The sequence below is a fragment of the Aquarana catesbeiana genome, linkage group LG03 (assembly GCF_042186555.1).
Source record: "Aquarana catesbeiana isolate 2022-GZ linkage group LG03, ASM4218655v1, whole genome shotgun sequence".
In the NCBI taxonomy this organism is placed as follows: Eukaryota; Metazoa; Chordata; class Amphibia; order Anura; family Ranidae; genus Aquarana; species Aquarana catesbeiana.
This window is the reverse complement of record NC_133326.1, coordinates 615,981,219-616,898,718: the sequence shown is the minus strand read 5'-3', so window position 1 is coordinate 616,898,718 and position 917,500 is coordinate 615,981,219. Positions and strand designations below refer to the sequence as shown.

The 917,500-nt window shown below is 44.1% G+C and overlaps 5 protein-coding genes and 1 pseudogene across 8 annotated transcripts in view; 1 reads left to right on the top strand and 5 right to left on the bottom strand.

Moving 5' to 3' along the window:
* Positions 1–20,561, bottom strand: part of SLC39A14 (solute carrier family 39 member 14) — a 76,155-nt gene extending 55,594 nt beyond the window's left edge. The window contains exons 1-2 of one of the 3 annotated variants that reach the window (XM_073622275.1): positions 20,420–20,561; positions 6,140–6,363 (exon numbers count right to left, since the gene is read on the bottom strand). The gene's annotated coding sequence lies outside the window, so the exon portion shown is untranslated. Of the gene's footprint in view, positions 1–6,139; positions 6,364–6,570; positions 6,686–20,419 lie in introns of those variants that run through there. The other 2 variants (XM_073622276.1, XM_073622274.1) reach the window with 2 other exon arrangements.
* Positions 20,562–119,497: 98,936 nt separating this feature from the next.
* Positions 119,498–622,729, bottom strand: PIWIL2 (piwi like RNA-mediated gene silencing 2). Its single transcript, XM_073622273.1, has 21 exons — positions 622,650–622,729; positions 613,047–613,191; positions 578,701–578,853; positions 537,484–537,594; positions 527,767–527,884; positions 522,748–522,872; positions 485,129–485,209; positions 446,882–446,995; positions 418,499–418,687; positions 397,098–397,182; positions 394,668–394,754; positions 373,444–373,584; positions 335,088–335,201; positions 268,496–268,684; positions 185,556–185,657; positions 137,529–137,645; positions 136,525–136,613; positions 135,475–135,580; positions 125,264–125,517; positions 125,057–125,164; positions 119,498–120,199 (listed from the first exon to the last, which is right to left on the bottom strand). The coding sequence occupies exons 1-21, from the start codon at positions 622,651–622,653 to the stop codon at positions 120,043–120,045; spliced, it is 2,589 nt and encodes an 862-aa protein (XP_073478374.1). The 5' UTR covers positions 622,654–622,729; the 3' UTR covers positions 119,498–120,042.
* LOC141135339 (5S ribosomal RNA) lies at positions 180,869–180,987 on the bottom strand (annotated as a pseudogene).
* Positions 622,730–762,773: 140,044 nt separating the features above from the next.
* On the bottom strand, positions 762,774–783,673 carry POLR3D (RNA polymerase III subunit D). Its single transcript, XM_073622272.1, has 9 exons — positions 783,518–783,673; positions 780,926–781,079; positions 780,750–780,793; positions 777,218–777,369; positions 775,371–775,495; positions 773,877–774,039; positions 770,571–770,842; positions 766,831–766,983; positions 762,774–763,953 (listed from the first exon to the last, which is right to left on the bottom strand). The coding sequence occupies exons 2-9, from the start codon at positions 781,076–781,078 to the stop codon at positions 763,831–763,833; spliced, it is 1,185 nt and encodes a 394-aa protein (XP_073478373.1). The 5' UTR covers position 781,079; positions 783,518–783,673; the 3' UTR covers positions 762,774–763,830.
* Positions 783,674–798,034: 14,361 nt separating this feature from the next.
* On the top strand, positions 798,035–880,914 carry PHYHIP (phytanoyl-CoA 2-hydroxylase interacting protein). Of its 2 annotated transcripts, none has more exons than XM_073622271.1 (6): positions 798,035–798,186; positions 799,802–799,904; positions 862,407–862,582; positions 866,660–866,834; positions 874,279–874,396; positions 877,991–880,914. In XM_073622271.1, the coding sequence occupies exons 3-6, from the start codon at positions 862,415–862,417 to the stop codon at positions 878,514–878,516; spliced, it is 987 nt and encodes a 328-aa protein (XP_073478372.1). In that variant the 5' UTR covers positions 798,035–798,186; positions 799,802–799,904; positions 862,407–862,414; the 3' UTR covers positions 878,517–880,914. The 2 variants fall into 2 exon arrangements, with proteins under 2 accessions (XP_073478372.1, XP_073478371.1); XM_073622270.1 differs by lacking the exon at positions 798,035–798,186 and adding an exon at positions 798,347–798,505.
* The window catches only part of BMP1 (bone morphogenetic protein 1), a gene marked incomplete in the record, with an annotated part of 156,797 nt that continues 119,676 nt past the window's right edge, over positions 880,380–917,500 (bottom strand). Inside the window, 1 exon segment of the mRNA XM_073622269.1 lies at positions 880,380–893,389. Coding sequence (XP_073478370.1) covers positions 893,255–893,389 — 135 coding nt within the window.

Sequence of the window (917,500 nt, the reverse complement as noted above, 5' to 3'; positions counted from 1 at the left end):
TCTCTGGGTGTCACACTTTAGGAAGAGAAAGGAAGTTCATGAAGAGCAGAAGAGCTGACAGAGGAGAGAGAGAATTTCAGTTCAGGGTCAGACACAGAGCAAGGTGACACCACTAGATAAGTGACAGGTCAGGGCACACCAGGGGGAGGCAGTTATAAGAAGCAGTGCAGCATACACACACAATGACAGCTCGGGGGGGGGGGGGGTATACACACAGTGACAGCTCAAGGTGGGGGGGGGGGGGGGTATACACACAGTGACAGCTCAAGGTGGGGGGGTGAGGGGTATACACACAGTGACAGTTTAGGGTGGGGGGTGAGTGGTATACACACACACACACACACAGTGACAGCTCAGGATGGGGGGGGGGGTGAGGGGTATACACACACAGTGACAGCTCAGGATGGGGGGGTGAGGGGTATACACACACACAGTGACAGCTCAGGGTGAGGGGTATACACACACACACACAGTGACAGCTCAGGGTGAGGGGTATACACACACACACAGTGACAGCTCAGGGTGAGGGGTATACACACACACACACACACACAGTGACAGCTCAGGGTGAGGGGTATACACACACACACACACACAGTGACAGCTCAGGGTGAGGGGTATACACACACACACACACAGTGACAGCTCAGGGTGAGGGGTATACACACACACACACACACACACAGTGACAACTCAGGGTGAGGGGTATACACACACACACAGTGACAACTCAGGGTGAGGGGTATACACACACACACACAGTGACAACTCAGGGTGAGGGGTATACACACACACAGTGACAACTCAGGGTGAGGGGTATACACACACACAGTGACAGGTCAGGGTGAGGGGTATACACACACAGTGACAGCTCGGGGGGGGGAGTGAGAGGTATACACACACAGTGACAGCTCAGGGTGGGGGGGGGGGTGAGAGGTATACACACACAGTGACAGCTCAGGGTGGGCGGGTGAGAGGTATACACACACAGTGAAAGCTCAGGATGGGGGGGGGGGGGGGGTGAGAGGTATACACACACAGTGAAAGCTCAGGGGGGGGGGTGAGAGGTATACACACACAGTGAAAGCTCGGGGGGGGGGGGTGTGTGAGAGGTATACACACACAGTGAAAGCTCAGGGTGGAGGGGGGGGTGTGTGAGAGGTATACACACACAGTGAAAGCTCAGGGTGGGGGGGTGAGGGGTATACACACACACACAGTGACAGCTCAGGGTGGGGGGGTGAGGGGTATACACACACACACACAGTGACAGCTCAGGGTGAGGGGTATACACACACACACACAGTGACAGCTCAGGGTGAGGGGTATACACACACACACACAGTGACAACTCAGGGTGAGGGGTATACACACACACACAGTGACAACTCAGGGTGAGGGGTATACACACACACACAGTGACAACTCAGGGTGAGGGGTATACACACACACACACAGTGACAACTCAGGGTGAGGGGTATACACACACACAGTGACAACTCAGGGTGAGGGGTATACACACACACACAGTGACAACTCAGGGTGAGGGGTATACACACACACACAGTGACAACTCAGGGTGAGGGGTATACACACACACACAGTGACAACTCAGGGTGAGGGGTATACACACACACACAGTGACAGGTCAGGGTGAGGGGTATACACACACAGTGACAGCTCGGGGGGGGGGGGGGGGGGGGGGGAGTGAGAGGTATACACACACAGTGACAGCTCAGGGTGGGGGGGGGGGTGAGAGGTATACACACACAGTGACAACTCAGGGTGAGGGGTATACACACACACACAGTGACAACTCAGGGTGAGGGGTATACACACACACACAGTGACAACTCAGGGTGAGGGGTATACACACACACACAGTGACAACTCAGGGTGAGGGGTATACACACACACAGTGACAACTCAGGGTGAGGGGTATACACACACACAGTGACAACTCAGGGTGAGGGGTATACACACACACACAGTGACAGGTCAGGGTGAGGGGTATACACACACAGTGACAGCTCGGGGGGGGGGGGGGGGGGGGAGTGAGAGGTATACACACACAGTGACAGCTCAGGGTGGGGGGGGGGGGGGTGAGAGGTATACACACACAGTGACAGCTCAGGATGGGGGGGGGGGGGGGTGAGAGGTATACACACACAGTGAAAGCTCAGGGGGGGGGGGTGAGAGGTATACACACACAGTGAAAGCTCAGGGGGGGGGGGGGGTGTGAGAGGTATACACACACAGTGAAAGCTCAGGGTGGGGGGGGGGGGGGGTGTGAGAGGTATACACACACAGTGAAAGCTCAGGGTGGGGGGGTGAGGGGTATACACACACACACAGTGACAGCTCAGGGTGGGGGGGGTGAGGGGTATACACACACACAGTGACAGCTCAGGGTGAGGGGTATACACACACAGTGACAGCTCAGGGTGAGGGGTATACACACACACACACAGTGACAGCTCAGGGTGAGGGGTATACACACACACACACACAGTGACAACTCAGGGTGAGGGGTATACACACACACACACACACACAGTGACAGCTCAGGGTGAGGGGTTATACACACACACGGTGACAGCTCAGGGTGAGGGGTATACACACACACACACAGTGACAGCTCAGGGTGAGGGGTATACACACACACACAGCGACAGCTCAGGGTGAGGGGTATACACACACACACACAGCGACAGCTCAGGGTGAGGGGTATACACACACACACAGCGACAGCTCAGGGTGAGGGGTATACACACACACACAGCGACAGCTCAGGGTGAGGGGTATACACACACACACAGCGACAGCTCAGGGTGAGGGGTATACACACACACACAGCGACAGCTCAGGGTGAGGGGTATACACACACACACAGCGACAGCTCAGGGTGAGGGGTATACACACACACACACAGCGACAGCTCAGGGTGAGGGGTATACACACACACACAGCGACAGCTCAGGGTGAGGGGTATACACACACACACACACACAGCGACAGCTCAGGGTGAGGGGTATACACACACACACAGTGACAGCTCAGGGTGAGGGGTACACACACACACAGTGACAGCTCAGGGTGAGGGGTACACACACACAGTGACAGCTCAGGGTGAGGGGTACACACACACACACACACACACACACACAGTGACAGCTCAGGGTGAGGGGTACACACACACACACACACACACACAAAATGACAGCTCAGGGTGAGGGGTATACACACACACACACACAGTGACAGCTCAGGGTGAGGGGTATACACACACACACACAGTGACAGCTCAGGGTGAGGGGTATACACACACACACACAGTGACAGCTCAGGGTGAGGGGTATACACACACACACACAGTGACAGCTCAGGGTGAGGGGTATACACACACACACACACACACACACACACACACAGTGACAGCTCAGGGTGAGGGGTATACACACACACACACAGTGACAGCTCAGGGTGAGGGGTATACACACACACACACACACAGTGACAACTCAGGGTGAGGGGTATACACACACACACACACACACACACACACACAGTGACAGCTCAGGGTGAGGGGTATACACACACACACACACAGTGACAACTCAGGGTGAGAGGTATACACACACACACACACACACACACACACACACAGTGACAGCTCAGGGTGAGGGGTATACACACACACGGTGACAGCTCAGGGTGAGGGGTATACACACACACACGGTGACAGCTCAGGGTGAGGGGTATACACACACACACACAGTGACAGCTCAGGGTGAGGGGTATACACACACACACAGTGACAGCTCAGGGTGAGGGGTATACACACACACACAGTGACAGCTCAGGGTGAGGGGTATACACACACACACAGTGACAACTCAGGGTGAGGGGTATACACACACACACAGCGACAGCTCAGGGTGAGGGGTATACACACACACACACACACACACACAGCGACAGCTCAGGGTGAGGGGTATACACACACACACAGTGACAGCTCAGGGTGAGGGGTACACACACACACAGTGACAGCTCAGGGTGAGGGGTATACACACACACACACAGCGACAGCTCAGGGTGAGGGGTATACACACACACACAGTGACAGCTCAGGGTGAGGGGTACACACACACAGTGACAGCTCAGGGTGAGGGGTACACACACACACACACACACACACACACACACACACAGTGACAGCTCAGGGTGAGGGGTACACACACACACACAAAATGACAGCTCAGGGTGAGGGGTATACACACACACACACAGTGACAGCTCAGGGTGAGGGGTATACACACACACACACAGTGACAGCTCAGGGTGAGGGGTATACACACACACACACAGTGACAGCTCAGGGTGAGGGGTATACACACACACACACAGTGACAGCTCAGGGTGAGGGGTATACACACACACACACAGTGACAGCTCAGGGTGAGGGGTATACACACACACACACACAGTGACAGCTCAGGGTGAGGGGTATACACACACACACACACAGTGACAGCTCAGGGTGAGGGGTATACACAAACACACACACACACAGTGAGAGCTCAGGGTGAGGGGTATACACACACACACACACACACACACACACACACAGTGACAGCTCAGGGTGAGGGGTATACACACACAGTGAAAGCTCAGGGTGAGGGGTATACACACACAGTGAAAGCTCAGGGTGAGGGGTATACACACACAGTGAAAGCTCAGGGTGAGGGGTATACACACACAGTGAAAGCTCAGGGTGAGGGGTATACACACACAGTGACAGCTCAGGGTGGGGGGGGGGGGTGAGGGGTATACACACACACACACACACACACACAGTGACAGCTCAGGGTGAGGGGTATACACACACAGTGACAGCTCAGGATGGGGGGGGTATACACACAGTGACAGCTCAGGATGGGGGGGGGGGGGTGAGGGGTATACACACAGTGACAGCTCAGGGTGAGGGGGGTGAGGGGTATACACACAGTGACAGCTCAGGGTGAGGGGGGGTAGAGGGGTATATATACACACACACACACAGTGACAGCTCAGGATGGGGGGGAGGTGGTGAGGGGTATACACACACAGTGACAGCTCAGGGTGAGGGGTATACACACACACACACAGTGACAGCTCAGGGTGAGGGGTATACACACACAGTGACAGCTCAGGGTGAGGGGGGGTTGAGGGGTATACACACAGTGACAGCTCAGGGTGGGGGGGGGGGGTGAGGGGTATACACACACAGTGAAAGCTCAGGGTGGGGGGGGTGAGGGGTATACACACACACACAGTGACAGCTCAGGGTGAGGGGTATACACACACAGTGACAGCTCAGGGTGGGGGGTATACACACACAGTGACAGCTCAGGGTGAGGGGGGGTTGAGGGGTATACACACAGTGACAGCTCAGAGTGGGGGGGGGTGAGGGGTATACACACACAGTGAAAGCTCAGGGTGGGGGGGGTGAGGGGTATACACACACACACACAGTGACAGCTCAGGGTGAGGGGTATACACATACACAGTGACAGCTCAGGGTGAGGGGTATACACACACACACACACACAGTGACAGCTCAGGGTGAGGGGTATACACATACACAGTGACAGCTCAGGGTGGGGGGTATACACATACACAGTGACAGCTCAGGGTGAGGGGTATACACATACACAGTGACAGCTCAGGGTGGGGGGTATACACATACACAGTGACAGCTCAGGGTGAGGGGGGGTTGAGGGGTATACACACAGTGACAGCTCAGGGTGGGGGGGGGGGGTGAGGGGTATACACACACAGTGACAGCTCAGGGTGAGGGGTATACACACACACAGTGACAGCTCAGGGTGAGGGGTATACACACACATTGACAGCTCAGGATGGGGGGGGGGTATACACACAGTGACAGCTCAGGGTGAGGGGTATATATACACACACACACAGTGAAAGCTCAGGGTGGGGGGTATACACATACACAGTGACAGCTCAGGGTGAGGGGGGGTTGAGGGGTATACACACAGTGACAGCTCAGGGTGAGGGGTATACACACACATTGACAGCTCAGGATGGGGGGGGTATACACACAGTGACAGCTCAGGGTGAGGGGTATACACACAGTGTCAGGCGGGGTAGTCCGGGCCAGGCTCAGGCTCCGTCTCTCAGCTCTCGCTCTCAGGCTCCTCACGGTGTCCGGCTCACTGAGCACATCACGGCCTCTGTCAGCAACGTGGAGTTCGGGAGCTTGCTCTTTAAGCGCTGACGTCACAGAAAACTTAATTCCTCCCCTTTCCGTGACGTCTTCAGAAAGGCGTGTGCATCAGGCACGTTGAGGACGTAACCCTAAACAGGTAAAAATAAAAAATAGAGTTTATACGTAAAGAAAAACCTTGTGCACGCTGTCCTCAAGGCGTCCGGTGTTGCCAAAAGCTCCAACTGCGAGCGCCATGCGCAGTACACGCGGTTGGAGCTTTTGACAGAACACCGGCCTTTACAAGCGTCCATTTTCCCGTGGACCACACTGCTCTAGAGTTACCCTTGCCAGCTTACCCGTAGCAGGAGTCATGCGGATGTGGCGCTGCTTTGGTGCTCTAGTGTTTAGGATATGGTTGTACTGAGTGGCGATGAATGAAGCTCTGTTCCGGCTCTCGCTGTTTGATTGGTTGGTGAAAAGCACGTGACAGCTTACATGCATACCTAGGATAGTTGCCGGGGTCACGTGAAATGAGTTAATCTGCGGGGATTTGTGAGTGCGCTTCACTGTTACTGGAGGTCTCAGTGTGAGGACAGGAGAGCCCCGCCCCTCACCTGTCATTATGATTGGCAGGAGACTTCTACCTATGGGCGGGTGTTTGATGTGTAATGATAGAGTGCAGTTCTATAGAAGAGGTGACCCTGGGGGGGCTCAGCCTTATAATTACCATTCACCGCCATTATTAGTGATGGAACCAGTCATTACCTTGTGTGATAGGATCACTGATCCAGAGAGGAATCAAATACATTACTTCAAGGGGCCCTTCACCCATGGAATGAGCATTCCTCTCCACCTTACTGAACACAGGATATTTAATCCTTCTCTCATTTGCAGAAGGAACATATATTGTCCCCCAATATCCCATAATTCATATCCCTACAATTACACTCACCGAACACTTTATTAGGTGCACCTCTTCAATCGCTTGGTAACCCACATTACTAATTATTATTTCAGTTATTTTATATAGCACCGACAATTTACACAGCGCTATATATATATATATATATATATATATATATATATATAGTACATTCACATCGGTACCTACCCTCAAGGAGCTCACAATCTGCGGTCCCTAACTCACACACATACATACTAGGGCCAATTTAGACAGGATCCAATTATCAGCCAATCATATGGCAGCAACTCAATGCATTTAGGCATCTAGATGTGGCGAAGACAACTTGCTGAAATTTAAACCGAGCGTCAGAATGGGGAAGACTTTAGGTGGCTTTTGAATGCGGCATGGTTGTTGGTGCCAGACGGGCTGGTCTGAGTATTTCAAAAACTGTTGATCTACTGGGATTTTCACACAGAACCATCTCTAGGATTTACAGAGAATGGTCCGAAAAAGAGAAAATATCCAGTGAGCGGCAGTTGTGTGGAGGAAAATGCCCTGTTGATGTCAGAGGAGAAATGGCAGACTGGTTCAAGAGGATAGAAAGGCAACAGTAACTCAATTAACCACTCGTTACATCCAAGGTATGCAGCATACCATCTCTGAATGCACAACACCTCAAACCTTGAAGCAGATGGGCTACAGCAGCAGAAGACCACATTAGGGTGCTACTCCTGTCAGCTAAGAACAGGAAACTGAGGCTACAATTCGTATAGGATCACCAAAATTAGACAATAGAAGATTGGAAAGATGTTGCCTGGTCTGATGAGTCTCGATTTCAGCTGCGACATTCAGATGGTAGGGTCAGAATTTGGTGTAAACAACATGAAATTATGGATCCATCCTGCCTTGTACCAACGGTTCAGGCTGGTGGTGTAATGGTGTGGGCATATCTCCCAACTGTCCCTGATTGCGAGGGACGGTCCCTGGTTTGAAGCAATATCCCTCTGTCCCTCTTTCCTCCACATTTGTCCCTCCTTTTGATCTGATCTATATAGTTGTATATAAAATGCACTTTTTATCTTTCAAAGTGTTTCCCAGTGCTAAACCTTTCATCCAAATTTTAAATTGCTGCATTTGTCAATTTTAAAAGCCAATATAAAGGAAAATTAGTGGTAAAAAAAGCACTTGTGGATTGATTTAACCTTTTTTTTTATTTGGTTATGTGCCCTTTAAGGGGCGTGGCAGGGGGCGTGCCCTATGCCTACATATGTTTTCTAGTAGGTATCTCTCATTCCCATCTCAAACTGTTAGGAGGTATGGGTGTGGGGGATATTTTCTTGGCACACTTTGGGCCCCTTAGTACCAATTGAGCATTATTTAAACACCACGGCCTACCTAATATTGTTGCTGACCATCTCCATCCCTTTATGACTACAGTGTACACATCTTCTGATGACTCCTTCCAGCAGGATAATGCACCATGTCACAAAGCTCAAATCATCTCACCACTGGTTTCTTGAACATGACAATGAGGTCACTGTACTCCAATGGCCTCCACAGTCACCAGATCTCAATCCAATAGAGCACCTTTGGGGTGTGGTGGAACAGGAGATTCACATCATGGATGTACAGCTGACAAATCTGCAGCAACTACGTGATGATATCATGCCAATATGGACCAAAATCTCAGAGGAATGTTTCCAACACCTTGTTGAATCTATGCCACCAAGAATTAAGACAGTTCTGAAGGCAAAAGGGGTTCCAACCCGGTACTAGCAAGGTGTACCTAATAAAGTGGCCATTGAGTGTTTATCACACTGAAGCAGCTCGGTTTGGCCTACATAAAATGGAACTTCACTGCATCTGAGCACCACAAACACAATTTCATTCATGTTTGATATTCAAAACAAACTCCCCCTATCCATTCATGTCTCCATACTTTATTTTGCTGAGAAATCACTTTTCAATCCTAGGCTGCAAGATGGCCACAGCTTGAAATACTGGGGGGGGGGGGGCATTTATAGCTGCAGCCAATCGTGAGTTAGGGTAGATGATTCCTGTAGCATTTACTTCCTGGAATCCATCTGCCCTTACTTCAGACATGCAGGCAGGAGGGTGTGCTTAGCTGAGAAAGTACCTTTCCCCTGAAGAGTCCTGGGATGTATGACATCATTTGCCTAGGCCTGGAAACCAGGAAGTAACTAAAGAAATGTAAGAATAAAATATAAAACAATTTGTTGTGGCTCAGCCTGGGAATATTTCAAGAAGGATACTACTGGCTTTTATAGAAGGTGCTGTGGCCTGATATCTGCAGCCTTCCAAGGCTTGTGAACGGCTCTTTAGAAAGTTTGTGGCATTTTAATGGCAGACGCATTCATTCCTCCCTCTCCCCCCCCAGTCTCCCACTAGAGATGGGACACCCCCTTCCCTGTGTTTTGTTCTGACCCTTTTATCCTTTTGCCTCCCTCTTCTCCTTGTTTCGCTCCCTCCCTTTCTATTTTTCTCTGGTGTGTCCCAGGTGACAGCGGACAGGCTGGTGAGCAGGTACTGGACACGCGCTTCCTGCCTCCTAGGGCTTTGGTACTGGACACGCGCTTCCTGCCTCCTAGGGCTTTGGTACTGGACACGCGCTTCCTGCCTCCTAGGGCTTTGGTACTGGACACGTGCTTCGGTACTGGACACGCGCTTCCTGCCTCCTAGGGCTTTGGTACTGGACACGTGCTTCGGTACTGGACATGCGCTTCCTGCCTCCTAGGGCTTTGGTACTGGACACACATTTCCTGCCTCCTAGAGCTTTGGTACTGAACATGCCTTTCCTGCCTCCTAGGGCTTTGGTACTGGACACACATTTCCTGCCTCCTAGAGCTTTGGTACTGAACATGCCTTTCCTGCCTCCTAGGGCTTTGGTACTGGACACACATTTCCTGCCTCCTAGAGCTTTGGTACTGAACATGCCTTTCCTGCCTCCTAGGGCTTTGGTACTGAACATGCCTTTCCTGCCTCCTAGGGCTTTGGCACTGAACATGCCTATCCTGCCTCCTAGGGCTTTGGTACTGAACATGCCTTTCCTGCCTCCTAGGGCTTTGGCACTGGACAAGCGTTTCCTGCCTCCACTTCCTGTTTATGTTCCCTTTTTTTTGTATTAGGATTGTGATGTTAAACGTAACAAAATAAATAAAACTTTCAATAAAAACATTATAGAAGGGGAAAAAAAGCTTAAGGCTACTTTCACACTGGGGCGGGGGGGCGTTAGTGGTAAATCGCAACTAATTTTAGCAGCGCTTTACCGCTGTTATAGTGGCGCTTTTTGGCCACTAGCGGGGTGCTTTTAACCCCCGTGAGTGGCCGAATAAAGGTTAAAAAGTGGCGCTTCTGCAGCTGTGCCCCCTGATTTCAATGGCAAGGGGCGGTGGAGGAGTGTATACACCGCTCCCGCACCGCCTGAAAGATGCTGCTTGCAGGACTTTTTCTAACGTCCTGTAAGCGCACCGCTCCAGTGTGAAAGCACCCGGGCTCTCACAATGAGGCTGCAGAGGTGTTTTTCAAGCGCTTTACAGGTGCTATTTTTAGCCCAAAAGCACCTAAAAAAATGCTCCGGTGTGAAAGGGGACCTAAAGTAAACATAACATACCTTCGTATTAATTTACTAATGCTAGCAGCGTAAGGATTAAAAATAGTCAATGTTGATTGAAAGAGTGAAATTCAACTTTAAAGGAGAAGTACAGCCAAAGCTTGTGGCTGTACTTCTCCTATGGATCACAGGAGTGCAGTTTGTTTTGCTGAAGCCCGCTGTTGGCTGATGTCACAGAGCCAGTCCAGGCTCAGGCAAGATTGCGACACTGGGGTCTGGATCCACCCACATGTCTGGACCAGCACCCGGCTCAGCCTCTCAGTGAGCCGCGATGTCCCGATGTTGCTGGTCGTCAGAGAATCTTCGGTTTAAAAAAAAAAAAAAAAAATGTAAAAATTATAAGCTATAAATATTGTAGCTGTTGAACTTTAATAATAAAAGAAACACCAGTATAGGGATCCTGTGCTGTCCTAATCCAGGCTGGTTCTTTACAGGCCTTGGGTGCCTGGCGCTGCCATCTTGGATGTGAGAAGCTGGCTGTGACTTCACAGCCATCTTCCCACTACACATGCGCAAGTTGTGCTGCACTTTGCGATTGGACCCTCAACCTCCTGGGACCTGTTACGTGTCTGCCACGACTGCCTCAGCTGTCCAGGACTTTCCTCCTGATTCGCTGAGACACAGCAGCAGCCGCTCAATTGGCTCCTGCTACTGTCAAAGTCAGTTAGCCAAACACGAGAGAGAGGGGGCAGGGCCGAATCGGGGCTCCGTGTCTGAATGGACACAGGGAGCTCTGACTCGGCTTGGGTGCCCCCATAGTAGGCTGCTTGCTGTGGGGGCACTCATCAGGATGGAGGAGCCAGCATGGCCAAAGAGGGACCTGAGAAGTGGAGGATCTGGGCTGCTTTGCGCAAAACCAACTGCACAGAGCAGGTAAGTATAGCAAGTTTGTTATTTTTAACAAAAAAAAAAAAACAAGACTTTACAATCACTTTAACCACTTCAATACCAGGCACTTTTGCACAATTGCACGGTCTTGCAACACCGGCGGTATAGCCACGCTGCCCATTGATTTCAATGGGCAGGAGCGGTGTATACACAGCTCCAAAGATGCTGCTAGCAGGACTTTTTTTTAGCATCCTGCTAGCGCACCGCTCCAGTGTGAAAGCCCTCGGGGCTTTCACATTGGAGAGACAGGAGCGGCTCTTTCAGGGTGCTTTGCAGGCTCTATTTTTAGCGCTGTAGCGCCTGCAAAGCGCCCCAGTGTGAAAGGGGTCTTACTGCATATACAGACTGATTTTACTGTTGTGGGTTTAGTAACACTCTAATGCCTCGTACACACGGTCGGACTTTGTTCGGACATTCCGACAACAAAATCCTAGGATTTTTTCCGACGGATGTTGGCTCAAACTTGTCTTGCATACACACGGTCACACAAAGTTGTCGGAAAATCCGATCGTTTTAAACGCGGTGACGTAAAATATGTACGGGGCAGTGGCCAATAGCTTTCATCTCTTTATTTATTCTGAGCATGCGTGGCACTTTGTCCGTCGGATTTGTGTACACACGATCAGAATTTCCGACAACGGATTTTGTTGTCGGAAAATTTTATCTCCTGCTCTCCAACTTTGTGTGTCGGAAAATCCGATGGAAAATGTCCGATGGAGCCCACACACGGTCGGAATTTCCGACAACACGCTCCAATCGGACATTTTCCATAGGAAAATCCGACCGTGTGTATGGGGCATAAGGATCATGAAGTTCAGTCTTGTGATACACTCCGTAAAGTCAGCATATTAAATGTTAAGTAACTTTATTTTGCTGTTTGTACGGTTTATAACAATAATTGTTCAATAATCTCTGCAATACGGGAAAAACAGTTATTAATCATTGCATACAGACAGATACCTTGATATATACAAAAACATAATTAACATAAACATCTAGAATTTAGCAACTAGCAAGTCCCTTATCAATTCAGTCTTGCTAACTCACACACAGCTCATGATCTAATACAGAATCATTGTGAGCTCTCTAGGCTGTGAGTCATTCACAGAATCAGGGTCTGGCTGCATCAGCTCATGATACAAGACAGCAGGGGTCCCTAACCACAGTACCGGGCTGTGGCCCCTCTGCAGCCGGGCCACGGGTGAGAGCGGGTGGGCAACATGAGAGAAGAGTTAGGAGGGCAGGTGAGAGAGCCAAGTGGGTGGGCAGGTGAGAGAGCCCAGCGGGCGGGCAGCATGAGAGAATAGTTAGGCGGGCAGGTGAGAGAGCCGAGCGTGCATATGAGAGAGCTGAGCAGGAGAGGGAACCAGGCGAGCAGTGAGATTACATCATCTCTCACTGCTCGCCCTCATTCTGGGACACAGCTAATGCACATCATGTGCTAAAAAGCTGGGAAGAGAAGCCTCTTTCTCTGCTGTCACTGCATTTGGTAGCAAGTGACAATCCACATCTGGTGGCAGGTGACATGGCAAGTGACAAGTTGCATCTGGTGACAGGCAAAGTGGCAAGAGACAAGCTGCATCTGGTGGTAGGCGATGTGGCAAGTGACAATCTGCATCTGGTGGCAGGTGATATGGCAAGTGACAATCTGCATCTGGTGGCAAGTGATAAGCTGCATCTGGTGGCAAGTGACAAGCTTCATCTGGTGGCAAGTGACAAGCTGCAACTGGTGAGCAAGTGACAGGCTGCAACTGGTGGGCAAGTGACAAGCTGCATCTGGTGGCAGGTGACGTGACAAGTAACAAGCTGCATCTGGTGGTAGGCGATGGTGGCAAGTGACACACGGGGCTCCCACTGATTCTGCATTATGATGATTTGAACTATTTCATTTTAAATTACAATGTAATAATAGAAATAATGCACTTCAATCATCCTGACACCATATCAACCATGGTGCCGTGATGATTGAAGCTCCAACATCAGCCATTGCCCCGACAAATTGCCAGCGAAAACCGCATTACCGCCCCACCCCCCTCCCCGGGCCTTGGCATAATTTTCTTTCACACAGCCGGTCCCCGGTGCCAAAAAGGTTCGGGACCGCTGCAATACAGATTCTGGGGGGTCCATTTACTAAAGTCAAATCCACATTCACTACAAGTGCACTTGTAGCGACTGCACTTCCAAGTACATTTTCAGTGCACAGGGGATTTGCCCTTAGTAAATTAACCCCTCAGTCTTGCAGCTGCCTGCCTTACAGTGCTTACACACAGACAGAGCTCACATCAGAGCTCTCACTGCAAGCATGGAGGTGAAGAGGGAGAAAGGGGAAAGAGGTTGTCGGCTGTAACAGCCTCCACATTTCAGTAAGGGAGGCACGTTCTGTTCCTGATGGAGCCTGACAGTGGTGGCCGTCCATACGGGGCGCAGGGTGCCGCCCCCCTAATTCATGGGTTTGGCCCCTAATTTACATACAGGGTGTTGGACGCATGGATTCCAGTGGGTATTTTTTTTTTTTAGTAGCAGGTGATTGGCGCCTGAGACTCTAATTGGCTTCAATTGTCTTCCTGATTCTCCTTCCAGCCAGTCCCAGGAAGCAGCTCCTGAGACCCGATTGACGAAAGGAGAAGTGATCTTGTTAGTCGCCGAGGAGGAGGGAGGAGACAAAGGGGAAGCTGCGCCGCCGTGAAGCCAAGGAAATAGGAGACCAGTTGTGGCTGGGGGGTTCTTATTTGGAGGGGCAGGAAACAAACAACACCCTCCCAGCGGGGTGGCACAGCACTCCGGCCTGGCACTTACCCGCTCGTGTGGCTGGGCTGTGGTGTCCTCTCCTGGAGTGCGGGTAGCGGCTCCAGTGTCCAATAGGATCGCCTGACGCTTTGGCCAAAGTGGATGGATTGCCGCCCCCTCCAAAAATATACTACTAGCCGCCACTGGAGCCCAAGCTGAAAACATCCAGGGACAATCGAGCAGTACTGTTGACAGCTATGCTATACGCACTTCTGGGTCTCTCCCCCTACCTCCCAGTAGTGATGCCGCTGCCACTACTCCTGCCAGCGGCGGCGCATGGGGCAGATGCTCCCCCCTGCCCTCCCCTACCAGTTTCGGCCCTGGGCTGCACTTATTTGGACACAAAAATAATAAACAGATATCAGCAAAAGCGTGTTGTGTGCTCTATTTAAATTGTAAAATACATTAAAAAAATCCCAGATATTGTGTAACAATCGATCTACTATACCAAACGCACAGTACAATCCAATAAATATGAATCACAGTTCTCATTATTCATCAGTGATAACACAAAGTCCATCCACGTGTACAAAAACATGCTTCAGGTGTGTGAGATCTCAGTTACAAAATAATCAATCCACTATTCCTCCACCTGCACATAAAACTGCTTACCAGTGTAATAGACCCCACATTTACAAAGGTTATACAAATCCCAGATGGATGGCTGGATCAAACCATTTCCCCTTTCAAGATGCCAGTATCAGTCTCCAAATCTCAATAATATTCGGGAGGAAACAAATTTTCATAGTGTGCTATTATAGACACTATTTATTATTGTAAGAAACATCAGTACTCACAAACAAAAAAACTCATGCAGTATAACACAGAAAACGTTCCGCTTTCTCCAGTAGTGTCAGGGCTGCGCTCAGTCCTTCCTTCCCTGAGCTGGCTGCTCAGCTGTCGGCTAATTGCCAGCTCCTATCTCTCCACAGTTACTCAGTTGTTGATGATATCCTGCTCTTCAGTCCTGCTTACCTAAGCCGTCCAGGAGCTCTGCCTTCGCCTTGGTCAACATCACAAGAAACTATAGCTTGCGTTCCTGTTTAAAGACTTGCTTTGCTGAAATCCCTTCTGGCTCCAGATCCTGCTTGCTGTTCCATTACATTGATCCCATCTTCTGGCTTGGCTGACTATCCAGTTACTGAACTTTGGCTATGTTTTGACTAGGTTTGTTCTTTTTACTTTTATTATTAAACAAGTGTGATTTAACTGTACTTCTGTCTCGGTCTAATTTCATGGTTTCTGACAAGTAGGTGTATGGATGTCACCGCTACACTCCGCCCTATGCACTTTTCGACTTAAGGGACGTCTTTCTGGAGCATCCCCAAACACATGCATGCCTGTGATCTAACAGTGCAAGCTGTCCCCCACCAGCAATGAGCCTAGGAACTGAGCAATCACATGACCTCTGAGTTCTCAAGTCCACTCTGAGCACAGAGCGCTGACTGTCAGTCAGTTACCACTATCTGCCCCAGTGGTCACTGGAGTGCGCAAAAGCGACTGGCTCAGGCTCTCAATGGCACACTGAGAGACTGAGCCAGATGATAGGTATCTAGGTGGATCCCAACATTATTGCTGGGATTCCTCCAGAGTCTGGAGCGGGTCTGTGACATTGGCTAACAGCAGGCTTTAGCATTGAGCATTAGGTGGATACAAGTTAAAGTGGATGTAAACCCGATTTATGAAATTTGAGCTGGGCACATATATCTGCAGTATTTTCTTATCTCTCTTCAAAGCTTCAAAGTCCCATGGCTTTCTTCTGCTCAGTTCTTCTGTTATCAGCATGATAACTTCTGACAAGTTCTCTGTCAACTGTGATAAAACCAGCCCCAATTTTGTGTCAGGGAGGTTGCTATAAATAGATTAGCAGAAAGCTGATCTATTCACTGAACAGCTTTGCAAGTCTCTGCCTATATGGAGAGGGGGTGTGTGCCTTTCCTCCAATCAGCTGTCTTGGCTGTATGCCCAGACTTCACTTCCAGTGCTGAACAGGAAGAGAAAATCTCTAACACAAAGTTAACTTTCTAAAGAATATATAAAGATGAAGACAGCAGATATACATGTAAAACTTATGTAGGGAGATTTGTTTCAGCCCTGTATATCATCTGAGGCAGTGCAAGCGTCACTGGGTAAATGTAAGGGTTTACATCCACTTCAAGGTAATGTGTTCTTTGTAAGCACAAATTTCCTTGTTTTCAGTTGAAAAATAAAAATCTCTCTTCTCTGCTCCCTCTCACCTACATTATGGCAGATAGTTTGTAAATCTTAGGAGGAGTAATGTAACTTTTTATCTTCTAGGGCTTAATTGCACTCAGGAGAGATTACTGCAGCACACAGCTACCCATAGTAATAAATGGCTATATGTGTATGCCATGCTTGTGTAAGTGTAAATCCCTGAATGCAGCTTTTGTGGGCCCAGGGATGTGTGCCTGCGCATAAGCTTGCACAAACATGGTGTATATCTGCATACAGCCATTCACTACAATGAGTGGCTGTATACTGCAGTGGTCTCTCCCAGGTTCAAAAACATAACCATTATTTACATTGGGTGCCCAAAAGCACCTGTGCGCATAAAACAGTATAGTCATGTGGCCCCCCCACTCCCAGATTTCTTGCCAGGCAAGGACAGTGTAGTGCTCAGTCACCCAATGGGATGTCATCGTCACACCCTTTCCAGAAGCAGTGTTTCAGGCAGAGGCAGACTATCATATGATTTCAATGCTGGCACACCTGTGCCATGTCTGCACTTGTGCTGGACCTTGCGGCATGCATGCATGTGAAAATCAGGAAGAAACAGAAGTTTTAATATGGCAGTGTGGCGGCACAAAGGAACATCAGCTGCAAGGAAGACAACACTGGAATACATGGCCTAGTACATATTTTTTTGTTTTGTGATACAGGGACAATTTTTAGAGAGATGGAATTTAGCTATACCCAGGTAGGGTACAGTATGTGTACCTTAACAATGAACTTTCATTTGCTCCACTAAATATGCTATTGAAGGTGTTGTGTTATATCTGTTCAATAAGTGTAAAAAAAATACCTCCTGATCCAGCCAAAAATCTAGTGATCTTATGACTTCCTCTGCTGACTGTTATCAGTTAGAACTGTTCTCTGTCCTCTCAGTAGACTAAGGCTGGTTTCACACTGTTGTGCGGAGCTGCTTACAGCAGGGGTCCAGTGAGTCCCTGTTCTCCATTTCAGTTGAATCAGGCTCGAATTTTTGGCTGAAGTTGGACCTGAAACGGAGCCAAAGACGCACAGGGCCTCTGTGCAATCTGCTCCGCCGACGCCCTGGAGTTGTGTGAACCTGCTCCATTGAGAGCCAGTCACACTCTTCTGTCATGCGAATTGAATGCAGGGAAATCCACATCCAATTTGCATCATTGTGAACCCAGCCTACAGGACACTTCCCATCTATGTTGTGTAGGAGAGGAGGAGGTTGTCTGTATTCTGCACTAGCACAGACCTGGGGAAATTGCGGCTCCAGGGCCACATATGGCCCTTTGGATGTCCCTATCCAGCCTTCAACTGCCTCTGCCTCATGATAGCATGCCTCTCTGAGCCTGTCAAATATATAAATTATGCAACAATGAGCAGGCAGCTGATTTTTTCATGGAATGTGTTACTGGCCATCAACACCATGATGTCTGGGTAGTTGCTTTTCTCTCTTTTCAGCCCTGCCACTGTAGACCATCACCTCAACTCTGTATAGCGTATCCACCCACCTTCAGTGGGATCATAGTTCTACTTGTGGCAGCAATTTTAATCTATTCCTAAGGCAATTTAAAGTGGTTGTAAACCCTTGCATATACCCAGTGAAGTGACTATCCTCAGGTGATACACAAATATTAAACAAATCCTCCTACATAAGTTGTACCTGTCTATCTGCAGTCTTCTCTTCTCTACAGCCATGCAAAGTGCTGAATTTATATGCATTTCTGAGAGTTACAAAAAAGGGGACGGAGAACTGACATTACACTCAGCAGAGCTCAGTGAGGAGAGCTCTGAGAGCTGATTGGAGGGAAGGGCACCCCCCCACACACACAGGAACAGTGAGGTTGTCAATCTGCTAGAGGTCCCTTCCCCTGTCACCTTTTCTCTTGGTGTCAGAAAGAAATTGTCAGAAGTTATTTATGCTGACAGCAGAGGAACAGAGCAAAAGACAGAAATGACACTTAGTGCTCTTAATTGAAACAGAGGTAAGGGACTGCTCTGTGTAATATCACACAGAGCATGTAAGTATAACCTCTTTTTTATTTTAATATCATTTTAAGGCAGGATTCACACATGTGTTAGCAATGCAATGCATTTTTCTGCAGTTCCATTATCATCAATAGGCTCTACATAACACACTAAGCCATAAAAAAACAAAAAAACTGATAAGGCACATGTAAACTAGCCCCATTTAGAACAATGGTCAACCTGTGTACATGTATTAACATTACAATGCATAGGTGTGATTTGGCCCAAAAGGAAACCTGTATTGAGAAAATTAAGTAATTACTGTTGGCCGTTATGCTGATCTAATGGCTTAAATACTTTATAATAGTAATGGGACTGAAACAAGCATGCAGCAAGTGAGGTCAGAGAAAAACAGTCATGTTCACTGCATTGTGAAATCTCGTATCCTGCTATTGAGGCTGTTGGCTTTGAATAAAGTTCAGTGCCAAAATCTGAATAGTCTATTTATAGAGCTGCTATCAAATTCCTGCATTATTAGCAGGGTCACTAGAAATGGGTCACCGTCTAAATGTGTCTCCACTTATCAGACCTAATTCCAAAGATATGCAAGCTATTCCCTATACAGAATTTAAATTAACTTTTTGACAAGAGCTCATCACTATGTATGATATGGTTTGGGTACAATGTAATTATATGATGTGGGATATGATGCAATGCAAGCTATGTGGATAATTACATAGCTAGCAAAACATATGTCTTGAAAGGAAGCAGAGGACAATGATCGAGTGAAATCTGTTATCTGTCCTGTTTGCAGCTTGAAGAGAGAAAGCAAAAGGAGAAAAACTGTTAAGTATACAATATGTTTTAAAAGTCTAGATCTGCCTTTTTCAATCAGGGTGCCTTGAGGTTTCTTCAGGGGTGCCCTGGCAAAATGCCTAAAAATTGCCCAAAAAATTGTATACAAGCCCGTGAGTGGATGAAACCTGCCTTTTAGTTACACAAAGCCACAGGTTTTCAATGTACACTATTAAAACCTTCTAGCTGTCAACCTCCTAAAGACCAATGACATCATCAGTTGATAAGGAGGATGTCAGTTGCCTGCATATCATCCTTGTTTGACCCTCCCTTGCCCCCTCTCCATCAGCTTTGGGGTCTCATTAGCTGAGTGATGGAGAAAATCTAAGGGAGAAGAGAAACATTGGAATACTAAGTCAGCACCAGTTTGCAAAAGTGTATTTGCTTTGGAAGAATAAATCACCTCTAACGTTGTGCGTCCTAGGTGTGGATGTTTCTGCATTATGTAAAACTATTAAAGTAGTTTTTACATTTTAGAATGGAGCACCTCAAGACCGTCCATAATTTTAAAGGGTGCCTTGACTTAAAAAAAGGTTGAGAAACACTGGTCTAGATCCATAGACAAAAATGTATCTAAAAGTTTCTTTTTTATTACAGTAAATGTTTGCATTTACAGCCTTGGACTTTGTGATACTTGTGTAAATGCAAGAACAGTGAACATTTCTTCTTGTAGCAGAACTGATGTTTAGTGTAACAATTGTTCTAGGCCAGTTCTGATAGACTACTGAATTTAGATGACCCCCGAAAAAAGTTGAGCGTTGTTAGGTCTGGAGACCTAGGAGTTCACTGAGAGAGAGAGAAAAGATTGTAACATACAGAGGTAAGTTTCCCGTTACATTACTATCAAAGAGATATGGCCCAAATAATCAGTCATCAAATATCCCCAGATAGTAGAAAGTCTAGGAAAACATTGCTCCCAAGTGCACATCCTCCCTGCAGTACTCTGAACGCCTACCTACGAGTGAGTCACCAGTCTGTCCACGAACACTTCATGAGATGACAGGCTCCATTAACATCAATAAAGTAAAAACTTTGTTGCAAAATCTTGTCAAAACATCAGCTGTGGATACCGATTCAGCCCAAAATGTGTAAAGACTCTACAATCAAGCTGGTTTTGGAGTGAACCGTTTTAGAGCAGAGTGGTATCTACAGCGGATGTTTTGACAGCTAGCAAGATTTTGCAATAAACCAAACATCCCTGCCCACACTATAATTTGTGGATCAGCTGGAAAGTTGCCTTCAGTCATCCGTTTTGGACTTTATATGAGACTCATATGTACAATTATACACACGGGCCTCCATCCCTATTAATATGAAATGGAAAAAGATTGGGAATTTGAATGAGGCATGATATTAAAGCAATGTTCAATTATTAACCACTTCAGCCCCGGAAGAATTTACCCCCTTCCTGACCAGAGCACTGACAATTGCGTGGTCATGCGACGTGGCTCCCAAACAAAATTGATGTACTTTTTTTCCCACAAATAGAGCTTTCTTTTGGTGGTATTTGACCACCTCTGCGGTTTTTATTTTTTGCGCTATAAACAAAAAAATAGCGACAATTTTGAAAAAAAAGCATTTTTTTTTACTTTTTGCTATAATAAATATCCCCAAAAAATATTTAAAAAAACATTTTTTTCCCCTCAGTTTAGGCCTATACGTATTATTCTACATATTTTTGGTAAAAAAAAAAAAAAATCGCAATAAGCGTTTATTGATTGGTTTGCGCAAAAGTTATAGCGTCTACAAAATAGGGGATAGTTTTATGACATTTTTATTGATAATTTTTTTTTTTTTTACTAGTAATGGCGCCGATCATCAATTTTTATCGTGACTGTGACATTATGGCGGACATGTCGGACAATTTTGACACATTTTTGGGACCATTGGCATTAATACAGCGATCAATGCTAAAAAATTGCATTGATTACTGTAAAAATGTCACTGGCAGTGAAGGGGTTAACCACTAGGTGGCGCTGTAGGTGTTAAGTGTGTCCTAGGGAGTGTTTCTAACTGTGGGGGGAGGGGCTGTGTGTGACACTACACTGATTGCCGCTCCCGATCACAGGGAGAGAGATCAGTGAGAGTGTCACTAGGCAGAACGGGGAGATTCTTGTTAACATTAGCACCTCCCCGTTCTTCCTCACCGTGAGACGATCGCGGGTATCCCCGGGGACATCGGGTCCGCGGGACCCGCGAATCTCCTGGCGGGCGCGGCCGCAGGTCACGTCTTAAAGGGCAGCGTACAGGTACGTTAATCTGCCTGTACATGCCCTTCTGCTGCAGTATATCTGCGTGAGGCGGTTAAACATATATTTATTTAATCCTCCTGCAGTTGTAAATATCCAAGTGTGTGACAGTAAGTGCATGCATGGATTAACAAACACAAATTTTATGTAGCAAAACATGATTGTAGCATAAATTACATGGCACATAACATAGCATGGTGTGGAAGAATATCCTCCATGACAGAATTCCTTGTAAAACTACAGTGGGGGAAATAAGCATTTGACCCCCTGCAGATTTTGTAAGTTTGCCCACTTACAAAGAAATGAAGGGTCTATTATTTTTATTATAGGTGTATTTTAAATGATGGAGACAGAATATCAACCAAAAATCCAGAAAAAAACACATGATACAAATGCTATAAATTAAGTTGCAGTTCAGTGAGTGAAATAAGTATTTGATCCTCAAGCAAAATATGACTTAGTACATGGTGGAGAAACCCTTGTTGGCAAGTACAGAGGTAAGACATCTCTTGTAGTTAGTGACCAGGTTTGCACACATGTCAGGAGGGATTTTGGTCCACTCTTCTTTACAGATCTTCTCTAAATCCTTATGGTTTCTTGGCTGTCTCTTGGCAACTTGAAGTTTCAGCTCCCTCCATAAATTTTCTATAGGGTTAAGGTATCTCAAGCGTCATCAGTTTGGTCCTCTGTAATTACTACATTTCCCAATTTTTAGGCATACTTACTAGATTTGGCTACATATATGTATTTGTATTTTTATAGAATGATGTTTAATCAGCCCCCGAAGAGTCGGCACTGTCCCACGAAACGCGTTGGGCTTACATGAATGCACCATGTCCTACAGATGGTTTACCATACTTTTAATGTGATACATTTTAGATCCAACATAATATATAGTTTTACAAGGAATTCTGTCATGGAGCATATTTTTCCACACCATGCTATGTTATGTGCCATGTCATTTATGCTACAATCATGTTTTGCTACATAAAATTTGTGTTTGTTAATCCATGCATGCACTTACTGTCACACACTTGGATATGTACAACTGCAGGGGGATTAAATAAATATATGTTTAATAATTGATCATTGCCTTAATATCATGCTTCATTCAAGCTCCCTCACTATTAGCTATGAAGCTGCACGACTGCTGATAAGGCAGTACAGCCAGCCCTCTTGTACTGGGCCTGGACCCCATCAGTTCAAAAGGGGGGCCTGGCAACTGCCAAGCAGGAGGGCTAGATTTGCTGCCTTATTGACTCATTTGGCTCCCCCTGCAGCTCTGCCGGCTTCCCTTCATTTTTCTCACTGCAGGGGAATCAAAATCTGTGCCCCCTTCCAGCTGCTGTCCATGTCCCCGTGGGCCCCCCTTCCCCTGCAACTCTGCCGACTGGGCACACAGGGGGGTTGTTTCAGGATGGAGAGCCTGAATAAACACAGTGAGCAATCTGTAATGATTGGGCCTGTGTCCATTATTCACTGAAGCATAGTAAATGGTGTTTACTATGCATCAGTTTGTGAATGAACAAGAACCCTTTAAAGGGCTTCCTATGTATTCACTGTCCATTGCGCTGAGGCTGCAGAGAAGGGGACTAGGGAATCTCTGTCTCAAATGTGAGACATCAGGGGTCTGTTTAACAAAAAGGGCAGTTAAAAAATACATGCTAAAAATGTAAATTTAAAATTCTAAAAAATATTTTTATATATAAAAAAAAAAAAAAACATATGGACTAATCCAAATGTGCTTTGCTCTCTGAAGAGCAGTTGGATCTCTCCTCAGAGAGCATTTGACAGGCGGTGAGGCATATTGCCTCCTCACTGGCTGCTTTAACCCCACACTAGCGCATTGCCACCTGAATTGGTCTTGTTAAATGGGGATATAATTTCTGCCATGGCTGAAAAGCATATCATTGTGTCCGTGGCATTTTAGTGAAAATATAATTTAATAATTTAGTGAGGGGCCTTGTCAGGCAGGCTGTGCGGGGCCCCATGATTTCTAACAGCAGCCATGTGAAGCTGGCCCACACCTTCCTGCCTCTGGCATATTCCTATTGGTCAATAATGCAGCCATCATTGGGTGGTGGGATTTAGCAGCAAGCTCCAAGTGTTGTTTAAACTGTTAGAATGGCTCCGTATTCTGCTGTAAATACAAGCAGTGATACCTGAAACAATTCTTTTTTTCCCTGACAAAGAGAAAAGATTTACACACATGGGATGCTACCTCCCGTAAAAGTCAGGGTTCGTTGTGGGCAGATCTGAGACTCTGCCTCAAATAATAAATTAACCCCCACAGAAAAATAAGCCTGTTTATATGTTTTTGTCATGGGTTTTTCCTTATGGTGAACTACACAAGTAATTGCAACATATCAGTGAACATTTTCTACATATTTATAAAGTCCTGAAATTAAATCAGTGTTGAATGTTAAAATGGGAAGTCCAGCCTGAGCTTTTTAGGCTGGGCTTCTCCTCTGGGTCACAGGAGTGCAATTCGTTTAGCACTCCTGTCTCTCTGCTGACGCCACTGCCATCAGTTGAGGCAGCGCGTCATCCTGACTTCCAAGTCTGGATCTGCCAGCTGCCTTGACTGATGCCAGTCTCAGCGAGCCGCAGAGACAGCCGTTCCCCGCCCCTCCACAGTCAGTAGCTCTCCTCTCAGGGATCTGTGAGAACTGAGCCATTGGCGATATTCAGTGGCTCGGTTCTCAGTGCAGAGACGGCGAGGGACAGATACAGCATAGGTCTGATGCTGCATCCACATAGGTAAGTATGAAACTAAAAGAAAAAAGAAAAACATACTTCTCTTTTAAGCAGTACAATTTTTATGTTGTATATTGACCCCTTCACGGCGACTATACGCAAATTTGCGTTCATGGCGTGGAGGGGTTATACCGGGGTGATGCCTGCAGCTGCAGGCTTCACCCTGGTACCGTTTTTTTAGAGCAGGCGTTTGGCTCTTTAGTGATAACCAGCGATGCAGCTAAAAGCTGCTCGACTGTTATCCTAAAGGAGCAGGAGGGGACGTCCCCCCTCCTGCCACCTTCCGCCCATCTCTTCCCAGGCCTCCCGTCCCACCGGGAGACCCGAGCCACCAGCTGGCACGTTTGCCGGCTAGGCTGAGACCCGTACGAAGCCGGATTCAGCTCCGATTGCATCTCCGATGTAAAATCCCGAAGTGATGTCACAACATCACTTCCGGTTTACTTGGCTGCCAATGGCGCCGATTTAAAAAAAAACTACAGTATTCAGATTCGCCATTTTTGGCAATCTGAATACTTTTAAGTGCAAAGGAGGGATTTGGGGTCTTTTAGAGGCCGCTTCCATCTTCACCCATCTTCCTTTCTGGGTCTGCTGACTTGGGCTGTGTGACTGGCTGGAGCCACGATAATGTTATGACGCATGCAAGGGGGAGCTGCCGTTTACGGCACAGGGCTCTGAAGGAACCCTTCAGCCCGGGCGACCGTTCCTTCAGAGCGCATGTGCCAGTGACGTCATTACCTGCATATACAGTAAATATCTCGTAAACGGTGCATGTTTAGGAAGAATTTACAGTACCTATAGGTACAAGTCAGAGATGGGAGTTTACTCCCACTTTAAAAAGAAAGTATAATGGATTTTGGTTATTAATTATATTTTAATTTTTTTTTTTAAGTTTACAGTATTAAGAACTATAGTATTTTTTTTGGTCCAATTTTTAATACAAGTAAACATAAAATACAAAGGGGCTCATCCGCATATAGTCAAGGCCTCCTCCCTCCAGGCTTCTAAATTGGAAGGGGGTAAAGCCTGCCCCAATCCTCTTAAATATTTTGTAGCATCGCAGCTTACTTTTGTTTAGGACTAGCTTCATTCCACCTCCCTCAATCCTTCCACTAGCCTGTTGCCTGCCTCTTATGATTCTGGTCACTCGTTACAGTATGTGTTATATAGATCTATTGCTTCCTGCTGCTCCAGGTACTCACCGGCAGATGTATGCTTACTTGCCTGGCATGTGGGTGGGAAAATGTTATCACCTGACACCTCCGGGATGTCGTCCAAGGCTCTGTTATGGCATAACCACACATTTCCTGAGCTCTGGGACCACCTGGACACCTCCTGAGAAGGTTACTTTAGGGTTACCCATTTATCCAGCATATTTCAGAATAATCATTGTGTCACTTTTGATCAGTTGAAGGACCAACATGGCATAGCTAATACATTTTTCTTTAACCACTTCAATACGGGGCAATTTTACCCTTTTCCTGCCCAGGCCAATTTTCAGCTTTCAGCGCTGTCGATGACAATTGCGCAACACTGTATCCAAGCTAAATTTTTTTCATTTTGTTCACACAAATAGAACTTTTGTTGGTGGTATTTAATCACCACTGGGTTTATTATTCTTTGCTAAATAAACAAAAAAGACTGATTAAAAAAAAAAAAAAAATACACATTTGTCTTTGTTATAAACTTTTGTAAATAAATAATCTTCATGAATTTTGGCCAAAATGTATTCTGTATAGTCTTTGGTGAAAATAACCCAAATCAGTGTATATTATTTCGATTGTGTGAAAGTTATGCAGTCCACAAACTATGGTATATATCTGAAAATAGATCAATCCTGATGTACTGATGGCCGATCTCATTTCTTGAGGCCCAAAAATGTCAGGACAGTACAGATATCCCCTGAATGACCCCTTTTTGGAATGTAGACAGTCCAAGGTATTTAGTAAGAGGCATGGCGAGTTTTTTGAAGTTGTCATTTTTTGTCATAACTTTTTGGAAAATAAAGAATTTTTTTTTTTTAACATACTGTCACCAGTGTACTACAGTGTCATCATATAACAAGTGGGGCAGGGATCAGGGACGCTGACTGGTGACAATAAGAAAAAATAATACATTAATAATTGTTTTTCAATCTTATTATATTTTTTTTCTTTTTAACACACTTTGACCAGAGCAATATAATGTTACCATAGTAACATTGTATGACTCGGGGGAAGTGATCATTTTTTTTCCCCACCTTATGTTTGCATATAGCAATGAATGAAACTGATTCAGTTTGTTTTGTTGTGATCAGCTGATGGGCCGTTATTGGCCCAGTCTGTACCATATGATCACTGTGACCAATCACAGCCAGCAACACAATTGTACACAATGGATGGCTTGAAAGGAAGCCATCCATTGTTTACAACTGTTATGTGACCTGCTGATTGGTTTCAGTGGTCACATGGTACCGGCAGTGGGCCGGTACATTGATCAGTCATTGGCGATGTCCGGTGGACACAGCCGGTGACAAGTCGCACCGCTGTGTGGCCCTGCGATCTGGGAGGATGTCATATGACGTGAGCCAGGCGAGAGGTCAGCCCCGGCGTCATTCGCCCATAGACCAGGTGGGAACCAGTTAAATACTTGTTACTTTGCCATGCTGTCAGACGCAGTTTTGGGCTTTGATCCTAGAGCTCCCGGAAAAAGCTCATCAAAACACTGCAAATAAGGCAAAATGAGTAAATAAATGAAAAATACAATTCTTTAATAACATCTCCAAAATGTGAAAATATATTATTATATAAATAAATGACTAAAAAAATTCATAAATCACTCATAGTCAAAAATCAATAATCTTATGAACTCCATCCACGTGCAAAACAGAGTGCTCGGTGCTCCAATATAAAAAGTGCTCAAGGTGCTTGTAAAACAATGAGGCCTCTTACCAGACCACAATGATTTCATTTTATAGAGATCAACAGCACCTAATCTGTATAGCTTGGAGGAGCCAACACTCTCACACTCCAATCTCCACACAGCTCAGTGACCCAAACAATTTGAATTAGCAGCGAAGTCCCCAGCATATAATGAAAACCTCAGCCTGCACTCCATCAACAAGCTCCAACACGTGTGTACATCTGCCCTGTCCAGCCGTCCTGTGTCCGGGCCTCTCCAAGTATTCCTCTGTCCTGTCTCTCCTTCCAGATATGGAAAGTGAACAGACAGTTCTCCCTTCCCTCCTACAGCCAGATACACTGCCTGACACAGCGACTCTTGGCATCCCCCTGGAAATGTTATTGTCTACTCTGGACATCACAAAATTGTTAAACTGGAAAAGTGCTGCTTCTCCGACAGTACAGCAGTTCTACCGTATAGTAAATGCGGATATACTCAAATTTAAAAGAGAAGTATGGGAATTTTTTTCTCTCATATTCCTACTTACCTAGGTGTATTCAGCATCAAACCGAGCCATCAAACATTGCCAATGGCTCGGTTCTCTCAGCTCCCCGAGCAGAGAGCTGCTGACTGTCAATCAGCAACTCTCCTGCTCTGCTCCTCCATGCTCACTGGGGCGCTGAGCTGTGGAGGGGCGGGGAGAGGCCATCTCAGCGGCTCGCTGAGAGCCTGGGACGGCCATCAGTCCAGGCACCTGGCTGATCCAGACTCCCAGAGTTGGGATGACGCGGTGCCTGGACTGATCTGTGTGACGTCAGCAGAGAGCGGACTTCAGACGCTCTCTGCTGAAAAAGGGTCACAGGAATGCAAAACGAATTGCACTCCTGTGACCCTTAGGAGAAGTCCATCTAAACAAGCTTTGGCTGAACTTCTCCTTTAGGTTGATCTATAAAAGGCAGGCCTGTCCTAAGAAGTTCTTTAAAATCTGGCAGCCATGGCTTGATTTCTCAGATTTCTTTTGGGGGGATATTACTGTATCACAGATGTCTACTTCCCTCATGTAACTTTTCTTGTTACTCTTTAGTGTAGGGGATCCAAGTCTCTTTATGGGCAACTTTCCCATTGCATGAGCAAGGGAAGGAGGAGAGCGGCGTTAGTTTAAGTGCAAGGTGGATTTGATTTAAATCAAGTTGATTTAAATCATAATTTTTAAAGAGCAACTTTCATCTCTGTTTCGCAGTGGCTCATCCTCTTACCCGCTGGGTGAGGGACGTGGCGGCAGCAGGTGAGTGGATGCCCGCTAACAGGCGCTACCATGATGGATCTGAAATGACAGGTGCTCTTTAAATGTAAGGACTCATTCTTGCTGGTAGTTAGAATCTTTAATATTGGCAAACAAAATTAAGGTTTCCTATTTAGGATACTAAGCTGTCAGGTTAGTAAAACAGCAATATCAGAACCGATTCAATCATACAGTTTGTAGTGTACATAGATTTGCAAAACAATGGGATAAAGGAATATTCCTGAACTTTGTTTTATCTCATGGGTACTGTGAAATTGTGTGAATGCATCAATGCAGTGCATGTTATCTCAGCTTGCAGAGCTTGGATTCATTGACTGAGTTTACCAAACATGTAAATATTGCAGAATATACAGCCTCATGACACAAAACTAAGCTCCATAATGTATCTTAAATATAAAATTATCTTGAGATAGATTTTTACTCCAAAAGCATTTTATTAAAATACATTTGAAAAAAAAAATCAAATAAATCTGATTTTTTTTCAAATCATTGATTTTTATCCATCCTGTTTGAGTGTTCTCTCTGTGCTGTGTGTGATTTGTGATATTTTCTGTTTCATTTCTGTGTCTTTTCGCTGTCATTATTTTGTCGCTGTTATTATGATTCCTACTGGTGTATGTAGTTACTTGCAGAAAAATCTAAAATAAACACCTTTAAAAAAACCCCATAAAATACAAAATCAATATAAAAGGTTCATCTTTAATACTTAGGGCATGTATGTCTGATGAGCGCCTTAAAGTGATTTGAAGGGCATTTAAAAAAAATAAAATAAACATGTCATACTTACCTGCTCTGTGCAGCGCTCCTCCCCCCTGCCAAGTGCCCCCATAAGCTGCTTTCTATGGGAACACTCATGTGTGCTCACTCCCGAGCCAGCTCTATGTGTCCATAGACACACAGAGCATGATCAGCCCACCCCAGCCCTCTTCAATGGCTGTGACTGACAGCAGCAGGATCTAATGGCTCGGGCTCAGGTAAGTATAAGGGTGAGGGGGGCTGGGGTTGCATGCAGAAGTTTTTTTTACCTTAATGCATAGATTTGTGCAGTAATCCAGTATGAAATTTGCCTTTATGTAGGAGCTTCCTGCATTAACCTCTTGCCGTCCGCGCTATAGCCAAAGGAAGGCTACAGCGTGGGCTTATGTTGCCGGGAGGATGTACATGGACGTCCTCCCATGATTGCGCTGTCCTTCGGACTCAGCTGATCACAGATTTGGGTAAGGGACCGATCACAGCAGCCTTTTACCATGTGATCAGCTGTATCCAATGACAGCTGATCATAATGTACACACAAGCCGGTTATCAGCTTTCTTTCCTCGTGCTGACAGCGTGAGGAGAGGACAGGAGCCGATAACTGTCTTGTGTTAAAGGGGCATCTACACTGATAATCAAGGCACTGATTATCAGAGTCCTGATTATCAGTGCACGCCCAACAGTGCCAATAAGTGCTCACCAGTGCTGCCAATAAGTGCCCACCAGCGCTGCCAATCAGTGCCTCCTCATCAATGTCACCTATCAGTACTGCCTGTCAGTTCCACCTACCAGTGCCTATTAGTGAACATCAGTGCCACCTATTAGTGCCTATCAGAGCCCTTCAGTGCCACCTATTAGTGCCCATCAGTGCCGTGTCATCAGCGCACATCAGTGAAGGAGAAAAATGACTGGTTTGCAAAATGTTATAACAAACTATGAATTTTTTTTTTTTTTTCATTTGTTTAGCAAACAATAAAAAAACACAGTGGTGATTATATACCACCAAGAGAAAGAACTATTTGTGTGAAAAAAATGATAAAAATTTTGTATGGGTAAAAGTGTTGCATGACCGCGCAATTGTCATTCAAAGTGCGACAGCGATGAAAGCGGAAAATTGGCCTGGGCAGGAAGGGAGTAAAAGTTCCCGGTAGGCAAGTAGTTAAGACCAGTCATCACTTCTCTCGCTCCTTGTGCAATTTGAGTGGCGTTGTCTCTGTCCCCCTTCTGTAGTTTTCTGCAGGCAGCCAGTAGTGGGTGGGCCTGCTGGGTTCCTTCCACAGCCCATTCTCTGACCAGCCTATGTGCAACACAATGATGATGTCACAACTACTTTACAAGGTAATAATTGGGTTTGCAAAGGCATTTAGTGCACACAAAGTTGCTTTAAGCGGCCATTGTATTGTATTGTTATAGTTTTGTGAGATAACCTCCAGACTGAAAGGAACCTCTATTATGAGATCTGTAATCTGTCTGGTGTAATGTGAAGACTTAAAATAGAAACAAAAAAACAATCCACTCCACAGAAACAGAAATGGATATAACAATAACTTTTGTTGAACCTTGAAAATATTATTAGTAATATCAATAGTAACAGTAGTATCGTCATAAATCACTAAGCACACAAAAGCTTCACTTACATACATTGGATATTGTAGCCACCATCAGTAATAAATTGCTTCTGCTTTCATGCAATGATCACATTGTGCAAAAAAGCAGTAAATAATCTGATGATAAACCTGACCACAAAGTAAGTGGTTTTACTAAGGCTACAGCAGCAACTGGCTTTGCATGTGACTATAACTATCAGATCATTCATTACAGGAAATTGCATTTTTTAATTTCAAATTATTAGCTTTTAATGGCTTGTTGTCCTGGCAATAAAGTTGTAATCAGACATTTACAATGTGTATAAAGTAAACTTTTCATAAGAGAAATGTGAAAGCTGTCACTGCGGACTTCTCCTTCTGAAAATGCTAATTGTCTGACTGTTATCCTGACCCTCTGACTTCAATACTTTGGCGGACTCAAAACAAGTACGCAGATACAGTAATATTTAACGTTTTTGTGACTTTCCTGAGCTGCATATTTGCTTCAGGACAGTGATTCAGAAATTATTAAAAGCAAACAGATCAGCAAAACAGCCAGTCAACTGTCATTTGCAGAGGAGGTCATAAATGGCATTCCTCATATTTCTGCATTTGAAAAGTTTACCTTAGATTCACATGGGCTCACATTCTGCTCTGATCAGAAAGCGCTTCAAATTCAAGACTATACCGAATATATGAACACAGGATCAATCCACCCAAAAGTGATAAGCCAGGTATGGACACCCATGGATGTTAACACACCATAGGCTATTTGGAGTTATTAAACAGGTATTAAAATGGATTTAATTAGGATTTTTCATGATTGATTACTCTATAATAATGAAGTGGAAAAACTCTACATAATTTTACACGATTATTTACAATTATAAAATCAAAATATCTTTTTAGCATAGATATTCACTTCCTTGCTGTCACCCCCAAATAAACTCAGCTGCAATCAGATGCCTTTAGAAATCACATAACAACATTAATCAAATTGATCAGTATGCTATTAAAATGACATGTTTTCAAAATAACTAGTCTTTGAGGAGCTGCAGAGATCTACAGCTGAGAGGACCCATCCTTGGGAAAACTATGAGCAGTTTTCACACTCCACAAAAGAAGAGAAGAAAGTTGTTGCCAATAAAATCCATATTAACAGCTTCAATACTGGACGCTTTTTACCCCATTCCTGCCCAGGCCAATTTTCAACTTTCAGCGCTGTCACACTTTCAATGATAATTGCGCGGTCATGCAATGCTGTACCCAAATTAGATTTTTGTCACTTTTTTTCACACAAATAGAGTCTCATTGGCTCTTTACCGAGATCGGGGTCGCGCCATGCCTGTGCTGTGCTCCCCCGTGGGCGCAGAGAGCAGTGACACTGGGGCGACGTCATCCCAGAATGAAAGGGGATCTCTATACTATACGGCAGGTGGGAGGTGGTTAAAGTACTAAGGCTCACCATACATCTGGGGTATTGAATTAAATTTCACAGCAGTCTAGTCAGCAACATTTTTTCTAGTAGAGGTCCGAATCTCATGTTTGTGTTATTACTCAGCCTCCCTTCACATACCGGCTACCCATTTACATCACAGCACAATCTTTTACTACACTGCCCCCTTTATAATAGGGGCTCTTTACCCATGTGATCAGCTGTGCCCAATCACAGCCGATCACATGTAAACCAAATTCATACTGTGGCCCCCATTTCCAAATTTGTTTGCATAGGCGGCCTCACACAGCCTTCTGGCTGGGGTATTTATATCACATATATCACAGGCTGTGCTGAAGTATCTTTTAGTTTTGCTCCTGCATACAATTCAAATCCTGCGGAATGTCTGCATAATTACATTATCAAAATATAAAGGGAGCGTCATCAGGGGGGCGGCTGTAAATATGAGGAAGAGATAGCCAGTGCCTAACCACTTCAGTACCGGACACTTTCACCCTCTTCCTACCCAGGCAAATTTCCAGAGTTTGGCGCTGTCACATTTTGAACAATTACAAAGTCATGCAACACTGTAACCAAATGAAATTTTAGAACTTTCTTTTAGTGATATTTAATCACCACTGGGTTGTTTTATTTTTTGCTAAGTAAACAAAAAGACTGAAAATTTTGTGCAGTTTTACCATAGTGACACTGTTCTGCTCTGGGGAGATGATCAGTATTTTTTTTTTGTTTTTACACTATGATTGCTGAAATAATAAGCAATAATGTTTATGAATGGCATCCATTCATTCAATGTGTACTATTGTGAGAGCTGTGATTGGCCACAGCCATCACATGGTACAGAAGCACTGGGATTGGCCCTATCTGTACCACTGTGACCAATCACAGAGACCATCCACCCAGGATGGTGGAGCTCCCGCTTATCCGTCATTTGACTATAGGACCGGGTGGGAAGCAGTTAACGATAACGGTGCAGAATGGTACTGAATATACAGTAGAAGAGTGGTAGGGGAGAAAATGCCAATGTAGAATTTGCTGGGCTTGTGAGTATGTTTTGCCTGGATAAACAGGCATCAAAGGTAAATGTTAGGAATCATTTTCATGGGCATGAGTGAAGTTTCTTTTTAACCACTTCAGCCCCGGAAGATTTGGCTGCGAAATAACCAGGCCATTTTTTGCAATACGACACTGCGTCACTTTAACTGACAATTGCTCGGTCGTGCGACGCTGTACCTAAACAAAATTGATGTCTTTTTTTTTCCCCACAAATAGAGCTTTCTTTTGGTTTTATTTGATCATCTCTGTGTTTTTTATTTTTTGCGCTATAAACAAAAAAGAGCGACAATTTTGAAAAAAAAAAAACACAAGATTTTGTACTTTTTGCTATAATAAATATCCCCAATTTTTTTTTTTTAAAAAGCTCATTTTTTCCTCAGTTTAGGCTGATATGTATTCTTCTACATATTTTTGGTACTAAAAATCGCAATACGCGTATATTGAATGGTTTTGCAAAAGTTATAGTGTCTACAAAATTGGGGAAAGATATATGGCATTTTTATTATTATTTATTTTTTTTACTAGTAATGGTGGTGATCTGCGATTTTTATCGGGACTGCGACATTACAGATCGGACATTTTTGACACATTTTTGGGGCCATTGACAATTATACAGCGATCAGTGCTATAAAAATGCAATGATTACTGTGTAAATGTCACTGGCAGGGAAGGGGTTAACACTAGGCGATCAAGGGGTTACCTGTATTCCCTAGTGTGTGTTCTAACTGTAGGGGGGTAAGACTGACTAGAGGAGATGATAGATCATTGTTCCTAGCTAGTAGGAACTCACAATCTGCCTCTCCTCACAGAACAGGGCTGTGTGTTTACACACAGCCCTGTTCTGGCTCTCGTGCCCGAGACCCCCGGCCTCGCGCATTGGCACCCCCGCAGTGAAGAGCGCCAGCAATCCTGCTTGAAGGAGCCAACGTACAGCTATGACGGCTCGTGGGATCGTGCCGACCTGCCACAGTATAATGATGGCGGCTGGTCAACAAGCAGTTGAGGATATTTGAATTTTCTGTTTTTAAAAGGAAAGGGGTGGGAGACAGACAACTTCCTGGAATTGTACTGATCCCACTGTTGTCGACTGTTTTTACTTGCTTTAAGAAGATAATTGTAGTGATCAGCCTCTGTGTGATGTGAAAGGCTGAGGGTTCTTTCACATGGGCGATCTGATCAGTTCCGCCTGTCAGTTTTTCAGGCAGACCTAATCGGATGCTCCATTCACCCCTATGGAGCAGTGGATGTCAGCAGTGACATATCCGCTGACATCCACTACTATCCTATCTGCCAAATCCAGATGGATTGTGACCCTATTTTCCATCCGTCTGGGAGGTCGGAATGGATAAGATTGGGTAAGAACGGACAGGTGGTCCTTTTCACCCGATTTCCCCATAGGGGAGAGCAGGACTCTGTCCGTCTCCGCTCTACACAGTGAGCGGAGATGAACCTGTCATTCACCTGCTCAGCGTGGATCAGCAGAGCAATCCCCCACTGAGCAAAGCAGAGTCCGCTGAGCAGGCCACCCGTGTGAAAAGACCCTAAAGGTAGAAATGAGAAAGCACAGCCAATACCTACGGTAGGAAATAGAGCACACTTGAGTGATCAGTGTAAACCTGATTGGCTTAGGAATAGATGGTGGTAAAAGAAAGGGGTCATCCTCCTGGCATAGAGGGGGCCCCTTCTGGTGCCCTAATTCGAACCACAATTGTACTGCAGGGCGACGCGTGAAGTTGGTTCCAGGCATATGGGGGTTGTCATGGACTTGGATCAGGGGGATGGAGGGTAAGCATTTTAAACCATGTGTGTGGCAGTCTGCGAGGGCTTGGGCAATGTACAGAAGATGGCCCTGGATAGTCTTGTATTCCTATAGGACGCTAGCTAAGAGGTTTAGCCATGAGGAGTTGCTAGGGGCTAGCCTAGAGGCAAAAGAAACTGCAATACACTGTGACCAGTGGTGTGGCTCAAAGAGATGTCCCTGGTTTCTCCAAAACAAGTCCAAAGTAGGTGATCATATCCCTGCTTCTTGTGTAGCAAATGTTCCACTCCACAGTATTGCTATGGGCAGTACATAGAAGTGTTGTGGGGAAACCAAGGGCACAACTCGGAGCCACACTGCTGACTACAGAGTATTTCAGCTTTTTTAGATGGCTGTTGTATCATGAACTTCTTTGTTTTGGATATTAAAGTCTAATGCCCCGTACACACGGTCGGACATTGATCGGACATTCCGACAACAAAATCCATGGATTTTTTCTGACAGATGTTGGCTCAAACTTGTCTTGCATACACACGGTCACGCAAAGTTGTCGGAAAATCCGATCGTTCTGAACGCGGTAACGTAAAACACGTACGTTGGGACTATAAACGGGGCAGTAGCCAATAGCTTTCGTCTCTTAATTTATTCTGAGCATGTGTGGCACTTTGTGCGTCGGATTTGTGTACACACGATCAGAATTTCCGACAACGGATTTTGTTGTCGGAAAATTTTATAGCAAGCTCTCAAACTTTGTGTGTCGGAAATTCCGATGGAAAATGTGTGATGGAGCCCACACACGGTCGGAATTTCCGACAACAAGGTCCTATCACACATTTTCCGTCGGAAAATCCGACCGTGTGTACGGGGCATAAGTTCACCTTTTCCTGAGAATAGCCTATGCAGTCAAAGTCCCCCTTGACGTGGTATTAAAGCGGAGTTCCACCCATTTAAAAGTCAGCAGCTACAAAAAGTGTAGCTGCTGACTTTTTATAATCAGACACTCACCTGTCCCACGGTCCAGCGATGCGGGTGTAAGAAGCCTCGCTCCTCTCCCCCTCCTCTCTGCAGCACCGGCATTCTAACTGTGGGCGCCCAGCTGTGGCTTCATGGCCGGGCGCACTGTGCAGGCGTGAGTGACGCTGCACGCTGTGAATGGCCGGGCAATCTTCTGGGACCTGTGACGTGTCACAGAAGATTGCAGGGAGGGAGGGGGGAGATGTAATCTTCCTTCCGGCGCCAGGGGAGAAAGTGGGAGCTGGGTGCCTGTAAAAACAAGGTACCTGCTCCCCCCCCCAAAAAAATGACATGACAAATGTGGCATGTCAGGGGGTCACCAGCACTTAAAGTAGAAGTTCCATTTTTGGGTGGCACACCGCTTTAAGAAACTGACCAGCTATGTAAAAGCAAGCATTCATTTTATTGTTATACCTGAAAAGAGAAGGGGGTAGGGAGAGTTGCTGAGGCTGTCTTCCTGATGGTACTTTTTATCTTGCCTTTGTATAAGGTTTCAATTTAGAGGCAAACTCACAATTTTTTCATTATTGTCATACCTCTAAGCTATTTAGAAAAAAATAACTCCCATTTAGCAATCCTCACAGTCTGCTTGTTGCCGGGATGCTGGTTTCCACTCCAGCAGTTTTACAATAAAATGACTGAACATTTTACAAAGCTGCAAAGTATTTACTAGCTACTGTCGATCCTTGGCAGTATAGCCTATTCCTTTGAACTCTTAGCTTTTAACTGTCATAAATTTCCCCTAAAAAAACAATGCTTTTTAAGCATGCCAGCTCCATTTATGTTGGAGTATGTAATTATTGGCTAATCTAATAGGACTAAAATTGTAAAAGCCATTATATATTGTGTGTTTACTGTTTTATAGACATGTGCGATTTGTTTCATTACGAATTTAAATTGATCGCTTTTTGGAGATTCGGATGTATCCGAATTTCTGAATCACAAAAGTAATGAATTCCAACAAATCCAACATAAATTATAACAAAACAAATTATCCGAATTTGAAAATGAATTTGAAATAGAAACATATTGCAATAAATACAATAAGGTATAAAAGTGAAATAAGATGATGATTCCCATTTAGGTTGCTTTATAGAACAGAATAGAACACAGAATAGAATAAAACAGAATAGACTGGAAAATAAAAGAATAGACTAGAAAATAAAAGAATTGAATAGAAAAAAAGGAATTGAATAGAATAGGAAATGTTTTATTCTATTCTATTCTTTTATTTTCTATTCTATTCCTTTTTTTCTATTCAATTATTTTATTTTATAGAAAATAAAAGAATAGAATAAAACATTTTCTATTCTATTTGGTTCCTTTATTTTCTATTCTGTTTTATTTTATTCTCTTACTTATTCCATGCATAGGCATCATCATCCTCCTTTACTTTTATACCTTTTACTGTTTTTATTGTAATATTTTTCCATTTCAAACTCAAATTCATTTTCAAATTAGATTTGAATACAACTACAAAAAAACAAATACATAAAATGAATCCGAATATATGAAACTAATTCCAAAAATTAATCATTCTAACATAACGAATATGACGAAACAAAATTTTTAACTTAACAAATGAATCCGAAACAAAATAAACTTTTCCGTCCTGCTCATCTCTACTGTTTTAAGCAGTGTCTGTAAGAGCCCTTTCACACTGGGGCGCGGGCGGCGGTAAAACGCTGCTATTATTAGCAGTGTTTTACCGTCGGTATGCGGCCGCTAGCGGGGCGGTTTTACCCCCCGCTAGCGGCCGAGAAAGGGTTAAATACCACCACAAAGCGCCTCTGCAGAGGCGCTTTGCCGGCAGTATAGCCGCGCCGTCCCATTGATTTCAATGGGCAGGAGCGGTATACACACCGCTCGGAAGATGCTGCTGGCAGGACTTTTTTTACCGTCCTGCCAGCGCATCGCTCCAGTGTGAAAGCCCTTAGGGCTTTCACACTGGAATGAAAGTAGCGGCACTTTCGGGTCGGTTTGCAGGCGCTATTATTAGCGCAATAGCGCCTGCAAACCGCCCCAGTGTGAAAGGGCTCTAATGCTAGTCTGCTGCCTTGTGTCTAGCAAGTGGAACATTTGTTTTTGGCTTTAGCAGTTCAGCTTCCCATGTCTTCTCTCTTACTCCAGCTTTTTCAGTGGATGGTGAACCAGCATCTCCACCTCTAATTTGAAGGTGGGAGATCCAGGAAGCAGTACAGCTGAAATACAGGCAAGTAGTATTTTTTTCCCCAGTACTTCCCTTCCCTTTCTTCAATAAAAACAATCATTTTTTTTGTTTTAATCACTTACTGATATTTTAAGAAACTGCTTACTGAAAGGTCTGTGATGCCATAATTTCTAGCTAAAAAATGCAGATGCCTGCCTGCTGGGAAGAGGGTGCCAACCTAGCATGCTTGCGATTTGCACAACCTGCCAATCTATTTAGGCAGGCATGGATGAGCGGGACACACTGGTATTCTCTTGGCTGTCACACAGCCCCTTCAGTCACTGGTGGGCAGGAGAGATCAGGATTCCCCCTGCTGTCAATCAGCCCATTCAGTGATTGGTGGGCAGGACAGACCAGGAGTCTGTGCAGGTCCGGTCTTCCCATTGTAGGAAGTGGTAAGCTAATTAAAGCAGAACTTTTTCATATTTTCATCTTTCCATCTAATAAATCTTCTGCCCTTGTTGTTTTAACTTTGGATAGCAAAACATTTTTTTTTCTGCCAGTAAATACCTTATACAGCCCACCTCCTGTTTCTTGTCTGGTAAAAAGGCCTAGGCTTATGACATCATGCACAGCTTTCTCTCTCACTCTGATGAGAGTTTGCCAGGAAGGGAGGGGGGATGAGTCATAAGAGGGCCAATGAGGGCTGCAGAGCTGGAGGTGTGCCTCTGTGTGTCTGTGTAAATCCAGGAAGTGAACAGGCAGCAGCTTCAGCTGCCCACAGTTAAAATTAATGCAGCCAGACTTAGTGGAGGGAGATTTCTGCAGCATATTTGGCAAGTACTGAATCACAGTATATATAAAATAATATGCAAAGTGGTTGGAGGGAAGCTTCAGAATGTCAAAGATGTTTTATTACAAATCATGTGAGCAGACTGCAGTTCCTCTTTAAAGTATAACTAAAAGCAAAACTTCACCTTGTCTGTTTGTCTTGTTTACCATTATCAATAATAGTAAAGTAAAAGAAAATCCCAAATTTTGAGTTGTCCCCCAGAAAGGTAATGGAAGGGAAATCTTCCAATGGGGACAAGGTATTCCCTTATTTCTATGGGATTTTCTCTCACTTCCTGTTTTGGCTATGGGACAGGAAGCGAAGGTAAATATCCCCAATGGGACACAGCTGGCAATAAAAAAAACAAAAACAAAATAAAAAAAATCTTACATGGGTTATAACCCTCCCTTACTCTATCCAAAATAATAATAAAAAAAAGTTTTGCCTAGAGTTTAGGTCAATGCTCATAGAAAAAAGTTACAGATAGGCATTTACAGTGGCTGCAGAAGGAGAGGAAATTGTGGCCACTGGTCTTATGATAAGAAAATCAGGGGGAGCAAGTCCTAGAATTTAGAATATGAGGAGGGAATTATTCAACAATTGAAAGAAGGACTAAAGATCATTGCAAGGTAAGGTAAATCATTTGCAAAATTGCTTTTAAATTTCTGCCTGGAGTTAGGCTTTAAGGTTATACAAGTAGTCATAGGGTGATCCTTCTGGCTGTTCAGTGTGGTAGTGGTGTGTAAATTACAAGATTGCAATATTTTCTCTATAACTGATTTAAAGTTTAGTTTTTTTTTGTTTTGTTTAGTCTGAGTTATAACCAATGAATAAAATATATACAAAACACCACACCTTCCCTTCAAGTGGATCTCTTCCCTTCATACAGCTAAAAGGTAAAAATCAATAACAATTAAAAAGACTGGTGCTTAATTAATGTGATGAAAAGGGGTATAGAAAATCCAAGGGTGCTGTCACTTACCTCTGATCCCACACTGTCTCAGAGGGAACAGTCACTGCAAGAAGTACAGTTTATATACACTGTGACCATAACCTCTCTTATCAGTTTATTTGGCATAGCACAGGCTTGTAAAACTTAATGTGGGATTTATTGCATTTCTGAGGATCGTATGTTACTAATTAACCGACTAGATTAATCAAAATCAATTTAGTGCAAACGAATGGAAAAAATGTTTCATTGGATAATAAAAACATCCTTACTTGATTATACCTCCACTGCTTTTTCTGGTGCAGGTTGAGAGATACCAATAAATCAACAAAAATAACTCTTTCATGCTTTGTACAGAAATAGTCTAGGCTCACATCTATGTAGGCTGTGCTTGATGCGTTTCAGGCAGGTTTTGCAGTGCGTTTTTTCCTCTTTAAACACACTGTATATAGCTGGTTGCTAAGGAGCGGGCCGGGAAGCTGGCCGCCATGTCCTTAAAAACTGATGAGTCATCAGCTGTCCCTGTTGAGGAGATTCACCCTTTTTAGTTTTTCTGGTGACCATTGTCAAAAATCAAAATTCTATAATTGCCCCCTGAATAGAGAGGAAACGTTTTAACGCGGAATTGTATAAGAGGATATCCCTTCATGTGATTTCCTCTTACCTCCTGGCGAAAAAAGGAAGGGAGTTCTCTCCAAATAGACATAGACTAAAAAAAAAAAAAAAAATCCTGACATGGACCATTTTCTATTCTATCCAACAACAAAAAAAGATTTGGCTTTAGATATACGTTAAGCCACATTCTAAAATGCAAAGCGCCAAGGCAATGATTTCCTGTGGCATGCCAAATAAAGTTAACTTTTTTTTTCTTTGTAGCTATGGTAGTATTCTTTTATATCTAGGCAGTATGTTCCAAAGCTCTCATCTCTCAATTTTCTGTCTTTCAGGGAAAATTGCACAGAGCTAGAGCTTAAAGTGATCATAAACTTTTTTTAAATATAATAAACATTTCAAATTGACCTACTCAGCAGCCCCAAACCTCCTCTTCGACAACTGCCCCTATAGGAAGCAGTTTTATATGGTGGCACTCATGCTGGCTAGATCCTGAAGCTGCGCAGTTGCATTCATAGACACAGACAGCCCATGTCACTGGATTTGAGTCAATGGCTCCTGCTGCTGCCTCTTTGTCCAGAGAGGAGAGAGATACAGTGCTGATCAAGATCAAGCTCAGGTAGGTATTTAGGGGGGCTGGGGTGAATCCTGTTCATAGAATTGTTTTTTTTTTCCTTAACCAGTTGCAGACCGCCACACGCCAATGTACGTCGGCGCAATGGCACAGGCAGGCATAAGGGCTTACCTGTAAGGGCCGCGGGCAGGCAGGGACAATCGGACCCCCCCCCCGGTGCCTGCGGCGGTCGGATTAGCTCCAGGAGCAATCCGTGCTGAGGGGGAGGCCACTGATTCATGGCCAGCCCATCACGATCGCCCCTGGCAAATGAGGAGCTTCCTCTACTTCTGAACTGTAAACAGAAGCGGAAGAAGTGATGTAATCGCTCCTCGTGAAGCCTTTTTTGTTCCGGCTTCTGAGGAGAGAAGACATCAAGTAAGTGCACCAACACTACACATTACAGTAGAACACGCAGGCACACTATTCACCCCCCTGCACCCCCTGTCACAGTGACACCAATAGCAGTTTTTTTTTTTTTTTACTGATTACTGCATTGGTGTCATTTGTGACTGTTATAAGTGGTAGGCCCCTTTAGGTCTAGGGCACCCCCCATATAAAGATTTAACCCCTTGATCACCCCCCCGTCGCCAGTGTCACTAAGCGATCGTTTTTCTGATCGCTGTATTAGTGTCACAGGTGACGCTAGTTAGGCAGGTAAGTATTTAGGTTCGCCGTCAGCTTTTTATAGCGTCAGGTACCCCCATATACTACCTAGTAAAGGTTTTAACCCCCTGATTGCCCCCTAGTTAACCTTTTCACCAGTGATCACTGTATAACTGTTACGGGTGACGCTGGTTAGTTTGTTTTTTTATAGTGTCAGGGCACCTGCTGTTTATTACCTAATAAAGGTTTAACCCCCTGATCGCCCGGCGGGTGATATAAGTGAAGTTTTAGGGTCAGATAGGGTCTGCGTCGCCCCAGGCAGCATCAGGTTAGTGCCAGTACCACTAACACCAACGCACGCACCATACACCTCCCTTAGTGGTATAGTATCTGAGCGGATCAATATCTGATCTGATAAGATCCATACTAGCGTCCCCAGCAGTTTAGGGTTCCCAAAAAGGAAGTGTTAGCGGGATCAGCCCAGATACCCACTAGCAACTGCGTTTTGCCCCTCCGCCCAGCCCACCCAAGTGCAGTATTGATTGATCACTGTCACTTACAAAACACTAAACACATAACTGCAGCGTTTGCAGAGTCAGGACTGATCCCTGCGATCGCTAACAGTTTTTTTGGTAGCGCTTTGATACAGTCTCTGACAGTCAGGAGCTTTTTTACCTGTGAGTCTCACTAGTGTACCACTAAATTTAGAGCCCAAAATGGCAAATCGAAGGTACAGTAGTGAAGAGGCCTACACGTTTCTGAGCATGACAGATAATGAAGAGGAAGTCACTCATATGTCAGATTCAGGCTCAGAATACGAACCTGTAGACAGCAGCGGCTCCATGACAGATAGCTCTGACGACAGAGTTGTGGTCCCTGCCAAGGTCAGGCGTACCAGACCCTAATCTTCTTCTGCCATTGAGGTGCAAGAACCCCAGGGCTCTCGTATGGAGCAGAGAAGTACTAGCGCCGCTATTCCTTCTGGTGAACTGGCAAGCACCAGTGGCCTAGTACACCCTGGTCGTACATCCAGCACTGCAGTAACACTTGGTGACGTGGCGAATCCCATAAGTGCAGTTCAAGCTGGCGAGGTGGCAAGCACAAGTAGTGTCCCGCTGCCACCAAGAAGACAAAGACAGGCCCGTCAAGCCCATAATGCCCTTCCTGCTGCATTCGCCAATCCTAATTGGGAACCCACCACTTCTGCAGCACCCGTACTTCCCCCATTCACTGGCCAACCCGACATTCAGGTGGAAACAGTTGATTTTACGTCACTTGATTTTTTTTCGCTGTTTTTCAATGAAGATCTCTATAGATCTATTGTGGACCAAAGCAATTTGTATGCTGGTCAATACATCGCCACTAATCCCCAGTCCTCCCTTGCCAGAGATTGGAAACCAATTACGGTTTCCGAATTTAAGATCTTTCTGGGCCTATCCCTCCTCATGGGAATAACCAAAAAGAGTGAGTTGCGGTCATATTGGTCCACTGACCCAATTTACCATATTCCCGTGTTCTCTGCTTCCGTGGCCAGGGCACGATACGAGCAGATCTTGCGGTTCATGCACTTCAACAACAATGAACTCTGTCGTCCTCGTGGAGACCCTGGATACGAACGGCTCTACAAAATGCGCCCCCTTGTAAACCACTTCAACCAACGTTTTGCAGACTTGTTTACTCCCCATCAAGTTGTCTGCGTTGATGAGTCCCTGATTAAGTTTTCTGGCCACTTGTCATTCAAACAGTATCTTCCCAGCAAGCGTGCCAGATACGGGGTCAAGATGTATAAGCTCTGTGACAGGGCCACAGGCTATACATGTAGTTTTATGGTTTACGAGGAAAGAGATAGTCACGTAGAGCCGACAAACTGCCATGACTACATAGGAAGCGCTGCCAAGATTGTGTGGGACTTGGTGTCACCCTTATTCGGAAAGGGGTACCATTTGTACGTGGACAATTATTACATGAGCGTGCCACTTTTTAGTCACTTGTTTGATCATCAGATTGGAGCATGTGACACCGTGCGATCTAATCACCGGGGCTTTCCCCAGCGGCTTGTAGATTCCCGTCTTAGGCTGGGGGAGAGAGCATGCTTGAAGTGTAATAACTTGCTCGCTATGAAGTGGAGGGATAATAAGAATGTTTTCGTTCTTACCTCCCTTCATGCAGACACGACAATCCAAATTACTACGGCAACTGGTGTTGTGGAGAAACCCCTCTGTGTCCATGAATATAACCAAAATATGGGAAGGGTGGACCTCAATGACCAGTTGTTGGCGCCATACCTAGTTGCCCGTAAAGCCAGACGCTGGTATAAAAAAGTGTCTGTATACTTATTTCAATTGGCTTTGCTGAATGCTCATGTGCTATACAGAGCTTCAGGACGGACTGGATCCTTCCTTAAATTTCAGGAAGAGATCGTCAGAGCCCTTCTGTTTCCAGAAGGTGCTCCACCTCACCTTCCCAATCCAAATAAGCCGGCTGCATGAGAGGCATGCCCTCCCGAATACCCCTACCCAACGAGCCCCCCAAAGAAAATGTTGTGTTTGTAGAAAGTGCGGATATAGACGTGACACCCGCTGTTATTGTCCCTCCTGTCCTGGTCTTTGCATTGGTGAATGTTTTGAGTGCTACCATACACTAGTTGAGTTTTAGCGTAGGGTACAGCATTGCACAGACTAGGCACACTTTCACAGGGTCTCCCAAGACGCCATCGCATTTTGAGAGACCCGAACCTGGAACTGAACCATTACAGTTACAAATAAAAGTGTAAAAAAAAAAAAAGTAAAAAATAAAGAATACACAAAAAAAATATAAAATAAAAAAAAACTAAATTAGTTGTCATTTTATTGTTCTCTCTCTATTGTTCTGCTCTTTTTTTACTGTATTCTATTCTGCAATGTTTTATTGTTATTATGTTTTATCATGTTTGCTTTTCAGGTATGTAATTTTTTTATACTTTACTGTTTACTGTGTTTTATTGTTAACCTTTTTTTGTTTTCAGGTACGCCATTCAGGTGCAGCGCGGATTTATTTATCTTGACAGCAACAGCGTTTGCTCCCATGATACATAAAGCCATGACTCCAGCGCTGTCGGAGGTGATTTCACCATCACAGTTAAAAAAAGAGCATATATGCTGAAGCATGGGGGCAGCAGGGGCGGAGGAGCGATTTGCTCCTACCTTTTGCAGGTGGATGCCCCCATGCTTCGGCATATATATATTTAAGGCACAGGTTGCGTTAAAAAATGTTTTATTTTTTACTATGTTTTTTTTGTATTTGCTTTGCAGGTATGGTATGTCTTACTGTTATACTGTAATGTTACTTTGTTTTATTGTTAACCATCATTTGCTTAGCAGGTACGCCATTCACTTGCAGCGTGGATTTATTTATCTTGACAGCAACAACGGTTGCTCCCACGATACATAAAGCCATGACTCCAGTGCTGTAAGGGGTGATTTCACCACCACAGTTAAAAAAAGAGCATATATGCCGAAGCATGGGAGCAGCAGGGGTGGAGGAGCGATTTGCTCCTAACTTTTGGGGCAGATGCCCCCATGCTTCGGCATATATAAATGGTGCATGTATGCCCATCATTAGAAGTGGGTGGATAAAGGGAGGTATTCTAATGGTGGGCATACCCACAGATCAATCTCTTTTTTTCGTTCAGCCCACAGGCTGCATGAAAAAAAAAAAGATTACAATATATACCCAACAAGGACCAGCAATGTACTGGTATGTTCTTGGACTTTGAGTGGTTATACCAGAATGATGCCTGCAGGTTAAGGAATCATCTTGGTATCATTCTTTTCAGCCAGCCGTCGGCTTTCATGTAAAAGCAATCCTAGCGGCTAATTCGCCTCTAGACTGCTTTTACAAGCAGTGGGCGGGAATGTCCCTCCCCTCCCACTGTCTTCCATGTTTTTCTCTGGCTCTCCTGTCCCAACAGGGAACCCGAGAATGCAGCCGGTGATTCGGCTAGCTGACCATAGAGCTGATCAGAGACCAGAATGGCTCCAATCATCTCTATGGCCTAAGAAACCGGAAGCTATGAGCATTTCATGACTTATATTTCTCCGGATGTAAACAGCGCCATTGGGAAAGCATTTTATCACACCGATCTTGGTGTGGTCAGATGCTTTGAGGACAGAGGAGAGATCTAGGGTCTAATAGACCCCAGTTTTTTAAAAAAGAGTACCTGTCACTACCTATTGCTATCATAGGGGATAATTACATTCCCTGTGATAACAATAAAAATGATAAAAAAAAATATGAAAGGAACAGTTTAAAAATAAAAAAAAAAGCGAAAAAAATAAGAAAAGAAAAAAAAAAAATAGCACCCCTTTTACCCCTCTGCTCTCGCACAAAGGCGAATGCAAGCGTCGGTCTGGCGTCAAATGTAAACAGCAATTGCACCATGCATGTGAGGTATAACCGCGAAGGTCAGATCAAGGGCAGTAATTTTAGCAGTAGACCTCCTCTGTAAATCTAAAGTGGTAACCTGTAAAGGCTTTTAAAAATGTATGTAGTTTGTCGCCACTGCACGTTTGTGCGCAATTTTAAAGCATGTTGTGTTTGGTATCCGGCCTAAGATCATCTTTTTTATTTCATCAAACATTTGGGCAATATAGTGTGTTTTAGTGCATTAAAAGGAAAAAAAGTGTGTTTTTTCCCCAAAAAATGCGTTTGAAAAATCGCTGTGCAAATACTGTGTGAAAAAAAAATGAAATACACACCATTTTAATCTGTAGGGCCTTTGCTTTAAAAAAATATATAATGTTTGGGGGTTCAAAGTTATTTTCTTGCAAAAAAAATAATTTTTCATGTAAACAAAAATTGTCAGAAAGGGCTTTGTCTTCAAGTGGTTAGAAGAGTGGGTGATGTGTGACATAAGCTTCTAAATGTTGTGCATAAAATGCCAGGACAGTTCAAGACCCCCCGAAATGCCCCCATTTTGGAAAGTAGACACCCCAAGCTATTTGCTGAGAGGCATGTCGAGTCCATGGAATAATTTATATTGTGACACAAGTTGCAAGAAAAAGACAAATTTTTTTTCCCCACAAAGTTGTTACTAAATGATATATTGCTCAAACATGCCATGGGCATATGTGAAATTACACCCCGAAATATATTCTGTTGCTTTTCCTGAGTATGGGGACACCACATGTGTAAGACTTTTTGGGAGCCTAGCCACGTACGGGACCCCGAAAACCAAGCACCGCCTTCAGGGTTACTAAGGGTGTAAAATTTTTGATTTCACTCCTCACTGCCTATCACAGTTTCGGAGGCCATGGAATGCCCAGATGGCACAACCCCCCCGCCCCCAAATTACCCCATTTTGGAAAGTAGACACCCCAACTATTTGCTGAAAGGTATGGTGAGTATTTTGTATTTCACCATGCCTCTCAGCAAATAGCTTGGGGTGTCTACTTTCCAAAATGGGGTAATTTTCTTTTGGGGGGGGGGGGGGGTTGTGCCATCTTAGCATTTTATGGCCTTCAAAACTGTGATAGGTAGTGAGGAGTGAAATCAAAAATTTATGCCCTTAGAAATCCTGAAGGCGGTGCTTGGTTTTCGGGGCCCCGTACGTGGCTAGGCTCCCAAAAAATCCCACACATATGGTATCCCCGTACTCAGGAGAGGCAGCAGAATGTATTTTGGGGTGTAATTCCACATATGCCCATGGCATGTTTTTGCAATATCATTTAGTGACAACTTTGTGCCAAAAAAAAAAAAAGTTTGCCATTTTCCCGCAACTTGTGGCAAAATATAAAATATTCCATGGACTCAACATGCCTCTCAGCAAACAGCTTGGGGTGTCTAGTTTCCAAAATGGGGTCATTTGGGGGGGGGGGGGGTTGTTCCATCTGGGCATTTTATGGCTTTCAAAACTGTGATAGGTAGTGAGGAGTGAAATCAAAAATTTACGCCCTTACAAATCCTGAAGGCGGTGATTGGTCTTTGGGGGCCCCGTACGCAGCTAGGATCCCAAAGAGTCCCACACATGTGGTATCCCCGTACTCAGGAGAAGCAGCAAAATGTATTGAATTAAATATTCAATGGGCTCAACATGCCTCTCAACAATTTCCTTGGGGTGTCTACTTTCCAAAATGGGGTCATTTGGGGGGGGGGGGGTTGTACTGCCCTGCCATTTTAGCACCTCAAGAAATGAGATAGGCAGTCATAAACTAAAAGCTGTGTAAATTCCAGAAAATGTACCCTAGTTTGTAGATGCTATAACTTTTGCGCAAACCAATAAATATACGCTTATTGACTTTTTTTTTTACCAAAGGCATGTGGCTGAATACATTTTGGTCTAAATGTATGACTAAAATTGAGTTTATTGGATTTTTTTTATAACAAAAAGTAGAAAATTTCAATTTTTTTCGAAATTTTCGGTCTTTTTCCATTCATAGCGCAAAAAATAAAAACCGCAGAGGTGGTCAAATAGCATCAAAAGAAAGCTCTATTTGTGGGAAAAAAAAGGATGCAAATTTCGTTTGGGTACAGCATTGCATGACCGCACAATTAGCAGTTAAAGCCACGCAGTGCCAAATTGTAAAAAGTGCTCTGGTCAGGAAGAGGGTAAAACCTTCCGGGGCTGAAGTGGTTAATGCAGAACATTGCATTAAAGTGTTCATGAACCCAGGACCCCGCATTCACTATATGTGGTCTCCCTCAGTACACAGAACATGGAAATGCAATTATTTTAGTAAATATAAACTGCTAAATACCTTTTCTCATAAGCAGTATATAGCAGTTTTGTGACTTCTATCAGTGTCTGGTTAAAGCTTGTAGAAGGAATTTTCATTCTATTCTGACTGTCCTATGAGGCTGCAGGACCCCTGACTCTCTGTCTGGACAGTGCTGACTGGCCCTGTGCCAATCACATGCACCCTTCCAAGAAAAATAAAACTCTCTAGCAATACACACCAAACTGAGCATGTGCAGAGTGACGCCAAAGGCTCTGTCTTATCAGGAGATGAATTGGGGACAGTGGAAAAAGGGGAGGATCAGAGGAGACAGGATCAAACAGCCTTTTTACACAATGCAGAAGATTAATCCCTTACACAGTGAGTATACAGAACTAAAAGGGAAAGGTTTTGACTATATCTACGCTTTAAGCTATCCATTTAAAAATAAACTCTTAGCTAATTCAACCTAATCCCTATTACTAAGGTAATATGTTAATGACCAATACTCATCAGGGCACCTGAGTTACTGGCATGGTGGCAAAACAGTGTTGTGCCAATATTTTGGTGCCAAAACCACTTATCCATCATGTTCTTGGACAATAAACATCTGCCTTGACAAATTCCATCAAGGTAAGATTTTGCTTTCACTGCCAGAGCCTTTTTTGCATTTTTTGGCACGCATATTTGAAAAGATTTTTTAGGCCTGAAGATTACATAAAACCCCCAAAACATTATATACAGTATTTTCTATCAGACACTCTACAGAATAAAATAGTGGTAGTTTAAATTTTTTTATGTCCATGCTATTAACACAACAGTTTATGAAAAGCAAAATTTCAGTAAAAAATACACTAAAGTTAATTTTAGGGCAAATAAATACAATATATTACCCAATTCTTTGGTAAAATATAAAAGATGAGGTTTGTGCTGAGTAAATGGATACCAAACAAGTCAAGTCTTAAAAGTACGCGCGCCTGTGACTTGGCCACAAATTTTAGTACCCTAGGTTTTCCCATAGGCGATGCTTTAACCACTTCAATAAAAAAATGTTTTCTTAATTTCGGTTATAAAATTTAACAAATAAGTAATTTTTTCACCTTCACTGATGAAAAGGCAATGATCATCAGAACACTGATGATCAGTGCCCTGATTATTGGAAAAAAGCATTGGTTCCCCTGGAGCGGTATTTTAAAGGCACTACCACACAATTGGTACAATATAGAAAAAGGTATAATTTTATTACATAACAGAAAAAAATATGTACAAATCAAGACAGAAAAATACAATATACACATGGAATGAGATAAATATAGCTGATGGGGGCCTGGGTGGGACGGCCTCCAGATACACCCCCATCCAGCTGATTCCTCTATGGAATCAGCTGATGGCTCGCTCTCATGGGGTTTAAATAACCCAGCTCATTCAAACGGACCTTCAGGTAGGATTGGGATGTTCAGTCCGTATTTGTCCATCTGGCTGTCCAAAGTAAGTGAAGTTTTTACAAACTGTTTAGTTGTACTTATGTGATTCATCTTTTAAATCACGAATGCTATTCTGGGGCATCTGCCCTGCCTCTTCTTTACTCTCTGTATGACGCCTATTTTTAACCAGGCTCCCCCATTTTTTCTACAGCACTTTGGCTTCAAGCCTAGACTCCCATTTCCCCTCTTACCTGACCATTCAAGGATATATCTTTGAACATCTATAATAGGTAGGCCTTCCTTGGTTCTTATATATTGGTCCTATCTTGACGTACTTTTAGGACTACATACCAATTTTCCTTTCTCCCCCCCCCGCCTCTTATGTGTATGTTTCTTTTTTCCCAGGTCCTTAGCCTTCTGGATCCCAGCCTGCACACAGACACTGCACCTGGTCTTAAGGTGCCGTGACCCTCAGCGCCACCAGGGGTACTTTTTTTCCCTCTGGCAAAAATTCTTTTTGACATAGCCTAGGAGAAAATCTTTTTGAATTAATTTTCAAGTGGACACCGCCGGGGAGACATACGTGAAACTGCTTTTAATGCCATGGATACTTATGTATTGCCAGTATATTGGAAGTAAGTGATTGTTATGTTTCTTGGTCTGCTCTGGGGGGGTCATATTTAATACTAATTACCCCTTTTTTTACTCTGTAATCCCCCAGATGCTAACTCTCACTTTATGAACCCTGATGAAGGATTCTCTGAAACGCGTCGGTTCAGTGAGACTTACCCACTTCCATTTACGGTTTCTTTTCCATTACATTTCAATTTGTATCTATATTTATCTCATTCCATGTGTATATTGTATTTTTCTGTCTTGATTTGTACATATTTTTTTCTGTTATGTAATAAAATTATAGATAAATCAGTGTAGCGCTGGACATAAATCTGAGTGAATGAACAATAGTGATAATAATTAACATCTAAAAATTATTATAAACAATCAATATATCACCAGTGAATAAACTATCAAAAAAAATTTTGTGCTCAAAAAGTCCAAGCAATAATGACAAAATTAAAACAATTATGAACATAAAAAATTAGTCCAAAAAAATAAAGTGCAAAAAAATGTCCCATAGACCACTCAATAGTGCTGCCCACCACCGGAGAGAATGAAGGCTTACCAGAAAGCCTGTGACAGCCCTTACTCAGGGGGGTCTAAACAGGCATAGCAGGTCAGTGTAGGGATCCTATAGAGCCGCAACTGATGTCCCTCTGGTCGCCTCCGATATCAGCCTCCCAACGATAGCAGAAGACACTCTGGGGCAAATCCTCGATTCCGGAAAAAGGAACTCCAATGGCCAGTGCTCCAGCAGGAAAAAAAACCATAAAGGAAAGAAGAGGGGGACTCCAGTAGTGTAGAGGACCAAAAAATGTTTTATTTAAAAAAACAAATGCTTCCTAATCCATTCACAAACACTGCATAGGTTGCATATAAGGTGCAAATAAGCAATAGCAGTAAAAATCCGTCTCTAGACAGCAAAATGACACTACCGCCGTTTATTTTAAAATCGCGCATGCGCAGTGCAAGTCCACGTTGTGACCCCAGGGGTACGTGATCACGCATGGGCATGCGCATTAAGTAGCCAAATCGCGCTGCAGGGAACAGCGCCATTGGCTGATTAGATCCGAGCTGAGTATCCTGGTTGATTTATTAGCCAATCCCAATCTGGGGACATCATGGGAATGCTCTAAGCACCGATAATAAACAGCTGGGACCCTTGCTAAATATGTGTGAAAATAGAGACACACAAACCAACTCAGTGCCATCTAGTGGACATTTGCAAAATCACATACACATAAAAAAGGAATTGACGGGGCGTGGCCTGGCGATGGCTGAGTGAGAACGTGTCTTCCTAGAGCTCCTGGCTTCCCCCTTTCTCACCCACGATTTTAACGGCTTTATATTGCTGCAAAGGAGGTATGCTAACCTCCAAGAGATATAAGACAAGATCTACGACACAAGGGACTCCAACAATATCTTCACGGGGCAGTATTCGGAGTTATTTCAGTGATTCCCTGAGGAGATCACCGGGCGCCATAGTCTCAGCGCCGCGTGGTCACCTAATGGCAGACGCTGCAACGCTTGAATTAACAAGATCCCCGGCCTCATCTACGGCATCGGACTGCCTATCAGAGACCCCAGCTATTTTTGGATCAGATATGGCGGATACAGTACAACAGCGAAGTGGCATACCAGACGAGCTACATGCCATCTTGCGAGCTCTCCCTACCAAGGCGGACTTTGAGGCCTTACCCTCCAAATCGGATATCGAGGCCCTTATCTCTCGGGTGGAGGAGGCGCACGCCAAAGACATTCAGGAAATAAGAGAGGAGATACAAGCGATATCGGATCGTGTGGACACGGGAGAGGGCTCGATTGCTTCCCTTACACAGCGAGTCACTCTCCTGGAGCAAGCTCATGCGACACAGACGAACACGGCTGTGGATTTACAATTACGTCTCGAGGACCTAGAGGACCGCAGTCGCCGCAATAATTTGCGATTGCGCGGTATTCCGGAGGCTACTGGCGCCGAAGATCTGGAGGCGACTGTGGTGGCTATTTTTCAGAAGGTCCTGGGAGCGGCGCCTCCGACACTCGAGCTTGATCGTGTACACAGATCATTAGGCCCTAGACCGTCCGATCCAGAAAGACCTCGGGATGTCCTTTGCAGACTCCACCGCTACAAGCAGAAGGAACAAATCCTACGGAAGGCGTGGGATCGTGGCACGGTGGAGTTTGATGGAGCAGCGATCAAGATTCTACCCGACCTATCCAGGGCAACACTACAAAGGAGAGCCCTACTGCGACCGATTTTAGATCTGGCCCGCCGTCAGGGATGCACATATCGCTGGGGTTATCCCTTTGCAGTTAACTTCCGCAACGGAGCCGCAACCTTTAATCTACGATCCCCATCGGAGTTGCCGGATTATTTTACATTCCTAGGAGTTGAGCCGATTGCAGTTCCAAACTGGCTGGCAATGATTCCTCGACCGCTGGGGCGCTCGGGTTCCTCTTCCCAGCAGATCTCCCAACCTCCTCGTCAGCAACGCTCGAGAAGGAGAAGCCGGGCACCCTCCGGAGAAGGTTTACGTGAGTCATGACATTTTATTTAGCAATGAACTTTGCCAAGTCCTGATCAATAATTTGCCCGAAGAAGCTAAAGACTACACCAGTTTCCTCTGTTTCAATATGCTTGGTGCACACTCACCCCCATACCAATAGATACATCTCACATCTTAACCCACGGCCCCACCCCGCATATGGGTTATCCACAGGACACCGAGAACCCGACAAAATAGTAGGGACCTGTGGATACAGTAGAGTGTTGCTTCCAGAATGTAGTGAGGGGAGCAATTGCAGTAACCGAGTTTTATCTACTTAATACGGAATCAAGAAGACTGTACACTAGAGAGTTATGTTACCCCTCGCTGCTCAAAACCAACGAGAATGTACACTCCATACCCCATGCATGACTATCTGCTGCATTACGTTACCCTCCTCAGTGTAAAAATGGCTCCTGACTTTAGAACAAACAACTCTGCTTGCTCAAAAGGAAAGTACGCTATAGGCTTACATGGGGGTAATACAAATGTTTGTGGGGAGATGATGTCTTGTGGTGGAGGGGAGGGGACTTTAACCCCCCCTCACGTAATACACCGCTATGGGTAGTTTGACGAGGGATCCAGGAGGGGTGGAGGGAGGCTCTTTCTCGCCGTACCCTGACCCCTACCATTGGACAAAATATACCCAGGGCATAATGGAATGGCTCCACTCTTATCCCTACTTCGGGGAGACCATTGCGGGGGGAGGTATGTGGGCGGGATGCTCGTGGAGGTGGCGAGCTCACTTCACACTATCTACCCAGGGGTTGGAGGTTCTCGGGACTTACCACCTTAGTTGTGAGAGGAAGGGGACGTAGCCTTATCAACCTACTGTCTCCTGGACACCCAGCTCGGGAGGGTATACTCTAGAAACTGCAGGAGTGCAAAGCAAGGAGATCCCACAATCCCCGAATCTTAGATACTCCCGAGCCTTGTCTGTGAAGATGTTATAGAACCTCATGTTAGAGGCTGAACATATGGTATGATGTCTATGGGGCACCCTATGTTGTCTAGTTAGCTTCAGTTGGGGGCAGTTGGTGTTTCAGATCGGGATTGGCATCTGACGGATTGATAAAAAATTTGATAAGAAGATATGTACCATGTCTGATACAGTCAGTTTAAACGTTTTTGCCTGCATATATATATTTTCTTTTTGTCTCTTGCCTCCCTTTTGTTTTCTTTAATAAACAACATGGCCGATATCTTCCCATTATCATTATATATGTTTTACAAGGGTGGGGAGGGGGGTGATGCCCAGGGACTCACCACTGGTTATCGCTTACCCCGCTCCCAATTAGGTCTGCGCTCGATTACCAGTGTGTAGCTGGTGAGCGTCCTAGCACTAGTGTGCTATCTTATTAGACTGCTACTGTAGCACCTGAGAGGTGTGTGTTTGACACTCTTTTTTCTCTCTCTGTCTCTTACATCTTATCCTTTATTCCTTTCTTCCCCTCCCTACTCCCCCTTCCCCCTCGACCCTAAACTCCCCACCCCCACTACTAGTCCTTTACGGGGATCACTACGTGGAATTGGGGGCCATGGAGGCGATCAAGGTATTTTCATTGAATGCAAAAGGCCTAAATGTACCCGAGAAAAGGCGGATGCTGGTCAACGACCTTCGACGCCATAAGGCCACTGTGGCATTTCTTCAGGAGACCCACTTCAAGAAAGACAACCTACCGATATTGAAAAACAAACATTATCCAACGGCATATCACTCTACCTTCGCGACTACTAAGTCGCGGGGAGTATCCATACTCATTGCACGATCAGTCCCTTGGAAATGTGCGGATGTAAGGACAGACCCGGAGGGACGTTATCTGTTCCTCAGAGGGGAAATTGGTGGTGTAGAGGTAACGCTCGCTAACATATATGCACCTAATAACCACCAGGACCATTTCATTACCCATACACTAGAGACACTGATGGAATTCACGAGAGGTCAGCTGATCCTCGGAGGCGACTTCAATGTGCCATTGATTCCCACGGAGGACTCCTCCTCGGGTCATTCCTCAATTACGCCAGCAATTAGGAAACGCATTGCTCGCTCCCTTCACAAAGCACAATTGATTGATGTGTGGAGGCTCCTCCACCCAAGTGAGAAGGACTACTCCTTCTATTCTAACCCACATAAAATATACTCACGGATAGATTACTTCTTGATCCCTCATGCACATCTACATGCCATACGAGACTGCTCGATTGATTCCATTACCTGGTCTGACCACGCTCCGGTTCTGCTCACATACGATTTGACTGACAATCTCACCTCTAAATCACGGACGTGGAGGCTCAATGAAAGTCTTCTACAGAATGAAGAAGTTTGTAAAGACGTGATCAGAGAATTAGATTATTATTTTAAGACCAACGCTACTCCTGACACTGACCCAGGAATACTCTGGGAAGCACACAAGACGGTAATTCGTGGCATCCTCATCAAACATGGGGCACGAATTAAAAGACAGCGCACAGCGCAGCTGAGGTCCCTCCTGGATGACCTACACAAAGCCGAAGCTAAACACAAACACATACAAACACCTACGGGTGAGGCGGAGATCCTGCTTCTACGAGGCAGGGTCTCCGATCTAATGCTATTTCAAGCTAAAGCGACGATCCAGATATGCCGACGGGTCTCATATGAGTCGGGAAACAAATGTGGTAGGCTCCTAGCTAATTCCCTGAAGACACAGACACTAGCAAATTATATCCCTCACGTGAACTCACCGACGGGCCAGAAGATCACTTTGCCTCATCAAATTGCGCGAGAATTTAAAGACTTCTATGCGTCCCTCTACAACCTACCGAAAGCATCCTCCTCGCGAGCTCAAATTGGGACATACCTAAGCAAATCTGGTGTTCCCACGCTCCCCACTGAAACTAGGGAACTACTTGATGATCCAATAACCATTGAGGAAATTCAGGCAGCAGTGAGTACCATAAAATTGGGGAAGGCCCCTGGGCCAGATGGGCTTACGGCACAGTACTACAAAAATCTGTTACCATCCCTGGGGGAACATATGCTTACATTTTTCAATTCTTTGGGGTCGGGAACGACTATTCCAAGAGACACACTAGCTGCACATATTGCAGTGATCCCAAAAGACGGGAAAGATCCTACGTCCTGTAGCAGTTATAGGCCAATATCATTACTCAACGTAGACCTAAAAATTTTCACAAAAATTCTGGCCACCAGGATCCAAAAGCATATCCCGTCCCTAATCCACCTGGACCAAGTGGGATTTGTCCCAACCAGGGAGGCAAGGGACAACACGATTAAGGTTTTGAACCTTATTCATACAGTCAACCATACTAAGACACCTTGCATTATTCTGAGCGTGGACGCAGAGAAGGCCTTTGACAGGGTGAATTGGCAATTTATGGTCTCCGTTCTGGATTACATAGGACTAGGCAATACAATGCTCAATTGGATAAAGTCACTCTACCGCACCCCCACAGCGCGTGTTCGAGCCAACGGAGTCTTGTCGGACCCGTTTGCTATCGAGAACGGAACACGCCAGGGATGTCCTCTATCCCCACTCCTCTTCGCCCTGTCACTGGAACCCTTCCTGTGCACCATACGTTCCAATCCAGACATCACTGGGGTTAAGATGGGAGATTCCCAACAGAAGGTAGCCGCATATGCGGATGACATGCTATTCTCATTAACTAACCCAGCAATTTCCCTCCCAAACTTACTACAAGAATTCAAAACATATGGTAAATTATCCAACCTGAAAATCAACCTATCCAAATCCGAAGCTATGGGTATAGGTGTACAGCCACGTCTTCTTGCCTCCCTCCAAAATAACTTCCATTTTAAATGGACTTCCATGGCCCTAAAGTACCTGGGAACTCACATTCCCCCCAAATTATCAAAGACGTTCGCACTGAACTTTCCCCCACTTCTGAAATCGGTGAGGACCCTACTAACCAACTGGCATACAGGATTACACTCATGGTTCGGGAGATGCAACATCCTAAAGATGTGTATTCTGCCCAAATTCTTATATTTGTTGCAGGCCCTACCGATTCAAATCCCATCTTCCTATTTTGACCAGATTAATGCCCTATTTTTTGATTTTGTGTGGGCCCATGGGAGACCTAGACTCGCGAGGAGGTTGCTTACCCTACCCAAACGGTATGGAGGGCTGGCAATACCGGATCTTCGCAAATACTACTACGCTACCCACTTGACCAGACTTATAGACTGGAACCGCCATCAGACTACCAAATTATGGACTAGACTGGAACAAACTCAAAGTGACATTCCCCTGAACAGAGCACCATGGTGTTATGACAGACTTCCAAGTACTGTAAAAACCCATCCCCTGATTGGAGTGACCATACGCACATGTGCGGCGGTGTTTACACGATTCCGTCTCATATCCCTAGTGTCTCCACTTCGCCCGATCTTAGGAACGCCAGAATTTACCCCAGGATATACGGATCCAGTGTTCCAATCCCTGAGGGACTTGAAATACTTCCAGGCCTCTCACTTTTTCCTAGATGGTAAATGGCCTACCATATCTGAGCTGATGAGCCCATCAGGCCCATTTCACTTAGACTTCTGGAGAGCGGCCCAGCTCAACCACTTCCTTAAAACACTACCGTCCCCCAGGAGTTTTGACCAAACTCTGACTACATATGAAACCTACTGTTCGGAAGAAGACATTATGCCTCATGCCCTGTCTGCTACTTATCAATTACTAATTACACCAATGGACGATTTCAGACTACATTACATAGATGAGTGGGAGAGAGACTTGCAATGCACATTAACGACCCGTCAAAAGCAGAACATCTTACATTTCACTTATAGATCTTCGATTTGCACGAAAATGCAGGAAACCAATTATAAAATACTCACTAGGTGGTACAATACTCCTGCAAAAATACATAGGATATTTCCATCTTCCTCAGATAGATGTTGGAGATGTCAGAATGATCGGGGTACTATTCTCCACATCTTCTGGACCTGCCCCCTGCTGGAGCGGTTCTGGAGGACTGTCCAGAATATCATCCAGAATTTCACTGATCGTCAAATAGCAAATGATCCGGCCTTCTTCCTGCTCCATGCGGCTCACTCATCAAGTAAAGTATATAAAAAATCATTGATACGTCATCTGCTGGATGCAGCTAAGGCGTGTATTCCTTTGAAGTGGAAATCGACACAGCCCCCTTCAGTGGGAGCGTGGGTCAGGAAGGTAGAGGATATTAAAACAATGGAAGACCTGATCCTGACAGCTAGACACCAAAATGAGCTATTCTCTAGAACTTGGACAAGATGGAACATGTTCATATACTCAGAGGAAGGTCAGTCACTACTGGGTATGAACTTGTAAGTATAGGGTAGACTGAGTATAGATTGAGTCTGTTGGTAATTGTCTACCAGAAACCCTTGATGATTTGGCGTGATTATCATATGCCCTGGCTGCCTCTATGGACCTGGCCCTCCTACTTGGTCTTACCCCAGTTACAGTCCTTCCCCACCCAATCCCTGCCTTCCCCTCCCTTCCTCCCTTATTCTCTAATTCCCCCCTTGCACTCCCTCTTATTTTTCCCTCTTTTATTTTTCTATCTCTATGCTTTTCTTCTTTATTTTCTCCTTTCTTTCAGTAACGAAAACGGAAAATAGAGGGGTTGGCCCCATTCACTTTTATCTCAAACAGATAAGGCCTCTGCGGTACGTAGTTCTGAATGTATTGGAATGTATGCACTGCATTGTTATTTTAATAGTAAGTGATTGAACTATTGGAGGCTGCGACCTCACCGAGTACTATCTATGCTTGCCTTGTCATTACTCTGATGGAGCTGTACCCCTATTGGTGTTTGAATAAACTATAATTTGAAAAAAAAAAAAAGGAATTGACAAACAATCATTTAAAAATTGCAAGCAAGCTTGTAAACCATGGCATGTCACCCCAATGCATGCCATAATAAATGCTATGCACATTAATAACTAAACTAAAATAGAAAATAATAAAATATGTGTGAAAAATGATTTATATATATAAAAAAAGGGGGAATGTATTTTACCTCAAAATATGTATTATCACAAAATCCACATCCCAATGAGGGAGGACATTGTAACAGATATCCATCCCTCATAATAGAAGAAGGGGAGGGGGGGGATTATCACAGGGACACCATCATGCATATGATTTTTGATGAACTTATAATGTTTAATAGAGATCAAAAATAAGGATGATCTTAGGCATCAAAAATTGCAATACAATAGATGGTAAGGAACCAGTTAGAAAAACAATTTCCTCATTGAGGAAAAACAAAATGCTGCCAATGGGTAAACAGTTGATGTTGATGTCCCATTCTATATTCAAGCCATTGGGGGCATGAGAGCCTAATTTTTAGATCCAATTGGTCTCTGACCTAGAGATGGTCCTCTTGCCATTGCTGCCACGCCAATGGGGGACATATTTCTCTATGCCAATAAAGGTAGTACCAGTTGGTTCCCGGCTATGAACAAAATCATAGTGCTTAGAAACACTATGCTTGTCAAAGCCTTGCCTGATGTTGGTGATGTGTTCACCCAAGCTCACGTGCAGCATCCTAGAAGTGCTATCGTTGGAAGGCTGATATCGGAGGCGACCAGAGGGACATCAGTTGCGGCTCTATAGGATCCCTACACTGACCTGCTATGCCTGTTTAGACCCCCCTGAGTAAGGGCGGTCACAGGCTTTCTGGTAAGCCTTCATTCCCTCCGGTGGTGGGCAGCACTATTGAGTGGTCTACGGGACATTTTTTTGCACTTTATTTTTTTGGACTAATTTTTTTATGTTCATAATTTTTTAAATTTTGTCATTATTGCTTGGACTTTTTGAGCACAAATTTTTTTTTTATAGAAGTTTATTCACTGGTGATATATTGATTGTTTATAATAATTTTTAGATGTTAATTATTATCACTATTTGTTAGGTACCTGGTAGTTGAGCCCGACTGGTAGAAGGAGACCTCTCTTAAGCGCTGGTTCAGGAGCCACTGGAGTGGGAACAGTGGTCTCCTGAGCACAGTGGGTAGGAGTGCCTGATGCGATTCCTTGCGACGGCCAACGCAGGATCTGAGGAGACTTCCTCCGGGGTGACTGTATAGCGGATGCAGGCAAGCAGAAGCGGATCCGTTAGCAGGCAGGTGGAGGGTATTGCAGCAGCAGAACCTGGATCTTGGAAGAGCAGGTGGTGAGCAGCGTCACAGGACACAAGCAAAGCAGAGTCAGACAGTCCGAGTTGGCAGGAGATCAGGCAGGTATAAGGCAGAAGGAATGATCACAGAATAGTCAGGCAGGCAGGTATTCGGCAACAGGTAGCAGGATATCAACAAGGTCAGGCAGGCCGGGTCGGGTTGGAGATAGTAGAGTAGTCAGACGGAGCCGGGTCAATAGTAATAGTAACAACAAGCAGGATACAGGAATTCAGGTGCAGAGCTGCAGACGAACAGCACCTGATGGGAGTAACTGACACCTTTTTAAAGGGGCTTTGGTGCCAAACAGCGCTAGCGCGAACGGGCGCGCGCGCACCCGCGAACGGGCGCGCGCCAGCGCCCCCCAGTGGGGAATTCAGCCGAACTATTCTAGAAACGCTTCTCGTGCACCTGTGTGCACGCAAGTTAGCCCGACTGCCACCGACATGTCCCTGACATTGCCCCCTCCCAACGGGCAGCCTCCGGATGCCCAGATAACTCCTCTTCTCAGGATGAGCAGCAAAATAAGCATGGATTAAACGTTTAGCGTGAATATTGCTATTAGGTTCCCATGAATTATTCTCCGGACCGTACCCTTTCCATTTGATCAAAAACTGTACCTGTCCCAATCTCTTTCTACAATTGAGGATGGCCTCCACCTCATATTCCTCGTTTCCGTCCACCAAGACAGGTTCGGGGACCCTGGTGCCCCTATCGGTTACAGCAGGCTTCAATAATGACACATGGAAGACAGGATGGATTTTAAGTGAGTCAGGTAAACACAGTTCAAAAGACACCTCGTTAATCTTCTTTTTCACCGGAAAAGGCCCAATAAACTTAGGAGCAAGCTTTTTGGAAGGACAAGCTAGTTTAATATTATTGGTAGACAGCCATACCTTATCACCAATCTGCAGATTTAGATCTCCTCTTCTCTTTTGATCGAAGATCCTCTTACTGTCTGCTTGTGCCTTGGATACCGCTTCCTGTAGCATCCGGTTGTTGCGACTGAGGAACTGCACTGTGTCCTGGACCGCTGGAACTGGGGATTCTGGAAGACAATCTGGTAAGAAAGATACGTGAAAACCATAATTGGCAAAAAACGGGGACTGACCCGTGGCAGAATGGCTAGCATTATTATAAGCGAACTCCGCTAAAGGCAGTAAGGACACCCAATCGTCTTGCACAAATGAGGTAAAACACCTAATATATTGCTCTAGCGTTTGATTTGTCCGTTCGGTTTGCCCATTAGTTTGGGGGTGATACGCTGAAGACAGGGCTAATTCAATTTTCAGTATTTCACATAGAGCTTTCCAGAAACGTGAAGTAAACTGCACCCCCCTATCAGACACTATATTTGCAGGGACTCCGTGCAGCCTGACGATCTCTTTTATGAACACACGGGCCGTCTCTACAGCAGAAGGTGTCCCCTTTAAGGGCAGGAAGTGGGCCATTTTAGACAGACGATCGACGACCACAAAGATCGCCGAACATCCTTCTGAGCATGGTAATTCTACAATAAAGTCCATTGCTATCATCCTCCAGGGCCTATCTGGTATGGGCAACGGCCTCAACAGTCCCCAAGCTCGGTTCCTGGAGGTTTTATTTTGAATGCAAACAGAACAAGAGCTGACGTACTTCCTGCAAAATTCTTTCATGTTGGGCCACCAGAACGTGCGTTGCACGAGTTCAAGGGTCTTACGAACCCCAAAATGTCCTGCAAGTGGGTGATCATGCAACAAAGTCAGCACTTTGACTCGGATATCTTCTGCCACGAATATTTGACTTCCTTTCCATAATAACCCATCTCGGGAAGTTAAAGCGAGTCCCTGAAGATTTGAGGGTTCTGGTGATGCTTCTCTGATCAGACAGGATGTCCGTCTGAAGGAGTAAGAAACTGTTTGCTGGCAGGATGGTGTCGGGTACAGAAGGTTCCTTGGGATGATCAAACATGCGCGATAGCGCGTCTGGTTTTACGTTCTTGGTTCCTGGCCGGTAAGTAATATGAAAACAGAAACGTGTGAAAAATAGGGCCCACCGGGCTTGTCGAGGTTTCAGTCTCTTAGCAGATCTTAAATATTCGAGGTTTTTGTGATCAGTATATATTAAAACAGGATGGACTGCACCCTCTAACAGATACCTCCACTCTTCTAGTGCTGCCTTGATGGCCAGTAATTCCCGGTCACCCACATCGTAATTTCGCTCAGCCGGCGAGAGTTTCCTGGAGAAAAACCCCACAGGATGCATCAGATCCTTGTTACCTTGTTGCTGAGAGATGACTGCACCCACGGCCCCTTCAGAGGCATCCACCTCTAGAATAAAAGGTAGGGATGGATCAGGATGGCTGAGAATTGGAGCTGAAGTGAAACGCCTTTTCAATTCTTCAAAGGCCTCCTGAGCCTCTGAGCTCCAGTGAAAGCGACAGTTCTGCTTGGTTAGCTGCGTGATGGGTGAAATAATGGCAGAGAATCCTTTAATAAACTTTCTATAGAAATTTGCGAATCCGATGAAACGCTGCACGCCCTTCTTGTCCAGAGGAGCTGGCCAATCTAGCACAGCGGACACTTTTTGAGGATCCATTTTAATGCCGGTAGGGGAGATCACTAGCCCCAAAAACTGAATGTCACTTTGTTCGAATTCGCATTTTTCTGCTTTGGCGTACAGTCCGTGTAAACGAAGACGGCCCAAGACTTTGCGAACATGTTCCCGATGTTGGTTAAGGGAATTAGAAAAAATTAAGATGTCATCCAAGTAAACTATCACAAAGATGTCTAGGAAATCTCTGAATACATCATTGACCAGATGCTGAAAAGTGGCAGGGGCATTGCATAGGCCAAAAGGCATGACCAAGTACTCACAATGCCCGAAACGGGTCCGGAAAGCCGTCTTCCATTCATCCCCGGCCCGAATGCGGACCAGGTTGTAGGCCCCTCTTAGATCCAACTTAGTGAAAATAATGGCAGATCTCAACTTCTGAAATAGTTCAGGTATCAGGGGCAACGGGTTGCGGTTTTTAACTGTGACCTTATTTAAGTCCCGATAGTCCACACATGGACGAAGAGTTTGATCTTTTTTAGAAACAAAGAATATTTCGGCCCCAGCTGGGGAGGTGGAAGGTCGAATAAAGCCCTTTTCGAGGTTTTCATTAACATATAGTTTAAGTGCCTCTTGTTCCTTTTCAGATAGTGGAAAGATGCGCCCGAAGGGAATCTCGGCCCCAGGGAGCAGCTCAATTGGGCAATCATAGGGGCGATGGGGTGGCAGGGAATCCGCTCCCTTCTTGCTGAAAACATCTGCAAATTCATGGTAAGCTACTGGTATGGTTTGGAGGTGGTCTGGATCCGTATCCATGCACAGTAAGGTGGCAGCTGGTTTGGGGATTTCAGGTAAACAATGTCTCTGGCAATAGGGTGACAAAAACTTGACTTCACCGGTAGTCCAATTAATGTGAGGATTATGGGCCTGAAGCCAGGGCATGCCCAAAATGATCGGGAACAGAGGAGAGGAGATAACGTCCAGAATCAGGATCTCTTTATGCTGAGATGAACAGGTGGCAGACAATGGGAGGGTCTCTTGAGAAACTTGTCCTGATTTTATGTGGGACCCATCGGCCAAGAAAACTGAAAGTCTGTGTGTTTTGTTTTTTAGAGGGAGATTTTGTTGAGCAGCAAAGGCAGAGTCAATAAAGCAGCTGCAAGCCCCAGAATCAATGATGGCGTTGATCCGGATTGTTCTTCCCTGGAGCTGTAACGAGAGAGGGAGAGCAAGTTGAGTGGCATTGGCGGTTAATGCGGAAAGACTGGCTGGAGTAGAGGAAACACACTTAAGGGTCTTGACCGGACAGCTGTTCACATAGTGGCCTGACCCACCGCAGTAGAGGCAGAGGTTTAGCTGGCACCTGCGTGCCCGCTCTTCTGGGGATAAAGTAGAATGCAGTAGTCCCAGCTGCATTGGTTCAGGAACATCAAGTGCTGAAGTGGCCGGGTTAGAGCAGGTAGAAGGAAGATATCGGGAAGTAGGCATCGGAACTTTTGCAGTCATCCACATGGGGCGCGTTTGCTGGGAGGATCGTTCAGACGTTCACGAAGGCGCCGGTCGATCTGGATTGTTAAGGCAATGAGTTCTTCAAGGGTATCTGGCATTCCTACCCGTGCAAGCTCATCTTTGAGATTTTCTGATAGCCCCATGCGAAATTGATGGCGTAATGCTGCATTGTTCCATTGTGTGTCCGCGCTCCAGCGTCGAAAGTCCATGACATAGTCCTCGGCCGGTCTGCGGCCTTGCTGGAGCGCGAACAAAGCTGACTCAGCGGTGGCAGTCTGCTGAGGATCCTCATACAACTGAGCCATGGCCTCAAAGAAAGAGGGCAAGGACTGGATCTGTACTGAGTTGGATTCAAGCAGGCGGTGAGCCCAGGTCTGTGGCTCTCCTTGCAGGAGGGATATCACAAATCCTACTTTAGTAGCCTCCAAAGAAAAAGTCTGTGGCTGTAGAGCAAAGTATAACTGACAGGCACTGCGGAAGGCCAGGAATTTTGTGCGGTCCCTGGAGAACCTCTCAGGGACGGGGACCCTCGGTTCGGGTGGAAGCATAACCACAGAGGGAGGTACAGCAGCTTGTACTGGAACTGCTGCTGAAGCAGGGGATGCGCCTCCTGGGCCACTAAGGTTCAGGACTTGACCTTCCAGTCCAGTCCCAGCGGGCTCAGTCATGGCTGTTCGTACTGTTAGGTACCTGGTAGTTGAGCCCGACTGGTAGAAGGAGACCTCTCTTAAGCGCTGGTTCAGGAGCCACTGGAGTGGGAACAGTGGTCTCCTGAGCACAGTGGGTAGGAGTGCCTGACGCGATTCCTTGCGACGGCCAACGCAGGATCTGAGGAGACTTCCTCCGGGGTGACTGTATAGCGGAGGCAGGCAAGCAGAAGCGGATCCGTTAGCAGGCAGGTGGAGGGTATTGCAGCAGCAGAACCTGGATCTTGGAAGAGCAGGTGGTGAGCAGCGTCACAGGACACAAGCAAAGCAGAGTCAGACAGTCCGAGTTGGCAGGAGATCAGGCAGGTATAAGGCAGAAGGAATGATCACAGAATAGTCAGGCAGGCAGGTATTCGGCAACAGGTAGCAGGATATCAACAAGGTCAGGCAGGCCGGGTCGGAGATAGTAGAGTAGTCAGACGGAGCCGGGTCAATAGTAATAGTAACAACAAGCAGGATACAGGAATTCAGGTGCAGAGCTGCAGACGAACAGCACCTGATGGGAGTAACTGACACCTTTTTAAAGGGGCTTTGGCGCCAAACAGCGCTAGCGCGAACGGGCACGGGAGCGCGCCAGCGCCCCCCAGTGGGGAATTCAGCCGAACTATTCTAGAAACGCTTCTCGTGCACCTGTGTGCACGCAAGTTAGCCCGACTGCCACCGACATGTCCCTGACACTATTGTTCATTCACTCAGATTTATGTCCAGCGCTACACTGATTTATCTATACATTTGTTGCCTTATATCGGGGTTATAGTGTCTAGCAGCAGGACTCACATCACGTTTTTCAATAATGATTTTTGTATTTTCACATTGTTTATTTACCTAGCGCAGTTCTTTATTTATTTTATGTAACAAAATTATACCTTTTATCTATATTGTACCAATTGTGTGGTAGTGCCTTTAAAATCCCGCTCCAGGGGAACCAATGCTTTTTTCCATGCACTTGGGATGTGGCACAAACATTGAACCTACCTTCTGTCAGATTCTCTCTTTTTCCAGTGCCCTGATTATTAGTGTAAATTTCCCTGTCACAGGAAAGCCAGTTATCGGCTTGCTTTTCCTCACACATGGACAGCACTGAGGAAAGGAAATGCCAATAACTATGATTGGACACAGCTGATCACAAGGTAAAGAGCCAACGTCATTGCCTCTTTACCCTTATTGGTGATGCGCTGTGTCTGAGGGGCACAGCTCACCACTGATAGCTGTGATGCAGTATGCGGTCAGCTTTGCCTCTCAAGTGAGAGTCACGTGAGGCAGCTGCAGTAGTAGGGATCTCCTCTGTGTTGGTTGGAATCTGGTTGCACTCTATGAGAGTGGGCGATTGTATTTCTTTTTTAACGAAAAAAAGTTTATTCAAGATATTTAAAAATACAAGCAGTGATCAGGAACATAAGGCAACAAATTTGTAAGTCAGGGATAATCAAACATGCGGAACCATATACATATCAGGAGATTAAACCAAGCTAGGTCACTTCCTACAAATAAAACGGATATCGATACTGGTGCATTGTGGCATAGAGATGAACGTATCTATAGCAGGATGGGGGGGGGAGAAAGGAGGAAAGTGTATCCTGCGTGGGGGGGGGGGGGAATGATGGGGGGGAACAAAAGGGGGCCACAAGGGATAATATTGCATACAAAACCCTGCAAGGAAATGAAAAGACATGGATACCCATGAGCAGATGAGAATCAGAGTACAGCATCTTGAGCAAGCTGAGGAGCCTCCTCCTTTGTGGAGCCCCAGGTGTCTATCCAGCCTGCCCAGACCATGTCAAATTTTTTGGGACAGTTCCTGTTAAGGTATGTGATCTCGTACAGAGGCAAAACAGAGTTCAGGACAGAGCGCCATGTATATATTGTGGGTGGTAGGGCATCCTTCCAATGAATAAATATCTCCCCCCGTGCATAGAAGGTGGCATACCTAGTATAGTGGCCTATAGTGTGATTAAAGACATTTAGTAGTATGATTTTGGGTTAGATTAGTGACCCGATTTAGATCAGTAAGGACCGCTAGCCAATATGCATTGAGCTGTGGACAGGACCAAACCATGTGTAAAAAGGAAGCAGTCTATGTACCACATCTCGGGCAGGGGACTGGGACTGGGGGATTCATTACCGTTAATTTCTTCGGGGTAAAGTAGGCCCTATGCAGGAATTTAATCTGGAGGAACTGATCCCTGGCTGATATCAGGTTCATAACAAACAAGGACAAGCAGTCTTCCCACTCCTCCTCTGTCAAACTGGGGAAATCTACCTGCCATTTAGCAAAAGTCCTGTCCAACTTGTTAGTAGGGGCTATAGAAAGGCAGAAGTATAGAGAAGATAAGGGCTTTTCTATAACCTTAGCAATGAGTAAGCTCTCTACCGGATCAGACTCCATTGTGGGAGAAGGTGGGAGCTGCTTGTGAAAGGCGTGTCAGAGTTAAAAGTATCTAAAAAAACATCCACTGTGGTAGATCATAAGCAGTCCTAAGATCAGAAAATGAGAGGAGTTTGCCCTCCAACACAATGGGGTTGATTTACTAAAAGCAAAACCACTCTGCACTACAAGTGCACTTGGAAGTGCAGTTGCAGTAAGTCTGAGGGGTAGATCTGAAATGAGGGGAAGCTCTGCTGATTTTATCATCCAATCATGTGCAAGCTAAGATGCTGTTTTTTTTCCCTTGCATGTCCTCTTCGGATCTACAGCGACTGCACTTCCAAGTGCACTTTCAGTGCACTTATAGTGCAAAGTGGATTTGCCTTTCGTAAATAACCCCCAATGTGTTTAAGCTTCACTATCGCCTTCCTAGCCCATACCTGCGGGTCCGGAACTTTATTCATATGTGTAAGACTGGGATTCCCCCAAAGGGGAACATGAGGGGAGAGCGATAACGGGCTCTAGCCCTATGCCACACCTTGATGATGGTGCGCATCAGTTCTGTAATCCCAGGGTGTGTCCTCACCCCTTGAACACTAGGTTGCTAAGGGTGGAATAGGATCCCATAATAGTTGCCTCCAAGGTTACAGCCAGGTTGTCTCTAGGTTGGGAGAACCGCCACCTTACCGTCACCAGGACTGCCGCCAAGAAATAGGCCAGAAAATTAGGCAAGGACAGACCTCCCTGTGTGAGAGGTAACTGTAGCATAGAAATAGCCAGACATGGAGGTCTCCCATTCCACACGAAGGAGGATATAATGCCATTCAATTTATCAAAAAGGAAGCTGGGGGTAACAGAGTAGAGTTACGAAAAAGATATAGGAATTTGGGTAAATACACCATGTTAACTAAATTTCTGCCCACCGGAGTGAGAGGGAGAGGCCTCCAGGCCATGCACTTCTGGGAGAAGGCCCTTAGCAGCGGCAGTAGGTTTAGGTCGAAGTATGAGGATAAAAGGGCTCGAATCACCGCCCCCAAATATTTGAATTCAGTAACCCAAGCTAATGGGGTATCAGACTGGGGGAAGTGGTTTTGAGGCATGCAGAGGAAACAGGATTGATTTACCCCAATTGATTCTTATACCTGAAAAAGACCCACAGGCCTTAAAAATTTGTAGGGCCACAGGTATAGAGGAGATGTCCTTTAAATATAAGAGGGTATCATCTCCAGAGATATCTTGTCAACCACCACCCCCACCTGAATGCCTTCTACTGATGAGGACCTAACACGGACTGCCAGAGGCTCCATTGCCAGTGCAAATAGGCTCGGGGAGAGCGGGCAGCCCTGCCTGGTAGCTCGGGTCAGGGGAAAGGAGGGTGATAGAGAGTTGTTAGTTCGAATCCTGGCCTTAGGGATATGGTAAAGTAACTGAAACCATTTAATGAATCGGGGACCAAACCCAAACTTACGTAGGACGGGCCAGAGGTAGCGCCACTCCACTGAATCAAAGGCCTTTTCAGCATCCAGAGAGGCCACCACCTCCGAACCGTCCCCGTCTGCCCTCGATAGATGGGTAAGAAGCCTTCGGATATTAATGTCTGTTCCCCTACCCGGCATAAATCCGGATTGGTCTGCGTGTACCAGAGCGGTGATTAGTGTTCAGTCGACTAGCCAGAACCTTTGCCCAAATTTTTACATCCACATTAAGGAGGGAAATAGCCCAGTACGAGGAACACTGATCCTGGTTTTTCCCAGCTTTTAGAAGGACCACAACTGCCTCTGACATGAAGAGGGGGAGAGATTCCCAATCCATCGCCTTCAGAAGCACAGCCCTAAATGTCGGGAGCAGCTCCTGGGTATATGTTTTAAAAAACTCAGCCGGTAGACCATCAGGTCCTGGGGTCTTACCAGCCTGCAGAGAGACCACCTCCCCCCAAAGCTCTTCCAGGGTGATAGGGCTATCCAGCACATCTCGGAAGGCAGATATTAAACAGGGCAACTCAATCTCATCCGTGCCCGACCCCCGGAGCTATAAAGCTCCTGATAATAAGACCAAAACGGTTATTGATAGAGATAGAATCAGTCAAAGGCGATCCATCCGCATCTCTAATGCCGGGGATGGACACAGACGAGGAGCTCTCCCTAGCCAGCCATGCCAACATGCGACCATTCTTTTCCCCGTGTTCAAAAATACGCTGAGAGGTATGTAAGAGCTGTTTTTTATGGCAGACGTACAAAGCGGAACATCTCTCAGAGCAGCCTGAAAAGCAGAATACACTCGGGACTCTCTGGACTGGGAGTACTCCGTTCGGACACCCTTGAGTTGGATAGCCAAAATCTGGACAGGTGCCAAAGACTGTCCGTCGGGGCCATAGATTCATTCAGTTGTAAAGCAATTGGTGAATGGTCCGAGATGCCACGATGAAGAATGGAGACGTCCCGACTCCCCAGCATAGACCAGGTCTATGCGAGAGAAGGTTTTGTGTGAAGCAGAGTGGCACGTATAGGTCTTTTGCTGAGGATGACGCCACCTCCACACATCGGTAAAGTTGGAGGCCTCCGCCCATGCGGCCAACTCAGAGGGGGCGCAAGCCACCGAGGAGAGTCTGTCCACCCCAGCATCCAGGACCAGATTAAAGTCCCCAAAAATCAGTACATTGTCAGTAGAATAAGTCACAATTTTTGCCACCAGCTGAATAAGTAGTTTAACGGAGGTAGGGGGAGGTAACTATAGTCCCACCAGAACCACCTCCAGTCTATCCAACGTGGAATGTAATATAACAGAGGCTGTGCAGATCCAGCTCCAATGCTAGTAGTCGAAAGGGAAGGGATTTATGAACCAGGATGCTAACCACCCAGGAGTAATTGGTATAGGAGGAGTAGTAATGGTGACCCACCCAGGGTTTCTTAAGACTCCCAGTCAGGTGGGTCTCTTGCAGAATACAAATCTGTGGGCGATAGGATTTCAGAAATTTAAAAACCAGGGACCTCTTCACTGAGGAATTCAACCCCCTGGTGTTCCAAGAGACAATAGTGCAATTAGCCATAATCACTAGTCAAAATAAGGTTCAACATGATGAACAGAGATAGGATTATGAGCAGATCCCGGACCACCACACATAACAGGTCAATTATAGTATGGTATACCAGAGTAGCATATATAACACCACTTGTAGAAAAAAAAAACACAAACAGACAACAACATAGCAACCTCGACCGAACCCCCCACCCCCAGCCCAAACTTTGGGGAGGTTTCAGACCCACAAACAGAACAAAGGCAGAGACGCCTTTCAGGGGGAAACGTGTGCAAAATTACATCTGCAGCCCGGCAGTTACTTAGTAAACATTTGTGGTGAAGCTTGAAACCGGTAGAAAAGAATGGGTGCAGTCTCCCAGCAGCTGCTGGGGGTACAAAACTTAAATATGAGGTGTGAAAAGAACAGCCCACAGGCTTACAGGCACCGGCCAAAAGGATATGGGAGAAAGCTAGGCAGTTTGTATCCTGTCCGTGACAACACAGTATAAGCCAGTAGGATGACACCATAGCCTCCAAGGGAACAGCTTCAATATAAAATCCAGCCGCCAACAGAGTAGGAAGTGGGTATAGTTCCAACTTTCTAACTGGCGGACCAGGAACAGAGAACAAGCCGGGACTGCATATCCTTGGTGGGGAACAAAGAGCATTCAGCAGAATTATTCAGCGCCTGGGTAGTGTATCAATCCAAGCAGAGGCTTCTTCAGGGGATGTGAAGAACCGCACAGATTCGCCATCCTCCACATGCAATTTAGCCGGAAACAGCATGCTGTATTTGATGCTCTTGGTACGGAGTCTCGATCTCACCGAATCAAATGATTTCCTCTGACGCTGTGTTTCCAACGAATAATCCAGGAAGAGCAGCAGTTTAGCATTCTCAAAACACAACTCTCCCAGGGCTCCGGCCTCCCTCATTCACCAGCTCACAGTCTCAGAAGTCCAACAACTTAAAGATGAAGGTGAGAGGTGGCGCTCCTTAAGGTCCCCTAGTGGAGGGTATACGATGGGCCCTTTCCACAATGAAAAATGGAGAAAACCGTGCTGAGGGAAACAATTGCTGCAGGAGGCGCTCAGTAAAGGTGGTAGCATTGGAGCCCTCGGCCCCTTCAGGGAGTCCGATAATCCACAAATTGTTCCGCCTGTTGCGATTTTCAGCATCCTCAGCTTGTGCTTCTAGTGCCTTAATCTTAGTCTTTAGGGTATGTAAATCAGCAACATGATCACGTACCGTGTCTTCAGTCTGCGACACCCTCTGTTCCACCTCAGACACCCGACTGTGAAAGGAGTCGAGATAATTTTTTTTTGGACATAAGACTGTCTAGCAGTGACATACTTATATACTGATATAATAGAAATGTCATTCTCATGTTTTGGTATACAAACTGATTGACACCAATTCATGCTATTTGTTGCGATGATTCATACAGCATGCATATACATCTTTATTTGAAACTAGTTAATATTTTTTGCTGAGGGACTTTGTATTGGTCAATACTTTTTTTGATTTCAAGCCTATTTGGGTGGTTAACATACTGTATAGCAGCAAGAGCATGGAACTTTTTGTAAAACCTTTATGATATGATACATGTAAAGTACATTAACCCTTGGTTCCATCACTGATTCAGAAATGTTTTTTCAGTTCCGGACTTTTTCTGTTTTTTCCATTAGGTCAGAGGAAGCACCTGACCAGTTTCACTGGAAAGCACAAGGCTGACTTGCCTGTACTAGAATCCACTGTTAAATGCTATTGGGATAAACGCCACCTGCCTGACCCAGACAGGTTGCGTGATGATGTAGTATACTTAATGATGCATCAACGCTTTAGATGGATGGCAGCTGGTTCAATGTCCCCACAGTAGAAGTCAAAAAGGAAGACTGTGCTGTTACCACAATCTTCCCCCACCACTGGCAAACAACCAGTGAAACTCTGGGACAGGTTAAACAAATAAAGCAATAGATACTGAATTTCCTTATCAATTTTTCCAAAGCAAAACCTGTGCTGTCATGATTGGCTCCCAGTACCAGCTTCAGGGTAGAGGAGGTACAGCCGACAACAGACACTCCATTGTAAGCCTATGGGTGACATCACAGCCCAGGCATTGCAACCGCTGTCAGAGTGCTCTCCTCTGAAGCCAGCACTTAGAATGGGGGTGGGAGTAGGTTTAAGATTTGGTAGGTTTAAACTAGACTTGTACTTTAAAGCTGTAGTAAACTCCACTTTTTAACTTGTACCTACAGGTAAGCCTATAATAAGGCTTGCCTGTGGTTACAGTGAATATCTCCTAAACCTGCGGCATTTTACAATGGAAGCAGCTGGTGACTTCACTGCCACATGTACACTGCGCTCTGTATTGACAGCACACCAAGTATGCCATCAATTCAGAGCATGAGCAGGATTCCCCTAATTTCCCAGCCTAGTAAAAGGTTGTCTATATGGAGAGTGATGGATGAAGGGCGCGTGATCAATTGCTCACATCAAAACATATAAAATGTATTCATATGAAAATAGAAGCAAATAAAAGCAATTAAATAATGCCAATACTACGTATCAATACAAACAGGTAACAAAATATAAAAAACATGGAAATTTAAAAATTAAAAATGGGTTAAAAGTATCATGAGCCCATATTGAGGCAGGTGTTTAGAATTGGCTGACTGCCAGTGAGTGTCCTGAGAGATCTCCCCCAGGTCACAATTCTGGTTTGCTTTAATACAGTGCTTCCTCTCTCCCTCCCCCCTCCTTCAGGTCCACACCACCCTACAATCCCTTCTCTACAAATTTAAAGGAGAACACACACACCATCAACTATCACATAGGTAGGTGTGTTTTCACATGACAAGTTACCAGTTCGTCATCTCCCTACTTACCTTTTCCACTTACCAACATATATGTCGTTTTAATTTAAATGAAAATAACAATTTTTAAATAAAACAACACCCTTAGATCATACATATATACTTATTTATATATATATTATTACTTTCTTGTTTGTTACTTCAAGGTCTATCATTGACCACTCATCTATGTTATTTTTGGACACCGAATCCCCTATCAAATTCCGATAGATATTGTACCTTTTACCAATTCTCTGTACACATATGTGTTTCCCGTCTATCATATTCATCTATTGATCTATGTATTTATATCCACTTATTGATTTATGCATTTTTACTCACCATGCGTTTCTTGTGTTGCATTTTCTTGCCATGTGCTCCATACTATATTTTTTAGCTGAAATTCAGTCTCTCTCTCTCTCTATATATCTTTTATTCTTATATTGTCTGTACATACGTGTGTGCTTGTGTATATATATATATGCACACGTATTTATATATGTATATACATATATTTTTTTTTTCTGATATCTGTTCCACCTAGAACGCTTGTACGTGGACTGGTATGGAACACAGAAAATCGTATTTCCCATTTCAGGCCATCTTTTCCAACCAGCCATTACGTTGATGTACATATTTTGGCCTACTGGCCCATAGAGACTGCGCCCTGGTTCTCAAAAGCTCTGATGAAGAGGTTATCCTCGAAACGCGTCAGACAATTCTAAACACCCGCCTCAATATGGGCTCATGATACTTTTAACACATTTTTAAATTTCCATGTTTTTTATATTTTGTTACCTGTTTGTATTGATACGTAGTATTGGCATTATTTAATTGCTTTTATTTGCTTCTATTTACATATGAATAAATTTTATACGTTTTGATGTGAGCAATTGATCACGCGCCCTTCATCTATCACTCTCCATATAGCCTTACCTGACCACCCCGGGGTCAATTTCTGGGCAGCGGGACATGCAACACCATCTCTTTTAGCTTTGCTATAGTTCACAATACTACTTTTCTCAAACCCAAACAGACCCTCACAAGCGCAGGAGTAATCTTTCCTTGTCCACAATTTGCAATAGTAAAAGGTTGTCACCAGAACAGAAAGAGACAGAGAAAGAGGAATCTCTCCAATGTAACCCTGGATCGCGTTACATCTTGACAGGGGTTCTGATTTTTCTCCAATCTATCCAAAATGAAAGTATAGATAATAATACTTTAATTCACTTGTGTCTGCACCTTGCAGTAAATACACATTAGAAGCTACATGTCCCCTTGATTTAGCATTAAGCGGTTTAGTAATATTTCAGTGTCATGATAAGGTGTTTGCATAGTAGTGAGAAACAGATGACTTTGTCCTACACACTAGCAAATTTGACATTGTCTTCTACAAGGTGACCAGGATAAGAGAATAGGTAGAAAGACCAGGTTCTAATTCAAGGAGACCAGAGTTCAAAAGTTACTGTGTATATGAGAAAAAATAGAGTATGATTGTGATTAAATTATTTTAGCGTAACCTGTGTAGACAAAAATCCTTGCACTGGCCCTGTCTCTACAACACTTTCCACAGACCTTTCTGGGCACTTATAAGAGAAGGTTTCAGCAAAATTGTATGTACAGGCATCTGCTGCAATACCAGTGCCAAATGATACAGTTAATTTAAACACATCAGGGGGTGGGGCACTTGCTGGACTGATACTGCACTTCATTCTAAAAGCAGTGGGCAAGGTGCCTTTCACATAGACAGCTGTTCTGCCGCAGTTAAAAGCATATATGTTCTGTGAAATTCAAGACTCCAGGCACTGCGATCAGCTGCATTTGTACAATGCGATTACCTGCGTTTACATATGGTTGCGTTTAGCTGCGGTTGTCATTCCCATATTGTTTTTTGATATTGTTGACACTAAAGACTGCGATTACCTGCGGTTATGTGCATATAGCTGCGCTAAATCGCTCCTGGACGCAGTCAATTCTATTTTTTTATCCGCACCAAACTGCATGTAACTAAATCGCAGCTAAACGCAGTGTGTGAATGGGACCATAGGAAAGCATTGTGTGCTTTTAGCTGCGGTAGAAAACTAGAAAATCTGCAGCTAAAAGCACAATTCTATCCGTCCGTGTGAAAGGGGCCTTACAGTGCATCAGTAGGGACAATGCTACTATGCACATCTCCCTGCCAAATATCCCACTATAGAGAAAGCAGGTGCAGTAATGTCTCGTACACACGGTCGGATTTTCCGATGGAAAATGTTCAATGGGAGCCTTTTGTCGGAAATTCCAACCGTGTGTAGGCTCCATCGGACATTTTTCATTGGAATTTCCGTCACACAGAATTTGAGATCTGGATCTCAAATTTTCCGACAACAAAATCTGTTAACAGAAATTCCGATCGTGTGTACACAATTCTGACGTACAAAGTTCCACGCATGCTCGGAATCAAGCAGAAGAGCCACACTGGCTATTGAACTTCATTTTTCTCGGCTCGACGTACATGTTGTACGTCACTGCGTTCTTGAAGTTCGCAATTTCCAATCAACTTTGTGTGACCGTGTGTATGCAAGACAAGTTTGAGCCAACCTCCGTCAGAAAAAAAAAACATGGATTTTGTTGTCAGAATGTGCGATTGTGTGTACGCGGCATTAGAGTGGCAACCGACATGAGAGAGGCAATGCTACTCTGAATTCAGGAGCAGTGAAGCATTGTTGCCACATCATCACAGAAAGCTGCAGTATGTGGTCTACACTGGCAGGCCCAACAGGTGTTTGTGGGACTTTTCATGTATTTAATAGTAAAGCAGAGCTCCAGTTGTTTTTGTGTTTAATAAAAATTGTCAGCTACAAAAAGTGTAGCTGCTGACTTTTATTAAACACACACCTATCCCAGGATCCAGCATTGTGGTCACCCGAACTGTCATTTCCCTCATTCTCCTCTCCCTGGCATTTCAAATGTGGGCACCTGGCTGCGATAGCTTGTGGCTTCACAGCTGGGTGCGCACAGCGCATGCACCTGCTGAATAGTCCGGCAGTCTTCTGGGACCTGTGACGTGTCCCAGAAGACTACAGGGAGGGGGAGAGGAGAACTTCTGCTCAGATTGCCTAGGCGATCCAAGTGGAAACCTGTCCAAACTAGGTACCTTAAAGCGGAACATCCCCCTTTGGGTGGAGTCTTAAAAATGCTCCTTCCCCTCTTAACACTTATTCTGACTAACCCGTGTAAGATGTATATACTTACCTATTTTTAGTTTGCTCTGGTCCAATACCATGATCCAGCTCTCTTGTGTCAGTCAGCCGTGGCTGAAGGAGAGATGAGGGATGCCGACCAAGGATGGGCCATGGGAGCCTGTGGGTGATGTCACCACCCCCAGCCGTTGTCAATTGCCCCCTCTTGTCCTCTGCAGCCATCACTGACTGACACAGGGGATTACGTGACCAGACCGGCGTGAGCTGAAATTAGGTAACTACAGAATTTACATCTTCCTTACACAAGTTAGTCAGCATAGGTTTTAGGGGAGAGGGAGGAGCATTTTTAAAGACTAGTTAAAGTAGTTCTAAAGGCATGAAGGTTTGAACCTCCTCTTTGTAGCAGCCGCCCCCCAAATACTTACCTAAGCCCCATCTTGATCCAGCGATGCACACGAGAACCTCTTCCTTCTCATTAGCGGAGACAGGAGCTGGAGCCATTGGCCCGACAGTGAGCCGAGGAGAAAGAGGGGGGCAGGGCTGAGGCTCAGTGTGTAAATGGACACGTAGAGCCATGGCTCAAGAACGAGCCTGTTTGGGGGCCCCATTGCAAGCTGCTTGCTCTGGGGACACTCAACAGGAGGGAGGGGCCAAGAGCACCGGTAAGGGACCCGAGAAGAGGATTGAGGCTGTTTTTTTTTTCTAAAGAAAGCCTTTATAATCATTTTAAGTCTAGCATGGAATCTGGTTTTAATTATAAATACATCTGCAGTTTTCTCTTAGTCTTCCTAAAAAGTTCCACAAACACCTACATACTGCAGCTTTCTGTGATGGTGTGGGGACGATGCTTTGCTGCTTCTGAATTCAGAGTAGCATTTGCACTCTCATGTAGGTTGCCACTCTCACTGTGCCTGCTTGCTCTGCACTGGGATAAGATTTTGCAGGGTGATGTGGCTATTAGCATTATTTATGCTGATGCAGGAGTCTGTATAGCTTGCAAATTAACACCTGGACACACACCTAGTCTTGCCCACTGCTTTCTGAATTGGCAAGCCCAGCTATGTTGCTGAAAGCCCGCCCACTGTAAGCTGTAGTGCCTTTCTAGGGGAGCATGCGAGACACAAATGAAAGAGTATTTGACTCTGTACAGGAAAAGGTATAGGACATTTTTTGTTTACTTTATGAGACTTGTGCATCACATAGTAACTGGATTGAATATTTGTTACACTGTCATAGAATAGCCTTTAGTTAAAAGAGAAGTAAAGGAATTATTTATTTTCCCTATTCATACTTACTTAGGTGGATGCAGCATCGGTACCCCGGCGCCTCTACACTGAGAACCGATCGATCGAACATTGCCGATCACTCGTTTTTCAGAGCTCCGTGAACAGAGAGCTACAGACTTTGTCACAGTTCTCTGCCCTCACCTCGCTCACTGGAGCGCTGAGCTGTGGAGGGGGCAGAGCGGCCGGCTTAGGCTCTCGGCAGCTCACTGAGAGGCATGTCAGTTCAGGCACCGGGCGGATCTAGACTTTATTGTCATGATGATGCAGTGCCTGGTCTGACAACAGTGACGTGAGCATAGAGCGGACTTCAGCCCGCTCTCTGCTGAAAATGTGTCACAGGAGCGCAAACGAATTGCACTCCTGTGATCCATAGGAGGAGTACAGCCAAACAAGCTTTGGCTATACTCCTTTAAATTTTGGGGTTTGTTAAGTCGATGTATGCCTGTCACTACAAAAAAACTATAGGACGTAATAGCAGGCACCTATCATGACTTCTTTGTACTGAATGCAGAAGAACCTCCAATCACCCTTCAAAACACCTTGGCCAGCCAAACCCTAGGGTTAGCTTGTCAGTGCTCAGCGCATTTGCCGCACACTACATACAATTGGTCTGTATGGCTGTCGTCCCACAAGGAAGTCTCTTCTAAAGATGATGCACAAGAAAACCCCGAAAACTGTTTGCTGAAAACAAGCAGACTAAGGACATGGATTACTGGAACCATGTCCCGATGAGACCAAGATAAACTTATTTGATTCAGATGGTGTCAAGCATGTGTGGCGGCAACCAGGTGAGGAGTACAAACACCAGTGTGTCTTGCCTACAGTCAAACTTGGTGGGGTGGGGGAGGGATTGATTGTTAGCAGTATGTGTATAGTGTGTGGTCTTGTGACCAGTTGAGCCTGGGTATGCCCATAGGCCTTCTGTCTGTATGTTTCTTGTTCAAAACTAACAAAAAAACATGGTGATGGGAGTGTCATTGTTTTGGGCTGCATGAGTGCTGCCGGCACTAGGGAGCTACAGTTTATTGAGGGAACCATGTATGCCAACAGGTACTGTGATATAATGAAGCAGAGCATTATCCCCTCCCTTCAGGGACTGGGTCGCAGGGCAGTATTCCAACATGATAATGACCTCAAACAAACCTTCAAGGCGACCACTGCCTTGCTAACAAAGCTGAGGGTAAAGGTGATGGATTGGCCAAGCATGTATCCAGACCTAAACCCCATTGAGCATCTGTGGGGCATACTCAAACGGAAGGTGGACGAGCACAAGGTCTTGAATATCCACCAGCTCCGTTAAGTCATCATGGAGGAGTGGAAGAGGACTCCAGTGGCGACTTGTGAAGCTCTGGTGAACTCCATGCCTAAGAGGGTTAAGGCAGTGCTTGAAAATAATAGTGGCCACACAAAATATTGACACTTTGGACCCAATTTGGACATTTTTTACTTAGGGTTGTACTCACTTTTGTTGCCAGCGGTTTAGACATTAATGGTTGTGTGTTGTTATTTTGAGGGGACAGCAAATTTACACTGTTATACAAGCTGTACACTCCCTACTTTACATTGTAGCAAAGTGTCATTTCTTCAGTGTTGTCACATGAAAAGATATAATAAAAGATTTACAAAAATGTGAGGGGTGTACTCACTTTTGTGAGATACTGTATATAACAAACAGTGGAGTAGCTTACATCCGTACAAACGTTATATTGACGACATCTTCTTATGGAGAGAAGATGAGACTTCTTTACAGAATTTCATAACACTGAATATCCAACTGCCATTCACCTACAGTCAAGTTGAAGTCGATTTTCTAGACCTTAATTTGCAGATAATGGATGAAAGGATTTATACGATATATTTTTTCCAAGTCCACAGACCGCAACAACTACAACCCTAATGATAGCTGTCATCATCCCTCATGGCTAAAAAATGGCGAGAAAGGCCAATTTCTACATATGAGGGGACATAACTATAAATAATTATTTTTTCAATACTTTATTTTAAGACAACTCAGAAAATACAGAGACCCAATGACAAACATGTCAATATATCATTAAATTAAAAAATTACTGCATTGGAAAACAAGTGAGGTCATCAGTGTTAATTTTGTCAACTAAAACATTTTAGTCAACTAAATGAATACTATTTTAGTCGACTAAAATACGACTAAAACTAAAACAATTGAGATGACTAAAATATGACTAAAACTAAAATGGGATTTTAGTCAAAAGACTAAAATGGGACTAAAACTAAAATGGCATTTTTGTCAAAAGACTAAGACTAAAACTAAATTGAAATTTGACTTCAAAATTAACACTGGTCTGTAGTGCATGTTCATACCTCAATACCTTTTTTAACAACAAGATTGGTCTTTATTGGAGAAGACATCATTTAACAGTTAACATCTACAATTGAGCTCTCATAGACAATCCAAAAATAAAGAAACCAAAATACTAAAGTATACAGTATGAACAAAATAATGTGCGGATTCAGATAAAAGAAGGAAAGTCTGTGTTAGTCAGTACATTCAACTCATATATAACTTTCCATGTGCTTAGGTTCTAGTTTGTCAGGTTACGAGGTATTACCTGCCCGGTGGGGAGGGACACTATGCCACCGCATGTTAAAGCCATAATAACTACATAGAATATCTCACTCAGTACAGTATGGAATATTAAAATTGCTGTCCAGAACTGCATTATAGGGGGGCAGGTCCAGAACGTATGCAAGTACGTGCTGTCTGGAGATTGACATCTATTACAGTTTGGTGATCTGTTAAGGTAGATCTGGTGCAGTCTCTGTGGGGTGTAATATACCCGGTGCATAAACTTAGTATGCAGCAATCTGTCTCTAGATGAGATAAGTAATTTAGCCCCCTCTTCAAAGCATTCTTCCCAAGTCTCCCTGTCCAAACTGGGAATATCGGCCTGCCACCATAATGAGTGCATCTTGGGTGAGTCGGTTTCTAACAGAGTAAGATACAAAGTGGAGAGGGTCTTCTTAAGAGTTTCCTGAGCCAGCATGTCTTCAATGGGGTCTGGTTTTAGGCTTATAAGGTTGGGGAATTGAGCCCTAGCCGCATGCCTCAACTGATAGTATCTGAATAGCATGCTACTGGGAATCCCAAATTTCTCTACTAATTCCTGAAACGAGAGCAATGTCCCTGAGTGGATAACGTCTTGAAGGACCTTAATCCCATATCTGGCCCACAATTGAGGATCCGGTATGGTTTTGAAGTGGGAGAGGGAGGGGTTCCCCCAAAGTGGAGAGAAGGGGGAGTATTGGTCAGGGCGCAAGAATCTCTTCCTGGCCATAACCCATACTTTAAGGGTTGCCTTGGTGGGTCCTGGGAGCAAGGAGTAAGCAGAGGGACCCCTATAAACTATATTACTCAGTTCCGTAAACGAGCCTATGATGGCAGCCTCCAGGCATGTGGCAGCATTTGATCTGGATTGTTCAAACCACCATCGCACAGTAACTAGTACTGCTGCCCAGTAGTAAAGTAGAAGGTTAGGTAGTGCAAGACCCCCACAGTGGACCGGGAGCTGCAGAGTTGATCTAGCCAATCTGGGGGAGGATCCCTTCCATAGAAAGGAACCAATGCATCCATCCAGGTCCTTAAACAGGGAGCTAGGAAGCCCCACAGGGCAATTCCGAAATACATAGTTAAGTCTGGGTAGGTATAGCATTTTCAGTATATTAATGCATCCTAATAGGTTAAGTGGTAATTCCCTCCATTTAGAACAATGCTCCTTTAGTCTTGTGATAATGGGCTGGATATTAAGACGACGGAAGGCCTGAAGGTCCTTGGATACTATGATCCCCAGGTACTTAAATTCCCTCACCCACATTAGTGGAGTCGATGGTTTTTCGACACGGGCTCGGGAGTCTATTGGGAAAATGACCGATTTGGACCAGTTTATTTTAATCCCGGAGAACCTCCCGAACCTATTAAAGATCTCCAATGCTGCTTGTAACGATGGTCCTGCGTCGTTTAGATACAGTAATGCATCATCTGCATATAAGGAGATTTTCTCCTCCAGAGGGCCAATTTTAAATCCCCACACAGCATCCGCCTCTCGTATCAGGACAGCTAACGGTTCAAGAGCCAAGGCAAAAAGGCTAGGCGATAGCGGGCAACCCTGCCTCGTGCCCCTCTGGAGGAGAAAATAGTCAGAGAGGGTATCGTTTACACGGATACTGGCTTTGGGAGATTTATATAACAAGCCTATCCAATTAAGAAATTTAGGACTAAAGCCGAATCTTTTTAATACCTCCCATAAATACCCTCATTCCACGGAGTCAAAGGCTTTCTCCGCATCTAGGGAGGCACTGACTCTAGTGCCTACATTGTCGTGTGCCGTATCAAGATTAAGAAAAAGTCTGCGTATATTTATATCGGTGCCCTTCCCCGGCATGAACCCCGTCTGGTCTTGATGAATCAGATCTTCAATCACTGTAGCTAATCTAAGAGCCAGAATCTTGGCCAGCAATTTGGCATCTGCATTTATAAGAGATATGGGCCTATAGGAAGCACATTCCTCAGGGTCCTTACCGGGTTTGGGCACCAGTACCACCTCCGCCTCTGACATGGATTCTGGAAGGGAGCCAAGGTTATAGAACTGCAGGAGAAGGGAGGGTCAGTTTAGGGGCCAATAGCTCCTGCTGCTGTGAGTAAAACTCTATGGGGATACCATCTGGGCCAGGGGCTTTTCCCGCCTGCATGCATCTCATGGCTCATTTGAACCTCCTCCAGGGTTATGTCCTCCTCTAGGGCCTTACTTTGATCTAAATCCAATGCAGGTAATGGTATAAGGTCTAAATAGAGAGGTCGGTGGCCGTGTAGTCCATCCTAGTGGAGTATAGTCGTTGGTAGAACTGTAGGAATCTATTACTAATCTCTCCGGGGGTGGTTAGGAGTGCACCTGCCGTATCCCGCAACCTACCTACATGTGTCATTTTAAACTTTCCCTTTGCCAACCAGGCCAGAAGCCTGCCATTTTTGTCACCGTACTCGAACACCCTTTGGGCACAAGCCAACATGGACTTTTTAGTAAGGTCCACTCTTAGCAACGATAGTTCCCTAAGGGTATGTTGCCAGGAGGTATAATTATTTGAGTTCGGGGCGCTAACATATAATTGCTCCTGTTCACGGGCCTGTTCTTCTAGTTGCCCAAGAGACTGCGCAGATACCCTCTTCCTATTCGCAATTTTCCTGATGTACTCGCCTCTTAACCATGCCTTAAATGTGTCCCACAATATAAGTGGTCCAGCTGAGTCTGCGTTTTGCAGCCAGAAGGTGCACAGCTCCTCCGGCATCTCCTCCTGGATCTCTGGGTCCATGATCCAATATTTGGATAGTCGCCACAGCCTCGGGCCCCCAGGAGGGACCGTCCGAACTGTGACTAATAATGGAGCATGGTCCGATATGCCTCGGGAGAGAATCTCCGTGGATGCCGTCTCCCGAAGCAGATCTGACGAAGCAAAGGCCATGTCTATACGAGACAGCGTCCGAAAGGTAGTGGATAGACAAGTAAACTGAGTATCTGAAGGGTGGAAATGGCGCCAGAGATCCGTCATATGAAAGGAGGAAGCCCAATGAGGCAGGCCGCTATTAGTGGAGGAAGAGGATCGAAGCCTATCTAATTCGTCGGACATAACCAGATTAAAATCTCCCACCATCAGTACCTTACTAACATTATATTGCACAACAATTTGCATCAGTGTGTGTAGCAAAGTAATGTCCGAGGGAGGAGGCAGGTATATCCCCACAATTATGTATGGAGACCCAGCAATAAAAAGCATGTACCAGAACATACCTTCCCCCTGGATCAGTTCTAACATCTATTAATTGAAAAGACAGAGATCTGTGCACCAGAATGCTTACTCCTCTAGCATAATTAGAATAAGAGGCATGATAATGGGCAGAGACCCAGGCTCTCTTTAATCCCATTATCCTGGCTCCGATTAAGTGGGTTTCTTGTAAGATGCATATTTTAGGGTTATGCTGCCGTATATATTTATGCACTAGGGACCGCTTGATTGCTGAGTTAAGGCCCCTAACATTCCAGGACATCACTGTAAAATCAGCCATACTGCCTGTGTAGCCATAAGTGAAGGATAACTGGATACTGACTTTTATGAACCTCATCCGAGGGCGTGCAGCTCCCCATCCCCCAATGCTGCCCAAGGTGCACCGAACTATTGGGGAGTGAGAGCATTACACTTCCGGATGACCACGTGAAGCACACAGTAATGAGAGCATTTAGACCAATCATATATGTTTTTAACCTTATATAAAGCAAAACAGATAACTTTGTGATGACAACGGTCATCCAACTCCCCCCCCCCACCCCGTGTACCCTTTACCATCAAGGGACACATAACCCCAAACGAACCCAACAAGTTCCAAATATAAAAAATTTGGTATCGGGGAGCGTGGGCCCGATTTAGAACATTTCAATGTTCGTACTGTGTAGTCACTCAATAAAAGAAAAATGAAAAATGGAGGAAAAAAAATAGAACAGAAAAACAGAACCAAAAGAAAAAGGGGGGAAAAACACCTCATTGCCATGAGTTGCTGGAGAGTGAACACACGAAGGAAAGTTTGATGGAGACGCTCATAGTACGGTCCAGACCGGCATAGAGATTGTGTCAAGGCGTTTGTTGGAAACTGCGTCATAGGGCCATCACCTGATATTATAATTCAGGTAGGAATATAGTGCATAGAGTGGCTTAGAATTGTGGGAGCTAAGGAGCCCAAATCTCTGTATGTTCAGATATCAACACCCAGAGCAAACAAAGCAGGACAGTGTCTGTACCTCTTCAATGCAGGATTCCTGTTGATGACTGCATCAGTCTCAGGAAGTAAGCAGTAAAATTGGAGATAAACAGGAGGTTCTGGTAGAAGCTCGGGTCATCATATTAAAGGTCTTATGGAGGCAGTGTTTCAAGCCAGGCATTGGCGTCTTTGGGGCTAGTGAAGATCCTTACTGTTTCTCCATCCACCACTCGCAGCTTGGCGGGGAATAAAATACTGTAACGGATCCCCTTGACTCTGAGGGCTGCTTTCACCGCATCAAAGGATTGGCGCTGCCTTTGTGTCTCCATCGTATAGTCAGGAAACATCATAAGCTTCACATTATGGTAGGGAATGTTACCTGCTGCGCGGGCCGCCCTCAGGAGCTCGTCCCTGTAATTTAGCAGGCGTAGAATCAGCGTACGTGGAGGGGCTCCTTCTGGTCCCGGCCTCGGCGGTACTCGGTGGGCTCTTTCCACCGTGAAGTATGGGGATAGGTGCGCCGCGGGAAGTACCGATCGTAGGAGATCTTCAGTGAAGGCAGTAGGGTTACGTCCCTCAGCCCCCTTAGGGAGTCCAACAATGCGGAGGTTGTTCCTCCTACTATGATTCTCGGCATCCTCTGCCCGATACTCCAGTGTTTTCACCTTGTTTTGGAGTGTTCTGATGGAGGCCGCATGGTCGGTCACTGTATCCTCTGTATCTCCAACCCGCTGCTCTACCACTGTTATCCTGGAACGGATTTTGTCCAAATCTTGCCTCAGAAGCCCCACATCTAACTGCACAGCTTCAATTTTAGATGTAAGCGTTGTCTGACACAACCAAATAGCCGCCATCACCTCAGGAATGCCCGGTGGAGCAGCCTCCTCGTGCTCCGTCTGCGATGCCATGTTGCTGAGGCGCGCTGATGTAGGCCGCTGGTCTGGGTCCGGGGTCTTCTCCACCTCAATTCCAGGGGGAAATTTCAGTTTTTTGCCCCGTTTCGGGCCCCCAGGTGTGAAGGCATGCAAAGGCTGTCGGACTAAGTAAGTTGTGTTTGTCTCAGATACGGATAGATAGACGGATTCTTCTCCAGCAGAGCTCAGTGAGGTAAGTCCGCTCAGTCCACCATCCTGGCCACGCCCCCCCATACCTCAATACCTTAAATAATATATGAGATTTTTCACTCCAGCAGTATATAATGAGTTTGGAAATTGTAGAGAAATGTTAACTAATTCATTACAATTTAATTACACCGATTAGCTTTTAGATGACTAAAATGAGTTTGTCAACTAAAATTTACTGAAGGTTTTAGTCGACTAAAACGTAGGACATTTTAGTCGACTAAAATGTACTGGAGATTTAGTCGACTAAATACGACTAAAACTAAAATGCCATTTTAGTCCTAAGTCTAAGACTAAAACTGAATCGAAATTTACTGCCAAAATGAACACTGGAGGTCATGAGCAATATACAGATCATGAAAAGAATGTTCCAGAATGCCTGTCACTAAAGAGTCTCTGTACCTGTGAGGATTTGTTTTATTACACAGTGAATATCGCCTGAAGGAAAAACAGAACCAAAACAAAGAGATAATGAAAAGGGAGAAGACAATACAGAGAAGAGAGAGGAAAGAACCGGGGAGAAAAAAAAAAAAAAGTGGCGTAAAGTAAGACAAGGAAGGTTAGGACAGAGGGAAGAACAAGAAAAGGGGGGCCAGTCAAACCACCACCCCTTCCGATCCAGGCACAAGCTCCATTGAGGATAAATAAATGCGTTCCACCGTCCCACCCGGAACAACCAAAGGGACCGGAAGTGCGTGAAGTAACGTGACCAAGTACCGCCTCGACGTACGTTTAGTTTTATAATAACTTGGTCCCGTTACTTCACGCACTTCCGGTCCCTTTGGTTGTTCCGGGTGGGACGGTGGAACGCACGCCAGCTACGAGGGCTAGCCGCGAGGCACCTTCTGATACCAGACACACTTGCAGCCCCAGTGCCAGGTTAAGGCACTTCTCCATGTAAGCAGCCATTTGGCTTTTGTATTCTTATTCATTTTTAAATAAACAGGATTACACTATTGGTTCCTATTATCTTTTTACATATTTCATCTATGATCTCTGCGGAGGAGGGGTTCCTTATATCTACAGCTTCCATCAATGTAGCAGGCATTGTCCTGCTAAAGCTTCTTCTGACTCGCTTTTTAATTAAAGGGGTCACCATTCTCTGGTAAGCAGATTATATATAAGGAGCATGTGGGGTGTATTCTTATCACTGGGTGAAGGAATATTCACTATCTGGAAGAATTTGAACACAGAAGTTTTTTCTGGATTTTTTGGGACTCTTCTTCCTTTTTAACTGCCTTTTTGGTCCATATATTGTCATTATTTGTGTTTATCATCTGTGTATATTTCAACTATTTATGGCACATTGCACTTTATTTGTCTATCTAATGTCAGTTGTTTGAGTTCAACCAACCATTCAACTCTTTGCTCAGTCAATCTACACTTTATTTTATTAGTACCTTGAGTAATACCACTACTTAATTAGGGAAGCAGCTTTTTTTCAGCATATATTATTTGTTTTTTTCACTTTTCATTTAAATTAGGTTTGGCGCGGAGTACACATTTTATTGTTCACACTGTAACTGTAATGTCTGCCTTCATTTTGTTAAGCGCTGCGAAAACTGTTGGCGCTATATAAAACCTGTATAATAATAATAATAATAGGGGAAACATCTTATGAATCCTTCAGGCCAAAACCTTTAAGGCAGATTCTTGATGCTTAGCACAGATATATGTTTTGTTGGAGAACAGAAGAATTCTCTCCACCTGTTTGTCCGTAAAGCTAAGCCCCAAATCTTGTTCCCATTGGAAAATATATGAAAGACGAGAGGAAGGAGGTGGGGACACCAACAGTCGTTAAGTCAGAGACACTCTGACGGTAATATTTTTGATGATTTCATACAACAATCCTCTGTTCTAAAGACTAGGTACTTAGAAAAGGGTTATAATGAAGCTATTTTGTACCAGACGATTGAGGAAGTTGCCACTTTATATAGAGTCTTTATTAACATCTAACAACACTAATAAAAGAGAGAAGAAAATGTTTTGTCCGTTGATTACCAACTTTTCTGCCCAATATCATCAAATTAAAAAAATTATACAGAACTGATAGAACATCCTATAAGCGGACCTGGTATCAAAAACCATCTTGCCGGATAAACTTGAAGTGGTTTTTAAGCCTGCTCCCAACTTGAGACCGCTTGGCTCAGAACATTGTAAACCCTCCTCAAAAAACCTCTTTTTTTCACTGAACTGAAACGATTCTTCCCTTGCAATAAATGCGTAATTTGCACTACAAATAAGAAAAGAAAAAGAAAGACCACCCAGTTTTCTTCCACGGTTACAGGCAGAGGAGTACCGAATCGATTCATTTATCTCTTGTGAATCAACACATGTATATCTCCTTGAGTGTTCATGCAAAAATAGAACTTGTCACAACAGAGACCCCAGTTCTTTAAAATACACTGGCATTGCTAAACTTAAAACCCATTGGAGGGGATGCCATTGAATTAGGGAAATCTCTAAACAAGAAATTAGGTGGCTAAATGAACTGAAATGTTTTCCCCCTATGGGGTTAAATGTGGAATGGGACGTATATTGTTTCAATGACACCAGCTGGCTTTCATATAGGTACATTGGCATCTCATTTTACTTCTCACTACTAAGAATGTGACAGTTTTTTTATGCTTGGATATGTAAACATGCAGCCCCCTGATGAAGTCATGTGATCGTGATGAACACGCGTCGGGACACTAGGCATCAGAAGTGACGTCAGGCGAGCTTGCTGCTCGTTTTTTATATGCCTTTTTCACTGTTCTTAATGTGAGTACCCTGTTCGTTTGTTTGCTGCCAATAATAAATTGTTTAAAATACTACACTATCGAGTATCCCTTCTATTCCTCCCTCCGCACCCCCCTGCCTACGTACGAGGCTCGCATTATAGCCATATTTTGCAAAAAAGGGGGCTTCTGATTGCAGACACAGACATACACCAGCAGATCCGGGAACACCAGACTGGGAGGCTGCAAGACATCCAGATCTACAGGGAATACACTGCTCACCCATAAAGATACATTTACATGCTGTTACCTTACAGCAGTAAGGTAAGGGGACACCCATATATTATATTGCACCGAAAACAGGATGTCACCAGCTATTTGCACTCCATTCAAGTCACCAGCTATTTGCACTCCATTCAAGAGAGTGGTCACCAGCACTTTATATAATTGTTGACATTGAAGAAATACAATCAGTTTATACTTCGCACTTTTAGAAAATACTATCACGGATACATTAGCACTTTACTCCACCTGTTCACATTGTATAGAGGATTACGCATCATATGGCATTTATATGGACTATTGGGATACTTGTTATTTTTATTGTTTGCACAAATGAGAATAATTTAAACAGTATGTGACACCCTCCTTACTGTACACCTGTTGTCTTTACCAACAATTGAAGTCACCCATTGTTGATTAGCCACAGGCATTGCCTCTATTTATGGTTATTTGGTAATCTTGCACTCGGTCACTTTATTTTGCACATTTGCACTATTTGTAACGTATTATTTATTTGATTACAGCACAGCATTATTTTTATTACATATGCAGCCCACACTTGCATCTCAGATTCAATTATACATTTTATATTTTTTGTACATTCTTCATTTTTATTTAGAATTTTTAATATTTTTCAGTTATATCTATTTTTAACTAATTTATATTAGTTTTTTGAAAGTCTATTTGTTAGTATTTGCCTTCCCATTTTTCTTTATTTGCTTGCCTTCGTAAGGCTCCTCCTACAATACATTTTTTCAGTAACAGATAGGGCTTAATTCACTTCCTGGTCTTCTTCAATGTGGCGCAGGCACGGCTTCTTGTCCATTGGTCTATTGCAGGGATATGCAATTAGCGGACCTCCAGCTGTTGCAAAACTACAAGTCCCATCATGCCTCTGGGTGTCATGCTTGTGGCTGTCAGAATCTTGCTATGCCTCATGGGACTTGTAGTTCTGCAACAGCTGGTGGTCCGCTAACTGCATATCCCTGGTCTATTGGATTATGGCGCCGGACCGGAAGTAGTGTCTCAGACCACAAAATCATGGCTTAGGCACCGGAAATTACATCACAGGCTACACTAAAATAGCACCGGGACCGGAAGTGATGCAGTGTGCTGTCCCCAATCAGTGCAATTCAGATATCCTGTGGGGGCTTAATATATGAGGACATATTATGTTATGTTTTCATGCCCCAGATGCGCGTGGCGCGAAACGGCTGTAGATCTTGATTTACATGCCTGAGGTCCAGCTGCCATTCTGAGAGCAATATGGCGGAACCTTATGTAAGTTACACTTGCCCTGTTTCTTTTGCACTTTATGGACTACTTGAATCAACTGCATTATACGAGTACTTAAGGTCCAGCTGCCATTCTCCTATTTGCAGTTTGGCGATATTTGATGTAAGTCGCCGTTACTTACCACCTTTTTGCTTATGCAATTTGTTTTGTGTGGATCTTTGCTGCTTTTTAATATTTATAACCCAAGATTTATAATACTACACTGAGTATTTTTCCCTGGTGTTGGTGATTTTCCTGCTTTTGGTCGGATGAGAGTAAGATTGCTGATACAGAGCGGACACAGGCACAGCCCAAAAAAACAAAAAAATACTGCGCTACCTGTAGAAACACTCCCCCCAAAAAGCAGCAGTTAAACAGTGAGATGTGCACTAAAATAACTAATAAAAAAGAAATAACCGCGCTAAATATAAGTGAACCACGTGAAGCAATCTCAAAGACTTCCGTGAGGAAGTACATATATAAATACAAAAATGTTGAAAAAATATTAAAAATTAAATTATGAAAAGTACATGGGTCAACACATATATGTATGAATCAAATATGAGTGTCCATATGTAATATTTGCAAATAAAAATAAGTGTCCATATATAGTAACAGAAAATAAAAATGTGAAGTAATGATCTGAAATCGGTCCAAAAAAAGACTCCTTGGGTGAATCCAACCAGAGTCAATGGTGTAAAAGATATGAGTGACAACCAATACAGTATCCGCAAATACCCAATAATTGCGCTTACCGCAAGGCAAGCGAACACCAGCCTGTATCACGTCTTGTTGTGGAGAATCCAGATGGTGCTCTTAGACTGTATACAGTACCTGACCGCGAGATTGTGTTTCCAGCGCGATACCATCGCGCTGGTTCTCGGCGACAGGGTACTGTGAATGTCGCGCTGGCTCACTCATCGGGAAAGGAAAACTTTGTTTTCCTTCCGCGATGAGTGACAGGCAGCGCTGACAGCTGTCTGGTATGAATCCTGAGGCGGGAACACCGCGCCAAATTTTAAATGAAAAAAACGGCGTGGGTTCCCCCCTAGGAGCATACCAGGCCCTTAGGTCTGGCATGGATTGTAAGGGGAACCCCCATGCCGAAAAATCGGCGTGGGGGTCCCCCCCCAATCCATACCAGACCCTTATCCGAGCACGCAGCCCGGCCGGCCAGGAAAGGGGGTGGGGACGAGCGAGCGCCCCCCCCTCCTGAGCCGTACCAGGCCGCATGCCCTCAACATGGGGGGGTGGGTGCCTTGGGGGAGGGGGGGGCGCCCTGCGGGGCCCCCCCACCCCAAAGCACCTTGTCCCCATGTTGATGAGGACAAGGGCCTCTTCCCGACAACCCTGGCCGTTGGTTGTCGGGGTCTGCGGGCTTATCGGAATCCGGGGGCCCCCCTTAATAAGGGGGCCCCCAGATCCCGGCCCCCCACCCTGTGTGAATGAGTTTAGGGTACATGGTACCCCTACCCATTCACCTAGGCAAAAGTGTCAATATAAAAAAAACACATTACACAGGTTTTAAAAATAATTTATTAGTCAGCTCCGGGGAAGAAGAAAAGAAGAGAAGAAGCGGCGAGACAGCGGCGACAAGACAGCGGCAGCAGACCGGGCCCCTCGCTGGCAATAGAGCTGGAAGAAGATAGCGGCGGGGCCCGGGAGAAGAGGCCGAACACCGGGAGAAGTCGGAAGGAGACCCCCCGAAGTCGGAAGACCCCGGAGCTGACTAATAAATTATTCTTAAAACCTGTGTAATGTGTTTTTTTTATATTGACACTTTTGCCTAGGTGAATGGGTAGGGGTACCATGTACCCCAAACTCATTCACACAGGGTGGGGGGCCGGGATCTGGGGGCCCCCTTATTAAGGGGGGCCCCCGGATTCCGATAAGCCCCCCGCCCGCAGACCCCGACAACCAACGGCCAGGGTTGTCGGAAAGAGGCCCTTGTCCTCATCAACATGGGGACAAGGTGCTTTGGGGTGGGGGGGCCCCGCAGGGCGCCCCCCCTCCCCCAAGGCACCCACCCCCCCATGTTGAGGGCATGCGGCCTGGTACGGCTCAGGAGGGGGGGGGGCCGCTCGCTCGTCCCCACCCCCCTTCCTGGCCGGCCGGGCTGCGTGCTCGGATAAGGGTCTGGTATGGATTGGGGGGGGACCCCCACGCCGATTTTTCGGCATAGGGGGTTCCCCTTACAATCTATGCCAGACCTAAGGGCCTGGTATGCTCCTAGGGGGGAACCCACGCCGGTTTTTTCATTTAAAATTTGGCGCGGTGTTCCCGCCTCAGGATTCATACCAGACAGCTGTCAGCGCTGCCTGTCACTCATCGCGGAAGGAAAACAAAGTTTTCCTTTCCTGATGAGTGAGCCATCTCGGCGCTGGCTCCTGCGACGGGGCTCGTAGGTGTCAAATCTCGCCGAGAAGTGCGGCGAGATTGACACAATATCGCGGTCACCTACTGTACATCATAGCTGAAAGGATGTAATGAGGACACCAAACTTCCATCTCATAGACATGTAAATAAACAGAAACTGGCCATAGTGTAATACTGCCAAACTAATTAAAATTTAGAAAAGGTAGAAAACTTACACTAGTGCATACAGATACAGCAGGAAAGAAAGGGGGAACTTAGAGTGAACACTAGCAAACTCTGTAGTGAAGATGAGACCCCACACTCCATGCAAATATTGCGCTTACTGCGCTTGCGTTCCCCAGACGACGCCATTTGTGGTGAAACGTACGTCGGGAGGTTGACGCTCTGACGTCATTGCCATTTTCAGTGTGGACGGGTGCTCGCTATGCCGGCCGGCTGTTTGCTGTATTTTTATATACACATGTGAGTTTTCTACCTTTATCTATTAAATCGTTTTTAGGTTGATGTTTTTAGGTTGACGCTCTGACGTCATCGCCATTTTCAGTGTGGACGGGTGCTCGCTATGCCGGCCGGCTGTTTGCTGTATTTTTATATACACATGTGAGTTTTCTACCTTTATCTATTAAATCGTTTTTATCAGTATTACACTATGGCCAGTTCCTTTTTATTTACATGCTTGTGAGATGTCATTTTGGAGTCCCTGCTGTATCCCCCGGTTCCTGCCGTAAGCAGTCCAGAACGGCAATGGATCTCTCATACTGCTATTGAACATAAGCTATGGTTGGCTTGCCTTGCGGTAAGCGCATTATTTGCCTGGTGGTGGATCACGTAGTGTGGTGTGGTAAATTGATACTGAACACAAGCTGTTGTTGGCTTGCCCTGGGGTAAGCGCAATATTTGCACGGAGTGTGGGGTCTCATCTTTACTACGGAGTTTGCTAGTGTTCACTCTAAGTTCCCCCTTTCTTTCCTGCTGTATCTTTATGCACTAGTGTAAGTTTTCTACCTTTTCTAAATTTTAATTAGTTTGGCAGTATTACACTATGGCCAGTTTCTTTTTATTTACATGTCTATGAGATGGAAGTTTGGTGTCCTCATTACATCCTTTCAGCTATGATGTATACAGTCTAAGAGCACCATCTGGATTCTCCACAACAAGACGTGATACAGGCTGGTGTTCGTTTGCCTTGCGGTAAGCGCAATTATTGGGTATTTGCGGATACTGTATTGGTTGTCACTCATATCTTTTACACCATTGACTCTGGTTGGATTCACCCAAGGGGTCTTTTTTTGGACTGATTTCAGATCATTACTTCACATTTTTATTTTCTGTTACTATATATGGACACATATTTTTATTCGCAAATATTACATATGGACACTCATATTTGATTCATACATATATGTGTTGACCCATGTACATAATTTAATTTTTAATATTTTTTCAACATTTTTGTATTTATATATGTACTTCCTCACGGAAGTCTTTGAGATTGCTTCACGTGGTTCACTTATATTTAGCGCGGTTATTTCTTTTTTATTAACAGGCACAGCCTGCTTTCCTCTATGGGCGGACAGATGTAAACAGACCACCTGTTCCTTCTAGATGTTCGTTTCATCGTATAAACCGCTTAATTTTCTTTTTTTTTGTTTTTAACCTGTAGCACTTTGAGATCTTTTGATGAAAAGTGCACTATAAATAAAATGTATTATTATTATTTATTATCCGACTGCCATCCGATCCGCCAGATGGGAAAAAAAATCCTCATACGTCGGTCTTTAGGCGATAGAATGTCGGTGGGTGTAAAGGGACACGTGTCCGTTTACATTTGCTGCACCATAGAGGGCAATGGATGGCTCGATGGGGTCTGTCTGTCAGTTTTTTAGCCAGTGTGAAAGGGGCCTTAAAGTGGTTGTAAAAGCAGTTTTTTTTTTTATCTTAATGCATTCTATAATCTAATGTAAATTGATCTTCTGAAACATTTTTTTAGTCATGTGGCTGGCAAGGCACCAATCAGGACTGTGCAGACACAGGACTCACACTGTAGAACGCATACATTAGCAGAGTAATAGAAGCCCCTCTCAAGAAACTTTCCCTGCAGATGCTAAAGAACAGGGAAAGATCATGTGACCACAACAGTGCTGCAGAAATAAGGTACTTAGAGGATTTAAAAAAATAAATACCATGACATAATATACAGTAGCTCACAAAAGTGAGTACACCCCTCACATTTTTGTAAATATGTTATTAAATCTTTTCACGTGACAACACTGAAGAAATTACACTTTGCTGCAATGTAATGTAGTGAGTGCACAGCTTGTATAACAGTGTAAATTTGCTTTCCCCTCAAAATAACAACACAGCCATTAATGTCTAAACCAATGGCAACAAAAGTGAGTACACCCCTAAGTGAAAATGTCCAACTTGGGCCCAATTAGCCATTTTCCCTCCCCAGTGTTACAAGGTCTCAGGTGTGAATGGGGAGCATGTCATTGGTGGACACCCACTACCACATTGGAGTCTATATACTCCCTCTAGCTCATTCCCAGCCCCCACACGGTTGTCACCCCCATGGCCTCTGTGCACTTTCGGACCTTCATTGTCTACACTCCTCTTCCAGGTAACCTTTTTGGTTTTCCCCACACACTTTGTCCTTTTTCTTTTTTGTGCCACATCATCCTCTCTACTACCTTGCACCGATCCTATATTCTGTTTCACTTCTCTGCCACTGACTACTATCTGCACCAGTACAATTTTCATATTAGTCACCCATTATATATTTCCACTGTCTATTTATATTTTACCATTTATCTTCTCCTCTCATGGATGGCTACCATGTGGATTACATCAATTTTGAAACTAATGAGGGTACATCCCTGGGGACCAGTGTCTGTTATTGGATTTCCATCGTTGTATATCTGGGTCAGTCCACCTCTGCTCCCAGTGGCTGATGTATCTTTGGTTGGCCTCCAGCCCGCCATGCCTATGCCCAAACTCATAGGATTATCTGTAAGTAGTTCTAGGAAATTGGGTTCTATCCCTCCCCCTCCTCTATATAGACCAGTGGTTCTCAACTCCTGTCCTCAGGACCCACCAACAGGCCAGATTTTAGGTATTACCTTGGGGAGATGCAGACTAGAATACTGCATTCACTGAGCAGCAAATTATATCACCTCTGATGTATTTCAGTTATCTTGCAAACCTGGCCTGTTAGTGGGTCCTGAGGACTGGAGTTGAGAACCACTGATATAGACCTACTATATAATTTCTTACAATATATGTTTTTAATATTTATAGACACCTACTTTATACCTGCTCCTGAAGTGGCAGTCGCCATGAAACGCGTCAAGCCAATAGATGCCCTTTCTTCTATACTATATTATCACCATTTACTACCTTATACACCAACTGGACTGTACCAACTAATTACGACTATAACTATTTATCATGGAGACACGCTTCAGTGAATTTAGTTATCTACAGAGTTTACGGTATGAACCAATTATGTTGCTTTACTATGGGATTGTGAGCCAATAGTTGCCCCCTTATGTTTACAATTGCATCATTACCTTACATCAACTGGATTTTATCAATTAACCAAGGATACAATTATCTATCATAGAGACTTGCCTTTAATGAATTTGTTTTCTACAGTATTTACAGTATGAACTAATCATGTTATTAATTGTATTTCGGTTATATTATTTATACAATTGGAGACTGGTTTCCAATGAATTCGTGTTTTTATAGTATTTACAGTATGAATTATATTATTTTTACTTCTGTCATGTTTTATATACAATTAAATCATTTAATGCCAATTGATGCCATGTGATACTTCTATTCAACGTTTTTGGTTCTATTATATTATTTTGGGTACCTGCCATATTCATCGTTATCGTGTTTGGTGTTTTTGCTCTCACGCTCTCATACTGGTCAACAAGTTGAACATGGCACCTCATGGCAAAGAATTCTGAGGATCTGAAAAAAAAATTGTTGCTCTACATAAAGATGGCCTAGGCTAAAAGAAGATTGCCAAGACCCTGAAACTGAGCTGCAGCACAGTGGCCAAGACCTTACTGGGGTTTAACAGGACAGGTTTCACTCAGAACAAGCCTCGCCATGGTCTACCAAAGAAGTTGAGTGCACTTGCTCAGCACCATATCCAGAGGTTGTCTTTGAGAAATAGACATATGAGTGCTGCCAGCATTGCTGCAGAGGTTGAAGGGGTGGGGGGGTCAGCCTGTCAGTGCTCAGACCATACACCGCACACTGCATCAAATTGGTCTGCATGGCTGTCATCCCAGAAGGAAGCCTCTTCTAAAGATGATGCACAAGAAAGCCCGCAAACAGTTTGCTGAAGACAAGCAGACTAAAGACATGGTCTACTGGAACCATGTCCTATGGTCTGATGAGACCAAGATAAACGTACGTGTCTAACCAACAGTTAAGCATGGTGGTGTGTCATGGTCTGGGGCTGCATGAGTGCTGCCGGCACTTGGGAGCTACAGTTGATTGAGGGAACCATGAATGCCAACATGTACTGTGACATACTGAAGCAGAGCATGATCCCCTCCCTTCAGAGACTGGGCCTCAGGGCAGTATTACAACATGATAATGACCCCAAACACACCTCCAAGACGACCACTGCCTTGCTAAAGAAGCTAATGGTAAAGGTGATGGACTCTCCAGACCTAAACCCTATTAAGCATCGGTGGGGCATCCTCAAACGGAAGGTGGAAGAGGGCAAGTTATCTAACATCCACCAGCTCCGTGATGTTGTCATGTAGGAGTGGAAGAGGACTCCAGTGGCAACCTGTTCTGGTAAACTCCATGCCCAAGAGGGTTAAGGCAGTGCTGGAAAATAATGGCGGCCACACAAAATATTGACATTTTGGGCCCAATTTGGACCTTTTCACTTAGGGGTGTACACACTTTTGTTGCCAGCGGTTTAGACATTAATGGCTGTGTGTTGAGTTATTTTGAGGGGACAGCAAATTTATACTGTTATACAAGCTGTACACTCACTGCTTTACATTATTGCAAAGTGTAATTTCTTCAGTGTTGGCAGATGAAATGATATAATAAAATATTTACAAAAATGTGAGGGGTGTACTCACTTTTGTGAAATACTGTATATCATTTATTAACATTTCTCTGTTTAGTATCACTTTTAGCCGTGGTTACATAATCATCCAGCCTCGGCTCCTTCTTCTCTCCATTTAATCGCTGGACGGTTCTTCTTCTGGGTGTCCACATCACTGCCTGCAAGATATGGACAATTCCCATTGGCTGGCAGAGAAGTGGTCTTAGGATCCAGAAGTGAGTGGACAACAGATTGATAGGAGTGAAGGGGATAAGACAGCAAGAATTAACATGCGGTGCTAGATCAGCGGTCTCCACAGAATGAAATGACCTGTGTTGAGTTGGGCTTTAAACTTTTACAGCAACTTTAGCAAAAATCTCCATGTGTAATGTCCTTTTAAATAATTTTTGGATGCAAACTATTTAGTGCACTAACAGGTACAGTTACTAGGTCTGCTGTTTTCTGTATGTAACCTCAGCTACTTACAGTATACAGTGCCAGTTTCTAGCAGTGAGACGGGGACTTCCCACCTCACTCCCGAAACAAAAGCTCTCTCTGATTGGCTGAGTTGTAGATTGTGATGTCATCTGCCCACCTCTCTGTCTCAATCAAAGGAAGCTTCATATTCTTTCACAGAAAGCAAAGCTTCCCATGAATGGCTGAGTGGCGCTCAGCCTGACTTCTGTTGTGGAATTGAGAAGGGAAGTCCCTGTCTCACTACTGAAATACAGCACTGTAACTACAGCACAGCCAGCAAGTGCACCAAATAAAGAGACATTAATGTAGATCTAAAGGCAAAACCTTTTTTTGTTCTGGATAAAATGGAGTTGGATTAGAACACCTGTCAGTGTTCATTGCCGTCTGTGCCCCCGTTAGGGAGATTCACTCTCTCCCCCTAAAACTAACTGGAGGAAGGTTCAAAACCTATTTTAGAAAGGATTATTTTACTGAAAGGGTAGTTTATGCTCGGAATAAACTTCCAGCAAAGGTAGTGAGGCAGTCAACAGTAAATGGCTTCAAACATGCTTGGGACAAACCTAGATCTTTACTCAGATTAAAAAAAATATATGAATAAACAACCCCCCCCCCCAAAAAAAAAAAAAAAAATAAAAAAAATGGGCAGACTTGATAAGACTACTCGGTCTTTTTCTGCTGTCACTTTTCTATGTTTGTCTCATTTACCATCATCATTGAAAGTAAAATAAACTCCCAAATTTTGGGTTGCCCCCAGAAAATTAATAGAACACTAGTTCTGGTAACCTGGGGGACCCCAAGGGATTCCCTTAATTTGCAGGGATTTCCTCTTACATCCTGTTTTGGCTATGGGACAGGAAGTGAAATCTCCCCAATGGGACACAGATGGCAAAAAATACACTGACAGAGATTATGACCCTCCCTTACTGTAGCCAAAATGAATAAAAAAAAAGTTTTGCCTATAGTTCTACTTTAAAATGTGGAGATCAGCTTTACATCAGAATGAAGCTGCTAAATCATAAAAGCAAGCAGCTACTGCTTTGTGTCTTCAATAATAACATTGTTTATTGGACAAAAGAAAAAGGTACAATACAAAAGTAAGAAATGCCTATTGTAACAAGCTTAAAGTGATCATGCTGAACATAAACAGTTGAGAGTCAATGCAGGAAAACAAATACGTTACATAGCACATTGTTACTTTTTAATCAGCAAGAAAAAACATGACCAAATATACCTCTAAAAATGACCCCTCTCATGTATAATGGAATAACAGCAACTTCTGGCTTAGGATATATGTATTATACTATATTTGCCAAAATTACAAAGGCTGTATACAGTGAATAGTGACACAATGGAAGAAGTGTCTTGTTCTATTTTGCTAACACTGAACACACACTAGGGCACGGGGTCTCAACCTGTGGCCCTCCAGCAGTTGCAAAACTATAAGTCCCATCATGCCTCTGCCTTTGGGAGTCATGCTTGTAACTCTCAGAACTGCAATGCCTCATGGGACTTGTAGTTCTGCAACATCTGAAGGGCCACAGGTTGAGCACCCATGCACTAGGGTCCATGCTGAACAGCATTGAGCTGTGCACAGGCAGAAGAAGTGGTTTTACAGAGTCCTTCAAAGCTCTGATTTGACAGGTGCATGGACCTGGACACAGACAGTGTGCGTGGCTCTTCACACTAGATGGACCAAAGCACCTGTGTGAATTAGCCCTTAGGGTATGCTACTTACACCGGGTTTCTGTAATGGAATACTTTTGCTGCAAATGCATTTAATATACATGAGCTGCTAGGTTTCAGCATGGATCTCATAGTGTAGGGAGGTTGATTTATTAAAGCCAAATTTACTGTGCACTGCCACTGTAAGCACATTTGCTCTAGATATGAGGGGAAGCTCTTCTAATTTCTATCTTCCAATCATGTGAAAGCAAAAATTCTGCTTTATTTTCTGTGCATGTGGTTGAATATTCTTTGCAAAGCGAACAGTATATTTGCCTTTAGTAAATAAACCCCATTGTCTAATAAGCCAGCCATACATTTTTACATTCCTCTCAATCAGCTCATTCTTAACTAGAGAATAAATAATACTAGAGAAATCAATAGCTTCCTCCATCCATGGTAAAAATTGTGACTAGAGGAATTTTCACTGCTGGTTACTATATCCAGGCAGCTGCAGCACCTGTGGCTGCCTGAATAAGAGAGACTAGAGTTCCATAACTTTTTTACCACTGACAGGTTAAGTTAAAAGAGAAGTATGTTTTTTAAGATTCATACTTACCTAGGTGGATGCAACATCGGTCCTATGCTGCATACGTCCCCCGATGCCTTTACACTGAGAACCGAGAGATCGAACACCACCAATCACTTGGTTCTCACAGCTCCATGAGCAGAGAGCTGCTGTCAGTCACAGCTCTCCCCACTCCTTGCTCATTTGAGCGCTGGGCTGTGGAGGGGACAGCCGGTGTTCTGCTGAGAAAGTTCCCCTCCGCGGATAATGACCCCCCTGTACTGTGCAGGAGCCGTCGAAAATATCCGAAGCTGAACAGCTGTGAGTGAGCTGTACACGGCGCAAGCGCAATGAGCAAGACATTGTGGCCGACGCTGCTGCACGTCCCGATGCTCGTGCTACTCTGCAAGTTAAAATTGGGCATTGCAGTATGTTGTGTATGGGGCCACATAGCTGCAGACCAGGTAGAGTGTCAATGCTGACCCCTGTCCACAGCCAAAAGCGCCCACAACAGGCACGTGAGCATCAAAACTGGACCATGGAGCAATGAAAGGAGGGGGCCTGGTCTGATGAATCACATTTTCTTTTCCATCATGTGGATGGCCGCGAGTGTGCGTGCTTTGCTTAACTTGGTAAGAGATGGCTCCAAGATGTAGTATGGGAAGAATGCAGGGCAGCATTATGCTGGAAAACCTTGGGTCCTGCCATTCATGTGGCTATTACTTTGGCATGTACCACCTACCTAAACATTGTTCCTGACTATGTAAACCCCTTCATGGAAACTGTATTCCCAGATGGCAGTGACCTTTCATCAGGATAATGCACTGTGCCACACTGCAAAAATGGTTCAAGAATAGTTTGAGGTGCACAGCAAGTTGAGGTGTTGACTAGGCTTCCAAATCTCAATCCAATCAAGCATCTGTTGGATGTGCTGGGAAAAAAAGTCCAATCCATGGGCACCGCATCTTGCAACTTACAGGACTTAAAGGATCTGCTACTGGTGCCAGAAACCACAGTATATCTTCAGAGGTCTAGTGGCATATCTATGCTTAACTTGTCAGGGCAATTTTGGCAGAAAAAGGAGAACCTACTCAATATTAGGTGGGTGCAGAGGAATCTTTCATTAGTATTTTTACTTAGGGATGGGGGCTAGTCATCAAGCAAATTATGCATTTAATAATGCAAGGGTTGCTTTAAGGCTGTCGTCAAATATCTTTCCTATTTGTTTGGAGCAACTATGTAGGTAAAGCTGGCCAGGGATCTATGAGGAAGTGACAGGGCACAATCTGACCATCCGGCCACATAACCATGCATGTTTGCTGTACTTGTTTAAAAGATTGGAGTGGGCAAAAAGGAGCACAGACAGGTCATGTCCAGCACTAGCTTATTACCCAGGAAAGTGTAGTGACCAGATGTTTTTATACATATTCAATATCCCCCAACCACAAAGTTTGAACCTGCTCTTGCTCTACACATTAGATTGTCATCTGTTACAAACAGACAAGTGATTGTAAAGGTTCTATTTTTTTTTTTAATAAAAATAATAAACATGTTATACTTACCTTCTCTATGTAAGGGTTTTATATATCGCAGCCCCGGTCCTCCTCTTCTGGGGTGCCGCGCCGCCGCTTCTGGCTCCTCTCCTTTATCGGGTGCCCCCACAGAGAGCCGCTTTCCATGGGGGCACCCGTGCGAGCGTGCTTCCGAGTCCTGCTGCTGCGTCCATTGACACAGACAGCAGGATTCGCCCCCTGCATTTGATTGTCAGGAGCAGGAGCCAATGGCCATCGTAGCCAAATGTTTTAGAAAAACTACACTGACTTACTACGCTTCATTTTATTTACAATTCAAACCAAAAAACATCATGCGTTTCATGTATGATAAATGTCACTGGCAGGGTAGGGGTTAACACTAGGGGGCGATCAAGGGGTTAAATGTGTTCCCTGGCAGGTTTTTCTAACTGGGGGGATGGGACTGACTGGAGGAGGAGAGAGATCGCTGTTTCTAATCACTAGGAACAGCAGATCTGTCTCTCCTCCCGTCAGAACGGGGATATGTCTGTTTACATTGACAGATCCTCATTCTGGCTCTCTGTGGAGCAATCGCGGGCATCAGCTCCAGCTGTGCGCACGCGCCCCTAGAGCCCTTAAAGCGGCCAACATAAAATGACAGCGATTTGCCCAGGGGAGCCAACCTGCCACAGTACAACTGCGGCGGCTGGTCCTTAAGTGGTCAATGTTCAATAGTAGTATGCAGCAATATCCAGGGACAGAAGCATTTGTGTTCCACAGAAATGCTGCCCCTCAGTATGATAGTTGGGAGGTCTTAATATTTATTATTACAGGTACCATAGGTGCGCACACATAGTGTCACGGGTGTGTCTGGGCACACCCTAATCACCATTTTGTGCGCATTAGCATCATCACTCTGTGCAGATGGGAAAGATATCCCTCTTATCGGCTCTGCCATAAGAGAAGTGCTTATCACTGCACCGGCAAGGAGATCAATGTGCCAGGGCCATATATATGTAGATACACACACATGCGCATGTGAGCTTGAGCTTTGGGGTGCACACCCTAATGCAATAGTCTGAGCACACCTATAACAGGTACTTACTGTATATAGCGCCATCAATTTATGCATTGCTTTACATATATATATTGCACATTCACATCAGTCCCTGCCCTCAAGGAGCTTACAATCTAAGGTCCCTAACTCGCATTCATACATACTAGGGCTAATTTAGACAGAAGCCAATTAACTTATCACCTGGAGGAAACCCACAATGTGGTTGGGACTCAAGCCGACAACCCCAGTGCTGCCAGGCAGAAGTGCTAATCACTTAGCCACTGTGCTGACAAGAAAATTGTATTATACAGTAACTTGAAGCGTCATCAGACTTCTAACATGAAACTGCAGAAGTTTAAAAGTAGAACTATAGGTAAAACTTTTTTTTCCCCAAGGTGGAGATTTCTCTTCACTTCCTGTCCCATAGCCAAACAGGAAGTGAGAGGAAATACCTGCAAATTAAGGGACTTCCTTGGTCACTGGAACTAGTGTCCCCTGAGGAAGAGTTCTATTACTTTTCTGGGGACAGCCCAAAATTTGGGGCTTACTTTCAATGATAATGATAAACAGGACAAATAGAGAGGATGAATCTCATTTAACGGAGCACAGACAGCAATAAAAAGTGACAAGCGTTCTAATTCCTCTATCCAAAACAACTGTTCAAAACTAAAAAAAAATTGTTCTACTTTACAGTTGATTTCCAGCATTTATTGAAGTTGTCATGCACAGCTGAGTGCTCTGTATAAACTAACTTTTAATTTTGTAAGTTCAGATTCACTGTAATGAGTTTACTTGGACTTGATATAAAATGTGGTGATTACAATATTTAAACAAGACTATACAGTGATTCCATAAAATATCTGCCTGCTGCCACTAGTAAACATTATTAAGCCTAACGCTGGCCATATACTGTTTGTTTTTTTTTTTTTTTTTCATTCTGCAAGTGAACTGCAGAAAAAAAAAAAAAAAAACCCCAAATGAGGTGAATGGAGAAATCCCATCCCTCCCCCCTTCTTGTTTGGACATTGTATTCTGACAGCTGCACCCGCAACTGTCAGAATACGCTGATCAGTGGTGGCAGCTGTTGATCAATAGAAAGTTCTCCTAATTTTTCTTTTCCAGCCCAGACTTCAGCTTTAAAGCGATTGTAAAGGTAATAAAAAACAAACATGTCTATACTTACCTGCTCTGTGCAATAGAATTGAACAGAGCAGCCATGAACCCCCTCTTCTCGGGTCCCCCCGCTGGCACTCCTGGCCCCTCCTCTGTCCGGTGCCCCATGGAAAGTCAATTCCCATGGGGGCACTCGTGCGTGGTCCTGAGCCCCGTTGCTGCGTCCATGGACACAGACAGCAGGACTTGGTCCTGCCTCCCACTCCCTCCTCACTGGTTTTGATTGACAGCACCGGGAGCCAATGGCTCCCGGTGACCCAGCAAAGCCAGCGAGACCCAGAAGTGAGGGGAGAGAAGAGCTGCAGACGTGCACAATGGTGGATCGAATTAGTGATCAGGTAAGTAAAATGGGGGGGGGGGAGAGGGGAGATGCCAATGCCTAACCATTTTTTTACCTTAATGCAAGGAATGCATTAAAGTGGTTGTTAATCCACTTCTAGTAGATAAAAAGGGAGAACACCGGAAGCGCCACCTAAGTGCAGTATTAAATCAGGGCTTTAAGGTACAAATACACACTTACAAGAAACAAGGAGGACATTAGCTCATCTGTATCGGTGATCACAGGGGCTCCTTGTATCCAGAAGGGTTCCAGTGCATGGCTGTGTAGATGGTTTGTCCGCAGCACGTCCTGTGGCCACCAGGAAAGTTTCTTGTAAATGTGTATTTGTACCTTGTCATTAAAGCCCTGATTTTATACTGCACTTAGGTGGCACTTCCGGTGTTCTTCCTTTTAACTTTTTGTGTAGAGTCAGGTCTCTGAGGACAGCAGCTGCCCTTGCCATCCCATCACTGTATTTTTAACTTTTGGACTAAAGATCTGCCTATGGACCGATGATCCCTTTATGAACTGATATAGAGCGAGTACTAGTGACCTTTATTACTATTATTCCTTTTAATTACACTGTATGTTGGCTTAGTTATTTTTACCATTATTAACCCACTTCTACTAAATGCTGCCATCCTCTCTGTACCATTATAAGAAGTTTTCCTGTGCCTGTGTTCTGCCGGGGTGGGCACTGGTACAGGCAGGGAGGGGGGGGGAGGACACAGACGAGATACAGACACAGGAGAGCAGGGCTGTGGCTGAAGGAATCATGCAAACCGACCACGATTTCCGGGCACAGCAGCCATGATTATCGTGGTCTATTTGCAGAGGGGAGGGCATAGCCAGGCAGGATCAGCCAGGTTTTTTACCTTCTTTGGTTCCTTCTTTCAGGTCTAAAAAAAAGGTAAGTTAATGAAAACAGGTTATATTTGAAATATTTCATATTTTAAATATTTTATATTTAAATTTAAATGTTTAAATAAAACTTATTTTTATTACATACCTAATTTTTTACCAAGTCGTGTACCTATGCAATGCAGCCAGATCATGGTTGGCGGATGGGGTCAACAGGGTAGTGTACATAGTTTTCTGAAAACCTCACAGCACCCCACCTCAGTACTCCTCATGGCCCATGATGCAAGCAGTTGGCTGGCTCTTGGGAAAGGATATGCAAATATCAAAATACCTTGATGGGTGAATATCTATCTGGAGATGTGGGCATTCCTAGAAAGACTGAATTTGTATGCAGACTACCCTAGGTAATGCCTAATACATATGATGCCGAGCCTCAATGACTGAACTGAAATCCAACAAATGAGAGGCAAGACAGGGATACAAAGGCTGGAGGAAAGGGCTACACCAGTGATCCTCAACGGCCGATCACCTACTGTATCCATTCCTTGGTTTTATGATTTGTTGCAGTGCCCTAGGATTCCCAAACTCGTTGATCGCCAGAACATTTCTGACCCAACTCCCTCTGCTCCCGGGCAAGCACCAGAGGGATAAGTGTGGAAAGGGAATAGCTAGGAGCATGACCCCTTCCTGCAGCACTGTGGCCACCTCCCTTTCCGCCCCACTGTAGAAGGGCCCGTTACACACCCCCACCAGGCCTTGCACCTCTGAACCAAGGGTGAGCTGCCTGTGAGGATATGCCGGGCAGTGACCACTAGGTCTGGGAGGGAGGAGATCCAACTCTAGGTGACTAACAGGTTGAATGCATCTTGGGAGCTTCAAGAAATTAAAAGATTTTCTGTTCACATTTGTGAGAACATGAAAAGTACTTTATGTACTATACAGTATTTCTTTATTGTAGCATACTCAGATTTTCATAAATCAATGTTTCAAAACAAAGTTGCTGTAATAGAATTATGACATTGGCTTCTGATGACTTTTGTTCTGAAGTCGGTTGCATTACATTCACTGACCTGGAACAATCAAGCACGTATGGGGTGTGGAGACACGGTATGGCACTGGCTTGCGCTGGGTCTCACTAAGTAGCCAAGCAAGGGTAAGCATGACAATGTCAAGGGCCCACACAGGGCATCAATGACAGCTCCTATATTATTGTGATGGCTTCCCTTTCACATTATTTTATAATAAAGCATACTGTATACTATTTAGATAACTAGTAGGGAAGTTTTAACATTTTATTTTCTTCCTGCAAAATAAATATTTTTGCTTAGTAGTAGATGGTATCCATTTTACATCTAATTGGTAAATGTGTAGCGTGTTTGATAAGCTATCCTTTGTTATCTTGAGTAGTCTAATTGCCACTACCAGGTTCTTACTGGTCTGACAGCACGCAGTCTACAAAATGCTGTGTGTTGTCAGCCCACAACAGAATTTTTGAGCAGAGTTCATTTCTAAAAGATCAACAGGTTTCTTTCTGTACTTCCAAAGTCTTTTAAGGATAAAACATAGGCAAATGTGAATGTTTTTTTCTAACATACAAAGGTCTGTGGTATTGTTGGGCTGAACGAACTTTTTAATGGCAACATGTTCTGTTCTTTGATATGAGCAAACATCAAAATTCTATCACTGGCAGCTGAACAATGCAGAATGTCACTTGACCTCACACAATGGAACAATGACTGGACTTGGGTAAAAGCAACCACCAGCAAAATTTAAATCTAAACATAAAATTTGGCAATGAACCAGTGAATATTAACCTACATTAGAGCTGCAAGATTCTGGCCAAAATGAGAGTCACGATTTTTTTGCTTAGAATAAAAAGATCACGATTCTCACAACGTAAAATCATTCACATTATACAAAAAAATTGGGCTAACTTTACTGGTTATATATATATATTTTAAAATTCATTAAAGTAATTTTTTCCCAAAAAAATTGCATTTGAAAGATCGCTGCGCAAATACAGTGTGACATAAAATATTACAACAACCACCATTTTATTCTCTAGGGTCTCTACTAAAAAATATATATATAATGTTGGAGGTTCTAAGTAATTTTCCAGCAAAAAAAAAAAAAAAAAATTATTTTAAATTGAAACCAACAAATGTCAGAAAAAGGTTTAGTGTTTAAATGGTTAAACTTTCCTCACTTACACACAAAGTCTATTCCTTTGACAAATTGTTACAATGTTTATACTTAGTTCCACTGCTAAAAAATGTTGTGATTCTTGGCAGACTGCCCGTTTTTTTTCTCTTCCTTTCTTTTGAGGGCTGTGGCTTCAGAAGAGCGGAGAGAATTATTTGCATAGAAAGAATCGTGAAACACTTTTGTCAAGATCGCAACGGGGAAAAAAAAAAATCGCGATAACGATTCTTGATGAGTAATCGTGCAGCTCTAACCTACATGTGCCTTTTTTTGTTATTTCTGTATGAACACTTCTGTGGAAAGTACTGTCATGCTGTAGTTGAATCCTATTATTGCAGCATACTAACCCTTTATAATAATCCTAACAATAGCCCTTTCAATTCAAAACACTTGTATGTTGGGAAGCAAACATATGTAAGCCATTTTTCAGAGACAATTCAAAGATTCTCTTTATATGCAGCTACTCCCCTGTCTCTGCATGTTAATGATGAGGAAAGGATTTGGGCTCCATCATACTTCAGAAGATACAAAATATGATGTACATACCGTTGGTTTACCCTGATTAATATTGTGTGGCTAACAGCTGATTTGAAAGCACGTGCTGTTCAGTAACACAAATCGAATATCAGGTGACTTCCATTCCCCTAGAGCTAGTTTCCACTAGTGTTGCTCTCTGAAGAGCGATCCGCCTCCTCACTTCCTACTTTAAGCCTCTGAACCATGCACTAGTAGAATGGGTCATGTTCAGTGGGTGGTACTGCCCACTGAACGCAAAAGCAGAGATAATCTTTGCTACACCACAATGCCTTTGCAGCATAAGGGGGAGCAGTAAAAATTGCCCCCAAACATAAGTATAAACAAGGCCTTAGCACATTATTAAAGACCAATTCCATTCAGAATAGTGAAAGAAAGAGTTGCATACACTGATGGGTTTTTATGACCATCTGTGTGACAAGAATTGCCACTCAGGTGGAAGGCTCCTCAACATAGAACACATTTTAAAAGGAGTTGTAAAGTCTCAAGGTTTTTCACCCTAATGCATTCTATGCCCCCTTTTTCTTACCTGAACCCTATCGTTCCAGCGACGCGCATGAGCCAAGCAGCTCCAGCCACCGTCTCAGATCTTCATTGGATAGATAGCAGAAGGAGCCATTGGCTCCCACTGCTCTCAATCAAATCCAGTGACACGGGAGCTGGAGGCGGGGCAATGGATGCAGCAGCAGGACTCGGGAGGGTGCCCCTATGGAAATTGGCTCTCCATGGGGGGGCACTCACCGAAGAGCAGGTGCGCTGCAAGGGGACCCCACAAAAAGAGGATCAGGGCCGCTCTGTGCAAAACGCTTGCACAGAGCAGGTAAGTATAACACGTTTATTAAAAAAAAAAAACTTTACAATCACTTTAACTATTGTGGGAAAAGTTTGCTTTGGTGTCCTGATAACAACCACACCCACCATTTCATGTATAGGTGTCACAGGTACAAGACGCATGGCTGGAATTGGGGGGTGACCCCCCAAGGACATTCTGGGAAGGGCAGGATAGCCGGTTGCAGGGAAAATTTAATTGAGAAGAAACAGCGGCACACAGGCGAGAGCCGGGAGGAGGTGTGGATTGTGCTGTGCTCTCCCCCCTACACCATTCAGCAGGTGACACAGGATCGCTAGATCCGGGAGGAGGTGTGGGTTGTGCTGTGCTCTCCCCCACCACCATTCAGCAGGTGACACAGGATCGCTAGAGTGGACTGATTAACTGTCACCTAACCACATTTCTTGCTGGCAGGCGATGAGCAGCCCTTGCAGGAGATAGGGGTGGGTAAAAAAAAAATGTGTATACAGCAACAGAGGGCTGTATGACAGGATGGGGAGAGCACAGCCTGTACCTCCACTGCAGCAATTTCCCACTTGTAAGTTTGGGGGGAGAAGGGTGGATTTTTGGGGCTATTTGTGCTGGGAAGGGTAATTTGGGGGAGGGATTTGTACTAGGAAGAGGAAAATGGGGGGGGGGGGGGTTAGGAGGGGGGGGTTTGTGCTAGGAGGCTCTCAAGCCAAATCATTACAGGCAACTAGGTTTTTCAGAAAGAGGTCAGCATTGGGATAGAGTCTTAATTACTAATAAATAAAACCTAACCTTGCATACATTAGCAGGTGGTTTGCTGGTAACATTTTGGAGACAAACATTTAAAATGATGTCAGTGTCTGAGGAATTTTTAATTTGGTGATGAAGTCACGCCATAAACAGATGTGTGATCGTTTTTACATTTGGACCTTGCCTTTTTTAATTACATGACAAAACCATTAAAAAAAAAAAACATGTTTCAGTTTTATATGGCTACTGACATTTTACAGATCCTGAAGATCACCGTGATAATACATATCCCCATCAGTACCATGTTCTGCTGCAGCAATTATAGAGTAAAACAAAAGTGTTCTCTTGATATAAATTAACAAGTGCCACTTGCAATTACGGTCCCGTGGGAGGGGGGTGAATCACAAATTATTAAAAGGTAATCCTGCCACTGAACTCTACAGAGAGCAAAAATAGGTTAGCAAAGGAAAAAACATTTGCCAAGCTAAAACTGCACTTAGTTCTTTTTTAGCGGACATTGCCTTTAAAACCATTCTGTCAGGCTTAAAAAAATAAAAACCCTGCAAAAGACCACCATCTATATGTACCTGTATGTGCAATCTTCACTTATTGCAGAGCAAAACTGCTGACAGAATCATCTTTTTTCCCCACAAATAGAGCATTCTTTTGGTGGTATTTGATAACCTCTATGGTTTTTCTTTTTTGCGCTATAAACAAAAAAAAAATATTTTGAAAAAAACAAAAAACAAAAGAAAAACACAAGATTGTTTACTTTCTGCTATAAAACATATCCATTAAAAAAAATGTAAAAAATTGAATTTCATCAATTTAAGCCAATACGTATTCTGCTACATATTTTTGGTAAAAAAAAATCCCAATAAGCGTATATTGATTGGTTTACATAAAAGTTATCACGTCTACAAACTATGGGATATTTTTATGGCAGTTTTATTTATTTTTACTAGTAATGGTGGCTATCAACGATTTTTAGTGGGACTGTGACATAGCGGCAGACAAATTAGACACCTGACATTTTTTACACTTGTTTGGGAACCAGTGATATTATTAGAGTGATTAGTGCTAAAAATATGCACTGTTACTGTACCAATGACACTGGCAGGGAAGATGTTACCACAAGGGGCGATCAAAGGGTTAAGTGTGTCCCTATGTGATGCTTTCTAACTGTGTGGGGGATGGACTGACTGGGAGAACACAGAGATCTGATGTTTCTGCTTAGCAGGAACACAAGATCACTGTGCTCTTTCCTGTCAGAACGTTCTGCCTCTCTGGGGATTGATCAGCGGGTCCCGGCAGACATTGCGTCCGTCGGACCCGCTGATTGGCTACTCCTCTGGCCAATCAGCGCGCGCCGCTATCTTTCGCACTAAATGACATACAGGTAAGTTGTTTCGTGCAATAGAGCTGCCCCTGCCGCAGTATATCTGCGGTGGGCGGTCTTCAAGTAGTTAAAGCGGAGTTCCACACAAAAATGGAACTTCCGTTTATCGGAACCCTCCCCCCCTCCGGTGTCACAGTTGGCACCTTTCAGGGGGGAGGGGGGTGCAGATACCTGTCTAAGACAGGTATTTGCACCCACTTCCGGCATAGACTCCCATGGGAGTCTACGCCTCTTCCCGTCCCCACCGCGCTGTCTCCTGGGAACACACAGCTCCCAGGAGAGAGCGGGGACCATTTGGGACGCGCAGCGCGACTCGTGCATGTGCAGTAGGGAACCGGGAAGTGAAGCCGCTACGCTTCACTTCCTGATTCCCTCACCCAGGATGGCGGCGGCAGCTGCCAAGAACTGTGCGGGTTCTCGGCGTCCCCTGCCGACATCGCTGGACCCTGGGACAGGTAAGTGGCCATGTATTAAAAGTCAGCAGCTGCAGTATTTGTAGCTGCTGGCTTTTAATATTTTTTTTTTTTTTTTTTTGGCGGTGTGGGTGAACCCCTGCTTTAAAGTAAATGTAGGCAGTCAGCAGGAATAGCTCAAACATCAAAGTTTCATGTGTCACTTGCAACAGGAGCAGCAGTGGGGATGCTTCCTCGAGGTTGTATAGCAGGCGCAGAAAACATTACATCTAGTGGATGACATCAGCACTCTGTACCACAGTGTTAATACCTTCCACTGCAAAAGCAGCAGGAAATGGTGATTAATGGTGCCCAGAGATTAACGTAAATGAGGGTGCTTCAGCTAACCAGCTTACTCAATAAGTGAATATTCAGAGGCAGGCAACTGCAGAGACAATGCCAGTGGCTCTTCACTTGGAAATTTCTCTTTAGCCAATTTAACCAGAGTCTAGAAAACACCCCACGTGGAACCCAGTACCAGGCCACTTCTAGGCTAGCCCTGCATTGTTCAATCTAGCAGATTCTGAGTTCGGTATGGTCCAAAATCCAGACTGAGGAGGTCCATGCCAGATAGCTGTAGGGGGGGGAACCCCTAGCAGCAGTGTAGAGAAGAGTCTGGATTAAATAATTGTTTTTGAAAAAACAGGTTAGCCTTTACAACATTAGAGCTGAAGAGAATACACAGGGAAGCATGTTGTGGGAGAGATTATACCCATGGCTACAGATTTTCATTTGCTAGTGCCAAAAACTTCAGTAGGCAGCACTATAACATGGAGGCTTAAATTTCCTGTGGTCCTCAAGGAGAAAGAAAAATAGTTTTCTTTTGCAAGATTTTTTTGTTTTTCTAAATTTGTGGCAGATTCCCTATTACTAATACCATCACATAAAATATGTTGGATTGGCTAAATTTCCATCAGTGTGTATGCTCCCCAGCTTGACCGAAGTCAATTGTTTAATCTGTCAAACTGACATATTGGAAAACTCTCCACCTATCAATCAGCTGCAGCCGCTGATTAGGGTCCTCTGACAGTGGCAGGTGCCCATGTCAGTATACAATGTTCCAGTGGGGGGATTACTTCATCCATCTTGTTTGTGTGTATGAAGGAATGTTTTATTGGAATCATTATGGCCAGCTTAAAGTGATTGTAAAGTCTTGTTTTAAAAAAGAAAACAAACATGTTATACTTACCATCTCTATTGCAGTGGTGTTGCACAGAGCAGCCCAGATCCTCCTCTTCTCTGGTCCCTCTTCTGTGCTCTTGGCTCCTACCTCCTGTTGAGTGCCCTCACAGCAAGCAGCTTGCTATGGGGGCACCCGAGCCGAGTTAGCGCTCCCTGTGTCCATTCAGACACAGAGCTGCCGTTCGGCCCACACCTCTCTCTCCTGATTGGCTAACTGACTTTGATTGACAGCTGTGGGAGCCAATGGCGCAGCTGCAGTGGTCTCAGACAATCTAGATGGCCGAGGGACTCGTGGACATCACTGGACAGAGAGGGGGCTCAGGTAAGTATTAGGGGTGCTGGGGAGGCTAATGCGTAGAATGCATTAATATAAACCTTCTGCCTTTACAACTCCTTTAAGCGGAGAGTGTTAAAGCAGGCACCATCAGGTGCTTGTATATACCTCTAGTAAAAAGATATAGCACAACACATCACGTGTTACTTGCAGTGAAGGCATTAAACATTCACCTTTCCTGCTGTCTGCCCAATCTCTGCAGTATTGAAGGCAAACTGGCAGCTAAAGGATCCTATCAGATTCTCGACTCCCTGCTGTGCATTGGTCTAATTTTCAGGCCCTCGATTATTATTATACAGGATATATATAGCGCCAACAGTTTGCGCAGCGCTTTACAATATGAAGGGAGATGGTACAGTTATAATACAATAAAATACAACAGGGTTAGGAGGGCCCTGTGTTCTGTAGTGATGTAGGGACTTGGCAGGGGGAAGCAGGGCACAGTGGGGGATCAAAAAACTGGCCCTCCTGGGAGTGTAGGATTCTACAACCACTTTATTGTGATGTTTTATTTTAGTCACATAGTAACTTTGAACTTTTGCATTGATTAAAATATGGACACCTTTCATTGGCAACAGCAGTGCTTGTGGAAGGCAGGGATTGTATCTTTACAGTGGATTTTGGAATTCGCAAGTATGTCTGTGAAGGTTTTCTTTCTTCCTGGTCATAGATATACCTAGTAGTAATCACATTTAACTGGGCTTGGTCAGTAATGCTGAAGAAGTTCTGCTGCTCAACCATGCAGCTTCCTCAGCCGAGTGTGGCGAACATAGCATTTATATACGCATGAATAACTTGACCGGTTTAAACTGGTAGTAAACTCAGAGAATTAAAAAGAAAAAAAAATCATCCTGCATGGAAATGTTATAATGTGCTAGTATGCATCACATACTAGCACATTATGTGAAACTTACTGTAAAATGAAGCCCTTCCAGCGGTGCCTCCATTTTCAACTGGTCTTCCTTCTGGGTTGGCAGGCTCAGGTCCTTTGATTGGACAAGCCAGGATGATGTCACTCCCGCGCATGCGCACAGGAGCCACTGTTCATGGCACAGGGCTCTGAAGGAACGACACAGGTATGCTGTTCCTTCACAGCGCATGTGCCACAGACGTCATCGGTGGATTCACAAGTAAATATCTCCTAAATGGTGCACACTTACAAAATATTTACTGTACCTAAAGGTGAGCCTTATAGGCTTACCTATACGTAAAAATTAACCAAGGGAGTTTTTCGCCTACTTTAATCCAATCACTATAAAATGAGTCAAAGCACATGCTGATTGTCCAATAATATGATGGGAGGTATAAAATTTGTGAAGATGCCCTTTTTTAACGACACAATACAATCAACATGCTGCTCTGAAACATGGTTGAAATGTGTGTTAACTAAGCGAGTTACATTGCTGAAATAAGTAGATTTAGGGCTCCCAGGGGGTAAGGTGGAGCTTTTCAAGATAGCATTGGTACTCATGTTAGTGTCGAACTTAGATGCTGAAGATTCCTACTACCAATATTATTTTGAAAAGAAAAAAAAAAAAATTTACTATTTTGCCAGTATTTTCTAGCTGAGAAAAAAAGCTACGTTAAAGCACTAGTTTTCGGGGGTGGTCAATCTGTATGATGACAATACCAAATTTTTGGAGAAGGTGTAAAAGACTGGCACCTAAAATCAAACAATAATAAATCATCAGTAATGCTACTATAAATCCATACTGTAATCCTACAATAAATTCACCCCAGGACCAAGGGGCTCAGAAAAATAACACAAGTATTTCAATAAAGTTAATGTAAATGTCAACAGACATGTATATACACCATGCGCAGATAGACCACTGGTACCCCATACATTAACCACTTCAATACCGGGCACTTTCACCCCCTTTCTGCCCAGGCCATTTTTCAGCTTTCAGCGCTGTCACACTTTGAATGACAATTGCGCAGTCATGCTACACTGTAACCATGTTAAATTTTTATCATTTTCTTCACACAAATAGACCTTTATTTTGGTGGTATTTAATCACTTCTGTTTTTTTTTATTTTTTCCTAAAATAAAAAGCCCGAAAATTTTGAAAAAAACTTTTTTTTTGTTAGTTTTTGTCAGTAAATAAGTAATTTTTCTCCTTCACTGATGGGCGTTGATGAGGTGGCACTGATGAGGTAGCACTTATGGGCACTGATGAGACGGCATGAATATGCCGCACTTATGGGCACTGATAGGCGGCCTGGATAGGTGGCACTGATGGGCAGCAATGACTGGCATCACTAATGGGCACTGATTGCTGGCACTGGTGGGGGCCTTATTGTAATCAGGGCACTGATGATTAGTGTCCTGATTACATATCTAGATTTCCTCTACGAGCAGATGCCGCTGATCGGCTCTCCTCGCCACACACTCTCAGTGCGAGACAAAAAGCGCAGATTACTGGCTTCTTCGTGTTTACACGTGACCGGGTGTGATTGGACACAGCAGATCACATGGTTAAAGAGCCGCGGCTCTTAACAGAGATTGGGGTGTCCTAGCAAAAGGTCGCCACCCTGCCTGTTGTTCTGGGATGCCCTCATATCACGGAGTCCCAGAACGAGAGTGGGCGGACGGCAAGTGGTTAAGGTTTCTGATCATTATCACACGGTGTGATCATTTTTTCATGATCATGATACTATACAAGCATATGCTTTTAAATCATGCAACAATTTGAAATGGAGTGCTCCAGTAAGCATATCACCATCAGATTTCACAGTCCTCCTTATCTGCTGTAATGATTACAATACTGAATCAGGGTGTCCCCCCACCATGATATATGCTTTATAAAGTAATGTATTAAAAAATAATTCTGGAACCTTCTTGAGGGAGAGTTTCAGTTCTATTACTGTCTGCTGGGAGTAGGCTGGGACATAAACTAGAAAAAAATGTAGCTTCACATAGACATAAAAATGCACAGTGTACTAACAGAAGTTATCTGAATACTGTATTGATCTTTTGTTACCTTCTGTGACTGTACTGTACCAATTAAATCAATATTGAACAACTTTACACATTGACTAAATACGTTTAACATTTTCAGCCTTTTTGTTTTTATTATAGACCATACCGTCAAAACCCTCGACTTGTCACAAAATGGTTGCTGTCCCATGGCACTGTTATGAACCCAAAATTACCTTTCCTATATAGGATACAATTAATGGATTATTACTAAATGAACTAGGAAGTCTTAAAGAGGACCCGTCAGTTTGTAACAGCCCATAATGACACAAAGGAAGGACAGAAATTATGTGTTGCTTTTTTTCAATTCTAAAAGGTTTCTTTAGTAAGACAATGGTCTTTCCAGTATTAGGCCTTCATCTGTAGACTGGTCACCTGATGCATAGGCTGACAACATTTTCATTGAGAGTTTTACTGTATTTTACCACATCTCTAAAGCTGAACTGTAGACACAAATGAATGTAGTTCAGTATTCATCAATAATTTTGAATGCAAACATTGTATGTCCCAGAATTTGGCTTGAACCAGTCGCTTTCAGTCCCTATACAGTAAAGCTGAGAATAAAAGAAGAATAAGTTGGACAAAAAGTCAATCAGTTAATATAGTGACAGGGAACATGCTGACCACAGACAAAAGCAGACAGAGTATATCACTGTTCTGTGTACCCTGGTTTCTTAGGATGTGGGTTGAAAGATGCTGGGCATCACTCAACCCCGAGGACTGAGAACATCTAGTGGTGTGCAAACTTTCTGCAGGGAGCAGCTGCAGACTGAAGACAAGTACTGCAGGATACAGTGAGGGAATAAAAGTATTTGATCCCCTGCTGATTTTGTACATTTGCCCACTGACAAAGAAATAATCAGTCTGTAATTTTAATGGTAGGTTTATTTTAACAGTGAGAGATAGAATAACAAAAATATCCAGAAAAAAGCATTTCAAAAGTTATAAATTGATTTGCATTTTAATAATTGAAATAAGTATTTGCTCCCCTATCAATCAGCAAGATTTCTGGCTCCTAGGTGTCTTCTATACAGGTAATGGGCTGAGATTAGGAGCACTCCCCTAAAGGGAGTGCTCCTAATCTCAGCTTGTTACCGGTATAAAAAACACATGTCCACAGAAGCAATCAGATTCCAATCTCTCCACCATGGCCAAGACCAAAGAGCTGTCCAAGGATTCAGGGACAAGATTGTAGACCTATACAATGCTGGAATGGGCTACAAGACCATCACCAAGTGTTTTTTTTTTTGTTATTCTGTCTCTCACTGTTAAAATTATAGACTGATCATTTCTTTGTCAGTGGGCAAATGTACAAAAATCAGCAGGGGATCAAATAATTTTCCCCTCACTGTAAGCTGCTTTTGTTTTTTATTTTGCTTCTTTTCTGCTTTACCTATTTCAGCTGATTGTAACAGGCAAAATCCAGGAATGGAAACAGAATAAACTAGCCGCACACTGCAACAGGATACCAAATATTACTTCTTTATTCCAAAAATGAGAACACAGCACAGGATTCCAGGGATGTTAACGCGTTTCACACAACATAGTGCTTAATATTACATACTAGGTTGTGTACAGCGCGTTAACATCCCTGGAATCCTGTGCTGTGTTACTTGTCCTTTTTGGAACAAAGTCATTTTGGGTATCCTGCTGCAGTGTGTGGCTATCTTCTCCTGTTTCCTTGGTCTATTACGGTGGTGAGCCGAGCCAGAACCTGTCAGGGAGTGACCAGCTACGGGATTAGCCTCCTTTTCTCACCGGTGTTTTCTTCACATTGTATCCAGAACCCAGAAATTTCCAGGTAGACATGGCAGATACTATAATGTACTTGTGCTTCAGCACTGTTGTTAAACGGGGTTAGGACACTGGGCATGCTACATGTGGTCAAAAATACTTCTTCAAAGTACACAGGACGTGTGTAGTATGTCCTGTCCCTCTGTCGTGCCCCTCCTCCCCCACAATTCCCAGCTCTTAAAATAAAGCTGGGACTTGCTGCATATGTACAGCAGCTCTAGCAGCTGCTGCTGTCAAAAATGTATGTCTGGCACAGTGTTTATCAACACTGCTCAGACAAAAAAAATAGAGGTACAAAGTAATATTGTTATTTTTGTATCTACTCGATTTCATTCATCCGCAGATAAAAAGGAAGGACTTAGATCTGCAGAGACTGTCAGTTAAGGCAACCTAATAAGTGTTAAAAAACAAAAAAAATAAATAAATGTATTTTTCCAAATAAAACGTCTCTCTTTAAACATTAAGCCTTTGTTTACCCTAATCAGCCCTTATTAACTCCCCTTTCTCTCAACTATAATTTTACTGTTGCTTTTTTATCTATAATTATTAAACCATTTAGGTAAAAGTGTTTTTCATTTTTGTTTTGTATGTTCAATGTCACATTTAAAAAGTAAATAACCTTACAATGCTTTGTACCAGATTTATAACTTCAGTGTCATTTTAAAAAGGACAAATGATAGAAAAAAAAGTACTTTTTAATTTACTGTAACACTAATCTTTCTAAACACTGGTCAAATAAAAAAAAAAATATGCAAAATATGTATTACTTTAACTTATATTAATACAACCAATTTTTTTTTTTTTTTGATAGAGTGGAAATGGATTATAACACCTAATGGGTTTTTATTGCTGTCTGTGTCCCCACCCCCAAAGATTTACCCTATTTGTCTTGTTTATCATTATTAAAGTGAATGTAAAAGAAAATGCCAAATTTTGGATTGTCCCTAAAGAAGCAATATAGTAGAAATCTACCAATGGGTATACTAGTTCTGGTGATCGGGGGGGGGGGGGGGGGGGGGAGATTTTCTTTCACTTTCTGTTTTGGCTATTGGACAGGAAGCAAAGGTAAATCTCAATTTCAATCCCAATGGGTCATAGACTGCAAAGTAAATCTGACAGGGATTATAACCCTCCCTTACTCCATCCATAATGAAAAGAAAATGTTTTGCCAATAGTTTCATTTCAAGTAACGACAAAGTTATTGCCAAATAAACAGGGCCATAGCAGGGTGTACAGGTGTGAGTGATGAAGTGGTTAAATATTTTAGAACAGGTCAGGTTAACATAAAAATTCAAAACTCAAAGGCATTTTATGTATGCTTGCTAACCCATCACATTTGCAAGACTATGGCTTCTGCAAAGGGACAGGTCCTTTAAAAGGAGCTTTTTAAGACAAGTTTTTTCACTTGCTCAGTTATTTATTAACTTTAATTTGAGGGCTGAGTAATGTCTAAAGCCTGATCTTTTACTGAAATCAGTTGCAATATGAGGGAAGGTTTGTTAGGGAAGCTGCAGTTAAAAAAAAAATATTCAACTCTATAAGTATCCACAAGACCTCCAACATACAGTCCTTCTCATTATTGCTGAATCATCGAAAAGGTCTTCAACAAATTTGAAAAGAGCTTGATTTCTCTCATCTTTTATGAGGTATTCACAAGTCCATAGAACAGAAGATTACCATGGATGAAATGACAGCCTAAACGTACTGTCAAATCTGTCCGGATAAAACAGGACTTCCTGACAAGATCAAAACAAATATTTAAGCAGGTGGGCACCACTGTAAGGCAAGCCACACAGAAAATCACAAAGTAACCTTTAACTGCCAGAGGAAGCTATACAAGCTCCTTTTATATTTTTTGATTTCTGGGAGATCAACAAAGTACCACAACTTACCAATGAGTTCTACAATGGGGTACTCTGAAAACTACAAGAACAGCAGGCGCCAACAACATACACCAAAACACAGTATTCCTGTTATTCTTTAATCTCTAGGTGTTCAGAAATAAGTCCAAAAAGACCTTAACAGCAGGAACAAAACATAAAAAAAATTCTAAAATGAAACAAACTCAAGCTAAGTTGTAAAGCAGAAGTTTTTTTTTTTTTTTTTTAAGTGCTGACAGGCAGGCTTTTTAAAACTGAAAAGACTGTGTACGAGTTTCTTCGGTCATATATCCTTCTACCTTCTTGACAGCCCTTTCTTCTGCTGTAACTGTACACTGAGCTGGGTAAACGAACCATAATGTGCAAATATGCTGTGCATACATTACAAGTTACTTCTGCTTCAGCTTGGGTATAACAATAAAACTAAATGCTTTTTGTTTTTTAGTTTAAACGTGTGTGATGTGTGAGGACAATGACTCTAAAACAACTACTACTCCCAACAGTGAAGTTTAAAGAAAGAACAGCTTGTCACACAGCAGAATCGAAGGCTCATGGTGAAGGAACTCGCCAGACAGGAATGCCAACTTGTGGGCATATTTGCAGGGGGCTGGCACACGGATGGTCCCAGGCCAGTTCCAGTACATGTGGCATAATTTGAAAGTCAACCTGGGAATTAAAAAATAATAAAAAAAATTACCTGACATACTAGGTTAAAAACAAAATGTCGACAGTTATTTTTGTACATTTTTTTTTACATATTTGTGTAAAAATGCTTCAGCAGACTTTACAAGGGCACCAGCACTGCATTGTGGGATGCCAAAATTGGGCCAGAGTTCAAACTTGAGAATGAAACAGAGGTCTACAAAAAGCATTTCTCAGATTGGGGATCCTCAGGTACACAAAAGATACCTTTCCAACTAATAAAAAGTACTTGCAGTCACTTTGCAGTGTATGCTTGCAAGAGCTGGTGTAAATATTTGAAGTGATTCTGTCATGAAAAAGGTAGGGGGTCCCTGTCATTGCTGGTCCATTTTTTAAAGAGCTACACATGCCTGATTGTGTCTGATGGAAACTTTTGAGTCATAAACCTGAAACAAGTTATAATGAGCATCAGCGTTACTTATCTGTTTCAGGTTAGAAAGCAGTGAAGTCAAAGCATCAACATGTCCAGGGAACTCATATTGTCAAAGGATTGGTCAGCAAGGGAACCATACTATTTCCATGACGCTTTAAGGCCCTTTTCATATGGGACGGACTCTGCTATGGGCAGTCGGATGGAAACACCACCTGTCTATGTCTGACAGCCATCCGATCTGATAAATGGATGGGGAACAGATCCCCATCCATCTGTTTTTAGCGGACTGGATTGGATGTCAGCAGGTGTCAACAGATGCCGATTGGTCTGCCCTTGTGAAAGGGGCCTAATAGTGTGATAACTTCAGTTTAACCACTTCAGCTTCGGAAGATTTACCTCCCTTCCTGACCAGGCCATTATTTGTGATACGGCCCTGCGTTATTTTAACTGACAATTGCGCGGTCGTGCGACACTGTACCCAAATACATTTTTTGTCCTTTTTTCACAGAAATAGAGCTTTCTTTTGGTGGTATTTGATCACCTCTGCGTTTTTATCTTTTGCGCTATAAACAAAAAATGACCATGGGGTAGTGTTTTTTTTTTTTTTTGGTTCAGGGATCCAAGGCTTGCTATGTTTGGGATGATCGAGCGGGGAGGGTGGAATAGGGTTCTATGTGAACTTTCTCCAATGTTTTTTGTTGCCCATGGCAGTTTTTTTTTGCAATTTTGTTTTTTACTCATATTATTTTATTGATCTGACGTTTCATTTTCATATAGTCTCGCACGCTTATACCCTATATATGTTATGGGTGGCACGACCTGCAATGTTTTCCTTATGCTAGGTATCTTTCCTGTGACAGTTACATACCGATTGACTTGATATGTCTAGGTCGTTTAATGGATAGTTTCATGGAATACTAGAAGTTTAAATTCACCTCAAAAACGGTCTCTGGTCTTTTCTGTTTTGAAAAAATATAACCCCCAAATAATTTTGCTTTTATGTCTATTATTGGGGTCTTAAGTAATAATACCCAACAACATACTGAGGAATTAGAAACAGCTATGTTAGCAGCAGAGTCTGATTATGAGCTCCATTTGTTGGACATCACACAAAAACGTATGCTACATAGTGCCTAAAAATCATTTGAGCATGGTAACAAGGCTTTATGCTTACTACTTGACTTGCATCCTGACTGCACAGGGTCGGGTTGGTGACACTCCCAGGGATATTATGGAGACCTTTCTAGACTTTTACAAAGACCTCTGCACTACCACAGCAAACTACTCTGAATCCCAATTAAATGATTACTTGGCACACATCTCTTTCTTCCCTGTCTGCTGATCTTTTTATTGAAGAGATCACCCTGGCCATTTCGCAGTTACAGGTACACAAGACACCGGGCCTAGATGGATTTCCAGCTGAGTGGTATACCAAATTTCAACATCTACTATGTCCATTCTTCTTAATACCTATAACAAGGCCTTAGAAATCTGGACTCTTCCCCTCACTATGCGGGAAGCTCTGATTATCCTATTATTAAAGCCACGTAAAGATCCTCTTAAATGTGACTTATACCGCCTGATTTCTCATATCAACGTGGATGTTAAAATCCTAGCCAAAGTGCTGGCCAACCATCTGAATACTGTTGTTGCGAAACTGGTCAGGAGCGATCAGGGAGGCTTTATACCTGGTAGATCCAAAAGGATGAATAGTCGCAGGCTGTTCCATAATTTACAGTATCACCATGACTGCCCCCCTACTCATGCCATTGTGTCCCTGGATACTTGCAAGGCCTTTGACAGTGTTGAATGGCCCTACCTATTTCAGGTACTGCGGTTATACGGCTGTGCCCCCCGCATTATAGCATAGATAAGACTCACCTTTGGCCCGTATACAAGTTAATTCTTATGTTACTGACGCTTTCCCAATAACCAAGGGCACTAGGCAGGGGTGTCCTGTTACCCCTCCTATTCGCTCAAGCTATGGAGCCTCTTGCTGTGCGTATCCATGGTTCCCCTATAATTAAAGGTCTCCCTATTGACACCATAGACGAACTTGTTTCGCTATACGAGGACGACACCTTATGCCGCGTACACACGAGCGGACTTTCCGGCGGACTAGGTCCGACGGTCTTTCCGAACCAACGGACTTGGCCACACACAATAGGACTAAGTCCGTTCTTAAGTCCATTTAGTTTGAACGTGATGACGTAAACGGGACTAAAAAAACGAAGTTCAATAGCCAGTAGCTAATAGCTTCCCTTGCGTCGTATTTGGTCCACCGGACCAGCACACAGACGAACAGTTTTCCCAATTTTAGTCCGTCGGACTTTGAGTCCGTCGGACAGATTTGAAACATGTTCTATTTCTAGGTCAGTCGGATTTTTATCCCGAAAAGCTATCAGACTAGCCCACACACTATCGGATTGTCCGCCGGACTAATCCCGTCGGACCTAGTTCGCCAGAAAGTCGTCGTGTTTACGCGGCATTAGTTTACCTGGCCGACACCCACGATGCCTTAAAAATTCTCTTGTCAGAAATTAACACCTTTGGTGATTACTCTGGGTTCCGGCTCAACTTGGACAAGTCTAACCTCTTTCCTTTGGATCAAGCTGCGACATCTCTGGTTCACACGGACTCCAGACTGCAAATTGCATTTTCCTTCAAATACCTAAGGGTTATAGTTTAACTACCTCTATCTTCCTATATTGCTAATAACTCGTGCCCCCATTAACGCAACTTAACTTAACTAAGTTACAAACACAAACTAAGCAATGGATGGATTTACCCCTGGACCTTATGGGAAGGGCCAATACCCTTAAAATGACTTATCTACCTAAGCTACTATACATTTTGGCTAATTCCCCCTGCAAAATTCCCAAATCCCTTTTCAAACGTATTGACACAATTTGCACGGTATTCATATGGAATGGCCATCCCCCTAGGGCGGCACTTGAAAAACTACGGCTACCAACACATCTGGAAGGTTTGGCGTTTCCTGACTTTTACCTGCACTATCTGGCATCCCCAGAGAACGCTTGCACCAACTACAGGAGGAGCTATTGCTTCCTCCTCGGAAACCCTCCATAATATTATATATCGAGGCCGTGTTCCAGCTTGCCCGGGCATATCACTGCTATGTACCTATCTTTCCTTATTTCAGTCGGTCATCATCATAATTTCCAAAGATACGTGGTCGACTTCCCCCAATAACCCCTTGTAGTTCAATCCTAACCTGCAGGAACTGTACTCCTTGTCTGACCCACAGCGCTGGTATTCCAAAGAGGTTAAATATCTATGTCACATATATTACACAGGGTTTTAAGGCCTTTTATCAAATGCGCACAGACTTTGACCTACCACGCACGTACCTGTTTTTCAATTACCAACTACGACATGCTGTTAATGCTCTCTGGACAGTCCTATTAGGGTGCCTCCACTGGAGAAAATGTTGAGACATCCAGATCCCACTAAACTTATTTCCATATATTATGCCAACCCCACTACTGACTGTAACCCTAGATTCCGAGCTGCGCAGACTAAGTGGATTTCTCTGGACATTCCTTTTACGGAAGCTGACTGATCTGAATTTAGCGACACATATAAGTCCTCAGTTATATCCTCTAGAGACCGCATTATAAATATTAAGATCTTTCACCATTCCCGCCTTACCCCTGCCAGGCTGTATAGAACAGGGCTGAATGTTTTAGAGGATGTGGTCAAATTGCTGACATTCTACACTGTTTCTGGACCTGTCCAGTGGTTCAAGACTTCTGGGTGGATATAGGTTCCTTTATTTCTTCTGCATTAGGTCTCCCAAACATCTTACACCCCAAGAATTGCCTCCTGGGCATCTTTGGTGATCTGCCAATACCCTACCACGCTAAGAGACTACTCCGCGTCTTGTACTTTTATGCGAAGAAGTCTATTTTATTATCGTGGAAAGGATTGCATTGAGACCCCTCTGGTTGAAATGAATGACTTTATACCCAATATAAGTACATATGCTATATTATTCATTGGTTATGCCAAATACCCTATTGATTTCAATTACTACTTCACATATTCAAAACTTTGCTATTTATACAATTTCTTGTAACTATGCGTATAATAACTACAAGAGATGTGCATAATATTTGTTTATTATTATTTACTGTTTATTATCTGTATGAGTATATTCACTGTCAATGCACTGCACTGGGTAACCAAAGCTTTTTTTTTTGTATGTTAGTTTGTCTTTAAACTCAATAAAAATATATAAAAAAAAATGTTTTATATATAGATATATATAAATATTAGCGTTAACTTTTTACAATGCAAAAGTTAGACTTTTTTCCGGAGTGGCACTTTAAAATAACTCACCAATCTTAGTGTTTGGCGTCTAATATATGTATAAGAAAAGTCTGTTGCCTGCTAGTAGAGGATGGGCTTTTTGTTAAGGCTCTTACCTCTGTAAATGGTCAGGGTTGAGGTTTGCAGTATTCAGCACGCATATATAGTGAGTGGGAACGCCACAACCCTGCCTGACATGATGAGAGAGCAAGTAGAAGTCCACCCTAAGAGAGACAAGAAAGAATAGTAAGGTGATATTCCATAGCTAAGCTACAGCATCTAACAAACATAGCTAAAAGGTAGAATAAAGGAGAGATGCTGACCAATCCCGACTGGTGACAGTGTGGTCCATGATGGTGCCTGGGGTAGGCGTGACAAATTCTCCAGAACTGGAGCAGTACATGTTGGTGCTAATCCTCTTCTGCACTACAATCACAGCCATACGGGGGGAATAATTGTCAAAAGCGCTAAAACAGGTCTGTAGCTGAGGAATCTCGTAATTCTGAACTGTGTTCAACTGTCCATCAGATACCCCATCCCGATATACCACTATCTTCTCTGGCAGAACATGATTTACCTGGATTATCGGTGGGGGAGACAGCCTTTAGCTTCATATAAACAAAATCACAAAGTGTAGTCACAGAACATATAAATGAATACTACATTAAAGACTAATTCTATGTAAACTTATGTTAACACACAAGAATTTTAGGAAATGTGGTCATTCAAGAACGTTACTACACTAGTAAAGAGTCAATCTGACCCCAAGTTTTATTTAAAGCACAAGTACGCTTTTGAGCACCTGTTAACCAAAGGTCCCCGCTTACCCTGCTGAGTAGCCATGTTTATTCCAATCCATACTACTGGTGAGCTGATCCCTGGTTTCTGATGTTGCAGCCATTTCCAATGGTGATGCACTTTGCATATCTGACAAAGTACCATGGACTTATGGAGAGACCGCTTTCTCTAGAGAAGTTAGAGAAGTCTGTAGTACAGTGTCGAACAAAGCTCAACAGGACCAGGAGAGCAATTTTTAAGACTGGTTCACACTACAATGGAATGTGGGAAAAACAGGATATTTTTTTCTACGCACTCATTTCCTTCTCTGAGTTAATTGAAGGACACAACCTGAGACTGTTTTTGACCGTAGTGTTATGATGCCACTGGGCAAAAAACAAAACATAAAACAAAAAAACAAAAACAAAAAACAACCGCCTATGAGCACTCCTAACTGGTAGTCAAACCTCCCATCTGTGACAGGCAGCTCAGTCACAAAACAGTATAAATGAAACAAGATAAATGGGGTGCTGTGTCCTTCAATGGACTCAGGAGAAAGGGATTTTACAGTGATTAGTAAAAAAAAAAAAAAAAAAAATACTGTTTTCTCTTACGTTCATTAAAGGACATGGCCCAGAATTATTTTTGACCCTAGGGACGTCTCAAAGCAGTGCCTCATCAAGGAGTAGGCAACAGGAGAAAAAACAAAGAACTTCAAACCTGCGCTTGCAAAACCTTGCGGTCAAAATGCGCATCCAAGGATGCCCAAACATCAACTTTGTTAAAATTTAGTAATAATATGAACAGACAGCCAAGTAGCCACCTTGCATGAGACAGACGCCTGGTGCCGAAAAAACCAAGAGGCACTAATTGACATGGTGCAGTGCACTGTGACGGGAAAAGGAAGAACCCGACTCTTAATTGCTTAAACCTGGACCACATTCTGTCTATTCTAATGCAAAATAGTGGCAAAGGAAGCCACCAAACCTTTTCACGGAATGTCTGCAATCACAAAAAGGGAGTCCAACCTACCGAAGGAAGCAGCAGATAGATACACACGTACAGCCCGAATCATATCCAAGGAGTGCAGCGCAACCACCTTGGAGCGTGAAGGGTGCGGACACAGGGATAGAAGGATAATGTCCTCATTCAGGTGAAAATCAGACATCACCTTCGTGAGGAAGGAGGGACGCATACAGAGAACTACTTTATTCCTGTGTAAGACTAAATATAGAGAATTACAAGACAAGGCCAGAAGCTCCAACACTCAACGAGCTGAGATGATGCTAATCAAAGAGGAAACATTTTGGGAGAGTGTCACCAAGTGAAGATCCATAATATTCTCAAAATCAGGCTTCTGTAAAGTAGAAAAGAATCTCATGTCGGAATGGAGATCACAATGGAGGAGCCACACGCCTAACCCCTTGAATGACAGTACGAGAATCAAGGAGGGCGTGGCCAAAGAGCGTTGAAAGAAAACAGCAACAGCGGAAAATTGGCCTTTTACACCTTTTTTTAATGCCTTGTTGAAAATAGGCCAAAACCCGAGACACCGCAGATGGAAACCTGCAGCCTTGCATCATGAAATGTAAGCTGTCAAAGCCAGTGATGGTAAAGCAGGGTGAAAGATCAGTGCTTGGGATAAGAGATCTTCAAGCAGAGGCACCAGGGGGCATCCATGACCAGTCGCACCACATGGGCGTACCAGGTTCACGGAGGCCAATCTGGAACCACCAGAAAGAGAGTAATCCCCTTGGCCTCTATCCTTTGCAACAGACATGGGAGAAGCTTGAGTAGTGGGAAGGCATAAATTAGTTGGTAATGGCTGCATAGCACCACCAGAGCGTTTTTACATTTCCCATGGGATCCCTCGTTCTAGCTACAAATCTTTACACCTTCCTGAAGTTCTGAAAACCAAAGAACGTGTGTGGCCTCCAGCACCGCCACCAAGCTTCTCGTTTTGCCTTGGTGATTGACAGAAGACACCCCTGTGGCTTTGTCTGGCTGGCTCCTGACTGGTCATCCAGATGCTCCTTCTATGTGAGCAAGACAAAGTCTTATCTCACATAGCTCCAGGACATTGATGGGCAGCCAAGCTTCCTCCATTGTCCAATGGCCCTAGGCTGAAATCGGACCCATGACCCCTCCTCAGCAGGCTGGCTGGTTTCCGTTGTGGCCACAGTCGATTGAAGAGGGAGAAAGGACTTCCAGGCCACAAGAGAAGATGACTCAAGTCACTAGAGGAAGGACTTGACCAATTAACCCACGCAGATCTGTCTTGTCCATGGAGGCTTGTCCCATTTGGATAAGATTTTCTTCCGCAGTATCTGCATGTGGAACTGAGCACATGGTAACATTTTAAAGGTAGAGACCATGAGACTCAGGACGTGTGCAGAAATGCAGAGAGGACCATCGGCGAGATAGCAGCAACTGAACAGCCATCCAGAATTTGTGAAGAGGAAGAAAGACCCTGCCTCAGACCAAGTCCAGAATCATGCCCTTGCATTCCAGTTGCCTGGTCCAAACCAGAGTGGACTTCTTGAAGTTCCGACTCAGGCCAAACTCCTGCAGCATGCGATTAGTGATCGCTATGTTGTCCAACAGGAACGAGCGACATTCTGCCCCAAGGAGGCGATCCAGGTAATCAACAACAGTAATCTCCTGTTGTCTCAGTAATGACAGGACCGGAGCCAGCACCTTGGTGTACACCCGAGGTGCAGAGGCTAGACTGAAGGGGAAAGCGTCAAATTGGTAATGATCATCTCCTACCATAACACGCAGCAAACACTGGTGCCTGCCACAGATAGGAATGTGTAAATGCGCGTCCTTGATGTCTATGGAGGCCATGAAATCCCCGATGAAAAAAGGCCACCACAGACCGGACTGATTCCATCTTGAACATTTGGCCCCTTCCTTCTTCAGAATGTAAACAGACTGGAGTAAAATCTTTTTGGAGAAGGGACCGGGGCTATCACCCCCTAAAGAAGCAGGTTCTGCACAGCCGTGTAAAGATCCTGTAGCCAAGACAGGGAGAGAGAGATTGGAAGAAAAATGATTTTTTGTAACCTGGCATGATCAGTTCGTGGACCCAGCTGTCGGAGAAATCTACTGGCTTGTGAACCAACGAAGAGGACTCACTTTTCTCCACCCTGGTGTAAACAGGTGGGGGCTAATATTCATGCTGTAGAAGGTTTGTCTGTGGGCTTAGTGGACTTGTGTGGCCTTGAAGGACTTAAAGCCCTTGACGAGAAGTCTGGAGGAAAAAAAAAAGCCACTTAATTCCAGAGAAAGATACCTGCTTGTGCCAGGGATCTTTGCCTTTCCTAGACTGCCAAAGAAAATTACTTTTACCTCACGTAAGGTTCTGAAAAATGTTGTCCAGAGTGGAACCAAAAAGCCACCCACCCTGGAAAGGCAACTCCGTCGGGGCCTTCTTAGAAGTCTGGTACACCAACCAATACTTAAGTCAAAGGACTACAGCCAAGACAAAGAGATACAAAAGTAACAGAGTCGCATCCAGGGGGGCATCAACACCTACTTGAGACCATGGAAGAGTTGGTCCGCTAGCAGATAATCTGGGGAAACCTGCTCATTACCCACACGTAAGAGCCTAGCCCAATCATTGAGATTCTGAGAATCAAAGGCCGTAGCCAGAACAGGCCAAAGGGCCGACCCCGCAATCATGAACATAGAGCATTCGACTGAAAGTCCTCCACTGGAATCATGGTTGCCTTGTTGAACCTAGAGACTGGAGGGAGGATTCATGACAGGGGGAGAGCCCTCGTCTTTAGAAGAGCCTCTTCAAAGGGATAACATATCAAAAAACATTTTGGGACTACCAAAAGCCTTTTCGGACCTTCCCATTCCTTATATATACACTTATCAAAGTAGGTTGACTAAGGAAAAACCCTAGCGGAATGTGACAGCTTGTGGGTACCACAGGAGGCAGCCACTTCCTCAGCAGACCCAGTGGCATCCTCAATTTTCTGGGTTTCACTCGCAGAGGTAATGAGTGCTTTTTCCAGTGCAGCAAGTGGCAGAGTAATCATCATCTGAGGATTCTGGGGCCACGTCCTCTGGGTCTGCAGAGAAGGCTGGACCGGCAGCAGCAGAGACAGTTTCTGTCTTTGAATTATCTGAGGAGGAAGGACTGGGCAGAGCACGCTTTTTATTCGCCTTGCATTCGAGTGCCGCCTCCACCCGGGAAACAAAGCACTGCACGTCCAAGGGTATAGAAGGGCCAGGGGTCCCTGCCAACTCCATATGCATGCATAACCCATGACCCAAAGCGCTGCCAAAACGGCAGCTCCATAGGTTATACTAAGGCAGCTGCAGGCTGGCTGAAGTCCACCTGGCTGGTGCCGTCAGAGACAATGTTCTCAAGTCGCCTCAATGCACTACAGCTGAGAGCCGGAAAATACAGGCAATGGAATCAGACAACCAGGGCCTGGAGTTATGGAGGAGATCCCGCAGGGCCGACCACCCAAGGAGTACCCACAGCCTGCCACCTGGCGGAGTTACTTATTACTCCAGTGTGTAACAGCGGGTATCACTTCTGAGACAGACTGCCTCTGTCTCAGAAGTGATACCCGGTTGGGATGTCAGCCAGGGGGATGTGGTTGGGATGTCAGCCAGGGGAACACTGATACCAACATCAGGTGCCCAGTCATGTGTGTCCCCTCGCAATATGTCTCGCCAGCTGACACGGTCCCAGATGGGGCTCTCGCAGCTGAGCCTGCCCGTAGCTAGGGGTCTACATGCTCTCATTGGCTAAGCTAAGATGACCAGTAGATTATCCAGCCTGTCACCCAGCTTGACTGTTGAGATATTTTTGAGAAAAATACAAAGGAAAAAGAAAAAAAAAAAAAGAAGAGGAAAAAATCCTGGAAGGAGTCCCAACAGGGAAGCAATGCCCTCACTCCTACAATAGGCAGAAAAAAAACAACTGAGCTGCCATCGCAGATGAGGGATTTAACTACCAGTTAGGACTGCCCATAGGTTTAGCTATGTCTTTTTCTTCCTAGTGTCCAATGCCTGAATTGGCTCCATAACCCTACGATCAAGAATAATTCTGGGCTGTGTCCTTCAATGAACACAAGAGAAAGTTGGGCAAGCACTTTTTCAGAAAACACCACAGAAAACTGCATGGTACTGTGGTATTATGTGACTTGCTGGCCACAAACGCACTATTTTTGCAAGATGCTTTGGGGTGCCATGAACAATTCATTGGCACCTGCATGCATCTCGCTAGGGCAGCGTGTTCACCTGTGGTATGGGAAAAGAGCACAAAATGTGCCTTTCCTGCACTGTGTTTTGGTGTGAGCGGGCCCTTATTAAAGTTAGGGCCCCATTAGGATCTGTGCAATCTGGAGAGGTGCATTAATGCACGAGAGTTATGTAGCCTGTTAATGTGCTTTGCATTATAGTAGTATTAAACCCAAAAACAAAAATTAATATAGTGCAGCTTATCAATCCTTAGATGTGGTGGCTGCATTAGTAACATGTTCAGTACAATTTCCAAAAAGGAGATACCCCTGTTGATTTTCAATAAACATATTAGTTTGCAATTCATTATTTCACAAGTTTTTTTAAAACAGAATTCATAAGTGATGATATGCTCACCAACTCCATCAATAAAGCAAATACACAAACATTGTGGTTCAAAGGAGAGGAGGATGTATATAGTGTATCAACTGACACCCGGTATTCGCCAAGGGGAGACACTGAATCGCACATGCGTTATGGAAACAAACTGTAAAAACATTGTTTGTAAATGCTGTTTTTGGATCTATGTTCAGCCGCTGTTGTAGCTGAGTATATATTCAATACGTTCATGTCTTTTCTCAAATAACATGGTTATGATGACCCATATATGGATATTTAACTTCTATGTATAAAGACATTTTTTTTTTTAACTCAACGGTATGTTTACCTCATCCATTAAAGTCCTGCTGCCCCACAGGGGTATCTCCGTTTTTAGAAATTGTACTCTGCTTAAATAGGATGTGGATGTGATCAGTTGTCTCTAGAACTAGCAAATTAATTCTCTAATTCACTATGTATTATATTCAGAAAGGTGGACTTTTTTCCTAACGAAAAATCCCCAATGCTTTCCCATGCAAGTGAATGGCTGTACGTGGCCCAACTGAATAAAAGTTTGTGTGGATGAGGCCAAATTACGAAATATATGTTCAAAATCAGTACACATTACCTTTAGGGGTATGAAATTATTATAATTATCAGAGATAAATGATGGGTTAGCCTGCTAAGTATTCAGGCCTCATGCACACATGGCATAAATGCACCTTTATGTTAGCCTACAGTGGATATAAAAAGTCTACACACCCCTGTAAAAATGTCAGGTTTCTGTAATGTAAAAAAATGAGACAAAGATAAATCATTTCAGAACTTTTTCTACCTTTAATGTGACCTATAAACTGTACAACTCAGTTGAACAACAAATTTAAATCTTTTAGGTGGAGGGAAGTAAAAATTAAAAACTAAAATAATATGGTTGCATAAATATGCACACCCTTAAACCAATACTTTGTTGAAGCACCTTTTTATTTTATTACAGCACTCAGTCCTTTTGGGTATGAATCTATCAGCATGGCACATTTTGACTTGGCAATATTTGCCCACTCTTCTTTGCAAAAAAAACCTCCAAATCTGTCAGATTGCGAGGGCATTTCCTGTGCAAAGCTCTCTTCAGATCACCCCCAGGTCTGGGCTCTGGCTGAGCCAATCCAAAGCTTTAATCTTCTTCTGGTGAAGCCATTCGTTTGTTGATTTTTGGATGCGTGCTTTGGGTCATTGTCATGCTGAAAGATGAATTTCCTCTTCACGGTCAACTTTCTAGCAGAAGCCTGCATTTTTGTACCAATATTGACTGGTATTTGGAACTATTCATAATTCTCTTTACCTTGACTAAGGCCCCTGCTCCAGCTGAAGAAAAACAACCCCAAAGCATGATGCTGCCACCACCATGCTTCATTGTGGGTATGGTGTTCTTTTGGTGTTATGGCCAAAAAGTTCAACCTTGGTTTCATCAGACTATAACACATTTTCCCACTTGAGATGTATTTTTGCAAAATTTAGCCGGGCTTGGATGTTTTTCTTGGTAAGAAAAGGCTTCCGTCTTGCCACTCTACCCCATAGCCCAGACATATGAAGAATACAGGAGATTGTTGTCACATGTACCCCACACAATGAAAACAATATATATAAATATGTAAATACTCGCGCTGAAAGTGAAAACAATAATGATAATCTAATAATCTAGTGATTGCAACTGCTGTACACAAAGTGCTATTCACTTGCCTGAAAAAAATGTATGGGATGTGTGGCACACCTTTAAGTTTGGAGCACTATTGCACTTTAATGGAGCACCCATGCACAATTTATATGGATGTTTTTATAATTTGTTTCACTTATCAATTGGATTCATTTGTGATGTATTGTGAGCGTTGTAATTATATGCATACATGTACCACACAGCCAGTACTTGCCAGATATTCCTGTAGCTCTTTTAATGTTGCTGTAGGCCTTTTGGCAGCCTCCCTGACCAGTTTTCTGCTCATCTTTTCATCAGTTTTGGAGGGACGTCCAGTTCTTGGTAATGTCACCGTTATGCCATATTTTCTCTACTTGACTGTCTTCACTGTATTCCATGGTATATCTAATGCCTTGGAAATTCTTTTGTACCCTTCTCCTGACTGATACCTTTTAACAACGAGATCCCTCTGATGCTTTGGAAGCTCTCTGTGGACCATGGCTTTTACTGTAGGATGCGACTGAGAAAATGTAATGAAAGACTTACTAAAACAGCTGAACTCTATTTGGAGTTAATCAGAGGCACTTTAACCGGTTCCCGACCGGCGCACGCCGATGTACGTCGGCAGAATGGCACAGCTGGGCAAATGGGCGTACCTGTACGTCCACTTGAATTGCCCGCCGTGCCATTGCGTGCGCGCCGCCGGCGGCGCGCCGGCCGGGAGCTCCGTGAGTTCTGCCTAGTGACAAGTGTCACTCGATCTCTGCTCCCTCTCATCGGAGCAGAGATCAGTGACGTCACACATACAGCCCATCCCCCTACAGTTAGTAATCACTCCCTAGGACACACTTAACCCCTCCCCGTCCCCTAGTGGTTAACCCCTTCACTGCCAGTGCCATTTACACAGTAATCAGTGCATTTTTAATTGCACTAATCGCTGTATAAATGACAATGGTCCCAAAAATGTGTCAAAAATGTCCGACATGTCCGCCATAACGTTGCAGTCACAATAAAAATCGCTGATCGCCGCCATTACTAGTAAAAAAAAAATTATTAATAAAAATGCCATAAAACTATCCCCTATATTGTAAACGCTATAACATTTGCGCAAACCAATTATTAAACGCTTATTGCGATTTTTTTTTTTACCAAAAATATGTAGAAGAATACGATCGGCCTAAAAAAAATGTTTTTTTATATATTTTTGGGGGATATTTATTATAGCAAAATGTAAAAAATAATTCGTTTTTTTCAAAATTGTCGCTCTTATTTTGTTTATAGCGCAAAAAATAAAAATCGCAGAGGTGATCAAATACCACTAAAAGAAAGCTCTATTTGTGGGAAAAAAAGGACGTCAATTTTGTTTGGGAGCCACGTCGCATGACCGCGCAATTGTCAGTTAAAACGACGCAGTGCCGAATCTCAAAAAACGCTCTGGTCAGGAAGGGGGTAAAATTTTCGGGGCTGAAGTGGTTAAATGATGGCAGGTGTGTACTGACTCCTATTAAACATAAGTTTGAATGTGATTGCTTAATTCTGAACACAGCTACATCCCCCAGTTATAAGAGGGTGTGCACACTTATGCAACCACATTTTATTTTTACCCCCCCAAAAGTTTTTAGTTTGTTTTTCACTTGAGTTGTACAGTTTATAAGTCACATTGAAGGTGGAAAAAGTTCTGAAATGATTTATCTTATATCTAATTTTTTTACATCACAGAAACCTGACATTTTAACAGGGGTGTGTAGACTTTTCATATCCACTGTATGTGGCCATGCACACATAGGGGTTGATTTACTAAAGGCAAATCCACTATGCACTAAAAGTGCACTTCGAAGTGCAGTCACTGTAGATCTGAGTGGAAGATCTGAAATGAAAAGCTCTGCTGATTTGTATCATTCAATCATGTGCAAGCAAAAATTGTGTTTTTTATATTCCTTGCATGCTCCCCTCAGATCTACAGCGACTGCACTTCCAAGTGCACAGGGGAATTGCCTTTAGTAAATAACCCCCATAGTCATATTAGAAGGAGAATTTAGGGGCTGAAAAAAATGCACCATCAGTGTGTTCAGGAGACAAGCTTTTGGGCACAGAAACTGCTGAACGAGCCTAAATGCTAGGCGCATTTGGTACTTGAACTTTCATTCATTCCAATGACCAGAATAAATATTCTGGTCAACAGAATCAATACACCTAAAAGCGTGCGCAAAACACAGCTTTGGGTGCATTTTTTTAACCAGTTTTCTTTCTGCTAGAATTCTGTAATTTCTAAAACTGTTTATACAAATATTTGGGGGTAATTCTGTAATTACAAATAGTGAGTGTTCTATGACAGATCAAAATACACTGATTTAGAAACAGCATATACCTACCTTAAATTAGTTGCTGGCAGAATTAATCACCTTTAAATATACAACCAAATACTTCCGTAATGTTATAAAAAAGTAAAATAAAAATAGTGTCTCACAAGCAACAGTCTCCCACCTCATGGTACTTTTGCAGGGCTGCAACCAGGCACAGCTTTAAGCCATCTACAATCTCCTGATGTGGAAGTTGGAAGACTACACGGGAGTACCACTGCGTCAGGCAACTGGAAATAAAGGGTGAAGAGTACAGGCTTATACATCAAGTTGCACCTTGGATCTCTACAATTAACAGCTGTCATATAAACCACCCTCCCCTATGTATGAAAAGAAAAGGCAGGAGCTATAAACACCAAACTCCTCATAATATTTACAATCAGAAATCAGTTTTGCAGTCAAGTTGGGCTGTAAAAAAAAAAAAAAAAAAAAAAAACAAGGATCAACCTTCACAAACTTTCAAGATGACTAAGCAACTAATTAACTTTAATCCCGTATAGTACTGTGGAAGGATTTCTCTTCTCCAAGAATCCAGAAACAGCAATTTCAGATGCATTTTGTAGTGCTACCATGGAACTACGATTCAGATATAATTTTGTTTTTTATTCTAATAGTAGCTTAATTATAATATACAATTACTCCAAGAGGGCTCTCTGTCAGTTGAACCCCAGGTAAAATTATTTTTTGTGGGTACCACAGGGAGGGATTAGACCTTTTGTGGGGTTTTTATACCTATATCCCTTTTGGGAAAATTTCCACTCTTTCTCTTCCTATGACGTCTAGCTCCCCCTGGAGTATATTTAAATATTTTCTCTACGGAGAACCTTATAGGATAGCCTCTGACGCTGTCACAAAGTCCTAGTGGATTCAAGAAAAGAATGTAAAGTCAATTAGAGTTGAAAAAAGAAGCTCAGTTAAGAGAAATTGCCTGGGAAGAACTAGGATCCGAAGAGACAGGAACACATCCTCAATAGGGAACACAGACAGCCAATAAACATATCTCTTTCCTACTCAATCCAAAGCAAAGTAATCAATCGAAAGGTAAAAAAGGCTCCGTGTTAGGTTTTTATTTATACAGACATTCAAGTTCATGAAAATGAAACATGATAGTCAATATAGTCAGCTTCAAACAGTTACTTATGAAAAAAATAATTCACTAAAATGAAGAACTCACTGATTTGTGCTCGCCACAAAGCCCGTCACCGAGCGTAGACCTCGACTGGCATCATGGTAGACGTCCATCCCAACAACCATTAGATTTTTCTATTTGAAAAAGGATTCATAAAGAGAATTTATATGAACACTTAGCACAAGCAGCATTCATTCAGTAGAACCTGGTGCCTTCGAAAGGTGTTTCACAAGCGCCTTTTCCAATTTATGGTAAGGAAAAAAAAAAAATCAGCAAACTACCTGAGCATTTCTTTTTTTACAGCCAAATCAGAGGGTATCATGTTATAATAAGTTTTTTTAAACAGGACCTTTCCCCATTTTTTCAGGGTTTATACTGTAATTTACTTGTAATATAAACTTTGAAAACTAACTATAAATGCTGCAGAGGCATGAAGAGAAAACAAGTGTCACTATGTCTGGTCAGATAATGTATAGCGATAAACATGAATTTGAGAATATGCTACTGATATTTCTAGTGACAATTACATCACTTCTCTATGAAATACTCCACACATAGAGCTGCACTTGGTCCGAGTGCAAAAAAACAAAACCAACAAGCGTAAGCCAGCCCAGGATAATTCCTTGCGCTACCAGCATGCTTCAGTTTTGTAGTAAAGCAGGACTGACAGCATGAACATAAAAAAAGAGGGACCCATGTCATTCAATAGGGTCCAAGAGTACAAAAATCCCATGTACCATGCGTTTTGGTGCAGCACAATAATAAAAAAAAAAAAAAAAAAAAAGGGTCATGCACTGCTTTTTGTGTGTAGGGCATCTCAGTGAATGGGCTGCCCTAAACACAAAATTGTGCGAACACACACATGCTATCGTTGCACCTGCATAGATGTGAAAGGAGCTTAAGAATATACACCCTTAGATCGTTTTTATTAGCCAGAACAGCTTCTTATATGTCACCTCTGATTTTGTTTCACTTTATCACTAAAGCTGGACTTTTCCTGACTTTATGGATAAACCCTGAAAACATGATAGAGATCAGACATCACTCACCAGTGGAATGTCCACCCCCCATAGCTCTCCCCCTAGCTTGCAGTTGATCTGCAGTAGGATTTTCTGTGCAATGCTCCTCAGTTTTGCTGGGTTAGAAATGGTTTTTGTGTTCACAACCTGTTAAGAAATGCAAATTCAAAGAATTATTGTTTAAAATTAACCTGTTAGGCTTCATGTACATGGGACTTTTTTACAACCTCTCCTGAACGATTTAACTTGACAGATAGTAACCCATGTTTAAAACGTCAGTTTTGCCGTGTTTGCGTTTAGAAGCGTTTCTAAAAAAAAAAATAAATGTTTTTTTTAAATGGCGAAAAATGCCTATAAACGAAACGCGTCTAAACGAGGGTTACCGCGTTTAGCGCCTGAAACTTCACCGTCTGAACTCATTTTTTTGTACACGTAAGATAACACTGAATGAGTTCAGGGGCAGTTGAAAAAAGTGTCCAACTGCCTCTGAACGTCTGTTTAGCAGCAGTGTACATGGGGCCTTAGGTGAATACTTGTGCAGGGATCTGAATAATCTAAAATTATCATATATGGTGCATGTTTACTTGCTGTGTAAAAGACTAAGTTTATTTTTGCTAGCACCAACTTTTTTTTTCTTCAATCAAGACTCTTCACTACACTATTGCTAAAGCTGGTCTCTGGACTACAAATTTCCAGTGCAGCTGTCCTCACCCTCGCTTTTGGAGTGCAGCACCCGGAGCCTGCTGAATTGGACATTAGATAGCCGCGATCATCCCCTGGGTGGAGTGTCACACATGCTTCATGCTGTCTTTTCTGCCTAACAAGGAAGCTTCTCCTTGCTGATGGTCCTTTGGTCGAGTTTGGTAAACACAGACCATTCAATCCTTGCCAACTATAGTTGTCTGGGATTCATAAGCACCTGAGGCTTTGCCTTGTAACTTCAGACTTACCGCCATGTGGTAGCAACATGTCTGAATCTGGACAACAAAGGGCAAGATAAATAAATTGCATCCTCTTTGGTCTTCTGGATCAAGATGCAATTGACCCAGTTCCTGTCATAGAACATTTTCATTGGTCTTACTCCAACTTGTTCACCATGCCAAAACTCAAAATAAGCAGTTGTGCTTTCTTGCATCTAAAAGCACTATTTCGTCAAGCTCAGGAACATTGCATGGAATCCACCATCTGTCATAGCCTACTTTCATCAGGGAGATTTTCTAGCTTTGGTGAACATAAAAGGACGTGTACCTACATGTCCTAATCTTTACACTGCATCAGTTTTTTCTTACATTTTTCTATGGAACCCCTATGCTACCAGTTTTGCCCTTCCACCTCTTGTCTGCACCTTGGGTGTTCACCAAGCTGCTTGCCCAGTAATAGCCCTGATTTGCTCACATGGCATCCCTACTGTAAGATGAATGACCTCCTGCTGAGGGGGACCGTTGATGACTGCTCTGTAGAACATGGCCTTGTTTGTCCACAAATAACAGTGGTTCAACCTGAATCAGAAATCACCACTGGAACCAACTTCATCTTTTGGATTATCTGGGTCACAGCGCAGGATAGAGTGTTCCTTCTGATCTCAGACTCTTCAGGAGATGTCTGACTCTCCACTCTTGCATGACAGTCTTGTGTTTGATGGTATCCTCCGAGGCAAATCTCGCTTGCCCATTTTCACTCAGTACCTAGATAGACTGATTCATTTGGTGCCAAGAACTGGGCTGGGCAGTTATGATTTTTTTATTTGTTTTGCGGCTTTTAACTTATTTACATTTTTTTTTTTTTAATTCCTTTTATTCATTTTCAATACAAACATACATTCCCCGAAAGTAACACGCCTTATCGGAGTCGACCTTGCAGGGCCTTAATCAAAACTAACATATTACAATCTAAATTCCCGCCCCTCCCTCCCCCCAACCACTATCTCAACCAGCCGCCATAACATTTACAGTTATAGCACTGTGATTCTTATAGTTGAAACATACCCTTACGTTATAACCCTCGGATATCCAATATTCATACTCTTATAGCAGAGAGAACATAAGAATGTTCATCCACAGGGACTACATCTATTTAACAGTTTGTCAGAATATTAGATTTACAACTCTATTAACCACCTAAGTAGACACTGATTCTCTTGGTTAACCCACTGTAGCTGTAGAATCTAGCCAGGCCTGCCATACCTTAGTGAATTTCTTTTCACAGCCTCTATAGATCTGTAGGTTGCTCTATATAGGTGAATGACTGAATTAACCAGTTTTTTCCAGTATGACAGAGTGGGAGCAGCTGTTTTTTCCAGTTTAATAATATAGCTTTTCTACCATAGAATAACCCAATATTTAATAAGGTGCGGTGAGCTAGAGATGGAACAACCTCCTATCTCTGCCAGACATTCTGTAATACTTGACCAGAATATTTGAATTTGTGAGCAACTCCAGAAGATATGCTCTGCGTCAGCTGGGGTGTGAGAGCATCTCCAACATTGGCTACTAGCTGTTGGGTATATGCGTGACAGCCTGGCGGGCATAAAATATACACGGTGAAGAAACTTAAAATTAATTAAACGGTCCCTTGCTGAGACTAAATATTTAAAGGGATGGTCCCACATATCGTCCCAGTCCTCCCCCTGAATGTCTGTAATTTCTATTTCCCACCTTTCCCTACATTTAGTGATCCCCAAGGGTGTTTTTTTGAAGAGAGATTTGTACACTGATGACACAGGCTTGACTAAGTCCTCCTCCGTTAAAAGGTTTTCTAATGCTGATGGCATATATTCAATTCTTTGGCCAGTAAACTGCTCCTGAAAAGCATGTCATAATTGCAGATAGCGAAAGAAAAAGGAATTAGGAAGATCATGCCTGGCCTTCATCTGATCAAATGTACAAAGCTCCCCTCTCTAGTAATGTCATTCAACACCTTAATACCCTTGCATGCCCACAGCATGAGGTCTGGAAGGGAGAAGAAATGCGGGAGTTTTGGGTTCATCCATAATGGAGCCGAAGGAGTAACTCCCGTATAGCTAGGAGACATCAAGGTGGTAGTAATTTCCCATGCCTTAATCGTTGCTTTCATCGATTCTGTCAGGGGCAAACAAGATTTCGGACCCCTGTACAGGGCCATCTTTAAACTTTCGTATGACTCCATTTGTGCTACCTCTACAACTGTAGCGGAGTCACCAGCATCCGCTGTCAGCCATCTTCTGGCGAATACCATCTGTCCAGCCAGATAATATATATGCTAGTCAGGTAGTGCTAGTCCCCCCTGACCCCATGGCTCCTGCGCGGTCACCACGCGGTGATTGTGGTGACCATAGGAAGGACCCTATTATACTGTTTAGTGATTTAAAAAAAACGTTCAAAATCATTCTTTCATGCTGTCGTCTTTTGTTTAAGTCTATTTACTAATGGCAGGAGATTTAGTGACATATAATCCTGAATATTGGTTGTTATTTTAACCCCAAGATAAGTTATTGAGGAGACCCATTGAAGTGGTAATGTATCATCTAGTAGTTTCTTAGCTTCCGTGCCTAACAGTAAAATTGATGACTTGCTCCAGTTTGCCCGCAGACCCGAAAAAGTGGCGAATTTATCCAAAATCGACAAAGCAGCCCTGAGAGACGGGCCTGGATCCCTGAGAAACAAGAGCAAGTCATCAGCATATAGTGCAATGCATTCTTTTATGGTCCCCACCTGAATTGCTTCCACATCCTTAGATTTCCTAAGTGCCCTGGCTATGGGTTCCATCATCAAGGCGAAAAAAAAAGGGGAAAGCGGACACCCCTGTCTGGTGCCTCTTCCTATTGGGAAAAAATCAGAGACCATGGTACCAAGCCTCGGTGCCCCATAAAGTAGTGCGACCCAACGACGGAAACCAGGACCAAACCCCATGGCCTCCAATACTTTGTGCATGTATTGCCAGTCCACAGAATCAAAGGCTTTTTCGATGTCAATAGAGACAATGATTTTAGCTGGAAACTCTGCCTTATCCATCTGTAAATGTGTGAACAATCTCCGTAAGTTCGTATCCATTGACATCCCGGGCATAAAGCCTGTCTGGTCAATATCTACTAGTGTTGCAATAACCCTGGCCAGCCTTGTAGCAAGCACTTTAGCTAGAATCTTAAGGTCCATGTTAAGCAATGCTATAGGGCGATATGAGGAGCACACCTGAGGATCCTTGCTAGGCTTCAGGAGAAGCACCATATATGCTTCCATCATTGAGGTCGACAAGGCGCCATGTTCCCAGCAGTGTGCGTACAGTAAGTTTAGTCTGTGGGCCAGTTGTGATATATATTTCTTATAAAAATCGTCGGGAAAGCCATCTGGACCCGGGGGGGAAAGGCAAGTATGGCTGCCTCAATTTCTAACACAGGGATACTTTTGTCTAGATGAGCAACATCTGTGTCTGTCAGGTTCGGCATTGAAAGACACTGTAGTAGCTCTTCCAACCCTGCCAAATAATAGGACAGAATAGGTGAGTATAGGGATTTGTGGAAGTTTACAAATTCCTCTAGAATTCCCACCAGTTCTGATATCAGAGTCCCTGTACTATTTTTTATTACCGGGATATTAACAGGTATCCTTTGGTCAGCTGTCAGGTTGGCCAACAGCTTGCCATTTTTATCTCCCTCGGCGAAAATATTTTCTGCCCTCCGCCTTGCGGAGGGGCAAGTATGAGCTAGGCCTGTGAAATGTAATTCCACAGACCTTCTACAACCCAGTAAGGATGCGTAATTAGCCTCCGAGGGGGAGTCTGCCTGAATGTGTGCATACTCCTGCTCTTTGGTCAAAAGGATTTCACATTCCTCATTATATTCTTTCCTGATTGCTTTTATTGCTGATATGAATTCACCCCTCAGCACCGCTTTAAAAGTATCCCAGACCATAGGTGGGTCAGCCGTATCCACATTTGTTGCCCAGAATGTATCCATTGCAGCTTGAAGCTGAGTATTTACCTGTTCTTTTTGCAACCAACCCGGGGCCAGTCTCCAACCCCCTTTCCGTCCCCGGAGGGGAAGGTCAGGGTAACTAACAACAGGTTATGGTCAGAGGTCCTCCCACTCAGGTATTCCGACTCATAGAGATTATTATTTAAGATTAAAACATTCCCAAACGCTAAATCTATTCTGGCCGAAGATTTATGGGTGGTAGACTGGTGTGAATATGACACGACTTCCGGGTTTTTCCACCTCCATATTTCAGTTAGACCCGCTACAGATGCCCAGGAGCACAGATCCACCGAAGCTGGCCTATTTGCATTAGACAAATCTAATGTGGGATCCATGATGGCATTAAAGTCACCCATGAGTAACATAGGTGAATGCATGTGTGGTGCCAGAGTCACCAATAGATCATATAACAATTTTACCTGAACAGGTGGGGGTAAGTAAACGTTCACCAATAATATTTTTTGATACGCCACTTCTAATACTAGTGCCACATATCGTCCTCCTGGATCAGTGATCACCTGATGAATTGTACATGCAATTGCCTTACTAATCAATATAGAGGTTCCTCTAGCATACGTGGAATAAGAGGAGTGAAATGACCTCTGTATTCAGGGTTTGCGCAAAGAGAGAATCTTATTTCCCTCCAGGTGGGTTTCCTGGAGGAGAACGATATGTGGCTTCACCTGTTTAAGGTATTGGAATACTGCAGCCCTCTTAAATATATTGTTCAATCCTCTAACATTCCAGGACACTATTTTTATCCTGCTATCCATTATCTCTGCATGACATATCTAACATACGGATCGTCCCTGGTGATAATAGAATAACCGTTAAGTAGAATATACCTGAGAACATGAATACTAAAGGAACACCAGATGCACAATATTCATAGTATGTATGGCTATGGTTAATCCCCCCCTCTGCTGTTATACCAGAAACTGAAAAACTAACAAAAAAACAAAACAAACTAAAAAAAAGTCCAATATGCAGCTTTGGCCCTGTAACAAAAAAAACCCAAAAGAGTTCAACCAAAAGTGTCGACAGTTCGGCATAAAAAGATGAAAAAATTTGGCTCGTGTCTTCCACTTGAGACTCCTTACTTAGTCCATACGTATAAAAGAACAGCCGATTGATCTTGTCACCATTTGTTGCACTACAGTGGCATGTAATTATAATGCTGTGTTTACCACTCAATAAGGGTCTCCCTTTTTCAACTGAAGGTAGTTCTTATATAAAATTTAATACCTAGTGTATTAGAGACGACCCATCAAGAAGCGGACTTCTGAGACTCAGAACACCAACAGATCTATAGAAAGTTTTTCCCAACAACAAGCGAAAAAACAAAAACAATCCGGGATTAAATAATGAATCCGAAAAATGACGTAACACAAATCCGGGAACCAGTTGGCAAAACAGAAAAAAAAGTAAAAGGACAGGGGTGCCCCTTCCCCAGCAAGCAGTAGTGATTTCACAGGTTCTGATCTAGCCAGTCGCAAGCATCTTGTGGGGTTTCAAAGAATTTTACAATACCTTTATGTTGCACATGTAGGCGACTGGGCTGGAGCATGCTGTATTTCATCTCCTTCTCTCTTAGCCTCCTTTTCACATCAGTAAAGGAACGTCTCCTCTGCGTTTCTGCAGAGAAGTCCGGGAACAGCATGATGTGGGCGTTTAAATTTTAACTCTTCGTGCTTCCTAGCCTCTGCTAGTAACATATCCCGGTCTCTGAAATTAAGGAACCGGACCAGAAATGGTCTTGGTGGGGCGCCTGAGGGTCTAGCTCCCGTGGGGATCCTGTGTGCTCTTTCAGTGTCATATGTGGGGGGGGGGGGGGGGAGGTCACCGAGAGACAACAGCAACTTAAAAAACTGCTCTGCAAAGGTGGTTGTGTTGGTTCCCTCTGCTCCCTCTGGCAACCCCACCACCCGCACATTATTTCTTCGTTGGTGGTCCTCAGCATCATCCACTCTGCGTTGCAATGCACCTACCATCTCTTTCAATTCCACTAGTTGTGAGCCGTACATATGAGAGGCGTCCTCCACCCCTGAGATGCGATCCTCTGCAATGGTCAATCTGCCTCTACTCTTGTCTAGATCATGGCGGATGAGGTTGCACTCTGATGCCAGATCTATGCGCCTCATAAGTTCTGATTTTGACGCCGCTATGGCTTCTAAGATCGGTCCTGTTATGGCCTCCATATGCACCTCTATCTCCTGTGATAAGGGAGAGGTGCCCTCCGATCCCTGTGTTGGGACTGCACCTTGCTGTGCCATCTTTACCTTCGTTGTTTCGGCGCGCAGAGTTGTAGACACAGGATTCTGGACGGAGGAGTGGGCGAGGCTAGTCGCCATGCTTCCCTGTGAGCGGAGATTTCTCTGATCCCTCGGCAGCTGTAAATGTGGATTCTTTTGCCTCCTCGCTGCTGAAGATGGCATATTACACTGCCCAGTTGTTTCCACCGACCTCGTAGCACTGTCAGTGCTAGCCGAAGCCGATCAATCGGCCATTAACAGGATAAATTGCCGGAGGATATCAGGAGCTCTGGAAAACCACGTCCTGCCGTGATCACATCCGGCCATGCCCCCAACTTATTTACATTTTGACACTTTTTTATATGTATAGAGCACTTCACTATTGCATATGTTTGTGTAGTAGTGTAGTGTAGCACTGTTCAGTTGTAGTACCTCTATATTGCTTTACGTACCTTTGATTTACATTTTATTTCTAGTTATAGTTACATTATAATAGCACAGGAATCTGGCTCTGGATTCAAGGAAGTTTTTCCTTTCTTTGGAAGGTCTGCATGAGGGATGCCAGTCTGCTGGGCTGTGTTCCTGGGCATTTTGTTGGTTAAGGAGACATAGTCAGAGTCTCATGTTCTGATCAACATCCTGGCGCTTCAGGTGATTTGGTTGTCTCTGTAGCATAGGACCATCCTGCCGAGTAGTCATCTGATCCAGGCAATTTACTGAGGAGGAGGTGTTTTCAAATTATTGGGGGGGGAGGGTTGTGACTGAAGAGAAGGAGCTTTATGGAAGAACTACAAATCTGAAGCAAGAGAGATAACTTGCATGTTAGGGAGAACTTCAGGGTTCCTGCCCAGCCCAACGTGTACATCCCAAGTATGGACAATTGGCAGGCAGACTTCATCATTCAGCAATGCCTAGAAGAAGGAGGTACCTAGACCCGAAGGTGTCTCAAGTAAAAGATGCCAGATATCAACCTTCTGGCCTCCCAGGTTAATTCATCACTTCCACACTGGGCAATAGACAAATGACGCCGGCAGGAACATTTCCGCCCTCAGGGTTGAAGTCATATGATGTCCTCCGGTTCTCGCCGCTGCCCGCAACGCGCCGATCAGGGATGAGATCTGTTTTCCTCTGGACTCAGCCCATTCCCGATGAGGCTAAACAGCCACTGGGGGCGCACAGCACGGAAATCGGGGATGAGGCGTATCCCTCGGACACAGCCCATCCCCGATCAGGGTAAAGAGCCAATGAAATTGGCTATTTACCATGCGACCGGCTGTGTCCAATCACAGCCAGTCACAAATGCCAACAAATGGCTTTAGTGCAGTTTCCGGGTTTTCCTCCTCAGTGTGCGAGGAGGAGATCTGGAAGAAAAATGTGCTGCTACTGCAGGAATGTGCCCAGATTGCCCCACAAATAAAGAGTACCTGTCTCAGCCCATCAGATAACTTGTCACCAGCCCCAGAGTACCTGTCCCAGCCCACCAGAGTACCTGTCCCAGCCCACCAGAGTACCTGTCCCAGCCCACCAGAGTACCTGTCCCAGCCCACCAGAGTACCTGTCCCAACCCACCAGAGTACCTGTCCCAGCCCAATCAGAGTACCTGTCCCAGCCCATCAGAGCACCTGTCCCAGCCCATCAGAGTACCTGTCCCAGCCCATCAGAGCACCTGTCCCAGCCCATCAGAGTACCTGTCCCAGCCCATCAGAGTACCTGTCACCAGCATCAAAGTACCTGTCACCAGCATCAAAGTACCTGTCACCAGCCCCAGAGTACCTGTAGCAGAATGTATTTTGGGGTATAATTGATAGTATGCTTATAACTTATTATGACAATTTTGTGTAAAAAAAATAAAAATAAAATGAATTTCTTAATTTTCCCAAGAATTATGGGAAAAAAATACAACTTCAAAAAACTCACCATGCCTCTTACTAAATACCTTGGACTGTCTACTTTCCAAAAAGAGGTAATTTGGGGGGTATTTGTACTTTCCTGACACTTCAGGGCCTCAAGAAATGATAAGCCGTCAGTACACCAGGTGTGATACATTTTTAATGATTTGCACCATAAGCTTGTAGACGCTATAACTTTCACACAGACCAGACTAATATACACTAATTTTGGTTATTTTTACTAAAGATATGTAGCAGTATAAATGTTGGCCCAAATTTATGAACAAATAGAAACTAAAAAAAAAAAAAAGTTTTTTTTTTTTTCAAAATGTTTGCTTTTTTTATTTACCGTATATACTCGAGTATAGGCCAACCCGAATATAAGCTGAGGCACCTAATTTTATCACAAAAAACTGTGAAAACATATTGACTCGAGTATAAGCCTAGGGTGGGAAAATGTAGCAGCTACTGGGTAAACAATGCCCATTTGCAGTCTAATTGTGCCCATTTGCAGTCTCACTGTGACCATTTGCAGCCTAATTGTGCCCATCTGTAGTCTCACTGTATCCATCTGCAGCAGTACCTTTGATTACTAAAACGGCGTGTCTCCCGCTGTGTTAGGCCCCTTTCACACGATCGGACCGTTCAGGTCCGCCTGTCAGTTTATGTTAGCCTATGGAGCGACGGAAGTCAGCGGAGACATGTCTGCTGACATCCGACCCGGTCCGATCCGCAAAAAGCAGACGGATGGCCCTACGTCCGGATCTGTCGCTGGCGGATCGGATAAGATCTGATGATCTTGATGATCATGCTGTCCGTTTTCATCCGATCCCTCCATAGGTAGCAGCGGTGCCTGACAAGCCCCTCCCCACTCAGTGAGCAGAGAGGGACCTGTCATCCGCCGGCTCAGCGGAGATCAACGGAGAGATCTCCCGCTGAGCCGGCGGACTCCGTGGAAGTGGAGTCCGCCTCGTGTGAATGAGGCCTTATACAGTCTGTTCGGCCATCCATTGTAACAATGCCCCGCCTCCTTGTCTGTGATAGATGGAACGTTGATACAGTTTCCCAGCATTGTATCAGTGTTCCTCTTTCACTGATGAGGAGGTGGGGCTTTGTTACAATGGACAGCCAAACAGACTGCATAACACAGTGGGAGACCCACGCTATTTTAGTAATCAAAAGGTACGGCTCACTCGAGTATAAGCCGGGGGGGGGGGGGGTTTTCAGACAAAAACTGGGCTGAAAAACTCGGCTTATACTCGAGTATATACGGTATATCGCAAAAAATAAAAAACCCAGTGGTGATTAAATACCACCAAAAGAAAGCTCTTTTTGTGTGAAAAAAATTTTAACTTTTTTTGATATCCACTGATGCAGAAAGTTTCACTGCTTGAGAGAGGCCACCACAGATCGTACCGATTCCATCCAGAATTTTTGCACTCTAACTTGTTGAGTCTCTTGAGATCCAAGATGGGTCAAATATCACCTCTGTATTTAAAGAAACATCTGAAGCATGAAGGGGAAGACACCTATTCATCTGCAATCTCCCTCTGCCAAACCACCATTAAGGCCTGCAAACAAATGCCCCCCCACCCAAGCAAGTGAAGGGCACCCCTTCATTTTGAAGAGAAATTATCCCCTGGCTTGGAGGGCTTTGCAGAACTGGGAGTGGGGTTTTGGGGTCCAAAGCCTGAGACTGGCAGAAGGCATGCTTTTTGGAAGTAGGAGGAGAAGCAGGTTTTTGAACCATAGGCTTAGCTTATCTTTTAAGTGGTAACAGTGTACGTTTAGCCATTGTCACCTTCTGGATGTAATCATCCAGGGCAGGACAAAACAAATGTTCCACGTGCTTCTTGCAGGGTAGATTCACTGACCAACACCTCAACCACAAGAACCTGTGTAAGTGCACAGAATGGTCCCAAGGCAAGAAAGCTGCTGAATGTAGTCCTTTAACGTGTCCACAGATAAGCTAAGAGCATGTGGAAAATCCTGCAGGTTTCTGCTCTTTTGTCAAACAAGCCCAAACCTTAAAGTGATTGCAAAGGTTTTTTTTTTAAATAACAAACATGCCTATACTTGCCTGCTCTGTGCAAGGATTTTGCACAGAGCAGCGCCGATTCTACTCTTCTGGGATGCCCCGTTGGCGCTCCTGGCTCCTCCTCTTTATTGGGTGCCCCCACGGAGAACCGCATTCCATGGGGACAACCGTGCGGGGGCGCTGTTGAATCCCGGCAGCTGCAGCACAAAAGGTTTTTTACTTTAATGCATAGAATAAACTGGTAATTCCAATCGCACGCTGTAAAATGCAGATAGCATTGAAGGGGAGGAAAAATGAAAATGTGTAAGTAAGCATAGTGGATAACTACTGAAGGTAGAACATTGCTTGAAAGGAGGGAGGGAATGCCTGACCTGGCAGAATCAACACATAACTTTTTTTAACCTGCAGGAACAGGATGAGAGCCTTTAGTTCCAGAAAAGGCTGAACTACTTTATTTGGCTTGCGAACCGAAGAGGTTTGAGTAGAAAACCTGAGAGCGTTCCTTACTCTAAACTAGGGTGATGACTCCCGCAAGAGAAGCCTGTCTTTACGAGGGAGAGATGCAAATTATAGAGCATGAAGCAAGGAGAGGACACCGAGTCCAAAGATCATGTTTGTAACCCCTGGAAATGATACTCTGGACACAAACATCTATAATTTTCTTTGACCAGAAGGTAAACAGCGTTCCTCTACTTGGCCCCATCACTGAGAAGGCTTGAAGCTAGACTTGGCTTGTTTCGAGGTCCATGCCTTCTGAGAAAAAGCAGAGTTAGACTTACCGGTAACTCCTTTTCTGAGAGTCTTCCAGGACAGCCCATGAGACCTAGGGCTCCTCTTACCAGGACAGGAAACACGTTAACCCCCACCAGATAAAAGGGCGGTCCTCCAGGCCCCACGTCAGTATTAGAGAACCGTAGGACAGCCCATGAGACGATGAGCTAGAACTTACCAGTCTAGGGAGGGACAACTGCCTGAAGGACCTTACGACCAAACGCCTGCTCCTGAGCAGATAGGAGATCCAGGTGATAATGCTTAATGAATGTCGAAAAAATGGACCATGAGGCAGCCCTGCAAATTTGTTCCGGTGAGGCTCCAGCACTCTCAACCCAAGACGCAGACAAGGCTCTTGCTGAATGCGCAGTGACAAAAGGCGGAGGAACTTCCCTAGTTTTGTAAGTTTCAGAAATAGCTTACTTTATCCATCTAGCCAAGGTGGCTTTAGATGCACTCTTTCCCTTGTCTGCTCCTGAAAAGAGGACAAACGAGGCGTCTGTTTTTCTAAAGGTCTTGGTGACCTCAAGGTAGATGAGAACTCTTCTCACGTCTAAAAAACTAAATTTTCTTTCATTGTCGCCCTTTGGCGAACTACAAAAGGTTGGCAGTACAATGTCCTGGGATCTGTGGAATGTACTGGCCACTTTAGGCAGAAATCCTGGATCAGTTTTCAAAACAACCCGATCCTCAAAAATTGTGAGGAAAAGCTCCCTCACTTACCCTAGGAGCTGAGGTATTTGCCAAAAGAAAAATAGTTTTTAAGGTAAGTAGCTTAACTGAAATATCCTCTAGGGGCTCAAAAGAGAGTTTGAAGCACCAGGGACAGGTCCCAGGTTGGACAACTTCTAACCACTACTGGCCTGGACCTAGAAATTGATATGAAGAATCTAGCTATAAGTGGGATTTTCCAAAAGAGAAAATTGGAGAAAAACACTGATAGCTGCCAAAAAATTGAAAGAAACTCCTGGGATTTCCACGTAAACGAAATGGTTCACTTCTGGCAGATGGATAAGGAGGAAATCGCAAATGGGTGGAAAATCAAAATAAGTGACAGGACCATCACCGGAGCATCAAAAGAGGCTTACCAGAATCAGATGACTTGAGAAGACATACGTCTTACAAGTCTCAGAAAGCGTGATGACCACCAGGTCTAGCGAGATGAATCGTCAAATTATCCTCAGCTTCCAAAAGGGGGGGGGAAGGGGTCTCACCACAGTTTTGATCGTCCCCAAGACAGTCTAACAGGCCCAGTGGATGTTTTAAAAATCATGTGAGAAGAAAAGCTCACATGGCATATCGTTTAAAAGCAACAATTTATTAAAATGGTAAAAATAAAACACTCACATGGTAGAAGATCAGAAACAGCTTAAATAGAATCAATTGCGGTAATCGTGAGGGGTCCACCCGACATGTTTCGGCGTACAAAGCCTTCATCTGGGGTGTACGCCGAAACATGTCGGGTGGACCCCTCACGATTACCGCAATTGATTCTATTTAAGCTGTTTCTGATCTTCTACCATGTAAGTGTTTTATTTTTACCATTTTAATAAATTGTTGCTTTTAAACGATATCATGCCATGTGAGCTTTTCTTCTCGCATGATTTTTAAAACATCCACTGGGCCTGTTGGACTGTCTTGGGGACGATCAAAACTGTGGTGAGACCCCTCCCCCCCCCCCCTTTTGGAAGCTGAGGATAATTTGACGATTCATCTCGCCAGACCTGGTGGTCATCACGCTTTCTGAGACTTGTAAGACGTATGTCTTCTCAAGTCATCTGATTCTGGTAAGCCTCTTTTGATGCTCCGGTGATGGTCCTGTCACTTATTTTGATTTTCCACCCATTTGCGATTTCCTCCTTATCCATCTGCCAGAAGTGAACCATTTCGTTTACGTGGAAATCCCAGGAGTTTCTTTCAATTTTTTGGCACTTTAATACTTATGGATTTTTTGGTGGTGGTTTTCTATTCCACTATTTTATCATCAATTTAATTGTCAATTTCTTATGGACTATATCATTTGATTTATTACACATGTATGTTTTTTAGACTCATTGTCTGATTTCATATTTTTTATATTTTTTGATTCACGCTATCTATTCACTGTAGTCACTTTTTACGTTATTTGCATCACCTATTGTTACAACATTGTTTGCTTGTTAAGGTAAAACTGACACATTATTTATATGTGCACATAGCGCTACACTATATTTTGTATTACTTGTTGCCTTTGCCTGTGTCTAGAGGTGTGTTAGCTGCTTATTGTACACTATATATCTTTTTTTTCTCCAATATTATTTGGTGCAGCGCTGCACTTATTTCCATATTATATCCATACTGATAGCTGCCGCCTGTACCTTTAAGGTACTAGCTGAAAGACATTTGTCGACACCCTCTTGAAAAAAATGCTAAAATTGAAGGAACATCATGAGTTAATCTTTGATTTTCAGATAACCATGAGTTAAATTTCTTCCAAACCTTGAATATATGGCTCTAGTGACTGGTTTTCTGCAATTTACCAGGGTCTTGACTACTTTGTCAGAGAACCCCTGGGCACTTAGTATCTTTTCTTCAGATACCAGGCCGTCAAGTTTAAGGAAACCACCTGTTGGTGTGACACTGGACCCTGCGATAAGAAGTCTTCTCTCTTTTGGAAGACTCAGTGGAGGCTCCGAGAACAGAGTCTGTAACAGGGAAACCCATGGCCTCTTAGGCCAAAAAGGGGCTATTAGGATAAGATCTGTTTCTTCTAGAAGAAACTTCCGAAGGACTTTTAAGGTTGAACTGGATGGACTTGTGTCTTTTTTCAACCTGACTATGTAACTATGTGACTTCCGGAATTAGCCTGATCGGCGGGAAGGAGTAACAGAGGCCTGAATGGCCACGGATTTGCCAGAGCATCGATCTCCAATGATTGATCCGCTGGGTTCAGAGAAAAGAACTTTTCTGTCTTGTGATTGTACTGATCTGCAAACAGGTCCGCTTTGGGACATCTGTTGGTGAGACTAGTAAAGATTTCGGGATGAAGGGACCAATTGTCTCGACATACCCGGTAGCGGCTGAGATAATCTGCCAGACAGTTCTGTGTCCCCTTCAGGTGCACTGCTGTAATTGAGGCTAGATTCGCTTCTGTCCATGCCAAAATCTCCTGGCCGACAGATTGAAGTACCCGACTCCTCGTACCTGTTTGTTGAGGTACGCAACCGTAGCGATATTGTCAGATAGAATCTGGAGATTGTGACCCCTGATTTCCGTCTGAAATTCCTGCAAGGCTCTCTGAACTGCTAGAAGCTCTCTCTGATTCGATGAAGCTCTTGTACCCCAGATATGTCACTTTCTGGCCTGGAATTAAGGAAGACTTCTCTTTGTTTATTAACCAGCCTAGAGATTTAAAGAAGTCCTGTACAGTATGGAGATCCGCCGACAACTTTTGGTATGACTCTGCCACCACTAGGAGGTTGTCCAGGTAAGGGATAATAGTTATCGCCTTTAATCTTATCGGAGCCAGTGCCTTCCCCAACACCTTTGTAAAAATGCATGGGGCTGAGGACAGACCGTAGGGGAGGGCTTGAAATTGAAAGTGCCGAATCTCTGTTACCATCTTGACTACTAGTCTCAAGAATCTTTGGAAGGGAGGATGGATAGGGATGTGCAGATAGGCATCCCTCAAATCCAAAGTGGCCATGAAGCAGTTTGGGTAAAGCAGTTTTTTGATTGAAAACACCGTCTCCATATGAAAGTTCTTGTCCCTGATCGACCAGTTTAGAGACCGGAGGTTCAGGATAAGCCGATATTTTCCTGATGGCTTTCTGATGACAAATATATGGGAATAAAATCCCTTGTCTTTATCCGACTGGGGAACCGGGACCTTTTGATCTATCAAGTCTCCAATTTGGAGACCCAGGGGCCTCGCTTTTACCCGATCTGGGGAGGGTAGGTGGCCAATAATCGCTCCGATGGCTGGCAAGAAAATTCCAGCCTCCCGGATGCGTGCAGGCCAGAGCGACTACTGAGGCAAAACAGGAAGGAGCCCCTGAAAGTGGCACAATATAAAGGAATAAGTATTGAAAACAAAAAATAAGTGAAAGATAAAAAGCCATGATGTATATGATCTTTTATGAAAAAGGTTGTAATTAGTATCATGTGGATATCCAGTTTCTGCCAAGAGGGGGATATGTGAGATGCAGTTAAGAACTGTATATATATATATTTGCAAAAAATATATCCGTGTAGGAAATAGTATTGACAAAATTAGAAATATAGTGTAATTATTTTTAGTATAAAATGTATACATAGTACTGGAATACTGTTGGAAGATGGATATTGTTGGTATATATATGGGTAATTGCATTAAAGTACATTTAAAAGTGGTCAATCCTGGTGCTAAGTGGCACAGTTAGTGGCTTGCATGATTGCATTTATCTATAGTGTTTATCTTAAGAAAAATTCTGGATTTTTAAAGTAATCCATTTCAGCATATTGCAAAGTGAGTGATTTATTCTTACTTAACTATGATTGGATAAATAGATACCCATATATATACAATTCGTGATAATTGACTCATTATCCCATATTTTAATTGCTTTAGACGAATTGCTCTTTTTTCGCTACATCCCTGAAGAAGGACAAAAACACTGTTTATTCCAAAACGCGTTGGGTGTGAAAAAGAGCCCTTGTACAACTCACTGTTTGTGAAGAATACTATACTATTGACTAAGTAACTATGTGATATGCTTTGTTGAACCTACAAAATATTATGTTTTTAAGCTATGTTGTGTTTAAATAAAAAATCCTTTTATTCCGTATAATCCTTCATATACAATCATTACGTAAATGTACACATTTGTTACGTAACTTTACTGCATTTTTAGCAAGTGCCGGTAAAGTCCATTTAGGGGAATTCTTTTTTCTACATATTTGTACCTGGATGTGGCACAGCTCCGTTTCACCTAGGGAAGCAAATCACCCCATATTGACTAATAAGCCTTGGTAGAAAATACCGCTCCCCGTATGATTTAGCATTCCCTAGGAGATTAAGATAATTGAAAATCTTTTTAAACCACTTTGAATCTTGAATAATTATTTTTCAGATGAGATTTGTTACAATACATTGATTTTTTGAACTAACAAAAAAAATTACGATTTAATCACTCCCTTTTTCTCTTTTGACCCTATGGCATCCGAAATTGAAAGCATGGACATTGAAAATAAATTTATAGGACAGGATTGGGAATCTCTCATGCAGGGATACCTCAAAAAATTTGGAGACAACGAACAAATTGAAGCGGAGATCTCCTCCTTATTTTTTAGACTATCAAAAAATCTGGAGAAAAAATCCCTTCTTTTCTAGCATGTACAGTCATTCCAAGATTATATTAAAAGCAACATTAACCCACTGGGACTCCATGTCCAGATCTTCCCAATCATGGAAGACCTGGACACTGACTTCAAAATAATATGGGAAAACATACTCAGAACATGCTCACGAAGTTTAATGGAGGCATTAATAGAAGAATACACTAGGAGAACTAAAGTGTTAGATATGGAAATTATCAAAATATGTGAATGCTTACAGCTATTTAAGACACACAAATCAGCTATTCGCAAAGAGAAAAAATTAAAGACCCACCTAGAATCTTTCAATAAAGATATCCTCATTAAGAAAGGTCAAAAATTTCTGAGAGACAAAAATGCTTTCGAGGCTGGAAAAGCATATAAATGGAATCAAAACAAAATCACCACTAGAAATACTAATACGACACAGAACTCTAACTCTAATAGACCTCCACCTCACAAAATGTCCTCTATAAATCCTAAATCCAAACCTACAGTAGGAACCAAACGTCAATTCCAAAGCGACTCAACATCAGACCATAAACCTAAAAAACAAATTTCAGAAAAGACGCCAAAATCTCTCCACTCCAGTTCCACAACTTCGGACATCACAAACCCTTCTGCATTTCACAACATGCACACTACACAGGACTCAGCACGTAATGATGCATCTTTTTTAGACCAAATCTTGGCTGGAATCAAACCAGTTCCACCCAACCTCAACACCTACACTCAATTAACACTTTGAATGTTCACCCAGAAACTCCCATACACCTGAACACAGATCTGAGTGTAATTAATTTATCGTCACACCCTTTATCGAAAGATGAACTTGCAGTCCTTAAAAAAGGACTTAACTTCTGTCCTAACCACAATTTAGACAAATTTGAACTCTACAAAGACCTGCAGTTATTTATCCGCAAAATAATCCTTAAAAAACTTTATCAGAAAGAAAATACAAGAACAAATTATACCCCCTTAGAAAATCAAGCTTTGGATCAATTAATCACCCTCCTTAAAGAGAGTGACACATCTGACCTTATTGATTCAATAGACCTTCCCCGAATTTTACAATCTATAGAAGAACCAGATTTAGTCAACCCTATTACTCCAACTATGTCTAAATTAAAGAAAAAATCAGATTTCTGTCCACCACCAAGTACATGCCCGAATGCGGCCTTTCTCAAATTAGTAAATAATGACCTTCAAAAATTAAAAATACAGACAAAAGGACCTTCTAATCTAAGTTCAGGGGAATTGGCTGAACTAAATTCGTTAGCAGCCAACACTAAAATCACTATAAAATCTTCAGACAAGGGCGGCAACGTGGTTGTTCTAAATAATGAACACTACATAAATATTTGTGAGAAAATCCTGAACAACCCAAATTGGTACCGCCGTATGCCAGTAACCATTATAGACAAATATAACAAAGAATTTTACACACTGGTAGACTCTGCCTTCTTAAATAATACCATCAACAAATCTACCTGGACCTTTATTAGAAATAACTTCCCCAAAACTCCTACGTTTTATATACTGCCAAAAATACACAAAAATCTTAAAGATCCACCAGGCAGACCAATTATTTCTGGCATTGGTTCAATTAGTTATAACGCAAGTAAAGCAGTAGATGAATATCTAAGACCATTTATGGTTTCGTTACCATCATATGTACAAGACACAAGTCATCTTTTGAAAATTTTGGATCAACTATATGTGCCAGACCAAGCCTATCTGGTAACAATTGATGTGGAAACACTATATAGTTCGATTCCACACGATTGGGGATTAGCGGCCATCCGACATATTCTTCAACTGAGCTTGGACACTGATCCTACGTATAATGAATTCATTGTTGCACTGCTCGAGTACATCCTCACCCATAATGTTTTCACCTTCAATGGCTCCCACTACCTCCAGGTGCAGGGGGTAGCGATGGGGACCTGTTGTGCCCCATCTTACGCCAACCTGTACCTGGGGGAGTGGGAGAAAACCTCTCTCTCTGATGAAGGCCTCACCCAATATACCACCCATATTCTGGGAAGGTATCGCTATATAGACGACATTCTTGTCATCTGGGATGGACCAATGGATGTGCTTGAGCAGTGCTTATCAAGAATGAATAAAAATGACTTCAATTTAACATTTACTATGTCTTCTGACATAAATCATATAACATTTCTGGATATAGAGATATATAAAAACGAACAAGGGAAATTAGGTAGCAAGCTATTCAGAAAAACCACCGCAGGAAACACAATACTCCATGCAACTAGCTTTCACCCTCAACCCCTTATTGACTCGATACCATATTCACAGTATCTTAGAATCAAGCGTAACTGTACAGACAACGATACATTCATAAGAGGCAGGCTTGTTACGAGACCGACTATTAGCATGGGGCTATAATCACAAAACCCTAAAAAGAGCCTACAAGAAAGTACTACAAAAACCAAGAGACTCACTCTTCCAACCCCGTGAACAGAATAACAATAATCAATTACGTATTATCACAACGTGCAATCAACATGATCAAGTCAGAAAAATTATTCAAAAATATTGGCACATGCCTATCACTTCCATCAGTGATAGGATTGTAAATAGTGAATTCAAAAATGAAGGAACAAGAACACATTGCAAATATAGGGGTACTTTTGCTTGTGGATCTTGTCGTTACTGCAGATATATGCTTACAGAAAAAAATCCTACTCTTCCGAATGGAAAGAAACTCTACCCAAAACATTTTGCCAACTGCAGGACCACTGGAGTCGTTTATCTGCTCCGATGTACCTGCGGTTGCTTTTATGTAGGCAAAACAAAGTTAGAGTTCTGAAGAAGAGCCTACAGACACATACTCTCGATGCAAACGTGTGACCCCGACCTCCCCCTAGGCCGCCATGTTTCACTAGTGCATGGAGGCATTTTCCCTAGGATAAAATTCCTAATATTAGATCGGATACATCCCAGTCCTGGGGGGGCGACTGGAATAAAAGTCTTCTCCAAAGAGAACTAAGATGGATTTACCTATTAAAGGCCATGGCGCCACCAGGCTTCAATGAGGCAGTCTGCTTTAAACCCTTCCTCAAGGGCTTTTGCTCTGGTGGAATGGAGAAATAAACAATATGCTCTCCAGAGCAACTCTAAAACTTCCTGACTAATCCTTTAATGTACTCCACATCTAATAATGGGCAGAGTTAACTTTTCTTTTCTGTGTTGAGTATTATCAAACGTCCTAATGTGAACTATGAATCAAATGTGATGTATAAACCAAGACCTAATACAATGTTTGATGTATATATACACTTTAAATCTCTGAAGTCGTTTTTTCTGTACATGACACACATGCCCACTTCTGTCTGGGACCCCCCCTCCCTAAATGCCAATTATACTAAATATTTCAGTTCACTTTATATAGTCACCTACAACACTCTCTTTTCTTTGTACTTGTTTTGCATTATCAGACCTGTCCAGTCCATCAGCTAAAATATGCTATATTCATTTTGTAAATGTCTATTTTACTCTTTGTGTAGCATATATGACTATTGGAAAACCTAAATTAATAGTCTATCATTACAATAATGATAATGTACACCATGGAGATATACCCGGGCTTTGCGGACGATGTGTGCCATGTACACATGATCAGGTGTCAGTACGTTGAACATCGTTCTAGAAACAACTACCTGTTAATAGATATTCTATATGCATTTGACTGTCATACTTTTATACCAATGTTTATTCATTGCTAGCAATTTTCTACCTCATTGTATTCTTCACTTCTTGTCCCCAGATGAAGCAGGTACTCTAATAGACACTAGCTCTCTAGATTGACAAATCATACATTGGTTGACCATTTATACATGAACATATTGTATTGTGATGTTGGTTTTGAATATAATGCATATCTATTCACTTATATACATACATGCCAGTATATACGTTCTTTAAACCCTCATAAAGTGCTGTTGTCCTTGTTCTAATAATACTACATTCAAATATTACCCCCTTTCCCCCATAATACTAATTGCATTGTCTTTCTCCCTTCCTAGGTCTCTCCTTGGTGCGGACAGCCAAGGCGATTACCCGGCACGGAAAGCCGCCCAGATATGATATCTGGGCGGCGTCAGAGGAGGTCAGCTGGACGCCTAACATCTCCGCCCACGACTTCCATATTGCTGCTCCGGCAGACATACACAGTCCGCCGGCGCGGCATTCCGTGTCGGTGGGTGGCGTGTGCGTGACGCCGCTCCAACGTAAATGCGCTCGCGCATGCGCGGTAGGGGCGGCGCCGCGCATCCCCCACTCAGGGGGCATATACGAGGCTCCCCTGATCCAGGACTACCCAGATCAGCTGAACGCAATTACTTGCGTCAGCTGATTGGGCGTTCACACACACAAAATGCCAGACCCTCTCATTCCCAGCCAAGGCGTTGTACACGCTGGATGCTGGGATGCATGGCTGACAACTTCTAAACTCTAGCTAAATAGGTAAGCAAGATCTCTACATACTATGCATTATGGTTTATCTACCTGTATTCAAGTAACTCTTAAACAATCTTTTCGCTGGTGTTTTTGTGGCAACCTTGCTTTATAATCTCTACTGGTATATATGACTATTTTTTATGTATATCATCATATAATCTTTATAAAATATTTAACCCTCCACTTATGGTACTTTGTCCTTATATACCTTTTAAAACTGCAATGTTAGTGGCAAGCCAGTAGCCTGGTCACTATATGATTTTTCTTAAGATAAACACTATAGATAAATGCAATCATGCAAGCCACTAACTGTGCCACTTAACACCAGGATTGACCACTTTTAAATGTACTTTAATGCAATTACCCATATATATATACCAACAATATCCATCTTCCAACAGTATTCCAGTACTATGTATACATTTTATATTAAAACTAAAAATAATTACACTATATTTCTAATTTTGTCAATACTATTTCCTACACGGATATATTTTTTGCAAATATATATATATATATATATATATATACAGTTCTTAACTGCATCTCACATATCCCCCTCTTGGCAGAAACTGGATATCCACATGATACTAATTACAACCTTTTTCATAAAAGATCATATACATCATGGCTTTTTAATCTTTCACTTTTTTTTTTTTTCAATACTTATTCCTTTATATTGTGCCACTTTCAGGGGCTCCTTCCTGTTTTGCCTCAGTAGTCGCTCTGGCCTGCACGCATCCGGGAGGGACGGGGATAGGTGAGATACTATGCCCCATTGAATTGGGACCATAACCAATTAATACCATTTAGCACCAATTCTGTAGCCCTCATGACAAACTGCACCACAACAATGCCCAATGCTACTCCAATTCTGGATTTTTAACGTAACCCATTTCAGCATATTGCAAAGTGAGTGATTTATTCTTACTTAACTATGATTGGATAAATAGATACCCATATATATACAATTCGTGATAATTGACTCATTATCCCATATTTTAATTGCTTTAGACGAATTGCTCTTTTTTCGCTACATCCCTGAAGAAGGACAAAAACACTGTTTATTCCAAAACGCGTTGGGTGTGAAAAAGAGCCCTTGTACAACTCACTGTTTGTGAAGAATACTATACTATTGACTATGTAACTATGTGATATGCTTTATTGAACCTACAAAATATTATGTTTTTAAGCTATGTTGTGTTTAAATAAAAAATCCTTTTATTCCGTATACTCTGTCATATACAATCATTACGTAAATGTACACATATATTTTTTAGCAAAGTGCCGGTAAAGTCCATTTAGGGGAATTCTTTTTTCTATATATTTGTACCTGGATGTGGCACAGCTCAGTTTCACCTAGGGAAGCAAATCACGCCATATTGACTTTTAGAGAATACAGAAGCAAGTATCATCTTGTGCTACTAAGTGATTTGCATGGAATTTGTAAATAACAAGAAAAACAGTAAAATAGCATGCAGTAAGCAACAATAGACCCCCACCTCAACAACAGCAGACCCCCCAGCAACGATAGACCTCACCCCAGAAACAATGGACCCCCTGCAACAATAAACCCCCAGCAGCCGGCATCAATAGACCCTCCAAGAGCCAGCAACAATAGACCTCTCCCTCAACAGTAGATCCCTCCCAGCAACAATTGACCACCCCCCCAGCAACATAACCCCCCATTGGCAACAATAAACCTACCCAGCAACAATAGACCTCCATACAAAAACAGATTCCCCAGCAGCCAGCATCAATAGACCCTCCAGCCCTCCTTGCTATTACTTAAATTGCTGGAGGTGCCAGAACTGCGTTCACCCTGAAAAAAAGCCCTGGGTGGAGGTATTAGAGGCCTCACAAGCTCTGAATTTGTAGCTGCAATCTTTTAGAGATTCAGGCTGCGTATAACTTACCCTCAGCCTAGACGGCCGAAGTCTCTGTGTCCTACTTGGGTTTTTTCTTAAATTCCCATAGGCTTCTTGTACCTTTTCCAAGTCCGTCCATTACTACAAAGAGGTGTATAACCTCCACAAGGTCCTCATGCAGGTGTTTGCTTACAAACTAGCCAAACGCACAACTGCTGAGATGCCTACGGCCACATCACCCTGAAAGCGTGCAATCTCATCTGATCTCAGAGGCTAAGCAGGGTCGGGCCTGGTTAGTACCTGGATGAGAGACCTTCTGAAAATACCAGATGCTGTACACGGTCTGTGCACATTGTTGCTAACACAAACAGCTAAAAGCATGAGTGTGGGAACGCATGTCAGAGGAGGATAACTTCCTTTTTATCTGTCCACATATTTGCATAAATGACCTGAGTATTGGAATGTACAAGATGCATGTGGCATAACATGTAATACACATAGAGATGCATGTTTTTTTTTTCTGCTTTTGGTGGACTTACATAGTCACATGAGAATGCTTGGTCGTTAAGTGCTTATTTGCGCAGAAATGCCTAAAAATCGCAAAAATGCCTGTTTGCTTAAAGATATGGGGTCGCACAAGAATGCTTGACCCCACAAGAGTCCTTGTTTGCCCATGGATACTTGCTCACGCAGAAAGGCTTGTTTTCACAGAAATGCCTAAATCGCATAAGAATGCTTGGGTGCATAAAGTTGCGGGATCACACCAGTGTGTTTGACCTCACAAGAGTCCTTGATTACCCAAGGATACTTGGTCACGCGTAGAGGCTTGTTTTTACAGAAATGCCTAAAAACGCATAAAGATGCTTCATTGCATAAAGATGCGGGATCGCACAGGGGTGCATGATCTCACAAGAGTCCTTGATTACTTAAGGATACTTGGTCACGAGGAGAAGCTTTTTTTTTTCAGAAATGCTTAAAATCGCATAAAGATACCTGATTGCATAAAGATGCTGGATCGCACAGGGGTGCTTGATCACAAGTGTCCTTAGTCTCACAAGAATACTTGTCCGCACAGTAGTGTCTATAATGCATAGAATGTTTGGTCGCAAAAAAGATGCTGAATCGCATAAGAATGCATGATCGCCTAAGGTTGCATGATCACATAACGAGGCATGTTAATTTAGCCTCCTTAATTATACAGGATTCCTTATGTTCACATAGGAATACGTGTCTGCCTGGTTACATGATGTATAATCTTGCATTACACATTCAGAGACGCATGCTTGCTTGCAAGGTGCCCGTTCCATAGCGCACGTGCTATAGGTATGCGTGTGTACAGCGCACACGTTTTATGTTTTTAAACATACTGTAGAAAATTCATGCTTCCATGAACGCACGCTTCTTTTTTGAGGCATATGGCGTTAACTCTTGCCACTTACACATATGGAGCATCGTTTGCATATGTGTTTTCAGAACTTTTCTGCATTTCACAGGGAAACAGCACCTCTTCTTGTTGGTAGGCGTGCCCTTGTGGTTTGCCACCATGCTCAAGTCTTTTATAAACTGCTAGGGCCCGCCTCTAACGGGTCTAAAGGGCTCAGCGTATAGCTGTAATGGCATACCAAGGCAGTCTGCTGCCAATAGATCAGTCGGTAGCATGGCTGGACCTAAGTGTGTCCAGCATGGTCTTTATAGCCCTTATGGAGGTTAAAGTATTTGTGGACACAGCCCAAAGCAGGGTAACTTTTACCCGAATCAAAGGCCAAGACCATAAAGATTTGGCCCAAAGCAAGGGACCTTCCATTTGCCTTTGTATGAGGTTGTTAGGGAAGATGGTAGCCTCACTTAAGGCTGTTCCTTTCTTCCAGTTTTCACTCAACGCCATTACTGAACAACATACTGTCTGCTTGGAGCAAGAGGATCCAAGCCTTAGTTTTTCCCAGGCGCCTGACGTTAGAAGTACGTAAGAGTCTCAGTTGGTGGTTGTTAGCCAAAAGTCTACAGGAAAATCCTTTACTCCAGTCACCAGGAAAGTGGTAACTACGGATACCAGCCTTACAGGCTGGGGTGCAGTCAGAGGCGTCGCTAGGGAGTGGCTATTGGGGCTATAGCCCCCAATCTGGGGCCCATAGCTCCGAGTCTCTCACTGGGTGAAGCGGTGCCATCAGTAGCGGATGTCACGTAACCTGAGTGACACAGCGTGAGCCCGAGGCAGTGGCGTCACTGGGGGGGTTGCGTGTCGCTGCCCTACACTCTCGGGTGTAGCCGGCTGTCTCCCTCAGCAGAGCTGACTGAAGCCGCCTCCCCTCCTCTCTGTTTACATCCACACAGAAGGAGCCCCGAGGGACACACCACAGTATATCCGTCAGCGCTGTTTTGAGGTCTGTACATTTTACTATACAGTATGTAGGTGGACATGTGCAGAGAGGGCTATGGGAGAGGGATGCCTATACTAATGGGGGGTCTGCACTGAAGGGGGGTGTCTATACTGATGGGGGGGTCTGCAGTGAGGGGGGTGTCTATACTAATGGGGGTCTGCACTTAGTGGGGTGTATATACTGATTGGGGGACTGCACTGAGGGGGGTGTCTATACTGATGGGTGGTGGCTTCACTGAGGGGGGGTCTATACTGAGGGAGGGGGGTGGTCTGTACTGAGGGGGGGTCTGTACTGATGGAGGAAGGTGATCTGTACCATGCCCGCAGCCTCTGTCATCTCCTGTACCATGCCCGCAAACCTCCTGTACTATATATACCAAGCGTAAGACTTTCTTTACTTCACTGCTATGGGCTCTAACCCCAGATCTTTAGTAGACCTAGCAACGCCCCTGGGTGCAGTCCTAGAAGAGTTTTCGCTCCAAGGAAAGTGGTCCAAACCAAAAGGTTCCTGCCCATCAATATTCTGGAGATTCAGTACGTTTGGCCCTCAGGGCCTGGACTTACAGGTCACAAGGATGTCCTGTCCGCATACATTCCGACAATGCTACAGCAGTGACCTATATCAATCAAGCAGGCACCAGGAGTCGAATGCCCAGAGGGAGGTGAACCATTTTTGTTTGGACAGAGAGGCATGTGCCTATCTGCAGCCTTCATTCCAAGGATGGAAAATTGGCAGGCGGATTATCTAAGCCACCAGCAGCTGTGTCCAGGAGAATGGTCTCTACACCCCTCCATATTTCAGGCTATATGCCAGAAATGGGGTACCCTGGATGTAGATCTTCTAGCCTCCAGGTTCAACATAAAGCTGGACAATTTTTTTTTTTAAAACAAAGGGTCCACTAGAATGCGGAACAGACCCATTGATAATTCCTTGGGATCAGTTCTCTCTGACCTAGGTGTTTTCTCCGGTTCCGCTCCTTCTGCGTCTTATAAATGAAGAAATAAAGGACTGGAGGTGACAAGTCTCTGGACTTTTAAGGTGTAATATATGTTGTTTAGAAATATCAATTCACCAATGGCATTAGATAATACAAATACATTTTATTACAAATATTTAAAAAACATGAGATTCGAATAACAAATTGAATTTTTCCACTGAGACATGATGCATAGATAATACCACTTTCTCAACATGTTTCGCTCGGCAGAGCTTCCTCAGGAGGCTTTGGGTGTGGCATCTATTATGCTATGAACAAAAGATTTAGTAAACGCTCATGTTTGAATATAGTCAGCATCTATAAAAATGGCATACATGAATTATTATGCAGAGAATATCAAGATATATCAAAAATGTATCAGGTTTAGGGCATAGAAAAAGCATATGTTATCAATAGTGGCTATAAAGCTACAAAAAAAAAAAAAAAAAAAAAAAAAAAAAAAAACAATGAACCTTACCAAAGCTGCCTCAAGTATATATGTAACTCATAAATGAAGATTAAGAAATACAAATTTCATTTGTGCAAGCACACTAGGCCTCTTCACATTGGATCCCATCAAGATTTTCAGAGAAGGACAAAAATTGTCGTTTGGAAGTTTCCACAGTGATGATTGGAGTATTCACCTTGCTCATTGTGATGTAGAAAAACGGGGATCTACAGGAACTACATCCCAATCAGCAAGGTGAATACTCCAATCATCACTGTGGATGCGAACAGAAAAAACTTCCAAACGACAATTTTTGTCCTTCTCTGCAAACCTTGATGGGATACGATGTGAAGAGGCCTAGTGTGTATTTCTTAATCTTCAATTATGAGTTACATATATACTTGAGGCAGCTTTGGTAAGGTTCATTGTTTTTTTTCATTATTGTTTATTTTGTAGCTTTAAAGCCACTATTAATAACATATGCTTTTTCTATGCCCTAAACCTGAAACATTTTTGATATATCTTGATAATCTCTGCATAATAATTAATGTATGCCATTTTTATAGCTGCTCAGTATATTCAAACATGAGCATTTACTAAATCTTTTGTTATTCATAGCATAATAGATGCCACACCCAAAGTCTCCTGAGGAAGCTCTGCCGAGCGAAACATGTTGAGGAAGTGGTATTATCTATGCATCATGTCTGTGGAATAATTGAATTTGTAATTTGAATCTTTCTCATGTTTTTTAAATATTTGAAATAACATCAATATGTTTTATCTAATGCCATTGGTGAATTTATATTTCTAAACAACATACCATATTTGCCGGCGTATAAGGCGGCTGAGCGTATAAGACGACCCCCTAATCTCCCATTTAAAACATTGTTTTTGTGCTATACTTGCCGTATAAGATGACCCCCTTCCGACCAGTCTGTTGGCCTGCTGGATGTGCGGTAATAACGTATGTTCAGTGGCTTCGGTAACAGGTAACATACTTTCTCACAGTATACATACAGTATACCGCGCTGAGCCAATCACGGCGAGCGATGTATTCTATTAATGAATACAAAGCCTGCTCGTATTGGAAGAGGCTGTAACACCATCAGCCCGTGCCTCTGACTCTCAAAGCCAATTGGAGCAAGCTACTGTATGTAGCCTGCTCGGATTGGCAGAGGCTGTTACTTCAATCTGAGCAGGCTTTGTATTCATTGATAGAATACATTGCTTGCCGGGATTGGCTCAGCGGTGTATACTGTATTTATACAGTATTGCCGCACATTCATCAAACGGCTTGCATGTAAGATGACCCCCGCTTTATACCTGGTGTATTAGACAACCCCCGCTTTTTTTAGTGTAAAAGGTCATCTTATATGCCGGAAAATACGGTATATTACACCATAAAAGTCCCGAGGCTTGTCACCTCCAGTCCTTTACTTCTTCATTTATTTTACAAATCAGGATGTGGTGTTCTTTTTTGATTCCCCTCTTCCATTCTTTGTCTTTCTTCCGCTTCTTCTTCACAGGATCGGAGCGGGGAAGTAACGGGTTATTCTGGTGGCTCCAGAAGGATGGCGGTAAGAAGACTGTGGATTCTTCTACTGCCTCTATACCTGCTCTCGCAGGGACTAGTATTCCATCCTTCCTTATGGAATCTAAATTGGATGGATTGACTGTTGATACCTACATCCTGAAAAATCGTGGGTTTTCGAGTCCAGTTCTCTCTACTCTGGTTAATGCTAGGGGGCTGGCCTCCAGGCTCGTCTATCACAGAACCTGGAAGGCGTATGCTTCCTGGCATGAATCCAGGGGTTGGCACCCTCAAAGGTATGCCAGTGGCAGAAGTCTCGCCTTTCTACAGTTAGGGGTAGAAATGAAACTGGTCTTGAGCACATCAAGGGTCAGTTCTCGGCCTTATCAATTTTTTTTTCAGAGGCCACTCGCCTCTCATTCCTTAGTCCAGGCTTTTTATCCAAGGGGTATCGCGTTTAATTCCACCAGTTGAGTCTCCCTTGTGCCCGTGGGATTTGAATGGTGTGTTTTGTACAAAAACAGCCTTCTGAACCAATACGCCATATTCAAGTTTCTGGTTGTCATATCCTCTGCTAGAGGGGTATCAGGTTTTCATCTGAACCAAGATGTTGTCCTACCGTCCTTGTACAGGTCTGCATTCTGCGGAAGAAAGGTTGTTATACTCTCTTGATGTAGTAAGAGCAGTCAAGGTCTATCTGAAAAGCTGATGCTTTGTTTGTGCTGCCGGAAGGTCCTAGAAAGGGCCAGGCAGCGTTGAAATCCACTATCTGCAAGTAGATTCGGCAGGTTATTGTTCAAGCTTATGGTTTCATTTGAGAGCGCATTAAGTTCTTCATGGGTAGTGCTTCACCAGGCCTCCTTGACTCAGATCTGCAAGGCTGAAACTTGGTCTTCCATCCATACATTCACCAAATTCTTCGGGTGGATGTGTAAGGGCATGAGGATACCGCCTTCGGGCGCAGTGTCCTCACGTCCGATGGCGGTCTGCTTTTTGATCTGTCTCTCCCCTCCCCTCAATTTGGGCATTGCTCTGGGACATCCCACTAAGTAATTAATAGAGCCTCTGTGTCCCGTGATGTATGAACAAAAAAATAGGATTTTTTAATACAGCTTACCTGTAAAATCCTTTTCTTGAGAGTACATCATGGGACACTGAGCTCCCGCCCCTCTTCAGGATTTATGGATATATACATTGGGATACTTATTGCTTTGCTACAAAACTGAGGTACTCTCCATATGGGAGGGGTTATATAGGGGAGGAACTCACCTTGTAATTAGGGTTTGCCAGTGTCCAATCACCTGATGGCGACTATCTAACCCACTAAATAATTAATAGAGCCTCTGTGTCCCATGATGTACTCTCAAGAAAAGGATTTTACAGGAAAGCTGTATTAAAAAAATCCTATTTTCGGCCGTGCGTTCCAGCACCTCTTGCAGACCTGGGCTAAAAAAAGATGACCGCCTGTTAACTACTTGACCACTGGGCACTTAAACCTCCTTCCTAACCAGACCAATTTTCAGCTTTCGATGCTCTCACATTTTGAATGACAATTACTCAGTCATACAACACTGTACCCATATAAAATTTGTGTCCTTTTTTTTCACACAAATAGAGCTTTCTTTTGGTGGTATTTAATCACCACTGGGTTTTTTATTTTTGCAATATAAAAGAAAAAAGACTGACAATTCTGTAAAAAAATGAATTTCTCTTTGTTTCTGTTATAAAATTTAACAAATTAGTAATTTTTCTTCATAAATTTTAGCCAAAATTTATACTGCTACATATGTTTGGTAAAAAATAAGTACAAATTGGTGTATATTATTTGGTCTTTGTGAAAGTTAGAGAGTAAACAAGCCAAATTTTTGATCACACCTGAAGTACTGATGGCCTATCTAATTTCTTGAGATCCTAACATGCCAGAAAAGTACAAATACCCCCCCAAATGACCCCTTTTTGGAAAGAAGATATTCCTAGGTATTTAGAAAGATGTATAGTGAGTTTTTTGAAGTTGTCATTTTTTCCAACAATTCTTTGCAAAATCAAGATTTTTTTTTCACAAAATTGTCATATTAGCAGGTTATTTCTCACACACAGCATATGCATACCACAAATTACACCCCAAAACACATTCTGCCATTACTCCTGAGTATGGAGATACCACATGTGTGAGACTTTTACACAGCGTGGCCACATACAGAGGCCTAACATGCAGGGAGCACCTTCAGGCGTTCTGGAGCACCCAGGCCAATTCTGACATTTCTCTCCTACATGTAAAAATCATCATTTGCTAGAAAATTACATAGAACCCCAAAATATTATATACCTTTTTAAGCAAAGACCCTAGAGAATACAATGGCGGTCGTTGCAACTTTTTATCTCGCACGGTATTTGTGCAGCAATTTTTCGAATGTGTTTTTAAAAAAAAAACATTTTGTGCTTTTTAAAAAAAACACAGAACAGTAAAGTTCGCCCAATGTGTCTGCATAATGTGAAAGATGAAATTACGCCGAGTAAATAGATACCTAACATGTCACCCTTCAAAATTGCACACGCTCGTGGAATGGCGCCAAACTTCGCTACTTAAAAATCCCCTTAGGCGACGCTATAAAATTTTTTTACTGGTTACATGTTTTGAATTACAGAGGAGGTCTAGGGCCAAAATTATTGCTCTCGCTCTAATGTTTGCAGCGATACCTCACATGTGTGGTTTGAACACATTCATATGTGGGCGAGACTTACATATGCGTTCGCTTCTGCATGAGAGCACACGGGGACAGGGGCGCTTTAAATTTTTTTTTCTTTTTATTGTTTATTTTACTTTGTTTTAGTTTGACACTTTTTTCCAAAAAATACATTTTTTGATCACTTTTATTCCTATTACAATGAATGTAAACATCCCTTGTAATAGGAATATGGCATGACAGGTCCTCTTTACAGTGAGATACGGGGTCAATAAGACCCCACATCTCACCTCTAGGCTGGGAAGCCTGAAAAAAAAAAAAAAAAAAAAAAATGGCTTCGACCGTAGCGGTGAGTCGGTAGAAGCACCAGAGGGCGGGGGGGGTGTCGTCCCCTCTTGCCTCCTGTAAGAACGATCAGGGAATCGCCGGCTGAAAAAGCTGATATCTGAATGATGCCTGTAGCTGCAGGCATCATTCAGATATCCCCACACAAAGTCAAGGACATCATATGATGGCTGGCGGGAAGTGGTTAAAACGCATTTTTTTTTTAAAACACAAAGTTGTCCATTTATACAATATTTCTAACACATAGCATGTACATACCAAAAATGACACCCCAAAATAGATTCTCCTACTCCTGAGTACGGCGATACCACGTGTGAGACTTCCACAGCCTGGCCACATACAGAGGCCGAGTACAGCCGAGTATGGCTGAGCATGGCCGAACATGGGCGAGCATGGCCGAGTATGGCAGGGTATTGTAGGGTGAAAAAATGGTGTACTACAGCGCTGATATGTGATTAAATAAATCAAATTAGAAAATGCCTAAATAATTACGCTGCAACCATTCTCATAGTGCTCTGACACTTAAAATGTATGATAAGACAAACAATAGTGCGCTACAATTAACTTTCTAATAGAGTGCACAGACTATTAGTGAAAATAGTGGTATTACATAAAATAATACTGGCAATAAATAAAAATAAATATAGTGTGCATGTCAGCAGTGAATATATAATAAGGAGACCTTTAATACACTGCTACTGAATGTGTTAAATCACCAGCACTGGAGGCATACACCACCCCTGCACAGGAGCAAATGTTAGCCCAAATTACAATAGTCCCACACTCCTAATGAACCGATAGTTCCACAATGAGGAAGGTGACAGGTAGTGTTGCGGGGTGATAGAAAATCCCCAAATTCATAATCTGCTATTACATCCCGCTCATCCTGTTGGCTCCACCGATTGGTTTACTCATAGAATAGGGATAAAAGAAACATCACTGCGCAGTGATCAGCAACCACATCATCATATATATCGCACAAGCAGATCCACTCACATATCCTTATAAGATACCAGCGCTTATAAAACAGATCAGACGCTGCTAGTGAATTACTTTCCTCCTACCGCATCCACCGTGCTTCATGCAGACACATCGGATGACGTCACTGGCTCCTCCCGACGTGTTGCGTCACATCACGTGACTTTATTAAGGCCCTCCCAGAGTTATGCAACCGCCCTGTAGCCGTCATTCGGCTATGGGCCGGTTGGCAAGTGGTTAAGGGAAAACCAGGTTGGCAGCGTCGCCTGACCAGGTTTTAACCCATAGGCTTCTTCTGGCCGAATTCACTAAGGCCGAGGTCCTAGCTGTCATTCTTTCCGACTCTGCAGAAGAATCAGCCAAGAGGGAGAGGGAAAGATTTCAGAATCTGCTCTCTAGAGGTATCTGCCAACAAGTGTGTTTGTATTTGTGTCAACCATACTTCTAAATCTCTGGCTACACACGTGGAGGCCAGAGCTGGTTTAAGATTCCCAATGGCTGAGTCCCAGGCTCTGTGAAGAAGGGTATCACCTCTTCTATCCATCGGATCCCTAAGCGTGCCCATATAGTCAAACGCTAGGTCCGAGTTTTTAGAAACTTTTGAAAGAGGTGCGTCTAACTTAGGATTTTTGTTCCATGGCTGCAGTGTCCTCTTCAAATGGAAACCTTCTTTTAAAGTTACTGGAAAAGAAAGGTTTTCTCTCTGGATTTTCCCACTCCAGCTTGATAGTATCAAGAAGGGAACTATGCACGGGAAAAACTCTAGCCTTTTTCTTATGTAAACCTCTGTTATAAGCTCATGTTTAGACAATTGTACCTTCTCCTTTTCTATATCAAGTGCCGTATAGATAGCCTTTAATAAGTCATCCATATCTTCTAATGATAACTTAAACCTCGAGCCCCTTGCGGATTGTTTATCCCTCGGCCCTGTATTTGACTCTGATTCTTCCGGAGAAGACTGGGCAGATCCGGCTTCAGCCTCAGAGTCTTCACTCTCCGCACTCTGCTGAGGAGCTCTAGGACCGGCTGAAGTCCTAACTGGAGATGGCCCCTCTGAGGGAACCAGAATTTTGTCGATTAAAGTTTTAAACGAGCTAAACGTGGACATAAGCTCATCTCTAACAGAAGTCAGCATTTTCTGACAGGAGACTACTGGTTCATCCTTAACTAGGCTGTCTATACAGGTGCGGCAAACTGCTTTGCTCCATGAGGAGTAGTTCAATTTTCTTCCGCAAACTGCAGATTTCCTTTTTTGTGGTTGCACTTGGGCCTTGTCCTGTGTCTTGGCCCACAAGAGAACAAATGACCCCAATAAATTTTATGCCACATACACTTCATAACACCCCATGCAGGAGGAAAGGAAAATGTGCCCCCTTCACCTTGGTTACAAGGGGGAGAACACTCACAGGATGTGCAAGCAAGATACACTTCAGGCTTACCTGTGAGGTGCTGGTGTTAGGGCCTGTTTCCGCTGCCTGTGCAGGTCTTGCAGAGGAGTCCATCCTGCCCCTGTAGTGGTCCGCAGCCTCTGCTGGGTTTCACAGTTTTTAACACCAGCCTCCCAGCGTCCCTCTTTGCGCCATTTTTAGAGACAGGAACGAACATCTCCAGTGCCCGCTGATGACGTCACACGCCCCAGAAGTGACACAGCCGGATATTTAATGTGTGCCAGCTTGGAACGCATAAGTTTCCCCCCTTCACGCTTGCGGTTTCCTCTCTTCCCCTGCACACTCCAGCCATGCTGTTTAACAGGGAGAGAACAGCGGACCGGAGCTCCAACGTACACCGCGGTGCTGGCATTCCCCATGCACTGAGAAGCAGGAACAGCAGCCACAGACCTACTCTGATGGTGGATGTGCTGCTCTGGGACAAAAAGGTAGGAATACCACCCCAAAAACGTCACAGGAGCCATGCATAATGAGACCTAGGTGAACCAGTTCCAGTAAATATGTTGCCCCCGTCCAGAGGAAACACTAATACTGATATGGAGCCTGGAGGACCGTCCTTTTATCTGGTGGGGGGTTAACGTGTTTCCTGTCCTGGTAGGAGGAGCCCTAGGTCTCATGGGCTGTCCTGGAAGACGCTTAGAGAAAGTTTGTTTAAGACTTGGAGCTGGAGGCTTGGGAGGAACGAAAGTACCCTTTCCCAGTTTCAGGAATAGACTGTCCACCAAAAGAAGCTCAAGCCTTCTTTTTCTGGGGGTGGTGAGTACTCTTACAACCTAGGACCTCCTCGATGTATTTATCTAAGACACCAAACAGGTGTTCCCCTGCAAAGGGTAACTGCTCAAGGCGGCTCTTCAATGGGAAGTCAACTGAAATTTAAGCCAAAAGATCTTGTGTATATGGTTGGAGGGGAGACTGATCCGGGAAATTTAATGAAGTGTTTGCAAAGCCATTCCTGCAGTAGTGCAAGTCCATAGTTAAAAGGCCTTACTGACTGTGGACTGAGGCATCCGTTAGGAAGAACCAGCTTCAGGAGTAGGTCTACCCATGGAAATGTGAGCTTTCGTCTTGTGATGGAGGAGAGTAATCTTATCCCCTGTGATTTCCTTGATGTACTTATCCAAGGAAGGACCAAACAGATGTCTTCCCTCAAAGGAAACCTGTTCAAGGTGGCCCAGTTAGGGGGACCAGCAATGGTACAGAGGCACTAACCTAAGAAAGCAGCTTTGTACATACCCATCTATTGGCCAGCTAAAACTGCACTCTGTGGTAGAACTCCTGGATTCAACCTGTTTCAAACTCTTTAGGTTAGGCTAAAAGTGCATAGTTTTGAACAGCAGGTTGGAGACAGCCAACTTTGGTTAGTACCAGTGTTTGAATTTAAGTACATTTTTTTTTAAGATGTCTGGTTTAGTTCAGTGCAATACTTGTTTGGCATTTTTTTTTCATGGTACTTTTTGGAAGCTAGGATGCTGTCCCATTTGTATGCATATTTCTAGTCTAGGCGATGACATTGCTTGTCTAAATTCCCTGGTTTGTGCCCTGCAGTCTGAGATCAGGAGGCTGTCCAAGCCAATTTGTTCTGTTGAGCTGCCCTGAAAAAGAAAACCTTTTCCTCAAAGACTGTGCAGGAGAAGGGCAGTGTGGACAATTGTTGGGTCTGGAAGAGTGAGGCCTGTGGACCATAAACATGTAGCTTTTGGTGTGACACTGCATTACCTCTATAGTGTTCTTTCTGAGCTAGAAGCAAATACAAACGTTGTAAACGTGCTTGTGAGATTGGCAACCCTTCTCTGCACAAGAAGGAGGACCCTAAAAAAAATTGCAATGCCAAAGGTAACTGTTTTATCTGAGGTTGCAAAACAGGCAAGTGTTGTGGATAAGGCTCCTAAAAGGATAAGTCATCTCTTTGTTGGTGATTCAAGTGTTTCTTTAAGAAATCATGTGGAAGTGTCAAAGGAAGCTAGGCGTTTGCCTGGTGCTACTGGAGAGATAAAAGGTGTATTTTAAAAATTCTCAAAAAAGCTAGTGGAAGTGTGCAATGTTGATGTTGTTGTGCACCTTGGCACAAATGAACGGTGTGCATTCTGTACAGAAAGATTTTAAGAATTTGGGCCAGGATCTTCATCCGTTAGGGTGCACGGTTAAATTTTCAGTGGTCTTACCTGTGCAAAATGAACAATAAGAGAAAGTACTGTAAAGTACTTTGTATAGCAGAGTTCAATGTTTGGTTAAAGGATTGGTGCAAAGCTGAAGGTTTTGGTTATGCTAGTCATGATGCTATCTGGTGGTCTGACACTGAACTGTACAAGAGAGATGGTCTGCATCCCTTAAACAAGGGCACTGAGCTTCTTTGTATGGAATTTAGGAATTTTTTGGACACGCATTTAAATTGAGAAATGGGGGCAGAGATGTAATTGATGAGGATCATTTCTATTCCCAGCAGGTTGAAACAAATGTGAAGGTTTGTATTGCTAAGGACTGGGCTGATGGGATGGTCACATCAGTTGTTGTTTCTGGTGGTAAAAATAAAGCAGTAGATAGCAGTGTTTGTCATATCATGTGCTGTAATGCTCGTAGTTTAGGTAACAAGCTTTGTGAGCTGACAGCTCTTATATCTAGGGACAACTTGGACATTGTTGCAAATACAGAGGCATGGCAATGAAGGGAGAGGTTTGATTATGGGTGACCTCGCCTGCCATTAACTGGAATTCTCAAACTGTTATTACAAGTAGGAGCAGGGATGCAATGGAAGCACTAAATGGGGTTTCTCTAAAACAGTTAGTAAAAAGCCCAATTCGAGGTGACCATATTCCAAACCTTGTACTGACAAATGGGGATTGGCTGTCTGATGTTGAGGTGGGAAAGAATTTGGGTTTTAGTGATCACCAATGTCTTTGGTTTGATATTAAAACAAAAACTGAAAAACCATATACAAAAAAAAAAAAAAGTTTTAGATTGCAAAAGGACAAATTTTGCTGAAATGGGAAAATTTCTAAAAAATGAACTGAAAGGTTGGAGTAAAATGACAGGAGAATAAAACGGAAGAAAAAAAAACAATATTGTTCACTAAAGAGGTAAGTAGGATAGTAAAGGGAAAAAAATCAGCATATAGAAGATTTAAGGAAACAGGAGTTGTAGCTGACAGAGAAGAGTATAAAAACAAACAAAAGGAGGCCAAACACATTATCAGTGCTGCCAAAGCACAGAAAGTGGAGTAAATTGCTAAATCTATTAAGAAAGGAGACCAAACCTTTTTTTTAGACACATTGGTTATAGAAGGAAATACAATGGGATCACTAAAATGAAAACAGGGCACAACACTTACGTTGAGGGAGACCTGGATGTAGCAAACCATTTAAACAACTAGATCTGTTCAGTCTTCTCAGAAATATATTGCACTAACAATAACAAGTTGGGGAATCATATTGGTTCTAGTAATGACTTTGAATTTTTAGGATTTCTGGAGACAGGGGTAGCAGAGGAACTGGCTCGGTTACAGCTATATAAAGCAATTTGCCCTGATGGTATTCATCCCAGAGTTTTAAGAGAACTTTGAGGTATAGTTGTTGGGCCATTAACAGATCTTTTTAATCAAGAAGGCCAGCAAGGTAGAAGCTGGCAATTACAGGCCAGTGAGTTTAACATCAGTTGCAGTCAAGTTAATGGAGTCACTACTGAAAAGAAGGATCATTGATCACTTAAAAATGCACAACTTGCTGGATCCAAAGCAGCATGGATTTACTGAGGGCAGATCCTGTCAGACTAATGTGATTGATTTTTTTTTTTACTATATTACCAGTGTTTTGAACCAGGGTGGTGCAGTTGACATAGCACATCTTAATTTCCCTTGGGAGGTTCAGTGGATATGCAGTTGGCTTAAGGATAGATACCAGAGTGTGGTTGTAAATGGGGTTCATGCGGAACAGAACGCAGCCACTAGTGGTGTACCACAAGGGTCTGTACTAGGTCCTGGTCTATTTAATCAATATGTAAGTGATATAACTAAAGGTTTGTTGGAAAGGTATGTCTTTTTGCTGATGATACAAAAGTGATTTAATAGGGTTGATATCCCTGGATGTGATTGTAACATGGAACATGATTTGGCATTGCTAGAAAATTGGTCAAAGCAGTGGAAACTGCAGTTCAATGTTTCTAAATGTAAAATGCACCTAGGGAAAAATAATCCATTGAGAGAGTACAACAATGGGGGTACAGTGTTAGCCAGCACTACAGAGGAAAAATATTTGGGGTACCCATTTCAGATGATTGCAAAACAAGCAAACAGTGTGACCAGATCGTGGGAAAAGCGAATTCTAAAATGCATCACTAGGGGGATCATCAGCAGGAGGAAGGAGGTGCTGATTCCTCTATACAGATCTTTAGCGAGACCTCATTTAGAATACTGTGTCCAGTTCTGGAGACCTAATTTACATAAAGATATTGATTAAATAAAACAAGTCCAGAGACAGATAACAAAAATGGTGAAAGGTCTGGGGGATAAAACTGAGTGAGCGACTTCAGGAACTTAATATGTACAGCCTGGAGGAAATACATCAAGGAGATGAAAAAGGTGCAGGAGGGCAGATTTTTCAATATGAAACCAAAATCAAGAACACAGGGACATGACCTTGAACTGGAGGAAAGTTCAAAACTAATCTTCGAAAGTATTATTTTACTAAAAGGGTAGTCGATGCTTAGAATAAACTTCCAGCAGAAATAGTGAGACAGTCAACAGTAAATGGCTTCAAACATGATTGGGACAAACCTAGATCTATACTCAAAATAACTAAAGAGTTAACGAAAAAAAAAAAAAAAAAAAAAAAGAAAAATAGGATTTTTATAACAGCTTAGCTGTAAAATCCTTTTCTTTGAAGTATATCACAAGACACAGAGCCATAGTAGTTACTATGTGGGTAATATATGGGCCACCTTTAGGTGATGAACACTGGCACACCCTAAACAGGAAGTTCAACTCCCTATATAACCCCTCCCCTTACAGGGAGTACCTCAGTTTTGTAGCAAAGCAATGCACGTGTATACCAGAAAGAGGGGGAGGGGGGGACCTCTGTGTCCCATGATGTACTTCAAAGAAAAGGATTTTACAGGTAAGCTGTTATAAAAATTCTATTTTCTTAATTGTACATCATGGGACACAGAGCCATAGTAGTTACTATGTGGGATGTCCCAGAGCAATGCCAACTGAGGGGAGGGGGACACAAACAAAAATAGGGTGCCATCAGACCTGAGGACCTATACTGCTGCCTGCAGTACACTGTGCCCAAAGGCGAAATCCTCATGCCTTCTTACATCCACCTGACAGAATCTGGTGAATGTATGGACTGAAGACCAAGTTGCGGCCTTGCAGATCTGAGCCATGGATGCTTGGTGACCCAATGCCCAAGAAGCACCAACAGTCCTGGCGGAGTGCGCTTTGATTTGAAAATATGGAACCTTCTCTTTCAAATCATAAGCATGAATAATTACATGCCGAATCCACTTAGAAATAGTAGATTTCTACACTGCCTGTCGCTTTCTAGGACCTTCAGGCAACAAAAACAGAAAATCCGTTTTTTCGAATGTGAGTGGTCGCCTTCAAATAGACTTTGACTGCTCTCACTACATAGAGAATGTAGCGACTTTTCTTCCGTAGAACAGGGTTCTGGAAAAAATGAAGGTAGAACAATATCCTGGTTTTAGATGAAAACCTGAAACCACCTTCGGCAGAAAGCTAGGATGATGATGTAATATCACCTTATCCTTGTGAATAATTAAATATGGCTCTTAACAAGAAATAGCAGCCAATTCTGATACCCTTCTTGCAGAAGATATGGCAACCAGAAAAACCAACTTCCTTGTCAAAAGGATCAAGGGAGTATAAAGTATCGGCTCAAAAGGCTGTTTTTGTATACTGACAAAAAACCAAATTTAAGTCCCAAGGTTTTAAGGGTGACCTAACCAGTGGATTAAGCTGTGTCACCCCCTGTATGAAACCACGGACCAGGGAATGCGAAGCAAGTTGTCGCTGGAACAATACTGATAAGGCCGAAACCTGGCCCTTGACGGTACTCCGCTTCTAATCCTATTTGCACAAAGGCAAGGATGCCAACCCCTGCCCCTGGACTCACACCAGGAATATATTCCTTCCAGACTCTATAATGAATGACTCTGGAAGGTGGCTTCCTTGTGTTATTAATCAAGGTAGATCTTACTGAGCCTGAAAGCCCCCAATTCTTCAGAATGTGGGTTTCAATAGCCAAACCATTAAATTTAGCATTTGTGAGGCAGGATGGAACACTGGTCCCTGCGAGAGCAGGTCTGGACGTGGTGGTAGGGTCCATGGGTCCCCTACTGCCATCCTTACGATCTCTCTGCATACCAAGATTTTCGGGGCCACAAGAACCCCAGAATTCCCTTCCTGCTTGATCCTTGCGAAGCATTCATGGTAGCAGCGGATTAGGAAGGAATGTATAAATCAGTGAAAACTGATCCCACGGGGTCACCAACGGAAATGTTCCGTATGCGAGAGGATCCCTTGTTCTTGACACAAAGTTATTGACTTTGTTGTTGAACCTGGATGCGAAACAGACCTACGTCCAGAATCCCCCATCTTTGGTATATAGCCAGGAAGATGTCGAAGTGAAAGGACCATTCCCCCGGGAACAACTGCTGGCGACTCAAGTAGTCCGCCTGCCAGTTCCCTAAACCTGGAAAGAAGATTGCCGATATGCACGCTACATGCCTTTCTGTCCAGGTTAGGATATGTTTTAATACTCCCTGGGCTGCATGACTTCTGGTGCCCTCCTGGTGATTGATATAAGCCACTGCTGTGGCATTGTCAGATTGAATCCTGATAGGACGATTCTACAACCAGAAAGTCCAGGCCCTTAGGGCTAGGCGCGCTGCCTGAATCTCTATAATGTTGATGGGCAAGGTCTTTCTTGTTCTGGACCACTTCCCTTGGCAGTCCTTTCAGGACTGTTTCCCAACCCAAAAGGTCGGCATATGTTGTTACCACCTTCCAGGTAACTGGTAAGGAGGATCTCCCCTTCTGCAGACTCTTGGATATCTTCCACTAACTGAAGGCTCTGGCGCACCCCTGGTGACAGACGCATTGGAAAATCTAGCGCCTGGACCTTCTTGTCCAGGATACAGTTTTGCAGCAATCTTGAATGAAACTGAGCATAGGGAACCGCTTTGAATGAAGCCAACAACTTTCCCAACAAGCTCATGCAAAGGCAAATAGAAGGACCCTTCTTTGCACCTGACCACCTGAACCAGCTCCCTTACGGAACTGATCTTTGCTTGGGGTAAAAACACCCTCTTATAGGCTCTCTCTATAATCAGACCCAAGTACTATTAGCCTTTTTTAATGGTTTTAAAGAAGATCTCTCTAGGTTGAGGCCCAACCTAGGTATGATTGTGGTGACCATGCACTGATCTAAGCAGGCTACCAACCTGTCTAACAAGAGCAGGTTGTCTAGGTATGCTACAATTGAAATACCTTGAGTCCTTAACCACCCTGACGGTAATCCCGAGTGTGGCTCGGGGTTAAATTTCAGTCCCATTAGCGGTAACCCCGAGTCACACTCGGGATTACATCTCAGGATCCTGGTGCGGTGTTACTTACCTTGTCCCCAGGATCCTGCGATGTCCCCCGCAGTGTCCGTGGGCTCTGTCTCCTCCGAAGCCTCACAGTGCCAGGCTCCGTTTCCTGTGAGCGGCGCGACGCACGGGGGCGGAGCCTGGCGTCAAATTCAAAAAAATGTACAAATCATAACACATACAGTACTGTAATCTTACAGATTACAGTACTGTATGAAATCATTTCACTTCCCTTTTGTCCCCAGTGCTTTGGCCCATGCCCTGCATGCAGTTTTATATGATATATACTGTTCTTTCTGCCTGGAAACTGGAGATTGTCCATAGCAACCAAAAAGTGTCCCTTTATGTCAAAAGTGGCTTTAGACCAGCTAGAAAACAGCGATAGTAAATTAGAACACTTGCAGAATTGAGCGATAGTGAATCGTGGGGAAATTTTATTATTATTTTTTTAAATTATTTATTATATTATAATTTATGTTTTTGTGTTTCAAACTTCATCATACCCGGATATCTACTAGACTCTTGTTTGGACAGATTTAAGTGAGTTATTGTTAAGAATTACAGGCCTACAATATAAAACGACAAATTTCCATGCAAAATAATTGTACCGCCTTCAGCACCTAAAATCCGAAATAATCATACCGCCAGGGAAGTTAATCTGGCCAAAGGAAGGCCAGAAGCTTTTGTAAACACCTGAGGTGTAGTAACCAGACCGAAAAGCAAGGCTATAAACTGGAAATGGAGCTTTTCTACTTTGAAACGCAGACACCTCTGGTGAGCGGGAAAAATAGGCACATGCAGGTATGCATCCCTGATGTCGATTGATGCCAAAAGTTCTCCTCCTTATAGGATGGAGACAACAGCTCAGATTGATTCCTTGCGAATCACCTTTTGAGACAAAAGTAAGTCTAACGCTTGAAAAAGAGACCCTTTTCTTTGGGTCTCAGGACATTTTGACCCGTGGAAACGAGGAGACGGGAAATCTCGGAACTCTAGTTTGTAACCTAGAGCTATTATGAAGACCATCCATCTGTCTCAAAACTCCTCCTGCCAGACCCTTGAGAACTGCAAGTCTCCCCCCCCACTCGAGCGAGCGGGGGCGCCCCTTCATAAGAGGCTTTAGGCGCTCTGTCTTGTAGGTTTCCTACCCCAGATTTCCTTTGTCCCTGTAGTTGACCCTGATGTCCTCTTGAACCTGACGGTGGAGACCGTCGTGACTGCCTGGAGGCTGATGCCCCTGGCACTGGAGAAAGGGCCCGTTTAAATGAGGGACGTTTACTCCATTTCTTAACTGGCAAAAAGGTACTTTTCCCCATGGAAAGGAAAACCAGCCAAGAGCTTTTACATGGCGCTTCGGCTGACCAACTTTTCAACCATCAGATTTTACGCATCTGTAGCCTACAGCACCTGGTATTCCCAGGTGGACTCCCATCCAGGTACTAACCAGGCCTGACCCTGCTTAGCCTCCGAGATCAGACGAAATCGGGCGCTATCAGGGTGATGTAGCCGTAGGCCAACAACCCAAGCGTAAGGCGAGAGGTTTAAAGAATAGAATCTCTGATTGCGTCAATTGCAAAACACAAAGCCCCTGGCAGCTCGGCTAAAACCTGAGCCTGCTGTCCAGGGAAAACCTTGAGCACTAGTCTCAAATGGTCTCTCGGGGATTAACATACACCAATTGCTGGCACTGCAGGTTTCCAATCTTTTATCAGTTGGATCCCTAAGCATCTGAACATTGTCAACCGGACAAGTCAAAACATTTTGATTCACAGAGGATATAGCAGCGTCAATTGCTGGTATACCCCACATATTAGTAATTTTTTCCTCTATAGGGTATTTGTATTGAGAACTTTTTAGGAGGAAAAAAATTGTTTATCTGGGTGATCCCACTCAGAATACATAAGCTTTTCCAGCAATGAATGAACAGAAAAAACATGCAAAGCCTGAGGAAGCTTTAGTGAACCCAAACAAGAAGTGGGCTCTTCAGCCGACTCAGTTAAGGGTAGTTTAAATGTGGAACGGACCATCTCAGTAAGAGATTGCACCGGCAATTTCTCAGCTTGCGAAGCTGAAAAAGGTCCTACCCACCTGAACCCTCTGAAGAGGAGTCATCAGTCTCTTCATGATCCCCTGAGGAGAACTCATTTTCCCCCTGCCCTTGTTCCTCTACTTGAGGGTCCTGGGTGGCAGAAGGGGACCTCATGCGCTTTCTTCCACCTTGTGAAGATGGGATTAAAGTCGCCAATCTTTCCTCTAATACGACTATGGCTGAGGAAAAATTCTGCTTAGTCATATATTCAGGGGCTGAAATGTCGGAAGCAGTAGCAACCCCTAAAAACCCCAATGGCTCATTCTGACCAGCCCCCTAGGTTTTTCAAGGGAGGATGGTGTTGCAGAGGCAGGGTTCTCCAAGCCTGAGGGAGATCCCTTTGAGCCCTTATCTTTTGGGGTATTTGTACCTCCTCTACCTATAGTGCAAAGCACAAATGCAGAGGTACTACCAAAATTGCACCCACCGCTGAGTAATAGTCCAGCACTGCCGCTGCTATTAAAGCTCAGCCTGATGCGTAAACGTGTCCTAGAATGCCTGTGCACCAACATTCACATGCCCTTGTCTTTTATGTGTCCCTCCATCAACTAAATGCACCTGCCAAAGGTGTAAGCTATAGCTTACAGAGCTACTGCGTTGAGAACGTCTGAAAAACTTTAATGCCGCGCTAAGGTACGCCCCCCCTCCCACCTCACTTTTTTTCAAAAAAGCCTGCTTTCCTGCGCAAGCAGGGATCTGATCCAGACTGGATCGCATGGAGGAAGGGCTGGAATGAAAGGAGGGCTGGAGGAAAAGAACCGCCGTGCTATGGCAGCGGGAGCAGTGTGGCATACCGCCGACAGAATACTGCAGAGAGAATTATCTCTGTCCAAGTGGGGGATATCTGAGAAAAAAATCCCCCCTTTCCTACCTGAGAGCTGGGCTGGAGGAAGCGTGCAGCTTGTCTGACACAGAAGACTGATCAGCATGAAACAGGTAAGTGCTCTTGACAGCCCCCGGTGGCGACTTTAGGCATGACAACATTTACTTAAAGGAGAAAACCCATAATAGAAAATTCCTTAGGAATCTCCACTTACCTTATCCGGCTGCAGGGTTCTGTGGTAAACCAAACAGACCCAATGTTCACCTACTCACGGTGGGCTCCGTTAACAAACCTTCAGGAACTGGGGCCTCTTTTTATCGGGATCCACACCCTGGACCCGTAAAGCACGCGTCAGGAAACTTTAAGTCTAAAAATACCAAAGCACTGGATCCCGGGGTCCAGCTCTCTAAAAAGAGAAGCGTTACGGGTTAAACCTCGTTTCTTCCGACACAAGGCCTGGGTATCATTCAATTCGGGCTAAAAAGACATTTTGAATGGATCCGGGTGCATGGCCTGCCCCAGCAAGGGTTACTCCAGCGGAGCTCAGCACAGCACATCTTTACTCGTGACCAACACCTAAGACACTGGCGAAAAAACTGTAAGGGGACGGGTTATAAAGGGAGTTGAACTTCCTGTTTAGGGTATCCATCACTTAAAGGTATATAACCCACATAGTAACTACTATGGCTCAGTGTCCCGTGATGTACGATTATGAAAAGACTTTTCTATGTTTCAAATTGACAGATCCACATACTAGCCTACTGGCCACTGTGCAGAGCAAAGTTTTAGCAAATGAGCCAATGAACAGGTATGTATAATGTGGTTTCCTTCTCAGGTAAGTCATTTTGTAACTTCGGACACATCGGACAATTTTGACACATTTTTGATCCCATGACAGAGACCTACAGTCACATAGGATCTTATCACTACCCTGATGCCCAGTTGTGTATTTAGGTTATGTGCTGCCCTAGGCCTTACTAAGCTTGTGTACCCCCTAATTTAGCCGGTTCAATACAGGGCCTTTTCACCCCCTTCCTTCCCAGGCCAATTTTTACTTTTCAGCGCTGTCGCACTTTAAACGACAATTGCGCGGTCGTGCGACGTTGTACCCAAAAAAAATTTGATGTCCTTTTTTCCCCATAAATAGAGCTTTCTTTTGGTATTTGATCACCTCTGCGGTTTTTATTTTTTGCGCTATAAACAAAAGAAGAGTGACAATTTTGAAAAAAACAATATTTTTTACTTTTTGCTATAATAAATATCCCAATTTTTTTTTTTAAAAACTAATTTTTTCCTCAGTTTCGGACGATACGCATTCTTCTACATATTTTTGGTAAAAAAAAAATCGCAATAAGCGTATATTGATTGGTTTGCACAAAAGTTATAGCGTCTACAAAATACGGGATAGATTTATGGCATTTAAAAAAAAAAAAATTTATTTTTTTTAGCGGCGATCGCGATTTTTTTTTCGTGACTGCGACATTATGGCGGACACATTTTTGGGACAGCTCTGTTGGCGCTATTGCACACAAAAATGCCAAGGTGCCAAGGCCCAGTAGCCGCATATTTGCATGCACTCAGCGCCAACATGGCCGTAAGCCCCACCAGGCCTCCTGGCATTCCAAACCCCTTAACCACTTCAGCCCCGGAAGATTTTACCCCCTTCCTAACCAGAGCACTTTGTGCAATTCGGCACTGCGTCGCTTTAACTGACAATTGCGCGGTCGTGCGACGTTGCACCCAAACAAAATTGATGTCCTTTTTTTCTCACAAATAGAGCTTTCTTTTGGTGGTATTTGATCACCTCTGCGGTTTTTATTTTTTGCGCTATAAACAAAAAAAGAGATACAATTTTGAAAAAAAATGCATTCTTTTTTACTTTTTGCTATAATAAATATCCCCCAAAAATATATAAAAAAAACTATTTTTTTCCTCAGTTTAGGCCGATATGTATTCCTTCTACATATTTTTGGTGAAAAAAAAAATAAAAAATCGCAATAATCGTATATTGATTGGTTTGCGTAAAAGTTACAGCATCTACAAAATAGGGGATAGATTTTTATTATTATTTTTTTTTTTTTTACTAGTAATGGCAGCGATCTGCGAATTTTATCGTGACTGCAACATCATGACGGACACATCGGACAATTTTGACACATTTTTGGGACAACTGGCATAAATATAGCGATCGGTGCTATAAAAATGCACTGATTACTGTAAAAATGTCACTGGCAGGGAAGGGGTTAACACTAAGGGGTTGTGTTCCCTAGTGTGTGTTCTAACTGAAGGGGGGAGGGGACTGACTAGGGGAGATGACAGATAGCTGTTCATACTCTGTATGAACAGACGATCTGTCACTTCTCATCTCAGAGAACCAGGATCTCTGTGTTTACACACAGAGATCCCGGTTCTCACCGTGTTGCGAGCGATCGCGGGAGCGCGGCGGTCATCGAGACTGCCGGCACTCGCATCGGCGCTGGTGGCCACCAGAGGGAGTGATGTAACATAACGGCGATTCGCACAGCCGAGCCATTTTGCTGCAGTACAACTGCTGGTCAGCAAGTGGTTAAAGGGCCGGCGGGAGTCGGCGCCAAGGGGTTAAGATTAGGGTTCTGAATGGATGAACTCCTTCAGCAAAAGTCACAATGTGCGATAGGCGGTTACAAGATTTAACAGCAGTGGTTTCTGCAGCAAAAAGGTTTGCTTAAAAAAAAATTAAAAAGTAAACAAAACTACCTCAGAATGAGGTTTGTACCATTTTAAATGGTACAGTAACAGCCTCTGCAAAGTAACGGACTGTTAACACATGAAAGATGAAGAGACTGTGTAATATCACACGGGTCACAGCTCCTGTGAGACTGCAAAACACAGCATGGACATGTGTAATTATATTTACATGCTTATCATATGGTGAGATTTCTTATTACATGTACTTTTAATGAAGTGGAAACTTCCAGATAAGTTTTCTCTTAAAGTATTTATTTTATATGTACGGCACCTGTGCTAGTACTGTGCCTGATTTTTACTCTAACATACATTTACAGATAAATTGTGTTTTCGTTAAAATGAAGATTTATAAATATAAGTGTCTTCACGTGCTTTTAATATTGATGACAGGCACATTAATCATGTCAGGTTCTTTTTGAGGACATACGAGGCCCACTCCTCACCTGTGATGGAACTGGGGTCTGCACACAACAAAGCTTCTTTATGGCACCATAGAGGTCATCTCTCATTCCAGATATAATCACCAAAAGCAGCTGCACCCTTGCCTGGAAAGACACAATATATTAATACACATACATATACTATATACACAATACAAAATAACACAGGATAGAAAGAGAAAATATAATGCAATTTTCCGAACCACTAAAAAGGAATTTACTAAAATTGACACTACACACCAAAATCTCAGCCAACTGTGGAGTCCGCTGTGGCTATAGGAAATAATTTTAAATACAAACATTTTTGGGAAAAAAATGAATAGAATAAAATGTAGTAATCCATTTAAAAAAACAATTATGTTACTTCAAATCAACCTAACCAATTAAAATTGTGTTCTCCTGTGCAGGTTTGCAAAAGGAACGTCTGCAAAAATAAAAACTTGAGTTTTTCCAGTGCCTGCTATGACCTTTATTAACAAGAACCCAATGTACAAGGCACCAATCTGCATTAAAGATAGTGTCCTATTTAGAGCTGCATGATTGATTGTTAAAAAAGTTGCAATCTTGATTCAACTCCCCTCACGACCTTAATCCAGCATTTCCATGATTCTATGTAACAAGTGCAGAGCCGTTCTCTGGTCACTCACAGCAGTCAAAAAATAAAAGCATGAAAAATTTATTACATTGCTCAACGATGAGATAAAACAAAAACATTGCATTATTTGGTTCTTTTAGATATCAAAGGGATGAACTTTGGTATGTAAATGAGGGCAGATTAACCACTTAACCACTTGAGCCCCGGACCATTATGCTGCCTAAGGACCAGAGGTCTTTTTCCAATTTGGCACTGCGTCGCTTTAACTGCTAATTGCGCGGTTATGCAATGCTGTACCCAAACGAAATTTGCGTCCTTTTCTTCCCACAAATAGAGCTTTCTTTTGATGGTATTTGATCACTTCTGCAGTTTTTATTTTTTGCGCTATAAACGGAAAAAGACCGAAAATTTTGAAAAAAAATGATATTTTCTACTTTTTGTTATAAAAAAAATCCAATAAACTCAATTTTAGTCATACATTTAGGCCAAAATGTATTCGGCCACATGTCTTTGGTAAAAAAAATGTCAATAAGCGTATATTTATTGGTTTGCGCAAAAGTTATAGCGTCTACAAACTAGGGTACATTTTCTGGAATTTACACAGCTTTTAGTTTATGACTGCCTATGTCATTTCTTGAGGTGCTAAAATGGCAGGGCAGTACAAAACCCCCCCAAATGACCCCATTTTGGAAAGTAGACACCCCAAGGAAATTGCTGATAGGCATGTTGAACCCATTGAATATTTATTTTTTTTGTCCCAAGTGATTGAATAATGACAAAAAAAAAAAAAAAAAAAAAATATTTACAAAAAGTTGTCACTAAATGATATATTGCTCACACAGGCCATGGGCCTATGTGGAATTGCACCCCAAAATATATTCAGCTACTTCTCCTGAGTACGGGGATACCACATGTGTGGGACTTTTTGGGAGCCTAGCCGCGTATGGGACCCCGAAAACCAATCACCGCCTTCAGGATTTCTAAGGGTGTAACTTTTTGATTTCACTCTTCACTGCCTATCACAGTTTCGGAGGCCATGGAATGCCCAGGTGGCACAACCCCCCCCCAAATGACCCCATTTTGGAAAGTAGACACCCCAAGCTATTTGCTGAGAGGCATATTGAGTCCATGGAATATTTTATATTTTGACACAAGTTGCGGGAAAGTGACACTTTTTTTTTTTTTTTTTTTTTTTTGCACAAAGTTGTCACTAAATGATATATTGCTCACACAGGCCATGGGCCTATGTGGAATTGCACCCCAAAATACATTTAGCTGCTTCTCCTGAGTATGGGGATACCACATGTGTGGGACTTTTTGGGAGCCTAGCCGCGTACGGGGCCCCGAAAACCAATCACCGCCTTCAGCGTTTTTAAGGGCGTGAATTTTTGATTTTACTCTTCACTGCCTAACACCGTTTCGGAGGCCATGGAATGCCCAGGTGGCACAAACCCCCCCCAAATGACCCCATTTTGGAAAGTAGACACCCCAAGCTATTTGCTGAGAGGCATGGTGAGTATTTTGCAGCTCTCATTTGTTTTTGAAAATGAAGAAAGACAAGAAAAAACTTTTTTTTTTTTTCTTTTTTCAAATTTCAAAACTTTGTGACAAAAAGTGAGGTCTGCAAAATACTCACTATACCTCTCAGCAAATAGCTTGGGGTGTCTACTTTCCAAAATGGGGTCATTTGGGGGGGTTTTGTGCCACCTGGGCATTCCATGGCCTCCGAAACTGTGATAGGCAGTGAAGAGTGAAATCAAAAATTCACGCCCCTTAGAAAGCCTGAAGGCGGTGCTTGGTTTTCGGGGTCCCGTACACGGCTAGGCTCCCAAAAAGTCTCACACATGTGGTATCCCCGTACTCAGGAGAAGCAGCAGAATGTATTTTGGGGTGTAATTTCACATATTCCCATGGCATGTTTGAGCAATATATCATTTAGTGACAACTTTGTGCAAAAAAAAAAAAAAAAAAAAAAAAATTTGTCTCTTTCCCGCAACTTGTGTCGCAATATAAAATATTCCATGGACTCGACATGCCTCTCAGCAAATAGCTTGGGGTGTCTACTTTCCAAAATGGGGTCATTTGGGGGGGTTTTGAACTGTCCTGGCATTTTATGCACAACATTTAGAAGCTTATGTCACACATCACCCACTCTTCTAACCACTTGAAGACAAAGCCCTTTCTGACACTTATTTTTTACATGAAAAAGTTTTTTTTTTTTTGCAAGAAAATTACTTTGAACCCCCAAACATTATATATTTTTTTAAAGCAAATGCCCTACAGATTAAAATGGTGGGTGTTTCATTTTTTTTTTTCACACAGTATTTGCGCAGCGATTTTTCAAACGCATTTTTTGGGGAAAAAACACACTTTTTTAAATTTTAATGCACTAAAACACACTATATTGCCCAAATGTTTGATGAAATAAAAAAGATGATCTTAGACCGAGTACATGGATACCAAACATGACATGCTTTACAATTGCGCACAAACGTGCAGTGGCAACAAAATAAATACATTTTTAAAAGCCTTTAAAAGCCTTTACAGGTTACCACTTTAGATCTACAGAGGAGGTCTACTGCAAAAATTACTGCCCTCGATCTGACCTTCGCGGCGATACCTCACATGCATGGTGCAATTGCTGTTTACGTTTGACGACAGACCGCCGCTTGCGTTCGCCTTAGCGCAAGAGCAGGGGGCGACAGGGGTGCTTTTTTTTTTTTTTTTTTTTTTCTTTATTATTTTTTTGCTTTTTTATCTTATTTTTAAACTGTTCCTTTCATTTTTTTTTTTTTTAAATCATTTTTATTGTTATCTCGGGGAATGTAAATATCCCCTATGATAGCAATAGGTAGTGACAGGTACTCTTTTTTGAAAAAATTGGGGTCTATTAGACCCTAGATCTCTCCTCTGCCCTCAAAGCATCTGACCACACCAAGATCGGTGTGATAAAATGCTTCCCCAATTTCCCAATGGCGCTATTTACATCCGGCGAAATCTAAGTCATAAAATGCTCGTAGCTTCCGGTTTCTTAGGCCATAGAGATGTTTGGAGCCACTCTTGTCTCTGATCAGCTCTATGGTCAGCTGGCTGAATCACCGGCTGCATTCTCAGGTTCCCTGTTGAGACAGGAGAGCCAGAGAAAAACACGGAAGACGGTGGGGGGGGGGGGGGGGGGCATTCCCTCCCACGGCTTGTAAAGGCAGTCTAGAGGCTAATTAGCCGCTAGGATTGCTTTTACATGAAAGCCGACCGCTGGCTGAAAAGAATGATACCAAGATGATACCTAAACCTGCAGGCATCATTCTGGTATAACCACTCAAAGTTGTGAATGGCGTACCTGAAGACAAAAAAATGGTTAACAATAAAGCACAGTAAACAATTAAGTATAAATAATTACATACCTGAAAAACAAACATGATAAAACATAATAACAATAACAATAACAATAAAACACTGCAGAATAGAATACAGTAAAAAAAGAGCAGAACAATAGAGAGAGAGAATAGAGAGAGAGAACAATAAAACGACAACTATTTTTTTTTATTTTATATATATTTTTTTTTTTTTTTACACTTTTTTTGTAACTAACTTTTATAACTGTAACCGGTTCCAGGTTCGGGTCTCTCAAAATGCGATGGCATCTTGGGAGACCCTGTGAAAGTGTGCCTAGTCTGTGCAATGCTGTACCCTACGCTAATACTCAACTAGTGTATGGTAGCGTTCAAAACATTCACCAATGCAAAGACCAGGATTGTCAGGACAGAAGGGACAATAATAGCGGGTGTCACGCCTATATCCGCGTTTGCTGCAGACACAACATCTTTTTGGGGGGGGTTCGTTGGGTAGGGGTACTCGGGAGCACATAAAAATGCCTCTCATGCAGCCGACTGCATTTCGTTGGGGGATGTGAATGGGGGAAGTACGGGCGCTGCAGAAGTGGTGGGTTCCCAATTAGGATTGGCGAATGCAGCAGGAAGGGCACTATGGGCACGACGGGCCTGTGTTTGTCTTTTTGGTGGCAGCGGGACACTACTTGTGCTTGTCACCTCACCAGCTTGAACTGCACTTATGGGACTCGCCACGTCACCAAGTGTTACTGCAGTGCTGGTTTGACTACGACCGGGGTGTACTAGGCCGCTGGTGCTTGCCAGTTCAATAAAAAGCTTCCAAAAAAACTGTTAGCGATCGCAGGGATCAGGCCTGACTCTGCGAACGCTGCAGTTATGCGTTTAGTGTTTTGTAAGTGACAGTGATCGATCGATACTGCACTTGGGTGGGCTGGACTGGGCCGGGCGGATGGGCAAAACGCAGGTGCTAGCAGGTATCTGGGTTGATCCCGCTAACACTGCGTTTTTGGGAACCCTAAACTGCTGGGGACGCTAGTATAGATCTGATCGGATCAGATATTGATCCGTTCAGATACTATACCACTAAAGGAGGCGTATGCTGCGTGCGTGGGTGTTAGCGGTACTGGCGCTAACCTGACGCTGCCTGGGGCCGGTGCTTGCTAGTTCACCAAAATGCTACCAAAAAAACTGTTAGCGATCGCAGGGATCAGGCCTGACTCTGCGAACGCTGCAGTTATGCGTTTAGTGCCTTGTAAGTGTCAGTGATCGATCGATACTGCACTTGGGTGGGCTGGGCTGGGCCGGGCGGAGGGGCACAACGCAGGTGCTAGCAGGTATCTGGGCTGATCCCGCTAACACTGCGTTTTTGGGAACCCTAAACTGCTGGGGACGCTAGTATAGATCTGATCGGATCAGATATTGATCCGATCAGATACTATACCACTAAGGGAGGCGTATGCTGCGTGCGTGGGTGTTAGCGGTACTGGCGCTAACCTGACGCTGCCTGGTGCTTGCTTGCCAGTTCACCAAAATGCTACCAAAAAAACTGTTAGCGATCGCAGGGATCAGGCCTGACTCTGCGAACGCTGCAGTTATGCGTTTAGTGTTTTGTAAGTGACAGTGATCGATCGATACTGCACTTGGGTGGGCTGGGCGGAGGGGCAAAACGCAGGTGCTAGCGGGTATCTGGGCTGATCCCGCTAACACTGTGTTTTTGGGAACCCTAAACTGCTGGGGACGCTAGTATAGATCTGATCAGATCAGATATTGATCCGATCAGATACTATACCACTAAGGGAGGCGCATGCTGCGTGCGTGGGTGTTAGCGGTACTGGCGCTAATCTGACGCTGCCTGGGGCGACGCATATCACCGCCGGGCGATCAGGGGGCTAAACCTTTATTAGGTAATAAACGGCGGGTGCCCTGACACTATAAAAAATAAACGAACTAACCTGCGTCACCCGTAACGGTTATACGGTGATCAGTGGTGAAAGGGTTAACTAGGGGGCAATCAAGGGGTTAAAACATTTATTAGGTAGTATATGGGGGTCCCTGTCACTATAAAACGCTGACGGCGAACCTAAATATTTACCTCACTAACTAGCGTCACCAGCGACACTAATACAGCGATCAGAAAAATGATCGCTTAGCAACACTGGTGACAGGGGGTGATCAAGGGGTTAAAACTTTATTAGGGGGGGTTAGGGGGGTACCCTAGACCTAAAGGGGGGTAATACTCACTGTCCCAACACTGTAACTGTCACAAACTGACACTATGCAGTAATCAGAAAAAAAAAAAAAAAAAAAAAAAAAAAAAACCTGCTGGTGTCAGTTTGTGACAGGGGGGGGGGGGTGATTGGGGGGGGATCGGGGGGCGATCGGGGTGTTTTGTATGCCTGGCATGTTCTACTGTGTGTGTGTGTGTTGTGCACTCACATTGATGTCTTCTCCCCTCGGCGCTGGAACGGAAAATACCGAGCCGAGGGGAGATGACATCATTTCCTTTGCTGCTGTTTAGCATACAGCAGCAAAGGAGTGTTCCCATTGGCCGGCGGCGATCGCGAGGGGGGGGCCACGAACGGATGGCCTCCCCCTCATCTCGGATCGCCGGGGAACAGAACGGGACCGCTTCGGGCACCGGGGGGGGGTCCGATCGGACCCCCCACCCGCGAGAGGCAAATCACGTACATGTACGTGATTTTGCCTGCCCGTGCCGCCTTGCCGACGTAAATCGGCGTTAGGCGGTCCTTAAGTGGTTAAAGACTAAGCCTTTTCCTGACACTTGTTGCTTACAAGTTAAAATAATATATATATATATATACCGTATTTATCGGTGTATAACACGCACCCCAAGTTTAGGAGGGAATTTTAAGGAAAAAAACTTTTAGGAGTAAAGTTTAAGGAAGAAAAACCTACATTAAAATGCCTATCAATGCAGCGTTATCGGTGTCCATCTGCAGCCTTTTCAGTGTCAGTGCAGCCTTGCTCCAGTGTCTATTGCAGCCTTGTCAGTGCAGCTTTGCCCCAGTGCAGAAATGTCAGTGCAACTTTGCCCCAGTGCAGAAATGTCAGTGCAACTTTGCCCCAGTGCAGAATTGTCAGTGCAGCCTTGCCCCAGTGTGCATTGCAGCCTTGTCAGTGCAGCTTTGCCCCAGTGCAGCCATGTCAGTGCAGCCTTGCCCCAGTGCAGCCATGTCAGTGCAGCCTTGCCCCAGTGCAGCCTTGCCCCAGTGCTTGCCGCGATCCCTGCCGACATACACAGCCGTGTGTAAATTTAAATATGGCGCCGAGACTGCAGGGACTCGGCGGAGTCGCCGAGTCCCTGCAGTCTCTCCGCCATATTTAAATTTACACATGGCTGTGTATGTCGGCGGCGATCGTGGCAATCGCTCCGATCACACACAATTGGGGGGGGATCGGCCTATAACAGGCACCCACGATTTCCCCCTTTCCCCTTTTCAGGGGAAAAAAGTGCGTGTTATATGCCGATAAATATGGTATATATATATTAGCAGAGACCCTAGAGAATAAAATGGTCGGTCGTTGCAATATTTTATGTCAGACTGTATTTGCGCAGCGGTCTTTCAAACACAGTTTTTTTTGGAAAAAAAAATATAACCGTAAAGTTAGCCCAATTTTTTTTTTATACTGTGAAAGATGATGTTACATCGGGAGAATCGTGCTCCTTATTCTAAGCAAAACAATAGGATTTTTATAACAGCTTACCTGTAAAAATCCTTCTCTTGGAGTACATCATGGGACCCATAGTACCACAGTAATCACTATGTGGGTATATAGGCACCTTCAGGTGATGGACACTGGTATACCCAATACAGGAAGTTCACTCCCTATATAACCCCTCCTCCTACCAGGCGTACCTCAGTTTTTCTAGCAAAGCAATATACCGAAACCCCAAAAGAGGGGAGGGACCTCTGTGTCCCATGAGGTACTCCAAGAAAAGGATTTTACAGGTAAGCTGTCATAAAAATCCTATTTTCTTTATCGTACACCAAGGGACAAAGAGCACCATAGTATTCACTATGTGGGACATCCCATAGCAATGCTATTTGAGGGGAGGGAGACACAACCCTTAGGGCACCCCCAGACTTGAGGACCTATACTGCTGCCTGCAGCACACTGCACCCAAAGGCGAAATCCTCATGCCTTCTTACAGCCACCTGATAAAACTTGGTGAAAGTATGTACTGAAGACCAGCTTGCGGCCTTACAGATCTGAGCCATGGAGGCCTGGTGACGCACTGCCCAAGAAGCACTACCTGCCCTGGTAGAGTGTGCCTTGACTTGAAAAGGTGGAATCTATCACCCTATGTACGAATACCTCATCCCCTCATTAAAAATAGATGAGATAACTTTCCCTAAGAATACAACATATAAACAATTCATAGCCAAAAATCCACTAACACTATCATACGCAAACATCCAATTACATCACTACCACATTAAAAACGCAAATACCTTTGTTTCCTTAAGATCAGACATATGGGACTACCTAACCACCTCCTTTACCAAACCTAAAGAACTCTTATGGTTCTACAAAAAATTACAAAACACATACACCCAATCTAAAACTATGAGCATGCTAAACTGGGAGAGTGATTTAAAAAATAAGTTTGCTCTAACAGACTGGCTCAAAGCTACTCAAGTTAACTATAATTACTAGGGTTGTCCCGATACCACTTTTTTAGGACCGAGTACAAGTACCGATCCTTTTTTCAAGTACTCGCCGATACCTATTACCGATCCTTTTTTTTTTTTTAATGTCACGTGACAGTGTTTTTTTTTTTTTTAAACAATGCTTTCTTTTTTTTCGGGGGGGGGGGGGGGGGGGGGTGGAGAACGCTGTCTCTGTGTTTTTTTTTTATTTACAATTTTTATTTTTTACAATAATATTTTTTTTATTCTTTATTTTTTTAATCAGCCCTGTTGGGGGGCTTTGGTGAGATATCAGGGGTCTTAACAGACCTCTGATATCTCCCCCTTGAGACAGAGGATAGAGATTCCCCAGTCCCTTTCTCTGCAGCCTCAGCTGCACTGAAAATGAATGGAGAGAAGACAGTGGCTCCTCTCCATTCATAAACTGACACATCATAATCACAGAAGATTACAATGTTTCAGTTATGTGAATGGACAGAGTCAGCTGACTCTGTCCATTCACAAAGGAAGGAGGAGGAGGACAGCAGAACGGAGGGGACAGCGGAGAGGCACAGCAGAACGGAGGGGACAGAGAAGGAGAGGGGGACAGCGGAACGGCTGAACAGAGGGGACAGCGGACAGGCACAGCAGAACAGAGGAGACAGAGAAGGAGAGGGGGACAGCGGAACGGCTGAACGGAGGGGACAGCGGAGAGGCACAGCAGAACGGAGGGGACAGAGAAGGAGAGGGGAACGGCGGAATGGAGGGGGACAGCGGAGGGGGACAGAGGAACGGAGGGGGACAGCGGAGGGGGACAGAGGAACGGAGGGGGCACAGAGGAGGATGCAGTGACAGCCAGCGGTGATTGCGTGTGGGGGAGTTACAAGCACCGATCACCGCTGTATGTCACTAAAGCAGCTGAAAGCCGCGGGGGGGAGAAGCTTGTAACTCCCCCACGTGCCGATCACCGCTGACAGTCCAAGTATCGGGAGAAGCATCGGGAGCATTTGCCCGAGTACAAGTACTCGGGCAAATGCTCAGTGTCGGTGCCGATACCGATACTAGTAACGGGACAACCCTATTACTCTCATTGCATTAACCATTGGGACTTGTCTCTCAAAATACTGTATAGAAGCTATCTAACACCGATGAGACTATCGCATATTTTTAAAGGAACTAATGACTCATGTTGGAGACAATGTGGCTCTAAAGGAACGATACTTCATATACTATGGGGATGTAAGTCTGTGAGGAGTTTCTGGAACTCAGTATTCTCCCTAATAGCTAAAATCACAGGAATCATTCTTACCCCCAAACCTGCTTTAGCCCTTCTCAACCTAGGGATCAACAATAATATTCCCGTGAAATACAGATGTATAACCACCCACATCTTGATAGCAGCACGCCTATCTATTACCTCAAAATGGAAAACAGACAATATACCTAGCATAAATGATGTAATACATAGAGTAAGCACTCATTACCTTTATGAAAAGTTCTTTGCATATTCGCCTAACTCAATGAAAAATTTCCAGGCTAACTGGTTACCATGGTCTTCAAGATTTCCAGAGATTCCTCATTGATACAAATACATTCTTTTAATTGGTGGCAATTTTATGTTGGTGACTCCTTTTTTTTTTTCTTTCTTTTTTTTCTTCTTTTTTTTTTCCTTGTCATAACTAGTGTTTTACTTGTTTAGTACCTAAATTTGCATTGGACTTAACCGGTTCAATACCGGGCAATTTCACCCCCTTCCTTCCCAGGCCAATTTTTAGTTTTCAGCACTGTCGCACTTTAAACGTCAATTGCGCGGTCGTGCGACGTTGTACCCAAAAGAAATTGACGTCCTTTTTTTCACCACAAATAGAGCTTTTTTTTGGTGGTATTTGATCGCCTCTGCGGTTTTTATTTTTTGCGCTATAAACAAAAGAAGAGCGACAATTTTGAAAAAAACACAATATTTTTTACTTTTTGCTATAATAAATATCCCAATCTTTTTTTTAAAAAACACATTTTTTCCTCAGTTTTGGCCGATACGTATTCTTCTACATATTTTTGGTAAAAAAAAAATCGCAATAACCGTATATTGATTGGTTTGCGCAAAAGTTATAGCGTCTACAAAATACGGGATAGATTTATGGCATTTTTAAAAAAAAAATATTTTTTTAATTTTTTTTAGCGGCGATCGCGATTTTTTTTTGGTGACTGCGACATTATGGCGGACACATCGGACACTTTTGACACATTTTTGGGACCAATCACATTTATACAGCGATCAATGCTATAAAATTGCATTGATTACTGTGTAAATGTGACAGGCAGTGAAGGGGTTAACCACTAGGGGGTGGGGAGGGGTTAATATGTTTCCTAGGGAATGATTCTAACTGAAGGGGGAGGGGACGCACTAGGGGAGGAGACCGATCTGTGTTCCTCCGTTCTGGGAACACAGATCACTCTCCTCAGAGCTGACAGGCTGTGGATCTGTGTGTTTACACACACAGATCCACATGCCGGCCCGGTTAACGGGCAATCGCGGGTGCCCGGCGGACATCGCGGCCGCCGGGCACACGCACCGGGTCCCGAGGAACGCGGCGGTGCGCGCGCGCCCCCTAGATGGCCGGGAATCCCAGGACGTCATATGACGTCCACCCAGGATGGGAGATCCCATCTGTGGACGTCGTATGACTATGGGCGGGTAGGGAAGTGGTTAATATCCGCATTATCCTGCCTTACATCCTACTCGTTAATTCTCCTCTGAGTTATATCCTTATGCACCTACACTGTAGACTAATGAAAGTGAAGTTTTAGTGAAAACAAGTGTTTTGGCAACCCAGAAGCAAGGGTGTGTGTGTGTGTGTGTGGGGGGGGAGTGGGATACCCTCTCCCTGGACACAGTTTGCTCCCAGATGGGGTGTCTGGGGAAGGGGGGGGTTCCGCTGCCCGCCCTGTATTCGACACTAGATAGTGTTTTTTTTTTTTTTTTTTTCCATTTAAAGATTTTTATTGATTTTAGAGTGTTGAACAAAAAGGTTAGAATAAGAATACACAAATGATAATAAGGGAAAAATAGGATAAAACAATAATAATAATAAGCATAAAGAAGCATAAAAGAAGCACTTATCCAGATCAGTCGTATATTGTATCTTCAGGTTATGTATACAGTTGATTAGGTATAATGATATTTGTCAGTCCATGTTTTCCATAATTTGTCAAATGTTTCACATCTAAGCAAGTTAATTGCTATAAGTCGTTCAAAAATATAGTTTTGTTGGACCTTCCTAGTCACATCCGTTACGTTAAGTGTTGGAGCGTTTTTCCAGTTACTGAGTATTAGGGACCTAGCAACCAATAATATGTGTGTTACTACATGTCTCACAGAGTAGGGGAATCTTTCTAGTCCAATTAGTAATATAGCTAGTTTAGGGTCTGGGGGTGTTATAACGCCTGTAATTTCCCCTAAAAGTTTAAAGATGTTGTTCCAGAAGCTGGTGACGTTAGGGCATTCCCAGAACATATGGAGAAGATGGCCTTTATGTCCACATTCTCTCCAACATAAAAGTGAGGTGTTGTGAAACATTTTTGAGAGTCTAGAAGGGGTGTATTGCCAGCGGTGTATTATCTTGAGGGATGTTTCCCAGTGTGTGATGCAGTGTGATACAGTTTGTATGGTCTTAAACGCGAATTGCCATTGAGTATCGGTTATTGAAGTTTTCATGTCCATATCCCACCTAAAGTGTGTTTTTGATTTTTGGAACTTTGTTTTCCCCTGAAGCAAATTGTAGTATAGAGATATTCCTTTGTTGTGGAGTGATCCTCGGGTTAGGTGATGCCATGGAGGGGTTGGCAGGTGGATATTGTTCCACGGGTGTTTGTGTGTTAGGTGAGCTACACGTAAGCAGGTGAAGAGCATATTATGTGACATGTTGTGGTCCCTCATTAAGCAAGCTGCAGATTTTGGTCTGTTGTTGTGGTATAAGTCTTGTACATTGTTAATCTTTTTAGAAGGGAAGTTTTTCAGGGATATCATTGGTATATTGGCTTCGACCACACTTAAAGGGAGTTTATAGTCTATTTCTCTATTATCAGTGCTATGCCGAGATAAAAGGAATCTCCATGCTTTGAGTGATATGCTGATAGTGGGGGGCACATTCTTGAGGTTCCAGGGTATCCAACTATCACTTATTAGGATCGACGGTATGTCTGATATAGGGGCTAAGGTTTTTTCAATCTCCACCCACAGTGGTACTTCATTGGGAGAAAACCAGTATTTGAGTTGGTCTAACCTGACACTAGATAGTGGTTTGAAACAATCTATTCACTGAAATTTAATTGTTAACTCTAATCTAGGTCATGCCGTTCTATTCTATGGAAATCTTTATAGAGTAATATAATGTATGACAGGTGTACTTACATATGGATATATTCATACTTTGTTTTTGTGAAAACTTTAATAAAAAACAATGAAACAGAAAAGGTGGAATCTTACCCCTTAAATCATAAGTCTGAATTATAACCTGCCGAATCCACTTAGCGACAGTGGATTTCGACGCTGCCTGTCCTTTCTTAGGATCCTCTGGCAGTACAAATAAGACATCAGTCTTCCGAATCTGAGCAGTCGTCTTTAAATAGACTTTGATCGCTCTCTCAACATCAAGACAATGTAGTGACTTCTCTTCCCTGGAACATGGTTTTGGAAAAAGCTATGGCAGGACAATATCTTGGTTCAGGTGGAAACCTGAGACCACTTTTGGCAAAAAATCTGGACGAGGGAGTAACACCACTCTGTCCTTATGAATAATCAAGTATGGCTCTTTACAAGAAAGAGCAGCCAATTCCGAAACCCTCCTCGCTGAGAATATAGCAACCAAAAATACAAACTTCCTTGTCAGAAGGACTAAGGGAATGTGCTACATCGGTAGGCAGTTGGCAGTTTTTGTAACACTGACAAAACTAAGTTCAAGTCCCAAGGGTTCAAAGGAGGTCTGACTGGCGCATTGAGCCGCATAACCTCTTGCATAAAACCCCGGGACTAAAGAATGTGTAGCAAGCGGTCTTTGAAATAAGACCGATTAAGCGGAGACTTGGCCCTTGATAGTACTCAAGGCAAGGTTCACCTCTACCCCTAATGGTTGAAAGGCAAGAATTCTGCCTATGATATACTTCCAAGGGTGCCAACCCTTGGATTCACACCAAGAAACATAAGCCCCTCAGACTCTATAATATATAGTTCTGGCAGCTGGCTTCCTTGCAATATTCAAGGTAGAGATAGCTGACCCGGAAAGCCCACGTTTCTTCAGAATGTGTGTTTCAATAGCCAAGCCGTTAAATTTAGAATTCGTAAAGTAGGATGGAATATCGGCCCCTGTGAGAGTAGGTCTGGCCGTAGTAGAAGGGACCATGGATCCTCCACTGCCATCTTTACAATCTCTGCATACCAGGAACTTTTGGGCCACGCTGGGGCTACCAGAATTACCGGCTTTCTTTCCAGCTTGAACCTGCAAAGAAGTCGTGGCAGCAACTGAATAGGGGGGAATGCATAAATCAGTGAAAACTGATCCCACGGGGTCACCAACGCATCTGTTCCGCATGCGAGTGGATCCCTTGTCCTGGACACAAAGTTGACTAACTTCATGTTGAATCAACGTTCGGAGTTCCCCATTTTTGGCAAACAGCCCGTAAGATGTCGGGGTGAAGGGACCATTCCCCCGGGAATAACTGCTGGTGACTCAAAAAGAGTCCGTCTGCCAATTCTCTACTCCCGGAATGAAGACTGCTGATAGGCATGGAACATTCCTTTCTGCCCAAGTTAGAATATGGTTCACCTCTGTCTGCGCCAGGGGCGGATCCAGGGGGGGGGGGCAATTGCCCCCTCCGAGAAATTTGTGACAGCTGAGACCAGTCAGCGGATGAGTGAGCGGGCGGGAGGCCAAGTGTGCCGGTTAACGAGGAGCAGGTGGGCCAGATGAGAGAGAGCCTGAGCGGGCAGGTCGGCGGACGAGTGAGGGGGGGGGGTCGCCAGCCGTGTGTGCATGTAAACGAGCGGGCAGGTCGGCGCCAGCGGACGAGTGAGGGGGGGTCGTTAGCTGAGTATCCGGGCATGCAGGGCAGACAGTGAGTGAGGGGGCAGGCCGGTCCACAGGTGAGCGGAGAGACTGGCCAGTCAGTGAGCCGGCGGGCGGAGATCAGATAGATGACATCATCTCTCACCGCCCGCCCTGCATCACTGCAGTTCCGCCCTCACTGTACAGCCGTGGGCAGCAGAGAGATTACATCATCTCTCTGCTGCCTGCCTTCACTCTGACAATCTGCACCTTAGCAGGCCAACCACAATGAGCAACATGTGGCAGGTGACGTGGCAAGTGTAATCCGCAATGTGTGGCAGGTGACGTGGCAAGTAACAATCAGCAACATGTGGCAGGTGACGTGGCAAGTGTAATCCGCAATGTGTGGCAGGTGACGTGGCAAGTAACAATCAGCAATATGTGGCAGGTGACGTGGCAAGTGTAATCCGCAATGTGTGGCAGGTGACGTGGCAAGTAACAATCAGCAACATGTGGCAGGTGACGTGGCAAGTAACAATCAGCAACATGTGGCAGGTGACGTGGCAAGTTTAATCTGCAATGTGTGGCAGGTGACGTGGCAAGTAACAACCAGCAACATGTGGCAGGTGACGTGGCAAGTAACAACCAGCAACATGTGGCAGGTGACGTGGCAAGTGTAATCCGCAATGTGTGGCAGGTGACGTGGCAAGTGACAATCAGCAGCATGTGGCAGGGGACCTGGCAAGTGACAATCAGCAGCATGTGGCAGGTGACGTGGCAAGTGACAATCAGTATCTGGTGGCAGGCAAGTGACAATCTGCAGCTTGTGGCAGGGACGTGGCAAGTGACAAGCTGCATCTGAAGGCAGGTCGACGTGGAAAGTGACACACTCGGGGCTCCCACAGATTCTGCATTATGGTGAGTTAAACCATTTCATTTTATATTAAAATGTAATAATATAAATAAAGCTCTTCAATCATCCTGACACCATAACAACCATGGTGCAATGATGATGAAAGCGCTAACACCAGCCACTGCCTCGATAAATTGCCTGCAAAAAAACATATTTTCTGGCAGTGCCCCTCCCGAGACTAGACTCTGGATCCTCCCCTGGTCTGCGCTGCGAGACTCTTGGTGCCCTTTTGGTGATTGATATAGGCCACAGCTGTGGCATTGTCAGATTGGATCCTGACAGGACAATCCTGTAACCTGAAAGTCAGAGCCAGACGCACTGCCTGAATCTCTAGGATGTTGATGGGCAAGGCTCTTTGGGTTCTTGACCACTGTACCTGGAAAGTTGTCTTCTCTAGTACTGCTCCCCAGCCTGAAAGGCTGGCATCTGTCGTTACCACTTTCCAGATAACAGGTCTGAAGGATCTTCCTTTCAGCAGATTCTGGGTTAGTAACCACCAACTGAGGCTTTGGGACACCCTTGGGGACAGCCGCATTGGCAAGTCTAAAGCTTGAATTGTATTGTTCCGAGCAGACAGGATACTGTTTTGTAACAGTCTCAAATGGAACTGGGCATAGGGAACCGCTTCCAATGAAGCCACCATCTTTCTTAACAACCTCATGCAAAGGCGAATGGAGGGATCTCCTTTGACTTGACCATCTGCACCAGCTCTCTTATAGAGTTAATCTTGGCCTGAGGCAAGAACACCTTTGTCTGAGGCAAGATGACCAATCTGTCCTGAATTTCCTCTTGCCAGACTTCTGAGTATTGCAGAAGTCTTCCCCCCACTCTGGCAAGGGGGAGCGACCCTTCATGATGAGGCTTTGGAATTCTGCTTTCCAGGTTTCCGCCCCCAGGACTTCTTTTGTGCCTGGGCCTGACCCTGAGGCTTTCCTCTAGAGTGACGGTGGAGGCCGCTTAAATGAAGGGGCGTTTATACTTTCTTTTGACTGGCAAGAGAGTACTTTTCCCACTAGAAATCATTTGGATGTATTTGTCCAAATCATACCCAAATAGCCGCTCCCCATGAAAAGGAAAACCAGTCAGGAGCCTTTTACATGGTGCTTCAGCTGACCAATTTTTTAACCACAGGATCCTACGCATGTGTACTAGCACAAGGCGGTACGCCTGGTGAATAGAATCTTTCATGGCATCTATGGCAAAACATAATGCTTTTGGTAGTTCGGCCAGATCCTGGGCTTGTTGTGCAGGAACCTCCTTATGGGGCCTGTCTAAACGGGTCCTTTAGGAGATGCCTATTGCAGCGACTGCAGGCTGAGTAACAGCACCTGCCAAGGAAAAAGAGGATTTTAAAAGGAATTCCAAGCTTTTATCTGTTGGATCCTTAAGCATTTTTGCATTGTCTACTGGACAAGTTAGACTTTTATGCATACTGGAAATCGCAGCGTCAACTGCTGGTATATTCCATCTTTTGAATTTCTCCTCCATGGGATATAAAACTGAGAATCCCTTTGGAGGGAGAAAATGCTTATCCGGGTGATCCCATTCAGCATAAATAAGCTGATCTAGTAATGCATGGACAGGAAACGCATGCAAAGGCTGTGAAGGTTTTAAGGAACCCAAGGAAAAAACCGAACTTTCAGTAGACTCTGTTAGGGGTAGCATGAAAGTGGAACAAACCATCTCCGAAAGAGATCTTACCAGCAATTTCTCAGATTGCGAGGCTGAAAAAGGTTAATCTACCATTGTTTCCTCCGCAGAGGAGTCATCGGTTTGTCTTTCCTCCTGATCGCCTGAGGGTAACATCTCATCCTGTACCCACTGTTCCCTTGGTAAAGGGTCTGAGGTGGGGGAGGGGGATCTAACACGCTTCCTATCCTTTTGGATGGAGGATGCGATTAAAGCCACTAATCTTCCTTCTAGGCCCTGCAGGGCGGAGGAAAATGCATCTTCAGTCACGTATACAGGGGCTGAGATGTGAGAGGCAGCTGCACCACCAACTGGTTCCAATGACTCACCCTGGCTTGCCATATCTGGTATTTCAGGAGAGGACGATAGTGTGGAGGCACGACTGGAGTTCCCAGCACCTGAGGGTGGAATCTTTGGTAACTTTGTGGTGTCTTTTTTGGGAGCCATAAAAAGCAGAGGCACTAAGTAAATGCACAACTTGCTGAGCAATAGTCTAGCAAAAAGAATGGCACTAATAAAGTTCAGCTTTGGTGCTGAGTATAAATGTTATTTCCTGTACTGGAAATGCCTGTATGCATCCTTATGTGCCCCCAGCGCTCCTGTGTGCCAGACTGCAGCTGTTACCAGAGAAGCGTCTGTCTCTGTCTGTCCCCAGCGCCTGCGCTGTGTGCTCCTCGTGGACTTACGTCCCGCACACGGCGCCGTGCCTTAAGCCACACCCCCGTCATTCAACACGTCCTCCCCTCTGTTTAAACTAGCCATAGTTCGCGTGCGCGAACGGCATTAACATGCTGCTTTGGTCAGTGGAGACCCAGCGAGAGGGGAGGGAAAGGAGGACTGGGGATGCGGGATTTTTTAAAAAAGTTATGAGCTTCTGTGGGGATAAGCGAACATAGGAAAGATGCCGCACCCCCACTACTGTTGTACTTCCCTTCCTTAGCTGACTGAGAAGCAACGTACTAAGGTATGTGCATTTACTCCTAGTGGAGACTTTAAGGCGTGACAACATTTTTACTCATGGAAGAAAAAACCATAGGTGGACTTTTTACAGTTCCTAGGCTTCTTTCCCTTACCTTTTCCTCGCTGCAGGATACTGCTGTAACAGACAGATCCAAACTTCACCCATCACGGCAGGCTGCGTTTAGCAAACCTTCAAGGACCGGGTCCCTCTATAGGGGTTCCACTCCCTTGGACCTGTATTAGCACCCCGCCGGTAGAAGCTTTAGGTAATGTAAGCATGATCAAAAAGCCCTGGGTCCTGGGGTCTAGCCCTGCAAAGAGAGGCGTTACAGGCAAAACCCTGTGCTTCGTATACGAGGCCCGGGTACCATCCACCTTGGCCTCAGTGGCACTTTGGATGGATCCAGTCTGTGGAGGCTCTTTAAATCCAGCATGAATCCCTCCTGGAGCTCCTCAGAGCACATCTTCACTCCTGACCAACACCTTAGACACTGGCGAAAAAATTGAGGTACTGCTGGTAGGAGGGGTTATACAGGGAGTGACTTTCCTGTATTGGGTATACCAGTGTCCATCACCTGAAGGTGCCTATATACTTACATAGTGATTACTATGGTGCTCTGTGTCCCATGATGTACAATAAAGAAAATTGTGATTTTATATGTCACATGATATTTGTGCAGCTGTTTATTAAACACAAATACTCAGGAAAAACACACTTAAATGCCTTTATGGTATAGTGCACACAAACACAATACATGTACAATATTTTAGTAAAATATAAAAATGTATGCTGTACCGAGCAAAAGGATACCAAACATGTTGAGATTTAAAATTTCACAAGCCCAGGAAATGGCAACAAACTATGGTACCTAAAAATCTCAGTAAGCGACACCGTAAAAGCCTTTACAGGTTACCAGCTTAGAATTAAACGTGAGTTTTGACACTAGAATGATTGCTCTCACACTGACGTTCATGGTGATACCTTACATGTGTGATGCAATCACCATTTATATATGCGCACGGGACCTATGGGTCTACATCTTTATTATTTTAGATAAATGTGTTTTTTACACCGTTTCTTTAAATTTTTGTTTTATTCAACTTTGATATCATAAGGGATGAACAAAATTCCTTGTGACAGGTACTCTTTATTGAGAGATCAGGGGTCCCCTATGAGAACACAATAGCTCAGTGGGGGAGCAAAAAAACAAAACAAAAACCTGAAGATCTCAGGAGGAGCTGCTGTACTAACATCAGATTGTTAGTACAGCAGCTCTTCCTGCGATATTCAGGTTTTTTTTTTGTTCAACCTGCTGGATTGAATGCAAAGAAAAACTGTTAGTGTGTACCAGGCTTAAAATTGTCCTAAATCTGACTCCAAACATCTTGCTAAATCCCAGATACTTTACCAGAGCCCCTCCTTTACATCTACAACTCATGAACTAACCTCTCTCTGAAACTCCCTCACATATGATTTAGAACTTTCCAATCTTTCAAATAAATAGTATATAATAATCCTTTCACGTGCATGCACATACAGTTATAAAATCAGGATTATGTAGGGTTTCCACATGAACTTTTGCATATTATTGATATTAACATTTTTCATAAATATTTTTAGTGTTAATGTTTTGTTCATGTTTTCCGTCAAAGTAAGGAAGGAAGGGTCCAAATCCTTACTATTTCCAATAGACCAGGCCGCAAGAACGGGTTCCCCTCCGGATATCCCCCTCCAGTGGGTGGACACCTTCAAATACCTGGGTGTCGTTGTTTCCCCCAGAGCTACAGAGTTCATCCATCTTAACCTAGATCCAGTTGTGCAAGACATAAAGATCAAACTTAAGGCATGGGGGAAACTGCCACTGTCACTATGGAGCTGAGTTAACCTTCTCAAAATGAAAGTTATCCCAAAGCTCACTTGCCTCTTTCGGCACTCCCCGCAATGGATTCCCAGATTTTTCTTTAAAAAGCTCAACCAGATCTTTTCCTCCTTCCTCTGGGGTCCCTCCCTGCCAAGATATAAACTGAGTACCTTGATGAGACCGACAACGCAGGGGGGGTATGGCATTCCCAGACTGCCATAAATATTACCTCGCCGCACAGTTGGTAATAGTAACATGGTGGCTGGATCCAGACAAATCTAATTCAGCTACAGCTCGGGAGGCGGCGGTGATGGGGTCATTGGAAGCACTTAAACTGCTGGTCTACAGGGGACCTCGGGCCCCATACCCCCTCCATGCATACTACCTTACGTGCATGGAGGGCAGGACTGGCGATAGAAAAATACGGACACAATGAAGTCTCACCCAACGCTCCAATTTGGCTAAATCCTAATATTCCCCACTTCTATAAAATGCTTAACCCATATGCATGGACCAAATACGGTGTCAAACTAATATCACAGATAATTTCAAACAACACGTTGACCCCCTTGTCCCAACTTTCAAAGATGTATAATATACCAATTATATATTCCGTTACCTGCAATTATCTCATGCTTTTACCGCACAATTCCTGAGATCCTCCTGCGTGGTTGTCGTGGGTTGGAAAAGACACTCCACACTAGATGCGCCAAAAAACCAACCTCTCATCTTTATGAACATTTGATAATTGTGTCTCTCCCACCCATGGACAAACTGTGGTCCCGCTGGCAAAGGGACATTCCAACACTGGACAACGATGACTGGGATGATGTGTGGGATTTCCCCTTTAGCGCCCTGGTTTCACTAAGAGACAGACTAGTGCCATTTAAAATAGTGCATAGAGCATACTTTACACCGTATAGACTTCATAAAATGAAACCTGAACACTCTGCAGAATGCTGGAGGTGCCATACCTCCCCGGGAGACTTTACGCATATTTTTTGGACCTGCCCTAAGATTCGGCGGTATTGGACTGAGGTGCTAGATATGATTAATCTGGTTGCCTCCGTTACGATGCCGGCGAAGATGGAGGTGTGCCTTCTGGAGACAATAGTGCCAACAGTGGCAAAAAGAACCTTGATTGGGCTGTTGCTCTTTTATGCCTGGAAAAACATTGCTATGCACTGGAAAAAACCTACGGTACCTTCCTTGGCCCAATGGAAACTACTCATAAATGAGAGCCTCCCATTATACAAACACACATATATAAATAGAGGATGCCCCCAGAAATATGATAAAATTTGGCGTACATGGCTTGATGAACCAACTACAGTTTGAAGGCTGAGGATAATGAATGAGGTATACATATAAAACATATTAATAAAAACATATTCGTATATGCCTAAAGAAGAGAGTGGAGGATATTATGCATGAATAAGCTATAACAGACTCCCCCCCCAAAAAAAGGGAATAAAAAATTAAAAATAAAGAGACACCAGTAATCCTAGTTGTCTAGCAGCATCACCAGTAAACATACATGAAGCCATGAATGATCTGAAACTTATTAAGCATAGAGACAGCCGATAAGCACTGATGTTGATGTTTATGTATGATTTTGTTATTGTTATTTTTCTTTGTTGTTTGTCCAGAAAATACAATTAAAAAAAAAAAAAGTAAGGAAGGAAGAAGGGAAGATCTAGATTTATTATTATGCGTAAGTGCAAAAAGCCCCCCCAAAAAATGCATGTGTGTGCTTTGGAGAGGATGACGAGTTTCCAGCATGATACAAATGAGTCCTCAACACAGAGACTCCTGAAGCAGATCAGTTAAATATGCAAATAACGCAAACTGAGTTGCATGACAATGGAAATCACATTGTTTTCAATGGTGCCAGTTAACATCAATGCAACTCAGGATGGCGCGATTTTGGAAAAGGTTCCTGTACTACTTTGGTGTGAGTATAGAACAATTTTGGTCTATTAGCCCCCAGTATAAGCCCTGCCATGCTTCCAAAAGTACTACTGGGCTGCGGTATTGGTTACTGTCTGCTGGTGGTTCTCTCAGACGGTCATCAATTCTGCAATAACGGTGGAGGATGCCCAATTGGGCTCCTACTCAGAGCTGAGTATCCTAGTGTTCAGAGGACCCGGGCCAATCCCAATGTCACCACCCCGATGAAAACTACTCATAATTTGAAGACAGGTGGGTGCAAAACTGGGCACAGTAAATGTGTTGTCCCCCTATTCCCCATTGTGGGGCAATTCTCTTCTCCCTCATTTCTGAACTATCCCTGATCCCTCTCTGTGGGCTTGATAAGGTATTACAATTCCAAAAAAGGTGGGGCGCTGTGTAAAATCTACATAAAAACAGAATGCAATGATTTCCAAATCTCAAACACATTTTATTCACAAGAGAAAATAGAAAACATGTCAAATGTTTAACCACTTCAATACCCGCCCATAGTCAAATGACGGCCAAAGATGGGATCTCCCATCCTGGGTGGCCGTCATATGACGTCCTGGGCTTCCCGGCCGTCTAGGGGGCACGCGCGCCGCGTTGCTCGGGACCCGATGCGTGTGCCCGGAGGCCGCGATGTCCGCCGGGCACCCGCGATTACCCGTTAACCGAGCAGGACCGTGGATCTGTGTGTGTAAACACACAGATCCATGTCCTGTCAGGTGAGAAGAGACCGATCTGTGTTCCCAGTACAGAGGAACACTGATCGGTCTCCTCCCCTTGTGAGTCCCCTCCCCCTACAGTTAGAATCACTCCCCTAGGAAACACATTTAACCCCTCGTCTCCCCCTAGTGGTTAACCCCTTCCCTGCCTGTCACATTTATACAGTAATCAATGCAATTTTATAGCATTGATCGCTGTATATATGTGAATGGTCCAAAAAATGTGTCAAAAGTGACCGATTGCGCAAACCAATCAATATACGCTTATTGCGATGCGATTTTTTTTTACCAAAAATATGTAGAAGAATACATATCGGCCTAAACTGAGGAAAAAATGTGTTTTTTTTTTAAAAATGGAGATATTTATTATAGCAAAAAGTATAAAATAGTGTTTTTTTCAAAATTGTCGCTCTTCTTTTGTTTATAGCGCAAAAAATAAAAACCCCAGATGTAATCAAATACCACCAAAAGAAAGCTCTATTTGTGGGGAAAAAAAGACGTCAATTTTGTTTGGGTACAATGTCGCACGACCGAGCAATTGTCGTTTAAAGTGCGACAGCGCTGAAACCTAAAAATTGGTCTGGGAAGGAAGGGGGTGAAAATGCCCTGTATTGAATCGGTTAAACACACAAAATATACTATTTTAGGGGGGAAAAAAAAGATCTTGAAATTGATGTCAACAACATGTCTCAAAAAAAGTTGGGACAGGGCCAGGTTTGCTATGCTGTAGCATCCCCGCTTTTTTTAGCCACTTGCAGACTACCTGCAATTACCAGTAACCAGGTATCATGTGATTGTGATAGCGATCACATGATACCAATGTGAATAGTCATGAATGGACCATTAATGAACAGGTTGCCTAGAGTTATGACCTGTGATTGGCCCACAGCAATTACATGGTACCTGGCTATCCGTACCATGTGATTAGCTGCAGCCAATCACAGATCACAACCATAAGGAAGCAGTTTATGAAAGTTAACCCATTTATGACAGCTAAAACTATTGCTTATATAGTGTTTAGGAGGTCTGCAATGCAAGGAGTAAACAGGAGAAATTACAAATTTGCGTACAATCTTAGGGTTGCTGGTTAACTACTTGCAACTCGGTCACAGTAGAGCTGCAGCCTCAACAAAATAAACATTGCCATTTTGCTTTCGGTTTGGTTGTACACAGCGCAGATGTGCCAGCCAATGAATCATGGCTGAGACCAGAGAGTCCCGGAGCTAAGAGAAACTATGGGCGCAGGGACGGCATGACAGTGCTGGACAGCACAGTTGCCGTCTTAAGAAGAGATTTCCCCTTTTAGAAAAGGGGAGGGGCGGTGCAGGCAGAGTGTAGGAGAAGTGTTACAGGGGGAAGTGACGTCAGTCGAAGAGCGGAGGAGGAAGAGATTAGTCAGCACACCTCACCGCTCTTCATTCCCCCTGTATTTTATATACAATGGCGGCGATGGAGGGTTTTCTGGAACAGCTGAGAGCGGCGGTAACTGGCTTCAACAGCAGCTGAGGGCTATGGCGGACGGCGGGACAGTGGTGAGCCGGCAACACCTCGTGCGCGGCGGTCCCGGCCACCTGAGAGATACAGTCCTGAGTCAGGACCGGGAATGTCCCATTCAGAGCGGCAGCAGGAGCCTGTGGGCGATCTACAAACACCCAGCACACAGGGGGAAGGACGAGGAGTGCAAGGTCGGTGGGACGGGGGAAGGGTGCCCAGTACTGCACGCGGCTCTTCCCCCCAGGCCCGTCGCAGATGCATGGAACAGACAGAGGGGTCTGCGAGAGAGGTGCGGAGGGGTCGGGACACGCAGGAGCGTGCCGCGACACTACATGCAACGGCGCAGACGGCTGGGTCGGCCAATAGTCCAGCACAATATAGGAGAGGGTCAGTAAGGAACACAAGGTCCAGTGGGAGTGGAAGAAACGGCCTGGTGACACGCATCCCGCAAAGTAGTAGGCACAGGAGTCCTCACAAGGGGCATCTGACGGGTCTGGCGATGATCAAGGGAGAGGAGGTCATGCACAGCACCGCAGGCCCGCGGCAACCAGAGCTGCTGCATCTGGGGTGCAGCAGTAACGAAATCAGCGACGATCGCTCAGAAGGAGAACTGTCCGGGTCGGACGGAGGCAAAGACCAAGGACATCCGGCGACTGTGGTTCCAGGAGTGGCGGCTATTGGGCCCAGTCCTGGGCAGCCTGGTGAGTGTGATTCTTCAAATTCTGTTACAACCTTATTGCATAACTTGTTGGGGCGGGGTAAACAGATGGGACGTACAGGGCTGGGGGGAGCAGCAAGGTCGGGGGGGCTGAGAACAATCCGGCTCCACCGCCAGCCGTGGTGCCCCAGATAGGGAACGAGGGCCTGCATAAGCTGTTAGTAGGGCTAAAAGAACTGGTAGCACGCGTGGAATCAGGGACAGGAAGCAGTCCGGCTAGGGCATGGACAACGGAACAAACTCCCCTGCAGACGGTGGCCGCCACACAAGTCGCGGGCGACATACCTGTTATGCCTATGGCGGCTGTTACAGCGGTTGGGGTGTCTCCCAGTCCGACAGCAGTGGCTACGACTCCTGGGGATCAAGAGAAGCCAAGTGACAAAAAGGCAGATTCAGTTAGATTGGCAGATGCAGCGAGAAGTGAAGTTTATGTCTGCTTTGAGGGCCCGTTGGGGGCTCATTTGAAAGCAGAGATAAAAGACAAAATATGGAAGGGCGAATACGTGGAGATTTTCACGTTGTTGCCGTTGGAAAAATTCAACCTGGATAGGTTGAAACCGGTTGAGGGCAAGGAGGAGGATGAAGAAAAGCGGAGGTATCACTTAATTCCGCGTACATTTTCCAATTGGCTGCAGGCATTTGCCATCTTGGCAAGTGTAGTAGGTGAGAAGGCCCCCGAGAACTGTTCAGCGCTGTTCGTGTACCTGGAAGCCATTAGCAAGGCCCACAGGACATATGGCGGCATGGCTTGGCTACGCTGAACAATTTCGTCAGCGGATGGCAGTAAGACCGAATCTGCGCTGGGATCATAAGGATATAAGCCTATGGATGAGGTTGATGACGGCGGCGAGGGCCCCTAATCAGTTTTTTCAGGCAGGGGTCGGAGGTTCAGCAGCTCCAGGACAACCGACCGAGAAGAGATGGGGCTATTGTTGGCAGTTCAACGAGGGCACCTGCAGATTTGGCTCCAACTGTCGCTTCAAACACTTGTGCTCAGGCTGCGGGGGATCTCATGCACTGTCCAAATGTTTTAAAAAGGGAAAGGGTCGTGCCGGAGATGCTCGGGTAAGAGGGAGGACTCTGGTGCGGGTGGAAAGGATGCTTCCTTTCCTCAGCAGATACCCCGATCGGGCAGCGGCTGCTACGTTGGAAGCAGGCTTTACGAATGGTTTTAATATTCCTTGTTCTCTGGCGACAGTTCCGCCTGAGGCTAAGAATCTAAAGTCTGCATTGATGCATTCAACGGTAGTTTCCGAAAAATTGGGGAAGGAGGTTTCGTTAGGGCGCATGGCTGGCCCTTTTCAAGAGGTGCCGATGCCGGAGTTAGTGGTCTCCCCATTGGGTGTAGTACCCAAAAAAAGAACCTAACAAGTTTAGACTCATACACCACCTCTCTTCCAAAAGGGGGGTCTGTCAATGACTCAATTGCACCGGAAGAATGTGCGGTAACGTACACATCTTTTGATGCAGCGGTGGCATGGGTTCGGAAGTACGGACAGGGGTCTTTAATGGTGAAGTCAGATATCGAATTGGCTACTGCCTGTACATCCAGACAGTTTTAGACTGCTAGGCTGTAAGTGGGAAGGGGCTTACTACGTGGATCGTTGCCTGCCAATGGGATGCTCCATCTCATGTGCTCTTTTCGAGACGTTCAGTACATTGTTGGAATGGGCTGTTCGAGATGTTGCGGGTATCAACTCGGTCATTCATTATTTGGATGATTTTTTATGTGTTGGCCCGGCGGGTTCCAATATCTGTGCGGTGCTGTTGGGGACATTGCAACATCTAGAGGAAAGATTTAGGGTGCCGCTAGCCCCGGAGAAAACGGAAGGTCCAGCTGTGACTATCACGTTTCTGGGAATTGAGATAGACTCGACGACGATGGAATGCAGGCTCCCGATGGACAAATTGGTGAAGTTGAAAGAGGAAGTGCGTGCGACCATTGGGGTTAGGAAATTGCAGCTACGCCAACTACAATCTTTACTGGGTAAGCTGAACTTCGCTTGCCGAATCATCAAAATGGGAAGGATTTTTTGCAGGCAGCTGCCTGCCGCTACTGCTGGAATCAGGGCGCCAACACATTTTGTGAGTCTTACTAGAGAACATAGGGAAGACTTACAGGTTTGGCAGGTTTTCTTAGAATCATTCAATGGGCGGGCTCTTTGGATGTCTGGTCCCATCAGCAACAGGCGATCGGATCCTTCTCAGCCCTTGGTATGGAGCTGACTGAGGGGGAAGATGGTCCCCGCTCGGCTCCATACCACTGCAGGGCAGAAGCGATGTCAAAACATCAACAGCTCTTAAAGGGACATTTTCTTTTTTAATTTTTTTCAAATGACAATTTTTTTTAATTGCATTTTAGTGTAAATATGAGATCTGAGGTCTTTTTGACCCCATATTTAGGAGGTCCTGTCATGCTTTTTTTCTATTACAAGGGATGTTTACATTCCTTGTAACAGGAATAAAAGTGACAATTTTTTTTTTTTAAGGCACCCCATCCAGCCGAGCTAGCGTACAGAAGCAAACGCATATGCGAGCAGTGCCCGCATATGAAAACGGTGTTCAATCCACACACGTGAGGTATCACCGCGATCGTTAGAGCGGGAGCAATAATTATAGCACTAGACCTCCTCTGTAACTCAAAACATGCAACCTGTAGAATTTTTTAAACATTGCCTATGGAGAATTTCAGGGGTAAAAGTTTGTAGCCATTCCACAAGCAGGCGCAATTATGAAGCGTGACATATTGGGTATCAATTTACTCGGTGTAACATTATCTTTCACAATATAAAAAAATTGGGCTAACTTTACTGTTGTCTTATTTTTTTATTCAAAAAAGTATATTTTTTCCAAAAAAAGTGCGAATGTAAGACACCTGCGCTAATACGGTGTGACAAAGTATTGCAACAACCGCCATTTTATTCTCTAATGTTTGGGGGTTCAAAGTAACTTTCTAGCAACAAAAAAAAAAAAAAGAAAAAGTTTTTAACTTGTAAACACCAAATCTCAAAATGAGGCTCGGGGATGAAGTGGTTAAAGTATTTGCAATTTTACATTGAAGAACATTATGAAAATGTTTGACAAATTTTTGCTGCAGCTTCTCACAGATTGGTCAACCTCTTCCCATCTTTACTTCTGAGACACTATGACTCTCTAAGATGCACTTTTTATACCCATTTATATTACTGACCTGTGGCCAATTAACATAATTAGTTGAAAAACGGAAAATTGTATACTCACCTTTCCGTAATTTTCCTTTCCTGGTGCATCTTCGTGGCAGCATATATATATGTGGTTGTGACTCCACCCCCACAACCTGATAGGACTGGTTAACTATAAATCAAAGACAGACCCGGCTCACAGCATTCTCTAACTCTCACCATTTGGGTGGGCATCTGTATGCTGCCATGAAGATGCACCAGGAAATGAAAATTACGGAAAGGCGAGTATACAATTTTCCGTTTTCCTGGTGCATCATGGCAGCATACATATGGGGACTAACTCGCCATATGGGAAGGTGCAAGAAAAATTTTGTAATCATCAGAAGCGCAAGTAAGCACCATGAATTTTCCAAATTTTACTGTCGCGAGCTGGGTTCACCTATTAAAGTGTAATGAAGGTGTCCTGGAAGCACCATATTGCTGACTTGCAAATAACCTCAGGAGACACTCAGCGTTGAGCTGTCCACAGAGCTGGCACTGTCCTAGTTAAATGTGCTCTTAAGACCTCCAAAACAGGAAGGCCTTGAAGAGTAGGCTCTTTAAATTGTCTTAACAATCTAGGTGACTGAACATGTTGATGCTGACTGACCCTGCCTTAAGCCATGCTGGACCAAGAACATATTTCAGCTTTCCTGAATGAAAAGGTAGCTGCCAAGCAGGTCACCAGCGTTAGCTCAACATCCGGGGGATGTGGTTCTCTCACTCAACCAAGAAAGACGGCAAATTGACTTCCTGGTTATATTGGAAGGAGAAAGACACCCCATGGATAAAAGCAGTCTGGAGTTTTAGGACTATTCTGTCCGGGTAGAACGTTAAGTGAGGCTCCTTGAGTACAAAGCCTGCAGTTCCGACATCCTTTTTCACAGAGGTTGTAGCAACCAGAAATACGGCCTTTAGGGTTTGCAGAGTGTAGTCAATTCTGTAGGATAGAAATGAGGCCTTGACAGAAATGAGAACCATAAGCAAGTTCCACATAGGGAACAATGGTTTCCTGGGGGTCTATAACGAAGAATTGCATCACTAAAGGGTTAAGGACTCCTTAAACCCTTGCAAGTGCAGACAAGGCTGAACTTTGAGCTTTAAACATATTTAAACCTAGGCTCCTGTTCAGCCCCAGTTGTAAGAACTGTAGAACCTTGGCTGGTTTAGGTGATAAAAGACTCCAGGCTTTGCTGTGTGAGATCTGCATCATTTTCCCAAATTCTTTGGTAAATCTTATTCATGAAGACCTCTCTGGATTGACACAATATAGGCACTACCTGCACTGAGCATGCTTGACTTGGTAGCCACTGCCTCCCAACTTCCATGTCATCAAAAGTAGTCTCTTGGAGCTGGATGGCAAAACTGTCCATAAGAGAGAGAATCCGTCATCACTGGAAGTGGCAGTGGTGATTCAATGCTTAAGAGTAGGAGAGAGAGACTAGAGCCTACTAAGCCAAAATTGTATATTTGCAATTATTGCTACAGGAAGCTCCACTGACAGCCTAAGATTTCTACCCTTCCACTGCTATCTAGGCACAGTACAAATCTTGCTCCTCTTGCTAAAAAGAGTGAATGACGGAGGTGCTTTGAACACTACTCGGTTCAAGAAAATTCAATACTATTCCTCATAAGCTTAACATCCCATGATCTTAAGCAGTCTGCTTTTTGAAATTAGTCCCCCAACCTTTCTGAAAACAACTGGTCAGTTACAAAGAACCAAGGATACTCCGGCACTGTTCTGCTGAAAGAGACTTCACTCCCAAAGCACCTTTGGCTTTCTCTATCAGAGGACGGAAATTCCCTTGTGGAAGTTCTACTGAATTTTTCCCGTCGCTATTGCAGACAGTAACACCTTTGTGAATGCCCTGGGAGAGATGTACAGACTGAAGGGGAGGGACTCAAACTGGTAGAGGAATTGAGGATGAATTGGGACAAGTAAGTGTCTGATAAACCAGTCTCCCAGATTATGAATAATATAATTGATTGGAGGTTTTCTATCTTGCACGACTCTAACTTCCTGTGCTGCTTGTCAATTTTTTTTTTTTTTTAAACTTTAGCACTGGGCACAGATTATCTGTTTTTATTTTTTGCTAGGAACATAGGTGAACCGAATTCTCATCTCCTCTGGGTAACTAGAACCTTCATGATTGCTCGTTTTTTTTCTCCCCTATTAATCCAGCTACAAACTGGACCAGAACTTTTTACTTTTCCATCAACTCTGGTAGCCTGGCTGACTGGAAGAGATTGAAAGGTGGACTTCCCACCTGTCAATGTTATATGATCGTTATGCTCATTGAATTATGCCCCTGCATGGGTGAGTTTGTCATGTTATACTTTTTCAATAAAAATGATTGTACCAGAAAGCCGGACCTCCCTTAACTCCCACCAATGTCACGCCAATATAGCTGATATGGCCCACTGATCCTGAAGGTTTTCCCTCCAGGTGTGTGCGTAAAGCTTCGCATAGGCACCCCCTGGATTAGTGCACCCTTAAAAAGGACTTCTGCTGTTCTCCAGGAACGGACAGGAGCCTTAGATCTTTAAGGCTTCAATAATGACGATTGGGTACTTCTCCAGTTAGTTTACTAATCTATTTCTCGGTCCATAGGATTTTGCCTCCTGGTATCTACTTGGGAGTCGCCACCTGTATGCTAGACCTTTCTGAATTTTCTGTTTTTTGTCAGATGATATTCGCCCTGGCCTGCTAATGGTCACCCTTGAGATGGCTGTATCCTGTCTACTCACAAATAGATTGGATCTGTGTTCTGGTGCCTTGCACCATTTTTTTTGGCGGGATCCACCAACCATGGCTTCAGCCTCTTTGCCGTGACCTTGGGGAACACCGCTCTTAAAAATCATCAATTGACGTCTGACACATCCACCACAGAGTATGCCGCCAAATTCAGCTCTTACAAAGCCGTTACCTCGTCTCTTTACTTCTTCCAGATGGGCTCATTTAAAGGGTTACTCCACTTTTTTTTAATCTGCAGGGCTGCAATTTTCTGTAAAATGCAATGAAACATGACTATATGGAGGTGCTCTGTACATAGAACACCCCCCTGAAACATAATTTCCTGCTTGTATGACTGGTTCACTGATTTTCCTAGAAGTCTGCACCAAGATAAAAGCCAGATTTTTTGGCATCCACTGCAATAAAAATTTCATTTTTGATAAGATAATCCCAATAGGTAATCACGTCTAAAGGCATGCAGACCCTGCCACTTTCCTCAGAGTCCTGCAGGTGCAGCAGCTGGTTGAGAATTGTGAAACCACTCCCATTAGACTCACACAGTGCATGGGCTGGTTATTGCTGGTGTGCCAGCACCTGTAGATGCTACAGTATGTAGGAGCACTTCAGATATAGATCAAATTTTCAGACTAGAGCCTCCTTGAATGTGACATGTCTTGCCAGCTGCATTCATGATGCATCCATCATCGGAGGAGACAGCAGCGGGTTGACCTCTAGCTTTTTCAGGGTATAGTTTTGACAGCCTGTTTATAAGGGCATTTTAATCTTACCCCTTCAATTCTTCCTGGATTAACTCTTCCAGTTGTTCAGTGAAGGAAATTAGTACTTTCTAAACTTGTGGATTGTGGAGAGTTTCCTCCACTTCAACCCAGGCAATTGCGTTCTTAGCTGCCCTTAAAAAAAAGTCTCTATTGAGCAATCTTCAAAGCTTGTGGTCCATTTAACGCTTTCTTCTCATGGCAAGCTTTCCTATTTGGACACCACCTACTGGCTCTGGTTGGATGTGCTAGGCAATTCATGCACTGTAGCTTGTCAAGCAATGACTTTCCACCACGAATGCAGCAACCATTAGGGCTGGTAATCTGTGGTGTTTGTTAACGGGGAGCAAACAAAATGAGAGGTGAGATGATGACATTGATCAATGTTGCCTGTATGTCTGTGCTTGAACGGTGACTGTTCTGGCTTTTAGCAGGCTCTCTTATCTTGAGTCCTTGCAGGGGTGTATAGTGCTTGTTCCAAACAGATCTGACATACTAGCTTGGCAGGCAATGACTTTCCACAACAAATACAGCGACTATTAGGGCTGGTAACTTGTGATGTTTGTAAACTAGGAGCAATGATAATGAGAGGTGAGATGATGAGCTTAATCAACATTGCCTGGATGTCTGTTTTAAGATGGTGACTTGTCTTGACCGTCACAAGGCTCCCTCCATCTTGTAGTCCTTACAGGACTATAGATATTGGCTCTCTTTTTCTCAATCTTCACTACTTACCTAATCCCTATACCTTAAAAGCAATGGGTGGTCTGACTGGACAGCATTTCCCATAGAAACAGAGCAAAGCAGCAGAATGAAATAAAAAACAGCATGCTAAGTCTCTACTATTGCGATCTGAAAGTTGCATGATTTTGCCGCAAATTTGATGCGACTTGAAGCAATGCCTGTGTATTCTTAAGGTCTATGAACACAGACATGAACGGTACTCATTGGAAATCATGGAGTGTGGTTTGTCATGCGACTTTGCAGTGACAAGTTGCACTAGTGGAAACTGAGCCCAACACAGTGATCCCTGAGCAAGCATTGAAAAGGGGATAGGAAGAGCCCAGGTGAATGCCATAAAGAGCACAATGATCCTTGAGCAACACTGAGAAGGAGATAGGTAAAACACAGGTGAATGCCATAAAAAGGGAAAACATACCTGCAAACAATGACCAAATAAGCATCCAGCATGCATTAGTAGAGAGCTCCACCATTTGTTGCCCAAAAATGCCATCAAACCATTTAGAACTCACATTTGCCATTAGTGATGATATCAGTGCCTGAACATGTTCAGATCACCATCCTGGAAAAGCTCTAGCCAGGAAACACAGAGGCCGCATCACTTCCCGCCTCTCATGCTCAGAGTGTACTTGCACTGCTGCAGCCATCTTGGGAATGGCAAACGCCTATAACACAGAGAAAGCAGTAAAAAGCATATGGAAAGCAAAAGGAAACACTGTCGCTTACATCAAAGCTTGTTTAAAGCTTTCTTTGAGAAGCCTGCACCACCAGAATGGGGTTCCAACCATATAGCTCATTTAGAGACTGTACAGGAAGGACTTCCACCCAGGAGAGGCTGAAAATATGACCCCCAGACCACCAGAATGGGGCTCCAACCATATAGCTCATTTAGAGACTGTACAGGAAGGACTTCCTCCCAGGAGAGGCTGAACCTGGCTGGGGCGACAAACGGTACCTGGCAATTCCAGTCCTGATCAGGTGAGGAAAAAAAGGAGAATTCTGTGAGCCGGGTCTGTCTTTGATTTATAGTTAACCAGTCTTATCAGGTTGTGGGGGCGGAGTCACAACCCCATATGTATACTGCCATGATGCACCAGGAAAATTTACTGCCAGCTCTCCCTTTTTAATACCACTTAATTTGGTACTTCCAGCTCTTCCTTGTTAGTACCGCAATATGTAATAGGTTTTCTGATTTCTCTTGTGAATAAAATATGGGTTTATGATATTTGCAAAGCATTGCATTCTCGTTCCATGTAGATTTTACACAGCGAAATTGGTGTTTACAATCAAAAGGCATGAGTACAAGTAAGTTCGGCAAAGATTTTAGCCACAAGATCCTGCACATATGCACAGAGAAGTGACATTCTAGAGAGTTAAGTATCATTCTCTAGAGCATCAGCACAAAACAACTCTGATGGCATCAGCTACAGTTGTCCAAGACAGCAGGATCCCCATTAGGTAGGTTCATGTTCTCTATTCATGTCCTGTCCATTTAGAAACAGCCCAGCAAATGGACATAACAGTGTTAGCTGGCAGCAGGGCAAGATCTGCAAGGGTAAAGGAGTCTGTCTTTAACAGGGCTTTTAGACACTTATTAAAAGAATCCTTAAAAGAGGGAATATGTTCAATAGGAATTGTAAGGTGCTTAACCACTTCAATACCGCACATAGTCAAATGACGTCCTTGAATTTGTGCGGGGATATCTGAATGATGCCTGCAGCTAGAGGCATCATTCAGATATCATTCTTTCCAGCCAGCGATTCTGTGCACCATAAGAACGACCATAGCAGCAGTTCCGCCGCGTTCTTATAGGCGGCGGGAGGGGATGCCCCACCTTCCCGCCGCCATCTGGTGCTTCTCCGGGCTCTCCCGTGCCATTGGGGGCCCGGAGAAAGAATCGGCCGGCGCTGGATGACTACGATAGAGATTTCCGGTGACTAGTCATCTCTATGACCGATGGAGGCCCGGGCGCGACGTTATGACGTCACGCCTGGGTTCCCACCTGTAAACAAAGCCACAATCGCGGCTATCAGCATGAGATCGGTGAATTTTTTTTCACAATCTCATGCTTTCCAGCCTGAAGGAGAGATGTGGGGTCTTATTGACCCCGCATCTCTCCATAAAGAGGACCTGTCACATAGATTCCTATTACAAGGGATGTTTACATTCCTTGTAATAGGAATAAAAGTGATCAAAAAAACAAAAATGTAAAAAAAAGTAAAAATAAAAAAAATTAAGTAAAATAAAAATAACAAAAAAAAAATGTTTTAAAAACGCCCCTGTCCGGGGTAGCTCGCGCTCAGAAGCCAACGCACACGCAAGTCCCGCCCACATATGTAAACGTCGTTCAAACCACACATGTGAGGTATCGCCGCATGTGTTAGAGCATGTGCAACAATTCTAGCACTAGACCACCTCTGTAACTCTAAACTGGTAACCTGTAAACATCTTCAAAGCGTCACTTATGGAGATTTTTAAGTACCGAAGTTTGGCGCCATTCCATGAGTGTGCGCAATTTTAAAGCGTGACATGTTAAGTATCTATTTACTCGGCGTAACATCATCTTTCACATTATACAAAAAAATTGGGCTAACTTTACTATTTTGTTATTTTTTAATTCATGAAACTGTTTTTTTTCCAAAAGAAAGGCGTTTGAAAAATTATTGCGCAAATACCGTGCGAGATAAAAAGTTGCAATGACCGCCATTTTATTCCCCAGGGTGTCTGCTAAAAAAACATATATAATATTTGGGGTTCTGAGTAATTTTCTAGCAAAAAAATGATTTTTACACATAGGAGAGAAGTGCCAGAATAGGCCCGGTATTGAAGTGGTTAAAGTGGTTGTACACCCTATACAACCACTTTTACCTACAGGTAAGCCTATATTAAAGCTTACCTGTAGGTGCTTGAAATATCTCCTAAACCTCCATGGTTTAGGAGATAATTACAAAAAAGGCACTCACCGATGTCTACGGCGCATGCTCACTTTAGAAAGGGCACATCGTGCTCTTTCTAAAAGGGGTCATGCCGTGACTGGCGGCTCCTGCGCGCGAGTGATGTTACGTGACGCCAGTCACAGATCCAGAGATCTCGGCCCCGGAAGGAAGAGGGGTTGAAGATGGATGCTCGCTGCTAGTGGGAACAGCAGTGACATCGCAGGCTTCGGTTTCAGGTAAGTGACACATAATGGGCTACTATGCGATGCATAATAACCCATTATGATTTACCTTTGCAGGGAAATAAAGAGGAAGTAAAACCCACCAGGGTTTACTTCCTCTTTAATAAGAACTGAAATGGAAGACTCCACTGGAACAGTACATTTCTTTTTAAAATCCTACTCAATCTGTGCATGTAGTGAAAAAGTATTTTTAGACTTAGCCAGTCCCTAGGCTGGCCAAAGATTGTGCAATTTTCTTTTCTTCAAGCACTGATGTGGGTGTTCTGGTGGGGGACAGTCCCCCTGTCAGAGCACAAAGGCACTGCGGGGGAGATCATTGTGTGTGTTAATACGGCAAAAACTTTACACATGCACCAGGCTTAACCCTAGATCTGCCATCTGGAAGCAAAAATGTAAGCTCCATCCATCTCAGGTCAGGGAAGGGAAAGCCTTGCCATAGTTGGACAGATGTCCTTCCCACCTGTCACTCACATGGAGATAACGGTTTTAACTGCACTGCTGGAACCCAACCATGTTGGGGTTTTTCCAACATTCTTGTTTGACAGAAGTCTATACAACGATGGACTTCTGTCAAACATGGATGGACACAGATGGATCGAAATTCGACCAGTCCATGCTGAACTGGCCAAAAAATCCATCTATGGCCATTTTAAAAATGAATTTCAAGGTTGGAATCGCCTGGGGGTGACATCTCACCCTAGTGTCAAAATCAGGAAGCCTTAACGAAAAGGGCCATTTATGTTCAAGCTTTATCTTTTCATATAATCTTGAGAGAGATTTTGTCACATACAAAAATATCAGATCACAGTTTTGAAAACCACTGCAAAACAATGCTGAATAATGTTTACAGTGATGCTGCTGAGTAATAAACAGTGAAAAATCTTAGGTATCTTGAATTTACAGTGCCTTGAAAAGGTATTCATACCCCTTGCAATTTTGCATTTTGTCATGTTACAACCAAAAACATAAATGTATTTTATTGAGATTTTATGTGATAGACCGACACAAAGTGGGACTTTCAGATATTTGTTAAAAATTTTGAAAACAATTTTTTAAAATTTCCTTCCACTTCACAATTATGTCCCACTTTGTATTGGTCTATCACATAAAATCCCAATAAAGTACATTTACGTTTTGGTTGTAACATGACAAAATGTGGAACATTTCAAGCAGTATGAATGCTTTATCAAGGCACTGTAAATTTCAACACTGCAGAAAAACGCTACATGCAATGTGGAGCTTGTGATGCTGCTGTGTACCTTCAAAGAATTAATTTGAAATAGCAGCACTGCCAATTAAGCCAGCATTACATTTTAACAATACTGGACTAGGGCTGAAACAACTAATCGATTATGAAAATAGTTGTCAACTATTTTTATAATTGATTAATCGGCCAGCCGATTAGTTGGCCTGTATAAAGAATGCATTATTTGTTTACATTGTTTACATCAGGAAATACACTGCAGCACACATACAGCTCAGTACACCATCCAGACATGTCAGAAGACACAGTGCAGCACACATACAGCTCAGTACACCGTCCACATGTGTTAGTAAGTGCCTGAGAACTGGTAAATGTGTGAGGAGCAATGCCTCATGGGACATGTAGTCCTGGACAGGAAGTGAGTGGTTCTAAAGGCAGAAGTTTTTTTTACCTTGCTATAGGGCCACTCTAAACTATAATTTGCAGCTTGCTATTAGAGCACTCTAAAGACAGGAGGAGGACCCCAGAAAAGGAGAATTAAGGCTGCTCTGTGCAAACGTTCTTAAAATGAATTTTTTTGAAGGAAGACATTGTTTTTGTATAGCCAGCATAAGTGACAGCAGGCGCAGGTAGCTTTTCCCAAGCCACCTGCCTATGACAAGGGAGTCTGTCATACATAGTATATATTACACTTCTGTGTAAAAAAAATTGACAAAACTGTCTATTTTTTTTTCTTTAAATAAAAAATTTGTTCTCCGAGTCTGATGATATTTAACAGATTTAACTTCTAATAGTATATACAGTATATCTCTGTCTGTTATTTATATTTAATACTGCATACAGATATTAAAGAAGAAATTGCCTTTTAAACTTTACATATTAACTAAATTATACACCGCGCTTTTTTTAAAGGTTATTATCCGATTAATCAAAACAATAATTGGCCAACTATTTGATTCTGAAAATAATTGTTAGCTGCAGCCCTATACTGGACACAGACAGGCTGCTATTGTAATCCGTGAACTGCCAAAGCACTCTTTTGGCACAGAGATCCTTTCATTATCCACTGATAATGAGAGGGCATAAAACACCTTCAATCAGAGGCTGTGCTATCCAAGATGAGTTCTACCTTACAATCTGAATATCATTACAGCTACAAAGGTCATTATGCTATAGATAATGAGGCATATGGGGGTATAAATAAGCCCAATTATTCAGGGTAAGCAGCACATTCCTGAAAGAAGGCGGATTAGTTTAGAGCATAGACTGCATTGTATGTTCCCAGTAGTCACAAGGCCATATGCACTGACCCATAACATATTTTACAGGTAAATGTTCCACCACACTGGAAGAACTTTCATGAGCCCAGCCTAATCCAGATTTACATTCAGCTGACAAAAAATGTAAATACATTAGGACTCTAGGGTCCCTTCTGTTGTTAAATGGGTTACTAAGTTAAGTAGCATTAACTGGATGGAAGGGTAATCACAGATAATCGAGAAAACCAATATTGTACATATTCTGTGGCTATAATCAAATTTGATTTATAAAATGTATTTCTTTTGTATATTTGGTTTTTGTTAAAGCAGAACTATACTGAGTTAAATAAGCTGCTGTATTCTCTCAAACCGTATCAACTAAACTTATAAATCATAGTAGGGCAGAAAAAAATCTCTAGGCTCCCTCTGGTGCAAAGACCAAATACCATATCACCTGTCAGGAACTTACAATTTGGCAGGGCCAGCCCATCTGCCAAAGATCTGCATTGACTCTTACTGTATAATCCACATAGTGCACAACTCAAATTCAATTGATTGTGTAGCAGTCTAAACAACGGTCAACCTGAATTACAGCCAGATCCTATTCCTGACATGATAATCGCACAGACAGATTATATTTCTCTGTCAGATTGATTGCCAGTTCAAAATAACTAGACCTGCATATGGGTTGACATTCCAGGGACTCATTATCCCAGCTCCCCTTCTGCAGGTACTTGATTGAGTCAATGCTGCATTGGGTTCTGAGTCCAGTTCACCTTTACTTTCATTGCACTGTAAAGCAGCATGCTAGCAGCATCTTTGCCCATTGAAATCAACGGGGCAGCGTGGCTGTACCCCCGGCAAAGCCGCTTTGCTGTGGTTTTAACCTTTTCTCGGCCACTAGCAGGGGGGTAAAACGGCCCCTGCTAAAAAGATGGTAAATCAGCGCTAAAAATAGCGCCATTTTACCGCCGATGCCGCCCCCGCATGAAAGGGGTCTAAAGGAGGGTGTTCCACATTATTAAGCAGAGCACCATTTTCAAGCAATATGGGGAAGGAAAAGGATCTCTCTGCTGCCGAAGAGAGTGAAATAGTTCAATGCCTTGGACGAGGTACGAAAATATTAGATATTTCACGAAAACTTAAGCGTGATCATCGCACTATTAAGAGATTTGTGGCTGATTCAGAGCACAGACGGGTTTCGTGCAGATAAAGGCACATTGAGGAAGATTTCTGCCAGATCCATGCATCGGATCAAGAGAGCAGCTGCTAAAACACCATTACATAGCAGCAAACAGATATTTGAAGCTGCTAGTGCCTCTGGAGTCCCACGGACATCAAGGTGTAGAGTCCTCCAGAGTCTTGCAACTGTGCGTAAACCTTCCATTCGGCCACCACTAACCAATGCTCACAAGCAGAAACGGCTGCATTGGGCAGAAAAATACATGAGGACTAATTTTCAAACAATCCTGTTCACTGATGAGTGCCGTGCAAGGCTGCATGGTCCAGATGGATGGAGTAGTGGATGGTTGGTGGACGGCCACCCTGTTCCAACAAGGCTGTGACGTCAGCAAGGCGGTGGTGGAGTCATGTTTTGGGCCGGAATCATGGGAAGAGAGCTGGTCGGCCCCTTTAGGGTCCCTTAAGGTGTAAAGAAGACCTCTGCAAAGTATGTGGAGCTCCTGACTTACCACTTCCTTCCCTGGTACAGAAGGAAGAACTATGCTTTCCATAATAAAATCATCTTCATGCATGACAATGGACCATCTCATGCTGCAAAGAATACCTCTCCATCAATGGCTGCTGTGGGGATAAAAGGAGAGAAAGTCATGGTGTGGCCTCCATCCTCCCCTGACCTCAATCCTATTGAGAACCTTTGGAGCATGCTCAAGCATGCGCAGTGGGTGCACGGCTGTGAAGCCACAGCCGGGCGCCCACGGTTAAAATGCCAGCGCCGCCGAGCGGAGGCGGAGGTGAGCGGGGCTTCGATCCCCCGCATTGCTGGACCCTGGGACAGGTAAGTGTCAGATTATTAAAAGTCAGCAGCTGCAGTATTTGTAGCTGCTGACTTTTAATTTTTTTTTTTTTTTTTTAGTGGGAACTCCGCTTTAAAGGAAATCTCAAACAATGTTACCAGCATTACAAGCCATCTCCTGTAAACTGTGCAACCCCTCCTACCTATGTAATGGAAATATGAAGAGGTGGGTATTTGAAGTCCAAATCATTAGAGCAGCTTTGGGTGGCAACTCTGCTCCTCCATCGATACAGAATTGTGGGTAAATACTAGGAAAAGAAGCATATTACAGGCAGGATAACCAGTTATCAAATCTAAAGACTGGTAAGCTGAAATATATTACATTCTTGGTTCTGGACTACTGACACTGTAACCAGGATGACATCAAATAACCATAAAAAATATATAAATATATATATAAATACATCCTAAACAATTTATTTAAGAATTAATCTACATAGTGGATGTGTGTCATTGCTTATCCAAACAGGTAAAACTATCTAAAGTTCAACCCAAGCCCACACTATCTGTCTAGGTGTGATGTAAAAAAAAAATGAGCAAATTAATCAATTGTTTACAATGAGATTGTTGCTGCAAAACCATACTAAAACCAATTACAATTTAACTGTGCCAATCTGCACACCGTCAGCACAATAGTTCCTGTGCAGTATGCAACAGCTATCATGTATTTTAGCATGTGGCAGTTTAGTAACAGAAACACTTACATTTTTCTCGTATTTATGGATTCTACATTAAGCTGACAAACCAAAGACACCGATGAAAGAAAAACCCATGCAACAAAGTAAAAAGGTACCACACAGATATTAAATGACAGTTCCCTGACCTGTTCATTATCCTCTTAAAGCGGATTTCCACCCAAAAGTGGAAGCTCCGCTGATCTGATTTCCCCCCCTCGATGCCACATTTGGCACCTTTCAGAAGGGAAGGGGGAACGTGTACCTGTTTTTGACAGGTACCCTTCCCCTCTTCCGCATACCTCCCAACCTCCCTGGATTCGTAGGGACCGTCCCAGAAATTGATCTATATCCCGGAGAATCATAGCAATGTCCCGAAGCGGAGCCAAGTGGCTCCACTGAAATTACTGGCAGGTTCACACAGGTGCATGGCTTGTCGGTGCTGATAACTCCACCTCCCCCATGAGCACTCTGTGGGCCCAGGGGTAGCCTGACCAATTGGGTGCGGACCTGGGCAAGCATGCAGACTGTGGCAGCAGGTGCGGGACAGCAACCGGCTGAGGGCTCCAGGAGGCCGTGGGGACAAAGAGCCGCGAGGGCGGCTAGAACTGTTTGCCCTGGAGCAGGGAGAAGAGCTTTGAAGACCTCCCAGCCCAGGACGAGCAGACAGGCTGGCCAGAGAACAATGCATGGCAGGCAGCAGGTGCAGGCAGCCAGAGACAGCTTCAAAGAGATCCGCTGGATGGAGCAGCTCCGTGACCTGTCCTCACCCAGCTATACGAACGGACCCTGCCCACAGCATTGAAGGTGCCACACACACACACACACACACCTTCCCACAGGAGGGACTGCAGACAGGGCTAGGATCTCTCACTCAACCCCCCCCCCCCCCCAAACCCTGCACTCTGTGCGTATTGCACCCTTCAACTCTGTACGTAGCACACCCCTCAACCCTGCACTCAGTACTTAGTGCACCCCTCAGCTCTGCACTCAGTACATAGTGCATCCTTCAACCCTGCACTCAGTACGTAGCGCACCCCTGCACTCTTTATGTAGTAAAAAATGCAGACTCCAAACACTCCTGACCCCTGTGCATTACACACTCCCGCCCCTTGCATTCTGTGCATTACATACTCCTCACCCCTGCATTCTGTGCATTATGTACTCTTGAACCCTGCTCTGTGTGTCATGTGCTCCTAAACCCAGCACTGACTACAGCACTTTGTATGTTACACACTCCTGACCCCTGCATTCCGCATGCTGTGCATTACACACTCCTGACCCCTGTATTCTGTGCATTACACACGCCTGAACCCTGCATTATACACTCCTGACCCCTGCATTATGTGCATTACACACTCCTGACCCCTGCATTCTGTGCATGCCACACTCCTGAACCCTGCATTCTGTGCATTTTGTACTCTTGGAACCTGCTCTGTGTCTCATGTGCTCCTAAACCCAGCACTGACTACAGCACTTTGTATGTTACACACTCCTGTATTATGTACTCCTGACCTCTGCATTCTTTGCAATACACACTCCTGACCCCTGTATTCTGTGCATTACACACGCCTGACCACTGCATTCTGTGCATTACACACTTGAACCCTGCATTATACACTCCTGACCCCTACATTCTGTGCATTACACACTCCTGAACCCTGCATTATACACTCCTGACCCCTGCATTCTGTGCATTATGTACTCTTGGACCCTGCTCTGTCTCATGTGCTCCTAAACCCAGCACTGACTACAGCACTTTGTATGTTACACACTCCTGTATTATATACACCTGACCCCTGCATTTGTTGCATTACACACTCCTGACCCCTGCATTATGTGCATTACACACTCCTGACCCCTGCATTCTGTACTCTTGAACCCTGCTCTGTGTCTCACGTGCTCCTAAACCCAGCACTGACTACAGCACTTTGTATGTTATACTGTACACTCCTGTATTACAGTTGTATGCAAACGTTTAGGAAACCCTGACAATTTCCATGATTGTCATTTAAAAATATTTGGGTGTTTGGATCAGCAATTTCATTTTGATCTATCAAATAACTGAAGAACACAGTAATATTTCAGTAGTGAAATGAGGTTTATTGGATTAACAGAAAATGTGCAATATGCAGCAAAACTAAATTAGACAGGTGCATAAATTTGGGCACCCCAACAGAAAAATCACATCAATATTTAGTAGAGCCTCCTTTAGCAGAAATAAAAGCTTCTAGACGCTTTCTATAGCCTGTATTGAGTGTCTGTATTCTGGATGAATGTATTTTGGACCATTACTCCTTACAAAACATCTCCAGTTCAGTTAGGTTTGATGGTTGCCGAGCATGGATAGCCCGCTTCAAATCACCCCACAGATGTTCAATGATATTCAGGTCTGGGGACTGGTATGGCCATTTTAGAACATTGTACTTATTCCTCTGCATAAATGAGTAAGTAGATTTTCAGTAGTGTTTTGGGTCGTGGTCTTGTTGAAATATCCAGCCCCGGCGTAAATTCAACTTTGTGACTGATTCCTCAACATTATTCTCAAGAATCTGCTGATATTGAGTGGAATCCATGCGACCCTCAACTTTAACCAGATTCCCAGTACCAGCACTGCCAAACACAGCCCCACAGCATGATGGAACCTCCACCAAATTTTACTGTGGGTAGCAAGTGTTTTCCTTGGAATGCTGTGTTCTTTTGCCGCCAAATAACTCAATCTTTGTTTTATCAGTCCACAGCACCTTATTTCAAAATGAAGCTGGCTTGTCCAAATGTGCGTTTGCATACCTCAAGCGACTCAGTTTGTGGCGTGTGCACAGAAAAGGCTTCTTTCGCATCACTCTCCCATACAGCTTCTCCCTGTGCAAAGTGCGCTGAATTATTGAAGGATGCACAGTGACACCATCTGCAGCAAGCTGATGTTGTAGGTCTGTGGAGGTGATCCGTAAGCTGTTTTTGACCATTCTCACCATCCTTCACCTTTGCCTCTCTAATATTTTACGTGGCTTGCCACTTCTGGCCTTAACAAGAACTGTGCCTGTGGTCTTCCATTTTCTCACTATGTTCCTCACAGTGGACACCGACAGCTTATATCTCTGCAAAAACTTTTTGTAGTCTTCCCCTAAACCATAATGTAGAACAATCTTTGTTTTCAGGTCATTTGAGAGTTGTTTTGAGGCCCCCATGTTGCCACTCTTCAGAGGAGAGTCAAAGAGAACAACTTGCAATTGGCCACCTTAAATACCTTTTCTCATGATTGGATGCACCTGTCTATGAAGTTCAAGGCTTAATAAGCTCACCAAACCAATCGTGTTCTCCAATTAATCAGTGCCAAGTAGTTACAGGTATTCAAATCAACAAAATGACAAGGGTGCCCAAATTTATGCACCTAATTTTGTTTTGCTGCATATTGCGCATTTTCTGTTAATCCAATAAACCTCATTTCACTATTGAAATATTACTGTGTCCTTCAGTTATTTGATAGATCAAAATGAAATTGCTGATCCAACAACCATACCAGGAGATTACAAGACAGGAACTCCAGGTAATGATTATGTCTATACAATTGATCTTCCGCTACATTGTGCAACCACAGGTCACGACAAACCAGTATTGCGTCAAAGAATGAAACTAATTTCAAACAGAAGCAAAGCCTCCAGATAGACGGAATATTGCTAATCAGTAGCTGTTTCTATATAACAGGAGAAACTAAAAAAAATTCCCAATACCATGTGTAGCGTGAATAAATAAACAATAAATAATCAGGTGAGTGTGAGAATATCTAACTCCACATACAATACAACATAAATTCTACATATGATCTTCGAAATCCACCACTCTAACAATAATGTAAAAAGATACAAAATGTAAATGTTTAACTAAAAAGGTGAGCGCAAATATGGCAATCAGTGCGGCAGCCAAACAAATGTAACAAATAAATAAATAAGTGTAACAAGTGAAACCATACACAGTAAAACATGTATATCCAATTCAAATCTTCAAAATCTCACACTCCAACGATATTAAAATAGGAATAAATAAGCTAATAAATGAGTGAATGCAAATATAACAATCAGTGCAGCATCCAAAAAAAATCTAATAAATGTAGCAAGTGAAGCACAACAAAGTGCAACATCAGTGTTCAAATAAATCAAAACTACACACAAAGTGTAATAGAATGATAATGTGACTAAAGGAATAAAAAGAAATTTAAAAAAAAGAGTCTCAAACAAGAGTCCCATAAATGTTCAAATCTCCATTGTGACAGATTCAATTGGAAAATCGTGCCAAGAGAATTCCTCCAAGAATCACCAGTGATAGATTAAGGCTATGTTTCCACTAGTGCGACTTTTCATGCGACTTGGGACTGAAAAGTCGCATGACAAATTGTATCCCATGATTTCCAATGAGTACCGTTCATATCTGTGCGACTTCAAGTCGCAGCGACTTCAAAGTAGTCCCTGCACTACTTTGGTCCCACTTTGATGCGACTTGAGGTCCATAGATACAGGCATTGCTTCAAATCGCGGTAAAAAGTCGCGGTAAAATCGCGGTAAAAAATCGCGGCAAAATCGCGCGACTTTGGGGACGCAATAGTGGAAACATAGCCTAAAGGTGTGTAAAAGTGATGGTTCCCCTAGCCTCTCACCTCACAGCTGAACGATAACAGCCTTATAAGCTAATGACAGATGGTAAGACAGCTTCCCAATCTCCTTGATGACAGGGGTCTCCAGGCTTCTGTTTCCAGGTACTCGGCTGCATTTGTCTTTCCGATCACGTCCGGGATCGGTGAGCAGAGAGCCGCCGTAGTGTTTCGTTTTTATTGATGATTTTAGATGTAAGTGGGTAAATGTTATAATAAATTGGTGAATTTATTTACTACACTATGGAGTCCTTCCCCCTTTTTTTGAGTTGACTTCACTTGAATTACCTGGAAACAGAAGCCTGGAGACCCCTGTCATCAAGGAGATCGGGAAGCTGTCTTACCATCTGTCATTAGCTTATAAGGCTGTTATCGTTCAGCCGTGAGGCGAGAGGCTGGGGGAACCATCACTTTCACACACCTTTAATCTATCACTGGTGATTCTTGGAGGAATTCTCTTGGCACGATTTTCCAATTGAATCTGTCACGATGGAGATTTGAACATTTATGGGACTCTTGTTTGAGACGGTTTCTTTTTAATTTATTTTTATTCCTTTAGTCACATTATCATTCTATTACACTTTGTGTGTAATTTTTATTTATTTGATCACTGATGTAGCACTTTATGTTGTGCTTCACTTGCTACATTTATTAGATTTTTTTTGGATGCTGCACTGATTGTTATATTTGCATTCACTCATTTATTAGCTTATTTATTCCTATTTTAATATCATTGAAGTGTGGGATTTTGAAGATTTGAATTAGATATACATGTTGTACTGTGTATGGTTTCACTTGTTACACTTATTTATTTGTTACATTTGTTTGGATACCGCACTGATTTCCATATTTGCACTCACCTTTTTAGTTAAACATTTACATTTTGTATCTTTTTACATTATTGTTAGAGTGGTGGATTTCGAAGATCCTATGTAGAATTTATGTTGTATTTTATGTGGAGTTAGATATTCTCACACTCACCTGATTATTTATGTATTCACGCTACACATGGTATTGGGGATTTTTTTTTGTTTCTCCTGTTATATAGAAACAGCTACTGATTAGCAATATTCCGTCTATCTGGAGGCTTTGCTTCTGTTTGAAATCAGTTTCATTCTTTGACGCAATACTGGTTTGTCATGACCTGTGGTTGCACAATGTAGTGGAAGATCAATTGTATAGACAATCATTACCTGGAGTTCCTGTCTTGTAATCTCCTGGTATGGTTGCTGGTTTTACATATACTTACCTTCCTTTGAATTATTAATAGGTAGTAAGCGCCGCATATTTTTTCCTATTTTTGTCTTTGATTGGTGTGTGAACACTTGTATGGTGGCAGCTACATTTTTATACCTTGTTTTTTTTGGTGTGCGCACAAGTATTTATCATCCTTTAAATTGCTGATCCAAACACCCAAATATTTATACAGGGCAATCGTAGAAATGGTCAGGGGTTCCTAAACTTTTGCATACAACTGTATGTACTCCTGACCCCTGCATTCTTTGCATTACACTCCTGACCCCTGCATTCTTTGCATTACAAACTCCTGACCCCTGCATTCTGTGCATTACAAACTCCTGACCCCTGCATTCTAGCGCATTACACACTCCTGACCCCTGCATTCTGTGCATTACACACTCCTGAACTCTGCATTCTGTGCATTACACACTCCTGAACCCTGCATTATGTGCATTACACACTCCTGAACCCTGCATTCTGTGCATTACATACTCCTGACACCTGCATTCTGTGCATTATGTACTCTTGCACCCTGCTCTGTGTGTCATGTGCTCCTAAACCCAGCTCTGACTACAGCACTTTGTATGTTACACACTCCTGTACTATGTACTCCTGACCCCTGCATTCTTTGCATTACACACTCCTGACCCCTGCATTCTGAGCATTACACACGCCTGACCCCTGCATTCTGTGCATTACACACTGTTGTCCTGTGCATTACACACTCCTGACCCCTGCATTCTGTGCATTACACACGCCTGAACCCTGCATTACACACTCCTGACCCCAGCATTCTGTGCATTACACACTCCTGACCCCAGCATTCTGTGCATTACACACTCCTGACCCCAGCATTCTGTGCATTACACACTCCTGACCCCAGCATTCTGTGCATTACACACTCCTGAACCCTGCATTCTGTGCATTACACACTCCTGAACCCTGCATTCTGTGCATTACATACTCCTGCATTCTGTGCATTATATACTCTTGGACCCTGCTCTGTGTCATGTGCTCCTAAAACCAGCACTGACTACAGCACTTTGTATGTTACACACTCCTGTATTATGTACTCCTGACCCCTGCATTCTTTGCATTACACCCCCCCGACCCCTGGGTTCTGTGCATTACACATGACCCCTGCATTCTGTGCATTACACCCTCCTGACCCCTGCGTTCTGTGCAATACACCCTCCCAACCCCTGCATTACACCCTCCCGACCCCTGCATTCTGTGCATTACACCCTCCCTACCCCTGCACTCTGTACATTACACCCTCCTGACCCCTGCATTCTGTGCATTACACACTCTTGACCCCTGCATTCTGTGCATTACACACTCTTGACCCCTGCATTCTGTGCATTACACCCTTCTGACCCCTGCATTCTGTGCATTACACCCTATTGACTCCTGCATTCTGTGCATTACACCCCCCGACCCCTGCACTCTGTGCATTACACCCTCCCGACCCCTGCATTCTGTGCATTACACACTCTTGACCCCTGCATTCTGTGCATTACACACTCTTGACCCCTGCATTCTGTGCATTACACACTCTTGACCCCTGCATTCTGTGCATTACACACTCCTGACCCCTGCATTCTGTGCATTACACACTCCTGACCCCTTCATTCTGTGCATTATGTACTCATGGACCGTGCTCTCTGTGTGTCATGTGCTCCTAAACCCAGCTCTGACTACAGCACTTTGAATGTTACATACTCCTGATCCTTGAACACCTTGCATTACACACCCTGGATCCCTGCAGTCTGCGTTACGTATCCTAATCCCAACACTGACTGCAACACACAGTGTGCATTAGACATCCCAGACCCCTGTGCTCTGCCTCGCACACTCCTGCACTATATACACACAATAATGTACATTATATACTCCCTACCAAAGTATTCATTGTCTCAACAGTTGCTAGTTGCTATGCAGTCCCCCTGACTTTTTTTAATGAAGTTCTTTTTTAAGAACAAAGCAGACAAAGCAATAAAAGTATATTTTATACCAGGAAGCCTGAATTTTGCTTGACCACGCCCCGTAAGCCCCTCCCACTTGTAAACATTCGGCCACACCCACATTTTGCCGCGGCGCAGGTTTTCCCTTGCTTCAAGTGTCCCTCATTGGAAAATTCAAAATTTGGGAGGTATGCTTCCGGGAGCGCTGTCCCTCGGAAGTTCGGCCCCACTCCTCTTTCTTCCGCCACCGGGCCATTTAGAAAGCGTAGCGTGCTTCGCGCATGCGCAGTAGGGAGCTAGCTGTGAAGCCTGCCGGTGTGATAAAAAATTCCTCAACCTATGCAGAACCTTGACCGTGTCACTTCCATCCTCCGGGTGTCCCCTACCTCAGGGGAGAGAAGGGTGTCCCCTACCTCAGGGGAGAGAAGGGTGTCCCCTACCTCAGGGGAGAGAAGGGTGACCCCTACCTCAGGGGAGAGAAGGGTGACCCCTACCTCAGGGGAGAGAAGGGTGTCCCCTACCTCAGGGGAGAGAAGGGTGTCCCCTACCTCAGGGGAAAGAAGGTTGTCCCCTACCTCAGGGGAAAGAAGGGTGTCCCCGTCCTCCGGGGAGAGAAGGGTGGCACCCTCTCCTCCAACCACAAAAGGACCAGCTCCTCCGGGTGTCCCCGTCCTCCAGGGGAGAGAAGGGTGTCCCCCTACCTCGGGGGAAAGAAGGGTGTCCCCGTCCTCCGGGGAGAGAAGGGTAGCACCCTCTCCTCCAACCACAAAAGGACCAGCTCCTCCGGGTGTCCCCGTCCTTCAGGGGAGAGAAGGGTGTCCCCCTACCTCGGGGGAAAGAAGGGTGTCCCCGTCCTCCGGGGAGAGAAGGGTGGCACCCTCTCCTCCAACCACAAAAGGACCAGCTCCTCTGGGTGTCCCCCTACCTCGGGGGAGAGAAGGGTGTCCCCCTACCTCGGGGGAGAGAAGGGTGTCCCCCTACCTCGGGGGAGAGAAGGGTGTCCCCCTACCTCGGGGGAGAGAAGGGTGTCCCCCGTCCTCCGGGGAGAGAAGGGTGTCCCCCGTCCTCCGGGGAGAGAAGGGTGTCCCCCGTCCTCCGGGGAGAGAAGGGTGTCCCCCGTCCTCCGGGGAGAGAAGGGAGTCCACCGTCCTCCGGGGAGAGAAGGGTGTCCCCCGTCCTCCGGGGAGAGAAGGGTGTCCCCCGTCCTCCGGGGAGAGAAGGGTGTCCCCCGTCCTCCGGGGAGAGAAGGGTGTCCCCCGTCCTCCGGGGAGAGAAGGGTGTCCCCCGTCCTCCGGGGAGAGAAGGGTGTCCCCCGTCCTCCGGGGAGAGAAGGGTGTCCCCCGTCCTCCGGGGAGAGAAGGGTGTCCCCCGTCCTCCGGGGAGAGAAGGGTGTCCCCCGTCCTCCGGGGAGAGAAGGGTGTCCCCCGTCCTCCGGGGAGAGAAGGGTGTCCCCCGTCCTCCGGGGAGAGAAGGGTGTCCCCCGTCCTCCGGGGAGAGAAGGGTGTCCCCCGTCCTCCGGGGAGAGAAGGGTGTCCCCCGTCCTCCGGGGAGAGAAGGGTGTCCCCCGTCCTCCGGGGAGAGAAGGGTGTCCCCCGTCCTCCGGGGAGAGAAGGGTGTCCCCGTCCTCCGGGGAGAGAAGGGTGTCCCCGTCCTTAGGGGAGAGAAGGGTGGCACCCTCTCCTCTTCCAACCACAAAAGGACCAGCTCTTCCAATTTTGGCCAACCCTGGGCCCATCTCCGTCAAACAGCCAGAGGCCCACTCCTCCTCTGCCAACCACCTAGGTGCCCTCTCCTTCTCCCCCGGCCACCCAGGAGCCCTCTTCTTCACTAAATTGCCACCCAGGGGACCTCTCCTCCTCCAAACACCCAGGTGCCCTCTCCCCCGGGGCCCTCTTCTCCTCCAAACACGGCCACCCAAGGGCCCTCTCCACCGGCCACCCAGAGGCTCTCTCCTCCACCGGCGACCCAGGAGCCCTCTCCTTCTCCCACGTCCACCCAGGAGCAATCTCCTTCTCCCACGTCCACCCAGGAGCAATCTCCTTCTCCCACGTCCACCCAGGAGCAATCTCCTTCTCCCACGTCCACCCAGGAGCAATCTCCTTCTCCCACGTCCACCCAGGAGCAATCTACTTCTCCCACGTCCACCCAGGAGCAATCTCATTCTCCCATGTCCACCCAGAGGCCCTATCTCCCTAAGCCACCAGTGACCCCAAAGAGGGTCACACATGCACTCTGCCCTCGGGGGAACCGGTACCCACCGTCCTGGGACGCCATGATGATGGTGTACAAGTCTCCAGTGTGAGGGCTACAGGTAAACTCGCACTCAGCTTCTTTGGCCCGATTGGAGGAAAAGCAGCGGAGGTGATCCAGCCCCCAGCACTTGACAGAGATCAAAGACCAGTGGCGGGCCGTGCATTGTGGGCGCATGGGTGCAGCCCCCCCTGACACCTCCACCGACCTCACTATTCATGTGCCTGGCCCCTTTCAGGACGCCGGACACATGAATTACTATGGCGGGGATAGGGGTGTATTTTGAAGCACGTGATTAGAGCCAGAGGCTCTAATAGGGTTCAAAATAGGGTGGGCTTGGGGTGCAGAGTACTGTGTCCCGATCCCACCCTGTTAGTGTGAAAATAGCGAAAATTCAATTGCTATGCCACACAACGTTCTTCCCTGCCGATCCTATTGGATGCCTAACGCTTTGGCGGAGGAGACATGGCGGAAGAAGCCTGACCTGCCGAGCGGAGACAGGAGCCACAGCCACCGCTACAGAAGAGGAGGCGGCAGCCCCATCACTCGATAAGTACCACCAGACCGGCCGCGCATGGGGGGGGGTTAGTGAAGTGACAGCCGAGCCAGGGGACGCGCCTGGCTGCATTTGATGGGCACAAATGGCTGCATTTGACGGGCACAAATGGCTGCATTTGACGGGCACAAATGGCTGCATATGACGGGCACAAATGGCTGCATATGACGGGCACAAATGGCTGCATTTGATGGGAAAAAAATGGCTGCGTACGACAGGCACAAGTGGCTGCATATGGTGGGCACAGTGGCTGCATATGATGGGGCACAGTGGCTGCAATGGCGGGCAAAAGTGGCTGCATTTGACGGGCACAAATGGCTGCATATGACGGGCACAAATGGCTGCGTATGACGGGCACAAATGGCTGCGTATGACGGGCACAAATGGCTGTGTCGATGGGCACAAGTGGCTGCGTACGATGGGCACAAGTGGCTGCGTACGACGGGCACAAGTGGCTGCGTAACACGGGCACAAGTGGCTGCGTAACACGGGCACAAGTGGCTGCGTACGACGGGCACAAGTGGCTGCGTACGACGGGCACAAGTGACTGCGTACGACGGGCACAAGTGACTGCGTACGACGGGCACAAGTGGCTGCATATGGCGGGCACAAGTGGCTGCATATGATGGGCACAAATGGCTGCATATGATGGGCACAAATGGCTGTATATGATGGGCACAGTGGCTGCATAAGACGGGCACCAGTGAGGCTGTGATTGCGGGGGAAGTGGTTTCAGTAATTTTCGGTTTGTTTGCGCCCCCCCCAAAATTTTTGAGCACCAGCCGCCACTGTCAGACACTGCTGTTTAATTTTCCTTGACCTCTCGTATATGTATTTTGCAGTGTGCACAGACAGATTTGGGTAAGTGGAGTCTCCGTGTGTCATGCTGCTGTATTCGTTCCTGAACAGACTGCACAGCCCTTCATATTATGTACATCATGCAGTGTGGATGATTATATTGATGAGGAATGTGTTCTATGCAAAGGCTTGGCCCCTCCCACAGGCACAGCTCTATATTTTTTCTCGACCTGCCATAGATTTACACAGTGCTATGCAAGGGGCCGGCCCCCTTCAGCAGAGCAGGCTAGGGGTGGGGCTGAAGGCGGTGCAGCTCTATATTTTTCCTCGACCTTGTCCCATTGATATAGACTGTGCTATGCACAGGGCCCGCCCCCTTCTCCAGAGCAGGCTAGGGGCGTATTAGGAGCAGGGCTGGAGGAGGTGCTGACGATAATGTAATAAGGGAACTCGCACCGCCCCCGCCTGCTCGAGTGTAAAATTTTCCTTGTCTGAAAGGAGAGTCTGCACATGCGCGGTATAGCCGCGCATGCGAAGTGGAGCCCCGCGATCAGCTGTGTTGCGACGTAGCTTCGCCGGAAGTGACGTGGTCGAGGCTCTGCATAGGTCGAGGAATTTTTTACCAATAACACCAATTTCCCTTACCAATAATGGGAACTAATTCTCACTTCTATGTCTGCTCTAAATGCTGAGCAGTGACTTTCAGTCAGCGGTCTCCACTGTGCCCCTCCAGCATTCACTGGAGCATCAGGCTGGAGAGAAGGGGGGGGGGGGGGGCAGGAGCAGCTGGCTTCAGTTATCAGCTGGAGCCATGTGTCAATCAGGCACATTAGGTAGATCCCAACAATCTGGGTCACAAAAGAGCAAAAGTAGGTGCACTCCTGTGACCCAATGGAGAAGTTTGGCCAAAAAACTTTGGCTCAACTCCTCTTTTATTGTCCATGCTTCAGACACCCAATGTCTATTACGCTTTCTTTTGTTTCCTTATAGACAAGTTTATGTTGGCTGCATCTGCTCAGCTCTCCCTGCTTCTCAGAGCAGTAGTGTGCCTGTAAGTTCAATCACCCCTTGTTTTGTCTATGTTCACCATAAGAAGAGGGGAGATCTGAATATCATGTCCGTATATAAAGGATCAATGCTGTCAAAAGCAAAAGCTGAGGCACATCTACAGTCTGTTTTCTTACATGCAGGATGAAACTTTGTACTGAGTATGGAGATTAATTCTGAACCCAGGCAAGAGTTCAGTCACAGCATGCACTGTACTTATTGCAGCTGGAATCACAATGAAGTACCTACTGCCTAAAGAAAGTGCTTTTAACGGGCAAAAAAATACATTCACATATGGTAGTTCACTGAGGGACACAGTCTTTTGCCTTCAGGTTATACTGCCACCAAAAGGACAACTGGGCACTAGCAAAAACAAAAACAAAAAACAGAAACAAAAAAAATTGAAGACCAACCCAGGGCAACTACTAACAGCATGGCTTAGTTTGTAGCAAAGCAGTAAAAACAGCATAGCCAAAAACACAGGTGTGGCAGTTGTGTCCTTCAATGAACTCGAAGAAAGGGGTTTTACGGTGAGTCATATTTCTCATTCATTGTGGTACACAGGAAGTCATTAATCTTTGGGACATCCAAAAACAGTCCAACTGAGAGGTGAGCAACACAGCAACAATCGCTAACAGGCCAGAGAAAAAAAGCAACAGAAAAACTGGATATTGCTTGCAGCTCAAAAAGTCACATGAAGGACATTACACCAGCAGCTGACAAACCAGCAAACCCCACAGAATTCTACCAGGTTGGCATATCACATCAGACTATAAAAGCCAAAAAAGGAATCCTACATTATTGGTTAGTGAACCATAGAGGTAAACTGACCCACCGATTCGCCCTTAGGGCGGTATATCTCCCAGAAAGCGTGCAGCCCAGGACATAAAGGGGGGGGGGGGGGTTTAAAAGGTAACCCTAAGAAACAATCAAGGGAGATCAGCCACGGTATATGAATTAATTAATAGAAGCTTTATTGGTGAAGTACAAAATTATTGAGAGTGTTCTAATCCAGGCGGAACAACCCTACCCTGGTTGGATAATGTTCATGTAATTTGCAAAAAATTCATGAATCACTAATAAAATCACATTGTAATAAGACAATATTGTCACAAATTAAAAAGCGCTAATACATGAGCCCTACTATATCAAGATATCACCAGATGACGAATACGTTTCAGGGAAGTAAAGGCAGAGAACAAAGTGTACTAATACTAGGAAGCAAACAGAACATCCATTGCTTCCTCTAGAGCAGGGGTATCCAAACTTTCTAAACAAAGGGCCGGTTAACTGTCCTTCAGACTTTAGGAGGGCCGTACTGAGTAGAAATTGTCCTGGCGTCAGTGGGAGTAAACAGTATTATAGTATTAGGGGGAGGAAAAGCACCCCATCGGTGTCAGTGAGAGAAATAGCGCCCCCATCCTTGGTATTAGTGGGAGGAATAGTTCCCTTATCAATGGTATCAGTGGGAGGAATAGTGCCACCATGCTTGGTATCAGTGGGAGGAATAGTGCCCTATTATTGGTATCAGTGGGTGGAATAGTGCCCCATCATTGGTATCAGTGGGAGGAATAGTGCCTCATCATTGGCATCAGTGGGAGGAATAGTGTCCCATCATTGGTATCAGTGGGAGGAATAGTGCCCCATCATTGATGGAATAGTGTGCCATAATTGAGATCAGTGAAAGGAATAGTGCCCCATTGTTGGTGTCAATGGGAGAAATAGTACCCCCATTGTTGGTGTCGCCAGCAGCAATTATGCCCCATTGTTGGTGTCAGTGGGAGCAATAGTGTCTTGTATCAGCGGGAGGAAAAGTACCCCAAAGGCCAGATAAATGTGAGCAATGGGCCACTTCTGGCCCCCTAGGCCACAGTTTCTAGACCACTGCTCTAGAGGATCTTTGTACCAGGAGACAAACCTGTGCAGTTTGTTGTTGAACCTGGTGTGCAGAAGGTCCCCCTCCAGCAACACAGGTACTGAAACACTCTCTGGTCCATGCACTGCCAGCTGAGAAAATCTGCATGTCTACTGCCTGGAATGTACAGTACATGCCTAACAAAGCAAGAACAAATCAGGCCTTGTTCACATGTGCAAACTTAAGCGCACATATGTATATGAAGATCCATGTTTGTCCACATGGGTGAACAGGTGTTCCATGCATCTGCATTTATTTCTATAAAGGACACAGCCGCTAGTCCCAATTTGACAGCTGTTCAGTTGTGTGTCCCTGAACACAGTGCATGCGACAAAACTTTATTATTTAAAATAGGTTTATGCTGCAGCAAGGGATAACTTTTAAAAGTCACAGAAAAGATTAAATATCCCCAGACTTGAACACAACCAGTTTGGCAGGTCAAGTTGAACAAACAATACTAGCAGGATCTGCACAGCCTCAAAAGACTTCTTAGACCCCTTTCACACCGAGGGCGTTTTGCAGGCGTTATAGCGTTAAAAATAGTGCCTGCAATCCGCCCTCAAACAGCTGCTCCACTGTCTCCAGTGTGAAAGCCCGAGGGCTTTCACACTGGAGCGGTGCGCTGGCAGGACGTCAGGAAAAGTCCTTCCAGCAGCTTCTTTGGAGCAGCGTGTTTACCGCTCCTCCCCATTGAAATCAATGGGGCAGCGCTGCGATACCACCGGCAAAACGCCTCTACTGCGGCGCACTGCGGGCGGTTTTAACCCTTTCTCGGCTGCTAGCAGGGGGTAAAAGCACCCCACTAGCGGAAATGCGCCACAAATCCAACGGTAAAGCGCCGCTAAAAATAGGGGCGTTTTACCGCCGACGCTTTGGGTGGCTCGTTGTGAAAGCAGTCTTAATGAGCCCTTCTAACATATCTTAATTGGGGGTGATGAACCTCCAGTATGCTGAAGACTTGTAATTTGATGTAAAACCATACAGTAATAAACCTTTAAAGCAGAACAAAATCCTCTCAATCAACATTAACCATTTTTAATCCTTTTGCTGCTAGCCTTACTAAATGGATAGAAAGGTACAGTTGTGCTCATAAGTTTACCCTGTCAGAATTTATGATTTCTTGGCCATTTTTCAGAGAATATGAATGATAACACAAAAACTTTTCTTTCACTCATGGTTAGTGTTTGGCTGAAGCCATTTATTATCAAAGGAATTGAGAAAAAAAGACCCTTTGGCCTGGTACAGATTTTGAGGGGAAGCCCATGCCAAAATGTAAAAAAAAAAGGCAAGGGGGGTATACATGAAGCGTAGCAGGCCAGGAAAGGGGGTGGGGGGTAAAGAGCGAGCCCCCCCCCCCCCCCTTACATGCCAGGCCACAAGCCTTAAACATAAGGGGGTGAGTTGGGGTAATGTTGATGGGGAAAAGGGTGGCTATTTCCCGTCAACACTGGCCAGTGGTTGTGGGGGTCTGCGGGCGGTGGGCTGTAACAAGGGGGCCCCCAGGTCCCGCCCCCCCATGTGAACGAGTATGGGGTATTGTACCCCTACTCATTCACCAAAAACAAACACAGTGGAGACGGAAAGTATTCAGACCCCCTTACATTTTTTTACTCTTTGTTATATTGCAGCCATTTGCTAAATTCATTTAAGTTCATTTTTTTCCTCATTAATGTAGACACAGCACCCCATATTGACAGAAAAACACAGCATTGTTGACATTTTTGCAGATTTATGAAAAAAGAAAAACTGAAATATCACATGGTCCTAAGTATTCAGACCCTTTGCTCAGTATTTAGTAGAAGCACCCTTTTGATCGAATACAGCCATGAGTCTTTTTGGGAAAGATGCAACAAGTTTTTCATACCAGGATTTGGGGATCCTCTGCCATTCCTCCTTGCAGATCCTATCCAGTTCTGTCAGGTTGGATGGTAAATGTTGTTGGACAGCTATTTTTAGGTCTATCCAGACGTGCTCAATTGGGTTTAAGTCAGGGCTCTGGCTGGGACATTCTAGAACAGTCACGGAGTTGTTGTGAAGCCACTCCTTCGTTATTTTAGCTGTGTGCTTAGGGTCATTGTCTTATTCGAAGGTAAACCTTCGGCCCAGTCTGAGGTCCTGAGCACTCTGGAGAAGGTTTTCGTCAAGGATATCCCTGTACTTGGACGCATTTATCTTTCCCTCAATTGCAACCAGTCGTCCTGTCCCTGCAGCTGAAAAAACCCCCACAGCATGATGCTGCCACCACCATGCTTCACTGTTGGGACTGTATTGGACAGGTAATGAGCAGTGCCTGGTTTTCTCCACACATACCGCTTAGAATTAAGGCCAAAAAGTTCTATCTTGGTCTCATCAGACCAAAGAATCTTATTTCTCACCATCTTGGAGTCCTTCAGGTGTTTTTTTTTTTTTTTAGCAAACTCCATGCGGGCATTCATGTGTCTTGCACTGAGGAGAGGCTTCCGTCGGGCCACTCTGCCATAAAGCCCGACTGGTGGAGGGCTGCAGTGATGGTTGACTTTCTACAACTTTCTCCCAGTTCCTGACTGCATCTCTGGAGCTCAGCCACAGTGATCTTTGGGTTCTTCTTTACCTCTCTCACCAAGGCTCTTCTCCCCGATAGCTCAGTTTGGCCGGACGGTCAGCTCTAAGAAGGGTTCTGGTTGTCCCAAACGTCATCTATTTAAGGATTACCAAGGCCACTGTGTTCTTAGGAACCTTAAATGCAGAATTTTTTTGTAACCTTGGCCAGATCTGTGCCTTGCCACAATTCAGTCTCTGAGATCTTCAGGCAGTTCCTTTGACCTCATGATTCTCATTTGCTCTGACATGCACTGTGAGTTGTAAGGTCTTATATAGACAGGTGTGTGGCTTTCCTAATCAAGTCCAATCAGTATAATCAAACACAGCTGGACTCAAATGAAGGTGTAGAACCATCTCAAGGATGATCAGAAGAAATGGACAGCACCTGAGTTAAATATATGAGTGTCACAGCAAAGTATTTGAATACTTAGGACCATGTGATATTTCAGTTTTTCTTTTTTAATAAATCTGCAAAAATGTCAACAATTCTGTGTTTTTCTGTCAATATGGGGTGCTTTGTGTACATTAATGTGGAAAAAAATTAACTTAAAGGATTTTAGCAAATGGCTGCAATGTAACAAATAGTGAAAAATTTAAGGGGGTCTGAATACTTTCTGTCCCCACTATAAAAACAGACAGTTTTTGACAATTCCTTTATTAAAGAAAAAACAAAAACAAATGTCACCTGATGTAGATTTAGCATCAATCGCGATAAATGCGGCAGCGACCCCCCACCAAAAAAGGGGGTGGGTGGCCCTGCTCCTTGTGATGTTGCATGATGCACTGACTGGTGACGTCACAATGGGGCGGGCCATCTGGTGATGTCACTGGGTGGCCCCGCCCCTTAGTTATTTAAGAACTGTCAGTTGACGGGAGCCAGCGACTGGAACAGAGCCACTTTTATTTTTAGGTTGCATCGTCGTTCATCACGATTGATGCTGGATCCACACCGGGGGACATTGTTTCCTGTAAAGAAGGTATTGTCAAACTGTGTCTGTTTTTATTTTTGATGATTTTTTGGTGGAGTAGGGGTAAAATGTACCCAGTACTCATTTACTGGGGGGAGGGGATCTGGGGCCCCCCTTGTTAAAGGGGGCTGCCAGATTCCGATAGGCACCCCGAGAGTGCTCCAGCCCGCCATTAGCAATTAGGCACGTGGGTAGGCTGGCAGGCATATGCGTGCACGTAATCGTGTGTGCATGTAATCGCACAGGGGTGCAAATAAACATGGCCGAAAAGGATAAATGCAGATGTTCCTTGGTGTCAGAGTTGTATAGTACACCCAGGGATATAGATCTGAGGTATGTGCCAGCCTTGACAGGAAGACTCAATGAACTGCTAGAGCACTCAATAGCACCCTGGCAGTTCAAGGAGAACTACAAGCTGACAGCCGCAAAGGCTGTTGGTACTTGTAGCTCACTGATTGACAGGGATCTGTGAATTAATGGTGCAGTCATGTGGGCAAAAGCTCGGCACGGCCACGCTCTTTTCAAATAATGACAGCAGGTATGTACTGGACCTCTAAGCCAATAAGGTTGGTTGCTAATTCTCCCTCGGTAAAAGGAGGCACCTCCACTTGTTCTATGTATCTGCAAAAAAGATTACTGCTGTTCAAGCTTTGATCACCTTCTTCTTGGAGGGTGATCATTAAAGAGGTTGAATTTGTCCTTGGGGCCAAAGACCAGTGTTCGGCCCATATTGGACCTCAAGTATCTCTAAGAATTCTCCAAAGGCAGAGGCTGTATATGGAATCAGGACATACAGTAGTGGGGCTTTGTTTCAGCCAGGTGGCTTTCTGGCATCAGTGGACATAAGACTGCATACCTATATGTCCCAGTCTTCCCTGTTAATCGTTGTGGTAGAAAAGCTGCATTTTCAGTTGTGGCCCTGGCATTCATCAATCGGTCCATGGCATGCAGGGTATTCGTGAAGATTTGGTTTCTTATTCTGGGCCTCTTAAGGGTACTCTGTTTAGGAAGCAATCACTTCATTATCTGTAATACAATGCATCTCTCGTGGTACGCATTCTGGAGAAGCTGGCTGGATGCTCAATCTTCAGAATATAGCTCGGTGCCAACTTATCATGTAGAGTGACCGAGTCTTGTCCTGGACATGGTCTAGGAGAAGGCGAATCTTCCTCCAGAGTAATGTGGAGTTTTAAGGAACACTGAGATATCCCTAAATTTGTTTCTGTATGAGGCTATTGACACAGAACGGTCACTTTATTCAAGATGGTTTCCTTTGCTCAGTTCTTTTTCAGAACTTTGCAATGGAATGTCTGGTTAGCTTGGTAAAGTTTTTCTTTCGCTCCTGTTACACAAGACTCCTCGAGTGGAGGGAACATTAGTGATTTTGGTTACACTAGCTTGGGCCAGAAGAAATTGGTATTCCGTCATCGTGTACATGTCTATGGACGGTCCTTGGTCTGTTCCAGCTCGGTCAGAGTCTCGCGCAGGGACTGGATTTTCCATTTTTCTTTATGGTTGTTAGCTTTAGTGGCTTGGCTGTTAAAGCCAGAGTTTGGAAAGATGGGGGATTTTTTTAATTTTGTCCGTCTGAAGGACCAAGGATGGGTCAGGCAGCTACTAGGTAAACCAATACCCACGGAATTCGTCAGCTTATTTCTGAAACTTTTGGTTTGAAAGAAAGGCTCCAACATTCCAGTAACAGCATGTTCTATTGGTGTTCAGTATTGGTGCCTCCTGGGCTCTGTCATTGGGCTTCAGTAATTCAAGTCTGCAAAGCTGCAAGATGGCCATTTCAGTTCACACCTTGCTAGGTTTTAAAAATAGGATTTTTAAATACAGTTTACCTGTAAAATCCTTTTCTTGAGAGTAGATCACGGGACACAGAGTATTCATTACATAGTGGGTTAGATAGGCACCATAGGTGATTGGACACTGGTTAACCCCAATTAAGGAGAATTCCTCCCCTATATAACCCCTCCCATACGGGGAGGACCTCAGTTTTGTAGCAAAGCAATAGGTAACCACGTAAAACCCATAGAAAGGCGGGAGCTCTGTGTCCCGTGATGTACTCTCAAGAAAAGGATTTTACAGGTAAGCTGTATTGAAAAAAAATACTATTTTCTTGATCATACATCACGGGACACAGAGTATTTATTACATAGTGGGATGTCCCAAAGCAATGCTCATTTGAGGGGAGGGAGACACAGATCAGAAAATATAGACCGCAAACGGACCAGAGGAACTTAACTGCAGCCTGCAGTACACTGCGCCCGAAGGCAGTATCCTCTTGCCCTCTTACATCCACCTGATAGAATCTGGTGAATGTATGGACTGAAGACCAAGTTGCAGCCTTACAGATCTGAGCCATGGAGGCCTGGTGATGCACTGCCCAAGAAGCACTAACAGCCCTAGTTGAGTGCGCTTTCACATGAAAAGGAGGAGTCTTCATCTTTATATCATAAGCCTGAAAAATAACCTGCCTAATCCATCTAGAAAGAGTGGATTTTGACGCTGCTTGGCCTTTCTTATGGCCATCTGGCAGAATAAACAAACAATGAGTTTTCCGTATCTGATCGGTTGCCTGCAGATAAGACACTGACTGCTCTAACCACATCAAGAGTGTGCAAAGATTCTTCCTCCGAGGACTGCGGATCTGGACAAAAGGATGGTAGGATTACACCTTGATTCAAATGGAATCCTGAAACCACCTTAGGTAAGAAGGAACGATTAGGACGCATAACAATCCTGTCCTTGTGAATAATTAAATATGGCTCTTTACAAGAAAAAGCTGCCAATTCTGATGCTCTCCTAGCAGAGGATATGGCTATCAAGAAGACTAATTTTTTAGTCAAAAGCGCTACAGGAGCCAGGTGCAGTGGCTCAAAGGGTTGTCCTTGTAAAGCCGACAACACCAAATTCAAATCCCATGGGCATACTGGAGGTTTGACTGGCAGATTCAACCGCAGTGCCCACTGAATAAAGGCCCAGACCAGGGAATGTGAAGCAATTGGCTTCTGAAAAAATACAGACAAAGCTGAAATTTGGACTTTGATAGTGCTCAAAGCCAATCTCGTTTCTAGGCCTGACTAAAGAAAGGTCAAGATTCTGCTAATCATATACCTTTCTAGGATGCCATCCCCTGGGTTCACACCAGGAAACATATGCCTTCCAGATTTTGTAGTAAATAAGCCTGGAGGCCGGCTTTCTGGCATTGACCAGAGTGGAAAGGACTGACTCCGAGAGCCCACGGTCTTTTAAAATGTGGGTTTCAGCAGCCAAGCCATCAAATTTAGACTTCGTAAAGCAGGGTGGCAAATCGGACCCTGTGTGAGCAGATCTGGCCAGAATGGGAGGACCCAAGGCCTGCCCACTGCCATCTTTACGATCTCTGCATACCAAGGTTGTCTGGGCCAAGCTGGGGCTACTAAAAGGACCGACTTTGCTTCCCTTCTGACCCCTTCAAAGGAACTGCGGAAGAAGTGGGTTCGGAGGGAAGGCATACATTAGATTGTACTGATCCCATGGGATTGTCAGAGCATCTGACCCCTGAGCAAGTACATCCCTTGTTCTGGACACAAATTTGTCCAGCTTCCTGTTGAATCTGGACGCGAATAGATACACATCTGGTGTTCCCCACCTTTGACATATGGTTTGGAATATGTCGGGGTGTAGGGACCATTCTCCTGGGCATAATTGCCAGCGGCTTAAGAAATCCAATTGCCAATTTTCCACTCCTGGGATGAATACCGCAGACAGGCAGGGAACATGGCTTTCTGCCCATGCAGGAATGTGATTCACCTCCCTTTGAGCATCCAGACTTCTGGTGCCTCCTTGGTGATTGATGTAAGCCACAGCCTTGGCATTGTCAGATTGTATCCGAATAGGATGACCCTGTAGCCTGTAAGACCAGTCCATGAGGGCCAAGTAAATTGCCCGAATTTCTAGAATATTGATGGGCAAGCGTCTCTCGGTTGCAGACCAACTGTCACGTACCTTACAGCGGAGCCCGAAATGATGAGGGTGGCCTCTTGCACGGTTCTGGTCCAAGCACCCCTGGTGGTGGGTACAGGGAGTGTGAGGGCAACGAAAGGGTGCAGGTGCCTGCAGGCAGGAGGCTGGAACTTGGAGATATAGGAACCTCTGCTGAGGAGATGTGGATCACCAAACTTGTTCAGCGGGAGCCAGATCAGGATCAACTGCAGAATCAGGAACAGGCAGGAGTCGGCAACAGGCTGGCAGCGGGGTACCAAGTCAGAAGGCAAAACCGTAGTCAGGAACAGGCAGGGGTTGGCAACAGACGGGCAGCAGGGTACTGAATCAGGAGGCAGAGCCGTAATCATAAGTTCAAGCCAAGGTCAGTATTGCAGGTAGAGGCAGGTTCAGCAGGCAGGGGAGATCCAAGAGAATGGTCAGAAGATAGCCGGGTTTTCAGGAACAAGGTCAATCAGGTAGAGTCAGAACAGGAACACATGAACAAGCTGAAGACAATCCAGCACTGATGCTAGGCAGACTTTCTGTTTATATAGGGTGCTGTGTGCCAGGATTCGCGCCAGCGTACGTGCATGCGCATTAGCACCTTAGCACATTGGCACATGCGCGTTAGCACATTAGCACCTTGGCACATGCGCGTTAGCACATTAGCACCTTGGCACATTGGCGCATGTGCGTTAGCACATTAGCGCTTTGGCACTCGCGGGCACGCGTTAGCATAGAGGTGCCATTGTGCATGCCCACCCTGGATCTTATTCGTCTCTGGCTATGGTTCTGTGCATGCACATTAGTATAACAAGGATTGGCAGCTGCTGCACGGAGGTGGGTGCTTGCTGTGTGAGTTCTCTGACATCTCTGACATTGCCCCCTCCTTAGGGGCATCCTCCGGATGCCCATTTGAGCCATCTTCTCTGGGTGGGAACGATGAAAGGCCTGTATCAGTCTCTGAGCATGGAGATTGGTCTCAGGTTCCCAGGAATTTTCCTCCGGGCCAAAACCTTTTCACTTAATCAGGTATTGGTTCTGCCCCTGTCGTTTCCTACAATCCAAGATGGCTTCAATCTCAAACTCTTCTTTTCCATCCACCATTATAGCTTCTGGGGGTCCCACTTCACAATCATGAAACACAGGGTGGATCCTAAATGAGTCAGGAAGTTCGAGTTCAAATGCTACCGGATTAATCTTCCTCTTAACTGGGTAGGGTCCCAAGTATCTGGGTCCCAGTTTCCTGGAAGGGCATGCCAGTTTCAGGTTTGCTGTTGAAAGCCACACACGGTCACCAGTTTTAAGGTCCAGTTCCCCCCTTCTTTTATCAAAGAATCTTTTACTATTTTCCTGTGCCTTGGAGATGGTTTCTCTCAACACCTGATTGTTGGTAACAAGGAAGTTTAGTCTATCCTGGACAGCTGGCAAAGGAGAGTCCGGCACTAGTGTTGGCAAAAAAGAGGGGTGGAACCTATAATTGGAGAAGAAAGGTGACTGGTCTGTGGTAGTGGGTGGAATTATTGAATGCAAATTTTGCCAGGGGCAGTAGTGAGGCCCAATCTTCCTGGGTGAAGGAGGAAAAACAACATAGATATTGCTCCAACGTTTGGTTGGTACGTTCAGTCTGCCCGTTGGTCTGGGGGTGGTAGGCTGAGGAGAAACTGAGTTTGATACCCAGGGCTTCACACAATGCTTTCCAAAACTTTGAGGTGAGCAGTACCCCACGATCAGAAACAATGTCACCAGGAATTCCGTGAAGTCTAACAATTTCTTTAATGAACACCCTGGCCGTCTCTGTTGCTGATGGAGTCCCCTTCATGGGGATAAAATGTGCCATCTTAGAAAGACGATCAACCACCACAAAGATGGACGAAAGTCCTTCAGAAGGAGGAAGCTCAACAATGAAATCCATTGCGATCTTATCCCATGGTCTTTCAGGAATGGGCAGCGGTCTTAGTAACCCCCAAGCCTTGTTTTTACTGTTTTTATTATTGAGGCAGGTTAAACAAAAACTAACGTAATCCCTGCAATCCTTTGCTAGATTGGGCCACCAGTCTTTGAACTAAGTCCATAGTCTTGTGTCCCCCCGAAATGACCCGCTAAAGGATAGTCATGGCAGGCCTGTAGGATGGTAGTGCGCAGGTCCTGTGGTACAAATATTTTATTTCCCTGCCAGTAAAGCCCATCTCTTTCTTGCAGGTTCCTGCCTGGAGGTAAGGAAGTTCTCAGGGATGCCTGATGGATCTGCGATACAAAATCGGATTGGGTTAACAGAAAATTTCCAGCTTGCAGGATAGTATCTGGAGCTGATGAAACTTCCGTCTCTGTGAACATGCGGGATAACACATCGGGTTTGACATTTTTGGACCCTGGCCGGTAAGTGATATGGAAGTTAAAGCGTGAAAAAAAAAGAGCCCATCTCGCTTGTCTGGGTCTGAGGCGTTTGGCAGTTCTGAGATATTCTAAATTTTTATGATCCGTGAAGATCAATATTGGGTGTGCTGCTCCCTCCAAGAGGCACCGCCACTCCACCAAGGCTGATTTTTTTGCCAACAGTTCTCGGTCCCCCACATCGTAATTCCTCTCCGATAACCCTAGTTTTTTGGAAAAGAAAGCCATGGGATGCATTAAAGACTTAGGTCCTTGACGCTGGGACAGGATGGCCCCTACAGCACTCTCAGAAGCATCTACTTCCAGGATGTACGGCAAAGCAGGTTCAGGATGCTTTAATACTGGAGCGGAGGCAAATAGTCCTTTTAGCTTGTCGAAAGCAGCTTGAGCTGCCTCAGTCCATTGGAAATGGTTTTGTTTCTTTGTGAGCTGTGTAATAGGTGCTATGATACCAGAAACATTTTTGATAAATTTTCTGTAGAAATTGGAAAACCCGATAAAACGTTGTACCCCTTTCTTGTCGGTTGGAGGTGGCCAGGACATTATAGCCGAGACTTTCTGTGGGTCCATTGCCACACCCCCAGTTGATATCACCAAGCCGAGAAAATGAATGGTCTGACGTTCAAATTCACATTTCTCTGCTTTAGCGTACAATCCGTTCTGTCTCAGTCTGTGGAGAACTTGCTTCACATGGCTACGGTGTAATTCTAGAGAAATTGAAAATATCAGAATGTCATCCAGATAAACAATCATGAATAAGTCTAGGAAGTCCCTGAAGATGTTATTAACAAAATGCTGAAAAGTGGCTGGTGCGTTACAAAGTCCGAATGGCATAACAAGATATTCGAAGTGACCAAAACGTGTCAGAAAAGCCGTCTTCCATTCATCCCCCTCACGGATTCTGATTAAGTTGTAGGCACCTCGTAAGTCTAGTTTTGTAAATATTTTTGCAGAACGGAGTCTCTGAAAAAGCTCAGGGATCAGAGGAAGAGGATAGCGATTTTTGACTGTTATTCTATTCAATTCCCTGTAGTCTACGCATGGGCGAAGGGAATGATCTTTTTTCTCGACGAAAAATATTCCTGCGCCAGCTGGAGAAGAGGAGTGTCAGATGAACCCTTTCCTAAGATTCTCGTTGATGTATTCTTTAAGGACCAGGAGCTCAGGCTCTGAAAGAGGGAAGATCCTTCCAAAAGGGATTTCTGCCCCAGGCAACAGTTCAATTGGGCAATCATAAACCCGGTGAGGGGGAAGGGTATCTGCCTTCTGTTTGTCGAACACGTCCAAGAAGTCATGGTATACAGATGGGACGAGCTTCCGGGTTTCAGATACGGATTTCAAGCAGCCGATGACTGGAACTACACAGTGGGAGGACTTGAGACAGTTCTGGAGGCAAAAGGAGGACTGGAAAATCACCTGGCCGGTAACCCAATTAATTTGGGGGTTATGGACTTGCAGCTAGGGAATTCCCAGAATGATCGGGAATAATGGGGAGGAGATGACATCAAGGCATAACAGTTCTTGGTGATCTGGCAAAATGTCCGCGGACAAAGGTTGAGTTTCATGGGTAATAGGTCCTGATTTGATGCCTGACCAATTAGCTAGCTGTATGGAGAGTCGCTGTTGTTTGGGTTGCAGAGGAATGTTGTGCTGCTGGACGAAGGCATGGTCGATGAAGCAGCTGCAGGTGCCTGAGTCAATTATAGCCTGGACCCGGAGTGCCCCTTCTGGAAGCTGTAGTGAGACAGGAACAGCAATGTGAGCAGATCTGGTCAAAGTCAATACACAAGAATCGTAAGGAGGGGCGTCACACTTACGGGTCTTGTTGGGGCACATGCTTGCATAGTGGCCAGCTCCCCCACAATACAGACAGAGGTTATTCTGATGACGACGCTGCTTCTCCTCTGGTGACAGCGGTGAGCGAAGCAGGCCTATCTGTATTGGCTCTGGGGCTTCAGTAGTGGCGGTAGGTAGTGAGGAAGCAGGAACAGATGGACTGCTAGGTACTTTGGGCAGCATCCACATGGGACGAAATTGGCTGGTCCTCTCAGATCTTCATTCCCTTAAGCGACGATCGATCTGGATGGATAATTGGATCAAATCTTCCAAAGCACTGGGGACCCCAACTCGAGCCAGCTCATTAAGTGCTTCAGAGAGTCCTAGACGGAACTGGTAGCGGAGAGCGGCATCATTCCATTGTGTATCAGAACTCCACCGCTTAAAGTCAGTTACATAGTCCTCTACCGGCCTGCGCCCCTGCTGGAGGGCGTGAAGGCTGGCTTCCACCGTTATGGTACGCTGGGGGTCATCATACAACTTAGCCATTTCATCCAGGAAAGAGTCCATGGAATTCAAAAGAGGGCTGGCTTGTTCCATCAAGCGGTGAGCCCATGTTTAGGGTTCACCCTGGAGTAGTGAGACGATGAACCCCACTTTAGTGCTTTCCAAAGAGAAGGTGCGTGGTTGTAGCAGGAAGTATAACTGGCATGCATTCTTGAATGTACGGAACTTGCTGCGATCTCCCGAGAATCTCTCAGGAGTAGGGACCCGAGGTTCTGGAGGTGGCACCACTACTGTGGGGACCGATGCTGATGTTGCAGGAGCAGAGGGTGGAGGTGCCGTGGTTGTCGGATGTGCTGAGGTGCCTGGAGATAGCGACTCTACTCTTTGTTCAAGTTGACGATAGCCATCTTGTAGGCCCTGGACTGCCTAGGTAAGGGCTGCGATCTGTTGGCACAGTGCTTCCATGGGTGAGGCCCCCCTTTCGGGCTCCATGTGGCTGGATTGTACTGTCACGTACCTTACAGCGGAGCCCGAAATGATGAGGGTGGCCTCTTGCACGGTTCCGGTCCAAGCACCCCTGGTGGTGGGTACAGGGAGTGCGAGGGCAACGAAAGGGTGCAGGTGCCTGCAGGCAGGAGGCTGGAACTTGGAGATATAGGAACCTCTGCTGAGGAGATGTGGATCACCAAACTTGTTCAGCGGGAGGCAGATCAGGATCAACTGCAGAATCAGGAACAGGCAGGAGTCGGCAACAGGCTGGCAGCGGGGTACCAAGTCAGAAGGCAAAACCGTAGTCAGGAACAGGCAGGGGTTGGCAACAGACGGGCAGCAGGGTACTGAATCAGGAGGCAGAGCCGTAATCATAAGTTCAAGCCAAGGTCAGTATTGCAGGTAGAGGCAGGTTCAGCAGGCAGGGGAAATCCAAGAGAATGGTCAGAAGATAGCCGGGTTTTCAGGAACAAGGTCAATCAGGTAGAGTCACAACAGGAACAAGCTGAAGACAATCCAGCACTGATGCTAGGCAGACTCTTTGTTTATATAGGGTGCTGTGTGCCAGGATTTGCGCCAGCATACGTGCTTACGCGCATTAGTGCTTTGGCACTCGCGGGTGCGCGTTAGCGTTCGCCTAGAGGTGCCATTGTGCATGCCCACCCTGGATCTTATTTGTCTCTGGCTATGGTTCCGTGCATGCACATTAGCATTAGCATAACGAGGATTGGCAGCTGCTGCACGGAGGTGGGTGCTTGCTGTGTGAGTTCTCTGACACCATCTTCCCTGTGTGCATGTTTCTTCCAGAACTGCTCCCCAGCCTGTCAGACTGGCATCTGTGGTTACGATCTTCCATTGTAGTGGAAGAAAGGCTTTGCCTTTCAAAAGATTTTTGGTTCGTAACCACTAATTGAGGCTTTTGCGTATCCTTGGGGATAGGCACATCGGAAGATCCAAGGCATGAGTCTTTTTGTTCCAAGCTGCGAGAATGCTTCTCTGCAGGGGCCTTGAGTGAAACTGGGAACAGCCTTGAAAGTGGCAACCATCTTTCCTAACAGTCTCATACATAGCCAAATGGATGGACTCTTTTTGCTTAATACTAAGCGGACTAGAGCTCTTGCGGCCTTGACCTTTGGCTCTGGTAGAAACACCCTGCCTTGAGTGTCTATGATCATGCCTAGATACTCCAACCTTGAAGGTTGCAAAGAAGACTTTTCTAGGTTGATTATCCAGCCTAGTCTTTCCAAATGTCTAACAGACAGCGCGATTCAGGTGTGCCACCGATTGCTCTATGAGTAGCAAATCATCTAGATAAGCTACCACAGTTATGCCCTGAGCTCTTAGATTTGCTAAGAGAGGGTCTAAAATTTTTGTAAAAATTAGAGGAGCTGTAGCGAGACCGAAAGGAAGGGCCACAAACTGGAAATGGCGCTGGCCTACCGCGAACCTTAGGTATCTTTGGTGAGCGGGAAAAATCGGCACATGAAGATATGCATCCTTGATATCTATTGATGTCATAAATTCTCCCCCCTGCAGGGTGGAGACCACCGAACGAATTGACTGCATTCGGAAAGATCGAATGAGTTGAAACTGATTCAGATCCTTTAGATCTAGGATGGGTCTGACATCTCCATTTGGCTTTGGAACGGTGAAGAGATTCGAGTAGAACCCTGATCTTTTGGGTTCATTTCTACTATAAGTCCCTGGGATTGTTACATAGTAGGTGAGGTTGAAAAAAGACACAAGTCCATCAAGTCCAACCTATGTGTGTGATTATGTGTCAGTATTACATTACATATCCCTGTATGTTGCGGTCATTCAGGTGATTATCTAATAGTTTCTTGAAGCTAGCAATGCTCCCTGCTGAGACCACCGCCTGTGGAAGGGAATTCCACATCCTTACCGCTCTTACAGTAAAGAACCCTCTACGTAGTTTAAGGTTAAACCTCTTTTCTTCTCAATGTAATGAGTGGCCACGAGTCTTATTAAACTCTCTTCTGCGAAAAAGTTTTATCCCTATTGTGGGGTCACCAGTACAGTATTTCTAAATTGAAATCATATCCCCTCTCAAGCGTCTCTTCTCCAGAGAGAATAAGTTCAGTGCTCGCAACCTTTCCTCATAACTAAGATCCTCCAGACCCTTTATTAGCTTTGTTGCCCTTCTTTGTACTCGCTCCATTTCCAGTACGTCCCTCCTGAGGACTGGTGCCCAGAACTGGACAGCATACTCCAGGTGCGGCCGGACGAGAGTCTTGTAGAGTGGGAGAATTATCGTTTTATCTCTGAAGTTGATCCCCTTTTAACCACTTCAGCCCCGGAAGGATTTACCCCCTTCCTGACCAGAGCACTTTTTACAATTTGGCACTGCGTCGCTTTAACTGCTAATTGCGCGGTCATGCAATGCTGTAACCAAACGAAATTTGCGTCCTTTTCTTCCCACAAATAGAGCTTTCTTTTGATGGTATTTGATCACCTCTGCCGTTTTTATTTTTTGCGCTATACACGGAAAAAGACCGAAAATTTTGAAAAAAAATGATATTTTCTACTTTTTGTTCTAAAAAAAATCCAATAAACTCAATTTTAGTCATACATTTAGGCCAAAATGTATTTGGCCACATGTCTTTGGTAAAAAAAATGTCAATAAGTGTATATTTATTGGTTTGCGCAAAAGTTATAGCGCCTACAAACTAGGGTACATTTTCTGGAATTTACACAGTCTTTAATTTATGACTGCCTATGTCATTTCTTGAGGTGCTAAAATGACAGGGCAGTACAAAACCCCCACAAATGACCCCATTTTGGAAAGTAGACACCCCAAGGAAATTGCTGAGAGGCATGTTGAGCCCATTGAATATTCATTTTTTTTGTCCCAAGTGATTGAATAATGAAAAAAAAAAAAAAAAAAAAAAAAAAATTACAAAAAGTTGTCACTAAATGATATATTGCTCACACAGGCCATGGGCATATGTGGAATTGCACCCCAAAATACATTTAGCTGCTTCTCCTGAGTATGGGGATACCACATGTGTGGGACTTTTTGGGAGCCTAGCCGCATACGGGGCCCCGAAAACCAATCACTGCCTTCAGGATTTCTAAGGGCGTACATTTTTGATTTTACTCCTCACTACCTATCACAGTTTTGAAGGCCATAAAATGCCCAGATGGCACAAACCCCCCCCCAAATGACCCCATTTTGGAAAGTAGACACCCCAAGCTATTTGCTGAGAGGCATGTTGAGTCCATGGAATATTTTATATTTTGACACAAGTTGCGGGAAAGTGACAATTTATTTATTTATTTATTTATTTTTTGCACAAAGTTGTCACTAAATGATATATTGCTCACACAGGTCATGGGCATATGTGGAATTGCACCCCAAAATACATTCTGCTGCTTCTCTTGAGTACGGGGATACCACATGTGTGGGACTTTTTAGGAGCCTAGCCGCGTACGGGACCCCGAAAACCAATCACCGCCTTCAGGATTTCTTAGGGTGTACATTTTTGATTTCACTCTTCACTGCCTATCACAGTTTCGGAGGCCATGGAATGCCCAGGTGGCACAAACCCCCCCCAAATGACCCCATTTTGGAAAGTAGACACCCCAAGCTATTTGCTGAGAGGCATGGTGAGTATTTTGCAGCTCTCATTTGTTTTTGAAAATGAAGAAAGACAAAAAAAAAATTTTTTTTTTCTTTTTTTAATTTTCAAAACTTTGTGACAAAAAGTGAGGTCTGCAAAATACTCACTATACCTCTCAGCAAATAGCTTGGGGTGTCTACTTTCCAAAATGGGGTCATTTGGGGGGGGTTTGTGCCACCTGGGCATTCCATGGCCTCCGAGACTGTGATAGGCAGTGAAGAGTGAAATCAAAAATTTACGCCCTTAGAAAGCCTGAAGGCGGTGCTTGGTTTTCGGGGTCCCATACGTGGCTAGGCTCCCAAAAAGTCTCACACATGTGGTATCCCCGTACTCAGGAGAAGCAACAGAATGTATTTTGGGGTGTAATTTCACATATTCCCATGGCATGTTTGAGCAATATATCATTTAGTGACAACTTTGTGCAAAAAAAAAAAAAAAAAAATAATAATTTGTCTCTTTCCCGCAACTTGTGTCACAATATAAAATATTCCATGGACTCGACATGCCTCTCAGCAAATAGCTTGGGGTGTCTACTTTCCAAAATGGGGTCATTTGGGGGGGTTTGAACTGTCCTGGCATTTTATGCACAACATTTAGAAGCTTATGTCACACATCACCCACTCTTCTAACCACTTGAAGACAAAGCCCTTTCTGACACTTTTTGATTACATGAAAAAATTATTTTTTTTTGCAAGAAAATTACTTTGAACCCCCACACATTATATATTTTTTTAAAGCAAATGCCCTACAGATTAAAATGGTGGGTGTTTAATTTTTTTTTTTTCACACAGTATTTGCGCAGCGATTTTTCAAACGCATTTTTTGGGGGAAAAACACACTTTTTTACATTTTAATGCACTAAAACACACTATATTGCCCAAATGTTTGATGAAATAAAAAAGATGATCTTAGGCCGAGTACATGGATACCAAACATGACATGCTTTACAATTGCGCACAAACGTGCAGTGACAACAAAATAAATACATTTTTAAAAGCCTTTAAAAGCCTTTACAGGTTACCACTTTAGATTTACAGAGGAGGTCTACTGCTAAAATTACTGCCCTCGATCTGACCGTCGCGGTGATACCTCACATGCATGGTGCAATTGCTGTTTACATTTGACGCCAGACCGACGCTTGCGTTCGCCTTAGCGCGAGAGCAGGGGGGACAGGGGTGCTTTTTTTTTTTTTTCTTTATTATTTTTTTGCTTTTTTATCTTATTTTAAAACTGTTCCTTTCATTTTTTTTTTTTTTTAATCATTTTTATTGTTATCTCAGGGAATGTAAATATCCCCTATGATAGCAATAGGTAGTGACAGGTACTCTTTTTTGAAAAAATTGGGGTCTATTAGACCCTAGATTTCTCCTCTGCCCTCAAAGCATCTGATGACACCAAGATCGGTGTGATAAAATGCTTTCCCAATTTCCCAATGGCGCTATTTACATCCGGCGAAATCTAAGTCATAAAATGCTCGTAGCTTCCGGTTTCTTAGGCCATAGAGATGTTTGGAGCCACTCTGGTCTCTGATCAGCTCTATGGTCAGCTGGCTGAATCACCGGCTGCATTCTCAGGTTCCCTGTTGAGACAGGAGAGCCAGAGAAAAACACGGAAGACGGTGGGGGGGGCATTCTCTCCCACTGCTTGTAAAAGCAGTCTAGAGGCTAATTAGCCGCTAGGATTGCTTCTACATGAAAGCCGACCGCTGGCTGAAAAGAATGATACCAAGATGATACCTAAACCTGCAAGCATCATTCTGGTATAACCACTCAAAGTCGTGAATGCTGTACCTGAAGACAAAAATATGGTTAACAATAAAGCACAGTAAACGGTAAAGTATAAAAAATTGCAGACCTGAAAAGCAAACATGATGAAACATAATAACAATAAAACATTACAGAATAGAATACAGTAAAAAAGAGCAGAACGATAGAGAGAATAGAGAAAGAGAGAATAGAGAGAGAACAATAAAACGACAACTATTATTTTTTATTTTATATTTTTGTTTGTGTTTTTTTTTTTTTTTTACACTTTTTTTGTAACTGTAACTTTTATAACTGTAACCGGTTCCAGGTTCGGGTCTCTCAAAATGCGATGGCATCTTGGGAGACCCTGTGAAAGTGTGTCCTAGTCTGTGCAATGCTGTACCCTACGCTAATACTCAGCTAGTGAATGGTAGCGTTCAAAACATTCACCAATGCAAAGACCAGGATTGTCAGGACAGGAGGGACAATAATAGCGGGTGTCACGCCTATATCCGCGCTTGCTGCAGACACAACATCTTTTTTGAGGGGGTTCGTTGGGTAGGGGTACTCGGGAGGACATAAAAATGCCTCTCATGCAGCCGACTGCATTTGGTTGGGGATGTGAATGGGGGAAGTACGGGCGCTGCAGAAGTGGTGGGTTCCCAATTAGGATTGGCGAATGCAGCAGGAAGGGCACTATGGGCATGATGGGCCTGTGTTTGTCTTCTTGGTGGCAGCGGGACACTATTTGTGCTTGCCACCTCACCAGCTTGAACTGCACTTATGGGACTCGCCACGTCACCAAGTGTTACTGCAGTGCTGGTTTGACTACGACCGGGATGTACTAGGCCGCTGGCGCTTGCCAGTTCACCAAAACGCTACCAAAAAAACTGTTAACGATCGCAGGGATCAGGCCTGACTCTGCGAACGCTGCAGTTATGCATTTAGTGTTTTGTAAGTGACAGTGATCGATCGATACTGCACTTGGGTGGGCTGGGCTGGGCCGGGCGGAGGGGCAAAACGCAGGTGCTAGCAGGTATCTGGGCTGATCCCGCTAACACTGCGTTTTTGGGAACCCTAAACTGCTGGGGACGCCAGTATAGATCTGATCGGATCAGATATTGATCAGTTCAGATACTATACCACTAAGGGAGGTGTACAGTGCGTGCGTGGGTGTTAGCGCTACTGGCACTAACCTGACGCTGCCTGGGGCTGGTGCTTGCCAGTTCACCAAAACGCTACAAAAAAAAACTGTTAGCGATCGCAGGGATCAGGCCTGACTCTGCGAACGCTGCAGTTATGCGTTTAGTGTTTTGTAAGTGACAGTGATCGATCGATACTGCACTTGGGTGGGCTGGGCTGGGCTGGGCGGAGGGGTAAAACGCAGTTGCTAGCAGGTATCTGGGTTGATCCCGCTAACACTGCGTTTTTGGGAACCCTAAACTGCTGGGGACGCTAGTATAGATCTGATCGGATCAGATATTGATGCGTTCAGATACTATACCACTAAGGGAGGTGTACGGTGCGTGGGTGTTAGCGGTACTGGCACTAACCTGACGCTGCCTGGGGCTGGTGCTTGCCATTTCACCAAAATGCTACCAAAAAAACTGTTAGCGATCGCAGGGATCAGGCCTGACTCTGCGAACGCTGCAGTTATGCGTTTAGTGTTTTGTAAGTGGCAGTGATCGATCGATACTGCACTTGGGTGGGCTGGGCCGAGCTGGGCGGAGGGGCAAAACGCAGGTGCTAGCAGGTATCTGGGCTGATCCCGCTAACACTGTGTTTTTGGGAACCCTAAACTGCTGGGGACGCTAGTATAGATCTGATCGGATCAGATATTGATCTGTACAGATACTATACCACTAAGGGAGGCGTATGCTGCGTGCGTGGGTGTTAGCGGTACTGGCGCTAATCTGACGCTGCCTGGGGCGACGCATATCACCGCCGGGCGATCAGGGGGCTAAATCTTTATTCGGTAATAAACGGCGGGTGCCCTGACACTATAAAAAATAAACAAACTAACCAGCGTCACCCGTAACGGTTATACAGTGATCAGTGGTGAAAGGGTTAACTAGGGGGCAATCAAGGGGTTAAAACATTTATTAGATAGTATATGGGGGTCCCTGTCGCTATAAAACTCTGACGGCGAACCTAAATATTTACGTCCCTAACTAGCATCACCAGCGACACTAATACAGCGATCAGAAAAATGATCGCTTAGCGACACTGGTGACAGGGGGTGATCAAGGGGTTAAAACTTTATTAGGGGGGGGTTAGGGGGGTACCCTAGACCTACAGGGGGCCTAACACTCACTGCCCTGACACTGTAACTGTCACAAACTGACACCAATACAGTAATCAGAAAAAAAAAAAAAACAAAAAAAAAAACCTGCTTGGTGTCAGTTTGTGACAGGGGGGGGGGGGTGATGGGGGGGGATCGGGGGGGGGGATCGGGGTGTTTAGTGTGCCTGGCATGTTCTACTGTGTGTAGTGTGTTGGTGCACTTACATTGCAGTCTTCTCTCCTCGGCCCGGAACAGAAAATACCGAGCCGAGGAGAGATGACATCATTTCCTCTGCCTCTGTGTACAATACAGAGGCAGGGAAATGATCCCATTGGCTGAGAGCGATCGCGAGGGGGGGGCCACGAATGGATGGCCTCCCCCTCACCTCCGATCGCCGGGGGAGATTTGCCGACCGCCGCAGGCACCGGGGGGGGTCCGATCGGACCCCCCACCCGCGGGCAGGCAAGGACGTACATATACGTCCTTTTGCCTGCCCGTGCCGCTCTGTCGACGTATATAGTCGTGCGGCGGTCGGCAAGTGGTTAATGCATGCCAATATTCTGTTTGCTTTATTAGCAGCAGCTTGGCATTGCATGCCATTGCTGAGCCTATCATCTACTAGGACCCCAGGTCCTTTTCCATCCTAGATTCCCCCAGAGGTTCTCCCCCCAGTGTATAGATTGCATTCATATTTTTGCCACCCAAATGCATTATTTTACATTTTTCTACATTGAACCTCATTTGCCATGTAGTCGCCCACCCCATTAATTTGTTCAGGTCTTTTTGCAAGATTTCCACATCCTGCGGAGAAGTTATTGCTCTGCTTAGCTTAGTATCGTCTGCAAATACAGAGATTGAACTGTTTATCCCATCCTCCAGATAGTTTATAAACAAATTAAATAGGATTGGTCCCAGCACAGAACCCTGGGGAACCCCACTACCCACCCCTGACCATTCTGAGTACTCCCCATTTATCACCACCCTCTGAACACGCCCTTGTAGCCAGTTTTCAATCCATGTACTCACCCTATGGTCCATGCCAACGCACCTTATTTTGTACAGTAAACGTTTATGGGGAACTGTGTCAAATGCTTTTGCAAAATCCAGATACACCACGTCTACGGGCCTTCCTTTATCTAGATGGCAACTCACCTCCTCATAGAAGGTTAATAGATTGGTTTGGCAAGAACGATTCTTCATGAATCCATGCTGATTACTGCTAATGATATCATTCTTATTACTAAAATCTTGTATATAGTCCCTTATCATCCCCTCCAAGAGTTTACATACTATTGATGTTAGGCTAACTGGTCTGTAATTCCCAGGGATGTTTTTTGGGCCCTTTTTAAATATTGGTGCTACATTGGCTTTTCTCCAATCAGCTGGTACCATTCCAGTCAATAGACTGTCTGTAAAAATTAGGAACAACGGTCTGGCAATCACCTGACTGAGTTCCCTAAGTACCCTCGGATGCAAGCCATCTGGTCCCGGTGATTTATTAATGTTAAGTTTCTCAAGTCTAATTTTAATTCCGCCCGCTGTTAACCATGTAGGTGCTTCCTGTGTTGTGTCATGAGGATAAACACTGCAGTTTTTGTTACTGAAGCTCCCCGATTCACTCGTGAAGACTGAGGAGAAGAATAAATTCAATACCTTTGCCATCTCCCCATCCTTTGTAACCAGATGTCCTTCCTCATTCTTTATGGGGCCAATATGGTCTGTCCTCCCTTTTTTACTGTTTACATACTTAAAGAATTTCTTGGGATTTTTTTTGCTCTCCTCCGCTATGTGTCTTTCATGTTCTATCTTAGCCGTCCTAATTGCACCCTTACATTTCTTATTGCATTCTTTATAAATTCTGAATGCTGAGGATGATCCCTCAACCTTGTATTTTTTGAAGGCCTTCTCCTTTGCTTTTATATGCATTTTTACATTGGAGTTAAGCCATCCAGGATGTTTGTTGGCTCTTTTAAATTTATTACCCAATGGGATACATTGGCTAATGCCCTTATTTAATATGCTCTTAAAGCAAACCCATCTCTCCTCCGCATTCTTTGTTCCTAATGTTTTATCCCAATTTATGCCTTTTAGCAAGGTTTGTAGTTTAGGGAAGTTGGCTCTTTTGAAATTCAGTGTCTTTGTGTTCCCTTCATGTTTCCTATTTGTGTGATTTATACTGAAACTAATTGACCTGTAATCGCTGTTACCTAAATTGCCCCGTATTTCCACATCTGTGATCAGGTCTGTATTGTTGGTAATCAGTAGATCTAGTAATGTTTTATTTCTAGTTGGTGCGTCTACCATCTGACCCATAAAATTGTCCTGCAAGACATTAAGGAACTGGCGAGCCTTAAATGAATGCGCGGTTCCCTCCGCCCAGTCTATGTCTGGAAAATCCCCCATTATGATAACACTTCCCATCCTTGCTGCTAATCCAATTTGTGATAGGAGATCCGTCTCCACTTCCTCCCTCAGGTTAGGGGGCCTATAGCATACTCCCAGTATTATTTTTCCCTTAGCTTCATCCCTTTGGAGCTCTACCCATAAAGATTCCACTTCCTCCCTAGCCCCCTCAGTGATGTCATCTCTCACATTCACTTGTACATTATTCTTGATATATAGGCATACCCCTCCCCCTTTTTTACCCTCTCTATCCTTGCGGTATAGGGTATACCCTTGAATTTTTGCCAGCCAATCATGAGAGCTGTTGAACCAGGTCTCTGAAATTCCCACAAAATCCAAATCCTCCTTGTACAACAGTATCTCTAGTTCACCCATCTTGTCCGCCATGCTCCTGGCATTAGTGAACATGCCACATAGTTTAGACCGGTCGCATATTGTCCTCGTATTGGGTGTTTCAAGATTGCAACTAGGACTTGCTACTATACTCACCTTGTGTTTTTGTGCTTTGGTTAACCTACCACTAATGCCCCCAATACTACCCTCTGGAATATCTTCCGCGCTGGCTATCACTGTCTCTGGACCCTCCCCCCCATCGCCTAGTTTAAAAACCCCTCTAACTTTTTGGCCATCTTCATTCCCAGCAGATCTGCACCCTCCTCATTTAGGTGCAGTCCGTCCCTTCTATAGTACCGGTTACCGACTGAGAAGTCGGCCCAGTCCTCCAGGAACCCAAACCCCTCCTTACTACACCAGCTCTTCAGCCACTTGTTTACTTCCCTAATCTCCCTCTGCCTTTCTGGTGTGGCTCGATGTACCGGTAGTATTCCTGAGAACACTACCTTGGAGGTCCTTTTCCTCAATTTAGCTCCTAAGTCCCTAAATTCGTTCTTTAGGACACTCCATCTGCCTCTGACTTTGTCATTGGTGCCAACGTGCACCATGACAGCCGGGTCTTCCCCAGCCCCTCCCAGTAATCTGTCCACAAGATCCGTGATGTGCCGAACCCGAGCGCCCGGTAGACAACATACTGTTCGGCGCTTCAGGTCTTGGTTACAGATTGCCCTCTCTGTCCTTCTAAGAATTGAGTCCCCTACCACCAGAATCTGTCTTTCCTTTCCCTTTGCTGCCCCCCCACTCTCACTGGAGGAGTTCTTCCCCTGGCAGCTAGGAGAGTCCCTCATCTCCAGCAGTGCTGGTCCCTGACTGGTTTCACCAATGTCACTCAATGGAGCGTACTTATTGGGATGCTCCAGTCCTGGATCGGCCTCTCTGTCACTTCCCCCTCTACCCCTCCTGACTGTCACCCATCTACTCTTTGCTAGTGCCTGCACCTCTTTGTCTCCACCCGCCTCTGTGCTGGCCCCTGCCGTGTACGTTCCTGGCTCACCTTTAGTATGGAGGGACTTCTCAGTGCTGACAGTTGCCTCCCCAGATTCAGAACCTGGGCTTCCAGGGAAACAATGTGCTTACATTTTTCACAGCAGTATTCGCCCTCGATCGGATGATCAAGGAACGCATACATGCGGCAAGATGTACAAAGAGTCGCCTCTCCACACCCCCCCCCCCGGCATCGTACCTATTAAATTTAGTGAGGATTTGGGGATTTTACCCTGTCCAAATTACCTAACAGCTAGCTTCCTGGCACTAATACTCAAGACAATACACAGGTACACGACAATACAATACACAGGTACACAACAAGACAATACACAGGTAGACAACAAGACAATACACAGGTACTCACAGACCTACGTGCACTCGCAATACACAAGTACACAGTACACAATACACAAGTACTAACGATCCACACACACAACTCAGACAACACTCAGATACTCACACTGCACAGGTACTATGACCCCTGTTATAACCTCCTGTTTTAAACTCTGGTTTTTTAACTCCCACTTATTCCAGCTCCACTTACACCAATTTCCACAGCTTCAGACTGAGCATATTAAGTGATCTAAGGCCAGCAGTAGCGGTTCTCGCTTTACTGGATCTTTGGGAACTCTTGACCTTAGGAAACGAGCTGGTGGAAGCTCTAGGAACTCTATTTTTCAACCTAGAGATACTGAAGAGACCACCCACTTGTCTTGAACCTCTTCCCGCCTGGCTCCTGAAAACTGTAGGAGCCTTCCCCCCACTTGGCCGAGTGGGGGCGCCCCTTCACAGGGATGTTTTGGGGCTCTGCTTGGCAGACTTTCGTCCCCAAGCCTTTTTCTGCCCTTGGGTGTGACCCTGGGCCTTTCCTCTGAAAGTAGATTGGGAAGGCCGTCGCCACTGCTTAGAGCCTGATGTTCCAGGGGAAGGGGAAAGAGACCGTTTGAATGGTGGACGTTTACTCCTCTTAACTGGTAGGAGTGTAGATTTACCACCTGTAATTTTCTGGATAAAATTATCTAGGTCATCCCCAAATAGGCGTTCCCCTTTGAATGGGAAGTCAGCTAAATATGTTTTGTATGAAAGCTCTGCTGCCCAACTTTTAAGCCAAAGGGACCTGCGCATGTGTACCAACAGGAGAGACAAACGAGATGCTTGCTGGGCAGAATCCAGAATGGCATCAATCATAAAACGCAGCATCTGTGGAAGGTCTGCATAGTTCTCCACTTCCTCACTGGGAAGGAGGCCAAGCATCTGCTTAACCTTTTCCTTGAGGAATTGACACAAACCCACAGTTGCGACTGTAGGTTGGACTACAGCGCCAGCCATGGAGAAGGAGGCTTTTAATAAAGTTTCCAGCTTTTTATCAGTTGGATCTTTAAACACCTGAGCATTGTCCAAGGGACAGCTCAGGTTTTTTGTTCACACAAGAGACAGCCGCATCCACGGATGGGACCTCCCGCTTCTTGGTGAAGCTTTCCTCCAGAGGATAAAGCATAGAAAACCTTTTAGGAGGAGTAAACAGTTTAATCGGGATGTCCCCAGTCCTCATACAACAATTTATCCATTAAAGGATGAATTGGAAAGGAAAAGGCAGTCTGTGGGATCCTTCTGACCCCCAGGGAAGAAACTGAGGATGTAGCGGCCTCAGCAGAGGGCATTTTAAATGTGGAACACACTAGTTCAGTATAATACTGGACATGCTTCTTGAGTGCCTGAGAGGAAGAATCTCTCTCCTCTTCCTCTGAATCCTCAGACTGCTCTTGATCCCTATCTCTAGATAGGGATCTCTCCTCATTGTCAGAAGAATCATCTGGAAGAGAAAGTGCAGCAGAGGGAGGGGATCTACCCCCTTTTCTGCTATCTTTTAAGGAAGCTGAAATAAAAATTCATAATTCTTCCCTCAAAACCCTCCAATGTAGCCCTAAGGGAATCCTCTGTGACATACACTGGGGCTGTAACATTAGGAGAGGCTGCAAAACCTGACAGGGGCACTGACTCATCCTGTGAGGCTGGCTCCAGTCTTGCAGGGGGGATGGTAATCTTCAGGCATCTTTATGACCCCTAGACACAGGCGGTGACTTTCTTGTGCCTTTGTTACCTCCCCCCCCCGAGACCCTCTTACGAGGAGACATAGTTCCAAGCTACAAAGCAGAGGTACTAGTACATATGCATTCACTGTTGTGCTAAAAGTCTCACAATATACATATATGCTTAATACTGCACAACCTGATGCCGAGTAGGTGTCTTAGGTTTAGCCTGGATCCGACCACTTTAGGATGCTCACTGCCCACACTCTGTGTCTATCTGTTTACAGAGCTCTGAACACTCTGGGCTTTTAAATTAGCCACCTGGCATCTGCACACCTGCAGTGGAGGAAGTGAGCGGATTGGACACCAGCTTCACTGAGTGTGTATCTGAAAAGCATGCAAGTTTGCTCCTTACTCCCTCTAGTGGTGGAAATCAGGTAAGACATGCAAATACTCACTGAAGAAAATACATTTGTAATATATATATATAGGATTAACTTCTCTTACCTGTCCCCGCCACAGGAACTGCTGAGAACAGACAGTTTCCAGCCTTCACCCATCACGCCGGGTAGCGTTGTGCCAACCTTCAGGGTTTTTTGGGTTCCTACTCAGAGAAACCTGTTACCTGGACCTGTAAAAGACTCTGCCAGAAACTTTCGTGCCACTGTTCTGATAGTACACCAAGCCTGGTTTTCTCAGAGCCCAGTCCTCCAGAGAGAGGCTTACAGGCAAAACCTCGCTTCTTCGGATGACGAGGCCCGGGTACCATACCATCTTGGGAGTCAAAATATCGGCCCGAGATATGGATCCGGTCAGCATAGCCCTTTAAGCCCCCGCAGGGACCAAACTGCAGCTTTCTTCACAGCACATGTCTTACGTGATCAACCACCTTAGACACTGGTGAAAAAACTGAGGTCCTCCCTGTATGGGAGGGGTTATATAGAGGAGGAATTCTCCTTAATTGAGGTTAACCAGTGTCCAATCACCGATGGTGCCTATCTAACCCACTATGTAATGAATACTCTGTGTCCCGTGATGTATGATCAAGAAAGATGCGTGTAGCAGCCGCTGTATTTTTGCAGGCTACTGTATAGATTTTTTGGCCCATCAGTGTTGGCCGTGTATCCCTCCCCTAATGAGCATTGCTTTGGGACAACACCATGAGTAAAAATTAATATGGTGGTTCTGTGTCCCATAATGTAAGATAAAGAAAACTGGATTTTGTACCTGCCTATAAAATCTGTTTCTCCCATCTATGTGGTGGTTCACTGCGTGCTATAAAACGGAGGTACTTCCTGCATGGGAGGCGTTATATAGGGGAGAACATTCCTATCTTTTTTTGCCAGTGTTCAATCACTTGTAGGTGGCACATAACCCTATGAGTAAGGAATAATATGGTGGCTCTGTGTCCCATGATGTACTCCAAGAAAATGATTTTACAGGTGTCTAATCCTCCTGCAGGCAGCATCATAATTTGAAGGATAAAGACTTTGTCCTTAAAATGGATGAGAAAAGAAATACTGTTGACACAAGCCCAAATTAAATGTACATGATTCTAGTGGGGCCATCGTATAGATAACAGACAGAAAAAATTATGCACATCTTACCTCCCCCTCTATCAGCGACCTGATACTTCGTGCATAAGTCTCTACACGGTCATCTTTCAGTTCAATGGCATTGGGCTGGTTCACACGCATACCAAAAGAACCTGCAATCTTCTCAAACATACTTGTGAGCTCCCGAACTTGAGATAAGGCACGTTTAGGATACATCACTACCCAGTACTGCAAGTTAACCTGATAGAGAAACAGAGAACATTTCCCATAATTTACTTAATTTCTTAAAACTGCAGATTGCAAATTTTAGGATCAAACTGAAATGCATATACAATAGATCTATAAGATAAATGTGCAAAATCTATATTGATACATAAAGGCTCCTGCGCATTCAAGAGCTATGCGCAGATTGGATCAGTTTTTTTTTTTTTAAAGATTTTTATTTAGCATAACAAAAAATATACAGTCAAACTGCCAGGTAAGTGAGAACATGTACAGGTACAAAAGAGATTTCACATTGATCCAGTTATCAGGGCCATCACCATCAATCTTCGAAGTCTCTACTGTTCAATTCAAACCTGTAAACCAGTATTTTCTGCTCATGTTTCTTTTTTCCTCTCGTCATAAAAAACAACCAAACAGTTGAACCCCAACAATGCCTCCAGGAGGAAAGAGGCAGAATACCGCCCAAGGCCCAGATCCCCAAGAAGACCAGAACCCCTACCTCCCTCTCCCTCATGTTTCCCAACTTAACACCTAGAATAGGGTCGGCAACTCGCGACCCGCCGCTGCTAAATCTCTCGCCCGTCAATGCCCATGATTAATTCACGGGCACCCAGCCCACAGACAAGTGATTGGATGTTTAATACGGTTATCTGCAAAATTATCTGTCATGTGATAAAACTGCAGCTATTAAGAGCGTCACTCGGTGCTCAGATTACTTGCTGCCTTTCTCCCCCTCCCCTCCTGACTGACGTCATTCTCGGCCCCGCCTGTTGAATGGTCAGACGAGAAGAAGAGGCACGGCAAGTAATCTGAGTGCTCTTAATTAGGTAAATAGCTGCAGTTTTATCATATAACAGACACTTTTGCTGTATTGAACAGTGAATAATATTCAGGACCATCTTTAAATATTGTCTGGACCCGGTCCACAGCTACCTCTGTAACCCCCCCCCCACCAGTCCACAGCCACCACTGTACCCCCCCCCGGTCCAAAGCCACCACTGTACCCCCCAGGTCCACAGCCAACACTGTACCCCCCAGTCCACAGCCACCACTGTATCCACCCCCCACAGTACCCCCACAGTTCACAGCCACCACTGTACCCCCCCGTCCACAGCCACCTCTGTTCGCCCCCCGTCCACAGCCACCTCTGTACCCCCCCCCTCCACAGCCACCTCTGTACCCCCCCATCCACAGCCACCTCTGTACCCCCCCTCCACAGCCACCTCTGTACCCCCCTCCACAGCCACCTCTGTACCCCCCCTCCACAGCCGCCACTGTATCCACCACCCCCACAGCCACCTCTGTAACCCTCCCCCTGTCCACAGCCACCACTGTACCCCCACAGTCCACAGACACCTCTGTATCCCCAAGTCCACAGCCACCTCTGTACCCTCTCCCCTGTCCACAGCCACCTCTGTACCCTCCCCCCTGTCCACAGCTACCTCTGTACCCTCCCCCCTGTCCACAGCCACCTCTGTACCCTCCCCCCTGTCCACAGCCACCTCTGTACCCTCCCCCCTGTCCACAGCCACCTCTGTACCCTCCCCCCTGTCCACAGCCACCACCGTACCCCACAGTCCAAAGCCACCACTTCAACCCCTGCCCACAGCCACCTCTGTACCCCCCTCCTGTCCACAGCCACTTCTCCCACCCCCAACTTAGAGTGTTGTACCTATACCCTCACCCTCCGGTGAGGCCTAGCAATCCTGCTCTGTGCCACATCTTCCTCCACCTTATCCTTTGAGTCAACCCACCTAAACTTCTTGGGAGCTCACCTGACCTCATACGCCATCAGGTAAAGCAGAACATCTGCATTCACAACCTTCACCCACATCCCCAACGTCAGTTGTTCTCCATAGATCCACCTGCTAGCTATAAGTTTCAGGACTTCAAAACATAGAATCCTTATAAAATAGTTTAGTATATGTACGCCCACCTCCTCTTGATCAAAAATTCCCAGGAGGCATCTCAAGGGTAATCATATATTAGGTAGATCAAATTTATCAGATATAAATTCAGTCACCATAGACCACAGGGGATATATCTTAGGGCATTCCCAGACCATGTGAATAAAAGTCCCTTCTGCCTCCATACATTTGTGACAGGCTGCAAAGTCTCTCTTATGCATGCCAAAGAATCTAGTCGGTGTATAGTACATCTGATGAAGGTACCTAAAGCTGAATCATCCTATCCGTGGAAGAGATGACATAGCAAGATAAGTATCCAAAGTTTCTTGCCACAACTCCTCTGACAACTTTGGTACAAAAGCCACCCAGCAAGACCTAGCCCTGGCTAACAACCCAGGATCCCCAGGCCCCACCTCCCTATAGTATCTGGAAATGCGTTTGGCTGGATCAGGGTCCAAAAGGACCTTCTCCATAGCCTTACTTTGAACCCTAATTTCCCCACCACCAAACTGCGCTACAGCGGCATGACGTAGCTGAGCATATCAGAGATGCCAAGTCCTGGGTATCCCAAACTGTTCCTGTAATTGAGCAAAGGTGGACATCGTGGCGTTCTGGTATATATGATGTAAATACTTTAACCCATATTTAGCCCATACATATCCATCCTCCAGCTTAACCACTTCCGGACCGCCGCACGCAGATATATGTCCTTACTTTGAAGAGGGATATCATTGTTACGGCAGCAGCTAGCTGCCACAACCCCAGTGTCCTCTTGTTTGGCCGGCGGTCTGGTTTCCGATAATAGTGGTCTCTGCGGCGGATTCGCCGCAAGATCACTTTCATCGGCGGCGGAATGCAGGGCGGAAGCGACGTCAAAATGTCACTTCCGCCCATAGATCTTAAAGGGCCATTTTTTTTTTTTTGCATTTAAGTGTAAATATGAGATCTGAGGTCTTTTTGACCCCAGATATCATATTTAACCAACCGGCCCATAACCAAATGAAGGCTACAGGGCAGTTGCTTACCTCTGGGAGGGCGTCCAGGGACGTCCTCCCAGAATTCCGCTCTCGTGCGCACCCGAGAGCATCGGTGACCGCCGGGGCATCACGGATTTCAGGTAAATGGCCGCTAATCGCGGCCGTTTACCATGTGATCGCTCCGTCAAATGACGGAGCGATCACATGTAAACAAACCGGCGTCATGTCATGACGCCGGTTCCTCTCTCCCCTCTCTGTACCGATCGGTACACTGTGAGAGGAGAGGGGGAGGGATCGGATGGTAGCAGCGCTGTGGGCTGCATCTGTAGTGCCCACAGCGCTGCACAGTGACAACTGTCATCCATCCATGCTCAGCCATCCCTCAATGCTCTGCAATACCCTGCACTACTCTGCAATGCCCTGCAATACCTTGCACTACTCAGCAATGCCCTGCAATACCCTGCACTACTCTGCGATGCCCCGCGATACTCTGCGATGCCCCGCCATACTCTGCCATACCCAGCCATACTCTGCCATACTCGATGATACCCAGCCATACTCTGTGATACTCAGTGATACCCAGCCATACACTGCGATACTCAGTGATACCCAGCCATACTCTGCAATACTCGGTGATACCCAGCCATACTCTGCAATACTCGGTGATACCCAGCCATACTCTGCAATACTCGGTGATACCCAGCCATACTCTACAATACTCGGTGATACCCAGCCATACTCTGCAATACTCGTAATAACCAGCCATACTCGGCTGTACTCAGCCTCTGTATGTGGCCAGGCTGTGGAAGTCTCACACATGTGGTATCGCCGTACGCAGGAGTAGGAGAATCTATTTTGGGGTGTCATTTTTGGTATGTACATACTATGTGTTAGAAATATTGTATAAATGGACAACTTTGTGTTAAAAAAAAAAAAAAAAGCATTTTAACCACTTTCCGCCCGCCGTCATACGACGTTCTTGACTTTGCGCGGGGATATCTGAATGATGCCTGCAGCTACAGGCATCATTCAGATATCAGCTTTTTCATCTGGCGATTCCCTACACCATAGGAATGATCATAGCGGCTGTTCCACTGCTTGATTGTTCTTACGGGAGGCGAGAGGGGACGTCCCCCCCATCCCGCCGCCCTCCAGTGCTTCTACTGACTCACCACTACGATCGAAGCCAGGATCTTTTTTTTTCACCCACATGTGAGGTATCGCTGCGATCGGTAGAGCGAGAGAAATAATTTTGGCCCTAGACCTCCTCTGTAACTCAAAACATGTAACCAGTAAAAAATTTTTAAGTGTCGCCTATGGGGATTTTTAAGTAGCGAAGTTTGGCGCCATTCCACAAGCGTGTGCAATTTTGAAAGGTGACATGTTAGGTATCTATTTACTCGGCGTAACTTCATCTTTCATATTATGCAAAAACATTGGGCTAACCTTACGGTTTTGTTTTTTTTAAAGCACAAAACTGTAATATCGTGCGAGATAAAAAGTTGCAATGACCGCTATTGTATTCTCTATGGTCTTTGCTAAAAAAAACATATATAATGTTTTGGGGTTCTATGTAATTTTCTAGCAAATAAATGATGATTTTTACATGTAGGAGAGAAATGTCAGAATTGGCCTGGGTGCTCCAGAACGCCTGAAAGTGCTCCCCTGCATGTTGGGCCTCTGTATGTGGCCACACTGTGTAAAAGTCTCACACATGTGGTATCGCCATACTCGAGAGTAATAGCAGAATGTGTTTTGGGGTGTAATTTGTGGTATGCATATGCTGTGTGTGAGAGATAACCTGCTAATATGACAATTTAGTGAAAAAAAAAAAAAACGCAAAAAAAAATAAAAAAATTTGATTTTGCAAAGAATTGTGGGAAAAAATGACAACTTCAAAAAACTCACCATGCATCTTTCTAAATACCTTGGAATGTCTTCTTTCCAAGAAGGGTCATTTGGGGGGTATTTGTACTTTTCTGGCATGTTAGGGTCTCAAGAAATTAGATAGGCCGCCAGTAATTCAGGTGTGATCAATTTTCAGATATTGGCACCATAGCTTTTGGACTCTATAACTTTCACAAAGACCAAATAATATCCACCGATTTGGGTTATCTTTACCAAAGATATGTAGCAGTGTAAATTTTGGCAAAAAAATATACGAAGAAAAATTACTAATTTGCAAAATTTTATAACAGAAGCGAAGAAAAATGCATTTTTTTTCAGATTTTTCTGTCTTTTTTCTTTTATAGCGCAAAGAATAAAGAACCCAGTGGTGATTAAATACCACCAAAAGAGGGCTCTATTTGTGTGAAAAGAAGGACAAAAATTTCATATAGGTACAGTGTTGCATATTTGAAATGTACCTGCCTCCTCACAAACAAACTGTGCTTTTTGAAGGAAAACACACATATGGCGAGTATAATTGAAAACAAAAATCCTTTATGAAGGGCTCAGAACCAAACAAAGAGGGAGGCAAGGCTGGAGAAACAGCTGAAATGAGCGAAGCCTTGGACCCCAAGGGCACACATCAATTCTTTTCCAGCAAAATTGGTGGCCTGAGGAGTCCTTATCTAAGGGAGTGCAGTCTGGTCCAGAAGTCCCAGAGATCTGGAAAGCAGCAGATGACTTGTATTGTCCCCAGGCTGTGGTACTACAAGAGGCTGCATATTTTGCCAGACCAGACTGAACCCAGGGCCATCACTCTCTGGTCTTCCTTAGACGCTTCCTTCCACGCTGTGGCTCTGGTGTTGGAGATGTGGCAGGAGGAGGAGAAGGAGGATTATGTGCGAGGTCACAAATGTGGGTAGCACATGTTATTTCGCCCCTCAACCCCTTATTGAGAGCTTCCAAAATTAGGAACTCACACAGGAGTCGTTGGCCCTCTTTCATCTGCATCATTTTGCAGGCACTTATGCCAGCAAAGTCCTCCTCCACAGTGTGGGGGGTTCTCAGGGCCTCTGTAGCCTTCCAAAAGAGGCCTATGGCAGCCACTTCCAGGTTACTCCTCTTCCTGGCACTTTGTCTTTGCAGGTGTAGGGGAGGGACCTGGATATCAGGTAGCCTGCTTGGCCCGGCCACCTCCTGGCTGAGACTTCCCTGTGTATGAAAAAGGGACATGGTTTTAGTTTTTGCTTCATCAATCACAATCAGAAATTAGTACTCAAAACTAAGATCCATTTAACATCATTGATTGGACAACCAGAAATATTTAGAGGAATGCTATACCTGGCTCAATCTGGGATCCTCCACATGTTGCTGCCTGGAAGGCCCAGGTTGGGCGTCAGAAGCCTCAGCTGGGGGGGAAGGAAGCGTGGAAGGAAGCGTGGAAGGAAGAGTGGAGAGTGATGACCCGGGTTCAGTCTGACCTGCCAGAAATTGCAGCCTGTCATAGTACCACAGCCTGGGGACATAAATGTCATCAGCAGCTACTGATCTATGGGAATCCTGGACCTTCTTGTGCTCCCTTAGATAAGTGCTCCTCAGGCCACCAATTAGAACCTTCAAATAGGTGATGTCTGCCGTGGGGATCAGCTGCTTCACAAATTCCAACGAACTATCCAGCGCTGCCTTTCTCTTTGTTTGGTTCTTATATTCAGGGTGGTTTATCTGCCACAGACAGGGCAGCTCCCTGAACATATCAATGAATATGGGCATAAATTCCTCATCTTTAACCACTTGAGCCCCGGACCATTATGCTGCCTAAGGACCAGAGGTCTTTTTCCAATTTGGCACTTCGTCGCTTTAACTGCTAATTGCGCGGTCATGCAATGCTGTACCCAAACGAAATTTGCGTCCTTTTCTTCCCACAAATAGAGCTTTCTTTTGATGGTATCTGATCACCTCTGCGGTTTTTATTTTTTGCGCTATAAACGGAAAAAGACCGAAAATTTTGAAAAAAAATGATATTTTCTACTTTTTGTTATAAAAAAAATCCAATAAACTCAATTTTAGTCATACATTTAGGCCAAAATGTATTCGGCCACATGTCTTTGGTAAAAAAAAATGTCAATAAGCGTATATTTATTGGTTTGCGCAAAAGTTATAGCGTCTACAAACTAGGGTACATTTTCTGTAATTTACACAGCTTTTAGTTTATGACTGCCTATGTCATTTCTTGAGGTGCTAAAATGGCAGAATGGCAGGGCAGTACAAAACCCCCCCAAATGACCCCATTTTGGAAAGTAGACACCCCAAGGAAATTGCTGAGAGACATGTTGAACCCAAAATATTTACAAAAAGTTGTCACTAAATGATATATTGCTCACACAGGCCATGGGCCTATGTGGAATTGCACTCCAAAATACATTCAGCTGCTTCTCCTGAGTACGGGGATACCACATGTGTGGGACTTTTTGGGAGCCTAGCCGCGTACGGGACCCCGAAAACCAATCACCGCCTTCAGGATTTCTAAGGGTGTAAATTTTTGATTTCACTCTTCACTGCCTATCACAGTTTCGGAGGCCATGGAATGCCCAGGTGGCACAAACCCCCCCCAAATGACCCCATTTTGGAAAGTAGACAACCCAAGCTATTTGCTGAGAGGCATATTGAGTCCATGGAATATTTTATATTTTGACACAAGTTGCGGGAATGTGACACATTTTTTTTTTTTTTTTTGCACAAAGTTGTCACTAAATGATATATTGCTCACACAGGCCATGGGCATATGTGGAATTGCACCCCAAAATACATTCTGCTGCTTCTCCTGAGTATGGGGATACCACATTTGTGGGACTTTTTGGGAGCCTAGCCGCGTACGGGGCCCCGAAAACCAATCACCGCCTTCAGCGTTTTTAAGGGCGTGAATTTTTGATTTTACTCTTCACTGCCTATCACCGTTTCGGAGGCCATGAAATGCCCAGGTGGCACAAAACCCCCCCAAATGACCCCATTTTGGAAAGTAGACGCCCCAAGCTATTTGCTGAGAGGCATGGTGAGTATTTTGCAGCTCTCATTTGTTTTTGAAAATGAAGAAAGACAAGAAAAAACTTTTTTTTTTTTCTTTTTTCAATTTTCAAAACTTTGTGACAAAAAGTGAGGTCTGCAAAATACTCACTATACCTCTCAGCAAATAGCTTGGGGTGTCTGCTTTCCAAAATGGGGTCATTTGGGGGGGTTTTGTGCCACCTGGGCATTCCATGGCCTCCGAAACTGTGATAGGCAGTGAAGAGTGAAATCAAAATTTCACGCCCTTAGAAAGCCTGAAGACGGTGCTTGGTTTTCGGGGTCCCGTGCGCGGCTAGGCTCCCAAAAAGTCTCACACATGTGGTATCCCCGTACTCAGGAGAAGCAGCAGAATGTATTTTGGGGTGTAATTTCACATATTCCCATGGCATGTTTGAGCAATATATCATTTAGTGACAACTTTGTGCAAAAAAAAAAAAAAGAAAAAAGAAAAAATTTGTCTCTTTCCCGCAACTTGTGTCGCAATATAGCACAACATTTAGAAGCTTATGTCACACATCACCCACTCTTCTAACCACTTGAAGACAAAGCCCTTTCTGACACTTTTTGATTACATGAAAAAGTTATTTTTTTTTGCAAGAAAATTACTTTGAACCCCCAAACATTATATATTTTTTTAAAGCAAATGCCCTACAGATTAAAATGGTGGGTGTTTCATTTTTTTTTTTTCACACAGTATTTGCGCAGCGATTTTTCAAACGCATTTTTTTGGGAAAAAAACACACTTTTTTAAATTTTAATGCACTAAAACACACTATATTGCCCAAATGTTTGATGAAATAAAAAAGATGATCTTAGGCCGAGTACATGGATACCAAACATGACATGCTTTACAATTGCGCACAAACGTGCAGTGGCAACAAAATAAATACATTTTTAAAAGCCTTTAAAAGCCTTTACAGGTTACCACTTTAGATTTACAGAGGAGGTCTACTGCTAAAATTACTGCCCTCGATCTGACCTTCGCGGTGATACCTCACATGCATGGTGCAATTGCTGTTTACATTTGACGACAGACCGCCGCTTGCGTTTGCCTTAGCGCAAGAGCAGGGGGCGACAGGGGTGCTTTTTTTTTTTTTCTTTATTATTTTTTTGCTTTTTTATCTTATTTTTAAACTGTTCCTTTCATTTTTTTTTTTTTTTTAATCATTTTTATTGTTATCTCGGGGAATGTAAATATCCCCTATAATAGCAATAGGTAGTGACAGGTACTCTTTTTTGAAAAAATTGGGGTCTATTAGACCCTAGATCTCTCCTCTGCCCTCAAAGCATCTGACCACACCAAGATCGGTGTGATAAAATGCTTCCCCAATTTCCCAATGGCGCTATTTACATCCGGCGAAATCTAAGTCATAAAATGCTCGTAGCTTCTGGTTTCTTAGGCCATAGAGATGTTTGGAGCCACTCTGGTCTCTGATCAGCTCTATGGTCAGCTGGCTGAATCACCGGCTGCATTTTCAGGTTCCCTGTTGAGACAGGAGAGCCAGAGAAAAACACGGAAGACGGTGGGGGGGGGCATTCCCTCCCACGGCTTGTAAAGGCAGTCTAGAGGCTAATTAGCCGCTAGGATTGCTTTTACATGAAAGCCGACCGCTGGCTGAAAAGAATGATACCAAGATGATACCTAAACCTGCAGGCATCATTCTGGTATAACCACTCAAAGTCGTGAATGGCGTACCTGAAGACAAAAAAATGGTTAACAATAAAGCACAGTAAACGGTAAAGTATAAAAAATTGCATACCTGAAAAACAAACGTGATAAAACATAATAACAATAAAACATTGCAGAATAGAATACAGTAAAAAAGAGCAGAACAATAGAGAGAAGAGAGAGAGAGAGAGAGAACAATAAAACGACAACAACTTTTTTTTATTTTATATATATTTTTTTTTTTTTTTACACTTTTTTTGTAACTAACTTTTATAACTGTAACCGGTTCCAGGTTCGGGTCTCTCAAAATGCGATGGCATCTTGGGAGACCCTGTAAAAGTGTGCCTAGTCTGTGCAATGCTGTACCCTACGCTAATACTCAACTAGTGCATGGTAACGTTCAAAACATTCACCAATGCAAAGACCAGGATTGTCAGGACAGAAGGGACAATAATAGCGGGTGCCACGCCTATATCCGCGCTTGCTGCAGACACGACATCTATTTTGGGGGGGTTCGTTGGGTAGGGGTACTCGGGAGGACATAAAAATGCCTCTCATGCAGCCGACTGCATTTGGTTGGGGATGTGAATGGGGGAAGTACGGGCGCTGCAGAAGTGGTGGGTTCCCAATTAGTAGGATTGGCGAATGCAGCAGGAAGGGTATTATGGGCACGACGGGCCTGTGTTTGTCTTTTTGGTGGCAGCGGGACACTACTTGTGCTTGCCACCTCACCAGCTTGAACTGCACTTATGGGACTCGCCACGTCACCAAGTGTTACTGCAGTGCTGGTTTGACTACGACCGGGGTGTACTAGGCCGCTGGTGCTTGCCAGTTCAATAAAAAGCTTCCAAAAAAACTGTTAGCGATCGCAGGGATCAGGCCTGACTCTGCGAACGCTGCAGTTATGTGTTTAGTGTTTTGTAAGTGACAGTGATCGATCGATACTTCACTTGGGTGGGCTGGGCTGGGCGGAGGGGCAAAACGCAGGTGCTAGCAGGTATCTGGGCTGATCCCGCTAACACTGCGTTTTTGGGAACCCTAAACTGCTGGGGACGCTAGTATAGATCTGATCGGATCAGATATTGATCCGTTCAGATACTATACCACTAAGGGAGGTGTACGGTACGTGCGTGGGTGTTAGCGGTACTGGCGCTAACCTGACGCTGCCTGGGGCTGGTGCTTGCTAGTTCACCAAAATGCTACCAAAAAAACTGTTAGCGATCGCAGGGATCAGGCCTGACTCTGCGAACGCTGCAGTTATGCGTTTAGTGCCTTGTAAGTGACAGTGATCGATCGATACTGCACTTGGGTGGGCTGGGCCGGGCGGAGGGGCAAAACGCAGGTGCTAGCAGGTATCTGGGCTGATCCCGCTAACACTGCGTTTTTGGGAACCCTAAACTGCTGGGGATGCTAGTATAGATCTGATCGGATCAGATATTGATCCGTTCAGATACTATACCACTAAGGGAGGTGTACGGTACGTGCGTGGGTGTTAGCGGTACTGGCGCTAACCTGACGCTGCCTGGGGCTGGTACTTGCTAGTTCACCAAAATGCTACCAAAAAAACTGTTAGCGCTCGCAGGGATCAGGCCTGACTCTGCGAATGCTGCAGTTATGCGTTTAGTGCCTTGTAAGTGACAGTGATCGATCGATACTGCACTTGGGCTGGGCCGGGCGGAGGGACAAAACGCAGGTGCTAGCAGGTATCTGGGCTGATCCCGCTAACACTGCGTTTTTGGGAACCCTAAACTGCTGGGGACGCTAGTATAGATCTGATCGGATCAGATATTGATCCGTTCAGATACTATACCACTAAGGGAGGCGTATGCCGCGTGCGTGGGTGTTAGCGGTACTGGCGCTAATCTGACGCTGCCTGGGGCGACGCATATCAACGCTGGGCGATCGGGGGGCTAAACCTTTATTCGGTAATAAACGGCGGGTTCCCTGACACTATAAAAAATAAACGAACTAACCAGCGTCACCCGTAACGGTTATACGGTGATCAGTGGTGAAAGGGTTAACTAGGGGGCAATCAAGGGGTTAAAACATTTATTAGGTAGTATATGGGGGTCCCTGTCGCTATAAAACGCTGACGGCGAACCTAAATATTTACCTCACTAACTAGCGTCACCAGCGACACTAATACAGCGATCAGAAAAATGATCGCTTAGTGACACTGGTGACAGGGGGTGATCAAGGGGTTAAAACTTTATTAGGGGGGTTAGGGGGGTATCCTAGACCTAAAGGGGGGTAATACTCACTGTCCCAACACTGTAACTGTCACAAACTGACACCAATGCTGTAATCAGAAAAAAAAAAAAAACTGCTGGTGTCAGTTTGTGACAGGGAGGAAGGGGGGGGGGGGGTGTGATTGGGGGGGGATTCGGGGGGCGGGATCGGGGGCGATCGGGGGGGGGGGGGATCGGGGTGTTTTGTGTGCCTGGCATGTTCTACTGTGTGTGTAGTGTTGTGCACTCACAGTGAAGTCTTCTCTCCTCGGCGCTGCAACGGAAAATACCGAGCCGAGGAGAGATGACATCATTTCCTTTGCTGCTGTTTAGCATACAGCAGCAAAGGAAGTGATCTGATTGGCCGGCGGCGATCGCGAGGGGGGGGGCCACGAACGGATGGCCTCCCCCTCACCTCCGATCGCTGGGGGACAAAACAGGACCGCCTCGGGCACCGGGGGGGGGGGGTCCGATCGGACCCCCCACCCGCGGGAGGCAAATCACGTATATGTACGTGATTTTGCCTGTCCGTGCCACCTTGCCGACGTACATCGGCGTGAGGCGGTCCTTAAGTGGTGTCTTTTCACTGCAAGACACAACACAAGACAAACCCTAATATCAGCCTAAAGTCTACTAAACTTGTGCAAATACAGGCCTCAATCTAGAAGCAGTATAGGCCCAATGTAAAATCTTACCTTCGCAATCACGATCAGCGCCTCCGTTACTCCTTCCTCCGCTCACAGATCATGCGTGTTACGCTTTATAGACACTGCGCATGCGTGAAACTCCGCCCGCCCCTGACGTTCTTTCTAGTCTATTCCCCGCCCCTTCTTGTTCGTCCCAGTGGGGAAGAGCACATGGCTGAGTCAGAGCAGGTGTCTGATAATTACACCAACGAGGAGGAGGAGGAAAGCCCGGAGCCTGAAACGTCCCGATCCAGGAGGAGACGATATAACGCATCAAATATGTCCTTTGGGGAGATGTTGGAGATGGTCGACATAATGAAGAGCCTAGTGAATAATGAAGCCTAATGAAGAGCCGCTCGGGCCTAGTCGGCGGCCATCTTGCTACACCTAGGCTGTACGTTACAGCTTCTGGGCCTCCCTCCTGAGGCCGCAAGCACCCCGGCTGCATCACCCCCCCCCCCCCCGACTGGTCCCTCCCTCCATAGCCCCCAGTCCCCCCCCCCCCCGGACCCCTCCGCAGCCGCGGTCTAGCCACCCCGCTCCAGCGGCTAGGTTAGTGGGGCAGACCACGGCTGTGGCCCATCTCCTGCAGCCACAACCCCCCTCCACTCTCGTCTACATAACCCGCGCCCCGTCACACCTGGAACACCCCCCCGCTACTGGACCTCACCACAGAGGGCACTGGTGACTGATTCACCCAAGGCCAATCCACCGCAGATCGCCCTAGACGCAGCCACCGCACCACCCACCATCCTACAGGTAAGCACCGGGGTCACTAGCAGTTGATCCAGGGGCCGAGCCCGATCGCCCCTCGGGGGGTCAGGAAGGAATTTTTCCTCTGCCGCGCAATTGGCGATAGCGGCGGAGGTTTTTTCGCCTTCCTCTGGATCAACAAGAGGGTGGTAGGCACACCACCTCCGCCAGGACCTCCGCACCGCATTAACCCGTCACCCACAACACTCCAGGAGCAGTGGTGACCATCTGATCCATACATCCTCCAGCAAGCTCGTTATCGCTACATCAGTATCATCATCAACATTAGATTAACCTTCCTTCAACAACTCTTCCTCCTCATCATGTGCAACTTCAAATACACAGCAGACGCCCTTCACAGGCTAAGAAACGCTGCCTCAATTTTGCCAACCGCCACGCAAAAAAGACTGAAAAAGGAACAATTACTAAGGACAAAGCCACAATCAACCATCAGAAACAGTGAGACATCGATCCAACCACAACAACTAGCATGCGCCATGATCAACACCAGATCTGCAGTCAAGCACAGGCTGGAAATTTACGACTTTATCATCGAAAACAACATCGACTGCCTCTTCATTACAGAAAGCTGGCTAACACCTGACTGCAACACCATCCTAACTGAATTGGTGCCCGAAAACTACAGTATCCTAGCTGAGCATAGAATAGGAAAAAAGGAGGAGGCCTAGCAGTGATTTTCAAATCGCACCTTGGGTTTACCAAACCAACTTTACAGAACTCAGTGCCTTTCATGGAAACTCTCTCACTGCATCTTCAAACAACACCTCAAGACACCATTCACATACTACTATGCTACAGACCACCAGGACCAAAGACCAATCTCCTTACTCCATTCACCGAATTCTTCTCGACACACACCCTGAAAACCAAAAACCTGCTGGTACTTGGGGATTTTAACCTCTGGGCAAACTCTGCCCAAGACTGTATCGCAACCGCCTGCGTCCACCAAATGGAAGAACTGGGCCTGCAACAACTGATAAATGCTCCCACACACGGTTCAGGACACACTCTAGACCTCATCTTCAAACAGAAAATGGACATCAACATACTCGACAACACTCCACTACCGTGGACTGACCACCACGCTATCAAATTCAAAATCACCATCAACACCACCTCCCAAAAACAGAAACGGGCAACAACAACAAACTGGAATAGATCCCAGAAGAAACTACACTCCGAACTCTTCAAAACCACACTATCAAACAAAATACTCCTGCTAAACGCAAACCTCTCAACGGAACAAACACTCAACTCCCTAAACAAGGTATTACTACAAACAGCAGACTCAGTGGCGCCAAAACGCAGAACACCTATCCGCAATGAAAAATAGAGATGGTTTAATGCCACGCTCACCCTACTCAAGCAAGAACGTAGAAGAGCTGAAAGAGCATGAAGAAGAAATCCCACCAAGGAAAACCGTACCGATTACAAAGAACTTACTGTGAAATACCACAAGGCAATCTTCAAAGCCAAAAAAGAACATTTCTCGGACACCATCTCAACTGCCCTAAACCGTCCACGAGAACTTTTCAAATTAGTCACTCAGTCAATGAACCCAACTTGCTTAGAGCCACCCGGAAACAATACTCAAGAATTCTGCAATGAATTATCAGATTACTTCATCGACAAAATCGACAACATCCGGAAATCAATTCATCAGAAAAGAACAACCAACCTCACTCAACCAAAGCAAAAAGAGGATATTAACACGAACATCACACAACCACCGAATTTTTCTTTGTCTCGTATCACCACTGACACAACTATAAACATCATCAGAAGCCTTCACGACAGCACATCCCCAAACTACATCATTCCCACAAAACTCCTTAAAGAATGTTCCGACATCCTGGCCCCTACTCTTACACACCTCATAAATCAATCATTCAAAGAAGGGACTGTACCAACCTCTCTCAAGCAAGGCATCGTCAAACCTCTGCTGAAGAAACCCAATCTTGACCCTAATGACCCTAACTGCCGCAGACCGATAACAAGCCTCAACACCATCTCCAAGATTATAGAGAAAGCAGTAGTACAGCAGCTACAACGCCACCTGGACACACACCAACTCCTGGACCCTCTGCAATCAGGCTTCCGCCCGGGCCATGGCACAGAAACAGCACTCCTCAAAATATGGGAGGACGCCCTTGAAGCAGCAGATGACGGAGAATCCAGTCTCCTGGTACTGTTGGACCTCAGCGCAGCATTTGATACAGTGGACCACAATACTTTACTTGTCCGCCTCTCAGAAGTGGCAGGAGCCACAGGTCCGGCTCTAAAATGGTTTGCATCCTTCCTAGAGAATCGCTCTCAGATAGTGAAGCTAGGAACATTCACCTCGGAAACCCGGGCAATCTCCTGCGGAGTTCCTCAGGGCTCACCCCTGTCACCAGTACTATTCAACATATACATCCGCCCACTTCTCAATATCATCAGGAAAACCGATCTCTGCTTCCACTCATACGCTGACGACACCCAACTCTACTTTCGCATCACCGGACAAAAAAACCATCATCAACAATTAGAAGAATGCCTCAGTTCAATTGATGACTGGATGACCTTCAGCTCCCTCAAACTTAACGGCGCAAAAACAGAACTTCTTCTCCTACAAGGCAACAAAAATTCCAAAATTAAGACCCCGTGGACACCTCCCACCATCCTAGGACAGACCATCGCTCCAAGCCTCAAAGCCAAGAGTCTCAGAGTCATCTTTGACTCAGGAATGACAATGGATGCACAAATAGGATCAGTGGTGAGCGGTTCCCACCATCTCCTCCGCCTCCTACGCAGACTCATCCCTTTCATCCCAGAAGAAGACAAAGCGGCAGTTGTGGGAACAATCAATTCCCGACTCGACTACGCGAATTCGCTATACTTAGGACTACCCCAATATCAGCTTGCGTGCTTACAACTCATTCAAAACACGGCGGCAAGACTGTTAACAGGAAAAAAACCCTGGGAATCTATTTCACCATCCCTAAAGCGCCTACACTGGCTAACCGTAAAGAATCGGATCAAATTCAAGACCCTCTGCCTCACCCACAAATGCATACAAGGAAACGCTCCGCTATATCTTCAGGAGAAAATAAAACACTATACACCCAATCGCAGCCTTCGATCAGCTAACCAAAACCTCCTCATCATGCCCAAGTATCGCTACAAAGCAAAGGGAGATCGAAGATTCGCAGTCCAAGGACCTCGACTATGGAACGCTCTTCCGACCCACATCCGCATGGAAGAAAACCATCAGGTCTTCAGGAAAAAACGAATGACCTTCCTTTTCTAAAGAGCTGGCAACAGAGAACGCATTTCTAGCGCCTTGAGGCGATTCAGTTCGCATTTGCAGCGCTCTACAAATCCTTCATTCATTCATTCAAGAGGGCCGACTATGATGGGAAGTATGGACCTTACCTCAACCCCAATGTCAGAAAGGCCAAGATCATGGCAAAAGTATCAGCTCAGGAAGCGGTGGTAGGACCTCAAATTAAGAGAGCATGAGCAGTACAGAAAGATCCGGAGAGTGCTGCAAAAAAGTAAGTAGTTGTGCTATGTTCTGATTATTTTTGTGTTTATTACGTTCGTGCTGCTCCATGTGCTTTTATTAACTGTAATCCAGTTTAACCACCTCAATACAGTGCATTTTCACCCCCTTCCTGCCCAAGCCATTTTTCAACTTTCAGCGCTGTCGCACTTTGAATGAAAATTGCGCGGTCATACAACACTGTACCCAGATGAAATTGTTATTTTTTCCCCACAAATAGAGCTTTCTTTTGGTGGTATTTGATCACCTCTGGGGTTATTTTTTGCACTATAAATAAAAGAAGAGCGACAAGTTTGAAAAAAAAAAAAAAACAATATTTTTCACTTTTTGTGATAATAAATATCCAATTTTTTTTTTCTTTAAAACAAATTTTTTCCTCAGTTTAGGCCGATATGTATTCTTCTACATATTTTTGGTAAAAAAAAAAAAAAAAAAATCGCAATAAGCGTATATGGATTGGTTTGCGCAAAAGTTATAGGGTCTACAAAATAGGGGATAGATTTATAACATTTTTATTTATTACTAGTAATGGCGGCGATCTGCGATTTTTATCGTGACTGCGATATTGCGGCGGACACTTTTGACACATTTATACAGCGATCCGTGCTATAAAAATGCACTGATTACTGTATAAATGTGACTGGCAGTGAAGGGGTTAAATCTAGGTGGTGTTTGAGGGGTTAACTGTGTTGCTAGGGAGTGTTTCTAACTGTAGGGGGTGGGGACTCACTAGGGGAGATCGATCGGTGTTCGTCTGTACTGGGAACATACCATCGGTCTCCTCTCCTCTGACAGGACCGTGGATCTGTGTGTTTACACACACAGATCCACGGTCTTGCTGTGTTACCGGCAATCGCGGGTGCCCAGCGGGCATCGCGGCAGCCAGGCACGCGCACCGCCTGGTGGGCCGGGAAAGCGAGGCCGTCATATGACGGCCGCCCAGCCGTCAATTGACAGCCGGCGGTCAGCAACCAGTTAAAATGTCAACATTCATGTTCATGGGCACATAATTTGTTCGTATCAAACATTGTTCGTTCGGCCTAGAAAACACCATTGTTTTGGCCATATGCATTTCCCCACATTTTTTAGGGCCTACTTGTCTGAAACTAATTTGGTTGTGTAGATGGGTTTGTTACTAGAATGAAACGCAAACTAGATTCTGTGTAAGGAGAGGACACTCAGCAGCAGTTTTCACATCTGGACACTGGAGCACTAGTGTAGGACACAAGAACACACTTTTTATTAGGGGCCCACCCAGGTGCTCCAGTGAATACTATAGGGGTGTCTCCACCTTGTACAAGACAGGTAAAGTATTCAAGCTTGAAAAAGGACAAGACAAATGCAACATCTTTGAACTCTGCCAAAACAGACAATTGTACCCCACTTCCAAGCAATGTTTCATATTCCTATTTCTGCCATCAAATATCTGTGTGCTAAGTATACCTATTTTTTTGTACATCGGGGATAAGAGACTCGGAGGACACCCCTCATCCGAGGAGACTACAAACCCCACACCTCTGGAAGAAGGGGAAATCCACCGAAGACCAGCAGAGCAGGAGGAGGAAGACGTGGTGGAAATAGTCACCACAACAGGTGAGTGTCTGCGACCACAGGCTCAGGTAAGAGATGGATGCCGCCATATTTATAATACATGGTGTGTTTTTGTTTCTATCTTTTTAGGTGATCCTGATGTTGTGGATCCAGATCCATTCACCTCGGAAAGTGCCCAGATCCTGATTGGGGAGATCATGGGGTGTAATAGGGACTTGGAAAACATCCTGAAAAACATCAATGATGTTCAGCAAAAAATTAAGAACATCATTGATGTTTTAGGGAGAGTTTTCGAAATCCCTTGTGTTTTTGTTGTGGTCAAACTAATTTTCATTTTTGTGTAAATTGGTGTTTGCTGTGACAATGGGGGTTATTTCCTAAGGGAAAATCCACTTTGCACTACAAGTGCAGTTTCAAGTGCACTTGTAGTGCAAAGTGTCTTTGCCTTTAGTAAATAACACCCAACAGTGCTTTGTGAGGTTACACAATCATGCCATTTTCAGGACTCACCACATTTCTGTCAGGGTCAGCTAAAACAAACACAAGCAGTAAATGTCACCAAAAATATGAGTATTTTTTTTTGTTTTTTTATTTGAGCCAGCATAGTTGGCAGAATGTTTCCGTAAAAAGTTGTGTAGAACACAGCACGCCAGGATAATATGATACAGTTTATACTCCGCCATATGTATGGGTGTAAGAAATAGGCAGAACCGGCTGGCCATGATTCCAAACGTGTTCTCCACCACTCTTCTGGCTCTGGCCAGCCGGTAATTAAAAACCCTCTGGTCCAGGGTGAGGGTCCTCATCAGGAATGGCCGCATAAGATGGTCCCCCAGCGCAAAGGCTTCATCCGCAACGAAGACGAATGGGAGTCCTTCCACATTGTCTTCTGGAGGTGGCAAGTCCAAGCTGCCATTCTGGAGACGCCTGTAGAACTCCGTCTGGGCGATGACTCCACCATCGGACATCCGGCTATTCTTCCCCACGTCCACATACAGAAATTCATAAGTAGCCGACACCAGCGCCAACATCACAATACTATTGAACCCCTTATAATTATAATAGTACGACCCCAAGTTGGGTGGTGGGATGATGTGGACGTGTTTCCCATCAATTGCCCCTCAGCAGTTAGGAAAGTCCCACCGCTGGGCAAAGTGGGAGGCCACAGGCTGCCATTCCTGTGGCGTGGAAGGAAACTGGAGTAAAATAAAAAAAAATTAATTAGTCTTTGTGCACATAAACAGGGAAAGCAGATTAGACACAAACATTGTTGGCCAACAACAACCATTTATTAGAGGTAATTTTTAAACACCAAAGTATAAGGTACACCTATCAGATTCCCCCTCCCCCCTCCCATGGGCCATTTCTAACATTATAGGGGGCTCTTGGACAGGTAACCCTCTCCACTTCATTGAGAGATGAATGCCTAAATAATGGGTATTACTTTGAACAGCCCCTCCTTAATTACACTATTGGCAGCCCACTGGACAGGTAAGAAGTGTCACAATACAAAGATATAAATACTCACTGTACACATTTGAGCACATTTGGACATTTTGCTATTACCTATCAAGATAATAATAGGATACAAAAACTTTAAACATTACCATTTGAAAGTATACAGGCAGGCCCTTGCACTACTTATAGTGTGTATGGGTTTGGCAAAGTCAGCAGATAGATGATTGAGGATAGATAGAGAATTGGTATCAGCTGACTTAGCAGTTGGGGGGAGGGAGGGTTCCAAATGATTTGGGGACCCCCCAAAAAAAGCCTCTGGCACTCTGCCTGAATTTAAAACACAAATCACATTTCAAAACATTTTAGGGGTGTTTGGGGTAAAGCACTACTATGGAGCTGATAAAATACATTGTTAAGTGACTACATGAGGTGAATATAGGGCCAGGAGAGCATGCTGGGGAGGTAAGTGAAGGCAAATATGTATGAAGGAGCAAAAAAATAATTACAAAAATATCAAGCATGCATGAGGACAAAGGGGACATTCACAGCATATTCCAATCATGGTAATTAGGGAATGAGGAAAGAAATACAATATATTAGCAAACATTAAATACAATAAAATATGATGTTAAAGGATAAAAATCTTACCTTGATATACTCCTCCTGCAGGACCTGTATGATGGCAGAACAGGTCTCTGGGATAATGATCCCCAGAGCCTGGAGGGAGATGCCTGTCGAGAACTTCAAGTCCTGCAGGCTTCTCCCCGTCGCCAAGTACCGCAGGGTGGCGACCAGCCTCTGCTCCGGAGTGATGGCTTGCCTCATGCAGGTATCCTGCCTGCTGATATAGGGGGTCAGCAAAGCCAACAAACTGTGAAATCATCAGGATTATTCTCACGGATTTCAAGGAGCAAAGGCATATGACAGAACTGCTCACGCTGAAGCAACCAATTCTTGGTCCATGAACTCCTCCCCACCCTGTTCATGGACTGGACTTGTGTCAAGGTCAGGACCCCAACACCAAGCCCTCGCACAGCACGAACTCTACGAGGAGTACATATACGCAACATGGCTAGAAAACGGTCGGCTGCTCAGAACGAAGTAACAGAACGCACTGAAGAAGAGTGACCTGAAAAACAGTAACGAACAAGAACACAATGACAAGAGTCACGCGTCACTTGCTGCACGCACTGAAGAGCAGATACAAACCCATAAGCACAAACTGAACAGAAGAAAACGATCTGAAAACCACGAGTCTGAAAAAGCGCAAATCGTCTCTCACCAAACTTTTACTAACACGAGATTAGCAAAAGGAGCCAAAAGGGTGCAGCGCTTGGTTCTGAACTGGCCTTTTCTAGTCTCGTCATACATGGTGTATGTCACCGCGTTCTTGGCGAAAGGAAATTCCGACAACTTTGTGCGACCGTGTGTACGCAAAACAAGTTTGAGCCAACATCCGTCGGAAAAAATCCATGGATTTTGTTGTCGGAATGTCCGATCAATGTCCGACCGTGTGTACGGGGCATTAGTCTGTGACAGTGTCCCGTGCTCCAATCGTAACGCATATCGTCACATGACGATACGCGTTAGGACTGGAGCACGGGACACTGTCACAGACTAACAGTAGGAGATGAGCTCGGCGCTCGTGGATGTTAGATATTATAGCCGTTTTTTAAATGTGAGTTAATTATATTGTTTTACTTAATAAATTGACTTTTTATATGGGATCACGCTATGTGCGCTTTCTCCTTACACATCTTATATACTCACTCCACCTGACGAGCATTGAGGAGCTGGGAGCAGGGACAGATTGAAGATACCTATTGAGGCATACAAGCTCGGCGCTCGTGGATTGATGCCCACTCATTTTCAAAAAAGTGAGTGCACCCCCCTTCTGTGTCATGCTTCCCTCCCACTTTGGTCGTCACAGAGTCACACTATATATTGTCTATTTTCGTCTTTTTTATATTTCGCCCTGCATATCTACTACCGCCATTATCTGTATAACTGGATGGGATTTCCATGCCTGCTAGCTGCTTGCAACACAAGCTGTATACATTACAGCAGTAAGGTAAGCGGCTTGCGAACACGGAGGTGTCCCCACTGAAGATCTCCCCCCTATCACTGGAACTGTTTTTTATCTGGGAGTTTTTTTTAATTATTTGGTGGTGGGACTGACATCTACTCACCCCTGTGGATTTGTCACTTACAGCTCGTTCGAGTTGTCACTCATGTGCTAGTGTGATACTAGCCCATACGCACTTGGAGTTATTAATTGATTTTTATTGTTATATATATTTATTTTGTTACAATTTTGCAGTTTCTTTCACTCATGTTAGCACTTTCATTCATCTAGTATTTATGAGGCTTATGCTTGCTTGGCTTATTTATTTCAGCCATTTTTTTCACCTCTCTATGCACTTTATTTAGTCCCTTTAACTCCCACCCCCTCCTTTTCCCTTTGTCACAGTGCAACCACCACCTATTTTTATTTATGCTAATTTTGTCTCTTTTGGATCAGTCACACAGGTGTTGCAGCAGTGTCCTTTAGTATAGGTTTTCTCTGACAGCGCATGAGTTATCTCTTCACTTTCACATAATAAAAAATAAAAGGTAAAATAGGAAAAAAAAAATTAAACGTGCCCCGTCCCGTCGAGATCGTGTGCAGAAGCGAACGCATACGTTAGTAGCGCCCGCATATGAAAACTGTGTTCAAACCACACATGTGAGGTATCGCTGTGATCGGTAGAGCGAGAGCAATAATTCCTCCTCTGTAACTTAAATCATTGAACCTGTAGAATTTTTTAAATGTCGCCTATGGAGATTTTTAAGGGTAAAAGTTTGTCGCCATTCCACAAGCGGGCGCAATTTTGAAGCGTGACATGTTGGGTATCAATTTACTCGGCGTAACATTATCTTTCACAATATAAAAAAAAATTGGGCTAACTTTACTGTTGTCTTATTTTTTAATAAAAACACTTTTTTTTTTTTTGCAAAAAAAGTGCGCTTGTAAGACCTCTGCGCAAATACGACCGCCATTTTATTCTCTAGGGTGTTAGAAAAAAAAATGTATAATGTTTAGGGGTTCTAAGTAATTTTCTAGCAAAAAAACCTTTTTAACTTGTAAACACATCTTAAAAAGAGGCTCGGTCCTTAAGTGGTTAAAGAACTCTCCCAACGATCGATTGAACCACAGTGGACTATTGGGGGACAACCTTAAAGGCTCATCCCCCGAGCGCTGGGCACAGAGATTAAATATCCTGCCAGGAAGTTTAAAGCCTCATACACACGATAGGACTTAATACAAACTTTCCTGTGGATTTTTCTACAAAGGGCGTTGGCCTTAAACTAATTAAGCATACATACGGCAGGACTTTTTCATCCAACTTTCACCAAACCATGTCGTTTTTCAGCTCTTTACTGCCACCCTTTGGTCAACTTCTGTATTGGTGAGATTTGACACCTGTGAGCCCCGTCGCGGGAGCCAGCGCCGAGCTGGCTCGCTCATCGGGAAAGGAAAAAAGTGTTTTTTCCTTTCCCGATGAGCTACAAGCATTGCCGACAGTTGTTTGGTATGAATCATGAGGGGGAACTCTACGCCAAATTTTAAATAAAAAAAACGGCATGGGTTCCCCTCCAGGAGCATACCAGGCCCTTAGGTCTGGTATGGATTTTAAGGGGAACCCCCACCCCGAAAAAAACGGTGTGGGGTCCCCCCCAAGATCCATACCAGACCCTTATCCGAGCACGCAGCCCGGCTGATCAGAAAAAGGGGGTGGGGACAAGCGAGCGCCCCCTCCTGAAGCGTACCAGGCCGCATACCCTCAACATGGGGGGGTGGGCGCTTTGGGGCAGGGGGGCGCCCTGCGGCCCCCCCACCCCAAAAGCACCTTGTCCCCATGTTGAGGACAAGGGCCTCTTCCTGACAACCCTGGCCGTTGGTTGTCAGGGTCTGTGTGCAGAGGGCTTATCGGAATCCGGGAGCCCCCTTTAATAAGGGGGCCCCCAGATCCCGGCCCCCCACCCTATGTGAATGAGTATGGGGTACATTCACCTGGGGGGGAAAAAAAAGTGTCAATAAAAAAACATATTGTAAATGAAAGATGTTAATAATGACTGCCTACCAAAACATCGCTCTGCGTCCTGGGCTGGGAAACACACACGGTACTGATATAGTCTAAACAATTTAAAATAATTTAAAAAGCAGCTACTTAAATAGTTAAAATGTGAATAAAAGGGAATATTAAAAGTCTTAAATAAATAGTCCCTTTAAATATTGCAGCAGCGCTTCATGTCCAAATCTAGAGGACACGCTTTCATATACAGTCCTTATATGAGAAGATACGCGGTAGCTGAGGAGATCTACAATAGCTTCAGCTGTATTCTGAAAAGGGGGCCTTCCAAACACTTCACCACGTGAGGGGGAACCTCCCCAATGGGGATGCACTCACCAGAAATACAGCAATAAAGAGCCTTGGATAATAATAATAGTTCTCCACCAATCCTGAACGTCCACCAGGTGTCAGTCACGCTCTACAATATTGACTCATTGGGGAATGGAGAGATAAAAACAGCAAAATGGGGTACATGCTGGCTGCATGAGTCCACACACACGACGTAGAGTTTGTTCGTGTGTCCATAGGCTGGTTACTGAGATGCATTCACAAGGGACGCCTGATTTCACAGCAGTGATCAAATCTTGCCACTTCAACCGAATTCCAGCACCATTCTATAGACACCGCCCTGCTGAGGTATCCGCTTTCTCCGGGCAAAATCTTTTGAAGTCCCGGGGCATGATCCATACCAGGCCTAAGGTCCTGGTATGCTCCCAGAGGGGAATTCCCTCTCGCGCTGGCTGCAATAGGAAAAAGCGCGAGATGTACAGTACCTTGTAGCTGAGAACCAGCGCGATGGGATTGCACTGGAAACATTCTCGCGGGCGGGTGCTGTAGTTTGTACAAAAGTCTGATGGTTTTGTGTACACACGATCGGATTTTGCTCCATCAGACTTTTGTTGCTGGAAAGCTTGTCCGTTCGCACAGCCAACAAAAGTCCAATGAAAACCAAAAAAGTTTGTCCGATGGAGCGTACACGCGGTTGGATGTTGCCCCAAAACAGCTAATTTGCATGTTTGTTGTCAAAAAGTCCGATCGTGTGTACGGACCTTAAGAGTTTTAGTTTGAAGGGATTGTAAAATCTCATTAAAAAAATTAAAAATAAATAAAAATCAACAAACATGTTACACTTACCTGCTCTATGCAGTTGGTTTTGCACAGAGCGGCCTTGATCCTCCTCTTCTCAGGTCCCTCTTTGTGGCTCCTAGACCCTCCCTACTATCGTGTGCCCACACAGTCAGCAGCTTGCTATGGGGGCACCTGAGCCAACTCACAACTCACTGTGTCCATTCAGACACAGAGCCCCGGCCCCTCTCTCCCGATTGGCTGACTGACTTTGATTGAGCCAATCAAGAGTGTCTTGGACTGGGTTCACACCTATGCAAATTGGATTCAGGTTTCCCCGCACCCAATTCGCATAGCAGGAGAATGGGACTGGCTCTCTATGGAACCAGTTCACATATCTCCAAGGAGGCTGCGAAGCGCACTGCACAGAAATGCTGTGCTTTTCTGGCCCTGTTTCAGGATCAAATTCAGGCAAAGATTTGGCCGATTTGCCCCTGAACCGGAGAATGGGGACGCACAGCGTTCCTGTGCGATCTGCAGCCGGTTCCAGTGTGAACCGAGCCTAAAGCTGAAGCATAGCTGAGAAGTCAAAATGAGCAACAGCTTTATTTAATTTTGGACAGAAGAGAAAAGTATAAAGAGAAATTTATTTTATTCAATTGCTGACTGTACAAGCAGCAAATACTTACCTTTTCTTGGCTCCCCTACCACTTGGCTCAGCTTCCAGCAGTACTTCTGTGTATAAGAGCCCTTTCACACTGAGTAACGGGCCGCGTTAGCAGTAAAGCGCAGTTTTAGCGGCGCTATTCGGCCACCAGCGGCCAAAGGGTTAAATGCCTCCCCTAAAAGCGCAGCTGCCGAAGCGCTTTGGGCCTGCTGCCGAATCTCATTTCATTTCAATGGGCAGGGTGGTGCGCTTGCAGGACTTTTTTTTTTTTCAGCATCCTGCCAGTGCAGCGCCCCAGTGTGAAAGCACTTGGGCTCTCACACTAGGGCTGCAGGGGAGGCGTTTTTCAGGCGCTTTAAAGGCGTATTAAAACAAAGCAGTTAATTTGCTATACAGGGGCCAATACTGCCAGTTTTAGAATTTGACCGCTTTTAATTTTTTCTCTCAGAGAAAGCTCGCTACACATTCTACAATCTGAACGTACAATATCTGTACAACCTCTTTCAGGTTTACTAACAACTATATAGTGTGAGGGTTTCCCTAAACTATTCAATTTACACTTTCATATTGTATAGTTGTTAGAAAATGTAAAAAAGATTGAACAATCTGATTTTAATGTATGAAGCCAGTTTTAAGTGGAACTAAACACCCCTATCCTTCAAAGCCAAGGAAGCTGCCTCAGTTTGATCTGCAGTTGTTATGATGCTTCACATGTGATCACGACACCAGCCATTTGATGGTTTGACAATCACAAGCAAATGTGACAGGTTTTTTTAAAAAACATAACATACATGATAAATTTGCCTGCTCTGTGGAATGGAATTGATCCTCCTCTTCTCGGGTCCCCCGCTGGCACTTCTGGCTCCTCCTCTTCTCGGTGTCCCACCATAGGAAACCCCTTTCCTATAGTGGCACACCTGTGGACTTGATCCCAAACTGTGCTGCCTGTGACTGACAGCAGTGGGAGCCAATGGTTCCCTGTGACAGCAGGGAGAGCTGCTACAGTCGGTGCTGGATTGATTCAGCAACAGTAAATCTTAATGCTGTCAGCTGATTAGCCTCTAGTGAATCTGATTATAGGCACAGTGCCGTGAATAGAAAGCAACTGAGCATGTGCAGAGCAGGGTGAGACAACACATTTCTGGATTGTAAACAGTATAGGCACTTATTTTTAATGTTTTACATAGCTATAACAGCAAAAATGGCCAGCATGAAGTGATCTATCGGGACTTCATTTTCTGACTAAAGCTCAATTTTAACCATTTCCGGACCACTTACCACACATATACTGCAGCAGGGCGGCCCGGCTGCACGAAACAACGTACCTTTTTGTTGTCTGCGTGACCTGGTCTGGGGCTTGCGCGGTGCCGGCAACCCGCTCCTGCTGTTACTGGACACAGCAGGAGCCAATCAGCAGGCCGGCGGTCCCCGGCTTCCCATGATCGCTCTGGGGAATGACAGAATGGCGGTCTGCTGATGTAAACAAAAGACAGGAACAGAGAGATCTGTGCTTCCTACTAATCAGAAACACAGATCTCTCTGTTCCTGCAGTGAGTCCATCCCCCACACAGTTAAGTACAAGGAGGGAACTCATTTAACTCCTTGATTGTCCTGAAATTAACCCCTTCCCTGCTAGTGTCATACAGTGCATTTTTTTTTTTTTTTTTTTTTAGCACTGATCAATGTATTGGTGTCACTGGTCCCCAAAAAAAGTCACTTAGCGTCCTATTTGTCCACCACAATGAAGCAGTCCTGGTAAAAAGCGCTGATTGCTGCCATTACTAGTAAAAAATAAATAAATAAAAAGTTTCTAGTGCAAAACATAAAAACTGCAGGGATCAAATACCACCAAAATAAAGCTCTATTTAACTCTATTCCTGGACAGGAAAGTGCCTTAATATTGAAAGTCAGTAGCTACAGTATTTGTAGCTGATGACCTTTAATTTTTTCAGAATAAGCCTGGAGCTCCTCCACTTCAGCCCAGGAAGATTTGGCTGCTGAATGACCGGGACATTTTTTGCGATTCGGCACTGTGTCATTTTAACTGACAATTGCGCGGTCGTGCGACTCTGCACCCAAACAAATTTGATGTTCTTTTTATCCCACAAATATAGCTTTCTTTTTGGTGGCATTTGATCGCCTCTGCAGTTTTTATTTTTTGCGCTATAAACAAAAAAAGAGCGACAATTTTGGGGAAAAAAAGCTATATTTTTTACTTTTTGCTATATTAAATATCCATTTTTTTTTTTTAAAGCAAATTTTTTCTCAGTTTAGACCGATATGTATTCTTCTACATATAAAAAAAAAAAAAAAAAAATCGCAATAAGCGTATATTGATTGGTTTGCGCAAAAGTTATAGCGTCTACAAAATAGGGGATAGATTTATAGCATTTTTTTATTTTACTAGTAATGGCGGTGATCTGCGATTTTTATCGGGACTGCGACATTATGGCAGAAACATCGGACACTTAACAGATTTTTGGGACCATTGGCATCTATACAGTGATCAGTGCTATCACTGGCAGGGAAGGGGTTAACACTAGGGGGCAATCAAGGGGTTAACTGTGTTCCCTGCTACATGTTTCTAACTGAAGGGGGAGAGGACTGACCAGAGGAAGTGACGGATCGTGTTTCCTAGCTAATAGGAACACACGATCTGTCACTCCTCTCAGAACAGAACAGGGATTTGTGTGTTGTGTGCTCGCGATCGCTCATGGCTGGCGGTCATCACAGCCGTTGGCCATAAGCATTGGCCCCCTCCACAGTGCAGCGGGTGCATGCACGCGCCTGCAATCCTGATCCCGCGAGCCGACGTATAGCTACGATCCCGCGAGCCGAGGTATAGCTACAGTAAAATTATGGTGGCTGGTCGGCAATCGGTATAAGAGGAGATCTCTGCACTTGAAAGGTAAACTACCCAAGGACCCACAAGAAAACACAAAACAACCCCCCACCTGCAAAAGTGCCTGGGAGTCAGGCTTCAGAGCAGGTGTAGTATGATGAGGCTCAGCGGACCTTTCCCTGGATCTTTATTGTGTCAAGTTCATACAGAACAGCATACAAAAGCAGTAAAAAAATGGCTTTTTACTGCTTTTGTATGCTGCACTGTATGGACCTGACACAATGAAGGTGGTTTTTATGGAGTGCAGCCCTCCAGATCTTTTTTTTCCAGTTTACAAGCAGCTTTAAGAGCTGGACTGGCACTTGGCCTGGGTGTGTGAAAGGTTCAATGGTAGTGGACCACCAACCTGAAGCAGATTCATTCTCTACATATGCCCTAGACCTCTATTCCACATGCTCAGTTAGGAAGAAATCTACTCCAGTGGTGGAAAGATCCTTTTTGAGGTATATAACCCATCCTACCACATTTTGATGGACTAGGGTTACAGCCATTGCAAAACAGAGGGCGGACCCTGCCAGGTCAAATTGAGATTTAGTTAGGGATTCTAACTGCCTGTGAGTAAAATCCTTAAAGGTAAGAACAGACTCTGCAGGGAATAGCACTGTAACAAGCTTAGAACCTCTGTGGTCAGAACCTGCATGGAATTGGGTAAATGTGGCCACAAAGTCCTGGGTTGAAGGAGTGGTCTCTGATGATTTGGAAGGGGACTTGGCCTTGCCCAGTGGAAAGGAAGTAGATCTCCATGATGTAGACTCTAAGTACTGGGTCACCAGATCCAGATAGCAGGCTTCGGTTCCTTCAGAGAATACTGAGTAGACTTCCCCAAAACCGTAAGAGTATGGGCTGGAGTCACCCATAGCAATGGGACTGTAGTTTTGTATCTACTTGCAGATATGCTGTGGAAGAGATGCAACTAGGCTCATAGTACAGAGCAAGGCCTGAGGTTGTTACAAACCCAGGTAGCTGGTGCTGAAGAGGATCAGACAGTCAGAGGTGATCCAGTCACTGTAGGCAGGCAGCAGGAACAGGCCTGAGTACTTAGTGATGTTCGATAAGGATGAGCTTCGGCGTATTTGCACACCCCACGTGCAAAGCACGCCAGGAAATCGGCACTGCGCTGCGCTAATCACAGGCAGTGAGATATTGTCCCGATGCACGGCTACAGAGATCGGGAAATGTCTCACCGCCTGTGATTAGCGCAGCGTCGGCTTACTGGCGGGCTCTGCACGTGGGGTGTGCGAACACACCAGAGCTCATCCTTAATGTTCAAGCACTCAATCATCACTCAGTCTCTTGGGTTAACACTTTCCACAGAAAAACTAGAAGTACCAGGAAATTTGAAAGATGCCCAACTGTGCCTTTAACAAGGTAGCTCCTGGTCCTTAAACCTGACCACCTTTACTCAACAAAGCAGAGTCAAGGAGTGAGGCAATGTCACGGCACTGGACCTGGTAAGTGCTCTGCAGGTAATTAACCAGTAAATGAAAGTCTGGAAAGAACCACAATGAAGAGCCCAGAGTTAAAGGTCATATACCAGACTAGTCATCCATTCGAGCATGGCACTCCAAAGTCAGGCTTAGGAAAGTACTAGAGCAATTACAACTTTTCCGAGAGACTTTGAGGGGCAATGTGTTGCGAAACCAGAAGGTCAGAAACAAGAAAAGGAGGGGATAGGAAAATTTAGTTTGCAACCTTGAGAAACCACCTCTTGCAGCCCAGAATTGGAAATACAAAATGTCTATGCGCCCACAAATGCCAGAAGACATTGCTCCATCTTATAAGGAAGAAGTGGGGGTGCACCTTTGTACTGAGGTGAATTTTTGTCAGAGTCTGGATTTCCTTGGGGGTGCAAGGACTTACAGCATGCTAAAAGCAAGGGCCTTTTAGGGTCTATGACAGTGGATTTCAGGGAACAAAAGGAGCCCTTAGGAGACCTATCTAGATCAGCTTAAAATCAGAAATGTAGTGAGGAATCTTGGTAAGAGTTGATGATGGAACAAATCCACAGAGAAAGATGAAAAAAAAAAAAAAAGGACTAGAAAAACTTGTTTAGACAAGAAAAGACATCCACCCTCCTAGGACACTAGTAAAAAACTGAAGCATGCTGGGTATAGTTGACTTTATTCTGAGACGGTCACAGATTTTTATTTTTTTTTTGGTGTCTGTGTGCAAATCCACCTGTAGGCGCAATGTAACCTGACTGCATCCAAATTCACGGACAAGAAAGAAAAGTCCTCTCAGAGTCCACTAAAAGACACAGGATTCTACAGACAACTGGGTTATACTGCCATCTCTACGAGGATTGGACAATAGAATACAAAAGAACTGTAGACCAGCATTAGAGGCTATAACCTCTTCTACATCAAGCATGTTCAGTTTGGCATGTGCACGCACGGCATGGAGTAGGACGTGTCTGAACTAGCTCCGCCGGGAATCCTGAGCATTTATCCTGATTGCACCCCCATCCCTCCTCACTGGGTCCTGGGACACATCTTGCCAGTCACTTTGGCTCATCTACTATCTTGGGCTGGGGATATTACCGCCATGTCCGAATGCGGGCAGGTACTCCGAGCTCCACCTGACACCCCCGGCCATGATGGCAGCCAACCGCCCTGCACGGCGAAGGAAGCTGCCCAGCGCCTCTATGCCTGGAACACGGCCTTTAAGGATCCTCCATTACTCCTCTTACCTGACACTGCAGAGGCACTCCTGGAGGATGATATAGGATCTCAAGATGGGATTCCACAGCTACTGGCAGACACACCGGCCTCCTTTCATGTGAGTACCCTGCCCCACGCTTCCAATATGGCGGCCGTGTCACAGTAGGATATTAGCTGCTGTTACATCCTGCAGCTCCTATATTGCTGATTTGATTGGGGAAGTTAAGTACATGAAGGTGGAGATTTCCCTGATAAGCCATGATATGCAGAAACTGCGGGAATGCACCTCTGCCCTGGAAGGCTGCCTTAGTACCCTAGAAGATGAGTTGCAACCCCTGCAGAGAGATGTCAGATATGTTCAGCCTGTGGCTTCTACCTACGCAGCTAGGCTAGAGGACATGGAGAACCACCTGCGCCAGAATAATGTGTGGGCAGTGGGCTTCCCTGAGCGGGCGGAAGGTAAAAATATGGTGGCCTTCATTGAGGTCTGACTACTAGATACTTTTGGCCAGGATGCATTTTCACCTATTTTTGCAGCGGAAAGGACCCACCAAGTTCCCCTTAAGGCCTCCACAACAGGGGGCCCCACCGCATCCATTTGTGTTTCGCCTCCTGAATTACAAGGATTGGGATGTTATCCTATCCAAGGCTAGGTCGGCTGGAATCCTTAAAGGGGTTGTAAAGGTAAAAATTTTTTCACCTTAATGCATTCTATGCATTAAGGTGAAAAAACTTCTGACAGAACCGCCGCCCCCAGGCCCCCCGTTTTACTTACCTGACGCCTCGAAAGTCAGCTTCGCGTTCCCGACATCTGTTCCTCCGCTCACCCTGGCCGCTGATTGGCTGCAGTGGATGGATTGAAAGCAGCGCAGCCATTGGCTCGCGCTGCTGTCAATCACATCCGATGACGCGGCGCGCCGGGGGGCGGGGCCGAGTGATACAGCGAGCGGCTATAGCCGCCGGCTGTATCACGGGAGCGCGCCCGCAAGCACTCACCACCGTGCGAGGGAGCTCGCATTAAGGTGGTGAATGCTTGCGGGGAGGAGCTGAAACAGCCGCCGAGGGACCCCAGAAGACGAGGTTCGGGGCCACTCTGTGCAGAACGAGCTGCACAGTGAAGGTAAGTATAACATGTTTGTTATTTTAAAAAAAAAAAAAAAAACACCTTTACAAACGCTTTAAAGTGGATAATGCCAAAGTTTCACTATTTTCGGATTTCTCAGCAGAGGTGCAGCGGCAGCGTTCCAAATTTCTGGATATAAAGAAACGACTGCGGGCCCTCAATGTCCAATACTTTATATTATACCCTGCAAAGCTGAAGGTCATTGCCAATGGCAACTCCAATTTCTTTGAATATCCCACTGCAGCAACTGGCTTGACAGAGAGGAACGGATCCCGCCACAGCATCCTCCATAGGAACAGTGACATATCTTCTACACTAATCTTTGATACGCAGGTGCCTTATTGCTATCTAGTTGATCAGCGGAGATGGATCTGACAGTTTTGCTTTTCCCCTGCACTAGGCTCCTACTTTTATGTACTCTAGTTCTGGGAATGCAAAGATGTTCCATTTGATTCTCTAGATGAAGCGAATTTTCTACAGGTTACCTTAACTCAGTTTTGTGCCCTCAGGGCTGCATTCGTGCCTCCCAAGAATGGTTCCTTGAGGATTCTACCCCCACTATTGCTGGGGAGTTGTTTGGTTCTATGTGGGCCAGTTGGACGAACAATGCACTAACTTTCATCTTGCACGTCTCTTTTTTTCCTTTTTTTTCTCTTCCTTACAGTTGGAACTTGTTGCTGTATATGCATCACTAACGATAACCTCAGCTTCCACTAGGTGGCGCACTGAGCTATGTTCTAACTGTATGATGGGGCTGGTAAGTTTAGGTTCACATTCTATACAATTACTCCCAAGGCTAATCTTGGATAGAGTAATAGCTATATTTTTGATATTTTTGCTGGAGAAGAGTCCTCAGGCCTATGCTCCTTTTTCAAATGTATTATTGAGGTCAAGCAAGTGTGATAAAAGTTTATTGTTGCTTTCATGGAATGTACAAGGTCTAGGGGATAAAATCAAAAGAGGAGCAATATATATATATATATATATATATATATATATACATATACATATACATATATATATACACACACACACACATATATACACACACACACACAGACTGCAGCCCCACTTGATTTGCCTCCAGGAGACGGATCTGCGGTCGGATTCAGTTCCCCTGCTGCATTGACGCAAATTCCCTGTTCAATTTCACTCCACACACTCCTCTTATTCGAGAGGTGTTCCATCTCTTTTGAGTGCTTGCAGCAGGCGATTGATAAAGAGGGCAGATTTGTTTTTCTATTATGCAAACTCAATGATTTCCTGTGCATTATTGCAGCTATGTACAGTCAGGTCCATAAATATTGGGACATTGACCCAATTCTAATCTTTTTGGCTCTATACACCACCACAATGGATTTGAAATTAAACCTACAAGATGTGCTTTAACTGCAGACTTTCAGCTTTAATTTGAGGGTATTTACATCCAAATCAGGTGAACGGTGTAGGGATTACAACAGTTTGTATATATGCCTCCCACTTTTTAAGGGACCAAAAGTAATGGGACAATTGGCTGCTCAGCTGTTCCATGGCCAGGTATGTGTTATTCCCTAATTATCCCATTTACAAGGAGCAGATAAAAGGTCCAGAGTTCATTTCAAGTGTGCTATTTGCATTTGGAATCTGTTGCTGTCAACTCTTAATATGAGATCCAAAGAGCTGTCAATATCAGTGAAGCAAGCCATCATTAGGCTGAAAAAACAAAACAAACCCATCAGAGAGATAGCAGTAATATTAGGTGTGGCCAAATCAACTGTTTGGAACATCCTTAAAAAGAAAGAACGCACCAGTGAGCTCAGCAACACCAAAAGACCCGGAAGACCATGGAAAACAACTGTGGTGGATGACCGAAGAATTCTTTCCCTGGTGAAGAAAACACCCTTCATAAGAGTTGGCCAGATCAAAAACACTTGTCCGACCACTCTTTTTGGGCGAGGCTGGATTTTACTGCCTCAACGACTAGGCCGCTATGGCGAGTAAATCCCTTTTGGCTGACAATGCTCCCAGTCCCATATGGGATCCCTAATGCCTTGACAGAGTTCCTCAGATTTAACAGGGGATCCACTAGGGTGGCTGTTGTGTGGGACTCCCTCAAAGCATTTTTGAGGGGTTGTCTCATCCGTGAGATTACAGGCATTTAACGCAGATCAGGAGAGTGGGAGGCTAGTATACGCAGTGAAATGCAAAATAGAGAATAGGCTCTGGTCATCAACCCTACATAATCTAATCAAGATGCTTGGAATGAGGCTCAATCTCTGTATAACTCAATTGAGTTTTCAGCAGCTAAGAGGAGAAACTTCCTTCAACAGGGGTATTTGGAGGAAGGTAAGAATACTGGTCATCTTCTAGCTCTGGTGGCTAGGGAACAAAGAGATGCATCCTCAATTTTAGCTATTCAATGTCAGGGGAGACATACACCCTTACTGCTGATATAACAAACACCAACTCCGGCTGAACTGGCATAATTTTTGCAAAATTGTCCCTTTCCCCAAATATCCGACACTGACAGGGCTTTACTGAATTCTTCGACCACTATCAAGGAATTGACGAAGGCTCTAGCCAAGGCTCCGAATAATAAATCTCCAGGCTCGGATGGTATACCGGCTGAGGTATACTCTCGATATGTCCTCCTGCCACTTTTGCAGGCCTTATCTGAGGCCGCGGAAACAGGACACTTACCTGATAGCATGCAGGAGGCCATCATAGTGTGCGGCAGCCTGGTAAGATCACTAATATTGATGTACTAATCCTTTGATTAATAGATATTTTTGATTTTTTTCAATTGCATGAACCATTATCCATATACATACTTATATACTATCATTGTAAATTTTACATTGTATCAATACAACAAAAAGCAACCCAGCAAGTGGAATATTCTGTAATGGCCAAGTCAATCAACTGATCTCAACCCATTTCACTCGCTAAAGGCAAAACTAATGAGAGGAAGAGCCACAAACAAAGAACAACTAAAGACAGCTGCAGTTAGAGCCTGACAGCTGCAGTTAGAGCTTTGGTAATGTCCATGGGTTCCAAACTTTAGGCAGTCATTACCAGTAGAGGATTCTCAACAAAATATTAAAAATGTTCAGGTGGGGGTGGGGGGTGTATAAAAATGGTTGCAGTTCCTAAAATTTGTACTTAATATTCATGTTCAACCCATGGAATTAAAGGTGAAAGTCTGCACTTCAAAATCATTTGGATTGTTTCGTTTTATTTTAATCTGGTGGCATACAGAGCCGCAAGAATGAAAATTGTGCCTGTGTCCAAATATATATGAATCTAACTGTATATAATCAGGAAATGTAAACAATCGGTCAGAACAGAATTTACAACCTTCATAACACATAAGCTGTGCAAAATTACTGCATAGATAAAATCATGCACAACAATACGAGTCAGCACTGCAACCCTGCAGAAGCAAAGTCAAATCTCACTAGGATCTTATTTTTGAACAGGCATATGTAATATATGATCCCATGCTAACAAGAACAGAAGCAAATTAAAAGTGGTAAAATGTAGAAATTCCTAATCTCTATATTTATGGAAGACCAGAGACTCAAAAAGGATTAAATCAATTTTATAGAGACTCCGGAGGGAAATAATAAAACGTGTATAAGATAAATGCAATCTTGACTCGTACTGTTGTTCATAGCAACCAATTAGCCTCTATCATTCATTTTTTTCACACAGCTTATATAAGGAGGGGTTTGACTTGCCAGCAACTTCTGTTTTCTAGAGCACAGCACAAGTGCTTCTTAAAATCCTTTCCACTGAGTTATATGCAGCTACCTTCAGGTGACTGGACAATAGTAAGATAGGCTGCAGGTACAGTGGGTAAAGAAAATAATCACCCCCTTCTTTAAAATAATCTAATTTTGTTGCTTTGCGGCCTGAAATGAAGACTCACGTTTTGTTTTATCCAGCTGTGTTTACTAGTGCAACTTATAACATTCAAGTGAAAGATACAACACCGACATGTCAGAAAAAAATAAAAAACAGAATCACTGAGTTGGAAAAAGGCTCACCCCCTTGTGTCAGTATTTTGTTGGACCACATTTTGCTTTAATTACAGCCTTTAGTCTGTTCGGAGATGTCTCTACTAACTTTGTACATCTACTGCAATATTTTCACACTCTTCTTTGCAGAACTGCTCAGGGTCAGTTATATTTGATGGTGACCGTTTGTGGACTGCAGCCTTCAAGTCATTCCACAGATTTTCAAAAGGGTTTATTTTCTGGGCTTTGACTAAGCCATGCAAAGACATTCACCTTTTTCTCCTTCAACCACCGTGTGGTCATTTTTGCTGTGTGCTTGGGTCATTGTCATGTTGGAAGGTAAACCTTCTTTCCATTGACAACATTCTGGCAGAGGGCTGCAGATTTGCCTCAAGAATTTGATGTTATTTTGCCCCATTCATTTTCTTCTATCCTCACAAGTGCTCCAGTCCCTACTGCAGTGGAACACCCCCTAACAGGATATTATCACCTCCATGCTTTACTGTAGGAAAGGTGTAATTTGGCTGGTAAGCTGTATTGGATTTCTGCCAGACATAATGTTTGGTGTTGTACCGGCCCGCTGCCAGTACCATGTATATATCAAAAAACAAAATTGTCCTTACCGAGATAGTAAGAGACCGGAAGACCAAATGAATGACAGCATACAATGTAGGGAAAAGTAAAAAAACATATAGAACATTTATTGATGAATAAAATTCCATAAATCTCCACAATGGGAGATAATGTTTAAGACACTAATAACACGAAAAATATCTAGAGACTACTGTGTCATATAGTCTCCAGATATGGCAATACACAGCACAAGACAACAGTTACAATACACTACACATAAATAAACGTCCGGACACCGGACATCTATCTGTGGATGTCCATGCCACGACCAATGTGTCGTATCAACATTAATAGTAAATGAAATGATGGCATAGGTATCCACAAATAGGTCCCCAGAAGACTCATGTCCACCAGGTACTAATAGGAAGAGGGGAAGGGAGGGGTTAAATCTAGTTCCTAGCCAAGAATCCAGATGGCTGTAATTAGAAGCGCAAATAAATTATTGCTTCTCAATTATTATAAAAAGTAAAGTCCATGGAGATAATTTGTTTTTGAGTAAACAGTTAGCAACAGTGTTGCTAGTGTGGATATATAGTCCAGATTAATTCAAGGATGTAATCATAAGGTATCTTCTATGTTCACAAGGAGACCTGTGCTCCAGAAACATCCTAAGGGGTGGAACCAATAATATCATGGAGCATATTAACTACTTTCAATGGTTAAGATTATTGCTGTGTCCTAATTAGATCCAACAAAATGGGAACGTGTTCAATATTCTGATCCTTAACGTACTTGTTAATGATGTTGATTGGCCGGGTTGAACAGACCTAAATTGTTCAGCTGTATCCAGCACAATGTTTAGGGCTGTGTAAGGTATAAGGGGCTGGCCATACAATGCCCGTCCGTAGTGACACTCAGCATGATTAGTCAGCTCTACACACCGGACTCATAACTTGAATCCATACACTCCGTGGCCGTCCCTCAGTGTTGGCGCTAACAGCGCATATGGCTCTTCCGAAGTTCCAAGGACTGCACACAGTGTTACAGCCACTAGGCTCGGAAGCTCCCTTGCTTGTTGTGGACTCACTTCCTGGACATGATAGAATGGAGAGGCGTCACGTGACGCTGTTGTCAACGTGTTTCGCATGGGTAAATCACGTAGCTTCGTCTAGATGTTAAGGGCGGGCCTCCGTCAGTTCCTTATCACGGCTTCTCACCACAACAGGTAACTTCCCAGATTCAATTATTAAAGGAACAAAGCGTGTTATATTTTTACTGTCTTTTCACAGGTTCAGCTTGTTTCCAGTTTGTGGCATTTGTTTCACAAATAGTGGGGCGGATTGATATATGACAGTAGAAGAAAGGGGAAGGAAAACGGAGGGAGGGGAGTGTTAATGAAACAGCAGTATAAAAATTGATTACTTATTGGTGGATTGAGGCAGGTGCTAACTTATTAAAAATATATCTAGAGAGGGGTGTAAAGGCACGACACGACATCACAAAAATGTGACAAAACAGAACTAAACAAAAACAAACACAAAAACAGAACAGGGCACTGCAAAGCAAAACAAAACGTAGGACATATGGTAAAGGATGGTATGAACATATATTGATCAGAAGTTCTTAAAGAGACATCATAATAGTTCAATGTCTTAGGTGGCCCAAATCAACATGTATTACATATACCATGCCGTAAAGTCTCGTGACTTGCAATCCTTATTTGTATCCTGTGTTTTGCTTTACTGTAGTCTTTATTTACATTCAAGTTGTATTAATAGACTTTTTTTTTTTTTTTTTTTTGTGTCACATCAGCGAGTTATTTCTCCGGGAGAAATCTTTCAATTATTTAAAATTCAAATTCTTCCCATCATTTCATCACATCATGGTGGCAATTTGATCTGCATTTTAGCAAAACAGGGATAATCCAAACAATATTTATTATATATATTTCCAATTAAATCCCACCCGAGACGCCTCCTCCTCCCCTCTCCCAACCCCCCCCCCCCCAATTCCCCAAACCATACCTCACTTATTCCCCCCCCCCCCTTCTCCCCCTCTAGACTCCTCTTATCTACATCCATTTCTGATTCTCTAACCTCTTTCTCTCCACGAGACATCGACCCAGTCTCTAGACTAAGTAGTCCATATCTCGGCGGCTCTTAGGGATTCCTTAAATTCTACCCATGCTCTCCATTTAGTTTCAAAGGCCCCCATTTTCATCCCTTCACTAAACCTTAAGTATTCTAGGCTATATAACTCATTAACTTTTTTAAACCAGTCTCTCAATGTGGGTCTTTCGTCAGTACTTAGGTATTAGGTATTTGGCTGCATCGGTCAGATGTGGTAGGAGCGTTCTCAGATTTTAGTGGGCATTTCGCTCATATGAAATAAACAAACCCAAGGGTCATCGGATATGTCTACTCTAGTTATATCTTTAATATATTCCCTCACTTCCCTCCAAAATCTCTTGATTTCCGGGCAGGACCACCAAATATGGGCCATTGACCCTAATACTTTACATCCCCTCCAGCAAAACTGTGAAGATTCACTTTGAAATTTATGAATACGATCCGGGGTCAAATACATTCTAGCCAGGAACTTAAAGTTTAATTCTAGAATTTTGCAGTTAACGGAGGTAGCAAAAACTCTCCTCAGTATCAGTGATACTTCTGGGGTTGTAAGTTTTCTTTCTAGTTCTTTCTCCCATTTCCCAATAAAAGCCGGGGATTCTGTACTCCCCAGCCCTATTAACGCTTTGTAGATCCTAGAAAAACCCCCCCTCCTATCTTTATCGATACAAATTTTCTCCAGTGGGAGTAAGTTGTCTGCTGATCTAATTGGTTGCGGTAAGGCATCTATAAAGTGGCTCAGTTGGTTATACTGCCATATATTGATAACTAGAAGGTTTTTTCTGTTTTTGAGCTCCTGGAATGTACATATTTTATCCTTGTGCATTACATCTTTTAGTTGTATATTCTCCTCCAACAACCACCTACCAAACAGTTCCTCTTTCCCTGGTGCAAAATAGTCTGAGTCCTTAAGTGGAATTAACGGAGAGTTGAACCCCCAGTGCTCCCTTTTGTGCAGGGTATCCCATATATTAAGTGCATGTCTAGTGATATCAGGTGTTTCCGTGCTATATTTTCTTAAGTGGGGTGGGATCCATATAATTTTATTCAGTTTAGTGTCACTAATTTTATTTTCCATTTTTACCCAGTGTTTTTCTACATTGTTTTTAACCCAATCTATAACCCTAGCGAGGGCAAAAGCTTTGTAATATTTACGAACATCTGGTGCTCCCCATCTCCCATTGACTTTGGCTTTTATCAATTGTGTGAATTTTATTCGAGGTGCTTTTCCTCTCCAAATAAATTTTAAGAGCATTGAGTGTAATCTCCTAAGGTATGTTTGTGGGAGCGTTATTGGTAGCATTTGCATTTTATATGTAATTTTTGGCAGTAATATCACTTTATAAATATTTATTCTCCCTGCTCAAGATAACTGTCCATGTGAGATTCTATTTAGTGCTTGTTTTATCTCATTTAGTAGCGGTATATAATTTGCATGGAAGAGAGTCTCTCTTGATGCAGTAATTTTGACCCCTAAATAATTTAATTCACTTTTCCCCCACAAGAAAGGGAAGTGCTTTTGATATGAGTGGTCCCTAGTTTTACCAGTGTTAATCTCTAGAGTTTCAGATTTAGTCGGATTAATTTTGAAGTTGGATAGCTTCCCATATTCTAATAGGGTAGACATAATATTCAGAAGGGAGATCCTCGGGCGTGTAACATACAAGATATTGTCCGCGAAAGCAGCTAGTTTTTATTCATCTTTACCTATTGTTACCCCCCTAATATCCGGATTCTTCCTAATCTTAGAGAGGAGGGGTTCAAGAGCTAAAACAAACAGCAGAGGGGAAAGTGGGCACCCCTGTCTTGTGCCATTATACATATCAAAAGGTTCGGACAGGACCCCATTTATCCTCACTCTCGCAGAGGGCCTAGAGTATAATGCCCCTATCCATCTTCGGATCCTATCTCCAAGGCCAATCTCCTCCATTGTGCCCTTCATGAAGTCCCAGTCTACTCTGTCAAACGCTTTTTCTGCGTCGATTGACAGAAGTAGACCTGGGACTGCACTAATTTTGATTTCCTGTACTGCAAGGAGGGTTTTGATAATTCTCCCACTCTACAAGACTTTGGTCCGGCCTCACCTGGAGTATGCTGTCCAGTTCTGGGCACCAGTCCTCAGGAAGGATGTACTGGAAATGGAGCGAGTACAGGAAAGGGCAACAAAGCTAACAACTGGATATTAGTTATGAAGAAAGGTTACTAGCACTGAACTTATTCTCTCTGGAGAAGAGACGCTTGAGAGGGGATACGATTTCAATTTTTTAAATACAATACGGGTGACCCCACAATAGGGATAAAACCTTTCCGCGGAAGGGCGTTTAATAAGACACGTGGCCACTCATTAAGTTTAGAAGAAAAGAGGTTTAACCTTAGACTGCGTAGAGGGTTCTTTATTGTAAGAGCAGCAAGAACATGGAATTCCCTTCCACAGGCGGTGGTTTCATGGATAGTTTAAAAAAAACTATTAGATAAGAACCTGAACGACCACAACATACAGGGATATACAATGTAATAATAACGTCTAAACACACACACACAGGTTGGACTTGATGGACTGGTGTCTTTTTTCAACCTCACCTACTATGTAACTAAAAAGAGGTTGCCCAGATTCTTCACAACATGATTCCTCTAGCAAAAAAAAGAGCAGCAAAAGTGTTGTCTGGCACACAGGAATGCGCAAGCGCATGGCAATTCCCATAGAATGGTTTTCAGGAGCACATGTTCGGCCAGGAATGCTCGCACACACGAGCGCATCCCCAGTGCCTGTTTCTACCAGATGGCTTATTTAAGGATGCTACTGAATATGTCCAGGTGCTGACTGGTCTCTCAGCTGTTCACAGTGTCCTGCTCGCATCCTGTGTTTTTCCCTTGTTGCTGACTCGGCCTGCTTCTGACTTGATACCAGTTCCTGACCGCGGTTTTGCTTCCGACTACGTCCTTGCCTATGATTCCGCACCTCGAAACTTACCCGCTGCCGATCTTGGCTACTTCTATGACTACGCTTCTGTCTCTGACTTCACAGCTTGTCCGAGTGCCTGCCTGGCTATCATCAATACCAGCTCTGTTCAACATGGTGTGTTACCGTCTCAAATCTGCTGGTAGCTCTGACAGGCCAAACAATCAGGACCTGCAGCGCATGTGGAGTGCCCCTTTAACCTCAGCTGGACCACTGTGCACAGCTACTGTTCCTGACCCGATATCCTGCCAGCCCAATTGGGATAGCATCTCCTGCTGCAAGTTCTCCTATCAACACCTGCCATCACTCGTGTTCCTCCTGTTCCACAGTACCCTCCATTTAACCTTCAGTGGGTCCTGGGCAGGAGATAAAAGAAAGGTCAACTTTGTCACTCCAGTCTCTTATCAGGTACGTGACACCAAATATACCTTGTTGAGAACCCATGGGGCTGTGCACAGGCCAAAGCAAGCAGGACAAAAAGTGTTCAACTGCCCTTAATGTATCCCTGTATGCATATGCACCTCTTGTTATCCCTTTTCTTTTTGTATTTTTACAAAATTATCAATAAAAATATTATCAGAAAAAAAGCAAGGGTGACAAATTGGTAATGCTGATCACGCACTGCAACATGCAGATAATGTTGATAAAAGCAGAAACACAGAAATATGCAGAGAGGATGAGAGGTGTAATGAAGCCCGGAAATACCCCAGGAGGAGAAAGGCAGTGATCAATCTGGCATTTTCCATGCAAAACTTCTGAACCCATTGGAATAAGTTGAGAGTTTTCAGATCCAGAATGGGCCAAGCTCCCCCATTCGGTTTGGGAACCATAAAAAGGTTCAAGTAGGAACCTTGGAAGCATTCCTCTGCCGGTAAATGAGTAATGGATCCCCTGATCCAAGAACATTTGGACAGCAGCAAGCGGATTCACCCACCTTGAAGGAGCCAAGTTGGAGAGCATGAAGCAGGGAGAAGGCAAAGTGTAACACTTGAGTTTGTAGCCCCTGCAATCGACACTCTGGATCCAGACATCTGAGATTTTCTGGGAATAGAAGGCTGACAAATACACCCAGGGGTGACTGCAGGTAGAGCATGTGAGGAGGACGACAATGATGATGCCTGTGTGTGTGGGGATGGCAATGTCCACCTGGTGAACGGCTTACAGATATGTCTAATGTGAAGCTTTCATTGTGGAGTTATTTTTCTCATACTAAAAAGCACGTTGGCAGCACTGGAGCACCTTTGAAGTGGCTTTGAATTAGGAGAACTGACTACTTCATCGGCACACGATAGTGGACTTTTTAAATTATGCGTATTGCTTTTTTCATTCTTTGATTCTATGGTATATTGTATTGCACATTACTCCATGTATTAGCACTTGCATGTCATTTTCTCATACATGGTTATATTTAACTCAATCTTTTGGTTATATCACTGGTTGATATACGATTTAAAAAAGGAACAGCGCACCATTTTTTGTATTTATTTGACAAATACACCCCCACCCCCCTTCCTGCTCACCTTGAAAAGTGGGGGCGTCCTATCACTGTGAAGAGGCCTTGGTGCAAGTCTTGCCTGGTTTGGATAGCTGTCTTGTTAAAAAAAAAATATACTCCTGCCTTAGACTTAACATTGGAAGACTAAGAGGAACAGAAGAAACCCTTCCTAACCTCAGGAGTAGAGGAGTGAACCTTTCTCTGCTGGAAAGGAGAGTGCTCTTGCCCACCCCCCCCCCTTAATTCCCTTGATAAATGTAACCAAGGAGGGGCTAAACAGATGTTGGTCTTCAAAGGTTAACTGCGCAAGGCATTTCTTACAAAACAGTTTAGCTGACCAACTTTTGAGCCAGAGAATCTTACACATGTGGACAGATAAAAAAAAAGAAGGGGAGCACCTACAGCAGGTCTAGTGCAAAGCAACATTTTCATTTGGCCCTGCATCTTCCACCTTGGCTGGGTTTGGTTACGCCCCCCGCCCCTCCACTGATGCATAAGTTGCATGAAAAGCACCAATAGCTCGGGTGCAGTTAATTGATGAAAGAATCATCTTTGGATTGACATCCAGAGAGGGACCGAGAGAAACTTCCACAGAAAATAGTACGTTTCTCTCAGTAGAAAGAAGAAACACATCACTGGCACTTCTTGATGCTGCAGAAGCTTTTCCATTCCCCTCTTGCCTCCTGTGCAGTACGATTAGGATAAAATGTTCTGACTTACCTTTAAATTCTGTATCTTGCTCATACAGTACAGGACAAAGGCTGGATATTTATAGACCCTGGTATGTCCCCAAGCAATTAATCAGATTGGTGGGCAACAACAAGGCAAACAGAGTCATGCCAAATAGACTCAAAAAAGAAAAGGTTCAAAGACCCAATTCAGAATGCTGCTGAAGGAACTTTGAGGATGAAAGCTGCATCTGCAGAGGCCTGATCATCCTTCTGGTAGAACTTTGAGAATGTCTGACCTGAAGACTAGGTGGTGTCCTTACAAAGCTGAGTAACAGACATAAGAATGCCCAGAAGATCCTTATCAATTTTGGTGTAGTGATCACAAAAGGGTACTGGAGTTACCGTATTGAGTATAGATGCTTACAATGAGCGGTCTTATCCACCTAGCAATAATAGACTTGAAGGCAGGGCGTTCTTTTCAAGATCCTTTTGGCAAGAAAAAAAGTAAGTCTGTTAATCGTACTGAGGCTTTCATGCAGATTCTTGATAGCCCTGAATATGTCCAAAAATTAGAGAGCATTTACAATGGGATGCTTGGAATCAGGGCACAGGGAAGGTAGGGCAATGTCTTTATTAAGGTGGAAGGCAGATAACACCTTAGAGAGAAAGGAGGGCTTAAAACTACTTTGGCCCTGTGAAGGATTAGAAGGAGCTCCTAATAAGAGAGGGCTGCCAACTCAGACACATCTGACAGATGTGATAGCCACTAAGAAGGCCACTTTGCTGGAGAGATCACCCAAGGGACCTTACCTAATGACTTCAAAGAATGGTTTCTGCAGGGCAGAGAGGACAAGACTGAGATCCCAAGGAAGCACGGGTGCTGTAATGCTGCAGGTCTGATCCATGAGAAAAAAGATTTTTACAAGAGAGGAAGGGAAGCTAAAGGCTTTTGGAACAGGACAGACAAGGACAAAACCTGTTTCTTAAGATCACTTACATTTAAGCTTTAGTTTAAGTCTTAACTGTCGTGTACTGTTACTCTGTAGTCTCTGGGGTTGAAATCTCCGTGTTCACACCAGGAGAGAAAGATCTTCAGGTATAGAAGTAGAAATTTTTCAAAGTGTCTTTTCTGCAATTGAGTGATGTGGGAATGACAGAATCATATGCTCCATTAAAGCTAGAGATCAAGAAACAGGATGGTACACAGGGACCCTGGGACAAAAGGTCTGTTTAGACCTGGGATTGTCTACTAGAAGTTTGAATACGTCTATATGCCAGGTTATTCTGGGCCAGTTTGGTGAAAGGAGAATCACAGATTTCTTCTCTTCCTCTATCTTACAGAGCAGTAGAGTAGAGGACAACTCTACACTGGAGGGAAGGCATGTAAATAACCTGAACTTAGTCCATGGGTTTTCCAGAACATTGAATACCAGTGCTAGATGATTGTTGGTCCTGGGGCAATTTGCTGTTGAACCAGGAGGCCAGAATGTTCACTTTTGGGGCCCCCATTTCTGTCATAGGAGATTGAATATGTCGAGATGGAGGGACCATTCCCCTTGGTCCACGCGATGACAGCTCAGGAAATCTACCTTATAATTGTCCACACCTAGAATGTGAACATCAGATATTGCTCAACAGTGCTTTTCCATCCAGGAGATGATAGTACTTGCTTCCTTTAAGACTGCCTGACTCCTGGCTCCCCCCTGAGGATTTATATAGCCGATTGCTATGGCATTGTCTGACTGCATCCTAATTGGGTGTCTCTGGAGAAAGGGAGTCTTAGTGGTGCAGAACCAATTTTATTGCTCTTGGCCTCAAGATATTGATGGGGAGCATTGCTTTACTGAGATCCAGGTTCAGTCAACTGTAAGAGATTAAAATAGTCCTCCCCAGCCAGAGAGGTTACAATCTGTTATAACCTTTCATGAAGGTAGGCGAAAGGACTTTCCTATTTCCAATGCTGGATTGGTAACTCATCAAGCTAAGGTGGTGCTTGGCTTGGATAGTAAGAAGCATATGGAAGTTGAGAGGCGGAGTTTGTTCCAAGCCAAAAAAATGTAGTGTTGTAGGGGCCTTGAATGGACTTATGCGAGGGAAACTGCTACGAATGAGGAAAGTGAGGCCTAGGACATTTATGAATGAAACATGTATCTTTAGGAGTCGAATGAGCCCCAGAAATAAATGGTCAACTTAAGGCCACGAGTCATGCCAGTCTTTCAACTTAAAGTGGATGTAAACCCAATTCATGAAATTTGAGCTGGGCACATATATCTGTAGTGTTTTCTCTCTCTCTCTTCAAAGACCTAGGTCCCGTGGTTTTCTCCTGCTCCGTTCTTCTGTTATCAGCCTTATAACTAACTTCTGACAAGTTCTCTGACACATGCGATAAAACCAGGCTGAATTTTGTGCCAGGCAGGGTGCTATAAATAGATTAGCAGAAAACTGCTTTACTCACAGGACAGCTCTGAAAGTGTCTGCCTATCTGGAGAGGGGGTGTGTGCCTTTCCTCCAATCAGCTGTCTCCCAGTGTAATTCAACACTATACTGCTACTGCTGAATGAGGAAGTGAAAACTCTAACACGATGAGCACTTTCTAAACAGTATATACAGCTGAAGACAGCAGATACACATGTAAAACTTATGTAGTATTTGTTTCATCCCTATGTATCATCTGAAGCTGTTCACTTCACTGGGTATATGTGAGGGTTTACATCCACTTTAGGACATTCTGTATTTACAAGTGAAGTGCCTACAGGTCCTCTGATAGAACGCTAAGTGTATGTTTTTTTTCACACCTTGAGCTTAGAAAAAAGCTGTTTTTATTTTTTCCAAATAAGACTGAGGTAATAAACCTTGAAACCAGACAACATCAACTGACATTCCAAGGCAAAAATACACAGTGTCCAAATAGAGTGTAAAGATAAACCGTGATCGGAGGTTTACACAAAGGTGGCGTATGAAGGCATGATGTAGATTCAGATGGACAAAAATGAAGAGCAAGGATGGTTACAGTCATGGCCAAATATATTGGCACCCCTGCATTTCTGTCAGATAATGCAAAACTTCACCCGAAAAATTGTTGCAATTACAAATGTTTGCGCATTCTCATGTTTATTTCTTTTGTTTGTATTGGTATGACACAAAAAAAGTGAGAGAAAAAAAGTCAAATCTGACACATTCCACGCAAAACTCCAAAAATGGACTGGACAAAATTATTGGCACCCTCAATTTAATAGTTGGTAGCACACGCCCAAAAAAAAAAAAAACTGAAATAAATCGGTTCCTGTAAACATCAATGAGTTTCTTACACCTCCTTACTGGAATTTTGGACCACTCTTTTTTAACCAACTGCTCCAGGTCTCTGCGATTGGAAGGGTTCCTTCTCCCAACTGCTGTTTTGAGATCTCTCCACAGCACTTTGTCTTAAACCATTTCTGGGTGCTTTTTGATGTGTGCTTTGGGTCATTGTCCTGCTGTAAAACTCATGACCTCTGACAGAGACCCAACTTTCTGACACTGGGCCCTACACTGCACCTCAAAATCCTTTGGTAGTCTTCAGATTTCATAATGCCATGCACATGGTCAAGACATTCTGTGCCTGCAGCAGCAAAGAAACCCCAAAACATCAGTGAACCTCTACCATGTTTTGCTGTAGGGACTGTATTCGTTTCTTTGAGGGCCTCACTAGACTGACAGGCTTTACCAAAAAGCTGTAAATTTTGTTTCGTCTGTCCACAGCACATACTCCCAAAAGGATTTTATCTTCCTCAGTTAAGTTTTGGCAAACTCTAAATCTGGCTTTTTTATGTTTCTGTGTAACAGTGGGGTCTTCCTGGCTCTCCTACCATACTTTCCCTTTTCATTCAGATGGAGACGTTTAGTGCGAGCGGACACAGTTGTACCCTGTGACTAAAGGTCAGCTTGAATTTGTCTGGAAAGTGGTCAAGGTTCTTTATCCACCATTCGAACAATCCTTTGTTGCAATCTTTGATCAATTTTTCCTTCGTTCACATCCAGGGAGATTAGCTACAGTGCCATGGGCTGTAAACTTTTTCACAATGGTGCGCCCAGTGGACACAGGAACATTAGGATCTCTGGAGATGGACTTTTTACCTTGAGATTGTCCATGCTTTTCCACATTTTTTTTATCTCAAATCCTCAAGACAATTCTTTGCTGCTCTTTCTTCGTTTGCTCATTCTTCGTTTGGCACACAGACACACAACAGAAAGGTTGAGTGAATTTTTCACCAATTTAACTGGCTGCTGGTGTGATTTCTATATTGTCAGCACGTGTTACCGGATACAGGTGCCTTTGATTACAAATTACAGGAGCATCACAAACTTGGAATGCAAATATTTCTTACAATTTTGAAAAGGTGCCAATAATTTTGTCCAGTCCATTTTGGAGTTTTGCCTGGAATGTGTCAGATTTGGCTTTTTGCTTTTCCACTTTTTTTGTGTCATACCAATACAAACAAAAGAAATAAACACAATAATGCCTAAACATTTGTAGCTGTAACAATTTTCTGGGCGAAGTGGTGCCTTATCTGACAGAAATGAAGGGGAACCAATATTTTTGGCCATGCGTGTATATAGTGACAAGCCAATGGATTATAAACGATTCTACCTGACAAACATAATGGACATATTCATACGATTGTAAATCAGAACACAGTATACATGGTGAAAGGGTACTGGCAAGATATTCCATCGCTGGAAAAAGGGTGTTAATATGACTAGTTTGTTTATTTGTAATCTATATTATTAGGGAAAGGAGTGTGTGACAAAATATATTCAATTAATAGTTTATAAGGTAATAAGCATTTTATGCATTCAATTGTTTTTTTATGGAATTCCACCTTACGGTTACATATTGCTGCAACAGAAATATGCGCTCATAAGTTGGCAGTTACCAGATCTCCTAAACAGATTATTTATAACATTAAATTAAAACAGACATTCCTGGTCTTAGAATGACACCTGGTGACAAAGAGAGGCAATGCTTAAACAAACACGCAATTATCGTATTTATCGGCGTAAAACACGCACAGGCGTATACCACGCACCCCAATTTTAAGAGGGAATTTTAAGGAAAAAATAATTTCACAGCTCCCTGCACAGTACACAGTCCCCCATCCAGTATACAGCCCCCCTCCTAGGTACACAGCCCCCCATCCAGTATACAGCCCCCATGTACAGTATAGGGCCCCCATCCCGAGTACACAGCCCCCCTATCCAGTATACAGCCCCCCTCCCCCTGTACTCAGAGCATTCTCTACAGTTAAGAAAAAAATCACTGCCAGCTCCTTCCACACTGCTCCTCCTGTGTCACTCATATTGTAAAATGAAGCTTCCATATACCTCACTAGTGCCGTTTTTTCCACTGACCTGGTCACAGGACTGCTCTCTCTGACAATACATAGATGGTCGCTCTCCTCCCCCAATCTAAAGCTAGGAGGAGGAAAGCAGCCAGATATAACTGAGCTATTGAGATATTTACAAGCTTCGTTTTATAATGACACTGACACAGGAGGAGCAGTGTAGGAGAAGGGGCTGGCAAGTGATTTTTTTAAATTAACTTTAGACTATGCAGGCTGTGTTGTCCCAGGGCAAAGAAAGGCGGAGCGGCCAGCATGACACCAACCCAATGGATGGCTATGGGGCGGACCGCCCGATCCCCACCCCCTGTTGGTAAAACATAGTATCGGCGTATAACACGCAGGCACGGTTTGTCCTCTGTTTTCAGGGGGAAAAAGTGCGTGTTATACACCAATAAATACGATAGTTATTAACATAGTAAACCAACAACCAAGAAGTTCCACCTTCTGGACTAGGCTTATTAAATTTTATGAGCTTATTGTTCGGAACCGAATATAGGACAAGGGTAGGAAGCCATGGAGAGCGCTTCGGAAGACACTTCATCCATACACACACCCATCCATCCAGAGAGACACTCATCATCACACCTCAGGGACGCCAAGACGCAGCTCCAACCTAACGAGACGCCATTTTGGAAAGGTAGCCATTTTAGGAGACTCTGGTAACGACCATTGTAAACCAGCAGCCATTTTGAAAGGGTAACTATAATACACTATTCTTTTAATGATTCCTTGCTTAGCTTGATAAGCCTATTGATTTATTTATTGTTATACCTAGATTGCTCTTCCCCGATATTATAACCACTTAAATTTTTCTTTAATTATTTTTTTGTTTTTTCATTAATTATTTTCTGTTTTTGTGCTACAGTAGCATACCAATTTAACGTATTTATTTCTGCAGGGGAATAACTGTTGGACTTCGTAAATCTATTGTCTGATAGTTGTGTGTGTGTGTGTGTGTGTGTGTGTGTGTGTGTATATATATATATATATATATATATATACACACACACACACACACACACACACACACACACACACAGTGGATATAAAAAGTCTACACACCCATTAAAATGTCAGGTTTTTGTGATGTAAAAAATGAGACAAAGATACCATATTTTCTAGGCATATAGGTGTCCTTTTATGAAACTGAGATCAGCGGCGATCCCGAGTCTCACCGCTGATCTCAGCGCTTTACCAGTTTATGAAACTGAGATAATCAGCGGAGAACATGTTCTCCGCTGATTATCTCAGCACAGTGAGAATTCACAGAAACGGCCAGTTTATGAAGGTGCAATCTCCACACCTCACTGGCGATCTGTGACAGAATTCTCACTTTCTGATTCACCATTTCAGAAGTGGAGAATCAGAGTGAGAAGCCTGAAACTGGCTGATATTCTGGAGAAAGAAAGAAGTCTTTTGACTTCTTTCTTTCACCAAACAGTCAGAGCACACCTTCCCCACCATTACATACCCCAAAACCAGCAGGATAGGAATTTATAGTGTATATATATATATATATGTATATATATATATATATATGTATGTATATATATATATATATATATGTATATATATATATATATGTATGTGTATACATATATATATAGATATATATATATATTTTTTTTTTTAGATGTTCACGTCTCTGGCTGGGTTCACACTTGTGCGATGCGTGAACCAGCGTGATTCCTGTGCGGGTTTTCACATCGCACCTACATTGACATCTGCTCACCACTGCGGGTGTCAATGTAAAGTTAATGACACCCCCAGATCATTTCACAGATCGCAGTGCGAACTATGTAATGGTGCAGGAATCGGATCGCATGGGTGTTCACACCCATGCGATCCGATTCCAGTGCGGACCAAATAAAGGGTCCTGTACCATTTTGGTGCAAATGCAATATGATTTAGGGCCAGTTCCCACTGCTGCGGTGTCCGAGATCGGATGTGATTCGCACCGCTGCGATGCGATTTCAGCCATACACATAGTATTGCTAAATTTGCATTGCCCTCTGACCAAACACTTACAGGACCCTTTTTTTGGTCCACAGCAGAATCGGATTGCATGGGTGTTCACACCCATGCGATTCGATTACTGTCCGAGTTTGCAGATCGCACTGCGATATGCGAACTGATTTGGGGGTGTTAACTTTTAGGCCCAGTTCACACTTGTGTGATGCCGGACATCGCACAGGCATCGCATGTTATTTGCAGCACACTGCCATTCACATTACATGCGATGTCTGTGCGGTGCGATATCAGCTGTACAGATAGTATGGCTGATATCGCACCGCATTCGGTGCAAACACGCACAGGACCCTTTTTTCTGTTCGGACCAGAATCGGATCGCATGTGTGTTCACACATATGCGATCCGATTCATGTCCGAACTGTCAGTTCGCAGTGCGATATGCAAGCTGATCTGGGGGTGTCCTTAACAATGTATTGACACTCCCCAGCGATTCGCATATGGCAGTGTGAACTGACATGCGAGTCGGTGCGATGCGGGAACCCGCAGTGGATTCGCAGTGTTCTCGCATCGCACCAGTTTATCAATTTTTATGTTTATCTATAATGAAATATATTTTATTTTAATTTATTAATAAATATTTATACTTGTATACTTTATTAAAATTATTTTTTTAATGATTATAAATGTATTTTGCATTTATATGAATGGTGTATAGCTGCATTACATATGTGCATTACATTCATCTACTATACACCATTCACATTTAAATAGGAACATGTATGATCTTTAAATATTGATAAAAACAATGTTTTTTTATAATTAGGTTAATGTATATTGTGTAGGGGGAATTTATCTTTATTATTTTATTAATATGTTGGGGAATAATGTGTGCTGATTTGTGTTAAACTTTTGTATTTTATGGTTCCTCATACTGTAATCCCGCTATATCACACGAGATTACAGTGAGAGGAGCCATTCTCAGGAGTTCCCGGCGTTTGTAGATCGCTCCTCAACTCAACATGAGAAGCGATCTACACACTTTCATAAACAGGCACTCAGAGGAGAGCGATCTCCTCTGAGAATGCCTGAGAACTGAAAAGCGGTATTTTACCGCACTTTCATAAAAGGACACCATAATACTCACCTTTTCACCATGAAAATCGAGTGCAAATAGCGTGTGCATGTTATATGCCAATACTTCAATTTTAGCTGCCACGGAGGAGACAGGGAGGGGGGTGGGACGAGCGCCGTCAGATTACATACAGTGAGAATCTCCTGTTTACTTGGCGGCCTCTGTATTAGGAAGTCCCGTCTCCTGGGCCACCATTGGACCACTGTTCTGTCTATCATAGGAGATTCTCACTGTATGTAATCTGTCGGCTCTCGTCCCGCTCCCTCCCTGTCCCCTCTAGGCTGCAGATGGGCATTGATCAGACTGCACTGACGGCAATGGTGAGGCTGCCGCATTGACGGCAATGGTGAGGCTGCCGCATTGACGGCAATGGTGAGGCTGCCGCATTGACGGCAATGGTGAGGCTGCCGCATTGACGGCAATGGTGAGGCTGCCGCATTGACGGCAATGGTGAGGCTGCCGCATTGACGGCAATGGGGAGGCTGCCGCATTGACGGCAATGGGGAGGCTGCCGCATTGACGGCAATGGGGAGGCTGCCGCATTGACGGCAATGGGGAGGCTGCCGCATTGACGGCAATGGGGAGGCTGCCGCATTGACGGCAATGGGGAGGCTGCCGCATTGACGGCAATGGGGAGGCTGCCGCATTGACGGCAATGGTGAGGCTGCCGCATTGACGGCAATGGTGAGGCTGCCGCATTGACGGCAATGGTGAGGCTGCCCCATTGACGGCAATGGTGAGGCTGCCCCATTGACGGCAATGGTGAGGCTGCCGCATTGACGGCAATGGTGAGGCTGCCGCATTGACGGCAATGGTGAGGCTGCCGCATTGACGGCAATGGTGAGGCTGCCGCATTGACGGCAATGGTGAGGCTGCCGCATTGACGGCAATGGTGAGGCTGCCGCATTGACGGCAATGGTGAGGCTGCCGCATTGACGGCAATGGTGCGGCTGCCGCATTGACGGCAATGGTGCGGCTGCCGCATTGACGGCAATGGTGCGGCTGCCGCATTGACGGCAATGGTGAGGCTGCCGCATTGACGGCAATGGTGAGGCTGCCGCATTGACGGCAATGGTGCGGCTGCCGCATTGACGGCAATGGTGCGGCTGCCGCATTGACGGCAATGGTGAGGCTGCCGCATTGACGGCAATGGTGCGGCTGCCGCATTGATGGCACTTGTGAGGCTGCAGATGGGCATTGATCAGGCTGCATTGATGGCAATGGTGAGGCTGCAGATCCTGACCTTTATTTTGCTTCAAAGTTCCTTATTTAAAATTTAATTTTTTTCCCTGAAACTTCTCTCTTAAAATGAATGTGCGTGTTATACGGCAAATGATTTCAGAACTTTTTCCACCTTTAATGCGACCTATAAATTGTACAACTCAGTTGAACAACAAACTGAAATCTTTTAGGTGGAGGGAAGTAAAAATAAAAAAATAAAATAAATATATGTTTGCATAAGTGTACACACCCTTAAAACTAATACTTTGTTGAAGCACCTTTTGATTTTATTACAGCACTCAGTCTTTCTGGGTATGAGTCTATCACATCTTGACTTGGCAATATTTGCCCACTCTTCTTTGCAAAAACACTCCAAATCTGTCAGATTGCGAGGACATCTCCTGTGCACAGCCCTCTTCCGATCACCCCACAGATCAATCTGATTCAGGTCTGGGCCATTCCAAAACTTTAATCTTCTGGTGAAGCCATTCCTTTGTTGATTTCGATGTATGCTTTGGGTCATTGTCATGCTGAAAGATGAAGTTCCTCTTCATGTTCAGCATTCTAGCAGAAGCCTGAAGGTTTTGTGCCAATATTGACTGGTATTTGGAACTGTTCATTATTCTCACTACCTTGACTAAGGTCCCTGTTCCAGCTGAAGAAAACAGCCCCAAAGCATGATGCTGCCACCACCATGCTACATTGTGGGTATGGCGTTTTTTTTTTTTTTTTTTAGTGATATGCAGTGTTGTTTTTGCGCCAAACAATTCTTTTGGTATTATGGCCATAAAGTTCAACCTTGGTTTAGCAAACCATAACACATTTTCCCACATGCTTTTGGGAGACTTCAAAAGTGTTTTTTTTTTGAAAAATTTAGCCAGGCTTGGATGTTTTTCTTCGTAAGAAAAGGTTTCAGTCTTGCTACACTACCCTATAGCCCAGACATATAAAGAATACGGGAGATTGTTGTCACATGTACCACACAGCCAGTACCTGCCAGATATTCCTGCAGCTTCTTTAATGTTGCTGTAGGCCTCTTGGCAGTCTCCTTGACCAGTTTTCTTCTCACTATTTCATCAATTTTGGAGGGAAGTCCAGCTCTTGGTAATGTCACTGTTATGCCATATTTTCTCCACTTGATGACTGCCTTCACTGTGTTCCATGGTATATTGAAAGCTTTGGAAATTCTTTTGTACCCTTCTCCTGACTGATGCCTTTTAAAAATGAGATCCCTCTGATGCTTTGGAAGTTCTCTGTGCACCATGGCTTTTGCTGTAAGAAAATGTCAGGAAAGACCTACTAGAACAGCTGAACTTTATTTAGGGTTAATTAAAGGCACTTTAAATGATGGCAGGTGTGTACAGACTCCTATTTAACATGAGTTTGAATGCGACTGCTTAATTCTGAACACAGCTACATCCCCAGTTATAAGAGAGTGTGCACACTTATGCAACCATATTATTTTAGTTTTTAATTTTTACTTCCCTCCACCTAAAAGATTCCAGTTTGTTGTTCAACTGAGTTGTACAGCTTATAGGTCGCATTAAAGGTGAAAAAAGTTCTGAATTTACTGTATCTGTCTAATTTTTTTCTACATCACAGAAACCTGACATTTTAACAGGGGTGTGTAGACTTTTTACATCCACTGTGTGTGTATTATATATATATATATATATATATATATATATACACATACACAGAGAGAGAGAGAGAGAGAGAGAGAGAGAGAGAGAGAGAGAGAGAGAGAAGCCTGGGTGTCCTCTTTAGAGGATTCCTCCATCTCGGAGGAGTGCGCTTTCTCTGACCCCACCCTCCCCCACGTTGGTAGGGGAAATTTACAATGTAGCTCCAGTGGGGACAGAGACCTAGACCACTTATCTCTCCCCTAAATCATTATTGATATCTGCCATCTTCTCCAACATAGTGGAGAACGCAGCTGAGAATTTCTCATTTGACATTAAGGTTCCTGTGCATGGAACTCCAGATAAGAGTTAGGAGTGTCTAAGAGCCCGAGACAGTTTTTTGTGGAGGGAAAACTGTTCTACCTAGTGCCAGATCTGCCATGTTTTCTAGGCCCAGAAGGGGGTTGGGTAGCCTTGAAGTGTTCCACCACCTGGAGGCTTCAGGGTCACATTGTGGTCTTTGCTGTGGAGAAGCTTCCACAACTCCATCCTATTTAACTGGTATCCCAATGGAAAAAGGACCGTTTTAAAGATGGCCCCCACACAGTGTGATTTTCCGACTGCACCTAAGCAGTAGCATGGGTTGGTGGGTCGCACTTGCGCAGTGGCGCCACCAGTCTATGCCTGCCAAGGAGATTCAAAAAACCGAAGTTAGACTTACTGGTAACTCAGTTTCCAGGAGTCTTCCAGAACAGCCCTTGAGAGATGGAGCTCCTCCCCCGGACAGGAAACACATTGCCGTCAGCTCTTTAAAAGGTGGTCTCTTAGGCATCTGTTCAGTTTTATCCAAGAACCGAAGGACAGAGCTGAAATATAGTTAAACTGTACAAAGGGTGGGAACGTGCTGTCCTGGAAGACTCCTGTAAACAGAGTTAGCAGTAAGTCTAACTTCGGTTTTTCCCCAGTCGTCTTCCATAACAGCCCTTGAGAGGATGAACAAGTACTCACCAAATTTTTAGGGGGGGACCACTTTCCTCCCAAATGTTTGATCTTGATCACCCAAAACGTCCAATCAATCGTGTTGAATGAACGTAGAGATGCTTGACCATGTGGCGGCCTTACATATCTTCTCTAGGGTAGCGCCGGCTTTTTCTGCCTAGAACGTGGCTAACGCCCTTGTGGAGTGTGCAGTCAAGCCTTGTGGAGGGTCCAAGTGTAGAGTTTTGTACCCTTCTGAGATGGCCATCTTTATCCACCTAGCTATTGTTCCTTTAGAAGCTGGTTTATCTTTCCAATTTCCTTAGAAGAGGATAAACAGGGCCTTTGATGTTCTGAAGCTCTTGGTAGCTTCCAAATAGCCTGAGACATCTTCTGACATCCAGCCGATGTAGTTGCTTTGCTCTTCTTTGCTTTTCGATGGTTTACTACAGAAGGAGAGTAACACTATATCCTGAATTCTGTGAAAGGTGGAAGCAACCTTGGGGATAAATGCTTGGTCAATTCTGAGAACGAACCTATCCTCCAATATCTGCATTAAGGGCTCTCTAATTGACAGAGCCTGTAGATCGCTGACTTGCAAGCAGACGTCAAAGCGATAAGAAAAACTGTTTTAAGGGCAATCAGTCTTAAGGACACCTTTGATAACGTCTCAAAAGGCTCCTTAATGACTGCCTTTAACATGATAGACAAGTCCCATGTCGGAATTTTACGACATGGCACTGGTTGTAGTCTAGAGACTGCCTTTCAAAATCTATTTATGAGCAGGTCCTGTTGTAGGGAACACTGCAAGTAGACTGATAGGGCAATTTGTACCTTAATTGGGCTTAAGGATAAGATTTTATCAATGCCTTCCTATAGGAACTCTAGAATTATTGGAGAATCATATCTTTTTTCGTTCAGGTATATGGCTCTTGTAACTGGTTTGTGAATCTGTAGCAGAGTTTGCGAATCTGTAGCAGAATTTTTATCACTCTGTTTGATAGAGCCTTAGACTTTAGGATCTCTTTATCAGATACCATGCCGCTAAGTTTAGAATGGCTGGATTGGGATGCAGTAGTGGACCCTGGGATAACAGGTTCCAACTGAAAGGTAACAATCCAAGGTGGTAGATCCGCTAATGATAGCAGAAGTGAAAACCATGCCCTCTTTGCCCAAAACGGATTTACTAGGATGAGAAATGTTTGTTCTGTCCTGAATTTGGAGAGGACTCTTGGGATCAGGTATAGAGGTAGGAAGGGGTAACCTAGCCTGAAGGTCCATGCATTCTGGAGGGCATCGACTGCCATTGGTTGATCTCTTGAGTTTAGCAAGAAAAAATTTGGTAGTTTGGCATTTGCTTTGTTGGCAAATAAGTCGATCTCTGGGGGGCCCCATTTGGAAACTATTTCCGCAAATGCTATTGGATCTAGTAACCATTCTTCTTGTGAGATTGTCTGCTCAAAAAGTCGGATAGGTTGTTCTGCACTCCTTTGAGATTGATCGCTGAAAGATTCCAGATTTTCGTCTGCCCAGGAGAATATTTCCTGTGCTATATTCATCAAGATGGGACTCCTGGTCCCTCTTTGTTTGTTTAGGTACGCTACAGAGTTGGAATGTCCGATCTGACCGATCTTTGAAATGCTGAGATTCCCCTGGTTAGAGCTTTGATTTCCTTTTGTTGGATGAGTGTTGTTTCTCTAGTTGGGTCCAGGTACCCTGCACCCATTGGCTCTCTAAATGGGCACCGCATCCCTGACTGCTGGCATCTGTAGTAAACATGTGTGAAATCGGGAAGGTCCACAGTAGTCCCTCTTGTAGATTGGTTTGGTTTGTCCACCACCAAAGTGTTTGCTTTGTTTTTTCTGGGAGGTACACCTTGTCCTCTAAGTCTTTTCCCTACAAATTTTGAAGGAGGAAGGACTGGAGTGGTCTGTGGTAAAACCAGGCCCATTTGACTGCCAGGCGGATGGAGGACGTCATAAGTCCTAAAACTGAGATTATTTATCTTATTGTAACTAGGAGATTTGTCTGTATTTGTGCCATCCGTTGTCCCATGCAGTCAAACTTTTCTTGTTGGAGTACTATTTTTTGTTCCTTTGAAAGAATAGTGTAACCTAGGAACAAGATTTCTTGAGAGGGAGAGAGATTCGATTTCTCCATGTTGATGATCCATCCTAGCTGCGATAACCACTGTTGTGTCCTTTAGTAGCTTCTCTTTTGTTGGTGCTATGAACAGCAAGTTGTTTAAGTATGGATAATTGTTATGGCTTGCAGTCTTAGTGGTGCCAGGGATTCTGCCAGGATCTTGGTAAAGATCCTCGGGGATGAGGAGAGGTCAAAGGGTAAGGCTCGGCTTTGAAAGTGAAAGATCCTTTCCCCTATCCATATTGCTATGCAGAGAAATTTTTGGGAGCTTTCTCTGATGGGGATGTGCAGATAGGCGTCCACAGAGTAGATTGACTCCATTCTGAATTTTTTTTACTGTATGACTGTGTTCAATCACTTTAGGTTGAAGATCAGGCAATATTTGCCTAAATGTTTCTGCACTAAAAACGCGTGCAAGTAAAAACCCTTTCCTTCTTCCTGTTTGGGGACTGGTATTAGGAATTTTTGGTCTACTAATTTCCCTATGAGTTGTGGTAATGCCTGAGCATTTGCTGGGTCCCTGGATAATTGAGTAATCAATACTCTTGCGGGAGGTCTTTGGTTGAACTCTAAGGCATATACTTTCTCGATCACTCCCCTGACAAAACTATTTGATGTTATTTTTTTCCACTGTGGAAGGAAATCCTCAAATCTTCCTCCCACTTGGCAGCTGGCATCACTGTGGTTTGGAATTTTTGTCAGGAGGGTTAAAAAGCACATTTGTTATTTGCCCTCATTTCTGGGCAGACCAGTGATTTTTTGGCTTTCCTTTATCCTGTGTTCTCGTTTGTCCTTTATAGGGACACATTTTTTTCTGGGAAATGATTTTTTTTCTTAACAGGAAAGGTCTTTTTTCTATCGGCTGAACGCTCTAAGGCTTCATATAGGCGAGTGCCAAAAAGAAACTTGAAAAAAGGAACGCTACATAAGCGTAACTTGGAGGCTGTGTCCCCTTGCCAGGTTTTGAGCCAAAGGGTTCTCCTGGCTGCAACAGATAATGAGGCTGCTCTGGCTGAGAGTTTTACAGACTCAGCCGAGGCGTTCCGCAATGAAGCCTACTGTTTTAAAGAGCATGGGGAAAGATTTTAACAGCTCTACTCTAGGGGTACCCACCATCAGATGCTCTTGCAGCTGTTTTAACCAAAATTCAAAATGTCAGGCTATGCAAGTTGTTGTCAGTGCTGGTCTGAGGTTTGCCATCGCGGTATCCCATGATCTTTTTAGGATTACATCGCCTCCAAGTGTTTTGACACTTTTGCTAGGGGGGACATCAAATTTAGGGGATTGATTCCAGATTGTCTTTGGGTCCTTATAAAAGGGAAATCTTTTCAGGCTACTTGAAAAGAAGGGCCCTTTATCTGGTTTCGCCCACTCCCTAAGCACTAAATCTGTCATGATTTTGTGCACCGGGAATACCTTGGTCTTCTTTTTATTCAACCCTTGGTACATTTTGTCATGTCTTGAGTGTTTTTTTCTTCTTTCATCTCTAAGGTCTCATAGATTGCCCCCACTAGTTCATCCACATCCCCCAGGGAAAGTTTGTAGGTACTCCTGAATCCTCCTGGCCTTCCTCCTGTCCTGAATCTGATTGGGAGGAGTCCGCGTCAGTGTTTTTATACGGGACTTGTGCATCCGAGATAAATTTTCGTAATGACTGAAAAGTAGATTGCATTTCATCCTTGAAGGAGCAGAGGAATTTTGAAACAGGAGAATCTTCCTCGGTCTTTAGCATGGCTGTGATGCAAGTAGGACACAAGGTTTTTATGTAGCTAGACGAGAGCCTTGCACTACAAGGAGGACATTTCTTTTTGTCTGTCTTGGTAGTAGCTTTCTCTGATCTGGATGATTCTTTCTGAGAGGGGGACAAGGAGGAGAGGGGATTTGTTTAACAAAATAACTAATCTAGTCCTGGCCTCCTCCCGGTGTGCTAAGATGCCCAAAAGAGCTCTAAGGTGGTTCCCCCAGGGTCTTCAAGCTCCCCTTGTAATAAATGATACACAGGAAAATAAGGCTATGGCCAGGCCAGCCTAACTGTGATGAGCCGGCGTTTGACTCCCCCGGAGCATGGAATGTCTCCATGGTGCTCTGTTGCTGTTGGTGTCCAAAGACCATGCTGTTGCGCATAAATACACCGACTCGGCCTTCCGCTTTGCTCCCTGTACTGGAAGCCGGAACCACAACCTCTGGTGCGCAGTGATGACATTATATACGCCGGAAGTGACACCCAGCATTTTCTGGGTCACGGCATCTTACAGCGAGGAGAGCGAGCTCTCTCACTGCTGATGCCGCCGCCGATGCTCCTCCATCACTGCCCACTCCCTCGCCGGGCACCAGAGAGAGTGGGTACAGGGAACTCCATACCAATGCGGAGGGAACCCGGGGTCCGTGGAGAGGAAGGCCTTCTGGCCTTAAGGTGAGGGAGATTTTCGGCTGGTGTGGACAGCCCTTGATGATGGATGCTCTCCCACTCCATCTCCCCATTTAAAAGAAGGTACCTCCGAGCAGCATGTCTCTTCCGACTGAGGAAACAAAAAACTGACCAGATGCCTGAGGGACTGCCTTTTAAAGAGCTGGAAGCAATGTGTTTCCTCTCTGGGGGAAGAGCTCAAACTCTCAAGGGTTGTCCTGGAAGGGATAAAGAATTAGTGTGCTCAAACAGTGTGATACACACCCTGTGCTAATGTATGTCTGCAGTGACCTCTAGTGCTCCCAGTCAGCAAGGTGCAACCACCTGCTGAGGTGAGTGCCACACACAAAAATCCAGTAAAAATTCAGCTAACAGGGTGTACCTGTTCTTCCACCTGGGTCCTGCTACTATCCCCTCGAAGATATTTAGCATTCATAGGAGCTGATCAGGAAAACTGCCCCCGCTGTAAACCAGAGAAAGGCAGTTTAAGAAGCAGAAACATGTGCATCAAAACATCATTGCCTTTGGAAAATAGCAAAAACAAGGTATTGCTGGGGGGGAAGAGGGGTTATTCTGGGTGGTGTCAAGCTTTACTATTTGCCAGTGTGCAATCCCCTGGAGGTGGAGCACAACTATATAGTCACAGAATTACCTCTCCTGTGTTCTGTAATGTAGGTAAAAAAAAAAAATATGAGAGAGAGAGAGAGAGAGAGAGAGAGAGAGAAGAGAGAGAGAGAAAAGAGAGAGAGAGAGAGAGAGAGAGAGAGAGAGAGAGAGAGAGAGAGAGAGAGAGAGAGAGAGAGGGAAGAGAGAGAGAGAGAGAGAGGGGGAGGGAAGAGAGAGAGAGAGAGAGATATCAGGACACCTTTGCTTCTAATAAGTAAAAGTACAATACAGAAAACCTACCATATACAGCACGCGGCCGTGTACTGCAACAAGGGACCACAGGCCTCATTCCTTACAACATGAGGGACATTGTCCCACATATCTCGGGTACTGTACATCCCCTATTGAACCTGCATCGACATATCTCCCTTGCAAAGGCAACTCACTATCTTTTTTGTGCACATAAATTGCAATGACGACACCATATGCCACCCGGCCCACCCAATCACCACAGTCAATCTACCTTACCCGTGTACACGTGCTTGTACCTTGAATGTTATGGCCAAGATGCACAAACTGCCCAGGCTACAGCCGCATACATTAACATTTCCCTTTACATACGGAGAACTACTACTCGGAGACAAGTTCTACCATATGCGAGACTAACTCAGTGATGTTTCGTCCCCCCCTGCACTGCCAGAGTGACCTGGCTTATGGGCATAGATTCAGCCTGAAATTCATTCCATTATGCCACACAAGCCTTACCACATATCCAGGGAAATATTTCCATATCAGCCTTTATCACTCAGGACCCTGATTCAGGTTTTGTTTATGTCACTGTTTTACTTGAGTGAGGTGTCTGATCCACCTCACACACTAGTTCGGGTTTTGTTATGGGTATATGCCTACACCAGCTGGGGTCGGTGTTGGGCCGGGTGGGGGGAAGGGGGATTGTTATAATAGGAGTACAATGCAACAATTATGAATGCTACCAGTTACAGAATGCAATGTTCAGTATAGTTCTGCATGACCTACTAGCTAGAGAGATTACTGACATGTGTAGTGTGAGGACCCTCTCTTGTGTGATACAGTGGTACTACATGATCAAACTCCTATATTAGCTACATCATACTTTATCATGACTTCTCTTAAGCTCCTAACATAGAATGTTAGAGGTCTACGAGACAAAATCAAACATTCAGTTGTTCTATCGTATATTAAAATGCAGAAGGCGGACATTATATAGTCTTCGTCGAGACACACATAGATGGCCGCTTACAGCTCACTCTTAAACGCCCATGGATTGGGTGGGCATATCACTCAATTTATACAACACACGCAAGAGAGGTGTCCTTGCTCATAGCCGAGTCCCTGCATTTCGAGTTGTGTGATCTGAGCTCAGACCCGAAGGGTCGCTATGTTTTCCTATGTGTTAAGATATATGGTGAACAGTTTTTGCTACTGGCTTATTATGTACCACCCCCATTTTGCATGACAGTCTTGACGGAGGGACTCGACTTCATGGCCCGGTATCCGACAGTCCCAGCCATCTGGTTGGGAGACTTCAATGCTACCCTAAACCCTAGCCTTGACAAAGCACCACAGCCTCCCTTGACTTCTAGGCCATATACACATACTAGGTTTGCCAGACTGATCTCAAACTTCAATCTGGCTGATTCATGGAGGACTAAACACCCGACCACCAGGGCATACTCATGCTTCTCCTCCACCCACAACACAATGTCCCGTATAGACTTTATCCTACTTTCACAGATACTGGTACCTAGACTACTGGAAGTAGCCTTTTGCCCCAGACTGTTGTCAGACCATAGTCCATATTACATCACATTGACTATCCCTTTAACTAAACTACCCAGGACATGGAGACTCAACCCTTTTTGGTTCTCATTGTTCCCAGATGATGGCCAGATAGACGATGAATGGAAAAGATACTTTCAGGTAAACGCTCATTCTGCCTCATTTGCGAACATATGGGACTCATTCAACTTACATGCGAAGGCCACTCTGATATCCCAAATTAATAAACTAAAATCAGCCACAGCGGAGAAGACAGACAGGGTACTTGAGGAACTCTCACTTGCGGAATGTCAGTACGAGGCTGACCCCTCTCCTGACAAGCCCTCCCACCTTAAACTACAATCCAGGGTAGTTAATCAGTTGCAATATGAGATGTCTAGAAGAAAACTTTTTTTTCTCTAGGCAGAAACTTTTTAAAAATGGAGAGAGAGTGGGAAAACTATTGGCGTACATGGCTCATAGTGAGGACAGGACCCCAGTAGTGATTTCCCTGTGAAACCCATGAGGTGAGATGATAACCGAGCCTGCAACTATAACAGCAATGTTCCACAGGTTTTTTAGCTCCCTGTACACCACCACTACATCCAATGACTCAACACCCATTGATCGCTTCGTTGCTTCCCTGGCGGTTTTCCCGAGTGTGGCTCGGGGTTAAAATTCAGGACCATTAGCGGTAACCCCGAGCCACACTCGGGATTACATCGCAGGATCCTGGTGTGGCTTTACTTACCTTGTCCCCGGGATCCTGCGATGTCCCCCGCTGTGTCTGCGGGCTCCGACCTCCTCCGAAGCCTCTCCGTGCAAGGCTCCGTTCCCTGCGAGCGGCGCGACGCACGGGGGGCGGAGCCTGGTGGCAAATTCAAAAAATTGTAAAATCATAACACATACAGTACTGTAATCTTACAGATTACAGTACTGTATGAAATTATTTCACATCCCTTTTGTCCCCAGTGCTTTGTCCTATGCCCTGCATGCAGTTTTATGTTATATATACTGTTCTTTCTGCCTGGAAACTGGAGATTGTCCATAGCAACCAAAAAGTGTCCCTTTACATTAAAAGTGGCTTTAGACCAGCTAGAAAACAGCGATAGTAAATTAGAACACTTGCAGAATTGAGCGATAATGAATCGTGGGGAAATTCATTTTATTACTATTATTTTTTTTTTTAAATTACTTATTTTTATTTATTATATTATAATTTATGTTTTTGTGTTTCAAACTTTATCATACCCGGGATATCTACTAGACTCTTGTTTGGACAGATTTAAGTGTTTTATTGTTAAGAATTACAGACCTACAATATAAAACGCCAAATTTCCATGCAAAATAATTGTACCGCTTTCAGCACCTAAAATCCGAAATAATCATACCGCCAGGGAGGTTAAAAGAACTCACGATTCCACAGCTGACCACAGATCAGATAGAAATGCTAGAGGCGCCACTAATGACCGAGGAGATAGCCATGGCAATCGCTAGCTTTGCTAGATCCAAGTCACCAGTCACCATTCACCACACATAGAATTCTACTATCAATACAGTGAGACTCTCATAGCTCATCTGCTTGCCCTTTACACCCACCTATTTGAGACCTTTACTCTACCAGCATCCATGAGGGAAGCAATCATAGTACTCATTCCAAAACCAGGCGAGGATCTGGGTCTCCCCGAATCCTATAGACCCATCTCCCTGCTTCAGGTGGACATCAAAATCCTGGCCAAAATTCTGGCTCTATGTCTCAATCAGGTTATCCTAACCTTAGTACATGAAGACCAAGCTGGCTTCATGCATGGTAGGAACACCTCATTTAATCATAGAAAATTGTTCATAAATATAAAGCCCGTCATGACAATGTTGGACAGAGGGTTGTGGTGACGCTTGACACTGCTAAGGCGTTTGATTCGGTAGAGTGGAACTACCTATGGAAATGTCTGGCACAATACGGCTTTGGCCCTAAATTTCTTAGGTGGATCCGTTTATTATACCAGGTCCCAGTGGCCAGGGTAACGGCCAATTGGTGGCAGTTGGACACCTTTGAACTTTCCAGAGGCACCAGGCAGGGCTGCCCTCCATCCCTCCTACTGCATGCCTTAGCCACGGAACCTCTAGCAATATCCATCAGATGTAACCCAATGATACAATGCCTACGCGTGTGCAACCTAGAAAAAGTACAATACAGCAAGTTCTAGAACACAAAAGGTGCTGAGTAGATGGCAGGGGGTTGCCCGCAACAAAAGGAATTACTTTAAGGATGCCACTGGTGTAAGAAAATTCACCAGTGGTATAACTTATACAAAAAATATAAAAAAAAATAAAGTAGGTGCTAATTAAACTACATGCATCCTAAAATTGACATGTGCTAAGTGATAAAGATTATACCCACTGTGATAATCACTATTGAAGTAATGTTATAATCACTATGTGCAATGCCAAAAACGAAAAAAGCACAATTTTTTTTCCCACAAAGATGCTGTGAAAAAAAGTCCCAAATGTTAATACCACTGGTATTAATATTAGGGATTTTATTCACAGCATCTTTGTGAAATTTTTTGTGCGATTTTTTTTTACACTGCTATCAACGGAAAAGGTTTTTTCACAGCATCTTTGCTGAATTTTTTGTGCGATTTTTTTGTGCATTTTTTGTTGTTTTTGGTATTGCACAATATTGATTATCACAGTGGGCGTAATCTTTATTATTTAGCACAAGTCAATTTTAGGATGCATGTAGATTATAGCCCACTTTATATTTTTTGTAAGATTTATTAGTGTAATTCACTCTTAAAGGGGCAGCTGTCACACACATTTACATAGGGTTAGCTCCTTTTATATTTTGGAATAATTTATGTGGTATAACTTAGGTTTTTAAACTACATAAGAATGGCACAAGATAAAAGAAACAAATCTAGACCCACAGACACTGATTATTTACTAAACATGTTTAATATTGTTGCATCTTAAACATTCAAGTGCTGTTTGCTATAAACATTTCAATCAATAGTATACATCTTTCTCAAATTAAAACACTATTGAAGGACTTACAACAGAAATCGAGGGTTCACGGGTCACTTCTCTGGTCCAGTTGAGGTCCTCTCCAGGAGTGAATGAATTTCTTTTCAGGTTAATTTTCTCCTTTGGCAAAATCCTACCTGTTGTCTGCAGGAAGATTGCAAAACAGGTTATCCAAACACTAACAATTTATAACATTTCACTTAAAATTTAAGATTTGAAAGTTTATATAGACAGTGGTCTAGTTAACAACACAAAAAAACTTTACCAAGCATGAAGATAAAAAAAAATAAAATAATTGAGGGTCTCTTGGAACTGTATTTGAAAAATGTAGAGCCTGTGCTCTTAACAAGTAAAAATAGTACAGGCCACAGAACTCTACATAATAATTATAGGCTCTTCCTGCTTCATGTTTGTTTTGCCTTTAATACTATAGTCCTACTTGCAAGTGAAAATTTAAAGGGCAACATGCTGCAATTCCAGTGGCTGAGGTTGAGAATATGGCCACCTCTTAGAGCTTTCTGCAGCCCACCAACTCTCAGACTCCCCTGCTGGCACCTCTGCCCTACAGTGGCTCTACCAAACTGTTCTGGTCTCAGCTCCCAGTCACCACCGTTCCAGCCTCCTGCAGAGTGGGCTCGCTCTCTGTGTAGGAGCCTCTTACAAACACTGCTGTGTGACCTACAGCCACTGCCAACGGAGTCCTGAGCAAGCAGAGGAATCTCCTCTGCACCAACGCAGCATAAAAATAACCTGTAGTGACATTACAACCCAGGGACATCACCGCTGGACTATGTAGAGTCTCCATAATAATCTCACCAAATGAAGCAGTGTTACAAAGAGTGAGTTCTGAATATTCAAATAAACAGGGTCCTTTTCCACCCTTTTATTTATCAAAGCAGCTCCTTCACCACACTGTAATTTACAAAACTAGCACTGGGGAAAAGGGTCCTGTCTTCAACTGCTACTATCTTAAAGGGGCCACTCCTGACAAGGATACACTTGTTATTCTCCACATACCTTTATGTTTTAATTTAGAAGATATATTATTCTGCAAACAACCCCAAAAGCTCTTGTTTAGAAGATATATTATTCTGCAAACAACCCCAAAAGCTCTTGTCCAAGTGCCATCCAATCTAGCCACTAACGAACCCTAGACTATGATTGAGCACACCATTCTCTGCACCTATAATGGACACAATCATTCTTAATCTTAACTCCCATTTAAAATGGAAAAATATCTTGATAAAAATACTTTGACCAGGTTAAAAAGCTGCTACTAAAATAGAAAATACTTCAGAATATCTCTCTCTTCCCATTCCTCCCCAATAAGCCCTTGTTTAGATCACCTAAATCAGTGGTCATCAACCCTGTCCTCAGGGCCCACTAACAGGCCAGGTTTGCAAGAAAACAAATACATCACAGGTGATATTCATTTGTCGCTTAGTGATTGCAGTATTCTAGTCTGCATCTCCCCAAGGTAATACATAAAACCTGGCCTGTTAGTGGGCCATGAGGACAGGGTTGATGACCGCTAACCTAGATGACTCTTCCCAAGACAAAACCTTCTCTTAACCAGCTATTTCTAAAATCATGGTGGACAAGGTAAGACCAGGCCAATTCAGACACTTTTTGTTTACATTTTAAAATTAGTATTAATTGCTAGAAAATTACTTAGAACCCCCACACATTATATTTTTAAGCCTTGAGAGTAAAATGGTGTGTTTTGCAAATTTTTATATCATGATATTTGTACAGCAGTTTTTCAAATGCAATTATTTCAGAAAAAATAAACCTTGATTTAATTGCACAAAAACACAAAATAATATCCAATTGTTTAGAAAAAAAATTAAAAGGTGTTACACTGAATAGATACCCAACGTGCCGTGTTGTGGAATGGCGACACACTACGGTAATTCTAAATTTTAATAGACTACACTTTAAAAGCCTGTACAGGCTACCAGTTTAGAGTTACACAGGAAGTCTGATGCTAGAACGCTCACGACTCCTCACGTGTGGTACGAACACAGATTACATATGCATGCACAACCTCCCACTGCTTGTAAAAGCAGCAGTAGGCATCATCCCTGTATAACACTTCAAACTGCCAACGTAAATGTATGTAAGGGGGGTCTTGAAGTAGTTAAAACAGCTCTGCATTTTTTTGACAAAAAGTGTGAACTTTGCAAAAAACAATAGAAGCAGTGCTGGTGACAATCATATCTAATGCTAGCAAAATGCAAGAAATTGAACAATGCATTAACTGAGGCCCAATCGCTTCTCACCACCTCAAATGGGTGAAAAGTTAGAGGATTTGGAAAATAGAAATCACAGATCCAATATATACGTCATTGGGAATCTCGGTGCATTCAAAGGCACAGATCTCCAGTACTACTTCACATTTGACCTAATAACCTTTCCAAACCTCAAAACATGCCCTACTTACAACATTGAAAGAGCACATCAACTGGTTCCAGAACAGCAAGGACCTAACAACAGACACATATAGCCAAATACTTTTACTTCTCGGATAAAAAATCTAGTCTATCTTCTTACTGAAAACATAAGGAATCTGCAATGATGGAAACCGTATTCCAATATTCCAGGACTTCACAACTTATATCACACATATGTAAACTGCTTTCAAACCACACATGAATGCGAATTCACGCGAATGTTAGAGCAAGAGCAATAATCCTAGCACAAGACTCTTTCTGTAACCTGTAAAAAAGCGTAGCCTATGATGATTTTTAACTACCGAATTTTGCCGCTATTGAACGAGTGTGCGCAATTTTAAAGTGACATGTTAGGCATCTATTTACTCGGCGTAACATCTTTCACATTATACAAAAAATTTGGGTAAATATTGTGTTTTGTTTGTTTGTTTTTTTAATTCATGAAAGTGTTCTAAAAATCTAGTTTGAAAAATTGCTGTGCAAATACAGTGTGATATAAGAAATTGCAACAACCACCATTTTATTCCCTAGAGTCTATGCTAATACATATATACATGTGTGTATGTATATGTATTAGCAGAGACACTAGGGAATACAATGTATGGTGGTCCTGAGTAATTTTCTAGCAAAAAAATTATGATTTTTACATGTAGTAGGGGAATGCCAGAACTGGCCCGGTTTGGAAGTGGTTAACGTTACTTTAACCACTTCAGCCCCGGAAGGATTTACCCCCTTCCTGGTGATTCAGCACTGCGTTGCCAACTGCGCGGTCGTGCGACATTGTACCCTAACAAAATTTACGTTCTTTTTTTCCCCACAAATAGAGCTTTCTTTTGGTGGTATTTGATCACCTCTGTGTTTTTTTTTTTTTTTTTGCGCTATAAACAAAAAAAGACCGACAATTAAAAAAAAAAAAAAAAAAAAAAAAAGCAATTTTTTTTACTTTTTGCTATAATATAATATATAAAAAAAAACTAATTTCTTCCACAGTTTAGGCCGATATGTATTCTTCTACATATTTTTGGTAAAAAAAAAAAAAAAAAATTGCATTAAGTGCATATGGATTGGTTTACGCAAAAGTAATTATTTTTATTATTTTTTTTACTAGTAATGGCGGCAATTTTTAATCGAGACTGCGATATTATGGCGGACAGATTGGACACTTTGACACTATTTTGGGAGCATTGTCATTTATACAGCAATCAAAGCTACAAATAGTCACTGATTATTGTATAAATGACACTGGCAGGGAAGGGATTAAACACTAGGGGGCGATCAAGAGGTTAAGTGTGTTCCCTTGATGTGTTCTAAATGTAGGGGGGATGGGCTCACTACAACATGACAGAGATCACTGCTCCCGATGACAGGGAGCAGTATATCCCTGTCATGTTGCTTGGCAGAACAGGGAAATGCCCCTTTCTGCCTCTCAATCGCGAGCCGACGGCGAACATCGAGTTTGCGGGACCTGTGCGTGCGCGCGCCAGATTCAAAAGACATAGAGGTACGTCCTTTTGCCTGCCCGTGCCATTATGCCGACGTAAATTGGCGGTCGGCAAGTGGTTAACTATGCATATTGTTGTTTCAGGTTAATCCTTACTTGCTACGCAATCAGTTGTTTGTTCAAAAGTGTAACCCCGGATAGCTGAGCACAGGAGAACGTTAAAAAATCTGAAATGTTAAAAAGTTGAAAAAGCTTAATTTCTTTTATTTTTGAAACACTGTTACATGTTATTTGCTTTACTATTCTTACTTTTACTGAGCTTGAGCCCAATGAGGGGCCACTTGATAGAACTTCTGACTAATCTACTGATGGCAGCAGCTTATTTAAAATAGCCACTCCCACCTTTCAGGTATTTCCATATGCTGCTACTGCTCCATTATTTTCTTAGCTGCAGGAACACCTAATTCTACTCCTCCCACCCCCTTACCCACAAAACCTCAACCTCAAAATAGTTTCCTGGAATGTGGCTGGGTTAAATACATCACTCAAGAGAAAAAAGATCTATTATCTAAAACCTGACGTAGCCCTCTTGCAGGAGACTCACTTGAAAACGGGCCACAATAACCAAGTAAAAGATAACTGGATAGCAGAAACAGTAGTCAAATCGGCGGTGGCAGCACCCGAGGACTGAGGGACGATTCGGTCACGGGTGCCGACATCGCTGGACCCTGGGACAGGTGAGTGTCCTTATTTTAAAAGTCAGCAGCTGCAGTATTTGTAGCTGCTGACTTTTAATTTTTTTTTTTTCCGCGGGACTCCCTCTTTAACCACTTGACGACCGCCTCACGCCGATTTACGTCGGCAAGGTGGCACGGACAGGCAAAATCACGTACATATACGTGATTTGCCTTCCGCGGGAGGGGGGTCCGATCGGACCCCCCCCCCCCCCCCCCCGGTGCCCGAGGCGGTCGTCTTTTGTCCAGCGGCGATCAGAGGTGAGGGGGAGGCCATCCGTTCGTGGCCCCCCCTCGCGATCGCCGCCGGCCAATCAGATCACTTCCTTTGCTGCTGTATGCTAAACAGCAGCAAAGGAAATGATGTCATCTCTCCTCGGCTCGGTATTCCGTTGCAGCGCCGAGGAGAGAAGACTTCACTGTGAGTGCACCAACACTACACAACACAGTAGAACATGCCAGGCACACAAAACACCCCGATCCCCCCCTCCCTGTCACAAACTGACACCAGCAGTTTTTTTTTTTTTCTGATTACTGCATTGGTGTCAGTTTGTGACAGTTACAGTGTTGGGACAGTGAATATTAGCCCCCTGTAGGTCTAGGATACCCCCCTAACCCCCCCTAATAAAGTTTTAACCCCTTGATCACCCCCCGTCACCAGTGTCGCTAAGCGATCATTTTTCTGATCGCTGTATTAGTGTCGCTGGTGACGCTAGTTAGGGACCTAAATATTTAGGTTCGCCGTCAGCGTTTTATAGCGACAGGGACCCCCATATACTACCTAATAAATGTTTTAACCCCTTGATGGCCCCCTAGTTAACCCTTTCACCACTGATCACCGTATAAGTGTTACGGGTGACGCTGGTTAGTTTGTTTATTTTTTTTAGTGTCAGGGCACCCGCCGTTTATTACCGAATAAACGTTTAGCCCCCTGATCGCCCGGCGGTGATATGCGTCGCCCCAGGCAGCGTCAGATTAGCGCCAGTACCGCTAACACCCACGCACGCAGCATACGCCTCCCTTAGTGGTATAGTATCTGATCGGATCAATATCTGATCCGATCAGATCTATACTAGCGTCCCCAGCAATTTAGGGTTCCCAAAAACACAGTGTTAGCGGGATCAGCCCAGATACCTGCTAGCACCTGCGTTTTGCCCCTCCGCCCGGCCCACCCAAGTGCAGTATCGATCGATCACTGTCACTTACAAAACACTAAACGTATAACTGCAGCGTTCGCAGAGTCAGGCCTGATCCCTGCGATCGCTAACATTTTTTTGGTAGCATTTTGGTGAACTGGCAAGCACCATCCCCAGGCAGCGTCAGGTTAGCGCCAGTAGCGCTAACACCCACGCACGCACCATACACCTCCCTTAGTGGTATAGTATCTGATCGGTTCAATATCTGATCTGATCAGATCTATACTAGCGTCCCCAGCAGTTTAGGGTTCCCAAAAACGCAGTGTTAGCGGGATCAGCCCAGATACCTGCTAGCACCTGCGTTTTGCCCCTCCACCCGGCCCAGCCCAGCCCACCCAAGTGCAGTATCGATCGATCACTGACACTTACAAAACACTAAATGCATAACTGCAGCGTTCGCAGAGTCAGGCCTGATCCCTGCGATCGCTAACAGTTTTTTTGGTAGCTTTTTATTTAACTGGCAAGCGCCAGCGGCCTAGTACACCCCAGTCGTAGTGAAACCAGCACTGCAGTAACACTTGGTGACGTGGCGAGTCCCATAAGTGCAGTTCAAGCTGGTGAGGTGGCAGGCACAAGTAGTGTCCCGCTGCCACCAAAAAGACAAACACAGGCCCGTCGTGCCCATAGTGCCCTTCCTGCTGCATTCGCCAATCCTAATTGGGGACCCACCACTTCTGCAGCGCCCGTACTTCCCCCATTCACATCCCCAACCAAATGCAGTCGGCTGCATGAGATGTCGTGTCTGCAGCAAGCGCGGATATAGGCGTGACACCTGCTATTATTGTCCCTCCTGTCCTGACAATCCTGGTCTTTGCATTGGTGAATGTTTTGAACGCTACCATTCATTAGTTGAGTATTAGCGTAGGGTACAGCATTGCACAGACTAGGCACACTTGCACAGGGTCTCCCAAGATGCCATCGCATTTTGAGAGACCCGAACCTGGAATCGGTTACCGTTATAAAAGTTAGTTACAAAAAAAGTGTAAAAAAAAAAAAAAATATATATAAAATAAAAAAAATAGTTGTCGTTTTATTGTTCTCTCTCTCTCTATTTTCTCTTTCTTTTGTTCTGCTCTTTTTTACTGTATTCTATTCTGCAATGTTTTATTGTTATTATGTTTTATCATGTTTGCTTTTCAGGTATGCAATTTTTTATACTTTACCGTTTACTGTGCTTTATTGTTAACCATTTTTTTGTCTTCAGGTACGCCATTCACGACTTTGAATGGTTATACCAGAATGATGCCTGCAGGTTTAGGTATCATCTTGGTATCATTCTTTTCAGCCAGCGGTTGGCTTTCATGTAAAAGCAATCCTAGCGGCTAATTAGCCTCTAGACTGCTTTTACAAGCCGTGGGAGGGAATGCCCCCCCACCCCCCACCGTCTTCCGTGTTTTTCTCTGGCTCTCCTGTCTCAACAGGGAACCTGAGAATGCAGCCGGTGATTCAGCCAGCTGACCATAGAGCTGATCAGAGACCAGAGTGGCTCCAAACATCTCTATGGCCTAAGAAACCGGAAGCTACGAGCATTTTATGACTTAGATTTCGCCAGATGTAAATAGCGCCATTGGGAAATTGGGGAAGCATTTTATCACACCAATCTTGGTGTCATCAGATGCTTTGCGGGCAGAGGAGAGATCTAGGGTCTAATAGACCCCAATTTTTTCAAAAAAGAGTACCTGTCACTACCTATTGCTATCATAGGGGATATTTACATTCCCCGAGATAACAATAAAAATGATTAAAAAAAAAAAAAAATGAAAGGAACAGTTTAAAAATAAGATAAAAAAGCAAAATAATAATAAAGAAAAAAAAAAAAAAAGCACCCCTGTCGCCCCCTGCTCTCGCGCTAAGGCGAACGCAATGTAAACAGCAATTGCACCATGCATGTGAGGTATCGCCGCGAAGGTCAGATCGAGGGCAGTAGTTTTTGCAGTAGACCTCCTCTGTAAATTTAAAGTGGTAACCTGTAAAGGCTTTTAAAAATGTATTTATTTTGTTGCCACTGCACGTTTGTGCGCAATTTTAAAGCATGTCATGTTTGGTATCCATGTACTCGGCCTAAGATCATCTTTTTTATTTCATCAAACATTTGGGCAATATAGTGTGTTTTAGTGCATTAAAATTTAAAAAAGTGTGTTTTTTCCCCAAAAAATGCGTTTGAAAAATCGCTGCGCAAATACTGTGTGAAAAAAAAAAAATGAAACACCCACCATTTTAATCTGTAGGGCATTTGCTTTAAAAAAATATATAATGTTTGGGGGTTCAAAGTAATTTTTTTGCAAAAAAAAATAACTTTTTCATGTAAACAAAAAGTGTCAGAAAGGGCTTTGTCTTCAAGTGGTTAGAAGAGTTGGTGATGTGTGACATAAGCTTCTAAATGTTGTGCATAAAATGCCAGGACAGTTCAAAACCCCCCCAAATGACCCCATTTTGGAAAGTAGACACCCCAAGCTATTTGCTGAGAGGCATGTCGAGTCCATGGAATATTTTATATTGCGACACAAGTTGCGGGAAAGAGACAAATTTTTTTTTTTTTTTTTTTGCACAAAGTTGTCACTAAATGATATATTGCTCAAACATGCCATGGGAATATGTGAAATTACACCCCAAAATACATTCTGCTGCTTCTCCTGAGTACGGGGATACCACATGTGTGAGACTTTTTGGGAGCCTAGCCGCGTATGGGACCCCGAAAACCAAGCACCGCCTTCAGGCTTTCTAAGGGCATAAATTTTTGATTTCACTCTTCACTGCCTATCACAGTTTCGGAGGCCATGGAAATCCCAGGTGGCACAAAACCCCCCCAAATGACCCCATTTTGGAAAGTAGACACCCCAAGCTATTTGCTGAGAGGTATAGTGAGTATTTTGCAGACCTCACTTTTTGTCACAAAGTTTTGAAAATTGAAAAAAGAAAAAAAACAAATGAGAGCTGCAAAATACTCACCATGTCTCTCAGCAAATAGCTTGGGGTGTCTACTTTCCAAAATGGGGTCATTTGGGGGGGTTTTGTGCCACCTGGGCATTCCATGGCCTCCGAAACTGTGATAGACAGTGAAGAGTGAAATCAAAAATTTACACCCTTAGAAATCCTGAAGGCGGTGATTGGTTTTCGGGGCCCCGTACACGGCTAGGCTCACAAAAGGTCCCACACATGTGGTATCCCCGTACTCAGGAGAAGCAGCTGAATGTATTTTGGGGTGCAATTCCACATATGCCCATGGCCTGTGTGAGCAATATATCATTTAGTGACAACTTTTTGTAATTTTTTTTTTTTGTCATTATTCAATCACTTGGGACAAAAAAAAAATTAATATTCAATGGGCTCAACATGCCTCTCAGCAATTTCCTTGGGGTGTCTACTTTCCAAAATGGGGTCATTTGGGGGGGTTTTGTACTGCCCTGCCATTTTAGCACCTCAAGAAATGACAGTCATAAACTAAAAGCTGTGTAAATTCCAGAAAATGTACCCTAGCTTGTAGACGCTATAACTTTTGCGCAAACCAATAAATATACGCTTATTGACATTTTTTTTTACCAAAGACATGTGGCCGAATACATTTTGGCCTAAATATATGACTAAAATTGAGTTTATTGGATTTTTTTTTATAACAAAAAGTAGAAAATATCATTTTTTTTCAAAATTTTCGGTCTTTTTCCGTTTATAGCGCAAAAAATAAAAACCGCAGAGGTGATCAAATACCATCAAAAGAAAGCTCTATTTGTGGGAAGAAAAGGACGCAAATTTCGTTTGGGTACAGCATTGCATGACCGCGCAATTAGCATTTAAGGCGACGCAGTGCCAAATTGGAAAAAGTCCTCTGGTCCTTAGGCAGCATAATGGTCCGGGGCTGAAGTGGTTAACCAGAACTTATGGTCCAAAACACCATAATTTCTAAATAACTGACCATACCTTCAAACCAGCACTAACTGTACAAATTAAATAATTTCAGCTTTCCCCAGCTTTCATGCTCCCCTTTATACTGCTCAAACCTTGAAACCTTTACTATTCCAACAACTGACAGACCAAGCCAGATTGCACAAAATTACCCCAGAGCAATTTGAAAGTCTTAACTCTCCTATCACTGATTAATCCAACAGGCCATCAAATCCTCAGCAAACAAAACCTCTGGTCCAGCCACTCACCAAAAGATCATGCCTTCTTGGCAAGCAGGGCCGTCAGTCTCTTACCTGGGGAAGAAATGGCACCAGGATGCACTATGAGAAAAGGGCAAGCTGGTGGATCCAGTATTATATTTTAGACAATGTTCAGCTGGTAAACCTTGGGTCCTGCGCCATTCATGTGAATATAACTTTGGAGTCCATGCTTTGATGGGTCAGGGCTGTTTTGAAGCCAAATAGGGGTCAATATTAGTTAATTAATGTTACGTCTGATCAGTGTAAATTTTCCATCCAGTATCATCTCTCCCTACTACAGGTATATGGTCTCTTATTTAATCATTTGGCCTAATCGGACCAGACTGGAGCTCCCAGAGAATAGGCAAGTAAATGCATCTTCCTTCTACACTACAGTCAGACCCCATTCACACAGGGGCAACACGACTTGCAGGTCGCCTCAGCGAGGCGACCTGCAAACGAATGCCCGGGCGACTTGCAAAGCGACTTCTGCATAGAAGTCTATGCAAGTCGCCCCCGAAGTCGTACAGGAACCTTTTTCTAAGTCGGAGCGACTTGCGTCGCTCCCCTTAGAACGGCTCCATAGTACAGAACGGGAGGCGACTTGTCAGGCGACTAGGTCGCCTGACAAGTCGTTCCTGTGTGAATGGGGTCTTAGTATAGGTGTTAGAAGATAGGTGGGAGAAGTTTTATGCTTCGTTAGTTCTAGCCCTGACTTCCACTTAAAGGATTCCTGAAATCCTAATTTTCCCCTTTATTTGGAATAAAGATAAAATCTCCCACCTTGGTGTAACTATATTTGGAGGAATCCACATAATTTCCACAAGACCAGTATCTCCTCCCAGCTGAACTTTATTAACCACCTGCCCTCCAGAAGATTTAGCCTTCTTCATGACCAGGCCATTTTTTGCGATACGGCACTGTGTTACTTTAACTGACAATTGTGCGGTTGTGCAATGCTGTACCCAAATAAAATGTATTTCCTTTTTACCCCACAAATCAAGCTTTCTTTTGGTGGTATATGATCTCCTCTGCAGGTATTGTTTGCTCTATAGACAAAGACCTACAATTTTGAAAAAAAAAAAATTTTTTTTTTACTTTGATGTAAAACATATCCAATGAAAAAAAAAAAAAAGAAAAAAAAAAATCGAACTTCTTCAATTTAGGCCAATATGTATTCTGCTACATATTTTTGGTAAAAAAAAAAAACCAATACATGTATATTGATTGGTTTGTACAAAAAAGTTATAGCGTCTACAAACTATGGGATTTTTTTTTTTTTTTTTACTAGTAATGGCGGTGATGAGCGATATTGCGGCAAACAAATCGGACATTACTGACACTTTGTGGGGACAAGTGACACTAATACAGTGATCAGTGCTAAAAAAAAAAAAAAAAAAAAAGCACTGTCACTGTAATAATGACACTGGCTGGGAGGGGGTAACATCAAGGGCGATCAGGTGTGCTTGGCTGGTGTTTTCTTACTGTGGGGGAGGTGCTTGTATTAGGGGAAGGCATGGATCGGTGCCCCTGCATTGCAGAGACACAGGATCCATGCCTTCTGTATTGACAGAATGGATATCTGCCTTGTTCTCCCTCTGTACCGAAGGATTGGCGGGTGCCGGTGATCATAGAGTCCGCAGTGTTCGCTGATCAGCTTTTGATGCCAGGGGTTTAGACATTAATGGCTGTGTGTTGAGTTATTTTGAGGGGACGGCAAATTTACACTTATACAAGCTGTACACCCCCACTACTTTACATTGTAGCAAAGTGTAATTTCTTCAGTGTTGTGACATGAAAAGATATAATAAAATATTTACAAAAATGTGAGGGGGTGTACTCACTTTTGTGAGATACTGTATATTGATAGGCTTGCGCAAAAGTTATAGCATCTACAAACTATGGTATATATATTGGAGTTTTTATTTATTTTATACTAATAATGGTGGTGATCAGTGACTAATAGCAGGACTACGAAATTGCAGCATTGAATCAGACACCAACTGACACTAATACAGTTATCAGTGCTAAAAATATGAACTGTCACTGTACTAATGACACTGGTTAAACATTGCAGTTTAAGCGAAAAATAAATAAATGAATGCTCTGGTCACAGCTGGTGTACTAACCATGCAAGGTTAGTTCAGTGACCTCCCCCGCTTAGCTGTTGTGTTCTGACATGGATGGCCCCTCCGCCAGAACACTCCGATCAGCACTCTTTGCCATTGGCGGGAATGTGTGTATGTCTGTCTGTCCCCTGGCAGGAAAATTAAATCCATATACATAAGAATTAGAACCAAATAAATATAAATAAATAAATGTTACCAAACGTATCCTGGTAAACATACTCCAAAGGCTATGCACATTTAACCAGACTACAGAAAAATATATGCAAATATGCTACATGATCTGGGTAAGCCTATTTGCATAAATTTTAAAAAAATTCTGATACGGGCCCCCTGTTCCCTTTTTCTGCCCCCGCGCCCCCACCCAGATTACATTCCTAATGGTAGAGATATCTCACTATAAAAAAAAAAATTCTTCCCCGCCTTACCAATGTCTCCTATGGGTATTGAGATCTTGCCTATGAATGATTTATTTTTGTTATGCACATTTGTCTAACATTTCTTTAATTCTAATATACGCAGTTTTGCTGTTCCATATTGCTGGCATGGATTCTGATGAAGCATTAAAAAAGGAAAATGTGTTAATCCTGCATGCCCATCTTCTGTAAACAGCGGCTGATTATATTTCATCTATGGATATACCATTTGGAAGGTAAAATGAACAAGCTTGTTTTTATCTGCAACTTTAAGTGTGAACACCTCTTAATTAAAAAAGTCCTTATGGTATTATGCTATGTGGATCCATTTGTTTTTCATGTTCAATGCCAATGGAATGATTTAACATTTTCTGCACATTTTAGAGTTTGTTCGTTTGAAGAACAATCTTCCATCACCCATCCTTGAGGTTTACCTTCCATCCACTGCTGCATTTTACAGATTACTACATTGAGGCTAAGTCCTCATCATGCTTGTTTGACCCGTGTGCTGTAAGGTACATGTGTCCACCCCATCTGGTAAGCGTGCCAACCTTACTTTTCTTGACTGCACTTCATGATCAAGCACTTTTTCAATATTTATTATTTAGACTTTTTCACTTGTGTTGATGGTTATTCACACAGTCATGGTATATTCAATCAAGATGGACTTATATGCTATGTAATGTTCAATATCAATTGTCACAGTGGTTTATTTTACTTTTCATTGGTGATTCACTTTGTGTCTAGTGGAGTGTTGGACGCTCACTCATTTTTCCTATGCGCAATTTTTCTTCCGTTTATGAATTTACTTCCTTGTGATTACCACATATTTTGCCAACTTTTTGTTGCCCTGTACCAACATTTTTGAGACGTGTTGCTGTCATCAATTTCAGAAATACCTTATTTTTTCACTAAAATGATATATTTTCTTAGTTTGAACATGTGACATGTCCCAACTTTTTTGGAATTAAAGACGTACAAAAAATACATTTTTGGTTTACCTATAAAATAGTTTTCTTGGTGTAAAGCATAGGAAAGAAGAGATCTTCATATCCATTACAACAGGGTTTTTCTGCCACCTTCTCGTACAGGTAAATAGATGGGCATAAACCCTTCCAGCTAGGCACAGCCTCAGTTTTGTAGCAAGCCATGAAACAACAAAGGAAGAGAAGTGGGATCCCTGTGTCCTGTGAAATACTCAAAGAAATGGAATGTGCAGGTAAGCCAAAAACTAGACATGTGCAATTCGTTTAGTTCAGAATTTTTTTCTGATGAAATTCGACAAATTTGTTGTTAATTCGGAAATATTCAAATTAACGAAAACCTGTTTAACTAATTTTTCCAAAATTCGAAAATCTGAAAATGCATAAATTTGAAAATCCGAATATTCAGAAATCCGAAAATAAGAAAGAAAATCCGAAAATTCAAAAATCTGAAATAATAACTAATGAATAATAACTATTACTAGCTATTAAATTATAGGTATTGGAATTTCCTTTTAAATTTGGATGTCAGTGAACGTAATGAATACAAATTTATTTGAAGTAACGAATTATCTAAAATAACGAATGCCGCATCTAAACAAATGGAACGTAACGAATAATAAAAACTTTTTATTATTTATTTATTATTATTAGTGTGTTACGTTCCATTTGTTTAAATTCGGCATTCGTTATTTCGGATAAATCAAAAATTTACGTCCTTAGAAAGCCTGAAGGTGGTGCTTGGTTTTCAGGGTCCCGTATGCGGCTAGGCTCCCAAAAAGTCTTACACATGGGGTATCCCCGAACTCAGGAGAAGCAACAGAATGTATTTTGGGGTGTAATTTCACATATTCCCATGGCATGTTTGAGCAATATATCATTTAGTGACAACTTTGTGCAAAAAATAAATAAATAAATGTGTCTTTTTCCTGCAACTTGTGTCACAATATAAAATATTCCATGGACTTGACATGCCTCTCAGCAAATAGCTTGGGGTGTCTACTTTCCAAAATGGGGTCATTTAGGGGGTTTTGAACTGTCCTGGCATTTTATGCAAAACATTTAGAAGCTTATGTCAAACATCACCCACTCTTCTAACCACTTGAAGACAAAGCCCTTTCTGACACTTTTTGTTTACATGAAAATTTATTTTTTTTTTTGCAAGAAAATTACTTTGAACCCCCAAACATTATATATTTTTTTAAAGCAAATGCCCTACAGATTAAAATTGTGGGTGTTCCTTTTTTTCACACAGTATTTGCGCAGCGATTTTTCGCCCACACAATCTTGCCAGCGCTTCCTATGTAGTCAGGGCAGTTTGTCGGCTCTACGTGACTATCTTTTCCCTCGTAAACCATAAAACTACATGTATAGCCTGTGGCCCTGTCACAGAGCTTATACATCTTGACCCCGTATCTAGCACGCTTGCTGGGAAGGTACTGTTTGAATGACAAGTGGCCAGAAAACTTAATCAGGGACTCATCAACGCAGACAACTTGATGGGGAGTAAACAAGTCTGTAAAACGTTGGTTGAAGTGGTTTACGAGGGGCCGAATTTTGTAGAGCCGAACGTATCCAGGGTCTCCACAAGGACGACAGAGTTCATTGTCATTGAAGTGCATGAACCGCAAGATCTGCTCGTATCGTGCCCTGGTCATGGAGGCAGAGAACAAGGGCATATGGTGAATTGGGTCAGTGGACCAATATGGCCGCAACTCACTCTTTTTTGTTATGCCCATGTTGAGGGAAAGGCCCAGAGCTTAAATTTGGAGACCGTAAATGGTCTCCAATCTCTGGCAAGAGAGGACTGGGGAATAGTGGCGATGTGTTGACCAGCGTACAAATTGCTTTGGTCCACAATAGATCTATAGAGATCTTCAGTGAAAAAAAGCGAATAAAAATCAAGTGACGTAAAATCAACTGTTTCCACCTGAATGCTGGGTTGGCCAGTGAATGGGGGAAGTACGGGTGCTGCAGAAGTGGTGGGTACCCAATTAGGATTGGCGAATGCAGCAGGAAGGGCACTATGGACACGACGGGCCTGTGTTTGTCTTCTTGGCGGCAGCGGGACACTACTTGTAATTGCCACCTCACCAACTTGAACTGCACTTATGGGACTCGCCACGTCACCTCGTGGTACTGCAGTGCTGGATGTACGACCAGGGTGTACTAGGCCGCTGGTGCTTGCCAGTTCACCAGAAGGAATAGCGGCGCTAATACTGCTCTGCTCCATACGAGGGACCCGCGGTTCTTGCACATCAACGACAGAAGAAGTAGTTTGGGGTCTGGTACGCCTGACCTTGGCAGGGACCACAACTCCGTCATCAGAGCTATCTGTCATGGAGCCGCTGTAGTCTACAGGATCGTATTCTGAGCCTGAATCTGACAGTTGAGTGACTTCCTCTTCACTATCTGTCATGCTCAGAAACGTGTAGGCCTCTTCACTAGTGTACTGTCAATTTGCAATTTTGGACTCTAAATTTAGTGGTACACTAGTGAGACTCACAGGTAAAAAAGCTCCTTACTGTTAGCGAGTGTATCAAAACACTACCAAAAAAACTGTTAGCGATTGCAGGGATCAGGCCTGACTCTGCGAACGCTGCAGTTATGTGTGTTTAGTGTTTTGTAAGTGACAGTGATAAATCGATATTGCACTTGGGTGGGCTGGGCAAGGCTGGGCAAGGCTGGGCAAGGCTGGGCCGAGGGGCAAAACGCAGGTGCTAGCAAGTATCTGGGCTGATCCCGCTAACACTGCGTTTTTGGGAACCCTAAACTGCTGGGGATGCTAGTATAGATCTGATCGGATCAGATATTGATCCGTTCAGATACTATACCACTAAGGGAGGTGTATACTGCGTGCGTGGGTGTTAGCGGTACTGGCGCTAACCTGACGCTGCCTGGGGCGACGCAGACCCTACCTGACCCTAAAACTTAACTCATATCACCGCCGGGCGATCAGGGGGTTAAACCTATATTAGGTAACAGCGGGTGCCCTGAAACTATAAAAAACAAACTAACCAGCATCACCCATAACAGTTATACGGTGATCACTGGTGAAAGGGTTAACTAGGGGGCAATCAGGGGGTTAAAACCTTTATTAGGTAGTATAAGGGGGTACCTGGCGCTATAAAACGCTGACGGCGAACCTAAATACTTACCTCCCTAATTAGCGTCACCTGTGACACTAATACAGCGATCAGAAAAACGATCGCTTAGTGACACTGGCGACGGGGGGGTGATCAAGGGGTTAAAACGTTATTTGGGGGGGTTAGGGGGGTATCCTATACCTAAAGGGGCCCAACACTAACTGCCCTACCACTTATAACTGTCACAAACTGAAACCAATGCAATAATCAGTAAAAAAAAAAAAAAAAAAAAAAAAAACTGCTATTGGTGTCACTGTGACAGGGGGCTGATCAGGGGGTGAAAAGTGTGCCTAGAGTGTTCTACTGTACGTGTGGTGTTGGTGCACTTGACTTCTTCTCTCCTCGGTGCCGGAACGAAAAAGACCGACTCGAGAAGAGATGACATCACTTCCTCTGCCGCTATTTACATTACAGAGGCAGAGGAAGATTGTCATACATTAGGAGCGATCGCGAGGGGGTGGCCACAAATGAGTGGCCTCCCCCTCAGCATTGATCTCTCCCCTAACGATGCCGACCGCCTCAGGCACCGGGAGGGGGGCGCGATGCACCCCCTGCCCGCGGGAGGCAGATCGCGTACCAGGTACGTGATTTTGCCTGCCCGTGCCATTCTGCCGCAGTATATCTGCATTAGGCGGTCGGCAAGTGGTTAAGGTATCCGCCGAAAAGAGCATGGGGAAAAGACATCCAGATATATTCCTGACACTCGATAACCCCTTAATTAGCGTCTCTATCCAACATCATCTAACGGGCCTAAACCTTAAGGGCTTAACATACTCTTCTAGCTGCGAAGGCAGGTTGTAAGTCTGCACCCAACATCAAGTATGAAAGGAAACTTAAGCCAAGTAAATAGATACTTTAAAGCCCCATAACACACTTAGATTTTCTGCAGATTTTTGTCTTCAGATTTATAAAAACCATGTAGTGCAAGGGCCTGCCTGATTGCATACAAATTGAAACTCTTAAGGTTTGACCTCATATTATATGGTTTTGGTAAATCTGAAGACAAAAATCTGCAGAAAATCTAATAGTGTGTATGGGATCTAACGCGCCACACATTAGATTTGAATACACCCGTGGAAGGGTGCCAACTACTGTACCTAAAAATCTCCATAGACGATGCTTTAAAAGCCTTTACAGGTTACCAGTTTAGAGTTATACAGGTGGTCTGGTGCTAGAATTATAGCTCTTCCTCTGATACTCATGGCGATACCTCATGAGTGGGGCTATCGCCGTTTACATATGCCGCACAGACCTACATGCACTTCAGTAGGGGGTGATTTAAAATTTGAGAATTTTTAATTAATCTAATTTATTTATTTTGTTTAACATTGTACCTTTAACCACTTGACTCCCAAGAAAATTCTGCTACTTCTCTCCTACATGTAAAAATCAATTTTTTTGCTAGAAAATTACTCAGGACCCCCCCAAACATAACAGTAAGAAGGGTCGCTGGTTCGAATCCCAACTACAACACTACCTGCATGGAGTTTGCATGTTCTCCCTGTACCTGCGTGGGTTTCCTCCCACACTCCAAAGACATGCTGGTAGGTAAATTGGATCCAGTCTAAATTGTCCATAGCATGTATGAATGTGAGTTAGGGACCTTAAGGTGTAAGCTCCTTGAGGGTAGGGACTGATGTGATTGTACAATGTATATGTAAAGCGCTGCGTAAATCGACGGCGCTATATAAGTACCTGAAATAAATTATAATATATATATATATATATATTTTTGTTTTGTTTTGTTTTGTTTTGTTTTAGCAGAGACCCTAGGGAATATAATAGGCGGTTGTTGCAACTTTTTATGTCAAACAGTATTTGCGCAGCAATTTTTCAAACACGATTTTTTGGGAATAAAAAAAAAAAAAAAAAAACACTTTCATGAATTTAAAAAAAACACACATTAAAAGTTAGCCCAATTTTTTTGTATAGTGTGAAAAATTATGCTACGCCGAGTAAATAGATACTCAAGATGCCAAGCTTCAGTACTTAAAAATCTACGCTTTAACATTTTTTACAGGTTACCGGTTTAGAGTTACAGAGGAAGTCTAATGCTAGAAATATTGCTCTCATTCTGACGTTTGTGGCGATACTTCATGTGCGGTTTGAATGTCATTTACATATGCGGGCGCGACCTACGTATGCGTCTGCTTCTGTGTGCGAGCACGCAGCGACAGGGGTGCTTTTAAAAAAATAAATAAATTTGTTTGTTTTATTAAATTTTTTTTATTTTTACACATTCCCTTCAACTTTTTGAGCGCTTTTATTCCTATTACAAGGAATGTAAACATCCCTTGTAATAGGAAGAGGGCATAACAGGTCATCATCCTTATGGAGAAATGAGTCTATAAGACCTCACACATCTCTCCATTAGGCTGGAAAGCCTGAGAGCAACAAAAAAATAAATCGATCTCATGCATTCCAGGGTCTGGACGTAAGGTCATAACGTCGTGCCCGGTCTCTGAGAGTCAGAGATGACTGGGAACCATCTGTTCCTCGGTCAGCTCTATGGTAAACTAGACAGCGGGAGAATGTCCCCTTCCGTCGCCTGTAAAAACAATCAAGTGGCGAAACAGCCGCTATGATTGTTTTTTTTTTTTTAATCAAGAGGTTTTTATTGCTCAAAAAATAAACAGTATATTCAAACATGAATCACAGTACACTTTATCCAGACATTGGATTATTCCACGTACAATCCTAGGTTACAGCTTTCAGTATATAAATTCAGCTTCTATTTGGAGAACTATTAACTTTTTCCCATTTTGTGCCTCATTACCACCCTCTACCTTCTATTCAGTGTTTCCTATGCCCCTGTCCTTGTCCCAGCATGTAATCGGACATGCATCCGGATGTCTCCCTCAATACTGTTTATATCTATACGCCTCTCAACAGTCTCATCTGTACCAGCTCCTCGGGGTTTATTCCTGATGTATCAAGCCATGCGTCCCATAGTTTAACAAATTTCCCAGAGTTTCACCTGTGCTGGTATATGTACTTTTCCATTATGAGTGTGTTTCCCATGTGCTGTATCCATGTTTTAACCTTTGGCAGTACAGCCGATTTCCAGCTCATAAGGATTGTTTTCCTGGCCTGGAACAGTGCTCTGGCGAATGCTGCCCTTGTCCCCTCCTCCGCTATCGTCCCCTCCAGAACCCCCAGTAGGCAGCTTAGTGGGTCAAGAGGGACGTTGGTCTGGAACACCTGATTCAGTGTAGCCAGAAACTCCATCCAATATCTATGGAGTTTGGGGCAACGCCAGAGGAGGTGAATCAGATCCCCAGGCACTGTTCTGCACCTGCTACACAGGGGGTCAGGTGCTTTGGCCATTTTGTAAAGCTTTACAGGGGTATAGTGCACTCTTAGTAGTATATATAGTTGGGACACCTTTTGTGAAACATTTAATGAACATGCATTGACTGCCTGTAGGGCCTCTTCCCACAGTTCCCCTGCAATGGGACCCAAATCCACCTCCCATTGTGTCGCTGCTTTCATAGGGTGCCCCTCTAGGAACGAAGACAACAGCATATTATAACATTGTGAAATTATACCTTTTGTGTCTGACGCATCCTGCAGCATATGAAAGACAGGAGTGGGGGACTGTACCCATTCTATTGCGTCCCCCTGTGCTCTAACAGCATGTTTTAGTTGTAAGTAATAAAATAGCATGTTGGGTGGTAATGCGTATTTGGACTGTAGGTCATTGAAAGAGAGCAGGGTTCCATTATGAAAAACATGTCTCAAATGGGTTATAACCCATTGGGCACCACCTGGGTCCCTGTTGGATCTTAGCTAATTCTGTATACGTTTTGTTTCCCAGAGTGGGCTGTAAGCTGTGTACCCCGTTACGTTTTGTAGCTGTTTAGTCTTGTTCCACACATTCTGAAAGAATGTATACGTGGGTATTTGTTTGTTGGGCCTTTGAAATTGCTGAGCCTCCAGACCCTCGGGTATTGATTCCGCCCTCGAGCCAATCAGCATGAGTTTGGCTGATGAGCCCACAGGCGAAGGAGCCATAGCACCTATCAGGTGCTGCAGCTGTGCGGCCAGGCAATATATCCAAGGGTTGGGTAGGGTAAGACCACCCCCCTCCTTTGGGTATTGCAGTTGCTCTAATTTAATCCTGGGGGGGGGTTTGGTGTGCCATAGTAATAGCCTGAATATGGAGTTGACCACTCTAAATATTTTCAGTGTAATGACCACCGGCGTGTTGTCCAACATGTATAAGAACTGTGGCATTAGTAGTATCATCTTGATGAGGTTTGTCCTTCCTGCCAGGGACATTTTAAGTTTGTTCCATATATTTATTTTCTCTCTAAAACGAGTTAACAGTGGATATATGTTCGGCTTACAAAATTCAGTTAGTTTAGGGGAAATATGTATACCTAAGTATTTGAAGGAGGTCACTATGGGTACCGTGCAAGAGGGCCCTGCACCTAGCCCGGGGGTCCCATCCAGAAACATTAAAGCCGATTTGGACCAATTGATGGTAAAGCCTGAGAAATGGCCGACTCCGTGTCAGCATAAAGCATGATTTTTTCATGCAGTTCGCCATAGCGGAATCCCTTGATCTGTAGGCAGTTCCTCATCTGAGCCACAAGGGGCTCGATGGCCAGTGCAAAGAGCAGGGGAGACCGGGGGCATCCCTGCTTAGTCCCCCTGCCCAGTACAAAAGCATGTGACATCCTGTCTGACATGCGTATGGCGGCCTGCGGTGTGTCATACAGCAGCCTCACCCATCTGATGAACCTGGGTCCAAACCCAAACTTGGCCAATACAGCCCACAGATCCCACCAGCCAACACTGTCGAATGCCTTATTGACGTCAGGAGACAACAGTGCTCTGTGGCCGTCTGAATCCGATGGGGTCTGCATGTTTAAGTAGAGTCGTCAGATTGGTTGCAGCAGATTTTCGTGGCATGAATCCTGCCTGGTCCAAGTGGATGATGGACAGAATTATCTTATTGACCCCTCGTGGCCAGCACCTTGGCTAGTATTTTTACATCACTCTGCAGCAGCAAGATAGCCCTATATGAACTGGGATCTAATGAGTCTTTGCCTAGTATAATGTTTGCCCTTGTCATGGTTGTAGGTAGCTTTCCTGATTTAAATTAAAGACTTCAAGAAGTTTAGGTAAAATTACTTCACCATATTGGGTATAAACCTCCATAGGGATCCCATCATCCCCCGGAGCCTTGCAGGTAGGAAAGGAGGCAGCCGCCTCCAACTCGTCCAATGTAAATGGAGCTTCCATCTCCACGCTCGCTTGGCGGATCAGAGTTGGAAGGGATACAGTACCTAGATAGTTTTGCAGTTCCTCGTCAGTGTAATTATCACAGGGTTTGTATAAATCAGCATAGAAAGATGCTAGTTCGGCTATTATTTGCTCAGGGTCATTCACCAGCCGTCCCAGAGAGCTATGTATCGCTCCTATAGCAGGGGACGACTGCTGAGATCTGGCAATTCTAGCCAACAGTCAGCCAGTTTTTCCCCTTCCTCATAAAATGCTTGTTTAGTAAAGAACCTTTTACGTTCTGTGGCGGAGGATCTCAATCGGTCCAGGGAGTCCTGGCCTGAGATCCATGCCTCCCTCTCAGAATCTAACGGGTCTAAGACATGCAAGCTCTAGCCATCTCACCTGATCTTCGACTTGTACCATTAGGGCTGATGAATTATATTTAATGGCCACTTTTTCAGCTATGAACGTACCCCTCAGGCATGACTTGAAGGCGTCCCATCTCATAGATTGGTGTGCATTCGGTTATCATAAAAGTATTGTTCTAGCTGTTTCACCACACGTTTATGTGAGGTAAAAAGTTTTAGCCAGAAGGCGTTCAGCTTCCACGGTGCCCTGGGCAAGGAGGCAGCTGGACAGGTAATAAGGTGTGCAGCCAGTGGGAAATGATCAGATATCCCCCTGGGGAAACATTCCACCCTGGTGACCATAGTTAAAACTTGCGGGGACCCTACACAGAGGCCAATGCGTGAGAGCGACCCATGCATTTTGGAAAAGCACGAAAATTGTTTAGCTGTTGGGCGTTTTGCTCTCCATACATCTGTCCAGCCCACCTCCTGTAGCAGTCGGCTCAGAATGGTGCCTCTTCCCCGTGACGAAGGCTGAGCTGGAGGATGTCTATCCAGTTTGGGATCCAAGTAGTCATTAAAGTCTCCCATAATCAGAATGGGGGCAGGGCATCGGGTTTATCGACCAGGTAAGACAGGAGAAGCTGCAGTATCTCTCTAGAAAATGGGGGGTGTATACACAAAGGCAAATATCACAGTTAAGGTAAACACTGCAATACAAAAATATATATCTACCCAGAGGGTCTATGACTGCATCCAATTCCTGGTAGGCCAAGGACTTATGTACCAATACACTCACCTCGCACGATTACGCTATTATTATTTTTACTGTGCAGGAAATCGCCGGCTTAAAATAAAGATATCTGGATGATGACTGCAGCTGCAGACATCATTCAAATATTGCCATTTCAAGTCTCCGACGTCGTATGACGTGAACCCGGGTGAAACGGTTAATAATATATATTTTTTTGGATCAACTACATTGCTATCACAAGGGGTGAACAACACCCTTTATGATAGTACGGGCCATGAAAGATACTCTTTATGGAGAGAACTGTTTTTTTTTAAACCCCAGATCTCTTCTCTGGCCTCCAAACCACCTGATCAAACCGAGATCGGGGGGGAGAGACCCTCTCGCCGCCTGTAGAAGTGATCCATTGTATCTATAGTCGATCAGATCACTTTTATATTGTAATGAATCGTCCACTAAAAAACAAGTGATACCAAGATCACAGTTGTAGCCTCAACCATGGACCTTCTGTAACCACTTCAACCTTAGGCCATTTATAAATAGCCTAAGGAAATTAAGTAGCTAAATTAAAATAAAATTAAAAAAAGAAGATGCTATACTTAGCCGCACTGTGCAATGATATTACACACAGAACTGGATCACTGACAGGCTCAGGTGTTATTGGGTGGGGATTGGGCAGAGGGGGTGAATAGGGGGAGCAGTTAGTAGGAATATATTTACCGTAAAGTGGTTGTAAAATCCCCTCTGTTTTATCAAGAGCTTAAGTACTGTATGCCCGTTTTTTAAAAATTCGAATCCTAAATACCTTCTCTCACAGCACCGATGTGCAGTCACGTGGCATCCCTCTGCTCTCCTTCCCCGATCTAAGGAATGCAGAGGGAGGGGCTGAGAACCCTCTGACGTCAGCCGGCCAGCAGACGAAGGTCACGTGACCGCACATCGGTGGTGTGAGAGAAGCTACTTAGCATTAAAATCTTACAAAAATCGGATGCAGTACTTTAGTTCTTGAGAAAACAGAGGGGATGGCAGTTATTTACTAAATGGTATTTTCAAGCCACAGGGAAGAGCAGGGAGGAGATCGCTCTCACACACAGGCTTCGGAACTGACAGGCATGGAAGAAAGGGGGAGAGGGAGAGACTCAGCAGAGAGCAGACAGCGGGATGACGTAGGCATGTAAAGTGACCATGGTATCATGGCTCAGCATCCATGATTACTGTGGTCAGCACACACACACACACAGGGAGACACAGGAACAGGCAGAATAAACCAGGTACTTTACATCATACAATGGGACAAATTACACAGCACAATAACTGTGCCGTTTAACATGCTTTATAGAAACAGGATTTTTTATTTTATTTTATTTTTTTTTTTTTGCATTAGGGTAAAAATAAACACTCATTGACTTTAGAACCACTTTAAACAATGGTACTTAGCCCCCCAAACCATAAGGGCCTTGTTGATATATTAACCACTTCAGCCCCGGAAGGATTTACCCCCTTCCTGACCAGAGCACTTTTTACAATTTGGCACTGCGTCGCTTTAACTGCTAATTGCGCGGTCATGCAATGCTGTACCCAAACGAAATTTGCGTCCTTTTCTTCCCACAAATAGAGCTTTCTTTTGATGGCATTTGATCACCTCTGCCGTTTTTATTTTTTGCGCTATACATGGAAAAAGACCGAAAATTTTGAAAAAAAATTATATTTTCTACTTTTTGTTATAAAAAAAATCCAATAAACTCAATTTTAGTCATACATTTAGGCCAAAATGTATTCGGCCACATGTCTTTGGTAAAAAAAATGTCAATAAGTGTATATTTATTGGTTTGCGCAAAAGTTATAGCGTCTACAAACTAGGGTACATTTTCTGGAATTTACACAGCCTTTAATTTATGACTGCCTATGTCGATTCTTGAGTTGCTAAAATGGCAGGGCAGTACAAAACCCCCACAAATGACCCCATTTTGGAAAGTAGACACCCCAAGGAAATTGCTGAGAGTCATGTTAAGCCCATTGAATATTCATTTTTTTTGTCCCAAGTGATTGAATAATGACAAAAAAAAAAACAAAATTACAAAAAGTTGTCACTAAATGATATATTGCTCACACAGGCCATGGACATATGTGGAATTGCACCCCAAAATAAATTTAGCTGCTTCTCCTGAGTACGGGGATACCACATGTGTGGGACTTTTTAGGAGCCTAGCCGCGTACGGGGCACCGAAAACCAATCACCGCCTTCAGGATTTCTAAGGGTGTAAATTTTTGATTTCACTCTTCACTGCCTATCACAGTTTCGGAGGCCATGGAATGCCCATGTGGCACAAAACCCCCCCAAATGACCCCATTTTGGAAAGTAGACACCCCAAGCTATTTGCTGAGAGGCATGGTGAGTATTTTGCAGCTCTCATTTGTTTTTGAAAATAAAGAAAAACAAGAAAAAAAATTTTTTTTTTTCTTTTTTCAAAACTTTGTGACAAAAAGTGAGGTCTGCAAAATACTCACTATACCTCTCAGCAAATAGCTTGGGGTGTCTATTTTCCAAAATGGGGTCATTTGGGGTTTTTTTTGCCACTTGGGCATTCCATGGCCTCCGAAACTGTGATAGGCAGTGAAGAGTGAAATCAAAAATTTACGCCCTTAGAAAGCCTGAAGGCGGTGCTTGGTTTTCGGGGTCCCGTGCGCGGCTAGGCTCCCAAAAAGTCCCACACATGTGGTATCCCCGTACTCAGGAGAAGCAACACAATGTATTTTGGGGTGTAATTTCACATATTCCCATGGCATGTTTGAGCAATATATCATTTACTGACAACTTTGTGCAAAAAAAAAAAAACAAACTGTCTCTTTCCCGCAACTTGAGTCACAATATAAAATATTCCATGAACTCGACATGCCTCTCAGCAAATAGCTTGGGGTGTCTACTTTCCAAAATGGGGTCATTTGGGGGGGGGGTTTGAACTGTCCTGGCATTTTATACACAACATTTAAAAGCTTATGTCACACATCACCCACTCTTCTAACCACTTGAAGACAAAGCCCTTTCTGACACTTTTTGATTACATGAAAAAATTTTTTTTGCAAGAAAATTACTTTGAACCCCCAAACATTATATATATTTTTTAAAGCAAATGCCCTACAGATTAAAATGGTGGGTGTTTCATTTTTTTTTTTCACACAGTATTTGCGCAGCGATTTTTCAAACGCATTTTATGGGAAAAAACACACTTTTTTAAATTTTAATGCACTAAAACACACTATATTGCCAAAATGTTTGATGAAATAAAAAAAATGATCTTAGGCCAAGTACATGGATACCAAACCTGACATGCTTTAAAATTGCGCACAAACGTGCAGTGGCGACAAACCAAATACATTTTTAAAAGCCTTTAAAACCCTTTACAGGTTACCACTTTAGATTTACAGAGGAGGTCTACTGCTAAAATGACTGCCCTCGATCTGACCTTCGCGGTGATACCTCACATGCATGGTGCAATTGCTGTTTACATTTGATGCCAGACCGACGCTTGCGCTCGCCTTAGCGCGAGAGAAGGGGGGACCGGGGTGCTTTTTTTTCTTTATTTTTTTTTTGCTTTTTTATCTTATTGTTCCTTTCATTTTTTTTTTTTTTTTTTAAATCATTTTTATTGTTATCTCAGGGAATGTAAATATCCCCTATGATAGCAATAAGTAGTGACAGGTACTCTTTTTTGAAAAAATTGCGGTCTATTAGACCCTAGATTTCTCCTCTGCCCTCAAAGCATCTGACCACACCAAGATCGGGGTGATAAAATGCTTTCCCAATGGCGCTGTTTACATCCGGCAAAATCTAAGTCATAAAATGCTCGTAGCTTCCGGTTTCTTAGGCCATACAGATGTTTGGAGCCACTCTGGTCTCTGATCAGCTCTATGGTGAGCTGGCTGAATCACCGGCTGCATTCTCAGGTTCCCTGTTGAGACAGGAGAGCCAGAGAAAAACACGGAAGACGGTGGGGGGGGGGGGCATTCCCTCCCACTGCTTGTAAAAGCAGTCTAGAGGCTAATTAGCCGCTAGGATTGCTTTTACATGAAAGCCGACCGCTGGCTGAAAAGAATGATACCAAGATGATACCTAAACCTGCAGGCATCATTCTGGTATTACCACTCAAAGTCGTGAATGGCGTACGTGAAGACAAAAAATGGTTAATAAAGCACAGTAAACGGTAAAGTATAAAAAATTGCATCCCTGAAAAGCAAACATGATAAAACATAATAACAATAAAACATTGCAGAATAGAATACAGTAAAAAAAAGAGCAGAACAATAGAGAGAATAGAGAGAGAGAGAACAATAAAACGACAACTTTTTTTTTTTATTTTATATTTTTGTTTGTGTTTTTATTTTTTACACCTTTTTTTTGTAACTGTAACTTTTATAACTGTAACTGGTTCCAGGTTCAGGTCTCTCAAAATGGGATGGCATCTTGGGAGACCCTGTGAAAGTGCGCCTAGTCTGTGGAATGCTGTACCCTACGCTAATACTCAACTAGTGAATGGTAGCGTTCAAAACATTCACCAATGCAAAGACCAGGATTGTCAGGACAGGAGGGACAATAATAGCGGGTGTCACGCCTATATCCGCGCTTGCTGCAGACACGACATCTTTTTTGGGGGGGTTCGTTGGGTAGGGGTACTCGGGAGGACATAAAGAAAATGCCTCTCATGCAGCCGACTGCATTTGGTTGGGGATGTGAATGGGGGAAGTACGGGTGCTGCAGAAGCGGTGGGTTCCCAATTAGGATTGGCAAATGCAGCAGGAAGGGCATTATGGGCACGACGGGCCTGTGTTTGTCTTTTTGGTGGCAGCGGGACACTACTTGTGCTTGCCACCTCACCAGCTTGAACTGCACTTATGGGACTCGCCACGTCACCAAGTGTTACTGCAGTGCTGGTTTGACTACGACCGGGGTGTACTAGGGCGCTGGTGCTTGCCAGTTCACCAAAACGCTACCAAAAAAACTGTTAGCGATCGCAGGGATCAGGCTTGACTCTGCGAACGCTGCAGTTATGCGTTTAGTGTTATGTAAGTGACAGTGATCGATCGATACTGCACTTGGGTGGGTTGGGCTGGGCCGGGCGGAGGGGCAAAACGCAGGTGCTAGCAGGTATCTGGGCTGATCCCGCTAACACTGCGTTTTTGGGAACCCTAAACTGCTGGGGACCCCAGTATAGATCTGATCGGATCAGATACTGATCCGTTCAGATACTATACCACTAAGGGAGGTGTACGGTGCGTGCGTGGGTGTTAACGGTACTGGCGCTAATCTGACGCTGCCTGGGTCTGGTGCTTGCCAGTTCACCAAAACGCTACCAAGAAAACTGTTAGCGATCGCAGGGATCAGGCCTGACTCTGCAAACGCTGCAGTTATGCGTTTAGTGTTTTGTAAGTGACAGTGATCGATCGATACTGCACTTGGGTGGGCTGGGCTGGGCGGAGGGGAAAAACGCAGGTGCTAGCAGGTATCTGGACTGATCCCGCTAACACTGCGTTTTTGGGAACCCTAAACTGCTGGGGTCGCTAGTATAGATCTGATCGGATCAGATATTGATGCGTTCAGATACTATACCACTAAGGGAGGCGTATGCTGCGTGCGTGGGTGTTAGCGGTACTGGCGCTAATCTGACGCTGCCTGGGGCGACGCATATCACCGCCGGGCGATCAGGGGGCTAAACCTTTATTCGGTAATAAACGGCGGGTGCCCTGACACTATAAAAAATAAACAAACTAACCAGCGTCACCCGTAACGGTTATATGGTGATCAGTGGTGAAGGGGTTAACTAGGGGGCAATCAAGGGGTTAAAACATTAGGTAGTATATGGGGGTCCCTGACGCTATAAAACGCTGACGGCGAACCTAAATATTTACGTCCCTAACTAGCGTCACCAGCAACACTAATACAGCGATCAGAAAAATGATCGCTTAGTGACACTGGTGACGGGGGGTGATCAAGGGGGGGGGTTAGGGGGGTATCCTAGACCTACAGGGGGCTAATACTAACTGCCCTACCACTTCTAACTGTCACAAACTGACACCATGCAGTAATCAGAAAAAAAAATACTGCTTGGTGCCAGTGTGACGGGGGGGGGGGGAGGGGGGGGGGAATCGGGGGTGTAAAGTGTGCCTGGCATGTTCTACTGTGTGTGTGTGTTGTGCACTCACATGTCTTCTCTCCTCGGCGCCGGAACGGAAACTGCCGAACCGAGGAGAGATGATATCACATCCTCTGCCTCTGTGTACTACACAGAGGCAGGGGATGATTGTCACTGGCTGGGAGCGACCGCGAGGGGGGCACGATCGGATGGCCTCCCCCTCATCTCTAAACGCTCCCAGACCAAAGCCGACCGCCGCTGGCACCGGGGGGTGTCCTATCGGACCCCCCGCTCGCGGGAGGCAGGTCACGTATGGGTACGTGATTCTGCCTGCCCGTGCCATTCTGCCGACGTATATCGGCGTGAGGCGGTCGGCAAGTGGTTAAACAGCAAGATCTACAGCTGTCAGTCATTTTTTTATTATCTTGCTTTTCAGAAGATGTCGCTGAGCAAACCATTTTGGTTGGACAAACTTTTTTTCAGGGTGAGCCCAGTCTACATATAACATATCCTTTAAATGGAGTATGCACAGGAAAGACTGAGGATGCCATTATCCAAATCCATTAACCTTTGGAACCAAGGGCTCAGGAAGTGGAAACTGCAAATTTGTTTGTACCACTTTCGCAAGAAAACAGAAGAGGGCTGGGGGGGACATGCATCATTGAGTCTTTCTGGGACTACATGAAGAGACAGAGAAATCTGAGCCTGCCTATATCCAAAGAAGATAAGTGGTTAGTTCTCCAAGATCATTGGAACAACCTGTCTGTCGAATACCTTCAAAAAAATGTGGGCATGTTTAATGTGTACCTTGAAGAATTGATGCTGTTTTGAAGGCAAGATATTGATTTGATTTGTCTTCTCTTCATTTACATTCCATATTGCTAATTGGTAAAAATAAACTAATAACACATACATATACACACACACACACACACTAATATATATATATATATATATATATATATATATATATATATAAATAAAACACACAGTTGTGCTCATGAGTTTACATACCCTGGCAGAATTTATGATTTCTTGGCCATTTTTCAGAGAATATATATGACAACACAAAAATAGGATTTTTAAAACAGCTTACCTGTAAAATCCTTTTCTTTCGAAGGACATCACGGGACACAGAGCCACAGTAATTACTGATGGGTTATATAGGTATCACTGGTGATTGGACACTGGCACACCCTATCAGGAAGTTCAACCCCCTATATAATCCCTCCCCCTTGCAGGGATACCTCAGTTTTGTAGCCAAGCAATATAGTGTATTAGAAGAGGGGCGGGACCTCTGTGTCCCGTGATGTCCTTCGAAAGAAAAGGATTTTACAGGTAAGCCGTTTTAAAAAATCCTATTTTCTTTCTCGAACATCACAGGACACAGAGCCACAGTAATTACTGATGGGATGTCCCAGAGCAATGCTACCTGAGGGGGGGAAACCACGACCAAGTAGGGTGCAATCAGACCTGAGGACCCTGTACCGCTGCCTGCAGCACACTACGCCCAAAGGCGATATCCTCATGCCTTCTCACATCCACCTGATAGAATCTGGTGAATGTATGAACTGAAGACCAGGTTGCGGCCTTGCAGATTTGAGCCATAGAGGCCCGGTGATGCACTGCCCAAGAAGCACCAATAGCCCTTGTGGAATGTGCCCTGATCTGAAACGGAGGAATCTTCTGTTTCAAACCGTAAGCTTGAATGATCAACTGTCGAATCCATTTAGAAATGGTAGCTTTTGACGCTGCCTGTCCTCTATTGGGACCCTCTGGCAGCACAAACAAAACATCCGTCTTGCGGATCTGAGTAGTTGCCCCTAGATAGGCCTTAACTGCTCTTACTACATCCAACGAATGTAGAGATCTCTCTTCCGGAGAACAGGGATCTGGAAAAAAGGAAGGTAGAACAATGTCTTGGTTTAAATGAAAATCAGAAACCACCTTCGGTAAAAAACTAGGATGAGGGCGTAGTACCACTCTATCCTTGTGTATAATCAAATAAGGCTCCTTACAGGAAAGAGCTGCTAATTCTGATACTCTTCTAGCAGAAGAGATGGCCACCAGAAAAATTAATTTCCTTGTCAACAAGACCAAAGGAATCTGACTTATTGGTTCAAAAGGCTGTTTCTGTAACACAGCCAGGACCAAATTCAAGTCCCAGGGGTTTAGGGGCGCTTTAACCGGAGGATTAAGACGCATCACCCCCTGCATAAAGTTTCGGACCAAAGAATGCGAAGCAAGTGGCCGCTGAAATAATACTGATAAAGCAGAAACCTGGCCCTTGATGGTACTCAAGGCCAGCTTCATCTCTAATCCCATCTGTAGAAAATCAAGGATTCTATCTATGACATATTTCCTGGGATGCCAACCTCTGGATTCACACCAGGTTATATAAGCCTTCCAGACTCTATGATAAATCATCCTGGAAGCTGGCTTCCTTGCATTAATCAAGGTAGATATGACAGGACCTGAGAGCCCACGACTCTTCAGAACGTGGGTCTCAATAGCCAAACCGTCAAATTTAGCGTTTGTAAGGCAGGATGGAACACTGGACCCTGAGATAACAGGTCTGGGCGTACCGGTAGGGTCCACGGGGAACCCACCGTCATCCTTACTATTTCTGCATACCAAGTCCTTCTGGGCCAAGCGGGGGCCACCAGAAGTACCGACTTCCTTTCCTGCCTGATCCTGCGAAGGAGTCGTGGTAGTAGCAGAATAGGCGGGAATGCGTAAATCAGTGAGAACCGATGCCACGGAATCACCAACGCATCCGTCCCGCATGCAAGAGGATCTTTTGTCCTTGCCACAAATCTGTCTATCTTTTTGTTGAATCGGGATGCAAAGAGATCTACATCTGGAACCCCCCATCTTTGGCATATGGCCCAAAAGACGACGGGATGCAGAGACCATTCCCCTGGAAGTAACTGCTGGCGACTTAGATAGTCCGCCTGCCAATTCTCTATTCCCGGGATGAAAACTGCCGATATGCATGGCACATGCATCTCTGCCCAGACTAAGATCTGGTTCACCTCTTTTTGAGCAGCTCGGCTCCGGGTGCCTCCCTGATGATTGACATAAGCCACTGCTGTGGCATTGTCGGACTGGATCCTGACGGGACAACCCTGTAGCCTGATAGTCCAGGCTTTTAGAGCTAGATGTATCGCCCGGATCTCCAGAATGTTGATGGGTAAGGTCCTCTCTGTCTTGGACCATACCCCTTGGACCGCAGCCTGTTCCAGAACTGCTCCCCAACCTGACAGACTGGCATCTGTTGTTACCACCGTCCAGGTAACCGGTAGAAAGGATTTCCCCTTCTGCAGGTTTTCGGGTATGAGCCACCAATTGAGGCTCTGACGCACCGCATGCGACAGGTGCATCGGAAAGTCTAATGCCTGAACCTTCTTGTTCCAGGTCGACAGAATACTGTGTTGCAGCATTCTTGAGTGAAACTGAGCATAGGGAACTGCTTCGAATGAAGACACCATCTTCCCTAGTAGCCTCATACAAAGGCGGACTGAGGGACCCTTCTTGGTCCTTACTGTCAGAATCAGCTCTCTCAAAGCAGTGATCTTTGCCTGGGGTAGAAATATTTTCTCCTGGCTTGTATCTATAATCAGACCTAAATACTCCAGTCTACTTACTGGTTTTAGGAAAGACTTTTCTAAGTTGAGGATCCAACCCAGGTGTTCTAGATACCTGACCGTGGTCCTCAAGTTTCCATTCAAAGAGGCTACCGACCCGTCTATCAAGAGCAGGTCGTCTAGGTATGCTATGACAGCTATACCCTGAGCCCTTATTCTGGCCAGAGGAGGAGCCAAGATCTTTGTGAACACTCGAGGTGCAGTGGCTATCCCAAAAGGCAGAGCCACAAACTGGAAATGGCGCCCTCCTACCTCGAAGCGCAGAAACTTCTGATGAGCAGGAAAAATGGGCACATGCAGATATGCATCTCTGATGTCTATTGATGCCAGAAATTCTCCTCCCTGCAGGGTGGGAACTACTGTTCGAATTGATTCCATGCGGAAGGATTGAATCCTTAGGAATCGGTTCAGATCCCTTAAGTCCAAAATGGGCCTGACATCCCCATTTGGCTTTTGGACCGTAAAAAGGTTGGAATAGAAGCCAAATCCCTGGTCCTTTGCGGGAACTATCATAATGACCTCCTGCGACAAAAGTCGCTCTAACGCTAGAAAGAGCGACTGCTTCTTCTCTGGGTCTCTGGGAACATTTGATCTGAGGAACCGAGGAGAAGGGAATTCCTGAAACTCCAGCTTGTACCCTAAGGTTACCGTGGAGACTACCCATCTGTCCTGGAAGTCCTCGTGCCAGAGCTCTGAAACTGTTGCAGTCTTCCCCCCACTCGAGTGAGCGGGGGCGCCCCCTCATGCAGAGGTCTTAGTGTTTTGCCTAGTAGGCTTCTTTCCCCAGGACTTCTTTTGTCCCTGGGGTTGACTCTTGTCTCTGGACCCCGATGGAGGCGGCCGTCGAGACTGCCTGGAGGCTGAAGCCCCCGGCGCTGGGGAAAGAGTCCGTTTGAAAGAGGGACGCTTACTCTTCTTCTTGACAGGTAAGAGAGTGCTTTTCCCACAAGAGATTCTCTTGATATAGTTATCCAAGTCCTCTCCAAACAACCTTGCACCACGAAATGGAAACCCAGCCAGTAGCTTCTTACATGGTGCTTCGGCTGACCAATTTTTCAACCATAGGATTCTATGTATATGCACCAACCCCAGTGAAAGACGGGAGGTTTGCACGATAGAATCTCTAATGGCGTCAACCACAAAGCATAAGGCCGCTGGAAGGTTAGCAAACCCCTGGGCCTGCTGTTCAGGTAATACTTTGATGACCTGCTTAACATGGTCTCTTAAGTATTGACAGACTCCAATCGCTACTGCAGGTTGGGCCACTGATCCTGCTAAGGAGAAAACATCCTTCAATAGGGATTCCATCCTTTTATCTACAGGATCCCTGAGCATCTGAGCATTGTCTACAGGACAAGTCAGGCTATTATTTACGGAGGAAATGGCGGCATCAATAGCCGGTATTCCCCACATTTTAATAAACTTTTCTTCCATCGGATAAAGTGTTGAAAACTTTCTCGGCGGAAAAAAACATTTGTCTGGGTGATCCCACTCAGAATAAATAAGCTTTTCAAGTAAAGTATGAACAGGAAAAGCATGTGCTGCTTGGAAAGGTTTCAGTGACCCCAAAGCAGAAGAGGATTCTTTAGCAGTTTCAGGTATGGGCAACTTAAATGTGGAGCGGACCAATCCAGTGAGGATCTGCACTAAGACTTTCTCCTCTTGGGAAGTCGCAGAGGGTCCCTCTCCACCTGAATCCTCCGAAGAGGAATCATCCATCCCATCCCGATCCTCTGAAAGGGATTCATCTCCTTTATCCCAGAGCTCCTCTGTCTGAGGGTCTTGGGGAACAGAGGAAAGCCTAGTGCGTTTTCTTCCACTGAGTGAAGACGTAATCACGGCCATTAATCTTTCCTCTAGACCATTAATGGTTGAGGAAAAAACCTCTTGTGTAATATATACAGGGGCTGAAGTGCCAGAAGCAGGTGTAGCCCCTGACCCCGATGGCTCTCCCTGGCTAGCCGTCCCTGGCCCATCTTTAGGGGGGGGGGGGATGCTGCCGACAGGGGGCCCTCAGAACCTGAACGAGATCCCCTAGTGTCTCTGGTTCCTGGGGTGCTTGAACCTCTTCTACCCATAGTGCAAAGCAACAAGGTGTGAGGTATACAAATGAACACTGCCCGCTGAGCGATGTAGTCTGGCTAAAAGCCTTGCTACCCAATGCTCAGTCTGGTGTTACTTCAGTAAATGCTGCCTAGGAGAATGCCTGTGTCCCACCTTACATGCGACCGTCAGCTCTGTGTCTCTCAGAAGGCTGAGTGCACCTGTACAGAGTGCCTTTAATAGCCTGCAGCTGGCCTGAGTGGGAGTCTAAACACTCTGTGCTGACGTCCCGCCCCCTCCTCTACCGCCCCCCCTCGAGTTTTGAAAAAAAACGAGCGCTTCCCGCACTGCCGACTCTCCTGTCATGCTTCTGGAGAAAAGGCTGGGGATGGGGGGGGGGGGGGGGGAGAGGCTGGTAACAAGATCTGCCTGAACGGCTATCTTCAGAGATGGTGGCCATTAGGCCGCAGAGCCCGGGTGGTATAACCACTTTCTAGACCCCTGTGGCCCCTCTCTAGCCTGGGGGGAACATTCAAACATGAGAAATCCCCCTTTCCATCTTACCTGCTTGCAGCCTGCTTTGAGATGCTGGGACATAATCAGCACTGAACACCTGAGACAGTCAGTCAGCATGTGTAGGTTTGTGCTCTTGGCAGCCCCCGGTGGTCACAATAGGCATAGCATGCATTTACCTTAAAGGAGAAAAGCCACTAGAACTCAAAAATTCTGTGAAATCTCCTCTTACCTTATCCAGCCGCAGGGTGCTATTTACACAGACCCAATCTTCACCTCTCACGGTGGGCTCCGTTTGAAAAAACCGTCAGAGACTGGGGCCCCCATCAGTAGGGGGATCCAACAGTTCTGGGACCGTAAAGCACCTCGCCAGAAATTAGGAAGTTTAAAGCCATTTTCTGATCTGCGGAGTCCAGCTCTCTAAAAAGAGAAGCATTACGGGTAAAACCTCGTTTCTTCGGACACGAGGCCCGGGTACCATTCAATTCGGCCATGAAAAGACACTTTGAATGGATCCGGTTCGCCTGGCTTGCCCCAGTATAGGATCTTAGGATATTCCCTTTGGAGCTCAGCACAGGACATCTTTACACGTCCATCACCTAAGACACTGGCGTAAAAACTGAGGTATCCCTGCAAGGGGGAGGGATTATATAGGGGGTTGAACTTCCTGATAGGGTGTGCCAGTGTCCAATCACCAGTGATACCTATATAACCCATCAGTAATTACTGTGGCTCTGTGTCCCGTGATGTTCGAGAAAGAAAACTTTTCTTTCGCTCATGGTTAGTGTTTGGCTGAAGCCATTTATTATCAATCAACTGTGTTTACGCTTTTTAAATCATAATGGCAACAAAAACGACCCAATTGATCGTGATCAAAAGTTTACATACCCCAGTTCCTAATACCGTGTATTGCCTTTAACATCAATGACAGCTTGAAGTCTTTTGTATTATTTGTGGATGAGGCTCTTTATCTTCTCAGATGGTAAAGCTGCCAATTCCTCTTGGCAAAAAGCCTCCAGTTACTGTAAATTCTTGGGCTGTCTTGCATGAACTGCACATGTTTGAGATCTCCCCAAAGTGGCTCAATGATACTGAGGTCAGGAGACTGAGACGGACACTCCAGAATCTTCACTTTATTCTGCTGTAGCTAATCATTGTCATGTTGGAATGTCCAAGTACGTCCCATGCGCAGCTTCCTGGCTGATGAAGGCAAATGTTCCTCCAGCATATTTTGATAACATAGTGCATTCATCTTGCAAACAATTTTGACCAAATTTCCTGTGCCTTTGTAGCTCACACCCCCAAAACATCAGCGATCCACCTCCGGACCTTTCATCATAGGCCTGTCCGCCACAATGTCGCAGATCGCCGCAATTACTAATAAAAAAAATTAATAATAAAATTGCCATAAATCTATCCCCTATTTTTTTTTAGACGCTATAACTTTTGCGCAAACCAATCAACGTATGCTTATTGCGATATTTTTTTTTACCAAAATATGAAGAAGAATACATATTGGCCTAAACTGAGGAAAAAAATTGTTTTTTTATATTTTTTGGGGATATTTATAATAGCAAAAAGTAAAAAATACTGCTTTTTTTTTTTTCAAAATTGTCGCTCTTGTTTATAGCGCAAACAATCAAAACCGCAGAGGTGATCAAATACCACTAAAAGCTCTATTTGTGAGAAAAAAGAACGTCAATTTTGTTTGGGTGCAACGTCGCACGACCACGCAACTGTCAGTTAAAGCCACGCAGTGCCTTATCGCAAAAAGTGCTCTGGTCGGGAAGGGGTAAATCCTTCCAGGGCTGAAGTGGTTAATAGCCATTCAAACCCCTTTGTCTCAACTTGTGTGCATGTTATCAGGCAAAAATCACCAGGTTATGTAAACTTTTGATCAGGGTAATTTGGCTAGTTTCTGTTGTCATTAGGATTTAAAAATTTCTGCCAGGGTATGTAAACTTATAAGCACAACTGTATATATACACACATATACATACACAAACATTTTAGACTGCATTTCTATCTTAAACTGAGTGGGTTGTTTTACTAGGTATGGGTTTTGCATATACTTTAAAGTGGTTATACCCTAGGTTTCTATGTTGTACAATACCTGGATTATCCTGCCTGTTTCTCTCTTCCCCTGCATGTACTGACCTCAGATTATGTGCCTCCATCATCCTGCTGTGTATTCATCGCCTCTGCATCTCCCCCTCCCTCTCTCCCTGTCATTTCCGCAGTCTATGTGTGAGAGCCGATCTCCTCCCCGCCCCTTATGTCTTGAGTGTCCTGCTGCAGCTGGTAAAGTGTAAAGTAACAACTATTAATCCTCTGTTTCAGGAACATATTATGCACAGTGTGTACTTTTTTTTAGATTATAACGCTAAATCCCCCCCCAAGGGCTGCTGTGTGGTCAGAGTCCTCACTCTGCTAGCTTGCATACATCAGAAGGGAATCTCTGCCCCTCCCACTGTACTCCTTAGATCAAGAAGAGCAGAGAGAGGACCTGTGACTACACAGCAGAGCTGGGCAAAGAAGGTATTTCGCTTTATAATAAAAATAACACACACACACTGTATTTAATATGCTCCTAAAAAAATAATAGATGCGACTTTACAATCACTTTAAATGTAAGTTGTACATACAACTAGTCAAGTACCAGGCTTAGTCTTTGTAGCAGCCCCCCTGTAACTCACTAAACAGCGGCACTCCAACAGAGAGGGACGTCCAGCACCAGCTGCAAATCAGGCTCAGATGCAGGCAGAAATCAGAATCATGTCAGAACTGGAGTGCTGTTGTTGCTCAACTGTCCGATCAGCAGCTTGAAGGCACAATTATACTTGACCTAGCTATTCTGCAGCAATGACAACAGTGACCCATTCACAAAACTAGCTGCACAGAATTACAGTTTTTTTTGGCAGGTAAAACAGCTCTAACATGCAAATTTCAAAAGTGCATTTAGCTGCTCGTCTGGAGTTCAGTTTTTTAAGTATGATAGTTGTCTATAAAACAGCTTTAACAGGATATGATTAATCTTAAACATGTTTATACACTGCATGAAGCAATTGCATAAAAATAAAGAAACATCTACCTTATGTATGTCAAAGTCTATTTCGAGACCCCATTTCTGTAGCTCATTTTGTGCTTCCTCTCTGCTTTGGATTCTCTTTATCAGCTTCCCAAGGGAGATGTAGTGCTCTTTGGGGCTCAGATGGATTTGCTGGGTAACATCCTGAAGTGAAAAATAGAAAAGGGAAAAATAAGATTTTGTACTCACCATAAAAATCCTTTTGGCCTCCATTGAAGGACACAAAGTCCTTTCACCTTGGAGGAGGCCAACATAGAGCAGTATTTTAGGCAAAATATTTATTAAAATGATAACAACACACTTACAAGATAGATAATTTCCAATAGGCATATAGCAAACAATGCTGGAGGAATGCATTGGGTGAGGCCTCACACGTGACGTGGCCTCCTTTGCAATTAAATCCCTTTGCTGAGTGAATGGCTCTAAGAATGAGGACAGTGCTGTTTCCAAGACCATGGATAATTTGGCTGCTGAGCAGCAAGGCCTTTGTTGATCTCTATATGAGATCTAGCAATCTGGTAAGAAGTAAACAAACTGTTCATGGTGAAGAAGCTTCTGTGGCACATTTTTTTTCGCTCTCTGGTGGTGTGACTTGCTTTGAATCTTCACACTTGGCACTATACTTGAATTTTCTTTGGACTTTCATAATTTGGACATATGCACTTTATATGTTTAAGATTTTTTTTTTTTTGCACTATTGATTTAGTATAAGAACATTCTTATGAATTTGTTATTTATTGAATATTACTGAGTCAGAAAGGACAGCGCACCTTAATTTGTTTCTTTCATATTTTTTTTATATCTAAGGCCCCTTTCACACGATCTGACTGTTCAGGTCCGCCTGTCAGTTTTGACGGAGGACCTGAACGGGTGCTCCATGTTAGCCTATGGAGCGATGGATGTCAGTGGAGACATGTGCGCTGACATCCGACCCGCAAAAAGCAGACGGATGGCCCTACGTCCGGATCTGTTGCTGGCGGATCGGGTGAGATCACAGCGTGTCCGTTTTCATCCAAATCCTCCATAGGCAGCAGCCGCGCCTGACAAGCCCCTCCCCGCTCAGTGAGCAGAGAGGGACCTGTCTTCCGCCGGCTCAGCGGAGATCAGCGGAGAGTCCGCCTCTTGTGAAAGGGGCTTTATACTCAGATAGGTGGTGGGGTGCAGCAATCTATTAATTAATTTATAAACTCATACACTTTATTATTTTGAGCCTTATGTGCCTATGTGCATTGATCAATCTTTTGGGTTTTCACAGCTAGTAATTGGCGTGGGAAATGCATTTTGTTTAGTTTGCAGCTTAGGAAGTCTGCCTTCCAATTTTCTATGCATGGGATGTACATTGCTGGCAGGGCAAGAATGTGAAGTTTTGCCCAGGACAGGATCCGAACTACCTCTCTTGCCGCACCAAGACTTCTGGTTCCTCCCTGATGTTGATGTACATCACTACAATGCCATTGTGAGACTAAATCCCGATCAGGAAACCTTGCAGCAGGATATGTATCACTGCTGAAGAGACAGCCAAATTACCTAAACAAAAGACCTAATTGGGAGACAAGTCCCATGCACTGAAACAGTGCCCTTCCACAGCACCACACTGACTTCCCTCAACAGTAGCTCATACAAGTATCCTATAATGGGGATGCCATGAGAGTGCAGTAGGGCTTATACTGGGCTATTACCTTTATGAACCCCTGAGGTGCAGAGGCCCCACAGCAAAGCACAGAAAATGCTGATGTGCTGGGAAAAAAATGGGAACATATACAGTGAGGGGAAAAAAATATTTGACCCCCTGTTGATTTTGTATGTTTGCCCACTGACAAAGAAACGAGCAGTCTACAATTTTAATGGTAGGTTTATTTTAACAGTGAGACAGAAAAACAAAAATATCCAGAAAAACGCATTTAAAAAAAAGTTATAAAAGGATTTGCATTTTAATGAGTGAACGAAATATGTGATCGATCCCTTATCAATCAGCAAGATTTCTGACTCCCAGGTGCCTTCTATACAGGTAAACAAGCTGAGATTAGGATCACTCTCAAAGAGAGTGCTCCTAATCTCAACTTGTTCACCCGTATAAAATAGACCTGTCCACAGAAGTAGGGCTGGGAGATTTTCCACAAAAAAAAAAAAAAAAATCTGATTTTCTTAAAAAAAAAAAACTCGATTCACGATTCAAATCGAGTTTTTTTTTTTCTCTTCACCGCGCCGGTCCTGAAGAGCTGCGGGCAGGAGTTTTTAGGCAAAGCCACGGCCTTGCCTAAAAACTCCTGCCCGTAGCTCCACAGGACCGGCGCGGTGTCAGCGCCGGTCCTGGGGAGCTGCAGGCAGGAGGTTTTTAGCCAAAGCCGCAGCCTCGCCTAAAAACTCCTGCCCGCAGTTCTTCAGGACCGGCGCGGTGAAAAAAAAAATTGATTTGCTTAAATTTTGAATCGATTTGACCTCTCAACTCGATTCAAGATTTAAATCGATTTTTTCCCCAGCCCTACACAGAAGCAATCAATCAGATTCTAATCTCTCCACCATGGCAAAGAACAAAAGCTGTCCAAGGATGTCAGGGACAAGATTGTAGACCTACAAAAGGCTGGAATGGGCTACAAGACCATCGCCAAGCAGCTTGGTGAGAGGGTGACAACAGTTGGTGCGATTATTCGCAAATGGAAGAAACACAAAATAACTGTTAATCTCCCTCGGTCTTGGGCTCCATGTAAGATCTCACCTTGTTTAGTTTCAATGATCATGCGAACGGTGATCAATCAGGCTATAACTTCACAAGAGAATCTTGTCAATGATCTCAAGGCAGCTGGGACAATAGTCACCAAGAAAACAATTGGTAACACACTACGCAGTGAAGGACTGAAATCCTGCAGCGCCCGCAAGGTGACCCTGCTCAAGAAAGCACATATATAGGCCCATCTGAAGTTTGCTAATGAACGTCTAAAAGATTATGACGAGAAATGGGTGAAAGTGTTGTGGTCAGATGAGACCAAAAATGAGCTCTTTGGCATCAACTCAACCTTGTTTGGAGGAAGAGGGATGCTGCCTACTACCAGAAGAACACCATTCCCACCGTTAAATATGGAGGGATGTTTTGGCCTAACCAGTCTCCAGACCTTAATCACATAGAAAATATGTGGAGGGAGCTGAAGGTTCGAGTTACGTCAGCCTCGAAACCTTAATGACTTGGAGAGGATCTGCAAAGAGGAGTGGGACAAAATCCCTCCTGAGATGTGTGCAAACCTGGTGGCCAACTACAAGAAACATCTGACCTCTAATTGCCAACAAGGGTTTTGTCATCAAGTACCAAGTCATGTTTTGCTAAGGGTTCAAACACTTATTTCACTCATTAAAACGAAAATCAATTTATAACATTTTTGACATGCGTTTTTCTGGATATTTTTGTTGTTATTCTGTCTCTCACTGTTAGAATAAACTTACCATTAAAATTATAGAATGATCATTTCTTTGTCAGTGGGCAAATGTACAAAATCAGCAGAGGATCAAATGATTTTTTACCTCACTGTAGATATGTTTCCACCACAGAAGCCACAAAGACAGCCTGGTGTGGAAGGAGAAGACATACCCTAAAGGATTCCATGTGAAATTTAAGCATGCTTGAATGAAGACTTTCTGAGCTTTGACATCCAAGATTGAGCACGTCAGCTTTTGATCTGGAAACGGAGACCATGTTGTAAAAATAATCCTTGAAATCTTTCTACCAGTCAAACAGGCAAAATATCACCCTGGCCCAGAAGGGCTCAAAGGAAATATGCTAATCTGTGTGGTGAAACAGGAAAGTTGGAGATGAGAAACAGAGGAGGGGCAGGGACTGAAACTCTAGATAGTAACCCTGGGGAACTGATAGCCGTAAAGATTAAACATCCCATCCCTCTGGAACATTAGGATGCACATTCATGTTGAGGAAAATTTGCCCGAGGACTTGGCAGACACTGAACCCCAGATCTTGTAAGTGGTATGGGAGCTGAGCTTAGGGGAGCTCAAGGGAGGAAGCAGAAGTAAGGAAGAGCTATGCTCTTGCCACCAGTAGCATGCTTGAAAATGGGATCAAGGGTAGATCCAAAGACATCTTGTTCCTCAAAAGTCATGCAGATCAGTTGCTTCTTTGTTCTACAATCAACCACCAACCTCCCCAATGGGTACAAACCTAATAAGAACTTGGGAGAAGCAAAAAGCTTGTCAAGGTGTCTCCAATCTCCACAGAAAAATGGTTCGAACAGCGGGTGCAATGGGAAAGTCTGTGTGTTCATTGGGGCTCTAAAGGACCCAAGACTAGAAACAGCAAAGCTAGAAGCAACAAGCGATCCTCCAGATACAGAGTGGTGTACATGCATAAGAAGTGAAAAGATCTTTTTTATTTGGGAGTAATAAGAGTGGAATTCGATTTCTCAGGGTCAAGCTTATCAGTCAAAGATTGGCGTCACAATGAGACTGTCTTCGCAGCTATTGACTCAGAAGCTGTCAGGACAGGTAAGAAGCAAGCTACAGAATCTGCAGGAAAATAACAAATAACTGGGTGATTTGGGGCATAAAGGCCTGCAGAATGGCCTGCAAAAGAGAAGAGGAACTTAATGGTGTTTAAAGAGTACTTCAATGGCAGAACTGCAGAATAGATTCTAGGAGCAGAGGGAAACAAGATTCTATGCTGCATACATCAACAACTCATTAGCATATTATTGAGCAAAATATTTGAGAGGATCAAAGAGTTCTTCAGGAAGAGGCCAGTCACCATACAAGACAGGCTCCAAGAGCAAGGAACTGGAAAGGTTTAAGCAGGTTGGGGAAAATTTTGGAAACCCATGATGAAGAACATGGGGTGTTTGGAATAAGGCTACTCTAACACTAAACATTCGTGTTTGCCACATTGATAGGTGTAGCAATAGTATTCTTAAATTATAACTAAAGGCAAACTTTTGTTTAAGAGTGGTAAGGGTCTAGAACTGCTGACATTGCTTTCCGTGCCCCTGTGTTGGAGAGCTTTCACCTGCTCTATTTCTCCTGTTTACCATTATCACAAAGTGAAAGTAAAAGAAAATCCCAGATTTTGAGTTTTTACCAGAACAGAAATAGTGGGAAAATCTTCCCAAAAAAATGGGGACACTAGTTCTAGAGATCCTGGTTGCAACCAGGGATTCCCTCATTTTTAAGGGATTTTCTGTTACTTCCTCTTTTGATCTGGGACAAGAGAAATTTCTACAAGGGACACAGATGGTAAATTAATACATTGGCCAGGGTTATAACCCTCTCTTACTCTATCCAAAATAAAACTACTACTACTTTAAAATTTGATAAAATCTCAGATGAGGGTGCCTGAGGAGGAGGCAAGAGCAAAATCTGACTGCAAATATGAACTGCAATGAATTTTCAATTTCGAAAAGCCCTACTACTCTTTCGAAATGATTATTCGCCCCAATTCAAGAATTTTAATATCAAATTCACATGTGTTGAAATACAAAACTGTACAATAAAATGCTACACTTTTAGACATACATTCTTGTTGTGATAATTTGGCACCTCCATTTACATTTATAGTTTCACAGCTTGAGCTTTGCTGCAGCCAGAAGCACTGGCACATCTGCACCCTAGGACAGAAAAGGGTGCATGCGCCGTGACTTACCATTGTAGATGTCTTCATACATACTGAACAAGATCTTAGGGACAAGCCCTAATCTTGACTCCACCCACCATGATGAGCATAACCCTGAAGGGGTCCTTAGAGACAGGGTTCTGCCACATTTAGACCAGGGCCCTTGACCTATATAGCACTCTGTGGCTAACAACCCAATGCACCATATGCCAAGGTGGGTGCCCATGCAGAATCAACATTACAGGCTTGCCCTGCATCCTCCAAAGCGGATCCGAGGAGTCAATCAATCCAGAAACTGCAGAAAGGAACAACAGTGTATATAGTGCAGCCAGGAAAGGATCTTGAGAGAAAAACTCCATATAACAAGAGGTAAGCTTCTCTCAGTACAGAGAAAATATCCATTCACCTAGGGAAACCAAAAAAAAAAAAGGCTTGTTGGAAGTGAAAGTTCTATAGGGAATGTCTTGGCAGCCTTTTTTTTTTGCCAGTGTACAATCATCTGATGGTAGCTGCATATATAACCCATGGTTAAAGTCTAAAAGCTCTGTCTCTTGTCCTGTGCAACTAATGTTTCAGTGTTTATATGTGCTTGGAGTAAAGTGATTTTTAGGGTATAAAATGTGTTAACACTTCAGATATCCATTCCTGCGTTTGGAAAAGCTAAAAAGAAGAATACCAGTGTCAATGAGTCCTTAGAAAGGAAATTAGTGCACTGAAAAAATTAACGTTTAAAGATACCACTAGAGATAATGCCACCCCACATATACTTTTCAACACAGGCTGATCTACATATTTGCTCTGGGTCAGTGACCCAGAAAGTATAAAAATCAATGTATCAGTGTGCCATCTTGGCAACAGTTTCAGAAAGAGTTTAGTAATGCCACTTCATATATATTTTTCCCAATACAGGTTTTCTTTAATTTAATATCTAAGGAGTGTCCCCTGAACTAACCCTTTAACCAGTTCAGATCCGCGCTATAGCCAAATGACAGCTACAGCGCGGACCTGCTTTGCCGGGACTACGTCTATTGACGTAAGCCCGAGCGGCCTGCGTGCCCCGTAAAGGGCACGCGTGTCGCTCTCTGTAATCAGTGAGTCTATGAGACTCGCTGGATCACAGAACGGAGTAAGGGGTCGATCACGACCCCTTACCACATGAACAGCTGTCAGCCAATGAATGCTGATCATGTGATGTCAATAGAGCCGGTAATCAGCTATTTTTTCTCCTCGTGCTGACAGCGTGAAGAGAAAAAATAAAGCCGATCACCGGCAAAATTTTGTTTGCAAAATTTTATAACAAACTATTAAATCACTTGCTCCACCCCATTCTGACATCATCACGTTTTTTCTCATGCAGTCAGTTGGTTTGATCCTCAGCTGTTTTTTATGCTATTTTTTATACTAAATTTTATCCGTTCTTTATGTTCCTGTGTTTTTGAACGTACAGTCTGCTGTGAATATTTGCTGTGATTTTTCAGTGACTTTGTAGTGAAATAAACCCCTTAGAAGTACATCTGCACTATGAAGTCTCCCTTTTTCATTTTTCACTGAGGGGCAAATTTTAAGGATTGTCTTCAGCAAGGAAACCCTATTTAGGGTGTTATATTTCCTTCACCTAGGGATCCAAGTCTATGGGATAGAGTGCGCTTACCTTCTGCTCTTTGAAACTAGATGTGAGCGTTGTTTTCCTGGATCAGAGTACAGGTGAAAACCATCGCCACCGGCAGGCTGATGCACCAGGCTCGTATGATCTCTATAACTTTAGGTCCAACAAATCTGGTAAGCGGCTTTTGGTGACATACTTGACTGGAAGAACATTCAGTGCCTTTCCAAGTGTTAAGAAGTCTGCTGATGATCTTTTCACTATATATATGGATTTTGTTTCATACCATTCATCACTGTGTGCATTTTTGGTTCACATGGACGCTTTAGGTGGCGTTTTATATATATATATATAATTATATATGATATATTATATATCATCTTTTTTTTGTTCACTTGGACATATTGTATTTGGATGTTACACACATTCTATATAGGTTTTCTCATTTATAGCATTTATATGACTTCTGTTCACATGGTCGTTTTATGTTGGGTTTATTTCTAGTTATTTATAGTTTTATATTATCACATATGTCTACATTTTTATCTTACCAACATTGCTGTTTAATGGTGTTACACTATCATACATGTCAACATTTTCATCTTAGCAACATTGTTTCACATTTATGTCCTTATATTAAGAAATCACTTAAGGATGCGCGCTTGTTTATTTCTTAATTATTACGTTTTGAGTCTTTTGTATTTAGGCTTATACTGCACCGTTTTTTTCTTTTCTGTTGTATATGGTTAGAGCAAAATTACATCCTTTTTAGCCAGTTTATACGCACCCCGAGTAGTGACTAAATTTGTTAAACAGGTTCAGAGCCGCCTTCAGAGAACCATCTGCATCTTGCAGATAGAGAAGTGCATTGTCAGCGTATAGGGATATCTTCTCTTCCAACGGCCCCACCTGCAGTCCCTTGACCGAGCCAGCCTTCCGAATAAGAATCGCCAAAGGCTCTAAAGCCAGAGCAAATAGGAAGGGGGAACGCGGACACCTGTCGAGCACCCTTTTGCAATGGAAAGGGTTAGGATAACCTTTCATTGGTACAGATTCTAGCTCTAGGGGAGCCATACAGCATCTTAACATAAACAAAGACAAGGCTCCTCTAAGTGCAGAAGTTAACATATTTTAATATCCCCAACGGGATTAAAAACACTTACAAGATGGGATGATAAAAACGGCACATCGTAGGAATACGTGGATGGATGCAGCATTGGAAGGGGTCATGGCAGGAGGAAGTCCTCAGGCTTGTTTGTGTGTAAACACTACAGATCCAGTCTCAGTCAGCAGCAGAGTGTCCTAGACGCTGAAGCGCCGGCGGAACTGACGTAGTCCAAGGAGAGGAGAAGACCTGGAAGTGATGTCAGCACTGAGGGACAGCAAACCAGCCTGGACCGCAGCGCAGGGTGGATGAGGTCATAAGAAAGGGACGCGTTTCGGAACTCTAGATGGTTCCTTTATCAACCTATGACCATAGGGGTAGTTGTGCACAATATATATTCAATGGGATGGCCGTGGGTGGGAACAATAATAAAGAAGCAGGAAATAGACAATATGAGATAGCGTTCTTAAGGGGAAAACAATATTTATAAGAGTGCACCCACCCTTACCAGTGCTGCAGATAGAGAACCTTCAATTCGATCAGTTGTGACATCCACCACCATCACTCACCCCTCTGATCTTACTGTGGTCCCTTTTTTAGCATTCGACCCCCCCGGGCCAAACCTCGAAAAAGAAAATACGAAGGAGAGGCTGCCGAGGTGGAAGGGGTAAATCTAAACCCAAACTTCTGCAAAAAGAGAGCACTGTCAAAATCTTTAACCTCTCCAGCCATGCTTTAACCAAAGAAGAGATTTCTCTACTCAGTCGAGGCCTTAATTTTGCACCATCTGCCCAGCCTAATCCCTTACTCCTCTTTAAGGACTTGAATAAATTCGTCCGCCGTCTCACTCTCAAAAGGTTTTTCAATATCCAGTCCACCAAACATCAGTCCAACACTGACTCCCATATAGTCGACATTTCATGCAACAATACTAATACCAATACTGACTCAGGCGGTTTGACCATTTTAGAGGAACTATATAGTCATTCTTCCACTCACTCTCTTTGTATAGATGGCTCAGAGACCGATTACTCATTATATACACAGCATCTTATCACTTCCCCACCTATTCAGAACACCACTTTCAGACCTACGTCTGTGTTTTACCCTACCCACTCCAAAGGCTTGTGCATTGATGCTTTCTATCGCATTGTTCACGCTGAAATACAAGAAATGTGCAATTCAGTAAAAAACAAAAATAGTAACAAAGCCATCTCCAACCTCACCAATTGTGAAAAAAGAGCTTCCTCCTGCCGTGCCCCCTTCCAATGCTGCATCCATCCACGTATTCCTACGATGTGCCGTTTTTATCATCCCATCTTGTAAGTGTTTTTAATCCCGTTGGGGATATTAAAATATGTTAACTTCTGCACTTAGAGGCGCCTTGTCTTTGTTTATGTTTCCATAGAAATTGCTTCTGTCAGCTGCTGCCATAAGTACTGAAGAATTCCTCACATCTCTGCCACCACCACTACTATTGGACTGTTATAGAGACATTGTTTTATATTGAAGCTCTGAGCACCCTAACCATCCCTCTTTTTTACTATACAGCATCTTAAGCCAGTGGAGGAAATAAGGGCCGAAGCCGAACCTATCCATTTCCTCTCAGAGGAATCCCCACTCCACTGAATCGAAAGCCTTCTCGGCGACAAGGGAGGCTATGACTCTACTCCCACTATTGGCATGAGGGATGGAAAGGTTCAGAAAGAGGCGGCGGAGGTTAATGTCGGTGCCCTTACCTGGCATGAAGCCAGTTTGATCAACATGAATTATATCTTCCTTAAATCTGGATAGACGGTTAGCCAACACCTTCGCCAAAATTTTAGCATCCATGTTAACCACTTAAGTACTAGCCTCGTTTTGGATTTCAGGTGTTTACATGTTTAAACAGTTTTTTTTTGCAAGAAAATTACTTAGAACCCCCAAACATTATATATATATTTTTTTTTTTCTAACATCCTAGAGAACAGAATTTCGCACCGTATTTGTGCAGCAGTCTTATAAGCGCACTTTTTTTGGAAAAAATTCACTTTTTTTAATAAAAAAATAAGACAACAGTAAAGTTAGCCAATTTTTTTTTTTATATTGTGAAAGATAATGTTACGCCAAGTAAATTGATACCCAACATGTCACGCTTAAAAATTGCGCCCGCTCGTGGAATGGCATCAAACCTTTACCCTTAAAAATCTCCATAGGCGACGTTTAAAAAAAAAACTATAGGTTGCATGTTTTGAGTTACAGAGGAGGTCTAGGGCTAGAATTATTGCTTTCGCTCTACCGGTTGCGGCGATACCTCACATGTGTGGTTTGACCGCCGTTTTCATATGTGGGCGCTACTCACGTATGCGTTCGCTTCTGCGCGCGAGCTCATCGGGACGGGGTGCTTTAAAAAATTTTTTGTTTTGTTTTCATATTTATTTTTCTTTATTTTACTTATTTTTTCACTTTTTTTTAATTTAAATTTGGAACACTTTTATTCCTATTACAAGGAATGTAAGCATCCCTTGTAATAGAAAAAAGCATGACAGGTCCTCTTAAATATGAGATCTGGGGTCAAAAAGTCCTCAGATCTCATATTTGGACTTAAATGCAAAAAAAAAAAAAAAAAAAAAAAAAGTCATTTGAAAAAAATGACAACAAAAAAAAATATGCCTTTAAGACGTATGGGCGGAGCTGACGTTATGACGTTGCTTCCGCCCTCCTATGGTATGGAGACGGGTGGGGGCCATCTTCCCCTCACTCGTCTCCATACCATGGACGTGACAGGTCCCGATCGCCTCCGCCGCTACCAACAGCTCCGGTAAGCGGTGGAGGGCACGGGAGAGCGGCGGGTGGCACCTCTCCCGCCGCCGATAACGGTGATCTTGCGGCGAATCCGCCGCAGAGACCACCATTATCGTACACAGAACTGCCGGCCCTAATGAGGAACATTCCTAAGGGCTCTTGCCCAGCTTAGGCACCAACACCACCACCACCTCTGACAGAATTCGGCAACTCCCCTAAGAGAAAAAATTGTTTGAACAAAGAGGCAAGTCTGGGGGCAAGTAGTTCCAGATGCTGTGTGTAAAACTTCACAGGTAGTCCATCGACTCCCCGGGTTGTCCCTGGCTTAAGTTGGGTCATGGCCAGCTACACCTCCTCCAATGTTTTCTCCTGCTCTAGATTGGCACAAGTCCTGTCATCCTAGGGAATCTAATTCTGTCCAGATAGAATGCATTTCAGAGGTGGTATAAGATACCCGTGAAGAGTATAGCTGTCGATAGTAAAGAAGGAAGTGGTCGTTAATCTCAGTGGGTGTTCTTGGCATAACTCCAGAGATCTCTAACCCCACTAATGGAGGTCACTGTAAACTGCCCCTTCGCTAGCCAAGCTAACAAACTGCCATTCTTATTCCCATATTCGAATATTCTCTGAGCAGTGTGTAACCAGGATTTATGGTTCATAGCTACCCTCAACAGGGACAACTGTTTTAACGCAAACTGCCAGGCCCCATATGCAGTGGGATTTATTACACACAAATTAAATAGCTGTGTAACTGTCCTCACAGAGACCTGGCTGGATGGTTCTATACCTGATGAGGCAATTGAGCTGGCAGGCTGCTCTGTCTATCGAGCGGATAGGACCACGGACTCTGGAAAGACTAAAGTATGTGGTCTGTGTGTATATGTTAACAATAAATGGAGTACAACTATTAATATTGTCCGGACATACTGTTCACCTGATTTGGAATATCTTATGCTAAAATGTAGACTTTTTTTATACCAAGAGAATTTACTAATGTTATAAATGTGGCTGTGTACATACCCCCAGAGGTTAATTTTAAGCTGGCTCTGGAGGAACTATACCATGCTATTAACATTCAGCTGAATGTACATCCAGAGGGGGTTGTGATTGTGGCTGGCGATTTCAACCATGTGGAGCTAGAAATGGTTCTTCCTAAATTTTATAAGAATGTGCACTTTCCAACAAGGGAGAACAATATTTTAGATCAGGTATATACAAATGTTTCCAGTGCATATAAAGCTACTTGGTTGCCACATCTTGGTCTATCAGATCATACCTCTTTAATGATGATCGCATGTTATAAGCCTCTTGTTTGCAGAACAAAATCAGATATTAAAACTACACAGGTTTGCAAGAGTGCTTTGAATCAACTGATTGGAATGTATTTGCACAGAATGCAGACTCATGCCCTGTACACAAGATCGGACATTGATCGGACATTCCAACAACAAAATCCATCAGATTTTTTCCGACGGATTTTGGGCCAAACTTGTCTTGCATACACACGGTCGCACAAAGTTGTCGGAAAATCTGATCGTTCTGAACGCAGTGACATAAAACACATACGTCAGGACTATAAACGGGGCAGTAGCCAATAGCTTTCGTCTCTTAATTTATTCTGAGCATGCGTGGCACTTTGTGCGTCGAATTTGTGCACACACGATCGGAATTTAAATGATCGGATTTTATTGTCGGAAAATTTTATATCCTGCTCTCAAACTTTGCCATTGGAAAATCCGCCCGTGTGTACAGGGCATTAGAGGATAATGCTTCATCTGTTCTAGCTTATTTTCACTTTTGTATGGAGGTGTTCCTAGTTACAAAAACTATTAAGGTATTTCCAAACCAAAAGCTTTGGTTGGATGCTAAAGTAAGGGCTCAGTTTAGAGCAAGGGATGTGGCCTTTAGATCGGGCGACCCTATGGCCTATAGGAAAGCTTGGAATGAATTAAAGAAAGGCATTAAGGAGGCTAAGCGTAGATATAAACAGCGCATTGAATCTTATTTTGAAAATCAAAATTCTTGTAGCGTGTGGAAGAGGATTAAAATAATGGTTTGTAAAGTGCTCCCTGACACCTTAAACCAATTTTTTGCTCGCTTTGAGGGTCAAAATATGAGATGTGAAAACCATAGTAAAGAACTAGTGGAGGACGACCAATTATTGGTATTAAAAATACATGAGGTCAGGTCAAATTTGAGGAAGATTGACATCAGAAAGGCAGCAGGACCAGATGGGGTGTCAAGCCGTATACTTAGGGGATGTGCAGACCAGTTAGCAGGTGTTTTTACTAATATTTTTAATTTGTCACTGAAGCAGGCTGCAGTACCTTCTTGTTTTAAATCTACTACTATTGTCCCAATACCTAAAAAAATCAGTGGTATCATGCTTAAATGATTATCGCCCAGCTGCCCTAACTCCTATCATGAAACGTTTTGAGAGGCTCATATTATCACATCTTAAGGCAAGCATTCCTGTTGATCTGGATAAGTATCAGTTTGCCTATCGTGCAAATAGATGCACAGATGATGCAATTGCTATTGCATTGCATGCTGCCTTGACACATCTTGAGCACTCAAACACATATGTTAGGATGTTATTCATTGATTTTAGCTCTGCATTTAACACAGTACACCAAAAAGCTTTGGGCCTATGTCCATTGCTGCGCTCATGGATTATGGATTTTTTAACAAACAGGCCACAAATGGTGAGAATAGGAGATCAGGTGTCTAACACTATTATTTTCAATACAGGGGTACCACAGGGATGTGTGTTATGTCTGGCCCTGTTTACATTGCTCACGCATGACTGTACTCCCATACATGCGTCTAACACTATAGTGAAGTTTGTTGATGACACCACCTTAGTGGGACTCATACAAGATAAATGATGAGACAGCTTATAGGCAGGAAATTAAACATTTGGTTGAGTGGTGTAGAGAAAATGATTTAATACTCAATACGGCAAAAACCATAGAAATAATAGTGGATTATAGGAGATCAAGAAAGATACATCATTGCCCGGTTTATATAGGTAGTGAGGAGGTGGAAACGGTGGACACTATTACATTTTTTGGGAGTGAAAAAAGCGCAGCAGAGACTATTTTTCCTTCGGAGACTGAAGCAGGCTGGATCAATTTCTATCATTGTACCATTGAGAGTATTCTTCTCCACTGCGCTGTAGTGTGGTGTGCCAGCTGCAGGGCGGATGATGATAAGAAGTGCCTCTTTTGTGTGGTTTAAACAGCACAGCGGATCATAGGAACAGAGCTACTGAATTTGGACAGAGCATATGCCAGCCGATTAAAAAAGCAGGCAAAAGCTATTAGTATTAATCCAACCCACCCAGGATACAGTGTGTTTGTCCCACTGCCATGAGGGAAAAGATATAGAACACTTAAAACGCACACACTAATCGCTTAAAGTAGGGGTGCAACGGATCAAAAAACTCACGGCTCGGATCAGGAGTAACGGTTCGGATCATTTTCGGATCAACAAAAAAAAATCTCCCCCACTGTAATATCCACATCATCTCCACCACTGCTGTAATATCCACGTCATCTCCCCCACTGTAATATCCACGTCATCTCCCCCACTGTAATATCATCCACAATCTGCCCCACTGTAATATCCACAATCTCCCCCACTGCTGTAATATTATCCACATCTACCCCACTGTAATATTATCCACATCTCCCCCACTGTAATAATATCCACATCTCCCCCACTGTAATAATATCCACATCTCCCCCACTGTAATAATATCCACATCTCCCCCACTGTAATAATATCCACATCTCCCCCACTGTAATAATATCCACATCTCCCCCACTGTAATAATATCCACATCTCCCCCACTGTAATAATATCCACATCTCCCCCACTGTAATAATATCCACATCTCCCCCACTGTAGTAATATCCACATCTCCCCCACTGTAGTAATATCCACATCTCCCCCACTGTTGTAATATCCACATCTCCCCCACTGTTGTAATATCCACATCTCCCCCACTGTTGTAATATCCACATCTCCCCCACTGTTGTAATATCCACATCTCCCTGACTGTTGTAATATCCACATCTCCCCCACTGTTGTAATATCCACATCTCCCCCACTGTATATACAGTATAGTATAGGAATTAGGAAGGAAGACTATTAGATGACTAGTGTTGTTTGTGTTTAGTGTTGTTTACCGGCTCTTACAGAATACAGAATAGAAGCCGGCCAGATCAGATCCACGATGAGGGGTTAAGAGGTGATGACGTCAGCGCCCGCCGCCGGGTGTACCAAGATGGCTGCCGCTCCAGAGCTAGGCTGAAGCCGCGGCCTTTCCTAAGCCCGAGGCAGCGGCGTGCTCCTCGGAGCGCATGTGTGCCGATCCGAACAGGGTGAACCGTTCGGATCACGGATCGTTGAAGATCCGTTGCACCCCTAGCTTAAAGCATAGTTTTTTGCCTAGGGCCGTATTGTCCATAATCCCATCAGGTACAGCGTTTTAGGAATTTTATGTGGAATTCTGATATTCTTTTATTTTTAAATAACATATTATATTTTGATATATTTAAATAGATATGTGGTCATGTGCTAGGAGTATGTATGTGTGGTTTTGTTGACAAGTGTTTTATTGCTACTGTAAAGAGTACCCGGAAAAATGTTGTTGTATGTATACAATGACAATAAAGTATATCTATATATTTGGGTTTGCAACATAGGAGGCCAACCTCCCTTTCCAACTCGTCCAGGGACTGCGCGGATGCTTTGCGCGCTGCTCTATGCGAGATATACAAGCTCCCTGGGACCAAGCCTTGAAGGCATCCCAAGTAGTTGTAGGTTCAGCAGAGTCTACATTAGCAAGCCAGTAATGACACCCCCCCCTCCCCCCGAATATGTTCTTGTATGGTAGGGTCCTCTATCCAGAATCTGGACAGCCGCCACATCCATTCCCCCGGTGTCCCCAACTCCAAATTAACCCTAATTTGAGCCTAATCTGAGACTCCCCTTGGGAGCATACTGGCCTCAAGACACCATGCGCAGCATGGAGCGGGAAGCAAGGACCAAGTCAATGAACAAGAACTTCCGGAAGGATACTGAGTGACAGGAAATCGAATGAGCCCAGCCACTGGGCCAGTCCAGGGGACCACCGAGAGGTAGATGAGAGTCTGTCAAAATCGGGAGAGGGAGTCATATTGAAATCCCCCATAATCAGGGCCGGATTAGCCACAAGGCCACCGAGGCCAGGCCTCGGGGCGGCAGTGGTGTAGGGGCGGCGCCGCTCCTGCAGCGACTTCGCGGCCGCCCCCCCTTTCGTGCTGCCCATTAAAGTCTATTATGGGCACCAGTGCCCATAGAAAAAATGGCCGCGAGCTGACCACTTAACTGCGCATGCGCCGTTCCGAAGCCGGCCCGGCTCGGGAAAGCTCGTAAGCACTCGGCCGGGCGGCGCATGCGCAGTAGCGTGATTGCGCCGCTCGGCGCCATTTTTAAAAAAATTGAGATTAGCTAGTACTGTCAGCGGTGCGGCGGCGTGGGAGAAAGATGACATCTCCTATTGCCCGCACCGCTGTTCCGCCCTCCTCCTGATGGCAGGCAGCATGGCAACATTGGCAAGGGACATCCCCATCTGGTGGCAAGTGACATCCCCATCTGGTGGCAAGTGACATCCCCATCTGGTGGCAGGCAGCGTGGCAAGTGACATCCCCATCTGGTGGCAGGCAGCGTGGCAAGTGACATCCCCATCTGGTGGCAGGCAGCGTGGCAAGTGACATCCCCATCTGGTGGCAGGCAGCGTGGCAAGTGACATCCCCATCTGGTGGCAGGCAGCGTGGCAAGTGACATCCCCATCTGGTGGCAGGCATGGTGGCAAGTGACATCCCCATCTGGTGGCAGGCATGGTGGCAAGTGACATCCCCATCTGGTGACAGGCATGGTGGCAAGTGACATCCCCATCTGGTGGCAGGCATGGTGGCAAGTGACATCCCCATCTGGTGGCAGGCATGGTGACAAGTGACATCCCCATCTGGTGGCAGGCATGGTGGCAAGTGACATCCCCATCTGGTGGCAGGCATGGTGGCAAGTGACATCCCCATCTGGTGGCAGGCATGGTGGCAAGTGACATCCCCATCTGGTGGCAGGCATGGTGGCAAGTGACATCCCCATCTGGTGGCAGGCAGTGTAGCAAGTGAAATCTCCATCTGGTGGCAGGCAGCGTGGCAAGTGACATCCCCATCTGGTGGCAGGCAGCGTGGCAAGTGACATCTCCATCTGGTGGCAGGCAGCGTGGCAAGTGACATCCCCATCTGGTGGCAGGCAGCGTGGCAAGTGACATCTCCATCTGGTGGCAGGCAGCGTGGCAAGAGACATCCCCATCTGGTGGCAGGCAGCGTGGCAAGTGACATCCCCATCTGGTGGCAGGCAGCGTGGCAAGTGACATCCCCATCTGGTGGCAGGCAGCGTGGCAAGTGACATCTCCATCTGGTGGCAGGCAGCGTGGCAAGTGACATCCCCATCTGGTGGCAGGCATGGTGGCAAGTGACATCCCCATCTGGTGGCAGGCATGGTGGCAAGTGACATCCCCATCTGGTGGCAGGCATGGTGGCAAGTGACATCCCCATCTGGTGGCAGGCAGTGTAGCAAGTGACATCTCCATCTGGTGGAAGGCAGCGTGGCAAGTGACATCCCCATCTGGTGGCAGGCAGCGTGGCAAGTGACATCCCCATCTGGTGGCAGGCAGTGTAGCAAGTGACATCTCCATCTGGTGGCAGGCAGCGTGGCAAGTGACATCCCCATCTGGTGGCAGGCAGCGTGGCAAGTGACATCCCCATCTGGTGGCAGGCATGGTGGCAAGTGACATCCCCATCTGGTGGCAGGCATGGTGGCAAGTGACAAGAGATGGTGGCAAGTGACACGCTCAGGGCTCCCAATGATTCTGCATTATGGTGAGTTGAACTATTTCAGTTTATATTACAATGTAATGATAGAAGTAATGTGTTTCAATCATCCTGACACCATAACAACCATGGTGCCGGGGATGATTGAAGCACTAACACCAGCCATTGCCTTGAAAAATTTCCTGCGAAAAATCCTTACCCCTCGCGCGCTTACCCTGAAGTATTTTTAGTCTGTACAATTAAAGCCAGTTATTTTCAGTGTTTTCGTGTATGGAGATATGTTTTTAATTGATCTATTGTAGAAGTCATCGATAAAGGACGTGGTGTGTGTAGGTGTGTGGGTGGGGGGTGGGGGGGCGGCATTGAAGGACCCGGCCTTGGGGCGGCAAAGGGAGTAAATCCGGGCCTGCCCATAATCAATACATCATCAGTATCAATATGCCATCACTTTCTGCATTACAGTAGTAAACTCAGAAATGTCAGGTGGGGGGGGCAAATAAAGGCCCACCAACACCAGGGGAGCGTTGGACACAAAAGCATGCATTATTATAAATCGACCCTTCAGGTCTATCTTAAGATCAAGGAGCTGGAAGGGGAGTGATCTATGCACTAGTATACTGACTCCCCTGGAGTAACTGGAGTGCGTGGCATGATAGTGTGTGCGGACCCACGCCCTCTTAAGACCCAAAACATGTGATCCAATAAGATGGGTCTCCTGAAATACAACTATTTGGGGAATTATAAGGGGGTATTTTAAGGTAATTAAATACCAAGGATTTTTTTATGGCAGAGTTAAGACCCCGCACATTCCAAAAAATTATGGTAGGTGTAGACATATTGTTAGTATTAAATGCAACGCATTGGGAATAGGTACACCAGCACTCCAAGGGGCGACAAGCAGAGATGCTGCTCCACCCAGTTAAGCATCATCCCCATCCATGCCCTCCCGTCTTGATACCATGTCATATTTCCTAGCAAAAAGAGGTATTCCATGCCATAAAGGAACAGTGTTCAAATTTAAAGCACACAAAAAACATATAACAAAGCCTAAGAACTTTAGATGTCCATCCATGGTCAGCAACGGCCAACCTCCCCATCCCCCCACCCCGCAGATCCCACATAGTGCGAGTCCGCTTTAGTCCCCTATAACCTGCCCGCAGGCAACTGGAAGCACGGGAGATGTGTATCAAAAGCGGAGCAACAGTCAAACAGATAGGTACTTACAATTTTTCCTGGAGTTTAGTAGCAAGTACTGATGCATATAGTTCCCAACAGGAGGTGCTGGATTAAGGAGAAAGTAATACCTGAGTCAGAGTATTCACCTGGCATACCCCAGAGGCATAAATCTTAGGGTGGTGTCACAGTAACAATGGCTCCGACGGCCATCAGTATGTCCAGGAGTTGGGAGGCGATTCCCCTGAATAACACATGTCAGAACTGGGTAACGGTCAGGGCCCAAAAACAAACAAGGGGGAAAGAAGATTTCTCAGCCCCCACCTGCAGAGTTGATGCCATGTGTAAATAAAAAAAAAGGTTGCAGAATCAACAGAGAGAAGCACATCAGTAGAACTTGAACCAGGCTGCAGCCATTCCAGGAGTCATCATCCCTGCAGAGGTAAAGATTCCAGCCAGTTTGCTGCATCTCTTGGAGAGGTAAAGAACCACACTGTTTCCCCATCCACAACTCACAACTTGGCTGGGAAGAGCACACTGTATTTAATTTTCTTGTCACGAAGAGCAGTTTTAACAGTATCAAATGACCTTCTGAGCTTTTGTGTCTCCACAGAATAATCTGGAAACATCATGAGCCGATTATCCTTGTAATGCAACTCAACTGCCATCGCTGCCCCCAACAGTTCATCCTGGTCCCTAAAGTTAAGCAACCCTAGGATAAACGTGCGTGGGGGGGGGGGGGGCTCCTTGCGGACCTGGTTGTGGCGGCATACGGTGGGCCCTCTTCACAGTAAAGTAAGGGGACAGCTGGGGTGCAGGTAGGAGGGAGTGCAGGAGCTCTTCAATGAAGACGGTAGGATTCTTCCCCTCAGCTCCCTCTGCCAGACCGATAATGCAAATGTTATTACGGCGGCAGTGATTTTCGGCGTCTTCTGCCCTGTATTCCAAGGTTATTAGTTTGGATTGCAGCGAGCAGAGAGCCCCATCATGCTCCGCCACCATGTCCTCCACGTGTCCCACTCACCCCTCTGCGTTAGTTAGCCAAGACCGGACCTTGTCCATATCCTAACGGACGAGTCCCATGTCTAGCTAAACTGCCTCAATTTTGCTGGTAAGAGTCATCTGACAGGTGGCAGTGTGGCAGAATGCAATAGCCGCCATGACCTTCGGGATCCCCGGAGGGGTGCCGGTTGCCTCCACAGTAGAGTCTGTCTGGGACGCCATATTGGCGCGTGTCAGTAGGGCAGGCTGGGGCCAGTAATATCAGGACTATCCAGGGGAAAGCGGAGTTTCTTACCACCCTTGCCATGGCCCGATGATTTGGAAGGCATCCGCCGACAGATGCTGCAGCTCAGGTCATCTGATCTCTCAGGTACAGGGAAAAGTAGGATAAAGTATCAGCAGAGCTCCAGAAAGGACGTCTGGTTACTCCGCCATCTTGGACACGCCCCCGGGCTCCATCTTTACCTGTTTTTTTTCTTTCAGGTTTGTGGGCTCCAGCAGTAAGAATGGTTGAGCTGCAATGACGAAACTTCAGCACACTGAATAAACATGCTGATCCCTTGCGCACGCGCCTGTGACGTCACCGGCTACAGAAGTAGTGACCATCTCCTAAACGGTGCATGTTTCATTCATTCAAACTACAGGTAAACTTACCTGTAAGTAGAAAGTGGCAGAAAAGAGTTTACTAGCACTTTAACCCAAGACCCAAAGGTTTCATGATGAAAAAAATACCATTACCATGCCAATATAACAATGATTCCACCAATATGAAGCAAATGTCCTATATTTGGCATATGTGCCAAAATGTTGGAAGCACAGTAGACTATACCAAAAGTTCATAATCGGCTCTCAGCCCCTTAGAGTACTTGTTTAAAGGGATTGTGAAAAGCCAATATAAAAAGTTATTTTATTTGAACTAGACACATTTAAAACATTTAGCTTTAATTGAAGGGCAGGGTTAACTGAAAAAAATAGATATATAGAGCAACAATGAACTTTCAGCAGGATTTTTTTTTGTAACCTGACAAGGTTGCTTTAGGAAGAGACTGGATAAATTAAACAGTGATTTACCCTCATGGCCCGGAAGTCTTTTTTCATTTTTTCAGGGATTCCAGTCATGAAAGACAGTTCTGGAAGAAGGAGAATAGGACCAGACATCTGAGAAAGAAGAAAATGTAAAAAAGAAGAGTTACAAAACAGCTTGAGTAAACACCAGAACAAAATATTTGATGAAGATATTAATGTATCCATATTTTATTTTGTTCATTACACATCCTCAACATTAGCGGGATATTAAGATAGCTACACACGGGCGAAAACAGTTGGTTTGGCAGTTACCGGCCGACTTTCAGCCCGTGCGTACAGCTCCTTGTCTGACAGAAGCCGATCTCTCTGGCAGCCAATGCTGACCGGTGTGTCCTGGCGGGAGAGGCATCCCTCTGTCAGAACACAATACCACAGCGTGGGAGATTACAGTACCAACATCGCATAGTACAGAGACCTCCTTCATTTTTCAAAGGACTAAACGAAAAAAAAACTTCCTTGGGGTACCAGGCTTTAGGAAAGCAGTACTTGGGCAATAAGGAAGTGATCTAATTATCCTCTGATTATCCTAATTTTGACTTGTTTACTTTATTATATTCACTTGCAGATTTTTTAACCCCTTTCCTGTGTATACTTAATAGAGTTTGTATGCACAGAAAAATCAGCCACCCAGTGACGCATGTCTGTAGCATGTAGTCGTTAATGCCCAACCTTTTGCTGCCGCACGTGTGGTACTTTTAACCGCTTACTGGCCAGCCACCGTCGTTACACAGCGGCAGGTCGGCACTCCTGCGCAAATCGCCATAGCTGTACGGCGGCTCGCACAGACGTGATAGCAGGGTGCCTGCGGGTTGGGCGAACTCGATGTCCATTGATGACCCGCTATCGCCTAGTACAGAGGTAGCATGGGGAACTGCCTTTGTAAACAAGGCGGATCCCCATTCTGACAGGAGACGGGAACCCAGTGATCGGGAACAGTGATCTCTGTCATGTCCCTGCCAGCTCATCCTCCCTACAGTTAGAACACAACTAGAGAACACAGTTAACCCCTTGATCGCCCCCCTAGTGTTAACCCCTTCCCTGTAAGTGTCATTTTCATATTGATCGGGGCATATTTATAACACTGATCAATGTAATAATGTCACTGGTCCCCAAAAAGTGTCATTTGGGGTCAGATTTGTCCGTTGCAATGTCGCAGTCCCGCTAAAAATCGCAGATCGCCATTACTATTAAAAACAATATTAAAAAAAAAAAAAAAGTCCCCAAATCTATCCCATAGTTTGTAGACGCGATAAGTTTTGCGCAAACCAACCAATATACGCATATTGCGATTTGTTTTTTACCAAAAATATGTAGAAGAAAATATATCAGGCTAAACTGATGAATAAATTTGTTTTTTTATGGTTTTTTTTGGATAGGTATTAAAGCAAAATGTACAAAAATTGTATTTATTTTTTTCAAAATTGTGGCTCGCTCTTTGTTTATAGCGCAAAAAATAAAAACCGCAGAAGTGATCAAATACCACCAAAAGAAAGCTCTATTTGTGGGAAAAAAAGGACGTCAATTTTGTTTGGGTACAACACTTATACAGAGCGAACAAAGCCAGCTCTGCTCCATGGGCAGTCGGATGACTGGCTGTCCATTTACACCTGACTGCTCTCAGATCCAGTCAGACGGAGGGGAACAGATCCTCTTCCGCTTCTTTTTGCTGGATCGGATCGATGGTAGCCGGGGGTAAACAAAGATAAGTCGGTTTACATCCTACTACGAAAATAGAGAGTCTAATCATGTCCACCTGAAAAGCAGATAGGTGGACCTGATTGGACCTCTCATGTGAAAGGGGCCTTACAGTTTTACTTTAGCATTATTTAACCCAAAAGCAAAAATGTATTATATTGCCGTCTACCAATTCTTAGATGTGATGGCTGAACTTTTTTTTTAGGCTTTTTATCTGGTGATCCTGCCAAAAAGTCTGTTGCTTTTCAAACAAGCTCTCTATCAGATGTATGAGTTTACAGAGATGAGACAAACCATTAAACACTGACAGGGGTGCTTACATAATCAGCCTTTATTAATTCAGGTAACTTTTATCCCAAAAGGGAAAAAATGGTTTCCCGTAACCGATTATAAAGTGTGTGAGTTTGGCTTTAATTTGTTAGTGAATATCTGCTAGTACATCTAACACTCCCCTCAACCTAAATTGGCAATCTTTCAAACGTGTCCCCTGTGCGTCTTCATCCAAAGTGCGGACACTCTAATACAGAAGGTGTTTTACTGGCCAGATAAGTGAGCGAAAACAGGAAAAAAAAAAGAAAATTAATGCAGCCACCACATCAAAGGACTGGTAATATATTGCAAAATATAAAATTTTTAGTTGGAAATGGAAACATATCTGCTTGTATTTTGGACTGCAACTATAACATAACAAAACATAGGCATCACAGTGATAAGGCTTACCTTGCCCCGCAAACCTTTGTTCTCATTGGGTCTGTGAAGCAGAAGTGGCTGGTCTACTTCTCTGATTGTAATGCCATAGTTCTTACTAAGAAAACAAACACCACAAAAACTGGATTCAATTCAAAGATTTATATTTAAATATCAAATGTCAATACACAAATGTATATGGATAAGAAATCTACTTCACCATCCTAAGACATTTTTTAAAATGGGCAAAACACAAACCTAAAGCATAATTGGACATAATTATTTCAAAACTTGTACAGTCACTATAAAATAAATCAGTTAAAGCTCTACTTCAGGCAGAGAGGCTTCCTTCTGAGACGACAGCCATGCAGACCAATTTGATGCAGTGTGCGTCGTATGGCCTGAGCACTGACAGGCTGATCCCCCACCCCTTCAACCTCTGCAGCAATGCTGGCAGCACTCATACTTCTATTTCCCAAAGAAAACCTCTGGATATGAAGCTGAGCACATGCGCTCAACCTCTTTGGTCGACCATGGCGAGACCTGTTCCGAGTGGAACCTGTCCTGTTAAACCGTTGTATGGTCTTGGTGACCGTGCTGCAGGTCAGTTTCAGGGTTTTGGCAATCTTAATGTCTAGGCCATCTTCATGTAGAGCAACAATTAATTTTTTCAGATCCTCGGAGAAAGGTCTTAGCCATGAGGTGCAATGTTGAACTTCCAGTGACCAGTATGAGAGAGTGAGAGAGATATCAAATTTAACACACCTGCTCCCCATTCACACCTGAGACCTTGTAACACCGGGGAGGGAAAATGGCTAATTGGGCCCAAATTGGACATTTTCACTTAGGGGTGTACTCACTTTTGTTGCCAGTGGTTTAGACATTAATGGCTGTGTGTTGAGTTATTTTGAGGGGACAGCAAATTTACACTGGTATACAAGCTGTACACTCACTACTTTACATTGTAGCAAAGTGTCATTTCTTAAGGGTCATTACATGAAAAGATAAAAATATTTACAAAAATGTGAGGGGTGTACTCACTTTTGTGAGATACTGTGTATGTGTGTGTGTATATATATATATATATATATATATATATACACACATATACACACACACACATTTTGTCAGGGTTTACTTCCTCTTTAAAGACATACAAACACAACACAACAATGGCAACCTTGTGGCTGGTCCGAAAAAAAAAAAAAAAAAAAAAAACGTGCAAGATCAATTACAAGTAATAAACACTTTTAGCTCAGCTGTCTCACACGTCACTTGTAATCATTTGGCAGTTAGGAAGATCATGCAATCGTACAAATGTCAACCATTGGGACCGTGTATGTGACCTTGGTCCTTTCCAGGACAGCAAAAGGGAATTTCTAGCATAAAAATATAGAATGCGAAGCAGTCTCTTGGCGCGAGAAGGAGTTGTTAAATCGCCTAGAATGCCCAAAAGACAGTTCTTGGGATTCACTATATTAGGAAGACCCAGGGCGGAGGAGATAAAAGAGTTTATGTCTACCCAGAAGTCGTGACATAAAGTCAGAAATCTGGCCACAGCCTGTGAAGCACTCAACTGAGGGATATAAGCCCATCTTATGTAGTCTGCAGGTGTAAGATGGGATTGGTGGAAGATTTTAAGTTGAATAATAAATGCGGTCCTTGGAGGAAATAACAGAGGTCTTATAGTTAAGAAAGGGGTTTTTGGGACTCTGAGTGAGGCACAAGACACGTGGTAGGAGAATTTCAGTCCAGTCTGCTTCTATAAGGGGTATGTCTAGGGATACCCATTTCCCTTGGGCAGTTTGGAATCAGGGATTAGACTCAGTGATAAGGCCAGAGTAGAAGGCGGAGATACGTTTAGTGGGGTCTGATTGCCTCAATAATTTTTCCAAAGGAGATACCTGGATAGGGTTGTCTAGTAGTAAAATAAGTTATGGGGCAGGTTAACGTCCACACGTAACTGATAAGAGTGTTTTAAAGCCTTGCTCAATAAAGAGGTGGCATAATTATTTAACACCTTTGGCAGAACACCTTTGTGAGTCAGGTAGGGAGTATCATTCTGGAAAGATAGGATTAAAAAACAAAGCGTAATTGGGGGACACTAGCCATGTATCAGTGGCGTCTTTGGCCACAACAAGCTTAATATATAATATAGGGATAGGGGGTATTTAGAAGTGTTGTACCTGGGCGGGCTGGGACATAGCTTCTTTAAATAATATTGTTATGAGTCTCTAGGGAGGAGGCAATGGCTGCCTCCGTGGTAGTGCAAGCATTGGTGGAGGCTGGATGCAACCAGTCACGGATATAGACTTATTGAGAGGCCAAATAATAAAAGTAAAAGTTAGGAAATGGCAAGCTAGCCATGTGGGTCGGGAGTTGTAAGGTTGCAAGCGATATCCTAGGAGGCTGGCCATTCCATAGAAACGCCAAGCATTAGGTGTCAATGCGTTTGAAAATTAATTTAGATATTCTACATGGGGAGTAATCTCCAAAGGTGTCAATTTCAACCAGAATTGCTGTTAGGGATTCGCAAGTGTTGGCCAGGTAAACTAAAGTATCATCTGCAAAGAGTGAAACACGTTACTCAATGGTACCAATAGGGAGACTTCTAATCAAAGGGGAAGCACAGATGCGTATGGCAAGGGGTTCCATGGCTAAGGCAAACAGGAGGGGAGACAAAGGGCACTCCCTGCCTGGTGCCTCTATGTATTGGAAAACCATCCGAGATGGGAATTACTCTGATGCGTGCCACTGCAGTATAAAGGAGGCGAATCCATGCCACCATACGAGGATCAAAACTGTAAAGTTGCAGAATTTGGAATAAGTAGGGCCATGCAACACTATCAAAAGCTTTTCATGTGTCAAGCAAAGCAATGACACGAGTAGGGGGGCAATCATGTGGATATTGCAGCCTATGGATATTCATCCTGGTAGAACTACTGGTTCTAAAGTCACACTGATCACTGTGCACTAATTTTGCAATTAGTTAGGAATAATTAGGAAGATTGGGCAGTAAGAATTATATTTAAGGGGATCTTTATGAGGTTTCAATAAAAAAAAAAAAACAATCAGTGTTTCATGCATTGTAGGTGGAAGGATTCCAGCCTCTAAGGCTTTGTTAAATGTATGGAGAAGAAATTGGCATAATAACTGGTGGAAATGGGCATATCATTCTTTCGGAAAACCGTCCAGGCAAGGTGTCTTGTGCAAAAAACAAGTAAAAATTCGCGCTGAACTGAAAAAAGAAAGCAGCCAGCAAAGTTCGTAGATAACAAACAAAAAGTCACATGCATATAAATTATTGCGGCGCTGAAAAGTTCAAAAATGAAATTGAAGAGTGGGAGGAATCCAATCATCAAATATATTGTGCAGATGTAGAAAGAGTCACTCGTCACCACGTGGTAATGTAGTCTGCTTACCAGAAGGTATTAAGGATTAGGCATAGATGATAAATACTTAAAAGCATCCAGCAAATCCAGCCCACTGGAACCCCTCGTCGGACCACAACGTCTGTGGGATTTCCTTCACATATAAACTTCTCCCAATGGTCACTTCAGAATTAGGCATTCAGGCATGTAGTCATCATATATCCGAGAAAAGAAAATGAAGGACCCATAGTGAAGCCCGTAATGATAGATAAAAAACTTTTATTGTAGTAACTTACAGTTGAAGCTTAAAACAGCATGCATCAAGGATAGGTACAAACGGCTGCAGCAATCAGCGTACGGATGTCAGCCTGCCTGACATGTTTCATCATAACAGATGTCTTCAGAGGCATGGCTACAGCTACAACCGCACGCTATATATATGGTATGGTTAGTGGGTGGATCAGAGGGGATATGATCAAACTCATCACTAACAGCTGGGTAAGATGTGTGTCTCATGTAGCGGCCAATCAGAAAAAAGAGAGGATAGAAACAAAAAGAGGATGGCAACAGATGACACAGTGCCACCTCATTGGTTAACCTATCTCTCAGTGAGCAGAAAAATTGAAAAAATGCCAGATAAGCATGAACAGGCGACGAGAAAAAACGCCGGCTGTGCGGCCCGGCTCAGGGACATGAAAAAGACTAAAAATGTATTTTTAATTGATCAGACAAAAACCTGATATCATATAACTTAATATATAAATTAAAAAAAATGGAAAGGAATTAACACCCGCACAGATAGGCTATGGAATTAACACCTGTCATGCAGTATAGATCAAAGGCATAGAAAAAAACGCTAGACTTTGTATAACAAATCAGTGCCTGCATGGAAGAAAAACACTAACCTATGTTTAACAAACCAGCGCCTCACATGCAACTAAGCAATAAACATTGTAAATGCGATTAATCGCACATAATTCAATAAAAATTGTAAATGCGATTAATCGCACATAATTCAATAAAAATTGTAAATGCGCTTAATCGCACATAATTCAATAAAAATACATGCATGCAGTATACATCAATACATGTGTTAAAAATCAATACAGATGATTGTAAACATCATTTAAAAAATATTATTTTTAAAAAACTGACCTAGACACAAGATTTGCAAATAGATAAAGGAGAGAAAACAAAAAATAAATAAAACGAGTAAAGGAGTGTATTGATGCTAACTGTTATTAATGAAGCTATTAACATCCCACTCTACGTTTAACCCATATGGCGTATAGCATTTGAGGGTGTGTATCCATTGAGTTTCTAACCTCGAGATTTCTCTCTTGGTGTAACTACCTCTCCAATGGGGTGTGAAGCGATCGATGGCGGTAATCAGAGTCCCTACTGGATTTTTGTTATGACATTCTAAATAGTGACGTGAGACCGTGTGCTTAGGAAAACCTTTCTTTATGTTTTTTATATGTTCCTTTATTCGCACGTTCATGGCTCTCATAGTGCGGCCTACATAGGGTTCCTGCTACCTCCAAACCAGAGGTGTAGCCATGGGCGCAAAATTTGCGCCCAGTATGGCTAATTTGTTCATGGCCAAGTGGGAGGAGGACGTCGTCTATGCTGACAGATGGCCAGAATTGGTGTACTGGGGCAGGTCTATAGACGACATCCTCCTCCTATGGGATGGTGATGAAACATCATTGACCAATTACTTGCAGGAGCTGAATCAGAACACCCTTGGTATCTCTCTGCAATTCGAAATGAGCAAGGTTGCTATCTATTTTTTGGATTTGAATATACGGATCTGTGACAATAAATTTACAACCACCACTTTTTTCAAGGAGACAGATCGAAATGGCTATATTAGTCAGGGGAGTTGTCACCATCCCTCCTGGTTAAAAGCGGTTCCTAAAAGCCAGTTTATTCGCCTAAGGCGTAATTGTACCTTTAAACACGACTTTTTGATGCAGGCCTCTGACTTAAAAACCAAATTTGTGTAAAAGGGGTACTCTGGTGCAGACTTGGACAAAACCATAAATGAGGTTGCGTGCCTGGATAGGGCCAATATGATAAAAGGCACAGATAGAATCACTAAGAGTAATAACGTTCATGAGTTCTCTTTAGTGACCACCTATTCTCGACAACATTACGATATAAAGAAAATTCTTAGAAAACATTGGGCCGTGTTAAAAAATGATAAAGTGTTGGGCCCATCCTTACCTGAACGCCCACAAGTAATCTATAGGGGAGTACCCCCCCTAATGCTGCAGGTTGCCCCTAATGTTCTTGATGCCCCCAATAGGGTCCCCTTTTTTCAGAACTCAAAAGGTTTTTTCCCATGTCGCAAATGTAAAGTGTGTCGCATAAATGGCGATAAAAATAGGAAAATTTGTCAATTTAAATCTAACTCCACCACAAAGGTCTATGATATAGATACTTTCATCACCTGCACCTCAAAAAATGTTGTGTACTTATTGACTTGTCCATGCGGTCTACAGTATGTAGGCCGCACTATGAGAGCCATGAACGTGCGAATAAAGGAACATATAAAAAACATAAAGAAAGGTTTTCCTAAGCACACGGTCTCACGTCACTATTTAGAATGTCATAACAAAAATCCAGTAGGGACTCTGATTACCGCCATCGATCGCTTCACACCCCATTGGAGAGGTAGTTACACCAAGAGAGAAATCTCGAGGTTAGAAACTCAATGGATACACACCCTCAAATGCTATACGTCATATGGGTTAAACGTAGAGTGGGATGTTAATAGCTTCATTAATAACAGTTAGCATCAATACACTCCTTTACTCGTTTTATTTATTTTTTGTTTTCTCTCCTTTATCTATTTGCAAATCTTGTGTCTAGGTCAGTTTTTTAAAAATAATATTTTTTAAATGATGTTTACAATCATCTGTATTGATTTTAACACATGTATTGATGTATATTGCATGCATGTATTTTTATTGAATTATGTGCGATTAATCGCATTTACAATTTTTATTGAATTATGTGCGATTAATCGCATTTACAATTTTTATTGAATTATGTGCGATTAATCACATTTACAATGTTTATTGCTTAGTTGCATGTGAGGCGCTGGTTTGTTAAACATAGGTTAGTGTTTTTCTTCCATGCAGGCACTGATTTGTTATACAAAGTCTAGCGTTTTTTTCTATGCCTTTGATCTATACTGCATGACAGGCGTTAATTCCATAGCCTATCTGTGCGGGTTTTAATTCCTTTCCATTTTTTTTATTTATATATTAAGTTATATGATATCAGGTTTTTGTCTGATCAATTAAAAATACATTTTTAGTCTTTTTCATGTCCCTGAGCCAGGCCACACAGCCGGCGTTTTTTCTCGTCGCCTGTTCATGCTTATCTGGCATTTTTTCAATTTTTCTGCTCACTGAGAGATAGGTTAACCAATGAGGTGGCACTGTGTCATCTGTTGCCATCCTCTTTTTGTTCCTATCCTCTCTTTTTTCTGATTGGCCGCTACACGAGACACACATCTTACCCAGCTGTTAGTGATGAGTTTGATCATATCCCCTCTGATCCACCCACTAACCATACCATATATATAGCGTGCGGTTGTAGCTGTAGCCATGCCTCTGAAGACATCTGTTATGATGAAACATGTCAGGCAGGCTGACATCCGTACGCTGATTGCTGCAGCCGTTTGTGCCTATCCTTGATGCATGCTGTTTTAAGCTTCAACTGTAAGTTACTACAATAAAAGTTTTTTATCTATCATTACGGGCTTCACTATGGGTCCTTCATTTTCTTTTTCTCGGATATATGATGACTACATGCCTGAATGCCTAATTCTGAAGTGACCATTGGGAGAAGTTTATATGTGAAGGAAATCCCACAGACGTTGTGGTCCGACGAGGGGTTCCAGTGGGCTGGATTTGCTGGATGCTTTTAAGTATTTATCATCTATGCCTAATCCTTAATACCTTCTGGTAAGCAGACTACATTACCACGTGGTGACGAGTGACTCTTTCTACATCTGCACAATATATTTGGTGATTGGATTCCTCCCACTCTTCAATTTCATTTTTGAACTTTTCAGCGCCGCAATAATTTATATGAAGGTGTCTTGTGCGCCCGTAGCTGTAAAATGGCTAGGGAGATTTCCTCAACGGAGAGAGAGCCGCATCCATCCAGGCGCACCTGAGCCAGGTATTCACTTAAATGATTATTCGAATAGTGAACTTTGGTGTCATAAAGGTTTCTTTTAAAGGACAGGAAAGTCTCAACAATCTCGGAGGGTACGTCACTAACATGATCCTTTTGAGTCAAGATCCTAAGTAGGGATGCACCGAATGGGTTGTTTGGGGCCGAAACCAATACCGAAAAGAAATCTTCCTTGATCCCGAAAACGATACCGAAACAGCACCGATACCGAAAGTGACTGTTTTTAAAAATATTTTTATACAGGAGATGATCAGCGACTAGGGACATGGTACAGCAGATGGTCAGAGACTGCAGACATGGTACAGGAGATGGTCAGAGACTGCAGACATGGTACAGGAGATGGTCAGAGACTGCAGACATGGTACAGGAGATGGTCAGAGACTGCAGACATGGTACAGGAGATGGTCAGAGACTGCAGACATGGTACAGGAGATGGTCAGAGACTGCAGACATGGTACAGGAGATGGTCAGAGACTGCAGACATGGTACAGGAGATGGTCAGAGACTGCAGACATGGTACAGGAGATGGTCAGAGACTGCAGACATGGTACAGGAGATGGTCAGAGACTGCAGACATGGTACAGGAGATGGTCAGAGACTGCAGACATGGTACAGGAGATGGTCAGGGACTGCAGACATGGTACAGGAGATGGTCAGAGACTGCAGACATGGTACAGGAGATGGTCAGAGACTGCAGACATGGTACAGGAGATGGTCAGAGACTGCAGAGATGGTACAGGAGATGGTCAGAGACTGCAGAGATGGTACAGGAGATGGTCAGAGACTGCAGAGATGGTAAAGGAGATGGTCAGAGACTGCAGAGATGGTACAGGAGATGGTCAGAGACTGCAGAGATGGTACAGGAGATGGTCAGAGACTGCAGAGATGGTACAGGAGATGGTCAGAGACTGCGGACATGGTACAGGAGATGGTCAGAGACTGAGGACATGGTCAGAGACTGCGGACTTGATACAAGAGATCAATGCAGCCTCACCAGTGCCCGTCAGATGCAGCCAGCCTGTGTCCCCAGTAGTGCAGCCTGTGTCCCCAGTAGTGCAGCCTGTGTCCCCAGTAGTGCAGCCTGTGTCCCCAGTAGTGCAGCCTGTGTCCCCAGTAGTGCAGCCTGTGTCCCCAGTAGTGCAGCCTGTGTCCCCATTGCAGCCAGTGAAGGGAGAGGAGAGCTGCCGCCGTCTGCGCCGGGAACATCACAGCTTTCATTTCAATAGCTGTGTGTTCCCCGCTGATCTGTCTATCAAAGTGCCCGGACAAGGGGGAGGGGCTGTATGTGACGGCGTGCAGCGGGGAACACACAGCTATTGAAATGAAAGCTGTGATGTTCCCGGCGCTATAATCAAACAGGCGGCGGCTCTCCTCTCTTCTACGATATATAGGAAGCCCCCCTGATAGGCAGCACCAGGGTCGGGGGCGGAGCCCCGCCCCTGCCCAGGCCCCGTCCCATTCGGTATCGACAAAACTTCTCTTTCGGCTTTTTGCCGAAAGGGCCATTTTCGGCTGATATGTTTCGGCGGCCGAAATTTTGGTGCATCCCTAATCCTAAGGGATAGATATAGAAGGATGGTCAGGTCTAGTTAAATAGGCAAGCAGACGGCCAGGCCAGCCTTGTTACCATGTTAAAATTTTTTTGAGACAGAGCATTTTTTCCTTGGTGAGATCCAGTAAGCGGAGCTCATATTCCCTACGAATATTGGGTATCGGGAGTGGGGCCCATTGCATAGGCAGACTCAGCTGCCAACATGATCCGTTCCAGCTCCTCCGTACGCTGCTGGGTATTTTTATGCAGGGTGCCAGTAATAACCATAAAAGTGGCCCGCAGCATAGTCTAAAAGCTTCCCACTCTGTAGAGGGGTCAGCGGTGCCCAAGTTCTTGTTCCACTAGGAAGTAATCACCTGTCTACATTCCCCCTGTACCACCTCGTCCTTCAGCCATTGGGAGTTTAGGCACCACATCATGGAACTTGTACATGGGAGGAGGAGGAGGTCCACAGAAAGAGGTGCATGGTCAGCATTCCCCATAGATAAGATACATCATAAACAAAGGGAAGCCTAAGGGCTGGGGCAAAAGCCAAGTCTATGCGAGACATGGTGTGAAAGGAGCCGAAGTGACAAGAATATTGTTACACAACCAGATGTTTCCACCGCCATAGCTCAATGAGACCATACACCTGCATCTAATCAATAAAGGAGGGGTAGGGCCTACCACCTCAAGCAGTCCACTGCAGGATCTAAGACAGCGTTAAAGTCCCCATACATACAGCAGAAGAGCATCAGGCCTAGATAGGAGCAGAAGGGATCATTTAGACCATAATTCAGAGGAGATGGGGGGGGAGACATACACATTCACCAGTGTTAAAGACACAGTGGCAATCTGCACAGTGAGAATAAATCGCCCCTCTGGGTCAGTCTTGACCATTAGGACCTCCACTGGGAGGGATTTAGCTAGTAAAATAAAGAGAAAAAAAACACTCCTGCGCACAAGTGGATAACCAGACCAATGGTATAGAAACACAGGCCTTTCTGCCCTCAAGGATGGGGAATCCTAATAGTCAACTATAAAAAGAAAGAAAGGGCGCACCAGCCATCTGCATTATCGTTGGAAGTAAATTTATTAAAAGCAATAAAAAGAAACTACTCACAAACAGGAAAGAAGATCTCGCAATGCGAAAAGTCGTTGACTAACAGCATACAGTCTATGATGAACGGAGCTCTCCAAAGGTCACAAAGGGACTCACAGGGATCACTGCCAGCTGACACGTTTCAAAGGGAACATCCCCTCTTTCTCAGAGCTCAGCAGTGAACCCTCCTTCAGCAGTCCCTATATATATATATATATATATATATATATATATATATATATATATATATATATATATATATACACACACACACATACATATACACACGTGTGTATAAATGTGCACACATGCACCATCAACCAATCAGAAGGAATGTTTGGGGCTCCTCCCTCTTTCACCCTCGACCCAGTGGGCGGTCAAAGTGATGGTAAATAACAAATACACACGCCCACTGGAAGGGTGAAGCCTGATCTTTATTGTAAGCAATAACATACCATGCATATGATGCATAAGGATGGTATAGATACTGGCAGCTGCATAGTGAATGTAAATGGGGGTACCTCCCAGTCCAGGATGATGGGGTAAATACTGCTCTCCTAAGTGGCCACTCCTGGCATCCATAGAGCGCAAGAACCCATGCCGCCAGATCTGCATGTTTAACCATATTGCGGGCCTTCTTCCTGGTTCGTTACAGCGCCTGGAACGCACGCCAGGTATTTGCGCTCCAGGACAAGGGAAGGGGTGGGCCTAATGTTTCTCCCTCCGTATCGTCCGTCACCCGTTGATGACGTAGGCGGCGGAGAGCAGATCGGTGCCATATTATTGGAGACAATACTGCAGAGTTAAAACTGAGACTTGCCTTAGCTGTATGAGCAAGCCGCTCGTTAGGCTAGATGGAGTACAATAGTACTTGATACCAGCCAAATGCCCACTTGCCACCTGAACAATAATAAAAGTAAAAGGAAGGGTAGTATGACCCCTGAGGTAAAGGGAGCAGGTAGATGTAAATATAAATGGTATTTAAACACTAACTATAAATTTAGTATACCATACATAAAATAAATATATCCCCATTGCATGCCTGCCATATGTATATACTCATTCAGCTAATACTAGAAGATGGCCATCAGAAAGTGCATAGGTGCCTAGTGCTGAAGGAGGTGAACACATGCCGCATTGTGCAATGAACCAAATTAATATATATATTATATTAAACTTAAGACTTGAAAGATATATAGAGAGAGAATGCATGTACATATCTACAACGCTCAGTAAAAATAATAATAGTCATGATGGTAGCCGTGTATATATGCACATAAATAAATATATAGATAGATATATATATATATATAGAGAGAGAGAGAGAGAAAGAGAAATATCTCTCTCTAATAAATGTGCGCAGTATATGTTACAAATCTGGCAATCCTGTCAGTAACAAAAGGTAAAACATATTTCATAGAATTAAAAAAAAGAGAATAAAAGACATACATGGTGTCACAATAACAGTGAAGAAGTGATAAAATAGTATGCTCAGTACCATCATGAAACCTAAAGGCCTTTAAACTACTAAAGTGCATACAAACGTAAACGCATGCCAGAGCCTACAAATATATATATATACATATAAGAGAGAACATAACCAGATGTCACTTATGAACTGGAAAAGAGGGAGGAAGGGAGACTTGAGAGGGGCAGGTGGAGGGAGAGAGAAGGGGAAGGATATTAAAGTGCCACTAAAGTGCTCTATGATGTTAGGTAATTTTAGGTGATTTTGTGGATCTCAGGATCCTCATTGAGTCCCCCGGGGGTCATACTACCTAGGGTGAAGATCCAATAAGCCTCGCGTTTGCAAAGCCTCTGGTGTCTTCTACCTCCGTCAACATCACCCCCAATAGACTCAATCCTGAACACTCTCATACCCTGTGGGTCTCCATGGTGGACTTCCTGAAAGTGCAGAGGAAACGGATATTTCACTCGTGTATTGGTGATATCACATTTGTGTTCCCCAATACGCACCTCTCATGGGACGAAAGGTCCGGCCCAAATACAGATGCCCGCATGGACAAAGGATGCCATATACAACATGATCTGTCCCACAGTTGATGAACTGCTTCTGGTGGACCCTGCCATCCTTACCGGTTACTGTCTTTTTTCTGTGCCACATGTACTGACATGTGCCACAGTTCCTGACGTTACATTTGTAGCTACCTTTCTGATCAAAGATGGTGGACAACGCATTGGTAGAGCTACTAGAAGATTTCTTGACCATGCTAGGAGCTATCAGGCTTCTCAGATCACGGGGTTTCCTGTAGACAATAGTAGGTCTATCCGGAAGGTGCTTACTCAGCACTGGATCGTGCTTAAGTATGCCCCAGTTCTTCCTTAGGATACTTTGGATTTTGAACGCTTTGTTCGTGTACTGAGTAGAAAAGTGGGCTTGTATAGTATCCGGATTGGCAATGGAGGCAGATTGTTGGTCACTCTCATACAGAGTCACTCTCGCAGATTGTTGGTACTCTCATACCCTGTGGGTCTCCATGGTGGACTTCCTGAAAGTGCAGAGGAACCGGATATTTCACTCGTGTATTGGTGATATCACATTTGTGTTCCCCAATACGCACTCTCATGGGACGAAAGGTCCGGCCCAAATACAGACGCCCGCATGGACAAAGGATGCCATATACAACATGATCTGTCCCACAGTTGATGAACTGCTTCTGGTGGACCCTGCCATCCTTACCGGTTACTGTCTTTTTTCTGTGCCACATGTACTGACATGTGCCACAGTTCCTGACGTTACATTTGTAGCTACCTTTCTGATCAAAGATGGTGGACAACGCATTGGTAGAGCTACTAGAAGATTTCTTGACCATGCTAGGAGCTATCAGGCTTCTCAGATCACGGGGTTTCCTGTAGACAATAGTAGGTCTATCCGGAAGGTGCTTACTCAGCACTGGATCGTGCTTAAGTATGCCCCAGTTCTTCCTTAGGATACTTTGGATTTTGAACGCTTTGTTCGTGTACTGAGTAGAAAAGTGGGCTTGTATAGTATCCGGATTGGCAATGGAGGCAGATTGTTGGTCATGTACAAAAGGCTCGTCGTACAGATTGGCATATTTGTTGAAGGCAGTCTCTATTATAGGGCGTACACACGGTCGGATTTTGTTCGGACATTCCGACAACAAAATCCATGGATTTTTTCTGACGGATGTTGGCTCAAACTTGTCTTGCATACACACGGTCACACAAAGTTGTCGGAAAATCCGATCGTTCTGAACGCGGTGACGTAAAACACGTACGTCGGGACTATAAACGGGGCAGTGGCCAATAGCTTTCATCTCTTTATTTATTCTGAGCATGCGTGGCACTTTGTCCGTCGGATTTGTGTACACACGATCGGAATTTCCGACAACGGATTTTGTTGTCGGAAAATTTTATCTCCTGCTCTCCAACTTTGTGTGTCGGAAAATCCAATGGAAAATGTCCGATGGAGCCCACACACGGTCGGAATTTCCGACAACACGCTCCGATCGGACATTTTCCATCGGAAAATCCGACCGTGTGTACAGGGCATTAGGGTGGAATCATAACCCTTATCCATAAATTTATTCCAGAGGGTCTCGCTCTGCTCCAGTCATTCTTAGTGCATGTGCGCTTTAGACGGCAGAACTGCCCAAAAGGGACATTCCTATCCCATCTTGGATGGTGATTACTGTCAGCATGCATAAAGTAGTTACCACCACTGGCTTTGAAATGTGTCTTAGAGAGGATATTACCATCAGAGTCACTCCTGAGCTCAAGATCTAAAAATACCAAACAGTCCTTATTGATGACATGGGTGAACAAAAGGATTGTCACCACAATACTCAAGAAAAAGGTGCAGTTCCTGGTCAGTCCCGTCCCAAATGATGAGGATATCATCACTATATCTGGCAAAGAGGACCAGGTTCGCCCCATATGGGTTGTTGTTCCAAATAAACAATTCCTCCCAGTAACCCATAAAAATGTTGGCATAGCTAGGAGCGAACCTGGCCCCCATAGCCTTGCCCTTGATTTTCAAATCGTGCTCTCCAAGGAAGGAAAAGTGCTTGTGCGTAAGGGAGTATTCTACACAGTCTAGCACAAATTTAGCCTGCACAGAATTAAATGTGCCTTCTTTGGACAGATAATAATTAACTGCCCTAAGGCCATAAGTGTGATCGATTGATGTGTAGAGAGGCGCTACATCCAAGGAGAGCCATCTATATCTCGGCTGCCATTCATAGTGGGATAAAATCTCCAGCATATGACTAGAATCCCTAACAAAGGACAGGGGACTTGTTACTATTCCTTGCAAAAAAAATGGTCGACATAGCAACCCACATTACTTGAGACGCTGTCGATCCCTGCAATGATGGGTCTGCCCGGAGGAGCCACTTCATTTTTATGCACTTTGGGAATATGGTAAAAGTGCGGGGTCAGTGCATGTCTATTGTAAAGAAAGTTATATTCATTCTTGTTAAGAACTGCATCAGATAGAGCTTGGTCTAAGAGTAGTTTCAGATCTTTTGTATACTCGAAAACAGGATCTCCTTTCAATTTGATATAAGTATCTGTATCCCCCAATAGTCTCATTGCTTCGGTTACGTAATCATCTTTATTCTGGATGACTAAACTCCCGCCCTTTTCGGCTTTCCGAATGATGACATCCTGGTTCTGCCTAAGACTATTGACAGACATCCCCAACGGATCAAGGTGCTTATTGAATTTGTTCCTATTGAGAGTGGCATGATGAAATCTCGTTTTAAAAGATTCAAAAACCACATCCTAGAAAGTAGAGATATATTTACCCTTAGCCCAATGTGGGAAAAAGGAGGATTTTGGTGCAAAGGAAGTGTGGACAATAGCAATATCACTATGGTGCCCACAGGTAGATGGCAACAAATCACCATGCTCAGACCCAATGCAGAGTTACTCTAAGCTAATAAGGGCAGCGACATTATCTACACTCATTTCCGAAGACAGGCAGGGCAGTGACTCTACATTATCGAGGGTGACAGAGGACTTACCCGTATCCTTCAATATGTAATACTGTTGAAGGGTAAGCTTCCTTACATATTTATTAAGATCAATAAATAATTCAAAAAGGTTAGGTGTACTGGGAGGAGCAAAGTTTAGACCTTTCCTGAGTAAATTCAGCTCGGTGTCCGTAAACACAGAGCTGGACAAATTAAAAATGTTAATGGTAGAGTGAGTGTGTTTTAAACGCTGCCTCTTCTTGTACTTCCTCCCTTTTCCTTGACTTTTTTGTTGACAGAGTGCAAAGCAGAGGGTTCGGCGTCTCGTTCTCTGCTGCAATCCCCTCTATTATTGCAACTTCTGTTCCTAAAAAAGTCAATGGGGGTGTAACAGTGGCTAAGCTACCGTTACTAGGATCAGATTCTAAATTCTCTAGCATGGTGAAAGGATTGTGAACTGATATAGACGGATGCAGTGTTGCCCCAGCGTCTATGGCTAAAGATGTAACACTAGGCCTATTACTAAGAGGAGATAAAGAGCCTGCAAGGGCTATTGAATGATCCCTCTCAAGGAGTGAAGAGCAAACAAGCCCTCCAATCTCTGGTACCCGCCATCTTGGGGTCAGCTTTGTTAGATGGTAATTGTGAATGGAGATGTAAATTCCCATTCGTATGATCTTTAGTAGGGGGTCGACGACTGTTCTGTGCACCTGTTTTTCTCTAATCGATGTTTACTACTCTTATTGTTAGATCGACCATTTTTAAAATGACTCGAGCCATCAGTACACATAGTACACTGAGGCTGAGATATGCAGGAAGCTTGAGATGAGATGGTAGGACGTTTAGACTCATTGATGGTGTAACCATTTCTATTTTTGTCATTTTTATTGTTATTACTAGACTTAAGTTTAATATAATATATTTATTAATTATTCTTCATTGCACAATGCAGCATGTGTTCACCTCCTTCAGCACTACCCATAGATAGGTGCCTCTCTGACTGGGAGGCACCTATGCACTTTCTGATGGCCATCTTCTCGTATTAGCTGAATGAGCATATACATATGGCAGGCATGCATGGGGATATATTTATTTTATGTATGGTATACCAAATTTATAGTTAGTGTTTAAATGCCATTTATATTTACATCTACCTGCTCCCTTCTTTACCTCAGGGGGTCATACTACCCTTCCTTTTACTTTTATTATTGTTCAGGTGGCAAGTGGGCATTTGGCTGGCATCAAGTACTATTGTACTCCATCTAGCCTAACGAGCGGCTTGCTCGTACGGCTAAGGCAAGTCTCAGTTTTACCTCTGCAGTATTGTCTCCAATAATATGGCACCAATCTGCCCTCCGCCGCCTACGTCATCAACGGGTGACGGACGATACGGAGGGAATCACGTTAGGCCCGCCCCTTCCCTTGTCCTGGAGAGCAAATACGTTGGCGTGCGTTCCAGGCGCTGTAACGAACCAGGAAGAAGGCCCGCAATATGGTTAAACATGCAGATCTGGCGGCATGGGTTCTTGCGCTCTATGGATGCCAGGAGCGGCCACTTAGGAGAGCAGTATTCACCCTATTATCTTGGACTGGGAGGTACCCCCATTTACATTCACTATGCAGCTGCCAGTATCTATACCATCCATATGCATCATATGCATGGTATGTTATTGCTTACAATAAAGATCAGGCTTCACCCTTCCAGTGGGCGTTTGTATTTGTTATTTACCATCACTTTGACCGCTCACTGGGTCGAGGGTGAAAGAGGGAGGAGCCCCAAACATTCCTTCTGATTGGTTGTTGGTGCATGTGTGCACATTTATACACACGTATATATGGGGACTGCTGAAGGAGGGTTCACTGCAGAGCTCTGAGAAAGAGGGGATGTTCCCTTCGAAACGCGTCAGCTGGCAGTGATCCCTGTGAGTCCCTTTGTGACCTCTGGAGAGCTCCGTTCATCATAGACTGTATGCGGTTAGTCAACGACTTTTCACATTGCGAGATCTTCTTTCCTGTTTGTGAGTAGTTTCTTTTTAGTAAAATAGAGACCCTGTGGGAATAGGGGGTATGGGTGGCATGAAAAGACTTAGCCAGCCATGGGAGTTTAAGAGTTAGCAATTTTGTATTAGTAAGGTGAGATTCCTGAAAACAGATATTATGGGGCTTATTTTTTTAAATCAGGAAAGAAAAGGCCAAGGACCGCTTCTGGGGTGAATTCAACCCTCTGGCATTCCAAGAAATAATTTGCAATGGCTTTTACATAGTAAATCATAACAAAACAAAATAAGGTTGGTAAATATGAGCATGACAACATAAGTAGTACCATGCATGACAGTCAAGATTAGAGGCATGCAAGACCGTAAATAAGAATTGGACTAGAGTAACCAAAAATAAATAAATGAGATTGTCCCACTATCCAACCGTATTCATTGAGAGGGGTAAAAAAGAGGCCAAAAAGAAAAAGGCCTCACCACAAAAAGGTGTGGAGGGTGTACTGAAGTCGGTGAGGCTCAGTGGAATTGAGGGATAGTCTACATAGGGTAGAAAGTACATTTCTAGAAAAGACACAGGGTATAGCAGGCACTCATGTTGTAACAGGAGATGGCCTATGAATGAGAGCAGGTAATGTGGAGTGGTGTGCATTTCTAGACACAATGTAGTAGTGGCCCATAATAGCCAGGGAAAGTTAGGCGTAACTGCCATAAGATATACATAGTAAAGACATTTATTTGAGGCTTCCGGTTATATTGGTATTCCTCTGTAGGCAGAAAAAGGCAGCAGGAACAATTGTGCACAAAACAAAAACCCAAGAACAACCCTTTAAGAGGAAGGGACTGGAGAAAGCAGCAACAGGATAAGTTGCACCTGCGTTGTGGTGCCACTCCAAACTTGATATCCAGCCAGGTCATGGTGTCCTTCGGAGTAGTGTAGAAGTAAGCTTTACCATCACAGGTGATCCGCAAATTAGCAGGGAAGAGCATGACATACTGTAATCCCTATGTGCGAATACGATCCTTCACAGACGCGAAGGATGTGCGTTGACGCTGAACTTCAGCTAAAAAAAAATCAGGGTAAATAGAGATAGTATTGCCATTATATTGGAGAGGACCTTTCTCTCTAGCAAGGCGGAGGATAGTAATTTTGTCTTGAAAGTTAAGGATTCGTGCAATTAAAGATCTTGGATGGGCTCCCTTCAGGGGGAGGGCGTGGGGGAGGTACGGTTTGCACGTTCGAGAACCATAGATGCGGTCTCCCTCAGAATGTTCGGGGAACCCCACAAGGTGTAGATTGTTCCTGCAGGAATGGTTTTCCAAATCATCTCATTTAGCTTTGAGGGCCGCCATTTCATCTGCGGCTGTATGTACTGTGGCAGAAAAAGGGTGATCTGTGTCAGTGTAGGTTCTGCCTGGTGTATGGCAGGCAGCAGGAACAATTGTGCACAAAACAAAAACCCAAGAACAACCCTTCAGTGTCCTGATTACCGGTCTTGCGGTCCCCTGCGAAGAGATGCCACTAATCTGCTCTCCTCGCCACACACTCTGTCAGCATGAGGCGATGAGCCCCAATTACCGGCGCTTCCGTGTTTACATGTGACCGGCTGTGATTGGACACAGCCGATTACATGGTTAACCACTTCAATACAGGACACTTATACCTTCCTGCACAGACCAATTTTCAGCTTTCAGCGATGTCGCACTTTGAATGACAATTGCACGGTCATGCTACATTGAACCCAAACTAAATTTTTATCATTCTGTTCCCACAAATAGAGCTTTTTTTTGGTGGTATTCGATCACCTCTGGGATTTTTATTTTTCTGCTAAACAAATAAAAAAAAGATCGAAAATTTTGAAAAATAAAAGTTTTTTTTGTATGTGTTACAAAATATTGTAAAGAAGTTTTCTCCTTCACTGATGGGCACTGATGGGGCTGCACTGATGGGTACTGATGGGCACTGATATGCAGCACTGATGGGTACACATAGGCAGCACTGATGGGCACTGAAAGTGGCACTGATAAGCAGCATGGATGGGCACTGATAGGTGGCATGTATGCGCACTGATGTACACTAATGGATGGTACTGATGGGCATCACTGATTGGCAGGCATTATTGTTTGGCACTGATTGGCAGGCATTGTGGGCACTGATTGGCATCCATTGTAGCCATGGGTGGCATACCTGGTGGTGACTAGTGGTGGGCATCCCTGGTGGTCCAATGTGGGCATCCTCAGGGGGCGGCAGCGCTGATGATCAATCAGCACAGATCCCCCTGTCAGAAGAGCAGCCGATCGGCTCTCCTCTACTCGCGTCTGACAGAAAAAGACGATCAATGGCTCTTCCTGTTTACATCAAGATCAGCCGTGATTGGACACGGCTGATCACGTGGTAAAGAGTCTCCGTCAAAGACTCCTTACCTAGATCGGAGTTGTGGTGTGTCAAATTGACACACCTCAACAACGATCGCCGTGATGCGTGCCCCCGGGGTGCACAGCAATATTGTTATCCTGAAAGACGTCAAATGATCAGGATAACACAACCACTTTGCCGACGTCATTTTGCTATATGGCGGGCGGCAAGTGGTTAAAGAGCAGTCTCATCAGGTCAGAGATCAAATGACGGTGGGCGGGCGACAAGTGGTTAAACAACTTTCCAAGTCTCTTACTAAACACCTTGGACTGTCTACTTACCAAAAATGGGTCAATGATGGGGGGGGGGGGTTATTTTTACTGTCCTGGCATTTTAGGGCCATCAGTACATCAGGATTGTTTAATTTTCAAATATATATACCATAGTTTGAAGACTAACTTTCACACAGACTAAATATTATACACTGAAATTAGTTATTTTTAACCAAAGAAATGTAGCAGACTATATTTTAGCCTGAATTTATGAAGAAAGATTATTACCGTATTTATCGGCGTATAACACGCACCGGCGTATAACACGCACCCCAAGTTTAGGAGGGCATTTTAAGGGAAAAAAAAACCTGCCCATCAATGCAGCCTCATCAGTGTTCATCTGCAGCCTTGTCCATCATTGCAGAATGAACAGTGTCCATTTGCAGCCTTGCCCATTGTCATATGCAGCCTTGCCCAGTGCAGCCTTGCCCAGTGCAGCCTCGCTCAGTGCAGCCTCGCCCAGTGTCGTGTGCTGTTTGCAACATTTAATGTTTAAATTTGCCCTTGAGATAGCCTGTGTACTCGCTGTCACGCCGCCCCGCCTCACTGCTGTTTCGGAGAGGATGAGAGGAGCGAGCGCTGCCGAAAAAGACCGAGCCGAGTGTACTGGGCTTGGCGTCCCGCCATTGGACCTGTGTTATGTCCATCACAGGAGCTGGGCGGGACTGCGAGCGGAGACGAGCTGAGTCAACACAGTACAGAGAGCAGCAGTCGCTCCTCTCATCCTCTCTGAAACAGCAGGAAGGCGGGCCGACGTGACTGCGAGCGGAGCCGAGCACTCGGCTCGGTCTTTTTTTCTTTACACAGTCAGTGGGGATCGGCGTATAACACGCACCCATGATTTTCCCCTGATTTTAAGGGGGAAAAAGTGCGTGTTATACGCTGATAAATATGGTTGTTTGCAGAAACTAAGGAAAACGAGTTTTATTTAAAAGCTTCTGTATTTTTTTTTTGTTTACATATTTTATACAAACCCCATTGGTGATTAAATAACATAAAACGAAAGCTCTATTTGTCTGAAAAAAATGATAAAAATTTCATATGCATGATCGCGCAATTGCCTGTTAGCATAATGCTGAATAGCAGAAAGTGCCCTGGTCATGAAAGGGGTAACACCTTCCACAGCGGATGAGCCCTGATAGGTGTTCATCAGTTCCTTTGTAACCTGCAATCCTACATCCAAACACTGTTGATTCCTGTTACCAACAGGACTTGTTCTCATCTGCTTCTGTTTCTGGAGTGTTTTACTGACGATAATTCCTGCTAAACCTTAAGTAATATTGTCTGCAACTCACCCAGCCTGTTTTTGACTCATCCACCTCCTAGATCTGACACTGCACGTTTGAGGCTTGTGTCTTGAACTTGTCACATCAGTGAACTAAATCTCCTTGTCACACTATCGTCATCAAATGACACTTATGCTACTCCACTGTCCCTATCCCTGCCAGGGTTATTTGGACTGCAGCAGTAACAGAGGCCACCCTCATCATCTCTTGCTCCCTATTGAGGGATGTGGCCAAAGGCATTTGTTCATTGATGCTTTGTACAGTTACTCACAAGTTCACCTTTAAGTCTCACCTGTAGTATTCAAGGAAGCTAATATTTGATCCATCTGCCATAGTGAAAACATCATTTGGGGTTTTGTTCCACTCTATGTCATCAATTCGGTATGTGCGGTTATTGTACCTGGTTATTACAATGCTTCCAACCAACTCCTTTGTAACTTCATCCTGAAAGTTATCTTTGCTTTGCTGATACATTAGGTGCCTGTAAAATGGGCAAAACAAAGCAACATACATTTTTAACATTTCTGAAACTCATTCAAAATATTCTATAACATGAAAATCTTTGCTTTTATCTGCCAACACCTATATCACTCAATAGCACATTAGTGCTTTAGAGGTCAGTGGGAAAAAACACAGCATACGGAGGGGGACCAGGCAGGTATTCAACACAAGTCTATTGGAGGTGAAGATCCTGACAGAGGCTGAAGCTCTCCAAGAGAGCTGAATGAGGACTGGACGCTCATCAGAAAGGCAGATATTAAAAATCTTCTTTTAACCACTTCAGCCCTGGAAAATTTGCCCCCTTAATGACCAGGCCATTTTTTGCAATTCAGCACTGCGTCGTTTTAACTGACAATTGCGTGGGCGTGCGACTTTGTACAAAAACAAAATTAATGTTCTTTTTTTTCACCATAAATAGAGCTTTCTTTTGGTGGTAATTGATCACCTCTGTGATTTTTTTTATTTTACGCTATAAACAAAAAAAGAGCATAAATTTTGGAAAAAAAAAAAAATATATATTTTTTGCTATAATAAATATCCCCCAAATTTGTTTGCCTGGGCGAGGAGACCGATCGTTGTTCATAATTAGTATGAACAACAGATCAGTCTCTTCTCCCCTGACAGCACAGAGATGTGTCTTTTTACATTGACAGATCTCCGTTCTGTCTCTGTGTGGAGCGATTACGGGTCCCCAGCGGTCATCGCGACTGCCGGGCACGTGCATCGGCTCCGGCGGCGCGCCCCCTAGTGGTCTGAAAGCGAGCAGACTAAGCCCTCATTCACACGAGGTGGACTCCGTTTCCACGGAGTCCGCCGGCTCAGCGGGAGATCAGTCGGTTGATCTCCGCTGAGCCGGCGGATGACAGGTCCCTCTCTGCTCACTGAGCGGGGAGGGGCTTGTCAGGCGCCGCTGCTGCCTATGGAGGGATCGGATGAAAACGGACAGCATGTCCGTTTTCGTCAGATCTCACCCGATCTGATTCGCCAGCGACAGATCTGGACGCAGGGCCATCCGTCTGCTTTTAGCGGATCGGACGGGGTCGGATGTCAGCGGACATGTCTCCGCTGACAACCGTCGCTCCATAGGCTAACATGGAGCGCCCGTTCAGGTCCGCCGTCAAAACTGACAGGCGGACCTGAACGGTCCGATCGTGTGAAAGGGGCCTTATAGCTACGATGGTTCGCCCAGGGGAGCCAACCTGCTAGTGTAACTGCGGCGGCTGGTTGGAAAGTGGTTAAAGAATTTCTTTTTTTACGTGACAGTCGCTTTAAATGTTTGTTGAAAAGGAAAATACTGGCTTTCAGAGATACAGTAAATATATTTGTCAATTATATATACACAAAAACTTGCTTTACAAACATTTCTTATATGGTGAAAGATTCCCAGTACACAATGGGTTTGCTAAAGCAGCTGTGTTTGCTTTAAGGCACAATCTGATTAAAACTTTAGATTGAGCGTTCTGATATATGGAATTCATCTCATGGGAAAGTCACGGAGTTGTAAAAGCAACATGTTTTGTCAAAGTAGTAAAGGGAAAGCCTTCAGAAACATAAATAAAAGCCTAAAACATACATACTAAAACAACTTGCTCGCTCAGGGGCAGAAAAGCTGTTCATAAGCAATATTTTTATTTATCGGACTTATTTATCTGACTAAAACTAATGAACTGAACCTAGATTTTTAACTATGGAATCCTAAACGCGTTCTGTGGCAATTATCTCACCCATATGTTGGTAATCATATGATCAATTGTGGAATAAATGTATTACTCTGTATCTATACATGCCTACTATGAGCTTTTATTTATAAAACAATGCACCCATTCAGGAGTACACTGTTGTGGGATTTTGAGTACCTAGGGATCCAATGAGTCAGCAGTGAAACTAAACGTCACAGGACCCACTGGAAGCACCCAGAAGCCAGGGTCCAAGATAAATAATCTCTCATATTTTTTTAAGTTTATTTTTTTAATTGTAAATTTTTACTTAGGAATGGGGGTGAGTGTGGTGGTAACTCAGAAACAGAGGAGATGGTGGCTTGTGCCCTGTACTCTGTACTGTTCTCAGAGACACAAGATTTATAGGAAATTAGAATTCTTTTTATCCTAACCTCGTTGCGCCCAAGGGTAAAACAAATCTTAATGCCAAAGCCCAATTTTGCAACTTTAACATTTGTTAGTAAAACCGTACATATCACAACTACTTTTTGCATCCAGGTGGATTATACCTTGTTTTTTTCAGGACAAATTGGGTTATCATTTGATGGTAAATGGTAATGGATACCTCCTAAAAAAATGTTTTCATTATCAAAGCAAAACTGGCCCAAGATAGTAAAAAAAAACAAAAATACATTTAGCTGTGAATCTCTTGCTACTGCCATAACCGTTCACCAAAGAACAATTTAAAATAAATTCTCCTGCTCCTGATGACAGCAATACCATATATGTGCATGTTAGCTGTTGTTTGTACCCATAGTACAGCCCAGAAACAATAGTGCCCATTTTGCTTTTTTATCTTATCTAAAACTCTGACACCGATACCCATTTAAGAGGAAAAATTTCTTTCCAAAAAAAAAAAAAAAAAAAAATACTGACCCTTGACCCAAACACCAACCCTGGCACTGACCTAGATTAACCACTTGCAGCCCGCCCACTATCAAATGACGGAGGAGCGGTGCAGCTCTCGTTCTGGGAGGACGTCATATGTTTCTAGGACATGACGCCAACCCCGATCTAGGACATGCCGCGAACACTTTAAAGAGGCAATGACACGGCTCTTTAAAGTGGTTGTAAACCCTTAAAATCCATAATGAGGCTTACCTGTAGCTACCCTGGATATCTCCTAAATCTATACATTTAGGAGATATCCCCTGTTTCGGCATGTGCCGACGTCATCAGCACATGCGCACTAAAGCAATGCCGTTGTTTCAGCTAGTGTGTCGTTACCGGCAACTACCACGCTCAAGCACGGCAGTGACGGCATTGCGGCTCCGGCCAATCACAGCGCAGGAGCCCGCGATACCCGGAAGTAACTCCGGGAGCGATGTCACCAGCCGGAGCTGTGTACTGGGATCGCTGCCGGGGGGCTTTGATCTAAGGTGAGTATTTCATAATGAGCTAGTGTGCTATGCATACTAGCTCATTATGCCTTTGTCTTGCAGGTTTTTTTTTTTGTAGGTTTACAACCACTTTAACCATGTGATTGGCTGTGCCCAATCACAGCCGGTCACATGTAAATTGATCATCAGTGCCCTGATTACAGGAAAGCCCCAGCAGTGCCACCAATCAGTGCCCATTAGTGATGCCAGTTAGTGCAGCCTTTCAGTGCCTCCCATCAGTGCTACCTACCAGTGCCCACCAATGCCACCAATCGGTGCTCATCAGTGCCACCTATCAGTGCCCATCAGTGTGGCATATTAGTGCCGCCTCATCAGTGCACATCAGTGGAGAAAAATGATTATTTACAAAATTTACTGACAGAAACTAAGTAAAACATAACCAACCTGATGACAAAAGAAACACAGGTCAACAGTGACATCATTTTTCTCTCAAGATGCAAAAAGAGGAATCTCATACCACAAGGTCTCCGGATTAAAAATCCTTGTGCAAATACACTGAACTCTCCTTATGCAGAAGGACTCTGCAGACGTACCAGCGAAAGGCTAAGGAACAACCTCATTCATAAACTGTATGGTAAAAGGGAAACAATCAGGAAACAAAAGCAGTTTGTGTTTGAAACATCAGTGGACTCTACAAGCATCAACCAAATCAAGAATGAAATTGAAACCTTTCAAAGACAACTGCAAAACCTTGCCATGAACAGGAAGCAAAAAAAAAAACTCCAAAAGCTACACCAAGAGCAGACCTTTTGGCTACAACCTAAACAACATAAAACAAACACAACTTCTATAACTCCTGCTATCAGTGACTTGGAACCCAATCCAGAATCCCAAGGTAGCCCTTGTGTAAATGCTGAACTGACTGAAAATGTGGATATAACAGGAACTTGGAATCATAAATTTGTCAACTCATGAACTTTCCGCACCAGAAATAACAGTCCTTTGCAAAGGCCTCACATTCTGCCCAACCACCAAACTGGATAATTTACAGGTATGATCAGATATGGAGGAATTCTTCAGAGACCAAGGCTCAAAGAATATTTTGACAGTAATGAAAGGAATCCTAGGACAATAGGAGGCGACAAAAAGAAAAAGAACAGCAACTTCACACCTCCACAAGGACGCAACCCCAAACTGGACACCTATATTGGACGGCTTCAGACTGAGAGTCACATCCCTGATATCTACCCAGCAAAAGACATTATACAACCTTTCACCACTGGAGTGAAGAGCTGTACACGATTTGCGCATTAATCAGGCCATAACCATCAAACCAGCACATAAAAGGGGAGCAGTCGTTGTAATGGATACAGACAAATATATACAAAAGGGCAGCTAGCAAATACTACTTACTATAAAAAACTGGATTGTGATCCGAACCAGAATTTTACTAAGAAATTAAAAGGTTTCATTACAACAATACCAAGCCAGCTACATTCAGAACTTATCAATGCAATTCCCGATAATCCAGAAATTGGAGACTTCTACATACTGCCCAATATTCACAAGCCAGGAAATCCAGGCAGACCCAGGTATGAATACATTTACCAAACATATCTCAGGCTTTGTAGAAAATATGTTAAAACCGTTAGTCATGAACACTGCGAGTTTCCTGCAAGACACCACTGACTTTCTCAATAAGCTTAACAATATACAATTACCAACAAATACACTTCTAGTCACTTAGGATGCATTATCTCTGTACAGTAACATTCCTCACAAGGATGGGTTGGCGGCATGTCACATATTCTTATCATCCTCAACAACCCCCAAATACACTTGCTGAGGATGTTACACAGCTCATCGAATTCATTCTTATACACAACTACTTCACTTTCAACAATGACATCTATCTCCAGTGTATGGGTACTGCTATGGGAAGTAAAATGGCACTCCAATATGCAAACTTATTTATGGCTGACCTGGAGGACAAAATCCTGAAAAGCATACAACAAATGCCATACAGATGTTATTGCTATATTGGTGATATCTTAATGATATGGACTGAAGGTGAAGAAAATCTAAAACTATTTTTCTCATTTTCTCATCTCACACTTTTCACCCATCTATCAAACACACATTTCAACTTCCTAGACACTACAGTATACATCATGGATGACAAGCTTTACACTTTGATACACAGAAAACCGAATGACCGATGCAGCTAATCACAATAGTTCCAGTTTTCATCCCCAACACACTTAACGGGCCATCATACACAGCCAGGCCATCAGATACCACCAAATATGTTCGAACCCAGAAGACAGAGATAAAGATCTCAGAACACTGGCAGACTCCAGCCATCGGAAAGGTTACAAAGACAAAACCTTCAACAACAGCATAAACACAGACTTGAAAACCCGAAGAGAAAATCTCCTCAAATAAATAGAGAAAAAAAACAAATGACCGAGTACCTCTAGTCACCACATACAACCCAGAACTAGAAGGGATCAAAAAGATCATCAAAGATTTACAACCCATTATAACAGAGGATGAAACTCTGAAAGAATTATTCCATCAACCCCTAATATTAGCTTTCAGACAACCACCCAACCTTGCACATAAATTAATCAGCAGAAAACGTCACTCTGATTATGAAGTCACAAATAATGGAAGCAAACCCTGCAATAAAAAATGCTGCAAACTGTGCAACCAGATCTATCCAAAAGTGTCACACACACAAATGGGACCTTCAATATCATAGGATCATACAGCTGTACCTCCAGTAATGTCGTGTACTTCATCCAATGCAAAAGGTGTATCAAAGGGTCTTATGTTGGTGAAACAGGACAGAAGTTGCCAGCAAGGCTGAATTTGCACAGACATACCACCAAGGAACATAAAGAAGACAGTTTCTGCACACCTGTGGGACATCACTTCTCACAACCGGACCACACTATAGAAGACCTCAATGTTTTAGTGCTTAAAGGGAATTTCAGAACAATCCAGGAAAGGAAAACGTTTGAACTAAGAATGATACTTCTTTTTGACACAAAAAATAACGGTCTAAATTTAGATATTGGTTTCCTTACCCATTATACTACAGTTTTACGACCCCCTACTAGAGTAGGACCCACTAATTCGGGGTACTTTGTTGCAATGTGGGAACGCCCGTTGGTGGAGATCCTTAATGCCACTTCTGGAGAGGTGAGATACAGCTGCACAGATTCGAGGGGACACCTCATGCAAGAGGGGGACAACACCATTGGAACACCTCCACTACGCCTGTTACCCCTGTAGGGGTGGGGCGCTCCTGTTTGTGCAAGCACAATAGGGTGATACAGATGAAAGTGGGGATCACTGAAGATTCACCTATTTTTTCACTATTCCTCTTTTGCATGGATCACTTTTCACAGACTGTTTTCTAATAGTGTATAAATATACACATATGTCTATTATATATTTTTGGGACTTATCACTCTGGATTAGCACCTGTCACTTTATTACTTACTTATTTTTTGTGCAGATTAGCACTGTGTTTTCTTATATGTTTTTAAACATTTTTGTTTTTTTAATTGTTATTTATATATATATATATATACACATATATATATATATATATATATATATATATATATATATACATACATACATACCAAGGCTATGTACACACACAGCTTTACCATATATTTTATAATTTTTTTATTTTTATTTTTGTTTGTGTGTAGAGGTTTACATATACCTTTAACCGGTTCCCGACGGGCGCACGCCGATGTACGTCGGCAGAAAGGCACGGCTGGGCAAATGGGCGTACCTGTACGTCCATTTGAATTCCCCGCCATGCTATTGCGTGGGCGGAGGCGCGCGCCGGAAGCTCCGTGAGTCAGATCGCAGGTCCCGCGATCGCCTCACGGAGAGGACGAACGGGGAGATGCTGATGTAAACAGCATCTCCCCGTTCTGCCTAGTGACAAGTGTCACTAATCACAGCTCCCTGTCATCGGGAGCTGTGATCAGAGTAATGACACACACAGCCCATCACCCTGACAGTTAGAATCACTCCCCTAGGACACACTTAACCCCTCACCGCCCCCTAGTGGTTTACCCCTTCACTGCCAGTGTCATTTACACAGTAATCAGTGCATTTTTAATCGCACTGATCGCTGTATAAATGACAATGGTCCCAAAAATGTGTAAAAAATGTCCGACATGTCCGCCATAACGTTGCAGTCACAATAAAAATCGCTGATCGCCAACATTACTAGTAAAAAAAAAATGAATAAAAATGCCATAAAACTATCCCCTATTTAGTAAACGCTATAACTTTTGCGCAAACCAATCAAACGCTTATTGCGATTTTTTTTTACCAAAAATATGTAGAAGAATACGATCGGCCTAAACTGAGGGAAAAAAAAATGTTAATATATTTTTGTGGGATATTATAGCAAAATGTAAAAAAATAATGCGTTTTTTTTTAAATTGTTGCTCTTATTTTGTTTATAGCGCAAAAAATAAAAATCACAGAGGTGATCAAATACCACCAAAAGAAAGCTCTATTTGTTGGAAAAAAAGGACGTCAATTTTGTTTGGTAGCCACGTCGCACGCCCGCGCAATTGTCAGTTAAAGCGACGCAGTGCCGAATCGCAAAAAACGCTCTGGTCAGGAAGGGGGTAAAATCTTCCGGGGCTGAAGCGGTTAACACTGTTTCACTTCAAACGTAGAGCTGGTAACATTTATAATAGTGGATTGGATTCATATATAGTTTATATTTATTATTTGAACAGCGCCATTCCCCTGAATAGAGTTTTTTATTTTTTTTATTTTTATTTTTTTTTGATAAGGGGTAAGATGACTATGGTGGAATATCTTTATTTGTATGACTAACTCAGAAGCTATGACTGAGCTTTTGAAGGTATCCACAAATTCAGTCCAATCATCAGTGAATTGAATATCTGAAGCAGCCCAACAGTTCTGTGCAGCCGCAAATCTCGGGTTAGAATCAGCCATTAGTGCACAGTAATATTGGGAAATCAATTGTGTTGTCAGAGTTTCAAAGTAGCTTCTCTAATAGGGCCATCTGTAAAGGAAGTGAGAGTGAACCAAACTGTGCTCTTAAAGCATGATGAAGCTGAAAATAATAAAATAGAGAGGAAGGAAGAAGGCTAAAGTCCTCTCTCAATTGGGTAAAGGGCTTAAAGCCCTGTTCCGTCTATAGAAGACAAAGGCATTTATCACCTCTAACGATCCAGTACTGTGGGTGGGGGATCATGAGCAATTCATTTACTACAGGATTATTCCAACGCGAACTGTTAGGAGAGGCGGTCCAGGTATCTTTAGCAAAATGGGTCACTACTGTAGATAAGAGAGACAGCGTAGTTTGTAACATTGCTGATCCTCGATTGGTTGGTACCCGACTACGATATATAATATTATGCAGAGTCTCGAGTGAGGAGATTATAGCAGCTTCAGTGGTGGTACAGGCATTATGTGGGGAAGGATGTAGCCAGGCATGTACTACAACTAGCTGGGATGCCAAATAATAACGATAAAAATTTGGGAAGACTAAGCCGGCTAAATGAGAGGGCAGTTTTAAGATTTCGAGAGCACGCTGGTTCCAAAGAAAACTCGTACAGAGAGAATCAATTTGTTTAAATAGAGATTTGGGAATTTTACAGGGAGCATTAGCCAGTACATATAATATTTTTGGAAGAAAAATCATCTTTAGCAAATTGACTCTGCCCATGAGGTCTAATGGAGGATTCATCCACTGATTTGTGCGTTGCTGCAGTTGGGCAACAAAAGGACAGAGGTTATTGATTACATATGAATTCAGAGGTAGCTGTACCACTATTCCCAAATAGCGGAAAGAATGGACCAGTTGGAGTAGGGAGCTCGCATGCACCTGTCCTGCCCTTAAGTCTAGCGGAAAAAGATTGGATTTGGACCAGTTGATCGGGAAAACTGATAACATCTCTTGCAATAGGGAACATAAAGACGTAGAAGGGTTAGCCAAATATACAAGGGTGTCATCCGCATATAATCAGATACTGTATTCTATAGTGCCGATAATGAGTCCCTGAATGGTAGATGAGGAGCGGATCCGAACAGCTAATGGCTCAATGGCTAATGCAAAGAGGAGTGGGGATAGGGGGCAACCCTGTCTTGTTCCCCTAGAAATGGAAAAAATTGGAGAAAAAGAGGCATTGACTCGAACCCTAGCCACTGGATCAGGGTATACGAGTCATATACAGGCAAGCATCCGAGGACCAAATCCATAAAGTTCTAACACCTTAAATAAGTAAGGCCACTCTACGCTATCAAACACTTTGCAATTGTCCAATGACACAATAACCCAGGTAGAAGAGTGATCATGGGGGTATCGTATATTCTGAAAAGGCCTACGTATATTCATTCTCTTAGAGCGATCAGAGATAAAACTCCCCTGGTCATTCTGCACCAGAGAAGGAACTATTTTATTTAATCAGTTGGCAAGTACCTTCGCCAAGATTTTGGCATCCACATTTATTAGGGTTAGGGCCTGTAAGAGTCGCAATCTAGGGAGTCTTTATGTGGTTTAAGAATGAGAATAAAAGCTTCCCGCATAGAGGCAGGGTGGATGCCCGCATCCAAGGCCGCATCAAAGGTACCCAGAAGATGGGGGCTCGACAGATGTTTGAATGTACTGTACCATTCAGAGGGGAACCAGTCAGGGCCAGGGGTCTTATGTGGTGACATTTTTGTGATAGCAAGCTCTAACTCCTCTTTAATAAGAGGAGCATCCAGGTCATCTCTACACTTTTCAGTTAATAGGGGTAGAGATATCTCATCCAAAAAGCAGACAATGAAACATCATATTGTACAGTAGAAGAATATAACTATTAAAGGATATGAAAGCATCTAGAATAGCTCGGGGAGTATCAGTAATGTTATCTGAACCAAATGTTAGTCCTCGACTCGGAAGGTGGCTTCTTTGGTTGCCATCACCTCAGCAAGTGGAGTGTCAGAGCTGACAGCTCATTCATGCAAAGAGACATTCTTGGTCTTACATCATGATAAGGTGATGTTGCGTCCTCATCCATCTTTATTGCCTAGAGTGGTTTCTAGTTTTCACTTGAATCGGGACAGTGTCCTGCCTTCTTTTCTAATCCTCAGTTGGCAGGAGTAAGATTGCTGCATACTCTGGAGGTATTTCAGGCGGTGGTCAGGATATACTTGAATTGTCAACGAAGGTCAGGAATCCTGGTTTGAGCTACCAGCAGAGCCCAGGAAGGGCAGGAGGCATCAAAGTTAACTATTTTTTCATTGGATCCACCAGTTAATTATTCAAGCCCATGGCTTGAAAGGGCAAGGTCCCCACCCCTTTTGGTGAGCGTGCTAAGTACTAGGTGTGTGGTGGCATCTTAGGCCATCCGCCATCAGGTGTCAGTGGCTCCTGTTTTTAAGGCCACTACATGGTCTTTGATTCACACATTCACAGGATTTAATCAGATGGATATCAAAGCCATGGAGGATACTACTTTGGCCACAGTATGTTAAGAGCAGAAGAATAAGTCCTTCTCAGGTGGAAGTTTCTGAAATTGTGTCTCCCTCACCTCAGGGGCATTGCTTTAGGACATCCCACAAAGTAATTATTATGGCTGCTCTGTGTCCCATGATGTAAGATAAAGAAAATTGGATTTTTCCTACAGCTTATCTGTAAAATCCTTTTCTTGGAGTACATCACGGGATACAGATGTCCCTCCCCTCTTTTTTGGGATATTCATTGATTTGCAACAAAACTGAGGTACTTCAGTGTAGGAAGGGATATATATAGGGGAGGACCTCCTGTTTTATTGATCTTCCAGTGTCCATTCACCTATAGGTGGCGCATAACCCACATAGTAATTATTATGGCTGCTCTGTGTCCCGTGATGTACTCCAAAAAAAGGATTTTACAGGTAAGCTGCAGGAAAAATCCAATTATATCTGATTATTTAATAGAGTTTCCACACATTACACTAAGTGCCGGTTCACATCTAGGCAACTTTAAAGAGATAGATAAGTCAATGTAAGTCACGGTGAAGCTGCATAAAAAAGTAGTGCAGGAACCTTTTTATAAGTCGCTGTAACTTGAATTGCACCCATTAGAACAGTTCAATTGCCATTAATGGGGTGCGACCTGCCATGCTACCTTTAACTCTCAAGTCACATGACAAGTCGTTGCAGTGTGAACCAAGGCTAAGGATGTTATAAATTAGTTATTCATGGAGGCAATGATCATGGTATTTCGCGTCTGCCCCTTTGGAATATACTACATGTCTGCCATATCTCTGTTTAACTATGTCCCTCTCCATCCTGGCAGCCACAGCTTCTCCGCAACCGGAAGCGACGCCACCCTTTGCCGGGTCCACTTCCGGAGATTACGGCGGAGGATATAAGGACACTTAGTCTCCAAGGACACCTGGTGGCGCGCAGCCTCCCCACACCTGTCCTACGTTTTTGCCATCAAAGCCTATACAATTTATTGGACCGTTCTGACACATGACCTCGTCATTCACGCCTTTATATGGGCTGGATGCTGCCCCTTTACTCCTTCTGGCAACCCTGGAGAGTCCACACCATCTGGCCTTCTTCCCTGGGATTACTACTATCCACCTATGTCTCCTTAAGAACTCTGTTGCTGTAGGTAAGACACCACTATCTCAGATCGCAGGCACTATAGGTTTTATATTATTCCCCAATACATACCTTAATTGCATCTTTATACACAATCCTTATTTACTTTATTCTTTGACCAGTTGATAGTCTCACCAGCGAGGGACTAAGGAGAGACTGGACCCCCAGCCGGGTATTTGCCGTTGATACCTATTATTTTGGGGATACTTTGAATTTTAGGGTACCATTCCAATCTATTCATACATTTATCCCCTGTTGGTGGGATTTGATCCCTTTTTTCATACTATAGTAGGCTTATGTATCCTCTAGGACTTGCTACTCCACCTATACCTTGTGTTCTTGATTGGATTTGGAGTGACCTTTCTATTTGCTGCCTTGACCCGGAGACACCCAGTATACTTCAACTAAGTATATTCTTATGTGCTTATTTATCACTTGAACATGTGTACAAAATCGTATTATTAACCACTTTCCGACTGCCCGCCGTCGTTATACCTTGGCTGTTTGAAGAGGAATACCGTTGTTATGGCAGCCGCTAGCTGCCGTAAATCTTCTTCAGCGGGCGGTCCGCTTTCGGATAAAAGTAGTCTCTCTGCCACGAGACCACTTATCAGGGGCGAGTGAGGGCTGCCCCCCCCCGTGCTCCGGTGGGGTCACCACCACTTACCGGAGCCACTGGTAGGTGCAGAGACAATCGCGTTCTCTCCAATTTGGTTGGCTGACGAATGAGGGAAAGATGGCCCCCATTCGGCTCCACAGCATTTTTTTTTAGTTGCATTTTAGTGTAAATATGAGATCTGAGGTCTTTTTGACCCCAGATCTCATATTTAAGAGGTCCTGTCATTTTTTTTCTATTACAAGGGATGTTTACATTCCTTTTAATAGGAGTAAAAGTGACCCTTTTTTTTTTTTTTTTTTTAACCACCTCAATACAGGGCACTTACACCCCCTTCCTGCCCAAGCCATTTTTCAGTTTTCAGCGCTGTCGCACTTTGAATGACAATTGCGCGGTCATGTTACACTGCACCCTAATTAAATTTTTATCATTTTTTTCCCCACAAATAGAGCTTTCTTTTGGTGGTATTTGATCACCTCTGCGGTTTTTATTTATTGCGCTATAAACAAAAGAAGAGGGACAATTTTGAAAAAACACAATATTTTTTACTTTTTGCTATAATAAATATCCAATTTTTTTTTTTTTTTTTTTTTTAACAAATTTTTTCCTCAGTTTAGGCCGATATGTATTCTTCTACATATTTTTGGTAAAAAAAAATTGCGATAAGCGTATATTGATTGGTTTGCGCAAAAGTTATAGCGTCTACAAAATAGGGGATAGATTTATAGCATTTTTATTATTTATTTTTTACTAGTAATAGCGGCGATCTGCAATTTTTATTGTGACTGCGATATTGCGGTGGACACATCGGACACTTTTGACACATTTTTGGGACCATTCACATTTATACAGCGATCAATGCTATAAAATTGCATTGATTACTGTGTAAATGTGACTGGCAGGGAAGGGGTTAACACTAGGGGGCGCTCGAGGGGTTAATGTATGACCTAAGGAGGTGATTCTAACTGTGGGGGGAGGGGACTGACTGGGGGAGGTGACCGATCGCTGTCCCTATGTACAAGGGACACGCCATCGGTCTCCTCTCCTCTCTGACAGGACGTGGATCTGTGTTTACATGCACAGATCCACGCTCCTGCTCTGTTACCCGGCAATCGCGGGTGCCCGGCGGACACCGCGGCCGCCGGGCACGCGCACCGGGTCCCGAGCGACGTAGCGGGCACGCGCGCGCCCCCTAGTGGCTCGGGAGGGCGAGGACGTCATATGACGTCCTCCCAGAACAACAGACGCCTCGTCCCGCCGTCATATGACGGTGGGCGGTGGCTTAGTGGTTAAGGACAGTGTCAAAATAAATAAAAAGTTAAATAAAATAAAAAAAATAAATAAATTTAAAGCACCCCGTTCCAACGAGCTCATATGCAGAAGCGAACGCATACGTGAGTAGTGCCCGCATATGAAAACAATGTTTAAACCACACACGAGGTATCGCCGCAAACGTTAGAGCGAGAGCAATAATTCTAGCCCTAGACTTCCTCTAACTCAAAACTGGTAACCTGTAGAAATTTTTAAACGTCGCCTTTGGAGATTATTTAAGGGTAAAAGTTTGTCGCCATTCCACGAGTGAGCGCAATTTTGAAGCATCACATATTGGGTATCAATTTACTTGGCGTAACATTATCTTTCACAATATAAAAAAAATTGGGCTAACTTAACTTTTGTCTTAGTTTTTAATTTAAAAAAAGTGTATTTTTTCCACAAAAAGTAAGCTTGTAAGAAAGCTGCGCCATTTTATTCTCTAGGGTGTTAGAAAAAACATTATATATATATATATATATATATATATATATATATATATATATATATATATATATTTATATTATGTTTGGTGGTTCTAAGTAATTTTCTAGCAAAAAAAATGATCTTAACTTGTAAACAAAGAGTCTGAAAAATAGGCCCAGTCCTTAAGTGTTTTTTTTCATATAATGACTGTCTGTATGTATTACACTATATATTATATATACTGATTGTTGTATATCTTGCAGAGACCCTCAAAAATCTGCAATTGACGCTTACCCCCTGAAGAAGATGTAGAACAATGAAACGCATTGGGGTTCCTTGCGTCTCTATTATTCATCATTCATTGGGTCTCTATATTGGCAATTTGTGGCATCTTGTATTGTTTTTTCAGCCAAAGCTTTTTGTGACAACCATCATGTTGCCCCCTTCAAAAGGGGTTTCTTTTAATCTTGAACTTAATAAAACATTGCAACTTTTAGCAAGTACTACTTAATTGGATACGTCAGTATACCCTTCTTTTTCTCTCCCCTTTCTGTTTGGTATTGTATAGTCTCATCAATCTTTCCCAGCTTTCTCCCCTTGTGGGATCATTCTATTAAATAAGACTAATAAAAAAAGAATTTCTAATACAGAAATGTTGGCTTACTGAAAAGTATGTCCATGTACAGCATAGCATGCACTCAATACTTGATCAGGGCTCCTTTTGCATGAATTACTGCATCAATGTGGTGTGGGCATGGAGGCGAACAGCCTGTGGCACTGCTGAGAAGTTATGAAAGCCCAGGTTGCTTTGATAGAGGCTCGTCTGCATTGTTGGGTCTAGTGTCTCATCTTCCTCTTAACAATACCCTACAGATTCTCTATAGGGTTTAGTTCAGATGAGTTTGCTGGCCAATCAAGCACAGTGATAACATGATCATTAAACCAGGTAATGGTACTTTTGGCACTGTGGGCAGGTGCCAAGTCCTGCTGGAAAATTGAATCAGCATCTCCATAAAGATGGTCAACAGAGGGAAGCATGAAGTGCTCTAGAATTTCCTGGTAGAGGGCTGCGCTGACTTTGGATTTGATAAAACACAGTGACCAACACCAGCAGATGACATGGCTCCGCAAATCATCACTGACTGTAGAAACGTCACACTGGACCTCATGCAACTTGGATTCCGTGCCTCTCCACTCTTCCTTCAGACTCTGGGATCTTTATTTCCAAATGAAATGCAAAATTTACATCTTTCATCCGAAAAGAGGACTTTGGACCACTGAGCAACAGTCCAGTCCTTATTTCTTCCTAGCCCAGGTAAGACACTTCTGACATCTCTGGGTCAGGAGTGGCTTGACACAAGGAATGTGACAGTTGTCGCCCATGTCCTGGATACGTCTGTGTGTGGTGGTTCTTGAAGCACTAACAACAGCCATAGTACACTCCTTGTGAATCTCCCCCAAATTCTTGAATGGCATTTATTTTGCAATCCTCTCAAGGCTGCAGTTATCCCTGTTCCTTGTGCACCTTTTTCTACTACATTTTTTCCTTCCACTCAACTTTCCATTAATATGCATGGATACAGAACTCTGAACAGCCAGCTTCATCACCAATGACCTTTTGTGACTTACCCTCCTTGCGGAGTGTCAATGACTGTCTTCTGCACAACTGTCAAGTCAGCAGTCTTCCCTATGACTGTGTAACCTACTGAACAAAACTGGGAGACCATTTAAAGGCTCAGGAAACCTTTACAAGGTGTTTTGAGTTAATTAGCTAAATAGAATGTGACACCATGAGTCTACAATATTGAACTTTTTCACAATATTCTAATTTTCTGAGATACTGAATTTTGGGCTTTCACTAGCTGTAAGCCATAATCAAAATTAAAAGAAAGGAATGCTTGAAATAGATCACTGTGTGTAATGAATCTATACAATATATGAGTTTCACTTTTTGAATTGAATTACTGAAATAAATTAACTTTTTGATGATATTCACATTTTTTGAGATGTACCAGTATGTTTGTTTTAATAATGTTTGATATGCTTGTGTAAGACCCATTTAAAATGAATGGCCTGAAATAAAGCAGCAAGTTGGAACATACGTTACAATAATAAGTGGTACCGTACTGCTATTTCCCAACAGTGTTTAACTACTTGCCGACTGGGTCATAGCCAGGGTGCCTTGACAAGGCTCTGTGGCTTAAGCATGCATTTGGAAATGTGTGCAGACTAAACCCCGGCTTTTAACGCATACTGTTAGGTTATTTGGCTGCCTGTGGGCTAGTGGTAAGTTAAGCTTGGTTTTTCCCTTGGCCTTGTTTGTACCTGTTGTTAGCCTTCCAATGCTTCTTACTGTGATAGCCAGCTATAGATGGGAGCAAGTGGCGTCTTTTTTGTATCATAGCCAAAACACAGCTGCAGTGCAGTCTGATCATTCTGGGAGGGCGTAGTAAAATGTCCTCCCTGAATCGCGCACACCCGGGAATCTCAGTGACCGGACCCGGAGCATCACCGATGAGAGTAATGGGTCGATGACAGCGGCCCTTTACCACGTGATCACTCTGTCAAATGACGGAAAGCCAACGCATGCCCGGCTTAGCTCTTCCCCTCTCTGCAACGATCAGTACAGTGAGAGGAGGAGAGAGATTGGGTGCAGCAGTGCTGTGGGCTGGATGTGTAGTGCCCATAGCGCTGATCTGTGCCCATTTCTGCATTCATTCCGATTCACGGCTCAGCCATCCCCATCCATGGCTCATTTATGTCTCATTCATGCTCATCCATGCCTCATCAGTTCTCATTCGTGCCAAATCCATGCCACTAGAGTGCCTCACAAAAGTGTAATAGGTAGTCAAATTAAATTTGAAATGTGTGCCCCTAGAACACCTGATGGTGCTCCCTGCATGTTGGGCCTCTGTATGTGGCCAGGCTGTGGAAAAGTCCCAAACACGTCGAATAGCCATACTCAGGAGGTGTAGCAGATTATAATTTTGGGTGTAATTTTTGCTATGTACATGCTATGTGTTGGAAATATCTTATAAATGGACATCTTTAGAATAAAAAATAAAAAAATGGCATGTGTAAAAGACTCATTATGTCTCATAGAAAATACGTTGGGGTGTTTGCTTTCCAAAATGGGGTAATTTATTGGGTGTTTCCATTGTCCTGGGAATTCAAAAGTGCAAGAAGTAGTCATGAAATTATATGTGTAATATATGCTCCTATAACGCCTGATGGTGCTCCCTGCATGTTGGGCCTTTGTATGTGGCCATGCTGTGTAAAAGGCTCACATGTGGTATCGCCATACTCAGGAGTAGTAGCAGAATGTGTTTTGGGGTGTAATTTGTGGTATGCACATGCCGTGTGTGAGAAATAACCTGTTAATATGACAATTTTGTGAAAAAAAAACTTTATTTTTCAAAGAACTGTGGGAAAAAATTCAAAAAATTCACCATGCCTCTTACTAAATACTTTGGAAAGTCTGTGTTCCCAAAATGGGTTATTTAGGGGGTATTTGTACTTTCCTGGCTCAAAAAATGAGATAGGCTGTCAGTACATCAGATGTGATCACCATAGCTTGTAGACTCTACAACTTTCACAAAGACCAAAAAATATACACTGATATGGGTTATTTTTACCAAAGATATATAGCAGTACAAATTTTAGAAAACATTTTTCAAGAAAAATTACTAATTTGCAAAATTGTATAACAAACGAAAAAAAGAGTTGTTTTTGTTTTAACAGAATTTTCAGTCTTTTTTCATTTTTTGCGCAAAAAATAAAAAACACAGCAGTGATTAAATACAACCAAAAGAAAGCTATATTTGTGTGAAAAAAAGGACAAAGATTTCGTATGGGTATAGTGTTGCATGGCTGAGTAAATGTCATTCAAAATGTGAGCACTGAAAGCTGAAAATTGGTCTGGTTAGGAAGGGGGTTTAAGTGCCCAGTGGGTGAGTGGTTAAAGCTGGTCTACCTTCTAATATTCTTCTTACTACCCTATCGCTATAATGCTCTGTATCGCTGCCCAATAAGAAGGTGATGGAAGAGTAATGCCCTGTACACGCGGTCGGATTTTCCGATGGAAAATGTGCGATAGGACCTTGTTGTCGGAAATTCCGACCGTGTAGGCTCCATCGCACATTTTCCATAGGAATTTCCGACACACAAAGTTTGAGAGCTTGCTATAAAATTTTCCGACAACAAAATCCGTTGTTGGAAATTCCGATCATGTGTACACAAATCCGACGCACAAAGTGCCACGCATGCTCAGAATAAATTAAGAGATGAAAGCTATTGGCTACTTCGCAGTTTAAAGTCCTGATGTATGTGTTTTACGTCACCGCGTTCAGAACGATCAGATTTTCCGACAACTTTGTGTGACCGTGTGTATGCAGGACAAGTTTGAGCCAACATCCGTCAGAAAAAATCCATGGATTTTGTTGTCGGAATGTCCGATCAATGTCCAACCGTGTGTACAGGGCATAAGAGTGTGAGCCAGGCATTGCCAGTATTTGCATAAGCGTTTATTGGTATATGAGGTGGCAGGGGTACAGGAGAAGTTTTTGGAATGATACCTGCTAGCCCCTCTAAAGATCAGCATTTAATCCTGTGCCAAATCAGAAAGATAAGCATTCTTTTGCTAGAAAATGAGTGAAAACCCCAAATAATAAGATTTTTATAACAGCTTACCCGTAAAATCCTTTTCTTGGAGTACATCATGGTACACAGAGCCTAAGTAATAACTTAATGGGTTATGGGCCACCTTCAGGTGATGGACAATGGTATACCCAATACAGGAAGTTCACTTCCCTATATAACCCCTCCTCCTTCCAGGAGTACCTTAGTTTTTGTATCAATCAATATATCTAAACCCCTAAAAGAGGGGAGGGACCTCTGTGTTCCATGATGTGCTCCAAGAAAAGGATTTTACAGGTAAGCTGTTATAAAAATCCTATTTTCTTTATCATACATCATGGGACACAGAGCCTAAGTAATAACTTAATGGGACGTCCCATAGCAATGCTATTTGAGGGGAGGGAGAGACGACCCGTAGGGCACCCCCAGACTTGAGGATTTGTACTGCTGCCTGCAGCACACTGCGCCCGAAGGCGATATCCTCATACCTCCTTACATCCACCTGATAAAATTTTGTGAATGTATGTACTGAAGACCAAGTTGCGGCCTTTCAGATCTGAGCCATGGAGGCCTGGTGACGCACTGCCCAAGAAGCACTAACCGACCTCGTAGAGTGTGCTTTGACTTGAAAAGGAGGAATCTTTCCCCTTAAATCATAAGTCTGAATTATAACTTGTCGAATCCACTTAGTAAAAAGTGGATTTTGACGCTGCCTGTCCTTTCTTAGGACCCTCTGGCAGAATAAGACATCAGTCTTTCTAATCTGTGCAGCTTTCTTTAAATAGATTTTCACTGCTCTCACCACATCAAGACAAATGTAGTGACTTCTTCCCTGGAACATGGTTTTGGAAAAAACGATGGCAGGACAATATCTTGGTTCATGTGAAAACCTGAAACCACTTTTGGCAAAAAGTCTGGACGAGGGCGTAACACCACTCTGTCCTCATGAATAATCAAATATGGCCGTTTACAAGAGTGAGCAGCCAATTCCAAAACCCTCCTTGCTGATGATATAGCAACCAAGAACACCAGCTTCCTTGTCAGAAGGGCTAAGGGAAGATGCTGTATCGGTTCAAATGGCTGTTTTTGTAACACTGACAAAACTAAGTTCAAGTCCCAAGGGCTCAAAGATGATTTAACTGGCAGATTAATCCGCATCACCCCTTGCATAAAACCCCGGACTAAAGAATGCGTAGCAAGCAGTCTTTGAAATAAGATTGATAAGGCTGAGACTTGGCCTTTAATAGTACTCAAGGCCAACTTCATCTCTACCCCTAATTGTAGAAAGGCAAGAATTCTGCCTATGATATATCTCCGAGGGTGCCAACCCTTGGAGTCACACCAGGAAACATAAGCCCTCCAGACTGTAATATATAGTTCTGGAAGCTGGCTTCCTTGCATTAAGGGAGAGATAACTGACCCAGAAAGCCCACGTTTCTTTAGAATGTGGGGTTCAATAGCCAAGCCGTTAAATTTAGCGTTCGTAAAGCAGGATGGAATATCGGCCCCTGTGAGAACAGGTCTGGCCTTAGTGGGAGGGACCATGGACACTCTGCCATCTTTACGATTTCTGCATACCATGATCTTCTGGGCCCATACTGGTGCTACCAGAATTACAGGCTTTCTTTCCAGCTTGATCCTGCAAAGAAGTAGTGGCAGCAACTGAATAGGGGGGGAATGAGAACTCATCCCACGGGGTCACCAACGTATCTGTTCCGAATGCGAGTGGATCCCTTGTCCTGGACACAAAGTTGACTTACTTCATGTTGAATCTGGACGCTAGAAGATCTATGTCTGGAGTCCCCCATCTGTGGCAAACAGCCAGAAAAATGTTGGGGTGAAGAGACCATTCCCCCCCGGGAATAACTGCTGGCGACTCAAGTAGTCCGGCTGCCAATTCTCTACTCCCGGAATGAAGACTACTGATAGGCACGGAACATTCCTTTCTGCCCAAGATAGAATATGGTTCACCTCTCTCTGCGCTGAGAGACTCTTAGTGCCCCCTTGGTGATTGAGATATGCCACAGCTGTGGCATTGTCAGATTGGATCCTGACAGGACAATCCCTTAACCGGTTCCCGACCGGCACACACCGATGTACGTCGGCAGAATGGCATGGCTGGGCAAATGGGCGTACCCGTATGTCCCTTTAAATTTGCTGCCATGCCATTGCGTCCGCGCCAGACGGGAGCTCTGTGAATCGGGTCGCGGGTCCCGCGGACTCGATCGCCGCGGGGATACCTGCGATCGCCTCACGGAGAGAATGAATGGGGAGATGCTAATGTAAACAAGCATCTCCCTGTTCTGCCTAGTAACAGTGTCACTGATCTCTGCTCCCTGTGATCGGGAGCAGTGATGTGTCACACGTAGCCACGCCCCCCACAGTTAGAAAAACACTCCCCAGGACATACTTAACCCTTACACTGCCCCCTAGTGGTTAACCCCTTCACTGCCAGTGTCATTTACACAGGAATCAGTGCATTTGTATAGCACTGATTGCTGTATAAATGAAGATGGTCCCAAAAATGTGTTAAAAATGTCCTATGTGTCCGCCATAATGTCGCAGTCATGATAAAAATCGCTGATCGCCATTACTAGTAAAAAAAAAATTATTAATAAAAATGCCATAAAACTATCCCATATTTTGTAGATGCTAAAACTTTTGCACAAACCAATCAATAAATGCTTAAATGCTTATTGCGATTTTTTTAACCAAAAATATGTAGAAGAATACGTATCGGCCTAAACTGAGGGAAAAAAAAGTTTTTAAAAAGATTTTTGGGAATATTTATTATAGCAAAAAGTAAAAATTAATGCGTTTTTTTTTTTTTTCAAAACTGTCACTATTTTTTGTTTATAGCGCAAAAACTAAAAACCGCAGAGCTGATCGAATACCACCAAAAGAAAGCTCTATTTGTGCTAAAAAAAGGACTTCAATTTTGTTTGGGAGCCATGTCGCATGACCGCGCAATTGTCAGTTAAAGCGACGCAGTGCTGAATCGCAAAAAACGCACTGCTCAGGAAGGGGGTAAATTCTTCCGGGGCTGAAATGGTTAACCTGGAAGTCCAGGCCTTCAGAGCCAGATGCACTGCCGAATCTCTAGGATGTTGATGGGCAAGGCTCAGGGCTGTGGGACACCCTTGGGGACAGCCGCATTGGCAAGTCCAAAGCTTGGATCGTTTTGTTCCAAGCAGACAGGATACTGTTTTGCACCAGTCTCGAATGGAACTAGGAATAGGGGACTGCTTCGAACGAAGCCATCATCTTTCCCAACAACCTCATGCAAAGGCGAATGGAGGGATCTCCTTTCGACCTGACCATCCGCACCAGCTCTCGTACGAGTTGATTTTTGCCAGAGGCAAGAAAACCTTTTTCTGGGCTCTCTCTATGATCAGGCCCAAATACTCCAGATTTTTAGCTGTTTTAAGGAAGACTTCTCTAGGTTGAGAATACAACCCAGACTTTCCAAGTAACTGGTTGTAATGCATACATTTTGCTCCAGACAAGTCACCAACTGGTCTATTATCAAAAGATCGTCTAGGTACGCCAAGACTGTTATGCTCTGTGCCCTTAACCTGGCTAGAGGTGGGGCCAGCACCTTTGTGAACACGCGGGGGGGGGGGGGGGGTGTAGCTAGCCCAAAGGGTAAGGCTACAAACTGAAAGTGCTGCTGTTCTACACAGAATCGCAGAAACCTTTGGTGAGCGGGAAATATAGGAACATGCAGATATGCATCCCGGATGTCGATGGACACCAGAAGTTCTCTTCCTTGCAGGATAGAAACTACTGACCTGATCGACTCCATGCGAAAGGAGCGGATTTTCAGGAACTGATTTTGATTCTTAGATCTAGAATGGGTCTGACATCTCCATTTGGTTTTGGTACCGTAAAAAGGTTTGAATAAAACTCCCTTGCTCTTTTGTGGAGATATGATCACCCCCTGAACCAGTAATGGGTTTAATGCTTGAAACAGAAATTGCCTTTTCCCTGGATCTTTGGGAACGTTTGATCTGAGAAAATGAGACGGTGGAAACTCCCGAAATTCTAGTTTGTATCCTAGAGACATGATGGAGATGACCCATCTGTCCTGAATTTCCTCTTGCCAGACTTCTGAGTATTGCAGAAGTCTTCCCCCCAGTCTGGCTAGAGGGGGCGCCTCTTCACAATGAGGCTTTAGTATTCTGCTTTGCAGATTTTCGGCCCCAGGACTTCTTTTGTGCCTGGGCATGACTCTGAGGTTTTCCTCTAGAGTCTGACGGCGGAGGCCACTGCCTAGAGGTGGACGCCCCTGGCGCAGGAGAAAAAGTCAGTTTAAATGAAGGACGTTTATACTTTCTTTTGACTGGCAAAAGAGTACTCTTCCCACTAGAAATTGTTTGGATGTATTTATCCAAATACTTCCCAAATAGTCGATCCCCAAGAAAAGGGAAACTAGTCAGAAGCCTTTTGCAAGGTGCTTCGGCTGACCAATTTTTTAACTAGGACAAGCTCAAGGCGGGACGCCTGATGAATAGAGTCTTTCATAGCATCTATAGCAAAACATAATGCCTTTGGTAGTTCGGCCAACTCACGGGCCTGTTGTGAAGGGACCTCCTTAAGGGCCTCTCTGAACTGGTCCTTTAGGGACTGGCAGATGCCAATTGCAGCGACTGCAGGCTGAGTAAAGGCCCCTGCCAAGGAAAAAGAGGATTTTAACAGGAATTCTAACTTTTTATCTGTTGGATCTTTGAGCATTTGCTACTGGACAAGTTAAACTTTTATTCACACTGGAAATCGCCGTGTCAACTGCTGGTACATTCCCTCTTTTGGTGAATTTCTCCTCCATGGGATAGAGAACTGAGAATCTCTTTGGAGGGAGAAAATGCTTATACAAGTGATCCCATTCAGCATGAATAAGCTTTTCTAGTAATGCATGGACCGGAAACGCATGAAAAGGCTGTAAAGGTTTTAAAGAACCCAAGGAAGAAATCAAACTTTCAGCTGACTCTGTTAGAGGTAGCATGAAAGTGGAGAGTTTGTACTGGATTGCGAGGCAGAAAAAGGTTGATCAACTGTTGTTTCCTCCACAGAGGAATAATCTGCTTGTTTTTCCACATGATCACCTGAGGGTAATACCTCATCCAGTACCCACTGTTCCCTTGGTAAAGGGTTTGAGGTGCGGGAGGGGGATCTAGCACGCTTGTTATCCATTTGGATGGAGGATGCAATTAAAGCCGCTAATATTCCTTTTAGGCCCTGCGGGGCAGAGGAAAATGCATCTTCAGTCACGTATACAGGGACTGAAGTGTGAGAAGCAGTTGCACCACCAATTGATTCCAATGACTCACCCTAGCTTGCCATATCTGGTATCTCCGGAGAGGATGACAGTGTGGAGGCATGACTGGCGTTCCCAGCGCTTGGGGGTGGAACTTTTGGTACCTTTGTGGTAACTCTGGAAGCCATAGTGCTAAGCACAAAAGCAGAGGCACTCTAGTAAAATGTACTACTTGCTGAGCAATAGTCTAGAAAAACAATGCCACCATATAATCAGCTTGATGCTGAGTAACCATGTATTTCCTGTACTGGAAATGCCTGTATACATCCCTTACATGCCCCAGCGCTCCTGTGTCCTGTGTGACAGACTTCTTCTCTTCAGCTGCTCTACTAGAGATCTACTGACAATGAGAACTTCTGTTTTATAAAAAAAACTTCAGGTATGAGCCTGATTGGCGTCCTCAGTTGTGCGCCGTGTGCTCCACGTGGACGCTACGTCCCACACACGGCGCTGCCTGCCTTAAGCCACGGCCCTTCCAGTAACCGCCCTCCTCCTTGTTTTAAAATGAACCTTAGTGCGCGCACTGACAGCATGGCATTCGGGTCTGCAATGCCGACCCAATGGAAAGTAAGCTGCAATCGCTGTCTTGCGCTTGCCAGACTTTCTATGTGAACCAGGCTTGGCGCAACAAGGCTTTTGATCCAAATCATTAACAAGCAGCTAACATCTAAATGTGAGTCATTTACCCATAGGAAGCCACCACCGCACCCCTCTGGGAGGGGGGGGGGGTGTTTTCTCCACATGTTTTAACAGGAGACATTTATACACAATAAGCTTACCCCCACAGCCTCTTAGTTTCCCCAGGGGGGAGAGGAACATCTTTGTTCAATTAACCACCTCAATACAGTGCACTTTCACCCCCTTCCTGCCCAAGCTATTTTTCAGCTTTCAGCGCTGTCACACTTTGAATGACAATTGCGCGGTCATGCAACACTGTACCCAGAATTGTTATCATTTTTTCCCCACAAATAGAGCTTTCTTTTGGTGGTATTTGATCACCTCTGCGGTTTTTATTGTTTGCGCTATAAACAAAAGAAGAGTGACAAGTTTGAAAAAAAAAAAAAAAAAAAAAAAAAAACAACAATATTTTTTACTACTTGCTATAATAAATATCCATTTTTTTTTTTTTTTAAACAAATTTTTTCCTCAGTTTAGGCCGATATGTATTCAAAAAACGCAATAAACGTATATTAATTGGTTTGCGCAAAAGTTATATCGTCTATAAAATAGGGGATAGATTTATAGCATTTTTATTTTTTATTTATTTTTTTTTTTTACTAGTAATGGCGGCGATAAGCGATTTTTATCATGACTGCGATATTGTGGCATACATATCGGACACTTTTGACACATTGGGACCATTCACATTTATACAGCGATCCGTGCTATAAAATTGCACTGAATACTGTATAAATGTGACTGGCAGGGAAGGGGTTAACACTAGGGGGTGATCGAGGGATTGTTTCCTAGGGAGTGATTCTAACTGTGTGAGGAGGGGACTCACAAGGGGAGGACACCGATCGGTGTTCCTCTGTACTTAGAACGCACCATCAGTCTCCGCTCCCCTAACAGGACGTGGATACGTGTGTTTACACACACAGATCAACGGCCATGCTGTTTTCCCGGGGCAATCGCGGGTGCCCGGTGGACATCGCGACCGCCAGGCATGCGCATCGGGTCCCCAGTGACACGGCGAGCGCGTGCGAGTGCCGCCGGCGGTGCGTGCCCCCTGGTGGGCCGTGAAGGCGGGGGCGTCATAGGACGCCCTCCCAGAACGAGAGCCGCGCCGCCTAGCCGTAATGTGACAGCCGGCGGGTGGCAAGTGGTTAAGAACCCCCTATTGCTGCTGGGACAAACACACGCTGTTTGAAACTGAACACAGAGCTGCAGAGAAACAACGTACCAAGGTATGTGTATTTTTACTCCCTCTAGTGGAGATTTTAAGGCATTAAAATGTTTTTCATATGGAAGAAAAAGGCATAGATGGACTTTTTACAGTTCCTAGGCTTTTTCCCTTACCTTTTTCTCGCTGCAGGATACTGCTGAAAAAAGACAGATCCAAACTTCACCCATCACGGGTGCATTAGTAAACCTTCAAAGACCGGGTCCCTATTATAAGGGTTCCACACCTTAGGACCTGTATAGCACCCCTCAGGATCAACTTTAGGTAATGTAGCATGACCAAAAAGAGTCCTGGGTCCTGGGGTCCAGCCCTCAAAAGAGAGGCTTACAGGCAAAACCTTGTTCTTCTATGCGAGGCCTGGGTACCATCCAATTTGGCTTCAGTGGCTTGGATGGATCCGGTATGTGGAGGTTATTTAAATCCAGCATGGACCCCTCCTGGAACTACTCAGAGCACATCTTCACTCGTGACAAACACCTTAGAAACTGGCGAAAAAACTCCAGAGATTCTCTGTTCAAGAGATAAAACGATAATTCTCCCACTCTACAAGGCTCTGGTCCGGCCGCACCTGGAGTATGCTGTCCAGTTCTGGGCACCAGTCCTCAGGAAGGATGTACTGGAAATGGAGCGAGTACAAAGAAGGGCAACAAAGCTAATAAAGGGTCTGGAGGATCTTAGTTATGAGGAAAGGTTGCGAGCACTGAACTTATTCTCTCTGGAGAAGAGACGCTTGAAAGGGGATATGATTTCAATTTACAAATACCATACTGGTGACCCCACAATAGGGATAAAACTTTTTCGCAGAAGAGAGTTTAACAAGACTCGTGGCCACTCATTAAAATTAGAAGAAAAGAGGTTTAACCTTAAACTACATAGAGGGTTCTTTACTGTAAGAGCGGCAAGGATGTGGAATTCCCTTCTACAGGCGGTGGTCTCAGCGGGGAGCATTGATAGCTTCAAGAAACTATTAGATAAGCACCTGAATGACAGCAACATACAAGGATATATAATACAATACTGACATATAATCACACACATAGGTTGGACTTGATGGACTTGTGTCTTTTTTCAACCTCACCTACTATGTAACTATGTAACTGAGGTACTCCTGGAAGGAGGAGCGGTTATATAGGGGAGTGAACTTCCTGTATTGGGTATACCAGTGTCCATCACCAGAAGGTGGCCCAAAACTCCTAAAAGTTATTACTTAGTCTCTGTGTCCCATGATGTATGATAAAGAAATTATATTTTTTGTGTGCAAACCAAGACAAAGATAAACAAAAAGGTTGCATGTTCATCTTTTGTTTGTTTATGGTTGTCTTGGTTTGTACATCTAATCGAGTCGTGGATACCAGCGATTCTAAAGCGAGGTGTGGAATGCATATGATTGCGGCCTCGTTTCCAGTTTCCCCATTTACTCTATACAAGTTATAGTTTTGTTTGGAGCGCCACCTACAGGAGTGAGACACTAGGCAGCAAAATAACTTGAATGTCAAACTTTCTGCGCTATAGATGTCCCTATACTGCAGCTGCTTCCACTCTATGTATCCTAAACCAGGATACAAAAGATCTAAAATACAAAAAGGGGGAACTAAACTACAATGCACTTTCCTCTCACCAATGAAAGTGTATAGTAGTCCAGAACTAAAATACACCCTCCTCTTATCAAAGTGCTACTGTGTACAAATGTGTAATATACGTGTGATAATAAAAAATGCAGTGAAAACTATTCGTAAACACTTCAAATATCACAATCTCCATCAAACTATAAATATTACAATGTAAAACAATAAAGTGCTAGTGGTGCATAAAAATCCTTACAAATATAACAAAATAATGAAATCCCATCAATAAAGTGCTTATGTTCACCAATTAGAAAAATTAAGTGTACTGTTAAGACAAATTGTACACTATAAAACACCTCCCACTAAATGCATAAAAGCAAGAGATCAATTACAAAAGTCTTTATATGAGATTTAAAGAGAAGTCCTTACAATGTGCTCATTAATAAAAATGCTTTAGCCACGCTGCGTGACGTGTGCCACACGTGCTCCCCCTTCAAGAAGGTCAAATAGCACTTTGTGGATAACACATTCGTAAGCTCAAAATGGATATTCGCTATTCCCCCATGCTCTTGTTCAACTACTCTCTCTTCGGCAGCAAAAAAAAACTCAACAGCTCTTATGGGCAGTCCTATCTAAGTATTAAACCGCCTATTTATAGGTATAAAACATATCTTGCGTAATATTAACTTACATGATGTCAAGTACAGAGTCATTTCGGATAATCTTGTGGGTAATGTCCGCTATAAGAAACAGGCCTCCGTCTGTCCTGCGTATGCTAGCTGCATATCCTGGCCACACCTGCAGTCTACAAATTACTATACATTAGAAAGGAACAAAGAAGCCAATACTTAGCAGAAGTCAGTCCAGCTTTATGGATGGATCTACATAGCAGAATCTTACTAAAATAAAATTACTAAAATATTTCTTAGATATACATTTGCAGTTTTTCAAACAAGGTTTGCACTTTTTTGTGCTCTTTTGTACTTTTTTTTGTTTTTTTCCCTCTTTTTTCTTTTTTGCAATTTATATAGATGCTGCTCGGAACGGTTTATTGGCTTGCTCGGGCCTGTATACTGGCAATACAGACTCGAGTAAACATAGGTATTTGAAATGTGCTATACATATCATTGAATGCATGTGGCCTGGCGCGGCCTGTGAGGTACTAGATAAATATGTGCTTATTTGTCCTTATGATCATGATATATTGTTTGTCTTACAATGTCAGGGTCCTTAAAAATAGTGTCATGGAATACTAGAGGTTTGAATGCCCCCCAAAAACGATCTCTCGTTTTTTCAGTCCTAAAGAAATGTCGTCCTCATGTGGTGTGTCTACAGGAGACCCACCTAACTGACACTAAGGTGAGGGCCCTTAGGCGTCCATGGCTGGCTCAGGGTTATCATGCTACGCACACAAATTACTCTAGGGGAGTTTCTATCTTAGTGGCTAAATCCCTCCCAGCAGAAACTTTACAGGTCAAGACAGATCCAAATGGGAGATATGTCATACTTACTCTACAAATCTCCTCAATAACGTTTACTATTGTTAACCTCTATATTCCTCCGCCCTTTTCGGCAGAGGTACTATTGAAATTGTCACTGTACTTATTGGATAGACCCCCCGGACCTCTCCTTTACATTGGTGATTTTAATGCTGTACTGGACCCAGCCATGGATCGCTTGGGGGGTAGGGGTAGACCCTTTCCCTCCCTTTTGAACTGGATGCAGGTTTATGACCTTACTGAATTATGGCACTGGAAACACCCAGATGATAGTCAGTTTTCTTGTCATTCAGACTCATTTCAAACCATGTCTCGAATTGATATGGCCTTCGCCCCAGCAGACACTCTCCCCTTTGTCGCTGCAACTTCCTATCTACCTAGAGGGGTTTCAGACCATGCGCCCCTTTCTGTGGACCTCACCATCCTTCCAGGATCTACCCCCTCCATTTGGAGGTTAAATTCTTATTGGCTGGAAGATGAGGTGGTACAGGGAACATGTAGGCAAGGTATTAAGGAATACTGGAGGGACAATGTGGGGACAGTGGACCCTTCTATTGAGTGGGAGGCCTTCAAGGCCTCATTGAGGGGCACCTTTATGTCCATCACTGGGGTCTTGAGGAAAAACAACCAACAGCATACAGCGGAACTTGAAACTGCCATGGTACAGGCAGAATCTGTATATACCTCTGATCCGACCCCAGACACAAGAGAAACATGGCTATTGAAACGTAGGGAATATGAAATACGTCTGTTAGACCTTACAAAAAAGAAACTGTTACACACAGCACAGAAATCATTTGAACATGGTAACAAGGCTGGACGCCTTCTAGCATATCTGACAAGGCCTGATCGCCCTCCAGTATCCATTCCTCGTATCTATACTAAGACAGGCCAAATGAGTGAGGTCCCTGGGGATATTATGGAAACTTTTTTAAACTTCTACACTTCTAGAGCTGAGTACACTGAACCCCAGCTAAACGAATACCTTGCTGACATATCTCTCCCCTCCATTTCTACTGAGGGGAGGGAGATGTTAGACGCTCCCATCTCAGTTGAAGAGATTGCAGTAGCCATTGCTCAAATGCCAGCCCACAAGACTCCCGGGCTGGATGGTTATCCCACTGAATGGTATTCACAATTCAGGGATTTACTGTGCCCATTTCTGCTACGTACATATAATAAGGCCTTGGAGGCTGGTATCCTTCCCCCCACCATGCGAGTAGCCTTGATCGTGCTCCTGCTGAAACCCCGCAAAGATCCACTTAAATGTGAATCATACCGCCCAATATCCCTCATAAATGTGGATGTTAAGATCCTAGCAAAAGTGCTTGCAAACCGCTTAAATACTGTAGTTACGTCCCTGGTCAATAGTGACCAAGGGGGTTTTATACCTGGACGGTCCACAAGAATGAATATCCGCAGACTATTCCACAACCTGCAATACCCTCATGAGTGTTCACGTACCCGTGCCATTGTGTCTTTGGACACATGTAAAGCATTTGATAGTGTGGAATGGCCATATCTCTTTCGTGTGCTGCAGGTGTATGGTTTCGGTCCTCGCATGGTGGCATGGATTAGACTACTTTACACATCCCCCCAAGCCCGAGTGCGCGTTAATTCCTCAATCACTAAATCATTCTCCATTACAAGGGGCACGAGGCAGGGATGTCCTTTGTCCCCGCTTCTGTTCGCCTTGGCTATGGAACCGCTGGCGGCTCGAATTCGTACATCCCCTTCCATCAAAGGCCTGCCTATTGCTACCATTGAGGAACGTATTTCATTGTATGCAGACGACACTTTGGTGTATCTGGCAGATACTAATACATCACTTCGGTCGCTGTTGGCCGAGATTAATAGGTTTGGAGATTTCTCTGGATTCCGGGTGAACTGGGACAAATCCAGCCTGTTCCCTTTGGATTCAGCAGGAATCTCCCAGATCCACCCGGACTCCAACTTACAGGTAGTAACTTCCTTTCGATACCTTGGGGTATTGGTACAATCGCCTTTATCCACCTACATTACTAATAACTTAGACCCCATACTGAATAGACTACAGGAACAAATTAAGCAGTGGATGGACTTGCCCCTAGATCTTATGGGAAGAGCAAGCCTACTTAAAATGATCTACTTACCAAAACTGCTATACGTGCTGGCTAACTCCCCTTGCAAAATCCCCAAATCTATTTTTAAAAGGATAGATACGATTTGTACAACGTTCCTGTGGAGTGGGGGGACCCCCAGGGTGGCACTGGAGACGTTAAGGCTGCCATCACATATGGCGGGGTTGGCGTTTCCAAATTTTTTTCTTTATTACTTAGCATCACAGTTAGTGCATGTGCATGATTGGCTATGTCCGGTCCCGGCAAATGCATGTACTACCACTGAGGGAGCCATTGCGTCTTCCATGGAAACTCTACATAACATTGTTTATAGAGGTAGGGTTCCAAGTCGACCAGGCACCTCTATGCTAGTAACTTCTCTTTTACTTTTTCGATATATAATTACAAAAATCTCTAAATATTCCTGGTCCACATCCCCAAATAATCCCCTGTGGTTCAACCCTACTTTGCAGGAACTATACTCATTGCCCGACACTCAGCGATGGCACTCTAAGGGAATAAAATACTTATGTCATTTGTATGATGCCCAAGGGTTTAAGACTTTTCAACAACTGAGCTTAGACTTTGGCCTACCACGCTCTTATTTGTTACACTATTATCAACTTAGGCATGCTATACGAGCTCAGTTTGGCTCCCTAAAGAATCCCATTAATTTGCCCCCACTAGAGAGACTACTAAGACAACCAGACCCTAATAAGCTTATTTCTACCTATTATGCGGCCCTAATGACGGACGTTAACCCCCGATTTAGTAAAGCGCAGGAAAAATGGACATCCATGGACATCTCATTTACTGAGGAAGACTGGACTGAATTCAGAGACACATATAAAGCCACGGTCATTTCATCTAGAGATAGAGTTATACAGATTAAATTTTTTCACCATTCTCATCTTACCCCGGCTAGACTACACAAAATGGGGCTGAAGACCTCCGCTGAATGCTTTCGTGGTTGTGGAGGGAGTGCTGATTTCATGCACTGCTTCTGGACCTGTCCAGTGGTTCGGGACTTCTGGGTGGAAGTAGGCTCCTTCATTTCCTCTGCTTTAGGCCTCCCCAATATCATCCACCCAAAAAATGGCCTGTTGGGGATCTTTGGAGATTTACAACTACCAACACAGGCCAAAAGATTACTACGAATCCTCTACTTTTACGTTAGAAAGACCATCCTGATGTCATGGAAGGGTGTATCAACACCCTTGAAATCCCTATGGCTAAAATTAATCAATGATGTGATACCACTGTATAAACTTACTTTCGAAATAAGGAAACGGACAAAAACATTCCATAAAATTTGGGGTAGATGGCTTGCTAGCCCTTTGACCCTCACCTTGTAGGATATGTAGTTGGGGCAAGTACAGGTCGCGCCGGGATAGTATATAATTTATGCAAATTATTGGTACCGTTATATACAGACGAATTGCTTGTATGAGTAGTTGCGTGCTAATATTAGCAGATGTACCAATGTCTGTCTCTGTTTATATGAGCTACATGTTATTACTGTTTACCAATGACTGACCGAGCATATTAAGTGGATGTTTGTTGTGCTTGTTTTGTACAACTGATTTGTAAAATTAATAAAAATATCTTTAAAAAAAAAAAGATATACATTTGTATATATCGGCTTAATGTAAAATAGAATTTCTGACTAACCAGCAAAACCAATATCTTGGCGTACAGTATGGGACACAGGCTCTTTAAAAGAACTATGGCCAACACTTTTTTTGGCCGTACTTCTCTTCTGGGTCAGAGGACCACCCAAATGACAGATCAGTGGACGGGATTTACCCAGATGACTGACCAACAGCTGGCTCTGCCTCTCACCTCGCCGCTGGGAGCCTGAGACAGCCATTCCCTCCCCCGCCAAAGGCCAGACCTCCACTGAATACTGGAGGAGCAGAGCTGAGAGTAATGATTGACAGTCAAGGTTCTCTGCTCAGCTGCAGCAATGGACCAATGCAGCTATCACATAGCTGAGTATGTATGTTTGTTTTTTTATCACCCACACTTCTTCTTTAAGCATTATGACTGGGTAATATGAAGCTACATTTAAGTAATTGAATACTAGCAAAGAAAGAAGGCTGCTGGGACACCCCCACATAAACCCCTCCCACTCCCAGCAAACCTCAATTTTTAAGAGCAGAGGGAAAAGACCTGTACTGTACTCCAAAAAGTGGATTTTACAGGTAAGCAGAAAATCCAATTTTCCTAGTAGTACAGTACAGGACACTAGACATACTTTTCATTATGACTGGGATGTCCAAAAGTAGTCCAACTGAGGGTGGGCAACACAGTACACAAAGCCAACAGACCCGCGTAACAAATTGGTCTAGAAGGCTTGACAGACTCAAAGCAGTCTAACACCTGACACCCGAAACTAGCATCAGGAAGCATGAACATCTGTTTAGTGAAACTTAACAAAACGCATGAACAGAAGGCCAGGTGGCAGTCTTGCAAATCTGAAAAAAGGCTGAGGGATGCTGAAAAGCCAATGCATTCAAGTCTGGAATCTACCACCTATGGAAGAGGGCTTGAAAACATCTCCAGGATCCTTTCCCTGGACCCAGATGCCAAAAACTGAGAAAGTCTGCCTTACAAATTTTTCATGCCTGGAATGAGGATGGCGGACATGACCGGAAAGTAAAGTTCTGCCCAAGGCAGAATCAAGTTGGCTTCCCTCCAAGTGGCATGACCTCTGGTGCGTCCTTAATTACTGACATAGTGCACGGCAATGGCACTGTGACTGGATTTTCTTTGGGTGTCCTCGAAATAGAGAAGTCTAGCTTAAAGAGACAATCAAATATTCTTTAGTCCTAGAATATAGATGAGAAAGCAAACGTCAGACGACCAAGCTCCCTGGATGTCAGAGACCAGTTCGAGAGGTTGGCATCCAATGCAAGAACCTTTCAAATCTGTGGACTTCCTAACTCCAGAGCTGAGACAGAAATCCAAATCCACCATGTTAATCTGGCCTTAGGGGATCAAACACATGGGGTATTAAAAGGTAAAAGGTCTGTTTGTGCCAGAATGTTGAGTTTCAATGGTGTGGAGTGAGACTGGTTGTACAGCACTGCCTAATTGACCAGATATGCCAACAGCAAAGCGCGGAAAGATAGCAATGCATAGGTAAGCATCCTGGATATTTACTGAGGCCAGAAAATCCCCCAGGAGAGGGGAGGCAATAACCAACCTGGCAGGTTTTGCACATGTAGGAATAAGTTGAGTCTTAAAATTCATAATAGGCAGGACTTCGTTGTTCCTTTTGGCAACCTAAAAAGTTAAGAGTAGTAATCTTGAAAATGTTCTTCTGTAGGTATAGGGATGATGACCCTTTGAGACAAGAGCTGCTGGGCAGCAGTAAGCAGATACGCCAGCCAAGATTGAGAAGAAGGCAAGTTTGACAGCATAATGTGGAAAGGAAGAAGAGTGCTAAACTCCAGTTTGTAGCAACTGGAAGTGACATTCTAGACCTAGGCATCTCAAATTTTCTAGGACCAGTAAGCCCAGAGACATATTCCACTCTTAAAATTGGGGGCACCAAATCACTTGGAAGAGACCTTGGAACCAGTCCTAGCTAGTTTGGAGATCTGCCTTCTTACAAAAGTATTTTCAAGTTTTAAACTTCGCATTGGAAGACTAGGAGGGATGAACGTCCTACCAGTAGAGCAGTAGAGGCATGAGCCTTCTATTTCTGGGGTAGGAGAGTACTCTTAGCCCCTGTGATCTCCTTGGTGTACTTATCCAAAGATGGACCAAACAGGTTTGCATTTAAAGGTTAAACGCACAAGGAGTTTCTAGCATGGGAGCTCAGCTGACCAGCATTTAAGCCAAATAATCCTGTGCATATGAAGAGAAAACTCACTCTGGAGATCTGAAAAATATATCTGCTAAGCCTTTTACACAATAGCACAATACCTAACTAAATGTGGACAGAGGCATCTATTATGATGGGTGCACAAATATCATCACGCTTGTATATACTGACGTTTAGCCGCAGTTTATCAACCCACTCGTGGGCTGCCAAATAATAACAGTACTCCAACAGCTGTTACAAACCACCACGCAAACCTTTCTAGTAATCCTAGGTGATTGTAAACTCTCTTTTTTTTTTTAGGTTATACTTGCCTCCTCTGTGCAGTTGGTTTTGCACAGAGCAGCCGAGATCCTCCTCTTCTCGGGTCCCTCTTCGCTGCTCCTGGCTCCTCCCTCCTGTTGAGTGCCCCCAAAGCCAGCAGCTTGCTATGGGGGCACCCAAGCCGAGTCAAAGCTCCGTGTGTCCATTCAGACATGGAGCCCCGACCCAGCCACCTCTCTCCCCTGATTGGCTGACTTTGATTGACAGCTGCAGAAGCCAATGGCGCTGCTCCTGTGTCTCAGCCAATCAGAAGAGTCCCAGACATCTAAGACACTCATGGACATCGCTGGAGAGAGATGGGATTTAGGTAAGTAATAAGGGGGTGCTGGGGTGGCTGCTACACACAAGGTTTTTTATCTTAATGCATAGAATGCATTAAGATAAAAAATCTTCTCCTTGAACTGACAAATTGATGGTATCATTAGAGACACATTGGCATTGAGGGTGCCTCCATTACTTGTTTGTATCTGCAAAATTGTTTATAGGACAGGTAGCACTGCACTTTTCTCTGTTATTCCATTAGCTGGGCTTTCAAATACATAACAATATCTGTTACGATTCAGCACTCACTGGAAACGTCAGACTCATTTCTGAAAGTCTATAAATGCTTTTGTTACAGCCTTCCAATAATCACTTCTCTAGGTAGTCACCCATAGCAACAGCAATCACCTTGTGCACATCTGACTCTTCCAAGCTCTTTGATCCCTCTTGAGCTCCAAAGCAGCATGGTTTAACAGGATTGCAGCTGCAAATCACCTGTGACTTTCCGCCTCTCTTCCAGTATATCAGGCAGAAACTTGATACACAGTCAAGAGTTGGAAAAAAAAAAAGCACAGTGTAATTATGATTTAGTTAAACAAGTATAAACTATTACCAATGCCAGTATTAAAATGCCTGACATGTTTCGTCCATTAACTTCATACCAGAGGCATCATACAGGGCTGCCAAGGAAGGCTTTTAACCACTTGTCTTCCGAGTCTTTGAACATGTGATAATCCTCTGGGGAAACATGAGGGTCTGGATAAGACAATATATGTCATGATCTACCACAGGAAGGGCCCACTTACCTAGGAAACATTCCTTAAAGAGGAACTGCAGTCTGCTCACATAATTTGTAAAAAAAAAAAAAGTTTGCCATTCTGAAGCTTCCCTCCAACCACTTTGCATATTATTTTATATATACTGTGATTCCGTACTTGCCTAATATGCTGTAGAAATCTCACTCAACTGAATCTGGCTGCAACCATTTTAACTGTGGGCAGCAGAAGCTGCTGCCTGTCAACTTCCTGGATTTACACAGAGGCACACCTCCAGCTCTGCAGATCTCACTGGTCCTCTTATGACTCATCTTTCCCTTCCTGGCAAACTCTCACGAGTGTGAGAGAGAGAGCTGTGCATGTCATAAGCCTAGGCTAATGACCAGACAAGAAAAAGGAAGTGGGCTATATAAGGTATTTACTGGCAGAAAAAAAAAATTATTATTCAAAGTTAAAACAACAAGGGCAGAAGATTTAATAGATGGAAAGATGAAAAAATGACTGAAGTTCCGCTTTAACCAGATACTGTTGAGTGAATCATTCTGGAGGAGTAAAAGTCTTCTCCAGATGATGTCCTGATACAGGAGAGATTCTATCAGCAAGTGGTCTGGGAAAGTCTTGGTAAGTTTAGGTAATTTAAGGGCCCCCTCACCTTATGGTGAGCTGACTTAGGCTGCTCCAATGCTAAGCAGGAATGTAAAGTGCCAATAGGGCTAGCAATGGTATCCTTTAGCTTGGATGAAATCTCTTAATGGTGTCCCATCCTGATTCAAATACTAAGAAAGATAAGAATTATACTCAATTGCCACCTGCTCTTCAGATAACATGTCTAGTTCAAGGGCAAGGACTAATTCAGGAGGGGACTTTGAAAGGGCAAGAAGGCCACAATATCTCCTTATGAAGTCTGAAATTGTGGCAGAAAATTCCTTTCTGGATTATAAAGAGCAAGCTGGTGTGGCAGACAGCCCAGCAGAATAACCAGAGGAAGGAAGGGAGTCAGAGTGAGGGCAATCCTCAAAGAAAATAAAGGGTACTAGAAGCCCTGAGCGGATAAACTACCACCTCAATGAAGCTAGCAGCTGAGCCAACAAGTCAATCTTACCCTTTTTCCTTCCATTTAGGATCTGCCATGCTTGAGAAATATCAATCCCAGAGGGGTACGCATGATCTCCACCATAATAGAGAGGGAGTGAAAATGTCTTGCTGACAAGCACTTGTGGGCCACAGTAACTTAGGTAGTCTGGTAAAGCTGCTATATAGTACCCACAGGAGACAGCCTGGAGATGTTGCTGGTCCAAAGTCCGGGCCAGAAAGAAAAAGATGCAGGGTGCACAGTCAACATTACCCCAATGAAAACAAGGTGTGGCAGTAACAGTACTCACTTAGGCTGCACAATAAGCGCTGGTCACTGTGAGGGATGCATGCAGATATAGTACTGGTGTGCTCTTAAACACAAAAATTGAATACAATTAACCCCAGCACTACCATCTCCCCACTACGAGCTCTGGAAGGGCGATCAGCAGCTCCGAAAGCCACAAAGGGGATCAGTTAAGGAATTAACCAATTCAGAAGTTGCATTAGGTGCTGCAATATGACTGAACTATGGTGCAGCAGGAATCTTAATAAAAGAAAGGTGGAATATCAGAGGGAGAAAAACCTCCAAAGTAAGAAGGTAAGCTTATCTAAGTAGAGAGAAGATGTCCATCACCCCAGGTCACTAGCAAAACTAAGGCTAGCTAGGAGTGGTTACATTGGGGAATGTCCTGAACCCCTTTTTTTTTCCCTAGTGTCCAATCAACTGAAGGTAGCTGCATATAACTCAGTCAAAATGTTTAAAGAGCCTGCTTCCAATACTGTTCAACTAAGAAAATATCTTCTTCTGGATATAAATTCATGAATTCTGTTTTTATTGGATACTTATTTATTTATTTATACAGAGAAAGGGGATAAAAGAAAGAGACAGCGTAATGTTACAACTACATTTAGCTTAATCAATGCATGTACAAGCAGTACAAAAGTCAAATATCAATATACATAAAAATATGTATGTACCTAATCAGTAGCAGATTCATAATTAAAAGCTGTACCTACAGGTAAGCTTGTGGTAAGTCTTACCTGTAGACATGGTGAATATCTCCTAGTGAGCAGTTTGGAAGATTTTCACAACGGCCCTGGCCGATAAAGACGCTGCACATGGGCAGTGACCCTCTGCATTCGATGTACATTGTGTGCGCCCTGAAAACAGAGTCCCGTGCTGCGATGACGACTCCCGTGTGCATGAGCAAAAATGGAAATGCCGGCAGAGATGACAGTGCAGCACTGGAGGGCTCCATTTTAAAGAAAAGTCTGCCATAATGTGCTAGTTTGCAGTGTAGACTAGAGCATTATGGCACCACACTGCAGGGAACGCTGGAGGAAAATAAATAAAAATGTAGTAGAGTTTACTACCACTTTAACAGCATCTTTATTGATGGAGGGGTGGGACGCTGATAAAACCACTCACAGAAAATATTCGATTCAACATTGAAACATACAATTAGGGCAATAAACATTTTGTAATAAAAGGCTTTTTGAGCATAGCCCTAGTCTTTACCTTTCTACATATTAAGCCATTGTATATTAATGGTTAAAATAGGACTTCTTCGTAGTATATGTAGAAGATTTAAGAATGGAGGGGGGGAAGAATCCCATAGGGACCAAGAATGAGCAAACTGATGGGTTGCAATAGACATAGTGGTTAGTTCTTCCATCCGTCTCACCTCCTAAAATATTAGCAAGTAAAGAATTCTGAGTATTTCTATGCTTCAATCTCCCATTTAGTGGAATACGTCTTTTGCAGCTTTTAAGACGCAAGATAATTTTTTTCTCAGTTTAATCACTTCAGCTCCGGAAGGTTTACCCCCATTCATGACAAGGCCATTTTTTTGCGAAACAGCACTCCGTCACTTTAACTGACAATTGTGCTGTCGTGCGACGCTGTACCCAAATAAAATTTATTTCATTTTATTCCCCACAAATAGAGCTTTCTTTTGGTGGTATCTGATCACCTCTGCGGTTTTAATTTTTTGCGATATTAACAAAAAAAGACCGACAATTTTGAACTGTCTGCTATAATACATACCCAAAAAATTTATATATATAAAAAACTGATTTATTCATCAGTTTAGGCCAATATTTTACATATTTTTGGTAAAAAATTTTATTTTTATTGTTATGTTTTTACTGGCAATGGTGGCGGGACTGCGACATTGCGGCAGACAAATCTGAAGGACCCAACATACGTGGCATTAAAACATTCAGGTAGGTCATGAGGGGAAGCCTCACCAAACGCTTTGAGAAGCATGAGAATAAAAATGTGCTGGCATGTCTTTTGGAGTCTCGATACAGGGATCATGCTTTCTCTTCTGATGAAGTATTAGCCAAGGCAAAACAATGGCTGACAGAAGATATTCAACACGAGATGCAGGAGGTTTCTGCAGAAAGGTCAAGTCGGAAAGAGCACGTTACTAATCTGGAAGAGAAGGATTCTGCAAAAACAAACGTCCAAAAAGACAACGGGCAGAAGAGAATCTTCATCGTGGTCAAATTCATGGCATGTTCAGCGTTTTATTGGGGCCTCATGCAGAGGATTCTTCTGAATCTGCATCAATAAATCAGCCTGGATGATGAACTTCATCTCTATTTGAAGAAACCAGTAATTGACAGAATAAGTGGTGATCCTCTTCAGTGGTGGAAAGAAAATGAGGCACGCTGCAAAAGACTTGGCCTCTCATGCTAGAAGATACCTCTCTGCACCTCCTTCCTCTGTACCAGGTGAGTGTGTTTTTAGTGAAGTGGCAACAATATATGAAAAAAAACAGTGGCGTCGCTAGGGGGGGAGCGAGACGCACCCGGGTGACACCCAGCACAGCACTGGATTGAGAGAGGCGCTGCGGCTCTCTTCTCTTCCTCTTTCCGGTGCGCACGCCAGCATCTCTGCTGTGTCTCCTTAGCTCCCTGCGATGTAGGGGGAGGGAGGAGGAGAAAGAATGGTGAGGCAGAGGCAGACAGCTCTGGAGTCCCATAGTCCAGTGCTCAGGGCCTGCATGTCCTCTGGGAACCGGCACTGCAATTGAATATTATTGTGACAGGCAGGCGGGGAGAGGTGCTGGCTGGCTATCACAATTACACTCCTCAAAGCCGACGGAGCCTAGATGGATGGACATGTGTGGACAAAGCCACGCTGTTCTGAGGTCTGTAAATTGGGGGAGGGTATACAGGGTTACATTAGGGAGATTACACAGGGGGGTTACATTATGAAGATTACATTAGAGGGATTGCATGGGGGGGGTTACACTAGGGGGATTGCACAGGGGGGGGGGGGGGGTTATATTAGGGGGATTGCACAGTGGGGGTTACATTAGCGAGATTGCACAGGGGGTTACATTAAGGAGATTACACGGAGGGGTTACATTGGGGGATTACACAGGGAGGGGTTACATTAGGGGGATTACACAGGGTGGGGTGGTTACATTAGGGTGATTACACAGGTTGGAGAGCTGTGCTGATGCACTAGCCTGCTCAGTGCCCCGGATTGCTCAGTGATGGGGGAGGGGGGGTTGTTGACACCAAATTTTACCGCACCAGGTGACACCAACCCTAGTGACGCCACTGAAAAAAACAGAACCCATTTAACAGGGGAACACGCTGAAATATTATGTTTTCTTCACTATACTGTTCTACTTAACTGGGAGTATTGAAGAAACTGTAGTGTCCACTGTTGCACTGTGGTAGTGTTTTAACCACTTGCAGCCCGCCATATAGCAAAATGACGTCGGCAAAGTGGTTGCAATATCCTGACCGGATGTCATATGACGTCAGAATATCAAGCCACTGTGCGCCCCCGGGGGCATGCATCGCGGCGATCGTTGTGCGTCAGTCTGACACACTGCAACTCCGATCTAGGTAAAGAGTCTCTGACAGAGACTCTTTACCACGTGATCAGTCATGTCCAATCACGGCTGACCACGATGTAAACAGGAGTCATCGTTGATCGGCTTTTCCTCACTTGCGTCTGACAGACGTGAGTAGAGGAGAGCCGATTGACTGCTCTCCTGACCGGGGGGTCAGTGCTGATTATCAGCGCAGCCCCCCTCAGATGCTCGTCCAGGACGCCGCCAGGACCACCATGGATGGCCACCACACTGGACCAAGTATGCCACTCTAGACCACCAGGGAAATGCCAATCATTGCCCAGGCAGCTGCCAATCAGTGCCAAAGAAAAATGCCTGCCAGTGCCACCAGTGATGCCTATCAGTGCCAGCAATAAGTATCCATCAGTGCAGCCTTTCAATGCCCAATGTCGCCTATTAGTTCCCACCAGTGCCACCTATGAGTGTCCATCAGTGCCGCATATCAGGGCCACCTAACAGTGCACATCAGTGCCGCCTTATCGGTGCCGCCTCATCGGTGCCCATCAGTGAAGGAAAAAACTTACTTGTTTACAAAATTTTATAACAAAAGCAAAGAAAAACACTTATTTTTTCAAAATGTTTGGTCTTTTTTTTATTCATTTAGCAAAAAATAAAAACCACAAAGTACCACCAAAAGAAAGCTCTATTTGTGGGAACAAAATGATAAAAATTTAGTTTGGGTACAGTGTAGCATGACCGTGCAATTGTCATTTGAAAAGTGACAGCACTGAAAGCTAAAAATTGGCCTGGGCAGGAAGGTGCGAAAGTGCCCTCTATTGAAGTGGTTAAATTTAATCAGTGCAGTGCAAATTAATACTTTTTAATAAGTTATTATTTTTCAAGCACTTTATTTTTCCCAGTTTACTTTTAAACCTCGTTCATCAGACCATGGTGCAGACAGAGATGTCAGTTTTCAAATCTGTGTGTTTTTCCCATCAGTTTTCATGCAGGTATGGTGTGAAGAACGAGCCATTTATGTTTAAAATTTTAACAAAACATTAATATGTACAGTTTATACCAGATTTGTGTCGAAAATTATGTTTTCGGCACCTGATATCGGTTATCGGCCTGAAAGGTGACCGCAAACACGGTATTGCATCGGCCCTGAAAAAAACATTTTCGGTCAACGCCTATTCCACAGTACCCCCATATCTTGAGTGTGTTTTGCCCTTCTGTGTTATCTGTTAAGGGTTATAAAGTATCTCTGGCCTTGTTTTTCCTCGTTCACCTTGCCAGAGTGACAGGGATGTGTTTTCAGGGGATTAGTTCTTGGTTTTGTTCATGATTTTCTTTACCTTGCACCCGGAGTCCCCTTCCTACCACCGTAAAGACCACCCCAATTTTTTACATTATCACTGCCCTATGACCAATATTGTGAATGCTATTTCCTGGAATGTCCAGTAGCTCACTTCCAAATCTATGAAGTCTCTAGACCTCGCATCATCCAAATCAATTTGATAGATAACAGAATTCTCTCCTTGAGAAGGAACTGGATTAAGAGAGCATTCCGCACCACCTATTCAACATATGCCTGAGGCGTTTCTATTCTGTTGCATAAATCTTTCTATGCTCCATCAAACAGATGTTTTATGCCCCTAAGGGCAGATACTTGGCTGTCGACATTGATTCACATTTTCTACACTTGGTTAATGTTTATGTTCCACCACCTTTCCATAGTACTATTCTCTATATTATACTGGACTAACTTGCCCCTTTCATGACCTTTAACCGCTTCCCATCCACCATCCAGTGCCGATGCGGATTAGCGCACCTGTACATCAGCCCACATCAACAGCTCCTGCACGGCTCCACAGAGTGCGTGCGCACTCAGGAGCTCGGTGATCCATGCCCCCCCAGACACAGCGGATCACACTACCGCTGTGTCCGGGTGATCACTTTCTCTAGTACTCAAAAGAAACTGAAGGTAAACATTGGTTCTCTCTGTTCTCACACAGATCGGCAAACCGATCAGAAAACCGTGGTTGCAGTCTGAGTGTACAGCAGCCTGTCACACTGCATGTACACTCTCAGACTGCAGTGCCAGCCCACCCCAGTGTCCCTGATTATTGCCCCTAGCAAAATACAAATAAAAAGTGCAGCCAGCCTTTGTCACTTGTCCCAATGTCACCAGTGCTCACACCGTACCAATGTCCTTGATCACCGTCATACCTCCTACCAGTGTCCTGATCACTGCCATACCAGAACCCTGATCGCCACCATACTTCTTACCAGAATCCTATTCACCACCATATGCCATACAATCATCATGATCACTGCTATACCCCATTCCAGCGTTCTGATCAGTGCCATACCAGCGTCCCGATCATCCGCATACCCCATATCAGCATCCAGATCACCGTCATACCCCATACCAGCATCCTGATCACAGCCATACCAGTGTCTTGATCACTGCAATAACCCCATAATAGCATCCTGATCACCACCATACCAGTGTCTTGATTACCGCTAATCAGTACCAGTTTCCCAACTGTTTCCACTATGCTGGTTCTCCAGGGCCTCAAAAAATGTGATAAATATTTAGGAAATTAAACGTGTAATTTATGCCCCTAGAACACTTTAACAGCTTCCTGTCCAGCAATGTACTGGCAATTTCCGAAGCTGATAAAAGTTTACAGGCAGAGGAAAGGGCCCCCGCTTCCACCTTTACTGTGGACACACAGTGAGAAGAACTGATGTTGTTCCTCACAAACTAGAAACAACGAGGATTTCGTCACTACTGGTTTCGTTTTTTTGTTTACCTGGCCGTTACTAACCAGGGAAGTAGCCCATCAAACTGATCTGTGTCTGATTGACTGCATTGGAGGCCAGAGGAGAGGTTTGGGGGTTTAATAGACCTCAGATCTTTCCATAAAGAGGTCCTGTCAAGACCCATGCTGTCACATACGCTAGGATGTTAATCCCTTGAGGCAATAAAGTTCATTAAAAAAATAAAGTGTAAAAATGTTAAGTAAAATAAATTATAAAATGCAAAAACTGTAATTGAAGTATCCCGGTCCCCTCATGCTCACGCACAAATGTGAACATGGGCGCCGGTCCTGAACATATATAAAAACAGCTATCGCACCACACATGTAAAGGTATCGCTGCCAATGTCAGAGTGAGAGCAATAATTCCAACTCCAGACCTCCTGTGTAACCCTCAACTAGTAGCCTGTAAAGTGTCAGCTATTGGAATTTTTAGGTACCGTAGTTTGGCGCCATTCCATGGTCAGATGCAATTTTAAAACATGACATGTTTGGTTTCTATTTACTCGGCATAACATCATCTTTTATATTTTAACAAAAAATTGGGTAATATATTTTTTTTGTGCTTCAAAATTCATTAAAGTGTATGGTTTCCAAAAAATGTGCATTTAAAAAAAACGCTGCACATAAAACTATGCAACTCTCACCATGCTAGGGCCATTGCTTAAGTATTTGTTTGGGGGTCCCGAGTAATTTTCTAGCAAACAATGTGAAGGAGAAAAATGTCAGAATTGGCACAGAGTTGAAGTTGTTTAGGTGCTTCTTGGGTGTCAAACCCCTCTGTGTGGCTAGGCTGTGGAAAAAGTCTCAAACATGTGGTATCTTCTTACTCGGGAGGAGTAGCAGAATGTGTTTTGAGGTGTAATGCCTAAGAATACCCATGCTTTGTGTGAGCAATTTATTATTATATTGAAAACATTGTATTAAAAAAAATGATTTATATTTTCATTCCGCACTTTCCAAAGTCTTGTGGCAAAAATGTTTTTTTCAAAAGACTCATTGAGGTTAATTTACTAAAACTGGAGAGTACAAAATGTATGCATCTAGGCTGTGAAAAAGTCTCACACGTGGTATTTCCCACACTCAGGAATGTGTTTTGGTGTGTAATTGCAAGTATGTCTATGTTGTGTGTGAGAAATAGCTTGTTAAAATGACAACTTTGAGAAAAAAATTGTTTCTTAATTTAAAAAAAACAAAAATAAAAAAAGGACAACAAAAAAAAATACAACTTCAAAAAACTCACCATGCCTCTTACTAAATACCTTGGTCTACTGTATATATATATATATATATATATATACACATACATATACACACACATATAGTGCTCAGCATAAATGAGTACACCCCTTTTGAAATAAGATTTTAATCAATATCTCAATGAACACAAGAACAATTTCCAAAATTTTGACAAAACTAAGCTTTATAGAACATTTGTTTAGCTCATTACATAAAAGTACATTTAATAATATAAGTTAAGATTACAAAATCTTCAGTTTTACTCAAATTAGTTGATGCACAAATGAATACACCCCACAACAAACTACTACATGTAGTATTTTATATGACCTCCATGATTTGTAAGGGCAGCACCAAGACTTCTAGGCATGGAATGAACAAGTTGATGACATACTGCAACATGTATCTTTTTCCATTCTTCAAGAACGACCTCTTTTAGAGCCTGGATGCTGGATGAAGAGTGATGCTCAACTTGTCTCTTCAGAATTCCCCATAATTGTTCCATTAGGTTCAGATCAGGAGACATGCTTGGCCACTGAATTACTTTCACCCTGTTCTTCAGAAATGCAACAGTGGCCTTAGATGTGTGTTTTGGATTATTGTAATGTAGGAAAAGTGCACGACGACCAAGGGCACGGAGTGATGGTAGCATCTTCTCTTTTAATATAAAGCAGTACATCTGTGAATTCATGATACCATCAATGAAATGGAGCTCCCCGACATCAGCAGCACTCATGCAACCCCACAGAAGGACACTGCCACAACCATGTTTCACCGTAGGCACCATGTATTTTTCTTTGTACTGCTCACCTTTGCGACACCATACAGTTTTCAAGCTATCAGTTCCCAAAACATTTATCTTGGTCTCATCAATCCAGAGTACAGACTCCCCAGTAGTCATCATCTTCTTCAGCATGGGCCCTGGCACATTCTAGGCAGGATTTTTGTGCATGGGTTGTAGGCGAGGCTTCCTTTGTGGACGACACCCATGCATGCCGATCGTCTGCAGTGTACGCCGTATTGTGTCATGGGAAACAATCATCCTAGTTAGTCTTTCTAATTCTTTAGCTAACTGCAGTAAACTTGCATGGCGATTTTCTTCAACCCTTCTCACCAGAAGACGCTCCTGTCGAGGTGTTAAGTTCCGTAGGCGGCCTGGACGTCTCTGTGAGATGGTTGCAGTTTCATCTTTGTTAAATTTTTGTATCACTTTTGCTACAGTATTCTGACTGATAAGTAAAGCTTTGCTGATCTTCTTGTAGCCTCCACCTTTGTGTAAAGATATTATTTTCTTTCTCAGGCCGTGTAACATTTCTCTTCCATGTGGCGCCATTGCCGCCAGCATGAAATCGGAAGGGGTTATACGGCGACAGATTAGCTCTTCTGCGCTAATCACCAAAGCTGTACGGTGCTCACGCCCGCACCCCCCTACAATCAAATTCGTTCTAGAACCAGTCTCCAGACCCAGGCCAATGATTTCTGGCCTGGTCTTTGTGATCGGTACAGGCGAATGGTAAACTGTCCTCTGCCTGTATAATGTAAACACAGGCAGAGGAAGTGATGTCACCTACTCTCGTGGAGCCCTTTTCAGTTCCAGTGCGAGAAGAGAGGACATCTTACTGTGAGTACACCAAAAAATACACTAACACCAGTACACGTAGGCACACACACGTCAATCCCAGGCAGCGTCAGATTAGTTCCAGTAGCGCAAACACACACCATACACCTCCCTTATATGTATAGTGTATGAACGGATCAATATCTTTGATCTGATCAGAACTATATTAGTGTCCCAAGTAGTATAGTATTGCCAAAATGCAGCATTCGCAAGATCAGCCCAGACACCTGCTAGCACCTGCGTTTAGCCCCTCCATCCAGCCCAGCCCACCCAAGTGCAGTATCAATAGATCACTGTCACTTACAAAACACAGCACACATAACTGCAGCGTTTAGCAGAGTCACGCCTGATCCCTGCAAACGCTAAAAAAATTTTGGTAACGATTGAAGCAGTTTCTGACAACCAGGTGCTCTTTTGCCTGTGAGTCGCAATAGTTTGTACCTATAAATTTAGTGGCCAAAATGTCCAGAGGTACACTAGTGAAGAGGCCTACACGTTGCTGAGCATGACGGATGAGAGCAAAGGGAAAGCCTCGCTGTCAGATTCAGGCTCAGTATACAAATCCGTAGAGAGCACTCTGACAAATAGCTCTGACGATGGAGTAGTGGTCCCTGCTAAAATCAGGCGTACCCGACCCCATTCTTCAGTCGCTGAGGTGCAACAATCGCAAAGTTCTCATATAGAGCAGAGAGCCAGTACTAGTGCCGCTCAACCTTCTGGTAAACTGGCAAGCACTGGCAGCCTAGTACATCCTGGTCTTTGACAAACCAGCACTGTAGTAACACTTGGTGACGTGGCGAGTCCCATACATGCAGTTCACGCTGGTGTGGTGGCTAGCACAAGTACTGCCCCGCAGCTATCAACAATTCAAATGCAGGCTCGTACAGCCCATAGTGTCCTTCCTGCTGCGTTTGCCAATTGTGATTGGGAGCCCACCACTTCTACAGCACCTGTACTTCCCCCATTCACCGGCCAAACCGGAATTCAGGTGGAAACAGCGGATTTTACTTCAGTTGACTTATTTGCAGTTTTACACGGAAGATCTCTACAGATCTATTGTGGACCAAAGCAAATGATATGCTGGTCAATTTATCGCCGCAAATCCCCATTTGACCCTTGCCAGAGAATTTGTCTGGAAACCTATTAAGGTTACTGAATTTAAGAACTTTCTGGGCCTAGTCCTCCTCATGGGCATAACTAAAAAAAAAATGAGTTGCGGTCATCTCGATCCACTGACCCAATTCACCACATGCCCGTGTTCTCTGCTTCCATGGCCAGGACTAGATATGAGCAGATTTTGTGATTCATGCATTTCAATAACAATAAACTCGGTGGTCCTCAGGGTGACCCTGAATACGATCGACTCCACAAAATTCGGCCCCTCGTAAAACACTTCAACCAACAATTCGCAGCTTTGTTTATTCCCTATCAAGTTGTTTGCGTTTCTGTCAGCCTGTCTTTCAAACAGTATCTCCCCAGCAAGCGTGCCAGATATGGGGTCAAGATGTATAAGCTCTGTGACTGGGCAACAGACTATACATATAGTTTAGTGGTTTAAGGATGAGAAAGTCATGTGGATAACCCCAACTGCCCAGACTACATAGGGAGCAGCGGCAAAATTGTTTGGGACTAGGTGTCACCCATATTCCGAAGGGGTTACGACTTGTACGCGGACAATTATTACACAAGTGTGCCACTTTAGTCACTTTTTAATTGTGGTATTGGCGCATGTGGCACCGTGCGATCTAATCGCCAGGGCTTCCCCCAACGGCTTGTAGAGTCCCGAATCAGCATGCTTGAGATGTAATAAATTGCTTGCAGTGAAGTGGAGGGACACACGGATGGTTTTAGATCTGTCCTCCATTCACGCAGATACAACAGTCGAAATTCCAATGATGACTGGTGTCGAGAAGCCCCTCTATGTCCACGAATACAACCTTAACATGGGAGGGGTGGACGTCAATGTCCAGATGATGGCGCTGTACTAAATTGCCGTAGAGCCAAACGCTGATTTAAAAAAGTGTCCGTATACTTATTTCAATTGGCTCTGCTGAACGCTTATGTGCTATACAAAGCGTCAGGACGAACTGGATCCTTCCTAAAATTCCAGGAAGAGATCATCACAGCCCTTCTATTTCCAGATGGTGCTGTGGCTTCCCAATGCAAATGCAGAGAGCCAGCTGCATGAGAGGCACTTTCCAGAAGTCCTCCGTGGTACCTCAGGACAAAACAACACCCCAAAAAATAGGTTGTGTCTGCAGAAAATGCAGATATAGGCGTGACACCCGCTTTTATTGTCCCTCCTGTCCTGACCAACCTGGTCTCTGCATTGATGAATGTTTCCGTCGCTACCACACACTAGTGGAGTATTAGAGTAGGGTACAGCATGGCACAGTCCTAGGGCACACTTACACAGGGTCTCGAAAGATGAGATAGCCATCACATTTTGAGAGACCCTAACCTGGACCGTTTATAGTTAAAATAAAACTGCAAAAAAAAAAAATAAAACCCCAAAAAAACTAAAAAATAAAAATAAAAAAGCCAAAAACAGTTGTCGTTTTATTGTTCTTCTCTCTATTGTCATCTCTCTATTGTTACTGTGTTTTATGCTCAACTGTAATGTTTTATCGTTACTGTGTTTTATTGCGTTTGCTTTGCAGGAAATGTTATACTGTAATAATACGTTGTTTTATTGTTCACCATTACTTGCTTTGCAGGTACACCGCTCAGCTGCAGCATGGGTTTATTTATTCTGACAGCAACAGGGTTTGCTCTCACGATACGTAAAGCCGTGGCTCCAGCGCTGGAGGTGATTTCACTACCACAATAAAGAAAAAGCATATATGCTGAAGCATAGGGGCAGGGGTGGACATTAGGGGCAGATTACCCCTAACATTAGGAGCGGATTGCCCCCATGCTTCGGCATATATTTTTATTTACTTTTCTTGGCAGAGATTTCTTCATCCACATCGATCGATGTAAATGGAGGAATCTGTTAGAAGGAAAAAAAAAAACAGAACTGTGCATGCATGCCCATCATTAGAAGTGGGTGGATGCAGGGTGGTATTCTAATGGTGGGCATACCACCGATTGATGGATATGAATGGAGGAATCTGTTCACAGGCTCCATAAAAAAAACATTACAACATATGCCCAACAAGGACCAGCGACGTACTAGTATGTTGCCAGAATTATGCCTGCAGGTTTAGAATATCATCCTTGTATCATTTGTTTCAGCCAGCGGTCGGCTTTCATGTAAAAGCAATCCTAGCAGCAAATTAGCCGCTAGACTGCAGTGGGAGGGAAGGGAGGTTAGCCCCCCCGCCGCCTTCCATGGTTTTCTCAGGCTCACCTGTCCCACCGAGGAACCCGAAAATGCAGCTGGTGTTTCCACCAGCTGACCATAGAGCTGATCGGAGACTAGAATGGCTCCAATCATCTCTATCGCCTAAGAAACCAGAAGCTATGAGCATTTCATGACTTTGGTTTAAACAGCGCCATTTGAGAATTTGGGAAAGCATCTTATCACACCGATCTTGGTGTGGTCAGATGCTTTAAGGGCTGAGGAGAGATCTAAAGTCTAATAGATCCCAATTAAAAAAAAAAAAAAAAAAAAAAAAAAAAAAAAAGGAGTACCTGTCACTACATATTGCTATCATAGGTGATATTTAAATTCCCTGTGACAATAAAAAAAAAATGAAAGGGACAGTGTAAAAATAAAATAAAAAGCAACATTAATAATTAAAAAAATAAATTAAAAGCAATGCACACGCGCAAAGGTGAACCCAAGCGTCAGTCTCGTGTCGTATGTAAACAGCAATTGCATCATGAATTTGAGCTATCACTGCAGTAATTCTAGTAGACCTCCTCTGTAAATCTAAAGTGACAACCTGTAAAGGCTTTTAAAAGCATTTAAAAATGTATATAGTTTGTCGCCACTGCATGGGTGTGCATAATTTTAAAGCATGTCGCGGTTGGTATCTATGTTCTCAGCATAAGATCATCTTTTATACTTCACTAACCATTTGGGCATTATAGTGTTTTTGTGCATTAAAATTGTGTTTGAAAAATCGCTGCGCAAATACTTTGAGGGAAAAAAATTGCAACACCCACCAATTTAATCTGTATGGCCTCTGCTTTAAATATATTTTATATATATATATATATATATATATATATATATATATATATATATATATATATATATATATATATATATATATATATATATATATATATATAAATAAAAATAAAAAAAGTGGGTGATCCCGGCCCCCCACCCTATGTGAATGAGTATGGGGTACCCCTACCTATTCACCTAGGAAAAACAGTGTCAATAAAAAAAAAAAAACACACTAGACAGGTTTTTAAAGTAATTTATTAGCTCCGGGGGTCTTCTTCCGACTTCGGGGGTGTCTTCCTTCTCCGCGCTCTCCGGTATCTTCTGCCGGGCTCCTCCACTATCTTCTGCTATTTTGCCCGCTCTTTTGTTAGCGGTGGCCCAGTCTTCTACGTCGTCTTCTTCCCTCTTCTCCTCTTCCAATGTTGACATGACGCTCTCTCCCGCTGTAATGTGGTGTGCGCAACTACTTATATAGGCATGGGGAGTGGTCACCGGGTGATGTCATCCGTGACTCCACCCCCTATGCCGTCACCGTCCCATCATGCCCCGGGTGGTGACGTCATAAGGGGCGGAGTCACCGGATGACATCACCCGGTGACCACGCCCATGCCTGTATAAGTTGTTGCGCACGGCGCACATGGCATTACAGCGGGAGAGAGCGTTGTGTCAACATCGGAAGAAGAGAAGATGGGAGAAGACAACAGTGAAGACCGGGCCACCGCTAGCAAAAGAGTGGGCAAAGGAGCAGAAGATAGCGGAGGAGCCCGGCAAAAGATACCGGAGAGAGGGAGAAGAACCGCTGAGCGCGGAGAAGTCGGAAGAGAACCCCGGAGTCGGAAGAAGACCCCTGGAGCTGCCTAATAAATTACTTTCAAAACCTGTCTAGTGTGTTTTTTTATTGACACTTTTTCCCAGGTGAATGGGTAGGGGTACGATGTACCCCTACTCATTCACATAGGTTGGGGGGCTGGGATCTGGGGGCCCCCTTATCAAAGGGGGCTCCGGGATTCCGATAAGCCCCCCACCCGCAGACCCCGACAACCAACGGCCAGGTTTGTCGGGAAGAGGCCCTTGTCCTCATCAACAAGGGGACAAGGTGCTTTGGGGTGGCCCCAAAAGCACCCACCCCCCATGTTGAGGGCATGCGGCCTGGTACGGTTCAGGAGGGGGGCGCTCGCTCGTCCCCACCACTTTTATTGACCGGCCGGGCTGTGTGCTCAGATAAGGGCCTGGTATGGATTTTGGGGGGACCCCCACGCCGTTTTTTCAGCGTAGGGGGTTCCCCTTAGAATCCATATCAGACCGAAGGGCCTGGTATGCTCCTGGAGGGGGAACCCATGTCGTTTTTTTATTTAAAATTTGGCGTGGGTTTCCCCCTCAAGATTCATACCAAACACAGTGCCTGGTATTGGCTGGGATCCAAGTTGGATCCCTGTTCATTGAAAGTCGGACGTATGTCGGCTTCAAGTCGCAGGGCAGTCGGATCCAAAGTAGGACGGCTGTCGTGTCGCACCAGTGTGAACCCGGCATAAAATTGACCTTTGCGCCTAAGACTTTCATTGGGGTGTATTCATTTTTGCAACATAGCCTTGAATTAATTTGTTTGGAAATATACTTTGTGTGAGCAAATTAACCACTTCAATATAGGGCACTTATACACCTTCCTGCCCAGACCAATTTTCAGCTTTCAGTGCTGTTGCAGTTTGAATGACAATTGCGCGGTCATCCAACACTGTACCCAAACTAAATTTTTATCATTTTGTTCCCACAAATAGAGCTTTCGTTTGGTGGTATTTGATCACCTCTGCGGTTTTTATTTTTTGCTAAACAAATAAAAAAAGACTGAAAATTTTGAAAAAAATAAAAGTTTTGCTTTTGTTTCTGTTAAAAAATTTTGGAAATAAGTTTACTCTTTCACTCATGGGCACTGATAAGGCGGCACTGACAGGCACTGATAAGGCGGCACGGATGAGGTGGCACCAATAAGTGGGCACTGACGATGGGCACTGATATGTGGCACTGTTGGGTGGCACTGATATGCAGCACTGATGGGCATTGATAGGCGACACTGAAAGACTGCAAATATGGTTTCTTATGGGTGGCACTGATGGGCACTGATCCGTGGCACTGATGCGCGGCAGTGATACACGGCACTGATAGGCATCCCTGGTGGCACTGGCAGTGGTAAGCATTGTGAGTGGGCACTGATTTGCAGCTGCCTGGGCCCAGATTAGTATTTCCCTGGGGGTCTAGTGGGCATACCTGGTGGTCCAGTGTGGATGGCTTCCCTGGTGGTCCTGGGTGGGATCCGAGGGGGGGCTGTGCTGATAAACAATCAGCACAGACCCCCCCGTCAGGAGAGCAGCCGATGGGCTCTCCTCTACTCGCGTCTGTCAGACGCGAGTGAGGAAAAGCCGATCACCGGCTCTTCCTATTTACATTGTGATCAGCCGCGATTGGACACGGCTGATCACATGGTAAAGAGTCTCCGTCAGAGACTCTTTACCTGGATCGGTGCTGCAGGGTGTTAGACTGACACCCCGAAACAACGATCACCAAGATGCGGACATCATATGACGCCCAGTCAGGTTATTGAAACCACTTTTCCGCCGTCATTCTGCTATATGGCGGGCAGCAAGTGGTTAACAAATCTTGGTTACAATCAATGGCCCGCATTTGTAGGAGAATTTAGAAGTATAGTGCCCTATAGAATTCTGAAAGGAAAGTAAAAGTGACAAATCTGTTGGGGTGTACTCATGTATGCTGAGCACTGTATATCATATTTTGTAGACTAACTTTCTCACACTAAATAATATACACTGTTTTGGGTTATTTTTACTAAAAAATAGAGCAGAAAAAACTTCAGCCTAATTTTATGAAGAAAGCTTTTTTTATTTGCAAAATTTTATAACAAAAACTATGAAAAAAGTGTTTTCGTTTTCAAAATGTGCAGGTTTTTTTCGTTTATATAGCAAAAAATAAACCCAAAAGTGATTAAATACCACAAAAAATAGGATTTTTTCCTACAGCTTATCTGTAAAATCCTCTTCTTGGAGTATATCATGGGACACAGAGCAGCCATAATATCTAACTGGGTTATACGCCACCTATAAGTGAATGGACACTGGCAAACCAAAAAAAAAAAGACAGGAAGTCCTCCCCTATATAACCCCTCCTACACAGAAAATACCTCAGTTTTGTAGCAAGCAATAAACTTCCCAAAATAGAGGGGAGGGATCTCTGTGTCCCGTGATGTACTCCAAGAAAAGGATTTTACAGGTAAGCTGTAGGAAAAATCCTATTTTCTTTATCGTGCATCACGGGACACAGAGTAGCCATAATAACTAACTGGGACGTCCCCAAGCAATGCTTTTTGAGGGGAGGGAACACATTATGACCAAAGAAACACCATCAGAACAACAGGATCTATATTGCTGCCTGCAGTACACTGCGTCCAAATGCAACATCCTCCTGAGTGCTAACATTCACTTAATAAAACCTAGTGAATGTATGTACCGAAGACCAAGTAGCAGCCTTGCAAATCTGAGCTATCAATGCTTGATGACGAACTGCCCATGAAGCTCTCACTCTTCTGGTAGTGTGCCCTTACTGGAAAAGACGGAGCCTTACCCTTTAAACCATGCACCTGAACAATGACTTGGCGCATCCACTGAGAAATAGTTGACTTAGATGCTGCCTGTCCCATCTTAGGACCCTCTGGCAATATAAACAGAACATCAGTGTTCCGCATCTGAGCCTACATTCTCAGATAGACTCTGATAGCCCGTACTACGTCAAGAGAATGAAATTCTCTCTCTTCTGCAGACTGTGGATTCGGGAAAAAAGGAAGGTAGAATATCATCCAGATTTAGATGAAAACTGGACACTACCTTGGGCAAAAATTCTGGTTGTGGCCGCAAAACCCGCCCTATCCTGGTGCAAAATCAAATAAGGTTCTTTACAGGACAGAGCCGCCAACTCCGACACCCTCCTGGCCACCGTTACAGTTACCAAGAAAACTAATTTTCTTGTCAAGAGGACTAAAGGAATCTGCCTAATAGGCTCAAAAGGCTGCCCCTGTAAAACCTCATAGTACTAAATTTAAATCCCAAGGGCACAGAGGCGGCCTGACCGGTGGAAGCACACAAATCATTCCCTGTAAAAAAAAGGAGTAAGAAGCAACAGGCCTCTGAAAAAAGATTGCTAAGGCCAAGATTTGACCCTTAATTGTACTTAAGGCCAGATTCATATCCACTCCTTCTTGCAGAAAAGCCAAAACTCTCCCGATGACATATTTACGGGGGTGCCACCTCCTGGCCTCACACCAGGCAATATAGGATCTCTAGACTCTATAGTAGATACTTCTGAAAACTGGCAGCATTCAATATGGTAGACAATACTGACCCAGAAATTCCCCGGTCCTTTAAGATCCTTGTTTCAACAGCCAAACCGTTAAACTTAGAGACCAGACCGTAAAGCAGGGTGCAATATTGGACCCTGTGAAAGCAGATCCAGATGGAGTGGAAGAAGCCAGGGGCTTCCCACCACCAGTCTTACAATCTTTGCGTACCAAGTCCTTCTGGGCCAGGCCGGAGCTACTAGGATTACCGGCTTTCTCTCTTCCCGACTCTCGTGTAGTAGCCTTGGCAACAGCCGGATTAGGGGGAAGGCATATATCAGGGAAAGCTGATCCCACGGAATTATCAGGGCATCTGCCCCTAATGACAGCGGATTCCTGGTTCTGGACACAAATCTGTCTAGTTTCCTGTTGAATCTGGACGCCAGCAGGTCTATATCTGGAACCCCCCATCGGCTGCAGATTGATGCAAAGATCTCGGGATTTAGGGACCACTCACCTGGTAATATCTGCTGGCAACTCAAAGTCCGTCTGGCAATTCTCCACTCCCGGAATAAGCATCACGGATAGGGATGAAACAAATCTTTCTACCCAGGTCAGCATGCGATCCACTTCCTTCTGAACTGTCTGACTCCTGGTGCCCCCCTGGTGACTGATATATACCACAGCCGTGGCATTGTCCGACTGGACCCTCACAGGACATCCCTGTAAGTCCAGAAGCTTAGAGCCAAGTGAGCTGCCCGAATCTCCAAAATGGTGATGGGTAAGATCTTCTCCCTCCAGGACCACTCTCCTTGGATGGTGGCCTCCTCTAGGACTGCCCCCCATCCAGAGAGACTGGCATCTGTCCTCACCACCTTCCAGACCACAGTAAAAAGGACCTTCCTTTTTCCAGATTCCTGGTTAATATCCACCAACTGAGACTCTGATGCACCCTCAGCCGAAGAAACATGTGGCAGTCCAGAGTCTGGAAAGTCTTGTTCCAGACAGACAGAATGCTGCTCTGAAGTGGTCAGGAGTGGAACTGTGCATAAGGGACTGCTTCGAAGGAAGATAGAATAGGAGGAAGTATGCAACCAGTGCATGAAAGGTCGTCCCTTGGGACTTTTAAGGCAGAAAAGTATGGAGAGTAACAATGTATAAAAGAATGCACATAAGTGCCAACTTTATTAATTATAGAAAAAATAGTGATATATATATATATATATATATATATATATATATATATATATAAATACAAAATTCACTTTAAAATACATCAATGAATCAGTCGTATACAAGATAATTATATCAACCCAAAGCTCACAATCCACTGCCTGAATCAAGTTGAGGTCAGACGGATAGTTTTACAGCATACATCCCGACATGTTTCGAAAATTCACATTGATATAATATTCCTTCATCAGGGGATTTACAATTGGGTGATTTGATCCTTATCTGTAATATAAATTTAATTATATAATAGTAAAAAAAAGGAGGTAACATCATTTGTGTAGTAATATAGGAAAGCGCAGATAATTACACTTTACACGGTATTCTATATCAAGGCTTATGGTACTTGCATAGATGGGATTCATTACAAATCATAATAAGATAAAAACGATAACCAGGGAGGAACAGGCTGGCTGAGAGGTCCACAAAGATATAGGATGGGCAGTCATGGATCTAAAACGGATCACTACAGATCGCAGATCACAAGAGACGCCTGATTAGAGTCTAGCAATCAAGATACGCTGTTTAGAAGATCATAGAGAGGACGAATTAAATTAGTCCTACATATAGCATAGAGGAATGTAAAAAGTTGCAGCATAAAAGCAAGGGAATATATATCCCTGGTTAGCCTATGTAGATAATGTATTTACCTTTAGCTATACACATCTGAGATGCAGACCTCTGGGCGGCAGTCCAAATGACTGACAAACGCCCACTGAGTGCATCCTAAGTAGTACATCTGATGTGAGTCTGACCAATCAATTTGACTCTAAGCTGTGTGGTCTTGCCATGCTTAATCAGCTGTAAGACAGCTGATTACGGAGCTCAAAGCGTCTCCCAGACCCGGAGGCGCGCAGCGTATCCACGTCTTGTGTGGCCCATCCTATATCTTTGTGGACCTCTCAGACAGCCTGTTCCTCCCTGGTTATCGTTTTTATCTTATTATGATTTGTAATGAATCCCATCTATGTAAGTACCATAAGCCTTGATATAGAATACCGTGTAAAGTGTAATTATCGGCACTTTCCTATATTACTACACAAATGATGTTACCTCTTTTCTATTATATAATTAAATTTATATTACAGATAAGGATCAAATTGCCCAATTGTAAAACACCTGATGAAGGCATATTATATATCAATGTGAATTTCCAAAACATGGTTGGGATGTATGCTGTAAAACTATCCGTCTGACCTCAACTTGATTCAGGCAGTGGATTGTGAGCTTTGGGTTGATATAATTATCTTGTATACGACTGATTCATTGATGTATTTTAAAGTGAATTTTGCATTCATATATATCTATTACTATTTTTTCTATAATTAATAAAGTTGGCACTTATGTGCATTCTTTTATACATTGTTACTCTCCATACTTTTCTGCCTTAAAAATCCCAAGGGGCGACCTTTTATGCACTGGTTTCATATTTCCTCCCATTCCATTTAATTAGGGATGTTGGCAGTAGCCTGTACATTTCCAATTCTCACATCATTTCCATTACTTCGAATGAAGATACCATCTTTCCCAGTAGCCTCATACACAGGCAAATTGAGGGATATCTTTTCCCCTTTATGACCTGGACAAGGTTTTTCATGACTCTGACCTTCTCTGGAGGCCATGAATACCCTTGCCTTGACTGTGTCTAGTATTAGCCCCAGATACACTAGGCGCTGAACTGGCTGCAGGGCCGATTTACCAATTCAGAACCCAACCCAGAAGCTTCCAAGAATTGAACCGCCCGAGCTACATTTTGCCTCAGGTCTGGAACCGTTTGATCTATCAATAGTAGATCGTCCCGGTATCCTGCAAACAACATTCCCTGAGATCTTAGAACTGCCAATACCGGAGCCAAGATCTTTGTGAATACCCGAGATGCCGTGGCTAACCCAAAAGGCAGCGCCACAAACTGAAAATGTTGGTCGCCCACAGCGAATCGCAGAAACCTTTGATGGGACTTGCAGATTGGCACATGTAGGTACGCATCCTTGATGTCTATGGATGCCAGGAATTCCTCCCGTGTAAGGAGGATACCACTGAACGAATTGACTCCATTCGGAAAGAACGAATGACCAGAAATTGATTCAGAGCCTTGAGGTCCAGAATAGGCCTTACATCTCCATTTGGCTTTGGGATTATGAAAAGATTTGAGTAAAAACCCTTGAATCTTTCGATGATTGGAACCTCTGAAATCACTCCTTGTAACCTTAGTTGATCTATTGCCTGAAGAAAAGACCTTTTTTTTACCGGGTCTATGGGGATGTTGGACCTTAGGAACTGAGGGGGGGGGAATCCCTCAGAATTCTATTTCTTACCCCTGAGACACGGTCAAAATAACCCATCTGTCTCCGATCACTTCTTCCCAGGCATCTGAGAACCTAAACAGCCTCCCCCTCATCCACGTGAGTGGGGGCGCCCCTTCATAAGGAAGGCTTGGGACTGACCTTAGGGGGGTCTCTGGGCCCAGGGCTTTTTCTGCCCTTGGCCTTGAGGCTTTCCCCTAGAACTGGACAGCTGGGGCCGTCAATACTGCCTGAAATTAGAAGTGCTGGGTAATGAAGCACTAGACACCTTGAAGGAAGGTCGTCTGCTCCTCTTCTTAACTGGTAGAAGCGCACTCTTACCCCCTGAAATCTTCTGGATATATTTTTTTCCAGGTCTTCTCCAAATAGCCGCTCCCCATGAAAGGGAAAACCAGCTAGTAATCTTTTGCAGGGTAACTCTGCAGCCCAGTTTTTTAACCAAAGAATCCTGCGCATATGCACTGACAGCAGGGCCAACTGGGACACCTGTTGTATGGAATCCTTAACGGCATCTACTGCGAAACATAAGGCCCGAGGTAAATCTGCCAAATCCTCCGCAGGTACCCCTTGATCGGGAACAGTCTTAATTACCCGCCTCACCTGGTCCTTTAAAGACTGACAGATACCAATAGCTGCTACTGCTGGCTGTACAACAGACCCGGCAATAGCAAATGAAGTCTTTAATAAAAACTCCAATTTCTTATCTGCTGGATCCTTAAACACCTGGGCATTATCTACAGGACAGGTAAGACTCTTATTCACAGAGGAAATGGCAGCGTCCACAGATGGCATGCTCCAATTTCTTATAAACTTTTCCTCCATGGCATACAGAAGTGCAAACCTCTTAGGTGGAATAAACAGCTTGTCCTGGTGATCCCAGTAAGCATACATGATCTGCTCTAGCAAAGGATGCAAGGGAAAAGCCTGCGAACTCTATGGAGGCCGCAGAGATCCTAAAGAAGAAAAGGAAACTTCAGGGACTTCCACGGGTGGCAATTTTAAACCTAATCGGACCATTTTCCTGAGAGACTGGATCAGCAGTCTCTGGGATTGAGAGGCTGAAAATGGTTCTTCAGAACCTGGCTCCTCAGAAGTGGAAGAAAGAAAAGGATCCTGGATGGCCGCACACCATAGAAGGCATCTTTATTGATATGAAGAAGTAAAATCCAAATGCAGTCACCTCATGTACAGGGAAAAGCAGGAACAATAGCGAACGCGTTTCACGCCCTATTGTGGGATTATTGTTATTTCCACATCAATTTCATTTATATGTTATTTTGCGATTTTTTTATAGTTAACTTCAGCCCCAGAAGAATTTACCCCCTTCCTGACCTGAGCACTTTTTGCGATTCGGCACTGCGTCTCCTTAACTGACAATTCCGCGGTCGTGCGACGTGGCTCCCAAACAAAATTGACATCCTTTTTTTCCCACAAATAGAGCTTTCTTTTGGTGGTATTTGCTCACCCCTGCGCTTTTTTTTTTTTTTTTTTTTTTTGCGCTATAAACAAAAAAAAGAGCGAAAATTTTGAAAAAAAAAGCATTATTTTTTACTTTTTGCTATAATAAATATCCCCCAAAAAATATATGAAAAAAATAAATTTTTTCCTCAGTTTAGGCTGATTCGTATTCGTCTACATACTTTTGGTAAGAATCGCAATAAGCGATTGATCGGTTTGCGCAAAAGTTATAGCGTTTACAAAATAGGGGATAGTTTTATGGCATTTTTATTAATTTTTTTTTTTTTTTTTTAAATGGCGGCGATCAGCGATTTTTATTGTGACTGCGACATGGCGGACACATCGGACATTTTTGACACATTTTTGGGACCATTGTCATTTATACCGCAATCAGTGCTATACAAATGCAATTATTCCTGTGTAAATGACACTGGCAGTGAAGGGGTTAACCACTGGGTGGCAGTGTAGGGGTTAAGTGTGTCCTAGGGGCGTGTTTCTAACTGTGAGGGGCATGGCTGTGTGTGACACGTCGCTGATCTCTGCTCCGATGACAGGGAGCAGAGATCAGTGACACTGTCATTAGGCAGACCGGGGAGATGCTTGTTTACATTAGCATCTCCCCGTTCTTCCTCCCCGTGAGGTGATCGTGGGTATCCCCGTGACGATCGAGTCCGCGGGACACGCGAACCCGACTCACGTAGCTTGGCGGCGCGCGCCCTATGGCCGCCTCTTAAAGGTACCTGATTCTGCCTGTACCAGCCCTTCTGCCGCAGTATATCTGTGTGAGGCGGTCGGCAAGCAGTTAAAGTAGATTTTGCATTTTCATGAATTTTGTTTTTTATTATTATTTACACACAGGTTTCCTTTGAGATTATTTATCATTTACAATCTGAAAATCAATGTTGCTTTTTTGTTACCTTGCCATTGTTCAATATTGTATTAGTATTTATCATGGCCTTTATTCCAAGGTTATGGATGTACACAATGGGAGAAGTTCAATAATGTGAATTATGAAAATAATCATGTGTCTAGCATATATATATATATATATATATATATATATATATATATATATATATATATATATATATATACACACACACACACACACACACACACGCATGTATTGGTTCACTTAATAAACTTTTTCAGTTTGGTGGACCTTTACAGACATTATATTATCATATTATTTTGTCTTTAATCTTTGATTAAAGATTCAACTTCACATCCCAGGTGTCTATCTCTTGGGTGTTGTTCTAGAGTTTGATTGTGTGGGCAGGTCTCTTTTTGAGACCATTTTTTTGATTGGCTATCAAAACCTGAAGTCTCTATATATACCCATGATCAAACTTTAGTCATTTAGCTATGAATAAGCACCACAATAGAGCGTGAAACGCGTTAGCTATTGTTCCTGTTTTTCCCTGTAAATGAGGTGATTGCATTTGGATTTTACTTCTTCATATCAATAAAGATACCTTCTATGGTGTGTGGCCGTCCAGGATCCTTTTATTTCCTCAAGCTTGTGCAGAACCAGCACCTGTGAGTTCTACTAGGGCGGGTGTCTTGTTACGGATTTGAGAGATTGGATCAACAATCTTTGGCTCCTTAGAAGTGGAGTCTGTGGCCTGACCTTGCTCCCGGTCATTCACTGCCACTTCTTCCACATCTTCTGCCCGATCCTGTTCCAATGCAGGCGGAGACTCAGGTGAAGGGGATCTATCCTGTTTCCTTGCCCCTTGGGAAACTGAAGCAATCATATCTGCTATTTTCCCCTCTAGCCCAGCTAAAGCTGATGCCAAGTTGTCCTATGTAACGTAAGTTGAGGCAGAAGCATTAGCTGTTGCTACAATGCCTGACAACCATAATGGCTCAGACTGGCCAGTTCCCTCAGGTCTTTCAGGAGTTAAACAGAGCAGATGTAAGGCTAGCATCCTTCAAAACAGATGGTTGTGCATTTGCACCCCTTCCTGCTGCACCTCCCCCACTCCTCTTCTGGGAAGACATGCCTGAGACAAAAAAATTGAGGTAACGAAAACCCCACCTTTATGCACTTCAACCACTCTGTAAATACTACAGCTCTTACAGGACCTGCGGTGCCCTTGTCCATCCACCCACAGTGACTCACATGCCCAGCTGATGCCGCTCTGTGTCCCCTTCAGCCTGCTTACAGAAGCCTAGGGCTGGAACAGCTCCTAATATGGCCGCTTCCGCCCCTACTGCGCATGTCCGGCGTGTACATTTTACCATGTGCATGCTTGTAGCGTCCTGTGCAGCTCTTGCGCCCATCCCACGTGCACATCCCTTACGCATTCTTTCGCACCATTCCCGCGCACTCACGAATGCGCGCCTCCTCTGACCAAACAAACAGCGGTGGAAAAGGGCCACCGAAGACGCCGGTGTAAGAACTAGATGCACAGGGAAGGGGGACTCAGAAGAACTGGCACCTCCTGATAGGATTAACCTGGCTGGAAGCTCCACAGAGCAGCCGCCGTCCGCAACACTACTGCCCTTCGTGGACAGAAAAATTATGACACCTGTTTCTAAAAAAGGTAAGAGACTGAAAATACATCTTACGGTTTAACAAGTGCAAAAAAGCTTTTAAAACACTTACCAGTCCCGCCGCAAGATTCTGCTGAAAAGCTAGATTCCAATCTTCCCTCATCACGGCGGGTCTCTGTCTCTTGGACCTTCAAGGACCGGGTCCCCTTGAATATGAGGCCACTCCCTTGAACCTGTGAAGCCCCCTGCCAGAGCTCCTTTGGGATCTTTTTTCTTACCAAGGGTCCAGATCCCCATGGTCCAGTGTCCAAAGGGTCACATCACAGACAATACCTCGTAATCTTCTTGTGTAACAAGGTTCGGGTAGCATCCATTTTAGTGTATCACCATCCGGATAGATCCGACTATATAGCCCTTTAAATCTTTCAGGATCTGTTCCCGGACCATCTTCTTAGCTAGCTCGTGGAGAGCTTCTCCAAACTGTGACCATCACCTTACAAGACACTGGCGAAAAAACTGAGGTACTTTCTGTGTAGGAGGGGTTATATAGGGGAGGAATTATGGACTCACTCAACTCTGAGGAAAAAATTATGGAATCATGAAAAACAAACAAAATAACACTCCAACACATCACTAGTACTTTGTTGCACCACCTCTGGCTTTTATAACTGCTTGTAGTCTCTGAGGCATTGACTTAATGAGTGATAAACAGTACTCTTCATCAATCTGGCTCCAGCCTTCTCTGATTGCTGTTGCCAAATGATCTTTGCAGGTTGGAGCCTTGTCATGGACCATTTTCTTTAACTTCCACCACAGATTTTCAATTGGATTGAGATCCGGACTGTTTGCAGGCCATGACATTGACCTTATGTGTCTTTCTTCAAGGAATTTTTTCACAGTTTTTGCTCTATGGCAAGATGCATTATCATCTTGATAAATTATTTCATCATCCCCAAACATCCTTTCAATAGATGGGATAAGAAAAGTGTCCACAATTTCAATGTAAACCTGTGCATTTATTGAAGAATTAATGACAGCCATCTCCCCGGTGCCTTTACCTGACATGCGGCCCCATATCATAATTGACTGTGGAAATTTGCATGTTTTCTTCAGACAGTCGTCTGCATAAATCTCACTGGAACGGTACCATACAAAAGTTCCAGCACCATCGCCTTGCCCAATGCATATTCGAGATTCATCACTGAATATGATTTTCATCCAATCATCCACAGTCCACGATTGCCTTTCCTTAGCCCATTGTAACCTTGTTTTTCTGTGTTTAGGTGTTAGAGATGGCTTTCTTTTAGCTGTTCTGTATGTAAATCCCATTTCCTTTGGGCGGTTTCTTACAGTTCGGTCACAGATGTTGACTCCAGTTTCCTCCCATTTGTTCCTCATTTGTTTTGTTGTACATTTTCTGTTTTCAAGGCATATTGCTTTAAGTTTTCTGTCTTGACGCTTTGATGTCTTCCTTGGTCTACCAGTATGCTTGCCTTTAACCACCTTCCCATGTTTGGATTTGGTCCATGTTTTAGACACAGCCGACTGTGAACAACCATCTTGTGCAACACTGCGTGATGATTTACCCTCTTTAAGGAGTTTGATAATCCTCTCCTTTTTTTCAATTGACATCTCTGGTGTTGGAGCCATGCTTCAAGTCAGTCCACTTGTTGCAACAGCTCTCCAAGGTGTGATCACTCCTTTTTACCTACATACTAACAAGCAGATTTAATCTGATGCAGGTGTTAGTGTTTGTAATGAAAATTTACAGGGTGATTCCACATTTTTTCCCTCAGAATTGAGTGATTCCATAATTTATTATCTGTGCTTGTTCTATAAATCTAACTGTTACTGGCCACCACAATTATTTTACTTGATTTCTTTTAGTGTTTCTTAAAGCCAGAAAGTTGCCATTTGAAATGCCTTTAGTTTTTGGCCATGTCTGGGATCTGCTTTTTTTCTACAACAATAAACAACTGAAGGAACATCCTCAGGGACTGGTGATTTCCATCATTTTTGCCAGGGGTTGAAGTTGGGGAACAAAATATCGAAGTTTTGGCCAGGAAATTCCCCAGACCTTAATCCTATTGAGAACTTGTGGTCATTCCTCAAGAGGTAGGTGAACAAAAACAAAAACCCCACAAATTCAGACAAACTCCAAACGTACCTTCTAAACGTACCTCATAAAGGTACGTATAGGAGGCATTCTAATTAGTCGGTGTCATCACATGGGCAGCGTCAACCAATCAGAACCCGCCTAGCCCATCCTGTCAGCTTTGGAGAAGAGGAGAGAAAGTTGCAGGGATATCCAATCTCCAGACCGGTAAAGCAGCTATTCGATGTGTCAGAGGGTGATCGCCAGACTCCAGTTCAGTGGGACCAAGGGGGATGAGGAGGGGTGTCCAGTGTAAGTTTACCTTACAGATTTTCTGTAAAGGTGAACTTACACTTAAAAGTAGTTGTCAATAAAAGCCGTTGTCAATAAAAGTCTTTGACACTTATGAAATGCAGTATACCATAGTAACATCTGACAAAAAGATCTAAAACACTGAAGTGAGTCATTCTCAAAACTTTTGGCCAGGGCTGTATTCTAGATCTTCAGGATGAGTGTTCAGTTGAGCTCAGATTCACCCCGTGGCACTTCAGCAAGCCCGAAGACATTTGGCACTCCAATACCAAAATACCCACTGTATAAACAGAGCCAAAGATCTCTTTGAAAAAAAAAAAAGAGACACAAAAATGGCAAGTTGTTAGCCTTTTTGACTGTAGGCCACACTGCTCCGACAGTCCTCTCATCATCCCCTACTCTTCTGATGCTACTCATACCTCAACCGGAAGAGTTCTCCAGGTGTTTGTCGCATTCTTTAAGGAAATATATTCCGCTTTAACAGTCACTGACCAGAACAATCTTCATGCAATTCTAAATAATCCTCTCTTACCCAAGCTCCCTATAGATGCAAGAAAGATGCTGGATGCCCCGTTTACTGAGGAGGTGGTCTCGTCAGCGATTGACTCCTTCCCCAATTGTAAATCACTATCCCCACATCTGGTGTATTTATACTCAGTGTTTACGTACTCAGAACTTCCCTCAATCATTCTACAAAGCCCAAGTGGTTTTACTGGCTAAGCCTGATACAGACCCACTATGGTGGCCCTAGGGAAACCGCTCACTAGCATATTTTGAGAGAGTGTCTCAGGTGGTGGCTTAGGTAACCAGGAAAAGTTTTTTTTTTTTTTTTGGGGGGGGGGGGTTTATTTCTCCCATTGATTAAAGAATACCTCACAGGTGGGCAGTATGCCTTCAATCCCTGTTTTCTTCATCTTTCTACTGCAATTTCAATTGAGGTGACTATCATTTTATTTCTGCAGTTGCTGTATAAAACATCCAAAACATAGAGGAATAGAGGGAGAATCTGGTAATCTGAATATAAGAAAACAGACGCAAACCAATAAAGAAGCAAACGTGTAAGATATGAAATCTCAAAAACATTTCTTCCAGGCAAACAACAAACCAAAATAAGTACTTACTGGAAACATACTTTGCCTATTGATGTATACAACCTTTCACATCACTGATATGATTATACGTTTAAAAGTGGCCATTCTTCAGAAAGGTAAACTCACCTGTATTGTTGCAACACTGTGGCACTTGAAGGGTCAAAGAAATTTCTCCCAACCAGTTTCATTTCCAAAATTTTCATCACTCTAGAAATTAACACAAAAAGCAGAAACCTTCCTCACTGCTGAAATACTTTGGGTTAGGCTGGATAGACAGAAAAACAATGTTATAACAATTCAATTAATGTTAAGAAACGCACATTAACCCCTTCATGGCCAGGGTAAAAAAAAAAAAAGCCCAATTTTGGAACTTTGACATGTGTTTGTGTAACTGTACACTGCATCGCAACTACTTAGTGTATCCAGATGGATTACGTTTTTTTAGGACAGATTAGGCTTTCATTTGGTGGGAAATGTTAATGTATATCTCCTGACTTCTTTATTAAGGAAAACGGTCTAAAGATATTAAAAAAAAATATTTTTACGCCATCATGCATCACTACCAAAGAAAACTGCAAAATAAAATTTTCCTACTCCCGATGATTGCGGCGATACCACATACTTAGCAAAAGTTTTAGGCAGGTGCAAAGAAATGCTGAAAGTAAGATGCTTTCAAAAATATATTTTTTTTTTTCTTTTTATCAATTTGCAAAATGCAAAGTGAACAAACAAAACAAAACTCAAAATCAAATCAATATTTGGTGTGACTACCCTTTGCCTTCAAACCAGCATGAATTCTTACACTTTCACGCTTTGTACACTTGCACAAAGTCAGCTATTTTGTAGGATTACAGTCAAGTTTATGAATAACCAATTATACCAAGCAGGCAATGAACATCAATTTCATAGGCTGAAATAGTCATTAAACAGAAACAGCAGAAATGGGAGGCTAAAAAATAGGTGTGGAATAGTCAAACTACGCTACTAAGGTGAGGTTGGGGAAGACAGTTTCAGCTCACAGATCATACACCATGGCAAGACTGAGCACAGTAACAAAATACATAATAGTTATATATTGCATCAGCAAGGTTTCTCCTAGGCAAAGATTTCAAGCAGACTGGGGTTTCAAGATATACTGTTCAAGCAATTTTGAAGGAACACAAAGAAATGGGCAACGCTGAGGACCGCATATGCAGTTGTCAAGAAAGGAAACTCAATGCAGAAGATGAAAGACACATTATTTGAAGCAACATAACTGGAGCTCTGGTATACAGCCAGGGGGGTGGGTGAGGGGGATGGTAGGTAACACATTAAAAAGGACAACCTAAAAGTCCAGTGGGGGAATGTCCACAAAGCTGCCTGATTTAGACCAAACAGCTCTGATTAGGGATATAGGCGACCAGCTGTCAGAGTAAAAGCTTCACTAACTTCACTACCATGTGAGTTTATCGTGAATAAACCTGAATTTTACTAATCTATGCTGCACTCAAATCATACCCAGCAAGATGAAAAAGGGACACCTGTGGCTACGAATTGTACTACATGCCTGTTTATCTTCACTAACATGTAAGTTTATTACTAATAAACCTGAATTTTATTAACCTATGCTGCACTCAGTTTGGCGCCGCTCTGCTTTCTCCTCTTAAAGACACATCATGCTTACTTTCATTCAATACTGGAAGATGTCCAGTAGTGATATCAGCACAGAACTGGTGGAGACCAGAAGGACCCAGGTACACATCTACTATCTGGAGAAGTCTGGTCAGAAGTGGTCTTCATGAAAGAATTGTGTCCAAAAGCCATACCTCAGACGTTGATTGTAAATGATTACACCTTGTAAAACAACCCATTCGGTTTCAAATAAAAATGAAAGGCAAAACATTTTTGTATAGGTATAAAAAAAAAATACATTTTTTCCCCTTTTTTATAAGAAAGCATGTTCCCTCTGTTCCCAGATGCAAAAGAGATGGGGGAGGAGGAGAGGCAGCAACACATGGAGCTCGACAGTAAATCGCTGTGCAGCAGGGGCATGTTAGGACAAGTCTGATCACTGGAGAGACCCTGGGATCCCAGCATAGCTGGAGAACTGACAATGCTGTGGTCTCCAGCTTAGTGTGGTCAGTTTTTAATAGGAAAGAAGAGGGACGGGGGCGTGGCCAGGATGGCGGACTGAGCAGACGTGTTATCTGATCTCTGCTGGAGAAGAATCTGTAACTTCATCCGAACCTGGGTAATATCGTCATATTATCAGATTTTTGGCCCCTGAATGCCTTCTAGAACCTCAGGGGGCCCGAGATGGGGCAAAAGGCTAAAGTTTCCTCCTGGCATAGAGGCTGTGGTGAGTCCTGCACCTGACTGGCGGCACCTACCAGCGCACCTTAACATGGCGTCACAGACGGACCAGGAGGAGAGTCTTGAAGCTGCTCCGCCTGGCATACCAGAGGTGATGGCGGCTATTACAGCTTGTCAAACGGCGCTCACTTCAAAGATTGAAGCTGTACAATTAGACATGGGGCTACTGAGGCAAGATCTAGACAAGATCCGCTCCAGAATCATAGTGGCTGAGCAGCATGTAAGCGAAGTGGAGGATACTGTAACTGACCACGAGGCCTCTGTCAGGGCACTTCAAACCAAAGTCCAGGCGCTGAAATATCGGGCAGCAGATGCCGAAAATCGGAGTTGCAGAAACAACCTCCGTATTGTTGGCCTCCTGGAAGGAGGAGAGGGACGCAATCCCACAGTAGTCACAGAAGACCTGCTGAGATCACTACCAGCGGCACAGCTTTCACTGTACTTCACGGTAGAGAGGGCTCATCGTGTACCACCGAGGCCAGGGCGGGAGCCCCACCACGCACCTTTATCCTTCGGCTGCTATATTTCCGTGATAGAGATGAATTACTCAGGGCGGCCCGGGTCGCGGGCGGCACATGCTAAACTTATGATGTTCCCGGACTACACACTGGAGACACAGCAGCAACGCCACTCCTTTGATACGGTAAAAGCAGCTTTCCAAGTCAAGGGGATCCGCTACAGTATTTTGTTTCCTGCTAAGCTACGGGTGGTCGATGGAAAAACGGTAAGGATCTTCACCAGTACTAAGGATGCCAGCGTGTGGCTGGAGACACTACTGCCGTAGAGTGCCTACCTTCCTCTTGCTTATCTCTTGTTTACTGCAGCCCTGAACAACAGTGTACTGGTGGGTCACCATTAGAAGGTGAGGTTTTTATATTTGTGAGACTAGCCTGGTAGTATACGGCGTTGAAAGTTTTGAGGCACTGTTATGTCCAGTTATATTGCTCCCAGGCTAAGACGTGTTTTGCCCTCACTGCACGATATCCGGAATGGCAGACCCGGGACTAATGGCCATAAGAGACTGTTCTCAAATAACCCAGGTAATAGACCTGGACACGAACTGAGTGTTCCCCCCTTGTGGGACGCCTAAGCATTTTGGCTTTCCAGCATCTCTAGTCAGCAGATTTGGCTTTTGCCCTTTTTTTCCCCCTTTTCTTTCTTTTTTTTTTTTTTTTTTTTTTTTGTGGTGGTTCTTAATTACTGGGGAATTGTTGTTTATATTCCCCCAGGGGGATTTCTCTCCAATGTTATATGTAATTTTACACCACAGAGAATGAACGGTCCTAATCGGGTACACACCTCCCGATCTTTCTGATTTTGTCCTTGGAAATTTTTTGGGATCATGTGCCCCCATTTGAGGACACACGGGGTGGGGGGGATGTTTATTGTTTTCATGTTCAATGTTATACTCGGTTGGTCTATTTTTTTTTTTTTCTACTGTATACTTTAGATGGTTGTCTGGGGATGTGCACTTGCCCTGCTAACTAGTGATGGTCTGCAGGACGCATAAGATGGCGGGGAGTTGCACACCTGCAGGGGAATCCAGAATCTCATGGCAGACTGTTATCCTTTATTTATGCTGGTTTGGGCAATATGGCTAACTTTACAGTGTTATCTTGGAATGTTAGAGGCCTTTATTCTGCAATTAAAAGATCTTTAGTGTTTAAATACATACAGCAGCATAATCCCAAGATATGTATCCTGCAGGAGACCCACTTGGTGGGGTTGAGGGTCCTGGGTTTAAAAAGAGCATGGGTCTGTGCCCATTACCATGCTTCCTACTCTAACTATGCCAGAGGGGTAAGTGTTCTGGTGCACAGATCCTTGTCTTTCCAGCTCCTTGCAGTTAGGATGGATCCGGGGAGCAGGTGCGTTCTAATCCATGCATTAATAACAGGATCCCCGTACGTAATAGTAGGAGTATATCTGCCTCCCCCTGCTGATATTACCTTTCTCCACACACTAATGCAAGTGGTTACACAGTATGATGTGAGCAGGGTTCTTATTGTGGAGGACTTTAACTCAGTTATGTCCAATGAGTCTGATAGACCTCGGCCCTCGCCCCCCACAGGTTTATCTCAATGGGCATCCTCTTTCCACCTGGTGGATCTCTGGCGTCATTTTCATCCCTCTGATGCCCAGTTTACCTGCCTCTCTACCACGTATCGGATGTTGTCCCGCATGGACCTTTGCCTCTCCAGAACGGTTGCGAGAGGTGGCATCCACTGAGATTCTCTCTCGAGGGAGCTCGGATCATGCCCCATTCATGGTGATGGTCCGGATAACTCCATCTGGGGGTAAGAAAATATGGAGACTATCCAAATACTGGATTATGGACCCAGAGATCCAGGAGGATATGCCGGAGGCATTATGCAACTTCTGGCTGAGTAACGTGGACTCCTCTGGGCCTCTGATCCTTTGGGATGCATTTAAGGCTTGGCTGAGAGGAGAATACATTAAAAAAAAAAAATCGCAGCTAAAAAGAGGGAATCTGAACAGTCTCTCACACAGTTGGAAAAACAAGCTCAGGAAAAGGAAAAATTATACGTACTAACCTCAAATTCTAATAATTATGTCTCTTGGCAACATACAATGAGGGAATTATCTCTGCTTAGGGTTAACCTCACTAAAAAATCCATGTTAGCCAGTGCTCAAAGGGTTTTTGAATATGGGGACAAAAATGGAAGGCTACTGGCATGGTTGGTCAAAGGCCAATATGCGATGACACATGTGGCTAGGCTGAAGGACACAGATTGCACACTGTTGACCACGCCTGAGACGATAGGCACTAGGTTTCTACAATTCTACCAAGACCTATATTCTTCGAAAGTGACTTACTCTGCAGATGACTTAGCCGACTACTTGGACTTGATCCCTACACTAGACGTAGATAAAAGTAAGGCTTTAGAAGAGGACATTTCCCTGGAGGAGGTGCAGGTCGCCATGAGCTGTATACAGACAGGCAAGATCCCTGGTCCGGATGGCATACCCATAGAGATTTACTTGGTGTATCAGGAGATGTTGGCCCCCAGGATGACCTACCTCTTCTCACAGTTCTCCCCTTTTGATATCTACCAGACTATGTTCGAGGCGGTGGTGGTATTGGTTCCCAAGGCTGGGAAGGAACCGGAGGAATGTGCCTTATACAGGCCCATCTCTTTGATCAACGCCAAGCTGCTGGCTAAAATTTTGGCTCATAAATAGGCCACGGTGATTGAAGATCTAGTCCATCAGGATCAGACAGGGTTCATGCCCGGAAAGGGCACGGATATCAATATCCGCAGACTGTTTCTTAACCTGGACACCTCTCACGATAATGGTGGTACTGGAATCATAGCTTCCTTATGTAGCGCTGGTAGATTTACAATCTACCGCAGGTTAGGTCAATTTAGTAAATTGTGTGTTAGGAAGGTAAAAGTTCGCCTCTGTTCCAGCTTGGCTGACGTGTGTGCTTCCGTGCTGACCGGTGGGTGTCGCTGTTACCACTGGTCAGTGTTGGAAAGGCAATGTGTCGAAGTGTATAGATGCTCCTCTGTCTCGGAGACAAGCTCGGTGGAGGTGGTCCTCCGGGTGGCATTCTGGGAAGAGGGTATTTATGGGACAGATGCCATGTTCTAGGGTTTTTTTTACAGTCACCTGCTGGCCCTCCTGGCCGACAGGTATGCGTTAAGGAGCTACCTCGTGGTACTCCGATCGGGAGGCCCACGATACAGCGGCGCAGGGGTGGGCCCAGAGGCTTGTCTGGGGCCTACCACTGCGGCCGAGGAATGGTCCTGAGCTGTCGGTCCTGTGTGACGAAGCTGGGCGGCCGAGAAGATCCCAGGGGAGGACCCGCCTTGGAGAGATCACGCAGCGTGCTGGTCTATAGAGGGGCCTGGTGACTCGGTCGAAGGACGTATCCAAAAGAAGTAACTATACAGCATAGTGTTGCCGGTTCGGCTTAAAGGTTCAGGCACTGTGACTGACTTTCACTGCAGAGAAAATCTGATACATCTTGTGGAAGAGGATCGCACGGATTTACCCCCAAACGAGTCTGTGGCAGAGACTTTTGATCCCTGCTGCGTACTGGCTGCTAGACCAGTGAGAGAGGCCTATCTAGACGAGCAAGGAGTGTGTCCCACAAGGGGAGCACATTCCACCCAATTATCTGAATTCTACCAGGACATTTGTCGCTAAGATTCTATAAGAAGATATTTGAGTCTCTCCTGAAAGTTTCCTTTTCCGCCTCTTTCCTGCTACTTCCTAAAGTTTGTTTGTTCAATAAAGCATTAAAAACGTACTCCAGTGTTGGTGCATGTGTCGTCCAGAAGTAAACTCAACAGAACCCCTAGACCCGGTGCCGGTGAAACCAAGGGAAGCAAGGTGAAGGTAACAGACCCGCTTAAACTAGCAGCTCCACCGTGAGTTAGTGCTACATTTAGAAAAAAGCTTTTGATTCCATTGAATGGGAATATCTATGGGAGATCCTGAAACGATTCAGATTTGGCCCCAAGTTCCTTAAATGGTTGGATATGCGTTATAAGTCCCCCAGAGCTAGGATCCGTACTAACAACTCTTTCAGATTTTTTTCTCCTCCAGAGGGGCACCAGGCAGGGCTGCCCGTTGTCACCCAGCCTGTTTGCTTTGGCACTCGAACCGCTGCCAATCCTGATCCGGGAGTCATGTAATATTAAGGGGCTCAGGGTTGGCCCTCTGGAGGAGAAAATATCTTTATATGCTGATGATGCATTGTTATACTTGCAGGATGCTGGAGCATAATTGCAAGCAGCATTAGAGACTTGACAAATTTTCTGGTGTTAAGATTAACTGGACCAAATCTGTCATATTTCCGATAGACCCTCAGGCTGGAGTTGCGGCATCACAGACGCCGCTGCTCTGGGTAGAGGAATTTAAATACTTAGGGATTTAGGTGACCAGTGACCTCCAAGCCTTTCGTCATCTTAACCTCCAGCCCATATTCATGAAACTTAGAGAACATTGTACCAGGTGGAGGGAGTTGCCACTTAATCTACTGGGCCGTATAAATGTATTAAAAATGCAATATCTACCTAAATTTAATTATATTTTTCGAAATTGTCCGGTATGGCTCACTAATTCATTCTTCAAAGAACTGGATGTATGTATAGGTTCCTTTTTATGGAAGGGATCTCCCCTCAGGTTGGCTAGATCAACCTTACAGCTCCCGGTGTACTTTGGGGGACTTGGGTTACCCAACCTACTAATGTATTACTGGGCAGCAATATTGGTCACTGTAAGATGGTGGTTTGAGCAGTCTCGGACGAATGCGGCCACTTGCTTGGAGGCAGCTATTCTGGGATCTCTCAAAGAGTTAGGGAATCTAGTAGATAGAGGCCCTACTGCCTATCCCTTCACTCCCGGGTCCCACTAGGGTGACCCTCAAAGTCTGGAAAGTCGCTAGAAAACGGTTTATACGCCCCCCCCACTACTCCCCTTTTTGCCCATTGTGGGGAAACCCCTCTCTCCCTCACTTTAAGATGATACCGGACCCGCAATTGTGGGCCTGTTATGGGATCAAGGTCCTCCAGGATGTTGTCCACTCGGGGGTGTTACTCTCCTTGGGGCTTAGCAGGGAGGTATGGGCTTCCAGGGAGGATGATATTTAGATATTATCAGCTGTGACATGCTGCTAGAGCCCAATTCCCCCAGCCTATAAGCTTGAAAGCGGATCCTATAGAGGAAATCCTGGCACAGGAATTTCTTAAGAAAACAGTATCCACATTATACCTCGCACTACTAGGAGTGGACTCACCTAAAATGAACACTATGGGAAAAGCGGCAGGCTGACATCCCTAGTTCAGATAAGGAGACCTGGGAGGAGTGCTTTGAGGAAGGGTCTAAGCTCGTGATATCCTCTAGAGATAAATTAAAGCAAACCAAATGTATTCATCGAGTCTATTACACACCTAGAAGGCTGCATCAGATCTACCCTCATAGGTCACCAAATTGCCCCAAATGTCAATCCCCCCGATAGTTCCTATATGCATATGTTCTGGTCCTGTCCCCTGGTTATAACATTTTGGGCAGAGGTTTTTGAAAGCATAAATATTCGTCTCCAACTGTCACTCTTGGGTATTCATGAGGACGACCAAAGGCCCCGATACACTAAGCTGCTCATCTCCTTAGTGCTATTTTATGCCAAAAAAGAAAAATGGGCCTCCCCTTCCCCCCCCGAAAGTGGACTTGTGGGACTCCTCCATAAATGTTATACTACCTATGTATAAAATGACTTACACCAACAGAGGATGCCCTCAGAAATTTGAACGGATCTGGCCACCCTGGACTGAACAGTTTTAATCCTCCTGGCGTGATTAGAGCTAGGATAATACCTCCAGAGGTAGTGCTTTGGGCATCTGAGGTTCCTACAGCTTGGACAGTGTGTATTGTATTAAATTACTATATGAATAATGGAAGTAGTCAGTAACTTTACTTGAATTGAGGTGTTAAATATTATCAGGATATGTTTTCTCTGCCCATCTTTGGATTATTCCTAGACAATTATTGTATGATTGTTATATGATGTCTTCTCAATAAAGACCAACCTTGTTATTAAAAAAGAAAAGCAGAGGGACAGGCAGAAACACCAGGGATTTCACATAAAGGAAGCAATAAAAAGAACAGGATACTTTCTCATACAAGTACACGGTACAGCAGGCACATATCAAGTATATACAGTATCTCACAAAAGAGAGTACACCCCTGACATTTTTGTAAATATTTTATTAGATCTTTTCATGTGACAACACTGAAGAAATTACACTTTGCTACAATGTAAAGTAGTGAGTGTACAGCTCTGTGACAGACCTAGCCGGGAGAGAGACTTTTGGAGGGGACTGTATGCTAGCCTCTTGCCGATCGATCGGGGGCCCTTGCATTTGGGGGAACGGTGCTCTTTGTGAGCTGTATGTCTGGGGACTCTGAATTTGCCATATTGGAATAGTGGCTGATTCATAATGCTGGGAAAGATACTGTTAGGAGATGCTGATGTAAATTCCAACACCTGTCTGTCTATTGTCTGCTAAAATGTGTATTGTAAATAAGTCTACTATGGGATCTAAGAGTCATTAGATCCCCATTGTTATTTGTGTTAATTAACTCTGCTATTGTGTGAAGAAGAGTCTATGTTGATTGTGATAATGTTGATTGGATTTTCTGAACTACAAGACGGCCAGTCTGGCCTAACGGTCATGTCTGAGTCATCTAGTCTGTCTAAAGGGATTAGTTAATTAGCTCATGTTAATTAGGTTAATTAGGTTACAGCTGTATTGTTAGAGTAATATGAGCAGGAGGTCTGCACCTACACTTTGAGTGTATAAAAGCCTGTATTTTGTCAATAAAGATAGATTCCTGTTTGAACTTACAAACAGCCTGCCTTGTGTTTGTTCTGAGCTATTACAACTGGGTTAGAACGGCACAGAGCTGTAGTTCTAATCCCGGAGCATTGGATGACCGAACCATCAGACGTTGCAATCTAAATTCTATAGCTGCAGAGGAGTGTCGGGAGAGTGGAACCGAGCGAGCAAAGGGGCTTGTTACAAGCTCGTATAACAGTGTACATTTGCTGTCCCCTCAAAATAACTCAACACAGCCATTAATGTCTAAACCGCTGGCAACCAAAGTGAGTACACCCCTAAGTGAAAATGTCCAAATTGGGCCCAATTAGCCTTGTTCCCTCCTGGTGTCATGCGACTTTTTAGTGTTATAAGGCAGGTGTGAATGGGGGAGCGGGTGTGTTAAATTCAGTGTTATCGCTCTCACTCTCTCATACTGGTCATTGGAAGTTCAACATGGCACCTCATGAGGATCTGAAAAAAAGAATTGTTGTATTTGCAAGCTACCGAAGAGTGGTTTCAAAAGGGACGGAAGTGCGCAGTAGCTGTAAAGGACTGGAGGAGGAGTTGCAATGTTTGAGAACTGAGAAGCAAGTGCTCTGGTGTGTCTCCCCAAGGTTAGCGAAGGTGTGAAGTAGCTAAGAGCCGGAGGAAGAGTTCAAAAAACACAAGGAATAAAGCTTAATAGACCTATCTGTGAGTAGATCAAACATAGAAGGTGAGCATGCATTGCAGCTATTGGTGGAGGCGAAACACTGGGGTTTGTACCTTATCTAAACAGGTGAATATAAATCATAATTCACATTAAATCTTTGGGACACTTGAATGCACATTGCAAATACCATCAACATTTATATTTAAATTGACTTTAGATTTTCTTTTTTTTTTGAATGTTTGTTTTTTCTATTGCTTGGTATTTTGATGTATAATTTATCATTATTTCACTGTATATAGTGAGAAACGTATGTGTTTACCAGTTTATACTACTAGGGTTGCACTTGCACATATGAGTATATTGGCAAGTGTATCTATGTGGAAGTTTTATTGGTTGGGTGTTTACTGAATTGGACACACCCACTGGGAACCTTCTTGTAACCCTTCCCCACGATGTCCTCAGTTTTAAAAGCAAGCAATGCAGAGTAACCAAGGAATGGAAGGGATGGAAGTCTGTGTCCTGTAGTGTTTTTCAAGATATGGAATTTACAGGCTAGTCAAAATACCTTTGATCTTATTTGTATGCTACAGTACACAGGCAAGCATTTTGTAGACCCTGGGATGTCCCAAAAAATGAATGAGAAGGGAGGCAGCAACTAGGCTAACAGAACTGTGCCAACAGACACAACAACAACAGTGAACGAACCCAACTTCAGAGTGCTTCTGCAAGAACTATGTGGCGGAAAGTTGCAAGACTGGACATCCGCCTACTAGAACTTGGAAAAAGTATGAACAGAGGACCAGGTAGTGGCTCTACACAAAACTGAGCTAAAGAGGCCTGGTGCTAAAATGCGCAAGAAACTGTCAGCCATCTGGTGGAATGGGCATGTAAAAGAACAGGAAGGGATTTGTCCTTGACTGTGTATGCTCCAGGGATTAGATTTCTTATCTATCTTGGAAGCCGGGTGTCCCTTGGGAGGTCCTGAGGATAGGACACATAGGGAATCCATCTGTCTGATTAAAGCAGTTACTTTGAAGCAGGCTTTGACTATATCCACACAATGGAGAGATTTATTTCCGATGTTTTGGCAAAGGCCTGGGTAAAGGGTCTATTCCCCTTGATCCAAGTGGAGGCGTCTGAGGAAGTCCATGTTCCAGTTTTCCACTCCTGAGATGTGGACTACACAGTTCACTGGACAGTGTTTTCTTCTCCAAGAGTATCAGGCTTGCTTTCATCAAGGCTGCAAGACTTGTGGTGGCCCCTTGGTGGTTGATGTAAGCTACAGCCGTAGCAATGTCTGACTGCACCCGGATTGGGTCTCCAGGCAGAAGAGGGTGTACAATGTTGCAAAGCCATCCAAACTGCTCTGAGCTCCAGGATGTTGATGGCGAGCTGGTCTTCCATGAGTGACCATGTTCAATGGACCATGAAGGACTGAAACACACTCCTTCCCAGCCTGAAAGGCTGGCATCATTTGTTAGCACGTTCCAGTGATAGGGAAGATAAGACTTCCCTATGGTTAGGGCTGGGCTTAACATCCACAAAGTTAGGGAATTCCTTGCTTGGCTTGACAGGAGTATGGGTAGGTCAAAAGAAAGAGCATGCTTGTTCCAGATAGACAAGATTTTGTGCTGGAGAGATTTTGAAAGGAATTGGGAAACTAGTACAGCCTCAAAGGGGGTATGATGAGCTCTAGAACTCTCATGGAGAATTTCAGTGTGCAAATGTGTCTCTGACATTGATTCTAAAGCGTGGACTAAAAGATATTATTTTCTTTTCTGGTAAGAAATCCTTTGCTTGGGACATGCAGAGCCAGACCCAAGTATTCCAGACAAAGAGAAGTCTGGAGAGGAGATTTTGGGAAATTGATCACCCAACTGAAAGCTGAGAGCATTTGAATTGTCCAGTGGACTCTGCAGACAGCTGGAAGGATAAATCCTTTATGAGAAGGTTGTCCTAATAATCTGTGAACTGGATGTCCGGAATTCTAAGAGCAAGAATAGGTGTAGGACCTTTGTAAATACCCTGAAAGCAGAGAACAGGCCGAAGGGCAGTGCAACAAACTGGAAGTGACTACCACTGCAAAGAGCAGAAGGTGCTGAGGAAAAAAGATAAATGGAAACATGCAGATAGGAAACTTTGATGTCTACCTATGCCATGCATTTCCCTTGTCTCAAGAATGCCATAGAAGCAGTGAGGAGGGTACAGTTTTGAAATCATATTTCTTGTTGAAGCCACCGATTGAACTCACAGGTCTGGGACTTTGTAGCTGAAGTAATTGTAGAATAAATACTATTGTAACCTAAAGAAACACAGAGAAAGGCAAAATGTAAGACACCCTCCCATACTTAGGATTTAGGACTCCTTGTTAGCTAGAGGGATTTGGGAAGGCCCGCTGAGCTTTTGGGCCAGATATTGCACCAAAATGAAGGACTAAACTTAGGTTTTGAAGTTAAAGAGGAGTTCCCATTTAAAAAAAAATAAATAAAAGTCAGCAGCTACAAATACTGCAGCTGCTGACTTTTAATTGGACACTTACCTGTCCCAGGGTCCAGCGATGCGGGGGATCGAAGCCCCGCTAGTCTCCCCCTCCGTTCGGCAATGCCGGCATTGCAACTGTGGGCGCCGGGCTGCGGCTTCACAGCCAGGCATCCACTGCGCATGCACGAGCGGCGCCGCGCACCGTGATTGGCCGCTCAATCATCTGGGACCTGTAATGGGTCCCAGATGTTTGACAAGAGAGAGGGAAAGTGATGTCACCAGCCCAGGCACTGAAAGAGGCAGACTACGAGGGGACCCCCTAGCAACAGGCATTTAGAGGCGAATAAAAAAAAAAATTTCCAAATGTTTTATTTTTATTGTTTTTTTAGGCACATTCATGTATTTTTTTTTTTTTTTGGGTGGAACACCACTTTAATTTCTGGGTAGAGCAGTTAGGTGCTCTGCATTTTAGAAAGCTACTGGCTCCTGAGGAGGGAGGTTTTGGGATCATCTGCCACAGGATTAAACCTTCCCATCTATGAATGCAGCAACCCAGATGTAGAAGGTCCTCGTAGTGAATCCTCCTTCCCTGCTAAGGTGTATACCTGGCCAATGGCTAAACTAAGGCACCTAGCTATAGAGCGTCTGGAAGCCCTATATCCCTTTCTTGCTCCGGAAAATAAAACAAACAAGGAATCCGTCTTCTAAATAAATTTTATTTCCTCCAAGTACTGAAGGATGCATCTCCTTACATCCAACATATGAAACTTAAACTCCCTTTCTCTTGAGGGGTTAGCACAAAACATGGGCAAAACTATCTCCTGGCTTCTGTGGAACTTTGAAGCCACATTTGGCAAAAATGCCGGAGCCGTTTTAAAGACTACACGGTCCTGAAAACAAACATAAAAAGGGGGGTCTAAGACAAAGCTTCCAGCTCTTTGACCCTCCTGGGGGCCGTTATTGCCACCAAAAAACTGTTTTAAGTGTCAGCAGTTTTATCAAACATCCTTCTAGAGGTTCGAAGGGGGGCCCCCACGAGGGCCTGCAAAACTTAAAGAAAGCTGGACCCTGAACCGACCTCCCCAGTGCCTTGAAAAACCTAATCACCCAAGGATTGGAGTCTAGCGGTTTTTCCAAAAACGCGTTGAATGCTGATAATTGAATTTTTAATGTGCTTAGGGCTAACCCTTTGTCTTCCTCGCATTGCAAAAACTCCAGGAATGCATTGGGACTCTGAACCTCAAAGGAGCTTTCTGAACACCAGTCATTAAAGCGTCTCCAGACTTTTCGGTTTATCAGGTGTGTCTGCTACCAAGCAGAGTTGACACCAGCCTCTCTAAAAACCCTTTAGAATTTAGCAAGTCCTCCTCAGTAGCCAGGCAGTGAGGTTCCACCGCTCCACCAGGGAACAAAAAAACGGACCCTGCGAGAGAGGGTCCTCCCGGACTAGCAACAGCCATGGGGGTTCTGCTGTTAGTTATCTCAGAACCGAGAACCAAGGCCTTTTGGGCCAGTATGGTGCCACCAGGATCAGGGAGTTATTCTCTCCTTGAAAACTTCTCAGAACCACTGGCAGCAAGGCTGAAGGGAGGGAGAACAGGGGTGCTTTCAGGTTTTTCTTCAATGCCAAATGGTCCACATCTGGGTACCCCCATCTCATGGTTATGAGATCGAAGACCTCCCGATTTAGGACCCACACGCTCTCCCTCAGTGCTCTCCTGCTGAGGAAGTCCGCCACTGCATTCTTATCCCCCCTTTTAAATGAACCGCAGAGAGGGACAGTGCACTGTCCTCTGCCCAGGCCAGGATCACTGTTGCCAAGGCCAGAAGGACTCCGCTCCTCGTTCCGCCCTGTTTGTTTATATAGGCCACTACTGAGGAGTCGTCTGACCATACTTGTATGTGGTGGCCCTGAAGCTCCCTCTGGAAGCAATAAGTGCTAGGGATGCGGCCTTCAATTCTTTCCAGTTGGATGATCTTTTGACCGCTTCACCCTCTCTGTGTCAACAGGGGTCCTAGGTGCTCACCCGAGCCCTTGCTGCTTGCGTCCATAGTCACAACCTTGGTGACCGGGATGATCCACAGTCGGCCTTGGGACAGGTTCGCTGCTCTCTTCCATCACAAGGATCTTTTTACCTGTTGTGGTACACTCACTAGGGTGTCTAATGACTCCTGTGTTCCCATACCTCCAAGATGAAGCCCTGTAGGGGACGAAAGTGCAGCCCTACCCACTGTACTGCTGGGATAGCAGAAGTTAAAAGTCCCAAAGCTGACCTTGCCCTTCTTATTAGGACCGGCTGGCTGCCCTGAAGAGATCTCAGTGCGTTGTTTATTTTCTGTACTTTTTCCTGAGGCAGGAACACCCTCTGTTGTGTGGCCAGATACCCCAGGTATATGATGCGCTGTGAGAGCACCAAGCTGGACTTTGGAGGTTCAACAGCCACCCTAGGCCCCTCAAAAAATAATTTGTCAACTCTAGATCCTGAGTTAACTGTTCTGGGGTCGTGGCAAAGAGACGGACGTCCAGTTAGGCGATTATCGCAACGCCCCTGAGTCACAGACAAGCCATTACCTTCGTAAAAATTCAGGGCGAGGAGGATAGGCTGAATGGAACAGCCTAAAACTGCAGGTGGATTGTATCTTCCCCGACCCTTACGGCCAGACGCAAAAACTTCTGAAAAGCTTCTGCAATAGGAGTATGGAGATAGGCATCTCTAGGGTCTATGGATGCCATGTAACAATCTTGAGGTAGTGGTGCCCTGACCGAGAAGGTACGACTCCATTTGGGATTTTTTGTAAGTTACTGACTGGTTTAGGGGTTTTAAGTTTAGGATAAGTCTGTACTTTCCCGAGGGCTTGCGCACTACGAAGACATGCGAGTAGAAACCCCCTACTTCCTGTGCTGGGACCCAGTGTATCACATTCAGGTCTTCCAATTCTCTTAGTGACCCCAACAGGGTATTGGCCTTCTCCACACAACTGGGAAGTTCCATGACCAGGAGTCTTCGTGGGGGAGGTCTTGAGAACTCTACACGGTATCCCCTCCTTACAATCCCTAAGATGAGTTAATCCCTAAGATGAGTTGACTGTGGTCAAACAGCCATTGAGTTTTGCGGGGCTGGTCAGGAGGGCGAAATATTGCGCCCCTCTCTGCCTTTGTCCCTCTGTCCCCAGGGTTTTTTTCTCACCCTCACGGTTAGGGACTCCACTGCGCTTTTGAGCACGAAACCCTTCTTTGCCTGAACTGGGAGTTTATGCTTGACAGGGAAGGAATTATTATCTGCTGTGAGGTCCAGACCGGGCCCAAAGAGTAAATCCCCAGTCACCGGAATGCCACATGACTTGACATTGAAGGCACTATCACCCTGCCAAGTCTTAAGCCACAAGGCCCTTTTGGCCGAGTTGGCTAGGGCCGAGGATTTGGCGGACATACGTACGGATTCTGTTGACGCATCTGCTATGTAGGCCATCCTTCACAGCAGCATAGGAAAGGATGACAAGATTGTCTCCCTGGTGGTCCCTGCTTCAATGTGTGCCTGCATCTGGGAAAGCCAATATTCTACGTTCCGGGCCACTACTGTGACAGCCATTGCTGGCTTCAAATTTCCTACGGATGATTCACACATTTTGTCCATAGTATCTTCTAAGGAGCCCATATCCTCAAATGCCAGATCTGTGTGCCTGGACATTTGAGAAAAGGCCACGTCCAGTTTCGGACATTTGTTACACATGGACACTTGGATCTTCCGAGAATGGAAACCTCCACTTCAGGGCTCTGAAGAAAAAAGGTTTTCTTTCTGGGTTCTGCCACTCTTTTTTGACCAAGTCCACCAGAACATCATGGACCGGGAAAACCTTCTTCTGTTCTGTTCTCCCATACCCTGGTACATCTGATCGTCGAGTGTAAAGGGATTCGTTGAGTGGTGTGAATAACCCCCAAGAGGTCCTCTAACTCCTCTAGGGAAAGTTTATACCGTGATGGTCTGCTGGACCAAAGCCGCACTATCCGGTTCCTCCCCAGCCTCCTCCCTGGAGACCCCAGGAGTCCCTTCATCTCTGGAAAAGGTGCCAGGCAGTATTGGTGCTGAACCCTGCTGTGCTGGTGGAGGAGCTGCAGGATGCGGAGCCTGAAACCCCTCAAAAAGCATTTTAAACAACTGAAATGTGGAGGAGAGCTCCTTAACAGAGGCTGCCAAATCACTCTCCTGCGCTGATGCCTGTTCCTTAACCAGATTGTCTATGCAATCCCTGCAGAACACCTTAGCGCCAGGAATCCCCTAACGTGGCCCTGCAGGAAAGGCACTTTTTCTTAGAGCTATGGAAGGCTTTAGATTTGTCCATAGCTTTGCTCTGGAAAACACAAAGAAAAAAAAATTTGGGGAATAGTTAGCAGGTGTCGCCCCCCTCAAAAAGCATTTTAAACAACTGAAATGTGGAGGAGAGCTCCTTAACAGAGGCTGCCAAATCACTCTCCTGCGCTGATGCCTGTTCCTTAACCAGATTGTCTATGCAATCCCTGCAGAACACCTTAGCGCCAGGAATCCCCTAACGTGGCCCTGCAGGAAAGGCACTTTTTCTTAGAGCTATGGAAGGCTTTAGATTTGTCCATAGCTTTGCTCTGGAAAACACAAAGAAAAAAAAATTTGGGGAATAGTTAGCAGGTGTCGCCCCCCTCCGCCAACCTTTACCTAGGAAACACACCCAGTGAAACACTCCAAGCCCTCCTAGTCCCAGGTTCCTGAGCCTCCCCCCTCCTCTGACCACCTAGAGGGAACCCTTCCCTAGGAACTATGCAATGGGGGGGGAGAACAAAGACAAGGGGGAACCCTCCCCAGGCTTCCCTTACCTTTGGATGGCTGGGGCTGGCATCGCTATGCGCAGTCTGTTCTGGCTCTCCTTCAGGTATGGCCGTGACTTGATGTTTACTCGTGGAGCCTCACGCCGCCCCTGTAAAGCGCTCATGGCTCCTCCCCAGCCCGCTATCAGCATCCACGACAGGGAAGTGCCCGCCAGGAAGTGACATCACCCGCCTGAGTTCCGAGACAGGCTACCTGCAACATCCCTGTGGATGCGAATGCGGGCCCCTGAATCTCTTGCCCGCTCACCCAGAGAAGATGGGTGGACAGAAATGTTGCCGTAAGCACCGCCAGTCCCAGGAGCCCCAGCCTCTCTTACCGGACCCATTATTCTCAGCCTCTACAGCTATCTGGCCTCAATTCCTAGCAGTGTCTCCCTGCCGGAGGTAACACCAATAACTGAAGGACTGGCAGGGGAAGTTGCTTTTTTAAATCGTGCTTTCTGTGGAAGGGAGAAGAGGGTCTCTCAAGGCGGCTGTCCTAAAAGACGCGGTGGGAAAAAAAGTATTTAAGCAAAGAGTGACTTTGCTTGAGAAGAGGTCAATTACCTTAGGACACTAGCACACAAATAAGGACTCAAGAGTGGGGTAGGGATACAGGGGAGACACCCAAAGGCGTGTCCAATCACCTGAAGGTAACAGCCTATAACTCAGGGTCTATGAATACTTTATCTTAGTTGTACTATGAGAGGACACAGGTAATCAGATTTTTGACTTGCCAGTAAAATTCCTTTCTTGGGGTACTTCACAGGGCAAAGCAGAGTTAATTCTTAGACGATTGGGCAATATATCACCTTCATTAATTTGACATTTACAAATAGCAAAGCTTTACCAGCCATGCAAAACCCTTCCCACTACCAGAACTGTCTTCGTATTGTCAGCAAGCAATATTAGAGTGCTCTGTGATGTACTCAAAGAAAAAGATTTTACAGGTGAGTCCAAAACCCCATTTTCTTAATCATACATCAGAGGACATGAGAACAAAAAGGAATACAAATCTTTAATCAACAAGGATCAGGTGGGCTTTGTCCCCCTCCGCCAGGCAGGGGACAATACGAGACGGATTATTGACCTCAGACACGTGGCGAACAGGGACAAGCTGGAGACATTAGTCTTTGGATTAGATGCCGAAAAGGCTTTCGACCGCCTGGGCTGGCCCTTCCTGTTCGCCACGTTGAAATGCATGGGATTCAGAGGCCCTTTTTTACAGTCCGAAAAAATCAGAACATACACGGGGTCCCGATGCGGGGAAGGGAATTTAAACTAGCCCTGTTTGCGGACGACATCATACTTACCCTGACCCACCCTCGGATTTCCTTTCCCAATCTACATGCCGAACTCGACCTTTTTCGATCCCTTTCTGGCTATAAAATAAACACAGCTAAATCAGAGGATTTACCTATCAATATCCCAGCAGCAGAGGTTCAGCATCTACAACAATGCTTCCCATATCATTGGAAAACAACAGCTCTGAAATATTTGGGAGTTCAGATCACCCCTAGTTACACTACCCTATATCGAGCCAACTTTCCTCCCTTGTTCAGGTCCATAAAGGATCTGTTACAAAAATGGAAGGTCCACCATATCTCCCTCCTGGGAAGGGTGGCCTCAGTCAAAATGACCATCCTCCCCAAACTTCTTTACCTTTTCCAAACACTCCCCATTCCAATTCCACAAGCAGACTTGAGGAAACTTCAGGGAGATTTAGTGCGCTTTGTTTGGAATTATGGCAGGCATAGAATATCTCACTCAGTATTAACGGCGGCGCGCTCAGAGGGTGGGCTGGCATTTCCTGACCTGTATAAATACTACCAGGCTGCCCAACTACGTGCCCTGCCCTCTTGGTTTCCCCAGCGGTCTTACAATAGATGGACAGAAATTGAAAAAATATGGATGGCACCCATACACCCAAACAGTATGCTCTGGAATGCAAATGTGGAGGTGGACTCGGCTCGGCTTCTGGGCCCTATGCTCCATCTTCGATCACTCTGGAGTAGATTATCCCGAGTATACAAGTTGGGCTCGGAGAGATCGCTCCTTACGTCATTCCTCTACAACCCCAGAATGAGTACAGGCCTTACACATCAGATGTCTTTCCCATGGGCAACGAGGAATTTATTCCATGGTCATCTGGTGCATCCATGTACGCGTAGAATGCTCTCATTCCCAGAACTCCAAAAGAAATTTGACTTACCCCGCCAGGTATTCTATGGGTACCTACAGATTGGTCATTATGCCCAATCTTTCGCCCCAAACCTACACTTCTCTGCGCCAACTCCATTCGAGAGCTTGATGTTAGAGGGTACGGCACGCCGAGGCCTAATTTCAGACATATACCGGGTGCTACACTCCTACTGCTTTACCACCCAGGGTAAGCATGCATATATGCTCCGCTGGGAGAGGGTATTGGGGGACATAGCAGACGATTTGGTCTCAGGCAGCTAAGAGTTCCTTTTGTACACTTTACAAGAACGCCTAAAAAATTCTTTTTTTTTGGTATCTGACACCTGACGTTCTCCATGCAATTTACCCGTCCAGCTCGGATAGGTGCTGGCGCTGTCAGGGAGACAGAGGGACCTTATACCGCATCTACTGGGACTGCCCTAAGATAGTCCCTTTTTGGGTGGAGACGCAACGTTTACTGACTCGCCTTTTGGGTGTGCAGGTTCTTAGAAGCCCAAAATCATTCCTCCTTGGAGTTTCTGGTTTACAGATGCCTAAACATTCTAAAAAATTGCTTAGACATGTCCTGACAGCCGCGAGGTGCCTTATTGCCCTTCATTGGAAGAGACGGGACCCACCTACTCAAACGGACCTATACACCAGAATAAAAGAGAGCTGATGGAAAAAATTACAGCTAGATTGCAAGATAGACTGGAAGCACATGATAAGATCTGGGAAGAATGGCATAGATGTGAGGACCCGCCCTGAGTCAGTGGATGAACCTCCCCCTTCCTTCCCCTCCCTTCCCATCTTATTCTCTCTTTTTTTCTACTGTGCTCTTTTCTCTCTCTAGAATGTGCTAAGATTCATGTTAAAATCGACTTATTGGTTACCGAATGTTGCATGGAGCCTGATACGAACCACTTATATTCGGTTTATTATTTACTGATGTTTGATATCTGTCGGCTATACTGCTAGATTGTTGAACTTTGTATAACGCAATGTCGATGTCCTCTTTATTCACTTGCATATATGGTTAATAAAAGAACGTTACTTGAAAAAAAAAAAAAAAGAATACAAAGAGGAAAAAGCTTAAAGGGGTTGTAAACTCTCTTTTTTTTTTAAATAACAAACTTACCTCCACTGTGCAGTTCGTTTTGCACAGTGTGGCACCTATCATCGTCTTCTGGGGTCCCCCCAATGCCGCTCGTTCCTGCTTGCATTGGTAAACCCCCTAGGAGAAGCGCTCTCCCTGGGGGTTACCTTGCGGGCGCACTCCCGAGTCTAGCATTCGCGTCCATGGACACAGAATGCCGGACTCGTCCCCACCCCCCAAACAATGGATTTGATTGACAGCAGCGAGAGCCAATGGCTGCACTGCTATCAATCTATCCAATCAAGTGCCAAGAACCCTGGCCAGAGAGGTAGAGCGCATTTTCGCCGAGGGAGGGGGGGGGCTGGTCAGTGACAGAAATTTTTTTTTCGCCTTAATGCATAGGATGCATTCCCCGCTTCAGCTCCGGAAGATTTTACCCCCTTCCTCACCAGAGAACTTTTTGCGATTCGGCACTGCGTCGCTTTAACTAACAATTGCGCGGTCATGCGACGTTGCACCCAAACAAAATTGACGTCCTTTTTTTTTCCCCACAAATAGAGCTTTCTTTTGGTGGTACTTGATCACCTCTGCGGTTTTTATTTTTTGCGCTATAAACAAAAAAGAGCGACAATTTTGGGGGGGGGGACGCAATATTTTTTACTTTTTGCTATAACATACACAAAAATATATTTAAAAAAACCTATTTTTTTCCTCAGTTTAGGCCAATAAGTATTCAACATTTTTTTTTTTTTTTTTTTTTTAAACAAAATCGCAATAAATGTATATTGATTGGTTTGCGCAAAAGTTATATCGTCTACAAAATAGGGGATAGTTTTATGGCAATTTTATTAATTTTTTTTTTTTTTTTTACTAGTAATGGTGGCGATCTGCGATTTTTATCGGGACTGAGACATTATGGCAGACAGGTCGGACAATTTTGACACATTTTTGGGACCATTGGCATTTTTACAGTGATCAGTGCTATAAAAATGCATTGATTACTGTAAAAATGTCACTGGCAGTGAAGGGGTTAACCACTAGGGGGCGATCAAGGGGTTAATGTGTTCCTTAGTGTGTGTGTTTTAACTGAAGGGGGAGGGGACCGTGTAGGGAAGAGATAGATCGCTGTTCATACTTTGTGTGAACAGACGATCTGTCACTTCTCCCCTCAGAGAACCAGAAACTGTTTACACACACAGATCCCGGTTCTCCGTGTGTCCCTCGAGCAATCGCGGGAGCCTGGCGGTGATCGCGACTGCCGGGCATTCGCATCGGCTCCGTGGGCGAGCGGGGGTGGGGGCGCCCCTAGTGGCCACAGGGCGAAGCGACGTTACATAACGTTGTTTCGTCCAGCCGTGCCATTCTCCTGCAGTACAACTGCGGCGGCTGGTCGGCAAGTGGATAAGGTGAGAAAACACGAGGGTTTACAACCCCTTTAAAAGGCCCTTACTGGGCCACCTGGGGAACTTTTTGAAGGCTAGCATCTGCTGAGGCCTTCACTTTTACACACCTGGAAAACAGAGGCCTGATACTGAAAAGCTCAAAAAGTACCAACACATCTAGTGGGTTGGCCCTCCACAGTAAAGTGGGGAGCTCTACATTTCAGGTTATAAATAATTTTTACATCAGTAATGATTTGTCGACACCACACTTAGCAATTGTGGATCTCAAGTCAGCCTGTCCTTTCCGGGAGCCCTCAGAGGCTTGTACAAACATAACTACATACAGGCAGTGGAGAGCAATCTCCTTAGGATGTTTCTGAGACAAATAGAAGGCAAGATGATGTCCCGAGGCCTGAAAACAAAGGTTCTTCTCAGGACAAAAAAAAAAAAAACTTAAGCTCAGGCTCCCTCCTAACTGAAAGCCACAACAAAAACAACCCTGTGTGAAAGAAGAGAAGAAATATCTCAAAACAGAATCAAATAGCAGCATCTGAAAAACTGGCCACTAGATTGAGGTCCTACGGAGTTAATAGCTTATTAAAAAAAGTAGAGAAAGGAGTGGGAATCTGACAGTCTGCAACCTGCCACATAAAAGTTTTCAGGCGTAGAGACTTCTCAAATTCTGACTGAAGTTAGGAAAAGACTCGTGCCATAGAGAATTTTTGGGATGAAGCTTCCTCTTCTCACACCATGCAACATACAGTATGCTTTCCGTGTTCAGTGCTAAACTTTTTGGCATGAAGGAGTCTTCATAAAGGTGGGAATAACAGAATTTGAAAGACCACGGTCTCTAGAACTTCGGCTTCAAAAGCTAGGCCATCAAAATCAACGACTCTAAAGTACGATGGAAAACATGACTTGAGATGAACCGAACACCCCCCCCCCGGTTCGGTTTGCATCAGAACTCGCCAACATCGCAAAAGTTCTGACCCAAATCGCGAACCCTATTAAAAAGTCTATGAGACCTGAACTTGAAAAATCAAAAGTGCCCATTTTGAAGGCCTATATGCAATTTTTGGTCATAAAAAGGGTATGGGGGCCCGAGTACTGGGGGACCAGTACCAATGCAATTTTTCTTTTACTTAAAGTAAAACAATAAAAAAAAAAAAAAAAACCTTTAAAGCGGGGGTCCACCTATCTATCGTTTCTTTTTTTTTTGAGTTCATTCACAAACTTTTCTTCTCAGCATTACATACTCACATATTGTGTGTAATATGTCCGCCTGTGTCAGATTTCGTCAGAAAGAATAACTTATATTATTCACTGCAGGCGCTTTCCATCTTCATTGTGGGCATTTGAAGCCCACAAGCATTTATTTCCTGGATGTGGTGAATGCTGTGCTCCCAGCATTCACCGCTCATTCCCGAACATGCTCAGTGGCATCCTGGGAAGCCTGAAACTAGCTCCCAGGAGTCTGGGAGAGGCTAGAAACACGCCTACTCCCACGGGAGGAGAACCAGGAAGTGCAAAGAAGAATAGAAAAATAAAAGGTAATTACGAGGATTTAAATTTTTTTAAACGGCATGTCAGCATCTAGGCAAGGAAGAGAATACATACAGATATTGTTCAAAATTTGGGTGGAACCCCGCTTTAAATATAGTGCCTGGGGGGTTCCCTTAGTCTGCCTGTAAAATGGCGCATTTGTACAGTGTATAGAACCTGCTGCAGCAAAACGGACATTTATAAAGAAAATTAAATGACAATTAAATTGATTTTCCCCGCAAGCTTTCTTTATTAAGTAAACAATGGCTTGGGGAGCCAGTCAATACGATGAGGCCACATTTTAGTGCACTCGGAACAAGATTAGTGATTTTTGGATAAATTCTGGTGTCTATTTGGCAGACTTTGGATAGAAAGAATGTTTTGCACATTAGTGAGCAAGACTTATGTGAAGAAACCAAATTATAGTACAATCAGGCCAAAATTTAAAAAAATGTTTTAGATAAAGTCTGGTTCTCTTTCGCAGAATTTGGATACAAGTAACAGGTGTGGAAAAACTGTACTTAGGGTGTTAGCGGTGCCTTCACACCGTAACCTTTTAGAGGTACTCTTGATGAAAGCAAGAATTGCAAACAGGTGCAGAAAAATTAATTGTGAAAATGAAACCAAAAAATAACTAACTAAATAAAATAAATCAGTACCCACAAAGCTAGGCAGCTTAGAAAGTCTTGCAGAGATTCAAGATCCCAATAACACTTAAACAGCGACATAGCTGCTGCTAATCCAGGACTGATTCATTTTGACAAATGTCAGCCAGTCAACGGAGTCTGTGGACAGACACGCTTATCTGTCACAAAACCTACAACAGCACTGAAAGTCTGTTCGGAAAGCACGCTGGATGCAGGGCAGCTCAATTGCATACTGGGCAAGTTCTGGCCAGTGATCTATTCTCATGACTCAGAAACCCAGTGAATCACCTACTAAAAAGCTCTTCGTGTCTCTTCAATCTTCTCTTCTGTGTTCTGTAGCGTTGTAAGAATGGTGTCTGCATAAAGCGAGCCTTGAGAGGAAAATAAGTCCTCCTCTTCCTCCCGCTGCCCTGCCTCGAGTGCCCTGTCCAAAATGACATACTGAGTATACTCCAACAGGAATACAAGAGGGATTGTGTCATTGATGCATGCATTGTCACGGCTCACCATCCTTGGTCTCCTCCTCAAATGGTGACAGTACAGTGCATGCATTCTTTATCAGCAGCCATTGGCATGGAAAATAAAAGCTGAGTTGCCCTGAGCCTGTCCTTGTGCCATACTCACACAAGTATTCATTGACGGCCCTCTGCTGCATGTGCAGCCACTGCAGCATTGCCAAAGTCGAGTTCCACCTGGTGGGCATGTCACAAATCAGACGGTTTACGGTCAGGTGGAATTCCTGCTAAATTTCAACCGAACACTGGCTGTGTATGACCGCCTGAAATGGCTACAGACTCATCTGGCCTGCTTTAGAAGATCTTGAAACTATAGGTACCTGTTAAAATACGCTGCACCACCAAACTGAGGTCATGTGGCAGGCATGGCACGTGTAAACTTTTCCTGTCGTAGGGTGGACACAGGTTAGTGCCATTATCGCACATCAATCCTGGCTCAAGCTTCCGTGGCATGAACCACCTCTGGGCCTGCCACTGCAGAGGTGAAAGAGTCTTTGCTCCGGCCCTAGACAGACCAGTTGAAGCACTGCAGGGCATCTTTTAGCCTGCCTCGAATGCTTAAGAGGTGCTGATGATTCATAGGACAATTCAGCAAAGGAGGGCACGGAGGAGGTGGAGCTGACAGATCTCACATCACCACTAGCTGTATGGAGACATGCCAAAACAAGCTCCAGCACCGAGCCCTGTCCTGCATCCTTCCTAGTTGCAAGCAGTTACCCAGTGTGCTGTGAACGAAATAGATCTTCCCTGACCATGCTTGCTGGACCATGTATCAGCAGTAATGTGGAACTTGCTGCTGAGTGCCTTGCCCAACGATGCCAAACCATTGCCTTCCACGTGATGGTACAGAGTTGAAATGTCCTTACGTAAAAAGAAATAGGAACTTGCCATTGTGATACAGCACATTCTGCAAATTCACGGAAGGGTGCAGAATCTGCCAGATGGAAAGGCAGGAGTTGTAAAGCCAGCAATTTGGACAAGCTGGAATTTAAACGCTGGGTGGCAGGGAGTTTATTTTCTTTTTTTGAGATGTAGCAGATGGGGCAGAGAAATATGCCTGCTATACGCTACAGCTGGAGATGTGCTTCTGGCAGACGTGTTGCAAGGACCTGCGATATCCTTTGCTATACCATCATCCCCGTCAGTGGAGGCTGCTAAGAGGTCATGAGACTTTGCGGGGGTGGACACGAAAGATGAGAAGAATTGTGTCCCTTGTGTGTGGCTTTCAGGTGCTCATGCCAACGGGCTGAGTGGTGGGAGGTTAAATGCCTTGTAAAGCATGTGGAACACAAATGGCTGGTGTTCTTGCCACACTTGATCTGCTTGGGCCAGAGATTGCGAATTGCAACAGTGCGATCAGCTGCATATGTGCTAAAAAAAAGGCCCACACGGCTAAGGTGTGGGAAGTGGGCCAGGAGAAAACAGCTCCACAATCTGATGGAATAGGTGGCTGCTCTCTAATCTTCCATGATGGCTACCTCTGGAAGACATCATGTCTCGCTGGGGTCTACCCCTCACATTCCTTCTCTGCTCTATCCAGCACCCTAGTTGCGTCAGTGACCTCATCATCCTCCCCTCATTCCTCATAACTGAAGCCAACTTGGCAATAAGCTGCGGCTGGGGGAACATGACTGCCAATTTGTTGTTCATCAGTGTACTTCCCTCTCTGTAGGCTCAGGTTACTCCCTTCCTTCATCTCAGAACCAACATCAGAATCACGTAATGTTTGTGCATCCTCAAGAAGCAAGTGGCTAATGCTGTGTTCAAATAATTCAGCTGACTTCTCCATGCATGTTGCTGGGGCTATGTCAGGAGTAGCTGTGGACAATGAGTCAGAATAAGCTGCTCTGGCAGTGGCGGTGGACTGTGCACTAGTGTCAGCTTGGGTCGTAGAGGATGAGGATTAGTTTAGTAAGCCAGTCCATGACCTCCTCTGCATGTTGTGGCTGGATCGCACAGGTAACATCAGTAAACAGAAACAAAAGTGCCCAGACGCTGACAGAAAAATAAAATCTATACAAAAGGGGGGGGGGGGGCGGGGGAACACCAGCGTTGCAGTCAGAAAAACTGCAGCTGACAATTGAAAGAAAAGGGGGAAGGCAGGGGACAACAAAAAAAACACTCAGCAACCAAAAAAAAAAAAAGGGGGAGTTATACAGCACTAAATGTTATGTTGTGCGGTGTTAAATACTGCACTACACAAAACATTCTACACTCACACCCCTTTTCACACCGAGGGCGTTTTGCAGGCGCTAAAAATTTTTGCAGGCGTTAAAAATAGCGCCTGCAATCCACCCTCAAACAGCTGCAGCATTATCTCCAGTGTGAAAGCCCGAGGGCTTTCACACCGGAGCACTGCGCTGGCAGGACGTCAGGAAAAATCCTGCCAGCAGCTTCTCAGTCACTAGCGGGGGTAAAAGCGCCCCGCTAGCGGCCGAAATGCGCCGCAAATCCGACGGTATAAATAGCGGCGTTTTACCGCCGACGCTATAGGCGGCTCGGTGTGAAAGGGGTCTCAGAGTCACAACAGAAGTAAACACACTAACTCGCTAGTAGCAAACTGAGCCCTGCTCAATCTCCACTCCAATAACACACTGCAAAAGCTTCCCATGGGAAGCAACCTTTTATAGTGTGAGGTGGGACTATGAGCATTGAGCCGTGATTGGATAAAGTCATCATCACTTTGTCCAATCAGGACTCTGACAGTGGTCTGTGCCCTAATTGGCTTCATCCAATTAGGGTCCTAGAATGCACTGTGCAGAACACCCTGCAAAATCGTGTGTTCGCGAATCAGGTAAACAGACGTTGTTCGGGCCGAACTTTTACTCAGCCCAAATCGTTCGCCCAACACTAAACATGACCTTAAGAAAGAAAGTCCAGATTATCTTGCTCTGGCAGGGGCCACAGAATGTTCTGTTTCAAATGTCAATTTAAGCATTCACATACCTCCTTAGACACAGTCTGCCCACACAGTATGGTCACCTGCTAGCGTGGCACTTTCCACAGGCAGCAGACAGACACAGAAGAGCTCTCTCCCTTTAGAACTAAAGCTTTAACAGCTAAGCCGTCAAAGCCAGTGAAAATTAAGCAGGATGAAACATGGGCCCTTGTGAAAAAAGGTTTGGATGGTTCAGTAGAGCCCATGAGATGTCTGTTAAGAGTCTATGTTCAAGTACCACACCTTTTTGTGAAAAATCAGTGCAATGAGGATCACTGGTATGCCTTCCCTCTCTATCCTTCACAGCAATTGAGGTAGGACTTTATGTGAGGGTTGTGCATATATTAGTCTGAACTTATTTGATGGAGTCTGAATGACAGTAAGTCTACACCTGACATTCCCCACTGAAGAAAAGCTGGTGAAATACCACCAAATGGAAGGATCACTATTCAAAACCCAACCGTTGGTGGCTGAAGAGGACCCCTTGCTAAATGTCCACAAAGAAATGTGTACCACAGACAGGGCAGAAGGATGTAGTTGTGGCCAAGTCAGAATGATCTCTGCTTCTCAAAGAGTAACCGCCTTGATGATTTATGTACACCACTCTCATAATGTTGTCATATTGGATCCTGGCAGTCCGGGAGGACCCAGCGATGAAAAGTAAGTTGAATTGCCCTGAGCTCCATGACATAGCTTAGCATTCGGGCTTCCTCTGACAACCACATCCATGAACTGACATGAAAAACAGAGACCAGCTCAAGCAGTGTGTGTGGTAGAATTTTGAATAAAAAATAAAGTCTTGAAAGCAAGGAAATAGCTAGCAAAAAATGGCCAAGCCTTTGCCAGTAGAAGTAAGACACCTATCGTCCCAGGACAATATCAAACAACCTAGGCACGCTGGGAGTAGTAAGAGTTATACTAGGCTGGTCACTTTTTGTTTGCCAATTTCCAAATAATTTTGTAGGTGGAAGTATAACTCAACAGTCTCTAAATCCTGTGTCCCTTAAAGGGGGGTTCCGGCCGCAATATTTTTTTTTTTTAAAGTCAGCAGCTACAAACACTGTAGCTGCTGACTTTTAATAAGGACACTTACCTGTCCAGCGAGCCCGTGATGTCGGCCCCCCTGAGGCCGATCCGTCCATCGGATCTGCCGCCGGCGCCTCCATCTTAACCAAGGGAAGCAGGCAACGGGGCCATTCACAAAGCGCCGCAGGAAACAGGCAGTGAAGCCTTGTGGCTTTACTGCCTGTTTCCTGCGGCGCTTTGTGAATGGCCCCGTGGTTTTCTGGGACACACACAGTTCCCAGAAGGCAGCGGGGCCGCTCGCCGAAGAGGAGAAAGTGCCGCGGAATAGGAAGAGGCAGATTAGGAAGACTGCCTAGCAGCAAGCACACAAGAATGACATTTCCTGAAGGGCTAGTTAAAAACACCTGAACATATTCAAAAAAATACGGGGGTTTGGTCACACTATATGGTCATATAGTGCTAAGCCCACTTACTGCGACAAAGTACCCCAAATTAGTGGGTCCTACACTAGTAATAGAATGGAAGATCCTCTGTCTCAACCATGGGAGCTGAACTCCTCTATGTGGGAGAACTGAAAGGGATACATCCTAATCACTGGTGGCCACTAAATAGGAGGTAATGAGGAGGGGGAGGGGTGCTACAGCCCAAAAACCTGGTCAGGGCCTATTACAACATACAAGAACATATTTGGGGGGCACACCATACAATGCATTTAAATTCAAGATGGTGCTGCTGTAAGGTCTTACAGCAGCACCATCTTGAATTTAAATGCACTGTATGGTGTGCCCCCCAAATATGTTCTTGTATGTTGTAATAGGCCCTGACCAGGTTTTTGGGATGGAGCACCCCTCCCCCTCCTCATTACCCCCTATTTAGTGGCCACCAGTGATTAGGATGTATCCCTTTCAGTTCTCCCACATAGAGGAGTTCAGCTCCCATGGTTGAGACAGAGGATCTTCCATTCTATTACTAGTGTAGGACCCACTAATTCGGGGTACTTTGTCGCAGTAAGTGGGCTTAGCACTATATGACCATATAGTGTGACCAAACCCCCGTATTTTTTGAATATGTTCAGGTGTTTTTAACTAGCCCTGCAGGAAATGTCATTCTTGTATGTGTGCGCTGTAAAATATTTTGTACTGTTTATAGGTCTTACAGCAGCACCATCTTGAATTTAAATGCATTGTATGGTGTGCCCCCCAAATATGTTCTTGTATGCCTAGCAGCAAGGGTTTCAGGCAAGTTAAAAAAAAAAAAAAAATTAAGATTTTTGATGCAATTTTTTATTTTAAGGTGGCCCTCCACTTTAACAAACAAGAAAGAAAAGCAATTTGCTTAAGAAAACTGTAAAGAGTAAGGTATCATGACAAGATAATGAAAAATAGATTTATGTCTTACATACACCTTAATAGCATGTTTTTAACCTTCTCCACTTGTGCCCTAGATGCTCCACTCCGCTGCCGCATAAATACCACAGTACCTCCTAGTATAGGGGAACATACTGTAATGTGAACCTCCTACTTTACCCATTGTGGTTCAAGTTAAACTGCATGCTTCCTATTATTTTGTATCTACTGAAATTTGCTTTAAGCCTGTAAAAGCATTTAACATTTGCTGATAAAATAAAGTCTAGCCTTGAGGGATCATGTTGATGTCGTAAGAATAGTAATAATGGGATTTTTATAACAGCTTACCTGTAAAATCCTTTTCTTGGAGTACATCACGGGACACAGAGCACCATAGTAATTACTATGTGGGTTATAGGCTACCTTCAGGTGATGCACACTGGCACACCCTAAACAGGAAGTTACCTCCCTTTATAACCCCTCCCATACCGGGAGCACCTCAGTTTTTGTAGCAAAGCAATATACATATACCCCAGAAGAAGAGGGGAGGGACCTCTGTGTCCCGTGATGTACTCCAAGAAAAGGATTTTACAGGTAAGCGGTTATAAAAATCCTATTTTCTTTATCGTACATCACGGGACACAGAGCACCATAGTAATTACTATGTGGGACGTCCCATAGCAATGTTATTTGAGGGGAGGGAGACACAACCCGAAGGGTGCCAACAGACTTGAGGACCTATACTGCTGCCTGCACCCACTTGATAAAATCTGGTGAATGTATGGACTGCAGATCAAGTTGCAGCCTTGCAGATCTGAGAAATGGAGGCTTGGTGATGCACTGCCCCTAACTGCTCTAGTAGAGTGCTCTTTGACATGAAAAGGTGAAATCTTACCTTTTAACCATTAGGCCTGAATTATAATTTGCAGAATCCACTTAGCAATAGTGGATTTTGACACTGCCTGTCCCTTCCTATGACCCTCTGGCAGCATAATAAAACATCAGTCTTTCAGACCTGAGCAGTCTTTAAATAGACCTTGACCGCTCTCACTACATCAAGACAATGTAGTGAGTTCTCTACCCTAGAACCCGGTTTCGGAAAAAAACAATGGTAGGACAATATCTTGGTTTAGGTGAAAACCTAAAACCACCTTAATAATTAAATATGGCTTCTTTACAGGAAAGAGCAGCCAACTCCGATACCCTTTTGCAGAGGGTATAGCAACCTGAAACACTATTTACCTTGTCAGAAGGATCAGGGGAGTATGCTGTAACCATTCAAAGGGCTGTTTTTGCAATACCGACAAAAAACTTTCAAGTCCCAATGGGTCAAGGGTGGTCTAACTGACGGAATAGGCCACATTACCCCTTGTATAAAAATACCGAACCAAAGAATGCGAAGCAAGCGGTCTTTGAAATAATTCTATGTTATATTTCCGAGGGTGGAAAGCCTTGGATTCACCCCAGCATACATAAGCCCTCCAGAGTCTATAATATATGACTCTGAAAGCCGGCTTCATTAATGAAGGTAACAATCACTGACCCGGAGAGACTACAGCTCTTCAGAATGTGGGCTTCAATAGCCAAACTTAAGAGTTTGTAAGGTAGGATGGAATATCAGCCCCTGTGAGTAGGTCTTGCCGTAGTGGAAGGAACCATGGATCCTCCACCGCCATCTTTACGATTTCTGCATACCAGGACCTTCTGGGCCATGCCGGGGCTACAATAATTACCGGCTTTCTTTCCAGCTTGATCCTGCAAAGAAGCCGTGGCAGCAACTGAATAGGGAAAAAAGCCTAACTCAGTGAAAACTGACCCCATGGGGTCAACACGCATCTGTCTCGCATGCGAGTGGATCCCTTGTCCTTGACATAAAGTTGACCAACTACACGTTGAACCTGGACGTCAAAAGATCTACGTCAGTGATCCCCCATCTTTGGCATATAGCCAGAAAGAATTTTGGGGGGAAGGGACCACTCCCCTGGGAACAACTGCTGGCGACTCATGTAGTCCGCCTGCCAATTCTCTATTCCTGGAATGAAGACTGCCGATAAGCAAGGAACATTCTTTTCCGCCAAAGCTAGAATATGGTCCACTACTCTCTGAGCTGCGTGACCCTTAGTGTCCCTTGGTGATTGATATAGACCACAGCTGTGGCATTGTCGGATTGGATCCCGACAGGACAATCCTGTAACCTGAATGTTCAGGGCTTCAGCGCCAGATGCGCTGCCCGAATCTCTAGGATGCTGATGGGCAAGGCTAACATTTTCGGTTCTGGACCACTGTCCCTGGACAGTTGTCTTTTCCAGTACTGCTCCCTAACCTGAAAGGTTGGCATCTGTCGTTACCACTTTCCAGGAAACTGTTATGAAGGTTTTTTCCTTCTGCAGATTCATGGATACCGAGCACCAACTGAGGCTCTGGAACACCTTTGGGAACAGCCGCATTGGCAATTCTAAAGCTCGAATTGTTTTGTTCGAAGCAGACAGAATACTGTTTTGCAACAGTCTCGAATGGAACTGGGCATAGGGAACCGCTTCGAATGAAGCCACCATCTTTCCTAACAACCTCATGCAAAGGCGAATGGAGGGATCTCCTTTAGACCTGACAATCCGCACCAGCTCTCTTACCTTTTCCTGGGCTGTATCTATGATCAGACCCAAGTACTCCAGACTTTTTAGTGGTTTTAAAGAATACTTCTCTAGTTTGAGAATTCAACCCAGATTTTTCAGGTATTTGGTTGTAATGCACACGCTTTGCTCCAAACAAGCCACCGACTGGTCTATTAGCAATAGATCGTCTAGGTACGCCAAGACTGTTATGCCCTGTGCCCTTAACCTGGCTAGAGGTGGGGCCAGAACTTTTGTAAACACCCGGGGTGCTGTAGCTAGCTCGAAGGGCAAGGCTACAAACAGAAAATGCTGCTGTTCTACCTTGAACCGCAGAAACCTTTGGTGAGCGGGAAATCTAGGGACATGCAGATATGCATCCCTAATGTCGATAGACGCCAAAAGCTCTCCTCCTTGTAGGATAGAAACCACTGACCCGATCGACTATATGCAAAAGGAGCGGATCTTCAGGAACTGATTTAGATTTTATAGATCTAGAACGGGTCTGACATCTCCATTCGGTTTTTGTACCGTAAAGAGGTTTGAATTAAACCCCAAACCTTGCCCTTCTGTGGGATCTGCATGATCACCCCCCGAGCCATTAATCGGTCTAGTGCCCGAAAGAGATTGCCTTTTCCCTGGATCTTTGGGAACATTTGACCTCAGAAAACGAGACGGTGGAAAGTCCAGAAATTCCAGTTTGTACCCTAGAGTTACCGTGGAGATGACCCATCTGTCCTGAATTTCTTTTTGCCAGACTTCTGAAAACTGCAGAAGTCTTCCCCGGATCCTGGAGAGGGGGGGTGCCTCTTCATTAAAGAGGCTTTAGGATTCTGTTTTGTAGGTTTCCGACCCCAGGACTTCTTTTGAGCCTGGGCCTGACCCTGAGGATTTCCTCTAGAGTCTGACGGCGGAGGCCGTCGCCACTGCCTAGAGGCGGAAGCCCCTGGCGCAGGAGAAATAGCCCGTTTAAATGAAGGGCGTTTCTACTTTCTTTTGACTGGCAAAAGAGTACTTTTTCCACTAGAAATTGTTTGGATGTATTTGTCCAAATCATACCCAAATAGCCAATCCCCATGAAAAGGGAAACCAGTCAGGAGCTTTTTACATGGTGCTTCAGCTGACCAACTTTTTAACCACAAGATTCTATGCATATTTACTAGCATAAGTGTAAGGCGGGACACGCCTGGTGAATAGAATCTTTAATGGCATCTATGGCAAAGCATAATGCTTTTGGTAGTTTGGCCAATTCCCGGGCTTGTCGTGTAGGAAACTTTTTAAGGGCCTGTCTAAATTGGTCCTTTAGGGATTGACAGACTGCAGGCTGAGTAACGGCACCTGCCAAGGAAAAAGCGGACCTTTTATCTGTTGGATCCTTAAGCATTTGTGCATTGTCTACTGGGAAAGTTAGACTTTTAATCACACTGGAAATCGCAGCGTCAACTGCCGGTACCTATCATTTTTTGGTGAATTTCTCCTCCATGGGATAGAGAACTGAAAATCTCTTTGGAGGGAGAAAATGCTTATCCGGGTCCTCCCATTCAGCATAAATAAGCTGTTCTAGTAATGCATGCACAGGAAACGCATGCAAAGGCTGTGAAGGTTTTAAGGAACCCAAGAAAGAAACTGAGCTTTCAGCAGACTCCCTTAGGGGTAGCATGAAAGTAGAATGAACCATCTCTGTAAGAGATTGTATCAGCAATTTCTCAGATTGCTAGGCTGAAAAAGGATCATCTACCGTTGTTTCCTCTGCAGAGGAATTATCGGTTTGTCTTTCCTCCTGATCGCCTGAGGGTAACATCTCATCCTGTGCCCACTGTTCCCGTCGCAAAGGGTCTAAAGTGGGGGGGGGGATATAGAACGCTTCCTATCCATTTGAATGGAGGATGCGATTAAAGCCGCTAATCTTCCTTCCAGGCCCTGCAGGGTCACGTATACAGGGACTGAGATGTGAGAAGCAGTTGCACCATCAATTTGTTCCAATGGCTCACCCTGGCTTGCCATAATTGGTATTTCAGGCGAGGATGACAGTGTGGAGATGCGACTGGAGTTCCTAGCGCCTGGGGTGAAACCTTTGGTACCTTTTTGGTCTTTGTGGGGTCTTTTTTGGTCCGCATAGTCCTAAGCACAAAAGCAGAGGCACTATTAAATTGCACTTAATCGCTGAACAGTCATGACAGTGATGCCGCTATTAATTTCATCCTAGTGCTAGGGAAAATGTCCTTTCTGCATCAGGAATGCCACTTGCAACGCTTACGTGCCCCACCGCTCCTGTGTCTCAGTGTAGGCTGCTTCCTTCCTCCTCGCTGCCGAAAAGAGACTGCTCCTGCTGATCCTTAAGCCTCCGTGCGTCCTCATGGACGTTGCACGGTGCCGGGCATAGGCCCCACCCCCTTCGTAAACCCATCCCCCCTCCTTTCCCATTTGAAAATTATTCACACGCTGACGGCTTTCGGGTCCGCAGACCCAACACGAGAGGGAGGGGGGAGAGGCAGAGCCCCGACACAGCAGGCAGAGGAAAACAACTTCGCAGAAAAAAAAGGGACCTCCGCACCCTCCGCGGAGGGAGGATGGTAATACAAGGGGGGTACAACCACAGCTGTCTCCCTAACCCTTCTGGTCCATTCAGGGAAGAGAAAAGCATTTGGCAGATATCTTACCTTGAGAGGAATCCCCCTGCACAAGCTGCTGCGGCCACACACAGACTGACACTGAGCTGAAGTAAAGGCAACAGATTAAGGTATGTGCATACACTCCCATTAGTGGAGATTTAAGGCATAACATTTTTTCCCTTAAAGAAGAAAGCATAGGTGGACTTTTTAGTTCCCAAGTTTCTTCCCTTACCTTATCCCCGTCGCAGGATTTGGTGAATTAACAGTCAATCCAACATTCACCCATCACGGTGGGCTGCGTTTAGCAAACCTTCAACGACCGGGTCCCTTTTTATCGGGGTTCCACTCCCTTGGACTTGTAAAAAGCACCCCACCAGGAAAAGCTTTTAGGTAATGTAGCATGACAAAAGCCCTGGGTCCAGCCCTCATTGAGAGTCATTACAGGTACCATCCACTTTGGCCTCAGTGGCACTTTAGATGGATCTGGTTTATGGAGGCTATTTAAACCCAGCATGCATCCCTCCTGGAGCTCCTCAGAGCACATCTTCACTCGTGACCAACACCTTAGACACTGGCGAAAAAACTGAGGTACTCCTAATACCAGTGTCCATCACCTGAAGGTGCCTATATACCCATTAAGTTATTATTAACTTAGGCTCTGTGTCCCATGATGTAAGATAAAGAAAATGTCTTTTCCATATTAGGAATGCCATTGCAGCCCTTACATGCCCCACCGCTCCTGTGTCCCGAATGTAGCCAGGCTTGCGTCTCCTCACTATCAGCCGAGGAGAGACTGCTCCAGTTTGATCTCTTAAGCCTGCGCTTGTGCCGTGCGTCCTCGTGGACCTACATCCTACACACGGCGCTGCACCTAGGCCCTGCCCCCTCGTCAACCCTCCCCCCCCGTTTTGAAATTCAAAACGTTCCCGCACGTGGACGACCTTCGGGTCCGCAGACCCAACACGAGGGGGGGGGGAGCAGAGCCATGACGCAAACAGGAAGGAAGAATCATGTGGAAAAAACATGTGGAGCCGAAAACCGGAACCTCCGCCGCCCACGCGGAGGGGGGGGGGGGTGTATTGCTAGGGGGGTAACAACGATTGTTGATTACTGAGCTGAAGTCAAGACAACAGATTAAGGTATCCTCTCCACAGGATTTTGCTGAATTAACAGACAGATCCAACCTTCACCCATCACAGCGGGCTGCGTTAGAAAACCTTCAAGGACTGGGTCTGTTTTTATCGGGGTTCCACTCCCTTGGAAATGTAATAGCACCCCCGCCAGGAAAAACTTTAGATAATGTAAGCATGACCAAAGCCCTGGGTCCCGGGGTCAAGCCCTTGGAGAGGCATTACAGGCAAAACCTCGTGCTTCGTATACGAGGCCCGGGTACCATCCACCTTGGTCTTAGTGGCACTTTGGATGGATCCGATCTATGGAGGCTGTTTAAATCCAGCAAGGATCCCTCCAGCAGAGCTCATGACCAACACCTTAGACACTGACGAAAAAACTGTGTTGCTCCCGGTATGGGAGGGGTTATATAGGGAGGCAACTTCCTTTTTAGGGTGTGCCAGTGTCCATCACCTGAAGGTTGCCTATAACCCACATAGTAATTACTATGGTGCTCTGTGTACCGTGATGTATTATAAAGAAATATATGTACCAGGAGTTCCTGTTTTTATTCAAAAGTTTGTTTGGCATCATAAAATGATTAAATGAGATTACACTCATTTTTGTATGCTTAAAACGTGCATTTTATACTTTGATCACAATTTTGTTGTTCATGCTAATTTGAGTAAGAATCATTCAATAAAAACACATTGCATTGCATACATTTACCGTGTCCTAGTTAAGTGGCGCATGTTAACAATCTGTCCTGATCTATAAAATTTCTAAATCTGATAAACTTGCACTAGCTTCACATCACCTGTGTACAGAACCCCCCCCCCCCCATTTATCCCCCTTCCCTCTTGTCTCATACTGCAAAATTACCCAAGCTGAATTTGTAGGTTAGGCTAGGTGTCTAGTAGGTTTTCTATCACCTAAGCACAGTGGGAGTGTGCCTAGGCATCAAACCACCTTGTTCAGTCTATAAATAGATAGAAGCTTATGTTCTCCCAAAAATAATGCAGCGGTGTAGAAAAGTATACCCATATCTCCTTAAAAATTATCCTTACTTTTTTATCACCACATTATAAAAGGGAATGCACAAATCTGAACTGGGCTCCAGGATTTTTGTCATTTGTATTGTGATTTTGATCTTCTGTCCGTCAGTGCGGCGTTCACTCTCCAGCTCGACAGTCTGCAAACGAAAGAAATGTACACAGTAAATTTGTGCTTTATTGCTCCGTCTTACATTATGGTTTCAAAATTCTTAAGTGTATGCATAAAGCATAAGTGAAGCAAGATTCCAACCCTGCAGAGTAAATTGAAACACAAAGGACCATTTCATTTCAACTGCGTCTCTGAAAAGGGATCAGCAAAGGATCGCTTTTCAAAGACGGTCGCAGCAGTTTGCAGGTGTTCAGACACTGCTGCTTCCTGAATGCCTGTTTTTTTTATCTTCAGAGATCAGAGAGATCAGATCTCTCTGTTCATACAGTGAGTCCATCCTCCACACAGTAAGAAAGCACCTCCCAAAGACAGTTAACCCTTTGATTGCCCCTAGTACCCCTTCCCTGCCAGTGTCATGTATACAGTGTCAGTGCATATTTTTAGCACTGATCACTGTAATAATGTCACTGGTTCCCAAACGAAGTTTTAAAATTGTTAGGTCAGTGTTTCTCAAGTCCAGTCCTCAAGGCGCCCCAACAGGGCATGTCCAGCTGTGGTAATCACTAAGGCAGTGAAACTGATCAAATCACCTGTACAAAATAATGGAAAGCCTAAAAACATGACCTGATGGGGCGCCTTGAGGACAGAAGTTGAGAAACACTCAGGAGTCCGATCTGTCCCCCGCAGTCCAGCTAAAAATCGCTGATCACTATTACAAGTAAAAAATAAATAAAAATGCCATAAATATATCCCCTATTTTGTAGACTCTATAACTTTTGCGCAAACCAATCAATATGCTTATTGGGATTTTGTTTATTACCAAAAATATGTAGCAGAATACATATTGGCCTAAATTGATGAAGAATTTTTTTTACATTTTTGTATTGGGTGTTTAATAGCAGAAAGTATATATATATATATATATATATATATATATATATATATATATATATATATATATATATATATATATATATATATATATATATATATATATATATATATGGGTTAATACCACTAAAAGAAAGCTATATTCTGTATGTTACTGATTCTTCATTTGATGGATATTAACCTCTGTAACAGGAATGTTTTGAATAATGTAAATTTTCTTACTTGAAATATGAATACATTTACCCTTTAAAAAGAAGAAAAAAAGAAGGAAAGCTATATTTGTGGGGGGGGGGGGGGGGAAGGACATAAACCGTATTTGGGTACAGCGTCACACGCCCGCGCAATTGTCAGTTAAAGTAACGCAGTGCTGTATCGCAAAAAATGGCCTGGTCATTAAGGGGGGTAAACCTTCTGAAGTGGTTAAATGGGTTCTAAAGGCCTTTTTTTTACTAAAACAAACATGTCATTGTGCAATGGTGCACTAATGCTGTCCACTCCTCATCTTCTCTGTCTGCCACCATAGCAAGCCAATTGCTTTGGGGGAAGGCATGTGGGCTCGATCTCGAGTCAGACTGTGCATGTAATTATAAACACAGTGTAGCTCAGCCCCCCTCCCCTCCCGCTTACCTCTCCACAGAATTCGACTGACAGCAGCAGGAGCCAATGGCTCCCACTGCTGCCCGTCAGTCCCTGTGTGAAGCGCGAAATAAGGCAGAAGACGGCAGTGCTGGATCAATTAATGAGTCAGATAAGTGCTTAGAGAGGGAGGGAGCACAGCATATCCTAAAAGTTCACCTAATTGCAGGGAATGCATTAAGGTAAAAACACTTTAGCTTTAGAACCACAGTGCAAAAATATGGGATAAATATATCTTCATTGAGGTAGAAGTCTGATATCACTTTAGTAAGAAAGGATGGCTTTAGGTGCACGACTACTTTGTTACAAGGAACTACTTTGTTACAATGAAGGATGAAAAATGGCTGTTTGTAAGAGAGAGACACATCTGACAGACACAATGGCAACCAAGAAGGCTATTATGCAAGAGACATGATCTAAAAAAATATCCTTAATGGGTTCAAAGAGTGTTTTCTGCAGGGCAAAGAGATTTAAGCTGAGGTCCCAAGGAAACACAGGGTATTGAAAGGGCAGCCTAATTTAAAACACACCATGCATAAAGGTTTTAAAAAGTTAGAGTTTTTTGAAAGAATGGACAAGGCCAAAACCTGTTCCTTCAATGTGCTTAAGTCTAAGTTCCGGTCAAGTCCAGACTGGAGGAAGACCAGAATGCCTAGCTAAGGAGGATATGCAGGATAATAGATCTTTCTGAAAGTGGGATTCCTTGCTTTTAGCAAAATAGGAATGACAGACTCACAGACCCCTCTTTCAAGTGGCTTTCTCCTGCTCCGTTACTTCTGACACATTCTCCGTCAACTGTGATAAAACAAGGCTGAATTTTGTGTCAGAGTGGGTGCTATAAATAGATTAGCAGAGAGCTGGTCTATTCACAGCACAGCTCTGCATTTCTTCCTTTTTCTGCCTATGTGGAGAGGGGGTGTGTGCCTTTCCTTCAATCAGCTCGCCCACAATGTATATGGCAAGACTCGACACCCACAGGTGAATCAGGAAAATAAAATTATAATAGGACGTGCACTTTTTAACCACCTCAATACAGGGCACGTACACCCCCTTCCTGCCCAAGCCATTTTTCAGTTTTCAGCGCTGTCGCACTTTGAATGACAATTGCGCGGTCGTGTTACACTGCACCTTAATTAAATTTTTATCATTTTTTTCCCACAAATAGAGCTTTCTTTTGGTGGTATTTGATCACTTCTACGGTTTTTATTTCTTGCGCTATAAACAAAAGAAGAGGGACAATTTTGAAAAAACACAATATTTTTTACTTTTTGCTATAATAAATATCCAATTTTTTTTTTTTTTTTTTAACAAATTTTTTCCTCAGTTTAGGCCGATACGTATTCTTCTACATATTTTTGGTAAAAAAAAATTGCGATAAGCGTATATTGATTGGTTTGCGCAAAAGTTATAGCGTCTACAAAATACGGGATAGATTTATAGCATTTTTATTATTTATTTATTTTTTACTAGTAATAGCGGCGATCTGCAATTTTTATTGTGACTGCGATATTGCGGCGGACACATCGGACACTTTTGACACATTTTTGGGACCATTCACATTTATACAGCGATCAATGCTATAAAATTGCATTGATTACTGTGTAAATGTGACTGGCAGGGAAGGGGTTAACACTAGGGGGCGCTCGAGGGGTTAATGTATTACCTAAGGAGGTGATTCTAACTGTGGGGGGAGGGGACTGACTGGGGGAGGTGACCGATCGCTGTCCCTATGTACAAGGGACACACCATCGGTCTCCTCTCCTCTCTGACAGGACGTGGATCTGTGTTTACATGCACAGATCCACGCTCCTGCTGTGTTACCCGGCAATCGCGGGTGCCCGGCAGACATCGCGGCCGCCGGGCACGCGCACCGGGTCCCGAGTGACACGGCGGGCGCGCGCGCGCGCCCCCTAGTGGCTCGGGAAGGCGAGGACGTCATATGACGTCCTCCCAGAATAACAGAAGCCTCGTCCAGCCGTCATATGACGGTGGGCGGTGGCTTAGTGGTTAAACAGTATATAAAGCTGGAGACAGCAGATATACATGAAAAACTTATGTAGGAGGATTTGTTTCATCTCTGTGTATCATCTGAGGCTGTTCACTTCACTGGGTATATGTGAGGGTTTACATCCACTTTAAGCTAAGAGTGATTTCTCCATAAGGGAGAAGACGTTCATCACCTTAAAACAGTAGCAAAAAAAAACTAAACAATGGAATAGGATTATAGGAGAGGTGCCCAGGGGGGCAAGTCCTCAAAAGCTTGCCAATGTTAAAATCAACCGAAGGTACTAATCATTAAACCACGGTCTATGAGTACTTAGTCTGTATTCAGTACTGTATACAATTAGGATAGCAATTTTCGCATGATATCCTTCCCACAGGCTCCTCCATTCATGCAACCAGTCCTCCAAAGATGCTACTCTTTGGCGCTCCACCTGGTGGTTACAGCAGTAACATCATAATGCACACGTCAGGACCAACAGTTCTGCATTTTAAGTGAGGACACAGAGAGCCCACCTGCGACCCGAAACACTGAAGAGAGATGGTGAGCTCTAGTTTGCATAGGGAGCAAGACAAACGATAAGTTATAAGTCAATTTACCTGGTACCCTAAGCAAACAAAAATAGCATTTAACCCTTCCAGTGCTGGGGGAGTCATTCTTTGGACTGGGCTTATTAAAGGGGTTGTAAAAGTCTCAAGGTTTCTCACCTTAATGCATTCTATGCATTAAGGTGAAAAAACTTTTTTCTGCAGCTCCCCCCAGAGCCCCCCTTTTACTTACCTGAGCTTGATCTGTTCCAGCGATGGGCACGAGCCCAGCGGCTTCAGCCGCTATCGCTCTCATCATTGGACAGATTGTTAGCAGCAGGAGCCATTGCCTCCCGCTGCTGTCAATCAAATCCAGTGACACGGAAACAGAGGGTGGGGCCGAGTCCCACTGTCTGTGTCAATGGACGCAGCAGTGGGACTAGGGAGCGTGCCCCCCAGGGAAAGCGTCTCTCTGTGGGGGCACCGGATAAAGTGGTGGGGCCTGGAGCGCCGGCAGAACATCCCATAAGAGGAGGATCGGGGGTACTCTGTGCAAAACCCTTGCACAGAGCAGGTAAGTATAACAGGTTTGTTATTTTTATGCAAAAAAATGGGAACCTTTGGAACCCCTTTAAGTAAATCGGTCCAAAGTGCAATAACACACAGAAACCAGTCAAATCTTGGATTTTTCTTTCTAGAGCAAACTGTAAACTGACTAGTACCAACAGGATACTACACATTGTTGTCAATTGGATGTTTTTGCATAACCTTCGAAAGGATGCATAAGCCAGGTATGTTCATAACAACAATAATAGCTGGCCTTAGTTTTATGATCTGGTAGTGCTGTGAACTCATGTTCCTGGTACCTGTGAAAGTTTGACTGGTAGATAAAGTATAGAACCATCAAAAGCTGTCACTTGTCCAGTCACCGAGCGGTGATCTTTTAACATGCCAAACCGCATACTGCGACACTCCACATTGGGTCTGTGAAGACAAAAAGACAGATAAGACATCTACAACAACAAAAAAAGGGGAAGGTCTTGTGTCTGAGACTGGTAACAGACGAATCATCATGTGTATAGTAACGTAGTATGCACTAGTATCCACTGACCAGGACCAATTGCAGCTCCACTGTGAGTCTATGACCCAGGATCTATGAATACTTAGCACTTTTTCTTTACCAAATCCTTCCCACGGGCTTCTCTATTCATGCAATCAGTCCCCCAAAGATGTTACTCCTCTAGTCAGCGAAAAAACAGAAATAATCTCCTGCGCTTTGGTGTATAGTCTCTATTGCGTGGTGCGACCAACTCTATACATTCAAGCAATGCCTATAGTCCTGCAGCCCTCCTCAGAATAATGGGTATTCATGTAATTAGAAAGAAAAGAAAGGAGGGCGCACCGACCTTGTGCATTACCAATGGCAAGTTTTTAATATCAAGCATAAAAACAATGTTTATACTCGCCAAAAAATGAGCAATTCAGGCTTATCAAATAATAAAACAGCGTCTCTGAACACCAGCAACCCGGACCTGATGTTATGGGGATCAGATGATATCCTAAACGGCTAAACTGGAAGATCTTCGAGTCGGATCCGATCCTGAAGACTGTTCTATCGGGTCATCCAAATTTAGTCTTTAAGAGACCAAAGGATTTAAGGGGTATCATTGCCCTGAGCAGAGTAAAGAAGATAAGAAATAGAGGGTCCAATAATGTTTGGACCAATATCTTCGATCAAAAGGGAAGTTATAGATGTGGGAGTAGTAACAGTGGGAACTGTGTGCATATGTGCCATAGGAAGAAAGATGTGGTCGGAGTTGATGGCAGTAGCCATAACATCAAGCAGTTTATCAACTGCGGCACTCCCTATGTCATATATGGCCTCCTGTGCCCCTGTGGCCTCATATAGGCTCCATGCACACTGGAGCTGATAAACTGCAGTTTGATGGCGTTTGGGCGTTTTTTTTAAAAAAAAGCCCATGAACTCCACTCTATGTTAGCCTATGTGTCCATGCACACATGGACGTTTTTTAGCTTTAACCACTTGACCACTGGGCACTTAAACCCCCATCCTAACCAGACCAATTTTCAGCTTTCGGTGCTCTCACACTTTGAATGACAATTACTCAGTCATACAACACTTTACTCATATGAAATTTTTGTCCTTTTTTTCACACAAATAGAGCCTTCTTTTGGTGGTATTTAATCACCGTTGGGTTTTTTATTTTTTGCGCTATAAAAGAAAAAAGACTGAAAATTTGGTAAAAAAATGAATTTTTCTTTGTTTCTGTTATAAAATTTAGCAAATTAGTAATTTTTCTTCGTAAATTTTGGCCAAAATTTATACTGCTACATATCTTTGGTAAAAATAAGTACAAATCGGTGTATATTATTTGGTCTTTGTGAATGTTAGAGAGTCCAAAAGCTATGGTGCCAATATCTGAAAATTGATCACACCTGAAGTACTGACGGCCTATCTCATTTCTTGAGACCCTAACATGCCAGAAAAGTACAAATACCCCCCAAATGACCCCTTTTTGGAAAGAAGACATTCCAAGGTATTTAGAAAGATGCATAATGAGTTTTTTTGAAATTATCATCTTTTCCCACAATTCTTTGCAAAATCAAGATTTTTTTTTTTCTTTTTTTTTTTTTCACAAAATTGTCATATTAGAAGGTTATTTCTCACACACCGCATATGCATACCACAAATTACACCCCAAAACACATTCTGCTATTACTCCTGAGTACGGTGATACCACATGTGTGAGACTTTTACACAGCGTGGCCACATACAGAGGCCCAACATGCACGGAGCACCTCCAGGCGTTCTGGAGCACCCAGGCCAATTCTTATATTTCTCTCCTACATGTAAAAATCATCATTTATTTGCTAGAAAATTACATAGAACCCCAAAACATTATATATATATATTTTTTTAAGCAAAGACCCTAGAGAATACAATGGCGGTTGTTGCAACTTTTTATCTCGCACGGTATTTGCGCAGCAATATTTAGAACGCGTTTTTTTGGGGAAAAAAACAGTTTTGTGCTTTAAAAAAAAACAAAACAGTAAAGTTAGCCCAATGTTTTTGCATAATGTGAAAGATGAAGTTACGCCGAGTAAATAGATACCTAACATGTCACCCTTCAAAATTGCACTCTCTCGTGGAATGGTGCCAAACGTAACTACTTAAAAGTCTCCATAGGTGACGCTTTAAAATTTTTTACTGGTTACATGTTTTGAGTTACAGAGGAGGTCTAGGGCCAAAATTATTGCTCTCGCTCCAACGTTCGCAGTGATACCTCACATGTGTGGTTTGAACACCGTTTTCATATGTGGGCGGGACTTACGTATGTGTTCGCTTCTGCATGCGAGCACACGGACATGGGCGCTTTAAAAAAAAATTTTTTTTTTTTTTTATTGTTTATTTTACTTTATTTTAGTTTGACACTTTTTCCCCCCCAAAAAATTTTTGATCACTTTTATTTCTATTACAAGGAATGTAAACATCCCATGTAATAGGAATATGGCATGACAGGTCCTCTTTACAGTGAGATATGGGGTCAATAAGACCTCACATCTCACCTCTAGGCTGTGCCTGAAATAAAAAAAAAAAAAAAACGATCTTGGCTTCGATCGTAGCGGTGAGTCGGTAGAAGCACCGGAGGGTGGCGGGAAGGGGGGGGGGCGTCCCCTCTCGCCTCCCATAAGAACGATCAAGCAGTGGAACAGCCACTATGATCATTCTTATGGTGTAGGAAATCGCCGGCTAAAAAAGCTGATATCTGAATGATGCCTGTAGCTGCAGGCATCATTCAGATATCCCCACTTAAAGTCAAGGATGTCATATGACTGTGGGCGGGAACTGGTTAAAAATTGCGGAGTATTGCGGGGTATTGCAGAGTATTGCGGAGTAGTGCAGGGTATATTGCAGGGTGTATTGCAGAATATTGCGGGGTACATTGCAGAGTATTGCTGTGTATATTGCAGAGTAGTGCCGGGTATATTGCAGAGTATTGCGGAGTAGTGCAGGGTATATTGCAGGGTATAGTGCCGGGTATATTGCAGGGTATAGTGCCGGGTATATTGCAGAGTAGTGCCGGGTATTATGCAGAGTAGTGCAGGGTATTATGCAGAGTATTGCGGGGTATTATGCAGAGTATTGCGGGGTATTATGCAGAGTATTGCGGGGTATTATGCAGAGTATTGCGGGGTATTATGCAGAGTGTTGCGGGGTATTATGCAGAGTATTGCGGGGTATTATGCAGAGTATTGCGGGGTATTATGCAGAGTATTGCGGGGTATTATGCAGAGTATTGCGGGGTATTATGCAGAGTATTGCGGGGTATTATGCAGAGTATTGCAGGGTATTATGCAGAGTATTGCGGGGTATTATGCAGAGTATTGCAGGGTATTATGCAGGGATGGCTGAGCATGGAGGGATGGATGGATGTGACTACAATTGTCACTGAGCACCGCTGTGGGCACTACACATGCAGCCCACAGCGGTGCTGCCATCCGATCCCTCCCCCTCTCCCCTCACACTGTACCGATCGGTACAGAGAGGGGAGGGAGGAACCGGCGTCATGACATGACGCCGGTCTGTTGACATGTGATCGCTCCGTCATTTGACGGAGCGATCACATGGTAAACGGCCGCGATCAGCGGCCGTTTACCGTGATCCGTGATGCGCCGGGTCTTCTGGACTCGGCGGTCACGGAAGTTCTCGGGTGCGCGCCCCAGGGGGCGCGCGAGAGCAGTATTCTGGGAGGACGTCCATGGACGTCCACCCAGAACTAGCCGACCGCGCTGTAGCCGTCTTTCGGCTATGGCCCGGTCGGCAAGTGGTTAATGAGCAGTGGAGTTTATGGGCATTTTTCAGAACGCCAGAAATTCGCGTTCAAAGTGCCGTTTTTCACCGCTAAAAAGAGCCAAACGCCGATAAACGCTCATAGACGCGCGTTAATTAGCATTCGGCGTTCTATTTTTTCAATACATTGTGGGAGTTTGGAATGCATTGTGGGATTTTTGGAGTGTCCTCTGTGTATTTTTATTTAAAACGCCCATTAACGCTAACAAACACTCAAACGCTCATTAACGTTAGTAAAAAACGCTGTTAAAAGCAATTTTTACAACCAGCGTTTTCTGCCAGCAATCTGGTGTCAAGAAAAAGCTTTTGAGCTCCAGCGTGCATGGAGCCATACAGTGGAGACGGAAAGTATTCAGACCCCCTTAAATTTTTCACTCTTTGTTAAATTGCAGCCATTTGCTAAAATCATTTAAATTCTTTTTTTTTCCTCAATAATGTACACACAGCACCCCATATTGACAGAAAAACACAGAATTGTTGACATTTTTGCAGGTTTATTAAAATAGAAAAAATGAAATATCACATGGTCCTAAGTATTCAGACCCTTTGCTGTGACACTCATATATTTAACTCAGGTGCTGTCCATTTCTTCTGATCATCCTTGAAATGGTTCTACACCTTCATTTGAGTCCAGATGTGTTTAATTATACTGATTGGACTTAATTAAGAAAGCCACACACCTGTCTATATAAGACTTTACAGCTCACAGTGCATGTCAGCGCAAATGAGAATCATGAGGTCAAAGAAACTGCCTGAAGAGCTCAGAGACAGAATTGTGGCAAGGCACAGATCTGGCCAAGGTTACAAAAAATTTCTGCTGCACTTAAGGTTCCTAAGAGTACAGTGGCCGCCATAATCCTTAAATGGAAGACGTTTGGGACGACCAGAACCCTTCCTGGCTGCAGCCCTCCACAAGTCGGGGCTTTATGGCAGAGTGGCCCGACAGAAGCCTCTCCTCAGTGCACGACACATGAAAGCCCGCATAGAGTTTGCTAAAAAACACCTGAAGGACTCCAAGATTCTCTGGTCTGACTGAAACCAAGATGGTTGCAATCGAGGGAAAGATGAATGCGGCCAATTATAGGGATATCCTGGACGAAAATCTTCTCCACAGTGCTCAGGACCTCAGACTGGGCCGAAGGTTTACCTTCCAAGACAATGACCCTAAGCACACTAAAATAACGAAGGAGTGGCTTCACAACAACTCTGTGACTGTTCTTGAATGGCCCAGCCAGAGCCCGGACTTAAACCCAATTGAGCATCTCTGGAGAGACCTAAAAATGGCTGTCCACCAACGTTTACCATCCAACATGACAGAACTGGAGAGGATCTGCAAGGAGGAATGGCAGAGGATCCCCAAATCCAGGTGTGAAAAACTTGTTGCATCTTTCCCAAAAAGACTCATGGCTGTATTAGATCGAAAGGGTGCTTCTACTAAATACTGAGCAAAGGGTCTGCATACTTAGGACCGTGTGATATTTCAGTTTTTCTTTTTTAATAAATCTGCAAAAATGTCAACAATTCTGTGTTTTTCTGTCAATGTGGGGTGTTGTGTGTACATTAATGAGGAAAAAAAATTAACTGAAATGATTTTAGCAAATGGCTGCAATATAACGGAGTGAAAAAATTAAGGGGGTCTGAATTCTTTTCGTCCCCACTGTATATCGATCGGAATTCACAACCAATGAGGACACGGATGAATGAACACAGAAGTAACAATAACACAACAAAAAAAGATAAATATTCGGTACCAAGACACTTTAAGGAGGCCCATAACAGCAATAAAGATGGCCTCAAAGTGTTCGGAATAGAGGCCATATCAAATTACTTGGATAGTGGAAAAAAGTACCAGATTTTATGCACAAGAGAAGCATTTTGGATTTTCACTTTGGGGACTTTAGCTCTGCAAGGCCTGAATGTGGAAATCGAATTGCACAATGTGGTATGACCCTTGTAGGACTGTTAGAGGCCTCCATCATATGTGCCTTGGTGATTTTTCATCTATTTTTCTTTGGTAAATTAGTGTAGATGTACGGGCCTTTCCTTTTCTGTTATGGTTATCATCCATTAAGGTTTGGCCCAAACATCGAGCCTGGATATGCCCATGGCATTACAACTTGTCGACGTGGCGATAGAAGGGCACCTCGAGACCATACAATAAGTACATTTAGCCCCTATACCGTAATTTGGATATGACTTTTTAAGTACAGCTGTAAGGTCGAGTTAGGTGTTCTGATAGCAAGGTTACTATTAGGTTTGTAGTTCTATGAATTTTTTTGTAGTAATAATATGTTACTAATTAATGTTACTTTATTTTATAAAATTGTTTAGATTGTAACAGACGAATGGGCTTGTTCTATAGAATGGAACACTATGACTATGCATTCAAGGGGAATTGGTTATAACAACAACCATTACAGCTATGCTCAATATAGAGAAGGAAGCCTTATTGCTCCCTTGGAGTATTGCGACTTTTTATGCATAAATTATTCTAGTTCCATATTCTGTATGCACAGTGGGTTAGCATTGGTTCGTCCATTTAAGTATATGTAATACTGTAGCTGTGTAAGTAAATACCGTATTTATCAGCATATAACACGCACTTTTTTTCCCTTAAAATCAAGGGAAAATCGTGGGTGCGTGTTATACGCCAATCCCCGCTGATTGTGAGCTAAAAAAAAGCGAGCGCCAGCGAGATACACATAGGCTCAGCTCTGCTCGCACTCACGTCCAGTGGGTGCGTGTTATACGCCAATCCCCGCTGATTGTGAGCTGAGAAAAGGGAGCGCCGGCGAGATACACATAGGCTCAGCTCCGCTCGCAGTCACGTCCAGTCCCGCCATTGGACCTGAGTTATGTCCATCATAGGAGCGGGACTGGGCAGGAGTGCGAGGGGAGCACACTCGGCTTTGTGTATGTCAGCGGAGCTCGCTCCTCTACGCTCACAGTCAGTGGAGATCGGTGCCAATTTTAAATAATCAGCCTGCAATGAGGCTGGGCAGGGCTGCAAAGACACTGGGCAAGGCTGCAGATGGACACTGGGCAAGGGTGCAATGATGGACAAGGCTGCAGATGGACACTGATAAGGCTGCATCGATGGGCATTTAAATGTAAGTTTTTTTCCTTAAACTTCCCTCCTAAAAGTTTTTTAACTTAAAATTCCCTCCTAAACTTGGGGTGCGTGTTATACGCCGATAAATACGGTATGCAAGTATGCCTATTCTTTTATATACGTGTGTGGGAGTGTTTATATATATATATATATATATATTTATATATATATATTTATATATATATATATATATATATATATATATATATATATATATATATATATATATATATTTATTTATACACGTTTATATGGTTTTAGTAATTTACCGATTTTAATTGACCATTATGTGAGCTTCCCCATGTTATTGTAGAAATGGGATGGTTCACTATGGTTAAGATGAAATTTAAATATTTTAATTGATTATAATTGAATATGATCGAATTTTAATTCTAATTAGTGGCCTCTATGTAGTCGGCCATTCATTTCACCCACTGTGCTACTTGCAGGTTCTCTGTATAGGTCTGTGTGCTATATATGCCCATCTAGTGACTAATAGATGTCGCTATAGTGCCTTTTTAATTATTGATATGTTTGTCCCATATGAAATTTCCGATTAGGCCACTAGAGGGTGAAGCATCAGGCTCTCAGGGTCCTAGCCGTGTGAGCTTGCGCAGCTGCGCGCGCACACTTCGCTATTGAAGCTAATATAGCGGAGTTCACTCTGGGTGGATATTACGTTACGAGCGGCCGGAAGTTGCGGATGGAACGCACACACGCCCGCATTTCCTGGCCGCGCCTCCTGCGCACATGGCACTGGGTGTGTGTGCGCAGGAGCAGAAGCAGCACCGTGGTTTGCCGGAGGTTGTGGGTGGAACACAAATACACCCACACTTCCTGGTAGACGAAACGATGATGTGATCCATCCATCGCCTGCATCGGATGTCCCTATTATGTATCACATAGGATCTACCATCCACCACCCATTCTGTCCCTCTTAATATTCCTCCAGAGAGGAGAACATCAGGATCGTGAGGTGAAGGTAGGATGAGGCCGACACATTCATTCTATTGGTTACTGTGTGATGGGGGGGGTGGGGGTGATGGAACCTCACCAACCGCTGTCTACAACATATGGTAGACTTTAATGGTAGTCTATGTACATATACATATAAATAAAAACATCAGATGGGGGTCTATGTACTTTCAACTCACCCCACCGTATTAGGAGCTAAGAATGTATCTGTACTGACTCACTGGGCAGAGCTGGCCCATGCAAACGGGTGTGTCCTAATTGGGCGGGTGTCATTTGGTGCATGTGCGCGTGGGCATATATAGAAGCACCTGCAAGGGACAAGTCACTGTCCGTGTAGGCTCTGAGGAAAAGGGTACGCCCTTGAAATGCGTCAAGCTGTTTAGGATATCGTCTGATCCCCATAACATCAGGTCCGGGTTGCCGGTGTTCAGAGACGCTGTTTTATTATTTGATAAGCCTGCATTGCTCATTTGTTTGTGAGTATAAACATTGTTTTTATGCTTGAAATTAAAAACTTGCCATTGGTAATGCACAAGGTTGGTGCGCCCTCCTCCTTTCTTTACTCCTCTAGTGAGAGACCACCTCTAACCTGGTTTATCACTGATAAGCCTCAATTGCAGCTCCACTGTGGATTTAGAAGAAGAAATAATTAGGAATTCTATGTAGGCCCAGTCACAGGGTAGATCTGTGGGTTAACAGGCATTAGATAAAATGCTCTATGACCAATATTTATCCTCGGTTGTCATCTGTAAAGATGACTAATAGCGTTGCAAGCACCCAAAATATCTGATTACGTGTGATGTCTAAATGTACAGATCATAAAATTTCACTATGGGAATAGGGCCGAAACAACTAATCAATTATTAAAATAGTTGTCAACTTTTATAATCGATTACTCGGCCAGCTGATTAGTTGGCCTGCATACAGATTGCATTATCTGTTTATATATCAGGAAAAACAGTGCAGCACACATACAGCTCAGTACACCGTCCATACATGTCAGTAAGTGCCTGAGAACTTGTGAATGTGTATGTGTGAGGAGCAATGCCTCATGGGAAAGATTTTTTTTTTTTTTACCTTGCTATAAGGGCACTCTATATTACACTTTACAGCTTGCTATTGGGGCACCCTGAAGGCAGGAGGAGCCGGAAGCGTCAGTTGGAGACCCCAAAAGAGGAGAATTAGGGCTACTCTGTGCAAAACCCTTTCACAGGGCAGGTAAGTATGACATGTTTCTGGTTTTAAAAAAAAAATCACTTTAATGACTGTGTGAGGGAAGATCAGCACCTGAACCAAGAGAAAGTGGAGGCTGATAGACTGGAGGTAATGGAAGCCAATAAAATTACATTTAAAGTAAACTTTTAAAAGTATTGTGCATTATATATAAAAATTATTTTATCCATGAATAAAAAAAGTCTCAGCTTTTAATACTACTTTATTATAAAAGATTTATATCTCTCTCCTCCCCCCCCCCCCCCCCCCCTCATATAGCTTCAGGTTTGAAGGTTTTAAGAATAGATTGCCTTTTTTTTTAAACCTTACATATTAACTAAATTATACATCACACTTTTTTTAAGGTTATTATCAGTGTCAGGCAATTTAAAAAAAATTAAAAATACTTACGTAAAGGTGACATGGTACTGATACACAGCTTCATTCTTGCAGATGATTTTTATTAAATTTATGCCAAGTGGAGTAGGAGTGCCTTTAGAGCCTAGTTTAACTAATGGTTCCCTATAAAAGAAAATGTTCTTAATTGGTAAAATAAAACAACAATAATATGGAAAACATATTACACAGCATGTTTAACTAATACGAACATTTCTCCCTTAGCAGAGCTTACAATCTAATGCCCCTGCTAAATGCAAACAGCAACATACACACGAACGGCAATTCAGTCAATAAATCTACCAGTAGGGTGTTTCTGGGTCATTGGTAGCCATACAAATACAGGCATAACACACAAACTCTTAGCTGATGTTCTAGATAGGAAGTGACCCCCAAATCATTAAGGTGAATAAAAGAAATTCAGCATGTTGACTGAATATTGACTACTATATTAATATTATATTAATATTTTGGACTACAGTACAAGACAAAACCGAAGTATTCATATGCTCTGGATAATGGTCTCATAAGTTCAGGTAATTTGACACTGGCGTACTTTTGAAAACAAATCCTCTGGGTGGTTCCCCTATAACCCTACCCCACTTTGTGGGTCCTCAGTTTTGTAGCAAGCAACGAAAAGTAACTAAGGAATAGAAGGGAGGGTGGCCTGTGTCTGTACTGTACTCAGAGATATGGAATTTACAGGCAAGCCAAAATTTCTCTCATCTTAATCATACAGTACAAGATACAGGCAGAGTATTCCTAGACTCTGGGGCGTCCCTAAGCAATTAGGGAGCAGTATAGGCAACAACTAAACAAAAAAGAAACTGTGCTAACAGGGCCCAGCAACAAAAAGGGTAGACAGACCCAACTTCAGATTGCTGCTGCAAGGACCTTGCAACGAAAGCTGCAACCGCAGAAGACCGGATGTGCACTTGGTAGAACTTTGAAGTTATGAACAGAGGACCAGGTGGCGGCCTTAGAAAGCTGGGTTACAGAGGCCTGGTACAGGATGCCCAGGAAATTTCAGCCATCATGATGCAGCGATTGCATAAAAGGAGGGGATTTGTCCTTGGGAGGGTAAGCTTTTTCCTTCAGACATCTTATTCATCAAGCGGTAATGGACTTGGAAGCAGGATGACTCAATCAAAACTGTTGCTTTGAGAAAGACTTTTTTTGGCTCTATGCCTAGGCAATGGAGAGAAATTTCCTCTGGGTACCTTGAAGCAGGGCCTAGGGTTAATAGGACTACGTCATCATCGAGATGTAAGACTGATACCGCTTTAGGAAGAAGGATGTTTTGGGAATAAGCCTACCTTGCCATTGTGAAGAATGAGGAACGGCTCCTTAAAAGAGAGCCACAAATTCAGAGAATCTTTTGACAAACGTGATAGCAACTAAAGAATCCAATTAAAAGGAGAGATTATCGAAAGGCATATCGCTGATGGGTTCAAAGAGTGGTTTTCCGTAGGCCAGAGAGAACCGTGTTGAGAACACAAAGATGCAGAGGGTGTTGCAAGAGAGGCCCGATGCAAGAAATACTTTGGTTTTCATAAGGGAAAGCAAAGCCAGAGGGTCCTGAAAAAGAATTGACAAGGCTGAAACATGTCTATTCTGAGTACTGCAGTACCATTACATATAGTATTTCACAAAAGTGAGTACACCCCTCACATTTTATTATATCTTTTCACGTGACAACACAAAAAAATGACACTTTGCCACAATGTAAAGTAGTGAGTGTGCAGCTTGTATAACAGTGTAAATTTGCTGTCCCCTCAAAATAACACCACAGCCATTAATGTCTAAACCGCTGGCAACAAAAGTGAGTACACCCCTAAGTCAAAATGTTCAAATTGGGCACAATTAGCCTTTTTCCCTCCCCGGTGTCATGTGACTCGTTAGTGTTACAAGGTCTCAGGTGTGAATGAGGGGTAGGAGTGTTAAATTTGGTGTTATCGCACTCTCTCTCTCATATTGGTCACTGTAAGTTCAACATGGCACCTCATGGCAAAGAACTCTGAGGATCTGAAAAAGAAGAATTGTTGCCCTACAGAAAGATCGCCTAGGGTATAAAGATTGCCAAGACCCTGAAACTGAGCTGCAGCACGGTGGCCATGACTATACAGCGGTTTAACAGGACAGGTTCCACTCAGAACAGGCCTTGCCATGGTTGACCAAGAAGTTGAGTGCACATGCTCAGCATCATATCAAGAGGTTGTCTTTGGGAAATAGACATATGAGTGCTGCCAGTGTTTCGTCAAATTAAGCGACCCATTCAAAATTTGTAACAGAAGCGAAAAGCGGACATCTTGTTACACCCACCAGAGTCTTGCATTTTACACTTATTTAACTGAGCTCATTTGGTGATACACACTATTTTGCAATCTGACGGACTGTTTAGATGTAGAATTTTGACAGCAGCGGCAAGCCTGCTGATCTCACAGGTTTGCTAATCTGACAGAACACCACTACTTTTATAATTCAACATGTAAACAGTCCGACAGATTTCTAAATACTGTATTTAACCATATAAGCTCAGTTTACTGTTAAAAATAAGTGTGAAATGCAAGACTCCAGTGGGTGTAACAAGATGTCCACTTGCCGCCTTCTCACTGCATCCTTACTGTGGAGGAGTTTGGGGTGTAGCAAGATGGCAGTGACGAAACGTCACTTATATTACAAATTCTGATGGGTCGCCTGATCTGACGAAACACCAGCATTGCTGCAGAGGTTGAAGGGGTGGGGGGTCAGCCTGTTAGTGCTCAGACCATACGCCGCACACTGCATCAAATTGGTCTGCATGGCAGTCCTCCCAGAAGGAAGCCTCTTCTAAAGATGATGCCCACAGTTTGCTGAAGACAAGCAGACTAAGAACATGGATTACTGGAACCATGTTCTGTAGTCTGATGAGACCAAGATAAACTTATTTGGTTCAGATGGTGTCAAGCGTGTGAGGCGGCAACCAGGTGAGGAGTACAAAGACAAGTGTGTCTTGCCTACAGTCAAGCATAGTGGTGGGAGGGTCATGGTCTGGGGCTGCATGAGAGCTGCCGGCACTGGGGAGCTACAGTTCATTGAGGGAACCATGAATATCAACATGTACTGTGACATACTGAAGCAGAGCATGATCCCCTCTCTTCGGAGACTGGTTCACAGGACAGTATTCCAACATGATAACGACCTCAAACACACCTCCAAGATGACCTCTGCCTTGCTAAAGAAGCTGAGGGTAAAGGTGATGGACTGGCCAAGCATGTCTCCAGACCTAAACCCTAATGAGCATCTGTGGAGCATCCTCAAACGGAAAGTCAAGGTGCGCCAGGTTTCCAACATCCACCAGCTCCGTGATGTTGTCATGGAGGAGTGAAAGAGGACTCCAGTGGCAACCTGTGAAGCTCTGGTGAACTCCATGCCCAAGAGGGTTAAGGCAGTGCTGGAAAATAATGGTGGCCACACAAAATATTGTCACTCTGGGCCCAATTTGGACATTTTCACTTAGGGGTGTGCTCACTATTGTTGCCAGCGGTTTAGACTTTAATGGCTGTGTGTTGAGTTATTTTGAGGGGGCTGCAAATTTACACTGTTATACAAGCTGTACACTCACTACTTTACATTATAGCAAAGTGTAATTTCTTCAGTGTTGTCACATGAAAAGATATAATAAAATATTTACAAAAATGTGAGGGGTGTACGCTCTTTTGGGAGATACTGTATACCTAGCCTCAGGTGATACACAGAGAAGAAATAAATCCTCCTACACAAGTTGTACCTGTTTATCTGCAGCCCTCTGTCCTGCACAGCTGTTTAAAATGCAGACTTTATACAGCTTGTCTGAATTTTCACAAAGCAGGAGGGGAGCTGAAGGTACACATTACAGAGCTCAGTGAGAAATAACTGGAGGGAAGAGACACCGGCCCCTTCACACAGGAACAGAGGAAGACTGTCAATCACAGGCTGTGTGCTTGAGCTCCCTTCCCCTTCACCTTTTCTCTCGGTGTTAGAAAAACCTATCATGAGTGACTCTTACAGACAAGCATAACATAGCAGAGGAATGAGGCAGCAGACAGAAATGACACCTAGTACTCTGGATTGAGACAAGCACACACTACAGAGGGATATGCTTTGTTCATATGTCATGTCAGAGGTTTACAACCACTTTAAGGCCATGTTTTGGTCAAGACCTGATTGTAGGAAGGCCTGTCAGGGGCTTATTGCAACAGGGCAGAGATGCGTGTGCACACGGGTTCCATTGTTGGTATGCCAAGCTGGACGGCAGGCTGTGTGTGCGCTCGCGTGCACGCGCGCCTCTGCTTGGCGCCAATGGGCCTTTAAAAGAACAGCAGCTGCACTTGTGCAGTGCTGTTTGATCTGCAGCTTATCCCTATTCCTAACCTGTACCCTGATTCCTGTATTGACCAGGCTCTGCTGACTACACCTGCTATCTCCAATTCTGACCTCAGCTTGGCTTGACCCTGCTTAAGACCTCTTATATCCTGATATCCTGCTGCTAACCTCTGCCTGTCTATTTGACCCTGCTCCAGCCTACTGCCTTGCCATATCTGATTACCCGTGTTTGACCCAGCTTGTCTGACCCCGCTCCAGCCTGCTGCTGATCCTGCATCACCCAGTGCCCGAGTCGCTGACCTGCATCCGCTGCCATCCGCACCCCGGTTCTCCCTGGTGACCCATCATCTGCCATATGTGCCAGTTACCACAGATCTCACAGGCACTCCTACCCCGCTGCGCTCTAGAAACCACTGTCCCAACTCCAGTGGCCCCTAAGACAGGGCTGTAAGAGAGGTCCCCTCCTACAAGTTAGGCTCTACTATAAAGTAAGTATCAAGGCCAGAATGCAAGTCACAGTAGACTCTGGGACTGAAGTGCCAGTGTTCACACCAAGCAAAGGAGATTTTCCAGGTACAATAGATATTTTTGGAAGTGGCTTTCTCTGCTTTTAGCAAGGTAGGAATGGCTAAGGGATCCCCCTATCTCTTAAGACCTAGGCTTCAACAGACATGCCATTAAAGCCAGGGACTGACAAATAGGATGGAATAAAGGATCTTGAGACAAGTCTAGCCTGTTAAGAAGAGGCAAGGGGGTTGTCTCCTAGTAGTCTGAGTATGTCTGTGTACCAGACGCTTCTGGGCCAGCTTTGTACAATGAGAACCAATGTTCTCCTCTCTTGCTCAATCTTGTGGAGCAGCTGAGGAAGAATTCTCATTGGGTAAAAGGCATAGATTAGATAAAAAAAGGCGCTTAATACAAGTACTGGGGTTAACCTTGGTCCTTGCCACAAACTGAGGAAGTTTATTGTTGAATCAGAAGGTCAGGTTGTCGACCTCTGGGATACACCATTTCTTACATATCACACTGAAGATGTTAGGAGGAAGGGACATTCCCATTGACTCAGGTGGTAGCGACTGAAGTAATCCAATTTCTAGTTGTCCAATACTGGGACATGGACCACAGAGTTTACTGGACAGTGACTCTACGTCCATGAGATTATCTGTGCGCTGCCTTCAAGGCTTGAATGGCTCCTGGTGCCCCCGTGATGGTTGATGTAGGCCACGGCCATGGCACTGTCTAACCGAACCCTGATTGTCCTTGCAGAAGGAGCGTCCAATGCTGCAGATCAATCCTTATTGCTCAGAGCTCCAGGATGTTGATGGGGAGCTTGGCTTCCAGTGAAGATCATGTTCCCTGAACCATGAGGAACTCAGCACTCCACCCCAGCCTGAAAGATTGACATCTGTTGTCATCCTTTCTCCAGAAATAAGGATGGAAAGAAATAGAGCTATGGGGTAAAGGGGATTTTTGCGGTGCCAGTAAGAGTACAAAATAAGCAAGTAGCTTAAAAGTAGTAACAAGTTTTATTATTATTACAAAGTTAAAAAAATACAAAATACATGTTCACAATAGTAACAATGATCAAGTGGTCATATTGATAGGTAGGTTCATAAAGAGGGGGATGAATACATTGCACACTAGCCCAACATGTTTCAAAAATGTGGTCATAGAGGTCATCTATGACCACATTTTTGACCGTCTCCCTCAACTCGGGGGGTTTTAAGGGGGACTGTTTGAATCCGGCTTGGTTTGTTTTTGCTGGCAAACAGTCCCCCTGAAAACCCGAATTGAGGGAGATGGTCAAAAATGTGGTCATAGAGGGCATCTATGACCACATTTTTGACCGTCTTGAGGTCAGCTTGTAAAATGGAGACATCCTGTAAGGACGTTATTCCACTGCATAGCTTAGTGTCATCTGCAAAGACAGTAATGTTACTTTTAATCCCAGACCAAACATCATTTATAAAGATATTAAAAAGTATGGGTCCCAGCACTGAACCTTGGGGTACATTATTAAAGCATTTCTATAGAATTTCAAAATTCATTATATACTCCTAGAGAAAAACCGTTATATTATTTATGTTATTTAGGTTTGAACAAACTCACAGATACGGATTTAGCAACTCTGGACGGTGGTCTGAGGAGGCCTGTAATATTGCAGAGTGCTCTGGACGGTGGTCTGAGGAGGCCCGTAATGCTGCAGAGTGCTGGAATGGGGGTCTCAGGTCTGCGAGATGGCCTGTAATGCACAGTGCTCTGGGTGCCGCCATACCGGTGGTCACTGGTCAGAGGAGGCCTGTAATGCTGCACAGTGCTGGATGGTGGTCCCAGGTCTGAGAGATGGCCTGTAATGCACAGTGCCCTGGATGTCACTGCCAGTGGTCAGAGGAGGCCTGTAATGCTGCACACAGTGCTCTGGTTGGACGGTGGTCTGAGGGGAGGCCTCAGACCTGCTGTAATTGTAATGTTGGGACTCAGGAGTGGGACTGCACAGTGCTGCTCTCTCTGGTCTCTGGCAGTCTTCACGGTGCACAGTCGAACGCGCATGCTTGCTGGGAGCGGATTGCGGAAGCAGGTGGAGCTCCGTGAAAACCAGAAGTTAGTTCACAAGGGTAAACGTTCCTGCCTCACATTTTCTTCCCGTTTTCGTGTTCATTAACAAAAATGTATTTGATATTAGTCAGTTTTCGTCATAGTTTTCATCAGTGGACGAAAATGTGCTGTACTTTTCATTTAGTTTTCATCACTGTAAAAATGCCACTGACGAAAACGTTTTCTTGACAAAATGAACACTGCTGTTTTGTTCCTCTGTTATCAGCATGATAACTTCTGACAAGTTCTAAAACCAGCCTGAAATGCGTGTCAGGGTTGGGTGCTATAAATAGATTAGCAGAGCGCTTGTCTTGTCACAGCACAAGCTCTGAAAGTATCTTCATTCTTCTGCTTATGGGGGGGTGGGGGGGTGTTTTTCCTCCAACCAGCTGTCACACAGTGTAAGCCAAGACTGCACTCCTACTGCTGAATGAGGAAGTAAAAATTCTATATGCACATTGCGGTGTTTTGCACAATGAATGAATAACTTGTATAGCGCTACCTATGCAAACTAAGGGCTTTTGCCGCCAGTGTCCGCCTGGGTCTTCAGATTCTTCCTGAAGGCCAGATGGTTTTCTTCCAAGTGGATGTACGAGGGTAGAGAGTTCCATAGCCGTGGTCCTTGGACTGCGAACCTTTGTTCGCCTTTTAATTTATAACAGGTCTTGGGGATGTGGAGGAGGTTCTGGTTAGTTGACCGGAGAGGGCGACCTGGGGTGTAGTGCTTTATTTTGTCGCAGAGGTATTGCGGGGCTTTTCCTTGTGTACATTTGTGAGTGAGGCAGAGGGTCTTAAATGTAACTCGGTCCTTCACGGCTAGCCAATGGAGGGTCCTCAGGGACGGAAGGATTGATTCCCAGGGTTTTTTCCAGTTACCAGTCTGGCTGCTGTTTTCTGGACGATTTGTAGACGTGAATTTTGGTATTTTGGAAGTCTTAGGTAGAGGGGATTTGCATAGTCGAGATGGGAATTGATTGTTCCAGCTACTGCTACTGTATCTCCTTCTGGTGGTGTCAATGGTGATTGGGACCAGAGTAAATCTCGGTGGTTGTAGAATCCGTGTTTGGTTTTTGTCTTCTTGCTTTTGGCCGATTGGGGTTACTTGCTATGTTCCGCTGAATAATTTCCTGAATGGTTGCGATTTTGTCAATGAAAAAAAAAAATCAGATAACTCATTGCAGAATTTTTGTGTTTCGTTTGCTGGAGACTCTAAACAGGTGGGGTTCATAGTCTGGGCGACTAGTTTGAAGAGTGCTCGAGGGCAGTTTATGGCTTTTGAGATTGTTTTGGAGAAATGTTCTTTTTTTGCTATGAAGATGGCTTTGTGGTATCTTGTGGTGAGTGATTTGTAATTTGTGTATTACATTAAAGTTTATTATTTTTTGCTATCCTTTTGGTTTGCTGTGCCTTTAAAGTCCGACCTGGGGTTTCTTTTTGAGGAACCCTCTTTTTTCTGCAATCCTTGTAATTTGTGTGGTTTTCCATTGTTGGGTTACTTTTCCATACTCCTTCAGCTCTTCTGCATTCTTGTTTCAGTGATGTAAGAGAGTCATTAAACCAGCCCGAATTGTTTTTGCGGGTGGCTGCTCTGCTTATTGGTGCGACTATGTCTGCTGTCTGTAATAATGCTGTGTTAAGGGAGTTTAGTGTCTCTTCAGTTGAGAAGTTTTGGGTTAACACCGCTATTTTGTTGGATAGTGTAGTTTTGAAAAGTTGTGAGTATAGTTTCTTCTGTGATCTTGTCCAGTTTATTGTCGTTGAGTTTGTTGGTATTTGGTAAGTGATGTTTATTTTGAATTTGATCACGTGGTGGTCAGTCCAAGGCAATGGCATGTTATCAAGTGTGTTAATATCAATGTTTTGTTTGAAGATGAGGTCGAGGGTATGGCCCGAATCATGCGTGGGAGCATTTATCAGTTGCTGCAGGCCTAAATAAAATAAATAATAATAATGCTATAAATCTATCCCCTATTTTGTAGACGCTATAGCTTTTGCGCAAACTAATCAATATACGCTTATTGCGATTTCTTGTAATCAAAAACATGTAGAAGAAGAATATATATATTTATTATAGCAAAAAATACAAAATATTGTGTTTTTTCTTTTCACAACTGCCGCTCTTTTTTTGTTTATAGCGCAAAAAATAAGAACGCAAAGGCAATATAAAAGAAAGCTCTATTTGTGGGGAAAAAAGGATGTCAATTTCGTTTGGGTGCAGCATCGCACGACCGCACAATTATCAGTTAAAGTGACGCAGTGCCGAATTGCAAAAAGTGGCCTGGTCATTCAACAGCCAAATCGTCCGGGGCTAAAGTGGTTAAGTAAAAATTCTAACACAATGTAAGAATTCTAAAGAATATAGCATGCTGAAGACCGCATATATGCATGTAAAACTTATGTAGGGAGATGTGTATCATCTGAGGCTGTTCACTTTGCTGGGTATAGGAGGGGGGTTTACATCCACTTTAACTTGGGATATGTCCAGGACCAAGTTTTCCAGGCAAAGAGAAGGCTAGAGTACAGATGTTTGGAAATCCTGGCACATATGAATTGTCCTGTGGACGCTGGCAGACAGCTAGAAAGGAAAGGAGAGGAGTCCTCCAGTAGATGGTCAAAATAACCTTTGACCTGGATGCAACGAGTTCTATGAGGCGCAAGAAGAGGACCTTTGTGAATAGGCACATTGGCATCTTGGATGTCTACAGGTGACAGGTATTTTCTTTATTTCAGAGGAAATTCAAAGCGATTGTAAAGGCTCGTTTCTTTTTTTTGTTTTTTTTTAAATAACATATACCTCCACTGTGCAGCTCGTTTTGCACAGAGTGGCCCCAAACATCCTCTTCTGGGGTCCCTCGGCGGCTCCTCCCCTCATCAGATAACCCCCGAGGAGAAGCGCTCTCCCGGGGGGGTTACCTTACGGGCGCACTCCCGAGTCCAGCACATGAATGCCGGCCTCAGCACCGCCCCCTGGGTCATTTGATTTGGTTGACAGCAGCGGAAGCCAATGGCTGCGCTGCTATCAATCTATCCAATCAAGAGCTGAGATCCCTGGGCAGAGGAAAAGGGCATCTCCAGCGTGCGAAATTCCAGGGCCCAAGTAAGTAAAACGGGGGGGCTGGGGGTAACTGCCAGATGTTTTTTCACCTTAATGCATAGAAAGCATTAAGGTGAAAAAACATGAGGGTTTACAACTCCTTTAAGGTATTTGTTGAGGGATTTTAGATCTAAAATAGAACTAATACCCCTGTTGGGCTTGGGCACTTTGGACAGGTTTGAATAGAAACCTTTGCATTTGTCTTGTAGGGGTACTTGCATAACTACTTCTTGGGACAAAAGATGGTTCAAGGCATTCTTCAAATCTGATAGTCCTTGGGCAGATTTTGGTTGATTTGGAGAAGAAAAAAAAAAAAAAAGGGAGGTGAGGAGGCAGAGATTTGAACACTATTTTGTACCCCTTTAAATCCACAGGTTTAAGGTGTCTGTGACCCAGATAGAGAAGCAAACTGACTGTAACAAACATCTCTGACTGTGTGGGCCTTGCACCAACAGAAAGGGCTGAATTTAGGTTTTGAAGTTGAAGCCTGGGTATAGTGACATGGTGCCTGGAATTTTGAAGAGAGGGAGGCTCCTGGGGAAGGGGCCCCTCCTGTGAAATCCTTCATGAATTTATCAAGTGCCTCCCCAAAAGGATGCCCATCTACCAGGGGCATACATGTGAACCATCTCCAATACCAGGTACTTTCCCCTCTTCCTGCCCACAATTTTGAGATTTTAGCGCTGTCGCACTTTGAATGGCAATTGTGCGGTCATGCAGCACTGTACCCAAACTTAATATTTATAATTTTTGTGACAGACCTATCCGGGACAGAGGCTTTTGGAGGGGATTGAATGCTATCCTCTTGCCGACCGATTATGGGCCCTGGCATTTGGGAGAACGGTGCTCTTTGTGAGCTGTATGCCTGGAGACCCTTGAGGTGCTGTTACTTTAGATTCAGGTCCATGTCCTCCAAGACACACAGACTTTGGGGACCCGGGATATACCATTGTGACGGGAGTCACTAATAGGAGCACAGGGTGAATGAGAACCCCACTATGATCTGTGCTAGTCAGACCCAATGCTGTATATATGTATATATAATGTGTGCCGTCTCATTGTGTTGTGTACTATTTGCTGTGCTAGTTTGGGGTGTGGCTGTATTCCAATATTCTATTGTGTCTGTCTGCCTTGCATTATGGGATATTTATCTCTATGGGGGGGGTATTCCTCCAGCAGCCCCCCTGCTAAGACTGTTTACTGATGAGAAGTTAAACACACCTGATCTGTGTGTCCATTGTCATTGGACAGTTTAACCAGCCCTGTTTTCCAAGGGTGTGGGGGGGCGTTTTGAAGTGGGATCTGTATAACATGTGTTTGAATAAAGATTCATTCCTGCTTGAACCTCAAGACAGAGCCTTGTCTCGTATTTGGGGGAGAATTATTTGTATGGGTTCCTTGTTCGGCTGATTGAAATGCTCAGTAGCTGCCTTTGTGTTTGGTTAGGGAATGTCCTAAACGACTTTAACCCCTTTCATACTCGGGGTGTCGTTACAATTTTCTTCCCACAAATAGAGCTTTCTTTTGGTGGTATTTGATCACCTCTGTGGTTTTTATTTTTTACTAAACTAAAAAATAAATTATGGGGGGGGGACTGATGAGGCGGCACTGATATGTAGCACTGATGGGCACCAACAGGCAGCACTGATGGGCACCAACAGGGAGCACTAACAGATGGCACTGATGGGCAGCATTGATGATGGGGTGCTGACAGGTGTTACAGATGGGCACTGATTGGCACTGTGGTGGGAACCGCCAGGCGTTCCTGATGGGCAATGACTGGCAGCTGATAGGCACTGATTAGCATTGTTGTGGCACCTCTCATGGGGGCTGTACTGATTATCAATGTGCCGATTATCAGTGCAGATCCCCCCTCTGACAGGGAGAGCTCCTTACCACACCTTACCGATCGTTTCTCCCTGTCAGCGCAATCCGAGAAAAACGTTTACCGGAACTTCCTGGTTCACACTGTGACCAGCTTGTGATTGGTCACAGCTGATCATGTGGTAAGGAGCCTCCATCAGAGGCTCCTTGCCACGATCAGAGATGCGGTGTCAGTGACACACAGCACCACTGAGCACCGCGCTGCGGGCGCGCGCCGGTATGTTATCCTGCTGGACATCATATGACGCCCAGTCAGGATAACTGAACCACCGCCCGGCCGTCATTCTACTACAGGCCAGGCAGGAAGTGGTTGAAAGGCAGCTTCAGCTAACCAGGCTTTTAGCCACAAGATTCTGCACATGTGAATGGAGATTAGGGCCATTCTGGAAATCATCACGTTTTAGGGCATTCACACAAAAGAGAACAGCAGAAGATAACTGCTGTAATTGTCCAGTTAAGGCACGGTCCTGAAATAAAGGATTTTGTTGTTCATTGCCCTAGTCTAGATGGATGCAATTTAATAGTTTAAAAAAAAAAAAAATTCACAGTGACAGCTGGTACCAGAGCTGTGCCTGCAAGGGAGCCTTCAGGGTTCTCCTAAAAAAAGTTCACTTTTTGGGAAAAGGTAATATATGCACATATTTCTGCAGTAAAAAATGGGCATTTATTATTTTTTCCCGCAGTAGATTGCGGGTGCAGTGTCAGGCTCCTGCAAACTAAGTATAGCGGTCGTCTGCCTATACCTCCCGTACGGGCAGACAATTACAGAAGAACAGGAAGATCAATTTACCTATGAGAGCGCACCCTCACAGTTCATTGAGAACTACCAAATGTCTGCCGCAGTGGCAGACAGTACTTGTCCGTACATTCACAGAATGATGTGAATGAATAAGGCGGTTGTGTGGGCCGAGCCCTGTACAGCCATGCTATTTTTAAATTGTGACAGCAGGAGCAGGGAGAAACTCCAGCCACAGTGGGAGAATCGGGGGGTGCGGTGGGGGGTTGATGCTGATGTTAAACCTATCCTTTAAAAGCTCTGTTTGCAAAATCTTTTAAATCTTTGAATGAAAGAACATCAGCTGTTGCAGTGAAATGTTTAAGACTGAAACGGCAAGATAAACTACCTGAACAGACAACTTTGGAGTGAACTCTTTTTTACAGTGGATAGTAGGGCAGAAACAACTAATCGATTAATCGACAACTAATCGATTATGAAATTAACCGATTACTATTTTCATAATCGGCCAGTAACATAATGGGGTTAAAAAAACCCTAAAATTAGCCCTTTATAGTACAAAAAGAGCAAATAATCACTACTGCAAATATTACTTTCACAGTTCTACACTAAAAAAAATTAACCCCTTACAGTAGTGATTATCTGCTTTTTTTGTACTATAAAGGGCTAATTTTAGTTTTTTTTCACCTCATTATGTTGCTAAACGTCTTAGACCTGGTTCACATCTATGTGTTTTTTGGTGCTTTTTGCAGAAACGCACTACAGTTCATTCACATGGTTTGCTATGGGACACGTTCACGCAAAACGGTGTTTGTTTGGTTTAATATACTTTAATAGAGCAGCTGCAGAAAAGCATGTAATGCGTTTTTGCAGCAATATGTTTTTTAATCTGCCCAACAACAAATTGGCCAAAAAAATGCAAAAACGCAAATCGCAGCAAATATAGAATTTTTTATAACAGCTTACCTGTAAAATCCTTTTCTTTTGATGTACATCACGGGACACAGAGCCTCAGTAATTACTGATGGGTTATATAGGGTATCACTAGGTGATTGGACACTGGCACACCCTAAACAGGAAGTTCAACCCCCTATATAATCCCTCCCCTTACAGGGATACCTCAGTTTTGTAGCAAAGCAATATAAGTGTATTAGAAGAGGGGCGGGACCTCTGCGTCCCGTGATGTACATCAAAAGAAAAGGATTTTACAGGTAAGCTGTTATAAAAAATCCTATTTTCTTTCTCCTACATCACGGGACACAGAGCCTCAGTAATTACTGATGGGACGTCCCAGAGCAATGCTATTTGAGGGGAGGGGACCACACAAGTATGGTGTAATCAGACCTGAGGACCTCGTACTGCTGCCTGCAGCACACTACGCCCGAAGGCGATATCCTCATGCCTTCCCACATCCACCTGATAAAATTTGGTGAATATATGGACTGAAGACCAGGTTGCGGCCTTGCAGATTTGAGCCATGGAGGCCCGGTGATGCACTAATCTCCCTTGTAGAGTGTGCCCTGATTTGAAAAGGTGGAATCTTTTGTTTCAAACCGTAAGCCTGAATAATCATTTGTCAAATCCACTTCTAAAGGGTAGACTTTGACACTGCCTGCCCTCTATTGGGACCTTCTGGTAGTATGAACAAAACATCCATTTTGCGAACTTGAGCAGTTGCTTCCAGATAGGCCTTGACTGCCCTAACTACATCCAAAGAATGTAGTGGCTCTTCCTCCGTGGAACAGGGATCTGGAAAAAAGGAAGGCAGAACAATATCTTGGTTTAGATGGAAATCTGAAACCACCTTTGGTAGAAAGCTAGGATGAGGGCGCAATACCACTCTATCCTTATGCATGACCAAATAAGGCTCTTTACAGGAAAGGGCTGCTAACTCGGATACTCTTCTACCAGAAGAAATGGCTACCAGGAAAATTAACTTCCTTGTCAATAAGACCAAGGGAATCTGACGTATGGGCTCAAAAGGCTGTTTCTGTACAACCGACAGAACCAAATTCAAGTCCCAGGGGTTTAGGGGCGCTTTAACTGGAGGATTAAGACGCGTCACCCCTTGCATAAAGCTTCGGACCAAGGAATGAGACGCAAGTGGTCGTTGAAATCACACTGATAAGGCCGAGACCTGGCCCTTGATGGTACTCAAGGCCAGCTTCATCTCTAATCCCATTTGTAGAAAGTCAAGAATTCTACCAACGACATATTTTCTGGGATGCCAACCCCTGGCTTCACACCAGGATACATAAGTCCTCCAAACTCTATGATAAATCACTCTGGAAGCTGGCTTCCTAGCATTGATTAAAGTAGAGATCACAGGACCTGAAAGCCCACGACTCCTCAGAACGTGGGTCTCAACAGCCAAACCGTCAAATTTAGCGTTTGTAAGGCAGGATGGAATAGTGGACCTTGAAATAATAGGTCTGGACGTGACGGTAGGGTCCACGAGGAACCCACTGTCATTCTTACTATCTCTGCATACCAAGCTCTTCTGGGCCACGCTGGGGCCACCAGAAGTACCAACTTCTTTTCCTGCCGGATGCTGCGAAGGAGCCGTGGCAGTAGCATAATCGGAGGAAACGCATAGATCAGTGAGAACTGATGCCACGGAATCGCCAGCGCATCTGTCCCGTATGCAAGAGGATCTCTTATTCTTGCCATAAACTTGTTGACCTTGTTGTTGATCCTGGACGCAAAGAGATCTACATCTGGTATACCCCATCTTTGGCATATGGCCCAAAAGACCTCGGGGTGAAGAGACCATTCCCCTGGGAATAACCGCTGGCGACTCAAATAGTCCGCCTGCCAGTTCTCTATCCCTGGAATGAAAACTGCCGATATGCATGGCACATGATTTTCTGCCCAGACTAAAATCTGCTTCACCTCTCTCTGAGCTGCACAACTTCTGGTGCCTCTCTGATGATTGATATAAGCCACTGCTGTGGCATTGTCGGACTGGATCCTGACAGGGCAACCCTGTAGCCTGAGAGTCCAGGCCCTTAGGGCTAGATACGCTGCACGGATCTCCAGAATGTTGATGGGTAAGGTCTTCTCGATTTCGGACCATTCCCCCTGGACTGCTGACTGTTCCAGAACTGCTCCCCAACCCGAAAGACGGGCATCCGTTGTTACCACTGTCCAGGTAACCAGTAAAAAGGATTTCCCTTTCTGCAGGCTTTCAGGTATTAACCAACTGAGGCTCTGACGCACTGTAGGAGACAGGTGCATCGGAAAATCTAATGCCTGTACCTTCTTGTTCCAAGCAGACAGGATACTGTGTTGCAGCAGTCTTGAATGAAACTGAGCATAGGGAACTGCTTCGAATGAAGCCAACATCTTTCCCAGCAGCCTCATACAAAGACGGACATTTTTGGTCCTGACTACCTCTTAAGGCACTGATCTTTGCCTGCGGTAAAAATACCTTCTCTTGGGGGGGCGTGGCCTGCCGCAGAGAGAAATGGACGCTTGAGTACAGAGCTCCGTTCCACAGACACCGATCCGCAGCAACCTACAGCGACAATCCGACCCCACTCTGGTCACATGGAAGGGGCAAGGATCCGTGACCGTCCCATGCATGTCCAGACGGCGGAATAAACCGCCAGCTCCACGCCGCCTCACTGATTATTACGCCAGCGCGGCCATGAACAAGGCCCAAGATGGCGCCGGCTCCGGGAACATCGCCTCAGGCACAGCAGCTGATGAGGAGCTCCGTTCGGCCCCCTCACAGGAAAACTTCCCAGCGCTATCATATGGAGACAATCAGATAAGGGAAGAGATGGATACCATACCCTCACCAGACGCTGCAGTATCCCACACCAGCATGGACAGAGGTAAGAGGCTGGCTTCTTCTCCGGCCCTCTCCGCCAGCAAAGAGCCCCAGCTCAAGAAGCATCAGTGGGCAGACAGGGACACTGATACCACACACATCCCTGCTCTGGCAGCAGTCCCTGCATCAGATAACCCTGTTACTGAATCCATGTTAAAATCAATGCTCCTTACACTGCAGAAAGATCTCCACAGAGAACTGCAATTATCTGTCTCCCAAATACATGACAGGGTAGACTGCCTAGAAGGAAGAGCTCATCTGCTTGAAGACAGCATGCATGACCATGTCAGAGCTCACAATGAATTACTGGATGCGCATGAACACCATGCCTCAGAAATACACCACATGAAATTAAAATTGGCAGATTTGGAAGATCGTTCCAGAAGGAACAACATAAAATTTAGAGGCATTCCCGAATCTGTCAAATCAAATGAAATTACTCCTTACTTACAACAGCTATTCTCACGTCTATTGCCTTGTTTGAACGCACGGGATATTACCATTGACCGGGCGCATAGGATCGCCAAATCTGCGCACCTATCCCCGGACATCCCGCGGGATGTTCTAGCAAGAGTGCACTACTTTCATGTTAAGGAGCAGATTTTACAAGCAGCTAAAAACACCAAACCGCTTCCAGCACCATATGCAAATGTTCTCCTATTCAATTACCTCTCCAAAGCCACCATGGAGATGAGAAGAGCATTCACCCCTGTCACCTCCATTCTACAAGAAAAAAAAATCACTTACAAATGGGGCTTCCCTACCAAACTTCTGGTGACCTATCAACAGCAAATAATCCCTACACACACCCACAAAGAAGGGTACAAAAAATTGACCAACTGGGGTTTTCTCCCCCTCCCTCCTGCCACGAGTGACCGCACGGGCTCCCATCCACATTCCGCTCCATTCCGGAATCAGATCCCTGGTAGAGGCGACAACCTTCACAATCATAAGGCCTTAGGTCGCGACCATTCATAGGATCCTCTGTGGACACTGCTTTAGTGTTACCTCACTCCCTCAGGTTATAGTGTGCCACGCACACTGATATTCTTGTTATTAGTATTCATCTTACCTTTTTTGTTCCTTTTTTTGTGTTTGTTTGATTACTCTCTTTTTGAGTACTTTACGTATTGCTTGACTAGCATAATATGGTGGTAAATCACCTGTGATATATTCAGCAAGGTTCAATACTATATACATAGTGTCATAACAAAGTTGCTTATTTTTTTTTTTTTGACCTTCTTAGTGTTACTGTACGCTCCTTGCTTCCATTACAGGACCTAAAGTTGATTAATCTTCTAAGTGTAATCTCGCTCCCCGTGTCCCCATCCCAGGTCACCTCCTGCTAAAATGGCAATTAAACTCACTTCACTAAATGCCAAAGGTCTAAATTCCCCCTTTAAACGCAATCTCCTCTGGAAAGAAGCACTGACTCAGAAGGCAGACATATTCTGCGTACAAGAAACACATTTCATCAAAGACAAGGCACCAAAATGCACACACAAACGTTACCCACACTGCTTCTTTGCCAATGCCACCGCCAAAAAGAGAGGAGTGATGATTGCAATCAGTTCATTCATTTCGTTCCAGTTACACCACTGTGAAACTGATGAAGATGGCAGATATTTGATCCTCTCCGCAACAATTGAAAACCAACGCTTAACGTTAGTAAATCTTTACGCACCCAACACAGGCCAAAAAAAATTTTACAACACTCTACTTTCCAAATTGGCACCTTACAGATCCGACCCAGTAGTACTGTGTGGGGACTTTAATGAAATCATTGATAATTCTCTAGACACATCTAACCCAAGCAAACATAGGCCCTCTACACTTTCCTCTCTTTTACATAATGAAGACCTCTATGACCCCTGGAGATGCACGTACGATACAGAGCGAGATTACACTTTCTACTCCAACTCTCAGCACTCTTACTCTCAGATCGATATGTTCCTTACAGATAAATTCCTACTACAAAAAATCTCAGAGGCGCGAATTGGTACAATTACCTGGTCTGACCACGCACCGATATCGATCACATTATTTAACAGCAACAAAAATACACGACATACTATTTGGAGAATGAACACGTCCCTGCTCACCAACCCAACACTGGAAAAAGAACTTAGATCCGAGATTAAGAGCTACTTTGACAACAACCAATTCTCTACCGATCAATCTATGATTTGGCATGCGCACAAAGCTTACTTACGAGGCCTTTTCATAAAATTCGGAGCACAGGCAAAAAAACAACACGTAGCCACCACTGAAAAATTGTTAAAACAAATCCGTGCATTAGAAATTGTCAACAAAAACAAAACATCTATTACTATATCCAATGATCTAAAAAACTTAAGACTCCAACTTAGTGAGCACCTTCATAAAAAATTTGAATACTATATTAAACGCCTTAAACTCCAGCACTACTCCTCAGCCAACAAATCAGGAACGTTCCTGACCAGACAAGTGAAAAAACACAACGCTAATACGAAAATACAGGCCCTAACTAACTCCCAAGGTACACGAGTACATAACCCATTAGATATTGCAAACGAATTTAGTGCATTTTATGCCAAACTATATAATCTTAAAGACTCTGATCAAGAAGCCCATCCTAAAATGGAGGACATTGACAAATTCCTCTCATCCATACATCTTCCTTCTATTTCCACCGCACAGCTAGAAAGCATTTCTACAGAATTCTCTCCCACCGAAATCCTCAAAACAATAAAAACACTGCCACTACACAAAGCTCCTGGCCCCGACGGATTCCCAAACGAATATTACAAATACTTCTCTGACTTACTCACCCCACAACTATGTAACACCTTTAATTACTACACGACTACAGGCAAAATTCCCAAAGAATCTTTAGAGGCCCTGATTGTTACCCTACCCAAACCAGGCAAATCCCCTGACAAACCAGCAAACTACCGCCCAATCTCAATGTTAAACACAGACATCAAAATTTACGCAAAATTTCTAGCTCAGCGGCTCTTCACAATTATTCCACAAATAATACACCCTGACCAGGTCGGATTTGTACCCGGCAGACAAGCTTCGGACGGCACTAGACGCCTCACTGATCTAATCCAGTGGGTGGAGCACAGTCAAACGCCTTCTCTCTTCCTCTCACTGGACGCAGAGAAGGCGTTTGATAGAGTTCACTGGACATACATGGAAAAAGTCCTATGCAAATTTGGACTGTCAGGCCCTATCCTGACAGCGATATTAAATTTATATTCCTCCCCCAGCGCCCGAGTCTGGACATCAGGGATAACATCCACTCCATTCAACATTACTAATGGGACAAGGCAGGGGTGCCCACTTTCACCCCTGATTTTTGCCATGGTGATGGAACCCCTGGCACAAGCCATCAGATCCGCAACAGCAATCTTAGGTATCAAAATAGGAGACGTTGAACACAAAATAGGACTGTATGCAGACGATGTCATTATCACTCTAACAAAACCTGAAACCTCCCTTTCAAACGTTTTGAAAACTCTGGAAACGTTCAGCCTAATATCTCTTTACAAAGTCAATAATAGTAAATCCACTATGCTAAACGTAGGGATAGACCAACAGACCAAACAGATCATAACGAAAACCACACCTTTCACATGGTCCAAAAACTCATCACTTCAATACTTGGGGATTCACCTTACCTCCCCGAGCAATACACTACTATAAGTGAACTATACCGTGCTACAGGAAAAGCTTTTACGTATTGCCAAAGACATGAGTAACGCATATGTCTCATGGGCTGGTAGAATAGCCCTGGTCAAAATGTACCTGCTCCCGCATATTCTGTATATGTTCCGTACAATCCCTATACCAATGCTCTCCACGCAACTGAATCAACTACAAGGATTGCTCAATAAGTTCATCTGGCAACAAAAAAAAAACCAGACTTAAACAAAACATTCTTTTGTCACCAGTCCAACACGGTGGAATGGGAGCCCCCAAAATTCATGCTTACTACAAAGCAGTAATATTGGACCAATTAAAAGAATGGTGGTCACCCACCTCCAGGAAAACGTGGCACCAAATTGAGTCTGCAGCTATCACACCGAACCTGAAACACGTTTTATCGGCTACCCTACTTAACTTAAAACCACAACGTCATTTTCTACAATCTACAACATCGGCTCTACGGGTTTGGACAGCTCTTACACAACAAGCAAAGGGAATACCCATTTCAATCCTTTCCAAACTCCCCATTCAAGCAATAGAAATGATATCGCCTGACCTGTCCGTCCACCTATGGACACAGAAAGGTCTTGTCAACATTGGACAACTGATGTCCACAATAGGGATCCACTCATTTGTACAACTACAACAACTATTCGATATTCCAACATCAACCTTTTTCCTATACCTACGGATTCGCTCTATCATATCCCCAATCAATATACTCACTGACAATGCACCAATGGCTGATATATTGAAATTCTACGAAACTCCAGCTCCAGCAATGAAAGGAATCTCAGGAATGTACAAAATACTTACGACACCGTCTGCAAATCAATCATCTCCATCTATTGACTTCTGGTCATCCTTTACCACCACTTCACCACCACACGCAACTTGGCACAAAGCCTTAACTCTCCCACTTCAAGTATCACGTTGCACCTCCCATTGGGAATCAATTCAAAAACTGTTCCATAAATGGTACTATACCCCAACCAGACTGGCAAAGATATACCCAGCTACCTCATCTCAATGCTGGCGGAATTGCACCGAAGTAGGCACTCTGGTGGGAATGCCCTTTAATTCACAGATTCTGGCTAGATGTTGCTACTCTCATCTCAACGACTTGCAAGGTCCCCCCTCCATCATCCTCCCTAGATCTTCTCTTGGATCTTGATGTCCCAACATGGCCGAAACATATCAGAGTAGTGGCGACTCATATCCTTATCGCAGCCCGCTTAGCTCTAGCGAGAAAATGGAAATCACCACAACCTCCCCTTATATCAGATCTCATTGTTCTTTTAAATTACCACTTCCACATGGAATTCGCCTTCGCTAAAGCCAACATCAATACCACCTCGTTTCTTCAAAAATGGGAACCTTGGATATCCGATCCGAGAAGCACAGCTCTTTAATAGATTTTGACTTTTCAAAATACAATATGCGAAACATTACCTGCATCTCCACCTATATTTGCACCGATATCACTCTACCTGATGATTTTCACTTGAGCACCTATTTACAGTAACCTAGACATATTTTCACTAAGTAGGACTTATAATTCTATGTGATGACTAGCTCAAAGTTCCGCATTCCTTGGCCTGCTTTAATTGTTTTTGTTGGTTGCGGAATATTTCACGACTGGTGGTCGAAGGGCTGCCTCATCCCCCGTGGCACAGTGAGCGCCTAATTTGGGGTGCCGGGGTGGAGAGACAGTGCTGACACCATCCAACTGATGTGTAAGTTAAACATATATTGTTCAATCTTGATAATCCACATCCTATTTTCATGACTGATACCTTTACTCATGGTTGGTGTATATTGTATTACTCAATAAGGAATGTTGATATAATGCTTTTTTTACACGCTATGTACGGATTCTCATGAAAAATTTAATAAAACTTAAATATTAAAAAAAAAAAATACCTTCTCTTGGCTTGTATCTATGACCAGGCCCAAATACTCTAGTCTTCTTACTGGTTTTAAGAAAGACTTTTCTAGGTTGAGGATCCAACCTAGGTGTTCCAGGTAGTTAACTGTGGTCATCAAGTTCCCGCTCAAACAGGCTACCAACCAGTCTATCAAGAGCAGGTAGTCTAGGTATGCAATGACAGTTATACCCTGAGCCCTTAATCTGGCCAGAGGAAGAGCCAAAATCTTTGTAAACACTCGAGGTGCAGTGGCTAGTCCGAAAGGCAGGGCCACAAACTGAAAATGGCGTCCTTCTATTTCGAAGCGCAAGTACTTTTGATGAGCAGGAAAAATGGGTACATGCAGATACGCATCTCTGATGTCTATTGATGCCAGAAATTCTCCTCCCTGTAGGATGGAGACTACTGACTGGATTGATTCCATGAGAAAGGATCGAATCCTTAGGAATCGATTTAGATCCTTTAGATCCAGGATGGGTCTGACATCTCCATTTGGTTTTTGAACCGTAAAAAGGTTGGAATAAAATCCCAATCCTTGTTCTTTCGTGGGAACCACCACGATGACTTTTTGCGACAATAGTCGCTCTAATGCTAGAAGTTGCGATTGCTTTTTCTCTGGATTTCTGGGGACATTTGATCTGAGGAAACAAGGAGAGGGGAATTCTCGGAACTCCAGTTTGTAACCTAGAGTTACCATGGAGATTACCCATCTGTCCTGGAAATCCTCCTGCCAGAGCTTTGAGAACCGTAGCAGTCTTCCCCCCACCCGAGCGAGCGGGGGCGCCCCTTCATAAAGAGGCTTTAGCTTCTTGTCTAGTAGGCTTCTTCCCCCGGGATTTCTTTTGTCCCTGGGGTCAACTCTGAAATTTATTTCTAGACCCTGACGGAGGAGACTGTCGCGACTGCCTGGAGGCCGATTCTCCTGGCACTGGAGAAAGAGCCCGTTTGAAAGAGGGACGCTTACTCCTTTTTTTAACAGGTAAGAGAGTGCTTTTCCCACTGGAGATCTTTTGGATATAATTGTCCAAATCCTCTCCAAACAGCCTTGCACCACGAAATGGAAATCCAGCCAGAAGCTTCTTACATGGTGCTTCGGCTGACCAATTTTTCAACCCTAAGATTCTACGCATATGCAAAAACCCAAGTGAAAGACGAGAGGTTTGGATGATAGAATCTCTGATGGCGTCAACAGCAAAACATAAGGCCACTGGAAGGTTAGCTAACCCCTGGGCCTGCTGTTCAGGTAGAACTTTGAGGACCTGCTTAACATGGTCTCTTAAGCATTGACAGACTCCGTCCGCTGCCACTGCAGGTTGAATTACTGAACCTGCTAAAGGAGAAAATATCTTTCAACAGGGATTCCTGAGCATCTGAGCATTGTCTACAGGACAAGTCAGACTTTTATTTACGGAGGAAATGGCGGCGTCAACGGCCGGTATCCCCCACATCTTTATAAACTTTTCTTCCATAGGATAAAGTGTTGGAAACTTTTTAGGCAGAAAAAAACGTTTATCTGGGTGATCCCACTCAGAATAAATGAGCTTTTCTAGCAAATTATGAACAGGAAAAGCATGTGTTTGAGGAGGCTTCAGTGACCCCAAAGAAGAAGAGGGTTCTTTAGCTGAATCAGATACGGGTAATTTAAATGTGGAGCGGACCAATCCAGCAAGGATCTGTACTAAGACCTCATCTTAGGAAGCTGAAGAAGGCCCTTCTCCACTTGATTCCTCAGAGGAGGAATCATCAGTCCCATCCCAATCCTCTGAAAGGGATTCCTCTGCCTGAGGGTCCTGGGTAACAGAGGAAGACCTAGTGCGTTTTCTTCCACTGAGTGAAGATGCGATTAAGGCCATTAATCTTTCCTCTAGTCCATTAATGGTTGAGAAAAAAACCTCCTGCGTAATATATACAGGGGCTGAAGTGCCAGAAGCAGATGCAGCCCCCGACCCCAACGGCTCTCCCTGGCCGGCCATCCCAGGTCCTTAAGGGGGGGAAGGCACTGCAGAAGGGGGGTCCTCAGAGCCTGAGGGAGATCCCCTAGAGCCTCTGGTTTTTGGGGTATTTGTACCTCTTCTACCCATAGTGCAAAGCAAACAAGGTGGAGGTATCACACAAATAAAACACTGACTGCTGAGTGAAGTAGTACAGCAACTGCCGCTGCTACCAATGCCCAGTCAAGTGTTTCTAAGTAAATGCTGCCTAGGAGAATGCCTGTGTCCCACCTTACATGCGACCGCCAGCTCTGTGTCCCTCCAAAGGCTGTGTGCACCTGAAAAAGTGTGCTTCTTATAGCCTGTGCAGCCGGCCATGTGGCTGTCTAAGCACGCCGGACGTTGCGTTAACGCTCAGCCCCCCCCCTCGGTTTTTTCAAAAAACGTGCGCTTTCCCGCGTGAGCTGACCCTCCGGGACAAGCGTGGAGGGGAGGCAGGGGTGGAGGAGGAAGGAGAGAGGCCGGCAGATGATGGGGTCTGCCAAATAGTAATGGCGGCGGCGATAGTGCGGTATACTACCGCCTCTCAGACCAATGCGGCCCCCCTAATCTTGGGGGGAATATCCCTGAGGAAGAGCCCCCCATCCCATCCAACCTAGAGCTCGGCTGGAGGAGCTGTGCAGCGTGAACACCGAGGCAGACAATCAAGCATGTGAAGGTATGTGCTCTTGGCAGCCCCCGGTGGCGACAATAGGCATAGCATACATTTACTTAAAGGAGAAACCTATTAGAATTAAAAAATTCTGTGGAATCTCCCTTACCTTATCCAGCTGCAGGGTTCTGTTATACAGACCCAATCTTCACCTCTCACAGTGGGCTCCGTTTGGAAAAACCTTCAGAGACTGGGGCCCCCTATGGATAGGGGGATCCGCAGTTCTGGGCCTGTAAAGCACCTGGCCAAGAATAAGGCTAGAAAAACCAAATTCTGAAATGCGGGGTCCAGCTCTCTAAAAAGAGAAGCGTTACAGGTAAAACCTCATTTCTTCGGATACGAGGCCTGGGTACCATCAAATTTGGCCTAGAAAGGACACTTTGAAATGGATCCGGTTTGCCTGGCTTGCCCCAGTATAGGATATAGGATATTCCCTTTGGAGCTTAGCACAGCACATCTTTACACGTGACCAACACCTAAGACACTGGCGAAAAAACTGAGGTATCCCTGTAAGGGGAGGGATAATATAGGGGGTTGAACTTCCTGTTTAGGGTGTGCCAGTGTCCAATCACCTAGTGATACCCTATATAACCCATCAGTAATTACTGAGGCTCTGTGTCAAATGACGGCGCGATCACATGTAAACAGACCGGCGTCATCTGATAACGCCGGTTCCTCTCCTCCCCTCCTGTGTACCGATCGGTACACTGAGCGGAGAGGGGGATGGATGGATGGCTGCAGCGCTGTGGGCTGTATGTGTAGTGCCCACAGCGCTGCACAGAGACATCCAGCCATCCATCCATCCATGCTCAGCCATCCCTACTACTCTGCAATGCTGTGCAATACTCTGCAAAGCCCCACATTATTCTGCAATACCCCCACATTACTCTGCAATACAGGGGGTCCCCGGGTTACAAACAAGATAGGGACTGTAGGTTTGTTCTTAAGTTGAATCTGTTTGTAAGTCGGAACATGTACATTTTTTAAGTGTAGCTCCATAATAGCTCTTACAGGAATGAATTTCCCTTCCTAGGGGTAGATTTCCTCTCACTTCCTGTTGTCTCCCTCCGTTTGTAAGTAGGAGTCGTTTGTAAGTCGGATGTTTGTAACTAGGGGACCCCCTGTACCCCCACATTACTCTGCAAAGCCCCGCATTACCCCGCCATACTCCGTAATACCCCGCCATACTCTGCAATACCCCGCCATACCCAGCCATGCTGAGCCATGCTCGGCTGTACTCGGCCACTGTATGTGGCCAGGCTGTGGAAGTCTCACACATGTGGTATTGCCGTACTCAGGAGGAGTAGGAGAATCTATTTTGGGGTGTCATTTTTGGTATGTACATGTTATGTGGTAGAAATATTGTATAAATGGACAACTTTGTGTTTAAAAAAAAAAAATGCGTTTTAACCACTTCCCGCCCACCGGCCGTCATACAACGTCCTTGACTTTGTGCGGGGATATCTGAATGATGCCTGCAGCTACAGGCATCATTCAGATATCATCTTTTTCAGCCGGCGATTCCCTACACCATAAGAACGATCATAGCGGCTGTTCCACTGCTTGATCGTTCTTACGGGAGGCGAGAGGGGATGTCCCCCCTTCCGCGCTTCTACCGACTCACCGCTACGATCGAAGCCAGGATCGTTTTTTTTTTTTTTTTTTTTTAATCTCAGGCTTCCCAGCCTAGAGGTGAGATGTGGGGTCTTATTGACCCTATATCTCACTGTAAAGAGGACCTGTCATGCCATATTCCTATTACAAGGATGTTTACATTCCTTGTAATAGGAATAAAAGTGGTCAAATTTTTTTTTTTTTTTTTTGGAAAAAGCATCAAACTAAAATAAATAAAGTAAAATGAACAATAAAAAAAATTTTAAAGCGCCCCTGTCCCTGTGTGCTCGCATGCAGAAGCGAACGCATACGTAAGTCCCGCCCTCATATGAAAACGGTGTTCAAAGCACACATGTGAGGTATCGCTGCAATCGGTAGAGCGAGAGCAATAATTTTGGCCCTAGACCTCCTCTGTAACTCAAAACATGTAACCAGTAAAAAATTTTAAAGCGTCGCCTATGGGGATTTTTGAGTAGCAAAGTTTGGCGCCATTCCACAAGCGCGTGCAATTTTGAAAGGTGACATGTTGGGTATCTATTTACTCGGCATAACTTCATCTGTCACATTATGCAAAAACATTGGGCTAACTTTACTGTTTTGGTTTTTGTAAAGCTCAAAACAGTTTTTTTTCCAAAAAAAACGCGTAAAAAATATTGCTGCGCAAATACCGTGCGAGATAAAAAGTTGCAACGACTGCCATTGTATTCTCTAGGGTCTTTGCTAAAAAAACATATATAATGTTTTGGGGTTCTATGTAATTTTCTAGCTAATAAATGATTTTTACATGTAGGAGAGAAATGTCAGAATTGGCCTGGGTGCTCCAGAACGCCTGAAGGTGCTCCCCTGCATGTTGGGCCTCTGTATGTGGCCACGCTGTGTAAAAGTCTCACACATGTGGTATCGCCGTACTCGGGAGTAATAGCAGAATGTGTTTTGGGGTGTAATTTGTGGTATGCATATGCGGTGTGTGAGAAATAACCTGCTAATATGACAATTTTGTGGAAAAAAAAAAAGTAAAAAAAAGACCTTGATTTTGCAAAGAATTGTGGGGAAAAATGACAACTTCAAAAAACTCACCATGCATCTTTCTAAATACCTTGGAATGTCCTCTTACCAAAAAGGGGTCATTTGGGGGGTATTTGTACTTTTCTGGCATGTTAGGGTCTCAAGAAATTAGATAGGCCGTCAGTACTTCAGGTGTGATCAATTTTCAGATATTCGCACCATAGCTTTTGGACTCTATAACTTTCACAAAGACCAAATAATATCCACCGATTTGGGTTATTTTTACCAAAGATATGTAGCGGTATAAATTCTGGCCAAAATATATGAAGAAAAATTACTAATTTGCAAAATATTATAACAGAAATGAAGAAAAATGTATTTTTTTTTTACAGATTTTTCGGTCTTTTTTCTTTTATAGCGCAAAAAATAAAGAACCCAGCGGTGATTAAATACCACCAAAAGAAAGCTCTATGTGTGAAAAAAAGGACAAAAATTTCATATACAGTGTTGCATGACTGAGTAATTGTCATTCAAAATGTGAGAGCACCAAAAGCTGAAAATTGGTCTGGTTAGGAAGGGGGTTTAAGTGCCCAGTTGTCAAGTGGTTAATAGTATATACAGTTTATCTCTCCTCTAATAGTTTATACAGTATATCTCTCCTCTTAATAGTTTATACAGTATATCTCTCCTCTAATAGATTATACAGTATATCTCTCCTCTAATAGATTATACAGTATATCTCCTCTAATAGTATATACAGTATATCTCTTCTGTCTGTTATGCTCAGAGTGGATTCGATATTTTGCTCCCTAACCATATAGTTGGTTATTTATATTTACCACTGCATAGAGAGATTTAAGAATAAAATTACCTTTTTTTTTAAAAACTGTACACATTAACTAAATTATACACCACACTTTAAGGTTATTAACCGAATAGTCGATTAATCGAAACAATAATCAGCCAACTAATCGATTATGCAAATAATCGTTAGTTGCAGCCCTAGTGGATAGAGTTTAGAAATGATTCTTCGAGGAGTGAAAATGTTTTATGGAGTGTTTTACGCACCATAGATTGCCAAATCTAATTTTTCATGAACAAGGAGAATCTTTATAGATTTTGTAGGTCTCTTTGTACTCAAAGCGGTACGGTGAGAAGTATAACAATGCTGATGATTTTCTGCACAGAAGAAGTGAACAAATCCATATTGGCAAGCTTGTTGCATGAAGCTGCATCTTTAGGTATATAAGAGCCTGAGGGTAAAAAAATTTCCACTGCCTCCGGGTCCCCTTTACTCCCATTTCTAGGCTGGACATATTGGAATCCAACTTTGGCCCTGGACAGCGATAATGATATTAAAGCCGTTAGTCGTCCAAGTAATTGTGACATACACTACTGTGCAAAAGTTTTAGGCAGGTGTGCAAAAATGCTGTAAATTAAATTGTTTTTTTTTTTTTTTTTTTTTTTTAGGATAACAAAGGATCCTGTCCCTTTAAAGCATGTTATACATCACAGTGCTTGTGCTGTTACATAGTAGGTGAGGTTGAAAAAAGACACAAGTCCATCAAGTCCAACCTACGTGTGTGATTATATGTCAGTATTACATTGTACATCCATGTATGTTGCGGTCGTTCAGGTGCTTATCAAATGGTTTCTTGAAACTATCGATTCTCCCCGCTGAGACCACCACCTGTGGAAGGGAATTCCACATCCTTGCCGCTCTTACAGTTAAGAACCCTCTATGTAGTTTAAGGCTAAACCTCTTTTCTTGTAATTTTAATGAGTGGCCACGAGTCTAGTTAAACTCCCTTCTGCAAAAAAGTTTTATCCCTATTGTGGGGTCACCAGTATGGTATTTGTATATTGAAATCATATCCCCTCTCAAGCATCTCTTCTCCAGAGAGAATAAGTTCAGTGCTCGCAACCTTTCCTTGTAACCAATATCCTCCAGACCCTTTATTAGCTTTGTTGCCTTTCTTTGTACTCGCTCTATTTCCAGTACATCCTTCCTGAGGACTGGTGCCCAGAACTGGACAGCATACTCCAGGGGCGGCCGGACCAGAGTCTTGTAGAGTGGGAGAATTATCGCTTTACCTCTGGAGTTCATTCCCTTTTTAATGCATGCCAATATTCTGTTTGCTTTGTTAGCAGCAGCTTGGCATTGCATGCCATTGGTAAACCTATCATCTACTAGGTCTTCTTCTGTTACCCAGGACCCCCTTTTCCAACCTAGATTCCCCCAGAGGTTTTCCCCCCAATGTATAGATTGCATTCATATTTTTGCCACCCAAATGCATTACTTTACATTTTTCTACATTGAACCTCATTTGCCATGTAGTTGCCCACCCCATTAATTTGTTTAAATCTTTTTGCAAGGTTTCCACGTCCTGCAGAGAAGTTATTGCCCTGCTTAGCTTAGTATCGTCTGCAAATAGAGATTGAACTGTTAATCCCATCCTCCAGGTCGTTTATGAACAAATTAAATAGGATTGGTCCCAGCACAGAACCCTGGGGAACCCCACTACCCACCCCTGACCATTCCGAGTACTCCCCATTTATCACCACCCTCTGAACTCACCCTTGTAGCCAGTTTTCAATCCATGTACTCACATGTCCATGCCAACGGACCTTATTTTGTACAGTAAACGTTTATGGGGAACTGTGTCAAATGCTTTTGCAAAATCCAGATACACCACGTCTATGGGCCTTCCTTTATCTAGATGGCAACTCACCTCCTCATAGAAGGTTAATAGATTGGTTTGGCAAGAACGATTCTTCATGAATCCATGCTGATTACTGCTAATGATACCGTTCTCATTACTAAAATCTTGTATATAGTCCCTCATCATCCCCTCCAAGAGTTTACATACTATTGATGTTAGGCTAACTGGTCTGTAATTCCCAGGGCTGTATTTTGGGCCCTTTTTAAATATTGGTGCTACATTGGCTTTTCTCCAATCAGCTGGTAGCATTCCAGTTAGTAGACTGTCAGTAAAAATTAGGAAAAATGGTCAGGCAATTACTTGACTGAGTTCCCTAAGTACCCTTGAGTGCAAGCCATCTGGTCCCGGTGATTTATTAACGTTAAGTTTCCCAAGTCTAATTTTAATTCTGTTAACCATGGAGGTGCTTCCTGTTATGTGTCATGAGGATAAGCACTGCAGGTTTTGGTTACTGAAGCCCCCGGTTTCCTAATGCTGTGTAATTTGGGCCCCTCTATCACCTGAAATACCAGGCTGATCCCGCCAGTTTCTACCCTCCCATCTGTAAACTGACCAGGGTTCATCATGGCTGCTGAACTCCCGACACCATGGTCAGTTTACATGCCTCAATCATGCGCTCTCTGCTCTCCTCCACCCCACCCCCCCCACACCAGCTCATGACAGTGCCTGCCCCGTCGCTCCTGCTGCTGAAATACCATGTACATTTTCATATTATCCACTCCTAATGCTGTGTATAATTTATTAAAAAAAAAAAATGCAGATTATACCTCATTTCAGAGCGCTGCTGCAGCTGTCAGGCAGTAAGAGGAGAAAAACGGCCAGGCATTTGAACGCCGAGAGGCACTCTGAAATTAGGTATAATCTGCATTTTTTTTTAAATCACACACACACAGGGGGACACAGCATTAGGAGACAGCGTGGATAGTATGATGAGTTAAGAGTGGCTTAACAACCACTTTAAGAGTGCTTTCAGAGAGGGGTTCTCCACCCCCCCCCCCCTTTTATACTTACCTAGGTGGATGCAGCATGGGACAGATGCTGCATCGGTCCCCTGTAATCTCTACACTAAGGACCGAGCCATCGAACATCACTGATGGTTCGGTTCTAACAGATCCCAGAGAGGAGAGCTGCTGACTGTCAATCAGCAGCTCTACTCTCTCTGCTCCTCCACAATCACTGGAGCGCTAAGCTGTGGAGGGGAGGGGCCATCTCAGACTCTCAGTGGCTTGCTGAGAGGGTGAGACAGGCATCAGTCCAGGCACCTGGGGGATCCACACTTGTGATGACGCAGTGCCTGGACTGATTCCAGTGACATCAGAAGAGAGCGGACTTCAGACTGCTCTCTGCTGAAAATGGGTCACAGGAGTGCAAAACGAATTGCACTCCTGTGACCCATAGGAGAACCCCAGCCAAACAATCTCAGGCTGGACATCTCTTAAGAATAAAAAGTAAATGAACAGAGGGAAAAAAAACGAATATTTGCCCTTTGCCCTCAAAACAGCATCAATTCTTCTAGGTACACTTGCACAGTTTTTGAAGGCATTCGGCAGGTAGGTTGTTCCAAACACCTTGGAGTACTAATCACAGATCTTCTGTGCATGCAAGCTGCCTCATATCCTTCTGTCTCTTCATGTAATCCCAGACAGATTTGATGTTAAAGCGGAGTTCCACCCAAAAGTGGAACTTCCGCTCATCGGATTCCTCCCCCCCTCCGGTTGGCACCTTTCAGGGGGGAGGGGGGTGCAGATACCTGTCTAAGACAGGTATCTGCACCCACTTCCGAGAATAGACTCCTATGGGAGTCACACCCCCTCCCGCACTAACCCACTGTCTCCTGGGAAAGACACAGGTCCCAGGAGATAGCGGGGACCATTGAGAAAGCGCAGCGCGACTCGCGCATGTGCAGTAGGGAATCGGGAAGTGAAGCCGCAACGCTTCACTTCCTGATTCCCTCACTGAGAATGGCCGCTGCAGCAACCGAGGATCGAGGGACGGTTCGGTCTCAGGTGCCGACATCGCTGGACCCTGGGACAGGTGAGTGACCTTATTTTAAAAGTCAGCAGCTGCAGTATTTGCAGCTGCTGACATCTAAAAAATTTTTTTTCGCAGGACTCCCGCTTTAAGATCAGGACTCCGTAGGGGCCAAACCATCAATTCCAGGACTCTTTGTTCTTCTTTACACTGAAGATAGTTCTTAATGACATTGGCTTTATGTTTGGGGTTGTCCTGCTGCAGAATAAATTTGGGGCCAATCGCCTCCCTGATGGTAAAGCATGATAGACAAGCACCTGCTTTTATTCCTCAGCATTGAGGACACCATTGATTCTGACCAAATCTCTAACTCCATTTTGCAGGAATACAGCCCCAAACTTGCAAGGAACCTCCACCATGCCTCATTGTTACCTGTAGACAATCATTGTACCGTTCTCCAGCCCTTCGGTGAACAAACTGTTTCCTGCTACAGCCAAATATTTTACATTTTGACTTATCAGTTCACAGCTCCTGTTGCCATTTTTATGCACCCCAGTTTCCATGTTTTCATGCATAGTTGAGTAGTTTAGCCTTGTTTCCATGTCTGAGTGCGGCTTTTTGAACGCACCTTTTCCATGAAGACCACTTCTGGTCAGACCTCTCTTGACAGTCGATACCTGGGTAGTACCTGGGGGGTCCTACTGGTTCTGTGCTGATGGAACTGCTGGATATTTTCTGAAGTCGAAAGGAAGCATGACATGTCTCATCTGCTGCATTAAGTTTTCTTGGCTGACCATTGCGTCCACGGTCCTCAACATTGCCTGTTTCTTTGTGCTTCTTCAAAAGAGCTTGAACGGCACATGCTGAGACCCTAGTCTGCTTTGAAATCTTTGCCTGAGAGAGGCCTTACTGATGCAGTAGAACTAACTTGTGTCTTGTTGCTGTGCTCAATCTTGCCATGGTGTATGATCTGTGACATGAAACGGTCTTCCACAAACACACCTTTGCAGCAGTTTGGCTGTTCCTCATCCACTTTTAAGCCTCCTACACAGCTGTTTCAGTTAATAACGGTTTCACCCTACATATGAAATTAATGATCATTGGCACCTGCTTGGTATAATTCGAAATTCATACACCTGACTCTAATCCTACAAAATGCAATTCTGCAATTGATGCTGGTTTAAAGGTAAACGTATGACACCAATTATTGCTTTTAAAAACATTTTCTTCTCCTCCTTCATTTTGCATTTTTTAAATGGATAAAAAGAAACACAATATATATTTTTGAAAGCATTCTTACTTTAGAGCATTGCTTCACACCAGCCTAAAACTTTTGCACAGTACTGTGAAAGCAGAAAAATCTTCCTTTGTCAGGTGGGCTGCCTGTTGCGTGCCTGAAATGGAACTAGATTCAGATATAGACACCCGTGTTAAAATTAGTTCCTGCCTCAATGCAATAGAAGCACAGTCATTGTGAGGTTGAGTGTTGCGCAGGCCTTCAACAGAGGGAATGTTGCGCTGGCTCTCTATCGCCAGGCTTCAGCCAAAAGCTATGGGTAAGGGTATTTCCCTGTAGGGTACGGATTATAGGGTAAGCATGTCCAGAAGGAGATGCTGCAACCCAGAAGTAGACTGTCCTGTAGATAAGTCCTTGTGATAAAAGGGTGGGAGGAAGCACCCTGAGTACATTATAAAGACTCTAGACAGAAATGGTGGTAAAGTGTGGAGGTGGTGGTGGTGGTGGTGTGATTTAACACCTGCTCATCCCTCGAAGACTAATATCTTAGTGGTTGTGAATTAGCGTCAAGTTTGAGAAGTTCAAACTGTAATGTGACTATATATACCAAGCAAGCCCCCCCTGCTTTTACGATAACCATCAGAGTTACAGGGTGACCCTGTCTTGCCTGTCCACAACACTGGTCCATATATAGGGTCAAGGCATCAGGTTTTGTCCATCATCGTGGGGTCTTCAGGTTCTGGGTTCATAGGGATGGCCCACGGCCCTGGACCTGGACCTGCACAACACCCTGCAGCCAATGAACAAAGTGCCACGGCGAGATTCCCAAACAGAACCCAGTGCTACATGTCACACGGATATCTTATTGTCTGATGGACTTTTCCATTATGCTCTGTATTGATTCCTAGACCTTATACAGACATTTTCAGACTTATTGGACTTATTTTTGCACTGCAGTTTTCTTGTTATTAAAACAATTTTCCACGCATCTTCTTTGACATTTCAATTGAACAATGTCGGACAGGAGAGCGCCAACGGGGCCACTGATGAACAGAAAGCTGATGGTTATGGCTCATTTATACTAGTGGCATGGACTGCCATGCCTCTGGATAGCAATTGGTGGCCAGAACTTTTTTAGGAAGCATTTGGCATACGGTGAGTAGACAATATGCTGCCTCCTCACTACCAAATATAGGCATTGCAGCATGTGTACACTCTGCCCGTTGCAGCTTAACCACTTCAGCCCCGGAAGGTTTTACCCCCTTCCTGACCAGAGCAATTTTTCCAATTTGGCACTGCGTCGCTTTAACTGCTAATTGCGCGGTCATGCAATGCTGTACCCAAACGAAATTTGCGTCCTTTTCTTCCCACAAATAGAGCTTTCTTTTGATAGTATTTGATCACCTCTGCCGTTTTTATTTTTTGCGCTATACACGGAAAAAGACCGAAAATTTTGAAAAAAAATGATATTTTCTACTTTTTGTTCTAAAAAAAATCCAATAAACTCAATTTTAGTCATACATTTAGGCCAAAATGTATTCGGCCACATGTCTTTGGTAAAAAAAATGTCAATAAGTGTATATTTATTGGTTTGCGCAAAAGTTATAGCGTCTACAAACTAGGGTACATTTTCTGGAATTTACACAGCCTTTAATTTATGACTGCCTATGTCGTTTCTTGAGGTGCTAAAATGGCAGGGCAGTACAAAACCCCCACAAATGACCCCATTTTGGAAAGTAGACACCCCAAGGAATTTGCTGAGAGGCATGTTGAGCCCATTGAATATTCATTTTTTTTGTCCCAAGTGATTGAACAATGACAAAAAAAAAAAAAAAAATTACAAAAAGTTGTCACTAAATGATATATTGCTCACACAGGCCATGGGCATATGTGGAATTGCACCCCAAAATACATTTAGCTGCTTCTCCTGAGTATGGGGATACCACATGTGTGGGACTTTTTGGGAGCCTAGCCGCGTACGGGGCCCCGAAAACCAATCACTGCCTTCAGGATTTCTAAGGGCGTACATTTTTGATTTTACTCCTCACTACCTATCACAGTTTTGAAGGCCATAAAATGCCCAGATGACATAAAACCCCCCCAAATGACCCCATTTTGGAAAGTAGACACCCCAAGCTATTTGCTTTGAGGCATGTTGAGTCCATGGAATGTTTTATATTTTGACACAAGTTGCGGGAAAGTGACAAATTTTTTTTTTTTTTTTTTTTTTTGCACAAAGTTGTCACTAAATGATATATTGCTCACACAGGCCATGGGCATATGTGGAATTGCACCCCAAAATACATTTAGCTGCTTCTCCTGAGTATGGGGATACCACATGTGTGGGACTTTTTGGGAGCCTAGCCGCGTACGGGGCCCCGAAAACCAAGCACTGCCTTCAGGATTTCTAAGGGCGTACATTTTTGATTTTACTCCTCACTGCCTATCACAGTTTCGGAGGCCATGGAATGCCCAGGTGGCACAAACCCCCCCCAAATGACCCCATTTTGGAAAGTAGACACCCCAAGCTATTTGCTGAGAGGCATGGTGAGTATTTTGCAGCTCTCATTTGTTTTTGAAAATAAAGAAAGACGAGAAAAAAAATTTTTTTTTTTTCTTTTTTCAATTTTCAAAACTTTGTGACAAAAAGTGAGGTCTTCAAAATACTCACTATACCTCTCATCAAATAGCTTGGGGTGTCTACTTTCCAAAATGGGGTCATTTGGGGGTTTTTTTTGCCACCTGGGCATTCCATGGCCTCCGAAACTGTGATAGGCAGTGAAGAGTGAAATCAAAAATTTACGGCCTTAGAAAGCCTGAAGGCGGTGCTTGGTTTTCGGGGTCCCGTACGCGGCTAGGCTCCCAAAAAGTCTCACACATGTGGTATTCCCATACTCAGGAGAAGCAGCAGAATGTATTTTGGGGTGTAATTTCACATATTCCCATGGCATGTTTGAGCAATATATCATTTAGTGACAACTTTGCGCAAAAAAAAATAAAAAAAATAAAAAATTGTCTCTTTCCCGCAACTTGTGTCACAATATAAATTATTCCATGGACTCAACATGACTCTCAGCAAATAGCTTGGGGTGTCTACTTTCCAAAATGGGGTCATTTGGGGGGGTTTTGAACTGTCCTGGCATTTTATGCACAACATCTAGAAGCTTATGTCACACATCACCCACACTTCTAACCACTTGAAGACAAAGCCCTTTCTGACACTTATTGTTTACATAAAAAAATAATTTTTTTTTGCAAGAAAATTACTTTGAACCCCCAAACATTATATATTTTTTTTAAAGCAAATGCCCTACAGATTAAAATGGTGGGTGTTTCATTTTTTTTTTTCACACAGTATTTGCGCAGCGATTTTTCAAACGCATTTTTTGGGGAAAAAACACACTTTTTTACATTTTAATGCACTAAAACACACTATATTGCCCAAATGTTTGATGAAATAAAAAAGATGATCTTAGGCCGAGTACATGGATACCAAACATGACATGCTTTAAAATTGCGCACAAACGTGCAGTGGCGACAAACTAAATACATTTTTAAAAGCCTTTAAAAGCCTTTACAGGTTACCACTTTAGATTTACAGAGGAGGTCTACTGCTAAACTTACTGCCCTCGATCTGACCTTCGCGGCGATACCTCACATGCATGGTGCAATTGCTGTTTACATTTGACGCCAGACCGACGCTTGCGTTCGCCTTAGCGCGAGAGCAGGGGGGACAGGGGTGCTTTTTTTTTTTTTTTTTTTTTTTTTCTTTATTATTATTATTTTTTTATCTTATTTTTAAACTGTTCCTTTCATTTTTTTTTTTTTAATCATTTTTATTGTTATCTCAGGGAATGTAAATATCCCCTATCATAGCAATAGGTAGTGACAGGTACTCTTTTTTGCAAAAATTGGGGTCTATTAGACCCTAGATTTCTCCTCTGCCCTCAAAGCATCTGACCACACCAAGATCGGTGTGATAAAATGCTTTCCCAATTTCCCAATGGCGCTGTTTACATCCGGCGAAATCTAAGTCATAAAATGCTCGTAGCTTCCGGTTTCTTAGGCCATAGAGATGTTTGGAGCCACTCTGGTCTCTGATCAGCTCTATGGTCAGCTGGCTGAATCACCGGCTGCATTTTCAGGTTCCCTGTTGAGACAGGAGAGCCAGAGAAAAACACAGAAGACGTTGGGGGGGAGGGGCATTCCCTCCCACTGCTTGTAAAAGCAGTCTAGAGGCTAATTAGCCGCTAGGATTGCTTTTACATGAAAGCCGACCGCTGGCTGAAAAGAATGATACCAAGATGATACCTAAACCTGCAGGCATCATTCTGGTATAACCACTCAAAGTCGTGAATGGCGTACCTGAAGACAAAAAAATGGTTAACAATAAAGCACAGTAAACGGTAAGGTATAAAAAATTGCATACCTGAAAAGCAAACATGATAAAACATAATAACAATAAAACATTGCAGAATAGAATACAGTAAAAAAGAGCAGAACAATAGAGAGAGAATAGAGAGAGAGAGAACAATAAAACGACAACTATTTTTTTTTATTTTATATTTTTGTATGTGTTTTTTTTTTTTTTTTTTTTTTTTTTACACTTTTTTTTGTAACTAACTTTTATAACTGTAACCGGTTCCAGGTTCGGGTCTCTCAAAATGCGATGGCATCTTGGGAGACCCTGTGAAAGTGTGCCTAGTCTGTGCAATGCTGTACCCTACGCTAATACTCAACTAGTGAATGGTAGCGTTCAAAACATTCACCAATGCAAAGACCAGGATTGTCAGGACAGGAGGGACAATAATAGCGGATGTCATGCCTATATCCGCGCTTGCTGCAGACACGACATCTTTTTTGGGGGTTCGTTGGGTAGGGGTACTCGGGAGGACATAAAGAAAATGCCTCTCATGCAGCCGACTGCATTTGGTTGGGGATGTGAATGGGGGAAGTACGGGCGCTGCAGAAGCGGTGGGTTCCCAATTAGGATTGGCGAATGCAGCAGGAAGGGCACTATGGGCACGATGGGCCTGTGTTTGTCTTCTTGGTGGCAGCGGGACACTACTTGTGCTTGCCACCTCACCAGCTTGAACTGCACTTATGGGACTCGCCACGTCACCAAGTGTTACTGCAGTGCTGGTTTGACTACGACCGGGGTGTACTAGGCCGCTGGTGCTTGCCAGTTCACCAAAACGCTACCAAAAAAACTGTTAGCGATCGCAAGGATCAGGCCTGACTCTGCGAACGCTGCAGTTATGCGTTTAGTGTTTTGTAAGTGTCAGTGATCGATCGATACTGCACTTGGGTGGGCTGGGCTGGGCCGGGCGGAGGGGCAAAACGCAGGTGCTAGCAGGTATCTGGGCTGATCCCGCTAACACTGCGTTTGTGGGAACCCTAAACTGCTGGGGACGCTAGTATAGATCTGATCGGATCAGATATTGATCCGATCAGATACTATACCACTAAGGGAGGCGTATGCTGCGTGCGTGGGTGTTAGCGGTACTGGCGCTAACCTGACACTGCCTGGGGCTGGTGCTTGCCAGTTCACCAAAACGCTACCAAAAAAACTGTTAGCGATCGCAGGGATCAGGCCTGACTCTGCGAACGCTGCAGTTATGCGTTTAGTGTTTTGTAAGTGACAGTGATCGATCGATACTGCACTTGGGTGGGCCGGGCAGAGGGGCAAAACGCAGGTGCTAGCGGGTATCTGGGCTGATCCCGCTAACACTGCGTTTTTGGGAACCCTAAACTGCTGGGGACGCTAGTATAGATCTGATCGGATCAGATATTGATCCGTACAGATACTATACCACTAAGGGAGGCGTATGCTGCGTGCGTGGGTGTTAGCGGTACTGGCGCTAATCTGACGCTGCCTGGGGCGACGCATATCACCGCCGGGCGATCAGGGGGCTAAACTTTTATTCGGTAATAAACGGCGGGTGCCCTGACACTATAAAAAATAAACGAACTAACCAGCGTCACCCGTAACAGTTATACGGTGATCAGTGGTGAAAGGGTTAACTAGGGGGCAATCAAGGGGTTAAAACATTTATTAGGTAGTATATGGGGGTCCCTGTCGCTATAAAACGCTGACGGCAAACCTAAATATTTACCTCACTAACTAGCGTCACCAGCGACACTAATACAGCGATCAGAAAAATGATCGCTTAGTGACACTGGTGACAGGGGGTGATCAAGGGGTTAAAACTTTATTAGGGGGGGTTAGGGGGGTATCCTAGACCTAAAGGGGGCCTAACACTCACTGTCCTACCACAGTAACTGTCACTAACTGACACCATGCAGTAATCAGAAAAAAAAAAAAAAAAAAATACTGCTTGCTGTCAGTTTGTGACAGGGGGGGGGGGGGGTGATTGGGGGGGGATCGGGGGGCGATCGGGGGGGGATCGGGGGTGTAAGGTATGCCTGGCATGTTCTACTGTGTGTGTTTGTGTTGTGTGCACTTACATGTCTTCTCTCCTCGGCGCTGGACGGAAACTGCCAGACCGAGGAGAGATGACATCACATCCTCTGCCTGTGTGAAACTACACACAGGCAGAGGAGGATTCCCATTGGCTGGGAGCGATCGCGAGGGGGGGGCCACGATCGGATGGTCTCCCCCTCGCCTCCCGACGCTCCCAGTCAGATGCCGACCGCCGCTGGCACCGGGGGGGGGGTCCGATCGGACCCCCCGCCCGCGGGAGGCAGATCACGTATATATACGTGATTCTGCCTGCCCGTGCCACTCTGCCGACGTATATCTACGTTAGGCGGTCGGCAAGTGGTTAAAGGCGGCGGGGGTGGGGGCTGAGAGAGACAAACTGTGGCTCAACCACTCATTTTTTTGTGGGTTGTTTCCTTCAACTTCCTGTTCCATTGTCACTAACAAAAATAGCAATTTACACATTGCTTTAGCAAGGTGGGGTAGGGTTAAAACTCTGGTAGAGTTCACCTCACTTTGTCTAGAAATATAGGCAGCTAAAAAATCTGACACTTTTGACTGAAGGTGGGATTTAAAAGGCATCATCACTATGATATGGGGGTAGGGAGTGAGTAAGATCAGACTAGGACTCAATATTAAAAGAGTACAGGAGTCTTCCTCACAACAATCACATTGGTGATCAAAGTGTTGGGGGGAGCAAAAGGAAAAGTAAAGGGTGCTGTAGATCAAAGTGAATCTGATTTGGCTCACAAATGTTCACAATAAAGCATTCATATGGGCACAATCCAAACTTAATTGCAGATTAACAGGCATTTTTCTGTATTTGTAGCATTTTTAAAGGAATAAAACATGCATGTATTTCATTATTATATATAGTGCATATGTTTTGCTGATTTTTTTTCAAAGACCCTAATGCTAAACTTTAGAATTTTTTTTTTTTTTTTTTTTTTTTAGAGGGGGGCAGGGGACATATACCACCATAAAGATTAGTTATATGTAAAGGCATGCAGACTGTAAAAAGAAAGATCCATTATGTGCCTTTTTAGAACCATCAGGTGGCTCTCCTGAGTATCTGGCTACCTGCGCTCTGAGAGTTCACTGCAGTTGCTGCTAAAGAGAAAAGCTGCACTGATTGCCCACCGCCCCCTTCTGCCCTCTCCACTCTTCACAAAACGTGCATTACTACACTCTACAAGGTGTTTAGTTCTGCCAATGGGAGGTGCAGCGGCTAAATGGCAGCATTCCGCCACCCATTCAGAGAATGCTATACATTGTGGAGTATAGCAATTTAATTCTGTGAACGACAGAGAAGGCAGTGAGGGGCAGACAAGCGGCACAACTGTTCTCTAGCAGTGGCTACTTTTAACACTCATAGAAGCACATACTTGCATGTAATCTGATACACACACAAATTGTATGCTATATAAAAAACAACCCTAAACATATAATTAATAACTGGAGATTGCTTTCCAAGTGCTCATCTCTCACCTCTTTTCTTCTTTTGTCACAATGGAAGCTGCTGGTGGGCTTTCTGTCTTCGGGAGTATGGATGGAGGATTCGGAGAGACAGGAGCACTACCTCGTCCCCTACCAGAAACGGATGGAAGTGAACGTTCTGAACTTGAAAGGCTTACTGGAAATCTGCGAGAGGAGAAATACATTAAAAATACTACAACATATAAACTATCCTGCAGTAAAATGTTCATAATAAAGTCAGTCACAACTGCTACTACCCATATGGAAGATATATACCCAAACTACTCTAGGTTCCACTTTAATTTTGTCACGGGGGGGGACTCAAGTCAGTAGCTACCTGTATATATATCTTGCTACTAACTCTCTCTCACCCCATAGTGATCCCACTCTGCCCACTTTTTCCCTCATAGTCCAATTTTCTACTATTAAATGTAATCTGATGGAGAGTAACTAGAAATACAATGTGGTCCTGGTACATTCCTCCTCATCCACCTCACAGGACTGCAATCTCTTGTCTATTCGATGCTGGCAGCACCCTTCCCCCATTCTTCTTTGGCGATGAGGCATTCATACTGCGTTCCATGGTCAGGAGCTGGCATCTATGCATAAAAAACCTGACTCTGTACTCCCTTGTACACTCATACTGACTTTACAGCTCCCAGGTTCCCTGCCTCACAGGTCCCAGCCTCTGAGTAGGAGGGACCCAGGACTTGTGCAGCGGTGAGCCTGCAGGCAGTGGTGCTGTGGTAACCATAAAGCCAGGTACAAAATATTAGTATTTTTTCGTTCAGCTCCGGTCAGAGCCGCTGTAAACCATGAGAAGTTAGTTCAGCCATGTTCCCCGCTAAGCTGTTGTGTTCTGACAGGGGGACAGCCTCCCCACAAGAACGCTCCGAACAGCGCTCTCTGCCATTGGCTAAGAGTGCTGCTTGGGAGTCAGTCAGATGCTGGTTTTCTAAAGCACGTTTGACAGAAGCCGGCCAAACGGCAAGCTTCTGTCAGACTGACCGACATACATACGGTCGAATGTTGGACATATTTTTTTTTAACAGGCTGTTGATTCCTGACATTAGGTCTGTGTGGACCCGGCTTAAAAGGGTGGATGGTTTCCTGAGCTCCTTTTCTCCTCCATTGTAATCCTGTCATACTTTGGAAAATATGGCCTCCACCCTGCAAGAGCTGTGAAATACTGCTGTTAAGGAACATTGGCACACCTCGGCTGCCATTTCACCCTCTTAGCCTCATAGGATTTAAGGTAAAACTATGGGCACAACTTTTTTCTTTCATTTTTGATAGAGGCTGTAACCTTTGTAAGGTTTATTTTTTCACATTGGGGAGATTTACCTTCACTTCCTGTCCCATAGCCAAACAAAAGTGAGAGGAAATCCCTGCAAATTCGGGTAATCTTTTGAGGACCCCCAGATCACCAGAACCAATTCCACTCTACTACTTTTCTGGGGACAACCAAAAAAATAGGATTTTTATAACAGCTTGTAGTGGTGTAGTGGATAGCACTTTCACCTTGCAGTAAGAAGGGTCGCTGATTCGAATCCCAACCATGACACTACCTGCCTGGAGTTTGCATGTTCTTCCTGTGTCTGCGTGGGTTTCCATCGGGTACTCAGGTTTCCTCCCACACTCCAAAGACATGCTGGTAGGTTAATTGGATCCTGTCTAAATTGTCCTTAATATGTATGAATGTGAGTTAGGGACCTTAGATTGTAAGCTCCTTGAGGGTAGGGACTGATGTGAATGTACAATGTATATGTAAAGCGCTGTGTAAATTGACGGCGCTATATAAGTAACATAAATAAATCAAATCCTTTTCTTGGAGTACATCATGGGACGCAGACCACCATAGTAATCACTATGTGGATATATAGGCACCTTCAGGTGATGGACACTGGTATACCCAATACAGGAAGTTCACTCCCTATATAACCCCTCCTCCTTCCAGGAGTACCTCAGTTTTTGTAGCAAAGCAATATACTTAAATCCCAAAAGAGGGGAGGGACCTCTGTGTCCCATGATGTACTCCAAGAAAAGGATTTTACAGGTAAGCTGTTATAAAAATCCTATTTTCTTTATCGTACATCATGGGACACAGATCACCATAGTAATCACTATGTGGGACGTCCCATAGCAATGCTATTTGAGGGGAGGGAGGGACAACCTGTAGGGCACCCCCAGACTTGGACCTATACTGCTGCCTGCAGCATACTGCGCCCGAAGGCGATATCCTCATGCCTCCTTATATCCACCTGATAAAATTTAGTGAATGTATTTACTGAAGACCAAGTTGCAGCCTTACAGATCAGAGCCATAGAGGCCTGGTGACGCACTGCCCAAGAAGCACTAACCGACTTGGTAGAGTGCGCTTTGACTTGAAAAGGTGGAATCTTAAATCATAAATCTGAATTATAACTTGCCGAATCCACTTAGCGACACTGGATGTCGACGCTGCCTGTCCTTTCTTAGGACCCTCTGGCAGTACAAATAAGACATCAGTCTTCCGAATCTGAGCAGCTGTCTTTAACTGCTTGTCGACCGCAGGCTGTCAATTGACGGCCAGGCGGCACGGCTCTCAGTGCAGGAAGGCGTCGTATGACGCCCTCGCCTTCCCGGCCCACCAGTGGGTGTGCGCGTACCGGCGGCATTCGCACGCCCGTCGTGTCACTGGGGCCTTGATGCGTGTGCCCGACGGCCGCGATGTCTGCCGGGCACCCGCGATTGCCCGGTAACACAGTAGGATCATGGATCTGTGTGTGTAAACACACAGATCCAGGTCCTGTCAGAGGAGAGGAGACCGATGGTGTGTTCTCAGTACAGAGGAACACCAATCGTTCTCCTCCCCTTGTGAATCCCCTCCCCCTACAGTTAGAATCACTCCCTAGGAACATAATTAACCCCCTAGTGTTAACCCCATCCCTGCCAGTCACATTTATAGCACTGATCGCTGTATAAATGTGAATGGTCCCAAAAATGTGTCAAAGTGTCCGATATGTCCGCCGCAATATCACAGTCACGATAAAAATCACAGGTCGCCGCCATTACTAGTAAAAAAAAATAATAATAAAAATGCTATAAATCTATCCCCTATTTTGTAGACGCTATAACTTTTGCGCAAACCAATCAATATACATACGTAGAAGAATACATATCGGCCTAAACTGAGGAAAAAATTTGTTTAAAAAAAATTGGATATTATTGCAAAAAAGTAAAAAATGTTTTTTTTTTTTTTCAAACTTGTTACTCTTGTTTATAGCTCAAAAAATAAAAACCGCAGAGGTGATCAAATACCACCAAAAGAAAGCTCTATTTGTGGGAAAAAACTATACCAATGTCATCTGGGTACAGTGTTGTATGCCTGCGCAATTGTTATTCAAAGTGTGACAGCGCTGAAAGCTGAAAAATGGCCTGGGCAGGAAGGGGGTGAAAATACACTGTATTGAGGTGGTTAAATAGACTTTGACCGCTCTCACCACATCAAGACAATGTAGTGACTTCTCTTCCACGGAACATGGTTTTGGAAAAAACGATGGCAGGACAAGATCTTGGTTCAGGTGAAAACCTGAGACCACTTTTGGCAAAAAACCTGGAGGAGGGCACAACACCACTCTGTCCTCATGAATAATCAAGTATGGCTCTTTACAGGAAAGAGCAGCCAATTCCGAAACCCTCCTTGCTGAGGATATAGCAACCAAGCACACCAACTTCCTTTGTCAGAAGGACTAAGGGAATATGTTGTATCAGTTAAAATGGCTGTTTTTGTAACACTGACAAAACTAAGTTCAAGTCCCAAAGGTTCAAAGGTGATCTAACTGGTGGATTAATCCGCCATCACCCCTTGCATAAAAACCAAGACTAAAGAATGTGTAACAAGCAGTCTTTGAAATAAGACCGATAAAGCTGAGACTTGGCCCTTATTAGTACTCAAGGCCAACTTCATCTCTACCCCTAATTGTAGAAAGGCAAGAATTCTGCCTATGATACATCTCCGAGGGTGCCAACCCTTGGATTCACACCAGGAAACATAAGCCCTCCAAACTCTATAATATATAGTTCTGGAAGCTGGCTTCCTTGCATTAATCAAGGTAGAGGTAACTGACCCGGAAAGCCCACATTTCTTCAGAATGTGGGTTTCAATAGTCGTTAAATTTAGCATTCGTAAGGTAGGATGGAATATTGGGCCCTGTGAGAGTAGGTCTGGCTGTAGTGGAAGGGACCATGGATCCTCCACTGCCATCTTTACGATTTCTGCATACAATGACCTTCTGGGCCATGCTGGTGCTACCAGAATTACCGGCCTTCTTTCCAGCTTGATCCTGCAAAGTCGTCGAGGAAGCAACTAAATAGGGGGAAATGCATAGATCAGTGAGAACTGATCCCATCGGGTCACCAATGCATCTGTTCCGCATGCGAGTGGATCCCTTGTCCGAACTTCATGTTGTATCTGGACGCTAGAAGATCTACATCAAGAGGCCCCATCTTTGGCAAACAGCCCGAAAAATGCTGTGGTGAAGAGACCATTCCCCTGGGAATAACTGCTGGCGACTCAGGTAGTCCGCCTGCCAATTTTCTACTCCCAGAAATGAAGACTGCCGATAGGCACGGAACATTCCTTTCTGCCCAAGATAGAATATGGTTCACCTCTGTCTGCGCTGCAAGACTCTTGGTGCCCCCTTGGTGATTGATATAGGCAACAGCTGTGGCATTGTCGGATTGGATCCTGACAGGACAATCCCGTAACCTGAATGTCCAGGCCTTCAGAGCCAGACGCACTGCCCGAATCTCTAGAATATTGATGGGCAAGGCTCTTTGAGTTCTTGACCACTGTCCCTGGACAGTTGTCTTCTCTAGTACTGCTCCCCAGCCTGAAAGGCTGGCATCTGTCCTTACCACTTTCCAGATAACTGGTCTGAAGGATTTTCCTTTCATCAGATTCTGGGTTAGTCTCACCAACTGAGACTTTGGGACACCCTTGGGGACAGCTGCATTGGCAAGTCCAAAGGTTGGATCATTTTGTTCCAAGCAGACAGGATACTGTTTTGCAACAGTCTCGAATGGAACTAGGCATAGGGAACCACTTTGAATGCCACCATCTTTCCTAATAACCTCATGCAAAGGCGAATGGAGTGATCTCCTTTCGACCTGACCATCCGCACCAGCTCTCTTATGGAGTTGATTTTTGCCTGAGGCAAGAACACCTTTTTCTGGGCTGTGTCTATGATCAGGCCCAAATACTTCAGCTTTTTTTAGTGGTTTTAAGGAAGACTTCTCTAGGTTGAGAATCCAACCCAGACTTTCCAGGTAACTGGTTGTAATGCGTACACTTTGCTCCAAACGAGCCACCGATTGGTCTATTAGCAATAGATCGTCTAGGTACACCAAGACTGTTAAGCCCTGTGCCCTTAACCTGGCTAGAGGTGGGGCCAGAACTTTTGCGGGGTGCCGTAGCTAGCCCAAAGGGCAAGTCTACAAACTGAAAATGCTGCTGTTCTACTTCAAGCCACAGAAACCTTTGGTGAGCGGGAAATATAGGGACATGCAGATATGCATCCCTGATGTCGATAGACGCCAGAAGTTTTCCTCCTTGTAGGATAGAAATTACTTACCTGATCGACTCCATGCGAAAGGAGCGGATCTTCAGGAACTGATTTAGATTCTTTAGATCTAGAATGGGTCTGACATCTCCATTCGGTTTTGGGACCGTAAAAAGATTTGAATAAAACCCCAAACCTTGCTCTTCTGTGGGGATCTGTATGATCACCCCCTGAGCCAGTAATCGGTCTAATGCCCGAAACAGAGATGGCCTTTTCTCTGGATCTTTGGGAACGTTTGATCTCAGAAAATGAGATGGTGGAAACTCCCGAAATTCTAGTTTGTATCCTAGAGACAATGTGGTGATGACCCATCTGTCCTGAATTTCCTCTTGCCAGACTTCTGAGTATTGCAGAATATTGGGTGCCTCTTCATAATGAGGCTTTAGTATTCTGCTTTCCAGATTTCCGGCCCCAGGTCTTCTTCTGTGCCTGGGTCTGACCCTGAGGCTTTCCTCTAGAGTCTGATAGTGGAGGCCATCGCCACTGCCTATGGGAGGATGGCGCAGGGGAAAGAGTCCGTTTAAATGAAGGACTTTTATACTTTCTTTTGACTGGCAAGAGTACTCTTCCCACTAGAAATCATTTGGATGTATTTGTCCAAATCCTCCCCAAATAGTCGATCCCCATGGAAAGGGAAACTAGTCAGAAGCCTTTTGCAAGGTGCTTCAGCTGACCAATTTTTTAATCACAGGGTCCTACGCATGTGTACTAGCACAAGCGCAAGGCGGGACGCCTGGTGAAGAGAGTCTTTCATGGTGTCTATGGCAAAACATAGCACCCTTGTTAGTTCGGCCAAAGCGCGGGCCTGTTGTGCGGGGACCTCCTTAAGGGCCTGATTAAACTGGTCCTTTAGGGACTGACAGATGCCTATTGCAGCAACTGCAGGCTGAGTAACCGCACCTGCAAAAGAAAAAGAGGATTTTAACAGAAATTCTAACCTTTTATCTGTTGGATCATTAAGCATCTGTGCATTGTCTAACTGGCAAGTCAGAATATTCACACTGGAAATCGCAGCGTCAACTGCTGGTACATTCCATCTTTTGGTGAATTTCTCCTCCATGGGATAGAGTGCTGTGAATCTCTTTGGAGGGAGAAAATGCTTATCCAGGTGATCCCATTCAGTATAAATAAGCTTTTCTAGTAATGCATGTACAGGAAAAAGGAAGAAAAGGCTGTGAAGGTTTTAAGGAACCTAAAAAAGAAACAGAACTTTCAGCTGACTCCGCTAGGGGTAGCTTGAAAGAGGCACGAACCATTTCCGTAAGAGTTTGTACCAGCAATTTCTCAGATTGCGAGGCTGAAAGAGGTTCATCTACCATTGTTTTCCTCCGCAGAGGGGTAATCGTTTTGCCTTTCTTCCTGATCGCCTAAGAGTAACACCTTATCCTCTACCCACTGTTCCCTTGGTAAGGGGTCTGAGGTTGGGGAGGGGGATCTAACACGCTTCCTATCCTTTTGGATGGAGGATGCGATTAAAGTCGCTAATCTTCCTTCTAGGCCCTGCAGGGCAGAGGAAAATGCATCTTCAGTCACGTACACAGGGGCTGAAATGTGAGAAGCAGCTGCACCACCAATTGGTCCCAATGACTCACCCTGGCTTGCCATATCTGGTATCTTAAGACTGGAGTTCCCAGCGCCAGGGGGTTGGAATTTTTGGTACCTTTGTGGTGTCTTTTTTGGGAGCGATAGTGCTAAGCACAAAAAACAGAGGCACTAAGTAAATGCACAACTCGCTGAGCAAATAGTCTAGCAAAGACAATGCTAATAAAGTTCTGCTTTAGTGTTGTATGTAAATGTGATTTCCTGTACTGGAAATACCTGCATCAACCTTACGTGCCCCCAGCGCTCCTGTGTCCTGTGTGTCAGGCTCCAGCTGTTAGCTGTGAAGTGTCTGTCTCTTGTCCCCAGCACCGAGTGCTCCTCTTGGACTTGCGTCCCGCACACGGCGCCGCGCCTTAAGCCACGCCCCCTCCATCATTAAAACTCTCCCCCCGTATAATTCGACATGCTCCTTGAGCGAGAGGGGGAGGCGGGAAGTTTGAAAAAAAAACTTCTGTGGGGAAAAAGAAAAAACTTAAACATATAAAAGCCGCCGCACCCCCCGAGGGGGGGTGGGGGGGAATATAAGCGACTGTTGTACCTCCCTTCCCCCAGGGGGGAAATGTTCTGGATGAGGAATCCCCCCTGGCTTGCTGAGACCACACACGTGCAGTTTAGCTGGGAATTCTGAGCTGACTGAGAAGCAACGTACTAAGGTATGCATTTACTCCCTCTAGTGGAGACTTGAGGCTTGACAACATTTTACTTATGAAAGAAAAAAACCATAGGTGGACTTTTTACAGTTCCTAGCTTCTTCCCTTACCTTTTCCTCGCTGCAGGATACTGCTGTAACAGACAGATCCAAACTTCCCCCCATCACGGAGGGCTGCGTTGGCAAACCTTCAAGGACCGGGTCCCTATTATAGGGGTTCCACTCCCTTGGACTTGTATTAGCACCCCGCCAGGCAAAAATTTTATGTAATGTAGCATGACCAAAAAGACCTGGGTCCTGGGGTCCAGCCCTGCAAAGAGAGGCGTTACAGGCAAAACCTTGTGCTTTGTATACGAGGCCCGGGTACCATCCACCTTGGCCTCAGTGGCACTTTGGATGGATCCGGCCTATAGAGGCTGTTTAAATCCAGCAAAGATCCCTCCCCAGTGGAGCTCTTCAGAACACATCTTCACTCGTGAGAAACACCTTAGAGACTGGCGAAAACACTGAGGTACTCCGGGAAGGAGGAGGGGTTATATAGGGAGTGAACTTCCTGTATTGGGTATACCAGTGTCCATCACGTGAAAGTGCCTATATACCCACATAGTGATTAATATGGTGCTCTGTGTCCCATGATGTACGATAAAGAAATTGGGGCTTTTCGTTTTTCCCAGATGTACTGCCGAGCTTTGTTTACTTTTTTGTAATTTATGTAGAGATTAAAAACCTTTACTTCACTAATAAAGATTTGATAAAAAAACGGGGGTGCTCCAGACTACCAATACAGCCCCTCTTTTCTGGTCCAAGAGAAGTGTGTTGACTGAAATGATCTGACAAATCAAGTGGTCTGAAGAGTGGCTGATGGGAAGTCACAGGTTTATGACCAGGCAGCTGCCCTCAGATAATTTTCTAAAGGTAATAAGCACTTGCTTACTGGTTACATATACACCCTTCCTGCCCAGGCAAATTTTCAGCGCTGTCACTCTTTAAATGACAATTGCGCGGTCATGCTACACTGTACCCATATGACATTTTTCACTGTTAGGTGGCACTGATGGACACTGCTGCAGGGACTGTCACTGCGTGGGACCGATGTCCAGTTTACATAAGCCGGTAATCGGCTTATTTTTTTTCTCCTCATGCTGTCAGCGTGAGGGGGAAAAAAAAGCAGATTACCGGCTTCTCTTTACATCATGTGATCTGCTGTGATTGGTTGACAGCTGATCCCGCGGTAAAGGGCCGGAATCAGCCCTTTACTCCGATCTGTGATCAGCCGCGTCCCAAGGACTTGGTGATCACAGAGCATTAAAATGCTGCTAATTAACTGACACAGGTACATATGTCCTTATTGTGGTCGTACTATTATCAGCTCAGGAGTTATGAAATATATGGAAGTTTGGATACTTTGGCTTATAGACAGCCAGAAATGCGTATTTGGCTGTTTTACCAGCTGAGCCATTTACAGCAGATCATAAATCTGATACTATTAGGGAAGAGGGATATTTAAGTTTATAGTTGCCCATCTGGGTTTATTTATAGGGAATCACTGCTGTTATGTGTCTCCTATGTCAAAATGTCATGGCTGACTTGGGAATTTTGAACAACATGGCTGCTGTGTGTCATCTCAGTTTTTGGTGTGCCCAGTACTCAATATGATCACATACCCAACTTTGCCTGATCTGGAATGGTCACACTTCTAGTAATGATTTCTAGTGTGTACACCCTGGCACTAATTTGCAACAAAGGTTCTTCTGAAACTCAAAAAAACATTACTGGCTCCTAGATTTGAATATCTCTGGTCCTTGTGTAGAAAACTTGTGGATTATTTAAACCTATTTGTAAAGTATACCCATAACACACAGAGAAAAAAAAATAAGATTTTAGCATTTACCATAAAATTATTTTCTCAGAGTTCTTATAAGGACACAAGATTGTAAATAGTCTATGACAGGGGTAGGCAACCTTTTGAGAACAGTGTCCCGAAAAATGTTTTCAAAGAAATGGAGCGTGTCGATTTTATAACAAAAAATGTAAATTTCACTCTCTCAATCACGAAAAGGATTTTTTATAAAGTAAATGCTGTAAACTACTTAAGTAGTAAGAAATTATCATCCTGCACCTTCACACCTCAGATCAGCCCCAATTCATAGATCACTGTCCCCCCCCTTGCACATCTGCCCCATCACTGTAACCCCCTTTCTCATCTGCCCCACCACTGTAACCCCCTTTCTCATCTGCCCCACCACTATACCTCCTTTCTCATCTGCTCCACCACTATACCTCCTTTCTCATCTGCCCCACCACTATACCTCCTGTACATTGGTCCCACCTCTGTTCCCCCTGCTCTTCTGCCCCACCACTGTAACCCCCTGTACATCTGCAGCACCACTGTAATCTCCTGCTCATCTGCCCCACCACTGTAATCTCCTGCTCTTCTGTCCCACCACTGTAACCCCTTGCTCATCTGCCCCACCAATGTCCCCTCTTTCTCATCTGCCACACCACTGTACCTCCCTGCACATCTGCTCCACCGCCGTAGCCCCATGCTCTTCTGTCTCACTACTTACTGAATCACCTTCTCATCTGTCCTAACACTAAAATTATCTGCTCATCCGCCCCATCACTTTAACCCCCTTTCTCATCTGCCCCACCACTATACCTCCTTTCGCCTCTGCCCCACCACTGTACCGCCCCCCCTTGTACATCTACCCCATCTCTGTACCCCCTGCTCTTCTGCTCAACCACTAACCCCCTGCTCATCTGAACCACCAATGCACCGCCTTTCACATCTGCTCCACCACTGAACCCACTTGCTCTTCTGTCCCACCACTGACCCCCCCCTTCTCATCTGCCCCAACACTGAACTCCCCTGCTCATCTTTCCCACAACTGTAACCCCTTTTCTGGCCCAACACTGAACCCCCTCCCCCCATCTGTCCAAACAATGTAACCCCCTGCTCATCTGCCCACGGAACCCCCCCGTTTTGTCCCACCGCTGAACCCCCTTCTCATCACTCCCACCAATGTATCTCCCGCACATCATCCCCACTACTGTACCCCCTTGCTCTTCTATCCCACCACCGAACTCCCTTCTCATCTGCCCCAACACTGAACCCCCCCTGCTCGTCTTTACCAACACTGAACCCCCCTCATCTGTCCCATCACTGTACCCCCTGCTTTTCTGTCCCACCGCTGAACCCCCCCCACTTCTCATCCCTCCCACCAATGTACCTCCTGCACATCAGCCCCACCACAGTACCCCCTTGCTCTTCTATCCCACCACTGTAACCCCCCCTGCTCATCTGCCCCATCAATGATCCCCTTTTCTCATCTGCCCCACCACTGTACCTCCCTGCACATCTGCTCCACCACCGCATCCCCATGCTCTTCTATCTCACTACTGAATCACCTTCTCATCTGTCCTAACACTGAACCCATCTTCCCCACCACTGTAACCCGCTTTCTCATCTATCCCAAGAAATGTACCTCCTGCACATCTGTCTCACCTCTGTACCCCCCTGCTCTCCTGCCCCACCACTAACCCCCTGCTCATCTATCCCACCAATATACCTCTTAACATCTGCCCCACTGCTCTACCCCGTGCTTTTCTGTCCCACCACTGAACCCCCTTCTCATCTGCCCCAACATTAAACCCCCCTGCTCTTCTGTCCCACTGCTGAACCCCCTCCTCATCTCTTCCACCACTGCATCTCCCTGCACATCTGCCTCACCGCTGTACCCTCCTGCTCTTCTGTCCCACCTCTGAACTCCTCCTGCTCATTTTTCCCACTGCTGTACCCTCCTGCTACACCACTGTACCCTCTTCTCATCCATGATATGTGTGATATGCAGAGTGGTGAAAGGAAGCAGAGATGAGACACATCTACCTTTCCTGGCACACTCCTGTTGATCCACCTCTCGCATCAAGCCCACGTGCTTGTATGTGGTGATGTCATCTGGAATGGATGCGCAATGACCTCAGGTCAGGGGTATTTTCTGAAAGCAGTGGGCTTGTGTGCAGGATCATAAGTTGGGCCCCAGTAACTGATAAAAAGTGTGGCGCTCTGCGCCTCAGCAAAAATTGGGTGTGATTTTCTTTGCGCTGAATACGGGCTCTGGCTTAAAGGGACACAGGGTGCAGGGGTAAGTAGTTAGTGATGCAAAGGTTCAGGCATAATTTCAACAAAGTTCCCAGAAGCTCAACAGTAATTCCACAAACGGTCACCTGATTGTAGTTTTCTCAATCACAGTGAAATCTCTTCTTTCTGAGATTGGTAGTGGCAACCTTCCTCCAGATGGTGGGCGGGGCTAGCAGGACTGATTGGCTTTAGCAGTGCCAATGAGAGTCCTTCTCCTCCTGGAAACAGGGACCGCTTCCCTTTGCAGAACTGCACCCAATCTCTTCCCCATCACAAAAGCGGACGATCGCAGCTAAAGCAAAGTTAGAGAACCAAACAATGTTTCCGATCTTTTACAATGTGTGGGGGCACAGTGCCTCCCCCTCAGTGCAGGTGTGTCATGGGGAATTCTGAAATTGGAATGCTTTAGTGTCTCGCTGACACTTCCCTGCGCTGCTCTGCTGATGGGGAGGGAGTCGAGTGCCGGCAAAAGAGGCTTCGTGTGCAGCTTGCAGCACTCGTGACGGGGGTTGCCTATCCCTGGTCTATGATATACTGCTGCTCACAAAAGGTCTGAACACTGGCGAAACTAGACACTAAGCCAGCCTCCATACAACCCTTTCTCCAACAGTCATGCCTCAGTTTTATGAGCAAACAGTAAAGACCAAAGCCAGAGGGGCAGGACTTATGTCCCTCAATGGACTCAAAGAAACAGAGAATTTTGACTTAAAATGGAACTTATTTCCATTCATGACTACTTCACAGGTACACCAAAAATCCTAATTTCTTAACCCCTTCCCGCCGCCACCTCCCAGCCTTTTAAGAACATCTAAATGCTGGGAGACGGAGGTGGGTATTCGGGTCAGGTGACCCCTGTGATTGGCTCTCACAGCGATCACATGATCAGAAAGCTCCCGATCGCAAATATGCATAGAGAGTTTTCCGGTCACCGCTAGTGATTGTGCTGGAAGCACACAAGGCTCACACTCTCAGCACAGAAAACTGTTTACATAAGTCCACATATATGGAGCCTCTCGCCATTAAAGCCTACCCATCAAGAGACAGTAAGTGGGTGATCATAAATCAGAGGACTTCATATTCATGACTACCAGAGTTATGCTGCCATCATCAGGTAAATGGACAGTCACCAAAAAAAGACAGAAATCCCCACCCAGGCATAACCCCTTCAAGTTCAGCTAAGCCTCAATTTTATGTAGTGTCCTTAGATGATGGATGTGCTCAACAATGTTTTTGTGAAGACAGCAACAAGGCTAAACTTGTCCAAAACCCACAAAGAACAAAGCCACCTGCAAGACCCTTAACCCTTTACCACAGGATTGCCCGCTTTTGCAGAAAGTCCCTGAATAGGATTACTGGTCGGCAAAGAGTATTGACAAAGTAAAAAAATCTTATCCTCCACTACTACTTTCCATTTAGGCAATGCGTCTGGCTCAGGTTCAATCAAGAACTGATTCAGGAGAGAGGCTGAAGGGGTACAGATATTTCCTCTGTAGTTAAAGGCCACTAAAACAGATGGATTCTGCCCATGAAATGGACATTGTTGCAGAAATATCTCTCTGACAAACAGAAAATGTGCAGCAGAGAGGCCAGAGTGGCCAGAGGATGGCAGGAAGTCAAACAGAAAGCAATTGTTACAAAAGTGCTGGATCCCTGAGTGGATAAACCACAAGCCCCATTGGAGCCAGGGCAATCCAGAGTTAGTGAGTGCATATGACTCTATATTCCTGCACTAGTGATCTGCCATGTATGTCTATGATGTCTTCGAAGAGTTACTCACAACCTCTGTTGTGGAGCGGGAAGGTTAAGGACCTGGCACCGTGTGCAGGCCTGCATGAACCCAGTTGAAGGGGTTGTAAAGGTTCATGTTTTTTCACCTTAATGCATCCTATGCATTAAGGTGAAAAAACACCTGGCAATGACGGCCCCCCAGCCCCCCGTTTAATTACCCGAGCCCGTTCACCTGCTGTGCACGTCCCCCGGCGTCCTCTTCTTCACAGAGTCTGGCCATTGACTGGATAGATAGGATAGATTGATAGCAGTGCAGCCATTGGCTCGCGCTGCTGTCAATCACATTCAATGACGTGGCCACCGGGGGACGGGACCGAGTCATACACTCTGTGCCTACAGACGCAGCGTGTATGAAAGTGGAGGTAAGTATATCATGTTTACTATTTAAAAAAAAAAAAAAACAACCCATACAACCCCTTTAACCACTTCAGCCCCGGAAGGATTTACACCCTTCCTGACCAGAGTACTTTTTACAATTTGGCACTGCGTCGCTTTAACTACTAATTGTGCGGTCGTGCAATGCTGCACCCAAACAAAATATTTGCGTCCTTTTTTTCCCCACAAATATAGCTTTCTTTTGATGGTATTTGATCACCTCTGTGGTTTTTATTTTTTTCCGCTATAAAACGGAAAAGACCGAAAATTTTTTAAAAAATGATATTTTTAATTTTTTGTTATAAAAAAAATCCAATAAACTCAATTTTAGTCATACATTTAGAACAAAATGTACTTGGCCACATGTCTTTGGGATAAAAAGTGTCAATAAGCATATATTTATTGGTTTGCGCAAAAGTTATAGCTTCTACAAACTAGGGTACATTTTCTGGAATTTACACAGCTTTTAGTTTATGACTGCCCATGTCATTTCTTGAGGTGCTAAAATGGCAGGGCAGTATAACCCCCCTCCCCAAATTACCCCATTTTGGAAAGTAGACACCCCAAGGAAATTGCTGAGAGGCATGTTGAGCCAATTAAATATTACTTTTTTTGTCCCAAGTGATTGAATAATGATAAAAAAAAAAAAAGAATGTCACTAAATGATATATTGCTCACACATGCCATGGGCATATGTGGAATTACACCCCAAAATACATTCTGCTGCTTCTCCTGAGTACGGGGATACCACATGTGTGGGACCTTTTGGGAGCCTAGCCGCGTACGGGGCCCCAAAAACCAAGCACCATCTTCAGGATTTCTAAGGGCGTACATTTTTGATTTCACTCCTCACTACCTATCACAGTTTTAAAGGCCATAAAATGCCCAGATGGCACAAATCCCCCCCAAATGACCCCATTTTTTAAAGTAGACACCCTCTCAGCTATTTGCTGAGAGGCATGTTGAGTCCATGTAATATTTTCTATTTTGCCACAAGTTGCGGGAAAGTGACAAACTTTTTTTTTTTTGCACAAACTTGTCACTAAATGATATATTGCTCAAACATGCCATGGGCATATGTGGAATTACACCTCAAAAAACATTCTGCTGCTTCTCCTGAGTACGGGGATACCACGTGTGTGGGATTTTTTGGGAGCCTACCTGCATACGGGGCCCCGAAATCCAATCACCGCCTTCAGGATTTCTAAGGGCGTAAATTTTTGATTTCACTCCTCACTACCTATCACAGTTTTGAAGGCCATAAAATGGCAAGATAGCACAAACCCCCCCCCCCCACCAAATGACTCAATTTTGGAAAGTAGACACCCCAAGCTATTTGCTGAGAGGCATAGTGAGTATTTTGCAGCTCTCATTTGTTTTTGAAAATGAAGACAGACAAGAAAAATGTATTTTTTTTTCTTTTTTCAAAACTTATTGACAAAAAGGGAGGTCTGCAAAATACTCACTATACTATACCTCTCAGCAAATACCTCGGGGTGTCTACTTTCCAAAATGGGGTCATTTGGGGGGGTTTTGTGCCACCTGGGCATTCCATGGCCTCCGAAACTGTGACAGGCAGTGAGAAGTGAAATCAAAAATTTACACCCTTAGAAAGCCTGAAGGCGGTGCTTGGTTATCGGTGTCCTGTACGCGGCTAGGCTCCCAAAAAGTCTCACACGTGTGGTATCCCTGTACTCAGGAAAAGCAACAGAATGTATTTTGGGGTGTAATTTCATATATTCCCATGGCATGTTTGAGCAATATATCATTTAGTGACAACTTTGTGCAAAAATAAAAAAAATTAAAATTTGTATTTTTCCCCGCAACTTGTGTCACAATATAAAATATTCCATGGACTCAACATGCCTCTCAGCTAATAGCTTGGGGTGTCTACTTTCCTAAATGGGGTCATTTTGGGGGGTTTTGAACTGTCCTGGCATTTTATGCACAACATTTAGAAGCTTATGTCACACATCACCCACTCTTCTAATCACTTGAAGACAAAGCCTTTTCTGACACTTTTTGTTTACATGAAAAAAATTTTTTTTTTTTGCAAGAAAATTACTTTTAACCCCCAAACATTATATATTTTTTTAAAGCAAATGCCCTACAGATTAAAATGGTGGGAGTTTCTTTTTTTTTTTTCCACACAGTATTTGCGTAGCGATTTTTCAAACGCATTTTTTGGGAAAAAACACTGCACTAAAACACACTATATTTCCCAAATGTTTGATGAAATAAAAAAGATGATCTTAGGCTGAGTACAGGGGGCAGGGGTGCTTTTTTTTTCTTTTGCTTTTTTATCTTATTTTTAAACTTTTTTTTTAATCATTTTTATTGTTATCTCAGGGAATGTAAATATCCACTATGATAGCAATAGGTAGTGACAGGTACTCTTTTTTGAAAAAAATTGGGGTCTATTAGACCCTAGATCTCTCCTCTGCCCTCAAAGCATCTGACCACACCAAGATCGGTGTGATAAAATGCTTTCCCGGCGAAATCTAAGTCATAAAATGCTCGTAGCTTCCGGTTTCTTAGGCCAAAGAGATGTGTGGAGCCATTCTGGTCTCTGATCAGCTCTATGGTCAGCTGTCTGAATCACCGGCTGCATTCCCAGGTTCCCTGTTGGGACAGGGGAGCCAGAGAAAAACATGGAAGACGGTGGTGTAGGGGGGGCAATTCCCTCCCACTGCTTGTAAAAGCAGTCTAGAGGCTAATTAGCTGCTAGGATTGCTTTTACATGAAAGCCGACCGCTGGCTCCAAAGAATGATACCAAGATGATACCTAAATCTGCAGGCATCATCCTGGTATAACCACTCAAAGTCCAGCAACATACCAGTACATTGCTGGTCCTTGTTGGGCATATATTGTAAACGTTTTTTCATGCAGCCTGTGGGTTGAACGAAAAAAAAAGAGATTGATCGGTGGGTATGCCCACCATTAGAATACCTCACTTCATCCACCCACTTCTAATGATGGGCATACATGCACCGTTTATATATGCTGAATCGTGGGGGCATCCGCCCCAAAAGGTAGGAGAAAATCGCTCCTCCGCCCCTGCTGCCCTCATGCTTCGGCATATATGCTCTTTTTAACTGTGGTGGTGAAATCACCTCCTGCAGCGCTGGAGTCACGGCTTTATATATCGTTGGAGCAAACGCTGTTGCTGTCAAGATAAATAAATCCGCGCTGCAACTGAATGGCGTACCTGCTAAGCAAATGATGGTTAACAATAAAACAAAGTAACATTATAGTATAACAGTAAGACTTACCATACCTATAAAGCAAATACAAAAAAAAATAGTAAAAAATAAAACATTTTTTAACGCAACCTGTGTCTAAAATATATATATGCCGAAACATGGGGGCATCCTCCCGCAAAAGGTAGGAGCAAATCGCTCCTCCGCCCCTGCTGCCCCCATGCTTCGGCATATATGCTCTTTTTTTTTTTTTTTTTTTTTTAACTGTGGTGGTGAAATCACCTCCGACAGCGCTGGAGTCACGGCTTTATGTATCGTGGGAGCAAACGCTGTTGCGGTCAAGATAAATAAATCCGCTCTGCAGCTGAATGGCTTACCTGAAAACAAAAAAATAGTTAACAATAAAACACAGTAAACAGTAAAGTATAAAAAAAATTGCATACATATAAAGCAAACATGATAAAACATAACAATAAAACATTGCAGAATAGAATACAGTAAAAAAAAGAGCAGAACAATAGAGAGAGAATAGAGAGAGAACAATAAAATGACAACTATTTTTGTTTTTTTTATTTTATATAATGTTTTACAGTTTTTTTTACTTTTTTTTTTTACACTTTTTTTGTAACTGTAACTTTTGTAACTTAACCGGTTCCAGGCTCGGGTCTCAAAATGCGATGGCATCTTGGGAGACCCTGTGAAAGTGTGCCTAGTCTGTGCAGTGCTGTACCCTACGCTAATACTCAACTAGTGTATGATAGCGTTCAAAACATTCACCAATGAAAAGACCAGGATTGTCAGGACAGGAGGGACAATAATAGCGGGTGTCACGCCTATATCCGCACTTGCTGCAGACACGACATCTTTTTTGGGGGGCTTGTTGGGTAGGGGTACTCGGGAGGACATAAAGAAAATGTCTCTCATGCAGCCGGCTTACTGCATTTGGTTGGGGAAGGTGAGGTGGAGCACCGTCTGAAAAAAGAAGGGCTCCGACGATCTCTTCCTGGAATTTAAGGAAGGATACAGTCCGTCCTGAAGCTCTGTATAGCACGAGCATTCAGCAAAGCCAATTGAAATAAACAGACACTTTCTTGTACCAGCGTCTGGCAATTAGGTACGGCACCAACAACTGGTCGTTGAGGTCCACCCCTCCCATATTTTGGTTATATTCTTGGACACAGAGGGGTTCCTCCACAACACCAGTCGCCGTAGTAATTTGGACCGTCGTGTCTGCATGAAGGGAGGTAAGAACAAAAACATTCTTATTATCCCTCCACTTCATAGTGAGCAAGTTATTACACTTCAAGCAGGCTCTCTCCCCCAGCCTAAGACAGGAATCTACAAGCCGCTGGGGAAAGCCCCGGCGATTAGGTCGCACAGTGCCACATGCTCCAATCTGCTGATCAAACAAGTGACTAAAAAGTGGCACGTTCTTGTAATAATTGTCCACATAGAAGTGGTACCCCTTTCCGAATAAGGGTGACACCAGGTCCCACACAATCTTGCCAGCGCTTCTTATGTAATCAGGGCAGTTTTTCGGCTCTACGTGGCTATTTTTTCCCTCATAAACCATAAAACTACATGTATAGCCTGTGGCCTTGTCACAGAACTTATACATCTTGACCCCGTATCTGGCACACTTCCTGGGAAGGTACTGTTTGAACGACAAGCGGCCAGAAAACTTAATCAGGGACTCATCAATGCAGACAACTTGATGGGGAGTAAACAAGTCTGCAAAACGTTGGTTGAAGTGGTTTACAAGGGGCCGAATTTTGTAGGGCCGATCATATCAACTGGGGAATAGTGGCGATGTGTTGACCAGCGTACAAATTGCTTTGGTCCACAATAGATCTATAGAGATCTTCGGTGAAAAACAGCAAATAAAAATCAAGTGACGTAAAATCAATTGTTTCCATCTGAATACCGGGTTGGCCAGTGAATGGGGGAAGTACGGGTGCTGCAGAAGTGGTGGGTTCCCAATTAGGATTGGCGAATGCAGCAGGAAGGGCACTATGGGCACGACGGGCCTGTGTTTGTCTTCTTGGTGGCATCGGGACACTACTTGTGCTTGCCACCTCACCAGCTTGAATTGCACTTATGGGACTCGCCACGTCACCACGTGATACTGCAATGCTGGATTGACTACGATCAGGGTGTACTAGGCCGCTGGTGCTTGCCAGTTCACCAGAAGGAATAGCGGCGCTAGTACTGCTCTGCTCCATACGAGGGACCTGCGGTTCTTGCACATCAATGACAGAAGAAGAAGATTGGGGTCTGGTACACCTGACCTTGGCAAGGACCACAACTCCGTCGTCAGAGCTATCTATCATGGAGCCGCTGTCCTCTACAGGATCGTATTCTGAGCCTGAATCTGACAGATGAGTGACTTCCTCTTCACTATCTGTCATGCTCAGAAATGTGTAGGCCTCTTCACTAGTGTACCTTCGATTTGCCATTTTGGGCTCTAAATTTAGTGGTACACTAGTGAGACTCACAGGTAAAAAAGCTCCTGACTGTTAGCGACTTTATCAAAACGCTACCAAAAAAACTGTTAGCGATCGCAGGGATCAGGCCTGACTCTGCAAACGCTGCAGTTATGTGTGTTTAGTGTTTTTAAGTGACAGTGTTCGATCGATACTGCACTTGGGTGGGCTGGGCTGGGCGGAGGGGCTAAACGCAGGTGCTAGCAGGTATCTGGGCTGATCCCGCTAACACTGCATTTTTGGGAACCATAAACTGCTGGGGACGCTAGTATAGATCTAATCGGATCAGATATTGATCCGTTCAGATACTATACCACTAAGGGAGGTGTATGCTGCTTGCGTGGGTGTTAGCTGTACTGGCACTAACCTGACGCTGCCTGGGGCGACGCAGACCCTATCTGATCCTAAAACTTAACTTATATCACCGCCGGGCGATCAGGGGGTTAAACCTTTATTAGGTAATAATCGGGAGGTGCCCCGAAACTATAAAAAACAAAACTAACTAACCAGCAACACCCGTAACAGTTATACGGTGATCACTGGTGAAAAGGGTTAACTAGGGTGCAATCAGGGGGTTAAAACCTTTACTAGGTAGTATATGGGGGTCCCTTACGCCATAAAACGCTGACGGCGAACCTAAATACTTACCTCCCTAACTAGCGTCACCTGTGACACTAATACAGCGATCAGAAAAACTATTACTTAGTGACACTGGCGATGGGGGGTGATCAAGGGGTTAAAACTTTATTAGGAGGGGTTAGGGGGGTACCCTAGACCTAAAGGGGGCTAACACTAACTGCCCTACCACTTATAACTGTCACAAAATGACACCAATGCAATAATCAGAAAAAAAAACTGCTATTGGTGTCACTGTGACAGGGAGTACAGGGGGGTGACTGAGGGGTGATCGGGGGGGTGAAAAGTGTGCCTAGAGTGTTCTACTGTACGTGTAGTGTTGTGCAGACTTACTTGGATGTCTTCCCTCCTCGGTGCCGGAACAAAAAGACCGACACGAGGAGAGATGACATCACTTCCTCTGCCGCTGTTTACATTGCAGCAGCAGAGGAAGATTCTCATTCGTCGGGAGCGATCGCGAGGGGGTGGCCAGGAATGAGTGGCCTCACCCTTAGCACAGATCGCTCCCCTAATGATGCCGACCGTCTCGGGCACCGGGGGGGGGGGGGGGCGCGCATCACGTACCAGGTACGTGATTTTGCCTGCCCGTGCCATTCTGCCGCAGTATATCTGCGTTAGGCGGTCGGCAAGTGGTTAAAGCAAGAACTGCTGTGCCAAAGAAAAACAACGATGCTGTGTACAATGGTCCATCAGCACACCCAAGCAGTCGGGACATGCAGATGCAATAACTTCCAGGCATGGAAGAGTCAGAGTCCAGAGTGAGCAGTGTGGGGACGCTGAGCAGGGAGCTGTCGAATCCATCAATTCATCTTGGAGGTTGGGTGGCAAAGCATCGTTCATTTACTTACCTCATGCGTTTGATGATCTCTTATAATCTAGAGATCATCGGGAGTTGGTAAGAGGCCAATTTAATTTTCATTTGGATTGTTATACTTTATTATCATTGGGAACGGTGGACAGCATATCCAGTTTGTGGAATACCAAATGGAATAATTTTTGATACACATAGACACTTGTTTATTGAACTCGTTATTTAGCACCAGTGGATACAGTGTGTTTGCTATATTTTTTTGATAAGAGTTTTCTTTGTTTATGAGAAAGAGCAACCTTTTATATTTTCACGTTTTTAACTTCCAGGTATGCCTGTCCTTCCTTTGTCTACTGCTTTACAGTGATACCACAGTTTGCAAGTAACGCGGTATACAAGCATTTCACAAGAGGAGCTATATATTTTTTTTTTTAATCCTGACTTGATTTGTGATCGCTGTTTTGCAAGACGAGGAGGACTCAAGCCGCTGGTGTATGTATTAACGGATGTGGCCAGAGGTCATGGGGCGTTGGAGAACTCGAAGACGTTCAGAGACACTCGGAGACACTCCCAGCTGGGTGGGGCGGGCATAACCTGGTCAGGGAGCACCTGAAAGTGTTAACAGTTCCCGAGTGTCTACGAGTGTCACCAGCACCCCCGTACCTCTGGCCACATACAGTACTGCATACACCAGCAGTGGTTGTGGAACGAATCATCTGAGTCTCTATTATTTCTTATGGGGAAACTGGCTTGCTTCTGGAACGAATTATGCTCGTAATCCAAGGTAAAACGGTATATGTTCCCGTTTGGAGAGACTCAAAAATATGAGATAGGACCGCACTATAAAGAAGGAGCCTTGGCGACGCAGTGTGGCTTCCACATATTTTTGTGAGCAAAACCCTTTGTTTTTAACACGATTTGTGACAGGGTCAGTTTGTTTTTTTTGCAGGCTAGCTGGTTAAGTCTGCTGGAAAACTTTGTTTGTGATGTGCAAGGCCTTTCCATGTGCACCTTACTTCAAAAGCTAGTTATAAATTGGGGTGGTTGCCATTTTTGTATGGATTGGCTGCAGAGAGCGTCCCACAGGCACAGGAGCACTGGTACAGGCACAACAAAGGAACAGTAATGGCACCAATATAATAGAATAAAGGGTCTCCCAGGCTCACAAGACCTACAACCGAAGGGGTGGCTGAAAACAAGACACATGCCACAACAGGGTTTTGTAATGGCAGTTTGTTAACCCCTTCCTGACTTCACCCTCCATGATGAGCATACCCCTGGAGGGATCCTCACAGGGGCGGGTCCGGGGGGGGGGACGGGACGGACAGTAACAGTTCAGTTGCAGTTTAACTGCACTAACATGTCCAGCGTCCATAGTCAGTGGCGGCAGAGAGGAGCGCCAGCATTCTTCTTTCTCCGCCCCTGACTGTTTTGGCCCCACCCACCGGTACCTCCTCCCTCCATGATATATCTTATTCACACTACAGGCCTCCGCCGCCCCTGAGTTAGTGTTGGCTCCAGGGCATGGGACGTAGCAAGTGACAATCTGCAACGTGTGGCATGGGACGTGGCAAGTGACAATCTGCATCTGGTGACAGGCAACGTGGCAAGTGACAATCCACAACGTGTGGCACGTGACAGTGGCAAGTGACACGCTCGGTGCTCCCACTGATTCTGCATTATGGTGAGTTAAACCATTTCATTTTTATAATAATTTGTAATAACAGTAATAATGCGCTTCAATCAGTCTGACACCATAACAAACATGGTGCCGGGATGATTGAAGCGATAACACCAGCCATTTCCCCTATAAATTTACCCCAAAGAAATGTATTTTCTGGCAGTGCCCCTCCCGAGAGTAGGCACTGGATCTGCCCCTGAGTCCTCAGGGGCAGTGTTCTCCGTCAGGAGGTTCACAGGCCTGGACTTGTAAAAGTATCATAAGGCTAAAGGTGGTGAGATGAGAAAATCTGAAGGAACAGGATGGATACATTTTTCTTTAGCAAATGAATTTCTAATAGTGTCAACAGTCAAAAACAAATGTTAAAACACAAATTAAATGTTTCAAATATTTGAATGTTCTGAGAATTGTCCAACAAATTTCCCCTCAGACCCCTTTCACACAGGGGCACTTTGCAGGCGCTACAGCGCTAAAAATAGCGCCTGTAAAGCACCCTGAAAGAGGCTCTCCTGTCTCTTCAGTGTGAAAGCCTGAGAGCTTTCACACTGGAGCGGTGCGCTGGCAGGACGGTAAAAAAAGTCCTGCTAGCAGCATCTTTGGAGCGGTTGAAATCAATGGGGCAGCGCGGCTATACCGCCGGCATAGCGCTGCTGTAGCAGCGCTTTACGGTGGTTTTAACCCTTTCTCGGCTCCTAGCGGGGGTAGGGGTAAAAGCGCCCCGCTAGCGGCCTAATACCTCCGCAAATATTACGGTAAAGCGCCGCTTCTTTCAGGTGCTTTACAGACGCTTTTTTTTTTTTTAATGCTAAAGCGCCTGAAAAACGCCCCAGTGTGAAAGGGGTCTTAGTCCGGGTACTGTCCCCCAAAGTTTCCGCTGAGAAAACAACCAAACAGTGGCTACTATGCAGCCAGGAATCTTGGTATTAGAATCTACAGAGAAGAAAAAACAATAGTAAGAAAGCTTCTCTCAGTAGAGAGAAAAACGTCCATCACTCAAGGACGCCAACTGAAAAACACTGACAGAAAACTGGACAAGAACAAAAACTGAGGCTAGCTGAACGTGGGAGGGGGGCATTATGTCCCAGCAGCTTTTTTTTTTTTTTCAATCACCAATCAGTCAAATTGTCCATAGTCATATTTTATGTTCCTAATGTAACAGAATGACTTTCAATCTTAAAAAGACAAAAAAGCGCTAATGTAGCATTTTTTTCAATTCTTACAAAAATTTCATTTTTTCCACCAAAAAAACGGGTTTTTCTCCGAGCTTCAAAATTTCCAGAAATTTTAAATCTCTTAGGCGGGTCTGAATTTATATTTTGATTCTGAATTGTGAATCCATTATACTGTCCACTGAAATAAAACCACAATTCCCAAAAAGTTGGGACGCTCTACAAACTCTACAAAAATAGAATGCAATATTGGCAAATCACATAAACCCATATTTTATTCACAATAGAAAATAGAAAAGATTTCAAATGTATAAACTGAGAAAATGTATAATTTTAATAAAAAAAATTAGGGCATTTTTTAATTGATGCCAGCAACACGCCTCAAAAAAGCTGGGACAGGGTAAAAAAAAACCTGGCAAAGTAAGTGGTACGAACAAGGAAGAGCTAGCTGGAAGGACATTTTGCAACTAATTAAGTTCATCGGCAACAAGTCAGTAACGTGACTGGATATAAAAGGACATCTTAAGAGACTCAAGAGTGTCTCAGAAGTAAAGATAGGCAGAGGTTCCCCAATCTGTGAAAAGATGTGTCTAAAAATTGTTAAAGAATTTCCGAATGCTCAAAGTAAAAACTTGCAAAGTTTTTAAATATAATCATCATCTACAGTAAATATCAAAGAATTGTATGAAAACCTCTTCGCACAAGGAACATGGCCGATTTGCAATATTGGATGCCCATGATCTCCTGGGCCTCAGACAGCACTGCATTAAAGCGCAGTTCCGCTTAAACAAAAAAAAACCAAAAAAAAACCAAAAAAAAAAAAAGGTCAGCAGCTACAAATACTGAAGCAGCTGACTTTTAATAATCAGACACTTACCTGTCCCAGGGTCCAGCGATTCGGGGGATCGAAGCCCCGCTAGTCTCCCCCTCCGCTCGGAGGTGCCGGCATTGTGACTGTGGGCGCCCGGCTGTGGCTTCACAGCTGGGAACCCACTGCACAAGCGCCAACCGGCCGTGACTGGCCGCACAGTCATCTGGGACCTGTGACGTGTCCCAGATGATTGCCTAGAGGGAGGGGGCAGAGCTGTTCTCCCTTCCGGAGCCGCGGGAAGTGATGTAAGGAGGCAGATTACAAGGGACCCCCTAGCAACAGGCATTAAGAGGTGAGTAAAAAAAAATTTTCTCCAAATGTTTTTTTTTTTATTTCATGCACATTAATGACATTTTTTTTTTTGGTGGAACTCCACTTTAAAAATGGCATGGGCTCAAGAATACTTCCAAAAATCACTATCTGAACACAGTTCGCCCTGCCATCCAAGTTAAAGATCATACAAAGAAGAAACCATATCTGAACACAATCCAGAAAATGTGCCGTCTTCTCTGGGCCAAAGCGCATTTAAAATGATCTGTTGCAAACTGGAAAACTGTTCTGTGGTCAGGCAAATCAAAATTTAACATTTTGGGCAACCATGGGTGCTACATTCTCTGGACTAAACTGGAGAGAACCTCCTGGCTTGTTATCAGTACTCAGTTCAAAAGCCTGCATCTCTGATGGTATGGGGGTGCATTAGTTCGCATAGAATGGACAGCTTGCATATCTGGAATGGCACCATCAATGCTGACAGATATTGATCTGGCTGTTTCTTTTCCTTGAAATCAACTCTGAGTTGAGGGAGAAAAAGCAGCCAGATCGGTAAGTAAAAGCAACACACATTGCACTTGTTCGGCACAGTTAACCCCTTGACTGCCCTTTGCCCTTTGATGTTAACTCCATTCCCATACCCTAGTGTCATTAGTACAGTGTAATGCCCTGTACACACGGTCGGACATTGATCAGACATTCCGACAACAAAATCCAAGGATTTTTTCAGACGGATGTTGGCTCAAACTTGTCTTGCATACACACGGTCACACAAAGTTGTCGGAAAATCCGATCGCTCTGAACATGGTGACGTAAAACACGTACGTCAGGGCTATAAACGGGGCAGTAGCCAATAACTTTCATCTCTTAATTTATTCTAAGCATGCATGGCACTTTGTGCGTCGGATTTGTGTACACACGATCAGAATTTCCGACAACGGGTTTTGTTATCGGAAAATTTTAACTCAAACTTTGTGTGTCGGAAATTCCTATGGAAAATGTGTGATGGAGCCTACACAAGGTCGGAATTTCCGACAACAAGGTCCTATCACACATTTTCCATCAGAAAATCCTATCGTGTGTACAGGGCATAAATGTACATTATTATCACTGTATAAGCATCACTAGCAACGCCCATGTCTTTCAGTTAGTGACCCTCCCAGCCAATGTCTGTTAGCTCCAGATTACCCTCCACACTAATAAAGTCCCACTATAAGTTGCTGACCACTGGCATTACCAGCACAGCGTCTATAGCTATGTAAATTCCAGTATTCCTACCATAGTTTGTACGCTATAACTTGCACACAAATGAATATGCACTTATTGGGATTTTTTTTTACCAAAAGACATGTAGAATCTATTTTGACCTAAATTAATGAAGAAAATAGATTTTATTGGATACCTTTTAACCTCTTTGCCTCTTAACCTTTAACCTCTATAGCGAAAGACAACTGCAGCTCGGACGCTAATTGCCGGGAGGCCGTCCCTGGACATCCTCCCGTTTACTTCCACGATGCGCGCTCCCGCATTGGGGAAGTTCTGTGCTGGCCCTGTCCCTTGGACACAGCAAGTCACAGATCGCTGAAAACAGCCAATCATAGCGGCCGTTTTCAGCGGGATCGGCGGTGCCAATGAGAGTTGATCTCATATGTAAACATATGAGATCATCTCTCATCGCCGGCTATCCCTCCTCACACAGAGACTGCGTGTGAGGAGGGAGAGCAAACCGCTGTAAAAAAAAAAAAAAGAAAAAGAAAAAAAAGTGTCCCCACTGCCATCTGTCCCTGCCATCTGTCCCCACTGTCATGTCTCTGCCAATACAAAGGTATTATTGTGGATCGAAGAAAGAATGTAGACATTCCTTCTGTCCCTCCGCTTCACAGCCAGAATTTCCTCATTCCACAAACTCGCAGTCTCCCCTCTTAACTTCCTGTTGACGAGGCTTTGAGGAAAGCCCTTCCGGTTCGTCCTCACGGTGCCACATGCTGGAGTGTTCTTCCTTTGAAGGTTGCGGAACAGGGCCAAACTCGTATAAAAGTTATCTACGTACAAATGTTAGCCTTTCTCCAGAAGTGGGTGTAGGAGTTCCCAAACGACTTTCCTGTTTGATCCCATGGGCAATTAGGGGGCTGCAGCTGGGTGTCCTTCTCTATGTATACCATGAAGGCATATGTATACCTGTGGCTCATTCGCACAATTTATACAGCTTCACCCCATAGTGGGCCCTTTTGGTGGAAAATAATTGTTTGAAGCACAGCCTGCCAGTAAATTTGATAAGTGACTCATACATGCATACGTGTTGGTCTGAGGTAAACAACTGGGGGAAGATTTCAGAAAAATAATTTAGTAGTGGCCGAATTTTATAAAGCTTATCATAATTTGGGTCATTTTGGGGAGGGCACTGGGTACTATCAGTGTAGGAACCGCATAATCATGAGATAGCTGATTATGGGCATTACTGAGGAAAAGATGGGCATGTGGTGGATGGGGTGGGTTGACCAATATGAACGTAATTCATTTTTTTTGGTTAGTCCCATACAGAATGTGAGGCCCAAAAAAATCTTCAACTCCTCCACTGTTAGAGCTCTCCACTCATAGGCATGGGCATAATAGGAAGTTGGGTTACTTGCGATGAATTGTTATGCATAACCTAACCCTTTGGGACTAAGGTAACACCTCACTGATACGGGGCCTTTCTTGCCGAGGTACTGCGGTGCTGGTGGATGGCACTGCCTCCTCACCAGAACGCCTTCGTCTGGCGGGTGGACTATCATCCTCCTCTGAGGCTGTCAGTGTTCCACTGCTTAGGACAGGCTCGTAGTCAACATCAGACTCAGAATCTGAATTTGAGGAGGAATCCGATGCGGAGAGCTCCCCGTTGCTCTCGTCAGCCGCAAGAATATTGTACGCCTCCTCAGCTGAAAATAATTTTCTAGACATTGTTGGTGGGCACTTATGGCACCGATTACACGCGACACCGATGACAGGTGGCACCGACCGGTACTGTGGGCACTGTATTTACTAGGGGTGCAACGGATCGTCACGGATCCGTGATCCGTACGGGTCAACCTCCGCGGATCGGCACACCCGCGATCCGCGGAGCGCTCCGTGGCCTCGGCCATAGGAAAGGCCGCGGCTTCGGCCTAGCTCCGGAGCGGCGGCCATCTTGGTACACCCGGCGGCCACTGTCTCGTCAGGAAGTGGTGTTTCGTTGCCGCCATCTTGCTACACCCCACACTCCTGCACAGCATTGTAATGAGAGAGTGAGAAGGGGGCAAGCGGACATCTTGTTACACCCACCAGAGTTTTAGATTTAACAGCTATTTTCAACACAAAACGGAGCTTATATGCATAAATACAGTATTTGTAGATCGGACGGACTGTTTAGATGTTAAATTTTAAAAGCAGCAGAAAACCTGCTGACCTTACATGGTTGCTAATGTGACAGAACACCTCTGATTTTCACATTTAATGTTAATCTAAAACTCCGGTGGGTGTAACAAGATTTGTCTTTTTTTTTTTTTTTTTTTTTTTTTTTTTGCTGATCCGAAAATGATCCGATCCGAGGATCGATCCGATCCGTGAGTTTTTTGATCCGTTGCACCCCTAATATTTACTGTGTTTTATTTAGTGTTGACACTCACAATCTGCAGCACAGAAGCTCTCGCTCCTTACACATGGTCTCTGTGTGAGGAAGGAGAGCTGGCAATGAGAGATGATCTCATATGTTTACATTTGAGATCATCTGTCAATGGACACGCCAATCGAGTGCCAAGTGGCCGCTGTGATTGGCTATTTAGCCCGATCTGTGATTGGTTGTGTCCAAGGGACACGGCCAACACAGATTTTCCCCGGTGCGTGGGGAACAAACAGGACAACGTCCATGAACACAACCAACCCCCCCCCCCCCCACCGTCTTTTGGCTATAGCGCAGGCAGGGAGTGGTTTAAAAAAACAGCGGTGATTAAAAAAAAAAAAAAAAAAAAAAAAAAAAAACACCAACAGAAAGCTCCATTTGTGTGAAAAAATTGATATAAATTGATTATGCATAAAGTGTTGCATGATCGAGCAACTGCCAGTTAAAGTAGCACAGTGCCGAATAACAAAAGATGGTCTGGGCGTGAAGGGGGTAAAACCTTCCGGTAGTCAAGTGCTTAACCACTTCAATACCAGGCACTTATGCACCTTCCTGCCCAGACCAATTTTCAGCTTTCAGTGTTCTCAGGCTTTGAATGACAATTACTCAGTCATGCTACACTGTAGGCAAACAAATATTTTACCATTTTTTTTCTCACAAATAGAGCTTTCTTTTGGTGGTATTTAATCACTGCTGGGCTTTTTATTTTTTTGCGATATACGCAAAAAAAGAGCGAAAATGTTGAAAAAGAAAACACTTTATTTTAAGTTTCTATTGTAAAATTTTGCAAATAAGTAATTTTCTTCATAAATTTGGGCCAAAATTTAGACTGCTACATATCTTTAGTAAAAATAACCCAAATTAGTGGATATTATTTAGTCTGTGGGAAAGTTATAGAGTCTACAAGCTATGAAGCCAATCACTGAAAATTGGTCATATCTGATCAGACCTGGTGCATCTCATTTCTTAAAACCCTAACAAGCCAGGGAAGTACAAATACTCCTCAATTGGAAAGTAGACAGTCCAAGGTATTTAGTAAGAGGCATGGTGAGTTTTTTGAAGTTATAATTTTTTCCCAATTCTTGGGAAAATTAAGAATTTTTTTTTCTTAATATTTTTACACAAACTTGTCATATTAACAGGTTATTTCTTACACAAAGCATATGCATACTTGCAATTACACTCCAAAACACATTCTACTGCTCCTCCTAAGTATGGCGATACCACATGTGAGAGACTTTTACACAGCCTGGCCACACACACAGAGACCCAACACTGAAGTAGCACCTTCAGGCGTTCTAGAAGCATAAATGACATCTCATTTCTCAACCACCTATTACACTTTTGAAGGCCCTGGAGCACCAGGACAATGGAATTGCCTAAAAAATGACCCCATTTTGGAAAGCTAACACCCAACGCATAATCTATGAGGCATAATGAGTCTTTTGAACGGTTCATTTTTTTCCAGACTATTTTGGAAAATGTAGAAAATAAATGAAAATGCTTTTTTTTTTTTTACAAGTCGTCCCTTGATAAGCTATTTCCAACACACGGCATGCACATAGCAAAAATGACACCCCAAAATACAATCTGCTACTCGTCCTGAGTATAGCGATACCACATGTGTGAGACTTTTACTCAGCTTGGCCACATACAGAGGCCCGACATCCAAGTAGCACTCCCCTAGGCGTTCTAGGAGCATAAATTACACATATAATTTTCTACCGATCACATTATTGAAGGCCCTTCATATTTCTAACACATAGCATGTACATACCAAATAACAAAAGATTACCTGTGGTTTTAGTAGTGCAGTGGTCCACAGAGGAAAGCATCGGTCCAGGCAGCAGGCAGAGATGTGGTCAGCGACAGCAAAAGCAATCGTCCAGGCAGCAGGCAGGAGTACTGTCCATAGTACAGGCAGAAATACTGTCGGCACAGCCAAAGCATTGGTCCAGGTAGCAGGTAGAGATATTTAGGCAGAATTACTGTCCATAGTCAGTAGAGGCAGCGATATGGTCAGCACAGCCAAAGTACTGGTCCAGGCAGGAGGAAGAAACATGGTCCACAAAGTCCTGGGTCATTACAGGCAGCGATATGGTCAGCACAGCCAAAGTATTGGTCCAGGCAGCAGGAGGGACAATCAAGCTTAGGACCAGGGGGCCAGGGGTAGAGGCTTCTCCCACCCAAATCCCTTTGAAGCCTCCAGATAACCAGAACCTGTTCTGGGAACACAGAAAACCAAAAACTGGTTTTCTCTACTAAGAACGCTATTCTGAAGCCGCTCACATATGCGAGACCCGAGTAATATAGTGGAATGGCAAAAGATCAGTCCAAGTGGCAGGCAAAAACATGGTTGATTAACAGGCCAAGGTCGGTGCACGTAGAAGTCAGAAACGGATTTAAAACGGCAGGCAAAGACATCGTACGTAAACAGGCCAGGGTCAGTTAACGTGGAAGGTAGAAACATGGTAGCAGGCAAATGATCCACACAGGTATTTGAAATGGGGAAATGGCAGTCTGTTAAAAAGAAGGGGAACTAATATCTAAATGGATGTGTGGTAACTTCTGAAGCAATCTCAAATGCTCAGAGGGATATTGGGGGCAATAATAACTTGTCTCTCTTCTAATTCCTCCTCTGCTGCATACACGGCATTTCTTTTGGCGTCTTTTTCCAGATTCTGTAGGGGGAATGTTATAGGGAAAATGTTGCTCATGAAGTCGACTCACAATCAGAGCGAATGCTTCCTGGGGCAGGTCCTTGTTTTGTAAATCAGGGCAGCGACGATGTGTTCAATATACTTGAGGTAGGTGATTTGTTGGTTTTTAGTTGCTTTTTGGGAGCAGATAGACAAAATAAACAGGGCCATATGAAACAGATGAAATGCTGCAATTTTCTTATACCAAAAACGGGACTTGCGAGTTAACAAATAGGGTTGTAGCATCTGATCGGTTTAAATCCACCCCCCCCCCCCCATATACAAACTGTCGTGGGCACATTTGTGGGCACATACAGGCTTTACAACGGGGCCGCGTCTTCTCTGGATCTCCACCAAGGTGTCATCGTGGATGGTAGAGGGTGTGGACATCTTTCTTGCCCCTCCACTTCATGGCCTACACTTACTCATTTCTCATGAATGCCGATTCTCCGTCTTGTAATTTTTTTTGTTAATAGATTTTGTGGAAAGCCCTTCCGTAAGGACCACAGGACAGGGTTCGTTTACGGTAAAGGTGGCGAAAAAGGGGCAGGCTGCTATAATAGCTGTCCACATATAAATGGTAGCCTTTTTCTAACAGGGGGTATTGCCAGCTCCCATACAATTTTCTCACTGGTTCCAATATACATGGGGCACTCATGGGGCTGGAGCTGGGAGTCTTTTGCCTTCATAAATCCGGAAGGTGTACATGTACCCAGTGGCTCGATCACACAAATGTATTCAATTTTAACCCGTACCTGGCTCTCCTGCTTGGGATATACTGCTTGAAGTGCAGTCGGCCAGTAAAATGTATAAGGGATTCGTCCACACAAATGTTTTGGTCTGGGGTAAACACTTCAGCAAATCGTTGGGAAAATGAATTTTTTAGGGGGCGTATCTTGTACAATTTGTCATGGTTGGGATGATCTCAGGGAGGGCACTGCAAATTATCGTTAAAGTGTAGAAAACGCATAATCATGTCGTAGCGTCTCCTGGACATGAGAGCAGAATATATGGGCATGTGGTGGATGGGGTTGGTGGACCAGTAGGCATGGAGTTTGTTTTTCATTGTAAGCCCCATATTGAACGTAAGGCCCAAAAACCATTTAAATCCGTCCAGTGTGAGATGTCGCCACTGGACATGTGGGCGTAGGAAAAACTGGGGGTTGGCAGCAATAAATTGCTCTGCATACAGATTGGTTTGGTCCATGATATTCTGCAGCAAATCTTCTGGGAAAAATAAATAAAAATAATCCAATTAGGAAAAATTTGTAGTGTTGGGCTGCACACCTGGCTGTGCAGTGAAAGGGGGGATTATAGCGGATCCTGAGTTGGCAGGCAACCCATAAGGGGTTTGCCAGGGCATCGGGAAGGTAGGATTGGGCCTGGATTCTTCGGGTTGGGCATGTACTTTCAGTACTGGTACTGGGCTCCTCTTCCTGGGGTCTGGCGCTGCTGGTGGTAGGCAGGTCTTCAGATCTTGGTCCTGATCTCCTTTTAAGAGGGACGGTTTCCTCCTCTGACTCGAACTCCGATCCACTACCCTCTACTGGCTCGTATTACAAACCAGAATCGGATGATCGGCGTTTCCCACTGCTCTCATCATCCGACATGGTAAGAATGGCATATGCCTCCTCAAGTGTGTAAACCCTTTGAGACATGGTACTTATTGGCGGGCCTGTGTGATGGTACTGGTTGCAGTACTGACGGCGGGCCTGTGTGGTGGTACTTTATGGTGGGACTGTGTGGTGGTACTGATGGCAGTACTGATGGAGGTGCTGATGGCGGTGCTGATGGCGGTACCGATGGAGGTACCGATGGCGGGCCTGTTTGACAGATGGGCTGTGACAAATCCAGATGGTGGTACCAATGGCGACCTGTGTGACAGATGGGCTGTGTGACAAATGGGCTGTGACGGGTTCTCTTTATGGGAGGGGGGGGGGCATGTTGTGTACAGTAATGTGTAAAATATAGACAGTAAAGTTGTAACTCACAGATCTCTCCTTCTCCCTCCTCACACAATCGGTGTGTGAGGAGAGAGGAGAGATCCCTGGAAACTGCCCTCTGTGTTTATACTTTTGACCGGCTGTGATAGGACACAGCCGATCACGTGGTAAACAGCCAATTTCATTGGCTACTTACCCTGATCGGGATGGGCTATGTCCGAGGGACAGGCGCCATCCCGGATCACTGCAGTGCATGCCTCTGGGGGCACGCATCCTCGTCTGTTAACAAACGTGACCAGGCTGTGATTGGGCACAACAGATCACATGGTAAACAGCCAATTTCATTGGCTGTTTACCGTGATCGGGGACAAGCTATGTCCGAGGGACACGCGTACCCCCCTGATCGCCGCGCTGCGTGCCCCAGCTGGCAGGGCCGGCATGTTATCCTGCTGGACAATCTGCTATAGGCCGGGCGGGAAGTGGTTAAAATTTTCTCAGTTTATACATTTGATATGTCTTCTATTGTGAATAAAATATGGATTTATGAGATCTGTAAATTATTTAATGCTGCTTTTATGTAGATTTTACACAGAATTACAACTTTTTTCAAATTGGGGTTTGTATGAACATATCTGTATAATCATAAAATGTTCTACATATAATGTTACAGTACCACAATACTCCTTAGACTCCAGAGATTTGCTGTTATTTGTACTAAAGAAATATCGACATTGTGTTTTTATGTTTGCTAGAGAATGAAATTTTAGCAAAAGAAAGGCTTCTCAGCAGCAGAAAAGGCACGTACCTGGCTCTTCCAAGAGAAACACTCACTGGCTCAATTTCACCTTTATGAACAGGCTCAGGTGGTTTGAAAGGAAGACGACTAGAAACACGTGGGAGTTGAGGGTCAAAGCTCTCTCCTGGGGCTGCAGTCCTGAGGAAGCCTCTCCCTGAAAGAAAAAATGCAGCTCACAGTAAATCTAACAGACAAATTGATCTTTTAACCACTTAAGGACTGGAAGAATTTGCCCCCTTAACCACTTCAATACCAGGCACTTCCTGCCCAGGACAATTTTCAGCTGTCGCACTTTAAATGACAACTGCGCAGTCATGCTACACTGTACCCAATTTTTATCATTCTGTTCCCACAAATAGAGATTTCTTTTGGTGGTATTTGGTCACCTCTGCAGTTTTTTTTTTTTTTTTTGCTAAGCTAAAAAAGACCAACATTTAAGGGGGAAAAAAAAAGTTTCTTTGTTTCGGTTATAAAATTTTGTTTTCTCCTTCACCGACGGGCACTGATGGGTTGGCAGGAGGCACTGATATGTAGAATTGATGGGCACTGAAAGGCAGCACTGATGGGCATCAATAGGCACTGGCTGGCGGCTGTGATGGGCACTGATGGGCAGCACTGATGAGGTACTGACTGGCAGCTGTGGTGGCACATCTGATGGGGCTGTGCTGATTATCAGCGCCCCCCCCCCAGACAGAGAGCCACCGATCGGCTCTCCCTGTCAGCGCGAACCGAGGAATGCCTGGTTCACACAATGATCAGCTGTGACCGTCAGAGGCTCCATAACACGATCAGAGATGCAGTGTGTCAGACTGACACAAAGCACAACTGATCGCCACGTGCCGAGATGTTATCGTGCTGGACGTCTGGATAACTGAACCACTTCCCGGCCATCAATCTGCTATAGGCCAGGAAGTGGTTAATGACCAGGCTATTTTTTGCAATACGGCACTGCGTCACTTTAACTGACAATTGTGCGGTCATGCGATGCTCTACCCCAGTGGTGTATTTACGTTTTGTGCTGCCCTAGGCCTGACTAAACTCATGCACCCCCAAATTTAAATATGACCCGCCCCTTCCTGTCGATGCCACACCCCTTCATGTTTAAGGCCTGCCCTGTCATCTGTAAACCACACCTTCCTATTTAGGCTCCACCTCTTCCTCTCTGTACATTAGGCCTACATTCACATTAGGGAGGGTTTGAAATCTGAACTCGCACGATTTCAAACCGGCAATGAAGTCCGAATTCGGGGACGATTTGACAGACATCTGTGTGGGTTCATGCACAGATGTCTATTAAAATGGCCCCCAAAGTCACCAAAAGTAGTACAGAAACTTATTTTGGGAATCGGTTCGGCTCCGCAAAGGCAGCGTCGCACCGATTTGAACTGTGTAATTGTCAGCAATAGCTGTAAATTTGGCATGCGATTTGACATGCCAAATCGGCCCAATGTGATTGTGGGCTTAAAGTGGGTACCAAGTGCAGCCTCATCAGTGCCGATCAGTGCAGCCTCACCAGTGCCCACACAAGTGGCGAGGAGGCCGCATATTGCCTCTGAAAAGAAATCTGTGTGTATTGCTTTTCAGAGGCGTGACAGTCTTTTTTAATCAGAGCAGGAGAGGGGGACATTAGTGTAATTGTCTAGGAGGAGGTGATGTTTAAACTTACTAACCAATTTTCCAGCCTCTAGTATGCGTGTACTCTGATTTGCCACCTGTCCTGCACACCTTAACATACACACAGAAAGTGTGTCTGTGTGTGCATCAGGGGGTGGAGTCTGGACATAGCTGATGGGGCAGGCACAACAGAGATTGGATAGATCATAAGGAGGCGGGGCAAAATCATTGGCCTTTTCAGCAAACTGCGTTCACTCCAAATAGAGACAAAAGAAAAAAGAAAGAAAAATAAATATACGTCAGTCTTAAATGTAGTTAGTAGAATGGACAATAAAATCCAGACTGATCTATAATGAGAAATGACACTTTTCTTCGTATGTCAGAAGGCAGCATGAACCATACAGGTAGCTATGAAAGGTTAAACCAATATATACCAGCAGACACTAAGGTGTTAAATGCCATTTTTTACCAGAAGCACCAGCCTGCAGATGTTGAGCTGTAAATAGTCAGGCTGCATTCACACCTGAACGTTTTCAGCTCGTAAAATGCCATCAAAAACCCGTGAAAACGCCCAACAAACAAAATCCCATTCATTTAAATGGCCCCTGTTCACATCTGAGCATTTTGTCGCCTGTAGTAAAACGCCTGAAGCTGCATTCACACCTGAGTGTATCGTTTCCAGGCAGAAAGTTACGCTATTTTTGCCACGATTTTGTACAGGTCAAAAGGTCACCAATGTAAAAGAATTAAAAACGCCTGTAATCTGCCAAAAAAGAAGCTGATGTACTTTTTTGAGCGATGGCCGTTTTGCTTTTTGTGACAGAAAGCTCAGATGTGAACAGGGGCCATTGAAATGAATGGGATTAGTCTTGTTGGGCGTTTTTAGAGCTGAGGCTGAGAGCAAACAAATGCCCAAAAACGCCTATGTGTAAACAGAGCCTGAGCTCAAAAAAGTACATGAACTTCTTCATAGGCAGATTATAGGCATTTTTCTGCTTTTTTTCTTTGGTGACCTTTTGACCTGTACAAAATTGTGGCAAAAATCATGGTAAAAACGTGCGACTTTCTGCATGAAAGAAATACGCTCAGGTATGAGTGCAGCCTTAACCATTTAGAGTCCTTTCACATTGAAAGCACCTGGGCGTCGACAGTAAAGCGGCGCTATTTTTAGCGCCGCTTTACCGTCGAAATCGGCCGCTAGCGGGGCGGTTTTAACTCCTGCTAGCGGACAAAAAAAGGTTAAATCCGCCTGCAAAATGCCGCTGCAGCGGCACTTTGCCGGTGCTGCCCATTGATTTCAATGGGCAGGAGCAGTGTATTCACCACTCCTACACCGCTGCAAAGAAGCTGCAGGCAGGACTTTTTGTAACACCCTGCCAGCGCAGCGCCCCAGTGTGAAAGCACTCAGGCTTTTTTCAGGTGCGCTGTAGTGCCTGAAAAACGCCGCCAGTGTGAAAGGGGTAAGCAGCAGTGTACATGTGTTCATTAAGCCCGGGTTCACACTGATGTGATGTGGGAACCAGTGCGATTCCAGCGCCAGTTGCCGCATTGTATCTCTCCTGTGGGCAGATCACACCACCCTCTGCGAACCTCTGTGGGTGTCAATACAATGTTAATGACACCCCCAGCTTAGTTCACAGATTGCAGTGCGAACTGTTAACTGGCACAGGAATCGGATCGCATAGGTGAGAACACCCATGCGATCTGATTCTAGTGCTGGGAAAAACAAGTCCCTGTTATTTTTTTCTATGCCAATCCAATACGAGTTCAGCCATACAATTTCATGGCTGAACTCGCATCTCACAGACATTGCATGTAATCGGTACCACTGGTGCGGGTGCGAATCACATGCAATGTCTGATCACACTGGTGTGAACCTGGGCTGAAGCAGAGAAGAAAAGAAAAGCACAGTTCTCCCCCAGCAAGGACATAGAGGGTTAATTACTAGAGAGACTCTATTTCAGATAACAGGAGATAGGAGAAACAAAGTGGGAAAGTCAGAGCACAGATAAGCAGTGCTATGAGGTTTGCAAGGAGACCTAGTGAGGATCAGTATTTCCTCTCACCCCTCCAGCCAGGTCAGATATGAAGAATGTACACAGTAGCCGGTCCGCTGCTGAAGCCACAATCCGACTGCTCCATGTGCACTCGGGGTCACAACACAGGAAGAGAAACTGACCTCCTCTCTCACTGCTCTCCGTCTGTTTAGAGAGGAGGAGGGGGGGAGGAGGGGGGAACTGTCACCACACGCTGTATGAGAGAGAGACGCTCTCCGAACGCTGCGTGTTCTGTCAAATTCTCAATGAATGGGCTGACTCAGGAGCGGGGGGGGGCGGCGGCTGCCGCCCCCCCCCAAAGTGCCGCCCTAGGCCTGGGCCTTGTCGGCCTAGGCCAAGACACAGCACTGCTCTACCCAAACAAAATTGAGGTCCTTTTTTTTCCACAAATAGAGCTTTCTTTTGGTGGTATTTGATCACCTCTACCGTTTTTATTTTTTGCACTATAAATAAGCAAACAGCGACAATTTTGAAAAAGAAAACTATTTTTTTTTTACTTTTTGCTAGAATACATATCTCAAAAAAATATATAAAAAAACAAAATTTATTCACGAGTTTAGGCCGATATATATTCTTCTACATATTTTTGCTAAAATAAACAAAAACGCAATAAGCATATATTGATTGGTTTGCGCAAAAGTTATCGCGTCTACAAACTATGGGATACATTTAGGGTCTTTTATTTATTTTTTTATGGTTTCTACTGTTATGGCGGCGATCTGCAATTTTTAGCGGGACTGCAACATTGCAGCGGACAAATCTGACCCCAAATGACACTTTGCCTTGCAGCCTCCTCCCGAACTCCGCTCTCATGCTGGCCGGTCCCTGTATCGCTCCTCGGCGGCTGCCCGGATCTTGAATCCTGGTGGTGGTTTGGATGTCCCGGACTGCAGTAGACATCCCACCACTGCCACCACTGTGACGGATCTCGGATACCCCTGCTGAGCACCTCCACCAGACCTGTGTGTCCTGTCCTCCAAAACGCACCCGCAGCCTGCAGACTCGCCATAACCAGCCCTTAACCCCTCAATCACGAGACAAGCCACACAGGTGTTGAGGGTTAAACATGCAGAGCATCAACACTTTATTAAGTACCAAACATACACTTTTAAACACAGTTAGGGACACTCCCCTTAGCCTTGTCATAGAGGGGGTAGGGGACAAGGAAGAACCAATGGAAACTCAACACCTGTACATTCAAACAACTACAGTTGAAACACATGAAGGGATTAGGATAAGCAGGCAGCCCCTCCTTACACATCCCCTGCTGAGATGTGTCTCCAGACCTTTGTCTACGTGCCATGACCCAACACAATTAAACACAGCAACAAGAGAGGGGGGGGGGTGTAGCAATGTAGCATTACATTACATTATCTCAATGCCATTTTGTCCCCAAGTCTCGTAGCCCCATGCTTTGGGAATACCACCATCTTGTATGTGCCTTTATCAACTAAAAGTACATTGTTTGTGGAATAAAAGTATATATTTAGCCCAGCAGGGCCAATAGGTTTAGGTAGCCAGAAACTACACCACGAGCCCAGCCACAGATACCGTGTTGACCCGAAACTACTACACGAACCCAGACAGATACCGTGTTGACCCGGTTCCGATGAACTGGCGACCGCGGACACAAATGTCTGGAGGTGGCATCTTCTCCAGGTGGTGTGAGATGGCAAATAGCCCTCCAAAACTCACGTTCTCTGCTGGGCCATAGTCTGTGGGTAGGAGGCGAGCCCATAGCACCTTCCAAAACACACAGTGACAGTGGGTTCTGTTCTGTCACAGCGTGACCATGCACCAAAAAGCAAGGTCTGCTTAAAACCCTGAAGAAAAATTTTAATACCAAAACACATCTTATATAGAACTTAAATAAAAGAAAAAAAACACATCACTACGTTGTGATCCTTTTAGCATGATCCTAGAAACACTGAGGATCCCTAATCTCCTAGGTAATGTATGCAGAAAACAGGCGGTCCCCTAGTTACAAACATCCGACCTTCAAACGACTCCTGCTTACAAACAGAGGGGGACAACAGGAAGTGAGAGAAAATCTACCCCTAGGAAGGAAAATTCACTCCTGTAAGAGTTATTATAGGAAAAAGGTGTCTCCACTGATGCTTTATCACCAAGGCATGTAGGGCTGAAACAACTAATCGATTAATCCTTAATGAATCGATTATTAAAATTAATCGATTACTATTTTCATAATTGATTAATCGGCCAGTAACATAATGGGGTTTAAAAGAAAACTAAAATGAGTCCTTTATAGTACAAAAAGCGCAAATAATCGCTACTGTAAATATTATTTTCACAGTTCTACAGTAAAAAAAAATGAACCCCTTACAGTAGTGATTATCTGATTTTTTTTTGTACTATAAAGGGCTCATTTTAGTTTTTTTTTAACCCCATTATGTTACTAAACATCTAAGGCCTGGTTCAAGTTCTGTGTGTTTTTTGGTGCTTTTTGAAGAAATGCACTACAGTTCATTTACATGGTTTCCTATGGGATACTTTCACATCTATGCTTTTTTCAGCCACTGCGTATTTTGAAAGGGTCAGGGACTTTTAACGCAAAACGGTGCTTTTTTGGTTCAATATACTTCAATGGAGAAGCTGAAGAAAAGCATGTAATGCGTTTTTGCAGCAATTTGTGTTTTTTAATCTGCCCAACAAATTGGCCAAAAAAAAAAAAAATATGCAAAAACACAAATCATAGCAAAATAATGTACGCAAAAATTAAAAAGCACTGCAGAAACAAATCAAAAGCAAACCGCATAGGTGTGTACCGAGCCTTATGCTGGCCACACAGATCAATTTTCAGACGAGAATATTCAGACGAAAAATATTTGTACATTCGCTGAATGAAAGAATGTTTTTGGAAATTTTCACTTGTTTTTAACATTCTGTTTTTAAAATTAATGTAATTTCTGAATTAAAACCACATACACTGTCTGAAAATTCCTTTGACCAAGAAGTTTTCTATTATTTCCAAATTTTCCCGTCGTGGTTGAAAATGAACGTCGATTTGACCCCACTAACAATTAGAAAATTGAACAACCCTTCTTAAAATGACATTTTTTTTTTAAGGAAGATATTGTTTTTTTAAATAAAAAGATTAAGCTCTGAGTTTGATATTTACCAGATTCACCCTTTAATATACAGTATATCTCTCCTCTAATAGTTTATACAGTATATCTCCTCTAACAGTATATACAGTACATCTCCTCTAATAATATATACAGAATATCTCTTCTAATAGTATATACAGTATATCTCCTCTAATCTTGTTTGTAACACGGGGACCGCCTCTAGTAAAGCAAGATAAGTATACTAACTAATTTTTCTACACGTTTTTGATAGCCATTATATGCTATTAAGATATAAGGGGGGGGGGGGGGGGGCGCTAATGTACTAATGTAATAAGCAGAACCTATTTTTAAGTGTAAGGTCTGTATTAACTTATTTTATCTTTAACCACCTCCAGTCAATTCTGACATTTCTCTCATACATGTAAAAATCTGCATTTCTTTGCTAGAAAATTACACTTAGAACCTTAAAAACATTTTACACTTATTTAACCACTTCAATACCAGGCACTTAGACACCTTCCTGCCCAGGCCAATTTTCAGCTTTCAGAGCTGTCGCAATTTGAATGACAATTGAGCGGTCATGCTACACTGTACCCAAACAAATTTTTTATCATTTTGTTCCCACAAATAGAGCTTTCTTTTGGTGGTATTTGATCACCTCTGCGGTTTTTATTTTTTGCGCAACAAATAAAAAAAGACCGAAAATTTTGAAAAAAAACAAGTTTTTCTTTGTTTCCGTTAAAACTTTTTGTAAATAAGTACGTTTCCTTCTTCAATGACGGGCACTGATATGGCTGCACTGACGGGCACTGATACGGCGGCACTGATGGGCACCGATGAGGTGGCACCAATGAAGTGGCACTGACGGGCACTGATGATGGGCACTGATGGGCACTGATAGGTGGCACTGATGGGCACTGATAGGTGGCACTGGTATGTGGCACTGATGGGCACTCATAGGTGGCACGGATGGGCACTCATAGGCGGCACTGATGGGCACTCATAGGCGGCACTGATGGGCACTCATAGGCGGCACTGATGGGCACTCATAGGTGGCATTGATGGGCACTCGTAGGTGGCATTGATGGGCACTCGTAGGTGGCATTGATGGTTACTTATGGGTGGCTCTGATAGTTGGCACAGATGGGCATGGATGGGCACTGATGGGCACGGATGGGCACTGACAGGTGGCATGAATGGACACTGATGGGTGGCACTTATGGCACTGCTTGTTTGCAGTGATGCCCCTAAGGGTGGCATTGCTGGGCATCACTGCAACATAATGGTGCCAATCAGTGCCCATTTGTGGGCACTGATTGGCACAGATTTGGCACACTGGGCACATGTGGATGGCCATGGGGTACATACCTGGCCATCCACGTTGCCCCTTCCCTGGTGGTCCTAGTGGCGATCCCTGGTGGTCCAGTGTGGTGATCTGCGGGGGGGCTGCACTGATAAACAATCAGCGCAGACCCCCCCTGCCAGGAGAGCCGCCGATCGGCTCTCCTCTACTCGCGTCTGTCAGACGCGAGTGAGGAAGAGCCGATCAACGGCTCTTCCTATTGACAGCGTGATCAGCCGTGATTGGACACGGCTGATCACGTGGTAAAGAGCCTCCACCGGACACACCGCTCCACCGATCGCCGCGATGCGCGCCCCCCGGGGCGCGCTGCGGCATGTTATCCTGCAGGACGTCATATGATGTCCAGTCAGGATAACAGAACCACTTCCCGGACGTCAATCCGCCATAGGGCGGGCGGGAAGTGGTTAAGCAGAGGCCCTGGAGAATCAAATGGTTAATGTTGCAATTTTAATGTCGTTTATCAAACACAAAATGCTGTAAAATATATACCTTAATTACTTACTGACCAGGCCATAGCCGAATGATGGCTACAGCGTGGTTGGATGATTCTTGGAGGGCGTATGACGTCCTCCCAGAATCGTGCACACGGGATTGTCCGTGCTCGCCGGGTTTGCAGGACCTGGTGTGTCACGGATCTGGGTAAAGGGCCAATCCCAGCGGCCCTTTACCATGTGATCACTCCATCCAATGATGGAACGATCACCATCAACAAACCGGCGTCATGTCCGGTTCTCTCTGCTGCTCACACTGTCGTGTTAGCAGAGGCGGGAGAAGCTGCAGCGTGAGGCTGCGCAAGTTTTTTTTCATGCAAAAGGAGCCCAGACCAAGTATTGAGTGCATATTGTACATGGATGTGTTTTTAAGTAAGCCAACATTTGTTTTTTTATTGGTCTTAAGTAATATTCAAATTTTCTGAGATACTGAATTTGGGGTTTTCACTAGCTATAAGCCATAATCATCAAAATTAAAAGAAAGAAATGCTTGAAATATATCACTCTGTGTTTGAAAAGATTTTTTTTTACCCACTAGATCGGACTTTAGAGGCAGATTGGAACAATAGTGTCATTTAAAAATATTTTTAAATGACACTGTTGTTCCAATGACACGGCTGTTCCAATCTGCCTTTAAAGTCCGTCCTAGTGGGTAAAAAAAAAAAATTATTTTCAAATGATCTATACGAATGTGGCATATGAGTGATTAACCCCAATTATTAATCACTCTGTGTGTAACACATCTATATAAAATATGAGTTTCACTTTCCGAAATTAATTACTGAAATAAATTAACTTTTTGATGATATTCAAATTTTATGAGATGCACCTGTAAATCTTCTCCAGTTAACTTGTGAGTGGATAATTGTCATTTTTAACTATTAAAGCGTTTACTTTATTGACACTCTTCCTGCTGTTTCACATTCCTTTGCAAATGGTTCCAGAAAGCTACATTTGTATTACTTAATGAGATTCTAGTTAGCACTAAAATAACTTACCCATTAAAGGATCCCCTCTGCCAGGGACCACAATTGGCTGTGCTTCTAGGCCTAATCCACGAAATAGGGAAGGCAGCACATTCTTAATATCCTGTGGGCCCTAAAAAAAAAAAAAAAAAAAAGGCATTGTCACTACAGCAAAAACTAAATAATTTTTAAAGCAAACAGCAAGGATGAAACATAACACTCTATTATCCTCAGTAACCGATCTGTGACACTTAAAGGGGTTGTAAAAGCAGAAGGGTTTTTTTATCTTAATGCATTCTATGCATTAAGATGAAAAACCTATGTATATCAGCCGCCCCAGCACCCTCTAATTACCTACCTGAGCCCCTTCTCTCTCCAGCGATGTCCACGATCCCCTCAGCCATCCAGGACACTCCTCCTGATTGGTTGAGACAAAGCAGCGGCGCCATTGGCTCAGATGGGGGCTCTGTGTCTGAACTGATACACGGAGCTCTGACTCGGCTTGGGTGCCCCCTGTAGCGAGCTGCTGCCTGAGGGGCACTTGATAGAAGAAGGGAGGGGCTAGGAGCAGCGAAGAGGGACCTGAGAATAGGAGGATCGGAGCTGCTCTGTGCAAAACCAACTGCACAGAGGAGATAATTATAACGTTTGTTATTAAAAAAAAAAAAAAAAAAAAGACTTTACAATCACTTTAAGGCACACATAAACCAAACAACAAAAATTTATGTTGCAGCTTACAGGTCTATAGATGTGGTCGCTGAATTACCATTTTCCACAAATGTTTTCATTTATCTTAACCCAGTAATCCTGCCATTAGGCTAGGTTCACACTTGTGCAGCTCTATGAGCCGCGTTTTACATAGCTCTCCGAACCACATTTTGCACAGGCACGGCAGCCCATTTATTTGATTAATTTCTGAACTGCCTCCAGAAAACACAATGAAAAAAGTCCCTGTGCCTAGCCTTTTCTGAAAGCATGGACTGTACCGAAATCACAAGTGCAGTGTGAATCCCAGTGGGGGCAAACTGCGCTATGGTTTTCCAGCATGTGTAGGTGCCATTAAGATTAATGCTACCCCACGCATCTTCCGAGCGGCAGCACATTTTTCTGACCGGGACACAAGATTCACAACGGTGCACTGTACAAGACCGTATGCTGCCCTGTGCTGAGCAAAGGGACAGTCAGAGAGATTGTGTAAAGCAGAGTAGAGCGGTCAGTGAGTACAATTATAGGGGTCTGATAATGCGGAGTTTTATATATATTCTATATAGAGACTATCACTTTAACCCTTTCATGACTAAGCGTATTTTTGAAATTTGGTGTTTACAAGTTAAAATCCGTATTTTTTGCTAGAAAATTACTTAGAACCCCCAAACATTATATATATATTTTTTAGCAGAGAATCTAGAGAATAAAATGGCGATTGTTGCAATATTTTTTATCACACGGTATTTCTGCAGCGGTGTTTTAAACGCAAATTTTTGGAAAAGTGACACTTTCATGAATTTTAAAAAATTCAAACAGTAAAGTTACCCCAATTTTTTTGTATAATGTGAAAGATGATGTTACGCCGAGTAAATAGATACCAAACATGTCACCCTTTATAATTGCACGCACTCGTGGAATGGCGACGAACTACGGTACCTATGAATTTCCATAGGCGACGCTTTAAAAAATTTTTACGGTTACCAGGTTTGAGCTACAGAAGAGGTCTAGGGCTAGAATTATTGCTCTCGCTCTGACGATCACGGCGATATCTCACATGTGTGGTTTGAACACCATTTACATATGCGGGCGCGACTTCCGTATGCGTTTTCTTCGCTGCGCGAGCTCGCGGGGACAGGGGCACTTTAAAAATTTTTTTTTTTTTTTTTTATTTTATTTATTTTTGTACTTTATAAATTGTGTTTAAAATTTTTTTTTTTTTTTTTACTTTTATTGCTGTCACAAGCAATGTAAACATCCCTTGTGACAGTAATAGGTGGTGACAGGTACTCTTTATAGAGGGATGGGGGGTCTAAAAGACCCCCCATCCCTCCTTTACACTTCAAAGTATTCGGATCGCCGAAAACGGCGATTCTGAATACTGTGTACTTTTTTAAATTCGGCGCCATTGGCAGCCGAGTAAACGGGAAGTGACGTCATGACGTCTCTTCCGCGTTTACATTGAGAAGGCTGGAACGAAGCCGCTCACAGCTTCGTTCCAGCCCGCCCCCAGCCGCCGAAGGCAGCCGAAAGGACACCGGGCCTCCTGATCGCACGGGAGGCCCGGTAACAGCGGCGGGAGGCGGCGGGAGGGGGGGGGGGGATGTCCCCTCCCGCTCCTCCGGTATAACAGCCGAGCGGCTTTTAGCCGCATCGGTTGTTATACACGGGTAGCCGATCGCCCGCTGGAAACAACGGTACCGGGATGATGCCTGCAGCTGCGGGCATCATCCCGGTATAACCCTGGAAAGCCGAGTACGCATATCTGCGTACGGTCGGCGGGAAGGGGTTAAGAATTTGTAATGCACTTTGTTTCTTTCTAGAGACAGAGTTTTCAGTCTATGATGACCTTCACCGCCAGATAAGAAGCAACAGTTTACTCCTTTATTTTGCACCGAGAAATGGACTGTCTTATTTAGCTGGTCTGATCCAGTACTGTTATGGCGGCGCCTATGTTTTCTTTCACTTTCTATCAGTGACATGATGTAACCACCTACTTAACTGTTCCCTTGCTGTTAAGAAGATATGAATGCTGATTGGACTAAACTATACGGTCACACCTATAACACGCCTAGACCTTATGCATATTGAATGAATGATTTGTAAAGCACTGCAAATGCGAACTGAATCGTCTCAAGGCGCTGGATGCATTCTCTGTTGTCAGCTTCTCAGAAAAGGAAGGTCTTTAATTTTTTCCTGAAGGCCTGGTGGTTTACTTCCATGTGGATGTTGGTTGGAAGAGCATTCCATAGTCGAGGTCCTTGGACTGCGAATCTTCATTCTCCCTTTGCTTTGTAGCGGTATTTGGGAATGGTAAGGAGGTTTTGGTTAGCTGATCGAAGACTGCGATTCGGTGTGTAGTGTTTTATTTTCTCGCGGAGATATAGTGGGGCGTTTCCTTGTATGCATTTGTGGGTGAGGCAGAGGGTCTTGAATGTGATCCGATTCTTCACGGTTAGCCAGTGTAGGCTCTTTAGGGAGGGGGAGATGGATTCCCAGGGTTATTTTCCTGTTAACAGTCTTGCCGCCGTGTTTTGGATGAGTTGTAAGCGCGCAAGCTGATATTGGGGTAGTCCTATGTAGAGCGAATTTGCGTAGTCGAGTCGGGAATTGATGATTGTTCCCACAACTGCCACTTTGTCCTCTTCTGGGATGAAGGGGATGAGTCTACGTAGCTGGCGGAGGAGATGGTGGGATCCGCTCACCACTGATCCTATTTGTGCATCCATTGTCATTCCTGAGTCAAAAATGACTCAGACTTTTGGCTTTGGTGCTTGGAGAGATGGTCTGTCCAAGGATGGTGGGAGGTGTCCATGGAGTCTTTATTTTGGAATTTTTGTTAGCTTGTAGGAGAAGAAGTTCTGTTTTTGATCCGTTGAGTTTGAGGGAGCTAGTGGTCATCCAGTCATCTATTAAGGTGAGGCATTTCTGTAATTGCTGATGAAGGTCTTTTTGTCCGTTGATGCGAAGGTAGAGTTCGGTGTCATCAGCGTATGAATGGAAGCAAAGATCGGTTTTCCTGATGATATTGAGAAGTGGGCGGATGTATATGTTGAATAGTACTGGTGACAAGGGTGAGCCTTGAGGGACTCCACAGGAGATTGCCCAGGTTTCCGAGGTGAATGTTCCTAGTTTCACTGTCTGGGAGCGATTCTCTAAGAAGGATGTAAACCATCTTAGAGCAGAACCTGTAGCTCCTGCAACTTCAGCGAGGCGGACAAGTAAAGTATTGTGGTCCACTGTATCGAATGCTGCGCTGAGGTCTAACAGTACCAGGAGACTCTGTTCTCCGTCGTCTGCTGCTTCAAGGGCGTCGTCCCATATTTTGAGAAGTGCTGTTTCTGTGCCATGGCCCGGGCGGAAGCCTGATTGCAGAGGGTCCAGGAGTTGGTGTGTGTCCAGGTGGTGTTGTAGCTGCTGTACTACTGCTTTCTCCATAATCTTGGAGATGGCGTTGAGGCTAGTTATTGGTCTGCAGCAGTTAGGGTCCTTAGGGTCGAGATTGGCTTTCTTTAGCAGGGGTTTGACGATGCCTTGCTTGAGGGAGTTAGGCACAGTCCCTTCTTTGAATGATTGATTTATGAGATGTGTTAGGGTAGGGGCCAAGATGTCGGAACATTCTTTAAGCAGTTTAGTGGGGATGATGTCGTTCGGTGATGTGCTGTCTCGAAGGCTTCTGATGATGTTTTTAGTCGTGTCTATGGTGATTGGGGACAAAAAGAAATTCGGTGGTTGAGTGATGTTCGTGTCGCTATCCTCTTTTTGCTTTGGTTGAGTGAGGTTGGTTGTTGTTTTCTGATGGATTGATTTCCAAATGTCGATTTTGACGATGAAGAAATCTGATAACTCATTGCAGAATTCTTGAGTATCGTTTCCTGGGGGCTCTAAGCAGGTCGGGTTCATTGACTTAGCAACTATTTTGAAAAGTTCCCGCGGACGGTTTAAGGCGGATGAGATGGTGTCTGAGAAATGTTCTTTTTTGGCTTTGAAGATTGCCTTGTGGTATTTCACAGTGAGTGCTTTGTAGTTAGCATGGTTTTCCTTGGTGGGATTTCTTCTCCATGCTCTTTCCGCTCTTCTACGTTCTTGCTCGAGTAGGGTGAGAGTACCATTAAACCAACTCGAGTTTTTTTTGCGGATAAGTGTTCTGCGTTTTGGCACCACGGAGTCTGCTGTTTGTAGTAATACACTGTTTAAGGCGTTGAGTGTTTGTTCTGTTGAGAGGTTTGAGTTTAGCAAAAGAATTTTGCTTGATAATGTAGTTTTGAAGAGATCAGAGTGAAGTTTCTTCTGAGATCTATTCAAGTGTGTTGCTGTTGCATGTTTCTGTTTTTGGAGCATGGTGTTCGTGGTGATTTTAAATTTAATAGCATGGTGGTCCGTCCATGGTAGTGGAGTGTTGTCAAATACGTTGATGTCCATATTCTGTTTGAAGATGAGATCTAGAGTGTGTCCTGAACCATGCGTGGGAGAATTTATCAGTTGTTGAAGGCCAAGTTCTTCCATTTGGTTGACGCAGGCGGTTGCGATGGGGTCTTGGCTAGAGTTTGCCCACAGGTTAAAATCCCCAAATACCAGCAGGTTTTTGGTTTTCAAGGTGTGTATCGAGAATAATTCAGTGAACGGCGTGAGGAGATTGGTCTTTGGTCCTGGTGGTCTGTAGCATAGTAGAATGTGAATGGTGTCTTGAGGTGTTGTTTGAAGATGCAGTGAGAGTGTTTCCATGAAAGGCACTGAGTTCTGTACGTTTGGTTTGGTGAACCCAAGATGTGATTTGAAAATCACTGCTAGGCCTCCTCCTTTTTTTCCGATTCTATGCTCTGTTAGGATACTGTAGTTCTCGGGCACCAGTTCAGTTAGGATGGTGTTGCAGTCGGATGTTAGCCAGCTTTCTGTAATGAAGAGGCAATCTAAGTTGTTTTCAATGACGAAATCGTGGATTTCCAGCCTGTGCTTGACTGCAGATCTGGTGTTGATCAGGGCGCATGCTAGTTGTTGCAGTTGGATCGGTGTCTCCTTGCATTTCCTGGTTGATTGTGGGTTGGTCTTTAGTAATTGTTCTTTTTTTAGTCTTTTTTGAGTGGCGGTCGGTAAAGTTGCGGCAGTGTTTCTTAGCCTGTGGATGGTGTCTGCTGTGTATATTAGAAGTAGCACATGATGAGGAGGATGGTGTTGCTAGTAGGAAAGGTGTTCTGATGGTGGTACCGATGAGGTGATGATCCACTTGCGGGGGAACAATAAGTATATATTGTTAACCAGTTCCGGGCCGGCACACGCCGATGTACGTCAGCAGATTGGCACGGCTGGGTAAATGGGCGTACCCGTGCGTCCCTTTAAAATTTGCCGCCGTGCCATTGCGTGCGCCGGCAGCTCCGTGAGTCAGGTCGCGGGTCCCGCGAACTTGATCGCCTCACGGAGAGGAAGAACGGGGAGATGCTAATGTAACCAAGCATCTCCCCGTTCTGCCTAGTGACAGTGTCACATGTAGCCACGCCCCCCAAGTTAGAAACACTCCACAGGACATACTTAACCCTTACACTGCCCCCTAGTGGTTAACCCCTTCACTGCCAGTGTCATTTACACAGGAATCAGTGCATTTGTATAGCACTGATTGCTGTATAAATGACAATGGTCCCAAAAAAGTGTCAAAAATGTCCGATGTGTCCGCCATGTTGCAGTCACGATAAAAATTGCTGATCGCCGCCATTACTAGTAAAAAAAAAAAAAAAAAATTTAACAGTAAAAATGTCAAAGACTAGAGGGGGGTAGGTAGTTGCGCTGTGATGGGAAAGGGGATGGGAACAAAAAGGGGGGGAACTACACTAAAGTGGATCTGGCAACCATGCCAAGTGACCTGAAAGCAAGATAAATATATAAAACGGACACAGCACACTGGTGAGTGTGTATAATAAATGACTGAAAAAGTGACTAGTGCATATAGTGAACAAATAGATAGGCTGCACTAAATAGTGTGAGTATAAAGACAAAGTAGTAATGAATCACATAAAAGTGAGCAATGCACATGATAAGAAAGGCAATCACACTGGTGACATATAATGCATATCTCACTAGATACACAAAAAAGCTAGTGAGTAAGAAATAGCGAATGGTCTTAAACATGAATCAGAAACGCTTGACCAATAAAATACAGAGTGCAACCTAAGAGTATATCAAATCAATGAGTAATGATTGAATAATAATAGCAAAAGAGGATATAATTCCAAAACATCAAAAAACCGTGGATCTCAAAATATATAAAAAAAAAGAAAATTGTGTTAGTGGTGTTGAATATAAACGACAGTCCCACCACCAGGTGTAATAATGCTGGATCACAGTCCAAACAGATTGACAGGTGAAGAAGGGGGGTGGTCTTTGATGGGGGCACCTCAGTGAACACAGGCCCCTTACCTTACAGCTGTAAGGTATACAGCATAAATGTTAGACACTCAGTGGAATATGGAATCCAGAATGGTTGCAGCTGACGGTATGGCTCGTAAATTCAGTGGTGTCACATGCGGAAAGAACATATAGACAGCATGTAGTGTGGTACCGTATGGCACTGGGGGGATGGACGAGCTGAAGGAGGAGGGGGGGTTGCACTCACTTTGTGGCAGATGAGCGCAAGCCTCAATCCACGAGTGCCGAACTCGTATAGTCCACACTACTGGCCGTAGAACCCTCTACCGTCTCTCATCTCCTGTGGCTCTCCACCCATCATCCGTCATAGAAATAAAAAGCAAACAGCTGGGGGGTAAAACTCCGCGAGCGCCGTGCTCGTAGCATCAGCTGTTGTGTGGCTGTTGTGTGCCCGAGCACGGGACGCTGCCACACAACAGCTGATGCTACGAGCACGGCGCTCGCGGAGTTTTACCCCCCAGCTGTTTGCTTTTTATTTCTATGACGGATGATGGGTGGAGAGCCACAGGAGATGAGAGACGGTAGAGGGTTCTACGGCCAGTAGTGTGGACTATACGAGTTCGGCACTCGTGGATTGAGGCTTGCGCTCATCTGCCACAAAGTGAGTGCAACCCCCCCTCCTCCTTCAGCTCGTCCATCCCCCCAGTGCCATACGGTATCACACTACATGCTGTCTATATGTTCTTTCCGCATGTGACACCACTGAATTTACGAGCCATACCGTCAGCTGCAACCATTCTGGATTCCATATTCCACTGAGTGTCTAACATTTATGCTGTATACCTTACAGCTGTAAGGTAAGGGGCCTGTGTTCACTGAGGTGCCCCCATCAAAGACCACCCCCCTTCTTCACCTGTCAATCTGTTTGGACTGTGATCCAGCATTATTACACCTGGTGGTGGGACTGTCGTTTATATTCAAACACCACTAACACAATTTTCTTTTTTTTATATATTTTGAGATCCACGGTTTTTTGATGTTTTGGAATTATATCCTCTTTTGCTATTATTATTCAATCATTACTCATTGATTTGATATACTCTTAGGTTGCACTCTGTATTTTATTGGTCAAGCGTTTCTGATTCATGTTTAAGACCATTCGCTATTTCTTACTCACTAGCTTTTTTGTGTATCTAGTGAGATATGCATTATATGTCACCAGTGTGATTGCCTTTCTTATCATGTGCATTGCTCACTTTTATGTGATTCATTACTACTTTGTCTTTATACTCACACTATTTAGTGCAGCCTATCTATTTGTTCACTATATGCACTAGTCACTTTTTCAGTCATTTATTATACACACTCACCAGTGTGCTGTGTCCGTTTTATATATTTATCTTGCTTTCAGGTCACTTGGCATGGTTGCCAGATCCACTTTAGTGTAGTTCCCCCCCTTTTTGTTCCCATCCCCTTTCCCATCACAGCGCAACTACCTACCCCCCTCTAGTCTTTATGCATTTTTGTCTGTGTGGAGCAGTCTCTTAGGTGTTGCAGCAGTGTCCCCCTGGTAGCTTAGGAGTCCGCTAGCAGCGCAGGAGTCTCTTGCTCTATTTCTTCAAAAATGTCATAAAACTATCCCCTATTTTGTAGACGCTATAACTTTTCCACAAACCAATCAATATACGCTTATTGCGATTTTTTTACCAAAAATATGTAGAATACGTATCGGCCTAAACTGGGGGGGGGGGGGGGGGGATTTTTTTAATATTTTTGGGGGATATTTATTATAGCAAAAAGTAAAAAATAATGCGTTTTTTCAAAACTGACGCTTTTTTTTTGTTTATAGCGCAAAAAATAAACTCAGAGGTGATCAAATACCACCAAAAGAAAGCTCTATTTGTGGGAAAAAAAGGACGTCAATTTTGTTTGGGAGCCAAGTCGCACTACCACGCAATTGTCAGTTAAAGTGACGCAGTGCCTAATCGCAAACGCACTGGTCAGGAAGGGGATAAATTCTTTCGGGGCTGAAGTGGTTAAACTTGATGTTTGTAAGTCAGAGACACTTCCTTCTCCTTTCGGCCCAGTAGAGCTGGATATCGGTGTGTGTTGTGTCTCTCCACTGCAGTGGAGGGGCGGGCACCTGCCGTTTATTACCTAATACAGGTTTAACCCCCTGATCGCCCGGCGGGTGATATAAGTTAAGTTTTAGGGTCAGACAGGGTCTGCGTCGCCCCAGGCAGCGTCAGGTTAGTGCCAGTACCGCTAACACCCACGCACGCAGCATACACCTCCCTTAGCGGTATAGTATCTGAACGGATCGATATCTGATCTGATCAGATCTATACTAGCATCCCCAGCAGTTTAGGGTTTCCAAAAACGCAGTGTTAGCGGGATCAGCCCAGATACCTGCTAGCACCTGCGTTTTGCCCCTCGGCCCAGCCCAGCCCATCCAAACTGCAGTATCGATCAATCACTTTCACTTACAAAACACTAAACACACATAACTGCAGTGTTCGCTAACAGTTTTTTTGGTAGCGTTTTGATACAGTCGCCAACAATCAGGAGCTTTTTTACCTGTGAGTCTCACTAGTGTACCACTAAATTTAGAGCCCAAAATGGCAAATCGAAGGTACACTAGTGAAGAGGCCTACACGTTTCTGAGCATGACAGATAGTGAAGAGGAAGTCACTCATCTGTCAGATTCAGGCTCAGAAAACGATCCTGTAGAGGACAGCGGCTCCATGACAGCTAGCTCTGACGACGGAGTTGTGCTCCCTGCCAAGGTCAGGCGTACCAAACCCCGATCTTCTTCTGCTGTTGAGGTGCAAGAATCGCGGTTCCCTCGTATGGAGCAGAGCAGTACTAGCGCCGCTATTCCTTCTGGTGAACTGGCAAGCACCATTGGCCTAGTACACCCCGGTCGTAGTCAATCCAGCACTGCAGTAACACTTGGTGACGTGGCGAGTCCCATAAGTGCAGTTCAAGGTGGCAAGGTGGCAAGCACAAGTAGTGTCCCGCTGCCATCAAGAAGACGACGAACACAGGCCCATCGTGCCCATAGTGCCCTTCCTGCTGCATTCGCCAATCTTAATTGGGAACCCACCACTTCTGCAGCACCCGTACTTCCCCCATTCACTGGCCAACCCGGCATTCAGGTGGAAACAGTTGATTTTACGTCACTTGATTTTTATTCGCTGTTTTTCACGGAAGATCTCTATAGATCTATTGTGGACCAAAGCAATTTGTACGCTGGTCAACACATTGCCACTATTCCCCTATTAAGTTTTCTGGCTGCCTGTCATTCAAACAGTACCTTCCAAGCAAGCGTCCCAGATACGGGGTCAAGATGTATAAGCTCTGTGACAGGGCCACAGGCTATACATGTAGTTTTATGGTTTACGAGGGAAAAGATAGTCACGTAGAGCCGACAAACTGCCCTGACTACATAGGAAGCGCTGGCAAGATTGTGTGGGACTTGGTGTCACCCTTATTCAGAAAGGGGTACCACTTGTATGTGACAATTATTACACAAGCGTGCCACTTTTTAGTCTCTTGTTTGATCATCAGATTGAAGCATTTGGCACCGTGCGACCTAATCGCCGGGGCTTTCCCCAGCGGCTTGAAGATTCACGTCTTAGGCTGGGGGAGAGAGCCTGCTTGAAGTGTAATAACTTGCTCGCTGTGAAGTGGAGGGATAATAAGAATGTTTTTGTTCTTACCTCCCTTCATGCAGACACGACAGTCCAAATTCCTACGGCGACTGGTGTTGTGGAGAAACCCCTCTGTATCCATGAATATAACCTTAACATGGGAGGGGTGGACCTCAACGACCAGTTGTTGGCGCCGTACCTAGTTGCCCGTAAGGCCAGACGATGGTAAAGGGAAGTGTCTATATTTCAACTGGCTTTGCTGAACGCTCATGTGCTATACAGAGCTTCAGGACGGACTGTATCCTTCTTTAAATTCCAGGAAGAGATCGTCAGAGCTCTTCTGTATCCAGACGGTGCTCCACCCCCCCTTCCCAATCCAAATGCAGTAAGCCGGCTGCATGAGAGGCATTTTTCTTATGTCCTCCCGAGTACCCCTACCCAACGAGCCCCCCAAAGAAGAGGCCATGTCTGCAGCAAGCGCAAATATAGGTGTGACACCCGCTATTATTGTCCCTCCTGTCCTGACAATCCTGGTCTTTGCATTGGTGAATGTTTTGAACGCTACCATACACTAGTTGAGTTTTAGCGTAGGGTACAGCACTGCACAGACTAGGCACACTGTCACAGGGTCTCCCAAGATGCCATCGCATTTTGAGAGACCCGAACCTAGTACCATTTACAAAAGTTACAATTACAAAAAAAAAGTGTAAAAAAAAATATATATATATAAAATAAAAAAAAACAAAAATAGTTGTTTTATTGTTCTCTCTCTCTCTCTATTGTTCTGCTCTTTTTTACTGTATTCTATTCTGCAATGTTTTATTGTTATTATGTTTTATCAAGTTTGCTTTTCAGATATGCAATTTTTTTATACTTTACTGTTTACTGTGTTTTATTGTTAACCTTCTTTTGTTTTCAGGTACGCAATTCAGCTGCAGCGTGGATTTATTTATCTTGACAGCAACAGCGTTTGCTCCCATGATACATAAAGCCGTGACTCCAGCGCTGTCGGAGGTGATTTCACCACCAGTTACATACTTCAGCATACATGTCGAAGCATGGGGGCAGCAGGGGCGGAGGAGCGATTTGCTCCTACCTTTTGCGGGTGGATGCCCACATGCTTCGGCATATATATATTTTAGGCACAGGTTGCATTAAAAAATGTTTTATTTTTTATTATTTTTTTTTGTATTTGCTTTGCAGGTATGGTAAGTCTTACTGTTATACTGTAATGTTATTTTGTTTTATTGTTGACCATCATTTGCTTAGCAGGTACGCCATTCAGTTGCAGCGTGGATTTATTTATCTTGACAGCAACAGCGTTTGCTCCCACGATACATAAAGCCATGACTCCAGCGCTGTAGGAGGTGATTTCACCACCAGTTGAAAAAAAAAAAAGAGCATATATGCCGGCATATATGGGGCAGCAGCAGCGGAGGAGCGATTTGCTACCACCTTTTGGGGCGGATGCCCCCATGCTTCGGCATATATAAACGGTTCATGTATGCCCATTATTAGAAGTGGGTGGATAATGTGAGGTATTCTAATGGTGGGCATACCCACCGATCAATCTCTTTTTCCTTCAACCCACAGGCTGCATGAAAAAAAAAAAGTTTACAATATATGCCCAACAAGGACCAGCAACGTACTGGTATGTTGATGGACTTTGAGTGGTTATACCAGCATGATGCCTGCAGGTTTAGGTATCATTCTTTTCAGCCAGCGGTGGGCTTTCATGTAAAATCAATCCTAGCAGCTAATTAGCCTCTAGACTGCTTTTACAAGTGGAAGGGAATGCCGCGACCCCCCCCCCCACCACCACCATCTTCCATGTTTTTCTCTGGCTTTCCTGTCCCAACAGGGAACCTGAGATTGCAGCCGTTGATTCGGCCAGCTGACTATAGAGCTGATCAGAGACCAGAATGGCGCCAATCATCTCTATGGCCTAAGAAACCTGAAGCTGACTTAGATTTCGCCGGACGTAAACAGTGCCATTGGGAAAGCATTTTATCACACCAATCTTGGTGTGGTCAGATGCTTTGAGGGCAGAGGAGAGATCTAGGACCCCAATTTTTCAAAAAAAAAAAAAAAAAAAAAGAAGGAGTACCTGTCACTACCTATTGCTATCATAGGAGATATTTACATTCCTTGAGATAACAATAAAAATGCTAAAAAAAAAAAAAAAAAAAAAAAAAAAAAAAAAAAAAAAATGAAAGGAACAGTTTAAAAATAAGCTAAAAAAAAAATAAGCACCCTGCCCCCCCCTCCCCCACTCTCGCGCAAAGGCGAACGCAAGTGTTGGTCTGACATCAAATGTAAACGGCAATTGTTGCACCATGCATGTAAGGTATCACCGCGAAGGTCAGATCGAGGTCAGTAATTTTAGCAGTAGACCACCTCTGTAAATCTAAAGTGGTAACCTGTAAAGGCTATTAAAAATGTATTTAGTTTGTCGCCACTGTTTGTGCACAATTTTAAAGCATGTCGTGTTTGGTATCCATGTACTCGGCCTAAGATCATCTTTTTTTATTTCATCGAACATTTGGGAAATATAGTGCGTTTTAGTGCATTAAAATTTAAAAAAAGTGTGCGCAAATACTGTGTGGAAAAAAAAAAAAAATGAAACACCCACCATTTTAATCTGTAGGACCTTTGCTTTAAAAAATATATAATGATTGGGGGTTCAAAGTAATTTTCTTGCAAAAAAAAAATATTTTTTTCATGTAAACAAAAAGTGTCAGAAAGGGCTTAGTCTTCAAGTGATTACAAGAGTGGGTGATGTGTGACATAAGCTTTTAAATGTTGTGCATAAAATGCCAGGACAGTTCAAAACTCCCCCAAATGACCCCGTTTTGGAAAGTAGACACCCCAAGCTATTTGCTGAGAGGCATGTCGAGTCCATGGAATATTTTATATTTTGACACAAGTTGCGGGAAAAGACACATTTTTTTTTTTTTTGCACAAAGTTGTCACTAAATGATATATTGCTCAAACATGCCATGGGAATATGTGAAATTACACCCCAAAATACATTCTGTTGCTTCTCCTGAGTTCAGGGATATCACATTTGTGAGACTTTTTGGGAGCCTAGCCGCGTACGGGACCCCGAAAACCAAGCACCGCCTTCAGGCTTTCTAAGGGTGTAAATTTTTGATTTCACTCTTCACTGCCTATCACAGTTTCGGAGGCCATGGAATGCCCAGATGGCACAAAACCCCCCCAAATGACCCCATTTTGGAAAGTAGACACCCCAAGCTATTTGCTGAGAGGTATGGTGAGTATTTTGCATTGAAAAAAGAAAAAAAAAAATGTTCTTGCCTTGCCATTTTCAAAAACAAATGAGAGCTGCAAAATACTCACCATGCCTCTTAGCAAATAGCTTGGGGTGTCTACTTTCCAAAATGGGGTCATTGGGGGGGGGGGGGGGGGTGCCATCTGGGCATTTTATGGCCTTCAAAACTGTGATAGGTAGTGAGGAGTGAAATCAAAAATTTACACCCTTAGAAATCCTGAAGGCGGTGCTTGGTTTTTGGGGCCCCGTACATGGCTAAGGTCCCAAAAAGTCCCACACGTGGTATCCCCATACTCAGGAAAGCAGCTAAATGTAGTTTGGGGCGCAATTCCACATATAACCATGGCATGTGTGAGCAATATATCATTTACTGACAACTTTTTGTAATTTTTTTTTTTTTATATCATTATTCAATCACTTGGGACAAAAAAAAATTAATATTTAGTGGGTTTAACATGGGGTTGTACTGCCCTGCCATTTTAGCACCTCAAGATATGAGATCAGTCAAACTAAAAGCTGTGTAAATTCCAGAAAATGTACCCTAGTTTGTAGACGCTATAACTTTTGCGCAAACCAATAAATATACGGTTATAGACCTTTTTTTTTACCAAAGACATGTGGCCGAATACATTTTGGCCTAAATGTATGACTAAAATTGAGTTTATTGCGATTTTTTTTTTATAACAAAAAGTAGAAAATATCATTTTTTTTTCAAAATTTTATGTCTTTTTCCGTTTATAGCACAAAAAATAAAAACCGCAGGTGATCAAATACCATCAAAAGAAAGCGATATTTGTGGGGAAAAAAGGACGCACATTTTGTTTGGGTACAGCATTGCATGACCGCACAATTAGCAGTTAAAGCGATGCAGTACCAAACTGTAAAAAGTGCTCGGTCAGGAAAGTGGTAAATCCTTCCGGGGCTGAAGTGGTTAAAAAAAAGGTAATTTATTCTTAAATATCTCTATGCAGTGGTAAATATAAATAGCAATATGGTTAGGGAGCAAAATATCTAATCCACTCTCAGAATGACAGAAGAGATATACTGTATATACCAGTGATGGCGAACCTTGGCACCCCAGATGTTTTGGAACTACATTTCCCATGATGCTCATGCACTCTGCAGTGTAATGGAGCATCATGGGAAATGTAGTTCGAAAACATCTGGGGTGCCAAGGTTCGCCATCACTGGTATATACTATTAGAGGAGATATACTGTTTATACTATTAGAGGAGAGATATACTGTATATGCTATTAGAGGATATATACTATTAAAGGCTGAAGGTGGCCTATAACCCATTAATTACTTAAGGCTCTGTGTCCCATGATGTACGATAAAGAAATAAGGTATATAGCAGCAAATTTTTTACAAAACATATGCACTGGGGAAAGTAGTGATTATTTGCTCTTTTTCTACTATAAAGGGCTCATTTTATTTTTTTTTTTAACCTCATCATGTTACTGGCCGATTAATCGATTATGAAAATAGTAATCGATTCATTTCATAATCGATTAATCGATTAGTTGTTTCAGCCCTAGCTGATAGTGTGTCCTATCTCGCATTAACCACTTCCAGAGCAGCCGCCGCAGTTTCACTGCGGCAGGCTGGCTCCGCTGTGCGAAATCACGTTATTGTACGTGATCTCGTGAGGTCCAGATAGCAGGCGCCATTTTTACAGTAATCAATTCATTTTTAATCGCAATGATCGCTGTATTAATGCCAATGGTTATAAAAATGTGTCAAAATTGTCCGATGTATCCGCCATAATGTCGCAGTCACGATAAAAATCGCAGATCACCGCCATTACTAGTAAAAAAAGAAAAAAAAATAATGATAAAAATGCTATAAATCTACCCCCTATTTTGTAGATACTATAACTTTTGCGCAAACCAATCAATATACGCTTATTGCGGGGGTTTTTTTTACCAAAAATATGACGTATCGGCCTAAACTAAGGAAAAAAATTTTTTTATACATTTCTGGGCTATATTTATTATAGCAAAAAATAATGCTTTTTTTTTTTCAAAATTGTCGCTCTTTTTTTATTAATAGCGCAAAAAATAACCGCAAAGGCAATCAAATACCACCAAAAGAAAGCTCTATTTGTGCAACGTCGCACGACCGTGCAATTGTCAGTTAAAGCGACGCAGTGCCGAAACGCAAAAAGTGCTCTGGTCAGGAAGGGGGTAAATTCTTCCGGGGCTGAAGCGGTTAACTTACTTCCTGTCCTAATAGAACAACCATACTGAGCAGTGTTGTGACTCCAAAACAGGGAGTGTGTTAGGACTGTATAATAACTCCCTCTCTTCTCCATAACAGAGGTGTTCTGCATGTCAGAGATAGCAGGTACCAGTGCTAACAGATCACAGTCCAAAAGGCAGATTATACAGGGAGTTATCAAGTCACAAGATTTCTGACTAGATGAACAGATATAATAAAACAATTTCAAAAGGTATATTGAACAGACCAAAAGGGAGCAAATAAAGCAACTTATTGTCAGAGTTTATATACTTAACCACTTGCCGACCGCCGCACGCCGATGTACGTCCCTTTTTTGGGGACAAATATCGTTGTTATGGTAGCAGCTAGCTGCCATAACCCCGGTATCCCCGTTTTCGGCCGGCTACAAGATAAAAGTGGTCTCTGTGGCGGATTCGCCGCAAGATCACTTTTATCGGTGGCGGAAGAGGGCGCCCCCCCTCGTTGCGTTCCAGAGCTGTCGGCATCGGCGGAGGCGATCGCGTCTGAGATTGGGAGCTTCTATCGGTCTCCACCAGGGGTCATCTCACCGTCAGCCACACCAGCGAAACCAATGGCGGGGATACACCATAAAATACAAAAGGAGCTCACATAGTGTAAAACCACCACAATTTATTAAAAATTTAAAATAACAAAGTGAACACTTACAAAGCGTAGTTAATATAAAAGCCTGAAGTCCGGCTCCTTGGCCACAGGAGCCCGGACAAACCCGTCCTGCTGGAATACAACACTATTTGGGGGTGACGTCAGCGCGTCGTCTGGCTCCGCCCTACACGTTTCGTGATATCATCACGTCTTCCAGGGGCACAGGCGGCGCACTGCGTCACCTCCTTAAGTAATCCTAAGACAAAACCACGCCTCGCTATGGATCGCTGTACGCAGTGAGTCACCTGGGACGCTGCACAAACTTCCGGCATCCGGGCGCACATCACAGCGCAAGCAATCAGCAAAGGCTATAACGTTCTACCAGTCTGAAAAGACCAGTGCATATATTAAAACAAAATATGCATATAAATGGCATACACGTGGGCAAGCAACGTGTAAACACACAGCGTACTCCATACGTGCATAGCCAAGTACAAAACACATAAAACAAATAAACCATTTCTACATAAATTAATAATGGTGCACTTGTAATACGTGACTGGAGAACCAAAAGGTGACCTAAACCACTCCAACATAAGGACTGGCAGAATCCATTTGGCAAGACCGAAAACAAATTGATTAGGGGGCTAGTTGGAGACATAAATAATTATGTTTCGCCACCTATCTACACCTAAACTCACTTTTAAAACCGGAAATAGAATAAATCATGAATAGTAGTCTCCGACCAAGATTCCACATAGGTGCAACAACACCCTCTAGTGGTTGGATCCCAAAAACACACTAGATGGATATATCCTTTATTCAGTAACCCAAATGCTGCCTTCGAAACCAAAATCCAAGGCGGCATCTAATGTGTGGGTTGGGACTGTAGAGAAAAACAGATTTCAAGGGGGCTTCCATCTAATAGCACTAAAAAATACATGACAGAGGATCTCCACCCCTCTAGGTGAGAATATAATAAAACCGGAAATAAAGTATTTCTTCAATTGTGGTCTCGATCTGATTGTCCCCACCACTGCTCAATAGCGCCACACAGTGGGTAAATCAAAATATACCAGAAATTCACATGTAATGGGTCAGATCACCAAGAGGTCTCCATCACACTTAAAGCAACATCCAATGTGTGTTATAAGAGTCACAAAATCAACAAATCCCAAAGATGTGAGAAATTTAACATAAAATTAATATAACTCAACCCAGGATTGAAACTAAAAATTGATATAACTCAACCCAGGATTGAAACAAACATTAACACACATATGAAGTATCGCCGCGATCATTAGAGCGAGAGCGATAATTCTAGACCTGCTCTGTAACGCAAAACATGCAACCTGTCGAATTTTTTAAATGTCGATCAATGGAGATTTTTGAGGGTAAAAGTTTGACGCCATTTCACGAGCGGGCGCAATTTTGAAGCGGACATGTTGGGTATCAATTTACTCGGCGTAACATTATCTTTCACAATATAAAAAAAATTGGGCTAACTTTACTGTTGTTTTATTTTTTTATTCCAAAAAGTTAATTTTTTCACACAAAAAAAGCGCACTTGTAAGACCGCTGCGCAAATACGATGTGAAAAAAAGGATTGCAATGACTGCCTTTTTATTCTCTAGGGTGTTAGAAAAAAAAATAAATATAATGTTTGGGGTTCCAAGTAATTTTCTAGCAAAAAAAAAAAGTTTTAAACATGTAAATACCTAAATTCCAAAACAAACATGTTAAACTTACCTGCTCTGTGCAATGGTTTTGCACAGAGCAGCCCTGATCCTCCTCTTCTCAGGTACCTGTCCAGCACTCCTGGATCCTCCACTTTAGCCAATGCCCCAAAATGAAGCCGCTTCTTAAGGGGGTACTCGCGCAGGCTCACTTCCGAGCTCCGCAGCCTGAACCCATAGACAAATACAGAGGGGCACGGTCCCGCCCCCTTGTCATAGTTTAAATGACAGCCGCGGGAGCCAGTGGCTCCCACTGCTATGGATTTGCCCTCTGAGGAGGGACAAAGCCGGGAGAGCCACTGCACTCATGCTGAGCGATTGATCTCGGTGGGGCACAGGTAATTATAAGGGGGTTGGCTGGGGTGGATCCCAGGCACAGAAGGTTTTGTAGCTTAATACATAGAATTCATTAAGGTAAACCTAAGGCTTTAGAACCACTTTAAAAAGGTCAGTTCACACCAGGAATCTCACAGGAATACACCGCAGGTTCCTGTGCGATTCATGTGCAGTGTGGTGAGATTTGAGCCTATGCATTTTGAACTGGCTGAATTGCATTGGACCTCACCAGAAGTAGTACATGCAATACTTTTAAAAAACGTACTGCAACTGGATTGCATAGTACTTCTGTACTATTTGATTCGGTGCAGGCCAATACACTGCATTTGCGACCTGCGAACACCTGGCACCTAAAGTTAAGAACTGCGATAGCCATTACCAGTGAAAGGACAAGATCCCTGGCTCCTTAACCACTTCCATACCGCTGAACATCATATGACATCCTGGGCTTTCAGTGGAGATATCTGAATGATGCCAGCAGCTACAGGCATCATTCGTGAAAGTGGTTTCCCCAAAAAAAACTAGTTTGAAAAACTGCTGCACAAATACCATGTGACACAAAAAATTGCAATGACCGCCATTTTATTCACTAGGGTCTCTGCTAAATATATATATTTATATATATATATATATATATATATATATATATATATAATGTTTCGGTGTTCTGAGTAATTTTCTAGCAAAAAAATTATGATTTTTACATGTAGGAGAGAAATGCCGGTATACGCCCAGTATGGAAGTGGTTAAAGTGACTAAAGGATAACTTTTACTCAACAGCCTACCAGTAAAAGCAGCTTAGATATATACCGTATTGTCCTTTTCGGGAATCCATGTATTTAAAGTGCAACTAACTTTTTTTGAGAGTGAAGAGGGATAAGAACACCAGTCAGATTTTATTGCTTTGTCCCTGTAAGGCTAGGTTCAAAATGCTGCAATCCAATTTTGATTAGATTTTCAGTGCGATTACGCAGTGCAACTTGGATGTGGTTTGCACATTCTATGGGGCCAATGTTGCGCTTGGAGTCACACCAAAATAGTAGAGGAACCTGTTCCAAAACTGCGCTCTGCTGAGTTGCATTGATGTGCACCATTAAAAACAACGCAATTTCCATTGTGACTGGAGCCTTACGGAGACTTCTATTTGTCCTGTTTACCCTTATGGAGAGTTAAAAGAAAAATCCCAAATTTGACTTAGAATATTAATTAGAGGGGAAATCTTCCAATGGGGCCACTGGTTCTGGTGACATGCCAGGATTCCCTCACTTCTGTTTTTACAGGTAAATAGTTTTTGTCCTGCATAAACAAAGCTTCACTTTAAGGCCTTATTCACACTGGCTCACAAACCCATACTTCTGTGCAAAAAAAAAAAAAAGACAGCTGTCCCATGCAGCCAGCCTACCAAAATCAATGACATGCTGAATGGACCTTCACACACATTGCAGTGTTTACCTTTGTAAAGAACACGGAGAGATTATTATTGTATACATGTAAATACTGACATGTGCGTAAAGTAAATCGTGAAGTAAAGCTGCTGTGTCTTTCAGTGCGTCACTGATTTTGACAGGCTGGCCACACGCGGTTGCACAGAACACCTGACATTTTATAGACACCTAAACACAACCTTCCTCACAGAGGTACAGGTCTATGCCTTTGTGTGAATGGGGCCAAAAACGGTCTACTGGCTCTCAGATTGCATAGACTTGCTCATAAATTCTAGATTTATTTGAACGCCTCTACACATGTGCTTAACCCACTTGCCGACCGGCTCACGCCGATATACGTAGTCAGAATGGCTCTCCTGCGCAAATCGATGTACCTGTACGTCAGTCCATAAAAGCACGATGTCCGCCGGTGACCCGCGATTGCGGCGAGGAGAGGCAGAACAGGGAACTGCCTATGTAAACGAGGCAGTTCCCCGTTCTGCCTAGTGACATGACAGAGATCTACTGCTCCCAGTGATCTGGAGCAATGATCTGTCATGTTTCAGTAAGCCCATCCCCCCTACAGTTAGAACACGCTGAGGCAAAACACTTAACCCTTTGTTTGCCCCCTAGTAGAGCTGCACGATTCTGGCTAAAATGAGAATCACAATTTTTTTTTTGCTTAGAATAAAGATCACAATTCTCTCGGTGTAACATCTTCTTTCACATACAAAAAAATTGGGCTAATTTTACTGTTTAGGTTTTTTTTTTTTTTTTAATTATAAAAGTGTATTTTTTTTTTAAATTGCGTTTGAAAAACTGCTGTGCAAATACGGTGTGACATAAAATATTGCAACAACCACCATTTTATTCTCTAGGGTCTCTGCAAAAAAAAAAAAAATAAAATACCACGTTTGGGTGCTCCAAGTAATTTTCTAGCAGAAAATAATGATTTTTACTTGTAAGCAACAAATGTCAGAAAAGGTTTGGTCTTTAAATGATTAAACTTCCCTCATCTACACTCTGCAGTTCTTTCCTTTCATAAAACAACAAAAAGATACTTTGTTTCTACTTATACTGTGTTGTACTAAAACTTGGCAGGCTGCCCGGATTTTTTTTCCAGCTGTGAGAACTTTCTGCACTTAGAAAGATCGTGATGTGCTGTTTTGAAGATCGCGATTTTTATTCTTAACGATTAATCATGCAGCTCTACCTAGCGTTAGCCCCTTCCCTGCCAGTGTCATTTTTACATTGATGGGTGCATTTTTATGCACTGATCATTGTAAAAATATCACTAGTCCCCAAAAAGTGTAATTTGGGGTCAGATTTGTCCACCAAAATGTTGCAGTCCCGCTAAAAATCGCAGATCACCACCATTACCAATAAAAAATAAATAAAAGTCCCTAAATCAATCCCGTAGTTTGAAGATGCGATTTTGCGCAAACCAATCAATATACGACTATTAAATTTTTTTTTTACCAAAAATATGTAGACTAATATATATCGGCCTAAACTGATGAATTAGTATTTTTATATAGTTTTTTTGGATATGTATTATAGCAGAAAGTAAAAAAAATATTTTTTTATTTTCAAAATTGTCGCTCTTTTTTTGTTTATAGCGCAAAAAATAAAAACCGCAGAGGTTATCAAATACCACCAAAAGAAAGCTCTATTTGTGGGGGGGGAAAAAGGATGTCAATTTTGTTTGGATAGCGTCGCACGACTGCGCAATTGTCAGTTAAAGCGACACAGTGCCGTAACGCAAAAAATGCTCTGGTCATTAAGGGGGCAAATTCTTCCGGGGCTGAGGTGATTAATCACTTTCAATCCATAGGACATAATCTTACGCCAATGGATTGGAAGGGCGATCTCTGTCATCACTGCAGTGATTCTGCACAAAGCTATAGAGCCGCTGGATTACTTTCATAGTTTGATCAGATGCTTTGGAGGCCAGAGGAGATACAGTGGGTATAGAAAATAATCACCCCCCTGATATTTTGTTGCTTTGCAAACTGAAAATAAGACAGACAGTTTTTGTTTTATCCAGCTGTATTTACTAGAGTAATTTATAACATCCACATGAATGATATAACACCAACATGTCAGAAATATTTTTTATTGGATTTAATTATTGGATTTCCACCAGACATACCGTTTGGTGTTAAGGCCCCGCATACCCAGAAACTATCTAATGCCATCCTCTGCACTGATCAACTTGGTGAGCCTCCACATCAGCCCCATTGATCCCTGGGCACCCCCTGCCACAATCACAGCCTAGATTGCGGACCCCGGCTGGCCACTAGTGTTACTATCTGGCCCGTGGCCGGCTACACACAGCTAGGACCCGCCGCCATCTTGCGGCCTATTATAACACATTCATCCTCCACACTAAAGTGCCGCGAGCGGCGGCTTCACCATCATCCATCTAGGGCAGCTTCTCCAGAGGGGGTGGACTGGGAGTGAACCATCAGAAGGCCGCCTGTAGACCCCCAGGAACTTGCTCGCCGCAATAGCGGCCCGCCGCCATCTTGTGGCCTACGGGGCCGCCTGCATCCCCCACGCCATCTGCTGCCATCCACTCTGCTGACTAACCTTGTGAGTCTCTGGGTATGTCCCATAGGTCCCGGGGCTTCTCCTGACTTGATTGCAGCCTGAATTGTGGATCCCGTGGGGGCCGCGGCCTAGTGCGGCCTTGTGAAGCCTGTGAATCCCCGGTGTTTCCTGAGCCAGCTGCCCCGTGGAGGTGCATCGCGGCCGGTCCGACCCGGCTTCGGAGGCGTGGATCTCCTTTCAGCATCTGCCTGTTACTCATCCAAGGCCCTGCTACGGCCAAGGAGCTGTGTGACACTGCCTGCCTGAACTGTGATCCAAGCCCTAGTGTCTCCAATATCTAGCAAGTGCGGCCATCTTGGTACACCTCAGCAGATACTCAAGGACTGCAATCCTTTCAATTAGGACCCCATCCCACCACCAGAACCCCTTTACCAGATAGAGTGGTGTTCCAGCAGAGGACTGAGGTGGGTTTCATCCCTATGACTGCTGTAGATGGCAGCGGCAGCCCGGATCCCATCATCTTACAAGGCGGCCATCTTGCTACACCCGACTTCAGCATTATAGAAGTTTCCCTTACATCTCTGCAAACGATCTACTCCCTACATTGAAGTTAAAATAACCTAGCCTGAAAGACTATCTCCAGAGGTCACCATCATCTGGTGGCAGGGACGCTTTTTTACCCCCCCCCCCCCCCCTTTTTTTTTTTTTTTTTTTTTTTTTTTTTTTTTTTTAAAAGGCACGCTTCTAGGGGGCGTGGCCTGGACATGGCTGGCTGAGGGCATGCATTTGCTGAGCTCCCGGCCGTTCTACCCCTACCCCGGCTATTTTAACTTATGGTCTTAAACTATGCACTCAGCCAGACGGAAATCCACAAAAAAGAGCAGCAAGCCGACCAAGTCTACCCCTCAGCCACCCACTTCGGGTGAACTTAGGAGGAGATTCCAGCTATCTCTCCTCGGTTCCCCAGAGCTAAAGATGGCGGCGGCACATGCAGGACATGCAGGAGGACAGGAGATGAACAGCTCCCCGCCACTACAGAGAGACACACAAGTGGCAGACAGCTTTCCCGGCTTCCCCACGGACCTCCACTCTACATTTGGAGAACCTTCTCAGCCCTCAGGTCAATCTTCTGGAGTAGACACAGAGCTCCGTGCTCTGTTACAGGCACTTCCAACTAAAAATGATATTGCAGCTCTTATAGCTACAGTAGAGGCTGCACACCGCAAAGAAATGAAAGCAGTGAGGGCAGATGTCAGCGCTCTGGCTGTGAGAATAGAATCAGGAGAGAGCTCCTTGTCAGTCCTAGAACGCCGAATGTCAGCTATGGAGGAAAACCAGAATATGCAGGCAGAAGCGCTACAAGAACAACAGCTACGCTTAGAAGAAATGGAGGACCGGAGTCGCAGAAACAATTTGCGCCTCCGGGGACTCCCAGAGGCCACAGGACCGGAAGATTTAGCTGACACAGCGATCGCCATTTTTCGCAGCCTCCCAGGTATTGAGCTGCCCGAGCGTATTGTCATTGACAGAATACACCGTGCACTGGGCCCTAAACCCACTGATCCCCTGAGACCAAGAGATGTCATTTGTAGGGTACATCACTACGTACATAAAGAACAGATCTTACGCAAGGCCTGGGAAGCGGAGGATCCCGAACTAGATGGTGCCACAATTAAAATCTTTCCGGATTTATCACGCGCTACCCTACAGAGGCGTGCGATTTTGAAGCCGCTACTAGACCTCGCCAGACGGAAGGGAGCTACATACCGTTGGGGGTACCCACTGTCGGTAACGTTTAGGAAAGATCAGAGGAGTTTCACCCTGCGCAATCCAGAAGCGCTACCTGCCTTATTTACTTTCTTGGACACTGACCCTATTGACATCCCGAACTGGCTGGGACATCTCCCGCGAACACAAGGTCGTCCAACTTCCTCAGGACTGGGAAGTAATCTCCCACCAAGGCAACAACGGAACCGACGTCGACCCAGGGCATCCTCTCAAGAAGACACACGTGAATCCCGAGTCATAAATTTACTTACATCATAGCTATTAATGAAGGAATGCTGCTTCGGAATTCTTGTTCCCCTTTGTTTGAGGTAGACTGTTCCCTCTACCCAAGAGTTAATCCTACCATGCCATAACTGTGGTAAAGTGAACATTTCTTTTATCTCTGTTGGAACGAAGAACAGCGGAATCTGCTCCTGGTTATTTCTGTTATTGCCAGGGATGCACTAATTTAGTTTGTTTGCTGTGGATGGAGCCCACTACTTGAACTAGTCCACTACCTGTTGCAGGAAGCACAAAGTCACGTGACACTAACTTTAGAATATGAAACTTATATGATGACAGACCTGGACAGTTCCATGTTACCTGAAAGGATTTATCCCATAAACGTATAAGTCTGCCTGTCATACAAGCTCAAATAGGTGACTTGTACCAGTATGCGAGCACAGAAGCAGACACCTCAGGATAACAGAGAATTTGTGAGACACTAGCACTATGGGACCTGATGCGTGTAGTGACCTGCAGAGCCAGTTTTTAATGGCTAAGGAAGTGGTCTTTCTGGCTCCTGGTTAGTGGAGTTAAGGAATGCTCTCCCAGCAGATGTCACACATCACGCTAGATGTCGCAGAAGAATCAAGAGTCAGGTTGTATAATAAAGTCCAATAAGTTTTGATGTGTTCAGACGATAGTTATGTTGAGTTATAGCTCCAGGTTCCTTCTACAATACGGTTAGGCAGCATTGGGCAGAGTTACTGAATAACTTAGATGCTTACAGTGTACTGACCCAAAGGATGGGTTCAGACGTTAATTAAGAAGACTCACAATGTTTACTTACCTAATCATAATCAATCCTGTTGGGTTGATCAGCTGACTGGTTTGACTGGTCTTACCTTGAAGAAATGCATAGTTAATACTTTAATGATTTTTTCTAGATAAGCTGGGGTGGGGGGGGGAAGACGGGAGTCTCACCTTTTCGGGCCTTGTCTTTCCTCTCTCCCACCTAGAGTAGCATATCCTCCTGAGGTGCAAATTGTGCCTTTTGGGGGACATATGCAAACTACGTACCCTATTTTGGGGTTTTGAAACGGGCAAGGCACTAGGCCTGGTCTGTATCTTCTTTGTGTACTGATACTCTTATTTCTTTTCTTTCTCTTCTTACTTCTCTTCCTCTTTTCACGCTTCACCTTCCCCTCAGTTTTCCCTTCCCCCTCCACTCCCTTCCCCTATCCCACTGCAAGATGGCGGTTAGCAAAATTAAAGTAATGTCCCTAAATGCGAAAGGTCTTAACACAGCAGAGAAGAGACGCATGTTGTTAGATGACTTAAAGCGAACTAATACGGATATCGCTTTTATCCAAGAGACACACTTTAAGACCAATAAATTACCATACCTACAAAATAGATACTTCCCAGTTTCATACCACTCCATGAACCCGGATTCTAAATCTAAAGGAGTTTCCATTTTAGTCTCAAGTAAGACCCATTGGCAACTGCAAGACTCAAAAATAGACCCAACTGGGAGATATGTATTTCTTAAAGGCCTAATTGGTACGACTAAAGTAACACTAGCAACTGTATATGCCCCTAATGAACAACAGGCCAAATTCTTGAAAGAGACTTTAGAGAAGCTAAATGACTTTAGGGAAGGTCAATTGATACTGGGAGGGGATTTAAATACACCTCTAATCCCATCAGCAGACACATCGTCAGGTAAATCTTCGATCCCACCAAACCAGCTGAAAAAGATAGCTCAAACACTACATAAATCTCAGCTTATTGATGTCTGGCGCTTACAACATTCAGGAGAACGAGACTTTACATTCTATTCAAATGTACACCAGTTATACACTAGGATTGATTACTTTCTGATCCCCCATACGCAGCTACATGCTGTGGAACAAACTTTTATAGGAAACAGGACATGGTCGGACCATGCACCGGTGTTCTTGAACTATCGCTTATCGGAGACTTTCTCTCCGAAACACCGCTTTTGGCGTCTAAATGAAAGTCTGCTACAAAACCCGGAAATACTGACAGAAGTAACGAAGGCAGTTAATTTATACTTTCAAGAAAATGACCAACCAGACTGTGACCCGGGAATATTATGGGAAGCTCACAAAGTGGTACTTAGGGGAATTCTCATATCTCACGGGGCCCGTATCAAAAGAGAGAGAAACAGACAGCTATCCCAATTGCTACTCGAACTAGCCACCCTAGAAGCCAGACATAAACATGCCCCTGTAGTGACCTCTGAGACAGAATTAACGACCGTTCGACGGAAAATAACAGACCTCTTACAATACAAGGCGAAAGCAGCCATACAGATATGTCGTAAACAGACGTATGAGTCGGGGAACAAGTGTGGGAAACTCTTAGCCAAAATGGTCAGACAACAAAAATCAGCGACTTACATCCCGCATATCTCCACCTCTAAAGGCACAAGAGTAACCTTCCCCACACAAATCACTGAAGAGTTCAGACAGTTTTACTCTAGATTATACAACCTACCACAGGCAACCTCTTCCATAAATGAAATAGAAAACTATATCACGTCTTCCCAAATGACATCTCTCCCTCAGGAGATTAGAGATGACCTAGAATCTCCTATAACTTTGACGGAATTACAAACAGCCATTAAAACGATGAAACCAGGTAAAGCCCCAGGCCCCGACGGCTACACACTGCAATACTACAAAACACTTCTCCCTACACTAGGACCCCGTATGGTCACGTTGTTTAACAAAATAGGAGAGGGTAAAGCTTTTGCTAGAGACACCCTGGGGGCCCATATTTCGGTAATTCATAAGGAGGGGAGGGATCCAGCGGCTTGCGGTAGCTACAGACCCATCTCACTCTTAAACCTTGACCTCAAGCTGTTCACTAAAATTTTGGCGACTCGGCTGGCGCAGCACCTCCAACAGCTTATCCACCTAGACCAAGTTGGATTTATTCCATCTAGGGAAGCTAGAGATGGCACTATAAAGGTGCTAAATCTAATCCATATTACCAGATCCAGAGGAATACCTTGTGTTTTCCTTAATACTGACGCGGAAAAAGCGTTTGATAGGGTGAGCTGGCAATACATGTTCGCAGTGCTCAGACATATAGGTTTGGGGGGGGTGATGCTCAGCCGAATAGCCGGTATATATTCTAATCCCACAGCGCAGGTGAAGGCGAATGGAGTCCTGTCGGATCCCTTTCCAATAACGAATGGGACAAGACAGGGGTGCCCCCTCTCTCCTCTTCTTTTTGCCCTCTCCCTGGAACCCTTCCTCTCCAGGATAAGATTAAATCCCGACATACAAGGAGTTTTGGCGGAACCCATGCAACATAAGATTTCTGCCTACGCAGATGACTTACTCTTCTCCCTGACCAACCCGGGGGTGTCCCTACCCAACCTCTTAAAGGAATTTGAAACTTATGGGAAAATGTCAAACTTAAAAATTAACTTTACCAAATCCGAAGCGATGGGAATCTCAATACCAACCAATGCCCTCTCAAACTTGCAGTCGAGCTTTGGATTTAGATGGACTAACTCAGCCTTGACCTACCTAGGTACGAAAATACCGTCAGATCTGTCACTACTATTTACCAACAATTTCCCCCCCTTATTAGACAAGATCAAAAAATTAATGGATGACTGGGATACTGGGTTACACTCGTGGTTTGGGAGGTGTAACTTAATCAAGATGAGTATATTACCCAAATTTTTATATTTATTCCAAACCTTACCCATTAAGATACCCACCACATACTTTAAACAAGTGCAAAATCTCTTTATGCAATTTATCTGGGCACATAAAAAACCGCGCATCCTGAGATCACAGTTATTCCTACCAAAACATTATGGAGGTGTTGCACTTCCGGATATAAAGAAATATTATCTGGCAGCTCACTTGGGCAGAGTGGTCGATTGGAATAGACATAAGGAAACTAAATTATGGGCACAAATAGAGCAACACCAAACCAAAATACCTTTACGGACAGCAATGTGGTGTTGGGACCTCCTTCCATTGGAGTTGAGATCTCACCCCCTTATAGGCAACACTATTAAGCAAGGACTACATGCCACGTTACAGGCTTCTTTAACGACTAAAGAATCTCCCCTGACCCCGATTCTGGGGAACCCCAAATTTCCCTCGGGACTCACACCTGGACAATTCCAATCATTAAAGAGCTCTAATTGTACTAGTGCTTCACATTTTGTGATCCAAGAGAAATGGCCCTCCATTTCAGAATTAGTAGACTCGACGGGTCCGTTTAATCTGCCTTTTTGGAGTGCGGTACAAATACACCATTTTCTTCAGACCATTCCAAACCCTAAATCTTATTCTAGACCTTTGACTACGTTTGAAGAAATTTGCGTAGACACAGAACCATTACCACAGGTCCTATCTAAGATGTATACCTTATTAAACACACCCCCACAACTGCCTAACTTGCCATGCATTACTAAATGGGAAACTGACCTTCAACGATCTTTTACGACAGTACAGAAGCAGAACATGATTGCTCTCTCCCTTAAATCCTTAATATGTACTAAACTGCAGGAATCAAACTATAAGATCCTGACTAGGTGGTATTTAACACCCAGTCGCCTGCACTTGATGTTTCCCAATACGTCAAATATTTGCTGGAGGTGTCGCAAAGAGGTGGGAACGATACTTCACATGTTCTGGTCCTGTTCTAAATTGACAGATTTCTGGTCCAAGGTCCGTTCTATCTCCCAAAAGTTCACGGACTTTCAGATTCCAAATGACCCAGCATTTTTCCTACTCCATATATCCTCCATACCACTTAAAACATATAAAAAGTCCATTCTACGTCACTTAATAAATGCAGCCAAAGCCTGCATCCCCATGCTCTGGAAACAGCAAACCCCACCGACCACCTCAATGTGGCTACAGAAAGTAGAAGATATTAACAAGATGGAAGACCTCATATTGACAGCTCAAAACAGACAAGCACGTTATACAAAAACCTGGACATTGTGGAATATGTTTAAATATTCTGAGGAAGGGAAAGCACTTTTCGGTAATCCAGACCATTAAAGAATCACATAACATTTCCGACATAAAATATCTATTTAAATATGGGTTTCCGCCGATACTCCCCCCCCCCACCCCCACCCCATCCCCCAATATCCCTCAATACTTTCCCCTATTTCCTTCCACACCTCCCCTTCTCTACCCTCTCACTCCTATCTATTTTTTCCCTCTTTCTTATCTACTACTAACTTCTCTACTTTTCTGCCTTCCTTTTGGGTAGCTACCTTTTGATTAAAATAAATAAATATCTAAGAAAGACTTGGAATTCAGCTAGAAAACCTACTTAGAAGACTTCTACATGTCTTTACAGGAAAATATACCTTTTAGTAGCAATCACATGTTAACGGATTGGATCTCCTAAGTCCTTCTATATATATGTTATCTTATGTAATGCTATACTGTCGGGAGGCTGCGACCCCCTTGAACTGTTATATACCGCTCTGGTATGTTCGGGGCTTTGCCCCTTCTCTCTTTTATAAAACATCAATAAAAATTATATTTGCAAAAAAAAATTTTAGTCTCATCTGAAAACCTTTACCGCTTCAATATAGGGACTTCTACCCCCTTCCTGCCCAGGCCAATTTTCAGCTTTCAGCGCTGTCACTTTAAATTACAATTGTGCGGTCAAGCAACACTTAAATATTCTTTTTTTTTTATGCAAATAGAGCTTTCTTTTGGTGGTGTTTAATCACAAAAAAAAAAAAAAAAAAAATGAAAAAAGAACGAAAAATTTGAAAAAAAAAAAAAAAAGTTTCTCTTAGTTTCTGTCAGAAAATTTTTTAAATAGGTAATTTTTCTCCTTCACTGATGTGCGCTGATGAGGCTGCACTGATGGGACGGCACTGAAGGGCACTGATGAGGTGGTGCTGATGAGGAGGCACTAATATGCAGCATTGATGACCAGGCACTGACTGGCATCACTGATGGGCACTGTTGGGGCTGCACTGATAATGAGGGCACAGATGATCAGTGTCCTGATTATCTGTGCAGGTCTGAATTTATTTTTTGACATGTTGGTGTTATATCTTTCACTTGGATGTTATAAGTTGCACTAGTAGATACAGCTGGATAAAACAAAAACTGTGTATGCCTTCATTTCAACAAAATCTGATTTTAAAGAGGGGGGTGATTTTTTTCTATACCCATTGTATATGGGGTCTACAAGACCCAAGATCTTTCTATAAAGAGGACCTCTCATGGCCCATGCTATCACAGGACCTCTCACGGCCCATGCTATCACAAGGGATGTTGCTCATCCCTTGTGTTAGCAAAAGTGATAAAAAAAAAAATGAAGGGACAGTGTAAAAAATGTTTTAAACAAAATAAATAATAAAATAAAAAATGTTAAAGCGCCGTGACTCCCTGTGCAAATTCAAACGTGCACGTTTTTTGTGTAATCCTAAAGTGGCTTTTAAATCGTCACTTATGAGATTTTTTTTTTTAAACTCTTTATTGAAAAAGGTATAAGACAATGACATTAATCAAAGCGCTCAAAATTAGCATAGAAAACAATAAGGTACATTTACAGAGCACAATGGTTTTGCATTATTACAATTATACGGCATTCCCCTTCAAACCAATCCCGATACATATTTTTAATAACATAAAATCACAAAATTTCCTGATAACTGCTACTTGATACCCCTAGTGATATTCTCAAGTGTTGGTTGCAGTAAGAGCGGAAGAACACCAAGCATCCCACACCTTGTTATACCTAGCTGGGCAACCTCTGTGTTCAAAAATACATTTTTCATATGGTAATACCTGATTTACTAACCAAAGCCATTTACGTATAGATGGAGGAGTGGGCTAAATACACTTAAGTGCCACAGCTTTACGAGTCAAAAATAGTGTTTCCATTAACACAGTCCTAATATGTCTAGGCCACAGCTCCTTGTCCAGTACCCCTAGCAAACACATCAGTGGGGTACAGGGAACTTATGGAGATTTGTAGGTATCATAGTTTGGCGTACTTCCATAGGTGTACGCAATTATAAAGCGTGACATGTTTAGCATCCATTTACTCTGCATAACATCATCTTTTAAACTTTACCAAACAATAGGGTATTCTATTGTGTTTTTGTGCAATACAATTCATTAAAGTGTATTTTCTCCAAAAAATGTGCGTTTGAAAAACCACTGTGCAAATATCGTGTGACAAACATATGCAACACCCACCATCTTATTCTCTAAGACCTCTGCTTAAAAAAATATAAAGTATGGGGTTTCAAAGTGGTTTTCTAGCAAAAAAAATGCAGATTTTTACATGTAGTAGAGCAATATCAGAAAAGTAAAAAATTAACTGCGCTAAACCAGAAATGAAATAATATACTTTGAAATATATATATAACAACCAATATCAAACAACAAATATCTGACAGTATTAAATGAATATATAATCCGGAAGAGTCAGATAAAGTATAATAACAATATTGAAGTGAATAGCAATATAGGAAAAAAGTCCCAAAAACCCAAATGGATCCGCCCGGAAGTGCCACCATTTTGGATCTTCTGTGCGCAGGGAGACGGCGAGAGGTGCGTGACCCGGAGACTGAGATCGGCACAAATCTTAATATCAGGGTCTCCCGCGCTCCGGGCCACTCTTGAGAATTCAGAGAACATTGATGTCCCCCTTGCTGATTACCTCTATCCATTGGACGGAGCCTTCCTGCCTTGTCTTCCTCCCCCGGTGAGGTCGGATTGGGACGCCTCCATTGAACAGATACCCCATTTCAAACACAAGCTGTCTTGTAGCTTGCCTCTGGTAAGCGTGTATTGCTACAGGTGGTGGATTCTTCACTGGGTGTCAATTGATGAGTTTTAATCTAATCTCCATTGGATACCATTTGGGTTTTTGGGGCTTTTTTTTCCTATATTGCTATTCACTTCAATATTGTTATTATAATACTTTATCTGACTCTTCCGGATTATATATTCATTTAATACTGTCAGATATTTGTTGTTTGATATTGGTTGTTATACATATATATTTCAAAGTATATTATTTCATTTCTGGTTCAGCGCAGTTCATTTTTTACTTTTATGATTTGTTTATTTGTGTATGCCTCACAAATTGGGACTGCAGCTTTATAATTTTTTGTGTTTGTGAAGCGCGGTAATTTCTTATATTTTTCTAGAGAAATATCAGAATAGGCCCATACTGGAACTAAACTCATTGATTTAACTGCCTTAACTGATCACGTGAGTAGCACCATGAAGACTGCAGATCAAACAGAGGCTAAGATGTCAGCTTCCTTAATTAAAGGAGAGGAGGATTTAATTACACTTTAATGAATGAATATACCTTCCTATAAGAGAAAATATTAACCACTTCAGCCACGGAAGGATTTTCCCCTCTTCCTGACCAGAGCACTTTTTACAATTTGGCACTGCGTCGCTTTAACTGCTAATTGCGTTGTCATGTAATGCTGTACCCAAACGAAATTTGCGTCCTTTTCTTCCCACAAATAGAGCTTTCTTTTGATGTTATTTGATCACCTCTGCCGTTTTTATTTTTTGCACTATAAACGGAAAAAGGCCGAAAATTTTGAAGAAAAAAAAATGACATTTTCTACTTTTTGTTATGAAGAAAATCAAATAAACTCAATTTTAGTCATACATTTAGGCCAAAATGTATTCGGCCACATGTCTTTGGTAAAAAAAAATGTCAATAAGCGTATATTTATTGGTTTGCGCAAAAGTTATAGCGTCTACAAACTAGGGTACATTTTCTGTAATTTACACAGCTTTTAGTTTATGACTGCCTATGTCATTTCTTGAGGTGCTAAAATGGCAGGGCAGTACAAACCCCCCCCCCAAATGACCCCATTTTGCAAAGTAGACACCCCAAGGAAATTGCTGAGAGGCATGTTGAGCCCATTGAATATTAATTTTTTTTGTCCCAAGTGATTGAATGACAAAAAAAAAAAAAAAATACAAAAAGTTGTCACTAAATGATATATTGCTCACACAGGTCATGGGCATATGTAAAATTACACCCCAAAATACATGCAGCTGCTTCTCCTGAGTACGGGGATACAACATGTGTGGGACTTTTTGGGAGCCTAGCCGCGTATGGGGCCCCGAAAACCAATCACCGCCTTCAGGGTTTCTAAGGGTGTAAATTTTTGATTTCACTCTTCACTGCCTATCACAGTTTTGAAGGCCATAAAATGCCCAGATGGCACAAACCCCCCCCAAATGACCCCATTTTGGAAAGTAGACACCCCAAGCTATTTGCTGAGAGGCATGGTGAGTATTTTGCAGCTCTCATTTGTTTTTAAAAATGAAGACAGACAAGAAAAAAAAATTTTTTTTTCCTTTTTTCAATTTTCAAAACTTTGTGACAAAAAGTGAGGTCTGCAAAATACTCACTATACCTCTCAGCAAATAGCTTGGGGTGTCTACTTTCCAAAATAGGGTCATTTGGGGGGGTTTGTGCCACCTGGGCATTCTATGGCCTCCGAAACTGTGAAGTGAATGGCAGTGAAGAGTGAAATCAAAAATTTACGCCCTTGGAAAGCCTGAAGGCGGTGCTTGTTTTTCGGGGTCCCGTGCGCGGCTAGGCTCCCAAAAAGTCTCACACATATGGTATCCCCGTACTCAGGAGCAGCAACAGAATGTATTTTGGGGTGTAATTTCACATATTCCCATGGCATGTTTGAGCAATATATCATTTAGTGACAACTTTGTGCAAAAAAAAAAAGTGTCTTTTTCCCGCAACTTGTGTCACAATATAAAATATTCCATGGACTCGACATGCCTCTCAGCAAATAGCTTGGGGTGTCTACTTTCCAAAATGGGGTCATTTGGGGGGGGGGGGTTTGAACTGTCCTGGCATTTTATGCACAATATTTAGAAGCTTATGTCACACATCACCCACTCTTCTAACCACTTGAAGACAAAGCCCTGACACTTTTTGTTTACATGAAAAAATTATTTTTTTTTGCAAGAAAATTACTTTGAACCCCCAAACATTATATATTTTTTTTAAAGCAAATGCCCTACAGATTAAAATGGTGGGTGTTTCATTTTTTTTTTTATCAGTATGTGCGCAGCGATTTTTCAAACACATTTTTTGGGGGAAAAAAAACACACACTTTTTTTAAACTTTAATGCACTAAAACACACTATATTGCCCAAATGTTTGATGAAATAAAAAAGATGATCTTAGGTGGATACCAAACATGACATGCTTTAAAATTGCGCACAAACGTGCAGTGGCAACAAAATAAATACATTTTTAAAAGCCTTTAAAAGCCTTTACAGGTTACCACTTTAGATTTACAGAGGAGGTCTACTGCTAAAATTACTATCCCCGATCTGACCTTCGCGGTGATACATGCACGGTGCAATTGATGTTTACATTTGATGCCAGACCGACGCTTGCGTTCGCCTTAGCTCGAGAGCAGGGGGGACAGGGGTGCTTTTAATTTTTTTTCCTTTATGAATTTTTTGCTTTTTTATCTTATTTTTAAACTGTTCCTTTCATTTTTTTTTTTTTTTATCATTTTTATTGTTTTCCCAGGGAATGTAAATATCCCCTATGATAGCAATAGGTAGTGACAGGTACTCTTTTTTGAAAAAATTGGGGTCTATTAGACCCTAGATCTCTCCCCTGCCCTCAAAGTATCTGACCACACTAAGATCGGTGTGATATTTATCAATGTCAGAGGCTGATATAATAGTGATTCCAAAAGAGGGGAAAGATCAACTGGAAGTCACCTCATACAGACCGATATCATTGCTGTGTTCAGATGCCAAAATTGTCGCAAGGGCGCTAGCATCCAGATTGAACAAATGCATTGCAAACCTGGTACATCCAGATCAATCAGGGTTTATCCCCGGTCGGTCCACCAGTACTAATATCAGAAGGGCCTACTTGAACCTCCAGGTACCGACCGAGAATGCAGGGTCTAGAGCCATACTCTCCTTGGACACTGCCAAGGCTTTTGATAGCCTAGAGTGGGAATACCTCTGGTGGGTGCTTGAGAGGTTTGGATTTGGCCCTGTATTTATTGGCTGGTTAAAGATCCTCTACAGTAATCCTATGGCAAGACTTAAGTTAAACAATGATTACTCGGAAAGTTTTTCACTCGAAAGAGGGACGAGACAGGGGTGCCCCTTGTCTCCCTTGCTGTATGTTTTAGCCATGGAGCCACTGGCGGGAGCGGTGAGATCATCACCCGAACTGCAGGGATTCCTTAGGAAAGGGGAGGAAGAGCGAATAGCGCTTTTTGCGGATGATGTCCTATTTTTCCTTGGGGACACGACTTCCTCACTGGAGAAAGTCATGTATCTAGTGGAGGACTTTGGAAAGTTCTCAGGGTTAACTATTAACTGGGAGAAATCGTCGCTCCTGCCGGTCGATCCATTGGCCAACCCGACCCCGACGAGCCTGCCCCAACTGAAAGTCATGGAGAAAATGAAGTATCTCGGCGTTGTGCTATCCAAGGACCCCAGCGCGTTTATTGAGGACAACCTGGCCCCCCTCCTATCAAAATTTTAAAAAAAATGTGATATTTGGTGCAGACTCCCCCTGTCTGTGGCGGGTCGGGCTAATCTGATTAAAATGGTTTGGTTGCCCCAGTTGCTGTACTTGCTCCACAACTCCCCAGTTTGGATTGGGGAGAAGTGGTTCCAAAAAATTCAATCTCTTTTTAGGAAATTAATATGGAAAAAATGGCAGGCCAGGATAGGCCTACAAAAACTGCAGTGTCCTACCACGGAGGGGGGACTGGGGGTCCCCCATCCTTTTACCTATTTTCTGGCAGCTCAGCTACAACAACTGGGCGGATGCGCCATTGATGGAGGGGGAAGCAAGAGCGCCCAAATCACCTTACAGGGTAGCCCACATAGCTCACTGGTGGAAGCACTGGAGGCAGAGTCATTACAAGGAGAGATCCCGACACTTAAAATGATCACTAGGGTTTGGCAGACAACCAAGCGAATAATGGGGTATAAAGGAACCTCAGAATATTCACCAATCTGGAATAACAAGAACTTGCAGGAATTACTATCTGTTGACAGTAACAAGTTGTGGGAAAGGTGCGGGATAAGTCGGCTGATACAGATATACGAGGGGGATACTCTGAAATCTTTCGAGGAATTGAAGTACGAGTATGGGATGCCAAATCGTGTATTCTATACTTACTTACAGATTAGACATGCCTTGAGCAAGCAGTTCGACAGGCAACCCCCCATATGGTGTAGGATTCCACTGCTACAAACAATAATTAAATCAGAGTCCTCCAAGGGGCTAATCTCAGAGATATACACCCAATTAATAAAGCGAACAAATATGCAGGTGGGCCTCCCTGGGGGTAGGGTCAGATGGGCGGCCGATGTGGGGGAGATAACGGACGCTGAGTGGAAAAGGATTCTGGAATTTGGAACAGAGGTGTCGGTCTCACCTTCATATAAGGCCTCCCATCTGATGCTACTACACAGATCTTATTATACTCCAAAAAAGCTTTTTATGTTTGGCCGCAGAATTAATGATGAGTGCCCTAGATGTAGAAGAACAGGTGACTTAATTCACATGGTATGGCGGTGCCCAAAACTAGTCAGGTACTGGTCCGAGATTTTAAAGAAAATAAATATAACGTTCAAAACTAACTTAGAGCTTGATTCCAAGACTTGTGTGCTTGGACATGTTGGCGATGGGTTGAGAGACAGGAGCACAGCGGTGGCGGTAGCAAGATGTCTGTTCCATGCCAGGAAATTAATAGCACAGCTTTGGCAATCAAAAACTCCCCCGACTTCGGAAGATTGGATTGGAATAGTCAACTCCACAGTGTGGAGTGAAAGGACGTTCTATACTAGGGCAGGCAATTATAACAAGTTTGTGAGGTTGTGGAATCCGTGGGTCCAAGCAATGCCATGTCCGCAAGCAGTGCTACTTGTGCGCTGAGAGTGTTTATTAATTTTGCAATGGGGCGTAGCCGTACTAGGTGTAACTTAGAGATAAGAGAGAACAAGGCACAGATCTGTCGTTGTCCATCAGGTGCGCCCGGGTACTATGGGGGTTTAATAAGGGAGGGTCACAGGGGGGTGGGGGGAAGGTTTAATCAAGAGAAAAGAAAAAACATATAAATATGTATAACGGTAATGTTAGGAAATGTGGCCAATAGGCCCTGAGGTATAAGTTGCATGATAGCCGACCCGTAGTCTGGGACTACTGTTATCACCTACATATTGTAATGCAAATTGTAATACACTATTTTTTAAAAAAAAAAAAAAAAAGAAGAAGATCGGTGTGATAAAATGCTTTCCCAATTTTCCCAATGGCGCTGTTTACATCCGGCGAAATCTAAGTCATGAAATGCTCGTTTCTTAGGCCATAGAGATGTTTGGAGCCACTCTGGTCTCTGATCAGCTCTATGGTCAGCTGGCTGAATCACCGGCTGCATTCTCAGGTTCCCTGTTGAGACAGGAGAGCCAGAGAAAAACACGGAAGACAGTGGGGGGGGGGGGGGCATTCCCTCCCACTGCTTGTAAAAGCAGTCTGGAGGCTAATTAGCCACTAGGATTGCTTTTACATGAAAGCCGACTGCTGGCTGAAAAGAATGATACCAAGATGATACCTAAACCTGCAGGCATCATTCTGGTATAACCACTCAAAGTCGTGAATGGCGTACCTGAAGACAAAAAAATGGTTAACTGTAAAGTATAAAAAAATTGCATACCTGAAAAGCAAACATGATAAAACATAACAATAAAACATTGCAGAATAGAATACAGTAAAAAAGAGCAGAACAATAGAGAGAGAATAGAGAGAGAGAGAACAATGAAACGACAACTATTTTTTTTTATTTTATATATTTTTTCGTTTTTTTTTTTTTTTTTTTTACACTTTTTTTGTAACTAACTTTTATAACTGTAACCGTTTCCAGGTTTGGGTCTCTCAAAATGCGATGGCATCTTGGGAGACCCTGTGAAAGTGTGCCCAGTATGTGCAATGCTGTACCCTACGCTAATACTCAACTAGTGTATGGTAGCGTTCAAAACATTCACCAATGCAAAGACCAGGATTGTCAGGACAGGAGGGACAATAATAGCGGGTGTCGCGCCTATATCCGCGCTTGCTGCAGACACGACATCTTTTTTGGGGGGGTTCGTCGGGTAGGGGTACTCGGGAGGACATAAAAATGGCTCTCATGCAGCCGACTGCATTTGGTTGGGGATGTGAATGGGGGAAGTACGGGCGCTGCAGAAGCGGTGGGTTCCCAATTATTAGGATTGGCGAATGCAGCAGGAAGGGCATTATGGGCACGACGGGCCTGTTTGTCTTCTTCTTGGTGGCAGCGGGACACTACTTGTGCTTGCCACCTCACCAGCTTGAACTGCACTTATGGGACTCGCCACGTCACCAAGTGTTACTGCAGTGCTGGTTTGACTACGACCGGGGTGTACTAGGCCGCTGGCGCTTGCCAGTTCAATAAAAAGCTACCAAAAAAACTGTTAGCGATCGCAGGGATCAGGCCTGACTCTGCGAACGCTGCAGTTATGCGTTTAGTGTTTTGTAAGTGACAGTGATCGATCGATACTGCTCTTGGGTGGGCTGGGCCGGACGGAGGGGCAAAACGCAGGTGCTAGCAGGTATCTGGGCTGATCCCGCTAACACTGTGTTTTTGGGAACCCTAAACTGCTGGGGACGCTAGTATAGATCTGATCGGATCAGATATTGATCCGTTCAGATACTATACCACTAAGGGAGGTGTACAGTGCGTGCGTGGGTGTTAGCGGTACTGGCGCTAATCTGAAGCTGCTTGGGGCTGGTGCTTGCCAGTTCACCAAAATGCTACCAAAAAAAACTGTTAGCGATCGCAGGGATCAGGCCTGACTCTGCGAACGCTGCAGTTATGCGTTTAGTGTTTTGTAAGTGACAGTGATCGATACTGCAATTGGGTGGGGTGGGCTGGGCTGGGACGGGCGGAGGGGCAAAACGCAGGTGCTAGCAGGTATCTGGGCTGATCCCGCTAACACTGCGTTTTTGGGAACCTTAAACTGCTAGGGACGCTAGTATAGATCTGATCGGAGCAGATATTGATCCGTTCAGATACTATACCACTAAGGGAGGCGTATGCTGCGTGCGTGGGTGTTAGCGGTACTGGCGCTAATCTGACGCTGCCTGGGGCGACGCATATCACCGCCCGGCGATCAGGGGGCTAAACCTTTATTCGGTGATAAACGGCGGGTGCCCTGACACTATAAAAAAAATAAACGAACTAACTAGCGTCACCCGTAACAGTTATACGGTGATCAGTGGTGAAAGGGTTAACTAGGGGGCAATCAAGGGGTTAAAACATTTATTAGATAGTATATGGGGGTCCCTGTCGCTATAAAACGCGTCACCAGTGACACTAATACAGCGATCAGAAAAATGATCGCTTAGCGACACTGGCGACGGGGGGTGATCAAGGTGTTAAAACTTTATTAGGGGGTGTTAGTGGGTACCCTAGACCTAAAGGGGGCTAACACTAACTGCCCTACCACACTGTCACAAACTGACACCATGCAGTAATCAGAGAAAAAAAAAAAAAAAAACTGCTTGGTGTCAGTGTGACAGGGGGGGGGTGATCGGGGGGGATCGGGGTTTGATGGGGGGTGTAAAGTGTGCCTGGCATGTTCTACTGTATGTGTTGTGCACTCACATTGCAGTCTTCTCTCCTCGGCGCCGGAACGGAAAATACCGAGCCGAGGAGAGATGACATCATTTCCTTTGCTGCTGTTTAGCATACAGCAGCAGAGGAATAATTCTGATTGGCTGGGAGCGATCGCGAGGGGGAGGCCACGAATGGATGGTCTCCCCCTCGCCTCTCATCGCTCCCAGACCAAAGCCGACCGCCTCGGGCACCGGGGGAGTGTCCGATCGGACCCCCCACCCGCGGGAGGCAGATCACGTACAGGTACGCGATTCTGCCTGCCCGTGCCATTCTACCGACGTAGATCGGCGTGAGGCGGTCAGCAAGTGGTTAACAGCGCTTTACATTGGATTATCAACCATAAGTGTGATTAATCAGAGTCAACATATAACATTAAACACGTCTCAGCTAACCCACACAGTGCGGGTTAGCTGAGACGTGCGGGTTTCTTTACATAACGAATGCTACGTTACATCGTCCTTGTCGTTTGCTAAACTGAGAGGGAGAAAATGCGCCTACAGGTTGTCACACCCTGATTTCTAGTAAGCAGTTGCACCCACCTATGCACTTCCTGGGCACAGCCAAGTATGACACACTAGAGCGTAAAGAAGAGCATTTTGCACAATGCTACACATTGATAAACGCATCGATGTAAAAACAACGGCAAAAGCATTGTGATACAGACGCGTATGTATTCTTCCGGAACAGCTCGAGCACCTTTCTCTACAGAGACATGGATGTTTACCTCTTCCCACTGTGGATAGCGAGTGCTGCAAGAGAACTGACCGACATCAGTGGGAGGAGAGCAGATCATCCCGGGTGAGAGATACCACAGGCATACCTGACTTCTACCTCAGAACTGATCACGATTAGCGGAAGCAGAGCAGATCATCCCTGGGAGAGATATCACAGGCATATCTAACTTTTACCTCTGGTGAGCATATACACAAAGGGGTGTGTCACAAGGTGACTCGGTGAAGGTGTAGAGTCAGACAAAAGGTGCACTGGGGAGGAATTAAAGTTTGGATCATAACCCTTCTATTGCATGCATGATCCATCATCATAAAGACTTGCCGCACTACCTTGTTTACATTCTTCACAGATACTGTGGACTATGACCTTTTGAGTTTAATGTTATATGTTGACTCTCATTAATCACACTTATGGTTGGTAATCCAATGTAAAGAGCTGTTAATATTTTCTCTTATGGGAAGGTATATTTATTCATTCATCACATCACGTTTTATTTTTTATAATAGCAGCTAATAAGTGTAAAAAAATCTATAATATATCCATTGAAAGCTGGGATCAGGGATTCCCTCTTTTTCTCTGATTTTCTATTTTTTAATTACACTTTAATTTTCAGCTTTAATGATAGCTGATAAGCAAACACAACATTAAAAGGAACTGGAAACAGCAAAAAACATAGGCCCGCTATTCCATTTTAATGTTTAAATCAGTCCTGGAAAAATTGTGTGAATTTACCCTAATCGGAGTGTCAGGGCAAGGTGTACCAGCTGCTCCTACGGAAGCACGACCTCGTGACAGGGGAACTGCTCTTCCAAGCGCTCGCTCGTCCTCTGGGGCTGGCGGCCTCACCCCAAAAGGCCTATGTAAGGGGGAGCCTCTGAATGGGTGTCTGGTAGGGTCCATTCTGAAAAACAAAATCATCATGCATCACTTCTCATGCGGTTATGAATTCTGGGCATTGCAGTGACAAGATACAAATATTGCCCTACTATTTAAATGGATACCAATACAGTGAGGGAAAAAGTATTTGATCCCCTGCTGATTTTGTACATTTGCCCACTGGCAAAGAAATGATCAGTCTATAATTTTAATGGTAGGTTTATTTTAATCCAGAAAATGCATTTAAAAAAAGTTATCAATTGAGTTGCATTTTGAACACTTACGGACTGCCCGCCGTCCTTCTAAGTCGGTACTTTGAAGAGGAATATCATTGCTATGGCAGCAGCTAGCTGTCATAACCCCGGTATCCTCTTCTTCAGCAGGCGGTCCGCTTTCAGATAAAAGTGGTCTTTGCAGCGGATTCGCCACAAGATCACTTTTAATCGGCAGCGGAAGAGGGCCGCGAGCACCCCCCCGCCCTTGCTCCAGTGCCCTCCGCCGCTTACCGGCGGAGGCGATTGGGTTCTTCTCCCTGTTCGGTATGGAGACGAGCGAGGAGAAAATGGCCCCCAACCGTCTCCATACCATTACAGGGTGGAAGCGACGTAAAAAATGTCACTTTCGCCTATTGCCCTTTTTCTTTCTTTTCCCCAAATGACATTAAATGTACTTATTTTTATTGGATTTTAGTGTAAATATGAGATCTTTTTGACCCCAGATCTTATATTTAAGAGTTCCTGTCATGCTTTTTTTCTATTTTTACATTCCTTGTATTAGGAACAAAAGTGACAGATTTTTTAAAAAAAAGAACAGTGTAAAAATAAAAAATAAAAGGTAAAATAAATAAGAAAAAAAAAAAATTTAAACGCTCCCTGTCCTGCCAAGCTTGCATGCAGAAGTGAACATGCGTTCACTTGTGAATGTGAACACACGTGAGTAGCGCCCACATATGAAAACGGTGTTCAAACCACACATTTGAGGTATCACCATGATCATTAGAGCGAGAGCGATAATTCTAGCCCTACACCTCCTAACTCAAAACATGCAACCTGTAGAATTTTTTTAAACGTCACCTATGGAGATTTTTAACCACTTCAATATTGGGCACTTTCACCCCCTTCCTTCCCAGGCCAATTTTCAGCTTTCAGCGCTCTTGCACTTGCAATAAGAATTGCGCGGTCATGCAACACTGTACCCAAATGAAATTTTTATAATTTTGTTCACACAAATAGAGCTTTATTTTTTAGGTATTTATTCACAAATCAATTTTTTTATTTTTTGCGAAATAAGCATAAAAAGAGCGGAAATTAAAAAAAAAAAAAACACAATATTTTCTACTCTGTTTTAAAAGAAATCCAATAAAATCAAATTTAAAGCCAAAATGTATTCTGCTACATGTCTTTGGTAAAAAAAATCCCGTTAAGTGTATAATTGGTTTGTGTGATCACGGACATATGTGCACAGATGATCATGTACAGATGTGTGCAGATGATCATGGACATGTGTGTGCAGATGATCATTGGGACATATGATTTTACTGTTACATATGTGGGACAGGTGTTTACTGTGTGGGGGCCAGTGTTTTGGGTACATTGTGATTCTACACTGTGTGGGGACACCGGGCCGGTGATCAGTGTGTAAAAAGCTGTAAAAAACAGCTCATACTCACTGATAACCGGCTGGCTGCAGCAATCCCCTCTCCTCACTGACAACTCCGTGTGAGGAGAGGAGAGCCGATCGCCTAGCAACCAGCTCTCTCTGTTTACATCACATGACGGCTGTGATTGGACAAAGTCGTCATGCGATCAGGAGGGCCAATCAGAGCCCTCCTGCCGATCGGAGATGGCGCCGTGTCTGGGTGGCACGAGCGCATCTGGATCGCGCTGCTGCAAGGGCAATTTTGAAGCGTGCCATATTGGGTATCAATTTACTCGGCGTAACATTTTTCACATTATAAAAAAAATTGAGTTAACTTTACTGTTGTCTTATTTTTTCATTCAAAAAAGTATTTTTTTCCAAAAAAAAGTGCACCTGTAAGACTGCTGCGCAAATACGGTGTGACAGAAAGTATTGCAATGACCACCATTTTATTCTATAGGGGTGTTAGGCGCGAGCTCCATGAGTCCCACCGCGGTCCCACGGACTCGATGTCCACGGGGATACCTGCGATCGTCTCAAGGAAGAGGAAGAACGGGGAAATGCTGATGTAAACAAGCATTCCCCCGTTCTGCCTAGTGATAGGACACTGATCACAGCTCCCTGTCATCGGGAGCGGTGATCAGTGTCATGTCACACATAGCCCATCCCCCCACAGTTAGAACACATCCCTAGGACACACTTAACCCCTGCAGCGCCCCTTCCTGGTTAACCCCTTCGCACAAAGTCACATTTACACAGTAATCAATGCATTTTTAATCGCACTGATCGCTGTATAAATGTGAATAATCCCAAAATAGCGCCAAAAGTGTCCGATCTGTTCGTCATAATGTCGCAGTAACGATAAGAACCGCTGATCGCGACTGGGAGTATCTCATGGCGACACTGTCCCATCTGGGAATTGGCCCCTCCCTCCTTTCCCACATAGCCGCCTTATACAACTCCCCCATGGCCCAAATACGTGTAAATGGCACTCTGAGTAAACCGTTCACACTTTTTAATGGTACCCGCCAAGGCTGCCCTCTTTCGCCAATTTTATTTGCACTATCCTTAAAACCCTTTCTCTCGATGGTTAGACATAACCCCTGCATTCACTGAATCACCGTAGATAACATTGAACACAAGTATGCAGCTTACGCTGACGATATTTTGTTTTATATACAACATCCCCACATTTCTCTTCCTAATCTCATGTCAGCCTTCTCGCAATTCAGTGTCATTTCCAATTTTAAAATCAATATGACCAAATCAGAAATACTAAATATTTTCGTACCTCCCCATATTGTATCTCAACTTAAACAATCCTTCCCCTTTAGCTGGCAAAAGGTTAAAATGAAGTACCTCGGTATATACCTTACCCCCAAACTAACATCTCTATTTCGCACTAACTTCATACCCCTTCTTAACCACTTGAGCCCCGGACCATTATGCTGCCTAAGGACCAGAGGTCTTTTTCCAATTTGGCACTGCGTCGCTTTAACTGCTAATTGCGCGGTTATGCAATGCTGTACCCAAACGAAATTTGCGTCCTTTTCTTCCCACAAATAGAGCTTTCTTTTGATGGTATTTGATCACTTCTGCAGTTTTTATTTTTTGCGCTATAAACGGAAAAAGACCGAAAATTTTGAAAAAAAATGATATTTTCTACTTTTTGTTATAAAAAAAATCCAATAAACTCAATTTTAGTCATACATTTAGGCCAAAATGTATTCGGCCACATGTCTTTGGTAAAAAAAATGTCAATAAGCGTATATTTATTGGTTTGCGCAAAAGTTATAGCGTCTACAAACTAGGGTACATTTTCTGGAATTTACACAGCTTTTAGTTTATGACTGCCTATGTCATTTCTTGAGGTGCTAAAATGGCAGGGCAGTACAAAACCCCCCCAAATGACCCCATTTTGGAAAGTAGACACCCCAAGGAAATTGCTGATAGGCATGTTGAACCCATTGAATATTTATTTTTTTTGTCCCAAGTGATTGAATAATGACAAAAAAAAAAAAAAAAAAAAATATTTACAAAAAGTTGTCACTAAATGATATATTGCTCACACAGGCCATGGGCCTATGTGGAATTGCACCCCAAAATATATTCAGCTACTTCTCCTGAGTACGGGGATACCACATGTGTGGGACTTTTTGGGAGCCTAGCCGCGTATGGGACCCCGAAAACCAATCACCGCCTTCAGGATTTCTAAGGGTGTAACTTTTTGATTTCACTCTTCACTGCCTATCACAGTTTCGGAGGCCATGGAATGCCCAGGTGGCACAACCCCCCCCCCAAATGACCCCATTTTGGAAAGTAGACACCCCAAGCTATTTGCTGAGAGGCATATTGAGTCCATGGAATATTTTATATTTTGACACAAGTTGCGGGAAAGTGACACTTTTTTTTTTTTTTTTTTTTTTTTTTGGCACAAAGTTGTCACTAAATGATATATTGCTCACACAGGCCATGGGCCTATGTGGAATTGCACCCCAAAATACATTTAGCTGCTTCTCCTGAGTATAGGGATACCACATGTGTGGGACTTTTTGGGAGCCTAGCCGCGTACGGGGCCCCGAAAACCAATCACCACCTTCAGCGTTTTTAAGGGCGTGAATTTTTGATTTTACTCTTCACTGCCTAACACCGTTTCGGAGGCCATGGAATGCCCAGGTGGCACAAAACCCCCCCAAATGACCCCATTTTGGAAAGTAGACACCACAAGCTATTTGCTGAGAGGCATGGTGAGTATTTTGCAGCTCTCATTTGTTTTTGAAAATGAAGAAAGACAAGAAAAAACTTTTTTTTTTTTTCTTTTTTCAAATTTCAAAACTTTGTGACAAAAAGTGAGGTCTGCAAAATACTCACTATACCTCTCAGCAAATAGCTTGGGGTGTCTACTTTCCAAAATGGGGTCATTTGGGGGGGTTTTGTGCCACCTGGGCATTCCATGGCCTCCGAAACTGTGATAGGCAGTGAAGAGTGAAATCAAAAATTCACGCCCCTTAGAAAGCCTGAAGGCGGTGCTTGGTTTTCGGGGTCCCGTACACGGCTAGGCTCCCAAAAAGTCTCACACATATGGTATCCCCGTACTCAGGAGAAGCAGCAGAATGTATTTTGGGGTGTAATTTCACATATTCCCATGGCATGTTTGAGCAATATATCATTTAGTGACAACTTTGTGCAAAAAAAAAAAAAAAAAAAAAAAAAATTTGTCTCTTTCCCGCAACTTGTGTCGCAATATAAAATATTCCATGGACTCGACATGCCTCTCAGCAAATAGCTTGGGGTGTCTACTTTCCAAAATGGGGTCATTTGGGGGGGTTTTGAACTGTCCTGGCATTTTATGCACAACATTTAGAAGCTTATGTCACACATCACCCACTCTTCTAACCACTTGAAGACAAAGCCCTTTCTGACACTTATTTTTTACATGAAAAAGTTTTTTTTTTTTTGCAAGAAAATTACTTTGAACCCCCAAACATTATATATTTTTTTAAAGCAAATGCCCTACAGATTAAAATGGTGGGTGTTTCATTTTTTTTTTTCACACAGTATTTGCGCAGCGATTTTTCAAACGCATTTTTTGGGGAAAAAACACACTTTTTTAAATTTTAATGCACTAAAACACACTATATTGCCCAAATGTTTGATGAAATAAAAAAGATGATCTTAGACCGAGTACATGGATACCAAACATGACATGCTTTACAATTGCGCACAAACGTGCAGTGGCAACAAAATAAATACATTTTTAAAAGCCTTTAAAAGCCTTTACAGGTTACCACTTTAGATCTACAGAGGAGGTCTACTGCAAAAATTACTGCCCTCGATCTGACCTTCGCGGCGATACCTCACATGCATGGTGCAATTGCTGTTTACGTTTGACGACAGACCGCCGCTTGCGTTCGCCTTAGCGCAAGAGCAGGGGGCGACAGGGGTGCTTTTTTTTTTTTTTTTTTTTTTCTTTATTATTTTTTTGCTTTTTTATCTTATTTTTAAACTGTTCCTTTCATTTTTTTTTTTTTAAATCATTTTTATTGTTATCTCGGGGAATGTAAATATCCCCTATGATAGCAATAGGTAGTGACAGGTACTCTTTTTTGAAAAAATTGGGGTCTATTAGACCCTAGATCTCTCCTCTGCCCTCAAAGCATCTGACCACACCAAGATCGGTGTGATAAAATGCTTCCCCAATTTCCCAATGGCGCTATTTACATCCGGCGAAATCTAAGTCATAAAATGCTCGTAGCTTCCGGTTTCTTAGGCCATAGAGATGTTTGGAGCCACTCTTGTCTCTGATCAGCTCTATGGTCAGCTGGCTGAATCACCGGCTGCATTCTCAGGTTCCCTGTTGAGACAGGAGAGCCAGAGAAAAACACGGAAGACGGTGGGGGGGGGGGGGCATTCCCTCCCACGGCTTGTAAAGGCAGTCTAGAGGCTAATTAGCCGCTAGGATTGCTTTTACATGAAAGCCGACCGCTGGCTGAAAAGAATGATACCAAGATGATACCTAAACCTGCAGGCATCATTCTGGTATAACCACTCAAAGTTGTGAATGGCGTACCTGAAGACAAAAAAATGGTTAACAATAAAGCACAGTAAACAATAAAGTATAAATAATTACATACCTGAAAAACAAACATGATAAAACATAATAACAATAACAATAACAATAACAATAAAACACTGCAGAATAGAATACAGTAAAAAAAGAGCAGAACAATAGAGAGAGAGAATAGAGAGAGAGAACAATAAAACGACAACTATTTTTTTTTTATTTTATATATATTTTTTTTTTTTTTTACACTTTTTTTGTAACTAACTTTTATAACTGTAACCGGTTCCAGGTTCGGGTCTCTCAAAATGCGATGGCATCTTGGGAGACCCTGTGAAAGTGTGCCTAGTCTGTGCAATGCTGTACCCTACGCTAATACTCAACTAGTGTATGGTAGCGTTCAAAACATTCACCAATGCAAAGACCAGGATTGTCAGGACAGGAGGGACAATAATAGCGGGTGTCACGCCTATATCCGCGTTTGCTGCAGACACAACATCTTTTTGGGGGGGGTTCGTTGGGTAGGGGTACTCGGGAGCACATAAAAATGCCTCTCATGCAGCCGACTGCATTTGGTTGGGGATGTGAATGGGGGAAGTACGGGCGCTGCAGAAGTGGTGGGTTCCCAATTAGGATTGGCGAATGCAGCAGGAAGGGCACTATGGGCACGACGGGCCTGTGTTTGTCTTCTTGGTGGCAGCGGGACACTACTTGTGCTTGCCACCTCACCAGCTTGAACTGCACTTATGGGACTCGCCACGTCACCAAGTGTTACTGCAGTGCTGGTTTGACTACGACCGGGGTGTACTAGGCCGCTGGTGCTTGCCAGTTCAATAAAAAGCTTCCAAAAAAACTGTTAGCGATCGCAGGGATCAGGCCTGACTCTGCGAACGCTGCAGTTATGCGTTTAGTGTTTTGTAAGTGACAGTGATCGATCGATACTGCACTTGGGTGGGCTGGACTGGGCCGGGCGGAGGGGCAAAACGCAGGTGCTAGCAGGTATCTGGGTTGATCCCGCTAACACTGCGTTTTTGGGAACCCTAAACTGCTGGGGACGCTAGTATAGATCTGATCTGATCGGATCAGTAATTGATCCGTTCAGATACTATACCACTAAGGGAGCTGTACGGTGCGTGCGTGGGTGTTAGTGGTACTGGCGCTAACCTGACGCTGCCTGGGGCCGGTGCTTGCTAGTTCACCAAAATGCTACCAAAAAAACTGTTAGCGATCGCAGGGATCAGGCCTGACTCTGCGAACGCTGCAGTTATGCGTTTAGTGCCTTGTAAGTGTCAGTGATCGATCGATACTGCACTTGGGTGGGCTGGGCTGGGCCGGGCGGAGGGGCACAACGCAGGTGCTAGCAGGTATCTGGGCTGATCCCGCTAACACTGCGTTTTTGGGAACCCTAAACTGCTGGGGACGCTAGTATAGATCTGATCGGATCAGATATTGATCCGATCAGATACTATACCACTAAGGGAGGTGTACGGTGCGTGCGTGGGTGTTAGCGGTACTGGCGCTAACCTGACGCTGCCTGGTGCTTGCTTGCCAGTTCACCAAAATGCTACCAAAAAAACTGTTAGCGATCGCAGGGATCAGGCCTGACTCTGCGAACGCTGCAGTTATGCGTTTAGTGTTTTGTAAGTGACAGTGATCGATCGATACTGCACTTGGGTGGGCTGGGCGGAGGGGCAAAACGCAGGTGCTAGCGGGTATCTGGGCTGATCCCGCTAACACTGTGTTTTTGGGAACCCTAAACTGCTGGGGACGCTAGTATAGATCTGATCAGATCAGATATTGATCCGATCAGATACTATACCACTAAGGGAGGCGCATGCTGCGTGCGTGGGTGTTAGCGGTACTGGCGCTAATCTGACGCTGCCTGGGGCGACGCATATCACCGCCGGGCGATCAGGGGGCTAAACCTTTATTAGGTAATAAACGGCGGGTGCCCTGACACTATAAAAAATAAACGAACTAACCTGCGTCACCCGTAACGGTTATACGGTGATCAGTGGTGAAAGGGTTAACTAGGGGGCAATCAAGGGGTTAAAACATTTATTAGATAGTATATGGGGGTCCCTGACACTATAAAACGCTGACGGCGAACCTAAATATTTACCTCACTAACTAGCGTCACCAGCGACACTAATACAGCGATCAGAAAAATGATCGCTTAGCAACACTGGTGACAGGGGGTGATCAAGGGGTTAAAACTTTATTAGGGGGGGTTAGGGGGGTACCCTAGACCTAAAGGGGGGTAATATTCACTGTCCCAACACTGTAACTGTCACAAACTGACACTATGCAGTAATCAGAAAAAAAAAAAAAAAAAAAAACCTGCTGGTGTCAGTTTGTGACAGGGGGGGGGGGGGTGATTGGGGGGGGATCGGGGGGCGATCGGGGGGGGGATCGGGGTGTTTTGTATGCCTGGCATGTTCTACTGTGTGTGTAGTGTGTTGTGCACTCACATTGATGTCTTCTCCCCTCGGCGCTGGAACGGAAACTACCGAGCCGAGGGGAGATGACATCATTTCCTTTGCTGCTGTTTAGCATACAGCAGCAAAGGAGTGTTCCCATTGGCCGGCGGCGATCGCGAGGGGGGGGCCACGAACGGATGGCCTCCCCCTCATCTCTGATCGCCGGGGAACAGAACGGGACCGCTTCGGGCACCGGGGGGGGGTCCGATCGGACCCCCCACCCGCGAGAGGCAAATCACGTACATGTACGTGATTTTGCCTGCCCGTGCCGCCTTGCCGACGTAAATCGGCGTTAGGCGGTCCTTAAGTGGTTAATACAATCAGATCAGACTTACAAAAATGGACTCAATTGGCGCACTCGTGGTTGGGGAGGATTAGTGATGTAAAAATGAATGTCCTACCCAGGTTGTTGTTTATGCTTCAGATGATACCACTTGGAATCCCTGCAGGATTCTTCACACTGATCAGCACACTCATAAGCAAATATGTATGGAACAGAAAGCGTCCCAGATTAGCCAGGGACAACCTCTTGGTCAGATCTAAACGCCAAGGGGGCTTAGCTCTACCTAACGTTAAGCAATATTTTTTAGCTATAATATTGAATAGAATCTCTGATTGGAAGTACCACAAGGACTCCAAGATATGGGTTCACCTTGAAATGTCATTAAGCCAATCAAATCTCTCTACCCAAGTTTGGATTCCTAAGAAATACAGAACTCTAGCCGCAACTACCTCTCCGCTCACACACTCAACGCTCATGGTATGGGATTACCTAAGTAAGTCACATAAATGGCAATACAATTCACCTCTAATGCCACTTACTGGTCATGATTACTTTCCACCCAGTAACATGGAACCTAGATCCTTCAACTGGAACATGGGTAACACACCTCTTCTACACCAGGTTACCGCTCAGATGGGCACTGTACCCTTGTCCACACTATCAACACCTTGGCCACGCCTTTGGAACACTGGAAATACCGCCAATTGAAAGCTTTTGTTCGTTCTCTCCCAAAACCGCTTCGGACTACATCAGAGCTCACGCCTATAGAGGGGGCCTTTTTAGATGATCAACCAGTCGAGAAACCCATCTCTCACTTTTATCAGGCACTACAGTCTTTATCAACCACAGGATACCCTTCTTTCCTTGCCAATTGGGAAAAAGATCTCCATAAGGAAATATCAGAAGCACAGAGATCTACTATTCTACTAATGGCCCCCACATCCTCAACGGCATCCAAAACAGCGGAGGTGAACTATAAATTGCTTACAAGATGGCATTATACTCCAGCAGTGCTCCATAAGACTTTTCCACAGTCTTCCCCTTTATGCTGGCGGGGATGTGGCGAGAGGGCCACACACGCCCACGTATGGTGGTTTTGCCCATACATTCGCCCATACTGGCTAACTATCTTATATTGGATAAAAGAGATCCAGGGTTTTGAAATACCCAATGACCCATTGGTTGTACTACTCCACTGTACAGGCTCACCAGCAGGAGCATATAAAAAAATCAATAACGCCACATTTGCTTAATGCCACAAAAGCATTAATTCCACGTTTTTGGAAACAATCAACCATCCCATCACTACGCCAATGGCTATTGGAAGTAGATCACACATACTGCATGGAAGACCTCACATACTCCCTCAGGGATAAATCAGATCTGGTAAAGAAAATATGGTCCTGCTGGTTCGCCTTTAAATACACCACTGCTTATGCAGAAATTATGTCAAAAAGTAAATAAATAAAGTGTCTTCTATTAGCCTTAACATGCTGAGGAGTATGGACCGAGGCAATGCCATCTGAGGGGAGGGGACACAAACAAAAGCAGGGTGCAATCAGACCTGAGGACCTATACTGCCGCCTGCAGTACACTGCGCCCAAAGGCGACATCCTCATGCCTTCTTACATCCACCTGATAGAATCTAGTGAATGTATGGACTGAAGACCAAGTTGCGGCCTTGCAGATTTGAGCCATGGGGGCTTGGTGATGCACTGCCCATGAAGCACTAACAGCCCTGGTGGAATGCGCTTTGATTTGAAAAGGTGGAACTTTCCTCATCAAACCATAAGCTTGAATAATTACTTGCCGAATCCATTTGGCAATAGTGGATTTCGACGCTGCCTGTCCTTTCCTAGGACCTTCAGGCAACACAAACAAAACATCTGTTTTGCAAATCTGAGCAGTTGCCTTCAAACAGATTTTGACTGCTCTCACTACATCCAAAGAATGTAGTGACTTTTCTTCCTTAGAACAGGGTTCCGTAATGAATGAAGGTAAAACAATATCCTGGTTTAGGTGAAAACCTGAAACCACCTTTGGCAGAAAAATGAATGGAGAGAAAATCTTACGAGCCACAATAATCCAGTGCCAAAAAATTAAATATAGATATTAATACCCAGCAGCAGACGCAGACCACATTTCATAACCGTGCAAATACGTATAGAGAATTAAATGTGTTGCGCTGAAGTAGATCAAATTAATAAATAAACCACCTAAACGTGAGTATAAGTATAAATCAAAATTATATCAAAAAATGATAAAACAAATTCATAAACCAACATGTGATACATTCATATAAATCACATAAAAGTGCAACGTGCATAAAGAAGTATATGTGACAAATTCATGAAAATAGCATGTGACAAATTAATTTAAAACCCACATAAAGTGCATATAATAATGTCCAAGTTTGGTGTCATCCAGCATGCTCATTCAATGTCAGGTGCTGCAAAAACATGCTCCAGCGTGCTTCGGTAACCCCCCCACCTCAGAGCGTGTGACATAGTGACTAGCTGTGTCAAAACACGCTATGGAGCCACCCCGGGCTCTATACTGATAGTCAGGTACCGATCTCCAGCCTGGATCAATGCAGCTCCATACCATAAACAAAATAAGACTAAATAGTGTGATACCATAAAAAATATATATTTATTAATAAACTCACTCTCTGCAAAGGGGTACTCACATTTCACCGATGCGTAAGTGCACCATTCTATACAAGCTTTAAAAAGACCGCCGGTCGGCGTGTGGTATGGTATGCGCTCTCACGATCAGGTGCCGTGCTGCTAACTCCGTCCTGGCCCCTCCACCTACGCGTGTTCGACACAGGGATCACGTGTCTTCATCAGGGAGATATGATTGGACGGATGGATGCTCTACGGTTTGAATATAGTAGCGGCGGCCATTTTGCCATGGACCGCAGACATTCTAGCAATGGGCTACATGTTCCATCCACACGTCAGATGTCAATATCTACATGCAAAAGGCAGCTCATAATAAGGCTTTATTAAAGGATCTGTCACATAGCCAAAGGCAAGTGACTAAGAGGGAAAACAACCATGTATATAAAAGAAATTTAAATAATCCAGGACGGAGCTTAGATGACCAATATACCATACCACACCTCAGTGGCGTGCATTACATAAAATACCTGTTACAACATGATCTAATGTAAATGTCTGGCAAATGAAAAAAGCAAAATGCGGGGCGTATCCTGGACATGGCTAAGGACGCAATTTACTAGAGCTCCCGGCCCCATCCCGGCTAGCCCGAGCCAACTCTGATCCCACTCCACCCCACCAGGCACGGTATGTACCCCAAGAGGAGGAGAACTAAGGGGAAACCTAAAGCACCCAGGATCGGTAACACCGGAGGAAATATAGAACAATTCCTCATACAGCCCCAGCCTGAGTCCCCTGCTTCCAAGATGGCGGAGCCGCGTGTAGCGGCGGAATCATCACAGGGAGTAGATGACCGGCCGGCGTCCCCCGCAGCATCGATGGAGTCAGACTCCTTCTCTGACACTCCAGCGGCTCTACAGTCGGGAACACAGACAGCGCTGCTCGGGCTGCGTGACACAGGCGGAGAGGCAGAGCTGTGGGCACTGTTAAAAGCCCTTCCAACCAAACAGGACATTGAATCCCTCATAACAAGGATCGAGACACAGCGCCACAAAGAGATACAGGAGGTAAGAGGGGAGCTGCAGACATTATCTACTAGGCTGTCAGCAGGGGAGACCTCAGTAGCAGACCTTGAGCATAGAGTTGCAGACTTGGAACACCTGCAAGAGGCCCATATAGATGCAGCAACCATGCTCCAGCTACACATGGAGGAAATGGAAGACAGGAGTAGGCGGAAGGGACCTCAGAGGTCTTCCTGAGGCGACAGGCTCCGAGGACCTCGCTGCCACCGCGGCAGACATTTTCCATAGACTCCCGGGTGATACGCTCCCCCAAAGGCTGGAATTTGACCGCATCCATAGGGCATTAGGCCCTCATTCAGCAGACCCCAACAGACCTAGGGACGTTATTTGCCGCCTGCATCACTACTCCCATAAAGAAAGCATAATCCGCAGGGTGTGGGAGGCCAGGGAGATAGACTTTGATGGTGCACGGATTAAAATTCTTCCAGATGTATCCCGGGCTACGCTGTACAGAAGGTCTATGCTTCGCCCGGTCCTAGATTTAGCCCGCCAACATGCAGCTACCTACCGCTGGGGGTACCCTTTGTCAGTCCTCTTCAAAAAGGACCAGCACACCTTTACCCTACGCTCCCCAAGGGACCTACCGGCTCTCTTTGATTTCTTGGGGGCGCGGCCGGTTAGGGTTCAGAATTGGCTCATTTTCATCCCACAACAGGGTGGCCGTTCGGGGCCGGGGACCTCGCGGAGCAACACCCAATCCAGACCACAGAGGCAGCGTCGAAGATCCAGAGCACCCACGTCGGATGGCACACGTGAAGCCTAAAGAGAACTGTTCTTACCCAGAGGTAGTTACAAATTTATACTCCTGAAATGACATTTATTTTAGAACAACCTCTCCTTGCTAATTAGCAATCTTCAGGATTTTTTCCAGAGTTCATTTGCAGCAGAGAACCGGACGAGCTGAGCCTCGACCCTGAATTTTTGTTCTCCCCCCCCCCTGCCCTGTGACGTCCACGACGCCTGTGAACTTCAAAAAGTGATGCCTCAGACGCTAGCTGAAACGCTATGGATGGACAGTACACAAGGATAGCGGAGAACAGCGTTATTACATTTACCTCCTAAAGGAATATCGCATGAGATATCCTCTCCGTCTTTTACACAGACGACGGTAGAAAGAAGGGTCATTGAAAACCACACACATTGCGGTTTGGTTGGTGGAGAGGTCTCAGTGATATGACTATATTTATGGAAACTATGGGACCCATAGAAGTAAGAGAGACCTATGCTGCTGATCGATGTGGCGTGGACAGCCCGAGGTGATGTGGAGACGGGGGACCCGAATCCCTGTGTATTAAAGAGGGGAGAGGGTCTCTTGTTCCTAAGTTCCTCTGTTTAAGTTTTTGAAAAAATGTTGCTAAGGTTTGTCTTTTTTTTTTTAATGTAACTCAGTACCGCTAAACGTAAGCCTTGTTGATATGATAAATAAATGTTGGTACTAGCTTTCCCGACTTCGGGTCAGTCATGATCTAGATAAGAAGCTTAATGGGATCAACTGACAGTTTAGAATTATTAGAAATGTTTTATGTGGTTGTTGCTCCTGTGGTCTCTGGCCGGTGGCGCGTTCGAGCACTCTCTTCTGAGCGGTCTCAGACAGAGAGCCGGGCCCCTATGGGCCGGTGGAACAAAGGTGCAGCAACGAAATGATTTTGAGTTTATGCCCCGCCCCCCTTTTTTCCCTCTTTCTGTGAGAATTTGGAAGAGAGGGTTGGAGTGGACCTGACCGGGGATAAGTGGTATGGAGAAAGAAGTCCCATTAGGGAGGAGATTACCACAGCCCCGAAACTACAGATTGTAAGGCTGGGCTGGACAGCCCAGGGTGGGAGCACCCCCTTGCGGCTTAGACCAGTCACTACCCCAAATAGGCCGGCACAACTTTAGTCCAACAACAGACGAGTTGTGCACCTACAAGTTGGATACTTGCTAATACTAGTAGTGTTATTGCCCCCCTATCCCCCCAAAGTTTTATTAGTTCCTACTGCCTTTTTTATTTTTAATCTGTCTGGTTTTTCAGCTCTTGTTAAACACCTTTTTACGGTGGTATAGCGGCACCCACACAAGGGACACATCAATAGAGACGAGCCTGAGGGCCTTTACTAAGTGGACGCCTCGCTGTAGTTTCCCACCGGTACCCTTTTCCATCCATCCCCCCTACCGGTCCTTTCCTACTAATCCCCCCCCCCGCCCGTTTCCTGCGGTAGCCCTGGTTGATGATGGACAGCCTAAAGGTATATTCCATCAATGCGAAAGGCCTAAATATACCAGAAAAACGACGCATGCTCATGAATGATTTAAGACAGGAAAGGGTAGACGTAGCCTTTATTCAAGAAACTCACTTTAAGGAAGACAGGCTCCCGACCCTCAAAAATAAGTTTTTCCCTTTAACATACCATGCTACCAAAAAAACTAAATCCAGGGGAGTTTCAATCTTGTTGTGCGGGAGACTACCTTGGACCCTACAAAACTCCATGCTAGACAAGGAGGGGCGCTTTGCATTTATCAAGGGTCTCATAGGTGACGTACAATTGACATTAGCGACTATATATGCCCCCAACGAGCATCAGGAAGCTTTTCTAAGACGCACCTTATCCAAACGATCTGACTTCAAAGAAGGCCTCCTGATACTTGGGGGGGACTTTAACATTCCCCTAATCACAGCGGTGGATACTTCCTCAGGTACCTCTTCCATTCCGAGTACTCGAAAACGTATTGCCCAAACCTTACATGGGTCCCAGTTGATTGAGGTGTGGCGTCTTCAACACTCGGGAGAGAGGGACTACACGTTTTACCCACCCCCCCATAAACTATATACAAGAATAGATTACTTTCTAATCCCTTACCGCCAACTCCACGAGGTACAGAGTTCCTCTATTGGCCTGCGGACGTGGTCTGACCATGCCCCCATCTTTCTGACATATGCACTTTCCAATACCCCCTCACATAAAACACGCATTTGGCGTTTAAACGAAAGTCTCCTTCAAAGGCCATAAGTACTGGAAGAAGTTAATAAAGAATTAACCTGTTACTTTCAAACAAATACCACTGTAGACAGTAGCCCAGGGATAATATGGGAGGCCCATAAAGCGGTAATAAGGGGAATTCTTATAAAACATGGGGCTCGTATTAAGAGGGAAAGAGAAGGACAATTAGGGCGGCTTCTATCCACACTAAACACAGTAGAACTGAAACAAACTCTCTGCTAGCCCCCTCCTAGAAGCGGAACTGGCTTCGCTTCGCAACCAAATTAACGGCATCCTTGGCTACAGAGCCAAAGCGGCGCTACAAAGATGCCGCCATACGGCATACGAATCTGGGAACAAATGTGGGAAGGTGTTGGCAAGAGCAGTTAGGGACGCTAAAACACAGACGTACATCCCCCACATGAGGACCCCAAATGGATCCAAAGTCAGCCTACCAAACCAGATATCTCAAGTCTTCAGAGATTACTATGAAACCCTATACAATTTACCGACCCCATCAAATTCCTCTTCAATAATGGAGGAATACATAACCTCCGCTCAAATGCCCACACTGACTTCCGAAGACAAAGCCGACTTAGATACCCCGATCACTGCAGAAGAGTTGGAATTAGCAATTAATTCAACCAAACCAGGTAAAGCCCCAGGCCCGGACGGGTTCACCCTCCAATATTATAAGACCCTTCTCCCGACTCTTAGCCCCCATATGGTAAAGTTTTACAATGACCTGGGACAGACAGCGACCCTCACCAGAGACACTCTAGGAGCACATATTACTGTAATACCGAAAGACGGTAAGAACCCGACCATATGTAGTAACTACAGGACCATTTCCCTTTTAAACAGTGATCTTAAACTGTTCACTAAAATTTTAGCGACTCGACTAGCCCGACATATGCAAAAACGAATTCATATAGATCAAGTGGGGTTTATCCCCACAAGGGAAGCCAGGGACAGCACAACAAAAGTACTGAACCTTATTCATATAGCTAATCAGACTCATATACCATCTATTTTTGTCAACACCGATGCTGAAAAGGCGTTTGACCGAGTCCACTGGCCCTACATGTTTGCGGTCCTTAGACACATTGGGCTAGGGGAAATTATGATTAAGTGGATTACCCAAATCTACTCAACTCCTACTGCACAGGTCAAAACGAATGGCATCCTGTCAGACCCCTTTCAGATTAAAAACGGAACCAGGCAGGGCTGCCCACTATCTCCCCTCTTATTTGCCCTATCCCTAGAGCCATTTCTATGCAAGATCAGACTGAACCCAGATATCCAAGGCCTTTTGGTTGGGGACAATCACTATAAAGTATCAGCTTATGCTGATGATCTACTCTTCTCCCTCACATATCCATTGATCTCACTCCCGAATCTCCTCCGCGAATTCGACATATATGGAACTATCTCTAATTTGAAAATTAATTATACAAAATCAGAAGCGATGGGGGTTGGGATAACATCTACCCTATTGTCCACTCTTCAATCTAGTTTTAATTTTAAATGGACATCCTCTGCCCTCACATACCTAGGTACCTTAGTACCAGCTGATTTAACTCGCACTTTCGACCTAAACTTTCCTCCCCTACTGCTCAAGACTCAAGCCCTGATGGACTCATGGCAAAAAGGCCTGCATTCATGGTTCGGCAGATGTAACTTGATCAAAATGTGTATCCTACCCAAATTTTTATATTTGCTACAAACACTCCCAATCTCAATCCCCTCGCAGTTCTTTAAAAAGGTACACGCGCAGTTTAGTACTTTTATCTGGGCAAATAAAAAACCACGATTACCCCGTACCCTTCTATCTCTCCCCAAAGTATATGGGGGCCTGGCGGTTCCTGATATGAGGATATACTATCAGGCTACCCATCTGGGCAGGATCATTGATTGGTGCCGTCATCAGGGATCTAAATTATGGACATGTTTCGAACAAGCCCAAACACAAATCCCATTAGGAAGTGTGATTTGGTGCCGTGAACACTTGCCACCAAGTCTAAAGAAACACCCAACTATAGGGACAACAATCCGTGTTGGCTCACAAGCATGTTTTACACACTCTCTCTCCACGACCAAATCACCATTATTTCCCATTATAGGAAATCCTCAATTCCCTCCCGGGATGGACCCCCCAATCAGAAAAAGGCTTTCCACAGTTAACTGCACAAGGGCACAACATTTTTTGATAAACGGATCCTGGGCCTCGATAGAAACGCTTACGGATAGCACTGGGCCATTTAAGCTATCATTCTGGACCGCTATCCAATTAAGACATTTCCTTATGTCCATACCTAACCCACAATGCTTTAATAATCCATTAACAACATTTGAGGAACTCTGTGCGACAGAGGATAAACTCCCGAAGGTGCTGTCCCTGATGTATAGCCTATTGATCTCTCCAGCAGAGGATATGACGTTGAACTTCATTAGCAAGTGGGAAAAGTACTTTTACGTCGGCTCAGGTTCAACGTATAATTATGTTCACCTCCAAATCCTCCATCTGTACCAAAATGCAGGAGACAAATTACAAGCTCCTAACGAGGTGGTATCTCGCCCCACATGCTCTACATATCCGCTACCCAGAGACGTCTGAAATCTGCTGGAGATGTCTGAAACATAGAGGTACGATACTGCATGTGTTTTGGTCCTGCCCTAAGCTCACATTCTTCTGGGCCAAAATCAGAGAAATCATTCAGAAATTTACAGAATACCGAATCCCGAATGATCCGGCCTTCTTATTACATGTCTCTACCATGTCGGCAAAATTATACAAGAGGTCGATTGTGCGTCACCTATTAAATGCTGCCAAAGCTTGCATTCCACTTCATTGGAAAAGCCAAACACCACCAACAGTAGTAAACTGGATTCAGAGGGTAGAAGATATCAGTAGGCTAGAAGACCTGGTTCTTTCTGCAAGACACCAACAAGAAAAATATGATAAGACATGGGCAATGTGGAAACACTTCATCCTCTCCCCAGAGGGTATTGCTCTCAGAGCTTTCTGTTAGAACAGATACCTTCATGCGTTAGACCTCGGGGCTGTCTTGAATCAACCAGGGCCCCTAACCTGTCCCACTCTCATAACCCACCCTCTGCTTCCCTCTATTCATTTTACCCTCCCCCCGTGTCTCCCCCCCCCCTTCTTTTTACCTTCCTTTCCTATGCAAGCGCACATATAGTACACCAGCTGGAAGATGGAGATGGAAATGGGAGGAGGGAATAGGTTAGTAAAATGTGTAACGTGTATGTAGAAGTAGGAGTCCTAGGGCTCTTTACCTTACCCCCTAGATAAATATTCATACATAGGTAAGGTTTATATCACTGTATACGTCATCACCTCTTATCAACATAACAGAGATACAATATCAGTAATGAAAATGTATGATCACATCTATATATGAAACCTGTTGCTCCTTCTATCCATGTAATCGTTTCTTACGGTGTTGCTGTGTGCTTGTATTGCATTGTTTTTGTCCACGTGGGGCGTTAATAAAAAACATTTTTTTTTTTTTTTTTCAAATATAAAAGCAAAATGCAAATAAATAAATTATAAAAGACTCGATATCAATCCTGAATAGCCATATATCTAATAACTATACTGACTATTTATATAGTTTATTGCCCATAATATAAACTGCTATATCCTCAACTTAAGTGGTTGATCAGACATGGAAAACCTATACATGATATCCAGCAATCACAACAAATGGATATTAAATCGAACAATGTAAGAATAAAAAATATATATAAAAAAATAAAGAAAAAATCTATATATTTTAATAAAATAAAAATATACATATATGTATACACATACACACATGTATACATATGAAAATTAAAATATGAGTAGGCTAAAATAATGAGAAATAAATCTAATTCACTATACTCCAAACAGTGCCGATAATTGTACACGGTGCCTAAAAATATTGAATGAATGGGAGAAGTACATCAATACAATGTATATAACAATCCCCACCAAATAAAAACTGATTTAGCAAAGAATGGATCTACAACTTAATGTGGCAGATAGAACAATCCTTAAATAAACTATAACTAGAGGGCTAAAAATTACTAAGGAAACATTTGAGATCGAATTCCTTATTCAATCCACCAGGTGATAAAGAGCCGAGCTCGTATATCCACCAGGATTCCCATTTACTAATTTCTATAACGTAATTAGAGCCTCTCCAGTTTCATTTTGGTGCCTCTATTCCCCAAAACTCCATTCCTATCGTACGTTGGTTATGTACCTTTTTAAAATGTACGGAGAGATAATGTTTATTGAATCCTTTATGTATATTTCTTACGTGCTCTTCCATTCGATCCTTTAGAGCCCTAGTAGTGCGACCAACATAAATAAGGTTGCAAGAACATTTTACCGCATACACAACCCCAACCGTGTCACAAGATATAAAGTCTTTAATAATGTGTGACTGATCAGTATAGGGGTTATGAAACTCTTTTACTCTCTTAGTGTTGGTTGGAACTCTAATGCAACTGTAGCACCTACCACAACCAAAAAAGCCTTTTAAATCCCAAAACATCTTTGGCTTTGGTGGAGGTGGCTCCATTACATTATGCACCAATTTATCACGTAAACTGGGTGCTCTCTTATAGTTGACTCTAGGTTTATTTGGCAATAGATCCCTAAGATGGATATCTTGCTTAAGCACATTCCAATATTTTCGTATAATTCTCTCTACATCTTTACTCTGTAAACAATAATCCAAAACAATAGTTTAGTTTAAGGATTGTTCTATCTGCCACATTAGGTTGTAAATCCATTCTTTGCTAAATCAGTTTTTATTTGGTGGGGATTGTTATATACCCTGCATAGATGTACTTGTCCCATTCATTCAATATTTTTAGGCACCGTGTACAATTAATCGGCACTGTTTGGAGTATGCGATTTGATGCATCCTCATATGTATTGGTAATGGATGGAACCTCTACATAGCCTGGAATAATTGGCTTTTCTCTCAGTAGTCTATGTTTGAAGGGACTTATTAGATTTGGAAGTTGTGAATTAGATTCATTTCTCATTATTTTAAACTACTCATATTTTAATATGTATACATGTGTGTATGCGCATACGTGTATACATATATGTATATTTTTATTTTATTTAAAAAAAAAATTTTCTTTATATTTTTTATATATATTTTTTATATTTTTTATTCTTACATTGTTTAATATCCATTTGTTGTGATTGCTGGATATCATGTATAGGTTTTCCAAGTCTGATCAACCACTTAGGTTGAGGATATAGCAGTTTATATTATTGCAATAAACTATATAGTCAGTATAGTTATTAGACATATGGCCATTCAGGATTGATATTGAGTCTTTTATCATTTATTTGCATTTTGCTTTTTTCATTTGCCAGACATTTACATTAGATCATGTTGTAACAGGTATTTTATGTAATGCACGCCACTGAGGTGTGGTATGGTATACTGGTCATCTAAGCTCCGTCCTGGATTATTTAAATTTCTTTTATGTACATGGTTGTATGCCCTCTTAGTCACTTGCCTTTGGCTATGTGACAGATCCTTTACTAAAGCCTTGTTATGAGCTGCCTTTCGCATGTAGATATTGACATGTGACGTGTGGATGGAAGACGTAGCCCATTGCTAGAATGTCTGCGGTCCATGGCAAAATGGCCACCACTACTATATTTAAACCGTAGAGCATCCGTCCAATCATATCCCCCTGATGAAGACACGTGATCCCTGTGTCGAACACGCGTAGGGGAGGGGCCAGGATGGAGTTAGCAGCACGGAACCTGATCGTGAGAGCGCATACCAGCTTGTATAGAGCGGTGCACTTCCGCACCGGTTAAATGTGAGTACCCCTTTGCAGGGAGTGAGTTTATTTCTTAATAAATATATATTTTTTATGGTATCACACTATTTAGTCTTTTTTTGTTTATGGTATGGAGCTGCATTGATCCAGGCTGGAGATCGGTACCTGACTATCAGTATAGAGCCCGGGGGTGGCTCCATAGCGTGTTTTGACACAGCTAGTCACTGTGTCACACGCTCTGAGGTGAGCGCAACCACTTTGGAGGGGTTACCGAAGCACACTGGAGCATGTTTTTGCAGCACCTGACATTGAATGAGCATGCTGGATGACACCAAACTTGGACATTATTATATGCACTCTATTTGGCAATTTTCCTTTTTACCTTATAAGAAATCTACATGACTATTTAATATCTATGCTGATCACTGGGCACTTTTTTTATCTAGATCATGCACTTTGTGATTTGTTGAATTGTACATGCACATCGCACTTTATGTGGGTTTTAAATGAATTTGTCACATGCTATTTTCATGAATTTGTCACATATACTTCTTTATGCACATTGCACTTTCATGTGATTTATATGAATGTATCACATGTTGGTTTATGAATTTGTTTTATCATTTTTGGATATAATTTTGATTCATATTTATACTCACGTTTAGGTGGTTTATTTATTAATTTGATCTACTTCAGCGCAACTCATTTAATTCTCTATACACCTTTGGCAGAAAGCTAGGATGAGGACGCAATACTACTCTATCCTTGTGAATGATTAAATATGGCTCTTTACAAGAAAGAGCCGCCAACTCTGATACCCTTCTTGCAGAAGAAATGGTTACCAGAAAAACTAGCTTCCTTGTCAAAAGGACCAAAGGAATATGTTGTATCGGCTCAAAAGGCTGTTTCTGTAACGCCGACAGAACTAAATTCAAGTCCCAAGGGTTCAAGGGTGCTCTAACCTGGTGGATTAAGCCGTGTTACCCCCTGTATAAAGCTTCAGACCAAAGAATGCAAAGCAAGCGGACGTTGAAACAATACCGATAAAGACTGAGACTTGGCCCTTGATAGTACTCAAGGCCAGTTTCATCTCTAACCCCATCTGCAGAAAGGCAAGGATTCTACCTATGACATACTTTCTAGGACGCCATCCCTTGATTCACACCAGGAAACATATGACTTCTAGACTCTATAATAAATGACTCTGGAAGCTGGCTTCCTTGCATTAATCAAAGTAGATATCACTGAGCCTGAAAGTCCACGATTCTTCAGAATGTGGGTTTCAATAGCCAAACCTTTAAATTTAGCGTTTGTAAAGTAGGATGGAACACTGTTCCCTGCGATAGCAGGTCTGGACGTGGTGGTAGGAGCCATGGGGCCCCTACCACCATCTTTACTATTTCTGCATACCAAGATCTTATGGGCCACAAGAACTAACAACTTCCTTTCCCGTTTGATCCTGCGAAGAAGTCGAGGTAGCAGCAGAATAGGAGGGAACGCATAAATCAGTGAAAACTGATCCCACTGGGTCACCAACGCATCTGTACCACATGCGAGTGGATCCCTTGTGCTTGACAAAGTTGTCGACTTTGTTGTTGAACCTGGACGCAAACAGATCTACGTCTGGGATCCCCCATCTTTGGCATATAGCCAGGAAGATGCCGGGATTAAAGGGACCATTCCCCCGGGAACAACTGCTGGCGACTTAGGTGTCCGCCTGCCAGTTCTCTACTCCTGGAATTAAGATTGCCGATATGCATGGCACATGCTTTTCTGCCCAAGTTAGGATCTGGTTTACCTCTCCTTGGGCTACCTGACTTCTGGTGCCCCCCGGTGATTGATATAAGCCACTGCCGTGGCATTGTTGGATTGAATCCTGACAGGAGAATTCCGCAACCTGAATGTCCAGGCCCTTAGGGCTAGGTATGCTGCCCGAATCTCTAAGATGTTGATGGGCAAAGTCCTTTCGGTTCTGGATCATTTCCCTTGGACCGACGTCTCTTCCAGGACTGCTCCCCAACCTGAAAGGCTGGCATCTGTTGTTACCACCTTTCAGGTAACTAGAAAGGATTACCCTTCTGCAGATTCTTGGGTAGCCTCCACCAACTGAGGCTCTGACACACTTTGGCGACAAACGCATCAGAAAATCTAGTGGAATGGATCTTCTTGTTCCAAGCCGACAGGATACTGTTTTGCAGCAGTCTCGAATGAAACTGAGCATAGAAAACTGCTTCAAATGAAGCCACCATCTTCCCCAACAACCTCATACAAAGGATGATAGATGGACCCTTCTTTGCCCTGACCACCTGAACCAGCTCCTTTATGGCGCTGATTTTTGCCTTGGGTAAGAACACCCTCTTCTGGGCTGTATCTATAATCAGACCCAAGTAAGGACGAAAGGCAGGGCTACAAATTGAAAATGAAGTATTTCTACTTCGAAACGCAGATATTTCTGGTGAGCGGGTAAAATAGGTACATGACGGTATGCATCCTTGATGTCGATTGATGCCAGAGGATCTCCTCCTTGTAGGACGGAGACTACTGATCGGATTGATTTCATATGAGAAGAGCGAATTTTCAGGAACCAGTTTAGATCTTTCAGATCTAGAATGGGCCTGACATCTCCATTTGGTTTTGGCACCATGAAAAGGTTTGAATAAAACCCCAACCCCTGCTCTTTCGTGGGGACCATCATGATCACTTTTTGTGACAAAAGTCGGTCTAACACTAGAAAGAGAGACTTCTTTTTCTCTGGATCTTTGGGGACATTTGACCTGAGGAAACGAGGAGACAGGAATTCTCAGAACTCTAGTTTGTAAACATAGAGCTATTGTGGAGGCCACCCATCACTGTCTCGAAATTCTTCCTGCCAGACCCATGAGAACTGCAGAAGTTTTCCCCCCACTCAAATGAGCGGGGGCGCCCCTTCATAAAGGCTTTAGCGTTTTGCCATGTGGGTTTCCTCCCACAGGCTCTTTTGTCCATGGGGTTGACCCCGAGGTTTACCTCTTGAACCTGACGGTGGAGGCCGTTGCGACTGCATGGAGGCTGATGCCCCTGGCACTGTAGAAAGAGCCTGTTTAAATGATGGACGTTTACTCTTTTTCTTAACTGGCAAAAGGGTACTTTTCCCACTTGATATTTTTTGGATATATTTGTCCAAATCATCCCCAAACAGCTTTTCACCACGGAAAGGAAAATCAGCCAAGTGCTTTTTGCAAGGCGCTTTGGCGGACCAACTTTTCAACCATAAGATTCTACACATATGCACCAACCCGAGCGTAAGGTGAGAGGTTTGAAGAATAGAATCTGATTGCGTCAATTGCAAAACATAAAGTTGCTTGCAGCTCAGCTAACTCCTGGGCCTGCTGTTCAGGGAAAACCTTGAGCACCTGTTTCAAATGGTCTCAAGGATTGACATACCCCAATTGCCGCCACTGCAGGTTGAGCTACTGAACCTGCCAAGGAAAAAATATTTTTTAACAGGAATTCCAATCACTTATCAATTGGATCCGTAAGCTTTTGCGCATTGTCAACCGGACAAACTCTTATTCACAGCGGATATAGCAGCGTCAATTGCTGGTATACTCCACATCTTAGTGAATTTTTCCTCCATAGGATAAAGTGTTGAAAACTTTTTAGGAGGAAAAAAATGCTTATCTGGGTGATCCCACTCAGAATACATAAGCTTTTCCAGCAATGAATGTACAGGAAAGGCATGCAAGACTTGAGGAGGCTTTAGTGAAACCAAACAGGAAGTGGGCTCTTCAACCGACTCAGTTAAGGGTAGCTTAAATGTGGAGCGGACCATTTCAGTAAAAGAATGCACCTTCAACTTCTAAGTATGTGAAGCTGAAGAGGGTTGTTCCCCACTTGATCCCTCAGAGTCAGTCTCTCCATGGTCCCGAGGGGGGATTCATTTTCCCCCTCCCACTGTTCCTCTGTTTGAGGATCCTGGGTGGTAGAAGGGGACCTAATGTGTTTTCTTCCACTCTGTGAAGATGCGATTAAAGCCGCTAACCTTTCCTCTAATCCACTGATAGTTGAGGAAAAAACCTCCTCAGTTACATAGACAGGTGCTGAAGTGTCGAAAGCAATTGCAGCCCCTGACGACCCCGATGGCTTACTCTGAAAAGCTTCCTAGATCTTTCGGGGGGGTGGTGTTGCAGAGGGGGGGTCCTTAGGGCCTGAGGGCGACCCCTTTGTGCCCTTGTTTTTTGTGGTATTTGTACCACTCCCTCTGGTCATGGTGCTGAGCACAAACACAGAGGTACTGCCAAAAAAATGAGCCTACTGCTGAGCAATAGTCCAGCAACTGCCACTGCTATTAAGCTCAGCCTGATGCAAAATAAATGTGTCATGGGAATGCCTGTGTCAACCAACACTCACATGCGACCCGTCTGCTTTGTGTCCCTCCTTCAGCTGTATGCATCTGAAAAAAGGTGCACTTTATAGCTACACAGCCCCGCCCCTTCATTCGACCACCCACACGCCCCCCCCCTCTCATCTTTTTCAAAGATGCAGCTTTCCCGTGCAAGCGGGCTCCGATCTGTCCAGATCGCATGTGGAGGAGTGCTGGGGTCGAGGAGAGGAGAGCCACCAGATAGACGACCGCCGTGAAGGCGGCGGCAGTGGGAGTGGCGCGGCACACCGCCGACTGAGCCACACTCCCTCTGCCTCTTGGGGTGAAGCTGTCCAGGTGGAGGAACATTCCCGAGAGGAAAAAACCCCATTCCCTGCATCTTACCTGGGGCTTGGGCTGGAAGCGAGACTGACAAGCGTGGAATCAGGTTCGTGCTCTTGACAGCCCCCAGTGGTGACTATAGGCATGACAACATTTACTTTAAAGGAGAAATACCCACAAGAATTAGAAAAATTCCTTAGGAATCTCCCTTACCTTATCCAGCTGCAGGGTTCTGGTAAAACAAGACCCAATCTAAACCCTTCACGGTGGGCTCCGTTAAAAAACCTTAAGGAACCGGGGCCCCTTTTTATCGGGGGATCCACACTCCTGGGGGCGTGTAAAGAACCTCGCCAGGAATATGGCTGAAAAAACCAAATCCGATCCGGTTGCAAAGCTTGCCCCAGAAAAGGAATATTCCAGTGGAGCTCAGCACATCTTTACTCGTGACCAACACTTAAGACATTGTCGAAAAAACTGATACTCTCAGTATGGGGAGGGGTTATATGGGGAATTGAATTTCCTGTCTAGGGTTTGCCAGTGTCCATCAGCTGAAGGTGCCATATAACCCACACAGTAATTACTGTGGCTCTGTGTCCCGTGATGTACGATAAAGAAATCCCTCCTAAGATGTGTGCAAACCTGGTGGCCAACTACAAGAAACGTCTAACCTCTGTGATTGCCAAAGTACTAAGTCATGCTTTGTGAAGGGGTCAAATACTTATTTCACTCATTAAAATGTAAATCAATTTATAACTTTTTTGAAATGCGTTCTTCAGGATTTTTTTGTTGTAATTCTGTCTAACACTGTTAAAATAAACCTACCATTAAAATTATAGACTGATCGTTTGTCAGTGGGCACACATACAAAATCAGGGGATCAAATACATATTTCCCTCACTGTACACATCACAACATACTAGAAATTTTGCATTTCACTGGCCAGGTAGGTAATCTGTTCCCAAACTTCTAGTCCAATGCTTTTTGGGCAATGTTGAAAGCGAACAATATAGTGTTCACAAAAAAACTGTACTTACTGATTATTTTTATTTAGATACATTTTAGTTCCTCAATGCTTCGTGGTATCTCTACTGGGACAGGCCCCATAAATTCCTTGAAAAAGGAAAAATTATAGATATGTGCTGGACAGAATGAGAAACGGATCCTGAAGAAGGCACATGCCTCTGTGACAAAACGTGTAGGGACAGGGCTGGATAACATCACAACATACAGAAGCGGTAATATAACACTATACAGGAGAACTTCAGCTGGAGTTTTGTGTGTTCTAGAGGAAATAACATGTGCATTGTCCATATATGCTTCTTGCGGCTCAGCACTTCTAAAATGTGAGTGCATAATCTGTAATTGGAAATGAAAGAATAAATTGTATGAAGGATAAAGGTGCTAGTTTTTTTTCCCCCACTATATGCACTGCTGAGAAGTTGGAGAAGACTGGAGAGTGCTCTTAAAGGGGAAAGTGTTCCAATTTTTCTGAGGCGAGTACTCTTATAAAATTCATGCAAAAAAAGAGCTACCTTGGGACCCATGAAGTGTGAATTGGCGCTCTTTCACACAGAGAGGACTCCGGCAGTGGATCTGCCTGCTCAGTAAGGGATCTGTCCACTGATACCGATGACAGGTCCTTGTCTGCTCCGCTTATGCCGAGCAGACACAGCCCGCTTTCCTCTATGGACGATCAGATGTAAATGGATCGCCCGTCTGTTGACATCCAACTGTCATCTGATGCGCCAGTCAGATAGGGAAATGATCCTCCATGGTTTTAGCAGTTAGGATCAGATGTCAGCAAGGGGGAAAAGGACATATGTCCGTTTACATCCAACAGCACTATAGAGGGCAATGGATGGTCTGATCGGGTCCGCCTAAAAAAAAAAAAAAAAAAAAAAAAGAGTATGCAAGGGCATTGTCCCCAGGCAAGAGCACAACTGGCGGCGGTCACAAGCTTTTCCAAAGGCACGTTAGGTGAATTAGCAACAAGGCAAAGGATTATTGATCCTTGATTCATACTTTTTTATATAGATTTAGTATTTCAAAAACAAGACATTGGATTGTTAGAAACTTTATTATAATTCTTCGTATACATTTTGGTCACTGGTTGGATTTGTATGAATTGAGTAGATGGCATATTGAAAAGTGCTGCACTCATTTTATATAAGCCATAGTTGGATATATAAGGGGCCCCTAACATGGCCACCTGCAGGACATTCCAAACAAGGCCACATCGACTGAGGCCTGAACCTGGACTTGAAGACTTGCCAAATATGTGCAGAGAAGCCCAGGTGGCAACCGTACAGACCTGGAAAACCGAATTCTGGTGCTGAAAAGCACTGACACTTCTCAGGGATGGGGCCTTCATAAGGAAAGGGGAACCTTGCCCCTTAGGTCATATACCGGAGAAATGATCTACTGAATTCACCTAGAGCAGCCTGTCCCTTTCTGGAGCCCGCAGGCAACACAGAGCATCAGACTGAGTCAAGGTCTTGGCTGTGAGATAGACTACATCCAGGCAATGGACACAAAATAACTTAGGAGCCGATCAAAAAGAAGGCAATGCTATGTCCCGATTTAAACAAAATGCCAAGACCACCTTGGTTCTCAAAACAAACATGTCCTTCAGAGCACAAAAAAAAGGTCCCTTACAGGATCAGGTTGTAGCGTTATTTGAATTGACAACCACAAGAAAGGCATATCTGCATTAAAGGAGAAGATCAATGCCCCAAAGAGATTCAAATGGTGGCCACTGAAAGAGTACCACCACCTAAGGGACTGTGTAATCCAATAGGAGAAAAAGGCAAGTCATCCCACAGTAGTAGTAGTAGTAGTAGTAGTAGTACAGCCATGCCTTTGTAAAAAAATTTCTTACAGCCCCTGGAGGCATAAGTGGCTTAACATAAATGGATTACGGAGTTCATCAGACCCTTCCAGTATGACACAATAGGAGCACTTGGTTTCTTCCAAAGCAATAACATGGCTTTCCTACCATAGAACAAAAAAAACATTTTCTTACAACCCCTGGAGGCATAAGTGGCTTTATATAAATGGATTACGGAGTTCAGACTCATATTTACACTAAAATGCAATTAAAAAAAAAAAGGAAACGTCGCTTCCGCCTTGCAATGTCATGGAGAAGGGTGGGGCCATCTTCCCCTCACTCGTCTCCATGCCCAGCCAGAAGGACCAGATCGCCTCCGCCGACGGCTCCGTTAAGTGGCGGAGGGCAATGGAGCCCTCTCCCGCCACCAATAAAAGTGATCTCATGGCGAATCTGCCACAGACACCACTTTTATCTTGTAGCCGACCACCCGCCGAATACGAGGATACCAGGGTTATGGCAGCTAGCTGCTGCCATAACAACTATATCCGTCCTCAAAGTTAGGACGTATATCAGCGTGCGCTGGTCGGCAAATGGTCAATAAATTGATTCAGGTGATAAAAAAGTGTATATATAAAAGTAGAAAAAATATGTAAAAAACAGAGCATATAGCATAGTACCAATTATCATTCCAGGATCCTAAACAAACTTAAAGAAACTTTTAAAAACAAAAAAATAGTACAGCAACAAATAAATGCGGAAAATATTGATCATATAGACACCACATAGATAAATATGAATGCGAGTCTAAAAATAAATTTCCCTTTATATATGGTTTTCACCACTAATCATATAAATAGATCATATATAAATCCATTTTAAAACTAGAATAAAAAATGGATCTGCAAGATGTAAATCCATGTCCAATGTGTCAATACCAATAGCTCCACAATATATCAAATAATTCAACAAAATTATGTATTTAAGGTAAAAAATAAAAAATGAGCTAGATAACACAATAAGGACACAAAGATGCATATACAGTCAGGTCCATAAATATTGGGACATTGACACAATTCTAAACTTTTTCGCTGTATACACCACCACAATGGATTTGAAATGAAATGAACAAGATGTGCTTTAACTGCAGACTTTCAGCTTTAATTTGATGGTATTTACATCCAAATCAGGTGAACGGTGCAGGAATTACAACAGTTTGTATAAGTGCCTCCCACTTTTTAAGGGACCAAAAGTAATGGGACAGATTAACAATCATCCATCAAACTTTCACTTTTTAATACTTGGTTGCAAATCCTTTTGAGGTCAATTACAGCCTCAAGTCTGGAATGCATGGACATCACCAGACGCTGGGTTTCATCTCTGGTGATTCTCTGCCAGGCCTCTACTGCAACTGTCTTCAGTTCCTGCTTGTTCTTGGGGCATTTTCCCTTCAGTTTTGTCTTCAGCAAGTGAAATGCATGCTCAATCGGATTCAGGTGAGGTGATTGACCAGGCCATTGCATAACATTCCACTTCTTTCCCTTAAAAAACTCTCTGGTAGCTTTCGCAGTATGCTTCGGGTCATTGTCCATCTGCACTGTGAAGCGCCGTCCAATGAGTTCTGAAGCATTTTGCTGAATATGAGCAGATATTGCCCGAAACACTTCAGAGTTTATCCTGCTGCTTTTGTCAGCAGTCACATCATCAATAGATACAAGAGAACCAGTTCCATTGGGAACCATACATGCCCACACCATGACACTACCACCACCATGCTTCACTGATGAGGTGGTATGCTTTGGATCATGATCAGTTCTTTTCCTTCTCCATACTCTTCTCTTCCCAACACTCTGGTACAAGTTGATCTTGGTCTCATCTGTCCATAGGATGTTGTTCCAGAACTGTGAAGGCTTTTTTAGATGTTGTTTGGCAAACTCTAATCTGGCCTTCCTGTTTTTGAGGCTCACCAATGCTTTACATCTTGTGGTGAACCCTCTGTATTCACTCTGGTGAAGTCTTCTCTTGATTGTTGACTGACACAGATACACCTACCTCCTGGAGAGTGTTTTTGATCTGGCCAACTGTTGTGAAGGGTGTTTTCTTCATCAGGGAAAGAATTCTTCGGTTATCCACCACAATTGTTTTCTGTGGTCTTTTGTGTTGCTGAGCTCACCGGTGCGTTCTTTCTTTTTAAGGATATTCCAGACAGTTGATTTGGCCACACCTAATGTTTTTGCTATCTCTCTGATGGGTTTGTTTTGTTTTTTCAGCCCAATGATGGCTTCCTTCACTGATAGAGACAGCTCTTTGGATCTCACATTGAGAGTTGACAGCAACAGATTCCAAATGCAAATAGCACATTTGAAATGAACTCTGGACTTTTTATCTACTCCTTGTAAATGGGATAATGAGGGAATAACACACACCTGGCCATGGAACAGCTGAGCAGCCAATTGTCCCATTGCTTTTGGTCCCTTAAAAAGTGGGAGGCACATATACAAACTGTTGTAATTCCTACACCATTCACCTGATTTGAATGTAAATACCCTCAAATTAAAGCTGAAAGCCTGCAGTTAAGGCACATCTTGTTTGTTTCATTTCAAATCCATTGTGGTGGTGTATAGAGGCAAAAAGATTAGATTTCTGTTGATGTCCCAATATTTATGGACCTGATTGTACATATCCATAAGGAGGATAGAGGTGATAGAGGAAACCCACTGCAGTGGAAGATTATCATCTGCTGCTTTCCTTGCCTCTGGACCCAGTGGTAATACAGTATCAAGGACTTGCCCCAATTCACCCGAAGACCCGAGAAGGGGGCAAACTGATTGAGTATTAGCAAAGCCGCTTGAAGGGACGGTCCCGGGTCTCTGAGGAAAAGAAGCAAGTCATATCAGCATATAGCGTAAGGCTTTCCCGTGTAGTTCCTACCTGGATTGCACCCACTTCATTAGACTGACGTAGTGCTCTCGCCATAGGCTCCATCATTAAGGCAAAAAGGAAAGGGGAGAGAGGGCACCCTTGCCTAGTACCCCTACCAATATCAAAGGGGTCAAACTGAGATCACTATCCGAATTGCCGTCCGAGGGCCGCTATACAATAAAGTGACCCATCGTCAGAAATTTGGCCCAAATCCCATACTCTATGCATATACAGCCAGTCAACAGAATCAAAGACCTTTTCAATGTCAATAGAAACTATGACTTTGTCAGGGACTTCTGAGGTATCTAGTTGTAAATGAATGAAAAATCTTCGTAAGTTAGTATCTGTGGACTTCCGGGGCATAAATCCCATCTGGACAATGTCCACCAATGAAGGAATGACCTTGGCCAAGCATGATGCCAATACCTTAGGATCTTCAGATCCGTATTCAGTAATGCTATGGGGCGATCCACGCTTGTGAATCCTTACCTGATTTCAATAGGAGAACAATATATGCCTCCAGCATTGATAGTGGGAGGACCCCACTTTCTAGGCAATGACCAAAAAGCATCCTGAGTCACAGACATAGTTGTTCCATGTATTATTTATAGAAGTCTGTCAGAAATCCATCCGGGCCCAGAGATTTATTGGGCGGAAAAGTTAATATTTCTAGAGTTTTTTTAGAGCTGAGAGATCAGCATCTTGAAGAGTAATGTCCGAGTCTGATAATTTAGAGAGTGAAAGTTCATTCAACAACCTATCTAGCTCACTGATGTCATATGATGGTATAGGAGAATAAAGAGCAGTGTAGTAAAGCACAAATTCCTCCAAGATACCGGCAGGGTCCGTGAGCAGAGTCCCCCCAGTGTTTTTAATAACAGGGATACTGACAGTTATTGTTTGATCTACCGCCAAGAGTTTGCCGTTTTGTCCCCTTAAGCAAATAGCGACTCAGCCCTCTTCCCTGTTTCAGTGCGGGTCGGTTCGGAGAAGTGCACTGACAAAAGTCGCCGTGGCTCCAACAGTGATGCATAGGTAGTCTCTGATGAAGAGTCGGCGTGCATGCTGGCACACTCCTTTTCTTTGGCTGGAAGAATCTCCCATTCTGCGTCATGATCTTTCCTAGCCGCTTTAATTGCAGAAATACATTCTCCCTTCGCCACAGCTTTAGGCTTCATGTACACGGGACATTGTTCAACCTCTCCTGAACTATTTAACTTGACAGCTAGAAACCGGCATATAAAAACAGCCGTTTAGCCACATTTGCATCTAAAAGCATTTGTAAAAAAAAAAATAAATAAAAAAAATAGTTTTTTTTTTAAAATGAAAAACGTCTGTAAACGAAATGCTGCTAAATGCGAGTTATCGCATTTAGCAGCGTTTACAAGCTGTTACAGGCATTTTTCAAATGCCTCTGACCATCCATCTGAACCCATTATTTTGAGTTCCAAAAAAAGCTTCTAAACTTAACTGCCTAGAAACGACTATAAATGACCCTGTGTACATGTACTGAAAAGATAACAGAGGGGAGTTCAGGGGCAGCTGAAAAAAAATGCTCACCTGCTACTAAACCTCTGTTTACCAGCAGCAGTGTACATGAGGCCTTAAATGCATCCCACATCAATGCTGGCTCAGCTGTGCCAACATTGGTTGACCAGTAAGTTGTAACAGAGCGCTGTATCTGGGAGTTTACCTGGTCGTCCTGCAACCAGTCTGGCGACAACCTCCAGCCTCCCCTCCTCCCCCCAACCGGGAGAGCCAGGGTGACCGAAAGAGGGCAGTGGTCAGACGTTCCCCCAGCCAAATATTCAGAGTCATGAACATACATTAACAGAGGAGGATTGCCCATTGCCTAATCAATTCTAGAAGAGGATCTATGGGTGGCAGATAGATGAGAATAGTACTTAACATTTGGGTGTTTCCAGCGCCATAACTCAGAGAGACCAGACACAGACATCCTAGAGCAAAGGTCAGCTGAAGCTGGCCTATTAGGGTTAGAGGAGTCTAGGGTAGGGTCCAAAATGGCATTGAAATTCCCCATGAGTAGCTTAGGCAAACTAACAATAGGAAACAATTTCACCATTAAATCATAAAGCACTTGTACTTGGATAGGAGGGGGTAAGTATATATTCACAATCAACATTTTACGGTGATAGACGTCCAGTACCACAACCACATATCGATCTCCCGGGTCAGAGAACACCTGGTGTATAGTACAAGGGACAGCCTTACTAATTAAGATGGAAACCCCTCTTGCAGAGGTGGAGTATGTAGAGTGAATGACCTTTGAATCCAGGGTTTGCGTAGGGACAAAATTTTACTCCCCTCCAGGTGGACGACATGTGGCTTTACCTGTTTAAGATACTGGAAAACAGCCGTCCTTTTAAATTTGTTGTTCAAACCCTCCATATTCCAATGATACAACCTTGTGCCTGCTATCCATCAGTAAAATTTAAAGAAAGAGAGACATATATTAGGGGTGCACTGAATGGGTTTTTTGGTGCCGAAAACTGATACCGAAAAATAGGATTTTTTACTTACCGTAAAATCCATTTCTCTGAGTTCACTGACAGACACAGCCTTCATAACGATATGATTATATTGCCTCCGCAGAAGTAGGACTAGGCAGAAACAAACAAAACACTTAGCCACTCCCATGGGCCATCCACAGTCAGTATATAAACCCCTCCCTGCTCTAGGTATTCAGTTTAGTAGCAAGCAGTAATAGAAGTATCAAAAGAACTCCATAGAGGGGTGGGTGCTGTGTCTGTCAAACTCAGAGAAATTGATTTTACGGTAAGTAAAAAATCCTATTTTCTCATTCGTTCATCGACAGACACAGCCTTCATAACGACAGAGACGTCCCAAAGCAGTGCCAACATGAGAGGTGGGAGAAACGAAAAATCCCAAGGCTAATACAAGAACCAGGTAACAGGAACTTCACCCAGGACAAGCTGGAACCCAACCTGAACGATACCCCTTCCAGAGGTAATAGACCCTGTAACCATTGGCCTGCAAAAAAACTTGCGGCCAAAAGAGGCACCCGCAGATGCCAAACCATCTACTTCATAGAACTTGTGAAACATCAGAATCCTCCGACTACCTACCAGCCAGATAAAGCCAATTCCTTGGGATGTGCTGACCAGGGACACAAGAAGCCAACTCCAATGTCCTTATTTAAATGGAGATCCAAGGACGGAACTATGTAAAAAAAAAAAGGACGAAGCACCACCTTAACCTAGGTAAGGTGACTGACAAGATAACTCCATCATTCACGACCCCCTGCGAGTAAAGGTGATAGCCACCAAGAGGTCACCTTCCGAGACAGAATAAGCAGTGGAACCTCCCGAATATTTTGAGAGAAAAATAGAGAGGCCTTTGGAGAACCAAAAACACCCAGTTCCGATCCCACGGCGATGGAAGAAACCACCCCAGTGGAAACAGACGTCTAACCCCTAGCACAAAAAAGGCACGCACCATGGAGTGTGAGACCAGGAGACGCTGAAGAGGACCGCCCAGGCCGACACCTGGCCCTCTATAGTACTCAAGGCCTATTCCTGCTCATCCCATCCCTAAATAGAGGTAGGAAAAAACGGAGCCACCTAAAAGGAACAAATCCAATGAAACTCGGCCCAGAGAAAGGCCCACCCCGTGGTCTGACCCTAGCCAACTGAGGTATCCGTCTGACAGCATTCCACCCCTGGAATGCATTTGTCGGAAGGGCCGGAACTTCTGCCCACCGGAGGATACTGGCCACAGCCAGGGTCGCCAACAGCCTTCTGGCCCATCCTGGTGAGGGACATAAGCCACCGCTGTTGCCTGTCCGACTGCATTCGTACTGGGAGCCCCTGAAGTCGAGCTGTCCACGATCCAGACCTAGAGTGATCAATTGAAGTTCCGGGATATTACGCGGTAATATCCCAGATTACACCAATGCCCAACAACCCCGAGCCGAGCTCAGTCCCAGGTTATCTTTCCACTCGGACAGACTGGTATTGGTGGTCACCCTGTTCAATACGAGGGGAGAAAGAATCCTCCCCACTGAGGAAACGGAGAACAAAGCCCCCAGATTAGGAAACCTTTGGTTTCCTGACTCAGCCGAATTCGATTGGTCAAAGACCTTGGGTATATATCACATTATGCCAGGATCTCCCCGAAGGAAGCCTACATGGAACTGTGCAAATGACCTTGCCTCAAAAAAGGGTAGATACCATCAGACCTGACATCCACATGGGGATCCGCAGAGGAGCCCACCTGCCGGATAGTAAATGAAACAAACGCCGCATGCCACTCCTGGAGTCTGTCCAGGAGAAGAAACACGCTGGCCAGAGCTGAAGCCCAGCCACAGGGAGCACAAAAGCGTGGCCCCCCACAGGGAGCACAAAAGCGTGGCCCCCCACAGGGAGCACAAAAGCGTGGCCCCCCCACAGGGAGCACAAACCGTGGCCCCTCACAGGGAGCAAAACCCAGGGCCCCTCCCAGGGAGCAAAACCCAGGGCCCCTCCCAGGGGACACGAGCCGTGGCCCCTCCCAGGGGACACGAGCCGTGGCCCCTCCCAGGGGACACGAGCCGTGGCCCCTCCCTTAGGGGCACCAACCGTGGCCCCTCCCTTAGGGGCACCAACCGTGGCCCCACCCTTAGGGGCACCAACCGTGGCCCCTCCCTTAGGGGCACCAACCGTGGCCCCTCACTTAGGGGGCACAGACCGGAGCCCTTCACAGGGTGCACAGACCCACGCAGCGCCACCTCTCAGGAAAGGGGGGGCCGCCACGAGGCCTAGCAGACCGCCGAAGCTGCGGCCTAGTAGGTCGTAAAAGCCATGGCCTAAATTTCTGGCCACGAGCACACGGCCCACGGGGGGACCGCCGTAGGCCGTGGTCTAAATTTCTGGCCCCCCCGCGGGCGGCGGTAGGCCGCGGACTAAATTTTCGGACGCCTGCCACCGGCTCGCAGCCTGCGGGGGGACCGGGCCAACCCTGAGCCCTGGATGGACGCTTGGCCGGTAGGCCGCGGCCTAAATTTCCGCACCAAGTGGGGGCCAATCCCCGCTGGTAGGCCGCAAAGCCGCCGCCTAAATTAGCCCCAGGACCCCCGATCACCCTCCACCCAGGCCCCACCACCAGATACCTCCCCAATATTAAAACCAGAGGGTGGAAAAAAGGGGCCAGGTGTCCCAGAAATTCCCTTGGCCAGAAGCCTGGGCCTCACCCGAGAAAGAGGGGGGAGGGGGGGTGAAGGAGAACCCCAAGAGGGACGACCACCCCAGGGAGTACCCGCATACCCCACCACTCTGGGGAAGGAGAGGAGGGGACCCCTTACCTCTCCAGTGAACTGCGCGGGTAACGCTCCCAGACAGATCCTCCTCGCCACCGAAGTGGGGGGGGCTGTCGGCCATGAGGGACGCTGCGACACAGTCCGAGACACGGTCGTGCGAGACTTAACTTGCAGGGACAGCCCCTCTACAGTGGGGCTATGCCGCGGCCAACCTAGCGCGTAGCAGCAGTCTGCACACGCTCGCTGGCCAGACTGGGGTGACCCTCTGGATCCATGTATCCAGTCCGTCGCCCAGCCCGGCAGTTGCTTGTAGATCTTACCAGAAAAAAATACAGGAAAAAAAGAGAAAAACAAAAATTCCCAGGACTAGCGATCCCAGCAGGGAACTAAGTCCTTACTCCTGACTAGGCAGAAAAAAAACTGAATACCTGGAGCAGGGAGGGGGTTATATACTGACTGTGGACGGCCCATGAGAGTGGCCAAGTGTTTTGTTTTTTTGTTTCTACCTAGTCCTACTCCTGCGAAGGCGATATAACCCTATCGTTATGAAGGCTGTCTGTCAATGAACGAATGAGAAATGAAAAAATACACTAGGCCGAAAACCGAAACCGATACCGAAACTTATTTTTGTTTTAATATTTTTATACAGGAGATGGTGAGAGACTGGGGACATGGTACAGGAGATGGTCGGAGACTGGGGACATGGTACAGGAGATGGTCGGAGACTGGGGACATGGTACAGGAGATGGTCGGAGACTGGGGACATGGTACAGGAGATGGTCGGAGACTGGGGACATGGTAAAGGAGAAGGTCAGTTCAGCCAGCCAGCGTCCCCAGTGCAGCCAGCAACCCCAGTGCAGGAGAAGAGAGAGGAGTGCTGCCGCCTGGTTGATTAGAGCGTCGGGAACAAAACAGCTTTCATTTCAATAGCTGTGTTCCCCACCACGCGCCGTCACATACAGCTCCTCCTCTTTGTCTGGGCACTTTGATAGACAGATCACCCGTCCAATCCTGGGATGGGTGATCTGTCTATCAAAGTTCCCCGGACAAGGGGGAGGGGCTGTATGTGACGGTGCACGGCGGGGAACACACAGCTATTGAAATGAAAGCTGTTATGTTCCTGGCACTCTAATCAACCAAGCGGCGGCTCTCCTCTCTCTTCTGCGCTATAGGACACCCCCGTAATGGGCAGCACCGGGGGGCGGGCCCCATTTTCGGCTCCATTATCGGCCATTTTTCTCTTTCGGCAAATTGCCGAAAAGGCCATTTTCGGCCGATATGTTTCGGCGACCGACATTTCGGTGCATCCCTACATATACACACACACACACACACACACACACTGCCTTGCAAAAGTATTCACCCCACGCTTTTTACCTATTTTGTTACATTACAGCCTTTAGTTCAATATTTTTTTAATCTGAATTATATGTGATGGATCAGAATACAATAGTCTAAGTTGGGGAAGTAAAATTAGAAAAATACATACATAAAACTATTTTTCAGAAATAAAATACTGATAATTGGCATGTGCATATATGTATTCACCCCCTTTGTTATGAAGCCCATAAAAAGCTCTGGTGCAACCAATTACCTTCAGAAATCATATAATTAGTGAAATGATGTCCACCTGTGTGCAATCTAAGTGTCACATGATCTGTCATTACATAAACACACCCTTTTGAAAGGCCCCAGAGGCTGCAACACCTAGTAAGAGACACCACTAACCAAACACTGCCATGAAGACCAGAACTCTCCAAACAAGTAGGGAACTCTCCAAACAAGTAGGGGACAATGTTGTTCAGAAGTACAAGTCAGGGTTAGGTTATAAAAAATATCATAACCAAATGTAAAAAAACATGGCACAACAGCAAACCTGCCAAGAGACGGCCGCACACCAAAACTCACGGACCGGGCAAGGAGGGCATTAATCAGAGAGGCAGCACAGAGACCTAAGGTACCCTGGAGGAGTTCCACAACAGAGACTGCATTATTTCTACATAGGACGACAATAAGCCGAACGCTCAATAGACTTGAGCTTTATGGCAGCGTGGCCAGAAAAAAGACATTACTTTCAGCAACAAACAAAATGGCACGTTTTGAGTTTGCGAAAAGGCATGTAGGAGACTCCAAAAATGTATGGAGGAAGGTGCTCTGGTCTGAGACTAAAATTTAACTTTTTGGCCATCAAAGAAAACGCTATGTCTGGTGCAAACCCAACACATCACATCACCCAAAGAACACCATCCCCACAGTGAAACATGGTGGTGGCAGCATCATGCTGTGGGGATGTTTTTCAGCAGTCGGGACTGGGAAACTGGTCAGGGTTGAGGAAAAGATGGATGGTGCTAAATACAGGGATATTCTTGAGCAAAACCTGTACCACTGTGATTTGTGTGATTTGAGGCTAGGATGGAGGTTCAGCTTCCAGCAGGACAATGACCCCAAACACTGCTAAAAGCAACACTTGAGTGTTTTAAGGGAAAACATGTAAATTTGTTGGAATGGCCTAGTCAAAGCCCAGACCTCAATCCAATAGAAAATCTGTGGTCAGACTTAAAGATTGCTGTTCATAAGCGCAAACCATCCAACTTGAAGGAGCTGGAGCAGTTTTGCAAGGAGGAATGGGCAAAAATCCCAGTGGTAAAATATGGCAAGCTCATAGAGACTTATCCAAAGCGACGGAGCTGTGATAGCTGCAAAAGGTGGCTCTACAAAGTATTGACTTTAGGGGGGTGAATAGTTATGCACAGCCAGTGTCCCCAGTGCAGCCAGTTAGCCAGCCAGCGTCCCCAGTGCAGCCAGCCAGCGTCCCCAGTGCAGCCAGCCAGCGTCCCCAGTGCAGCCAGCCAGCGTCCCCAGTGCAGCCAGCCAGCGTCCCCAGTGCAGCCAGCCAGCGTCCCCAGTGCAGCCAGCCAGCGTCCCCAGTGCAGGAGAAGAGAGGGAAGAGAGAGGAGTGCTGCCCCCTGGTTGATTAGAGCGTCGGGAACAAAACAGCTTTCATTTCAATAGCTGTGTTCCCCACCGCGCGCCGTCACATACAGCCCCTCCTCTTTGTCCGGGCACTTTGATAGACAGATCACCCGTCCAATCCTGGGATGGGTGATCTGTCTATCAAAGTTCCCCGACAAGGGGGAGGGGCTATATGTGACGGTGCACGGCAGGAAACACACAGCTATTGAAATGAAAGCCCAGACCTCAATCCAATATAAAATCTGTGGTCAGACTTAAAAGACTGCTGATGACTACTGCATCAGTTAGGTTTTAGTGTCAGTTAGGGTCAGGCAGCGTCAGATTAGTGCCAGTAGGGCCAACACCCACGCACGCACCATACACCTCCCTTTAGTAGTATAGTGTCTAAATGGATCGATATCTTTGATCTGATCAGAACTATATTAGAGTCCCCAATAGTTTAGGGTTCCCAAAAATGCAATGTTAGCGGGATATGCCCAGATATCTGCTAGCACCTGCATTTAGCCCCCTCTGTCCAGCCCAGCTCAGCCCACCCAAGTATCAGAGGTCGACCGATATGGGTTTTTCTCTGGCCGATGCCGATATTTAGAAATCGCGGTGGCCGATGGCCGATATGTGATGCCGATTTTTTGGGGTCGATATATTAGGCCGATTTTTTTTTTTTCCCTTTATCTCATAAAATCAGTTATACCCCTTTCACACTGGGGCATTTTTCAGGCGCTTTTGGGCTAAAAATAGCGCCTGTAAAGTGCCTGTAAAACTGCTCCCCTGCAGTCTCAGTGTGAAAGCCCGAGTGCTTTCACACTGAGGCGATGCGCTGGCAGGATATTAAAACAAAGTCCTGCAAGCAGCATCTTTGGAGCGATGTATACCACCACTCCTGCCCATTGAAATGAATGCGCACCGCTGCCGAAGCGCCTGCAAAGCGTTTCGGCAGCGGCGATTCAGAGGCGCATTTAACCCCTTCCTCGGCTGCTAGCTGGGTTATAAGCGCCCCGCTAGCAGCCGAATAGCGCCGCTAAAATGATGGAAAAGTGCCGCTAAACTAGCAGCGTTTTACCGTCAACGCATGCCCGTTCCAGTGTGAAAGCAACCTTAAGTGATACAGAAAATTTTTTACATTTAAACATTTATTAAACAAAACAAACCTCCAATCAGTTCACTTGTATGTAGAATTTAGATTAAAAAAAAACTAAAAAAATAACTATATCTTTAATATTAAATACACAAAAACAGGTAATCAAAACTTAGTTTTTTTTTAATTTATTAGTGTATTTTTTCAAAATAAATTGCGTTTGAAAGATTGCGGCGCAAATACCATGTGACATAAAATATTGCAACAACCGCTATTTTATTCCCTAGAGTCTCTGATAAAAAAAATATATATAATGTTTGGGGGTTCTAAGTGATTTTCTAGCAGAAAAAAAACAGGATTTTTACTTGTAAGCAACAAATGTCAGAAAAGATTTACCGTATATACTCGAGTATAAGTCGAGTTTTTCAGCACATTTTTTTGCGCTGAAAGTGCCCCCCTCGACTTATACTCGAGTCAAGCACTTTTCTGCAGCAAAAAAAATTCACTTTCCGAACCGTATCTCAGGGCCACTTGGTGCTAGGAACCCCAAATTTGGTGTGCTAACCCAGTGGAACTGGTACCACAACATATCCAAAGCTGAAGTTCCTAGCACCAAGTGGCCCCGAGATACAGGGACCCAAAATCGGTTCGGAAAATGACATTCTCTGCTGCAGAAAAGTGCTTGACATTTTCTGAACCGAATTTGGGGCCCCATATCTCAGGGCCACTTGGTGCTAGGAACCCCAAATTTGGTGTGCAAACCCAGTGGAACTGGTACCAAAACATATCCAAAGCTGAAGTTTCTAGCACCAAGTGGCCCTGAGATACAAGGACCCAAAATCGGTTCGGAAAATGTCATTCTCTGCTGCAGAAAAGTGCTTGACATTTTCTGAACTGATTTTTGGGGCCCTGTATCTCGGGGCCACTTGGTACTAGAAACCCCAGCTTTGGAAATTTTATGGTGCTAGTTCCACTGGGTTTGCACACACTGGGGTTCTTAGCACTAAGTGGCCCCGAGATACGGGGCCCCAAATTCGGTCAACTGTGTCCATCTGCAGCAATGTCATTGCGAGACCCTTTGGGTTCAGAGACCCCAAATTTTGGCTGCAGCTAGGGGGCATCTAGGAACCCATAATTACCGAGTTTGACGTTCAGGGGACCTATGGCTGCAAATGGGCACAGTGAGGCATGCAAATGGGCATTGTTGACCCTCTTTTCCACTTACAGTAGCTGTGCATTTCTCACCCTCGTCTTATACTCGGGTCAATAAGTTTTTCCCATTTTTTTTTTGTGGTAAATTAGGGCCTCGACTTATACTCAGAACGACTTATACTCGAGTATATACGGTAGTGTTTAAATGGTTAAACAGAGCTTCTACACACAGAGTTCAGTCCATTCATAAGTGTAAACATTGTATCTCTTCAGGTTCTTTTTATCAGATTTCGCAGGCTGCCCAGAGGAGGAGAGAAGTCGCTTCACAGATTTCAGGCAACTTGTATTGACTTCTATTACAGAAGTCATTTGCAAGTCGCGCTGAAGTTACATCGGCCTTTTTTATCAGCACAATCGGCCGATGCCGATTAAGTAAAAAACACCAAATATCGGCCGATATATCGGTCGACCTCTAGTATCAATCGATCATTGTCACAAAACACTAAACACGTAACTGCAGCATACGCAGAGTCAGGCCTGATCCCTGCGAACGCTAACAGTTTTTTTGGTAGCGTATGAAGCAGTCGCCGACAGTCAGGAGCTCTTTTTTCCTGTGAGTCGCACTAGCGCACCAGTAAAATTAGGGGCCAAAATGAAAACTAGTGAAGAGGCCTACACGTTTCTGAGCCTGACAGATGAGAGTGAAGAAGTCACCCATCTGTCCGATTCAGGCCCAGAATACGAACCAGTAGACAGCAGCGGCACCCTGACAGATAGCTCTGACGACGGAGTAGTGGTCTCTACCAAGGTCAGGCGTACCGGACGCCGTTCCTCTGCTGTTGTTGAGGTGCAAGAACCGTAGGGCTCTTGTATGGAGCAGAGAGCCAGTACTACTGCCGCTCATCCTTCTGGTGAACTGGCAAGCACCAGCGGCCTAGTACATCCTGGTCGTACATCCACACTGCAGTAACACTTGGTGACGTGGCGAGTCCCATAAGTGCAGTTCAAGCTGGTGATGTGGCTAGCACAAGTAGAGCCCCGCAGCCACCAAGACGACAAACACAGCCTCGTCAAGCCCATAGAGCCCTTGTGCTGTATTTGCCAATCCAAATTGGGAGCCCACCACTTCTGCAGCACCTGTACTTCCCCCATTCACTGGCCAACCCGGAATTCAGGTGGAAACAGTTGATTTTACGTCACTTTATTTTTATTCGCTGCTCTTCACGGAAGATCTCTATAGAGCTGTTGTGGACCAAAGCAATTTCTATGCTGATCAATTCATCGCCGCTAATCGACCCTTGCTAGAGATTGGAGACCTATTACAGACTCCAGATTTAAGACCTTCCTCGGCCTATCCCTCCTCATGGGCATAGCTAAAAGCGAGTTGCGGTCATATTGGTCCACAGACCCAATTCACCATATGCCCGTGTTCTCTGCCTCCATGACCAGGACACGATACAAGCAGATCTTGCGGTTCCATGCATACTCTGTCGTCCTCGGGGTGACCCGGGATGTGATAGGCTCCACAAAATTCGGGCCCTCATAAACCACTTCAACCAACAGTTTGCAGCCTTGTTTACGCCCGATCAAGTTGTCTGCGTTGATGAGTCCCCGATTACGTTTTCTGGTCACTTGCCTATCAAACAGTATCTTCCCAGCAAGCGTGCCAGATATGGGGTGAAGATGTATGAGCCCTGTAACAGGCTATACATATAGTTTTATGGTTTACGAGGGAAGAGATAGTCACGTGGATACGGAGAACTGCCCAGACTACATAGGGAGCGCTGGTAAGATTGTGTGGGACTTGTCATCCTTATCCAGAAAGGGGTACCACTTGTATGTGGGCAATTATTACACAAGCATGCCACTTTTTAGTCACCTTTTTGATTGTGGAATTGGTGCATTTGGCACCGTGCGATCTAATCGCCGGGGCTTCCCCCAACGGCTTGTAGAGACCCGACTTAGACGGGAGGAGAGAGCCTGCTTGAAATGTAATAATTTGTTAGCAGTGAAGTGGAGGGGAATTAGGGATGCACCGAAATTTCTTCCGCCGAAACATACTGGCCGAAAATGGCCTTTTCGGCAATTTGCCGAAAGAGAAAAACAGCCGATAATGGAGCCGAAAATGGGGCGGGGCCCCTCATGGGGGTGTCCTATAGCTCAGAAGAGAGGAGAGCCGCCTTGTTAATTTGAGCGCCGGGAACATCACAGCTTTCATTTCAATAACTGTGTTCCCCGCTGCGCGCCATCACATACAGCCCCTCCCCCTTGTCCGGGAAACTTTGATAGACCGATCACACGTCCCAGGAACACCCCGCCTCAAAACACAGCTATTGAAATGAAAGCTGTGATGTTCCCGGCACTCAAATCAACAAGGCGGCGGCTCTCCTCTCTTCCCCTGCACTGGCAGGCTGCAATGGGGACACTGGCTGGGGACACCGGCTGGGGACACCGGCTGCAATGGGGACACCGGCTGCAATGGGGACACCGGCTGCAATGGGGACACCGGCTGCAATGGGGACACCGGCTGCAATGGGGACACCGGCTGCAATGGGGACACCGGCTGGCTGCATCTGATGGGCACTGGTGAGGCTGCATTGATCTCCTGTACCATGTCCCCAGTCTCTGACCATCTCCTGTATAAAAATATTTTTTTTTAAATAAGTTTCGGTATCGGTCATTTTTGGTATCGGTTTTCTGCCTAGTGTATTTTTCATTTTCGGTATCTGTTTCGGCACCAAAAAACCCATTTGGTGCACCCCTAATCGGAAGGTTTTCGTTCTGTCCTCCCTTCATGCAGATACGACAGTCTAAATTTCTACGGCGACTGGTGTTGTGGAGAAACCCCTCTGTGTCTACGAATACAACCTTAACATGGGAGAGGTGGACCTCAACGACCAGTTGTTGGTGCCGTACCTAATTGCCCGTAAGGCCAGACGCTGGTATAAAAAAAGTGTCTGTATATTTATTCCATCTGCTGAATGCTTATGTGCTATACAAAGCTTCAGGACAAACTGGATCCTTCCTTAAATTCCAGGAAGAGATCAGCATAGCCCTTCTGTTTCCAGACGGTGCTGTGGCCCACCTTCACCACGCAAATGCAGTGAGCCAGCTGCATAAGAAGCATTTTCCTTATGTCCTCCCTGGTACCCCTGACCAAAGAACACCCCAAAGATGATGCAGTGTCCGCAGAAAACACAGATTTAGGCGTGGACACTCGCTTTTATTGTCCCTCCTGTCCTGACTAACCTGATCTTTGCATTGGTGACTGTTTTAAACGCTACTGCACACTAGTGGAGTATTAGCGTAGGGTACAGCACTACAAAGCCCTAAGCACACTTACACAGGGTCTCGAAAGATGAGGTGGCCATCACATTTTGAGAGACCCTAATCTGGAACGTTTACAGTTTATGTAAAAGAACAAAATAAAAAAAACACAAACACAAAAAAATTAAAAAGCCAAAAATAGTTGTTTTTATTTTTCTTCTCTCTCTATTGTTCTCTCTCTTATGTTCGTTCTCTATTGTTCGCTTTATTGTTCACTCTATTGTTCTATATCTATTATTCTCTCTATATTGTTACTGTATTTTAGACCGGTAATGTTTTATTTTTACTATTAGGGCGGATTTCCCCCATGCTTCAGCATATATTTTTTATGCACAGATTGCGTTAAAAAAATCAAATTGTTTTATTGAGTTAATGTTTTATCATCGTTACCATTGTTTGCTTTTCAGGTACACCATTCAGCTGCAGCACTGATTTATGTATCTTGACAGGAACAGCGTTTGCTCTCACGATACATAAATCAGTGACTACAGCGCTGTAGGAGGTGATTTCACCACCAGTTAAAAACATTTTAAAAAATGGTGCATGTATGACCATCATTAGAAGTGGGCGGATAAAGGGCGGTATTCTAATGATGGGCATACTCACCGATCAATCTCTTTTTTTTTTGTTCAGCCCACAGGCTGCATGAAAAAAAATAACATTACAATATATGCCCAGCAAAGTACTGGTATGTTGCTGGACTTTAAGTAGTTAAAGCAGAATGATGCCTGCAAGGTTTAGGTATCATCTTGGTATCATTCTTTTCAGCCAGTGGACGGCTTTCATGTAAAAGCAATCCTAGCGGCTAATTAGCCTCTAGACTGCTTTTACAAGCGGGGGAACCCAAGAATGCAGCGGGTGGTTCTGCCAGCTGACCATAGAGCTGATCGGAGACCAGAAGGGCTCCAAAAATCTCTATGGCCAAAGAAACCGGACGCTACAAGAATTTCATGATTTAGGTTTCGCCGGATATACATAGCGCCATTGGGAAATTGGGAAAGCATTTTATCACACCGATCTTAGTGTGGTCAGATGTTTTGAGGGCAAAGGAGAGATCTAGGGTCTAATAGACCCGTTTTTTTTTTTTAAAAAAAAGAGTACCTGTCACTACCTATTGCTAATATATATATATATATATATATATATATATATATATATATATATATATATATATATATATATATATATATAATGTTTGGGGATTCAAAGTAATTTTCTAGCAAAAAAAAAAAAAAGTTTCATGTAAACAAAAGAGTCAGAAAGGGCTTTGTCTTCAAGTGGTTAGAAGAGTGGGTGATGTGTGACATAAGCTTCTAATGTTGTGCATAAAATGCCAGGACCCCCCCCCAATTACCCTTTTTTGGAAAGTAGACACCCCAACCTATTTGCTGATAGGCATGTTGAGTCCATGGAATATTTTATATTTTGCCACAAGTTTTGGGAAATTATAATTTATTTTAATTTTATTTTTTAAACAAAGTTGTCACTAAATGATATATTGTTCAAACATGGCATGACTATATGTGGAATTACACCCCAAAAAACATTCTGCTGCTTCTCCTGAGTATGGGGATACCACATGTAAGACTTTTTGGGAGCCCTGCCGCGTACAGGACCTCGAAAACCAAGCACCGCCTTCAGGCTTTCTAAAGGCCCCCCCAAATTACCCCATTTTGGAAAGTAGACACCCCAAGGAATTTGCTCAGAGGCATAGTGAGTATTTTGCAGCTCTCATATGTTTTTTAAAATGAAAAGAAAAATGTTTTTTTTTTTTTCTTTTTTCAAAACTTTATGACAAAAAGCGAGATCTGCCTCTCAGCAAATAGCTTGGGGAGTCTACTTTCGAAAATGGGTCATTTGGGGGGGTTTGTGCTATCTGGGCATTTCATGGCCTCCGAAACTGTGATAGGCAGTGAGGAGTGAAATAAAAAATGTACGCCCTTAGAAAACCTGAAGGCGGTGATTGGTTTTCAGGGTGCTGTACGCGGTTAGACTGCCAAAAAAGTCCCACACATGTGGTATCCCCATACTCAGAAGCAGCAGAATGTATTTTAGGGTGTAATTCCACATATAACCATGCCATGTTTGAATATATCATTTAGTGACAACTGTGTGTAAAAAAAAAAAATAAAATAATATTTCCCCAAAACTTGTGGCAAAATATAAAATATTCCATGGATTCAACATGCCTTTCAGCAAATAGCTTGAAGTGTCTTCTTTCCAAAATGGGGTCATTTGGGGGGTTTTGTGCTATCTTGACATTTAAATAGTCTCCGAAACTGTGATAGGTAGTGAGGAAGGGAAATCACCATTTTAAACCCTTAGAAAGCCTGAAGGCGGCGATTGGTCTTTGGGGTCCTGTACACGGCTAGGCTCCCAAAAACTCTCACACATGCGGTAACCCCGTACTCAGGAGAGGCAGCAGAATGTATTTTGGGGTGTAATTCCACATATGTCCATGGCATGTTTGAGCAATATATCATTTAGTGACAACTTTGTGTAAAAGAAAAAAATAATTTTCCCGAAACTTGTGATAAAATATTCCATGGACTCAACATGCCTCTCAAAAAATAGCTTGGGCTGTCTTCTTTTCAAAATGGGGTCATTTGGGGGGGGGGGGGGGGGGGGGTGTTGTGCTATCTTGGCATTTTATGGCCTTCGAAACTGTGATAGGTAGTGGAGGAGTGAAATCAAATATTTACGCCCTTAAATCCAGAAGGCATTGCTTGGCAAGGTTCCCAAAAAGTCTTACATGTGGTATCCCCATACTCAGGAGAAGCAGCAGAATGTATTTTGGGGTGTAATTCCACGTATAACCATGGCAGGTATGAGCAATATATCATTAACTGACAACTTTTTGTTATTTTTTTTTTTTTTTGTAATTTTTCAATCACTTGACAAAAAAAAATATTCAATGGGCTCAACATGCCTCTCTGCAATTTCCATTGGGTGTCTACTTTCCAAAATTGGGTCATTTGGGGGGGGGGGGGGGGGTTTGTACTGCCCTGCCATTTAAGCACCTCAAGAAATGAGATAGGCAGTCAAACTAAAAGCTGCGTAAATTCCAGAAAACCTACCCTAGTTTGTAGACACTATAACTTTTGCGTAAACCAATTAATATATGCTTATTGACATTTTTTTTTATACCAAAGACATGTGGCTGAATACATTTTGGCCTAAATGTATGACTAAAATTAAGTTCATTGGATTTTTTTTTTATAACAAAAAGTAGAAAATATTTTTTTTCAAATTTTTCCGTTTATATCGCAAAAAATAAAAATCGCAGAGGCAATCAAATACCATCAAAGGAAAGCTCTATTTGTGGGGAAAAAAAGTATGCAAATTTGTTTGGGTACAGCATTACATGACCACGCAATTACCAGTTAAAGCAGAGCAGTGCCAAATTGTAAAAAGTGCTCTGTTCATTGAGCAGCCAAATCTTCCGGGGCTGAAGTGGTAAAGACTTAGGCCCGTTTCATACGGGTGGATAGAACTCAGCTTTTAGCTGCGGATAGATGAAGTTATCTACTAGAGCTGCACAACTAATCGTCAAGAATCGTTATCGCTATTTTTTCCCCGTTGCGATCTTGACTAAAAACTGTTTCACGATTCTGTCTATGCAAACAATTCTCTCTGCTCTTGCGAAGCCACAGCTGTCAAAAGAAAGGAAGGAAAAACTAAGGCAGTCTGCCAAAAATCAGAACATTCTTTATCAGTTGAACTTAAAGCGGGGTTCCACCCAAATTTTGAACATTATCTCTATGCATTCTCTTCCTTGCCTAGATGCTGACATGCTGTGTAAAAAAATTTAAATCGCCGTAATTACCTTTTTTTTTCTAATCTTCTTAGCACTTCCTGGTTTTCCTCCCATGGGAGTAGGCGTGTTTCTAGCCTCTCCCAGACCTCCCACAGTCCCCTGGGAGCTAGTCTCAGGCTTCCCAGCATGCATTGTACAACAGCATCATCACAACATCTCGGTGAATGCTGGGAGCACAGCATTCACAGCATCCAGGAAATACATGCTTGTGGGCTTCAAATGCCCACAATGAAGATGGAAACCGCCTTCAGTGAATTTTATAAGTTATTCTTTACAACGAAATCGGACACAGGTGGACTTATTACACAGAACATGTGAGTAGATAATCATGAGAAGAAAAGTTTGTGAATGAACTCAAAAAAAAAAAACGATAGATAGGTGGACCCCCGCTTTAAGTGTAAACATTGTAACAATTTGTCAATGGAATAGACATCTGTGTAAGTGAGGAGTTTATCCACTTAAACACTAAACCTTTTTCTGACATTTGTTAGTTTCAAGTTAAAATCATTTTTTTTTTTTATAGAAAATTACTTAGAACCCCCAAACATTATATATATTTTTTTAGTAGACATCCTAGAGAATAAAATGGTGGTTGTTGCAATAGTTTCTGTCACACAGTATTTGCGCAGCGGTCTTTTTTCTGACACTTGTTGCTTACAAGTTAATATCAGTATTCTTTGCTAGAAAATTACTTAGAACCCCCAAACATTATATATATTTTGCTTAGCAGAGACCCTAGAGAATAAAATGGCGGTCGTTGCAATATTTTATGTCACACTTTTTGCGCAGTGGTCTTTCAAAAGAAATTTTTTGGGAAAAGATACACTTCAATTAATTAAAAAATAAACAGTAAAGTTAGCTCAATTTTTTGTATAATGTGAAAGATGATGTTACGCTCATGATCTTTATTCTAAGCAAAAAAAAACACGCCCTTATACATTATCTTATGAAATGACACGATTAAACGTGTTATGCAGAATTAAGTTGCAAAAAATAGGATTTTTACAACAGCATACCTGTAAAATCCTTTGGAGTACATCATGGGACACAGATCCTTAAGGGGGTTGTAAAGCTTCACTTTTTTTTTTTTTTTTTTTTTAAATAACAAACATACCATACTTACCTCCACTGTGCAGCTCGTTTTGCACACAGTGGCCCCGATCCACGTCTTCTGGGGTCCCTCGGCGGCTGTCTCGGCTCCTCCCCGCATCAGCTAACCCCCTCTGGGAAGTGATTTCCCGGGGGGTTAGCTTGCGGTGGCGCTCCCAAGTCCTGTATCAGGCGTCCATAAGCCGCCGACTACAGGACTCGGCCCCGCTCCCCGGCCCTCGCGTCACTGGAGTTGATTGACAGCAGCGCGAGCCAATGGCTGCGCTGCTATCAATCTATCCAATGAAGAGCCAAGAACAGCTGAGAAGACCGGGCCGACATCAAGCGCATTCTTAACGTGGGGCTTTCGAGGGCTCAGGTAAGTAAATGGGGGGGCTGGGGGGACTGCAATCGCCGAATGTTTTTTCACCTTAAAGTGGAGTTCCACCCAAAAAAAAAAATTTATCATTAATGTGCATGAAAAAATAAAAAAATAAAAAAACATTTAGAGAAAAATTTTTTTTTTTACTCACCTCTTTAATACCTGTTGCTAGGGGGTCCCACGTAATCTGCCTCCTTCGGTGCCCGGGCTCAAGTCACTTCCCTCGGCGCAGTAAGGGAGATCAGCTCTCCCCCCTCCCTCTAGGCAATCATCTGGGACACGTGACAGGTCCCAGATGATTGCGCGACCAGTCACGGCTCACGCATGCGCAGTGGGTGCCCGGCTGTGAAGCCACAGCCGGGCGCCCAGTGTTAGAATGCCGGCACCGTCGAGCAGAGGGGGAGACGAGCGGGGCTTCGATCCCCCGCATCGCTGGACCCTGGGACAGGCAAGTGTCCGATTATTAAAAGTCAGCAGCTGCAGTATTTGTAGCTGCTGACTTTATTTTTTTAGTGGGAACTCCGCTTTAATGCATAGGAGGCATTAAGGTGAAAAAACATGAACCTTTACAACCCCTTTAAGTAATTACTTAATGGGTTATGGGCCACCTTCAGATGTTGACACTGGTATACCCAATACAGGAAGTTGACTCCCCTAAATAACCCCTCCTCCTTCCAGGAGTTTTTGTAGCCAAGCAACACACCTAAACACCATAAAAGAGGGACGGGACCTCTGTGTCCCATGATGTACTCAAAGAAAAGGATTTTACAGGTAAGCTGTTATAAAAATCCTATTTTCTTTATCGTACATCATGGGACACAGAGCCTTAAGTAATTACTTAATAGGACAGAGATTACAGAAAAGAAAAGTGGTGGTTCCTCAAAGGGAAGCCCCAGGTCGGACTTTGAAGGCACAGCAAAAAATATAAACTTTAATTTAAATACACAAATATATAGATATACAATGCAAAAGGGACGTAACAAAGACATATAAAAATCATATATATAAAATATACATGATGTGAGCCCTAATGCGTCTACGCGTTTCGTTATAAAAACTTCTTCAGGACACACTTGGGTTTCAATTGTTGCAAGAAAAGAAAGAAGGTCTCACTATCTTGCAGAGAAGTTAGTGCCAGCCACCAAATGATTATCAAGATATATGTTCCCAACATAGGTGCAAAAGACTCATGGTAAAGACAAGTCAGAAGAAATGGCCATCAGCTGTAAATGATGCAGTAATAAATATGTATAAATGCGGTAGTCCCAGGGGAAACTGAGAAATTACCATTAAGGATATAGAGATTAAAATAAGTATAGCTGTCCACCAGGGTAGCCCCAAAAGAAGGGGGACTTGGGTATGCCCCAAATGTAGTATACACTCAGCGATACATATATTTTAATCCAAGGCTGAAGCTACAGATATGGTGGTATGACAGAAGTCCCCTGGGAAGAAGCAAAAGCGCTCTTATCGTCTTGTCCCTTTCGTATATCTATTGTCAGGGATCTACCAGCGCCAGACCTGGGCGCTTGCATGCGCCTATGCGCCCCTGTACAAACACGGCATCAAACTGCTACTGTTTCTGTGCATCAGCGTGGCGCTCGGGCGCGCGCGTTCGCACGGGCGCGTTAGCGCCGTTTTGGCGCCAATGAGCGCATAAAAGTTCCCCTGTTCCATGGGTGCATTGCTGCTTCGTCTCAGCTCTGTGATTCCTGTTTGAACCTGCATCTGATTGTCCGCTACCTAATTTGACCCAGCTTGTCTGACCATCCGTCCTGCTCCAACACGACCTGGCCTGCCTGACTACTCTGCTGCTTCTACCCGATACTGTTGCCAACCTCTGCTTGTCCACCGACTCTGCCTGCCGTGATTACCTGTCTGATTTACCTGCCGACCCGGACTGTCTGACCCTGCTTGTGCATCTCCAGCTCCAGCTCCTGTGATCTCTCACCTCCAGTGTGTCAGCCTGCTGCTTCCAGTCTCCACCTCACCTGCAGTCCAGCCATCCCTGGAGGGATCTCTACCTCAGCATCAGAGACTATACTCCAACAGGCACTCCTACCCCACTGCGCTCAGGAGACCACTGTCCCCACTCCAGTGGCTCCTGAACCAGCGTTGTATGAGAGGTCTTCTCCTACAAGTCAGGCTCTACTACCAGGTACCTAACAGTACGAAGCAGCCATGACTGAGCCTGCAGGAGACACCTCTCCGATGAAGGAAATATGCACACACCTTGCGGCCCTTACTCAAGCTGTGCAATCCCTAAAGGATAACTACAACAGATTGGAAGGACAAGTTCAGAACCTTGCAGGGTCTAACCCTCTGGCCTCCTCTTCAGCCGCAACTCCTGCAGACTGCTCCAGCCCCTTCAGTTGTGATGCTTCCACCTGAACCAAGGGTCCCCATCCCTGAGAGATTCTCTGGAGACCGGGCTAAGTTCCGGGCCTTTCGCAACGCCTGCCAGCTCTTTTTTGCACTACAGCCCCGAACCTTCTCACTGGAAGTCACCAAGGTGGGGTTCGTGATTTCCCTCCTACAAGGGGAACCTCAGACCTGGGCTCATCGATTACTTGAGGGGGACTCAGCCCTAACCCAATCTTTGTCATTTTTTTTTGAAGCCATGGCGCAACTATACGAGGACCCTCATCAGACTGCCACAGCTGAATCAGCTCTGTTCGCACTCCAGCAAGGCCGCAGACCAGCTGAGGACTATGTCACTGATTTCAGGCGTTGGAGCGCGGACACTCAGTGGAATGATGCGGCCCTGCGTCACTAGTTCCGCATGGGCCTATCTGAAGGACTAAAAGACGAACTCGCTCGAGTGGGTATACCAAATACCCTTGAGGCCCTGATTTCCTTGACCATTCAAATTGACCGACGTCTCCGGGAACGTCGATCTGAACGCTCTACCCTACAATCCCGCCCGACCTGGATGACAGCACGAGCACCGGTTCCTGCAGCACTCTACTTACCCCCACCTAGTTTGAATCCAGTTAATGCCACGCCCGACACTTCGGAACCTATGCAATTAGGACTGATGCGACCTGCCTTGTCGTCTGAAGAACGTGCTCGACATCGGCAACTTAATCTGTGCCTCTATTGCGGTGGATCTGGGCACTATGTCCTTAACTGTCCAGTCAAAATAAGTAAGTGCCCATCTCCTGTGTATACCAGTCTCTCTGCTCTGTCTGCGAATTCTACCCACCTTGCCCTTCCTCTCTCATTACAGCTCCAAGAAGGGACAATACCGGTCAACGCCATCATTGACTCCGGAGCATGCAGCTGCTTTATTGATTCAACTTTTGCTAGCCAGCATAACATCCCATTACGGACTAAAGCCCATGGACTCTCTGTATTCCTAGCTGATGGATCCTGCATCAGATCAGGACAAGTAACTCAGGAAACCCTGCCTCTGTCTGCTACCACTTCCTCCCAACATAAGGAACTGCTGGTTCTTGATGCCATCACCTCTCCTATGTTCCCCATCATCCTGGGCATTCCCTGGCTGCAGGCCCACAATCCACACATTCACTGGACATCTGGAGAAGTAAAATTCCTGTCATCTTACTGTCAAGAACACTGTTTTAAGAAAGATCCGGATCCTTCAGCCACTCTGCTTTGTCTGGACACCGACCAGAAACTTTGCCAGGTCATACCTAAACAATACCATGAATACATTGATGTTTTCAGTAAGAAGGGGGCAGACTCTCTTCCACCTCATCGCCCCTACGACTGCCCCATCGAGTTGCTGCCAGTCTACCTCCCCAGCTGGTGCCAGAATATTTTTTGTCACCAAGAAGGACAAGTCTCTCCGTCCATGTATAGACTATCGAGAACCAAACAAAATCACGGTCAAGAATCGGTATCCCCTACCCTTGATACCTGAACTATTCCAGAAATTAAGGACTGCCGTCATTTTTACTAAACTTGACCTAAGAGGGGCATATAATTTGATCCGTATCCGGGCCGGGCATGAGTGGAAAACAGCGTTCCGAACCCGATTCGGGCATTATGAATATTTAGTTATGCCCTTTGGACTCTGCAATGCCCCTGCGACCTTCCAACACCTGATTAACGATGTTCTCAGAGACTTTCTAGATGTGTTTGTGATCGCATACTTGGACGATATCTTGATTATTTCAGAATCTCTTGAGCTGCATCGAGAACATGTCTGCAGAGTGTTGGGTCGTCTCCGCTTACACAGACTTTATGTAAAAGCGGAAAAATGCGAGTTCGAGCAACAGAGCATTCAATTTTTGGGGTTAATAATCTCTTCAACTGGCATCAAAATGGACCCACAGAAGGTTTCCGCTGTTCTGGACTGGCCGGTACCCCTGGACAAGAAGGGAATTCAGCGGTTTGTTGGGTTTGCAAACTTTTACAGGAAGTTCATCAGGGGGTTCTCAGCCATAATTGCACCCATCACGCAGTTGACCAAACAAAATACCCGTTTTTCCTGGAATCAACTAGCCCAAGATGCCTTCGAAAACCTCAAAAGACTGTTTACCTCAGCACCAATCCTCAGTCATCCCGAACCATCTTTACCGTTTATTTTAGAGGTTGATGCCTCTGAGATTGCGGTAGGTGCGATACTTTCGCAACGTAAAGGTAGCAAAGATGTAATGCATCCTGTAGGGTTCTTCTCCCGAAAACTCTCTCCTGCGGAGAAAAACTATGACGTTGGTGACCGAGAGCTTTAAGACTGCACTGGAGGAGTGGAGGTACCTGTTGGAGGGGGCTATGCATCCAGTACTAATTTACACTGACCATAAAAACCTGGAATACTTACGATCTGCTAAACGGCTAAAGCCTCGACAAGCCCGCTGGGCTCTGTTTTTCTCACGTTTCTCCTTCCATATTACTTATCGCCCAGGCTCAAAAAATATTAAACCGGATGCACTATCACGAATGCTTGACAACCCTAAGGACTTATCTACTCCAGACACCATCTTACCTGCAAACAATTTCTTACTCCTACAAACAGATTTACTCTCCCAGATTAAGGAAGCATCCTCTGAGTCAGCCAGGCCTACAGGGATTACTTTGGTAAACAGAGATGGTCTGTTCTGGAAGGGAAGCCAAATTTTCGTCCCTGAAGATGTTCGGGTCAGGGTTTTGACGCTTCTGCACGATCATCCACTGGAGGGCCACTTTGGAGTTCGCAAAACCCTGGAACTTGTGCAGCGTACATTCTGGTGGCCCAATCTGAAAGACTTTTGCGAAAAATATGTCAGCTCCTGCCCTATCTGTATCCAGAATAAAACATCCAGGGATCGAGCTTGGGGCCTGTTAAAACCTTTACCTGTACCCGACAGACCGTGGAAAATGATTTCTATGGATTTTATTGTGGAGCTTCCATGTTCTGAGGGGTGTTCAGCCACCTTTGTGGTAGTGGACCGTCTAACCAAGATGGCTCATTTTCTGCCTTTAAGGGGAACCCCATCTGCCATCGAAACTGCTCGTATATTTGTCAAGGAGATCATCAGACTTCATGGAGTTCCTGTAAACAGTTTCCGATAGAGGGGTTCAATTCACCTCACGTTTCTGGAGAGCCCTGTGTGAAACCCTAAAAATTGAATTGGCCCTGTCCTCGGCCTATCATCCTCAAACTAACGGGCAGACAGAAAGGACCAATCAGACCCTTGAACAATATATCAGATGCTTTACATCTTTCACACAGGACGATTGGGTATCCCTGCTACCCTTAGCAGAATTTGCTTACAATAACACCAAACATTCTGCCACCGGTCAATCCCCTTTTTTCGCCAATTATGGCTTTCATCTAACCTTTCTACCTGATTTCCTTTCAGAGTCTTCGGTTCCAGCAGTACAGAGTACAGTGGATTTCCTCAGTCACAACAACCGGTTGTTGCAGGAAGCAGTGTCCAAGGCTCAGGCAGATGGTAAGAGAATCTTCAACCGAAAAAGAAGAGGGGAGCTGAACTTACAGATTGGTGACCAGGTATGGCTTTCTACCAATAATATCAAATTAGCATGTCCTTCTAAGAAGTGGGCACCTAGATTTATGGGACCTTTTCCGGTTAAAAGGAAAATTAATGAAGTTTCTTATGAACTGACTTTACCTGATTCGCTTAAAATACACCCGGTATTCCATGTATCTCTGCTTAAACCTGCTGTACCTGATCCCTTCCCGGGTAGAGGAACGAGATCTCCTGAACCTATTGTAATTGATGGCAGCGAGGAGTTTGAGGTTGAGGCTATCCTTGATTGTAAAGGCAAGGAAAAAATCAATTCTTAATCAAGTGGAAAGGCTACGGCCCAGAAAGTAACTCGTGGGAACCGGACAGTAATGTTCATGCTAGGCGTTTAGTTTGCGCCTATTTTTCTACACATCCTGAGAAAAGAAGGCTTTTGGGCATCCGGAGGCTGCCCCTTGGGGGGGGCAATGTCAGGGATCTACCAGCGCCAGACCTGGGCGCTTGCATGCGCCTATGTGCCAGCGCGCCCCTGTACAAACACGGCATCAAACTGCTACTGTTTCTGCGCATCAGCGCGGCGCTCGGGCGTGTGCGCCGTTTTGGCGCCAATGAGCGCATAAAAGTTCCCCTGTTCCATGGGTGCATTGCTGCTTCGTCTCAGCTCTGTGATTCCTGTTTGAACCTGCATCTGATTGTCTGCTACCTAATTTGACCCGGCTTGTCTGACCATCCGTCCTGCTCCAACCCGACCCAGCCTGCCTGACTACTCTGCTGCTTCTACATGATACTGTTGCCAACCTCTGCTTGTCCACCGACTGCCTCTGCCTGCCGTGATTACCTGTCTGATCTACCTGCCGACCCGGACTGTCTGACCCTGCTTGTGCCTGCTGCTTGCTCTTGCATCTCCAGCTCCAGCTCCTGTGATCTCTCACCTCCAGTGTGTCAGCCTGCTGCTTCCAGTCTCCACCTCACCTGCAGTCCAGCCATCCCTGGAGGGATCTCTACCTCAGCATCAGAGACTATACTCCAACAGGCACTCCTACCCCACTGCGCTCAGGAGACCACTGTCCCCACTCCAGTGGCTCCTGAACTAGCGTTGTATGAGAGGTCTTCTCCTACAAGTCAGGCTCTACTACCAGGTACCTAACATCTATATATTTGTGTATTTAAATTAAAGTTTATATTTTTTGCTATCCCTCTGGTTTGCTGTGCCTTCAAAGTCCGACTTGGGGCTTCCCTTTTAGGAACCCCCCCTTTTCTTTTCTGTAATCTCTATATTAATCATGGATGAGGCAATTGGAGTGTGTCCTCTTTCCTATGATTACTTAATAGGACGTCCCATAGCAATGCTACTTGAGGGCAGGTAGACACAACCCGTAGGGCACCCCCAGACCTGAGGACTTATACTGCTGCCTGCAGCACACTGCACACGAAGGCGATATCCTCATACCTCCTTACATCCACTTAAAATTTTATGAATGTATGCATTGAAGACCAAGTTGCGGCTTTGCAGAACTGAGCCATGGAGGCCTGGTGACGCACTGCCCAAGAAGCACTAACCGACCTGGTAGAGTGTGCCTTAACTTGAAACGGGGATTTTACCCTTTAAATCATAAGCTTGAATTATCACTTGTCGAATCCACTTAGCGACAATGGATTTCGACGTTGCCTGTCCTTTCTTAGGACCCTCTGGCAGAATAAATAAGACATCAGTCTTACGAATCTGAGCAGTTGCCTTTAAATAGATTTTCACTGCTCTCACCACATCAAGACAATGTAGTGACTTTTCTTCCCTGGAACATGGTTTCGGAAAAAACGATGGCAGGACAATATTTTGGTTCAGGTGAAACCCTGAAACCACTTTTGGCAAAAAACCTGGACGAGGGCGTAACACCACTCTCCTCATGAATTATCAAATACGGCTCCTTACAAAGAAAGAGCAGCCAATTCCGACACCCTCCTTACTGAGGATATATATAGCAACCAAAAATACCAGCTTCCTAGCCAGAAGGACTAAGGGAATATGCTGTATCGGTTCAAATGGCTGTTTTTGTAACACTGACAAAACTAAATTCAAGTCCCAAGGGCTTAAAGGTGATTTAACTGGTGGATTAATCCGCACCACCCCTTGCATAAAACCCGGGACTAAAGAATGTGTAGCAAGCGGTCTTTGAAATAAAATTGATAAGGCTGAGACTTGGCCCTTAATAGTACTCAGGGCCTAATTTCATCTCTACGCCTAATTGCAGAAAGGCAAGAATTCTGCCTATGATATCTCTCCGGGGGTGCCAACCCTTGGATTCACTCCAGGAAACATAAGACTTCCAAACTCTAATATATAGTTCTGGAAGCTGGTTTCCTTGCATTAATCAAAGTAGAGATAACTGACCCGGAAAGCCCACGTTTCTTCAGAATGTGGGTCTCAATAGCCAGGCCTTTAAATTTAGTGTTCGTAAAGTAGGATGGAATATCAGCCCCTGTGAGAGCAGGTCTGGCCTTAGTGGGAGGGGCCATGGACCCTCCACTGCCATTTTTATGATTTCTGCGTACCATGACCTTCTGGGCCATGCTGGTGCTACCAGAATTATCAGCTTTCTTTGCAGCTTGATCCTGCAAAGAAGTCGTGGCAGCCACTGAATAGGGGGGAATGCACAGATCAGTGAGAACTGATCCCACGGGGTTACCAGCACATCTGTTCTGCATGGGAGTGGATCCCTTATTATGGACACAAAGTTGACTAACTTCATGTTGAATCTGGAGAGATCTGCTAGAAGATCTATGTCCAGAGTCCCCCATCTTTGGCAAACAGCCCGAAAAACGTCAGGGTGAAGAGACCATTCCCCCGGGAATAACTGCTGGCGACTTAAGTAGTCCGCCTGCCAATTCTCTACTACTGGAATGAAGACTGGCACGGAACATTCTTTTCTGCCCAAGTTAGAATATGGTTCACCTCTCTATGAGCTGAGAGACTCTTGGTGCCCCCTTGGTGATTGATATAGGCCACAGCCGTGGCATTGTCGGATTGGATCCTGACAGGACAATTCTTTAACCTGGAAGTCCAGGTTGTCAGAGCCAGACGCACTGCCCGAATCTCTAGGATGTTGATGGGCAAGGCTCTTTCGGTTCTTGACCACTGTCCCTGGACAGTCGTCTTCTCTAGTACTGCTCCCCAGCCTGAAAGGCTGGCACCTGTCCTTACTACTTTCCAGATAATTGGTCTAAATGACTTTCCTTTCAGCAGATTCTGGGTTAGTAACCACCACCAACTGAGGCTTTGGGACACTCTTGGGAACAGCCGCATTGGCAAGTCCAAAGCTTGGATCTTTTTTTTCCAAGCAGACAGGATACTGTTTTGCAACAGTCCCGAATGGAACAGGGCATAGGGAACTGCTTCAAATGAAGCCACCATCTTTCTTAACAACCTCATGCAAAAAAGTGAATTGAGGGATTTCTTTTCGACCTGACCATCCGCACCAGCTCTCATATGGAGCTGATCTTTGCTGGAGGCAAGAACACCCTTTTCTGGGGTGTGTCTATGATCAGGCCGAAATACTCCAGCTTTCTTAGTGGTTTTAAGGAAGACTTCTCTAGGTTAAGAATCCAACCCAGACTTTCCAGGTAACTAGTTGTAATGCGTACACTTTGCTCCAAGCAAGCCACTGACTGGTCTATTAACAATAGATTTTCTAGGTACGCCAAGACTGTTATGCCCTGTGCCCTTAGCCTGGCTAGAGGTGGGGCTAGTACTTTTGTGAACACCCAGGGTGCTGTAGCTAGCCCGAAGGGCAAGGCTACAAACTGAAAGTGCTATTCTACTTCGAACCGCAGAAACCTCTGGTGAGCAGGAAATATAGGGACATGCAGCTATGCAACTCTAATATCGATGGATGCCAGAAGCTCTCTTCCTTGTAGGATGGAAACTATTGGACTTGATTGACTCCATGCGAAAGGAGCGGATCTTCAGGAACTGATTTAGATTTCTTAGATCTAGAATGGGTCTGACATCACCATTTGGTTTTGGTAACGTAAACAGGTTTGAATAAAACCCCAAACCTTGCTCTTCTGTGGGGATCTGTATGATCATCCCCTGAGCCAATAATCGGTCTAATGTTTGAAACCGGGATTGCCTTTTCCCTGGATCTTTGGGAACGTTTGATCTCAGAAAACAAGACGTGGAAACTCCCAAAATTCTAGTTTGTATCCCAGAGACACCGTGGAGGGAACCCATCTGTCCTGAATTTCCCTTTGCCAGACTTCTGAGTATTTCAGAAGTCTTCCCCCCACTCTGGTGAGGTGGGATGCCTCTTCATAATGAGGATTTAGTATTCTACTTTGCAGATTTGTGGCCCCAGGTCTTCTTTTGTGCCTGGGCCTGACCCTGAGGTTTTCCTCTAGAGCCTGACGGCAGAGGCCGTCGCCACTGCCTAGAGGCAGATGCTCCTGGTACAGGAGAAAAAGTCAGTTTAAATGAAGGACGTTTATACTTTCTTTTGACTGGCAAAAGAGTACTCTTTCCACTAGAAATCATCTGGATGTATTATTTATCCAAATCATCGCCGAATAGACGCTCCCCATGAAAAGGGAAACTAGTCAGAAGTAGGGCTGAAACGATTAATCGATATTATTGATAATATTCAATAATGAAAATCGTTATCAACGATTTTCATTATCAATTGGTTGGTGCACTATTTCCTCCCTGTCCGTCCGTTAAAATCCTCCTCTTGTGTACAAGGCGCTGCCGTATGTGACCAGGCACGTCTGCGCCGCACGTCCGCGCCTCTCCTCCTCGCTAATGTCAGATCCCCACTGATCTTCTCAGCCCCGCCCGCTGCTGCCTCAAGGGAACAGGGGTGAGAAGCAGCCGTGAGTGCCAAGCTGCACACAGTGAAAGGTAGCGGCTAATGTATACACTACAGTAACAACTCAGTAGTACATTAATAATTCATTTCCATGACAAGTGCCCCATGAATGATCCTAAGTATTTCTGGGGGGGGGGTGCCCCATCTGGGGGGTGGGTGGAATAGTGCCCCATCATTGGTTTTCCTGGGAGGGGAGGGGAATAGTGCCCCATTGGAGTTCCGGGGGGGGGAATAGTGCCCCATCATTGGTGTTCTCGGGGGGGGGGGGGGGGGGAGGATAGTGCCCCATCATTGGAACTCCCGGGAGGAATCGTGCCCCATCATTGATGTTCCCAGGAGGAATAGTGTCCCATCATTGATGTTCCAGGGAGGAATAGTACCCCATCATTGGTGTTCCCGGGAGGAAAAGTGCCCCATCATTGGTGTTCCCAGGAGAAATACTGCCCCATCATTGGTGTTCCCAGGAGAAACAGTACCCCATCATTGGTGTTCCCAGGAGGAATAGTGCCCCATGATTGGTGCTTTATTCTGCAGTTTGAGTGTAAAACTCAGTTTTTTCACTATTACTTTTAAATAAACGGAAAGATGGCATATTACGTTTTTTTATGATTTTATCCAATTAATCAAAAAAATACTATCGATTATGAAAATAATCTTTAGTTGCAGCCCTAGTCAGAAGCTTTTTGCAAAGTGCTTCAGCTGACCAATTTTTTAACCAAAGGGTTCTACGCATGTGTATTAGCACAAGCGCAAGGCGGGATGCCCGGTGAATAGAATCTTTCATAGCGTCTCTAGCAAAATAAAATGCCTTTGGTAATTCAGCCAACTCACGGGCCTGTTGTGCAGGGACCTCTTTAAGAGCCTCTGTGAGCTGGTCCTTTAAGGACTGACAGATGCCTATAGCTGCCACTGCAGGCTGAGTAACGGTCCTTGCCAAGGAAAAAAAGAGGATTTTAACAGGAATTCCAACTTCTTATCTGTTGGATCTTTAAGCATTTGTGCATTGTCTACTGGACAAGTTAAACTTTTATTCACACTGGAAATCGCAGCGTCAACTGCTGGAACCTTCCATTTCTTGGTGAATTTTTCCTCCATGGGATAGAGAACTGAGAATCTCTTTGGAGGGAGAAAATGCTTAACCGGATGATCCCATTCAGCATAAATAAGCTTTTCTAGTAATGCATGGACAGGAAACGCATGCAAAGGCTGTAAGGGTTTCAAAGAACCCAAGGAAGAAACCAGACATTCAGCTAACTCTGTTAGGGGTAGCATGAAAGTGGAGCGAACCAACCATTTCCGTAAGGATCTGTACCTCAGATTGTGAAGCTGAATCATCAACTGTTGTTTCCTCCGCAGAGGAATAATCGGCTTGTTTTTCCTCTCAATCGTCTGAGGGTAATAACTCATCCTGTCCCCAATGTTCCCTTGGTAAAGGGTTTGGAGTGGGAGAGAGATATCTAGCACGCCTCTTATCCCCTTGGATGGAGGATGCGATTAAAGCCGCTAATCTTCCTTCTTAGCCCTGCAGGGCAGAGGAAAATGCATCTTCAGTCACATATACAGGGGCTGAAGTGTGAGAAGCAGTTGCACCACCCATCGGTTCCAAAGACTCACCCTGGCTTGCCATATCTGGTATCTCCGGAGAGGATGAGAGTGTGGAGGCATGACTGGAGTTCCCAGCGCCTGGGGGTGGAACTTTTGGTGCCTTAGTAGTAACCTTGGAAGCCATAGTGCTAAGCACAAAAGCAGAGGCACTCTAAGAAATGTTCTATTTGCAGAGCAATAGAAAGAAAAAACAAACAATGGCAGCATAGATTAATCTGATGCTAAACAATAATGTCTTTTCCTGTACTGGATATGCCCAAGTACACCCCTCACATACTCCAGTGTCCTGGGCCAGCTCTTGCTTCAGCTGCTCTGGCAGACACATTTAGTTTATAAGAGCATCAGCTTTTAAGCCCTCCTGATCGCCTGTGCGCCATGTGCCTTCACAAGGACACTGAGTCCACACACGGCGCTGAACGCTTTAGCCATGCCCCTACCCTCGACCCGCCCTCTTCCTCTTTTCAAAGGAAAAAACCTCAGCCCGCGCATGGACCACAGCATTCAGGTCTGAGACACAGACGAGAAGGAGGAGAGGAGGCTGCAGCCGCCATACGGCGTTTCTGTCTTCCCTTTGACAAGGCTGGCTCTTTGAGGGCGGGGTACTTAGTTTGTGAATCAGCATTTTTAGTGCTTGTCACACTGCAATGAGCATAGATTACCCAAAATTGTTTACAAGGTATAATATACCACAGTACATGTACCCCCAGCCACTCAGCTTTCCCCAATTGGGGGTAGAGGAAAAAAAGAACCCCCTTCAGCTGCTAGGACACATGCTGTTGTAGCACAGATTGAAATGGTATGTGTATTCTTACTCCCTCTAGAGGAGACTTTAAGGCATTACAATGTAACATGAAAGAAAATACATAGGTTGACTTTGAAGTTCCTAAGCATTTCTCTTACCTTTTCATCGCTGCAGGATACTGCTGAAAACAGACAGATCCAGACTTCACTCATCACGGTGGATAGCGTCGATAAACCTTCAAAGACCGGGTCCCTTTGATAGGGGTTCCACTCCTTTTGACCTGTATAGCACCCCTCAGGACAACTTTAGGTAATGTAGCAAGACCGAAAAGAGTCCTGGTTCCTAGGGTCCTGCCCTCAAAGAGAAGCGTTACAGGAAAAACCTTGTTCTTCTATGCGTGGGCAGGTACCATCCTGTGGCCGCAGTGGCGTGGATGGATCCGGTTGTGGAGGCTTTTTAAATCCAGCATGGACCCCTCCTGGAGCTCCTCAGAGCACATCTTCACTCATGACCAACACCTTAAGACACTGGTGAAAAAACTGGAGGTAATTCTGGAAGGAGGAGGGGTTATACAGGGGAGTGAGCTTCCTGTATCGTGTATACCAGTGTCAACACCTGAAGGTGGCCCATAACCCATTAGGTAATTACTTAAGGCTCTGTGTCCCATGATGTACGATAAAGAAATAAATATTAACAGCAACTTTATCAGTGCCTATCAATGCAGCCCATCAGTGCCGCCTCATCAGCGCAGTCACACAAGTGCCCATCAGCGCGGCCACACCAGTGCCCGGGTATCAGAGAGCTTGCCGGATCACAGAGCGGGGATCTTCCGCTGTAACACAGCATGGACTGGAATTGCCCAGCGGCCGCAGTCAAACGAAGTCCTGACTTCTATGATAGACATCACACTGCTTCAATTTCCCAGCACTGCACCAGTGTTCTGTCTATCATAGGAGCTGGTCCAGGAGGCGGGACTTTGACTGCAGCCGCTGGGCAATTCAAATCCAAGTTGTGTCACAGCGGGATATCCCCACTCTGTGTAATCCTGCCGACTCTCCTCTTCCTCAGGTTGCTGGCCGATCGCTGGGAGGAGAACGGCTCCCATTGAATCCCACCTTCTGGCGGCCAACCCCCCTCTGATGCTGCCCCACATTCGCCCCAAGTTTTTTCCACTTGCCAAATGCGAGCAGGCGAGTGGAAATTTTGAGGGCTGCTATAGTAGTCCAGTCAAAGACCACCTAACTGGGAAAATATGTCATCACTTTGACGTTTAATACCGGGGTTATGGCTGCAGGTAGATGCCATAATCCCAGTATTAATTTTTCCCTCAGGTGCCTGTCTTTTCGATAAACGTGATCCGAGCAGCGGATTCGGTTCCCGAGGCCTCCGACCATCCAGGTAAACCTGGAAACAACTGGGAAGGGGGGGGGGTCCCGACATCTCCCAATGCTTTCCGGTGGTTTACGGATTTACCTGGATGATCAGTAGCCTCAGGAGAGCAAAGGAAAGTTGGCCTCTGCTCATCTCTACGGTCTAGGAGGATCAGAGAGACATCACGTCACTCCAGGTTCCAGCCCAATGTAGATGACAAGGCCAATTTTTTTTTTAAAGCATTAGATCAATGTTTTTTTTTCCTTTATCGAATGCTTTCCATTGTGGAGGAAAGATGTAGGGCAGTGGTTCTCAACTCTTGTCCTCAGGATCCACCAACAGGCCAGATTTTAGGTATTACCTTGGGGAGATGCAGACTAGAATACTGCATTCACTGAGCAGCAAATTCATTGCCTTTCAGTTATCTTGCAAACCTGGCCTGTTACTGGGTCCTGAGGACTGGAGTTGAGAACCACTGATGTAGGGTCTTATAGATTATCACAAGCGATGGTTACATTTGTAGTGATAGTAATAAAAGTGATTTAACCACTTGCTGACCAGCCGCCGTTATACGGCAGCAGGTCGGCTCTCCTGCGCGAATCGCTGTAGCTGTACAGCGGCTCGCGCACTTGCACGCTGCGGGAGTGTGCCCATGGGTCGAGCCTAGTACTGAGGCAGAACGGTGCTCTGCCTCTGTAAACAAGCGGATCACCATTCTGACAGGGGTCATGACAGATCTACTGCTCCCAGTCATCGGGAACAGTGATCTCTGTCATGTCCCTGGCAGCCAGTTAGTTAAAACACACCTAGGGAACACACTTAACCCCTTGATCGCCCCCTAGTGTTAACCCCTCTTCCCTGCCAGTCTCATTTTTACATTGATCTGTGCATTTTTAGCATTAATCAATGTAATAATGTCACTGGTCCCCAAAGTGTCATTTGGGGTCACATTTGTCCGCCGCAATGTCGCAGTCCCGCTAAAAATTGCAGATCGTCGAACTTTCTCCCTCCACATACACCAACGTGGCCGAATCCCAATCTCCCGCATTGCTACACCATCCTAAACCCACAGGCTTGGGCCAAACACAAAATTGTGAAGCTGGAACATATTATCCCTAACACTGAATTGGCTTCTTTCAGTACTCTGCAATCAAAATTTAATGTACCCACACATTTTGGAGATACCTCCAGATTTCTCATGCCTTCAGGTGCCAATTTCTGGGCCAACAGGTAACTTCATCATTCTCAGAATTGGAATCTACCCTCCAAGTGAAGGACTCGGTGAAGCCCACGTCTCAACTTCATGGCTACCTACTCGTGGCTGCTAGTCCTGAGCTGTCCTCCCTCCACAGGAAATGGGTGTGGGACATCCCGAAACTGGATAAAGATGACTGGAGGGAGATTTGGGATTTGCCCTTCTCCCCCCTGGTCTCAGCCAAGGATAAGATGGTTCAATATCAAATTCTGCACAGAGCATATTATACGCCTCACAGGCTCCACAGGATGTCTGCGGCACATTCCCCATTGTGTTGGCGATGTACGCACCAACCTGGAGTTTTTCCATATCTTTTGGAGCTGTCCAGCAATACAACAATTCTGGCAAGAGGTCCTTCAAGTGATCAAATGTGTAACCAAGCTCCATATACCATCAGACCCAAGATATTGTTTGTTAGGATTGGTTGAGCGACTGTCAGTGACCATGGCCAGGAAAATACTCATTAACCTCTTATGGCTTTACGAGCGTAAAACAGTCACAATGAATTGGAAGCATCCATCCCCTCCTATCTAATTCTGGAAGGGTCTGCTAAATGCCAGTCTACCTCTGTATAAGGCCACCTATGCAAACAGGGGTTGCTCCAATAAATTTAATAAGGTTTGGGCATGTTGGCTTGATGACTCCACTACAACAAGCGGCAATCAATCCTATTCCAGTTAAAGCACAGTCTCTGACCACACACTCAGTCCCGACGTAACCACCTTAATTTGTATCCTGATATCCCAGGTTTGAGCATAATTAACCCTGAACTGAACCCTTTCCCCACATTGGAGCAGTAGTTTATTAGACTGTTTTGTTTAGTGCTTATGTTATATGTAGCTGTACGAGAATGTGACCTGTTGGTCTTGCCCCTGCATGGGCTACAGCTGTATGTGTAATTTGAAAATTTTAACAAAAAAAAGATTTTTCAAAAAAAAAAAAAAAAGTGGATCGCCGCCATTACTAGTAAAAACAATAAAAAAATAAAATAAAAGTCCCTAAATCTATCCCATAGTTTGACGCGATAACTTTTGCGCAAACCAATCAATATACGCCTATTGCAATTTTACCAAAAATATAAATAATATATATATCTAAACTGATGAATCTTTTTTTTTTTTTCTTTTTTTTTTCTTGGATATGTATTATAGCAAAAAAATTTTTTTTTTTTTTTAAAAACTCTGTCAATTTTGTACAGCGTCGAACGACCGAAAGCGCCCCAACTCAGCGCAGTGGTGAACACATACATAGGCCATGCACACAAACAGTATTTGCACCACACACGTGATGTTTCACCGCAAACGTCAGAGCGAGAGCAATCATTCTAGCACTAGATCTCATCTGTGACTCTAAACTGGTGACCTGTAGAAATTTTTAAAATGTCATCTATGGAGATTTTTAAGCACTGTAGTGTGGTGCCATCCCACAAGTAGGGCTGGGAGATTTTCTTAAAAAAAAAAATCTTCAATTCTCTTAAAAAAAACTCGATTCACGATTAGAATCGAGTTTTTTTTGTTTTTTTTTTTAAAACCGCGCCGGTCCTGAGGCCCTGCGGGCATGAACTTTTAGGTGAGGCCGCGGCTTCGGCCTAGTCCGCGGCGTCCGGCCTCGCAGACTAGGCCGAAGCCGTGGCCTCACCTAAAAACTCCTTGCCCGCAAATCGATTTGCTTAAATTTTGAATCGATTTGACCTCTCAACTCGATTCAAGATTTAAATCGATTTTTTTCCCAGCCCTACCCACAAGCGTGAGCAAATTTAAAGCATGACAGGTTCGGTATCTATTTACTCTGCGTAACATCCTCTTTCATATTTTACAAAAAACTGGGGTATATATTGTGTTTTGTTTTAATTCATTAAAGTGAATTTTTTCAAAAGAAATTGTGTTTGAAAAACCACAGCACAAAAACAGTATGACATAAAACATTGAAACAACCGCCATTTTATTCTCTAGGTCCTCTGTTAAAAAAAAATATGTTTGGGGGTTCCAAGTAACTTGCTAGCAAAATATACAGATTTTTACAAAGAGTGTCAGAAAAAGGCATGGTCTTCAAGTGGATAAATCTGCTCTCACCCCCATTCTAAGTCCTAAACTAACTACCCTGTAAAGGAAAGATGCCTATACTTGCCTATTCTTAGGGAGCTCGGGTCCAGTCCACTCATATGAGCTCCCCAATGGCTGGCTTCAGTGAAAATATCGCCAACAAAGCCTGCAGTGCCTGCATGGTGACATCACTAATAGTTTTACTATGGGGCATCCGTTGTGCCCGGATGGGAGCGCCCTCAGTATAGATATCTTTCCTTATAGGGCAAGTATAATAGGGCTTAGAATGGGGGTGGGAGTAGGTTTAAGTATAGTTATAGTTTTTTTTTTAAGCTAATTTTATTGAGATGTTAAGCAGACATCTCAAAGTTCAATTGCCAGCTACTGCATTCAGCACTTTTATTTTTCAGTGCACCATGGCCACGCACCACCGCAACACAGTGGTGTGAACCGGGCACATAGGAGACAAGGCATATTGACTTGCCCATGCAGCGGGACTGCGGTGGAATAGCCACCCAACGCAGTCCTACCTCATCTGGTGTGAACCAGCCTTAAAGCGGAGATCGGCCCAAAAGTGGAAGCTCCGCTTGTTTGAACCAAAACCAGGTATACGCTCCCACTTCCAGCTAAGATCGCCTCACGGCAATCTATGAAACTTCTGGCCCCTTCTCCGCTGCCTTCTGGGATACACACAGGTCCCAGAAGACAGCAGGACAATTCAGAAAGTGCAGTGCGATTAGGCTTCACTTACCGTTACCCCTAGTGATAATGCCGGCACCTGCACGCAAAGCCGATTGACAAATCGGCTAAGGGTGCCGACATCGCGGGATACCTAGACAGCAAGTGGCCTTATATTAAAAGTCAGCAGCTACAGTATTTGTAGCTGCTGACTTTTTTTTTTTTTTTTTGCAGGCTGGAACGCCGCTTTAAAGTGGATGTAAACCCCCCAAAAAAATGTTTTACCGTATTTATCGGCGTATAACATGCGCCAGCATATAACACGCACCCCAAGTTTAGGAGGTAATTATAAGGAAAAAAATGTTTGAAGGAAAAAAACTTACATTTAAATGCCCATCAATGCAGCCTTGCACAGCGTCCATCTGCATGCTTGTCCAGTGTCATTTGCAGCCTTGCAGTCAGCAGCCTTGGTGTCATTTGCAGCCTTATCAGTGTCCATGTGGTGCCTTGCAGCTTTTACAGTGATGATCTGCAGCTTTCTGTGTCCATTTGCAGCCTTGCTCAGGCTGCAGTTAAACTGCAGTGACTTTTCATTGTCACTGCAGTTTGAAAATGGCGCCGCCGGCGCCGAAATACACAGAGCCGGTCCTCGGCTCTTCTCGGCGGCTCTCGTTCACTTTCGGCTCCACTCGTAGTCCCGCCCGGGATGGGCGTGACTGTGAGCGGAGCTATCCGAACCTAGCCGAGTACACTCGGCTAGGTTCGGGCGGCGCTCGAGTGAAGCCGAAAGTGGCCGAGAAGAGCCGAGGACCGGCTCTGTGTATTTCGGCGCCGGCGGTGCCATTTTCAAATCGCGGCCGGCGATATTGAAGATCAGTCAGCGGGGGATCGCAGGGGATCGCCGTATAACATGCAACTGCGATTTTCCCCTGATTTTAAGGGGAAAAAAGTGCGTGTTATACGCCGATAAATACGGTAATTAAAACTTATCTGTTAAAGCAGAGGATGTCATTTCATCTGTGCCCAGTCTTGCCACGAAGAGTTAATCCAGTTCTGAGCAATCCTCTTATCTTTCTGCAGTAAGATAAAAACAGACACACAGAAAAATAGGTGTCTGTTCTTCCCCCTTACCATGAGTGACAGGTGATTTCCTTATCCCATGCACAAGTGTGAGAGACACATTCTGTTTACTTCACATCTCCCCTCCTTTCTTCTCCAGCTCTCCCAGGATAGGCTGCTCCACACCTCAGCATGATTGGGCATGTTGAAGTCATGTGGTGACTTTCCTGGGTTTTTACTGGATGTTAGTGATCATGGGGCATAATCCACGAGACCAGCAGAAGTTCAGTGTAAGAAATATTGATGCCTGTCCAAGGGGAGTGTAGAGGTGGGCAGGGAGTCTACTGACATCACAACTCCACCCACCGAGCCCTGGACAACAGACCTGCCCACAGAATCCGGAGTTTTGCAAGGCTCCAAACAGCTAAAGGGGAGATATTTGACAGGTAAGGATACATGCAGGAGGCATGTATATCCTTATAGGTCAGCACTATGGAAGTAATTTAGAAATGATGAGAGTGGGTTTATATCCACTTTAAGGGTTTAATTTAACCACTTCAGCCCCAGATGGTTTTACCCCCTTAATGACCAGGCCATTTTTTGCGATACGGCACTGCGTTACTTTAATTGACAATTGCACGGTCGTGTAACGCTCTATCCAAACAAAACTGTGGTTCTTTTTTTCCCACAAAATAGAGCTTTCTTTTGGTGGCATTTGATCACCTCTGTGGTTTTTATTTTTGCTCTATAAACAAAACAAAAAAAAAAAAGGAGCGACAATTTTGAAAAAAAAAAAAAAAAAAAAAAAAAAAAAAAAAACAAAACAATTCTTTTACTTTCTGCTATAAAATATACCCAATAAAAATATGTAAAACATCTAATTTATTCATCAATTTATACCTATATGTATTCTGCTACATATTTTTGGTTAAAAAAAAATCCCAATTAGCCTATATTGATTGCTTTGCGCAAAAGTTATCGCGTCTACAAATTATGGGATATTTTTACTAGTAATCGCGGCAATCGGCGATTTTCAGCGGGACCGCAGCACTGCGGCGGACAAATCTGACACATACAGTGATCAGTGCTAAAAAAAATAAAAAATTAAAAAAAATGCACTGTCACTGCATAAATGACCCTGGCAGGGAAGGAGTTAACATTAGGGGCAAAGTGTTAGGTGTGCCCCTAGGGAATGCTTTCTAACTGTGTGGGGGATGGACTGACTCGAGAAAGAGAGACATCTGTGGTCCTGATTAGCAGGAACACAACATGTCTCTCTCTTCCTGTCTGACAGAACGACGGTCTGCCGCGTTTACATAGACAGACCGGCGTTCTGTCTCTCCAGCAAACAATCGGCGGGTCCCAGCGGACATCGCATGCCCAAGACCCAGAGAAGGAAAACGCACAGGTACGTTGTTTCGTGCAGCCGGGCCACCCTGCCTCAGTATATGTGCGGTGGGCGGTCCGGAAACAGTTAACTACTTGCCATCTGGGTGAATTCTGACATTTCTCACAATCATGTAAAAATAACCTTTTTGCTAAAACAAATTACCTAGAAGCCCCAGTGTATATTTTCTGAAAGCAAGGGCCCTGATAAATAAAATGGTGGTGGTTGCAATTTTTTTTATGTCACACAATGTTGGCGCAGGTTTACCAAACGCAAATTTTCAGGAAAAAATAAATTTTAATGAATTTTAGTGTCAAATACACACAATATAATACTCACATTTTGGTAAAATAAAAAAATTTGATGTTAAAGCGGAGTTCCAGGCTTTTTTCCGTTTATTAAAAGTCAGCAGCTACAAAAAGTGTAGCTGCTGACTTTTATTAAACAGACACTTACCTGTCCCACGGTCCAGCGATGTGGGTGCCCGAAAGACCCGCTCCTCTTCCCCCTCTTCTCCAGGTTACCAATTTAGAGTTGAAAAGGAGGTCTGGTACTAGAATTATTGCTCTCACACGTGTGTTGCGATTACAGTTTAAATATGCATGAGGGACCATATGCATTCACAATTGCACGACAGGGATTTAAATATAAAATGAATTGTATTTATTTTATTCAAATGTATTTTTTTTACACTTTTATTTAAAGTGATACTAAACACACAATGTTTAATTTACATTGTCCCTTCTATTTCTGTATATGGATGATTGCACTGTAATTATTTTGATAAAAAAAATAAATAAATCGAAGTACCTTTTTGCTAATCGATAATCAGAGCTCTGCCCTTCCAGCCTATAGCGGCAGGAGAGGGAAATAATTCTTGGAGGGAGGTGTTGCGCCTTGGCCTTGTGGCCCGGCAGACTGCACCCCTCTAATGATTCAGACCAACAGTGAATGGGATGACAAAAGCCTACGCGCCAGGATGCAATTTCTAGTCGCCATGGTGACCTGGCACCTGGGATTTGTCGAGCGATGTACAACAGCGTTTATTAATAGTTTTTTATGATGCGGGTTTAGTGTCACTTTAACTTTATTACTATCACAAGGGATGAAAAAACCTCTCGTGAGAGCATGGAAAGTGACAGGTCCCTTTTACAGAGCAATCTGGGGTCTTTTAGAACCCAGATCTCTCAGTTTGATTGGTTGCTTTACAAGCCGGTAACGTCTTGAAAAAAACAGAAATAAAACAAAACCGGAAGCAACCCCTGTCACTTCTGGATTCTCACATCACAGAGGAGGGAAATTCATGGAACTTCCTTCCACTCTTCACAAAGCATTTGAAGGTAGCCGGCGGTGGCAGAACCCCCTTCTGCTGCCTTTAAAGTGATTGGGCAGCTGCAGAACCACCAGGAAGCCCATTGCCTGCTCTAAAGAACAATACAGCTGTAGCCATGATCCTGCCACAGCCTAAGGATGAGAAGTGGCTAAATAAGACACTGCAGGGTCCACAGCTGAGACCGTCTACTTTTTGTCCGTCCATCGGATATTGTTGCTCAAACATCTTCGGTTACCCAACTACTTGTCTGAATGGGCCCCCACCTTGTATAGATCCTCCTCAGTGTGAGCATGCACAGAAAATAATTTGGACCGTTTGGGCTCTTTCCAAGATTGTAACCCTGTCACTTTAGGCCCAGAGGATTCAGGTAGTGAGCTTCAAATTCTTATGGACCTCCCCCATGAGGAAAAACTCAACAAGACCCTTTAGAGAAAAATGTGGGCAGGATTCTTCCATCTCAGAAGTGTGTGTCCACTTCCTCTGACCCTTCCTCCTCTTTCAGTCATGGGAGAGGAACTCACAAGGCAGCACCTGTGGTATAATGTGAGATTTAGGTCTCCCAAGAGTCTGATCCACCAGGTTTGTTGTGCCCACAAGGGCATGATACTCAAAATACTTAAGGGGAGGGGTTGTCTCCCAGTGTCCCTGATGTCCTGTGCTGTCTGCTGTAAGTATTAGGATATAGAGAGAAATACAGCGCTCTAAAAGTAAAAATAATTAAACTAAAAAACAAACACAAATAATAAATGGACTGATATACTAATATTGGAATACTAATATATGGAATACATACAACATCATATATAGAAAAAAAATAAGGAAAAAATATTATTATAATATTTATTATATTTATTATAATATTATTTATTTTTACTAGTAATGGTGGTGATCAGCGACTTACAGCGGGACTGTGATATGGCAGCAGACATTCTGATACCGACATTTTTTGGGGACCAGTGACACTAATATAGTGATCAGTGCTAAAAAAATATGCACTGTCACTGTACTAATGACACTGGCTGGGAAGGGGTTAACATCAGGGGTGATCAAAGGGTTAACTGTGTGCCTAGCCAGTGTTTGTGTGTACTGTGTGGTCTGCTTTTACTATGGGAAGAGATGGAATTTATTCCCTACTTTGCAGAAACACAAATTTCATCCCTTCCTATCAGAACTGCAAACTGCTTAACAATTGTTGGGTGCCGGAGGACATCGAGTACCATGCAACTAGGGCTGCAACTAACGATTATTTTCATAATCGATTAGTTGGCCGAATATTGTTTCGATTAATCGGATAATAACCTTAAAAAAAGTGTGATATATAATTTAATATGTAAAGTTTAAAAAAAAAGGCAATTTATTCTTAAAATCTACATGCAGTGGTAAATATAATTAACCAACTATATGATTAGGGAGCAAAATCTCTAATCCACTCTGAGAACAACAGACAGAAGAGATATGCCGTATATACTATTGGAGGTTGAATCTGGTAAATATCAGACTCGGAGATCACATTTTTTATTTAGACCCCTTGCACGCTGGGGCGCATATAATGTGCCCTGCTCCCACGTAATGTGCCCTGCCCCCACGTAATGTGCCCGGCCCTCACGTAATGTGGCTTGCCTCCATGTAAAAGTTTACTTTAAATGTAATAGTAATGCCTGCTATTACCTCCAGTCTATCCACCTTCTCTGGGGTCAGATGCTGATCTTCCCTGCAGTCTTTAAAGTCATTTTTTTTTTTTTTAAACAAACATGTTATACTTACCTGCTCTGTGTAATGGTTTTGCACAGAGCAGCCCCGATTCTTCTCTTCTGGGGTCGCCCACCGATGCTTCTGGCTCCTCCTGCCTTTAGAGTGCCCAAATAGCAAGCTGCAAATTATAGTATAGCAAGGTAAAAAAACTTCTGCCTTTAGATCCACTAACTTCCTGCCCAGGACTACATGTCCCATGAGACATTGCTCCTCACACATTAACATTCACAAGTTCTCAGGCACTTACTGACACGTATGGATGGTGTACTGAGCTGTATGTGTGCTGCACTGTATTTCCTGATATGTAAACAAATAATGCATTCTGTATGCAGGACAACTAATCGGCTGGCCAATTAATCGATTATGAAAATAGTTGACAACTATTTTCATAATCGATTAGTTGTTTCAGCCCTACGTACAACCCCCAATCGGCTTCCACTGTGTGTAGTCACCACTGAAGGGAGCCAGCGGCAGCTCACATGCGTGCCCCCTACCCGGAAGAGTCGGAGTATGTATATATACACATGATCCAGCGCACAGGTGCCACCCTGTAGCAGTAAAACTGCTTTAGGGGAGACCTTAAGTGGTTAAAGTAAATAAATAAAAGTCAGCAGCTACAAATACTGTAGCTGCTGAGTTTTAAAAAAACTCAAGCTGTTGTTCTGTCAAAAGAGCCAACTCGTCAAAATCTCCAATAACATCATTTCTGGAGATTCTCCAGCAGCAATAATTGGAGATTTCAACAACTTGGCTGTTTCCACAGAACACCGGTGTACAGCGTGTACAGTACACCAGGGGTAGGCAACCTGGGGCCCTCCAGCTGTTGTGGAACTACATTTCCCACGAGGCATCGCAAAGCTGGCAGTTACAATTACTCCCGGAAGCATGATGGGACTTGTAGTTCTGCAACAGCTGGAGGGGCCCAGGTTGTTTACTCCTGCAGTACACAAAATGGCAGTTTTGACAGAACACCGGCTAAGGAGTAAAAAATGATGTCGCGGCCATGTTGTTGGTTACTAGTGGGCAGACTAACAATGTTCACTCATTATATCGTCTACTGTAGTGTATATGCTGCCGGTGTTCTGTGAAAACAGCCAAGTCGTGGAAATCTGCAATTACTGCTGCTGGAGTCATCGGAAGTAAAGTGGAGATTTTGGCGAGTTGGCTGTTTTGACAGAACACTGGTTCTTCGCCAGTCTTCGTGTCCCCGGCGCCACCATGTTTACTGTGATAAGCCGGCTGTGACATCTTGCAGCTTCCAACTGCGCATGCACGAGCAGCGCTGAGTCTTGTGACTAGTCCCACAGGCTCCAGGAGGTAACCACCTGGGCAGGGTGGGTGAACTTCCACTGGAATCGCCTAAGTGGGAATGCCCAGATAGCAAGGATAATGTTGAATTGAACTATTGTTAAAAAAGAAGGGATTTTTTTTTTTTTAGTTATATACTTACCTAGGTGGATGCAGCATCGGTCTAATGCTGCATCTGTCCCCGGGGCACCTCTGCACTGAGAATCGAGTGAGCGAACATCGCCAATGGCTCGGTTCTCACAGCTCCCCGAGCAGAGAACTGTAGACTGTCAATCGGCAGCTCTCCACTCTGCCTCTTCCGTGCTCACTGGAGTGCTGAGCTGTGAAGCAGCCGTCTGAGGCTCTCAGCGTCTCACTGAGACGGGTATCAGTCCAGGCACCTGGCGGATTCAGACTTCCATCGTCGGGATGACGCGGTGCCTAGACTGATTTCTGTGATGTCAGCAGAGACCTTCAGACTGCTCTCTGCTGAAAACGGATCACAGGAGTCCAAAACAAATTGCTATGATCCATAGAAGTACAGCCAAACAAGCTTTGGCTATACTTCTCCTTTAACTTGCTACACATTATCACTGGCAAGTTTTACACTTGCAGAGAGAGCACTTAAAGCACAAGTTCAAGTTGACACTTTTCCAAATTGTAGCAAATTTGCATGGCAAGTCTTTAGCAAGTGTAAATTTGCATTGGCGAGTCTACAGCAAAGAGCAAGTCTACAGCAAGTCACAGTGACCCCTGTGGTGGGATGACTATTGCACAACATAACTGAACCAGAACTTGCAGAAAGTTTGCAAAGAAATCTGATCTGGAGTCATGCAATGCGGACCTGCTGCAATTTTGCAACAAATGGCAAGTCTAGCCATGGCTGGCCAAATCATTTTCACAATTGCAGCCTAATTGCTATATGGGTGGGTGCCTACCAAAAATAGCTACCCGCTCTCCAGCCATCCCCCCAAAATTATTTTTTTTTATTATTGGCAGAGGAGGGTGGTTGGATAAGGAAGTTCAGAACTTACACTTTTCAGCGAAGGTCCACTTTAAAGTCATTTTTAGACTGTACAAGTCCACTTTAGATCATTTTCTGCCTTCTATTATAAGATATCAACCCATACCTCCATGAATGAGCACACTTCAACACACATATATCGCCTGTTTCTTTACAGGCCTAACACTATCACACCAAGCTATAGGAACTCTGTGGGGCCTACACGAAGCAACACACACTCACCTGCTCTCCTCAAAACTCCGTCACAGACTGCGCCACACTGCCGTACGGCCTGCCACGTGACCGAGCCCCTCGCCTCGCCGATTGGAGGAGAGGCCAGTCAGCAACGAGAACGGCTCTTCCCATTGGCACGCGGGGGCGTCCCGTGCAGTGAGTTGAGGAGGAGACACGTGACTGCTTTACTGAGGCGCGCTGTGAACTTCTGTGTAAAGTTAGAAGTGAAGCGTCATAACCGTGGAGAGTTGAGAGAGATGTTTTAAAAAGGGCTTTACAGGCGCATTTTGTAATAAAAATATAAAATAAATACACCCATACTGTAAAAAAAAAAAAAGTGTGTTCGTTTTTTTGATTGGAGGTTGCAAAGCGCTGCGGTCAGAGGCCTAACTAGAACCTTCAACCTAGGTTCAAACTATCGCATCTCTCCCACAGACAGTTAACACTGCCCTCTGCGAAACCGATGCGGGTGTCAATACAATGTTAATGACACCCCCAGATCGGTTCACAGGGGCCCCCTGACTCTTGGGAGGACCCTTTTTTTATCCCGGGCAAGCTGGGGGTTATTATTGCACTCACTGACACCAAGGCCTCTTTCACACTAGGGCGGTGGGTGCGTCGGCAGTAAAGTTTCGCTAGCTTCGCCAGCTTTTTTTCGGGAGCTTTTACCCCCTGCTAGCGGCCGAGAAAGGGTTAAAACCACCGCAAAGCGCTGCTGCGGCAGCGCTATGCCGGTAGTATAGCCGCGCTGCCCATTCATTTCAAATGGGCAGGAGCGCTGTATACACCGTTTCAAAGATGCTGCTTGCAAGAGATTTTTTAACGTCCTGCAAGCGCACCGCTCCAGTGTGAAAGCACTTGGGCGTTCACACTGGAGAGACAGGAGCGGCGCTTTACAGGCGCTATTTTTAACAATGTCAGTGTGAAAGGGGTCTAATGTTGACTACTATTGTACTTCAACTTCTTCTGTATGAATTGCTATAAAAATGCAGGTGCACGTGAGGTGTGAAATGCACTGCTATTGTGCCCTCTGAAAGTGTTGGGGGCTGCATTTGAGGTCCTCTGTAGTTTTTAAGTTGACCTTCACTAGCGATGAGCTCAGGCACGTTCAGACAAGAATCTTAACCCACCTGAGGTATCCCACCAAGAAGCTGTCACTGCAGATCAATCATATGTAACGGAGTGATTGCCTTGCAACCACATATACACTATACTATAGTGTCAAAAGTATCAGGATGTCTGCCTTTACACGCACATGAACTTTAATGGCATCCCAGTCTTAGCCCTTAGAGTTCAATATTGAGTTAGCCCACCTTTTGTAGCTATAACAGCTTCAACTCTTCTGGGAATGCTGTCCACAAGGTTTAGGAGCGTGTCTATGGGAATGTTTGACCATTCTTCCAGAAGCACATTTGTGAGGTCAAGCACTGATGTGGACGAGAAGGCCTGGCTCACAGTCTCCGCTCTAATTCATTCCAAAGGTGTTCTATGCGGTTGAGGTCAGGCCAGTCAAGTTCCTCCACCCCAAACTCACTCATCCATGTCTTTATGGACCTTTCTTTGTGCACAGTGTGCAGTCATGTTGGAACAGGAAGGGGATATCCCTAAACTGTTCCCACAAAGTTGGGAGCATGGAATTGTCTAAAATGTCTTGGTATGCTGATGCCTTAAGAATTCCCTTCACTGGAACTAAGGGGCCAAGCCTAACCCCTGAGAAACAACCCCACACCATAATCCTTCCTCCACCAAATGATTTGGACCAGTGCACAAAGCAAGGTCCATAAAGACACGGATGAGCGAGTTTGGGGACTATCTGCAGGCCAGTGAAGTTCTTCCACCCCAAACTCGCTCATGAAACAGAAGCAAAGATGGCAGATGACAGACCTTGGATTATGCAGCTGAAGGGCATTATCGATGGACTAAGATTATGTTGACATTATCACCAATAATGAGCTCAGATGTGTTTGGACACGAGTCTGAACCTGCCTGAGCTATCATGGTAGGTAGCTGTCAAAGACAGCCAATCCTAGGCAGCAGAGGCATTCCCCACCCATATACACGGCTCATGCATACGTTCGGCTGCAGGGTGGGGAATTCCTCTGCCACCTAGGATTGGCTTGGACAGCAAGCTGGCAGAACCACTCAGGCGGGTTCAGACTCGTGTAGGTAAAGTCGGCAACCAGGTGAGGATGAATAAAATGTCTATTTCGTCCAAGGAGTACAAATGTTCCAAACAGAGCCAACACTAATGCGTTTCAGCCTTTCAAGGCCAAAGTTGAGTTTGGGCTCGGACTTGTGTCTCTGAGCTGATCCCTATGGCCTCGTTTGAATGCATACTACCTGTGAGGGCCATGTTAAGCCACACAGGGATGCACAGGTTTTCCGTTCATTCCCATGCAAGCAGTCCCATTGCTGTCAATTGGGACGCAGCAGCTACACAGCCACTGGTCCCAATGTGACATCCGTGCCGATGCACAGCTCTGAACACGTGCAGTTGGATTGCCTGCACAGGGAACACCTGTGCATTCCTATGTGGGTAAACATGGCCCTCACACATGGTGTGGATGCATATGTCCCATGTGAACGAGGGCTAATTACAAACCTTGGTTCCATTGAGAGTGAGTCCCCTGCTGCGGTGGCAGGTGGGACGTGTAGTCTCTCGATCCACAGATCTCTGCAAATGGATGGTGCGGCTGTGTGAGAGGAGCCACCCACAACCAGACCAAACTCACAATTAAACGGAAGCACTCCACGATTGAGGTAAGTGGGGGGCTGGGGAATGGCACCATGTTATACTCCAAATATGGGGGACATCATAGTTGCCAGCAGTCCAAATCTGCCTGGGACATTCAGTAAACCGTGTGGGCTGGGAGTTGGCACATTATGGGTTATGTAACCGCAAAGAGCAGCTATTGGCTGAGGAGGTAGCAGGAGGTGGGCTGTACCGCGTCCTAGCCAATGGGTGCACTGTCTGGGCATGGAACTACTCTGCAAAGAAGCATGAGGTGAGGAAACTGTTTCGGCAACTCAAAGGTAATTTTTTTTTCTTACGAACATGACACTAGCAGGCACAGAGTGCTTAAAAAGTGCTTTCTGCTTAAAGAGGAAGTAAACCCTGATGGGTTTACTTCCTCTTTGTTTCCCTGCAAAGGTAAAGCATAATGGGCTACTATGCATCGCATAGTAGCCCATTATGTGTCACTTACCTGACACAGGAGCCTGCGATGTCATCACTGTCCCCTCTGCTACGGAGCGGCCATCTTCTTTCCTGGTATCGTGGCTCCAGCGCTGTGATTGGCCGGAGCCAAAATGACGTCACTCCCGCACATGCGCATGGGAGCCGCCACTAACAGCATATCGCCGTTAGCAGCGGCATGCTCAGTGCGCCTGCGCGCCACTGTCTACCGCGCATGCACCGTAGACAGCGGTGGCTGTCTTTTTGCAAATATCTCCTAAACCGTGTAGGTTTAGGAGATATTTCTTGGACCTACAAGTAAGCCTTAATCTAGGCTTACCTGTAGGTCAAAGTGGTCTGTAAGGGTTTACAACCACTTTAAAAACAATACATATTCATCCTGTCACTGTTTCTAATGCCCTGTACACACGACCGGTTTTGCCGTCGGAATAAACTCCAAAGGTTTCTCCAATGGAACTCCGACGGAATTCCACTCAAGGTGTCTTGCATACACACGGTCACACCAAAGTCCGACCGTCCAGAACGAGGTGACGTACAACACGTACGACGGGACTAGAAAACGGAAGTTCAATAGCCAGTAGCCAATAGCTTCCATCTCGTACTTGCTTCTGAGCTCGTTTTTGGTACGTTGGAACAGCATACAGACAAGCGCAGATTCCCGATAGTAATTAGTTCCTTCGGAAAATTTTAGAACATGTTCACTATCTAAGTCTGTCAGAATTTTCGACGGAAAAAATCCGATTGGGCATACACACAGTCAGACGGACATTCCGCTCGTGTGTACGCAGCATAAATCTTTGGAATTTTACTACAAATATCTCTCTATCTCCTTTTGCCTTTTCTTTCTATCTCCCTCCATCCCTCTTTCTTTCTTTCCTTCTCTTTTTCTTTCCTTCTTCCCTTTTCTCTCCCCCCATCCCTCTTTCTCTTTTTCTCTCTCTTTCTCCCTCCCTTTCTCTTACGCTCTCCCTCCATCCGTTTTTCTCTCTCCCTCCATCAGTCTTTCTTTCTTTCCTTCTCTTTTTCTTTCCTTATTCTTTTTCCCTCCCTCCATCTCTCTTTCTCTCCCTCCATCCGTTTTTCTCTCCATTCATCCCTGTTTGTCTTTCCCTATATATTAACACATTCACCACTATGTAAGTCATCTCAGACTCTATTTAATCACACCCCTTTAAGCCAGGCCCAATATTTAGCATAATTTAAACCTTGCCCATTTTTCGCTTTGCGTCACATTTTTCCACTCCTACTATGCTACGACTACAAATGAATGCCCCACCCCTAATTTAAATAATACTCTGTCTACAAAAAAGAAGTGTCCCTACACTTTTTTTTTAAATGTTGGCAACTATGTAACATGAAACATACTGTAAAAGGTGAAATGAGCCTTAAATAGCCTAAGAGAGTGAAAACATAGCAGAGTCGTGTCACCATTCCATGCGGGGGAACACCACAGTTTTTTGCAAGGCCAGATTGCTATGTTCTGATAGTAATACCCCATACACACTATTAGATTTTCTGCAGATTTTTGTCTTCAGATTTACCAAAGCCATATAATACGAGTTCAAACCTTAAGAGTTTCAATTTGTATGCAATCAGGCAGGCCTTTGCACTACATGGTTTTGGTAAATCTGAAGCCAAAAATCTGCAGAAAATCTACTATTATGTATGGGGTCTAAAGGCCCGTACACACGGTCAGAAAATCTAAAGATAAACTTTGTTCGATGAACGATCTGCTGATTTTCTGATCGTTAGTATTGCTGCTTTTGACAGCCGATTACGAATTTTCAGCAGACAAAAACTGGATGTGCGAGCTTGAAAATTTTTGTCTCATGTGACCACAACGTCCGATTTTCTTTTCATTAGTACGGTTTTCTGACAAAAAAAATCTGAAGAGCAAGACTAGGCATGCTCAGAAATAAAAGAACACATACAAAACAATTCAACACATTACGTCACTTCTGACGTTGAATTCTGTCGTTAGAAAATTTTCTGATGGTGAGTACCCTCTTCACTTTCGATTTGAGACTAGCATCAAACAAAAAAACTGACGAAAATTTGTCCAATAATCTGACCGTGTGTACAAGGCTTTAGGCCTATATGGCTCACTAGCAATCCTCTTACTGACAACAATTCACCAGAGACAAGTTTATTTTAGGGGAAACATTTTTTTTATTTGTACAGCTTTGCACCACCATAGCCAAAATTCTGCAAATTCTCGCTTGCCGGTCTGGACGGCAAAGGAGCGACATCTGAGCAAAGGGATGAGGTTTTTTTTTTTTTCACCTTCGTAGCGATCCTGTTGGTGGCATCAATAGGTTCACTAGTATGTCAGAGACCTTAAAGCGGACCTTCAATCCCCAAAGCCATCTTTTTCTTGTCTGGCCCATTCAGGCCACATTTATTTAGTAGGCCACCTGAAAGGGAAGATGTTATATACTCAGCTTTCTTACCCCCTCCATTCATTCTCGCCTAGGCAAGAACAACGTTTGCTTTCCTCTGGATGATATCCCAGGAGGAATCAGCTTACAGAGAGTGGACTTTGGGGAAAGTCCAGGTGGATAAATGTAGACCTGACCAATCACACTGAGGTGCAATCTGACTTGTTTGTTATGAGACTCATTATTTTGAGATGAGATGATGCCCAAACAGGGATTTCAGTAGCGGTTTCAACTTTCACACTTCTTCTGCACTTGCTTGAAGTTTTATTTTCACTGGATTCAATATGGACTGGGTCATGGACACACATGTGCACATTTTTTACCAGTTATCATTGTTGTGGATTGTATGTACTGGATACACTATTGTGATTTATTTATTTTCATTGAGTATAGCATAGCACTTTTATTTTTAACTTTGGGTGATCTTTTTCACTAGCAGTTTTTTATATATATTAACTGGTGCACAGAATTATTTCACATAAGGTGATAATGCTGCTCCTCCATAAACACAATACAGTAAGTGAGCATTGTCACCCTAGGACAGGTGTTACTACTAGGTGGAACAAAAAACACCACATGAAAACCAATGCAGCCACCAAATCTAAGGACTGGTAATGTGTAAGATATGGATTTTTTTGTTTTGGGGTTTAGATACATTTAAAAGCTACTCTGTCAGCCCCTTACATAAGATTTTTGTTATATCTAACTCTCTGGTATCCTGTGTCTACTACTTTCCATCCATTCCGGTGTTGCAGTCTCCACCTGACACTGAAGCTTTCCCCATTTCCATGTGTCGGATGCCTTTGTCCCAACTCCTAGGTCACGACTGTGTCCTATAGTAATTTAGGACTATAGGATGGAGCCACACCACACAGCAGGGGGACACAAGTATCTGACACACCAGGAAGTGTCAAATGCTGAAGAGCCTAATGGAGGCTTCAGCACTTTGACATAGCAAAGGGACCGCTGGAGAGGGGAGTATAGTACCTCTCCTATGGCAGGTGCTGCTGTTTAGGGTTTTCTCAACTCAAATCTAACCAAGGTCCTAACACTCCATCCCATTCTTCCTCCCAGTGCTGTCCTCACCCATCTCCTATGAGGCCAGGCTGTTGTAATTATGCACACCATGGGTGTGTGCTAATGATAGCCTCTAATCAAAGGAAGTGGTCTGAATAACACCCAGCATCATTCAACTCACTTCCTTTGTGCCCAGGATGTTGAGTATTGCATCAAAAAGTATTTTTTTTTTTTTTTTTATATTAGGTACCTTGGGCACTTAGTTTTTTTTTTTTTTTAACTCAAAGTTTTTATAATAACTGGAGTTGTGCTTTAACATCCCAAAACTGAGTGCTTTATGACTATAGTTGCCACCTCGTCCCTTTAAACCCGAACACATATGAATTACACAGTTTCTGAGGGTAATTTAATGCAGATAAGAAACCAAGTGAGTTTAATTATCACCTTAATCATCCACAGAACCTGTGTAATTAATATGTGTTCGTTTTTAAAGGGATGTGGTGGCAACTCTAAAAGTCCCGGATCACACCAGTGCGCTGTGCGATATTGCATGTGATTCGCACCGCACTGTGGTGCAAACAGATAGTATGGCTGAATTTGCATCGCATTCGGACCAAATTCGCACAGGACCCTTTTTTTGGTCCGCACCAGAATCGCACCCATACGATCCGATTTATGTCCAAACTGACAGTTCACACTTCAATATGCAAACTGATTTGGAGTTGTCATTAACTTTCTATTGACGCTCCTAGCAGTTCGCATAGTGCAGTGTGAACTGCCTTGCCAGGTGCGATGCGGGAACCTGCAGTGGATTTGCAATGTTCCGGCATCGAACTAGTGTGAACCGAGCCTTAGGAACGCTGTTCATAGGATAACTGGACTTATAGACCAGTTATAATTTAAATTACCCTTCCAAACAAGTCTTGGGGGGTCTATCTATAAAACATTTGTTGCACTAATGTCGGAAACATTCTGTCAAAATAGCCAATTCATCAAGATCTCCAATCACGTCACTTCCGGTTAATGTAAAGCATCAGTAATTGGAGATTTAGATGAGTTGCTGTTTTGACACAACACTGGAAAGAGTATACACTCTGGTAAACGATATTATGAGCGGACATTGTTAGTCCACCCGATACTAACCAACAACATGGCAACCTCCAAGGCAGTGACAACTTTTTTCCTCCTTAGCCACTGTCAAAACAGCAAACTCTTCATGTACCGGAATGTACACGCTTGCCGGTGTTGTGTCAAAACAGTAACTCATCTAAATCTACAATTACTGATGCTTTACAGTGACTTGATTGGCGGTCTAGATTAATTGGCTATTTTGACAGAACATCAGCAAGCTGAATTTCACCATATGTTTTCAAATAGATTAAAGCAGAGTTCCATCCAAAAGTGGAACTTCCGCTAATTTGTCTCCTCCCCCCCTCAGGTGTCACATTTGGTACCTTTCAGGGGGAGCGGTTACCTGTCATTGACAGGTATCCTGTTCCCACTTCCGGGAGTCCACCACTCGGCTCCCTCCTCCTCCCCTCGGGCCAGTAGGAGAGAAGAGAGGAGCCTCGCGCATGCGCAGTGCATAGTTGCCAACTGTCCCGGATTTCCCGGGACATTCCCGGGACTTACACCCAATTTTTGGTGTCCCAGGAAATGTCCCGAAAAATCCGGTTTTTGATTTTCGTCGCCGCCGCCCGCCGCCGCTAGAGGTCTGCGGCCGCCATCTTGAAGAAGCTCAGGTAGACGGCTGGGGGGGGCTAGACGGAGCTCCTCCGTCGCCGCCCACCCTCCGCCCCGCCTCACCCCGCCTACCCCCGCCCTGCTGCCAATCTGTTATGGAAAGGGGCGGGGGTTTTGCCATGCAGTATTTCACAAGAGTGACACCGGCGGACACCTCTGAGGTAGGGGAGGGGGGGCACACCGCTGTGGGAATTTGTAAGGGGGGCTCTGCCAGGGACACCTGATGTGAGGGGGGGCTCTGCCAGGAACACCTGATGTGAGGGGGGGCTCTGCCAGGGACACCTGATGTGAGGGGGGCTCTGCCAGGGACACCTGATGTGAGGGGGGGGCTCTGCCAGGGACACCTGATGTAAGGGGGGTTCTGCCAGGGACACCTGATGTAAGGGGGGTTCTGCCAGGGACACCTGATGTGAGGTGGGGCTCCGCCAGGGACACCTGATGTGAGGGGGGCTCTGCCAGGGACACCTGATGTAAGGGGGGGCTCTGCCGGGGACACCTGATGTAAGGGGGGGCTCTGCCGGGGACACCCGATGTGGGGGGGGGTCTGCCGGGGACACCCGATGTGAAGGGGGGCTCTGCCGGGGACACCTGATGTGAGGGGGGGGCTCTGCCGGGGACACCTGATGTGAAGGGGGGCTCTGCTGGGGACACCTGATGTGAAGGGGGGCTCTGCTGGGGACACCTGATGTGAGGGGGGCTCTGCCGGGGACATCTGATGTGAGGGGGGCTCCGCTGGGGACTCCTGGTGTGAGGGGGGCTCCACTGGGGACTCCTGGTGTGAGGGGGGGCTCTGCTGGGGACACCTGATGCTAGTGACACACTCGGGGCTCCCACTGATTCTGCATTATGGTGAGTTGAATGATTTCATTTTATATTAAAAGGTAATAATAGAAATAATGCACTTCAATCATCCTGACACCATAACAACCATGGTGCCGGGATGATTGAAGTGCTAACACCAGGTGTTTGGAGTATCTTTATCTGCTGATTGTTAAACTTTCTAGAATACACATATTTTTATTGTTGTGTAGGATCTGGGGCTGCTGTCGCGTCATTTCCCTCTCCATCCCTCATTCATCTCAGACTCTAACCACACCCTCTTGAGCCACGCCCATTTAAGCCACGCCCACTATGGCGCGTAAACCACACCCAATTTTTAGCTGCACTTGTATATTTTTCCTAAGTCACACCTACAAACGAATGCCCCACCCCCTAATTATTGAACGGCTCTGCCTACAGCCACAAAAGTGTCCCACATTTTTTTTTTACAATGTTGGCAACTATGGCAGTGGGCTTCCCGGCGTGAAGCCGTAAGGCTACACTGCCGAGTTCCCTTACTCGCAATGGCGGCGGCATGCACCCGACAGCTGATGGAAACATCAGCTGCGGTGCTGACATCGCTGTACTCCAGGACAGGTAAGTGTCCTATTATTAAAAGCCAGCAGCTGCAGTATGTGTAGCTGCTGTCTTTTAATTTTTGCATTGGTGGGCAGAACACGGCTTTAACTTCTGTATCATCCGCACCATCTAGTGGCCAAAATGTGGCATACTTTCTCATTCAGGTATTTCAGAAAACTGTGCCACGTTTTGGTCACTAACTGGAGCTGATGATATATAGGAGTTCATCCATTTGAAAACATGCAGTGAAATTTAGTTCAGCTGGCACGAATGTTTCTGATATTTGTGCAATGAATGTTTTAGAACTCGGCCCCTTATACGTTCCTATCCTTGTTCCTGATCCATTCCCACCTGGAGTCATAGAGCCATCGCTGCATCAGTCTCCTGGACATGTGGTTCGTTTATTAAAAAACAAGAATTTTTTTGTGAATAAAAAAAGATTAATAAAGGCATTCTCCATTTTGTGATATGTATTCAGTTACATGTATAGTAATGTGATAGGGGAATAAATATGATTTTGATTGCTGTTTTCTTTGACATATAAAGAGGTATTGTAGTAGGTCTTGTTGGTACTAGGGGCCTATGTGTAGGAAGCAGTGACTTCTAAGTGATAATTAGAAATCAGCGAGGTAAGGCTGTGGTAGCGGGAGAAGCAGAGAGATTAGCGAAAAAAGATTTGTAGTGTAGGCCTGTAGATGTCACTAATTACAGCCGTTACATGTACAATATTTTTTATACTCTACTCAAGTTAGTTCCTGTTCCTGTTTATGGATGCCTGAACTTGTAAATAGCTACCCTTCTTAGCAGACTACTGGACATATGCAGTGAACAAGGTTTTTGAGTGGACCATAGTGAGATGAAATGGTGGTGGAAGATGAGACTGCAGGGTCAGTAGGAGATTACAGGAAAAGAGGAGGGGAAAAAAAAAGGGGTAAAGTGATGGGAGGAAAGGAGATTAATTCTCCTCCATCCACTGTTGGACAGTAGCTGGTGTTTTATAGTGATAAGAAGAAACTCCGAAAGCCATTGGATTGAACATTGAACATCCAGGGGCTCAAATTTTAAAATGTAACCAAAGGCAAAACGTATTTTTTAGTTTTGGATAGAATGGGGGGAGATTAGAACACCTGTCAGATTTTTATTGCAAAATAGTAAAGGTCTTGCGAGCTACCAAATCAAAGTTCCCCTATCTTAATATAGTATGATGACAGCTACTAGCAATAATCACGTCCCGTACTAATGTGTAAGGCCCCTTTCACACTGTCAAACCGTTCAGGTCCGCCTGTCAGTTTTGACGGCAGACCTGAACGGGCGCTTCATGCTAGTCTATGGAGCGACGGATGTCAGCAGTGACATGTCCGCTGACATCCGACCCGGTCCGATCTGCTAAAATCGGATCGGGTGAGATCTGATGAAAACAGACATGCTGTCCGTTTTCATCCGATCTCTCCATAGGAAGCAGCGGCGCTCGACAGGCCCCTCCCCACTCAGTGAGCAGAGAGGGACCTGTCATCTGCCAGCTCAGCGGATATCAACAGAGAGATCTCCCGCTGAGCTGGCGGACAGAGGCGGACTCCGAGGCAGCGGATCCGCCTCGTGAGAATGATGCCTGAGATTCAAAGATAAATAGATAAATCATGTGCTGCTCTATCCCCTAATGATCTGCTGTACCTGTAGCAAAAACCTAAAAAAACAAAATTGTTAACAAAAGTGATGTGCCTATAAAATCAAACCCAAGGCTGAAATAATATATAAGCGACTAATGTCGTCATACACCTTACAACATGATATAGCGTGAACATACACACATTTCATAAAATATAAATATATTGATACAAAAGTGATCCATACAGTGCTCAAGTACATATAAGTCTGTGATACTCTGACCACCCAGGATCAGTTTTCAGTGTCCTTAATAAAGAGATAATAAACGTGACTTGATAGGTGGCCGTTCACCTCAGAGCGTATGACCTCGCAAGTAAGTTTGGTCAATACATGCTTTTGAATCATCAAAACGGATTCCAGGTCAGGTTGCAAGGTCCAAACACTGCTCAAAGATGTGGCATCCTCACATAAAAATATCAAAAAGAAACTCCATAGTGTGATACCTGTTTATAAGATTTTATTTACTGCAAACAAAGCCCTATAATGGGGCACTCACATGGGTCTGGCGCATTAGTGCACCTCTCTATAGCATGCCTTAATAGTGCCAAGCTGTGGATGAGATTGGGTGATCCTACTCCATAAGACAGACCAGCTGCCTCGTGCGCCGTCCAGTCCCCACCCCTACACGTGTTGATACAAGGAAAATATCAAATCTTCATCAGGGAAATGCTAATTGGATGGTAGTGCTGTCTGTTAAATACCTGGCCATCGGCCAGTTTCTTGTAGTTCAAAACATATGATTTTCTGTCGGCTATTTTTTTGTAGTTTATTACATAGACATGTCCGGCGGCAGTCTGTGCTCCCATAAGGGAGATTCACTCTATTTGTCCTGTTTACCATTATCACCGACACTGAAAGGAAATTCCAAATTTTGGGTTGTCGCCAGAACAGGAATAGAGGGGAACTCTTTTAATAGGGACACTAGTTCTTGTGACCCTAGTGATAACTATGGATTGCTGCACTTTGGAAGGATTTCCTCTCACTTTCTGTTTTTGGCATTGAGACAGGAAGTGAAGGGAAATCTCCCCATTAGACACAGATGGAAGAAAAAAAATACTGACAGGGGATATAACTCTCCCTTACTGTTAAAAAAAAAAAAAAAAAATCTACAAAAAAAGTTTTGCCTTTGTTCTACTTGAAGATCTTTGTTATGAGGCTCTTTTGGGAGACCCGTTTCACTTTAAAGTTGAAGAATAACAATAAAATCTTCTCTATAGCATTAGTGGCCTAAATTACCAGTAATGAAGTATGTCCCACATTGTGCAGGCAGCTGGATCCTGTAGAAATCTTCTGTGCAGGGTGTCTGGTCCTCTTCCTGTCGCTGAACCTTTGCATAAGGTTAATCGCTCCAAGTTGTCTGTGAAGCTGCAGTAAGGAAGTTCCAAATGGGGACCCATTCTCTCGTTGTCTCTGAAAAGTAGTTTCATAATGTATAATGTATGTATCATGAACTCCGAATGGGGGAAAGAATATTGTGGCTCATTCAGAGATGATGTTATATACATTGTACACTATGTAACAACTTTTCTCAATAGGGAGGAGGGGGCAGGTCCCTTTCAGGACATTGTTCACTGCAGATTCACAGAAGACTGGAATCCCTGCACAGATTACTACAGTATGCAGCTGACTAATAGACATAGGTCATACATCATTACAGGGAAATTAGGTCACCAAAGCTATAGATAATTTTGATTTGAAGGGTAAAACAAATCTAAAAACCTAAGCTCAATTTTGCAGCTTTGACATGTGTTAGGCTCGGTTCACACGGGGGCGACTTGTCAGGCGACCTAGCCACCTCCCGTTCTGTACAATGGAACCGTTCTAATCGGAGCGACGCAAGTCGCTCCGACTTAGAAGAAAGGTTCCTGTACTACTTTGGGGGCGACTTGCATAGACTTCTATACAGAAGTCGTCTTGCAAGTCGCCCCGGCAGTCGTGTGCAGGTCGCCTCGGTGAGTGTGAACCGGCACTAAGTAAATCTGTACATATCGTCACAACTACTTAGTGTATCAAGGTGGATAATACTTTGTTTTTTTTTCAGGACAAATTGGGCTTTCTTTTGGTGGTAAATGGTAATGGATATCTCCTGATTTTTTTTTTTTTTTTTTTTTTATTATCAAAAGGAAAGCTGGCCCAAAATATTAAAAAAATATTTTTTTTTAAATTTAGCTGTATATTTCTTGCTATTATCATAATTTACCACCAAAGAACAACCCAAAATTAGTTCTCCTGCTGCTGATGATTGCCATGATACCACATATGTGTACGTTAGTTGTTGTTGTTTGTACCCGTAGTACAGCCCAGAAAGAATGGTGCACATTTTTTTTTTTTTAATTCTGCCTAAAACACACTGACACTAAAGCCTTGTACACACAGTACGATTGTTGGCCAACCGAGCGTCTGATTTTTGTCAAAAGGGCGTGTGCAGGATCTTGTTTTGCATACTAACGGTACACAACTGTCGTGCCACAAACACGAACGTAGTGACGTACTACGAGGAATTTCAGCTCTTGAGCGCCACCCTTTGTGCCCCTTCTGCTAATTTCGTGTTTGGTGAGCATTGATTCCGAGCATGCGTGTTTGTACTTTTGACTTTTGTGTGACAGATTTGTGTACTGACCATATGAAAATCTGACGTCAAACCATTGCCCGCCGAAAATTTACTAGCCTGCCATCCAACATTTGTTGACCGAAAGTTGGACAACAATTGTCAAAAGGAGCGTACTAACGGTAAGATTGCGGAGCATTTGTGGAGCAGTTTTAATGTTCGTGTAACAATAGTGAATTGATATTGGCTATTGTCATCCTAATTGTCCTCCCAGCCAATCAGTAAGCGGGTTCTGAGACCTGTCACCCGATTGGCCAAGAGGAGAAGCGATCCTATTGGCCATCGTGGAAGAGGGAGGAGACGCCACCCGCCACCTGGAGGAAGTGCTGCCCGCGACCTAGGTGGGGTAAGTGAGGGGCTGGTGACCAACCGTGGGGGTCCCTGTGACCTGAACGACCGAGGGGGGGTGCTGCCGGGTGGATTGTTTGCCACCCCCCCCAGAAAAAATATACCACCAGCCACCACTGATACCCAGTTATATTTTGTGCATTTAGGAATGCATACAGCTCTTTTTTCGAACTAACATTCAACTGACCTGGCCAGAACTAGTTCTTGAGAAAGTTTACTCCACATTTTCATAGCTCTTAGTGTGAAGAAGTCTTTCCATATGTGGAGGTTAAAGTAGAATTCCAGACAAATGCCGCGTACACACGCTTGGATATTACGCCAACAAAATTCAGAATTTTTTTTCCGACGGATGTTGGCTCAAACTTGTCTTGCATACACACGGTTGCACAAATGTCGGAAATTCCAAATGTCAAAAACACGGCGACATACAACACGTACGACAAGCTGAGAAAAATGCAGTTCAATAGCCAGTGCGGCTCTTCTGCTTGATTCCGAGCATGCGTGGAATTTTGTGCGTCGGAATTGTCTACACACACTCGGAATTTCCGACAACAGATTTTGTTGTCAGAAAATTTGAGATCCAGCTCTCAAATTTTTGTTGTCGGAAATTCCGAGCCTGTGTATGCGGCATAAGCCTAACTAGTCCTAAAAAGTTTTCTTCCCCCTCCTAACACCCATGCTGACAAACCAGTGTAAACAAAGATGCATATACTTACCTATTTTAAGCCTGGTCTGCCCACATGATTCAGCTCCCATGTCAGCCAGTGCCATCAACAGCTGGGACTATGGGTGATGTCTCTGCTTCTGGATTTCCCAGCCATTGTCGAGCGTCTCTCTCCGGTTCCCCTGCAGCTGCCACTGGCTGACACAGGATCTCGTGACCAGACTGGAGCAGGCTGCAAATAGCGAAGCATATACATCTTTTTTACACAGGGTTTTCAGCATAAAGTGCCTTGAAAAAGTATTCATAGCCCTTGAAATTTTTCACATTTTGTCATGTTACAACCAAAATGTAAATGTATTTTATTGTGATTTTATGCGATGGACCAACACAAAGTGGCACATAGTTATGAAGTGGAAGGAAAATGATAAATGGTTTTCAGAATCTTTTACAAATAAATATGTGAAAAGTGTGGCGTGCATTTGTATTCAGCCCCCCTGAGTCAATACTTTGTAGAACCATCTTTGCTGTAATTACAGCTGCAAGTCTTCTTGGTATGTCTCTAACAGCTTTGCACATCTAGAGAGTGACGTTTTTGCCCATTCTTCTCTGCAAAATAGCTCAAGCTCTGTCAGATTGGATGGAAAGTGTCTGTGAACAGCAATTTAAGTCTTTCCACAGATTCCCAACTGGATTTAGGTCTGGACTTTGACGGGACCATTCTAACACATGAATATGCTTTGACCTAAACCAGTGATGGCGAACCTTGGCACCCCAGATGTTTTGGAACTACATTTCCCATGATGCTCATGCACTCTGCAGTGTAGCTGAGCATCATGGGAAATGTAGTTCTAAAACATCTGGGGTGCCAAGGTTCGCCATCACTGACCTAAACCATTCCATTGTAGCTCTGACTGTATTTTTAGGGTCGTTGTCCTGCTTGAAGGTAAACCTCCGCCCCAGTCTCAAGTCTTTTGCAGACTCACAGGTTTTCTTCTAAGATTGCCCTGTATTTGGCCCCATCCATATTCCCATTAACTCTGACCTGCTCCAGTGTCCCTGCTGAAGAAAAGCATCCCCAAAACATGATGCTGTCACCACCGTGTTTTACGGTGGGGATGGTTCACCATACATAGCGTTTTGCTTTTAGGTCAAAAAGTTAAATTTTGGTCTCATATGACCATAGCACCTTCTTCCATACGTTTGCTGTGTCCCCCACATGGCTTCTCGCAAACTGCAAACAGGACTTCTTATGGCTTTCTTTTTGCCACTCTTCCATAAAGGCCAGATTTTTGGAGTGCACAACCAATAGGTGTCCTGTAGACAAATTCTCCCACCTGAGCTGTGGATCTCTGCAGCTCCTCCAGAGTTACCATGGGCCTCTTGGCTGCTTCTCTGATCAATGCACTCTTAGCCCAGCCTGTCAGCTTAGGTGGACAGCCATATCTTGGTAGGTTTGCAGTTGTGCCATATTCTTTACCTGAATGCATTCAGGTAAAAAAAAAAAAAAAACTTTAGCAAAGCACTTTAAATTGAATAACTGTACAGCAAGTTCACTATAAGGACCATTTGTTTATACATGTGATCATGTCTTCTCTTCTCAAGAAAGAATAAATTCACTTCCGCTAATCTATCTTTGTAGCGGAGTTCCTCAAGGTTTATCAGTTTGGTTGTCCTCCTCTGTGGCTGCTCGCTAATGGCTCCCGCTGCTGCCAAAAGCCAACTGAGAGTGCGAGTCATTGGAGAGGGAAGGCTCTCCTGGACATCACTGGATCGAGAGGGAGCTCAGGTAAGTATAAGGGGGGCTGTTGCACACGTTTTTTTTTTTTTAACTTCAGGCATAGAATGCCTGAAGGTAAAAACCTTGTGCTTTTACAACCACTTTATTATTCACACATCTGTACTTATTTTGATGTATAGATTCTGTAATGTTTGGTGTACTACCTATACTATATTCTGCTGATTTTCTGTGGTGACTGAAGCTTTAGTCAACCATTTATTTTAACGAATTACAATAAATATATTGTTTTACCTATTTTAGCTGTTTATTTTGCCTGGTGCCTCAAAAGTCCCTATATATTGGAAGGTGATCCTTCAAATGGTGTTTCTATAAGTGTTCACTCCCTCAGCATTAACACCAGCAGTATCAGGAATTTGAATCAATCCCAATGGTGCAAATAGTGAGATAGCACCTGGTGCTTTAGTCCAAACAGCCTTAGTCAACAGACTGTCTTCGGAGACGGGATCAATTGCTGAGGCAACGCCATGGCTCTGGGCCTAGAAAGTGCTCTGCAGCCAACATTTACCAGCACACAAAAGGTCTGGAAAGTGCCACAATGCCCAGCTCAGTGCTTGAAAGTCACATTTCAGGTTAGCCCTGCATGTCCACAGTCCAACAGGGTCCAGGTACAAAACTCTGTCAGACTTGGGAAACGTTATATCTTGATAGCTGCTATGTAAAGACCAGCAAAAGCAGTTGTGTAGCAAGGTATCTTGATCGATGTTGATGAAAGAATTTAAAGGGTAAAAGTTGCTGAAAAAAAAAAGGCTAGCAAAGACCGGTTAAAGTTTTCTCAGCAGATCTGCCCATCCTCATAGAACACTAGCAAAATTGAGGCATGCTTAGTAGAGAAGGAGTTATCCTGGAGCAAAGCCTACAATTTTATGTTTGGCGGTGTCCAATCATCAGTTTGTGAATTTCCATTTCCTCCAATGGAGGGAAAAAAAAAAAAAAAAAAGGATTTACCTACAACTAGCATGAGTACCGAAATCTGTATTATTCTCCTGCATGAACGCCAAGACTGGAAAACTGGGAGAAATAAAGATAAGCTAACCAGGGCCATATGGCTTTTCACAGTGCTGTGGCCGATTCTAAACATACCAAATCTGCAATACTTACCTGTATTGTATTTTCCAGATTGATTTATTTACCAGTGAAAAACACAACTACAAAATGTGGTAAAAAGAGGAGTACCCAAGTCGATGGCTGTAAATACTAGATATTTTTAGGTAGAATGGAAGAGTTTGTGGGACTTTAAATGGGGGAATGCCATGTCAGGAGAAAACAACATAGAAATGAAGTTACAGTACATGATTTTATTTCATGTACTGAAATAAAATGCCCTTATAATAAGGGAGGACATAGGGATTATGTCCCAACAAGGTGGAGATATATTGGGATACTTACTACACAGCCTCAAGGCCAGGTCCTGTATCCGCAAAGGAAGACGGGGGTAACAGACATGATGTCTCCCCCGGGGTTGAGACGGGGGAACCCTCCAAGGATTGAGAACCCCGCCCTGGGCCCAGCACAGTGGTCACAGCATGATCCAATAGACTATGTGTGCACAAAACGTGCATAGTGTTCCTAGAAAAAAAATGTGTCAAAAAGGGATTAATTAAGCGTGTAAGATAATGTGGCAAAATGTCTATGTGTTCCCACAAGGGGACTACATGAGGGGGTGCATGTGAAATAAAAAAAAGTAAAGGGAAGAAAAAAAACATACCAAAAGAGGATGGCTGATCTCCCAGCGAAGAGGGTAACCTGTGTATGGGATCAGTGTGTGCTTCCTTGTGATTGAGTCAAGCAAATGAACCATCAGCTGCTCCAAGGCTACTATATACTCCCATTCCCAGGGAGGGGCCCCATCAACGTCATGCCTGATTGGTCAATCTGCACAAGAGAGGTGGGGAGGGGATTCCCAGCTGCATGTGGAGGAGCCATCAGCAGTGGGTCTCCACCCATCTCCTGCGTGGCTAAGGATGGAAAAAAAGACGTTCAATCAACGTCAATGACACCGCTGTTTGTGGGGTCGAAGCATGACGCCGATTAGCAGGAGGCAAAGGCTTGCCCCCACCTAAGGGTGGGGAGGAGGGATGGGCTACTGCTCATCGCAACTCCAGAGACAGAGAAAACACCCGACCCCCTCAAACCCAAGCTGACCAGACAAGGGGTTGGGAAGTGGTCTGGAAAGGATAATGGGTCGAAGATAATACATAGGGAAATAATGGCATGGGGATCTGTTGGAAATAGGGAATGAATCTAATAACAAATTGCTGAACACTGTTATGGCCCAGTATAAGGGTGATGAACAGAAGTTGATAAAGTATGTTAGGTGTGACAGGTCACTGTACACGGGTGTCTTCCATCCAAATATTTGGTATACAGTAAATGAACGTGACCTGACACACACTATATTTCATTTCCTTCCCAGTATATTACTTCACAACACACCCGATGAATGGCTGTAATGCCAGGAAATGCGTTGAGTGCCACTAGATACCAACAGTTACTTGTCTCTATTACATGTTTTTCAATCGATGCATTATACCATGTATATTTGCCATGTCTATTTTCTATCTGTATTGCATGCTATGAGCAGCATATTTAGTGTAAGTCTTGTGACTACCTATTTGATACAAAATATCAGATACGCATTCTAGATTGTAATAAATCATGTACTGTAACTTAATTTCTATGTTATTTTCTCCTGACATGGCGTTCCCTCATTTAAAGTCCCAAAAACTCTTCCTTTCTACCTACCAAATCAGGGATGGAGGCCGCCATGTATTTTATATAGTGTGTGTGTGTGTGTGTGTCAGGTCACGTCCATTTATACTATATATTTTTAAAAATGTGTTCAAGATATAAACATTCAAATAGGTGCAATACACAGTCTTGCTTCTCACGATTTGTTTTTAGCTTTTTATGTAGTGGATGTTAAAGAGTTATAAATATAAAAACAGATAATACAATAGAGGATGGAATATATTCTAACCTGAAGGAGGTGCAAAATAGAATTTTTCTCTGTTCATTCATGAAAAAATGTTAAATCGATGATTGACAAGCAATGGAAAATGACCAGGGTATAAACTTTTAATCTCCAAATTTTTAAAACACAGCTAAACCTAAAAGAAGCAATTTATCGACATAGGTTGCTGGTGGAGGACAGGTTTTTCTATTCAGGCTGTTGCTGTTTTAAAGAAAACAAACTTTGCACCTTTTTGTTTTGCTACACCTAGAATGTACTCATTTAGGCAATTTAAACGAAACGTTCAATTGGGTTTTACTCTCAAGATGTTTCCATAGGTAAAACCAGAAGAATTGGTAATATTTAGTCCTTCAGAAGCCTTTCCGCACCATGTCTGATGGCAGGAACAAAAGCTTAGACTTTTTTTTTTTTTGTAAAACCCAAAGTTTAATTATTTTGCTTTGTTTCTATCAATTTCAAACCAGGTAAAAAAAAAAAAAAAAAAGCAGATTGCATCTTGGATATCAGAAAATGCTTCCCGATTTAAACTGCAGTAAACACATGATGAAAACACTACACAGTTCTATATACACATGACCTCATCTTGGTCCAGTTTATTAAAATCACAATCTGATAACTTTATACAGTGCAACTTTTTTTAAATGCAAATAGTACATTTTTATTGCTTAGGGCAATATGACTAAATAGTTATGGTATAAATAAGCCATCATAACCATATGAAAGTAAAGAGTCAGTCCATCCATACTGATATTTTAGTTGAAATATCAACTGATCAAAACACCTTCATTTCCTAAATCTCTGAAATTGCAGAGGCTGGATCTCTGAACCAGAGATCCTGTCTCTGCACCCCTTGCAACAATGTTTTCCTTCTCCTGCTGAAGTAAAAGAAAAGTCCACTTGCAAAAGGTCGAAAACAGTTGTGACTTGTTAGCAGACCTAGAAACTTTAAATTAAAAATCACAGCCAAATGAACTATATATATATATATATATATATATATATATATATATATATATATATATATATATATATATATATATATATATATATATATAAAAAGTTAAAGCCGACAGGTGGTTTAACCAGCAGAAATCTACTCAACAACTGCAATGCCTGTTTTGGATGGACGAGGCTATTAAAACAGAACCATGATTTCCCAGAGATCTTTCGAAGGCAGCAATAGTTTGAGGCCAAATGCCCTCACTTACCAGACCAGTTTCCTTTTGGAAAACCTTCTTCCATAAAACTATATTTTATGAAGCAGGAAGGAGCAATAAACACAAAGGTAAAAGCTATATTTCTACACATGAAAAAAAAAAAAAACCTTCATACTGTGTTTCAGCTCACTAAAAAAGACATTTTAATTTTGGATAAAGGTAGCTTTTTCAGACTGTCTAAATTAGTCTGCCTCTGAAATTCAGAGCAATCCTTTTGGGGAAAAAAAAAGGCTGCAGAATTCAATATTCATATAACTATCCAGCCATATGGATATAAAATAATTATCCAAGTATATCTGTGGTACAAACTACTTCCCCACAGCTTCTGGAAGAACTCGAGTGGCCCAGCCACAGCATATACAGTAATAAGTTAAACAGTTAGTTCTCTATAAGCCAGGTCTCATTGCTGCCGTTGTTCCAGTAAAGATTCAAAATCTGGTGAACAGACAAGTTTATGCTGAATATGTCCGAGAACCATCATCTCACCACGTCGGCCTTCCCCAACACTGACTGATACCAGTTCCTACACAAGAGAACACAAAAGATATTGTACATCAATAAGAAATCATGAACAGAAGAAAATATGGATCTGTAAAGAACTCCAAATACATGCACTGAAAGCTTAATGTAATAAAAAAAAAGAAATACAAAAATTTAAAGGGCAACTCCACTTTTGTGCACAAAGCAAGGTCCATAAAGGCATGAATGAGCGAGTTTGGGTGGAGGAACTTGACTGGCCTGCACAGAGTGCTGATCTCAACCCAACAGAACAGTGGTTCTCAAACTCAGTCCTCAAGTACCCCCAACGGGCCAGGTAGGGAACTTCCCTTAAATAAAAAAAGCTCTTATTAATGCCATGTCACTGATATTGATCTAAAGCAGCAGTGCAAAGTAAAGGAAAACCTGAAAACCAGGCCCATTGGCTCATTGCCTACAACGAAAATGTAATTTTTGGCGAGATACTCTCAAAAGGATGATCACGTCTAAAAGGGATGCAGACCCAGCAGCTTTCCTCATTGGAGCCACTCCCATTATTCTCACTCAGCCCATGGGCACAGAGAAACACACAGGGATTTTTTCAGAATAACAAAAAGGCAGGCATCTGCAACAAAGTTTGTTAAAATTATTGCAATGCAACTAGAGGGGGAATGTTTTTTTTCTTTCAAAAGTGGAGTTACTCTTAGTTACATAGTATGTGATGTTGAAAAAAGACACAAGTCCATCGAGTCCAACCTATGTGTGTGATTATATGTCAGTATTACATTGTATATCCCTGTATGTTGCAGTCATTCAGGTGCATATCTAATAGTTTCTTGAAACTATCGATGCCCCCTGCTGAGACCGCCGCCTGTGGAAGGGAATTCCACATCCTTGCCACTCTAATGCCCCGTACACACGGTCGGATTTTCCGACGGAAAATGTGTGATAGGACCTTGTCGTCGGAAATTCCGACCGTGTGTAGGCTCAATCACACATTTTCCATCGGATTTTCCGACACACAAAGTTTGAGAGCTTGCTATAAAATTTTCCAACAAAATCCGTTGTCGGAAATTCCGATCGTGTGTACACAAATTCGACAGACAAAGTGCCACGCATGCTCAGAATAAATAAAGAGATGAAAGCTATTGGCCACTGCCCCGTTTATAGTCCCGATGTACGTGTTTTACGTCACCGCGTTTAGAACGATCGGATTTTCCGACAACTTTGTGTGACCGTGTGTATGCAAGACAAGTTTGAGCCAACATCCGTCGGAAAAAATCCTAGGATTTTGTTGTCGGAATGTCCGAACAAAGTCCGACCGTGTGTACGGGGCATTACAGTAAATAACCCTCTACATAGTTTAAGGTCAAACCTCTTTTCTTCTAATGTTAATGAGTGGCCACAAGTCTTGTTAAACTCCCTCCTGCGAAAGAGTTTTATCCCTATTGTGGGGTCACCAGTATGGTATTTGTTTATTGAAATCATATCCCTTCTCAAGCGTCTCTTCTACAGAGAGAATAAGTTCAGGGCTCGCAACCTTTCTTCATAACCAATATCCTCCAGACCCTTTATTAGCTTTGTTGCCCTTCTCTGTACTCTCTCCATTACCAGTACATCCTTCCTGAGGACTGGTGCCCAGAACTGGACAGAATACTCTAAGTGTGGCCGGACCAGAGTCTTGTAGAGCGGGAGAATTATTGTTTCATCTCTGGAATTAATCCCCTTTTTAATGCATGCCAATATTCTGTTTGCTTTGTTAGCAGCAGCTTGGCATTGCATGCCATTGCTGAGCCTATCATCTACTAGGACCCCCAGGTCCTTTTCCATCCTAGATTCCCCCAGAGGTTCTCCCCCCAGTGTATAAATTGCATTCATATTTTTGCCACACAAATGCATTATTTAATTAAACAATCTTCTAAAATTTGCAGCTTAAGAGAAAGGATTGGCAACATAATTTACTATACTAAACACTCGGTAGGTACAACAGAAGGGGGTACTATGTTGTCAATCAACCTGTATGGGAATAAGTTATCGTCACAGAAGGCCGCCCAGCATGGAAGAATCACCATTTTACTGTGGTGCCATCACTACAACTTCTAGAAAGTAATACCTGCAAGACCACCCAATCACTAGTACAGCCCCCCAAAAAAGTAAAGCTACTCCCCATTTCTGGCCAACTGGCCCTACCATGTATTTTGGGTATCACTGTCCCACCTGGGGACCCAGACAGGACCAGCTGGAGATCAGGAAATCTCTGTTTACTGGACCAGCTGGAGATCAGGAAATCTCTGTTTACTATTCAAAAAATAAAGTTCCAGCAACAAGCCACAATGCACTTAATCTGTAGAATCTTTATTTAAAATCCATCTTAACCGACTAAGGCCCAGGAAGGAATCCTGCTCTGTATTGGATTTCCCCTTTTATGTCTTGATGGATTTAAAATAAAAACTGCATTGTGCCTTGTTTCCGGACCTTTATCTATTCTGTGTTGTGGATCCACGAATGCAGCAGTGGTCCAGGCACAGGCATCTTACTTCACCCAGCCATATGTTTATCATTTGACGTTCAGCACCATACTTTCTTGTTTTGATATTTGTTGATCAACCCTCTGGTGAATGTACACGGAAGTGATATGCACTATCACTTCTGGGTGTGGCTGTCACTTTCACCAGATGTTGTGGCCAGAGAAGGAGCTAATGGAGCATGATCTGTGCTCTATTAGCTTCAGTGGAGGTCAGTGAAGACTTCAGAGATCTAGCAGGCATCGCTTATTGTTAGCTTTATGGAGGTTACAAAGGAGTAAAAGACCAGGTTGCCGATTAGGTGGTGTTGAAGGGAGCAAGAACCTTATGTTAGCTTGTTTTAGGAGTTAGGTTTATATTAGTTGTTAATAGAATAAATTGTGAATTAGATTGATCACCTGTAAGAAAGAGGAGGAAGTCCCCAAGGTGACATCAAGTGTAACTTTGCCCAAAGCAAGCTGCACTTTGCCCGATTTACGCACAACAAGCTTTCCAATCTGTCCCTCGGACACATTACGCAATGAACAGATCTCTTCTGCTGCTGGGGTCTCCTGCAGATAGAAAAAAAAAAAAAACACAATTATACTATCATAGCTTGAACAAAAGCCTTTTGTTATGTCCATCTTGAAGGACAACGGTAATTATGGCAATTATTGCAGGTGCACAAACTACTGGAATCTAGCTACAAAAAAAAAAAAAAAAAAAAAAAACAAAACTCATGAGACTGAAATACTCTTCTATAAAATCTATGCACAATGAAAAGAGACTAAATTAGACTAAACCAGGGGTCTCAAAAGTACCAGCCCGCAGGCCATTTGCGGCCCGCGGACCGGTTAAAAATGGCCCGCAGGCAGGGCCGATCCAGGACGTCTTTTTGCACTGCACCGCACCTGCACCTCTCCATCTGCTCTGTCCTCTCCGCTGCATGCTGTTGCAGCCCAGAGAGAGAACAGAGCGGAGGAAGGATCCGCCCATCGCCCCGCCCACCTAGGCACTGACCTCAGGGCGGGAGATTGTGTTCTCTGGGTCCCGTCACTAGGCATGTGTGGAAGCCAGGAGGAGAGGACTCAGTAGGCGGATAAACCTGACCGCCAGGAGGGTTGAGTGAGCCATCACACTGAGGCAAAGTCCTTAGTGGGGTGACTGGGGTAGAAATGTGTGCAGTGTGGGGGGTATTTTATGGAGTGTGAGGGGATTTGTGCAGTGTGGGGGTTAATAATGTGTTGGGTGACACCAGTGTTGGGGGTTAATAATGCGTTTGCTGACACCAGTGTTGGGGGTTAATAATGCGTTTGCTGACACCAGTGTTGGGGGTTAATAATGCGTTTGCTGACACCAGTGTTGGGGGTTAATAATGCGTCTGCTGACACCAGTGTTGGGGGTTAATAATGCGTCTGCTGACACCAGTGTTGGGGGTTAATAATGCGTCTGCTGACACCAGTGTTGGGGGTTAATAATGCGTCTGCTGACACCAGTGTTGGGGGTTAATAATGCGTCTGCTGACACCAGTGTTGGGGGTTAATAATGCGTCTGCTGACACCAGTGTTGGGGGTTAATAATGCGTCTGCTGACACCAGTGTTGGGGGTTAATAATGCGTCTGCTGACATCAGTGTTGGGGGTTAATAATGCGTCTGCTGACATCAGTGTTGGGGGTTAATAATGCGTCTGCTGACATCAGTGTTGGGGGTTAATAATGCGTCTGCTGACATCAGTGTTGGGGGTTAATAATGCGTCGGCTGACATCAGTGTTGGGGGTTAATAATGCGTCGGCTGACATCAGTGTTGGGGGTTAATAATGCGTCGGCTGACATCAGTGTTGGGGGTTAATAATGCGTCGGCTGACATCAGTGTTGGGGGTTAATAATGCGTCTGCTGACATCAGTGTTGGGGGTTAATAATGCGTCTGCTGACACTAGTGTTGGGGGTTAATAATGCGTCTGCTGACACTAGTGTTGGGGGTTAATAATGCGTCTGCTGACACTAGTGTTGGGGGTTAATAATGCGTCTGCTGACACCAGTGTTGGGGGTTAATAATGCGTCTGCTGACACCAGTGTTGGGGGTTAATAATGCGTCTGCTGACACCAGTGTTGGGGGTTAATAATGCGTCTGCTGACACCAGTGTTGGGGGTTAATAATGCGTCTGCTGACACCAGTGTTGGGGGTTAATAATGCGTTTGCTGACACCAGTGTTGGGGGTTAATAATGCGTTTGCTGACACCAGTGCTGGGGGTTAATAATGCGTTTGCTGACATCAGTGTTTGGGGTTAATAATGCGTTTGCTGACATCAGTGTTGGGGGTTAATAATGCATTGCTGAAATCAGTGTTGGGGGTTAATAATGCGTTTACTGACACCGGTGCTGGGGTTAATAATGCGTTTGCTGACACCAGTGCTGGGGGGTTAATAATGCGTTTGCTGACAAAAGTGCTGGGGGTTAATAATGCGTTTGCTGACATCAGTGCTGGGGGTTAATAATGCGTTTGCTGACATCAGTGCTGGGGGTTAATAATGCATTTGCTGACAAAAGTGCAGGGGGTTAATAATGCATTTGCTGACAAAAGTGCAGGGGGTTAATAATGCGTTTGCTGACAAAAGTGCAGGGGGTTAATAATGCGTTTGCTGACATCAGTGCTGGGGGTTAATAATGCGTTTGCTGACACCAGTGCTGGGTATAGTATATTATTGCTGGTATAGTTTAATGTTTTGAAAGTTTGCAGGCGGGCCCCCATGGGATATAACTTGTCATGTGGCCCTCTGGCAATTTGCGTTTGAGACCCCTGGACTAAACCAACTAAAATATAAAACCAACAAAAACAAAAGCCAAAACCCTTGCTTCTATTTTGTAGATACTGAGACAGACTTTTTTTTTAGATTTACAAAAATACATGAGGGTTCTTACATTACTGTAGCATGGATAGTTTAAAGGTGGCAGTAATAAGCACTATAGCTGTCATCCTGGGAGACAGATGTATAGCACATAGAACAGGGGTAGGCAAACTTTGGCCCTTCAACTGTTGCGGAATGGCAAGTTCCCTCACACCTATGCTTATGATATTCATGCTTGAGGCTTTTAGTCTTACAACTCTTCATGGGACTTTTATTCCTACAGCAGCTGTTGTGCCCAGAAACCGTCATCCTGGTCTAGTTAAAGAATAAGGAAGTAGGAGAAAGTACCTTACAGAAAAGGTACTTGCTACCCACAAAAAAAAAACAAAAAAAAAAAAACACAACCATAAATGTAGCAAGGGAGGGAGGGTAAGCTGAGATGAGCTTTGACCCCATTTAAAATTTACCCAAAAAGGCAACTGCTGATATTCAGCCTTCTAATCTGCCACAACCTCAGTAAACTGGCTTCTGGCATTTGAGAAGTGAATGATAGAGAGAGGGTTGGGACTTAATCCCGATATGGAGAGAAGTCAATGCCCTGTGCACACTCTGGGCCACAGGCACATGGAAATCAGCCTGAAGCTTAACACAGGGACTTGTAGGAACCTTAAATAACTTTTAGGTTTAAGTGAAGAGAAGACATACATACATACATAAGGTGTGGTGAATTCAAATTCACGAGGGTCCAGTCAGAAAAACGTTCTTCTAGCGGAGGTCTGAGTGTCATATTGGTGCTATGACTCCACATGATATCTTCCACATCACAGCCTCCTGTGCACGTCACAGGCCCCTCATCACAGACTGGCCATCGCAGACTAACCCCCCTCAATAGTAGACTCCTGTCCTGCACAGCACTCCCCCCTCCCCACAGAACCCTACCTTATTCACACAAGACATAAAGCACGGCAGCCCTGGACAACGGGTGGGACTTTTCACATTGAAAGGTGAATGATCGATTGCTGGGACCACCCCGCTGCATAACAATCAATAGCGATCCTATTGAAGGGACAAACCTGTGTGCGGCGTGCCTGCCATGCTGTGAACATAGCAGCACAAGGCAGGCAGGCAGGCGAGCCGGCCGCGGGGAGTGGACACACAGGCAACTATTTGGCGAGGCTGCGGTCTGGGTAGTATGGCTACTGGGGCCAGAACCAGACCACAGTCTGCCATTTAGTGATGCCTGACATAAATCTTTCTCAGTGTGCCTTTCTGATTTAGCACAGCTAAAACACTAAAGAGTCTCTTACACACCTGACTTTTGTCCTTGACAAGTAAGACGTGCCCATCCTCAGTTTGAACTTCACTGCGGACAGGTCGAGATTCCTGACTAAGTGGCTGTCCTGGAAGAGTGTCTGGTAGCTGCACAAAGAAGAGTGCATCCTCTCCGGAAATCCGCAGAGATTCCAGCAACTCTGGGAGCGGCACATCCTTCTTCTCTGGGGGCTTCTTCACTGCAGGGGCTTTGCACTGTGGGACACCAAGGCTTAAAACACCATCATCGTCTTCCATTGGTTCTTCCTTCACTAAAAAAAAAAGAAAAAGGAGTAAGCAAAAAAAGTTGAACACTCATGGGGAGGGGGATATTGAAGGAAGGATTTCTACTAAAAGGAGGAGACAACAGCAAAAGGATACATGGCATAGATAGGATCATAAGTAAGGTTCCTTGTGCTGATAAGGACGGCGAACTCAGGAATCTACATGTATGAACATGGAAATATATTTTTTACTAATGAAGGTTAAATTTGTTCAATGTACGCCTCTATTATGATTTGTATGTCACGTCATTATCAGATGTAATGTATAAATTTTGACTCTGTGCGCAATAAAAACTTTTGATAAAAAATAAAATAAAAAAATAAAAAAAAAAAAAAAGGTTCCTTGTGCTGATTTTATTTTATTTTATTTTTTGTTTTTAGTAATCAGGTTTTAAATCGTTAAAATTTTATTTAAAAAGAAAAAAAAAAAAATGGCACTACCTTAACCAACATTACTTTAATCTATTCAAAGGTAAACTTTTGTGACAAACACTAGGGTTGCAATTTTTAACCTCCTGAGAATACTTGTTTGCCCGTCTCTGGTTTCTATACACATACAGAACTCCTTATCTGCAACTTAGTCTGAGCAAGTGACTCCAAGCACAGTACCAAACCCCGGAGTATGGATAGCCAAAGTGCTACCAGTAGCGACTGCAGGTAATCACTGGCTATGCGAGCAGGCAGAAATAGCTGCAATCTCTCATTGCAGTGCAAGGGCTATCCACTCAGAGCTGTCAAAACACAGCAGCAGGTATCAGACTTCTGCCGCTGGGATTCACACCATGACAAAAGAACCATGTCAATGGAGCAATGGGGGGGGGGGGGGTGTAATTTACTAAAACTGGAGAGAGCAAAATCTGGGGCAGCTCTGCAGCATAGGTTCTAGGTTTTTCTGTCAAAGCTTAAAATGATTGTAAAGGTAAATAAATTAAAAAAAAAAAAAAAAAAATGCATATCATACTTACCTCCAGTGTGCAGCTCATTTTGCACAGACTGGCCCCGAACCTGCTCTTCTGGGGTCCCCCCGGCGGCTTTCACGGCTCCTCCCCACATCTGGGAACCCCCTCAGAGAAGCGCTCCCCCGAGGGGGTTACCTTTCAGGCGCGCTCACAAGTCCAGCATCTATAAAGTCCGAATGCAGGACTCGGGGCCCCCCCTCCCTGGCGCTCGAGTCATTGGATTTGATTAACAGCAGCGGGAGCCAATGGCTGCGCTGCTATCAATCTATCCAGTCAAGAGCTGAGAACCACAGGCAGAGAGACAGCGTGTCCCCATGGGTCAAGTTTGAGGGTTCAGGTAAGTAAAACGGGGGGGGGGGGGCTGGGGGTTCGGTCACTGACAGGTTTTTTTCACCTTAATGCATAGGATGCACTAAGGTGAAAAAGCACAAAGGTTTGCAACCCCTTTAACTGAACAAGTTGAAGTTAGAAGCCGATTGGCTACCATGCACAGTTGCACCAGATTTTGCACTTTGCCAATTTTACTAAATCAACCTCTTAAGTTGAGCCAGCTAACTCAAACACTTAGCCAAGAAATTCAACAAGACACAGCCAACTTGCCCAGTTGCATTCCCTAAACCTTGCTCAGTTATGCATTGAAATCATAACCCTCACACCCGACAATCCTCTGAACACCCAGCTATACAAAATATTATTTAGGGGCTTTGTGCTTATTGTGTTTGCATTGAAAATCTCATTATTGAACATAACTGAACAAGGAATCATAACCCAAACCATTTTAGAGCTCAACCGGTGTAATACAACATAACCATGTGTACTATGAACTTAATCTACTATACTTATCTGGGCTGTACAACATGTTACTGCACAAGCATAGATTCCCTTCTGCCTTCTTGTGTTTTTTTTTTTTCTTCACATGGCTTCCTTCCATTTTCATTCTAAGACTCTGTCTTCTGAGCTCACTGTACTCTCCAAAAAGTCATTGTAACTCACATAAAACACATCCAGTCTGCTGTTTAAATGGACACACTGGGGGTGATTTACTAAAACTGGCGCAGCTGGCCAAGGCAGCCAATCAGCTTCTAGCTTCAGCTTGTTCAATTAAGCTTTGACAAAAAAAAAACAAAAAACTGGAAAATGATTGGTTTCTATGCACCCGATTTTGCACTCTCCAGTTTTAGTTCATCAACCCCACTCTGTCTAGTGCCAATCACTGGAAGCTGACAGTAGAGTAAGCAGGTTATCCTAGAAGTAACAATCTGCACCTTATGCTTGTTTTTAGGTGCATCTGCCTGCATTTTAGATGCTTCTGGGATTATTCAGAGTGTCGGGTAGCTGAACTACACGGCGTGAACTTTTTTTCTTAGCCGCGTTTGTGTCCCTATTGACTGGTATGGTGACAAAAGCAGTTCAGAAGAGAACAAAAGCCTGTCAACACAGGCCCTTTAACTCATCTAATTATTATAAATAATGTTTGTCGGGACATTAGTCTCTTGTAATCAACTATGCAAAATGAGAAGTAAAAAGGCAGCACTTAGAACCAATTAGGGCTTTTTTTTCTCTGTACAGCGCTCTTGGTGATACAATGAACATGCTCACAAGAGAAGTGCAGAGGAATGACCTCATCAGAATGCTGCTGCTCTTCCAAAGTCTAATTAAATAGAAGGGTAGAACCTGGAGCAGTCTGTATAAAACAGCCACAATATAGCCTGTGCAGAGAACCAAGAACTCCCTGTGCTGTCTGATAGAATTGTCTAGATCAGTGGTTCTTAACCCTGTCCATAAGAACCTCCAACAGGCCATGTTTGCAGGTTTACCTTCTTCACAGGTGCTTTGGTTTGGTATTTTGGACAGCTATTTTATCTAAGAGAAATTCCCAAAACATGGCCTGTTGGGGGTCCTTGAGGACAGGGTTGAGAAACCACTGGTCTAGATCACAGACTGAAAACAAAAATGACAAACCTTGGGCAGGTGAAGGAATAATTCACATACTGCATGCATCTGTGTTGTATGTTTGCCTGGGTTTGGGTTTAGGAAACGGATCCCCCTTCAAATGTACGCACCTTTGACAGATGAAGGGTCCACTTCCATCTGTTCTTCTTTGGGGAAAATAGGCTTTGTGTCCTCCTCTTCTTCATCTTCCCTAAACAGCCAGCCAGAATGTGCCAGCGGGAGCTGTACAGGATGGTTCTGCGCATCATTGCGTAAACCTGGGTCATCCAAAAACTGTAAAGGACAGTAAACTGGTGTTATACTGCAGGGAAATGGACTAAACCAAGACTGACAATAAGACAAAGGAAGCATGGAAGTGGTTGTTTATACCAAATTGGTTTTAGACAAAAAAGGTGTCAAAAAAGTAAGTTAAAAGTCTGAAGGGGGGAGAGTTTGTTCATGCAACATGTTAATGATCCCAAACAGGGGTATATTGACAACAAAGTGCCTCAAGCAAAAGACATTCTGTATTTTAGAATGACCAGGTAAGAGTTTTGAACTTAATTCCACTGTACTGCTGTGGTGTGATCTAAGGCTCCATTCATACCAATGCTTTTTTTTTCATGCTTTTTGCAGGAATGCAGAACATTTTTAAGAAAGTGTTCCTATGAAACACGTTCACATCAATGCATTTTTGCCTCTGCATTTTTGGTAAGGATCAGGGACTTTTTAAAACACAAAACTGTGACTTTAATATAGAAGCTGAAGAAAAAGCATGCAGTGTGTTTTTACTGTGATTTTTAGTCTGCCCAACAACAAATTTGCCAAAAAAAAAAAAAAAAAAAAAAAAAAAAAAACGCTAATTGTGGAGAAAAGAAAACAAAAAGCACAGCAGAAATGCTCAAAAGCAAACTGCATAGGGGTGAAACATAAGCAAAAAAAGCCAAACATATACTTTCCCTTAATAGTGGGTTCTTAAAAAAATTTGTCAAAATAGTGCCATTAAAGAAAGTTTCTCAATCAACTAACCTAAGAGTCACTTAGTATTCCATCAACAAGCCATAACTGTGTGAACCATTTGTTTAATAAGGATTTAGCACCCATTAACATCGGGCCGATTTGACAAGTCAAATCGCTGTCTATTGACGGCACTGTCCAAATCGGTGCGATACCGACTTTGCAGTGGCGCACCGATTCCCAAAAGTAGTCCCTGCACTACTTTTGGCAACTTCTTGGGCAATTCCAATAGACATCTGTGCAGGAACCCGCGCAGATGTCTCTGAAAGCGCTCCCGAAGTTGGACTGAAATGCAGGTTTGAAATCAGGAGAGTTCAGCTGATTTCAAACCCGCCTTCAGTGTGAACCCAGGCTTATAAACACAAACTGAGTATTGTCTTTAGATGTAATAGGCAATACATCCCTTGCCACCTAGAAGCTGTAAAAGCTCCTAAAAAGTCAGTCGAGGTAGGTATCCAAGCAGCTATAAATCAATTACATGTCAAGTTCAAGCTGCCTACTTGACTAGCAAAAATAATTTTATTCATAAGCAATCACATGAAAGTATTAAAGAGAAATAGTAAAAGTACACAAACAAAACAAAAGTTCCCTTAAATAAGGCAACACACCTTATCATTTTTCAGCATTTGCAGGATCTGTTTAGTTTCCTCTTCAGTCTCTCTTTTCTCACGTTTTATGTTGATGATGTGGGAGGGACCAATATCACCAGAATCAGAAGGGCCATCCCAGGCAGCTACAGATAAAGGAGACAAAAAAAAAAAAAAAAGAGAAATGTAATCTGTATACACCACCGTGGCAGAAAATCTACCAAAAGACAAAAAGAAAAAAAAAGAAAAGGGGGGGGGGGGGTTGGGAGCAGCAACAGCACTTTTGAGCAATACAAAAAAGCAAAAAGTGTGAAAATTTTGAATGTTTCGGGGAAACTGAATATTGGAAAATGTGTAAATTAGCATGCATGTCACTCTGAACAGGGGCACAATCTAGTTCCAAACACAATTAGGCAAAATACTGGTGCTTTACTCATAAAACAAATAAAATAAAAAAAATACATATACATACACACATACATACATATATACACACACACACACACACACACACACAATACATGTACATACACAGGCCACTTTATTATTAGGTACACCTGTTCAATTGGTAACCCAAACTGCTAATCAGCCAAGCACATGGCAGCAACTCAATGCATTTAGCATCTTATCGTGGTGAAGATGACTTGCTGAAGTTTAAACCGAGCATCAGAATGGCGAAGAAAGGGGATTTAAGTGACTTTGAACGTAGCATGGTTGTTGGTGCCAGATGGGCTGGTCTGAGTATTTAAAAAACTGCTGATCTACTGGTATTTTCACGCAGAACCATCTCTGGGAGTTTACAGAGAATGGTCTGAAAAAGATAAAATTTCCAGTGAGCGGAGGTTGTGTGGAGGAAGATGCCTTGTTGAGGTCAGAGGAGAATGGGCAGACTGGTTTGAGATGATAGAAAGGCCACTCGTTACAACCAAGGTATGCAGAATACAATCTCAAAAAAGCACAGCACATCGAATCTTGAAGCAGATGGGCTACAGCAGCAGAAGACCACACCAGGTGCCACTCCTGTCAGCTAAGAACAGAAAACTAAGGCTACAATTCACACAGGCTCACCAAAATTGGACAACAGAAGATTGGAAAAACATTGCCTGGACCAATAAGTCTTGATGTTAGGGTCAGAATTTGGCATAAACATGAAAGCATGGATCCATCCTGCCTTGTATCAACGGTTCAGGCGGGTAGTGGTGGCGTTATGGTGTGGGGGATATTTTCTTGCCACACTTTGGGCCCATTAATACCAATTCAGCATCGTTTAAACACCACGGCCTACCTGAGTATTGTTGCTGATCATGTGCATCTCTTTATGACTACAGTGTACACATCTTCTGATGGCTACTTCCAGCAGGATAATGCACCATGTCACAAAGCTCAAATCATCTCACCACTGGTTTCTTGAACATGACAATGAGGTCACTGTACTCCAATGGCCTCCACAGTCACCAGATCTCAATCTAATAGAGCACCTTTGGGATGTGGTGGAACAGGAAATTCGCATCATGGATGTGCACCCGACAAATTTACAGCAACTGTGTTATGCCATCATGTCAGTATGGACCAAAATCCGAGGAATGTTTCCAACACCTTGTTGAATCTATGTCAAAGAATTAAGGCAGTTGAAGGCAAAAGGGTGTCCAACCTGGTACTAGAAAGGCATATATATATCTATCTATATACACACACACACACACACACACACACACATATGATATTTTGCTGCCTATCATTTTGAACAAGCACCCTAAAAGAGGATCAGTGATTGATGCATTACTTAGTAAGCAAAAAAAAAAAAAAAAAATTAAGACAGGAGCCCATCAGGTTTGACCAATACCAATTAAATTTCTCATAAGTATTACTTTTCTTTTTGAGCTGCTCTGCTGGCCCCTGCTCAAAGATGGAGTGACTCTGGATAACTTGTGGCCTCCCTCGTCCCCTTCCTTGTCCATCTCCTCGTCGATCCCGATTACGTTCAGATCTCTCAACTTTTACCGAAACTTCTTCTTTTGGCCTAGATGAAAAAAAGGCACAGTCAAATTTATAAAATGCACACAAAAAACAAAAACACAAAGCTCTTGGGAGAAATGCAGACTAAAAATCACATATAAAAAGGTTAACAGTTTGCTCTAGTTATATTTAAAGGGAAAGACCTATAATTAAACAGTTTATACTTTCATTTTGTCATGTTGCGTTGTAGCCCTGATGAAGGGAGCAATGGCTCTTTCTACCAAATGCTTTTAATAAGACCTTACTTTGGAACATTTCAGTGTGGCAATTCAATTTCGATTCAAAAATCTGAACTAAGGAATAGAGGTGTACCGAACGCATATTTTGTTGCCGAAACCAAAAATGCATGACGAAAATTAGAGGTTTTTTATTTTTTTATTTAACAAATATATATTTTTAGATATAAATGTATTATATTCAACTTTTTAATTAATATCATGCATTTAAATGAATATGAATTTATTGTTGGCCATTATCGGCACCTTTAGAGCAAGAAAAGCGCATCCCTTTACATTATATGTTTTCACACTGATCCATTGCGCTTATATTGTGGTGTAAAAAATCTTGCTTGCTGCATTTTTAGTCAGTTAAAAAAACTGCACCAAAAACGCAACTCCCTGCTGAAATGCATTAAAAACACAGCAAGAACGCACCTGTATTACGTTTATGATGCGGTTTTTAAATCACATGACCTAAAAAACACACACCATAAGCAAGGCAAAGTCGCGGTAAAGTCACATGGATTTTTTAGTGCCATTATCGGCACCTTTTTCTTTATCGGGAAAATGCTACCAAAATTTGGGTGCATCTCTACTAAGGAAATGTGTTATGAGAGGAATACTTATATATATATAGGCAATAGTGAGTCAGTTAAGTCAATAGCATTCCTTCAGTTAGACGATTGCACTATATAGGAGAGAATATGTTTATGGCAATTTAAGGAATGTCTATAGTGCTCCAGTGGGTGGTTGCGCTGCGGAGCAATAATCGCAGCGTGCATACTGGGTGACTCTGAGCATTGTAGGCACTTGTTTTTTATGAATGGGTCACCTTCCACATAAAAAAACGGTATAGATGTGTTCAGTGCAAGCTAGGGGAGGGACGGACCGGAGTTGGCTGATTCTCCCACTGCTGACAGTATTGAGCATGGGGGCGGGAACCTATAACCTTCCCCGGACCTAAGGCTCTGCTGATTGGTAGCTGCACCCATCACACACATAAATACCGGCTTCCTGTCTGGTGTGGCATGCCCTCAGAAGAAGTCCGGGATAGGACGAAACGTCAGGGACGTGACGCACCGGAAGTGACGCATGCGCTCCATCGACCGAGGAATCAGGAAGCGCACAGCTGTAACCACACACAGTGAGCGCTCCTGTCATCCCTGTCGGATTGAAGGACGCAGCAGGCACAGTGCACTTAATTTTCTTTGCTCTTATCTAATGATTATCTGGTACACATGTTTAGAAAAATGTTAGGGAAATGTTTAGATGTTTTAATAAAAGTGTTTAGCGGTATCACACTATGTGGACATTTATTTCTCCCACATATTGCATTGGAACTACCGAGAATTAGACTGACATCTGGTGGTCGTTTGGAAATTGGTGCAGACCAACTAATACTAATCAAGGCTCATATTGATTAAATTTCTGGTGAATGAGTTTTTCATTGGGGATCCCAGCACGTGGTGTATCGCTTGGTGAATGGATTAACTACCCTCACAGAACACGAGATTATTGACTAGGGGGATTTTTATCATCTGTTTCCCGTCTTGGCACTTTATGAACTTGATTGGAAAAAAGGACCCTATTTATTGGGATCACACAGCGCTGCTGCAATACTGAAGGAATGCTATTGACTTAACTAACTCACTATTGTCTATATATATATATATATATATATTACCTATTATTTAAGCGGCTGCTATTTATTCATTCATGTGTTCATTTATATATATGCTATATATACTGTTGGGTATATCGTTCTAAGCGCGGAGCATTGTTGTGGATAGGGCGGGTACATACAACATTCATCTTGACAATGAGAGGAATACTGCTGAACGCCACTTGAAAATGCAAGCCGCTTCGCTTTCATATTGATCCTTTACCTCAATTCTTGAAAAAGGAAAAAAAAAAAAAATGCAGCAAGTAAAAAGGTAAAACCTCTCATCTACATTACTTGTTGCAGGTCGGTGACTCAAAGTACTGAAACCAGATGATAAACGTGATAGTGAAATGACTAGCACTTTCAAAGGGAGATGAGCAATGGATAGTTGGCATATTTCTCTCATATGACACGTTTCCTTTAAGCGCTTGCCTACCAGCCGCCAGTTTTACTGCGGCAGAATGGCATGGCTGTGCAAAATGACGTTACCTTACATAGCTTCGCCTTTGGGCCACTAGGGGCGCGCACCTGGAGCGGATGCGAGTGCCCAGCGGGCACGATGACCGTCGGACTCCCGCGATTGCTTGTGACAGAGCGAGAACCGGGATCAGTGTGTGTAAACACACAGATCACGGTTCTTTCAGGGGATTAGAGACAGATCGTGTGTTCATACTATGTATGAAGACCAATCTCTCTCTCCTCCTAGACAGTCCCATCCCCCCTACAGTTAGAACACACCTAGGGAACACAGCTAACCCCTTGATCACCCCCTAGTGTTAACCCCTTCCCTGCCAGTTACATTTATACAGTAATCAGTGCATTTTAAAGCACTGATCACTGTATAATTGTCAATGGTCCCAAAAATGTGTCAAAAGTGTCCAATTTGTCCGCTGCAATATCGCAGTCCTAATAAAAATCGCAGATCTCCATTACTAGTAAAAAAAAAAAAATAATAATAATAATAAAATTGCCATAAATCTATCCCCTATTTTGTAGACGCTAAAACTTTTGCGCAAACCAATCAATATCCGCTTATTGCGATTTTTTTTTTTACCAAAAATATGTAGAAGAATACACATCGGCCTAAACGGAGGAAAAAATTAGTTTTTTGATAAAAAATGTGGGATATTTATTATAGCAAAAAGTAAAAGATATTGTGTTTTTTTCAAAATTGTCGCTCTTCTTTTGTTTGTAGCGCAAAAAATAAAAACCGCAGAGATGATCAAATACCACCAAAAGAAAGTTCTATTTGTGGGGAGAAAAAAAAAAAAAAGGACATTCATTTTGTTTAGGTGCAGTGTCGAATGCGACCGCGCAATTGTCAGTTAAAGCGACGCAGTGTCGTATCGCAAAAAAATGGCCTGGTCAATGAGCAGCCAAATCTTCCAGGGCTGAAGTGGTTAAACTGAACCCAATTATAGAGAATGTGCCACACACTACCAACCAGGTAGAAAATCAAGACAACTAGAATTAGGCAGAGACAGGACACAAAAACATACTCACTCTTCTTTAATCTTCCGTCCAATTATATTCGGAGCAAATGTTTTCTGGAACAGAAAAAAAAAAATAAAAAAGACCAATATTACATAGGTTTAAAATGCAGTGTTTAGCTAGCTAGACCTACCCCTTCCTACAAACAGATTGTACTTTTTAGACATGGATACACATGTAAAACCCACCTTTCGGACACCACCAAGGGTGAGATCCCTGGACCGGATAGAGGGGAGACGGCCTGGGGTGAGGGGAGTTGAAGGTCTGCGTCCCACCAGGCCTCTGGCAGCTGCCATGGGGGTCCTAGGACAAGAGTCATTCTTTTGAGCTCCATCAGACATCCTGTAGGAAAGAGAGATAATCACTACAATACACTTCTGTAAGGGGTTCACATTAGTCTAGATCAGCGGTTCTCAACCCCAGTCCTCAAGTACCCCAATGGGCCATGTTTTGAGAACTTCCCTTAGATAAAATAGCTCTTATCAATACCATGTCATTGATATTGATTTAAACCAGCTGTGCAAAGTAAAAGTAAAACCTGAAAACATGGCCCGTTGGGGGTACTTAAGGACCGAGGTTGAGAAGCACTGGTCTAGATGACTGTACTAATTGGGTGTTAGGTAAGGACAACAATTAAATGTATGTGATAAAGTGCATCGCACTCGCGCTTTCCCAAAGACTTCTATTAGGTCAGATGTTTTGGTGCGCTTTCTGAAAACGCATGAAAAGTCTTGCACGCTGCATCTTTGGCCTGCTTTCAGAAAATGTACCAAAAATGGCCAAGCACGAGTAACCTGCATGAAAACCATGGGTACACTGCGCCGCACCCACGCTGCAGGGGAACCACACCAGAGCAGTGTAAAAGGGGCTTCAGGCATATTAAAAAAAAAAAAAAAAAAAAAAAAAAAAAAAAAAAAAAAAAAAGCTTTTAGCACACATAAGCGTTGATACAAAAAAACTTTACTGCATGTAATAAGGGTATCATATTACTCATTCATGTAAATCACATACATAAAAAAAAAAAAAAACCACACAAACAATTATGCGGTATTTTATGGACCATAGTGTAAAAAAGCATGCAATATTTACCACCAGGGTTTAGCTGACAGTATCACATTTGTATTTGTCAAAAAACAGCATGGGGGGGTTGCAGGGACACCCACGCTGGTTACTGTTTACAAATAGCTGGTTGCTAAGGAGCGGGCGGAAAGCCAGCTGTCGCATCCTTAACAACTGAAAGAATTTTTTTTTTTCTTTTGGCATGGGGTTCCCCTCAAAATCCATACCAGACCCAAAGGGCCTGGTATGGACTGGGGAGACCCCATGCTGTTTTTTATTTTTTCATACTTTTTAACTGTCGGCCTATTTTTGTACATTCAGCTGTCAGCAGGGATCCAGCTGTTAAGGACTCCTAAGCAACCAGCTCAATGCGGTAATTACCACTAAATCAAACGAATATCGCATTTAACGCTAAATTCTTAGTGAAGTGAACACTTGCACAATTGTTACCGCATTTTATTTGCCCTTATTTAACTCTCAGTGAAACAACCCCATAGTAGGCGTATTAGAAGAAGAGCATTTACAGGCTGAAAAGGAAAAAACAAAACAAAAACATTAAACAAAAAAAAAAAAAAAACACATCACCGGTGTGTTCAGGAGAGCCGTGGAAGAGCAGAAAAAAAATGCTAGACATGTTCGTGTGTCAACGGCTTCTAACGGCCAGAATAAATTAATACTGTAGACAGTAGAATGCATTAACTCCAAGCGTGCATAAACATGCCTAAATTCTAATGCAATATGTGGCTTTAGGTGGGCTTTTTTAAGGGCCAGTTCACACCATAGAAACGCAGTCCAGATGCATTCCAGATGCTTTTCTGCATGCGCGTTTTTGGTGCAGTATAGCACATTTTTTCTCCCTCTTTTTTTCTTAACCTTAAATAAGGATATGTGCGTTCCAGTGCAGGAAAAATGCAGCATGTTCTACTTTTTTTTTTTTCTGGAACGCACTGGTGTGAACTATGCCATTACAAAAGACATAACCTACTTTCCATGCATTTTTGATACAGAAAAAAAAAAAAAAAAAAAAAATCACGCTGGACTGTATGTGGGGTGAACTGGCCCTAAAGCTGCTTTTTTCCTGCCAGGAGTAAGCGCCTATTCATACCAGATAGCAGTGCAGGAAAGTGTTGGTCTGAGCACATTTCCCGCACTGCGTTCCAAACACACTGGGTGTGCGATCTGCTGTAGGAGTCAATGTATTCCTAATGACACCCCGAACACAGATCGCAAACGCTGTACGCTTGTCTGCACCAGATCGCAGGGTACCGCAGTAGAAAAGCATGCGCTCTTTGGTGCAATCCAGTACAAAACTGAATCGCACAGGAATGCAGAGTGAGCTCCAGTTGTGACTCCAGTGTGCAGCGACACTTAAGGGTATCAGCCCAGTTTGCATTAACCATTAGTGCACTGCATTTTTTTTCCAACATACATCTTCACTAAATATGAAGAAGGTGAAACACACAGAGATGATGATAAAAATAAACCTGTGTACAGAAAATGGAAAAAAGGAGAGAGAGGTGAACACAAATTCCAAGTACAAAACATATGCAGAGGACTGAATAGTAGAAGTGTTAGCAATGGTTGTTCTCTTCCTGGTTGTCTCTCTATATTGTATACAGGACCCGGAGCATTGCCAGCCAGCCACAGAGCACTATGTACTCTATAGGATCCACACAGATCTATATGGACCCTATACAGGACTGACAACACTCCACACTCACCTGACTGTGATCACTACCGCATGTCTACCTCCAGCACAGCACCCCGGGTGATGGAACGCTCTGCTTTACGTCACTTCCGCTCCATAGCAAAGCACTCTGGGGGATGTAGTTCTCGGGATGCTGTTGAGCAATCACATGTCTTTACTGTACTGGTGGCTGGAATAGCAGAATAGATTGAGGACGGAGCCAGGAATTATAATCCTCCTTGGCTGGTCTACCATTGCTCTCCAGAGTCTGAAGAGTTTGTCCCTGAGGTCTTACTCTTACTGAGGTCTTACTATTAATATGTGCCCTGAATGCCACATTCTGCTTCAGGAAGAAAGTTATAAACTGGTCACGTGAGAAATATGGGGACTTACATCAGGTGTGCTAAAAATGTTAAAGTGACTCTGTCTCAAATAAATATAGGAGGTTTTAAAGGTTCACACACCACAACAGGCTAAAACTATCAGTTTAACAACTTAAATAGGAATTAAACCCTGATGGATTTACTTCGTCTTTGTTTCCCTGCAAAGGTAAAGCATAATGGGTTGCTATGCATCGCATAGTAGCCCATTATGTGTCACTTACCTGACACAGGAGCCTGCAATGTCACCGATGTTCCCTCTGCTACGGAGCGTCCATCTTCTTTCCAGGTATCAAGGCTCGGGCGCTGTGATTGGCTGGAGCCACGATGACGTCAACTCCCGTGCATGCGCACGGGAGATGCCACTAACGGCATATCGTTGTTAGCAGTGGCATGCTCAGTGCGCCTGCGCGCCGTTCTCTATGGTGCATGCGCCGTAGACAGCGGTGGCTGTCTCTTTGCAAATATCTCCTAAACCGTGTAGGCTTAGGAGATATTTCTTGGACCTACAGGTAAGCTTTAAAGTGGATGTAAACCCCAAATTTTTTTTTAATCATACTGTAGAGTATAAGATTTGCTATCATTTGAGCCCAGTCTTACCACACAGAGTTAATCCATCTCTGAGCAATCCTCTTTTATTGTTCAGTGAGACAATTCTTGACAAACTGAGAAAAACTTTGTCAAACCCTCCCCCTTGCTGTGAGTGACAGGTTATTTACATATCTTGTACATTAGTCTAAGACATGCATTTTTTTTAAATTCCCCCCCCCCACTCCTTTCTTCAGCAGCTCTGCCAGGATTGGCTGTTCCACAGATCAGCATGATTTGGCATTCTGAAGTCATGTGGTTACTTTCCTGTCTTTTCACTGGATGTTAGAGATCATAGCAGAAGTTCAGTGTAAGAAATACACAGGAGAAAATGCATATTGACAAGGGGAGTGTAGAGGTGGGCGGGGAGTCTACTGACATCACGACTCCACCCACCGAGCTCCAGACAACAGACCCACCCACAGAATCTGCAGTTTTTCGGGTCTCATAACAGACAGAGGAGAGACATTTGACAGGTAAAGATACATACAGGATTCATGTATATCCTTATAGATAACCCCTATGGCAGTAGATTAGAAATGATGACATTGGGTTTACATCCACTAGGCTTACCTGTAGGTCAAAGTGGTCTGTAAGGGTTTACAACCACTTTATTAATGTGGAACTATATCATACCTCCCAACTTTTCGAGATGGGAATGAGGGACACCCATCAGCAAAATTATGCAGGCATAGGACACACCCCTTGCCATGCCCCCTTAAAGGAGAATTGTTCAAAAAACAAGATTGGTTAAACCCACAAGTGCTTTTTTTTTTACCACTACTATTTCTTCATATTGGCTTTTGGAATTTACAAATGCTGCCATTTAGAGATCAGATGAAAGGTTTAGACCTGGAAAACACTTTTTGATAGATAAAAAGTGCATTTTATATACAACTATATAGATCAGACCAAAATGAGGGACAAATGAGGAGGAATGAGGGACAGAGGGACATTGTTCCAAATCAGGGACAGTTGGGAGCTATGCTATAGTCAGAAAATGAAGTCCTAGATCACTTCTAGCTGGCCCCTGTGGCAGGTATAGCTATGTAAAACAATAAAAATATTTAAACTCCACATTAAGGCACTGCTGAATTTGTAGAGGCAAATCTGCTGACAGCCTTAGGACCGGTTCACACCACAAAAACGCACTCCAGATCTGTTCCGGATGAGTTTCTGCATGCACGTTTTTGATACATTTCCGGATGCATTCCATGTGCTTTTTTTCTTCTTTTTTCCTGTTTTTTTCCTCACTATACTAGGGTCCAGTGCGCTTTTGATGCCTTTTTGATGCGTTCCAGTGCATTTCAGTGCATTTTTGATGCGTTTTACTGCATTCCAGTACAGTCCAGTGCAGGAAAAATGCAGCATGTTCTATTTTTTTTCTGGAACTGAAAAGCCCTGGAACTGACTGCACTGGTGTGAACTATGTCATTGGAAACCATATAACCTACTTTCCATGCAGAAAAAAAACGTACTGGACTGCATGTGGTGTGAACTGGCCATTAAAGCGGAATGAAACCCTCCTATCCTTTACAGCCAAGGAAGCTGCTTCTGTTTTATCTGCAACTGCCATGGTGCTGCACATGTGATCAGTTATAACACCAGACATTTGACAGTTTAGTTGAGGACATAAGCAAATGTGACAGTTAACAAACCCTGCATTCCTGGAATCTGTTTTCTTTAAACCATTAGGGCCCTTTCACACTGGGGCGGGCGTCGGCGGCAAAGCGCCGCTATTGTAAGCGGCGCTTTACCGTCGGTATGCGGCCGCTAGCGGGGTGGTTTTACCCCCCGCTAGCGGCCAAGAAATGGTTAAAAACCACCGTAAAGCGCCTCTGCAGAGGCGCTTTGCCGGCGGTATAGCCGCGCCGTCCCATTGATTTCAATGGGCAGGAGCGGTATACACTCCGCTCCTTCACCGCTCCGAAGATGCTGCTAGCAGGACTATTTTTACCGTCCTGCCAGTGCATCGCTCCAGTGTGAAAGCCCTCGGGGCTTTCACACTGGAATGAAAGCAGTGGCACTTTCGGGTCAGTTTGCAGGCGCTATTATTAGCGCCTGCAAACCGCCCGAGTGTGAAAGGACCCTTAAACAGACAGATTTAGTTACGCTTTACGTTTAATTTTTTTTATTAAGTATTTGCGGACAATACAGGTTTGCAATACAAATTCAAAAACAATTGTTCATTCTTCCCACTGTGGGTGTCAATGGAAAGTGTTACTAAACCCGCAACAGTAAAATCAGTCTGTATATGCAGTAAAGCATGTTAGTTGCTTGTTATACTCACTGTGGAACCTAAGGGTTAAATCCTCCACATTGTGTAGAAAGGCTGTTTGATCCTGTCTTTCTGATCCTCCCCTTCTTCCACTGTCTCGAAAAAATAATCAGATATTTACAGAGCCAATGTAGTCAGGATGCACATGCTCAGTTTGGTCTGTATTGCTAGAGAGTTTCTTTTTCTTCTTGGGAGCGTGCATGTGATGAGGGCCAATCAGTACCATCCAGATAGAGGGTCAGGGGTTCTGAAGCCTGATAGGATTGTGGGAGAAATGAAAACTCCTCCTACAAGCTTTACTAGGAACTTATAGAAGTCACTTGACTGCTATATATATATACTGCTGATGAAAAAAGGTATTTATCAGTTTATATTTACTAAAATAATTGCATTTCCATGTTCTGTGTACTGTGGGAGACCAGATATAGTGAATGCAGGTTCTGGGTTTAGTAACACTATAATGACACCCCCAGATCGGTTCGCAGATCACAGTGTGAACTGTCAAATGGTACAGGAATCGGATCACATAAGTGCGAACACCCATGCAATCTAATTCCAGTGCGGACCAAAAAAAGGGTCCTGCACCAGTTTGGTGCCAATGCGATGCAATTTCAGCCATACACCTTGTATGGCTGAATTAGCATCACACAGACATCGCATGCGATCTGCACAGCAATGCCTTTGGGAAACATATGCAATGTCTGTGTTCGCTCCAGTGTGAACCCAGCCTGAAACAGTGATATTATAGTGTACTACCCAAATGGTTATTAGGAGCCACTGGGCTACATTGAGAAAACAGTAGATGTAAGAAAAAAAAGGGTATGCACACTGAGAGATACCAAACAGGAACATCCACTTCATCTAGGAACATGATACCTGGGATTCAGACAACACAATGATGCTAGCTTTTGATTGAAATTTACAGGAAAAGTAGTAATAAGAAGGGAAGAAAAAAGAGAAGCAGAGGAGGAGGAGAAGAAGAGGAAGGAGAGAAAGAGGGTAAAAAAAAAAGGGGGGGGGGGAATACTATGAGAAAATCTTAGATATGATTGGGACCTCAAACGTTAGTGGAAATAAATGAGTCAAGGTCAGAAGAATATCTGAAATGAGACCATACTGTCCACGTAAGTGTGTGTGATTCAGATTTATCCTCACCCCATGCGATCATACGCTCCACAAGCTCAGTCTTGTCCAACTCACAAGCTCATTCAGCCATCGATGGAGCCTCAGCCTGGTGCCACTTCCTGGCTATCACAGAACAACCCGCTGTGATAAAGTGCCTAACTAAGTTTCTCTAATGCCGTGTACACACGACCGGACTTTTCGACCAAACTAATCCTTCGGACAATTCGATCGTGTGTGGGCTTCATCGGACCTTTTCTGTCGAAAAATCTGTCAGACTTTAGAAATAGAACATGTTTCAAATCTTTCCGACGGACTCGAGTCCATTCGAAAAACCCGTTCGTCTGTATGCTAGTCCGACAGACAAAAAAGGACGTAAGGGCAGCTCTTGGCTACTGGCTATGAACTTCCTTATTCTAGTCCGCTCGTACGTGATCACATTCGAAACGATCGGACTTTGGTGTGATCGTGTGTAGGCAAGTCTGTTTCATTGGAACTCCGTTGAAAAGTCCTTCGGAGTTCAGTCCGACGAAAAGTCCGGTCGTGTGTACATGGCATAAGTTTGTCTAAAAGAGCCTGGTAGCATGAACAGTACTGTAATCTGAGGTTCATTTGGGATTTTATCTCATGCTAATTTACCAAACAATTGTAATAGGTTATCCCAAAATTGGAGAATTTTTCAGACAGGTGCCCCAAATATGGGTCAGGTTGCCAGCAGGTTCGGGTAAGACTCCCTCAACAAGATCTGGTATATCTGCAAAAGTGTGTGTTCCGGTCTAAAGGACTAGAGCTAGTCGCAGTTGGGGAAAAAGAAGCTAGTCCAAGAATCTAGTCCAAACAATGGGGTCAAGGGACTCGGTCAGGAAAAGAGAGTATGCCCTTATGTAGACATGTGCAGAACAGAAAAATGTGTTTTGTTTCGGATAGATTCAGCATGTTACTAATTTTGTTTCGTTTCGGAATTCATTTAGTTTGGTTTCAGAATTCATTTAGTTTCATTTTGTTTTTGTTAAATTTTGTTTCGTTTTTATAAAATCTCATTATGTTTATTCATTTTCTAACGAACTCCAAATTTTCAGAACAATTCAAATTCGGATGGGTTGAAAAATGATCAAACAATTTGAATTCTGTGTGAGGAATAGCTAGTTGTTAAAGGGGTTGTAAAGGTAATTTAAAAAAAAAAATAAAAAAATAACAAACATGTTATACTTACCTTCACTGTGCAGCTCGTTCTGCACAGAGTGGCCCCGAACCTGGTCTTCTGGGGTCCCTCGGCGGCTGTTTCACCTCCTCCCCGCAAGAACTAACCACCTTAATGCGAGCTCCCTCGCATGGTGGTTAGTTATTGCGGGCGCGCTCCCGTGATACAGCCGGCGGCTATAGCCGCTCACTGTGTCACTCGGCCCCGCCCCCCGGCACGCTGCGTCATTGGATGTGATTGACAGCAGCGCGAGCCAATGGCAGCGCTGCTTTCAATCCATCCACTATAGCCAATCAGCGACCAGGCTGAGCGGCGAACTGGAGGTCGGGAGCGAGCGGCTGAGTTTCGAGGTGTCAGGTAAGTAAAACGGGGGGGCTGGGGGCGGCGGTATTGTCAAAAGTATACCTTTACAACCCCTTTAAGCAGCGGTCTGGGAAGCCGGCTGCCGCGTCCTTAATAACCGCTGACTAATCAGCTGTCAGCAGGCTTCCCCACTGACAGCTGAATGTAAACAAAAATATTCTGAAAAAAAACAGTGTGAGGCCCCCCCCCTCCCAATCCATACCGGGCCCTCCAGGTCTGGTATGGATTCAAAGGGGAACCCAATGCCAAAATTAAAAAAAATAATTGGGTCCCCCCCAATGTCCATACCGGACCCTACTGAGCACGTAGCCCAGAAGGCCAGGAAAGGGAGGGGGGATGAGCGAGCACCCCCCCTCCTCCTGAACCATACCAGGCCACATGCCCTCAATATGGGGGGGGGGCTTAGGGGCAGGGGGATGAGCGAGCGCCACCCCTCCTCCTGAACCATACCAGGCCACAGCCCCTCAACATGGGGGGTGCTTAGGGGCGGGGGGGGGATTTGGGATTTGAGCACAGGTATATCTTTTTCTGTTGCAATTTTTTATGTCACACGATATTTGCGCAATGATTTTCAAATGTAATTTTTTGAGCAAAAATAAAATTGAATTCGCAGTAATAGCTCACATGTGTGGGATGACTGCTGTTTGTGTGCGTGCATGACCAACGCATGTGTTCACCTATGCATGCAAGCACGGGGGCAGGGGCACGTTCATTTTTATTTAACCACTTCAGCCCCAGAAGGATTTGCCCCTTAATGACCGGGCCATTTTTTGCGATACGGCACTGCGTCACTTTAACTGACAATTGCGCAGTCATGCAACGTTGTACCCAAACAAAAATTGACGTCCTTTTTTTCCCACAAATAGAGCTTTCTTTTGGTGGTATTTGATCACCTTTGTGGTTTTTATTTTTTGCGCTATAAACAAAAGAAAGAGTGACAATTTTGAAAAAAAAAGCAATATTATTTACTTTTTGCTATAATAAATATCCCCCCAAAAAATATAAAAAAACTAATTTCTTCCTCAGTTTAGGCCGATATATATTCTTAGCGTATATTGATTGGTTTGCGCAAAAGTTATAGCGTCTACAAAATAGGGAATAGATTTATGGCATTTTTACTATTATTTTTTTTTTACTAGTAATGATGGCGATCTGTGATTTTTAGCGGGACTGCGACATTGCGGCGGACAGATCGGACACATTTGACACATTTTTGGGACCATTGACATTTATACAACGATCAGTGCTATAAAAATGGACTGATTACTGCGCATGTGTCACAGGCAAGGAAGGGGTTAACACTAGGGGGCGATCAAAGGGGTTAAATGTGTTCCATCTTGAGTATTTTTAACTGTATGGGATGTGACTGACTAGAGGAGGAGCCAGATCTCTGCTCCTAGCTAGTAGGAACAGACGATCTGTCTCTTCTCTCCTGACAGAATGGGGATGTGTGTGGGATGTGAGGACCAAAGCAAGCTGCGGAAGGTGGGGGTTCTAGTTAGCCTCTCTGATTGCTATTGCAGGCATCATCCCGATACAACTGCTTGAAGATCAATAATGATGTACCAGGTACATGACTGGTCGGCATTCAAATGGACGCTGGCACCTGTACTGCAGGAGGTGTTTGTTTTGGCATCTACATTCACCCCAGCTGTGTACAGGTAGCCTAAAGAATAGTGGAGGTAGATGCGGAGGCTGCACAGACACAGCGGCATGTAAACATTTGACAACCATGTAGGAGTGGCTGAATGGCCCTGAATGCATACTGTCTGTGTTTGAAGCTTTGCAAATTTTAATACGCAGCTGTGACTGCGTAGTCACTGCGTCTGCATCCACGTATATATTCTGCACAGAGCTTGGGCAGATGCAGATGCCAAAACCATTTTATTCTTAACCACATGTTATGACATTCTTAAAAAGCACATCTGCTTTCTGCATTTGGGGTACCATTAACAATGAATGGCTGAAATGAAATCTTCGATCTTGCTTAGCTCCACCCACCTCTAGAATCTTGATGATCTGATACTATCAGCTGCGTTGGATGCCTGCATCTCCTTGCTGCGTGCTGTGGGCTACAGTCAATACTGTGTCTCTTCAGATATTCACTATTATGTCTCTACAAAAAGCAACCAGGGACAGGGGCATTGTACACACCAGGGTATGTGAAATACTTGCTGTAGAAGAACAAAGATCCCATTCACTGGCAGTGTGACTGAAATTATTATTGTACTTTTAAGGCTCAGTTCACACCTATGCGTGTGTGAGGTCCCTTGTTTGCTCGGGCACGGCAGCCCATTCATTTGAATGGGCTGCCGTGCCTGCGTTTCCTGCAGAAAAAGGTGGCCCACAGGGAAATTGCACGGTTATTTTGACCATGCAATTTTCCTGTGGTTTCTGTACCTGCAGACGCACTGCATTTTTACATGTGTGGGGGTGCCATTCAGACCCGCGAGTTTTGTCACAGCAGTGCATTTTCACTGCGGATGGTTGTGGGTGCGAGAATCGCTGCAATTCCCACACCCACTCTGATAGCTGTGAACCATGTGTAAATGCTGACTTTTCCTATATTTTAGCAGCACAATCATTTTAAAGGGCAACCTCTACAAAAAAAATCAGGTAGAGGCCAAAGGATAATCACCAGTATTGCTTGTGGTCCACCTGCAGCTGATCCTTGGAATGGAGGTCGCCGAGGGGGCACTCAATGCGGGGAGCAGACAGGAGCACCGCTGGAGGACCCCAGAAGAGGTGGATCGGGGCCACGCTGTGCAAAACCCTTGCACAGAGAAGGTAAGTATACCATGTTTGTTATTAAAAAAAAACACCTTTACAGCCCCTTTAAAAAGACATCCCCAGACTTTTTAATGGAGCTGGAGTGAATTGACTTTGCTTGTGTAGCACCTGATAGTAGGCAGGGTAACTAGCCTGGCTGATTGATAGGGGATTCACTATCTTTTCCCTAACTCTGGATTTTATGCACCTCTCTTTTCAGTCACTAGAGTGGATGGGTTGTCTCAGCCAATTGGCACTGGTTTCTTTAGTGCCTTGGCCTGCTGGGAGAGCCTATTTAATCAGAAGGAGTCAGGTGATCATGGTTCTGTGCAACCTATACGGCTGTCTGGGCGGACGTGTGTCACAAAGCTCCGGGCTGCTAGGCCAGAAGGCTGAGGCCTATCCCGGAAGCACCTGGCTGCTAGGCTGTCTGAGGCCTATCCAGGTTTGAGAGAAGCACCACGGGGTTGGGGCTTTTGGCTGGAAGCCCAATCAAGTTGCAGAGGTTCCATGGGGAGGGAGAAGCAGTTGCCACATGGGACGACCACTCCTGTTACCGAGGATCAAAGTCAGAGATAAAGGAGACACAGTCGCCATTAAAGGACAACCACTCCGGTTATCAGAGGCCAGCTATGGAAGTCTGAAGAAGTACCAAAGCAGACTTATTCACTAGCCGGGGATGGTGAACAAGTGGGAAAGCTTCAGCAAAGTGCCAAGCCGGGGACCCAGCGGATTAGCAGGGGTGACGCTCGAGGAGAATACAGCGGGTTAGCTGTGCAAAAGCTCAGGGAATCGGTGACGACTGGGATCTTGAAGTCTAGTGAGAGACCGGGAGCTCAGTGAGTGAAGATCTACAGTGGGATACTGTGAGATGTATAAAAGGTGTATAACAGGTTACTGTGAGTTACATGTATGGATCTCTGTTGACTTTTCAAAGTTAAGTTGCCATAGGAGACAGCAGTTCTAAAAATAAAGTTGCTGCATCTAGCTTAATAACTTCAGCCCCGGAAGAATTGACCCCCTTCCTGACCAGGCCATTTTTTGCGATACAGCACTGCGTCGCTTTAACTAACAATTGTGTGGTCGTGCGATGCTGTACCCAAACAAAATTTACGCCCTTTTTTCCCTACAAATAGAGCTTTCTTTTGGTGGTATTTGATCACCTCTGCAGTTTTATATTTTTTTGCGCTATAACCAAAAGCAGAGCAACAATTTTGAAAAGAAACACAATATTTTTAACTTTTTGCTATAATAAATATCCCAATTTAAAAAAAATAAATAAAATTTTTCCTCAGTTTCGGCCGATATGTATTCTTCTACATATTTTTGGTAAAAAAAAAAAAACGCACTAAGCATATATTAAGTGGTTTGTGCAAAAGTTATAGTGTCTACAAAATAGGGGATAGATTTTCGGCATTTTTTTTTTTTTTTTTTTACTAGTAATGGCGGCGATCAGCGATTTTTATTTTGTTTTGAAAGGTGTTTATTTTGGTTTTACAACAAGAAAACACAACAGAGATGGACTTACATTACAGGCGTGTAAGGCGATCGGCGATTTTTATCGGGACTGCGATATTGCGGCGGACAAATCGGACACTTTTGACACTTTTTTGGGACCATTGACATTTATACAGCGATCAGAGCTAAAAATAGCCACTGATTACTGTATAAATGTCACTGGCAGGGAAGGGGTTAACACTAGGGGCCGATCAAGGGGTTAAGTGTGTGTTCCCTGGGTGTGGTCTAACTGTGAGAGGATTGGACTGACTGGGAGAGAAGACAGATCATTGTTCCTACTTAGTATGAACATACAATCTGTTTCTCCTCCCCTGATAGGACAGGGATTTGCGTGTTTACACACACAAATTCCCATTCCTGCTCTTGTGCCCGCAATCGTGCGTGCCTGCTATGGCTCTTAAAGTGGCCTGCAGTATATATACGGCGATTTGTGCAGCAGAGCCATTCTGCCACCGTATATTTACAGGAGCCAGTTGGTTAAAGCGGTTAAAGGCCCTCTACCTGTATAGCTGTCTGCCTATTTTTGTCTTGGAGTCTGCCAATTACTATTGCATCTGCCTAAGGGTGTCCTGGCCCTAACTCTCTCTCCCCCAGTTCTGTTTAAGAGACAATAAATCTCTTTTCTTGCATTCCAAAAAGCGACTGGCGCCCATGTTTCCAACTTGCAATACACCCACCATGCCTAATAACCCACACTACAAGGAAGGATGTCAGCTCTCCCTGACTCTGGAGGTCACCATTAGGCCTTTGGAGGTCAGGGATGCCGCTACATTTGACACCCAACGTGGGGCAAAGGTGTTATTCCTACAGTGGTTGTCCCTAGCAACTACATCGGGATTTCGTCTGGCTGCGTAGGATAATTGGCAAGTAACATCTCTGTTCCTCATAGACTGTGTTATTATCCATCTAAGCTATGCGGGGAAGAACCAACGTGTCTCATTGCTCATGGTAGGGTGTCAGTCTGGACTTTTGTCACTTTACGCCAGTGCTGCAGGGGGTTAAGGCAGACTACATTAAAGTTTTGGTGCGCCGCCCGAGGAAGGAGGTGGGCGCTGAAGTTCTTGGAGAGCATGTGAACCAATCCCTTGGCAGGGGGAGGAGTTGTTGCTCTGCAGAGGAGGAGAAGCAGACGCTGCTGAATTACTTGAACATGTGTTGCAGTGTTGTTACCGAGTGGAAGATATGATGGATTGGAAGATGTATGTTCCAGGTATTGGTCCCAGTCTGAGTGGACCAAAAAGCAGCTTGACCGATACCGGAGTGCGGTATATACCCGAAGGTAGCCTCACGCTCTACACCGTGGGGGGCTATGAAGCTATTTTGCTAGTCTGTGAGCAATGTTCCAGCCTTGCTACCAATGTACAGCCCTGGATCATCTGTGGACAGTGCAGAAAACCCCTACTTGAACCCCTACCTACTCCACCCCTAGAAAATGTTGAGTTGGGGACACTCCTGTTGTGCTGTTCTGTTGGACTGTTTTCCTGAATCCCAGCAGTTGCAGGGAGTGCCCTAAAAGAGTCATGCTGGCCTGTGCCCTGAAATTGCCAATGTGCCTCCCTCTGAAATGTAACATGCTGATCCGAAGTTGTGGAGTTTCAGCATGTTTGTTCTTTATCCATGAAGAAAGTTTGTCTCAGTCCCCGGCTGTGCTAAGGACAGACTGAGAAATACTTAAAATGCAAGGGGACCTTGTTGACCAGGAGGACGGACAGTTCTTCAAGAATTACAGTCCCTTGCATGTTGACATGGCTAAACGTGTTGCCTGTAAATGGCCATGCACCTGTCCCCGGAGTTGTCCCTGTTAAGAAGGGAAGCTGCTGGGAAACGAAAGTTGTTGACCAAGTTGTTGCACCTCTAGTGAACTGCCTGTTGGACTTTGGGGCTCCAAGGACAATGGGGTGTTTAGTTAGTTAGGTAGGTAGAATGTGCTGTGGGAAAAGAGGCAAGTTCTCACCTTGAAACTCGGATCATTGGACTGAAAGTTACACAAGGACTGTTCTTTGATACCCTAACCACTAGGTGGTGTGAAAGTGCCAGCCTGAGTGAGTCATAATCTCAGCTTTGCTCATGTTTCAATGTAGATTGATAAGTAAAAGTTATTTTCTAGAATTGCTTTGGAAAAGGGGCGTCAACCTCGAGGGAGTGGGGCCCATTTTCAACTGTAGCTATGTCTAAATATAGTCGTTGCTAACAGTATATTTGTAGATTGAGATATACCACTGTGTTCATTTTTTCTGCACTACTTGTTGCTCTCGGCTGAGAGTGACCAAACTTCACTTATGTACATATTGCACTATATTGCTGTAGGAATAGAATGTGTTTCTGTGTTGTCTATTTTCTTTCTATTTCAGTTGTTCCAGCACCCATCGCTTCTTCCTTGGCTAAGGGGAGACAATGACCCCAGCTTGTTTGCGAACACTAAACTTTCTCCTCTTTATAGGTGTATATATTAGATAGATAGTTAGGATATAAGGTTACTGTTATTGCATTTTCCCCTCATTTGTTCAGGTGGTCTGGCACACGTAAAACTGTAAATACTGTCTTATATTTATTTCCCTTGTGTGAACTGCCACTTGCCTTTGTACATAGATTATGTTTACTCATTTCATGTAGTACGTCACATGTGTTGTTACCATTTTACATTGTTCCCTGTTACCCTACCTATCCAAGTTTTGCCAGGACATTCATTCTCAGGATCGAGAATATTTATCTCCAAGACGTAGTTTCCCTTGGCAGGGGGAGGATGTAGCACCCTGATAGTAGGTAGGGTTGCTAACAAATTGTGGCATTAGAATGACCAGGGCATAGTGAATTCAGACTAGGAGTGGATGGGTTGTCTCAACCAATTAGTAGGGGTTTCTTTAGTCCCTTGGCCTGCCGAGAGAGCTCATTTATTTGAGAGGAGTCAGATGATCGGGGTTCTGTGCCACCTGGACGGCTATCTGGGCGGATGCGTGTCCCAAGGCTCCGGGCTGCTAGGCCAGAAGGCTGAGGCCTATCCCGGGAGCACCTGACTGCTAGGCTGTCTGAGGCCTATCCAGGTTCAATAGAAGCAGCGTGGGGTTGGGGCTTTTGACTGGAAGCCCAACCAAGTTTCAGAGGTTCCACCGGATGGGGAACTGCATCATTCCCTCTACCTGTATAGCTGTCTGCCTATTTTTGTCTCAAAGTCTGCCAATTACTATTGCACCTGCCTAAGGGTGTCCTGGTCCTAACCCTCTCTCCCCCAGTTCTGTTTAAGAGACAATATATCTCTTTTCTTGCATTCCAAAAAGTGACTGGCGCCCATGTTTCCAACTTGCAATACACCCACCATGCCTAATAACCCACACTACTAAGAAGGATGTCAGCTCTCCCTGACTCTGGAGGTCACCATTAGGCCTTTGGAGGTCAGGAATGCCGCTACACTTGTGTGACTGGCAGCCACGGTACCACATAAGGAGAACCTGTCCAATTCTCAGCGGCTCTTATGGGGGTAGCGGTACATATATTCGATTAATCGGTCTTGGGCAATAAGGATGAACTCCTCCATTTCTGCCCCATGCATCATATGAGCTGTGTTAACCATATGCATGGATAGGGATATTAAATAGAGTTTTTGGGGTAATGGTTGGCGGTTGGGTATAGTAGGTATTGGGAAAGCCAGTTATCTGATGTTTAGCCAGTTATCTGATGTGTAGCTTGGGTATAGTAGGTATTGAGAAGGCCAGTTATCTGATGTGTACTCACCTACCCAGTACCTACTACATCACACCTCTAAAAAGCTCCAAGTTTTGACTTCTGACCTATACAGAGCTAACTCTCTAACCCTCTTTAAAAAAAGATCATTGTTAATCCAGAACACTTCAATCTCCTAAACTGCACTTGCTAGAGGTCTCCTTTAAAATGACAGAGGTAGCCAGAATTCCATTTTATCTTTAGCCATTATTCCCGCTCAATAGCAAGCTTTGTCACTGGATTATCAGCAGCTGGGGTGCTAATGAAAAGGACTCAGACTTGTTAGAGGGCTCAATGGGGGACAATTAAATCATCACTTAACCAAGTGCAGCATATCTACTATAATATAGTGAAATCTCTCATCATTTGCTGCCTTGGTGAGGATGATGAAAGTTTTGTGTCAGGTCATGACAGTAGGATCACCATTTCAATTATTTTTGGGCACATTTCTGACAATGGCCCCGGTGTAGCTTACAGCTGGCATCCTATTATTGGCAACATTACCAAGATTAATTATTCCCTTTGCAACTGGAGAAATTCCAGTGCCGCGTGTTAGCATCTGATGGTGTATCTGTTATTTACGTTAACTCCGAAGCTGCCGATGCCATTTCTCCCCCTCTTAATAACAGGCTTGTGCAATGTGCGACTTGCGTCAGAATGAAATGTAACCTTTTTGTTGCTGGATCTGTTTTTTTTTAACCATCGCTTGTTGACCGCTTGCTGCCTGTTTTTACTTCTTCAAAGCTTTCCCTGTCTTCATCAATAAGGTAAAGATCAAGGTGCAAAGTGCAGTAACCCATAGCAACCAGTTACCAATTATATTTTACCGTCACGACAGGTAAAATATGATTTGTTGCTATGGGTTACTAAACTGTGCACATCACTATATTTATTTTCTGTGTCTCAGCCTGTGATCTCCCTCTCTCTCACCTCCTTCTCTCCCTCTCTGTCTCTCTCTCTCCCTCCCTGCTTTGCTGTTACCCTCCTACTCACTATTTTTCCTCTCTCTCTCCCCTTTCCTTCCTTCTCTCGTCTCATTCCTTCACTCTCTCATTCCTCAGTAAGGTACCGCAGACTCCCTCCAAGGTATGTTATATATCCAACTGCCAATTTGACGGTGCCCTGGTGTCTCCTGTCATCTGTCTTTTTTCTGTATAAGATATGGAATTGCGATCTCTGCAGGGTGACGTTACCTGTGATTTTGTGACATTCTTGCGATGGCTAGAGCTGAACTTTTTTATATTGTTCTGAAAGGTTTGTGCAATTATCTGCGTGCAGTAAGGCTTTCTGCACAACCATAGAGAGAGGCATTTGACTTTACCTTTTGCAAATATATAGAAGCTGATAAAGAATAGGGCTCATGAAATCTCTGACTACAGTAGATTGATTTGTTATCGGTTGCTATGGGTCACTGCACTTTACGCTGTCTTACTGAATAGGCCCGTATGTTTTATAAATAGGGCTGATGTTTGAAAACTAGAGCCTAGCTGGTTGTAGTAATGGCGTGGCAGCCATTCAAATGCCAACTTGTACTTGGGCAGAGCAGATTGGAGAATGAAATGTGAAACCTGATTGGTTGCTATGGACAACGCGTTTTTTCCTCTTCCTTATTATTCACACTTCCCCTCTCTAGTGCGTGGATACATGCCCAAAACATGGCTCTGTGTTTTTTTGGTTTTTTTTTCTGTTGCAGAGAGTTGAAGCCAATGTAACATAATGTATTGCGTGTATTTTTTCATATGTGAGCTTGGAGAAATCTATATTTGGCAGTGTAAGCACTGCTCTGCAGGGGTGGCATAAGTCTGTCCTCTTGGATGCCTTAGAACTGTTATGCAAGATAACTGATTTGGCAATGCTCTGCAAAGCATGTGATGCTCTGCATGCCTTATGACGCAATGCCAAATGAGGTTTCTGGCAACAACTGAACTCTGATGAATTCAGCAACGTGTTTTGCATTGCGTGGTTAACTTGCCAGCGAGGAACTACGAGTCACAGCATGCCCTGCCAAACACCATGCTGGAACTTTTAGTTTATCATCAGCTGTAGCTGGTCCCTTCTGTTAGGTCTTCTAGAACAAGTCTATAGAGATTTATCTGGTATGAGAATTTTGAAGATTTAGAATTATGCCCTAGAGCAATATTGCAGTAGTTAGGATGGTGATGGAGGGATAATATTGTGGAATATAGGATAATGGCAGGTGGATCAGAGTCTGAAGAGGCAGCACAGGTGGACAGATGTTTTTGGAGAGGAAGGTGGGGGGGCACTGGAAAAGTAAGGACTGTGAAACAGGATCTAGGCCAGCTGTGGCTATTTTACACGTGTGGGTGGCTTGTAAGCAGATAGATAGATAGAGAGAGATTAATGTATGGTTTCCTCCCACAGACTGTACAGCTATCGGAGAGCTGGAGAGAGAAAAAGCGAATAGCAACAGTTATTTGTCAGAGCCAGCACAGATACTGAGTGACCTGCAGTACCTGGGAGACAGGTAATGCTTTATTATCCTGATAGCAGTGTCTGTTTTACCTTTGGACACCCCATGTCATAGCCACTATCTCCAGCATGGCCTGATAGTCTCATCCATACTGCAACATCTGTGTTTCTATTTTTCTACCTACCTGTATTACTGCTTTCATTGAATTTTTGAAGTGTCTGAACTGTCTGTGATGGTTTTCATCTGCCAACGGTGATCAAACTCGCAATGGAAAATACCAGTCAGAGGATGAAAGTCAAAACCTGATTTGCTGCTGTTCAGCAACACAAACTGTTCATTTTAAAGACATTCTGATATAGTGGTCCCACAGGGGTTTATCATATTTTTTCAAATCTTTTATTTAAAGAGGCAAAGAAGCACGAAACACAGCATCTTCAATTACATGAAAGAGGTACAATGGTATAGGATGAGGTAAAACAACATACCATGTCATAAACAGAGTTGCTAAATACAAGTAAACATAACACGACAAGCACATCTTTCATTCTTCACATGTAACGTCAACCCTTTGAAGGGTCTGAGAGAATGTGGTTGTAAACCTCTATAACTGAATTATCAAATATCTATTTCACCGGGATTCAGTGTGCTTCAATGGGTGGTCTCGTGGACCCAGCCCCAACCTTTGCAAATATTATAAAACAGTATTAAGATATATATTTGTAGAGAAAATACAATAAAAATAGAAACAGAAGAAAAGGAAAAAAAGAGAGAAAACCACAGGAAGCGTGAGGGAGGAAAGGAGGGGATGCAAGGGGGGGGGGGGAGGCTGAGTAGTGAGGGGACAGGGGTGGGGGGGGGTGGGGGGCAATGGGGCCCGGAGGGGGCGATGAATTTGCTTCTCCCAGGTTGCAATACAAGCAGGAAGGGTCGGTGGATATCGTCAGCGGGCTACTGACGTCCATCATGGTATACTACCGTTGCACTAGTCTACCGTGTCGCTTTCAAAGAGGGCTCATCCCTCATCAGAGAAGGCAAACATGTTTCAGAGTGTCCACGTCTCAGTGTAGCGTTCACTTTGGTGGCGGGCTGTGAGGATAAAATCCTCCATTTTGTTTATTTCCTCCACTTTTTTGAACCACAAGCCTATGGATGGAGGTTGTGTGGATTTCCAGCATAGAGGAATGCATGCCTTGGCCGCGTCGAGGAGATGGCGAATTATTGTTTTTTTTTATAAATTTTGCTTGGAAGTGGAGAATATATTGTCTTTGACGTGAGGTAATCGTACTCTTTATATCCTTCTCCCATGTACTTGGGCATTGCAGGTGATAGCCATCTGGTGGTGTAATCAACAGTTGGTAGGTGGCCGATAGGGTGTGAGGCATGGTGCCCTCCTCTGAACAGTAAGTCTCGAAGGTGGTAAGGTTTTGGCAGATACTGTCTGGGGGGGGGTTAAGGACTTGAGAAAGTGGTTGATTTGGAGGGCCCTCCAGTGGTCCAATCGAAATGAGCCATCTGGGTTTATGAGCTTGGATAGGGACGGCCACCTACTCTGAGTGAGGAAGGGAGATGCTTGGAAACAACCAGAGTTCCTCAAGGAGAGAAAGACAGGATCCTGGGATCCGGGGGAGAATAATGGGTTTCCAAGTATCGGATAAAGTGGGGAATGGGCTGATGTAAGAGAGGATCTAATGAAAAGGGACGAACAAATCCACATAGTTAGACCCACCAGAGGGTGATTTTTCATAACATTTGGCAGCGATCGGTGACACCAAGGTGCTCTGTCCAGTGGTATGGTACACTGGGACTGTTCCAGGCGAGGCCACAATTTACTAGCCTGATGGCGATTCCAGTCAATAAGTCTGGTCAGGCGGGTTGCTTGATTGTATTTACGTAGGTCTGGCACCGCTAGGCCACCATACAATTTGGGTAGCGAGAGCTGTCGTCTGTTCAGTCTCGGTTGTTTATATGCCCAGATAAAGTCGGAGAACATCGCCCTTACCCGATCAAAGTAATTAGAGGGTATATAAATCTGCAGGGCTTGTAGGAGGTACAAGAATTTGGGGAGAATGCTCATTTTGAGGATTTTGCACCTGCCGAACCATGAATGAAGGCCCTTGTGCCACTTGTTAAGCAGTTCTCGAACGGTTTTCAGCAGTGGTGGGAATTTCAGGGCAAAAATTTGGGACAATTTAGGGGGGATGTAGGTTCCTAGATATTTCAGGGCTTTTTTTTGTCCACATGAATTTAAAACTAGATTGGAGATGTTTTTTTCCAAAGGGGCTGTGTTATGCCCACCCCATCGCTTCGGCCTTGTTGAAGTTAAAGTTCGTCAAGGTTCCGTATTTTTGAAATTCGTGAAGAAAATTCGGAAGCGAGATCGAAGGATTTGTGAGCGAGAACAGCATGTCATCCGCATACGCGGAGACCTTTTGCTGGGTATCCACCACCCTAGTTGTGTTTGGGTTTAAGCGTACAGTGCACAGAAACGGCTCCAGTGACAGGGTGAAGAGGAGCGGCGACAGGGGGTATCCCTGTCGCGTCCCATTCGTGATCGTGAAGGGCTCTGACAGGATACCGTTTGCTCTGACTCGACCTGAGAGATCAGAGTACATTGTATGTACAGATAAATACAGTGTATTTATCCAGTTGAACATGGTGCTGCCGAACCCCGCATATCTTAGGACAGAAGACATAAATTGCAAGTTCATTCTGTTAAAGGCCTTCTCTGCGCCTGTAACCAGGAACACGCAGGGAGTGTAATTCCTATTGATCACATGTAAGAGGTTCAGGACTTTGCTCGTGTTGTCTCTGGCCTCAGGAGTCGGTAGAAAGCCAACCTAAACCAAGTGGATCAAAGTTGGAAGATGTTGTTGAATTCTGGTGGCCAAGAGTTTCGTAAAAATTTTTAGGTTAGTGTTGAGCAACGAAATTGGCCTGTAGCTTCTGCAAGAGGTGGGGTCCTTGCCTTCCTTGGGGATTACTGCTATGTGTGCTGAGAGTGTGTCACGAGGGAACATTGTACTGGATCCTAGGGCATTAAAAAATTTGAGCATGAATTTACAGAGGGATGGCAGCAGGGTCTTGTAGTATGGGATGGTAAAACCATCCAGGCCTGGAGCTTTCCCCAATTTAGTGGTACCTATTCGGCTTTGAATATCATCTAGTGTGATAGGCTCATCCAACAGTTTGCTTACCTCAGCAGGTGTTTTGGCATTTGAGAGTTGGCCAAGTAGTCCGCCACTTGGGTTTGTGAGGGAGAGTCTCTCTGAAGGTTATAAAGGGATGCATAGAACAGTTGAAATTCCCTCGCTAGTTCCCAGTTCTTGAAATGAGTACAGACACGCCTCGTGACTTAGTGAACTCATTGGTGGAATGATATACCACCGGGAAAAATTTGTTTTTCAGGACAGGTAACTTGCCGTCTCTAAACTGAGTTTCCTGAATGAAAGCGATATCTGTCTTAAGGTGATGTAGTTCTTGTAGTAGCATGCGTCTCTTTTCAGGAACGTTAAGGCCCTTTGTGTTTAGCGCACATAGAGCACATTCATTACCTCCATAGTCCTTAGGTGAAAAGGGAGGGGAAGGGGAGGAAGGGTAGGGAAGTTGGGGAGGGGAGGGGAAGGGAGAGAGAGTGGAGGAAGGGGAGGGAAAGGGGAATGAGAGGTGGAAAATAGAAAGTGTGGGAGTGAGGAAACAGAAGAGGAGAGAAACCCCGGAAGGTAAAGGACCCAGAGGGAAGAGTTAAAAGGGCAGGTTACTTTTAGAAGAAGCAACCTGAAAAGAAAAAACTAAGATGGTAGCAAAATGCTAACAGTTCTAGACTGGTAAACGAGCGTTGGCCTATGAGGGAATGTGGTTAGAAGTAGCAGGGAAGGGACTCACCGGCCACCCCTGACCACCCCCGACTATAATGAGTAGTGAGATTGTGAAGTAAACATGAACAAGTAGAACTCACTGGCATATAAAACAAGTGCTATATGAAACACACAAGTTGAGATGAGCAAAACCATTAAGAAATTCCCCTTTACTGTACAGTTAACTCTGGTCCCCGCACCAGACATCTAGGACTAGGGTTACCTTCTAACATGAACCTTCCTAATGTGGGGGTGCAGAATCCACCAAACCCAATGAGGGTCCGCCTGCATGAGAGGACCTCTTCCCCCCCTCCGGGGCGGAAGGGGAGAAGCGCCCCCCCCCCGTCAACCCCACAGAACTAGGCCGGCCACCCCCCTCCCGCACCAGGACTACATGTCCTCCCCAACTCCAGCAGGGTATGACGTGTTCCACAGGGGGGACCCCTCCAGAAGGAAACGTGGTGGCGTGAACAGCAGACGTCGCTCCAGTACATGCGCACCTCTCATCTGACATTACACACAGCAGCATTTAAAAAAAAACATGACCCATGGCCCAAAGTCCCTTAAATGAGAAAAGTAGATTAGGAGAAGGCTCCCACAGCCCCCCCAAGGGGCAGGAGTCAACCAGCCACCCTGAGAGCCCCGCAGAGGCACCCCCAGTTGTGATTCGATAGAGGTGCCTGCACCAGGGCACGCTCGGCCCGTGGGCCGCCGGTCTCACATAGTACAGACATAGAGGGTGTACAACATCAAATAGAGAAACATTAGGGCTCTAAGACTCTGAGGATACGGAAATCTTTGGGACCGACACAGGGTATTTCCTATACAAGAAATCTGTTATCAGGAAACATTTAATATGAAACTATCCTGCAGGCATAGGAGAAAAAACATATATAATCATGGTCAAGCTTTCACAGTTGTTCGCAATATCTGTTGATGGGTCATGAAAGATGATTGTCAAAAGTAGGGGCCCCTGTCATGACATACAGGGAAAAACATTAGAGAACAAAGCCCCTGCAAATGTCTGTGGGTGGGCCTGTTAGGCGAGGCAAGCACTCAGGGAAAGGCCCGGGGACATTAGTGCCAAGCATGGAGGAGGATCTAATTGTTCTGCGGGCTGAGAGGGCCAAAAGCAGTGTCACCAGATATCTCAGTGAGGAAGGCCCTCAGCATCCACAGGCATAGCAGGTAGAAGGGACAACAAAAAAGAAAAAAAACATCAACTGGGGGAATACACAGTCAACCTGTGTGGTGTGGTGGATCAGCAACAGGGAAGGACAGTCAGGACTCACGTGACCTTTCCATGGATGGTGCTCGGGATCTCCGTCTGGATCTCTGCGGGCGGGCAGGCTGATTGTTCCGGTTCATGGAGAGTCCCAAGTGACCCAACGGTCGAGGGATGATCTGGAGCCAATTCTGAACCTTTTACGGAATATGATGGCCAGAGGATATCCCCATCTGTAGGTGCAATCGTGTTGCCTAGCCAGGTCTAGGACTGGTCGTAGTAGGGCTCTTCTCTGCAGTGTTGCTCTTGAGAGGTCTGGAAGAATTTTAATAAAAGCTCTGTGAAATTCTACCTCTCCATGCTCCCAGGCTCAACAGAGGATAAACTCCTTTTGCAAGTAGCGCTGCAGCCTGCAGAGAATATCGTGCGTCTGTCGGGATCTGATGATTTACGCCTGAGGGCCCTGTGGACCAAGTCTAGTTTCAATGACTGCGTTGGAGCTTCCATTAGCTTATGGAAGATGGTGGTAACCGTCGCTGATATGTCCTCTGTTACGGTAGCCTCCGGGAGGCCCCGCGGCTGCGATTCTCCAAATCCTCCAAGTGGAGCTGCATAGCCTCGGCCATGGCAGCATGGGAAGTCTGGGAGTGCTCCAAGGCTAACACTCTGTGTTTCAGGGAGGAGAGGAAATGCACTTCCGCCTTCACCTCTTGCGTTTCCCGGCTATGTGCCTCTTCTATGCGGAGGTTAAGGGCTTCGATGTCTGACTTTGTGGGGAGAGCCTGCAGCATGGCGTGGAGGTCTTCTTCCAGGCGGCCCGAATATTGTGAGGGCTCGGCCATGTCTGCGTGGAAAGCAGCCGGTGTCCCTAAAAAGTGATACGGTTCTGTAGAGGGAGTAGGGGGGCTGGAATGGTGCAGTCCTCCATGCGGGATACACGTGGAACAGCTACAATGGCGCCCGGCGAGGCACACGGAAATATCGCTGGATTCCACTCTGGGGTGTAAGGGACCGGTTCCCACGAGTTGCCAATCTGGTCCTGTACCTTTTAGTAGTAGGCAGGGGGAATCCAGGAGGTCTTCAGAAACACGTCTTTACTCAGCCATTGCTAAGCCATGCCCCCCCACAGGGGTTTATAATACATGGAAGTAAAGTAACAGTGTTGCCACTAGCAACCAATTTGCAGCTGTCATTCTTCCAAGCTTGAAAATGAGAGCTCAATGCTGTTGGCCGGCGTGGAAAAATAGGATTTTTTAAAAACAGCTTACCTGTAAAATCCTTTTCTTGGGAATACATCACGGGACACAGAGCCTTTGATAATTACTTAGTGGGTTAGATAGTCACCATCAGGTGATTGGACACTGGCAACCCTAATTAAAGGTGAGTTCCTCCCCTATATACCCCTCCCATATGGAGAGCACCTCAGTTTCGTAGCAAAGCAATAAGTATCCCAACGTATAATCCCAATGAGGGGCGGGAGCTCTGAGTCCCGTGATGTATTCCCAAGAAAAGGATTTTACAGGTAAGCTGTTTTTAAAAAATCCGATTTTCTTGTTCATATATCACGGGACACAGAGCCTCTGATAATTACTTAGTGGGATGTCCCAGACCAATGCCCAAATTTGAGGGGAGGGAGACACAGATCAGAAAACATAGACCACTAACGGACAAGAGGACCTATACTGCTGCCTGTAACACACTGCGCCCGAAAGCGGCATCCTCATCCCCTCTTACATCCACCTGATAGAATCTAGTGAATGTATGGACTGAAGACCAAGTTGCAGCCTTGCAGATCTGAGCCATGGAGGCCTGGTGATGCACTGCCCATGAAGCACTAACTGCTCTAGTTGAGTGCGCTTTAACCTGAAAAGAAGGAATGTTCTTCTTTATACCATAAGCCTGAACAATAACCTGTCAAATCCATCTAGAGATAGTGGATTTCGACGCTGCCTGGCCCTTTGCAGGGCCTTCTGGCAGAATAAATAAGCAATCAGTTTTTCATATCTGAACCGTTGCCTGCAGATAGATTCTGACTGTTCTTACAACAACTAAAGAATGTAACAACTTCTCCGCAGACTGTGGTTCTGGAAAAAGGGACGGTAGGACCACATCTTGATTCAGATGGAATCCTGAAACCCCTTTAGGCAGAAGAGACGGGTGAGGACGCAACACCACCCTGTCTTTGTGAATAATCAAATATGGCTCTTTACAAGAAAGAGCGGCCAACTCTGATACCCTTCTAGCCGAGGATATGGCTACCAGAAAAAACAATTTCTTTGTCAAAAGAACTAAAGAAGCATGGTGCAATGGTTCAAAAGGCTGTTCCTGTAAAACAGACAAAACCAAATTCCACTCCCATGGACACACAGGAAGCTTGACCGGCGGATTCAAGCATAGTGCCCCCTGAACAAAGGCCAGGACCAGGGAATGAGAGGCAAGCGGTCTTTGAAAGAATATTGACAAGGCTGAGATCTGTGCTCAAGGCCAGCTTCATTTCTACGCCTAATTGAAGAAAGGCAAGAATCCTGTTAATGGCTTACTTTCTAGGATGCCACCCCATGGATTCACACCAGGAAACATATGCCTTCCAGATTTTGTAGTAGATGAGCCTGGAGGCCGGCTTCCTAGCATTACCTAGAATGGACAGGACTGGCCCCGAGAGGCCACGACCCTTCAGAATGTGGGTCTCAACCGCCAAACCATCAAATTCAGACTTAAGGCAGGATGGAATATTGGACCCTGTGAGAGTAGATCTGGGCGCAGCGGAAGAACCCAAGGTCTTCCTTTTGCCATTTTTACGATCTCTGCATACCAAGGTCGCATGGGCCAAGCCGGGGCCACCAGAATTACCGGCTTTCCTTCCCTTTTGACCCTCCGAAGGAATCGCGGGAGAAGCGGAACTGGAGGGAACGCATAGATCAGAGAGTACTGATCTCATGGAATCATTAAGGCATCTGACCCTTGTGCTAGCGAATCCTTTGTTCTTGACACAAAGCTGTCCAGTTTTTTGTTGAACCTGGAAGCCAACAGGTCTACATCCGGGGTACCCGATTTTCGACATATGGCCTGAAATATGTTGGGGTGTAGAGACCATTCTCCTGGACACAGCTGCTGGCGGATTAGGAAATCTGCCTGACAGTTTTCTACCCCTGGAATGAAGACCACAGACAGGCAAGGAACATGCCTCTCTGCCCAAGAAGGAATGTGATTCACCTCTTTTTGGGCAACCAGACTCCTGGTGCCCCCTTGGTGATTGATATAGGCCACTGCCGTAGCATTGTCGGACTGTACCCGGACAGGACAACCCTGCAACCTGTAAGTCCAGACCCTAAGGGCTAAATGAATTGCCTGAATCTCCAGAATGTTAATGGGCAAGAGCCTTTCAGCTCTGGACCATCTTCCCTGGGTGGAAGCTTCTTCCAGAACTGCTCCCCTGCCTATTAGGCTGACATCTGTGGTTACGCTTTTCCAAGTAACTGGAACAAAGGATTTTCCTTTCAGTAGATTTTTGGTCAGCAACCACCAATTGAGGCTCTGGCATACTCATGGTGATAGGCACATTGGAAGATCCAAGGCTTGAACTCTTTTGTTTCAGGCAGAGAGGATGCTGCTCTGTAAAGGCCTTGAGTGAAACTGAGCGTAAGGAACAGCCTCGAAAGTGGCCACCATTTTCCCTAATAGTCTCATACATAGTCAAATGGAGGGATTTTTCCTTGCTAAGACTACCCAGACCAAATCCTTTATGGCTTTGGCTTTTGACCCGGGTAAAAATACTCTGCTTTGGACTGTGTTTATGACCATGCCCAAATACTCCAGCCTTTTTAGGGGCTGTAAGGAAGATTTTTCTAGATTGAGGACCCAGCCTAGGTACTCTAAGTACTCTACTGTGCTGAGCACATTGCGGTCTAAGCGTGCTATGGACTGTTCTACGAGTAGCAAATCGTCCATATAAGCTGTCACTGTTATGCCCCGAGCCCTTAGTTTTGCCAGGGGCGGGGCTAGAATTTTTGTGAACACTCAAGGTGCGGTAGCAAGACCGAAAGGTAGGACCACGAATTGGAAGTGGCGCTGATCCACCAAAAACCTTAGAAATCTTTGGTGAGTGGGAAATATTGGCACATGTAATTATGCATCTTTGATGTCTATTGATGCCAGGAATTCTCCCCCCTGAAGGGTGGAAACTACTGAGCGGATTGACTCCATGCGGAAAGAACAAATGTCTAGAAACTGATTCAGGTCTTTTAGATCTAGAATAAGTCTGACATCCCTGTTCGGTTTTGGAACAGTAAAGAGGTTTGAGTAGAACCCTGAGCCTTGCTCTTCTGGGGTCACTTCTATAATCACCCCTTGGGATAATAGATGTTCTAAGGCTAGAAACAAGGGTCTCCCCTTTTCTGGATCTTTGGAGACTCTTGACCTTAGGAAACGAGATGGCGGAACTCCAGCTTGTAGCCCAGAGACACTGTGGAGGCTACCCATTTGTCCTGAATCTCTTCCCACCATGCGCCTGCAAACTGCAGCAGCCTTCGCCCACTCGGCCGAGTGGGGGCGCCTCCTACAGAGGGACGCTTTGGGGTTCTGTTTAACAGGTCTTGGACCCCAAGACTTTTTTTGCCCTTGGGTTTGGCCTTGGACCTTTCTCCTAGTATTGGACTGGGAAGGCCGTCGCCACTGCCTGGAGGTCGATGCTCCAGGGGCTAGGGAAAGAGAACGTCTAAATGAGGGACGTTTATTTTTCTTTTTAACCAGTAACAGCGTGGTCTTACCCCCCAGTAATCTTCTGGATATATTTGTCCAGATCATCCCCAAATAGGCATTCCCCATAAAACGGGAACCCAGTCAAATTTTTTTTGCATGAAGCCTCAGCTGCCCAATGTTTAAGCCAAAGGGCCCTGCGCATGTGTACCAGCAGGAGAGTAAGGCGGGATGCTTGCTGAACAGAATCCATAATGGCATCAACCACAAAACACAAGGCCTTAGGAAGGTCTGCATAAACCTTGACCTCCTCAGTGAAAAGGAGGGTAAGCACCTGCTTCATTTGTTCCTTGAGGAACTGGCACATGCTGCGACCGCAGGCTGGACGACAGCGCCAGCCGTAGAAAAGGAGGCTTTAAATAAAGTTTCCAGCTTTTTATTAGTTGGATCTTTGAACCCCTGAGCATTGTCCACAGGACAGGTCGGGCTTTTATTCACACAAGAAATAGCCGCATCTATTGCTGGCACCCCCCATTTCTTGGTGAACTTTTCCTCCACCGGATAAAGCATGGAAAACCTCTTAGGAGGAGAAAATAATTTATCTGGGTGACCCCAGTCATCATACAACAATTTCTCCAGCAAGGGATGATTTGGGAAGGTATATGCAGCCTGTGGGGATTTCCGGGATCCCAAGGAGGAAACAGAGGATATGGCAGCCTCAGCAGAGGGCAATCTGTATGTGGTACTGTAATGGAAATTTGTAAGTTCTGTATATAATTGTATTCTATTTTGTATGTATTGCACACTGCCCTCACTGTGCACACAGCACTAATAATGTTTTCAGTACATGTTTACATTCTTTCGAGTCCTGATTATAATTAGCCTGCCTATGTAACGCCCCTTGTTACCATAAACGTACAATTGTAATATTAATGTGCTACCTATGTAATCATGTGTATAAAAACCTTCAACTGTGTCATAATAAAGCAGAACAGTTATTTGGAAAGATGCTGAGTGTATCTTTTGTGTCTGTTCCCTACTGCAGTAGTTATTATTAATTTGGAACCACTAATCAATATGAGGATAGGAGTTGCCTATCATCAATTTAACCGAGTCAGCATGGCGAGCCAGCCAGGTAATGAAAACATTATTAGTGCTGTGTGCACAGTGAGGGCAGTGTGCAATACATACAAAATACAATACAATTATATACAGAACGTACAAATTTCCATTACAGTCTCCCCTCTTTTGATCAATATTTTGATCACTAACCATACCTGCTATCACCTCTAACCTGGAACCTCCACACACTTAGGTGGAGGTAGTCCTGGCCAAAGAAGCAAAAAACTCCATTGTGGAGAAAATAATAGCTGAGCAACTTTTTCATTACAAAATGACTTTTTTGCAGTGTCTGGTGTGGATTCAGGTGACTTTTCCTTCAAGTTTTGCAAAAACTGTACATGAAATAGATGCTGTATTGAGTCTCCAAACATTTCCTTATATATAAATGTCTCTTAACAATCCACAAGTTACCTAGCTTTAGTTTTAGATCTTTCCAAACTTTTAGGATCTGGAATTGGGGAGAAAACACATAAATGAGTTTGTCAAAAACCTTAAAAGATCAGCAACATTCTCTGTGAGATCCAAACGGAGAACTTCAGCTGCTGAGACAAAATATAAGCGAGTGAGTAACACACTCCCAAACCAAATCCCATAGGGAGAGAGTCCAACATCCCCCTTAGGGGCTTCGTAAAATATAAGAAAACATTCAGGCAAAAGTTTTCTAGTTTCTTACTCTACTTTATCCGCTACATTATAGACAGTAGGGGGTGTAAAAATAAAACCTCAAACTTCTAGTAAGGACCCTCTTATAAAAATGATTTCCTCTGTTACTATCTGTACTTTCTGCACTCTATATTTACAAACTACTTCTGATAACACTTTTTATTGTGGCCTTTGCGGCAGTATAATATTGCACCTGTACTTTGAGGGCCTGGGAGCCAGAAGAGAGCTTCTCCTCTTTCCTGAATTGTCCGACTGCTCCTGATCCCCATCCCCAGATAGGGATATTTCATCATTATCAGAATGTTCATCCGATAGGGAACCCAGAGCAGAGGGAGGGGATCTACCCCTTTTTCTGCTACTCTTTAAGGAAGCTGTGATAAAAGTAGTAATCTGTGACAGACCTAGCCAGGACAGAGGCTTTTGGAGAGGATTGAATGCTAGCCTCTTGCCTTCTGATTATGTGCCCTGGATTTTAAGGGAACAATACTCTTTGCGAGGTGAATGGGAAATCCAGTCTGATCTGTACTAATCGGACTCAATCTTGTATATATGTATATATTATATATTGTCTGATTTTGTTGTGGACTCTTTGCTGTGATCGTTTGGGGTGTGGCTGTATTCCAATGTTCTATTGTGTCTGTCTGCCTTGGATATTATGGGATGTTTATCTCTATGGAGTGGGGGGGATTCCTCCAACAGCTCTCCCTGCTAATAAGACTGTTTACTGATGAGAAGTTGAACACACCTGACCTGTGTGTCTATTGTCATTGGACAGTTTACCCCGCCCTGTTTTCCACGGGTGGGGGAAAGAGTCTCTGAGTTATTTTATCTGTTGTGTCCATGTGTGATAATAAATCAGTTTGTTGTTTGCCACTCTACACTGGTGTGGTCTGATGTTTTACCCTACACTGAGCTACGACTAGTGAATGGGAAAGCTAAGGGGTCTTGGATTGTGGGGTACCGGACAGAGGAAGCATTTATGGTGAACATCTTGAGTACGGGGTCAGTCACATAATCCTTCCTTCTAAACTGTCCAATGCAACCTTCATAGTGTCTTCAGTGACATATACAGGGACTGTAACAATGGGAGAGGCTGCAAAGCCTGACGGGCACAGACTCATCCTGTGAGGCTGCCTCCAGTCTTTCGGGGGGGATGGTATCCTGCAGGCATGTTCAGAACCCCTAGATCTAGGTGGAGATTTCATAGTGCCTCTTTTACCTCCCCCTGAAGCCCTCTTATGGGGAGACATAGTCCTAAGCTGCAAAGCAGAGGTACTAGTACAAATGCAATCACTGTTGTGCCTTAGTCTTACAATATTAACATTAGCTCAGTCTGCACAACCTGATGCCAAGTAGGTGTCTTAGGTATGTCTGGATCCGAATCCACTGAGATGCTTACTGCCCACAGCTCTGTGTCCCACCACTTACCGGCATACTGGGCTTTAAACATAGCCGATTTGCGCCTGCGCACTGATGCGCCGTGCACGCTGCACGGTGCAGCAACCATGCCCCCCTCCTTCCCCGCCAAAACCACCGTAAAAGCGCACACACGTAAAATGGTCATGGCGGCGGCCAGGGGCGCTGGGGGAGAAAGGAAACCACCTGAAGACTGCGCGGGACCCGAGGACTGCGTGGGATCCCCCTTTCAGACTGCGTGGGATCCCCCTTTCAGTTAATGTGGCAGAGCCTGCAGCGGAGGAGGTGAGCGGCTTCTCAGACCAGCTTCACTGAGGGTGTATACTGGATGGCATGTAAGTATACACCAGGTATGTCTCTTACTCCCTCTAGTGACGGAAACCAGGTAAGACATGCAAACTACTCAAAAGAAGATAATCCATAATGTGTATACTTTAGGATTGTCTTCACTTACCTTATCCCCTCCGCAGGAACTGCTGAGAACAGACAGATCCAACCTTCACCCATCACGGCGGGTAGCGTTGTGCCAACATTCAGGGTTCTGAGTTCCTACTCACAGGATCCTCTTCCCTGGACCTGTAGAAGACTCTGCCAGAAACTTTTCGCGCAACTTAAATTTGTGCACCAAAGCGCTGGATCCCAGAGCCCAGTCCTCTAAGCGAGACATTACAGGCAAAACCTCATTTCTTCTTTCACGAGACCCGTGTACCATCCATCTTAGGTGTATTTATTGGCCCGAGGCATGGATCCGGTTTTATAGCTCCTAGGCCCCCGCAGAGACTGTCAAACAGAGCTTTCTTCTTAGCACATCTTTAACGTGACCAACCAGTTAGACACTGGCGAAAAAACTAAGGTGCTCTCCATATGGGAGGGGTTATATAGGGGAGGAACTCGCCTTGTAATTAGGGTCGCCAGTGTCCAATCACCTGATGGTGACTATCTAACCCACTAAGTAATTATCAAAGGCTCTGTGTCCCGTGATGTATGAACAAGAAAAGGATTTTATAGGTAAGCTGTTTTTAAAAAATCCTATTTTTCCATGGCGACCAACAGCATTGAGCTCTCATTTTCTAGCTTGGAAGAATGACAGCTGCAAATTGATTGCTAGTGGCAACACTGTTACTTTACTTCCATGTATTATAAACCCCTGTGGGGGGGGGCGTGGCTTAGCAATGGCTGAGTGAAGACGTGTTTCTGAAGACCTCCTGGATTCCCCCTGCCTACCGCGACAAAACAGACTTTCACCCATGTTTATACGGCATGCTATCAACTAAAAGGTACAGGACCAGATTGGCAACTCGTGGGAACCGGCCCTTACACCCCAGAGTGGAATCCAGCGATATTTCCGTGTGCCTCGCCGGGCGCCATTGTAGCTGTTCCATGTGTATCCCGCATGGAGGATTGCACCATTCTAGCCCCCCTACTCCCTCTACAGAACCGTATCACTTTTTAGTGACACCGGCTGCTTTCCACGCAGACATGGCCGAGCCCTCACAATATTTGGGCCGCCTGGAAGAAGACCTCCACACCATGCTGCAGGCTCTCCCCACAAAGTCAGACATCGAAGCCCTTAACCTCCGCATAGAAGAGGCACATAGCCGGGAAACGCAAGAGGTGAAGACGGGAGTGCATTTCCTCTCCTGCCTGAAACACAGCACATACTACAGAAAAGTATAAGGAAAAAGGGATATGTATTAATCACTGCAATGTAAGATACATCACCTTTACACAAAAGCTAAACTTTGTAGGCATTTTGTTCTGCATTATTTTTCTGTTTCATGAGTCACATCCTTTTCACTGTCAACCCAAACCCAAACCTCTCTGGGTGGATTTGCTAAAGGCAAATAGACTGAGCACTTTGCAAGTGCAGTTGCACTAATTTTGCCCAGAGCTTGGTAAATGTTGTGAATCTCTGCTGATTTCCATCATCCAATCATGTGCAAGCAAAAATTCAGTTTATTTAAATTTCCCTTGCATCTGATTGGGTATTCTTTACAAAGTGAAGCTTCACCACATTCACTAAGCTCTGGGGGAAATTAGCACAGCTGCATAGTCTATTTTCCATTAGTAAATCCACCCCGTCTCTATCCATCTCTCTCAGGTCTGATGTATAATCAGGAAATATGTGTCACCAAAATAGGTTTACAATGCCTGTAGCAGGTCAGTAGAATGCATTCAGAGATGTTCTTAATCTTCAGCCACTACTAAAAAGGAAAACTGGTCAAATGTTTATTTCAGTTTTCTAGAAAGATAGAATTTTGTCCTGGAGAATAACAAAACAAACAGAATGGAACTCTCTGCACTCCGAGAGCATGACATGGATCCCAACTTATTGAAACAAACAATCACTTGGGATTATCCCATGTTGCAATTCGTCTCTACACAAGATCGTTTGATCCAAGTCAAGATTCTTCATAGAATATATTTCACTCCCCAAAGGCTACCCAGGATTTTCCATGAACACCCCTGTAGTGATGTAGTAGTGGGTAGATGATGATTAATTCGTTATTATTATAATGTGAGTCATTTCCCACAGCAATCACTTCTTCCAGTGAATGCATTTATTGACTTCCAACACATGTGAACAAAGTTCACAAAATCCTTCCAACAGATGACAAAATCCAACAAAGTAAATATGACAATGAACAGTAGCCTTCAGAATCCCATCTGTGGCCCTCATTTTCAAGGAGAATGAAAAGCTTGAATCGTCCCCCTGAAATACTTTTATAAAATTGGGGGGGTTTCTGCTAGGTCACCACAAAATACTTTTAGATCTTATTGTTAATCAAGGTGAAAAGACCCTACTTGTAATGTACCCTTTGAAATGTTCAGTTAGATTAACAGACCATTCCTCACATACCTAGGTAGACTTGCAGAACATTAACATATCAAAGGGTAATCAGCTGTCCTTTCGATATGTTAAAATTGAGCTGGCTTGAACAACTCAACCATTATCAACTGAATTCTGGCCTGGTGAATATGTCAATATTGTACTGTATATGTGTGTGTGAAGCTTGCACTGCCCGGAGGATCTGGCCACCTTTATACTTGGTTTTTGGGACTGTCCTGTCATATGGTCCTTTTGGGAGGAGGTGTCCCAGTGCATATGCTTCACAACTACCATTTCAGTGCCCTTAACTATTGATATATGTATTTTAGGATTGGTCCATCTCTTGGCCTCAACCAGAGCCATGAGAACACTGTTGGGTTTATTATTGTTTTATGCAAGTAAGGCTATACTTCTTAGATGGAAATTTCCCTCACACTTGACTTCTGGAAGCACCTGGTCATGACTGAGGTAATTGCAGATATTCTGGCTGCTTAAACCTTTACCCAACACCAACCCATGTCACCCCATAAAATAAACAGACAACCACCATATCTCATTATGGGTTTTAAAAGGCCATAGCAGCCATTTTATTAACAAATAAAATACAACTTTTCGCAAAATATATACTTTTCTTCATTTACATATCTGAAACATTAATAACACAATCTCAGTACAGAAATTAAGTTTAATAAAGTCTAGGATCCTGGAAGGCAACTTATCTTCCACCGACTGGCTGTATCACCATCATAATAGACTTCAAGGCCCTCAGCTGCAACTACACCAGCCCGAGGACTACCACTATTAAGACACCCACGATACAGCCAAATAACTCATTCAAAACCATTACTGGCTCAATTTACCAAGGTAGGAACACCCATACCTATGATGGGCCCCACCCCTCTTTTTCCAACTTTAAACCGTCACTGCCTTCCAAGACCCTGAGACCCTTGCCACTGCTACGACATGGAACAATGAACAAATAAGCCTCCAACATAATAGCCCCCATAAGTCATCCACTTTGTTCATTCCATCCCTGACATGCCGAGAACAAACGTGACCTTACAAAATGCAAAGACAATGGAAAAGAAAAAACAAAGAATCACTAAGGGAGGGAGGGCGGCAAAGCTGCTTCTTCACTCTGTCCCAGCTCTGAAATAATTTGGGGATCAGAACCACCCCCTTTCCCCCTGCCTTGGTCCCACCCTTGCTAACTCAAATCAAGAAGAGGCCTGGCTTGATCACCACCAGCTGTCCTGCTAACCCAGTCATGTCCGGCCTTCCGCCTATGTTGCACATTATCTACAAAGTCACCTATGAATCTAGAGGCTGCCTTAAAAAAAAAAGTTTCTAAAGGTATGGGACACCTACTACCACTGCCTCTACTAAGTTGACTCATTAATATTATTATGATAGATTCATCTTCTCTTTAGAAAGGGAATACTGTAGTCATGTTGGAAGCTTCCTTTCCCATTTTGTCTTTTGCTGGACTTATCGTGCATGGTTCATTGAGTGCCCTGGTTGCCATGTCACAGTTTTTTACTCTTCTTTTGATGTTGGTTGTTTTTTTGTGTTTTTTTCTTTACTAGTTGCAAGCCTGGGTATGCCCAATAGGCTTTGTTTTATATGACTTTACAAAATCAATAAATAGAATTTGCAAAAAAAAACCAAAAAAAAAAACCAATTACCGTGAAGTCCCCACCTTTGGGATCTCCCCTTTAACGTGTTTCACCCTCCTGTAGTGATGTCATGAGTGAGTCAGTGGACATATATATGCTAGGTTGGATGGATTCTAGTGCAGTTGGGGCTTGGGAGCTAGATAAACCACCAGCACGCAGATGTAGTCAGCTAAGTGGAGGCCCTGGACAGGGCTGGAGGACAGGGTGAGATAGTCCTACACTCAGAAGAGTTGGCGGTAGTCATCCTGTCTCTTATAGTGGTGGCTAGTTTGCAAAAGTCCTTTCAAGCCAGGCCAATTGTTCTCTGAACTGAGCCTATCCCCCTGGAAGATCTGGAAGAAGTGTACTAAAGCCAGAGGTGTAACTGCAGCAAACTTGTCCCAGGAACTACAGGCAAAGAGTTGTAAGCTGGACACAGATTTGCCTAAGGCAAGCCAGAGCCTCTGAGTGAGTACTAATGACCCTGGGAAGGAGAGAAACTGTGTAAAGAGATGTTGGCCTAAGGGTGAAATGTTGTATGCTGCTTTCACATGTGACTGATGCATGCAGGAGTGTGCAGTGTGGTGCGGCGGAGGTAACTCACACACAATCCAGTTGCAAATAGAAAGAACTTGTATTGTAATCAGAATACAACGATTCACAACAAGCCGGGCGGAAGGCAGCTCAACCAGGAATGCTCACTGATCAACAGCAGTTTGTAGCAGAGCAGATCTCAGCCAAACAGACACTGTCTGTCTTGAGGGGAGGAATGCAGCCTGACCAGTCCAAGCCCAAGCGGGGAGGTTTCCAGAATAGGTGGCTGATCCCTTTTCTTTCCCTTTTCCTCTGGAACCTTTTCCTGCTGCTTTTACTGACCCTGACAGACGGGTGGCATGTTCCTTCACTACCTACATGCTAAATGAGCACCAAACTCAGGAGCCAGGGTCTTAAATAGACTCTGCCTGACCCAAGATGGCCACCAGATTGATAAAGTAGTGTCAAGTGACCCGATGGTGACTGTAAATGCAATATTTTGAAGTATCAGTAAAGTGCAGCAATTTTCTATTTATCTACAATTGTAGATGTACAATTATTTATCTTTGTCTTGATAATTTTGAAATACATTATTTTGTCTTAATAAGGGATGCTCTGCTATTTGTGTATTTATATGTTTTTCTTTAACTTTAACTAAAACTTTTTTTAGTTTTTATTAGAGTAAAAACCTGACAATCACTCAAACTAAATTTACAGGTTCCACTCAAGGCTCCACAAGGTCTTCTTGTGTAGCAACCGTGGAGTGCAGACAAGGACAGAGCTCACCGCAGCTCTAGACATCTTATGAAAAAGGGAACCCATGACTAAGCTCCATGACTAGGCAGAGTGAAGCTTGTTAGGGGCGTGACCTGGTTGGAGCCCAGGCTGTTGCTGTCATACATCTTTTCACAGGGGTTTTGCAGAAATGTTTAACTTCCAGGACAGTCCCCTTTTTCACCCAGCAATGTTTTTTCCTTTTTTTCAAAATAAACTTCTGTTAATATACAAGGTGTGTCTATTAAATAACGAGACTGATTAAAAAACTCACCTTTATTTATATGCATTACAAATTTAATGCTTGTCCCCTTCAATATATTCCTCATTTGCACTAATTCATTGCTGCAGTCTTGTTTCCCACTGGTTGAAAGCATGGAGAAAATCAATTTCTGTCAGCTGTTTCAACACATCAGTCATTTTCTTCTTTACAGCATCACTGACTCACTTAATCACTGAATCACTGAAAATGTGTCCCTTTAAGCACTGATTTAACTTTTGGGAAAAGATAAAAGTTGCATGGTGCTAAATAGGGCGAATATGGAGGATGTTCAAGTGTTCAAATACTGAAAGATCCAGATTCCGTCACAAGTGATTACTTCACGAAACAGGTTTGGATCTGCGTCAAGTTGCTGCAGAATGTCAACACAACATTCCTTACAAAGTTCTTTTTTGCTATGGTGTGAGAACTCTTGGGACCATCTTTGCACAAACTTTTGTCATGTTAAGATCCTCGCGCAAAATTTTCCAGGCAGTGTCTTTGTCAATGTTCACAAATTCAGCTATCAGTCGAATATTGAGTCGGCGGTCTTTTCGAACAACATGACTGATTTTTTTCTACATTTTCTTCGGTTCTTGAAGTGCAAGGTCGTCCAGGGCATTCATCATCTTCGATAATTTCACGTATCTCGCTGAATCTTTTGTGCAACTCAAACATACGCGCATGAGCCAGGCCGTCATTCCCATAAGCTGTAGTAAGTATTTGAAAACATTCTGTTGGTGTTTTGTACAATTTTACCAAAAATTTCAAATTGACACGTTGTTCAACTTTCCAAACTTTTGCATTTTTTCGCCACACTACAGAAAACACAACCAAACTAAATGGCGACTCACAATCAACTGAACGTCATAGAGTGTTGCTGCTTGTCATGCAGGTTCAACCATGTTCAAGGTCACCACGCATGCAGTTATAACCAGTTCTGACTGCTTTGTTTACTAGGTGGGATCACAGTCTCGTAATTTGATAGACATACCTCGTATTTCATACAAGACAACAGTACAAGTTTAACGAACAATATGTAAACCTTAAGTAATTATCCCAGTACAACTTGTATAGAGTTTTCAAAGTTCTGGGAAGGATGAAATTTCCCTCTTAAAGCGGAACTTCGCTGCATCTGAACACTACAAACCAAAAACGCTATTTAATTAATTTTTAATATTCAATGTGAACTCATCCATCCATTTATTTTGCTGAAAAATCACTTTGAAAAACACCCCTAGCATTTCTGGCCATGGCCATCTTTAGTAAGGGCAGTTAATTCATGTAGGATTTACGTCCTGGAATCCATCCACCCTTAGCTCAGGCATGCATGCAGGAGGGTGTGCTTAGCTGAAAAAAACCCTCCTCACGTCCTCAAGTCCCCTGGGATGTATATAGGGTTACCACTTTTTCATCAAGCTAAACAAGAACACAGAAATATGAAACAAGAACAAGAAATATGAATGCAATCTATACACAGGGGGGAGAACCTCTGGGGGAATCTAGGATGGAAAAGGACCTGGGGGTCCTAGTAGATGATAGGCTCAGCAATGGCATGCAATGCCAAGCTGCTGCTAACAAAGCAAACAGAATATTGGCATGCATTAAAAAGGTGATCAACTCCAGAGATAAAACGATAATTCTCCCACTCCACAAGGCTCTGGTCCGGCCGCACCTGGAGTATGCTGTCCAGTTCTGGGCACCAGTCCTCAGGAAGGATGTACTGGAAATGGAGCGAGTACAAAGAAGGGCAACAAAGCTAATAAAGGGTCTGGAGGATATTAGTTATGAGGAAAGGTTGCGAGCACTGAACTTATTCTCTCTGGAGAAGAGACGCTTGAGAGGGGATATGATTTCAATATACAAATACCGTACTGGTGACCCCACAATAGGGATAAAACTTTTTCGAGAAGAGAGTTTAAGAAGACTTGTGGCCACTCATTAAAATTAGAAGAAAAGAGGTTTAACCTTAAACTACGTAGAGGGTTCTTTACTGTAAGAGCGGCAAGGATGTGGAATTCCCTTCCACAGGCAGTGGTCTCAGCGGGGAGCATTGATAGCTTCAAGAAACTATTAGATAATCACCTGAATGACCACAACAGACAGGGATATATAATGTAATACTGACACATAATCACACACATAGGTTGGACTTGATGGACTTGTGTCTTTTTTCAACCTCACCTACTATGTAACTATGTAACACTTTAGTGGCGCACAGTACATTTTTTGTGCTTTAGTATACACTATAGGATTATAACAGACTTGGGACACCTTTGGGCACTCCAAAGAGAATAGTAATGCGGTGCACATAGTAGGGTTGCCACTTCATTTTTTTAAACCTAAACACATATGAATTACACAGGTTCTGAGGCTAATTTAATGCAGATAAGGCTCCAAGTGAGTTTAATTACCACCTTAATCAGCCACAGAACCTGTGTAATTGATATGTGTTCGGGTTTAAAGGGATGAGATGGCAACCTTGGCACATAGTGCCCCCTCACCCTCCTGTCAAGCCCTGTTCCGAGCCACATTCCTGTCTGAATAATGTGTCCGGGTTCAGGTGGACTGAAACCCGGACACATGATTCAAAACCCAGACTGTCGGGGTGAATCCTGGACAGGTGGCAACCCTAGATGTATGACATAATTTGCCTAGACCTAGAAACCGGGAAGTAACTGAAGAAAAGTAAAATAAAAAACAACAAGTAAATATAATGTGCTTTCCTATGTATTTACTAATGCTAGCTAGCAGCATAAGGATTAAAAATAGTTAATATTGATTGAGAGCGAAGTTCCACGTTAAGCTGGTTCATAAGTTCTGCAGCTTTGGGCGACCCGGATGAACAGGGAAAGCACAAAACTTCAAACAAAATACATGTAGTCACAAAGACAAATGAAACCTGAGGGAGGGGTGAGAGGGTTTACAGTCATCATAAAATTCACTTTTCATTTTAAGACCAGTGTTCAACAGGCCCTTACTCTACTATGGTTAACGTGTGATGTATCATAGTCTATTGTAGCATGTGATATGAAGCCGTCTCCAAGAAAGATTTACATTCTTAGGTCAATTTCTAGGTCTGATTAAAGGGCATTTTAACACCAGCTGTGGTGAGAATTCAGCGGATTTTTGCACATGGATTCACAGGTGGTTAAAGACAGATAATCACCCTTAATTGCATAGTTTGTGTCAACGGGTGATCATTTTACCTTGACTGCAGGTAATCACTCCATATGCAATTACATACAAACCCCTGCCTGGAGCCTTTTTCAAGAGTCTAGTGGGGTGTGCCTTCATCTGTTTCCCTTTTCTGATAGGTCATGTCTCTTGGCAATCTCTTGACACACTGTGTAGTCACAGAATAAATATCTGACTATTGGTTTCTGCACAAATCTGTGAGGACTGTTTTTGACTATTTATCCATCTGGACTCTGGCTTTTGCCATTAAGCATATTTCGTATGGCCACCTGGAGCTCTTCCTCACATATGTCTGTCTCCTCTCCATTGCTTTTATTTCATCAGAGGGAATATTTGCAATGTCAGAGCCCTAAAGGTACTTTGAGATGTCTGCTCAACTGCTGTGAGTTACAGTAAAGGACGCACCTGGGCAAATATTGTTTAGCCAATGATAACAGTGCACAAAGGTTCTTGCTACAGTATATCTTATGAGGAAAAGTGTTTTTCATCTCGATAATTTTTAATGCAAGAAAAACACACACACCAGCCATAACTTTATGACCACCCACCTAATATTGAGTAGGTCCCCCTTTTGCTGCCAAAACAGCCCTGACCTTTCAAGGCATGGTAAGTTGTGAGGTGGGGTCTCCATGGAACGGACTTGCTTTTCCAGCACATCCCACAGATGTTTGATTGTATTGAGATCTGGAGAATGTGGAGGCCAAGTCAACACCTTGAACCATTTTTGCAGTGTTTCAGGCTGGGTTCACACTGGTCCGACAAACGCTCCGACATTGGGAGCTCATGTCGCATGACGTGTGAAATTTAATGTTTCCCTATGGGAGCCGTCCTAACTGGTCCGACACAAGTCGTTCCGACTTTAGAAATGCTCCCTGTACTACTTTGGTCCGACTTTGATCCTACTTCAGTCTATTGACTATCATTGAAGTCGGATCAAAGTCGGATTGCCGTCTTGCATGATCCGACTTTGGCACGCGACTTGTGCTCAGATGTTCTTGAGGGGGAACTCCGCGCCAAATTTTAAATAAAAAACCGGCATGGGTTCCCCCTCCAAGAGCATACCAGGCCCTTGGGTCTGGTATGGACCTTGAGGGGAACCCCCTACGCCGATAAAAACGGCGTGGGGGTCCCCCCCAATCCATACCAGACCCTTATCCGAGCACGCAGCCCGGCCGGACAGGAATGGGGGTGGGGACGAGCGAGCGCCCCCCCCCCTCCTGAGCCGTACCAGGCCGCATGCCCTCAACATGGGGGGTTGGTGCTTTGGGGGAGGGGGCGCGCTGCGGCCCCCCACCCCAAAGCACCTTGTCCCCATGTTGATGAGGACAAGGGCCTCTTCCCGACAACCCTGGCCGTTGGTTGTCGGGGTCTGCGGGCGGGGGGCTTATCGGAATCCGGGAGCCCCCTTTAATAAGGGAGCCCCCAGATCCCGGCCCCCCACCCTATGTGAATGAGTATGGGGTACAGCGTACCCCTACCCATTCACCTAGGAAAAAAGTGTCAATTTAAAAAAAAAACACTACACAGATTTTTAAAGCATTTTATTAGACAGCTCCGGGGGTCTTCTTCCGACTTCGGGGGTCTCTCCGGTTCTTCTCCACGCTCTCCGGATCTTCTGCCGGGCTCCTCCGCTCTCTTCTGCTCTTTTGCCGCTCTTTTGCTAAAGCGGAGGAGCCCGGTCTTCAATCTTCTGCCTTCTGCCTTCTGCCTTCTGCCCTCTTCTCCTGATGTTGACACGACGCTCTCCGGGGCTAGAATGCTCTCTGTGCGCTCTGCTCTGACTTATATAGGCGGTGACCCCGCCCCCTTATGCCGTCACAGTCCCTGGGCATGCTGGGACTGTGACGTTTTAGGGGGCGTGGTCATCGGGTGATGACCACGCCCCCTAAAACGTCACAGTCCCAGCATGCCCAGGGACTGTGACGGCATAAGGGGGCGGGGTCACCGCCTATATAAGTCAGAGCAGAGCGCACAGAGAGCATTCTAGCCCCGGAGAGCGTCGTGTCAACATCAGGAGAAGAGGGCAGAAGGCAGAAGGCAGAAGGCAGAAGATTGAAGACCGGGCTCCTCCGCTTTAGCAAAAGAGCGGCAAAAGAGCAGAAGAGAGCGGAGGAGCCCGGCAGAAGATCCGGAGAGCGTGGAGAAGAACCGGAGAGACCCCCGAAGTCGGAAGAAGACCCCCGGAGCTGTCTAATAAAATGCTTTAAAAATCTGTGTAGTGTTTTTTTTTTAAATTGACACTTTTTTCCTAGGTGAATGGGTAGGGGTACGTTGTACCCCATACTCATTCACATAGGGTGGGGGGCCGGGATCTGGGGGCTCCCTTATTAAAGGGGGCTCCCGGATTCCGATAAGCCCCCCGCCCGCAGACCCCGACAACCAACGGCCAGGGTTGTCGGGAAGAGGCCCTTGTCCTCATCGACATGGGGACAAGGTGCTTTGGGGTGGGGGGGCCGCAGCGCGCCCCCCTCCCCCAAGGCACCACCCCCCATGTTGAGGGCATGCGGCCTGGTACGGTTCAGGAGGGGGGGGGGGCGCTCGCTCGTCCCCACCCCCATTCCTGTCCGGCCGGGCTGCGTGCTCGGATAAGGGTCTGGTATGGATTGGGGCGACCCCCCACGCCGTTTTTTCGGCGTAGGGGGTTCTCCTCAAGGTCCATACCAGACCCAAGGGCCTGATATGCCTCTGGAGGGGGAACCCATGCCGGTTTTTTATTTAAAATTTGGCGCGGAGTTCCCCCCTAAAGATTCATACCAAACACAGTGCCGGCATTGGCGGGGATCCAAGTCGGATCCCCGTTCATTGAAAGTCGGACACATGCCGGCTTCATGTCGCAGGGCAAAGTCGGATCCAAAGTAGGACGGCTGTCGTGTCGCACCAGTGTGAACCCAGCCTCAGGGTGCATTACCCTGCTGAAAGAGGCCACTGTTATCAGGGAATAACATTTTCATGAGGGGCTTACTTGGTCAGAAACAATGTTTAGCTAGGTGGTACGTGTCAAGTAACATCCACATGAATGGCAGGACCCAAGATTATCCAGCAGAACATTGCCCAAAGCATCACACTGCCTCCGCTGGCTTGCCTTCTTCCCATACTGCATCCTGGTGTTATCTCTTCCCCAGGTAAGTGACACACACACCAGGCCATCCACATAATGTAAAATAAAAAATGATTCATCAGATCAGGACACATTCTTCCATTGCTCCGTGGGCCAGTTCTGATGCTCATGGGCCCACTGTGGGCACTTTTGGCTGTGAACACGGGTCAGAATGGGCACCCTGACAGGTCTGCTATATGGCCCCATACACAACCAACTGTGATGCCCATATTTTTCTACTTTCAACACATCAACTTCAGGGACAACATGCCTACAAATTTCAGCTGCCCTTGTATCAACACAATCAATGTTTTTCACTTAACCTATCAGAGGTCATGAAGTTATGGCTAATCAGTGTATGTCATAGGTTTTTGGTGTCCTAGAATTGATGCCAATAATTTTCTGGGTTTATTACCTGCCACTTACATTTTGATCGATTCTATGGAGCGCTCTTTTGGCATTAGTATCTAGTATTTGTTTCAGAGTGAGTCAGAGGTCAGTAAGTACAAGGGGCTTTTGGCCAGCCTAGTAATGCATCCATAGAACAGGAAGAGACCCTGATCATTCACGTTATCCTTGAAAAAGGAAACTGCGTGTCCAAATTGAAAGATTCCAAGAAAAAAAAAAGTTTATTTCAGTGTCTGTAGGATTTATGAGAACAATTTACAAAATATTGAGAACCCCTGCTTTGGTGATCCTTTGGTGCCACAACACTGCAACCCCTCACAGATACTCTAGTTGGAACGCAGGAACGAGCCCTGCTGCAAAGTATTGCATCAAAAATTGTAATTACACGCCCCTGTTAAACAGGGGCTGAAAAATTGGGCCTTAGGCACTGGTGCTGGTGCCACAACACTGCAACCCCTCACAGATACTCTAGTTGGAACCAGGGCTGAAACAACTAATCGATTAATTGACAACTAACCGATTATGAAATTAATCGATTACTATTTTCATAATCAATTAATCGGCCAGTAACATAATGGGGTTAAAAAAAAAACCTAAAATGAGCCCTTTATAGTACAAAAAGAGCAAATAATCGCTACTGCAAATATTACTTTCACAGTTCTACACTAAAAAAAATATAACCCCTTACAGTAGTGATTATCTGCTTTTTTTGTACTATAAAGGGCTAATTTTAGTTTTTTTTTCACCCCATTATGTTACTAAACGTCTTAGACCTGGTTCACATCTATGTGTTTTTTGGTGCTTTTTGCAGAAACGCACTACAGTTCATTTACATGGTTTCCTATGGGACACGTTCACGCAAATCGGTGCTTTTTTGGTTCAATATACTTCAATAGAGAAGCTCCAGAAAAGCATGTAATGCGTTTTTGCAGCAATATGTGTTTTTTAATCTGCCCAACAACAAATTGGCCAAAAAAAAATGCAAAAACGCAAATTGCAGCAAAATCAAGTGCACCAAAATCAAAACGCACGGCAAAAAGCACTGCAGAAACAGATCAAAAGCAAACTGCATAGGTGTGTACCGAGCCTTATGCTGGTCACACAAATCAATTTTCAGACAAGAATATTCAGATGAAAAATCTTTGTACATTCACTGAATGAAAGAATGAACGTTCTTAAAATGACATTTTTTTTGAAGGAAGACAATTTTTAATAAAAAAATGTGATCACTGAGTCTGATGATATTTACCAGATTCACCCTTTAATAGTATATACAGGATATATCCTCTGATAGTATATACAGTATATCTCCTCTAATAGTTTATATAGTATATCTCTTCTAATAGTATATACAGCATATCTTCTCTAATAGTATATACAGTATATCTCTTCTGTCTGTTATGCTCATAGTGGATTCGATATTTTGCTCCCTAACCATATAGTTGGTTATTTATATTTACCACTGCATAGAGATATTTAAGAATAAGTTACCTTTTTTTAAAACTTTACACATTAACTAAATTATACACCATACTTTTTTTTTAAGGTTATTAATCGGTTAATCGAAAGAATAATCAGCCAACTAATCAATTATGAAAATAATCGTTAGTTGCAGCCCTAGTTGGAACGCAGGAACTAGCCCTGCTGCAAAGTATTGCATCAAAAATTGTAATTACACGCCTCTGTTAAACAGGGGCTGAAAAATTGGGCCTTAGGCACTGGTGCTGGTGCCACAACACTGCAACCCCTCACAGATACCCTAGTTGGAACGCAGGAACAAGCCCTGCTGCAAAGTATTGCATCAAAAATTGTAATTACACGCCCCTGTTAAACAGGGGCTGAAAAATTGGGTCTTAGGTACTGGTGGCGGCGCCCAGAACCAAAAATGTTCTTACAAGCTATCAGCATGATCATTGAGGAGGAAGAGGATAATTACTCAGGATAGTCACTCAGCATCAGCATAGGCAGTCTTTGAAGGGATCTGAGATTTCAAAAAAAATTATTCGTTTACATCAGCATCAGGTGCTTGGTAGCTGGTGGTGATCCAAGACTGATTCATTTTTATGAAGGTCAGTCGATCGACCGAGTCAGTGGACAGACGCATCCTGTGATCGGTTACAAAGCCTCCAGCAGCACTGAATGTGCGTTCCGAAAGAACACTGGATGTAGGACAGGCCAGTAGCTCAATTGCATACTGGCCAGTGATCCATCCTCAAGACCCAGTAACCCAGAGGATTTTTGGTGGGAAAGGTGTCCAAGTCAGATCTTGCCCCTAGGTATTCCCGCACCATGTAAAACAGACGCTGCCGATGGTTGCTGGAACCGATCATACCTTGGGGCTGCGGACTAAAAATTTGTCTGAACGCATCGGTCAGACGGCCAGCTTCTCCACCGCTCCTTCTTTGACTGACCGAAGCCTCAGCAACACGTTGTCCAGAAACAGGAGTTTGTAACCTCCCAGTCTCTGGGAACGCTTTGCACAGACCTTTCTGTAAGGCCTCCTGAAGATGTTTCATCCTCTGCTCCCTCTGCGACGGCAAGATAAGGTCCACAACCTTACCCTTGTAACGTGGATCAAGGAGGGTTGCCAGCCAGTATTGGTCCTTCTTCTTGATACCACGAATACGAGGATCCTTACGCAGGCTTTGCAGGATCAGGGAGGCCATGCTAGGTTTGCTGAGGCATTCGGTCCGGAGTCCTCTGGGTCACTAAGGACGACATGGTCCGCAGCCACCTCCTCCCAGCCACGTGCAACTCCATGTGTTTCTTGGGACTAATCCCTTAAAGACTGCTGCTGATGCTGAGTGCCAGGCTCCACCTCCATACTGACACAATCCTCCTCCTCCTCCTCCTCCTCTTCCTGTGTGATCGGCAGGCATGCAGGAACACTGTCTGGATAAAGGGGGCCTTGAGAGCTAAGGAAGTCCTTCCTCTTCCTGCCTCTGTTCTGCCTCAAGTGCCCTGTCCATTATTCCACGCAGCGTGTGCTCCAACAGGTGGACAAGGGGGACAGTGTCACTGATGCATGCACTGTCACTGCTCACCATCCTCGTGGCCTCCTTAAATGGTGACAGGACAGTGCATGCATCCCTGATCATGGCCCACTGGCGTGGGGAAAAAAAAACAAGCTCCCCTGACCCTGTCATTGATGGCCCTCTGCTGCGTGTGCAGCCGCTGCAGCATGGCCAACGTTGAGTTCCACCTGGTGGGCATGTCACAGATTAGGCGGTTCTTGGGCAGGTTAAATTCCTTTTGGAGGTCTGCCAGCCGAGCACTGGCATTATATGACCGGCAGAAATGCACACAGACTTTCCTGGCCTGCCTCAGGGCATCCTGTAAGCCCAGGTACCTGCCCAAGAACCGCTGCACCACCAAGTTAAGGACGTGAGCCAAACAGGGCACATGGGTCAGTTGTCCCTGTCGGAGGGCGGAGAGGAGGTTGGTGCCATTGTCACAAACCACCATTCCTGCCTTAAGTTGGCGTGGCGTCAACCACCTCTGAACCTGCCCCTGCAAAGCTGACAGAACCTCTGCCCCAGTGTGGCTCCTGTCCCCCAAGCACACCAGCTCAAGCACAGCATGGCATCTTTTGGCCTGCGTACTTGCGTAGCCCCTTGAACGCCTACGGAGCACCGCTGGTTCTGAGGACAAAGCACAGGAAGAGGCCATGGAGGAAGAAGAAGAGGAGGGGGTGGAGGAGAGAGGTGTGTCACAATCATTAGTAGTGGCATTTTGGAGGCGTGGTGGCAAAACAACCTCCAACACTACTGCACCTTGTCCTACATCCTTCCCAGCTTCCAGCAGAGTCACCCAATGCGCGGTGAAACTTAGGTAACGTCCCTGTCCATGCCTGCTGGACCATGAGTCAGCGGTAATGTGCACCTTACCGCTGACCGCCCTGTCCAGCGAGGCATGGACATTGCCTTCCACATGCCGGTAGAGAGCCGGAATCGCCTTCCGTGAGAAAAAGTGGCGTTTGGGTACCTGCCACTGAGGAACCGCACATTCCACAAGCTCACGGAAGGGGGCAGAGTCTACCAACTGAAAAGGCAGCAGTTGAAATGCTAGCAATTTTGCCAAGCTAGCATTCAACCGCTGGGCATGTGGATGGCTGGGAGCGAACTTCTTTCAGCGGTGCAGCAGCTGGGGCAGGGAAATTTGCCTGGTACAATCTTTTTTTTTTTTTTTTAAAGGTAAATTTTTATTTGGTTTTGTGGTACAGAACAGACATACAAACACACAAAAAAAAAAAAAAAACCCCACACATTTCGAGCAAACATTGCTCATTGTAATACAGAGTATAAGACAATGGTATATATTTGGCATAGATGTTTTCATTTTGTACATTTGCATATGGCTATTCAGTGTTCATCAAACTTGGTATCATTGACTGGAGCTTTTTTATTAGCTTTGTATGGTAGGTGTAATAGTGTTTTCGGAGCTAGTCCACAGACCCCATATTTTGTGAAATTTTTTTGGGCATCCTCTGGCTTCGTATGTTAATTTGTATAATGGTATAGCCTGATTAACCATGTTCAGCCAGAATGCTATTGTAGGTGGAGATTGTGATTTCCAATGAATAGTAATAGATTTTTTGGCATAAAATAATACAATTCTCAGGAAAGTTTGCTTGTTTTTAGGTATACTCTCATCGTCCACATATCCTAGTAGGCATCTCAGGGGATTGCAGATATTAGGCAGCTGGGTCAGGGAACTGATAAAAGCAGTAACCCCTGACCAGAACTGCCTGATCTCGGTGCACTCCCACATCAAGTGGAAGAAGGTGGCCTCTACAATGCTGCATCTGGAGCACATTGCCGATGGTAGTTTTCTGAGTTTAAATAATAAGGATGGCGTAAAGTATGCTCTGTATAATAGTTTGGTTTGTATGACCCTGTCCCTGGAGGAGATGACAGAGGGGACCTGGAGGGGAAGTATGTCCTGCCAGATATCCTCCGTCAGCTCAGGGATATCAGCTTTCCACTTGGTGAGCGTGTTGCTGAGTCTGTGCGTTGTGGTGTGCAATAGAGTCTTATAGTATGTGGAGATCAGTTTGTCATGGGAAGGATCTATTAGTAATTGCTCTAGCGGAGATAATCGGACAGTTATATTGTGCAACCCAAACTGGGTGGTTGCTGTGTGGCGTATTTGTAAGTAATGAAAATAGGCTGTGCGTGGCAGCTGGTGGTCCTGGCGAAATTCCTCAAATGACTTAAACGTATTATTTGAGAATAAATGCGTTATGGTTTTTACCCCTTTTTTTGACCAATATTCCCCATCTGTCCTACGGGCGAATTCCTGTAAATTTGGGTTCCCCCATAAGGGAGTATTTGGAGAATAGGTACGGCGTTCAGTATCCGGCAGCATTCTAGTTAGTTTGAGAATCCGTAGAGTCATTTCGAGGATTTTAGTGCTTTCCCTCCCTCTAAGAGATAGACGGTGTACCAGATATTGCAGGGATTCGTACGAAGTGAGTATGGCTGCTTCTAGTGACGTAGCCGCATTGTTGGCTTCAGGGAAGAACCACCAATGGGCATGAACCAGTTGTGTGGCTATGTAGTATGTCTGAAGACATGGTAGCGCCAATCCTCCCTCCAACACCGGCAGTTGAAGAGTATTTTTTGCAATTCTCACTGCTCCCCCCTTCCAAATGAAGGCAATAAGAATAGAGTCAATCTCCTGAAATTTAGTTTTGGTGATATATACTGGTGAATTGCATAGGAGGTATAGGAAACGTGGGAGGAATATCATTTTAAAGATATTTATCCTACCTAATATCGTTAAGGGAAGATTGATCCATGTCTTCAGTGTGGTCTTCATTCTGTTAATAAGTGGGTCTAGATTATATTTGTTATAGCAGGACAGAGGATGTTGGATTATGACCCCCAGGTATCTGAAAGAGTCAACTATTTGTAACGGGCAAGAGGAAGGGGGCGTAAACACCGTTTCCTGATCTATTTTAAACATAAGGGATTTGTCCCAGTTGACTTGAAACCCTGAGAAGAGGCCGAACTGTCGAATAATTTCCAGCAGGGTTGGGAGAGACGATTGGGGGTCCGCCAAATATATTAACATGTCGTCAGCGTATAGAGATACTTTCTCTTCTAGGCCCCCAATCATCAGTCCCTTTATTTCCCCACTGGATCTTATCAGTGCCGCCAGAGGTTCTATCGCAATTGCAAATAGCAACGGCGACAGGGGGCAGCCCTGCCTAGTACCCCTTTTAATCAGGAATGGATCGGTTACTGATGTATTTATCCGCAGCCTAGCAGTAGGCTGCGAGTATAAAAGTTGAACCCACTTGATAAAGGTATTTCCAAACCCAAATTTCGCCAGGACCTCCAGCAGATAAGGCCATTCGACCGAGTCAAATGCCTTGTGCGCATCTAAGGCCAGCACCGCTCTATTCCCCACGACATCATGGGTGGCCTGCAAGTTTGTGAACAGTCTCCGTAAATTTATGGATGTTGATCGTCCTGGAATGAATCCAGTCTGATCCGCCCCAATAATAGTGGTGATAACTAAGTTTAATCTCCGGGCGAGCACTTTGGCTAGAATCTTGACATCTGAGTTAATTAGTGATATTGGTCTATATGACTCACATAATAGGTGATCTTTATGAGGTTTGGGAATGAGGACAATCAATGCTTCTGACATAGAGGGTGGTAACTGTCCCGTTTTTATAGCAAAATTATAAACTCTCAGTAAATGGGGTATCAAAAGTTCCTTAAACTGTATATACCATTCTATGGGGAAGCCATCCAGTCCCCGTGTTTTGTTTCTGGCAAAGGACTGTATGGCTTCTCCAATCTCTTCCTCCGTCAAAGGGTCATCAAGAAATGAGGCCTGTTCTTCCTGGAGCCTTGGTAGCGTGATGCCGGCCAAGTAGTCGTCTAATTCTACAATAGTATAGTGAGCTTTGGTAGCATATAATGAGGAGTAAAATTTCACAAAAGCATCAACTATTTCCCCACTCTGTTCCACCACTGTACCTATTGTATTCTTAATTCTTGGAATACTGCACGGTTGATAATCAGGCCTAGATAAATACGCTAATAATCGGCTATTTTTGTCTCCAAACTCAAAGATTCGCTGGTTTTGATACAGCAATTTCTTCTGAGTGCGCTCTAAAAGGACTAGATCCAGGTCTCTGGATCTATGTTTCCAGGTATTGTGTGTTACTGGGGAAGGGGTGGCTGAGTAAGCAGCCTCGGCTGCCCTAAGTTCCTTCTCCGCGTCCTTTAATTTGGACTGGGATGCCTTACGAGCCTGCCCAATCGCCGCAGCAAAAATGCCACGCGTGGTGGCCTTAAAGGCGTCCCAGGTCAATGGGACAGAGACACTCTGACGGTTACGTAACCAATATGCTTTCATTTCTACTGTGCCCTGATCCACCACCATCTGATCTGCTAACCACAGTGGGCTTAGTCGCCACATGCGGTATGAGGTGGGGGGGCCCAGGGCAAGACCCACCATCAAGGGGGAATGATCAGACACCGCCCTTGGGAGATATCTGGCCTCAGTCACCCTATTCAATAGCTCGGATGAAACCAAACACATGTCTATTCGGGACAGAGTACCCTGCGTTTCAGATTGACATGAGTACTCCCTCCCATCTGCGTGCTTCCACCTCCAGGTCTCCACCAGATCAAATTGGGCCAGAAAAGAGCACAGGGGTGTGGGGGGTAATGTAGAACACTTGAACCTGTCTATGGAATTGTCAAGTACTGTGTTGAAGTCCCCTGCTATCAACAGAGGTCCTTCTGCTATTGCCAGGATGGAGCTCATTACCCGTTCAAAGAACAATTTAGTGAAAGGTGGTGGGACATAGAGGCTTGTGACCGTATAAGACTTACCCCATAATTCAAGTACCACAATAACAAAACATCCATTAGGGTCAGTTTTGATATGTTTTATGGTGATAGGGGCCGATTTTGCTATAAGAATAGACGTGCCTCTTGCATATGTGGAGTAAGTAGAATGTATTGCATAGGCGATTTTAGCTCTCTTTAAGGCCATTACTCTTGATCCCTGTAGGTGGGTTTCCTGGAGGAGGATCATGTGTGGGCTGTGTCTTGCCAAATAATCAAACATCAGTGACCTTTTGACCTTGGAATTAAGCCCCCTAACATTCCATGAAACTATACGGAGCTTAGACATGCGCATAAACAATTTATAACTATTCGTGTCCACTTCCCATTGCCCGCCAGAGCCCAGCCCCGGACAAGGTCCAGCGAGCCCTGAGAAATGGACCCAAACATAAGTATCTCTAATATGTTACTCATCAATCCATGAGTCTTACTCCAAGATTGCAAAAATTGTAGAACCAAAGAAACATTTTTAAAGTATGCATATACCATTGAATACCAGCGTCTTTTATAGAAAACCTTGACGTTGTAACAAAACCCCTCAAAGTATACCCCAACAAATTTTCCCCCCTCCCTAACCCTCCCGGCTCTCATCCCCCAACATATGAGAGCTTTGTTCCCATAACCAAACCAATTTGGCAATAGGGGCATGGCTCAGACCCCTAGCCAACTAATTTCAGGAGATGTGGAAAGGTCCACAGCTCTGGGCCTCCATCCGCGTTTGTCCGCACAAAATAAAGAATGTGTGGTGTCTCTTGGCCTGTAGAATCACGGTGATAAAAATAATAATAAGAATAATAGAAAAAGGAAAAATAAAAGTCAGGAAGGATGATAGGTTGCTGAGTGGCATCCGAGGGTGACGTGGGATATGTCTTCTTCTTCAGAGAAGTGTAGGATTTATAGTCCCGTCTTGACTGTGTGTAGTTGGAGATATATTTTCTGCTACTGGGGATGCAGTAAAGAAAGTCCCCTAACAGTTGCAATGGGGTGTAGCAAAGGCCGCCCGATGGGCTTCATGTAGAATGCGGCTCTATCGGGGAGGAGATCTCCTACCTGGTTCCTGCGATTCGGATGTGCTAAGGTGTCCACCCATTGTGATGCCTCTCTGGGATCCGTAAAGAAATAGGCCTTGCCCTGGTAGATGATGCGCAAACGTGCAGGATATAACATACCATATGGAAGGTGAAGTTCACGTAACCTGCGTTTAATTGCCAGAAAAGTGGCTCTCTGCTTCTGCGTAGCTACGGAAAAATCTGGGAAAATGGTGATGTTGTTGCCATTAAAGGAAACTTTGCCCCTCTCTCTAGCCACTCTGAGAATAGCCTCTCTGTCACGGAAGTGTAGCAGCTTTATAATCATGGCGCGTGGTGGGGACCCAGGCGGTAAAGGGCGCATGGGGATTCTGTGTGCCCTTTCTATGGCGAACATTGGTGAAAAGGTGTTTGCCCCGAACTCATTCAGTAGCCATCTTTCCATGAATGTTTCTGGTGTTTTGCCCTCAGCACCCTCAGGGAACCCCAAAAAATGTAAATTGTTCCTTCTTAAGCGGTCTTCCATATCCGTGAGCTTATCTGCAGTATATTCATGGGCCTGCCGCAGTTCCCTTACAGAGCCCTGTAAGGGACGTGTCTCATCCTCCATATCACTAATACGTTGTTCAGCATTAATCACTCTATGGCGAATATTGTGGACATCCTGTTTCAAAAAGGATAATTCTGTTTTGATGGTGTCCATTTGTGTAGTGAGAGATGCATGGCTGTGCTGGATGGCTGCCATAATCTGGGCTAGTGATGGCTCTGCAGGGCCTGCATCATCCCTGTCTGCTCTGGGGGATTGAAGATCATGTCCCTCCGCAGGGGAGAATAAGAGAGGGTCTTCTGGGCTTAAGGTAGGGGGGGATCTTTGTGACTCACCCTTCCCCTTGAGCTGCTTCCAGGGTGTGGATTTGGAGGCTGCCTGCCGCTGTGTGTCTCCCTCATGTTGATCGGCGCCATTTTGGTGCGGCCTGCATGGCGGTACCGACGGCCCGATTCCCGGGGCCTCCTCCATCGGTGGGACGTATTTGACCATCCCCGGATGGTCTCAGTGCTTTCCGGGTACTGTGGGGGTATGTGGGACCCTCGGATGTCGGCCTGAATCGCAGGATTTTGGCAGGATCTGTGCGGTGTGGACGGAGCTCAGGCTGAGCACGTCCTCACATCCCAGGTGCTGGCCACGCCCCCGCCTGGTACAATCTGACGTCGGTGTACCGAAAGCAGATTGCCCACAAGTACTTGGCTGTGACACACCTAATTCTACACCTTCATTCCTCTCAGTGCAGGTCTTGGAGAGCTACGCTAATGAGGAGCAAGGAGAGGTCCTCTTTGTTCTTTGGTGTGGGTCTTTTAGATGCACTTGCCAACGAACTGCATGGTAGGTCAACATATGTCTGGTCAAGCATGTGGTGCCCAAGCGGGAGATATTTTGGCCACGCGAGACACGCTTGAGACATATGTTGCAAATAGCAGTGGTGCGATCTGATGCACTCGTCTCAAAAAAGCCCACACCAAAGAGCTTTTGGAATAACACGCAGAGACAGCAGCATCCTACACATGCGGAGCTTTGGGGTGTGATGCAGTCAGTGTGCTGCCCTTAGGCTGGCCCCTGGAGGGCATCTTGCCTCTTTGGTGATGTGCCTCCTCCTCCTCTCTCCTATCAGGCTCCCACATTGAGTCAGTGACCTCATCATCCCCTCCCTCCTCATCACTTGAGCAAACCTGGCAGTATGCTGCAGTAGGGGGAGCATGACTGCCAGATTGCTGTCCTTCTTGGGGACCCCCTCTGTCCGTGCTCACGTTACTGCCTTCATCTAGCTCAGTATCATCATCAGAGCCTTCTAAATGCTGGGCATCCTCCTGGAGCATGTGTCCAACACTGTGGTCAAACAGTTCGAGGGACTTCTCAGGAGGACATAGTGGGGCTAGGGAAGGAGTCACTGATGCCATTGAGCCGAGGGAAGAGGCCGCGTGGACAGCTGCTTTGCCAGACAAAGTACCCTGAGCATGGGTGAGAGAGGATCAGGAGGATGAGGACAGCTTGGTCATCCACTCGACCAAGTCTTCCGCATGTTGCGGCTCAACACGGCCAGCTGGCGAAAAAAATGCCAAGCGTGTCCCACGGCCACGTGCTGATGAGGATGCATCGTCTCCACGACCAGCACTGTTGCCTCTAGACACAGAGCCTGCTTGCCCTCTTTTATTGGCTTGTGACTGTCTGCCTCTCCTTGTTGGCCTTCCAGACATACTAATGGCCTGTAGCTGCACTAAGCTGGGATATATATATATATATATATATATATATATATATATATATATATATATATTGATACTGCAGCTAGCAAAATCAACTGCCTGCCTGTAGTTTGAGAACACCACTAACCTTCTACAAGTAGCTTTAGCTGAACACTGTGCAGAGCTCGCAAAAATTTAACTTGTAGCTTATTTATCTGCCTGCGGTAGTGATAGGATCAGGAAAACACCACCAACCTTCTACAGGTAGCTTTAGGTGAACACTGTGCAGAGCTCGCAAAAAAACTAACTTGTAGCTTATTTAGCTGCCTGCGGTAGTGATAGGATCAGGAAAACACCAACAACCTTCTACAGGTAGCTTTAGCTGAACACTGTGCAGAGCTCGCAAAAAACTAACTTGTAGCTTATTTAGCTGCCTGCGGTAGTGATAAGATCAGGAAAACACCACCAACCTTCTACAGGTAGCTTTAGGTGAACACTGTGCAGAGCTCGCACTACACTAACTTGTAGCTCATTTAGCTGCCTGCGGTAGTGATAGGATCAGGAAAACACCACCAACCTTCTACAGGTAGCTTTAGCTGAACACTGTGCAGAGCTTGCAAAAAACTAACTTGTAGCTTATTTAGCTGCCTGTGGTAGTGATAGGATCAGGAAAATACCACCAACCTTCTACAGGTAGCTTTAGGTGAAAACTGTGCAGAGCTCACAAAAAACTAACTTGCAGCTTATTTAGCTGCCTGCCGTAGTGATAGGATCAAGAAAACACCACCAACCTTCTACAGGTAGCTTTAGCTGAACACTGTGCCGAGGTCGCACTACACTAACTTGTAGTTTTAGCTGAACACTGTGAGGAGGACGCACTACACTAACTTGTAGCTTATTTAGCTGCCTGCGGTAGTGATAAGATCAGGAAAACACCACCAACCTTCTACAGGTAGCTTTAGGTGAACACTGTGCAGAGCTCACAAAAAACTAACTTGTAGCTTATTTAGCTGCCTGCTGTAGTGATAGGATCAGGAAAACACCACCAACCTTCTACAGGTAGCTTTAGGTGAACACTGTGCAGAGCTCGCAAAAAACGAACTTGTAGCTTATTTAGCTGCCTGCGGTAGTGATAGGATCAGGAAAACACCAACAACCTTCTACAGGTAGCTTTAGCTGAACACTGTGCAGAGCTCGCAAAAAACTAACTTGTAGCTTATTTAGCTGCCTGCGGTAGTGATAGGATCAGGAAAACACCACCAACCTTCTACAGGTAGCTTTAGGTGAACACTGTGCAGAGCTCGCAAAAAACTAACTTGTAGCTTATTTAGCTGCCTGCGGTAGTGATAGGATCAGGAAAACACCACCAACCTTCTACAGGTAGCTTCAGCTGAACACTGTGCAGAGCTCGCAAAAAACTAACTTGTAGCTTATTTAGCTGCCTGCGGTAGTGATAGGATCAGGAAAACACCACCAACCTTCTACAGGTAGCTTTAGGTGAACACTGTGCAGAGCTCGCAAAAAAACTAACTTGTAGCTTATTTAGCTGCCTGCGGTAGTGATAGGATCAAGAAAACACCACCAACCTTCTACAGGTAGCTTTAGCTGAACACTGTGCTGAGGTCGCACTACACTAACTTGTAGTTTTAGCTGAACACTGTGAGGAGGACGCACTACACTAACTTGTAGCTTATTTAGCTGCCTGCGGTAGTGATAGGATCAGGAAAACACCACCAACCTTCTACAGGTAGCTTTAGGTGAACACCGTGCAGAGCTTGCAAAAAACTAACTTGTAGCTTATTTAGCTGCCTGTGGTAGTGAAAGGATCAGGAAAACGCCACCAACCTTCTACAGGTAGCTTTAGCTGAACACTGTGCAGAGCTCGCAAAAAACTAACTTGTAGCTTATTTAGCTGCCTGCGGTAGTGATAGGATCAGGAAAACACCACCAACCTTCTACAGGTAACTTTAGGTGAACACTGTGCAGAGCTCGTACTACACTAACTTGGAGTTTTAGCTGAACACTGAGGAGGACGCACTACACTAACTTGTAGCTTATTTAGCTGCCTGCGGTAGTAATAGGATCAAGAAAACACCACCAACCTTCTACAGGTAGCTTTAGCTGAACACTGTGCCGAGGTCACACTACACTAACTTGTAGTTTTAGCTGAACACTGTGAGGAGGACGCACTACACTAACATGTAGCTTATTTAGCTGCCTGCGGTAGTGATAGGATCAGGAAAATACCACCAACCTTCTACAGGTAGCTTTAGGTGAACACTGTGCAGAGCTCGCAAAAAACTAACTTGTAGCTTATTTAGCTGCCTGTGGTAGTGATAGGATCAGGAAAATACCACCAACCTTCTACAGGTTAGCTTTAGCTGAACACTGTGAGAGCTCGCACTACACTAACTTGTAGTTTTAGCTGAACACTGTGAGGAGGACGCACGACACTAACTTGTAGCTTTAGCTGAACACTGTTCAGAGGACGCACGACACTAACTTGTAGCTTTAGCTGAACACTGTGCAGAGGTCGCACTACACTAACTTGTAGTTTTAGCTGAACACTGTGAGAAGGACGCACTACACTAACTTGTAGCTTTAGCTGAACACTGTGCAGAGGTTGCACTACACTAACTTGTAGTTTTAGCTGAACACTGTGAGGAGGACGCACTACACTAACTTGTAGCTTTAGCTGAACACTGTGACTAGGACACACTACCCTAACTTGTAGCTTTAGCTGAACACTGTGCACTACACTAACTTGTAGTTTTAGCTGAACACTGTGCAGAGGTCACACTAAACTAACTTGTAGCTTTAACTGAACACTGTGAGGAGGACGCACTACACTAACTGTAAATAGTCTAGCTGCCTGACTGTGGTACTAATAGGATCAAAAGAACACCAGCAATTTTCTTCAGGTAGCTGTAAATACTGTAACAAGACAAGCCTGCCTGTCAGTAGCAAGATAACAGGAACGGATCTAGCTAAACTGAATACAGTATATATATATATATATATATATTTATATATATATATATATATATATATATATATATATATATATATATATAACACCTGGGATGCATATATATATATATACACAATACACTGTAAGTGCAGCTAACTCACTGACTGTCCTGCCTAATCTATCTAACTTAAATCAAATGACACTGTCTCTCTGTCTATCTATCTCTCTCAACGCCGGAACACACACTACACAGGGCCGCCGTGCAGGCGGCCTTATATAGTGTGGGGCGTGTACTAAATCCCCTGAGCCATAATTGGCCAAAGCCTCTTTGGCTTTGGCCAATTACGGCTCTCTGTTCAGACGGCGCTGTGATTGGCCAAACATGTGGGTCATAGTGCATGCTTGGCCAATCATCAGCCAGCAATGCACTGCGATGCCGCAGTGAATTATGGGCCGTGACGCGCCACACAAATTTGGCGCGAACGGCCCATATCATTCGCAATTCGACGAACGGGCAAACAGACGATGTTTGAGTCGAACATGGGTTCGACTCGAACACGAAGCTCATCCCTATTAGTAAGCAGCTGAGGATGGGAGTTAGTTCAGTTTAGCCTGGGCAAGGGTTTTTTTTTATAAATATAAAAATGTAATAGAAAGGTACATCTGTGCATTAAACATCACACCTTTCCCTTATTAGAACCATAGTTCTGTTCTTATTTTCTCTGCAGGAAATTATCACAGAGGATGAAGAGTGATGCTTGTTTGCAGATTTCCACAGATTGTGACAGTGACTCTTCAGTTATTGTGGAACTACAAATACCACAACAGCTAGAGAGCCAAGCCCTGCCCCATACCATGATATCTGCTGTGGTAAAGATCAAAGATTAGGCAGTACTGCATAGCAGAGGAGTCTGTATCACAAGATTGGCTAAATATGAGTGCAATTGCTGTGAGATGTGTCACACACAACTGTCACAGGAACTACAGTCCTATATAGTAGAGGTGCGCATCTTCACTGGCCTCACGATTCGATTCGATTACGATTATCATGTCAACGATTCGATTCGATTCCGCGATGCATCACGATGCATCACGATTACAGCGGAGGTGCGCATGGTTTTCCTCAAAAAAATTCAAGCTGTCAGGAGAACTCCATTTTTTTTTTTATTCAATCTGTTCTTTAAAAAAAAGACAACACTCCCTGCATGTAGCAAAGTCTAAACACAGCAGACAATTTAAAGGAGCTCCAGGCTCTCCCCAAAATACTAGGGGAGATGGTCAGAGACTGCAGACATGGTACAAGAGATGGTCAGAGACTGCAGACCTACTGCAAGAGATGGTCAGAGACTGCAGGCATTGTCTGCAGTCTCTGACCATCTCCTGTATCATGTCTGCAGTCTCTGACCAGCTGGAGATAGTCAGAGACTGCGGACATGCTACAGGAGATGGTCAGACTGCGGAGTGCGTACATACTACAGGTGATGGTCAGAGACTACAGGCATACTACAGGAGATGGTCAGAGACTGCCAACATGCTACAGGAGATGGTCAGAGACTGCAGACATACTACAGGAGATGGTCAGAGACTGCAGACTTACTACAGGAGATGGTCAGAGACTGCGGACATACTACAGGAGATGGTCAGAGGCTGTGGACATACTACAGGAGATGGTCAGAGACTGCGGACATACTACAGGAGATGGTCAGAGACTGCGGACATACTACAGGAGATGGTCAGAGACTGCGGACATACTACAGGAGATGGTCAGAGACTGCCAACATGCTACAGGAGATGGTCAGAGACTGCCGACATACTACAGGAGATGGTCAGAGACTGCAGACATACTACAGGAGATGGTCAGAGACTGCAGACATACTACAGGAGATGGTCAGAGACTGCAGACATACTACAGGAGATGGTCAGAGACTGCAGACATACTACAGGAGATGGTCAGAGACTGCAGACATACTATAGGGGATGGTCAGAGAGACTGGGCACATACTACAGGGGATGGTCAGAGACTGTGGACATACTATAGGAGATGGTCAGAGACTGCAGACATAGTACAGGAGATGATCAGAGACTGCAGACATAGTACAGAAGATGGTCAGAGACTGCAGACATATTGCAGGAGATGGTCAGAGAGTGCAGACATAGTACAGGAGATGATCAGAGACTGCAGACATAGTACAGGAGATGGTCAGAGACTGCAGACATAATACAGGAGATGGTCAGAGACTGCAGACATAGTACAGGAGATGATCAGAGACTGCAGACATAGTACAGGAGATGGTCAGAGACTGCAGACATAATACAGGAGATGGTCAGAGACTGCAGACATACTATAGGGGATGGTCAGAGACTGCAGACATAGTACAGGTGATGATCAGAGACATAGTACAGGAGATCAGCAGGTATGATATCTTTTATTTTAAAGAAAAAAATAATACCCTTTTAGTATCACTTTAACAAATCCATTGAGTCTTTTGGCAGCAACTTGGATAGTAAACAGTTCAACATTACTGCAAAAATAAAAAAGGAAGACATTCCAATCAGCAAGAAATATACTGCTTGCAGATCAGTAGATGGTTCCAGAGGGGAGAGATGATAGGGAAATCACAGTAAGAAAATTGACAATAAAAGTTTGTGCAGCCCCCAATGTGTTAGGCATACAGTACACATACACTGGATAGTTGCAGCAGGTGGGGGGATGTGCCACTTCTATGCACTCACCCCTCACATATATCAAGCATGACAGGCTCTCACCTCCGAAGCACTCCTACCATCCCCCCTCCTCTCCTCACAGCTCGTTTCCTGAAGCCTACCCTATGCCTGCCTCATCCGACGACTGTTAACACAGCTGCAGTGATCTCTGTGTGTCTCAGCTCCGTGCAGTGATGTGTGTCTCAGCTCCGTGCAGTCTCAGCGCCCGCCCATCAGGGAGATGATCGGTGTCACTGTCCAGATATACAGATCCCAGAGGAGGGGGAGAGCATGGGTGGGGGCAGCACTCTGACATTACATTGTCCGTTCAGGAGGGAGAAGCACCAGGCGCAGCCAGCCGATCGGCGGCTTGTCATTCCAGCAAACACACTGCTGTGCGAGGGGGGAGGAGCCGGAATGACGTCATGCATAATCGATTATGCCGGGTTACCGCATCGATGCCGAATCGGGAAGGGTATAATCCCGATGCATCGATGCGCCGATCATTTTCAACACCCCTACTATATAGCCAATCTTGATATACAGCCACCTCTGCCAGGCAGTACTATCTGATCTTTGAACTTCACTGCAGTAGCAAAGTCTGGTCAAGATTTCCCTGATCTGTAATGTGGAGCTGTATAACCTGATCTGTGAGGCTGAGCTATATACCCTGATCCGTGAGGCTGAGCTGTATACCCTGATCCGTGAGGCTGAGCTGTATACCCTGATCTGTGAGGCTTAGCTGTATACCCTGATCTGTGAGGCTGAGCTATATACCCTGATCTGTAATGCTGAGCTGTATACCCTGATCTGTGATGCTGAGCTGTATACCCTGATCTGTGAGACTGAGCTATATACCCTGATCTGTAATGCTGAGCTATATACCCTGATCTGTATACCCTGATCTGTGAGGCTGAGCTATATACCCTGATCTGTGAGGCTGAGCTGTATATCCTGATCTGCGAGGCTGAGCTGTATACCCTGATCTGTAAGGCTGAGCTGTATACTCTGTCCTGTGATGCCGAGCTGTATACTGCTGACACTATGGGTGGAAGCAATTGCAATACAGGAGACAAAGTAGGTGGATTCTATAAGGGGTGGGGCTTATAAGAGGGAGGGGTCAAAAAGGAAGGGCAAGGTCTAGCGCCCCCATTCTAAAACTTCACCAGCCACCAATGCACCTGTCCACAGAATCTTTCTTTCATTCAAAACCCACCATCATGGGCAAGACCAAAGAGCTGTCTAAGGATGTCAGGGACAAGAATGTAGTTCTGCACAAGGCTGGAATGGGCTACAAGACCAACAGCAAGAAGCTTGGTGAGAAGGAGGCAACTGTTTATTTGCAAATGGAAGAATACAGAATAACCACCAATCACTCTCGGTCTGGAGCTCCATGCATGATTTCGACTGAAGGGAGAAGGATGATCACGGGAAACGTAAAGGGATCAGCCCAGGACTACACGGGAGGAGCTTGTGAATGATCTCAAGGCAGTTGGGACCACAGTCACCAAACAAACCATTGGTAACACAATACGCCGCCATGGATTGAAATCCTGCAGCACTTGCACCTGCACCTGAAGTTTGCCAATGAACATCTAAATAATTCAGAGAAGGATTGGGAGAAAGTGCTGTGGTCAGATGAGACCAAAATTGAGCTCTTTGGCATTAACTCAACTCGCCATGTTTGGAGGAAGAAAAATGCTGATTATGACCTTAAGAACACCATGCCTACAGTCAAGCACGGAGGTGGAAACATTATGGTTTGGGGCTGTTTCTCTGCTAAAGGTACAAGCCGACTTTGCCGCATTGAGGGGCTAATGGACAGGGCCATCTATTGTAAAATCTTGGATGAGAACCTTCAGCCAGACTGAAGTTGGGTCATGGATGGGTCTCCCAACTTGACAATGACCCAAAACATACCGCAAAGGCAACAGAGGAATGGCCAGGGTTGCCAATATGGAAAATTTACTGGCGGAGCACATCATTTACTGGCAACCTGAGAAATTACAGAACTCCTATTGAAAACTAACACAGTGAATTTTTGAACAGTATAAACATGATATGGAAACACTGACAATACCTATTAAAGTAATTTGCTTGATTTACACCTAAAAAGTTAACACAGCATGAAATGATCAGCCCCTGATATTTACTGGCAGTTGTAAAAAAATCACTAATTTTTACAAACTGTCAGTAAATTTACCGTCGGTTGGCAACCCTGGGAGTGGCTCAAAAAGAAGCACATTAATGTCATGGAGTGGCCTAGCCAGTCTCCAGACCTTAATCCTAAAGAAAATATATGGAAGGAGCAGAAACGTTGAGTTGTCAACAGCTAAGAAGAGCGGACCAAAATCCCTCGGATGTGTGCAAACCTGGAAACCTGGTTACCAACTACAAGAAATGTCTTGTAACATTTGTATTACGTGTTTTTTTCTGGATTTTTGGTTGATATTCTGTCTCTATCATTTAAAATACACCTTTGAGAAAAATTATAAACCCTTCATTTTTTTGCAAGTGGGCAAACTTACAAAATCTGCAGGGGATAAAATAATTATTTTCCTCACTGTATATAAAAAATCTCATCTTTCTATCAGGACTGATATCAACAATGCAAGAAAATATTTTCTCATTATACCCTTCCCATTACCAAAGGAAAAGGAAGAAAAAAAAGAGGGAAAACGAAACAAATGGAAGAGTGTTGATTCCCTGCTTGCCGAAAATCCTGAATCCATTGAAATAATATCCTTCTAAAAATGTAATATCCCTCTGAAGATATTGCCTGTATATCAAAACTGGAAGAAAAAAACATTATATTCAGGTCAAAGTCAAGGGACACTACCTACCTGTAAATACTCTGTGGTTGTCTTAAATTTTATTCTCCAAGGATTCCAAATTGTGGAATCTCGATGTTACATTGGTTCCTCTAATAAGCATACGAGTTGTGTACAGAATTCATGAGAATGAAGTTCCTACGCTTGAGAAGGGCTCTGTGTGGGGAGAACCTAGCCAAGGTCACCTGGGGTGGGGTGCCAGGTATTCGTTAGAACACTGATCAGTTACATTCCAGCCCTGTCAGAGTCGAAACATTCTTTTTTGTGACACCCTGTACAAGGGCCTCCTACTAAGAAAAATGCAAGTGAGTTTGGAACAGTAGTAGGCGATTAATTGATTCCCGACCAGCCGTCGCAATTATAGCGCAGCAAGATGGCTCCCCTGGGCGAGCTGTCGTAGCTGTATGTCGGCTCTTTAAGACGCTGTAGGCGATCGCTCGCGACAGAGTGAGAACCGGGATCTGTGTGTGTAAACACACAAATCCCAGTTTTGTCAGGGGGAAGGAGAGAGATCGTTGTTCCTACTAAGTAGGAACAACGATCTCTCTCCTCCCCTACTCAGTCCTATCCCTCAACCAGTTAGAACACACCTAGGGAACATAATTAACCCCTTGATCGCCCCCTAGTGTTAACCCCTTCCCTGCCAGTGACATTTATACAGTAATCAGTGCATTTTTATAGCACTGATTGCTGTATAAATGTCACTGGTCCCAAAAATGTGTAAAAAGTGTCCAATATCGCAGTCTCGATAAAAATCGATGATCACCGCCATTACTAGTAAAAAAAAAAATAATAATAAAAATACCATAAATCTATCCTTAATTTGTAGACGCTATAACTTTTGCACACACCAATCAATATACGCTTATTGAGATTTTTTTTACCAAAAATATGTAGAAGAATACATATTGGCCTAAACTGAGCAATATTTGGAATATTTACTAGCAAAAAAGTAAAAGATATTGTGTTTTTTTTCAAAATTGTCACTCTTCTTTTGTTTATAGCACAAAAAACAAAAAACTCACAGGTAATCAAATGCCACCAAAAGAAAGCTCTATTCATGGGAAAAAAGGACGTAAATCTTGTTTGGGTACAGCGTCGCACGACCGCGCAATTGTGAGTTAAAGCAGTGCAGTGCCGTATCGCAAAAAAATGGCCTGGTCAGGAAGGGGGTAAATTCTTCCAAGCCTGAAGTGGTCAAATTTTGTGTAAAATTGAGTAAAAGTGCATCAGAAACTTTGGAAATGATGAGGAAAGCTTACTGAGAAGCTGCGCTATCATCTGCACAAGTGTACCAATGGCACAAGGCCTTCAAGGAAGGATGAGAAGGTGTTGAAGATGAACAACAATCAGGATGCTCCTCTTCATCGCAAACAGAACAGAATGTGGATGCAGTGAGGTCTGTTCTCACTCACTATCAGAATTATTACAGAGGAAACGGGAAATACCAAGTCAATAGTTCATGAAGTCATAACTCAGGATTTGAACATGAGAAAAGTGTGTGCTAACCTTGTTCCAAAGAAATTGTCACCTGATCAGAAGGAATACTGTTAACTCGTTTGCCAAACCTGTAGGCCCGTTTGGAAAGAGCCTGATTTTTTTTGAGTCGAGTGATCACAGGAGATAAATCCTAGGTGTTTAAGTATGATCCCCAGACGAAGAAACACAATGCAGAATGGCACACACCCACGTCACCTCACCCCCAAGAAAGCTCGAATGAGCAAAACAAAAGTAAAATCAATGGTCATTGTTTTTTTTATTCATGGGAATTGTCCATAAGGAATTTGTACCTACTGGTCAAACTGAGAATCAAAGATTTTATCTGGAAGTTCTTGGTCGCCTGAGACAGAGTTTTCTGTGTGCGCCCAGAGATCGCTTCAACTGGGATCCTTCATCACAACAATGCACAGAATCACAGTGTTTTGGCTGTCAGTTATTGGCTGAAAAACACATCACAGTTCTTCCCCATCCACCCTACAGCCCTGTCCTGGCTCCTTGTGGCTTTTCCATATTCCCAAAGATGAAGAAGGGAAAGGATACCATTTTGGTAGTGTGGATAACGTCCAAACAGCCACTATGCACGCTCTGAACGCCATACCACTTTAAGACTTCCAGGGATGCTATGAAGAATGGAAAAATCGCTGGGAGCGTTGTATACACTCACAAGGTGCATACTTTGAAGGAGACAATGTTCAATTGTAACATTTTTTAATAAAATAATTTTTTAAATATTATGCTCATTACTTTCTGGACACACCTAGTACTCCTAAGGCCCCTTTCACACGGGACGGATCCGTGTTGATCCGCCCCGTGTTTATCCGCTGCTCAGCGGGGATCGCTCCGTTTTCCCCAGCTGAGCAGGCAGATGACAGGGCGGGACCTGCACACTGTGCAGGGACCGCCCTGTCAGATCTCCGCTCTCCCCTATGGGGGATCGGAGGAACACGGACCGTCTGTCCGTGTTCATCCGATCCGCTCTGCAGACGGATAGAAAAATAGGATTTTCTTCCGTCCGCAGAATCGGACGAGAGCGGAGCCGGACAACATCGGGTGTTAGCGGATGTATATCCGCTGACACCCGCTATCCCATAGGGATGCATGTATGTCCGTATTTCATCCGAAAACGGATGGATGAAATACGGACATACTGTCCGCATGTGTGAAAGGGGCCTAAAGAAGAACTGACTTTACACTGAGAAAATTGTTGTTTTTATCCCTAAGGGCCCCTTCACTCTTGCTCTATTTTTTTTTTTACTGAAATATGTGCTTTGTGCTATCCTGCGGTGTGCTGTAGTACAGCCACACGCTCTAGAAATGTTCAGATGACATTCAGTATTTTAACAAACATATTTTTGAAAAAAGGAAAATAGAAAGGATTTAAAAATGTGTTCTTGGATGCAAGAAAAGTGGTACTATGTAATATCTGGCACCCTTTTCATGCAAGAACTGGGTTAGGTCTCTGATAAATGAGAGGACTCAAGGGAGATTTGTAAACCCTACATCCATTCAAAGGAATGTCATCTCATGCCTATACATTCAGGAAAGTGTATTATTTCATTAACATATAGGTCGTTGGAAGGGGTGTGGTTGTAAATGGGACTGCAGTGTTATTATGACAACTTTTATTGCACTTTCCACCTGGCCTATCTTTTGCAGGGGTGTCAAACTCAGTTTCATCATGGGCTACATCAGCAGTAGGGTTGCCCTCAAAGGGCCAGTTGTATCTGGGTGGTGCTATATAAAGAGTGCTGTGTTCAGGAGTGCATTACGTACAGCGTGCAGAACTCAGGATTATGCTATATACAGAGTGCAGGGATCAGGAGTGCATTACATACAGAATTTAGGGATGTGCTGAGTACAGAGTGCAGGGTTTAGGGGTGCGCTGTGCACAGTGTGCAAACCCAACTCCCCAAAGCTTCTTCGCATCCACAATATTGATTTCATACCCATCTTCAAATTACGTCTCAAAATTCATCTTCTTAAACTCACATATTCTCTCTGACTTAATTGATTTGTATTTTGTAATTTAATGGTTATGTAATTGACATTTATTGATTTACTTTTTTGTTGCTCTGTTGCTATCTTTGTAAGGTGAACTTGGGTGTTCTGAAAAGTGCCTATAAATGAAATGTATTATTATTAGTATTATTATCATCTCTCTCTCTCTCTTACCTTGCTTGGCTCTAGTACCTCCCTGTGTAGGTGGCTCTGCCTCGCTTTGGTGGGAGCGGAGTGGAAGGTGAAAGCTGGAGGTGGCAGAATGGAGTTCTGCCTTGTTCCGGCTGCAAATCTGGGTGCGAGGGCCACATTACAAGGCCCGGAGGGCTGGATTTGACCTGCGGGCTTTGTGTTTGACATATGTGCTTTAGTGCATGGATTCACTCTTTTTTAAAAGTAAAATGCAACATAATGAAGCAAAGATTCATTTCCACCTTTGTATAGCCATTGTATTGATTTTAACCTTGGCAAGGTTTCTAATCACAAAAATACCCAGAATGGTTATATGTCTTCAGATTGGACAGTGGACCTTCCTCCTATAGATAGCAAGCTAGTATTTTGTGACTATTTTTATGAGAAAGTGTTCAATCAATGTAATGGCAGTTAGTGACATCCTTCCAGTAAAGGACATGTAATCCCTCGAGCATGGCATTAGTTCCAGGAGAATCATAGATTGGATATCACTACATCTGAACACCATTAAATACATCCATTACAAGTTTAAAAATATTATAAAAGGCTTCACCTAAAACATTAGTGCTAAGCTGGAAGGGACAGCTGATTTCATTATGTACAGGGTTTTATTTAGACATCATGCTGCCCTAGGCTACTGTCACTGTACAGGCCACCAAACTGGATAAAGAAGAGAATGTTTCATTTTTACATAAGCTGTAAAGTGTCTTGTGACTCCTCCCAACACTCTTGCAACCCTTACCCCCTACAATCGTACAGAAGTTGACCACAAATATCCACAAGCAGCTAAAAGAGGGAAACAAAATACCTAGGAAAATATAATCACAGTAAATTTTGAAGCATGGTACCACGCTCTAAAACCAGGTTGTTCCAGTTAGTGGCCAACAATACTGGCTGTTGTAGCACAATGTTGTCTCAAAATATATAGGCATAAACCAAACAGAAGGAGCACCAGAACAGAATTATAAAATAATCCAAATTGTTTTTATGGTTCACATTAAAACAAACAATATATTTCAGGGGCAAGAAAGCTCCATTCATCAAGGCTACAAGAAAGTATAATTAAAAAATGTAAATTTAAAAAGGATAAATACAATAAACATTCTTGTGATTAATTTTACCAATATACGAGTTTTGTACATTGTAATCCTAAAATCACTACAAAACATCACAAAAATTATATTCATGAAACTAAATGCAACATGATAAAAAAATTATTATTTTGCCATTACTAAGCAGGTTTGGTGCTGGCAGAATTGCAACATTGTTTTAACCACTTTAGCCCGGAAGGATTTACCCCCTTCCTGACAAAGCCCTTTTTTTGCGGTACGGCACTGCGCCGCTTTAACCGACAATTGTGTGGTCCTGCAACGTTGGACCCAAAGAAAATTGACATCCTTTTCCTCCCACAAATAGAGCTTTCTTTTGGTGGTATTTGATCACCTCTGCGGTTTTTATTTTTTGTGCTATACACAAAAAAAGATTTTGAAAAAAAAGCAATATTTTTAAATTTTTGCTGTAATATCCAAAGAAAAAATATATATAAAAAATAATTTCTTCCACAGTTTAGGCCAATATGTATCTACATATATTTGGTTAAAAAAAATGCAATAAGCATATATTGATTGGTTTGCGCAAAAGTTATCGTGTGTACAAAATAGGGGATAGATTTATGCCATTTTATTATTATTATTTTTTTTTATTAGTAATGGCGGCGATCTGTGATTTTTATCGTGACTATGACATTGCAGCGGATAGATCGGACACTTTTGACGCTATTTTGGGACCATTGGCATTTATACAGTGATCAGTGCTATAAAAATGCACTGATTACTGTGTAAATGTCACTGGCAGGGAAGGGGTTAAACACTAGGGTGCGATCAAGGGGTTAACTGTGTTCCCTCAGCATGTTCTAACTGTACGGGGGATGGGCTCACTAGAACATGACAGAGATCACTGCTCCACATCACTGGGAGCAGTAGATCCCTGTCATGTTGCTAGGCAGAACAGGGAAATGCCTTGTTTACATAGGCATCTCCCTATTCTGCCTCTCCATGCCACGATCGCGGGCCACCGGCGGACATCGCTTCCCATTAGCTGTGGATGACGCAGCAACGTACGAGTACATTGTTTTGCGCACCTGTGCCACTTTGCCGATGTATATCGGTGTGAGCCGGTCGGCAAGTGGTTAAAGCAGGGGTCTCAGGGACCTTAGCCTGTGGGCCACATATGGTCCGCAGGTAGGGTCAGTGGCATATCCTCAATGTGCACTGATTGAGGATTAGGATCAGCAGAGGCTGCCTATGGTCCCTGTTTCGGATGTAAGGGGGGCTCTGATGGGAACCCTGATGTAAAGGGGACTCTGATTAGGGACCCAGATATTGGGGTGATCCTGATGGGGATTTTCTACCAGCCTGCAATTATATGTAAAATATACAATACGGCCCTCATACTGAAATGTTTGGAGATCCCCGTTTTAGAGTATTGAATAATTAATTCATAATATGTATCTGGTTTCAACATGCTTCCACTATCCAGTCATAGTAGTGACATACTTTTGCTTTTTACTGCACGATTTTACACATATGCTTAGTTAAACTGTTGTAGCATAGCAACATATTTAATATGTATTTTATGAGAAGTGCTATAGCAAACCGAGTCTCTCAATAACTATAATCCCTATAATCCAAATTAGTTCAGTAATAACAAAATAATCATTATTATTATCATCATGTTGCATTTAGTTTTATGAATGTACATTATGAAGTCATTTCAGGTTTACTTATACAGTTTCTTTCTCTCTATATCTATATATCTATATATATATCATATATATATATATATTTTTTTTTAAACCCTTGCCGACAGCCGCCGTCATTATACTGTGGCAGGTCGGCATGATCGGGATTGGGATAGCAGGCGCTCTCGTGGCCGATGGCTGCGATGACCGCCAGCCACGAGCGATCGCAGGCACGAGAGGCAGAACAGAGAAGTGTGTGTGTAAACACACAAATGCCTGTTCTTTGAGGAGAGGAGTGACAGATTAGGAGTTCCTATTAGCTAGGAACCACGATCCGTCACTTCCTCTAGGTCAGTCCCCTCCCCCTTCAGTTAGAAACACAAATAGGGAACACAGTTAACCCCTTGATCGCCCCCTAGTGTTAACCCCTTTCCTGCCAGTGACATTTTATATTTTTTTAGCACAGATCGCTGTATAAATGCCAATGGTCCCAAAAATGTGTCAAAAGTGTCCGATGTGTCCGCCATAATGTCGCAGTCCCGATAAAAATCGCAGATCGTTGCCATTACTAGTACAAAAAAAATAATAATTATAAACATGCTATAAATCTATCCCCTATTTTGTAGATGCTATAGCTTTTGTGCAAACCAATCAATATACGCTTATTGCGATTTTTTTTTTTTTGTTTACCAAAATTATGTAGAAGAATACATATCGACCTAAACTGAGAAAAAATGTGCTTTTTAAAAAAAAAATGGGGATATTTATTATAGTACAAAATATTGCGTTTTTTTTTAAAAAATGGTCCCTATTCTTTTGTTTATAGCGCAAAAAATAAAAACTGCAGAGGCGATCAAATAGCACGACATTGCAAAAAATGGCCTGGTCATTCAGCAGCCAAATCTTCAGGGGCTGAAGTGGTTAATTACTACACATGGTGCTGTATTATTGGATTGTCCTTTCAAAACTGCCATTTCTATTTAAACTTTCTTATAGCCCTGATGAATGTTTTATTGTTAAACCATTAAAGCAATGTGGAATCTTTTACAAATTTTATCTGGTGCTCCATCAGTTTGCATTATCCTTTCAGTCTTTTATCCTGTTTGCATGCGATCTGCCTACCAAAGACAGTGAGTTTTTCCATATATACAGTGGGGATGGAAAGTATTCAGACCCCCTTAAATTTTTCACTCTTTGTTATATTGCAGCCATTTGCTAAAATCATTTAAGTTAATTTTTTTCCTCATTAATGTACACACAGCACCCCATATTGACAGAAAAACACAGAATTGTTGACATTTTTGCAGATTTATTAAAAAAGAAAAACTGAAATATCTCATGGTCTAAAGTATTCAGGCCCTTTGCTCAGTATTTAGTAGAAGCACCCTTTCGATCTAATACAGCCATGAGTCTTTTTGGGAAAGATGCAACAAGTTTTTCACACCTGGATTTGGGGATCCTCTGCCATTCCTCCTTGCAGATCCTCTCCAGTTCTGTCAGGTTGGATGGTAAACAATGGTGGACAGCCATTTTTAGGTCTCTCCAGATATGCTCAATTGGGTTTAAGTCAGGGCTCTGGCTGGGCCATTCAAGAACAGTCACGGAGTTGTTGTGAAGCCACTCCTTCCTTATTTTAGCTGTGTGCTTAGGGTCATTGTCTTGTTGGAAGGTAAACCTTCAGCCCAGTCTGAGGTCCTGAGCACTCTGGAGAAAGTTTTTGTCCAGGATATCCCTCTACTTGGCCGCATTCATCTTTCCCTCAATTGCATCCAGTCGTCCTGTCCCTGCAACTGAAAAACACTCCCACAGCATGATGCTGCCACCACCATGCTTCACTGTTGGGACTGTATTGGACAGGTGATGAGCAGTGCCTGGTTTTCTCCACACATACCGCTTAGAATTAAGGCCAAAAAGTTCTATCTTGGTCTCATCAGACCAAAGAATCTTATTTCACACCATCTTGGAGTCCTTCAGGTGTTTTTTTTAGCAAACTCCATGCAGGCTTTCATGTGTCTTGCACTGAGGAGAGGCTTCCGTCGGGCCATTCTGCCATAAAACCCCGACTGGTGAAGGGCTGCAGTGATGGTTGACTTTCTACAACTTTCTCCCTTCTCCCGACTGCATCCCTGCAACTCAGCCACAGTGATCTTTGGGTTCTTCTTTGCCTCTCTCACCAAGGCTCTTCTCCCCCGATAGCTCAGTTTGGCCAGACGGCCAGCTCTAGGAAGGGTTCTGGTCGTCCCAAACATCTTCCATTTAAGGATTATGGAGGCCACTCTGCTCTTAGGAACCTTAAGTGCAGTAGAAATTTTTTTGTAACCTTGGCCAGATCTGTGCCTTGCCACAATTCTGTTTCTGAGCCCTTCAGGCAGTTCCTTTGACCGCATGATTCTCATTTGCTCTGACATGCACTGTGAGCTGTAAGGTCTTATATAGACAGGTGTGTGGCTTTCCTAATCAAGTCCAATCAGTATAATCAAACACAGCTGGACTCAAATGAAGGTGTAGAACTATCTCAATGATGATCAGAAGAAATGGACAGCACCTGAGTTAAATATATGAGTGTCACAGCAAAGGGTCTGAATACTTAGGACCATGTGATATTTCAGTTTTTCTTTTTTAATAAATCTGCAAAAATGTCAACAATTCTGTGTTTTTCTGTCAATATGGGGTGCTGTGTGTACATTAATGAGGAAAAAAATGAACTTAAATGATTTTAGCAAATGGCTGCAATATAACAAAGAGTGAAACATTTAAGGGGGTCTGAATACTTTCCGTCCCCACTGTATATACACGCACACACTATACTGTCAAAAGTATTGAAGTATTGGGACGCCTACCTTTACACGCACATGAACTTTAATGGCATCCCAGTCTTAGTCCATATCCCAATAGGGAAAAAAAACTGTAGCTCAGCACGGGAGTGATGACATCCCATGCCAGACAATTTAAATGGCCAAAGAACAGCACCCGGTAGAACCCAGGAAAAAGATAAGTTAAGTATTTGAACCCTAAAGCCTCGTACACGTGATCGGATTTTCGGCAGGGAATTGTGTGATGACAGACTGTTTGCCTAAAATCCGACCGTTAGTACGCTCCTTCAGACAATTGTTGTCCAACTTTTCGCCAACAAATGATGGATGGCAGGCTGATAAATTTTCGGCGGACAACGGTCTGTTGTCAGATTTTCATATCGTGTGTACACAAGTCGGTCACACAAAAGTCCAAAGTACAAACACGCCTGCTCGGAAGCAAAGACGAGCCGGAAGTGGTCGGACTTGTAAACTAGCGTTCGTAATGGAGATTTAACATTCGTGATGCTGCAAACTATGAATTGTGGAAATGCAGCGCACAATTCTCTTCTTCTTAAATGGGATAATAATGAAGCTGCTTTGCTGGTGATACTGATGGAGTTATGGCAAATGTATTTGAAATTTTTTTTTTGTTTTCTAGTGATATCAAGAATAATATTATTATGCTTGTTTTTTTTGGCCAAGTTACCACAGCCCTATTATCCTATAGTTTTTAATCTCAAAGATACAACTCTGTTGGTGTCCCTTGTTAATTTGACATTGTATTTTTGAAAATGTACTGGCCTACACCCAAACTGTCATTTGAAGGAAAACACGTAGCCAAATATTATTCTACACAATTTTTGTATTGTGCATTAAAAAAAGAAAACAAATAAAATTAGACATGCTATCTGCCAATAGAACTTAACCAAAAAGTGCATTCTATGCATCCAAAAATATAGAAAATATAACAAATCAAATCATTATTCAACTAATATGCTGCTGTGGTGGGTGGGTTGGCTGTGGAGGTTGTGTATGTGGGCCCACAAAATCACATAGGTAGGTAGTGGCATAGCTCTCGCCGTCGCCCCCCTGTTGAGGAGCTGCAGGATGAGCTCCTCGCACCTTCTCCTCTGTCACCCGCCATCCCCCCTAACCTATTGGCTGTCACCATGCTAAATCCCTCGCACTCATCTGGGTCAGTACGGATGGCAGTAGTGGCCTGGCTGAGAAAGGAAGCTGTGGCCTCATCCAGATTCCTGCTCTTCCTGGCCCTTTTAGCAGGAGGGCATAGGGGAGGGATCTGGGACACCGTCTGGCTGCTGGCCATGGGCTCCTCCTGACTGACACTTTCCTGTGTATGAAAATGGGACATAATTAGAATCTTTTTTAGGGTTTGGTCATCAATCACACACAATTTTGATCTCCTCACGGTTGCAAATTGAATGTGGACAAATAGCAAAGACTATTATTCTGATCCCATCATTTTTCGTTGTTCAAATCATTTTTGGGCACTACTGTCTATTGCTATGGAAACCACTTTGTTAAGGCAGAAATATTTGAACAATAAAGTCTAGTTATCATCATTGTATTTTTGGATACAAATATGTTCAACAATGCTATACCTGGGTCAAGCTGGGCTCCTCCACATGTTCATCCTGTGCAGCAGGACCTGTGTGGACCTCTGGAGCTGTGGCCTCAGCAGATGTCGAAGGGAGCGTAGACAGTGATGGCCTGGGTTCTGTCTGGTCGGTCAAAAACCGCAGGCTGTGGTATTACCACAGCCTGGGGACATATCGTCATCCGCTGCTGCTCCAGATCTCTCAGAGTCCATGACCTTGTTATGCTCCCTTTTAAAAGTATTCCTCAGGTTGGAAATTTTGACATAGTTGATGTCTGCCCTGGGGTACAAAGGCTTCACCAACTCAAGCAGTTTCTCCAACGCTGCCTTCCTCAAGATTTTATTGGAGTAATCTTGACTCTTGACCTTCCAGAGACAGGACAGCTCCCGGTACAGGTCAATGAATTGTGGTAAAAAAATCAGGCGCAGTAAATTTATCCACCATGATAAATGATATGATGCCTGCAAGTCAGAACACAAGACAAACCATAATGTCTGGCTTAACTCATAAGCTCCCAATATAGGCCTTAATCTAAGCAGTATAGGCCACTAACCACCTATGCCCCAAATTCAAATTGTCCCTTCGTTTTATGGCTCCTTTCTTGCGTTTGCAAGTGAACATCCTTCCCTCCAAGATCGTTCCTACGGCCGTTCCATCGACCGTGCGTTCTGGCTTTAAATAAACTGCGCATGCGTCAAACTCCGCTCTCAGTGCGTCATGATGCTGGGGCATGACCATCTCTCTTCTGCATGCAACACACACGGCGGAATATTCGGGAGGGACAACATGGCAGAATCGGCGTATTACAGGCATCCCTGCGGTGGTGGAGCTCAGAGGAGGCTCAAAGCAACCCCCATAAGCAAGAGTGAGATGGTGGAGATGGTGCGCATCCTAGAGAAGCACGACTACGCCTGCAAGCTGCGCAATTACGAAAGGCCCAACAGCCGAAAGGACAGCATTTTGGATAGGGCAAATGTTCTGTGCAATCAACAAAGGGCCAAATCAGAAAACGATGGTCTGATCTCAAACACCGTGAGCAAGACCAGATGGCGTCCATACATAAGATCATCAAAAAAGTAAGCAATATTTGTATCTAGCCAATATGTATATGTGTAAATTAGCTGTCTGTATATGTGCTTTCTCCAAGTAGCTCAAGAGAATTATATATAATGTTTTCTATAATCTTTGTCTGAATTGTTATTTTAAAGATAAAGTAAAATAGAAAGCAGATTTGGTTCTTATTATTTCTTATTTGGTTCTGTTTTTTGACATTCCTTTATTTTTGTACCTAATTTTTTTCTATTCTTTCAACAGGGAGGCACCATAACAGCCAAGCCACCAGAAGGGACAAAGGGAGACTACCCTCGCTCGGGCCCCAACAGGGGAGGCAACAAGGCCATCTTCCCACCAAAAATGTAAGTGACAACTTCAAACACACTCATTTAGCCACCGACAGGGGTGATTCTAGGTGGGCCAAAGGCCATGGGCTTAGGGCAGAACTTAAGGGGTAAAGAACACTTCCTGGTTGCTGCCTGGTTCATCAGTGCCCATTAATGCAGCCTTGCCAGTGTAGACATGGGTAGAGGAGAGGCCCCGGGGATCAAAGTCACACATAGTCATGCCTGCTAGAATAATCATCATATATCCCCTATCCCATAGGAGACAAGGAGGGGTGGGGAGGCAAATGCAGGACTTTTTCAATGTTGGCACTTGTCCAGTGTTTGCCCTCTGTAAAATGACATCACCTTCCCTTTTCTATGCATTTTTCACTGTAAAAAAAAAAACACAGTGCAGCATGGTGGAGTCCACTAGTCAGCAGCAAACATTGTCATCAGACCAAGTGCAAAGTTGATCAACTAATGTAGCAAAATGGATGCTAGAAACAGATGGGACTAGGGGTGGCTTATTGAATGGTGTATCTTTTTAGAGGAAAGTGAGTGTGGCCAGCTCACCCAGGATGTTGATTTGGAGGCATGGGATCTGACTCCTGGACCCAGCACAGACCTGTATGTTGTGGACGTCAAGTCCCCTGACGCAAGTCACACTGAGGGCCAAAGCGACCCTAAAGAGGAAGAAAGTATTCGGGAGCCTCTTGTTTGTGCAAGTAAGTATTCTTGAAATCTGGCTTCAAATGTATATACATGTCGAGTATTTATCTGAACAAACAAAAAAAAAACTCCACACATTAGCAAAGTATGTAGCGCCTTAACATTAGCATGGAGAAGGAAGAGGTGGAAAGAGCTGGCAGTTTTGCTAGGTACCCGAGTTTTGGAGACCCAGGCACCAGGGTCAAGATTACAGAGTAGTTCCAGTGTGTACATTCCTAGTAGTGTAGGTGTCTGAAGGGCAAGCAGGTTGCAAGCAACAATAGACTGGGTAGGTATTTCCTGAATTTGACTAGTAACTTGACCATAACTCACTGTAGGGCCTCAGCCACTTAACCATCGTTCCCTTAATACTTTTTTGTCTTCTTACTAGGTCATGATCTTCCAAGATGCACAATTGGCAGAATGAGATATGTTGCATTGTTTGAAGGATCTGGAGCAAATAAAGGAGGCTGCCACTGCTTTACAGCGAAGAATACGTGATTTTGTAGACATACTTGCCAAATTCTAATTTCCTCTTGTTCCACTTGTTGGCTCCTGTTTGCACTTTTAATATTTACCATGTTTTTCAGACTTTTAAATGAGAAAGTTTAGTGTCGAACTCAGTGTTTCAACACACTGTGTCAACATGTGCTAGGTCCCATCATGGGGTATCAATGGACGTGTTTCGGGGGTGCATCTCCTTCCTCTGACCTACTTTAATTATGAGGAAGGGGTTGCACCCCCAAAACGCATCCATTGGTACTCGGTGGTGGGAGATAGCATATGTTGACACACTATGTGTTTTGGGGGTGTCTAAAATAACATGTTTGGAACTACACACATTTTTGGCAGGGGATCATAAGGGACATTTAATAGTTAGGCCTCTACGTGTACATGGCTTCAAATTTTGGCTTTGAGAGGGGTGAGATCACCCCATCTGAGGAAGGCAACATCCACACAGTCTTGGGATACTAATGTCTCATTTGGCCTTCACTTTACCAAAATCAAACTTTGTAAGTTCCTGAGTTGGGGATGTGTATCTTATGTTTTCCAACATGCCTGTTTAGCCACAAAAAAGGCAAAATAATGGTAAACATTAATGTTATACACAAAGATGTTGGTTTGTTTTAAAACCTTAAAATGCACATGTGAATGTAAAATGTTTTTTACTAAACAATGTGTGGCTTATTATTTCAATGCTCAATACCAGTGTATTTGTTAAGTTGTTGTAGTTACAGTGACAATGTTCTCTTAAATGTGGCCAACTCCGGCAACTTTTTGGCATCCAAAAAAAATTAAAGGAGTTGAAAAGCCACAATGTTTTTGAAATTCATGCATTAGATCCATTAAGAACAACAGTGTGTGTAGCAGACCCACAGCACACCATAATAGTTAGCTGATGAAGAGATTGTCACTTCATGTAGCAAATAAGGTACGTTTGCACTATTGTAGCAAGTGGCCAAAATAAAAGCCATTTGAGAACATATACAGATAAGAAACACAGACAACAGTAGTTCAAATAAAATATGAGTTTATGACCAAATAAAAATATTATTCAGGATCATCTCCAATTTGCTGCCAAGACACTGCCCCTCTACCCACAAAATAATCAAGGTATTTTTGAAGTATATCTCTGGCATTTTGGGAGGGCAATCCAACATGGCCAGTTTCTAGAGCTGTCATCATTCATACAGACGGCCGAGCTGCAGCTTCTTCAGCTGGGCCTGCCACTGCAGGGTCTGCGTCAGTTGTCACTGAGGCAAGGTAGCTGCTAGCATTCCTCCGTAAAAAATTATGGAGTATACAGCAGCACAATACCACATGGTTGATTTTGTTTAGTGCCAGGTTAACTGGTGTTAAAAACAACCTGTACCGACTGGAGACAATGTCTGGGGTGAGGTTCCTCATAGGAAACAGCTTCATGTTCATGATGTTCCACCAGAGCAAAGGCCTTATCTGCAACAAAAACAAAATTGAGGCCCTCAACATTCTCCTCAGCAGGTGGCAAGTTTAAGGTGTCATTTTGGAGCCACTTGTAGAACTCTGTCTGCATAATGACTCTTCCATCAGAGTTGGGGCAGTTCTTCCCAACATCAAGAAACTCATATGTGGCAGACACTACAGCTAGCAGGACTATGCTACAAAAGTCCTTATAATTAAAATAATATGAGCCAGAGTTGGGTGGTGGGACAATCCGGACATGTTTTCCATCAATAGCACCACCACAGTTGGGAAAATCCCACTGATGATGGAACTGGGCTGCAATGTCCTGCCATTTCTGTGGGTTGGAAGGAAATACTACTTCTGCACATAACATTGCAAGCAGATTTGACACAAACATGCTTGGCCAACATAAATATAAAACGTAAATGAGTATTTAAAGACAAAAGTGTAAGGTCAACTTATCCGATTCCTCACCCCCTCTGGTGGCCCATTCTAAAAATGTTATGGTGGGGGGAGGTAATGGGTAGATGTTTTGGACAGGTAACCCTCTCCACTTCCATGAGAGCTGTTTGCATAAATAATGTGTGATACTTTGGCCACCCCTTCCTTACTTACACTAGGAAAGGAAAAAACTTACCAGAATATAATCCTTCTGCAGGACTTGAATAATGGCTGAGCAGGTCTCTGGAATAATGAGTCCCAGAGCCTGGGGGGGAGATCCCAGTGGTAAATTTGAGGTCCTGGAGACTTCTCCCCGTCGCAAAGTACCACAAGGTGGCTATAAGCCTTTGTTTAGGAGTAATGGCAAGTCTCATGCATGTGTCCTGCTTCTTAATATAGGAGGTCAACAATGCCAAGAGTTTGTGAAAGCAGGGGTCCGTCATCTGGAGATAATTCTGAAAATCATCCGGATTATTCTCCTTGAGCTCCCGGAGCAAAGGCATACGAGATAATTAGTCACGATTAAGCAACCAATTTTTTGTCCAAGAAATCCTTCTCCTCCTGTTCCTGGATTGGATTTGGGTCAAAGCAATAACTCCAAGACCAAGAATAGCACGTTCTCTCCTCCGATTCCGCAACATGGCTGGTTGACGAACGGCTGTTCAGAAACTAACTGAAAAGTATGAACTGAAAAACGCGAATCAACACTCACTAAAATTCTACTAACACAAAATTAGCAGAAGGAGCACAAAGGGTGGCGTCTGACAATTGAACCTCCTCTTTATCGGCTCGTAGTACATCTAGTACGTCACTAGGTTCGTGTTTGTTGGCCGACAATTGTGTACTGTTTGTATGCAAGACAAGTTCCTGGCACACGCCCTTCGGACAAAAGTCTGACACTCTGTTGGCCAACAATCCGATCGTGTGTACGAGGCTCTAGTTTCACTTTATTTTGTTAGCAACGTTCAAACAAATCTGACGATGGTGCTGCTGTTCAAAGCTGTCTGTTGCTCCTTCATCTAAAATTGGGACACCCTATGACAGGAAGTATGTTACTGACTGGATCACCAGGTGAAAATAATGGAAAAAAGGTAACTAATGCAGTCTCTACATTGTTAACTGTTAAGTTGCAATATATACCATTTTGGTCTTTAGGTTTAATACTGCTTGATGTGTAAGTGCAGTAGGGCTGTGCAGGGATGATGAGGGATAATTCTTTTTGCATAAGCAGAAAAACTGACAGTTGGGTTACAATATACCTTTAAGAGACATTTTCTCTGTTTTTGTTGGGATCATACTAGTTGATTTGGGGTCCAAATATGTAACATATATACACACTATACTGTCAAAAGTATTGGGACGCCTGCCTTTACACACACATGAACTTTATTGGCATCCCAGTCTTAGTCCATAGGGTTCAATATTGAGCTGGTCCACCCTTTGCAGCTATACCAGCTTTAACTTTTCTGGGAAGGCTGTCCACAAGGTTTAGGAGTGTGTCTATGGAAATTTTTGACCATTCTTCCAGAAGTGCATTTGTGAGGTCAGGCACGGATGTTGGACGACATGGCCTGCCTCGCAGTTTCTGCTCTAATTCATCCCAAAGGTGTTGAGGTCAGGACTCTGTGCAGGTCAGTCAAATTCCTCCACCCCAAACTCGCTCATCCATGTCTGTAAGTCCCATTTCAACTGCCGCTGACTTTGTACTACTCATTATACAGAGATTTGTATTCATTACATAAGCTTAACCAAAAAGAGATTTCATAACTTTTGTAAGAACAGGTTAGTAAAAGGTGCTCTCGTTGTATATTTGCCACCCAATATTTCATGTATTGTAAACCTTGTCATCCTCGCAATCCATCTTCCAGCGCAAGTCATGGAGCCTACTCTTACTGCTCCACATGGTATTCAGATTAGCGACATAACCTGTGACTCATTCCGAGTGTCCTGGGAGATGCCACCATATGATGCCAGGAGAGTAACTCACTATTTTATAGACCTGAATAAGACAGGCGGGCAGAAAGAGAACAAGTTCAAACATCGGGTGAGTAACACTTTCTTTCTATACAGATGCATTAAAGCCCAACTGCAGCAAAAACTTGCTTTTAAGTATTGATAGAGTGTAGCAGGGTTAGAACTTATCAACTTTTAATGGCTGTCTGTATCCCCATTTAAGATATTACTTCCTGACTGTTTGAAGTAAGACAGAAGAGGAAGTAAACTTCTCTACCCCCTGTCTGTTTGACATGTGTAAGACATAAAATGAAATGAAGGAGGAAAAACAATACGAGAAAAGAAATCTTATCTATGGGGACGTATAGCATTTAAAACCTTAAAGTAGAAGTTTGCGGTATCTCCAGAAACACTTTGTATAGCTGCTTACATTAGGAATACAATGTATAATCTTACTTATGCACTGTATTAAAATGTTGCGCTTTTTATATAAATTGTTCAGACACAATAGGTCCAAAACTTGTAACAAATCCTTTTTTGTCCAGTAGGCTCTGCTGCCATGACCACCACTTTGTAGATGATCAGATCACTTGACCCTACAAAGTAAGAGGTCAAAATATACTTAGCTTTTACACTCCCAGGCTGAAGAATCCATTACAAGTATGGATGAGTCCTTTTTCTGGAGTCACCTCACTTCATACACAAAACCCAAACAAACCAACACAGGCGGACAGCAAATGTAATAGCCTCAAACGGGAACCTGCATCCAAGCTGCAGACAAACGCTCAAACAATGGCTCAGAAAATCCAATGAAGATATACAGTATCTCACAAAAGTGAGTACACCCCTCACATTTTTGTAAATATTTTATTATATCTTTCATGTGACAACACTGAAGAAATGACACTTTACTACAATGTAAAGTAGTGAGTGCACAGCTTGCTGTCCCCTCAAAATAACTCAACACATAGCCATTAATGTCTAAACCACTGGCAACAAAAGTGAGTACGCCCCTAAGTGAAAATGTCCAAATTGGGCCCAAAGTGTCAATATTGTGTGTGGCCACCATTATTTTCCAGCTCTGCCTTAACCCTCTTGGGAATGGAGTTCGCCAGAGATTCACAGGTGGCCACTGGAGTCCTCTTTTTACTCCTCCATGACATCATAGAGCTGGTGGATGTTAGAAACCTTGCTCTCCTCCACCTTCTGTGTGAGGATGCCCCACAGATGCTCAATAGGGTTTAGGTCTGGAGACCTGCTTGGCCAGTCATCACCTTTACCCTCAGCTTCTTTAGCAAGACAGTGGTTGTCTTGGAGGTGTGTTTGGGGTCGTTATGTTGGAATACTGCCCTGCGGCCCAGTCTCCGAAGGGAGGGGATCATGCTCTGCTTCAGTATGTCACAGTACATGTTGGCATTTGTGGTTCCCTAAATGAACTGTAGCTCCCCAGTGCCAGCCGCACTCATGCAGCCCCAGACCATGACACTACCACCACCATGCTTGACTGTAGGCAAGGCACACTTGTCTTCGTACTCCTCACCTGGTTGCCGCCACACACGCTTCACACCATCTGAACCAAATAACTTTATCTTGGTCTCATCAGACCACAGGACATGGTTCCAGTAGTCCATGTTTTTAGTCTGCTTGTCTTCAGCAAACTGTTTGCAGGTCCTCTTGTGCATCATCTTTAGTAGAGGCTTCCTTCTGGGACGACAGCCATGCAGACCAATTTGATGCAGTGTGCAGCATATGGTCTGAGCACTGACAGGCTGACCCCCCACCCCTTCAACCTCTGCAGCATTTTTGGCAGCACTCATACGTCTATTTCCCAAAGACAACCTCTGGATATGATGCTAAGGACATGCACTCAACTTCTTTGGTCGACTATGGTGAAGCCTGTTCTGAGTGGAACCTGTCCTGTTAAACCACTGTACGGTCTTGGCCACCATGCTGCAGCTCAGTTTCAGGGTCTTGGCAATCTTCTTATAGCCTAGGCCATCTTTATGTAGAGCAACAATCCTTTTTTTCAGATCCTTTAGAGAGTTTTTTTCCATGAGGTGCTATGTTGAACTTCTAGTGACCAGTATGAGTGGGTAACACCAGATTTAACACACCTGCTCCCCATTCACACCTGAGACCTTATAATACTAACGAGTCACATGACACCGGGGAGGGAAAATGGCTAATTGGGCCCAATTTGGACATTTTCACTTAGGGGTGTACTCACTTTTGTTGCCAGCGATTTAGACATTAATGGCTGTGTGTTAGTTATTTGGGGGGGCAGCAAATTTACACTGTTATACAAGCTGTCCACTCACTACTTTACATTGTAGCAAAGTGTAATTTCTTCCGTGTTGTCACATGAAGAGATATAATAAAATGTTTACAAAAATGTGAGGGGCTCCTAATAAAACAATGAAAAAAACATTTCAAATAAAATATATAGCAGATTAGCAAATGTTACTTGCACCATCTAGATCTTTTTCTTCCAGGCCTTGGGATATGCCTTCATTGGATTTTCTGAACCATGGTGTGAGTGTCTGACTACAGCTTGGATTATTTATTTTTATAACCACAATCCAATATGAGGCTATCACATCTACTGGTCACTTGCATTGGTTTGCTCTGGTCTTGCATATGAAGCATGTAGGCATATTGAGTGCCCTTTTAGGTGAGATCCTTCCCTTCGAGGGAGGAGTGGGAAGGAGTCCTATTAGGTGGGTGGTTTTAGGGCTGGGAGTTCAGTTGGGCCTGGAAGCAGAAAGAAGAAAGACAGCACATGTCCTTCTTGAACCCTCCACCCCCCCCCCCCCTTTTGGCAGAAAAGGACATGCTAGAGGAAATTAAAGTAGTCTTAGGGCCTGGGCCCAAGCACAATCATTTTCCCATGTTAGCTGTAATCAGATAGATGGCTTGTGTCAGAATCTATTGCTCAGCCATGCTATGAAGAGCTGTGCCTTGTCCAGACTGTACTTGTTGCACAATGTTCAGTAAAGCTATTTCAACAATATCTTGGCCTTAAAGTGTATTAATTGGCCAGCATCCTAGTATATGGAAAGAAGAAGAGTGTGTTCTGCTGATGTCCCCTGGCTGTCAGCCTGGAGAAGGTGCCCAGTGTCTGGAACCCCTGTGAGTGAGGGGGTGATACACACAGTCAGGAGGGTGGATCGGGGGTCATTCTCCACTCACCACCCACACATTGGAGAGAGTCATTGGGCAAAGTCCTGTAATGCCCAGGAGGCTGCTTGCTTAAGCCATGTGCCAGGCAGCCACCACCCCCCAACAAGCACAGTGGGTGCACAGAATTCTTGAGCCTGAGAATGTATAGGCCAATCTTTCTCAGCCTGGAGGAACCCCTGATAAAACCAGTTAATTGGGGGTCAGTGGGAAAATTATGCCTTATATTGATGGCCAGTGGAAAGAATGCTCCCCTTACAGTGGTGGCCAGAAAGGGGTCGGTCTCCACTCGCCACCCACACATCGGAGAGAGTTGTTGGGCAAAGTCCTGTATTGCCCAGGAGGCTGCTTGCTTAAGCCATGTGCCAGGCAGCCACCACCCCCCAACAAGCACAGTGGGTGCACAGAATTCTTGAGCCTGAGAATGTATAGGCCAATCTTTCTCAGCCTGGAGGAACCCTTTAGATAATTGTTAGGTGATGGAGAACCCCTGATAAAACCAGTTAATTGGGGGTCAGTGGGAAAATTATGCCTTATATTGATGGCCAGTGGAAAGAATGCTCCCCTTACAGTGGTGGCCAGAAGGCCACCCTTACAGACACCTAAAATATCTTTGGTGCTCTGAAGTTGGCTTTGCCAAGTGACGTTAGCCCCAGAAATGAGAGGTCAATCAATCAGCTCAAGGAACCCCTGTAGGCAAAGCACATTCTGAGCTGTTCAGCTAGAAATTCGTGGTCACTGCCATTTAACCTGCTGGACAAAAAGCATTTTTTACAAGTTTTGGTCCTACTGTCTGCGAATATTTTGCATAAAAATTCTATTACTGGGCATTTAAAATCAAACAAAATTCTCACTGGTGACACAGACATGATTTAAAATCTGACAAAGGTTCTAACCTTTCTCCACTCAATTCACAAAGTTAAAACATCTGCATGATAACTATAATAAATGTAACTGTTAATTGTCTACCATGTGGTCTTTGTTTATGAAGGATGTGCCAACCAAACTGGTGGCGAAAGCAGTGGTCCTGCCTATGACAGTGCGTGGTCACTGGTTCCTGAGCCCTCGGACAGAGTACACGTTGGCTGTGCAGACTGCAGTGAAACGCAGTGACGGGGAGTACACTGTGTCTGGGTGGAGTGAGACACTACATTTCTGTACAGGGGGTAAGAGACAAACACATTGCTGATGACATACACATATACATACACACACAAACATATATATACATACATACTGTACATACAGTGGGGAAAATAATTATTTGATCCCCTGCAGATTTTGTAAGCCTGTCTACTTACAAAGAAATGAAGGGTCTATAATTTTTATCATAGGTGTATTTTAAATGATAGAGACAGAATAGCAACCACAAATCCAGAAAAAACACATTATACAAATGTTATACATTGGGTTGCAGTTCAGTGAGTAAAATAAGTATTTGATCCACAAGCAAAACATGAGTTCGTACTTGGTGGAGAAAGCCTTGTTGGTAAGCAGAGGTAAGATGTTTCTTGTAGTTGGTGACCAGGTTTTCACACATTTCAGGAGGGATTTTGTTCCATTCTTCTTTACAGATCTTCTCTAAATCCTTAAGGTTTCTTGGCTATCTCTTGGCAACTCGAAGTTTCAGCTGCCTCCATAAATTTTCTATAGGATTAAGGTTTGGAGACTGACTAGGCCACTCCATGACCTTAACCACTTAAGGACCGGAAGATTTTCCCTCTTAATGACCAGGCCATTTTTTGCGATGCGGCACTACGTTGATTTAACTGACAATTGCACACTCGTGCGACACTGTACCCAAAATTGACGTCCTTTTTTTTTCCACAAATAGAGCTTTCTTTTGGTGGTATTTGATCACCTCTGCCGTTTTTATTTTTTGCGCTATAAACAAAAAAATAGCAACAATTTTGAAATAAAAAACAATATTTTTTACTTTTTGCTAAAATAAATAGCCACAGAAAATAATAAAAAAACAAATTTCTTCATCAATTTAGGCAAATATGTATTCTTTTACATATTGTGAGTATTTTTCCCAAAAATAAGTGTATATTAATTGGTTTGCGCAAGAGTTATTAAGTCTACAAAATAGGGGATATGTTTATGGCATTTTTATTATTTATTTATTTATTTTTTTACTAGTAATGGCGGTGATCCACGATTTTTAGTGGTACTGCGACATTACGGCAGACAGATCGGATGCTTTTGAGGGACCATTGACATTTATACAGCGATCAGAGCGAAAAATAACCACTGTTTACTTTATAAATGTCATTGGCTGGGAAGGGGTTAACACTACGGGGCGATCAAGGGGTTAAGTGTTCCCTAGGGAGGTGTTTCTAACTGTGGGGGGAGTGTACTGACTGGGAGTAGAGAGAGATTGCTGTACCTGATCACTAGGAACAGCAGGTCTCTCTCTACTTCCCTGTCAGAACGAGGGATCTGTCTGTTTACATTGACAGATCCCTGTTCTGGCTCTTCAAAGGAGCGAACATAGGTGGCTGGCGGACATTGCAGGCGCCGGCCACGTGCATCGGCTCCAGGGTCGCGCCACGAGCATGCGCCCCCTAGAGTCCTTAAAGCGTACAGCTACGCTGTTTCGCGCGGGGGAGCCAATCTGCCGCAGTATAACAAAGGCAGCTGGTAGGCAAGTAGTTAATGTGCTTCTTCTTGAGCCACTCCTTTGTTGACTTGGCAGTACTTTTGGGTCATTGTCATGCTGGGAACCCATCCACGATCTATCTTCAGTGTTTTGGCTGAGAAAAAAAGGTTCTCATCCAAGATTTTACAATACATTGGCCCATCAATTTGGCAAAGTTGGCCTGTACCTTTAGCAGAGAAACAGCCCCCAAAGCATAATCTTTCTACCTCCTTGCTTGACTTTATGATGATGATGATGATGTTGATGATGTTCTTAGGGTCATAGTCAGCATTTTTCTTCCTCCAAACACAGCAGGTCGAAGTAATGCCAAAGTGCTCAATTTTGGTCTCATCTGACCACAGCACTTTCTCCCAATCCTTCGCTGAATCATTTAGATCAGTGGTTCTCAACCTCTCTAGTGCTGTGACCCCTTGATAAAATTTCCCAAGTTGTGGAGACCCCTAATCGTAAATTTATTTTCATAGTGTGGGTTATCAGCACCCAAGGCAAGACAAGTAATTTGCTCCCCTAACCCATGGTCATTTAGTGCTCCCTGAGTCCCTTCCACTCGTACAGTATTAAAACCCCTTATCGTACCTTTTAGGATGTACCTACCACTTTCTCTTTGTTCTCCTTTCTTTCCCTTTTACCTCTCCTTATCCTAATTTCTTGATCCCCCCCCCCATCCCTCTTTCTAGTCGTCTTTCTTTTTCTTTCTCTTATTCTTTCTCTCCCTTTTTCTTTGTTCCGCCCCCCTCTTTTCCTCTCCCTTCCATGTATTCTCTATTTTTATTCCTTCTCTTACTCCGTGGTGGGGGGGTGGGGAGAATGGGATGAGTGGCAGTGCTGGCTGGGAGTTCTGATCAGCCAACTTAGGTGATCTTGATCAAGGTCATCTGCTGATCTGAGAACTGTAGTGGTGACTTTTAATGGCAACTATAATCACAGGTAGTGTTACTCACTGTGTCTCCAACTTTGTGGTGTCTCGTAGCAGTGACACCTATGCCGAAATCAGGAGATAGGGTCTCCTTCAGCCCCCCCACTTCACATTTCTCACCAGTCAGCTGACCTCCAGTCTCTGCCCCCAGCCATACCGTGAACTAAATGGACGGCTGCGAAGAGCCTAAGTGATAGCCCAGGGACAGCCCTGCTGGGTGGCCACCAAAAGGCTGGGAGAGCAGTGCAGGCTTCAGGAACAGCCAAGGATTTGGTGACCCCTGGCAAATCATCATTTGACCGCCGAGGGGGTCCCAACCCCCAGGTTGAGAACCACTGATTTAGATGTTCATTGGCATGACTGTACATGTGCCTTCATGAGGAGGGGGACTTGCCGTGGTTTTAGAAGAAAGCACTTTGCAACAATAGCAGTCCTATGGTTCTCTCATGACAGTTTACTTTAACATCCAACTTTAATATTTTAAAGTTGTAGCAAGACCTGTGACATCCCATATCCCAGAAAAAAATTGGCAAATGACAAGTAAGCTAGAATAATCAGACATTTGGGGATGTGAAACTGGAAAGCAGAGTTAAAAATGGGTGGCATACTAAACCCAGTACTTTAAATCAATGACCTGGAATAAATTACTTAGGGTTAGAGATTCAGTGTACTGAAGCAAGTGTTAACAAAAGTGAATGGCAGTTGGGTTTTTCAGACATAGGCCAGCAATGGCATCCCTTCTATTTTTCCAAAGACAGTCCTTTATACACCAATGCCCCTGACATGTTTGTAGCTGAAATATAGCTAAAAAAAAAATTAAATAAATAAAAATTCCCTATGGCTTTAGTTATATCACTTTTCTGTATTGAAATATTCCCAACATTGTGCAGGGAGCTGGATCCTGGAGAAATCTTCTGTGCAAAGATGCCTGTCCTCTTCCTGTCACTGAGCTTCCAACGCTGCAGTGATTAACAGCCTGATGTCTTCAGGTAGAACAGAAGCACTGATGGTCCGACAGGGACACGCCCCTTCCTGCATCCTCCATTGAAAAAAGTTACTTCGCTGATCACACTGTTTGTAACGCAATCTGTGAATGGAGGAAAGAATCCGGTGACTGATCAGACTCTCCCTTATTCACAGATTGTGTTACAGGCAGTGTAATCAGTGAAATAACTTTTGACATGAATAGGACAGACAACCCTGCAGTGAAGATTTCTCTAGTATCCACCTGCATGCGCAATAAAGTTGTAGGGATTTTTAATTTTTTTTAAATCATTATATAAACCCAAAATACACATTTCAAAAGGCTTGGCATCATGCCTTGCTGTATGCAGTTTTCTTAAAGCTTAACTCCAGGTAAAAAAATGTTTACTCAAATATCTCAAACAGCCACAAACTATATAAAACCACTCTGTGTGTATCAAATGCCTTTGCATAGTCAGTATGACCTCAGAAAAGTAGCAGTGACATTGTCACGGTGCTGCACATAACTAGTGCAGAAAGCAGAGCTGTGGGAGGGACCCGACGGATACAAGACAAATCACCCTGCACAAATAGGGAGAGCAGCAGTGATCTCAATGTATTACAGTAATCTCCTGCACAGCGGTAAAATTCATGAGTTGTTCCATGGAGGATTCCTGCTAGTGATGAGCTTGGGCGTGTTTGGATCCTTGTCCAAACTCACCTGGGTGAGCCCGCAAGGAATGTGTCACTGTACTGGCCCAATCATAGGCGGCCAAGGCATTCCCCGCAGACTCAGGTATACATGCCCATTGTACAGTATATGCACTGCTGTGGGGCAGGCAATGTCCCAGCCACATATGATGAGCCCAGTACAGTGACAGCTTCCCGGCAGGTTCACTCAGATGGGTTTGGACTAGGATCCAAACATACCTGAGCTCATTACTAATTCCTGCACAGATCTGGAAGAAATACATAAGGGGCTTCGAGATTCAAGTAGAAATAAGCATGGCGCTTGGATTTAGACAATATTAGTTGTGCCCTAGGTTCAGCTTTTATAGCAAATCCTTTTTTAATTAAAGTTTCCTATACAAAGAGTCCATGATGGCAATAGTACTTATTGCTTCAATTTACAACATCATTGTCGGTCTATTGTGTGCGTTTCTTCAGTTGGCAGTTGGGCTGCCTTCAAGCACACACCAGGCAGTCCAAAGGCCAACTGAAAGAGACCACGCAGCAGGCTGACAACGCTGCTGCAAATTGAAAGTACGTGGTTCAGTGTTGTCAGCCTGCAAAAAGAAATTATGTTACTGGCAGGATCTCCAAGTAATAAGTTTGCAAGGTGCTTACAAAAACTGTATACTATAAGACATGATGCCACACCTAGTGAAAAGTTTATTTTGGATTTATAACCTTAAATGCGGTTGTAAACCGCAATGTTTAGGAGATATTCACAGTACCCTACAGGTAAGCCTTAGCCTTAACATGGTTTTTGTGTGTTCTTAACATATTAGTGTATATTTTTGTTAATGTGTGAAGTGGTTGAGAAACATTGTTATGGTTCAAATATGCATAAAAATTAACAAAATTGCATTATACGTGTGTACTCCCATAGAAGAGATATACATGCTGTTACATTACAGGCTCTTTTTCCCTCCAGCATCACAAAACCAATTACCGACAGGCAGCTGTATAATAAGGTACAAGGTGATATATCCTACATTTTTTTGCGGATTCTTAACAGTAGTTCCAAAATAATGCCAACTATTGTTCAGGCCTAATTTAAACAGTGTGGTGGGGCTTAACCAGCGTACCCCAAAAAGTAAGAGGAGCCAACAGGTATTTTATATTGTAGAAATTGATTGATCACCTAAATAAGGTAGTTTGCTGAACTGGCACCACATATGTCATAGGTTACACAGATCTTCGAGCTGAAAGGTAATGTCTGTCAAAAAGACAAATTTACAGTAGCATTATAATAAGAGCATACAGACTACAGAATGCTTTCCCTTGGAGGTAGGCTCCAGATTACTGGGTTGCCCTGGCTGATGGTGGGAGACAATTCCAAGAAGCTGTCTGAAGAGATATCCTGTAAGGGGAAACCTTCTCTTTTTTTCTTTGCCGGGTACCTCTTCCTAACAAGTGGGGCTCTACCTCCAATTTGATTGTAAGTAGTGTGTGTGTGTATAAGGTCAATGAGTTTCTGGACACCTGACAGACCCTTGTATCTTTCATCCAGTGCTGCACTGATGTTTCTGGATTCTGAGTCACGGGGAAAGCAAAAGAATTGCCAAAGGATCTGTGGGGAAAGGTAGTTGAACTGTATAAAACAGGAAAGGAATATAAAAGGATATTCAAGGAATTGAGAATGCCAATCAGCAGTGTTCAAACTAATCAAGAAGTGGAAAATGAGGGGTGCTGTTGAAGCCAAACCACAGTCAGGTAGACAAACTAAAATTTCAGCCACAACTGCCAGGAAAATTGTTCGGGATGCAAAGAAAAACCCACAAATAACTTTAGGTGAAATACAGGACTCTCTAAAAACACATGGTGTGGCTGTTTCAAGATGTACAATAAGGAGGCACTTGAAGAAAGATGGGCTGAAAAAAGCCATTACGATGCAAATGCCAAAGTATCCCGCTTACAATACGCCAAACAGCACAGAGACAAGCCTCAAACCTTTTGGCACAAAGTCATTTGGAGTGATGAGAGTAAAATTTAGCTTTTTGGCCACAACCATAAACGCTACATTTGGAGAGGAGTCAACAAGGGCTATGATAAAAGGTTCACCATTCCTACTGTGAAACACGGAGCTGGATCGCTGATGTTTTGGAGATGTGAGAGCTACAAAAGGCACAGGAAATTTGGTCAAAATTGATGGCAAGATGAATACAGTATGTTATAAAAAAAATACTGGAGGAACATTTACATTCATCAGCCAGGAAGCTGCGCATGGGACATACTTGGACATTCCAACATGACAATAAACCAAAACACAAGGCCAAGTCGACCTGTCATTGGCTACAGCAGAATAAAGTGAAGGTTCTGGAGTGGCCATCTCAGTCTCCTGACCTCAATATCATTGAGCCACTCTGGGGAGATCTCAAATGTGCAGTTCATGCAAGACAGCTCAAGAATTTACAGGAACTGAAGGCTTTTTGCCAAGAGGAATGGGCAGCTTTACCATGTGAGAAGATAAAGAGCCTCATCCACCAATGCCACAAAAGACTGATTGATGTTAAAGGGGGCAATACATGTTATTAAGAACTGGGGTATGTAAATTTTTGATCAGGGTCATTCGGGTAGTTTCTGTTGTCATTATGATTTAAAAAGAGTAAATACAGTTGATTGATAATACATGGCTTCAGCCAAACACTAACCATGAGTGAAAGAGAAGTTTTTGTGTTATCATTCATATTCTCTAAAAAATGGGCAAGAAATACAATTCTGCCAGGGTATGTAAACTTATGAGCACAACTGTATATATACCATAGTTTGTAGATGCTATAACTTTTGAATAAACCAAATAATATACGCTTATTGGGATTTTTTACCAAAAATATGTAGCAGAAAACATATTGACCTAAATTTATGAAGAAATTCGATTTTTTAAAATATATAAAATATAAACAATATGTTTTATAGCAGAAAGCAAAGAATATTGCTTTTTTTTTTTTTTTTTTTTTTCTAAATTGTTGATTTTTTTGTTTGTTTGTTTGTTTATAGCGCAAAAAATAAACGCAGTGGTGATCATTCAAATACCACCAAAAGAAAGTTATATTTGTGGGCAATTGTCAGTTAAAGTAATGCAGTGCTGTAGCGCAAACAATGGCCAGGTCATGAAGGGGGTAAATCTTCCAGAGGTCAAGTGGTTAAGCGCGCAACTCCCATAGTCTCCTAAATATCATCATCAAAATGTTACAAGTATGGAGCCAAAATATTTTCATACAAGGTAAAATGACAGACATCCTTCATACCACTGTAGTACAGAGACCGGTTTGATCATATATTCAAAATGAAAACCTAAAGCAGCAAAAACATGAACATTTGTGTATTCCATATTCCCAAACAGATTATGCCATGGAGCAGGTGCAGCAGCTGAAGGAGAAGGCAGAGGGGATTGCAGGCCGAATGTTGTCATTTCAGGTCTTCTACCGCAATCAGACGGCAGAATATTTCCAGCATGTCAGGTACCAGATAAATCATTCTACCAGCATTCTTTCTAGAATTATTAAATCAAAAACTCTTCTTCAATAAGGCATTGCATCTTTAATGGGCAAATATGTATCCCAACCAATCAGATTTCAGTTTACTAGTAAAAAAACCCCATCTCATTGGTTCTTTCATTTACTACATGTTACACATCATGCATGATGTAATTTTTCAGCATGATTGCACCATGTGAGCCGCGTTCTCTCTGTAGAGAGCATATATGCATTTGTTTGTTCTTATACTGCGTTTCCCCGAAAATAAGACCTACCCTGAAAATAAGACCTAGCGTTATTTTCCAGGAGGGCTGCAATATAAGCTCTACCTCAAAAATAAGCCCTAGTTTAAAATGCTTGTCAAATCCTATAATCCACTGTATTACAGTAGTATATAATGTACAATGTGTGTGTTTCTGTAATACAATTGCGGGGAAAAGAGCTCCGGCGGGTCACAGAAGCGCTGAACGGCGCTATAATGAAGGTATTTGGCACAATTATATTACAGAAACACACACATTGTACATTATACACTACTTTAATAGAGTGGATTATAGGATTTATAAGCATTTTAACTCAGTTCACGCTGGGGATTCCTGTCAGGCAGGGAGAGAGAGGGAGAGAAAAGACAGCACATACTCATTGTAAGACCTACCCTGAAAATAAGCCATACTGTGTCTTTTGTTGCCAAAATTAATATAAGACCCAGGCTTATTTTCGGGGAAACACGCTAAATTTTCTATAAGTAGTTTAGTATATTCTCATCTATAAATATTGGGTCAATTGGTCTTTGCAGTCATCTCAGCTAAAAATGATCATTGTAAGCAGCAACTGGGGACTTGGGACAGGAATGTAACCTGGAAAAGCCAGCAGGAACAAACATGGCAGGGCTTTCTGAGCAACACCACTGTGAGCCATACCAAGACCATTAGAGTTAGTGGATGAAGTGAATTACATTGGCAACATTACTATCTCTGTAAAAAATCTAGACAATCTTTGGAAAATAAGAAACTGCTGACAAGGGGTTTACCTTGTGCTAAGGGACTACAAATCTCACCTGTATTTGAGCCCTTGTTAATGAAGAATTTCTTGTATAGGTAGATTATTATCTATACCAGCCTTTCATTCAAGGTGACCAGGCACCCTGGGGTGACTTAGCAAAATGCCTTAAATTTATATACAAGCCAGCAGGTGGATCAAGCCTGCCTTTTAGTTAAACAAAGGGTTTTCATTGTGTGCTATTAAAACCTCGTAGCCGCAGGTGTCCTAACAAATCAATGACCTCATCGGTTGATAAGAACAATATTGGGCCCCTGCACAGCATGCTTGTTCGCCCCTGCCCTGCCCATCTCCGTCAGCACTGGGGTCACATTAGCTAATTAAAAACTTTTTTTTTTTTTTTTTTAAATGGGGTGCCTTGAGATGACTTTCCATAATTTTCAAAAGGGACCTTGACTGAAAAAAGTTTGAAAAACACTGAATTAAACTGTCACTAAACTTTCTCACAGCTGTCCAATACTTACCTTAAAGCAGAACTTCACTATCTTAGGCCACCTACCATCATTCCACCCCTACCCCTCCTCAACATAAATTTTTATTATGAATTATTTTATTACATTTTCTGGGAATTCGCTCCCCACTTCCTAGATTCTGGCCTATGTGGGAATTCGCTCTCCATTTCCTAAATGATGGCCTATTTGGGAATTTGCTCTCCACTGCCTAAATTATGGCCAAGTGGGAATTCGCTCTCCACTTCCTAGATTCTAACCTAGGCCAGAATGACATTTCTATTGCCTGCACATCAGGTTACCACAGCACACATCCCAGGAGGTCAAGGGTGTTCTACTGCGCATGCCCCAGGGTGCATCATCTGGGAGCTTGCTGTCTCTTATTGGTACCTATGGCCGGTACCCCAATGATCCTCTGCATTGCATGTGTGTTATTAGAAGGCCAGCTGCAAGAACCTGGAAGAGACAGCCATCCTCCAAATGATTTTATGGATGATTATGGTGGAGTGGGACACAGCAGTGGCATGGTGCGATCTGTACAAAACACCCCTGGATCACTGGGAATGTGAGTATGTATGTGTTAAGAAAGGTAAAGGGGGGGGGGGGACAGAAGGGTGGGGGAAGTAGATGTGAGTGAAGTTCCATTAACTTCAGAGCCATGACCCCCCTTAACAGCCTGTCCATTGAAAATCACATCACTACTGGCTGCACGCTGTTCTGTAACACTGTGCAGGGCCAATGGAGACCCAAGCCACTGCACTGTATATAAACAGCAGTTGTTCAGCTCTCCAGCATGCTTCCAGCACATTGCATTTCAAACAGACACATCCCTCTTCAGGGACTAATGATCTGTTCTGGTCTGACTTCCCCACCCCTCCCCTCCCTACATAACTAGGGGAGGAGCAGTAGGGTAAGTAATATGACTATAACTGGAGCTACTGATACCACATCCAAGATGGTGGCATTCCACAGTTTTGAGGCTTTTGAATGTTTAAATTAGGTGTTGGGTTTACAGGTAAATAACATGCATACAATGAATGGTCCGTCAACAGGGTCTCCTTACCCTTTGCTACGTACGGCACATAAAATAAATTAAAACATATTATACAGTAATAAAAAACAGAATCTTTATTGGCCTTTTCGAATATGTATGACCAGCCTGATGTGTTTAAAATGTAACTAAACACATATATATCTTGATAAATAACATAGTAAATATAGCAATAAAGTTACATATGTGATAACATAGAAATCCTAAAAAAATACTACTCACGCTACAAATATCTACAAAACGTAATACAATCCAATTTTGATTGGACCACTGGTGGTTTATTGCTCAGCTCCTACACCCAAATTACACTATATGGCAAAAGGTTTGTGGATACCAGATCATCTCATTTACACGATATTGTCACAAGTATGGGTGGACACAACTTTAGATTGCGCTTAGAAGTTGAAGGGTATCAATAATGCTCTTGGATAGAAAGAATTTAGACAATTCTGAGATTCCAACCTTTTGGGTAAGAATTTAACAAAGGCCCCTTTCTCTTTAAACATATACAAGCCCGTGTGTACTAAGCTAAATCTATTAAGACATGGTTTGACAAGTTTGGTGTGGAGGAACTTGAGTGGCCTACATACAGGCCTGACCTTAACACTACGGAACACCTTTGGGATGAAGTGGAATGCCCATTGTGAGCCAGGCCTTCTTGTCAACTAAGCATTACCTAGCCTCACAATGCATTTTTGGCTGAAAGGGTATACATTCCAACAGGAAGACACCAAACTTATATAGGAAACCTTCACAAAAGAGTTGGGACATTTAGAATATTAAAGCCCATGGGGCATCCTACAAGCTCATATAGGTGTAATGGTGAGGTGTCTACAGACATTTGGCCATATAGTAGTATATATGCTGTATATGGCCAAGTGCACATAGACAAATTGCTTTTTCATTTAATGAGTGATACTACAAGGACTACAGATCCTCTGTTCATAATGTACATTTATACCTGACAGTGTACGCAGTAACACATTTTGTATTGATTATTTCTGTTTTAAAATTTGACAGGGACAAGTGGGGAGGCCTGATGCTTCCATCCTTAAAAGACCAAAGTGGGAGCCATGGATCACCCATCAGCAGTACCCTTCATGGTGTGTTCTTCAGCTGCAATACAGAATTTAACACAGGCCTGCCACCAAATGACTCACCCTATGGGAGATGGAGAGTCACTGTACCCGCCAGGCACCTCTTTAATGAGGGGACAAATCTTTACTTTGCCGACTTCTATTGCATGTACAGTGCCTATCACTATGCCATTCTGGTGTTGGCACCTCAAGGCTCTCAAGGAGATATCTTCTGTAGCGCTCGCTTACCACTGCTGGACCCGGAGAACAACCCTTTCCTGACCCGGGGTGAACAGGGCAGTTACTGGCATGCACAGGATCTTATCCTTGAGATATTCTACACTGACCCAGTGCCCCTGGGTTTGGGCCAACTGTCAGAGATCAAAGGGCATCAGTTAATGAGCCTTTCAACAACAAACGCCAAGAAGGACCCTAGCTGCAAGGTGTGCAACATTTTTGGAGGGCGCTAGGGAGGCACATGTAGTTTGTCAGCACTATTCGTTGAGTGGCTTATGGTGTTGAAAGTGTAAGTAGTGCATTTCCAAAACCAATCCCCACAGAACACCTAGTCCACACGCAGACATGAGAAATAATTAAAAAGTGCAGCTTAGTGGTTCTTCCCTTGAAAACAAACGGGCTACCCTATGCGCTATAGGCAGAAGAATGAACAGAGCAGGTTTCAGAATCAGTGATTTGACATGTGCCAAAATGTTTCACCAGATATAGCAAATCAGCACTGATGACTCACAAGGAGTAAAATAAATAGGCAGATGATTGCCCACCACTAGCTGGGATTTGTCACCTAAACCTTATCCCTTATATTATTGTGTCTCAAAGAACTGTGTGTATTCCTCCACAACAATCAATGAGATTCAAATGTTCATTCTCCAGCTGTCATTTTTAGCCCAGGCTTGAATTTGATTGGCTATTGTGAAGAAACACAGTTTGTCTTGGGTGTTGTAATAATAATAATAAAAAAAGAACTGAAAGAGGTTATGTTAGGCATACTAAAGCAACTCCTACAAGGACAAAACATTTAACAATAAACTGCTAATTCTATCTTGAAAGAATTACAAGTAAGCTGAAGCCAAAAAGTCTACCCAATTTACTATGCATAAGTTTAAATCCATTCACAGACAGATTCAGCATGCTCTTTACGGTGAATCCTGGCCTTCAGCCTGATATCCCATACTTCTATCTGGTACTAGCCCCTGTCTCAGAGATATACAGAGTGTGGTCCCTGGAACTACTGAACACAAGTATTTTGTCAGTATTAGTTAGGCTTCATCTTTACTACAATTCAAAAGGCTATCAACAAATACAACAATCTTTACCTTACTTTTTGAAATGTATTTAATTCTTCTGTGCAAAACTTGCATTAAATTAGCTGTACTGAATGAGTTACTTAGTAAATGGAATAAGCTTCACAAACCCAGAACCAGAAAATAGCAACTCAAAGAACTACTTAGGGCTGAGGGTGCAGCGGGAGAACTTGCCATAATGTTCAAGGATGCATGGCTTATTTGTACATTATGGCACACTGGCCTTGGAGAGTTTGTCCTTCTCCAGCAACACAACCATCAATACCATCTTCTCGGAGGCTTCTTCTGCTGACCATGTCTTCTTCCTTCGCCATAGGGTGGTCAATGACAATGCAGCTCCCACACATGCATAGTGGATTTGCATGATCCAGACACTAGGCTCCACTCTTCTACATTTATCAAGGTCCGGGTCAAGCACTTAGAATGCCCTAAAGCCAGGAGGGTCAACTTAACCAACCACATCAATATAATTTTCAAAGGAATGTCAGCAGTATGCCTCTTGTTATGGGTCTGAAGAACCAAGTCTCTTTTAAATCCCCCTATGTATTAGATTTTTATTATTACTTTACAGGATTTATATAGTATTAGATGGCCGTAAGAAGCCAACTAGCAGGTGACTGACATGATATCAGCTAAATATTCATGTTTATGGAGGTAGCAGATGTCCCTTATTCACACAACAAATGATTAGCTAGGAAAATTCAACCTCCCTTCTAGACTGGTCAGGCAATTGTATTAGATGGGATGGCATTTATCTCATTCTTGTTGAACAAGCCAAGAGAAAGCAGGTGAGTGGATTATTTCATGCTACCACTAGAGGGCACTAGCTGAGACAATATTTTTATCTAGCTTCATGGCAGGAACACTAGTGCTGCAACTTGTATAAGAACAGTGGCTATATCCCAAGGTTCACTTCCTAAATAACATGGCAAAAATCAAAATTCCCTATTGTTTGGCTTCGCCAGCTTTGTCCTTTTAGTAAATTAGACTTGATATAACCAGTTCGTAGGATTATCTTTTTTTTTTTTTTTTTTTTTTTTTTTTTTTTTTTAGGTAGCTTGATACATAACCTGCCAGCATTTGTGCAGTAATGAAAGTCTCTAAACAGGATTTTTTTTTGAAGAATATAAATGCATACATGTTGTCTTTTGCTGCATTGCAGTATAACATTTAATTGCACACTCCTATATTGCATGTTTAGAGCTGAGAAGTCTGGACACAACTGTCCTGCAGGGGAGTACTGGAATTTAGTCATTTGTAAACAGATTAGGTAGAGGGGTTCTGATATTTAAGGACCAACAAATCCCAGAATAAAAAAAAGCAGCATTGACAATCACTTGATATAAATAAAAGGAATAAAAAGTGAAATGTGTGCTCAAACAGAAGCAGAAAAAAAAAAAATCTCCTATTCCAAGCCATATATTGAGTGTATACATGTTTGTAATGCTGGTTTGTAATGTTGTGTTCTTTTTTGAGTTGTTTTATCTCACCATGTCAAAGTGATATTTAAAATTACATTTACAAATACAGATTATGTTTGATCATATTTGCTGTAGTTGTATTGCTTTATAGGACCAAGCCATGTGGCTTTAAATAATACACATTGGTCAACATCACATGGGCACACTTGGGCTGTATACACACACCTGAGCGTTTCATAGTGTTTCGAAGCTCCAAAACCCTCAACATCCAAGATCCCATCAGTTGGGCTTGATTTCACCTAAAGGTAGTGTTGCTTGATGCTCAAAATAAATATGATCCTCTTTTGAACTTCAAGTGTTTTTAGCCTAAATAAACTTCAATGGGTATGCCTGAAACATTGCAAAAACATGCAAAAATCGCACATATTGTATGTGTTTTTACATAGTAACTAGTTTTCCAATGGCTAAAAATTTTTAAAAATGCTCACGTTTAAAAAAAAAAAAAAAAAAAAAAAACTATAAAAAACAAACAAAAAAAACAAAACTGTAAAGACACTCAAGTCTGAATGCAGTCTTAATGGTTCATTTGAAAGCAGCAGCTGCTTCTGTAATAAAAAAAAAAAAAAAAAAAAAAAAAATGTAATAAAGAAAGCGAACCAACATGCTTTAGAAATGTACGAGGGGTCTTCAAAAAGTTTTCACACTTTTTTATATTTCATAGAGCTTAAAGTGCGAAAACTTTTTGAAGAACCCTTGTACATTAGCATGTTTTGGGACAGCGGAGCACAATAAAATGAATAAGGGCTCATGAAAAACAGTATTTTTATTTTCTAATCAGTACTGAGCCATGTTGGTATTGGAAGTGGCAGAATCACTGGTGCCCATTACAGCTCACAATAACTATTACCCAGTTTAGGAAATACATTTAAAGAGCCGTGGCTGCAAAAAGTAAGGCACCTTGATTAGATGATTAGAAGTCAGGACTACATTAGATGGAAGACACGGTGGAGTAATTGATCCTCCGTTTACAGCAGAATGCACTTTCACTTTTATTTCAGTTCAGTCTGTTCTCCTTTTTCAAAAGTGGCTGGGAAGTCTATCAGCCTTCTAATCCCTAAAGCTTCATTCACACTATGATGCCAAGCATTGTGCATACACACATTTTTGCGCATTAACACTACAGCATTTGTGAATGCAAGCAATTTTGCACTCATTTACAAAATGCACCCAAAACGGGTGTCCTGCTTGCAGTGCCATTCATTGTTACTGGTACCCCAAGTGTGTCTGCAAAAGACAGGGACTTAATGCGTGAAGCATAAAAGATTTAAATGAGCTAATTTGTCATGTGTAGGGTAGCCTATTGACATTTTTGGGTTGCCCTGTGCATGTAGCAGAACAATGCGTTAAAGAGTGCATCCACGTGACATTATGTATCATAGTGTGAAAAAGGCCTGGTGTAAACAGAGGAAGAGGTGGAGTGCAGTGCTGAGATTGGACTTGGACATTTTGAGGGTGAATTGTTTCACAGTGCTTGCTGCTACAGAGATCAGTGTGGGTGTGTTTTATTTTTTTTTTAATGCCTGTCTAGAGTATGTAAATATGTTTAAAAAAAAAAAAAAACACACACACACTCCTGTCCCATATACCATTTCATTCTTAGTTCCTAAAGGGTCCGCTATACAGAAACAAAACAGGGGTTACAGCATTTCCAGTAAAGCATAATTTTTTTTTTAAGTGTACGTAAAGGAAAACTTTTTTTTAGTTTTTGATAGAGTAGGGAAGAGGGTTAGACAGTTAGTCAAGCAAAAATAAAGAGAGAGATGGTACTCTCTCTGATGTGGTGGGACTTTAGAGGGAGATAGTTTATCTGTTAGTTAGTCAAGCCTTTATTTTTGGTGTCCTTGCTGGGGGGGGGGGGGGGGGGGACAACGCTATTTGTTATGGTTACCAAGATAGAAAGTGAGGGTAAATCCATAAAATTTTGATTTGTCACCAGTGTAAGAAGTGAGAGAAATCTTCCAGTGGGGGGAAAAAAAATACTTATATGAACACTCTCACAGATGAGAATTCAATTTTCTATTTCACTTTGTAGAGATTTCCTCATTTCCCTTTCCATCTCCAGGATGGGAAGTGAAAGGAAATCTCTCCAGTGGGACAGAGACCCCAAAACATAACTTGATAGAGGTTTTAACCCCCCTTCCCCATATTCCCCAATCTAGAATTGAAGAAAAAAAAAAAAAAAGTTTTAGCTTAACATATTTTAAATTGTTCCAGATTGCTCATTTTATTATGCAAATACATCCAAACATTTAGATCAGGGGTCTCCAAACTGGTCTACAGCTAAGGTCAGAGGTGTATTCTCAATGTGCACAGATTAACGATTAATGTCAGCAGATGCTGCCTTTGGTCTCTACTTTAAACCTCCCCACCTCAACCCATACCTGGAGGGGGGAGATTCTGATGGAGACCCTGATGTAAATGGGGGTGGTGGGCTCTGTTGCAAAAGGCGATTTTGATAGCGACATCGATGTAAGGGGGAACTCTAATGGGGACCCTGATATAAGAGGAGCTCTCATGGGGACTCTGACGTAAAAAGGCAGTCTGATTTGAACTGTTAATGTTTTTAATGTTTTTTTTGCCCTTGAATTATTGTAAACTATACAATGTGGCCCTCATACTGAAAAGTTTGGAGGGACCCCTGACCAATACATCTAAAGCTCAAAAAAAGACATTACAACAGCCACAAACAGGAGGGAAATTACCCTTGTATTTTTACATATCCATTAATGAATGTTTTTCATAATTAGTTTAATGCCCATTTAATATTAAATTTATAGTGGTTATTTCATTTTCAATATAAAACCACAAATCATGCATAATAAAAGTATTTAAGCTTCCACCCTAAATATTAGCCTTGTGAGTGGTTTGTTTCCATCAGCGTCATCCCCCTACATGTACTCTCAGTGAAGGCGGTGTTTAAATGTCCATCACAGTAAATTAATTTCCATGGCAATGTTGTGCTTTGACTGCTATGTAAAAGAAGAAAAGCTGGAGTTGTAAGGGGTTGTAGTGAGAGTGACTAGACCCATGACCTGAGTGCCATTCCTTTTCTCATCTTCTCAATATAAAGAGGGCAGAGAAGGCAAATAATAGATTTCCTAAATAAACACAGCTGTTTTGGCAAGCAATTTCCCACTGAAGAGTTATTATATGTGCTGAATAGGGTTGTCAGATCATTCCTTTTTTTTTTTTTTTTTTTTTCTAAAAAGGGAGGTCTACATGAAATACAAAAAAGCCTCATGCACAGAACATGTATCCCACCATTTTGTTTTAAACTTGAAGGATACATGTACATGCAAATAACTGACCTAACTATTCCATCCTGTACTCCCAGCAGTTCTTTGCCATTAGGGCCTATAAAGAATAGGCTGTGCATGCACATTACCAGCAGTCCTCTTGTCTTCGAGGACCAACATAGTGGTGGCTTCTGGACTGGGTCCCCCACTTATCTAAAGTAAGTACAATGAGGTATAGCTAGAATTGGGCAAGGGGAGAGGGTCAGTTAAAGAGGAACTAAACCCTCCTATCCTTTACAGTTAAGAAAGCTGCCATCCTGATCTCTGTTTGCAGTTGCCATGGTGCTGCATATTTGATCAATTATGACACCAGCCATTTTCTGACTTGATTTCAGAGCTCATCTATACACATCCCCAACTTAACGACCCTGTAACCTATTTTTCATTAAATCATTTCTTTTGTTTGTTTTTTTTCTTCCCCAAACATCTACAGTAATTTCCTAGTAGTCATGTGCAAAGCTCAGACTATGGAATTTGTAGTGTGCACTATTTCTAGAATGAGCAAGAGGCAAAGTTATAAACATGCTAGTATGCATTGCATACTAGCACATTATGTGAAACTTACCTTAAAACAAAGCCCTCCAGCAACATGCAGTCACCGCCGACAGGGCTTCCATCTTTGCCTGGTCTTCCTTCCGAGTTGGTGGGCTCCAGTCCTTTGATTAGACGAGCCACAAAGATATTGCAACCACGAATGCGAGTAGGAGCCGCTGTTCATAGCAAAGGACTCTGAAGGAGTGGCGCAGGTATGACGTTCCTTGAGAGCGAATACGCCGGTGACGGCACGGGCGGCTTCACAAGTATTTCCTTAACGGCGCACATTTAGGAGACATTTACTGTACCTATAGGTAAGCTTTCTTATTGGCTTACCTATAGGTAAAACTCAACCAAGGGAATTTACTCCCACTTTAATATATGCTTGAATATAATTTTGAAACTAGAGTTTAGTTTAAATTGATGGATTTAGTTCCACTTTAAAGATACTGTTGTTGTGTAAGCTTTTCCTTACAAAATCGCATAGCTCTGCCAATCTTTGTTTTTAGCCACACGTTCCATATCAGTAAGCTACCTACTTCATTTTCATTACTTTGGTGCTGGTAAATTTGATGTGGCTAATTTTTGCCCACTGTCACAAAATGACTTGTAAACTGAAAAAGTAAATTATAAGACCCAAGAAATTAAATGATCACACCCAAAAATGTGATTTATTGCACCCTTAACTTGCAGATACCCCTAACAAGCTTAAAGCAGATCTAAACCCTAATTGGGGACATGGATTTTGCTACAGCACTATGCATTATAAAAATGCCTTTTTAAAAAAAAATTTTTTTTTTACCTTCTTTGCATATTATTTTGCATCTCAGTGTTCCTGATTGCCTCCAGTCTCTTAAGGCAGCCATAGATGGTTCAAATCTTAGCTGGATCAGCAGGAACCGAGCTAAGATTCGAACCAGGTATGGGCAGGCTGAATGTATCCAGCCAGGTTGGGTACAACCAGCCTGCCAGATTTTACATGCGGTTATTGTAAGCGGCTGTTTTAGCCACTAGCAAAAATCACTGTGTTCTCCCGGCGGGGACAGCTTCACCGCCTGGACAACACAATAGCTCAGCAGGAGGGATTTCCCTGTCAACACATTTTCTCAGTCTATGGCCGGCCTTACAGTCTATGTACACTTGCTCCAGCATCAGCTGCACATCATTTCTCTGTACTGGCTTCCCGATAGTGGCAATGTAGAACTATACCTGCGCCATGTGCATTGGCACAGCCACTTGCAGTCTCTATTAGGGGTGTGTGTTACAGGGTCAGAGTGCAGGAGAACAGCTGAGAGACTGTTCTCAGATCATAAAAGGTTTAAAATGATAAACTATTTTAGAAATATTAACATGTAAAAGATTTATACCAGATTTTTGATTTACTTCAAAATGAAATTCTAGTCATTTTTAATTTATATTTAATTACACATATGGAATTGATCAGCTTATTATAAAATAATCTAATGAATGTTTGTTATTGTTAACATTTCCATGTATAGCTTGCAAATATATTAGTACAAGGGCCAGATATTTCAGGAGCCTGGAAACTGCAACTTCTGTTTCTTTCCTGATCCTCCGCTGCACCAGCACAATCCAGTGGCAGACTGTCCCTTTGCATCCTCATGCCCAGGAGTAGGGCTATGGACACCGCTCTAGACCACGGGGTGGGCATAGAATATGCCCAGACTGGTCTAGTTGCGGGAAGTAGCGGAGGATCAGATAACTATATATCTCCTTTTTAGGTTGGAGTAGACAAAAACCAAGCAACTAAACATTGCAGTATGGGCCCAGCCCCTCTGCAAGGGGTCATTTTTTAATTTGCCTGTACTAGGGCTTTAACCACAGAGCAAAAACACAAATAATCACATAGTTAGTGCTATGAAAGAAATAATTTTCACATGCTAAAATGTAAACCAAAAATGTATACAAGCACTGACCTGCTGCCCTTAATGGCAGTCCTGCAGCTCTCAGGTGTCACTAACTGCACATGAATATTTAGGCAAATGTTTTCAATAGCAGAAGCTAAAAATATGGTGGGACTAAACACATTTTGTGAAAGGTTTCCATACCTTGACAGCTGTCATATATAAAATGCACGTTCGTCACAGGTATTACTGCAGCAAAATTTCAAATGCACCTCGCTACTATGTAGCTCACAACTAATGAATCTTCTGGCACTGTGGAAGTTCAGGCAAAACTTTATTGGTAAGAACCATCTGTCAATTTTCTACTCTTGTCTCTACTCCTGGAGCTTGTGTGTGCTGCTGTAATGGCTCTTTCACACCAGCAGCCAGTAGAAACAGGTGCCCCGAGCCAAGGTTTTGCCACCCAAACAAATGCTAACATTACAGCCTTACAGGGCTCTACACATGCTGTCCCCATAAAGCTTTGCGATTGTGGCATTTTTACCTTGGCCTGCAGTTTGACAGGCACCACCATTTGCCCATTGAGTTCAAGGGGGGCACACCACAATGATGAGCTAATCGTTTAGCTCACCATTTCAGTGTGATTTTTTTTTTTTTTTTTTTTTTTTAATACAAAATACCCCAGTTAGATAAAAGCAGAAGATCAGGAGGCAGCAGGATTGCCTCCTGAATGCTTACCAACCATTGATAACCGCCATAGGTAAGCACTGTCTAAAAGAAGCCACTCAATTATGTTTTCTTCATACTAAGCCAAAAACACTGCAATAGCATTGTCACTCTACAGGCCATATTATATATATATATATATATAGATATATATCTATAGATATAGATATATATCTATAGATATATATATATCTCTATCTGCCCTAATCATGGAAATGCCATACAAATCTGGACTGCAGAATGTTAGCAGCCTCTCTTTTAACCTGCTTTTTGTACAAAACTACAAGGAATTCAAATTTACATGACCAATTTAAATTATATAAGGGTTATGGAATTGTGTCTCTTCAAAAGTCTAACACTAGAAAACTTTTTAGGGGTACAGAAAGTAAAGTATCTCCTGGACCTGCACTCGTGCAAATAGTCACATGCTTGGTGTCTGGGGTTTGGGAGCGTTGAATGAAGCTTCTAGGTGAAAGGTCAGCGTTGTATGGGTCAGCATGATGACATCATGGTTAATGTGTACAATAGGACAACTTACTCTTATTACCAGACTACTATATGATACTTATCTGTGGTTACAGAAGCAGCACTGTATAAAGTAACTTATGGGAGGTACATCAGTGAAATGTTGCCATGTTTTCCAGGCTGGTCACATTGGAATATCAGAACCTACTGGATGTACAAATATGTGAGGCAGAACCTTCTGTGGATCACCATGTAGAGGGCACATGGAACTCACAAAATCCACAACACCTACCATTATCATCCATTACCATATACTTACAAGCATGGGGAAGGCAAATGGCACCTAGTAGGGCCTCTTCCAATACAGCACATGTTTTGATGTTACAGCAGTACACAGTCACTGTATATAGCACCTATGTGCATCCATTGGCAGTCCATTTGGGTACTTGTAATAGCTACACAATTGTCAACAAGGTAAAAGCTAACTTTATGGCCAACAGTAAAGTGCTGCCTACTTCTTATTCCGGGCAGCCGTATCTTGTACACAGTGTCAGTTCATTATTTCAGTGTAAGTCACAGCTCACTGGCTTCTCACTCTGTTCTCAAAATGTGCAAAAATCAACTTTATAAAGTTTTTTTCACTATACAATTGAAATAGTAACTGGGTACAATGTTGTCCACTATGCAAAAGCCATTTATTTCATCTGTCTTAAAGAATGTCCATATAAAACTTCATAATGCCAAGCTGGACTTAAAGCGGAACTGAAAACTGTATCTGAGCCCCACAAACTGAAATGCCATTTGATCAATTTTTAATATTCAAAGCACACTCCATCCACGTCTCCATACTTTCTTTTGTTGAGAAATCACTTTGAAAAACACCCCCTAACAATTATAGCTGCAGCCATTCTGAGTAAAGGCAGAGAAGTAATGTAGTATTTACTTCTGAGAATCCATCTGCCCTTATGCTCGGGCATGCAGGTAGGAGGGTGTGCTTAGCTGAGAAAGTCCCTCCTCCAGACGAAAGAAAAAGAAATGTCCATAAACACCCTTGAGATGTATTATATCATTTTGGCCCAGGCCAGAAGACATTAAGCAACTAAAGAGATCTAAACAAAACAATAACCAAAAAAATTGATGATATACTTTCCTATCAATGTATTAATGCTAGCAGCGTAAGGTTTAAAAATGGTCAATGTTGACTGAGAGAGTGAAGTTCAGCTTTAATGGACCACACTGTCCTACTGAGTAACTATCTGGATTGTATGTAGACACAAGCTTTATTTAGTTGATGGCTGCACGTTTAACAGAGGAGTGAGAAGCCAGTAAGCTGCAAGTTGCACTAAATTAATATGATACTGTGTTCCTATAAGCTAGATGCAGGTGCCTTGAGCCAAAAGTAGTCTGCACTTCGCTGTTCAGCTTTTCATAAAAGGACTGATGTCTAACAGAGAACAACAGCCAGCGAGACATCTGCCCATCTTTGAAGGAATCGTCCGAAGACAAGACCTGCCAGGGTCTTTGAACTTTGACACGAAAAGTACAAAAAGCTTGGTTCTGTTTTCTTCATGGAAATATGTTCTGAAACTGGTTACAAAAAAAAAAAAGTTTCCACTGTGTCTTACAGTTTTGTTGAATTCCAATGATCAGCCTGTGATGGCCACCCTAACGCTGGAAGGTGCTTGTGCTACTATCTATGTCATAATGCTGGACCACATTCAGTGGCAAGTTCTGCATAGGTTGTACAGGTACCTCTGGCATATAAGAAATATGGAGGCTGCCACTGCTGACCTTTACTTTGAAATATTGGTTGTCTCGCTGACTTACTAAAGCAATGTCTTCTGTGCTTTCTCAGGCATTGACCTGGATCCAGTACAGACATAGGAAATGCCCTGGGCCTGGAAGTTCTAGAGCCAGATATAACCAGAGAACTAGCATTTTCAGAAAGAAACCAGCAATGGCATCTTCCTACTGCTCTCACAACAGGTGTGCTTTAAGACAAAAAAGGCACTGATCTCCTTGTGACACCATTCTTTGGTGATGTCACATCTGCCTTATGCCACATATGGTTTTAAAAATACTGAGAATTCATTATAAAATGTATATTAAGCTGTATGGAGAATGCTACTGCTGACCTCTCCTTTAGAAACGGTCGGTTGCCTGACTGTCATGTGGAATTATTGGTGTCTGATCCACTGGCATGGGGCAGACATGAAGAAGATCAGTTCTGACATCACTCAGGCTTTGCTGATCTGCATACTTGTTTCAAGTCAGTCACTGAGAAAGCATTAAAAGCCAGGCCACTAGCATTTTCAGGGGGTCAACAATGGCAGCCCCCGTATTTGCGTCAGTATAGATTTTACCAACTTCCTGTCAAGACAGGAAGTAATGGGAAATCTCTCCAACAGGGCCACTGACCACAACAAAAGCCCACTTGTATGAAGGGTTATATTCTATTACTGCCTGTAACTTCCTGTTAGGGTGACATCCTTTCCTTATTAAAAGCATCACATGAACAGGAACCACATTGGAGCCAGGCAAGAAAAATACCCAATATAATACCCGATAGAATTGTGCACTCTTACTAGATCTAAAACTTATCGAAATCTTTAAAAAAAAAAAATTGTTAAAAAAAAATAAAAAATAAAATCTTGACTGGAGTTAGCCTTTAGGGCCCAACCAGACCTATGCATTCCGGTAATGTTATTTTAAGCCTGCTTAACCTCAACACACATACTGCAGTTCCATTAATTTGGAATGGTACCACAGTAGTACTTTTTTTCTTTGCACTAACATGCTTTGGTATGCAACAGACTAAACCAAAGCACCTGTGTTGCAGTTCACCACAATGCATGTCAATGCACTACCTGATAATGCAGGTTTGATTTTAGGTAAACTGCAGTGCTTTGGAGAGGGCTGTCTTAAAGTGTAAGTTCACAATTTCATCACCCACGGACGTACCCACTCCAGTGGGTGATGAGCTGCCAATGTCCATGCAGCCACATCAGTGGTTGTGAAAATTTAAATTCCTGCTCTTCTCCCTCTCTTTTCTTACTGGTCAGCACAGGAACAGAGCATTGCTCTGATCTGTTCCGGAAGTGCTACAGAAAAAAAGAGGGAGAAGTGCAAGGATTCCAAATTCTCAGACTGTTGGACCGGCTGCATGGGCACTGACAGCTCATCACTCACGTACAGCAAGAACCAGGGGGGTATACAGTATTAGTTCACCTTTTCTAAAAAGTTGAAATAACCCTTTAGCACAATGCATGTTAACACAAGAGATACTGCGTCAGACAGAATAGGTCTGTATGAGCCCAACAGATCAACAGTTTTCTGCACTAGAAAAACAGATATTCACAAGAGCGCACAGAAAACTGTTTTCTATGTGCCCCTTTCACACTAAAATGCATACTTAAGGTGAGCTGCGGTGAAGTACAGAAACCGGCTTTTTTCTTTCTTATGTCTGCTTTTTTTTTTCCTGTTCCGCACTACAGTTCACCCGCAGATCCAAACTGCTGGACCAAGGATCTGTTATAGAACCATCATCTATGCGGAATATAATGACACATCAATCTGTCTCACAGCTCAGCCACACTCCTCGTAGACCAGAGAAGAAAAAAAAAAAAAAAACAAAAAAAAACAGGAAACACAAAAAAGGTGCTCAGGAAACGGCAATAGGCAGAGGTCACCGCTGACAATGAAGTACATAAATACCACACAGTCTTGCCATTGCCTCTACTTATTGCAAACTTGGCATACATACAGTTGTGTTTTAAAATGTGAATACGCAAAAAAAAAGTCAGCCATTCCACTCATGTGCATTCACCTTAAGATTTTTTTTCTGGTGTAGGTTTTACACTATTGCCAGAATTCTGTGAGCACAGCACCGGCCCGACACTCAAGATTCACAGTGGCGACCATCTTTAATGAGTCCAATGCTTACACATTTATAGCAGACTCTCTCACTGAGTTAGGTGGGGCTTCTGGCTGGCTCAGTGACTACAATCCTGTTCTTACCCAGACTGGCTGAAGCACAGAAATGCCTATAGAAAAACAGAAGTCTTGAAGGTAGATTTGGGGGGGTTGTAGAAGGGTGAATAAAATGGCGAGACATTAGACAACGGGTGTCAGTAAAAATAGTTTAAAAAAAGGAAGAAAAAAAGTGCCCATTTCAGGACTATATAGAAAAGCTTCAAAGCCAGACCCATCTTACTGGCCATAAAAAGAATACAATTAAAGGACCGCTAAACCTAGAAAAAAAAAAAAAAAAAAACAAACACACTTAGGGGTGAATTTATAGAAGAAAAAAAATGCAGAACTATTCATCCTTTGAAACTGCATGTACACTTTATTCTGTGCGAAAGGAGGCAAAAAAAAAAAATAAAAATGTTACTGAACTATTTTCTCTCTAGGTTGAATGCGAATATTCTTACAGAACAGAGTGAATCTGGAAAATACTGCATGATGGCAACAAGGTGGAGTTGAGGATCATAGTAAATATTTTTTTTCCTATGATCAAAGTGGCCATAATCTGATATTCTTCAGATTCACTATTCTGTATGAATGAATAACTTTCAAACTAGAGAGAAAATAGCTTACTGCCATTAATTTTTGCCCCTTTCATGCATTACAAATGTCAATGCAATTTCCCACGACAAATAGCTCTAAGATTATTTAAGAAAAAATGTGCCCCAAATACGTTCTATAAAGCCCCTCTTAGTAACATATACAGAGCCATATGCGATTGTTTCAGCAGCTGCATTGAAATGAAAAGAAGACAGAACGGGTAATATAGGAAGAAGGTGGAGTGGTATTCTGCTACACAATCAGATTTTTCAGGTTTATTCTAGAAAATCGTGTAGGAAGCAAAACACTAAGTGCAAAGTGAACCACCCATACCTGGCCTGTAAAGTGAATTTGGGTTGGTTCTTGTGGACTACTGCATTTTGTACTTTAATCCCTGCACAGTTTATTGAATAAGGTATTTGGGTTTATTAATTCCATTTAAGAAACCTGTTGACAGGCAGCTTCTTATGTGAAATATTTTGCGGTCATTAAACTTTAATAAAAAAACGTGAGAAACTTCCTGCATGGTTACTGTATGAAGGCTTGCATATGACTCTGAATGTTATGTATGCCTTATTTATGAAAGGCAACTTGTGGGTTTAAGTTTAGTGGCCCTTTAAAAATTCAAAAAGCTAAATTCACAGGATAAAAGTTGTTCCCTAACCAGCACTCAGCACAGGATTAGTGTGTTCAGGCAGAGCCTTTGTCATGTATGTTGATGTAGATATGTAAAAAGACATATAGGAAAAAACTTCTGTCCATCTGCCAGTGAAAAGTCTGTGCTCTTAGATATCCCTGAGGATCTTCTAGTCCTTTATCCTGTGTGGTGCTGCTTGCCACCTCACATCCATAGAATCAGAGGTTGGGGTCCTGCAGGTCAGGAATCGTCCCCAGTATTAGGTGGACTTGGTCCCGGAAAACAACAAGGCAGAAGGGTAGAGAGTGGCGGGGTGTCACTTGCGGGCATGAAGTGTGTCCTGAAATTTAGTGCTGGTGTATCGGATTTGAAATCCCTTTTTGTTAATCGAGTCATCAGAGTGGAATCGGACGGTCAGAGATTCTCCTGTAGAATACACCTCCTCCGGGGGCTGTGGAGAACAAATTGTAACTGATCATGAACTGGTTTTAAACAGAGGACATTCAAAAAACATTCAACAATAAAGTGGACTTCAGTTATCAGTTGCGTTGTAGATGCACAATTCAGGTTTTGGGAGTGGTGCATTTGTATAAAACTTCAAGGCAGATACAAGGGACACAAATTCAGCTTTGTATTCATTAATACACCATTAAAGCTGGCCATAGACCATGGTTGCTCAACCTGTGGCCCTCCGGAACTACAAGTCCCATGAGGCATTGCAAAGCTGATAGTTACAAGCATGATTCCCAAAGGCAGAGGTATGATGGGAATTGTAGTTCAGCAACAACTGGAGGGCTATCGTTTGAGCACCCATTCCATAGACTGTTCAAATCGTGGCTGGTTCAGCAGGAACCAGCCGAGATTTGCACCATGTGTGGTAGAGCTGCACGATTCTGGATAAAACGAGAATCACATTTTTTTTTGCTTAGACTAAAGATCACGATTCTCAGCGTAACATTTTTCACATTATACAAAAAATTTGGGCCAACTTTACGGTTTAGTTTTTTTGTTTAATTCATTAAAGTGTATTTGTTCCCAAAAAATTCAGTTTGAAAGACCGCTGCTCAAATACAGTGTAACATAAAATATTGCAACGACCGCTATTTTATTCTCTAGGATAAATATATATATATACCGTATTTATCGGCGTATAACACGCACCCCAATTTAGGAGGGAATTTTAAGGAAAAAAACTTTTAGGAGGGAAGTTGAAGGGAAAAAAAACTTACATTTAAATGCCCATCATTGCAGCCATGTCAGTGCAGCCTTGCCCCAGTGCAGCCTTCGATCCTCTATCCCTGCCATCCTGGGCTTCAAAATTGCGACCGCGATTTGAAAATGGCGCCGCCGGCACCGAAATACACAGAGCCGGTTCTCGGCGGCTCTCGTTCACTTTCGGCTCCACTTGTAGTCCCAAGCGGAGCTATCCGAACCTAACCGAGTAGGTTCGGATAGCTCCGCTCGGGACTACGAGTGGAGCCGAAAGTGAACGAGAGCCGCCGAGAACCGGCTCTGTGTATTTCGGCGCCGGCGGCGCCATTTTAAAATCGCGGTTGGCGATTTTGAAGATGTGACAGCTCGGGATCGCAGGGGATCGGCGTATAACACGCACCTGCGATTTTCCCCTGATTTTAAGGGGAAAAAAGTGTGTGTTATACGCCGATAAATACGGTAATATTTGGGGGTTTTAAGTAATTTTGTAGCAAAAAACCCCCCGATTTCAACTTGTAAGCAACACGTGTCAGAAAAATAGGATTTTTATTACAGCTTACCTGTAAAATCCTTTTCTTGGAGTACATCATGGGACACAGAGCCTTAATTACTTACTTAATGGGTTATAGGCTACCTTCAGGTGTTGACACTGGTAAACCCAATCAAGGAAGTTTACTTCCTATATAACCCCCTCCGCCTTCCAGGAGCACATCAGTTTTTGTAGCAAAGCAATATACTTAATCCCAAAAGAGGGCGGGACCTCTGTGTCCCATGATGTACTCCAAGTAAAGGAATTTACAGGTAAGCTGTAATAAAAATCCTATTTTCTTTATCGCACATCATGGGCCACAGAGCCTTAAGTAATTACTTAATGGGACGTCCCATAGCAATGTAACTTGAGGGGAGGGAGAGACAACCTGCAGAGTACCTACAGACTTGAGGACTTATACTGCTGCCTGCAGGCGATATCCTTATACCTCCACCTGATAAATGTGAATGTATGCACAGAAGACCAAGTTGCGGCCTTACAGATCTCAGCCATGGAGGCCTGGTGACGCACTGCCCAAGAAGCACTAACCGACCTGGAAGAGTGTGCCTTAACTTGAAACGGGGAATCTTACCCCTTAAATCATAAGTTTGAATTATCACTTGTCAAATCCACTTAGCGACAGTGTATTTCGACGCTGCCTGTCCTTTAGGACCCTCTGGCAGAATAAATAAGACATCAGTCTTACGAATCTGAGCAGTTGCCTTAAAATAGATTCTCACCACAATAAGACAATGTAGCGACTCTTCTTCCCTGGAACATGGTTTTGGAAAACCTGAAACCAATTTTGATAAAGTCTGGACGAGGGCGTAACTCCCCATGACAATCAAATATGGTTCTTTACAAGAAAGAGTAGCCAATTCCGAAACCCTCCTTGCTGAGGATATAGCAACCAAAAATACCAACTTCCTTCTCAGAAGGACTAGGGAATATGTTGCATTGGTTCAAATGGCTGTTTTTTGTAACAGACAAAACTAAGTTCAAGCCCCAAGGGTTCAAGGGAGGTTTAACGGGCGGAATAAGTCATGTCACCCCTTGTAAAAAAAAACCCTGGACTAAGAATAAGTAGCAAGTGTTTTTTTTTTTTTTTTTTTTTTTTTTTAAATAAGACCGATAAACTCAGACTTGGCCTTTAATAGTACTCAAGGCCAATTTCATTTCTACCCCTAATTGTAGAAAGGCAAGAATTCAGACTATAATACATCTCCGAGGGTGCCAACCTTTGGATTCATACCAGGAAACATAAGCCCTCCAGACTCTAGTTCTAGAAGCTGGCTTCCTTGCACTAATCAGGGTAGAGATAACTGACCCGGAAAGCCCACGTTTCTTCAGAAAGTGGGTTTCAATAGCCAAGCCGTTAAATTTACAGACCGTAAGGTAAGATGCAATATCGGTTCCTGTGGGAGCAGATCTGGCCGTAGTGGGAGGGACCATGGGCCCTCCACTGCCATCTTTACGATTTCTGCATACTATGACCTTCTGGGCCATGCTGGTGCCACCAGTATTACTGGCTTTTTCAGCTTGATCCTGCAAAGTCGTCGAGGCAACAACTGAATAGGGGGGAATGCATAGATCAGTGAGAACTGATCCCATGGGGTCACCAACGCATCCATCCTGCATGCGAATGGATCCCCTATTCTGGCCACAAAGTTGACTAACTTCATGTTGAACCTGGATGCTAGAAGATCTACGTCTGTAGTCTCCCATCTTTGGCAAACAGCCCGAAATATGTCAGGGTGAAGAGACCATTCTGCTGGGAATAACTGCTGGCGACTCAAGTAGTCCGCCTGCCAATTCTCTACTCCCGGAATGAAGACTGCCGATAGGCATGGAACATTCCTTTCTGTCCAAGTTAGAATATGGTTCACCCTTCTCTGCGCTGAGAGACCGTCGTGCCCCCTTGGCGATTGATATAGGCCACAGCTGTGGCATTGTCGGATTGAATCCTGACAGGACAATCCCGTAACCTGAAAGACAAGGTCTTTAGAACCAGACGTACTGCCAGAATCTCTAGGATATTGATGGACAAGGTTCTTTTCGGTTCTTGACCACTGTCCCTGGACAGTTGTCTTTTCTAGGAACTGCTCCCCAGCCTGAAAGGCTGGCATCCATCGTCACCGCTTTCCAGATGACTGGTCTGAAGAATCTTCCTTTAGCATATTCTGGGTTAGTGACCACCAAGTGAGGCTTTGGGACACTCTTAGGGACAGCTGCATTGGCAAGTCTATAGCTTGAATTGTTTTGTTCCAAGCAGACAGGGTACTGTTTTGCAACAGTCTTAAATGAAACTGGGCATAGGGAACTGTTTCGAATGAAGCCACCATGGTTCCTAGCAACCTCATGCAAAGGCGAATGGAGGGATCGCCATTTGACCTGACCATCCGCACCAACTCCCTTTTGGAGTTGAACTTTGCCTGAGGAAAGAACACCTTTTCCTGGGCTGTGTCTATGATCAGACCCAAGTACTCCAGCTTTTTTAGTGGTATTAAGGAAGTTTTCTCTAGGTTAAGAATCCCACCCAACTCTTCAGATAGTGGGTTGTAGTGCGTACGATTTGCTTCAAATGAGCCAACTGATCTATTGGTAATAGATAGTCTAGGTACGCTACGACTGTTATGCCCTGTGCCCTTAACCTGGCTAGAGGTGGGGCCAGCACTTTGGAGAACACCCAGGTTGCTGTGGCTAGCCCAAAAGGGCAGGGCAACAAACTGGAAATGCTGCTGTTCTAACTCGAACTGCAGAAGTTTTGATGAGCGGGAAATATAGGGACATGCAGATCTGCATCCCTGATGTTGATCGATGCTCCTAGGATAGAAACTGACCTGATCGTCTCCATGCAAAAGGAGCAGATCTTCAGGAACCGATTTAGATTTTTTTAGATCTAGAATGGGTCTGACATCTCCCTTTGGTTTCGGTACCATAAAAAAGGTTTGAATAAAACCCCAAACCTTGCTCCTTTGTGGGGTCCCCTTGAGATATTAATCGGTCTAGTGCCTGAAACAGAGAGTCTTTTCTCTGGATCTTTGGGAACGCTTGACTTCAGGAAGCGAGACGGTAGAAAGTCACGAAATTCCAGCTTGTACCCCAGCGTTACCGTGGAGATGACCCATCTGTCCTGAATTTCTTGCTTTCCAGACTTCTGAAAACTGCAGAAGTTTTCCCTCCACTTTGGTGAGGGGGGTTGCCTCTTCATGATGAGGCTTTAGGATTCTGCTTTGCAGGTTTCCGACCCCAGGACTTCTTTTGAGCATGGATCTGACTCTGAGATTTTCCTCTAGAGTGTGATGGTGGAGACAGTCGCCCCTGCCTAGAGGCGGAAGCCCCTGGCGTAGGGGAAAGAGCCCGTTTAAATGAAGGGCGTTTATACTTTCTTTTGACTGACAAAAGAGTACCTTTAACCATTAGAAATTGTTTGGATATATTTGTCCAAGTTATCTCCAAATATTCGCTCCCCATGAAAAGGGAGCCCAGTTAGGAGGTCTTTACATGGTGTTTCAGCTGACCAACTTTAACCACGGGATTCTACGCATATGCCCAAGCTTAACCGTAAGGCGGGACGCCTGGTGAATAGAATATTTAATAGCATCTATGGCAAAGCATAATGCTTTTGGTAGTTCAGCCAAATCCAGAGCTTGTTGTGCAGGAAGCTCTCTAAGTGCCTGTTTAAATTGGTCCTTTAGGGATTGACGGACGCTTATTGCAGCGACTGCAGACTGAGTAATGGCACCTGCCATGGAAAATTCAAGTTATGCCGCGTACACACGGTCGGACTTTTCGTCTACAAAAGTCCAACGGACGCCGACGGACTAAAGCTGGCTGGTAATCCGATCGTGTGTGGGCTTCTCCGGACTTTCAGCAGACTTTTTCAGCCTCAAATCCGACGGACTTTAGATTTGAAACATGCTTCAAATCTTTACGTCGTAACTACGACGGACCCCGAAATCCGCTCGTCTGTGTGCTAGTCCAACGGACAAAAACCCATGCTAGGGCAGCTATTGGCTACTGGCTATGAACTTCCTTATTTTAGTCCGGTGTACGTCATCACGTACGAATCCGTCGGACTTTTGTGTGGTCGTGTGTAGGCAAGTCCGTTCGTTAGAACGTCTGCTGCAAGTCCGCCGAAAGTCCGCCGGAAGTCTGTCGGACAGGCTGTCGGACTTTTGTAGACGAAAAGTCCGACCGTGTGTACGCGGCATTAGACTTACCGGTAACTTGTTTTCCTTGAGTCTTTCAGGACAGCACTTGAGAGAGTGACTCCTCCCCTTGCCAACAGGAAACACCTCTTCCACCAAACTTTAAAAGGAGGCTCCTTTCCACACATTGTCAGTAGTAGTAGAGAACCTCCGGCCCCAAACTGGAACACATAATCGAGATATGATTAGTCACAGTATATATATATATATATATATATATATATATATATATATATATATATATATATATATATATATATATATATATATATATATATAAACAATAGGGCGGGATGCTGCTGTCCTGAAAGACTCAAGGAAAACAAGTTACCGGTAAGTCTAACTTGAATTTTCCCTTATCGTCTTTCAGGACAGCACTTGAGAGGATAATAGAAACTTACCCCCCTAGGGAGGGACCACAGCCTGCAGAACCTTTCTGCCAAAAGCCTGATCACCTGCTGATAGGAGATCCAGTCTGTAATGACGGACAAACGTTAAGTAGCTTGACCACGTAGCTGCCTTATAAATCTGATCTGGGGTGGCACCAGCTCTTTCTGCCCATGTAGTGGCCTGGGCTCTTGTTGAATGAGCCCTAATTCCCAGCGGGGAAGATAAACCCATTTGAGAATAGGCTACAGAAATAGCTGTCTTAAGCCATCTAGCCAATGATGCTTTTGATACTTGTTGGCCTTTCTTGTTTCCAGAAAAAAGAACAAATAATGAATCTGAAACTCTAAACCCTCCTGTTACTTCCAAATACTGTAATAAGATACGTCTTACGTCTAAATTGTGAAACTGCTCTTCCTTTGCACCCGAAGGGTTAGCAGAAAAGGTTGGTAGAGTAATCTCCTGAGACCTGTTACTAAAGCTTGCCACTTTTGGCAAAAACCCCGGATCTACTTAAGGACAACTCTATCAGGAAAAACTGACAAAAAAGGCTCTTTTACTGATAGGGCGTGCAGTTCACTAATCCTTCTTGCTGAAGTAATTGCGACCAGAAAAATAGTCTTCAAAGTTAAATTCTTTAGGGATATGGCCTGTAAAGGCTCAAATGGTTCTTTTGCCAGAGCCTGCAGAACCACCGAGAGATCCCAATTTGGGAAATGCTTCACCGGTACCGGTCTAGACCTGGAAAGTGCTTTGAAAAATCTCATGATCAGAGTTTCTGAAGATAAGGATCTCTCCAGATAAACTCCCAAGGCGGCCACCTGCACCTTAAGAGTGCTGACCGCCAAATTCTTGTCTGCACCGTTTTGCAAGAACTCCAGCACTGAAACTAGATCTTTAACCTCCCTATGTTCAGAATGACAGAAAGAAACAGACTTTCCATACTTTGGCGTAAATATCCCTGGTTACCTTTTTCCTACTGGAAAGCAACATCGTAGTTAAACGTTCAGAAAAGCCTTTGCTTCTCATTAACTGCTCCTCAGATACCAGGCAGCGAGTTTTAACCTGCCTACATCTGGATGATGCACTGGCCCCCGAGTCAACAGATCCTGACTGAGCGGAAGATGCCAACATGGTTTGATTGCCAACTGAAGAATCGTGGAAAACCAAGCCCTCTTTGGCCAATATGGAGTAATCAAAATTATTGATACTCTCTCTTCCAGTATTTTCCTCAACACTAGAGGGATTAACCTAAATGGAGGAAAAGCATACCCCAGGTGAAAATCCCACGGATGTGCCAGAGCATCTATCCCCTGAGAGCAAATGTCTCTCTGAAGGGAGAAAAAATTCGGGAGCTGCGTGTTTTGTTTTGAAGCAAACAGATCTACCTGCGGAAGGCCCCAAACACTGGTGATTAATGCAAACACCTTCCTGTTCAGACTCCACTCTGATTCCTGAACTTTCTGTCGGCTCAGATAATCCGCTACTTCGTTCAATGTGCCTTTTAGATGGACTGCGGATAGAGATAGTAAGTGGTTCTCCGCCCACTCCAGAATCTCTACTGACAGTAAGTGAAGAGCCTTGCTTCTTGTGCCTCCCTGTTTGTTCAGGTAGGCTATGGCCGTGGCATTGTCCGACAAAATCTGGACATGGCAACCTATGAGGTTTTGAGAGAAGAAAACTAATGCTAGGGCAACTGTCTTCAGCTCTTTCCAATTTGAGGATTTTTGGGCCTCGAACTGGGACCATGTTCCCTGCGCTAAGGCGTGACCCATGTGGGCCCCCCATCCCTGCAAACTGGCGTCTGTTGTGACCACTTTCCCGGTCGGAAAAGACCACAGAAGACCTCTTTGCAGTACCACCTGACTTTTCCACCACCAAAGTGAACGTTTGACTCTGGTGGGAATCCTTATTTTTGTATCCAAACTCTCCATCCTGTGGTTCCATGTCCTTAGAAGGAACCTCTGGAGAGTCCTGAAATGCAGCCTTGCCCATTGGATGGCTGGCATTGAAGAGGTTAATGTCCCCAGAGCCGACATAACCTTTCGGACTGAAATCAGTTGATTTGTTTGTAGTGCCGTTATTACCCTTTGGACCTTGATCTTTTTCTCTTCTGGGAGAAAAATCTTTTGCTCCACTGAATTTATCAAATAACCCAGAAACAGTACTTGCTGAGCTGGGATGAAATTTGATTTTTGAACATTCACTATCCACCCTATTGACTCCAAATGACTGCGTGATTTGTTCAAATCCTCCTACAACTTTTCTCTGGACGGGGCAAAAAAGAGGAGGTCGTCCAGATATGGAATTACCGCAATCTCCTGGAGTCGAAGAGGGGCGAGAGCTTCCGCCATTATCTTCGTAAAAATACGAGGAGCTGACGACAGGCCGAAGGGAAGGGCCCTGAACTGAAGATGTATAATCTCCTTGCCCATATTCACCGCAAACCTCAGGAACTTCTGGGACTGAGGTGCTACAGGAATATGAAGATAAGCATCCCTCAGATCGATAGATGCCATAAAACAATCTTTTGTCAGAATGTTTCTGACCGTGAAAATTGAGTCCATACAAAACTTTATGTATAGGACTGACATGTTCAGGGGTTTTAGGTTGAGGATAAGACGGAAGTTTCCGGATGGTTTTCTTATCAGAAAGATGTGTGAATAGAAACCCTGACCCTGTTCTTCTGGGGATACTGGTATCACTACCCTCTGGTGCCTCAGATCCCTTAAAAGGTTCTTCATGGCCAGAGCCTTTGTTTGATCCCTTGGTAGGTTTGTTACAAAGAATCTTTCTGGCGGGCGATCCGAAAACGCTATCCTGTAACCTTGGGACAGCATGTCCAAAATATATAGACTTTCTGTCATGCTGGCCCAAAGGGGAAGGAAACTTTGAAGCCTTCCCCCCACCGGTACGCACAAGTCATTGCGTTTTACCGAAGGCTGCAGGAGGATGGAAAAGGACATTTCCTTTTCCCTTTCCCTTCTGCGATGCCCAATTTTTTCCTTTTCTCCTGGGGTTTGGTTTGTTCTTGAGCCCTTTGGGAACGAAAAAAACGCTTAACTGGCTGTTTTTTCTTTTTGATGGGAAAAGACTTCTTTTTATCCGCTGTTCTATCTAGAACCGCATCTAAGTCAGGCCCAAAAAGCAAGTCACCCAGGAACGGTATCCCACACAGCTTGTTTTTGGATGCCGCGTCCCCCGGCCAGGTTTTCAACCACAAAGCCCTTCTGGCCGAGTTGGCCAGGGCAGCAGATCTAGCTGTCATTTTAATTGATTCCGCTGATGCATCAGATATAAATGCGACAGCGGCCGACAAAGTTGAGAATGAATCCAAAATTTCTTGTTTTGGAGAGTCTGCTGAGATATGGGCCTTAAGTTGCTCTAACCAGAACTCCATATTTCTGGATACCACTGTAGTTGCCATAGCAGGTTTAAGATTTCCCATGATAGATTGCCAAGCCCTTTTTAGAACCTGGTCCATCCTTTTATCCATGGGATCTCTCAACACCCCCATGTCCTCGAATGCCAAATCTGTAGACCTCGAGACCTGGGAAAACGCGGCATCTAGTTTGGGGTTTTTGTTCCAAACCGCCGCTGGATCTTCATCAAAAGGAAAACGCCTTTTTAAGGCTTTGGGAAAGAAAGGCTTTCTCTCTGGCTCTGCCCACTCTTTCTTAATAGCTTCAGAAATAACAGAGTGCACTGGGAAATTGCGATTTTTGTGCTCGCTAAGCCCTGCATACATTTTATCATGCAGAGATAACTCCTTTCTTTCCTCCTCCAGACCCAGTGTGGTATAGATTGCTTTTAACAGGCCATCTACCTGTTCTAAAGACAATTTAAATCTTGAAGGTAAATTTTCTCCTTCCTCACCCTCATCAGAATCCTCAGATTGAGAGGGGGAATGTCCCTCTGGGGTAGGAGATGCCTCACTCTCCACCGCTGGGACTATAAGTGAGCCTTGGGAGGACTGTGAGGTAGTAGGCTGACTCAGGGATGGGTTTGCTAGGGAAGAGCGAAATGATTGAATAATCGCATCAAGTTCTTTTTTAACAGATGCAATCAAGTCGCTGCAAGCGGAAGAAGCTTCTTCTTTAACTAGCAAATCTATACAAGCTTGACATAACGTCTTCTTCCATCCTTCAGGTAGCTTGGATTTACATGAAGGACATTTTCTTTTTGCCACTGGATCAGAGCTCTTGGCCTGCCATGAGACAAAAGAAGAAACCATCCCAATGAGACAACCTGTCCTATACCCAAGGATGCTCACCACAGGTGAGGGGGGGGGGGGGGGTGGAGATAGAGAGAGAGAGAGAGAGAGAGAGAGAGAGAGAGAGAGAGAGAGAGACCCCACAGTACAAGGAGGACAGTATACAACTGCCCCTTACCTGGGCCTTGCTGGTGCCTGTGCCTGTCCCACTTGCTGCCGCCATCGATTCCATCGAGGAGCGCTTGCTGTGTTTGTGTGGCTAAACGCCGGTTCCGGACTCCAATAGCGCCTGTGCACCGGACCGGAACCGCTAAATAAGCACCAGCCCCGTTTCTCCCCTTTCCCTCTGCGATTTCCGGTGGAAATGACGCCGCACGCCTGTTCCGTGGGCTCCGCCCCCTCCGGATGCCTCACTTCCGGCGGATGGAGCCCCGCTGCCATCCCCAAGATGGCGGCGGTGCAATAAGCAACAGGCGGTGGACCTGAGGAAAAAAAACAGTAAACGGCCACCGCCTGTCTTGCCGCCGCCTAGGAGCGATGCCCACGACAGTCGGACTCACCCTGAGCCCATATGAAGAGGGAGAGGGAGCCCAGCCAGCAGCACTTCACCTCAGCTGTGGAATGGGAGGAACAGCTCCCATGAGGTAAAAAAGTGTTTGATGAAAAAACCAGGAAACCTGAGCTCCCAGGACAGCACCTGAGAGCCCTGACTTCCCCACGAAGTGTTCCCTCTGGAGGAAACACAAAAACTGACAATGTGTGGAAAGGAGCCTCCTTTTAAAGTTTGGTGGAAGAGGTGTTTCCTGTTGGCAAGGGGAGGAGTCACTCTCTCAAGTGCTGTCCTGAAAGACGATAAGGGAAAAAGTGGATCTTAATGGGGATTCCAACTCCTTATCTGTTGGATCCTTAAGCATCTGTGCATTGTCTACTGGACAAGTTAGGCCTTTATTCACATTGGAAATCGCAGCGTCAACTGCTGGTATTTTCCATCTTTTGGAGAATTTTTCCTCTAGGGGATTGCAATTTTCTTAGGAGGGAGAAAATGTTTATCCGGGTGATCCCATTCAGCAAAAATAAGCTGTTCTAGTAATGCATGTGCAGGAAATGCATGCAAAGGTTGAGAGGGTTTTAAGGAACCCAAGGAAGAAACCGAACTTTCAGGAGACTGTTAGGGGTAGCATGAAAGTAGAACAAACCATCTCCGTAAGAGATATCAGCAATTTCTCAGGTTTGAGAGGCTGAAAAATAGGCTCGTCTACCGTTGTTTCCTCCGCAGAGGAATCATCAGCGGTTAGTTTTTCCTCCTGATCGACTGAGGGCAACACCTCATCCTGTGCCCACTGTTCCCCTTGCAAAGGTTCTGAAGTGAGGGAGGGTGATCTAGCACGCTTCCTATCCAACTGAATGGAGGATGCAATTAAAAGGCGCTAATTTTTTTTCCAGACCCTGCAGGGAGGAGGAAAGGACATCTTCAGTCACGTATACAGGGGCTGAGATGTGAAAAGCAGCTGCAACATCAATTTGTTCCAAATGGCTCACCCTGGCTTGCCAAAACTGGTAATTCAGGCGAGGATGACAGCATGGAAATGCGACTCGGGATCCTAGCGCCTGGGGGTGAAACCTTTATGTGGTGTCTTTTTTTGGTAGGCATTGTCCTAAGTACAAAAACAGAGGCACTATACAAATTGCACTTAAATCGCTGAAATCATCGTTCCTGTATCAGGAATGCCAGTTTGCAACCCTCACATGTCCCACAGCTCGTGTCCTTGTGTTGCAGGATGCTGGTTTTCTCCTCGTCAGCCGAGGAGAGACTGTCACAGCTGTGTTGTATTTTATTTTTAGCCTGCCCTGTATCCTCGTGGATGTTCACGGCATCGCGTTAAGGCCCCCGCCCCCTCCGAGAAAAAATTCTGCCCCTTTTTACTTTTAAAATATTCCTGCCTTGTGCACAGCATTTTCACGAGGGGGGGGGCAGGGACCCATCCAGCAGCAAGCAACAATGAAATCAGCCACAGTAAAAACAATTAGCGGTATTAGCGGGACCCCCGCACCCGCCCCGTGGCAGGGGGTAATGTAAGGGGGGTACAGCATTGCTGTCCCCCTAACACTCTGGTCCCATCAGGGAGAATAAAACACTTTTGCAGCTTTCTCTTATCTTGCAGAGTCTCCCTCTACACGCTGCTGCAACCAGACACGGACAGAGCTTACAGCGAAGAGAACAGAGTAAGGTATGTGCATAGACTCCCTCTAATGGAGATTTAAGGCATGACATTTTTTCCCTAATGGAAGAAATACAAATATGTTTCTAATATCTAAGTTTCTTCCCTTACCTTATCCTCTGCAGGATTTGCTGAACAATCCAACCTTCACCCATCACGGCGGGCTGAGTAGCAAACCTTCAAGGACTGGGTCCCTAAAACGGGGTTCCAACTGCCTTGGACCTGTAAAGAGCACCCCACTAGGAAAGCTTTAGTTAATGTAACAAGACCTAAGCCCTGGGTTCCTGGGGTCCAGTCCTACAAAGAGGCGTTGCAGGCAATACCTCGTGCTTCGGATATGAGGCTCCAAGTACCATCCCTTTAGGCCTCAATGGCACTTTGGATGGATCTGGTCTATGGAGGCTATTTAAATCCAGCATGGATCCCTCCCGGAGCTCCTGAGAGCACATCTTCACTCGTGACCAACACCTTTAGACACTGGCAAAAAAACTGATGTGCTCCTGGAGGGAGGAGGGGTTATATGGGGAGTAAACTTCCTTGATTGGGTTTACCAGTGTCAACACTTGAAGGTGCCTATATACCATTAAATAATTACTTAAGGCTCTGTGTCCCATGATGTATGATAAAGAAAAGGCTTTTTTTTTTTTAGATTCATACTTACTTAGCTGGATGCAGCATCGGTCCAATGCCGCATGTGTCGCCTGGTGCATACAACATTGAGAACCGAGCAATCGAACGCCGTACTGAAAATGTGTCACAGGAGTGCAAAATAAACTTCACTTCTGTGATCCACAGGAGAAGTACAGCCAAACAAGCTTTTTAGTGGCTAAACTGACCTCATTTGCAGACCGAAGTTCATCCCTTTGATCTGTAAATGAACTGAAAGATACAATGTTTATTTTTATCTTTCTGCTTTGTTGACAAACCTTGCCGACTGCTATTTTTTTTTGACAGCTGTGAGCAGGGAACTTTTTGCATGAATCGTGGAAATGCTGGATCAAGATCGCGTGGGGGTTGAATCGAGATCACGATTTTTCAACGATTAATCGTACAGGTCTAATGTATGGGCAGGCTGAATGTAGCCTGCCGGATTTTCTATGCGATTATTGCTAGTGGCTGTAATAACTGTCCCTGCAAGGAGAACACAACAATGACTAGTGGCTAAATCTGACATGGTATACTCTTCTTGCAGTACCTATACAATAGAGCTCAGACTGCAGCAGGGAGAAGCAGCACAAAGATCCAATCAGTTGTGCCACAGTGCTTATGTGTTAAAGTAGAACTATAAGCAAAACTTTTTCCCCATTTTGTATATAGCAAGGGAGGGTTTTAACCCGCCAGATTTTGTTTCGTCATCTGTGGCAACAAAGTGTTTGTAAATGTTCAATTTTTTTTTTTTGTATAAAAATAACAAACATGACTATACTTGCTCTATCCAATGGTTCTGCACAGAGTAGCCCTGATCCTCTGCTTCTGGGGTCCCCTGCCGGAGCTCCAGGCCCCTCCTCTTCATCAGGTGCTCCCACAGAAAGCCGCTTTCCCTGGGGGCACCCATGAGCGCTTGCTCCCAAGTCCTGCTGCTGCATCCATTGACACAGACAGTGGAACTCAGCCCTGTTCATGCCCATGTCACAGGATTGCTGCTGATATCAATCTGTCCAATGCAGAGAGCGGCAGGGGCTGGAGCCACTGCGCTCATGCACATTGCTGGAACAGACCGGATCGGGCTCAGATAAGAAAAAAAAAAAAAAAAAAAAAAAAAAAAAAAAGGGGGGGGGGGGGGTCTGGGGGAGCTGCAGCACAGAAGGTTTTTCTGCAACAGAGAAAAATGAGGTCTCCGATCCTGCCAGACAGGTCATCTTTGTTGTGTGGCAGAGCTGGAGTAGATGGAGAAAAATACAAATCCTTTGGCACCAAACTTACAGCTTAACTACAGGCAAAAAAAATGCTTATTTTCATATATTTCCCAATAGCCACAAAATATATAAATCTACTTTGTGTGCATCTCATGCCTTGACAAAACTAGTTATTACGTTGTAAAAGTATGGGTGACATCACTGCACATAGGATAAATCTAAACAAAAAGTTTCCATATAGTGCTTAACCACATTATGGGAGGTGTGGGGGAAAAAAAAAAAAAAAAAAAACACACACACACACACACACACCTCTACAAAACCAGTACAAACACATACATATGTAGTTGGGAGGTAAGCCCAGATTCTAAACAAGTTTGTATTGCACTTGACACCAACTGGAAACACAATGCTTAGAGAGCAGTGGGAGTGCCCAGATTCATATAAAACACAAAGAGAAGCACCACAACTAAACGAAATTTAATAATAAAATAAAAAACATTAACAAAAATAAAATCACGGTGGCATGACAATCAAAAGGTTAAGGAAATCTGCAGTCTTTCTACAGGCGCTGGCCAGCAGGCCATAGCCCATCAGTTGGTGCCCGTCCTCCACAAGTGACCTCAAAAGAAGCAGGATTGCATTATGGGGAGAACCTCCACCTTATCAGCTGATGAAGCTCTGGACTCGATTCTTTATGGTGGTTCCTTTGAATCGTCTGCTCAAGAGGCATGGATTCAACCCCTGGCCAGGGCAGGAGAGCCTGTGGTGAAACCGCGGATTGCCTTCTTTGACTGTCATGCCACCCATGACCCTATCTTAGTGGGTGTGTTTTGTTATTTTTTTTATCACATTTTATTTTAAGCCATTACATTATGAGCCCTTTTGCGCTGCCTCTCTGTGTTCATCTTTTTCATCACTATACAAAGCCTGTGAAGGAGCAGAGATGTGGGAGAGACCGAATGGGTCCACCTACTACAGGCTGTCTGCAGAAAACTACAGGAGGGGGCAGAGACAAGACCAGTCACCCGGCACAAGGAGAGAGAGCAGAAGTGACGGGTCTTATTACAGGAAGTTCCTGCACAGAAGTAAATTGCAGGAGTTTAATTCTGGATTACTGCCCAGATCTGAAAGAAGTACACAGAGCACAACAGGTAGGAATACATATGCCTCTTGTACCAGAGAAAATACTAGAAGGAAGGTTGTCCGTAGCATATAAAAGCATCCTTTTGTAGCATCCAATCAGATTTTGTTTATCCTAGATAAGATATATAAACGCTGTAAATCGATCAATTGTGATGGAAATCATGTCCCTGTCCACACATATGGCTCTCAGATTCACTCGTTACAGATGTCAAATTAGGCATAAAGAAAAGATGGATAACAAAGAATAAAGACTGCTCTTTCCAGCTTTACCCTAAACCCTTCCCAAATGTAAACAGATGCCAGAATTTTTTCTGTTCTGTTGTCATGGAGACAGCATCAGAACACATCATGCCTGTCTCACATATATTATGGCCTGAACACTGGGATATGGCATATTTGTATCCAAAGCAGCCTCTCTCAACCGTTTTAACTCTTGCAATAACTGAGATCTCAGGGGACCTTTGTTTATAATTAGATCAACAGCTCATGGGGCATGAACAGAAGGTTGTGGAAATAAAAATAAATAAAATAAGGAATGTGGTGTACTTTGGATCAAGGTTTTTTTTTTTTTGGCTAAAATTTGGTGGTACGTCATGCCGTCACCTCCGGCACTGCCCTGGATGGGAGAGGAGGCACCTAGGCAACATCGATATCCTTCCGGCGAGATCCTGGGAACAGTGAGGTTCCCCAATCTCACAAGAAGATGTTCTAAGGACTGGGCTGAAGAGTCTTCTCACTAGATTAGGTGTACACAGTGTTGCCCGGTAATCTTGTTAGAAGGATAGCGACATCACACCATTACATCAATGTGAAAGAGGGGCATACATTATCTCTTCTAACCTTTTCCCTTACAGGTGCATTTTCGCCCTTCTAATATATAGAGTGGCTTGTACAATGGGTAGGATCCAACATGTGCACCTTGAATTTTATTGCAAGGTCTTCAACTCCCCTCTGCTCTGCACTTTGTACTAATTTTTCCTTCATCACCTCAGCTCTGAACAGCCGCCAAGAGAAAGGAAAATGGCAGTTACTTCCAGCTATGGATGGGCATGTGACAGACTTTACACAAGGATTCCTTTCCTTACTCCCTGTGTCTGGAGCAGCCTGGGAGCAAGGGAAAGATGAGCGAGTATATGCTGTTGGTAGGAAGTGTAGGGGGGGTACGTAAATGTATTAAAGCAACCCGTTTCTTTGCCCTGCATGTATAAACATCAGGTAACTTTAATGCTGCACTCAGAGCTCAAGAAACACAAAGCCTGCAATGCTAGTTCTGCTGTTAGAAATCATGGGGCCCCATACAGCATACCTGACGGGGCCATGCACAGCCTGGGTGGGTATGTGGTTGTAGGTGTATGGCCCTGAACACAGCTCCAGCTGTAAGAACAAACAACTTATTCATGTGGCCAAAGTACCTGTGTGAATGGGTCCTTCGTTATCTTCTTTAAACAGCCCTGTTGGGGGCTTTGGTGAAATATTAGGGGTCTAAAAAGACCCCGATGTCTCACATTTGAGACAGAGTTTTAGGACCCAGATCTCCAATCTTTACTCTGCAGCCTCAGCTGCACAATGAATGTACAGGAAGTGATCTGTACAGAGGCTCCCTGTTCATTCACAAACTGATGCTAAAGCTGGATACACACTATATAATTTTCCTTTGGCTTTTTTTTTTTTTTTTTTTTAGGATTTACCAAAACCATATACTAGGAGGTCAAACCTAAACACTTTCCATTTGCGTGCATAAGGCAGGCCCTTGCACTACATAGTTAAAAGGTAAATCTAAAGTAAATTGAACAATTGCTGTATAGTGTGTATCAAGCTTTAGCAAACAGTGTGTGGAGGTTCAATCTCTGAAACCAATCACCCTATGCAACCCCCCCCCCCCCCCAGCAACAACCAGCAGGAGGGTGAGGAGTGCTGCTGGGGGGTGAGGGGCAGGGCTCTGAACTTTTGGAGATGCCTGTACAATTAATGCTGACTGGAACCCCCTGTTGAACAGATGGGTCCCATACAGGAGGGCTTTGCTGCACAGTACAAGGGTAGTCCCTGACACTGACCCTGTATGTCACAGGGTCAGTAGATTGTTCTTTAAAAAGAGAAGTATGAAGGGAATGAAAGTGGCAAGTAGGCAAGTGGTTATAAACAAAAAAAAAAAAAAAACCACACGTGTGCATATTCAACATAAGGATCATTTAGGCAGTTTCCTATTTAATATATGCATGGAAATCACCATACTGGAGGTATGAAGGACTACCCTGACTGAAGAAAACGCATACTCTTGTATTTTAGGAAATACAGCACTTGAATATATCTCCAGAATCTAGAACAGGGACAGGACTTACCCTCTGTACGTTAATGGGAAACCCAGGTGTCTCTATTTTTTTATACAAGCTGCCTAAATAATTTCCTGGAAGCTCTGGGCCCACAGAACACCTTGTTATGTCTCCTGACCTTAAAACGTAACCATTCATTTCGCGTATGCAAACAGCCAGTGTGTCAGCAGACCGCTGCACCTCAAAAGACTACTTGTACCAAAATGAAAAGAGCAATTACATGGCGATCAAACAGAGCTGCAGCCGGACTGCTATTTGACATTTCACTTCCAGATTATTATATAAATGTCTTGAGTAGAGGAAACTCAGTTTCCACATCCATGAAAAATTAAATTAAAAATACTTAGCTGTTGCCTATATTAATAAGACTCCAGTCTAATTCTGAATATGATATTGCTTTAATAAGAGTAGAAAATTACTGGAAAACCCAGCCAAAACTCTTTCCTAGGTTTCAATATAGAATGAGGAAGAGTTATGTACAGCTTAGTTGTTGCATCCATTTTGGGTAAATTACTTCTCGCTTCTTATCCTGGTGACACCTGGGACAAGAAATCCTCCCAGAGGACAGAACCAGATAATGGTTTATGACATCTTATGACAAAAGAATATTTGTGGTTGATGTTTGTGCTCTACTATAGCAACTGACCCTCACTTATTGCCCCAGTAACAACAGGAAATGCAAAGATAACCCCCCCCCCCCAGGGGGGTTCCCACACGACCCCCCCCCAGAAAAAAAAAAAAAGTGCTGGCTGGAGTTCAGTTTTAAGCATCTTGTGTTCTATTTATCACCTGTAATTGTTTAAGTGGAATTATTTGTAAAATTTAAAACGACATATTGGATGCAGTCTGTCACTAGCATTACCAGAAGTCTTTTCCCAAATTCCAGTATTTGTAAACCTGTTTATCCTGCTAGCAAATCTATTATTTTTCCACTTTCTTTAATAAGCTGGCAGCACCATAGTGAAATCACACAGCAGTGTTGTCTTTCTGTCAAATACCACCAAAAGAAAGCTCGGTTTGTGTGTGTGGGGGGGGGGGGGGGGTGGTGGAATTGGGGGAGAATGTATTTGGGTACAGCGGCACACGGCCGCACAATTGTCAGTTAAAAGTAACTCCGTGCCACATAGCAAAAAATGGCCTGGTCATGAAGAGGGGTGAACCTTCCAGAGCTGAAGTGGTTGATGCAAAGATTTAAACCGTATGAATAAAAACTGACAATTGTAAGCACCAGTTACTGTTCTATAGTTTGTCTTACACAACCCCCCCCCCGTCGCTCGCCTGTCCACCCACCAGCCCAGCACTCACCCCATCCAGGTTGCAGGCGTCGGCAGCTTTCCCCTGCATTTATTCCTCAGCGGCTTCCCCCCCTGCCTCTGCTCCCGGCCAATAGGGGCGCTTCTCTTCTCAGCAAAATTGGGTCTTAAGACCGCTTCCTGATTGGCCAGAAGGAGGAGTTATTGTCACACAACTGGGTGGTCTCTGGGTGCAGTGCTCTGCGGCCCAAGCCCACCCTTTTTGAAGCCAGTTAGAGCCTCAGGCTCTAATCATGTGCTTACAAAAAAAAAAAAAAAAAAACACACCCCATTGAAATCCACGTGTCCAGTGCCCTGCATGTAGATTAGGGGTCGGGGGCATGGATTAGGGGGGCGGCGTGCCAAATGGAGCGGCTGCCACTGGTCTTAACTGATGTGACACTTTTGCTGGACAGACTGAGCCATTATAGGATGTGGAAAAATGGATCAGTGTCACTTTTATATCTGCTATGACATAAATGTGATCTGATAACTTGCATAACAGATCTAAAGGATAATTCTGTAAATGTATGTATGATGCAGGCCAGATTCTGGCATTCTGTTCTACTAGGATAGGAAAAATTACTTTTATACCCAGGTAATAGGAATGCACTGAGCATGATATACAAGATTATATTTTTGTTGTTCTAGTAAATTTATCTGAAGCATCTTGTTATGCTGGTGAATTGATCTAAAAGTGGTTTTCCTGGAGTCTCCCAGCAGTCAGTGAATTCCACATAACTCCTTTCTCTAGAAGGAAGAAGGGGGTCATGACTAACACTAAGGAGAATACAATGGGGGAAAAAAAAAAAAAAACACACAACAAAAGCTTGTTTTGCAAAGCTGTTTGGCTGACTATGCATCACGCACTACGTTCAATGCTTCAACTTATTTATGGATACTTAAAGGAAAACTGGTATAAAAAAACAAAACAAAAAAAAAACAAACTGCTGACCTCCTAAAAAATGCAGTTGCCTGACAGTAGTACTTCTACTTTCCGAGTCATTGATCTAAGCGTGCACATCAGGGGTTCTAATAACTTCACTTACTGCAGGCCTTTTCTGGGTCAGTGATTTAGAAACTACAGGAGCCAAAGACAGCTAGGAATTTTGACAATTTTCAGATGTCGGCCAACAATGACAGTCCACACATTTCAATCATGACAGGTGTCCTTTAGGCAACAAAAACATTTTGGAATATATCAGATTCCAAACGTCCAAGAACAAACATGTAATACACTGCAGCCTAGAAGTCCAGAGATGTGGCAGCTGCAATATTTACTTTTTTTTATATCTGATAATCCTACCAGCATCACACTTCCTGTCCTAGCGTGCAAACACACTCTCACTGTGCTGCATCTAAGGAGAAGCAACAATGTCATACTAGAATGATTTGACTGTTGAACAACTGCCACTGTTCCTTTCCCTTTAACACTGGGGAATGAGTTTTGTAGTAGCCCACCGAAAATAGTTGGGAAGGCGGACATTGTTTGAGTCAAGGCAAGTGGAAACATAAAGTAGTGCTGGACCTGTGCGGTTATCTTATTGGTATTGCAATCTCACAGTATTGATGCTGATGTAAGTGATCTGGGCAGTCATCTTCTACACCCCAGAGGATCTCCATGGTCTAGTTGGCTTGTAAAGTGGCATTTAAGCCGTGTTTTTAACCACTTGCCAAGCAGACACTTCTCTCTTATATGTAAAAATCGACTTTTTTTTGCTTGAAAATTACTTAGAACCCCCAAACATATATATATTTATATTCTTAGATCATAAGCTCTAAGAAGCAGGGCCCTCTGATTCCTACGGTATTGTATATGTACTGTCTACCCTCAAGTTAGTACCCTAAGCAATGTGTAAACTGTTGGCACTTTATAAATCTTGAAGAATAATATCTCTCTCTATATCTATATTTTAGCAGAGGCCGTATAGCAGGGATATGCAATTAGCGGAGCTCCAGCTGTTGCAGAACTACAAGTCCCATGAGGCATAGCAAGACTAAAAATAAAAAAAATGATCAGTGTTGCAGTTTTTTTACATCACACAGTATTTTTGCAGTGGTTTTTCAAATGCAATTAAAAAAAAAAAAAAAAAAAAAAACAATTTCATTTTATTGCACACAAACACAGTATTCAGTATCTCACAAAAGTGAGAACACCCCTCCCATTTTGTAAATCTATCTTTTCATGTGACAACACTAAAGAAATGACACTTTGCTACAAAATAAAGTAGTAAGTGTACAGCTTGAATAACCATGTAAATTTGCTGTCCCCTCAATATAACGCAACACACAGCCATTAATATCTAAACCGCTGGCAACAAAAGGGAGTACACCCCCAAGTGAAAATGTCCAAATTGGGCCCAAAGTGTCAATATTTTGTGTGGTCACCATTATTTTCCAGCACTGCCTTAACCCTCTTGGGTATGGAGTTCACCAGAGGTTCACAGGTTGCCACTGGAGTCCTCTTCCACTCCTCCATGAAGACATCACGGAGCTGGTGGATGTTAGAGACCTTGCGCGCCTCCACCTTCTGTTTGAGGGTGCCCCACAGATGCTCAATAGGGTTAAGGTCTGGAGACATGCTTGGCCAGTTCATCACCTTTACCCTCAGCTGCTTTAGCAAGGCAGTGGTCGTCTTGGAGGTGTGTTTGGGGTCATTATGTTGGAATACTCCCCTGCGGCCCATTCTTCGAAGGGAGGGGGATCATGCTCTACGTCAGAAAGTCACTGTACATGTTGGTATTCATGGTTCCCTCAATGAACTGTAGCTCCCCAGTTCCGGCAGCACTCATGCAGCCCCAGACCATGACACTCCCAACACCATGCTTGACTGTAGGCAAAACACTTGTCTTTGTACTCCTCACCTGGTTGCTGCTACACACACCTGACACCATCTGAACCAAATAAGTTTATCTTGGTCTCATCAGACCACAGGACATGCTTCCAGTAATCCATGTCCTTAGCCTGCTTGTCTTCAGCAAACTGTTTGTGTGCCCTCTTGGAGAGGGAGAGAGAGAGAGAGAGAGAGAGAGAGAGAGAGAGCGCTGAGAGAGAGAGAGCGCGAGAGCGAGAGCGCGAGAGCGAGAGAGAGAGAGAGCGCGAGAGCGAGAGCGCGAGAGAGAGAGAGAGAGAGAGAGCGCGAGAGCGAGAGCGCGAGAGAGCGCGAGAGAGAGCGCGAGAGAGCGCGAGAGAGAGAGAGAGAGAGAGAGAGAGAGAGAGAGAGAGAGAGAGAGAGAGAGAGAGAGAGAGAGAGAGAGAGAGAGAGAGAGAGAGAGAGAGAGAGAGAATTTGGACATTTTTAAATAGGGGTGTACTCACTTTTGTTGCCAGCAGTTTAGACATTAACGGCTGTGTGTTCAGTTATTTTGAGGGGATAGCAAATTTACACTGTTATACAAGCTGCTCACTACTTTACATTGTAGCAAAGTGTAATTTCTTCAGTGTTGTCACATGAAAAGATACAATAAAATATTTACAAAAATGTGAGGGATGTACTCACTATAATACCCAATTTTTTTGTAAAATATAAAAGATGATGTTACGCCGAGTAAATGGATACCTAACAGGTCACCCTTTAAAATTGCGTCTGCCCGTAGAATGGCACCAAACTACAGTACTTAAAATTCTCCATAGGCGATGCTTTAAAACACCTTTACAGATTACCAGATTAGCGTTAGAGTTACACAGTTATTATTAGTCTCCCTAACGCTCATGGTGATACCTCACGTGTGGTGCGATCTTGGTTTACATATGCGTGTGGGAGTAACATGTGTTTGCATTTGCGCATACACACGGGTGGGACGGGGGGCTTAAAAAAAAAAAAAAAAATTATATTTTTATGTTATGCAAAACTTTTCAGGTTTTTTTCAGTGTTCAGCCACTCTAATCACTTCTGCTGAAAGGGAATCGCTTGCTAAAAACTGTCATACCGGTATAACCCATGCAAACAGAGGACGTCCTACGGTCGGCAAGTGGTTAAAGCCTTACAAATCGCCTTCAGTGCCTGCCACACAGTGCAGTACAGGTGTGGTGGCTTCAGATTACTTTATTAATCTCAAAGGGAAATTATTAGTGCTTTGTGTTGAGTTAAAAATTAACCAGATTACTGTTCACAACAATATTTTGCACAGTAATGTTCCAATAATTGCACTCTAAGGGTGCAATTTAAAATACGCTTACCCGTCAAAGTGTTACTAAACCCACAACAGTAAAATCAGTCTGTATATGTAGTAAAGCATGCTTGTTATACACTCTGTGGAAACTAATGGGTTAAACCTCTGCATTGTGTAAAAAAAAAAAAAAAAATCTCCTGATAGAACAGTGCCTTGGAGGGCACTCTGCACATGCTCAGATTGGTGTGTATTGCTGGAAAATTTTTTTTTTCCTTGGGAGGGTGTATGTGATCGGCACAGAGCCAATCAGCACTGTCCAGACAGAGGGCCGGGGGGTCCTGCAGCCTCATAGGACAGTCAGAGGAAAATGAAAAAACTGCTCCTACAAGCTTTAACCAGACCTAATAGAAGTCACAAAAGACTGCTATATACTGCTGATGAGAAAAGGTATTTTAGCAGTTTAGATTTACTAAAATAATTGTAATTCAATCTCTACTGTGGGAGACCAGATATAGTGCATGCAGGGTCCTGGGTATAGTAATACTTTAAGCACAAAGCAGGAAAATGGGCAAATCAAGTTTCTCTGTTTAAGATTTTGGAATCATATCTAAAGTGTGTTCATTTGTGACACTAGGCTTCATGTTTTTGAAGCATGGGGTGGGGGTATTTCTACAGATAGGTACGACTTATCGTGCAATACTTCATACAAGACAATGGTCTGGCACTGCTCCAAATCACAATGTCCAAGGACTGTCTAAAGGGAACCACAAACATGAAATGTATAGTTACCATTTACAGTTGTACTATAAATTTCACTAACGTGAAGCCCTACTTCTCCACAAGAAGCATCAACTTTTATACGAATATATGGCTACTTCTGCATCACAAAATACTTAATACAATTGTGCAAACTGTCTCCCACTCCCCTGGTCATAGAAAGAACAGATGATCTATCTGTGCTAGAACTAAAAAGCAAAGGCACATATTGATGCACTGATGTTACACATGGTGTACATTAAATCAGGTTACAGCATACATACCCCTGACCCACAGTA

Excerpts from the sequence above, each read along its gene's own strand:
- PIWIL2 (XM_073622273.1), bottom strand. Across the intron at positions 527,885-537,483 it reads CAGTACCATGTCACCTTTAC|ACCCAATGTGGAGTGTCGCA; the intron begins GTAAGTATTTTT and ends TTGTCTTCACAG. Across the intron at positions 136,614-137,528 it reads GGGGGGTGGACATTCCACTG|AAAAATCTAATGGTTGTTGG; the intron begins GTGAGTGATGTC and ends TTTTTCAAATAG.
- POLR3D (XM_073622272.1), bottom strand. The coding sequence starts at position 781,078 with ATGTCTGATGGAGCTCAAAAGAATGACTCTTGTCCTAGGACCCCCATG. Across the intron at positions 775,496-777,217 it reads AGAGCAGCTCAAAAAGAAAA|CTGCCTGGGATGGCCCTTCT; the intron begins GTAATACTTATG and ends CTTTATCTGTAG. Across the intron at positions 763,954-766,830 it reads CTTCCTCCTCTTTCTTACAG|GAACTGGTATCAGTCAGTGT; the intron begins GTGATCAATCTA and ends TCTCTTGTGTAG.
- PHYHIP (XM_073622271.1), top strand. The coding sequence starts at position 862,415 with ATGGAGCCTACTCTTACTGCTCCACATGGTATTCAGATTAGCGACATA. Across the intron at positions 862,583-866,659 it reads AGAACAAGTTCAAACATCGG|GATGTGCCAACCAAACTGGT; the intron begins GTGAGTAACACT and ends TTGTTTATGAAG. Across the intron at positions 874,397-877,990 it reads GAATATTTCCAGCATGTCAG|GGACAAGTGGGGAGGCCTGA; the intron begins GTACCAGATAAA and ends AAAATTTGACAG.